The sequence below is a fragment of the Gnatocerus cornutus genome, chromosome 6 (assembly GCF_029298725.1).
Source record: "Gnatocerus cornutus isolate USDA-ARS CGAHR chromosome 6, icGnaCorn1.1, whole genome shotgun sequence".
Lineage (NCBI taxonomy): Eukaryota > Metazoa > Arthropoda > Insecta > Coleoptera > Tenebrionidae > Gnatocerus > Gnatocerus cornutus.
In genome coordinates this window covers 9,245,678-10,239,761 of record NC_142238.1, presented here as the reverse complement: position 1 = coordinate 10,239,761, position 994,084 = coordinate 9,245,678, and the positions used below count along the sequence as shown (strand labels likewise).

General features: G+C 35.4%; 71 protein-coding genes, 2 long non-coding RNA genes, 10 other non-coding genes and 1 pseudogene across 118 annotated transcripts; 38 read left to right on the top strand and 46 right to left on the bottom strand.

The window, feature by feature from the left end:
• Positions 1–6,452: 6,452 nt before the first annotated feature.
• Positions 6,453–11,191, bottom strand: LOC148172756 (homeobox protein CHOX-7-like). Its single transcript, XM_088038553.1, has 3 exons — positions 10,993–11,191; positions 6,880–7,147; positions 6,453–6,830 (listed from the first exon to the last, which is right to left on the bottom strand). Exons 1-3 carry the CDS (start codon positions 11,054–11,056, stop codon positions 6,605–6,607), a joined length of 558 nt encoding a protein of 185 aa, XP_087894679.1. The 5' UTR covers positions 11,057–11,191; the 3' UTR covers positions 6,453–6,604.
• A 1,348-nt stretch (positions 11,192–12,539) lies between these two features.
• On the top strand, positions 12,540–51,924 carry raw (NDT-like domain-containing protein raw). 5 transcript variants are annotated; one of them, XM_088038551.1, is made up of 10 exons: positions 12,540–12,801; positions 13,728–13,835; positions 46,188–46,297; positions 47,281–47,433; positions 47,482–47,594; positions 47,652–47,863; positions 47,917–48,081; positions 49,287–49,510; positions 49,814–50,265; positions 50,365–51,924. In XM_088038551.1, the coding sequence occupies exons 2-10, from the start codon at positions 13,798–13,800 to the stop codon at positions 50,500–50,502; spliced, it is 1,605 nt and encodes a 534-aa protein (XP_087894677.1). In that variant the 5' UTR covers positions 12,540–12,801; positions 13,728–13,797; the 3' UTR covers positions 50,503–51,924. The 5 variants fall into 5 exon arrangements, with proteins under 5 accessions (XP_087894677.1, XP_087894676.1, XP_087894674.1 ...); XM_088038550.1 differs by lacking the exons at positions 12,540–12,801; positions 13,728–13,835 and adding an exon at positions 19,162–19,284; XM_088038548.1 differs by lacking the exons at positions 12,540–12,801; positions 13,728–13,835 and adding an exon at positions 27,127–27,752 and having other exon boundaries at positions 49,287–49,606.
• LOC148172755 (uncharacterized) lies at positions 14,752–16,002 on the bottom strand. Its single transcript, XM_088039063.1, has one exon. It carries the CDS (start codon positions 15,954–15,956, stop codon positions 14,922–14,924), a length of 1,035 nt encoding a protein of 344 aa, XP_087895189.1. The 5' UTR covers positions 15,957–16,002; the 3' UTR covers positions 14,752–14,921.
• On the bottom strand, positions 38,195–39,169 carry LOC148172754 (uncharacterized). The gene has a single exon (XM_088038723.1). It carries the CDS (start codon positions 39,167–39,169, stop codon positions 38,195–38,197), a length of 975 nt encoding a protein of 324 aa, XP_087894849.1.
• A 109-nt stretch (positions 51,925–52,033) lies between the features above and the next one.
• Positions 52,034–166,968, bottom strand: LOC148172751 (uncharacterized). Of its 3 annotated transcripts, none has more exons than XM_088038823.1 (14): positions 166,441–166,968; positions 73,845–74,102; positions 73,362–73,522; positions 71,697–71,743; positions 66,474–66,616; positions 58,916–59,077; positions 58,193–58,249; positions 56,875–56,944; positions 56,480–56,819; positions 54,384–54,850; positions 54,184–54,335; positions 53,230–53,587; positions 52,791–53,179; positions 52,539–52,657 (listed from the first exon to the last, which is right to left on the bottom strand). In XM_088038823.1, the coding sequence occupies exons 1-14, from the start codon at positions 166,894–166,896 to the stop codon at positions 52,640–52,642; spliced, it is 3,078 nt and encodes a 1,025-aa protein (XP_087894949.1). In that variant the 5' UTR covers positions 166,897–166,968; the 3' UTR covers positions 52,539–52,639. The 3 variants fall into 3 exon arrangements, with proteins under 3 accessions (XP_087894948.1, XP_087894949.1, XP_087894950.1); XM_088038824.1 differs by having other exon boundaries at positions 52,637–52,746; XM_088038822.1 differs by having other exon boundaries at positions 52,034–53,179.
• LOC148172752 (uncharacterized) lies at positions 87,878–88,261 on the bottom strand. Its single transcript, XR_015770246.1, has 2 exons — positions 88,171–88,261; positions 87,878–88,094 (listed from the first exon to the last, which is right to left on the bottom strand). It is a non-coding gene; the product is annotated as an uncharacterized LOC148172752 (long non-coding RNA).
• A 6,186-nt stretch (positions 166,969–173,154) lies between the features above and the next one.
• Positions 173,155–232,874, bottom strand: LOC148172750 (uncharacterized). 2 transcript variants are annotated; one of them, XM_088038231.1, is made up of 6 exons: positions 232,673–232,874; positions 201,876–201,938; positions 194,088–194,117; positions 179,318–179,411; positions 174,781–174,964; positions 173,155–174,028 (listed from the first exon to the last, which is right to left on the bottom strand). In XM_088038231.1, exons 1-6 carry the CDS (start codon positions 232,767–232,769, stop codon positions 173,861–173,863), a joined length of 636 nt encoding a protein of 211 aa, XP_087894357.1. In that variant the 5' UTR covers positions 232,770–232,874; the 3' UTR covers positions 173,155–173,860. The 2 variants fall into 2 exon arrangements, with proteins under 2 accessions (XP_087894357.1, XP_087894358.1); XM_088038232.1 differs by lacking the exon at positions 232,673–232,874 and adding an exon at positions 215,862–216,207.
• Positions 232,875–233,032: 158 nt separating this feature from the next.
• On the bottom strand, positions 233,033–233,655 carry LOC148172749 (uncharacterized). The gene is made up of 2 exons (XR_015770226.1): positions 233,414–233,655; positions 233,033–233,364 (listed from the first exon to the last, which is right to left on the bottom strand). It is a non-coding gene; the product is annotated as an uncharacterized LOC148172749 (long non-coding RNA).
• An 8,126-nt stretch (positions 233,656–241,781) lies between these two features.
• Positions 241,782–243,839, bottom strand: LOC148172748 (uncharacterized). Its single transcript, XM_088039644.1, has 3 exons — positions 243,663–243,839; positions 243,411–243,615; positions 241,782–242,914 (listed from the first exon to the last, which is right to left on the bottom strand). The coding sequence occupies exons 1-3, from the start codon at positions 243,837–243,839 to the stop codon at positions 241,782–241,784; spliced, it is 1,515 nt and encodes a 504-aa protein (XP_087895770.1).
• Positions 243,840–244,502: 663 nt separating this feature from the next.
• Positions 244,503–247,329, bottom strand: LOC148172747 (putative ATP-dependent RNA helicase DDX10). The gene is made up of 6 exons (XM_088039447.1): positions 247,061–247,329; positions 246,546–247,010; positions 246,143–246,495; positions 245,776–246,093; positions 244,812–245,726; positions 244,503–244,762 (listed from the first exon to the last, which is right to left on the bottom strand). Exons 1-6 carry the CDS (start codon positions 247,193–247,195, stop codon positions 244,612–244,614), a joined length of 2,337 nt encoding a protein of 778 aa, XP_087895573.1. The 5' UTR covers positions 247,196–247,329; the 3' UTR covers positions 244,503–244,611.
• Positions 247,330–247,477: 148 nt separating this feature from the next.
• Positions 247,478–248,586, top strand: LOC148172746 (tubulin-folding cofactor B-like). Its single transcript, XM_088039361.1, has 4 exons — positions 247,478–247,717; positions 247,763–248,033; positions 248,085–248,301; positions 248,351–248,586. Exons 1-4 carry the CDS (start codon positions 247,598–247,600, stop codon positions 248,466–248,468), a joined length of 726 nt encoding a protein of 241 aa, XP_087895487.1. The 5' UTR covers positions 247,478–247,597; the 3' UTR covers positions 248,469–248,586.
• Tango4 (transport and golgi organization 4) lies at positions 248,580–250,353 on the bottom strand. The gene is made up of 5 exons (XM_088039360.1): positions 250,033–250,353; positions 249,626–249,983; positions 249,080–249,579; positions 248,827–249,028; positions 248,580–248,779 (listed from the first exon to the last, which is right to left on the bottom strand). Exons 1-5 carry the CDS (start codon positions 250,146–250,148, stop codon positions 248,588–248,590), a joined length of 1,368 nt encoding a protein of 455 aa, XP_087895486.1. The 5' UTR covers positions 250,149–250,353; the 3' UTR covers positions 248,580–248,587.
• A 265-nt stretch (positions 250,354–250,618) lies between these two features.
• LOC148172735 (FERM and PDZ domain-containing protein 2-like) lies at positions 250,619–307,230 on the top strand. Of its 3 annotated transcripts, none has more exons than XM_088038577.1 (11): positions 250,619–250,796; positions 250,869–250,910; positions 281,643–281,794; positions 290,628–290,815; positions 296,936–297,088; positions 302,413–302,570; positions 302,885–303,380; positions 304,664–305,203; positions 305,249–305,484; positions 305,529–306,145; positions 306,194–307,230. In XM_088038577.1, the coding sequence occupies exons 3-11, from the start codon at positions 281,644–281,646 to the stop codon at positions 307,228–307,230; spliced, it is 3,576 nt and encodes a 1,191-aa protein (XP_087894703.1). In that variant the 5' UTR covers positions 250,619–250,796; positions 250,869–250,910; position 281,643. The 3 variants fall into 3 exon arrangements, with proteins under 3 accessions (XP_087894703.1, XP_087894704.1, XP_087894705.1); XM_088038578.1 differs by having other exon boundaries at positions 250,619–250,816; XM_088038579.1 differs by lacking the exons at positions 250,619–250,796; positions 250,869–250,910 and adding an exon at positions 276,399–276,487.
• TRNAL-AAG (transfer RNA leucine (anticodon AAG)) lies at positions 260,331–260,412 on the top strand. Its single transcript has one exon. It is a non-coding gene; the product is annotated as a tRNA-Leu (tRNA).
• Positions 261,366–261,447, bottom strand: TRNAL-AAG (transfer RNA leucine (anticodon AAG)). The gene has a single exon. It is a non-coding gene; the product is annotated as a tRNA-Leu (tRNA).
• TRNAL-AAG (transfer RNA leucine (anticodon AAG)) lies at positions 287,767–287,848 on the top strand. Its single transcript has one exon. It is a non-coding gene; the product is annotated as a tRNA-Leu (tRNA).
• TRNAV-AAC (transfer RNA valine (anticodon AAC)) lies at positions 288,115–288,187 on the top strand. The gene has a single exon. It is a non-coding gene; the product is annotated as a tRNA-Val (tRNA).
• Positions 290,884–290,955, bottom strand: TRNAQ-UUG (transfer RNA glutamine (anticodon UUG)). The gene has a single exon. It is a non-coding gene; the product is annotated as a tRNA-Gln (tRNA).
• Positions 293,413–293,484, bottom strand: TRNAQ-UUG (transfer RNA glutamine (anticodon UUG)). The gene has a single exon. It is a non-coding gene; the product is annotated as a tRNA-Gln (tRNA).
• Positions 294,193–294,264, bottom strand: TRNAQ-UUG (transfer RNA glutamine (anticodon UUG)). Its single transcript has one exon. It is a non-coding gene; the product is annotated as a tRNA-Gln (tRNA).
• Positions 295,120–295,191, bottom strand: TRNAQ-UUG (transfer RNA glutamine (anticodon UUG)). Its single transcript has one exon. It is a non-coding gene; the product is annotated as a tRNA-Gln (tRNA).
• Positions 295,407–295,478, bottom strand: TRNAQ-CUG (transfer RNA glutamine (anticodon CUG)). The gene has a single exon. It is a non-coding gene; the product is annotated as a tRNA-Gln (tRNA).
• A 4,638-nt stretch (positions 307,231–311,868) lies between the features above and the next one.
• Positions 311,869–362,089, top strand: LOC148172734 (uncharacterized). The gene is made up of 13 exons (XM_088038445.1): positions 311,869–311,974; positions 313,617–314,172; positions 316,022–316,487; positions 317,348–317,613; positions 354,228–354,523; positions 354,748–354,943; positions 359,270–359,478; positions 359,529–359,723; positions 359,780–359,932; positions 359,981–360,156; positions 360,293–361,007; positions 361,060–361,209; positions 361,260–362,089. Exons 2-13 carry the CDS (start codon positions 313,626–313,628, stop codon positions 361,395–361,397), a joined length of 3,507 nt encoding a protein of 1,168 aa, XP_087894571.1. The 5' UTR covers positions 311,869–311,974; positions 313,617–313,625; the 3' UTR covers positions 361,398–362,089.
• Positions 362,090–362,956: 867 nt separating this feature from the next.
• Positions 362,957–379,085, top strand: Cad88C (cadherin 88C). Its single transcript, XM_088039170.1, has 21 exons — positions 362,957–363,159; positions 370,829–371,180; positions 372,553–372,704; positions 372,753–373,059; positions 373,112–373,315; positions 373,370–373,554; positions 373,604–373,801; positions 373,921–374,315; positions 374,369–375,275; positions 375,325–375,598; positions 375,646–376,300; positions 376,352–376,499; positions 376,552–376,809; positions 376,857–377,045; positions 377,094–377,223; positions 377,279–377,436; positions 377,484–377,723; positions 377,777–378,099; positions 378,146–378,537; positions 378,583–378,730; positions 378,778–379,085. The coding sequence occupies exons 2-21, from the start codon at positions 370,973–370,975 to the stop codon at positions 378,941–378,943; spliced, it is 5,637 nt and encodes a 1,878-aa protein (XP_087895296.1). The 5' UTR covers positions 362,957–363,159; positions 370,829–370,972; the 3' UTR covers positions 378,944–379,085.
• A 507-nt stretch (positions 379,086–379,592) lies between these two features.
• Positions 379,593–380,908, top strand: Ude (Uracil-DNA degrading factor). The gene is made up of 3 exons (XM_088038811.1): positions 379,593–379,685; positions 379,735–379,889; positions 380,204–380,908. Exons 2-3 carry the CDS (start codon positions 379,736–379,738, stop codon positions 380,764–380,766), a joined length of 717 nt encoding a protein of 238 aa, XP_087894937.1. The 5' UTR covers positions 379,593–379,685; position 379,735; the 3' UTR covers positions 380,767–380,908.
• A 106-nt stretch (positions 380,909–381,014) lies between these two features.
• On the bottom strand, positions 381,015–382,804 carry LOC148172731 (uncharacterized). The gene is made up of 4 exons (XM_088039793.1): positions 382,787–382,804; positions 381,730–382,560; positions 381,092–381,683; positions 381,015–381,046 (listed from the first exon to the last, which is right to left on the bottom strand). Exons 1-4 carry the CDS (start codon positions 382,802–382,804, stop codon positions 381,015–381,017), a joined length of 1,473 nt encoding a protein of 490 aa, XP_087895919.1.
• Positions 382,805–382,980: 176 nt separating this feature from the next.
• LOC148172729 (colorectal mutant cancer protein) lies at positions 382,981–404,023 on the top strand. Of its 2 annotated transcripts, none has more exons than XM_088038370.1 (10): positions 382,981–383,321; positions 383,378–383,666; positions 399,490–399,631; positions 401,625–401,671; positions 401,779–402,404; positions 402,728–403,003; positions 403,061–403,250; positions 403,299–403,493; positions 403,543–403,733; positions 403,789–404,023. In XM_088038370.1, the coding sequence occupies exons 1-10, from the start codon at positions 383,212–383,214 to the stop codon at positions 403,976–403,978; spliced, it is 2,256 nt and encodes a 751-aa protein (XP_087894496.1). In that variant the 5' UTR covers positions 382,981–383,211; the 3' UTR covers positions 403,979–404,023. The 2 variants fall into 2 exon arrangements, with proteins under 2 accessions (XP_087894496.1, XP_087894495.1); XM_088038369.1 differs by having other exon boundaries at positions 401,625–401,728.
• Positions 383,654–384,516, bottom strand: LOC148172730 (mitochondrial import inner membrane translocase subunit Tim29). Its single transcript, XM_088038371.1, has one exon. The coding sequence runs from the start codon at positions 384,282–384,284 to the stop codon at positions 383,700–383,702; it is 585 nt and encodes a 194-aa protein (XP_087894497.1). The 5' UTR covers positions 384,285–384,516; the 3' UTR covers positions 383,654–383,699.
• A 3,872-nt stretch (positions 404,024–407,895) lies between the features above and the next one.
• Ets96B (ETS variant transcription factor Ets96B) lies at positions 407,896–415,070 on the top strand. 2 transcript variants are annotated; one of them, XM_088038828.1, is made up of 10 exons: positions 407,896–408,115; positions 410,899–410,980; positions 411,114–411,155; positions 411,628–411,699; positions 412,918–413,068; positions 413,117–413,232; positions 414,182–414,265; positions 414,317–414,510; positions 414,557–414,665; positions 414,801–415,070. In XM_088038828.1, exons 1-10 carry the CDS (start codon positions 408,065–408,067, stop codon positions 415,040–415,042), a joined length of 1,143 nt encoding a protein of 380 aa, XP_087894954.1. In that variant the 5' UTR covers positions 407,896–408,064; the 3' UTR covers positions 415,043–415,070. The 2 variants fall into 2 exon arrangements, with proteins under 2 accessions (XP_087894954.1, XP_087894953.1); XM_088038827.1 differs by having other exon boundaries at positions 414,182–414,510.
• A 1,564-nt stretch (positions 415,071–416,634) lies between these two features.
• Positions 416,635–417,636, bottom strand: LOC148172727 (uncharacterized). Its single transcript, XM_088039687.1, has 3 exons — positions 417,339–417,636; positions 417,267–417,285; positions 416,635–417,163 (listed from the first exon to the last, which is right to left on the bottom strand). The coding sequence occupies exons 1-3, from the start codon at positions 417,501–417,503 to the stop codon at positions 417,033–417,035; spliced, it is 315 nt and encodes a 104-aa protein (XP_087895813.1). The 5' UTR covers positions 417,504–417,636; the 3' UTR covers positions 416,635–417,032.
• Positions 417,637–419,278: 1,642 nt separating this feature from the next.
• mRpL2 (mitochondrial ribosomal protein L2) lies at positions 419,279–420,695 on the bottom strand. Its single transcript, XM_088038819.1, has 2 exons — positions 420,034–420,695; positions 419,279–419,988 (listed from the first exon to the last, which is right to left on the bottom strand). Exons 1-2 carry the CDS (start codon positions 420,494–420,496, stop codon positions 419,531–419,533), a joined length of 921 nt encoding a protein of 306 aa, XP_087894945.1. The 5' UTR covers positions 420,497–420,695; the 3' UTR covers positions 419,279–419,530.
• Positions 420,696–420,900: 205 nt separating this feature from the next.
• On the top strand, positions 420,901–422,556 carry LOC148172725 (U11/U12 small nuclear ribonucleoprotein 48 kDa protein-like). The gene is made up of 5 exons (XM_088038818.1): positions 420,901–421,126; positions 421,178–421,340; positions 421,387–421,449; positions 421,761–421,896; positions 421,953–422,556. The coding sequence occupies exons 1-5, from the start codon at positions 421,001–421,003 to the stop codon at positions 422,488–422,490; spliced, it is 1,026 nt and encodes a 341-aa protein (XP_087894944.1). The 5' UTR covers positions 420,901–421,000; the 3' UTR covers positions 422,491–422,556.
• On the bottom strand, positions 422,522–424,951 carry LOC148172724 (uncharacterized). The gene is made up of 5 exons (XM_088038816.1): positions 424,670–424,951; positions 424,556–424,621; positions 423,231–424,380; positions 422,977–423,180; positions 422,522–422,907 (listed from the first exon to the last, which is right to left on the bottom strand). The coding sequence occupies exons 1-5, from the start codon at positions 424,736–424,738 to the stop codon at positions 422,570–422,572; spliced, it is 1,827 nt and encodes a 608-aa protein (XP_087894942.1). The 5' UTR covers positions 424,739–424,951; the 3' UTR covers positions 422,522–422,569.
• Positions 424,952–425,610: 659 nt separating this feature from the next.
• On the top strand, positions 425,611–438,157 carry Rbcn-3A (rabconnectin-3 alpha). 2 transcript variants are annotated; one of them, XM_088039990.1, is made up of 28 exons: positions 425,611–425,862; positions 425,913–426,110; positions 426,162–426,399; positions 427,101–427,247; positions 427,300–427,420; positions 427,470–427,652; positions 427,700–427,830; positions 427,879–428,056; positions 428,105–428,771; positions 428,827–431,621; positions 431,676–431,984; positions 432,034–432,320; positions 432,368–432,793; positions 432,843–433,202; positions 433,254–433,496; positions 433,545–433,801; positions 434,068–434,483; positions 434,532–434,799; positions 434,849–435,040; positions 435,096–435,277; positions 435,328–435,574; positions 435,620–435,871; positions 436,071–436,154; positions 436,875–436,935; positions 436,988–437,196; positions 437,249–437,318; positions 437,368–437,660; positions 437,712–438,157. In XM_088039990.1, exons 1-28 carry the CDS (start codon positions 425,776–425,778, stop codon positions 437,919–437,921), a joined length of 9,111 nt encoding a protein of 3,036 aa, XP_087896116.1. In that variant the 5' UTR covers positions 425,611–425,775; the 3' UTR covers positions 437,922–438,157. The 2 variants fall into 2 exon arrangements, with proteins under 2 accessions (XP_087896116.1, XP_087896117.1); XM_088039991.1 differs by lacking the exon at positions 436,071–436,154 and having other exon boundaries at positions 425,612–425,862.
• Positions 438,158–438,204: 47 nt separating this feature from the next.
• Positions 438,205–439,173, top strand: PSMG1 (Proteasome assembly chaperone 1). The gene is made up of 3 exons (XM_088039993.1): positions 438,205–438,461; positions 438,507–438,723; positions 438,774–439,173. The coding sequence occupies exons 1-3, from the start codon at positions 438,382–438,384 to the stop codon at positions 439,152–439,154; spliced, it is 678 nt and encodes a 225-aa protein (XP_087896119.1). The 5' UTR covers positions 438,205–438,381; the 3' UTR covers positions 439,155–439,173.
• Positions 439,164–440,963, bottom strand: hd (humpty dumpty). Its single transcript, XM_088039992.1, has 2 exons — positions 439,797–440,963; positions 439,164–439,748 (listed from the first exon to the last, which is right to left on the bottom strand). The coding sequence occupies exons 1-2, from the start codon at positions 440,850–440,852 to the stop codon at positions 439,203–439,205; spliced, it is 1,602 nt and encodes a 533-aa protein (XP_087896118.1). The 5' UTR covers positions 440,853–440,963; the 3' UTR covers positions 439,164–439,202.
• A 181-nt stretch (positions 440,964–441,144) lies between these two features.
• On the bottom strand, positions 441,145–444,775 carry Cul5 (cullin 5). Its single transcript, XM_088038564.1, has 7 exons — positions 444,683–444,775; positions 444,408–444,629; positions 443,817–444,354; positions 442,276–443,125; positions 441,929–442,228; positions 441,517–441,853; positions 441,145–441,470 (listed from the first exon to the last, which is right to left on the bottom strand). Exons 2-7 carry the CDS (start codon positions 444,435–444,437, stop codon positions 441,183–441,185), a joined length of 2,343 nt encoding a protein of 780 aa, XP_087894690.1. The 5' UTR covers positions 444,438–444,629; positions 444,683–444,775; the 3' UTR covers positions 441,145–441,182.
• Positions 444,776–444,845: 70 nt separating this feature from the next.
• Positions 444,846–445,771, top strand: ATPsynO (ATP synthase subunit O, mitochondrial). Its single transcript, XM_088038568.1, has 3 exons — positions 444,846–444,973; positions 445,060–445,434; positions 445,482–445,771. The coding sequence occupies exons 1-3, from the start codon at positions 444,947–444,949 to the stop codon at positions 445,707–445,709; spliced, it is 630 nt and encodes a 209-aa protein (XP_087894694.1). The 5' UTR covers positions 444,846–444,946; the 3' UTR covers positions 445,710–445,771.
• A 27-nt stretch (positions 445,772–445,798) lies between these two features.
• On the bottom strand, positions 445,799–450,614 carry LOC148172718 (eukaryotic translation initiation factor 2 subunit 3, X-linked-like). 2 transcript variants are annotated; one of them, XM_088038566.1, is made up of 7 exons: positions 450,498–450,614; positions 450,172–450,346; positions 447,085–447,321; positions 446,818–447,035; positions 446,573–446,758; positions 446,288–446,518; positions 445,799–446,244 (listed from the first exon to the last, which is right to left on the bottom strand). In XM_088038566.1, exons 1-7 carry the CDS (start codon positions 450,567–450,569, stop codon positions 445,948–445,950), a joined length of 1,416 nt encoding a protein of 471 aa, XP_087894692.1. In that variant the 5' UTR covers positions 450,570–450,614; the 3' UTR covers positions 445,799–445,947. The 2 variants fall into 2 exon arrangements, with proteins under 2 accessions (XP_087894692.1, XP_087894691.1); XM_088038565.1 differs by lacking the exons at positions 445,799–446,244; positions 446,288–446,518; positions 446,573–446,758; positions 446,818–447,035; positions 447,085–447,321 and adding an exon at positions 447,361–449,161.
• Positions 450,615–450,653: 39 nt separating this feature from the next.
• On the top strand, positions 450,654–452,243 carry LOC148172717 (CAAX prenyl protease 1 homolog). Its single transcript, XM_088038567.1, has 2 exons — positions 450,654–450,894; positions 450,945–452,243. The coding sequence occupies exons 1-2, from the start codon at positions 450,802–450,804 to the stop codon at positions 452,136–452,138; spliced, it is 1,287 nt and encodes a 428-aa protein (XP_087894693.1). The 5' UTR covers positions 450,654–450,801; the 3' UTR covers positions 452,139–452,243.
• Positions 452,244–453,847: 1,604 nt separating this feature from the next.
• Tomosyn (syntaxin-binding protein tomosyn) lies at positions 453,848–525,062 on the bottom strand. Of its 2 annotated transcripts, XM_088038563.1 has the most exons (23): positions 524,677–525,025; positions 482,531–482,628; positions 467,926–468,123; positions 466,720–466,854; positions 466,552–466,615; positions 466,291–466,495; positions 466,163–466,238; positions 465,959–466,113; positions 464,735–465,029; positions 464,440–464,683; positions 464,257–464,385; positions 464,060–464,202; positions 463,687–463,900; positions 462,701–463,395; positions 460,107–460,111; positions 458,439–458,555; positions 458,145–458,387; positions 456,881–457,087; positions 456,724–456,832; positions 456,202–456,288; positions 454,326–454,421; positions 454,155–454,279; positions 453,848–454,101 (listed from the first exon to the last, which is right to left on the bottom strand). In XM_088038563.1, the coding sequence occupies exons 1-23, from the start codon at positions 524,830–524,832 to the stop codon at positions 453,848–453,850; spliced, it is 4,050 nt and encodes a 1,349-aa protein (XP_087894689.1). In that variant the 5' UTR covers positions 524,833–525,025. The 2 variants fall into 2 exon arrangements, with proteins under 2 accessions (XP_087894689.1, XP_087894688.1); XM_088038562.1 differs by lacking the exon at positions 460,107–460,111 and having other exon boundaries at positions 456,881–457,129; positions 458,145–458,399; positions 458,439–458,564; positions 462,705–463,395; positions 524,677–525,062.
• Positions 525,063–526,930: 1,868 nt separating this feature from the next.
• Positions 526,931–532,294, top strand: LOC148172715 (uncharacterized). Its single transcript, XM_088039792.1, has 5 exons — positions 526,931–527,875; positions 527,926–527,936; positions 528,097–530,756; positions 530,868–532,091; positions 532,152–532,294. The coding sequence occupies exons 1-5, from the start codon at positions 526,931–526,933 to the stop codon at positions 532,292–532,294; spliced, it is 4,983 nt and encodes a 1,660-aa protein (XP_087895918.1).
• A 1,784-nt stretch (positions 532,295–534,078) lies between these two features.
• Positions 534,079–536,115, top strand: Coprox (oxygen-dependent coproporphyrinogen-III oxidase). Of its 2 annotated transcripts, XM_088038541.1 has the most exons (5): positions 534,079–534,166; positions 534,221–534,320; positions 534,423–535,207; positions 535,257–535,426; positions 535,473–536,115. In XM_088038541.1, exons 2-5 carry the CDS (start codon positions 534,247–534,249, stop codon positions 535,590–535,592), a joined length of 1,149 nt encoding a protein of 382 aa, XP_087894667.1. In that variant the 5' UTR covers positions 534,079–534,166; positions 534,221–534,246; the 3' UTR covers positions 535,593–536,115. The 2 variants fall into 2 exon arrangements, with proteins under 2 accessions (XP_087894667.1, XP_087894666.1); XM_088038540.1 differs by having other exon boundaries at positions 534,079–534,320.
• Positions 536,116–537,887: 1,772 nt separating this feature from the next.
• LOC148172713 (metabotropic glutamate receptor 5-like) lies at positions 537,888–563,354 on the top strand. The gene is made up of 8 exons (XM_088039418.1): positions 537,888–537,962; positions 545,163–545,905; positions 548,204–548,450; positions 553,952–554,229; positions 558,684–558,853; positions 559,601–559,849; positions 560,653–560,788; positions 560,837–563,354. Exons 2-8 carry the CDS (start codon positions 545,215–545,217, stop codon positions 561,961–561,963), a joined length of 2,898 nt encoding a protein of 965 aa, XP_087895544.1. The 5' UTR covers positions 537,888–537,962; positions 545,163–545,214; the 3' UTR covers positions 561,964–563,354.
• Positions 563,355–563,555: 201 nt separating this feature from the next.
• jef (major facilitator superfamily domain-containing protein 6 jef) lies at positions 563,556–567,609 on the bottom strand. Its single transcript, XM_088039343.1, has 6 exons — positions 567,414–567,609; positions 566,874–567,365; positions 566,198–566,828; positions 565,776–566,141; positions 564,810–565,316; positions 563,556–564,748 (listed from the first exon to the last, which is right to left on the bottom strand). The coding sequence occupies exons 1-6, from the start codon at positions 567,518–567,520 to the stop codon at positions 564,644–564,646; spliced, it is 2,208 nt and encodes a 735-aa protein (XP_087895469.1). The 5' UTR covers positions 567,521–567,609; the 3' UTR covers positions 563,556–564,643.
• Positions 567,610–568,458: 849 nt separating this feature from the next.
• Positions 568,459–570,481, bottom strand: LOC148172711 (putative monocarboxylate transporter 5). The gene is made up of 6 exons (XM_088039791.1): positions 570,358–570,481; positions 570,196–570,315; positions 569,316–570,148; positions 568,811–569,267; positions 568,555–568,763; positions 568,459–568,476 (listed from the first exon to the last, which is right to left on the bottom strand). The coding sequence occupies exons 1-6, from the start codon at positions 570,479–570,481 to the stop codon at positions 568,459–568,461; spliced, it is 1,761 nt and encodes a 586-aa protein (XP_087895917.1).
• A 2,766-nt stretch (positions 570,482–573,247) lies between these two features.
• Positions 573,248–577,267, bottom strand: LOC148172710 (monocarboxylate transporter 12-like). The gene is made up of 5 exons (XM_088039372.1): positions 577,109–577,267; positions 576,007–576,483; positions 575,583–575,808; positions 574,034–574,968; positions 573,248–573,981 (listed from the first exon to the last, which is right to left on the bottom strand). Exons 2-5 carry the CDS (start codon positions 576,467–576,469, stop codon positions 573,704–573,706), a joined length of 1,902 nt encoding a protein of 633 aa, XP_087895498.1. The 5' UTR covers positions 576,470–576,483; positions 577,109–577,267; the 3' UTR covers positions 573,248–573,703.
• Positions 577,268–583,165: 5,898 nt separating this feature from the next.
• Snx6 (sorting nexin 6) lies at positions 583,166–585,337 on the bottom strand. 2 transcript variants are annotated; one of them, XM_088038520.1, is made up of 9 exons: positions 585,208–585,337; positions 584,831–585,061; positions 584,661–584,782; positions 584,275–584,603; positions 584,112–584,227; positions 583,879–584,061; positions 583,741–583,758; positions 583,508–583,617; positions 583,166–583,458 (listed from the first exon to the last, which is right to left on the bottom strand). In XM_088038520.1, the coding sequence occupies exons 1-9, from the start codon at positions 585,208–585,210 to the stop codon at positions 583,365–583,367; spliced, it is 1,206 nt and encodes a 401-aa protein (XP_087894646.1). In that variant the 5' UTR covers positions 585,211–585,337; the 3' UTR covers positions 583,166–583,364. The 2 variants fall into 2 exon arrangements, with proteins under 2 accessions (XP_087894646.1, XP_087894647.1); XM_088038521.1 differs by lacking the exon at positions 583,741–583,758 and having other exon boundaries at positions 585,208–585,336.
• A 91-nt stretch (positions 585,338–585,428) lies between these two features.
• On the top strand, positions 585,429–588,595 carry Sec3 (exocyst complex component Sec3). The gene is made up of 9 exons (XM_088038515.1): positions 585,429–586,150; positions 586,212–586,524; positions 586,574–586,927; positions 586,978–587,265; positions 587,312–587,508; positions 587,558–587,913; positions 587,961–588,106; positions 588,155–588,277; positions 588,326–588,595. The coding sequence occupies exons 1-9, from the start codon at positions 585,621–585,623 to the stop codon at positions 588,548–588,550; spliced, it is 2,532 nt and encodes an 843-aa protein (XP_087894641.1). The 5' UTR covers positions 585,429–585,620; the 3' UTR covers positions 588,551–588,595.
• On the bottom strand, positions 588,057–592,688 carry LOC148172707 (uncharacterized). The gene is made up of 6 exons (XM_088038510.1): positions 590,299–592,688; positions 590,199–590,252; positions 589,999–590,152; positions 589,582–589,947; positions 588,785–589,509; positions 588,057–588,737 (listed from the first exon to the last, which is right to left on the bottom strand). Exons 1-6 carry the CDS (start codon positions 592,602–592,604, stop codon positions 588,590–588,592), a joined length of 3,753 nt encoding a protein of 1,250 aa, XP_087894636.1. The 5' UTR covers positions 592,605–592,688; the 3' UTR covers positions 588,057–588,589.
• A 210-nt stretch (positions 592,689–592,898) lies between these two features.
• On the top strand, positions 592,899–596,333 carry Hen1 (Hen1 methyltransferase). Of its 3 annotated transcripts, none has more exons than XM_088038514.1 (7): positions 592,899–593,478; positions 593,530–593,712; positions 593,771–594,310; positions 594,497–594,720; positions 594,770–595,711; positions 595,771–595,902; positions 595,951–596,333. In XM_088038514.1, the coding sequence occupies exons 1-7, from the start codon at positions 592,991–592,993 to the stop codon at positions 596,250–596,252; spliced, it is 2,811 nt and encodes a 936-aa protein (XP_087894640.1). In that variant the 5' UTR covers positions 592,899–592,990; the 3' UTR covers positions 596,253–596,333. The 3 variants fall into 3 exon arrangements, with proteins under 3 accessions (XP_087894640.1, XP_087894638.1, XP_087894637.1); XM_088038512.1 differs by having other exon boundaries at positions 594,770–595,729; positions 595,777–595,902; XM_088038511.1 differs by having other exon boundaries at positions 594,770–595,729.
• Positions 596,334–596,410: 77 nt separating this feature from the next.
• Positions 596,411–621,538, top strand: LOC148172704 (early estrogen-induced gene 1 protein). Of its 3 annotated transcripts, XM_088038519.1 has the most exons (10): positions 596,411–596,572; positions 600,624–600,912; positions 616,022–616,333; positions 616,387–616,547; positions 617,400–617,634; positions 617,748–618,364; positions 618,431–618,500; positions 618,853–618,993; positions 620,797–621,008; positions 621,061–621,538. In XM_088038519.1, exons 2-10 carry the CDS (start codon positions 600,740–600,742, stop codon positions 621,183–621,185), a joined length of 2,046 nt encoding a protein of 681 aa, XP_087894645.1. In that variant the 5' UTR covers positions 596,411–596,572; positions 600,624–600,739; the 3' UTR covers positions 621,186–621,538. The 3 variants fall into 3 exon arrangements, with proteins under 3 accessions (XP_087894645.1, XP_087894644.1, XP_087894643.1); XM_088038518.1 differs by lacking the exons at positions 617,748–618,364; positions 618,431–618,500 and having other exon boundaries at positions 596,412–596,572; XM_088038517.1 differs by lacking the exon at positions 618,853–618,993 and having other exon boundaries at positions 596,412–596,572; positions 617,748–618,506.
• LOC148172705 (uncharacterized) lies at positions 605,064–612,861 on the bottom strand. The gene is made up of 2 exons (XM_088038516.1): positions 612,292–612,861; positions 605,064–607,493 (listed from the first exon to the last, which is right to left on the bottom strand). The coding sequence occupies exon 2, from the start codon at positions 607,464–607,466 to the stop codon at positions 605,469–605,471; it is 1,998 nt and encodes a 665-aa protein (XP_087894642.1). The 5' UTR covers positions 607,467–607,493; positions 612,292–612,861; the 3' UTR covers positions 605,064–605,468.
• Positions 621,539–624,277: 2,739 nt separating the features above from the next.
• Positions 624,278–628,519, top strand: LOC148172703 (nose resistant to fluoxetine protein 6-like). The gene is made up of 12 exons (XM_088038529.1): positions 624,278–624,511; positions 625,526–625,761; positions 626,103–626,299; positions 626,348–626,466; positions 626,511–626,823; positions 626,868–626,978; positions 627,025–627,270; positions 627,320–627,415; positions 627,461–627,593; positions 627,640–627,814; positions 628,068–628,210; positions 628,260–628,519. Exons 1-12 carry the CDS (start codon positions 624,319–624,321, stop codon positions 628,386–628,388), a joined length of 2,091 nt encoding a protein of 696 aa, XP_087894655.1. The 5' UTR covers positions 624,278–624,318; the 3' UTR covers positions 628,389–628,519.
• Positions 628,520–628,560: 41 nt separating this feature from the next.
• Positions 628,561–630,037, bottom strand: LOC148172702 (uridine phosphorylase 1-like). Its single transcript, XM_088038531.1, has 7 exons — positions 629,853–630,037; positions 629,675–629,798; positions 629,460–629,621; positions 629,227–629,412; positions 629,043–629,181; positions 628,801–628,994; positions 628,561–628,754 (listed from the first exon to the last, which is right to left on the bottom strand). The coding sequence occupies exons 1-7, from the start codon at positions 629,960–629,962 to the stop codon at positions 628,662–628,664; spliced, it is 1,008 nt and encodes a 335-aa protein (XP_087894657.1). The 5' UTR covers positions 629,963–630,037; the 3' UTR covers positions 628,561–628,661.
• Positions 630,038–631,888: 1,851 nt separating this feature from the next.
• Positions 631,889–636,987, bottom strand: LOC148172701 (uridine phosphorylase 1-like). Of its 2 annotated transcripts, none has more exons than XM_088039092.1 (7): positions 636,784–636,987; positions 634,234–634,357; positions 633,671–633,832; positions 633,434–633,619; positions 633,240–633,378; positions 632,997–633,190; positions 631,889–632,947 (listed from the first exon to the last, which is right to left on the bottom strand). In XM_088039092.1, the coding sequence occupies exons 1-7, from the start codon at positions 636,813–636,815 to the stop codon at positions 632,765–632,767; spliced, it is 1,020 nt and encodes a 339-aa protein (XP_087895218.1). In that variant the 5' UTR covers positions 636,816–636,987; the 3' UTR covers positions 631,889–632,764. The 2 variants fall into 2 exon arrangements, with proteins under 2 accessions (XP_087895218.1, XP_087895217.1); XM_088039091.1 differs by lacking the exon at positions 636,784–636,987 and adding an exon at positions 634,765–634,963.
• A 1,575-nt stretch (positions 636,988–638,562) lies between these two features.
• On the top strand, positions 638,563–639,997 carry LOC148172700 (uncharacterized). Its single transcript, XM_088038712.1, has 2 exons — positions 638,563–639,341; positions 639,394–639,997. The coding sequence occupies exons 1-2, from the start codon at positions 638,618–638,620 to the stop codon at positions 639,825–639,827; spliced, it is 1,158 nt and encodes a 385-aa protein (XP_087894838.1). The 5' UTR covers positions 638,563–638,617; the 3' UTR covers positions 639,828–639,997.
• A 444-nt stretch (positions 639,998–640,441) lies between these two features.
• On the bottom strand, positions 640,442–643,072 carry Tsp97E (Tetraspanin 97E). Of its 3 annotated transcripts, XM_088040164.1 has the most exons (5): positions 642,857–643,072; positions 642,639–642,806; positions 642,169–642,513; positions 641,610–641,708; positions 641,457–641,540 (listed from the first exon to the last, which is right to left on the bottom strand). In XM_088040164.1, exons 1-4 carry the CDS (start codon positions 642,914–642,916, stop codon positions 641,634–641,636), a joined length of 648 nt encoding a protein of 215 aa, XP_087896290.1. In that variant the 5' UTR covers positions 642,917–643,072; the 3' UTR covers positions 641,457–641,540; positions 641,610–641,633. The 3 variants fall into 3 exon arrangements, with proteins under 3 accessions (XP_087896288.1, XP_087896289.1, XP_087896290.1); XM_088040162.1 differs by lacking the exon at positions 641,610–641,708 and having other exon boundaries at positions 640,442–641,540; positions 642,857–643,070; XM_088040163.1 differs by having other exon boundaries at positions 641,447–641,708; positions 642,857–643,071.
• Positions 643,073–643,214: 142 nt separating this feature from the next.
• Positions 643,215–644,188, top strand: LOC148172698 (MKI67 FHA domain-interacting nucleolar phosphoprotein-like). Its single transcript, XM_088040165.1, has 3 exons — positions 643,215–643,473; positions 643,522–643,804; positions 643,857–644,188. The coding sequence occupies exons 1-3, from the start codon at positions 643,387–643,389 to the stop codon at positions 644,105–644,107; spliced, it is 621 nt and encodes a 206-aa protein (XP_087896291.1). The 5' UTR covers positions 643,215–643,386; the 3' UTR covers positions 644,108–644,188.
• btn (buttonless) lies at positions 644,159–647,982 on the bottom strand. The gene is made up of 3 exons (XM_088040161.1): positions 647,345–647,982; positions 644,326–644,492; positions 644,159–644,275 (listed from the first exon to the last, which is right to left on the bottom strand). The coding sequence occupies exons 1-3, from the start codon at positions 647,805–647,807 to the stop codon at positions 644,183–644,185; spliced, it is 723 nt and encodes a 240-aa protein (XP_087896287.1). The 5' UTR covers positions 647,808–647,982; the 3' UTR covers positions 644,159–644,182.
• Pus1 (Pseudouridine synthase 1) lies at positions 644,544–645,930 on the bottom strand. The gene has a single exon (XM_088040160.1). The coding sequence runs from the start codon at positions 645,848–645,850 to the stop codon at positions 644,606–644,608; it is 1,245 nt and encodes a 414-aa protein (XP_087896286.1). The 5' UTR covers positions 645,851–645,930; the 3' UTR covers positions 644,544–644,605.
• A 1,591-nt stretch (positions 647,983–649,573) lies between the features above and the next one.
• Positions 649,574–662,012, top strand: LOC148172695 (aminopeptidase N-like). 4 transcript variants are annotated; one of them, XM_088040159.1, is made up of 12 exons: positions 649,574–649,679; positions 657,505–657,868; positions 658,518–658,853; positions 658,901–659,056; positions 659,104–659,403; positions 659,450–659,633; positions 659,682–660,104; positions 660,155–660,338; positions 660,386–660,845; positions 660,896–661,063; positions 661,179–661,322; positions 661,369–662,012. In XM_088040159.1, the coding sequence occupies exons 2-12, from the start codon at positions 657,609–657,611 to the stop codon at positions 661,610–661,612; spliced, it is 2,859 nt and encodes a 952-aa protein (XP_087896285.1). In that variant the 5' UTR covers positions 649,574–649,679; positions 657,505–657,608; the 3' UTR covers positions 661,613–662,012. The 4 variants fall into 4 exon arrangements, with proteins under 4 accessions (XP_087896285.1, XP_087896284.1, XP_087896282.1 ...); XM_088040158.1 differs by lacking the exon at positions 649,574–649,679 and adding an exon at positions 651,683–651,862; XM_088040156.1 differs by lacking the exon at positions 649,574–649,679 and adding an exon at positions 651,954–652,360.
• A 1,383-nt stretch (positions 662,013–663,395) lies between these two features.
• Positions 663,396–665,476, top strand: Usp1 (ubiquitin specific protease 1). Its single transcript, XM_088038505.1, has 2 exons — positions 663,396–663,560; positions 663,615–665,476. Exon 2 carries the CDS (start codon positions 663,629–663,631, stop codon positions 665,465–665,467), a length of 1,839 nt encoding a protein of 612 aa, XP_087894631.1. The 5' UTR covers positions 663,396–663,560; positions 663,615–663,628; the 3' UTR covers positions 665,468–665,476.
• A 1,200-nt stretch (positions 665,477–666,676) lies between these two features.
• LOC148172693 (aminopeptidase N-like) lies at positions 666,677–672,974 on the bottom strand. Of its 2 annotated transcripts, none has more exons than XM_088038502.1 (10): positions 672,855–672,974; positions 670,149–670,310; positions 669,565–670,007; positions 669,349–669,514; positions 668,880–669,302; positions 668,018–668,827; positions 667,761–667,966; positions 667,400–667,711; positions 667,035–667,116; positions 666,677–666,989 (listed from the first exon to the last, which is right to left on the bottom strand). In XM_088038502.1, the coding sequence occupies exons 1-10, from the start codon at positions 672,861–672,863 to the stop codon at positions 666,825–666,827; spliced, it is 2,778 nt and encodes a 925-aa protein (XP_087894628.1). In that variant the 5' UTR covers positions 672,864–672,974; the 3' UTR covers positions 666,677–666,824. The 2 variants fall into 2 exon arrangements, with proteins under 2 accessions (XP_087894628.1, XP_087894629.1); XM_088038503.1 differs by lacking the exon at positions 672,855–672,974 and adding an exon at positions 671,166–671,408.
• Positions 672,975–674,324: 1,350 nt separating this feature from the next.
• On the top strand, positions 674,325–678,387 carry ro (transcription factor rough). The gene is made up of 3 exons (XM_088039332.1): positions 674,325–674,559; positions 677,438–677,672; positions 678,159–678,387. Exons 1-3 carry the CDS (start codon positions 674,325–674,327, stop codon positions 678,337–678,339), a joined length of 651 nt encoding a protein of 216 aa, XP_087895458.1. The 3' UTR covers positions 678,340–678,387.
• Positions 678,388–678,796: 409 nt separating this feature from the next.
• LOC148172691 (heterogeneous nuclear ribonucleoprotein 87F-like) lies at positions 678,797–683,390 on the bottom strand. 2 transcript variants are annotated; one of them, XM_088038081.1, is made up of 6 exons: positions 683,189–683,390; positions 683,037–683,093; positions 682,467–682,941; positions 681,137–681,574; positions 680,133–680,220; positions 678,797–678,942 (listed from the first exon to the last, which is right to left on the bottom strand). In XM_088038081.1, exons 1-6 carry the CDS (start codon positions 683,216–683,218, stop codon positions 678,930–678,932), a joined length of 1,101 nt encoding a protein of 366 aa, XP_087894207.1. In that variant the 5' UTR covers positions 683,219–683,390; the 3' UTR covers positions 678,797–678,929. The 2 variants fall into 2 exon arrangements, with proteins under 2 accessions (XP_087894207.1, XP_087894208.1); XM_088038082.1 differs by lacking the exon at positions 678,797–678,942 and adding an exon at positions 680,995–681,063.
• Positions 683,391–683,423: 33 nt separating this feature from the next.
• On the top strand, positions 683,424–685,056 carry LOC148172690 (uncharacterized). Of its 2 annotated transcripts, none has more exons than XM_088038085.1 (6): positions 683,424–683,750; positions 683,802–683,827; positions 683,878–684,000; positions 684,047–684,403; positions 684,452–684,569; positions 684,625–685,056. In XM_088038085.1, exons 1-6 carry the CDS (start codon positions 683,746–683,748, stop codon positions 684,986–684,988), a joined length of 993 nt encoding a protein of 330 aa, XP_087894211.1. In that variant the 5' UTR covers positions 683,424–683,745; the 3' UTR covers positions 684,989–685,056. The 2 variants fall into 2 exon arrangements, with proteins under 2 accessions (XP_087894211.1, XP_087894209.1); XM_088038083.1 differs by having other exon boundaries at positions 683,802–683,830.
• Positions 685,057–685,123: 67 nt separating this feature from the next.
• On the top strand, positions 685,124–688,005 carry LOC148172689 (uncharacterized). The gene is made up of 5 exons (XM_088038080.1): positions 685,124–685,912; positions 685,963–686,298; positions 686,347–686,514; positions 686,972–687,287; positions 687,362–688,005. The coding sequence occupies exons 1-5, from the start codon at positions 685,363–685,365 to the stop codon at positions 687,840–687,842; spliced, it is 1,851 nt and encodes a 616-aa protein (XP_087894206.1). The 5' UTR covers positions 685,124–685,362; the 3' UTR covers positions 687,843–688,005.
• CREG (Cellular Repressor of E1A-stimulated Genes) lies at positions 687,852–689,137 on the bottom strand. Of its 2 annotated transcripts, none has more exons than XM_088038087.1 (6): positions 688,981–689,137; positions 688,732–688,885; positions 688,531–688,685; positions 688,357–688,476; positions 688,220–688,301; positions 687,852–688,175 (listed from the first exon to the last, which is right to left on the bottom strand). In XM_088038087.1, exons 2-6 carry the CDS (start codon positions 688,874–688,876, stop codon positions 688,006–688,008), a joined length of 672 nt encoding a protein of 223 aa, XP_087894213.1. In that variant the 5' UTR covers positions 688,877–688,885; positions 688,981–689,137; the 3' UTR covers positions 687,852–688,005. The 2 variants fall into 2 exon arrangements, with proteins under 2 accessions (XP_087894213.1, XP_087894212.1); XM_088038086.1 differs by having other exon boundaries at positions 688,732–688,876.
• A 425-nt stretch (positions 689,138–689,562) lies between these two features.
• Positions 689,563–690,609, top strand: RpL18A (ribosomal protein L18A). The gene is made up of 3 exons (XM_088038675.1): positions 689,563–689,657; positions 690,001–690,357; positions 690,409–690,609. Exons 1-3 carry the CDS (start codon positions 689,640–689,642, stop codon positions 690,559–690,561), a joined length of 528 nt encoding a protein of 175 aa, XP_087894801.1. The 5' UTR covers positions 689,563–689,639; the 3' UTR covers positions 690,562–690,609.
• A 158-nt stretch (positions 690,610–690,767) lies between these two features.
• Positions 690,768–695,420, bottom strand: LOC148172686 (leukocyte surface antigen CD53-like). Its single transcript, XM_088038162.1, has 3 exons — positions 695,149–695,420; positions 692,430–692,789; positions 690,768–692,381 (listed from the first exon to the last, which is right to left on the bottom strand). The coding sequence occupies exons 1-3, from the start codon at positions 695,212–695,214 to the stop codon at positions 692,031–692,033; spliced, it is 777 nt and encodes a 258-aa protein (XP_087894288.1). The 5' UTR covers positions 695,215–695,420; the 3' UTR covers positions 690,768–692,030.
• LOC148172685 (uncharacterized) lies at positions 694,573–699,197 on the top strand. Of its 2 annotated transcripts, XM_088038159.1 has the most exons (7): positions 694,573–694,657; positions 695,785–696,003; positions 696,058–696,239; positions 696,290–696,477; positions 696,531–697,734; positions 697,790–697,940; positions 697,988–699,197. In XM_088038159.1, exons 3-7 carry the CDS (start codon positions 696,108–696,110, stop codon positions 698,764–698,766), a joined length of 2,454 nt encoding a protein of 817 aa, XP_087894285.1. In that variant the 5' UTR covers positions 694,573–694,657; positions 695,785–696,003; positions 696,058–696,107; the 3' UTR covers positions 698,767–699,197. The 2 variants fall into 2 exon arrangements, with proteins under 2 accessions (XP_087894285.1, XP_087894286.1); XM_088038160.1 differs by lacking the exon at positions 695,785–696,003 and having other exon boundaries at positions 694,595–694,657.
• Positions 699,198–699,266: 69 nt separating this feature from the next.
• Positions 699,267–700,455, bottom strand: LOC148172684 (uncharacterized). Its single transcript, XM_088038163.1, has 4 exons — positions 700,214–700,455; positions 699,983–700,166; positions 699,900–699,937; positions 699,267–699,853 (listed from the first exon to the last, which is right to left on the bottom strand). Exons 1-4 carry the CDS (start codon positions 700,266–700,268, stop codon positions 699,612–699,614), a joined length of 519 nt encoding a protein of 172 aa, XP_087894289.1. The 5' UTR covers positions 700,269–700,455; the 3' UTR covers positions 699,267–699,611.
• A 340-nt stretch (positions 700,456–700,795) lies between these two features.
• On the bottom strand, positions 700,796–702,580 carry LOC148172683 (activator of 90 kDa heat shock protein ATPase homolog 1). The gene is made up of 4 exons (XM_088038161.1): positions 702,358–702,580; positions 701,826–702,233; positions 701,140–701,670; positions 700,796–701,088 (listed from the first exon to the last, which is right to left on the bottom strand). The coding sequence occupies exons 2-4, from the start codon at positions 702,180–702,182 to the stop codon at positions 700,954–700,956; spliced, it is 1,023 nt and encodes a 340-aa protein (XP_087894287.1). The 5' UTR covers positions 702,183–702,233; positions 702,358–702,580; the 3' UTR covers positions 700,796–700,953.
• A 4,575-nt stretch (positions 702,581–707,155) lies between these two features.
• mAChR-A (muscarinic Acetylcholine Receptor, A-type) lies at positions 707,156–724,810 on the top strand. 2 transcript variants are annotated; one of them, XM_088038918.1, is made up of 7 exons: positions 707,156–707,316; positions 718,976–719,118; positions 719,183–719,528; positions 720,396–720,674; positions 722,358–722,499; positions 723,336–723,529; positions 723,967–724,810. In XM_088038918.1, exons 2-7 carry the CDS (start codon positions 719,025–719,027, stop codon positions 724,694–724,696), a joined length of 1,785 nt encoding a protein of 594 aa, XP_087895044.1. In that variant the 5' UTR covers positions 707,156–707,316; positions 718,976–719,024; the 3' UTR covers positions 724,697–724,810. The 2 variants fall into 2 exon arrangements, with proteins under 2 accessions (XP_087895044.1, XP_087895043.1); XM_088038917.1 differs by having other exon boundaries at positions 722,343–722,499.
• A 1,408-nt stretch (positions 724,811–726,218) lies between these two features.
• On the bottom strand, positions 726,219–730,877 carry LOC148172681 (uncharacterized). Its single transcript, XM_088038919.1, has 4 exons — positions 730,761–730,877; positions 729,680–729,876; positions 729,458–729,627; positions 726,219–726,789 (listed from the first exon to the last, which is right to left on the bottom strand). The coding sequence occupies exons 2-4, from the start codon at positions 729,873–729,875 to the stop codon at positions 726,640–726,642; spliced, it is 516 nt and encodes a 171-aa protein (XP_087895045.1). The 5' UTR covers position 729,876; positions 730,761–730,877; the 3' UTR covers positions 726,219–726,639.
• An 8,051-nt stretch (positions 730,878–738,928) lies between these two features.
• On the bottom strand, positions 738,929–766,737 carry bs (serum response factor blistered). The gene is made up of 3 exons (XM_088040323.1): positions 766,185–766,737; positions 755,584–755,835; positions 738,929–740,864 (listed from the first exon to the last, which is right to left on the bottom strand). The coding sequence occupies exons 1-3, from the start codon at positions 766,593–766,595 to the stop codon at positions 740,472–740,474; spliced, it is 1,056 nt and encodes a 351-aa protein (XP_087896449.1). The 5' UTR covers positions 766,596–766,737; the 3' UTR covers positions 738,929–740,471.
• On the top strand, positions 749,200–751,757 carry LOC148172680 (uncharacterized; annotated as a pseudogene). The gene is made up of 3 exons (XR_015770239.1): positions 749,200–749,288; positions 749,535–749,816; positions 751,250–751,757. The product of XR_015770239.1 is annotated as an uncharacterized LOC148172680 (transcript).
• Positions 766,738–778,998: 12,261 nt separating the features above from the next.
• On the bottom strand, positions 778,999–783,793 carry sotv (exostosin glycosyltransferase sotv). Its single transcript, XM_088039320.1, has 6 exons — positions 783,075–783,793; positions 781,339–781,551; positions 780,474–781,195; positions 779,837–780,034; positions 779,546–779,787; positions 778,999–779,499 (listed from the first exon to the last, which is right to left on the bottom strand). Exons 1-6 carry the CDS (start codon positions 783,605–783,607, stop codon positions 779,278–779,280), a joined length of 2,130 nt encoding a protein of 709 aa, XP_087895446.1. The 5' UTR covers positions 783,608–783,793; the 3' UTR covers positions 778,999–779,277.
• Positions 783,794–784,184: 391 nt separating this feature from the next.
• Positions 784,185–785,780, bottom strand: LOC148172677 (zinc finger C4H2 domain-containing protein). Of its 2 annotated transcripts, none has more exons than XM_088038581.1 (5): positions 785,607–785,780; positions 785,378–785,549; positions 785,146–785,324; positions 784,775–785,029; positions 784,185–784,698 (listed from the first exon to the last, which is right to left on the bottom strand). In XM_088038581.1, the coding sequence occupies exons 1-5, from the start codon at positions 785,666–785,668 to the stop codon at positions 784,566–784,568; spliced, it is 801 nt and encodes a 266-aa protein (XP_087894707.1). In that variant the 5' UTR covers positions 785,669–785,780; the 3' UTR covers positions 784,185–784,565. The 2 variants fall into 2 exon arrangements, with proteins under 2 accessions (XP_087894707.1, XP_087894709.1); XM_088038583.1 differs by having other exon boundaries at positions 784,793–785,029.
• Positions 785,781–785,980: 200 nt separating this feature from the next.
• On the top strand, positions 785,981–788,548 carry LOC148172676 (uncharacterized). Of its 2 annotated transcripts, none has more exons than XM_088038585.1 (3): positions 785,981–786,227; positions 786,278–786,376; positions 787,598–788,548. In XM_088038585.1, the coding sequence occupies exons 1-3, from the start codon at positions 786,161–786,163 to the stop codon at positions 787,981–787,983; spliced, it is 552 nt and encodes a 183-aa protein (XP_087894711.1). In that variant the 5' UTR covers positions 785,981–786,160; the 3' UTR covers positions 787,984–788,548. The 2 variants fall into 2 exon arrangements, with proteins under 2 accessions (XP_087894711.1, XP_087894710.1); XM_088038584.1 differs by having other exon boundaries at positions 786,275–786,376.
• Positions 788,549–788,635: 87 nt separating this feature from the next.
• LOC148172675 (uncharacterized) lies at positions 788,636–790,380 on the top strand. Its single transcript, XM_088038586.1, has 3 exons — positions 788,636–789,825; positions 789,880–790,056; positions 790,105–790,380. Exons 1-3 carry the CDS (start codon positions 789,771–789,773, stop codon positions 790,308–790,310), a joined length of 438 nt encoding a protein of 145 aa, XP_087894712.1. The 5' UTR covers positions 788,636–789,770; the 3' UTR covers positions 790,311–790,380.
• Positions 790,381–840,446: 50,066 nt separating this feature from the next.
• Positions 840,447–844,824, top strand: Toll-7 (Toll-like receptor 7). Its single transcript, XM_088038741.1, has one exon. It carries the CDS (start codon positions 840,658–840,660, stop codon positions 844,591–844,593), a length of 3,936 nt encoding a protein of 1,311 aa, XP_087894867.1. The 5' UTR covers positions 840,447–840,657; the 3' UTR covers positions 844,594–844,824.
• Positions 844,825–937,285: 92,461 nt separating this feature from the next.
• On the top strand, positions 937,286–937,357 carry TRNAQ-CUG (transfer RNA glutamine (anticodon CUG)). Its single transcript has one exon. It is a non-coding gene; the product is annotated as a tRNA-Gln (tRNA).
• Positions 937,358–994,084: the final 56,727 nt, after the last annotated feature.

Sequence of the window (994,084 nt, the reverse complement as noted above, 5' to 3'; positions counted from 1 at the left end):
TATTATGAGAAACACTGAAATCAAAAAGATATTCTTACAAACTGCTCTAAATCTACCTATTAACTAAAGTTGGGGCAGTAAGAACCGAAAATCTGTTTTCAGACGTTGTTTCTCCACTTTTGTTGTATTTTTTTGGAAAAATATTTCAGTCAAAATGAATGATGTAGGTAAAGTTAGTACATAATTCAAAAGTGGGTGGATTTGGTCAGCTATCAAAATTTTGATTAGGTGCATTTACGTTTTTCATGGAATTTTGGGCAGCATTTTATGTCATTCCTTATGATTGATGACTCAAAACCCCGTAATTAATTTTTCAAGTGAGGAAGGTCATTTCACAATTGACAGTTTAGATTACACAAAAAGTGTTACATGGGTGAACAAAAAGAGACACAGAAAATTTTAGCATTGCAAATTGTGTTGTCGTCATTATTATTTTTGTATAATTTTCAAAATATTTAAATTATTTAATTAAAAATCTAGACATTTAAAAATGTTTCTGTTTATTTTATCTGGTAAAAATGACAAACTATGCTGTCAATTGCCTTGTCGTTGGAAACTGGAAAAAGACATGTTTAAACATCATGAACCGGCATTTTGATTGATGATTTTGGGTCATTTTCTCTTGTAGAGTTTAAGTTTATGTAATACACACAACGATTTTTCCGTATTGCAATTCAATAGATACATAAAAATCTTCTTTAATTTGTCTTAAAGACCCAAAATTTTTCGAAATATGTACATACGTGGAAGTGTCCTAAAATGCTTTTTTTTAATAGGATTGGTCAAATTGAAGTGCTTTTAACTCAAAAGCTATAAGTTGTTGATCTATGAACATTTGTACGATACAAGAATCATCTTAGATTTTGATGAAGAATTTTTCATTAAAAAGAAGTGCGAGCGTTCTGTGACACTGTATTATCGGTCAAAATGATAGACAACAGAAAAAAATGTTATAAAAATCTACGTCTTTTATTTTTCAAGATATGATGGATTGAAAAATCAATATGTAATTTCACAGTTAAGGATTTTTGTGCAATAATTTCATATTCCAATGCATTTGTGACATAAAAAACATTGCGTGAAAAAACGTAGTGCAAAAGAATTTTGTAAAAAATGTTTCGAATTAACAATGTCGATTAGTGTGGTACCTAGAAATTTAAATTATTGGGTGCACATTTCAGCAATGTAGCCTATTTTCCTCATTTGTTGTGGTTCTATTGCAAAAATAGAGAGTGTGGAATTTTTTTTTAACATTTTTTTCGGATTTTAAAAAAGTTCTCAATTACTCTTTTTCAAGGTAGTGCACGAATTTGCGGACACCTGTAGAGAAATAATGAATTCCCATTGAAAGTGTTTATTTGCAATCAAGTTAACAATTTGTTGACAATACTTATCACCATTGGAATATTAAACGATAAAGAAACTTAAGAATCATAATTATAAAACTAATTGGATGCGTTAGAATGTATGTAAATATATGTTGCCCATCGCTGCCCGCATTTTGCAGTAGTCGATATCCAGCGTTAAGGGTCTCTATCAGAGGTGGAAACAAACCTAGTGTAGATAAACGTGAATCTTCTAAAATTAAACAGTCAATAATCTAAAAAAAATGTTTAAACTTACCTCCTAAAGATCTTCTGGAAAAGTTATTAGTTATGAGCCCAAGTAGTTTACCAGTTTTTGACGAAAAGTCAGTGAAAGCGTTAATTCTATTTGATATAATTATTTCTGGATCTACTGCTTGTACTGTTCTTGGGTTGATCCAATTGTTCTGCCAAGGCAAAAGACGATAAGACGACTGAAAAGAAATGAGTAAAAATTGCGTTTTTCATAAAATTTGTAAAACTTACCGTTAAGTCAAATCCAACAAGGGCTATAATTAACACACTTGAAAGAAACCTTACCATCATGATGAATATTTATGCACTGATATTGTGTCGAAAGTTATTTCAGATTTTATTGTCTTTTTATCTGTACTTTGTTTATCGGCTACCTGCTCTATTAGAAAAAGAGATCTCCTCAAAATTATGATTGGTCTATATCTCTTTGATTCACAATAGCCATAAATGACGAGAATATAAAACCAGTTCTAATTGTTGCAAGAAGTAACTCGTTTAGATGTTGTTTACCATTTTTATTGTCTCAGCACTCCACGGGTTGTATTGTCTTATCCAATCAAATATCCAATTAATTTCATCAATTTATTAAACTTATTGTATCATTGGGCGGTCACCTTTCATGATTTTTTCCAATTATCGAATTTCAGAGCGAAACACTTTACACTCGGATTATTAAAATACAAAGAGATATTAATATTTACGATTTTTGCGTTTTATGAAAAGTTTACAGTTGAGAATTGCTATCATACTTGAAATATTGTAGTAAGTGGTTTCCGTTTCTATACATCTTAAATTTTGTAGCTCGAAGGGCTATGGTTTATAGGAAAGTTTTGGTTTAAAACCAAATGCAGAATAAAACGTAACAATTTCACCCATCGATGCTTTTACGGAAAGAACGCGAAGCAAGAGAGACGGGTTAGTTATTCTGGAGTGGCGGAAATAATGTGGCTTCGCATTCAACCCTATAAATGTGAAAAATGAAAGAACTTACCAACTCAAACTCGACTATAACGACGATAAAATAAGTTTAATTGGAAAACGTTTGAATGCGAGGAATTTATTCATTTGGTAAAAATTCTCAACTCGCCAAGTTGAAAATGTGGAAAAATGTGAAATTCTAAATATAACGGTGTAACTCGCGTTGTATTACGACTAATTGAAACGAATCAGGGTTGCGGCCGGATAAAATCAACATAATTGAAAGGTTTTCCTGTTTTCCACTTTTCGCAAGAGGGTTTATGTGCCAATCAAAGTCCATTATTCGCAACGGCGGGGGATGGAATAACGAGCACAAACACTCAAATGATATGTTAATTGCTGTATAACTAGAGGGTAAACTACCCCGTATTGGGGATGATGCTCCGGGTGCATAACCGGACTTGTTATACGACTGCAAAGGCACGTTCACGAATAATATCAATTTCAAAAGCGACACCATTTGCATAAAAATTCGAAAAGACAACAAGTTGGAGTTTAGTGCACAGTCACGATTTGTGAATAAATAAGAGCACTTTCCTTATAAAGAAAAAAGCAATTTGTCAGAAAACAATGTGGAGAGATATTTTCAAACAAACTGTCTCAAAAAATTGAATTTCAGGTAAACATTCGATAGTTGCCAAAACATTCTTATCTTTTATCAATTTGCAGAATTGTAGGATGTCCATAGACAACTATCTATAATGGTTAATTAAAAAAACAATTTTTTATTAGAAAGTAATAGTTTGCTCACCTTAAGGCAATTTTATCTGTTGGAAATTAAGGTAACGCTAGATTATTAGACAATGAGTCGTTAATTAGGTAAACCTACGTTTCGGTAATTAAAAATTTGTGACTGATTACTACCATCAATAATTTAGGTTTGTAATGTGGGCGCTTCATTAAAAAATAATAGTTCTTTAGAGATTTCCACACCGAATAAAACTTGAAATAAAAGTGCTATGATAAGCAACAGCAAATTCTCCTTTCCTTCTGTTCTAGAATAAGTCTTCGGTTCATTGTGAACGAGCCACTCAAAAACATGATGGATGTAATAGTCTCGTTAGGGGTCTAATTTCTGCAAATTGAAACTGCGATCATGTCGCGCTGTTACAAATTACGGCCAATCAAGTCCACATTTGTGTAGGAAATGGCAGTGATTTCCATCCTTCTCACCCTAAAGCAAACCCACTAACATGACAACGCCACAAAAGCCTTCTATAAACGTCAACTAATTTTGCTCTAGTCCCTCTAATCATCGTTGATTGTAAAACACTTTTTGTACAAAGCGTGTTTACAAATAACTGCGCAGATTTGCTTAGGAAAACACGTATTAAATTGTAAGGCTAAAATCATTATTAAAAAACGCTGCCAACTCGGAATTACTTAAATTAACCGCCGTCAAATTAACTAAATGTTGTGGAACAGTCAACTTCATGTTAACAAAAACCTAATTTCGTAAAGCACCCAGTTTGTAAGAATACTGTGAACACAATACACATCGTGGGATCGAAACTTTTGATTGATTAACGAAAATCGGAAAAAACGTTCAAATTAAACTCTAAATATTCTTTAATTCCTGCAACCTAACTCGCAGGCGTTTGTTAGCAGGAATCTAACGAGTGCAAGTGATGCAGGACAATAGTCGGGTGCCAGGACACAAGAAGTCAAGTGGCCGCACGGTCCCATTAGAAAGAATGGTCCACAGGGATCACACATAATGGTCTCTGCTCGTTGGAGGGTCATTATAGCAGTCAATGTGAAGTTCCATTCACCGCATCTCCACTTCCTATTATAAGAATTCCGCTTACTGCTGATTGATGTTCAATAGCAATTGGTTTTGTTAATGTTACCACTGCACTCTCGCCGGAAAAAAATGAAACCGTACGATGTGAAATGTGCTGTCGACTGAAAACTGATGAAAAGTTTGTTTTGGTGTCTATAATGGAAGGTTTAGAAACTCAACTGCTGTCGGATTAGGGATAATTGAATGGAAAGAGACCAATTTAGATGTGTGCTAATTTGGAGCTGTTACTATTATTCTTTTGTTTGGGAGGAAATATAGGGGAGCGCAAATTGGGCGGAAATAATAGAATTTTTATTTATATCTTCTGATTTATGGGGTCTTTCGGATTTCATATGTCACTTCTTATTGATTTTTAAATTATTTATTAAACAGCTGTGTAATGAAAAATTAATTTTTGATTGTTTAACTAAATTAGTTCCTCGTTAAATAAACAATTTTGTCTATACGAATTTCATATTTTTAGAAATCTTATTTCAGTTGTATAGTAAACCCAGTTGACATATACCTAGTAAATTTTATGGCCACATTATGAGAGGGCCGGGCAGTACTAATCCTGGCGATTGGAGACCATAAATGAGCACGAAATGAGTGCGGGCCTATTCAACCATCGGTCAACTCTCTACCTAGAACTTTGTCGGCTGCAGTTTACAACACCCAGTTTTATTTCTATGGGTGGCTTGACTTAAGCCATAAAATGTTTACTAGGTATGTATATGTCAACTGAGGTTACTATAACTGAATCGTAAAATTATTGTTTGTATTGTAGAATTTGTACATGATGATGCATGCTACCGTTTATACTCAATAATTAATTATTGTTACTGGTGAGAAGATGTCAGAAAAAGTGACGTTTTTCTAACACTCCAATATCCAAAAGTTCACTTCTTGCCTACTGTTTCTTTTTGCTTTTGCTCCGAAGCGCAATTCTTAATAATATTGTGGATTTTTTCAAGAACAGACAGACCATAGAAGAGAGTAACAAGTAAGGTGTAGCTAACGCCTGAAATTAATTAAAAAATTAATTTCACAAATAGGCAGTTCTGTACATCCTATGTATACTTACATTTTCTATATAAAGCACTGCCAACCTTTTATCCAAAAACTCTCAGAACCACATTTGCAAAATCTTTATAAAATGAAATAAAAAAGATAACGATATTTGCGTAGGTACTTTATGAGACATTTTATTGTTTGTTTCATTGGACTGGTAATGAAATAATATTTTAATTAAACTTAATCAGAGCATGAAGGCTAAAAGAAGGTCTTATTATCGCTCTATTTATACTTTTTTATATTTTTTGTAAGAAGGTGGGTAGATCTTTTTTGCAGGAATAATCTCCAAGTTATAGAATTTTGTCTGTTTAGGAACAAAAACGACACTTTTTGACTGTTTAATCGTCTTCAATAAAAAATAAGAGTTTCAACTGGAATTGATATTTTTTCTTAGTTCTTTACTTTGAACTTAAATTTTTGGAAGCGTTTTTCAGGGATTTTCATTTTAAATAACTTATATAATATTTTTTATGTGTTTATTGTTAAAACAGCAGAAATTTTTACGAAATTTGCAAAATTCGTAGAGAAATCCGCTTATTTTGATGCTAAATGACGATTTTTCGTCCACTGTGACCGTTTCCTGCAAGTCCGGACTAAGGGGGGGGCTAAGGGTGCTGTAGCACCGGGCCCCACTTTCCCAGGGGCCCCTTGCCACGTAAAAATTTGTTATAGAAATTGAAAAAAATACAAATCTACGTAAAGCTTTCTTTGCATAATTTTATCGATGGGCCCTCTTTTACAATTTAGCCCCGGGCCTCAAATTTGCTTAATCCGGGCTTGGTTTCCTGGGTTGGATTTGCAGAATATAGCTTGAAATTTAGAAAACTACTAGTTTTGATCAAGATTTAACAGCTAAATAGCGAGAAAACAGCAGAAATCTTCGCTTATTTTGATACTAAAAGACGATTTTTCGTCCATTCTGTTCTGTAAAATTGTTACTATACTAAAATAATTTAATAAAAACTTAGGGTTAAACAAAAAATATAGGGAAAAAGTAATATTTTTACATTGTCTATTTGCCACAACTATTTACACTTTATAAATATGTATATAACTAACAGAATAAACTTCATTTACATAAACAGTGATTGTATCTACATAATAATAAAACGACAAAGTAGAATACACTGAAGTTAACAATAGAAAAATATTACAGTTGGCAACCATGCACGTAAGTAACGTTATGAAAAATAGCTGCAGCTGCTGTTGTCAAAAAACTGCACGGAGATTGTGCCCCATACCGCGGTAAAACAGCAGGTTGGCAGCAAGGAGTAGAATCAGAAGCAGAATTTCCTGCGCCTAACAACTCTTTTTCAACAGAAGCTTGATGTCGCAACTGTTCCAAACGCAACTGATTCTGTCTCTTCCATTTAGTCCTGAAAAAAACGTGTTAGAAGCTCAAGTTCTTCCTCTGTTGTTTCCTACCTCCTGTTCTGATACCACGTCTTAACTTGCGTTTCGGATAAATTAAGAGCATCAGCAACATCACTCCTATCCGCTACAGACAAATATTTCTGACACCGGAATTTTCTTTCTAAATACGCCAACTGCGCATGGGTAAATGCCGTTCGTCTTCGGCGTGGTTTGCGTCCTTTAGCCGCCTCCGAGGAACTTTCAGTCCCGCCCACTGGTGAGGGGTAAGTCCCCCGATCATCGCACTCCAAACCTTCCGAACTTTCGATGTCTTCGGATGCTGAAAACGAGACGATAATTTTTTTCAAGAGGGAAATCTGTCCGGTGCTTGTTCTTCTAACAGCCTCAAGCGCAACAGAGCACAAAGCAGTTTATTCATTAAAAAGGGAGATAAACAGCTCAAAACGCATATAAGACAACAGGGGTCTAATTGGAGAATCTCTTCGTGGGTTTGCGTAAAATGAGGCTGTAGAGGAGCGGACCTTAATTAATGCCAGGGGTCGCGTTTCCACTTGGAATCGACTCTCAAACATTCATTCTGCTGCATGAAAGCAATTAAATTAGAATTAAAAAAGCATTGTGGGGGAATTAGCTGCAAGGAGCGAAAAAGTTGAAAAATAAAAAAAATTATAAATTACAATCCATTCGGAGTCTTAAGATTGTGTTTACGAAAATCAACGCAGGGGTGGGTAAGTGTTTTTAATCATAATTATGGCATTCGGGACCTACCATAAAAAATGTCCTTTTTGAATCTGATGTTGATATAAGAAGAGTCTTTTGTTAAAAAATGTTCGCTCAGTCTGTTTTCACCAAATTATTTGAATTTTATATTAAAAAAGGACAATTAAAAACTGGATGAAAAGGACATTAAAAAAATGTGGTAGAACTAAATAGACTTGTAATAAAAACGATAAATGCCAAATTTAACATTTATTCGTACCTTCAAATGTAAAATTTATTTTCTTCTGTTTATGACTTGGAAAAAAAGACAATAGCCCATCACCAGTTATCACTTGTTAATCATCAATCAGTTTAAAGCAGTAGAATCGTCGATTCATTAAGTTGTAAACTTGCAAAGTCCATTTTTAAAACGTGTTTCGATTTTATAAAAAGGATAACACAAACATATCTGATTGGATAATTTTGTTTATTATTTGCCAAGTAAAAAATAAAGACGATCAAACAATCCGTTGAATAGTTTTAACTTAATATTATTTCTGCAGTATTCTTTTAAAATAAATATTTCAATAATTCATATTTTCCGATTATTATTTGAACTAAATGCTCGGTCCTTGAATAATTCGAACAAAACCTATGAATTTACTACTCGTTAAAACGAAGTTTTCTTGAAGGCAAGAACAAAGAAATTGATGATGTGACGTTAGATAATTCAGACAGAGTTTCTCACGGCTCTATAATTGATTTTTTCTAAGAAATAGTATAAGATTTTTGTTGTATTTTGCCATAACCATTCGACGAATCGTTTTAATGAATGTAATTAATTATATTTGAATTTTATTTTTCTTCCCAAACCTAAGTTCTTTGGAAAATATAAAAGCTCAAACTACTCGGTAATTTGAACTCTGTGTCCGGTCCTTTGGAACTCGAGTTGTCGAGAGTCGACTACCTTATACGTAGATATAGATACATAAAATGTGTATCTTTATGTTACTTTGTGTAATCTAAAAGTCCAAAACAACGACACAAAATGTAAAAAGATGTACTTATGTAAGATTTACTACCATTTATGCAACCAATGCAGTATTAATTTTTCAAGCTATTTTACAATAAAGATTGAATAGTATTTTATTGTTATCTGCATCGTGGTAAACTTGAGAGGACTTACAACCTAATTTAATTTGGATTACGTGTAGGTGCTATATGATTTCATCAACCTATTGTACCAGTAGGTATGTATAATTTACATTTTGCATCAACCACATAAAATTAAAAAACCACAATGAGCGTTGATGTTATGATCCATGTCCTCAGCAAATAATAATAAATTATTCGATTATGCATAATACTGACGTCAAAGTCATATTAAATGTAATATTTATACGCTTGATATGCAAATCAAGGTTTTTTTCAAAAGGATTTAAGACCACAGGTCAAAAAGGCACATCAAATCAATACAATATAATCTCTTTAAAAGAGACAATTTTTGGCGCACGTAGAAATGTCAAATTGTTTTTATACATATACAGAATGGCCTACCCAAGGCTTTCGAGCTCTATGTCTTTGTTACTTCTGATTGGATTAAAAAAAAGTTAAACCAAGTTAACTAAAGAAGTAAAAATTGATTTGGCATTGCAGACAATACTCTTTTCTTAAAAAAGTTAATTTTATTTCTTTTCATTTAAATTTAAATCATTTAAAATTAATCTTATAAAGCGGCAACAATAACATGTGTTTGCTGAAAATCAACCGTCTTGAAGGTGCAGTTTCCAAGAAAAAGAGCAAAAACTAACCTTTCAAAAAGTTACAAAATTATTTACGGCGGTGAAATCAAGGGCAGTTTTAGACATCCCTGACATGGTTCAATCTGTTGTTTTTGACATTTCAAAAATTTCAACCTGCATAAGCTTATTTTGGCTCTATTATGGTTTGTTATTTTTAGTGGAAATTATTGTAATGTATTGTGTAGAAATTCAAAAAACAGGGTCAGCAGGGATGCACAAAACAATTCTTTAATATGTTACTTCAAAGATATGATTACTAAATCGTTTAATGAAAACATAGTTATTTGTTTCACTAGACTGGAAAATATTCTTTTCGAAATGCAAGGAAAGGAAATTTCTGAGCATTTTCAAAGCATTTTCCAGACATGTGAAACATACAATTTTGTATGCTGACATAATTAATAGTAATCTACTTTGATTTTTAGTATGAATTTGAAACGTCATTTGTTCATTTAGGGACATTTTAACAGAAGGGAAATATGTTGGTAGCACCGCATTCAAATCGAACAATTGAAAATTAATTTAAATTCAAGTGTGTTTCTGTAAACTTTTGTTGTAACTTTACTTAATTTTTATAGTTTATCTTTATTATTTTTGAAGGTCATTAGCCTCAAAAATAGCACTCAAATTGTCACAATTGACATTTATGCAGCGATGCCACTATACTACTCCTCATTTAGTTTGAATACCGCATTTCAAGGTCATAATTTGTGACAGTTGTGGAGCTTTACGAAAAATTTAAGAGGATTTATGTATTGAAAACAATCACGAACAGGTCTTTGGGTGTTCCAGTACTCGTTTAGGTTCAATTCAATGAATAAATCTTCTCAAATTTGCCGTAGAGCTCCACAATTTTCACAAATTATGACCTTGAAATGCGGTATTCAAAATAAATGAGGAGTAAATGTCAGGTTTGACTGCCTATACATTTGATTTTCTTCCAGCAAATGAGTATCACAAATACTATGAAAAATGACGGAGGCGCACAAATAATTTTTAACTCACTAAAAAGGCGGCTAACATTGCATTTTTAACGGTGAAGTCGTTTAATTAACCTCGAATTAGGTCTCACATAGGTATTCAATAATCTTTATTTTAAATTTTTATTTAAAACGTTTCCAAATAACAAAGATATTACGCTCGAAAGTCTTAGGTGAACCATCCTATATTATCTTGTCATAAGTGAAGACCTTTCTTAAACGGACGTTTAGATGTATACCAATTTTTCTCGTTAAAATTTCAAATTCGTTTTTTTTATTAAATTCACAGAACACATTAATATTCAATAAGTTAAGAGGTAAACCGTAGGAAATCTAATTGGCCGATTCATCATACAGGAAACTTGTCCAAAAAAGAAAATAATAAATGGCTTTGTAAGAAATTTCTACTTGATCCAAAAATGAAAATAATCATAATTTATATATAATTTAATTTAATTTATATACATATATAAACTGTAAATAAAACATTAATTTCATCCCAGGTTGATGTCATCCTTGCCCATTAGATAATACCGAATTAACCTTTGCCTTCACCTTTCAATCTAATCCGGCATCTTCAAAAAAATCCCGCAAACTTAAGGTCAACAATATAGTAAACAAATATTCATTTTTAATAATTGGGTACTCCTATTTATTTACACACATGCGGTAGCAATAATTACCTTCATTAGAACTCAGTACATCTCCTAGAAGATCTCTAATTAAAAACGATTTATGCTCTTGCATTTTTTCTTTTCACTTTACTCACTTTCACATGATCGATAAACTTCTTGGTGGAACAATTTGTTTTTATGGTGACAACGATGTGATGATAAATGACAAGTTAAATTGTAAGCGGTGTCAACCTCAGCATCCCTAATAAAAGTCACCCCCTGAAAGTTTTAACTCCACCCTTCGGGTTAGCAGGCTCCACCTTTCCGGAGAGTGTATGCAGAGCGACGTCCGATTGAATTAAGATTAAAACTGCGTCGATGAAACGCTCTGTTTGAAACGACATTTTTTGCGATGTTTTTTAACTCAGAAAAAATTTGCAGATAAACGATTTATTATTGTTTACTTATCTTAAAATGAATGTTTAGAACAGTGCCAAGTCCTGTTTAGTTTTATGATAAAAATATTTCGAATTTAAGATTACCGAATTATTTAAGATTTTTTTGTATGCTTTTTGAGCATTTGAGAAATTTACTTTGTGAGGATAATATTTTGGTTAAAAAGAATGATGTTTTGTGAGTTTGGAAGGCTCTGTATAAAATCATGCTAATCGATTCAAATCCAAATCAAAATTTTGAGCGCTATGGTTTTTTAGTTCTGCTCTCTGTTCTTCTGCTGGTTCTATTATTACTGCTTTGTGGGCGAAAACAAATTCTATAACTCTAATTTTTTTATTTATTTACTTATAGCAATAACAGTGTTTAGAAAACTTAACTAAACAAAAAAGATAAATCTAAACCTGAAAATATTAAAACAAATAAAAATCAAAAATAAAACTAAATATTTTGAAAATAATTGAAAAATTATTCGAAAAACATTAAATTAACTACATATCACAAATCTAAAAATTTTGGAAAGTTCAAAAAATCTGAAGACATTATTGGATAAAGTTGTAATAAAAGCTTCAAGAATTTAAGGTGTATAGAAAATATTTACATATAACAAATTTGGGACCTAAAAGATATAATAAACCTTTTATGGCTTAAAAAATCAAATTTAAAGTATAAAAGAAAAATGAGAGATGTTTTTTTTTAAAAAAGGTTGATGAAAACATCTCTAAAACTGTAGTGAATTTAACAATGTTAACGAAAATAAACCACCTAGAGAAGACAAAGTATAAAAAAATTAAATTAATATAATTTCAATAAATATCTAAAGAATTTAAAATTCGCACCAAAGGATTCTGAAATTCGAATGAATTCAGAGTGCCGCAGGTAAATTTAATTTTGGGGATGAAATGAATTAGAAAATCTAGAGAACTGAAGACACATCAAGAATGCAAGAAGAACAGCGCATCTAAAACAATATCACAAGGAAGTTATAAATTTTAGCCAGTCCAAAAACTAGAAATTAGTTCTAGTTCTCCATCATGCGTCAAAGATACAGAAAATGAAACCTGCTTACAGCTTCCATCATTCCTGCATAAAACACAGCCCGCTAGATGTCGCGGACAGACGCAAGTCTTAAAATATAAAGAAAACCTGTGATGTTACACTTATAACGTAAAACCTATAATGTAACACCAGTGTTATCGCAACAATTCCGCATTCAAAAAAAAAAAAATCATAAAAAACTTACATGAAATAAAATTCGGTTTGAAATTCAGCGTGACTACTAAAAACTCAGTAATGAAGTTTATAAGTAGCCGTGTATTTATAAAGATGACTCATATTTATTATTGTTTTTTGTAAGACTTCTCCTTTCATACCTGTGAATGAAGTGATTAATTTTGAAATATTAGTTGCAGTCAATGTTGTCAGGTAAGTTAAATTTTACTTCTCTTAATTACATCTTAATTTTAATATTAATGTCATCAATTAATTAATCAACTTCAAAGACACAACATCGCGAATTATAAACACTTTTAATTAATACAAGGAACTCCTATCACTGGTTATAATTTAATTCGGGAAAATTTTAGTTTTAATCTCCGTCTTTTATCTCAAATTTCAGTGTGGAGAATTTTCACGTTGTTACCACTATAATTCGCGCCTACCGATTACGTTATATTGTAGGTAGATTATTAAAATTCGCAGGTCCATATTAAGAATGTAACGAGCACACTTTCTATTAGCGTTGGACGAATTATGTAGGCGATTTGTGACAATTTTTACACCGTTATATTTCTGAAATGTTGCAAAAATTTATGTGGAATTCACTTTCTACATTTGTCTTTTTATATTTCTTTATCATCTTTTTTTTCACGCGTTTTATATGCAGATCAATATTTATCATTTTTATCCTGTTTTATTAATAAGAGTGACGCACTATTGGATTTTTTTTATTAAAATTGATTCGATTAGCTTTACTTAACCGCAAAGCTAATTGTTTTTGAATACATTCAGATATTTTTATTTCTTACGTTTTTTAATGAAGGGGAATTAAAAATTATTCATTTGTATCTCTCATTTTGACGTCAAACCTTTCTTTTATCTCTGTGTCAGTCGCTACGAAAATAAAAATTACACACTGTGTATCGACATTTAAATACACAATGTTGGTCGTTATCAAATTTGTTCAAGTATATTTATTATCACTGTGTTACAATTGAGGTCTTTCAAAAGGTTTGCGTCGACATTTTAACCCAATTAACATCAATTCAAGTGGTCGGAGCTTTGTACCGACGAAATAGAACGTTTTTTGAAAGACCAAGGAGATCGTTTTTTTTCATTACGTTATTTTTTAGAAACGATGAAGGCCAAACCAGGCACCCCCCTAAACCTCTTAACAACGTAAAAAGGCAGTCATACGCCCTCATGACAGGGCTGCCAATTACTTGTGGCCCACTTACAAGGTAAGCAATTTCTATCAATTCAACATAACTGTCTGATTTACGATCAGATGACGCTCATCTATGAACTATTCTGCGCTCTATTAAATAAAACTGTCACTTAATTGTTTGATTAGATTGAAAGGTCGTCGTATGAATTGACTCCTCAAGTGATGTGGGAAAAGGTCTGTGGATTCGGTTTCTTCTGATTGTAAACGTTTTCATTCTTTTTTTTTGCTTCTCCATTCTATTCGAATCCTTGACGTGTTCAATTTTTGCGGATGACTTCCTTTCGCCGTTCACAGAATCAGTAATTACCTATAATCGCAATTATATTCCACACTGACTGAATCGTAAATGACAATTATTGTTACGCTCAATTTAGATCACGTTTTGAAATAGAAATGACTTTTATTAATGGTGTATATCAACTTTGTATTGTTCCTGTTAGACAACATCGTGGTTTAATGTGGTCAAATGTGTGGGTATTTAACAACGGACGGTAGATACTTGCGGTTTTTTACGTCACATGAAAGGCAACTTTTCCGACAAGGCATAAAATAAGAGATGATGTAAAGGATTTTCTCCACTATAAATTGTACAAAATTTCCACATAGATCAGACTCTAATAAGAGTGAAATGGGTTCTTGCGTGACGCCAATTTTATCATTGCGAGTTTTTTTAACCTATACCTTGTTTGTAATGGAGTATTGACCGCTCAAAGACTCATGACACTCATGAGACATCCCTGACATCAGCGCTCAAAAATATTCGTGTGTGAAGTGGCACACAATTGAATTTTAATTTCACTCTAATGTGACTCTCAAAAAGGAATAAATATTAACTCACGACTACGTCGTTTTTTTTAAGTGACCCTGAATTGCCGACATGAAATTTCAGTTTCTACGGTTTTATAAGGAAAAAATATTGAAAGAGGATGTAAAGGATTCTTTCATTTATTAAAAAAGTACTGTAAGAACTATCTCAAACTAACTAAACGGTCCAGAAACTTAAGCATATAGACTAAAACAACCAAATATGTATAAATACTACCATCTACCGCTCAAAACAAACTCTCGGTACCTACAAAACGTGTAAATATTGCGCACTTTATTTATTACTATGCTGTTCCGGTTTGACATACACGTCCACATCGGCATTTGAAGGTAACAATGGGATTTCGTACGTCTTATTATAACTAAAAACAATATTCACTTCTCTTGCTCGATCCTCACAAATGATGGACGGATACAAAACCTCCAGTTTGTTGTTTTCTGCAAATTTTCGAACTTTAAGCAAACAACCACATTCGAAGGAAATATTATCAGTGAAAGCCAAAGTGTTTATCCCAGCCTGAAACAGAACATCCGGGAAACATTGGAGTTTGTTCGTATTCACTTGTAGGATTTTAATAGTCTTGTTGACGAAGATGTTGTCAGGGAGAGTACTCAATTTATTTCCGTTCATCCTCAAAGTGTGAATAATATGGTGGGCGTTGAAAGCATCAGGATGAATTTCTGTGATTCGATTGGAAGAAAATCTCAGCTTTAGAGGTCTGTTCTGATCCATGTTTTTGAAAGCTTCAGCTGGAATGGAAGTGATGTCGTTTAAAACCGCGCTCAGTTTATACACCTTGGGACTGTTGAGAAACCATTCCGGGTCGATTTCTTTAATATTATTGTTGTTTAGCTTGACGATTTCCAAGTGCGTGTTGTTGTCGAACGCTTCGCTGTCAATATTGTTAATTGCGTTCTGCGACAAGTCGATTTCCTTCACTTTAACATCGTTGAAAACATTCTTCGGAATTTCGAAAATTTGATTTTGCGTTATCCTGATCAGAGCTAAAGTAGGTGTTATATTGAACGCTCCTGGTTGGATCTCCCCCACACTACTATTAACAATTTGCAAAACGGATAGTTCATTCTGAATCACAAAGAAGTTCTCACTTAAATTCTGCAAATTCTGATTCTGGATTAGCATGTGAAAAATGTCTTTTTTGTACTGCACCGGTGCTTCAATCGTAACATTTTCACTATCGCTGTCGATGTCTCGAAACACTGTGATGTTCAAAGTCGATTGATTTTGGAACTCTTCACAAAACACTGCCACTGAGAATGTTAAGGAAATTAATACTTTTAGGTACATGGTGAGGCACACCGTCAATACGTGCGGTTAAGTTTAAGCATAATTTGTTAATAAACAGAATTCTTTGAGATGTGTCGAAGTTCAACGGCTTTGATAACCTCGAGGTGATATAGTATCGGGAGTTAATTTTAGATGTTACTTAAAAGGACGTTTGGTTATATTTAGATTTAAAGTCTAGGAAATGATAGCAAAGTGATTAGATTTTAGTCATTTTTTCTTATGCCGACGTTCTTTCTAAATTTTATTAGCTTGAAATGTCTTCATTTCTAATTCTTTTCTTCTTCTTTTACCCACACACGTAAAGCCATTTTGCACTGTTACCTATAATGGGTACTTTTTTGTGTGTTTTTTTCAATCTAGTTTGCTATCTAATCATTTAAAAATTGAGCAACTGAAGACCTGAAAACCTCAAAATAAAAGATTTAAATTATCCTATAATCCAACCATAAATATTTCAGCGCATTAATTTGGAATTTGTAAATCTGAGAACTGTTTTGGATTTTCAAATACTGATTATTATCATTGCCAATTTTCTATATCTAACTGACTCTGTTCTTCATTGTAAATGTGAGTTGAAATAAACATCTGTTGGACCTTCCAAAAACCGCATCGTGATTAAAATTAAGTGCACAGAAACAGTTTTTGATGCACAATCAATCACTCTTCTAGGTCAACTGCTGTTTAAATTAGCCAAGTCAGGTGTTAAAGGACAAGGATATTAACATTTCTGCAGAGCTGTATGCTTCGGGTTAATTAACTAAACGGTGTATTTCTGCTCCAGAAATTTTTAACTCAAATAAGAAATCTAAAGTTCTCATTTTATAACACTAGTCTGTTTTGTTTCATCAGGTCCGATTTAGAGATGATCTTGAAAATTATTTTCATAGGTTCTGTTGTACAAAAATTTAGTTTCTTCAGTTTTTGTTGAAAACTTGCAAAGTAAGGAATTGCTGGAAAGTGTCTTGGAAAACCAAATAAATAAGTTTTCCAACGACCTATGAAACTGATCGGTAGGATTAGTATTTTGCATGATATTTTAAAAAATGTAATTTCATGTCTCAAAAAAAACATTTTTTTTTGTCAAATTTATTAAAAAATTAATGCCATTGATTACAAAATCGCAATTCCTACGCACATACATAGTTTTAAAATGACTTTAATGCTAACACAGGCCAGAATAATACATTTTATAAACCTTTTGATGATGAGGTGTTCTTAGTTTGCTTATGGACCTAAAAAGGGTGGAAATCTTTAAAAGGAATTGTTCAGAAACATTTGGGAAACTCTTAAACTCAAATACTCGCGAATCTGTAGAAAATTTAGCACAATATGGCGACGTGGCTGCAACTAAAAATGTAGTTTTTCTGTCTTCTTTTGAAGTTTTTTCTGTACAATCTGGTGGCAGTAACGGATGAAAATATCAGCAATTTTATGAAAAGTTTGTCAGAAGCAAATATTAGTACATTATTACACGTATTTCATAAGGCGAGTATTGTAGCACGAATGAGTTTTGACCACGACGAGCGCAGCGAGGAGTGGTCAAATAGAATGAGTGCTACAAGTCGTCTTATGAAATGAGTGTAATATACTATTTTTTCTACTTTGCATTGTAAATAAATTTAAAAATTGCATTTGAAAGAAATTATTTTCGATTAGGGATTTTTGACAAGTTGGGTTGGTGACAAAAGAGGTGATGACATTTGTCTAACAAAATTTCAATTCAAATAATTACTGACGTTTTCTGTTTAATTTTGCAAAATTAGGTATTACAACGTTTGTTTTTCTTCTGGTTCATTATTCCTAAATTCATATTTTCGTGATCATGATGATGATCATCATTGAGGTTTTGATTCAACGTTTAAGTGTCGGCATAATAACATAGCCAACATAACCAAAAAAATTACTGTTTTGCGTGCTATAATAAAAACAATTGTTTTTATTGTGAAACGCGTTTGCGTTTCACAATGAAAGTATTGTTAACGCAAAGTAGAAAAAATATTTTAGATTAATATCAAACGTCCTCAAATGTATTTAAATACAAATAAAAATCTCGATCAACAATTTTTTAACAAATTCAATTTTTTATAAAATCTTAAAAGTATATTTTTTCTAAAAATTGCTCCATATTTTTTGTCATAATTATTATAACTTCTAAATGATAAGAGATAATAACGTGTTTAAGATTGCAAAAGATTTAAGTCTTTATTATAACGTATTTCATTAAGAAGAATCACTTTAGGAGTTCTATGCAAAAAATAAGTATCAAATTTTAAAATATTTATTGTTTTAATAAAAAATGAATTATTCATTTGATCAAAATTTTATTGGATTCTAGCCACAAACTGTCATAATAATGTCACATTAAAAAGAGAATTGGCACTACAACGTAGCATAATTTTTTATTAGATGAATACTGAATTTCAATACATAGCCTAAAAATACATATTTTGCTATTCATAGATGTCGGTAGTAATATTTTACTAAATTAATCTTTGATGGTCCACACTTCGTATTTTTTGCTGACATTATTCGCTATTTATTTTTGCGGTCATACAAAATAAAAGTTACGTAACAATTCAGATAAACATTTTTACAACTTGAAAAATGGAACATGTCTCGCGTATTTTCAGTGTTGAATCCATCTGCCAAGCATCCAGATTTTTTCGTGCTGAGAACCTGAGTTTTTACTGTCATTCCAAACAAATGTTAATGAACTTAATTGGGATATGCTAGACTAATCACTCTCTAAAAATATCATCGTTGCTCACAAAAAAGAGGAAACACATCATTAGCTGATGAGTACAATCTTAGCAGAATTTCCCAATTTTCGATAATTTTAGCCATAGAAGGTAGTAAAAAAACCTTCAGATGATTCATCGTCGAAATTGTGAAATTTAGAAATTGGAGTCTGGTTGAATCATTTTCTGATAAATGCTAACGTTGTAGCACGAAATGATCGCCTGGAGGTGTTATAGATCAGCTGGAATTCCATCACTATCGAGAAGGACGCTGGTGATTCTGAGACGAAAATGCGACGTAATTGTTCATTATAGTTCTTAGAACTAACAGATCTAACCCATCTTGCAATTATAAGATAATTATTTTATTCAGTAGAATTCTGTGGATTATTCATGGCGTGCGGCCCTGGCGGACTTCACCTGTCGCTGCAAGGATTAGTTTCAGTTCACGTTTCGAACCAATACATTGTCCTGGTGTCTATAAAGTGACCTCGCGATTCGACGTAGGAGTGAAAACAAACAGTGAGTTTTCCTGTGCATTTTCAGATGAGCGGAGAGCTAGCAGCGTCAAACGAAGATGATTCCACAAGGTATTGTTGCAATTTTTCGTAATTACTGTTATGCAAATTCCCTTGGGAGGTTTTAAGACAGGCGATTAATTTTTGCGGTTTCTCTTTGTAACTCGACTCTCGTCACAATTATTTTTAGACCTGATAAAGATTGACCAAAAGGTGGCTTTCAAAAAATTGAAATTTTAAAAGACAGGCTGTCACACACGGTGTCGTACATCAACCCATTAAAATAACTTCATCATGAGGACGTTATAAAATTAACCACTTCCATTGACTGTAAATGATATTAACAGCTTAACTGTGCGTTACTGCTGTGTAATCGTCATTAGAAATTCTTTTTAGAATGCAAAATTATGCAGATATGCCATTACAGAGACATTAGCTTAAGTTACATCTTTTTTGCGGTATCTCACATTTATTTTGATGTTAACACACAATTAATTTGAACAAAACAAAAACTTGTTTTTAATATAAGCTCTTACTACTTAATATAAAAGATATCTTCTTTAGATTCGTTTGGCAAATCTCTTAAAAGCAGCACTCAAGTGACCATGAATGTGAAGAAATTGATATGCAGGAAAATTTTATGAGAGTAGAGATAAACCGATTCTAATTAATTAAGAATCGTGTGATGTCACCACGTTTCTATTCATAAAATGACTCTTTTCGTCAAAAATTTCAATCAAGTCCTTTTTTGCTCATCATCAAATCTTCTCAGAGATTTATTATCATGCTTGCCATAAACGTTACCCAATGACTGTCATCAGAGCACAAACAAAAAGATGACACTGGTGACAGTTAAGTAAACTTATTTGGGCTTTTTTCCCAAAAGTGTACACACTTTTTCTTTGTCATCCACGCAACACCTGTGGACGCTTTTGTTTCTTCTTGAGATGGAGTTCAATGACCATTACTATTACCTTAGGATTTATAGTAACTTGTACTGAGCTTTCGTCATATTTGGTTACAGGAAACTTTTATTTGTAGAGCTGAGTAATGGATTTATGTGTTTAATAAATCAAAGAAACGAGCATTTTTATGCAAAGTATGAAGTAATGATTGCCGAATTGTTTAAACAAGGTTGCGTTTTTGCTAAAGTGTAAGTTGGTTTTACAATTTTATCAATACTTGGAAAATATTATCAATTGGAATTGGTTCTGATGTCTTTTGCTTTTTTTTTCGATTGTGTCTTTCGGTGCTTCTGTCTTGTTCTCACTTTCTGCAAGCGAATAATTTAGAGTTATATTTTTGGTTTTGTATCTATTCTCATGCTGTAGTCACATCATATCCTCTTTAAATAAATGTTTCTTGAAATGACTTGCATTTTCCACAAAACGTCGTCGTTAATCACGTCTCTATCTTCTTCCACCTCTGCTTAGAAAAATCCAGTTAATTATTAGCACTTTTATTCATTTGACAGCGACTTAACATTTACTAATTTTGAAGCATTAATCAATTAATAACGTGATATGCAAATATTTTTTTTAAGAGAGAAAATGACGCAGCCATGACATTGGCACCCATACAAGGATACTAGTATCTCCTAGTAGGTGGTACGAACTTCCAAACTTGAAGAGTTATCAGAAAATCAATTAGTATCAATTTTGAAAGTTATTTGTTTTACTACCTGTGGTGATACAGTTTGATAATTGGTAACACCCATAGAAAAGTCCATTGACTTTCACAACCGGCATGCTTGGCACCCACGCAGATTTGTAGTAGCCCAACAGTCTACCTTTTCACCGTAAAGACCGTTACTAAAAATAGATATTACATAGAAGTCCTGCAATTTTAACATTTTAGCAAAAATCGATAGTACGAGTCGTGAATGAATTAGAAGTAATTATTGTTGGGTCAGCCACCTAAGCGCCCACGTGTTGATTTGTCATTACCAGTAATTGGGCAATTTTCAACGTGGCAACTCCAAACTAATTTTATCAGTGGTGTCAGCTTCGCTAATAGAATTGTAAATTTCGTCTATTGTCGATTCAATCAATGTTCGAGGAGCTGCATATTATTTTCGGAGTTTTCACTTGGTAATACGAAGTTAAATGTTTCAATGTACGTTATTGGAGAATTAAACCACATCCGTCTCTTCTTAGTAATTTGCTGAATTTGATAATCATCTATTAAAAGTCAGCTTGAATTTATTAAACGCACCCCGGTAATGTAAACAGGTAATTGTTGTTTCCAGAAAACAAAGAATTATGACTAAGAGACACGTGGATGACTCAGTGGGATTGTTCGTGGTACACCCCATAATTATCTTCTCATGCCAATGAAGTTGAGTGATTATACATCGTTTTTTCAGGTAAATGAATGAAATAACTGCGTTGTCACAGGTATTTTTGAAATTACAAGCTTTCCAACTGTTTGTACATCGTTTTTCCTGCAGAGAATTTACCGATTTACAAAAGAGCAATTTTAGAAATCAGCAGGAATTGAAAGGATAGGCTACAGACCTGTAGTCAATTTTGATTAATAGATGACTGAACGACCAATCACAGAGCCGCATTTTAAATGTGGCGCCTACAAAAATTCTTTGCAGGAAAAATGAGGTTTGAGTTTCTCGCAAAACATTATTTCCATTCCAATTTCCGGCAAACCAGATGTTTCTGGCGCATTTACTGGCAACATATGTTTTAACAAAAAATTAATACAAAGAAGAAAGAACTGTGTTAAGTAAATACGATTTGATTCTGTTGAATATTCATTCATTATATTGATTCTTAATGGTTGTGCTTCGCTAATAGTTGTCTGCTCGCCAGATGACGATTTTCTTTGAATCCAACAAATTGTCGTGGCCAGGAATATAACAAAATGTGGATAAAAGGCACGACTTTGAAGATTTCTTAAAATGACGAACAACATTTTCTGAACATTTGTGCAAGTCTATTTGTCAAAGTCCAGAGTTTAGGCAATGTTGCAAACCATACCCAAGACAGGTTGTTGTGACAATTTATTGAAGGTAAAGTCTTGAATCAATGAAAACGGATTATTTTAGAATTCGACTTTTATTTTCCATAAATTATAATCGTAGCTACCGTTAACTTTCATTTCCGAATAGTTCCATTTAAGGAGCTTTTGGAACATTTAGTGCCTATAAAAGGTCTTTTCTTGCAATTGCAGCACTACCCAAGAAACTGGCCTTTATATTGGCAATTTCCGTAAATTATAAAGATTGGATAAATTTGAAAGTGCATTACATTTGTAGATAAATCTATTTGTTTATACTTATAACTTCGCAATTAAAATTGCATTCTATTTTTTTTGTACTTATCTTTAACATGTTGTAGAAATAGTAGATATCTAAGTGCGTCATATTTAAGCTTTTTGTATACAACATCAAATTTGTTAAATTTTACAAATACAGAACTAAAGACCTTTTAAGGTTTTTACTTTCAATCTCTTCTTTATCAAACTCTTCGAATTCCACCACAAAATCTAAATATAAAATGGTGATACACGCATAATTAAACCTGGAACTCATTAACAATGAATAATTGTACTTATTAATGATTATTATAACAGGTATGACAATAGTGATTACCAAGCTTTCTCATAAATCTTTACTTGGTCTAACGTTACTTAACTACAGCAATTAATCTACGCCTGAGTACATAAACCAATTATTATCAATAAATATCATTTGTCGTTTTAAAAATGTTAATTTTCCCTTGTATGCAAACATTGTGACAAAATAAGGTATGATTCATTCATTGTTTTTGTCCGAAGATCAAGGAAAGGGCATTTTAATGAAAGAAATTTAGGGTCATTTGTAAACAGATGCAAAGTGCGAGATAATTCGTAGCCTTTACAAGGTCTATTTCATGACATTACTTTTCGACTGTCTCATCCAACCTTCCATTACCATATTAGTTCCAAACCTTACTTTAGAGGTGACTGGCACTATATTTTCATTACGGCGATAAATTCAATCCATGCATTATATTATAACTTGTCGGAAATAATAGTAGGTATAAGGCGAAGGCCGTTCGAACGGATTACTAACAATTAATTATTCCTACTTCCATTTAAAGCAATCTGAACTTTGCAGTTATCTCGTTTTTGACACGAAACCGATAAACACTAAAAATTACAATTTCGATTTTTATTTTAATATTGTACTTTTTGTACGCTTACCAGTTTATGGAGTTTTGTCTCTGAGATGTTGGCGCCGCGAAAAATATGACTGGTCGTAAATTGAGGTAAAACATAAGGACTGTACAAATATGAACAACGTAAATCTTTTTGCGTTGGTGGAAATTTAAAGGAAGTCCTCAGGTGGCTTCTGTTTACAACCAACATCCGAATTTTTTAAGTAAGTAATAAATTCAGTGTCAGATCGATATAATTTTATTACTTCTGCATATGCATAAGCCATAATAAAATGGCGTTTTAATTTTCCGGCTCCGATAGGTAAACGCTTTTGAACGGAAAATTTTAATGCGAATCTTTGAGGTCCTAAATTGGCGTTTTCATTTGTGAAAAAACTGGTTGCTCGAAATCCCTAGCCTTGACTCACATACCTACCATTTAGTAGATAAGAACAAAACTTTCGATCCTTCGATCCAGTCATTGATATATTTAGAAGCAAAATGCAAATCTGTGGTCATCGTTCAATAATGCAAATACTTTACGTAAACATTTCTTCGAAATCATTTTCTTTCTGATCCTGATTTATCGTCGTCTATTGTTGTTGTATATATCATCGAATCTTCGTGTCAAAAGTCAAAAAACGTGAATAAATTGCCATAACTTAACACCTTTCGATGTGGGTTATGGCTTAATCTCGCTCTTTTCGTCATGAATATTCATGCTTGAAATTTATTTCTTCCGTTGCAAAAGTGCAGTCGTAACCTCGCGTTTTGTAATCGAAACATGAAAACATCTCAATTTAATACATCGGTAGCATTGCTGGTAACGCGTCTCAAATTGCAATTTATTGTGGTTTTATTCATATTACGCAAAAATCTGGTAATTACGTAAAAACAATCAGATAGGTCCACTCAAAATTTTTCGTAATGGAATGAAGGAATTTCTTCACGTTGTGGTTTCTCGCATTTGAATATTCCTGAAGGCCACAGTTTATATTTGAAAGAATATCTTTTTCATTACCATTGACCTTTTGTGACTTTTGCTAAGGTCAAGTTGATTGGCGCCTCTGGAGAAGAATCTCGCCAACACTTTGGAAGAGTCACAAAACTGTTAATTTTATTACTCGAAGATTGTAAAAAATGTTTATCCAATTATAAGGTGATAATTCATACATAATCACTATTTCAACAATATTTTTTCTGTATAGTGCACAAATTTAGAGCGTATTTTTGAAATTTCAAATCACCTAGCTTTAAAGGACTCCATAAAAAATCGCCTTGATATTTGATTTGAAGAAACTCATTAAAATCACATTTATATTGCCAATTTACAATCAATTTTAGTCTGTTTAAATGGCAAAAGCCATGTTCAAAGATTTGTATAAAACGTCATGTGCACCAAATACGATTTGGGTCAATCACTTCAGGGGACAAGTAATATTAGCGATGACTGCAATAAAAAATAAATTCGCTAAGTGTGTAGGTGTTCGGAACGTGTTATTACTTTTTTCTTAGATAAGATGCAACATAGCATTGAAAGTGAAAAGACGTCATAATAATTGATTTGATATTATCGAGATTTTATTTTTTAATATTTTTAGATTGATTGCTCGTTTTGCATCGGTGTCTGTCATATATTTTTTTTGATAAAATTGAATGTACTTTTCAAGAGTCTACTTGTAATTATCTGGGTGAGTACTTGTTCAAGTGTCATTTCTTTTAATAGTTATGACAAAATAATAACTGTTTACTTTTGATGACACGTTTAATTCCTGTTTTTTCAGTTAAAAGCTTTATTGCTTATTATTACAGAGACGACGTTTTATTTCAGGATCCATGTATCCATGGCTGAGATACCTGTGTAGAAAGAGTCATAATCATAAAAGAAAATATAAATTAAAGGATGTACAACAGTCATTTCAACCATTTCTTTATTGGAATTGCATGCAAATACAAATATTTTTACTATGAAAAGTTTTAATTTTGCCTGTTTCGCCTTATTTCTTCAGCGTTCCTTTGTGTCTACAGGATCAACTTGACTTTTGATTTCGATAGATTTTGATAGATCTGAAGATGGAGTATCTTATCATATGAGATAAACTCGCTAACGGTTAGAATAACGCGGAAAAAACCTAAAAAGATAAGCAAGATTTTCAAAGCTCTCCCACTCTGTATCCATCAGTGAAATCTCCGAGCAGTTCGCATCAATTTCCCTCAAGGCTTATTTACTACGCACTAATACACTATCATTTTCATCAGTTTATTTTCGACCATAGTTCTTTTCGTAAAATTACAGAGGACATCTGCAAAATAGTCATAAATTCTCGCCACGTTTCTCTCATAAATTTATTACGCCGTTTATTAATGTAATTGTAAAGGACAAGTCGAGAGCAGCAGTAATCGTGAGAAAACATTAATCGTCTAATTTGAGTCTTGATTTCGCATGCAAACTGTCAGAACGACGTAGTTTTTTAACTGCTAACGGAGAATCTCAAGAGAAATTGTCATTTGACATTATTTGTATAATTAACAATTTTAATATCTGTTAGAATGAGTAATAATTTCGACATACTTTTATCAATATGATAACAATAAGGCTATTCGTGATATTCATAGAATGATTTACTTGTTTGCTTGGAACTCAGTTTGATGCGCTCTCCAACACTTTTATAATTAACGTACGGAAAATAAAACTGCCAGAATAATAATTGCACCGGTAATTTAAAAGTGGAGCGAGGAACACGTTTGTTATTTATATTTCAAGCAACGAAAGAAATTTATTCTGTACACTCATCGCAGATACAGTTCAAGCCACCATATTTTTTATAGATCCATTATAGGTAAAACATCAATGACCTAAGTAATCAATTTATTATATCTGAGATAAAAAAAATCGATTACTGATCCTGCAAACGAGTTGGAAATGTGGTTAACTTTTAGATTTTTATTTAGATGAAAAAAAGTATAAATGTAGGAGCTTTAAGACTGTATGTTATTGTTATTACACAAGAATTCCATGACGTGTAGACACATAGATTAGTGGATTTCCTTTTCTAAAAAGATTTAAACGGAATAATTGTAGATCTTATCAAATAAAATATTTGAAGAAAAATGGGAAATGATTATGAATGATAATCCTACTAGAATTAAATGCTATAAATGCTATTTTAATCTAAAATTAACGAAAATGTCGCTATTTTAATTTGACAGATTTTCCCCTACAGAATTTTATCGATTTTCTGAGACGTTATTGAACTCTACCAAATAAAAACAGTATACGTCATTAAAAATTATATTTAATTTTAATAGACTATAAATTGCTGAAATTACCTTCTGCCTCAATCAGTTGTCAGATGTTTTGGTATCAAAGGCCCTGCCAAGATGTTACTTTCTATTTTAATGAACCAGCAGCATATTTTCAGTTAAAGCGAAGTTAAAATGGAGATTTCGCCAAATAACCTGAAACTGATTTGTATTACCAATTTTTTGTTCACTTCTGGCAAATTTGCATTCTTCTTGTTGGCTCGCTTATCAGTGCTTGCGTCATCCAATTCCGTGGTCGTGTCGATGAAAAGCGGAAGACCTCGCAACTAGCTACTGTTGTGCAGCCGCGATAAATTTCTCCGAATCTCAAGTCCTTTTCCATTTAAACGTCAAATCGTATCCATCGATGTTTATATGAGGGTCCGGATGACGTAAGAGTTACTATTGAAACTACGTCGCGTGGTGGGGCTGAGTAGCTGTTTCTCAGTCTGCTCCCGAAGCTGTGAGAGTTTGTGTTGTCGCTTTGTTCCTGCTCGTTTATCGTTGTTTTTTTCTATCGTCTTCCCCGAATGGCACGTGCCACGAAATACATCACAAAACAAACAAACAAGAATGACGAAAGTGCAAACAAATGTTAGTGCCATACGCGATGAAAACCTCAACAAAATGTTGGTAATCAAACCGGTGCCTATATCGCATACATTTTCAGTATATTTTTAAACACACGTTGGTGTCTACTAAATTTAAATCGTGAACGCGAGGAGAAATCAATTTTCGAAATGTCGCCGACCACAAGGACGGGCTTTTGATTTGGAAGAATCTAACGGAAAAAATGGAAGGTGCTGTGATACCAGCTGGAAGTACCCGCTTGAAGGTACGCGGAAAACGACCGATCACCCGGATTTTGACCCGGAATCACAGCATAAATAATAAGAATAACCGGAACGGCGTTACCAGGACGAATTCGGTACGGAACAACTCAAACCAGAGACATTTAAACAACTGTAACAAAAGTTCGCGCTGTAACAATCAGATTGTTGATAACGCGACATTCGTTAACAACAACGGAAACGATAGCGGCTTCGATAACGATTCGAAAATTGTTTTCTCTGGGCATTTTACGAGGTAAGAGTTCGAGATGGGATGGGTGTGGATGTGCAAACAGAAGCATGAATGAACGCAATGAATGATAACAAAGTCTCATTTGCCAACATCTAGGTTACTACATGTGTACATGGATTGTTGTTGTTTCGAGATTCATTAAACTAAATATTACCTCACAGTGACATGTTTTTTCCGGAATCTACGCACGTGCACTACTTTCATGGTCGTTTCGAAAGATCCAAGGAAGCGGAACAGTAGTACCGTTTTGATGCTCCTCTTAGTTTAGGAGCAATAGTGCTTAGTATAGCCAGAAGAGAGTAATTTTTAACCATAGATCCCACATTTGGTTTTGCGTTTTGACAACAGATTCGCCATTAATACAGAATTTTGATATTCAAACTAAAATTTCTTTCTAATTGCAAATACATAGGTATTGAGGTTGGTCAGGATATAGCATCCGAGTGACGGTCTCACTATGACGCAACAAATTCCTAAAGGTTCTCATATTACAGTGCAATTTTTTAAATTATTTAACTTGTCTAGTTTGATTAATGTATTTATTTATGAGCTAAATATTTTCGTTTTTTTCAAATTTTCATAGTTTTTATGCAAGGATAGCAAATGGAATTTGAGGAAGAACAATTTTGGACAGGTTGATTAAATTGGAAAAAAAAATAGGAACAAGAGATAAATGTTTAGGCTTCTAGTTGTGGTATCTTTTTGGAGACTTTTTTATTTACTGTGCCAAAGCTAGTTTTGGAGCAGAAGACACAATTAAAAAAAACAATTTTGGGAAATTGCTTTTGGCTGCCCCTCCATGAATGCGTTTTTACCATCATGGCGTCACTCAAAGTCACATGGGGTTTTGACTAAGGATTTATCGTTGGCAATTATTGACCTAATAATGATAAGGACGTCCCTTTCATATTCTGACAAGTTTTATCAGTGATTGTATATAATATGAAGTCTGTTATGTTTACCTCCCACGATCGTTTTTCTTCGCAAAGTCGTAACAGACTTTTTTCGGTAGTTAGGATCAAGCAACATGAAAATTACCTCTACAGCAATAAAAACTGGACTTGCCGCAGTAGATATTGTCCTGTATTTGTTTCTTGGAAATATAATAGTGTGGAGGAAGAGTGTAAATCTTTTGTCTATAACCAATTTAATCTGTAGGAGTAGGAGTAGGAAGTGCCATGTTTAAAGTAATACCGTGACCACAAAAAACACGATTTAAAGTCAAACATCCAAATCGTGAAGCTGTGAAAATACAAAAAGTGTTTTAACCTTTCACCTCTCCGGAATATTTTAATAATAAACGAAGAATTTTATCTTGAATCACAGACAAAACCGGTGAAACAGAAACCAGAAATTAACTTGAGATCATCGGTTTTCTTAACGAACTACAATAAAAAATCCAAGCTAACCGTCACGGAGTAGTCAGAAGTCAATGTTCAAGTTCAGTTTTTCAACACAGCTACAGGAAATGATCTCATGTCTAAAAAATGATGGTCACAATCTACATTCATTAAATTTAAATACGCGTCTAATATCTATTTGTTTACGCATTTCACGAAACGAAATAATCACTTTCATGCGACATCTGTTTCTCTTCCAACCATTTCAAACAAACCGCTTTCATTGAACCCGCACGAATTAATTACTAAAGTATCATCTCTTATAAACTCGCAAAAATGTGAACGTTTTCGTATCATCAGAGGCGCACCTACTCGACAGTTACGCGATACCTTTCGTGTGATGTAATAATTCTTGCATTGTTCTATATCAAAAATCCTCCGCACGCCACTGGTGGACCGCTAGGCGAAGAGAGTAGACACTGCGACGCCTCGAGGCAGACTTTTGCCAACAAAGTTCCTTTTTATTGAAGTCCTTGACTCTAGTAATTATTACTTTAATTTCTCCGTAAAATCACTGACTAACAAACTTCTTGTTAATTAAATTACGAGACGTCATTTACTCACGAAAACTGTTTTTTTGCGTAACATTCGAACTAAACTTAAGTTAGTTAGATTAAGTCATTGTTAATTTTATACCAGGATGTTAAATACAGGGTGTGTCAAAGTTGCAGGACGGGAATTAACACGCGTGATCGATAAATTGCTAATTACTGATATTACGTTTTTTCAAGTTATTTACGTCGAGAAAATCGGAACGGATCAAGTGTTCAATGTTAGGCAGAATCAAAGGAACTTGTTCCTTTGGAGCTGGAAGCATTAGGTTTGTAAATAAGGGCGCGTACTGATAAGTAATGACAAATTGTCTTCATGCAATCAACTAACCAAGGATTTAATGCATAAATATTTACACTGATCTCATTAGGAAGTTATAAATAAATAGTTACCTAAACCAAATGTCAACAGATTCCATTTATTTTAATTGATGGCTTGAAACAAGATTGCTGTTCGGAAAAAATCAATGAGGAATTCTTGAGGAATGTAATAATTGGTAATCTTTAATTAATTGGTTACTAATCACATTTTTTATCGAAAGTTTTACATTATGATTCGACTTCTCATTCTTACGTTGTCAGTATGCGTTTTCCTGTTCCTATTTCTCCATTGATTTCTACCTCGAAATCGTTTTGGTCATAATTTTTCTTATAAGATCTGTATTTCTATTAGCTATTCTGGTTCTTTACTTTACTTTTGAGATACTAATCGTTAACAAGCATTTCTCAAAGATGTACTCGAAATTTAAAAATTATTTTAAAAAATTCACAACTTTCTGAGTTATGACGACATACTAAAATAAAATAAATTAAATCATACTAAAATTTGAGGTAAATCTAACCATTAGTTTAAGAGAAACCAGCAAAAAAGTACCTAAAATCATAGTTTTTTTTGAGTTATCTTGAAAACAATCAGATTTTTGAAGTTTTTATGTGATGATTAAGATTCAACTTTACATCTTCCGGATTTTTTCCAAATTTTTTGATACACCATTATTTTTAGGGTACTTGAGCTTTAAGATGTATAACTTGGACTCTCGGTTGGACTTCTGTTTTTTTGTTTTTTTATTTATGTTCGCATAAATTTCGACACTTAAAAAGGCAGAATAGCACCGAAGCTATATTACAAGTATCTGTACACTCTCGAAACAAAATTTGTTTCGATAAGATAAGAGAAAAATGTGGACAAAGCCGTTTACGACTGTTGCTAACCTTTCCTAATAAATTTTAAACGATTTTGTTGAACTTTACCATTTCTTCTTTTGTCAACTTTTAACGACTCTCATTATGAACATTAGCGTCCACCTACTCCCTTCGGACATTCAACGAATCTTTTAAAACATGCAATCGATTTACATTTATCACTCTGGAATTGTTCAATCATCCGGCGCCTAATAAAGTCATAAAAACAAAGAGTGCACACAATAATGTAAAATATTTTTAGTATTTATCGAGGTTTGTGTTAATAAATTGATAATTGATAAAGTTATCACAAGTAGTGTTTAAATTTGTTCGTGACATCATCCTGCGATAAGTATTTCTACATATATTGATTTTTTTTAATCTAAGGACTTATTCGGATGTTAAACATACACAGTTTATTTGTTTCTGCGTCCACGAAACCGTTTGTTATTACATCAGGAAATCGAGTTATTGAAAACAGGTGAATTTTATTAAAACTAGTTTTATAGGTGACCACTTAACATACCGAACTAGACTGATACAATTTTATCTTTCCGTTTCGAATTTTAAACAGTTGGTTCTATTTTTGGCACTGAGTAGAACTTAGAACTTAATTTTGCTGAATTTTTCGGTACTAATTTATGGCTCGTAAATTATGATGAAACTGCTAATAACTAAGGAACAACGTGACGATGTAAATATAATTACTGCAGGTTTAATTATGCGGTTGGAGTCATAGAAGAAGACTTTCCCGGGTTTGTTTATTTGTCAGTTGTTGATCCTGATTTTTACGTTGGAGTTTACTTATCTCTATTCAATCGATTTGTAGATTATAAGTTTGGGTTACTGGAGTTCACCAACTGAAATAGTTGACATGTGTGTCGTCGTTTCACGAAATGACTAGACTTTTCATGAAATGTTTGCGCCAAGTGGCTACGAGATATAAAAGTTTTGTGTATTTGTGGTTAATACAAACAAGCGTCACGACCAATGTAAAGTTGTGGATTAGTACGATTCTTCTAATAGTCGGGTGTTTGGTAATTAAGAATTAATTTTATGGACTAAAATTACAATCAATATCTGTGGTTGGTTTAATGTGAGTTTCTTTTATGACAGTAATGAAAACAACTTGCAGAAAACCCAATTATCGTGTGATCATTTGAAAGTGAAGTCATGAGGCATGACTATGGTTAAACCTGGCAACAGTGTTCATTACACAGACACTTGTTGACAATTTGACTTTGTCATTTTTTATAATAGCAGTGTTGCCACATTGAGATCATTCTGACTCACATTGTTATAAAAACTATGTAACCGAAAGGCGCTAAGAGCGCATTGATTACAGAGAACCTCCTTACTAGTTGAAGAATTTCTTACGTTCTATTACTTTCTAAATTGACAAAAAATTCAGGTAAATATTTTGTCTGCAAAGGTGCTCAGTGTAGAAGAATTTAACATGAATGAAGGTACGTTCACCGTCAAAATGAATACAAAACTAAATTGGTATTCTTAGCTCAAGTACCTACACTTAGAATATTCCCACCAACAATGGTCCTCTTGGAAAATTACCGTTGCGCCCAAAATTACTCATTCCAAGACCAATAAACAAATACACTAATTAATGACGTGTTAATGTAATCAAAGTGTGGGTTTCTATTACCGCAAACATTTTTATGACTTTTAAAATGTTTGCAAATTCTACAATTAACGCCATTATTAATTAAACTGCGCGAACATCAAAGCGATAAGATCAACAACAAATCATATTTTGTAGTTGTAATGAGGCAATAAAAAAAATGTAGCGATTGGACGTTACTACTAATTAGTATTTTGATACTTTCATTTTCATCAGTTTTTGATTTATGTAATTTTACATCTTTTATAAGAAATTTTCCATTGAATTTCAACGGCCAAAAAAAAGGTAGAAAAACCCGCAACATTTACCTGTGCAAATGACGGATCATCAGGCGAAAGCTGTTGCATGGTTCTGTATGGGCGATGACATCATCTATATTTGTGTTTTACTCGTACCATGGGTTTCAAGCAAAAGTTACCTGAGAACAGGGACTTCGTCATCATCTCCTAATAAGAGTTTATTGGCAATTATGGTCCAGAAAGTGGATAAATGGGAAGCGTGGCGTCATCGCCATTATTATGCGTGCTTTTATTATTGGCAAATTTGATAGGAAACTCCTTTCGCAAGGTTCTATTATACTGTGCGTGTTTGTGATAATATTAACCTAGATATGGTTGGGTTATCAACTGAAGGTAAAATATGACCACCGGTAGCGAAATTATTGTGAGTTTCAGAAAAACAAAGGGAGAAAATACGAGTGTTGCAATAAGAATGAATAATAAAAATCGCACAGATTACATATTATGTGTTAGAAGTTCTAATACGTACAATCATCGTGTTAGTAATTATGCTAATTCTATGCAAACAATGCAAATTTTAAAATTGTCCAGGGTCTTTACCACCTGACATGCGTTTCTTTATTACCATAATTGTTACATTGCGTACGACTGTTCCTTTTCTTGAGTTCAGCACGATACTCGCAACTGAGAAAATTCATGTTTTATAAGAAGTATCTACCGCCCGATCTAGTTAATTGGAAGGTTCAGCTGCGGTAGAAATGGCAAGTTGTGGTTAAAAGTGTATTCCCATATATGTATAAACCTAGCAGGTGGTTCTGGTTAACAAAGAGAGATCTAAAGTGCTTCCTGAATCCAATGCCATACCACTTGTTGCGTTCGTTAATGAACATAGCATCAAATGAAAAGAAAACTCGGTTCTAGGACTAACAGCACGAAACTATCTTTTGTGGGAACAGTCAACTATTTCTCGTCGTGCCGCTATTTTCCATTTAACTGTACTTTTCTTCCGTTCTGCCAACTGTGCCGATATTAGCAACCTTGCTCTCACGCCAAAGGTCAGCCGAACAACTTCAAATTTAAATTATAGAAACGCAACGACCTCTCTGATGGTTATTAACACTCCCGAATGAATCTGTGATGACCTCATATAAAACGCTAATCAAATAAATAAAGCTTTTATCCTTCCGAATCAAGTCAAAGCGACAATGGAGCTAATAGAATAAAGTGGTGAATGACAAGATTTGATTCATCGTGGCGAAAATTATATTGTTTGAGTGTCCATTGTCACAGTAATCCGTCATAGTTGGGGTTTGAAAACACTATAGTGTAGTGAAGATTCTTTTTGTACAAGACGGAGTTTAATACAATTTAAATCAAAGATTATTGGGTACATGAGGCTTTATTTGACCTGAATGAAACTATTTTTATGTTAAAAACGCAATTTTGGCCACCTTTTTAATTTACTATCACGCTAAGGATTAAAATTACATCCATTTTCCAAAAATTGGCTGCATTTTTATTTTCGTTTAAGAGAAAAAATCGATTTTGCCATTAAAAATAGTTATTGAAACAATTCATTTGAAATAAGAAATGAAAGATTTAACTTTGTACACCCCTCCAGACTGCTTTTTGACAAGTTTGAATCTACTGTTGTTGATCGAAATAACAAACCATAATGAAAACCAAATAAGCCTCTGTAAGTGAAATTAATAATTATAATCAGACTATAAACTCAAATGAGAAATTAAATCAAAAATTAAACTTTTTAAAAATCATTAGTGGTGTCGTCTGCAGTACTGAATTAATTTCTTCAATTATCTTGGTTTAAAACTGCATTAAAATTCGTTCATAAATAACAAAAATGTTGGACAGGGGCCACATTATTATGTTTTTTTCGTCTCTCTGAAAAGTTGTACCGAAGTCTCCAAATTTAGAAATCCTCTGTTGACCAAAGTTATTTAATAAAAATGATAATTTCTATGTAAATGACTGTAATTATGTTTTTGGCTTTTGATAATGATAAACCACGTTGCTCGAGTAAGTTGAGTAACGATTGTCGTGCAATCAATTAATTAACAACGTGTTTATATCTATTATTTTGTAAAGAAATTTTCATTACATTTTTTTTTTTTTTTTTTTTTTGTGTAAAAGGGGCGTTACCATTTTAATTACATTTATTAATCTACTCAATCAAAGACTACCAATCTTACTTTACGATGTCAGGATTAAATGTGTCAGCTGAGCGCCTTGCCAGGACTTGTCAGAATTTGATGTCAAAGAGGCCAGCCAGGACGATGCACTTTTACAGGAAATTATTCCTGTTGAATAAAACGACTGTGAGCAATCTACCCTCGAAATAACGGACATTAGTGAATATGTGATAATTAGCCTTAAACAATTTTGACATGAAGTCACTCATTAACTTTAACTTTGAAAGACAACTGTTAACTTTAATCATTGACTATTTAATTTATTCGTTCGATTGAGCTCTGCCCAGGTTGGGTACAAAGAGGACCGTTCCGACTAGTACGGCGCTGTGCAATGGTGTGAGGAGATCACGCTGCACACCGGCCCACGTACTATCGTAGCAACTAGTAGTACTTGACACGTGCAATGGTACAATGTGTTGATGACAGATGCTGGAAGTGGCAGACTGCTGACACCGGTCCTTCTCTTGTCCTGCTGCTGATGACCACCACATTTCCATTCGCTAACACACATTGTACCCGGCCCAAGCTACTAATCTCAAAGTTACGTCATCGAGATGTGCAATGACCACCAAAATACATAGATAATGATGGCATCCCAAATAACAAACTCCTTGTCCAAAGACTCCCGCATATTAAGCACACAGACAGAGTCTACTAACAGCTAGTTCTCAAATGGAATAGTCCGAAAGGTGCAATGGTTACGAGGAGGTCATACTACACAACCCTATCACGCTGCGCAACCCTTCCGCTACTATCCACCCTCAAATGGAGCAGTCCGAAACGTGCAATGATTACGAGGAGGTCGTACTACACAACCCTATCACGCTGCGTAATCCTTTCGCTACTGTCCAACGTCAAATGGGGAGTGCAATGGGTCTTCCGCCCAGTCCCATTGACCACAACAAAACAATACAATCGTCACCACATGTGACACAAAACAGTCTTGGGGGCGTGCAATGATTATAAATCTCCCAAGAACTGCCCCAGCTGCCGTCAGGATTCATGGAAAGACGGCAGTCTAATAATTTAGCTTGACATGTCAAGGCTCAATCTTAATTTGAAATTATTAATTCGATATCTGCATTAATTACTCAAATTTGGCCAATCACGTATACCAAAACACTGTGGACAACTCTTAAACATTTAGTCCAATTGTGATTACAATTCTAATTAGCATCATTTAAATTAGAACGGACTCACCAAATTGTTGTCTTCAATTAAAAACAGCTAAATCCACAATTATCACCAATTCGACACTCAAAAATATCACATAACAACGAGGAAGACTTGCTCAATGATTTGACTCACTACTCAGTGAGATTCAACTCACCTTAATCAATTAAAATCACACAATCGGAATTATTTCAACTTTGCTCAACGCTGGTTAAATTCAGACTAATGAATTCTTTCCTAAAACTTACATGTTCCCAGCCCTTCACTAGATTTTTATGGGTCCCAGACGCATAAATTTCGCTGATTAGGCACGGACTCCGGCCACTTGAGGCTGTATGTTTATATTTTTGTGAGAACCTGCTCGGTCTCACCATCTTAAAGTAAACAACGTTCGAAAAAGGGATTATTTTAATTTTTAATTACTAGGGGTTACTACCCCAAATCTACATTTAAAAACTGAATGGTACAGATTCGGCCTTTCCTGACATCACCTCGCCCCGAGGTGCGCTTTTGGTCAGCCGTTTTGGTTCTCAATTAGCACCAAGTCTCCAGCTTTGTAACTTCTTGGTGTCTTCCTTTTCTTATTAAAGCGTTCTTTCTGCTTATCTTGTTCGACTCGAATCTTCTCCGCAGCTTGCTGGCGAGTCTCAAGTAAATCTTCAATTATGGTTGGAATCATCGACACTTCATCCCTCAGTGCTACATCACTGCCATGTCTTGGAGTGAATCCAAATAGCAACTGACTTGGGGTCTTGTTGGTTGTCTGATTGACCACATTGTTAATCGCGAACTGTACTTTTTGCACATTCTCGTCCCAGCGATCTTCCTCCAACGTTGTTGCAAGCAGTGCTGTCAGTACCGATCGGTTCAACCGCTCGACTTGCCCATTTGCTCTTGGAGTTGCTACGGCGTTTAAGACGTGTTTTATGTTATTTTGTTCGCAAAATGATTTGAAGTGTTTCGACGTGAAGCTACTTCCTTGGTCGGACACCAATATTTTTGGGATTCCATAGGTAGCAAAAATCTCTCGAAAGTAGTTGATTACATTTTTTGTTTTGGTGGATTTGGTAGCTCTGAGAAAAACGAATTTCGTAAAGCCATCAATGCCAACAATCATTTGTGTGTTGTTTCGTTTGCTTTTCGGAAAGGGGCCTAAATGATCCACATGGAACATATGGAATGGTTCGGGCCTCTTTTCAATTGGATGTAAAAATCCTTCTTTCTTTCCAACGTTCCTTTTGTTGTATAAGCATGGTATACAACAGGAGATGTATTGTTCGACGTATTTTCTCATTCTTGGAAACCAGTAGTGATTTGATAGTCTGTACAAAGTCTTCTCCACAGCAAAATGGCCAAGTTCATCATGAGCTGCACGAACAACCTGCTGTCTCATGCCTCTCGGTACTACCCATTGGATTCCTCTCGCTGTGATTCTGTACACTCTACCGTCCCTCAAGGCGTAGTCTTTGTACACTCGTCTTTCGTCCTCTGTTTCCGGTGGTTTGGAGAGGACCTTAAAGATGTTCTTTATCTTCTCGTCCGTCAATTGCCCAGACAAAACCCAATCATCCTGCTCGATGTGTAGGACTCGCTCAGTTGTTTCTTGTGACACTGGATTACGACTTAGCGCATCGGCGTGTTTCATTCGCTCTCCAGGTTTGTACTTCACATCGAATGTGAACTCTTGAAGTTGTAACCACCATCTGGCAATTCGGGGAATTATTTGTTTCTTTTGGCTTGTAGCTTTCAAAGCATTACAATCCGTAACTACCGTGAATTTAAGTCCGAGGAGATAGGAGCGGAATTTCTTCAAGCTCTCTACTACCGCCAGGGTCTCTAATTCGTATGAATGATACTTTTGTTCGGCATCATTGGTCTGCCTGCTGTAGTACGCTACTGGATGAAGACGTTGATCCTGTTGTAGTTGTAACAAAATGCCAGCTAGTTCAATCATGCTAGCATCCGTATGCACTTCTGTTTCGGATTCTGGGTTGAAAAGCGCCAATGTTGGTCTTGTAAAATTTATCGTCGGGGGTGTGGTTGACTTTACTTAGTCATGCTACGAGTTTTGGTTTTCCGGCCTTCTTCCGGAAGCAATCTGCTTCGACATGACCTTCTCTCTTGCAATAATTGCATGTCTTGGCTGTCTTTGGTCTGTCCGTTGTTGATGCTTGACTTTTTGGGCAATTCCTGGACATGTGTCCTTCTGCCCCACATTTGAAGCAGGTCGTCTTAGTAGTGGTCCTTTGACCATGGAATTGGTTGGATTTCGGTTGATTAGTTTTCTGTGGTGCCTTCGATCGAAAATGATGATGACTGGATGTTTGTGGAGGTGCATCCATTAAAGTCGATAAGTACTTTAACAAGGACGATGGGGTTCCGTGGTCGCCTGCTCGGGCTCCGGTTTTCACGACAGTGTCCTCGATGCCGCCGATTATGCAGGAAACGGCGTCGGCTCCCACAATTTTGCAGGCTGTTAGTAAAGTCTTTTTCTCATGGTAATACTTTACGTAACTTTCTTCTGGACGTTTTCTACGTCGGATCATCTTGATTAGTTCGGTGCAAAAATCTTTGCGTGATGGAAATTCGTCGCAAAGTTTTGCCTTCCACTCGGCCCAAGAAAGTTTAATAGTCGGCTGACCTTTATACCAGCCTTCGGCCATTCCTTTCAACTTTGAGAGGGCGAAGTAAATAGTCGCGTCTTCCGACCATTTAAAGACTTCCCTGAGTTCGTCGACCTTTTTGCACCACGACTCCGAAGTTAAATCCTTGTCCTCTGGATCAAATGGCGGGACAACCTCGCCTTTGGAAGTAAAGAATGAAGTGGTCGGGCGAGTAGAGGATTTTTCAATGAAATTCGCCATTACGTCCGTTAATCTGTCGATCGAGTTGACGGTCGCCGCGGACGATTCGTGACCACGATGACGGCGACGATTTGGTGAGGGAGTCGTCTCCCTACGATGACGACGGCGACGTCGATCCGGAGAAGGGGTAGCATCTCGACGGCTTCTCTTATTATGATGACCCATCTTAATTACGAAAAAGTAGATTGTTTGAGTTTTCGGAAAATTTTCAAACTCGCTTCCGATGACCATTTCGATTCGAATTGTTCTGTTCTTAATTTGTACCAATTTTGTGGGTAATCATTTTTCAAACTTGAGTTCTGTTGTATAGTTATTTCGCATTGGGCATGCACAAATTTGTTCTACGCTTTATTATTATTCGCCGCTTTGCCGCATTTACGCCAAATTGTTAAGTCAAACGTGCATTTACGCTATGTCATGCACAAATCGCTTTTAGAACTCAAAAGTCCAATCCACAAATACCCAAATTTCCAAAATTTGATCAAAACTTAAAAAGGATTTTCTTCGTTAACATGAGTTTCAATTTAATTAATCAAATTAGTCATCTGAACCTTTGCACCTGGTAGCCTTCTTAAACCTGACAAGTCTGACATCCTGATTGAAAAACGTTGACACACCTGACCAACTCATGAAAGCAATTTTTAAACTGTTCAACCTTAAAAACAAATGAATGTCTGATCGAGACACACTAATTCTGATCGGGACAGGTAGATTCTGATCGGGACAGGTAGATTCTGATCGGGACAGATAGATTCTGATCGGGACAGATAGATTCTGATCGGGACAGATAGATTCTGATCCCACTTCTGATAATTTATGTAAAGAAATTTTCATTACATTTTTTTTTTTTTTTTTTTTTTGTGTAAAAGGGGCGTTACCATTTTAATTACATTTATTAATCTACTCAATCAAAGACTACCAATCTTACTTTACGATGTCAGGATTAAATGTGTCAGCTGAGCGCCTTGCCAGGACTTGTCAGAATTTGATGTCAAAGAGGCCAGCCAGGACGATGCACTTTTACAGGAAATTATTCCTGTTGAATAAAACGACTGTGAGCAATCTACCCTCGAAATAACGGACATTAGTGAATATGTGATAATTAGCCTTAAACAATTTTGACATGAAGTCACTCATTAACTTTAACTTTGAAAGACAACTGTTAACTTTAATCATTGACTATTTAATTTATTCGTTCGATTGAGCTCTGCCCAGGTTGGGTACAAAGAGGACCGTTCCGACTAGTACGGCGCTGTGCAATGGTGTGAGGAGATCACGCTGCACACCGGCCCACGTACTATCGTAGCAACTAGTAGTACTTGACACGTGCAATGGTACAATGTGTTGATGACAGATGCTGGAAGTGGCAGACTGCTGACACCGGTCCTTCTCTTGTCCTGCTGCTGATGACCACCACATTTCCATTCGCTAACACACATTGTACCCGGCCCAAGCTACTAATCTCAAAGTTACGTCATCGAGATGTGCAATGACCACCAAAATACATAGATAATGATGGCATCCCAAATAACAAACTCCTTGTCCAAAGACTCCCGCATATTAAGCACACAGACAGAGTCTACTAACAGCTAGTTCTCAAATGGAATAGTCCGAAAGGTGCAATGGTTACGAGGAGGTCATACTACACAACCCTATCACGCTGCGCAACCCTTCCGCTACTATCCACCCTCAAATGGAGCAGTCCGAAACGTGCAATGATTACGAGGAGGTCGTACTACACAACCCTATCACGCTGCGTAATCCTTTCGCTACTGTCCAACGTCAAATGGGGAGTGCAATGGGTCTTCCGCCCAGTCCCATTGACCACAACAAAACAATACAATCGTCACCACATGTGACACAAAACAGTCTTGGGGGCGTGCAATGATTATAAATCTCCCAAGAACTGCCCCAGCTGCCGTCAGGATTCATGGAAAGACGGCAGTCTAATAATTTAGCTTGACATGTCAAGGCTCAATCTTAATTTGAAATTATTAATTCGATATCTGCATTAATTACTCAAATTTGGCCAATCACGTATACCAAAACACTGTGGACAACTCTTAAACATTTAGTCCAATTGTGATTACAATTCTAATTAGCATCATTTAAATTAGAACGGACTCACCAAATTGTTGTCTTCAATTAAAAACAGCTAAATCCACAATTATCACCAATTCGACACTCAAAAATATCACATAACAACGAGGAAGACTTGCTCAATGATTTGACTCACTACTCAGTGAGATTCAACTCACCTTAATCAATTAAAATCACACAATCGGAATTATTTCAACTTTGCTCAACGCTGGTTAAATTCAGACTAATGAATTCTTTCCTAAAACTTACATGTTCCCAGCCCTTCACTAGATTTTTATGGGTCCCAGACGCATAAATTTCGCTGATTAGGCACGGACTCCGGCCACTTGAGGCTGTATGTTTATATTTTTGTGAGAACCTGCTCGGTCTCACCATCTTAAAGTAAACAACGTTCGAAAAAGGGATTATTTTAATTTTTAATTACTAGGGGTTACTACCCCAAATCTACATTTAAAAACTGAATGGTACAATTTCTTCATTAATACGTACGTTGGATATTTAATTTATGTGATGTATGCCGAGAATGGTTAAAATATGAAGTAATAACGCTGTTGATTACAACATTCTTAAATGGAAAAACACTGGTAGTCTGGGAGTTGTCGAAATTAAAAATGGGCTACGATAGTTTGGGCCTGAAGGAATAGAAGTGAGCTCACCAGTTCTTGTATGTACATTCCTTCTGTATAAAAGAACCTGTTTCAAGCCTGTTCTTCCTGATAACCATTTCCGTCGTACTATAAAAACGGAGGTGTAAAATTACTCACTATTCTTTATCAAAACAAATCATTTACCACGACCACGTATAAAAAGATGTTAATCCTATTACTCTGTTTTTTATTATTAATTCAACCTTAATCATACATTCAGATAATCACAGTGTGATTTGTAGCGTTAGAAAAATATTGATTTATACAAACATAGAATTAGACACCTACCTACTGTTAGGCAAAACAGTGATTAATGGCCAAGTAAAAGTCTACCATTACGTATAATTTTCGACTAGTCTTAGACTTCCGTTCACTGAAACATGATCAAGAATTTTTCTCTTTGATAATCTCTGTACACCGGACATTAGTGGTCTTCCCACACGCTTATCAACAATAATCCCAACATTCCTGCCGCTAGGAATAGTATTACGTCTTCCGCTTTGAAACCTAATCAACATTTTTTAAACGCCTCCATCAATAAAGTTCCACAATTCAGTGTGAAGTCTTCGAGTTGTTAAGTCGATTAGTATTCAGTTCTTGGTCAAATATTATCATGTTAGAATCTCCATTTAAACGCATACGAAAAAGGTACGTTCTTTAAATATTTATCTAGATATTCACCTGACTTTAGGATTAACGTCTGCGATGATTATTTTTCTGAGCGCGTGTTGTATTTTCCTTCTTCCCATGACCGTATGATCTCACTAGGCGTTGTTCTTGTTGATTTATGGCTCACAGGAAGTGTTTAAAAGAGGAAAACGAGAAAACGTGTATCACGAATTTAATCGGCATAAATCAAAAACTATTCTTATTATAACATGTATTTTTCTGACACTTTACCTTTATTAGAATTCCATTTCGACGGCAATAAATTGAGCGGTGCGGTTTTTGCCGCTGGGAAGACTTGCAGCAAGTCATTATTCGGTGAAATATGAATCAGTAAAAATGGAAGTGTTTTATATTTTCGAAGGTCTATAAGAAGAGATTGTTTGAGAGGTTTTCAGGACAAAATAGATAATTATGAAATTTTATTTTAGAAGTGTTTTGCTTGTTCTCTCACCAGGCGCAAAAGTAAACAATCGTGAGGAAATTCGGTCAGAATTAGAAATAACCATTGAAAGAGTATCTCAGTTATTATAAGCCTAATCGCGTTGATTTTCGTCGAGTAATTGATCTGTTTTCTTAGCCGACACGCGCAACCAAAAAGTTTTTCCCATTACAAATCTGCAATTCATCCTCCATGAAACATAAACCTGTCAATTTCCGCGCCCTTTTCTTGATCCTTTACTTGGCAATCCTCCAAGTCTCAAACTCGTGGGCGGAACATGTGTAGCAAACCCCAAACTCATTAATTACTCCAACAATAAAATAATCCCTCTCCAACAGCAAATTGGGATCAGGGTCGCATGTTAATATTTGGCAAGTGCGACGTACATTTGGTGGCTGAATGCAGCGAAAAACTGGTAACACCTACGAAAGTGGGTGGAAGTTAGATTGTAAAATAAATAGTTTTATTAAAAGGTGATCTCATTTTTCTGACAGAGACGATACAGAGGTCATAGTCCGCAGTTTGTACGTAAACATTATATTCGAATGGCCACTGTGCATGTCGTATCAACATCCTTCCTTCGTAAATATAGACATGACATCAGGGCTGGCAAGCCACTGGCGCACTTTAAAAACAAGAACGTTGCCCTGCGTGTGCAGGATTTTCGCACGTCGGCAGGAGTTGGAAGCTAAAGCGCCATCGCGGCAACGGGCTTCTCAAGCTTTGAGAAGTCTTGATTTTTAACAGTTGCTCAAACCAGTCGAAGGGGTTTATGCTGGAGCTCTTTGTTAGAATGCAAAATGCTGCTTTTGTGGCTATTAATTGGAAGAGTATTTTGAGTTTAACATTCAAATCTCGCCTGTCCATAAATCCCCCCGGCTTCATAAATTTCGCGAAGAGGAAACACAACAAAGTACAGGAAAACTTAACAAAAATAAACCGTCGGTAACACTGGCCATGAGCCACAAAATTTAGCCCGAATTTTTTCGTCCATCAAGGCTGCCCCAATCTTGTATTGTTCTCATCAAAGAAATTCCACTCGTCCTTGCTTCAATTACTCGGAAATTGGCAAATTTAAAGAAGTCTCTTGACCACGTGTACCTAGATGCTGTCATCGTTATTCTGAGCTTAAAATCCTCTGCACGAGATTTCTATGCCGAAGCCATTGTCCACTTGCATTCAGACCGAGAATAAATAGTTTTGCGTGCTGGTACTAATTTATACAATTTACTCAAACAGACAGCGTGGGTTGTTACATTGTTTTATATCCCATTACATATTTTAATGCTGAACTGCTGCACATAAATTCAGTTTGAACAGACCGAAGTATGAAAAAGCCTAGTTTCTTCAGACGCGGAGTTACAATAAAGGCAAATAATAGCGACGGTTGTTTATGATTATGGCATGAATGGGGCGCTATTTTGGTCGCACGCATATGTTACTAAACAGATTATAATGAAATGATTACAATTGTCGAAATAATAAAATCGCAGGAAAATTTTCTACGGATTCGCTAGCCAAATTTCACTTGCAATGAAAGACATTTTCGTATTTTTCGCCTTGTGCGAAATTTTCAAGGTTTGTAATCGAGGCGTGCTAACAAGAAAGATAAATATGACGAGGATAGTCAAAAATAATCCACTGAATCCTTTCAACATGGCAACAATAGAGCGCTAAAATCAAAGAGCGATAACTTTTTTGAATTGTTACCATTTGTTGACCTGACATGCTGATTCAATTAAGTAAAGAGGTAATACTAAAAAAACTTATTAAATTTAATATTCACGCCCCTGTAAAACTCGGTTGATAAATGTACTTCTCCTTCCAGACTTGCCAACTCTATCAATCACAGTTGATCATCTGTAGTTACATTGCTAAAACTGTATTTTGGCTTCTCGGTTTTGGCAAAATTTGGGACAACAGTGACAATGTTTACATTTGATTTTTTGTGTGGGTTTAAGTTATTGCCATTTTGTGACTAAACCGGAAATACAATTGGCACTTTGACCACTGTCTTTGATATTATCAGCAACATTTTTTGCCTAATGAACTGTTAGTTGGTCGTCACTTAGCAAATGAATTCATTTCCAAGTTATCAATTATCATATCTGGAACTTTCTCGTGGAGAGTGGCGGCTACTGTACTATCACAGTTATTTCAAAACATTTTGACTCACATTTTATTTTTACACAGCATAATTTAATAATTAAATAATTATCTTCAGAAATGAGTAAAACAACATTTTATATATCATCTTTTTCAATTGAATGCCACCTACCGCTATCTCTGCTAACAAAACAAGCACCTCTTGTGCCCCAAATGTTATTGATGATTGTCGCTCCCCATTTCCTCTTTTCCTAAATCGACCTTAGTCATCCTTAATTGTGCGTAATGTACCTGATAAATTATACAAGTGGCTAATGTTTTTTGTGCGCAGCAACTGTAAGCAATTTTACTATTTTCGCTCGGGCTATTGGCAGACCCGCTGTTATGACATCACTCCCCTAAAAGAAGCTTATGTCATGGTTAAATTTTGCGTTGACCTGCTGCGATTGTCGGTTTTAACCCTTGTCAAAAAAAGCGACACGAGCGGTTTTTTGGACGCCGACTGCTTGGAAGGAATTCTACTCGTTTTAGTTTTATTATAAGTCTTCTCGTTTTTAATTGGTATCGAAAGAGATAGAGGAGCTCGTCACGAAAGTTCAAGAAGTCATGCCTTGCCCCTAGAATGTGGCGAAGGAAAGACAAAAATAGAAATGATGTACACCTAGATATTTCAACACAATATAATTACCTAATAATATCATTATTTTTGCAACTCTTTATCGGAACGGGCTCATCGTTATAAATAATGTTTCGAAAACATGCTCTCATTGTTTGTTATCAACATACTTGTGATGATCTTGTACTCCACCCTCTGTGTGTACTTTTCTCGACAATTTAACAGCAATTATTAAACAATTTAGTTTTTACATGCTTTGTCATTTGTATATATATAACTGACTATCATGAAATCCTCTGTTTAGTTGTTTTTGAGTCGTGGAAGAGATTTTGTTTATGTTATTCAGTTTATGTGATAGCAGAATCTTGCGATGCAGTACCGCTTGTGTGTGAATATTATCATTTTCTTGTGAGTACTTGGTGAATGAATGAAAACTATGAATTAATCTACGAATGAATGAATGAAAAGAAAACGTTGTGACTAGCACGACATCATGAATTATGAGTTGTGATTATTACGTTGACTTTTGGTGTGTGGGATTCCTTAACGTAACATTTTGTTTGCTTAAATTAAAAGAATTTATTAATCTTGTTTCTCGGTTTGCAGAGAGGTTTACAATGCAATTTGCCCTCGGTTAGGACACACTCTTCATATTCCAGAGGATTCCGTGCAAGCTATATTCAATGATATGAAACTCTATCCGTCTAAAGATCAAGGTGAGATCACAGAATCGTCTAGAAATTTTGTCACACTAGAATGCTCAGACGGAACATAATAAATTTCGGAGGGTTTGTTCTAAAAAAAAGACAGCAATTCTTAATAATTATTAAGCATCAAGTTAATGATAACAAAATCAATAAATCTGGCGGTACTTTTTAATATTATGATCGCAAGGTACTCCAAACGATACTATAAAGGCTTCATTTTTTTATTGCTCTAGGTAAATACATCGATACAAAAATAGATTAGCAAAATATTGTGAAATATAAGGCGATAAATGACATCAGAGTCAAAAAAAGAGCATTATCAGTGGTGATAGTTATTAAAATGACTATCCACTAATAGCTTCCAAGTTGATAAAGTTAGATACCCTATTTAGTTCAGCGTCATACTATGGCATTTATTTTCCTTCTGTATTTCGCGAGAAGTGTTTTTTATTTTAAACAAGACAGGTAGTTTGTTTTTAGTAAGTGTCATAGTAAAAAGAAATGTTTGTTTTGTCGTGCACTGTTTGTTTGCTTTTTGGGAAACGTGTATTGTTTATATTTTTTGTACACGCTTTATCATTATTTGTTTCCAAAGAAAGGAAGTTGTTCGGGGGTCAAGTCAAGAATAAAGTTTTTTATTTATCCCGCCCTTTTTTGATTTAAATTATTTCTACACTCCCTGTCAAAAAAACCTTCGAGCTAGGGACCTCGTTACCGCAACTCGTAATCGCGTAGCAAATAAAACCATTTCGCCACATTGATAACGATGAAATACAATAAAAACAAACTTGCGGGTATTATTCTAGAACTTATTTTGTCGAGATGAAGGGTCTTGTCGGAGCAATTTCTCGTGGCTTGGAGAATCGCGTGTATTTTTACCCCCGAATGTACCCGTCAAATCAATAACATAACCTTAAAGTTATGCCATCTAGGTTACTCCTGAAAAAATGCAAATCTCTCCTAAAAAATAACTGAAACTCGTTCTTTTCCAGTCTCTGAAATGTTGAAGTGTGCCAGACAGTGTGGTCGACGAAATGGGTCATCTAAATACATCACTTTTGGCGAGTTTTGTGTGTTTGTCAAAGAAATGAAAAATCAAAATTCCAAGCAGCACCGTAAAATTCAGTCGGCGAAGTCCTCTAACAGTGAGTAATGAAGTTGAACGCGACAAGGTCTCACATTTGGGGTTTCAGAGTGTGTAAATAAATGTGAGGTGTTCCTGGGGGGATCCTGTAACCCCACGACGTGGAGAGCCGACACTGCTATTCCAGAGCTCCAGAAATATGGGATTACATTCTATAATCCGGTATGTGGTTTTGTGTTTTAATTATAATAATAAATAATACAATGGTAATAATTTCAGCAAGTTTCAATGTGGGTCCCTGAACTAGTAGCCCAGGAGCACGACGCTAAACAAGCCGCATCTGTGTTATTATATGTAGTTGATAGTCAGACCAGAAGCACTGTTGGAATGATAGAAGTGGCGTATTTGGTAGCTTCAGGCAGATGTGTCATTGTAGTTGCTCATTCATACAGACTAGGACAGAGTATTATGGGGGAGACAATCACACAGAGGTTGAATACAGCAAAAATGAATCATTCTCAACGTAATACATTGTTTTTTGTAGGGAATATCGAGATTTGGTAGAGGGCCAAACGACGTTGTTAACGCTAGTTCGTAGTAAAGGTATTGAAGTACACAAAAACTTATCATCAGCGTTACAGTGTACTGCGAAAATTCTAAGAAATGTCAGTGACATGACGCCTGAAGAGCAGCTGACTAGCAAGCTCAGGTTGGTAGGACTAAAATACAAACACTTCATGTTTTTGTTTAAATATAAAGTTGGCAACATGTGTACAAATAACTGTCAGCCCTGATGGTTAGTCTCTGATGGGTCTGTTGAAATTTACCTTGAGTTCATTCTTTGTCATATAAACACAGATCTAGTTTGTTTTTATTTTTGTAGGCTACCATGCAAAATATTTGTCAAGGCATTAGTACAGTCGCGATCAAAATATTTTGGACGTCATTTTTTTGACATGTTGAAAATTTGAGTGTAGGCATAGAGTAAACACATGTGTTTACTCTATGGTGTAGGCTATGCATTACTGTCAATTTGACATGTGAAACTCACGCAATTTTGTCAAAAGTGACAGTAACAATGAAATAAATAAAGGGTGCTTTACACTTTATGACAATTTAATGACTTTGACGTCGAAAATAATTTGGACTGTACGTTTCCCTGTCCATAGATATAATAAATGGTACATATGAAGTTTCCAAAGATATCTCGTATCACTTAGGATTATCTCGTTGTCATTTCTTAAGTGAATGAGTTTCATCACATGAATGATTCTATCGCGGAAACAAAATTTCGAACATCAAATTGATTGATGTTTAAAAATTGTAAACTGTCCTTTGTCTTTATAACCTTAAAATTTATAAAAGACTCAGCAAGTGCCAGAAATTTGCTTTGTATGTCAGTCACAATGACAATAAAGCTTGATTTACATTGCCATGTCAAAAAGTGATGTTCGAAATTTTGATTCCGCGATAGTAATATGAACATTGTTTAATTTTTGTTTATACTTATTTTAGTCTGAGTAAATTTTAAATTTCGAATTTCGCGGTGCTTCCAAACCAAATGCGGTCGTCTTGGTAATTTTATTTTGATTACCCTAAAAGTGCAAGGCGCGAACTTTGAATTTTCGACCCAAGGCCGCGGGGAAAATATAAAATTGAACTTCCCAGTTCTGTGTCCAGCAATTCCGGGTCCATCACCGGACGCATTACTTCAAGTACTGGTTCTGAAATAACTTTGGCAACAGCGAGCCGCATAACAAATGTCCACTAATCATCAATTTTTAACTCATAGAGGGAAGGCCCGAATTAGTTGGTCGCACCTCCTACAGAGATCTCTAATAAATTTTCATCCACTGTCTATTTGTAGAGGAATCTGAACTCATTTAAACTGACTCCTCTTTTTTGTTGTTCCAGGAGGCTGCGTGAAGTATTCGACTCCTATGGAGGTCAAAACGGTGAAATCGAGAATTTGGAATTTTTCCTCAAAGCTTTCAAGCAACTAACTCATCGTGAATTGACGATGAACGAATTGTACAAGTACATGAGCACGTCCAACAATCAAAGCATAAGTTTTGAACGATTTTGCATGCTGATGGCAGAATTCACCAGCGACAACTGTGATATGAGCACAACAAATGGTAGATTTTCAGATCGTTTATATTGGACGTGTGCACTTTTGAAGACTCGGCATTTGTTCAGTTCGTACGTTGTTCAACCGGTTGTTAACGTTTTAGGTAGACTCTAAGAAAAAGATCCTCACAATCCTGTCAGCTTCTTTTTGTTTTTGTTTATCATACATATTCACGAGCTGATATTCAAAAGTGTTCACTTTCAGTCATAATAACATCATTTTCCTTTTATTTGCTATTCGCTTCCTTGGAAAGTGCACACTAATATTAATAAGTTGCTCGTTCTTTTATTTATGTCCTCTTTTTTTGTAGGGTGGGTAGGTCAGCCCTTCCAACGTCAATGTTCCACCAATAATAACACGTGTAACATTGATAACTCTCTTGTAAACGGAACGACGGAAGAAACCGTAAACGCTTCTTTTAAGAAAAGCTCGTACGATGTTTTTCTGGGAGGTACGCAAAACTGCCAAGCGAAGTGGCGGGAGGATGTCGCTATACCGATTCTTAAAAAGAACGATATTAGTTATAGTCCAACTGCCCTAAACGGTTATGAAGTATTAGACAATAAGAATGTAACGGACCAAGATGTTTTGCAATGGAAACAGGCCATGGATGGCGCTAAAATAGTTCTATTTGTCATAACGAACGATACGAGGTCTTTAACTACAATGATCTTAGCCGCACATTATATTGCTACTGGGAAAAATATGGTTTTGTGTGTCCAACAGTTACCAGAGGAGAATTGCAGCATTGGAAACGAAACTGTAAGTTATCGCTTCTTTGTGTAAAGTTAGACGTCTCTTTTCTCTGAGTCATGCAGTTTTTTGAGCTCCTTTCCCATGGTTTATTTATTCTTTTTGCAGCTCTCGGAACAGGCAATAAAAGACTATAATCGCGGAAGAGTCTACGTCGTAGACATGGCAAAACGTAAACAAATTCCAGTATTTGAAGACATCGCCGAGGCCGTGCAATGCGTAGTAAGCAAAATCCGAAGCAGATAGATGGTGTATTAACAAATAATGAAAATTTTCATTTCATGACACAGAAAATGATCGTTTGCTCTCTGAAAATAATTGCAAGGCAGCTAGCTCTCTCTTAATAAAAAGCAGCTGAAATTTTCGATAAGATACGCTTTTAACTTTTTAATTATTTATTATGAACGTGTTTTAATAGAATTCTGTAAGCGATTTTTTTTGTTTATTCTTTTTCGTTGTTATTGGTCACTTTTTGGTGCAATTTTTTTATTCGTTTGATTATTGTAAGCTAATTTCGTGGATGTTGAAACGTCCTCGTTGATTGCCACTAAAAAATAATTTTAGGTGTAATCGGAATTTTATTCAATGGAAACAATGTGTGATTGTCATCACAGAAGTTGTTGTTTAACAGCTATACTTTTAACACGATTGTACAGTATAGGGATTAGGATTGGGTAGCTAGAATTTGACGCCTATTTGTTAAATTCCTGTGTTGATGTCAAAGTCAAAGTTCCTCTCCAGATTTGTAAATATGGCTGCTACTTAAGTCTACTTCGGGTATAGTTGTTAAAATACACGTCAATGATATTAGTATACATCACTCCAGCTAAAAATTCACATTTTTTCACTAGTTGTAGGTTAATAGTTAAACTTTATACAAAATTAATTGTACAGTAGAATAATTTATTATACATTATGTTTTTAATATTATAATATATTGAATATGTTATTTGTTATGTGCAATCTGAGGTTAAAGTCAAGCTGGTATTTTAAGTACTTAAGAATGGTTGCTGCAAACTTGTTCATTGCGTTTTATGCATTTAAGTCACGTGGTAACGTCAAGCAAACCTGCCTTAAGTCATATAATAAGCAGTTGTTGGCGTTTGCTTGACTCTCGTAGCCAGCTTTGAAGAGGTAGTGATCATAGTACAACTTGTGTTTTCTTACTGTCTATGACATGTGATTTATTTTGATGACAAAGTAGCTATGGCAGATTGTAACAGCAGTATTGGAAGGTGTGTCATGCATTTTTAATCGATTTTTGTTTGAAAAGATTTGTTAAAACTGCCGAAGTTTACACGTTTTTGAGAGCGAAGCGGAGAGTCATCTCCTTGGGCATGTTAGTACCTGAAAAATATTATATGAAGAAGGAAATTATAGAAATATTTTTATAATAACTGAATCTCATCTACTAATGTAACGAACTATTATTTGGTTATTATAGTAGGAGTTAGTCTTATTGTCCGTCATTTTAATGCCGTTTTACTGGAAATTTCTGGGCCTTCCATTATTCACTTAGTACAGTAAATTTTGGCAGCATTTTCCTTACATTCATTGATTGTAGTTAAACAGTAGTTAACAACTGAAATTTAATTGTGGCTAACCATATAATTAGCACATCTTGTATTTATTATTTTTTTAATGTCTAATAAAAATTATTAAAAAATCTATCTTCCTTTATTTAGTCGTGTACTTTTTAGTTTGGTTGGATGTTGTAATGGGTAAGAAAAGAAATTGTAAAAGGTTTTGTCATTTTATTAATAAATTTCTAAATTTATTGACTGACATATAACGTTAATACTTTCTAACATGTACAAATAGGTGATATGCGTATAGAGAAATACACATAAATCCAGTCAATAGTAAAAAAAATGGAAAAGAAAATGCAACCACTTATAAAAGCTCATTATGTACAAAAAACAAAAAGACTAGTTGCTTTAATAAATAAATTAATACTATGTACAAAATGTACAGTCGATTCGTTAAACTATGTACAGTCCTACAACAGACAGATTTAATTTAGAAATCTCAGTTGCTATCACGATTAGTTTATTCAACATTGATATTTTTAAAAAATTGCTTTTTATAAACAGTCCATCTTAAAACATTTGCGATAAAAATGCCTAAATGATAAATAACTATAAAAGAGTCTATAAACATATATCTTATTTTGAAGATTTCTCTTTATTATTGGCAGTTGTGGACGTACGATTGGCACAGTTAGATAAATTGAAGATGCCGTGAGCAGGGTTTTCTGTTTGGGAAAGGACGGGTTGGCGAGATTCTTTAAGATTCGCAGAAGACAAGGAACTACTGCTAATGCCAGAATCACTAGATTTCTCACTTAAGCAACTTCTCCCAACAGAACTACTTTCATTGAGGCCTAATTCGGAGCCTCCACCTACAACATATTTGACTGAAGTCAACTTATGGTCCGCTTCACACACGTCTTCGTTATTTTTCCGTCCACTAGCACGGTTAAGGAGGTTTCTACGACAGGGATCTATTAAAGTAGTTTGGCCGTGGACACTTACATATGAGTCTTTCGGCTTCTTTTGCAACCTCTCCGAACTCGACGAGTTCGGGATATTGGGTTGGTAACATAATTCTTCTTTAAGATTCAGAGAGTTCTTTTGAGCTTGGCGCATTCGCGCTAAGATCTCATTATTGCATTGTTCCACTACAGCATCTAAGTTATTCGTATTATCACAAAATCCAGCGTTATCACTTGCGTCTGATTCGCCTTGGGGAGAGGTGTGGTGCGTTTGGCGACAAGTCTTCAATGCCGCATCATAACAACCCGAATCGCGGGGGAATTGCCGACGACCGAATGGAGAACAAGAACCTCCAGCTTCCATCGCCAAAATTCGATTGTGGTCATCACCTTCACTACTCGATCCAGCTATGTCTCCTTCACTACCAGCTGCAAACAAACACTTAAGCACTAAACTCCAACACTTCCGTTTATCTTACAGTCCAAATCGTGAAGAAGTTGCACAGCGGTGAGAATCTTTGCTCGGTGATCTGAATTCACTATTCCTAAATAGTCCAGGTCGGACGGTTCGATTTCCTTGAATAGTTCCAAGTCTTCGTAGCCGTTTAATATAAAAACCGAGATGTATTCCTGGAGGTTAATCTTCTGAAGCAAATCTTCTACGGAAATTGGTTTGCCTTTGATGTTGCGGTGCCACTTCAGTTCTCGGCGGGCTTTCACAGTTCTTTCAGATAATAATTCTACATTTATAAATTTAAATGTTCCTTTTTTTCCGTGGCAAATACCGCGCCATTGGCCACTCGCATTCATCGAAATTATATCTATTATATCACCCTTCTGAAAATAATCGTCATAAATTTTCAGCCAAGATCGGCCAACAGATAAGTCGTCTAAGTTGAAACAAAAAAAGCATTTATTTCCTTTAATTTCTCAAATTACTGAAACAGTTGTTACGTAAGTATTATTTTATAAAATGACTGCAAAAAATGAATTTAAACTTTTAAAAGAATACGAAGTAACAAAAAACAAGCATTATCAGTGAGGCGAATAATTCGGTGTTAATTCCATAATGCGATTAGTATTAAACATCCTCCGTAGTGCTTACATCGGTCAACGCGTTTTTAACGTTTTCCGAAAATCCCAAACTGGATGAACAAACACATTTGTTGCTAAATCTCGGCGAGTACTTCCCTATTTTCACTTCATTTTTAAGTTTTTTTAGCTGTGTGGTATTATTGAGTACATTGGCGGGCTAGAGTTTTCACAATATTATTATTTTATTTTAAATTCGCAAACGAATGGTCTTCTGAAACTGGTTTACTAGGAAAAGTTCTTGCAGTCATTTCAACAACACCCTGCACATTCTATTTTACTTCAAAAAGTTGAGCCCTTTGCAACTTAGACGACTTTTCTCCGTAGCCTCGGCTACCCACCTTATATTTTAAAGCTTCTTTATCGTAAGGACTCGGCGTGTGGTCCACCAAAGCCCTAGCCCTTCCTACAATCTGCTCCGTCGGACTAGGATCAGCATCTTCGGTGGAAATCGAACTATGATTACTTCCCGCTCTGACCAAAGCCTGCGTACCTAAAACTAACCAATCAGCTCAATCTCAACCTTTTCACTCTCACTTACTCGACCCTGAACCACTAGGCAGACTCTCCACTGAACTTGCTGAACACGGAAACCCTTGATCTCGTTTTTGTTCACTTGAGTCACCTTTCAATCGAGAGATTTTCCTCTGTACATCTTCTCGAAGTCCTCGGACTTTGCCGACAAGTCCGGAAGCACCTGCTGAACGACCATCACTAGACACGTGAACGGTAGCAACTTGTTGACTGCAATTGCTAAATTCATCGGTGTCTTCGTAGTCGGAGCTTTGGCTAGGAGAGAGACCATCTTCGCTGCGAGGGTAACCACTGCTGGTTTTACGAAAATGACGAATTTTGCCTTCGAGGTGGGTGTAGTATTGCGGGGAGACTAATTGGGAGATATCGTGTTGCTCGGAACGGCTGGTATCCACCGACAGAGTTGACAGTCTTGAACTGATGCTTTGAACGTCTGAGCTGGCGTAGTCGCCGCTCTCGCGGTCTCGAGAAGATCTAAAACGGAAATATGAGTGTGAGATGAGATATGCACTCGAGGTTTTATTATAATATAATCTCTTTATGGCGAAAACGGTTTATAACGAGGAATATAAGCATAACGAGGAACATTCAATTTTGCTTGAACTTCCGATCACATCATGCATAAATAAGTTTCTCTTCAATTAGAAGATATGCTGCGCTGTTGGTGACATCTATTGCTTCATTTTCTTCTACAAATCTCGTAGCTGGGAAATGCAAGACTGCCAAGCGAGAAGCTTTGTGTTATTAGAGATGACATGCTTACGACATTAAAAGTTGAACTCTTAGACAAAAGATGAAAGAAAAATATTTCTAGGTAATCATGCACAATCGGGACCTGAGAAAGGACAGCTGACATTTTTGACACCGTTCGGGTAAAGACGACCTACAATGTTGCCAAATCGTTTGAGTTTGGAGTTGCCGCTGCATGTATAAAGGTTGTCTAAAAAAGGTTGTTTATAAAATAATGCTTAGAGGAAGAAAAAATAATGGCGTGAAGAAATTTATCTCCTCTCGGGCCAGTTTGCAGAAGCTAAATTAAATCTTTAATTTCGATTAGAAAACTTAACATCATGTTAAAATGACATGTGATTGTTTTTCGCTAATCTAATGTCAGCAATCGTCAAATTTGTTGTGAGATTAACTTAAAATTATTTAATTTATTATGTAAATCAGTGCCTTGTCTTATAAATCGAATCTAACAGTCCAAATTTTACCAGCAGTATCCCGAAAATTCTTTGATGGAGGTTTTGCACTTTGTTTTTTTCGTTGAAATTGTATAAAAAAGATAGAAATTATTCTGAGCGTTGATAAAATCTTTCGTTTGATCCTTTTAAATATTACAATTACACATTACATTTGCAATTAAGCAGTGTTCTTCGTGCAATTCAATAGAAAAAAATGTTTAGGCGTAAATTTGTGTCCTCCTAATGAGCGAATGTTATTTACTACTCCTAAATAATTTACATTAGATGAAAGACCAATCACTTTAACAAATTAAAATTTTGTAAATGTTATTACTTTGATAAATTAATTTTGAAGTCCTTTCTCGCAGTAAAAATATTAACAAAATAGGCACTCCTCTTCCATCTTCGAAGTTCCATCTATTCTGTGATCTGAAGCAATTTGGCAACAAAGCTAAGTCTTCGTGCTGGATCGCAGTACGCTTGCACATGCGCACATGTCAGGTCCCGATTGTGCATGATTACCTATTTCTATTTCTAATTAAATTGTACAACTACTGAGAAGGATCAGAACTAAACGCGAACTTTTAAGAGAGAAAACACAAGATCTGGTATTAAAAAAAACTGTTTGGTACTTTTGTGTCGTCTTTCTTAAATAAAGGCTAGCAAAGGTGTCGAAAGCGTCTGGGTGGTCTTTGCTCATGAAAAAATCTCATTAGAGCTGCTTACACCTAATTCAATTTCAAGTTCCTCAAGATGAATAATACAAAAGTTAAAGATAGACAGCTTTTGAAAGTCGTCGCAAAGTAATTATTCACGCAAATACGTTGAGTGGTTTAAATAAGTCATTACATTTTAATTCTTTTAAAAATTCCATATAAACTTTTTAATAACCCGTCGCCGAGCCGGCAATAAATTTCACCTTAGTGGAATAATAGTCGGTGGGTATCCAGCCTGCGGTAGAATAAGTCCACGTCTAGGAGTTCCCCTGGGAGTTGTGGCAGTGGGGGTGTCTCTAGGAAGGGAGATATCCCCGGCACTTCTCAGCGAGATTACACCTTCCCCGCGGGACTCTTGCCTCAGGTTTAAAGTAAAGCAAACTCGGCCGTTCTGGATGGTAGCCGTCGGGCCAGGACTGCTGCCCATTAGGAAGTCCTCGGGGTCACTTTCGTAGGGCGGTTCATCATACCAATGACCCCGGTCGTGGCCGTGGGCACCGGGCGCCAACATCCGCGCGTCTTCGTCGTACATATAAGTGTCATCTGGAACATAATTGTGTCTGGGATGCGATTTTTTATCGCCCTTTTGCCACATTACCTCCTGATAAAGGCCCCCGGATTCCTTCCTTGCCCAACTGTAATAAACCCTGCTTAATGTCTCTCAGGATCTGCAATAAAACAACGTCGCTTTAGAAATCTGCACGACAAAAAAAACTATTTCGGAAAATTGCGTTATTTCAGACAACAAATAAACGATGGCGGGACGTGCTTTATGGGCTTTAATGGGCTACTATGGAGACGTTAAGTGAAGTTACCGACCCATTTAGTGCAGTTTTTACCATCTTTAAGAAACTAATTGTAATGAAATTGCTGGCAACATTCAAAAACGTGAGCTTCTTTTTTTAAAGTAGACATTCCGTGACTGTAAAAAAGTTTCCTACATTCTCGATATACTTTCGAGTCAGAGAAGTTCACAATTGTCTCGTTCAAGTGTGATTATAAGTTAAATACTTTTAATGTTATTTTTATTTAAAAAAGTAAAAAGTGAGCTCATCTCCGAGCATACTTCTATTGAATACATGACATTTTTTTGTTAGTATCACTGCCATGTGCTTTGAAGCACATTCTATCCAACAAATTAAATATTTGCCTCTTGTTCCACGAAGTCGAGATTCATATTCACATAAATTGCTTGAAGCGAACAAAATTTCGTTTGTTGATGCCAAACAAAACCTTGGCAAATACGTACGTACACTTTATAGCATTGAAATTTAATGTAACCAATTTACTATAAAGTAAGCAATGCTACCTTGCATCAAACTTGAGATGAAACGTAAAATAGCAGGGACTTTATTGTCCGTAAAATATGGAGATTTTTCATGAAATGCAGCACACATGGAATGTTTAAGAAATATCGCCAGTTAATTTCTTTGTTGTTGCAATTATGTTAAGCTCATGTGGTCAAAATCCCCCGATTTTTATATCGAATTGGACAAAGTGGAAAAGGCCATCAGCCACATCGGCATTTTTTACATAGGCAAACAAGGCTATAAAAGCACGACCCATAAACCGATACATCTCTTCAAATTACTGCCGAGTATCCAAATCCACATGTGAATGGCCATATGTCGTATTTGACAAGAATAAAACGCCTTACAGTCAGTTCCCCATCCGAAACGTCTGATTGCATGGAAATACGTATCTGTCACGGGGGAATATTTCAATTTGTCTGCCATGCTGGTTCAATTCCGGGCCTGTATATTCACATTTTACATTGAGATGTATGGGCGACTTGTGAATTTAGCACGGTTTACAATAGATCCTATGAGCCTTGGCCAAATAAAAAGAGGATCTCCATATATTTACAGGAAAGCGGTGGAATAATTGCTTCTGGTTCAGTTAAATTATCCACTTACCTCTTCGTGTTCTTTCGTGAATTTCTCGCGTTTCCGTAAAGCTTCTTGTACTTTTAACTGAAACAAACAGAAAATGTACTAAAAATCAAATCAAACACACGAGTTCAGAAATCCATCTCACCGAACTGGACTTAATACGATTTTATACACCACTAGAAATGGAATTTGATGGAATAACTTACGATTTTACATCATTTTCAACGATGCCGAAAAAGTCAGTTTAAATCCTAGACGCGAGAAAAATTGTACAAATCCGCCTTGAAATATTGTTGCAATTAGCACAGGCTGTCATTAAGACAGTCGCAGCGAAACAAATTAAAATGTCCATTAAAATAAGGCACCTGCCGCACGTCGACGAGACAATGCAAAATGTTGTTGATGCATCGGTGCCGAAGTCGTAAAGACAGCAATAAAACGTGAAAATCCCATCACATCCTGACCATCGGAAAGTTTCCAGCCGTAAAAACTGGACCTCGGATTGCAGTGACATTTTGATATAAGGGCCAATGTTATCCCTAGAGGTTTACACATGGGAAGAAGCAAGCTGGAAAACCAAACATCGCGTGCTTGCGCACAGAATAGATAAAGTTTATGGCGAGCAGTGATAGAATACGACCGTCCAGGGAATTTTAAGTGACCATCGGAAAGAAGAAGTGTAAATAAGTGCGGCGGGCGAGGTGAAGGTCGCCTCGGAAAGTAATTAAAAAATATTGGAAGTTGTACCTTATAGATTGTCTCTTCGAAACTGTTAGGCCCCCCTCCGTTCATTTGCAGGTGTCGCAGTCGGTCGTAGTCTCGAGGATCCACCATAGAGCGGAGGACGGCGTGCTGCCCCAAGTCCGTTAGACCCAGACCGCTCTGCAGGACGCTGTCGGGGGTGTCGACCTAGAAAAACACGACGTTTATGAGCACGTTGAAGAAAATTCACGATTATTTTATGATGTGATAAAAATACAAGATTGGATGAAGCATTCTTCGCGAGTCATTTGGCTTTCTTCGTGTTGGCTTGGAGTTTATACCTCATAGATTCTTAGTGGAAAACGATAAACGAAAGAAATGTGCCGTTTGAGGAGTAGTGAATAAAATTTGTTTTGAGTTTAACAGGCTTAATAAATTTTTATTAACCTTTTATCACTTCTACAATGTTCTAACTCGAGAGGAAACTTTCAGTGTTTCACGGAAAAGGCAGTCTTATTTAATGGTAATAACTGAAGTCGTATTATATTCTGTGATAAAAATATGTATGTATAAGCTCTTCATCAGAAGCTGAAATGCGGAAATGAAAGCTTGTGGGACTAAGGATATGTCTAAGAAGTTGTTGGCTTCATATATCCGTGAGTTTATAGGTCAAACTTCACGACCTCGCCTCTTTAACAGTTCAAGCGCTTGAATACAGACTCCATTTTAAGAATGAAACAATCATTACCATAATTCTACGACTTTACGTGTATGACTGCAAGTTATTATACAGGCTGTTGAGAGTAAACATAAATAGGTAAATATTGGAAAACTGAGTAAAAAAACCTTCGTTCGGGCAGCAGCTTCAGCATTCTTTAACTAAAAGTGTCTTCTTTATTTACGTTTGGATGTGTTTTTTGTACTTTGTTTTCAGAATTTACATAACTACCAACTCTTTAGTTAATTGGCGTCTTTTGCCCGAGAAGTATTGTCAGATATTCGCAACAGTAAATTAAAGTGGTTGAATGTCTTTTTTACTGTTGAACCACACATTATTAACATTTTCATATATTAAACAAGTACCGACATAGTGTACGAAATATCGAGCGCAATTAGTAGTGGCTTTATAATAATCTGCATTAACGTTTAAATGAAAAATGTCCTTAAACTTTTCTAAACTGCATTATTAATAGTCTGTAGAACTAACGAGCAAAAACAGGCGCGATTTTGATCCCTCCGTTGACCACACTTGCAAGAATCATGAAAGATGGGGCAATACGTAAGATTAAAATTAGTCTGCATGTGCCCTCACTTTCGTTTTGTATGTTTTGTGAAATTCGAATCCCCTTAAAATGAGGGGTCCGCCGGATAATACACATAAATATTATAAAAGAACGAGTGTGATATTTCCTGCTAATTTGGATGCAGCAGGAGAAATCCAATTCTTTTAAAGCGCCGTTTTAGAAGTTCCCTCGAGTCTGGGCCTATTCATCGACATCCTTGTTAACATATCGTGTATAACAAGCGTCAGCCCTGTAAGTTCGCCGAAAGAGAGAGTGTATGGAGAGGAAGAGGCTAATAAGTGCAGTACTCGAGACTTGGCGAAACAATAGGAGACCGTGACATTGACAACCCTCTTGCATTGTTTTGTAGATCAGCGGTTCTCCGTCGAGGAACTTGAGGGTTAATTTGAGTTCATAATTTCGATATTTTAAAATTCGCCAGACTTTTCATTTACTACGGTGACATCTTTCAGTTTTATTCCGCGAATTTCCGAAATCTCGAAAGGACTTCGACCTCGGCGCGCCTTTAGAACACTCTAATTGAAGCAGGAGACTAATGCACACAAAGCTTACAGAAAAACACTTGCTCGACGAAGTATTCGAAGATTAAAGCGGAGATACTTTTGTGAATTTTTTTCTATGGACTACGAGTTTTAATAAGTGCATGCAAGTGCGCTCGTTTGACTCGGTCTCCTGTGCGACAAAACGACGAGTTTTTCGACATTTTTCGGGACGTGATTAAAGCAAACGCTGCCGTAATTTTTCTAATGGAAACTTTTCATAATCTTCAACATTTTTAAGAATGCCGGATCTACTTCAAAACAGTATTCGCATGGATACATCGCGTTATTAAAACGTGATAATTTTCATTGAATTGCATTTACCGCAGACTAAATAAATCAGCGACAGTACACCTCGCGTCCATAATTTATTCCAATTATGAGTTATGCTCTGTGTATTTGTCTTCTTTCATGCGCAAACAGAATGTTATTAATTAGAAATTTCAACGCGAACAACTTGCTTTTGTGTAAATTTAATTAGAACTCTGTAGAAAGTCAAAATTAATAATTGTTTCCTTAATTTTTCGGATATTATATAACTGTCCGCTAATCTGTGGTGGTGTTAATTAGTTTACTGATTAGAATTCCTGGCTTGTACGAAATGAAATTCTATAAACTTATAACAATGTTATTGCACGAAACCAAGAAATGTTATTTTTATTTTATTGCTGACACGTACTCTTTCCATTATCTTTTATAAAAGAAAATCAATTGTGGGTAATTTCTCATTTTGACGTTATCCGCCCTACACAGATCCGGACTAAGGCTTGTGATAAATGCCGCAATCAGACTTCCGTCTCAACATCCTAAGGTTAAAAATAATAGTAAAACAATAAAATTTGCTCCATATTGCAGACGTTACAAAACTGAAGATCGCTCGACTCATTTTAAGATTTTCCGTTTAATTACAAAATGTTTTGCATTTTTTGTTGGATGAATCTAATTAATAATAATTTTCACTTACCAACATTGTCGATTGGCATCGTAAATTCGATCTTAATCCGGTTTTTGGAGGCGAATATTAATTCCATATTCAAAAGGACCTCGGTTAAATTAAAAGTAAACTTTAGATGGAATATTAACTTTTTACTCAGCGAGCCTCCTTATCTTTGCATGGATTTCTGGGGAAATCTACATAATTTCTTAGCAAGGTTTCGGAGTATAATGGATTTTTAGATCCTAGATTGTAAAATGGCATCCCCGAAGAAATGTATTTGCAATTCTTTATTTAGAAATCCATTAAAGTTTACTTTTCATTTCCATAAAAACCAAGATTTGTCATTATTCATCCTTGCAAAAAAGGGGCAATTAGTTCCCGACTTGATTTTAATTTTCGCTTCGTGTTGAAAACTAGTCCATTTCTCGTGTAGATGGGCTATGACAGGTGATTGATTTATTACCATTTTAGAACAACTTCCACCACTGTTGAGAAATGAGAAATTGTATCTAGACATTCTCCAAACTAAATATTTCCACCTGAACTTTTCAACGATCTAGTGAATGCGAAAATAATGCTTTTCTTATCCAAGGACTTAGTTCATATTTATTAAACGATTCACAAAGTTCAGAGTGCATTTTGTACCTGAAAAGTTTCGCTGCAATCATGGAAAAATAACAGTTTGTCTCGTCGTTCAACTTCGTTAAAAATGTATAGCAGTCAGTTCAGTGTTCAATTCATTTCCTGTGTCATCAATTTCAGTTCCGCTGGTGGTGATATTTAATCTCGCACGCTTCTGCGATGCAGTGACAAAGAAAAATCGTCGGTTCTTCTGACCGTATCAAAATTAAAATTTTACAATTTGTATTCGTTTAGTTTCATCAACCAAAAAGGTCAAATGTGATTTATACATTTCTAAATTAGCTGTTTTTTTAATCAAGAAGTCATTAAATATTCAAAATATCAACAACGTAATGTAGGAAATTGTAAATAAAATACAAAGCCAAACCTTATTTTTCCTGCAGAGGATTTTTGTAGGCGCCAAATTTAAAATGCGGCTCTGTGATTGGTCGTTAGGCAGACTAAATTACACAATGTCAAACAAGAACTGTAGATTAAATTGTGTACACTGACATGTATTCACTACAGGTTTCTAACTTATCCTTTCCAAAACCTGCCGATTTTTAAAATTGCTCCTTTCTAAATAAATCAGTAAATTCTCTGCAGGATAAATGAAGTATAGTAATGTAATGACAATACCAAAATAATCAGATATTCTTCAGAGGCACTTGTGACAGTTTCGCTTTCAGCCTGAGCACGCAATATTAAATAATAATCATTTATTATCGCCCTCTGATTACGGTCTTATTGAATTATCCATCCGTCCTCATTCTTGTCTTGATGAAGCAAGTCGTCCGTTTTTAATCTGATCCATATAGAAGAGAATGTCCCGAAATTGTCGTCACGTGAGGCGAATAGCTGAAAATATTATCAGTGGTGGTGAAAACACAATAGTAGGGTGTCGTACAGCGCATTTCTCTGGACGTCATCCTCCCTTCGTTGTCGTTAGCCCTACCTCCAGCTTACGGATAATTGCGTTACTCTCTACCAGGGCGTAGATAATGAAAAGATGAGCTTTGAGCGGATTCTGCCCTCAGCAGTACATACTTCTACTCAAATTTTAATCGTAATTGAGCGTGTTTATTAGTTGTTTTAAACGTTGAAAGTTGTTGCATCAAATTAGCTCCTTTTAAAACGTTCGAGGTTTTCTGAGCGCTGGTTCGATCGAGTTATAAGTTTTCTGGAAACTTTAAAGGATTTTTCGACTTAACAAAGTCGGGAAAATTAATAGCGGTAATGCCTTCAGAGAAACTAATTCGAGCTGAAAGTGTTATGAAAACTAATCAAGAGATTGTCTTTCTTTCGCTGTTATTTTGTTTATGGCTCATCGGCATTGTGCGGTTACAATGCTAAAAGATAAAAGCTTAGTCGCAGCTGCAGTTACAAAGTTTTTAATTAGTTTGACATCTCGTGCTTCTACATTTAATGGAAATTTCCGAATTGAGATTTTCGAGATTAATAAAATACCAGTCAGTCGTGATTTTTTCTTACGGTTGTTGTTTTTAATGAGTTTCTTTGTCGCTCTTCATTACCACAGGAAGTGTTGGAAGACGTAACGAACACTGACATTGCTGGGGGTAATTTGGATTTTTTTGCGATGAGTTTTGTTTATTAACAGATTTATGTTACGTCGACTTTTATCGTTGCAACCACTTCGTTCGAAAGTTGGTTTCCGGTGTTGGTATAGTGCGTTGTTACCTTATGCAAATTGCCTACATTTACACTTAACGCGCATTCCGAATAATTTATCCAAACTCTTGCCACCTTAACCCCCTATTACTTAGTCTGGAAAGTTGGAGGAATAAACGCTAATGTACTACTACAATTTCCTGCTTCCTTTAAACGACTTTTCGTACTTTATAACACCTATAAATATTTACTCCGTCACTCACTCCTCATCTGCATTCGGAAAACATTCGGAATTAAAATTTCGTTTATTCAATTTGACTTGCACTTTCATCTTTTCCCACGGAAAGTTGAGGGATCGGCGGCCGCTGTTGAATTTTCATGAGATTTGCCAAATCAGTGTCGATGATGAAATTTTGATGGCAATTAGAAATGTCGAAGTAAAAAGGAGCAGAAAAAGACGACTTTAATATCCCGGTATTACAAGAGAAAATATTGTTCTTTCTATATTCCCCAAAGTGTTTCCTTTGAGTTCCAAAGACTAATTTCCGTGTGTGTTCGTCCTCAAAACATCGGTCATCCTCAATCTCCAGTGTGTTGAGACCAACTAACAAGGGAGGCATTCTCCCTCACCGTGAAAACTTCATTTATGCGATGCGCTACGTGAGAAATGCCCTTAACGCCAACAAAAGAAACGTTTATTTATTATGTTATATGAGAACGTTATTACGTTTTTATATCTGGCGCACGTAAAAAATATACGCGGCCACGTAAAAGAGTTTATGAGAAAGGAGCAGCGTTGGGAATTCCATCGAGAGCTTTATTTGACGGGAGGATCGCGAACTTTATTAAGAATTCTCTAACTGAAAATAAACAAATCCGCGCTAAATCGGGCCGGAGCCGGGCCTGGAAATTATGCGTATGTTGAGTTGCTTAGCCTAGTTTATTATAATCGAGTTTGAGAAAAACCCGAGCGACATGCAAATGAGTAAGTGAATTTAGTACGGTGAATCTGAGAAATTATTTTATTTAAAACATCTTGTGGGTGTCTGCACAGAACTAAGAAATATTACGTATTCATGAATAAGTTTCCTGCAATATGGATTGTGAATATTAACGTGGATAATGGAGTTAGTGACTTGCCGATTTACATAAAGTTGGATATTTCGTTGCGAGTTGTACACAGATACTCTTTGCTTTAAAGTCTATCAAACTTCGCGCAACAGGGTTATATTTTAAATATTATTCCATTTGACTTCAAGATGTTATAGTTTGACTGTGATTCCTGGAGGAATTATGAAGAAATTTGCATAATACGCAATTATAATATTCATCAGGTGTTAGACAACACCAATTTTAACAAAGATGGAAATGTCTGTCAAGAAGTGTTTCGTGAATTGGCACTGAATGCGAGGTAAATTCGTTGTGGAAACGTCGGTTTCTTTACGCAGTGTTGCAGCAGTACGGTAAATAAAATTGCATTACTTCCGCGACGTTTGCAGAATACCAAACTCACAAAGGGCGTCAAGAAATGCCAAGTATACACAAGTACAGAGCAATAAAATATGTAAATGTCCTATTTGCCCCTTCTCGCTCAAATAACTAGCCAGACGAAGCATTTCGTCCCCTTCATAGACAATTTCTTAGAGTGATTGTTATTCCTCCTGGTTCCTTCCGCTTCCAGACCCTCCAGACATCTCTTATCATACGAAGATTAAAAACTCGAAAAAAATCCACCGGCTCTGAAATACGCAGATTAATTGCATGCAATTTACATGGCATAATCTTAATTACAGAGAAGACTCCGGCTGTAATTCATTTTTAAATGCAATTTTAAAGTTCATTTCGACTCCGTGCCAAGGGGCGATTTGATGGAGACGACAATTGACAATGGCTAAGATAAAGTGAAAGAAAATAAGACGCTTCCAATAAAATACTGTTTTATAGCGTATTTAAATTGTTATATTTCGGTATTTACAAGGGTTCCTTATTGCATTTCTTTACTGGAACACGATTCTGTTCGTGTCGCACGCAACACCACGTGTAAATAAAACTTTCATGTAAGTGCGACCACAGACAGTTTGCATTTTCTGGGGAATCAAGCTTTCAGCTGAATTTACATACAATGGATCCAGGTCAATGCACATTGCATTTAAATGGACAAGAAAAGTTCCTTTTAAGAAAGTTTAAATTAAAGACAGCGCCATAAATTGTGCCCACAAAAAAATTCCTTATAGAAAAATTTCACTGTCATTATAGTCAAAAAAGTGTATTTGCTCCTCATCCAAGCATCAAACTCCACTCTTGCATAAAATCAATCTACAGTCGGGCACTCCCAGTTTGTGCATCATTTGTTCCAACACTAGTTATTTTATGCCCCACTATGAATGTAAATTTAAATGAACACCGAACACCAACAAATCCAAATAAACCAAACTATATAAACATCAATATTGTTGCAATTTTGCGGACAAATTAACAAGCGAGAAATAATTTTAGAATCACATGAATTCAAAAAAAATTAATCATGGATCAACAAACGTGATGTACCGGCATAATAATTTTTTGCCACTTACCCTCTGAGGTACTCCCCGAGTTGCTGCCCTTCCATGCCTCGGAGAACTCGCTCCGTGTTTTTCTTTACGATGAGACGTTTTAAGACCACGTAGAAACCTCGAAAAAGTTGTTTTCTTTTTACTTGTGTTGGTATAATTTTGATCTGGAATTAAATTAAAGTGGTTAACAGGAGGAACAAGATCAGGAACGTTTAAGTTAATTTATAAGTTTGGTGAAATTCTTTATCGGTAATTAAAAAAAGTGGAGGCGAGCTTTGGTGGGCAAACTTTTAATTTTCAAACTTTTTTAATAAATGATAATTTTGTTTTGGGAGTTCGGAGCATAGATGTGTTATTGAAAAATGCCCTGAATTAAACTCGATAAAAAAATCCAATCTATCTCCGAAAAACAATTCGGATCGTCTTGAATAAAACATGCATTTTACCCCAATTTATATTTTAAATTTAATATTGAGGGAGCACGTATTCACGTAGTCAACTCTTTTTTATCTGAATATGAATTAGTTATGAACGGGCTCTAAGAAAAAACTTCGATAACGTATGCTGCTAGTCTATTCTCCACGTTTTTTAGATAATATTTTCGATAAATTTCGTTGCGTGCCTATTAATATCGCGCTACCTAATCCGGTTGAAGCTTAAAATTTGCATGCGTATCTCTTTCTGAGTGTCTATGTTCCTTTCAATTTCACCATGTGCAATCTCACTTTCGATATACCTTTCCTTTTCCGGTTGAGGCTTAATAGATTCAGCAAATTTTAGGACCGGGGGCGGTGTTCGCCGCCACGGAATAGGCGTCTGCAGCTAGGGGTATTACGGATGAATTATGCATGGATGACGTACAGGTTACGAGTTATGGCTTGCTTATACGTCAGAGAAGGAATTTTACACAAAATAATGAAATATTTACAAGATACTGTATCGCAAAGCAGCGGCTTACACACCGACACTGACCAGACGAATAGATAAGTAAGAAAAATATTCTTCTAAGAAATGCTCGTTGAAAGGAACAAAAACTCAATCAAGAATTTTCTGTATTCCGGTACTGCTCTGTTTAAATAAATCTGTTTACCGAGTTCTTTCTCAACCGTGGAGGTCCTATTGGCCCACGCACCACTTGAAATTCATGGTAGCTGCCATTAATTACTAGAATTCGCTTCTTTGCCTACCCAAACAAAGAACAAACTTAATACAAGCAGAGAGACAATAGCATGGGATGACATGTCTATCTCGGCTCACATAAATTGATGAAATTAAATCCAGCAACACGCGAGTAAATTATAAAGAACAGTTTTTGTCTGTGAGACAACGAAATTATGAGTACACAAAACTCGTAATTATTAATAAGCGTAGCGACTCTTGCAAAAAAAATGGCTACACCGCGTTCTAAGGGTGAATTTATATCCACCTGTATGTGTCAATAGGTTGTCGTTCCCAATCCTTGTTATCAGGAACCCGATACGGGTTCCGGCAGTCGGTAAATCAGAGTCCTGTCTTGACGACGGCTACCCTCAAATCCGATTTGTCGAAACGTCATCGGAGGACACGTCGTTATTTCCCGCCCCAAATTGAAACATAGACCATGTGCAAAATAGGCTGTCGTTTTATCAGTTTATGAACGAAGTTAACTTTTTGACACGTACACGCGATCACATGATTTATACTCTTCTCTTTACATCTTTACGGGATGAAGTGAACGACGAAATATCGTCAGATAAAACAGTTTACTTACATGCTGTTGCTGTCGGTTTAAACGAAGAACTTTATCGGGTAAATATGTTTATAGCAGATGCAAGAAGTTTCGGCGACCGGGTCGCTCGTAAAAAAGAAAATTGAGATGCATTTGAAAATTGCCACTTCCTTCAGGATAGCGAACATAACTTCAATTAAATAAATGATACAGAACAAGCACTGTAATCAAACTTATTATCCGCTCAGATTTATTTATGAAGTATCGATTCATGTTTGCGAACACGTTGTTTTCACTTAAGCAAACTTAATTCAAAGGAAGAACACCAGTGCCGGACCTCCGGAGTATAAATATTTTAGAAAACGTTGAAAATGAATCATGTTGATATAATCAATGTTTGCTGCTCTTTATAGCGATGGATTTTGCAATTTGAAAGTTGCACATTAATAACCACGTCGCTGATGAATGCTGGCAATTTCCAGGCCTTTTTTGCATTCCCTATCACACGACACATCAGAACCGTCGAACTCTATCTCCGAACTCAATCTAGTCGTGGCAATTTTCCGTCTAAACAAGGAATTAAGGGATCTTCCGTTAAGATAACACTAGACATTGATATTCTATTTGCGTAGGTATGCTATATATACAATATAAACGTGGATAATTAAACCAATCACAGGTGGACTAAGCAATCAACGCCACACACGTCCGCTCGAGTAAATACTACGATCCAGCTACATATAATTTACTCCATCAAAGTTGTCCATTTGAATTAAACATGTTATCAACAGCGATCTGGCTTAAATGAATTTGTGTTAATCTGCTATGATTATTCATGAATATAAACGCATCAAGCAAAATTAAACAGCGCGTTCGGAGATGATTATTACGGTGTTTAGATCGTGACTATTTCGCTCATTAACTGGAAAAAGTTCGTTTCACTTTACGTTACATTAGCTTGAAAATTAGACGACTAACAATATCACAGAATTCGTTTTTGAAATACTTAATTCTGAATATGACCTCCGCGTAATTATGTATTTCCTTCAATTAAAAATAATAACGCGAATTATTCTGGATCCGCGGATCCTAACGACAAAATAATTAGTCATTTATGCAATACAAAATGATTGATGAACACGTTTCTTATCTTGAATACGTTATCAGATAATAGTCGCAACCCTCACGTCTTTCTCGTCACAATGCTCCAGACTTTTATTTTGCATCATCGACGTTTCGAAAGCAATTTCCAAACAGTGTGTAGCTCCAAACAAATAGGTTTTTCAGTGTCGGGTTATGTACGTGCCTCTGCAGTAATGTCCTGCAGGAAAGAGAAAGCCGACATCCTGTTCGCAGGAACATCGACGTGTCCATCCTGCAGCATACCTGCCTCGTCCATTACACGTCCGAAGCTGTTAGAGTATCCAATCACCCCTTCCCCTTTAATTGCAGATTTACCAGCCAATGTGTCGTGTTGAATTACAGTCGAGTTAAAGTTCTGACAGCTTTCCACCACTGAAAACGTGTAGTTTTTCAGTGGCGCTTTTAAAACAAAATGAAATAAGTCTTTGAAATTGCGACGGGTTGTTTAAATTGTGGTTATCCTGGCGCTGAAAACTCGCATATCTCTCTGCTGACAGTTGACACATGGGAAATAAGTGATTTTTGTCTTCTGTGTTTGTCTGTTATCGTGTTTCGGCTTTTAGGACTGACGTTCGCTTGATGAAATTTTCGTGTCTGCTGCATGTGTTTTATAAAAACTTCCCACGTTAATTGTTGTGGAATGGATTCTATGGCTGACATTAAAAAATTAGACGGCTTGTTTCCTACGAGGCTTCCTGCGGGCGAAATTAGGCACGGGATTTGTGGAATTGTAATTTCCATCAAGAACACTGCAGGTGCACGAACTGGATGTAAAACACTAATGATAAAAAAATGACGACTTATTTTACTACCAAAAAAGCTTCCCATGTAAAACACGAGCGTATCTCTTGTCAGTATCTATAATTGTGGCCATAAAAATAAATCTGCGCGACATATAAAAACATAAAATTTACTGGAACATAAAATTCTAGCCCATTTCAGTATTTTTTCTTTGATCTGTTGAACTCCGCCTTTTACCTCAAAACTGTCGTACTTCATAATCTCAGAAGCCGGATTTATTTAGATAATAATAGTATGACATAAAAACTTGACCCGGCGCCTCCACCATTTTTATATGATGTCTATACAAGTAATACTACCGACTAAACGAGCAGGCGGTCTCGTTTATTTCAACTAAAGTTACTTTTAAATTTGAAAGAGCAGAAAAATCTGTCTTTTGAATTTAATGTGCAGTCTGATGCAAAATTTGCAAACGATTGAAACCTAACAAATTATTTCATTGCAACTTTGTTGACTTTTAATCTGTGACGGTAAATATAAACTTTCCAGTTTCAATTTAAAATTTAAAAGCTTTTAATTGTAAATGTTCATAAATATGGTCACTTGAAAAAGACTAAAAATCATTTTATTTTTGCCTGAGCCTGATTTGTTCGTTTATGAAAAATGTTTCTTTAAAAAAATGGAAAAGTATAAATTAATAATAAAAAAGCCTACTAGTATGACAAATTGTTAAAAATGCAGATCGTCTTGTCAACACAGTTGTATAACCTCCAGAATGGACCTCGTGTCTTTTGAGACAAGATTGATGCCTTTTGATTTAATTAAGCAGTCTGCGACACGTCTTGTAAGAAATAGTCGAAGTAAGAAGTCGGAAGTTTCCTTTTGTTGTTTTTCGTCGGCTCTCGTTTTAAGTGCTAATTTCGAGCACCTGCTAAAGTAAAAGCAATCAATAACCTCCTATCAGAAATAAATTACAAAGATCGAGTTAAAGTCGAGTTAGTTCGTTCGTTTAAAAATCTCTGACGTTTAATCGCTACAGGATCTCACTAGTATTTTCTTCGTTCTTACAAGACTAGATGCAACGCCGTTAACTGTAGAAGAAACAGCCAGAATTGAGCGTCAACCGTGGGATGTCAACGTAAAGATTTCAAGACGTTAAACCTGTTGAGGTAGAAGATTTTTTATGGTGAGTCATAAAACTCAATCGGTAGATCTTTACTGGAATCGAGCACTTGTTAATGTCTTTAATATGCAGTAAAACAGTTTGCAAGCTACACGACTTGTCTTGGCTATTTTCAAACTATCGTAACCGTAACAGTGCGGTCGAAGTGTTTGCATGCACATGGTAAATTCAATCTGCTCGGATATTGCTTTAGAATCTGACCTCTCCTGCATTTCAATAGAAATGAAGTTGCAAATACTTAGAAACTTGGAAAGTTATCCAAGTTTCAAACCAACGATGATGATAGCAGAGAGGATATTGTTGATTATGCACACAAGCGAGTTTGCTTTTAATTGTTCCGCCGACTTGTGCTCAAACAGTAATAGAAATTTGAATGTTAATACACATTTGTAAAGTATATTCGCTTAAGTAAATACAGTCCCGTGAGATTTTCTCAGCGCCGAAAGATATTGAATGAAAACACACTTACCATTGGGAGGAAATTCGTAAAAATAGGCCGATCGTGGACTTAGGCATCTGCAACAACATAAAAAAGCATTAAATTTAGACACACCCTATAAAAAACCAATACACTCAAGTTTTAATGTCTCTATTTATTATATTTATTACGGTTAGCGTTGATAACGTTTGACTTGACAAATGTCTGTGGGGCGTTTACTAATTTAGTTTGCGCCCCACGAACTATGGAAGATTTAGAACGTCAGATTTCAACTGGAGGAAACAAAATATAATTTTGTGGAAGTGGAGATGAAGGTATTGAACTAATTCAAATTAAACGCATTCATAAAATATTTCTGCTTTGCAGTATTATAATAAAATGTACACAAAACAAAGAACAAGAAGATTTTGCTAAATAGGTATTGTATTCGAGTTCGCGTGACTGGAAAACGTAATGAAACCCTAAGTAATATTTTTAGATGATTTAAAATAAACAGGTGTGCTGAGAATTATAAGATTTCCAGACTCTTTGTTTAGAAGAAAAGTCAAAAAATGCTTCACTACTCATTCGAATATAATCATTTAATTCGAACGTGTCAGTGTTAGAAATTTCTCAACCGCCTTCGCAGAATCTTTAATTTATTCAGACGAGCATCTACAGCAACCGTTTGATTGGTAATTCGTTAGACTTCCGAAATGAAAGCTTGCATCCCCTTTGGACTTTTCTTTGTCTTTATTTCCGTGTTTGGATGAAGGAATGATTCCAAAGTTTCAACCACCAATGCCATCAATAATTCCATATTTACTCTGCAATGCAAATACGGTTTGCTGGTTACGTGCAACTTCTCTTCAACAATCACTCCTTCGTCACGTAATAAGCTTTATATCACGTTTTCGGCGAACAAATACGGATTCAGAGGGTCCTTAATTGATATTGCGACAGAAGTTATGAGCCGCCGTTAGAAGAATCCCAATCAGAGCGTGATATCCTGCGGTGAAAATCTCATAATGTCGTTGTGACTGCTCGTGTTTACTTTGCCGAGCTCTGTTTAAGGATATGATTAAAAAAGGCGGCGATAGTGACAATTTCCTTCTTCTGTTATAACTTGATGTAATTATATAAATAAATAAGTAAAAGAATCGTAAAAGTCGACGAGCGCAGCCTCGGCGGTTTTATATTCTCATTTTAACAAAATGTGCGCTACGTAACGGCGACAATAAAATAAAATGCGATTGAAGATTCTCATTGGTGTGAACTCCTTCACGGCCGTTTCCTCGACTTCCGCGATCATTTTCGAGTCTTGCCTGATTTTGTCTTGTCCTAATTTTTTTATAACCAATCCTTTGTTTCTACAATTATGTTACTTACACTAAACTACCTGTGGGAGCTCCATTAAATTGCAATTTAATTTGTTCAGTAATAAAATGAATCTGCAAAACAAAACCTTTTCTAAGCTTTTAGAAGCAAAATGTGCTGCAGCAATTGTATTTTACGCAGTAAAGTACACAAAACGATGCAACAGAAAATTATGCAAACAGTTTGAGGGAGCACGTTCACTGGGATTTGCAAAGTCGAAAATTTCCCTGATGAGCCTTGTCTCTGCAAAGTCGAAATATAGCCCTACATCTGTTTTATGCAACTTTGAACTCAATTTGTACAAAACGAAGTGTTATAAATTTAAGATGGCGTACTTACGTTTGATAGTTGTGCTGGTGTTGTAATAATAGTGGTTGATGACTCGTAGGCGCTGGTCCCATTAACCTTTGCTGCTGCTGCCTCGCGATTTGCGCTCCAAATACTCCATATCCGAAGCCATATATTTCGTCCTCCTCTTTATCACTCAGACAACTCGAAGGCTGAAACGAGCCAACAAAATTAAATTGCATTATCCTCCGCGAAAGTGGAATACAAACTTATGCACGAAGAATGGTTAATTATTCACATCGTAGAGAAATTTCTAGCAACCGACTAAATCATTTTAATAAACTTTATGGTACTACCGAGTGACTTTAAATTTTCTTTACAATCTAAATAATAGCCGCACATTTCGAGGGTTAATTAAGTTTAAGCACCGGTTTGAATATGCATGAGGACGGATGGAATTCGCCTTGTAATAACCTTAACATGACTTGAAATCGTTTGCTCTAACATTTAACCACAATACTAAATAACGCTTACTAAATATTTTCCGGGAACGTAGATTGGCTGTGACTGTGACGAGGTCAGGCCATGTCCTGCTGAGACGGGGGTTCCCCCAACAGGACTGTAGTTGGCAGGTGGAGTGCCCGGCGTAATAACACTTCGTTCTCTCGGAGACGATTCAGCCCACTCAATACGACGCAAATCTTCCAGATGTCCCAAAACGTCTCCGTAGTGTGTACTGAACAAGTCCGCATATCGTGACGCTAAACCCTCCAAGTATCCTCGCTCGCCATCCTGCAAATTAACAATTCATGGTTAGTGAAATGACGCGGTTTTCAGAAGTGTAATTTTCAAGTCCTTGTCTACTTTTACCACCAAACCTAGTAGTTACTGCGGTATGATGTAAAATACATGAAAAGCTTAAATTCATTTGAATAACTTTGACCGCTGTCGCAAAATTAGAAAGTCGTGGAATAAATTGCTTTCGAGGACACTTTGCCCTCTACTTTGTTTTGATCCCCTTAGTAAGTCATGTAAGCACTATTTACTTATCACTTATGTAAAGAAGATACGATCGCAAGGCGTTCTAATTAATTAATATTTATTCGCGTTTCCGGTGCTTAAACGAAAATATAGCCACATGTGTCGTCCTTCTGCCTGTTCGAAATTTTATTGCTCCGCTGTTTATGTACCATTTCCCTTTATTATGTAGTGTTAAAAATTCGCATTCCTGCTATAAAATGTGTGTAAAAATAAAAGCGATGCTTCCAGAATTGTGTTAAACTATGTCGCGACCTGACGCATCCACCATTTTTGTGCCACCTCATGTATCAAAATTTCATCAACGAAGATATAAAAATAATTTTGTTACCTCTTTTTACAAAACCAATGCGGCAACCCCTAGTATTTTAGCAACTCTGCTAATGATCTCCATCAAGCAAATTTTCAAAGGCTCCATAATTGCTTTATTACATCGCGTCCGCTTTATATCGTGAATTTAAAATTCGTGCTTTTGAAGTCTGTGTGGGCCGATCTTCGACTGGCAGCAACAGCGGCATCCTCTAGGGCGCTCGTTTTTATTATGCTTGTTTGTTCTGGCTTTGTGATGATAATGCACAAATCGGAGCTGCTGTTCGGATAAAGCAACAAACGCCTGCAACACATGTCCTTTCAACAATTCCTCAACTCCTGGACGGATTACGTAAATCTCTCGTTCCCAATTTGGCATTCAACTGCTGACGCGCTTTGACCACTCCGTTCCTAATCCTGTGGCGTCTGCAGGAAAGGTGATTGCACATGACGCCGTGTTTGATGTCTCTTAAACGCTTATGTTTCAATTTCGGCAAGGCCTGATAAGAGTTTCGGGAACTAAAAACCGCCGCCAACGACGCCGCCACTCTTAAATTAAAAATATAATATTCATGACTTTCCTGATAGTAATTAAGATACATGGGCGGCTTTAATCAAGCGCGGCGAAGCTCTGGAGATTCTGATTTGTGATCTGAGATAAAAGCATGTTTATTATTTTTCAACTTTGTCTCGGCGACCACGGATGTACGTGTAATTTTTTAAAAGTAACCAATTTAAAATTCTAAACACAAAACCGCAGATCTAGACAAGAAGTGCAGTCACAACCCGTAAAAACGTTGGGTTATTTGATTAATTTTTGAGCCGAGACTAGTCTAAAACGAGGAAAGTACGCACTAGACCTTTTTGTCGTATCTTGGCGTTTCTCTCCTAATGTTTTTCGACTTCGGGCATGAGGAATGCCTCCATCCTTCACCAAAGACCGAAGGGCTCGGGTCACGTCGATAAATTACGTCATTCAGAGAAAGCACTGAGAAAATATAGGGTTTGCGTTAATGGTGGTAATTTTTAGTTAACTAATTTTTCTTAGGGGAAATCTGAAATAGAACTCGCGTCTCAAACTAAATTACTGCTTTAAGACCGTAGAATCGATACGGAAAAACAGCACGTCATCCTGTAACGTACACTGAAAGTTTTCCCATTTGAGATCACCTGGAATATTAAAATTTTTCGAAACCACTCCAATAAACTGTTATAAAAAGCGCTAAAAACTTTACGAGCACGACATAAAACTGCACCGATGATAGTTCAATATTTCCGTTTATGAATCGTCTAGTTTTTTTAATGGGAGACAGTTCGCGTTTATTTGAGTTGTAAACTTGGAAATATGCTCCAAGTATTAATTAACTGTCTCTTATTAAACTTATGTAGGTGACGTTCTCTGGAACTATGTAAATGCATGTCACGTGGCACAGAATGGTTCAAACTATGTACAAGGGTGCGGCGGAGCTCCAACCCTCAACCCTTAAATTCTCTCCACATGTTAATGAAGTTTCGTTTTAAATAAAGCTCAAACTTGATAAGACACTACACAGCTACAAGAGAGTGCCTTTTTGCGAAATGAAACCAACTGTGTCGAGGAATGAAGAGATTCGAAATTTCAAGACAAACATTCCAATAACCTCTATACAGTTAGCGGGCAAATCATCTTAATTCTTTCCGCGATAGTTGACAATAGCGTAAACTGCTTAAGTGCCAAGACTAGCATCCAGTGTTGGAGGACAATAGAGAATTACTTCGCATTACAACAATCAACTCAAACAAGAGAAGCGACATCGTGTTGCTTCGTGCAGAGAAAGAAACCATTGCATATGCGATTATGTTGCAAACGGAATTAAGACATTGTTGCACATACTGTTCGGAAATTAGCATACAAAAGATGTTGCCTTTAACGTTTGCTTGAGACAATGGAGGAACATCTAGTTCTATTACGGCCAGTTCAAACAAATAAGAATGCTCCATATACGGAACGTGGCGTAATATGCACTCGCGAGTTGTCTTTAATTAAAACAAGGTAGAAAATTGAACGTCAGATGAATTTGTCTTGAAGCAGGAGCTAGGATGGTATTAGTGACCAGATGCGAAGAAATTATGGTAATTGTTCATCTGGGTTGAGTTGCAATAACTCCTGATCTCGGAGATAAAGTCAAGCGGTTTTCAATGATGTATACGAAATGCTGATTTGCATAAGTATACTGTGCATACAAACTTATTATGATTAATAGGGCGGGGCGTTGCTTATAATGTTCCAGTGGATTACAATGATATTGAATTAAGCTACAGGCGATGAGCATCTGATTTGAATTTCAAAACTGTGGACTTGAGATGCCAGCAAAGTCATATTGTGTGGAATAATCTAAACAAACATACAGAGTGTTACAAAATAGTAAGCAATAATTGCTTCTAAAACCCTTCGGTGGTTTGGTACTCCTCCCATATTTTCGGTCTGCAATAAAACCACTTCTACTTTAGTTCCCGTAATAGTATGCATTATGAATAGCAGGAATACGTTTAATCTAAGCCGCAGCAGGAGGGCTTAGGACCGCTTACGTCTTATTATAGTACTGCAACCTCTTAACTCAGAATATTCAAGTAAATCATGTTTTGCAGGATTAGCAATCTCTGTCACTTTACACCGAGCAAACTCTGTCCTGGATCGTCGTTTAAAGCCCGCGGCCATGCTTTATTAATAAACGCATTCTAAGTTATAAGTCAATATCGCGAGAATAATTTCAGTGAACAACAAGGAGGAGACAAATCACCGGTTCTACAAGAACTATTTCTTAACAGTTTACTGAATTTTATTTCATTGCGACCATAAATCAATAAGGTAACTAAAATTTCACCAAACCCTCCGAAAAACAAACACAAATTTAGCGTCGGAACAAGGTAATTTATTACCGCTCGGTCTGGAAGAATTATTTTTCCGAGTTAATTTCGCTTTATAATTACAATTCCATGACAGGTCACGCATCTTATAAATTTTAAAATGGGTTTTGAATTGTCTTGTGCCGAGATTCCGTAAAATTAAACCGATTTAAAATTCCTTTACATTTCACAAACGTGTGAGTTTTAATTTGATTGCGGTGTCTACAAAACATGTTATAAACAGAATACTTGAAGGCCCGCATTAACATTGTGCCTACTGAAGATTTGATAGCTCTGGCGCCGAAATTTGCATAAGACTGCTTCAAAATAATAAAAACTATAAAAACTGTTGGATAATGAAAACTGGGAGTTTTTGCTTGCTCATGACAAAGTAGAATAAAATGAATAATTTTGTTTCTCTTGGATTTAAAAGTTGTGTTTTTGGAGAAGCAATTACTAACTGCCCTGCAATAACTTTAGAGTCATTTGAATTTGGAAGAGTGTCCGAATTGGTGTTTTTATAGCAGCTGTATGGGTAAAATCAACATAATATCAATTAACGCGTCCCGAAACATCAAAGCAAGCATACTGATGAAATTGGTATGAATAAAAACGTCGGAATTAGCATTTCAAAGAGGCGGAAATTCACATGCGGCCGAATAAAATTTATTTAAATCGCAAAATATTGCACTTTAGGCGTATCTGCATGATCATACCAATTAATAAAAACGACAGAAACGCACGTGTGAATTCATGTTCCGCAAACTACTTTGGAATAAATCTGCATTTTTGTGCAGCGGAAAATGTAATTGTCATGTGCCAGTCCGATTGAATAAAATGAAATTCATGTAAGCGCGTCATTTATATTGCAAAAATTGCAAACGTATTCGAATTTTCCCATCATTTCCCCAGATGTGTAATTATTTAAACGAGTTTCAATTATTTTATGGAGTTTTTATGCCGCGCTGATGTACACGTTTACATTGGAAATTATTCCGCTCGTAAATCTTTTCCGGTAAAGCCTGTGGTGACAACTCATAATTCATGCCATATTTTTGCTGCAGACAACTAATTTTGAATGAAGTGCAACGCTACAAGCCTTTATTTATTAATTCAGAAGACTGTTGCAACTGCTAATTAAAACAAATTGTTCGGAAAAGAAAAACAGTTTCCCTTAATTTTCCATGTTGCAGTTAAACCAGGAGTATGCCATATTTATGTCCACTGCCCTGTTTAATGGCATCGTTTGTCATATGCCATTGCGAAAAGTTCCCATTCTGCGCTTCACAGATAATTGGCACTCACGAGTCTATTCCCGCTGCGTCCAGTGGTCACTCCAAAAAGCTCGGCTATCGCTTTCAAGCTCATCAGAAAGCTTTCATCGAAGCAAACTCCTGCAGAGTCCGTCCCAGTCCGCATACAAACCAAATTGGATTTCCAACTTATCAGTTACCGAAAGGAACATACAAGATTTAGCCTCGCTATCTATTAACCTGTAAGATAAATAAACTTCGGCCGGATGAACATAATTCAGTTATCTACAACCTATGCTCGCGGTTAAATGGCTTCAAGAACAATTTGCTTACACTACACGAAGCATAATTTAAATATAAATGCGACTCAGAAGCGGAGAAAATCGTTTGTACATTTAATTATTTTAAATTGCACATGGCACGTACATCAATCTCAGTTACACACATGTCGGCCTAGATTTTAAAGTGAAATGTAATTTTAAGTCTGACACGTGGAAAATTTACTTTACTCTTATAATCTTAAACAAATTTGTGGTTTTTGAGACAGTTATATCCTCGTGTTTTGGGATACGAGATTTTAATAGCGAGAGCAGATGCGGTGTTATACCAAGCGTACTTTGGGTTGCATATATAGCACGTGGGGACAAAATTTAATTTAACTAAAAACATTATTTGCTATTTTAAAAATGAATTATTAATTTACGTTAATAGTATCCAGTGTCATTTTCTGCTTCATTAATTTTCAATTGAGTCGAGTGCAAAATGTTTTTTTAAAAATGTTTAGCAGTCATCAAATTATAAATAAATCACGTGCACTAACATAAATACTGTATAATGTTATAAATATTACATCAACAGCAGTTTTCATAAAATGAGAAAAGAAAGAAATTTGGAACAAAAAGTCACGACTGAATACAATGTAAGTTTGAGAGTGCAAAAGACTACAGGTGTAATCGTCTGATTGTCAGCTTTTCTAGAGTTTGAACCTTCATGACCGAGTAAGGGCATTTTTCAAGAGCCGTCTCAAGTATTGACTGCACAAGTGCATCTTAAAATTCGTGCATTTTGCATTTTCATTATGAAAGTCTCAAGTGTGTCTTATTTTACATACTCTGAGAAATTTCTACTTCTGCTAATTATTTTTTATTCGTAGTAAAGCACTGTAATTTCCTTCGCGAAAATGTTCTACATCTCCAGTGGTAGTTCTAATAATTATTATTCTCATTACTCCAACTTTGGTTCGCTGGGTTAATGGCGCTCCGAGCTCAATATCATAGTTTTTTTACCATTTGTCTCGTTACGACAAGCAACTACATTCCTACTGAACAAAATAAACATCACTCATTAATTAAAATGAACACAGAGTCGGTTTCAAAGACGCCACCGTCTAATGACATCCTTCGCGGATCTTTCTTTATTAACACGGAGTTTCCTACTGAATTTATCTCGACTGAAATCTTAATAACTGATTTTATTATTGTTTGGAAAAATTCCCACAATTAGTATCGTTCTAATTGCAGCCATTATTTTTTGTCTCTAGACTTTGTTTTATTTTAAGCTTTAATAGTAAGTACCTTAGCGAGGCTTTTCTCAAATCCTTTATATCAACATCGCTTTCCCTGTTTTGCATTCGCACCGATTTTTTGCATGTAATCAGAGAAAAGCAGCCAGCAGCCGATGCTTTTAAGCGATTATTTTTAATCGCTGCATTCAGACGGGGGAATTGTTAAATTGAAATAATATTTTCAATGAGATTTTAAATGCAGTCTTCTTGTGGGTTAGATCTTACACCTTCATGAAAAAAATAAATCAATGGTATTGATTTAGACTGTTATTTACAAGTGAAGCGCGGTTTGGTGGAGTGTCGTGGAAGGTGGTCGAGTGTAATGAGAGCAAATTGTTAGAAAATGAGCTTATTAAAGCGCATTGTGACGCAGTGTGCTCTTAACAAGGGTTAAAACCCATCAATCACACCATTAACGCACAGTTTCTATGGTGCTTGTTAATGAAGTTATTTTATCAAGTTTCTTGGGCGTGCGCCAGAGCTTCTTGGAAGCTACTCGTCACTGGAACGACGTTTAATGTGGACAATAAAATGCACAGATTGAGTTTATCCCCTACAAGGAAGTCATATATCTTTCGCCGGATTTTATAAATAGCCAAAGGACGGAAAAGCTAACTACTCGAAGTCAAGTAATTCAATAAAAATAAATTTGAAACCTAAAAATCTCTCTGAATTTCCACTTCTGAAGAATTCCAGCGTTTGGCATCCCATCTTTCTGATTCATCAAAGTAAAGTGAAATTCAGAACTCTGCTCAGGGTTAACCGTCGGAGAGTGGTCACTCGGTCATTTCAAAGCGACTGTTTTGAATAATGGCCGAGTAAAAAAGCCGGAGTGAAGGACTAATCAACGACTCCTCTCAGAACGCGTACTTAGCCATTTGCTTGGTAGTTATTACCGGTTTAATACCCTTCGGCTGTGCAGTCCCCTGAGTCGCATGCACGCACAAATTGTTAGAACTATTGTCCAGAGTTGTAAATTTATGCATTAAAACTTCACCTGCATTTAAAGGTTCAACAAGTTGAGTACATGTTAACAACAGACCGACTCTTGTAACTTCATTTCAACTGCTCCTGGTTAACCGCTCAATTAAAATGGTTGTAATTGTAACTGAAAGGGCCAGGAATATCTTCAGTCTTACAAAATAGCGATAAATTATTGCTACAAAGGTAATGTTTAAGCTGGTCTAAACTGGTGCAAAGTCGCAGCTATAACAAACAGCATATATTATTTAATCCATATTTACCTAATAGCAGATTATGTAGTAAGGCACAAAGCATTATAGTCCGACACAACACAGGATTTGCACTTAATGTTCTATTCACAATCATATTTTTGCTGGTCCGAAATAACATCTCGCTGCAAAATTTTTGGTTTAAATTACGTGTGGCAGCACGAGATGTATAAAAATACGACCATGATGTAGTCGAAAACTTAGATGGCACGTCTGCAGTTAAAACGGCATTATATGAAGATGATGGTGTTCTCATGCCACATACGTTCTTTATTAGAAAGTATATATGGTTGCGGAAGCTCTAGAGATATTATAAATGATCGCACTAAATGTATTCGTAAATTGTCTCTTTTTACGACTTGATATTAAGTACCAATAAATTATGATTATTGCCTGTATCTGTTCTTGTTTATTTTGTTTGTTGGTTGTAGCTCGTGTTTGCCGATGTAAAAATGTATGCCCATCAAATTTATTTACCATCCCATTTGAAAAATTCGCATTGTTGGTCTTTCGGGATTACAACTATGATAACGAGGGATATCCCGGCTTTGTGTATCTGACGATCCAGCGTCGAATTTCCCAGGTGGCGTCGTTTCGCTAAGAAGTCTAAGGCCCCGTTCCGTCTTCGGGGATACAACTAAAAGAAACTATGAAATCCCTGTCCGCAAACCCGCTGTTTCTTCGTCGCGTCTAACAAGCGCCTTAACGAAGATGTCACCTGCAGGTACCGCAGATTTATGGCGTCCTTCCACTTTTACGGCATCACCTTTCAGCTTCCTGAATGTTTCAGTCGCCGTTTCATTTCATTTGCACCCTTTTGTAGCTGCTGTCTTGCTTTGATATTAATCGTTCTTTCCCGTTCTTCCATTTGCAGGCTCTCCCGCAATATTAAGCTAGACCTTATTCCCGACTCGCATGGGAAATGTTTACCGTTGCGTATTCCCAGCACGTCTTCGCGTTGCACTCCTCCGATCCGGCCCTTCTGACTTGATGGCTTCTTGTCAAACAAATATCGCTGCAGTGGCGCCGCTTTCATCCACCTTCTGACAGACACTTGATGGGAATCGAATTTTGCTCTGGCACGAACGATACATCCGATGCATTGGAGAAAACATAAAGAAGCGGGAGAGAAATGTGCTGACTCGCTTCGGAAAACATACGAAAATATGGAAAGTTTGGAGTTGGAGATCAAAGTGAACAAGAATTGTTCGAAAACTGATATTCATGCCAGCAAAAAGTCCAGAACTGGACGCATTCCGAAACCAATCCCTGAAAAACGTCTCGCCTCAAATAACAATCTTTTATCGCCAAACTTTTCTTCTTATGCCTCCAAAATCTGGTCCTGTACACGATTTTTTTACATTTTTCCTTCAAGTTGCCCAGAATAAATGCGTCGACATTTACATCTACAAACACGACCCAGAAAGTCATGTATAAAACCATCCACTTGTCCTTCGACAATTCAATAAATCCAAGTTTTTTGTCCTAAAACAACGGCGTCGGTGTTTTGAAATGGAAATCGTCTAAGAGCACATCAGACCGGAATGACCGGAGTGGAATACGTTTTTCGGGGGTTTTCAGGGGTGGTTAATGGCAGAGAAGGGCAGATAATTATATTCATGTCATGTCGGCATGTCACTCTCATAAAGTGCATGGTCTCTGCATGCATCACCAGTGGACATTTCTGGAGGGGAAATGCTGCAATACGCATTCCACAATCAATCATTGAAAAGAGAGCCGATAGCAGAAACGCTAGAAATTTTCCATTGCGTGATAAAGAGTGATAAGAGAAATATGCATTCAAAAAAAGAATCGAAACGTGTGGGCCGATACAAGCGGAATTAGGGCAAGGGGAGTGATTCTATTATAGTTATAGTTGGGAGAATTTTTTATTCAGAGAAAACCGTGTTGACAATATTGAATATCATTTTCAAAAGTAAATAAGTTGTGTTCCACTTCATCACCAAACTGACAGTTTGAAAAGTTACAAGTAAAGAACTGGAAAACCGTTCGTGAGAGGAAGAAAATGTATTGGAAAATTTTAGGTGTATTAAATATGAAAAGCAAGACCGATTTATTTAAAAAGTCTGGAATTCGAAACCCAAATGCAACTGTGAGAATTTTCATTTCGCAACCGCGCTCATTAAATTCAACAATGTTTTATTTCTGTCTCCAACACTTCCATTTCCTTCGGCTGTTGATGTTTAAATTTGCAGTGTTAACTGAGTTTTCAATTGCACAACGCTAACTAACCTCTTGGTGCTGTCATGCAGCATCCTTTTGTTTGCGTACGAGTCTGGCAGCGTTCTTAACAAAATTACATCTGAAGGGTGGTCACGTCCTTCGTTTCCGTCCACGTGTGTCAATTTTCGAAGAAGAGCAGCACAAAACGCATTTTAAAACGTACCTACACTTACAACTTTCAGGATCAACTCAAAGTTTCTAATTGCTAAGAAAACACGCTTGTAATTTGTAGCTAACTACTAAGTAAAGGTGAAGCTCGGACAAACGGCCAATTAGCGAGTCCTCGGCCACCGGATTTTTCTTCGGATTCTACTTTTATTATTTCGACTTAAATGAAGCGGAGCCAGAATCGTTGGTGAAACATTCATGAAAATACAAAATTAATTAAGCAATTCCTCGATTTAATTAAACATTAAGCAGCGTACAAATTAAAGTGCCGACCAATTCCTTAATGGAAAACAATAATTTTTTTATGTGCGCTTCTTCCAGTTTATAAACCCGCGATGGAAATAAATTCCCTGCTCGTAAAATTTCGCGCTGACATGTGCTCCGTCTCGACATGTGCATTTCATTCGCAAAGTATAATTTGTTGGACGAAAAAGGCATTTCTTCTTGTCGGAACTCCCAATTTGTTAACCGGAATTCGGCTTCTTGCTAACAACACTGACTAAACATGTGATTTGTGCGCGAAGGATGAGCGCATATAAATAAGGATTTGAGTCGGGGGAGGATGACAAAGTGTGATCCTTGTTCAGGTATGTGACTTAAGAAAAAATATAATTGAAGGCGATGATAAATGGTGGCACGAAACTGAAATGATAATCGGGATTATTGGAGTTCTCGTGGCCGGTTTAATTAAAACGCCGTTCTGGGTGATGTCTCCCTGGGTGGACATTTTGGGGGAGGCATTTTTGGATGAGGCCTCAGGGGGGACATAAAAACATTCGCTGTCTTTTTAAATGATGCCCTGGATGCAACTGACCGAGCTGTAGAAGCGCAAAAATCAAATTATGCTTTCCTGCAATGTTAGATAAAGTACCGACTAACTGAAAATGACAAACTATTCAGATAAATGGTAATTCTAATCATATTTAAAACAAGTTCCATAAAGTCTTTGCACAAACTTATAGCTTCAAAATGACGTTTTAACATTTTATGTTCCGGAGCTTTTAGTGACTATTTTCATAACTATTCCCCAGGTGTTCGGCAAACACGTTGTTCGTAATAGAAGCCTCCACATTCTACAAAAGTGCAACTATTCCGGAACTTTACTGCAGGTTTATTTATAATGTTTAATTTTTAAATACCCTTCACCATCGTACACAACTTTAAAATTATGTTGAAAACTGTTTAATTTTTAATAAGATAGATAGTTGCTCTCCAAGCACCATACTTTTCTGACTAATAAAACCAATCTGAATTTCGAATCCATGCAAACCACCTTTTTTTATTAAATCCGCCTTGCTAATTCTTCAATAAAGTTTTTATGGTCAGTTTACGACAACGTGTACAGGTTTTGAGCACGAAACGTCGAGTTCCTTTACCCTACTTTCCTGAGAGCAAGTTTATTTTGTATTTCTAAATTGTAATTTTCTTTATGAAGGAAGCAAGGACTGTCGTTTTATAACCCTTTACCCCGAGATGTAGCTGACAAATGTTCAGTTAATGGGGTCTAAATAAGTTAATTAAAATGTACTCTCTTCCACTGCCCTACCCCACTAAAAAGGGCTTATGGGGTGCGAACTGAATATTAAGTTGCTTTATAGCGTATACACGTTTCCTTACTTTCACTATTCCAGTTTTGACTTTTTCACGTCAACGAAACCCTTCCGCCCTTCCAATTAATCCCCAAATCGAAACCAAATTAAAAATTTAATACCCGCCGATTGTAGAAACAACTTAACTTATTCCATTTTTCCAATTAAAACCCCTCTTCTCTTTATCCAGTTTAGCGCGAACGATTCATGTATTTGTTCCGTTGAAATTATTACATCAAAACCGCCAAAACCTCGTAATCCTATCTTTCCATCGAATCTGAATTGAATCCGGAGTTGTATTGTTGCGCCAATTTATCGGGAACCGCGACCGATTTCCGGGAATTTAATGTTCCGTTTTCATAGGCCATTTTCTTTGCGTCCAGGAAGACAGATTTCGATCTGCCTGGACAAAATATGGCTGGGATCTGCAAGAATCCCGGCGGTGTCATTAAATGGAGTTGCGTGATGCGAAACCGGAAACTAAGTCAATTCAATCATCGCGAGGACTGTGATGAAGCTGTTTTAAGTATCCTATTAGGACTTTATTTATTCCTCCACCGCGGGGAGAAAATTGAATCTTGTTCAAAAGAACACAAATAACTACAGAGTGTCTCGAAAAATGAAAACAGAAAAAATAAGCAGTCGCCACAATCACTACCGCAAAAGTTAAATACACTTTGTAGAGCCGTGTGGGCTCATCATAACGTATTTAATGGAACTGTTATTATGTTTAATGTGCCGCCTGAGGGTTCATAGTATGATATTATTTCGTTCAGGTGCTGGTTTAATGACAGAATATTACAACAAAGCGAACAGCAAGCTTCTTTCAGACCACGTTTGTAACCTGGTAGGTTACAAGGAACATGCACGACTCCTTATTACAGAAGGCTGTCAGTTAAGTGCGAAACGGGGAAATTAGGAAGTCAGTTCGTGTTTCCCAGTCTGCACGTGCTTGGGACTTCATATCAGCCGTTAATGCTTAGCTAACCTTTAAAACATTGACTTATTTTCAAGGAAAGACAATAAAGGAATTGCTGAGATATCACTTTCAGTTTGCCTCGTCAAAAATAATAACTTCAAGCCAGCAAGTTAGTAAACACTATTTTCGTCGTGTCGAGCTCATACATATTTTACGTCGAAAGGGTCGTATCTATACTTTAGCCCCATTTGGCTCACATGACTTCATTAACCGGTTATGGACCATTAAGAAGTTGCCATCATGGGAGCATTAATTTTGTCAGAATGCTAAGACTCCCACTAAAGAAAATTGAAGAAAGTTTGACTACATGCTATAAACAGTCAATAAAAAAAAACAATAAACATTTATTACGAATGATTAAAAGTCGGGCAATTTGTAGCTTTACACGAAATTTGATTGTCAATTTGTAAAGAATGCGCTCTAAATTAAACACTCTTAAGAGAGCTATTAGTGCTTTTAGCTCGTCAGTAAACAGTTTGAAGATGCGACTTTATTGGTTGGAACAAATGAGCTACGTGAAGCTTCTAAAGAAATTACAAGCAAACGTTCTTTGCTTGTCATGTAAATACCGTTAAACTGCAAAAAGTTTAATAAGAGCGGAAATTAATGTGATCAACGCTCAAAGAAATAAACAACAACGAAAAAACTGACAACTGAAAACTGGGTTTTCGGGAAGAAGCGATGTAAATTGTCCTTTAAAACTACTAATCTTATCATATTTCTCGTGTTTTATTCGTTCTGTATGATAGTTGGAGAAGTACCGAACCAGAAAATGCTTCTCCCGAGTAAATAAAACCGCTTCCTAGTCGCCTTGCATCGTCCAACAATGAGTTAATAGTGAACTTTGCAAAGTACACAACGGGCGTTTTCTGCAAGGAAAAGACCCTTAAATTTGCAAGTCTATGTCGCATAATCAACAAACTTGCAACACAACAAGCTCGAATGAAAAAGTCGCGTTATTGAAAGACGCCGCCTCTCGACAATGAAATTTTCATAATACACTTTAATATTCATACATTTCGGTCGAAATATTCTTAATGTAACCGGCAAAGTGGTTGGAAATACGAAATTTGTATTTACATTAGTTATCTGTAAATCCGCGCGCCGAAAAAACCCAACCGGAGAAGATTTCAATAAATTTACATAGTCTGTCAGTTTTTATTAGTTTTCTTTGGGTTATTGCGAATCCCATTTATTTTTATTAGCTCTCTATACCCGCACTAGAACATTACGTAATTGATTTTTCCGGAACTAATTCGACCGGAATACGAAAACATAATGTCGGGGGAAGGACTAAGAAGGCCGTTCATTTCCTTATCTTTTTAATTGCTCCTCTACAGCTGGGAGGCATAAATTCTTCCAGAATGTGCCACTGAATACAAATTAAGCCACGTATTGTTCCCACAGAAATTAACAGTGATTGGACCATTGTTCTCGTCGCGATTTTTCTGTCCCGATTCGAGGGTGAAATTGCGATGTAGTTAGCGCTGCCACCAAAAGTCGAGCAATTCCATTAGCTTACCTGAAAAAAAAACATCTATTAGTTTATTGATCTTTTCATACTCAAAATATGATCTTATTAGTTAATAACACTCAACTACATTGTTTACATGTAACACGATGACGGCAACTTGTAAGCGCAATAACAGTGTGCTTTATTGGATGAGTGACACTTAAAGTAAATTAACTGTTGAATGCTTCCAACTACGACGTGTCGAGTAGGAACGTACGATTGGCTGTCAAAGCGGCAAACAGATTATTCATGTTACAAAATACTCCCTGTTATACTTGCAATATATGAGCAAACCGCACAAAGTACAGCGCTTTGAAAAACCCTTTTCAATTTTTGACCAAAGCGACTTTTGTCGCGGTATTTAAATTTCCAGAAGATTCATCGTTTATATTTGCGCATTTCCCGTACTAACTTTATGATACACTCTGTCTGGAAATCCCGAAGCCAAAACATTTACTTACTGCAAACTCTTGATAGCCGAAGCTGGAGATGAATGCACCAATATCAGTTTATCCCCGACACCGCCGCTTTCAGTCTTGCATTTGCAATCGAGATACTGCAGACATCTAAGTCTTGGGATAAAATATCGTGCGGCATTCTTCCCGAACTAGTTTGCAAAGTTTTATTAAATTGGATACGATATTTATACAATTTTTTCGAGCGGGGAGTTGTTGATTTATTAAGGCGGGATGTTTTAAATAATTGCGCGAGAAGTTTAGGGTGTAAACACACAACTTGCGGGAAATGACTCGTCTCAACTTTACAAACTTCAGGAAAACAAGAATTCCAAGATAATTTATTTCCGGTTGAAATTTTAATGAGTTGATTGATTGTGTCAAAAGTCGATTTATCTAAAAGGTGAAAGTCTCCAAAGGGTTGATTTATTGAATTCACATTCAGCGCATTTATTATGCCTTCAGAATTAATAAAACTACAAAGACTTTGCCGGTGATAGTAAAATCCAACTCACTCCGACATTCAATTAATGCTTGTCAGGTTTAATTAAACTGCTACATTTGTTAATTGTTACATTCCGACCGCACTGTATTTTTTTACGTTTTGAGAGAGGTAACGACCCCCCAGCTCGATTTTACAACACGCGCGGTCCATATTTCACAATTATGTACTTTATGTCTTAAAGAGCAACGATAAGAAGGAGAGACGACGTTTCACTTTGAAAAATGAGTCTGAATGCACGGGAATTTAATTTATTTTGTTTCGGCAAAAAAAGTGCCACCGGAAAGGCATTGGCCAGTTGGGATATAAATCGTTGAAACCGGGATTTAAAGCAGAGATCAATGGGGAAATCTCTATTTCTTTTATTGGGGCATTAAGGTAATAAGAGATGCAGTCAGAGCAGTGCCGGAGATTTCCGATAGTGACACATCAGGTGCATGAGACTTTTCGGCTTAAGCGGGAAAAGCAGGGGCGGATTCCACGAGATTTATAAAACATAAAATGATATTTGAACGTGGAGAGAATTTTGATCTTTGAAATGAAAAAGTGTCAGCGTGGAACGAGCCAAGCAAGAAAGCTGTAAATTAAAAAAGAACACACTTTAATCCGTACCGTTATAGTCGAGCCAAATAAAAAACAAACAGCTATTTATTCGTATCTGGTCATTACCAGCAATCTGAAGCAACAAGTCTTCATTATCTTTAAAAATAATAAAAGTAAGACTCCGTTTTTCATTAGCACTGTGATATTTGTACAGTGAAATTTTCTGTTTATTCTTGTCAACGAAAAAAACTTATTAACTTTGAACGCTCCTCAGGTAAGCATTGTTGGTGAGTGTTAATTAAAAACAGTTATCAAAACTTAAAATTTCGATCTAAGCAAACATGCACTCCAGAGATTTGCTCGTTATCCTGCAACGATAAAATTTCAATTCAAGTAAATGTTCCTTCCCGTTTGAATGTCTTTAAAAGCGTCACTTCTTAGGTCCTCGCGCCTAATTAGAATTGCAGTTTTGATTACGGGTAGCTCCCAAAGCGCTCAAATTTCGTTAGATACTATCGCCCCCTCACAATCACATCCTTGCATGGTGCGTCGAGCTATACACTCACACAATGGTTAGCAAAGGCGACATCTGTGCAATTATGTCTTGTTGCAAGTGCCTCCTTTATTACAAAACGTCTAGAAGCTAAAAGAAAACCCCAGAAAGTTTTTCACATCGCAAAACCTGTCCGAGTCAATAATAATCCAGCAAATAATCGCATTCCCCCGTTAGATAATAATAGTGGTGGAATCGGACAAATATTGCTTCGTCTCCCCTTCCGATAGAATTTGAATGGTTTTTGGCAGAGCAAGGAGCATGAAATGATTCGAGGGGACCACACAATCGTGAGTCAACGGAAGGCCAACATAGTAAGATGTTAAATTGGGTTTTCTGTGTGAGATGGAGTGCAGGCGAGCGTAATGCTAGGTATGAATTGTAATAGATGTGGGGTCAGGTGCGGACGCTTTCTGACAAGATGACTGCGACCGCTAAAACCGCAGCCTCGAGGGCCACCTGTGAGAGAACTCAATTAGCCATTTCTAAATAAACATGTGTACACATGCTTAACACCTCACCTGACCCCCAGCGATGACAAGCAATATTTATTTCCGAAGAACTGAATTGAAGAATGACGCAAATTTGTAGAAGTAGTATCGATAAAACAGTCTTTACATCGGACCAAAACTTTCAAGGAGTATAAATTCTGAGTTATCGTGGGCTGAAAACTGCATAAAAACTCATCCCTTGCGACTTTAATCTCTTATTGTTGAGACATACTCTAATTTGCTGGCTAAACTTGGACTGTACTTCCACCTTTCGTTTATCTGTGGATTTACGACACATGATTACTTTCCAGATGGTGCAAACTTATGAACACTTCCACACATAAAGGGCAATTGTGGAAATATTTCCCAGCGGAATATTCAGAATAGCAAACCCACTATCACCGTTGAAAACGAAACAATGCACTCTTCCCACCCTTAAATCAGAAATTCGGATGCAAAACTCACTCGCTCCCAGCCATAAATTTGCAAATTATCTGAATCAACTTAAAATTACCACCCCTCGTACAAGCCTTTGCACTACGGGCTTAGAAACGTGCATCAAATTTAGAGTTAAAATTATTAATAAGCGTAATCTATGAGCAAACCAAAAGACATAAATCTCACCGGACGTTATTAAGACTAATTAACGCAAAGAGTCAAAGGATTTGAGTCAAAATAAAAGATAGCGAGATGGGTGTAAACAGGAACTCTCGATACATATTACTCAAATATCAGTTAATTAAGATCGGAGCCAATTCATCATTGTACATACAATTCCAGGCGTAAATCATGTGGCAATGTGCCAAGTCGGTATATTTGACAATGTAAACTAAAATTATCGATGTTGCCCCCTTCGCCATATTTATATCAAAAACCCTAAAAATGATTAACCGTTTACGCCGGACCTGTTTCATTGAACATTTCCAGAGGTTCGACGTGCTCTTTATCGCACGCACTTGTCGGGTTTCATGGTCTTGAAGGACCAAATGCTAAAGGGCTAAATAATGCTCAGAGACCGTTAGTTGGAATGGATATGGGGCCACATCCCATCACCGTTAGTAGAGCAACTAACACAATATTTGTTCTATCTCTTGATTGGTATCGTATACAGGGTGAAACCGCTCAAATTAAGCAATTATGAGTAAAAAGCGTGTTGGGCGCTTACTTTCGTGACTCGATAAAATCGCCTCTTTCAACGGAACACTCTTAATTGGGTGCCATTAATTTTCTTGATATAATAACGGAGAAAAGATAGAAATGACATTAGTTGGGGTGAGTTTTTTGAGTCTGTTCGATAATGGGTACGATCTATTAGCCATTTTGTCGTGATAAAGTCACTCAAATCTAATCTTGCCACTTACTTTTCATTAATCAAGTTGACCCTTCTGTGATTCAATAACAATTCAGGAGATCGTTCGTTCGATGTCGATACATTTGTAATGGAAAGGGGGTGAGTCACAGAACTGTCTATAATCTGTTATTAATCCACTGCTGTGGATATTAGTTTCTCACAAAAGAAGGAAAAATAAAGACGTATTGACACAACTATTATTCTTGGACGCAATATTAAAACGCCTCTACGAAACCCACGAAAAGTTCAACAATTAGTTTTAACGAGTTTCATAGCTCTAAATGGTGCAAAACTCCGAATAAAACAAAATATGTTAAACATAACTCGTAACTGGAGATAAACCTTTGAGGGAGTGCAAAGTGTATTACTGCTGCGTGGATGCCGTCTTTGTGGAACTGTAGGCAGAAACTTTATTATCTTGAACAAAGTGATGAAAGGAAAACGATAAATTGAACAAGGAGATCCTTTATATTTCAATTTTTTTCCTTTCCACGGACGAATCCAGGATACCGAATTAATTAACACTCGCGGATCTCATATCAAGTTAAAACAGCAGCAGGAACAAAACACTGTGTGAGTCAGTTTTTTTGGCAGGAGAGTGATAAAAATGATAACGATTATTATGCGAGAAAGGACACAGTTCCCTAGGGAGGGGTGGTTTGCATTAATGGCCCTCACATTCACGCCCGCACTATCCTGCGGTCCATACAGCCGCCTCCAGCTTAATTTGACTAATATACACTATTCGTCTGTATAACAGAGCTGCTTTGATAGCGTTAATCGTGCCGTTTCCCCGGAGCAAGAGCAGGGGAAACAAGGATAGTGCTAAAGTAACTGAAGAACAGAATGGTGAATAATTGAATACTAGGAATAAGAGCTAAAAATCAAGATCTCTCATGAAAGAATTTGCAAAAGACAAGACAACTAAGTGGGTACTTGAATAACATGATTTATGATAATATTTTCGAAACGGCCTTCATAAGCTGTATTTATGTTATTCATAAATGTCAAGCATTGCGGAGTTTTCACTTCCTGTAAATAACATAATTCAATCATAAATATCCGATAGGAGTGACAGTCCGGCAAAAGATACGCCAAAATTACCATTAATTATATAATTAATTTAAATTTCATTATGGAGGCAAAGTAGAATAAATGAATTATAAATGTGGCAAAATTAAAAAATCAATAAAAAATCTGCAAGGTGTTTCTCGGGCAATTACCAACCTGTCAGTTGAGCTTTGGAACACGTTATTGTGACGTTGTGGAGATTAATGGCGAAGAAAGTACAAAAACCACATTTAAATAAATGTCAACAGGTTGCCAGTTAGACCGTAGTCTAGATCTATACGAACCCACACATGCGAAATGCTAAGATTGTTGTTTTTACAAGTACAATCATATATCATCGAGAATAAGCTCATAAATGGCTGACGGAAAAAATGTCGATAAACGTCGTTTCCCTTTTAAAAAAGAGCATAAAAGATGCTGCCCCCTAATTGGACTGATGTGTCAGGATTTCCCAAAAATAAGTCCTTGTGATCGCAGTTCTGAAGGCAATTTCCCGATATACGCTTTAAAAAGGATAATTATCCTGATATTTCGATCTCAAAGACGACCGACACGGTTGCTCGTTTAAATAGTTATTGATGATGGGTTTTCGGCATTCGTGACGTTATCCAATATTTCACGGATTAAAATGAAAAAGTGTAAGTCTGTAGATTAAATTGTTAGTCTAAAGACTTATAGAGCGACAGGCTGCTAGTTTCCTGATAAGGAGTAAGTAGCTGCACCGTCTCGTCCGATAAAGAAATTGCGCCCGCTATTCTATAAAACGGGATAATAATAAATTATATTTGGAATCGATAGAGATATCGACTTGTGCTTTATGTACGAAACGTGGAAACGACCTCAAACATATTTTCATGTCCTCGGGGAAACGCGAAATACATTTTTTACGATAAATTCAAACGTTACAAGAGCTGGAGGGTCAAAACAATTATTTGAGTTCTGTAATTTCACCACGTTCGACACAACTGTACTGATTTTTTTCGATCCCTTTAAAAACCGTAAGACTATGCTGTGCGAGTATGAAAGAACTTAATTCGACAATAAAACCAGGAGGTCGAACAATACCAGATCCGGGCAAGTATTTGCATAGATGGTACCATAAATCGTGACATGCACGTACTAACATACAAGCAAACATTACTGACGTATGGGGCAATGAGATGGGTGTATAATTGAATTTAATACTGAATGAGGTATCCCTTTGTGAATGGAAATTTAATATCCCGGGGGCAGTTCTTTATAAACGCGGCAGACTATGACGAGACACCTGTGTAGGGTCTTGACGAAGCCATACTGGATTTGCTGCAGAAAAAGATATAAGCGCGATGACGCGACGAGAAGAACAATTATACATTTTTTAACACCAGAGACCGTCTTGTCCCGGAACTGACTTTACTACAGCAGTTAAAATGATAACATGTCATGAATTAGGAGAGATTGACATCCGCATTGGCCCGTCAAAGCTGTGGAAACTAGAACAGTCCTAACAATTTTTACTATAATAATAATCCAGAATTCTAACCGTAACTTTTTCTGCAACCCTCCTCGTCACTGTGGTTTATTAATTCAGGGCACAACTCGTGCAATCGAGCCAGAATTTATTATTCTCCTGCAATATCCATCTTGTTCGACGTCTGCAGTGCAGTTCACGTAAAGAATGGTATAAAAGTGGCAAAGAAACTACCGTGCAGTTGTCAAAAAGACAGACATGTGAGACGGCTGTAAATTTAAATTTAGTTGCTCCCAAAAGAACGATCTTTATGAAAAGATAAAATTAGATCGTTTTTTAATGAAGCTGGTTATGACAGTGCCCAGGTTAAACATATAAAAGTTGGGACCACTCACGGTTTTAACGACTTTAAAATTGTTCACACATGTAATTTGCACGTCAATATTTTACATAATAAAATACGGTTGATGTTGTAAAATTCTGGCGTTTTCAAGTATAAATCGAGTGGTGAAAATTAATTTGGGTCTGATCGATTCCGTGAAAAACTATGATGAAAAATCGTCGCCATTGTTAAGGAGGTGATTGACGTTAAACTCAATATAAATCACAACGGATGTGATGGGGTTCTTTGTTGCTGTAATAACATGAGGTTATCTATCCCGTTTTGTAAATATAAATGTGATTATTTGCGTCATGTAGTGGAATATCTAACCCTAGCAATTATAAACAGCCCGAAGCCCCATATTAAAATGAACCATCGCTTTGTGGACGAACGACATGTTTGTGCAAGCCTGAGGCTGAGCACTCGACCGTTAACCACTTGTTATGATCCCATTGCCCAAGACGCGTCATTTTTCGCAACGCCCAGTATAACAATCGCTTTAAAACGGGCCTTTACTGCGCTGATGAACAAAAGAAGCTTTGCTTGGTAAGCATCTTAGTTAAAATGGGTTGTTAGAAAATAATTTTACTTGCAAATTTCCCTTCACAAAGGCCGATAATCCATCTTTTGTGGACTATTTATATGGATTTATAGCGTGGCATCGCGGGGAACTTTAAAAGGCAAGTAAGTGGATTCTTCCTTTGAAAGGATCATGGTCAGAGTTTAATACGGGATATTTTACGCATGAGTTGCTCAAGACTCGACTCTGCAATCTATTTTATTTTCATCGTTAATTTCCTGTGGAAGAAATATTATTGACCGGCTTCAGCTACCTCCACGATGCAAAATCGATTGCACCGCGGAGCTTTTACGTATAAGAGGGAAAATTAACTCAATTTGCGTCCCCTCAGTGTCCTTGTGTTGACCCAAGGCCGTGAAGAGGGGTGAAACACAAAAACAACAGTTTTCAGATCGAGCATATGCATGCTAAGAAAAAGATTCCAATTAATTAATTTATGAGATAATAAAGTGATTCCTAATGTTGCTAAATTACTGAATTTTAAAACATGAAATGGATATTTTAACAATCTTCTCTTTTAAGTCGAATCCAGAACTTCCAACAGATTGTTAAACTTTTATTGGATTAATGCTCTTCTCTGAAAATAAATCGAGAAAACTTAATTAAATGGAAGTTCGAGAGAAAAAAGTCTAAATTTTGTTGACCAGTTTAATAAAAATCATTAAACCTAAAATTCGACTTTGAGCTCCTTCATAGGGTAAATTTCCAACGTTAATAGTTTAAAGCACCGGAAAGTCGGTGGAATAAAACGGTCAAAATCCCTGAGGAGACGGTATGATGTCCGGACAAATCCGGTACAAAAGCTCATTTACGTACATTACCCATCGATATCGTCGAAATCCAGCAAAAATCCGGTGTTTACCGTCCTCTTACAAGTAGCAATAAGCACAACCGGAGCGAACGTCCTCAGAACGTGAGTCGGAGTTTGTCGGGCCGGCAACAGCAGTGACAGTTTCTCAGATAGGGGCGATATATGTGGCGCACGTAGAGGCCCTCGGATGGTTCCGACGCGCCCGGAATGGCCAACCGGAAACGGATACGCGCTCCGGGCTGCCGTAAAGATTTCCCAATTCCACGATTTTTCGGACTCGACTTTATTACCGGAGATTCTTAACTTGTGTACGTTCAATTATTGATGTTTCCAATGCATCGAACGAACTCTTGCAGGTAGGAAGGTTTTGTTGCGACGGCAATTGACCTCGTTGCAGCCCGTTTGGGAATTATTCAACTTCTTTAACGGATCCCCGAGGACCGAGTTGGGAACAGAACTACAGAGGACGGATTATAATGACGTTCGGTACTTTGCAGGTTTCTATTTTATTGCCGGCCGAAATTTAAACTAGTAGCGTGCAGAAAGTTATGAAATTGCGATACATTGTTCGTAAACACAATGTTGTGTGTAATTTTAACGTAAGGCTACGTAAAGCTTTACAAACTTTTGTTCTTGTTCGCAAAAAAAATAGCTGTTGTAGCTGAGTTCTCAATTGCTATAATAATGAAGTGTGCAACTAACTTTTACATGCAACTATGTAACACATGTAACTACTGGCAAACAAACTCGAGAAGCGATTTATTAATCTACAGTTTTTCACAGTTTGATAAACAACCGAACTTCTAAATTTGGAACAAACGACGGCCATCCTTGCTGATAAACATTATCATTACTCACACCAAACTTTAAAGTTTGTATTAGACTCCTCCATTTCGAGTAATATCAAAGTGCATTATGTTTTGGTGTAAATTGTTCCATTGTAGTGGAATTCTAATTGCCCCACTTGTAACTGAAGTTCCATTGAAGTTTAACTCGCCTATGCAATCCTATTATATCGAGCACATCCTACACAAGCAAAAACGACTTTTTCCAAATCCAGTAATAGGAAGACAGATAAAAAGCTCTGTACGATGTTCCAGCACGTAACAACGAGAATTTTTCGAAAAATACTTCGCACTGCTGTCGCATAAGCCTAATAAGAAAGGGCGACTGGAAGCTCGGAAGCTTTTAATCAAAGAGACAAGGCTCCTTGGGCCGCCGTTTCGCTGTCACGACGGATGTCAAATGTCCTGACATTTGTATGGTGTGATAATAATCTCTCCGACAGTTTTAAATCCACTTGCACTAGTTTTGCATGCATGAATTCATTCCAGGGGAATTAGGCTCATTTATCTCGGGACTCTCTCATTCATTAGAAAAATTATTCACAACGACGCGCTCTGATACAGTATTTTCGCTGCTATTCTAATTAAATTTCTAGAGTTTGATTAGAATCAAGGGCGGGAGGAAATGTTATTTATGAGCAAAAGGAAGTGGGAAAATTCCACAGGAGTTTCTTTAGTGTGGGTGCGCTCTAATATGGCAAATGCGTCAAATTATCTAAAATGCGCGATTCTGTTCAACCAAACCGTAAAAAACTCTTGATGGTTTTTCTTAATTTACTTTTCATTTCTCTTGATATCCTTTAAAGCCCCAGCGACGTCTCTTGCATTGATCATATAGACAATGTCCTCTTTTCCAGTCCCGGATCCATCATGCAATCTCCGGTTTCATGGCGCTAATTACAACGACTACAGAATAGCTTACGATAACTGTTACTGTTATTGCGTTAATACTGTCGCCCGCCTTTTAATCGCCGCCACTAATGCACTCACATCCCGAGAATTTCTGACCGGCGACAATAAAAAGAATTTATTGATCCCCGTCCGCACCGCCGACAAAAATTCGGAAATAGTGAGTGAAATTAACCATCTCCATCGAGACCGGTAGTTAATGGTGGAAAGGAAATGGTCGAATGATGCGCCTTGGGGAGCACTGCAAATGCAACATGACAAATGAGTCCGGGAAAGCAAAATTGTGTTAGTCTCGACCACAGTTGCACCGAAAAGAATGAGTCTTTCGTTGCGAATAAATCGAAAATATCACGTATTTGTATTGTTTTTAACAAGTCTCATCTCATTCGCACAGCTTTGCTCGGTCAGCACGGGTCGAATCGTGCTCGGAGAAAGAATTCCTTATTGTCATTCTATGAGTTTGTGGCGCGAACTTCGTCTCTGTTGTGATATATATTTGTTTACTTTTCTCTACACAATTATTTGTTACCATGTCACGTGGACGGTGGAGTGAACTTTTCAGTGCTTTTCGAGAGTTTCAACTCGCATTTATGACTTTGATTTGTGGAATAGTAATGCCAGAGCTAGATCGATAGTATGTTGCTATTTTTGGGAAACTGCAAAAGGAGCGCAAAGAAAGGGAGCACCAATTACGCGTAATCAGAACTTCCGTCTCGACTGAATAAACGATTTTCGGAATTGCCTTCTTTATAAACAGACTACTTGTCCTCATTACATCTATTTATTTGTTGTCTTTAATTGTGCTTTTAATTAATTTTATTTGCATCTCGTGTTTCGCTCCATCGTCTCATTTACATTTTGTTTGTGGAGTCCTTTCTGTACTTCTTGTAGCACAGATAACAAACCGACCAGAAACAAGAGATATCTCGCACTAAATAAGTACCTACTTCATGCCGAGACAAGAAGATTTAAACCATCAATTTATTTATTTCCAGAATAATAGAACCTATCAACTATCTGTTACATCAGAATAAAAACAAAATGATGCGACAAACTTGAAAATGCATTGTATCGAAACGAGAATATTGTTCCTGCTGGAGCTTTGGCTCCCTAATAAGCACTAAACCGCCTATTCCAGACCCGTATCCTCCGAAACCCACAAAGAAGCACCCGAAATGTAGAAGGATAAGTACTCTTCGGTCGATGTTTTAAGGAGGTGTTAGGTCTTCACAGGCTACTCAACGCGTGTCTTATCAGATCTTGTCTTTCACGATAATAAAAGAGACATCCAAGTGATGCGGACTCAATCTGCTTTCAACGGACTTTGTTTTCCATAACTCGCTGCTTGCAAAAAACCGTCCTTCCGTTCGACGTAATTAAAACCTGGTGCGCAAAAAAGTCGCATCAAAAGGTTTAATTTGTCATAAATATTTTTAAAGTTCCTTTAACTATAATCTTCAAAGGGCTCCGCTTGTAATTGTTGGATTTGTCTGCCGTCTAGACGCAACGATTAAAGCTGTGGCATACAGGTGCTTCATCACAATGTTTGCTAAAAATATTAATAACTGCCTGGAGTTGGACGACTTCCGAATGTCGTAATAATGAGAGGAAGTCGTAAACAACGACGTAAATATTTTCTCGGCGGGAGGATTTTTGGCAATTGTGTCCGAACATCTTTGGGATATCGTGCTTGATGGTATCGAGGATTATTGCGTACTTATGTACGAGGAGGAGGTAAATCAGATTAATACCCACTTTCGGGTGTATCGCCATTACAGATAAGAGGGTCTGCTTTATTGGATTGTGGCAGACGCATTTGATAAATTTATAATTTACGATCGACCGTTGGAGAGAGTAGTCATTATTAAAAAGTAATGAGGTTCTCTGGGTCAAACGAAGTCCTGCAAGGAACCTACCAAATTTAATTTGCTGACAAAATTTTTAAAAATATCCACCAAGTACAACATTTTAAAATCAAAAAGAGAAGCATTACACGCGTGTGATAACCTAGAGACTGTGTAAACAATAACGATCTCATAAATTGTCGTCACGGATCTAAAATTATTTTTGTAATCCAGCGCGGCGGAGTGATAAATTTGACCATAAATATCATTTGAAGTCGAAAAAAAAGCGACGAAATTGATAAATACGCTTCCGCTTTCAGGTGGATAATGTGTAAATTAAACGTAGTTATCTTTGCCAGCTGTCGCATCAACAGTCAGAAGAAGAATCGAATTGGGGCGGCGATCCATTTTTTACTCAGCTACTTATCCCTATAAACTTGACAAATGACCGATGATATATCAAGAGATAATCCAAATAAACTATCATTATGATACCGCCCTGCCTTTTCGATGCCTGCTGTCCCTTCACTATTGTCTGATAGTTTGTCAAAAGGGCACCACAGTTTCGAAATTTCGCGATTGCAGATCGTACATTATTCTGCGTACGTAGTGGCTTTTACATCGGTTGATGCGATGGCTCATTTTATGTATGCGCTATGAATAACAAATATATTTCCTTTTGAACACAATTTCATTACTGTGTGTGTATTCTCTATTTTCTGCCGCCAGGATTACTCTATATCTTACCCATTTTAAACAATTCGCGAGGGGGTTGCCGCCCGTGTTTAATTACATTACCGCATCCCTCCAAGTCTCCGAACTCACCTGAAACAAAAAAATCCCGTTAATATTACAATTCAAACTGCTCTTTTTTCTAGCGCCCATAATTATGACGATGAAAAGGAAAGTGGAATCGCAGGGACGTGCTGCGAAATTTGGGTTGGTATGCATAAAACGTACATATTGACGCGTAAAATCACTGGTTTTTGTATGGGACATCTGCAAACCAAATGGCGCTGCGGTCGTGCAGGCTGCATACATGTATATCAAACAGTTGGGATCCGTGATAACAATATTTTTATATTATAAATTATGCCACGCAGAAATTTTGCTTCCAATTAAAACTTTTAGAACCGAACGACGACAAAAAAATAAACGAAGAGTTTTAGGAGCAATAAAAGGGGGAAAGAGATAGTTAACTGAGATGTTTCAGTATCAAGGAAGAATATTAAATAGGACTTTGTTTCGATGAATTAAAGAGCAAAAAATATTCCAGCAGGACCACTAAAATTAAAAAGTAAATAAATTACATTCATCAGTTTAATGTTGCTCTTGTTAAATAACACGCAGTGTGTAATTAATTAATTTTGTAAATTGAAAATTAAATTAGCAATTGTACAGGATGAATCTAAATTGGGCTGACAGACAGTACTTGATTCTAATAACGGAAATAAAAATGTGTTATTGTTCATGGATGTACATGACATATTCATGTTGTTTACTTTTCCGTCAAAAGAAATAAAGAAAAAAATGTTTAACAATCGAATGTATTGCTGTAATTTCTCCGATCATTTCAAAGTAAATAAAAAGACAATTTCTAGTCAATTGGTCATGAAAAAACAGTTTCAACTTTCCCATTTCCCGTCTCCTGTTTGTCTAGATAAAGTCATTGTTATGATTACCCACAAATTTAAACCTTGGACTAAATACAAAGCTTTACTACCTCACATTTCCTAATCTCGTAACTTAAAGTCGTAAGTCTCGAGTAGCTCTTAAACTCTTCGTGCGATGCCGCAAAATTTTAAATACCATAATATTTTGAGTAATTAATTTTCATTTCGCAGATAATGTTGTCAAAACTGAAAAACTTGACATTATTAACCAGATTCTCAGGATAAAATATTGTGCGAATAAAATCTTTAAACGACATTTCTCCGAAACTGAAAATTTTCATCGCTCTTATTAGAGTCCCGAAGCGGTCGTTTACGCGAGATAATTAAACGTTGTTTATCATTCAAATGAAACCGGAAAATCCCTGAAAATACAGAAAATGGAAATGATTGTATTCAGACGCCGAGTTAGATGCAATTTTATGCAATGAAATCTACCAGCACCTGATAAATAAACGTGAATCTCCGCGAAAACTGTGAAAACAGGTACACTATTCTGTCGTCCAGATCAATTTCAAACAAACCTGAAAATGTTTGTACACAGTCCACGTATTGTTTTCATTCCGTCTTTATAGTCGTGCATCAAAAAATGTTTATTTGTATTGTTTTATAGTCGGTTGTAATAACAAAGAAACGAATTATTTATTTCCATCGAAGTGGAAAATACCAGAGTGCCGATTTTATGCTCTCAGCTTAATTCAACCAACAATAAAATTCCACATACAGACGTAACAGATTTTATTCGTCGTAATTTCTCTATCAATTTAATAATACAACAATCGCACGAGATAAAATTTTATTGTAGATAACTGATTTCGTCGAGAGCAGTTTCCGGAACTTGCTCATTTTTTCTTCCGACAGCGAAAGATATTAACCCGAATTCGTTGCACAAATGAAGTTTTCTATCCCAGGTCAGCTGCCAACATAAATTTCACTTTAAACACACAATCATCTGGCAGGAGAACGGTTTTCGTTCATACAACAGTAAAATATGGCTTTCATTCGTCCGGATAAAACCGCAAATAAAAATGTACACCGTTGGAAACAATAAACGTTATTCCGAAATAAAAAGTCTGTTTTATAGCTGAATGTTTTAAAGTGGCCAGCAAGACGACGCATTTTAATGTTGGCGAAAATTCGGTTTCAGATCCTGCAAAAATTAGACCACTTATTTCCCGCTCGTAATGATAGCTCGCAGGAATTTTTCGACAGGTCTGTCGTCCTGTTATCGTATTCATGCCCTGAAAAACGCCGACTTTTCCGTCATTAAATCCAGAAGAATGTGGCGCTAAGGGTGGAATAAAGTGCAGTCTTCGCAGCCGCAGAGGACGATAATGATCGCGAGTTATGAACGTTAAACAATTACAGTCTGGAGTTTCGGGGTGGAATTCGGGGAATTCAACGCGTAAAGAACACCCAACAGAAAATTTTATTTTCATTACGTTGCGTCATACGAAATGAATATATTAACGAACCTGGGGGTAGTTTCACAAACACGTTCCTCTCCTTAAAATTCAATATTTATGTCGGCCAAGTTACATAATAAACATGCAGTGCATTTGGAATTTATAATTTAGTTAACTGTCACCGGTTCTAGGAAATGCTCTCATTATAATGACACTGGATAATGAACGTGAATTTCCCATGCTCGTTCTGGGAATTTCGAGCTGTATTGTATAAATCTTGAGAAGGTCGAGTAAAAGAGAAAATAGCCGTGGAAATGGTGAGACCAAGTTGAAAAAAGAAATGTCGGCTATATTTGAGTTTGGCAATGTTGATTAGTACACCCGATAGATTAGGTACTTCGGGGTAAGTAAACTTGTCTAACCTAGAATAGTATCATTTTCGCCGGTTCTTACTACAAAACGGATGTAGATAAGAGGGGGCACGCAATAATTACCACGTGTTCTTTTGTGACTCTCTTCTCTGATGGATAATATTTTAAATGAAAAAACACTACCATTTGTAAATCAACCCACTGGATCGTCACCTTCACCCAGAATTTAATGATCGCTTGACCCGTAGCCTGCCAAAGGTTCAGACCTCACCCATGGTGGTATAATAAATCGAAACGATTTATCTCAGTAAAAAAAGAAAGAACTTCTATAAACACATCAAGCAATACCAAAGCTTCATTAATCAGGAAAAACTATGATATATTAGTCGTATTTAAGTAATTTATACAGCACTACCGACCTACCAATCATTAATCAGAAACGATTTATTAATTACTCGGTCAAGCTGTTGCGCGTACGTGAGAACGTTTCCGATCCAACTTCTGGTCATTAAAGAACAGAACGCCAACAGGCTGTAATTTAAAAATCAATTGGATGAGAACAGCGCGACTTAATTTTCCAGGTAACGTGTTAACAGCAAGGTGAAATTTTTAAGAAAACCCACGACTCTCGTACAAAACATAAATCGAAAGTCTTACGGAGCTGCAACGACAGTTATTTCATGCACACCTTTTTTCCTGTGAAAACATGAAGGTTTAAAGAATGTCTTTGGGACTATCGAACGAGCAATACTTTCTTTTATTTATTTTATTCCTGCTACCACGTTACACTGACCTCCATGAATGCAATCGTTATACTCCTAATTTACAGCAGTTCTGCGACGAAATGGTCATAAAATTCTTAATCAAACTAATGTCATAATTACCTCCCGTTCTTTTCAGCCACACACCCCAGCTATTAAATAAAACGACTGAATGTGTCCACCTGCTGTAATTAGTGCCGGTGCAAATGAGCTATGTCCTGCGTTCACATAACGCTAATAAACTGCTCTCATGATCCACGATGCTAAGTGCACGTCCTGCTTGATTGCAGGAGAAACCTGATACAGCAGATGAGCATTTTAATAAACTTCAATGCTTTTTTTTCCTCCGCAATCCTCTTAAATACGATTCGCGATCTTGTTAGGTTGTATTCTCCACTCTACCTTTGATTTGATCTAACGTTAAAGTGTGGGAGTGTCTATTCATTCGTTCGTGTCAATATTTACGGTAGCAGAAAATTAGAGGTCGCTTTTTATGATTACAGGCGATTGAAAGAGACGATGTTTGGATATTAGATTCAATTGGGGCTCACCAAGCAAACACGCCTTTCATTACTGTTAAGCAGAAAAATTCAGATTATTTAGTTGGGAAAAATCGGTAACTAACCGCAGGAAATTCTTTAGAGCAAAGTGTCTCAAACTTTGATCCGTTCGGTCTTTTAAAGAGAAGTGACTTCAGATCGTTGAGGACCATTAAACGGTTCATTCAGTTTTACTGTATCGATTCCAAACAGAAAGGACTTTGGAAAGTTCTCAGATCCTCAATAAATATAAATTTTCAAGGATACTTCCATACCTGACGTGATTCTGATTGATCAACACGCAAATTCTAATATTTATTTGGTGTTGAGCGCAAAGGGAGCTGTATAAACATTTTTCGGTGTAGCGAGAAAATTGGTTATAAAATTTCCTCAATATAATTTTTCTTTTTTAAGAAAATATACGAGTGTATATTTGTTTTGGTATCGGATTATTCCTGCTCCTTTAAATTTACTGGATCCTCTGGGAAAAATTTCGCAGGGCGATAACACATTAAATCATCCCCACAGAAGCTTAATTAATGTCTTAACGTGGGTAAAACGCTAATTTTGTAACCCTTTAAGAACAAAAAATTGTATTTAAATAAAACATGCGACATCCACCATAAGCCACCCATGAAAATGTTTAACATAAACAACATAAAATTTTATATCCACACATTGCTGTGCACCCTCATAAACCCGCTCAGCAGGCCGCTTCACAAATTGGTTCCATGCACAAGACGTAGCAATAATTCGGGCCACTCGAACATACTGTCGATTTTATTGATCTCGTTAACATCTCGGGGACTAAATTAATTTCGTGTTAACACGTCTCGGATTCAATCGATCCATCAAATGCGCAAATGGTGTGGCCGTAAAAGTGAGTAGCAGTTTGGTTGGCGAAGGATAACTACTGCTCCAGTTATGAATTATGTTTGGAGGAAAATATTCGACTTCTAGATAGTCTAGGGAGTCTAATTTTTCATCAACATATGTGAGTACCGTACTGAATAGTCCGGACCTGCGATAATCCGGATGTCGCAGTAATCCGCATTAATTTTTGTCTTTATACATAAATGTTTCGTAATCCGGAAATCTCACTAAACTTTTAAGAAATTTCAACCGGTGACATCCAGTTAAATAAATTGAAAATAACATGTCCCGCTAATCCGAATTTTTTGATAAGTTAGATAGTCTTGATCCGAATTAAAGAGATACTACTGTAAGTATTTAATGAAATTAAATGTAGGATAAAATATCTTGATTTCACCATGAAAAACACTCGTTCTTAATTCGAATTTAATTCAACATAAAATTACATGACTACTCTTAATTCGTTTCCCACAACATTACAACGAACTTTAAACGTTGCTTGAATTGACGGTTTCTCAAACACTGAAACCAAAATCATAAGAAATAGAAAATTTTAGGCTAGATCCAACTTAATACAGTGGTAGATTGATGATCCGCGCCACATATTTCCTAGTTCTTGCCAGTAAAAAAATTGAATGAAATCTTTAGATTTCCATAAAAAGATTCCGCGCTAACATTTTTATTTGATTGAATTATTGTATGATGCTGATGTGAAGTTTAAATGTGGTGTCAATATTTGATTGTCGAATTTAATTGATTTTGCATGTAGGCTCGTAAACAGCTTTGTTTTCACAACCGTTATCGGAGCATTTAGTACTGCAAATTCATTTTTCTGTGGTTCTCTAATTGCATTACTTTTAATTTATAATTCAATTTTGGAATAATTAGATGTGATTTTATGGCCTTCAGCCATGTCTGTATTTTCTTGTTTGGTAGAAAAATAATACAAACAGGAGAGTGAAAGCGTCCAAATTTATTTTTTGATAAGTCCCCATCAATGATGCAGAACCCTTGTCGGTTTAACAGAGCACCGGGAAGTCTTTATAATCGTAATAGGATTAAATGTGCTGGGTGGTGGCAGATCCTATCAACAATGGACAGTTTTAGCAACTTCATTCGTTATCTGTTCTATATACATGTTGAACAAAAGACTTGTGTAGGCCGGATTAAGACTAATGAGACGTTCTCGAGATTCTGTGATTGCATTATAGTTCAAGGACTTAATGATAAACATTCGTCTGCATTATCAAGCCGGCAACTCGTTTGGGGGCAATTTCCTCCACTTTAACCGACAATAATCCAGCAGTAGTTTGCATCTACCGTCGTACGACGTAATTATTTAATTGAACACCGAAAAGTCCCGTCATCCGAATTAATGGAATCTCACGCTTCTTTAGCACTTTCACAAAAATCTCGAATGAAGATCCATGCCGTGTTTAAGTCTTGGTAATTGAAATATAAGGCGTGATAGCACCTCGCGTGCCCCCGCCCTCAGAATTATCTCTTGATTTATGCTTCGTCCGTATCTGTATGCACCAAACGAAAAATTAATTTCGTTCCGTGAAAGAAGCGTTCTAGGATTTACGGGGCCACATTTTAATAGTGAGTTCGCACTGGTCATAAATAATCCCCTGCATATATCCTTGTGCATCAAATTACCCCGCACGAGTTTAAGAGATACGTGACCTAAGTCTATCACTGCAACAAATTGGACACGTTCGCTTGCATTTCGTGTTTGATTTAGACAAATCAGTTTGGCGGATATACCTGCAATCCAGACATGCATATCTAATAGTTACAACACTTTACTTGCCGCCTTACGTGTTGTTCGGAGGAAATTTATTAGCACCGACCCGAGAGAAGCGCGACTGGAAATTCATCTCCATCAATCTCAACCCTTTCACGTAATAAGAATCTGGAAGAATGCCGAGATTAAGTCGACGAGTATGATGCCAACAAATCATCGCGCGGCAGGAGCTGCAATATGCAATGGAGACGTCCAAAAAAGAGGAAATTACAAAAATTTAACACATCTTTGAAATAAGGTTCGTTAATCACAACCAGAGTCTTTCTGTCACGGACTCGTTTATTAAAGGGTTCAGAAAAAGAAATTGTCAAAGAACAAAATCTATATGCCGGAGGAGCTCCGAAGTTCTCGTTTTTTCAGGCGGATAAATCAAGACTATTCTAATTATTATTAATAAAATTGCTAGTCGTCTTTGTGGTTCCCAAGAAGGCCAGGAATTTCTCGCACGTTACCGTAAATCATTTCCGCCCTGTTGACCACACATTCGCTCACGACCGCCATCCAAACAAAGGCATCAAACTCAATTATTATATGACCTGCAATTAACCCAATTATCGGATTACACAACATTCACAGTCGTGGTTTCTGATTTAATTCTATAAATCAGAAACACATACACGAAACTAGAATAATAACTGCGGCATTCCACATGTTCCAGTAATTCGGTTCGGAGGCACAGAATTACAATAAGTCATGATATGTCCGCAGCAATGTGTACATACGTGGGCAAAACGGAAAAACGTGTACACATATTTGCGAATTTACAAGAAAAGTTACGACGTTGGCTCCACACCTACCTAGAAATTACAAGTACCTGCCGATCGTAAATCGTCGCCAAGTATGCAGGAGATATGAATCATCGCTTATCGTCTAAATTAGAAATAAACAGTTTTTTTTCCTGCTGGCTTAAAATTCAGCAGGAAGTTGTTCGAGTGGTCTATTACGTGCCCGCGAGTGTTATTACATGGTGATTTTTACCCCTTCGTAACGAGGCATGTTCTATTGTTGTTTAAAATGAAACCGTGTTCTTAAGCTAATCACGTCCGCAAAGCAATAAATAAAAGTTAATTACTCGTTGTTCACGTGTATTATGCACAAAATTTCCGCCGACAAAGCCCGTTAATAATAAATGTGAAAATGTTTGCCACGGAAATTGGAAACAAAAAATGAACGTATTCAGATTTTCATTAAACGAATCGGCAAGGTACGCCGAGTTCTGAATTATTTGGTAGCCACAATTGGTTCAAGTTCATTCGTTTGATATCAATTCAAAATCAGATAAATGCTGATTAATAATATCTGATTACACGTAGCGATTGATGAGGTTTCTCTACCACCCTCTTGTAACTGTATATAGGGTGAATCAATAACTGCTTTCAACAAATTTAGATCAATACAGCGATAGCTTTAAAAGTCTGATAATTTCCCAAATGACTGCCGCTTTATGGCGAAGTTTTTTCAGATGATTTACTCTTTTCAATGGAAACTGAATTATTGCCCAAATTGCTTTAAAAAATCCATTAACTAGCGAGGTCCACTGCTAGTTACAATTTTCGACTCGATTCTTCGATTCCACCTCCGGCAATTGTCCGATCTTCGCCACTTTCCCTCGTGTATTTTTTTAATAAGTAATTTACAAGAAGGAGTAAACTTCGCCTATAAATTCCAAAGTTCTTAATCCAGTTTATTACAAACTTTTATCACATTATATTCCCGGTATGAATAGAAACTGGCGGAGCAGTAAGAGCGACGGCAGCGCCGTAAAAGCCGCCGGAGTATCGGTTATTTATCTCAGACATTTATCGGTCGGGTTTTCCCCGTATATCTGGTCGCCGGAATGTGTCGGGTGTCGCGAACTAAGCTACAAATCAACTTGACGCCACCGAGACATTTGTGCTTGCGGACGGCAGGAAAAGCTGCAGGCAGCCTACACCACTCTGAAAAATGGGGGAGCAAAAGTGTAGTTATGAAAACCACGTTTAACAGGAAGTTTTGCTGAATGGCGTTAGGAGACGTATTGTGAATTTTACTGTCTTATCGCGAATAACTCGAAAACTTATATAATTTCAAGCTTATTGCGATATATTGCGAGATTTCATCTCGTGACAGCAAGAGCGGAGAAGAAATGCAAACTGGTTTCTAGGATTATTAACGTGCAGCAGGAACGGAGTGGAAGACGAAATTTTATGTATCCTTCAGTGGCGGAAAATTATTTTACTCACGTTTTTTATTCCTACTACTTTTAATTTCTTTATTACATTTAACACCTGATGGTTGATATCGTCTCATCGCCGCTTTCATGAAATTTCAGTACTTCCTGCTCACATTATATTTATTGCCAGTCTCTGATGTGAATGAATCTTCCACAATTTAGCTTTATAACGAAACTTCAAAGGGACTATTAATTTCAAGCGATCAAATGAAATTCATCGTCAATGACCTTCGGAGTTAGAGTTCATGTCTTGAATTAAAAAATAATTCCTTTGTTGCAGTCACTGAAGTTCAAAAAGCACTCGACCTGAATGCATACTTTAAAAATTTCCGCAAAAATTCTGTTTTTTTATAAACAATAATTTCAAACCGCTCATGCTCGTTCTGAGCCAGCAATTTTATTCCATAAAACAAAATACTAAAACAAGACAAAAATTATTTTTAACAGCAACAGCGCCGATGGCAACAAATAAACTTCAGTTAACTTTACAGCCCCAACTTGAAATTTAAATTCGATGGATTTTACAGTTTTTTATTACTCGTTTGTTATAAAGGTATAACTTAATTTAGCCATCGAAAATTAAAGCTACGGAAAAATAACGAAGAAAAAAAACGATTGTCTTTATCGTCGTTTTGCATTGTGTGGTCCTGTCTGTTTTAATTACGGAGTAATAGGATACAGCTGTGTAGATCTGGGGTGCGATTCTCGAAACGGTGCACATAACTTGCGTACACCCAAGTAGTGAAAAGTACGAACGAGGGAGCGTACTCGTATTCTCCAACCACTCGTAGATAATCGTACGCGCAAATATGCGAGTGTTGCGTTGCGAGTGGGTATAAGTACTCGCAATGAGATATTGCGAGACAAAAATCTAGGAAAGCTCTTGACTGTTGATGGTATCGTGGCGCTAACTGTCCTGTCAATAATTTCCTGTGACTTTCAGTTTATAAGTTGATCAAGTTTAATTTATTAATTAATTTTTCACGGTACTGTGTATAGTGGGAAAACGTTTGAGTACTCATGACAGTTATATTTGGAGGAATAGTAATGTGCTACCATTTATGGAACAGCTACATGCCCAGGGACACAGATCGTTGTGGTTACTAGGTGACTCTGGATATCCATTGCGATCTTACCTCATCACTCCTTACGAAAATGTTGAACCAAACCCTCCATATGCACGATACAATGAACGCCACAAAAGTGTACGATCACTGATTGAACAGTGTAACGGGGTGCTGAAGTTACGTTTTCGATGCCTCCTCAAACACAGAGTTTTACACTATGTCCCAGAGCGTGCATCGAAAATCATTAATGCCTGTGCGGTACTCCATAACATATGCATTAATAATAACGTACCTCCAGAACTAGAAGACTTCAACATTGATTATGGTGTCTTCAACCAACAAGCAGAAGAGCAACGCGAGAGGAGGCCTCTGGCCGAATTAAATGAAGGAAGAAGGCACAGAGAGTTGATTGTTCGTAACCATTTTATACATTGATTGTTATTTTAAAATAAAATTGTTTATATTGGTAAAATAGAATGTTTTATTAATATTTTTTCGAAAACCTAACTACATATTGTTATAAAAAAGTAAGGAACGCCTGAGAAAAATTTCCTGTCAGAAACGGAAAAAACAAGTACTTAATTAAAACTACTTCCTAAAGAGTACAAAATTGAAAATTTCTCATATTCTATAGAGCTTCGGTTTTTTTCTTATAATACGTTTCAATTGCCACAACTTCCCTTTCATACAATTCTAACTTTTTTTTTATAATATTCTCTTTTTAATTTGAGTTTTTCTTCTACTTGAGATGCTAATTTTTCTGTAACCGCAAGCGAATGATCTAGTCGTGCTGTAGATCGACGCAAAGACTTGGACTTGGAAACTTGGACTTGAAGATTATGCTGTGATGATGGTGGTGTCATATGATGAGTTGGGAAAGTTGCTAGAGATTCTCTATTTGGTTCAGTCTTACTATTATGGTCACATTCTATATCAGATTGCATAGGTGTTAATTCTTGCTCCTCATTAATTTGAACTGGCTGACGAAGTGTAGTAAGTAACAACTTCTCTGGCAGTTCTTCTGCTGTTAGACTGGGAACCAGTGACTCCTCCGTACCAGGATGACCTTCAATGACAACTTCTCCCAAAAGATTTATTACACCTTCCTCAAATTCTGTCAGCTTTTCTTCATCCTGACTTCCCCCGCCTGTAAAATGTTTCCCGACCGCTTCGATTCCATGTTCTAAACAACGAAAATGATATTATTTCAACACAAATGTTTTAATGCAATATAATTTATTACTTACACAATTTTTTGCACTAGAAATCGTTTTTGAGTTGTCAACACTGACAGAATTACATCGTTGTCACGTTTCCACTCGCACCTAAATTTACGTATGCGAACTCGGTTGCGAGTAGCACTAGGTGTACTTCGAGAATACCAAAATTTATTGCGAATCGCAATTTTCCACACGCATTAATTCGTATACGCATTGTTGCGAATAGACTCGAGAATTGCACCCCTGGACCGCAACCATATCAGATTATTGGCATTTTGGCCCAAATAAACCCTAAGACGACGACAAAGCAAAGAACACAATAGTCTCTGAATCTGACAATTGGAAAAAACACAAGACGTTACAAATACAATGCAATAAAGTGTAAAGCTTGTGAGCATGACACTTGTCAGAGGATCCTTTCAATACAAGAAAAATATCAAACGCAAATGTCTGCTTGTAAACAAGGGGTGTCCTGATAGTGAATGCATGTGTTACGGCACTATTCCTGTAAGCCGGTTGATTAGCTACGATGTATATAATTCGTGTTTACCTCTCAAATACATGCAACAGTTTAGAACTTTATGATTGCTTCCTGGGGTTCCGCGAGCAGTAAGCAGGCGCCTGTGTACCTCATAAAACGCTACAGGCCTTTTATATAAATACATAAAATAAGAAATTTTATGACTTTTGCAACGAAAAAAATAATACGTACCTATCAAAATTTTATGAAATTCGTATCTGAAGTGGGTACTTAGATGTATTGCGAAATGCTAACTGGACTGATAGGGGAATGTTAGATGGTACACTGAATGTCCCAATAAAAAAGGGAGGATTTGGTTTTATAGGAAGGTCTCAAAAATATATTGCCGATATTAGTATCGGTGGAGTGAGATTTTTCTATTTTATAATAAACGGTGTCTATAGAAAACTTGTTTGATAAAAGCATTGTCGCTCTTTGTTAGTAAGGTATGGATTTCAGTCCACTTTGCTTGGATGTTCCAGAAGCAATTTTCTAAAAATTGCATTTCCAAGCTTAAAGTTTTCTAAATATCGTAATTTAGCCTCAGTTCCCCCTTTTGTTCGCCGTTTTTGCGGCAGCTTTTTGTTAGTATGTGAAAGTTCGTCGGTCTCAGCTTGTGCTCCCTTGCCATAATTTCCTTTTCATACCTCTATCGCCCTTTTCCGTCGCCTTGTATATTAAGACAACATTCCGCGTAGTAAGTTTGTGCGATTTTGAATGCCCTTCATAGATACCAAGTCGATAATAAATTCTCATATTGGCTTAGGCCCCGACGTTCCCCATATTTGATAAAACAAGCCGACATAAATTTTCCTTGTGCATAATAGAAATTTCTGCATTTCCCTTCATTGGCTCCGATATTTCCCCGCTGACTTATCCTCTTTATTGACAGAGGCACCCCGCTTTGCGGAATAGAAAACAGGCCTTTATATTATAATCGACCTGTGCACCTCCCCCCCTATTGTTTTCACGGACGAATCGCAATTCTCTTGATTAAAATTCTTTAATTTCAAACGTCAATCACAGGAGGTTTGACTGTCGTTTCATACTTATACAAATGTGCCGCCTGCCACTCGGATTATTAGATTTTTCGTTTGAATAAATAACTCGGGGTCGAAAATTAAACTGTTCCTCACTTCACATGTGCGAAGTTTTGAGAAATTAAAGGCAATCTGCATAACTAGGCGAATTCCTGCTGGCGCACATTAATAATGCGATTAGAGGTAACAACGCGTCGGTTTTGTACGAAACACCTTTAGATTTTCAGAAATCAAGCGAAATGAGGTGATTTATCAAAACGTGTGGTTTAAAAAAATCACGCTGGGGTTGGAAAAAAGTCGTTCTAGACGCAGAATTTTAATACGATGATTCTTATCGAAAGCTACAGGGAAATCGGATTTGCTAAGCGATTCCCTACTTAAAATTGGAACACAACTTAATGCCTTAATGCATGCTATCATCTCAAATCCAAGCACTTCGATTAAATCGAGAAGCACCTGCGAACGCTCAACCTCCATTTTATTGAGAATTAGAAAAACCTTTAGAGAGCACAAGAAATGACTTCCCGGCTAAACACTTATTGCGCTCTTTTTAATTCCTGAAATTTTGCAATGATTTATGATTTGCGCCAAAATTAAAATCACCCCCGCCCTGCTTAACCGGATTAAGCCCCGACTGCAAATCCCCCGCTTGTTACCTGTGAGATGAAATTAATCGACATCGTATCATTTTAATCGATGTTTGGTGCCACGTATATTTAATAAAATTAAAATAATTACTGCAAGTCAGTAATTTATATCGCCTCCCCTTCATCAATTAAACGGAAGTCATGTTTTTTCGCGGCCTCCATCATTACATCATTACGAAAAACAGTGTTCAGAACCAGGAAAAATCGAAATGATGGCGTTATAATAGCTGTGTCGTGTTGGAGTTATTATTTAAGTGTCCGCTAGCAGAGGCATGTAAGGTTTTATGCCTCTCATTAGCAACACTATCGCACGCCCCATCGGCTTCATTAAATTCTGATTTTATTGATACCATTAATCACATCGAACGTTACCGAAAATTCCATAGATGTTTTATATCCGAGAGAGATGAAAGTGAGCTTTTCCATCGCGATCTTTCCAATCAGCGCTTTCGACTCATTAAGCCGAGAAACAAGGGAGCTAGTTCACGGTCCGCCTGACTAATTAAGAATGGCCGTGTCCGACGCCTAATTACAATACGGGGTTGGTAGGGCGTACATCCTGCTACGACCACACACACTCCCATATTCGGAAACTGGATGGCCTGGACATTCTAACAAAAACGAGAGCAGCGGGGACAAGTGGCATCGTTCAAACGAGAATTTTTGCTTTCGTGACGTGGAGAGGTCTGCAAAAAATTTAAACGAAGAATTGGACGTTGCGTCAAAATTTCTTTTGTATTGCTAGTTTTCAGGAGGCCACAGGTTTCGAAAAAACTTGTTGCTCTGTTAGACGCTGTATTTCCCGTTTTTTTTTTTGGAATTCTCTTAATTATACTTTGCCTCATATGAAGGAAACTCAAAAAAGTAAAACTGGAATTTTTACTCTCAAACTTATCTACTTAACATTGTAATAAAACTTTACTAGATATAACACTGAAGAGTTTATTACGAGCATATAAGCAAAGTGGTCTCAGAAACGACTTCACCTTGAGTATACGATGGCAATTAAGTGCAGTTATTGGTGCTTGCTTAATTATAAACATTTTCAGACTAGAAAACTTCGCGGTACTCTTTGTCGGAGTATATTTGGCAAGCCCAGTCCTGTTGATTATAATTCGTCCTTTTTTACAAATAACGTCCCGTTCACAATAGAGACATATATTTTCCACATTGTAGCCCGAAATCCGCTCAGGGGAGTGAGGTTGTTCCGCTCGTTCTCGTTAGTCGTATTTACATAACAGTATTTCCCCACAGGCTGAATTGTTTCTTTGCAGCGACTCCCGCTCGGCCATATGCTGCAGTTTTATTATCAACTTACACATGTTAACTCGCCTAAGAAAATCGTCCCTTGCTCATCGCCCCTTTCAATTATTTTTCCCGAAAAAAAATCCCAGCGCACTCAATCCCTTGGGATTATAATCTGGGAATCCAATACACCTCCATTGATAATATCTGCGTCCCAATTTGGTAAGTGGCGCCTGGTTTTGATATGATCGGAAGCTTTATAGTTGAAAGCTTCGAGAGTGACGTATTCTGTAAAGCGGCATCTATCAAGGCACACTGCCTCATTTCCCGGTTCTGTATTCCTGGGGTTGCTCCACCGGGTGGCTATATTTTTGTGTATGAGCCCTTTACGCTCTTGACAGCATTTTTCCATTTCCCCGACGGCGAAAAGCTGGAGCTTGCAGCGAGGGCATGGGTTTAACCAGATGGGCTTTTAATTATCAGAAGCCAGAGCCCCAGGGATTGACTACCTTTGATGGTAGACACGTGCGGATTCGGACTGAAAGTGCCAAAAAATCATGCCCTGGCTTTGTTTTCCAATAACTGTGAGCTTGCATTGTTGTCTAGCCGTCAGGAAAAGCTGTAAAACGGCAATTGTGTCATGCGTCAATAAAATTCGACTGTGGTTTTGGTGATGCGAATTCTGTCACTGCTTTGAATATCCATTGCTTTTTATAACAACGTATCACCGTTTGAAACGCGACTAAGACTATTTTATTTCCTGATATCCTATACTCTAAAACCCCAAATACTTTGTAGACAAAACAAGATAAAATATCACCGAAGCTTAGATTTAAGACACCGGAGACATCCGCTTATCATTACATTTTATTATGGAAATAAAATGTCATAGTTGTCATGACCACCACGAATCTTACAGCCCTGTCCAATTGTTGGCTCTATTAATAAAGTTTCCAGATGGTAATCTGGCAACAGGGCTGTATTAATAGATTTCCGATCGGGTCAATTCGCCCGATATAAAATTGACAAATGTGTGTGGTAAATAAGATTTACGACTTGTGTAGCAAGTGACCCGAACGATATCGCACTCGGGCCAGCCCGTTCCTGGTTAATTAACGACTATAACACTAAAGTTGGTAGTATTTAGAGCAACATCGTAAATCTAACATACTAAAATTCTCACCAGTTGAATATTCATACCCTAATCTGCACGCCGATCCGCTATAAAACATACAACATCGCTCATACTGCCAACTTTAAATGCGAAATTAGGTAGGTGCACGTCGGCAATTTACCTTAATAAACCGTCGAAACAAAGACAGTTTCTTTTTAATAGCGAAGGAAAGTTTTTCATTCTGCAAATCTGGGGAAAAGCGCTTGGAGACTTGCAGACTGCATGCTAATATCCTTGTGGAAGTATTTCATGTCGGGGGCAAAGGGCTATTGTTTTGATGGCGCTATTGGGGCTGATGGAAGCACCAATATCAAACTCGAATTTAAACTATGAATAAATAATGAGATCGATTTGTCATTACGGCTATTAATATTTCAAATGACAAAGGAAACCGGCGGAAATTCAGTAGTTTAAATCTGAGTCTGCCATAACACACCCTCGTAATAAAACAAACGGATTGAAATGGCGGAATATTTGCCGGAGACATCAGTTTACACGCGCAAACATGTCACAAACGGCGCCACGTTACACTGGAATGCTCTTATAAAGGGTATTATTGAGTTATAACGCAGATGCTGTTTCACACCCAAAACGCACCCTATTAACTGCACTAGAAGTATGCAAATTGTGGGTGAAGCTATCGGGGAAAACGCAAATAAAAATTCAACAGGCTTAACGGCAAAAGAAAGTATTTGCGGAGGGAGTTAATCATTTTCTGACAGGTTCTGAGGATGTAAGGAGATTCTCCTACCTTCATCCTCTTTGCCGACTGAGCTTAATTTAACTGGCTGTCGAGAGGATATATTACAAAGGGTCTCGGACAACTATTGTCCATTTGTAGTAACAATTAAATTAAGAAGGTTCAGCCCGGATCGAGTTAAGTATAAGACTAAATAGGGTTTTACGCGGGAACAATAAACCAAAATGCTAATTTTATTACAAGCATACTTCTACAAATTATACCAAAAAAACGCTGACATTGTAGTAAAACCTGGACCTCTGTGATAAACTCGTTTATCAGTGAGGGGAGATTAGCTAAATAATCATATTCAAAAAAATACACGCGAATAAAAGAAAAATACAATATTCAAAATCCAGATTTACGAGAGGCTTCATTGCTTTATCGCCAAATCTTGCCGTCGTAATCTTTTAAGAACCCAATTGTGCAGCGAGTTTCCTCACAAACCTCGATGACAGTTTCAAAATTTGCCTATTTTAACGGTAGTGAACTATTAAACAACGATGGCTACCTTCGCGGGAACTTTTATCAGGAATCTTTTCATTCCCACTCGCCAATTATAATTTAAAACGCTTATAAAAGTGCGATCTCTTTAACTAACAGTGTGATTTTGTCCTTGCACCTAATTAGCTAATTTAAGTGAACCGTTATGAAGTTTTCCTTTTAGTGGTGTGATCGTAAACAAGCTCATTAACGAACTATCTCTGTTTTAGTAGAATCGCAAATACGGCATGTAAAATATGAGTTAGTGGTGTTTAATTATATTTAACTCCACAAATAGGTATATGTGTCCGTACTTAACTAATTTATGCATGTTGTTTTATAGCGAGTATTCGCGTATGATATGCGGCTGGTCCGTGCTTCCAGAACACCGTGCATTTAGAAAATTAATCACTTGACGTCCATTATACCCCAATTAAATATTCCAAATCAGTATTATATTTATTCGCATTTTATGCAAATAAACCACGTCGTAGTTAATTATGATGCTAATAGCTTATAGTAAATTGATTGATAATGGCGATTAAATTTTCAGTTTAATTTTCGACTCGGTGTACACCAAAAACGCATGCATAGAAATTTAATTAAATAGTAGGTGAAGGGGTAAACAGGGAAGTTGTGAATTAAATTCACAAACACTCATTTGCATTTTGAATATTTATAAGTCACCCTTTATTAATTTCTATTTAGACTGCTTTAAAGAATTATGCATTTGGTTACGTACTATTTTACACAGATAAACGCCAACAAGAACTTGATAACAATTAAGAACAGAAGAAAATTGAAAACTGGCTCCTTTTTCCGTCGTTGACGTGTAAACTTTAGAGCCACAAATCCGCGACTAAATATTTAACCAACTATTTCCGACCCAAGTTGCATCGATCCATATCTCCAAAAAAGCAACTTCGGTTCTAGGAAAGCTTAAAACTTCCCTCGCCTATTACCAATAACTCACCGACATTATTTTCTCGGTTTTCATAGTTAATTGCCATATGTATAGACGCGTTCTAAAACTGGAAACACGCTTCTGGAAAATTAACATATAAATCCAGGCGAGAACTGGTACAGTCGAAATAAAGTCAAGACAAATTCCGCCATTATGCTAATAACTGCAAGTTTTCTACTCGTTTTCATACACGGAACTTTACTAAAAAAACGTAATTATCCGGTCTGCTGAACGCGGGTATTAATAACCAACACCGCACACGTTGGAGTCTGAATCGGGCAATAAGCTCGTCCTCGAAAACACCTTTATTACCTCGCTGAGAGTCCTTTAGGAAAAACGCTCAAAAAAGTGAATTAAAGTTCTAAATTCGACCGCAATATACATTACTTTATTAGAAATCCAGAAAAAAAGAAAATTTAAACTGACGCGACGTTACTCGTCGTTTTCGCAGACAAAAAATTGGCATTTCGATGATTGGCATGACAGAACAGCCACTTTCATTACCTCGGGGAAAGCTCCTAAAAAACGTCCAAAAAACTGAATTAAAGTTCGATATTTGCAATATACCTACACATCAATTCCAAGCACAATAAAAAACAAAAACGTGGTTGTAACAATTTGACGGGACGCCAATTTCATAAATTTTCATACACTGGGAATTGCATATGGAATTTATTTCGATGACATGTTATTGTTATACTCCAATTTTATTATATTGCCGTGCATTATCGTGTTACAAAGCTAGACAAATTCAGATTTGGATATAAAGAAAAACCCACGCATATTCTAAGATAAAAAATTTGCAGCAATAAACATACCGAAACACGAATTTGAGACAAAGTGGATAAAAAAGACCTTTCGATTCCATAAAAAAGCTTTGTGAATGCGAGATTCTGTTTTATAATTTGTAAAAGTTTCCGCGCATTTTATTTACAAGTGCCAGGCGTTACCGAGTTTAAAGTACGTACTCAACTATGTTACAACAAAATCTAAATAAGTTTTGCTAGAGTCGTGACGCGTCGCTTCAATTAAATTTAATTCCACAAAAACTATTTACATTTTAACCCAAATCCTCGCCTGGAAAATTGATGCCCGTTCTAAAATATTATAGTGAAAATTCTCTATCTCTGCCATATTTCATTCAAAATTTTCGAGTCGACAGGACACGCAAACCTTTTTTACATCCTGCAATGTTGATAGAAGGTCCGCCTCAAACTTAAAATAACATCGAATCAAAATAAAAGCAAACGCACGTGTTTACCGACTTTGTAAAAGTCAATAAAAAATATAAACAACGATGTTATCGACAAATAAAACGTTTTATTCGGTATTGGTTTTAATATTGTCCATAATCGCGTCTGTTTTGGCACTTTACGGTTTGGTAAATAGCCGAAAATTGAATTTAAAACAAATCGCAAATAAATTTGATATTGAAATTATGCAGGCGCTATCTATTCAGTTTAGTGAGTAAAAATTTCACGTAAAATAAACAATACAATATTTCATGGTCAAAACACCCTAGATCGAAAGACTTATCGTATAAAACACCGGGATAGTTATGACCCGGAAACTTAAATGGCACGAAGCGGAAAATGGTCATTTTTGAAATACGCCAAGAGTGGGCAAAGCTGAATATTTCATAAGGTTTTTCGATGGGTAGCTCGAGTGAAAAAAGTTACCAACTGAAAGAAAATGGAAGCTAGAATGACTAGAATCACTGAGATTTCTAGAGATATTGCTTAGAGAATTTTTACACCCCGGTCATAGGTCTATTCTGTCAGTGAAAGAAAAACTGTTTATCGAATTTCAGCAATGTTTTCCCGTTCCAATTTAGCATAATAGTCCACGTTTATCCATTGAGCCGATGCTGGAAGCATCATACATCGAATGCAACAACATTCAGGTGCTTGAACGTTGTATTGTACAAAATCCGGGTTGAAAGTTGCACTAGTGCCCAACTCGCGCATTTAATTAATTTAATCCCATTATATGCGCCAAACCAAACTGATGGCTTTTAACTCTAAAATCATTGTTAGTTGGTTGAATTTGTACGATGTTTATGGCAACAGTATTCCGAAATCTGGTTATCAAAAATCAAAAACTGCTTATCATGCGGGTTGAAATTTCCGAGCATAGGGGTAGTGCAAGGGGTTAAGTGCCACTATTCTGCCAGCAGATGAGCTCCAGCGTCTTTAATGAAACGCTTTGTGAGCCATTATCTCCGTCATAACTTAAAGTTAATACACTGAGAGATAGCCGGTGGTCTTGTTCTTGCATGACGGTAGAGATTAAAGAAGATTTTTTGTCATGACTTGTTCTTACGTTAATTAAGTAGTAAGAAGTTCAATTTGCATAGTGAACAGCAGCCTTTTTCACGGTAAATCAAAATTTCTAATCACCGGAGTCTGGTATAATTCCTGCTGTACTTTGCATTAAGCTCTCTTACACTACCTCAATCCTTACACCCAAGCTTTGGCGAGCTTATCATAAATCTGTATGGAGAAACTCGGTACACGCACACACTTCTATGACCAAATATAATTAAGCAAAATAATTTAGACAAATCTCTAACTTGGTATAAAAGTTTATTTTCCTCGGTTTATAGGAATTTAAATGATCCCTTGTTGTTCGGTTAACACATGGATAAGAAACAACAAGCTAAAACATCAATAGAACGTCGCGTCGCTTCTAGAAAATCAATCGGATTGAAAATTCCGTGTGAACAAAGGAAATGACAGCGAGAATCTAGAAAAGGTCTCGTTTGAAAATGCTAGCATTTGGAAACTGAAGAAACTATAATTACCACCACGGTTGAAAATCAAAAATGAAACTGATCCTTAACTCCGCAAGTCGTGAGATTCTTTTTAAACAGGTGGCGGCTGCAGGAAAAATGAACGGCCAGCAGGAAAAAACTAAATTTCCAGTGATCAGATAAATGTCTGGTTAAGATAGTTCCGTTGTTGTAAATAGATAGAATAGGATTTTAAACTGGATACCCTCATCGGTATCCGCACCAAAGTGTCCCTTTTACACTTTCGAACAATTTATTACTGCAGGAGCCGGAGCAACGAACGACGGCTTAAGAGTATCTTAACACCTCCTGCTTTTCTTCGCTGAAAAAATACGCCCGCGGAAATAGGAAGTTATTAGCTTTTTTTGGGTAAAGTTTACGTCGGTGGGCGCCTAAGTATGCATATTTCAGGCTCACCGTAATAACTCGAGAGTTGTGTGAGAGCACTAATGTGTCCCAACCTAGCAGGTTCCTGCGGGATGATCTGCAATACAAGGTAAGCTAAAGTAGATCCGGTGTTGCTGATGCTTGCGGGACCCGCTTAAATACCGCAACATGTACTCCCTCTAGGGTAAGATGCTTGCCTTCCCTTAAAGGTTGCGGCAACTCCGATACCCTTAAGAACAGAATAGCCAGATTAGTTGGCGGGGCTTTTTATGGGGTGCGATTAATTAAAGATAAAATTGGATTTTCAAGCGAGCACAAAGATAAAATTACCCTCGTAAGCCCGAACCAAATCGGAGGCGGTAATGGAAAATCGACAGAAGAAGGAAGCGATGGGATTTGGATTTGAATAGATTTTTAATTCGTCAAAAATGCGCGGTTGATCTAAAACATGGTGGGATAATAATAACTCTTGATCCATTTCTATGAGCCCAACATGAAACTGTTACGACTAATCAAATATTTACACCCCATCATTACATGTTGAATGCCAGTTCACGTTACATCTGCTAAAACCTTTAACGTTTCGCAATTTACGAAATTGATATTTAACATGAGAAATTAGAAATTTATTCCAGTCTAATATTACAGCAGGAAATTTGAATTTAGTCTTCATTACTTACTATGTTTAACAAATTGATGGTGTTGATTAAATTTCACGGTTAAACTAACAACCATTTTTACGAAAACATAGCCATGAGCCCCGACGACAATACATCACGTCTCTAATTACCTTAATTGGAGAGATCGTCACGACAACATATTTTATAAGAATTATCTTGCATAATTCGCCACGCAAATTGCATATTACTACATTTTATTACTTTTCCGGGAATTCTTTTTATTTCACGTCAAACATTACCATAAACACCACTGTCCAGCTCCTGAGGATGAAATGCGATACTTTCAATGGATCCACACCTGGATGACTTACCTGCAACAAAAAAAAAACTTACAATACCGAAACAATAAAACATTAAACCATAAAAGTCACAAAGATTAACCACCCAAAAATCCGCCTTGATTCATCGTATACACGAGCTTAAACTCCTACGCTTAATTTATATTCAATGTCCCAGGGAAAGGCAGAGCGTTGTTTGAATTTTACTCGCCACATATTTTATGCCGGATCTGTGTACAATACGCTTGTTAAATTTAAAGTAATGCTATATTTTAATCACAGCGCCGAATTCGAAACAAAGTCTATTGGTGAAATAATTTCTACTTCCAGAACGTCACAGGTAGCACCCAAAAAACGCTTCATTCATTCATAAAGTTTACAATAAAACTCCGAAACGAATCGAGTAATCCCGCCTTCGAAAGTTTTTTTGTATTTAATGTAAACCCCTGCCGTTAGAGAAAATGAGTGGATATTCTAAGTGAGCATTCAAAGTAACAAGACTTTACAACTTCCGATGAGACTTTTACGGTTTTACGTCGAAGTGAAGCATTGTCACAAAAATTCAAACTTTGGGTATGCAAGGAAGGTGGCAAAAAGCCATCGGGGGACTTTTTATGGACAAATTTGGGAAACATTCTCAACAAGTTTGCAGGAAGTAAGAGTCGTTATAACACCCAACGGGTAAAGCAGATTGACAGGGGATTTAAAGTGATGAAAGCAACAAATTATTTATTTAAGGTGACAATATTTCACGCTTTATGCAATCTTGGGGACTCCTTTTTACATATTTAAATTGATAGAAGTTTGCATCGTTGAATGCTAAATTGCATAATATTAGATTTCATCACATGTTGTAGCTTACGATTTTGAATATTAAATAACAAATTTTCAGGGAAAGTTTGAAAGCTCCTTCATAAAAGAAGCAGGGAAAGAAACTGACTCTTAGGCAACTCAGTTAAGCAACAACAGCGTCTAAACAAAAGAAGTAAATTCTATCTTTCGGTAAAATACCTATTTCAAAAAGCTCAAAGGTTTCCAGAGGTGGATCTAGTCGAGCTTTAACGTTAAAAAGTGCTTCCTGCTTCCGAAGTGGTGAATCGGCGCGGAAAAGTTATTATAGGGCCGCAAGCCGGCTTATGATTGTATTTAAACTCGAGTTATATATTCATAGATATTTGAAACCGAAGATGGGTTATCGTATTCAAGGGGTTGTTTCTGTGCCATTTTAATTTTCCACGGCGGTAGCTTCAGCAGAATTACGCCTCCAGGGAAAAGCGATGCGGTTAAGCAAGTTCGTCGGGGAGAAGACACGTGGGGAAACGATCTGTCAGCCTATGGCAAGACATCAGTAATGTATTCCACAGTCGTTGAATAATGCATGCAGGTATTTAGTTCACAATCATTACGACGTGACATCATCGAGGGCACTCATCAATAATTCTTCGGGATCAAACGAAATTCCGAAGGCCAAAGACAGTGTACGAATTTCTGCCGTGAAAAAGTCAAAGTTGATTAACTCCAACTCTCATTAGCGTCTCTCCGGAGTGCGATACTTCTCAGTTTCGTTTGTGGTCGCTCATAAATAAAGAAAAAAAAGGGGTAAACCTCCCCCGGTGTCGACAGAGCAATGCGTCAAGATAAATTTCGATGTTAACTAGTCGGTTTCTGATTACGCGCCTGCGGAATCGGACTAAACTGCCCCGGAGCTTTGATCCCTAAACTAAAATTCCTGCGTTTAAAGTTTATTTCAGCGAGAAGTATGCAGTAAGAAGTATTCATGCAACAAAGTCACCTGAAGTTGTCTGGCCTCGACGGCGAAACGCCCGAGGCCCCAAGATTCATGAGGAGCTGCCGACCCGCCAGGAATTTAGTTAAAACTTTCAGATGTCTTCCTAAAGACGAAAGTGTGTTTTTATCAGAGCCAGCGCAAATGTTTTCATATAAAACATCGCTTTATGTTTGCTTTAAAGACGCACGGAATTTTAAATTCGTCGTAAGTTGGAGAAAAACTCCGGAATTAATTCGGAAGGAAATTAAGGTTAATAATTCCCTCCGTGCAATTTCCATAACTCAGCGGTCTGTTTGTGAAGGCCCATCAAATTGATGAAATCGCTTCGTCGATCTCTGGGCTCTAAGTGGAAAAATTCGAAAGATACTGAGAAGATTTTTTTTAATAGAAATATGAGATATCTACGAGGATTTGCCCCAATAGACTTCCGGCAATCTGCAGTTTGCTGTTCTAGTGCTATCTTGAGACGTTTAAAGCTTCTTAAAACTTCCATGGCAGTAGATAAAAGCTATATAAATAACGCATTGACCCGGTTACCAAAAAGGTCACGTGCCATCGGCTTGGGGGCCAACTGGAAGATCAAATACCTCATTTACCGACGACTGGGTGAAGAATTTGTGCCCGGTCATGCACAAGACATTGTTAGGAGATTTTAATAATAACGAATTCATATCTCGGATCACATGAGCTGTTTATTTCATCTTCAAAACCAGCTACAACATATTCAAGAAACGGAACATCCGTCGTTCTTTTAAAAAAATTCGATGAAACTTTTCTCCAAACTTTTAATTTGGATTTTAGAAATCTGCTTATACAGATCGGTTGGGCGTAATTCCAATAGTCAAACACAGAATATTATCTCTCATTTTCCATTCACAAAGTTTTTCTTGAAACGGAAATAAGTGAGACGAAAAGTGATTTTGTCTAGTTGAAGTGCTTTAAATTACTGTAAAAAGCCGAGTAAAATGGCCATTAGATAAACTCTCTGAGCTTCATACTTCGACGTTTAGACTAAATACTCGAATGATCTAAAACGAATTTCCTTTTGTAGCGCCCCGCAAAATTACTCATTTACATTCACCACTCATATAATTTGTCAAAATGCAGCCCCTTTTATAATTTTTCTCCCCTTTACCGATATCTATCGGTCGTAATTCTTTTGTGTAAAATTTGAGCCCTCCCACCATTTAATTTTTAACGAGAAATTAAAAAGAAATTCTGTGCTCGCTCCAGGTAAATTCTTATCACTTCTGGCTTGGTCGCATTTCTGTTGACATTACTTAATAATAAATGGAGCGATTTCATGGATCGTGGTCGTGAATTTTTTCAGGTCTCAGCAGTCAGTGCGATGATCGATAAGAATGATGATAGGAAGAAATATGGGCGTGTTCAGGTTGCATGATCGGAAATTACCAGAATTATACCAGCATGGTATTAATGGAAATTGTTGGACAAAGAAGAAACAGGTCAAACGTACGTGAAACATGAATATGGGCGAAATGAATTCAAAATAAAACATGTAACAAGTCTGAGAGTGGTCATTAAATATCCATAAAGTGGAATTAAAGGGTAGACAATGGTCCACATTTCAATATCGATAAGTCATTAGTGCTTAGTGTAGAGTTTAAATTGATCATGCGACAAAAACATTGAATTAGCGTTATTTACTGCACATTTCCTTACATGAAACTATGGCCATTTAAATTTAATGGTTCATCGTAAAGCCGATGTATCATAAATAAGCCCAGATTAGAAATAATGCATTTGGAACCAATAAGTGATATACTCTGGCAACCTTTTAAAAATAATTGCTCGTCGTTCTGTTGAGATACTTCGACTCATACATTGTTGTTTAACGATGATTAAAGCTATCAAAACGGATTAAACACTGCTTTCGGTTAAATGGATTCTGGAAAGTTATGCGTTTTAGGGTCATCATTGGACGATTAAAACTTCTCAATGGTGTTTTTGATATGGGCGCCGGAATGAGATCGGCGGCAATTTCGAACGAGATTCATGGAAAATCTTTGCTGACGATCGGAAGGGATTTCCTAACGTTCAATTATTTTAAACACACGTAATCTTTTTCATTGATCTGCTTTAAAATTAGCTGCGTGTAAAAACTTTAAATTATTTAAAACGCGTACTGAAATATTCAAGCGTGAAACTTTTACCTAAATTGACCAATATTTTAAACATGACCTCCCTCAATCTTCTGAAATATTACAAAAGGTGAACGACCGCATCTCAAAAGAGGGCGCGAAAAAAGCCATCTCTATTTACCTCTCTCCAAACAATTCCATATATCACCCAACTTTTTGCAATTCTTTTAAAACAGCGGATCCCGATAGTTTCCCACAAATAACACTTCGTGTTTTCCCTCGAATCTCCCTCTTCCAGAATCCCTCTTTTTCGTCCCGCATGACTCATTATCACCTCATAATTAAACACCTCGAGTTCTTCGCAAACGCGCCCTTCTTTCTACCCTTTATGGAAAAATCAATAGGTTCGGAAATGTATCCGGTCCGCCCTTTTCTAAGGACGTCTCGAGGGAAATCGGATCCGTCTGTGCATCCCTTCGATGTCCGTCATCTTGTTACCTTGGGTTGTTGGCAGTTGTCATGTGCCCCATTTCGCGGATAGTTTATTGTGTTTCCATATTCGACGGATGTTTTCGATGGTTTATTGAAATTGGCGCGACAAACGCTTGTCCCGGTTATAACCTAACCCTTAACATGTCACGCCGGATAAACACGGCGGAAAATGTAGACTTTTAACGATGACACCGAGCACGGATGATGCGAAGATAACTTTGAAAAGTAAACACGAATGGCGACAGTGATGACAGTTTACCAACAAGAGCCCTTCCACAAGAGCTTCGGGGCAGATTTGGAACAAATACCACTTTAAAAATGATAAACGCAATAAAATGAACAGACACGGATTTCCCGAATAATTTCTTGTGGTCCTCTTTTTCTTGTGGCGGTGCTCAAAGTGTTGTGGATTTTGCTGTGTTCAGGATCATCGATTAGCTGAATAGATAGATGGAAGTCGGCCCATTTTCCCAAACAGATTAGGTTTCTTTAATAGAATAAATCTTCGCCAAACCAAACCGGAAGTTTTGTAACTGTCCGCAACCTCGCCTCTCGTTACATTCGTTCTCCCCGTTTATACAAATCGATTTCCTTAATTAAAAATCTCGGCTAGCCACATTTTCCAACTTTGCTTCTCTGTAACTTTTCTAAGACTAAAACGCCAACCCCAACTTCAAATATTAACTATAAACTTGGCGTCCTTCCCCTTGATTTTAAACATTCAGCGGTTTTTGCTTTGGTTTGAAAATTACAATTCGCGGAGATTATCTTCTTCCTCTTAAAGCGATTGCCGCGATTTACATGCTTGAGCAAAAACAATAACAATGTCTTAAGCGGGAAAGCGTTAAAGCGTGTGTTAGTAGCGAGTGGATGCTAAAAGCTACGCTCAGCTGTGCGCCGCGACGCCGCCGATCAATATAGACGTCGTGCTTGGGAAAGTGACATGTGAAACAAATACGAGTCCGCACGAGGTCAGCGGGATAATGTTAGCGGAATGACTAGTATTTAGTGCAAGGTGGTCAACATGTGACCGAATACAGGTGCAACAGCATCCTGCGATTCGCGAGACTTCGTTTCCTGCTGCATTGGAACCTGTTTGGGGCTTTGGAGCGGGATGCTCGGTAGCGAGTTTTTCTGTACTTCCCTGCGGAGCTTCAAAGGTATAACAAAATTATGAGTTTGGTTTCTTTTTTTTCCAAGACTATTAGGACGGCAGGAGGGAAAAACTCCAAGCCCTAACGTGCCAAATCCACCCACATAATCTGACGTTTAATTGCATTTCAAATCTTGACCTCAGCTCGTGTTCAACTTTGAAAATTTGGCCAATTTTCGCTCGTTTACCCTAAAACCCCTGATTTAAATTCAATTTATGGTTTAATCTAGTTTTGGTAACGACCTCATTAGAGGTTGTTTCAGACGAATCTATTAAATATCATTGGCCGAAAGCAAAATCTAAACCAAGCCAGCAGATCTCCCAATGAACAATTTAATTCTCTGAAGGTGTTCGGTCTTTATCTCCTGTTCTAATTCCGAGTTTCATAGAACCCGACAAGTTTTCGTTTGTTTTCTGAACACATTCGGGACACAAACAAATCAGCGCGGAATAAAGTCATCGTATTTCTCGTCGAATTTGATCTTGTTAGGAACGGGGGAAAGTGGTAAAACGAATTGCAGCCATGTTTCATGGCAATTGATGCCTCGTTCTTCCAGACCTCCATTTATAGCTGCTTCGATAAAGCCACTGCATAGTGATAAGTGTGGTTTCTCTAGCCGCCTTTGCTCTTACGCCTTTTTATTGGAGGAGATTTAACTTTTGTGATGTAAAAAGTTGAGTTTTGCGCCACCGAATAGATTAAGTTTCACTGTATCGTTCCTTCCTTCTTGATGAAAAAATGCGAAAGGATTTGATGCATGACTTTAATATCTACACTTTGGAAATCGTGTCTGCAAATCTTTGTGACTACGTTGCACATTACGGGCTATAACGCGGTTCATTTAATTTTATGTGACCCGGCATTGCTGCAATTCTCGGCCTGGAGATGTTTTCTTCGTTTTCGCACACAGAATGGCTCCGTTTAAATTCCTGAGTTTAGTTTTTGACAGTCTCATATTTGAAATGGTACAAGGGAATTGCGGGATAGCGAATAGTTTCATACACGGGGCATTTATTTCACAATTTTTTAACGTTCTTTATGCTGCAGTCTAATGCGCACAACATAAACTGCCGCACGCGAACTCCATTTTGCTACGACACAAAGAATTTTATTTACATTCAATTTTTTATACTCTAATCAAATTACAAGAGTTGCAGCAATTCATCGAAGTTGAAGGAGAACGAAAAATAATTTTACACTGAAGTGCAATGGAAATTTCTTCTGGCACAGAATTAATGACAACTATAAAAGTGCAAAGAAAATTTTAATCCTAATCCGCGTTTTACAACTTTAAGCGACTTGCTATTAATTTTCCTTTGTTTCAAAATAAACAATGTTGTTTAGTGAGGGTATAAAACATAGAAACTGTGTGTGCTGTTATGAACTGCAAAAAGTGCAGCTCATATTTTATTCTCTTCAAACAGCAAAACTAGAGAGCCAAAATAATAACACAATTTAACAGCAAATAACGCTGCAAGCAAACAATACACTCTTCTGCAAATTTATTACGAAAAGAAGAGTCCCAAAGCAGACCCCTGTGGTACCTACACCACTTGTAGCAGCAATTTATGCAGAACGTGGTCTGCCAAAAATTCCAACTTGAGCTTAATCCCCGCTGATGCTTCAAGATTATTTTGTGAAGTTATCGATATTAATGTCTTCTGTTATGTGATGTAGCACCAGATCCCACCTTAAAATCTCCCTGATATATTCTTATTGTGTATCCCAACACCATGAATTAATCGCCTGCTGCGTTAGAAGGTGAAAATCGGGTGCAAATGCAGATTTACGATACGCCAGAAATCCGAGCGCCTCGGAGGCGGCTTGAATAATAAACCGACAAATATGATGCAAAAGTGTCAAAACTCCGGTAAATAATAGCGGAAATGTCTGCTTGAAATAAAGCGCCTTCAAAACTTTACCAATGTAGTTATATTGAACGGTTTTTGCCACTTTACAATAGCAATATCCTCCTTCAGAAAACAAACGAACACAAACTTTTCACAATGCAACTACACAAAACTTGCCAATGATAAAAACGCCAGATTAAATGCAACGTTTCGTAATTTCCCGGATTGAGTTGAACGAAGCGAATAAAACGTTTCCCGACTTCCACGATGCAGTTTGAGCTGTGAAAACGCAAGTTTTTCGTGGCGAGACTCTTCCACTAATTCCCCCGAATATTCAAAGGAAAATATGGGACAAAATGAGGCAGTGCAATCTCCACCGAGATAGATAACATTGATAAGTCAAGCAAAGAAAATTTCAGAAGACGGTGCCTCAGGGACGACGGTAAACATTCTCATCAGAAACTATTCAAGAAAGCTTTCCCATTTTCATACGAGCCAAAGGCCACGAAACAAAGATCCAACGCTCGCGACATTAAATCTATTTCCAGGTAATGGATTTTTAAAAGTTTGGGCAACTTGGAAGACGACGGCTGCAGGAACTGACAGACTGCAACGAAATGTGCGATCTTTTCGCAGGCAAAAGCTTCGTTTCAACGACAATTTATAAGCAAGACAATCAGCATACTTCTTAGCATTCAGTTGGCAGTCGTTTGGCGATGAACTAATAAGTACACGATTTGTTGTAGTTTCTTTGTTTTGGTCATTCCACTGGCAACCGCAAAAGTCATAAAACGTCTCCACTGCCCGTTAATATTCATATTTTGAAATTTTCGAGTTCGTGACTTAATTTCCGTATAAAGTTGGATCTCCAAAGAATTTTAATTTTCGTTGAGAAAGTTGTGTTTGTCCACTGGGACAGTGTGCAGGATTAATGTGTTCCGTCAACAAGAGGAATATTCAGAATTTATAAAAATGATTCGTCGAGTGATTACTTGTAGCCATTCTCTCGTTAAATTGCCGCGTCATAAGTCTCTCCGCAGGCTTCAGAAAAATTACTGCAGGACAACTTCATCCCGAAAGTAGGACACGGTTTTAAGCATTTCCGTTAAAATTTATTTAGCGCCAAAGTTGAGACATAAAAGAATTCTTAAGTGAGCTTAAGTTTGAAAATTTCATGCTCTGTGATATCAGTAAAAAACATATTCGCGGATTTGTTTTCATTAATGTCACGTCTGAGTGTTTTGAAGCCGACGCTTTGTTCAAGAGGGCATACAATTAATTACCGTGCACTAATTAAGTAAAAGCCCAAGATTCTCTAGGTAAAGAGCTTTTAATAGCGACGATATAGTTACACGTTTAGAAAGATGGGTTATGCGATATGTTAATTATTGAAGCACTTCTACTGCTTTGTGTTGCGGAAGAGCGCGAAGTATCGCAGCTATAATTCAAGATTACGCCGAATCGGAATTTGAAATTTTCGTAATTAAGGCGACAGAACAATCTCTTTAATTCGAAACAACATTTTCTCACTTAATGCAATTTTAAACAGATTCGCGCACTTTTTCCGCCGTTACGAAGGTGCTCTTGTAACTCCAACTCAGTATAATTACAGAGATAATGGGAAAGAGTTAAAATCCATAAAGAATTTCGACGACATTTTCAGGATGTGGGCGCGGTTGGAAATACTCGTAGGATTAGACAATAATACTCCTTGATTTACGATTTTCGAGTGATTTACACAACTGTCGCCATTCTTGCGGCGGAGAAACGAACCGGATTATTAAGAAATCAAAAGTTACAAAAGCAGGAAAAGTTTGCATGCTGCATTCACATAAACGTTACCTGCCACGACAAAAGCTGGGACACATTTCGTTCGGGTTGAGCTAATCAAAACTGACGGATTTCTAGCTATCTAATCTATTTAACATAATTAATGAAAACAGATGCGTAACAAACTAACTTTCAACTTAAAACTTTAACACCTAAGACTTAAAATCTCTAATGTACGAAAGCCAGAGGATTTGTAACTCAACACTCAACAATTAAACTTTCCGGAAACTTAAATTTACTCGCACAGCTTTTTTATCGCTGTTTGACCACGCTCTAGTTTTTAAAAATGCATTCATGGCAGAAACTAAACGTTATTAATTACATCCCTAACTCCAATTTCACTGGGCCGGTTAGTGGGTAAAGCCCGGTCGTGTAATCACCACTTCAAAGGCTCAAAAAACCGAAAAAAAAACACACTAATAATTTCCGAGCCTTTCCGGAAATCGAAAATTCACTCCACGTTCCATGGTCTGTACGCTTCAATCTGGACCTGAGTGCAGTATAAAAGGTTGCAGTTTGCATATCACTTACAAGACGAATAGAATCCTGCGATACGTATCGATATGTCGGCAGGACTGTATTATGAATAAAACATACCTCTTTGAATTTTACCATGACAATTCTGAGCGCGATATAACGTCGCATTTACAACTTCCAGAAGTAATATTTGGAGAATGTCATATTAAGCTGTGAATAAGGAAGTTCTCGATATGCATTCGCAGAGAAAACAACAACTGAGAAATTTATACCAGTTGAGTCAGCCACCTTAAAGCACGGGTAATGTGTGACTCCGAAGAAAAACCGGAAACCGGAGCGCAAGCTTTATTCTCCGGATACGACTGTTATCGACGAACAAGTCGAAGTAAAAAATATAATAACGCAGCTAATCGCATATTTATTCCGTGCAGAGCAAACAACCGAATCCGGGACAAACCAAAGTGGATTTATGTTTCATTTCGAGACTGCATCGCCAGGATTCCAGGACACTTATGCAACCATTTTATACGTTAACCCACAGCACGTCGGTAGCACTAATTCATTTTGTATGAAGTATCATCCACGGTAACCCGAGATAAATTTATGCCGTAATTAAATATTATTTCAAAGTTTTGTAAACAACGAAATATATTCACGCATAAATCACGAGTTTGGTTCGTTGCAAATTTAATCCGATTGACGATTTGATACGCGCCAGTTAATTTCAACTGTTGTGCCATGTTGGCACCGAATGATAATGTGGAAATTAAACAATCGCAACTCGATGTCATCCGGATAAGAAAGGAAGTCCGAATGTTATTTATGGACAGGATTGTCAACAGAGAATGGAAGCGGGATGTGACAGTCCGATGGAATGGCACAACGGAGAACGCATGTGGAAGACGAGCCTTCCAAAATTCATCAGCTGAAGACGAGTGCCGTTTTATGATTAAAGTGCCACGGCAAATATGAATAAAAAAACATGAGTGAAGTCATGCATGCGAAATTTTGATTCATTTCCAAAAGTGGGGCGCTCACTACTTACTTATGACCTGGCAAAGTTGGGCAGGTTAGACTCCTGAATTCAATTGTCTGAAAATTCCAGAACCACGAACGCATTTCCCTAGGTATTGCAATATGTTTAGATGTTACCGGTTTTATAAAGTCTAGTCATATCTTGCTCGTCTCCGCAGCTCGAAAAAGCAAATTTTAAACACGAGTTTATTGTCCTTTCGCCTCGTAATTTGTCGCTTTAAGCCCTTTGCTTCCACAATCAGGTGTGCCTTCTTTGAAAATATCCGTGAATAAAATCAGCAAAGTCGCCCTAAAACCTCGCTACTTTATTATTGAGGGTTAGGTGGCTGTATTCAGTCTAGACCTTCCCCTCTAACAAAAGCTTCAATTCCTTTATTTGTCGGTCTGAATAACTTCTGCCGCCATCGGTGCTGGATGCAATTGTTCCCGTTCACCTCGTCTCCTGACACATTTAACGATATTCAAGCAGCAGCTACCATTTAATTCGAATCGTAGTATGAGCGCTTCAAAAAGTTCAAAGGCTTTTTCATTAATTTCTTTGAGATTTCCATCCTTTGTTCTATGTAGCTCTTTAAGTGCAACTTGCTATAATAATATTGTAAGAGAATTTATTAAGTTACTGCTCTCTCGACGTTTAAGAACTTTGAGATAATCAATTTCTACAGTGGTTTTAATTTAATTTAACTACTTAACTGCGTTTAGAGTTCATTTCAAAGGAAAAATTGCCGGACAAAAATCCGCGTTAGCGGAATGTGCTAGATTTTTCTTCCTGACAACTTGACGTACTCGGATTGTCCCAGTTCGCATGTAATCAGCGGAAAAAAGAATTTTATTACGTTCCACTCGCCTAAACAGATTCACAATGTCAATATTAATTCAATGCACGACATAATGAGCATTTATCCATCTATTTGATTGCCTGTTTTGCCCGTAATGACTATCAATTTGTATTTTGTGTGATCCAACAAAAATATGTTTGCTTACACTTATTAGATTTTCGGCAACCAAATATTGACTCACGGCTTGTTAAACGCAACCTCTTTTAAAATTAATATCGAATAAATACAAATAAATTAAAACTTTATTTGTAGAGTTTGTATTACATTTTAACCATCGATGAAAATTCAGCAAATTTGTTTACACACAAATTTATTCCGAAAGTTTATGTTTATATGAGCAAAGCAACGACTTCCGTTAAAATATTTAACTTCTTTGCAACGGGCGCTCACCCATTGCCCGCCAAAACCGCGACCAAACTTGGCGCAAATTCAAATTGAGCTGAAACTTTTACCACCATTACTGTGCGGCGCAAATTCTTTGCAAGTAATTTCAGAATGTTATTATCCAGGAGTAAGCATTCTTAGCGACTATATGAAAGTCCTGGATCGTACTCGGTTAAATAAAAATTTGTCAGAAGGGAACGTAAATCGCCAATTAGGCAGTAATTCGTTTAATAAATTTCTTTGGTATCGTTTCTAACAAGCCGAAGACGTAATGAGCAAAACGAACGTCGGTCCTAAAAAAGCTAACGCCATCTTACCCGGGATTCGTTTTAGAACAAACTGACTGGATCCTCGTGGAATTGAAGCCAAATCGATGAGGATTTCCAGCGGATTTAAACACTCGCAAAAACATTGCGACCGTTTATTATTGGAGTTTGCTTTGCTTGCAAAAACACTACGAAATTACTTCCCATTGGATTCAATAACATTATTTTGAAATGAATACTCATACCGCCACGGAAAAAGGGAGAAAGAACGAAAAATTTATTAATTTCTAGAGAGGTATCATGACTAGCAGTGATAAATCTCTCCGCTTTCAGAACTATGGAATTTCAAACACATCAATCGCAGATCGATAAACGCACCCCTACACCAATTCCCACTTAGGGGAAAATTGAAAACACCTCCGAAATTTTGGTTGATCAGTTTGGGAGAAATCGAAATCTGCAATCATACGTGAATAATTGATAAAAAGCAGTGGTGTTAATTCGGCGTAATTGGGGGCGGGTCTTGGAGTGTTTGCATCGCACTCACGCCCGAGCACTATATCAAAATTATCACTGCTGAAAATCCACGAATAAAATAATAAATCAACGATATCGCATTGCGAGCCCCAATCAGAACGCTAGAATAAAATACGTTTTCCACTAACCTCACAGAAATTTGTCTATCGAACCCACACCGCGCTAATTTAAAAGAGACGAGCTCTCGATAAAGCTAAACTTATGAAATGCAATCTCCAAAGATGATGGGATTCAATCTCAAATAACCCCGAGCCGAACAACTCAATGTGAATAAATTAATATTTATTTACTAATACTTTGTCGGGCAAAGAGCGACTCGGAAAACTAATGGAGAACGATTTAATTGAATGTAAACACATTAATAAAAATATGAAGCATCTTAACTTGTGTAGCTGATCTTTATTGGTTTTGTTTGGAGTGAAACAGGTCGCGCAAGAGAATTTATGCTTCCGTACTATAAAACCGAAAAAAGGAGGAGACTCAGTGATAAATTCTGGACGATAATAAACACGTTTTGAGTAAGTATATTTAGGAAAAATGAAATTTAGTGCCCTTTTTAGACACGCCAGATGAGTGTTATAAGAAACAGTTGAATTTCCTTACGAGCAATAAAACTAGTCGAGCTTAACGAATGAAATGTAATGAGATTTTTGTTTAAGACGATTATAATCAACGAACACTTCATTGAGCACATTTGCGGGATTCAATCGACTGCTATAGGTTTCTCTTCAGTTTACGATGAATGAATTTGAATGCTACACACTTTTTATTGGTGAAGATCGAACAAAAGCAAATTCAATTGATGTTGATGCAACTTTTTAAGTTTTCCCGGAGCACATGGACGCTTAAAATAATAGATCTTGGAAGTTCTTCAGTCAAGCTGTCTGCGAAGTTATCGCTGCTGGGACTCTTGGGGTGTAAAGTCATTAGGTATCGGTACACCCTGAACAATTATCCACCGACTTATACCCTATAAAACGAAACTTTGCAGACACAATAGCGAACACAGCTTCAAGTCTATCGGCTGTGAAATCGAATGTGTAAACGCTCACCGACTAATTACCATCCATAAGACAAAATGTCGTCATTTCAACTTCAAAACCTTCTCATCGCGGAAATGCGTCTAATGGCGGAAACGGGCCTAACGACTCCCCGGAAATGAATGAACATAGGTACCGACAACAGGTGTGAAGTTGGCGTTAAACTGTTAAATCTTGATGAGTTACAACGTACTCCGTCAATTAGGTCGTTATTTCTATTTATTTGTGTTTTAATTGTCTGTTTGTACATCTTCTTCTCGAAATTTGTTCGTCAAAGCTATCCCGTTTCTGATCAAACAGATTACGACAAAATTAATAAGGGTAACGAAAATTATGAGGGCGAGAGTAGTCTTTGTCGGTGTGTGCGAGGATAGGGTTTAATTAATTGGGCGAGGGCTTTGTGATCGTTGCCTAAATGGTGCCAAATGGCCGACATGCGATGATCTAAGAAGAATCTTCGGGAGATGAGACAAATTAGGGTGTAATGAGAAAGGCACTCGAGCGAACTTCTTCATGCTAAATAAACACCCTTTGCAATAGCAATTTCGAAATCTTGTCTTCTTCAATTGTGGACCAAAAGCGCACGTATACGAATGTAGAAAATTTAAATTAAAATAACTCCTATTTGTCGAAAATTGAACATTGATATAGTGCGGTTGCACAGCACTTTAAAGAAATTCAGCGTCACAGTGTATCTGTCAACATATCAGAAATTCGATCATCCGAAGAACTACATACACCAACCACATGTTGCACATCAATTATCATTTTTTTGCTTTTACCACGTTACTCCAGTAAACGCGTGTCCGACCTGACCCCTCTCGGCTTTTCATATGTCTTCAAAACCCCCCAGATGGTCACCTTGCGTTTATTACTTCAAAAACAGCGATGAAAGACGTTTTGGAAGTCTCTATTACATAGACTTTCAGCATGTTCGAACATACTGTTCCGATAGCGTTCTGTAACTTTGCCAAAATCCTCTCCTTAAAACTATTAACTTGCATCTGCTGCACTTATTTATTTAGTAGAAGGAGCTGCCAGCCCCGTTTTGAATGCATACATTTCAAGCAGCGTCTTTCTTTTTGTCGTCGCTTAACGAAGATTCATTTGTCAAGAAACCGGATGTCGAAACAGAACCACTCTGCACAATTAGTAAAGTCTGACTGTTGTCTCAATTCATTCTAATTACTTATTCGCAGGTGTAAGTTTTTCCCTTATCCTATGTTAATTTCAATTAAAATAGACTGTTTGAGTTGATTATTTTCGTTGATTTTAATTAACCCACTGCGAGGTCGATTAAATTTGAAATTATTGCCAATAGAGCTGCAAAATTTAGTTTTGTCGCCGATGCAAACCGTCATCAATAATGAAAAATCGTTGAAGCGTTAATTATGGAAAATGAGTGGATTATATTTTCTTTGGTGCGGAATTGAAGCTACAACAAAGGGAATAAACGGTTGAAATTCGGTTAATCCTGCGCTTTAATTCTCCTCGGGCAAAGTCTAACTCACATCGCAAATTTTAATTAGCAATAAAACAGCATTAGCGCTGGTAAATAATTTAGAGCGCATTGTCTGGTTTTAGTTTTAGCTAAATGCAACAGGCTATGAAAATCTCGAACTTTTTTTATTGCAAGGTGTGCGCGATATGAAGATCAAGTGAGGTGTAATGAAGAGTTATTTGTGTTGTCTGCAGCGCCGTACACCCATTAAAACTTTTTCGTGTGTTGTCGTAAATTTGAAGTTATGAAAGCGGGAGTTATTTTTGAGCAAATAAACATCTCATTAGATTTCGTGTGGTGTTTGAACACTTGTAATGTTTCAAAACAAATTATTGCCCCAGGTGCATAATTTAAATCTAATTGGAAACTTGTAGCATCGCAGAGTGTTATTTATTTATAAGGATGCTACCATCAGAGTTCCTGCTGGGTTTGAAGTTGTATCATCAGTTATGCGTCAATCTTACTAACGCACATTCCTTTTGTGAAACCAATCAATTAGTAGACATGCGCTGATTAGACACCTGTTTTATAATCTAGAATTTTTGATGATTTTATAAATTATAACAGCACCGGAAAGCTGTAGCAGCTGAGAATGATTCCTGTTGCACACGACGTATCCATCAAAAGGATAGTTTTCCGTACAACGCAGCAGGAAGTAGCAGGTGCAGACTGCTATAGGCAAAATACTGGAAACAGACGAAATCATAGAGGAAAAAGAAATAAGTTTTCGTTTGTACTCCCTTTATTAATCGCTTCCGCTTTTTTATTCATTACAGTACAGACGAAATTGCCCGTGTTAAATGCAGCCAATTATGAATAACTTTAATTATCTTCGTTTTACGGCTCACCTGATGCATATCGTGTGGATGACTACGACATGGAATTAAATTAGATGGGTAGGAACGTGCTTTACTACGTTTTCTGCCCAGTGAATATGTAGAATTACACGATCTGTAAGTAGATTCTTTACTTCTGGTTCAACCTGCCTGGTGAATAAGGTTCTTATCTTAAACTCGCCTAGATCAATAGTCCATTCCCGAGTCAACAAAGCTTCAATATCAAATGAGACATGCTGAAATATTATAAATAAAAAAGGAGACAACGGCTATTGAAGAGGAAATAGAATCAAGAAACTAAAATATTTAAGTTTGTTCTGTCAAATTCACCTTTCACAAACATGAGTGCTAAAAGTACCACCAGGTCGTTATGACGATGCAGTGCAATAAATTTTCTCAATAAAGGACAAGAAATATCAATAAAGCTCTGATTTATCTGATGGACCAAAGATCTCTCCGCTTTTATAGAGAGGGATATTATTGTAATATTTAACGACTTTTAAAATTGAAATACCTGGAAATATGCAATGATTAAACAAGAACTCTTAATAAAACTGTCACTGTCCAAACGACCGAGCTGATTGATTCAAACAAACTATTTAAATAACTCAAATGGAAATTAAATGGACAGATTGACAATTATTCAATAGTAGTGAACTGAAATTTATTGGAGTCCGTGCTAAAAATAAAAAAAATAGTTCCATTTGGGTTGAATGGGCGAACTCTGCCCAGAAGTCGGTACCATAATCAAAAGATTCCTCGTCCCCAGGTAAAAGAATCAAGGACCTCCGTGACAACGTCAACACATTAGTTGCACGCGACGGGGACACAACGATACATTTTGCATTTTCAGTCATGTATCAAATTTTATTACTTTATCGTCGATAATTTATTTCTGCTATTTTAATAGCCTTGTTAGGCCAAGCATGAAAAGGTGGAATTGATTATTCAAATATCGTACTCAGTCGCCATAAATCTACCTCAAATTAGATACAACTTTTTTACTACGAAAAAGTGCGTGGCGGTGTTATCACCCCCGGGATTAAGTTTCATAAAATAATCCCGATGTCGTGACTTCCTTGGAAAAAAATTCGTCATTCCTGCCGTCGATTTTCGTTATCACTTGTCGGCACATGAAAGAGATTTATGCAAGTTTGAAGAGACGTGGAAATAATAGCCCCAATAACCCTGCATGAGGTCTTTGTTTGTGCAAATGGTCCTCAACTAATAATGAGCCGGCGACCATTCAACGGGCCGACAAGAAAAAAACAAAATGGTGGATATATTAACGGAGCAATGGCGGCGGAAGCGAGCAAAATTGCGCACATCATCGGACGTTTTATTGTTGTCATCCTGACAAAGTTTGTGCAAACAAAGTATGTGTGCAATATTGCAATTCCGATAAGAATATTTGCTGATTTGCTTATTAGCCCTTATCTCCCTCTTGTGCCAGGTGTAGGGCAAGTAAACAAGTGCCCTCGTGATATTGGATCTGCGTTAATTTCGGCATACGACCCCGTATTGTGTCCCTTTATTAAGAATGATCAATCAACTTCAAAAATGTGTTACGAAAACACCCCCTCGAAACGAGGCTTTAGTCAAACAAGCATATCGTGTGTCGGGCAAAGAGATTTCAGCCGCTGATTAGCCTAAATCAATTCATTATTATGCCATTTAATTGGCTAAAGTAGTTTTTCATGTAAGTCTTAACAAGGGTGCGATACGCATGATTATTCAAATCAGTAGAAACGACTGAGAAATGAGCGTTTATTCAAATCAAAGCGAATGTGACGTTCGAGCCGGCAAAAATAAGCAAAATTTAATAAGTGGCGACGATTCTTGAGCTGGAGGCAGAATAGAATTTCCAAAATGGGATTACAAGCAGAAGGCTATATTTTATTTTTATTGTATCGTGTTAAGCGCAGTTGTTGAGCTTGTCAGCGTGGATTTATGAATATTGGGGAAATATTCAAAATTACGACGGGATAGGAGAACCGCGATAGAGATTTATTTTAATTATTTGTGCACACGTGCGGTTTTCATATACAATATTTGGCACAAATGGGTTAATGCAGCCTGTTGATAGTTACCAACAAAAATTAACACTAAACAGCTGCGCTTTTCTTTTTTCTTTCCCTTCCTAAAATTATGGTATAATTTCTAGATAATAGTTACGACAAACGTTACCGAGTCTGTAAAAGCTATAATAGAACTCAGGTAAAATTTTTTCTTTGAATTTCAATGGGAACTATTAGTGCGCTTCCGGCCAAAACGTGTCGTCTTTTATCATGACGATAAAGTCTGTTTATCTGTGTTGACTAATAACTTTTTAAAAGTGAGGAATGCTTGGAAGCTTATCGCCACAATTCCTGCAAAGACGTAAAAATATTTTCACAATACACCTTCATAAACAAATAATTACTCCCAAAGTGCGTTATTTTCCATACAGTCAAGTAAATAAACAAAAAGAAACGAAGCAATAATAGGTTGAATTCTTAACAGTAAAAAAAATTAACACGCTCAAGTGTTTTATTTCGCTTTTTGCTCCCTTTTTAATAAGCAGGTGTGTTATTTTTCAAGTCATCAAGTAAAACATTTAGAGCGGCGTGCAGCACTTTTAAAATATTAATATATTCAAAGTAAATATTGGTAATCACGCAACTACGAATACTTGGGAATTCCATATCATCCAGAGCTTTATCGATTATTAATAACAGCCTTATATGTAAAAAGTAACACGTCATCACATACAGAATGATTAATAACAGTGTAAATATAGGTTTCACAGCATTATTGATAAAAGAGAACAGATAGAAATGACTAATAGCGACACAGAGAAAGTTAATATCAGCCATTTCCAGTCGTATACATTTTTAATGAATTCTGAACAAATAACTTCGATAAAATACTCGACTCAACTCGTTAACAATTTTTTTCAAATTAGATTTTTTTAAAACCACGATCAGTTTTCAGGCCCCCGTCGTACAATTTTGTTTTCTTCGTCGGCCTCGCCTAATAAAAAAATTAATCTCACAAACTTTTTATCAAACTTTCAAAGTTACCTGTTCCGGTTATTACCCGTCACCCGCGGCACATCTTTGATCCTGGCGCCCTTGATTTTAGGGGTAATAACAACCCCACAATGGATTTGAGCTTGCCTCCGGCACTTTTAAATAATATTTTTGATAAGTTTTTTGGCGCAGTAGCCTTTGTCTGGTTTTCACCACAATTAAGTGAAAGAGAGTAACTAACACGACGTCGCGACGCCTCCCCAAATGTTGTTCCCGGGTCCGGAGTAATAAAAGTATCTATCTAAAAATGGAAATTTATGTGATCCTTCCAATATTAAAATTTAAGTGCATCATATTTTAGGTTTTTATACCCAGAATGTGGGAGCAAAGTATTTTTTGCATAATATTAAAGTTTAATGAAGCTCGAGGCTACATATTTATAATGTTTTCCGGAGACAAACACGGCCACTTTATTGAATTTTTTTATTGTGGAATATGAATATCGGAGAGTCACATGTTTGGAGGTGGGTGAAGAAGATTAATGTGTTTTAGGACTTGTTGACAATTTCAACCCGATTAGCATAACTACACACTAACTAAATAAATATTCAATAAATAAAACGAGACGTTTTAATGGCTAAACGTGTTTAAAATTCATTGATCGGCCTAGAAAGAAGTTTCCGACAACACTAAAATAATCAAACATAAGCAGTAATGAATTATGTATTATTCGCATTTCTGGTACTTTTAGGACTTTTACAACGACGATCAGATTAGATTTGAATGGGGGTTTTATGTGGGGAGTTATTGTCAACAAATCACCGGAGCCAGTGCCGGAATTGAACGCTACTGTTTGCCATAAAACGACAACAGAGCTGTGGATAAAATTAATTTTTATTTATGTATCTACATGTCTAAAATTAATGTTATTTTTGAAAGACAATGTATATGTATATTATTGATATAATTGGATGCACGTAGATATCTACTTCAATTAGGTAACTCATATAAAATTTATTTAGAATAATTTTGAATTAGTACTTGTTCACTCACGTACGTCATAAATAATTATGATTGGTCTGTACTAAATGGAAGTCTGTAATTATCAAAGGTAATATTAATGTTTATGTAACGCAGCTAAATAATAACTGAAATGTATTTCAACATTTTCTGGTGTTAGAAAAAGTGCAAAATAATCCAATTAGATATTAATATTTTATTAGCCTACACTGAATGCTCAATTACACAAATATTTATCATTAATTACTCGAGATAACTGAGCCGTTGTCGTATAAATAAGTCAAACTGTTTTGCAACATTTGAGACAAATTGCACTTTCCGCATTATAAAATTGCTAAAATTCAAAATAATCATGTTACACTTTAATGAATCAGCATTCCTGAGCACATTATATCTAGATGACACGGTTTCTATTTTTTTTCTTTCTAAAACTGTATTACAGGTAAGCGAATAAGCGGTGAAGTTATCTAAAGATCCATTTCAGCTAAAACCACTAGGAACGACATAAAAAGTCCCGTTTGCTAATCAGAATACTTCCATAAACATCTCTCGGAACGTATCAAATGCAAATATCTCGGCATTGATGTCATTCCAAACTAGGCGATTAAAACCATTAAAGACTTCGAATTCGATATACACATCTATTAAAAAATTAAGAATTTTACGAGCATACCAAATTTGATCCGAAAATTTCTTTATTACAAGTTTCTCAAATAAATTCTTCCAAACTGGTTATAATTTTAGTTCTCACTTAGTTCCAATTCAAACGTTGTGATAGACAAGCTTTTTGTGTCTCTCTGTGGCTTTCTCCCAACATTAAAATTTCCAATTAATTACCTCCGAGCTATCATTACCTACCATCACCGTACATATAATTATTTAATTCCATGGGCAGCAATGACGCTAATTAAGTCGGCATTATTTACCATCCAACATCATTAGTTTTGTTTATTAAGAAGCGCCAGATGAGCCCAATCGACGCTTTGTTAGTCATGTTACTGTCATCGTTTACAATAGCATCGTGTGCGTTTAAAAAAATAGACTTCTTAAGAAACGCAACAAAAGCACACCAATGCAATTTGGAGTAATCGTTGCGCATAAAAGTTTTTTAATACATTGTAAAGTCTTAAAATACCGCGGGTTCAAAAATGCAATTTACGGTCATAAACCCTACGGGCCATGGTGAAACGCTGTAATAGCGAATACCAACTCGGCGAGGTGGAAAGCAGCTGATGCTATTTTTTCAATTAACGGAATTCCGGGCGAGGACCGACGCCAATCACTTGCGATTGAACGAATCCAATGACAAGCGGCGGAGGAGTGCGGATGAAACATGACTTCTCTATTCTTAGAGACGAAATGACTTTTGGATGGGAGAAAAGCGACGAAATAATGGCAGGAAACGCGCAGTCGGAGACAAAAACGATTATTTGTTGGTATGAACACAAACGAATTGCCAACGTGTTTCGACCGCCAAATTTTCTGCGCAAAATTGACAAACGGGTGCACACATTTCTGGAATTCTCAGAGTTGCGATTCTATGTTCACCAGGAAAAAGCCGGGCGCTCGGACCAGATGGGTAAATTTGCAGGCGGCGCACCGCAGGATGAAGCTGATCGGCCAGTCATTCTCCTTATTTACACAATCGCTTTTCTAATTCACCTAATTGTACTGCACTTTCTTGACTGAGAGAGCTTTCCCAAAGTGTCCTAAAGGTTCCATGGGTGTGCCGCCTCATCAGTTTGAATATTCCTTTAAGTACCGAGAGCTTCATGCACAGTCAATAGAAATTTCGTGTAAATTAAATGCTCTGACAGTTAATACTCATAAACGTCGTGTGACTTGCTCCTGCAAAAACTTAATTTATTTCTTGTACTTACTGGACGTGTACGAGTAAATTATCGGTCGTCAATAAAAGAGAAATCTAGCTGTGCATCTCGATTTGTCAATTTATGGTTATTATGGTAGAAAGCCTTTTGTAATTATTACTTTGATTATCTCCAACAAACGTTCGAAGGATGTCTTTTTTATCTCCACTTCTCCCAAAGCTAGAAAAGACCCAATAAATTATTCCGTGCCTCGCGAAACCACACTCCCCGTGCAATTTTCTACCAACGATATTACGCTTGAATTTAAAAACATATCAAGATGCAATTTCGGGAGCTCCCATACCACTTTGTCTAAAACTGACCTAAATGGAACTCCGGAAAGTTGAATCAATATTCTCCATACTTACACATCTACCACGATCCCCCGACTTACCTGCAACAAAGAAAAACGTTATTTCGTGAATCGACGAATTTTTTCTCGACTAAGCAAACATAAATGAAAGACGCCATCTGCAATGTTATGGCAGCACTCGTGTGTTCCGCAAACGTTCTCAAAGCCACAATGCCCCTTACATGCGTCAATGACAATCAACACCCCAACTACTATGACAAGAGAAAGCTATGCCAGGCATTCCAATTGGTGTACGTTTGTCACGGCTGTTTTCAAAAGGCGACCGGAGTTGACCAGCCACGCATATGCGGATGATATTAATTATTGATTGGGTTGTTGGGGAAATATTTGGATAGGGATGGATGGGATTCAATGGAAGATATTATCTTGACGGTGGTGCCAATTAACACAATCGGGAATTTGGTTTTTGTAGTTCAAACAAGGAGGATATGGACAGGTTGGGATAGGCCGGTGTAATGATAAATAAATAATGGGAATTACCACCTAAGAAGACCCAACGTTTCTTGCTACAAAGTTATTGATTTGAATTTTGGATTGAATGAAAAAGAATAAACCCTTTCAGCATGAATGATTTGGCAGAAGGCAGACTTGAATGAAACTTTTCTTTTTGCTTGATCTTTTTAATGTTGAATGTTGAACAATTCCTTTGTGCTACATAAAGCCTCATTCTCGCAGACCGCATACTTAACACTCGCGTATAAATTCTTGTGCAAGACGTTAGTTGTGGATCCGCGATTCGTCCACGGTTGAAGACTTTCAAGAACCATGAAACCACACCTTGCAATGTGCGCGAATGTTTTTACGATGGTGCACATAACTCGTCTTGCAACATTAAACTGACAAATAAATACGGCGTATAATCAAGCAGCATAAATTTATAGAACGTTAGTTTTAATCTAGGAACTCTCGTCTACTTAATAAAAGTCATCTTGTACGTGTGCATGTGCCATCAAACTTAGTTAGAAACTAGCTGAATAATGCAGAAGGTGCATTAATGTCATAGCATTACCACCGCAACTACGTACTAGCAATTCCAGTAGTCGCTTTTTGAACATGACGAAAAGATGACGTCGGAATCAATTTCGCCCCCCTGTCCAAGTTTATAATGTCCCGTTTTCATGGCTTTATTGAGTTAACCTCAGAGGCAATTTTCTGGTGTAAACGTGTTTCAGAAAACCGAATTGTGGACTTATTTACGACCTCCGTAATAAAGCATGGCTACACGATAAATCTTGCTTGCGAACTGGTTATTTATTTACACCAGCGTTTGATGGACTATTTTCGGGAATGTGAATGCTGAATACGGACGAGTGGAAAACCGCACCGTTACCTCTTTATAGTGCAATCAAAATGTTAAAATGTTTCGTGTAATTTTCACCATGTTTTTCCCTGTATGTTGGTTCGTAAATCGGAATCACTTTTCATGTCAAAGAAACAATAAAGCTGCGCATTTTCGACGCCAAAGCTGTTGCTTAATATGGATCCATTGTGTTTATATTCTATTTACTGCACGAACGACAAATGGATTTTCTTTTACGCCCTTGTTATCAGCCAGACGAGATTCAACAACTGCCACTGGCGATATCAAGCGAAAACTGCCAAAGATTATTGGCGAGACACTCGCGGGAGAATTATTTCGCCCACGACGACCACTCGGCTTGGTAGTACAAAGAGAATTCTGCGTCCACAATTTTCAAGAGTTTTCTCTCCCCACACAATCTTTAAAAATTGTGTGACCACCCCTTGCGCGTCATAAACTCAAAACAAAAAAGCAACATTTGCGCCGCGACAAAGTCACCGCCGCACACAAATAAACTTCACAACGATACTTGCTCCGTCTGCACTCTCCTACATTGACAACAAGATTAAAGCATGTCTTTTTCCTTCAGTTATAATTACGCGGGGGCGGGACCACCCAGATTCCGAGATTTTATTTGAATAAACAACGATGAAAAAGAGCCCATCATGGTCCGTTGGAAGACGTCACTCAACCTCGCATGGCGCTAATTATATGCAAATTGGTTATTAATATACGGCATTAAACACAGCTTTGTCAAATTTCAGTCGGAACGATTAGTATTACAAAATACCGCAAGACAAACATGCCGCAGGTAGAGTATTAAACGATACAATATTAATTTCACATTTAAGATAATAAGCGCTCGGCACTGTTGGTGGTTCTTTCAGCCTTTAATGTAAATTTAATCCGTCACCAGATAATCGCGTTTCACGGCACCAAAGAGTTTTTGCCCCGAACATTTGCACCCTTGTCATTTTATGGATCAATTCATATTTGTATATTAAATTTGGAAATCCCGCCTCAATTGTGGAGTTTTCTTAGTTTTGTATTCAAAGAAGTCACTTTGAAGTGGCTTTAACTATAGAAAATGTTTATCAACGAAGAAAATTATGAGGTCATAAAAATTGTAAAAGATCACCTCAAGACAAAATGACGATTGTTTTCCTTCATTTCATTTTTAGAACTCGTTTCTAATGAACGTGGATTTTCAAACGATCCTTTGTTTTCAACTTGAACTTTATGAACGAATTTACACGTTCTTTGTGTCAGACAATTTGATACTGCGATTAATCTTGCAGGAATGGTTATTTACGCTGCTACAAATCAGGAAGATCGAGTTCTCGTAATCCAAAGCAACCGACTACTGAATATTTTCGTTTTTATTAAATATTCTGACAAGCAGGAAATTTTCTCATTATGACAAAATCTTTTTCATGAAAACGTATTTACTCGATTTGAAAAAAAATTCGATTAAAGTATGGAATCGCATTCCCAAATAACAAAGTCAAAAAGATATTAAACAAACCTTGGACGTAAACGATTTTTCAGTTGTTTATCAGAGCGCGAAACCTTCGTCAGACTTTTATGAAAGATATTCCGATTTTGTTATTTTTACGAATCCAGACGAGGCTTGCAGCGATAATAAACGAAATTAATCTCCCGAAAGAAATGGAATTTATTTTCAATAAGCCGAATCTGAAATCAAACCCATAAAGCAGTACGCAAACGAAGCGGTTGAATTATTACTGTTTATCTACGTTTTTATCACCAGATATAAGAGCCCGCTTGAATGAATATTAAATGTCAGAATTCTATCAACAAGTCAAACATCTGGTGATCGCTCTCATAAAGTTTAAAATCGCTCTTGATTCCCGAACCCTTTCCCAACAGCAAATCCTTTTATTCCATCAAAGACTGAAATTTATATCGAGACATCTGTAACATTTTGAACACTACATCGCCAATAAATAGGAGCGATATTTCAAACCGATCATTAGATTATTGTGGTTTCGGCGAATAAAATCTCGTATTCAAACGAATTTGAGGGCAGGAAATTTGTAAAGAATTTTTTCGATCAATGAAGCTATAAATCTCGAAGATCGCGCGTGATTAAAAAAATGTGGGTTAGCCATAATTTTCGTCGTTTATAGCGAGGATTTTGTAGCTTCATGATCCCGCCGAGCTATAGATTTTAATATAAAGTTTCACTTAACCACATGGTTACGTAATAAGCTGTTTTATCTTTCAGTGTAATCAATCGCTCATACATAATCCCATAAGCTGTCAAAACTGATTTATGCGACAACATAAAATATATGCTAGAAGCTCGCCCTAGTTTATTTTCAAATCTAGCGCTTTTCCTCCAGTGCATCCCCATTAAAGTCGCAATAATTCAAGCCAGGCATATTCGTTCAAAAGAGACGAGCTTTTCCTAATTATTTGACTGTATAACGTTGCTTCCATTATTACATTCTCTTCGCATGTGGTTCTGACCTTATGGCGCTTTCGAAGGCTCGCTCATTTGCATATTCAAAATTCGGCCGAATACCTTCACCTTCAAGTTTAATAAACTTGGAGCTTTTTCATAAAGTCATCTTTCCGAAATCCCAGACACGAGTTTTCGTTCAAAAAAATGCAACCACAGCGTTATCGAAACGAGTTATCCAAACACAAAGCCAACACTCACAACTTCATTATTTTAAGGCCTTTGTGTTAAAATCAAACAGATGAGTCTAATTAGGTATGCACATGATCACGGTTACATTTTTAATTGAAAATCTGTTTATATCCATTTTATCCCGCGTATATTTTTAGTAATCACTTGACTGTTCTCAACGCTCTAATGCAATTTATATCATCTATACCGAATATATTTCAAAAGCTCTGTTAACAATATTGGTTTGACGGATTAATCAGGTTCGGATTTTATGAGTGCGAAATTTAGTATAAATTCGAGCGCCAAACTGCATTTTTTCATGGGGGCGGCGGTCATGCATTCGGAATCATTTCGTGATTGGTGATTAAACATTAGTGCGATGCGTGCAGACTTTGGTATAAATTTAAATACGTAATACATTGTATTAAATACTGTATTAGTTGGAATAAGATTATCTGTTCGTTTCGACGATAATAAGAGTCATTATAATAATAATTACACTCATTTTAAATGGAAATGATGAGATTGTATTTTCTGTGAATTATTGCAGGTGCTGCAACAACGGCATGAAAATGTTATGTCGGCGGTAATCTACTTGCACATAAATGCTAAATCCAAAAAAGTTATTATTGTAAATTTTATACAAAACGAATCATAAATTCAACTTGGCATATCATGCGTTCGCATTAATACAAATTTGAATTTAATACAAAATATCTGAATACTGGGTGGTTACTTGTGTTAATTACATTTTCAAATATGTATAACCAGAATTTATACACATTTTATTTTAACTGAAACGGATTTATTCCAGCCACTGTTTGCGTATTTTGATCTCTTTCTCTGCGAGATTATTTTTACAATTTTTTATTTTTCATCCAAAATATTCACATAAACCTAGGACAGTTTCCAAATTTATTTACAGGTACAAGAGTTCGGCTCCAAAATTTTGTGCTACAAAGAAACTGTTGAAACGCCTAACAAACCTGCTTTAAGCTGCTAATTTTTCTCGTCCGTGTTAGCGCCTAATTAGCGCCTAAAACCCTAATCAAGCGTAGACCAAAGCCTCTCATCCTTCATATTCCAGTGCATCGCACTCGTTCCACAAAACTAAAGAACCTCCAGACGGCTCCCTTCAGAACCGACTTGTGAAATTTACATTTAGTTAAGCGCAAGTTGCCGGAACGTGGTACAAACGGGTGTCTTTCCAAGTCGCACCCTCAACGATTGGGAATTCACAGCAACTCCATTAAACACGGATGAAATACAGACGCGCTTTTGCTTCCAGAGAAAGCTAACTCCAATAAAACTTACCCCGATATTTACGGCAGGGAATTTACCTCATTCATCTGCTAGTTTCTTTCCACCAAAATGTTTCGTGTCATTATTCTCGAATGAGTCGTTTTGTCCGAATTCGGTTTTTTGAGAAGAAAAGTTGGAGAGTCCGCTCGTGCTCTCCATAAAGTGTTGAAACTTGTGGCACTGCAAATTTGTTTGAAACCACCAAACGGTTGTACCTAATTAGTATGTACGAGTAATTTGAACGCAGGTTGGTGGAATTGTTTCTGTTTATTTAATTAACAGTTTTGGCTGCACCGAATCTGTTCGATTCCTGCCAAAAGGGTAACGCAGGATGAGAAATGACGCGGGCTTAATTGGAGCAGGAACGACTAGTTTTTCACTCGCAATGATGGAAAGCTGCAAGCTCTTCCGACAAATAAATAGTGAATACATTTCTATCTGGGACGATTTTTTAACGAAAGCACGTTCGTGCTACTTTATATGCCGGACGATTTTAGTACCAATTATCAGAGCGAGCGAGTCCAACCTCCTCCAATATTTACTAACCGAAAACAAGAAGAGCTCCAAGAAGTTAGAAAATACAATTTTCCCTTGCGCCGGAAAATCGATGGTAGACGGTTTGATTACACCAGAGACGATTTTGAATTCACGTAGAAGAAGAGTCGTTCCAACATGTAGCCAATGCTAAAAAACCCGGATAAATATTCCATCTTCGATGGTGAGAGAATATTATGACGTTTACATGGATTTAATGACAAATTGAAGAAGATTACGTGATGTGTAGCTGGAAGAATCGATATAGTCGGCGGGTGTGGGGTCGTCTTCGCTGTCTGATGTTCAAGTTGACGGCAATGCGAATTATGTTGGCTTCTGCCGTCGGGAGCTCGTAAATTTACCGCTAATAAAATTTTCTTTCGTTGAAATATGAAAACTTGACTTGTTTGCTCTGTTCGCCAGGCGTAAAGTAAGTTATTACGATGTAAATGTGTAAATTGTCTTGTACCGCAGCAACTTGCGCTTTTTCAAAGTGCATCCTACAAAGGACCAAAGACGTCTTCATTAAAGGAACAAATCCCCGAGCAACTCGCTTAATCTGAATTGTTCTGTTCTACACAATTGTTTGTGAGCACTAATTCTAATTTTTCATGAATATCAGAACTTTCAAGAAATGTACTTTTGTATTATTTTGCCTCGTGTTTAAAAGCTTCGTACATTTCTCTCTTCCCTTTTATCCGTGTCCATTTTCCCAATCCTGCACAGCCTGCGACATAATAATCGTAGCATATAGGAAGATTTTTCCGGTCGGTCTCTCTAGAAAGGCCGCGGCGGTGAATGTCCCATAATCTATTTTTTCCGTCTGAATAGTTCCAAATGGATGCATTCGAATAGTAATTTGGGTGCATTTCGTTTTAGCTGCAATATAAAGTCATAATAATATTTTGACGATATATCCCGCAAATTTTGTCTCAATATTGAGCATTTACTGGAGCGATATTTTATAAAGAACTGCAATAACACGCCTGAAAAAGTTAAACATTGGGATCTGATTCTATACAATTTGGAGTTTGTCGGAGGAAAATTGGCTTTTTATCGGTGGCAACGCGGCCATGGAGTTACTTTATTTAATTTCGACTTTGGCAGGAATTGCATTGCACAACAGGTGTAGGAAACTCGTCAAATCGTTCTGCATTGAGACAAAGGGATTAACGGAGCTTTTTGTGCAAGCAGATGCAACATTTAACAAAGACTGGCAGCAAGCTGTTCGACGAACGAGAAACCGATTGCAGACAAACAGAGGAAAATTGTCGTGGCAAACTTCATATTGACGCTACAAAGAATTTTCAATCTAGTTTAGCATACGGAACATGACCTGAGCTTCGGTGCATCTTTCGCTCTAGAAATCCGAAAACTTCACGATCAACAAAGCGTTTGCTCGTAACAAAACTGAACTTTCCCCATATAATTGTTTGAAATAAAGACATTTTTAAAAACTGCCATTTGCATATCAGGGCAATCTATCTTCTGGCTCATGACAGAAATTAAGCGCTTTGCATGTCTCAATTACATTAGTCAGATTCACACCTCGATTGTTATCACCGCTTGTGCCACAACAAACATAGGTTTTTCGCTGGGAAAAATTAATCCTGCAAAATAATCCTTTTCTGACTCATCCTGCTGCGTGTACTGGACCAAAATAAACCGACGCACGCACAAAGACACAATTGTCTCTCCCTCTTCAACCATTGATTGCCGTTTCCCTCGTGATAAAATTACACGTTTAGGTTTACTCAAACGCGCCAATCTATGTATTTATCAATGATGCAATTACATTCGGCGCCGTTTGCGTTGCGAAAATCTGTCTTTGCTGCGAATAAATCTGGGCCTAGGGGCTTCGAAACTGGAATTAAGTGCAATCTTACCTTAGTTTATACATACTATTAGTAGTACAACAAAAATAAAATTGAAAATTGAAATGCTTCGATATAAATCGAACTTTATTACCCTGATTCGACTTTAACTAAACTCCTCAATACAGCAAATGTCTCTTTAATCGTTAAAATAAAATAACAGTACTTGGATATTTTCTATTTCAGTGCTTTACGAACAACTCTAACTCTTCAAGTTTTTTTACAAAAATAAAGTCCTCGAAATAAAGAAATTACAACGATGTAAAAAATCAGACAGCTTAAGCGAACTTTTATTCATTTCGTTTGCAGCTTCATAGTCATATAAACCCAATTAAAAGTTTTGCTTGTAAAGATGTTCTCTTTAATAAAAATCTCGGAGATATTACTTTTTAAACAAAAATATTCCGTTGCTCTGATTAGTACAGTAGTTTGAGGCACTCCCCACGTGGCTCGATATTTCATATCCGAATAAAATTCCTTATTAATTCCTTCCCCACAACGATCCGTTATGTGTCGCACAACCTCTTCCACAAAGCGACATATTTTATGAAGGCTTGCAGCGTATGGCCACGCAATGTTGTGATTTATGCATTATAATTCGCCCGGACGAATGCAAAGAAGTGACACATATTTTCCAGAGGCTTTAGGAACTTGTACATTTTTCAAACTGAGTTTCTGCGGCAGGTGACTGAATTATTAAAACAAACAGATCGTGATGATACGATTAAAAATATGAACCATAACGGAGTAGGAGAAACGTTGCGTGAGCGCCACTGCAAACAAAAAAAACTGAAAATGGCAGCTCGGAATATGGCTGTGGCTAATAATAATAATTATGAAAATGGTAGATCAAAGTTTGGAATTGTGGGGAAGGAACTAATGAGTTTTGGAGACCCGAAAAATGTGGCGCATTCGGTCATATTGATCGGAATTCGGCCCAGTTTAACTCGATTCCGATAATGGAATTATTAACGATATTGCGTTGTCAAAGCTGATTAATTATAATAATAGAAAATAAAGATACCATACGACCACAAGATAACGGTTTAGCGGCAAGTGCTTATTATGCAAGTGTAGGGGAGAAGCGGTAAAACCACTCCACAGATTATTTCCTCCAATGCATTTTCTCCATTCTCCACAATTCCTCCCTACCCTGTCTTAATAACTGCCATTGCGAACAAAGCCTCATTCCGGCCTTGATATTAAAGCATCATCAGTTTTTTTTTTGATGGATGAGAGTAGTTAATTATGGAAATAAATGTCGGACGTTGATTATAATTGGAATGTCTTCGGGTCATGATGGCGTTCGCAGGTCTGTTAGCCCCTGAGAGTCGGTATGTATTGCTCAGTGCTAATCAGGAGCAACAGCGTCAATGGTGAGGGCATCATCCTTTACACGCTCTGATCAATTGATTCTCACACCATTGACCTGTGCTGCCAACACCAATACACCCTCCAGCCGTCATTATCATTATCTGATATCCATCTATTCCGCATATCGGGCGATTATCTGCTCCAAATCCACAGAATTGATGCGGAAAATTGACTAAAAACTTTATTTGGCGAGTGCGATCGCGTATGGATAACTTGACGAGGATTAGCGTGTTTTATGTGTAGGCGAAGCTAATCTCTATTTTCCATTTCAAGCCACACTGAACGCCACAACTTACGGATGTTCAAGTTCGAGAAAGGATTAGACGTCCGAGAAATTTTTATTCTCTCCGGTAGCAACCAGCTCCGGTAACGGTGCATTGCCGGAGCGGCTCATGTCGACGACTTATGGGAACAATGCTAATCAATATACAATGAACTGATAAGATGTCAAAACACGGAGTTTATGATGCATGGTCGTCTAATGATCAGCGAAAACAATTGCAAAAATTGAAGATTTATAAACTCTATCTAAACGATCTATTCTATGTAAGTTGAACCTACTAGACTGTGAAAATAATTTGTCACAGATATTTTCTTCACTTTATTAAAATTACAAGCGGAAATAATGTTTCCTGTAAACTTCACGGTGTAAATTAGTATTACGCGTGAAACGAAGTTTATTTTTTTAATGTAAATTTCCCGCCACGGCGATTTACATTTAAGTTTCATTGTAAACACTACATTTTTTGTTATTTGGTTAAGCACCCGCGACAGATTCTATTTAAACCATTTTAATTACTTTCTGTTTAAAATTAATTCCGCTCTAAAATGTTTATTAGCATCCGATATCACGTTCATGGGCATAATGAACGAATCGTTTAAGCGGATTATAAGTAAATATTGTTATGGAAAATTCAGTGTAACATTGTTATTAGCTCATATTATTGAAATGTCATTTTAAATATTCGTGATGAAAGCACTTTAATAATAATGCTCATTGTAGTATGTCTAAACGAATTTTATTGTCAACCGTTTGATTAATTACAGTGCTGTAAATAATGAAATTTTAGTTTGTAATAGACTGTAAATATTCGGGTATATTAATTCGGTGGAAAACGTCTGTTTGACTTTGATAGTGATTAATTTTTTAATTTTTGATGAAGATGTGCAAGGCGGAAACCGCCGGTTGCAGGTTGCAGGGGAACGTGCCTTATCGATCACGATTTTTGAGCTGTATGTTTACCTTTCCGGCCTTCTAAATCTGTACTTTATGATGCAAACACGGTTTTATTCCGATTATATCCGGCTTTTACGGCCGCTGTAGGAAATATTTGTCGATTTTACAGCTCGACATTCCGTGAACGGGTCATTTCGTCTTTTCTATAATAATGGAGACGTTTCACGTTTGAAAATTTTCGACCGACATCACGTAGGTAAAAACCGCAGTTTCCTCCATCTCATCATTATCCATGATGACACCTTGCTTCCTGCGCTGGGTCGTGACGGCGTAACAGATGACCGACTGTATTTTCTCGTCTCTAACAAACATCCAGTGTTTTTTCCTCCGTAATTACATGTCCTTAATTTATTAATCCATAAAATGCCTGCGAGCTCACATAGAACGGCATTGTTTGTAGACATCCTCGACAAGAGGATGTTATTGTCTAAATTGATTACATAGGTGACGATGGAATTTGTGTACGATTAGGAACCGTCGCAAATTACGTAATTAAACTCAAAAAACTCATTTTATAGCCGCTCGGTGTGGTCTAATTTAATACACCGTAATGGAAGTTTCTGTATGGATGACCAAAGTAAAAAGAACAAGACTATTCCAATTTTATAGCAAGTCAGGAATAGGGAATATTGAGCGAACTTCCAATCGATAAGATGAGCGAATAATCACATTTATGAGCAAAATTCACGGGATTAGTAAGTCACATTTTTTTATAATCGGTGACAGTTTTTAAGGCTAATGCATAATTAGTGAAAGCTCACTGAGTCCGAACGCTTTTATTTTCCATGAGGATAATCGATCTATAAAACGGAATCGTAAAACTTAATTGAAACGTTCCGAAAAACGACCTTCAAGTTATGATCGTGCACATTTTCTTCCTATCCCAAACTTTATAGGAAATTAAACTAATTTCCCCATTTACTTTGTTCGAGTGCCTCGCAAATTGAGTAACATGACGTGTGGTTCAAATTGCATATAATTCTAAAAAACTTAATGATGATTACTGATTGTAACCATCAAAGTCGATTTCACCAATTCCACTCTCAAGGCTTTCGTTAATGAAACTAACCTGCATTCATAAAACCCAATTTAAATTTCACGTCAATAATTTGCTGGAAATAATTCCATCAACATGGAGGAAATTCTAAACACCCGATGAAGTTTTCAGTGAGAATAGTTTCATCAGCAATTTCATTCCGACTTTGAGACATTTTTGTCCGTCCCCTTTTTTTCTTTTTGAAGTCCGATAAGCATCATTTCTGCCTCACAAGCTAGCAAATATTTATTAGAGTCTAAGAATCGAAGCTACTATTGTTAATCGGCACGAAGTTGGCCTTTGTGAATCTTCCGGCCAATCTCAATTTATGGAAAAACTTTCAAGACCTATTCGCTTGTTTAATAACAAATAAAGGTCGGCTTGCTGAATCTGCAGATAGCATTTTCCGCTTTTGAGACTAACGAGATTTACAACTTCCCTCACCGATGGCATGTGTTCTCAACACGTTCGCTGTTTCAAAGGGAGATCAGATCGAGAATTGGCTAAACTAACATAGTAATCATTAGGAAAGTCAAAATTGGCGAACAGGTGTAAATCATTACTGACAATTCTCAAGTTCTGACATCACCATATGGAAGCATCGTCACCTGGAGATGAATTTAATGCCGTGCAATGATCAGAGCAGTTAGCACTTCTTCGCACGTTCTACCCTTTAATCACGGAAGAGAGTTTCAATTACGCTTGCATTAAAATTATTACCCTATTTCGTGTAGCGCCTTCTGTGAGACTTACATAAACATATTCCGCCGATGGAATGAAAAGGGTGGAAATTTTAATAAGCGGGAGGGTCATTGAAAGTCAGGTCAAAACACAGTTCGTTTCGTTTACACATCGAATTCTCATTAGCTATTCAACCCCGACTTTAAATAATGAACTATTTTTTTGAGCCACACGACAATCAATAAGGTCTTAATAGTAATGAACCACCTCATAGATACTTTTTAACGGTCGTAAATACACGTCCCATGTCCAAGAAGCTTAGACACCTAATTTCAAAACGAAAGTATAGTCGAGATCCTTATCGTGACATTAATGCCCTTGTTGATGGCTATTTTCCTGACGAGTTCCAACTATTTTTCCAGTTTTTATGCATTTAACATGCGTCTGAATGAGCTTTTGATCCCGTACACGCTCACTTAATGAGGTCGGGTTTAATCTCTCCTATTTACGAATTCTGATTCGAATCGCCGCCATAAAGTTCGTGGCGCTGACAATTTCAATGTGAGGTCGTATTCTTCGTGGGTACTCGCATGGTTAAATACAGTTTTTCAAGCAGAAGAATAGTTTTGTTAGAATTAGTTTGCAAGATTTATGAATTGTCACGCCCAAAGTTGCAGATTAACACTAAATCTAACAATTTCCATGGCATCTTTAGAAGAACTCTTTACGAAGAATCTAGGAAATTATTCCATTAGCGGCACTTCAGAGGTTTATTTATTACAGCCAAGGCAGTGTGCGCTTAAACAATAGGGAAAACTTTTATTATCTAACACAAGAAATTTTATTATGCTCTTTACACTTTCGGATTTTTGACTATTTCGATGGATTTTTTAAATCCTTATCTTTAGAACAAACCCAAAATTTTCATGCTACATCTGTAAACATGTCAAAACAACATTACAACAAAATATCCGCCCCTGGCGCTGGATGGATGTGATGTTTTCTTGGATACTCATAAATTTAGCTTGAATAAAATAGGTAAACACTCGTCCACAACACCAACAGCCACAATGCTGATAACTTATTTGTTTGTTATTGATTTTATTCAGATCTGGTGGTGGATGGCGACGCGGATTCATCCTCGAACACGTCGTTAATAGTCGCTTTTGTGTGACGGCTGACAATTCGTATTATATCAGAGATGTGCTGCATTTGAAGGATTGACAGGTGTAAAAACAGCGCTTCATCCCGAGTTTAATTGCGACCTGATTACATCCGTCAAGCTTTATTTATTACGTACCGTCATAAATTTGAATAACGCTGAAAATTTTAAAAAGCCACACTTTACTGAGAAACGTAAACGTCGCCGTTAATATAATAATAAACTGAAGGAAATTATCTTCGTTTTGAGGCATTTCCTCTAATAAAATATAATTTGCAATTACATAAATTTTCTACTTCAGCACGGTACTTATGTTAAAAAAGTTTATAGTTCATAAAATTATAAATACCTAAACCCCATGAGAAATATTAATCTCATTTAAAACCAACTATAAAACGAATAAAAATCTTTCTGCGTTTTTATCTTAGTTCTTGGTCATCCCGCTCCGATTTCGCGTTCCGTGAACCGTGAAATGAGGCGCGGGCCAATAAAGCCCACGATTATTTGTTCATATTTCATAAAAACCTCCGATGGTCTCTGGTCATGGTGTCTGTACCATGATAATCGCCTGCACCGTCCAACAACATTCCGTGCATCGGCGGATCAATCAGCTTGAAGATGGCGCATTAGCATTTCTCGACTATCCGGTTTGCCTGGACATTGAGGCTCTGCGCTCCTGCTGCTGCTTGCATATGAGATAATCTCCGTGATTGATTTCGGCTTAATGGGAGGCGCTACGCAAATCCTATTTTGTGGACGTGCTCGGACTCCAACGGTTCGGGCTTCGCTGTAGAATTGCATTCAGCGAAAAAAATCGAAAGGGGTCAACAGCTGGAAGTTTGAGTTTGGCGAGCAACAAAGTGCTATTCACTAAGGCTTTTGTAAATGGGTGAATCTAGAAGGAGAAAGGATTTTAAAAAGATTTCCCGCAGGGTGCAGCCCTGGGTCCCATTCTACTCCTGAAAGGAAACGGCAGGAAAGCTATGTTTGCTATTTTTAATTTATTGCACAACTTATTCGCAATTATCTACGCTTGGCGTTGTCAATTTGATTAATGCATTAATTACATACATTAATATCAATTAATTATTACATACCGCAGTTTCTGTGACAATCAGTTCACTTAAACCTCTGCAAGGTGAAATTTAAATATGCAAATAACGCACAATCAACCAACTTCGACTGCGTTCTCCACCTACAGAAACTTTATCAACCAATAATTTAAAATTTGTTCGTTTTTTGCGGAAATGAACATTAATTTCGAACAAACTTTAAGCCCTCCGGTGCTTTGTGGTCAGTTGACGTGGGTCGAAGCTCTTGCCAGCTGAATGGAGAGTCAAGATAATTTTTTCAGGTTGGAAAATGGTGTCCATTTTTGTGGGAACTTTGGAGCTTTTATAATTTATTTATTTAGTTGAAAATGTGTAATTTATGCTGCGAGCCGAAAGGAAGATTTAAAAGCTCGCTCCGCGAAGAGAAGGTCCATAAAACTTAGGCTGTTACCACTAATTAAGAATAATTGATTTATTATTATTGCCATAATAACGTAAATCCATTGGGTTTCATTTTATGGAGTCATTTTTCAGTTAGAAATTAGGTGCGTGTGGGAATGTGGATTTGGCATAACAAGTGCCCCTGGGCGACGCAAAGTAGCGAACAAAAAAGTGTTAACACACCGTAAAGAATAATTTATAAATATTTAATCCAAATGATTTTTACCGCAAGAAATATAAACAAATCTCGTCCGGATCTTCCCGGAAAGCAATAACACCCCGGAAGACGCAACAGTCGCCGTTCCAGCTAACACTTCACTTTATTACACTTGTCCTTTTTGAATTTAGGGGAGACGTTTAGATGTAACTTATCATTTTATGGATGCGATGTGAGTCGTAATGGCAGTGTTTGATGATATCTGTCCAGCTGTAAAGATCCCGTTTTTCTTATTTTTTCTCTCGTGAACAAATAATATGAAACACACCGTGCCACAATCTCGAAAATAAATCTTTCTTATAAAAACTGCCTTCATCCATTTTTAAATCAAGAGCTCGAATCGAGGGATAATTATGTGGGAACTTTCACAAATTAGAGCCATTATGAATTGTATTTTTCCAACAGAAATACCTACAGTGATGAATAATGCAACAAATTTTAGTAATTAGTCTTAAATTAAACAAACAACAGACGTTTTGTGTCGAGCAAATATCCAAGTAATCATTGTTCTCCACAGATTTCAATGGATTAATTCACACGTGCGTCGCACCTGCACATACATATGTAAATCGACAAAAATCGACACCGAAAGAATGTAAATTGTCCAACTTCTCACCCTCGGGAGTGTAAATTTTAATTTTGTTTGATTGTTATTAGCTAGAAAGTGCTCGTATTTTACAGGATTTCGAATAATGGGGCTGTTATTTTTAATTAGAAGTGTAATGACAGGAAAGAGATTCAAATTTATTTTTATTTTTCGGTCCATATGCTCCAATTTGGTCGTTTTAATGAGTGATTTGATCGCTTTGTACCAACAATTAAAAATAATGACATCAACAGGATTCAAATCACGATCTAACTGTGCCTCCACCACATTTTCAAACTGTTTTATTATCAACATGTCACTTTTCTTAAAGAATGCGACAGGTTATTATAAATGTATTAAGAAAACAAGAATTATTGGATGTCAACTGAATAAATGTGTAACTTGCCAACCTTGCATATGTGCATTTTACTTCCGAGAAAACCATTTCAATGTCAACAAATTCCCGGATGTGTCCACAAAGCGCATAATCACCACAACACTATCACCTCCTCGAATTAAAACCTCTTCGCGATAAGAATCGTCTTTCACGCCAACATTCAAGAATATGTACCTACATAGAATTCTTTCCGCGACAAGCATTCCACAAACGCGGAACAAAGAAAATAACATCTCTGTGAGTAAAGCAGTGATTTGAATCACGTTAATTTCGTTTCAGATATGCGGCGAACAAATGGAATGTTTTTATTGCGCCCTAATTAAAGACTGTCGATAATAAAACTGCCAGGTATTACGAGCACTTAACTGGAACCGAAACCATAATAAATTCACAGCGTGATATTGCAATATAATTATTAGAGATCATTTAATAAGAATGCTATCATTTTATACCTTATTAAAACTAATAGGGCGACAAGGTGGGCCCTCGATGTGGTAAAAACGTTTAGCCGACCCTGGGTTATCCCATTATGGGTAACGAATACGGCTAAGAACAATACGGCTTCGCTGAGGGGGGCCTGCGCGAATCAATTTCACAACTCAAAAATGCGCACACTGGAGGAGTCCTACCTCATTTCCACCATATATAGAATCAAAATAAAAGTCAGATCAATTACGCCAAATACAAATAAACACGCCAACTAAATTAGAAACAACACAAACCAAATATTATGTTAGAGGAAATTTTGTTATTTGCAGCTTACAATGCAGTTGAAACGAAACAGGAGAATATAACGCGGAATCGATCATCTGGTACTTTTATTTTGATAGATCCTTCAGCTCTGAATAAAAAGTGCGTGTAATAGAGCTGGCGCTAGACATCAACACTTTGGCAATAAATTCCGGGCTATAATCCGCCTGGAAACGTGGCGCATTTTTGTACATTAATGCTGCACTCGCTGGGCATTAAATTCTTTCTCCTCTCCCGAAATCAGCAATTTTCCTTCGCAAATTTAATATTTGTAGCGAGGGTGTAATAGTCAGGTCAGCTCGTTACCTCGTTGATGTTTTTTGTAAAAATGAGAAGCTCACAAACCCAGTAACGGTGCGTCGTATTTAAGGAAAAAGTAGAGTCCCGTATAAATAGAAAGCTTCGCCCTCTCCACCCTTTCATTAGCGGACGTAAAAGTAGAGAAAGCCGAGATAAAGAGTTTATTATGTGTAACAAAAACAGGTCTCAACAAAGGATATCCACGTCATTTTGTCAAATATCACTGATAAAACGCATTTGAATAGACGCTTAATGCGTCCATTCATAACAAAATTTAAGAGGTGAACAATTTGTGGCGTTTAGAGAGCATAAATAATACCCATGAGGCGTTCTGAGGAAATCAGGTGCAGTCAGTCACCACTGCAGAGGTCCGGACCCTGAGGCCGCTGTCAAACAAAGAAAACGATGGAATGTAGCAAGGCCGGTTTTTACTGGGTCATATTATTGTTCGCTTTTGAAAATCGCAAGAATCGCACGGATTGGAAATTTTACAGGAAAAAAAAAATTAGACGGTATTTTCTCTGTCGCCGCTACGAAGGGTTTAATACAAAATAAAAGTAAAAGCACATTTCGCTGACGATAATCTCCTTAAAATACCATAGAAATGTAACGAGCTAATGTTGTGGTTAATACGTTTAGGATTCGAAATACAGACATAAAAATTCCGCTCCACATCTAAATTAGCTTTCCTGTAATGTAATAAAAGCGCAGAATCAGGAAACATATAGTTAACATTACCTTTGAAGGTATTAAACATGAGATTACCATTAAAGTTAGATGAGCAAACAAAATGTTTAATGAATGCAGCAGTCCCACGGAGCAATTAGAGTTCTAAATCCGCAAGCCAAGTCGATAGAATAAGTGGAGCATACCTTGCTTCAAACTAGATTATTACAAGTACAACAGCAAACTCTCGAGAGACACAACTTTGATAGGGTGGACAATTTCAAACATACGTGACAATAAAACTTTACAATTTGGAATGTGTAAAAATTGCCTTCTCTGAATTTATCTGCCCCAAAACTACCGTTGTCGAGTCACAAAAATATTCTTTGAACAGATTTCCAACCGTTCCTCCACCACCCTTAACCAATTCAGGACCACCCCAAAGCAAACCTGAATAGTCATAGGGTGTGAATAAAACATCTGAGCGTACAGGAGGGTTCGCATAATTTCTCGGATCGATAAATTTAAACAGCAACAATTGCGTTGGTGCCATAAACAAGCACAACTAGATCGAAGAGGCTCAAATTGGCATCATCCGTTTATCGATTCATTTAAATTTATTATTTATGCAATCCTCTTCTATTTTAATTAACATGTCAGAATCAACGGAACGCAGGCGAGCGGAAAGTTTCAACACCGACATTCGATGCGTACAATTCTTATTCGCTTCACCAATTTATAGCCGAAAAAAATGTAACGAAATTTACGACCTTGACGGTTTTCGGAGAAACCTGATGAAATTAACTATTAAGTTTTAGGGAATTAAAAGAATTGATAATCAGTGGTATGAAATGAGCTCGAGTTTTTGTACCAGTGCGAATTTTCAAAAGAACATGTTGGTACTACAGTAGACTGAAAATTACGCGATTAAAACTAATGAATGTCAAGAAAAAGACACTAATCTTACTTTGAACATCTGCCTGTTCTTGCGTAACCTTTTGTATAAGGATAACATCGACATTATGTACAAAGCACCCATGACGAATCCATGCTGAGCAAATCTATAATGAAAGTTTTTCTTAACACTAGAACATTGGGCAAATTTCATTAAAACAAATATAATTAAGAGAACACTCTTATTTCAGAGCCTGTTTTTTGCAAGCAGTTGAAAATGTGATCCAAAATAGAGTTTGATAATTCCTCCATTTCCAATTCTAATGTGAAGACTATAACGTGCTTGAATAGCAGAATTGGCAGGAACCAGTTTAAAGTTTAACAAAGCAGCTTTTTAATGAATTCTATGCCAGCATTTCGAGTTGAACTATAATTGTAGGATCGGTTTCTTTTAAAGTAGAAATTAAAAAAGGTACTGATACTTTGTGTGTTAATTGAGCTTCATCCTCGCCAATATTAAAACTAAAACAATTTCAACCCAGAACATGTCGAATAATTTCCATTTTAATAATACCGGGTCCGGTGTGGAGCATTAGTAATTTAAGGAGTTTTATGAGTAATTCTGATGGCAGGGTCACGTTAATTATTTGCTGCGCTGGTAAAGGCTATCTGCTGCGGGTTATCTGTACAGCTTCTTCGGTATGCATTAACACATAACTTGTTCAACCACTGCTCAGACCGAGCAGGTTGCGACAGCTTTTTCCGCCAAAACGAAATATTAATTACCTTGTGATTACACTGGGGACAAAAAAGCACGTACTACCTTATCAACATAACAAAACAGAGACAAGTTGTGTGGAGTACAATCTTCATTAGCTTCTCCTGCGGATTAAAATCGTCTTCTAAGGTCTTTCCAGAACCTGTTAGTAACGCGAATTTTAAAGTCAGCCCATTACGCCATGAAATACGCTAATTGATTTTTAACACTTGGTCGAAGAGATCCAAACGGCCACATTAAGAAAACCAATAAAACATTCATCGCTCTCTTATAAAAGCGGTTTTTCTCTACAATTTATTCTGAATTAATTTTTCTGGCATTTATAACGCAGATTTATAACATAGCCTCGTATACTAAATTAATAAGTTGTAGGTTTAGTGCGTGCTTTTATCGGGACGTTCTACTCAAAGTAGGAAAAAAATTCTGTCATTGGCATTTTAAGCTAGATGTCATACGCTGATAAATACTGATCAGGTTTTTTTACAAGAGCGCTCCAAATGAAGTTGTTTAAATTTAAATTCATTACAGACGGCATAATCATATTGAAAGGATTTTTATCTACGAACACGGCCGTAATTTTCAGATATGGATACAATACATAAGTCCGGTAACTGAGTTTTTGTGTAAATGCCACTGGAACCTGTACTTATCGTCTGGAAGGATAACAACAAAACGACATTTAGGACTTGAAACATTTTTTCTTCGGACGATTCTTAGAGTTTTCTCTCACAGGTTTAGTGTTCCAACGAGGAATATATCAGCGACCGTTAGGTTTTTATTGCATCTGAATTAAGGAGACCACCGGAGTTTAACCCTCGAGCGAAACAAAGTTAAAGATATTTATGATTGGGTATTTTAAATTCAAAGACGGGATGCACAAAACCAATTGCATGTATCGATTTATTAGAAACCCAATTGTCTAGACAACACAATTTTACTTTATGCAGCTGTTTCCAATCCTGAGAAGCTATGCAAAACATTTAAACAACTTCAATAACATTGATCATCGTAATTATTATGCATACTGTAGATATATGTATGTATCTACTAATTTTTAATTTTATTAGTGGTCGAAAACTGAGAGGATGTAAATCACCCTGTATCATAATCAATTGGATATTCAGACACAACCAAATTGGTATTACATTAATATACAAGTCCTGTATTCATGTCAAATGGCTCTCTCTGTATTGTCAGTGGTTTTGCAATATCAACTGAAAAACTGATTTTCATTAAACTCCTATTGAGACTGAAATTTCAACATTTTAACATTATCAGTTTAAAAAGTTCGAGAACTACAAAAAGAGAAAAGTAACAAAACTAAACAAACAAAATATAATAAATTGCCAAAAAGTAACTTTTAATTGATGAGGGTTTCGAACTGTTCACCTAACCTCTACGAATGTACTTGGTTTGGATAACTAGGAAATACAGCAATGATGTTCAGAAAAGTCCCATTCAAATCGGCGGAATGTCCAATTAAAAGTTTGTTAAATGTCATGTATTTACTCATTCCTACGACCAGGAAGCGTCTGCTGCTTCATTCTTTTTTCAATAAACTAATGCTACCTGCTGAAACGCTTATTTCAATTTGTCTTATTCTTTCTTTTACATTTTATCAAGTGCTCGGAAATGTCTCTCAAAACGTAATCTGTAAATTACCATACCATGTGTAGGGTATTATTATTATTACCACAAGATTCCGTTATTTAAGTTAAGGATATGAGTGGCAACAATGACGTTCTTCTAATTTTTTTCGTTCTAGGTTATTCTGCAAATTTGCACTTCCTCACGTACACTGTGCTTTTAATTATCTTCATCAAAGTATCTGAAGATAAACGTGTCCTAAAATCAGAAGCTGTCCTTTTTCGCGTAATTTGCCTCGGAAGCGCAAGACCTTTTTGAAAACAGTTTTTGACAGTGCAACACGTTGCCCAAAGGTCAGGCACCCTAAATCCAGGTAGAAGTAACCTCTGTGAGGTCATTTAGCGCCATCCGCCCTTGTCGCTAATGATGTCACCGCCACAATAGATAAACACGTGCAAGAACTCACCGGAGTTGAATACGGCTGACAGCTCAACCTGATCCCATCTTGCGCCAGTTTCTCCCTCAGTAGCATCTTCAGTTGCAACCTTGGGATCTTCACCAACTCGGCCTTGCCCTCCTCGTACTCGTCCACATACTTTGCTTCTTGGTCTGGACTACTCCTGTCTTTGTCCGAAGATGTCCGCGATCTCGCACTCACATTGTCACACAAACACTCCTCGTGCACGGCGGCACTCTCCTCCAAGGTGAAGTAGACGGAAGCGGCGCCTTCTTCGCGCAGAGTCCGCACCGACTGCAGCAAACGACTTCGATGTAGAGGATTGAACACGCCGATGGCGTCCAAATCGGGGTCGCCCACCTGTTTGCAGATCTCCAGGTCATCGTAGCCGTTGTCGATGAAGCTATCGGAGTATTGGCCGAGGTGGAGGGACCGCAGCCACTCGGCCACGATGTTACCGGCCATGACAGAGCACACGCGAATCACTCGCGGTCAAAGCACGATCTGCCGGATGGAATGGCGTGCGAGAGGTGCTGGCGGAGGCGCAAGCGCATGGATGGAGAAGCGAGACGTCGATGCGACCTTAGGCGAATTCCTAATTCTGGAAAAATACGGGTAATTACTAATTGCGGCCGTCGTAGTAGACGGTGATCGCTGGAAACGGTTGATCAACAATATCTGGCAATATGGGCTTTGAATTACTGGAATTCGAAAGGTTTCCAATTAGGGGTAGGTACCATAAACTCTTGCCTATCTCCATCATTAACATTCTTAGTACATCCATGTTACCAATAGATGATAGTGAGGTCTGTGGAATTCTAAAAAGCATTCCAGATTTTCTTTAATTGTACATTCAAAAGAATGCCGAGTAATAAGATTTGCTTTTCTTGTTCCTAGAAGTATTCATAAATAATAATAAGAAACTTGGCTTAGAGGTTCCTTTTAGATTTATTTCTTTTACGACTTTTTTGAACATTGATTTTACAAAATCTGGAAAGAAAATAAACTTAAGAGTCAGGATAATAGGAGAGAACATTTATTTCTATCAAAATTCGGACCGCTTTTTAAATCAAATGGTAAGTATATAAAAACTTAAATTTGAAACATTTTCCATGGTTCTGATTTAATAACACGCTGCCTCCGAGGCAAATTCCCATTTCTTTAAAATAGAATTAATTACAAATTGCACCAGTCTCGATCCAGTCCATGATTTATACTCCGTTCTCGTCTGAAGAATTTCATAATTGTTATTATTTAATAACACCCTGTACCTGCACTCCACATTCTTCCTAGGAGGAATTTCCGAATATCTTTCAACGTTGTGCTCTTCGCAACTGTTAACTAAATTGTAAGTCGCACATTACTAAGATGGATTGCTTAATTTGATCAAGAAAACAGCCGAGCCGCTCCCGTACAATTAAATGCCCACTTCTTCATTAAATTTTGGAAGAGACGTAACAAATTGCATGAATGCGGATGTTGAACAAATATGACCAATGTAGAAGAAAAAACTGAAAGTAGATGGAGGAGTGGTAAATCTGCAGTGACCGTGAAAGCGTGTCCGACGATTTATGACGATGGAGGAAAGAATAAATTGTGAATTTTGCAAAGGAGATGTAACAGAAATCCGCCCTCAAGGGCTGTGATAAGATGGAGGTTAATCGGAAGTTTCATAAAGAAAAAAGACGAAGAAACGGACAATAAAATCGCAGAGCAACTCTTCATTTATTTCTCATTTTTAAACAAAAACAAATTCAAGATTCATACTTACAATTTTTACATCAGGCAACAACTTAATTATACAATAATCCTTCCAGAAAACAGGGCGTTATTAAAAAAAAAACTGCAAAAAATTAACTTATCACTACTAACCAAAGCTTATAATAATTATTTTTGTATAGCTTTATTTTCATTTCAGTAAATTTGTTTTACATTCATCCACTTGAAAGTTTTGGCACATTAGATAAATATCTAAGTAAATAAAACCCAATTTTCCAATTAAATTCAGAAATAACTAAAATTATGAGTGGTAATAACTTATCCATGCTTTTTCAAAACACATTTATCACCACAGATTCGATTATTGCTTTCCGTCACTTGCTAATTAAACAAAACACAAAAAACTCGCGGTGCAATTTTAACGTATGCAACTTGTAATTTAAACTTCATATTGTGAAATTGTAAAACTTCAAACTTGTTATGTACAAATGGGGACGACATGATAACAGTGACAGCCATTGGATATGACAATTCTCCGGGGAAAATATTAAATAACTTTTGGTTCAATATAATGTTTTATTATCCATTTTTATAGAAAACTAGAATAAAAATGTCATTACAGTCGTTCGCGTTTTATCGCAAGTAATCAAGTTTTGCTTTGACTTTTTTTTATAATAATCACAGTTGAAACTCGATTATCATCGGATCGATCATATTTATTTTGATTGAAAGCTGCGAATTAGTTTTGTTTTGGTTGTTTTTCTAATAAAAACTTTTCATTTTTTCCAAATTGAGTAGTGTTGATTTTAATTAAATTCAAAGCTCTGACAATACAAAAATTTGCTATTTCACTACACATTTGCTTATCGATATTTCCCGCAGCCAGATTCGTTAACCTCTTCATAAACATGATTTTAATTTTGCTTTTCTGGATTTCGAACACTCCAGACAACTTGTAAAACAAGCGACCGTATGTGAATTATATTCGGGGTAAATAAAGTAAGCCCTTGACTATATTAATTTGCATATTATACAACGCTCCAGTAAAGTGCGCCCGTTCGACACCGGAAACGCCGTTATGACATTTTTTGTGCTTTACGAAATGAACTTGGATGACTTTGACGTCGCTGAAATTCATGAAAGGTGAATTTTAAAAACTTCGCCCGTAAAACTTTAATTCAATTTTTGTTTTTATTGCATTATCTGAAGTATGGTTTCCGTTGAAACGTCGGTAAGATTTTTGAATTAGCTCCAAGTACAAAAACGAAAAACTAATGTGTTGGTATTGTCACGAGAGTAATGAAGACCGGAAAATTAATGCAACATCTCGAGAACGCGCCGGATTCCCCGGACTTTTTAATTGCTTGGAATTTTTTCGATGCCTTGAATAATTTTAGAAGCATGTGGACTTTATTGCAGGCTATTAATTTTTCATTAAAATGTGGGCAATCGATAGATTCGCGGCTTGACCTGACAGGAACGATTTAATAAAAATATTTTTATATATTTGTGAGTGCGAATGGAATCGTTCGGTGTCAGAAAGTTTTGCGTGATTTCCGCAGATTAATAAAGTCTCGAGCAAGAAAAACTCTATTTCTGTCCGTTGTAGTTAGATCTCTCACTACAACGCCCATTTTCTACTTTAACTTGTCCAACTGATCATATTTTCAGCGGAGTTACGTTGAAAACTTACTAACTTTCCGAACTTTATTTTGCACGAGGAAATTTCTACAAAAATGTGGGGAAACGTTGCAAGTGCAGAGTTTACCGACTGCTCTTGCGGTCCGGAATATAAAAGAACCCTTTGAATATTTCAGAAAAACTGACGTGGTGTTGAAACAGCGTTTCTTCTTTTTGGAGAAAATATATATTTATGGAACATTTGACAACGGCAGCTTCCAAAATAGCGGCCATAAAATCGGCGTTATCAGAAATGGAATATCGTGCACCGTTCCAATTCAACTTTGAACATATTTTTGAAACTTTATTAAATTCCTCGCACGCCTTACAAGTGTTGACTATTCGTTGTAATTTAATATAAAGTTCCTCCAGAGAAGAGCGTCTAATTGAGACGTCTCAGTGTGCGAATTTTCCACAGAGAGGAGGCTTGAACACTACACTATACCGATTAAATATAAGTGCTCGTCTAATTGTGGATTGTTTTCTACAAACCCAATTCTCAACTATTCTATGATCATGTTCAGGCAGTTTTTGAGAGAACCCTGTATATTTTGCCGCAACCTGAGTACTTCCTGACTTCTTCAAGGTAATGTATGTCCCGTAATTAAAAATTAGTATGTGAAATGCGTGGCAGAAAGGGTTATTAGTCCGTTTTATGACGCACATACATCACATGCCGGTGAATAAAGCTCCTAACTCCGACCAAGTATCCGTCCAGTTTAATGCCAGTAATAAAAGCTGTGCCCTGTCGCATCCTCGGGAGACGTGGCTTGAACCTTCCCTTATTCCCTCTCGCAAATGTTGTTTAAGCACTTTGCAGAACTTTTCTCTCGTCTGTCATATTTTATTTTTCACCTGAACTTGCCTTTACTATTCGGACGTGATCAGAAACCGTAGAAGAACTTCGGGATTATGGAGTCAGTGCTACCATTTTGTTTGCTTTGAAATTAAGCGCGACGGTTGATTTCTTGCACGAACATGACATCAGCGCTTGTAAGTGTCCTTCTTATCAGTCGACGCGATCCAAATTCGACTCAAAGAGAATAAAAGACGACTGATGTATAATCCGCGTCATTCGGATTCGAAACGCCACCTCAAATGTGGGCCTCTTGCAGAAATGTAGAGCTTTCATATATCGGGACCGGGTTTTTATTCGAAAGGGCTGTTTTATAGCAAGGAGACGAGTCGAACCGAACCTGAACTAAACTGCCTACTAAATAGCGATCACATTACTTGCAGTTACTGAGATAAGTGGAAATCAATCAGTCCAAAAGGAAATTCTACCGTTTTCGATAACATTTCTTTCAAGAATTTTAGAAAGACACTTTCCAGGTTAGCGCGGAGGTTTTTTCCTTGAGTTGAAACCGATTTAACTAAATATTTATTTATGCTGGAAGTAAAACTGCTGTCATGAACGAAAATACAATTTCATTCTATTTTTCCGAAAAATTGTTGTTTTTTTGTAGCACAATTTTCAGATAATTGCCTGAATTTTACATGACACCCGAACGATCGGACTAAAAAAATTCAATATTTTTTGCTTGACAGGTTTATAAACGTTTTGGATTATAGTAAAATCACTGTTTCAGTGTTGGATGTAAATGTAAAAAAACAACAGCATTTCAGGACGTGAACTGTGGTGATAAATGGTGTTTAAATTTTGTGTGGACGTAATTAATTCCGTTCGGATAAAATGTGAATAACTCTACCTGACAAAAGATTGGGGAACAAAGGTGTAAAACATGAATTAGATAATAGCGATCCAAGCGACCAGATGGTTACGAGAAACCGTATATCACAAAGACAAATGGCCACTAAATTTACGTCCACCTCTGACAGAACCCTTCCGTTGTCCCATTTCCTCGACTGCACCCACAATCCGTAAGTAAATAATAATAAACACACATGCACTCAAAACAATGAACGACTCATCTTCGTCAAAAGTCTTCAGTATTCAAATCCAATTTTTTCCTCCCCTTTTTTCGGACAATCAATTATTTACGAAAATAGGAAACATATCAAACGGTGAGAGCGCATTCCGATTCAATTTCATCGAAATTAAAACGAGGCAAACCCTTAAATCCGCCGCTTCGCATTGAAATAATGCTGACATTTATCACAGTCTCTTCCCATTTCGTCACAATTACCGAAACTGTGAGAGTGAACTGCTGTCAACATCATAGCAAAGTAAACATAAATCTTGTTCCGAAAATTTCGAAGATGCTCCATCAACGGTATTCCGTCTGTCGAGCTGTCTTCAGAGGATGTGCCGATCTTAATCATGTGAAATTTTTGAACAAACGGATCGGTTCCGGTGCGACTTTGGCTGAAAAAGGGAGAGATGAAATGTCAGGGAGAATGAAAAATCATAGAAAATGCTAGCGAACTGAGATTTTTTACGGGGATTTTATACGTGGCAGGAATTGCGGAACACACAGAAACGAGTTTTAATTTATTATTAATTTTTAGTATCTGACAAGAATGAAAAAATGGAAGAAAAAACGTGACGGAGCAACTTTTCAATATCATAAAAAAGCGACGGGGTAACTTGGAATCAAATTTGCGTGATATCATCATCAACGAGACTGATACAATTTGCAGCGACGCACTTTACTTGAAATGAACTAGAATTCCTGTGATCCAGATCGCACTGAAAGAAAAACAAGCAGAAATTAATGGCAATAAATATTGTTTTTACTTACTGTACTGAAAAAGATTTCTGTCAATGATACTATAATTAAGTAAAAAAAATACTCGCCTAATAATTAGTCTCTAATTATACATACACGTGATCTATTTATTTCAATTTTTAGTGTCATCTAGGTGAATATCAATAAATTACAAACATGCAGCTTTCTTCTTATGTTTAGTCCATTTTTTTCCAAAAGAAATTTTTCAAAATCAAATCGTAATCTGTAAATTTTTTATCTGCGTACATATACAGTTATCAATCTAGTCAGCTACTAGCCACCAGATGCCGCCACCACAGATTCAGCAGGATTCTATGTAAGGTATGGTACAGTTTGAATTTTCTTAGCGATGAAAATTAATTGGCGTTGAAGCCAAAAATTTAAAAAATCAATAAGAAAGAAATAAAGGTGTGAGAAAAAGACCTGTTCTCCAATGACTTTATTTTTTTATTTTTAGAAAACAAATCTAACTGCAGATTCAATTAATGCAAATAATATAAACTATTAATACTTATAACTTGTTTTCCAACATTTTTGAATTATTCTGTTTATCATTATTAAATAAACCATCTTAGACTGGCCATTCCGCCAGTCATTGTAATAATAATTAATTAAAAGGAAATAAGAGGCGGTATTCAAAAAGTAACAATTTATTTGATAGTATTTTATGTTATTGCTTTATTTACATGAATATTGGCCTGATATGTAGGTAACTAATTTCCATTTGCTATCCTTCAATTTGAATCATTTGTGCTATCATAAATATCATAATAAATTAATTATAATACTGAAAATAATTTACTGAAAACATTTTAACGTCTGATTACAATTATTAGCGTAACTGACTAGTCCGAGGTGACCACAGGCCCCCTATGAAAGGCTACATAATTCATACAGAGCAAAGATTGACCGATAGCAAAAAAAGAACCTGGAGATTCATGAATGTGTATTCTGATAAAATACTAAAAAATCACAACATTCAAGAACGCCTGAACTCAATATGAGTCACAAATGATGCCGTTTAAAAATCGCTACGAATTAATGTAAATTTATCTAGAGAAGCGCATTGACAAATTTCCTAAATAAAAAATATCAGCACGCCGCCTCCGGACAAATCGGAGACTCGACACCGTGCAGTTATAGCTTTAAAATCACAAAGTCCGTTCTGAATTTAGTCTGCGAAATATGACTAAACCTAACATTTATTTACAGCGACTAAGAACTACACCTAAGCTCCATTGTCAAAATTGGAGTGAAGATCCATTAACTTTTAATATTAATCAGTCTCATTAAGGAAGGCCGACGCGGCTCAGCGCCGCAGGAAGAAGTCTTCAAGACTATCAGTAAACATAGATCTGTTTGAGTTGGGGCTTCAATTCGGCTGGAATGGTGTAGACTTCTGTCGGCGGTTTCCTTTTAACGAGACGTCGCCAGCGACCGCCCAAATTTTTGCGGAAGCCTCGAACGAATCCCGGCCGCTCCGTGGGAAGGTTCTGCACAAGATTATCCTGAAAAGAAGAACATCTGTTAGAAATGTCTAGACGAGGGGAGAATGTTGAATTTGGCTTTGTAAGACAGTACGGCACGTGTTTAGGGGACCTCGAAATCGATAAAACGAGTCAACGAACTTGCCAAAGGTAAACTTTAGAATTTTTACAAATAAAAAGGCGAGTTCTTCGGCGAGGGTCAAAGGACCAGTTTTTGTCCGAAGGTTTTTGCGGCTGCGATTTCTTTGTCTATTCGAAGGACTAACGCGTCTTTACATTCTCTTAACGAAACATGAAAGTATGTGCCGAAATGAGAAGCCGGGAAATTGCATCTACTTCGCTTGAAGAGTTTTCAATGAAATTTCGCGGTGAAGTTCGTTCAACTATTCGTTCCCTTTACAGTTTGAATTTTTGACCTTTGGGACTTCTCTATCCGGTCGTTCCGGGCGTCAGCTTGCGGCTTTAGCCTCGGTCTACAGGTTGCCGCTTCTTTGTCCCACCGAAAGAGATGGAAAAAGGTTCGTTCGCCTACCATCGGTCGTCGCGTCTATTTTTATCTGGTTCATAATGGGTTCTTTTGAAACCGCCAACCCCAGACCTCGCGCTTTCTCTCTTCAATGCTACTTTCAAAAAGTTACGTCAAAACCTCGATAAATGAAAGGCAGCACTGCCAAATTCTGCCTTGGATGGTAAATTAGCATAAAAGATGTAAACTTTCGGTGATGGGTAACCTCGTTTCTGGATGATTTTCCGTTATGGTACCGGACACCTACCTGGTCATTGTTGTACAAGTACTGTTGCGGTGCAGGCGGGGGATACTGCCAGAGGAACTGTCCACGGTAGGCTAGCGGGTCAGGCTGCAGCGGAGGCGGTGCAGTCGCTGCAGGAGCAGTTTGATGCAGCACCACGTCTGCTGGATGCACGCTGTTACTGTGCTCCTCACGCTTTCTCAACTTGCTGCGGACAAGACGAATTGCAATCATAGTGCCGTTGCTGCCCACCATCTTATTCCGATTTAAAAAACTAAAGATAGCTATTTTGATGCTTTCAGAGCGCACTTGCACTGATCACTGATCACACTGAAGAAATCCTTTGGTAGCACAACACGAAGAAAGATGACTAGATTTGTGATCGAACTTGAGGGCCTAGCTGTTTGCAAGCTAAACAACCTCTTTCTACAGACTTTTGAATAGAGTCTGAGGCGGTTGGATGGCTGCGCAGGCTTTTTATATGGAGGGAGTGACGTTGGCACGGAGGCCACCAGAAGGCGTTGCTACTACGAGGGACGGGGAACCTAACGTACGTCTAGCCCGACGTCACCGTTCTTGCAACAGCTGAGAGCCGCATGGATAAGAAGGGATTCCTGCTAGCGCGGAAATACCGCGGTTGGGAAATACGACAGCAGGAAAGACCAACGAACCAAATTAGAGGAAGAAAAACAATAGTGGATTTGAAACACCACAATCGATACAAATCACCAAAACAAATAGAAAATCCAAGTTTGCGACACCGAGATCGAATCTTTCACAATTATTATTGACTAAACTTCTTTTGAGAAATTTGTAATTCGGTAGTAAAAGAGACTCATTCTATGACTAATAGCCACGAGAAAGTTGAGGTGTTAAACTCTTATTATTGATCTACTTATTATATACTTAGGATAAGCTGTATTATTTGCGTTTACAACTTTAATATTGTAGAATACATATCGATCCAGATTGCCAGGTGGCTCGTTTATAATTAGATTCTTCGATGCAAAATTAATGATCAAAATTGTGTCAGTTTTCTATACACGTAAAGAATTACGAGGCGCCACTGGACGTAACGTCGTTAACAAAGCACGTCCCGTCAAATTACCGTTCAATTTTTTTTTTAAATTAACAAACAAAATGATTCACTCTGTTTTTTCGGTAAGTCTTTCCCCACAAAAATAGGTGTTTTGGTAAGATAAATATAACTGGAAACAATATAATTAAATTAGACAAATTGATCTATAAAACCTGCATAGAACCTATACCTGACAAACAAACGCAAGTAATTTACTTTATCGAATAAACTATGAAATGAAAAAGAATTTCTGAAGCGCAAAACATGTGTTTAATGTGATTACGATTGGGGAAAAACTTGTTTACAACGTTCAGGAAAACCAACAATATTATTGATTTATTTTATACGGCAAAAATCAATCGAAATTCAACTATAATATTTACAAAAAAAAAGTGTACAATAAAGCGGAATACTTCAAACATTGAAAATTTATCTTGATTCTTTTTATTGTTGTTTTGCCATTAATTCAATTGTTTGAGTTTAATTCCGGCTAAAAATGTAATAAAATTTCTATTGTGATAAAAGTGCGTCGATTAAGTTTGAAATTTAATCTGAACCCAAGTCCGATTTTGTCCACCGCTCCAGTAATTCAAAATCTACAGTTTTTCAAAGAATACTCTCGTATTTGTGTCAACAGACCGGAATTATTCAATCGATTACAACTTGTTGGTTTGCATCAGCTCGCGAAATAAACCAATATTGTTGGCAATTCGGATTTTCCTGTTTGGAGGTCGTTCAAATGTTACAAAATCCCTGGCCTGGTCTGGAAGAACCTACTTTTCTTCAACCGTGATCTTAAAACTATTACAGCACACGTTTATCAGTTTTCTGAAACGATCATGCGTCAGTTTGATTTGCCCATAAAAAAGTTTTAAACAAGTCAACGTAAACACGTAGCATTCTATTTACAGAACCAAGCAGTATTTTCAGTACCAAAATACGGCGTTATTGAAACGTGGGAGAAAGTTCAGAAAAAATGAGAAATGACACTGTTTTTTCTGCAGTCACAAGGGTGACAGAACGGGTTTGACTGCTCTCAATCATGTACTTTCTAAAATTAAAATTACATTGAAAGTATATTTTGAAAGGTTGTCTCCACGCGTAATTTTGACAAAATCTAAAAACAAACATATAATTTCTCATACGAATTTATTCAATAAATGGAACAAATGAACTGAAACACCCACCAAAGTGACATTGCAACGTGCAGAAATAACGTCGTAATTTTAGCGTCCAGCTTTATATAACAAGTAGTACGACATATACAAAAACAAAACAGCTTTTTAGGCGTCTGCCGTCGACGCCAAATACTCTACATTCCGATAGAGAGCCAGGAATTTCGAAATAAAATTGAATACTATTCACGATTTTCTCACCTTGACTCGCTACGTTTTCCAAAATGTATTTACAGAGATTGTGTTTACCTTTCCTGGCTGATTTGACGCACGCTTCTAGTAATGAACATTAACAAGATCTGTTTTGGAACATGTGTTCGCAAATTTTCAAAAATACAAAACAACTAACCCAAACAAACAGTTCGCGGTAGGAACACGAAAATAATTAATGCGGACGTCATTGGCGGGTTGCTATAAATCCTCCATGGATTGTGGCAGCTTTTGAATTTTCTAATAAATCTCCTTCTTCTGGTATCATTGTGTATTCCGCACTTATCAGTTTACCAATAAAAAAGTTGCATTATTTATTGTTATCTAACTAATATGAGGTGTGTCAGGTGATTAGATAAAAACCATAACAATCCGGTGTTAGGGAACGAATAATTGGAAAAACCGTGAAAAGTTAAATCCTTGCTAAACCTATAGATAATTCTTATGAAAATAAAAATGACAGTTTTGACGTCGTAACAATAGGAGCGGTTCCACGCAAAATTTAACAACGTCCGCCTTGTTTTTCCTAAAATTTTGCGTTCTAGAATAATGATAACAACTGTGATTCACATTGCCACATGTTAAAAATCAGGTAAACCAGAAAAACGTTGAATATGTTTCAAACACTACCCTTTCAGAATTTCCCTAAGAAGCTAAAACTTGCCACTTTCATTGTACAAAACTTCCCGATAAAGATGTCAGCGATCAGTGCAAAAACTACCCTAAGGAAACTAGAAAAACTCACTGCTCAAAAATAACAATAAAATCAATCTCGGAGAAAACCATCGCTGATATCTACGCGCGTAGACTTCGGAGGTTCACTTCACTCACAATAGATGCTCGAAAGTTTGAATCCGCCAGCACACTGATTTATATCAAAGGTGACACTCATCTATATACACATGTGGAAAAACTTGTGTGTTTACGTTTGTTGTAAATCTTTACGAACAATACATCTTGCACCACATTTTAGCAAGGTTTTAACTCATGAGAAAAATTATTATAAGGTAACTATAATTACTGGTCCCGTCAGTTAAACGTGATTGTAATAATTAAGAAAACGCAAACGTTATATAAGTTGAATGGTGTCAACAATTCACTTGCTGTCGATTAAAGTTAGATTAGCCATTGCCCACATTTCAAATATTCCGTCGAGGATTTTTTTTACGATCGAAATAAAAATATTGCCTCGGTATCAAAATAATAATGAAGGCAGTTTCCGTGGAAACTTTACATGCACTCACCCACTCATAACAAATATTTTCCTTTAATATCAAACTGCACACTCCAGGGAAAAAAAATTCCAGCTGCAGGAAGAGTCATAAACGAACTGAGTAATGATGAACTCATTTCAAGCGGATGTCACTTGACGTCATTAATTGTCAAAGACATATGCAGACTGGTATTAATTAAACCAAGCTAGAAAAATTCAATTTCGGCTTCAATACCAAAATAATTAGTGCGCGAGAAAGTTTTACATAAGCCGTGGCTTTCGACGCTGCAATTTCTAAGTTGTTAACGACATGCGAATTCATAAACAATAAACTTTTCACTTTTAAGTTCCACTTCGTTATTGAAAAGAGCGGAACGCTGACACGTGAAAAGCGTATGATTTCATGCGAAAAAAGTCGAGGAATTACACCAAGTTAAAGCCCGCAGCGGTACCATTTACATAAAGGACAGTCATCAAGGTAAGTCTACCGAACTAATCTTTAAATTGGATTTCGAAGATTCTGATTAGAAATTTGGATTTGGTCGTTGGGAACAATGAAACTCTTTACCTTCAGATTTGATTGCAGCATGATTACATAGCAAACCAGTTCGAGCTGGAAAATAATAATTGCAAACGCGAAAGGACGAAGAGTGAGAACACAGAATGGTTAGATAAGATAGTCGAAGAAAAATTTCACACTGCCCTCCACAATTAGCGCCGCTAATCGCCCTGATTCATCGGTGATGAAAAAGTTATTACCAATTCGGTTAGAATCTGTAGACAAAAAATGACGAGGATCATAAAGAGTTCAGTGCTACCAAAGTCATTCCCCTCGGAAAAATGTCTTCCATGTGGCCTCAAAACACTGCTGGTCTTAAAACTCACCTAATCGTGACAGCCAGGAGTACGATGATGACGCCGACCATAAACATGGCGACGCATACTCCCCCGATCATGTACAAACTGTCATTCGGAGCATCTGAAATAAAAAAAAAATCATATGAGTTCTCGGGAATGGCAGGCAGACTAATTAATATATTTATGCAGTCATAAATCCGTTTTTTATTCAGCTTCACGAAATAAATAGAACAACTTATTAGTCTAAAATTTGCTCACATCTGTTTTATTAGGCAGTTGAACTGCTGATACTTTTATGGGTTTAAAACCTTTATAAACAATTACCTATGATGTGAGCAGTTTCACAAAATCCAGCCTAAAGTTATAAAAAAGAGCGTTGGTTTTATGTGTCAAATATCTTTAAGAAGAGTTTAAGAAAACAGTTTGAAATAAAATCAAAAGTAGCTACATTTAACTGGACTTATTTATTTAAAATTGGCTAAACTGTGTTAAAATTAGTCCTGTTTCTATTTCCAGATATCTAAACAAAGACCTAACAGTACACAACTTGACATCCACCTCATCCAATTTTGAACGAAAATACTTCTAAGGCTTGAAATCGAATTTAATTTTCTGCCATCTCACTATCAACAATACATTTATGTGGGTAGTTTTATAGGTCAAACGGTACCAAATATCGGTGCATAATATATAGTTGCGTCACTGTCAAGCAATATAACAAAAGGTGACCCACAAACAAGACCTATAGAAACAGTTATTGGCAAAACTTCTTATCCATCACAGTCGTTTTCTCCAATAAATAATTTTCGTATCGATCCGAACGACATTGAACTTGTGTTATGACGATCGTCGTCGTAGCAACAATTTTCTATATCAAGCCAAGTAACAGTAGTAATAAAGATAACACAATAAAAATCTGAATGTAATGTCACTAAGTCAAGGATCATTTAAATATAGCCTCTAAAACACTTCCGTTTCTCTCATTAAACATTTTCGGCCTTCTTTGCAGTGTGAACACCAACCTCGTTGGTAAAGACAAGAAACAGCGATGGTTCCGTATCTATACGTGCACTTTTATTTCTATTAAAGTGCAGTGTTACTGACTGAATATAAACATCACTATCAATCAAGGGCTGTCCACCATGACTTAAATAAAAATGTATTTCGAGATCCGATGAACAAAATTAGATCGGAAATTATATTTCCAGGACAACACATTGCGATGTTGCTAAAGTAGATTTGGGTTAGCACACAACTGACGCACGCAGACTGTTGCAAATTTTAGCACTTCGGTTTCGACATGGAGTTTAAAAATTGAATAATTTTACTTAGCATCTTTACCAGTTGACCGTAGAAGTTCACAAGACAAATTCCACTGATTTTTATTTTTGGCCTCCATAAAAATCTCGTGGGTGCCGTATAATTATTCCAACATTGACACTCTTCTAATTTGTCAAGGTTCGAAACCTGACCTATCGAATCACCAAAAGAACTTTTATTTTCGTTTTACGACCGATTTGTGTGCAAGAATAAAATGTAGGAAGACACGTGAAGAGCACATGGATAGGGTGCAGCATAGCGACGAGCGAGCTTGGAAAGCTCTTCATTAAAAGCGCGTCACGTTAATTAACTCAATAATGGGAATTGGATGTAGGTGATATTGAGTGTAATCACGTTTATCGAGGATGATGGGTCCTTCTGCACTTAAAGGTTGACTTGACCGGTCGTGGAATAAATAGAGCAGGAATAATTTGATTTTCAATAAAGTAGAACGGATAAATAATTCCGTTGAATAACAAACGGTGTGAGTCATTTATGTGGAGCACATGATTCATTACCAATTGGTATTATATAATTTCACCGGTTTAGTGACTGCAAATTTCGTTTATCAAACCCTCGTGATTTCTGTATGTCTTCCAAATTCCATTATTTCACGCTTCGTAAAATTTTAAAAAGCATGCACGATTGATAGGTGAAGTGCAGTATAAAATCACAGATGTGGGCGTTCGCCTAAACCAGAAACAATGATTCATTTATTTCTTCATTCATTATCTGAATCTCAGATTACGGTTTCCTAGACAGACAAAAGCTTTGTTTTACACAGACACTTCCGTATCTAGTGCTAGCATTTCTAATTTTCTCCCACTTGCTAATTTACGGTTCACTAACTTAAACAATTGTGCTAATAGATTTGGAGAACTGTTGCGCCACTGCAGTAGATGAGTAATGATAAGGTTTTAAATTCATTTCTACCGCGGCCGTGAAAATCGGGTTCCTGGAATTTCGTGAGTTATCAAAAAGTTGTTATCTCGTCACTCTCACAAAGCTACGAAGGCTATCTGTTCGGAAAACCACTGATCAGAAAAAGGGGACAGGATGTCGCTTTGTTTGAGTAAGAGAAGTTGGGAAGCAGACGGAAACATGTGGCCATCGAAGTCTTTAGGAGTTGTCGCGAAAACGGAAACATTTTACTTTATCGGCAAAAACAGTTATACCATTCTCTATAATTAAAGTAATAATTACTATCATTACCTTTGGTCTTTACTAAAAGTACATCAATTTTATATTCTAACAAAGCTACTTAATTAAGTTGCCACCATCTACATTCATGTGATGGATGTACTAACCTAATTGCATAATTATTTATAGGTAAAATAGTCTGATTTATACCTTTCAATCCTTCCCTGAGTCAAAATAAACAATTTCTAAAAAAAACTCTCCAGGGAATCATAAATGTTTTTTTAGAGACGTAATTATTTGTTTTAGATATAAATAAATTTCCCCACCAGTGTTTCTAATTTCACTTACATATATTGAAAATACAGCAGAAATAATACACATCAAAAATCACCGAAGTGTGTTGACTCAATGAGTCATTATGACAATAAATAATACGTGCTAGTTGCAATAATTTTTCGCTTAAAATTAAGTTTCTGATTTTTCTACTGATTAAAAATGTTATTTTTACTCAGAAAGCAGGTGATCGGAAATCAATCAATCAAAGAGTTCTATTTTTACCCTTTTATCAAAAATAACCCATTTTAAAATTACTACAGTTGGTACTGACTAGTTGTATTAATCAAACATCAAACCCAAATAAATAAAACGTCATATCAAATTTCCCATGAAATACAGGTCCAATATATAAAAATTTATCTACCCAATCATAAATATTTTTTATCAAAACTCCACGTGTGTTTGGAAAACCAAAAATGAGCAATGAGCACGAGATATCCTCACTTACCGATTGTAAAGATTTCAATGATAAAAGTGCACTTCCCGACTACATACCTACTACCTACTTTCAACTGAAGACATTTAAAATCAATTTTTTTATCGTCCAATTCCCACGTTATAAAAACAGCTCATAATTAGTATTTAATAGAATTCGAGTTTCTCAAGTACGGCTTTTAATCTTAACTTGTATTTTTGTTTTTGAGGTTCCGCAACGATACTCTCTGCATATGGTAGAATAATTAGAGAACTGTTCTATTTATAGTAAAAAGCATATGGTCCGAACGTATGAAGTGTTTTATCTATAGTAAATTTGAGAAGCTATCGATTGTGTTTATTTAGTACCCACAAACACGAAAATTGCGATACAGAATACAGAACGATAAGAAACTAATATTACATAACATAAATCAAACGAATTTAATTTAGTCCAAAATCTCTAAAAATACCATGGAAATACACAGAGATTTTTCTCAATTTGCGATGACGTCGATTCCATAAATGGTGAAATCTGCACGTCAAAACATCGACGTAAACCACGCAATTATCCCTCAATTAAAATTAAAGTGTATTAATTAGAAGTATTAGAGTCTGTAATCAAGGCTCGAAAGTGACGTCGACTTGTATTTCCACGCGCTTTTCCATCTCTGGAGAGTAATTAATGGATTAAAATCACCTGAAATAGATTCAAAGGACGCTTCTTCACGTGTATCACGGTCATGAATTTGATTGACATTCAAAATGTGTTTACTGCTGGAAAACAGCACTTTTTACACTGTTCCGGGAATCGTCATACTTCTAAAGCACTAATGTTTAAATAAATACTGTTACATAAGAAATCCCCAGTTCATTATTGAGAAAATTTTAAGGTCAGAAACGCAGTAAAACGTGGTTTCCAAACTTTAAGAAAAAATACAAATTGTGACCTCGACGAAAATTAAATGCTTGCATGCTGCACGACTAGCTCGAGGATATTAGGCTAATTAATTTGAAAATGACATCACCACTCCTGCGACAACGCAGGAAATCTCCTGCGGTTATATCCGAATTAAACCAAACTGCTATTCCCGGATTTCTTTAATATTTAAGATTTCGAGTGATCGATCGGTTTTTCTCGTTCCAAAATTATTAGTCTTTAAAAATTCAAAGCTTCCTCGACGAAAATATTTATAAGGTCAATTAAACAAATTCCGGATGTTTGTTCCAGAATAAACCGGCGCTTAATTGATGACTATTCTAATATTCGCTAATTGGCGCTAATAATCCGCGGTTTCCTCATTGGCGTCAAAGTTTTCCACACATCGCCAATAAAATTTGCAGTTTAAACAAACTCGGCAAATTGAAATTCGACGTAAACACAAAAACGGACTATTTCTAAACCGCATGTGTTGTCGAAGTGGGTCATTTTTTATTTGTATATCTTCTCTATTTGCATCTGTTTAAAACCTTACATGTTGGTAATGTTTTTCTCAATGTCTAATTATAAAACGAGAAACGGCAGGAGACGTGTTTGGCCTGGAATTTCATTAATTGCTCCAATTGTAGCATACCAAGAAGTAACCATTCCGTAAAATTTCGACAGAAGTTACGGAACAAAAAATTTTCAGACCTCCAAACTTCCATTAAATAACTACAAGTAATTTAATATAATAAACACCCGTTATTTTGGGCCAAGCCGACCCTGAGTCGCTAGCAATTTACACTGATTTCGTTTTTTCAACTGATTTACTAAGTTGTTAAAACAGAGCTGCAATTTTATGTCTCATTAAAGTCCTAAAATTGGACAAGATTAGTGTTTCAAGGCATATGAAATGAATTAGGTTTCCAATAAAAAGATATTTGAAGATTTATTCTCGTCTGTATGTATGTGTAATCACGAGAAAGAAAATCATTTCGAACTGGTTTTATCCAGATGATCATGAGGACCGCAACCTGAGTTTGCTCGCCAATTTTCACTCAAAGATTTGCAGTTTAATTTAAAACTATAGGAAAATAATCCATCAGACATTTTACGTTTTTTCAAGAAAATCAGTACCGGGAAACCCTTGAAATGGACCACAGAAAATGCACGTGAAAAACATTTTATAAAAATTGCGTCAAATGATAATACGATAAAAGCATTGAATAGAATTAACATTTTATCGCGAGAGAAATTCAAAGAGATTTAGATATCAGTTAGATTTAAGGCGTCAGTTTTATTATAAATATCTCGGTGACAAGGCAGATAAGGGCGATAACGCAATTATTTGACTTTTGCCTAAAATCGGGGTTGATAAACCTATCACTTTAGGTCTAGACTCTAGACTTCGAGTCTTAATAAATTCGTTGGTTATGACCTCACTTCCGTTTTAAAAAGCAATAAGCGATTCCGTTTATTCAAAACAAGACATGACCTGAAAGGTAAAGATACGCCACTGCTCGGATTAGGAGCTGGCAAAAATCCCAGACCAACCAGTCGCCAGATTTTAAGAGAAAACTCAAACTTTATAACAAATTGTTGACTTTTCTCATTCCTTAAAAACGGAATTTCTCGTTTTGTCCAGTGTTAAACGAAAAAATAAATGTCAATTTCGCAAGCAATACGCCACTCCTTTCTTTTTTTCTCACACCTGCTAAATTTCTGATAACGAACTTGTGTATTTTTTGGATTATATAGGTTAAACATTGGCGTACGTCTCCTTTCGGTACAACACATTTCTAGCCGTTCTTTGTGTTCCAACGACCCACCATCCGAAAAATGCAACCTTGAGTTTCAGGTAGTCAGTGTGATTGACCAGGTGAAAATATCGGCTTCCTCAAGGATCGTTATTTCGTTGATTTTAACAGATCGAAGAAAAATGTGAGTTGCTGATAGGTTCGATGAACAAACAATAAAAACGTGACGGTTGGGTAACTATTACGTCGCAAATTCGAAAGTTTTCAATCACGGTAAAACAAAATTTGTGACTAACGGATATTGTGTACATAACGGAAAACGATTTTTGCGTCTTAAAACCTCAAACTGCGTTGGTTGATCGTAATGAGATGAGTTTTTCGTCCAGGCAGAATGTAAACATGATGAAACAACGTTTTATTTTCCGTCAGTTTAACTACCGGTGCGGGATCAAAACAACAGTTTTGAAATTCTGATAATACCAAAAATGTTCCTAAAAGATGTAAAACCTCGTGGTTTGAGGTTATCATGAAGAAATTACTATTACTGCATGTCATCTAGAAGACGTCAAATCGATAAAAACTTCACATTTTTGCAGATAGGACCTAGCCCCTCGTGTAGCTGTTCCTTGTTCCACACCTGCATACTTGAATAATGTACGACTTGTATGGCTGATGGTAGGCGGATTTAGATTATGTAGGCCATCGAGGAAACAGTCACTGCCAAGCCAACGCTGTATGTCCGATTGTTAGAGTGCAGTTTGCAGAAAATAATGTTATAATAAAAGAACAATAAACTTCGGAGTTGCTTGCCAATTTGTCGCAACGAAACGAAATTCGAAAATAAACACAATTCTTGATCAGTTAAAATGTCTTCCTTCAACGATTCCCACGCCAGATTTGATTGCAAAGTCGTATAGTAACGTAAAGTGTATGGTTCAATCTTGATTGATAAGCGGAATGTGAAGGTCATATCAGAACAATCTACTGTATTACGTAAACCCCAGCACAAATATTATGAACTTTATTAACGTTCTTCAAAGAAGGTGATGACCAGTATAAACACAAAATAAAACACATCATGCGTCAATTCCCGCTTTTGAAGAGTTTGAAATGTTTGGATTGATCGGCCGACAGATTAAACAAAAATTGAAACCCTTCACGTTTTTGCAAAGATCAAGGTGAAGCAACCAGCCCCAGATTAATCTCGGAGCTGTTAATTTAAGACTAGAATTCTGCATGCGGAACGGAAATAACTCGTCATGGACTAAAGCCAGATCGCCGAAAAGTTGCCATGAAAATGTCCCATTGATAGCTTCATTATAAACCGAATTAACATTTAAGGCTTCACCTTGAGATAAAACGTGTCAGAGGATTACAATGGTGCAACGTTTTAAATTGGAAAGAAGGACGCGGGTTGATTGCACAGTGAATCACATGGAATTATTAAAAACTTACGCCCCTTTAAGAGAAACTTAATTTATTAAATCTGTTACACAACTGTCATATGGTTTTCTCGTGACCCGAGCAATTTCTTCAATTAATTGTGTTCTTTGATCCCGCTTAGTAGATTTGTCACAATCAACTTTGGTCTCAACTTATTGATCGACGACTGATATCTAACAATTTTAATGCAACGAAGTGTACGATTCATAGTGCAAACACTTGCAACTTCTGAGATAAGGTTTCGTTTTATTGCATGTGAAGCGTCTTCCACTCAAACTCTTTGTTCGCTTAATTTGACCTATCAATTTTGCAACTTGTTGTACTTGGAACAGTGCCATGTGGGCATTAATGTGTTAAAATTGCTGAATTTGAGATCATAGGGGTGTCATAAAGTTTTTTTTCGACATTATATAATTATCGTGATTTATGATAACAATTTGCGAAATTTACGATGTTGGGTCTAGATCATGTAAAGTGGCGGTGCTCCTATTATAAATTAATTAAGTTCCGGATAAAATTCCAATTACACTCATATAGATAAGGGAAGGGATTAAGAACTGGAGTGCAGTCTATGGCAGGTGTTAAGTTTTTATAAATTTAATTTATTGCCACTTGTGATTAGGCCCAAGACTACAATGAAAGTTTGCATTCATTACTTGACACGTTCTCACAAAATGATCAAGACAAGTGGAAATGCACACAAGTGAGTTGTTAACGATGCATGTGATTTTGCACAGCTCTAAAATTCCTTCCAATTGTTAAAATTGAGTGAATTAATTAATATTAAATAGGGACTGGACATTCACCCCAAAAACGCAGGAAATAGGAAACATTGCACCTGTACACATGTTATGCAAATTGCTAAATTATAGGAGTATTATTTAACATATTGGCTCATACAAAAAGAAAAAGGAAGCCTTATTTTATAGCTGTTGGCGCCCACATGGCACATGGGATACTCTTTTAGCACCGGTACACACTTATTTTATCAGCTGTAATACAAAGCAGGAAAATGAATACGAAAGTTGCAACGAAGCTCCAAATGTTCCCATTTTAACACTTTTCGACTGTCAGCTGTATTATCGCCTTCGTCTTCACTCTTGTCCTTTTTCGTGTCTACTTTTGCATTAAAACCGAACTTGTCATGAAATTAAACACAAAAGAAACCAGGTTTGTGACCTCCGACGACACAACGTTGCAACTTCGTTTTGGCTCGGATTTCCAGCCGCTGCGGTCGTTTCACCAAGTTCACTGATCCTTCAAAACTTTGTTTTAATTCTCTTGGAAGTCACGGATCAGCGGTAAGCTTTTCCAAAGACTTGAAAGCTTGTCAATTAACGAGGTATCAGGTAAGCACTCAGCAAACAAACGTAAAGCTCTGCCAAACCATTGCATTTTATCTATTGATCTCCGTTTGTTTACTTTGCGAAATTAATTTTGGTTTTGCGTTGTAGACGCGAGAAAGAAAACTTGCACCTGGATTTTAACCGTCAACGACGCAAAATTGAGGCGCAAAATTGTGCAGGACGGGAGAAATTTCATCTTGAATTGTTTGCTTCCTGTACCTGGCAGTGTCACCAGTGAATTTTATCCAACATATACATAATTAGGTTCTCGTAGTAAAATGAAGATTATACAATTTCCTGCGTAAATCGCCCACTTTTCCTCTCCACTTTTATTACCACCTCCTATTTTTAAGTGTGTTTAACGTACTTAGCTAAATAATTACGGGCACGATAAATAATAAAAACCATCAAAAATATTGCGTGGGTTCTCCGAAAAAAAAAAGTTTATTTGGGTTATCTCGAGATGACCAACGGAAGCTCACGTCAAGCATAAAAACTTATTATTTTCACCATCACCACGGGCGAAATTTCTTGTTGTTTTCTATTAATATCACCGATAACACTTGACTTCTTGCAAATATAGTAAACTAAATTTATCACGACCCCCTGCAATCTCCATTTACAAAATTTTCTAAAATTTCATCATTCACAAACAACAAACACGGTTTATTCCATTCCATAATTACGACAAAGTCTTTCACATGACGCGATAACAGTTTCTACTCGTGATAGTCCTCTCGGTAACAAAAATAAAAGAGTAAACGACCTAACATTTTCGGGAAACAACGAATGTCTAGACGATGCATATTTAACACGCAAAAATGCAAAATGAATTCCGGTAGTGTTTTTGGAAGGATAACAACCTTAGGAACCGCGCAGGTAAACAGTAAACAATTAATTATTCACGATAGGATTTAACCTCAGCTAATTGCATAAGTAGCAATGATAAACAAGAGCATATTAACGGAAACTGCAGATGAAATGCATCAAGTTTACGGTTCATCGAAATTAAAATTACACATAAATATGCTAATTTCATGACGAATCGCTTCGAATCATCCGTAAATTATGGTGATTTTCATTTATGAACGAACATGTAATACCTGCTAATTATTAGCAGGAATGTTGCAACCGTTAATTGTCCCAGGAAAAATTGAACAAAGATTTTTTCCCGTTGGTGTTTTCCAGACTGTGTAGGAAATCCGCAACTAATAAATGATTTCGCAAATATTTGCCGCTGATCAGTCAGCCATACAAAATAGAATAAACTTGTTTATTTTTACACGAAATGTGTCGTGATTTCGAATGTAAATAGACGTAAACGGAAAAAAGTAAAATGTAATAACAACAGTAATCAATGTAGTAGTAACACACTGATTGCGTTTCTTTCATCAATTCTTCAGATTTTGAAATGAAAAAAGAGTATCGAACAGTTACTTACTTTGGCAACCCACGCGAGTCGAGTCTTTGATGTTATAATTGCCTAAAATTTGTCCTTTATCATTCGTTGAACTCTTCAGTTTTGCGCAACTGTTTGTTTTCCAAAATCAAATCAAATGGCTAAGGAAACCTGTCGCATATCCCCTTTTATCTGCTGATTTAGAGCCAACCTAAATATATTAAAAATAAATCAAATTGTTAGCGACTAGTTCTAGAACGGAAAATTTTGTTATTAAAAACGAGACGCCAATGCATGCCAAACATAAATTAGCGATTCGGTGACGCAGGATTAGCTACAATATCGACAATGAGCGTCAATAAAACCGCGCAGTAAAAATATTGTTTTTCACCGATGCGGATTTTCAAGAGGTTTTTCTTCAACACGTCACGAGCACAACGTCACTGCAGAGAAACCATCGCTCGATTCTATGACGCAAAGTACAAAATCAATGAAACGTTTTAATGTCAAATCAATTCCACGAGTGTGTGGTTTAGACGACACGGACTTTATTAGGCGGGTATTCTCAAATTTTGGAAATCGGTAGAACATGTGATGTTTGCGACGCATTGCCTTGGAACATAATTTTTGGCAAAGTTGTTGAGTTATTTTGGATTTGACTTTACATTAGAACGTCATGGAAAATAGACCGTCATGTGCAACGCATCTCTCTAAATATGAAAATTTGGTGATGATGAGTTGTCTTTGGAAAAATGATTTTTGGAAATAAAACCGGTCTTTTGTCGAAAATAAAACGGAAAAGTTGAAAGTTGTGGCGCCAACCGTCTAAAATTATTTCGTTTTATAGCTTATTTTTATGGCAATAAAAAATTAAAATTAACAGGTTTTGAAATTTGGCGGCAGGTGCCGACAATGTCGCCTGGAACTTTCCTGAACGCGGAGTCCAAGATTAAAGATTTTTTTCTTTTGATGACGAATTTTCCACACTAATGGAGCTAATTTGAAAAAATAATTCTAAGGTTTCTGTTGTTTATGGCTGGTAGAGCCGAGGCCGAGGGTATCGAATCTAAAAAAATTCCGATATCTCAGATTTCCGAGCAAACTTTCCTTGCCGTTGACAAATTACCATCCTTCCTGCTACCACAAAAGTGCCACATTTATAATTCACTCTCTGTCGTTCTTAATTGACCTCAGATAAACTGCAGGCGCCGTAAATAAAGTCTGTTCCAAATTTCCAATGAATCCTGCAAACATAAAACGTAGTTGCTTTACCTGCTATAATTTCCACGGCTATATATAGACTCCATACACACGTGTCAATAACTTCTTCAGGCGCCCGACTTCTTCGTCGAACAAGTTTTGCAAAGAAGTGGTTGCAATTAGGAAGAATTTTTATCTTCCTAGGTTTTGGCACGCTGCCTTTGTCTCTGGCATTTTCACAGTAGACAGCAATTATGTAATAAAACATCAAATGAAGTTGCGTCATAAGGAAATGAGACACTGAAGGACGGCTCTCCTTTTTGATCGGCATCCGGGTGGAGAAAAATCAAAAGAAAAAATTCAGGGCCGAACGAAAACTAGCACAGAAAAGCATGGTGGCTGCAGTGTTGCAAAGATCATCGTGTCACGACTTTAATTAGGTCTTTGTGCAATCGAGGCCAAGACCGAGTTTACACTTTGTTTGCCCAACAACTATCCAAGAAATCCATTTTTTTTCCTGCTATTTTCGTCAAGTTTAATGTCAAGAACGTCCATATACACTTCGACTTCATATTTTATGATAATGGACAAATTAATTTTAATGATTTTCGGCCCGAATTAGATTTTTGTCAATACGTTCAAGATGACGCGATATTATCGATTCTCTTTTTCCGTAACAATAATTATTAGGGTCACACACTAAAAATGAGGTGTGTCACGAACACGGCGTCTTGTTCAAAGCCCTGAGAATATTTTTATAATATTTGTACAAACACTGCAAGTTTCGTATAAAATCTGTTATATGTAAGTTTTATGAATCGTTAAACTTATATAATGACTGAGTACTATGAGTCATAAAGATTGTGTATACTGCCCCCCTGTGATTGTTCAACAAAAAAATAGCACCTGAAAAATGAGTTCACCTTCTGCTAACATTGAAATATCCATGAGTAAGCTGCATGTGTGTTACATACATTAATTATTGCTCTATAGCAGTAATTATGGTTCTTTAAAAAAATTAATTAAAATAAATGAGCTGCAGCAGGCTCTTTATTCGGGCAAAAGTTCATGTCTAGGCTATGCGAACCAGTCAAAACAATCTTTCGGGGATTTGGCACACATTCTCGGTTCTGGTAAGACTCCAATTACTTAGAGAATAAACATGAAAGAATATTTGGTATATTAACTTTAATGATTTAGTTTACTGCACCTACAACACAATTATTTTTGTAAGGCGTTTAAAATAAACATTGCAAACAGACAAGACGAATCTATTAGCTTTCTACTTTCAACAGTTGATAAAAATTAGATGTCAATCTAACTTCTTAACCCACATGGATTTTAGGCAAGGCAAGCATGTGCACCTTTTGCAACCGTCAAAGGCTTGTAAGCCTTTCACTCTGAAAATCATCACGCTGCGAAGAGCACTTCCCGGAACCGACCTCGAGGTGCACACCGAGATTAATATCGATTCAACACGCGATAAATTCAAAATCAATCGGAAGGAAATCAGGAAGTGGTTTAATTTTCCTTGTGGCAACCCGAGGAGTATTTTTCAACAGTCTGTGGTTTCCTTGTGCTTCGCAAACATCGTTTCGGATTGATAGTAACCTCATGTTTGCTCGAAGGTTTGTTTCTAGGATATCCTTTTTTTGGCGTCGCATGCTAATTGAAGCTTGACTAATTACCACAGGAAATATAAAGTTAGTCTGCGAAGTTCTAGTTGATGGCTGGAGGTAACTAGGTTATAAATAAAGACTTGTTATTTTGTGCAAAGCGCAGAAGGACGAGCTTGTAAAGACGATTGTTTATTGATAATGCAGACTGAGTTAATGCGGGTCTATTTTCACTCTTCCTGATCATTAAAAATTCTCATTTTGGTAGCAATAAACCTGATTTGGACCAGACTATAGTTAATTTGCATTATTTTAGCTGGTACAGGCTAGTTACTTTGTTTATTAAAGCAAAAATTACCTTGAAAGCATGGACACATTTTTAATTTTTTAAGTTCTTACAATGTCACGGCAAAGATAAAAAACATAACGAAAGTAATTTAAACTATCAAAATCAGTTCGTTTATTTTAGTTTGTAGAGATAATAAACGAAAAATAAAACAACTTTTGATTAGTTTCTCAACATGCACTTTCAAAAACGTATTTTTAACCCATAAGTTTTATAAAACGCATTTCTTCACTTTAAATTTAAGAAGCAGCTTTGTAATGTAGAGCCTTGAGACTTTTTTATCACTTTGCGAGGTTGCCAAAACATAAGACAAAACTACTTGTAGCAGACATTAGCACGATTTTTGCTCATAGAAGGTACATTTATGACTAGGTAGGGTCATCCACTGTTAATTTTTGTTTTATTTTTTCCGGCTCTGTTAAGTAATTCGCTGGTTTTAATGACTTTTAAACCTTTGAAAATGGATATATACATATCTTTGCCTTCATGAAAAACCCATTGAATCCGTGGATCTACAAGATAAGCAAAATATATTTGTTCCCGGATCTAATCGGCAATGTCAGCTGGTTCAATTTTTTGTGATTTAAAACGAGTTCAAATGGTGTGAACTAAACTTAATTGCCTAATATGAAATAGCGAATGAATCCAAAAAAGGTGTAAACATCCGCTAGTTGATTTGATCAAATTTCAAAATTTTATCTGGGTCAATATGCCGAGGATATAAGGAAACCATACAAAGTGAATCCAAAGAAATACCACAAGAAATTAAATATTCGTTAAAAAAATTCGCTTGTTTTCAAAGTAGTGAGAGAAACTTTTCTCAATTTATAGGTACAGTATTAAAGCGGCTGTCGCTTCTTAAAACTTATTTGATTATTTATTTATAGAGAATGACGTAATTTCCGATAAAAATTCTTTGCAATTAAAACCGACCTTCTTGAAAGAGTTAGTCTGAGCAACCTAAACGTGCAAAGATAAGCAAAACAGCTTTTCAAGAAAAAGAATGTTTATTTTCAAGTACTTATTTATTTTTTTCTATATTAAATGAACTTCCATTTTTTTATCTATCGTTTAGTTTCGTCATTTCTAGTAAGGTTGTATTCGTAAATATTTTATTTACGTTTTTTAACCAAAAGTTTAAGCAATTTCACTTATCTTGAAATTTTCGCCATTCAGATATTCAGTCGAATTTCAAATTACAATTTAAAAAAATTGAAAAATACTCTAAAAATTCTGAGAAGTGTTAATGTTTTTATTCATAAGTCTAAAAACATCAATTATGGATTCCTAACATGTAAAAAAAAATAAGCATGTTTGATGAGTGGTTTTAAAAACATGGAAGTTTTAAATTACCATCAGTTTACTTTGTAAGTTGTAATAACATTCAGTGCTTGTTATTGGCATACTATGTATATCAAAATTTGGACAAACTGTTGAATATCCTTTTGACAGAATAACAAACATCGGCATTTCAAAATAAAATGTTTGTTTTTCACTTTTTGGAAACATTGAAGCTTATTTCAGTCATTCGTGATCTTTTACACATCTGAAAACTTACCTAAATGCGATAGATTAGACAGCTCCGAATCTGAAAAACAAAACAATAAACTGTAGTAATAAATAACACAAAAATAAAAATGTCCGCAAAGAATTTATAATTATAATTCGATTTTTGTCGTACATGCAAGTAAAACCGATTACGATGATAAAAACTGTGAAACCGCCAATTTCAGCTGGATTATTGCAAATTCTATTAATGTAGGTCAACTATAATTAATCCTTTGCAAAATTTTGCATAGTCAATGCTTAAAAATAACTGAGGGCGCACAAGTTTCGTATACGTTTTTTCGCCAAATGCGTCATGGATTTTACGGTGTCCTCATCTTGAGAATGGACACGATCCAAGAAATATTTTCAAGACTAAATGCGACGACTCGTGTATTTTCATAAGTAAATAGTGCAACGTTCTCGATAATGATCAGGCGATCGAAAGATTAAAAGAATCCCAATTTCCGGGATTAAGTTGGATCTTGATGTAATAAAAATAAGTAATCTTTTAAGATCACGAACAATGCAAACGCGGACGGCGAAACAATAACAATGAGATGAGAGAAATTTTACAAAAGTCATGAATTTCAACTGGCAACGAGGACGCCGCAACATTTACCTAAGATATGTTCGTACTTGGGAGATTATGGAGATTTGTAAAATTAGTGTGAAGTTATTCCGTTACGTAGAAATAAACCTCCCGCCATTTGATTGCATCATTAGTGGTAATGCAAATTTTCATTACCATTAACAAAAGTTATATAATTGAGAAAGGTACAATAACTATTGTATTGAAGCTAAGTCCACTTTTCGCAAACAAATCAGTGTTTTAGCCTTCATTGTTTTTGCGCCAGTCAGTGAGCCAAAATTAAACCACAAAAATAAGATCCATGCTCACAAAGGTAATAATAATACATCACGGTGTAATAATAACAAACACATTGACACACTTTGTTTTGATTCGCTTACGGTTTCAAAACAAAAGGAAAATCCCACAGGTCTTGTCTCAAACAGGGAAAACTGAAATTCTCAGAGACACAACGCGGTTTTGACCTCCATTTCCTGTGGTTTTCATATCTTGGTTCAAAAATCCATGTGTGGTTAAAAATATGATAAAAACAAACAATGTATTGTGGACCAATGTAATAAAATAATATTCTTTACAATTTTATTGCACCAATTTCGATTAGATCTTTGAACAATTTATAGTATCCATTTTTAGATCTTTATCAAAATCAAGGTTGTTGTATAATCGTCCCATTAAATACAACCCATCGTGGGTTAAAATAAATTTGGGCGTGCCACCAAATCTGAATTAATCCATGTAATTGGTTTGTCGTTCAATTTTGTAATTTGAACTCTGATCTCATAATTCTAAAACATTTAAAGATATTTTAGAGACAATGCACATTAACAAAACAGAATCGGTAACTATCTAATTAATCACAATTTGATGGCTCATAAAAGGTTTCAAAGAAGCAAAGACATTATTAGAATCACGTATTAGCTATCCACATCTCGTTATCACACATAAAATTATGCAATATCTCGTTAAACATTAAATTATCGAAGGAAAAACCACGGACACGTGCCTTTATAATTTTAACTGAAAAGCACGATGTCCTCGTGAATCAGAATATAAACTATTTTAAAATTAAGACGAAACGATCAAACTCCAACTGGTTTTTTCAAAAGATTATGTTAATCAACGAATTATTATACTCCAGTCACTGAGTTTCGCATTTTTCATTTCAGTTTCCGGGTTGTTTCCATGAACTCCATCTTCGGAAATATTTGACCGCTAGATATGTTAGTTCTTGTCGCAATGTTAAACATTCTCAGACTAATTATTAAATAATATATCACTTGCATGAGCAATTGATCTCTGTTTTGTTCTTGACCTCTACAATAATAATGTCGCTTTGTGGACTAACATCAAACGCAGTTCATTTGGCCTATTCACATAATTTTACGAACGAATGTGAAAAGTTATGGCGCTGATAACCACGTGGAAACCGTTTTCCCTGACCGAGCAGTGATAAAAAATGACGTTATAACGAACTTTCATGATAGGAATGGCTGCTTTCTTACCTTATCAATCAGAGATACAATAAATTCGAATAAAAATACAAAAGTGTCCTCTAGCGGGTGCATCAAAAAACAAAAAAGAATATCTGTAGAGTGCATGCAAGTTTATGGCGGAAATAAAAAAAAGTGGCGACATCTAATGTTCGGTTATTTGATAAAGAAAAATTTGTAATTGAGATAAGCGCCACCTTTAGACCAGTAGACAAGATACCTTGACTGATGTGGTGACATCTAGTGAGAATAATTTTGAGTTGTTTGCAGCGCCACTGGTTGCCGCTTCTGTAATTCTATCGGGTGATATGATCATGTAAGATGTCGCTCTTGTATGCGTACTTAATATTATTATTATTTATTTAAATAATATTTTTAAGTCAAAATTTTAATTTCGGTTCCAAAATCTATTTAATTTGAACATTTAAATATCTCATATTATTACAAAATTCAGTTTTTTACAGTTCCAAATGTACTCTTTTTTTTCTCTGGACTTCGCACATTTATAATACGGTAATGGCATTTTTTTTACCACGCCACTGACTTATTTTGACGTTATAACCAGTCTTTCAGTTTTCATTGACAGCGGCGGTACATCAAAAAATTTTATCAGATAAGTCGAAAAACACAAAAACCTATCCATTGTTTAGAAACAATTTTAAGAGTAGTATCTATTTGTTCTTAATTGATTCGACAACAGAATGACGTAAACTGTTAAAATGTAGATAAACATTCACGTAAAGAAAAGAAAATACACTCTAAAAAAAATATTTATTGTTTCGCTTTTTTGTTAAACTGCAAGTAGAAATAAATTAAAAAAATGCTCTAGCACCAATAAATAGATTGAAAAAACATGAATTATAGACATTCAAAAGCTAATTCGTATAATTCTGGGCGATTCTGGTGTGTTCTTCGGTCACCTACTGCACTCAGCTGCAATTTATTTAAATGGCAATTAACTGCTGGTAAGAGGTCAATGCTTGTGAAATTCATAATTTGTAAAATTAATATCAGAAATTTACAAACTGGTATTAAAAACAAGCGCAGTTATTAACGATTTGAAGGAGGCATATCGTAACGACACGAGATTAATCGCCAGACAAGAAAAAGATTTTTATCAGTACAATCAAGATTTTAATGTTAATCTCAAATAATCAATCAATTAAGTGCTTTTACTTGTTAGTGTGCCTCCAAGTGGTTACATCTCAGAAGAAGTAATTGTGTAGATATGTCATACGTAACAGCAGTTTCATACAATGATCACATTTAAGCCACTGATGCAAGACGTAGTTGCGTCACCGTAATTTCTGCTACATATTTGAGTAAATGCAAGTTATTTAAATTCTAATAAATATTTGTTTAAATTTGTGCGATCGAAGTGTATTGTTGGTTGCCCCCTAGTACTGTTATTCTAACAACAATTCGTCATTGTCATATAAACTTCATAAACAATTATTAAGTTGACAAACAAGTTGAGTCGGTTCTTGTGACTACTTAGATAGTAAAAGACGTCAACCCATAAAAATGGCAAAATAATTATTTAAGAAAATATTTTTATTTTACCATGCGGTTGCGGTTTGCTGAAATCTCACAATCCAAGGTGACACATCACTTAGCGTCCTCAAAAAAACGCTTAAAATTTGTGGTCTCACGTGCCCTTAAATTCCTCCAAAATCTGACGTCAATCATCAATAAAATCACGACCTCCAAGCTTCAGATTCGCCAATATCAACAATTGCTTTATCAGATAAGAATACATAGTTTATTTCCTGAGATTTTTAAATTGAACAATTAAAATATAATATAACATTTTTCGCATAGCTTTATTAGATAAGATTTTTAATAATATTAATAAATTAGCGACCTATGACATGCTTAACCTTTGACGTATCCTTCAGTCAATAACGATCATATAACAATCCGAGACACCTCATAACACGTAATAATTGGCCAATGAAACAATATATAAAAGTCAGGGTTTCATTAAAATTATTTAAAGTCCAATTTGATATTGTTTACACGCAAATAAGAATCAAGACCCTGGCAGAATTTTTCTGTGAGTAATGGATTGTCTGGAGGAGTTTCGCGCTATCGTAAATGACTGAAATGGGAATATTATCAATGAGATCTTTGGAATTTCCAGGTGCTGCATTCTGCTTATTCGAGCTCTACTTATGCATGGAGCCTATTTTGAAAACAGTTTAGATAAGAACATTGTTTCAACCTATACAGGGTCCGGCAACACTTGTGTCCACCGTGTCCACCCCCAAAATCGTTTTTAATTTTAAAGATAAAATTTTGAAAATTTGCATACGCTCATAGTTGACAAAGCTCTAGAAGCGGACGCAAAAATTTGTTTTTTATCACTGATAGTTTTGGCGTCGCGACGCCTCAAAAATGTAATTTTTAGTTAATTGTGAGGGTTTGTGATATCAATCCCTAATTTAACTTTTTATCAATATAAATGTGTTAAAAATATTTCAGTTGTTATTTTAGATTCAATGCAAATTGTCTTCAAAATATGAGAAAAAAATGCTGTTTTATCAAGTTAGTTTCCAATTTCATTACGTCAAAGTTGGGAACTGCGTTTACACCCATCTGTCAGCATCTTGTGTCACAAATGACATCTATCTTTTGGCTCACGTTAGATTGTAACAAAAGTCTTAGTTGGTGAAATTGTCACTTTGTCGATGTTAATTACCGATTTCTGGTGTCCATAAAGTGCAAGATGCCCGAGTTAATCAAAATTGACCTTCATAAGAGTGAATGAAGTGACTTGTGAAATTTTGGTGTAAACGTAGTTTGCCGATGAGTTGCCATAATTTTGAAAACTAACTTGATAAAACAACGTTTTTTTCGCAAATTTTAAACACAATTTGCATTTGATTTAAAATAAAAACTCAGATATTTGTATCACAGTTATGTTGAAAAAAAATTGAATTCGCGAATATTTCCGCAAAAACTAAAAAATCGCTAAAAATTATACCTCTTAGGCGTCGCGACGCCAAGCAAATCGTGATAAAAAAACAAATTTTTGCGTCAGCTTCTAGAGCTTTGTCAACTATGAGTGTTTGCAAATTTTCAAAATTGTACCTTTAAAATTAAAGACGATTTTGGGGGTGGACACAAGTGTTGCCGGACCCTGTATATTGTTATTTTCAATTTGTAAGTCAATTACTTAGAACCTACTTAAGTTTGTTTAAGGCTAATTTATTATTTTATTATTATTTTATTATACCATAGCATACTTCACTATCGTTTATACCTATACATAAACTGTAGACTCTGTCTATTATGGCAAACTGCTATTTTAGAACGTTGACGATATTGAAGAGAAAGATATTCAAAAAAAATCTAAAGATCCCCGAACATTTTAAAAAAAGCAAAAAAATCAATAAAAATCAAGACCAAAAGACCTAAAAATGTATATAAAAAACGTGAAAATGAGAAATGCAAGAATTTTAAAAAATCCAAGGCAACGAATGCAATGCTAGAATTTTGCAAGGAATTTGTAATATTGGAAAAATTTAGAGAACTTGAGATCCACATAAACAACAGAAATCCAAAACTCAAAAGTACGAATTCGCAAATTGTAAAAAGTGTAAATAATCTAAAAAAATAGAAGTAAATAAATAATTACAAAATTTATCAACATAAATTACCTAGATAGGTAAATTCTGGGTGTTTCACAAATAGACGGCAATCCGTGAACGGGAAAGTTTTTGGACTTCCTAAAAAGAGATTCTGATTCTGTAGTTTTTTTGCCTTAATGCAAAATTTGTCAAATTTGAAAGATTGAATCAGTGTCGCCGGTATGAGCAGAGGAAAGAACACAAAGAGAATATAAGTGTAATAAGCCCACATGTGTACATTATATTATAATATAGTATATTAAAGAACGTGTTTTATAATGGCCAATTTGGTGCACGAGTTCCCGGTGTAGGCGAGCCGTAGGCGAGTTTTGTATCGGGCGAGTGCAGCAATGCCATTATAAAACAAGTCCTTTATACTATTTTTTCGAATTTGCACCCTTTTTTAATAAAAAATTTAAATTTTCCAATTCTAACACTTTTCGTTTTACACGATTGGTAATGGTTTTGTAACTACGACTTGCCACAATATTTTCAAATTCAATTAAAATTTGACATTTATTGAGTTTCACTATCACAGAATTTTGACTTAACGTAACCTAACCTCACAGCCAGTATTCACATCTATTATATTTAGGTACAATTATTGTTGGCCGCAAAGGACAATTCAATTATATTGATACATTTTTTATTCACGCAGCAATTTATTAAACACGAATCGTAAAATCCAAATTGACCAAGACCTTGACAGGAAACAGGTGACAGCCAGATTAATTAGTTCTTCCAATTCTTAAAAAACAAAATTTCCTACTTTGAGTTCTTTTATAGATACCTATAAACGACTCCAAATTGAGTACTCTAATGGACCTATTAAAGCGGCAAATTCGAAAAAATCCTTAATGTGTCCTCAAACTATCTCAAATCCCAACCCTGCGATGCCGAATCTGTTTATTGAAAAATTTTTCATGAAATTCTCAAACCGCTTGCTGCTAAATTATCGTGCACTTCACCATAAACTAAAAGCATGTCGGCAAACTTTTGAAATGTGTAATTTACCTTTTTAAATGACTAAGTTTAGATACAATTTGTGACAAAAATTCCATGAACTACACTGCTTTCACTGCCACTGATTCACTAATTTGACGTTCTAGAAGAACTATTAATTCAAAGTAACTTCATATTTTTTTAAACAGGGCGCTATTGCTCGCCCATTGGTCAACTTAAGGGTATTCTAGTTCTTAAACGAAAGACGTTAGAAAACAAATTATTGCACAGAAAATCTCTAGACTTATCAGTTCACGAATTGCCGTTTATTTACAAAACACACTGTATATTATTTTCGTAAATTCTACCATTTTCCGCATATTATTGTTATTGATAAATAAATTGGTAAGCAATGAAATAATAATTGAACATGTAAGTGATCGTATGTCTTTATTTCATTCAAAGCTATTGCAAAAAAAACAATTCCATGTATTATGACGTATTGACTATCAGATAGATATTTTCATCTATTGTCGAACTGACTACAATAGAAACTATCAAAAACATTTCATGATTGGCAAGTAGTTCGCGTTTTCATTAAATGACGAAAAGTAGTCAAAAAAAATTATCGATCGATTAGATCTGTCTCTGTTTTGACTGTGCTATGTAAACAAACCTCTTCGAATTTTTCTAATACGTACGTTGCAATTATACATCGAAGTTTGAACTCAAAATGTGTTTTTTGTGAAATATTTGATAATTAATAATGCCAAAGACATAAAATTTCTCCTGCTAATAAAAACGCGTCTAGGAATTGGTAGCACCAACATTAATGACCAACACAAGTCAAAATCTCAAGCCCAACCTAGACACCGCATCTACTCGATGGGTGCTTATTTATTATTGATTTATTGCGTCATAACAAGACAGTATCATCAGTAATACCCAAGGTAGATGCATTAAAACAATTATTTTCTGTAACAAGCACAAAGAAAACAGAATTTCAAAGATACACATTTTTCCCGTTGACAAAAGCCCAGTTTTTATTACTGTATGTATTATTTTACACATATAAGATAAATTATTTTCATAACATTTCCATACAGTTTGGTTATTTTTTATATTATAATTAAACATGTACATACCAGTGTCATTTAGTAATCCCCGTATCGTCTCATCGTTAAATCCTTCTGTCTCAGTAGACATAGCTGAAAAAAAAATAAGCATGTTAATGACATAATAATAATGATAACAGAATAACATCAAATAAAAACTCATCCGATTTGACGTCAAAACTAATTGTAAGAAGTCAAAATTTAGTGCAGCCAAACGTTGAGAATATTATTTTAATGATTAATTGACCAATTGCCCCAAACAGACAATAAGATCGAATTCAACTGACAATGTCAAAAGTGACATAAACGAAAGATAATTTGTAATCAAAGTCTGAATCGTAATTTCAATGATATTTCAAATATTTACAGCGGACATTGTCTTTTTCATTGTTAATTCCTTCATAATAAGTAGTTTTTCAAGTTGTTGATAAAATTAATCAGAGTTTCCTTGTTCTTATTCTTCAAGATATCACTGAACAAAATTCACAAATAAAATAAACTCACGTTTATGAGCGAAAATCATTTTCCACCGAAAATTTGTAAAATCACAGTCACGCACCCAAGTCTTAACTGACTGAGTAGAAGTGTGTGCACACTTATATTCAACGATAAAAAAAAGATAATAGATACCGTAAAATAGGATGAAAATAAGATTAAAGTTGCAATCAACGAAATCGCTATCAACACGATTCTTTCCGTTGTTCCTAGGTGGGTACCTCAAGATTGTTGTCTGATTTGATGAGTTATAATTTCGAACCGTCACGCAATTCCCATGGAAAGCTCCCAACAAATTTAATTAGCGGAGTAGGTCATATTGATTTGAATGTTAGGGAGTGACAACAATCTTTAACCAAAACAATTACGGAAAAGTGTTCTTCCCTATCTCTGACCTAGACCTCTTTCTTAGAAAATGTTCTATAATTTTGCAAGTTCTGTACACATACTTACAAAATAAAAATAATCAGACTGATAAGACCGCACAGAAGCAGGTGTCAATCTAAACTACTACAGAGTACGGAAACCAGTTCAAGTTATATCAGTGCTAAAATAATTAATGAAACTTGCACAATCGATTTTGTAGAATTTCATAAAGGAGTTATTTGTAATATTATAATATCTACATCTAATTATATCTGAACTGCTGAAAAAATGCAAGGTTAACATTGCATTACAAGATCAGTCTTCTTATTTATATATGAACACAAGGTAAACGGCAAATATTTGTCTAACTGTATTGGCGGTATTAGTGTTATGACTGTAGTACAGTATAACCATGGTGTGAAGTTGAACGGTGAATTTTTTTTTTATCTTCGTATTTAACGAATAAAAATAGGAAGTCTTTAAATATAGCAACGAAAAATGTTAAGAGCTGTAATACATCAACAATGTGTCTAAAAAGATTTTAAAACTAATAGAAACACGTGTTTGAAGAAGGCAAGTAAATAAATTTAAATTTCTTTTAGGAATCTTTGCTTTCTAAACATTCCAGAAGTTTATACGAAGTTAAAGTGTGATAACGTGTGGGTGGCAAATCTACAAATTTTAAATCAATGACGATTATTATAAGTATTTTTGATTATTTGTACCTATTATAACATTTTTATATTAAATTATTTTATCCATTTTTTAATTTAAAAATGATCGACGGTATAATTCCACCCATCATGTCAGATTAGCAGATTACCGATAATTATAATCGAATTTTAGAAAAAAAAATCCAGCAATTCGCATGTGATTACTAGGAATAAAAAAATTCCAAATTTCAAATTGCTTATAATTTTGGTGGGGTAAACTGTTTGCGTTTTGGAAGCACTCAAATTTCAAAATTTTCTGTATCATATTGTTAGATTTCTTGATGCTTACATTTTTGGATTCTCTAATATCAGACTCTAAATCTAACTCCTCGGATCTAATTCCTCAGATTGTGTAAAAGATTTCTTAGATTAGAAGATCTAGGTTTTAGGCCTTAAGGTAAAAATTTGACGTTTAGAAGCTGTGGGCTTGTGAACTTGAGAACTTTACAGAACCTGGTATACTTCAATCTTAAGAATACAAACGACAAATTTTAGCTTGATGACTAGAAGACCTACGAAAACCGAATAATTTTATAATAAGTAGACCGCTGAAAATTGCGTGTTTTATCTTATTTACGAGTGATTAACGATTCTTAGTCAAAAATATGTTGTTTTTGCAGTTTTGTATTGTTTTCAAGTGTACATTTAAATAGATATGATGTATTTTGAACAACACTACAGGTTCATGCCATTCTATCATCCAAGTTGTTTTAAACATTTTTTTTTAAACGTGACAATCGTCAAAAGTTGGTACTCGACAGCTTGGCGACAAATCAATCTTGATTTTGGAAGGTTCATGGGTTTCAAAACGATAAATCGAGACAATCGTTAAACTGGAAAAAAGTAGACTTTAGCCAGAAGCCTAGTTTTTTTGCCTGATCTTGTTTATTTAATTAACTGTCATATTTCAATTTTTTTTGTAAGTATTTCTACAACAAATTTAGTAAATCTTATGATTTAACAATTTTGAGCAATTTATTTCCAAAAAATATACACGTACAAGGACCTACGTTACTTTTCTATTAATAGACAGTTAATTTATAGTGGCATGTCACGTGTCGCTATTCTGTTATTATACAGTTACCATATCTATGCATATGTGCATACAAAATTGTCGCTCAACAAATCGTATGCACCTGTAGAAAAATCTCTCAAGGTCATGGCTTTCATGCAGCAAGAAATTGTGGTAAATATTTTTAGGAAATAAAACATCTCGGTTATTAAAGTGTCTTCTCAACCTTGGCTGATAAATTACTATTCATAGACAATGTTAAGTACACGTGTAATATAACTTTCTCGAAAATATCCGAGACCTTACAGAACTGGTCTAGTTCATTCACGCGTCTATTCAATATTTTTATTTTTAACAAACAGATGTAGAAAAGAAAAGACCTATTAAAATGTAAATTTCCAACAGAGGGCGAAATAACAATCACGTTGTCACACCCGTGCCCATTTGTGAGCATTTGATTATTATCAATTATCATTTATAATTCTAGATTTCACTCCGTCTCTCCCAATGTTTGTCCAGAAGAATATCTTAACCTCTTCAAATGCCACGTAGCAATTATGGCATAATAATTTGCATACAGCCTTTTCACTTTCTTCACGAAGAAAGTGACATGTGAGAAGAATCGACGATGGCGTCAGCTTTTCTAGGCTCAAATAAAACCGCCTCAATTTTGACATGCTAGATTTTCTACTTCACTGATTAAGTGATTAATCAGTAATCACATTTCATCGTTTATCAGTGCACTCATCTACGAAGACGAAATAGAAATTTATAACAAAATTTACCTTGGCAAAGTCGCAAATATTTTGAACTTGATGAACATTCGTTTAATTTATTAGACCTACTACGTCGGTTAAAACAACAAGAAGTGAAATATACTAGCCATATAAGTATATGAAATAAATTATTTATGTAACTGAAAAAAAATAGACCCATGACAAAACCAAATAATTATCAACTGTCTGTCATTATTTGCACAATAACATATTGTTAATATGAAAGAATCAAAATACTGGTTTAAAATTGTATGAAATAAAATAATGTAGCCTGAAGCGTTAAGATCAGGGTCAAGGCGAAGATTGGAATTACTTAGACCAGATATTTCACATTGTTCTTTCAAAAACATGTCGTCATATTAATTCTGTACCTAAGTAGCTGTATTGTTCGAAGTTTATTGCCATTATATTGACGTTTTACATGATGAAATTGTTATCACTGCGACTTTGTAACCGGAAAATCACACTTAATTAAAAGGGGAGAAATGAGACGCAAAAATTTTTCAAATCGACATCAAGGCCAGTTTCAAGATAGCTGCAACGAGTTGATTTCATACTATCTTAGGTACACCTTATAAAAAAATTACTTCAATTTCAAGAGTTTATATTCTATTTTTCAAATTTATTGTCTCTAAGATCTATTTCACTAGGTTCTTCATTTTCTTTCCTTCTAACTGGAAAAAGTAATTAAATTACATATATTTAAATATGCACGATCAAGGGGCCTTTTTTTTCTCGTTCTTAAACCGATAAGAATCAGTTGTCTACATATCACATAAAATTCCAAATTTCTTAAAAAAATTATGTAACTAAATCTAATTCGGTCGATATCTCGCTCATTCGCGGTGTTCATTTTGCGCATAATTTCAAGTAAAATCCAAAATTGTGCGATTTTTTTCACCTACGATATAAATAACTGAATTAGAATCGTTTAAAGTTGTGGATAGTGAATTTTTAGTTCCGAAACTAAGATAGACAACAAGATGCGATCTTCGCCATCATATTTCTCGCGCATTTTTATCTAAGAATCTGGTCTGACATACTATCTGAAAATCGAAAATTTAACACTTAAACACTGTTCAAAAAATTATCGAAAACTGTTGTGTTACGAGTTATGACGAGATATCGTAAATCTCACACCTACGTAAAGTAAACAATAAACAAATGTGTTAATAAAGAAGATTAATGGGTTTATAATGAACTTGTAATGAAAACGATTAATTTTATCTGCTTACTAAAAATAATGCAATCATTATACTCTCTTTACACTAATTTTCGTACAGTTTGTACACAACTTCCAAGTCAGCGACCTCCGTTTATCTGATCCAAATAACCCCAATATTCGAGGGGAAGTAAACGATTGTTTTGATAAGTTTTTTCCGCTATATAAGAACACGAAAATTAGAGACTCTTGAACTAAAATTATGACGTCGGTTTTAACCTACAAACCTCGGAAATGTTTACGAATTATTTGATAGAATCCAACCTTCCTCTCCACTCATCCTTCTTAACCTTCACCGTTGCAATTTAAGAAAAGCTCAACTGCGTGTCGGTCGACTATTTGAACTTGAACAAAACAAACAATCCACATTACATAACGATGTACATGCTTTAAACACAAAAATTAAATTTGCATATTTTATCGCCGTGAATTCCATGTTTCCGTAACCGTAAATAGCTGTGTGATACAAGGAGTCCAAATATGTCCGTTAATTGGCGTTTTTATGTTAGGAAATGACGGTAATTTGGAAGTCAAAACGAACGAGGCCAGAAAATGGTATAGAAAGCGAAAGGCGGAAAGGAAGGAAGGGAAGTGCATAAGAAAATCGCGTGAGAGTTGAACTTGAACTTGAACAAACGGGGGAACAAATTGCGTAAATTTGAGAGGAAGAAAGAAAGGAGCAGTGTTTGCAATGGTGCGGTCAGACTGAAATAAAAAAGTGTAGGTAGCTTTAGACAGAACAAAGTTTGCTTTATAGTATCATGAAAAGTCAATGTTATTTCTTAGTTCTAAAATTAAAAATACGTCTTTAAACTTAAATATTCTATCCCCTTAAAAAACCTTCAATTTATCCGACTCATCACTTTACACATCCTCTCCTACCTTGACATTGAGGCTTTGCTAAGAAGGTAAACATTTATTAATTTCTCCACCGCATCGTTAGCAGAACAATCTCAACATTACGTAAAGAATGCTTTAATTTTTTTCACTTTCTGCTCTTATCCTCTGATTGGAGTCATTGGTATTCGTCACGGTTTCTTGTAATTTATTTCAGCGACAAATAAAGTGGTTAAATCAGGGTTACTTAACAAAACGACTTCTTAATAAATTGAAGGACGGAATCGAGATAATTGTGGGAAGCCCTCCAGTTGAACGCTATGGTAACAATTTCCTTAAAGATAGTTTCAAATTAAATAATAAAACCGTGTTTAAATAGCGTAACGGATTATATCATGTACATCTGTTTTCAACTTTCAACTATTGTGGAAATTAAGGCCAGCTTCAATACGCGGAAGGAACAAAGAATAGAAATCGGATCAAGTGCACTGAACAAGGACAAATTGGCTCTTAAAATGAAGACAATTAGAAAATTAAAATGAACTGAGGAAGAAGAGATGCTTGATGTTACATAGCCTTGACATAATAATTGCTTTTCTGGTTTGCAATGGAAATTGATAATGTTGAATATGAGATATTGTAATAACGCTATTATAATATTATCTGCAACTTTTAAATAAGACAACTTGATTTGCATTCAGAAATATACCCACCAAGGTTTATTTATTACGAATTTTCAACGGTGTGGTAAATTAATTGCACCGCAGTTAAACATTTCCGACCAAATTTAACAATAGAGCGATTATTGTTTGCAATAAAAATTGACTTTAAATAACTATTAATATTCATAGGCACTTTCTTTTACGTAACCGTTTTTCTTGACTAATCTGTGTCAGCTTCACATAAGGGTTGATCATTCAGGTCGCTGCCCTCGTAAAATTTACGGTCTTCTTTGAAACTTCTAATAAAACAACTTTCTTTCAGTTTTTGTTTTATCTTACCAGACATCGATTAAGGACAGAATTGGTAACAGGATTCAAAAAAGGAGACGTTTAATGACGGTTGTCTTCGTGAAGGAAGGTGTAAAAGATAAAAAGGTAATGACTTGAAATGGTTAATTAAATCGTTAGTAAATGAGTGTAGTTAACTACAAACTGATTGAGAGACGAGACGGAATTAGAAGAAAAAAATTATTATACTTAATATCCACAATGTGCTTCAAATCATCCTAAAAGAGCACCAACGAGTTCATCTCGAGCTCTTTCGAATTTTCAAAGATTTTTTAACAATTGTAAGAAGTCCCTAAAATCCCCTGAAATTCAATGTGATTCTCTCGGGTTCTGTGAAGAAGCGAATGTTGCAAAAACACTCATAACCTACCTATAGATAAATAAATAAAAAAATTAGACGTAAACATTGCTGACTAATTGTTAAAGTTTTGTATCAAAACAGGCGAGCAGATAATGTCATCGCTTCACGAAACGACCACACTTTCATGAAATGGTATATTACGCCAAGTGGCTGTGACAAACTAATCTGAAAATCAAAAAGCGATTTATTTAAAGTGATCCATCATTCTCCAAATCTATTAATTCAAAAGACCTTATATTAAAATTCGGATTAACATACAAAGCGAGTGAGTCAGGTTTATAAATGAGAAGTACTCATATTTTCTGCCCGTGTTCTGGTTAAGGTTTTGATAATAACAACAAAAAAACAAGAAAATCCAAACGACTAATCTTAATAAAAATATTTTATTTTGTTCATAGTTCAAGTAAATTCGATGCTTATCAAAATAAGTTCAACATTTGTGTCATTTATCAGTAGATAATCTTCTAGAATATGACCTCATCTAAAACTTTTTCTCATACTTTATCCATGTTTCGGTTCATGATGAATTTATCTAGCAATAACAATGACACTAGCGGTTTGACCACACTTGTTCTCCAAGTTTATGGAAGATAGATAGTAGTTAGATACCAAGAAAATAAGTATACATGTTTACTTCCTGTACTTTAGCACTAGCACAAAATATAAGTATCGCTATTTGTAATTGTTAAATAAAAGTTTTACCCTAAAACCGATAAGACACCGTTATTTATGACGTATACCTACATGACGTTAATTTTCATCCCCATAAATTATTTAGCTTACCGTAGGCAACCCAAACTACGCATTTCTTGATCTACTTGTAAAAAAAAATATTCACATTTCGAAAGCAAGCGATCAAATTCTATGTTCTCAAACTAGTAGTGAAAAATAATAAAATGATGAAAACATACTGATTTTAAAAAGCATTACTGAAAGTTCCTTGATCCAAACTTATTGTTGTTTTTCAAAACAGCAATGACAGGCATCACTCAAATATCAAAGTTATTTTCCATAGGACCAGAAACGTCAGATCAATAAACCACAAAATTTACATTTCAGAAATCAAACATTATTGACATTTCAATTTACAAGAAATCACATGTTGCTGTATCGAATTTTCAAAACATAAACAACAGTAGGAAGTGGCTAACTAAGGTGACGCTGATATGATAAGTTTGATTGATTACGCTACGTAGTAAAACTCGTTCGATACCTAAACCAACAAGAAAACAAATCGGCATCTCTAATTTACGCCAATTAAGTTAAAGCGAAAGAGAGAATGAGTCACTTCAAGAATAAATCAATAAAACATTTCACGTAATCTCTTTATCGAAAGCTCTGGTAAAATATCCCGCAATTTCTTTAGCAGGAATTGATAGTTTATGAGCGACTGTACGATTGTGATTGATACTGGCAATTTTAATTCTAATAGGTTAATGGGACAGCTGCCCCGCACAAGGTTTTAGAAAACAAATTTATCAGCAACAGAATGTGGACGTCAAAACATGATAAATTGTAATTAAACCATAACGCGATTTATGATTCTGATCATACAAGAAATTTGTAACAACCATCGGAATTATGTATGCAAGAACAAACGTAATAATTTTCACAATAATAGTTCTCACCTTGTCTATTCTTTTTTTGTCAGACAAATCTATAATTTCTGAGCTTGCATCAGCGCGTTCTTAATTAATCGTAGATTAATTTATAAACCTTGAATTATCATCTATTAATAAGACAATGCTAACACGCGAAATGCGTGCTACAGCGAGAGTAAATACCGCAATGTGACCGGAGATTTCAACGCTCCTACAAGTCAATAAGCCAGCAACCTCTCTTTTTTGCCTTACGTAATAAAATCGGTTTTGATGCTGCCGCTTCATCATTCTCGCGTCGGTTAATTAAAACCTTACATTGAAGGAGATTTTTTACAAACTTCCTGGGTGACAGCCATTCAAAAAAGACCACACCTGTGGTTCTTTCCCGGACAAATTGAAATTAGTGATAGTTGTTTCAAGGAAAAATCACAGATTTTGAATCTTTCCAATAACATGACTTTTCAGTTAACGTAAACAAAAATTTCCGATTTTTTTCAGTATGCTAATGAAGAAGATACCACTATTTAAGTGACGCAGATATTCTTTCGAGTTTCCTTGAAAGTTGTGTACGCGAAACGTGATTTCGAATTGCAGGTGCAGTTTAACAATAAGGTCACAAAAGATTTATTTTACTTTCGCCGATAATTAGGGGATTGGATACGCCGGCAAAAATGGAAGTAAATCTTAGCTAATGAATCATTTTGATAAAGAAAAAACGTTTTGCCGCAGGCAAAAAACAAATTTACATACATTATGGTTTCCCGGTATTGACAATGTTTTGTCGGCCTAATAGCTACCGGAAAATTTAAAAATCAGAACTATAAACCGGTAAAAACAAAATCTCCCGTGGAATTTTTTTGTGTTTTTGTAGATAAACACGAAAGATGTCATTGCGATTTGATAACAATATAATAGTATCAATTAAATGTCCCATACTTGACTAATCCATAAATAGAAAAGCGGTGAATACCTACAAACTGGAACTAATAATTTGAATTACCTACCTATTTAACATAAAGGAAGTCGTCCATGAAAAATATACCTACGTGGTTTTATGAAAAGAACTTTCTGTCTAATGACTGTTCCTTTTAAGAGCTCATTTTTATCTATTCGCCCATTTAGGTAAGCAGCCTTTAATCAAACGCCGATTTAAATGGGTTATTGTATCGATTTAATTTTTAACGTAGTTGATACAAAAAATCTAATTTAAAAATCCTCGTTTTATTGGACTTCATTAAATCACAGTGTGCTATAAATAATTCATCATAGTCATAAACTAAAAATAAATAAACGTACACTTTTACTTATCTTTCGGCTTAATAGAATGACGTTCGTTTAGAAGAAAAGTTTATAAATGTATAATTAAATTAAACCGTAAGCTGCCAGAAAAGTAGTAAATTTTAGTATGAACAATCACCGATTTTACATTTGCATCATCCTGTGCATGGTTAAACACAACAAATTTTATTTACATGAATCGGGAGGCTTCCTACACCACCACATCGTTTACATAAACGCAAGCGGTTTCACAGGAAAACGTGCAATGACATATTCATCAAGTTTTTGTTAATGATTACCTACGGACAAAGGCACTGCTAATTATTCCAATCTGATAACTCTCCCTCATCTACGTTAGTTTGGTGTCATCTCTAGTTGACATGGAATACAAGCGACAGTTTATATTCATAGAAAACTGAAGAGATAATCTAAGTCAAAACTCGGCTTAAGGGCTTAACAGCAAAATAAATTTTTGAAATTAAGGGATATTGATAATTACGATTTAAAAAATGAATGATAAAATTCTATTGTGCAGCTATGTTATTTGTTGTAAACATATAATCAAGAAATTCTAAAAAGATATGAAGATGATATTATGAGTTATTAACACATCACACCTTAAGTCGTCTAAAATATTCTTTTAACAAGAACTCTCTAACAGAATTGATTGTCTGTCAGTACAACGTCACAATTTACTTTAGAAATTATCTAAAGCCAAACAATGTGCATCATAACTCGCAAGCTTATGCGAATGAAACGGGTCGACATTACGATTTTTTTCATCTGTTTACTTTCAGGCATGCAAGATCGATTCTATCGAGTTCTAGGTCGCCATTTTAATTGACCACAGCTTATATTTCTTTGTCAAGTCCAAACGGCGGTTGCGACATTTTAGCAGCATTATTCTAATTTCGCGGTTAGATTTCGCAAGTTACCATTCTTTTCCTGCGTACAAGTGCGGTGATTCGAACCCATAATCTGGCATGGCGCAAAATTATACCTTATGGTAAGACACTCAAGCATGAACACATCACTTTCAGGATTTTATTGAAGATTGAAGCATACAGGTCCCAGAACACGTTTTGCGACTTCGCGCTTATCAGATTCGGTTTCAAAAAAGTGGAGTTTAATCATTTAGGTCTACGTCGAAGAGTTTTCGGGGCGTCGGGGAGTGCATCACCATGTACCGCTTCTGGAGGATCGTCATCATGTCGCCGATGGGGGTCCTTACCGAAGAATGAGAAGATACCTTCTTCAGTTTAATTTTCGCTAGATCTTCAAGAGTTACGATTGGCATTAAAGATTTTTCCTCGCTAAGATTAAGAAGGTGGTAAGGAAACGGGGGCGGTGTCGGAACTTTTAGTTCATCTTCCACGAAGTGTGGTTTACGGTATTTCTTTTTCTCACTTGATCCAACCTCGGAAGATAATTCTTTGATATCGCAACGATACTTGGGGAAAAATCCTTCCGGAAGCTTGAGCAAGAACTTCCCAATTCTCTTCCTAGATTCAATCATTTCGCTTTCAACGACTTGACTGATCAATGTCAAAATATAAATTAATCAATTAACAACCAAGCAACGGATTTTTTTAATAGTCCAGTCACATAACAACCGTAAAATTCGCCTTTTTCTGAAACGTTATTGACGTTTTAAGATAATTATTTTTGCTGCGCTATGCATTATCGATTTGGAGTGAGTGATAAAAGCAGTTCGTGGATTTTTTAATGGTAATGTGTTGCAAATTCGTGAGAGCTCTGTTTTCAAGGTTGAAAACATCCGGAACCAACAGCGAAGAGTTAAAGACTGAAATGACTGAAATTGTTTCGTGGTCGATTTTTTGATGGTACATTGTTATACCAATTTAGGCGAATTTCCTGCCGACTTCTTGGTCACGCCCAGACATTATTATGGGGTCTGCGTTGTCGCAAAAAATTCATAGAAATAAAAAAAATGTTCGACCAACGAAAACACTTCAATTAATGCAGTTATTTTTGTATTTTGTGCCCATTTGTTTCACTTTGTTCTTCGAAACACAGTTAGTTTTTGACAATATTTCTGTTTTCTCATGGATCTATTACTTAAAAATAAATAATTCATAAAATTTTTGCACGTCATCCAATTATGATTTATAGATTACGAGGTGTGTCTATGAAGAATTCAACACGATTCGCCGCATCACCGGCACCGCACTTTGCCCTCGCAAACTTCAGGTGTGACTAACGGATGCAAAGAGATGATCTTTGATCCTCGTAATTATTTCGTGACGTTATCTTCCACAAACAGTTCACATTTGCTCCTCCGTAAATCAGCAGTCTGATTTACAATTTGAAAAACAATTACAAGACGCATTTTTCCTAAAACTCTCAAGGCTGCTTATGTAACGCCAATAATTTTTTATTCAGAAAAATGGCGAATAAATCGCACGAAGCGAGACCGACCTCAGTTTTCCAACTTGATCCAAATCTCGGTTAAAACCACTTTGGACCAATGTTGAAAAGCTGGTTACGTCAAAGATGCATCAAACTGGTCCAGAGTGCAAGACATGTCGGCGCGGCTCTGAATTTATAATTGGTGGCCTAAAATCGATGCATTCCATGCCGTGTATGGCAGTAAAAATTTCAAATGAGGAGAAAAAGAAGCAGCTTGCATTGCCGGGGAAAAAACGTTGAAAAATTTCGAGCGAAGAGAAGAAAGCGCAAGAAAAAGAACAAACATGACATAACTGCTAGTTGTAATATCAACTCTGACGTTCGCATACATTATGTTATTTTAGGATTATTAGAGTATAATGAACTTCTAAAATTCACGAACAAATTTGTATTTCATGTGACTCATTTCATCTTTTTGTTGCAGAGCTCAAGGTTCGTTTTTCGCGGTTTTCTGTCTAGGGATTTTATCAAAGTTTGCGACGGTTTGTGTTCAAGGATTTTTGCGTTTTCCATGCACATGGAAATTACTAGTAGTACGTACTTTTTTTACCGATAAGTGGTGTGTTATCACTAGCAATATCACTCGCAGATTTTATTCGAAAATGAAGGAAGTTTAAAACTATAAAACTTTATGTGAATAAATACATAATAAATTATAAATATAGCTCCTGGTGATGTTAATGGTTTTATTAAACCACTTCATTTGCTTGATTTGTTCCTAGTAAATTAACTTCAGACTGCTTGGTGATTACTTTATGAGACGTAATAATGAGGAGAATTTCTATTTTTCACGTTTTGTTTCCTTGGATTTTTAATCTGAGTTCAATTTTCAAATGGATGGCTAAATTACTTAGTAAGTACATTACACATGCATGTATTTACACGATAGATAATGATGACAGTGTGCAAAACAACAAAAGTGAGAACTCCACGTGCATTTATCGTAATTAATATTTTCCAGAAAGAAATGGTCAAGTGGTCAAACAAGCACCAAAAACAAAATGTTTCCTTCAAAATTTCTCCTCGAAATCACTCATGGAAGGAAGCAAACCTGTTACGCATGAATAATAAAATCCTTGACATTGCTTATAAACACATTAGACGTCCATAAATAATTTATTTTTCCTGAATCAAAGTCAATTATTTTTAGAACAATAAAACTAGAAAAAATATTACGACTATTTTTATATACCCTCTGTCTGGCTCAAGACGCATTCAAGACTGACATAAGCTGATGATAAGAACGAAAACAAACAGAGTAAATATTTTCAGAGTAAGATCTAGAGCAAGTCGATAGAAAAACGCGAAAAAAGTTCTTCAAACTTTGGAATTTTTTATGCCCACTTCAAGGACTCTCTTGTCGTGAGCAGTTTGATGGACCATCTCTGGTTGACAAAAAAATTATTTACGGAAACGAAAAGGAGTAAGGTCGACGATAACTTGAAGATGGCATAATGACTAATTACCTGTTCACATTTGTTTGCAGAGAGGTTGCTGCAGGTGAAAAGATGAGTTATCTTATCAAGCACGGTACAATCTAAATATTCGCATTATGTAACTGTTGACATTTAGTAAAATCGTTTTTTCTGAGTGCAACAATTGGAAAAATTTAAATCGCAGGAAACCAAGCGTTCCGCGGATATGACGACCTTGCAGTAATTTTATATTTGACTTTTTTAGATAGAATAGTTGTTTTTGCATTGACGAGGGCGACGTTTCTATCTGGAGTGTGCAAAGCTCAAATTTCCCGAGAAAAGCTTCTTCCTGACCAGAAACACTTTTGTCAATTGCCTCCTTGAACGTGGCGATAAGATAAGGAAGGGTTATTCCATTCCACGATAAAACTAATAATAGCATTTTTAATTTCGATCCTGCTCGTCGCCACAAAAACTTGTATTTTAGCTTTTGAACTTACCAGGATTGTATTCGTAATAAGAAGGGGTACAACTGCTTGAACTACACATTGTGACGATTTATTTACAGTAGTAAATAATCGCACTACCTTAAAATGTCGAAAATTTCGAAGCACACACTAAAAGCCATAAGACCAAAAATTTTAAGAACTACCACCCTCAAAAAGCTTCACTTTTAACGCGTGTGTTTGTCGCTCCTTTCGAAAAAATTTCGTGTCCCCGTCACGTGACGGGGTTAAGTCGCCTCTCGATTGGTTGAACTTGACGACTTAAGCCGGTTAAAAGAGATGAAATTTGTGACCAGCTCGCTTACCGGCGACTTTACGAATGCTGGGGCGTTCGCGTACAGGTGAGTGGCGCAGTCGCGTGTATCTTCATAACGCGAGGTCAGTGTTTACATATTGGCTTGTTGTTGACATTGTTTGTGCGAAATTAGACGACGAATTAAGACGTGTTAAGTGAATTAACGCCCTGTAAGGTTGGACAGGGAAGTAGGGGTTTTATTATTGGTTCAGTTGACCTTTTGTATCGACGGCCTGCGAAACCGACTGAAGGAATTTTTCGGGCTATTAGCCACACGCAGCCGAAGACCAAATGAAAGAATTAATTGCTTTCGTACCTGAAGAGGTTGAAAGGATGGCGAATGGGTACAAGCATGTGGTTGGAAGCAAAAAATCTTTTTTCAAAAGAAACAATTTCGTCAGGTTGGTTAATAGACTGTTCTAACACCTTTGACTTGACCACGATGAGTACAAAGTTTAGTCTGAGCTTAGTAATAAAGGCCGGTTTCGAAAAATGTGTCACAACCTTCCATAAAACTTATTCGAAGTTGGAATTCGATTAACCTTGCGACGACGCAAAAATTGGATCGACATGGTAAAAAGAGGAAAAAGACGAGCAAGAATGATACTAGATTCAATAACCAAAAAATATAAAATCCTTCTTTGCTGTTAAAGTCAGACCATTAAAGCTAATCTTATCAAAAATGAGGTAAAAGTATAAAATTTAAATTGATTGAATAACAAAACTTGATCGTTTATTTGTTGTTCACAGCAACATTATTGTAAAAACAATCATAACCGTTTATCGAAGAAAAAATTTAAACAGTTTATTGTTTTTGCTGTAAACCTGAACGAATGACGCACAGTGCAAAAAAGGATTTTTGGAAAAATATTTCCATACTGATTATTAAAATCCAGTTAGATAAGATAACAACGCAAATTGCTAAAATTTGAAAAACAAATCCTTCAGTGGCAATAGCTCCATATAAATAAAATTTTTATGTCTTTTTAATTAGCATTTAAGTTAACGAATAGCTTATCAATAATTACACTTATCACGTCGATTCTAAGTGCGATTAACGTCTTCAGAAACTTGTCAACAAGTAACGTAATGTTGAATCATTTATTTTTATTTTGCCTGAAATAATTCCACTGTGTATTTGTATTCACTTCACGCGAGATAAGATTGACTAATTTAATTATATCTAATTTTTACCAAATTAGTATTCTGCAAAAACGACTGATTTATTTGAGTGTATACAGCTATTTAGAAGTCAGTTCCTAGTGGTTGCAGGATTAAGCAATAAAGAGAAAGACAAATTAATGAATAAAATTACTTAAGTATGCATGATTAATTTGCTGCGATATTTTTGGCGTCCTTGGATGGTCTGTCTTCCTTTATTTTTCCCGTTGATTATTACTTTCTAAGTATCAAAATTTGCATACATACAGTACGCTTGTTCCAAGCAAATTTCAGGCCTCTACAACTTTTATTATCTCAAGTGAACAACACTGCAATAAAACGCTACTTGAAAACGTACTTCAATAACATAATAGTATCACAACATAACGACAAAACAAAATATTACTTCAAAGAGATATTTTAATGACTCGTTTGGCATTTAAACCTTGCGACACAGAAACGTTTTTGCAAAGTAACCAAATTATTGGAACACTGAATAAATTCAAAAACATGCGATTTATTGAATTGCAAAATCACGGGCTTTTAATCATTTCTGCGGCGATGATACCATTGATTTCAACATTTTTAGAGTAAACTATTACGAAAGTGTCGATATTTTGACGGGTGTGTGACTTGACCTTTTTTGCGTGTTGATTTATTGCAGTGATTCCAATGGGTGAGTAGCTCTGGAAATCCAAACGATGTTGTTATCATTAGTCTCAGGTGCATTATAAAACTGGTTTGCATGGAAAAATATATCGTAAATTAAATCATACATTTGTAATGATTTTGCGTAAGTGTCGGGGTTTCCAGAAGGTAAAAAAGGCACCAAAGAACGCCTGGAAAATCCCCGATCAACAACAATCAATAAAGATGTAAGATAGTATCAATTTTGAATCGGTATAACTTTTAATTATCCAATTATTTCTATGACTGAATTAAGGTTCAGGGATAATTTACGAACTAAACCTATTTAAACACGTCGACATGGATTCTTCAACAAGACACGTGTTAAATTGATATTGTAATTTGTTTGTCTAGGGAAATAAAAAGCAGCGCAATATAAAATTGTACAAGTTGCTTCTATAAAAGATAGCGCACATATGATTAATCCAAATTTACTAACTTTATGCATCCAAAAATTAAAAAAAACTCATCTCACTAAATCCACCGTGACAATAAGAGAATTTCTGGTTGTCCTCTTCCAGTGATATGTCATCATAAGTCATGAATCACGATGAGACAACAAATTTTGTATAATTGGACGAAATCAGAATTATGATGATTAAGTGCACATTAGCAATTAAACAATTGTTATTCAGGAAGTATAATAAATAAATTTGTTGCTTTAAATGACTCGACATCTTTAAAGGAAACATTGCTGTTCTTCCCTCGAATCTTCTTCGTGGGTGTGTGTAAATATGATAACATGTCATTATAATGTTGTTTCGACATTGCACTTATGACGTCAAAGATGATTCCTGCTAAATCTTCCTGCCTTATAATAATCCGCGGAATAGCAGTCAAAGTCCAACTGTCTGTACTTTGGACCACATTCTCAGTTATTGAACCATCGTCATAATTTCTTCGGAATATCCTCACCATCAAGGTTTTAGCAAAAAACGTTACCGTTGATGACTATTATACCCGTAAACTTTCCATTGCATTTTACCTTTCGTTGGAATTATCTTAACTATTCTCTCATAATATCTTACTGAGAATTATGTAACTAGTTTTTAATTTCAACAAGTTCTTGAGGAGATCCAGTTTACCACCATTAGTCAGCTTTATTAATATTAATATTGTACGGTTTTGGTCGTTTTTACGATGATTGAAGACTTTTAATACGAATATTGTATATTGCATAATATTGGCGCATAACAAGCTGTCAGTGGAGACACGAGCTTAAAACACCACTTTCCATGGGCTCGGCAGCGTGATTTGTGAAACACGGCATGAAAATTTAAACAGAGGTAAGAAACCGGATTATTTAAATAAAAATAAATACAGTAAAAGAAACTAGGTATTGCTAAAAACAGAGCTACAGCTCTGAAAACTAGGTCTCCATCAAAAGAAAAGTTCTTTAGCAAAATCGAAATTATTTTTACCTGAGTCGAATTAGTTACAATTTTAGATGCGATTATATGTTCATTAAGTAAAAAAAATGTGAACGTCAGTTGCATTAAAAAGAAAAAAATAAGTAGGTACGATCTGTATAATTTCTGTAATTAAGTAGACATAACACTAGTTATTACAACTTTTTTAAATTGCCCAAATACTTCCTAGTAAAAAAAGAATTAAGCTCTTCCATTCTGTCTGTTCCTTGGATTGATTGGAAAGTCCTCACAAACTAAAGAAAAATTATTATTTCCAAGCAGCAGAACAAGTTAGACTGTAAAATTTATAAATGCTATGCAAAACTATAATTTGCACTAATCTTTAGTAAAGGTAGGAGTGCCACATGAATCAATATGCAGCTTTACACTGTTTGATTTACATTGAGATTGGCATTTTACAAAAACTTTTTCTCTACATGAAACTAAATACCACTCAGTTGTAACATTTAATTAAAATTAGAAGAAACCGTTTTTATTGAACAAAAAATTGCATGAACTTGATAATAATTCGTTTCTTTAGTCATGTAAAGATTACATCAAGGAGAGATTTTTCGATAAGCAATTTGAACAAAAGATTATAATATTCGTTATAAATTTTATTAATGTGCACAAAAAAATTAAACTGACAAGTGGAACCAACTTACTCGATATTTCAGGTGTTCATTAAATCCAGCGAAGGACAAACAACATGTTAATGAGAAACATAAAGATAAAATATTGTCTCAGATTTTATACAAAGAGTTGGTTTTTATTGTAACTTTTTAAGCATTTATTTGTATGCCATAATCTTCGATTTTGTAACAAATTGTCATATAATTTGCAACTTGTCTGCTTGTATGAATAGTTACAACATAATATCTCTGATTACCCCTCAATGAATATAAAAATTTAAATCATGATACATAATTTTGTCAGTGCCGATCGGATACCTTGTACTAGCACCAACCAAGCCGCCGGTTTACTTTATCAATTTATCATTATGGCCAAGACTATTACAGCCGTATAATAGGTTAGATAATTTTCATAACTGCGTTATAATTAGAGACACAATTGAACATAAACTTATTAATTTCCAATTGCTGCACTAGAGTTTCTGTTTTTTAAAATGCATTTCCGCGTATAATGAAAGACTGCGAGATTATGACTTCCAATTTAGATAGCATTAGACATTTTATCTTTGCCGGCTGGAATCTTGGAATTTAGCACTATAAAATGTAAGAGTAAGAGTGAAAAAATATAAAACAAAATTTATGGAATATGGACAGATCCATTTTTAATCTTTTTATTACAAAATGAAAAAAAAAACATGCAAAGACGCAAATAAATTTTTGGAACTTAATTTTTTTCGGATTTACCGGCTTACGTAAGAAAATAAAAAAGTTGAAAATCTCCAGTGAGCTTTGGAAACCTGAATAATTCAACAAATTTAAAAACGTTCTTACAGATTCAGCGAATCCCTGGAAGTATGTAATAAATCCAAGGTACTCATCTTTGCATAGTTTTAAGCCCATTACATATTTGCAACAGCTTGATGCAACTCTGCAGCTTCACCATTCATTATGCACTTTCCTTGAACAGTAAGTATCTTTAAATTGAATATTAACATCCCACAATTTAGAACAATGACTTCAGACCATCTTGTTTATTTGTTATTACCTACATGTTTAAAAGATAATCGTGTTTTGGTCATTCGACAAACGAAGATTAGGTGGCACCGCAATTCTATTAAATGTAGACTCTCCTAAAAATAAATGTTTGTTCTGTAATTAGCCATCACGAATGAATGTCTGCATGCGAACGGGGGTGGTTTTCTCATTTTACCCTAATTGCGTGAACCTTTTAGCCGTGATAGGAATACATCATCTAAAGGTCGAGGTCGTAAGTTGTCATTTCCGATGAGCTATTTTCTCGGTCACTTCATTTCCAGTTATTTTTATCGTGTCTACATCTTTCTTTCAGTAATAAGAGAAATTTTATCAAGATTGTGTCACTTTCCATCAATGATAAAACTGTTGCAGACGAACATAAAAACGCGGTAATGCAGAAACAAATATACACTTTGCACCTGGTTAATTCTCTTCGAATTTGTTGAGTACATAGTTTGCGTTCTGTATCAATATTACCAACGTAAATGTCGTTAAAATTTTATGACATCACACTGTTTATAATTTTCTTAATAATATACAATGATTAAATTTGATCGGTCATTGTCAAGTCTTATTCAATTAGAGAGGTTTTAACAAAGTACTAATTGTGCTTGGCAGTGACTTGTACATTAAGAGTACTTAGAAATATCGACCATGGTTTATGGGTCATAGCGTTTTGAAATTAAAATTTAATGGATGATATCTAATCTTTTCAAAAACGTGTTCTAGTCTGCTTTCTCCGAGTACCTTTAAAACACTTTAGGAGATAACTTTGCAGATCCGGTGACCCCAAAATGGGTTGATAAAAAGCAAATACCTGCGTGGTTTCAGCCTGCCAAATAACAAAAGAAAAATGTATTTTTGTTGTAAACACAATGAAGATACAAAGTCAATATTGTGTCTTTAACACGTATTTACATAATATTAAAATATTAAATTGACGACCACTTAAGATGTATATTTTTGTATATTTGCCACTAGTGCAAATATTGTTTAAGATGAAATGGCTTGCAAATATTGGAGTAAAAAACTTTTGACATTTATGTATTTAACGCTGTATAAATTACGATTATTCACGGGAGTAGCTTCCTAGATTAAGCTATATTAAAATTTTGTTTTACGAAAACAAGTCTGAATAAACAGAACAGAGAAAAATTATTTATCCCCATGGGACTACTTGAAAAAGCAATGTCAATTCTACAAAAACAAATGTAAACAAGAATAAATTAAATAGTAGGTTTTTTTTTATCAAAATTTTGCAATAAGTGACAAACAAACCAATGAAAAATATGCGTACATATTGTCAAAAGAATGAAGTAAACACGTCGTGTGCGATTTTGCAACAACAACGGATTTTCCAATTGCGGATAAAATGTATATTTATAACACCATTTATAAGAAACTGAACCACAAGAACGATGGTCGAAGCTGACAAGTTTTACAAGACGCAGGTGAGCATTGGGATAATTTAACAGTAGCTAAAATGGATTCAAATCGGTGTAAACTGCTTGTTTACCTAAAATTAAGTGAGCACAATCATTGTGGTTTGGCATTTTTGTTGTAGCCTTATTTATCTCAGTGGGAGTCTTTTGAATTATTGCACTGACTCGGTGGCGAATAAGAAACTCCCTGCTGTGATAAATTGACAGTGTCACAAATCACAAATGAAGAAGGTGATAGTATTGAAAAGTTAAAAACTTATTCAGAGCCTGTCCCAAGAGGAGAGCCAATCTCATTTATATTATTATTTTTAAAGAGTCCTAATCGGTTATATGACCGTAAAATTACAATTCTCTCCTAGGGAGAGTGATCTAAAAGTCGCTTGGAAATCTTTGATAGTAATAAATATATTATAATTGAGCACTACAATGCCTAAAGGCAGAAGAGAGTGGGACTTTTTCCTCCACCTAGATAAAGTGTGCTAAATTTAACATACGAAACGAAAGAACAAGAAAATTTCTCTGGTGTGGTGTCCTATTGTAATTTCCCTAACAATAAATAACAGATGGATAAATTTAAAATTATTTGTAATTACAAAATGTATCATTCTATTAATTTTGGGTTCAGTTTAACTCTAAGTCTCTTCTAAGATAACAGAAAAACTATTTCAAAAACTAAATATCTTGCCAATGTCTAACAATTCAAAAAATTGAGTAGTTATTGCGTCTCCATTTTATCGTTATCAGTGGACCACAATCAGATTGGGTACAACTTTCCATTTCTTAGCACTTTTCATTGTTTCCAATTAGATTTCAGTCTCAAATAGTCACGTACCCACTCGATCAACTTCAATCATATGGTCTGGTATTCCATTCCAAATCGATAGCATAATTTTGTAAACATGTACTTATATATTTTAAATCAAAATAACTCATGTTAAGACAGATGTTTCATCCAAAAAAAAAAGAGAAAACAATAATTCATCTATTGGTGTATTTTAATTAATTCGAGATCAAAATAAAAGGACTAATGTAGGTATTAATATCGAGTTTCTATTGCCACTTTAAGCATTGCCAAATTTACAAAAAAGGCAAACAATAAATACATTGAACAAAAGATTCTTTAGCGGCTTGCACACTCAAGCAATTAATTTAACCAACAATAAATTTCAAGTTTGCTAAATAGTCTATTACATCATTACAGTTGTAAAAAAAGCATTACATATTATAGACGACTCAACTGTGGAATTCAACACAGAATTTAGAGTGTGTGATTGTTTTTCAATTTAACTTACGACTAAAATTTTATGATGAACTACTGCTTTCTGCGTACTAGGTACCTATACATTTAATAAAAAATAGTTCCATCAAAGTAAAAAAATTATTAAATTCTTCAACCATCTTCAAGCGTAATAAAAGTTTCATACGATCTGTAAACGGGTTCATTATTATAAAATAAACTGAGTTCTATGGTTTCCGGTAGTGGTCGTAGAAGACGAAGAAACACACCCAGGTCTTTAATTTTGATAGCTTAATTACCAATTATCAACAAATTAAATTCATTGCGATTTTATGGACATTTGAAGACACTTATACTTAACTGAATAATTAATTTTATTTTACGTACATAAAATCATGAAACAATAAGTCGTTTATTTATATTTAATAATAATTTTTCTGATTAAACAAAGATTAAAACCCAAAATAAATACGATAAATTGTAGAAAAATTCCATGGAAACTTATGAAATCTTTACAAACACCGTACATTGATCAGAACTGTTAAAGTTAAAACCATAAATGTTTGAAGATACATAACTCTATGGACATAGGCATATGAGTAACTCGAACCCATAAAACTTTATTTAATTTGCTGAATTACTTAACGATGAATAGCGTGTAACAAGAGTGAAATGAATATTTCTAGACAGTATTACAGATAGCTACTGTTAAACTTTCGCACAAGTGGGATCTCCATTTTAATTGTAATTTAGCTCGCAACATTTCAATTAATCATTTTTAGCATTTCGACTACTCAAAAACTTGTTCAGGTTCACTGCACTTCACTTTTTGCTACCATTTTGTTTGTATCTTTAGGCGGTTTAAAACTTAATCCAAGAAAATGATGCTCATACTAAATTTAGTACAAGACAAGTATAATACCGCACATAACCGGTGTCAGATCCTATTTTAGGTGCATCTGTATACAAATTAATCTAGGCTTAACGTGTCAATTACATTTCAGAGTTTTTTCTATATTTGCTATTGTGACTGACAAAAAATTGAAGTGGAAAAGTATGGTGCTAAGCTACCTTGATAAGTTTAAAAAAAATTGCTTTTTTATTAAATGTGAGCGTCATAAACCACGCAGAAAAAAAGTAAAATCAGGAAGAACACCAAAAATAATTAAAATTTCAAAATAAACTAACTACCTCTAGTAAGAGTTTCATTTTATGTCGCGTCGTGTCGTGGCCATAAAAATAAATCGAAACGTTTCATGCATCATAAATCTAACAATTTTATCTAATCGGTGAAAATCATAAGTAACCATAAGCCAACGCAAACAAGTGTGAATTTCTAATTTTTCACGCTGAAAGTTAAAGTGCTAAATCGTCATGTGGGCACACGTAGTGATGTTAATTAAAATGTAATACGTAAATACAAAAAGTTACTATTTTATCGTCTTATTGATAGACAAACGTTGCACAAATTCTCTTTGGAAAGTTGGGTATTTTACCTGTTATTATTAATGAATTTAAGGATTGGGTAGGTTTCCTGTCTGAGTTAACATCTAATTACCCATTATAACCGCGGGGTCCTAACATGTAACTTTCGACAATAACTAGAAACATTTTTGCGAAAATTCAATAACTTTCCATGAGAAGCCTTCAACTCTTGCAACAGCCTTTGGCGTGCCCACCGAAACAATGCTTCACGCCTAATTAATATTAAAAGTGAAACAAAACGTGATTGCATTGAACTAAGTGCATTGATGACGCTATTACGGGAAACATTCTTTCAGGTTCATGTTTATGTCATTCAATTAGCACATCCGGAAAACGGTGGGACAATAGAACAGTGAAAACGCCGGTACCGTCCTTCTGATGAAGCGGTAATTTATTGAACTTTCCCGGAAAAGTCGAGATCTGAATGTTACAATTGATGGGAAGTGCACATTAAGATGGAAATTCTGCTAAAACTATAAGATTGATAAAAAGATAAAAGCGATGTTTTCTAGTAGGGTTGATCATGGTATGAATTAGCCTAAATTAAAAGTGATTTAAATCAGTTGTGTCTTGTGTCGGACAACGTTCGAATATGTAAACAGGGAATTTTACATAAGAATTTTCTGATAGGTAGTGAAATGAGTTTTTTAAGTTAACATAGTTTAGAACAATGTCTAGTCCTTTTCTAATGATTTAATTATACAAATTTGTTTGAAAATATGCGCTTAGTTAGAACAACAGTAAAATCTAACTGTTCCAAGTGTTCTACTTCTAACTTGTAAATCGATCTTTAAATATTCAGTCCACGGGTGATAATAGCCTTGAATGTTATTTCGCTATTTTTTTTTTAATTTCCCCAATCAAATGGGTCAGGGAAGTTTTACCGATCCTATGATACATTCACATTCGACCAATAAAGATAATTATGATGTCTCACGGATAAAGAGCTCTAAATATTTACAAAAATCATAAACTTTCAACAAAGAATAACCTTTACCTTGTTTACTTTATACGAAGAGTAAAAATAAGACGCTAATTTTTTTAATATATGTCCACGACATACGCTTATTTCTCATTGCTATCATACCATAATCATTTTCCTGACGGAAAGCTCTGAACATTATCAAGAAAGTTGCACGTAAATACGGTCAAAACATGCAAGCCATCCACTTCCGCTCAACTTCCGTCTTCATTGAGAAAAATACCACAGAAATGATTGAGAATGACTATGTAACAATATAAATTAACTTTTGTTAATTTAATTTCGCTTATTGTTTTGACTTTGGTGTGTTTTCTTCAAATGTCATGGCTTTTCTACACTGTCATTTTATGCATTGTGTTAAGGGTCACTTCTCGTCGAGGCTTTTAAATGTCAATGATTTTTATTTATTGGGTCGCAGAAAATATTCCTGGAATTTTGAATTTTTGATACACTTAATTCGGTCAGATAAAAACCTTGACCTGTGAAATAGCGTTTATGAGGTTGAATCCTAGCAATAAAATCTAATCAGTGGTTGTTAAAAATTACGTTATTTGGTGGGAACTATGAGGAGCATATTGAGCAACACAGGTGATTTCCGTTCCCAATTGATAAAAATTTGTATGAAGTTATCGAATGAGAAAGAAATGTTTGAATTCGCCACTTACAATTTGTTGTGTAGATCCTAAAACCACATCGATTTCAAAATCAAATGGGATTAGTTAGACTTAGTTAATCCCAAAAGCATCATCCATTATTGTACTTTACTTTTCAAAAAAATAGTTGCAAACGATAAACAGAATCTGACTATTATTGTGAAAGAAGGATAACAGAAAATAACATTAATACGCAACCACAGCCTTTGGTGAGCTTCTCCATTTTCGATGCAGAAAACAACGGGCACACGGATTTCCCACCCTAATTATGTTAATTTTTTCATTGCACGACATCATATTTTTTGGAATTAGGAATTCGCACTCTTATCTTGTAGCAATCAGATCGTCTAGACATAACCTTTGCGTGTTAATTGATTTTGCAATAAATCATAAATACAGGTTAACCTCTGTCATATTGATCTGATATTTGTTTTGATACGGCGGGAACTCTTTCATTTCAACATTATTATCTCGCAATTTAAATCAAAGATCTTCGATTTGATCGTCCTAAATCTCCATTTGATAAATAGATATGGTCTAAAAGCGTATCAAATTAAGATTAGCTCATTACCATTTTTCCAATTTTCGTAAAATACATATGTAATCATTATCGTAAATTTACCGGTGAACATTAAGCAACTTATCATGTCTCAACCCCAACAAATGCTATATTTTGTAACAATTCCAAAATTACATGTTTTAAGTTGTCTTACTGAAATTAGTGAAAAGTCAATAAAAAGTGTGTTTCTTCAAATTACCAAGAATGAGAATAATTTTGTGTTGACAGATTTGTTATCTATCTGCTTTGATATTTTAGAGCAGTCATAAGACAAATGATATTGATAAACAATACTATAAAACAATTAATATTCTATAAACCAAATTAATTCAAGAAACTAAGACAACATTTTTAATTCCAAGCTTCCGGTTTAATTCAAATTGAGGAGCTGTCTGAATATAAAAAATTATAAAGAGCAACGACTTGGGTAAGGTTAAATTTTGTCAAGTATTTTGTATGTACCTATATGTTGCTAATATGTTGTGTAAATAAATTATTTGTATATTGCCGAGTTTAAATTGCTATATTAAACTTGAGGATACAATGAAACCTTTTCAACATATTTTTTTCTTCCTTTTTGGAAATATTTGTTAGTACAATACACTTTATGGGTGTTGTTACTATGTAAACTTAATCTCACGAGTGATTTCAATTTTTTTCTCTTTCTTTAGAAAAGTATCATCTATTATATTCCGTTGTTAGTTTTACAAGTTTAGTTCAATACAACTGATTCTTCATTGATTTTGTGAAAGCTTTTGCTGATTACTCTGGAATTAAGGGTAACACGCTAAAAAGCATTGTCTATTATCCATGTAAATGTGATAACGGCACACTAATAATTTAGCCTGTTTTATACAAATTTGTATTTTTAAGTATTCACCTTTTTGGTTTGTAAACAACACAACATAATATTTTGATTATCCAATTTGGTCACTTTCCACATCATCTCTAGTCAACAATTTATTTCTTTAACCACAACAGTTACAACCTATTTGCATAATAATTTTGCACGTCTCCTTCTCGTGAACTAAATATGTCATCGGCAATCACAGACCTGTAATTCACCCTTTTAAACGGTCATCAAATCGTCACTCCTCGCAAGAATACTCGAATAAATACTAATAAACGAATTGCACGGACGGCAATTGTCGTAATAGAAAACACGTGAATTATATGTTGAAGGTTAATGATTTCGACAATTTGAGTGGCAATGAGGATACGTTGAATTACCGCCAATTGTTAGTACAATCATCCAATGATGGCTCGCAACTCGTCAAGTCTCGAGAAACGTCTTATAGCGAAATGGTCTTCTCGTCTGCGATATTTTCACTAAGGAATATACAGGTGAAACGCAGTGCATTCCATCATATGACATCATAAATCGGGATTACCGTTAACCGACTGCAAGGATTTATGGTACGATGGTAACGTTAAAAGTGCAAACCACATATGAGTGCACCAGCGTGCCACCGTACGTTTATGCATCCTCATCTAATTTTAGTACTTTAGGCGACAAGCAAACCTCCGTGAGTGACTATTTGCATTTTTCCTCTATGTTTATAAACCGCTCTTCAAACCAGTACTATCCAGATACGAAGAAAACATTTGCAATTATTCATCGTATTATTCATGGTACTGCCGCAGGCAATAAAAATAACTTAATTAACATTAATATCCCTCAGCTTCATTTAATTTGGTTAAATCGCGACATTGGTGAGTTAGGATGACTGCACTTTCGCATTGCTCTCAACTTCCTACAAAATCATTCGTTTTTTGAAGAGTTTCTATTACCAAGAGAAATTGGTAACTGATATGTGCTCCCTGTCTTACCGAATTGTTATGTAAATGTAAAGCGAGAAAGTATTTTCAGATACTATAAGTATGTGTATGTGCAAATTTTTCATGCAGTTGAAGCAACGGTAATTCACTCTAAAAGAATCTGTCTATTCACCTGTGAGTAATTTGCATTTGCGAGTTAATGTAGAACGCGCGTCAATAAATTTTATAAAGCACAACGACAAAAGAGAACCACCTGTTCGCATGGGTGTTTTATCCTTTTGGTTTCTTTCCAGAATTAAACTCTTCAAACTCTCAAATTTTAGCCTAGAACCCAAATTTAACAGGCCAAAAATCTAATCTGATTTTCCGGTCTAAAAAAATCATAATATAAATCTGAATTTTAAATAATTAGATAATGAAATGGACATAACTAAATTGGTCAACAAGGTAACGCGGACTATAATCTTTATTATAAAATCGACACAGTCGGGACCTAAAGCCTGTTTGCTTCTATCAGGTCTTTTAGATACATAAGTAAGTTAAAACACGAAGTTATATTAAGGGTTGGACATAAAGAATATGAGTCAATTTGTTGTAGTAATAGCGAATATGTAATTTTAACTCTAGAATAAATCCCTCAGTTCGAAAATCGTCGATAATCATCAGATTGCCTATGATTTGAGCACAATAAAAAGGCAAACAACAAAGCTAATAAAGTCCTCTCTTTAATTGAATGTTTAATAAGTCGTCACATTCCGTGTTCTCGTAAACAATAACATTATTCAACATTTAATTACAAATAGCTCATAGAAAATACACTCTACTAAGTCTATATTTACATTACACATAAATTAGTACCTACACCTTTAATCAGATAAATTTTGTCACACCTTGAAACTTTCTATTAGATAATAATGTCCTGACTTATAAAACCTTTGTACTTTTGTTTAAAGATAATAATCATAAAATGACAATTAATTGTTATAACAATATCTTATTTCAAGTCCGAATCAATCATGGTCCGTCCCAAACAAATATTTATTTATTATGCACCATGAAATCTCCTGACATAACTTTAATTCAGAATTATTTCTTAATATTAAATCCTGTAATGCTTGTTTTGTAATTAACATAAGTACTATTGACTCAACAGCCACAGGGGCGCATAATTCTTAACCTGCTTTGCGATGTGTTGACGCAACACCAAGATTTAAATATTAGATAATACTTGCCAATTCTTGGAACCGCCATCGCCAACGCTCGGTATAGATTAAATACCTTGACTTAACATTGTTTTTTATGTTATTGATGACCGTCCGATATCGACCGGAATAAAATTTTGAGAAGGACGTCCGGACGACGAAATAAATATCAATGCATTGAAATTTCGATCACATGCATTTTATGACTTAATATCACTGAAATCTCCTTGACAATGTCGCTAATTAAATACTCCTAAAAACAGAATTTTGTATTACATTAAATTGCGAAGAAAGTTTCAATATTTCATGGAAGAATCTCAGAAATCAAGTCCCTCAAAATGAGTATAATTCATTATCGCAATTAAGTGTGTTTGGAGAAAGTGTCAATCTTTGTGTTGCACAGAAAATTAAAACTTTGATTGCTCCAAGCACACAATTAAAACTATTTTCAACGTGAAGAATCGTCGATAATTTCCTGTTCATTACAATTTTATTAAGTGATTACTTGATTAGTCACCATCGATAAATATGTGCGTGTTCTGATTACACTGTTTGCTAAAAGAAAACGTGCATAAATATGGAAAATTTAACCTTTCCGTTATATCAGAAGACCATTAATTATTTTTGAGGAGTCAAGGTCAATTTGCCGCAACGTGTTCTTCAGCGACCTTCTGGACTGTGGAAAACTTTGGAAAATCATTGTACAATACGGCAATTACCACGTGGACGAGCTACCGTTCGTAGTGAAAGCAGTTAACAAATGATTTCTTATGGATGCAAGACATCGATGGGTTCGTGCTCAATCAGCGTGTGTTGAATTCTTTACACAGCTTGCCGATAGAAGAGATTAACTTGAATTATTGTGCAAATCGACAGTAATTACTTTTATTGTTATTGTGCCTCAAGTGAATTTTTTACTTCCTTAAATATATTTTTTCCGCAATAATTTTTTGTGTACCTACTTTAAATCTCATTTCGTAATAAACACATTTTTTTTGAAAACTTGTTCTTATTGTTCATTTCAACCATCGATAAAATTACTTTCGCTAACAATAAATCAAAAGTGAAATTAAAGAAAAGACAATATATTAAGTTTGAATTGAAATTGATGGTGTCTTCCACATGAAAAATTTTGGAAATATCCCCAAAATTTGTTTTAACTAAACATGGAGCTATTTTGCTTTTTTTTAAAGACCTAAAAACTCCACTCTTAAAAAGACATAAATATACAGATCAAACTTTACTACCGACTTTACAATTCAGATTCACTTTTTTATCCAATTATATGAAGAAAAACCAACAATCTCTAAACCTTGAAAATATTAATTTATATTATAAGATGACAACTGAAAATTTGCGGCAATAAATTCTCAGTTATTAATTGTAATTCCGTATTTATATAAAGAAGTGTAATTAATGATCCAATAAATTTTATCTTCCGCGGAATTATGTGCATATCGATAATTACAGGTATTGTTATTACGTGCAATTTCTATAGAATCATTACTACATTTTATGAGATTGTATTATTCAAGTTTGTATTCGGCGAGTCAGCTTCAGTACGACGAAAAATTGACGTACAACTGTTTTTGCAAGACCTTGCTTTTTCATACATTCTATAGGTACACTTGTTGAATAAGATTTGCCTATGGTCAAAATAAAATCCTCATCACGATTTCATTAGTAAGGAGTCATTAGAGTTGGAGGCCCCTTATAGTAAATTCACGTTGCAACTTATCTTTAACAAACAACTCAAACTGCATTTAACGATGTGCAATTAGTTATTTCGTCTATTCTAACAGTAGGTAAATAATACGCTCTTCTCCTTGAACCATTTGGTACTGAAGCAAACAAAGGAGTCATGGTGATAAGAGAGATGTTTCTTTCATTCAATATTGACACAACTGGATTTTTGTGTCATTCGAGCGAAGGAATAAATTTGAACACTTTTAATAGAGCGTTAATAATGATTGCTAGTTCACTAATTAGTGTAAAATGTGAATAATTTTTGAAAGTTTACAAATAAAACAAGGTTTCACTTGTTTGTAGGTGTTTGGTAAATATTGGTAAAACAATGCAGTTGACATTAAATGAGCGACAAATATGTCGAATTCGTTTCTCTTGAGGGAGACGTAGTTTTTTGGGAATGACAAACATGAAATGGAGAATTCGAAGTAGTTAGTGATTTACCTTCCATTCAAGGCAAAGTACTCTTATTTTATCAAGGATTCGGTCTATTCTACTCACCTCCTTCCTCCACATGCGTCCCATGCTTGAGATGGTGAAGATGAGCATAGTAATGATGGTGGTGAAGAATACACTCAAGATCCGTACAATTTAACATTTTCACTGATGTCTTCAAAATTACTTTATCCCATGGCAGTGTTTGTCTTATTGCCACACACTTGTGTTTATGTCACCACACCGCACGAGGTCTTACATACAAGGATTATGAATAAACATCGGCTCTACCAGTTCTTAACACAATCACCTCTCAGACTTATCGGTCACCATTTCGAAAAACTCCTAAGGTCAAGGTTCACTCGATCTCTCAATCGTCTTCCGCAGGACACCAGACACCGTCTTCGAGTGCTACAAGTCAAATGCCTTCAGTTGTGATTGGCGATGGCTAGTAGTGGGTCACAGGCTAGGTTAAACTCGCACAAAGAACAAGTCGCGACTTTGCGCGATTTGGAACACACATTCACACGCTTGGACGACTGGATTACAGCTCGATTCATGCGAGATAGAAGGTTAACACGAACAAGACATCGCGGTGCAAGGAATGGAATGGATAGCTGCAAGCCTGCAGGAGGGGGCCACTTTCTAGGTGTGCAGTCCCTCTCCCCAGTGTACATACACAACCTGACTCAAATTTCCTTCAATCTACTTAAATTTAGATTACAATCAATTGAAAAAAATGCAGGTGATATGTCAATCTAAAAAAAACGAGTCATTCATGGAACAGTAAGTAGGTACTCCTCTTACCTTAAATCCAACGGATTACTTTCTTCCACTTTTATCTAAGCGGTGCATGCACCGATCATCAGATGAGAGTGTCACAGCTCTGAAAGTCCTCTTAAGGATGCGATTTTAAATGATCGAGTCACGCATAGCAAAACCGTGTTATAACCGCAATAAAAATTTTATACTGTTGTATTGAGGGGTTATCAAACTGTTAATTGATAAAACGACATTTGCATTTTATATCTTGTCCCATGAAAGTGAAAAAAATGATTTTCCATTAAGCTCGAGCGAATTAAAAAAAAAAACAGTGAGCGGCAGATATGCGCTTGCACACGCACAATTTTAATTATGTTAATTTGTCTTTAGTGCAAGCTTGTTTTTTCAAGGCAATTCGTTGGCTTCTTACGTGGTGACTAAGTAAATCATGTGCAAAAAGAAAGTAAATAAACTTTAGCGTTGGCAGTTTGGCGTGTCCACAGAAAATTTTCATGTTACTTTACATACATTCTTTACGCAGAAAAAGCAAAATGAGAGTAAATTACAATGTAAGTTAACAAGTGTGAAGTTATGTTAATTTATTGTGGTACGCCAACCAATATTCAATTAAGTGCAGGTTCTGATATTGCTGTAGGTACATTTCAGTATTTTCTAATTAATAAAATTTAAGATCTATTGACAATCGAAATTATTCAATTTTTAATTTTTACTTTGTGGTATTGTAAACAAAAGACGGATAAAAAATGTTACAAATACTTATCGATTTATTATAATAATTGCAAAAGCAAATAATGATATTATTGACGTTATTCAAGAAAAAATGGTCTTAACCTGATAATAAAAGACCCAATTGAACTTTTTACTCAGAATGGTTTCATAACTCAGCTCATATCAAACAAAATATGGAATTTATTTCCAAGATTAGGTCAATATCAAAAGTTTTTACTTCATATTCAACATTTAATATAATTAATTAAAGACAGTATGAAGATCGAGCCGAAGAAATCTGGTAGTATAAAAAGTGAAACACGCGAATTGGAGCTTCCATTGATATTTAATCCCTATAAATAATGTATAAACGAAAAATTTGTTAAGTCGATACTTTTCCTTTTACTTTGATGAGTAGCGTTAATTATGTAAAGGAAAAGCGAAGATCAACTCCAGTCAATTTCACTCCAAAGTGAAAAAATCCAAACAAGTCGTAAAATATGTCATTGACAGAAAGAAAAACCAAGTGATGGTTATTGCTCCTGGCAATGAATTTTTTTTTGTTGGGACTACACCAATGCAATTAAATTCGAAAAATTATGTAAGAAATTCAGTAGTAAATAAAGGGTGACTAAGTACTGACTAAGCGAATTGTCATCCTTGCCGGCGCAAAAACAAAACAGGTGGTGGAGGTTGTAAATAACAAAGAGGGCAAAAATTTGAAGATTGTCTAAGTGGGTCAGAAACACGTACTCATTCTTAGGATAAATGTTATTATTGTTAATAGATATAAAATTGAAAAATTGAAGATATGAAGCTTTTTAATTCTCTTCCAGATCGAACTGGAAAAACGGTGTTAGCTGTAAACACAAAAGCATCGACATTGTTCCCCATTTTAATAGATCATTAGGTAAATGTTTTTAGCTGATAATGTACAAAAATTGGTAAATGTTATTCTAAACACTATTATTTAAAACAGAGTCTGAGTCACTGACACGTGCTTTTAAAACCCATAATAATTAACTCAAACAAAAGATCCTTCTATTCATAAAGAAAAAGTAGAACAAACACGATAGCGCCTTATTGTTTCAGATATCAAATAAAATGTGAGTGTGATGGCGCAAATAATCCTGCGGCCATCTCTACGTCCATAGTTTTAAAGAGACATTTGCTTCGGACGGATACAAACTCCATCCTTGTAAATTCCAACGACAACTACTCGACAAAACAAATTTTTTTCGTCATGAAGGTAAAATTGAAGGGCAGCTATGTTGCTATGGTTCAGTCCTTGAACTTTGTTTGTCTTTAGTAGCGTGATATATTAATTGAATGCCCTTTCAGTTGACAACAAAATGTAATTATATTGATTATTTATCATGTGAGCTACTGATTTGTATAAAATTCACAAGATTACAACTAAATAAGGAATAAACAATCCTCTAATCGTAAAACTTATAATCAATGATTAATGTCTTTAGGCAGGATATCGTGAAGTTCGTTTCTGAGCAAAATTCCCATGATAGTGAAAGTACAAGAAAATACCACCTAAAATAACAGAGGCCGCATAATTGCTCTCGTTAACCTGTTAGTGAAATCCTGCAAAACGGTACCAACATTATTAACCTTAGGTTGTAAGAATTTTAACAGCTACGTAAAAACGAGAAATGCGGGATCGATTTAAGTCTTTGTATGATTTAATTGATGAGCTATTTGTATGATAATAATTTGAGTTGGTAACCATGGCCCAGTTATTGGACCTTTTTGCGATCGGAATATGATTCCATACCTAAATTATTTTTACATATTTGTTGAATTTATAGATGACAATATTTTTTCATAAAAGTGACATGCAAGTATGCGGTTTATGTTCAGTAGAGTACCACTGCCCACACAAATTTGTGGTGATGAACTGACGTCGTAATGGGTTTCTGTAATAACCATGAATATAAATTATATTTCTAATTTAGTTAAAGTACTAGAAACCACTAGACAATGACTGATTAGATTTATGATACTCGCGCAAATGTAATGTAAGAGGTTTATGATTCCGTCCGTCCTCTTAAAAAATGTTGAAAGGAAATTAGCAAGCCTGAAATATTATGTTTCATAAGGAAGTCTTCATATCAATTTCCGATCAATAAAAATTAAATTAACAAATCCTGTTCTTCGACTTTGATACCTATCGCTAATCAACAATAAAATATAATATTAAAATAGGCGACTCTATGGAGAAAGGATTACGTACTTGACAGTATTTTTTAAACCTCCATTATAGAAAACGGGAACTTTCCTTTTGCCTTGCTGCATCTTCAAGTTTGCATGTTTAAAAATTCGTTCGTTTCTCTTTTATCGTTCAATCTGAAATCAGGTTTGTATATAAAACAACAAGGCTTGTTAAATCGATGATTTCAAAGCGGAAATCTTCAGTTACTGCTTATACCATTAAAGCAACAGATACGAATAAAAAATAAAATAGTCCCGTCCTAATAAAGAATATTCTTAATGTTTGTGTCGGAAGACAGGAAGCAATATATGTAGATATGAAGACAAGGATACGTGAATAAGTGAATATTTCAATTTTTTTTTGTGGATGAAGAAAAAAGAAAACTTAGCGGTATTTTGGAATAGGAAAATGTTAGAGACTTTATAATATAGTTGAAAAACAGCAAACAGTATGTTGACATCAATTTACATAAGAAGTAACATTCCGAGAGGTCACAAAATATTGTTTTCATCTATTTAGGAGAAAGACTACGACGTCACTACCAGACGTCCTTTTAAATATTTCCAGTAAAGTAATCACTTCTAAGAAATATAATAAATGTAATTGTTGTTGGAAATTTAAAAACTGAATCTGTTACAAATTACATCAACATTATTAATATCAAATGGGAATGACTTCTGATAAAAATCCAGAAGTTAATCTATTCACACGCGAAGGAAGTAAACACGAAAGAGCAAGAAATGTGAAACTACCACACAGTAAATGTCAAAACTGCCACATCTTAAACTGTTAGATAACAGACAATAATTATTAGTAATTTTCATTACTGTTGCATCACTACCCATATCTCTGGTGTCTTTTTAAAAAAAAATCTTCCAGGGTTTTAATCTCTTGCACCCTTTTGACACTCGTTAGACAAACACGTGTTCCGCACTATTAGCATTATTATTATTATTGTAATTATTGTCGTTCATTTCCTCGTTTATCGCCTTGTTGAATCTGGGTCAATGTCTTCACAAGGCTGCTATCACCATCTTTCATATAAAGGCGTAACGTGTGAGTGGGAGTGAGACAAGGAAAAATCATCACTAGACGACTAGTCGCCGCTTCGTCACGAGGAAATGTTAAATCGACCTGTTATCCTTTTGGCAATCGGTCCAATAATCGTAATTCAGAAACGTGTTCACCTGTTGTTTGTCATCGGTCATTCACAACACGTGAGATGAGAACGAACGACGAAAGCTGGTATTATGCAAGAAAATATTACGTGTGCAAATTTGTCGATTTACTACACAACATAAAGGTCACTAGTAAAAATTCATAATGGATCATAATATTGATATAACGAAAAGTGCTTGAAGACAATAGTTCGATTGCCTTAACCCGTTAGTTAGTTGTAATTAAAAAGTTTTTGTTGTCTTGAGGCGTGCATATTCATCGTTTTCTACCGGATTTAGGTCATTTTTTACGGACCATAAATTAACAGTTGATAATTAATACAGCTCTTATTATAAAATACTTTCATTGATTCATTGCAGACTCACTCCACTATGTACACATCTCGATCTTAATTGCTCACTATAAATTTTTGGCGATCGTAAATTATCGATTTTTAATTAGTTGATATCATAACATTAAAAGTGATATATCATTTAAGTATAAAACTATTATTAATGTCAAAGTCAGGTTGACTTACGTGTTTGTCATAGATAGAAAACTGAGGTCGTTTTCTTATCAAACACAGTCAAATTCGTCGATTAACGGTGAAGTAACTTAAAAGTAAAGATTGGAACGAATATTATTGTAATCTGTATGCAAACAACGAGTCACTGGGAAATCCCAGAAACGTGCTCTTGGTAAATAAAAAACGTGGTTGTGGTAGAAGGTGCATTTGTATAATTTTCAGGTAGTAAAACTTGATGGTATTTATAAAATGAACCTGTGCATATAAGTTGGAAAAATATGTATATTCCTGCTTGTAATAAATTTAATTCACTTACAAGGATATTGTGAAATTTTATGGGAAGATTGCTAGATTATCCCGACGCATCCACCATTTTTATAGGATCATATTAGAGTATAATTAATTTTTTTCACTACTAGCTTCAGAACATATCATTATTTCGTCTGCTTTTGAACTGTGAAATCCCATTTTTCTCCTACAAGGAGATAAAGAAAAGTGTATTTTGGATTGCCTATATTAAGCAATTTAGGGAGGAGTGCGAACGAACACAAACGTCATGTATACGTCAAAAATGAAGATATTTTAGATTTTAGGTTAGAAATTTTTATTTGAAAATGAGAAATCACAAAAATTAATTGTACATTCATTTGTTTCAAAATGGCAAGCTTGTCTTGACTTGATTAATAAATTTGGGGTAACCTCACATATAGAATCATTTTTGGGGATATAAATATGCTAGTAGTGAAAAAAGGAAATATATAAACCACGGGAGAGAAAACTTTTCTGGCCCTCGTTTTCTAATTTCCCCTCGATCCTTCGGATCTCGGGAAAATAATAGCGCTCGGGCCAGAAAAGTGTCTTCTTTCCTTTGGTATATAATTACTACAACGACTTAATTTGACTTTTATTACCGCCGGAATCGGCACTTTTAAACTCACTTATTTTTACCTTGTTTATTGTTAAAATTAAGCAGTTACAATACAGTTTACGTAGAAAGTGAAAGAGAGAAAAGTGTAGACACAATAATTGAATTCAGGAGGTGTAGAAGTGCGATCATCTTACAGTAACCTTAAGATTTGATAACCGTGGCAGTGTGCCATAAATAATGCCTACACTACCATTTTAAGACTCATAACACGTCTTTTAAATCTAGTTCCAAAGCTTTATGAAAAATACAAAATATAAATACGATCTCTTAAAATGCGAATGAAGACTCACAAATTACTTGAGTGCAAACATAAAAAAGAAATCACAATTGGTACAATCAGTTATGTACCAATAACAATAAAAGTAAAAGTTATAATAATAAATACAATAGAAAAACTAACAATAGAAGCCGTGGGCGTGGGTACAAAAACCAGAAATATACCATTTCGCAAAAATTTTCAGCATTAACAGCAAACGTGAATATCTGAAAAATGTATTTGAATCATTGGATAAAGTGAAACAGTGTTCGAACACCTCGCCTTGCTCCAAAACAAATATAAGCTTACGTTTTAGATCATGCAACGCGAAATTAAGACCAATCTAGCCGGATTGCGATCAAAATATCTCTTATATCACGAAATTCGGTCGGTTCTCATCTAATCAAATTGCATAATCGCGAAACTAGGTGACGGATGTCGATCCACCACATTCAATCGTAACTTTTTATGATAAATGTCATTGTCAGTAATTAGCCAATTTTCGGATAAACAAATCTAATTAATGAAATCGAGTGAAATTTGTTACATAAGATCGTTTTTTTGTTTGTCCGCTCTTTATTTTGATTTCATTGTTTATTTGTATCGTCGAAACCGCAACAATTATTATTTTGTGCGGCTTTTAAATGAGTTCAATGTCTACAGAATAATCAAAGACGTTTTTCTACGGTTAATTACCGTTTTTGACATTGATTAAACTTGGTAAGGTATATTAAGTCAATCGTAGAAAAATAATACGATGATTTTAAAATATCTTCATGCTCAATGGAATTTTGCGGTTTTCTAAATCGAATTGCAAGGTGAACTGTATTTTATTTTAAGAAAAAATAAATGAGTTGCTGACGTTCGTTTAAAGATAATTTATAGGATTCGATTTCAATTACGATTAATAGTTTTAGTGGTGGTCTGGGGGAAAGTATCCTTTACGTTTGGTCTCTTTTTTGCTCTACACTAATTGCGACTAAAATTGAGTGGAGAAAGCAAGGGAAATGCAATAATTTTTGTTACTTTTTTAATACGAATCTCAGTGTTAATTAGATTAGTAGCAATTTTCAATTCAAGGATTACGACTCATTTTCAGGTCAATCTTGTGATATCCGTGGGTTATTAACCTTTGTGCGAATCATTTTAATGTGTTGAAACTTATAATAATAATCAAAAATATGTTTCTCGAATGTGGTGATTCTCAAGGTTGGATTTCGAAATTTTGACAATAACATAATTCCTTATCAATAATAATAATTGTATTACACCTTGCAGCGCCTTGTTAACATTTATTGGTTGACTATTTTTATATGGACACAGCCATGATTATCTTGTTGCAAAATTAGATCACTTGCTAGATTTTGTAATATAATTATGTATAAGTAACTGGTTGTCATTGGTGTTGGATTATCGATGTTTTGCTGTTTCCATCTGAAGCATTTAACCATAATTTTTGCTTCAACTTTTACTTTTTTTAAATAATTACTCCCATCGCAGAATTCGCCAATAGCACACGTGGGTTTATCTCTGAGGGTCACTCTATGTTTGGCCGAAAGTTATTATTTCAAGAAATAGGGTCAAAGTTGATGAATGGTTTCATTGATGACATCAGCCTTTGAAAAAATATTAAGTCATAAGGTAATAACAATTAAAACAATGCCTATAGCAGCAACCCCATTTGCAGAAAATGACGTCATGATCTCAATAACTTATTGTTTAGCCTACTGGCGGTTATGCGTTTGACATTCATTTTTTGCCTCACCTCTACACGAACCAGGACAATATTGCAATTTTGCGTCTTTTTAAGTGGAAATAAAATGCTTTTTAAGGTTCATAGGTAAATATTTTCGCAATAAATTCCATGACCGGAAATATTTCAAATGCGGCTTGGAAATACCTAGTTTAAAGATGTTGCATTTAATTGATTCTTATCTAGGAGTAATTGGCGGTTTTATAGAGTTTGGTCAACCGTAAAATCATGTCTTTATTCCAGTAATTAGTTGATGATAGCTGGGAATGGCCAGAACACGTTACATGTTCAGCGAAGGATGTCTTCTTTGGAAGACTTTGGAAGACGTTACTTTTTTTATTTATGCGGAAGCAATAAGAATGCAAAGGGTAGAACGTTTATTTAAGCATTTCAATTGCTTGATTACCTTAGAAATTGAATGAATTATGTTTCATTATTGAGCATTTAACGCTTGAAGCCTCGAACAAAGACTTTTCCGCGCGTCACTTCTTCAGACATAATTTAAAGGTATTTTAACACAAATTTGTTTGGTGTGAAGAAACAAACGAGCATTACGTAACTTCGGTACTCAATCAAAGTCAATTAAACTGTTCTAGGTCTTAAAAAGCGCCTTGTACGGAATGTTAGTTCCATACTCCTTTTTTTAAAAAGTTAACTGCTTGTGCAAGGAAACTGGGTTAGTGCAAGTAAACAAAATAATACAAATGTGTTTAATATTAGAACAACTCAATCAACGTGAGTTCAACTGTGGTCCAAGACAAGTTAGACTTTGCCATGCAAGCTAAAAACGATAATAACCGAAAAAATCTTAAATTAATAAAGTACCAACAATCATTAAATCATTTTGTCACATCGTTTAAACTTCCAATCTTCTTTGCTGTATCTTCATTACATGTATTACCAGGCAGCTCGGTAAAAAACATGTCCGGTGTGAACTTCAACGATTTATTCTCAGTAATTTGTAGTGAGTCTGTCTCGACAATAACCACATCATTTGAATCACCAGATGAATCGTGACTTGTACTAACTTTGCTCATGTCATTATCTTCTTTACTCACTTTAGTTACATACTTGTATTTCAGGTCATTAACGTTCGCAAATTCCAGAGGATTATGCTCCATCAGATCTGAGTGCATGCTCAAATTCTCTGGCTCGAATATCTCTGTATTCTGAATGTGGAAACTGTTGTCGTAGATATCTTCGTTAAACTCTGAATGCAAATGTAAACTTTCAATGTTTGCTTTTTCGGAAAAGTTGTAGTGTTCTGGAATAGTTTTGGTCATTTCTTCCGAGTTTTTAATGATCTTCAACCGGAACTCTTCCCGTTTTATACCTCCGTCCTTACCTTTCTCCATGGTCTCATTATCCAAAGCTTTGAGTTCCTGAATTTCGCCAATGTGGCCGTTTTCGTCTACAACTTGATACTGTAGACCTCCTTTAGACAAATTCAACAAAACTTCGTCGGAAACATTTACAAAGTTGCCATCGCTGGTCTGGAACATTATTTCCACCTCATCATTTCCCAGAATATGTTTGATCTTATCAGCAGTCAGTCCTTGTGTGCTCGACATGGGAATAACGTTTAACCCCCTTCCGTTTGTTGTCTGAGGTTGATTCTCATTACCAAATTGTACCTCGTGGATACCTTCATAGTTTTCCTCGACATTCGGTATGAAATTCTCCACGGTCGTTTCGTTGAACGATTCTTCCACAATGAAAGAATGTACTTGGGGAGTACTCGCCATTGCTTTACGCAAATTAGCTAAAGCAACACGACTCGCTTGGGCCTCTTTAGCGCATGCTTTTTCAGCTTCGTTTCCCAAACATTTTCGTTTGAATTTATGTTGAAACGCGTTATTTAGGCTGTAATTGATCTTAGGGGGCAGAGATGAGTTGGCAAAAGGTTTGAACACAGTTGGATACTTGGGAGGTTTGCATATGAATTGAGGAGGAGGAATGGTTACCTCGTCGACTACAAAAAAGGTGAAATCAAATTAGGATTAGATTATAAAAGGACGTTTTGTTTTGTGTGAACTAAAAGAAAAAACAGGAAAATTTATTGACAACAAATAGGTAGGTACCTTACGTGTTGTTTTTGTTTTTCAATAGGGTAAACTGTCAGGCAGATTATAATGGATTATATCTACATAATATATGAAGCCTCGTTGGTGATTTGATTTGCTGATTATATTTTGATGTGTACGATATTGATTTAGTTTCGCTATGCTGGATATCACACGCGGGGTTTTTCCTATCAATAATCAATATATTCATGCTGTGATAGGACACGGTTCGTTAACGTGCTCTTGCAATGTGTAATACATACCCCATGATACCTACTAGTTTAGAAGATGATAAAATGCAGAAAGATTTTGTTGTACCCCCAAGTGGAAAGAGCATTTCAAGAGCTTTGCAACTTAGTCATATTAATTATTTGATAGGAATTGAAGGTGGATACGCATGCATACCTGCAATATTTTGATATTCATGCTGAGAAAAAATGTTTTCCAATGCCATCACTTTAAAGAATTTCACAGCGGCGATAAAATGCTTCAAATGATCTTCAGAAAATGAACATTCTCCACAATACATAAATTCAATTAATGACTTCATAACAGAGAAATCTAAGCCATTAATGACGACTTGCTCAATTGCCTTATTCTCAAGATGATCCTGGAAACCTTCAGCTACATTTTTGAAAGAGATAAATAAAATTATACCTTAAAATAGACACTATTTGCTGCTAAAACACATTTATGAGCATGCAAAGTGTTACTCCCACAACAGACAGCAATATCAACCAAACATTGTCTTTCCATAAGCATACATAAGCCTCTTGAAACTTGCTTGGAATGACTTTCCCATTCTAAGATGAATTTTCCAGTGGATTTTTCCATCTTAGGGTCAGCTACAAATTCAAAGAAGGGCATTATAACCTCTATCCATAATCAAGCTAAAACTTTTACAAATGATATGCAAATATTACGAAAGCGCAAAGTAAAAGTTTAAGAAACGAATGCCACATGCTTATAAATAAATAACGGAAAGGAATGAAATAAAAAGAAAAATCAAATGTTGACTTACCTCTTCTTGTTTGAGTTGAAAAAGAAGTTTTGCCAACTTTGCGATGACCAGTTAAAAAGTTAGGGAATTTTAAATATCACCAACTAAAATAGAATCATGATTAAAAAAATTAAAAAATTTACTGCTGCCTTACAACTCATCGATCTTTATCGCAATAAGGATTTTTAAAACTGAAAAGTTTTAAAATCATTATTAAAATGTAATAATGGAGTTACTAAAATTGACCATTGCCACCACTGGTAGTAGTGACATTTGACATTTGACACATGTCACTCTTCAAATTCTTTCAAATACGTTTGACAAAAATTATTAAAAGTGTTCGATATTCAATTTATTTACATTATAGTGCCTCCAGAGGCAAGAAATTTGTGCAAGTTCCTTTAAGTATATATTTTATAATTTACTTTTGCTCTCACAAAAGCAAATAGTAAAAAAATGATATAGTGTTATTGTAATCGGGATAACATGACACAAAAAGGAAAATAACGTTTTTATTACTTTGTTATCATTTTCAAAGAAATCGCAACTGAGTTTTCATATATCACATGCTGCAAAAATAGGTCACACAAGATAATATTAAGTTATTTACAACTTTTTATTTCTCAATAACATCATTGCCAATTCTTCCGCCTCATTCACATTCAAATTTGAAGTAATAGTTTTAGTTTTTTCTTTCTTCTTCTTTGGAGTAGGTTCAGTTTCAATCTTCACCTTCTTTATTTTTCTTTTCTTAGGTCTAAAAAAAGGTTACAGTGAAACATGTTTATATTAATTACACTGTTTACCTTAAAGATTCCATACTTTCTTCAGCTTCATCCTCACTTTGTTGCTTTCCATAGATTTTATCAGGATCTGGTAACCACGACAGATCCGGCTCGGTCTCGGACTCAGACTCTCCAAACTCATCTCTTCCATCTTCTTCTTCCTTCTTCTTCTGAGCCTTCAGTTTTCGCTTCTCCTCTTTGTGTTTTGCTTTGACTTTATCCTTGAATAATTGTTTGTCAAACTTGTCTTCTTCTTTCAATACCAGTCTAGCTTTTTCGAAATCAATTCCTCCAGCGTCTTCATTTTCGTACTCTTGAGCTAATTCTGATTTCTTATCTTTTTGCATATTATTCAATGCTTTCCCATCTTCTGTAAAAACGATCCTTTTATTCGGAATGATATTCTTTTTCAATAATTTCTTTGCTACTGCCGCTTTCGTAAGAGGCTTCTTTTTTTGTTTTCTGCTAGTTTGTTCCAGCTCAAAGTCTGCGGGTAGATCAATGTCGTGGTTTGTCCTCTTCACTTTGAGAACACCATCGTCACTATCGCTGTCATCAGACACGTGGAACGGAACGTGCGACTGTTGTGGTTTCTCGTCGTCGCTGACACCGCTGTCTTTTTCTGATTCTTTTTCTTCTGAATCGTGTTCGTCGGAGTTAAGCTCGACTTTCTTTTTGTTGCTCTGCGCGGTTTTTCCTGTTCTTGCGTTCAATCTTTGTAAAAAGCGGATTCTGGGCGGTATTGCCAGACCGAGAGAATTCGCGAACGAATCAGTGTCTAAACTTTGTACGTTAAACACCTTTTTGTCTTTCATAAGAAAAACTGATTTAGCGTACGAAACAAAAGCTCTTTGTGCTGTGTCTTTAAGGGCGGGATCGCGTGCCAAGAATGCTTCCATTTTTCTCACAGGGTTGTTCAGTTTTAACGGATTTATGCTTGAGGGTTTAAGTTAGAATTAGGATAACTTTAGATTGACAAACTTACTCTATTTTTTCTAATGGGATTCTTCTCTCTTTCAAATGTTCTAACATTGTCAACTCCGTCGGTTGAAGGAGTAGAAGGCTTTCTCCTCCTCTGTGATATCTGGCAGTTCTACCAACACGATGAATGTACGTTGCCGCGTCTTCTGGACAATCAAATTGGACAACCCAATTAACTTCTGGAAAGTCTAATCCACGAGCCGCTATATCAGTCGCAAAAAGAACGGCGGAAGTTTTTTTGCAAAAATTTTCATAAATATCCATTCTTCTCAGTTGGTGCAAGGTGCCATACAGCGCCATGAGACTGAGACCAGGTCTTAGCCTTAAAAACACATTAAGGAAACATTTCAACAAAAACTCCAACAACTCACTTGCAAAATATTTCATAAATATACTTGACCTCCTTACAACTAGCAAAGAAAATAATCATTTTCTGTTTGAGATGATTTTTAATGAAACTCCAGAGAATGGAAATTTTGTCTTTTAATTCACACACCACATAGCTCTGTTGTAGTCCTTTAGGTGTGCTATATTCAGAATGTTCATGCACAGAAACATAACTTGGATTCTTTAAACTCAACCTAGCTAGATCTTTCACTGATTTTGTTTGTGTTGCTGAAAACAACATTGTCTGGCGCTTTATAGGTAAATTTGCCACAATAGCATTCATTGTCTGTTCAAAACCTAAATCTAAACATCTGTCAGCTTCATCTAAAACTAAAATCTGAAAGAATTAAATTAGTTGTTTGCTTGAACTTCCCAAACTAATCTTACTTCCATGTTTACACAATCAAACAGGGGATTTTCATCCATATGCTGTAATACTCTCCCTGGTGTGCAAATAACAATATTGCATTGATCCATTCGATTCCTCTCAAATTTTAAATCTTTTCCACCAATGATAAGTCCCGCTGAGAACTCATGATGTTCCCCAACTCTCCTAAGTTCTTCAAAAATTTGATAAGCCAACTCCCTAGTTGGAGTAATTACTAAAGCCCCAATTCCATCAAGTCTAGTCCACTGTTTACAATATAGACGCTCCAAAATCGGTATAATGAATGCGAGAGTTTTACCAGAGCCTGTTTGGGCAGCCCCCAGAATATCTTTACCAGTAAGAGACAACTTTATAGTTTCTTTCTGAATTTCAGTTGGTTTAGTGTAGCCACATTCCATTAATCCCTTAAGGGTTTTTGATGAAAGGGGCAAATCGGCAAAGGATTGCACAGAATCGATTTCAATCTAAAACACGCGAAGAATTAGAATAAAACTATAACAGAACAGTTGCTTACGCTTTCGTATTTTCCTTGCAAAGTTTCGATTACTTGGAGCTCCGGATTCGATTCTTTTTTCTTCTTTTTAAACACTTTCACTTTTTCTCTTTGTTTGGGATCTTTTTTCCCTTGATTTTTTGTTTGTTTGCTCATTTTTGGTTTTATCGAAAAACTGACTTCGATCCAGTTTTTACCACATGTAAAAATAAGGTTATGTGCCTAGATAAAGAAGCAAAGAAGTGTCAAACCCGAATCAACCTGTCAATGGTCATCATTGACACCAACCTAAAGGCGAAAAATTGTATAAACCAATAATTAAAAACAAACATTTCGTTGTATAAATTACATAAAATTTTGTATAAATCTTTTTAATTTAAAATACTGGTTGATTATACTTGGGTCAAATCACGAATTTTACGTGATTAACCGAAATATCCGTACCCTAGATACAGTTTATGTTGGCGACAATTGCACGTCAACAAACCGTGAGTCATTTGTCACATTTTCCGAACAATACAGTGACAAATTTAAAGTTTTCCAAATATTTTTTCAATAATGGCTGATTTCAAAGTCATTACGTCTGATTTTGTGAAAGTGCACATATCGACGTCTAAAGATGACATTTCTTTCAGTGAAAAGCGGTTTTCTAAAGATTTAACAGTCTCGGATTTGAAGGTAAAATTTTTGGGAGTAGTTTCAGAGAATTACCTTTTGTTGTAGGCAAAGCTCGAGTTAATAACAGGTGGCAGCTGTGGTACTATGCAGGTCCAGGCTTACGATAAGGATAACAAACATGTATGCAGCCTTTCAAACAATGAGGCTCTTCTTGGATCATATCCAATTGACGATGGGATGAGGTTGCATGTGGTTGATAAGTTTAGCATCAGACACGAGTTAGATTTTGGGGATGTTGATAAGTATGAGTGCTCAGAAGAAGAGTACTCTAAGAAATCTGATTCTGTGCGGGCATTTTTAATAAAGAATAAATTAGGTAGGTGTTTTCAGTTTAGCAGGAATGTAAATTATTAACAGTGTAATTTAGGTCAATATAATGAAGAAAACATTAAAAAGAAGGAGAAACAACTGGCAGAGGAAAAGCAATTGGCGGAAAACACTCCAATAGGCTCCAGATGCAAAGTCACAGTGGCAAATGCTCCTTGCAGGCTTGGGACTGTCATGTATGCAGGCCCTGTTGAAACCCTCCCAGGATATTGGATTGGCGTGAAATATGATGAGCCGTTAGGAAAAAATGATGGAACGTCAGTAAATTGCAGTCATTTAATGCTATTTTTTCACCTTGTCTTTTAGATTTAAAGGAAAAACTTATTTTGAATGTGCAAATAATTATGGAGCTTTTGTTAAACCCCACAATGTGGAATGTGGCGATTTTCCTGAAGAAGATTATGATTTGAATGAAGAAATATGATTTGCTAATTGTGAGGAAATCATTCCAGCCTAAGAAGGACAAATAACACACTAATTTTTTTATTTGTTATTTATTGATTTATTTACCTTTATTTTATAAAATACAAAATTATATTTAATTTAGAATTTTCTTCTTTTAAGAATGTCAGGCTTCCAGTTAATGGGATGAGTCTCCTCAGTTGCTGTATCATCTTCTTTGTAAATTTTAATAGTTTTGTCTGCTTCTGTGGTTATAAGCCTTGAGCCTGAATTGTCAAAAATCATTGAGAAGATCCCAGCCTCACTGTCCATGGATCCAGGTTGAACAGGCGCCTAGAAATATTTTGTTAGCCTTAGCCTCAATACTTATAGGAAATTACTTGTAATCTTTGGAAGTTGTATCCAGTTCTCCAGTCCCAAAAGTGAAGTGTACCATTGTCACCTCCTGACACAAGAACACCCTCTGGATTTACAGCAAGACAATTAACAATAGCGTTGTGGCCAGACAAGTTTTGGATAAATTTGCCTTCAGGACATTTCCACTGTTTAATGTTGTCAGGAGATCCAGACGCAAACATATTTCTGCAACAAAAAAATGTACCCTTCAAAAATATCTTAAACCCATACTCTTACAGAGTAGGATGGAAAATCACATCTCTCACACTCTTCTTGTGATTCGTCAGCGTACAGATTGATTTTCCAGCAGCCAAATCCCATAATCTGATTGTGGTGTCATGTGATCCTGTTATAACTTGGGGTTCTGAAGCTTGAGAAATCACACTAGCAACGGTATGAGTGTGTCCGGTCAAAGTGTGAACATTTGCTTTTGTTCTCATGTCCCAAACTCTAGCAGTGGAATCACGTCCCGCTGTTAATAAAACATCAATAGTTGGATGAAGGGCCAAAGAGTAAACTGCGGATAAATGCCCGTGGTAATGCCTGATTACTTTGTTGTATTCAAGATCCCAACATTTGACCTGTCTATCTTCACCACAACTGAACAAATATGGGTGCCTATTGCTCACAGCTAGACCTCTTACAGTACTAACATGACCAGTCAAAGACACTTTCAATTGTCCAGTAGCAAGGTCCCAGATTTTAATAATTCGGTCTGCTGCTCCTGTAGCAAACCACTAAAATAAAAAGTCATTAAAGGAATTTTTAAAAATGGGATAAAACCTCATTTCCAGGTTCCACAGCAACACATCTGACCCACCCCAAGTGACCAGCAATCACTCTGTATAATTTCCAAGGAGCATGCCACTTTGGTTTGGGCATTGTTGGCACTTTCTTAACAATATTAGCGAGCTGATTCTGAGTATTATTCTGGACAGCTCTAGTCATCAAACTTGTATCAGTATAAGGAACAACTGCTCCTTCATTATTGGGGGTGGGATCATCAGTTCTTGTGCCTGGAGGAGGAGGATTCGGACCCGCTTCTGATTCGCGCAAGTGTTTCATTGCTTGCATCTTCTTGACATCGTCAAATACGAGGCCGTACAAGTCCCGTGCCTTAATGGCTTTTCGTAAATTATCTCTGCAAAACAGTGTTACGATAATTGTTATTATACATATCTCGGACGTACGCTGTTTCATCTACTGGAGGCAACACTCCCTGGTTCGCTAAAAACATATCATGGGAACGTTTTAAGGAACGAAACACCAACGTATGCACAGAGTGTCTCTGAACGTCTTCAGTCATTATTGTTGTTCAAGTCTTGCACGTAAAAATTAAGCAAGGTTTTAAGCTAACGTTTTCACGTAATTTTTTTGTCAAAATAAGCCACAATTAACACAACTTCAACAAAAACATAACCTCTACAAGAGAACCTAACCTCAACTGTTTCTACGTTCCGTGACGGCTGGGATTTCAGATTCCACATGACTCTTGAATTAGCGTCATTCTGATTGGTGTCATGCGGTGACGTTAGATCAAAGAATAACGCACAGTGACAAAGAATAACGCGCAGTGACATTATTTTATTGAATTGTAAGTAATTTATTTACTAATTTAATTTAAATTATTACTAGTACACGAAAATTAGGGTTTTTTTTACACATTTGTAAGGTAGAAGTTTCTATCTGAATTTTATTTCCGCTTCTATTACGGGCTCTTATTGGTCAGTTTGTTTTAGTCGCAGCCAATGGTGGTAAGGAGTGGTGTTATTCTCAAACTTAGTGGAATCTGGAGAGTCGCCATATGTCACTTATGAACCAATGACAGCGGTTTGACTTGTTTAGTTTTTGTTTAAATTTGTTATTTTGTGTTTTAATAGTTTCTGTGAATACTTTTAATGAAATTGCGTTTTTTTATGTTGGTGATTTTTGCCCTTGGAGGCTCGGATAATAGGTAATAATAAAATTTTAGTCGTAAGTTGAAAGAACTTTTATTTACATCATTTTAACCTCACTTTTGTTACAGTTAAAAGTATTTAAACATACTACTTCAACTGGAAGTGAAAAGGTAAGATTAATATTAACAGAGACATTACACATTAGTATAAACGCTTAATTTATATGGCGTAAACATTATTTGAATAACATTTTTTTACATGTGTTGCGTTGGTCATTATCATTAACGTAACACATCCCATTTTTATTCAACATATTTTTATTCTTAGTCAGCACGTAATTTTCAAGGAGAGATGAGGACGAATCCTCTCTCTTTTTATTACTGTCTTCACTTGACTCACCATTGTCTTGTACGTATTTTCGTATTTCATCACGAAAATAATTATTTACAAGACTCCATATACTTAGAGTATACCAAAACATAATAAACAAAAAGAAGAAACCTCTAAAAATTAAACCAAACATGGCAAGTTCCTACTTGTGGTCAGTATACATGTAATAAACGGCTTCAAGAGCTTCCCTTACTTGAGGCCACGATAATAACAGAAAAAGTAAAAGTGAGTTGCCGATTACAAAGAGTTTCAAATTTTCGAGACCTTGGCTTGAGCGTAACCACTTGGAGAAACCCTCTTCGTCTTCAGAGTCTGGGGGCTCAAGTGGTGTTTCTAATATTTCTTTTGTGGGTTTTGAACGTGGAGCACTCTGCTTTTTTTTCATAGCGGGAGACGAGAACCTTGCATTTTTAACGAACACGAACCTGAAGAGATGATGACAAACAATAAAAATTGATATTTATTTTTTCAGTAGCGCCATAAAAATATTACATGAAATATGTAAACAAGTACTGGAAGTCTGATGTTGATTAATAGTTTTTCGGGCATGCAAAATGTAAATGGTATTGTAATATTTAAAACGCATAAAAACATCAACAGTTTTTTTATTATTGAGTGAAGCTAATTTTTAATAGTCCTTATGGTAACAAATAAAAAAATTCAAGGATTTCGGGTTTCTAATAATAATACCTGCGATTGAAATTTCTTCGTCAATTCATTGATTGGCACATTGTACCCTTGACCTTATCTTTTTATTTTACTCGTGTACAGTTTTACAACTCTGTCTGTCTAATTTCTTCAAGAACTTTCTTTTCATCATGTAATTTTACAAACTACCTTTACTTTAAATTGTTGCAAATAAACGTTTTCCAGTCTGCTAGTTCGAAACTCTCAATGATCCTAACATTAAACTTCCTTACGATTCTTTTGGCATTTTAAACTTCCGTTGTTTTTCTTGAACACAATTAACCTAAGAGCTTTTAGTCCGTAATTCCAAGATCAATACAATCGAAAATTCAAAGTTTAATTGCTATTTTTGATTAAGTTTTTTATTAGTGAAGGTATTTTTAGATTTCGAGTTTATTTAGGTGGAGTAACAATGTTAAACCATTAAAGTATAATGATAATAACGATAATGAGCGTAAAGAGTTCCGAAGCTGTTCCGTTGAATGTTAACGGAACTCTATTAAAGCAACGAGATTTTTCATAATTAATTAAGTTCCCATGCTGTTTTCTTTTAATTTCCTCATATTCTAACATCAAAATTATCCTTTTGTGCAGACGAAGTCTTTTGTAATCGCTTTGGATTAGCTGCATTTAACCGCAGTGAAGTTGCCCGATGTAATTTATGTTATAATTAAATCTAGCTGACCTCCTCGGGATAATAAATCGGAAACCACAGTCTCAGTTGTGTTAAACTGTTTCGCAGAAAGTTAATATTTCTAATCCATCCTTCCTCCCATCGTACTTATCCTCGTTTCATTATTTTCTCTTACATCAAGTCGTTTCAGTTTCAAACAGTCCGTGTTGCCTAAACGCCAAGTTAGCTTCATTAATTATGGTTTGCTTGCATTCAACGGTGACGTACTTTGATTTCATTGTCGAACGAAAACTTCACGAACTCTAATTTGCAAGTTCTGATGTAGACAAACAAAGATTAAGCTACAGGAGGAATCAGCACTTTTGTTTGGATGAACGGTGGAAGCAATTAACGTGAAACCGCAAAACTTAATGTAGTTGAAAAATATCCAACACCTACTTTATTTAGATCGAAGACGTTATTTTCAGACGGTGGGAATGTAGAGTTTTAATTAAGCGGAAGGAAGATGTAGGACGTGTTGTAAAATTTTACGATAGACGAGGCGCTTTAGGGAATTGTCCTTTATGGAATTTTTGTGAAGTGTTTTACGAGGTTTAAACGAAAATTATCCACAACTTTAAATTTTCGCGAGGGCGGATATGAGATTAATAAAATTTAGTAGTATCTGATTTTACTGCTTCAATTTAGCTATTATTGCCTATGCAGTATATATTTTATCATTATGCTCACGTTTTAGAAGAATGTCGTACATCTAACTTTTGAGAAGATCACTTGAAAGCTTCTGGAGGAAAGGTATAATTTTATTTTGTATTCTTATACGTTTGAATTCCCTCTGAAACATTTTTTAAAGTTAACTGTGTTACCATCTGAATAAAACGGACAGTCCTGTAGCTTAAAAAGAATGAAATTTTATGGGTTTCGAAGTTTTAAAAGTTTCTCCAAACTTTATTTATAAACATCAATGCTTTCAAGGGAAATGGAAGGGTGACATGGAATGTATCCTTGTAAGACGCCCACTGATTAATTTCTACCTTAACGAACTTTTTTGGGTAAACTTATGCTGAAAAATCTTCGCTTAGCATTTTGGCAGTAATTAAAATTGGTGGAGGCGCCGGGTCTGGATATTATTAAAACTATTCAGTTAATTGCCAGTCTACTTAAATCTAAAGAAATATCCCATTTGGACACTTGAATAGAACATTCCTAGCCTTAACAGGAAATTCCAATGACATTTAACAGTACCGCGTTGTAACTTGCGGCATCATTATGAATGATCCCTTGCGTCTTGTAAGGCATCTGTGTAAACATTGCCATTTTGGACGTCTTGCAACTTGCTGCTTTCATTACATCTCTAACCCTTTTCACAAATTAGACGTAATCCGGCTTATTTGAATGTCTCACTTATCGACCTTTCATATTTTCTCATGGTCTTGTAAAAGTCTGATCCTCCTTATTTGTGAAATTGTATTGAGTTTGTTTTAAATCTGATAGCAATTGAATACAGTACAAAACGGTTTAGTTTGAAACGCTTCTCTGTAATAAATTTTATAAAAGGGTTCGAAAACGGGAAACTGTGCAATCTCCTATTGTATTGTGCGAGAAATGGCGGTCCAATGATGTACTCACCTCGCATGGTTCTTCCATCGATTGTCTTAAAACCACGTGACGTCATTGCAATCAATTTAGCGTTCTATTGAATCTGTCACCCCACAACCTATTCGAGATGTAAGGTTTTCTCATATTGCATTGCGCGCTACAATTCAATGATAACGCGGAATTATGTTGTACAAGATGACACTTTAGGAGTTATCATCCATAAGGGTTGTTGTTTGAACACACATATTAGGAATATGCTCTCGTCTGATACGATTAAAATTTCTACCAAGAGAACTCTATACGCTCTGAGAATCGAACATAATTGAGTAAAACAAGTTATGTCTGTCTCGATATTGGTACGACTTTGATGTTAATTGAATAATGTTGTCTGTTTCAGTATCCGATTTTTGACAATCCAATAATAGTCCCACTATTGTAGGCGGTAAATTTAATTTAACTCTTAAGTGGGTAACATCAGACATTTAAAATTTGTAAATTTAATTTTTAATTGCTCTAGAAATAAACCAGCGGAGCGCATGAAACTACGATGGTGACAGCGACGTGTTAATAGCTGTCACCGAAGAACGTTTATTTAAAACTACGAAATGCTCGCTCTGTTTCAAGCGTTTCTCTCATTAAATTCACTCGCAGGTAAATAAAACAAGACCAACAAGATGTAGAATATTTCCACCGCTCCAATTGCTTAATGGTTAACTTTTTGAGATTAAAAACATTTAGCTCGGATGTAAGATAAGTAAACTGCCTTCTGTTTCAACAATGTGAAAGGTTGAAAAATGATTCGGCACGAATTGTACTGATCGGGGCCAAATAATTTGGAATACGATCAATTTGTTTCCGCCTTATTTGGTCCTAAACCTGTTTACACTAGGACAATTTGTATTCATGTTGCTTGTACAGGATCCCGTGGCTTTAAAATTTGCTCTGTAGTGAGATTTTGTAGAATTTTAGTCGTAGAAAGAAGCTTATCGAAAGATTTTTATATTTCTGATGATTTGAAGACTTTCAATGTTTAGTTTCAATAAGTCAGTTTAAGGAGTTCGAGTGAAAAGTGAAAACTGCTCAGGCGGATACTGGTGATATTCCGAATTTGCTGTCTCAAGACGTTACTCTGTCTTTTTGCGATTAAAATAAAAGTTGTTTATTTCAATCACAGCGTACATGAAATTTTGACTTGAAATGGACTTGAAATTAAAATTTATTTTTAGCACTTGACGTTCAATGTAAGTGATGTAAGTGATTTTTTTTTACTTGTGGAGTTAGCAATTTGTCATTCACTTCAATGGTCATGCATTCTCTTACCTACGTCTTCCATTGAATCGTACTTACCGCCTCTCTTCTCGTTTATCCAGAAGGAATTTGCGGCCCAACGTAAATCAGTGTTTTTGTCACATCCGTTGTGTTTGGCTGTTACGGCATTTATCAGATGCTAAGAGGTCTGTTTGCGAGCGGTAGTGAACATGAACTAAATACGTCGAGAATCCCTATACAACTCACTTGATGAGCTTTCACGCTAATCTCATTTTGAACTAATATTTTGCGACTTGACGAAACCGTAGCAAAGAGGAATAAAGTTGGGAATCTGTTGCTCTCTGTTGGCTTTGTGTGCTCGATTCCTATACGAGTTCAAGCCGGAAATAAAAACGTTATTTAGTCACATGTAAAAAAAAGCTTCTCATGGTCGATCCTGACTCCAGGGAGGATAATAAATTTGAATGGAGTTTATTCACTGTGTTTGAATGACTGTTCGAGTGCGAAGTAAAAATAAAATTGTGAAAAAGTTCGGACGGAGTGTATAGAAAGGGGAATAAATTTTGTAGAAGTGAATTGGAAGCGACAAATTAAGATCGAAGAGGATTAGGAATTTTTTTATTAGATAATTTTTGAAGCTGTAATCTCTTTGGGGCGTATTAAGTCGGAGTCGTGGAAAAGTAAGCTAAATGGAATTTAAGGTGCTAATTTTTAATTTCGATTAACAGTGAAGGCTTGTTCGCTGCTTCGTCAAGTACGATTAAAACATTTGCAATTTTTAAAACGGAAACGAAAAAGCTTTTTGTTGAGGCATTGCGACCTATCTTGATTGTGACCAACATTTTATAATATTTAACTCTTTCAAGCAAGAGTGCAACATTAAATCTGTTTTTAGTAATGAACGCCAACTGCTGTGGAAACAAAATATAAAATTTAGTCGTAGTGAAAATTTCAAAATAATATAATTCCGCTTGTATACAACAAGTAAAAGAATAAAGCTGCGGAAATTCAGTGCAGTCGTGTAGGTGGCAGAAAATGCGATGGAGTTATTGTTTTCCGAGTTTTGAATTGTTCTACAAATCGAAAATACTAAATACATCTATTTGAAACATGCAAGTTTGGATTATTGGGATATGTTTGTTGGGAACCAGCAGACGAAAGAACGTGCAAGGTGGAATTTCCGTTAAATGGTGCCTTCATTAATGAAAATAGGTTGGTAATAATGATGAGTGACGCAACAAGGATCCCTAATGTAATTAATATCCTAACTGATTTAATGGGGGTGCCATTTGTCGCAAGTTTGAGCGTCAAGCCGGGAATTCCGAAATTATCACCACCCCGAATTCTGCCAAAGAAATTGTGAAGTTTTGATCACAATGACCTATGGAAGCCAGAAAGGTCGCGACGTTTTAATTTTCACAATGAAAGCACGGACGAGATAATTTAATTAGTCCGAGCAATAATTACTCCGGAACATTATTAACAGCACGTACAGAACCTCTTCTTCAAGTAAGAAATGTTATGACTTAAACTGTCTTCCGACGTGAGTTGTTGAGCTTAGATCAGGACAAAAGCTAGCAGTTAATTCTCAAGCTCCACATCTGAAATTATTATTAAGCTCGATACACGTATAAATTCGCACTGAAATTGTATGCTTGTCTGTGGCAGATGTAAACCGGATCGTATTTATCTACAATGGCGGGTTTTATCGTCTCACCCCATCTCTAAATCTTACAGTAATAATAATCAAGTTATGTGGATGAACTGTTTCAATCTACAGGGTTGTTATCAATGGAATGGGATTTCTCCGGTACTAATCGAAATCGTCCACATTGCGTCGTCCAATTATCGTCACGTTAGAAGGGATTCTAAAATTATACAGGATAAGGCTAAAGTTTAATCGAACCGGCAAACCAATATATCAATTATGGTTTTGACGAAAAACCAAGTAAACAATCCGTCCGAGATTTGATTGGTTTTCAACTTAGCTTACCAAGTCGAATTAGTTCCGTAAGATCTCGACCTGGTTTTAAAATTGAACATTTTATTACACTCGCGTCTCGGGGGAATTTATAACAATTCAAGCGCCGCTTGCGTAAAATGTAAAATTACATGCAATTATTTTAGAGAGAAATAAGGACGTAGGAGGATATTTTAAAGGCAACAGGAGTTGAAAATATAACAAGAAGATGAACAATCATAAATATATACTTGTTTGAGTTGGCCTGTTTTCACAAGAAGAAAAAAATCATTTTATTGGTCGTTGCATAAATTAAAATGTTTGTCTCTTTTACTTTGGAATTTTGTTATTGGGCACATTTTTGTCTCTGCCATCCAAAAAACAAAAGCCAGTGAAAAGTTAGCATCAAATCCGAACTCAAATTCTTTTGTTTTGTGGGCTTGTTTTCCAACACCCAATGAATTGATTCTTTTTTTGTGCATAACTTAATTTAACTCGTTTTTTGTTATTCACTAAACAACCGTGTTAGATATCTTACCAATGAATGAAACGTTACGATCGAGTTGGTTGTTTGGTGTTTGGTTGTGTTTTTTGTTGTAAAAACTACTTCGATAAAAAGATAGTACGGAAGAATTTTTCTTGGGTTTTAATCCTATGACTTTCTTCTTTTTCTTAGAAAGAAAGAGTGAAAGTATTTTAAAATTGTCTCTGAGGATGTCGAAAATAATAAAAAACAATCTGTATGCTGCGAAAATAAAATTTGTAGAATTTGTTTCTTTTGCTTTAAAATTCTGTAGTTTACATAATATTTTTTACCTATTGTATGATTTGATTGTGGACGAATATTTTTCGATACATTTTTAAACACGACTTCGGTAATAAATTCTCTATGTGTATAATAAATGAGCTGCGGTTACACCTTATGTTAAAAAAACGTTGATGCTGAACAAATAAAGATAAATGACTTCGCTGTCCACTATTGTACTTGGGATGAAAATGGCTTTTGAGACATGTGGTTGGATGAAAAAACGATGTGGCTGCTTGCTTTCTATATTAATATTGTTTTCATGGAAATAGGTTCTTTCTTTGAGACCTTCATCGATCAAAGTTGCATAGAAATTGTTTTAATAATTTGTTTTGTGGAAGAACGCTCTAAGTGGAAATCGTTGATTAATTTCGGGGTGATTGATTTGGCGATAAATCACGACTGGCGTCAGCTGTTTTGTTTTTTATCAGAGTTTGTTTTTTATAGGTTATACTTTTTTTTGGAATTTTAATAAAGAGATAAGATCTTAATGCGACAATTCAAAATTGGATTTTCCCCTCGTTTATAAAATTACAAAGCACATCATTTGATTACAAAATTTTCGTTCTCGGCTAATGCTGATTACACATTTATATTACATACACTGGCGGAATACGAACTTATAAAATTTACGTTTCAGTGAATTTAATTTAATTATGGCATTTGAAGCCTTGTAATTTGTGTTCGTCACAAATTGTATTAAGTTTGAAGGGACGTTAAAGGCGAATGTTTAGATAATAAGCATTGAAGATTTACGTATTTGATTAAAACCAGGTGTTACGTGCAAATATTTTATCCTTGTTATTACATTCCATTTTTAGCTACGTGGTTGAAATAGCAGTCGAATTGTTAAGATGTAAACATTTAGAACGTGTGACTCATAAACCTGAGAACCTAAAATTATAAGATTCTTACGAAGCACAAAGGAAAAATTACCTATCAAATAATGGCTAAATTGCATTTTAGTTGCCATGTTGCTCGTATTGGTAACGTATAAATTATGGATTCGCTAGTAAAGGTGCAGCAAGCAACACATAAATAAACTACAAAATGCTGCTCGCTTACAAAAGAAAGTTTAAATTTATGGTATTGATTTTCGTTAATTGCATTTCAATGCTCTTCCAACAGCGTTAAGTTATAGAGTGGAATTTTTTCATTTCACGCAGAATCTAAAACTAAAATTTTTTGTTGTTGCCATTAATGACCAAAATTTTGACGGTTCTCAAAAATCGACATATGTCGAAAACTACGAAAGATACCGAGATGCGGTTATCGCCATCGTTTTTCTCGCATTTTGTTTGCTAACAATTCGCAATTACATTTTCCGGAATTCAAAAATTTATTATTTAAAAAAAAAATCTACTAAAACAATATAAATCTACTTCGATCGATATCTCACTTATTTTTGGGACAAACTTAAAATGTTTCATTGTGACCGTTTTGTGGTTCGAAAAGTTGAAAAATGTGTCATTAATTATTAATGACAAGAAAATAGTTATTTTTACCACTAATAACATTTTTATTTGCCATTGGTAAGCTTGGAATGAAATTTCCAAGTGTTGCTATTGTAAACATTCATCGCTTGAATCAAATCTCACAATCAGCTCCTTATCACAACTAGTTTTGGTAATAATTAGTTTGTTCCAACTATTCATTATTGTGCCCATTTTAGCTAGTTTTAGCTTTTGAATAGATGTGTTGGCACTATATTGACGAAACTTGAGTTTATAACATTCCAAATACATCTCTCAATAACTCGAACTTTGTGGATATTGAGATTTACACCAGGGGCAATTCCCAGTGAGACAAAATCAATTTTTCGGAATAAAGTTCCTATTATGCAAACATTTCAAAGGTAAACACAACGTGCAAAGTAGACGGCAGTCAATGGCTCGTCATTCAAAATATCACATTTCTGTAAAAGCCCCTCTTGATGGTGTGATATCGCATGACATTTTTTACGAGAGTTTTTGGCATTGCAACAGCATTTCAATGGTAAAACGTAAACATTTCATAAAAAACCTTATTTGGGAGTTGATGTAAAACGTGCCAAGCATCAGATAGTGACCCTACGATCGGTGCGACCTTTGGTACATAAAGTCGCTCTGTTGTGTCAACGATAGGGGTGTTATAGAGGGTGTAATTAAATTAGTTAACTGTAAATTAGACCACACTCACTTTATGATCCGTAGTTGAAAATTTTTTATCTAGAGCAGATCGAGATCGACTATTAATAGTGATAACGTGAAGGTAGCGTGGCCGAGCGGTCTAAGGCGCTGGTTTAAGGCACCAGTCTCTTCGGGGGCGTGGGTTCGAATCCCACCGCTGCCAAGGTTTTTACCACGAGCCACTAGAAATTCAAAAAAAGAAGTATATGGAAATTATGTAGGAAAAAACAACACAGGGAAGGTTTTGCAGCACCGAAAGTGTCCAATTTCAACGATTTGTTGTTGCGAAACGCGATCTTTTTAAATTTCTTGATGCACCTGTAGTCAGACAGTTAACAGTTTGCTAATATGAGCAGAATTTTCCTCCCACATTTAGTTGTCGAATGTCTGAATTTTTTCAGACGACAAAATGAGGTAACGACATAATTAGTGCTCCTGAGGCTGCCTAATTAATGCCTGATCCGTCCACAATCGCTATTTACCATAAATTACGCTTTCTTGTCTTCTTTCCAATTAATTCAACTTTTCCCAGTTGAATTAAAATGTTAGAGACTCATTACTACTAAATACGCGCCAGATCTTTTATGCTTTTGCATGTCATAACGATCATACAGAAGTTCTGCAACTCGCGACATTAATCCACTAATTAGCACGTTTGACGAAAGAGTCTTCATCAAAGCACCCCTTATGGCGTTACAAAATACTGCAAACCACTGCATTGCAACAAAACATCGCTCAAGTTCGAGTGTCGTCTACTTATCAAAGCAAATACAATCCACACTGAACTATTGCAGGCATACATTCCGATGGAATCGCAAGCAATATCCGTCAGATGCGGATATTGCAAATAGAATTTCTAGATTGGCACTTAGTGGTGCTTGTGAACACCAATAACACACTGTCGAACCCGCTGCAGTTCAGATTCACAATAATTATCGAAACTGGCGTAATTAAATTTCGTGTCATCTCAGGACGGGTAATTAGGTCTTGATGAAGTGGACAACGTTGAGTGAAAATTTGAGCGGCAATTAACGGAACGGCTCTCCATTAACGCTCTTTGGATAAACATAAATTGGCAGCGTCAGGATTTTTTTTATTAGAGAAGCAGTAAAAAGTTGGCAGCGGTGGGATTCGAACCCACGCCTCCGAAGAGACTGGTGCCTTAAACCAGCGCCTTAGACCGCTCGGCCACGCTACCTTCGTAATAGTCACATAAAAAATTGACATCGTCGAATGCGTCTCCGGCACAGTTTTCTTATCAGCTTATCAATAATAATTGCTTTCAAAATCATCTCTAACCTGTTCGAATCAGACTATTTCTTTAATTGATCAAAATCAAAATGAACAACCTTTGAAAATGTATTTTGGGTTGCGTTTTCAAATTTGTCATTCGCGAATCATCCTGTATATAAATTTTGGCTGTTTTGAAATTGTGGCATTAAGCCGAATTAAACCACTGTACTATCAAGTTATAATTTTGAATGAACTTTCGTACTTACCAGAACCCGAATTAACTACCAAAACAATTACCAAGGAACAAGCATTTCGCACCGAAGAAAACTCATAGTCTGGCCTTAATCTCAACACCCTTGTTTCATTTCTATATGTAATTATATACAGTAGGGCAACTTTAATCTCACATTTGATTACCCAAATCTAAATACTGCTAGGATTTAATTAACACCGATCCAGTCCGAGAAAATATTTATCCACGGATTCAATTTCGTTAATTAGGCTGCAGGAGTGTTGTCACATGAAGACAACAGTACAAAATCATTTCCTCTCGTCGCATCGATTAATTGTTTTGCAAAGTCAATCGTTAATAAAAACGTTTTGGTGACCACAGGCATTGATTTCCAGTTCCACGCATATTAACTGCCACCATCAGAAATTTGCAATAAATTTGAGGCAACACTCACGCATACAAACAGATTTATGAGTGAGCAGAAAAATCAAGATTGAATTCCGGTAGCAGGAAGTGAAATTGAAAATGTTTCGGCTTGTGGTAAAAGTATTAGGAGCATAGATCTTCTAAGTACACTAGTAATCGCTTACAGAGTTATTAACTTACATTAAGGGACTATTACGTGGTTTCTAAACTTGAGTCTCACATTCCACTACGCAGGTAATGACTCTAGGAAGGCAAAGCGAACTTAATTCATAGCTTTTACTCATATCTAATGAGAACTGCAAAACTTGCGGGGAAAGTCAGTGCGGATTTTGTTGGTCCTTTGGCAAAAAATTACCGTTTCTTGGATATTATTGTCTTTTTACACGTTCTGCTAATTAAATTTTAGATATTCCGGTTGTGTGTTCTTGAGCCAAGCACGTTCGTTAAAGCCTGTATGTACACGCTGCTGCATCCTACGAGCGTTCATTGCTTATTTAAAACTTTAAATTAATTATAATTACATTACCTGAATAATGAGAGTTGTTTTAAAATGTTAAGCCGTTAGTATTTTTGCTAACCTGAACTCCTTTTATTTATGTTATTTAGATAACTCGAGAACTTCATCTTCAGGTAACAAAGACTTGAAAGGATCATTCTTCTTTTATCATATTTTCAAACAGAGCTCATTCATTGGAGATTAATTTTGAGTGGCGGCGGCCGAGAGTATTCCAACAATGGGTCTAAGTAAATTCAAGCAAAGAATAGTGTTCCAAAAGTGTTCTTTGAATAGTAATCATTTGAATATCAAAAAGTTGCACCTACAAAGTGCATGATCAATGCGAAAAATTTTATCTATACATAGCACACGGTGAATTTATGAAAAGTTTTGAAAGCAATTTTTCAGTCGCCGGGACTTCTGTTTTCTTTTTATGCAGGCGATAGAATACATATGAAGGCGGTATTTCTAATATTTTTAAATTGAATATCTTGTAGGGAATATTTTGTTGAATTCTCTTTCTTTATTTGGGACAATCAGAAAATTTGGATATTACGTTTCTTCAAGCTTTTACGGATCTTGTAAGGTAGTCAATAAAGTAGATACGAGTGGTCAGCTTAAAATTCTTTTCGCAGCTTAGCTTCTTTTTATTCGTAACAACTTTACGAATAGCCCCGCCGAGTAAATTTGTCAGAAGGCTTTCAAGCTCATTTTATCTACCTTTACATCAGTGAGGCGGCCAAGTTGTAGTAATGACAGGTTTGGTGTCCTCTTTCGACGATGGCTGTAATTAAAAGGGTCTAATGAATGGAGAGTAACAAACAACCGCGACGTATTCGCTTTCAGAATTCCAATAACAGAAAGTACATCCATTCTGGACGTTTATTTCCTTCAGTTGCGTCGTCAGTTTTGACTTTTCCGGACTAACTTAATTAGAGACCGCTTATTTAGGAATTTTCTAGTGAGTGACCTCTCTGTTGTTACACAAGATTAAAGGGAAGAAGTTTTTAGATAAATGATTGTTGTTGCATAAAGCTTGAAAGTAAAAACATGAAATGCGAATCTTTTGACAGAATACCAATTATCCAAACAAGCGACGGCATTATTGAGTCGAGAACTTGGGAAAGTTTAAGGAGAATTTTAATTTGTTTGTATTATCATGGCTGCGGGAGTAAACAAGTTAAAAAGACAGAGAGGAAAATTCATCGGTATGGCACGGGGTACTTGAACGTACAATATAGTAAAACGTCAGCAATGAATAACCGGAGTAATTAAAAAGTGTTCTGAAAGACTGGACTGAAATAAGCTCGACACGAACAATGCGACTTGACGAATGGTAGCTCTCTAATAAGAAGTGTCGTCAAATGTTATAAAACAAAGCGTTTGAAGGACGTGAATGTTGTCAGCGAGCCCCCGAAGGCGGATTACTAATTAAATTTTGTAAATACCTGATTCAGAAGACGCGACGAAATTTCCTTCCGGAATTTTCTACTACCACACTTTTTAAGAAGATATGATTTCGTCTTTATCTTATGGAAAGACCGACACTCTCATAGTCTCTAGATTGTCTTAAATTGAATTTCCAGAGAAATGGCGCTGGTTTTCACCCTTTCATAAGACGTTCCAATTTTATAATTATTGCCTTCGTTCATGCGAGAACTTGGAAGCTTATGCATAGAGAAACTATAAATTATCACTTCCCGATCCGCTTTCGAGGTAATACGTTGTGATAAATTTGATTCGTCGTTATTACCAACGCTTTGACTTGAAATATTCACATTGTGACACATGTGTTCTGAAAACTGGTCGTGGCGAGGGATTTTTACTGAGAAAAACTACGTTTTCGAAGTTAATAAGATGTAAAAATAAAACGCAAACGTCAAAATCAAAAATTAAATCCTTTTTGTACCACGGAAAACTGTTGATCAGATAACAGCTCAAAACGAATGACATCTGACAAATACCTCTAAAATGTCCATAAAGCTGTCTTGTTTCATCCCATCCGGCGATATTTTAACAAGTTTCACAAATGAATTCCGACCGCGTTTCACCCGTTATTATTATTCTCGAATCTAAATTGATTCGCGTCGGAGAGAGAGGATTTTGAAATAGTGACCGTCCGATGTTATTCTAAAGGAGTAGGTATTTATATAAGATCCTTCAGCGTTTAACTTCTAGAAACAAAGTGCTCTGTGCATCTTCTGAGCGTCAGCATCTTCCTTATTTTATTAGACTCTTACGTCACATGTGCTGAAAACATGTCCTGCAGCAACGCGCCCTAACAAAATTACGAGGAGCTTTGTGGGCTGAACGCTGCGTTGCATTAAGTAATGGGCAGAAATCGTCAATGTCTTTCATAAAGAGTGTTATTACTGAGAATGAGAGATAAATTGGAAGGATAACAACCATGAAGCAAAAATTCGAGGATACGCAAGTTGACATAAAACATGATTGTAGATAAGAGACCAAATATTGAAGTCCTTTCTCTGCCGCGGAATAATAGATAATGTCAACAATCCCTTTGACTGTTTATACAAACTTCTATGAAGGATGTCCGAAAAGGCGAATTCACTAGAGCGGCTAATAAATTCTAACTAAGTGTTCTTATTAAGAGGATTTTCAGCTAGAAAACTAGGAGTATTTTTATTTCAACTCACAGGAATATCTGTTACCCGTTACGAATGATCTCTATAATCAAAGTATTTCAGATCAAATTTGTCTCAAACCTCATGTAGGTTTTTCTTTATTTCACAGATTTGTAGGGCTTATGTTTGCGATGAATATTCGTAAGTATTATAACGTAGCTGTGGAACAAAAAGCAAATCCCCAATATTAGAGAGCAACTTTTTCATTCTGTCTGTATACCGTAGCTGACTTCCATAAACTGTTTATTTTAGAAATTTATAAAAAATATGTTTTAAAGGAGAGAAAACAATTTTTTTTGACGGAAAATAAAGCTTATAACGAAAGCTCGAATTATTGTGTAAATGCATATTTTTTGCCCTACCCTGACAAAATATTTTAGTCACGCCACTGTCTGAAATCAAGCAGTCTTACTTTAGTTTTCGTGAATATTTTTGTTTCAAGGTAAATAAAACGACGGATTTTCTTAAACTTTATAATTCATTTTGCTTTTATAAAAATCTGTTTAGATGATAAGCGAACGATATTTCGTATGTGAATAAACATTTTAAAATAATCAATATACACAGGAAACAATTGCAATAAAATACAAAATAGTTAATAGTTGACCTCACCAACTAAAAATTTACAATGTACGTAACACCCAACTAGACAAATAATTGAATTTATCGCACTGCATATAAACAATAGGTACTAATTTAAAATCAGTTGAATTATTTATAAGAAAATTTGTGACACAGAATTAAGTTATTGATGTTCATTTATCGCCCAATTCAAAACTGCGAATTTTTCACGTACGTCAACAAATAATTGAAGTTTACCAAAGGGTAAAAATTTTGAAGCTCCGGAATATTTAGTGCTCGATATCACCAGAATTAAGGCATATCCCGGATTCGAAATTTCAGTTTTTTCGAAAAAAATATGTATGTCCCTAAATCTAATTTGGTCGATATCTCGCGGTTTGGCTATCGTTTTTCTCGCGCTTTTGTTGTTCAGAATCCGCGGTCAGATATCCAAAATTTCTCTAATACAGTTAGTTTCAAATAATTTTTTATGTTTCGGGGAAGCTTTTTGTTAATACCTACTATTGTTTACAATGTTTGGGTGTGGAAAGAGAGTCACAATCATGGCACTCAGACTATTTTAGAGCCATTGTGCTCTTTACTTTAGCTTGAAGGTCCAGTGAAGTAATGTTGATTCCAGCTACATGTCAACAAAAGGCGGCGAATTTTATGCACGATATTTTTATTCTTTCTTCTATCTGAACTAGAAAATAAGAGTGTCGTTACTCTTACAATTATTGGATGTTAAATTGTTCAATTTATCACACTTATTCCGATGATTTATAATGCTTCAAGATAGTAGTTATGTTGGAGGAATTAACGTTATCTCAGTCATACGTCTCTCCGAGTATTACGTGGCGTATAGTAAACTTGCAGATTTTGGGTTGGATAATCCGAAAACTGGGAGAAAGTAACTGTATACTCGTTAGCGGGTTGCATTCGGTCACCGCTTTCCAAAAGCCGCTCATTTGCCACCACATACAAATCAGATTTTCGTAGTGTTTCATCCCCTTCGACTTTGGCGAGAAGTTTTGCTTATCTTTCCTAAGTTATTTTGCCTCCCATTTCTGTGAATCTAATGAACCCTGCGGTATTGATCAGGTGTCATTTTAATATACTTTGGAAATTTATTTTGTACTTTTTATTACTGCATTTAACGATAATGGTCTTTTGCCTAAGAGGCAATAAAAACAGGAGAAACACTCTTATTCGCATTGTGAAATGATTTAGATTCGTTTTTACGATGTTATGTTTCCTATCGGTCGTTTGATAGATGGACAAGATCGTTGAATATCAATAAATAGAGCGCGATTAATGCAGATTGATTGATTCTTCGTGATGAATTTTGAATGGTATTATATTAAGAGACTAGAAGTAAAATTGAAATTCCCTCGGAAACAAACCGGTCGAGTCTCATGGAAATTTTGATACCCACTTTGCATAATTGTGATATAATAAAAATGGAGTATAAGCTGCGTCCTGTTCGCTTCGACGCTTTTCTGAATCGGAACACCAAAGGACCTTTTGTTCTGTTGATTTTCACAGCTTATATCGGAAACAGACGCCGTCTATTATCTGCATTAATATTCATATCAACACATTTTACTTGTCAGATATGCAAAACGTGTGTGGGAGCCGGGTGGCCACCAGAAATGACGCAAATATCCTTGCCAAGTCATCAAGCGCCAACACATTTTTATCAAATAGTGCTTCTGTTTCAGATTCAAAACAATCTATTTCTATAATTGACACTTCTATACATATAAACTGAACTGTAGAACGGATTATTTGCTTTTCCGTCGGTTGAAAATGATCAAAAAATTCTTGCGTTATTGAGCATTTTCCATTTACTTTCATACGCAAATAACGCAGTGTAAATGATCAAAAGGATGAAAAATTGAACGAAGGCGTCTGAATGTTTTTCTCGTCATCTTGCTTATCCAGTTTTGCACTAACTCAATTTTGTGAAGCGCATCTACTAAGCTTGATGTTATTTTCTGACTTCCGTTCAAATCTTGCTGAATAATTCGTTTCCTTTTTTTACAGGAAGAGGTTTAGATGGTGGAGAACGCCGTCGCTTTTCCAATACAGACGAATTCAATGTTAAACTTATTAAATTATGTTTATAAATAGTTGGAATGACTTAGTTTCGTGAATTTACTAGTGGTAGCTGTAATGGAATTTTTACGAGATAAGAGTTTGGAAACACATAAACCTGGATATTTCAATATCAATATTTAGTTTGTTCTCCACTGGGAAAGTATTCATTTTATGAAAATGAAGCTGAGTTTTTGCTATTTCTACAACTATTGTTTGCTTGGCGGCTATTTAATTTGTAATTTTTCTGTTGTTTTTGCTTGAAAACATTAAGTTCCAAGCGAGCGTCGCTCATATCAATTTACTGATTGTAGTTGCAATTACAGAACCAAATACCACATTTTTGCATAAAATTCCCCAGACTCATTAAAACTGCATTAAAACTTTAAATTACTTTGATATTTCGTTGAAAACATCATGACATTATTCTGAAATTTTAAGGAAAGCAACACGAGTTTATGATTAATGCCATTACCATTGAACAATAGTCGGAGTTTACGTCGAATAAAAGAGCTGTAGATTAAGAGAATACGGTTTTGTCCTGGAGGAAGTTTGTTCAGAGGATTTTTGCTCATTTCAAATTTAATTACTGCAATGGAACTACTATTTCAGTTCAGTTGAAAAGTACATTCATTGCAGGAGGGAAATTCTGTGCTCGATTTAAAGAACACCGCTAAGTCTGCGTTGCTACGTATTATTACAAATTGTAATACCATAGAATTGCAAAAGAAATATGAAAGTTGTTTTAAAAATGGTGGAGGCGCCGGGACTTACATTTCGATCTGTTTTAGAAGGTTTTCTTTTCCTGTTTCTTGGTTGAACTAGTAGTTAGAACTTCAAAGCATAACATTTTAACATATTCGCTTTGCAAAGAGACAAGAGAACTTGCAAACTAAGTTACTTACTGAACTTGTTAGAACATCTAAGTATCTCTCACTTTCTAATTTGTCTCAAATTGTTGCTGTTATTAGTTAATTTTTTTTTTATTATTTTAACAAGAATTGTTACAATTTATTATTTAATACATCAAATTGAGAAACTCGAATTGTGTAATAAGCGTGTCACTCCGAATATTCTTTTACCGCACCTGCACTTTTATCTTGCTTTGACACTTCGATGTAGGGGGTTGTTTGCCGTTTTGTTTAAGCAGACAGGTCTGACAACTTCTGTGACAAGGATGTTGTTTTTTTAAAGCAGCGTTCAGGTATTAAAATGAGGCAAGAATGGGAAAAGGGCATTAGCATATTTTTTTGCTACGTTGTCTAACATAATGCATTAAATTGAAGAATTAATCGTAACAAAAGCAACTAGAAAATGAAGAATAAATTATGTATTACGGCTATAATTTATTCTTACCCATGTTGATTTCTTAGAAAATGACGACATCTAAAAAGATATCGATATCGCACCATTGTAAAAATTTTCTCCGAAACGAACCGAAACACTAAATTTACATTTAATTGTAAAACGCTTTTAATTATTTATACATTTTCTATTGGCTCTCGTAGTGCTTTAAATGTTTAAATTGTTAAATTGTAAATGTAAACTTCTTCAGACTTTAGTTTTGATTAAAAAAGGACTTAAGAACATCGTAACATGATATTATAATATTGTTCTTTTTGTCTGTAATAAAAAAAATCAAACAGTCGAGTTCCTTTGCTCTTAAAGCAGCTTCGTTATGGAATAGAGAACTATTTTTGGTGGACGTAGCGAAAAACTTACCGGAGTACTTCAAATACCTCGCGTCGTATCGATTACTGGCAAAATTCATAGTGAACAACAAAATGGAAGTCCTATTGCATTACATCCAAGAAGTTTTTCTGGAAATGAGCAAAAAGAAAAATCGAAATCTATACTTCACTACAAAACGACAAGAGTTCAATTAAAGTCAAAATAAAAGTTTATTGGAAACTTCTTCGTTCCATGCGAATGCATTCCATGTGTTCGAAAATGCACGAATTGGAACTTTTGTATAAACGTCGATTTTATTTGTTGGCTCCACAATGATAAAAGTACAAAAAGTTTGTGAAACTAAAGGCGAGGATTTGTCACCGCGAAACTTTAAGTTTTTTAAGTGCCGGACTGAAACAGCTCGGATGCTCAACAGAGGTATTAAAATTGTAAACGAATTTGCCTATGTTATGAATGGAATTAAAATTAATTATAGGTTTTTTTATTGAGTTACTGCATAATAGAGAACAAAGCTTTGTTTTTAGAATAACAATTTTTTTTATTTTAATATTCGGACTGTTTTTTTGCAATTCAGGGCAACCCTGGTGGGAATACGACATTGAACGTTTTTCACTTATTTATGGACTACAAACAAGCGCCCCTTTTTTCAGAAATGGCTCGTTTCTTAATTGAAATTAGGAATACTCATCTTTTGTCTTGTAACCGAATTGCCTGTAATAATTACTCTCCGAACAGTTTTACTCTTGGAAATTAATTAACAAAAAGGGAAAAATGGTTTTACCTCAAAATTCATTCACTCTGCCTTATGATCACCAGAGAAGGCTTAACATCCTGAAATTATCATAAAATGGTTAGGCTCATTGAATCCGGCTTACACGTCTTTTGTTATAGTTGAATTACTTATATGGGACTTTGGTCTTATTCGTGCATTGTAGTGAACATAAACACAGCATGGATTAAGAAGTTTCAACATAGTTCAAAGTGTTAATGTACAAAGATTGGACGGAAATGCGGTACAGATTTTTGTTATAGATTTCTGATTTAAGTTTGTTTGTTTTAAAAAAAAACTGGATTATAAAGCGATGTTTTAAAGTGTTAATCTGTACAAAGTACAGTAGCGAAAATCGACTTCTTACCTTTAGATAGACTTGATGGAGGAACAAAGAACGTGCTTATGCACACTCTCGCCTTTAATCCATTTTAGATCCAGTAAGCTTTGCTGAAGGTAAGAAGCCCGTTTTCAGTATTGTGGTGTCGTTACTGCGTTTATCCATATGATCCCGATATAATCGAACGACAAATTTTACCTGAACCCATTAGAGGATTCCATGAAGCGAGGATTTGGACCTTGGAAAAAAGCTCTTTTTGACTCTTTTTTATCGTTTTGTTCATTTTTTACGATTTCCGGAAAAATGTAATACTAAACTTCTCAGTAATGTGTCATTTACTTAACTTGTAAGTTGTGAAAACTAGCAACGAAACATCAAAAGATTAATATGAATTCAAACTGAGCTCTCATTATTAGTTATTTTTTTGGTTTTGTAAAATTTATTGGATAGGGGAGAAATTCTTATACAAGAGAATGAATCTTATATAGCGCTGTCTTAAATTTATTCTCGAAAATATCCGGGGCAAGATTCTGGGGTTAGAGAGCAAACAACAGATCCTTAGCAAGGTCTGTGCTAATTATATCAAATGAAATTATAATACTCAAACAAATATTGCCGGAATTCGGACATTTAATAATGCTGTTACTTTAAACAATGAAAGTTGGTATTTTTGCTTCAAAAGTCACGTCAAACAATAAAATTTTCACTGATTTCCATTCCTGTAACTTGGTAAAAGCAAATAAAGTCCCGGATTCATTCCAAACGAGCGTACAGTTTCTAAAGTATACGTCCTCATTGTCTACGCAGACCAGCAACACATGATATATTCGAACGTTGGTAGCGGGGGCGGTCGAGTTTGCCGCCCCCACAGATCAGTCTCTTCCGAGCTTCGACTCTGAACGGACGATCTGAATTTTCCGGTCTCGGTCGCGACGACGCCGACGCACAGTTTTTTTTAATGTGCAATTTATGTCGGGTGGTTTCTTAAGTTTTTCGCTCTTTTTTTTCTTTTAGTTGCTGTATGTCTTGTAAGTATTTCTAGGAATTTTTTGGAAGCTTGTACCATCAAAAAGTTAGGGGGCGGCGTTTGCGAGCGATTCAAACTGTTGCACGAGTATGTGAAATTCGAATCTTCGGCTATGAATGTTTTTCTGGCGATTCACCAATATTGGTGTTTACGGTCTCTATTCCACAAGTGTTTCGTTTGAAGTTTCAGGCCCTTGTCAAATCTCATCTGCTCGTGACATTCGTTTTATTTCATTCATCGTGATGTTTTAAATGGTCGTGTTAATGTTAATTACTATTATTCATTCTGACAGAGGTAAAGTGGTGGCATTTTTTTCTTATCTCCATTTCAAGTAATTTAACAATTAAATACGAACTTCACGCACCTGGGACTGCGGACGAAATAAATTACTTTTGGAGAACACTTTTCATAAATGCTTCTTCAGGTACATTAAGAAAATTAATTTATCTGGTTGGACTAATGAGAGCGATATTTAGTATTTAAATACTCGCTTTTTCAAGATGAAAACTTCATTCATAAAAACACTCTTTTCTGTTCTCGAGAGCGTAATTTACATTCTTTTTTAAGTTAGTGGTGGTTTATTGATATTTTTCTTCGTGGAAGTTGGGAAACTTCAGGTTCGTTTACATTTAATTTTAGGCACGGAAAATTTATTGTAGTTACGAATTATGTGTATTACAATTAATTTATTTTTAAAAAGCAACAGCGGAATTTCTGTCAACATTGGACTGTAGAAATTGCCAATTCAATGGTTATAATTTATTTACGTTGCTTCCGGCCTTTCGTACTTTTTTTTTGTTTTAGAGAAGTTTAATTATTTTTTAGTGTGACAAAAATCAAGAAGGCTTAAAACTTTCGTCATTTTAATGATCAAACAATATTTTTTGGTGGCAATTTAAATTTCCGCTGTTTAAATTAGTACAAGACAATAATGTCCTAGTAATTTAAGTATTACATTCAAAACTTGGCGGAGCGAAATTTAAAATTTAAATTTTTACGGCGAATATTTTAATATGCTCTATTTATATTTAAACTATAAGGTAAAAAATGTCGGTAATTTTTCATACTTTTTTTTTGTAGTAAATTTTTTTATTTCACATTTTACACCTGAAAACCGAGAAGTACAAATTGTAAAACATGGGATTTAGAGCCAATTGAAAATGGCAAAAATGTTTTTTTAATAAGTACATACATAATTTTCAGTAGTTGTTGACTCAACATCCAGCTAAACAAAGTTTTCGTTAATCGAAAAAACACTTTAGCTCCTCAACGCGAGTTAATTTAAAAGACAAAGCACATCGGGGAAATGTAGATTTATAAAATTACATTTCAAAATTTTGTGATTAAGCGTGATTAAATAATTATTTCGTAATCATCGCGTTAAGACGAGTTTTCTTTGGCTTTTTAAGAGTTTTTACTAGAAACAATGGAATTAATTTTAAAATAATATTTACCTGCGTAAAATAAAAAAAAACTTGAGATTCCAAATGTGTTGAAAAGGATGGGTGTCGGCAAAGATATTTGCTTATTAAAGCACCAATTATTTATTGTCCGTTTGTTTTGTTTTATTCTATTTTTACCTTAATTTGTTGCTTTTTTTCTTTTCTCTTTCGATTAAATCTGTTGAGAAGTTTAGCACGTTCGGCTTTACCCAACTTCGTATTTTCTCAATTGAAATTTTAATTTATGACTTTTGAACCCATCCTTGCATTGTCCTCGCAAGGCAGAACGTGCCAACGACACAGTCGGTTACCAGCGCTAACAGGCGATTTATGCAAATGCAATATTGTTGTTAGTAAGTACTTTACTTGTTTATTTTTACAGCAGATAATAGAAAGGTGTTTCTAAGGGTAGTTACTGATCACTTTCTTCGTGATTTTTTTACACTTACAACATCACGTTCACTGATATTTGCCAATCTTTTCCCAAATTTTAATTTTCATTTATTAAGCGGCAGAGCCAGATGAATTCCTGTTCGAAACAGGCGTCCATTTGTTAATTTTCCACTTGCTTTGCGCCTAGCTTTTATTCTTTCGTACAAATAGATTTTTCACGGACTATAATTATATAGTCTTCTGCACGTGTCATAAATTTGGACCCTTATCGCGACACGAGGTCGGTTCGAGGTGCGGCATTTTTGGCGTTCATTTCTGATTTATGTTATGATCGAGAGATACGTCAGATTGTTTCCAGCGGTGTCGTATATTTCCTTTCAGGGTAATTGGGTTAAAGTATCGCATCCCACGTTTAAGCGTGATGTGTCGATAATGCGAGCAATATAGAATATCCGCGCTTTCGCGTCATTCATTTTTGCTTTGGAATCCTCCACGATGACGCCTTCGAAAAGGCCGCTTAAATATTTGATCTGCTACCCTCCGATATCACGAACGTTTGTCAACAATGATCTTATTACTCTTCCTCTCTCCCCCGGATTTTGCCAGTGTTCTTTTGATCATACTCAAACGAACTTTACATTCGAAAACGGCGCTTTCATATTTCAATGGCGAGGGATTGTTTTGTCGCAAAATAGAGGCTGTTGGCATTGAGCTTTATTACTTGGAAACAAACATTGTAATTTTTGGAAGCTGGGGACTGAACAGGTCGGTGAACTTTTTTATAAACGCCCCGACCAATTGAGGATTTAAATTAAATTATCTCGGCGCATCCACAATTTTTTTATTATTATTTTATGGGGTTTATCTCAGTCTCTTTATTCAAAAATTTGACCTTTCTATGTTAGATGGTTGACACGTGTGTTATGAACTTTTCGTGATGTAATCAGCGATGTGATTTTTCATTTTTTACCTGTTTATCTCGCCTATTTCATACATATTTAACAGGTCGCGATGGAATTTTTCTGTCGGAAATGTGTGTTAGAATAAGGTATCATGTAGCAAATCCTTTGGTTAATGGAATGACACTTTATTGTCTCAGGGTGACGTGTTCTACATAATGCAGGAAAAATTTAAATTTCTTTCCTAGTTTTCATACCTAGTTTTGTAGTCATTTGTTGTTTATAAACACGTCGATTTAAAGTGTAAAGTTACTTTACGACGTTACGAACGACTAATTTTCTGTGGGGGGAAGAAATTGGTTTGATATCATTAGATGAAGTAGAGAGAACGCGACAGAAAATTCGGGAACATCAAAAGACGTATAGTATTTAGTAATATCTCTGTGTAGAGTTGCAAAACTTTATCCTATGGTTATATGTGTGCACTAAAATGTTTTCTACGCCAACAAAATCCCCTGTTTTTTTGATAATCCGTCGGTGTGACATTAAATTATGTTTAAACCATCTCTTTTTAGCTTCAAGTTTAACATTTTATCTTCGTAGAATTGCACTGGAGTAATCCAGCCCTCGTGGGATTGGAATTAATGGTTGAAGCTTGAAATCACAGCACAGTTGAAGAAATAAAACTAAATTTCTAATACAGATTCCCGTGTTTGCAAATTTGTACGAACTTTGAACATAAACTTTTTAAAAAAAGTTCTACAGTTTTTCAAACTAACATCAGTTATTGATTTAACACTTTTTATAAATGCACAGAGAGAATGACTGATTTGTTACGAAAACACGAACATGTAAATAGATGAACTTTTTAATTAAAACGGGAAGCATCCCTGTTCCCATCTGCACGTAGTCGGATCACAATCTACCATTATCCATTCATGTTACCACACCTTTAACAAGACAACCTCATCCTGAAGACCTAATTTGGTTGTTAACTTTCTTAATCCTGCGCTGATCATAAGGTGTTTTAAAATTTATAAATTCAACTTCATTCTTGTTGACGGATCGAAATACGGATTTGTAAACGTACACATAATCGTGCCAATCAGTTCTTTTGTTGCGCTGTGATTAAAATTCTATATTTTTAAAATTGAAAATGTACACATATTGGTGGGTTAAAAGAAGCGAGCTCATGAAATGTCACAGCTTGTTTGGGCTTTCTCAACCGTGGCAAAATTCTCTCCGGGAAAATACATTTAATAAAATTTTAAATCTACGCAAGTTATTAAAACTTGTGCTTGAAACATTAAACGAATTTCTTTGGAACGTAAAAGAATAGAACTAAGTTTACACACAATCAAAGTTTGAATGACAATATCGAATGTTGTCCAAAATTAATTATTTGCATAAGGGAGAAAATAGCTCCTACTAACTTTCCCGAGAAAGGGTTCGGACCGGACTAATTACATTTTCTCAGAATTATGCCTCGATTTATCACTCTTGTTTACCCCAAACTGTGGAGAAAGCATCAGGGGTCAGGGTAATTTATACCTTTTTGATGGTACGATGCTTTATCAATTTTTTTTTCTTTCAAAGTCTCACTGCAGAATCAAAAATAATTATTTTCGCTTGTCTATAATGTAGAAGATCAAACGGGCTAACATCGGAAATTAAATAAAACTGGTGACGTGGATGTGTATGCTTCATTTGTTGAATTCGCCGGAAGGGTGGAGGTTGGTAATGTTGTGCGTTGATGCCTCCATCGGCCGCCTACAAAGGCTGTGATGCGACTGCTCACGTGGAACTCCCTCATCATGTTCGACATCGTGTTCGTGTTCTTCTTGTTCCTGGTGGGGGTCACATGTTTGGTGTACTACCTACCAGGGAGACGACCCGAACCGGAGGATCGGCCACTGCAGTGCTACGTGACGGTCACTTCAGCAGATGTGCAGAGATCGCCTGTTGATCACGTCTAGAAAATGGCCGGTAGGTTCGCATTTTGTGAAGAAATTTACAAGAAAATGTGTTGGTTTTTCACATGATTATAAATAAGCTGTTGCCCAGATATACTTTTTTCGTGTTATTGCAGGATGATTTACAAAATATTGATTTATTGACTTTAAATAAGTTACATTACCCCAAATCTAACATATTTACTGTCTCACATGTTTGTTTTATGTATCGACACTATAATTTAAAAGAAATGTTTTTGATCGAATTTTTAGGCCGGTTAATACACTGTTTAACGAATCGCCTAACTGTAAAGTCACGTTTATTGCAGTCAGTCTTTGTTTCCATGGAATATTGTCTTAGTTTGCAAACATTGCAACAACTCGAAGCCGAATATTATGGGCCAAACACCGGAGTTCCGAGTTCGTCAATAGTCCTGTCGTCATCATCTAACAAGTTAAAAGTCCAAATATTAGGTTAAAGTCAAGTTGAGAAAAATAACTAGTTATGTTACAAGTAGAACTCTAAACACAGGTTTATTACGTGCATTGAATAGAATACAGAAAATGTTTCTCTATTACCCGACTACCATTACACGTAGATAATGCAAATTAAAATTTCTTGCATAAAATAAGATGAGGCAAACCAACAATTTGCATCTCTCTAAATTGCACTGTTTCTAGTTCATGCACGCCCTTTCCTTGTCTAGACGTGGGTAATTAAAAATGTGGATGGCAAAAACGTCCCAACCGGACCCGATCGTCGATTAATCAAACTTTTTCATTAGAAACACATCTTTAACAGTTATCACACATCTATTTTTTTTGCACGAATCTTATTAATTTTCTAATAACATTGGCTCCGCTGGTGAATCGTGAAACCAAATCATTGAAGCGGTATCAAGTAAGATTGATTCCTTCGCCGTTCGCTTTTAGTTCGCCGTTTCATTTATTTTAAGACCTTCGATGTAAAAATAATTTCACACAACTACACTGAGAGAAGGAATAAGCTTCATCTATCTCTCCGGAAGTTTTGTAAATTAAGCTGGGAGTTGTAAAGTTTGTTGAAAGAGTCCGAGTAAGCTACTGTGAGAAATGAGACGGTTGTTCTAAATGGTAGCGATATAGAAAAATCTCGGAAATGACTTACTCAAGATATGGAAATGATGCGGGAAGACGGAATTATTACTGTCGCTGGTGCCAATGTCTATGACGGGGTGTTCAATGGGGAAGAAGATGTGGATATGTGATAAGGAACTGATTTCTAAAAAAATCCGGGGCTTGTCTTAGAAAAGAATTTTCAGGATGTATTAATGATATATTTTTCATTGCGTTGAGAATTTTTCACAATGAAAATGTGCTATAATAATTAGCAGCCACTAAACACGATCATCAACAGTAAAATCTCCTTCATTCATTATTTTTAGCCTTCACTGTTATCTTCATGTTTATGACACAGCATCTTTCATTCTTTTAATTAAAATGGAAGTTTTAACTGAAGAAGATAATCTTTTTAATCATCAAACTAAAGAGCAATTTTGGCAGAATGTGATTGTGATGAATAAACGAGCGATAATATTAATCTACGTATTTAAAGGTCGAAGCACGCAACTTTTTTATTGAGATAACGTATTAACTATCTGTTTTTACTTTTATTGACCAAAAGTTTCCACCGCGACTAATTGAGTTAAAACTACTTGTTTTTCCGAGGTTTGCTTCTAAGAACTTCTTAGTAATTTTAGGATTGGAAGTTTTGTAGAACTAGTTCAAAGCCGGAATAGAAATGATTACGTACTCGGTTAAGTCTGTAATTGAATCTGAGTATCATAAGAACTTAACTTTTGTGTGAATTTGGTCATCTGTTTTCCTAAAAAATGAGTGGTTTTCACAAAACAAAAACGCTTTTCCATCTGTTATAATGAGTGCCAGAACATCATTAATAAATGGCATGCATACATGCACAGAGCTGAAAAACTGGAAAATGCTTTTACAACTGAAACCTTTACATTTCGATCCTTTTATCTTTTAATACGAAACCAACAAAAGGAAGTGATCAATTTTCTCCTTCGTATACAAGAAGTATGCATTTCCGTACCATAAAGCGATACGTTCTAGCATTTTTCACAGAAAGCATGAATGTTCGACTTTTTTCCGTCCACACAATTGGAGAAATTCTGATCCTGCTTTATTTAGAAAAGCAGACAGAATTCCGGTTGACGCAAAAGAGTGCAAGTCGATGCTGATGGATTACCGAGTTGTCAGTGATATATGTAGCTTATATCTACTGTATTCTTTATTTATGGTCTTCAGACTATTGAATATCGAGTACACGGCTCAATCTGTCAAATTGTTGCGCTGACGTTTTATACGCAATGGTTAGGAAAATAAAAAGTGTAGATTGCTTTCTTATAGCCCTGTCCCATTACTTCCTGATATCACCATCACCATAAATACGTTCACTGCTTGGGGATGAAAGCGGGCAATAATCGTTAAACTCTGAGTGTCAGAAGACGATCAATCAAAACATTTCCGCTGCAAATTGAGGACAAGTTTTGGTCACTTAGATTAGACGTTGCAGTGTTAATGGCGTCATTTGGGAATTGAAGTTTACATTTTTTTACTTCACAGTCTAAATATTTTCCTTAAAGATGTACTTCTACATTGTAAAATCAATAACTAATTTAATAACAACCAGTCTGAGTGAGTTTTTTTCACCTTTCGCGATCGATGCTACATTAATAAATTAAGTTGATGTCGCAGATATTTTACCGAAAGCCATGAAGACGTATATATGACAAGCAGTTCGGAGTTTCCAGTAAATTGCATCCGTAAATTTTCAAGTTGTACTCAAGATCAGATCAATTCCATCGAAAAACACAAAAAAAAACAAAAATTGAACAGGAGGTCAAGAAGTTCTGACAAATTGAGAACCTCACATTTATCTGCAATCTTCAAACGACTGGGATATTTATTACACGTTGTGCTTATTACAGAGGCGGCTTTTAAGAATGAATTATTAATGATTCTAAAGGTACCGAAGAGAAGGGACAATATTTATTAATGGGAGTTGAAATTACCACAGCCGCTCAATTTGTCACAGTGCAACTCTGCGGCCTCAATAAGAAATCTCATCCAAGACGAAATCGATAAATTTTACACAGGCTAAGCACAAAAAATGACACTTTTCCGTGAGTTAAACCGCATGAACGGATATCAGTGTCATTTTGGAGTCTGTGAAACCGTACATCACATAAATGTGGACAGATTACTCCAACATGGAAATCAGCCAGAAACGAATCTCTGCTTTCAGATGCATGAAAATTTGGCGCCGTAGAGACAGGCCTTTAAGAATTCTCGAGAAGATTGATGTTATATCCGGAAATAATCCCTCCTTGACTGTATCGTGATTGTTTTTTCATAATCCGAACAAAAAATTTGATTGGGTGTCACGCGACGGAAAATCTTTTTCACGATTTTATATCTACATCGCATTTACATGAAGTGTCCAAATTCGATATTTACAGCATGTCAAGAAATTTGGGTCGGGAAATTGTTAATTACGTCTTTGTAGATTGGGTTAATATCGTTGTCTTTATAGTCTACAATCAATAATGAATTAGAAGTCTGGAGATCAGTTAAAAGCTAACTTACACCTAATAATTGAGTTTGGTTGCTGACAAAAGCTTTTACTTTTGCAAGTTCTCGACAAACGAGAAGAAATAATTGCCTTGTGCGTTTAATCTCACGTTCTAAAATTTTCACCGAAGAATTCCATTAGGCAATTTTTAAAAAGTAGTGTTCAGTAACTGGATTTCATAGAGTTAATAGATCGTCTCTCATGTATAATACTCTCGTCAGAAGATGACTTCGGATCAATACGCCGCTTGACAGAGTCGGATTGATTTTCTCCTCTTGATTAATTTTCGGTGTGTTGGTTAATCGAGGGGTTAATGATGGAAGTGAGAAAGCGATCAACGGATTGTTACCAAATTTGGTGGATGCGCCGGGTTTTTACCACTTCAATTGTTTAAATAACTAAACGGACGTCTTTAATTTCAGTTTTTTGTTAGAAGAAACACACCTTTATTGATTCTTCGCAACGTCAGCGGTGATGGAAGCTAAATCGCTCTTGCATGCCATTGTAATCGCAGTTACGTCTTTGTATACTCGAATTAACAAAAATTCGTACAATATCCACTGAGCTGTGTAAATCAGACAAATAGAATCGAATAGAATTACAAATTTACGTCCAAATCTTTGTGAAGGCCTGTCGAGTTTGAAGCTCAGAAGCGATGAAAAAACGTTCCAACTAATAAAAAATCGCTAAAATGAAACTTTAATAATGAGTTTGCATCGGTTTTTGTTAAAATCAAGTTATTCAAAATCTGTTGTCACGCTTTCTATCAACTGAGTGGGCTTCTTGTTTTTGTAAACAGGAAGCTCGTCAGTGGACTAGAATTAGATTTAGAAGAATCTAACGGAAATAATTGACATGGACCAAGCAATTTCCAGGAAAATAACAAGCGTTACAGCCGAAACAATCAAGAATGTAATGGAGTAAAAAGCTGTTGCAACGTCACTTACTGAACTTTATATTAAGATTAATGATACTCCGAAAAGGAAGTGAATCTTTCCATTTGGAAAAATCGCATCGCTGATCTTGCTCATTTCTATTTTATCCGTCTTCTGAGGTTTTTATTTTTTCCGTGTATTAGTTTTATTGGGAAACTTCTTAACAGTAATAACGAGCCCAATTATTGAAATTTTGCTAGTGAAATTCGGCGATAATTAAATTTGTTTGAAGTTTCGTGTCACTGACAGTTTATTGAATATTGCCTCTCATGACTGGTAGGTAATCTGACTAGTTCCACTCTTTAGCGCACGATAAACGATAGTAAAACTAACTTTGTTCATTTAATTAATAACAATTTGGTTTTTGTATTCATTATGTACTTCCAAGCTTTAATTAATCACTGCCGCATTCAGGAGAGCTTCGCAGAAACTTCAGAAAGCTCACTTGTGTTTCTTTACATTGTGACGATTCTACGAGATACCGGAAAAGGGATTCAGGAAAATACTTTAATAATTTAATTGAAGAACTTTTCCCAAATTTGTAAAGTCATTAATCTTCAATCATTAAAACCAAATCGATTTTACTCCCGCCTCTAAATTATTATTCGTGGTGATTTCAGCATGTCAAGGCCCCGCATCAAAGAAGTTCGTCTTCATGGAGGTCCAAGTTTGGGGGAACTCCTGACGGCACGTCCCTCGGGCCTCACCGAGCCCGAGTGCTGGGCTATCTTGTGTCAAGCTGTTCAAGCTCTGCAAGATTTATTCTTATCTGGTAAGCCCAGTTCTCTTTTATTTCACTTCGATATAACGAGAGTACCTCGTTCGATAAATATGTGCTCAACTATTTTCACAAAAATTTGATTTAAACGGATGACTGTATTATTTCTGGTTGGAATTAATCCTCGTCATATGAATGTATCTGCATCCCATTGACAGGTGCCACTGATTTAAATAAATGGATGCGAATATGTAAATCCGGACTCTTCAATTCATACTCAGTAATGTGACGAACGTGTCAACGTAAATTAAAACAACGCGTAAAACCAGGAATTTCATAATCGTAAAAGTGAGTTTACATCAAGGATGTTACAGTAAATTTATAATGCATTGCCTGTGCTTTTTCAAATTTCAAATTAACCCGAATAAGTTGTGTTATCAAAACTATGTATAACCACAAATATTCCTACGTACATGCAGGTAAACTAATTCTAATAATTCGGTGTTCCAAATTAAGATGTCCATTACGATATTTTGGCTTCCAGATCGCGCCGACCACGTATCTTGCGTGTGTATTTTTCTTCCTTTCCTTTCAATCTCAGGATTTTTCTTCGATGTATTTACTTACCGAGGATTCCAGTTGCGTAGAGGAAATCTGTTATTAGACTTCTCTTGTAATCTTAGCATGAGGAATTGTATGCTGACTTCCCTTCGTATCCGTAGTCCCACATAGAAATCTTCGCACTTCGAAGTGTTCATTTGCTATTCACAGTCTGATGAATGGCAGGGCTGTTGAAATTTATCCTCATCGTATCCAGGAAAATAGCCTTCAGCTACAAATAACACCAGAAAACAATTTGTAGCGACCTTCGCCAAGAATGTTGTGTTTATCGCAGACGACGACAACCGAGCGAAGAAGTTGATGGATCACTTGAAAATCTTTCGCTAACGATTATTCGGCGTTAATTGAGTGTTATTCAACGTTACTTTGGAAGTTTTCGCATTTTACGACGTTCGTGTAGTGTTTTTGTCATAAAGTAGCGTTTTATTTCCCAAAAGCATTGTTAGGAGTCGTCGAAAAGCTTGCAACAGAAATGGGAGATTACAGTGTTTTATAACAAATGTTACGGAGTATTCGAAACGGCGAAATTTTGCCTGACAAGTTCCCGAATATCTCAGGAATTTAATTTTCGTTTATCGGAACAGCAGGAATTTCTATAACGAAGTCTGAAGAGAAAATGGCACCCTGCGTTGATATTTTTTGTGGTCAAACTTCTATAACGAGTTTCTTATGTTTAAAAATTGAGATCGTCTTATGGAAATGACGCCACAAAACCCAGATGACGTCTTGTTAAATATACGCAATATATTTCCAGCTTCCGGCTGTGAATTCTAAAGAAAAATTCAACGTATGTTTTGTAGATGATCATTAGTTATTTTTGACGGGGAGATTTTCGAGTGTAATCGTCGACACGTTTGAAGTCGTATTTTTATTCCGTCATCGCCACTTTCGGGTTCGCATAATTTTGTCCTTTTTTTGCGTCGGAGCTGAAAGATAAAGAGGTGCTAAAGCGCATCGCTAAGTGGTTTCATTTGTTGCACGTTATCAAGAACATGACGAGGAGATTTTTATTATACATCGCCAGAGAGCCCTTACTTATTCGAATTTGTGTTATCTAGAAAATCTGCGCCAGATGTTTATTGAATGGTTAAGATGAATGGCGTCGCGACGTAACAAAAGAGAATTGTGAGTGTAGGAGGTTTAAAATAATATTTTGAAGTGCAACGACGTGATTATAAAAACGGCACGTCTCTTAATTGAGTCTGGTTTAAGACAAAAAAACTCGTTTACATGGGAGCTATTAGCTTAACAATTAGCTGTCTTTGATAAAATACCAGGATTACAACTTGCTTTTTGTCGCCGCTGTAAAATTCACTCGGACTAAACCTTGCGTAGTTTTCCGGTCTGTTTTTCCTCCCCTAAATTTGAGTGGTAATCCGTATTCTGGCATCAAACACGGCTTTCAATTGATGCCAGTTTAATCCCACTTGACCGTCCCATCAATCTCGCTAAGATGACACCCAACCATTTCCGGTAATGACATCCAGTTGTCTTCCATGGAAGAAGGATATCCTGATAACTGTCCGTGTTTCTTTCAAGCTATTCTGACTGTTTGTTACAAAGTAAACGTGGCTGCTTAAGTTTCAGCTTCATTGCGAATAAATGACGAAATGAACGCGCATCCTTGTCAATTTTTTCTACCTGAACTGCGATTAATCATGATTTCATGAATTTCAACGAGAATGTGAGGTGGTTATAAATATTTATTTTTCTTTGAAGGGAAGTTGGAGGAGGCGCGATAAGTGGTAAATAAAGATAATGAAGTTCTGGTGCATCTAATGTTTTTCTGATACGTTGTTGCGCTTGTTTATAAAATTTAACTACCTGCGGAAATTCTGAGTTATTTTTAGACTTGCGCGTAACGAAAGGGCGAAATCTGCCAGAATTTCCTTGCGTTTTTTGCTCCGAAGTGGTAGACATTCCGTATAATTTATTGCAAACATTCCTATTAAAAATAATTGACATTTTTTTGTTCTCTCCGTCTTTTGATATTGGTCTTGGAAAAGGGCAGATCCATATTTCAAATTGTTGTCAGAGACCGCCTCCGTAATCGATACAGGATAATGGATCCATTATACTTTAATGAAGGACAACGCGTATCCTTGGCTTTAATTAACTTGATGTGTCAGGCTTTACACGCGAATAATGCCATTACATCGATACGTTTGATATATTCACCTCGTCAGAAATATTGTAAATTAAATCTGGAGCGTGAAACAGAAACACAAGAATTAAAAGCTTTGTAAAGCTTTACTGCTCGTAAAATTTTGGCTTTCCCGGATCATTCTACACTTGCCACCTTCTCCTAATCACATTCGGGAGTATTTTAAACACAGCTTGCATTCAATCCTCTTAAGATTCTTCCACATTTGCGCCTTTAATCAATAATTCCTATTCTTTTAGCGAACGCTTAAAACACTAATGTTAATTACAACACATTAGAATCTACTTCTGGCAGCCGTTGCAAATGAAATGGGGGGAAAACAGCAAAGCTAATGAGATTTACGCTTGGTGAAACTGAAAACTGGCATTTTAATAACGCTCAAGCGTTTTTCACTGCTTTTTAATAAAAATAAAGGATGGGCGAAATCTGGTGCGGATGTAGAAAGAAAGCTTGAAAAGTTGCGACGATTTTATTTACTGCAAGATTACCACTTTTTGTGATTGAGTCAAGGATAAGGATTTCTTGTATTGATTGAAGCTTGTTCGGGCAAAAAAGAACACACTAAATTGTCAAAATTACATGTTAGTTCTCTAAAGTGCTATTAGTGAGCATTAGCTTTAGCTATTAATTTCCTCTAATTATACTAATGTAGCACTTCAGGAATATGTGTACAGATAAGTTATCAGGAAAAAGCAATTATCATAATTATGCCGGGCTGAATAGACGTTTCCGGTTTAATTAAAATAGAATATAAAATGGCAAAATATTAAAATTTTTAGGATTCTGCTTTGTTTTGTAAGGCGCCAAATATCCCTCTTTGTTGTTTGGTGTTTTTTGCATGCGCCAAATGGCTTGGTCCAGAAATAAAAAGTTATTTGGAATATCTAAAAACAACGGATTTTGAAAATTTTTCTTGAACTGCTCTTGAAATAATTTTGGATGATTTCTAAGGTTTTTTGCGTATCCAATTTTTGATGGTCTACAGATATTTGGGTACTTTAGGGGTGCATTAAAAATTAACACTTTTTGAAGAGTTTTAGGCTTTTCGTGGTTGTATTTAATATTAACTACCTTTGATATTGTCAACAATTTTTTTTTCGGTTATTCGATATAATCACATCAATGCCAATCGTTAAAATACCGTGTAAAAGAGCTCAACAACATTTTTGTTTCCAGTCGAGTTGACTGATTATATCGAATGTTCACTGTACTACTAATTAAGCACGCAGTTTAATAGCAATAGTAGTAGATTTGCTGAAACGATTGATATTAGGAGCGAATGGGTTTCTAAGCACAAGCGTTTCAGCGGAATTTATGTTTAGTTCAGCCGTTTATTTTTGTTTTAAACATATTTATTTTGTTCAGGTTTTTACCCCAAACCCTAATAAAGATCATCCCGTAAAGCAAAAAGAGTGTTGAAAATTTTCGAACTAAACGTGCGAGTACGTTTCCGTATCTTGACCCTCGAGCTTTTAACCACTCAGTGATTTGTTTTAATAAACTTCTTTCTGGACTCGGACAGCCGAATAAATTTAAAAATATAACGTTAAAAGCGCATCGTTTTTCACTGTTACTAATTGTCCTCAAGAGTTCATTTGGGGAAAATTCCCTCTTCACTGCACTTCTAGGTCTTGCACGGCCCATTACCACTCGAACTTGCACCCGCAAATTGCATGCGCATCTGAATCTCATGCAACTTGACGCAACCAATAGCACTGTCCTATTCTACTCGTTTCGACCACCAAATGTAAATTACTTTAATCAAATTGTCAAAGGAGTTGAGATTAAAATCGCCCTCATTTTGGATTCAAAAATGCCATATGATCCAACGGAGAATCTGCTATTACCACCCTTGTTTAACCAATCGTCCAATTCTCCCGTACTTTCGTAATTTTAGAGCTTCATTTCATGACTGGGGTACTGTCTGAATGATGAAAACTGTTTCGTGTAAGAGGGGAGTTTAATTATTTTTGTCGGAGCCTCAGCCACTGGGAATAGCTTGAAAGTGCGCGAATGATTCAGAATTTTAGTTTTTACGGCTTGTAACTTTAAGGAGAGCTTTGCGTTCTCTATAGTTCCGGAAAATTTACTCGACGCAGATTGTTATGCGAAATTATAAAGGGCTGTTGCGGATGCGTGGCTTTCTAAATGCGAACGGGTAAATTGTATTACGCTATCGGGGAGACCTTGCATTATGGAATATAAATGGAAATTTTAGAGGTTAATTTTAAGAGTCTAGAAAGCTTAGTGAGCCTCGAAGAAAATTCACACCAAATCAAGTAGAAGGTTAAGTTTCACAGGTTTTTTAAATGTCAAATGTCGGGAGGCCACTTCAAGGCAGTTCTGTGATTAATTAGCTTATCGTAATAATTGTAACTGAGCAATTCTATGGGACCGTCTACCCAATAGTAATTTATTTCAGATGGCAATTCAAGCTATTGGGACACGGGATAGCAAAGCGAAAGAAAAATGATTTATGGATGTGTGTTGCAGAATAATTCTATGTTTTTTTTGAATGAAAGTTTTTGGGGGGGACGACGAAATGACGATCTTACAGGAGATAAATCAGCATATCAAAAGTCTGGAGAAATTTTCCTAAGTTTATCAAAATTTACTCATTAGTTGGAAATCTACTCAAATGTCTTTAAAAAGAAAGTACAGCAACTCTTGAAATTATTTGCTTTAGTGTATACTTTATGAGTAGTCGTCACTTGCATGACGTTTTTTGGGGGTGATATGGAAAAACGGTGTTACCTGCGACGCACGGGCAGTGGCGATTGCGCCTCTTATTAATTGAGTGCCAATAAAATCTTTGTTTCGAATTTGGCGTGGTGATTAAAATATAAGTAATCAATCACATGATCAGCGAATCCATATTACGCCTATTAATAGTGAAATGTTTAATTGAAACTACCCCGCTTTGGCGTTTAATTGTTGACCAGTCTAATTAATATTAATAGCTTGTTTCAAAAACTAAACTTTGTTCGAAATTTAATCGAAATTTGCAACGTTGTTCCTCGTGTTTGTGACAATTCGACTAAAATAAATCAAGAGAAATTTCGCTATGCACCACCGACAACAGCAACACGAACTTCTAATTGCAGAAGCGGAGCATCAGTTTAAACTGTTCAATTAGGGAGATTTGTAACAGGAAATTCGATTTGGAATGTAGAAATTGGATAAACGCCAACTTGAACTGTTGCTTTGTCAACGACTTGGTGATGGTGAAAAATAAGAGCAAGGTAGCGTGGCCGAGCGGTCTAAGGCGCTGGTTTAAGGCACCAGTCTCTTCGGAGGCGTGGGTTCGAATCCCACCGCTGCCAGGTTTTTTGTTACACAAATTCGGAATTTGGAATTCAGGGGTTGAATTTTGTTTAGGGATATAAATAAAATCTTATCTAAAGGCGTTAACGCTTCTCTCTAATATGTTGAAGCTAAAATAGTTAAATATCGTTATAAAAGAGATTTTTTTTATTATCTTAATTGCCATTTAATAAAAAAAATGTTGCTGTGGGTAATAGAGATCAATAAAGTAATATAATTAGGCGAGATGTTCCGTTTGTTATCAGTTTACATTGTAGATAGTCAAGTTTCCGTGGTGTAGTGGTTATCACATCCGCCTAACACGCGGAAGGTCCCCGGTTCGATCCCGGGCGGAAACACTCTTTTTATTTTTGAGATTTTTTTTTATTTATATAACGAAAATGAACTCTCTCCTCGCGGCCGGACCTCTCAAGACACGCTTTTTCGGCAAATTTTGCTTGCCACAAATTTATTCTCGATATGTAGTAACCCAGCTTTATTTAAACCATAATTATCGGATTAAAGACATTATTAATTTTTGTATAAGCTGGCATTAAGATCTTTTAAGTTACTTTTGTTCAGCTAATGTTGGTGGAAATTCTAAAGATACTAGTTTGTAGTCAAATAAACAGCCAAAATCTGACCAATCTTCGATCTTTCATCTACGCTTTGAGCACCCTAGCAATTTTGGGGTAAAGCACCACTTATCCAGACTTTTTCTAAATGCGTTTCATTCTTTCTATTCTTTAAATGTTTCAGATTTGTCAATAATATACATATTTTTTACAGACCGTTTTGCTACATTATTTTTTATTATGAGTCATGAAAAATATTGATGTTAAAATTGCAGAATATTTAGAAATTAAACATCCAACAGTGTGGAAACTTAAAATGCTCTCTTATAGGTAGGTAAGTATAATTTGTTACAATGCAGCTGGTACACTTGAAAATCGCAATGGAATTGCTAAAATAAGGGGCGTTGCCGAAAGCTTTTGAATTAAAGCAAGAAAAAGAACTGGAAGTTTGAGTATGCATTGTTCCACGGCTGGAAATATTGTGACAAAAGAAGTGAAAAGGTTTTGTTCAAAGAATTAGTGCAGAATTAGCTTTTATGCTGAAATCTTTTTAGATGCCGTTACCGCCGATAACATTCATAAATCTTATCCTCTGGCTTAATTAGTATAATCCCAAATGTCTTTAAACAGATAAATCAATTAATATTGAAATTAATCCTGTTTGTTCGAGTTTCGTGTTGTGTAAACACTCGAGTAATTTCAACAAAATGGAGTGATCATCTCAATTTGAGCCATACACCACCATTTATTATGTTTTGACATGAGATCCTGCTTTATTGATGAGGCAAAGCCACCAAATCAGAAGTTAAGACGATTTATTGTCTGCCACTCCACCTGTTATATTAAGGCATCAGTCAACAAGAGAATGTAATCAGGAAATATTCTTTAGTAAAGAGAAAACAGGCTTCGAAAAGGATTTTAAAAGTTGCTAAGGAGTCTCTTACAAAGAGCGGGAAACCTTTCACAGTTGTTTTATTTTTCAAAGGATCACTGAAAATTCTCCTCTAATGTCAAAGAAATTTGTTTCATTTATGTCCGTTCCAGAAGTTATCCTTGGAAATCCGCTAGATTACGGTTTCTATTCATTCATTTTGGCGCTTGGGTAAGTCCTTTCTTTAGCAGTCAATTTATCTCCTTACCGTTGCAGTTAAGTTAAAATTTATTGTTCCATTTCGCAAAAGAATGGAAATAAATAGCAGGGCAAAGCGTGATTTGTTTACGCTTGTCAGCAGAACTTCGATATCAACCCAAGTTTATATCAAATGGCTGGAATTGAAAAGTGACAATATTAAATGAAGGCGAATAATGTAAATAAATGTATACGGTGTTCTCGTTTTTATTATGAATCATACCTACGTTTATAAGTTTTTTAAATATAATGAAGTCGATACAAAAAACAGTACGGAAAGTAAAAAAGTTGAATAAAAATGTCAAACTCAACAAAACATTTTATGCTAGGCAATTTTTTTTTGGACATAAAAATAGGGTATATACAAGGCCATGAAATTTTTTTTGGTTATTTGTTAAACTCAGCTTTTGAATAAAATCCAATGTTTGGAATGACTTAAATTTTCATTCATTGTAAATAATTTATATGTTGATTAATACATACTAAATACATATAATAATAATTTACAACTGCAATTGTAATTTTGTCTACATTATTTGCAGAGCTAATAAAAAGTCAACGGACCATGTTGGAAATTATTATAGCATAGTTGATTTTAATACAAAATAAAACAAATTTATACTCGTATTGAGGATAAAGAACTTTTCATTAATTAATGCACAAAACTTTATTTTAACCGCAGTTCATTAGCAAATTGGAGATTATAGAAAACTTTATAAAACAACCCACAAGCGCTGTATGTTTTTTCTAACATTTCTGCAGTGCATCTAAAGTAAAAGGTACAAGAACGTTTTTAGACCATATTTATTTTTGCATCTTTTGGAGTTTTTATCAATTTTACATTATAATGGAATTCATAGCTCTTTTGAACAGTTCTCAAAAATCAAAACACTTCTTAACTGTTACAAAACATCACGCACCTACTAAATTCTTTTATTTGCAGATCCTAATTAGATCATCATGCAGACAAGTGCACTCTACAAATAAAATTTTCGTGATGTTCACTATGTTCGATAAATGCTTTTGTAGCTCTTAGTCCATCGCTGGCATCCGTGACGCAAACTGCGTTTAGACAAGCTCTTTTGTTTGTTGCAGATGGCGCTTCAGGTGCTTCGTGCATTCCTCTGGTAACACCGTCTACCCTCATGCTTTCATCCCGAGGAAGGGTGAAACTATGTCAGACCAGTACAGTATTTGGATGTGGTCCCCCAGCGCACCTGACGGGTTATTTAGCTCCTGAATACAGGCCTAACAAACAATGCACAGACACGGAGACAGAAAAGGTAACAGTTTAATTTACGAGAGCACATTCGACAAAAAGTAATTGATGCTGAAACAAAAAACACTCTTGAGGTTCCACCGAGATTTGAACTCGGATCGCTGGATTCAAAGTCCAGAGTGCTAACCGTTACACCATGGAACCTTATAATTGGAGTATTATCTCTAGCGAATTTTGTTTAGGAGGGTGACTTCAGAGGGAAAATATCCCTTTTTCGAGAGAAATGAAACGAATGTGCTGCGTGGGCTTGTTTGTTGAGGAGAAGAAGCTCGAGGGTATTAATTATATCACTGACAGTGAATTACCTGTGCCGATTAAAATTTCAGACATTTTATGAGTGATCGTTTTCCACAGATCCTTTTAAAGGACGAATGTATTCATTGTAAGAAAAGGTGTGTTTATTGAATTGAATTTTTCTGCTCATTTTATTTAAATATTGATGTTGTTTTTTGCGCTTTAATTTTGTTGGCACGGACGCGAGTATTTCATCAAACTCGCAATACGTCATTACGTTAAAGGCAAAAATATGCAATAAGTCCACAAAATTAATTTGTGATCAAAGGAAGCAGTAAAAGTATGAAGGCATGTCTGTTTCAGCACTGGCAGGTAAATGTCGAAACTACCACTAACACGTTTATTCGGGATTTCATGGCGTTTTCAAATCACAAAATCTTCAGTCTTATTGTTAGTTTTAGAGTTTATTTACCGGGTGGCCCACTTAAGTTGTTTCAGTCAAATATGTTTGTTATTTGTCAATTAATTTTAATTAAATTTAAAACCCAGATAACTGAAGAAGTGAAGATTGGTTTGGCAAAATCTTCAATCTTAGTTTTACAATAATCACTAGTTCTGGTAATCACCAAATAACAGTTTTTAACTGACTTTTAATAATTGCAATTGTTGTAATAAGTTGTAAGTTGTCTAGAATACTAAAAACCGACTTTTCAAGTTGTTGAATGTTGAAAAATTAGAAAGAAATTATTGATGCATATTCGCGCATTTCCAGCAAGATGAATAGGATCAAATAGATCAAAATTGTACTTTTTTGTACTTTGATCGGCTTATCTGAAGATAAAAAGTCCTGTGTCGGTATTCTGTTTTTATAGATTATGTTATGTATAATTGCATTTTTACTGCAAATTGATAATTGTTTACTGAAAATGTTGATATTGTAGATCTGCGTACTTCATTTATTAGTATGTGATGCTGATTTCTGAACTATAAAACTGATTTTAATTTCATGTGCATTAATTTTGAATAATGTTTTGTTTAACGATAATTATCATCAAATCAATAATTATTGTAGTAAAGGTAATAACGATGTTGAAAGGCCGTGGATTAGTTTCATTATTGCAAAATTAGAGCAATCACAAATTCTAAACACGATTTTTGTGGGCACTTGTAATTCCAAACCCATTGAATGGAGGGTTACAATTTTAATTAATCAATAAATTCTATCCAATTTGGATAATTGGTTTGACAATAAATTGTATCCAATTTGAATAATGGTGTTCATAATAAATCTGTATAATTATAAAATAATTAATTAATATAATATAATACTTTGAAGAGGAATATTTGGTGTATCGTTGTTAATTTCAAGAGAAATGATTTTATTTCATTTCAATGGATATTTTCGAATTGTTTACCGCAGGGAGCTAAGTTGGATAAGCGCCTTAAATTCGAAAGTTATTAAAATTAGGTACTCATTAAATTGTTTGCTTCTTTATAATGGTTAACGAAGAAGTTTCCCAAACTTCTCGTCCGTCTTATTTATTTATCTCTCGAACCGAAACTGTCAATTTTAATTCGCACAGAGCAAGAAAATTAATTTTCCTTATTGTGTGTCATAATTGCCATTATTCAAACGGAAGTCTAACTTTGAGTTACAGTAGCACGGAAATGCAATTACTCCACTATTCTCCGCAATTTTTCGAGCCAGTTGTTTCCCAAGTCGAACGTAAACCCTAGATTTGGGATTATTAATAATCGTTCGATCATAAAATTCAATCTAGTTTTTGTGCTCAAAGCAATTGATCAAGATTAATTGATTTCATAAAAGCGCCGTGTTTGATGGGTGTAAAGCTTCAATAAAAACGAAGTTATTGTTGTATTCTCAAGTTGTCTAGTCGAGGTAAATACGAAGCAGACGTCTGGATAAAGAAGATAAACGTTAACTTGTTAGCGGAGTCATTTATTTCGGTTCTTTTGGGGTGACTTCAAGATTTGAAACTATGAAGAACATGTTACCGTAACAAATAGTTTCCAACTTCAGACTTTCTGTTTGAAATTTCAATTGAATGAGAGGTTAACATTTTTGGGATAGGCTTTCCATTGCGGATGAGTACAGCGAATGTTCTTTGTACTACAGCACAAAGGATAATAAAATAATTAAGTCGTGTACTAAAGAGTATTCAACTAAACTTTTGAAGGTTCACATTTCATTTACATTTTTGAATGCCAGATTTCAGCAAAACCCCAAAAGTAATTATACTAACAAAAATAGTGGAAATCGCAACGAAAATTTTAATATTTTAAAACGAAGGACGTCTACATATCTACACAAATATTATACAAGGACTATATTTTCTTTCAAAAAGTAGGTTCCACCGAGATTTGAACTCGCATCGCTGGATTCAAAGTCCAGAGTGCTAACCATTACACCATGGAACCTCAGTAATGATGACACTAATGATATTGAAGCTCATTAATCGAAAAAAAGTAAAAGTAATCAGTCGTGGAGTCTAATGCTTCTCGTTACAAAAAATGAAAGGTTGAAAGGAGCTGTCGGTGATGTCGGTTCTGTTCTCGCCGAACATTTTAATTGTAATGTTGTGTTTTTTTTATTTGATACCAAACTTGTTCTTTATGGCTGCGCGTTCCTTATTATCAGTCAAAGATTGATAGTAAAATAAATTAGATTCTACAATTACCGTGTGGTAGTAAAAGAAAAGCGATTACCCGACTTTGCTACGTTTTTCAAGTTGGCAGGGTTAGTATCTATCAACTGTCGGAAGACACATTAACAACAGCATCACCGTTCACCTCATACTGTCAGGAGATGACAGGCAGAGTACCAACGTAATTTGTATTCCGAAGCTTCCTCATCGTTTTTATTCATATGTTAGGAGTTAGGACAAAGGACTTTCTTAAGGCTGGAATAATAATGGTAAAATGTCTCCGCATAATATTATCATCATGCAGAAAATGTCTTCCTTAAATCCCGGAATGAAAAGGAGTAAATTCCAATATTTTAAAAAGTGCTCTGAATAAAATAACTGATAGTTACACCTGTGCGAATAAAAATATAGAACAAAGAAATATTTAACTGCTCCTACTTATTATAATTAGCTGAGTTCAAAATACACTATTTTCAAAAATAGGTTCCACCGAGATTTGAACTCGGATCGCTGGATTCAAAGTCCAGAGTGCTAACCATTACACCATGGAACCTTTCATACTATTTTAAAAGTCTCAAGTCGACGTAAAATGCGCATTGCTTTCACAACATATCTGCACAAAAATTACACACGGACTATATTTTTTTCAAAAAATTGGTTCCACCGTGAACTCAGCCACTCACATGGCTGTATTCAAAGTCCAGGGTGTTAATCATGACACTATGGAACCTCTGTAACGATGACACTGATGGTATTAAAGCTCATTAATTGAAAAAAAAGAAGTAACTATTCGAGGAGTATAATGCTTCTCGTTGCAAAAAATGAAAAGTTGAAACGAGCTATCGGTGATTTCGGTTCTATTCTCGCCAAACATTTTAATTGCAATGTTGTGGTTTTTTATTCTTTAAGGCTGCGCGTTTCTTATTATCAGTCAAAGATTGATAATAAAATACATAGAATGTACAATTACCGTGTGGTAGTAAAAGAAACGCGATTACCCGACTTTACTAGGTTTTTCAAGTTGGCATTGTTTGCATCGATCAACTGTTGGAAGACACATAACAACAGCATCACCGTTAACTTCATACTGTCAAAAGATGACAGGCAGAGTACCAACATAATTTGTATTCTGAAGCTTTCTCATCGTTTTTATTCATGTTAGGAGTAAGGACAAAGGACATTTTTAAAGTTGGAATAATAGTGGTAAAATAATTTAAAAATAATTTTATTATCATGCAGAATGAATGAAAAGGAGGAAATTCCAATATTTAATAAAATTGTTCGGACGTGCTCTGTATAAAATAACTAATAGTTACACCTATGCGAATAAAAATATGGAACAAAGAAATATTTAACTGCCCTCATTTATTATAATTAGCTCAGGGCAAAATACACAATTTGCAAAAATAGGTTCCACCGAGATTTGAACTCGGATCGCTGGATTCAAAGTCCAGAGTGCTAACCATTACACCATGGAACCTTTCATACTATTTCAAAAGTCTCAAGGCGTCGTAAAAAGCACATTGCTTTTAAAGAAGATAAGTTATTTAATTATAGTACCTAAAAAATGTTTACATATTATTAATAACTCGAATTGACGTTAATTTGTTGTGATAACAGCAATATTTACAGAGTTAACACTTTTGTAAGGAGATTAAAATTTTCCATTAATGTTAAAAAAAAAGTAAAAAAAAGAGGTCCCACCGAGATTTGAACTCGGATCGCTGGATTCAGAGTCCAGAGTGCTAACCATTACACCATGGGACCTGCGTGGTAGCAGGCAAGCGTATATGCGATGTTCAAGGCCCCGGACTTTTTTAACTTTTCAAATTACATTATTGGTTATTTTAAACAAATTTTTACAACGGTAACTTGATTACATTTTTATTATACTTTTTCATTAGTGGAGATGAGAACAAAGGAAAATGAAACTGTGAATTTGTGACAATTTTTTACTCTCATTTTCGTGTAATTAATTGAATTGAGAGCAACGTTTTTGTGGTATTTAAGCGTTATAAATCTTAATAAATTTAATGTGTAAAGCGCGAAACAAATGAAATTTAATTCTCTGCTTTGGTGTAAGTTGTGGTTAATTAACTTCATTGAAGGAGTTAGAAGGGCTTTCGCCAAAGCTAGAAACAATTCTAATTTATTCCATAACAATTCAATGCATTAGTTAGAGGGTGATAAATCAGATACCTCATTTGCGTTGCAGTAAGTCGTGTTTTTTTATTTATAACGTTGCTCGTATGCATCAACAATACTAAAACTAAAATATTAAAAAAGTAAAAAGCATTCTATAATCTGTTTCTGTCTTGTAGAATGGCAGCATAAAGGAAGGATTTTAAAAATTTATTTTCCTGCTCTCAGCCCACAACACTGAATTTAAAGTTTAAAAAGTATCCGTAAAAAACAAAACTTACCGACTTAACGTACATAAACAGAACAAAAATTGACACTTTTAATGTTGTAGATATTTGAAGAATTTATTTGTACGAAAAACTGGAAATTTATTCCCACCGTTTATTTGTTATTTCTGTTTTTTATTTCTGTGAATGAAATACACCAGAAAATGATAACATTGCACGAAATTGAATTTTTCGCAAACACTGAGAATTTAATTTAAATCGTCACAAACCTGGCGCCTCCACCATTTTGCTACTTGAAAAATTCAGTTTTCTTAATTCTGCAGATATTTAAAAAAAATATGTGACTTTCATGCATAACAATTATAACGAGTTATTAACATGAAATTTAATTATATTACATACATGATGATTACATTGAAACCACTTAGTCACATATCGCTACAAGTTTTTTTGATTGCTTTATTTTTACATAAGTATAAAAAGTTAAAAGTACAAATCTCTTTTTACATAATTGTGTTTACAAAATTGCTTCCTGTTGTCCTGCGATTTTTTTAAAGTAATTTAGATTGCTTTATCCAGTGATTGTCAATTTCCACAATTTATCGTTTTCATTTATCGGACAATACCTTTATTTGTTCATTCCATTTTATGGTTAGCGATCATGTAAAATTACTGTTTACTTTGTTCCGTTCGTTTTTTATTGGCATTGTAGTTTATCGTGTTGACCCTTCATCACAACGTTTTTGTTCTTTTATGTGAAGGCGACTACTATAACCCTAAAATAAAAAGATTATTTCTATAATTGACATCGAAACTACCCTACAAACTCAAGACGAATTTTTTCTCTTTTTTCAGATGTGGATTTATGCGTTAGGGGAAACATTGAAACGAGTTACTTTAACAAGCCATGCGGCCAGTTTACGACTGAGCAGCGAGCTATACCAAGTGTTGATTGATATGACCAAGGTTCAAGTTGCTGCAAGAGCTTCTTTGATGTATCTTCTTGAGGTAAGTAATAGATTCATCCCCAGTTTGGTCGTTGGTATGACAATGCGGAAGCGTTTATAATAATATTTTGAAAAACAACACGGAAGAGTGGTAAGTATACAGCAGGAGCGCGCAGTTTCCGACCCGAAATGAAGAAATAAAAGAAAGATCCACTTTACCGAATGTAATAATTTCTACTTTTTTCGACTTTCACAACGTGTAATGCTAATATAATTTTGAAGGTACAAGAATGACACTTCGTTTGCATGAAATTCATATACAAATCTCCAGCGTCCTAGTAATGAAGATAATTTCGTATTCTCTTTTTATTTGCGTTTTACTCATTCTAATTAAAATAATTTCGTCAACGATTATTTATTTTAGTACATTATCTGCATTATTCATAACTTTCCTAACAAAGTTTAGAGCACTTTGTAGAAACAGGGACGATCTGGGTAACAAACCGCCTCCTAAAAGAGATCAATTCCGCAGCAAAACCGCTACAGCAAACGTCTACATTTGTCCTGAACCCTTTTCAATCAATTTTCCTCGACTTTATTTCTACCCCATTTACTAACGAGTCGTATTTAAAAAAGTTTGTCCGCCGCTTTTCAATTCCAGTTTGGTGCTCGTTAAAATTGTAACTTTTCCAGATAAGCACCCCAAATTCTTTTCATGCATCCGGATAATCAACGAATTGGGAATTAGGCGATAAGATTTATGAGTTAAAATTAAAATCGATAGCAGGTGTTGTTTGAACTTACAAGTGGCTGAACGCGTAATTGTAATTTTAATGAATTAACTAACCGATCGACGGCGAATTTAGTAAATGAACTACAACATATTTCGGATAGGCTGTACTAAACGTAATGGACGTGGATGATTTATCCCACCAATTTAATAACAATACAGTACAGTTTTACATTATGATATTAATTAATTTACCGTGATGGATTCGGGATTTAGTAAAATAAACTTATGGAATATAAGCCATTAATTCGGTCGAGTTTAATCAATTAATTTTTGACGTATTGACGGATTTATTTTGCTGGAAATAAAGTTCACCTGGTGGGCGTATTTCAGAACAAAATGGTGCGGTCTTTCACTCATAAATTGCGTCTGAAATTCATGTTTTTGTAATAGGAGGGTCGGGCATCAGTTATTGCACTTTTACTTTTCGACTCAGTCCAAAACCGGAATTAATCTGCTAAATGCGCAAGCTGTTCCGAGCAAACTACTTTTTTATTTCATCGTTCTGTTGCTCCACGGCGACACCTATTAAAGATGAGAAGGGTTATAAATTGACGAAAGAGAATCTAGTTAAGTGCTTCAGATAGGATCTCAGCTTCTATTCTACAAAACTTGTTGCAGACGTTGAGATAAGGAGCAGAAAAGGACGCATCCAGTTTTAATATGATGTGGTTCAGTGGAGCTCACTGTTTGCTACAGATAGGAGACATGATTGACACAGTTATAACAACATAAGCTTGGTTAGAAGAGATTCCCATTTAGTACTGTTTACTTACTACTCCGAGGGACATCTCGAGTTCTATTGTGCATTAAAATCGATAAATGTGACTCAATTGTGGCGGAAAGTAAACAGCTAGTGCGTGGAAATCATATTCAGAACGGATGAAATGAGAAAGGAGAGCGAATTGGAAAGGTGACAACTTGTTTTAAACGAGTGACAATAAAGCTCCGAGCGAACATCCAAATACTAGTTAGATATCCTGAAATTAGTTGGCGATAATTTTCGACCAAAAGTAGAAGGAAAACTTTATCGAAACGTGGGTCGACACATTACCTCCTCAGGGAGCTTTGCTCAAGCGATAGAACTAAAAGATGCTCTTAATATCGGATAACTCGATTTTACTTCCGGGCGAAAATGGTTTTAAGCACAGATTTGTCCAGCGTTTTCTACCCTTATTGAAAAGTAATTGTTCACCATCTTCCAAAATACAATTTGAAAATAGAGTGAATGTACGATAGTACAGGCTTCTTTTAATCCGCTTTGATAAAGAACCTGAAAGCACCAAGACAAGCATTTGTTTCCTCGGAGAGATTAACTATATCCGTTATCCCGAAATAGCGTATGGACAAACCACCATCTTTAATCTGTCAAGTTTCGCAGGCAATTCCGTCTTTCTGAAGCTCAACCCCATTACAACGGTAACATCGCAGTAAAATATTTACTCAAAAGTTATACATTGCCTGGAATTTAAGATGCCACGTCAAAAGAAAGAATTTCTCTGTTTAGATAATATTAAAGAGAAAAGGGTAAAGTTCGCTTGTATAGAATTTTTATTTTTTTATTCATTTCGTTGCACGTCAAACTTAAATTGAAGTCGTCGTAGCTCCGAAAGTTGGGCGCTAGGGTCCACGTGTGATATACGACGACAATCTAATCCTGAGTGGTTCTAAACTACACGTAACCTCCCTTATCGCACATTGCGGCTAACACCCGTTTCACTATTATGGCAGGTTCCGTTCCATGCATAAATTGCGATACAAATACCTCGACTGTCATCCTTGATTATGTTCGCTGACACCAATCAGAACGTGACTAATTAATCGATATGTATTGAGCCATGCACCCTTTCGTCTGGACGACACCAATACTGAACAAATTACTATGCAAATGGATATATTATGGCGGAATTTATGGCTGAGTCGAGAGACGAATTTTTGACACCTACATCTGCGTATCAGAGCAAATATTCATTAAATTTTTTGAAAAAAATCAGGAAAAAACTGATGTGAAGTGTTTTCATATCAACGTTGTCTCGCCAAGGTAAATTACAGAAAGTTTTTATAGAAATTCGGCATCTACATGCTATTCAAAAAAATTGAAAAAGGAAACAATTCAGGAAAGGAATATTATTGAAATGACGAAAAAGTTTGTTTTTTGTTACTTACTTTAATGGAGATTTTGAACGATATTTGAAGTTTTCAGTCGAATAACGACCCTGCCATGACTGCGAATTGCCAATTGAAGTTTTTTCTTTGATCTGATGCCTTTTTACATTTGGGTACTCTGATTAAAATTTTTGAGTTTTTTCTGAATGAAAGCTAACAATAAGTTCGAATAATAAAAAAAGGCGTCAACAATCATAAGTTTGAACACATAGGTCGAATCTCTTCTTTCTCCTACATTTTTGTCTGTCACGCATACGGAATAAAACACATCTTTCCCTTTAATATTTCTATTTTTATTTCTCGTTCCCTGTTATTAACATCACAATACGTCTTCCACGTGCCATTTTAATCCTGAACGCTCACTCCGTGATCGCTTGCTCAGCTTTTCTTCACAAGAATATTCGTAACTAGTCCAACACAAACAAAATTAGTTTCAGAAATTCTCGTTACGAATAAGAAAATATTCTCACGTTAAACACATTTTTTGTTTGAGCTTGGTGAATTCTTTTAAGTGTTTCCTCGGATGGATTTCCTTGGAGAGTTGAGTGTTGACTTATCTGTTTTTTTTTCTGTCTCGTGACGTATTGAAGCTTCTGGGAAGTCGAAAAGTGAAAAATACGATTAACTCATTTTCTTGATCATGTTTCGGAGATGGTCTTTTTTTGTGGACACTATTGATTTTCAGGGTACAAAAGTAACGATCAATCCGATTAAAAACGCGTCGCGTTGGTGTTTCTTTGTACTTTTCAGCTTTAAACCCGTTGCGGATAACACATGGCGCCAAACAAAATACAAAACAACTACATAATCGTATTTTATATCCTATTGTCATGAATAAAACATGATTTTCTCGCGAATCGATTTACTGCCGGCACAGATCATGAGTACTAATCATTTAATTTAATGCATTTGTAATTTGATATCCTCAGTGTTTTATATTCTTGTAGCTTGAGAAAATAGAATTATCGATCCGAAAGCAATAAGAGAATGAAGCCGTTAAACGTTTCATAAAGTATTTTCTTTGGTCGTTTGGTTTTATCGACGATAGACAATTTGTACTCTAATGCAGTTTAAATGTCGAGTGCCGAAAATAAAGAACGAACGAAAATTTGGAGTAACGAGATTTATTTCGCGCGAGTGAAAATGTTTTCGTGCGTTCAATCCGGGCCTTTAAAAGTAATGTTTGATTTATTGATCAATTAGCTAATTCCAAACTGTCTCCTCTAGTTGTAGTCCTTTTGTGTTGATCTTCCAGAAATGGAGACTTTTACGTGTGAAGAAATAAGAGGATTTTCTTGTTAGTTCGTAAACTTTCACGAAAAGATTGAAACTCGAACACTTGACAAATCTTACTTCTTTATAAAGATAAATTCGCCTTACGAAGTGTACCGAAAACCAAGTATCATTAAAGCGAGGTTTTTAATCAAACAATAAAGCGGATTGTAACTTCAAACCAAAAAAATACTAATTTATAACATGAAAAATTTAAATGATTACTAGTTCACCATTTGTCGGATCTTTTTTAATTACGATTGAATGATTGAATAATTTTAATTGTGGAGCAACAGATTCGGTTTTTTGCATTCTTTGACGTCGTGCAATGTTCAGACAAACTGATAGCCACAATAATATCGATTCATTTTATTAAATCTTTTTTTACTTCTGTCCATTATCTCGTAAAGATAACCATTTAACGTATTGTGTCCAAATAACTGCATTGGTTTTACAAAAAGTGTTAACAATGGAGAAGTGCACTGAACCTTCTAAAAAGCTTGAAGAAGCTCAAGCTCAGCTCGACGAAGTGACGAATATCATGCAAGATAATGTAGACAAATTTATTCAACGCCAAGTTGATTTGAAAGAACTAAAAATCAGAGCCATCAAACTACATGAAGCTGGGAAAAATTTTGAACACAGAACCCGGAAACTCGAATCAAAGTGGTGGAAAAATGTGGCAGTGATATTTTATGTGACTGCCATGGGTTTCGTGTTTTTAGGTGCTTGTGTGGTACTTGTCGTTATGGCAAATGAAGAAAACTCCGGAAGCGACAATGCAACCAGAATCAAAAGTAGTATCGAATCAAAATAGTGTCTAGAGCTTTAGTACTTTATCTAAAATTAATAAACAACTTTTGAGCTGTGAATCTGTTTTATTTTTCATCTTGGAATATTATTAACACGCTGTTGTATTTTACGGTTTGTTAAAAGAGCACATTTTTCTAGTCCCATTAAAAATCGAGTTAGCTCATTTTTGTAAACAACTTTTACTTTAAACGCACATGTACTCCACGCACCATCGCGTTAAAAAATCCGTGTGACTGAAATTGCTTTTATGTAATAATAAACAATTGTAGTGATTTTTTAATAGAAGAAAAAGATTAAATATGTTGCATAATACAATTTAATTACTCATGACTTGCACATTTTAGGTAATTTCGGACTATTGCAAACGTCGCCAGCAAAACCGACCCTTTTCCCACATTGTAATGGATTTGCATCAAGAGGCAATGGCGTCCGTCGAACTCTCCCTTGATACTCCTTGGGGACCTCCCGCGATGCCAGAGCTGCGTCCTCGAACTCGAAACAGGTAAACAATCTCAGAAGACTAATTTAAAATGAATTAAGCTATTCCGAGCGAGAACATCCCAACTGTTTCTGAATACATCTCCTTGAAAACAAATTCCGCAATATTATTGTAATTTCGCTGTCTAGCTCGTCGTGTATTATTGCGTACTTACATTATTAGTTAATTGAGGTGAATTATAATTAATAACTTGCAAATTCTATCGTTGAGAGTCATCAAGATGTTCTCATTGCTGCCGCCCATCTTGATTTCATTGTCTCTCTAAGATACTTCTCGTCATTATATTTTAATAGTAAGTGTCGCATTTTGTTTTCCAGAAGCGAGTCAACTCCGGAAGGTATCGGCACGATTCCCCGCCGCTGGATCAATTTAACCCGCACTTACGACGCTGCCCCCAAGCTGACCAGGGAAGCTAGCACCAGCATGGAGGACCTTTCCTTTGTCGTTTCTGCCGCCCCCGGGTCTCTTGTGCGTCCCAAGTCAATGTGCGTACCCGACGCACGATACTTCAAAGACTTTGAAACAAAAAGTGCCAACGAACAGCGACCTGACATTAGAAAATTGAGAGTTCGGAGGAATCCAGTGCATAGAGCGGCATCGAGGCTTTATCGTGCCAACGTCGATCTTCCAGTAGATTCCAGAGAGTGCGTTGGACCGGAGTTTGTAGTGAGGGCGTCTTTGCCGGGAAAGCAGATTTGTATGCCGGATTTCAAAGGACAAGTCAAGAAACACGTCATTGTTATAATGCTGAATGGACAAAAACTGGATGTCCTGTGCAATCCGAATTCCACAACGGCAGGTCAACTGTTTGAGGTATGCGGTCGATGGAATTGTTCTATGGGAATTAATTGCTTCTATTTGCTTGATAAATAACCATGGCGATGAGCCAAAGTATGGGGGAGAGCGGTGATGGGAATGTGGAGGGCGTGATTGGGGTTTTTGCTATCTGCAAATAAAATAAAATAGAGCGCCGCTGTTTTTCTGAGCGCGTTTGTCGGTGGTGTAAAAGCTGTAGATCAACCAAGGATGACTGATTTTTTGCTTTGTCTTAAAGTTTCTTACTCGTGCACAGAAATTAAAGTTAATGGATCTTAGAGTTTATGTTGTCAACTTTAATTTTAGAATCTAATTTGAATTTAATGTTAAGGTAGCTAAAAATGACTGATTCGATAAACAGACCACTTCTTCAAACCCAGCCTTGAATTGATGATAAAATAATGGTCATTGCAGTGATAGTGAGTTTTTCCAAAAATTTTCATTAAAACTAATATAAAAACCCACCCCGCTGGAATTTGAATATTTTCTGACAAAGTTGTCATATTTAATCATTAATTAAAGTGTTTAAATTATTATATTAGAATTTTGATCACGGCACGGAAAAATTAATGGCCGTAAAGAAAGAACGCTAAAGAAACGTTGAGCTGAAACCTGTCAGTGACGTTTATGCCTACATTTCGCTGCATAACTATCCACATTATCGACACTCGCAATGCTGTCTAATTGTTGGCTTCTCACTAAAAGCACTCTTCATTGTAATAAAGTGAATTAAGGACTTTGCTTTCAGTTAATTTGCTAGAATGCAACACCTCCTTTCAGTTATGTGCTGCTATGAAAACCGTCATTGTTCTGTCAATAAATAATGCAAGCAACTGAATTACATTAATATTGATCGGGCCATATAACTAATAATACATTCGTGGAAACTACGTTATTCGGGTTTGTTTTCAAATAAAACAAATATTGAAAAGTAAAATTAATAATACTGAATCTACATGAAGCGTGTTCGGAATAATCCATTTCGTATCCGATCAAATTTAATGTTATTTAGTCATTCTGTAACAAAATATGTTGCGTAACTAAGTAACTATATCTGTTTTGTCAAATTACACGCAAATATTCATAATCACCGATCAACAATAAAGCTAACAAGTGCGTTATTTCATTCATTTTTTTTAGGATTTTTAGAGAAATGTTTACCACTCCCTGATTTCAGACTACTTCAATTTTCATGTAATGATAACGACCTCCATTCCACTCATTGTGTTTTTTTCCCCAGCATTACACGAACAACTCTATTGCAATTGTCTTAATTTCAGGCTATAATTCAAAAGGAGCACATCGAAGAGAATTTCATGCTTGGTCTTTCAGCTCTAATTGCCGGCGATTTCGTTTTTCTGCCTTCAGACACTAGAATCTGCAAGGCTGTGCAACCTGGAAGTTCCCAAAACGCAGCCCTCACGTTATTCATGCGCGTTCGATTCTTCTTGCCGAGTCTTCGCGGTATCAGAGGACCACAAGCTCGCCATTTGCTTTACCTTCAATTGAGAAGATCAATTTTAGAACACCAATTGCCATGTTCATTTACTCAGTTGTTTGAACTAGACGGATTGGCTTTGCAAGCCGAGTTTGGTGATTATAGTGAACGCGAACATGGAACTAGAGACTATTTTTTACTAGAACATTATGTTCCGGACACCATGTCGTGTGCTGTGGATGACCAGTACGCGCTGAGACAAGAACTGATTCGCTCGCATGTTGCTAAAAAGGGAATGGGTGTTGAGAAGGCTGAACAAGATTTTATTATTCTTGCACAGAGTTTACCGCACTATGGGGGACATTTCTACACGGCTACTTGGGTAAATAATTAATTGAAAGTGACAATGCTAAAATGCATTTTTCAGATGTTAAAAGACAATAATCATAAAGACGTCTGGCTCTACATAAGCGCCCAAGGAATCAATCTGTACGAGCGTGACAGATCGGCAAGCACCTGTGGACCACAACTCTATGAAATGTTTGAATGGAGGAGCATTCAAACGCTTTGTTACAGCAAACAATATTTATGTATTCTTCCACATTCAAAAACCTTGCATTCATCGAAACTCAAAAAGTACAAGCTAAGAATGGACCACAAAAAGTAAGACAATGAATTTATTCGAACTTTTTTTATTATCCTTGTAGGAGCTACTTTACGTTTCGTCTCGCTTCATTACACCATCAGTTCTTCCTGCGTTTACGCACCGAGTACACATCCCTTCAAACTCTTTCGCAACAGTTCGGAATTCCTCTAAAAGACATAAAAAATGAAACCAATTCTTTATGTAAGTTAGAGGCTTTGACGAATTCTTGTTTTTTGGACCAAGGTACCGTAAACGCGGAAACTGAGTTTAAGATTGAATTCCGCGCTTCTTCGAAATGCAGCAACAAAGCCGCCTTAATGGAGCCGAAATGTCGAAGAGCGAAAAGTATTCACGATTTTGGAAGTATGAACGAGGAAATAAACGAAGACTGTCAAAATAAAGAAAACGAACAGCCTACAGAACGGAAGAGTTCTGGATTAGTACTTGACAGCTGCTATCTCTCGGGACTCGGAACCGTCAATCCTGATAAACGAAGAGGCGTGAAAATGGGTACTCGCATGTTCAGTAATCTTGGAACGAGAGTATCGAGATCAATGGAAGCGATGAACGCAGCTTCCGAGTATCTTGAAGAGATGTCTCTTCAGTCGGTGTCATTACATTGCAGCTCGACGTCGATTTCTACAGAGCGGGTGCCATCGAACGAGGCTTACATTATCGGTAGTTACAGGGAGTTGGTGTGTGTCTTGACTAAAACATTTTTTACAGATTCTTCGGTTAAGTCTTGCAGCAACCATTTTCTCCCGGATTTTCAAGAGAGTTTGAGCGAGACTTTGTTGGAGAAATTCAACAATATTTCCTTCGCGGAAGAGCGTATTTTATCGAGTGTAAGCATCGAGCGAGATCCTACAGGCAGCTTGGGAATCCAAATCACAGAAGGCTCTGATGGCAACGTGTACATACAGTCGGTTATTCTAGGGGGCCCTGCACACCTCTCTGGATCTATTCTAAGTGGTGATCAAGTTGTTGCTGTTGATGGGCGCAGTCTTTTGGGGCTGCCATACAATAACGCGTTGAATTTACTAACAAATACCGGGCAGAAAGTTGATTTTGTGTTATCAAGAGTGGCGCCATCTCGACGGAACTTGCACTCACAATCAACCTTAAGAGTCGGCGACACAGATCTGAGGAGTAAATTAAACTTATCGAACATTTCAGAATCACATTTGAAAACGCTGCGTTTGGAAAATACGATGAACAAACTGAAACGCTTGTCTTATCCCAATAATAACACAAATTCGTCGGTGGTTCACAGATTTCTATACAGCGACACCATGAGCAGCCCGGTGGAAAAACATGTAACCGAAAGTTGTTTGGATATTTCTAATTTTCATAAATACGGTGCTACTGCTACTTCGGAAGTCCCATATCATAAACATATCCGTTACGAAATCGAACCTGAAAGCGAACATTTAATGTCAAAAAAGAAACTACCTTCCAGTCAAATTCACGGTACAAGTTTAAACAGGAACATTTCTAAATCTTGTAATCATATTGGTTCGGACAAAGCCATCGTAGTTGATATGATACCGAAAGAAACAGATTTTCGGTCTCTGGATAGAAAAGTTTGTTGTAATAAGGAAGATGCGAATAAAGCTACTATACCGCCTATTGCACTACCTCGAAGTTTAGGACTTAGTCGAAAATGGAGGGGACCTGTTAGGTACCCAGTCACACCAATAAAAAAGACCGTAGATAAAACGGGCGATTTTTCCAACTCGGAAGACGAGCAGGTGTTTATTTGATGCAGAAATCGCGTACCTGAATTACTATAGTCGTCAGGTGGTATTTTCTAGTATTGATAGTTCAAGTAGAGAGTTATTTGGAGGTTTAGAAGATCGGGAGGAACTCAAAGGGATGCACAGGTACACATTCTAAATTTAGAAGATCGTTATATTTTTGTGATAATTTTTGACAAAAATATTGTAGAAGCTGCTTTTTCTCAGTGTGGTTCTAACATAGATAATTTCAATTTTATTTATAATTTCGTTTAAATTAAAAAATATTGGAAAAGAGAGAAAAGGCATTATCGCAGTGCGTGTATGTCAACTTCTTTCTGTTATCAAAATGTCGAAGAATCCCTCCCGACATCACAGGGCAATTTGCCCAAGCAACAAGCCTAAAAAGTCGAAACCACAGCTAGTGAAAAGCACATCTCGCGAAGAACCTTTAATCGAATTTCCACACTTCCTGCGAATTATCGGGCCCAAACACATAAAAATTTTGATGCAGTTCGTACCAAGTGCAGTCGCATACAGTGTCACATCTCTTATTTTGGTGACTTACATGAGTGAATGGCGGGCAGTTCTGCAATTTCTTCCTTTTTACAACGGTAAATATGCAGATGAAAAAAGTACAAAGTAAGAAGAGGTTGAGGAGGAGACAACATAATCAAAATGATTGTTCCAATTATCAAAATTTTGTTAAAATAAATGACTAAAGCGTCGCATTGTGATATTAGAAATAAAATTTCGATTTGGATTCAGTGAGTGTCAGAAAGACCAATGAAATATGATATATTTCAAAAAGTTAGAGCTTCCGTAGTTAAATGTCAAGTGCCGAAGTCATAATTGTAACTAATCTGTGTTAAATTGTATCTGTTTGGGACAAGATGAGGTGCATTGGTCAATTTTTAGAGACTGTATAGTGCACAATTATTTTTTTGTGTTGTGTTGATGTTCCAAGTTCCCAGCAAAACTGTAAATATTGTTCATTCAAACACCTGCTAACGAGTGATCTTATAAGCGTCTAGTTTTAAGATTAGTTCATTTGTAAATATGTCATTTTTACTTTTTCTTATTTAATGTGACTCGATAATAATACTTACAATAAAACTAGAGGGAAAGGAGGGTTATTAACTCTTTTTTTTCTAACACATGAAACTTGGGAAGTTTTTCATTGGATTATTCACTTCACCCTCCTTTATCTTTGAGTGTTTCTTGTCACCATATTTGTGATGCTATGTTAGTTAGGATGCTATTTAGTAAGGCCATTGTACGACTGTGCCTAAACGTAATTTTATAACAGTCTGATTATCACAACTGACAAATTACTGCATTAGTATTATGTTAGATTAAGCATATTGTACTGACCATGTTAGAATAAAGGAGATACAACTGATTTATTTTTTTTCACTAGTTTTTTACCAATTGCCACCCTAAATGCTTCTGACACGTTTGACGATGTAGAAAATTAGCTTCCATTTACTTGATAAATCGAAAACATTGTCTGAAGGGCGGAAATGACGAAAAAATGAAATTTCTTAAAACCGCAGTCGGTTGTTTAAAAAACGACATTGAATTAAATCTTGAGTTTTCAGATTGATTCCAACGAAATCCTGAAGTAAACAAAACGATTTATTGCCTCTAAAGTTTCAGGTCATAACTTCACATCTTTGATTAGTCTTTTAATTCAACCATGACAAATAGTCTTTGAAAGGTGGAACTATAAAAGCAGATCAATATCATGAAAGCGGAAAACCTGCATTCAAAGTTTGCTTATCAAAAGCGAGCAAGATGAAAAGATATCGGTCGGGTTTGTAGGCGATTCACGCAGCACACCCTTTCATCAAAGAGTGTGAAATGAAATTTGTGTACTGATTTTGGCACGAAGATGCCGTTATAGTGTCTCGAAATTTAAGTTAGTATTTGTAATTTAATGCGTAGACAAATTTAGGTTGAGACTTGAGGTCCTAATGGATTTGCAGGGGCGGAATTATCTCTAACATTAATTCTAATGAGCAAAGTTTGGATGGTACAAAGCCCCGAAGGGAACTGTTATTTTTTTAAATCTGACAGGTCATGAACAAAGGAAACTACTTTAGGGAAGATCGGTTGACAGGTGGCGGTTGAAAAATTAACGGCACTCTTGAGGAAGGTCGAATTTTTAGATGTGTTTTTTGTAATCAAAGTAGACGACGTAAATCTCTTATAAATAATTCAGTGAGTTAGATCTTCGCTTTGATGAAAAGCACAAAAGCAAAATAATGGATATTTGTTCACGTTTTTATGAAGGTGAATTACCACACTCTTCAACAAGAAAAAAGAAAATTCGTTCGTGATTTACCACATATGGGTTATTTGCCAAGTTGCAAGTTCTGCACAAATACAAATAAAATTACGCAACCCGACTCTTGTTTTGCACAATCTTGTGTGCTTCTTGCAAATATTATATGAGAAGTTATTGAACTAAGCAATAAATCTTTCAGTTAGTTAGTGTTGCTACTTGAGCTCAGTAACATTCGCAGTGTAGACGTGTCTACACTACACATTTTAATTAATTAACGGGCTGAAAATGTATCACATAAGAATGCTGAAAGCGTAGAATATGCACCGTCATGTTCTCTTGAAATGATCTAGAGGAGAATCCTAGTTTGAAGACCATCAACAACAGTAGCAGCTATTGATAGGTAAACATTTATTTTACGGATGTTCAAAAAAAAATTACCTTTAAAACCAAATCGCTTGTTGCCCGGCGCATTCACCATTTTTATCACAAATTTAATGTTGTCGACACGTTTGTCTAACAATAAAATCTTTTATGTCTACATTACTTCCAATCGACTTTTAACTTTTGACAATAAATTACATTTCTGATCTTTTAGGCTAAAATTGCAGGAATATTGGGAAGATTTGATTCCCAAAAGACAGGATTTCCAAGAACATTATATCCTATTATATCGATGCGTGTTTGTTATTATTTCGTATTGATTGAAAATCGACGTCTATCTCATGTTGGCCGGATTTTTACGTTCCCACAGCTGTACATTGCTAAATCCACAAAGCGTCGATGTCAATTGAATTAGATGGCAGGAAACGTTTTGTAGGAAAAACGCATGGGACGTCAACACAACACGCTATCTTGAAACCCCAGCACTGAAAATTTTATAAATAAAAACCAATTTGGACCGGAAGCTCGGTAGAATTTAAGGTCCCTCGAAATTGGTTGTTGTTCTTCCACTTTTTAATAAATTCGCAGTATTGGAAATTGCCACGTTCTAATAGCTGCCAAATCGAGGATTTAGTAGCCCGACAAACTAAAATTTTAACACCGTCGGCGAAATAAAGTGTGAAATAGTTGTAGGTAAAACCCAGCCGGCGCCCGGTGTATCGACCGGAATCGCTCCGGAAACCCGGAATTTTGTCATAGTCCCATGTAACAATACATAAAAAATAAACCGAAAAACTTCCGATGGAATCGTGGAGAATCCGTTTAGATATTTACTTTTCTCTCATGAAAAGTTTGGATACTAAATTTTGATGCTCGTGGGAAGAAATCAATTCTCCATGACAAAAAGAGAATATTGAATCGTCTTGATCGGGTTAGGTTTTGGAATTTTATTTTTCCAGCGGAATATGTAAAGGTCTAATTTATAAACTCGCTTATTTAGTTGATGAGAATTTAAAAAGCATCTATATTCAAATAGGCTTTTTAAGAAGCAATAAAGTCGAAGGCTGTGCTGAAACTTCGATTACGAAGCAAATTGTCTGGAATAACCCAAATTGATACGAAATTTACGTGAAGCCTATGAAAATTGTGCAAGACGTCGCGATGATGTATTACTTAGTGTGAACTTGAGGGCGTTTTTTTGTTACGAACTATTTACGGTAAACCTCCTGCGAGCTAAACACTTAACAGTAGTGAGCACAAAAACTAACTAAATTATTAGAACGAGCTTTAGTCAAAGTCAAAAAAAAAATCAAACATAGTTTTTTTACAGCTGGAAAGTTTGAGTAGTTTAACTTCATATTAGCCGACGTAAAATGAAACACAACTTTCAGCACTTTGATGCATAATTGCTTATTTCGTTTAAACTTTTGGTTTAACCTGCTCAGGAAACATTCATTTTTAATTTATTTTCATTTCTGTGTTAAGGAAGCAAAGGGAACTGCATTAATAGTAATTATTTCCCTTTGACCTCGACTAACTGTTGACAGTTCTTCATCACAATTAACTCGACGCTTAGCAAAATATACATAAATATCTTTGTCATCATTAATATTATTTTGAAATCCACGAATGAGGTCTAATTGGATAGAGACATAAGTCTTAATGATGTGGGTCACTGTTTTACACGAAACTATATTGTTTTTAAAATCCATCTTGGACAATTGCCGAAACCTTGAAAATTGAAAATACCCTGAAAAAATCGTGGCCCGGTTACACAACAAAAATCCACGAGTAATTCTTTATTCTTTTTAAATGAAACAAATAGAATCAATTCAAAAAACAAACTGGCAGTTCTGCGAAAGTGACGTTTTCGCTTGGATGCCAACAATCAGATTCTCAACAAGTCACCACGCACATATAAACAAAATCTATTTCGAATGGAGATGCAGTGAAAATAACCGACATTACTACTTTCAACTCACATGTTGCACAACACGTTCATATGTTCGTGAACACCACCAACAAGTCATTTGATCTGTTGCCAAAATTAATTCAGTTATAGTTTGACTTTACTATGAGAAGAGTGAATTTTCTCTAACGGTTCGTAGTTTCTTCATTAATAATTTATTGAGTGAAATATCGTGAAAATGTGCTGGTATTGAAAATGAGTTTTTGTTTACGATGCTGATGATTAATGTCGCAACGCTGTGATTCAATCGATATTGTGCTAAGAAGAATATTTCCGAATGTGTTCGCTCGAACACCCGTTATTAATTAATTCAGTTTAATAAAGCAGCTCCCGTTTAAATTTTAATCTCCCCGACACATACGATTTTTAATTAAAAACAGTGTGCTAAATTCACGCTTCTGTGATGGAGAATCTAACAACGGATTTCTTTAATTCAGTCATCCGACTTCGGATTTGTTGCCTTTGTCTTGTTTTTAGTGTGAGCTCGGAGACGCTTTTATTCTAGATTTATGAACACGAAACTAAGAGAGCTTTTTTAATTTTGTAGGCGATGAAGACTTGAAATAGCGGTTTGTTAAAAATTACCAGTTACATTAATGAACGAATTTTATCGGACAATTGTTTCGTTTCCAAATTTAAATGGATTTCATTTCAATTTCTCTTATGCAATGTAAATAATTTGGCGGCGTGCCTGGAATCTGTATCACTATCAGTACACAAAATCTACGGAAGTTTTATTTGTTTTTCTATTTAAAACCCATTCTAGCCTTGGAATTGTTTGTTTTGCATACAAACTTGCATCAATTCTTATGAAAAAACAAGATTAAAATTTAGATATTTATTTATGGAGTCTGGGCTGATGATCTAAAACGATTAGATTCTGTCGTGTTGTACTTTAACACCTTGGTAGAACTGAAATAACTACAGAAAAAAATTGTTTTTTACAATAATCGAATGATTTAAGTTTAAAAAAGCGTGGAATTAATTGGCGACCTGAATGAATGTTTAATTTCAGTTTAAACATCGCATATTTTTCCGAACAAACAGATACTCAATTTTCCACTAAAATCTGCCTATATTCCATGCCACATATGAAAATCAAACAACTGGAAACTTTTATATTGAAGTACATTTTATAGAAACATAAAAAAGAGTATACTTTCATGAAATTTTCTATTCCAGAGCACATCTGTCACTTGTAGATAAAAAAAGAAGCTAACCTTCGGCTCTCATTCAAGTTGTTTGTCTGTGGGAGTCGCTCGTAAATTTGGATAAACTCCAATCTTGAAAGTCTAGTTGAGTATTCGCGGTTTTCACGAACTATCTCAAGCGAAATCATCACGTTGATTGCAACTTTTAATCCACGAAAAGTTAGCCATTCTGTTAGGGTAGTTCGAATCGATTCTTACTCAGTTATAATTAAAAGTTGTTTTCTTCACAGTGTGCCAGTTACAAGATTAATTTGATTCAGGCTGTCATAAATAAAGCCAAAAATAAATGTATTCTGGTGACATTTTTCCCTTTAGGAGATTGTTAATTGTCTCAACAGTTTACCAGTCTCGTTAATTAAAGTGAAGGAACATCCAAACAGTTTGACATATTTTATGAGGTTTTTGGTCCTTCTTCCATAAATACGCAGATTTGATCTAATTTCCAACACTGGCAAGTGTGGACAATTCCGCATCGTCAGTAACAGATTACTCCAGCTCGTTACGTTTTCACATCTGTTTTCTTGTGAAATACCTTTACTAAGTTTCGTTTTTGTTGTTCCAGTCACACAACATGAGTCTGGTGGAATCGCCTCCCTCCGGGCTCTTCCAAGAGATAATTAAATTACAATTAAAAAAGCCCAAGAACTGGAACTGGCAGTTATCCACCTCGAAATCTTCTCCCCACATTTCTTTACCAACAATCCAGCTCTTCAATTCGAAAGGACAATTGGTCCTCGAAACGAAGGACACTGGGACGGCACAACGAAGAAGTTGGCACAGTTCGAACGTTAGGAAAGAAACAACAACCACAAACGTCAAGCGAGAATATAAAGAACCAACAGACAGACATTTACAGCGATGTAGAAGCGACACATTAGAAACTGAGGCAAGGAAAAACCGCTTCGCAAACAAATTGGATTCGATAAAACGGAGAGAAAACTATAAATTAAGCAAGAGTTCAAGTGCGGTGCTAGATAATTCGATATCGAAGAACGAAGCAGATGAGAGTAGCGAAAATAGAAAATCAAGGAACTACTATGAAAATTCAATTAAAGGGGAGGGCAAAGACGTCGTGCATGAACTGAAGAAATCGAGGAGCGATGTTATTGGGCTTAAAGGTAAATGACAGTTTTCGCACGGAATTCTTAGTTAGAGGGTGCTACAGGAACATTGAAAGGGTGGAAGGTTTATATTGGAGGCGACGGGGTTAGCTCCAATTTTCAATATAATTCGCTTGAGATTTTAGCAAGGTATAACATTAATTTCACTTTAATTTCAGTAAAGCTCCCAGTACATTTTTTATATGAAGCACGCTAGAGAACGCTTTGAGCAATAAACAAAAATTTCCATCAAAATTAAAAAGTTGAAAATGTATCTTTCTTGTTTGTAATTTGTAATTTCGGACAGTTAACAGGAATGTGTTCCAAATTTCATTGTTTTTAGTTAGTCCTTAAAATTTAAATTGCTTTTTATGTGAGTGGAATTTATTAGGGATCAAGGACCACGTCATTTTTTTTTAAATCCGATCTACTAAAATTTGAGTTAGTTGTCCCAGAATTTTGGGTCGCCACTTTCCGAAATTTTATCACTGGGGCGCCAAAGGTACAATTTTTCATACAAATATTAAAACTTTTGGGTTCGTTCTGAAAATAAAAATATTATACAGCATTTTGAAATTTCGTACAGTTAATAAATCACTCAAGAGTCGTGGCACTAACACAACCAATAACAATTACTAATACAATTAATAATTGAGTTAATAATCGTAACTTCCCAACATTTTATCGTTGTAGTGCTGACACAAGTAGAAACACATTTTTGTAAACACTTTTGAAACCTTTGAGTTCGCTCAAAAATAAAAATTTCTAAAATTTGAATCTGTTGCTCCAGAACTTTGAAATTTAGTCCAGTTAATAAATAAGTTAGGAATCGTAACTTCTCAAAATTTCATCACTGTAGCGCCAACTCAACTAAAGATACTTTTTTTTATAAAATTTTGAAACTTTTGGGTTTACTCTAAAATAAATATCTTTAAAATCTGTGTCTGTTGCTCAAGAATTTTGAAATTTGGTACATTTAATAATTCATTTAAAAGTAGTAAGGTTTTCGAATTTTATCGATCTAACACAAACAAAGATACATTTTTTTATACAATTTTGATTCTTTTGGGTTCGCTTTTAAAATAAGAATTTTTAAATCTAAATCTGTTACTCCAAAATCCAATTTAAATGAGTTAAAAGAGTTAAAAGAGTCGCAACATCCCCAACTTTCTCGGCGTGGCGCTAACAAAACCAAAGATACGATTTTTTTATAAAATTTTAAAACTTTTGGGTTTGCTCTAAAAATAAATAAATTAAATTTTGAAAATTTTTGGTTTTCTTTACTGCTTCAGATCTACTAAGACAACATTTGTCTTATTTTTAAGCTCCGAAATTATGACAAGGTTACATTTTTGTTCGATTTATAAGCCAAGAGTGGTTTTGAAGACACAGTTTCGTCCATTTATTCACGTTCTAAGACTTCTGAGCAACGTTTGGGAAAATAAGCAGTAAATTTTATTTAAAAAGCAATGCCTGCGGTAGTTTTAAAACAGATTTATTTGCCACGTCTGAATTTATTCTGGAAAGCTATGTTACACTGGTCTGTATAAATTTTTGATCAACATTCTATAATAATAATTAATGTCTAACCAATAATAATTAAGGACGTGCATCGGATATAATTAAAATAAATGAATGCGGCAGTGTAAATCTAATCGATTGTTTGAATGCAACCCGTAAAAAGTATGGTAAACTAAACATGGCTCGAAATAAATAATAATAGACTCAGCATACAAGTTTTGAACAATCCCACCCCCAGAACACGTATAATCCACATATTGAGGCCGACCTCATATTTGCTGGCGTGCTTCACTTGAGTAGATGTTTATCGCCGTCCTGCAAACAATAAGGTACATTTTCTTTGCAGGAAATCCCCCATTGAAAGAATGTTTCAAAAGGAACCCATCGCACCTGATAACATCACCCGAAAACAAAGAAAAAAGCCACCGCAGGAGTCGAAGCGACGATTTATTCCACAGGAAATTAAAATACAACGAAGACATTGTCAAAGATCCCGTTAATATCGAAGTGAAACATTTGCAAGCAAACAGGTACAAAACAAGAACGAGCAGCGCTGGTACGTTAATAATTACCGACGAGAGTTTTAACAACCACCACCAACGCCGCCGGCGTCGCGACGCGTCAATAGAAAACTCGAACAACGCCCAGAATAATGCGGCTTTCAAGAAGGACACAAGTGAAGGGACCACTTTGCATGTCAGACGAGGCGGTGATCCTGCAAATCTCGAAACAACGCCACGAGAGATGGAACAACGAGCGAATCGATACAGTTCAACTGCAGGATACTACATCGACGCGCCAGTTAAAACTAGGTAATCACTAATGAATGAAGGGGCTGAAATGAACGGCACTTTATCGGAAAGCACACTTACACTTTTAAAGGAGAGCTCAAAATTTAATGATGTAATTGAGTTAAGTATTTAGGAAAACTTTGTTTGCAGGGGGGCTGCAAAGCAACGTCTTGGAAAAGACGTAGATTTTACTTCAACAAGGTCAATTCAGTTATTCGTTAGAGCAAAATGTTGCAGCTTTACGAAATTCTGAATTATTTTATGACATGATTTACTACACACAAAGATACAAAATGTACATTCTAGAATCAGTGTTAAATTTTTAGAAACTTGAAATTATTATTCAGAAACTTTGCCAAGTTTGGCAATACATTATCACAAAAACGATTATTTCGTTTCTTACTACATTCATTACCAGTTTTCATGCATGGTCATCTCGTAAATTTAATGTAGAAAATGAGGGAAAAATTGAACATTTTTTTTATGTTTTATTAATTTTAACCAGTTCAAATAAACCTTTTTGCTTGACTTCATTAAATGTCGTCAAACAAATTTAATTACCTTAATTAGTTTTATGAAGAAAATCAATTGCTTTTCTTCATCATCAATTAGGAAAAAACCGTCTCCTTATTATTCCACACCAAAATTACTTTTTAATTACATTGCTTCAGATGAAATGATTATCTTTTCCGCTATTTTCGAATCGCTTCCGTAATTGAAGCTTACGGAAATTTCTAATTATTATGACGACGACTCAAAACTTGATTATTTTAGAATTCAAGATTAAAACAGTAAATATTTTCTATGATAGTTATAATGAAAATTCTTCGACGAATTGAAATGACTTCATGTCGTATTGTTAAAAAACTATTCTGTTTCAGAACTCCTAAACCGTCTCCAAGAAACGCCATGCTTTATTCCCGTAGTGATATATCCCCGATCAAAAAACTTCCAAAGGACGATAAGTGTAATTACGTGGTGCAGGATTGTGTTGTTCCCAAACGTGACAATAAAAACCGAACAATTATCGAGAAATCCGAAAAGAAAAAGCGTAAAAAAGTGAAGAGACATTACAGTGATGCATCAACGTCTCCCGTCGCCATAGAGAAAAAATATCAACATAAAAGAAAAGGAAACGGGACAAAAGGTAAGGGAAATTGCCTCTCGATTGATCAGGATTATTAAATTTCGGCTCGCAAATTGATGTTTGATTTGTTGGGAGAATCGTTAACCTTTTATTGTGGAAAATCTGTAAGCACAGCAGTTACTCTATGTGTGGTCGATGAAGAAAAAGGCGAGTTTTTCATTTTAGTTGAGTCAAAATCACGCACCAAATCCAACCTGTTACTTGCAATTTGGGTTGCATAAACACTTACCGCAGTTACAATGTCCATTCATCAGGAAAGACCATACGGACACATTTACTTGGCGAATCGATTGGACTAACCCCATTTCGCATTTCCGCTTGAAAATCCACCAAACACGCACTTTACTGTGAAACGCAAGACTTAATTATTATTCGTGGCATACTTTTGGCAGAATATCTTGCGTTGAATAAAAATTAAAGGACTGATCCGTTAAAAATTGAATTATGTGTGCAAAATTTCGCAGAAGAAAAGATTCAGTTACTTGCGATTCCGTAGGAGGAAACCAAATAAAAACTTAATAAACAGAGTTTGGTTGAAAAGTTGAATATATTTTTCGAGTGAAGGAGGCACTTTCGACGCCTCAAGTTTCAACCGATATGAAACTTTTGAGCCCCAAAATGCTACTTAAAAATTTTCTTCTGTTTAAGAATTTTATTTAATGTTATTTTAACTTTAGATCAAACCTGAATTTTGAATAATTTTCATATTCTCTACGTTCCGTACTAATTAATTAATAATTTACTTAATTACACGTAATATCAACTGTTTGCGATTAATTTTACCGTAGAGCACCCCAACGCGCTCGATGTGATTAGATAGATAAATTCAGTCGATTTTGCATAGGAGGAACGAGCCACCTCTGCGATATTCTCTCTTGAGTCAATAAAGATGCAAGCGGACAAACCCTTCTGATTTATATTAGCCTTGGGTTTACATCACAGTCAATATTAGCTAATCTCCTTTAGACAATCAGATTTCAATCCGTCGTGTGGGGAATATAAATTTATGCAAATGTCTCATTATGGTATGCCACTTTAAATCTTCCTGGGAACTAGAATCTCCGAGTAAATCTTTGGTTGCAGTTCTAGACGTCTCTCGGTGAGTTTTTCCATCAATATTAGATTTATAATCTGTCTACACCCGGTGTTAAAGGAGAATTACAGTTGACATTTCGTTCTCATCTTAAATGAGAGTTTTTGTCTGAGATCGTGCATTCTTCTTTACTGAATCTTTAAAGACAGTTCTTGTCAGAGCGTTTAGCGCACGCGATATGTAAAATATCAAACAAACAACGAGTAATGTAATAAATCTAAATTTAATACGATCAAAAAGCTCGAGCGGAGCTTCAAGAACATGATTTTATACAAAATATTACGAGTCGGAACCGTAAGACTTTTATTATATGATAACGCATCTTATTTTCGAAATAAAAAAGCTCTCGTAAAGTGAACGTTAATGGTTTTGACAGAAACTCGGTATTTATTTAAGCAAGCAAAAGCTCGCGAGCTTAAAACGCCACGCCGATATATTACAAGATTTTTTCAGGTAATACGGAAATTTTATGTAAGAAGTTGTTTTGAAGGTGAGTACGCTAATGGAATTCGTTAAAAATTAACATCTTCAATTATGGTTCGCCCATAAACTGCCATTTAAGCTGTCTCTGCTAATATCAAACCACATTTCATAACAATATCGTTGTCAAATCTCAATATTGATTTAACCACGACTTGTAACAGCTGAGCTTTGAATTGTATCTATGCTAATGGAAGGACCAAAGTTATGTTAAAATAGGAACATTTTCCAGCGCACGACTATTTCTAAATTGTATCATCTCTTTGATTTCTGAGGAGCGACATACTGACAAAACATTTATACTTCCGATGTCAGCTCTGGAGTTGAAAATGCAATTTACTGAAGTTTTCTAGCGTAAGGAATAGTGTGAAGTGAAGTATTATTAAACAAAGATCCACAGCTTTGAAAGTTCTATAGCACGACGTTCAACAACTCACACTTGAAAAACTATATTAAAGTTTATAAAAGATTAATATTGTATTCGAAACCCGTGTTCAAAGTTTTTACAACAAGAAAAAAGGAGTAACAGCTTTTTAATTTCAGAGAACTACAAAGTGTACGTTTCCTCTCAATAGGAAAGAGTTAATCATGCCATTCAACAGATTATCATTTTATCTATGCTGCTGGTTTAAAACTGAATTTCTAATGTATCTGAGTGGAGAATTACCTGTCATTTGCAGACGCATCGGTTTTTTCGATAATGACATGCAGGTTTGGAAATGTGGGAAATAATTGCTTACGACACAAACAAGTTTGTGTGTTATGTTAAGTCAAATTCTCGTGATATATGAGTGAATGAAATGACAGGATGATTTATAACATATACCAAACCAAATTATTATTCGATGTGTAGCGAAAATAATTTGCATTTTTACATCAGATGGGTTTTATTGGACGGTCTGTGGTTAAGTTTTTTGATGAATTCAAACAGTTTTCAATCTAAAATCAGCTGTGCGATTCTGGAGCACTTCACAAAAAAGCTCATTTCTTGTGTGGAAACTCACGGAAAACAAACTTTTGTTGTATTCTTTCCCGATATTTCATCTATACAACGACAAACGTTTTTCAAGCGATCGATTCTGATCCTCAAACTCGCACCGAATTATGTCAATTAAACGATAGATTGGGCAAATCCCGTCGTCTCCAATACACCAATCAATAGACGCTCGAGTAGTTGCAAAAAATCTAATAAACGGACCCCGTCTAATTTCTAACAATTTTTCGCTTTTGAGAGTTAATTCATGCAAAATCTCATGAAAAGCGCTGACGAAGCAAACTTTGCTTTGTTGATAACGAAATTAATTTATCTTTCAGAGTTTCGGCCTAGCAGCTTTTCCACTGTTTATATTTGAAATAAGTCGAGCCTCAGATCTAAATTACCTTGTTGTTAATTGTTTTTTAATCGGCTTCCTAAATGTATTCATCAGATCGATGCGGATGTAAAAAAACAAACTGAAAATTTAATGTTTTTTCGAAAGTGTTTAATTCAACGGTATTTTGTTTACATACTGTCACCCTAAAAACAATTAATACTCAATTTAAATATTGTTTTTGTGACCAATATAAACATGGAATGACAATATAATTTTTGATTAGAATTCACTAGGTTTTGAACACATTACTGATATTATTTCAAATAAACATTTGCAGTTTTATATACCTCAAATAACAAATTTAATTACAATTACAATTGTATTTATTTATGTATACGAGTTCACTTTGGATACTGAAAGCAAGGCTAAAATAAACTGTGAATTTGACACATAGTGCTTGCAGCCTCTTCATTATCATTCATTTTCTCAATAAGTGCTTTCTCATGGGCTTTTGAAAATTAAATTCAGATATTTTTTGATTGATCTCTAAATTTAATGAGAAATTCTTCCTGTCTAATCTTCAGCTATTTTGTCAGTTTACTTCATTAAGTACACAGTTTACAGCAAATTTGTACAAGGGCAGTGGACTGACGGACGTTCTATTTCGGATTTCTTAGGACGTCAAGATTTTAAGACAATCACAGAGAAATATTTAATTAAATAATGGAATCAAACAACAAAGGATTTGATTTAAAATATTATCTTCTACGATATAAGTAGGATTTAACGTACCAAAATGGAGAAATATAAAATTTGGATTAGTTAGTTCTATCAAAAGGACAGATTCTGGAATCAGGATTAGGATAAGAGTATAATTTATGAAGATAAATGCAGAATTTAAGATTCCAAAAACCTTTGTTGCAAATGTAACTGAATTGTAATGAAAACATTTTGTATTTCAGAACCAGCTTTATTATTTTCTTTCTAAAACAAACACAATTCTAATGATGTGCACAGCATTTCAATTTCATGATTTTTTGTTTGCTTTGCGGTTCTGTACGGCATTGTGGTAGAGCCATAAAATTACTGACGAAACAATGATTTATATGAATCTGCTACTAAAAATTTCTAATGTGTAGGTAATAAAATCATAACCCGTTAAATACTAATGTCTCCTATAAAATATTCACTCCTATAATAGGTTGGAATAAAAGACTGTTTCGATTGTTTTGAAAATATAAAAATGTATTATGAATATGTGCAGACATACACGGCTAAAAAGATGTTTTCACACGAACATCTGAGATGGCAGTACTAAAATGGCTTTATTTTTACATAAAAATGCATGACTAATTAAATATGACAAGCTAACTAATTTGTATAAGTATTAAAACAATAAACTTTTCTTTGTTGGATAATGATTTGCAATTTAAATCTTTAATTTTCTTTATTAAGTGTTTTAGACTGAAATATTTTCTCAATCGAAATAATAGTATATTATTATACGAGCATGTTACGAGACCTCTTATTTACAAGGTTGAGTTACAACACGAGCGAGCTTGCGAGCGAATGGAGTAAATCAATCCAGTGAATAAGGGCTTTGACATGCAAGTGCAATACTATGCTTTATCTACGACAACAAAAAGTGGACACGCATTTTGTCGACAAGAGATTTAGAGTTACAGGTTCTGCCGGCTCCACAATGTCTGGCGAAGTACTCATTAATTCGTCATTACAAACTATTATCACCCATGTTTAAACACTGTTTTGTTTTTCAAAATACACAAAACCTTTAATGATTTTAGTGAATTTTTAGTTATCAAAATAAAACCTGGGAGTTGTTTTGATTCAGTATTAGCATAAATTGTTAAAACATTGAGTTATAATCATAACTAAATGACTTTCAGCCTATCACAGCCCGAGATGAATTTCATAACTACATGGGTTCCAGTTATGGCTATCATAACTTGCTTAAAACGAATTACGTTATGAACAAATAATTAAATGATCATAGAAAAATGTAAATATTTTAAAATTTTCCAGTTTTCAGTTTAGAATTTTGCATTTAAAATTCTCGGTGTAAGTGCACAATAATTACGTCCAAACTTTTATAGAATCCTGTGGGTGTAAAAGTCATTTACTAGAAATGTGCCAATTTTTTTCAACGCTCTTAAGATAGGGTTTTTATCTCTAATAATAAAGTATAGATATGAGTGGTATTACCTCAGCAAACTAGAAACGACGCCATAAACTGTGGGTCTTTATAGCAAAGACCATTATCCTTCTCTAGGTTCGGAGAGGATATAATCTGGACTCAATCAGTATGTTGAGGATAAAGTTACCTGCAATTAAGTTATACTTCTTTACTTCTTCAGAGCCCTTATAAAAGCATTATTTTGGTTAAACTAATTGTTCGGAAGCACAGGACACTTTGGTTATTGTTTTTAATTATAATTTTTAATGAAGCTCATAGATATAATCTGCAAATTAAAATTCGGTACTGTGATAATGTATAATTGGTAGAGGGTAGTTAGTATTAAATATTACAGGATTATTGTACAACATTGTTATTTGAATTATGGTCATTAAAATGAGTGTAGGTATAACTTTAGCCGTATTAACTATTTTATTATGCTAAAATTTCAGTCATAATGATTTTAAGGGGCTTAGCGTAAAGAAACCATGAGTTTGTATTAAATAAAATTAATTATGTTCTATTTTTGTAAAAAAAAGTGGTCATTCGCTAAGAAGGGTTGGCCGCGCTGCTACCTGCAACATTGGCTCATTTCCCGCAAAACCTAGTTTGATGTACTAGTGATCTAAACATTCACCTCAAACTCACAAACCACAAATTCCGTACATCTCCAGAAAGTTCAAGGGTGAAACGCAACCCATTCAAATGAACCTTTTTTGGCGGTCGCTCCATAGAGCGAATGAGGTCTTTTCCAGAACGATTGTGTGTTTCCGTTGACGTCGGCGTCGGCACCGCCGCCACACCAACCCTGGCGAGCAGCTCGTCCGGTAGGCACCCCATGCGAGGCGTCGATTTGCGCTGGCGCACGACCGGGCTGGTCGACCTCGCCTCTTCACCTTGTTCCATCATCAAGCACAAGCTGCTAGTTCGGTCATGCTAAGCGCAGTGTGTTAACAAAACCCATCGTGTACACGCCAAATTATTGCCCGGAAAATAAATGTCGTATGTCGCTAGCGAGAGTGTGACGTAATGTATTGTCGGACGGTTCAGATGAAGGGTTAGGACTTACATACAGGTACGTCCTATTTTTCTGTTCAGTGTTATCGAGACGGTTGTAATTCGTTGGTGAATTCAATTATTTTCACCGTGCTTACTTGGATCGTTCAAATTAAAGGCCGGTTTTTGCCCATGAACGGCTGGATTTCGCCGGGTAAACAGTTCAACAGTCGCTGCAAACGTGACAGGTATTTTATTATTTTCGATCATTTTTTTTTGTTCGTGTTTTTCCCGCTGACAGACGACGGGTTTTGATCTATGATCGATTTTTAAACAGGCAGTCTCAGTTCTTGTCATTCTATAAAAATAACTCCAAAACGAAGAAGCTTTTCTAAAATTACAAACGTTTACTTGAATTTTTAGCAATCTTCAGTTTGAGACTCTCCTGGGAAATGATTTTTCTTTTTCTCAGCAGCCAAAGATGCAATCGAACTTGATGCATGGGAAAATCTATTTTCTAACTGAGATGTCACTTTTTAAGATTCAAATCTTTTTGCTGCAGTTTTTTTTTTGTTTCACTTCACACTAAAGGCATTTCAATTGACGACAGTAATATTTTAATATTTTTACGTTTTATTTGTCCTTGGGGTTACTGGAATGTGAACGCGAATACTTGCAAAAGTCGCTTTTTATGAAAATTTCAGAACAATATTTTCATAAGTTCTGTATGCAAATTCTTTGATTTTACAGTGAAATTGAATAGTGACTGACGTTTTCGCAATAACTTTGGCTAAAAATAATTCAATTTCTTTTCTTTTTAACTGTAACATTTTCAAAGGAAACATAGAAAGAGATCTTGTTAACTTTACGATATTGCGGAGCAGATATTGAAACTTGAAGCATAGAAAAGGGAGTGTTTTTTGCGTTTTATAGTTTGGCTTTCGCGGAATTATATGTACAAGTATTGTATTAAATTTATTTGAAGAAGATGAGATTGCTGCATTGTTGCAGTATCTTTACTACCGACCATTTGGATGCGCGCTTTAGTGATAATCAAAGATTTACAATGATGATAGTCACATTTCTTCACAACTTTTTTTCTTCCTTTATCACTATAAATATTTCTTTGAAGGTGCGTAGATAGAAGAAAATTAATTTCATCGAAAAAAAAAAAACGAAATCAACAAAATTCAAATTACACAGAATTGATTTTACGACTTTTTAACTATAATACGCTCATAAAAATTTATATTTATTTATAGACAGTAGAGAATTTAAAATAAATTGTGTAATGGTGTCATTTAGTTAATAATGTGACCGTGACCCCAGTTTACATTTTTTGGTAGATAACGTTTTTACTTTCCACATATTCAACAGACGGTACAAGAAATTTCATTATTCCAGTTCATTGAATTTTGATTAAAGTAGTTAACATAGAACGTATAAGTTTGATAATTTGTTTGCGGTCATTGCTTGGTCAACAAAGACGAGTTCTTACTATTAAGTTATCTGTGGAACTCACTCGTAGTGAAGGAAAAATTATAAATTTGATGAGTCTCAACTCTCCCAAGGTAGCATGTCCATGTCCAAAACCGTGCAAATTTTGCATTCCTCCAACAATATGTGTGACTGAATCGGAACTAGCTTTGTTTGTGTTCACAAGCTTTTAAACTAAAAGTGAGCCGTCATAAAAAATCAGTTTTATCGTTTCAGAAGCGATCTATATGGGACAACTGCACTAAACAGAATGTTTCGGTTCCGCGATTTCACTAAACATGCTAACTGACGATTTCATGTCTTTTATCATAATTTATTGGATACGCTTATAAGCGGGTTAAGCTTTCTTTCATCAGCCGAGAAGTACAAAGGTATGATTTATCATTGACGTGCCAATAAAACATGTTTAAACGGTACCATGTGGGTTATAATCCCAGACAAACTCTATTATCGCATTTTGATAAAAGCGCATGGTGAAACTCATTGTTTCAACGGTATCGGCTACTTTCCGGTGTTTCAATTATTCAACGACTACATTTACCAGTGCCAATAAACATAGATTTTGTCCTAGAGCTCATAAAGGGAGTTCTGTTACCTTTCAGCTATGTACAGCCTCACAAGTCTTCGCTTAGTTTGTAGCAGAATTAATGTCCTGTTCCATTCGAAACGCAACCTCTATTAATATAGAACATGTTGATAGTTAGCGAACACAATTTAGTAATAAGGGCCAAATTATTACCTCCATTCATCTCTAATCGAATAGCACGGTTACAAACGCTAAAGATGAAAATGGACAAATTAATACAATTTTTTAAAACTCAAATACCAAGAGCTATCGTGGGAAGATATTAAGACATTCTAAGGTCCCTTTTAAATAGAAATAGGGTGGACTTCCGCTCTACCTGCACCCAAATATTTCAGGTGGAATTTTCGTCAAAAGTTAGTCCCATCGTAAACCTTTCAAATTAAATTGCAGTTAGAGATTTAACAAAAGTTGTACGACTTCTTCTTTCATCGCTCCTACCTGCTTATCAAGGAGAAAAAAGTTTGTCACAACTGACATCGAAGTTGCATTCAGGCCAAGTGAAAAACTTTAAATTCATCAAATTCAGAACTGAAGTTTGAAAATGTTTGTTTACTGTTGCAAACTTAGTATAATTAAAGAATGGTAAACACAATAGCAAAGAAACATGACCCAGTCTGGCACAAACGGAAGCCTCCACTTTTACACTCATAATCTCAATTATACCTTCAGACGATCGTTGTTTTTCTCAACGATGTTAGTTAATGCCTCTTATCAAAATAAACAAGAAACTTGATACTTCAATGTATACCGATTCTCATTAGCTTTGTGTACACACCAAACTGCTCTAAATTAAAACCTGTCCCAGATAGACTTTATTTGTGCGTCAACACTGCCCCAAATCAAACAAATTTCCAAGAATTTTTGTAATTAGGTACATTTTAGTAATTTTGCGGCTTGGATGGCTCTCGGGTACTAATCGCTGTCTCAATAGTTTCCTAGAGTCGTAACACCCTCCTATTACCCAGATTATAGTAATAGAAATTTAATATGTTTATGAATATGTAAAAGCATTGTTTTTGGAAAGTAGACACATGCAGCACTAAGCTTCGGCGCTAATAATCCAACAGTAATACTACATTAATCTTCTGCCATAAATACCAGGAATTTATAGCCAAGATGAGTCATTTAGGAAATATTCCTACCGGCCTAAAAGCCCACCATTATTTTCGGTAACACCTGACTTTGATTTACGAGTGATTTTGACCTCTCTGAAGTTTTTAATTTTGAATTATTGTAATTAGAGCATTACCCCCACACACTTTGGCTTTTTAATGGAATTTGGGATTGCGCGCGTCAGCATCATGGGACTCAATCCTTTTAATTCAACACGGGCTGTCGTCATATCGAGAAATATTTATGTCCACTTTAGATTTTGACATTGTAAGGAAGTAACCACACTCAGATGTGTTCTTTAAATTGCCTTATCTGCTCTTTTCCGAGTGACGTGTCTGTGCATCCTCAAAAGCAGCAGGGTTCTAAAAGCTCCATTCATGGAACATAATAACTCACTTTTTTACCCTTTTTGCTTTTTATTTTTGCAACGGCAGTCATTAATTTTAAGGGTGGTTTGGGAGCATTCTAAATTAATTATCCCCCAAAAGAAATACATAAAGTAAACTTTAAGAAAACTAAAGCGCAGGTTGCAGGTCGCGTTTGATTGAAATCTTTTTCCCTGCAACGTAATATAAAAACTTTTATTTGTTCAGAAAGAATTTTTAGTCGTGGGGAGAAATCCATTGTTAACTGAATTTGGGGCTATTCACGAAATGTTTTCGATCAATTTTTGTAGGTAATGAAAAATCAACGAAATGGCGGACTCTTGTAACGCATTTCCATATTTTTCGAATTATGTAGGTGTTTAGCATTTCGTATTGTGTTACAACTGACAACTCCGCAATTTTGGTTGGAGTTTATACATTAGATTATCTTGTTTCGTGTAAAATTTGCGTGAAATGCATTCGTTGCAGGCACTAACAATAAATTACACGTCAGGAACAAACTCCTAAATCCATTATGCATTGCAGTAAAAAATACAGATCATTCTCGGCTTAAAATACACGTTTAATGTTTCACTTTACATACAAACGAGCAATTTTCGTACTTTTGTGCTCTAAAATTGGATTAGTGTAGCGAAATTATTCCAACTTTAACAATTCCTTTCAGTGTTTTGTTGTATGTCCCAGTTTTGTGTACTTGGAAGGTATGAGCAAGTTTGCTCGTTATCTGAGGAAATTGATTTGAATTCGGAAGGAAACCCCAAGTTGTGACGACCCACGCAGGACAGTACTGAAACTATTAAACCGTAGAAATGGATCATCGCCGTGAATTTTCCTCTTCTAGCGAAGCTCTAAAAGAATTGCGTTGTTGCACTGAATTATCGATAAAATACTCCTATGACGTCAGCAGTGCAGACGGGGCGCCATCCACCGTCTGCTAATTTTCAAAAATTACTGAAATATCGCGTGTCGTGCCATAAATTAAATCGTTGAAGCGACCATCGCAGGTCAAGGGGTCAGGGTGTAAATAACTGATAGGGGTAATTATGTTACGGAGTAAGGGTGCAGGTTATTTTCCCCAACGGAATCCTACATACCCTTGCCACAGAGATGCTTCTGAATAAAGTAAGTTATCAGAAACGGCTTTCGTGCTTTGGTTACTGTGGCGTGCGGGGCGCAATTTCAACTATTCGGGAAATGCAAGCGAAAAAAAATTCTGCGATTCCAATATTCGAGGTAGCACGGCGGCAATATGTGATAGAGGTTTTGTAAACTACCCTAGCAAGTGTTGAGGAAGTGTATTAATTTCGTGGGGGAGAGAAAGGGAATACGAAATTGGAAAAGTTACTTGTACTCCTTTCATTCTTTCTGTCCTTTTGGAACTACATTTTATTTGCGATATTCTCAAGGACGAAGATGAATACATTATTTGACACTTTTCCATTTCGAGATTTCAGAGTCCGAGGCAAGTCTCTCGCAATTTCTCACCCATCAATGAATCCATCAGATGAAATATTTTTTGCGTCTGCAGAAAATGGCTTCACTGTTTTCGACACGCATCAGACTGTTTTGGAGCCAGGGTCGGAGGCCATCAATCAATCAGCAGGATAGCAAAGCCCTAGACACCAATTGGGAGATCAGTCTAACTCTAAATCTGGTTAAATGTAGAAGACGGCCCTGGATTATTTTTATGGATATTTGTTTAGAGATTGACGTGCGATAATCGCGACCGTTGGGAAAAAGTGCAAATTATGTGAGATGGGATTTTTATAGGGCTTTCGTAGGCTGTGTGACACTGACATGGTTTGATGAGATTAATGTCTCGCTTTTTGAATTCTTTAATAATTAATTCGGTTCTGCTTTTGCTTTTGGAAAAAATCATCAGAGAGAGGGTAACCTCGTTTTTAAACGCATCTAAATGTGAAATTAAAAGTTAGAGACGGATCTGTTTTTTGTCTATCGTCTAAACTGGATCTGATATGCGACGTTCTCTCAATTTTACACTGAATAGATAAGACACTTTTTATTTATAATTTGTTTATTTTTCTAGAGAAACTCACCTGGGAGTAATATTTAACGCAAAATCTATGACCTGTTGCAAACCGGCAGAATAGGTATTGTCTGCAACAAACTTTAGTTTAACTAGTTATTTTCAACAAAGCGTATTTACATCTAGTTATTTACGAGAAAACTTATTTGCTCAAAGGAAAACTTGTGCCATTAAACAAAATCTACTAAAATCATTATTTTCTGCATTTACATAGAAAATGAGATTTTTTGGAATTTCTGCCTTATTGTCCCAGAACTCCTGTAAATCGAGATTGATTTCTAGAAAATCCGCCCCTGTGGGTAATTACCAGCTTCCTCCACTCGTACCAAGCTCGACTCCCGATAATTTCAGGGGAATGCACCTTTTCCGTCTATCATGGTTGGGGGCAATTTAAACTTTCGATGCAGTATCATTGTGTAAATTATTTATTGCCCGCATTCACATGTCCGGAGTGATTTATTTCCGCTGTGGACTCAGTTGGGCTTGATAAATCCCTGTAGGTGAATTTTCCAAACACCGCCATATGTGCACGTTTTTGCACGTATTAATTATCGAATATTCGCATTATCGATTGTCTTTAAGTCCGATATATCATCCCCGAAGATGCAATGGAAATAAATCCTGCAGTGGCGTGTCCGGAAATGAGAACAGCTTTGCATGCTGCAGCATTGTTTCAAGCAAACTAATGGGAAATTTAATGGCGACGCCGACGAGGACTTTTCGGAATAAATGTGCAAGTGATTTGATAAAAGTCGTGACATAAACAGTTCAATATATGGTTTGAATGCAATTTTGAAACGGGAATCTCATTAAAAGCTGCAGGAAAATCGCCGCGGAAAAACGAAAATTAACCGAACCGTTCAAGTCTGCATATGCAACAAATTATGCAACTTAAATTAAAAGTGCATTTTCGATGTTGCGAATCTCATTTAAACATATTAGAGTAGATGAAATACTCCGGAGGAACTGTTTCGAAAAACGTAGTTTTTTTCGGAATATTGTTACAAAGCGAAAGAAGCGATATCTCGTTATTTATAAAAGGCGAAGAATTGCTGAAATGAAAAAAGTTGGCCGTACTTTTTACAGCCAAGACTCTGAAAGACTAGGATATAAACCTCGTCCTGCAACAACTTGAAGGAATCCGGGTATAAGGAATTTTTAAGTATTGACCCAAGTGAAAATTGTCCGGGAAATGGCCGTGTTGTACAGGATTAGGTCCCAAAATAAGTCTTTAAATTGATTTTAAAATATCCACAATATCCGTGATTTGCATATTCATATTTTTACACCATCATGCTGAGCTATTTTCGAGATTTTAATAAAGGTGGTTTTAAATCTAGTTTATGAGCAGTAAAATCGAACAAAACGATTTGTGGAAGTTGAGCAAACCTGAAAATGAAATCGAGGAATTACTAAACATAAAAGAATTTATTTTGCCATTTTGTATTAGTTAGTGGAATGCTTCAAACGTGACAATAGCTACTTTGTAGTAAAGTAATTTTGTTTCACTTTTTGCGGCTAACCTCATTGGTTAGTTTTAACGTTCTCCAGTTTTTATTACGGCTCCCCACAAACAACGTATATCAATATTTGATTAATACGGTGTTTTCGTTTCAAACATTTGATGAATAAAACAAACTAATTTTATTGGATTCTCGATATGAGGAAATTTGTCTAAAACGCAATTCACAAATGCAGACTTTTTTATCATATCGATTCGCTTAAACTGGAGATGCATAACAGGTTAAAGTTTATACGGGGAATATAAATATAGGGAAAGCCTTAAAATCCTTATGGATCACAAAGAATTCCTCAGGTAATAAATGAATCTACGGTTATCCATATTGTCGCTGCATCAAGACTGCAAGTGTTGCATGCCAAAGTGCATATTTCAGACGGGCTAAGAAGATCCGAGCACGTAATAAGCTCGTAGAGTTTGTGTATTGCAGTCCATAGGGAGCTTTACTTCTTTAGATTTGGATTCCTAACATTTAGGTAGAAGTTTATTATGGTAATACATACATATTTAAAAAATTTACTACTTACTTAAAACTTATTCTGTTACCAGAAAATCGGGTTTATGACGATGTTTTGGCTTGTTTGTTTAATACATTTTAAACAAACCTTTATAGTTTGAAAAATGCCAAAGGAATGGAAACAGTTTTCTTCATATTGAAGTTGGGTGGGAATTACTCGTACACTGTAACCGCAAGAATATTGTAACCTTTTATTTTTGTGCGGTTGTGGTCTCAAAGTTTGTTGGAGGTAAATGACTAGTTTCTTGATATGTTAACAAATTACCTACCAGAAGGTAGAAATGTGCGTTTTTATTTCACTTAAGTATCTTACCGTAAACTGGTTTATTTTATAGTCTTTGCCAATAAAGATAATTAAGTTTTAAAACTGTGTCTATATTTGACGAATTTATCAGTTTGTTCATCAAAATCAAGCAAAAAATCCGAACTCATCAATTTATTTTCCAGAGCAATCACGAAATTGTTTGTCCGAGCAATTGAAGACATTTACCAAATGAAATCTTGTGAACGTTTTTAAAAGCCGTGACAAATAATGTTTTGATATAAAAATGAATTGATTTTGTTCAGAACTAGTGAACGAGCGGCAGTCTTTCCTTTTGTTTGTGGAGAAGGACCCCAAAATATTTTTTCAGGCCACGTCCTGCTGATAAGAATTCCCCAGCTCTTTCATTATCCATTTAAATGGAGTCCTTTGCATATTCCTCCAATTAAAGCCAACTGTACCGATATAAGTCTTGTTTTTTACGTCTTTTTTCTATTCTCGCTATTCAGGTGAGGCAAATAACTTTGATGTTCGACCCTGATTTGATTAATGAAGACGAGCGCTGAAAAAGGTCCGTGCCAAATTACCCATTAAATAAATGATCCAATTACTAACGCGTACAAGAACGAATTGAGCCACTCTTGTGTGTGGTGGAACGTCCATCACCCAAAACAAAGACATTAATGATTAGTGAAAGTTAATTGAAGGCTGTCGGGCTAACGCCATTGCTGTCTCCAGAAGGACGGATATGACGATTCGGAATGCCGGATGGAGGGTGCACCTACCGGAAACAGGTATAAATACTCATTGTTGACTAATATTCATGTGCGACCCCGATTCAACCGTCATCAGAAATTTAATTGGTGACCATGAACTTGGTGATTTATGCGAACGAAAGAAGAGTTCTTTCGTAACATCACACTTGTTTAGCAGCCAATTTTGCTGCTATTACAATATATTGTCATTATGCGCAAATGTCGGGGCTTTATTGCTTTAAAACCGCCACACACTCGCTCCATTGGCCATAACGATTATTACCGATTCCAATTTAAGGGCTTCTTGCTCTTATCCTAATTTATGGTACGATTCGGAGCCGATTTGGTGAGCATACTGTATTATAATATGGTACATCAATTAAGCGCGACCCGCACTAGACAAAAGGATCAAACCAGTCAACCGTACACAAAGCAGATACAATTTCCAGTTGGAACTAAAATGCTCAGAATTTCTAATAAGCGAAACCCTTGCTAGAGTTATTATCAAGTTTCAATATTTATGGGAGGACTGCCCGGGAGGTCTGAGCTTGCTGGGTTCAAAGAGAATTTGTAGTTCATATTTTGAGAAAAAATAGAGTTTTTACGGTGAACACGGTGAATGTTATGTTAGTATGATTCTTAAATGATCTTCCTGGAAACTTTTAGATTAAATGGAGACTAGAACACGGAATTGGACGTTCACAAACAATAAATGTTGCAATAAATTTATATTAGGTATAAAGTTGCTCCTTCGTTGCATGAAAACTGTTATGTGCTTTCAAATTGAATTTAAACTTAATGTTGCCATATCTGGCATATATTAAAAATGTATGGAGGGAACAGTAGAGGCTTGTCTGTAATTTACCTCTTTATTAGTAAGTTACATACATTATTTTTTCTGCGGTTCTTTGACACATAAAATTATTAAAATGAAAAGTGCAGTTTTAGATTTCCTTGAAGCACCACTTTTGGTATTTTCTATTTTAACTTGACCTCATTTTTGCACTGCCATAATTGTACTGTTAGTACTAACAACTATGCCAGCCAGATATTAACAATCTACATTTCAATCATTATTAACCAGCTGTTCCCTCTAGGTCAGTCTCTGTAAATGTAGAGATTATTACCGTTTTATAAAAAGGTGCTGAAGTTTGCTAGACTTACTCCACGCCGTGAATTATCTCCCCAAATCAAGGCATGACACAACTTCTGAATTATCATAATTAAATTTTGCAAGTAATTTGCATAAGAGAAAGACCAGCGGAACGAAATAACCCATTATTAGGTACGACTTTCTTACTAGAAATTACACAGAAATGCAATGTGGGAGGATTGCATTTTGGAGATTCAAAAAATCGGTTTCTAGGATTGTGTGCTTGGCGTTTTTCCTGTCACTGCATATATTGGTGTTCGCAAAGACAAGCAAATTTTGGTGAACTAATTTTTATATTGCATCTGGGCGTCAAGCTCCCACTTTCATTAAACGATGATATCGATTTTATTCTAATGAGCCGTAAAAAGTCGTTCCAGCTAACTAACCTTGTTCATGATATATATTTAAACGCAGCCATTTAAAGGTCTAACAACAAATTAACGGCGAGATTTCTTTTCGAAATACGAAATAACTCAATTAGACGACGCGCTCCGTTTAACACAGTTTTGCCCTGATATAAAGAATAACCACTCAAATTCAAGTTCAATTTATCGTCCGGGAATTCCTGTATTATTGAACAAATATATGAGCTAACAGCGCCGGCTTTTTGTTAAATGTTGTGTAGAAAAGGAATTTATTCATAAATCTATTTTCAATTTATCTGAATAATTACTTCATGCTCATTTGACATTCCAGACACGTTCGGAGCAGTCAACTTGCAAACAAATCATGTCTGTGATTAATCAATTCAGCACCGGGAGATCTTTCTATGACAGGTCGAATGAATCACGTGACAATGCCACTGTTAGTATAGTGATCCACTTTGAAAATCATAAGAAACTTCCTCGAGAATGTGTAAACATTACCGCTAATCGGCACTTGCTGTTTCCTCTACTCATTTTAATTAAGCTCTTAAATGGAAAGTAATTACCGCGACACGTATCGCACACAAAAAAGTCTATTATGTTTCCAAGCAATGCGATCGAGATAATTAATTTGTCGTAAACGTATGAGTAGGCTGAAAATATTCGCAGCCAACTGGGTCTCAAACATCGCTGAATCTATTAATTACAGGTGTGAGACTCGTTGGTTTATGAATATTAATGTTTAGAGAAGTCGGTTTGTGGCACCAAACACAACACAGAACGAGTTTTTCGAACTTGATGATTGTGGTCATGAGCTTTCTGTTTCCATTTTGATGTATTGACCACATGTGCCACCCGCTGATCACTTTTCCTAGAATCTCAAGGAGAGTGTCACTTCAAGATGTAAACCTAGAAAGCCGAGTACTCCCACTGCTCGTTAGTGATTATCAGTTTTTTGCTGTGCCCCTTTCTTTAACCAACTTAACAAACTAAATTCCATTATAATTTTAATAATTCAACATTTTGGGCCGAGCGCTTATGTAAAGCGGCAAAAACCAACAGCCCAACCCTCTTTTTATTCTCTTCGTTCTAAAAGTACAACCCTCGAAAGACGTATGGTCTACGTTATTAATTTTTTCCTGGCTATCTACAAGAGGTCTTGTAGATAAAAATAATTAAACTAAAGCACAGCGAAGTTTCCGGAAAGCTCGCGGAGTAGTGCTTTTCACAAAAAGGGTTCTACTCAAGCTCAATAAACTTTGATAGAAGTATATCTTGATATGAATACGAGAGAAACACTGCTTACTCGGAGATCGAGATGTGCAACAAACCGAAAAATACCTGCACAACTCCAGCAAACACGTTTTGTCGACGAAACGCGCCCACATTCGATACAACAATGCCGATTTTTGCCCTCATACAATTATGTAACGTTAGGTTGAATCTATTTAGCATAATGTGGATATATGATATTAGTGGCTACAATAGCCCAACCTTAATGACATCCGCGAAAAATATGTGGAATTATTTGTCACTACATAAATTATATTTCTTCCACGCATTCCGACTAAAATAAACTTCATTATTGGGACATATGTATCCGCACCGCTCCCACTGACTTTAATATTTAATTCGAACTTTTTGGATTCTCAAACTCTAGATATTTGACGTATTGGAAGGATATGAATGATATTCTGGAGTTTATTAGGTCTTTAGGGAACCGCCTCTGATAATATCTGTCCGAGAAGCCGGAACATTTTTCAGAGACTAATGTACTGTAAAGCTCGATTTAATACAGAACTGGGCAAATGTAAATATTTGTTTTTTAAAGTTGTTTGTATGAAAGTTTTATTTTTGCTTGTTAGGGCTCAAAGATAAAACTGGAAATTTAAAGTATCTGTGGCGCATCTCATTGCAAGATTTCCGATAATTGAATCAATTGCTGTCGTAAATTCTTGCTTTTATATTACTATGCTGGTCTTCGAAAGAATAAAAAGAAAATTAAATCTGCTTTAAAGAGTTTGTCGGATGTTTTACGTGCTTCCCGTTTAATTTTATAAAATGCGATTGCTCTAATTACTCGCATTATCATGAAAGTAATATTTCAGGATCTCTAGAGATTACAGAAATTAAAAATCCTAGCACGAGCCAGATTTATATTGTAAAAGTGTACTTTTCAAGCTTCAGATCTTCCACATATTAACTTTCATAAATCCATTCGTTTCGTTGTTAATTAAAAGTAAGCTCTGGTATATTAAAATCAACTTTTCTCTCTTACGATTCATCAAATTAACTCCATCCGTTAGTCTAACAGTCGCAGCATCTTCTGCTTTATGCAATCCAATCAAGAGAACTTTTTCCATCTAAAGCAAAATTACACCGCGAACATCCATTATATTCACTTGTTAGCCGATTTTCAACAGACACACGCCATTTGTCGGATCGAGTTCCGCGTTCTTTCGTCTTGTTCTCTCTTCTTTTTCTGCAATTTTACAATTCTCGTGTCCGGCAGCTACTCGTATCTTGTAACATATGATTATCGGATGAACCGGCGCCGCGACGTTCTCCAAGGACTCCGGGGATCGAACAGAAAACACGGAGCCAACTCAGACTACCCGGATTCGGAAGTTTGACTGTGCATACGTTTTGTTATGCTCCCGGATTTGCCTAAGCACTAAAGTTACGTATAATTGCGTTTTGTTTACTCCTGCTGGAGAATAGGAGCTGCAAACTTCTCATGCTGCTAACAGCAGGAAATATTCTATTAATAATACGGGTATTAAATTTTAAATTCATTAAACATTCAATAACATGGAGTAAACTTGGAACATTATGCTCCGCTTTTTAGCTATTATGAACGTAATAGTTTGCAGGATCTTTGTGTTTTTATTTCCTCATTTTTGCCTGTCATGGATTCCAATTAAGCAAACAATGTGCTGTGTATAAGTATAGACGTACATCCAACAGAATTCAAGGAATTCCCAAAATTCCACGCCTTTGCTGTTTTCATAGTTAAAATATGATTGGGTGAGACGTGACTTATGATATAACTCACTGCACGGTAAAGAAGATAGTCAAATTCTCAATCTTATCGGTTATTTTATGTCTTACAGGAAGAAATCTTGTTCTATGTACAATAAATAACTATCATTTGTCTTTAAGTGTTCAATGAAGGTGACGTTTATTACCGCCATCTAATATAATGCACTTGTAACAAAGTACATTTACATTTTTTTACGAGTAAAATCAACACGAAAATAAATTAAAATTTTACACATTGTGTCGTGTGTGATACAAAAATGCGTCAAAGGTGAAGCGGACAATGGGAGAAGAATTATAAAACTTTGTGACTGGAAATCTACGCCAAAGTTACATTAAATAAATCGAACATTTTAGTAAAATATGTCGGAAACGTTTTATCGAAAAAACATGCGAAGGCTTTTAGCTTCTTCTTAAGTCCTTATAACAAATGTTTCTAAATTTAAATTATTGAATTTCCCAACATTCTGCTACTTTCTTTGTAAGTCTTGCGAGGTATTCATCATTGTATTTGCAGACTAAGCCTTCCTTGCACTTACACACGAAACAAGGGTTTTATCTTCCCTCAGACGTGCTTTCCAAACATCTCTGACAGTTTGAACAAGCTCGCTATCACATGTTAAATGTCATTCAAGCATCTGATCATCTTAAAGGAAGCCATTATTATGGCATTAACTAATTAAACTTCTCTTGCCCTTCACTTGTCTCGAATAATTTCAAAGCGGAGGGAACTTTTTCAACAAAACGTGCAATAAACTACCGCAATTTCAAAAAAGCTTTTAGTAACTGGGAAAGGTTTGTCCCAAAGGACGCGGAAACTATGAAACAATCTTCGATCAAGTGCAGAAGTTGCAATGTGTCTAGAAAGAAGATTACAACATTTTTGGGTCCCTTGTCAGTTTCGGGTAATGTCGCTAGCAAATCCATTATCGATATTGGGGCGACGTCGTGGTTGACACTAATTGCCGACAAGATGTGTCCGGATAATTAACAAACATGATGGTAGGCACCAATCTCCACCTTTTGCAACGTAAATATTGTTTGCATCTCAAATTACACGTTTGTTTGCGTTGGGAATCAAAAGCGATATTGTTTAAACATAACAAGAAAACAACAAACATCCGAGAACCTGAACATCTTTCCGTTTGGACGAGCAATATCGAAGGAGTTGAAATACAAGATTTTCTGGAGATGCAAATACAAGCTGTCTCAATTTGTCCGTCAATGCTAGAAAAAAAATGGTCGCTTATTGCGTTCTGTTTTTGCGTACAAGAACCGGCAATAAAATCAAGAGGCGAATGAGGAAGCAAAGAAAACTATTTTAAGTGCAGCTTAGGTTGAAGAAAACAGGCCATGAAATCCAAATTAAATTACGGAACAATTAAGGCCGTCTGATCGATGTAAGTGTACTTAAACCCACTTTGAAATTACGTCGGAAAACGTAAAGACATAACTCCCACAATGTGCTTCACTTACTTATTAATTAATCAGCGCTATTTACGTTACAATGGGGGAAAAATTCTATTTCAAGCGAACAAAGACCGAGGCGGCGCCACAAATTCATAAAAAAATCTGTTCGTTGTTGCACTGTAACGAGATTTGCAAATTTAATTTATTCTTTTCCCGCATTCCGCTTATTTGTCTTTTCGTCTGCGACAATGTTGGCAACTTACAACTGTAAAAGTAGCCCGTGAATTATACTGGTTGTGGTTTTAGTCCCTTGTGTTTACATTCGCGCCGAAGTATTTGACCCCGGAGTGGAATTTTTACAGCAGGTTTGGCACCATTTAATTTGTCCGGGTGCGTGCTACTGGACTGTTAAATAATGTTTAAACCGGGGAATTTTATTGTTGCGGATCGAACTTTTTTAAGAGTCTCCATGTATAAGCAAATCGGGGTAATAGAAGGAAATTCATTTAACAGGTGCAGATGTCGACGGCCTTTATTGCCGCGGAGGATTGCGACGCGACGGTCCTTTCGTTTACATTACGCATTTGCATTTTATGCTTGCTTTACGTTATTAAATTAATTTTTACAAAGGTATGGATATTGCTTGTTTGCACAGAGGGTGAGCAGTTTGAAAATTTCGAACAACGTTTGATCTTTACTTCTTTGAAAGGAATCGTATTTGACTCTCAAAGCCTTTGACTTCAAAACGTTGTTATTGTTTGATGGTATGTCAACGGGAGCGCACTTTGTTTGTAATTATAACTATAACTCAATATCCACGACAATATTGATTCCAACCGCAGGATAACAAGAGTTATGATAAATTGTATCACATAGTTAGTCTTCACCGAGGCTGCAGAGCACTTTTTTCACGTTCTTCGGCCGTTCCTCTTTTTGTAATGCAGAACCCGCGACTTCAGGTTTCTACATTTGGTGCTTCTGCAGCGTCGAAGACCTCGAACCGCATGAGTTGTATAATAGCGGTTTTTCTGCTCGTCGTCATCACTCTACCAGAAAGTGAATTCACGAGACAAGAGATCCGTGATTCATTCGTCCTCCTGATGGTTTTTGCTCTTAGCTACCGGGTCTCTGTGTCTTCGAACAGGTGTTAAATCTTCGCCGAACGCAAGGACGTCACGCTCTAACCGCTCGATGTTGTTTTCGGATTAATATGGAAATTCGACAAACTTTGCCTAGTAATTACGGATTTGTCAACAAAATTTCAAGCTTAATTTGAACTTTAAAATCGACGCGTTAAATATTCCTTCTCGTCACGCCACCGCTTGCAATAAGGATCCAACAAAAATACAATCACAAGTTTCAACTAGAGCTTTCAAAGTTCAGTAATATACGAGGAAATTAAGTGGGATTTGATTGTGTTCAATCTTCTAAAAATCAATTTTGTGGGCTTAAAGTAAGCGATCGTGAAAGCTGGTTTTTATTAAAAATTACAACCTTATTTTGATCTCTGGAATTTGCGGTAAATTTAACCACCGACTGGCAAGCTCGTTTCAAGCCCTAAATTACTCTCCTAACTAAACACTAATTATGATAATGAGCAAAATCATGGAGGCCGCTAAATGCAGACAACCTGTTACTAAATATTTGATCAAGTGTTTGTCCAGCACCCAAAAAGCACAACTAGCGCTAATTAAATTTCGCGAAATCCTTCGCCACAATGTTTTCAATTTGTTAGTTCATCCGGTAAAAGTCGGTGGTGCAGGACATTTCCAAACTGTAAAAATACGCTTGTTCTGAAACAATAATAGAAGCAAAACAAACAAGGGGGCCACTTCCGGCGATTTGAAATAAACGAGACTCCAAAATGAAATTTTCATGTATTTTGTAGGTCTGTCTATTGCTAGTTGACCCACGTACTCGAGATAATGCACTTCTTCGCAGTGATATCGTAAATAAATTTCATTTTTCTCTAAGCAAACAATAAAGATATGATGAAGTCACGACCGCTCGGGAAAATTGGGTTGTGACTTCGTCATTACGATCGGAAATAATTTTCTTCAATGTCAGTGCGGTATGTCTTATGAGTTTCTTGTGCGGTCAGTCAGGAGAAAAAAATTTGGAATACATAACTCGTTTCCGATTTGGAAGTTCATGAAATTTTAATTTTCAACGGAAATGACAACGAGAATGGAGACTTGGTATTTCTATATCGTACCACAACTTCCTTCTAATCCTCGCTTTAAAAATAAGAAGTGGAATTTTCGTGACACGAGTTTAATTCCGCTTTCTTTGTAAAAAATTGCCGTTTTACTCTTTTTCCAATCCGCCAAAGATCCATTAATTTCTATAAATTAACATTACAGTCACGCGCTACATAAAAAATGCATTAGAATCTTCCCGGATCGCGTCAAAAAGTGTCGGGCACAAAAAACTTGATGAAATGGCTTGGTTTTAAATGGGAAAGAGTATTTTTTATCAGTTTCGCTCGCGTACAAACGGATGAGGAAATCTTTTAAAATTGTGCGTCGCGTCGCTTCGTCGATGGTCTCAGTTTAGACTTACCGTCTTTTGTAGCTTGAAAAGGCTAATCCTTGAAAGAGAACAAGAGCTTTTTAAGAAGTTTTCAAAGATCTAGATAAGGCGACTGGCATAAATAATGCAGATGGTGTGGTGTCACGCCTCTTGAAGAAATTACTCGTCTTTCCTATAGATTCCGGATGAATTAAATGACAGAATTAGAAGGACTTGCTGATTCTTGGTTACAAATCGATTGCAATTATTCTGAAAGTTTTATTACGTAAATAATGCAAGCTTGCAACCTGCACGAGCAAAAAGTTACTTTTTGGGGTAATGTTTAAACCCCAATAACTCGCCGGAGTTTGTCTAGTTTAATTGGATAAGTTCTGTGTTTATGTGGCCGTTAATCAAAACTTTGTGGTTTTATTAGATAAAATTAGAAGAAATAAAATACGAGTCATCATAACTCACCCGTCCTATCGCGCTTTTGAGTTTTTCAGAAAATCTCCTGTTTTGACATTAATTCTATCAAATTTAATAGAAAAATTCATAGTCTGAACACGCCTGAATTTTATTTCCACATTGTAAATCCCTTCTCTGGCGAGGTCAAGGCGATCCGATATTTGATTCTGTGTTTTGTCTTCGCACCCAGCTGGAGACACATTAGAGGGAATTAACGTTTCCTTAACATGGCAGCCCCGGATTTTCCTGAAAGGGTGAGCTTGCGAGCTTAGTTAATTGAGCGAGAAGCTCGTCATTGTTCGTTACAATCGATTGTTTTTTCATATTGTCATAACTAAGTCTTTCTGCCGTTTAAACAGACCAATCTACTATGTAAATATTGCATTGTCTTACTGAAAACTGCAGTTTATATTGTATGAAGTCTCTTTTTTCAGGTATGTTCGTGTTCCCCGTTTTGCTGAAGTTTGTGGATTTTGTCCTTTCCCAGGTAGGCATGTTCATGAAATGCAAATACAAAAATGGTAATAAGGTTGAATGATTCATGAGATACGTACTTAGTCATTTTATTAACTTTTTGGGGCTTTTGTATTGACTGAACCTTTCCTCATACGAAAACACTTGCAAATTAAACCCAAGGGGCCCAGTTTGGACGACATAGATATGCATTCCCAAGGAATACATATTTGCTTTTTACCAAACTCAATTTTACTTGCCTGAAACTTTCTATGAAGAAATTAGAATTAACAAGTGTCAAACATCATTCTTTTTTCAGTTCTACAAATATATGTGCTAAGCTATTTTAAATCTCCTTTGCCATTAAAGTCCGTGGGCTCGCTCACGCAAAATGCATTTGTTTTCTTGTTCTTTTTATGACAGTTCCATTGAAATAGAAGTCTTGTATTTGCCAGATTACATGCGATAACCACCTTCATGAATGACTGTGGCTCCACTTAAATTTTATTCGTAATTTAAGCAGAAATTTAAAAATAAGAGCATCCCGATGAAATTTTAATTGCAGGCTATTGAGCAATAAAAGTACCACTTATTTATTTTCAACTCGATTTTCACCTATTTGACGGCGTCATTTTCCTGAAAAATGAGTTTGTTAAGTGCCAGATTAACTCGCGCCAAGAAAATTTTCAATGACTCAAAGATAATGAGATCTAAACACAGTTATTGTTCGAATCCATGTTTTACGAGCAAGTAAAATTTTATATTACCTTCTGGTTGAATCTTTAAATTATAAATTATATATACTTATCCTGCGAACGCCAACGGATATTTAATGCTTGTAATACAAGACGTCATTATAAGGCAGTTATTTCTTTAATAATGAAGTAAAAGCACCGTCTAACTACAGACGTTCAACTTTATTTGTGGATAATTTTTTAATTAAAGCGTGTCTTAACGATGCCGGGAAATACAGTTTATGCATTCAGTATTAAGTCTTCCATTTTAATTTCAGTTCTTTTGACTTGCCAGAAGAGTAAGCGAATTAATTGTTGAATCAGTGAAAAAAATTTCATTGGTAATTTCTCTTGTTCTTGTTTCTTTTTGTTTTAAGTTCTCCACAATAATAAATTTGTGGTACCAAGTTTAAGCCTTGAGGAATTCCTGAAAGGGAAACTGCATCTCGTCGAATGTTACTTCTTTCAGTTTGTTTGCCTTTAAATCAACACAAATCAACCGAACGTTTCCAGCTTTGTTGACTAATTTTTGAAATAAATAACAAAATAAATAAGTATTAAATAAGACAAAGATTGGTTTAAAAGTTTCTAATAAGGTTTTTAGGGTACAAATAAAATGAACTGATGATTCAAAATTGGTAAAGTTGAACGCGTCATTTTTCTCGAAAAACGTAAAACCTTAATTTTAGAACATATTATAACCTACTTATTGCTGTTGTTGCCAAAGATAAGATTGAAGATTACTTTTACTTTTTGTAATTATTTTTAGACGCAGACGCCACTCTGTTTCTTTGTCTGGTTTCAATTTCAATATAATGAGAAAATTATGAAAACCACTTTTATGCAGGTATAAAATACACGTTCTAGGTGCAAAATACATATTCTTGCACCTGTAGTATAAAATTGACAGCAGACTGAGAAGACAGAAAAGCGTCTTTCAATTTTTGCATACGATTTGCGTCCAAGAATGCTCGAGCTGGAATAGAACATTTAAATTTCGCTAATCGACCGACCAGTTTCCAGCAATTTTAATTCAACTCATTTATAAGTTTTATGTTGATGGACACTGAACGTCGTCTAGACAAACCCAGTACGGTTGAAATTCCAAATTTCCAGTTCCACCCACGCGCTATGAAGAAACCTTGGCAACAATTTACAAATTTAAATCTATCTCCCGCCCATTTCCACGTAAATTTGCCCTTCGAAGTTGTTTGTTTCGTTGGTCCAACCCTATAACGCGCAAAGAATTCTTAATTCTCTTCGTTTCGTGGTATCTTCAACGGCGTGACGAGGTCTTTTTTATGCACAACGGATTCCACGAGAGCCCAGAAATTGAACGGTGTGCGAGATGACGACGGTATTGTACAACTCACTCGAATTCCCCACCTTTCTGCGAACGTTTTTCAACCGTCTCGTCGCCAATTCAAAGCAAAGAGAGTTTGAAATAAAGAGCAGTTTGGTGAAGTCGTTCTCGACCACCGAAACGAACGAAAAATATGAATAACACAACGCAGGAAATGTAGTGAAAGTGCAGGAACGTGATTGTTTTCAGGGATTACACAGTGCAACGAATGCAATTGTCGAGGGGTTTTGTAACTGTGATTGCGACGATGCTGGATTATAATTACGGTATGTTTCTTTCTTTTTGTGCGGGGTTCGATTTCGGTCGCAGGAATTGGGTCTGCGGAAGGTTATTAAGATTTAATGTTGCTTCCGCTCGCAGGAAAACACGGATCCATTTAAGAAATGTTTTTTTTTTCAATTGGGCTCTCCAATTCATGATTTATCCGTTGAGGAAATGAGTTTTGTAATAGTAGAATGTATGTAGGTACGTTTTGCTGCGGTCTATTTCTTAATTTAACAATTAAATCAGAAGAAAAATCATGTTACAGTAACCGTTTCCCCGCCACGCTTGACGCAATGAAACTTTTATTAAATTTATTTTCATTGTTCTGCGTTATTTACTTTAGCGGCAGAGGAATTGTTACTTTCATAATCGCGTTATCATGCAATTTACAACAGATGAATGATCCCAATTCAAAGGTTTGGGGAAGATTTGTATCTAAATTATGTCTAATTAAATTATCAAAAGTTTATTCATACCTGTGTGAGTCATCCACAGTTAGAAAATCTCGAAAGAGGAAGTGAATGTTAATTTGGAAGATTATCCGTCTTAATGTAATTGTTAATGCACAGTTTGGTCTCAAGGATCTTGAATTAGAAATCCGGTACGTAAAATTTAGCATCAAATTAGCCTTTTTCTTTCGTTTGCGGCTGATTTATTGTGATCCCTACACATCGACGTGTCTAATTCTGTAACAGGAGGTCGATGGAACAAAAAAATTTTAATGACTGACAAAAATAACCAAGTTTCGATAGATGCATAAACACGGCTAATATTAGCCTGCTTCTAAAATTAAGATGTAGAAATGCATCTTGTTTGTAAACAAACATCTTCCGGGGAAGTTAATAGCGTTGTGCGGCTAAACAATCGTGCTCGAAGATCAATGGAGCTAATTTATTTATTTATCTGATTTAAACGAGTTTAAGTGGGAAGTGAAACTGCAGTTATCAAAATAAAAAAGTTCAATCAATGCACCGATTATGGTGATTGGAGTTCGAACGCTAATGAAAAAGAAATTCGTAATTTTTATCAAAAGCGTGAAACCCGGGAATCAAATAAACTGCGCTGTTTATTCTACAAACACTTTAAAATGTTTACTAGAATAACAAGGAATCGAATAAAATAAAACTTTATTAGTGTTCAGTTCTCTTCTTTTTGCACCTCGTGAAGTTGACGTTATTATTAAGACATAAATTTGTCTTTTTTCTCACAGGTGCGAATTATGAACCACCGTTTTTTTCTTTTAGCTTTGACCACGAACGCTTCGATCTAACAAAAATGGAGCAAGCTTGCACCGATAAAATCTAAAACCTTAACATGTTAAGTGTCGTGACTCCAACTTATTAAAATAATGCTCCTTGACCAATTATTTACAATGCTGAAGCTTTCGTTTAAGTGGCAACATTGTTACACGGGTAGGTAGAATGGATGCAAATTAATTTGATGTGCTGATAGCCTTGTTCATACATAGTAAATAGGTAGTACCAACATGTCGGCAAAAAAAACAAGTTGTAGCATCGTCCCAGTCTTGACTTTATCAAGTTATTTAGTTGGTACAGTCTGTACTAATTAGAAGAAAATGTATAAAAATGCGCGGTAGTCGAGGAAATCTCGCGCTTTTTCATATTGTAGCCATTTTTATTCTTTAACGATAACGGTAATTGTAGGCGAAGTTCTAATGAAAATTTCTCTAAACTTTGCGGCTATATTTCAGCTCATTATCCAAATTACCTCGCTAAATAGGAAACCGTGCAATATTTGTCATGGAAATTATAGCAGCTTATCATTCTTGTGTTCATTCACTTAACTTGCGATGAAATTCCATACGAAAGTTCGCCCGGAGAATATGGAAAATTCCGGTAAATAACGAAAGATGATCCACAAAAAGCAACGCTGGCGAATATCGATGTCTGGCGTAACGCTAAAAAATTCTTGTGTACATTTGAATTTATTTCCCTCGGGGTGCAGAAAAACTCACCTTAACATATTTATTATACAGCAAATAGATTGTTTAATTTCGCAGGATAATAAACGAGTTTTAAATAACGTTAATAATTCTTATCGAAGCTGCAAAATAAAAGTCTAATATGGAATTTACTGCCTCATTTCCATAATTATGCCTTGGGATGGAGCTTTCTGCATTAAATCTACAAACTTGTCAGAAACGGTTAACATGGCTGCGTTTTATTAAAGCCCATAACATATTATAATTACTTCACAGTTACTTAATTGATGGAGGTGCAATGGTTTTAATGGTAAGTTTTTTCTAATGAAAGTGCATTGGTGGAAATGCGCGGATGTTCGTTCGGTTAGGTGAGTGCAGATTGAATATTACCGTTGAGTAATCATAATCACACAGCTGGCAGCTCATCGAAATTGTTACAAATAAGATATGAAAGTTGTTTCCTTCTCACAAAATTACTAAATTTTCTGTTCATTGTATATTTTCTTTTGAAAATCTCAGAACAATATCAGAGGCGGTTAGACAGATAGGTGACTGGACTTGTAACTGAAAACTAAATGCGTGTTTCATTATGTTAGACAAACAATGTTGTACGAAACCATTGTTCCGTCACCTTTACATTATTTTTAGTTCTCGCTAAGTAACTAGAATTTTGCTTTATTGGCGTGAATAGCTCTGCCAATTTATTAATGTAATATAAACATTTCCATTGAAATGAAAAGTAATTTAATTTCAATTTACAAAAAGTTGCAGAATAATAATGCCGGGAAGTTTTCCACTTTGGGTCTAAAAATGTAGGAGTATTATAATTAAAATTCAGAACCTTATTAAATGATGAAAACTCCGCCGGCATCGTTTCATACTTTGAAGTGATGTTTTGTCACAAATCACACATTGAAAAGAACAGTCGATAATTATACAGATTTTCTCCTTTTACGCTTCCATTCTGGTTCGAATCGAGCGCTCTCTGCAGAGCCCTTGACACGCTCAACCCAAGCATGGTATAATTTATTAGGCGTGTCATTAACAAAGACCGTAAATTGCGTCTGTATTTCTGCAATTTTATTGTTCTAATATAAAGTGCACACAATCATTGAAACTCAGATTCTTTCTTAAGCCTCTATGTAGCTCTCAAATCGTCACGTTGAACGACGTCGTTAGAAGTGTATAAAATGACAAGGGAACAGTCGATTTGACTTGGCTTTTATTTCGCATACTTTAGCCGGGGCTCGCTTTAAAAAATGCTTTTTTATTATGATTGCGCCATAAAAAATTTTGCAAGGGAAAATTCTATCCTTTTTACTAACCCATAAAAATTAATCCTACCGTTGGAGCATCATAGGTGCTACACGAGTTGTCCGATCGAAATAAATTTATTCGTTTATCGTGCATGGATATAAAACTTAACGAGTTGGACTAAAATGTTCATGCAGTTCAATGCTCTTAAACGCGCTCAATTGGCCGATTTAATATGCAGACGATATAACCTGAATGATAGGTGATAGGTGCAAGAGAATTTTATTAGATTCCCTGTAAACATACTTGTCACAGATGAATGCGAATGAACTTTATTGGACGCAGAAAGAGAGGATGGAGCTTTGTATTTTTAGCACGACATTTGACTCGGGCTCACCAAAAAAAAACAAAGTCTAGATCTACAATAGCCACAATGGTCTCGAAATTAAAAGTCGAGAGTAATGGATATTTTAAGTTTGACCCAGTTACGATTTGGAGTGTTTTTGTGAATAATAATAACTCGTGATAACGATAACCGACCACGATAACTTTTATTGTGACAACGCCGTCGTTTATTCTGTAAATCTGATTATTAAATGTTCGGCGGATTCGGAACCACAACTGTAAAGTTATTACTATTATTAGATCAAGATTCATATTTGTAGCTTGTGAGTTCAATTTTTCATTTAGAGCAAAATTCACAAATTTCAGAAATTTAGAAAAGTTTAAGGAAAAAATTATAGGTAATTTAGTAGGAAGGTTCCCAAGTGATTTTCTCATCTTTTTTATGTTTAATAAGCCAAGCAATATGTTAAATGGAAGCAGCGAAAGTAATTTTCACAGATATTCTCTGATGCCGCAGAATTTATTCTTTGGCTATTTTTTAATAAGCATTTTCTAAAATTTCCATATATTTTTTGCTTTGAGCTCAATTCGCGACTTTTCCAGACAAATTCAAATCAAGAAATGGTTAATCTAATTTTATTTTCTTCAACCATATATTTGCAATTCTTTGATTGTACGATTTTATTAAAATTATTTAATACCGCCTGGCAGAATCCATTTAACTAAATCTTATTTTTCCTGCAAAAATTTTTTTGTTGCGCCAAATTAAAATGCGGCTCTGACTAGTCGTCTAGGCTAGCGAGTTACTCAATGATGTTTTTTTTTAACTCTTACAGTTTTTCAGGAATGTCAAACAAGAACTGTCACATTTGTAAAATTATCAATAAACATTTATTTTTGTTATTTTCAGTGTAAATTAGAATGTATTTATTTTTATTTTGTGTCTTTTATCGTTATACAGACGGATTCACGTATCTTTACGACCCAAGGTGCGCAAAAGGTTTGAAAATTTTCGAAAATTACATTGCTGTCAGGAGTGTACAAATTTCATGCTAAATAAAGTTAACGAAATAAGGTATCAAGTATCAAAGTATCAAGAAAATTGTATCTTTGGTTGCATTCGGTAGTGTAGTCCTTTGTAAATCGGTAAATTCTCTGCAAAAAAAATGACGTATACACATTTTAATTTTAATTATCTTTCAATTACCAAATTAGGCAAAAAGTTGATAATTATCTCTTTTAAATTTGAGTGGCACTGTTATTTTTCACACTTTCTCTCTTTTGCAAACAATCCATTTATTTAGTTAAGTAGTTGTGCATAACCAGTACTACTAGTACGTAAGAATTGATTACTTCATAATTCTCTTCTGGAATGACTCTTTTCTGGGACAATCTAGAACTTCCGAATTTTTACATCACATAAGTCTTTCACTTTTAAATTTGTAATGCCCTTCGCTCGTAAACAGCTACAACTCGGAGACAAAACAATAATAAAGACAGTGCGATGATTGATTAAAATTGCCAAAGTCAAAATTACTAAAGTTTAACCATTTTGCTAATGTAAGCCTCGTAAGAAATGAAATATGTTGCCATCTAAACACAAAGCGTAATTTTCAGGCCCACTTTAATTTCTAATTCCTACTCCTCTATGGAGAGAATTTTCATCCTAACTTCAAAGACAAATTTTTTGTTTTTTGTAAAAAGTTCTATCAACTCAGTTTGTTTCTGGAAAATGCTTCTTCCATCGTCTCCTGACTTACGAATTAACTCTTCCAGAAATAGATTACGAGTGGATTATTTCATGAAATTTATGCCACACTCAACTACTCACTTAAATAGTTGAAATTCGTTTACAACATGAGGCTGAACTAGGGGAATCGATATTGATACATTCGCCTTAGACAACGTAATTTAATTTGTGCAACATGGCGAAAATGTTTTGCAAGCGTTGAACCGAAACATCGCAGAGCGTGGTGTAATTAACAAAAAGGTCGCTCATCGTGATAATAACACTATTTGGACCGACACTAACACTTCATTGGACAAGTTTTTTTGTTATTTCCAACTCGACAGTTGAAATGTCCCTGTTAAATGAATTTATGATACAATTAAAGCGCGAATAACACAGCCAGGTTATTGTGGCAATTTTTGCAAGCAACGGGGATATATGTCTTAATGCTAAACTAATCCAATAAGCAATTTAATCCGATTAAAAAGTCTTGCAGGTTGCAGGTTCGATTAATTTGCATCACATGTAGCGATTTGAATATTAACCAAATGGGATGATGACGATCCATGGATGGCTATCTTTAAATGCTTCATAATCGCAAAGATAAACTGCTAAGTACCTTTCTATGTAAATGGGTGGTAATTAGGTGTTTGCGAAACGTCCTGAACGCGATTAGACGCACGAACCTTTACGGATATGCAGATTCACCGGAATTTATAGTGCAACTCGATCATCCTGTATAACTTTGAATGAATTTTAATCAATGCCGATAAAACTGTCCTCTTCAAATGACTGAAAAACACCAATTCGTCTTTAAGAACGCATCCTTCGTATAAATCCAGACTCAAATCAAATAAAGCAAGATTCTTTTTCATTACGTATATTTTATTTTCTCGGGGCTTATCTTTTATTTGATGTTCTGCTCGTAATTTTAAATACCGTCTTTGTTCATATTTTAAGACAGGATCGTGACATTCTTTACGTCTTAAATTTCGGGATTTTTAAAGTTATCTCAGAACTGTGGCTGGGCGAAAGGATTAGAACCGACGTTTTTATCCTGAATCTAAACACGAAAGCAGACTGACGATGAGCGATAACTGCCTTAAGATTTCAAGGAAATGATGATAGGGCTTCCACAGATTTTTTCATACGAGGAGTAAAATTGAGCCTACACGAGTTAGAAACGCAAATTAAGTGGGATAATAAAATGAAGCTGGTTATTTTAGGGATCTCAATGTTTTTTCTTTAAATTATGTTCTGAAAGTCACAGCATGAAATGTGCCGTTGGGAGAAAATCCAATAAAGTTTGTCTCGTGATAGGATGGAAAAAATATCTTTTATTTAGTTCCGTTCACCCGTTTTCTTCCCCATAGAGCAAAAATAAACCAATAAATTTCCGCGGGAAAGCGAAGAAATGAAACGTGTGAATCAGACCAGTCCATCATGCAAGAAACTCTTCAGTCTCCACTCTTCAGTCGCTGCTATGCAGTCAGCAATCTCGCGTCTAATTTACAATCAGTAGACGCTGTAGAGGTATAACGATAACACAGAACTGATTTCGTTTTGTGGGTTCTGTGAAGAATGTGTTCCCTCATTTGTGTAAGTCGCCAAGTTAGTGATGCTTACATATATAAAAGCATCATCGATTATGGTCCAAATGGTACGTATTTCCATTTTTTTGCATGAAATTTCCATTGCAAAGCTAATTGGCGAAGTGCGTCCATTCGAACATGTTTGCTTCAGCTATGAACGTCATTTTTGCGATCATAAAAGAACGAAGGACAAAGCAACCCCGTCGTTCAAGCGAAAATATTTAGACTCCGAAAAATCCATCATAAATTTTAATTTGACGCTTCAATTTAATCGCAGACGCTGGGTCTCCGGAGAAATATCGAAAAATTAATGATTTCACAATTGTGAATCCGGCGGATCTATTGAGTAATTATTCTACAAATACCTTTGATTTATTGAGAGCGAACTACAACTTTCAAAGTTTTCCTTTTTCGATGATCTCCTTTATTTTATTGTTCGTTCCGTCAAATTCGCCAATTACTTTCCACTTGTGAAAATGAACGTCGGTGCTGACAGATTAATGTGTTTCCAACAACTATTAAATCTACGTCGGAACAATAGCAATTGCGATTGTTACATTGATAATTCATTGTTTGAAAAATGTGAGCAAAACCATTACTTTGATTCTCTGACTGCCACAGCGAAACACGTGAGATCGCTGTCTGTTCACTATTATTACTATTGAATGGAAATTTGGTAGGCAACAGCCGGTTGTTATTTTATTCAGTAAAAGCTTCATTGTTTTCGTGTAGTTGGCAACATTTTCTGCACTGATATAAGAGCTGATACATATTTTTCTCATCTCAGAGCTGTTTCCTATTATTTTTTAATTCGATCTAGATTTGAAAAGCGAATCACCTTACAAGTGCATACGAAATTTGCTTTAATAACGTTTAAAACTGTATGGGGCAATGAATTCGTAGTTTAGATGTGCATTATAGAAACAATGGCTAGTTGGGTGAAGAAATGACCAATTTGTATGTATAACAATAAATCGCATTGTCTGTTATTAAAACTAAAGTTCCATCAAATGGTGTAGAAAAAAACGGAAGATTGTACATCTTCACACAAAGTCGTGACAGAGCAAACAAGCACCAATATTCGTTTATTATGGAAAATCGGCCATCTATTTCGCATTACTGACATTGTTTCCTACTTTTACCATCTCCAAGAAAGCAAGCCTCACTTCCTAATTACCACCGGTGAAAATACCGTCCACATACTTGGAGCAAGGACGCTGGCATCCACGCTATCAGCTATTAAAATGCCATGTGTTGTCCGTGACTAGCGATAATAACAATTCATCCGCGACTGTCTTGGAGTTTTTCCTTCAGTTTGTCGATGCAAAAATAACACTGCACGTCCTTTCCACTCCGTCCCAGTACATAATTGAATTACGAGAAGCCACAATTGCCGATCCGATGCAGCTACCACCTCGAAACTTACGACCGATATTAAAATAATCAATGCTATTTGTTGTCGACAGCGTTTACCTCCGAGTCAAAACCGGCAAAATTATTAATTATTGCTCACCAACAGTGATTTTGCAGTTGTCGTTTTTTAGCATCTCGCTGGTTATTATCGTTTAAATGCAAGTTACGGCACGCCATTTGCCTCCGAATCAACCTCCAATTTCTTGGAGAAGCCATAAATTACGGATTCCACGTGGATGGAGGTTTTAAAAGTCGTGATTTCATTTACTTTTTTATCGATGCGTTTTCGCTGAAAACACCATCAATTACGGAGATACAACCGCTTACAAGCACGATCGGATTTGAAGAAATGGAAGCTGCGATATAGCCCAAGGCGTTTGTCTACAATGTTTCTGCCTAGTTTTACTCTTAACAAGGAGGAGCAAGATTTCTCTTGACAATAAAAACGGATTCAAGAAAAAATCATTAATTATGTTTTATTTGATCACGTTTCAGTAGCTTGCAAGAATGTATTTATTTCACAAAAATAACATTAATCAAGTAAAAGGTTGAGTGGGTGTGCAAACTCGTGGAAGCATGCGGACGAAAGCAAGTACTGTTCTAATTCGCTTTGATTTTACTTCACATTGTTTCCTTGGAAAAGTCGTTCTCACCAATGAATTTTTAATTGTAAACTAGTGCAGAATTAAACTCAAAAATGGAACGAAAAAATACACTTCATCCGGAGCTTCCTATTGTTCCTCGGAAACAAATTTTCCACATTTCCATTCAAACCGAAAGTTTAAATTGTAGCATAACATTGATCTATTATTTATTAGTGACACTTTACAGTACAATAACAGTTTTAATTCTAGCTGATTCAAAAACCAATAATTAAATAAATCAACACCACTTATGTTGTCACCACCAATAAAACAACGTTTTGACAAAACAAATATGTCTAAATGATTGATTTTTATTAAATTTAATTGCGGCCTTATTTTAAAATTTACGCGTTCTCGCTTTAGACCGAAAGTGTGAGATATTTTTAATTTAGGCCAACAATTTTTTATTGTTATTAATTTAAAAATATAATTTAACTAGTGTGAATTACTGTTACAAGTAGTTCCCATCCACGGGTTTTGGATTGTTTACATTTTGTGGCAACATTTAACCCCATTATATACAGTTATCAGTGAGTAATTAACTTTTCGTAAGAAGTTAAAATCGTTTCTGGTGAAAAACTGGTAAATATTTATTATTTCCAGGTTTATCAAAATTCGTGTTATTATATCTTCTGTAATTTGAGAATGTTTATTTTCCCAGTTGCATGTAATATAGCTGTGAAAAATTTTGCTACTAATTATAGAACAGAAGGTGCAATAAAAGGATACAATTTGATCAAAGAATGCTAATTTTATTACTGAAAGTAGAACCTGATTTTGCTTTTGTAGTCATTAGATCATTACAGGAAGTTAATAAGGAAATTTTTGTAATGTTTGTTGTTATTTTATCTGATAACTAAATAATTGTTTCACTTCTGTTTATTACTTTCAAAAATCAATAGCCCTCGGTGATTAGAGGCACAATTTTCGGGCCAACTGACGCGTTGTGAACAATTTCGGACTTCCCCATATAAAGCTATCGTGTATTTTTTTCCAACCGAATGATTCTTTTCTCATGCATTTTGCATTACTCATTATCATCGTTAACCTTCTAAAGTTTTCGTTTGGATAACCGCACACCCACTAATTTCATACGAAATTGATATATCCAAGTACGAGAAGATTACGCAATCTGTTGGATGTGTGTTCCCACAATTAAATGTTTCTTTTTTTGCAGCACGTGTGGTGAAAGAGCATCCAAAGGACGTCGTCGGCAGCGGTGATTCCGACTTGCTGCAGCTGGTGCGTCGTCTTTCTTCAAGCGATCATGTGAAGATGGGAGCCAACGTCAGCCGTCACTCGTCCAAAGGGTTATCTGGACGACGTTCCCAATCCAGCGGCAGCATCTGCAACGGAAAGGGACGCCATAGCGACGGCAAGATGTGCGGCAGTCTTCCAAGTTATTTAGATGACAGAAACTCAACCGGCTGCAATAACAACCACCATGATTGCGAGAAACCACCCCTTGATGAGGTCAGCGAAAATTCGAAAATTCATAAATTAAGTCTTGGAGTTTTGCTCATTCCTAACCCTTAATTAATAATTGCGAAATCCCGTTCAATCCCTTGTTATTTTGTGAGATGGAAAACACTCGTATTAGCGTTTTCTGGAAGTTTGTCTCTACTTATGGGGACTATTTTCTCCCGGTCGGGGAGCATTTCATTTTGCCTAATGGTTTGTTTTATGCGGCATTGCAGGTGCAGAGGATACCTCCGTTGGGGGATGGGGCGCCGCTTCACTGGAAGTTTTCAGATAACCAGACAGCGCTCTGCGACCAAGGTTACGGTTCGGAACGTTCCCCCGAGGAGGAATATCCGCCGCCGTTGCCCGACCATGACAGCCAGTGTCACCACCACCTGGAACCCCACGCTTGCTACCCTTTCATCACACCAGGTACGTGTTTTCGAAAGAACATAAAGAACTCTCTTAAATTTGAGATATTTTGACATCAACCGATCGATGAGAATTTATACGATGGAGCTGGATGTTTTGGCTCACTCGATGATATTACATCATCCTATATGAAGTCTAAGAACGGCGGCGGCGCTCCACCATTGTCGAATAAATTGTTTCCTTTGAGATTTTTTGCTACCACTTCGCCGTCTTATTAACACCAATGCGATAACAATGCCTTCGTGTTATGATTATTACGATGTGGGAAGTATGGCTTGAATAAAAGTTTCGCTTGATTTCCATTCGGGGAACTCGGGGATCTAGGTCTCTATTCAGACGAGACATTTTGACCTTATTTTAGAACTTCGATGTTGCATCCGTGCATTGATGTGCCCACAAGATTTTATTGTGTTTACGATCGTTTTCACACTCCATGATAATATCTGCATTCTATTGCTTCCCTTCTGTTTCCTTTCCGATTTTGCAATGAGCTCAGTCGTAAAATGAATGCAGGACCTAAATACCGAGATGGCGGAATCAAAAGCTCGTTTTTGTCATTCTTTCTTCATCTTGACACTGTGTTCACAAACAAATAAAATGAAATGTGTTCCAGACTAAAAAGTCGAGGATCTAATCCATCAGGTGATAAAGTTTGATGAAAATTTCCAACTGAAATGTTAAAATATTTGTTTGTGTCATCACCTCAAACTTCTCATCCGGCTGCTCCACTTTATATTTGTCAACTACACCTCACTGTAATCCTGACGTTTTAATTTTCCCTGTAATCCAGATAAACTCATTCTGTCGTCATTTTTTCCATGTCCCGGATTTAAACCAGAGCACGACACTTCACGAACTCACTCTCTCGTGAAATGAAAGTTGCCAACCCTCTTTATTTGTACACCTATGGGCGCATGTTGGTTCTTACTTATCCCCTGTAAAACTCTCATTAGCACCACACTCCTGACAAAATCAGACTCAATCTAGATAACAAAACACAAAGCTTGCTTGCTGGTTACCGGAAATGAGGTCTCCATTTGTAAGCCGCTTACGAGAAAATATCGTGTTATGTTAAGGATTCCACACTTAAACGAAAATTTTATATTGCTAGATGTATGTAAATTGCTATAATACCGCGGCGTTTTGTGGAAATACCAGGCATGATTTGCATTTCAGGCTTGAGACGGCTTAATGGTGTGTTTGAAATATTTTGTAAATTCAGCGATATCGAACTGGTAAAAATCGAAGAAAAGTGCATGCCATTGTTGATTTACAAGGGTCGATCGATTGTCGGAGGCAGCGCCATACTTTAAAGCATTGCTCTGCATGTTCTTCTAACGTTGATATCTGAGCTGAAACTTGGCTAAGTAGGCATCTATTGAATAATGAATTTTGCTAAGAGGATTTCATTGTGAAGCGCTTATACTGTTTTTTGCTCCAAATGACGTTCTATGTCCCCCAAATACCTAAATATCTTTATTCCCACACAGTCTAAGCGTTGTTTATTTTCATTGCTTCATTGCACTTAAAAATCAGTCTGTGCAAGTACTGAAGATTTGTGGTTTGCTTGTTGACCCTTGTTACAGGTCGTTTAAGCTACTATAAATGGTTCAAGTATGTACGCTAGATTGTCAATTAATTGTTCGAATTTACATTAGCTTAAGGAAAGCACAAGAGGAAGAAATCTGCACTTGCCATGGCTATTCAGAGCAGAATTGTAAAAGGAATCTAGGAAAAAATTCAGGACTGCTGATCCTCGGTCTGCTCCAATTAACCCACCGCCTCCTTCTCCAATTGGCCACTTCGTCCCGGGCTTCCATCTGACCGTATCCGCACAACCCATAAATGAATAAGTAGGCTCGAAGCGGTAATTTTTCTTTTCCCGTACATATAACATGTAAAACTACTGTTCCGACTGGGGTTCCTTCCCTCGAGTGTAGTTATAAAGTAGTACGCCTCACCATTAGCATCATTCCTCAAGGCCCGAAGACGAGAATCCCCCAGAATTCACTTAAAAGTGAGTTGTGAAGATGTTACAACGCACTTCGTAATCTCTCTATTCGCGTAAACAATTCCTATTCTTTCTTAAATCGATCGTGGAGCTCCCAGAACTCCACTTTTATCATATCAAATTGTACACTAGGTTAATGGAGTCGGCCAGCGCTCTGAGAGGAGATATGAAAGTTAAGTGCACTCGGGGAAACTGCAGACGATGAAGAAAAAAAAATCCATTGTTTTAGATGTTGTATCTCTATTTCGCGAATTACATTCGCTGATGTTGGCTCTTTTAAACGCTGGCGGTACAGAAAAGCGAGATAATTAAGTTAGACTAAAAAACTCTAATGTCGTTTTATAAATGCCTACTTACGTGATATTAGCGCAAGCGACTTAAAGATCATCATTCAACTGTGACATAGTTTTTGAAAGAAAATGAAAACTGAAAATGGAGGAAATGAAGCCGTATAATTTGTAATTAAATCCATTAATCCGATTCTTAAAATGAAGGACGCACAACGGATTCATTTCGTGCAGTTTATTTCCAACACACAACGCTTCAACAGCCTTGTGAATATTTAATAAAACAAAAAACGAATTGAGGTTTTAATAACCGTTTAAATAATGCGCTACCTCTAATAGCATCAGCTCTAATTTTTAACATCAAACGGAACTCCAATTCTGCTTTCCGTGATAATAAATTTAATTAAACCAAGAAATCGCCGTACAATATTTACCGATTTCGACTCAAAATGGTTGAGTTTTCCCAAACTAACAGTCCAATCAGACTACGCTCTACGAGGAGGAAATGGTTCTCATTGCGATTCGGATTCCGTTTTTAATTTACATTTCACTCAAGCGGCTACAGATTTTCTGATTTCTAGGTGCGGTCTGAGCAAATAGCTGCAGACATTTATGAATTTTAATGTACGCGTCTTTGTCTAGAGAGCCATTTTGTGAGTTTCAAGTAAACACGGAAAATTGTTTCAACTCGTCAACCAAGAGAGCGAACTAATCTTCGCTGACGTCGCCCCAAGAACCGTTTAATTAAAGATTTATGGCGGAAAATCGATTTCGCGGCTTCAGCGGACAAATACATCATCGCCTCCCAACAGATCGCGTGTCGCTGGAGAAAAAAAACCTAAATGGACCTTGGAGATTTTAAGAATGGAAAGTTATGAATCAATTTTGCAAAAAAGGCTTTAAATGGATGATGTTTTATAGCACGTAAACACGGCAAGGGTGTTGAAAGGGTGTTGTAACGATGTACAAGTTTTTCTTCTCTTAAATGGGCATCCCTTGCAAATTTACTGTCAGCCATAAGTCAATGGCGAGAATCCTGGATGAAACAAGCTGGCTACTAACCGACAATGATTTGTGGTAGTTTTATCGGTCGGGCAGCTTCAGGGGTGTTTGTGGCAGTTGGGGCGAGCAATTTTCTCCATTTTCGTCTTCCGCATTATCAAGAATATGGAACAAAAACGGATGATGAAAGTGGCGGCCCCCATTATATATGCAGCGTAATGTAGTGTGTACAGTAGAGAGCGTTATATGATATTTTACCAGCATCTTGGGAAATGTAATAAGTACTAACTTTGCACAAACAACTCCATGATATATCCGCCGCAGGCGCTGCAAACATCCGTCTTATAGAATTATGTATACGCAGCATCGAAATTTATTCTGGAAATTACCTAGAAACACTTCAGAGGAAAGTTGTGTTGCATTCAATAAAAAGCTCTTGCTGGGTTTTGATACATCGATTTTATTTAATCGTTAGTGCCACTCGCAGAGAACTTAGTCTCTCTCTGGTTCTCAATTAAGTCCCATAATGCCGGGGACACGTCAATCGTGGTGGTTTGCAGTAAAATAGATCACTTGGGATTGACCTCAATGGTTGATTGGGCCTTTTTGAGGGAACCTGGATCGAGATCAATATAAAAAGCCTGGAGATAATTAACCCGGTTGCCAATTAGGACACGCAGAAACGCTTTTCCAAAAATACGCGTCTCTGCTTACACATTTTAAAGAGTCTACTGCAGATAAATCATCCAATGAGATTAAAATGCGCTCTCTTCACAATGCCGCTCTATTATCAATCGAGGCATTAAGGTGCTCCTTCTCTCTAATTTGCAAACTCTGCCCTTGAGTGCATATAAAAGGGCTCTCTCTAGGCTTTGTAAATTGCCTCATCAAAACAATAATGCTATTATTAATCAAGCGAACACCGTCACCCCTAACCGCATCAGAAAACGAGCGGAATATTTATTTTATCGTCCAAAATTCTTTTGTGGTTACAAAGCTTCAAATTTATCCTTTTTTTGTTTTCAGAAAGCACCTTTGTCGTGAAGCTGACGAAAAGTTCGCGTGGTCTCGGTTTGAGTGTGACTGGCGGTATCGACAGCGGCGGCTCGTGGCCTGGACTAATAAGAATTAAAAGACTGTTTCCACATCAGCCAGCGTCGGCATGTGGTCTATTAAACGTAGGGGATCTCTTAATAGAAGCTAACGGAATTACGCTTACCGGCCTTACAAACTATGTGAGTAAATGAAAAATTCCGGAACACGTCTCTGCATGTTTAGTTTACAGGAGGCTCTAGAAGTACTAAGAACTGCACCTAATCAAGTCGAAATAAAAGTATGTCGACCTCCTCCCGATGTCTTGAGCTGTGTGAGTCCCATATCTGAAGTTCCTCCACCGCCACCGAGACGAGAGCCGCCCACTAGTCTTAACTTACAGCCTTCGGAGATGTATTGTACTCCAGAAGACGACTACTACCACGGCGTAAGTTTCATTTAATACAACGGAATTAAAAATGATTTAATTATTCTTTTTTTTAGGAATTCGAGGTGACGCTGACCAAAATACAGGGATCTCTAGGATTTACGTTACGTAAGGAAGACGATAGCGCGTTAGGACATTACGTAAGGGCTTTAGTGCGTGAACCCGCTCTCACCGACGGCAGGATTCGAGCAGGAGACAAAATTATAGCTGTGAGTTTTAACATGACGCGCTTGCCGAAATCAGGACCGATTTTCTAGGTTAACGAGGTTGAGATTTCATCGATGTCGCACGAGCAGGCTGTGCAGTTTCTGAGGCAGTGTGGAGACATTGTGAAGTTGCGGTTGTACAGAGACTCGGCGCAAACTCCAGTGGCTGCTCTCTCGCCTACAGAAACCACACCAAGGACCTCCTTTTCCAAAAAAACGCATCTCAGGTATGGAATTCATTAAAGCTTCTCCAATTTCGGAATTTCCGAGTTTGGTTTCAAGCAATAACTCAATTAGTTAAATTGCTGAGGTTTTCAGCGGCAAACTTTATATTCAATCTGTACGAGTTTGGAAATTTAACAGACAAGAAGCGGTGGACATGCTGAACGACATCGCTGTCCGCAAGCTCATCCCCAGTAACCACCCGACTTATAAATGCACTCAGTCTCCGACCGCGTCTCCGCGCCGCCTTCGCCGCCAAGCTTGCCCTTCGGATGCTTCCCACATGACCGATGCCTCCATGAAGTACATGATAAACGACGAACAGTTCCACGAGGGTTTACTTCAGAAATGTCCGCATCCATACGATGACGACCTGAATCTCTTCACTATAGATCCAGATGATGGTGACAGACCATCGCGCCCCAGCTCGTTGGACTTGTACAATCCTAATCAGACACCGGTAGCGGCTAGGAAGCCCCGATTTAACTTTTCGCTTGCTCACAACGCCTATGAACTTAACAACCTCGATGCGGATGTGCTGGACGCACCTAATTTGACGTATAATTTGGGCAACGATGACGTCAAAAGCACGGAGGTAGAATGCGGGGATAGTTTTCCGAAAGAACCGGCGAGCATGCCGCACATTCCTAGCGACAATCCGGGATTCAGCTACAAAAATCCAGCCTATCAATCTGCTCACCCTCCATGTGGGACAGAACTAGAAGAAAAACCTGTAGCTACCACTAGCAGGACCAAGAGCGATGACACCAACATGAAAAAGTGGAAAGGGGTGGTTTTCGATGGCCAAGAAGAACCAAACGAAGGGCACAAAATGACCCTCGTTGACGAATACCAAGTAAGAATGATTATAAAGTTTTTAGGGAAGAAATATTATTCGGTTATTCTAGATTCTCGCAATCGAACTGAACCGGGGGTGGAATAGCCGATTAGGTTTCAGTCTCCAAGGCGCCGCTGGAGTAACGTATGTCAGCGCGGTCCATGCGGACAGCGTTGCCGCCAGAGATGGAAGATTAAAACCGGGAGATCGCGTTATTAAGGTACTAAAATTCTCTTATTTTATTTCGTTATCTGAAGATGTGTTTTCTAGGTAAACGACGAAAGCGTAGAACATATGAGCACCAACGAAATCATCGATTTGCTGCGAATAGTCAGAGGTCCAGTATGTATAGTTGTATCCAGAATTAAATCAAAAGAAGACTGCCCACAAAGCAATGCAGAGAATTGAAACGTAGTACAAGTTATATTCTAAGAGCATCTATCAGATATAACACTATAGAAGTTGATATGTATATTGCATGTTACAATATGAAAGATTTGCGATGTTTTAACAAGTTTTAAATTCCTTATTGAGACAAAAATGTGATAGTTTAGTAACGATTTTATTACGTTTGTTTTTAATATTCTCCCGAGATGTGATTATATTTTTTAAATGCTATTTTTGTTACATTTGTTCTGTTTTCGAATATGTAATGTATAAAATGTTCTCGTATTTAGAATTTTAAGCTAGTCTTGTATTGTAAACTATTATGGTACACCTTAAAGCAGACTTATCATATAAGTCTAGTTAGAAAATGTACGTAGCTAAATATTACAACTATTATAGACTCAATGTTCAACAAGTAGAATCAAAGTGTACAACAATATTCGATTTTAAAAATAATGATATTAAAAATGTATTCTAAATTCTCGCCTGAATAGCAAAATGTGTATTCTTTATTTTTTGTAAGATAACGTTGAATCAAAACTATTAAATCAATTAAATTTTAGCAATACTTGAAACTAAAAATATATCTACGATATTTGTTATGGAAGCATTACGTTTCGGTTTCGTTACACTTTTTAATAGAAATTTTAATAGGTAATTCATTCTTTTTAAGTAAACCAAAGATGAATAAATATCGTTGAGACCATTTCAAACTTGGGTTTTAATTCTTGAATCATTCCCTGAAATACTAACAAAAAACAGACATATTAGTTAACATTATTCAACCTGAAATTCCGTTGAATTTTTTATTTGTTTTTTGAAGCGTGATCTACATAATTTTAATTTCATGGCAGTCGGTGCTCATTAATTTGTACACTTACTCCTTAAGGGAATATCGTTTTTAACATTGCAGGGAAGTAAGAAGTGTCTTTTCACATCTCTTAATTAAAAACATCCTTTTAGAGGATAATTATATGTATAAAATACATCTTTACTAATTATATTCTTCTAACTACCAACTAAAAATGGCGCCTCTGGCATTCCCGCGAGACAAATTGATTAAAGAAATCTCGAATTTCCTGTGTTAACGAGACAATCCAGTTTAATTTCAAAAATAAAATCTGCAACAGATATAAACCAGTTTAAGTTGTTTCGCAAGGAAATAACATTCACGGAAATTCATAATAAAAGTCTCGCCGCAAAAAGATCGCTTCTGACATATAAACATTTCGGTTTTAAGAGCGAGGCCATGAAAAAGTTTGCAGAGAAGACGTTACGGCTTGATGTGGGGAATTTAGCAGGAAATTGAATGTTTTCTAAAGATTTATAACGATTTTTGTAAGAAAAAACGAGACCATGTTTTCCCAAGTAACGCAAAAGGGAAATTCAATAACAATAATGGGGCTATTAGAAAAAAACATCCACATTAAGGATACAAGAAAGCGAGCAAAATTGTGGTTTCGCTTTGTGTTTTCAGCCGAATTTTAAATATTTATATTTCTGGGTACAAAACGAGCGGTGTGTGCAATGTGGACACGCATGAAGGACTCCCCCTAAATGCATCAAAACGCTACATACTATCTCGTGGTCGCTCTACTTTACGATACTACCAGTTCGGTTTCAGACACTGCCGCTTATTTTATCTCGTGCTGTATTAAGCATTTACCGTAATTTGCGGAATAACTAAAGCAAAGAGTAATACGCGAGACAAACACGGCGCTTGAGCTTAAAGCTCGGATTGTTTAGTGTGTTGTGGAGTGGTTCGAGTTAATCAAATATTCAAGTAAGTGACTCGGTTGGGGTGTAAACAATTACACCACTTTTAACATTAATAATTTTAAATAAGATAAGGTATAATTTATAGTAATTAAGTTTAGACAATTTGCTTTTCAAAACATTTCGCAAATTTGGGAGTCTGATAATTTCATTAATTATTGAGGTGCCAATTAGCAAGAGTTAACCCTAACTTTCAAAACAATGAATTTGTGAAAAGTTTGGTGTAATTAGCGAATTTATTATTAATTAAAAGTTATGATAGGTATCGTGAAAACATAAACTGATTTGCGCAACAAAAAGTTACGTGTTCGAATTGAAAAATAGCGACTAAATTTTATGCAGACATGTAAATGATAATTCTGCACACTGCAAACAAAACGGGATGGTTTTGGCTAATTTAATCGAAATAAAATTAAAAAATAGCAAAATAAACTGATAAATTCCTTTCAAAAATTCTTTTTTCTAAGTAGATTTTTGCGTTTTTTTCTTAAAGAGTAAGTTAAGACATATTTCCCTATATTCTGTAATCTTTTTTTGAGATCTTTTTGAGTCTGTTATTCAATAATACACTGCGCCGCAAAATTAACGAAAAATTTAAAAAAATATATTTTTTTGAATAAATTTGTTTTTTTCTTAAACAATTTAAAATCGATTTTTTTTCAAAAAATTTAATTGCAAAAAAGTGCCAACAAAAAAAGTGGGAATCGCTATGATTTTTACCCCGAGTTTTATAATTGGCGTTGACACAGTGTTTTACCTCCTCAAATACTGATAACAGTCAGTATTCTTCGTGGCATACAGCCAATTAAATTTCTAACTTCTTACCTACCGATTTTTTGCCACAGTTGTGGTTAATCAGTTAATCAAACTGTTAGTTTTAAAAGGATTGCATAATACTGCTGCAAAAGTTTAATTTGCATTTTCGGATTGTTCTATAATTGCTTTATTATATTAAAATTCTGTTAAGTTGGTGTGAATCGTCAATATTTTTTAAAGTCATATTTAAAATCGGTAAGCCGATTTTGTGTTAATTTTGCCGAGCAGCTATGGTAAAATTAGGTAAAACAGACACGAAATGCGACAATTTAAACGTAAAACTTATTGAATTGTTACCTACATTACAGTGGGAATTTCTTGAGAATACGAAGACTTTTTGCTAGTTCGTGCTTTCTAATGTCTAATTACAATTTGCTCTCTGTACCTACTTTGCATCAAAGTAAAATTATACCACAATTTAAAAATAATTAAGACGTTTTCTACCTTTTTAAAGAGCACATTTCTTAAGTTTAGACTAATTTTTTGTAATTTTTTCATCACGCTAATTACAGAGCTTCAAGATCACTGTGAAGTATTTTTCTCGCATCACTGCTGCTTGTTCTTCATAGCGATCTTCACCCTATCATTACACTTGTAAAGGAAGCACCGTGTATGAATTTTCACAATCGCACGTGCTTATTCATAGTACCTTTTTGTTATTATCTATGACAGTGACTGCGTCCGAGGTCATTGGCAACGTTGTCGGGGTGATTTACCGGACGCAGGTGTATACCGAGGAAATGAAGTCACGATAGCACAAAATTACGGAAATTCGAGGGCCTCTGTTCAAATGTGAAATAAAACATCAATGGCGACGAGCTCGTAAAACATTTACAAACATTATCCGGCCGAAATCCACGGTTTCTTGCACGCTTTAGTGGAACACTTTTCTTGAATATTCAAATGGGCAGTGATGCGCTGAGATTACCGGCGCACAATCCTATTAGAGAATGAGCTAATCTTTTCTTTTTGTGATTCTGTTTAATTACGTGTGCGTGCTAAAGTTAATGTAAATGGATGCTTCCAGATCCAGTTGCATGAAGAGGAAGTAGGAAGTGTTACATTTTAATATCTACATTATATCCAATTAATTTTGCATTTCTCGAAGAAAGTCTAATGTTGACAATCACCCGAATAGTTTCACAGACAAAGACGGCCATTTGATTACAAGAAAACGATCTCATTTCTATGAAATTAATGCTGTCTCGATTCCACTTGATATTAATATATTATCATTATCAATGTCACATTCGTGAGACTCGGAGAAATTATTCGCGTCCTGTCTCGATCGCGCGCTATATTTATTCAATTTTTTCGAATAAAATTAACATCAATCATTAGAAATTAATTGAGCACAATGTTAAAAGTGATCCTGTCTGCTATGAAGATGTCGTTTACAGTTACTTCACACTCTATTTGCTTGAATTAATTGTCTAAAAATCATGTGGACAAAACTACTCATTTTCTACAACAAATGTTGCCGATTTCAAAAAATAAACTCTTGAGAAATGCAGAAACGACCTACAACTAGAAGCTATGATAATCATAGGAAATGAATAAAAACTGCCACAACTGTGTTCTGCTTCGGGTCGTAATTACAAAAATAGAGAACAATCAATATGAAATTGTAACCGGATCGAACGTGCGGTGATTTAATAATCTAGTATTAACTCATATTTTTATGATTAATGTAGGTATTCAAGTTTTTGTGTTTGTTGGCTCAATCAGCGTGCTCTTTTAACACATTTTCAATCTCCATGAATAATTTAAATGAAATTGCTCTTGGGAAAACTGGGGCGAAATCTAAACAGACTTAAAATGAAAAGGATTTGTTGTGATTACCTAATATTCAAACATTAGTTATCCAGGTCGCAACATAATAAAAATCATCATAATTTGGTATAATAACCACATACCATCACTAGTGAAATTGTTACACATGAAAAATGCCCATGACAGTGGATATGATGGTATTTGCGTATCTTAAGCGCGTTCCCCAGATATCCCAGAATTGGTTCCCTACAATTGAACAATAGATTATAAATCTTTATTGTAATTCCAAATATAGCTTTCTATAGCTAATCATGTCTGAACAACATTGAACCATTTTAATATGAAACTGAGACTTAATCCTTCACACAATCGATCAAACATAATTCTCAAAGCAACGCATTCACATGAAAATAAATTGGACGCCTATAAATAACAATGTTGATCTCACGAAAATTCGCGGTTGGTAATAACAGTAATTGTTACTACCTATTTTTACTTTGGAAAGTGTTTGAACTACAAACAATGACTGATTTACGTTACGTTTTTTTACTTAATTGGTTCATTTCTATCAAAAGTCTGTCACATTATCGTAAACTACGCATTGAATGTTGCTTATAAAAGCATAAGCTATTAAAAGTTGCTCTTTGACACTTTGCCGGCCATCACTAACACTTTTATAGCCTCGAGATGCATAGCCACATCACGCTCCCGTCGGGTTACATTAAAAAATATAAATCTTCTTCACTTAATAACTACAATCTTCCAACACCTACATTAGCGGTACCAAATGAGTAAAAAGTGAAGATTTCATTTATACATCAATCATATTATTAATAGAAAGTTATAGAAAAATGACCGCTGGAATTCATTAAAAGAAAATTCGTTGATTTAAGACTAAAAGAGAAAACTTCTTCCATGTTTATCACAAACTGTATGTTGTAATTAACATTTGATCTGTTACGGAGATCGAATTTTTTGTCAGGAAAATCAGCACGTGCTTTCCTCTTTTTTCCATCGCGAGAAAATTTCGTAGGCGTTGCCACCAATCTAAACACATCCTGTTTTACAGTAAGATAATTTCCGTCCAATTTTTAATAAGTGATCATTGGATTACCGTTAACGAATTTGATTCCGCTAACATACTCCCGTAAATGCTCGCAATTTCCTTTCGAATTTTGTGATGAAACAGTGTTACAATTTCTTGCATGGCTTAGTGGTGTAATAAACCCGTCCTCGTATTGGCGAAACATTGTAAAGAAGTTGAAGTTTTGGCAAGCCGTTGCAAAACTAGTTCAGTGAGTACTTGTATAAAGTCATTGTCTTCTTTATATTCTTTGTATCTAATTGCTGAACCTGTCTTGATATGACAATGACGAGGTATCGCTCTTTGACAATAGCGGATATTTTCTGACGTGGAATTGCTCTGGTTTTGACGAGTTTATTGTGCTCTGCGGCTTGTAGCTAATTTTCTTATTTGCTTTTTAAGAGACTGATAAACCTGACCTGATACGGTTCACACCCGCACATAAATGGAACTAATAAAAAGTAAAGTAACGTAAACAACGGCTTGTTTGCTCTTCAGGAGAAATAATACATAGAGCCAGCAGTAAAAACGTCGCGAAAAAACTGAGGGAAATTTGCATTTAGAGCAAATATCTTAAATCAAAATTAAGTCTAATAAATTTCACTTCTGAATTAAACAGGTGCTGGATTTGAATATCAAATCGTATCAGTTTGTTTCGATGTCGCCAACGTTCAAGTTGTAAGAAGTTTCCAGGTAAATAGTTAAATACTCGTAATAATAAATCTAAGTTTGTGCACTAATTCTGCTTTAAATAGGCTTCTCAATTTGCGGAAAGTCATTCACCGAAAAATACGATTTCCAGTCTAACAATTCACGAAAATTTGCCAAAATCCAATTTATTCTTTACAGTTTACTTAAGCAGTTAATCATCAAAATTATTTACTATTGCCATGCATTCGAAAATTTTATACTATTTTATTTTATTTCTCGTCTCTTGATGGGAAGACGAAAGCTGAGAAACTGTAAAATGTAATTAAACTTTCAAGATTTAATAAAATTTAAGTCTAATAAAATCAAGTTAATGCATGCATATTTTACTGCTGGTTTATTATTTTGTTGCTTACGAAATCATGCAAATAAAGCTATGTTCATAAATATACATATTTAGATGTCAAATTTTAAGACCTCTCAGATGGTCTTTAGGTGTAAAAGTTTAAACTTCATATTTCCAAATTCTGAATATTTTTAATTTTTGGATTTTTATTCTTATGGGCTGACAAATTTCCAGATTTTGAGGTTCTTAAGCTCTCATTTCTCAATTCTATTACCTGTGAATCTAAAAGATTTTTCAATAATTATTGCGGGAAGTAGAGAGCTCTAATTTTTTCGTACTTTTTAGCCTACGAACACCTAAAAAGACTGGTTGTGGTTAAATGCATTTTAGTGAAAAGAATGTGAAAATATTAAACAAATAAATAAATATTAGACTTTACATACAAAAATCAAATCGCAATAAAAAGATAATTTCTCCAAAATCAACAAAGCAAAAACGCGACTTTTTCTCAATCAATGAAAGTAGACAATATAAATTTACCAACCTAAATCGGTGGTGTTTTTGTCATTAAACGGATGCTTTGTCATTCAGACTTGAAATTATTATTTCAATAGCTAATTGACCATCACAGAAAAGAAAACCAACAAATTTTTTATCAGTACCGCGAGGAAGAACATTGTATTCAACACAGATGCAGCTTCCCATTTTAACAATTCTGAAATTCGTGCCAATGACAAATTTTAACATTGACCACATGTAAATTAACCACCGCACATAAATCTATAGAATTTTATGAACTGTTGTTTGAAGAATGGAAGATCTTTCAGTTAAATCTCCATCGGGCACGCACCTACTTGCGCGTTTCCCCTGGGCGTGATTAACAGCAGGATGACGCCAGAGAAATTTATTTCTCATAATTAATACATCATTTAGTCGGTACGGATACGAGAAATTCTATCTCTACAATTTCAATTCTCCGACCTTTAAGACCACCAAACGTCTAATCAATATCCCAACTAATTATAACCAGCTTATCTTCCATCTAACTTTCTTACGCAACGTTAACGCACAAAACACTGCAAGATCAACCGGAAGGAATAATTTACCGATGACCCAAATGCGTCAATGTAATGAAACCTAACTTGGTGGTTTGCTTCACTTTTTTGCATATTTGCGGAAACCTAAATAACAACAATTTAATTACCGTCCCGCTTCAAGAAACTTTTGCTGAACACACACTTGAAAAAAGTTTCACTTAATGAGCATACTTGCGCTTCTCATCTTCGTAATTAATTATTATAATAATTAATGTTATAGTGATCGGTTTAGCCGCGTCTCATTCACGAGGAGAATTTTCTCAGGATGCGCTAATGATAAATCTCATAAAGTGAAACTTTACCGAAACAGTTTCGTGATCTTGAGGAAGTTTCACTGGATTCTATGTCTTCACAAATTACTGTAATTTATGATAATCTCGGATTCGTCGCAGAATGCCTAGAAATTGTCTATAATACCGTTTTTAGATCGCATTGTGCTACTCTTGGATGCAAGAAATTGATAATTGCATACAACTGAAACGTGCAATTTTCTGGTTAATAGTTGTATACAATGTACGATTTGCACATGTTTAAAGCACTTTGAGCTGATATAGTACAGAACTATTTAATGTTAAGTGTAATTGCGTGGAATTGGACTAGATAACAAGCTTTATAGCAACCATAAAATTGATTTGATTGAGGCGATTTTAAAAATTGATACAACACGCCAAGTAAGCATTACTATTGATTTTATGTTTGATACAGTAAAAGTCGCGCTTATGCGATTCAGTTTTTTTGTTTACTTTCATCTGGTTGACAATAATGAAGCCATCACGGTGCGAGTACCTAATGTTTCCTGTAATCGTAATTGTTAGAAATCTGTGACTTAGAGATTCACAAGTTTTTTGTCAATTTAAAATTTTAATTCTAGCCCCGCTTACCTACATAGACTAAATAAACTAAATTCAGCAAAGCTGCAACTGTACTGTAGGTATTATCGGAGATTTTATAAATTATTTGAAACAGTCCAATTTGCTTTTAAATGCAGTTAAATACCATTTTGATGAACGAACTAGTTTGTTTATTCTATGTCAGTTTCCTTAATTTGTTATTTTGTATGGTGTATATTTAATTATGTAGACAAAAATGAAAATGACTTGCTGGATTTTGTGATAATCATGACGAAAGATAAACATTGGGCTCTTCCTAATAAAATTACATCAACTATTTAAATATTCAGCGAGAATTCTCTCCATTTTCTAAATTCATTCATCTACAAATTAAGTCTCGAAAGGCTCCTGAATATGCTCTAAATTAAATTCTCTCCCTTGCATAATAAAGGAAGCATGCCACTTCATTAGCATTGTTACAATCAGTCCAAACAATGTTACACATTTATTACATAATTCAAAACCTGTCTCCACAGCCTAAAACCGTGGGAAATTTTTCACACATTTTCATATAAAGCTCATCCGCCACATAACACTTTATGATGTAAAATTCTGCACGAATTTAGTGGTCAGTATCGTTTCTGGTCAACGTCCGCCGCACATTCCGTCTCGTTGCACTTCAGAACTTCTGCAAGCACCATAACGAAAAGAAAAGACAAAAATTCCGCTACATATCAACAATCAGATTAATGATCTTGTCAACGTTTTTGTTTGCGCGCATCAGACGCTTCCTGAGTTTTCAGGGCGATAAAAATATCGCTTTCAGTTCCGAGAAGAATCTTAATTAAAATGTTAATCGAACGGATATTGTCTGCTTTGTGTCTAATTAGAAACTGTCCCATGGTCGCCTCCACGATTTTGTACAGAGAATGTGAAATCAAGAAAAGTCATTATAAATCACTGTAATTTCCCAGCAGAATATTCACGATAAATCGAAATAGAAACCTATCATGTGAGAGCCTCAATTAATTCGAGTCTGTATGTGCCTCATTGGTGCCATATTAATCCGTCTTTTGTTTTAGTGAAAGTGTACCCGTAAAAATACACTTGAAAATCAGTCACACGCAAGATCTTTAACCATGAAGAGGATTCGGATTCAGTCGTGCGGAAAGAACAAGATCCATGCTTTGCGAAAATGGGTTAATGCGGAAAAATAGTGGAAAATCATGGATTCGAAACGAGTGAAGGCGAAGAGGACAATAAGCACACGGTTTGTTAAAGTGAGATATAAAAAGTTATGGGACCTTTTGGTTTTCGTGTGTGTGATTTCGGTGTGTGTTCAAACAGTGCAGTGCAATAGACCTCCTAGGTTTTTAATTAATGGCCAAACTGAGATTGTTTTAAGACTGAAAGAAGGCAAAGAGACGCCAGTAGGTGAGTTCGCTTAATTAATAAGGTAATTTTAAGATTAGGACCAATTTTTCGTGTGAATACCATTAAGTTATCGTAAATTTGTAAAATTAACATTAATTAAATTAGAATAATAATTAAGTGTGTATTGTATTTTGAATGTGGGTTTATTACTCGTGTCGAAATATTCGAATTATGTTGTTAAATAAAGTACAAAAAAGGTTATAATCTTAATAGTTATAACGGGTGTCATGAGAAATTTTAACTATCAGTTATGAATAAACATTGTCAGTTAATTGCAAATTAACTCACTGAGCTATTACTGCTAACAGTTAAAAATATTTAAATAAATCAGAAAACTAATCAAATATAGCGAAGATATTTCAATAAAATTAAATTAACCATTTCTTACGAGGCATTTTAGATTTTGTTTTCATTAAATTTGTTATTGGAATATTTTACTGCCGACTGTCGTCTTCCAAGTTAAAGTATAGACGGGTAACATTTATAACCTTGTTATTAAATTTAAAAAAATTAAAGACACATTTTAAAAAAATAAATAATAAATAAATTGAAGTAAAAAAATTCATGCAAATGAAGGAAAGTTTTTTTATCCAACGATTTGCACATCAAAAGCAAAACTCCTTAAATTTTATAACCAGGTACTAATTAATGAATTGAAAAATAACGGCGGTGTCAGATACCTGACATAACAGCTATTGAATGAAATATAGTTTACAGCCAAATTCGCCCACGTCGGCAATTAGAATAAGTGAATTGTATCTCAGAATTAACAATTTTTAATGAACGTTCGCTGGGTTTAATTATTCAATTAATTCCAATTTTGTAATGTTTTTAATGGATTTTAATTATTGTTCCAATGTTTTAGTACACAGTGATTTTTTTGTAATTATAATTTTTTCATCTTAAATCATCAAGTTCTTTCATTCATAAAATTTATTGTTTATGAATTAGCAACAAATTACTTTTTGCAAACAATTTGTTTACATCTTTATATTTAATTACCCTTATCTCTGACTTGTTACTTTCCAAAATCAAGCCAGAAGGCATTGTGCCACTGTTTTTACATCTCCCTAATTAAACTTTGACAAGCAATCCTGTTCATTCTGACGATCCAATATACAACTAATTAAATGCAGTTTTTTATGATATTTTTTAATACTGGAAACTACCATAATTCTTATCGGCAGATGATTGATGAACCCGCCATTCCCACTTGCACTTTTCTAAGTAGCATAGACACGTTTAGAAACTTAATTCCGCAACTTTCACAAAACAGTTTTCTTGCGTGTAGATCATGTCTCAAAAAAAAATACTCTCATCAATAAATTTCCTTAATAACAATTTCTATCGCACAATCTCACGCATGTTTCAGGTACTTTAATTTATAAACTTCGCGGAACCGATCCTGATGGTGACCCTCTTAACTTCGGCGTACGATCTCAACCGGGCAGTGATGTCATTCGCGTTGAAAATCTGTCTCCTACAGAAGCAGATGTTTATCTTAACAAAGAATTGGATCGAGAAGTAAATATGAAAACTCTGGTGGGTTTTTTAGTTAAAGGTTTTTTTCAGACGCGCGATGAATACCCTTTAGTTTTGACTTTAACTGACGGTCGTCTGGGACAGGGGAACTTCGTCACGCAAAGTCTTTTATTACTAGTCGAAGATGTCAACGATAACACTCCAATTTTTGTGAATCATCAGACGTCCGTGTTGTTAAGAGAAGACGCGGAACCTGGTGTTATCGCCACTTTGGAGGCGAAAGACGCAGATGAAGGAGCGTATGGACAGGTAGTTTATCATCTGAAGGAGGATGATACCGAGGATTCTTTATTTAGTGTTAGTACGGCCGGGGGAAAAGCAATAGTGCGCTTAGTAGGTAAACGCAGCCAGCACACTCTCTTGACCTTTACTAATAAAAAAATGACCAGGTTCTTTAGATTACGAAAAACAAACTCTTCACCAGTTGAAAGTGCTAGCGGTAGACAGAGCGAAACAAGGACGCGTCAATACCGGTACCGCAGCTCTTCTCGTAAAAGTTGAAGATGTGGAGGATCAACCGCCGGAATTTGTTAGGGTAACGTCGGTAGCAAGGGTACCGGAAAATGCACCTATTGGCACTTCGGTACTCCAAGGTACAGAATCGTTTTAGTACCAAAATTTAAAAAAAAACTTATGGTAATTTTCAGTCACCGCAATTGATGGCGATCGAGGTGTCAACAACCCTATCAGATACTCACTTTTTTCAAATAGCATCGACAGGATATCAGACGTGTTTACCATAGAGGAAAGGACCGGGACTGTTCTTACTGCCAAGCATTTAGACAGGGAGTCTTTATCAACGAGTTCCGGTGCCTACATTCTTCAAATAACGGTAGTATTTTTATTTTAGTGGCGAAAAATTAAGTCATGAAAATGTTTAGGCTACTGAAGTCGGTGGTAGAGTCAAACCGCCTCCAAGAGTCAGCACCGAAGTTACCGTCATCATCACGGATATCAACGACGAAACGCCGAAATTTCGAAACAATTATTACGAATGCGAAATAGCGGAAAATGCACCTGTTAATACGCCACTGACCTTCCTAGGTTCCGCCATGCCTGAAGTCTATGACCACGACCAGGTTAATTACCCTTATTAGCTTTTCTTTGTTTGCGAATGTTAAAATATTTGACATTATACAAGTTTAATAAAAGGAGTAATTGTTTCAAAAGGTCACAATCATTATTTGCGCATTTTCAGGGAATAAATGGAACTTTCCAATTGTATGTCAAAGGCGCCAGCGACATTTTCGAAATCACCCCCACAAAAACAATCAACGAAGCTACTTTCATGATTAGAGTAAAGAATTCGTCTCTTCTCGATTTTGAAAAGATCAAGACAATTAATTTCACTTTGGTGGCAAAAGAAGTGGTGAAATACAACCCTAAATTCAGCGAAGTTCCGGTCGTAGTACGCATTTTGGACCGGAACGACAACTATCCAGAGTTCACGAAGAGCGTTTATGAGGTTTTCGTACCGGAAAATTGTGAACTCGGTAGTACGGTGGCCTGGGTACAGGCCTTAGATGACGATTCGGGAGTTTTTGGTACTATGGGCATGAGATACACACATCTTGCAGGAAGTATTCAACACATGTAAGACAAAAAAATTGAATAAAAAATTCAACATTAATTGTTTTCGTGCTTAGGTTGGACCTTCATCCAACAACTGGCATCATTTCGGTGAAAACAGCCGGAGGACCGAACTGGGATCGCGAGCAAGTTTCCCGACACTATTTAACCGTGGAGGCTCGCGACGATTTGGGACAGGGTAACCGCAATACGGTTCAACTCATTATTAACATTGAAGACGTTAATGATAACGCTCCCATCTTTACTCAAAATCGCTACGAAGCTCGTCTTTTGGAAAATAAAAGCGATTTCGAAAATCCTTTGAAAGTTGAGGCTAGAGATGCCGATCTAAACGGAACAAAGAACAGTGAGATCGAGTATACTCTCTTTGGAGAAACTCAACAAAACTTCACCATTGATCCTTTGAGTGGAATTATCAAACCCACCTCACCGTTAGATTTCGAAATTCTCGAAGGATCTGCTCGAGATAACATCCGCCAGCTTCATTTAACAGTTCGTGCTAGAGATTGGGGCAATCCTAGTTTATTCACTGATGTTCCCTTGCATATTTATGTGCAGGATGTAAACGACCACCCGCCGACCTTTGAATATACATTCTACAATAAATCCGTCCCAGAGAATATCCCTAGTGGAACCTCAATTTTACAAATTAGAGCCAAGGATTTCGACGGGTCTTCGCCAAACAATCGCATTGTATACAGAATCCAAAATGGGGCAGCTGATAAATTCATAATTGGGGCAGAATCGGGTATTATTTCAGTGGCGCGAGGGGCCTCCTTAGATCCTGACTTGACCCAACCCAGGACGTTGCATTATTCCTTGAATGTGTTAGCCCTAGACGGAGCGCCCGGAGAAAATCAATTGCAAGCGGCGGTGGATGTTAATGTGAGCATTCTGGATGTTAATAATAAAAGTCCGGTTTTTGAAGAATTGGGAGTTGCGACCGTGAGGGAAAACACAGCGGTAAGATACAAAATTGTTTAATAAAATTCAATGAAAATGTCATCGTTAGGTTGGAAGCGTTGTGGCTAAAGTAGAAGCTACAGATCTTGATGACACTTCTCATTTAGTCTACATGATTGATCCCACAAGTTGCATTGCGAAAAATGAAAGAGGAGTCCTTCTTAAATCAAATGATTTCAACTGTACCGAGAGTTTCCACTTGCATCCCACTTCAGGTCTTTTAACGATTGCCAAGCAGTTAGATCGCGAGCTAGTCGAAAAAGTTCAGATGGGCTTAATGGTGGAGGACACTGCGTCAGAGTCAGGACCACAAGTAGCCACCAGTAAGTCGTACAAAGAAGTCTTCAGAGACAACTTAATATTATTCCAGCTACTATTACTATCGAAATCGAAGACATCAATGATAACAGTCCCAAGTTCGAAAAACCTTACTACAAATTCTCAATTACCGAAAACAGTAAAAATGGTGTTATTATCGGTACGGTTTTTGCCGAGGATGCCGACAAGAACAAAACGATTACTTATACACTTGATGGTCGATTTGAAATCACCGATCTTATCCATCTAGACTCGGACACTGGCGATTTAATCGTTGCTAATAAAATCGACCATGAAGTTTATGAGTGGTTGAATTTAACGGTGAAAGCGACGGATTCTGGAGTTCCTCCTCGGTTTTCCCGCGTGGAAATTTTCATACAAATATTGGATGAGAACGACAACAATCCGTATTTCTTACTGGAACCCCAATCGTTGCTCATATCGGAAGACACAGCTGTGGAAAGACAAGTCGCAATAATTGAGGCCCGAGACTCCGATTCTGGAGAGTTCGGGAAAATCACCTATTTGCTTGATCGGATTTCGTCTCAAGGAAAATTTAGTTTGGATGCTGACACCGGAATTTTAAAAGTATCCGATAAATTGGACAGAGAGGAAAAACAAAGCTACCTTTTGGTGATCGAAGCTTGGGATAACTACCAGTATGGGTTTAGCAGTGGAGAAAGCAGGAATGCCTTCAAGCACATCAAGTAGATTTTGACCGAACACAATCGATTTTTGTATTAACAATACATTTCCAGCGTTACTATTCTTGACGTTAATGATAACCCTCCTCAGCTTCTTGTTCCGCCTTACTGCATTAACATCACAGAATTCCATGAACCGGGACAGGCCATTACCACTTTTCACGCTTCGGATGCTGATGATCCAAATACATCAAATGGCCAGGTAAATACGCATCGAACCAATTTTATTGGAGTCAACATCACAAAAAAATTAGGTAATTATCGACATATCCGATGGAAATCAGAAGAATTTCTTCGCGCTTCAACAAATTAGCGAATGGACGGCGGAGCTGCGAACAACAACCTCTTTGAGAGGACGACACGGGAACTACACTTTGATTATGAGAGCACAGGATTTAGGTACTCCGAGCCACTTAGTTGAGGAACCTCTTCATATTTGTGTTACGGATTTCAATGATCATCCACCGATATTTGTAACCCCGCCTCATAACTCAACACTTCGAGTTCCAGAGGTATTCTTAGAAGATCCTCATTTTAGCTCTACATTTATATCTTTTAGAATGCAACTGTTGGAAGTGCTTTAGTCAAGATTCTGGCAACAGACGAAGATGTTGGAGCCAATGGCGTTGTTAGATATCGGCTAAAATCTGACCCTGCGGGACATTGGAAGTCATTTAATTTGCAACCGGTTTCAGGAATTTTAGAATTACGATTACCTTTGAGTCGAAGAAAACAGAAAGTTTATGATGTACGTTTCCCATTTATTAAAATCACCCATTTCATGTTGTTCTTTTAGATTAGAATCGAAGCCTACGATTTAGGCGTACCCTCTCTCAGTTCGGACTTGGATTTAACAATTTATGTTAGCAATATCAATGACTACCAACCGCAATTCTTGGTGGATGAGTTCACAGTTAATTTCACAGGTACCTAATAAATCGAGAAAAGCCCCTTTAATTAAAAATTTCGGTAATTTTCCAGAAAATAAAGCAGCAGGTTTAGAGAGCCGCCTTCTTCCGGAAACAGTTGATCGAGACGAAATGGAATTTGATGGTCCCTACGCTCCCATCTGTTACTTTATCGTGGGCGGAAATGAAAATGGTCTGTTTAAACTTCGCCCACTTGAACATCTTTTAATGGTAAAGCTAATATCACAAAAATACAAACTCTACAAATACTTTTATAGATCACCAGACCCTTGGATCGAGAAGAAAAAGACACACATCTCTTGTTAATCAAAGCAACTGAGGATTGCTCTAAAACTCCGCGAAACGAAAGTTTTTTCGATTCCTCCGACGACACTCAATTAAAAGTTGTAATAAAAATTCTAGATGTCAACGATAACCCTCCTCAGTTTATACACAGAGTTTTTACGGGAGGAGTTAGCACAGCCACTAGCTTCGGAACGACCTTCATGGAAGTTAAAGTATGATTTCAATATCCATTTGCATTTCTTTAATTTTTCGATCTTTATTTAAGGCTGAAGACCTTGATGTTGGCATCAACGCCAAACTGTCTTATTATCTCATCGGTAAAATCCAAATGACTCTAACCGAAGGTTTAGACAGTTTGGAAAGAGAACCGTTTCTGGTCGACCAAGAAAGTGGTGCCATTCAGCTAAATTTTGATCCCCAACAAGGAATGAAAGGCTATTTCGATTTTATGGTGTTAGTAAATGACACTGGAGGTCTTCAAGACATGGCGCGCGTTTTTATTTATCTTCTGCGAGCTGACCAAAGAGTGCGATTTGTGTTGAGACAACAACCACCAGAGTTAAGAAACAAAATTGAAGCTTTCAGAGAGTACGTTTTAATGAAGTTTAACAACAATTAATTGTATCAATTTTAGAATTTTGGGGAACGTAACAGGAGCTATAGTTAACGTGGATGAGTTTCGCGTTCATGCTAACCATGATGGTACTATTGACAAAACAAGAACTGACTTGTACCTGCATTTGGTAGATCGACGAGACAACTCCATCATAGAAGTAGATGAAGTTCTAAGACTAGTAGATCAAAATACGGAAAAATTAGATGGATTATTTAAAGAATTCAATGTCCTGGATACTCAACCTGGAGGAAGTCTCGCCCTCAGAATAGCAAAAGGAGCGAATACAACCTTCTGGTTGACCGCAGCGACTCTCTTTCTGTTCCTCCTTCTACTTCTCTGCCTCGCTCTCTGCATTAACCAACGACAAACGTACCATCGGAAGCTAAAAGCAGCAACGGCTACAGCTTATGGTCAGTAAAATCTTCAATTGGACAATCATTCAAATTTATTTTTAGCGCATCCAGATTCCGATATCGATGGTCGTGGATTGAGTGCATTAAGTGGAAGAGTTCCCAACACCAACAAACATAGTATGGAAGGAAGTAATCCTATTTGGATGCAAGCTTACGAAAACGAATGGTACAAAAATGCCGACGAATTTAGGTAACTGGTTCAAGCTCTATTTCACAATCTTAACTTGACTGTTGCAGCCAAAACTCTGAGCATGATTCCCTAGATGAGAATGTTGTAAGCTGCGGTGATCTTCCTCACTGCAATAATTTACAGCATGGACATAACAACTCTCGGGTTCAGAATGTTTATCAGACTTTACCACCCGCGTTACCTCGAAGAAAGTTAGAAACCACAGAGTTGTGACTAGGCAACTTTTGATACAGCGATTCATTTATCATGTTGGTGTTTGTTGACCCAACCATGTTCTCACCGTGTAAATAATAAAAGAAATTGTAAATTATCATTGTGACGAAACATTCTATTTTTAATAAAGACATCAACTAGTGCGTAACTATCGAATAAGATTCCTTCTCATCAACATTTTTGAAATCTAGAACTTTATTTTAAGAAAACTGTGACACATCCTGCAGTGTTTTTTATGAAAACAAACATTCGTTTCTATTTTCAATTTCTGCTTCAGCACAATTATAAATAAAATGGTATTAAGAACTGAATATAGTCCAATTTAAGTTTGAAATGCTCCGTTGTGATTGGTCGGCGAGTTTTCCCCCTCGGCCATTCAAAACAAGAAACGACAACACATGGAAAAAAATCTATAAATAAATCCACCGGCGAGACATATTTACGAAAAATTGTTACCATCCACCTAATGTTTATTATTAATAATTATTCAAGACGTTACGAATGTCAGAAACTTTCAGCATTGCTTAAATTATGACGTAATAACCGAGTTTAGATATTTTGTCATGCCCCGTCCTCCATTTCGATCATGCGACCTTCATCAATAACGATTAAATTTAGCCGTTTCCACGTGCCGCTCCTATCATTTCAAGCATTGGCTAAGATGAGAAGTGGAACTGAATTTCTAATTTTCGTGTTTCTGGCGAGGTGTGCACTTCAAGTTATAAGTTCGTCCAGTTACAAGGTAGGAATATAAAATTTAGGATTATAAATAAATTGTAATCTGTTTTTAGAATGTCGGAGAGTAAGCCAGACACTGTTCCCGGTTTGGGATTCAAAGATAAGGACAAAGCGTTAGAAACGATAAAAAATCTGGAAGGGCGAGATCCGGATTACCAAAAACTGGCAATTAAGGGTTTGATAGGCAGGGCCAAACGGACTCTTACGTGTGAGTAAACAATTATTTTTAGTCATAAAAACATAAACTCGTTTTTATAAACGACTTGGCCATTAAAAAGTAAACAGAAAAGTGAAGTTGTTATTAATCACAATTGGTATTATTATCACTTTTGTGTTACAATATAAATTTGCATTTTAGTGAGAATTACATATGCAAATAAATACACAAATTTATGTGATCAGAATCTCATTAAATAATCGAACGCCGCAGAGTTCTGCTTTTGGACCTATCCTAACTAAACATCCTGAATATTCCAACTAAGCGCAAACTTGATTTTTTATTCTGTTTTGATTTTTTTTCAGTGACAAAAGACAAGGAAAAGTTGCAAAACATCAACGAAGCAATGGCCGTTTTTGACGATTGGTTAAACACTTTCGAAAAAAATAATTCGTCGAAGGAAAACCGCCCCTACCTGCCACTAAACGCAATTAAAGCTTTGCTCCCTCTTCAGAAAAAATTCAAAATCGACTTAGTCAAATCAGAGGCTTTTTTAAATGCCTACAAGTCAGCCAAAGGCGAATATAAAAATTTAAGAACTGTGTCCAGCGGGGACGATGGACCCACTTGGGATATTGTAAGAAACGTTGAATTGAAGAAATTACTAAAAGACGTGGAAGAAAATAAACCTGATTTATGGAAAGACGATCTGCCAACTGAAGAACACATGAAATTGATCCTGTGGGCTTACAGTCCTGATGCTAGTAAAATTAAGAAAAACGTTTCGAAGTTTGAGGAGCTGTTAGGATCTGGAGAGAAGGAATCATCCGACGAGTCGGAGGATGATAAGAAAGGAAATAAGAGGAAGTCCGACGGAGAAGGGTCTTCGTCGGACGAAAGTCCCAGTAAAAAGAAGAAAAATGGATAAATAATATTCAAATTGTGTGTAAGATTTGGTTTTCACTCTTAGGTATATTTTTCTATTATTATTATTGTGGTTTGAATTGGAAGTAGCATTTAAATGTTTATAAACTTTTTGTATATCTTCTGAATAAATTCCTTAGAATGTCTTATTGACTATTAGTGTGAAAAAATTCTTTCCTCAAAATATTTGTGATGAGAAAATGACAAAAAAGAATACAATAAAATTAACTATTTAATTTATTACTTACGAACTCAGATTGTATAAGTGAAAACATAAAATAAAACTAAACATAATTTTTAGTTATTATAAACATTAATAACACAATTACTGCAATTATTTAGATTGATCCCCGAAGATAAAGAAGTTTTGTTGATTGAATTGGCCGTGATTTGAGACACACTTCTTGGTACACCACTAAATTCGTCTAAACTGTTAATACCAACCCTCTTTTTCTTCTTTAAAGATCCTTCAATGCATCCCTCCGCTCCAGAACCATGTCTCTTTAATTTCAAAGGAGTGGCTCCAGATTCCGCTAATAAAGTGGCTGAAGATCTTCTGAAGCAATGCCCGGTAAATAACGTTGGATTAGGTAGTCCGATAGTCTGAGCTATCACCTTTGCCAGATTACCAAAAGTGTTGATACCAACTGGTTGAACACTGCATTTTCCGTTGTAATATTTAACAAAAAATCGGTCATGCTTAACATGTACGGGGCGATAATTAATATATTTTCTGATAATTTCAACGAAATTTGTTCCCTCGATGTCACCCTCAGTTATAGCAACCTCCCGTCTAACTTTGGTTTCAGCATTCGGAACATTAACTAGAAAATACGACTGTCTATCCTCAACATTTTCAGTTCGCAAGAATGTTAGTTCTGATTTTCGGCAGGCACCGGCTATTCCTATGATCAGCGCGACCTTTAAATGTAAAATAAAAGAGTGTTAATATCAATTTCTAACTTACCTTTGCCATTAAAAATTTATGATCATCGGTTTTTGTTAAAAACTGGGCAATATTATCTTTTGTGAAAACGTTGGATTTTTTAGGGCAATACCCGTCCGACTGCCTCTTTAAAAAATGTATTAAACCAGCATAGTTTTTGATGTCGATATTCCGTTTTAAAGACAGTTCGCTACGAAGCATTGAATAAAGTGCCCACAGTGTTGAAGCTTTCTGATTTTTTCTTCCATCAAAATAAGTTAACAAAACCTTTTCGCTGACTTCCTTTACGTTTTCTTCTTCGCACCATTTTTCAAATTTTTGGTAAGCCAAATCATATCTTTGTTTAGATTTTTCTGGAGGACTACCCAAACGAACACATTTTTCGTTCTTCGAATTTTCATGTTGAATTCTTGAAAAATTCTTACTACTTTGGTCATTAAAAAATTTTTTTGAACGACCATTGACGCGATCAGTGATAGACTCTTCTTCAGTAAAATCCGAATTGAGATTACTAATCAGCAGATTATCAATGAAATTGATTTCGTTTTTTAGATCACATATTTCTGTTTTCACACTTTCGTCAATTTCTACAAAATTACATTTTTCGCAAAAAAAGATGATTTTCCTCTTTTTGGATCGGAGGCAGTCTGCTTCCGGACGGGATAAACCAGCACACAAAACATGAATTGGAAGTTTACAACTGTCACAGAGTAAACTATCCTCTTTGTTACCTAACTGCGCGCAAACACTACACTTTGTCATTGTTACAATTTGTAGACAAATTAAAAAAATGTAACACAGAATTTCGATCAGACTGAGCAGTGGCTGAACGCTGCTTCGCTGTGGAAACCACTAAAACTGACTTCGAGTCGTGAGAGAAAGTGTTTTTCTCGTAACTGGTGGTGAAATGAACGTTTTATAACCAGTTGTGTAAGATTTTATGTTTCATAACAAGTTATGTAATATATCATTTTTGATATTTCATATCTGCGTAGTAATAAAATAAATAAAAAGATTAATTTTTTATTTGTTTTATTGTTTTACTTTTTAGGATAAAAAATAATGTATCTAAATAAACAAAAAAATCAGAGCACATAATATGAAACAATCTTTCTTCTTAAAAAAAGCTTTAAAGCCAAAAATAATTCTTTAAAGTATTGTCCATTTATATCAAACACGCTTTTTTAAAATAACTAAATTAAAATCACTTTTAAAAAGAGCATTTTTGAATTCAAATAAAAAAATGAGCACAGTCAGATTCCTACCGGAAGATGGCGCAGCATCTGTGACAATAATGACATTTAATTGACATTTGTGTATTTGTATATTTTTTGTGATTGTTTACATACAAAAGTTTACAAAATACCTCAACATCCGAAAACTAGAATCTGTCTTCGAATAATGTATTCGTGAGTGAAAGTGACCTATAGTTCCTATCTTGAAATTTTGATGTATACCTCATTAAACACCAATTTAGAAAAATGACAATAAAAAACTGAGGTTATGGCCGAGACAGACTGTGCTAGTGAGAGCGCTAGCTCGGTTTGCGATGAAGAAAGGGTGAGGAGGCTTTTCCAAGCATGTGACGCTAACGGGGATGGTTATATTGATAGGTAAACAAGAGCACCTTCCCCTGTGTGAGTTTTTAAATTTCCATTGTCTTTTCTAGTCAAGATTTGCTTGCCATTTGTCGGGAACTCAGCCTGGAGGATTCTCTGGATGAGTTGATGCTTCAACTAGGGGCAGACTCCCAAGGGAGGATTTCGTATGAGCAGTTTTTACGACGCAGATTAGCGCTGAGGCCTGAAATTGATGCACTAAAGAACAATGGAAAAGACAACTCTAGTGAAATCAGTCAAGGGAAATTAGATCGTTGGGAGTGGGACTCTGGCGCACGCGACATGAGTCCAGTTCCTAAAACCATAACTGGGAGCAATGTAGAAAATAACACTTCAAAAGTAAGTTTATTTACAATTTTATATACAAAACAGTCAGTAATTGATGTCATAATCCAACATTTTGCGCGATATTATCCACCAGATATTGAGAAAACCAACGTCAATAACTTGATTTGCAAGTTTTCTATAAGGTAATTGTAAATATGAGCAGTTTGTCTCATATGTACCACAATGGTTACTGTATTTGTCTACCCAAATAACAGAAAAAACTCCAAGACTTGTATATCTAATCAATTCTCTGTTGTAACAAGTCTGGATAAGCTTCAAATGTTCCACAGCACTGGGGTTTACCATGTGTAGACCCACCATAGACACATCATTAGCACATTGTATAAATTTAGCCCTAAAACTCTGCTCATTTGGATTGAATTTCAAACTGCAAGCCAAAAATCCCATTCCTGTGAAAAAGAAGGCCGCTTTCACAGGTTTCGTCTTAATATCACTCTTAACTTGCACTCCAACCTCTCTATAATCAACATACACATTTTTGAGATAGGTTATCATCCGCTCCACAAATGTTCCACTGATTTTTTTGTTGAATTTTTCGTTGGCGTTTTTTAAAGATTGTACTGTCTTGGCCCCCACTGTGAAAACGTTAAATCCTGAGAGTCGCATCATGGTGCTGTTGAGGTTATGTTCACGGTCACACTTAAAGAAGAGAAGAGATAAATACACACAGCAGAGTGCGGTAATTAGAATTAAAATTTTCTCCTTAAAAACATTATTAACATTTTTTGAGAAATCTTGAAATTGATTTTTGGAAGGCTATTTGAAAATGTCAAAGATGCTGCCTTCTTTACCGACGAGTCGGTGTAATGTTCAAGAGGGCCGCTAGGGGGCAAATTTTTTTTTCATTATTTATTTTAATGATGTAGTTAATTAATTTGTACTAAAACTAACAATTTTTACAAGATTTAATAAAATTAATTGGTACTTTTTAAACATGGTGATACAATGCTTACGAGGCCGTCACGATAAATGAGCGCGGCAATTATAAATTCAAACTTCAATTTCAAATAATAAAATAATAATGATTTTTTGTAGTTGTAAACTATGAATGGAAAGCGCATTGCCTTTCAATATAATTGCGTGATAAGAGATTATATTTATATTAAAATTGCTATTTATGGTTAATGTCCAATTCATTATTGGCTCTGTTGTATTTTGAAGCTCTACAATCAATCACATTGAAAGCACTTTAACGTCCTGACCCCTGTCCTACTTTTGTTATAAAAGGACAATCTATTTCCACCCGGAAAAGAGTGAATTGTAAATAACGCGTTGAGCCGAACTCGACCTACGATTTCGTATTTTGAAAACATAATTTGCTACATCTGCGAACAAGAAAAAAGTCTTGAAATTTCTGAAAGGAGAATATTTCCGTGTGTTCATGTTTCATTTGATTTGAATGATTTGTACGGGTTTAGAGCGCAACGTTGTTACGTGCATATTTGTTCCTTGAGTTTGTTTCAATATTTATTTTTGTTTGAAAATATGAAAAGGTATTTGTATTGGGTTTCAGCTGAATTATTAGCTTAAGTTGGGAAAAACTCAGGCTTACAATTAGCGCCTCAATCGTATTTGCGGTTTAATAAACGGTTTCATGTTCCCAACTCGACATTTTGTAGGATTCATAGATTATGTTTTCAAGCGGGTAACGTCTGGTTTATCAATGTTCGTCTGTACATTTGCTAACATCATCGCGAGACGCTAATAGACAATATAACAGACACTGAGATGCAATTTTCTCGATTCTGTTCACAAATTGAAAAGTGGATATTGGAAAATACGCTTCGTTTTAATGTGAAGGCTGAGACTTTGCTACGAAAATAATAAATAAATGGAAGCCCTTTCGAGGGTTAACAAACCTAATCCGACGACGAAGAAAGTGGCGAGTCTACCAGATTATATAAATCGGTTTAAACCATAAATGATTACTAAACTATTGACATAGCGTAGATTAAGCTCTCCGCATGAATAAATTTAATTTGACTGCATCCGGGTTGAAATAGCCACCGCAAATAACATGGAAAATGCAAAAATGTTTTTATTGTGGAAATCTAAATTAGATAATTCGGTGGGAAGCAACAGATAAAATTTTATTAGGTCTACGAACTAGTTGTCGTGAATTTAAGTCCGAAGGATGCGAGAAGTTCTTCTAAAAGCTCATTTTAGGAAACTTATTAGGACGTAATTGTCGCACAAACTGCTCTTTTGGGTGGTGGAACAACGCTGCGGTATTGATTACACTTCGAGTGTAACGATAAGAAAAAAAAATGAATGGGTCTGGGATCCTGGACATTGTTTTTGATTTCCCTTGATATTGTGAGAGTATAAACTATTCGACAGTTTTTAGAGCTTAATTAGCAGACTGCCTTCCGTTGTTTGTAATGACATCATGCAATGGTAGTTGTGGGTTAGTACCAGAGTTTTATTACGCGTTACACAAACCTTCTAGTTTCGTCTCCGTGGATTTTTTGTTTGGTTTTATTGTCTTTTATTATTATGTTCACATAATATAATTTCACAACCAGAAATAGAAAAGTGCGTGATTTTATGAACGTTATTTTCTGTTATTTATTGACAGTTTCTATTGCGCCATTACAAGGAAGCAACAATACAAACACCTTGAACGTCGTAAAAAGACAACATTGAAAGCGGATATTTAAACAGTAAAAACTACACGTTTTAATGGGCGGTTTCATGATGTTAATTTGATTGCGACTATCGTTTGTTTGACGAAATGAAAATTTTAATTATGACGTGTTACACAGCAATGTAAATATAACCCAGTTTTGAATTAAATTTGATTATTTATGTTAGCTACTACATAAGCATTTAGGAGATCAGAAATCCAGATTGTCGTGATTTGTTAAAAATGTTTTTTGCAGTCTGTGAACCAATTTTTGGCTCGTTTGTTATCACTGTTCCATTGGACAACGTTGAATATTTATGGGCCGCTAGTTTTATTGATTGTTGGCTTATATCAGATTGCGATTGCTGTTATAAAACAGGCGTTCTTGACATGTTTTGAACAATAAAAAGCAATACAAATGTGGCATAGTTTTTTTATGCTTAAATTTTAGCGGCGGGGCTTCGTATAAACAATGAGCTATCAACTGTAAACATTTAGTTTGTTTAATAAACACATCAAATATTTTTGCTGGTTCTTATTTTTCAATTTTGCCCCATAGACTTATTTTGAGGGGTAGTTAAAATGAAAATGACATAAAACATTCACCTCCATTCCACATTGCGAACTTCACCTTGTCACACTGATTGCTATTATTAATTTTTTAAATCGTACCAATCAGTCAAGTGTGGATCCTGCATAGCAAAACAAGTCGCAATGATTCAATGACCTTTTAGTTCATTGCGACTGTCTCGATCTTACATATTCGTCTGATCAAAACGCCCATCACCAGTTGATTTATATCATTATGGAAGAACCGGATGCATCTACCACATCATTCATAAGTCTTCCTAAAGTTCACATAAATTCAATCCTAGTTCGTATTTTCATACTTGCCATAAATTTTTTAAAGAACGTTGATGCAGAGTGGAATTAACTTGTTTGTGAAAAATTTATCGTTGAGGAAAACAACCTGACACACTAAATCAAGTTCGGTATTTAGTATAGATTGAAAAATACATAATTAAAGAGAGAAGAGGGTGACATTTTGGTAGATTGTTTTATTGAACAGTAGGGGAGAACCGTTAAACATTATTTCGAGTCAAAAACTCGGCAAATACCAAAACGAGTAGTTTAACACATTTGAATTTTGTCTCGCAGCATAAAACTTTTGTTCTTTGTCCCCCAAGTTTATTCAATGCAAATTGGATCTACGAATGACCTAATCCCACCAATGTGACACTCATTTAAAATTTCTGTCGAGTGCTATCCAGACTACATCTTATCTTGGACTGTTGATGGGAAGGACTAGGTAGATTTCGCGCAATCTCAATTATTGGATGTCGGCGAGACCGAAATTACACCGATTCTCTCGGGGTTTTCTGTATTAATACAAGAAGCAGATGTCTAAATAATAAAGCGCAAAAACCGTTTTTCTCGGAGGACTTGTAATTGCTTGTTTAACAATTAGTTGTCAGTTGAAACGAAATAAAAGTGTAAAAAAAAATAAACAAGAGGAAATTTATAATGAAGGAAAAACTCGCGCTTGTGTTGCATGCCTGTGGGGAATTCTGATTAGTACTGGAAGATGACACATCAATGTAAACCATCTTTTGATCCTCTCACTTTATCACCTTTAAACTAGATCACTTCGTTGACTCTTCTGCTATTTATCATACTTAAACAGGATGTTGCAACTAAAAAACTATATTCTTCACCCTCGCGACTTTGTGAGCAACAAAAACCGCCCATCTTACGCTCCACAAAACTCGTGTCCTTTCTTTGAAACTTCCGGTCTTTTAACCTGTGAGTGTGGTGAAGCCTCCACCCGGAGTCTCCGGTCTTGTAGACGAGTGCCCGCGTCATCCTCGTTTCGTCCCCCACCCGCCTTCCTCTGTTCCGCGAGTTACGTAATGCGGTCGGATAGCAGTGGAAACACGCGCGTGCCGCCGGTCGGTCTTCTGGTGACGGTGAGTTTCTCCAACATGTTATGTGTCATCTGGTCACTTGAAGAAGTTGACAACTGACGACGTGGATTCGTTGAGGAGCACAGTGCACAGTGCGGCGAATTTCTTCTTTTTTTTTGAAACGGTGATTTGTTATAGAAAAAAATTGCCGGTGGTGTGATGCAATTTGTAGGTTTCATACACTGGGCTCCTTATCGCGAAGGGTGAATCTCAAAGTGTTTAAGCAGTGTAATAGACAGGGAATCTCTGATGAAAAATTAATTACGTTGTTAGGATGAAAGGAGAAAAATAGCGTTGACCTAAATAATTGAGGTTCTTGCAATTATTATTTGGCTTTTATTACTGTGTATATTTAGAAGGGTGAAGGGTATTGCGTTTTGTAATCGCGAATCTCGCAGACTGGTGAAGAGTAAATGGGATTGTTTTGGAATAGGTAGGTTCTGTTTAAATAAGATAACAGAACAATCGATTTTTACCGCAGTTGCTTTTAGTGTGTTGATCTCTTTAATTTGTAATTGGTAGGTATTTTGTTCATTTTTTATTTGGCTGAGAGCCAAAACTAAAGTGGTTTAAAATGAAAATGTACTGTCTGAAAATTGGAAGTATTTGTTGAAAGCTCCTTTAAACACAAATCCAAGTTAGAAAAAATAGACTCAAATTGGTAATTTATTATTACAACTGAACTAAATTATTTGATTGGATTTAAACAATTATGAACTTTGTATTAATAAATCAAAATTTGGTCAAGCAAACATGGTTACGTGTTAATCACGACAACCAATTTTGATATTAATTTTGTCATGAATAAACGAGGGCAAAGCTACTTATTAAACTGTACTACAGTTTTATTTGGGAAATATTTCTGAACAAATAGGTAATGGCAGGCGACTTTCATTAATTCCATTTCTAAGTAAGTCTTTTGTACTTCCTCTCAGAAATACATTGAAGGTGATTAAACCTGATTTGGTATTGGAAAAATAATTCTAGAAAATCGATTTTTGTTCTTTATGTAGTTTATATGAAGCTTATTTGTAATTACAGAATTATGCAGTCGCTCATGCCGTAATAAAGATCTAATAAAACGTTAGGAATGCATAATCCTAGTTGAAAGAATGCGTCTATCGTTGCGTCTTAGCACTGAAAATAGAGACGCATAGATTAACCAAGTTTGAACGCAGGCTGTAAATATAAAAATAAAATAGAATTTATGTGACTTTTACAATTTAATATTGCTCTAATGACTTTTAAGCTCATTTACACTTTTTACATTCTTTGTTTCGGTAAACACGCTTGCTGTTATCACAAGGAATAGTTAAATTCTGTCGGTATGTGGGTCCAATTTATCCAACCGCTCGAGCTTTCCAAAATGTCAAGTCTCATTCTATTTTCATCTCCGCGTTTCAAATTTACAGTTTCCTAATAATATTTCAGAATGTACGCATTATGACACTATTGTGCTCCGTTTACACTATTAATTTATATGTCAACACGTAATCCTGCAGTGAAAATTTTCCTGTTCCTGCTACAACTTATAATTACATAAATCAACAACAAAGTGTCAAACATGTAACCAACATCAATGCAGGTGGTAAATTAAACGTGAGTTCGTCCTTTTGAGATTGAAATTCAAACTAGGAGATACCGAGCTTTTAGGTGACTTGCAGGAAACAGAAAGATGAGTGGTGGAAGTAAAATTGCACACGACATTCTTGGGTTGAAATAAATGGTTTTTATGATAAGAACGATTGTGAAGTTAAAATTGTAGTCATTTTTAAAGGAATTTAGTGTAAATGTGACGATCCATTATAGATCGCAGGTGTGTAACGTTCACGAAGAATGTTCCATGTCAAATTATTCGTGAACTTCGAACTTTACATTTCTACCTGACATGATAATCTAATTTAAGATCCATAAGATACGGGTTTTACGGAATCGTTAGAATAAAATGCAGGGGATCAAGTTACAATTTTTAAGGAATCAATATGAACCAATTAACTTAATTGATATTTACAACCCACCAATGTCATTACCGGCTATTAGAGTCTTCGCCTGAACAGCTAACGGTTAATTATTGTAATTTTAATCATGTGCAACCACCACGAACATTCCAGTTCATGTAAAGCAACAAAGTAAGACTTTATTAGAATTCAATAACTGCATGCCGAGCTTGGATTATCGCAGGATCGCATAGACAGCCCATATATGACATGAGTGGCGGCACATTTACCAAAAGCATAATCTAGTTCTTCATTATCATTATAACTTGCTCGAAATAATTCTTTATTGAACGAAATTCGATACGAGATGGATAGGAGTTTTTGTTTGTTCAATCCAATTAGAACAAGAACAAAGTAAATAGGTAGTTGTTAATGACAGACCCGAAAAAACTGATTAATAGTCTTTTAAAGTAGGTACGCAGTTCGTTTTCATTTTTCCACTTGAATCGATTTAGATAAACGCGACACGTCCTGTGTAGTATAATGGGCACATTGTCAAAATCATGGGCGCAAACTTATATCACGGCCCAAAGTAGATTGTAGTGAAAGGTTTGGAGAATAATTTGGACGTTTTAATGGGGTTAAAACTGAACAAATAACGTTGGAGTTTTCACTGCAGGTGTGAAATATTTTTAGGATTATTTAACACCGAGACTTTTATAGTGTGTTGTATTTAAACTTGAATCAATCTTACTTTTTCTCATACCATTTCAAAGCGATGAAATTTACCGTTGAGGTTTATTTTTAGATGAGAGATCTCCGATGTAATCTTTGTTAACGATCACAAATGACGATACACTCAGTTTTCCGTGTTCATGACTAATTTCAAAAAGGAGTCATTTGCATCTTCTTTTGAACTGACAACAATGAGAATGACTATTTACTAATTTCGGGACGCTGGAATACAATACCGAACCCACACCTCCAAATTTAATTAAAATTTAATTACGACAGGTTTAGGGAAAAACGACGATTTAAGAAGTTCATAAAATAATCTCATCACGTCGAAATCCTTTCCGAGAAATTAATGAAATTACCCTCCAAGTATCGTTTACATAAACTTGGTTTTAGTAAGCACTCTATCGAGTAGTCCTAAAATAGTTTGATAGCTTTCAGGACGTCGTAGAAACAATGTTTGTTATTTTAGATATTGCCGGAAGTTTTATTTGCTTGTGTGATGTCGACGTATTTTCTTTCAATACCATACGAACAGATAACAGAAAAATATAAAATTGTCGACTCGGGGAAAAGGAACACGTTCGTCCGACAAAAAGCACACCTTTCGATGACGCAACTTTGCACGAAACGGCTTTCATATATTAGGCTGCTTTAGTCATAGCTGACGTCTGAGAGCTGATTCAAATGTGGAAACCATCGTCGCTCACTTTTGAAAGCACGTATTCACTGGAGGGTTGACATGACAGTAAAGCCAGGCGGTGGAGTTTCAATGTTGCATGCAGAGCCCAGTAAACTAGTTCAATATTGGCTTGAAATATCTCTATTTAAAACTGTTAAGCTTCCAGAAATCTAGTCGTAGCAGTTTTTTATAATTAAGGTATTAATAATAAATTCTGCAAGAACCTTATAGCGACTCCTACTGAGACACCTGTACACCACAAATTCACTAAATAAATGTAAGCAGCTAACGAGAAGATAAGATAACTTACTCTCTTGGGAAACGGCTACATCCTTTAAGGTCGTTTTACTTTGAACAAACAAATTGCATCATCCCCGCCCAATACAATTCTTCGATTTGCTTCTGGAAAATAAAAGTTTTCTCGCTCTTGAAGCGGATCTAGCCCACGTCTGATATCGGAATGCCAGCCGCAAACTCCATCTTCGACGGCTGACATGTTTCCCTGAGAGCATCAAAGAGAAAGAAATCAGGCTGGCGGGCACCGAACTCTCTGTTGAAAGCGGTGGCGGCGACAAAAGCTGCCTTACCACTTACATCTTCAACCCCGTCGACACGTGCACGGGTAGTCCTAGTTCCGAGAAGTTCCCCGGAAAAACTCTCGACATTGAACCAAAAATTCAACGCGATGACGTTATTGACACTGAAACACACATGCATCCAAATTTCTTGTACGGAAAAATCTTGCACGACGGTCGTCCCAATTTTCTGACCGAGTATGAGTTGAGCTACAAGAATTGCAATTTCGGGGTCGCGGATCACGGAAAGTGTTGTGTTGGGGGGCATTTTGGGGGCGATTTAAGTTTCGGACATTTATACACTATCAGCAAGAGTGATAAAGAAGAGAGAACGTATGATGAACCGTACACGGGGGATTTACCGAGGAGGTCGTGGTTGTGCTGTCCAGGGTCACAGCATCACGTGGAGTGTGAGCAACCGCCCCCACTGGACAACAAGTCGCCGTCCACACCGTCGGAGGCTATCACGAAAGCGCCTAGCCACAATATATGCTCGGGGAATTGCGTATGTATCATTGCGCTTTACCTAATTTACGTTATTTATTTTCATCAGTCAGTGCGAACACAATTACGCCATGAAAGCCTTCATTTAGCTGGGAGATGGGAAATATGGTTTTTGTTTATTGCGATTGCTTTTTTTACAGGAAAAGAGGAGATTTTATGTTCCTGTTTGTTCTGCAAAGTTCATAAATTTCGATTCGTCAATGTTTCGGCAAGGGATGAAATTGTTTGAAATAAAATGAATTGAAAGAAAGAATTCATGTTTATTCGATTAACAATAAAGAAGCTCTGAAATTTATAAATAGACCTTTGAGACTGCTTAGGCTTTTTCTCCCTTTTTTGGTCATAATAATTGCGTAAGTTAAATTCCTGCTCTTTTCGCAGTCTACTTTCCGAGGAGCGTTTAATTAATGCTTCTAGTTCCGAGGGCTGCGAGAAATCAAAATGAGTATTTATAGCTTTAGAATGGCATGTTCGGAGTGAAATACCGTTTTGAATATTATCGCAGTGGGACCAGCTTAAAAAACGAACGGAAATCAGTTGATTACTTTGTAGAAGTTATGAGTATAAATTGAATGGCGTAGTAATTCATTTTTACTGTAGTTCCGTGGAAATGAGTGTCGAATTTGTTATTACTTTCATTTGCGTGAAAAATGCAGACTCTGTCACACTTTTTAAATTATTTGTCTGCAGTCTTTCACTGAATCCTCGAATTAGAGCATGGAAATTCTCATCAAATTACATAAAATAGCGCCTTTGAGAAAACCCATTTCAGAGATATCAGATGCCTTTCGACACTCTCCTCATCTACGACGTGTTGATATTTCAAGATATCGACTGGGAATTGCGTTATTTTTAGGATTTTGTTTGGGATAATTCCTCCTTCCTTCCGTCGCTCTCGAGAAGACACTTGTTCTAGCTCTGAACAGATTTATAAGAACTTATCTCCAAGATTGCGTATCTTCTTTGATGAAATTTCAGCTCCTGCAATGTGTTGCACGTTGACAAATGTCCGATTGTTATCGAGCATTATTCAACTTTTGAGATAAAAACACGCAAGAGTGTTTGCCTACTTCCACTTCAACTTGCATTAACGAACTCCCACCTTGGTAATCTTAAAAAATGTAAATTGTGTTTTATATCCCACCTTGTGCAAAGTCTTGCATAGATTAGATGGAGTAAGCTTGAATTTTATGCGTTAAAACTGTTTTTGCTGCGACCATACATCATCAGATTAGTTGGCAAAGGGTCGGTTACGAAGGAACAAAATTTAAGCTCGGTTTTAGGAGGCTAATTGCTGTTGTAGCTTATATTGTTGTTTTTATGAACATTCATAATGAAAAGTAACGCAGCCGGAATTATAATGAATTTACCTTAAAGTTACAAGGAAATTAATTATATCAATTAATTGTGTTAGAATATAGATTAATAACGGCGGCAATGATTTTGGCTTTAGTGCCGCTACCTTCCTTTTGTTCTGGATATAAACTATTATTTCCATTATGAACTCCTTCATTACAATGCGCTTGATTAAATATAAAACGAGCAGACGTAAATTGCATTAAATGAACTCATGTTTTGTTTATTACGGCTATTTATTAGAGTATGTTTACTTCTCACAGAGAAACTACTGAGTTTCGTTTAATTCTTGTTTGCAATAATTTTTCGAAGTATTAACACAAACATAAAGAAGAATGGTTAGCCAAATTGTAGTCACTGCAACTCAATAAATTTGGTCAAAAGATTGAAACGATTTTTCGAGCTAAACATGATTTACGTATTCACTTTAGACTACAAAATACGCTTCTCAACTTGGCGACCCCACTATGAAAACTGTCAGCTACCTTGTTATTAAATTTCGTTGCTTGAAAATGTGGTTCAACTGATTCCGTGAAACTAAAAGGAAACTTTAATTTTCAACGCACTGCCGTTTCATGAACCTAAATAGCGGACCTGTCCTTTGAATTAGAAACTGAAAACATGCATTCAAACTTTTCAGTCCATTTACTGTTTCCATTTAATTTATTAAATTTAAATCTGCCATCTGATGAAGTTTGCAGCTCTAAGAGTAGCGACGCAATCTTACATTTCTAATGAAATAAAACCGAAAAAACCGTTTATGACAGTCGAGAATTCTATTTTCTCCGAGTTTGAATGTTTATGGAGTGGAATTGGATCCTCCGGGAGGTTTTCAACGCGCTAACACATACGTGTAAACGCCGGATTTACTATTAGCGTTTTTACCAAACGTGGAAACTAAAATGGTAAAGCTGTAATTAATAGCGAGGCATGGACTTGATATGTAGGATTGAAATGAGCCTGCCACACAAACCGTCATCGTCGTTTTCAAGTTTATTTACAAAATCAAGTTTCAACAGTTTGGGTAACGGAATGAACGAGTCAGAGGCAGGATGTAACTGTAACAATTTAATAAGTTGAAAAGCTTTTCAGCAGGAATACAATGGCTTCTGCACAAACTTCAGACATTACGTGACTGGGTTTCATGGCGGTTACGAAAATATTAATTAACAGTCGATGGTCATAGAAATTCAAGTCTTAGCTGCCACCAGAAATGGATTATGACGAAATCAGTAATCATTTTATTGTATGCAGTAATGAAATAATAATTCTCCCCTGCTCCTTTTGTAACGGCGATTAAATACAAATCCCAACCACCAATAAATTAAAAACGACGCTTATTTCGACATCGCTGCTATCCAATATGCGATTCCTGCTAAAATATGGCCGCTTCTGCGCCTAATTTAGTGGCTATTTCTCATTCAAATGAAGGATTCGTCTGAGTGCAGCTTCTCGTCGTACTTTGATTTATTCCAAAGACAGTGCATCGGCTCGTACGGGTTTACAGCAGGATGAAGCCATCTATACCAGTTCATTTACATTTCAAAAGGATGTATTATTTATTTTTGCGTTGTGGTGGCAGAGTAGAAGAAAATTACTAGTTTTAGCATGAATTTAGTTCGACATTAGGATTAAGAACACAAGTTTTAATGCCGAAATGCATTTCCAAAGTTTGCGATTTTACTTCCGGCTATTTTGTTATACTAAACAGGAAATTATAAATTTTGAAAATATTAAATTCTGACCACATTTGAATTATTATTTCAATCCCTAAATTAATCTCCGTGTCAGACCTAATCAGCCATCCACAATAACGAGCTCCACCTCAGGAATTTAAAAATGAACCTATTATCATTCTTGAGATAATTAAGATTATCTTTTCTCTCTTCTTCCTGTTCCATCATTCCATCTTATAAATAACCAGATTTCGTCGTTGAATAACAAATTGCGAAGCAACAAGATGAAACTCCTCGAACATTATTTCAGAATATTCATGAATCGCCAGAGCGACCAAAAAAAGGATATTACACTCTAAACGTTCAATTTTGTACCTAAATCAAATTTCATAGTTAAGAACGGGAAACGTGCAGTGCTTCTAGCTCGATAAGGTCGAAAATATACATTACAGTTCAGGAGAGAGAAGAGGGCTTTGTACATTCAAGTTTGGAAAAGGAAGTGGTCGAAAACAACAGACGCAAAATAATAAAAACGCCTTGTGGTGATCGATACTGAGGCACTTACCCGCTGCCCCGATGAACCAAGAACACCAATTTGGATTTGTGCCTTTCAGCAGGAATTCGGAATGAAGAGAGTTTTTGGACAAATATAATAAGTGGTAATTTCGATGACAACGACGGAGAAACAATAACACTGAAATTTTGTTAAATCGAAGCGTTTCTCGGAAATTGACTTGACGTTTTGCTATATTCATGTAATTTTCTTGTTCCACCTGCGCTACAAATGTAGAAAAGTGCCTTCACACAAAATATTAAAGTCAACATCCGTATCTTCATGTATTTTATAAGAAAATAAAACTTGAATTCTCTCCAGCAACATGCATTATACATCTTTGCGATGAGATTTTTCTCCAAATGTGAGTGCACTACGTGCTATTTGTGGACAAAAAAGTCTCTTTGATCAAACTGTCTTTCTCTTGATTGTCGACAAATTGAATTAGGATACGACACACTCGTCTTGGAAGAATCACGACTCAAATAAATACCGTACTCTATTTGAATTTCTTCCTGGAGTCCATGGAAAGCATTCCCGCTCAGGTAGACGTGCTCGAGAATAATAGCTTACTGTGAAAAAGATCGTCTAATAGATTCCCCTTTTCTTTAATAATTCCTGGAAATTCTAAACTTCGTCGCTAACACAAATTTTCCGGGATCATTTTTCAACACTGTAGCAGTTTCAAGTTTGTTTTAACATAATAATAAAAGCGTTCCTTGTTCATAGTGTCGCCCTGAATAGGTGACGCCAGCTGCATCCATAATTTCAAGAACATCCGGGATGAACTTTGAGAGAATATGTTGGTCAAGCGGTGCTCCTTTGCCCCCTTTTAAAATAAGTTGTTTCTATCGCACTTACCACTCCTTTTTGTGATCGATACTGTAATGGCCTGAAAAATTGCCATGAAGATTTTATGGGTTGCTACTTTATATAACGTATTATCGAAAGTTGGGGCGTTCCCGAGTCATAAAGTGACATATTTTAAAACTTGATGCGAGTACCTCCAGAAGAGGAAAACTCCAATGTTGGCAATCCAATTATTATCAGGATTTACTGTTGCCATTTTTATGATCCTTCCAAATGTTTGTGTTCGTTCTGAGCGCACTTTTCTATGGAACTAATAAACAGTGTATTTAACATTTGTACGTGAATTAGAGAACTTCACGAACCAATTAGAGTCAAAGAACCGTTCATTTTTCCTGAATGATTATCTCTTTAAAACAGCAAAGCCCTCGCACAACCCTTAAATAGTTTTGCACACGCAATACTAGAATTCTCTTGTGAATCTATAAATCTATAAAAATAGGTCAAAAAGTCGAAGTACCAGGCCCTGCTGGGCTAAGTTTCTCGTGACGGAACAAATTTGCTTACTATACCAACTTTTTAATTATCTCAAAACTGTTGGAAATAACGAGACTAAAAAATGTCGGCATACAAAATTTCGGTGTTTTTTACGCGACACCAGACACGTCTGCTCGTTATCAATTTTTTTTAATTGCTGTTCGGGGTTTAATTAATAGTGAAGCTCGAAATTGACGCATGTAGATGAGATTTCCGAGAGGGAGCATATTAGCAGGTTTGTTATCACGAGAGAAACATAATTAAACTTTATACAAACTTGATGAAAGGCGTGTGTGCCTTATTTTTAGTCCGGAATTTCCATCTAAGGTTTGAAACTTGCAATCTCTGAAAAAAACAAAGATAATGGGAAACTGGCGAATCTGTTGATTTTGTAAAATTGAACATAAACTTCTACAGTTTTAGAGTCAACAGAATTGGAATTGGAGCATTTAAAAAATCACCGAGTCACCTGTGTTTTCTGTCTGCAATTGTCGGAAACAAGCAATTTAACATTTCAAATTTTGTAATTTACCTAATTTTTATTCACAAAAATTAGGGTGGAATTTAATAAAACTGGAATGTTAGAACAAACAGCACAAATTTATGGAATCTTCGTTCGGCTATGTTTGTTTACATGAATTGAGAGAGCAGAATCAGTTTTAATAGAGGTGATGCGTGTTTGAAAAATTTCAGAATTATTTTTCTATAAATGGCAATTCCGATTGAAATTATTATTTTATTCAATAGATATGATAAATACCAAATAACTCAATTTCAACCCATCAGTATTAAATTATTTTATAAATTAACAGTTACATACATTTTCACGATTGGCTGCTCCAAACAACATCATGGAATATACACGATTTGCGCCCTTTTCAGTTTATACAAAAATAAATTTATGAATGACGAAATAAACATTCCAAGTCTATAGGTCATATTTCATTTTATTTTGTCGGAGTCGTAAACATGATAATGAAGGCTGCTTTCCTATATTGGAGCATTAAACGGCCCTCATTTTTTATGTCTTCTGACTTTTCTCCTTCTTCAATCACATTACGGTAATTTGCGCTTCGAATAATGGACCGTCAATATTTAATCTCCTCTTCGCGTGCTTCTGAACTATATTTCACACAAACTGTTATCAGTGGGAAGACGCAATTTTCGTTTCTATATATTGAACTTTTACGACAAATAAAAATTTTATGCGTTGTAAACGAGCGCCGCAAACAAAGTCTTCATCCTTAATTTCATTTAGGAAAGTTTGACGCAGATAACTTCTCCATTCGTCATTTTAGTTCGGTAATGTATGGGGGTACTCAATTTCCGTTACCCGTACATAATCAGAATCAATAATTGATGGATATAGGCGAATTAACCGAGCGACGTGCTTGTAGAACAATAATGCTAATGAAAAGACGGACGTTACGTCGCAGGTGAGTGTCGGACGACAAGAACAGTTGTGTCCTAGGACGTACTCTGAGATCGATTTTCCGTCAGAGATGACCTAGAACGAGCGCGCCCAACCTACGCCAATGATCCTTGCCGTCTCGTAAATGCGCGAACTCCCAATTGCTACCCAAATATTTTATTAGGCGATTGTAAAAAGAGATTTCAGACCAATTAATCAGTGCAGTCCCGCTCAAATCGAACTAATGACTCATTGTTTTTGTTTGAGTTGCTTGAAACTCTTCTTAGTAATCTAAAATAGAACTATCACTGGTTCTGAGCGACCCTAATTAATCTGGAATTTCGAGGGCTTGGGGTTGATAAACAGCAGGATGCGTTACGAGCAGGAACGTGACAGAAAATTCCCCTAGCAAAGTGGTCTATTGTGTGACTGAAATGACTTTTTATTGCAGGAAAGACTCCAGCAGCAATTGGACGAACAAGCTCAAAGATACGAAGAACAGCTGACGGAGCTTCATTCTGTTATAGCCGAACTCACGAGGAAACTGCATCAACAGAGGACGATGGCGATAGCAGAGGAAGACGAAGTGTCAGGTAGGCAATCAACATTCAAAAATTTTAATTTTACTGATAAATATCGTACGAGGTATTAATCCGCTGTTTTTGTATTTACAATATAAAATGTTTAAATTGTTGGATATTTACAGTAGGGGTTTATATTAAAAACGAGGTATAAACATTCATGCATGTCAGGGAGCACTTTACCAAATTAAAATTTATTTATACAGAATGAAAAATCAAAACTGAATTCTAAATGCGGCAATGTTAAATTTTTTTGCTCTTGTGAAACAGCTTTAGTTGCAAATGTCATTGTTAACAAATTTCCGAAGTTTAAAGTTTATGCTTATGTGTTATACATAAACTCCCGAATAAACGGTCAAAGCTGCCGAAAATACCGAATCGCAAGCTGATAAAGCTTCAGCTCCGAAATCTCGAGTGTGGCCAAATCCTTTGAAATCCAAAATGATAAACGGAGGATGCATTGAAATCTAATTCTCTTGGGTAAATGTAGAGTTAGGTGTATTACTACAAGTCTACAATTTCCATCATGTGTCAGTTTCGTAGAAACTTCGCCATTATCTCCGGAGCATCGTCGGAAAGCACGTTATTAACGATCTGTTTGCTATTACTTCCAGAAATAGTTGATTTGTAACAAAAACTAACTACATTGGTTATCTTTATTGATTGCACCGCAGAGCAAAAACTTCAGGGAAGCAAATGTATTGTTTACGAAACATGAAAGGCCAAGACAGGATGATAGAGTACCATTATTTCTCAAAAGTGCCAACACAAAAAATAAATATATGATAGCATTTAAAATTCTGACGCCATAATCGCATAATACCAAGTTCAGGGAACGTCGCGTTGTCGGCGCCATAAGTTAAAATTTGTTTTCTCTCGAGATCAAGAAGATAAATGGGTGTTGCGAATTCGATGTTAATTAATTTAAATTGAGATTATACCACAAAAGCAGTAATCACATGTCTTCAATTATTGTCATCAGATGTTTTATGTCGTGTCGCGTCTTGGTTAATCTCCGAGTAAACTTGTTAAGGTGGATAAGCTCGAGTTATTCGAAAAATGCTCTTATCTACCCTACGCACGAAAATCTCTTACACCAGAAAATTTATCCTTGTTTTTCCTACGTGAATTTACTTTACATTCAACAGAAGGTTTGGTTTAAACTCCCACGCACTGAAAAAATTTTCGTCCAAATTCCGCGATCGATATTTCAAATTTGAAACGATCCCTAAAGTCGACATTACCTGCCATTCGACCTACACAACATTTGACATTCATATAAAATCAATACTTGTTGGGAAATTATAATTCCTGTTTAATCCAGTATAGGCGAAATCCAAATTGAAAGAAAATCTCAATTTATAATTGAAAACGCCAACATTCATTGGGTTTTAATACACGTCGATTACGTAATGTAATTGGGTCAAGGTGAAGGATGCGTAAAGTTTGGAAAAAAGGAAGAGTTATTTCACAATGGCAAAACCTTTTCCGTGACCGCCCCCATTGAAGTAATAAATCATTTCTAGGATAAGCGCGTTGCCGCTTTGTGTTCTTTATGTATAATGTAGGGGCTGTGATGCGGAGCCTAAAAGCGTATTATGGGTCAGATCGACTAAATGAGAATTCTTTCAGATTTCTTGGTCTGAAGTTCGCGTGATTGATTTCCAAGTTCAGCTTCCGGTAGATATTCGCGATTTTAGAACAAGCAAAGGGAGGTATTAATAAATCAACTCGGAAACTGATCAGACTTACATTCATTGACAAGAAAATCCTTTTTCACGCGTTAGAAACATTCTTTTTTTCCACTTTGTAACATGCGGTGACTACAGTAGAATTTCTTGTCTTCATAAGGCCCAGCGGGGTGAAGTTATATTAATCTTTTTAGTCAGTTGCAGCGGTTGGTAGCTGTGCTCTCAATACAAAAATTTATTAAAGACCGGAACTTTCCTTTTAAATAGAACTTGTTGTCAGTTACCGATTTTATAACTCGTGTGATTTGTTCCAGAATCCTGTGCAAGCGCCCACGATGACTCTGTGACTTGTCCTTTGGAAGTAAGCGAACTAGAACTGTTAGAAAACGAGTTGTCCGATCTGGACAACAAAATAGTAGTAGGTAGTCTGTTTACCCCCAAGAATGTTGATTAAATCTTTTTTTGTAGTTATCCGAAAGTCCATTAGAACTACCCGAGCCGAAACTCACTTCATCACATCACGAAAACAACGAACTGTCACCTTATTCAGAAATTGTCGAACCACTCAAGCAAGAAATAACGAATCTCAGGGCCCAACTGCAAGATGCCAATGGCAAACTTCTCCAACTCTCTTATCAAAAGAACTGTGAATTTGCAGAAGAGGAAACATTGACCGACAGTAAAATTTTAGAGTCTCCGGAATCTCACATTGAAGTGGATTGCGACCCGAAATTGTATCCCGATGAAAAGGTCGACATAAAATACAGTAATATTGTGCCTATTCATAGAGCCAACATCAAAAACAATGCGGCGTTTGCCACAACCCCTGTTACAAAAGTGGCGGAGAGGATCAAACTGAAGAGGGCTGCTGATGGACACAGGGATGTTAACCCCAACGATCTCGTCAACAGTGATCTCCCGACAGCTGTTGCTGAACATATCGTCGGCGATATTTTGAGGCAGTGTGACGTTCAAAGCGAAAAACAAGCCGTGGAAATTGAACTAAGGCGATTAAATGCTAAGCTGGAACATGCGAGGTCGCAAAATTCGGTGCTGGCGATCACTCTGTCCGAGACTAAAGCGCATTGTGACAGGTATGCAAAAGCACTTTGTTTTCATTGAGTTAGCAGGTGGTCAACAGTAAAAAAAGATTCGAGTTTAATTAAATTTAGTCCGACATTGTGTGGAATGGTACAATCGGACTGTTAGAGAAAATAGAGACGAAATGTTGTTTTGCAACCATTTATTTGTTATGGGCTCTTTGGCCTTTATGTGTTTATCCGAAGTTTGACAACTTAAACACTCCAGTACGCGAGGTCGGACAAGTTGATTTGCCAAAGTTCCACAATAATCTACATAAATTCCGATCGATCTGCTAGTGTAGCGGTGTTTATTTAATTTTGTTTTTTAACATTAGATTGGCCCTCCTCTGCGGCAAGTACGAGTCAAACGCCGTGGCTCTGCGCTTGGCGCTAGGCATCACCGACCGTGCAATCGAAGCCTACGACGTTCTCCTTGCTTTGCTCGAGACTGAACTCTCCCTGGACGAAAACAATGAAAATTCTGCGCAAAATAGAGCGGCTGCTGAGACAGTCGCTAAACAACTTTTAACTCATTTGGACTCATATCAGAGCACGGATGTCCTGTTGTCGCCGTGGCAGAATCACGTCTATTCTAGTCCGATATCTGAGAAGTACGCTAACTCTCTTTATAAACTTTAACTCTTATCTAAAGTTTTCGGGGCTTTTAGTGATGAATCTTGGAGTCCTGAGCATGAAACGAGACTTCGGGAACATGTTTCGAGACTTAAGGCTGAAAGAAGTAATATCCAAGGGACTTATGTCACGTTGGAATCCACGCAAGTGGAAAATGTGCCTGTCAGACCGTCTAGTAGCCAAGAAGCGAGGAAAATGGACCTGGAGATGGCGGTTTTGATGCAGGTGAGCCAGGAGAACAAAATGAGAATTTTTCTGAATACGTTGTTGTAGGAACTTATGGGACTCAGGGAAGACAAAGCCGAACTCATTAGTAAATTATTCGTCTTAGAAAAAGATAAAAGTGCCATAGAACTCAAACTTAAATACGTCGAAGGCCAACAAAAGGCTCAAGCAGCGGCTCTAAAGAACTTGCAAGGTCAATTGAAAGACACCGAAGCTTTATTAGCTCTAGCAACACAAAACAGGGTAAGTCAGAAAGCGCGATTACACGGGAAAGTTAACATTTTTGTGTTAGGAGCGAGGATATTCAGATGCAGAGCACGCCCAAGGTGTCGAATTAGAATTAATGCAGGCGTTGGCGAGAGAGGCAAGACTGAAAGTTCGATTACAAGAGCTTGTTACAACTTTAGAACAAGTGACAAAGAACGCTGAAGCGAGGCTGCTGGAAGGACGAGAGATTGTGCACGATCTGAACCACACAAATAGGTAATTCAAAAACATGTTTTAAGTTTTAAGAGAGACTTGAATTAAATTTTTGCAGTATTCTAGCGGAGACTGTGGATAGAAACAACAAAAAGTTTCAGTCAAAGTTTAAGAAAATGGAAAACCAAATGTTAGCAATGGTAGAAAAACACAACCTCCAAGTGCAAAACCTGCAACAGAAAATAGCAACGTTGGAAACTCCTCCCACAAATAGTTCCGAGAACTCTATCAACTCCGTAGCTGTGTAGTCAAAGGTGTATTAAATGAAATATATTTTTATTTGATTTCGTTGATCTCTGTTAGCTCTATTTTAATAATGCATTTAATGCGATCCATTATGTATACCACGATCGAGAAAGTATTATCAACAGTATAAAATACTAAGAATTGGCTGTACGTGTATGCCTAGCTGTGATTATTAATCCTTGCAGAGTTGGAAGTATCACGACTGACGAAACCTCAACGACTGTTACTTAATCGAATCAGTAAACTGGTCAGGCAGTCAAGTGCTTAAGCTTAATCGATAATTAAATATTGTTGTTTATAAGAAGATATCGGAATAGTTTTCCCAAAATTTAGTACAAATTTTAATCTCTGTAAATGTGTAACGAAATTTTCCGTCTAGTCAAAATTCGTAATAATTTTAATGAGTGGAATGCTTTAGACAGAAGGTTGAGCACGTGTTGAATTGTTTGGAAACCATATCACTTTGAGCAATAGAATAGGATTTCAGACTGGGATGAGAAAATTTCGTTTCACACCAACTTCCGAAAATTCACTCGCAAAAGTACTTGTGCTTAGTTCACAAACAGTGAACTTTACAACGGTGCATATGAATTTTCTTGCAATATTTTAAACAAAATATTATGTACATTGATTTGTATTCAGCTATGTATTTATTAGTTATGAAAATAAATATGTTTACAATATTTATCAACAAATTTGTAATAAAAATTTAAAATTTTGTATTTCTGATCTAAACATGTGCCAACTGAATGCACGAAACAACCAAAAAAGCTGCTTAAAAATAGAGATTCTGTTACACAGGCAAAAAAGAAAAAGTGGATTAAAATCGATAGTTAAAATAGTTTTGTTTTGATACTACTTGAATGAATAGCAATGCCATCCACATACAAGGAAGTTGAATAAAAATAACTACAAATTGCAATGAAAGGAAGATCAAAAGAGAGAAGCCTATTAATTGGATATCAAAACTTTGCTAAGTCTGTACAGACAGACTTCTTCTATGTTTTGATAGAATTTTTCTATATTATGAACTTTTTAAACTACTCTTTTATTTCCTCACTAAACATAGAACGTTCCCACTCGAGAATCAAACGTACCACATGTCTTGCAAATGTTGAGGAAAGAAAAAAAGAAAAAAAATTCTATTCTCAGAATATTGACTCAATCGAATACCATTTAATTACAGTTAAAAAAGAGAGATAATTAAATAATAATAAAGCGCAGAAGTAAATGTAAACACCTTCCAGAGTAGAACTTAACTAATTGTCCAAGAGCTAAAGAATAAATTCTCTGTTATAAGCAGTAAATGAACGTTCTTCAGTTGTCAAAAGACATTGCTAGAATCGTGTTATCTTCTGGATGTTGTTGTTCCTTTGCTGTTGTTTAAAAAGCTTGTACTTTTGCAAATAAAACTCAAACTAACAATGAACAATGCATGAGAAATGATCTTCAGAATAATGTTTTGTCCTATGATTACCATGATCAACAAGAGGTTGGAGATCTGTTGCTGTTCCGTTCCCTAATTAATGTTAGCAACTAGGTACATGTTCTATATTCTAGTGTAGTTACTTATGTTAAAAAAGTAGTTTTTGTTCTTTCACATCAATTCTGAATTAATTGGAAATAGCTGATGGTACATGAGCGAGAACAAGAAAACTGTAGAAAAGTTACTGGCTACCTACGATGACATAATGACTAGACTTCGGACAAAATATTCAGCCTAATTCGGTCCTGGGCACATCACAGCGCGATCGAACCCTCACCTTATCAATAGCTAATTATGATAGGAAGGTCTAGGCGGAGCAAGACAGTGTAATGACTGTCATAGCTCTCTGCAAGAACTGGAAAGTCATAGGAAACGCGAAAAACAAACCAAAACTCTTAGTTGAGAAACAAGGCAAAAAATGGCATCTTTATGAGTAAATTATTATGAATATTCTTTTTAGTTTCTTACGAATACATATTTGTATTTATGTTAATGTATTATTACTTCAATTTTACAGTTTTTTTGACCATCATCTTGTAACTTGAAAATCTTTTTTTGTTTGTATAGAGGTCTGAAATATTCACATTTGTAATAATATAATAAAAACAGAAATAAAAAAACAATGACAGGAGTTGATCAGTCGCTCTGGAACCAATGCCATTGCACCGACGCCCTATGACGCCGACAAGACAAAGACGTTTCCTTGCTTGTTTTCTAACTTCTACTTCTAAATTCTTTATTTAAAATTCAGAATCAAAATTAAAAAATAGATAACAAGTTTGAACTGTTGGTGTCACGATAAACGAGCTTATTTGAAAACATACAAGATAAGCCGCCAATCCCAGTGTTCAACAAATACCACGAAATTGAAATTTCTTAAAAAATTCTTCAGCTTCTTATAATATTGGCTAAAAAACCACAAACTAACTAGTGATTTATAACAGACAACATTTTAACTCTCAGTAGGAGCGTGGAATTGTTGAAATTCTTTAAATCTACTATTTTTAATTAATGTAATAACAGAGATGTAGAACTTTAAAATTCAAAAATTTTATAGTACAAAAAGTTTGTAATCATTATAAGGACTGGGATCATTACTCATCTTTCTACGGTTCAATTTCAGCAATAACCAAATCGATGTTATCTCAGTTTCGGTCATTATCGGTACAGTATTGTCTGAAAAAACAATTGTCAACAGAATTGTTCTCCTAAACGGAGCCCAGCTTTAAAAGGGACCTAAACTTGGTTATTATTATTGATTTGAAGTTATGTAATAGTCCGTTGATAATAATCCGACTTAGATAAAGCATAGTAGATTTAATCAATTTTTGTTTTTAATTTTAATTCTAGGATACACATACCTGTTTAATAGAAATAAACAACTTCGCTGGATCTCCTTGTTCGTCAAATACTTACACAGAACTGACTCCTAATATTCAAAGACCAATTAAGGACAGCCCAAAAATGGATTACGACATAACTACATTACTATTATTATTTTAATGATGAACGTGGTTATGTAATCAACAAAACCCAGAAACACAATTATAACAAAAAACTTCAATAATTTGGATGTGTTTTCGGAGAATTACTATTTTTCAATTTTTCTATTCTTATTCGTTAATAATAAACGTACTCTAAAATTAAGGTATTCAATTCAAGAACATGATTTATAGAATGAGCTTTTGCAGGACGAATATTCACGTACAAGTCATATTATAATTTTTACTTTGTAATTATTCGTAATAATAAATTAAAAATCTACCACTATTGAAGGTCTAATAAAAATTTCTCACAAAAACCCGAACGAAAACCATTACCATATGTAAGTTATGAATGTAAACTAGAATATATTGGCAACCGGAAGGCGGAGTTACCTGTTATTGGCGCTACCGGACCCCCTGCAGGCCAATCGGACTTCCGGTATTCTATTCGATTGTGCGCATCCATTCCTGTTGATGCTCCCGGAATAGCAGGAATAGCAACCACTATACGTCTGCACAACATTCTCAATTATTTATTGACTTATTCATCTATCGTCTAGAAAATATAACAAGTTGAAAAAAGAAAACTGACAACCGGAAATTAAAGTGATTTCGCATCGTAAAAACACACTTAAATTTGGACACAAAAATAATTCATATAATAACACAACACGACCTTATTTCAACAAAAAACTGCTTGTTTGTTTTATTGAAGTTTGTGGTACAAAACGGTCGGAACTGCTATAAAAAATGAATTTTATCTTTTTCAATGAAACACATTTGCAAGCACTTAATAAAAGCTGGAATATATTATCTATTAAACTTTAAATAATTAATAATTTTATATGCATGTGAGATCTCAAAGGGGCGGTTCAGACACAGCGGGCGTGTCCTTAGCTCCCTCCACTTTGGCAGGTACTAGGAGCTTTGAGCTTTTACAAGTACATCATATTTCCTGTCATCAGCGCTTACAGTTCAAAGCCTTTCGGCAATTTACTCGTTTACAAAATACTGTAAATTAAATTTTCAAAGATAAACATTTGTGATTTACGGACAAGTCAATCTATAGTTATTTTGTGACGCAAGATTATGGTTGCGACCACTTAATTACCACAGGGATGAACCAAGACCAAGAAGTTCCGACTGCAGTTAGTGAATTAAGTAGACTCGTAAGTGTATTCTATTAGACGTTTTATACGCATTTTTTGGTTCTATTAATTAAATTATGTATTTTGGTGGATGCGCCGGGTCATTTATAATTTTTTTGCACTTGAGTTTTTCCCAAATTTATTAGTTGTTAACGCTTTGTCTTGAAAATTTAATGACATTTATATTATACAACAATTTTATGAACAAATTATTGTAACTTTTCGATATAAAAATGACGTAAATTTAGCAACACTGCTTTGTGATTGATTTTATTTTTATTTTGTATGATTCTTCAAGAGAATCGGTCATAGAAATAATGCAAAATTGTAATAAAAATGCAACGGTCAAATAAATACTCTCTTCGTTTCGCTAAAATTTAACTGAAATCAAATTTATAGACTATGTATAAACCTTGAGATTTTCAAATTTTATCTTGGAACTTAATATTTTGTTTTCATAGTTGCTAATTTTTGAATTTTCTTTTGACAAAACTCGAGTTTAAAACAAAATTTCTGATGAATATTTGATTAAATTAAGTAGTATTTGCACACTGCCAAATTGTATATACATATGTAAGAATCTGTTCTATTAAAGCAAAACAATGTTCCAGATTTATTTGTTTGTAAATATTTTAAACCTTGATTCGTAGGGACCATTTTTAGTGTTTTTGAAGCTTTTTTGCTTTTTTATACAGATTTTCTTAACGTGAATATGTGGAAATGAGTGTTTGTTAAACAAAAAAAAGATGCTTTACGACTAAAAACTTTCGGATTAAAAAATGTGTAGAACAAAAAAGTAATTTTCAAATGTAACTTTTGAGGCTCTTATTAAATCTTTCAAATTAGGAAAGATAGGGTAAATATATAATCTTTCAAACTTCAATCATTTAATTAAGTAATTGCTAATGCATATTTTTTATCTACATAAGTTATCAGAATACTAATTCAAAATAAAAAGTCAACAACGTTACAAAAATTCATTCATTCATTCAACTTCTATAATAGACTGTTTTTTTTATCTTTAAGGATTTTTGAGTATCCCTAGTTTCTTAATAAACATATTTGGAGAAACTTTACTTTTACTAGGAACAAACGTTTCGTAGTATAAAAAAGAACTTAAAAATCTGTGGGTTTACAGTTCTATAAATAAAAGTAAATGTTTTAAAACAAAACTTGTTGTTGCCAACTAAGATCATGATTCTAAATTATAACTAATTCTTAAATAAAGTTCTACGAATTCGTAAAAAATAAATAACCGGCGGTCACCAATTTAAATTTTGAAAAATTAGAACAGAGTGAATTAGTGGTCACGAAATTAAGATTTCATAATTATTTTCAAGAAGGATGAATTAGTCAAGCTTTTTATGAAATGCTAGAATATGAAAATGGTGGTTTGAACGAAAGATTTTGTGAATTAGTGTTTATAAGATGATGTTTTGACTCAGTTGTAATACCTAAAAGATAAGAATATGTCTCTCAATTTCAATCAGAATTTACTAAAAAAAAGTACATAATATGTAATACTAACCTGAATTTATTGAAAATTACAAAATCAAGTTAATTTCAGGCTAATTCAGCAGAGTCAAACGAAAATCAATGAGATACACCAACAATTCTACCTAAAAGATTACCGCACTTCCAATTTCTCACCCCAGCTGTAGTAAGCCCCACATTTTCCAGCAGGAAATAAGACAATTTCTTAGGACAAAATGACATTTCGTCGGTAGAAAGTGAACTTCATCGCGTGAATTTTAGCTTTCAATTTATAAATTGATTCCCGATGAGAAAAGCCAATAAGCCAATATTTACTTAAAATCAAAACATCCATCCATCATTACATTTTTATTATAACGTCACCACTTCTTAACTAACGCCGAAACGCCGACCAAACTTCATTTGAGTAATGTCGTAACAATTACTTAATGAAATTGGTCGGAAACTTGACAATAGTCGCATAATCAAAGTAAATAAGGGAGTTTATGATATTTTCCAATGAAATGCAGACAATGCGATTTGACAGCAGAAAATTTTCGTTCAACTGATTAGTTTTCTAATTAGTGTTTTTATTTTTACTATTACAACAAGATTTCGTGTGAAGTTTTCCAAGTCAGGTCCTGCGAAATAAAAGCGAGGGGAACCGGACAATAGCCGTCTCACATTATTTGTTTGTACAAGTCATCCACTCATTACAGTAATTGGCTCAACACCTCGTGTCTGCTGTTGACTATAACAAAGTCTAGCATTTTCGAATTAGTTTTATGATGAGGGAAAAATTGGGGTTGGATTTGAGACATTTTCCTTTTTTCTTGCGTTTTTTTTTATATATCTGTTGATTTATTTACCAGTGTTTATGTTACAATTAGTGTCAGATTACAATTAATCTGAAATGGTCGTTAGTAGAAAACCTGTTTTGCACAGAAGTACGTCCACCCTTCCTTGAAGTGGTAATATGTGTAACCGAATACAGTTCCCAGGTCGAGCCCCTGTTGACATAGATAATTAAATGATGGCCACTCCATTAAAGCCCCGCTTGTATTAAGGGTTAAGTCAATTTTATGTGGACGCTAATATGCTAAAACCGCACGCATTGAGCGACGGGAGATTGTGCAATTAACATGTACCATTTACAACATTTTAACATTACTACAACAGAAATTTGGACCAAATGCCCTCCTTTAAACAATTACATATTTAGGTAAAAATTTGTTGCAGTTGTGTTATTCTATTACCATCTAAAAATCGCTACCAAAAAGTACATTGATCGAGATTCCCCCCGTCCAATTTGAGCCTTAATTTCATTTCAGGGTTGTCTTTTCGGTGCTCCTTTCGCCTCAACTTGCTACCAGCAATACCATCAAGACCACTACAAAGCCATCTCACCCCCAGGTAAAAAAAAATATTTTTCTGTGTTCATCTCTCGGTGTTGATGACGAACTCTGTAAATTTTTAATAGTCCCCGCCATTAAAACTCACTTAATATCGAGACAATAGCAACAAGCTGAAATCTGGCATGTTTCAGGCGTATTCCCAATAGACTGGAGAGAGCCCTGGCATCAAGAAGGTAAGTAATACTACTTGTTCCATAATTAATGTCGTAAATGCGAGCGTTTAACCCTCTGTACTGTGTAAAACGCCCCATCAGGACGAGTTGAAAGTTGTCTGTCTCGTTTCGCTGAGTTAGGAGTGAAAAGGAAGAGAAACTGTTGGCCAGACTTAACAAAGCTTTCACCTGTTGGTACTTCGTTAATGATGCATGGCGTTAAATGATGGACCATATTCCGTTGAGAATTCGACCGAGCGCATTTCCAAAGGCCAACAAAAACGTTGGGATAAAATTCGATGAAGTTGGAAAATGTGTGGGATGAGTAATTTCAATGCACAGTACGCGATACGAAACTGCTGGGTCATGAACTTTAAATACAATTTTGAGGCCTAAAAACGCAAATATGTGGGGAAAAAATTTTATTGTTAGAAGAGATTACCACTTTTGAATTATTTCTATATTTTAATTCCTACTTTATTCTTTGTTTCAGGAAATAGTTGTGAAACGGACGACAGTGAACAGTATGTTTCTGACTCGGACTTCCAGCAGCAAACTTCAAATCGTAAGAATTTTTCTGTTAATTAATTAACATTTTTATAACAAATTAGTCATCCATCCTATTTATGAGGCCTCAGAATAGAATGTACGTGTTGCGACTTTTTCAAAATAAAATTTTGTAGTTATGGTACAACCTCGATTATCCGTGCTTCTCGGAACTGGATTCTGCACGGATAATCGAAAAACACGGATAATCGAGTTAACATACGTTTTGAGGCAAAAGAATTATTTGAACGCTTTTATAATTTAAATATAATCAAAATATAAATTATAATACATATTTCTAACTCAGTTAAGTATATGAAAAACTATTGCTTCAGGGAAATTATTATTTAAAAAATTTGCAAATGCACACAATAAATCACAATGCTTCGAAAAATATGTGTATTAAAAACTGGGGAGTGTTATTTGAGCCGCCGGATATAATTTTTAATCAAGCTTATTGAAGCGCACCCCCGTTATCAGTCAATATGTAAGGCTGTTTGCATAAGATTTAAAAATTATCGGATTTCCTCACATGCTTGTATAGGTTTCCTCTTACTTTTTTATGAGTTTTTGTGTAAATACTTTTAAAATTAATAATAAAAATTTAATTGTACAATAAAATTCCAACTAGGCCAGATAGATTTTACAATTAAAATTCTAGTATAAATGATTGTGGTGAGGGGTTTAGCTTTTAATATACCTACTGAAAGTTGTATGAATGTAAATTCGTTGTATTGGCGTACGAGATTCATCGATTATAAAATTTATTTTTAATTTATAAATTTAGGAGTCAATTTTTATATTTTGTACTTTATATGTACATAAAAATTCACTTGCGTTATTTAATTTTACATTTTTATAGCTAATTTTCCATTGTGTTTGTTCTAATACAATGGCCGAATTTCCACCAAATTAACGAAAATTATAGTTTCCACAATTCGATAACAGTTGTTCTGTTTTTCGAAATGTATTTTTTTTCACTTATGCTGCAATAAAGTAGACGTTATTGAACGTAGTAGCGCGGTTACATCGTCTGTAGTAATCGGAGTACATGCTGAGCTTAGAGATCAACCTGTCATGAGTTCTTTCAGCAGCCAAACATCCATTTAGTTTTGTATATTCTCAACTTAAAGCTCCACGGGGTTCACCCTCTTTAACCTGTCATCTCTCTCTATTGCTACAATCTTATTATTGTACTGTTAAATTCAGATTTTTGTAGAAAACCGCGTTTTTTCAGCAATAAAACCTGAAAATACCATGTCGGACTTGCTACAAACCATTAATAAACCTCCGCCGTATCCAGCGTATTCGGGGGAGAGTTTTGAAGGGGTTTACCCTCCCACGTATCAACACAGCGGATGTTTTTATTCCAACCCAATTTATAACAGGTAAATGTGGAGAAATGAGCGAGCGAATAGCAATTATTGATTGAATAGGTCTACATCGCCCATGGTACAAAGGAGCAGTGATGGGCATGTTTCTGGTAGTCTTCAGACTCTTCATCAGACTAATTTACCCATCAAACAGGAGCCCGCTGATAGGGATTTTGAAGGTAAAATAATTGTTTTTTACTTTGGCGAATGATTCTATTTCTGACATATGCTGCTGTATGTAGTTCCTGAAGATAAACACCCAACGTCAACAAATGCTTTAATTTCAACAATGAAAGGGTTAATATTAATCGACTTGTTTGGCTGATACCTTTTAGCGGCGGCCACGAAACCTCCCGGCATGAGCTGAAGATTTTAATTGAAACTAATCAATATTAATAAAGCTGTTACAAGCACCCCCTAGTCCACTGTGCATACAAACACGTAATGGATTTGGATTTTGGTGGGTTGGTTCTACCCCACAAACGATTTTCATACTTAATGTGACTAACATAAAACCCAAAAGCGGTCAAATAAGTTTCTTTCGTACACCAAATAGATGCACATTCCAAAAATAAACAATTCTGAAGATTCTACAGACAAAAAAACTAAAATTTTGACCAAGCCAGGATCAGAGCAGTTCCTCAATAATTACTAAAGCCAATGCACCACGCAAAGTCATTAATGCTCATTAATGCGAGAGATTTATCCCGACTAACATTAATTTAAATTAGACATTACACGATAATTACCCTTGTATCCGTAATGCTAATTTTCATTGGTCAATAATGAAAATTAATATTATTAATAATACAACGTCAGTCTCCACGTGGGCACTACTCACCGTCCCCGCGTTTTTCTAGTTCGCTGTTATAATCAAATCCTGCACCCCACCGCTCGGATTTATTTGCATGCGGCTTTATATAATATATTTATCCGCAGGAGGCGTTCTATGCAGATTTTAATCGCGAAAGAATGAATTTTGATTTTCTATAAAGCCGGTTTAAAATTGTCGGCACGTCGCTGGTATCGATAGAAGAATATGTCGAAGGAAATTGTATCACACTGCACTGGCGCTGATTGGAATATTAAAGTTGATTATTGTCTTGTTTACAAATTAACTTTTTTCAGGAAACTTTAGAACGCCTTATGAAAAGTGTAAAACAGTTTCCAGTAAAGGACACTGGAAGCAGCCCACAGGACTAGTCTCCACAGGTTTGCACTTTAAATTCCAATATAAACAAACTACGTACTATGACTTTTTAGTGGAGAAAAGTTTAGATGAAAAACCAAAGGAAACTACCGATAGTAGGTCAAATTTTCAGAGCACTAACGGAAGAAGAGGGTCTTTGCAACTGTGGCAATTCTTGGTGGCGTTATTGGACGCTCCAGATGCCAGCGCGGGGTGTATAGCGTGGACCGGGCGAGGCATGGAGTTCAAATTAATTGAACCAGAAGAAGTCAGTACTTTTAGGTTTATTTCCTTTATAAAACAAAGCATTTCAGGTAGCCAGACGTTGGGGGGCTCAAAAAAACAGACCTGCTATGAATTACGATAAACTTAGTCGTTCTCTCAGATATTATTATGAAAAGGGGATAATGCAAAAAGTGGCTGGTGAGTTAATCCATTTTTTTAATTAATCTTTAGAATACAATTATAATTATTGATGATGTAATGATATTCACCCGGCGCATCCACCATTATTGGCCCAGAAAAAAAAAAAATCTTCAGTTTTTCGGTTTATTTTAGGTGAGCGATACGTGTACAAGTTTGTCTGCGATCCAGATGCTTTGTTCAACATGGCATACGGAGGACATCATGAAACTTCAGCTAGAACACAAATTGCAAACAGGCCAGAAAATCTTAGCACCAAAAGTGATCATCATCTGGCTTATACGGATATGCTCAATTTCTACAATTGCGGGATTACACATCCTTATCAACACTTACATCCGTATTTGCAGGATACCAAACATACGCGTTATCCTTAAATTTTTATTTGCAGAAATTTTCTTCTAAGGCGGTTCTAGTCAGATGTGAGTCAATATTATGTTGAATTTGTGTAAATGATTATGAAATGCATTAATGTTGTATCAATAACAAGGTAAAATTAAGTGGATTTTTTTTCCCAACAACCCTTTTCTGATTGAAATAAACTCTGCGGTTGTGGTACCTAATATCAGGCAACCAGTAATACAGTGTTAAGTATGGATCTGTGTGAAATAGTGAATTTTGTTGCTTAGTTTTTCACTGTTGGTAACAACTCTGTCAAATTTGGTCTTCAAATTCAAATTTGCTGTTTGAGGTTAGAACACGCAAGTGATTGACGAGTTTATGTGATTTTTACAAAATGGTAGCAAATACACGAGAGAAAAGGCGTTGGATTTTCAAAATATGCTCCCAAGAAAGTCACACAGACCCCGACATCTCCTGGAGCTCCTCGGATTCTGAAGAAGAAATACCGCAACATTTAAAACGCCTCAAAGGAAACGATTCCCACACATGGCTTAATTTTAATACAACTCCTCCAAAGAGCACCCCCGAGATCAACAGGATTTGTTCCCAAGATACTTTTTTACAGTCGCCAGTCATCAGTCAAATTAGTTTAGAGGATCAGTCGCCCATTCTTAGCCAAATACATGTTAAGGAACAGTCGCCTGTAATTAGCAGAAATCGCATAATAAGGAAGCTTAAAGCGAGGTGTAAACGGAAAATTGAAGACTTTACTGTAGTCAATGAGAAATCTAAAGAATCTCCACAGTCAGAACTAATAATTGATAGTACAACTCCTGTTAAAGAGGACATACATATATCACCAGTGAAGTCAGAAGTGTCCCAGGGCTACCAGATTGAGTGTGTTTCACGTCAGTGCAGTACTGAAATTATTTCAGAAAGCAACAGTTTTTCTTACCCTCAATCAATCACCTACAGTCATACTCCACCCAAAAGAAAACGTTTTAAGAAAGGAGGATTGGCCAGTCAATTACAAAAGGCTTTAGGTTTACAAGCCAGTAGTGCAGCAATTTGGCAACATGAAGTTTTTATAAGCAAATCAAAAGGATTGGAGGTACAATGTTTAAATATTAATTTTTCTGTTAACAAAAAGTGGGCAGAATATGGTTGTTTTATTTTAGAATGCCAATGTAAGAGTACTACAGACACCGAAAAACTCGCAACTGTTCTTGAACGTGTACAAGATATTAATTTGAGTTTGTTTTTATTAATAACTGGTTCAAGCAATGCATCAAATGTTTGTTTAGATGTTAATAATTTATATCAATTGTTTCAGCCTTTCAGTACAAAGATTGTAATTTATCACGCTAAAGAAACTATTTGTGTTCTTAATGCGTCGCGATTTGCCGCTTTGTGATTTGTTTTTGTTGCATTGTGAGTCCAGCCAAGAAACTTATCTTTTCTTTATTGTGGTTTTATGCAATTTCAGTTGTTTAATTTTAAACTAAAGACAACTCATTTTTATTATAAACGACTTTATACCCTGTTAAGCATATTGATGATTAATTTGTAAGAAAAAAGTAACCATTTGTTGTCGATTGACTCCAACAAAATATAGACAACAAAAAAGTAATAAATATTTTCTTTATTTCTAACACTAGTCAAACACATATCAATGTTAATATTGCTATATTTATTTTGATTTAACAATCGTATTAACACCAATTTATAGCATAAATAAATTTGTTCCTTTAAAGTGGTCTTTTAATTTTGATTGTCTGTTTGAAAATCAGGCAAGACATTCTTAATTTTTAGAGAATATACTAAATTTAAATTATTACTTAGACATTCGAGCTGTTTCCAAAAAAAAACTGATTGTTTTAATTTTGCTTGTAAAATATCACATGAAAAAGAGTCTTTTTTCCTACTACACTTAAGTACTAACACAATGGAAAATTCTTAACGGAAGAATACATTTTGATTCAACACACCTCTCGACATCGAAACAACACATCAAACATAACACTTTTAGTTGCGATTGACAACAACACTGCGAACTGAATTCGTACAATTGCAAATAGTCGTGAAAATGCGAGTTGCGAAAGTACGAGCTTGAGAACGAGCCCTGTTGGACCAAGCTCCAATTCTCTTTGTTCCGTCTGGAAAATACAATATTAATAACAACTTTAAAAATAGCGCTTTGAGGATTATTGATTCTCACTCAAAGCGCGAAACTCGAATAAGCTTGGCTGGGATACTCACTTTGCATTCCTACTCCGTCCTGAAAATGCAGCTTTTATTAAAGAATTCTTTGTCTGGAAACGATTAACATACCAGTTTGCCTTTGCAAGTTCCATTCCTCAACTCGGCCTCCTTTTGCGCCTTCTCGAAAACATCATTTAAAAAATCGTTCACATCTTGCATTTTCTCAGGATCGCTTTTAAACTGAGCGATCTGCAATTGCAAAGATTGATTCAAATCTAAGTTTAAATCAGCCATGATTTCTAAAGTGTCTCCTAAATCACTACAAGCGTTGTTTTTAAATGTATTTTTTTTCACCGATTTCTGGAGTTGTTGTCACAGAGATTGATGGCAACCTTGTCAACACATTTTGACGGGGAATATTTTTTTGACAATTTGCGTGGGTTACGACGCAACTATTACCATCCGCACTTCGCAGTTGACTGACTCAGTTCCCCACTCCGTGTGCTCCGTGTCCTCATTCAACACGAATATTTTGCCCGGAGCGCCTGTAGAAGTAACAATACGCAGATTGCTCCGGATTTCTCCGGGAGGTCCTAGGACAAGATCTTTTGCGAGAAAAACGAATTCATAATTCTGCTTTGCAGACGGTATTACGTAATGGGAAATTAAATTCTTCGCGTGTGGCGCACGATGTTTGGGTGGGTTTAATGTAAAGTTATGCAGAAAGCGTAATTACACGCTGTTTGTGTAAATTGATCAAAGTACTTGCTCTCTTAATTGCGAGATCATTTCTAAGTGGGTGCCCACGAGCTTTGAATTTGATGCTTTTCAAATGAGTGGAAAACTTTGTCATCGTCGCTCGTCGTCATTTTTATAAAATGTTTACCAATAAAAATATTACACTATTATTTACACTGTGTGATTATTTATTATTACTTACTTTTATTGTGTTCGCAAAAACATTATCTATTATCCAACAGATTTAAGTTTTGTGTAAACAATATTTGACATTTTAACATTCAAGGCTTTTTTTACTTTTTTACATACTTCTAATATAAAATGTTCTTTTTTAATCAAAAAATGATTATGGGGAAATTTATTACACACAAATTACAATAAAAAGGATAATAAAAGGAAAAACGGTAAAACTATATTGACCAAACACCATTAGAAGAAACAACCTGCAAGCATTCAATAAATATAAGAATATAAAATCAATGAAATGGGATTTAAGGGAAAGGCGTTCATCTAAATTCGGAAAGCCGGCGTTCAATCACGCAAGGAAATTGATGCTAAACGATGAATGGTGAACTGCAATCATTGGCTCGGAAAATGTCCTCAAAATCAATATTTAGCAGGAACCCGCTCTAATGCTATTATTTATCATCTCTCCAAGTTTTAGAATAAAGCAACATAATAACTGCGCATTTGATTTATCTATAAATAGAATGCGGTTCCTGATTTGATAAACGAAAATTATTATTATAAATATTAGATCGGCATTGGCGGTCTATTAAATTATTGTTGTTCTTCACTTTATTAAACAATGCGAAATGAATTATTTCGAAAAACGTTTTAATTGTTTGCTTTCTTAAGATTTGATTTTTATTAGACTCAATATAAGTAAGTATTTAATAATATTTATTAAGAAAACATATGATGGGACTAGTGAAAGTCGAATAACAAACAATCTAATTGACCGATCAATAGATGTCTATAATTTAGGTCAAGTTTTATTTGAACGCGGACGTTTTTTTATGTATTTTAGGGTTCATATAGGAATAGCTTTTACGAGTGTGTTGTATTAATTATTAATTTTAATTTATTTAAAAAATATGTTTCTTTTAGAGCTGGTGCTTTCATCTTGTAATTAATCTCGAATCTTCATGTTCATTGCTAATTTAACGGCATTGTGATTCCTCTTGGCTCGGTCTGGTAAATTACAAAAAATATCGATAATTTGAAATGACCTATTAAAGCCGAGACTCCGGTTCAAGTACTAGCAAATGTCAAAGCCGATTAGTTCCAACAGTGAACGGCTAAAAAGAAAATATGAAATAAATAATTCATTTTCATTTAATAGACTTTTTAATGGTTAGCTTTGTTTCTTAACTCCCTAACAGGCTTTTTATTCACATAACAATATTTTTTATTCTATTTTGTACACTACTGACCACAAAGCTAAAAATTGGCCATAAAACTTAACAGTTACTTAATGTAGCAAGTTTTTATTGCAAATTAGGCTTTTACATTTTATTTATTTGATGAAAACAGACGCAAATGTTATTTCTAACAATGTTTATTCGGCACTCCACTTGCATTTAATAATGAAACTGTGGAGCAATTGTCTTGACAAAATTACCATTAAAACTCATTTGTACAATTTCCTGCTCCTTTGGTGGATTATTCCCGGCGAACTTAACCGGAGGCGGCTTCCGGATTTTTCTTCCAAAGCGTCCTGTTTTACGTTGCCATAATCCAGACCTTGGTCTGTTTCCTAGTTCCCTATTTTTCTGAGCTGATCCAATGGGAGTATCGCCGTGATCTACATTACTCAATCTACCCACAGTGCACATGCAATTTTCCATCAAACTAAATTCTTTTTTACTTGGCATCATTATAATCACACGATTATCGGGAGTTTTGCGCAAAATTGTGGCGAAAGTGCCCGCAGCGTGGACTAAAAATCCGCCTAAACCAGGAGTGTGTTCCACACAGTGGATTTGGGTTCCTACAGGGAGAGCTCCTAGGGGATACGCGTCTCCTTCGCTTGGACGAACTAGAAATAAACTCTCACGTTATGAAAAACAAAAATTTTACAAACCTGGAATACGAGGAATATGACATGAAGTTTTAATAATATCCCCAGCTTTCATATTTTCCGTTGCTAAAATGTACTTCAAGTTATCGCCGTGTGCCACCAAAGCGATAAAGGCCGTCCGACAACCGTCTTTAATAATTTGAATCACTCGTTCTTCTTGTGGGGGCCCTTCAGAGGGACCCACTCTATTCCAATCAATCCAGTGATACTTATGTTTGAGCCCTCCACCAATACCTTTTACTACAAGACGACCAGTTTTGGGGTCGCGCCCTCCCAAGTTTGTCACTTCTAAAGGTTTCACTGTGTATTGTTCAGGGAAATGAACAATCCGGCGAAAACTTTTTCCGTGTCCAATTTCAGGTTTTGGTGGTACTACTGTTCGGTGTCGTACGCTAATTATTAGTCCAGGGGTGCAGGATGGTGGTGTAATACACAGTTTTTGCAAAGTTCTAACTAATGAAGTCATTTTTTGTTAGGTTAGGTTTAAAATTTTAATCGTATTGATACAAAGTTATAGTTGTTGGGAAGGCTTCCGGGGCAGCAACAGATTTTTCACAAAAAACTACCGCGAATGAGTTATTTTTGATAATAAAGCAATAGATCATAAATTTGTAAGGTTATGTTCTTTTGACTTTATTAGAAAAGTGACAAGGGTGACAAGTGACACTGATGACAGTTCCGAGCCGGTGCAATTGAAGTTAGTTTCACCGGCTTTTTTAATACATAATTTAGTTTTCTTCAGCGGAATCTAGTTTAATTCCTTTAAAAAGTGTTATTTAATGTTCAGAGAAGATATTTATCGTAAAATTAGTTAAAACGCTTTCAAATTTAACTCGTTTGGGAATCCTTGATTTCTCAAGGTTATCGTTCGGCGCAAACTTCTCTCTTGAGAATTTTTAAGTTTTCCATACATTCTCCAATGTGCAGTGCTAAAATTAAATACTCGGGCTGGTAAATCAAACAACGAATTATGGATTTTAACATTGAAGTACGTAAGAAACAGTTGGAAAATTTGGAGCAACTAGTGTCCTCATCTAAGAAAAGGGTTCAATCAGTATTGAGCTACTTGGGATGGTCTGAAGAAAACGTGCAAAAAGTACTGTCTTATAGTGTTTTTAACATACAGTAAACTTATTTTTATTCTCAGGGGCAACCGCTCGTGCAGTGCCCGATCAATCCACACCATAGAATATGCCCTAAATCATGGACGGAACACATAGCAAAATGTCTGATCAAAATTGAAGGCTATGATCAAAAAACCCAATTTTTGTCGGAGTCTGTCGATGGCCCTCGCCAGTCAATATACATAGGTAAAAGTCTTTAATATTGCAACACTATTTTAACTTTTTATTACAGATCATAACAAGAAAATTGAAATTATTACCAAAGAATTAACAGAACGGGGGCCCCTAAGACTAGGTTTGTACCCACTTTATACGCTTTTCATGGTTAGAATGAGGGACTAGGATTAAAGTTTGAATTTTTTTTTCAGAAAAAGATTACAATTTTGATGAAGTTATTACACAACTAAACATAAAAAATCCATGTTCATTAATATATCCTTTTTCAATATCCTTTTTTTTTATTAACTATATGTGCTTAGAACACTAGGACAGAGTCAATGTTGAAAATGATAAAGAAAAACTCAAATTCTTGCATGTAAAACTTATCTGTGCATGCTGCAGTCTGTACTTGTTGCTTCAGATAATTAAACTATCTTTATCATCTAGCTTGGAACGGATTAGATCCTGACCCTCGCACTGCTGATCGCTGGATTACGACGTACTCACCTGATGAACGATTAATTTTTTACAATTATTGTGTTGAGAACACTGCTGGACCTTCTACACCTCCAGAGTTCACCACGTGAGTTTCCGTACTTCGATTTGCGCTGTTATTGCAACATTTGTAATTTTTTTCAGAATTGTCAACAAGAAGCAAGACGAAGAAAAGCCTTTAAGTTATGAAGAAATTCTAGCCCAACAGCGAGACGCGAAGAGGAGGAGAGCAAAGTACAAATCAGTTCATATAAATCGTAAAAATCACACAGAGGTGATACGAGAGGTGATAAACGGCCAAATGGAAGAATATAAGGAGTGGTTGTCAGCAAAGCAAGAATCAAAAACGAGCGAAAAAGCGAGTGAAAATAACGGTGTTGAGGAGGAAAAGAAAGAAGAAGATCGCCCTCATTCGTCAATTAGTCGCACAAGTAATCATTCTAACAGCTCTAGAAGTACAAATAGAAAGTATAAAGATCGGCGAGAATCGAGCAAGGAACGTTACCATAAATCTAGAAGGTCTAGAAGTAACGAGCGGAAGGACAAACGTGACGAACGGCATTCTGAAGATCGACGCAACTGGAACAATCACTCGAAAGACAGACGCCGGTCTAGGGAACGAGATCGACATTATTCTAAAGACAGAAATCGACGGTATCATGATAACGGAAGAAGACACTAGAATTAGTTTTTTTGACTTTTGTTGAGTGGACGACGTTTAAATAAATTTTTATTAAAGCATAAACAATATCGTATTTCTTTCAAAACTTATTAGATGGTAACGATTTCACTAATAGGGTTTCAATCACTTCTCCTTTGTGATCAAAAGTTATTTTCTCTGTAGTGAAGTATTCGACGAAGTCTGACAAAGTTGGAAATTCGGGCGACATATTATTTCCAGAAGTGTTCAGTCGAAGTTTATTATTGTCGGTTTTTGTTATGCCTAAGTTAAAGTACCGATCATTGTACTTTAAAGACAGGGTGAGAAAGAAATGTTTACTGGGCCGAAATAAAAAGGCACCGTCGTCTAGATCAGTGAGAAGCATTCTAGCACCTTTGCGGTCCGTGTACCGATAAAATGGCTCGTCAAAGAGATTTGCTGTAATAATTATTATTATTAGAGTTGTCTAATTAATGTTATTTTTAGGTAATATGATGCGATACTTACATACAATATCTGCGTACTCTTCAGGTAAATCCTCATCGTCACTCATAGAGTTCGGTAAATCTGCGGGTAGTTTAAATTGCAGTAGAGCACTTGGTGGTAAGGGCAACGCCATTTTCCCGGTTTTTCCTGTCTTTATAGGGATATCTTCGGGAGTCTTTGATCTTTTTACGGTATTGAACAAATCTTCATAACTTACCGGATCATCTTCAAAAATCTTAAAGTAGTAAATTCATGAAACATTTAGGGACACTTACCTAAATTGCTTTCGGATTTTGATCTCAAGTGATTTGTAATTTGTTTGTTTACATTTACATATTCTTCTAGTGGTTCGTCTACTGGGGTTTTAATTTTTGGTAAAGGTAAAGTTTTGGCTTGATCCTCTTCAAAAGGTAAAGGTGGTAACGGTCTCGCATATGGTTTCGGACTAGGAATGGATTCAGTAGGTGATGGTTTAGGTTTAATATAATTTTTTATTTCATCAGCTATTTTGTTTCTTTTGGTAAAAGGCAAGTAATTCTTTAATTTATTAAAACTCAACGAATTTCTCCGCTGCTGTGTATTGGTATTACGACCTGCTTCGTCATAATCTATAGGTTCATAAGCCACATCTTGTTCATTTCCTGCTGTTGATGAAGTTGTACTAAGATTTGAAGTGCTCCCTGTTGGCATAAAGGGAATACTTCTAGTTGTATTTTCAGGTCCTGAAATGTAGCCTCTATCATCTGTATTTGGTCGAGGCAGAGCCACTGGTGCTCTTTGAGAGGAAGGACGTAAAAAACCTGTAACCACATTCTCCGTTGGAGAAGGTTCGTAAGTGTTGTCTTCAACAATCTGATGTTTCTCAATCGGAATTAAATAACCACTAGCATCGTAACGATCTTCACCACTTTTTTCGATTGACTTTTCCATGTTTAAATATTCTTCAGGTTCCTCTACAGGTGATTCCGGCGACTCTTCTTCAATGGAAGCAGGTGTGGGTGGAGTAGGTGCTCTTGGTCTTGGTTTTGGGACAGGTGGCTCCTTATTTATTTCGGGAACAGATAATTTTTTTTCTCTTTCCGATGGCTTTTCTGGAGCAGACATTGCTCTTTCTACTTGCGGCATGGGTGATAGTTTTTCTTTTTGTGGAACAGATTCTGCCCGTTCCATTGAAGGTCTTTCCTCAGATGAAACTATTTTTTTTTTGATTTCAGCAGGTTTAGGTAATATTATAGGTGGTTCAGATTTATCTGGGAATTTCGTTTTAATACGTTTGTAACTTGGTCTTCGGGCAAAGTGATTGTCCAATTCTGTCTGGTCTAGAAAATTTTGTGGATTGGTTTTTACTTTCTCCACAAAAGAGATCAGTGTTTTTCTGGTGCTGAGAGGTAACTTCCATTTTATTATTTGTAGTTCGTCGAGATTCTATATGAACAATTTCAAATATTATCCATCGAAAAGCTGACTGGAGTCTAAGTTAGACTTAGATTTGCACATAAATTTATCATCTATTGCTTGAATTATAATTTGATGGGAAAAAATTAACAAGAAGAAAGTAACACTTGTGGATTAAATTTTAAGAGATATCGTTTCTACTCACCAAAAATTTCTGCCCATCCGTAACCTCTTCTATAGGAATGAATTCCTCTAATTCTCCTTGTCCATTCTAAAATCGAAAGAGAAATAAATTTGTAGAGTTATAATGGTCTCTTACTTTGTGAAGAAACTGCATCAACTCATTTTGATTGAACTGTTGAATTATGTTCAAAAATTTTTCCGCCATTGTTTAACAATGCGAATTCACACTGACTATAAAACTTCTACATTCGAGCGAATATCAAACGGATACCTATTATCTTATCAAAATAAATACAACAAATGGTGATTCAACTTCAAGTTTTATACAAAGTGTTGATAAATAAAACGCGTGGATGAACAACTGTAAACTTTTATTATTATTTGAAAGGATAATTTAATAACTTATTGCATGCAGTAGAACTGTGGGGATTTTTCATGGAAATGATAGCCACATCCTATTTTTTATCTTATATCATTAAATGCCAAAAGATATTATTTTGTCGGTTTTATTACAAACTTCTGTGTGCTGTTCTCAGTGAAATTTTTGGTTTTTGTAACGGAGTTTATGCTAAGTTATTTTTTTTTGTAATTGCAAAAACATTTCTGGTTTGACGAAAATGACGATTATCCAAAAATGAATATTGGATCATTTTATTTACCTACTTTTGGCTTATCAGTCGCAGTCTATTAAAAGTGTTTAAATCACTTATCACGTATCAGCAAATTATAAGTGTTTTTCCCAAATTATTGCATTGAAAAGTTAACAAAAATACTCAGAACAGATTGTTTTTAATTTTTTATTGGTTAATATAACATGTTTTTAATAGAATTTAATTTCGGCAACTTTTTTAATTTTCTTATATAAAATCTAGTTTTATTAGTTTATTTCAGAAAGTTATGTTTTAATGAAATTGCTAGAATTTACAAATCCGCACAATTTTGATTATATCAATGATTTTTTGCACAATTTTTTCTATGTAGTTGGATACTTATTCTTATTATATAAATTAATAATAAACTGTTTTTTTTTACATATTTGAATTCCCTTTAAATTTGTTTTATTGGCGCCAAGATTTAAAAATGACAGCTATCTCGTGACTTCTATCAGCTGATCAAACGTCAAGAAATATGTCACTCCTGTCAGACGAACAAAAAACAAATTGATTTGCCCTCGAGATGTGGTGCCTGCCGTTGCAATAATGATTGCTCCGCGCTAATAATCACCTTTAAAACTGCGTAAACATGAATTTACACCAAATTGTGAGTGGTGCGTGCAACGCCGGTGACAAATGTTTCGCCGTTGGCAGTGTTGAGGGTGTACCCTTTACTGTAAGTTGCCCTAAAATGTAAAAAACCACCACCAAAGGGCTTTCTTCCAGGCATACGCCGCAGGATGTAACATAGTCATTCTCGCATCCACTTTTGAAAGAGTCCAAATTATCCCTGGTGCTGTCCATGATTACATACGAATTAGTTCCATTGATTGTTCAAGTGATACAGGCAAAATTGCGGCCGCTTATGATAACACTGTCTGTATTTATGAACCGACACCACTTATTCAAAACACTTCACGTCATGTGAGTTCAATGATTAAATTTAAACAAGTAATAGCTTTGTTTTTGGTGTAGGGGTTAGATTATAGGTGGGTTCAAACTGGAACTTTAAAAACGGACTCGTCAATTAGAGCTTTGAGTTGGAATTTAGAAGGAACGCGATTGTTGACTGCAGGAGCTCATGTGCAACTTTGGCACTTAAATTCACAGCCTATTGAAGAGGAGAGAAATGTTACGTTTACTTTAGGGGGCGGCGAAAATGCTGATGGACCGGATTCGAGCGACTTTTTGGAAGAACCAGATAAACCACAAGGTATGCAACGTAATCACATGCATAGTTTAAACGTTTTAATGTCCACTAGCTTCATTTAAAAGTATATTCCAGCAATTTTAACGATGTAAACCCACTTATAATTTACTACTTTACTGTTGTGTAGATTTATATTGCTTTGCTGGATAATAGCGTATAACGAGACTAATATTTATTTTAATTAGTTTTAATTAGGTGAAATGGGCCACCAATTAAGAATGTTAAAAGTCCCTTTTTTGTATAGTTATGAGCGTTTATTCGTTCTGAGGGCGATGTAAAATAATCAATATAATCACAAAACGAATAAAGAAATACACACATTATAACAACATAAATAATACATTAAAGAAAACTGATTTTTGGAGAACGCCTAAAAGAATGTACTTCGATATGGATCACTATAGTAAAACACTTATTATCTGAAAATTAAGGCGCACTTCAAATTAACTCTGATCAAAGTAATTATAACTTTCTATGATTATTATCTTTACAACTAGATTTGTAAGAAATTATTTATTAAGACGCACGCGGTGTTTATTTTTCATGTTTTATTTTGGAGTTAACAATGATTACGGAATTAGATTTTATTGCTCATCATAAAACATGTCTAATTTTCTAAAACGACAGTGTAGATAATGGGTGGAGTAAACACAAATTGTTTAAAAACTGTGAACTTTCACATTGTAAGACTGCATTTTGTATAGAACAAGAACAAACTTGTTGGCAATGCGTCTGGAAAGCTAACACGGCAATCCCAGTCCAACACTTGGCATTTAGTCCCGATGGTACTTTGTTTGCCACGTGTGGCGAAAATGATAGACTGGTGAAGATCTGGTACGAGAACAAGCACTGTGAGTGTCAGCTACAAACATGTTCGCATCGTCTGATTATTCTCATTTCTAGTTTTATTTACTTCTAAAAGCACCGATGGTCCCGTAGAATTGGACTACGGCTTTGTCTATATAGCACATCCACGAGCTGTTACCCATTTGTCATGGCGAACAACCAGCAAATACATGCCCAAGTATGATTCCTCTTGAGAATTTTTTGTAGATTGTAATGATTGGTTGTAGAGGGTCGGTCTCCAACATGTTGGTAACGTCTTGCAAAGACAACATTTGCCGTTTGTGGGTCGAAACAGTCTTACCCGAAGACGGCCTAGTCAATTTATCGCAGCTAGATCCACAGGCGAATCATCCCAAATTTCGCACTCATCGTCACAAGCATCGATTTATGCAAAGACTGAAACATATGAAGTAATGTTTGTTAGAAACGTGATTTTTTGTTAAGTGGTGAGTTTTAGAACGTGTTTCCATATCCGACGTCATGCTAAACGACAAGCACAAGGTGTTGGAGGGCCTTCACCTCCAATTCCTACACTTCCATCGACTTATAGCGTGCATGATTTTCACTCATATGGATACCATGGAACAGGTGAAATATTTCTTATTATCACACCAATTTTCAACGTTGTTTAATTAGGTGTCACTCCGGGCCTACATTTTCACCTTGCGGCTTCTGTAAACGCCGAAACCGACATCCCTCTCGTTCCAAGCATAAGTTTTTGTAACCCGCGACCAGCGTTTGTTCTCCACTGGTTGGATAACAAAGAAATGCATTTTAACATGCAAGCGGAGTCTTTACTTGAAGAGCTCACAAGGTAAAAAACATTAAAAAGTTTGTCATAGTCTTAACTATGAATTCGCAGGCGAGTGGTAGATCACTCTGACGCCGCGGAACACACTGAAGAACCGTTAATGGAGTCCAGTGGTCCTGACAGTTTAGACGCTCGCATTGAAACGTTACTCCGGGACTGGCATCACAGTCCCGATTTACTCTTCAGTATTCATCCAGTTGACGGGAGTTTCCTCATTTGGGTTGTAGAATGGTTGGACGAGTACCATCCCGGTTCTTTCCGACAAGCACAAGTTTCTTTCTCAACCAGAATTCCTTCAGCTTTTCCTCTCGGTGATTCAATGAGCATGTCGACTACTGTTAGTCTCTACAGTGCCGCTCCTATTATCAAACATTTAGTCAAAGATGTCGCTCATCGCGATGGTCCTGGAAGTGGACTCACAAGTGTTAAAGAAGAAGACGAAAGTGATCCACACGCTGAAGCATCGCCTCCTCCTGAAGAAAAAAACGAGTCTGTGGTGGTTTCTCTAGTCACAAAACACGATAATGGAACCCTGAACTTGTGGGAATTAACTTTTGCTGATCAGAGTAAATTTAGTCAAGTTTTGAGTATAGGACATAGGAGTAGGGCCTCTGGACATCGATTCAGGGTCAATGATATTACGTGCCATCCGGTGTTGCCTCTACTCCTCACGACGAGTCATCATAATATAATTGAACAGAATAAAAGTCAGAGCAGGGTAAGCATCTCCCTATTACTGCAATTCCTTCGATTTCTTCAATGTCGAATTTTAGGGCTTCTGCAGCGAGCTTATCCTTTGGAAAGTCGATGCAGTGGGGCCGCTCTCAAAGTCCGGCGGAATCTGCGAACTGGCTCGAATCAGCTCTCCCGAGCCATCTGCGTTCAGTAATGTTGCTTGGATTCCCACACTTCTTCCTTCTAGTACTTTGGGAAATTTGTCGAACTCACCGAGCGCTTGTTTCGTAGCCTCCGATGGAGAATGTCTGCGTGTATATCAAGCTGTAATCGATGCGCGTACTCTCCTCGCGGATTTGTCGTTTAAAGAGCGAAGAGAAGTTGACGAAAATGAGAGTATCTCAGATCTGTCGTCTTACAACCAAGAGAGCATTTTAGAGAATATCAATATTGTGTCACAACAGAGTACTTCTAGACCCGGTTGTATCATACAACTGGAAACCATCTCTGAGGCGATTCAGTGGCAAAATACCACTTTTCTACACGTGTATCAGGAGCAACTCATCACTGGAGAAAGAAGTTCGCCTGTGAATATTTCCGGTCATGATGCAATGGTTGACTTGCAACAAAACACAGTATTTGAAGAACCCTTCTATATAGTATTACTAGACTGCACTGATCAAAACACGATAATTCACATGTGGAAACTAACAATAGCTTCAAACGAGACGGATTTTTCGCTAACCGGAAGTCAGATGTACGTCCCTGATTGTAATTTAGTCCAAGATGAGAACGACATCTCCAGAAAAAATAGTATGGAGTCTTTACACATTAAGCAGGCGAAAGTTAGCCCTCACATCAACATTACTGTTACACGTGAAGTCAAGCAGATTCTTCCTGTTCCTGATGGGGTGGAAATTGTTCATGCTGCTCCAGCCGCCGGGCATTTAAGCTCTGCATCTATTTATCCGGCTTGTCTAGCACCGTACTGCTTCGCAACAGCTTGCAGTGATGGTGTTATCCGCTTCTGGACTGTTACGATGAATCCAATAGTACTCAAGACTATGAAGCAGTACCTTTTGGAAGAAGACAGCGTAATGGTTGACACAGGAAAAGCGTGGACTGAGTGGAACATGCTGAAGGAATCAGCTATTGAAATTGAAGGGCAGGTTTTGAATATAAGCGTCGCGTACTCTGGCCGATTAGCTTGTGCTTACAAGTACGGAAAGAGTTTTACTAGACCGAACAAGAACGATCCTGACTCAAGATTTATTAATTTGTGTGTAGCTATCTATGAGTGTGAGTCAACGGGTGGTACCGAATGGGTTCTTGAAGATATTATCCACTTGAAAAATATTCATTTGCCGCGTATTCACATCGATCGACACCTCGATTTGAGTTATTTGTATGACTCTCGTACCCTAAAGAAGAAACAGAGAATCAACGAGGTTTTGCACACGTTTTCGAACGATGACAGACAGACCTTAAATGCTGAGTCGCACATCAAACCTACGTTGCTCGCCGTGCCGAGCTTTACCACTTTACAGTCGTTAAGAAAGTCGATTTCAGAGATGGGAAATATTTGTCCACTGACACAGAAACATTTAGTTCAATTAGATTGGGTTTCCAACGAAGACGGTTCGCATATTCTCACAGTGGCTTGTGGTAGTAAAATCATGTTGTACACACCTCTTTCAACAGATTTAGCCCAAGCTAACGTCAAAGCCATGAAAGAGTCGGTTAACAATTTCAGACCGATTTTGCGAAAAGCGAGTTCTCTCGCTCAACCCATGTTTGTGGATGATTTTAAGTGGATGACTTTACGTAAAATTGAACTTCAGACTGCTGATGGTTTACCAGCGCTTCCTATGCAAATCAGTTGGGTACGCGACGGCATCCTTGTCGTGGGAATGGACTCTGAAATGCATGTTTACACGCAGTGGAGACCTCAAGACCAAACGCTCTCACCAGTTGAAGTCAGTGAACCTGATGGTAAAACTCTTCGTGACGTTGATTTTCGCACGCTGACTCAAGAGAACCAGCGAAAGTTAGCAGCAATGCCAACACTGGGTCGTATCAGTTCTGTTAACTTACAGATTTTGGACAGAAAGAGAGCTAACAAAGAAGCAAATATTGACTACATGCCTGATTACGGGCTATTTGAAGCCTCGAGAATTGCTTGTCCCGTTCTTCCTCAATACCACCCGAAACAGTTAATGGAGTTGCTTAACTCTGGAAAAATCCGATGGGTCAAAGCGATTTTAGCACATTTGGTAAAGTGTATTGGTGGTAACCAAGAAACACCGGAAGATATGCAAGGATGGGCTCGAGCCCGGACTTTGTCTGTGAGTTATCCTGCGGGAAGCCCCGAACACCGAGCTAGTATCGGAGAGATTGCTCTAGATTACGACGAGATTAATAATATTCCACCCCTGCCATTGTGGACTCTTTTGGCGGCTGACAAAGAGCAGAAACTGCAACAAGAAGAAGACAAAGACTACAATGATTTGTTCGACAATAATATAACAATGGAAGAGTCTCTGGATACCCTGCTGGAAGACAAAGAAATTTCCAGGATGGATAGACGACAATCAGAACGCAATGTTGGAATCACACACTTCACCCCTAAACAAGGCCGTGTGTTGTCAAGACTTCTAACACACATGCATTTACCCGGATTATCCAGTCTGGATCAGATGCATCTGCTAGCATTAGCTGACACCGTTTCCACATGCAATACTGACTTGGCAGAACGATTCGCGATAGATTCGGCAAAATCCGCCTTGGCCAAAGAAAATCTGGTTGGACAGTCTGATGAAATCATCACCGATAATCTAGACGATTGTGGTCTGCGCTTCTTGTTGGCAATGAAACATTACGGATACTTGCTGAGGTACACTGCCTTCAGGTTACAAATAGAGCGTTGTTAATCATTTCTAACTTACAGGTGTCTTCCGTTGGCGCAAAGATCACAATTTCAAAAGCAAGGCGTGGGTACCAACAACCTAGCTTGGGCTTACCATTCCGAAAACCAAGAAGAACTTCTTAATTTGATACCAAGCTACGCAAAAGGCGAACCAACATGGCCTTTACTGCGCGAACTCGGCGTTGGATGGTGGGTTCGAAATTTGGGAACTCTGAAACAATGCGTGCAAGTGCTTGCGAAAGCTGCATATCAGTCGAAGCAGGATCCGATGGATGCAGCACTGTATTATTTGGCAATGAATAAAAAGAGCTTGTTGTGGGGTCTATACAGGTTTGTGAAGTTAACACGTAGTACAGAGTTTCTAAGAAACTTTTTTCAGATCGAGACGCGATGAAAGAATGACGAAATTCTTTGCAAACAATTTCTCAGAAAACAGATGGCGAAAGGCCGCTCTTAAAAACGCGTACGCACTTTTGGGAAAACAGAGATTTGACCACGCCGCTGCCTTCTTTTTGCTGGCTGGTAACCTGAAGGATGCAATGGAAGTCTGTTTACAAAAACTACAAGATCTTCAACTCGCCATTATAATTGTGCGATTGTACGAAGGTGATGGTGACAGTTTTAAAAAATTGTTATATCAAGAGATTCTTGGTTGTGAAGCTGATGGTAATATTTCTTTTATTCTATTATCGTGTTTAAGTGTCTTTTTCAAGGCTCGAATCAAGATATAACGAAAGCACATCCTGATCCATTTTTACGTTCGATGGCGTTTTGGTCGTTGAAAGAGCACCAAGCAGCTTTGAGCACACTGTTGATTGGTAACGCTGGAAGTCAACATTACGCTCACGATGACGAAACTAGAGAGACGAAAGAAGCTGATCCTAACGTATTCAACTTTTATGTGTATCTGCGGACCCATCCGCTGTTGGTTAGACAACACGTGGCAAATTCAGGGCAGAAAAAAGTGTGGCTTCCGGGAGGCAAACAAGTGATTGTCGAGGAATCAATCACGCCGCTGGAAAGACAGTTGTACTTTGCTACAGCTCATGGACATTTCCGGGCAGGATGTCCGGCTTTGGCTTTGGAAGTTTTGTCGAAACTTCCTATTGTTGTTACGGATAACAAGCAGCCAACACCTTGTCAGTGTTTTTTATTGTTTTTACTGTTTTTTTATGTTGTTCTTTTTAGTGGTGTCACCAAAACAAAACAACATTAAGGTTGAAATCAACTCTGGAATGATCACTTGGGATACGAAGCCTGACAGTGTGCAGTCAGCTGGTGATTTCGACTGGAGTACGCCCAGTACCGACTTCAAGACGAAAACTGACGATCTGGTTTTAAATTGGAATGATGACGAAGAAGACAAAGCTTCAGAAGAATCTGATGAAGGAATAAAAATGAAATGTGACGATAAAGATGACGATGAGGAAGAAGACGAGTCTCCAAATCAACACATTGATATAATGGCGCAACAGTTGAAGTTTGTCGCCTGTTTGAAGATTCTAATGGAAGAATTGTCGACTTTAGCCACCGGTTTTGAAGTGGATGGTAATATTATTATTAAATTGGGATAGAACGTAAAATGGTATTGTACTGTAGGTGGCCAATTGAGGTATCAACTTTACATTTGGTTGGAAAAAGAAGTCGAAGCCTTACGACAGTTATGTAACTACGCCACGACTGAAATTGTCGAACCTTTAGAACTCGAACCGAGCGGCGAAGTTGAAAATTCAAACTCTGAAGGTCTAACGCGTCCTACTCTTCACGAAATTTTGGTACAAGAAAAATTGGACTTTGAAGCGAAAGTACAAAGAGCTGCAAAGCGCAAACGGTGGCTCAGAGGTACTCTTTTTTTATGGTAATTTTGAGTTTGTAACGTTAATATTACAGCGAATGAAACACTTCTTCGAACTTTGATGAGTTACTGTTCGTTACACGGCGCTACTGGTGGTTTAGCATCGGTGAGAATGGAATTAGTTCTGTTGTTGCAAGAACTGCAACAAGAAAAGACGCACCAACAGTTGTTGAGTCCCTTACCTTTCCCGACGAGCTTACCTCTTTTGGCTGCGAGTGTTGCCAGCAGTAAGACTGTGACTGCCGATCCGATTCGATACTTGCAGTGTTTGATTCACGATATGTTACAAACGGTGAGTTATGATATACTTCTTGATCGTTGGCATAAAACTAATTCCTATATTAACAACTTATTAATAAAATATTACAAAAAATGCATTATATAAGACTTCCGGGTAATTCAATAGTTATGAGTTTATGAGGGTCGACTTCTACAAAAAACACAAATCACAAAAATAGAAAATACGATTATTTAACATAACTTTTTTGAACGAATTACTATTTCGTTATATGCGTAATTAAATCTTATTACCGTAACTTTTGCACGCTTTTTTTTCAGATGGTGGAACTTCCCAAACCAAATACTTGTCAAAACCAACTTCTAGTTCTTAGAGATCTAGCTATAGCTTTGTCAGCTTGCATTTATCAGTCGCTTTGCGACTCTGACACTTTTAAGAACACTCTTTCCGAGAGCCAAGAGCTTTGCTCAACACATTTAATTGGTCGGCGGCGTCGAATGTCCGTTAATGAAAGTCAACAAATTATAACTCTAGCGCCAAAGTGGCCAGGAGTGACGAGCTTACGCGCGTTATTGGCTCGAGAAAAAGACGAAGACACACCACGATTGACAGTGGTATTGTGTGAAGCCTTTGTTGCGACATATCTTGCACTGGTTTTGTATGGACTCAGTACCTGTGATTGCGTAATACTTTTCCACGTAACTGGACACGTATTTGATAGTGAAGTTTGGGGGCGGTAAGTACAAAGTACAACATTTCACACTAATGTAATTTGACGAAATAGATTATTTGGGGGTGGCATCAAGAAGCTTTTGCGGACGGCGAGTATCACAGGAACCAGTACGAACGCCGGTAACCAGGCGACGCAAAATGCCCAGAGTACACCAACTGAAGAGGTCACGGGTCCCGCTAATTGGTTGAATAAGCAAAGAGTTAAACTTAACACGAAGTTGTTAGGGCATCAACCTTCGCAAATGAAGGAGGATAAACCTACTTACAGGGAACAATTCATACCACCTGAAATGAGCATTTTGGCGTTCTTGTTGACAAAAGTAAGTTCTCAAACCTTGTAAATTCGAAATGTGGAGATTATTTTTTTAGCCTGCTGCTGGCCCTGAGTGTGATGAAATTTCGAGCGACTCGGAGAGTGAAGATGAGGACGTGTTTGATACACCGGCTCCGAATGTTCGGACTGAGAACAATGAGCATTCCGATCCAAATTCGTATTCTTGGTTGGTACTGAAGATGGCGACTTTGAAAATCGTGCAGACGCGGATCAACGAATTTTTGTCGGTACGTTAATTTTTCCCAATCAACCAATTCCGTTCATAATTGAATCAATTAATAGGTTGCTGGCTTGGAAGTTAGCGAACTTCCGGTGGCCAGTCCTCTCATCCACGCTTGCTTACGAAGACTCACCAACTGGCAAGAAAACTTCAAGAAGGAACTTGATTGTCGACAGGCACCTCCTGAATACATTCCGGGCTGCTTCGTAGTGAACACTACCGGTCCTCCTATACAGAAATACAGGTTCTATAACCTTCTGCCATATTCTTACTTCTAAATTTTTGCGTTTGTAGACAACTGCTGGAGCCGCAGAATACTCCATTCAGTAACAAGAGTTCGGCGAGTACCGCCAGGCGACTGTGGACCTTCTTAGTTCATCAAGAACCAGTCCACGATATCTTTATTCGTGCAGTCTTCGGCAAACGTCGCTCCCTGGGCGCGTTAGAAGAAGAACTCCCTCATCCTGAACCAGCTGCTCCCGAGCCAGTGCGCATCATTCACAAAGAACAAGACTCGATAGCAGCATTTAGTTTAAATCAAGTGAGTTTTTCTTCCGATGAAGTGAAGAAAGACTTATTTTCTCAGGTTAATTCGGGTCTGATTGTCGTCGCCACTCCTCGAGAGTTACAAGAAATGGACATTTCGCTTCTTCTTGAACTTCCGGCGTGGCTGGAAGACGAGTGTGAATTGGACATTTTAAATTTGACGAAAGAACTCCCGGACCCCAGCGTCCCACCATTCCTCGTTATCCAGAGTGCTGGTGATAAGACAAAGGACACTCAACCTGGAAGTCCACAACCTGGCATTGCTAGTCAGAGTGGGCGAGGCACTAGTGTGGTAAGTTTATACTGATCAGATATTTTTGAAGGAGGTGTGCCACGTTTGACCTGTAAAATTACTAACATTTTTAAAATATTCGATAAAATTACTTGGATTCGAGGGTAATCACATTAGTTATTTCGCTTCATGTGTGTGTATTGATTTTTCTTCCGTAAATGAATATTTAAATGAGAATTTTGTGTACCTATGTGTGTAGATGAAGGGGGTAAGCTTCCCGGGCTGTCACGATGCCAATTTTGTCCATCTCGTTCTGCTTCGGTCGGCGCACATGCTTCGACCGGTGTGTTTTCTAACACTGCTCTGTTATTGCTTGTTTCCTGTGTTGTGGTTGTTGTTGCAGATTATAGACATTTGACTCATAGATCGTAGCATTGGTGTTAACAAAGGGAAACTAGTAAAATATCTCGACTTTTTTAAAACAGTTGATTGCTTTAACATGTTTTTACTTTAATCGCTTGAATAAGAAGCCAAGTTCTTAAAATATTTTACTAGTTTTTCAGGTTCATAGGAATAATTTCAGAAAAAAATTGCATCACGTTTGGCAGATTTTGTTTTACCTTTTTTTTTATTTTGGTGACGGCATGTGGTTGCAAGTTTTTGATCAATGAAATGAAATATTGTGGAAATATTCCGTTTAAGTACTTAGCTCTTATTTGAAAGAACAATAACAGGCGTCTCGTTTGTTTTATTTTAAAAGATTAAAGAAAAACTTATAAGTATAGTGCATAGTGTGTTCAAAACTTGCTAGAAGCATAATCGTGAATACACTGTTTGGGTGTAACAGTTTTATCAAAATAAGATCACACTAAGGGAGTAATATCAGTCAATTTTTGATAAAATTGCGACCCCCTGTTTTGCTCAGTACAATGCACTTAAAATTTAGCAGTGGCTTTTCAGTCCAGTCACGAAAAATTTGCCCTATCACAAAGCGGATAGGTACATAAAGCATGAAAGCTAGTTTTCTTTATAAATGTTTTTTTAACACCACCTTGTTTGTTAGGTTTTGAAACATAAAATCGACGGAGTAAGAAGAATAAGCTCTCATCCATTACTCCCACTATGTAAGTTTTGAATCATCATTGTCAACTTTATTTTGAGATTGTATTATTTAAGATTTGACCGGTGGTCAAGATGGCTCAGTTCAACTATGGGAATGGGGACATCAGCAACCTGTGGCAACTCCAAGACCTCCAGGCACATACGCTAAGGTCACAAGAGTGAGATTTTCGCAACACGGCAATAAATTTGGCGTCGCTGATTCTGACGGCAATTTGAGTTTGTTCCAAGTTGGCTTAAGCGCTAACGCCACTCGGCCTTTCTTCGTACGTAATTAATTGAATAAAAAGGACTTTTCAACATGATTGCACTTTTCAGACCCTTCAGTGTCACAACAAAGGCATCAGCGATTTTGTTTTCTTAGGATCGTGTAGTTTATTGGCCACAGGTGAGTTTGTCTAGAATTGAAGGTGCGGATTTAACATTGTGTGGTTTAGCTGGGCACAGCTCCGAAAGCAAGAATGTGTGCATTTGGGATTCGATTCTGCCACACGGTAAAGCTTTAGTGGTAGCTTTTACTTGTCACGATCAAGGTGCTAGTAGTCTGGTCTTTGCACCACAACACCAAGTACTTATCTCAGCCGGAAAACGAGGCGACGTCTGTTTGATAGATGTGAGGTCGAAAACTATAAGGCACAAGTTCACGGCACATGAAAATGCAGTGAAATGTATTGCGATTGATCCTCATGAGGAGTACTTTGCTACTGGTTCAGCTGACGGAGATATAAAGGTAAAAATCAGTTTTAATAATATTTGTAAATCATTCTTTGATGTGTGTTAGGTTTGGGGTGTGGCTGTCCCGAACGTTCTTCTCTCACTTCCAACGGAGCATGCCAGAAGCAGCTTTTTCAAGAACATTGGCCAAGGTGTAACACAACTACATATTGATTCTCATGCACGACTTTTTTCATGCGGAGCTGATGGAAGCATGAAAGTGCGTCAACTTCCAGACAGGGAAACCTTGCTTGGGGTGCATCACAACCATCATTAATTTTTTGCTTAAAAATCAAGTGTAAAGCTTTTAGATTGTTGTAACTAATGCATTCTGATTATCTCATATTTTTATAGCTTGTTATTCTACGATTGTTCTGGTTTTCATTTTTGTTGTTTGTTGTCGAAATTTACATGGTGTATCTATTTAATATTGTTATATGTGAGAATACGAAATTTAGAGAAGATATACGTGTATTTTAGATGTATTATGCTTAATAAAAATTTTGTTCCAAATGGGTTGCATATTAAAATTTCGATGGTATAAAACCGACGGTTTGTTTGATGACGTGAAATGCACGTTACTGTTGGAGCGTTAGCCACGAGATAAATGACGATGACAAGTCCTTTTGACAGATAACCTGAAAAATTTTGTATTGTTTTCAAGTTGCTTGAAAAAAACAACGAGTCATTTTTTGAATTAACTGGAGTGATTTTTCTTGTACTTTTAATACAAGACGATGGTTTTTGGTGAAATTGTGGAGCCCTCGACAAGAGCCCTAATCGATGACGACTTTGAGGAATATCCGGAATACACGAAGTAATACCCAAACCAATATAATTGTCGATTATTCTTTACTTTTAGACCGGAAATTGTGTGGCAAGGCGATTTAACAGTCCCTCCACATCTTGATACTTTAATATTTATTGAAGGGGCAAAAATTACCAAGTTATTCAGTGCTTTAATTTTGAATTCCCAAACACCTTGTGTTAAATTGGAATCAGGAGACGTTCAAATATATCAGACTGCGGATAATAAGTACATTATTTCATATGTGAAGAAAGATATCACAACAGGAGAAGTGAGTTTTTTACCTTAAAGGGCAAAAAAGGTAATTAATATTTGTTTTAGATTGTTGAAGAACTGTCTGAGTGGATTAAAAAAGCAAAACATATCTATGGAATAATTTCAGAAACCTTGTCAGCATATCAAACTCTTGATTCATCAGAGAAACCTGAGACGCTAATCAGGAAGTTGTCTACTGAAACAACCAGTGTATCTAATTATGAGAAACTTGAATCCCCTAATTTGGTCTCTGGTTTAGGGGCTGATGTTTTATCATATTCTATTCATACAGGTTTGAATGCCACATTATTTGTAGTTTACATGGATAATTCGCCTTTAGATTCAGTTAATACCAGCCCAATTATTACACTTATGCGATTTTTAAATTTACCTGTTAGTAAACCACTATCAAATTTAAATCCTGCTGCAAGCAACTTGTATTTATAAATAAAAAAACATTTTTTTAGACTTTATTTATATATGAATAAGTTATAACTACGTCCATGTATAAGTTTGGTTATCATTGCTATATTTTAAGCACTCTACATGAGTCACACAACTATCAGCCTTGCAGAATCGTTCAAGAATTTTCGTATTCAAACCGCAATCAGATAAATTTTCCTTGTCAAAAATTATGTTTCTTTTAGACGCATCATCTTCAATCTTTAAAACTTTATTAAAAGGCAGTGTTGACGCAACATTAACGAAAGTTGCGCTCATATTATGTTCGGACGGATTAATAGAAAATAAATTATGTACTGTGTTAGGAAGTATAGGTCCTGAGATTTCCAGAGAATGAAAATCTGCATTGTCAAGATGAACTTTACTTTCTCTGACTTTAAGAGACTTTAAAGTTGCTCCGTTAAAAGCGACCGGCGCTAGCAGCGTCGGAGGTATACCAGCGAAAGGCCCTGTGGGCGAAGTTGCACTCTTGCAGTTGAGCAAGAAATTGTAGAGAGCGTGGACTTCCACATCTTGAACTAAAACTAAGCTCTGTTCGCTGTTGTCCACTTCACATTCGGCTTTATGCACGATCTTGGCCTAGAAAACGAAAAGTAAAAACCGAATAAAAGTACTGACTTTATTTACTTGTGTGTAATTAATTTGTTTGATGTCGTCTGCATTAACTCCCATACTCTCCAGCCATTGTTCATCTGGGGGGTCCTCTTCTGTTTCCCCAACAGTGGAATCCCAAGTTTCATATCCCTGATCTGAGTCTCTCTTCTTCTTCAAAGGCATGGAGAACTCAATCTCTTCCTGTTTGAGCATTTGTCTAAATCCCCTAGTCGTGGGGGTAATTAAAGCATGGATGTCACTAATCCCACAAATTCCTGCGGCGCGAAAAAGCACAGTAAAACTGTTCGCGCAGACATAAAAAAACGGACATTGTTTTGTTCGCAATAATTGAAACAAAGAGCGCAAACTATCTTTCCAAGCATTTTGTAAACTCGCTTTAATTGTTGGGTTGGTCACAATGCTTCCATCAGCTTCTGAGACCTTTCCAGAAGTGCGTGGAAACAGTGTGAGCCAGGGCAGTGATGGTTGTTGCCAATAAAGACAACATTGGTGGAATTTTGAATTTGGGGATGTGTCTAAATTTGTGGCACTGTTCTTATCTAAACATCTGACAAAACCTGTAGTGCCTGAAGCTTCTTCGCTGATTTTCAACTTCGGGCTCCAAGAAAACGGTCGATCTGACCATAGTCGCGTTTTTGTTTTCAATGACCAGTCTATTGGAATATCACTTTGGCCTTTTGCTTTCACAACTAGCACTTCACTTTCACTTTCTTTATTTAAAATATTCTCAAATGAAGTCAATTTCGTTTGGTTACAAGACGTACTGGGCTCATTTTGATGTAGTAGTTTGAACAAAGTTTGATCTGTGGATTCTTCTAAAATTGATGGAACTTCCTCTTTGAACTTTTTGTTATTGTCGGCTTTAGAAAACGGATTCTTGCGTTTCTTAGCAGTTATGATATCTTCAAAAACTGCGTTTTTGTCTTCACTTGGTATTGTGGACTTGTTTAAAACACTGCCCGCTATGCGGGCTTGGAGAGCCTTTTTCTTCATTTTGAGCTTGTGCAGCTTCATAACTTCTGATGGATGATGCCATTTTACGGTTTCTTTTTTGGGACTTTCTGGCATTATTTACAATTTCAGTCAAAAAATAAACCGAACCAAAATGTTATGTACACAACTGTCAAAAACACCTGTTTACTTGACATTTGACATTGAGCGTGGCAGGGCCACCAACCCCAGTTCGCAAAAATTTCAAGCGTACACCAATAGTGGTATTGCTTTTTGGTCACATGACAACTAGCGGAGTCACAATTGGTGGATTTACATTCTCTTGCTAAGCGGGAATCACCGAATTCAAAATATAACTAAGCTATTCACAAAAGATCAATTTAAATGTAGCACATGTAAAAATCTTACGTTGTGATATATAACAAATGTTTTATTATTGTAACAACTTTATGCAATATAAATAAAGGTATTAATATCATCGTCGTCTCTTTTCATGTATTTGTGTTCAATGAGCCACTCTAATTGTTCCTTAATCATTTTCTTAGAAGGAAGGAACATATTTTTCAAAATGTCCACCAACTCTGTTTGTAAAGACGCGTTAGATATTCTCTTCCTCATTTTCAAAATTTTTATAATAGCTTCTTGCGTTCTGAGGATTCTCAATTGTACAATAGATTGATTGTCCTCCATTTGTGACCTTTCGGTGCTCAGTTGCAATCGTCCAATTAAATTAACCTGAATACGACAAATTTATAAGTAGTCTAATCATTAAATTCCGTACCTTTCCCCGTTTCTGTGGTTTTGCATTTTTAACAAGTGCAAACTCCTGATTGACCCAAAACACTGTATGCTCGGTAAAGTCCTTCGGCGCAGTTACACTGGGCGACATTAAAAGGAGTTGCCTTTTCAGTTTAGGGAACGCGACTAATGACCACAAGGTCCGTCTTAGTTCACCGTCTGGAAGTTCAGTGGCCAATCGCAAATTTTCGTACGTTATCTTATCATGTGGTCGTTGATTCCATGCGAAAAGCACAGCCATTTGGAAAGTCGTTACATCTAAATCAAATTTGCCACCGTTTGTCGCAAAAGTGATTGTACCATTACTCATATGATGATACCTAAACAAAAAACAATGTTTAAATAAAAGAAATTGATGTATTTTCATAGTTTGTCTGAAACAGGGGACTTCATACCATTGCAGTTTTCTTCCTGAGTGTTTTTTCTTATAAAAATCTTCCACTTCGGGTATATAATCTTCAAGTTCTACCGGTAGACTGACTGTGACGCGTTCTGAGCCTCTAGCCCAAGCACCAGCATTCAAAATCTTAATATTAATAGCGTCATGTCGTGCCGTGGAAGCTCTAAATTGTCCATTTAAATCTTCACTAACTTTAATGTCTTGGAACATTCGTGCTAATTTGTTTACATAATCAGCAGGCATTCCAACTTCACGCAACCACTCCACCATATCCTCTTCTTTTTCACTATCAGCACTGAAATGAGAGTGGTAAAAAAACATAATTAATTCGATGAAATGTACCTTGCATCTAAAATAAGTCGTCTCGTCAAATGTGCTTTATGATAACGCATAAAAACATCTTTATTAGATATATATTTAAGCACTAACAAGACGTCTCTGAGCCTCGTTTCAATTTCTTCTGTCGTTAAACGTTTCGACAGTGGCGTTCGTCTTAGCAACATATCGCAATAATTAGCTAGAAGCTCTGGACATTTACTTTCAGGAGCTACAACTTTCCCTCCGGCATTTCGCCCGGAATTCAATTCTAGTCTAAAAACTGTAGTATCATTAACTACAGCTTTAAACGCTTTATCTCTAGCTGTAAGAAACCGTGGATCATCAGAGAACGCGTCATGCACCAATTTACTGAATTTCCTAAACAGCTCTAAAAGTCTTTCGACGTATTTCTCCGAATCTTGAGTGATAATATCTGCTGCAGCAACCATATCAGCTAAACCAGCTTGTGTTATATGATTCTGAAGCTCTGTAAGCATTGGTTGAACACCTTCCGGGACTCGTTCTAACAGACGGAACATCAATTGGAGTCTTTCTGTTTCTCCAGCTTTAATTAGCGGGGCGCATTCAGCTAGGAGAACCGAAAGAGTATTGCTGACTAAAACTTTGACGCAGCACTGGATAACTCCGTTACTGCCGGCTTCGAGGTAACGTTGGGCTCGTGCTTCTTCTTCTCTTAGTTTACTATCGGCGTATCTCATGTAGGCTTGAACGCCGTTCGATTCTAGTTGCTCAGGTGCCTTCAGTCTATAGAACATTTCAGTGCTTTGGATGTAGGCGGCTTCGAAGTTTTCGCGATAAATCTTCAATCGGTCGAAAGTGTTAGAACACAGATTGACGTACGATTCTCTAACACCTAGAAGGAAAATTACATGTCAATGTTATCTGCTATTTTTGATTGAAGTAGAAATAATAACTTTGGAGCCTTCATTTTATTCAAATTGTTTTTAGTGTTCCTAAAAATATGCGGGACCGACAATGATAAAAGTGAAATGAAATGACAAAAACTGTATCTATCTATCAACGCTAATTAAACATGAATTGGCACCATTACATCATTGTAAAAACATTAAAGATGAGATATGAGATAACATGAATGCATTCTTTGTACTCCTCTTAATTTTAGAATCTCTCACAAACATGATGTAACAAACCCAAAAAAATATACAATTGGTCCAGGGCTCTATTCACTTGTAAATGGGAGATTAATTTTATTTATTGCAAGACTATATTCGAAAACTGCTAAAACACAATTATTATCAATAATTATTTTGCTTATCTTCTTGACATGTTTACTTGGACAAGCGAAAACGTAAATGTGTATTTTGAAGGTTGCTTTTTAAATAATAAAATAAATGAAACTCAAGTAATATAAACACATTATTTGATACACTCAAGGACAAGTTCAATTTAAGGGCCAAATTAAAGCTCTTGAGTCTTACTAAAACGTTTGCTTTAAAGTTAAATCCTTTAGCCCCTTGAACTCAATTTTAACAGACAAATAATATGTATTTCAGGAGGAAAAATCAACAAGCAATAATTTTTACCTATTACAAGTTGAGCATCAAAAGCTTCTCCATTCCTCTCTGCATGAACAAGCTTCATAGCACTATCCTGCAGTCTATGCTTGATGTCTTTAAATATGCTTTCATTCCAAGAATCCAACATCAATTTCCTCACTATACTTTCATCTGCTGCCCCTTTTTTCCCACTACTACTTTGTACATTTGTAGTTCCTGCTGAGGTCTTGCCTTGTAAAGAAGTTTCTAACTGTCTAAATGGGGTTGGTAGATAGTTGCATTGCGTGAAAAATTTTCTCCATTCTGCTATATAAGCTTTTAGTAGGGCTTCATCCTGTCTCTGGGCAAGTACGCGTGTTTGAGCTTGCTTAATAAATTGAACTATATCCTCTTGTAGGTGATCTCGCAGTTTTCCAGGACCTTTTTCATCCCATAAACAAACTAAGTGCACATCATAAAATAACTGTTGCCATTCTTTCTGTGGCACAGGTTCTTGTTTTAATAGTTTTAAAACAATGGGGCGCATTAGTGGCCATTTGTCTTCAAATTTCAATTGGCCTTTCTCCTGAATAAAGGAACGAGTTTAAGACGATGATATAATTTAATTTTCGTACTTACTTTAAGCATTTTAGAGGTTGCAATTGGCATTGGAAATAATTTGTTCTCACACTGATATGTATTTACATTGGGCTAATTGTTTGCTAATTTTACGAGGCGCAACAAAAATTCCAATTATTTGTTTTGGGACATTTTTCCTTTAAAAAGCCGACAAGAGAGACGAATGGACAAAATTTCCACCATGACCAGACAGCTCAATGTTTAGGGAGGGGGCGATACCAACTGCAGCGAAGTAAATAAGTACTTTGAGTACTTTGCGTCTTGAATGAACGTACTTAAGTCAAAAGCGATGGTGTAAAAACGATTATATAGAAATAAAATCTAAAAACAGGGCACCTTGCACCTGCTTCACAAAAGACAAACTTCAACTTGACATTTGAACAAACTAATACCAACGCAACAAAGTTAAAAGTGACAGTGACAACCTGTCAAGTGTCAAATTCAACAAAATCCCTGTTTGACAGTCTTGGGATTCGGGGGTTACGTGCCCTTTTTCCAATTATATACTAAAATAAGAAAAAGGTCTTTAAACAACAGCCATGGCCTGCAACAAACTGTCCATGATGGTAAGGTTCTAACATTTTTAGAGATGTAATAGTCAGCATGTCCTTTGATCAATTTGGTTACATAACGAGTCTGATTTTTTGAATAGGTGCGTTCCTTCAGCACCGGCAATATCACCAATCAACTGGTTAAGCCCCCAGTCCAAGTTTTCGGCATCGATGGGCGCTATGCCACTGCTTTGTATTCCGCTGCTACTAAACAGAAAACCATTGACACAGTAGAGAAAGACCTAAAGAAATTCCAGGATGCTCTTAAATCCGACGTAAAATTAAACGAGTTCATTAAGAATCCAACAATCAAACGTAGCTTGAAGTCCGAAGGTTTAAAAGCCATTGCCTCAAAAATCTCACTGAATCCGCAAACTTCTAATCTTCTGCAAACGCTTGCGGAAAATGGGCGTTTGAAGAACATTAATGGGGTGATAAACGCGTTTAAAATCATCATGGCAGCTCACCGTGGAGAGGTAAACAAATTCTTGTACATTTTCAGTGAAAAAATGCAAGTTTTTAGGTGACCTGTGAAGTAACCACCGCCAGGGAATTGGACGCTAGTCAAAGGCAAAAGTTAGAGGGTGTCTTGAAATCGTTCGTAAAATCCAACGAGTCTATTCACTTGACCGCTAAAGTTGATCCTTCTATTATTGGAGGGATGGTTGTGAGCATTGGTGACAGGTATGTGGATATGAGCGTTGCCAGCAAGATTAAGAAGTACACAGAACTCATCAGTACTCCAGTTTAAAGTAATTGTGAATCATGATAGATGTTGCATAGTTATTCAATAAACCATTACATGGATTTTAATCGGGTTTTTTTTGTAAAATAAGAAAATATAGCCCACGTTTTATTACATAATTTAAACATGAGTTTCAAATGATACCTAAATAACACCAAACTGTAAATAAATACCATATTCTATAACTTGTTAGAAAATATAAGGTTCAATAAAAACTAAAAACGCTTATATGGAAACCTGGTGTTTAGTTGGTGGTAGGTTCAATTGTTTCTCCTCCGCGAATTTGTCCCCATCCAATAAGACGCCAATGTTTTTCTACACGTCTACTAAGAGCAATCTTCTCGCCGACTTCTGTGCAAACAGGATTTGTCAAAGCGATTTTAACCAAATCAGCTCTCGTGGCAACGACACGTCCTCCAGTACTTAAAGAACCAATATTGACTAACAAGACTTCGCTCTTAGAGAGCTTTTGAACCTTTGCGCCTTTCTTGTCTCCTTCCGTGCGGACACCCAGCAATCGTTTCAAGAGATAGTAGCTCACCTATTCAACAGTCATTATCAATCAAACTAATAAAGTTTCTTACCTCAAGTTCAATAAAAATGCTTGGAAGAGCCCCAACAGCACCCAAGACTTGACCAACTAAACGATCCGCACGACATAAAGTTGGTTCAATTTTAGTACCAACTCCGATTAAACCTCCGGGAACAGCAAATTGCAACTCGTTTTGTTCCGTATATAAGGATACAATTCGAGAAAAGATGGGGCGACAAGTTAGTTTTCCCTCAGAGTCTTTGCTGACTAAACCAGGTCTAACCTAATTAAAAATTCATTAGTTTGTAGTTGTGGAATGAAAAGCCGTTTTACTTACTTCGATTTCTTGTCCTACTTTCAAAACTCCCCTCAATATGCTACCGCCAGCAACACCACCTTTGAGATCATTGACCTCGCATCCTGGCTTATTGACGTCGAAGGAACGGATCACGATAAGGCGAGGCTGAGATGTGAAATCTCTCACAGGGATGGGGATCTTCTTTGTTATATATTCACACAATACCTAAAAACATTAAATATTTGACTTAGTAAACAAATAAACGATGTGCAAAACCACCTTACCTCAATGTTATATTTCAGCTGAGCCGATATCGGAATAATCGGCGCCCCTTCGGCCACAGTTCCTTGCACAAATTTCACGATCTGCTCATGCTGTTCCTTGGCTTGTCCCTCCTTGACCAAATCAATCTTATTTTGCAAGATTATAATGTGTTTCAACTTCATAATTTCAATAGCAGCCAAATGCTCGCTAGTCTGAGGCTGCGGACAAGACTCATTACCTGCTCAAAAACAAAATTACCACTAGAATTTTCATAATGTTGATTTTACCGGCAATGAGAAGAAGTGCTGCGTCCATCACAGCAGCTCCGTTAAGCATGGTGGCCATAAGAATGTCGTGACCAGGGCAATCGACAAAACTTACATGACGTACCAACTGGAATCTACCAGTACAGGCAGGTCGTAAGCAAGGAAAACTATCATCCTTCGAGGAGGCTCCAGAAATGTAACAAGCGGGTCTGGGGCACTTGGGATTGTCACACTTGTAGATTTTTGCGTTCGCGTAGCCTTGAAATATGAATAAATGAATTAATATTAACCTAGGACTGAATCCATTTGTTTTTTGGAGTCTTACGACTGAACTGGTCTTTAATATTTTTTCATATGGAGTTAACTTTTTATTTAAGAAAGTTACATCAATTGTATTAGAGTTGCAAAACAACATATTACATATTCGTGAGACATTGGCAGTGTCATAAAAGATCTAATATACGTACAAAATATAATAAAATGTTGAAAAACATCTACATAACGTAACTACTTATTATCAACATCTAAAAACAGTGAGTACGAAGTTACAACAATCTTCACATTTCTTAAGAAACTTAACATTATCTAATCGTAAACATTGTACGGTTAACTCTTAAACCTATCTATACGATCAACTTTCGTAAACATCTAACTTGTCTTTTACAATCTTATCCAAATAAGTATCTACGACAGGAATCAGCCGTACATTTACAGACTGACTTGCCTGCCAAAACCTCGTTCTTATCAGGTGTCTGTAGTTTTGGCCGCGCTTTCTCTGGAGTATTAGAAGCAGATCCCATATTATCGGTCATGTAATCAAATGTTAACTCTTCTCCTTTTTCTATTTCTCTTAGAGAAAAAAGTGCCAGTTCAGGTAGATTTGGATCAGAACAATTAATCCAAACCGCCCAAACAGCCAAATTCGGCTCACAGGAATGATTGATGAAATGTGAAATATTTCCGTATTTTGCTGCATCTACTGTATATGGATTATCTTTGGAATTGTAATCCAAATCGAACAGATAAGTTAGTCCTCGGGCATCATAAGTATGCCCACGAACTTCTGCTTCTTCGTGTGTGATGACTTCTCCAACATATTGGCAGATAAACTCTCCGTAATGAATTTTCCGTAGAGTTTTAACGCCCCAACCACACCCATTTTCAGTGCGGAATATACAAAGTGGGACTTTCCGCCCTTTTTGTACAACTCGGTTTCTGCAGTCTGGTCCACATTTGCATAAATCGTTGCATTCATAAATCGCCATGCCAGGAATTATATTTATCCTGTCTGGCTTTCGGTAGGTAAAGCTGTTGGGATCTTGGCGGCCACAACATTGTTTTTTTCTAGGTCCGCATTCGTCACAATCACATCCCTTGGCGGGTTGATATGGAATTACGACATTACTTCCAGCGATGTATTCGTTAATATAAACGAAATCTTTAGGCGGCTCTTCCAAGTCTACATTATTTTCAACTTTGATGATTGCATCCTCCTTGCAGCTGAAATTGATATAATCTTCCCATTTTTCAAGTTCGGCCAATTGTGCTTCCCGTTTTAAAAGCAATTGGTACAAAAGAATGTCGCGTTTACCTTCACTTAATTTTACGACATGGCGTTCTTTTGGTGGGGTAGCCGCTAGTCGAAGAATTCGTTGCTGTAAGCTAACTTTCTGCGGTAGCGCTCGCAGATCCACCTTTTCCAAATTGTCCAGCAACGACTGCTTACTAAGATTGTTAGAAATGTTTAATTTTTCCGACAAAGCCTCCAGGACTTGCTTTCCAACATTGTTAGCGAAAAAGTCCATTAGAACCAACGGACAATGCTCCAAGTGCTCCAACGGTTCCCACGTGTTATGGTCGTTGGTATAATTTTCCCACTTTACCAGAAACATCGGTCTGCCCCCGCAGACTTCATGTTTTAAAATTTTTTCCACTGCATACTCCCTCGAATATGTTACAGGCTGTTTTTTAATGCTTTTCCATTTTCTCTTCGTACCCTTTCGTTGTGCTTCTGTTTTAAGAGATCTTGGGTCCACTCGAATGTGTCGGAAATCCTCCGGCCATGTGATTTTACCCGTTTCATCGAACTGGAGCCTCTCTATAAAGCCACATAAACGGTTTGAGAATGAAGAACGATTCAACATGGAGAAAGTAATATACTACTGTTTATAAAGACACTATCAGTTCGATGGGGGCGAGTTTAAGGTGCACTGCACTACACGAATACGCACAAGTTTATAACAACGATCACTGCTCGCACTGCCACGTCAACGATTAAAGACGCTGTTACAGCGTCGGTTCGAGTCATTTCATGTAAAATTTAAATTAATAATTGAATAAATTATGAGCTACGATTGCCGTTTCTCAGGAAATGCAAGGGACCCAGACTCTTGTTACAACAATTTTTTGTTGAATTATATATTACTTATCGATTTCGTTGAACTCCCCAGTTGTTCCATAATTTTTTAAAACTCGGTGTCGATTGATCGATTGTTTAAAAGTCTATGCATATTTTATTTACCGAAATAAGTTTTCTTTTGAACTTTTTCCAAACGAACACCATAATAAAACTAAAAAAAAATAAACTTCTTTCTTGCTTTTGAAGAATCTAACGAAAACTTATTGAAACTCAAAATACGACGAAGTGTAAACGGCTTTATGATCTGAAACAGTTTAATGTATGTTATCAAATCGTTTTGGACTAAAATGTGTTACAATTACGCAACTTACGAAAGGAATAGTCTTTTAATTGCATTTTGCTTTTTGTGTAATTTAGGATCTATAAAACTATTCACCTTCAAGGTATTCAAGGAATTAGCAGTTTTAATTTTTTTCTTCCCTCTATGTTTAAATAATTATACTGTTTAAAGCGAATATTTACATGAAATGACCCTACAAATTAATAATGAAATAAATTAAAAACATCACCTTTTAAAACCATTGATGAATGCATTATTAAAATATTAAAACTTGTGTGCGCATGTGTGCAAAGATAGTAAGGTGAAAACTGCCACAACAGACAAATTAAATAAAAAATTAATTCTCAGGCAGTGAATTACGATATAAAATTCTACGTTAGTCTACTGCAGGTCAGTACAAGCATCATACCTAATTTGATTGTAATATTTCTTTCCAATTCATTCTTAAATCTTACGGTTTGCACCCCTGAGATGGCTTTAACGACAGTGGACTTGCCATGAGCTACATGTCCAATTGTTCCAATATTAATTGTCGCTTGACGACTGATGACTTCTGGTGATAGAGCTGTTAATTTCGTAGGATCCTGTAAAATACATGCATTTGTAAAGAGTCAACAACAGCAGCTGTGTAAGATGATGCAAACATTGAGGTTATGTAGCAAATATTCACGGAATCACAAAATTATCAACTTTAGCATGAACACATTAATTAACTTAGACGTAAATATCAATTACCAATTTTTGCAAGTCCTGTTTGTGTAGATTTGGCTGACCAGTTGTCACGCCTGTACCTTCTGCTGTCGCCATTTTAACCGGGAAACCAAACTAAAAAGCGGGAAGCATGTCATCGTGTCAATTTTAAGAAAAATGATGAAAGTAACTAGAAAATTACCAGAATTGGGCGTGGTTAACGCAGGGGCACCAACGAAATAAATCGTTATTTAGTGACAGTGACATTTTGCTATAACCTGAAAATTGTTCGGCATGAATATTCATAGTTAAATTTGTAGGAAATTAGTACTGAGAATAATCATTCAATATGATAAGTGTAGACGCAGAAACTGTTAAATATGGAATTTTATTTTTCCTCTGGACGGAGTACTTATGGGAGCTATACTTGTCTATTAGACAGGTATGTTGTTTACTTAGGAATTAGTATCGGTTTCATACAATGTTTTACAGTATAACAAAGGCTACGCGACGACTGAAGTGCCCCCAGAGTTGAAAAGCACAATGCCCAAGGAAACCTTTGACAAAGCACGACTATACATGTTGGCAAAAAGTAAATTTGGTTTTTTCAAAGACACGTTTTCTGTACTGGAGTCAACAGTCATAATATATTATGGAATTCTTCCAAAGGTTTGGGACTATTCTCAGTCACTCAACACGTTGGGGGGCGAGGTCTTAACTAGTTGTCTTTGGTTGTTTATTTTAACTACAATTTTGACAATAGTTGACTTGCCTTTAACAATTTACAACACTTTTGTTCTTGAGGAGAATTTTGGTTTTAACAAACAAACAAGTGGGTTTTTCATATGGGATAAAATCAAGGCGTTTATTTTGAGTCAAATCTTTACTATGATGATTGCTTCAGTTATTGTAGTCACAATTAAAAGTGGCGGTGATTATTTCTTCGTCTGGTTGTGGATAGTAGTGTGTGCTATTTGTCTTATCATGTACACAATTTATCCATCTTTGATCGCTCCTTTATTTGATAAATACACACCACTGCCAGAGGGTCAACTTCGCACCCAAATCGAAAATTTAGCGTCTCAACTGAAATTCCCTTTGACGCAGTTATACGTGGTTGAAGGTTCCAAACGGTCTTCACACAGCAACGCTTACTTTTATGGCCTTTTCAAGTCGAAACGAATCGTACTTTTCGATACTTTATTGGCGAAGGATGATGGGACCGGTTGCCAGAATGACGAGATTCTAGCTGTCCTATCCCATGAATTGGGACATTGGCATTATAATCACATCAGTAAAAATTTCTTAGCCCTCCAAGTCAACCTTCTTCTTTTATTCTCTGGTTTTTCGTATTTGTTTAAATTCCCGGCAATTTACAAAGCGCTAGGCTTTTATAATATTCAACCTGTGCTTGTAGGTCTTTATATTGTCGTCCAATACGTGATGCTGCCCTACAATGCTCTTTTGAGCTTTGCTTTGACTTGTCTCTCTCGTCGATTTGAGTTCCAGGCAGATTCCTTTGCGGTCAAGTTGGGAAAAGCTGATCAGTTAGTGAAGGCCTTGGTGCAATTGAACAAAGATAATTTAGGTTTTCCGATTTATGATTATCTGTATTCGGCGTGGCATCATTCTCACCCACCTCTCTTGGAACGGATAGATGTCATCAAACATAGGAAAAAAGACTAATTTCTAAACAATTAATGATTGTAATGCATTTAATTTTGTAATTATTGCTTGAGTCTGTTTTTGTGTAATTCACAGAGTGCAAAAATAAAGAGCAGATGAACACCAGACTTTATTTTTGGTTTTATAACGCTTATACAATAGGTATTTGGACTGTTGAAATAAGAGTTTTTTAAAAACAAACCTTCCTTTATTTATGGAACAATAATATAATTTTTTGCGTCACTAAATAGCATCATTAACAATTTAGAATAAATTCAAAAACAGAATGGAATTAGAAATCTACGAAGAGCTCATTCTCTCAACGTGCTCCATTGTTGGCTCCGAGATAGTGAGCCGTAACATGATGTAACATTTGTTCCCTCTTTCTGAATAGAATATGAATAAAACGTAACATCAAATAAAATATATAGAAATACAAACAATCTCGCCTAATCTACAGTGTCTCGCATAACCGAAAGTTTTGAAAGTAGCTACACAGCAGATTGAGATGGGCCTGGACCTGTGAAAATAATTTTCAGCGACGTTATAAAAGTTTTCCCGAAATTCTGGATGCCCGTGTGGGACCCAGCACAATCTGTACAAAATACAGAGATATTAGTACAAGATTTTTTTCACTAACCGAATGTTCTATGGCAACAACCATTCTACCATCTACAAACATATATGTCACATCTCTTATTTGATTTCGTGAGATTATAGGTACATTTGGCATTATCATTATTAAATGGAGAAGTAGGAAGACATGAAATAATTTACAAAAGTTAAGAAGCACACGATCGAAGTTCAGCATCCTCACTCGTTTGTTGGGAACGAATAAGGATGTTGAACCCGAAGATACTTGTAAGAAATGAACTGGGCCTGAAAGAGATACGGAAACATACAGCTTATTGTCTTCCAAATACCTAACATTTTTAACAGGTAAAAGAAACGATTTTAGTAGGTATACATATTTACATTGACTACTTGCGCCTAACTTCTAGATGTATGTACAAAGGTTCAAATTAAATTAAGAACAATAACAAGACTGACTAGTGGATAATGTGGTAAGTAATCAGACGAGAAATCAATAAAAAAATATAAAATCAACACAATGTTAAGTTTAGTCTGTTAAAGGTCTATTCTACAAGGATCTGAATATATCATATGACTTAGACTTATTTCTTCATCTGAAAAGGTTGGGCCACTAGAAAGGGGATATCGTTTCTTGTCGTTTAAACTTAAGCCTAAATGATAGTTGGCTGACTAGGCGTATCCTCAGAGATTGATATGACTGGAATTCAAGAATTTAACACGGGCGCACTTTCTAGTGTCACCTCCTTTGAAAATGCTCCTAAAATAATAAAGTAGCAAAGGTACAAATTTGCTACATTTTTAAAAACCTACAATAACACATTTTCTTAAGTTACATATAATTGTATGAATTATATCCTGGGTGCGAAAACCATGTGCTTTTTTCTTTAAACAGTATTAAATGATAATACAAGTTAAATCTATCCTCAGGCAGAATAGAATATCACAATTCGCGTTAAGTTTAAGAATTTATAGCACGACAGCAAGAGACAATCGATCTATTTAAATTCACTGAATCGTAGTAAAATAACACATCTGACTTTGCCTTCCAGATTTTCGATCGACTGTCACTTTCTGCTCATCTATTGACTATAGGACTAGTCTACAACGGAAAACTGTACAATAAACATGTAAACACTTCACAATTGGTACCATTTCTTGTCTTTGTACTTGAGCATGAGATCGTGGGCTGTTGACTGGAAGTTTTCCGCTTCGTTTCTCATCTTTTCAGCTCTGTCTTCGAGTTGACCAAGTTTCTCTCCTCTCTCGATCATTAGTTTGTGTGCTCGGCTAATTTCACTCGTTGTAGTCGTCACTCGGGTGCCCATGTCTTGCAGACTCCCTGGTATGTGTTTTGCTACGGTTTTGCTCGCTTTGCCGCTCGATTCTCCAACTAAAAAACAACATTTAATGCTTTGTGAAAGTAAACGTTTTTTTGTCATTTACATAATTCTTCTCGGTCCAAAGAACGTACACCGCCGCCGAAAAGACCTTTGAAGAAGCTCTCTTTGGGAGGTTCCGGCATGTCCAGAGCCAGAAAGAGTTCGCCAATCAAATCCGTTAGATTTGTACTACAATTTTAAAGTTAGGTGGAATTGTAACGCGGAGTTTTCTTACCAAAATTCTGCACAAAGTGTGAATTTTTGCAACTCCGATGGCGATGTTAAGTACAGTCCGTGTCCCCTGTTACTGAAGCAGAATGTTCGAGCGATTCTAAAATGTGTGTGTTTATTAGTTCATTCTACGCACTGCTATGTAAATCTTAGTTTAGCAATTTACAGTTACAGTTTTTAGATTAAGCTATAACTAGTATAAATGTGCGCTCTATGATGTTATTTTGCAAAATACCACACTAATGGGCTTTGTGAGATATGTTTTTGTTTAATGGTGCAGTATTCACATAAAACTGTACATTAGTTAAATACAGTAGGGGTTTTTGGATAATGCAAAACATCAATATTGCATTCACCTGAAAGTATTGGATTACCAAAAAATTACAATTTTCTACGTTCAATAAATGTTATTTATCACTGGGGTCAGTTTTTTGGGATTCGTTCATATAATGGGTACGTCTGATCACAATTCACAATTTTACCACAAATTCAAAAATCGGTTGTTACAAAAATACCACAAAATTATCGACACACACAATATGCACTAGGACATGCATATAAAAATCGGTAAAACTGCATCGCTTCGAGTATTAAAGATAAGCGATCGTCATAGACAGTAAGACTCATGCGGAACATGCAATCAAAAATTGAATGACATTTAAAAAAGTTTTTAAATTTCGATATGTTGGTTTTATTAATTATGTATTGCATTTTAAAAACATTATTTTTTTAAGTTATGCCGCTGGTTTACTGTTTATTGAAAAAAAATCAAAATAAATTCGCGACAACAGGAGTAAAATGAGACTGTTTTAAAATAATAAATATTAAAAATAATAGAAAAAAATGCGTATTGCATTAAAAAACAGTCATGAATGCAAATATTTAGGCTGCTATATGTATAAAAAAAGCGATAATTGGAACTTTTTTTGGTACCTACCAAAAGTTAAAATGAAAAATATTTAGCCTAGCATCCACAAAAACGCAACTATAAATTCGTAAAGCGGTGCGACGTACTTCAACAACCCTAAAACTGAAGAATTCTGCAGAAATTCGTTAAAAACTAAAATAAACGGCTCCGGCAACGCGGTGCAGGTGTTATCAGTAAAAATAAACTGCATGCAAATATTCGTAACCGCAACTTATTAATGGAATTAAAACGATACAAAATAAATCAAACTGCAATGGATTATGCAGGTCATTTTAAATTGAATTAATTCATTGTTTTAGTTAGAATAACAAATTTTGAACGTAGGATTAAATGATTTGTTGACTGTCGCATTTTACGTGGCCTGTGAATAAAAAGTGAGCGAAGGATTTATTATTCAACTACATGCAACAATATTTGTTAAACAACCATCCGACCATGCTATTATCAAAATGCAGTGCTGTTGAAAGTGTGCATGGAAGCCATTGATTGATTAGTTGAAGTGATTGTGTGTTCGAAATTGTGTATGTCTTGAATGTAGTTACAGTTATTTTACAAGGTTGATACCTGTTTTTTAAGGCTGATAAGTCTTTCGTATTGCACATTAATCAATGAAACTGCATTTTAAAAGACTTAACCAAAGGATAAGTTCGGTGTGTTTTAAAGTACGCTTTCGGCGTTTTCAGTTAAAATAAATACGCAATCAGGACGGTTCTTGTTCAGTTTCAGTTATCAGCGTTTTTAGATGTTCTGATGAAAACTGAAGTACTAACTAGTGTTAAGAATCTACTCCTATAAAATGGGCTATAGTTCGAGTATACCTTGAAAGTGGTACTTAAGTAGTATAAACGTGTTTTTTATTTCACAGAACATCTAAACGTCTCAGTGCCAATTTCCGAGTCCTGATGGTTTTCTTATGGTAACTTAATAAAGTATCATAGCCTTGGCAACTTACTGGTCAGTATCCTCGTTAACAATGAGTTGTTGTCCCCAAATGGATAACATTGGGTCTACAATGCCTTTGTTAGATTGTGTCTGGAAACTAGCATAGCAAGGTAGATTAGAAGCAAACTAGGGCGAACAGAATTACAGATCGAAGATCGGTTATCCTAAGAATTTTGCTGCTACAACAATTCAGTAGAGGTTGTGCTTGACATCAAATATTTATAGATAAGTACATAAGGTCACAGTGAAATGTCTCGCCGATGTTGAAAAATTTAGTTCATGTTGGTAGCGGTTTTTACAGACTCTAAAGAGTCCATAAAAAGTCATTGCACAGGTCCGTCTTACCCTACCAAAACCGATATAATCCGCACCTGTACAATAACATTCTCTCTAAAATTCGAAATGGAAACTTTCATGCAAATCAAGTCTGAGCATAAAGTAAAGGAAACAATGCTAACAACGGTGCGGCGCAGCTATCGTGTTAGTTAGAAACAAGATGAGTAGTCGCGTGTCCACATTTCTCTAAACTTACCTAAGCTCTGATAACGGCAAAAAATCTATGTCGATGAGCGGTCGCAAACTTGGAAGGCTATATGACACCAAATGGCCATTGGAAACGTAGCACATCAGACAAACACTTTCTAAAACGGAAACAACCAATAACCGCAATTGTAACGTTTTTTTTTTACCTCTCAATGTAATCACATCGGCTCTTACGACGAAATCACAATCAGTCAATTGTTGACGGTAAACGCAGGTTTGCGACGGCAAAGCGACGACACGGGCTTGCTTTTCGCTTACTATCACAACGTATTGCCTGTCGTTGAACGAGTCCCCCCGGTTTTGCTGGTCACTGAGAGTTGGGCTCATCCGATTTTGGTTTTTCGTTGGGGTTTCTGCGAATTTCAATCGAATTAAATCCCATTTCGTTGAACATGCTGAAAAGACCTCAGGCTGAAAGGCTGTAGAACAACATTTATCAAAAGGCAAGACACGTGATAAAAACGAAAGAGTTCAAAAATTGTGAAGAAATATTGGGAATTGCAAGGCGAAAAGTGATGAAAATTCAAACACAATATTGAACACTTCTTACTGTTTTTCCAGAATTCTGCACTAGACGACACTATAAAAATACACATAAATTAGCAAAGGAATCGGAACTAAAATGGACCAGATGAGAATGATAAACGAAAACATCTAAATCTGACCGATCATTGACGATAAAAATTATTATTGGATTGGCCCTAAGGGATGAATTCGGCAAAGTGTAGTACAAGCCAAGATCAAGGTTGGATTAATAAAAATTGGACTAAATGAAATAAACGGTTTTAAGTGGATAAATTAAATAGGTAAATCGAACTTTGTTTTTATCAAATACCAAATTACATAATCTAAACTGAGAAAAAATTCGAAAATAAGAAATGAACAAAACACACGCAATAATAATTATCATTATAGATTCGAACAATGATAAATGCATTATAATCATAATTTACCAGAAAATGTAAACAATAGGAATACAATTTCAATTGGAGTAGAGTTGCATAACTGCTATAAATTCCCTATTAATAAAAAGATTCAAAACCACGCGATATTAACACAATTATTTTGATCTGCAATACGTGCGTTGTGTGTAAAATAAAAAACTCCCATTTTTTCGAACTAAATTTTACAAAATTAAAATGAAAATTAATGTTGGTGCTTTAATTGGGTTTCTAGAATTACAATAAAGCGGTTTGCTGCCTAAAATTTCAAAGGGTGGTACTAAACAAAGTAAAGCAGATGCTCCCTAATAATTGTTTTAGTAACTACGTCTTGATTAATTTTAAAATTTCAAAACGTTGCAAAAAACATTTAAACATGGGATTATGCGAATTGTTGTCCTAATGAACCATTTCAAAACCCTAAGAAATTTACGAACTCAATAAACGTATTTGAAAGTAAAAAACTTACTCTCTCGTTTGTCCCTATTATCGTCCCTCCATGACTCGTAGGCGTTCGGTATAAGAGTTCCGGTGTAATCAAGAAACGACATGTGCAAGATCGCCCCTTTCAGTCTAAAAATGGTGACTCCAACAAGTGACACCACGACGGGTTGTGATGATCTGCTGTCCGGATCCGGTGGAGTAATCAGAATCGTTAGAACCGATCCTAAACTCGTACCGACCCATAATGTGGGAATCAAAGATGTGGGCTCTGAAAAATCATCTTGAAAACCACATTTTTATAAAGAAGATGTTCAATCACCTGTTTTCTTTGCAAAAGAATCAGCGAAAACCAAACACTGTATTGCTTCAGAAGTGATGTTTTCCAATGAACTCATAGAGCTTGACCTCGATCTTGAGAATGAGCTGTCCAGCTTGTCTACGCGGCCCGTAAGCATATTTTTCTATTAGTTATTGAAATTTGAAGTGACAAAAAAGTAGGAATAAACAATGCACTACTCATGCGCTCACAAGCAGAATCATTCCAGAAAAATGCGCCTCCACTCACGAAGAAGTTCAGACAATTTACAACAATCATGTTCGCGATAATTCTTCATGAATGGAAGACTTTTAGGTTTGAAATTTAAGAACGTGTTTAAATGAAGATAATTTAATCGGAAAATTTAAAATAATCCAGCATTGACTTTTAAAAATCGTGTTTTAACAACAAAAATGTCTTGTAAATATCTAATAAGTAATAAGTCCAAGTACCCGTTTGTGTTATTTACAAACATTTTGTGATTGTTAGGTTTATTTTAGTCCATTTATTGAACATCGCTGTATATACCACAAATATTTAGCCGGCACACGTGTTTATTTGTAGTACATACGTTATTCTCCATTAAACATGCACAAGCTCTTAGCAATAGCAGTAATACAGAAGTAAAATTACTTCCCGTCATAATTACCTTTAAAATACCAACCACCATAACATAACAAACACAAAACACGAATGCATGCTGTCAGTACGAATCCTAATCAAAAGAAACGATAGAATAATATAGAATTAGGCGTTACAAGGCCTCATTGTGGCAAGTAGCTCTGTTGTAAAATTACACTGCAAAATGTGAAACCGAATGAAATGTAATACCATCAGAGCTAATAATGTAATTCAATAAAAACATAAATTATTGATACATTTTAATATGCGTGTGATGCATCCATACTTCAAATATTTGAAATTCGCTTTTGTTTATTCCAACAGCTGAAATCGATACATTTCACGTCGATTTGACACGAAACAAACAAAGCCTCGGGAAAACAGTAAAATTTAAATCCTCCCTTTTCCCCAACTTTTCGAAACTTGTAGTACGATTCGGCAATCCCTGAAAGACCTTCATCTAAGCAATGAATATTGATGAGAGGTTAATTAAATTTCACGTTTAAGCTACATCAATGGTAGGATTTGAAGCTGAACATTCGGCGCAAGCATTCCAAAAAGACCATGCGAACGGCAGAAACTTTTTCTTTGTTTGACAAAAAGTACGAAACAAATTAACCGAAAGAGAACAAAGGAGAATCGAGAGTACTGTGAGTAACAAGACTTGCGAATTAGCACAAAATACACAAAATTGTCAAAGCAAAACAAAATTTACAATATTAGGTTCGGATTTCGTCTTAACAATTTTAGCTTGTTATCTGTGGTCCGAACTGTGTCGTTTTTAGCAGTATTTGTGCAAATACGTGACACAAAGAAGAAGTACTATTAGAGAAAGATTTTTTTTGAAGAGAACAGTTGAGAACACAGACTAGTAGACACAAGATTTTCAATTTTAGATAAGTAAAGTACAGGTTTGGATAGTACGAGTCACCTGATGACATGCTGTATAGAGAAAACAAAAAACTTTATAGAATCAACTAAACACTGTGTTCAGAAAACTAAAATGTGATTATTAACACTGCAAGAAAATCGAAAAGTGGAAGAACGGACCAACTCTACAGTGAACATGAGACAACTCTACTCGTGAAGTCAAAACTACAACAAACTACATAAAATATTATCTAAGATGTACTGCTATTGCTGTCATCTAATGTTTTGTTGCATTTAAATGAGCTAGCGAAACTCAAACACTAAAATAGTAGAGAGATATCAAAACACAAAAAAACGATTGTCAAAAAAGTAGAAAAACGTGGAAGTCTGTAAAAAAAACGTTAGCCCAGAAATATCAATAGAAATGCAAAATTGATTTAAAAGTGAAGCATTTCTCAACTATATAAGCTATATTTGCAGAAATAACTTGTGGGAATCTACTATGATAACATGACGTATGATTTAAAGTAGAATCATGTTGTTTAAACTGTTCCAAACATAATAAACGTTGATTTCGTTAGACTACCTGTTCGTCCGATGCGGTAAAACGTTCATAAAATTTAGAGTTCAATGTTAACACTTTACATTAGTTGTACCAAGCGTCAACAAATTAACGCAACAGATGGTTAAATTATACTGAGAGTTTATATGCCGACAGCAAAATGATTAATGTTAATATCGTCAAGAATGAAGATTTTGCGTTTTAGAAAGATGGTGCTGATTACTATTCAGTCAACGGCTGTGCTGAAATGAATATTTTAAGTTTTTTGTTTAAGGGTCTGGCTGGCGCTTCAGAGCCAAATGAACCAAACTTCGCGCAAAATCGAATCAGTTATTTTGCAAATTCCTATGTTAACTTATTACGAACTTAAAATAATGAATTTATTCGCGGTTTGGCAGGTTTTTCGGTAAAAGTTATGGAAAAAAATGAGCTGCTGTCTGCAATTTGAAAAAAAGTAAAATGTAGGCATTACAAATTAAAAGTGTGCTTTTTTGTTGATAAAAGAAATTGGCGCTCGGGCGATCCTTCTGTTGCGCCAGGCTGCTGACGCCGCAACTTTATCAATATGAAGTGATATGAATGGCAAACTAAAAATTAATAAAATGAGAAACTTGATGTATTCTGGGCAGGGCGCAAACGATCGGTTCATATGGCAACAAAAAATAAAAAGAAAGAAAGTAGAACATCGAAATGATGTTTAGTTAAAAAAAATCGAACAAGAAGAAATAGAGAGCAGCATGTGAATCGTGAATTGTCTATAATATGTAAGTGACGTATTGTTAGTGGAGGCTGGTGACTGTACTACCAAAACTGCAATATTGGCGAGCGACCATCAGCTGTTGTCGCTGGGCAGTGGGCGCAGTGGGACAGGGAAAGTGGCTGCCACAGTCCTCTGAGTAGCTAGCCGTGGACAGGCACTTGTGTAGTTTGCGAGTACCTTGCGATCGAGAGCGACGGGGAGGATCTGGGCGCGCTCGACCTGTGCTGGAGACGGGACACGTCGAGGCCGGGCTGCACACGCCGTTTATCTACCCAAACCCAGCACTTACTCTCCGAGACAACAACAATAAGGAATCGCGACGCCGGCCATCGCTACTATTTTGAAAAATAGTCGCTGATGGCCGGTGCGGCGAAGTTTCTTTAAAGTAAAAACGGTGGAGCATGAGTGAATCTAGACGAGTACAAGCAGCGCATCCTCTAGAGGTTTGCGTGCGCTAAGCACTATGAAGGGCAGGGACTATGCTAGGCTACGTCTCCTACCCAGAAGCTCCTTCGACGCGGCTGCCGTCCTCGTCCTTCAACACAAACCAAAGCTTGTGAACCAGCATTGCCAACCCCCGCGAACGAAAAACGCATAGACTTGAATTTTCATACACGTTACAAGAACCACCACAATGACAACAACGAAACTCCAACTCGGAAAAACAAAATTATGCTATTAGATCAAAGCAGTACCATTATTGCACCCAATAAATAAACATAAACCACTCAACCACAAGAGATACTTATAAAAATACAAGAAGAGTTTTGACTTCTAAGCGAGTGATGTCGCAGTTTTTGCTTAAGTGTGTGTTTATGTCACTCTAACCCGATTTACAATAATAGATTTATCAAAGTGAATTTATAACGAGTGAAAATTGGTCAATATTAGTCCGTTTCAATAATTTAAATGCGACTCGATTGAATAATTGTGACTAGTCATGAAACTGCACAACGTTTGATGGTGTTTGCTATGTAACAGACAGGAAAAATTCTTCCACTAACATAGAAATGATTCTCAAGTGAAAAATTTTGATCATTGATCTACGAATTTTCCGCAGGGCTGGCAACACTGCCGTGACCAAAAGTCACAAACCCACCAATGCCCCCTGAAAAAAGCGTTAGTCATAAAAATCGACGAACACGTTCACGATGGGACGTGTGGTCAACAAAACAAGTAAAGCAAATCAGCAAATAAGCGATCAAATCAAACACAAACTGGTTTCGTGGTGTAGGCTTGGTCGGCTAATTTCTACCAAATATCGTGGCTAACTACTCACACATTCCTACCACTAAATGTCAATGTAATAAGAATCAGAGTATATATAGATATGAGAAAAAAACCATCCAGATACGCAGGCAATCGATCAAAATCGACGAATTTATATTCACAGGGCAGGACAACAGGAAGGTCGAAAAAGGGCCACCGTCTAAGGTGTGACAGAGTTGAAACTTACTGAAACGCCTCATCAGATTTCCAGTAAACGACGGCTGCGGGCTGACCACGCTCTCCTCCTTGTCTCTCAGATCTTTCAGAGACTGAACCTCAGGTTTCTGAAATTTGATATTTGGTACAGATAACAGTCTTTGGTCTCTTTTATCTGGCATCTTTTTCTTTACGTGTCGTGGTGGTCTCACTGGACATCCATCTTCATCCACCAGATCCAGATTATCTGGTCGCATTACGAAACCCACTTTTCTGCCGTTTCCGACTTCGTATTGAGTCCCCAACGAACCCACCAGAAAAGGCGTATCGCTGTCTTCGCCCGGTGAGAATTGAATCTCCGCCGGGAACTCTTCGTACGCCACCTTTTGCTCCTCTTTTCCTAGCGTAAGGTCTATCACGCTTTGATTGTCTATAATCGTATTCTCGTCTGAATCCGGCGAAGATTTGCTTTCATCGAGAGTGTCTGGTGAGATATCTGAGTAAAAGATCGAATTTCTCTTCTCCTTTAAAGGGTTTTTAATCTTTATGTCCACTTTTGACAACTGCCGCTTAAGATTGAAACTCTTCCAAGTGGAGGACTTTCTTCGCGTGGCGGCTTGTGGAATTGGCACGGCTTTTTCCTCCTCCACGGCCTCGGAAGCTGGTTCGACAGGGGTGGGGCAGGGGCACAGGGAATAGGGACTTTCCGGGGATCTTCCCATCTACAGGCATGCACAGGCCCGGATAAACAGAAAGCAGAGGTTTTCATCAGCAACTTATGGTAAACAGCAAAATAGGATAACTGTTAAGGTGCTGTCAAATGGCAGTGCAATCACGCCTATAGCTCAGAGAAAACTAACACTTCCTGGCGCGTACTGTAATCTTAAACAGCAATTTTCTATGATTAATAGTTTGGGTCGTGGTTGATGTGATGGTAGAAATGTGACAGATAATGTACCGTCATGCCAATGAATTTGTGTTGGTAATGATTTTGACTTGATAAAAGTACTGACCTGATCTATACTAGGACTGCGAGGCTGTCTGTCGTCCCGATCCGCGTTCATCGGAAGAATGTCAACAACGCTGGTAGCGCCTCTTTTCGGACTCCTAGGGACACGGGAGTAGGGATCCTGGGCGCCGTAGAGATCGGGACTGCCGACATTTAAAAGGCAAACTTTCTGTTCTACATCTATTATCACAATTCCCGCTTCGTTACCGTAAGCCATCCTAAACAAAAAAGTTTTTATGAGCAAAAAATGAAAGGATTCGATTCAATTATAAATTTATGTAATATGAACGTTTGGGAATGGAACATTTTCCGGCTTTTCCCCAAATATACACGCTATTGTGTTAAAACATGTATAATTTGTGACGCCTTCAACTTACAGTCCGTATGAACTATTTATTGTAAGCGCAGTAATATGGCTCGGAGGTTCTCCATTGTTCCAGGGGGTTAAACAAACTAATTGTGCTTGGAAACCGGGAAGTTTCTTTTGGGCACCGGTACGAACTTTCAGCGACGGTGTATCCTAGAATTCAAGTCTCGTCAAACTCAACGAATCATCTTAAATCGAGCGATATACTTTTTTATTGTCGAGATCCAACATATCGAGCCTGCTTCCCGATCCCGCTGATCCGGGTCCGGAAAATTGGCAATCTGGCGAAATTTCCCCTTCCTCAGGAACTTCGTAAACTATAGGAATCTCCAATACCTGCCAACACGTTATGTACTATGCAAATATCCAATACTTCCTTTAATCACGTACGGTAACTTCGTCGTTACTCTCCGACTTCTTGTACGTGAATAAGATGACGTGACTCGAAGCTCCCGCGATGCACAACTTTCTAGATTCCGGACAGAGAGATATAATCTCGATCGCAAAAGGATCATCGTCGTTATCCGCGGACCTCGATCTCTGTTTTTCGAAGATTTTCGCCGTTTTCAATTTATATAAAACTTGGAGTGTTCCCGCACTTCCATCCCAGAATTTGACGCTCCCGTCGGCGTGCCTAAAATTCACTCTCTTAATTTTTTAACACCGAAAAGTCGCGAATTTTTACCCTGTGAGGATAATCTCGCTGTAACTGCAAGACTGCGCCGACCACGTGCCCCCACTGATCGGCCAATCCATTTCGGAAAAACCTTGGCGTTTTGTTGCACCTGCTCTTCCGACGGAGTAAAATGCTGGAATGAGATCAGCTGGACAATCAGCCAGATAGCTAACGCATGTCACCGGTGATTCGTGGATGTCCATGGGGTATGGGTTCTCCAAGCACGGAAATCCGGCCGTTTGTAAGTCCATTACTACTAAGTCGTTCTGAAGTAAAGCTATTATTGCGAAGGGTTCTTGCATTTCTGAAAAAAAGCGACCACAATTGACAATTTTGGGATGATAATAGTCAAAAAGTTTGCGGCGCATCCACCATTTTTATAAATTAAAATGTATTACGGTGAATCTGTACATTTTACTTCACGATTGATGATGGTAATGCTTTAGTTGTGTTGACAAACAGCAAAAAAAGGAACAAAAACTTCAATAATATGTATTGTGATTAATGTACTTTTGCCAGACAGCTTCAGCAGTTTTCTTACAGCTCCATTTTGATAATGGTCAATTTATAAATTAGTTGATATCAAAATTATTACAAAATCATAATGAAATGGAATACGCCATAAGCAAATTTTGGCACGAGTTCGCAAATTTGTGCAATAATAATGTCATCCCGCGATTATAAATGAGCTCTAGGATAGTTTGCGTCCGAATTAGCTAATTGCACAGGTGATGGATTATGAACGATTTTGACATATATAAAGGCAATACTCTCACGTTAATAAACTAGAAAATATCATTTTGTACTCTGGATTATTGCAGAGAAAATTTAATTATTTACAGCATTGGAGAGAAACTGAGTACACATTTATAAAAGCATTTTACCGTTTGGAATAATAAAAACAGTCAATTTAACACTACACTCGTTCTTCATATTATGCAGTGACCTTTGGCAACATTACGTCATTTTTGCTATAAATCCGTCGGATTGAAAGCTCTGCTTTTACATTTATTACGTAGCATAATGTGCGGTAAAATGTTTACTGAAAGTTCATTTAACGTTCTCATAAATTTTATTACATGCATTACATCAAAGTATAAATTAGTCGTAACTTTTCGATTAAATGTTTGTTTACATTTTGAATTTAATCAAGTGTTATGAAAGAGGTCCAAATTATGTAACACATTGTGAACAATGGAAACGTATGAGAATGCAAATGAAATCGTTACTTACCGCTGGAGTAGAAAGATTCACACAAAGTAATAAAATCAATAACATTACTTTCCATTTCTAACACAGTGGTAGTTTTATTATGTACAACGGTAATGCTAGGTGTCCTGCCGGCTTGGTCGTAAGGCATTCCACCCGAAAATATCACATATGCTTCCCTGCAAAATCACGTTTTATAAATTCGGTCGAAAAACTCCTTCAAATTACCCTGTCCTTGACGACTTCCATTCGACTTTGTTTATAGGTTTACACTGTTCCGATTTGCCGTCTTTATTAACTTTTGCTGAAAACGCAAACTGTGAATTTTACGGTTCATACAAAAAGTAAGGACGCACCATGGGGTTGGGAAATACAAAGGTATTTCGTCCTGTCCTTAATACTCCACGTGGTTAATGTTCCGTCGACATGCGAACACATAAACTGTTTGCCTTCATGGTGCCACGCTACACTTTTTAATTCAGGTGTTTGCCACCTGCCTTCAGCAGATTTGTTCCTCAGGTCCCACAGCACGATCTGACCGCTTTCGTATCCTATCAATAACTAGAAAAATGGAGAGGTTGTAAAGACATGCGGCAGCAGGACGTGAAGACACTCACCTTACTGGCATCTAAAGGGTTATCACTTAAATGGACTATAGAACCGGGGTGCGTTTTCCGTGAACTAAAACAAAAGTCTTATAGAAGGTGTTTCCATACAGGAGATGTGGTCGAATTTCCCTGCAGGAAATTTCGACTACAGCAGGAAATTAGTAGTGGCACACTCACACTTCTATCGCTTTGTTCCAGTTAATGACGTATCCCGACAGAACGAAGCTTTCTATGTGGACTACATGGACATTACCTCGTTCGGTGCCCACATAAAGCCATTTAGATTGCAGAGGCAAGTGCATGCAGGTGATCCTGAATAAAACAAAGCTTTTAGTTTGGTGAAAAATTAGTTCACGCGTCCGCGATTATAAAACCTGAAACCTCCTGAGAAATTTATGTCCGTAATTGGACATAACTAAAAAAAGGGGTTTAACAAACGCTCCAGTTGTCTAATTAATAATCCGTAACTTGACTCAACTACTCGCATAAAAGCTTAAAATATGTGACAGCCACAAGCGACCGTAAAATTGCTTCTTTTGAGCAATAAACACTTTTGCAAGCAATTAAAACTTATAAGGAATTGCGCAACTTTTTGTTATAAACCAAACGTGGAATTTAGGAGTAAGGGTGAAATCCCGATAAAACCCATATAGAAAGTGCCGGATAATTCCTTGTAATTTATTGATAAGGGCTTAAAGTGAAATTATTATTGTAAGCGAAAGATTAAATTTCAATTACCAACGAGGAGGGAAACGACGAAAGCCCTTCAAGCATTATCATGAAGATCCTTTCAATACGATTAATCGCTTCAAATGCCATTTGACAACCAATCAGTACACAAAGACAAATTTTATGGCTTCGGACGTATTGTTAGTGCAAAACACGCGGAGTGTAAAGAAAACGGTAACGTGGAAGGATTTTCTCATTACAAATTTAAATAAATAGCTTTGAAGCGCTTCAAAACCGAGCTTTTACAAATAACCGCGCCGTAACCACGATGTAATTATGTGTTGAATTTGAGAGCAATTTTACCAGATGTTTACCAAAAGTATGATTTTTGTGTAAACTTTCGCTTGCGGGCCGCCGAAAAAAATTCGTTTAACTTTAGCTCGAGCAAATTCGTTTAATTCAGAAAAAAAACTATTTGCACGGAAATTATTGATAATTACCCCCGACTTTCTTCATTGATGGGATAACAGTTACAACCGATCAATTATACATAATCAACTCAATGGCCTATAGATTTGTCTAATTACTCTCCGTTGACGACGCTAAATCTATCGGGAATAAACAGCAACCACTTATCGTAACTTGGGCCCGGCATTTTTAATCCGGTCGTCGTCAAAGCCCCACTAAATGAAAATCTAAATAATTAATACTTACTTCTCTTTTTGAAACTTGAGGCTCTGAACAATTTGAGGAACTTTCTGCCTAAAATTCCAGAGGTGAAGTGAATCATCTGCCGTTGCGGAAACTAACGCTCCCTCATTAACAAGAAACTGTAAGTGAAGGATGGCCGCGGACCCTGGAGGACCATCCATGTCATGTCGGACGTGAATGTCGACGCCTGGTTGGCCGAGTCTAAGTTATAGTTAAGGAAGGTGTGAAGTGGAAACTACAGAACAATAGAGGCAGAGAAAATTTCTTCTAGGGCCAACATGCCATCAAATTTTTCTAATCTATTATTAACGAGCATTCTCAACCCTGTTTAAATTTCGCATATAAAGACTACCAGCACGCACATAACCAAGTCAAGGGTACATAAATTTCCGGACCGCTTTTCAGATTCCAGACAAAATACCCCGCCAAAGCGAAATTATTCCAGATCAAGATGAAACCTCAATTCGGTTATAAAATCAACAGCATTCACATCCAACAAGTTATCATACAACGATTCGTCTCTTTGATATTCTATGTGAAAATTGTGCAAAGCAAATACTCGACTTTGTCGGCGCTCTGTTTTGGTTTTATATTTTATTGCATGCAAACGGAGGGACAGATTCGTCCAATAAAATACGAAGTTGAGCCTGCACGGGATGCGATGATATGAAGTTTTTTAATGCGACAGGTCGTTCCAATAAAACGTTTTTACATTTCAAACGACAAAGGTAATGTCGTAGCTCTTCCAATTTAATCAACTCGCATCGCGGATGACACTAAATACCGAGTTATTTTCGATCGAAACGATGAAGAAATTAAAAATTTACATCGAGTTAGATTGACGGTCTCATCGTGTTTGGTCTTAAATATTTGATCGAAATTGTTGTATCGACTCGTATATAATAGAGGTACAATTTTCTGGCTGTCAAATCAAACACCGATCGCTGAAAAACTTGACTTCGACAATTCCCGAGATTAATTTGATTTTTACTGCAGTTTTTCCGGTTAAAACTTTTTCCAATATGAATTCGACGCGGTTTTTATAAGTTCTTCCCATTTCTCCGGAAATTCTTTATCGAAAAATGCATTAACGACGTGGAAAAACCTCCACAGCTTCATCGATTTGTCTCGTAAAAATTTGTTAATAAAGTTTTTATGGAAAGTGATCACTTGACGACTATTAACAGCCCTGAACTGAGGGTAATTACGTTCATAAAGTCGACTGTAAAACTTCAATTACAACACAGTGTTACAGTCTGTGTTAAACTACACAGAATTCGAGGCTCGTTATTGTCCGACGTTTAACTCCAATAATCTTCTTTGCCAAAAAATAAAGACGTCATCTGCAGACACAAGTGGCCGATCAAGAAAACGACTCTGTTTTATATTCCGAGCAAGTAAAAGGAGCATTTTAATGAGACCAAGCTTTTGATACTGAGACACAAAACAATTGTTGAGGAAAAATCAAGAAGGAATCTCAAAGTGTACCCATTTTTCATACTTGCAGTTTTTCCTTTGTGACAAAAGAGTCGACGCTATTTACTACTTTTTTGCAGATGACCACTAGACATTGATACGCTCGGTCTGGTTCCGAGTTTCATTTATAAACGCAGCAAAAACTGCAAATTGCAGCAATCCACGTCAAAAAAGAAAACAAATTATAAAGTGTTTCATCTAAACATACTTTTTTAATTTATGAAAAGTGAGCGCTTGCATTCACGTCCGTTCATTCCCTCCCATAAACCGGAGTTTAACCCCAACGCGAACCTGATGAACTTCCCTCGGTCATTAGAGCATCATGGGGTAAGTGTCGTTTGGATAACCCGCGAGCAACAACCACAAGATAACTGCCAAGTTCCAGTCCTCAACGACAATGGTATCTTCGTTTAGGAAGGAAACCATTTGGCACCCGGTAACTCCTCGCTACGAATTATCCTTTTCAGCTCATCGACCGGATGTTCCGGTGATTCCAACGAAACAGAGATTTTCCACCTTTATAGCGAAGCATGGACAAAGTGAAAATAGAAGACTGGAAATGCGATACGGCCAATGGTAGCAGAATAAAAATTTATCTTGATTTTCCTTAACTTGTTACGCGGGAGGTTACAAATTAAATTAACCGATCGCTCACTAACGCAATTTCCTTGGCTGCGCTGTTTTACGCAAGGGGCAAGATGTCGACGTCCGAGATTTATGGAAGGGTTAATGTGGCGACGGCTGCGAAAAAGTTATGGGGGAAAGCTTTGAATGTGGACATGCCTGGTTAAGGCAGAAATTGGAATAACGTTTAGTGTTATAGAATTATATTAACTAACCCGTTCATACACTTTACGGGCTGTTAAAATAGTGCACGATGATAAAATCAATATCTAAAACAGTTTATTTGTAACGTACGGAAAGGCACATAATCCTGTTTAAACATCCTAAATAACTTTTGCCAATCTATGAATGTTATCTCTCTGTGTAGTCCATAATGGTACATTAATTTTATAAAACAGCGTCCATATTCGACCGGAACTTCATCTAAAACAGCACAGAGCCAGTTGCAACCACACGACCAATATTCATTTAAATTTCAAATACGAGCAAACCGACGGCTCTCTATTAAAGAATCAGTTCATTACATTCATTCATGCATGACGTTCGCTGCGAAATTTCACTTCGAAATTGGAAACATTAGGTCCTTTGTTTGTTAGTCAATATTTGGAGTATTTCCATTTCACTGTAATTAAAAATAATAACAACAGGAAATTAAGTACGTGGTCGTGTACAATCAGCGCTGGAAAATTAAAAAACAAATTTCAAAACTTTTGCCGGGAAAGTAAGTTTCGACGTAAACTCCAGAGGTTTGGGAAAGTGATAATAAAAACCCTTTAAAAAGAAAGTTTGTTGAGACGCGTAATGCATAGTAAATTCGCGAATATTGAACAAGAGACACTTATTTCCTAGACAAATCCTCAGGACTAGTATGCCTTTGAAATTAGCATAATCTATATCCTGTGGACCTTAAATCCTCGATTTGTGGGAGAAATATCTCAAAGGTCACAGTATCACACCTCAATGTGATAACAGGGCCTTAAGCTGGGCAAAACGCGAGTTTAACACCGTTGTATATTGTTATCGAACCCTATTGTAAAATGCAAATGTCCTGTCCACCAGATGGTAACTTATGTGGCTATAAAGAATAAAACTCGAATCGTTGTTCCAGGCGGAAACTCACGGAAACAAAAATTTCAGTGTCTCCAAAGAACTGACATTTGTCGTAAACACGTTGTAATTGAGAAATTGCGTGCAAAAACGCCTCGAGCTCAGTAGAGATGTTTTTGCCGAGATGAACTGTTTACACGTCCAAAAGACTGGAAATTTCGGGTGACAAACTTTCATTACATTTGGTTACCAATTAGCAGGAGAGCGTTTGTTTTACTTCAAAAATGTTTTTATGATGAGACGTTCGTGCGCTCGATCCACGTTTGAAGATCTCCTTGGCAAATACAGGGTGATTTTTTTAAAACGGCAGGCGTTGTAGAATTTTTATTTATGAACCGATTTCAAAAATTTAAAAAACAAATTAAATGGTTTTTAATTTCCTATAAACTGATGATTTTAAAATTTTTCTAAATAGCTTAGTGTCTTTTGGGCGATACTCAACTTTCTTATTTTAAATTGACACCCATATTTTTTTTTTCATAATTTAGAAGATATTAATTTTCTTGATTCAGAAATGTGTAATATGTTCTACTTTTACAAAAAATATTAAAAAAAAAATATCAAAAATGAAAAAATTTAGGCAATAAAAGTTAATAAAATCTAGGTGCGTGGTGTCAAATAACACAATATCGTTATTGTAATGTCAAAAAGCAGCAAATAACAGAAAGAACAAGTTTTCTTTCAACAAGATGGGGCTACACCTTACAATGCACAATGCATTTCTCGTGGGTGTAAATTGTGCAATGAAAAAAACGGGATGGCGTTTCAACAGTATTTTAATTTAATTAGGTAGTTGTTTTTTCTGATTTGTAATTATTATTGTCTTTTGTTATTAATAATTTCAAAAAAAAATGCCGATCCTTTCTGTTATTTACTGCTTTTTGACATTACAATAACGGCATTCTTTTATTTGACACCATGCACCTAGATTTTATTAACTTTTATTGCTTATTTTTTTTCAATTTTGATAATTTTTTTTTTAAATATTTTTGGTAAAAGTGGAACATATTGTACATTTCTGAATCAAGAAAATTAATATCTTCCTAATTATGAAAAAAAAAATATGGGTTCCAATTTAAAATAAGAAAGTTGAGTATCGCCCAAAAGAAACTAAGACATTTAGAAAAATTTAAAAATCATCAGTTTATAGTAAATTAAAAACCATTTAATTTGTTTTTTAAATTTTTGAAATCGGTTCATAAATAAAAATTCTACAACGCCTGCCGTTTTAAAAAAATCACCCTGTATTTTCGACATGCAAGTACAGTTTTTTAACGAAAATGTTGATAAAGCCTCTTTATGATGTTTTACTGAGTTCAAACTACTTTGTTTTTATTCCTATAATCATTTCATTCTCGACATTAAAATTTTACTCTACTCACACTCTAAACATTGATGAAACTGTCTGGGTCAAACCACCAGCGGACATTTGGGACAACCAACGTCGATCAAAGTAAATTAAATTATTTAATGGTATTGATTTCCGAAAAGCAATCATTACTGCAACCCTTGCAGCGAATAATATTGTGCAAAAAATTTAATTATTATTGTGGTTTTGATTAGTTTATTGTAGTATTGGGGCTAACAGGCTATTATGTACCGACAGTTTGAAAATTGAGTTAATACAACATTTACATGTAACAAAACAAGGCTCGGCGCATCCACCATTTTTGTCGCACGTTTAAATTTCAATTATCCTTAATTATATGAATATGTGGAATTTTTACGAGACAATCTACATAGCTTTAATGAAATTAGTTTTAGCAAAAAGATTTATATTTAAAATAAAAACGTTACTTTGCAATACGAGTCAAAAGTCCGATTTTGTTCGAATTTTATAGAATTTTACACGTTTTTCCCACCGAAATTTTGTATAATTGTGAAGATTACTATCTATGATCACTTTGTGAAAATAAAAAACGCATTTCTCGCATCAGCGCGCTGCCGCTTAAAATAATTACATTTAAACCTAAAACTCTTCACTATTCTATCTAGGGTAAAAGTTTTTCAATTACTTGCTCAAAGCACTTCAGCAGTTTTTATACAATAAAATGAGACATTCTAAGCTGTCCCCTTGATAACGTTGGCCTTCAGTTCCAACTACTTTAACTAGTTTTACTGATCACTCTCGCAAAAAGTTGCTAACACCTGTTACGTTGTCTCTCCTCACGATCTCCATTAATTTTTTTTTAGTAAAGAGATATTTACCGTGGGCACCTACCTCTCGTTTCTACTGGTTTAATTAAGGTAAAAGCCAATTCTGCGGTCTTTGCCGCAAATTAAATTTAACAGGAATGCAAAGAACAATGCCGTTATTTGCATGAACGGTTACGTAATAATGAGTCCGTTAGGGTGGAAATGCTTTGACCTACTCTTCAATTTTCTGTTGAATTTGCAGCAAAATTAATCAAGACATTGCTCGATGCATGTGCATAAGGATGTTCTCGTTCCAGAGGAACAATAAATCACGGTTATGTCGTCGACGGCATGGAGCTTTCAGCATATTGTGGAGTATCTTTTAAGTCTGTTCTTTTACTGTCGAAACAACGATACGTTCCAGAAATGGAAATAAATCCTTCAAAGTACCAATTGTAGTCGGATTTTGTGACACTTTCCTACGACAATTCAATTGTTGGTTTCTACATATGATTCATTTTAAATTGAACTCCATTGTAAAGGTAAAAGTCCTTGTACTTGTCAAGTTAAAGAATCGACATCTATCAAGCCTTCTTTGTAAGTATAATAATAACAGAATAAAAAATTAATAAAATCCATGTTTTATTTATAGTTCCTGGCGTAAAAACTTGGGGTTCGCGTGCTTGCATGTCACATGTAAACGCATATTTGTTATTTTGTCTTCAAGTAACAGGTGGAAAGAACCGCGACCTCTATGAAGAGTTGACAACGCTAATTTAAACAAATATTGATTTTCCACTTGTATGCAACAGTCAATCAACGTATTTGATGAAAGTGCAGAGAATCTAATCTGGAAATGGAATTTGAATCGGTTCTAAATCTTTTAAAATCACTGTAAATTTCAATCAACGAATTGAGTTGTTTGAGTTCGTAATTGGGGTTTTCCGGTAAAAAAGTAATCGTATTTAAAAAAAAGTTGCGTCCGAAAGTTTAGATCATTATCAGCTGAATCCAATTCACAAGCAAATAAATGTGTATATAAAACTATTGACTCAAATTCTCACGTTTTCTCTGAGCTGAAAGATCAAACAGTCATTCGATTTATTCCTGTAATAAAAGATGAAATTGATATTTGGAACTGTTTCATCTGGCATATTTGATTCTACTTGTCAACTTAAACGTACAGATTGTAATCTGTTTTTCCAGAAGGTTGAGCTGCAGACGAGCACAAATTGTGTAAACGGAACTAAAACGTTTTTTATTTTTTATAATCATCGCGTAATGTAGCAAGTGGCAGTTTTTTGTAAAAAGAAGTAAAATAGCTTTAATTTGATCGCCAAACAATAAGAGTTTTTGTAAACTGTTTTTATTATTAGGGAAACAACAATGTAAACTTTGGAACTTTTCATAGCTGTTTAATACATTCCCCTAAGGCTGAAATGTATTGTCGACCGGAAAATCAATGATAAATAATAAAATCGGTTTAATAAAAACAGTAAATAGAAGAACTAAACGTTTTATTAATTTCGCTTTATTATTATGGATGTGGAATTATTTTATTTCATAAAAAAATGCACGAAATTATTCATTTTAATTCCTTTTAATTCCTTCCAACTTAAACTAAATGTAAAAAACTTCAGTTTTCAGTTCTATGCACGTGTCGTTGACAAAAATTAAAGCGAATTTGTTACCATTTTCATTTAATCGATTTAAAATGGAAATACCTAAAATTATAAAAAAAACTTCATTAATAAGTTCACAGAAATATTATTTAACAAAACACCGGCGGTTCACGGCAATTGGCAATACGAACAAAACCAAAATTGAAACTCTCTTTACCTCTATTTCCTATTCGACAAATATTGACTTTTCCTTGTATTACCACTAAAACCAGCTGCCCCAGAGCCTGCAAAATTATTTTCGCTTACCGGGAAAACGTGCATAAATCATAAATTTGCACTGTCAATAGCAAATGCTCAAAGAAACAGTTTTCGAACTCTGCCACAACAATTCGCGTAAATTGCATTACGAACTTTGTTGTCGGATCATGTTAGGTGTAAACTAAACTGGTTTCTATAAACAACAATAGAATTTACTTTGCTAGCGGCCGACTGCAATTTATCTGATTATTACGCATATTCAAATCCTTTGAGTACATAGTATAAAGCAAACGAGCCTCAATTATTCCACCCAGTTCAAAATCATGAAAATAGCCAAACTGGCGTTGTGTAATTATTAATCAAGTTTCCGTTGCAACGGAATACGGGATAGTAACGCGATTGGACAATGGTTAATTCCATCCCATATTCGAGCATGCAGAAACAAATCGGCTTTGGGAAAAATGTAAACTGTACACCGGAAATTGTGATGACATCTCAATTTGCCTGAATGTTTAGAACTCCCATTAGTGCTAAAACCACAATTGTGTGATGAATATGTCACACTAGAACTGGGATTAAACAGTTGCTAACTGCATAATGGCAACATTTTTCTTACAAGATTGCGATTGTCACGTTGGATATAAAGTTTTATTGTTTGTTGAGCAAACATTGTTTGCATGTTATACTTCACAGGCGGGAAGCTTTTCTCAGCGTTCACTGTTGGAACTACACCTGGATGATAACACTGAATTTATAGGTTTACTTTGACTAGGTGAAACTCCCTCTAATTTTCTGTCCCGTTAAACTGGAGTTTTTCCCAAATCCTTGTTTCGCTTTTCGGTTTATCGAAAACGGGTCAACAGAGCTGAAAGGGGCGTGAAGCGAATGTAACGAGATCCTCGTACCACTAGAAGACGCTAGATGAATTCGAGTCTTAAGCACTGTAGAAATTGACTGTTTTGAAAGACGCTTCGTCGAGTATACAGTATCGAAAATGGATTCGATATCAGGAGAATACTCGCCCGGAAGCTCTAAAAATAAACAAATGGATGTAGTATAGTTTCCTGAAATCCATCTCATTTTTCTGGCTCTCTTAGAATATTACAATACGGCTTGAGTTTCAGACTAAATTCTTGAATCAATTTAAAGCTTCTGAAACTTTGTTAATAAAATGTGTCAGAGCAGTCATTACTAGAATAAGTTAGCGGAATATTTGCAATAGTATTTTTACGAAAACAGTGGAACTCTCAACTGAAAAGTACTGCAGAATGTCATATTTGTATAACACAAAGACATACCATGACTTGAAATATTACATCCTTAGCCTGCCTCTAAAATGGCTTTCAACTTTACGTTCATTTTAATAATATGGTTATAAATTTTCCTCAAAGAGCTACTTCAGCGGTGAATCCAAGTTAAATGTGACGATACTTTAATACTTAGATTCAGGCACATAATTATGAAAATGATCATTTTACAAACCATAATTACTAGCGATCAAGTAATCTTGTTTTTGTGCAAATTAACTGAAAGTTTTGATTACGAACAAAAATGGTGGAGGCGCCGGTACACGTGCGTGATGAAAATTTTAAAAGTGCTTCCAATCTAAGATTCTCCGCGCAATTAAATGCGAAACGATCTCCATTTTGTGTACATATACAAAGCAGACTCCGTTGAAGGCAATCTTCTTGCAAGTCATTGGAGGAAAATTATTGAAATCTAATTTAGAAGATATTGGGTAAGATATTGGAAATTCACTGAACCTCTGATTCATGAGACTACCAATTTATATGCAGTCAGATTAAATCTCGCTTCTAAATATTGACACTGTTGAAACCGAGCCTTCAAGCGAATTTAGCTTCATTTCGAAGTTCATTGGTTGGTGTCCAAGGCAGAGACGTTCTGAAATTATATTTCACAGTTGGAAGATCGTATCTATCCGATGGATGGGTTTTGGTCCCTTCTTTTTATTTCCCATTATCATATACATCATCAAGCTGCTCGTGTGAAGACAGTGTTAAAATAAAATAAAACCCAAAGCCCAGTGACAGGCGCTGCATATATATTGAAGCATCCCCGAGGAACTCCTAATTTCGCCCTTAAATGGAGGTTAACGGTAATAGCAAATCGATGGAAACTGAGGCTGTTAAAGATGGGAACAAGCAGATGCTGTTTCCGTTAATGTGTTTGAAGCTGCCCGATATTTACACTGGTATCACAGACACACGTTGCAACTTTGCTCATGAAATTTCCATACTACACAGCGACAGTCTGTTTAACAGGTTGAACAAACTCAGAATCGCATCATCGACACGATATGAAATTTTGTGAGACCTAACCACATTTAAACCCTCCATCTAATTCAGTTTTTCCTTAGATCCTTCAAGCTACAATATTGTGTGTATTTTCAAGAATAAGGCAATTTTCTTACATTGAAATTCAAACCTAAAAGAGACACGTCTTTTGAGCGCAAAATGGTCGAATCAGATGGTATTGATCACGGGTGGTTTAAAATTTCTGCGATATGAATAAATTCGCGAATACGTGTAAACAAGTGTCATGTCCTCGATAAACAGACGTTTAAAACGAAAAATGTTGGGATGTTTGAACGTTTACTTGAAAATATGACAAATGGGAACGTTCACAAATGTGTGGCCGTAAGAATTTATCGGCATGTTGTTATCTCTTTACCAGAATGTTTTTGCTAGATACGAAGATATTGAATTTAAAATATTGAATTTGAGAAACATTATATTTATTTCCGACTAGACGTAAAAAGAAGAACAGAATACGCTTTTCCAATCCTTTGTCTTTGCTTTCGAGATAACAAAATTCTAATGTAACAAGAATATCGTTTTAATCTTAAATAAGTTTGGAATTTCAACCTCCAGGGTTTAACCAAGAATTCGTTGTGTTCCACTTTTAAAAATAATAATACATATAAATAGTAGTGGAAGAATGAAACATTTAGCAAAAAAAGAAAATCATTTTGTTTTCAGTATAAAAACATCATGTCAACAAAACCTGTCGATGGCGGAAAATACATTTATTCATTTGAAAAAAAAACTAATCCGCTGCAGAACGCAGAGTTGCTAATGCATTTCTATTTGCTCTTGCATTACGTGGGTGTGGCATAAAATTGTAACTTTTAGCGCTTCAAAATCACTCTTTTAAACTCTTCTAAATCTCTTCAAATCAAGTCTAGCCTGTCTGGTTCCTAAAGTAAAATTTGATAACTTTTTGAAGAAAACTACAGTAAATAGCTACGAACAATACTTACTTAAAATAATTTCAGCACGACGTGCAGACCTGGTTTATAGATTGTAATTCTATTTGAAACAAAAGTTTTACTTCCAAATTACTTTGTAGTACTTTGAGTTTGTATTTTTACAAGAGCTTGTTAAAGTCTGAGCCTTTTTATCCATTTATAGACACGATTCAACAATGTAAAAACTCGAAGTTACTTATTGGATTCACATCGATTTATTCTACCAGTAGGTAAACTAAAACAAACTTCCTAAGCTCCACAATGTTTCAAGCTTGTTAACATTTGGAACTACATGCGACTACCTGTTTATGTACCTATTAGGTGTGTCTGATAGCACTGTACGGTCTCTGCATTCTCTGTGAAGCTAATGGTGAATTGGCCTTTGCCAATAATGGACCAGGCTAGTACAATAATACCAACATTTAATTAACAATAATTATCGTCAAAATCTACTTTATGTCTACCTGCAATGACGCCAAATTTCATTATCCGAACTTCAAAGTAACGATTATTTGTAATTTATTCAAGAGACAGTGCTCGAAAAGAAATGCCACGGTTATGAAACTTTAATAACGTAACTATTAAATAAACTGATGCATAATACATTATAGTAAAAATAAGTCGTAAATCTAGTCATTTTGAAACTCCTGAAAGAATTCTATCCTCATGAAGTCCCCCATTATGAACTTCTCCGCGTTCCGTGCGCAACTTGAAATATTCCCCCTGAAAGAACTTGACGTTTAAAATATTAAAGCACAAGTCGTAAAACCGCTTCAACATACTTCCGGTGTCTCAAGTCGAAAGACAGTTACCGACATTCACAACAACCCCATCTGATATGGTCGAATTTAAATAACGAAAGTCGCAAACCACCCTGGATATCACAATCACGTAAGAATTTTATTGGGCGAGATTAGAGAGCTTTGCGGAATCAAAGAGGATTAGCGCGGATTCTCCCAATTATACGACTTGTTTTGTCATTTATTTAAGAGAGTGAAATTTAGCTTCAGCGACATCAAATTCGTTTTAGCTGAAGAACTGCGGATAAGTAGGACGTGTGATTCAAAACAGATGTCAAACAGGAGTGCAGGTATTGAGTTCGGAATGTGAATTCACCCGTTTACAACTATGTGGAAGGTTGGTTAATTCTATTCCATTGCACATTCGAGAGTTGAATAATCTGGATCTAAAGTTCGCCTTGCATCATTTGGTGAAAAGTTCTAACAATCTATGAAAAATGCAAAGAGCGATTTGGCATCCCTTGTTTAAGTAAAAAACCATCAAGACGAGGATATAGACTAGTTTTATTTCACATTAAAAATATCATAGTAATTCGGAAATCGTACAGACAACGAAAGCACGAAAACTGCGACGACACGCTTATCCATTTTCATTACGTCTTTTGATGCGAGAGCGGTACGTGACGAGCCTTAAAATTGCTTGTAAAAATTATCGTAATTTCCTACGAACATCATAAAATTATGTGTCAATATTTACAGCCGTTCTGGATTACAGCTATACGCATATTGAAACACATAAATTTCGAGCTCTTACCACAAGTTACAGTTTATTAACTCGTAAAGTCGCTCTGACCAATCCGTGCTAAATTTTGACAATGCGCTCGAATGTTAAAAGAACGACTGAATTACGCTGTCATCAGATATCACAGAATTTTATATCTGATAGGAAATTACGATTCGAAAGAATGCACATAAAAAGCTACACGTCATAACTCATAAATCACAGAACTCGATTTGTATCAATCTTACAAACCACTCGCTTCTGTGTTTCAAGAAAAACACAAAGTAATCCTGTTTTCGAATGCGGCCATTAAAGAAGCCATTTCTTATTTAAATTTCGTTTTATTGTACAGGTTCAATTTTCTCAAAAAATTCTAATCGCGTGTCGTTTAGTACAGATGAAAGCGAAACACGGAATCGATAATTTCAGCCATCTGAATTGCGTCGAGACGTGTGTCTGCCTCGTATTTTCCATTGTTTCAAACCCGCTTTGTGCTTCTCTTTCTTAACGTCATTTTCGACACATGTTTCTTTTTACGACGTTGAGGTTTCGTAATTAATGAAAAGCCTGTGGTATAATCGACGTCCTGAGCTTTCAGAAATTCCGCTATATTGAAAGCGCTATTATCAAGCAAACTGACGTAGTCCCCGTATTACTTTAAATTAAAAGGATTTGAATAATTCATGGCAATGAGAATAATTTCTCGTTTCCGTAAGTCAAGCTAGAGACACCAAGAGAAGGAACGTGTCACATTCTATTGCTTGCACAGAAGACGAGAAATTAGCGTTGTGGTTGGTGTCTTCATTGCTTTCAAAGTTCCGTGTTAGACATTGATTAAACGCTTTCCACAAAAAATAAATTTAATAATCTTCTATCTCTGTAGTTTCAGAGTGGATTTCCGCACGAACGGGTTTTCACTGCACACAATGTTGAAATAATATTTTTCTTCTAAATGTGTTTTTATTTTCCGCCTCGAAGAAAATCTGGTTTCAGTGAAAAACACATCAAACTTTAAGACAGTAAATGTGAAATTATGGGTAGTGTAACAGTTGTATTTTATTTTCATGGAATAATACAAGCATTTCATTATTTTAACACAAAGAAATGTAATTTCCATCGTTTTCTATACAAATGTTGAGAATGACTACCGTTGTGCTATAAGCTCTAATAGCCAATTAGCGCTACTTTTACAAGCTACTGACCATGTTCTAGAACGAATTTACTCATTATATACACTTAGCAGCTACATCCAAGAATAATTTCTTAAAATGTACTTTAATTTGTCGCAATAAACTGGGTATTTAATGTTAAAAATGGTGGATGCGCCGGGTTAAAACCGTTTGACAGTTGCTTTGATTAAAATCTCGCTAATTCAGCTTTGTGGTCAATAGAAAAAAACTGCATTGAAATGTTGTAAAATACCTCCTTCGCTTGAAAAAAAACCCTCACTCAGATCAGAAAAAAAATCTCTATCGTACAAATCCATATTTTTCCCATATTTTGTCCGCAAATCTGCACTCGTTAGGTTTCACAGTATTTGTTATTAACTGATCATTTGCATCCTACAAAGCGGCTATCGTGTCGCCATAATTGAACAATTATTATTAATGTCACAAAATTTAACGGCTAATTAGGTATCATGGCATTAAATATAATATAAACAACTCGTGAACTTATTAAGTACAAAACGTAGAGTTAAGCTTTTAAGTTCTCACATTATTAATTCGGACAGATGCAACTTTAACATGAACTCTACACACAAGGGATTTTTCAGGAGGTCGTGGGTATGAATACATTAAAAGAATGTGTCCCATTCACAATGAAATTGTTGATCAGCGAAAAAAGACCTGTAAAACATTACTCCTCTGCTCTGGTGTAATTGTGTAATTTTTAAAAAGCAACACTAATTTTTCAAGTAACCAAACTATAAAAAAGAAAAGCAAAACGCGCTCAAACCTTTTACGAGCTTCGCAGACTTTATGCAGATATACTCGCAAACTTTCCGTACCCTCCAGTCGTACTTTTTCATTAATTAAATAAATTAAATAAATTAAATAAAGTTTTTATTTTGCTTGTCGAACAAAATAGGTCACCATGTGCTAACATGAAATTTATTATTCGACTTGAACCGCAGGTACTTTGTCCCAATCTATCCTATTTCTGCGCTTGAATTTATTGAAAAATATTGCCTGTACGTTTTGACATCCATCCTTTTAGGGGTAGAAAGGTCCGATAGATTCGTTTAAAATTTATCCTGAAAAACTAGTTGGAAAAACGTCCACAAAGCTACATTCATTAAAACTTTGCGGGGATGTAGTTTGTTGCCTTCAAAGCGGTTACTCGCTCAAAATCAATAATAATGCTATTATACTAGAAATGACGTTTCGACATGAATGGGAAAAACGCCTTTATTTATGGTTTTTGTGTCGCTTCTGGACTCCGATAAAACGAGCAAAAACGCTGTGTTTGAGAATTTTTTATTGACGTTATTAGCGTCAGGAAAATTGAGAGAATACTGACCTTTCTCCTTCATTTATAACGTCGAACCACGTTGTCCCTAATCATATTTATTTTAAACTCTAATGAAAAAGGATACATCCTGAGGGAACCACACTTCGAACCGATGGCTAGTAATCGCTGTACGGGGTCGAATGCCATTGCCGTAGGTTGAAAAGGGAAGCCATGGCGAAACGTCTGAAACAATTTTCACAAAATCAAACAACGAACAACATTGATTTTATTCTTATATCTTCCAATCAAGTGTTTAAACAATGATTAAAAAGCAATGAATAATATTTAGATTGCTTTGTTCATAAAAGCGCAGAATTCACATTCGACATCTCGGGAAAACTTTCTTTTATTTACACCATCGTAAAATTTGGATTTTATCACACGACAAGCTTTTAAAATTCGGACGTGGAATAGAAAGTGGAGCTGTATACTTCACACCAACTTCGGAGGTTTCGAGAAGTTGCCTTTTCCAGGATAAACATTCCTGAAATTCGATTTCGTGTTAATAAAAGACGAGAAAAAAGTGCCGCTATTGTCGATCTGAATGACAATCTAAATTTCCGGCAACTTGTTGCGATCTGGCTGCAATTTGGTACAACGCGCATAATATTCGTTTAATTACTCACTGATTTATTTCAAAAATTGATCCAAAGAAGAATGTATTTACAGATAAGAATAATAAATTTATATCGCTGGAAAGGTTTATGACTAATAAATGAAATTTCCTATTTCGACGTGATAAAATAATTTCCCTTTCTGCTTAAAGGCGAGAAACGTTCAGTTGGATTTAAATTTTAAACTGTTTTAAAAAGCTCAAAAGCGCTTGTTTAAGTCATGACTTAGTTGGTGCTTTAAACCATGAGCCATAGGCCATATACTATAACCGGATCCGAAGCGTTGTTCATTTGAACTTAAGTTAATGCCTAAGTTAAATTCTAATTAAGCAACCGTAAATGTGATTCTTATGTAAACTTCGTTTGTAGACAAATTTATTTAGGCGCAAACAGAGCAACTTTACGCGTTGACCCTTCTAACAACAAAATTCTACTCAACTTTGTTGTTAATAAATTAGCCGACTTGCCTCATTTTGAAAGTTGTTAATATTAATTTATTGTTTGTCGTCTCTGTTGTAGAATTATTATAGACCCTTTAGAACATCGCCTGCCCCGGAAAACTGTGGCGAAGCCAATATTTGGAATTTATGCATGTCACGTTCTAACATTATCGAAATCCGATAGTTGATGAATATTGAAATCGACGGACATGGTAACTATTAATGTTGGCAATTACTTTGTACAATCAAGACTGAATTAAACGTAACAATTACAGAAGACAAGAAGGTGCAGTTTATTCGTGAGGCAAAATGCATTTACACCAGTTCAAAAAACCAGAAAAAATGTTATTCAAAATAAATCAACCCTTAAACTAAATTACTCCAATTCATCTCTATTTAATCAAAATACAACAATTTGAGATTCGGTTGAAAGCAAAACCTTTTAAAATGGTGAAAACTTCTAAAAGAGAAATTAATTACTGAAATTAGAGCAGTTCAAGAGAGAAATCTTTATTCGCGTTGAATTATAAAAAGACGAAGCTCGAGAAAAAGTATCCTGCTCGGAGAGGAACTTATTAAAATGTATAAACTTATTAAATGGTATAGTTCAACCCAGATTGAGTTTGTATAATTAAAAACTTGGCGAAGTTTTTAATATTCACTTCAAAACGACAGAAGCACGAGTGTGTCAAAAGTCACGTACATGCATAAAATTTATTTACTCCGGACTGTTTTTCACGACAGGAATGCAGTTTTAAACATGACTAAACAGTATCGATGCCCACGTTTAAAAATGTTTTGCCCCAAGGGAATGAAAGCATCATAAAATTAGGACGTGATGATGCTCCTAAATATTTTAGTTTCACATTACCGTAGCGGCACATAATTAATTAAAGTTCTTACGGTACGACAAATATTCGGAAAATGCGTTAGAAATTTCGTAAAATATTCAGTGAAGATAGGATGGAATCTATGACTAAAAAATTTAACGTCACAAAAAGATAACTGAAATTTTTGCCATTATTTCAGAAATAATCTGTTTTCTCTTGTTTACTATCTTTTCATTGAACATCGTCCCACGTATCGTCATGAATTTTATAGCGGAGCGTTCCGACTGGGAATTTCACCGAAAATACGGAAGAGCATGAATTATTATAGCGTCTAGAGTTCGTTGGAAAGACACGACCAGCCTCAACCACCCCCGCGCAGATTTACAATAAGACATGGCGGTAACTTTCTGTTTACAAGTTTATTATTTAAGAAACCTAGCAGGTATTACTTTACGCCACGTCTGCAATGTTATTCTACTTTAACGATGGCTAGTACTAAAAGTAAAAGTGGCCCTACCCCCATAATTCCGTAATATCACACCGAAATAAAAATGTCAATGTCTAATCTCGCACGCAAAAAAATCCCCTGCGATTTTCTCCGATTTCGAGCGTCTTTGCTGTTTCACCCTGTCTTCTTCTTTAGCAAGTTATTAAAAATTTATGTGTCGAAGTCTTTGTCATGCCAACATTTTCGAGGTCGCTGGAGGATATTACGCGGGTCTGGTTCAAGTTAATGGAGGCACATGCACACTTGTTGACTGGAACGCCACGACGCCGCCGTCGATCGATGGAAGAGGGCGCCGAGAATGGCTGACGTCAATCATTAACCCATCATGCAGAGGTGTGCGTGCTTTAAGATCGAGAAGAACCAAACCCGATAACTTCCAATTTACCAGGACATATTTTTTATGAAGGTGCGCATTCTCTACGACTCAGGTGCCGCTCGCGACTTTCTACCCTGTCGTAAATTGGCCCTCTTTTAACACCAAGCGACCGTAAAAACAGAAAGCACTAAGGATTTTACGGCCAAGGAAGGGCTCTTTCTATTTACATATTTAGCGTGTGGTGGATTACTTTAATTTCTCTCTATATGAAAATATTTTCTGGGAGCCTCCACATTAATTTCGCAAATCCTGATAAATTACAAGGGTGTTCTTCGGGATTATCGTTTTAAAATTCGTACCTGGGATTTTTGCGTAAATATTTATACACTCTTGCTACAATTCGAGTATTGTTATGACGGAACACAAAGAAAAAATCCGTGTTCAAAGCAATACGAGAATCTTCCATTTGCGAATTTCTGGCGGCGGTTGAGGTAAGCGTTTTCGTGTTTTCGTGCTCAATAGTCCGTTTACGTCTTATTTTGCGCTGTTGTTATGTTTGTGTTTGACCAACAACTGACTGGCTTGCCTCTAAACATCTAAAGTTGTATTAGATCAAAGAGATGCTGGTGGTGAAAGATAACACGCAAAATTCAAGGCAAAACAACAAAGACTTTTTTAGTCAGAGAAATCTGTACCAACCAGCAATGCTTTGTCCTTTCGTTAAATTAATTGTCTACATTTTGTCGCCAATATAAAAACGGAGTTGAGATATGAGCTTCCAGCTTTGTTGAAATGTTTTACGAAAAAGATTAGTTGAAAAACATATGCACAAATAAAATACGTTTCACTGTAAAATAAAGCCAAAACTACGAGTACAGCTCAGCGCACAATGAGGATATACTTTTCAGAAGCAACAAAACAGAGATAATGTAAAGCATTGTTTAATTAGCAATCACAAAGCAAACGACAACAGTACAAAGATCTAAAATATGCGCCGAAATTTAGTACGAAGCGGACAATTACAACTTTTTACAGGCCGAGATTATACAGCATAATTTCCATAATCAGTTGCAGTTACGGAAAAACATAATTTATGGATCAACTTCGCAAGTTCCTAACACGAAACCGAAATTGTTGAAAATTGTTGTTTCTTTGTAAGTTTTTGTGTTCACCCCCCAACCACTATTGATGGTTTTTCCGTAAAATATTTGTGCCGTCCGCGGTTCAATTGAAAAGTGTGGAAAACATCTAACTCTTTATTGAGAATTCATTAAACAAGACTCGTGCCTCATAAATCTTAGAAAAGCGAAAATAAGTTTAATGAGGCTTCCGCTTCTTGTTGAACAGATCAATAAACATCAAAATCTAATTTTGATGGGGTTAGCCGGAAAGAATTAACGTGCAATTTGTGAGTTTGTGATTGAAGATAGGATAAAACCAAAATGAGAACAAAGGTAAAAATAATTACGGCGAGTAATAAAACAGTTCGTGTTTTCTTATGGAAATTCATTGAATTGTAGATTTAATTGTCGCTTGTTCCATTAGTTTTCAGAGTGATGAATTTCTAATCGAGTTTAATAATAATTCTGCAGTGACAAAACAGTGTGGAATTGTTCACGAGTGGATTGTTCTTACTTTTAATGGATTACTCGGATTCATGCCAGAAATTAAATCGGAATTCTTCGAAACTACATAAGCTCAGTCCAAAATTGCCGTGTGAAAGTAAAGTATAGTTCTCTTTACTTTTACATCGTGTTCAGCAGATTTTCCCCTTTCCTTGGAAGTGCTGAACTTCTCAAACTCTGTCAAAATGATTGATCAGCGGCACTTTGGTTATTCGATAAAAGTCAAACGCACACGTTTTTATTAATTGAACTCAATTTCATTTACATCAAAAATCCATGTGTTTGTTTAGAAAAAAATAACGGTACCTTTTTTTCCTCCTGTATTTCCTAGTAAGCGCCCCGGAAGTAAATGCTTTAACGTAAATATTTGATAAGTGTATCCATTTTACCTCATGTTTGCCGTTACATAAATTATCAATTAATTGCCGTACACATCAATATAAAAGATGTACCCCCTTCCAGTGAATTGTTCAAGAACGTAAATACTACATTTTAAAACACTGATGGTTATACAATATTATTGACTTACCGTCAAATTCGAAATTAAATTTGTTGATTTAAGCAGAAATTTCTCCTCCCAACCAATTTCTTCCAAATTAACACATCGAATGTTATATTTCAAAATTTAAACGCATGTAAAAATGCATTTTTTTCAAAATGGTGTAAGGATTACGGTTATTTTCCCGGCGCATCCACCAAAAGTATTCAACACCGTGGATAGCAGTTGGTCGAAAGCGAACTCAATTTTCGGAATTAAACTTGTTGTGTGGCGATTTTCCACTGAAACTTGTAACGGATTTCCATTTATTGCTAACTCTATTTGGAAAGGTCTTGGAGGAGATTGCTTCGAATTTTTCTTGTTGCCTTTTTTGGGTTTCTAAACTGTTAATAGTTGCGTCAGAGGAATCGATACGCTGCCGATGGCGTTTTAGAATGTACTGCTAATTAATTACAAGAGTCATTTCATTAATTCAAACAATTATCGTTGCTTGGAACGCATTGTATGTAGATGTTTCTTCGAAACAGTTCATTAGTTCAAGCTGTTTGCTATTGTCTGAGACAATGCGATTTGTCGAGTTTCAATGTAGTTAGCCATTTTGATAGTTAACTTTATTGCTGTGTGGGTTCGTAAACATGGCGGATTTAGTAAGGATGTTTCGGTAGAGAATGATAGAATTAACAACATGTTTTGATGATAGCGAGAGATTAGACTGTTTGGGGCTTGGAATTTCGGTTAAATCTCCTTTTCAGGTAGACAGTTAATTCAATTGAGCATTGAATCCTTGAACCATTCAGACAGTTCACATCTTAAAACGTATATACTGACACTATACCCCTGATCCCGCCTTGTTTTATTGCTATTGTGTTTGGAATTGTTTGCGGTTGTTAGAACGAGAATGAACATTATTTAGTTCCTCGTAATTCAAGAAGCTATTAAAACAAACAACATGTGTCATGCTTTCGGTACTTGCTTCGGCACTTACACTTCTTTAATTCTAATGAATGAAGTAACAAAAAATCGTTTACAATACAAAAACAGTAAATAACGATTTTTAAATCCGGCACGAACCTCACTCACTTTTCACGAAATCTATTTATTGTGTTTCCTGTATGTAAAACACAGAATGCTGAAAAACCCAGAGATCCAGCGATAATTAACAAAAATGAAATAAAAAACACAAAATTAAACTGTGACCTTTTTAAAACACCACGGGCCGTTCCAGGCATTAATTTCCAACAATGTGAGAATTTATGTTACCTTCAATGGCCTTTGATTTAGAGGGAAACCCTGAAACCAGACAAGATAACCGGTCAGTATAAAGCGCCAACTCTCACGCGATAATAAAAATCCAAGGACCTTAATTAAAGATAAAAGCTTAACGGATAAGAGCCGGAATCGACACATCACACTGGATTCGTATGGAAATCGCACCGAGGGAAATTTTATTATTCGGTTTTCTGTAAAAATGGTGGATGCGCCGGACGAGTCCACAATTCTTGTAAAGCGACGTGGATATCTTTAATAATGTAAAATATGGACAGCACTTACTCCATTCACTTTATGAATTAAAGAACCTTCCATCATTTTCAACACTGTTATCTAAAGCACTAAAATTTTTATAGTGCTTTAATACCCGTAAAGCTTTATTGCACTTCATGATGGTAAACTCACGGCTCTAATTACGAAACTTCTCATGCAAGAAAGTGAGCAACCAATTACCACACTTATTTTCAAAGTTCCGTGTCATCAATCCGGAAACCAGAAAAATTAAGAATTCAACCAAAGTATCTCAAAAGAAAAATTATCCACTTCATGTTTGATTGATGAAACCGGAAACCTACCCTTTCTACACAATCGGCCAGAGAAAAGAAACCGGCGATAGCCGCGTGTGTCTTATGATAGCTAGTGATAACACTATCAGTACGACACACGCTGAGCTACCGCAAGCATCGTTCATCTTCATCTTTTCGGTCTACTGGCCATTTGGCTGGTTTCATCTGTTCACCTTAAGAAAAATGAAATTCCTTATGAGCTGTGACGGTCGTCTATAAATTATTTCCACGAGTCCGACGATTCTGTTGCACGAAATGGCACTGAAATCAGTTTTAGTGACTGATGACATTCATAAATTGGGACGTGACACGAAATGAGTGAATTTTCGAAGAAGTTAAATTAAAAAGATGAGATACCTATATCCGGATAATCCTGATCAACGTCTGTTCAATAATTTGAAGCGATTTAGCAACGAGTACGTTTACGATAAATCAATACGAATTGATGTAAGTGGTGGCGATCAATCTAATAATGTTGTCAAAACATGAATATTATCCACGTTACGTCTCTGTTAACCACAACAAAAATTTATTTATTTCTTGGAGTTGCTTGCATTTCTGAACAGTTGATTAAACCGAAGAAATGGAAGTTCCACGGAAAATAAGACAATTAAAATGTAAGGTTGCAAGAAATTATTTAATTAAGGTGAGTAATAAGCGTTCATATTTCTAAACCGGTGAAGTTTACCTCTCGAATTTAATTAGAATAGAAGTCTCTGAAGAAAATGCAAAAAATGACAAAACTCAAAACGGAAAATTCAACAATGTATCCAATTAGCTTCCACTGATAAATTACACCCATCAGTCATGATTACAAGACAGCAATTTAATTAATAGAAACATATTACACCTGAAACAAGCACAAAAACAGAATTCGCTTTTTCGTTTCCTGCTGGGTTTAATAGTTAGAAAATCTAAACATTCATTCCCATCATTAAAGGTAACAACAAATAAAAACGTCGTAAAAATTCCAAGTTGAGCTTGTTTGCACAAACAATATAAACGAACACTGTTCCTGTCGTAAAAAAAGCACTTCTTCACTTGAATTAATTTCAAGCTCTTTTGATACTTTTAATATTCTGTAAACTGAAGCATCAGTGGGTAATTACATATTTTACTTACTTTGCACAACTTTTATATTAAACATAATTTTAACTATGAAAGCTAAAATATGCACGCGGGCCCTTTGCTTGTAAAAATTAATTAACTTCACTCCAAGACCGCCAAAAGCACATTTAATATGCATCACTCAAGTTATTCAACTTTCAGACATACACAAAGAAATGAAGTGTTTCGCGGCGCAGATTTTTAACTGAAATTGAATTGAAATGATCTCTCCATTTTGGAAATACAGATTTTTCCTTTTTACTTAAACTAAATATGTATTCATACACATCAGTAAATTTTTAAAAATTATAATAATGATTCACTTCTAAACGATGAAAGCAATTCCATGTCATTTCAGAAATTTAAGCTCCCATTATGAAATCAAATGGAACTGAAGCATGCAGACTAGTTCTATATTATTCTTAACGTTTTCCACATCGCCTTAGAGAATGGAAGTGGAGTTATATTACATTTTTCGATAATCATATGAAACGCTGATGAAAATGTATGAACGTAGAATGTAAAAAGAACACTTTAAATATGAACTTATGTTCGCCATATTTAAAATGAAATAAAAAGGTATATTCCGGCGATGGAATAAATTTCACTGAAACCTAAAAAATCTTCTTCTCAACCCGTGAAACTTAGAAAAACCGCATTTCACATTCCTTAACACAAACCAGACGTGTAATCATCTAGACAGTAGATATTTAGGTCACTGCAACTTCTTCGGATAAACTTGCGTGCTTTCTCTGGCAGCTAACCCCTCGTGATTTATGATCTAGCTCGGGGAGTTCGCACCTTTTATCTCAGGTGAGTGAGAAACAAAAACATCAAACAAAATAGCAGTTTCATATTCTCTGTAGAGACAACTGATAAGTGACACTCGGAGCTTTATAATTATTCACAATTAAAACTAACTGTTACCGTAATTGGCTACGTGGTTGAAAGCTGACATTAAAACAATAGTACCGTGCTAAATTTTATAGGGAAATTTGCTTATTTGCATTTGGGAACAAGTTCAGTGTTAGTGAAACTTTAGTCTCGATTGCGGCAGCGAAAGCTTTTAGTGAGGCAGTGAAGTTTTAAAATTATAATTTTGATCAATAAATTACCCTTATCTGTTGATTTTGAGATCTCCGCATCTCCCGCGTGTAAAAACTGCTTATCTTTGCCTAAATACCAATCTCGGTTGTTCGTCGTAAGCTGCTTTTCTGCTTAATCATCGATGTTCGCTTCCACCTTCCGGATTGTCATAAATTGTGCGGCAGATGTGTATGACGCGGCACTAAGTGTATTAAAGGATGGTTTGTAAACTTGAGCCGTGGAAATTCGGGACAAATAGAGCGAACGCTTCATCATCCCGCCGAGAGCGAATCTTCGCGGGGAAAAGTGAACCAAAACCCTGTGGGTAACCCCGCGGTGATAAACAGATCAACCTTATAGGATACGCCCCACGTGAAAGCTGCTCGGATCGAACAAAAGGAAATACGAAGCTGAATCCATGGGAAAATGGTAAAATATGCAGCTTCTAAATGAAAAAAGTTCTAAGCTACGTCAGTAAATTTCGTTAATTAAAATTTCGGTTTTTTTAGGTTGAAAAGCACCACGGACGCACGCACAAATATTAGCGCTTAATCTGGAAAGATGATTCGAAATGAGATAAGTTCTTTTTATTCCTTCTCCCAATGGTTTCGAGGGAACGTTCTGGAAAAGGAATTAACTTTTAGCAACCTTGCAGGCCACTTGGAGCGGTGCTCGATTGTTTATTTGACATTTAGATGGCTGTCATGTCGTTTAAAATTAAGGGTAAAGGTCTCCCCAGCTTTATTAGCAGTAAAGAAAATAAAATAAGCAAACGCTTTATCCGTTTAACTGCACTTTCAAAGCAGATGTTCAACGAATTTATAAACAAACGATGAATCTTGAGACTGAATACCCCATTTCTATTTTAAGAAATGCTTGGCAGATCATCAACCACAACGTAGTTTTTGCCATGAGGACTGAATTCTAAAATTCGCCACGTTTCCACGTTAGAGTCAACTCATAGTATTTACCTCTGAAACATGATTGATGCAAAGTTATAATACCAGATTAACTGGACAGTGGAGTAAGGTTAATCCCTTCTAGTCCTGCGGTAAATAAATCATTTCTGTTTTCCACTTTTTCCGAAACGAAGACCATTAATTAGAGAATCCACGCGTAAAGGAAGTTTAATAACAGGTGTGTCTGTTCCAGCGTACATAAAACAGAACTTAAGTTTTAAAATTAGTTCGTGCGTCCTTCAGCATCGATTTTGACCCTGGATCATGGCGGTGCCGAGGTCATGAGCACAACGATATCAAGGCCGAATAAATCGCTTCATGTTGTAGTAGGTCATTCTGAGTATAGCGCGTCTACTCGTCGAATTAGCGCGAAAACTTTCAGCCCCCACACAGTTGCAACTCGTTAGCGCAGTCTAAAGTTATTCATAAATTGAAGAGAGGCCCGTTAGCTTAATGCGAGAAGTGGAGAAAGAGAATTAAGTTTATATGGATGGATATGGAAACAGTTTGAGTTTGGGATTAGCCAGCACCAGCTTGGCGATAGCGCTTTTTCTAAATCCTTTGTAAAATTATCAGAATCACACCGACATCTTCGCTTACTTTAGTAAATTTCTAATTTATTCATTCGTCCAATTCTCGTAAAAGTAAACTATTCTACTTTTAATTAATTTTGACATGATAATTTAGTCACATCAGTGGATTTTTGAAGTTAAAATTTTGTCCCGAGATGCGCGTATTCCCGAGCCAACAAAGCAAAACATACACCTGGAAGATACCGGTAATCACTAAATTGATTGAGAAAACTTCCCCCGTATCCACTTAAGAAAACTTGATCATGACTTTAACGACATTTCTGAGTGAATTGAGCAAAAATAGAGCTTTCAGCGCAACAGGCTCTTATTAGTAACATTCGATGCTGTCACTAGTTGCTCCTTCGCGTCATATGCTTCAGACATAAATCGCTAGTTTATCCGGCAAAGCACAATCAAATTTAACGTCATGCCTAATTAGTAGACGGACGTCTATCGGAAATAATTACGCAGTGTCGGCAAATCGACCTTCATTAAAAAGCAATTAGTACCGTTAGCACTTAGTTTATTAGGGGTCGTCAAATGTGATTGAAGTTTTATCGGGTTTTCTCGCACAGGAACGACAAAAAAACGGTGCGGAAATAATGTTGCGATTTTTTTTTTCAAGAGAGAATGGAAGATTTTCCGAGGTTTTATTGGGCTTCGATTTAATTTGCATAACAATCGATATGACAACGATTTCGGTAACGACTTGTTTAACAGATAATGGGTTTGAAGGAACTTCGTAATAGTTTACGATGCTAATTTGAATTGCAAAATGCCGTTATTAACAACCACAGATGGGACACTACTATGCGAATTACGAATTAACAATTTAAAAAAATAAGAAAAAGGCCATCTTTGCGGAAATAGGTGTTTATTTAAATTCACCCTCTTCATTTCGTAGGAAAATGCTATAGAAAAAAGTGTAAAATGCAGTAGGATTAATATGAAATACCTTCTCTCCATTCTCTTCCTTTGTTGTCATTGTCAACATGCATATTACAGAATTCCGTTTTTTGACGATGGTGTTGTTCACCGTTTTATGTTCCCTCTGGCCTCGAATTAATCGGATCCTGTGAAAGGCAACATAATTGAAACCGTATGTACCAAAAATTCGGGTATCACCCTGGGCGCGATAAAATGTTTCTATACGAGAGATTAATTTATCCTTTTTTGTGATCCGCGCCGCGCCGGCCGTCGTAAAACCCTACATGTACCGCATCTACTTTTTCGTTTTCACTGATTACGTCCGTCATGCATGATAATGGCTAAAATAACAGACACGCTTACGACAGGATATTATTATTAGACCCTTATGGTAAAGAACCTTAGAAAGTCATTCCAGAGTACGCTCAGAGGGATTTATTATGCAAATATTTAATGTAGTACGTTCGCTTGTTCGAGAAATATGTAATTAAATTGTCTTTTTGCAAGATAAAAACCCAACACAAACAAAACAAGTATCATCTTTCCTCCACGGAGATGTAAAAAAAGACCAAATTTGCTTAGTTTATTTATACGGAAAAGGACAAGCAATTTTTCCTGAACTCGACAGTTACCATTATTCGGTTTGAAAGTTTTATATCAATTTCCTTATCATCAAACTCAATACAGCGTATTTTGTTTCTGAGAATTCCATAAAGTTTTGTCTTTGTTCGTTTCACTTGAGGTGGAAAAAATGTCGTTTGAAGGCTAAAAAATTTTGTGATATGAATTTTTATACGTATCATCCATCATTCTTACAAAGTGAAATAGACTTTAATTCATTTTTTTTTATTCAGATTGATGGAAAACAGATTCACTAAACAAGGAAAATGCATTGTAATTTTATCATGAATAAAATATGTAATCTATAATCAGTTCATCAATATGAGAATTCAAACGAAGCGAATCTAACCAAGCGCTTGAATGAGCAAAATTATGATAATTTTTGCCGTTTTGTAAATTACCAGGAAGTAGAAAAATATTATTTACAATTTTTCATTATTTATTTCAAGAGAAAGGTACAATTTTTTTCAAAATAAACTATTGATTAAATGTTCATAAGAACATACTAGCATTTTTCAAATAAATTATTCTAAAACGACCCGATTGTAAATCATATTTCAAATTGTCGAGACAATAGAATATAACAATCAATCAATAAAATAACCAGTGAAGGGTAGTGAACCGAGCCTAGAAAATTCCCAAAGGATATCTTTTCTATTTTGCACTAAACATGAGAACCCGTCAAAATCGGATTGCGTTTGGACAACTCAAATTGACATTAATTTCACTACTTTAAATAGACACAGGAGAACTAATGTAGTAAACTCCTTAAATAACACAATGAGAACAATAACTTTAGACCAGGCATTGTTTCCGCCAAAATAATTACTCTGTCTTAACAACAACAGATGTAAGTCTTCGCCTCTTCGCCACTTTGCGAAATTCAATCCCCAGATGTTATCAAAATAAACCGCCCCCACAAACCGTACAAAATTACTAAACCGGCCACCATTAATTAGACCGGTAACGTGCTTCTCGGTAAGGGACATCGGTATAAATAACAAATGCGCTAATGGTTCTTCCCTGGAGGTTTCGGTCTGTCGGTGAAGTGCTGAGTAAACGACGTCGAGAGAGTGCGGTCAGCAAACAACAGATTCGCTTCCTACATCGAATTTTCATCAGTTACGTCCGAGACTAACTGAAATGCAGATTTGGTAGCGCTTGAGACCAACGGAGCTTCTCAAGGGAAGTTATCTACGTCTTCGATTTACTCAATTTATTCCTGTAGTGAACTCGGCGAAAGTTAGGTAACAACGTTTTCCGAAATAATTGTGTTTGTGGGGAAACTAAAAAGAAGAGCGATAATGGTAAGTGTATTTGACTAATTGGACGGGAAATAAATGGCTCAAACGGAAAATGAAACGAAGATTTATGGGGCGAGTGTAGTAACTAATGCAAATTAAAGTAGCACGATACACGTTCGAGGCGCATCTTTATTGGGTAAGAGGTGTGGTGCTTTTGCGTATTTTTTCATCGTACCTTCATCGGATTATAGCGAAGACGAGAATAGAAAAATTAATTTCACGTATCGCTACACTTATGACCCTAAACTAACAAGTCCCCCAAAATGATTAGAAATCAATTTTCACAACACTCAGTATTACCATATTCAATGAAACCAATTTACTGGAAATGTTCACAACTCCGCCAAATACCTGCTCAAGAGTAGCAAAGTTTGGTAGTAAAAAGGAAATGGAAACAAACTTGTAGCAAGTTGAGATTGAACGATTTTCTATAAACATTCCCGGTAAACTGATATGAAACCCTTATTAAATTGTGCGTTGTTTAGGCTTAAATCTCCAAATGCTTTAGCCAGAAATTGAACGTTCTGAAACAAGAAAATTATTTATATTTATATCAGAATAATATCAACGTTGTAGCAAACACCTAATAAACAAGATTTGCAAGGATTTGTTTAGTAATGTGCAAGGTTTGCAACCTTGAAAAGATACCCCATAAATGCAATTCTAAACTATCGATTGGATTTAAGATGAAATATAACTCTAGAGTCGTGCTTTTCCACAAGAATTTGATATTGGTTAAGACAGCTGCTCCTAAATAATTAGTTTAAGCTCTCACAGTCTCTAAGCTCAACTAATAGCTTAACGAAACTCGAGTGCATAATTTGGAGATTTTTCGAATTGTTTACTGGAAGCTTCTGAGTTTCAAGTTGTTTGGAAGTAAATTTAAAGGAGAAATTCCTCGGCATTGGGCAAGAATATTTAATTACAGATATTTTGAGAAGTGTTTGAAGTAAAGTACGAAGTATAACTAATTATAGCGTTAATAATATTGCGGTCGTACATAACAGCAGAAACAGCATTTTTTCGATATTCTCACATACCAATAAATAAAATCAATAAAAAGAACATTTTACCCATTCAAGTAATGCGAAATTAGACCGTCCGTTTTTAATATAAAACAGTGTTGACAGCGTAATTTAAAATAAATCCTTCCAATTAAACGTCATAGTTATTTTATACACTCCTAGAGAACGTGTGGATTAAATTAAAATTATGGTGGATGCGCCGAAAATCCAATTATTCTAATAGCTCTAACGTAAACTGATTTTATGACAGAAACAATTTATTTTATGAGTAGATAACACATTAAATTACCATGAATTACATATTGCATAAAAACACAAAGTTACCTAAACTAACACCGATTACCTACGTAAATACGGTTATGTTTAAACGTTTAAAGAGAGATTTTGCACAATTAACTACACTCGTGTTCTGATCGAAATTGTTTAACATTTTACCTTATTTCTCTAGCTTGCCTGATGTGATTTTTAATTTTTTTCAGTCAGAATAATAAATCAACTTACAATAAAAGAAACCAGCGTTTGGCTTTTTCCTTCGACACAGAAAAATCCCATCGTTGAAAGTCAATTACTTTACTTCAGAAAAATCCAATTAAAAATTGTAAAGCAGCTTTCCGAGCAATAAAACTTTCAAAATTAACGCTGTAATAAAACATAAGTGGATACCGGTAAAAGCAAAACTTATAACTCATCTTTGAAGATTTATATCAAAGCATTGATGATTGCATAGGTAAAACATTTTTGAACTTGAGTAAATTATCTTTCCTTAGATGCTCGGAAAATTGAAAAACGGCAGTGATTCTGCAAATCATCTGTCTGTTCGTGGGGGATATAAGAATCAAAGCAACGAAAGCACTTGTCCTTTTTCCAGTTACCCCAATTTTACGACATTTTCCAATTTTCCACGAACCTCCTACCAAAATGAAAATTATAGCAGAGGGGCGTGATCCTAATCATCTCTCTCATAAATTACACCTTTTGTGTATGAAACCCACCTGAAAGGACCCTTATTAGTCGTTTTAACATTGGTTCTCACAACAAAACAACCCGCATCTTTCATCTAAATTCCTGTATAAATACGAAAGAAAACAGGCGCTCCTGGTAAAACGTAAAGTAAAAAAGTGACGGCCTTTCTCATTTAAGTTCGTCCCGAGCAGAATTTACAACTCAACTTGAATTAAATCCGGCGTAATTTAAAAATGTCGTGCCGACCTCAACATGACTACAGTAGTCACGAAGCTTCCCCAGTAAAATTAAGTTTTTCGCAAACTAGCATAGTAGAACTTCAAAATCTGCGTTAAAGCATTTCGGTGTTGTTTCTCTGCTTACATCGACACCCGTTGTAAAATAGTAATGAAGATAGTCGCTGTGAATAAAATAGCGTGCATGATATGCCGTATCATCCATTACGTCCGCTCTTATTCAAACCGTTTCCCACAAAGCTGGAGCTCAGAAGACCTTTTCAGCTCGTATAAAAGCCTTATGACGAAATGACCGTTTCAATGTATGAATTAATGACAAGTTCGCCCATTTTGCCTAACCAGAAATGTTTTTACTCTCTAGTCCATTAAAGACACCTTCAGTTGAAATGTTAAATTAAAATTAAAATGTTAGATACGAATCACACTAAATTAGAAGAGTATCTCTGAGAGATCTAATTAAGAAAACTTCCTGACAAAACACAGCATGAGCCCACCGGGAAAGTTTGGTTCTTTTGTCGCGATAAGAGAAGTTCTGTTTTCGAGTTCAATATGTCAAGAGAGAAAAGCAGCAGTCTTCGATTTTCCTCCACCGCTTTCAGTGAAAATATTTGACGCTCAGATAGCTACCACAAATAGTTTCGTAAACTTATTTCAAGACACGTCTGTGGGATAATGACTTAAACGACAATAAAAGTTTCACAAGTTGTTTCCTTCAACATCAAAGACCACTTCGCTATCGTTATTCTTACTCAGGAGAACTTAAATAAAAAAATTTAAACTGAGCAAGGAAAAATAGAGTCATTATCGTACCTTTCTCATGAGGCCAGGAATTATTACGCTCTCAATTAATTTATATAAGAGAAAACCACACCCTTGCTAAACGAAACGGTAAAGCGCTAATCGTATTTTCGACGCAATCAAGAATCTTTAGCACAATTTATTATATTATCAACCGCCAGTTTTACTTCAATTTAAAGTCCCCATAAACGGTACGTTTGAAATTTCGAGGGTTGTTAACTGTATACTTTTACGAGTGTTTTACTTTTTGGAGAAAAATAAAAATGGCACCAGACGTTTTATATTTATGATTGACGAAAAATATGATATCATCTGGATGCAAAAATGAGTTTTAACATCGAGTGATCTGCAATAATAATAAAAATGTGAAGAGCAATTTTATAGAAGTGGGTTTAGTGTTAAATCGAGCTCCTTATTGCACGCAATGAGAGTCACGATACTTTTAACGAAGTTTCGTACAAATCCTTGAATAGAAATGGCAACATTCTACATTAAAACTGATTAAAAGCCCCCATTAATCTCAAAACTTAGTCCATAAAATCAGGGTCCGACATAAAAGGACAGACAACATTTTATCACACATAAATTTTAATAAAGTTAGTGTAATTAACGAGTATGTATAAAACTCCAACATAAAATCCTCTTTATTTCGATGGAATTGTGGTTATTAAAAGGGCTGGCCAATTTTAATTTTTCCTCGAGTCCTAATGGTTCATTTTAAACAACCTGAACTCCTCTACTTTATTACACTGAGATGTAATGACCAGTACTAAAATAGTGTCAATCAATACCTCTGAACGTCCTCCAACGTAATTAAAAATAAAACGTAAATTAGTGTCGCTGCGTCTCCTACTTTATTATTTAATATCCCCAGTATATTTATGACAATCGAAACACGATCCGGAAAATATCGTCAACGTCGGCATTGACGAATGAATTTTTAATGAAATCGGAACACTTACGTATTTCGGATGGTTTTCCTTGAAGCTCTTATCAAGACAAAAAGCTTTTTGATAAGTTTATTTTCACGCAGGATTTGCAAGCTTGTCTTCGTAAACGAATCGTCTTTATTTGAGGTGGCCGCGCAAACAAGAAGCGTCTTAAAGAAAAGTATCAAGTTACTGGCATACACATGAAAGATACATGAGAAACTATTGTGTAAGTGAACGAAATTCTTGAACTTAAATGAGTTTCGAAAGGTCGACTGTTTCTCAAGTGGAAGTGCAACCGAACAAAACTTAACCGTGTTCAAATTGGAACTTTTAATGAATTGAATTTGAGGTCGAGACACATTACACCAACTTCAGAAAAAAGAATGTTGAACAGTATGTGGTTTGAGATTTCTTCACGAATAATAAAATCTATCCCCGCCATTAAATTCGAAAAAAATGACGTTTAAAACCGCGTCCAAATCCTATCAAACCACATTATCGTAAAATATGTTCAAAAAATGGTGGATGCGCCGGGAGAATCGTTTGTCTTCTCACTGCAAATACATCCTAAATCCGCCCACAGATTCATGCCCAACTAGGTCAAACGGTTTACTACAATGAAATTATTAGTGCGGTCCTCCGATCTTCCCCAGTTACAACGTCTATACAATATTGACGGTTAATTAATCTCCCAGTGGAACACTCCGCAGCTCAACATGAATTAACGTATATTATTTACATCAAAGTATTTAACAAAAATTTCAGAATACGCCATCAATAACGGTAATTTAATACCGTCGTTAATTTATGCACCCCCGCGTGCGACGTTGATCCGCTTTGTTTAAAAATCAGAATTGTAAATAAATCGTTAAACGCATCAAATTATCTCCAACAAAATAATTAACGACAAGCGATGAAAACATTTATTAAAACTATCCGTAAACAATGGGTCACGGGAAACTAGTAAATTAGTCTCCGGTGAATAATTCCAAGCTTGGACCGGGACCAAATTCCAGATTCGGATTTTGGCGAAAAAGTCCCACCTGTCCAGAATTGGGGACCGCCAAAGGCGTGCTCAGACGAGCAGGCGCGCTAGTATTGACCGCCCCCGCTGCTGCCTCTTGCCACTATTTACTTCGCCGCATATTCCGCCGACACAGCCGAAGATTGGACAAACGTAGTCACTTGGAGAACAATACAAACACGAAATGCAAATGAGATCAACTCTGGGATCTCGCTGAGGGATTTTTAATGTGTTTAAAGAAACGGAAGACAGTTTACAGATCGTCAAAGAGTCGGAGTTTCAGCAGAGAAAAGTGTGTTACCTCAAAAATTCAGAAAGGATCCTCTCCACTTACCTGGAACAAGAAAGACAAAGTTTAATAGAATATTCAACGTTAATTAAAGTGGGGGTTGAGTCAATGTTTGAACGAGCAAACATAAAAAAACAAGAAAATTTTTGTAGTCTACATAGAACAAGCTAAAATAAGTACACAAAATTGGGTACTGATGCATTTAAGTAAACAAAAGGACTCGCAAGTTTAGAAACATACAACCGCACTCATATCTTCATTTCTTGTTTATTGTCTTTCCAAAGAAAACGCATTTTTATTTTACAAAAGCATTGACGGAAAAGTAGTGTTCTAATAGAAAACTTTCTGAACTAATGAAAAACATTTGGAAAATAACTCGGCTATTTGAAAACAGTAACCGTGAATTTTATTTTACAGATACATTTTTAATTAAAATACAGGAAATTTTACACCCAATTAAGTTTGCAGTTTATTTCAATCGGTTCATGTTAAACATTAAACACAACACACGTTATATTTCATTAAAAACAAAAAATAAATCCAAGCATTTCCCTTTTTATTAAACCAGCCATTCAATTTCAGTGAAATATTAAAATACAAATATCGACATCCCCAGATATCCAATTTTTCGTTTAACAATTCAGCCTTGAAACTTTGAGTCTCATTCTCAACCCTTAAATAAATTACTTTTTTTATCGAAAAATTTTTTGACACCCCTCTCTTTCATTTCCAATAATAGTCTTCTACATTTGAAAAAGGAATGAATAATTTAGCCAGTAATGCAATATGAAACCCAATATACAAAAGGAATCATTACGCAGCAAAACTTTAAGTGATCGGGAAATGGAATTAAGTTTCTGCGGATTAAAGAAAAAATTCTGACGCGAACTATGGAAATGTGGTGTTGTGAAGCTCGTTTTAATTTTTTATTGCAAATTCTCTTTTCCGGGTTGTGCAGTGTTTGGACATAGATTACGAATATTATTAGACAAACGTTAAAAACCGCTACCAAAAATCTCTTCTCGACGCATAAAATGTTTGGAAATACGATATCATTTTCGGCGTCACTGGGTTTAAAGCGTCGTATCTCTTTGAAACATACCATTATGTTCTCATCTGACCTTATATTCCATTCCGGAAAATAACGAAGTTATTATTTTTAATGGCGACTCAAAGATTTGGATTACTCTTAATTTTACGACTAAGCATAGTTACAGGTAAAGTTTCTTTGGCAAAAAGCATCGTAAAAAGAAAATGAGGAAATTATTTCCTTAAGCGAAAACTCTTCAATATCTCACTGAACTAGATATAAATTATTTATTGTAATGAAAGTTGTAAATACCTATCCATATTCATGGCAGCCCAGCGTTGATTAATGCGAGCAGCTGAACACATTATAGAAAAATTCGTTAGGGAAATCCTAGTTTCCAACGTAAATCCGTTAATCTAATAAAAAGAATCTTAACTACAATAATTGATCTCTAACTTCTCCGCAACGGCGCAATTTATTTCCAGCAAGCAACATCTTAATTCTTCAAATTCACAGTAATGTTCGCCACATCAATCTAATTTGAAAATCTCCCAGTTTCACCAGTATTGAATTTGCTCCTTCTACCAAATGACATTTTTCTAAATTTCCTTTCTCGGTGCCGATCTATCAGAATACACCACTGCAATGTGAGAAACAAAATCCACTTTGATGCAGTGTCGTCAACACTGCAACAACACGAAATCCGATCTAACTTCATTTGCACATAAAATATCGTGTCCTGCTACCTTCAGGAATTTCATCGCCAAATCCTGTGCTCCGACTTCTAATTCCCTCGACCAAGTTTATAACTAAATCATCGATAAACTAATTACGTTCGTGTATGCATGGGCGGTCCAAAGAACATAACAGAGCTACCAGACACGAACATAAATCAAACCAATCCTTAACTACTATTGATCATAATAATTACAAATTTGAACACAAAATGCGAGTTATGTTTAATATGAGAATCAGTTTTAGTGTATTCGAGTATCAAATAACCCAGAAAATGAGATCTCATTGCTGCTGAAATTCTGTAAGCCCTTATTAGTCACCAGTCTCGCACTTGGTTGATTTTAGGCGACAAACATGAAATTGGAGAGCTAACAGGATGTGGAATTAAGCAAAAGTGACCCTGCCATGTTCCACTCAAAAAGCAATTGCTCTAAGAGCATTAAGAAATTTTTATACCATAATTGTTACCCAACTTTTAGTTATTCAAGTCGCCGAATTTTCGTCATATTTCATTAAAGCTTCTTTTAAGTACCTCTTAAAAAAAAAGAACATTAAATCACAGCGACTTTCACAGTTCCATAATCGTCGTAAATCACAACTTTACGGGAGAAAAAAATTACGCCAAAGTTAGTCTAGCACCTCAACCAAAATGTTAAGTTTATAGAAAGATAAATTGGGTTTTAGCAAAATTGCACGAACTTGTAGGAGATTTTCGTTGTATGAAAATAATTTAACAATTTTAGAAATAACCGCGCTCATGAAGATTTTATTACGGGAGTCAAGATTGGTACTGTCAAAATCTAGATTAAATTTGACATAAACTCTCTGACAAGCTGGTCGTCAGCAAAAAAGGGACAGATTCGTTATCACCGGCTCAAACAAGAAAAATCTCGTTTTTCCCTTGATAAAACCGACTCCTTTACGAAGAAGATAAACGATCTAAAATTAAGTACACTTAAAATGGGGATAATCGAGCCGAGAACTACTCATGTTATAAATCATTCACTGTCTTCAACTTTAAAAGAGAATTTAGTTTCCTTCTATGAGGTTATCTACATTTGACATCAAAGCGAAATAAAAAAAAGCAGAAAATATAAATTGGTCGGCTCCGTTTCATTCGCATCAACGGATCTCCAAACGTCAATGCAGTCAGAAAAAATAATAACCGAAAGACAAATTTGAGACGTCAATTATTGCACAAGAGACAAGCATCACTTTTTCAGACTGGAAGTTTCTGTCATGCACTGCTAATGCTATCGGCGAAAACGATAAAGGGGATAAAACAAAAAGAAAAAAGTCGACCGCGTTTTCGTAAAAACAGGAAATTCAGACGTGCAGGAACATGAACTCAAATAAATAATAAAAACGGATACAATATGAAAAATGTTCCGGGTGGATTTGAGCGAAGGACGCATGTGTAACACGGCGCAAAACTCCCGACATGCTGCCTGTCTCCGTAGAAAACTCGTGCAGATTTGTCCTTACCACATTAAAACATCCCGCTCAATACTGTTGAATTTTAAATAAATCTCCAAATTTAGACAAGCCGACTCTCACCAAATAACATCTCCATAAGTGTGACTTAGATGTATTTAAATAAATTTCCATCTCAAAGGAAAGGCAAGGAGCCTTGTATTTTTCCAGATAAAAAAAACCAATGAACTTCCATCCGAGTAAAAACTTTCCTCCAACAACCACAATTACAAGCTCGACATTGATCGATCGTTTTTGTCGTGTTCATTCTAGGGGCGATAATTTTTTGTTATCTGTGGTCTAAGGACACTGTGGAGCCTGTTAAGTGATGTTCGGATCTTATCACTATGTCCAAAAGTCCGGATTATTACACCAGACTATTATTACATTTCGCACATAAGGAATGTGTCACGAGCAATTGAAACACCTCAAATTAATAGCCCATTAAAACCACAGCGTTCACTTATCTATGCAAATGTGGCTGCACATCAATGGGGAGATTTGCAAGTCAACCGAGTTATCTATCACCGATGGACAAGCAGCATTAAAACGAAGTAATCAAGTTAGGGAGAGTGCCCACATGGGTTTTACCTGCTTGATCCCACTGTAAAGTCGTGACTGGATTTAAGTTGAACCTTATTACGTCCACCCAAAAGTGAGAGGATCCCAGAGGATATAGCTGACGTCAATTCTGGCATTTTCTACATAAAAGTTAGACGTGGGTAAAACCATACAGAAAGCATGTACAGAAAAAAAATTAACCCTTTGAAACGTATTTCATTATTTTGCGTCCTTGGCTGGTAGCCTTTTAAAGCAAACACCCCCTCTTTTAAATTGCCAATATTTTATCACCTTCAAAGCCAACGATTTTTTAATTCCCCTTAGCATCCATTTGCATAAATTATTAACTGAAAATTTCTGTGATGGTCCACTACATTATCCCCATTCTTCCATTCAATGCATGATCATTGTGAACAAAAGAACGGGATTATTCCAAACAATTCGAAAACACAGAACGGCCATCAGCGTAAAAACCCTTGTGATGAGTGCTTCTTTCAGATCACAAATCACGTCGTCGCGATAACGGTTGTGCAACATTCCTGCGAAGGCACATCCTGCAGGAATACAAGCCGTGACATACAACGGATACAGCGGGTGACATTTCCATACCTCCATATTTATGACACACATTGAGGATATTTATGAGAAGTCATTCGGGGGCTACGAGTGGCCATAAACGTAGAAATTAGTTTGATGGACGTGTTTGTTACAAAGCGATTAGTTTCATAAATCCGGAAGCTCGAATTTGTTGTTTTTTCAAGCATAGTTCACAGATTAACTCTGTAAATACCAGTCAATGCTTAATTTTACATGGAATATTCACGAGATTTCAACTTTTAATAAGATTTGAAATGAACTACTTTTCTTAGCCACATAACAGAATTTCGTGCTTCAATCTCATCTGATATTTAATTCAAGAAGTTAAAAAAGAGACGCTACCTGCAAGAAACCAGTGGCTGCTTTAAATCGTATAATAAGGATAAAGAGAGACCCTCGAGTTGCCTTATCGAAGAAGTTAGGTTCGACTACGGCTTAAAAACTCAATTTTTAAAGTGGTGAGCAAACGAAACGGGAAACGAAAAACTGATGTAATCTCATTAAGTAAATTCAACTGAAAGAGAAAATACATACTTGCGATATTTTTACCTGACGCCAAAAATCTCTAATCTAATTTTAAAAATAATCAAATCAGCAACCAAAGAAAGATTTCAGAATACTGCTCGAGTTTGATGGATAATCCCTTATTAAACAATCCCTAGCGCCTATGCACGCAACAAATTGACGGCAAATCCTGCGGGACGTTGATTTATTCAAAAATCGGCCCTTTTCCGACAAAGCCGAATTTATTCCGTAAAGGCTTTCAGTATTGGGATCACATAAGTTCCGCATCAAATTTGAAAAGTCAATAAAACAATTTATATCTAGTGATATACTGCACCGACCGCGCCGAGTGTACGCCAAAGAAAAATTGTGTTAAATTTCGTATTCCCCACAAAACTCGGAGCAAAATAAAGTTACTGTAGGTCTGTTCTATGAAAACGTTCTGCTTTCATTTAACGTTGGTTTCCTTTGCCTGTACATTCGTCTTATAATGACAACGATAATCACATTATGACTGAGAAATTCAGATTCCACAGCGTTCGCGAATTTCCTCAGAGGCTGAAGAAACCACAATGCTGACCTATAACTTGGCATCGAGTGGCAAACGTTAATGTTACAAACTCTGCTCACGTTCTGCTCCTCAACAAGGGAAATTCTGTTCCCAAATGCATCATCTCGACTACCCTATCTCGACCAATACGGTCCAAAACACCACTTCCACGTCATTTTCGTTGGGACGGAGCTTTATGAGCAATTTGTCAAATTTGCGACCAAACGGAGGACAATTTTGTCACTGGAATCGAGTTCCCGTCAAGAAGGTTATAATTGAAAAGTCTCAAAAAATTATTAGCTAGTTCGTAACGGTTCGTTCATAAATTATGCGGTAAGTACAAAATTTGTTATTTATTGTTATATGAATAATAAATCTTATTATTCCTTTGAGAAAAATAGACTCGGCGACTAGAATCCTTCACAGGGATGCGAATTAGTTTCCAGAATTTGAAGAATGTGCTGTAGGAAAATGTTTCATTCAAATTTCAAATAGGTTCTCATATTTTTAGAACAAGAACAATCCAAATCTTTGCACTAGCCATAAACATCTCACTGAATAATATATGAGCCAGATAAAAGTTCACTTTAAAATAAATACGCAATGATGAATTCCCAAAGATCAATCTCCCCATTTCAGCAAATAGCGGTTGATAATCCAACGCTCGAAGCTTCGAAAACAGTCCACAAAAGTATGAAAATAATCTCTTATCAAACCAAAATCTGAAATTGCGGCTTTGGCAGTCGAAAAACTGAACATAAATTTCTGAAATATTCATGCACGACCGAAATATCGTCTTTAAAAACCACAATTTACCTGGAGCTCATATTAGCGTCGTTAAAAACAAACGGCAAAAACAACCGAGTTTCCAACTCTTTTGTTTCAAGCAATTTTCCGCTGACAATTTCGAAAGTAACCACATGGATTAATTAGGGATTTTCTGTTAATTAGCAAATTTTCAACCCACCGAAGAGCAAAGAACGCTCTAATTTATTCGCTTTAATAATGAAGCCCGAAGAAAGGGTATGAAACGTCTTGTTTAGTCAAGGTGACGTGTGATATATAGAATTATGTTTCAACGGCTCTTTGTGTACCTGAAAGTAAATTGTGCACCTAAATGGAAACAATATCTTACAGTTAGCTAGACATCGAAATGCAAAATAGACTGTTATGGCTCCAATTGTATCAAACTTCAAAGCATGATTATAGCCAGACAAAAGCACGCTGATTTGTTAGTTTGGTTTGACGAAATAACATGACAATTTAAATCAACAGTTTTTTATTACGACAGCTGACAGAGTCGGATGGCGTAAATTTTACGCTAATTTAAAAGGTAGTCTGTGAACTAAAATTGCATTAAATGAACACAGTACAGTTCGCTGATCAACAAAGCTTGATAAAATGTTGACTATTCGATAAACAGCGGACAAGAGAAAAATATTCACAACTTGAATTCATCCCTTCTGGGAGTTTGTTGAACTAAACAATTAATATTAGTAAACTTGAATAGGTACATGCTCAAATCTTGTTGCACTGTTCTCCGAACTACAGTCTAACTATTCACCAAATAATTTATACGGCAAGCAAATTGGAACAAATTAAAATACGACGCAACTCTATATTTAATCAGGCGAAGTTAATAACAAAGAGAACCAGAATAAGACCGACTCCAAGCTTACATCTCGCATGGAATTTAGCTTTGTGCAAATCGTCCTATTGAAAATTCTTCTTGTTCCTCTACATCATCAGCGCTATCGCCACCTTTATAATTTGAAACAATTCAAATTCAGCACAACAAAATTCGTAAGCTACTAATTTACTAAATTCATCTAAATGTTATTTAATCACTTAAATTATGCCTTTCGCGGTCAGTTTAATTCATAATAAAGAACCCTATAATGAAAAGTTAATCCTTATAGGGGAATAACAAAGCTTTTAGTTAATGAAAATCTGTCAAGCTGGTTCACGGAGATTACGGTCTCCTACAAGTCGACTTTAGAATTATTTCGGAAAACCTATTTTATACAAAGGTAATTAGTTACGTCACAGTAAAGAAAAATGGAGGAATCAAGCCAAGCTCTTTAAGAGACGAAGTCATTTTTAAAGCATTAATTCTTAAAGATGCTAAGTGGACAATCGAAATTATTATTGATCTGTGAAAACACTATTCTTATCGTAAATAAATCAATAGTTAGCGTATCGTAGATTTCAAGGCTATAGATAACAATTAGTTCAATATCACAATACATTAGCTAAACAACTGGGGCGTGGTAATAATATAGTTGCGGTCGGCCCATTAATCCACATCCCTGACTTTGAAATGAAAAAAATATTGTCCTTCTATTATCACGCCCATTTCTCCTAGCCAAATAAGATAATATAATAATAATATTCCAAGTCCAAAGTAAATGTGGGTCTGATAGGTATATCCAAAATATTTCTAATTGTAAATATTCTTTTCCTACGACCCCATATGAAAGTGACATTTTCCACACGGTTAAATGACTCCGAAAGTTGATGTTTTCATACATCCATTTCCGAAAGTAAAAGTCACTAGTGTGATATGAATATATCCGCACAGACCTGTCAAAATTGACAGTTATTTTCAAATACAAATGTAACTCCTGAATTTTTGTCTCAAATATCTAGACGATTCACTCTAAAACAACATGCATAATGGTAAAAATTAGTTGGTTAGGTCGTTTTTGACAAATCAGTTTTGACAGGTCTGTGCGGATATATTCATATCACACTAGTGACTTTTACTTTCGGAAATGGATGTATGAAAACAAAAGTCCCATTTCTTCACAGAAAGTGGAAAAGTATCAAATTGTAATACAGTTTCCTTATACACACGCACATGAAAACGAAATCTATTTATTATTTGCGATGATAGGTAGGTATACGAAATTGATATGTCAATGTCAAAGTATAAGTTTATGTTATTTTTTTAATAAAACTTGGCATAAGAAAATCGTATCAACCCAAATTCCTATGATTATGTTAGTCATCTCATCTAAATTATAAACTAAAAAAAAACAAAGTTAAATTTGGATACACTTAAATGCGAAGCAAATTTTTTGTTATTTATCCACTCCGTCATTCTCCGTTATTTATTTTAAGCTGACGGCTCGAACTAACAAGACATTGTCTCCTGTTTTGAGTAATATTGCAGAAAATCCTGGAAGTGGAAGCGGAAAATGTTTCCGTCTTGTTAATGCAGAAATATTCTAACGAACGGAAACAAGAAAACAGATATCTTCGCTCTATCTAATATTTGCTAAACACGTAGCTTTGGATTAAATTCAGCAAACGAGGCATCGTAAAACACAACTGCGATTAGGATCTAGACTTGGACAAGCTGGTCAACAAATTCTATTTAGACTCCCGCCGATGCCTTTATCTTACACGTGCCCTAATATCTGGGACAGTTATTGAGCATTATTAAAACGAAAACTCTACTTGAAGGCTATGAAAACGATATATTAGAGTCATAAAAAAACATTATTGGTAAGGAAAACGTTCGACTAATGAAAACAAACCACCGCATTCCAATTTTCAGCTTTTAGTTTTCAATGAAAACTTCCACATAGTAAAACACCACATTCAAAAGGTAAAAGCAATCAAACTCTTGTTGTTTTAAGAGTGACGAGTCTTAAAATGGACTAAAATAAACCATCCATAGATTGTTAGAAAATAAAAGCTTCGCCAGACCGTTCTAACAATTATAGGTGCGCATAAAGCAACAAATAAATTTTTATTGCAAAGACAAAAAATAGCTAGTTTTCTTTTATTTGATTGTTCATCGTTAACCACACTATTTTGATTACCCAATTAGAAACAAATTGCGAGCAATTAAAACAATACAGCTCAACCATTACAGCTGCAACAAATCGTGAAATTTAAAATTGTAGATGAATAGTTACTAAATAAAGTTTTATTAAAAACTGAGCTCAAATTAACTCAAATTAGTAACTCAAATTTTTAGTTAATTTCACACAAGTTAAGAGTGCTTTACTGTCTTAACACAGCCACGGGCAACTAATCTCATCAACTAGAAGCTCTCCTATAAAAGCGATACTTTTACCGTCAAATAAAACCAAATTTATCATCCAATGTGTTTCTGAAGACGATAAATTGAACGAAATACTCGCAATAAAATAAATTAAATAAAACCAAAATGTACAACATCCTAAACCGACTCGATATATCTATAAATCCGCTTATTGGGGAGTTATCGATGCATTTTATTTTTGTTACGTCTGAAAATCTTGCAGCTAGAGCGTCAAACGAACAAAGAGTAGTTTTATTATTATTACAACGATGGCAGAATTTTAATACGAATATAATGTAGAAAAAAGCTTTACTCTAATCTCTAATCACGTAACGGCTTCACTAATTTTGGTAACTCGTTTGGCGCCTCCACCAGTTTTACATAAACCTAAGCGAATTATTAAAACTCGGATTTTGTGTATGCTTTCAAAAGCGCGGTTGGATTTGCCATTTAATGGTGTGGACAGTGTGACTTCTGCTGCTTCTGTTTGTTTAACTTTTTCTTGTTTTTACGGAATACTATAACACTCAATGTTGTTATTATTATTGCTTTTATGACCAGTAAAATGAGCTTATCTTCACACCTACGTAGATAATCTCTAATCTAATCCCCAGGCAGATTGGAAATAAAATATCCATAACTCCGTGTTATTACGGTTTCTAAAGGAGCCGCCATTTCTGCAAGCCTCCCTCGAGATCTATTTTCCGCCCGCATCCGTATAAAGTTTTGTTAGTCGAAGTCGTTCAAACAACACATAATGTGGTTAGTCCCTTCAATAAACATACCGCCCTTCCAACTTGTTACTTGTCTGGATCAAAATAAAATAATTAAAGCTATCGAGAAAGTTACAAAAATAACCTGAAATTGGTGACATTAACAAGATACCTGTTGCTCTGACAAAACACAATATCAATTATTTTCTTTTTATAAAAATCCTCGTTATTTCGAATTCGCTCCCAAACCGTTTTCATCTCTCTTTCAATCTCGTATTGATACTTTCATTACGGTCCAGATAGCCCACGATGAATTATAAATGACGAAAAGATTTCCCATCTTTGTGCTCAGTGAGACCTTGGCCAAGTTCTTCCCTTCTCTTGGGAGAACTCGGAACCATCAATAAATCGAACGCAATATTTCTGGGTTTAAAAGAGGATAGGTTCGGAAAATAGAGTAGCCCGCCTATTCAGCCAGAGGCTCGGACACCGGAAAGTCGATAATCTGATGCTGTTGTAAAAAAAACTTACAACGTTGTGTGAAAATCACACAAAGACGGAAAAGCATCAAAGGGCTTCATCGTGGAGCCAGCGTCGGATTATCTAGACAGTAAGACAATGCCTTCAAAACAAATCATTTGTTTTCGTGGAGCAAAGACCAGAACGTTGAGGCTGATATAACTTTCACAAAGGAAAATATTAAAGGACGAATTTTAACACGGACAGATTAAAGACTTCAGAGCCTTTGCAAGGAAAAAACATCAGTTTACGATATCAAAATCAGGAAAGAGTTTAAACCATCCACCTGAGTCGTCTTTCAGATTCTTTTACGAATCGACATGTATTGTTGTCAAAAACATAACGAGCCAACTGAAACGACATAAACGATTATTTCGGTGGAAAAATTCGACATTTATGTTTCACTTTTTGCTTTCCAACATCTATTCATATGGAATTAAAAATTGTGTCCAAAAATTAATGAATAAATTGATGTGGATAATGAAGAGCTTGTTGAGCAAACTACTAAAATTTCTTAAAATTATCTGTCTAGTAGATAAAATTTGATTAAAAAGTTTGTCGCAGTAATAAAAAAGAATCAACTTTTCAGTTTCCTCCAATTAGAATACTAACTGACAACCTATGTTATAAACCCTTAACAACATTTCTCAACTTGAAAACTTGGCCTCAAAATAAGATCAAACAGTTTCTAATTTTCCGTCTTAATATTTTTATCCGAACTGCTTAAAAGACTTGAAACTTCAGCATACCCTCGAGTTAAAACCAAAATATTTTCCCGAGAGTCAAAGCGTATAAAAATTTTCGCCATTAGGAGAAAAACTGCTCATTATTTGAAATTTACTACCATGTTAATAAATGTAGAGTGGAAATACGACAGAAACTCCTAGAATATCATTTCAAGAAATTAAATACACTTCTAAGCAGCGGTTAAACCTCGCTTCAGTATCAAATCTTCGTTTCTACATAAAAAAGTTCATCTCCTTTCGTATTACTTTCCAATTACTTTTCTCAAATTGCTGGTTACCAGAGAAAATTCCCTTATATTTTTCAAAACTTTCTCAAGTACCTATCTTCAGAGATGTCTGAACTGATGTCGCCAACATAAACATTTATCGTGTAAACCAAACAAAATTTCAATTAGTTGTTCTGAACAACAGGAAACTAGAGTACACTAGAGGCAAAATTAAATTAGTATGGTTCGCGTTCGGTTCAATAAACGATCTGGCATTTTATCATCCAGGACGACAGATAGGACATGGCGCCTGTAGAACCCATGATCGGCTAATGTCCCGTCGTGACCGGTCACATTACAACAACATCGTCGCCGTCGGGACGCCTCCGACGGCATAATTGTATGCTAATATGTATGGAGTCGCTTATCCGTTTTAATGAACAGCTCAACACAAATTCCGGGAGGGACTATATGTCAAAACAATCACAAACCACAATCAATGAACGTCACGGATATTTTAACGCCAGGATTTAACATCAAAGGAATATTTTTTCTAAGATTGTGCGATGACAGCTTGCAGAAAGCTACTATTCAAAGTACCCTTTTTAATAACAGACCTTTATATCTGGAAAGTTTTTAGAGACAGCTGTCAGAACGAAGATTTCTTAAAAGATGTAAGCCCTTCATTTTAAAAAGCCTGTCTATGAGAAGTTCAATTAATTTTATCCCCAGCCTAGGTTGAAGAATGGGAAAAAAATGTTTAGAAAAACGTAATCAAACAGGATGTCACGCTTCACCCTTATTAATGAAGCCGAATCCGGCATCGAAATTTATCAAACCGACGCTAAAATATCGGTTTGCGAGGCTAATTGCGAAACTTCTTCCATTTCAAAGAGCTGAAGGCCAACTCGACCGAATTCATTATCATCACTTAGCGTGTATTTGCAAAATCAAGATTGACCTATCTTTCAATCACTTTTCAAACTTGATCGTTTCTCTAAAATTTAACCGCCTTGTCAGCAATCGATGCCGGGCATTAATTAAAAAAAATGCATCAGCATTATTGTCTCTACCAGTCAATAATCTCATTTAATATTCTTTGCTTGGATAATCCTGCTGATTTATAGATTCTGACTAATCAATTTAACTGCAATGCTGAAATGAAAAACGTCATCAAGCTTTCATCTGACATTTTCAGTCTACAAATAAACTTCTTCCGGGTAGTGTCTTTGGCATTCAGCAGACGCGTTGTAATAATTATGGCACGAATAATCAATGAAAAGTATGAATTATGCACGTGTGATTAACGTGCAAATGGAGATTGTAGGTACACACGCCTGTAAATTATAGAACACACGGCGGAATTGCCGAACAGATTATTACTACTTCCTGAGAGTTGATCCTTACATGAAAGATTCCGAAGCTAATCCGATTAGATAAACGAATTAAATTAGATAAAGCCACCGTAAAGAGCAAGAAATGAAGTTAAAAAACAGAATAACCGGCTTTGTAATTATCCTATCAAAAGAGCAAACTCCTATGAAATGAAAATGTGTCTAAAACTTTTTCCAAATAAGTCATTACGTTGGTGAAATGTTATTTTCGGTGAAAATAAGTCAATTTAAAATTTGTATAAAAATAAATTGGAGTCTTTTAGAAACATACAAAGAAAAGGTCGTCACGAATGTAAACGAAAAAGTCAAAAAGTTGTTACGACAGAAGGGCATAATAGATCGATACAATTATAATTCTTGTAAAGATTTACGTCAAGTCTGCTTTATCAATTTCATTGGGGAAGTTTTTTTCTACTCAACTACCCACGACCCTATTTTAGTTGGTAACATGAGATCCCTGCTGACGACAGCTGAGTTAATAGCTGAAGACTTTATGGTGGTACATATTCAACATGAAACTGTGGAAGTTTCAGCAATGCCGCCGGTAATTTCCACGGACATATAAAAGTTGCTGATAAAACTTTACTTTTAAAAGAACAACTAAGTAAGTACATCGAACAATTTTTTTGGTGTAACTTTAAAACATTTCAAATTTAAATATCGATATGATGGCTCAAATTTAGCAAAATTAATTAAAATATTTCAACCGTTTTAACCGTGTTTTCAATGACTAATTTTTCAGCGAATATTGCCTCTCCGGATGTATAAATGTTTATGTTTTGACAGCCTTATATTGTTCCCATGATGTACGATACACAGAAATCATTATAATCCGGATATCAGAGAGCAATTAGTCATCAATAAACATTAATTCGTAATTTATTAAAACATTTTTTATTGAATCATTAAATCATTTTTTGTATTGCCACAAGAGCAAAATTTCTAATTTTCACTTTATACAAGAAAGAATTTGCATTCAAAGCAATTCGCTTTCAAGCCACGACAGTGACATAACGATATTTGATTTTCGATCTAAAATTATTTGTTATGGATCTAATTCAAACTTGTTGATGTATTTCTAGGTGCATTCGACATTTATTACAAAAGCACAAAACAAAATCTTGAACAATATTATCCAAGTTTCCTCTGTTTAAAAGTCTAATCAATACCAACATTCTGATGAAGACTACAACTATAAGTGCATGCAAACGTTGTAGTAGATCTTAATTATAGATTTCTTTAATTAAACTTGACAAGCTTTTGGTCATGTAATACCAAATAATCAAGCACCAGTCGTTAAATTTCCGAAAAAATTCAAGAAGGTGATATAGTTAGTTTTTTTCTAAATATTACAATAATATGGAATCTAACAAGTATTTAGTTCGAAGTTGTATGGTAGGAGAAGCTCTATCCGATTATGGAAATTGTTGGCAACCATCAAACAATGTCGTTTTTGATGATCGCATCTTACTTGACAAAACAATCAGCTCTACAACTCCAAAAGGAATTTCCGACCGAACCATATCAAAGCTTTAACATCTCAGCAACTATGAAAGCCTCTAAACAGTATAAGATAGTTTTGAAATAACCTCCAAATGCAGCAAACTTGAACAAACCGTGCTAGCAACTCCATTATCAAAGAAAATGAGGTCCAGATTTAAAGACATTACTTAGAATAACTTCCCTAACGAGAATTATTAATTAATCTTTCGTCTGAGTTTTCCTTTATTAAATTGAAACTTAGCTATATTGCCACCGCTGTGTCGTCTAAAGTGAAGGGTTGAGTACAAAGACTAGGCTTCATTAACAAAGTAGCCTGTTTAAAACAAAATTTTTAAATATTATAACTCTCGTTTTGCACCAACCCTTCAATTTTGCATAATTAGATAAAGGAGTTCAATTCTGGAAAAACCGACAGTACATTACAAAACTCGCTATATTGACACACATATTTGAATGATGGGTGTCGATCACGAAAAGGTCGGCTTGATAAACCAGTCGTTTCCGACCACAGATCGATGTAAATACAAATTAACTTTTAACAGTGATCCATTAAAGTTTTCACCAAAAAACGACCATACAAACGATTAGAATTTTAGACAACGCGTCAGCTGACAAAACTGGTGTGAATTCGTACCAATCAGAAATGAGGAGGAAAATCGTGCATTGGGAGCACAATCGTAAATTATATAGGGAAAACTACCAACCAACGCGAACAACGATTTTATACCCGAAAGGGAAATCAAATGCTGTTCCATGGGACCCCGTCGACCCCACTTTCCACTATGGGAACAATTAATCTTGAATAATACATGGGCGCAACGACGTTTATACGCGAAATTGCGTCATGTGTCATCGACATTGTGACAACGCCAACAACCGCGCATAATTTGCGAAAGGACCGATGGACGGACAAGTTGGACAAACGACAGCATGTGAAGAAAAATAGTTCTTTTTCCGGAGTACAACAAAAAACCATCACGACTAAATTACAACTTGAACAAACAACGCTGATTTCACAAACTGTATTAAAATCTCCATCCATCAACCGGATTCAAACTTTTCAAAACCCCAAGTTCGTGATATCATACTTTTTATCTCTAGCAAAATAAAAAGATCAAATATATCGAAAAAAGTTGAAACCGTGACAAAAGTTTAAGCATGACTTTGAATTCTAATCCCCGGCGAGTAATATTGATGAAACGTCATAACGACTATTAGTAGTCAAACTCCTTAAACCGATTAATAGCACCATTCGTTTCACTTTGTAACAGAATTTTTTAATACGTCGTCTATTAGCAATTTACAACCCTATTGAGAGCGATGATGAATATTTCCAAAGCTACAACATAACTTACCAGCAGGGAAATTCATGTAAGGGCTTGGATAGTTATCAAATCGATGAGATGAAAATGGAGTTTCAGAAACAAAAATTTATCCTTCGGGTACGAGTTGGGTTATAGGAATAAAATGAAACTGAACAATAGACAAACTTTAAAATTGGTTTCATAGGGACACATATAGAATTCCTATCTTTGACCATAATTAAAAAGACGGTCTCTGGGAAATGCAAACGGAGAAACTTGTGATTACAATACAAACGAAATTTGTAATGGTAGAGCGAACAATTATCATGGAAATAACAGGGAACGAGATTCGATGCAATTTTCCAGCTACATTGTCTCATCAGACTCGTCCATCGAGTGGGAAACGTACGCAGAAATTGAAAAAGGCAAAAGTAATTGTTTCATACATTTTCCTACCTCATTACTTTAGGAAACAAAGATCCTTTCAAATGTTTAATTAATTTGATTTCATGAAATAAAGAGTAGTCTTTTAAACACGTAACGTTGCCTTGCACGTTGGATGAGATATTTCCAGCTCTCTTACAAAAGGGACTAGATATGCTCACCACACCACTGCTGCACCTATTCAGAGCCTGTCTTGCACTCGGCTACATACCACGTAGCTGGAGGGAAGTCAGGGTAATCTTTATACCCAAGCCAGGGCGTGCAACATATGCCGAGGCTAAAAGCTACAGACCGATCAGCCTTTCCTCGTTTTTACTAAAAACCATGGAAAGACTGATAGACAAACATGTTAGGGAGGAGTTGCTGTGCAATATGCCACTACATCCAAACCAGCATGCCTATCAAATGGGCAAATCCACAGAATCGGCTCTGCATCAAATCGTAATGAAGATTGAATCAGGGCTAACTGGAGGATATTACACTCTTGGAACGTTCCTAGACATTGAGGGGGCATTTGACAATGCAACCTATGACTCTATGGAATTAGCTCTAAGGAATCATGGGGGAAATCAAACATTAATAAAATGGGTCCTAGCCATGTTGACAAACAGATCAATCAACACAAATCTTGGTAAGTGTTGGGTTAAGGTCACCGCTACACAAGGATGCCCACAGGGAGGAGTTTTATCTCCACTTCTGTGGAACTTGGTAGTGGATGACTTAATACATAAACTGCACATGGAAGGGGTCTATGTGCAAGGTTATGCTGATGACATCGTAATCCTTGTTCAGGGCAAGTTTCTTGACTTGGCTAAAGAGCTCACACAAGGGGCTCTAAAGCTGGTCGAGAAATGGTGCACAGGACAAGGACTATCTGTAAACCCTGACAAAACCAGTCATGTAATCTTTACCAAGAGAAGAAAGGATCAATATGTGGCCCCAACACTCTTTGGCAAGACACTAGAAGTTCAAACAGTGGTCAAGTATCTAGGCATCCACCTAGATTCTAGACTCACATGGAGAACTCATGTGCAAAACAAAATTGGAAAAGCTACAGCAGCCCTGTGGGCGTGCAGGAGGACTGTGGGGAAAACATGGGGAATTACTCCCAGAATATTGCATTGGCTGTACACATGTGTAGTAAGGCCAATGATAGTCTATGGATCCATCGTCTGGTGGGGCGCGACGTCTAGGCTTTGGGCCAAAACTCTTTTGGCTAAAGCTCAAAGATTAGCGTGCCTTACTATAACAGGAGCGATGAAATCCACTCCCACATCGGCCATGGAAATACTGACGGGGCTTACTCCCCTTCACCTCAAAGTGAAGGAGTCAGCTGCGGCGGGATTCCTTAGGTTAAGGTGTACAGGGCAGTGGAAAAATACAACAATGGGCACAGGACATTGGGCTATCGCCCAACTTGTGACAGACATCAACCCCATCTTCAAGATGAGGGAAGATTGTATGGCTCCCATTATTGTGATCAATCACTCATATGAAGTGATAATACCTTCAAGAGAAGAATGGAGTGAAAGAACAAGAGCCATAACTCAGGGGGGCTGGACCATCTGTTATGCAGATGGCTCGGTCTCACAAGAGGGCTCAGGCTCTGGAGCTGTTATTTGGGGCACGGATTTCGGTGTCTCAACATCACTGGGTATCTATACCAGTGTGTTTCAAACAGAAACCTTTGCTGTGATACAGTGTGTTACAGAATGTAATCAGAGAGCTATTGTTAATAAGCACATCTGCTTCTTTACTGACAGCCAAGAAGTCTTGAAAGCTCTGCAGTCATGCAGACATGCGTCAAGACTTGTCAGTGAATGTCATACAGCACTGCAAAATCTGGCAAGGCGCAACAAACAAATTGTGCTTTGCTGGATACCAGGACACACAGGGGTCGAAGGGAATGAAAGGGCTAACCGATTGGCCAAAAGAGGCTCTGCAAAGGGCTTCTTTGGACCGGAGCCGGCTCTTCCAATTCCGAAAACCCTCCAGAAAAACCTCCTGAAAGAGTGGATTGAATCACTCCACAGGGAGGAATGGCAAAAGCTTGAACTGCGACAGTCTGGGCTATTTATTGATGGACCAGACTTAAAACGCAGTGAAGAACTATTGAAACTCTGTAGGAAAGACCTCAGAATATTAGTGGGACTGTTCACAGGACACTGTCCCCTTAACAAACACATGCACACAATCGGTCTCAAGACTGACGACATGTGTAGAGCGTGTATGGAGGACACGGAAACTCCACTACACATATTATGCCTCTGTCCAAATCTTTCTGAACTGAGGAAGGAACATATGGATTTTCATATTTTGGAACCATCTGAGATTCGGGAAGCACCCATAAAGAGCATCCTGGCGTTTGCAAAGACAACAGGGCTCTTATAGGTCGTCCCGTAAACGAGGATTGCACACAATGGGTCAATAGACCTCAGCGTGCGGCTCTTAAAGGGTCTCCTCGGAAAAAAAAAAAAAAAAAAAAAAAAAACGTTGCCTTGCAGTAATGTTATAATAGGATCCCGTAATAAATGATAACACAGTTACAAATATCTCATCCTATAATAATAATTAAATGATCGTAAAATGAGATGAGACAACTTTGACCCATACGGGGTTAATAGAGGTCCTTCTAAATTTTCTGCCAGCTCTCTCAATTTATTATTGACAAATTCCCAGTACAAAGAGCAGTTTACCGTTTCATACAGCTATCAAACGTGGTCATTAATTAGGCTAATCTCGGCCCAAGTTCAGAGTCTTATCGCAATTTCCTTTTATAACCACATTGTCCGATAGCAACTACTGAAAAACGCCAATATTTCATTGCAAACTTCCCGAACCTTTTTCTTAAATCACATAAATAACAAAAGCAACATTTCTCTAACTCTCTTTGAATTACAACTTCAGATAGAACAACTTCATAATTATTCATGAACACCGCTTAACCCGTTGAAAGTTTTTCACAAATGAAGCGAGAAATATCTTTTGCTAACAGGTCTCGCGTGAGTTAACACCTTTCGAAAAGATCAACTCTTTGAAACGACTGATGTGATTTTAATTACAATTTAATTCGATTAAAACGCTAGCTGAATGAAATCATTGAAGATTCTAGCTGTTTACAGGATGAGTCGAACGGGAATCTCATCAGGAATTCTTTACCCTCAAACGAAAAAGTTACTTCAATGAATTAAAATTAAAATATCACTGGAGAAAGGGCTTTCGTTTTAATTTTGCCATTTAGACAAGATTGTCGTTGTTTTGGAATGAAATACAGGCGGATAATAAAATCACAGGATGTCTAGAATATCTAATAAACCGTGTAGAAAAATACACACACGAAGTATTAAAGGACGACTTTGACACTGTATAAATGCATCATTGGAACTCATCTTCTATTTTTAACCACATGTACCTAATTACAACAACATCATTTACCGATGACCAAGCTTCTGACCTTCAAACATCGTCTCTTGCAATCTTAAAAATGAAGCGTTTAAAATAGCAATATTTTTATTTGGCATTTTTAACCGTCGAACTCAAATCGCAACAATTTATTATTCGATAGAACTTGAAAGTAGGTTACTTCAAACTCTAGGTCTGTGCTGTAATTTGTTATCTACATAGAATCTGTTTTAATGGTTTATATTTACATGCTATCCAAAGTTTAAATACTGAGATTAAACACGTTACGAGCAATGTTCAAAAAGTACAAATCTGAACTGGACGCCTAATCTCACGGTCAATTTCAAGAACTGAACACTACAATAGACAGATTTATTTCAGTGGAACTAAAATCTGCAATCAACAACCTCATTTCCTTCGACCCTCATATACGATATCGACGTAACAAAAATATCCAAGATTGTGATTAAGCAGAGGTTCTACAGCAAATTAAGGTGTACAGGGTCGTCGAAAATGTTTGAAAGCAACATGCAATGTGCCGATTAAAAAGATATACAACGAAAATGTTGCAGTATTTCTTTCTTATTTAGATGTCATGTCGTCTGAAACCCAGAACGATGCCTGCACTTGCAGAAACGATTGAGTTGAGTTTTTGTCCGCGCTCGGTGACAGCTTTGGAAAGAATAAAATGAAACGTGTTTTAAGAATGAAAAAGAAATTGTGACTCGAGTTGATACTGAAAGAAAGAACTACTAGCTCGATACTATTTACGCTTCGAAAATTCGACGGGGAAAACTGATTAAATAATACATAGCGCCATCAATCAGTATTGTTATAGGGTCAGATTTTATCAACGCATTTTCGCAACAACCTAATGGTGTATTAATTTATCAAATTACTTTATGCAGGTATAGATTTTCGATTAAATTCGACGCCAAGTTTCACACTTGGTATTCAATGAGACGTGAATAATGTAAATTTAACTGCCACTTGCCATTCCCACGCCAATGATTCCAAAGGATATCGAAAATGCGGATGAAAACGATACAGCGATTTAAAGAATACCCAAATCCTTTAGGACTCAAGTGGTGGGTGTATCAGTCTCCGGTGATCTTTTGCTTGGCCAGCAAATTTGCATGAGCGACTTGGAGAAAACTGTCTATGGAATATTTTACAGGCTATAATTACAAAATATAACTCACTGATAACGAAGATAAATATGCTAGAAGCCTAGACCCACTAACAAAAATATATTATTTAGATTTATGAATGTATTATTTTATTTTCAACGAAATGTTGAAAACCTTTGAAAAACAAGTAAGATAATTTGTTTGGTGATAAGTTGAACCAACAAATAGATGCATTAACTTATTGACTTATCAACCTTATCATCAGGTTTGAATTTAACTAAAATCTAGTTCTAATAAGACCTATTTATTGTTAAAAACCTTTGAAAAACAAGTAAGATAATTTGTTTGGTGATAAGTTGAACTAACAAATAGATGCATTAACTTATTGACTTATCAACCTTATCACCAGGTTTGAATTTAATTAAGATCTAGTTCTAATAAGATCTATTTATATTTCATGTATATATTTTATCATGAAAAATTTGGAATTTTTGATATCGTCAATGCATGTTGCACCCCAATAAGGACTATCAATTTGTCTATTGAAACGTGAATTTCATATAATTAAAAATAATTAAAAAAATAAGAACAATACAATAGTTTTTATGACAAATGATATTACAGTTTGAATCGGTTGTTTCGTATTGTGTTTTTTTTTTTTCTGTAATAGAAATACGAGAACTAATGCATATTGGAAATACAGATACGCGTGGATCATATTCGATAAGCTTTTGAACGAAGAATAACAGACGTGGGATTTAATAACATTATTATTGACCTCGAAAATAAGCGTTTGCCGCATTAGGGGTTGAGAAACTTGACATAAAAGAACGAAAAAAAAAATTGCCGCACGCATTTTTCTGTTTATTTTGAGTAGGTTTATTTACTTTGGTGGAGAATCTAATATATCCATCCGGAAATTATTATTGGAACTCGAACTATGCTCAAGACGCATACTTTTATAAACTACCTACGTTACACCCGTTTCCCCAAACTTCAAAATTAATATTTTCGCGTATTTAATAATAAATTATAAGAGAAATAATCTTTACGTAGCGGTGTGAAACCAAATCCTTATCTCTCAACTGGCTTACTCTAATTATAAATGGGAACTTCAGAAGGTATTAATTTGCCTCTTTAATGCGCCAAAAAGTCTTATAAAATCAATTCACAGTACGAAGTCTGAATAATTCTATATCCGTGGTAATTAGGTGCTGATCTCATCTCTAAAGAAATCATTTACATCATTTTTTGACAAGATTCCTATTGGGAACCGTTTGAAGCAACTATCAAACATAAATAATCAAGTTAATATGATTTAAAGAAAATTACAATATCAATGCAAATTACGTGTCAAAAGCATCAGCAGCTTAAATTTATTACTCATAAGAGAATATGTCTACAAAATTAAAGGGGCGTCAAAATATCTATATGTCAATGATGCGATCAATTAATTTTATAATTGGGGCCAGGATTGATTTGTTTCTATTCCCTAGTTGGTTACTCAAAATGAAAACAAAATTACAAATAGTGTGAAAGAGAAAGAAAAGACTTTAATTAAGACTGCTAAGTGCCTGGTTTGCGATCTTTCAGCTTTAATATACTTCCAGCTCTGTAATTTCCGAGGTCGCCAGTTCTTCTTCCGTTTTGACGCTTCTTTCAGTGTCACCAACTAGCAAACACATATGATTTGCAATTGATAAATGTCTGTTTGTACCTTTATGCCCAAAATTACAAAATAGCGCAAAAATTAGTTTGTTATACTACTCGTAAAAATCAAAACAGAAAAGAAAACAAAATTGGTATAATCAAAGCAATTGGTAGTTAGCTGATCATACTAAAAACAATCCCAAACAGTGAATCAAAGTTTGAATCATTAAAACTGTCAAATTATAAACTGTTTATTTAATTAATAAAATTAATTAGTATTTGTTCATTTAAAATGCTCGTATTAATTAATCGATTGCATTGATGAAATTTTTATTAACGTTCTAAACAACCGTTTGTTTATAAAAGTAATCTAGGGTCTGTCTCAGATAATAAAGAAGTTGAAGCTCAAAAAACGGTAATTTTAAAACGAGAAATCTTTAAAAATCAATTAAAATGATATTGCCTAGTTAAAATTTGTGTATAATTCATTCCGAGAAATATGACAAACAATAGAAGAGAACTGCCATGAGGATAATGAAGAGTAGCGTTTAAAACAAAACAACACCACTTAATTTTACGATTTAATTGCGGTATTGTGTACTACATACGGGCAGATATTACATTTTGAAATAAACAAACTCAAACATTTTATTAAAAATCTTTTTTGTATTGACTTTAATACCGTTTTGTAAACAATAATGTTAAATAACTCCCATTATAAATATACATACATCAAACTCGTTCAAATGATCTCAAATTACTAATAAACTGAAAAATATTAAAATTTAATTTCTGTTAGTTTTTTCAGCCTTTCAGTAGGCAGTCTGATATTACGGAATAATAATCTGTATCTTATCAGGTTAATAATGTGTAGTCTTTTATTGATATAGGCGCGATGTGCCAAGTTTGATGAAAAACTCTTCAATTTATGCACGCAGTAATTGCACGATAGAATAGTTAATTCTTAAGAGCGTAAAACTCATTTTTGCCTTATCTGCCTTTGAAGTGTGAGCGGTTAAAGGGTATTGTTGGTCAAAACTAAAACAATCGTAAAGTTGCGGTTACGTAATCAGACGTAAAACCAATTAGTGTTATTTGTATAACCCGCATAGTAATTTTCTGGTGTAGTGATAATTGCAGTCGATAAAGACAATAATTGCCAGTAGTAAAAATAAACATTGGCGAACCTAGTGAATGGGAACTTACCCTTTTAACTTGGAAGTGTTCTGGACGCAAGGTCTCTTGGATCTCTTGGTCCGGTTTGGCCTGCTGAGCCACGGAGGTGCGGAAGTTGTCCAAAACGCCTTTGAACGTGAACTTCTTCATGACGTCGCGTCGATCTGGATCCTTGTCGCGTCTCATGGCACCATAATACGTTGAACTTTTTCAAATGCAGAGAAAATGGTCAAAAATCGCGCCGTTTGCAGATGGATCACACCATTCTGCAGCAAAAGTATCGACTTTGGCTGAAGACGTCTTGCACGAACCGCTCCGCGAGGTACGGACTTTTGGCAATGCGCCTTGTGCCTGGAACTCCGGCAGGACGAGCGTCGCGACGCCACGTTATCCTGCAGTCGTCGATCTCACCGACCCACGGGATCCTAGCGAAAAGTCAATATTGGGATGGTCGAGCTACGTCCACACGCTGCTAATTCTGCGCCATAAAGATGACGATAACGCGCAAGCCGGATGGCGAATTCACGGACACCATAGAACACTGATGGGCATGACCATGGACATACACCATGCTAGGAAACACAGGAAAAGTCCCGATTTTCGGAAGGATTGAAAAACCCGCAGCACTTGACAGATCAATATGACAGAAAAAATACCACATGTTGCTTTGCGCAGCATGGTAAGACAAACGTCTGAGTGAGTAGGCCGAGTTGCGCATGAAACAGAACGAAACAGAAGATAATGGGCGTTTCTATACTCCCACTACAATACAAAAACAAGACGAGCTTCTAAACAGAGCGTGTCAGGAAATTCCTTGACATGCGTACTTGGCAGGGAAAATAAAAAGAATATTTTTGGGAGATTTATAAAGCTTTTTAAGATCCAATTGTTTTTTTATCAGTATTCAGTATTTTTATGAATAAAACGGTTTATATAGAGCAATACATTTTTTTACCCTTTAACTGTTGTAGACGTATCTGTATGTACATTTTGCCATTTTTCTCAGAAAATGCAAATCATAAGAATTTAAAATTTTGGGGACAAAAGTGAGCGGATAAGACGAATCGAATAAATAGATTCACATTTACGTGACACTTTCGGTTATGCCACCTTGCTTATTTTAAATAGAACACCCTATATTTTATTGCATTTTTATTTTACATGCAAATTGAAGATCAGTTTTTATATACCGTGCTATACCTAAATTGTATCATTTCTGAAATATCTCAATTTTTCAAAAAAAAAAAAATTTGCATTACAAAAAAAATATTTCCACAAACATTTTTGAGAATTTTTTATTTTTATTAGACCTCCAAATTTGTTTGTAAGAGATCCACATAAAATTGAATTGACACCATTCAAAGCATGCTTAAAAAATTTAAAACAAAATAGTAAAAACATTTCTTTTTTTCCGCATTTTTAGTAGGAAATAGGTGTCCAATACATAAAGTTAATGCAAAATTTTATTATACGTTTGTATTGTACCTATTTTCCAATTAAAGTGGCGATTTTGAAATAGATTAGAGAGTACTTACTATCGCGGAATTTAAATTTCGAACATCACTTTTTGACATGGCAATGTAAATCAAGCTTTATTGTCATTGTGACTGACATATAAAGTAAATTTCTGACACTTGCTGAGCCTTTTATAAATTTTAAGGTTATCGACAAAGGACAGTTTACAATTTTTAAACATCAATCAATTTGATGTTCAAAATTTTGTTTCCGCGATAGTATCTCTGAAAGAAAATTTCACTTCAATTTTCTTTTACAAAAATCAAGATATCTCTGAAATGGTTCAATTTAAGTATAGCACATTATAGGTACATAAAGTCACCCTTAATTTGGATGTGGAATCAGAAAATGCAATAATACATGGTGTTCAATTTCATGTAAATATTATAATCAATTCATGCCTTGTATTGAAACTAAGGAAAATAGAGATTCGAAAATAAACAAGCAAAATGACAACACGTTTTTGAATCTTTTTGAATAAATACGACTACAAATTGGTCAATTCGAAGCCGGATAGCGATACCAAATACGTTTAGTCATCGTCTGTGCATTGTGTCCCAAAATCTGAAAGCGGAATCCACATCGAGACGTTTGGCAGTGAACTTCCTGCAAGGTATCCAGCTCCATCATCAAACCAGACCAGAGACAGACGAATACAGAAAGCTATCGAAGATAAGTCACAAGTTTAGACAAGGTCAGCCCTATCCTTTATTCCTACCCATTCCTGGTCCATATTGCCTGTTCCTAGTTTTGTTTAACCAATAAGGAAATGGCTCCCAAAAGATCGGAACATAAATTAGCTTTGGCAAAAGTAAACTCATTAAATAGGCAAATGCGAGATTGTTTTGATTTTATTGAATCTTTAGATAAAGAAACTCTTAATTTAAAAAACAGAACAGAGCTCCAAGTAAGAGTTACTCAGTTAAAACCATTGCTAACTGAATTCCATAATAACTGTTCAATTTTGGAATCGTTAGATCAGTCGTTGACAGATGAGCAAATTAAATCGTTTTCTGATTCATATTTTGAAATTTTAACAGCAGCGGAATCACTACTTACTAGCCAAAATGAAGGTAAATCTGCAACAAACAGTGAACATAAAAATCATGTCAAAGTTAATTTGCCAGTGCTCAAACTGCAAAGTTTTAACGGTGATTACTGCAGTTGGCTTGAATTTCAGGATTCTTTTACCGAAATGGTACACAACAACAGAAGTCTAACCAATTTCGAAAAAATTCAATACTTAAAAATATCTTTAACAGGAAACGCTGCTTCTCTTGTTCAAAATGTCAGTATGACTTCTGACAACTATGAAAAGATTTGGAATTCTTTAACAAAACGGTTTCAAAACATTAGTTTGTTGTCACACAGCCACATAAGCGCGATTTTAAATATTACGCCAATGAAAACAGAGTCATATACTCAATTAAGGCACATTCAAGACAGTTTAAATAAAAACATGCGTGCTCTAAAAAAATTGGGAGTTCCAATAGAAACATGGGGAGTAATCATTAATCATATAATTTTTGAAAAATTTGAAGAAAACACCAAACGTGCTTTTAGTAAAATTCATATTTCAGATCAATTACCAACACTTGATGATTTAGATGAATTTTTAACACATCAGTGCACACTTTTGGAAAAAATTGATAAAACTTCAACTCCTAATAAAACTGATTCCAAAATTAATTATGCTGCACCAAATCAGAGATTAGTAAAACCATTCTTTAGAAAAACGATGAGTAACACAGCATTTAATTCAAGTCCCTTAAAATGTGAGTTTTGCAACAATAATAATCATACATTAAACAAATGTTTTAAATTTATTAAGCTCACTTTTGAAGACAAACTGAATTTTGTAAAAAAACTACCTAAACTTTGCGAAAATTGTTTAAGGTCTAATCATGTCGTGGCTAATTGTAAGTCTACCTCTAGATGCAACCAATGCAACCAACTGCATCACAGTTTACTACATCCTGAGATCCCATCCACAAGCGCTGACAGTATTGTTAATCATTCTAATTCAAAATCTACGTTAAATCAAGTACTGTTATCAACAGCTATGGTCAAAGTCAAGATGCCTTCAGGTGAATGGTGTTCTGTTCGGTGTCTTCTTGATCCAGGTTCTCAAAGTAATCTTATGTCTGAAAACTTGTGTCGCAAATTAAATATAAAAACAACAAATGTTAAACTAGGCATTGGAGGTATTAACAATTCTTTTTCTGAAATTAAGAAAAGAACTACGGTTCAAATTTACTCCGAAGTCAGCGATTATTCATCTAGCTTGTCTTGCTATGTTATTCCCAAAGTCACTGAGAGTCTTCCACTCACATCATTTAACTCAGAAATGCTCAATATTCCTACTGAACTACAACTAGCAGATACAAATTTCAGCAATTCAGGTCCAATAGATTTATTGCTAGGAGTATGTGAATATTATAAAATATTGGAAGGTCAAATGATCAAGCTGAGTGTTTCTAATGAGACATTTTTAATCAAAACAAAATTGGGATGGATTGTAGCAGGAAAAATTCCAGGACTTAAAGCCTCAACAATGAATTCAAATCACACAATTATTGCTTGTCATTCTGTAGATCATTTTCTAGAATTAGACAATGACGTTAAAAAGTTCTGGAGTTTAGATGAACCACAAATTTTATCATCAAAACTTACCCCAGAAGAACAAAATTGTGAAAATCATTTTGAATTAAATACATATCGCAATGAAGAAGGTCGATTTGTGGTATCTTTACCTTTTAAAGAAAATCCTGAATCTCTTGGTGATTCTAAAACTGTTTCATTAAAACGTTTCTTAAATCTTGAAAAAAGGCTTGATAACAATCCATCATTGAAACAAGAATACTCTAATTTTATTCATGAATATACTGAACTAAATCATATGAGTCAAATTAATCCTTCTGAAATTGAAAACGCGAAACATTATTTTTTACCTCATCATCCAGTCATAAGATCAGACAGTTTAACGACAAAACTGCGAGTCGTTTTTAACGCGTCTACGAAAACAAGTACCGAGTTATCTTTAAACGATATTTTGATGGTTGGACCAACTCTTCAAAACGATTTATTTACTAATCTTATCAACTTTAGGCAACATCAGATTGTTTTGGCCGCTGACATTATGAAAATGTATAGGCAAGTATTAGTTAAACCAACCGATCAGTTATATCAACTTATTTTTTGGAGAGATGATCCTTCTGAAGAACTCAAAATATTTAAACTCAATACGGTAACTTATGGAACAAGTTCAGTTCCATATTTGGCCACTAAATGTTTGATGCGATTAGCAGAATTATATAAAGATCAGTACCCAAAGACTTGCAAAATCATTTCTCAATGTTTCTATGTTGACGATCTTTTAACAGGTGGAAAAAACGTTGATGAAGTTAATCAGATACGCAAAGAACTTGATATAATTTTAAACTCAGCTGGTTTTGAATTGAGGAAATATATTTCGAATAATGACGAGATAGTCCGCGACATTAACACAAAGCAGGTTAATTTTGATATTCTGACATTAAGCAATCATGATAATGCAAAAACTTTAGGAGTTATATGGAATGCTAAAGAGGATACATTTCAATTTGCAGTGAAGAGTTCATTAACTCAAACACCTACTAAACGAAACATACTTTCAACAGTATGTCAAATATTTGATCCATTGGGACTGTTAGGTCCAATCATTTTGGTGGCGAAACTAATCATTCAGGAGCTTTGGCAACTGAAGTTATCTTGGGATGACAAAGTCCCTCAATCGATTGCTGACGCCTGGCTCAATTTTGAGAAAAATCTAACTCACTTAAATTTAATTAAAATTCCTAGATGTGCAACAAAAACAGATCCAGTGCAAATTCAACTTCATGCTTTTGCTGACGCCAGTGAAAAGGCTTATGGTGCAGTTATATATCTTAGATGCATTGATTCAAGCAATAACGTTTCTATTCATTTACTGTGTGCAAAATCGCGAGTAGCACCTTTGAAGAAAAAATCGTTACCATGCTTAGAACTGTGTGCAGCACTTTTAGCAGCACAATTAATGCATAAAATAATCAACAAAAGTTCTATCAAAGTTGATTCAGTATTTTACTGGTCAGATTCTATCATAACTCTTCAATGGATAAATTCTCCATCGTATTACCGAACCACTTTCGTAGCAAACAGAGTGGCATCTATTCAAGATATTTCTTCACCATCAAACTGGAAACATGTCGAATCCATAAACAACCCAGCCGACCTCATAAGTCGCGGTTGTACTCCAGACAACTTATTAAATTGCACTTTATGGTTTAATGGTCCTTCGTTCTTAAAACAAAATATGAAACATTGGCCTAATTTATTGTTTCCTATAAAAAATGAAACTTTGCCAGAAACAAAAAAGGCCTATTTACATCTTAACACTGATGTTACTAAAAAAGACAAAATTGAATCACATGAATACTTCAATTTGTATTCTTCATTTAACAAATTAAAACGCATTACAGCGTATTTGCTACGATTTAAATCAAATGCGAGCAAAAATTTGAGAAACAGACAATTTGGAAATCTTACCACTTCTGAGTTACAAGAGGCACTCACATGTATTTTAAAATTATCACAAATAGAATCATTTCCATCAGAAATAACAAATTTAAAAAAAGGAAAAACATTGAAGTCAACTAGTAAAATTCTTAATTTGAATCCTTTTCTAGATGAATCCGGGATTCTTAGAGTAGGAGGAAGACTTCATCATTCAAATTACCCATTTAACAAAAAACACCCAATCATACTTCATCCTAAACATAAACTGACTTTTATCATTATTAATCATTTCCATAAATTTTCATTGCATTCAGGTCCACAAAATTTGCTCTCACTAGTAAGAGATGAATTTTGGCCAGTGAACGGAAAAAGTCTTTGCAAACGTATAGTTCATAATTGCGTGACTTGTGTAAAAAATAGGAATTTGCCCATACTTCCAATTATGGGAGATTTACCAAAAGGTCGAACAATGTATACAAGTCCATTTTTTGAATGTGGCGTTGATTATGCAGGCCCATTTAATATAAAAGACCGGCAACTTCGAAACGCAAAGATTGTCAAATGTTACATTGCTGTTTTTATTTGTTTTGCTACTAAAGCTATGCATGTTGAGATTGTTAGCAATTTAACATCTGAATGTTTTATTGCTTGTTTACGCAGATTTATTGGAAGACGAGGAAAACCGTACAAGATTCATTCTGATAACGGTACTAATTTTCAAGGTGCTGCTGCTAATTTAAAAGAACTATTTAATTTACTCAAAAACAAGTCAACGCAAACCGTTATACAAAAAGAATTAAATAATAATAATATTCAATGGGAATTTATTCCCCCACGAGCTCCTCACTTTGGTGGACTTTGGGAAGCGGGAGTTAAATCAGTAAAATTTCATTTAAAAAGAATTCTTAGCAATGCTTGCCTTACTTTTGAGCAATTCTACACAGTTTTAATTCAAATTGAGGCAATTTTAAACTCAAGACCACTTTCGCCTTTGTCCGATAGTCCATTAGACTTAGAAGCGTTAACACCTGGTCATTTTCTTATTGGGAAATCCTTACATTCAATTCCTGACCCTGATCTACTAATTGATCTAAACGAGAAGAGACTTAATACGTATCAACGAATGCAACAATTAGTTCAGCATTTTTGGAATAGATGGCAAAAAGAATATATATCTGAACTTCAAACTCGCAGCAAATGGAAGCAGAACCATGCAATTTTACTGCAAGAAGGATCACTTGTAGTTCTTCGTGATACTGCTATGCCTCAGTGTTGGAAATTAGGTCGTATTACGAAAGTACACCCAGGACATGATGGTTGTATTCGTGTGGTGACCATAAGACTGTCAACAGGAGAGGTGATGCGACCAGTATCTCGTATCTGTGTAATCCCAAGTGATATCTAGTGTATTCATTGTTAAAATTCTTATATTTCATTATGTATTAATTTTGAAGCGCATAGCCCTTCAAGGGGGGGAATATGTTCAATTTCATGTAAATATTATAATCAATTCATGCCTTGTATTGAAACTAAGGAAAATAGAGATTCGAAAATAAACAAGCAAAATGACAACACGTTTTTGAATCTTTTTGAATAAATACGACTACACATGGAGTGTTCCATTTTAAATAAGCAAGTTGATTTCTACTTCCGACATAACCGGAAGTGCTACGAATACAGGGTATCCGGAAAGTCGCGCACCATCGTAAAACTGTATTATCGGACAATGCCATAGATCACCGGAAAAATGTTAAAAAAAAATCCATGTCTTCAATTTTTCGAGATATGAGGGATTGAAGAGTAAAAGTTTAATGCCAAAATTAACGATTTCTGAGCAATAATTTTAGGTTCAAATAAATTTTTTATCTAAAGGACATTTCGCACAAAGGCATGGTGCAAAAAAAATCGGAAAAATCTTGTAAGAAATGCCTGAAAAATTTTATCAAGATTTTTGAATCAACAATCTCGATCAGTTCATCGTTCAACGTGAAACCATAGTTACATTACTCGTTCATAAACCGACCTGAGTAACGCCAACAATACAACCGCAACGTTACTATGACTTTGAACACTAGAAATTTAAATTATTAGGGAAACAGTTCAGCAATGTTGCCATTTTCCTAATTTTCTTTTGGTCCTCCTGCGAAAACAAAGAGTCTGGAATTTTTTTTAACATTTTTTTGGTACTCTGGGGTATCACCCAATTACCCTCTTTTAAGGTGGTGCGCCACTTTCTCCGGACAACTGTATGTGAATATTAGCATTCGATTTGTCTTATTCGCTTATTTTTGTTCCCAAACTTTCAATATTTCATCTTTTGTAATGAATGAGAAAAATGTCAAAACGTATACATATATACGTTTTAACAGTTAAAGGGTTAATTTCAAAATTTCCGAAAAGTAGACCCATGAACTGAAGCTTGTATTTAAAATAAATTTGAATAAGTTTATAAAAATTTGGGGTACAATAAATAAAAAGCGATATTCTTCAAACATCTTCAATATGCCTTTGTAATTTCTGTCAGATAATAGTGAGATGAGAATTATTTATTAGTTGTTTAAAGCGAAGAGTTCTGATATTATTCTTCATAAACTAAAATTATTTAATAAAAATATTTCGATTTTGCACCCAATTTGTTGAGTGGTTACCGGTAGTTACTATAAAATATCCTAAAAACCCAAATTTATTATAATTATTATATCTGTCAAATCAAATCGTTTTGCACTAAACAAGCTCCAATTCGTGTTTACATTTGTATTATGAAAAATGATTGCTGTCGGTCAAAATTGAAGTTTTCACGCTTTTTCATTGATTGTTTGCATTATTGATAAAACTAATAACGTATATTAACCACCTGCATCTTAAATTAACCAATAAATTTTGATTATTTTTAAGTGATAGATATTTTCGTCTATGAATCATGAAGCACTTTTCATATAGAAAATTAAAAAAAAAAATTAAAAGTGCGTAAAAGTTAAAATAATGATATCGATTTCATTTGGTTGTCAGCGTTTTACTCTCCAGTATCAATATGTTAAATAACAAAAATGAAGTTGACTTGGGGTCTGTGTTGCTGTGTAAGCATCAATAAAAAAGTAGTTTTGAGATTACTTTATAAATGACCATAATCTTTTGGTCATTTTCATTAATTATTCACAAAAATAATCAATCATTAGTTGAAATTAAATACTTTTGCTACATAATTTTATTTTATGTGAAATAAACTACTTTAATAATCTTAAGAAACAACAAAATTACTATTAAAAATGTATTGAATAAAAATTTGGAAAATTTATTTATATTTTTTTTAGCGATCGGCTTGGTGTAATGTTGGCAAACTAGGTTTCCATTCAATTTCATTTAAAAGTCCCGCGCTACATTGACATAAACCTGGAATGAAGTGACTTGCTGCTTCCAACTCCTGGCAATGTTAACCTCAAAACAGCTGATTGGCACCGATCAGCATGACGTATCTAATCTGATTCTACCTTGCCGCAAACCGCTTACTATCATATCTTTCTAGAAAACACCGCATTTCCAGTCGTAAACATGCTTTTCCGAGTATTCCTGAAAAACTGCTCCTTGATTTACTACCAACGTCAACGAAACGTGTCAAAATTAAGGTAGGTCAACGCGCAAATTTCAAATAAACTGAGCGTTTATTTCTTAAAATAAACAAGTCATTATGATGTAACACTCTCAAGTATCGTAATTATATCATTCAGGAAATGTGGAACGTTTTTCGTGGGCTCATTCGCTCTATTCTCATCCAAGAAACTCATGGATGATATGAAAGACTTCATGGCACCTCCCATCACACCTCTTCGCCAACTTGAAACAGACACAAAATCAGTGAAAACACGGATGGAACTAATGATAATGCGTGTGCAAGGGGAGGTATGTCGCGCCCTAGAACGAGAAGATGACTGTAAAAAATTTCAAATAGACAAATGGTCTCGGGATGATGGCTGTGGAGGCGGCATCACCTGTGTCTTACAAGACGGCAAAGTCTTCGAAAAAGCCGGTGTCAACATATCCGTCATTTCAGGAAATTTGTCCAAGGGGGCTGTCGCTCAAATGCGCTCCCGCGGAAAGAAGCTGAAACAAGAGTCACCCCCATATTTTGTTGCTGGGATAAGCGCGGTTATTCACCCCAAGAACCCCATGATTCCCACGATGCATTTTAATTATCGTTATTTTGAAGTTCAGGATGGTGATGAAGTGGTATGGTGGTTTGGGGGAGGAACTGATTTAACACCGTACTATCTAAACACTGCTGATGTGGTGCATTTTCATTCTACGCTCAAGGAGGCCTGTGATAAACACGACAATTCTTACTATCCTAGATTTAAGAAGTGGTGTGATGACTATTTTAATATTCCACATCGAGGAGAGAGACGAGGGGTTGGGGGTATTTTCTTTGACGATTTAGACACCCCTGATCGGGAGAGTTGTTTGCGCTTTGCTACAGACTGTGCAGATTCTGTTATTCCTTCATACATTCCATTAGGTAAGGTTTTTTATCAAAAAATTCTAAATTCAATTTTTTCTTTTTACAGTACAAAGACATAAACATGCACCATACACGCAAGAGGAGAGAGACTGGCAGTTACTAAGACGAGGACGATATGTTGAATTTAATCTGGTTTATGATAGAGGCACAAAATTTGGTTTTAACACTCCACATGCTAGACATGAGAGCATTTTGATGTCATTGCCGCTACTTGCTGTAAGTCAAGCTTAATCATAACATTGATGTTGATGGAAGTTTTTAGAGATGGGAGTATATGCATAAACCTAGTGAAAAGTCGCCGGAAGGAGAACTCTTGGAAGTGTTGAAAAACCCAAGGGACTGGATAGAAAACTGCGCGTGCCATGAGCCACAAAAAAGTTGATTTGGTATTTAAATTGTTTTTCTTTTCTGTTTATAATTCGCTTTCTTTGTTACACAACTTGAAATCAATTTTATTGGGGTGTTTTTTGCATTCTCGATAAGATTCGGTTAAATCGGGCAGTTATTTTAATTTCAATTCGTTAAAAAAGTTGTTTTGTAATATTTTTGTAGTCGACTCCTCGGAATTTATAATTTCGTGCCAAAAAACCGCCATAAAGAGATTTGTAATTTTTTTCCACAAGATTTCGATTTAGTTGACATTTCTTTAATCTCAACATTAATAATAATTCTATAAAGAGGCGAGTCGACTTTAAAAATTCGTATTAAATATCATAAGTAGGTACAATTTTTTTATTTAAACATTTTTTTAGCTTCAGTTTATTGTTATAATTGACATTAATCTAAGTACATAAACTTTGTCTTGTTTTTTACCACTTTGGTTGTTTAGTAAGATTTGGGAGTAGTAAAGGGGTACATTTTGAACATGTTAAAGCTTTGATGGCTGAATAAAGCAGTACAGTTTTTTTTGGTCTTTTATTTTCAAATTTTATTTCAACATGCTTGGTTAGTGTGTTTGTCTTGAAAATGGATTCCATTGTTTCAATAATGAAAAATCAACACATAATAGGAATTTTAATAACGCAACAGGATGATAAACTTGGCTGGAGCGTTTAGATCTTCAGAAGATGATTCCAGTTTGCAATAAATGAAACTGTTTTTATTTTCTTTTTGTGTTCAGCACCATCGACACATTTGGTGATGTGAGAATATTTGAACGAAATCTGTATTTTCATGAGGAATATTAACAATGTAAGAAAATTAGAATCTTCTTGCCCAGTGCAATAATCAGAATCGTTCAACTAAAATGATGAAACGAGAACAATTTCATGGTTCAGATTTCTACTCATTAGCCAACAAATTTGTAGGACTTCAGTAGAATGCGATGACAACCAGCGAGCATCAAACAGAACAACATTTATGGCAGTAATTAATTTCTCCAGTAATTCATTTTAGGTACATTTTGAACATCATTGGCCCCATGGCCTAAATTTTGAGTATTTACATTGTAATTACATAGGAAATAAAGTTAGTATTGATTGGTCTATCGTGTCGCTAATAATCATCATTTAGCAATAATAGAAAATGGAACCGCATCGGATATTATTAACGCTCATCAGGTAATGGAATATTGCTAAACATGCTCCAAATCTGAACTTAGCAGGAAGAAAACCTGAATTCAACTTTTTATAAAAGTATAGCTTTACAGGAGATCTTCTGCTCCAGCGAGTGTAGCTTTCGTTCTCCTACAGATGGCATGCCATGCTTGAGATTCCTCCAACATTCCTCAAATACATTTATTTCAAATTTCTCATCTAAGAATATTATAACTCACTTCTTCTTTTTAAGCGTGAAATGTAAGTCACTTAGATTAAAACATAAATATTACTTAAAAATCTCAAGCAAATTTGTTTACATAATTGTAAAAATAGTGAGAAAATAATTTCTCTTGCTAAACGGAAGATATTATGTATAAATTTGTTTATGTAGATTAAAATGCCAAAACACCCATTTTCAAGTAAGTGAAGATAGTTTTTGCGTATTTCCACCATTTTTTCTTGGGTGCAACTGAGTCTACTATAAACTGCAGCCACAGACTAGTGAAAGTCAAATACAGCAGAAAAAAATAAAACAGGATCACACCTAAAATTCTCGTTTATTTAAAATTCATGTTCTATTAAAAGCCGATTTACCCGGTGAGCGAAAATTGTACAAAATGTCTAGTGTCAGGTGTGCTTTATGGCTTTTTTTAAAACATGCATACGTTATAAGTTTTGCATTTGCACCCATTGTACATTTTTAACTTTTAAACATTTATAAAAATGTGAACACAAGCCATTCTATCAAAATACCTGAGTCTGTATTATAGATTAGTTTTCGATTTATTTATGAGATATTTAAATTTATGAATTTCCCTTTACGTGCGCCACCGAACCATATCTCAATTTTGAAAAACTTTTCTTCAAGTTTCTATAGAATCATGCACGTGTTCTATTCTAATCTTACACAGCCACTACTTCAATGGTCCCGCCAAAGCGAGCTTTGCAAAAGTTTTTCTATTAACACACCGAACTTGTTGATTGTGTTGGGAAGAAAGAACATATTTCTTGTTCTGTTGCCCTTTCAGTATTGTCCAAGAAGAATGTTGCATAATTTGTCACGCGTTATCGGACACATGTTAGCGTCGGCGCACGTATTAGCGTCTTGCAAATTCGCGCGTCGTTTTAACATCAGTTTCACAAGCGACGCTGGCGAATGATAGTGAAAGAACTTACCAAAAGCTCGGACCTCGTGGTTTCATGAGTTCGAAAATGTAAGTTCAATAATACATGCTTTTTCTATTTCTTAAAGCTAATTATAATATCATCACCGGTCCACTAAATGAAAATAAAAAAGCAAGTTTTAGTTCTTTCTTTGAAGCGTTAGTAATTCTGTTATGTGATATGTATGGTCGAGTGCATATTATATTATGTGCACATTGTGGACAAATGTGTTAATTTATCAAACTTTAAATTAAATTACATTATTTCATTTTTCACTCTAGTTGACAGAACTCCAATAAATTTACATTTTCAAATTATTCTGTCCTTGCAATTAATCACGGTTTAAGTGATTTCTTACTGTAATAAATTAGTGTTTTCTTTTAATATAAATGCACGCATTTCTAGAAACAAGAGAATACGAAGAAGAAAGCAATGTCTGCAACGGCAACTTTTGCAATTTGATTTGAGAGAATGCTTTGAATTTGTTGCTCGCTGTAAATATTAAAAAATTAGGAACTTCCCGGAATAACATTTACATGGAAATGCGGAAATAATTCATTAGCACTTGTTGAATTTCGCCAATTTGCGTTATAATTTTATGGTAATGGAGTTATTTCGCCTCCTCGAATTGTTCTCATCGTTTCATTTTAAAACTTACCTAATTTTATTGTCTATGTTATGTTTTTTCTTGATATGAAAAAGAGTCCCCATGCTATTACTATGCAAATCTTAAAAATAAATTTCCTACTTCGAAATGAGTTCACGAAGCACAATGGTCAAAGTTTAAAAAGAAGACAACACCATGCTTTTATAGACGTGAATTAAAAGTGGCGAGGATTATTGCGGAAATTAAGATTAACGTCTGCAATATGGCACGAAGCAAACAATAGCCGGGTTTTAAAGAAATAAGATAAACACGTGAACGCTTTCTGCATTTTGTCTTCTCTGTTTTGTTCGAAAGTCGCGCTGTAATCGCCGCACATTTTTAAACTGATATTATTCAAGAGATTTATCTGGTAAAGAAAGAATCTGAGTCACAAATCGCTGTTTTTCGTACGGTCATTATCTCCGAGTGAGTTCTTCCTCTAAATATGAATTCACTGTTTTTGAGAAGAAAAAAGATAAATTCCTGGGTTAAGTCAGCGGCAATTATTTTTAAAGTTCAAGCTAGGAGCGAGTATTACACTAAAGGATAAATGAGAATAAATACGGAGAAAACAAAAGAGTGAAACTACATCATTAAACTTGTATTTTGTTTGTCATACTCTTATGTCTTCTAGAAATGTCAATTAACATAGAAGTTGCTTTTACATTATTGAACTGTAGGAAGTTGGATTGCACGGACTGTCATGAACATTTAGAAACATTAATTACTTATTGAGTCGTCTGAAACTGATGTTATTTTATTAAATTGAAAAGTTGTACACTTTTTTACAAAATAATGACCCAAAAAAATGTAATCATTTGAGATAAATACAATTTTGAGCGTTGAAGGTTAAATTAGTATCAAATCAGTTGTCATTAGTTTAGATAATTTTTGCCACTGGGCATTTCTTAAATTTAATCTTATTATTATTAAGAATCTAAAAATTGTTAGAAATCTTGAACAACTTTGGCAGTTTTTAATGAACCGAGTACGAATGAAAGCATCTAGATCAAAGTGTAAAATATCGCCTTTCTCCATTAGATTTAACACTAAACCGTTCCGACAAAGCAAAAGTTTCAATAAAAAGTTGCTTTACAAAAAACTCTTACAATTTTACTCTATTCTATTCTTCTTTGGAGTTCATTTTGGTTTTGCTTACAGAAATAGCAAGTTAATAAACTTGGACGATACATTCATAATTTCCACAGACAATTTATTAGAAAATTACTTGTCAATCCGTAAAAATCAGTGTAATTTTTTCTGATCGTTGTCTAAGTCAAAGTTTTATATTTGAACAGCCCTCAAAATCCGGTGAATAATGTAAAAACTCAAATGTAAATCTTACCTATCCGTCGAATAATATTCCGTGTTGTGAGTAGACAATTTCACTCAAATATCGTTCTCGATTCGAATTTGATTCTTCCACTTTTGTGTTCCCTATAATCTCAATAATCTCAATATAAATCGTTTGCATAAAATATTAAATTTTGTCAAGTGACATCAAGGATACTTCAACACGGAATGTTTTCGCATCAAATTTGATTACGAGTGTTAACAGGAAAAAGTACAAGATAAGCGCAAAAACCCAAGTCTTAATTGGTTGCATTTTTCGGGCGATGCGATGGCGGGCATAGCAATTAGGAAAATTACCGAATTCTGCAAGATTTTGTTGCCTTATCTTTTTTAAATTTACCGATGTGGGTGTGATGTTTATTCCAAAAGGGCTTATTTAGGAGTGATCTCTCGTTATTATCTACATAATTTATTGATAACAATGAAAAATGTGAATTGTTGATTTTGCAACATTATTAACAATTTGTGTCTAATTACGTTCATCCAGCGTCACGGATACTGAGAAATTTATTACGTGCTTGTTGCAGAAAACTGTCAAAAGTTCGACAACTCTATCAAAAATGTAAGAGCTGACACTTCACTTTAAAATCGTCAAGATTATTGCAAGTTTTATGAAAAAACGTCAACTTCGCAGATTACAGATAATGTTAAAGAAGTTTCTCTCTAAACAGATTTAATTGCTCACGCTCAACCCGCATTCTCGTTTTAGGAAGGTATAAAGACTAAGTAAGTTCAAAGGGAAATATTTTGTTTAGGCGAATATTTCGCTCGCTACACCAGAAAAGCTATCTTTTATTTATGCTGATTAATTTCAGCTTATAATAAATTGGTGATAAATTAGCGGAAATACAAACAGTGAATACGAAAGTTGAAGATCTGAATCAGAAAACACCGAAAAAATGAACGAATTTGCTCAGACAAGCTTAGTTTCCAATAAAAATTGTATTTTGATTCGGGTGACTGGTTTACTGTCACAAGAACCCTGTTGATCATTAAAAAACGAGACCCTCGAAATTACTTTGAAATGATCAACATCTCTAATTAAAACTAGGTACCATTACTGTTCATACATTTATGCATGTATATACATCCACTAACAACTTTTTGAGTTTATGTTCTCTCAGTGGGACTGCTTCGTAATACGCGAAATGTAAATTAAGCTTACATCGATTTTTTCCATAAAAACATGTGTTCACTGAGTAAAATACGATCTTTTAGAGTTTGTACCACCCACAGTTATATATAAATAATTACATAATTAGAAGTTTTAACTGACTAACTTAAAAACGCCAAGTTAAATTTAGGATTAATTTCGCTTCTTAAAAACGAAAGGATTTAAAATTTCACGTGTCATAAATTTTATCTTTTCGGTGCACGTGTAACTAACTTCATTATTGAAGAAGTTTACACTAAACTCTGCACTACACCACTAAAGCATTACTTTTTCATAAATTTATAAGTCAAAAGGGATTCAACTTCACATTACCCTAATTTTTGTTGGCTAATTTAATACCGCGTCAGTTACACCCAAGTTAGAACATTTAGCAAACACTTTCTGATATTAAATTACTAGTAACACTAACTAGAAGAGGGCTGTCATAATAAATCTTTGCTTGTTACAAAGCGGTAGCACGCAATAATTACGTCCCCATTGTTCCGGATCTAAAGATATACCTACAGCTTTTCTGATGCACCACAGGAATGTTAAATTTTTCAAGACTGGGTCCTCAAGCTGGAAAATTGCGACAATTTGTTTCATTGCTGTCGCCCAAATACAGCAATTTCTTCCATGTTTAAAATAAAATAGGGATTTTTTCTGCGTGGACAATAAATAATCTCGACAGAACAAGTTTATATTTTCCTGCAGGCTATTGAGTACGGAAAATAGAAAAAGCTTTCCGTTCGTAACAAATACAAAGGCTTGTAAATTTTGTTTTCAATTCGTTACAATGTTTTTAGAGTTGGAACTTACATTGTGAATTTGTCGCGAGAGATAAAAACAAATAGGGGCAATTCGAAACAGCAATGAATGGAAACTACGCGAAGTGAGGCATTGTATTTACTAAATGAAAAAGTGTTTTGACGCAGATTAAATCTGTTTAGATTGCAAACATTTTCTGTACTTTAAATGATATTATGTTGTACATAATTCACACAGTACCTAGAATATGCGATGAAATGGCCGAATTAAGGGAAATTAAATTTTCATAGTTCATCTTATAATAAGTTGGAAAACAGATTTTCACAGGCACCACATGTACTGTGTTTTACCTCAGTTTAATTAGTTATTTAGTGGTGCGTATACCGTGTGTTAAAATTTTCTGAACATTGCAATTATCATCTATCAACTATCTGATTTTATTTCCGAACATATTTATTTTACAAAACCCTACCAACCCGTCGACAAGTTATTTTCCTTCTTCCAAATCAGCAAACCTTTTGATTTCTCTAGAGTCTGTATTTCGACAGAAAAGTAGTAGCTGCAGTGTAAAAAGCAATCGTCCGAATTAAATAAAGATGTAACGCAGATCTAAGGTCTTGATTCTGAGACAAATGGGTTATAATTTTAAAACGGAGCTGAAAAAGGCGCACAAAGGAATCACTTTTACCTGATCAGTATGGTGTAAAATTACTCAAAGAAAAATCAGAAAATTTCAACGCCCCACTTCCGGGCGCCGGACCTTTATTCAAGATTAACCGGAAAAGTTGTGATTCTTAAAACACACAAACCTTTCAAGAGTTCCTCTTCCAAATTCAATCGCGTTAAAGTCGATCCGAGATCATTATTTGCATACGGGATCAAAAGATTTCTAATTTTTTTAGGGTCTCTAAACGCGCGCTTCTTAAAGGCTTAAACATGCCGGCATAAATTCTCGAGCGGTGCTGTTGCATAATTTATAAATTTGACATTCATTTGGGCTTTTTATTACAACTTTTGCATGTAATGAAATATTTGCTCTCGGTTTAAAACCATAAAAAGTAACAATGGAGATTATTAGAGCTAACATATTGTGTTGTGATGTTTCATTGACATCAGAACGATTAAATTTCTGAAAGCGGGGGAAATGTGCGCCGAAATGATAGGGCAAATAAAGTCAAATTACAATTTCAATTTGTAACAGTTTTTATACAAATTTGTTCCAGACTAAAATGGTTTGATATTATTTGAATATAAGATGATGCGTGTAATGGTGTTTTGATGAGAGAGCCATGACACATTGTGTCGATTTAGAGAATTTCCCAAGGAAATGCAGATGCCTCAGCTAAGATATTTATTTATAGGCGTCGTGAGATTAAATTAGCTAATGGAAATATGCAAAATGTATTAGATGACATGGGAAAAGAGGGCACTAAAACAACGTTGAATATAACTTGTAATGCATTATAAATTTATTTTTATGCCGAATAAATCAGACCCACTTGGTAGAGACATTTGTAAAATTAAAAAGACGAAACTTTACCACCTTTTGAAATCACTTTAAAGTTTATTTAATTGCTCGCCAGACTAGTATTTCTATTTTATAACTACAAAAATTTCTCCAGACACATTTCTACGTGTTTCTTTCTTTATTTTGCTAACGAACATATGCGGGTGTAATTTTTTATAGAACATGCTTTGAGCCAAATTTTGCTTTGTGTAATTTTCTATTGTAGATTTTTTTGTAACTTTTAGTTGAACATGAGTAATTCAAGCTTTAATAATAATTTAAATAAAATTCATGAAAAGAGAGATTGCATGCTGCGGGGATAAGTTGCGTGCTATCTAATGTTACCAGTTATTTAGTTTTAGGATGTATGTTTAGTTACAAGTACTGGTGGAGAGCTTTTTAATATTATTTACTGTAAGTTTAACAGCTTCTCCCGGCGCATCCACCAATTTTAGAAGCACATTAGTTTTGTGTGAATTCTAGAAGAAAACTTTATTTATTAATTACTATTACACATCAACTACAGACGTGCACATTTTGCACTTGATCACAAAGTATTTTGTTATTTAGACATTGCAGAGGCGATGAAGTCTAAATGTGAGGGATTTCTTATCCTTCCTTCAAGAGAACCAAACTCACTTATTAATTTGATTTTTTTATTAGTTTTTAAAATAATGAAAAAAGAAAATTTAAAACAAACATCTGGTATTAAAAAACGATTTTTCATATTTTTTTTTCTAAATTTAAACTAAACTAAATACGCCAGCGGTTGATCCTTCTGCTCACACTGAAAAGCAAACAATTTCATAAAAATATTATCTTCAGCTTTGAGCACTAAAGTGGAAGAAATGTGTCATAGTCAGTTCTTATAGCGCATAAAATTTTATAGGTGATGACACCAGCAGATAGGGATGACGAATTGAACAACATCTTTTGTGCATACCAAATATACAAATATTTCAATACATGAAATTGTAAAAAATAATTATTCAAACTGAATTTTTTGTGGTGTTGTTTTTAATGTGCTCTTTGCAAAGTTGTATAAAGTTCGTAATCACAGGATCAACTAATTATGTAAATTATAAATCTGCAAAAAAAAGCAAGACGTTTTAGCATTCGACGTCTATGACACCGAATTTAACAACAGTTTCTCAAAAACGTTTATTATTATTATTGTGCTCGCTTTTATCGTACTTTTTAACGTGTTTTAAACCAAACACATTTCAAAACAGGACGTTACAAGTAATTAATTTCTTTAAATTTGTTTAGCAGCGTTTTTTTCAACTTTTGGGTAATTTTTGCTGAAATTGCATTGAAATAAATTTACTCCACAAATTCATTGATCGCACAAAACTTTCAACATTTTTTCTCGAAAATGGTAACGTTTTGGATCGCAAAACTTGACCAGCACTTCAAACTCATTGTAAACTAGATATTATCCCGTTTCAGCTTTATATTTCGTTCATTTTTACCTTGTACAGGTATTTCATCATAAACTGTATTTTTCTGAAAAAGCACTAAATACTATCAAATATTCTGGTCACAAAAGCATTCTTTTGCGCAAAACATTCAATGGCACGAAAATCGTGTTAGACAGTGTAATTTATCGAGCTCTATTTTTTTTTTTTTGACTTGAATCAGAGACAAGTTACAGTCATAGAAAAAGAATGATATATCTTTTCCCAATTCTAGCGCAGCTCATTGTAATAAAAAGCTCATCTCTGCAAACAATCCACGATTAGTTCCACATCTTAACAAGGACCCTTAAAGCTAGTTAAAATCCGTCTAAATTACAGTGTAATTTCGTGTATTTTACATTTCAGAACCTATCAAAAATGACGCAGATCTTCCTCCCCTTTCGGCGCCGAAACCACGATGCCACCTTCGCTCCCACAAGCCGTCGTCCTTATCGTTTTCGTAATCCAGCTATTTGAACCCTCCTCCCCAACTGCTAACCAAGACAAACGTATTTCTGCGTTTCTGAACGGCGACTTTATAATCGGTGCCTTATTCCCGTTGCACCACCAACCGTCATCGAAGAAACGACCCGTTGCCAGCCTCGACATCAAATGCGGCGAGATTCGAGAGCTCTACGGCATTCAAAGGGTAGAAGTCACGTTCCAGACATTAGACAGAATTAATAAAGATCCAAACTTGCTCCCGAATCTTACTTTGGGGGTTGAAATACGGGACGAGTGTTGGTACGCTCCGGTTGCATTACAACAGAGCATCGAGCTTATACGCGATGCTATTACTCCCGTTTCTTCCTATTTGGACTCGTGTCACAATTTCACAGGGGGGCAGCTGACAGATGTAGGACAACGGGGACCGCTTATTGGGGTTGTGGGACCAGGATCAAGTTCTGTCGCTCTGCAAGTACAGAATCTTTTGCAGTTGTTCCACATGCCGCAGGTTGGATATTCTACCACGTCGAGGGATTTATCGGATAAAAGCCGATTTAATTATTTTTTGAGAGTGGTACCATCGGATTATTATCAAGCACAAGTTATATTGGACATCGTGAGATATTATGGATGGACGTACGTTTCAGCTGTCAATACTGACGGTGAGTTCTTATCGACAGTAAAGAAGGTAAAATTTGCCTCCATTTTCATTATTAGTTTTCAATTTGTCAAAGCCATGTTAAATTTCAGTTATTGTTCAAACAATGTAAATTCAGCTTTAATTCAAACCGCAAGCTTTGCTCATAAAGGAGATTTGGATATGTATTGCACGGTTTGACTCTCAGATTAGCATTGTGTAGAGAATTTAGGGTTGCAAATTATGATACTATGGGCTAAATTTAATTAAATTGACTTTTAATTTATTTGTTTTAAAATATGTAGTACTTATCATGTGTAACTGGAATGAATTGGATAAATTTATTGTAAATCAAATTAAGCTACTGTTGTTTAGTAAATTAATTATTTGCACATTTAACTCGCATGCCAGAAACGTACTCTGTCAGGTCGCATTTTCTTTAAGCGATTTCAATTTTTTTGTAAACAATTAAGTTAAAAAAAATTAAAAATTAAACAATAATCATTGTTTGTAATAATTGATAATTGTTACTCCTAAAAACTCTTAAAAAATAACGTAATTTACAGAATTAAAATTGAAATTACACTGTACCACTTTCAGATTGCAAGCTGATTTAACTGGATTAACTTTATCCAATATTTTTCAGTATCTAGATTAAAGTCCAAGTAACCGAGTTATATACACATACAATATTCTGATGGGCCATAAATATCGTTAAAACATTTTTTGATAATTCTTGCGTAACAAAATTTGTTTGCTTTAGAGACGAACTTTATTGCACTACAAATTATGCTCGGAAATATATTCATAATGTTAACAGGTTAACTACCAAACCAAAAAATTATACTGAAAACTTTGTAATTTATTAAGTCTAGCTAACTAGTAATAAACTTCATGAAAATGCGTTCGCAAATTAATACAAAAATTTATTAGTTTTGCATTTTGAATTAATAGCAGCTAGTTTGCACAATTCATAAGCCTTGTCTAAGAACAAAATTAAAATCATAGCAAGTGTGGAAAATTATTTTCGAGCGGAAACATTTTAACGCAACGAAAAATCTACACCGCCTTTTTGTGCTTGTAACCACTCACAATAGCTTCATCAGCAGCGTATCTTCTAGAGAACAAATATCACTTTTCAGTTTCTAAAGGTATTGTTGTAAATTCGCTCTTCTTGCGGCGCGGAAGAGATTGGTCTTTCCATAAAAATACGCGTGAGTTTATTAGACGCTAATCCGACAAGTTCATTTGCATTTTTAGCGTGATTAACGTGACACAGCCATATGCAATTTCATAGAAGGGACATATCGTAAGTCAACAAAATTATGCTAAAACTTGGTAAACTCTACTTAATTAGCCATGCTAGATTACACCTGCTCACAAGATATTCAAATTATAACTAAATTTAATCCAGGATGAAGTGCAAACGGTTGTGGTAGGATAAAATCCTTCTAACCAACTGTTACCATTGTGGAACATAACCCCGAAGAAGATTCTCAAATTTTAATTCATTAAAATTCATAGGTGATGCTTGCACGTATGCTTTAATGTGCAAGTTTCTGTTACACTAGAGGATAATTAAGCAAAAAAACTGTGATGGTGTTGTGGGATAATTGAATTAATAACTTGATCAAGTTAAGAAGTTTGCTGAAGCTGCACTTAAATCAATACTATGTGAAGTGGTATTATTCTTGAACGTTTTATATTGTAGGTATTTTTATTAATTACATTGTTCGCAGTCTTTTTCTTGCTTTACTTCATTTGATTAAAACTTGTTACAATTTGCGTGATATTAATCAGTTTAAAGCTTCATCAAAAGAGAGCCGAAAAGTAAAACTCGTTGTACAACTTAAAAGCTTTTCCATACTAATCCTTCAAAGTAGATATTTCAGATAAACGTCCGTGGCTGCTTTAGGCATAGTCATTTCCCCACAATAACAAAGCGACCAACTTTTTCCTTTAAATACAATTTTTGCAAGATTTCCTTAACTTAATTATTTTCCGGTTCATAACGCATTTTCATTAACAACAATGGAATTAAATTCGATCAAAGCCGAGCAGCCACCGCTTTTGTCTTAGATTACAAACCGTCAGTAAATTTTTATTTTATTCTAAATGGTAATAAGTGGATATTTAGGTCAACTTCCGTCATTATCGACGAACAAGTTCTGATTAATTAGACAACTTTCAGACGTGTTTGCGCTGCATCAATTGATCATCAACTTCTGTCGGTGTCAGTTGCATAAACCGACCCGAAGTAATTAATATTTTTCATGACGTAACAGGTGTTGCATAATTGGTAATTAAGCGTCTTCATTGTCAGAAAATTATGGTCAGTCTGGAATTCAAGCTTTCCGGGAATTGGCAGAAGAAGCGGATGTTTGCATAGCGAGAGAAGATTCAGTTTTAAGCAATGCTCCCAACGACAGTTTCGATAAAGTCATTTTGAACTTGAAGCAAGATCCCAAAGCGTTTGTTGTGGTATGTTTCTGCGAAGGACTTACTGTAAGAGGACTTCTGAAGGCCACAAGGAGACTGAACATGACCAATCATTTTTTATTCATTGGAAGGTGAGTAAAGCTTTTGTACAAAGCAATCCACAAACTCTTCGTATGTCTGTATGTTTATGTATGAGGCTATAAAGATTCATTAACACAAGTAGACTGAGTCGGAATTTTATGATCAAAGCAAGTGACTTCACAAGATTATATAAAGTTTACCAATGACCTCTACATTAAAGGTTTTGCTGGATATGTTTTCGAAAAGAATTTAATTCAGATGTTATGTTTCTACTTTTGTCTAAAGATTAAACTGATTTTATAAAACAAATATTTACATGTGGAGCAAGTTCCTGCAGACAGTGCCGCATTGAATTAATATTAAATAATTTACACACAGTTTTCAATGAAGCTAAAACCACTAATAATTATAGTTACACAAAACTTTCTTTTAACTTCTTTTTAGTCTGAAACAAAATGTATAGTAACGTTAAGTTAATAAAAAATTCTTTAGATCAAATTTTAGTGTGAAAAGTTTTCTAGTTAAAAGATATTTAATTATCAAGTTAATGAGAATGTAATCTTGCGTAAAATTTCATTAGTTTTTTATTTCCGTTGTTCTCCACGAATATTCCTGTTATATCAATGTAGACGGTTAAAAGTCGGATGTGGCGTATTCTTACTCGTGCGCTGTGCTGAGATTTAGTTCATGTTAAATTATGAACTATTAGAAATAACAAATTAGTGGAGCAACTTATATCAGGACTTTTTTTTAATAAACTTACTCACCGATTCCTTTTAAAAAAACAAATAATTGAAATTATTTGAACTATTTTACCAGCAATTACTCTAATTTTTATTTTTTTTTAAGAAATACAAGAAGTGTAGGTAATTTTAATTTGACTCTTATTTTTGCCTGTTTTGTTTTGGTTCAATATAGGAAGTTCGGCCAAAAAGAAAAATGTTGTAGAAATATATGTTATAGAAATCTTTCCCAGATACTTTAAAACTACAGCTATTTAAAATCACAATACAGTAAAAGATTTGTTTTTAATCTGTATCTAGTTGAAAGCTTCAGCATATGCTTTCGACTTTGCTTTTGCATGTTGTAAAAATTTTACAAGCGACTTCACTTGAAGTGTAGTGCAACAGAACAGAAACAACTCGGTGCAAACATTATCATGCCAAAACAATTATTAATTAATGCACCATTCAATTTCTCCTAAGCATCTTTTAACTGTGTTTTTCCTAATTTTAAAGAGTTATGCTATTACAGACTATAAAATCGAAGTCGTAAACTCATCCAAGAAGTATCTCAGTGTTCACATAAATTTAATTTCTGTCTTCCTACAAGCAAATACAAAATTTCATAAGAGAAACAATTAATAATTTCACTTCATGTTTCAAATATTAGCGTAGCGTAGTTGCAGAGTTTCTTAAAAATTCATCATCTAACTGTTAGCACATATAGACGCGTTCACAATGGATATAATTCAAAGGAAATTAGATGCATTAATAGATAATCCCTTTGTCAGTTTTTTCTCCAGACAAACTTATCCAGTTTGAAAAAAGTTTTTTTTCACCTCGGTTGTCTCCGTAAATCTTCTTTCTAATTAAGATTCATCGAAAAATCAGAATGTTCTTGTCGTTAATTAAATATTATTGTTTAAACAGTAATCAATAGGCTGCCTGCTTGAGGTAATTAGTAATCAACTATTCATTACCATCGGTTCTAACTTATTTGACAGGATATCCGGTGTGCGAGCTGTTATCACTGAGACTTCAGGATGTAAGAATTTCCTAACCTCCGAAAATGCATAGTTTTATCGCAGTAATTAATTAAAATAGTCGATAAGCTGTACAGTAATAAGCTTAACCATTCCTACTGGGCCAAACAGTTTCACACAAATTACTCGTAAAACAAAGTTTGTTACAGCAAAACATCATAAATGTGATCATGCAAAGCTCAAAGCTGCTTTGGTACTAACATTTAAACAGTTAACGTGTAAATAAACACATTTATATTTCTACTTTGATCACATTTTATTATTCCTCGACTTGTTTTCCGTCTTTATTGACTGGAAATTTAGTTCTTCCACCTTTTTTCACTAATTTGACAAATTGTACAGTGGAAAACAACAATTCGACGCTCAAGAAAAAAGTTTGGTTACAATAGACTTATTTTCCTTCAATTTCTTTTCGGCGCTTTGGGGCAGACTTTTTAATTACGTCGTGAAAGTTTTTGCATCAGCTCGTAAATTTACATAGATGTGACACACGCAGTGCAATGGGAATTAAAGCGATTAAGGATGTGAACTGTGGAGCACATCAAGTGCTATAAATCATTTTGATGAAAAAAGCAATTCGAGGAAATGAAATTAAATATTTCAGTGGGCAAGTTTACTACAGAAACTTTTCTTAATTTTGAAAGTGAAAATTATGGTGATTGGAGTTATGTTAATAATTATTTCGGCTTTAATGAAGTGTACTAACTTCATTTACATGTTTAAATAAATTATATCGATCTGTGAATAAAAAACCAGACGCAACGACTTTAAATTCGTTAAAATGGAATAATGCTACGTGGACATATTCAGGTTGTCCTGGCGCATCCACCATTTTTATGTGTTAAACTATAATATAAGAAATTTGTCATATCAGTCGTTTTATTTTATGTTTTATTATAGAACATTTATTTCAAGTTAAATCTCAACAACTTTCCAAACTCGCTGAAAATAAAGTTTTAGCTTACAGAGCGATTAAAATTTTTTCCATCAAAACAACTTGTGCATCGTTTTTCTGCGTGTAAAGTGAATCTCATGATTTATGTCACAAACTGTAACATTTCTGTTATAAATACGGTGTGGAACCGCTGGGATAACCCTTAGTTACAACAGCTAAACTGAGTTCGTACGCTTCATTAAACTCATTGATGGTAACATGACAGCAATAGATTACATCAACAATATGCAGGGAGTCAGATGAGAATTCATACTATGGGAATTCATCAAAGCGTTTTACTAGAGCTTGTGCCTTAACTGAATGTAAATACAGCGGTGTGCTGTTCTTAACATCTGCATTAATAAGTATGAGCGAACGTCTAATTCTAATTCATGCAAATACTGAAATTAAACGAAGTATTGTTTTATTAGTTAAAGAGAACTGTTTTTTTTATCATTATTGCTTTTGGTAAAATTGACAAATTCTATATGTATACCATCAAAAATAGCCCTGGGACACGATTTCACTGATTTGATAACAAAACTTGATTAAAGCTAGACAGCAGACAAATGCAGCAATTTCAATGTTGGTTTTCAGAAATAAACAAGCACAATAAAACACCTTGTTCTAAGGTTTCCAAACAATAATTTGTCTTGGATCTCTTTACCAAATATCTTTTACAATCCGAGCGAGCAAACACTCTGGAGACCGACAGAATTTTGATCCAACATATTCAAACAAACGCATCGATTTATTTATTACCACCAATATGAATCTCTTGAACTTGTTGCAGAGGTTTCTTCAGGCACTTTTCTAATAAAAACCGTTTTTTAATGCAGATGTGAGTCCGGAACTTCAAATAGTATCACGTGTGATGAGAATTTATTGTGGCAGTTAGCACGAGTCAAGAACGTTTCCGAATTTATAACATTCTCACACTCTTCGTTTTATATGTTCAGCACGTTTCCACCCTATAGGTTAATGTTATCCGCACATATTAAATTACACCCCTATTCCATGTAATTTAGCTTGTTTGAATGGACTTGAAAAATGATCAGCTAATTTGCATTCAAATCAATGATATTTTTGTTGAAGCCGCGTTGTGGAAAAATAAACTTTCGCTTCCGTCACGTGATATTGAGTTCATTTCATATTTAAGAGTCAATATTGAAGCAAGTAGTGACGTCGTCGTGACGTAAATTTATCAAAACTTCAAGCGCAAGTGCTGCCTTTTCAAATGGAAAAATTATATTTGATGGAATGTCAGGACAAAGATTCATTTATTAGTGTTTAACGGATTGCTACTCTTTGGAGGAAATTTCTTTGACTATTTATTATCGAATTAAGAGATGAATTAGGTCAACTAATGTAGCCATTGTGTCGAATATAATGGCACAAAAGGCTGTTCTGCAGGTAATTATAACGTACCGGTTGTGAAAATGATGATACCAGGGAATTGAAAATTCTACTAATCACATTGATCCCTTTTTCTACACAAAACGTACTGAAAGCAGTTCAACTTCGGGCTAACAAAATATGTAAATATTCATTTAACTGTTAAACGACTCTTTAAAGTTTTCCTTTTGTACGACAGCGCTTTGCATCGTTAATTATTTTTTTAACTTTCAGAACAAAAAATGTAATAATCGTTTTGTAGCAACCGGTTTCCGTTTAGCCAAATTTCATTTCAAATTCCAAAAAATAAAAACGAATGAACTGTCTCATAATCACCGAACATAGTAATAGAACGTAACGTTTAGGTCTCTTACAGTGGAGCCGTTTCTGCGTATAAAACTGATGTTTTGTATCACTTTTCACGAGTTTATATTATGGAAATATCAGAATTGCCACATTTTTCAATGTAATAATCGTGTCCGTTCGATTTAGCTCCAAAATAATGGATCTTTTAGTGTTGTTAATTTAGGAAGTGGCTAAGAATGTTTTATCTTGTTTCAACTCGTCCCTAGAGAAAACAGACAATAAATAAATACGGAGGCATCTCAAATGTTGTTGCTTTAGTGAAACCATTAAAAGGTGGAGTAGAAACTAGAAAAAGTGTGTAAAGTGCTCAATCTAAACAGGTACAAGCAGTACAAAAATTGTGATAAATGTTTTGAAGTTCTTATCTACTTTTTCCATTCCACCTTATCTTGTGCTAAATTAACGAAAATTTATTCTGTTCTTAAATCAAAATTTAAAAATGATACACGTCCTCATAGATCTGCGGCGTATGAAAATTTGTCAAATTAGTTTAAACTTATTTGACCATACCATTCTAGTGATAAATCATTGTCATTATGGGTGTAATCCAAATAGCAAACTTATTATGTAAATTTACATAATTCGTATTGCGGACTACATTACGTGGCCAAAAATATTAAATTTTTTGCGTACTTAATTAATGTAATTATGGCGAAAATTATTATTTTTACTTTGCACTACTCTCGCTGGCAAAACATTAAAGTTTTATAGCAGTGTTGTTAACTCAAAATAGGTATGTATTAAAAAAATAAATCTAAACAGTTTTCTTAATAAAATATGCATCAGTTATCAACCTAAATTTATTATAGGCAGATTAGTAATATTAATAAATCCTTCACAATATTCAACATAAACATTTATGTTTTGTTTTCCAGTTCTTGCGCACATTAAGAAACGGTCGTTGGTCGCAACAGCGTTTTAACAATAAAATTTATAATCAACCTCATAAAACGCGGATTATTCCAGTCTATTCAAACCCCCTAAAACTCATGGATTTTATTTTTCTCCGTAAACTTTTTATGGTTCCTGTGATCCTCAGTTTTTGATGCAATATATTGATAACCCTATCCGAAAATGATTTATTTTTGCAGTGATGGTTGGGCTGATAGAGGTGATGTGACGCGCGACTTCGAAGAAGAAGCTTGGGGTGGTCTATCTATAAGAATCCATTCACCCCATGTCAAATCTTTCGACGAATACTACTGGTCTCTAAAGCCGCACAATAGCTCCCGAAATCCATGGTTTAAAGAATTCTGGGAGTCACGCTTTTCGTGTTCGTTGAGTGGACAACCAGAAACAACTCCCACCACGACACTCGACGCACAAAGCTCCACTGTCAACAAGACGGACTCGAGAAAGCTTTGCAGTGGTAAGCTGTGTCACCATCGATGTAGAAAATCGTTGTTGAGAACGTTTGATAAGAGAGGAACAGGAAGTTTAGTTACAGAACCACAGCGTAAATTGCAGTGTAGTTTGCATCACAAAAAATATTCGTTCAGCTAATTACACCACACCGCGTATATAAGAGGCGAATAAAATTGGTTTTCCGTTAAAAAACTACTTCGACGTTCAGTCCGGCTAATTCCGTTTTGTTAACTTTCGGAGTTTAATCCCATTACTTTAAATTCAATTCTTTGAAATAATCTCCGCTTTATTCTTGCTCTTCCGCGCGAGTTATTTTTAAATTCAGTAAATAGGAATGTTTCAATATTTGTGCAGCCTAAAATGGAACAGGCCTGTACAAAGATGAGTGAGAATGGCGTGTTGTTCTATGCAAAATATGATTTGGGCTTACAATAGATTAGTCCAGGTTGTGGCTATCAAATTGCATAATTTATAATTAGAATCACTAAAAGCAGTTTTTGCAGGGGTGAATTTGATCTCGTATTTTTGAATAATTAGTGTTTCCTTCGTTATGGACATTGTTTGCTATTTTATTTGTTTAGGGATTAAAGGTCTGGTAAAAACACCATTATGCTAATTCTGCCAAAATTAAATTTATACGCTGGACTGGTGCAAAGTTTTCCTCCAGCTTAACAAAAATATGTCATTAGTAAAAAGCAAAGTTTCGTGGTTTATTAGCAGTTTATTTTTTATAATTTGTATTCAAATTATAATTAATTGTTATTATTTGCCGAAGCTCAATAATGGTGGATGCGCAAGGTCAAGGTAAATGAGTTCTCTTAATACATAATTCAAAGTGACTTTTAGTGAAAGTTATTCTCTTTTTTATTTAGATATAAATATTGAAAACAACAAAGCGCAATAATTTAAAGCACTATTTTGAAGTATGTACCTTAGTCACAATAAAACAAAATGCAATTTAAGACATAATCACAAGAAATGCACTTTTTAAAGATTTTTAGTTTTATACTTAGATACATGGAAAATGAAAAAAAAAAGCTTTAAATTTTTTTTGGCTCTTTTTTGCGGTTAATAAAACAGGATATCCTCGAGCATTACGCCGAGAATTACTTTTTACCAAAAAACGAAAAAATATGAATTAAAATTTGTAGACAACAAAATACAAATTGCCGAGAAGCAACAGTTACTCCAAACGTATGAACTAAGTAGTAGAATCAATAACTCTACGGACTTGAACGCTATGCCTGAATGAACTTAAACCAAAGGATTCATTTACCCAACTATTCCATTTACAGAAATAACTGGGATTTTTATGATGTGAACTGAAATAAACCAGCTAAAACATTTTATAATACGTGTCCGGAAAGAACATTCATCAAAACTCTTATTACATAAACTTAATTTATTTAAGTGCGGGGTGTGAGTTCACTCCTATTACTTAATTATCTAATCAATATAAATAAGCGCGCACGGCATGAAAAGCTCGTATTGTTGATTTTTAATTTAATATTGAATAAGGCTGTGTTTCTTGTATTTTCCAATAGACTTCACGTGTAGTGTTTGATTTAATATTATATTATAGACCCTCATTTCTGCCTTCCCAACCTAAATACATATTTGTACACTATGCAGAATATCAATTTTCCTCCCGCACACTGTTGCCCAAAAATAAACCAATCTGGGAATCTACCAACGTGTCCATTTATCTGTTTCAAAATTTATCAGTCTTCTTCTTTTCATATTGATTGTACGTCAGTAAAATTAGATTCTACTCGGTTTGTTATCAGATTAGAAATACACTTCCACAGATATTTCTAGGTTCGCGACCTTAATCCAAATTTCTCTCGTTAAAATTTAAACTGGTTTCTTTAGAAAAAAGTGTTCTTTGTGGGAAACTAAATGGGCCTACATACCCAGCGGCTAACTCGTAAGCTTTTCCTGTTATTGAAACTAGCTCAGTTTGTTATCTGGTGAATAAATGTTTGGTTTTATTCATCGCATTTATAACCAGAAGACAAAGCTCTATTATTTGAAATGTATACAAGAAATACTTTAATTAATATCTTAATTAAGAGCATGACTAAAAGCTTCATTAAGTGAAGTAGTTCAATTTGGAAATTCCCACCAAAAATCAAATGGAACAATAGCATTTGTTGGCTATGTAAACAAAACAGGATGCGATAACATTATGTTCGTGAAACGACACTATAACTACTTGCAAAGGCCTCCGACAAAGACAAATAATGGAAGCACTGGGAAAAGTGTTCGACAAGCGGATGGTAATCATAATCACAAAATATGTCTCTAAGGAAGTAGTAATTGAATGCAGTTTGACTAGCAGACACCAATTCTAAAGCCAAAGATGATTGATTAATCGATAGCAAGGTGGTCCCCATAATTTATCACAATTATGTTTGATAGTTAATATTTGGAATAATCTACTATGATGTTGCAATAAATTGAGTGAAATTCAATACGGGGGGGGGGGGGGCATTTTGTAAATATTTAAGTTACTTGAATGTCTAAAGAGTACCTAAGTAGATTGGATATTTGAGGGTTTTAACGCCAAACCTCAATTAATTAAAAAAAAAAGATTAATATTGCAATCAAGGACAAAAACTGATGTTCTTCATAATAATTAAAAATCATACGTAATGCGTATTTCATGATTTATATACCACTTCTATTAATCAACGTCAGCCCCTGCTTGCTTTTCTTAAGAACGAAGATGCGCTTTTTTTTCTTTTAAATTAAAAACGTGTTAAAAGCAATCCATTTCTAAGTAAAAATTCTTGATCTTTGGACACCATTAATTTTAAATGAGTTAAAAGTCTGAGTGAATAGATAGATACACTTTAAAAATTGTATTTTTTTTATTTCTATTCTAAGTTCAAAGAATAATAATTAGTTTCTCTCCAAATAACCGAATAAGAAGCGATTAAAATTCGAGGTATTCAAGAAACAGCAAAAATTTTGAAGCTCCGAAATTTACGGTGCTCTTGGTATATAGCTTGAACATCAGGTAGAACCATGGGTTTTTCTCACAGTTTTTTTCGAACATTTGTGCTAAAAGTTCGGTTTTACATATCTCCGATCAAGTCTCATTTTACGCAGAATTCCATGCAGAATCCAAAACTGTATGAATTTTTTACGTACATCAAGAATTAACCAAATTAGAAGTGTTTAAAGTTGCGAATGGTGTATTTTCAGTTTCAACCTTAAAATTAAAGTAACTTTTGAAGCTTAATATTTGCGGAACTATGACATAGAAAAAATTTGGTTTTTACCATCGTTTGCTTCGCTTTTTTACAGATAAGAATCAAAGCAAAGTTAAGTTATTGGTGCTTATTTTACACAAAATTATACGCAGAATCCAAAATAATGCTAATTTTTTACGTACGTCAATAAATAACTGAATTAGAAGCGTTTAAAACTGCGGATAGTTTGAAAATGTATGTATAAAGTTTCTTATCACAGAAATTAAAACAGATAAAAAGATAAATTTTTAATGTACTTTAATATACAGATACAAAGATGCGAAATGTTTTGTTTTGTTTTCATCGTTTTATTTATCAAAAAACTAACTCATCCATAGTTTTTAATCTAATTTGAACAAAGCTGTACTTGAAAACTACATTTCGTTTTTTATCATATTGCCAATCTATTGTCTGCGATTTTAGTAATCTATTGTCTATGCCCCATGAATTTGTTGTGCAGTCATGTTTATCAAATTACATTTAATTTAAACAATTAACCTGCAAAATAATTACCAAATGCAGATTTTCAAAAGAGTCGCCGCATTCATTAAATTATGTAAAAGTACATTTATTTTTAAGAAACCTTGAACACAATAATATACATATAACAATATCATCTTGATTAGCGTCAGCTTTGACATCACTGATTAACTAAATTATTATTAATTATAAAAGTACGTAAAATTTTCTCTCAACAGTGATAAAAAATTACTTCATTGATTATGTATAAAAACCGGCGCAAGTACGACAAAAATATTAAAAGTAGTAGATAAATCATCTTCAATCAGGTACATGTAACATTGTTTACGCAAAAACAATTTTCCAGGATACCAAGCGTGCTTAACAACGAATTTAAAAGACGCTCTTCAACTAATAATTTGTTGCACACCAGCAATCAAATCCTGTACACTTAATATATTTTCCCGACAAGTTTTACAACAACTTTTAATGTATTCAAGCTTTTCCATCAAACTAGTACACACTTTAAGAAGTTGAAGGTTATTTAATTAATCACAAGTTTTGTTCTTGTTAATTTCAGCTGACACTTTCCTGCATTCAAAGCTACAATTAACAGTTGTGTCTTCTGATCCAAAGTTTTCACTATAAAGTAATCGGTTTAATTAAGCGCGAAAGTGTTCTTGAAAAATTAGGACAGTCCTTCTTTGAGTGTGTTCATCTTTAGTATAATCATATTTTCCAGGTGAAGAGAGTTTGCTGGACAAATATCGGCAGGACTCCAAACTCAGCTTCGTTATTAAGGCGATATACAGTTTAGCTCATGCCTTGCACGACATGCAGCAGGACAAGTGCGGATATGGCTCAACAGGAACGTGTGAAAAGCTTCTACCTTTCAATGGATCGCTGTTCAAGGTTTGTATAAACATTGGAAAAGATTAAAAGTGGACGCTTCACGGTGAATAAACAAGTAAAAAATGAGCTGTGTTTTATCGGTAATGGTGCAACTGCCGTTGTTAGATTTTTCGGAAAAATATTTACGCTGCTTTGTTTACCTGAAACCAGTTTTATTAACAAGTAAGTGAAATGAATATAATGAATTAAAGTTGCGTTCCTGGCCATGACATTTTTGAGCGACAAAACAATTCTTTTGAATGTAAAATTCAGTAATTTGTATGTGCTGAAAAAATTGTTAAACCTGAAAGAAATTTTTAACAAATATTTTTATTGGGCAACTTGAAAGCGAGACGTTTTGTTCGTTTTTCCGTGTATTCGAGAGACTCTTATGTACCTTACTTTCTTTTATTTATTTTTTTTTATTTATTATTTAGTTTTGACTTTATGTTCTCTAGGGGAACCACATCATACGAAACTAAAATAACTCGCTTACCTGGTTTATCTTTTTGCAAAATTTTACAAAAACGCTCTAACTTTTCAACGAACTAAATTGCCAAAAAATAAAACAAACACTTTCCTCAAACTATCTTATCGAATTTTTCCCGGCGAAATTCGATTTATTCCGATTTATGAGTTGAGAGTGAAACGGAATAAACACCTCAATCCGAGCTTTTATCGAAGAAACCTAAAAGCTTCTCGTCGATCTCTTTTCGCGTCAGATTCTTACGAATTAACGAAGACACACTGAAATATTTGATTTTTCAGAGTTATTTGATGAACGTTTCCTTCGAGTACGAAAACGAGATAATAGAATTTGATGAGAACGGGGATCCCCCAGGTCGCTATGACATCATGAATTATCAAAAGCTGAAGAATGGAACGTTTGATTATGTACAAGTAGGGAATTGGAACAACAGAAGTTTGCAATGGAATGTGTCTAGACCGGTGCAGTTTGGAAAATCGACCACCGTTAAATCGGTATGCGCCGAGGAATGCCCGAAAGGACACTACAAAGTATGTATCGGTTTGAATTTAACAAGCGGAAACCAAATCGTAGCATGAAGATAAATATCACAGATTTTATTTTGTATCTTTATTTTCTTGTTTACTTTTATCGTGGACTTTACGGTGTTTGAAAAAGGAAACAAAAAACTTAAACCAATTCTTCAAGTCAGGGTGTAAAGTGCATAGTTTTGATCGCTTGCAATAAATTTCAACCACAACTATTTTTAGATTGAACTTTTTACTTTGTGAAAATGTTAAAAAAATATTTTCCATCGTTTTTTACGGTAAATATTTAGTTGCAGTTTCCTTGGATCTCGACGTTTAATACACTAGACTTTTGGACTAAACTTTTCAACTTTAAGTTACACTTTCCTGAAATCTAAAACGCATGTTTAAAATTTCATCGACTAAAATAATTGATGTTTTAATTGAAAGTGCAGTCGATTTAGTCCGAGAAAATTGAATACAATTGCGATTTATATCAAATCGATGGCTCCAAGGAAATGCAAACAAACTAAGGATAAAAGTGTCGAAACCTGAAAGTGTCCAATGAATTTTCCGTGAAATTGTATTGTCGATTAAAATCAAACAAACCGTTGGATTTCAAGTCATACTTAGTTTTCCGTGTCGTTTCTCGCGTTGAAAACGTTGAGATTGTAGTTTCTAGTCCGTTCTTGTCGCTCTACCATTTGTGCTGACTTGAACCAGCTTATCTAAAATTTTAAGAGCCTGTTTATCGTGGCATTCGCAAGCCAAGCGTGTTTCAGTAACATATCAACCGTCCGAAAAATTGATATTCAATCCTCTTTTAGAACGTCCAACAGGGTGGAAAGGACAAGCGTTGCTGCTGGGTATGCGTTCCTTGTCCGAGTGGGGAGATTCTCCATGAAGATGGAGAAAGCTGCCATCGTTGTCGAGAAGGATACGTTCCTGACGAATTAAAACTTTGTAAGCAAACTCTTTGAAACACTTTCAATTTTAACTTGGAATTTGCAGCGTGTATTCAATTACCCATTGAGCACATGCAGTGGTGGGACACCCAGGCTATCGTGGCAATGATATTCGCCTCTTTAGGATTTGTTAGCACCTCGTTTGCATTTCTCGTGTTTATGAAATATAACAACACGCCAGTTGTGAAGTCTTCCACAAAGGAGTTGTGTTATATAATTTTAGCTGGGATGAGTGTGTCTCATGGGAGTATATTTGCGATTCTGGCAAAACCATCGGTGATATCATGTGCTCTAAGTCGAGTTCTTCCAGGATTAAGTTTTGCGATGATCTACGCGGCGCTGTTAACGAAGACGAACAGAATTGCGCGGATTCTCGCGGGAAGCAAAAAACGCTTCCCTACGCGAAAACCACTGTTCATGTCTGCCACAGCTCAAGTCGTTATAACATGCTGTCTTGTGGCCATCGAGTTCTGCATCTCGGGATGGATGTTACACTATCAATTTCCTCACGTTGCAAAAGTTTTTTCTAACAAACGCACACTTTTGGAGTGTAACACGACTCCTGAAGCAATCGTAGTTCCTTTAGCTTTCGACTTTTTTCTTATTATTCTCTGTACTCTTTACGCGATCAAAACCAGGAACGTTCCTGAGAATTTCAACGAAGCTAAGTTCATCGGTTTTGCTATGTACACAACTTGTGTGATCTGGATCGCGTTTGTTCCCATCTATTTTGGAAGCGATTCAAAAGTTATCACTCTTTGTATGTGTGTAACGCTTAGTGCCATGGTTATCTGGGTGTTTCTTTTTGTACCAAAATTGTACATAATTCTTGTCAAACCGGAAAGAAACAACCGTGCATTGTTTACGACGAGTAAAACTATTCGATGCCATATTGGTTCCAGAGTAGCGTCTGCTGTATCAGATAAAAGTTCTAGCAACAGTTGGAAAGAAAGTAACAGGGAAAGTTTACCAACGCAAACGAAAACTTCTGCTTGTCAGACAGGAAATGAGTTGTTGAAGGTGTTGCTCAATCCAAAAGCTCTCATGGAAACGTACACACCTACGATCAATTCTTGCGCTTTGCCGAAAATCACAGAGCGAGACTGTTGCGAAGCTGATAATTGCCAAGTGAAGAAGATTATCATTGAGTTACCTGACAATCCCATTTTGTAATATTGACCAATACTGATGTAGGCAGCTGTAGATTTGTTTTAACTGTGATTACGAACGATGTGTGCCAAAGAGAAAATGTTTAGTTTGAGAAGAAGTAATAAGCGATTTCTTGTATATGTGTTTTTCTCAAACTAACAAATTATTTTTATTTATTTTAGTAAACATTTTAAAAGTTTGTAAAGTTAGTAAAGGTGGAATGAAAAAACACGAAACTAGCATATCTTGATTACATAATAATATTATCAATAGTAATACCATGAGTAGGTGAATATTCGTGATAATTTAGACGATTTATTAGCTAAACGAAATTTATGTTGCTATGAAAATACCACGAGTTGCGTAGCAACGAGTGGTATTTTCTAAGAGCAACATAAATTGAGTTTGCTAATAAAAGTCTAAATTATCACAGAATATTCATCCTACGAATTGTATTTTGCACGACTATTCCATGCATACAGTAGTAATAATAATAATAATTTCGTCAGCGGAATTATTAGCAAAACGACTCATTTTTAAACGTCAAAAAATTAATTTGCTTATGTAACCATGGTTGACAACACCAGCACCGTGCTAAGGCTTGCCGCGATAATACCATGGTAGATCTCAAATCTGATTGGATGTTAACTTATAAGCATGGAATAGTCATTTTAATTGATGTTTTCAAAACCAGTGTTTTTGTACGGTACCTTCTCCGAATGAAAAATTAATAGGAAATTAGAATTAAGACTTTTTTAGACAAAAGGTTTTCTTCGCAAGTTATCTCTTAAGTCAAAGGAAATCGATTGATACTGACACTGATGTTTATAAGGGTAAAACCAAACAAAATACAAAGCTGAAAAAAGTTAATGATTTACAACAAGTTTGGCTTAGGATTTGTAGTCCAAAACATTACCGTTTCTGACAAAAAAAATATAAAAAAATACAAAAAAAGTCTTTAAGATTTTGTGCAGAAATCGCCGTGCGCCACTTAATTGTTAAAATAGGTTAGTATTAAGTAACGCATTTTTAATTAAAATTTTAGTTTGATTAACCCAACGAGTCTAAAGCGTTTTTTATTTAAACTGCTTTTGTAATCTTTGAAAAACAGCGAAGAATAACAGATAATTTTGAATTTATTTTTGCAGAATCATAATCTGCAATGTTGTGGTTAAAAGCTTTGTACTTTATTCTGGTTCACCCTGTATAAACGTTTGGTGAAAATAACAACCAAGTCGGCTCTCTTGTACAAAGAATAGTGTTACTATTTTTAGAGTATATTGAAACTTCTTAAAGATGTTTATGATGTTTTTCGTTTAGCAAGTGTCAAAGTGTTCATCGAGACCAATGTAGTACATGTAAATTTTTCAGTCTTCGAAGCAATACTCACTGTTTATAATAAAAACTTAGTGGTTTGAGGTGTCTTTTTTAACCCGCTTAAATAAAAAATAAATATGGTTCACTTTTTTAATTAAATTTTGTATAAATTCTTCCAGTTTATAAAAGAAAATTCCGATAAATAAACTGATAAAAGAACGCAATAAAAATTACTCAGACTTTACATAATACTTCATAAAACAGATTGATAAATCTTTTCATTTGTAATAAAATTTCAGTTGTCAAAGGTCTTTTATTTTTCATTTCAACAGACACGGCGTCCAATTGTAAGACTTTAGGAATATAAAATAATTCAGCTTAAAATTAAGTAACATATGTATGTATTAGTGCGACTATATTATATTTCACATATACAGATAAATACAAGGTGCTACTTTACATAAATAATAAATTGCGATTGTTTTCAACAATTTTTCGTTAATACTTTTTCTGGATATGTATAGACTAAGGATGTCACTTAGTGTTTGATAAGTGTTAAACACAAGACGGAACATTAACTTGAACTAAAACTACTTGATCCGTTCCCCCTTGTATTTATACATAAACGATAAAAAGCTTTGTCTTTTCGTATTTATACATTTATACTCACATTTAACAATTTAGTATATCTATTTAGATAAAATGGCATTAATGGCAACTAAAAGATATGTTACGTAGACAAGATATTTTTAAGACTGCAAAAACTAGTTTCAAGTTTAAGCTAGGATGATTGTTGGTGATCGTTTTTAGAGTCAGTCAGAGTTGCTTGAATGAAACTAGTTTATAAAACATGGAATATTATCGTACAATATCTACACTAACAAAATATTTGCTTCTAATATAAGTAGAAAACAAAACAAAACAAATAATCTATTTATTAGTTTCAACAAATTATTATCAACAAGTATTTTGTACACTCCACAATGTGGGGCTGTCGCCCGATTAACTTTTATACAATAGTTTAAACTTAAACGAGTTTACATTGCACAGATTTAAATATAATATAACTACCCTATTTATTTTACTCCGTATTTGCAACATTTATATTAATAATCACTTTAACTTTGTAGACACTTTATGTGTGGCATGATAAACCTCGTGTCCAAGAGTTATAAAATTAGAAATCCCAAAATATCTACCGTGTCCAAAATAAACTATCTATTTCGTAAAAATATCTACTTAAAATGATATGAGATCAGATGGTGTAATAATTATTTTCGATTTTTGTATGATAGTTGCTTTCACATCAAAAAGGACAATTTTAATTACAGTTTAGCAGTGAATTTTCCGACCCAAAAAATCTTGACAAAATTACTGGTGTCTCATTTTACCAATCATAGCTGCAGCTGGCGGTTGTGAGCGGCTGTTGCGTCTGCAGAGTGGTAAACTCGGAAGAGAATCCGCAGTTGTATTGGACCGAATTAGTATTCATCTAAAGACATTACCCAATTTTCCTCACATTTCAAAAAATATAATGACTACTTACTTCTTACCTGGAAACCAGAATATTTCTGGTCATTACCACCACTTTGCGTAAAAGGGTTCGCCCCGCCTCCTGGTATATCCAAAGTACCACCTTGACCCATCTGGTACGTAGCACCATACCCATCTTGTGCCAACTCATGAAGTTTTGTACTGGACAAAGCTCGCGGTATGGGATTACTGGGCACTCCATGTGGGGCTAAATGAGAGGTTTCTTCGGCGACTTGATGCGGATCTTCAGTTGGTGGTAAATCAGCCACAAAACCTTGATCTACCCTGTAGAAGTTGATGAAGATGAAAGCTCCCAGAACCAAAAGACAAATTAGACCGTAACCGCGGAAAGTAGCTGTAGATCCGAAATAATTTACAAAGAGACCACCGAATACTGCACCGCAGCCGCGACCTAGACCATGGTGGATGCCTTGGAGGACGCCTTGAGATGAAGAGCGCAGATGAGGCGGAGAGTTGTGGGCCAAGTAAGAGCAGCAAGCCGCCCAGACAGCCGCGTGCGTTATTCCCTAAAATGAAGCAAAGAAGTGGCTCAGAAACCAGGATTTTAAATATTATTAAAATTCGCCTTTCATTTCACTAATAAATTGTTTCTTATACCGACGCGTTGGGGACGTCGTTAAATTTTTATCGCACATTAAAAGTGACGGATTTGCCACCGTTTAATCCAAATTTATTGTTTATGGTTATCTTGATCGATTGACATTTAAATAGCGATAAGTTTAGGGTAGTTGTTTTTATTACTGAAACCTTTTTCATCTTCTTTTTGACGCGATCCAAGCCCAAAGGTGATTATTTTATATTATATAGGGAAGTAATTTTTTTCACATATTTATAAAACTGAAAAAAATCTTCTACTTATACAATGGCAAATCACGATAAGAGAATTAATACTTAATAAAGTTTCTTGTGTTAGATTTTATCAGATTCAGAAATAAGTGAATATTTACAATATTTTTCGTTCTTACCTGCATGAATTCGAACGGTAGTACCCACCATGGGTTGGACAACCATGATATGTACAAAAAGCGAAGAGTATTACCAATGAGGCCCAAGCACAAAACCTTCACATGACCCATTTGTCTAATAAGACGAAAACTGAAAAAGTAGGCAAATATTTCCGATATGTGGTTAATAACAGAAGCCACTCCAAAAAGCGTGGGTGATCCCCCATAGTCTTGCAAGTGCCAGAAAAGGAAAGTAAAGATCAATCCTATTCCAAAGCCCATAAACCAAGCCACGAATAGAAAAGAAGCACATTTGAGATTCTTAAATTGTTGTAAAACCGTGACCCATTCCGGCATTTCACGGGTGGTTTGAGCAAAAACTTTGGTCTACAATGAGAAATATTACACTCTTCTACTCTACTTCTACTGCAAAACTTGCTTACCTTTTCTTCTGCAGGTTGTTGTGATGCAGCAGGTGCAGCTCTAGTATCAGCCAGAGAGGGCAGTTGTAACTGTTCTGCAAGTTGCGCTTGCATTTGATCCTCACGTGTCAGTGGAGGCGGTTGTTTTTCTTCATCGTTTACTGGTTGCGGTGGAGGATCATCATATTTAAATGTTATTTGCGTTGCTGTTATTAAAGCCGCCCCCATCAAGACAGAAAATGTTGCAAAACATATAGTGTAGTTCTTTTCTTTCTTATCTGGTTCGCAAGGATGATTGGGAAAAGCTGTAGAGTGATCTAAAGCTATACCCACGAAGAACATTGCTAATCCCCATCCAAGAGAGCCAAACATTCGTTGATGTCCATATCGGTCTGCATCTTCGCCGAGCAAAGTAATTACAGCTGAATCAGCTAAAGTTATAGCAGGTGCGCTGAAGAATTCACCGATGATGACAAGCAGAATTAGGAGGAAGAAAGCTTTTTGGATGTCTTGAGTGCGGTAGACGATGGAAGAAATTATGGGTTGGACCCAGCTGTCGTGATCTTGGGGTTTGTAGTTGGAGGCAAATTCAACGTTGATAGGGGATTGGCCGGCATACATCGGACGAGTAGAGCGTTCAGATCTAACATATCTGGGCGCGAAATTAAAAATCGTACAAAATAACTTGGTCACTTACCTCATGTATTCCGAAGATTCATCGGTCGGAAGAAAGTCTACAGATTTGTCCATCATGATTGATCTCTTATTTATCATTCTCATGTTGACTTTGGGCGCTGTTAAAGTCGGTGAATTGTTCTTCATTTCCATACAAGACGTAGGAGACGGCTGGATTGAACCCAACGGTACCGTAAAAATAATCCAAGCCGCCAACGAAACCAAAAGTAACAATTTCCCTTTCTGCCACCGATCCGCCAAGCTTCCCCAAAACGGCGCCGATAAAAACTCCACAAACGGCCTAATCCCAATCAGAAATCCGCATTGCCCAGCATTCATCCCCATCTGCTTAAAATACACCCCCATCAAAGGAAAAAGTGACCCAAAAGCGGAATAAAAGAAAAAGTAAAAACTTTTCACTATCAATAACTCCTGGTCCACTGGTCCAAAAAGCATCTCAAGAATATCGGACTTTCCACGAATTTTGTGCGTTGCTTCTTTAGGTTGCGGATACCTAACAAAGATTCGTGATAAAAATGTCGCACAAGGAAATGAATCTTACATGGAGGGGTCGACTTCTCCAGTAGCTTCCGGATCCACCATCGGTCGTACTCCGGGTTGGGGCTGGGGTACCCCAACTCCGGAATACTGATAATCACTATTTTCCATTTTTGGGCACTGACACTTAAATCGGAACACAGGAACACTGCGTGTTCCGTCCGATTGAATCGATGTTCACTTGCGGTAGCAGCTGTAGGCGAGCGATCAATAGACGCCGCGCGCCGAGAATTGTTTGCAAGAAATGGCGATTGGCGCTGACGATGATGCTTGGGGGTGGTAGTTTAAAATTTAAGATTTCACTTTTGGTTTTTGACTTTAAGGTGATGCTCACATTATACAGTTCTTTGCCAAAAAAATTGCTTTGCCAAAGGAGTTGTTCAGGAACTGAATTAATTACACTCTCGGGAATCTTCAGAATATAAAAGTCTATAAAACTGTCGTAACTTGACAATAAAAAACACTCCTTAAATGAAAATGCACTTGTTTTAAAGAAATTTTATGTTAAAATAAAAGTATTGCATCCTCTTTGGTGTTAAAGCTTCCAAGCTCTCGCCTTTTATCTAAAAAATCCAAAAAAATTATATACCACTTGTAAAATCAAACTCCTGCAACTTCTTCAACAAAAATTTCCATTTTATCTTGTCGTATTTTAAAGCGAGTTCCTGTTGCGTAAAAGACAAAATTCATTCATGACTCATCTACCCCTTGAGTACACCGGAAATTGTAAACCTGTTGAAGGTTGCATTCCAGTCCTACACCTGTAAGCACCATAAGCTTGTTTTCCTTCCAGTAAACGACCTTCGGAGCAAAAAAGCGTGGGAACTAGAACACTTTCACTTTAAACAAACTTCTTTAGCGTTGTAGGTATAGTTTAGAATAGAACTGGTTGTAGCATTGAAAATTAAGTAGAATTGAGTCATGAAAAGGATGATAAGTACCGCTGTGAAGTTCCTGAAATGGGACTTTCACCGAGGTGTGTATACTATTTTATTCGCGTTTCTTTTGAAGTTTTTTTTAGTTCTTAGGGCCTAACAAAATATGGAACTTCAATAATATACCAGAGACTGAAATCTTTTACATTTTAATACAAGTTTACACGAACGCGCTCATAATGGTTGTCGTTTTTTTCTAATAATAAATACTGCAAGAAATCCGCTGAAAAGAAGTACACTTCCCGAGAATAAAAATCCATTGTTGTAAGAATTTGTCAAAGTTATGATTTTCCCAGCAATAGGAACGCCTAAATAGGCTGCTAGACCATTGAATAACAACATCAATCCAAAAGCATTTGTCAAATTTTCCAGTCCCAATATATCTACCACAATTGGAGATCTGAGTGTGGCAAAACTTGCTAAAAAAAACAAATTATTTATAATTTAGAACACTTTTAGTCATTACAAAGGGTTAAACCAAAGATGGTGTAATAAGCGAACTGGCTATAAATGTCTTTCAAAAAACACGAAAGAATAGTAGACAAACCACAGATTGATAGACTCACTGTAACGACTAGAGCTGTGTTAGCATGAGGAATTGAAGATATTACTCCACTGAGTACTCGACCAATGGCATTTGAAATTCCCACAGTCGTGTAAAAATAATGAGACGTGTCTTTTTTAATGCCGAATTCTGTAGATCTCTCAATGAGATATACAAAGGGTATAAACATCCCTAGCACTGTGAAAAATCCACTCACGGAAAAGATTAAGAAAGGGACAGATTTCAATAATTGGAAGTGCAACATTGTAACTAACGTTCTTAGGACAGACTCAGGGCAACAATTGAAGTGTATGCGTTCCTCATGAGGGTCTTTTAAGTGGCCTCTTGTAACTGACATTGTATAATGAAGATCTTGTTTCTACAAATAGTTTCAGATGGATCATATTTATAATGTTAATTCACTCACCATCGATAATCGTCGGAGTCCACGGTCTGTCAAAGTAGCCAGCGAACCGCCGTAAAAAATATCATCCCTATACATTGGTCTGTTGATAAATCGTCGTGGACAGCACGTAAAACACTGGCAACGACAACATTTTTTTTTGCGAATATCATTTTCATATATCACACTAAGTTTATCGAATTTTTCGGAACGGTTGTCTAAGTTTCTAGATACTGTAGGAGCAACAAATGATGTACTTGTTTCGACACTGTTAACGATAACTGAAGATACACTAGGCCCCGGTGAAAACAACAGTACTGTTGATTCCTTATACAGTTCGGCGTGCGTCGGATATTTCACATTATGAAAACGATCGTATATTTTGTCAAAAAATTTTGGTTTCTCTTTATCATCTGAAGAGTGATCTGAAGGAACAATCTGAACAACCGCATGATCTTTGTTCATTAAAACTTGAACAGGCTCCACTGGCCGATACAGCAAACTTAACACACTTCCAGATAAGCACAACGCACTTATCACATAAAACCGATTTTGCCAACTATAATTTGACAGAGCGTGCATGAGGATTGGTATTATCATCATTCCTGCTGCTGCCCCAGTCATTGCTATAGAAGTAGCTAAAGCTCTCCATCTCTCGAAATAAAATCCTGTCACTATGACCGAAGGAACATACAACAGACTAATTCCAAAGCCTCCAAACACGCCTAATACCACCAAAAACGCGGTCAAAGAAGTGAAAAATGTGCTCAATCCGAAAGCCATGGCTGCTAGCAAACCTCCAAAAACGCTCGGTAATCGAAACCCCATATGATTTACAAGAGCACACGTAGCAGGACCTTAAACAGAACAAATTAGCCTCTGAAAACCTTCTCGACGCGATTACCCAAAAAGTAATAGAAACCTGTCATTAAAGAACTCACTAAACCCACATGCGCTGGAGTTGTGTGAAAAGTCTCACTGATATCATTTAAAAAAAGTCCTAAAGTGTACATGGTTCCATCACCTACGAAATTACAACAAAATGCGGCAAAAACTATAACCCAACCCCATCCTCCATCTGGTGGTATTGCTATGTATGTGTATGTGTACTCTTCACTTGGCCGGGCACTGGACTTGAAACTTGAAGCGGTGTTTGAATACTGAGTGATCAAACTTTCTTTGGGTAGCATTTTTTAATAAATCAAACTGTCAGAAATTTGACACGGTAGGTTACGTTAATTCGAAAAAATTGTCACATTTTGCGAGGCGGCTTTTAATTGATTTACAGTAAAGTGGGAATCTTTGAAGGTGATTTTTCTCCGAGAGGTGGCTTTAACTGTAAAGATGCTTTATGAATAAAGACTAATTTTATCCGCGAAACAATAGTTTAGCGGACGAGGCAAAGTCGAGTGCAATAATGTTTTTGAGTATACAGGGTCCGGCAACACTTGTGTCCACCCCCAAAAACGTCTCTAATTTTAAAGATAAAATTTTGAAAATTTGCATACGCTCACAGTTGACAAAGCTCTAGAAGCTGACGCAAAAATTTGTTTTTATCACTGATAGTTTTGTCGTCGCGACGCCTTAAAAATGTAATTTTTAGTTAATTGTGAAGGTTTTTAATATCAACCCCTAATTTTTTTTTTTTAATATAAATGTGTTAAAAATATCTCAGCTGTTAATTTAGATTCAATGCAAATTGTCTTCAAAATTTGAGAAAAAAATGCGGTTTTATCAAGTTAGTTTCCAATTTCATTACGTCAAAATTGGAAACTACGTTTACACCCATCTGTCAACATCTTGTGTCACAAATGACATCAATTCTTTGGCTCGCTTTAGATTGTAACAAAAGTCTTACTTGGTGAAATTGTCGCTTTGTCGACGTTAATTAACGATTTTTGGTGTCCATAAAGTGCAACATGCCCGTGTTAATCAAAATTAACCTTTATAAGAGTGAATGAAGTGACTTGTGAAATTTTGGTGTAAACGTGGTTTGCCGCTGCGCTGTCATAATTTTGAAAACTAACTTGATAAAACATCGTTTTTTTCGCAAATTTTAAACACAATTTGCATTAGATTTAAAATAAAAACTCAGATATTTATATCATAGTTATGTTGAAAAAAAAATGAATTCGCGAATTTTTCCGCAAAAACTCAAAAATCGCTAAAAATTATACTTCTTAGGCGTCGCGACGCCAACCAAACCGTGATTAAAAACAAATTTTTGCGTCAGCTTCTAGAGCTTTGTCAACTATGAGCGTATGCAAATTTTCAAAATTGTAACTTTAAAATTAAAGACGGTTTTTGGGGGTGGACACAAGTGTTGCCGGACCCTGTATAATAGATAGCTATTTATTATTAAATCATACATTTTTTTTTCCAATTTTCTACGATTTAAAAAAAAATATATTGTTTACAAATCTACTTATTTTCCTGAGAATTCAACTCACCATAAATTCGACCTATCAGAGACTTTAATTTTTTCAAATCAACCAATCACAACAAACTTTTTCTGGAAATTTCACGAGTGAAATTTTCAGTGACAATTCCACGCGAAAATACCACTACGAGCTGACAATTCCACGCGAAAATACCACGCGAGCTGTCAGTTGCTTGTCAGTTCGTTGAATTCTCATGACGAATATAACTCGGGAGCTCGAAATTGTGGGAAATTTTTCCTCCAGTACTCGTAGTTTGTTTCTCCAGACAATTGGCACTCGTTCGCTTCGCTCACTCGTGCAATTGATCGTCGAAAAAACTACTCGTCTGTCGGAAAAATTTCCGACAATTTCGATCCCACTCGTTATATTACTTATGAGAATTCAACTCACTATAGATTGGACCAATAAGAGACATTTATTTTTTCAAATAAACCAATCACAGCAAACTTTTTTTGGAAATTTTCACTAGCGAAATTTTCAGTGACAATTCCACGCGAAAATACCACGCGATCTGTCAGTTGCTTGTCAGTTCGTTAAATTCTCATGACGAATATAACTCGGGAGCTCGAAATTGCGGGAAATTTTTCCTCCAATACTCGTAGTTTGTTTCTCCGGACAATTGGCACTCGTTCGCTTCGCTCACTTGTGCAATTGATCGTCGAAAAAACTACTCGTCTGTCGGAAAAATTTCCGACAATTTCGACCTCACTCGTTGTATTACTTATATGTATGTATGACAATAAATTGGATTCTGCAACTGTTGTTTCTTTCGTTCACAAACACTTTCATCAGACTCTAATAAATCGGTAAAATTACGCAATCATTTAAGTGATTGTTTTGATTACAGTATTTAATAATAAGATTTATTATACTATAAACTTATCATTATATTAGTAGGAATTAAAAAAAGTTAAAGTAAAAAACAAAGCAAATCCAAATAATTTGCTTACAGATTTTTTTATTAAACTTTACGGTTGAAGTTTTGTCTGTTTAGTCAATGTTCATTGTTATAAAAAGGACAGTAGGTGGATACCTATAATAATACCCAAACTTTTATTCTTTTGTGAGATTTATGACCATGTTATACGAACAGATGTCCATTTGTCTATTGAAAACCAGAACGTATTTATCGATTATGGTCCTTGTATAAAAACATTCTCTCAGTTGTCAAAAAGGGCTTTCAATTTTATTTGTTTTCATTTATTTTTTATCAAGATCTAGGTCGTCTCTTCTTCTTTATACTCATTGGAAAAACATTTGATTTTTTTATTATTATTTTGTATCTCTCTGAGTAGTGTATTATTAGTTGCATACCATGAATTCTACATATACATATAAACAGAAAAAGTTCTTCAATTTATATTGATTTTTATATCTGGTTGTTTAACAAGTACATTTTTTTGTCCTCTAGCATCTGGTGTTGCTGTAACTTCAACTCTATTTGTAAAGGTATGAATTTTAATTACCCAGTAATAAACCACACGCTCATTACTAGGAATCGTTAAGAAGAATTGATTTATAATATTAAAATTTTATTTTCATTTCAACAGTATCATCATAAAAATGTGTTTTCTTATCAACTACAAATTTGGTCTACAGCTATAAAGATAATAAGTTAAAAGAAATATCTACCTTAACAATACAACATTGGAATGTCCAACAAACGTTATAAATTATAGTTCAGCAGTAAGTTCTAAACCAATTAAACAAATTCCAGAATTTTCCATAATTAAATATTACAACTATTTCTTTAATATTTACATCCCTTAAATCTACATCAGTCTTGAAATTGTTAAAACCCTGTGATATATACAAAAAAGAGGACACAAACATCTGTAAAGCGTATCAAAATTTGAGTATTACATCTTCGAATGGCAAAAACTAACAATGTACTATGATTACGTAGTACCAATTTAAATAGGAACGTGGAAAATTATGAATAATGTAAATATGCTAAACAGTGAAAAATAATCATACTTGTTCAGATTTATCTTTGTTTCTCCTTTCTGTTTCAATCCTGTTAATATAATTCAGTGGATAGCACATAATCGCGGACGCTAAAATAAGCCCGCCAGAAAAGTAAAAAGAAGCGTTGTAGTTTCCGACGGCTTCGTTAAAAGCTCCTGCCAGAGGAGCCCCAAAAATAGCGGCCACACCTTGGAAGAGGAGAAGAAGTCCAAACGCGTTTGTTAATTTCTCTAAACCGAGAAGATCCACGACTACGATTGATCTCAAAGAAGCAAAAGTGGCTGTAATGTTCCAAATTTAGTCAAGTTCATAGTTTTCGTACTTTATACTTACAGATAGATAACCCAAACACTGCGGTGTAGATAAACTGATACTCCGGAGTTAACGAAAATCCACTAAAAATCGTAGCAATTCCTCCAATTGTAAGAGCGGCATTGGTAACAAACAGAGCATTCACTCCAGGAAAGGAACTAAGAACCCCGCATAAAACCCTTCCAATGGTGTTGGCAATTCCAATTGCCGATATGAGAAATCCCCAGTATTCCTCCTCCATGTCTGCTTCTTTAGCGCGATTAACTAAGTACATGAATGGGACGTAGAAACCCATCATGGTAAAGAATCCACCGACTGCGAGGAGAAGGAACGTAGGGCTCTTCAATAAACTATAATCCAACATCGTTGCTAAAGTCCGTTTCACAGCTTCTGGACAAATCATGCAACTCTTCTTCTCCTCTTCAATGTCGTTCTTCGTAGGTAATCTCGTCACAGATAAGTTATAAGCTATTGAGGTCCGCGATGTATACTGAGGCAATCGCGTTAAACTAGCACCAAAGAAAATATCATCTCTGTACATCGGTCGATTGACTTCTTCAACAACTAATTCTTGTTTCTCAGTCTTAGGAACTATATCAGGATTGCGGTTCTGTAACAAACATTCCTTCCCGTCCGCATCTTTCAAATTGTCCTCGGAGAAAAACGGGACACTCAATCTCTTCTCATAGCATGACGCGTCAAATAATACTCTTTGTTGAGGAATACTAATAGTGTGGTAAACATCAGACGCTCGAGGGTAATTAGCGTTGTTGTTAACACCAAGAACACGATTCAAAGAACCTTGACTAGCGTTAAAAGATTCATTCTGCATATTTTGAAGGGCCATTTCCATCTTCAGTTTAGTGACGGGAGGTAGCTTGGAGGGGTCCATTTTTAGTTCGGTGCCTTCCTCTGATTTGTCTTTGATGTCTTGGAGCTTTGTCGGCTTGAGCGGCCTGGTAGACAAAATTTTAATGTAGTACAAAAAGATAGCACAAAATAAGAATTATAACTCATAATTATGAACCATATAATGTAGCTTTTAGCGAAAAAATCTTATAAAAGTTTTGTTTTTAAAGCATTTTTCTATACCTTCTATTCCTACGCTCTGTATCGTGTAAATGATATTGGCTATTGTATAAAATTTGAATATTAATTATCCTGCGCGGCGGCGCCTGAAAGTAAAATTATAAAAACTTAAACCCCTCTTACACTTTTTCATTTCAAGTTCATAACACATTAAAGTCATGATTCATTAACACAAAAAATTTGCACTAGTAACTGATTAATAAATTAATTGCTTGACTTTCAGGACGATTAACGTAGAACCAAAAAACTTGCATTTCCTAAAATTAATTCTTGTTTTATGCAAAATCCATTTATTAACTGTTTTGGCATTGAATGATATTTCCGACGTCCGATAAAAAACTTTAATTACATTAACAAAATATCATTGGATTTGAAACTGACCTTGCAGTTTCGATATTTTAAGCTGATAGTTTTATCATCAGAATAGCCGTAATAAAAAACACATGCTTTATTACATAAACGAGATGGATGATGAAATTACCTGTACAGAACTCCAAACAGAAGAGAAGATAAGACTATTGCTCCCTGAATCAAGAGTGTGGTTCTCCAGCCTAAATTTTTGATAAGGGCTGTTGTCATCGGTGCAAACAAAAAGGTTCCAATTCCGGAACCACATACTCCGATTCCGGTGGCCAAAGCGCGCCATTTTTCGAAGTAAAATCCCACAGTGATGATGGAAGGAACGTAAATAAATCCAAATCCAATACCTTTAACAAGAATATTTCTGTATTTGAGAAAAAGTAAGAATTCGATTATGTAAGAAACACGCGCAAGGTCACAAATTGTATCCGCACCGACAGTTTTTTATATAAATTGCGTTCGAAAATGTGACATTTATCAACAGTCTATTTAAAATCGTTATCAATTGTTTATATTAACCTCGTCATGATAAACATAAAACTCACCTCCCATAACTCCAAGAACAACACACAAATATTCGACGTTGGTGGCGAAATTGGCTAATGCAAAAGCTGCCGCTCCCAAAATGCTGCCTCCGATTGCTACCAATCTGAACCCGTATCTGTTGGCCACGGCACTGGCAAAGGGCCCAGCGATAAGATAAAATCCTGACATCAAAGAACCAACGAGTGCGACGTAGGCCTTCGTTACTTGAAATTCTTCCGAGATTGGTTCGAGGAAACTTCCGAAAGAGAAAATTATACCATCCACAACCAAATTGCACATGAAAGATGCGAAAACCACTACCCAACCCCACCCTCCATCGGGTGGAACAACCACCTCGGCGTCATCTTCTTGTATCTCATCCTGAGGGTGGGTCTCTTCGGGTTTTGTATCATGAGACGACGTGGGGACTTGGAGGTACTCGGTTTGGGTACTTCCAGGAGGAGCACCGTTTGGAGGAGACATTCTTATCGCAGCACCTGCAGAAAAGGGTGTGTTATCAGTACACGAAGAGGGGGAATATAGGTGTGGATTTATTTTTTAACAGACCAGTTATGCTAAATCGGTTTTTCAAACTGATTAACATTTAAAGGATAGACGAGACGTAGATGGCACGATGATGCCACATTCCAGAAACTCGAAGAACTGACTTAAAAATTATTTTTTTTACTGGAAGTCAAAATCGGTATACTTTAAGAAGGTTTGCACGAGATAAAAATCACACCGGTATCGGAATTAACTCTTTCATTCACAAGGTTGATTAAATAATTAAGAGATTTGACGTCAACTTAGCTAAGAACCGGAAATTTTAACTTTCATACTTATTAAAAAGTCGTAAATTTAAGAAGTTTGCCTCTTTCAGCCGCGAACACGTGTTAGAGAAATAAGGGTAGTGGCTTCCGGGGAAATTTGGCGCCACTAAAAAGGCAAACCTTCACCAAACCGTTCAAAAAAATATTTTATCATAAATGTCGACTTTCAGTAAGTTTTGTTCAAATTCAGAAAATTCAGAAATTAATTTCTGACTGAAAATGGTTTAAAAAAAAAAATTTAAATTAAATCGCACCGAAAATTAAATTGTTAAAAACAATATGGGGGTCATACCGTTAACAAATGTTGTATCATAAGAATAAAAAATGCACCACACAATCACAGAAGCACATTCAGTGTTTTTCCCGCGTTCACTTCAACACCAACTGGTTGACTGAAAGCACAGAACTTCGCGCGCAGCGTAAGAATTGTTATATTTCTACAGTAATCACGGCAGGCTCCCCACTATTTATATCATTTTAGTTTGTTTTTTTTTTCTAACAATTTGATGAGAGAAAATTGCAGTTTAGCATCATATTTAAAATTTTGTCTTCGTGTTCAGCAGTTGGAAAAATTTACGTTAAAACGTTTCTGTTTACATTTTTATTGTAAGACAACGTCGATTATCAACGACCAAATGTAGAATTTTGAATCTTTTCTCATCTCTACCGTGAATCTGCACATTTTTCAAAGGTCAGAGCTTATAAGTAAAACTAAAAAATGTCCAAGAGTTGTCCTAGCAACTAGCAACAAACCGGCAGAACGAACAGTGTTGTTTACTGAAAACGAGAAAATATTGCATATTAATTCTAGATCTTAATTTTGCAAGTCATGAGTATTTTTCTTCACCTCTGCGGTGTCCTTCTTGAAACTTCGATTATCAGTGCCCTTAAAGTCGATGACGAAAGAAAGGATTCTAACGAAACTTTTGCCGCAAAAATATGTTTTTGTCAATCTTATCATTAAAAGCGCAAAGCATAAACAGTGATACTCGCCTGTCAACATAAATTTGCAAGAATTATCAAAAATGATCCAATAATGATCACAAATCAGACAGCAAAAATCAAAATGTGATAAATTGTGAAAGTATTCATTAAATAAACAAAATAAAGATACTAATTGGTGTGTTAAGACTAGATAGTGCAGTATCATAATTAACAGTATTTTCTCGTAATTACAAAATACCTTTAATCTCATTTACATTTTCGGAAAACACGTCTGCATTTTGTCCTATTTTCATGGCTTTAAAGTGATGTGAGATAAACACCTGTATTTAGCTGGAATTAAAAGTTTCCACACTAAGTAATTGTCATCAGAAAACCGGTTAAAATCTAAAATTCTAATTTAAAGCGAGATAGGCGTCGTCTTATTTTTTCGACCACATAATTATACGCCCTGAAATTTGCCCATTCAACATAAATTTACGAAGGTTCTTGGAAGGACCAGCCCTCATCCCTTCAAATTTACCACCCTCTGAGAAGGTTTGTTTGGAAATTTTCCATTGAAGTGGAGCCACAGTTTTTGAAATCGTGATAACCTCTGTCAGAGGGGGTTGCAGTTTTAGGAAACTTTCTGCATTACTCAATTTTAATAACCCCGACGACCCTGTATATCGTCTTTTTTACAAAAAATGAATTCAGGTCATAGGTCGTTCAAGTACGTCGGAGAAAAAATATTTAGTAAAAGCGAGTTATAAATACGAAAGAAAATAACTGAAATTGACGCAAGATGAGAGATGTTTTGTAACAATAGAAGTAAATACTGATCAATGAAGGCTGTACCTAAAAATATTCAGAGCAATGTTCTACTAATCTCTGGATGTTTCAACACAGTTTATCGTTTTGCTGACTCTGAAGAGATCTTTTTTTAATTAATTATTATTAATGATAATGGAAGAATATTATTTATAGTTCAAGTCCTAGTTTTCCGTTGCATCTGTTAAATTTACTTTGTAATTAAAATCAACTCAGGAAAGGACTTAAGGGAATCAAAAATAAATTTATCTCTTTTGAATCTCAAAATTTTGAAACAAGTATTATCATCGAGCGACCGGTTTTGATGTCAATATCGTCATTAGTTATGCAAGACAGAAAACTTACCCACATATCGCCAGATTTGTTTGAACTTGTCTCCAATTCTGTTCATTGATCTAACATTTTTTAAAAAATTGACTAAAATGTTATATTCGACTAAATATCAGCTTTTGGATGATGCAACACTTGATAATAAGGATCAAATAATAAAAGTTAATAAAAGGTATGTTATCCCTTCATTTCGTAATAGATTAAAACTTATGAATTGTTCTCTAAAATGTAGGCACCGATTTTTGTTTAATAAAAAAGAATAAGTTTACAAAATTTTATTTTATTCCTTTGCGTCATGGGTATAAATAATTAAATAACCACTTAATATAATAATATTCATGAAAAATTCTACAACAGACTATGAAATAAACCCTCCCTATTTCAGCGGTTCCATTTTTTTGCATTTATTTGACTGTAAAGGTGAAAAACCTTTAAATTCAAACAGGTTCCACCTAGACCAATAATTAACGATCTAATTTCAAATGGAGATGCAATACTGTAAATCAAAGTTGCGTCATAGCCACAGCCATTAAATTGATGCTTTCTTAGCGACTAGGCTGACCAAAAAATAGAGAAGTAGAGCAACGCTTTGAAGATCCAGAAGAATTATTTATTTAAAATTCTTCTTACTCCTTTTAACAAATTCTGAAATAACTTTAGTTTAATATCATTATCAATGTTGGCAAATTATAATAAAATTCTAAGATCACATCAATTGAATTTGTTTGATAAAGCACCCAAATGAGCGAAGCAAACGAAAAAATAATGGAAAAAATATCACCGACAATTAGATGCGGCCGAGAGAGCTTGTGAGCGACTATTTCCCGCAGAAGACCCTCCCACAGACAGTCTTATTTATTTTTGGACACCGGCTCAGACTCCCGTTGGTGCGTCAAAAAAGATAAAAAACAACCAAGATAATAACTCCGGAAGACTTTTTTGCATGCCAAATCTGCGTGAAAGCGAATTTTGTTCGATTTAGCACCGGATTTCCTTGACCATAACCTGGGTGACGTCGGCCTTGTTCTAGGTAATGGACACTACCGGTAGGTAATTCCTAATTAATTCAAGTCGCTTTTCCGTCTTCAAAACTACTTGTAAAAAATCACAACTTACGTGCGGCCTCGCTGAAAAAAATGACCAACAATTCCCGTAATTGCAAACCATCGGTATTTGCGAGTTTACCGCCTAATGTAATATACTGGCGAAGTTACATCAGCCTAATAACATCAATCCTTGCGGTCATCTTTTTCTATAATTTACCATGGAAAATCTATTCCCGTTTAGAAAATAATGTCAGTAATTATGCAATTATAAAACTCCAATTAATTAATAGTTATAGGGAAGGAATTGTGGTAAATACACTTATTATCAAATGCTCAGCTCCGATTGATTTTATTCTTTTTTTGTGTTCTTTTCAATCTATAATGCCGCCAATAGAGGCAAAATCCAGTTTGATTTTTTTACCACAGCTCTAAATTCTATATCACGTGGCGTAAGCTTTGTTAATTAATTGTTTATAAGGTCAAATCTATGTAAATAAATCGACGTTGCATAAATATTAAACATAAGCATTCCATTGTAACAATTAAAAAAAGAATAGCCGACATAGAAATTTGGTAATTTGGCTGATGAAATCTTCACCGGGATTGCAGCAGGCGAAAGTAATTTTGTTATTAAAATGCTCAGTGTCCGTTTCGAGTTTTTTGGAAGAATGAACAGTCCTAATATTCGTAAAGTCAATGTCATCGCATTGGTCAAAAAACTTAACGAAAATTTTCCACATTAACCCACTGACCTAGTCAGAACTAGCGATTTTGAAAAACTTCACTATCAAAACCATCTTCCATTGATGAAAATCTTCTCTATTTATTTTCAGGAGATAACGGCTATAAATAGCCTTCAAGAAGCGAAGCCCAGGTTCATGTCTATGTGTGGATAAATTATATGACCAGAAAAAGGTTCATTGAATCTGCAGACTGGTTTGTAACGTACCGGCGAGGTTTGAAAATTAACCAAGACCTTGTCACCGGAGTACGAGGCACTCATCAATGAAAGCTGCCGGCACTGATTAATCATGTGAAAGCCGAACAGCTAATGTGTAGTTCTCATTACCACCTTTTTTGTTTATTTACATCAGTGCTAAAATCAGTTATTACGGTTCAACGAGAGCCTTGGACAATACCTATTTTTTTTCGAAATTAAAATATAGGTACACGTACTAAAAACGAGAATATAAATTCCTCATTGTCCTCAATAATCATTGGTTCTGATTGAAAATTCTTCTTGTAAATACCAGAGCACGTGTCGTCTCCCATAAAAATAACAAAACAGTTAAGTTTAGAGACATTTGGATGAATATAAATTGACATAGATCTAGACCTCGTGTCAATTAATTTTTAATAATTATTCGAAACTGATGCAATATTTTGGATTGTTTCATCTATTATAACCGACTTCGACATCTTTTAACTTTCTTTTTGTATCTATTACCAAAGCCAAGTTGTACAATAAAATAAAATGCACTTCAGGGGAATACTAAATGATGCAATAATAGACCAGATTAACTAATCTTCAATATTTGCAAAAAAATTTAACCATGTTACGTACTGGGATTTTTCAATGACGTTAATGAAAAGACGAAAAGACAACGTTGCGTTTGAACAAACCGACAAAATTGATGTAACGAATTTGCTTCAGAAACAGCGTCAAGTGAGTCACTTAATAATTGTTAAAATAACGAAACTGTAGAGTGAGTTTAATTTCTTTATCCTGATTAACTAAGATGGTTGTTATATAATTACCTGAGCTTCGTGTGACAATGAGTCATCGTGTAATTCAATCCAATATTTGTTCAAAATTAAAGTTGGAAAAATTCTCGGACCGGTTATTCACCCAGAAAAATCCGTGCAATTAGAATTTTAGATACCGTTAATTCGAATTGTGGTGCTAATCCAAGGCAAATTATGATAATAATCAAACCCTTATCAAGAATACTAAGCACGATAATTCTTTAATTCAGCTGATTAAGTTACATTTTAATTAAACAAACGTATAAAAAAATATTTGAATAAAAAATAGATCATCACCTTCATTTTTGTCCTTTGACATATCTTGCTGTTCTTTTCTCGGAATTGCAGTTTTCCCAGTTCCATAATTCAAAATATATGTAAATTAAGTTAAGTAGTAAATTTTAATAATGCAAATATTTGAATTCTACGCCCGAGACACAATTCGTTATTATTATTTAAATAAATAAATTTCCACTGCAAGGAAAAATTTCAGTAGTGTTCTGATAACATGTACATACTATATTGCAAACTAGACAAGTATAGAAAATGCAGATACAACGTTTTGATAAAACAGTTTAAACTAATAGGTACGTTTTGATAAGTAAACGGACTAAAAACAAATTGATTGCAATTCATTCTAAACTGCACTTAATTATGTATTTAAATAGGTCGGTATCGATACCTATTTGTGAGCATACATGTTATTCAAAATATTCTAATTAATACCTTGTGCCCTTTATGAAACCAAAAAACTTTTCAAGGCATAATAATTTATGATAATTATGTTTTTTTCATTCTCCGCATAGATACAGATTTGTTAAATTCCGGCATCTACGATTGCAGTTCACGGAGAATATTAATTAGGTATATTATTACTTCAAAATTAATTCATTCATAATTACAGATAATTAAGAAATTATAACAAGACTCGTACTTGGGGTCTCGGTACTGTAATAAAGTAAACAAAATGAGACTATTGATCATAAACATGAAACGATATTTCCTATATTTTTGCTTGTTCTTTTTATCGCGGATGTGGTTTAGTCTATTTCCAAGTAAAGATAAACGAAAGTTCAGTCGGTTTGGATAACTTAATAACAATAATGTAATTTAACAATGCTGATGTAAAGTATTGTTACTTAATTTTAAAACAATACCGAATAAGAAGGAAGTCCCCTATAACCTCGTATTAAAATGACACTGTATGAACCTGTCACGTTTTACCTCGATTATTATTGCAACACTTCCGTTTTATGAACACAAATTAATATTAATAATATAAATTATTTTTATTTTTGAGATTAAATTTATAAATTAAATAATTCATAATTTTAAAAAAGACCTAGGCAACCAACAGTTATTGCAAGTATTTTATGAATTCTTTTACGGTTACGGAACCGAACCGGAATGAATCCAGAAAAATTGTTTCAATGGGAAGGCAAATTATTACGTTACGCAACAATAAAACAGTAAACGATTTAGAAAACTTTATTTTATTCAAATATAAACAACATACAATATATGATACGATATCTTTATGTAATAATTATAGAATTTGATATAACCAAAAACAATATGAAGTTTCATAGTACTAAAGCAAAACATTCCTCATTAGGAAACATAAAAAAAGGAATGTGTGAACAAAATAATGGAACAAAAAAGTTATCACCGAGATTAAAGTAATTCCCTTAAACCTTGCAGCGATTTTTTCAGAAGATCTTGTTGTGTCCTAGCGTGTTTTATTTCAAGTTCTGCGAGCTCAATTAAACTGAAAAGAACGTGTTCTTTGATGAGGTAAAACAAGTTATGTAACATACCTCTTTCTAAACGCGTGTAGTCTTCGTGTTTTAAAATCTAGTAACTCTTCCTTAGCTTGAGCTGAAATCGCTTCAAACTGTTCACAGGCTTGCGATTGAGCTGCTTCCGCCTAAAATGAGACATTGATATAAAACATAAATTGCGATAAGCTGTTATTAAGCATTTGTAAAAATATTAGTAACATGCTGACATTCAACTAGGTGTCTACAAGCGATTAAAAACAAATAAATACCTCTTGCACTTCGGGCGCCTTATGACGTAAGCATGTATTAAAAATACAAATTAATTAAAATATTAATCAAAACCAATTAGTATCCCAGATATTTACAAGTAGTTATATTTTCAAATTAGATAATAAAAAGGAACGTACCGCATGTATATCCTTATTTTTGTGCCTAGCTTTTTCTAATGTTCTGTTGGCGTTTTCATAGTTTACGAGGCATTTTAAACGTCGAACTAGGAGCGCCCGCGCTGCCTGACTGTCTCTCATGTAGTATCGCAAAGTATCCGCAAGTTTCAAGTCCTGGTCACTTGCAACTCGGCTTTCGACTTTCTGTGAAATTACAATTAGAGAAGGTTAAAATTAAATTAAAGATAGCATACTCTAGCTCTTTCAAAAGTATCGGAAACCTTCGCCAAAAATTTATCTAATGGTCCAGGATCATTATTAGACAGCTGTAGTACTCCCGCTGAGATCTTGATGAAACTATCGGCCAGTTCTACCAAAACAACAATGAAAAAGTCATATTTCAACTTGGTTTTTTACCTTTGTGTTTTTCAGTCATTTTATCAGTTCTGGTGGTCGCCTCTTTTAACTGATTGTGATATTCTGTTAAAGAATTCATTTGTTGTTCAAAGAAATCGTTCACGTCCCGTACTGTGGCATTGAGATAGTACTGATCAGTGGTATTTCCAAGAGATTTTACTAGACCGCCTAGTTGTTGTAGTTTGCCTTTGGGGCGCGCACACAAGTCTTGGTCGTATTCCAAAAAAACGTGAAGATGTGAGTCTTCTCGAAATACTGAATGACTAGCGAGGCGTGTGAGAAATACTTCATGCATAGCCACTGTTTTCTTGAAAGTCGCCAAATATTCTCTGAAAGATTTTTTGCATATTTTTTACAGTTTTTTAGAATGAAATAGAGGTTCTTACGCTTCCAATTCTTGCTTCATTTTTGTAAATTCTTCCTTTGTCATTGTGCCTTCGCCTTCTCCTAATCGCTGTAACTTCTCGCGAGAGGCATCAAAATTTGGACGGGGTGGCGGTGGTGGTATCTAGAAATTTTGATTACTCCCAGAAATACCTTTTCTATGCAAACTTACAATGTACCCTGCATACTTTGGATCTTCCTCATACCGATCGTGTAACCAAATAAACTCTTCGTGTTGTCTAACAACTAAAAACTCTGATTTTTGAAAATTTTTCATAGTAGTGCGAGTGTGTACGGTAAATTTAACTTTATCTTTCTCGCTAAGAGCATCCGAAATATCAACAATTAGTGTATTATCTACTAAGGGAACATTGTTGCCCTCATCTTGGTTGGGTTTGTCCGCCTGAAATGGATAATTATCCAATTAGAATCCTTTTGAAAAATGATAAGAGGTTATTTTATACAACAAACGCCCCTTATTAAAAAACGACGCTAAGCAGGATATTTGGTAGTGTAATTACATTATATAATAGAATCATGTGTGCTTACCATTGTAAACTTAACAAAAAAAGGTTTAAATCATCAATTTCAAGAAAATTTCGGCATAAAACCAACCACAATCACTCCAATGATGGCGTGCTGTCAAATGTCATTACACGAACATTTGTCAAAAATCGTGGCAGATCGTGGCACCAGCAATACCAATCATACAAAAAAAATAATTATAAATTAAAATCAATTCTAAAGCAAATGCTTGATTAAGCATACTTTAGCTTACATTGATAAAAACTGCAGGATTCATAGCTTCAATTTTTAATTACACAGTTATGTAATTAAAAAAAAATCACAGTCTGGTATCATCGCATGATTGGCTCCACCGTATTTTGACAAGTGGGTGGATTTGTTATTTTCATTCTAACCTCAAAAATGTCAAAGTCTTCACAACAGTAGCCAGAAACACAATGACTTCGTCCATAGTTCGTGCTTTACAACAAGAAATCTTCCAACCCAATGAAGAACGACTCATCACTTGTTGTCATGTGGGCAAGTACATGAAGAAAAAGAAAACCTCTTTTTTATGTCTCGTCAGTACAACGAGCCCCCCTATCAACATCAGCATAGTTCAAGTCAAGCAGACGGACAAACAGACACATAAAAGGAAAAGAAGTTGGGCTCTAGCTGAGTTAAAGAATGTAGATGGTTATAATGATTCACCTGAAACCCAAGAGTTTGATTTACACTTTGATAAGGCATATCGATGGGTGGCTACAAACGTAAAAGAGCGGCACTCTTTCATCCATCATTTGTGGAAACAAGCGGTCAAGCATATAATGAAAGACATGCCAACGTTTAAAAATGTACCCATTTCATGGATTACTGAAGATGCCTCAACCCCTGAGAGTAAATTTGTAAGTTCTCCGTTGTTGGGGGACACTGATTTGGCGGAGGATTTCCAAGCCATCACTGATAAGGAACAAGAAGATTTAAAGCGGTAAGATTTTATTTAAAAAATTAGAGTGTTTTGTAATTCTGCTAAAAAACTTGTTTTCTAGATTAATGTCTGGTTGCGAATTCGCGATTAGCAACGCGGAAGCTTTCATGGAGATTCTCGCTCGGGACTTATCCCTTCTCGATGGTGAGAATGTTCAATGCGTACTCGCTTCAGAAGAGCAAGTAGAAAGTCTGATGGGACAACTTGAAGTTGCAATTAACGAAGCCGACAGACTCGAAAAACAGTTGGATTCCTACGACGAGATACTTTGTCACGTCCGAGATACAATGGAAAAAATGGAAAAGAAGAATTCCATGATATCAGTTGTGGACAGAAACAATCAACTTCTTCAACAAGAACTCGAAACAATTGTCGTATGTTGAGAGCATTGTATCTTTTTTTTCTCTACTTTGTTGTTGGCAGACACGTTTGGATTTACCTCGGAAATACCAAGAAACCCTCGAAGACGCAGATTTCACAACTCCCCAAGGTTTGAAAGCAGCAGTGGAAGCTGGAAACGCGTTAAAAGTCGCTATGAATTCGGACATTGACAAAGCGTTACTTCAAATGACTGCTGTGCAAGAGCAACGGCGCCGGTTCGAAAAATATAAGGAGAAATTCTCGCGCAGTATTTGTCGGCAATTAAATAATTTATTCATTCATTATGGTAACCACAAAGGGGAGTCTGATAAAAATGTCGAGGGGTTAATACTCCCCCAACACAGCGGTGTCCACAAGGAATTAAATTCGTACATAGAATTGATGCACTGGATTAAAGTACTCATCTCAATTCTCTCATGTTTTGTAGTAATCGTTTCTATTAACAGGTAATGGATCGGAAATCGTACGAATCCCTCAAAAGCGTATATACGAACTCTTTAGGAAAACTATATGAACGAGATTTGAAAAACTTATTTGAACTAGCGAGAACTAGAGTCGCAGCTCCAGGATTAGTCACTTCGCCCACGACTCTCATTGGTTTAGATCGCGATATGTGGTCTCTTGAAACGAGTACTCATGACCGTAAAACCTACAAAGTTACTTTGGAGCAAGTTTTAACTCAGTTAGAGCCAGTTTGCATGCAGGAGCAACAATTTTGCGTCGCCTTTTTTCAGGTTTTCTTCACACTATATTAACTTGTTAAATCACCAAAATTTTCAGCTCGATGTGTTGAGCCCCAGTTCTAAAAACACGCTCACCACTCTCGATGGTCCTGTAATCGACATCAATGTAGTCTCACCCCGCAAAGCCGAAAAACAAATTAATGAAGATGTTCGTAACATGATGAGTAATCTCTTTTTATGCCTCAAGAGCGAGTTGGATAGCTTAATTGATCAAATAAAAAGACAGGACAGTTTGTATGTTGTAAAAAACTCCACTAAACGAAATTTATTTGAGTAATTCCAGTTATTGCATGTACGTACTCGTTTGCCTGAATCAACACGTAATGTCAGCACAGAGCTCCTTTCTAAGTAACACTTTCGCCTCGGTTTTGATCGAAGTCAAACGCTCGTTGGATCAGTTCATGCAAATGCAAATTGATTCCGTTAAAGATTGCAAGCTCTCCAGAAAATCAAAGTGCGGTGTTTTACCGTACGTTTCCAATATTGAAGAGTTTGCAATAAACGCTGATTGCCTGTTGAAGAGTGATAGACGAGCTGATCTGGAAAAGTGGTACACGAGACTTGTGGATACGATCTTAGAATACATATCAGTTCATTCTAACGATCATCACAAGACCCCGTCGCAAGTCATTAAAATGGGTAAAATCAGAAAGAGTGATTTAATTCTAAATAACTTCTCTTTGCAGAAAACTACCATCATTTGTACTCTTTGTTGTCCCAACTGAAAATATCGGTGTTAGATGCCCAGAGGAAAGAGGCTAAACAGAAGTATAATGACGCGCTTCAGGCTTATGTGACGCTTTATTTCGGTCGACCTCTTGAGAAGCTCAATGTAACATGAAATAATTGATTGTGTTGATAATTAACAGTACTCTTTTAGACGTTTTTCGAAGGCGTTCAAGCTAGAGTCGCGAGCGGTGTCAAAGCATCAGAAGTCAGCTATCAGTTGGCTTTCAGCAAACAGGAGCTGCGTAAAGTCATCAGTCAGTACCCAGGAAGCAATGTTAGTACACAATCTCGTAAAAAAACGCAACTAATTGGTTGTTTCCAGGTGAAAAAAGGTCTCGAATCCTTGTACAAAAAAGTCGAAAAACATCTTTCCGAAGAAGGAAATTTGTTGCAAGTAGTATGGAGAGCTATGCAAGAAGAATTTATCAGACAATACAAAATGTTAGAGGATTTGATCCAGCAGTGTTATCCTGGATCAATGATCAACTTAGAATTTACCATAGATGATATCCTACACTTCTTTTCCGATATTGCGAGATCACATTAAGTTATAACATTATAAAAATAGATTATAAATAAAAATTCGTTACAACTTATGTTGTTTGCAATATTCCCACATTACTATAGCACCAGCCACGTGAACATTTAACGAACGAACCATCCCGAATTGAGGAATTTCGATGCACGTGTCAAACAGTGGAATTAAATCAGCGGGGATTCCTTCTTTTTCGTTCCTAAATTAATCAATAATAAAACTAAATTAAATGACTTGAATACGTACCCTAATACGAGAACAGTTCTTTTGGGAAACTGAAACTTCTCCAAAGTCACACTTTCCGAAGTTTGTTCAGCGCCAATTAGGCTGTAACCCTCCTTTATAACACTGAGGAGAAACAAGAGTAAATTTTCGACTTTTACTTCAGTAATGTTGACCCAGTTCTCTGAAGACATACTCAGACTTTTGAATTCTCGATCTGACGTAATTTTGGATGTTCTCATGACCATAGATTTGATACCAAAAACTTCGCACGTTCGGGAAAGTCCACCAAGATTCGTAGGTTTTTCGATGAGCGAAGTTACAAGAATAAAATCGCGATTTTCAGTGCCTCTCTCGGCATTCAACAATTCCTTCCATGGAGTTATTTTTTTCTGGATGTTGCAACTTGCTTGCAATTCATGTTTAAGAGAAGATGACGTGGTGATTAAATCACTGTCGTTGTGATTAAATGAGATGCGTTTCAAACGAGCGGACACTCTTCGCAGATTTTCCCATTCGATTTGGGTAACTCCATTTTGCTTTGGAATGGTATGGAGAGCTGTGGAAAAATCCACCTTTTTTACGTCGAAATAGTCGAGAAATTCATGGTGAATATTTGCGACGTCGAAGTTGTTAGAAGCAGTGGCGGTGATGACGTGTTTAAGACAATAGTAAATGTGTTTATATTTCTCTGCGAAGCGAGAGTAGTTCAGCTTGATTGATTTTTCATACATTTTTATTAACGCCACCTAGAAATATGAAACGAAAGATTAAAAACCACAAAAATTGTAACGTTGTCCCGGCGCATCCACCATTCGTACCTGAGAAAATATGCGCAATTTGAACTGAGCCCCCATTGTGTATGGTAACAGCACTTCCATTAATTGATCCCATTCATTTTCATCTTTATTTACCACCAAATGGTAGACAACTGGGATAAGACCAGAGACCGTGGAAGATCGATTGTTGTCAATAGATTTCAATTTTTCACTTATTGATGCGATGAAAGTTGAGCTCTCATTTTTTGTTAATAACACCAAAAGACATTGCATCAGATGTCTCACAGAGGGCTGATGCGTTTCCTCAACAAAACTCTCGACCAAAAGGTCGACTAGTTCTGTTTTCTCGTCTACGTAGTTGTGAATAAGAATGAGAGTTTGTAGGATTCTTAACTTTTCCAAGTGGATCTACAAAGAAGTTTTATGAGAATACAGGACAAGAAGACATTTTTTCCTTACTTGTGAGTCAGGAAAGTATCTTTTACCAAAATGTTTCCTGTATTTTTGAATTAATGTAAAAATAAATATCTTTGCGTTGTTGGAGGTTGAATCAGTTAAAATCAACACACACTCAAAGGCCCATAATTTTGTTAACATTTCTTTGTGATTAGGACTAAAACTTTTTATTACAAAAGAAAAAAACGTGAGAAATAACTTACGTGTCGTCCGATTGTAGAGCTAATCCGATTTCTTGAAAAACGTGATAATCCACTCTAAAAAACGCGTTACATAAACTTTTTAAATGCAAACTAATCTTACCTATCAGTTTTGTTGACAACAATTCCATGCAAAATCAACTTTACAATAACGGAAATAAACACAATTCCCGTTTTTGGGTTTGCCGAAATAAAATCTACAAGGCTTTCAGTCAAAATATAAGCAACTGAATTCGCGCTATTGGAAATTTTCAACAATTCTTGTAAAAACGCGACTAATTTTTCTCGAAACTCTTTAGTTTCTATTAATCTCGACTGTAGTAATTGAGAGACAAATTTCTTCGTGGTTCTTCTATTGCCACAGTTGGTTTTTATTAAAACCACAAATGCATCAAAACACTTTTCGACAAATAGGAAAACTCTAGACTGGTCGACGTATTGCAAAATATTCTTCAAATTTTCGATTATGGTAATAATAGTTTTCATGTTCTGGCAATCAAACACGTCTTCAAGGATAGGAAGAACTTCTTCCTCATGCGTAGAGTTACAAGTAAGCAAAATTTCGACAACAATTTGAGTAATTTGATCTTCCGTGCGAAATCGATCTTTCCAGATCTTAATCAGAGATTTGTGACTTTTCTCAGAATGTTTAAAGAGCACATCAAATGCTAGGACAGCTTGAAAACTGTTAATTTGTTTGTCTGCCAAAATTTCAGATGCTCTTTCTGATAACAGTTTCGGAGAATGTAACTTATGATTAAGCAACAGGAGATGAGTCAATTCGTCTAAATTTTGAGGCCTATTAAGTCTCTCTAACAAAAAATCTTCCATTTCACGTTGTGGTTCTTCCAACAACAACAAATGAAATAAATTATTTCCATCTGTAGGAAAAGTCGTTTTCAGAAACTGCAGTATTTTTATTGACACTTTAATTTCGTGTAAAGGTGCGTCCATTTTTGAAAAATGGAGCTTTAATTGATCGGAGAAAGTCTGAATTTTCTTTTCATTATTCGTTAGTAATCTCTCAAAAAGTAACTCGTCACAATCTAGTAAGAGGCCAATTCTGAAGACTTCATTTGGAGAATTTAGAAGGAACTTTTCAACAAAATAGTCCAGAAGAATTTTCGTGCAACCACTTCTAATGAACTTGTGAGGAATCATTTTAAGTTTATTGATCAATTTTTCCAGTAAAGGCAGTGAAATTGGTTGTTTTACCCTGCTGAAAACGTTACTATAAAAACCCCAAATAGATGTCGGAATCCAAGAAATTTGTAAACTATTAGAAAGAAAAGTCTCCAATTGGTTAGCATCCAACTGGGCACAAAGTAGTCCTAGTTCTTCAAATATCTGAGTGGTGTCTGCAGTATACTCATTTTTGTTAATCGCAGTCAGTAAATTTAGACCGATTTTTGAAAAGTTTTGCCATTCTCTTTCGTTTTGAATGATATAAATGGCAGTCTTGTAAACAACAGCGTTTTGAGAATGGTTTAAGAAGAGTTTATATAAGCATTGCCTCCATAAGAAGTCTAAGTTTTTGATGGAATTGAACAAGCACAGTGAGGGCTCGACAATATGTAACTGTTTTTCATTTGAAACATCCAAAAGAATTAAGTAATTTTCCCAAGTTTTATCTGGGTTATCACAGCTTATGAACTTTGAAACTAATGCAGAGTTTCGGTGGCTTAACAGCACGTGAATACTTCTAGATAATAAGTAAACACCTTGTTTACGCAAAAAATGTTGCTTGTCTATTATGCAATCCATTAACAACAACCAGAAATCATCATTTCTTAATAAACAAAAATCGGACTCGGTGAAATTAATAAATTTATCAAAACAGACACACATCACCTCCAACTTTTTTGTATTTTTTATGAAATTAAACAGATTGGACAACAACGTGTGTTTATGTCTTACATTACACACTTCTAAGTAGTTTGGAAAAACATAAATTAAAGTAAATGTGGTGAGAACTTTTGATCTGTTTAAAATTGCCAAAAGTCCTTCTTGGAACCGTTTAAAATCCCTTTCTGTAAAATCAAAACTATTGTGATCAATTTTAAAATCATCAAAAATAACATTAAGCAAATTTAGGGCATAAAACACTTCTTTTTCATGAGATGTTAAGAGATCTAAGCAGTAATTCAGACTTTTTTGCACATAGGGGCTTTTATCAGGTACCACCAGCAGCATGTACTTTAAAACTTGAGTCGCTAATTCAACATTAACATTAGTCTTGTACATACAATCGTTATGAAAGTCGAATTTTGCACATGAGCCATCCAATATTCTTTGGTGTTTGAGTTGGAGAAGAGAACTGAGGTTGTCAACACACGTACAATTTTGAATTAAGTCATCGAGAGCTTCATTTGAAAGAATCTTGGAAGTTAAAATGTGGAACGTATCCATCTTAATTAAATCCAAAAGCAAAAACCCAAAATAACAAAAAGCACGGGCTAGAAATGACTGGAAAAAGTAGGGTTATGCATTTTAAACTACTTTTGACACATTGGACCTACAACTAACAAGGACCAAGAAAATTAATTGTGAAACTACTATAAAAAAAATAATCTAAAAAAAAACTTGACTAAAAAATTGCAGTTATATCTGTTATGGTGTTTTTTATTTTTATTTGCTTTAACTTTTATAATCATAAAACAGATTTTTGAAGTAATTTTGATATTTGGTAGTTTATTTAACTACTTTCGGTAGTTCGACAGTTTGACATTGAATGTCTTGTGTAAACATGTAAGCCGATAATTTTTTTCAAAAATTATTTACTTTCAGCATAAATCATGATTGTGATATTTCACTTGTTGTCAAATCTATTCTACAACTTATGCAAGAAACGTATTAATGCACGAAATTCATCTTGGAGCAACTTTACTTTAACCAAACTAAATTTGAGTGATCACCCTCTAGCCCAAAGAGATGCAGAAAACGACATTAAATTTGATCCTCCGATGTATAAACAGAGATACGAAAGAGCTACAGATGTTCTGTTATACAAAGAATGGAAAGATAAATTAAAGAAAGTCGTAGATTTTGGGTGCTCTGAATTTGGCCTTTTTGTCTTCCTGAAAAATATGATACCAGCTGAAGAGCTACTTTTTGTCGATATTGACGAGTTTTTGTTAAATGACAATTTGTATAGAGTGATGCCTTTAAACGCGGATTATTTACTCAAAAGACAACACTCTTTAACTGTTAAGGTTTTTGCGGGTAGTATCTCATATCCAGATTTAAACTTGTTAAACACAGACGCTATAGTTGCTCTGGAAATGTAATTATTGTGTGGTATTCATGTACAAAGTTTTTGATTTTGAGTTTTTAGAATCGAACATTTGTATCCAGATACACTTGATGCTCTTCCATATAATGTGTTCTCTTACATTTCTCCAAAACTAGTCGTAGTCACAACTCCAAACTTCGAGTTCAATGCTCTCTTTCAAAACTGTAACACATTTCGACATTATGATCATAAGTTTGAGTGGACTAGGGAACAGTTTGAATCTTGGTAAGACATATTATATTATTATTTGTGATTCTATTATTTAAGTTTGTTTCTGCTCTAGGGCCACAAATGTAACATTACGTTTTCCACGTTACACAGTGTGCTTTGATGGTATTGGTTTTGGTCCTAAAGGATCTGAGCGTTTTGGTTGCTGTTCACAACTTGCTGTCTTCATAAGAAAAGATCTTATCTGTGATAATTACATAGAAGAAATTATACAGTGTATATGTGAGTCAAGTACCTGTGAGACAAATTCCCCTGAGGGACGTTGTTGCCTTTGTAAATGTAGGAATTGTTTACCTAAACATTCATATGGTGTTTGCACATACAATTCCTACACAAAAGAACTGTTTTTAAATGGGGCTGTTGGACCAGTAGACCAAGATGAGACATACAAATTGATAGCAACAATTAATTATCCTCAGAACATAGACACGCGGACAGATGAAGAAAAAATGTTAGATGAACTTAAATACAGAATACATCGCTTTGAAAGTAGAGAAAACGTTTTTTACAATTATGAACGAGATCGAGTGGAAATACCGTTGCAGCTGTTGCTTTACAAATCAACCGATCTTTCTGCTTCAGAAGCTGATATAAGGTGATTATAAAAATAAACTTTACGTTTAGAATTTTTTACCTGTTTTCTCACCCCTAGTACATAAACAGCTATTTTTCGTTGTTTTCCCTTCTTGAAGTTGTCAATTTTAAAATATCAAGGCTGTTCCTCTGTCTGGTTGGCACTTGACAACATGTCAACCTGTCTCTAAATTTCTCGTACTTTTAGATCAATTTTATTAAAATATAATTATCAAATTGAAGAATGTCTGAGTCAAGAAACTAACCAACTGGAAACCTGCGTAATATATGATTTTGAAATGGAGAGCGGTGCCTCTGGCAGCGACGCTGAAGCCTCTGGTTACGAATCAGAAAAATATGACTCTGAAGATGGACCTTTATCCGACTGGGACGCTAAAGACATGACAGCAGGAGACGATACATTAAATAAAGGTAATAAAGTCTATTGCGATAGTAAAGTCCCTTCAGTCTTTTTTTATAGACCCCGAAAAACGCCTGTCTCGGAAAGGTGTAAAAACTCAGTTACACCTAGAAGTGAGTACTAGCAAAAAGCAACAGGAAGCTTTAATAGATTCGGGATACCAAAAATCGCCATCAGTACCTGACGAATCCCCACAGTCTCTCCCTTCCACGGACCCAATACCTTTGGAATATAAGAGTCTGAATAGCGAGAAACCAAATAAACTGTCTCACATCCTTTCAGTGTTTGACAATTTTGATAAAATAAACGAATTGGATGCTGTTCCCAGAGATCGGAAATTATTTAATTTCTCATCGAATTTACCACACAGAGAAGTAATGAGGAAAATTTGCCAAGAAATTGCTAAACATCCGGTTGCTGGTCCGTCGAGAGACCCTAGAAGAAGTAAACCATCTCGAAAAAGTCAGTCATCTGATAGTGACGAGTCTGCGGAAGAAGTCAAATCAATCACTACTTGTATCCTGGAAAATTCCTTAAATAAAATAGAATGTGAAGAGCAGCGCGGCGATATAATTCAAGAATTGTTACCACCTGAAGAAAATCCCGTTCAACAAGAAGAGCATGTGCAACCAGTTTTGGTGGTGGAAAATGGTGATTTAGCTAATAATAATCGCGATGTGGAGGGTAATAACTATCCTGCGGACAATCCCGAAAATCACCAGCCGGATTTGCGGAACAATATTGATAATTTGGATCCTAATAACATCAATATTGATAACAACAACGAAATAATCGATGTACCCGAAGAAGCGTTGGTTGAAGAAGCCGATGCGAATGTTGAAGTAGAACAACCAGTTAACGTTGAAGTAGCTTGGTCAAGCAGGGAAGCACTATACGATGCAAATTCCCAAGTTGACTTGCTAGAGGAGTTTGACATCGAGAGTTCTGTTGCGGAGCTTCCCAGTACAACGTGTCCTGAAAATGCAGCTACTGAAAGCACCAGTGGGGAAGACCAAGCAGGTGCAAGGAAGGCTTTTCTTTATTAATTCTGATTATTTTAGTTTTAGTGATGCTTCCTGAGGAAAGCGGCTTTCCTAATTGGTTGTTGCAAATATTTGAGGAAGAAGACCCTGAAGACCCAGACGATGATCTGCATGATGAACCGCACTTTTATTGCCAAGGCGATGGACTAGGTACGAGCGCAGTAAAAAAGGCTACAAAACAACTTTGAAACTTTACAGGAGTACACCCTTCAATTACAGCCCTAGACGATGACGCCGATGATGAAGGCAACGGTTCTAACTCCGATTCGTCTGGATCGTCATCCTCATCATCATCGTCATCTCACGGATCTGTGGATTTCGAAAATGCCGAAAATCATGAAATTGAGGATATAATGCCGCCAGGCGCCCCAAGAAACGAGGACTTGGTTGTGATAGGACAACAAGTGGCTGCCCAAAGTCATGAATTACAGGAGGAAGAAATTTTTGAAAACGCTGAAGGTTCCGAGTCTAATTTAGTTGCAAGTTCTTGTACCCAGTAGTATTAACCAAAGATAATTTCAACTCTCAATGTGTATATGAGACTGATAAATATAATTAATATTTTCTATTGATTTTATTCACGATTCCGTTCATTCATAAAAATAATCTAGGGACATTTTATGTTCGTGACGTAGTTTCCACGTTGGCGACCATGCGTGATAATGACACTTGCCAGATGTCGGATTGTCAATTCTGTCAGTCAGTTGGGTAATGGCGTTGGAATAGTGTTGTGTCTTCCACAATTTATTAAATGTTTGAAATTTTAAAGTAAAATAACGATAAAAGTGTTTGTTTTAAAGTTGCGTGTGGTCAGTGACAGGTGTGTGTAATTCGTAAATATTTTCGTATTTAACTTCCACATTCATGTTTTCTGTTTTGTGTAATTGCAAGTTTTTTATTTATTTTCATATTAGTGCCGCTGTTTCAAAAAATATAAAATTTGGAAAAATTTTCGAGTTCGTATTGCAAAATTGTGGTTGTTTCGACTGCAGGACGAAATGCGAAATTTTATTCTTTCATTTTAAAATATTAAGGGTTCGTTGACTTTCTTAATAATTAACCAGATTAAGAAAGTGGGGAAAGAAACCTGTGGTCTTTTCATTTTCATTGATTTAGAGGTTAAGACTTAATTTTATTACTTTTACCATTAGAAAACTCGCTTTAAATGTAAAATATGATGTGGTTTCACATTTGTGACATTTTTACTTTTCAATAGTAATAAAAAGAAGAATCAATTAAACTAATGAATATAATCACATTTAATTTCCTTGTCTCTCTTACATAACTTAGGGACAATGCACAACATTTTTTTAATAGTTTATAATACGGTTCTGTTTACATCCAGCAAAGTGGTTAATTAAAGCAAACAACAAACAACACTATGATCGAGGGTGGTGGTTGGAACCACAAATTCGATATGCCATCGTGTAATTTACAAACAAAGCATGATCCTAACAAAATTACAGGTGTCACGTTACTACAATCATCCAGCGTCATTATTCAGCTATTCGCAACGTTTATTTTATTAGATAAAGTTTGATTACCCTGAACGACTTAACAAAATATTTACCAAACATTTTACAGACAATGTTGCGTATCTTTCCTACATAAAGCGATTAAAAAGAAAGTTTCCTTTCGAAAATCCACGTCTTTAGAAAGAGCTTTAAATATCACATTATTGTTGTATTTAATCTAAATTTAACAGTCATTTGCACCCGCAGTAATTGAACTGTGTGAAGTATTTTCGTTCGGAGGTTGTAAAATTTTATTGAAACCAATTAGTTCTTGTGTTTTTAAAAATAACAGTGTTAACGTCTCCAACATGGCACTTTTCACCGTCACACATGTTTTTGGGTTACATCGATATGTACATAGTTTGATAAAGTCTTTGAAAAGTGAGGACAATAAAAATGCAGATCATTTTGAAGATGGTATAATTATTTAAATTACATTCTTTGCATATGCGATTACGGGTGCTTGATGTCTTCCTGTCGTCAAAGCTGTTAATGTATCTTTCAGAAGGTTATTTTGCCATCGGTTTTGAATTTAGGCGGGGATTAAAAGTTCCATTAGTGTAAACAAAATCTCTTTGTTTAGTAGCAAACATTCAAAATGATCAATTTACAAAGGGTATTAAACAAAAACATCAAACAGATTGTAACTTTGTTGCTACATGTCAATGGAAACCTCAACCTCTCTTTAATATTGCTTTTGACTTTATAAAATACTATTCGGTTTAGTTTTCAATTTTATGACTTTTTGCTTATGCAGCCTAAAAGTTACCTCTCACATTTTTCAAATGACTGATGCGATTATTCCAAATGTTTAATTAATGATTACGGCCGTCTCTAACTAAAATTCCCGAAATTTTCTCTTTCAACGATAATTAAAACAAAAATAAAACGATGATGTCATCTTACACCAAGTGACAAAAAATGGTTTTACATGTTGGAATTTGACAGAGTCGTCATGCAAACACGTCAATGTTCCAAACTTTCAGTGACAGGCTTTTTACACAGAACTACCAACATTTTTCAAATTCCAAGGTCTGTTTGGACGTTGGCTACAAACAAGTTAATTATTTTTTTATTCTATCATATAGATAAAAAAGGCGTAAAAATACAATAATTAGTAGCAAGGATGTTTCTGATTACAAAAGTAACTAATAAAACTCTGTGTATACTTACTTTACTTTTTCAATAAATTAATATAATGATCAAACCCATAAAACGTTTATTAACCATTTTATTTGATTACGAAATTAGTCCGAAATTAATTTTTAGTACTGAATATTGACTTTGAAATCATTCAATTTAAAATTCAGCTGATTTATTATGGTGCTTAGAAAATTTTCGTCACGGCGTTGGTGATAGTGATAAATCATTCTCTTTGTACAAATATTGGCGGTTATATTTTGATAAAGGTACACGGAGATAGCAATAAATGCTATCTTCATGTGGGCTATTGTGAAAATGCCGCCGAACTTCACGAAATATTGGATTACAGTCGAATAAAACGTCTGTCAGACTTTCATCGGACTCTGCGGTTACATCTAACAAAACTTTTTCTTGCCTTTTCCGTTAAATTTATTTATGGTTTACATTGTATTCAAATTTTGGTTTATCATTAAATTGGGATTTCAAAGACAATGAAGATCCAAGAATGAGAAGAAAGTGTAAAAATTCTAGGGAAAGTGTTCCTCAAAATGTCAGATGGCAGAGATATGCACCTGCGGTTTCTTGGACTCCACCGAATTTTGTTACAAAGCACCTGCATTACGATGCAGCATATGTGCTTGAAGCTGCTCACAGTTACATGATGAAGATAAATTCCTTTTGTTGGCCAGTTTGGAATAAATATTTGATGTGACTGCAGATGGCGGCTTCACTATTAATAATAATTTAACTGTTATTATTATTGGCATGACTTCAAGACAATCGTTAACTATTTTTAGTAAATATATACAAGTTTTACAACTAAACCGCCATGTCTTGATCTCTGAGACTTGCCAAATTGTAAATCATGATCCCTCTATTTCAATTATTGAATCCAACTGCAGTCGTTGCTGTTTCCACAGTGGGGGGTGTATTAAGTAATTATTGTATCATTGAAGTTAAGTAACATTAAAATAGCTCAAAGACATTACATCAGGTTCGCCAATTTTCTTATTGGGATATATAAAAATGTTTCCTGCTGAGTTTATAATTTCTAAAACCTTCAACTCGATCCTTAAGTTTTTTGCACCTGACATTTTCTCAAATTGATATTTATGATTGTTGTAATTTATTATAATCTCTGCGTTGCTGTAAAATTTTGATCTGCTTATGTTGTGTTCGTGCTTTGGGATTATAAATTATGAGAACCATAAAGTTCCAGCTTGATTCGTGAAGAATAATGAATTATTTGGAGCAGCTTCGTTTTGCGGACAGAAAAGACGTAAAGCATTAAAAAACATTTTCTCCTTTTATTACATAATTCAGAAACTTTTTTGGTGTCTATTTTTGTAAACAAATCTAAAATTGTACTCATTTTGAATCCGTAATTGCATTATGAATAATTATGACGTGAGATAATAAAGTCTATTTTTATTTCTAGGCAATATTGGTTGGGTTGATTTTATAATTTAAATTTTACTTAAATTTTAATTCCAATGCATATTCATATTCATGTACATATTACGTAGTTTTAATCTATATTATCCAAAGGCGCTGCTTTGAAATACATCAAAACAGTATAAAATTCAAATTTTAACAGTAATTTTCTTGAATAAACTATATTTATCTTCAAAGTCAAAGTGGTATAATTGGCAACTCCACTAAATAGCATGGATCTCGTTTATTGTGGTTTTATAGGCGTGGATTAGAACGACGTTTGCTTTTCACCCTAATTGCTTTCGCTCTCGATGAACCTGATTTTTGGTGGATGCGGATGATAAAGTCTACTTTTTTATCAGTTCAAGTAGTAGGAAAATACTGCAATCTAAGACCCAATAAATTGTTGCCTGCTGCGAGGCAACAATAAGGAACTCTGTTATAGCTTTGGGATTCTCGGAAAAACTTCCAACTGTTGCGAGATAATTTTCTGCAGCAAATTGGAGGCTATTGATTGGATTACCACGTCAAACATGTTCCAATTTAAAGCGCATTGTTGATTTTTGACATATTGATGATGATTGTAGGTAATTTGATGAACGTGATCCTCGAAATGTTTAATGACAGCAAACACAATTTTGCATTAAACTACTTGCATTACACGAAATATAAATTAAGTTGAAAGGACTTCTAATAAATGTCCCACTTTGGTCTCCTTTTCATTACACCTCTTGGTCTTTTCAGTGTGTCTCCAAACACATTTCTTTGATTCTGTTTTAGTTCATGATGAGACACGACTGAAGACGGAAGTTGCGTGTGTCCAAGCCACACTTTCTTTATAAAGTGATCATTTGATATCGCTGTTTCGGAAACGATGTCTTGAGCGCGAGTTCTGCATGACAAACGGACGAGGCGCCGGAATGGCGTCGTTCATGACGAAAAAGAAGAAGTACAAATTCCAAGTAGGTCTATGTCTAGAAGAACTGCTGGAAGTGCCTTTCGTTTCTGCCGTCCTATTTGCGAAAATCAGATTACTAGACGGGGGAAATTTTCAAGATCATAGTAGCAGGTAGGTGATATTAATAGAGGCGTTCGATATTGCTAGTGGGACGTAATAAATAACAATTCTGAATGAATCTTGCCCTTCAACCTTTAGCACGAATTGTTTTTGTGATGGTATGAAGAGACGTGATCCTACTTGTAATTTTTAGACGGCGGGAATTGTAGATACATAAAGCGTATTTGCACAACGTTTGCGTATTTACAGAGAAGCTCGGTTAATAAGGGGACTACTTCCCAAGATACGAAACATCTAAAGTTGATTAGGGATGTCTCCAGAAGCATAATGAATTCAGTAAAGAGAAGTTGACACCATTGTCGAGCTGAAATTTGAATATATAATAAATTTTGTCGGAATCATTTTCACTAGTAAGATTCACTTTCCACCATTGTTGTTTAATATTTCATGTTGTAGAGAAAGGAAGTGTGACTTTCTTATAATAAAATTATGTACTTTCAAAAACCCAATAACGTTCCAGTTTCGCTTCAATAATATTCAGTGGGCGTAAAATTTTGATAACACGGTGCAGTGTACATTTGATTTAAATTATTTCATACTATGTATTTCTTTCCACTATAGCTCTGAGAAGAGTTGCTGTTACCCTAAAAAGGGTCATATGTTGCACAGATTATCAGTGTCCATCAACTGCAAAAACAGGGATCATTTGTAATAAGGATTAAGCGAGTTTAGTGAAACTTCAAACATTTTGCAAGCCGTCCATTACTGTGTTTTCTCAACTGGAACGTTCATGTCTGAAATACCAATTCTTGTAATAAATTAGTATACCGAGGGAAAAACAATCAAAAGTGACAAAAATATAACGTTATCGTTTTGCAGAATGTGCTTGCATTAGATATTCGTTAAAATTTAAGTACTGACGCTTTATTTATGGCCATAAATTACTGATTAAACTCTATCTTAGTCTATTTGGTGATCTATATCTGACGTTCACATGTATAAAACGATAAGGAAAATACTAATATGATATAATACTCAAATTAAATTAAATTTTAGTTTATTTTAGTATGTACTTTTAGACCCATTAGTCACCACCAAATTCGACTTAGTCCAGTTTAACCTATTTAGTTGATCCGTCTAATTTTAGAGTTTGTCCAATTCAGTCCGACTTAGCCTTAGTTTGTCGAAAAATGAGAGTAAAGAACAAATTAGAAGACGACATAGCAATAATTCTATATTTGCTTCCATTATTATCAGAAAAATAGTATTATCGAAAATTAAGAACTAATCCGTTGATTTAGCCTTTTATCAAGGCTCAAAAGAACCAAATAAACAGAACTTTATCTTTACCGCAAAACCTTATAGAACTAATTTTAGTCAATATTCAACCAAACTATTTGAGGATTATTATGTGGTAAGAAAAACCTGTGGTCGTGAATAATACGACTAGGTATAGGACAATAGTGTTGTAACATTCGAGGCAATTTAGTTGTTTTCTAAACCCTCACGGTTACCCACTAATAACAAAAATTAGTTGAATTTCGTAATACGGGCGACATTAACTGGAACAATAATAATAACTACTAGAACGTACCGGTTCCTATTTTGTTACCTTTTACAATTCAAGCTATTAATAATAGTGCACGATTTGGTTTAATAGGAGGCAGTTAGTTTTTAATGGGTAGGTATATGGGCAATAATACTTTTACCACTTCAAATGCGCTCTCTTATTCGAAATTCTTAAGAACTCATCACATATAGGTAAGGTAATAAACACGAACACAAAACATTATTATTTAGCTAGATTTAACGATGATAGCATTTCCCCACAGGAAAGTAGTAAATGACTTCTAGAATTCAAAAAAATACGTAGGCAAAATCGATGGAATGTGACCCGACACAGATTCTTGAAGATTCTTTCCGCCTCCGTTGAAATTCCCATCAAGATCGAGTTATAGTTTACTTCCCGATATGATTTTAGTATCATCAGTCTCTAAGGACTGAGCAAAAACTCAATTTGAATCGTGCCCTCGTAATGTCATGATTGTATGCATTGTACTTATAATGATCTTTGTTTTTTTCCATTCCAAGTGCAGCATGAAACCTGTATTGATTCTGTACTCTTGCCATGAAAGCATACATAAGTCTGCTCTCCTTTTATTGTTGAAAACGAAATACATTGTCCCACATCTCATCGAGTGTAGGTCGCCTCGCTCACGGCAAGGTTGCGGCCTGAACGAAGACACGCTCATGGATGTCCATATGAGTGCCCCATGTACAAAACAATTCTTACTAATAGTTCCCACATGTGTATAGTAGACGCGACGGTTTATAAAATGACCTTGGAAGGTTGTCTGCGGTACAGAAGTCGATCATAAACGTGTCACTGCCGATGGTAATTGCTGCTTGTTAATGAAGTGTGCATGTTTTATGTAAACAGCAATCTGCTTTTGACGTGATGTTAACAAGTGGAATACAAGAAATAATTCATATTGGGTTAGTTAATTCAGGGATGAAACAAATTAGTTGTGGTGGTATTTGGACGTACGGTCATTAATCCTAAATAACAACACAATGTCAGTTATAGCAATGACGATGACGAAAAGTGAAGGCTTCTAATGAGGAAGTGGAATTTAGATCTGAATCAAGCTCTAACTTTTTAGGGAATTGAGAACAATTCTCACTTCGATTATAAGTTTGCAGGAAAACGTTTTTGTTATTACATCATCTTCGTGTTTATGTCATGCATAAATACATCCTAATTTACATAGTTCAGGTCGGCTAAATTGGTATGACATTTTGAGAGAACTGCCGATTAATTCATTGCAATAAATCTTGGTGGTATTTGTTGAAATAATTCAATTCCTTTCCTATTTTTTATAATTTATCCGGGACAATTGCACCCCTTTGTTGTTTTTTTTCTTTAAGAATGACTTTTAAAAAAATATGCTTTCCGCTCGTTTTGGTTGGGCGACTCTAGTTAGATCTTTTAGTAGGGCAGGCCGTCTAACATATCATTTTATCACCCTCGCACCATTACAATAATTGAATTTGGCTGCACGATGACAACGATTTTCATGTTGCAAATTCATTATGCAGAACAAATTGAGTTATAACTTGTGGAAGTTTCACCGGGAATTGATAAGCAAACGAATAAATAGCCAAAGAAAAATAACTTGCAAAAAGTTGAATAATTTAAGTCGTGCGATAACTGTAACGCGTCATGTACATGTAAAAACTGATAAGAAAACAATTTCAACTGTTAACTAAAATAAAATAAATGTTTAACAAGGATCTTTAATAAGGAACATTCACTCAGTTTCATGCAAATATTGACCAAAGTGCAGGCGGTGATAATTGCATTTTAAATAGATGTGTGTGTAAACTTGGAGGAGTCGTCATGAAAACAATCATCGTAAAAATTATTGCTACACGAGTTGACTATTTTTATTGTTAATGTTCAAAAATCCAATTAAGTGTAGATGGAATTTCATTAAATTATGGAAATTGTAAAAACTCGCAAAAAAAGATTTCAGAAAAGGAAAAAGCACCGATGCACTTTTTTTTTTCTAAAGTAGATAATAGATAAGATAAAAGTAAGGTCATTCTTTAATAATCTTTATAACGGTTTATCAGTGAAGACCATATTTCCTTGACTTTGCTCTAATTCGAAAAGTAAATGCGAAAATGACTGCCGATTATCATTAATACTTGTACATATTTCTAAAACTGGGTTTTCGTCACTTGGCGCTTTCTCCACTTCTCCCTTTTTCTGGGTAGAATGCCGTAAGCAGCCACTTTACTAAATAGCTTTGGTAGTTATAAAGTCGTTCACGTTTTACAACCACTACGTAAACAAACGACTCTTATTGAAATACTAAAACACAATAAATAAGCTCAACGCTTAAGAGCAAAAGCACAGTTTGTTCGGCTATACCGTTTAATCTCGCACCCAGCTTAAAATCCTACTTTTTAATATTTAGGTCGCTTTCAGGATAATGTTACTTAAGGGTAAAATTTACGTAATTATTGATTTATATGCTGAAGCCCCTATATTTAGCATAATTTGGCCGGTCCTTCCTAAACTGACCTAACTAAACATAATGTGTGCTTCCGGCGAGGGTCCTGTTATGGGACCTTCTTGGGACTTGTCGTCGTCAAAAAGGGAAATCAGTGATGGGCACTCACAGAGACACTCAATGTACTTAATTAAAATGTATATTCGACAAAAATACGTTTACAGGGTAACCGCAACGTACGATGGTAAAAACGGAATTGAATTATAACAGGGTGGTGGTGGTTTTATATGAGTTCTAACAGATAAAAATGGGTTAAAGACCAAATGTCTAATGGGGGTCGCATCCGGATCAAAGATCAAATACATAATTTCTATTAGAAATACAAATTAAGAATATCTACCCGGATCAAAGGGCAGACGTCTATATTAGGGTAGTATCAGGAGCAAAGGTTAAGCTTAGTTATCAGAGATAAACCTACCACCCACTATACTTTAAGTAATATGAATAAAAATTAATTACAAATACATGAAATATTATTAGTGATTATAACACTCTTCCTCCCTAAGAGTTTTGATATACCTACAAAATTTACAATTTAGATAAACTACTATTTCTTGATCGCAAATTATAAGGATTACTAATAACAGGAGTTTGTTCATTGTTTTCTTCCATTGGAACCGCTGGACTTGTAGTTGTTTCGAAACGTTCTCCAGTGTGGACAGACAGTGCAATGGAGTCACGTCTATTTCGAGGTACCCAAAAGTTGGACAGAAGTTTTCCAGAACATTTCTTTGGGAGAAACCGTCCGACACAAGGAATCCAGGTGCAATCGCAGCAGTATCTCGATATGCAGCAGCAGATAGAGAATATGACAACGAGAACGAAAACCACTGCGATCGAGAATCCGAAAAAGTTGAAATAATGATGATTGCCAAAGGAGTTGTTCATCTCGGTTTCCAGGACGTCGTCGAACTTTTGAAGTTTGAGGTTCGCATGCCGAAGTTCGTCCAAATTATTGCTGTCGATGTGAATAGGATCCATTTGCGAAGCTACCAAAATCTTCTGATTTTCTACACAGCAATCGTCGGAATTGATGTCGACATGTGGAATGTAGTTCGTGAAGTTGTGGGAAATATTGGATGAAGCAACCAAGTTTGTAGTCATCGTGTAGCAGTGACAGTGAGGTGCCAATTCCAAAATTCCAACATCTTTGAACGTAATTTCGATGGCGTTTTCGAAATCAGAGTCGCATGAGATCGTAGCTGGTGTTGCATGGCTCATAGCATATAACCATTGATTACTGGATAATTGATGCCAAACTTCGATGTTTGCTTTGATGGTTCTTGTCATACAATCTTCAGGTATGGACTGGACATCTTCAACTCTAAGTTTCACTTCGCAGATTGGTTGTTGTGACGTTAGACGTATGACAGGTCTTGGACAAAGATATTCGGAATTCAGCAGTTCCAAGCATACAGAGAGATCTTCCAACTGTCCGTAGTGCGTCCTTGTAATGCTCATCATTAGGAAGGAAAAACTAGGATTGATATAGGAATAGACAGTCGAATGATTTGATGGTGAAGGGAGAGGAATTAATTTATATAAAAAGTATCTAATGTTATCTATTAAAGGAATTCTGATAACATAAATTAGAACATCATTATCATAAATTACTGAAATTTTACTTAATGCAAAATAATTGTGAATTTTAAATTCTTGATCTAGAGGAATTGGAAGTTGAGTATTCGATTTAAGTTTGATGTTACTTAGTTCATTCTTAAAATCGGTCGGAGTGACAATGAATGGATGTAGAATATTTTGCTTTGCAAATAATATTGAAGATATTATTGTGTCGCATTCTTCATTTAGCTCGACAATTAGTTCTTCCAATAAAGTTAGATGATTAAGAACAGCTTGAGCTGATACGATATTGTTAATATTTTCCGATACTGATTTACTAAACGAGTTGAATTTATTAATGTTATCATTGAGCTTATTTTCATTTGATTTAAGAGACTGAACAGAGCTGTTATAATTTACTATGGCAGAAGTCAAAACATGAACCTGTTGTCGCATTAAATTTATTGTTTCGCGATGCTTGTCTTGTAAAGCCGTAATGGATTCTGAATAGAATTTTGCATCATTTGCGTCTGGTGTGCCAAACAGCCATTTCATACCGGTAGATATACCGTCAATGAGACCTCGACGCTTACGTGTGACTTTAAGTGTGTGGTCAGTTAAATGCAAAATAGTTTCGAATTTCTTGTAAACCTGGGAAATTTGAATTTTTAAAAAGGCTAAAGATTTTCTACATGTAATCCTTTGTCCATTATGGTTTTCGCACCGGTCGCATAAATCTAGACTATCAACATAAACTTTTTCAATTAAAGTAAGCTTTTCATGTGAAAATGTGAGATTTGTATAAGACAATAACGATAGAAAGCTGTTATATGTTTTGACATGTCCCAAGTTTTGGTAATATATTCCGGCATTTTTAGGAAGCTGCGTGACTTTATGGGAATTAAGACAAAAAATAGATATTGGAAAATGGTTAAAAAGGATAATGATGATGAGATATTTGAGCATATTAGTACTGGTTGTTTTGTTCCTAATCTGAAACAAATGGTTTCAATAGATTTTTGTGATATGTTTTCCGTTGTTTCTTAATAATTACGACGACTGTTTGGTTTGGATTAATTTTTTCTATTTTATAGGGACCTTTATAAGTCGGTGATAGTTTTTTACTATATCCTGGCTTATTTGCTCTATCTTGGATAAGTACCAAATCATCTTTCTTAAAATTATAGTCGTGCGAATTTCTGTCATATCTAATTTTGGATTTTTCTTTGCTTTTTCCTGAATTTTCGCGGGCAATTTCGAATGTTTTGTTTAGTCGGAGTTTTAATTGTTGATGGTAGTCATCATAACTATATCTGAATTCTGGTGAAGAAGTTACTGTTTGTGGTAAAATAGCTTTATTTCCGAAAACTAGCTCAAATGGAGTAAATTTAGTTGTTGTGTGAATTGATGTGTTATACGAAAACATGGCACTTGATACAAACTTATCCCAATCGGTTTGTGTTTTGTTAATAAAGTGTTTGAGGTAATCTTTAAGTGTGGAATGTGAACGTTCTAGAGCTCCATTGCTTTGTGGATGATATGGTGAAGTAGTAATGTGACGGATCTTGAAAAGTTTATTAACTTCTTTAATCAAATTAGAGGTAAAATCAGTGGAGTTATCGGTTACAATCGATTTAGGTATGCCGAAAATCATGATGAATTCGCATAATTTTTCAGCAATCTGCTGAGCTTCATGATTTGGAATTGGATATGCGTATGAAAATTTTGTTAAATCGTCTTGAAGAGTTAGGATGAATCGATTATTACTTTCGGTGATAGGTAATGGACCTACGATATCGAGAAATAATTTTTCAAATGGATGAGTTGCGGTGGAAGTTATTTCCATCGGTGCTTTAAGAGGGTGACGATTTGTTTTGTTTAACTGACAATCTTTACAACTTTTTATAAATTTTCGTATGTCCTTTTTCATGTTTTTCCATTTGTATATTTCTTTGATTATCTGATACGTTTTGAAAAATCCCCGATGTCCTGCGATGGCAGTACAATGATTTTCTTTCAAAATGTTGTTAATTTCTTCTTCGTCTTTTGGCTCTAATTTGCAACGGTCAGTTATGGAAACTTCAACATCAGTCTGATTGAAAATATAATGAATCATTTCGTGTATTAAATCTATTTTAAATTTCTTATTTAGTAATCGTGGATTTTCAATGAAAATTTTTCTTAAGTTAGCTTCCCGAATTTTCTTTCTCAAATTGAGCAAACTATAAAAGACATCTTTATAGGATGGTACGTCAAAGTGGTTAAGATGTGATATCATTAAAAATGTAGTTTGTTGCGTCTGATCATTCTTCAAAGTTATTGTATCATAACTGTCGATTTCGTGAGGAATTAAGTTTAAATCATAACGTTCAGAGATTGAATTAAAATATTTGTTATTTTGATTAAGGTCTTTTGAAATGAAGAAAGCGTTTGGAAATTTGGAAAATGGTTTTTCGCGAATGTGATTGATTTCGATTAAATCTTGATTTTGATAATGAAAACGAATAAAATCATCATATGATTCGTTGTTTATCATCATTATGGGGTTTCTTGAAAGAGCGTCAGCATTTGAATTTATACGACCCGGTTTGTAATGAATTTCGTAGTCGTATTCCTCTAATTTTAAGCGCCAACGTATGAGTCGCGAAGACGGATCTTTACAATTGAATAACCAAGTTAATGGTCGATGATCAGTGATGATTACAAATTTTTGGCCATAGAGGTATGGTCGAAAGTGTTTTGTAGCCCAAACAATCGCAAGTAATTCTTTTTCTGTTGTACTGTAGTTAGTTTCAGCCTTATTGAGTGTACGAGACGCGAATGAGATTGGTAAGTCTTTACCTAGCTCACCTTGTGATAAAACAGCGCCTATCGCGTAATTTGAAGCGTCCGTAGTTAAAATAAAAGGTTTCGTGTAATCAGGATATTGCAAAATTGGTTCATTTATTAAGGCATTTTTGAAATGCTGGAAAGCGTTTTCTTGTTCTGTATTCCAAACAAATTTTACACCCTTTTTTAACAAAGTTGTTAATGGTTTTGCAATAGACGAAAAGTCTTTAACAAATTTTCTATAATATCCCATTAAACCGAGAAATTGTTTAATCGATTTTTGATCGACAGGTGTAGGATAGTCGACAATTGCACGAATCTTTTCAGGATTTGGTTTTACGCCATTATCAGTAATAACATGACCCAAATATGAGATTTCCTTATGTAAAAATTCGCATTTGTCGGGTTGTAATTTTAAATTGTTTGTTCTTAACCGTTCGAAAACGTTTTGCAATTTGTCGTTATGTTCCTGTAATGAAGAGGCATATATTATGATGTCGTCTAAATATGTGAAGCATTGACTTCCTTCAAGACCAGTTAATACTGATTTCATTAATCTACTAAAAGTTGCAGGTGCATTTTTTAGTCCGAAAGGCATGCGAAGATATTCGTAATGCCCATTAGGTGTTGAAAAAGCTGTTTTATTGACGTCTTCAGGTCTTACTAATATTTGATTAAATCCCATTGCTAAGTCCAGAGTAGTGAAATATTTACTATGTCCCAACTGATCCAAAATATGGTCTATATTTGGAATTGGAAAGGAATCGCCTACTGTGAAATTATTAAGTTGACGATAATCTGTTACAATGCGCCATTTACGTTTACCTGAAGTGTCTGTTCTAGTTTTAGGCACAACCCAAAGTGGGCTGTTGTATGGACTCTTTGATGGTCTGATTATATTGTCTTTTAGCATTTGATTTATCTGATTTTCAACTTCGATTTCGTGAACTTTTGGATAACGATAGATTTTGGATGAAATCGGTTTTACATTTGTTGTTATTATTTCGTGTTGAACCGTTTCCGTATGTGTTAAATTATCACCCGGAAGATAAAAGATATCGTCATATGATTTACAGAGATCCATGAGTGTAAATTTCTCTTCTGGATTTAAATGTTCCAATCGTAAATTGGTTTGTAATAGATCCGATCTATTTTTTAAATTTTGGCTTTTGTTTACAGAGTCTTTGTTTATCGTGAAACATGCATGACTGTCGAATTCCTCTAATACTAAGTCGATTTTCTCGATTTTGATTATTTTATTAGAAGAATTAAGAATTGTGGTTAATGCTTTTCCGTTTTCATTAACTTTCAGAATTGCCTTAGCAAGATAGACATCGTCAAGAATTTTGATTTCAGGAGTTAGACCTTCTGAAATATTTTTATTTAGAATGTTAGCTTCAACTATTGTCTCAGAACGAGGTGGAAGATAATAGCAGTTATTGTTGACAACATTTGAATTAAAACTGAGTTTTAAAGGAAATGGCAGATCTTTAAGTTTTAATTCAGATTTTTCGTAATTGATTTCGGCTTTTTGTTGAGTTAGCAGAAAATCGTTGCCAATTAAACCGTCGAATGGAATATTCGTATTGTCTTTAACAATGTAAAATTTAATCGTTATCTTGTGATTAAAGAAATTTAAATCTAAAGATACGCTACCGACTGTGTCAACTAAACCGTTTGCACTCAAACCGTTCAGCGAAACTTTATCTTGAGGATTATAAAAAACACCTTTTAGTTTTCGTAATTTATCCACTTTAATTAGACTTACACTTGCCCCTGTGTCTACAAGAAATTTGAAATCCAAATTCTGGTGATTAACCGATAAATAACAGGCACTATCATTATGAGATAAAAAGACGTTTTCTATTTTTAGTTTATGATTATTGGGGTTCTCGACTCGATTATTTTTAGACTCATGATGATTATTATTATTATTAATAATGCATTTACAAACATTTAGATTTTCGTTTTGACTTCTTGCCGATTTAAGATTTAGAGTAAGTCCACAGGTACGGCAGTTACCTGGGACTGTACGGAGTTTAAATGTACATCGGCTTGGGAAGTTGTAGTTTGATTTTGTCGTTTTTTGTTATTGTTATATTCGCGTTTTCGACATTCGTGAATCAAATGTCCAGATTTTTTGCAATAATTACATGTTTTATTTTGATTTGAATTTTGATTGCTCGCGCTGGATGCGTTTTGATTATTGAAATTCACGTTATTATCGTTGCCTTTTTTTCTCGTTCGACAATCTTTAAGTAAATGACCAGGTTTTTTGCAGAAGTTACAAATTTTTACAGAGTTAAAATTGTTAATTTTTCGAACTTGCAAATGTTTTTCTTCTAATAAAGCTTCCGAAAGTGCAGATGCTAATGTAGATGGTTTACTACGACGAAGAGCTGTAGAAATTTCGTCTGATGAATGAAGAATGAATCGTTGTAAAGCCATCTCGCGAATTGAATCTAATCTACCTTGTAAATTTATATCACCTCTATGTTTAAGAGAAATTGCATTTAAAACACGAGTTCGAATCTGGTCTAACCTAGTGTGAAATGAATGTACTGATTCCGTTCTGTTTTGTCTAATATTATTTAAATCTTCAAGCAACTGAGTTAAGTCTCTATTATCAGAAAAAGCTTCGGTTAAAACATTTTTTAAGTCATCCCAATTAGTAAATTCTTTTTCCTGAATTTGAGCTCTAGCTGATCCCTTTAGTTTTGACACAATATAAACAAGCATTAAACTTTTTTGTGTACCTTCACACAACTTATAAGCGTTCTCACAGTTTTGAAGAAACTCATAAAAATCTCGTCGATCTCCCGAAAATGAATCAGGTATTAAAGACCTTATATCAGAGAAATTATGGACTGGAGTTGCTGGAGTTGTTGGAGTTTCAGGCATGATTATAACAAGCAATAACAAGTAGCACAAAAAACAGCAAGAAAAATAAATCTCTGCTTACCGCGAAAGAATCCTGCGTTTTCTTTGGAATGTTGATCCCGATGGTTTCAATCTTCCAATGCTCCCAATCGAATGCTTCTAATCTTCCAATTAAATGTTCCCAATCCCACTTCTGACACCAATTTTTTGTTATGGGACCTTCTTGGGACTTGTCGTCGTCAAAAAGGGAAATCAGTGATGGGCACTCACAGAGACACTCAATGTACTTAATTAAAATGTATATTCGACAAAAATACGTTTACAGGGTAACCGCAACGTACGATGGTAAAAACGGAATTGAATTATAACAGGGTGGTGGTGGTTTTATATGAGTTCTAACAGATAAAAATGGGTTAAAGACCAAATGTCTAATGGGGGTCGCATCCGGATCAAAGATCAAATACATAATTTCTATTAGAAATACAAATTAAGAATATCTACCCGGATCAAAGGGCAGACGTCTATATTAGGGTAGTATCAGGAGCAAAGGTTAAGCTTAGTTATCAGAGATAAACCTACCACCCACTATACTTTAAGTAATATGAATAAAAATTAATTACAAATACATGAAATATTATTAGTGATTATAACAGTCCCTAACTAGATGAAGTAAATGCATCAGCGTAATCCTAAAAAAATTCCACAATGACGCAAGATTTCCAATGTTAAAATTATTGGTTAAAATGATGTAAGCCCATACCTACGAGTACACGGAAAAATATTTGCGATTTATAAATAGGAACTGGTGTAATGCCCCGTCGATGTTGTCATTATGACTTAGTAGATGGAGGTACATAATTGGATTACGTTTACATTTTTTGTCTTCGAGAAAGGTCTCTTTTCAACCAAACGGCAAAATTGATTGAGTCATTGAACTTCCAACTGTTTCCGTTTCCGGAAATTCCCTTTGATACACTGCTTACTGCATAGATTCCTCTGACAAAATTCACGAAGAACGAAAATAAACATGGCATCAACTCCTAAAAAATGAAAATGAATGTGATTCTGCGTTGTCGCTTCTATCGATATGCTCAAAATAGTGCCGTAACAAGGCCAAGATGAAGGTTGCTCTATTACTTCATACCTACAAATGTCAAGCTTGGAAATGTATTAATTCAGTGTGGAATTGTTTTCAGATAAAAATAGTAAGTTGCATCTGTTGAGTTCAGTTCTTCGGTCGAAAGTTATGGCTATGGCAACGTTCGCTTAATCTTGTTTATATGAAAATGTCTGGTTTTTTTGCTTCAAGGAACATTTACGGGATGTGGATTTATAGTTATTACTTGAAAAGATTCTTAACGAGGGGATCGTTGTCTTGATAACAAAGTGTACCTAGTTAACTTTTACTTCCTAAGTTCAGTTTTAGTTCTTTTTATCCGGTGGGCTGAAACAGTCTCTAGGTTGTTCGACATATTTTTTATTTTGGAATTGAAACTCACTACCTATTATTATAAGGAAAATTTTCCGTAAAACGTTGAAGATACAGCTGCTGCGGCCAATTAATGAGTGATAAAATAACACTTTATCTACGTTTAAAGAGTGTTCCTTTCGTAACTAAAAACTCCACAGGCACTTCTTATTTTAGTTCACCTGAAAACAATACTCTAACACATTGTTCAAATATTTTGAACTTGTAATGATAAATTTCCGTGTCTATTCGCATTGTACCAGCGACAAACTGCTTATCGGTTTGTTGTGTAAAATCCACAGAACATACCTACAAATTTCAACTAAAAAAATCCAAACTAGGCAAAAGTATGTTGATGCGAACGTAAGCCCTGATAACATAACGCTTCATGTAAAAAACTACATAAAACCGAACAAATATTGATCCCGCTGTGTTTAATTTCAGGTTATTACAGAAACTCCCATTAATTTTATTCAAAATTAAATCGAATTCTTTGTCATTCCGTGTCGTTCATTTTGTAATCAGAACTTGGTTCATCATGTCAGAAACTTCATATTCGTCTAGATCTGTTTGAATGCTAATAAATTCTAAGCAGTCACTTTATTAAAAACGATGTTTTGTTCTTGTTAACCTGCCGGTTTCAACGGAATTTGTACCAGTTAAATCTTCAATTACCTATTCTATTACCTATCAGGTGACCAAAAGCCCTCAAAACGAACCACTTCTACCACAATTGTATTATAAGATATTAATTCCCGACATGAATTCATGAAGAGCGTAATCCCGGAACAGCGCGATTCCGGAGTGAAGGAATTTATTTTCATTATACAACGAACCGCACCCGACCCCCTCGTAAAACGTGCAAACCGTACATCCGACTGTACGGGGACTCAAATAAACAATTCGTGCGGATTTTCGTCCTTCGAAATTCCTTCAAATCATAAAGCAACTTCAGTGTAGGACGATCGTACAATGTGGGAAGCAAAAAATGCAATTTCCACAACTTTCTCACATCTGCAAAAACGTGTGACGCTATTAAGTTACAATCCAGATGGTAAGTGCTTTGTCCTCTTATCAACTAAAAAAGGGGGCAATGTGTGGGTAAAAAAATTCAGAGGCGAGAATTTAATTACGAGATGTTTGCGTGGCGAAAGCTCCCGATGAGACCTCATGTCGTAGTGTTCCACGGATCAATTAGCGTTTACGTAATTCGCCAAAAACAGTGTTGCGACGACCTAATTCTGAAGTAGGGAAAAGCGAAGGTTCTCTTTTATTTATGGGAGGATATATCTGAAATAGCTGTACAAGTTTGATAAGCGCGTGGGATATTGAACCGGGTTTGATTGGCCATTTCGGGAACATTGCAAATGTTAACGACTGTATGACGTGTAATATATCGAAATTAAAGTGTTATTAATAATGTTGCATGCAATTTTACGATCAGTTGCCTTAGTGGAAAAATATAGGACTCCGCCCACAACATCCGTGATAAATTGGTCGCTGCCGATAAGAAAAAAGAAATTGTTATTGAAAGCAATGAATTCTGAGAAAAAAACAGTTTTAACTGATCCGAAGATGTTTCTTGAAAAGCACGTTTACTCAATCGGGAGATTCTTGAAAAAGTTCTGTCAAGTGCAGTCGGAACTCGACATCCGGTAGCGAAACTGAAAAACACTTGAATGATGCAGAAGTTGATAAGAACGTAAAGCGATCTTTTTGGTACAGCGTTATCTTTTTAATCAACAGAAAGTTAGTTTTACTGCGAGAACTTTCAATTTCAAAACAGTTTCTCTCGTCTTTACTTACGTAGTAAAATGAAGTTCTTGTAACACTCACTGCAAAAACATCACTTTGAAAACGATAATGTTGTTAAGGTACAAGCTACAATACAGTTTCTATGTTCAATTCCATTTCTAGACTTCTTGTTTTGTGTAAAGTATGAATTTCGCATTGTGTTTCAGTTACGTATTCAAACTCCCCTTTGTATTTTATAACTTCATTTCTGAATCGATTTTGTGTTTGGTTACTTTCATGTAGTATGTAATCATTCCGACTTTAATCTAGAGCATGTGAAACAGTTAAAAAAAGATTGACATTTATTTCGAGTTCTACACTCCAGCAATCATTAAATCGTCTCAAAATGTTTTTTGTTGTGTAAACAGCGTTTTCATTAAACTCCATCCCGATGTAAACAATTTTCCGCCGTTTAAACCTCCCGTCTCCCAGATGTTATTCGCATGAATAACACATCCAACTTTCCGATAAAATTGAAATTGGATCGAAATGAAATACAATTGCTTTCATGAATGTATTTTTCCCGTAACTGACCTTGTAATTGTTCCAGAGAGGAAGTCCGCGACCACAAAGTGAAATGGGGTGCAAACTTCTCCTTCCCCTGTAAAATGTTAGCGAATGCATCAACTGGTGTTCTGGAACGTTGTATCTTGAGGATATCCGTCAGGAAAGAATGTAAAGGAGGTCGTTCTTTTACCAAATTGGGCTTTGTTGACCTGAATCTAGCAGAATATGCAGGAGCGGGACTTACGTATAAAAAAGCACTGCTTGAAGGATACGACGCTAGGCATCGTCAAGACAACAGCATGCTCAAGTTTTCTATTGCCATGAATATGCTTTCGGGTGATATATTGTTCAAAGTGTAAGTTTTCAAGGGGTTTATTTAACGCGGCATTATAGGGGAATTGATTCCAGACCGTCTCCCTCGTTGAAACACAAATCTATTGCTTCCGAAGATGTGACGACCGAATCTAGAACTGATGAGTTTTCAAGCGAAAGTTTAGGAGGATCCATCGCCAGTGGCAGTTCAGGGTTCGGGAGTTTGCCTAAGAAGAGACCCGCACTGTTGTCCTCAGGTAATAAACGCAAATTTTACGCCAAACTCATCAAAACTAAATTAAATTTGAAGATAATGAATCAAATTGATAAGGCGAACTGTGGACTTGAGATATTGATCTAGGTTATGATTATGATTCATTCATGAATCATTTGTTGTGATCTCTCTTGCTGTTTTTTGGAAATTCTAAATTCTCGATTGTAATCAGTATTGAAAAATCAACGTATTTTTCGAACTGTTGCACAAGTTTGCTTATTCAGTTTATTGTCATGGTAATAAATTACTCGCAAAATTTTGGAACCGTGAAATCTAAAAATAGGTACATGAAACGCGTGCTAACATTTGTCCGATTTAAAAATATATCTACCTTATGAGTCTGTCAAGCGCAGAGGTGATATCGTCTCGTTAATTTTTAATTTCACCACCTGCTACATCTGTTTAATTTTACAATTTGAAGTTGAGAGCGTTATTTTACTTAGACATTAAATTTATAGTAGATAATTTTACAAAACTGGTAAGATTAACTTCGGACATTGAAAAGAATGCAATTTTAGAACCATATAAGGATATTTCGCTGCGATAAAAATGTTTATGTAAATCAGTTTTTAACTGACATCCATAAATCAGAATTACTGTTTTTATTTTACTTTACCCATCTATTAATAAACACTGGAAAACTTTGTAATGTACTTAGCCAGCAGTTGCAATGCGGTATGTATAAAACATGTTTCTTCAAGTAACTTAACGAATTGTAAAAAAATCGTATAAAAAGGTTGTGTGGATCCAAGTCCGTGCTTGCGTAATAAGTATAGACTCGATTAACGCCAAATTATGGCTTATCAAAAGTAAAACATGGTCGATTTTGTTTCAGAATTGGTAATTGGTCACACTTTGGTGGAGAATAGCGTTCCGGTGACAGTTGCGGTGGATGGTGCAACGGATCATGGACAGCAGCCTTCACAAGAGCACGAGGAAGTGGTTTGTGAAACTGGGCATTCTCGAAACTCGTCGAATACGAGCCAATTATCGAAAGCTTCCGGATATAGCAGTATCCATTCCCATACTCATAGTAGACAATCTAGTTCCGGGGATTCTGGACATATCAGGTTAGGATTGAATCTTCGATTTTGTCGATGTTATTTGGGGATATTCATGGTACAATGTACATATTAAGTTAAATTGGGGACCGTGCATGCATACTTAATTTTTGTTTATATAGGGCACTATCACACAGACAAAACAGGACCCAAAATGGTAATTCCTATCCGAACAAGTCTAATTTTATTCGAGTAAATACCTTTCCAAATCGGGTGCGAATTCCCACTACTATTATCCACGAAGACGTGTACAGTACTCCTTTGAATTCCTTATCTCCAGAACCGGTACAAACACCAGAGAACGGTGGTGAAGATACATCTCGATACTATACACCCGACGGGTATCAAAAGCAACTGAGTAACGTCAGTGGTTCGAGCACTGAAGACTACAAAACCCCTAACGAGTCTCTCGATGTCAAAACTGATTTATTTTCTCAAAAATTTCACGAATTACAAAAGTCATCCTCTACAAGTTTAATCGAATTGAACGCGCAAACGAATGACGATGAATCAACGGACAATCGTCTAAGTTTAGACAATGCGGTTAAATCGAAACGATCGAATGACGGTGTATTGAAATCGAGAAGTGAATTCGAAATTCCCCGTATCAGTCCTATTCAAAAGAGTGAACGTCGGTTTCCCGGTGGCTTTTTCCGTTCCGATAACTTGCCGGCGTTTTTAACTCCAATCCTGAAACGTAAAAATACAATTGGTAATCATTCAACACCAGCACGTAGCAATAGTCATTTCAAAGTCCCTAGCTCCCCAACCCTCAGATCCAAATTGCAAAGTCATCCCGAAACACGCACCACCTCCTTGAATTCTCTTCGGTTTGGAACTTCAGGAAATGATGGACAGTTGGGTTCTCAAGTTTCGTGCAGGTAAGAGAGTCGCGGTGTTGGGTTTTATTTTCTTTTTGAAATAACTTTCGTTTCCTCCGCTAATCCGTTTACAACGTCGTCCGCTTTACTAATCTGATTTTTGTTTGCATTCTCGTTTGTGTTCGGAGTTTACAGGTCTGGCATTGGGCTTCACTAAAGGTACGACAAGCTTGAAAAATGTTAATTCAGTGTAACACCTTTGATATGTCACGTAGTAGGTATTATCACCGTTGATCTCGCATTAATACAAGGTTTTACATTTGTCTCTTACTGTTTTTGTTCAGTTGTGAGACGATCTGGCAAAAATGTGTTCAATCTGCAAAGGGTGTTGGGTGTTGATTTACAGGGGCATGCCGCATCGCAAGTTATTGGAAGGTACTTCAGGAGGTAAGCTAGCTCCGTTGGCCATCAGTCCTGATGAAACGCCTACCACTGTATCGTCTGATTGCTCACAAAACCTCACATTTCGACGTCCCAGCGTCACAACGTTAGTGTGTTTCTAACCGTTTTGTATTTGGTTATGCTTGTTTTTTTTTTTCGAGTGGATTTTGTTCTTCTTTATCGCTTTATTTTGAGCCATTAAGTAATAACATGTGATCAGTTTTAGTTTATTATACACATTCTGATTTTATAGCGTAATAAAGCACCAGTCCTGTTTTGTGCATTGTTGGTCCTGCTTTCAAATAACATGCATCTTGTAATTTTGATTCCATTGCATTTGATTGAAATGAAACATGTTATCATGGAAATGCAAGTCTGTTTTTGTACGATTTTAAATACCGCTTGTGGAATGACTGGAATACTGCATTATCAGCGTACAAAATATTCTGCATAAAATAGATTTTAAGGTGTACCTAGTCAAATTCAAATTAACCTTGAAAAGTAACAAGGTCGGAATATTAACTACGTATAATCAGTTGACATAGGATTGGGAAGGTTAAAGCAATTTTACATGAACCTAGAGAAAAATCTAAAAACCAACTTAATGTAAATTAATTATAAATACGTCCCTGTTTAAATACACATCTCAAAACCAATACAATCAAATTCCTTCACATAAAATGTGTGAAAGTATTCCCTTCAAGAATACTAAATAATACATCTAATAGCTAAATCTCACAGAATTTAATTAGATTATGTAGGACAGGATTCGCCACGTGCCGTGTCTTCGTTAGCTAACGATCACCAGTTCAATTGCGAAATTGTTCAATGCCAATCCATTGGAAACACCCCTTTCTGATTTTATAAAATGAAAATAAACGTCCAGGGAAGTAAAACAAAATACCCCAAGAAACCCAAACATACAATAGCCGAAGTTGTTTGGAGAGAAAACTTCCGTTTGCCTACAAATTGGATTTTTATAGAAGAGTTATGCGTTTCTTCTTTCGAAGATAAATATATAATTCATCCAAAATAAATAAACGCTTTGTATTGGGAGGAGAAATTCATACCTCATCATTAAATTTTAACAAGAAAACAAATCTGACCCACATTTTAAGTTACTTTTTTGTGGTTTGTTTCTTTTGGCGATTTTGTTTTATAATTCTTGATACCGGAAAGATCGCGTGACGATGGTTTCGTTTTATTCGATACATAACGTAATTTAAAGTTATGTAAGTTCGAATGGTATGTGAAATGTGAAACTCTAAATACGGTGAAAATATAAAAAAAGCAATGAGCAAGATATATTGTTTTAATGTAATTAATTGATATTAAAAATAATTATTGTTTTGTAATTGATGATTTTCAATTATTTATTATTGACAATTTGAGATTTAGTATCAATAATGATAATTGATATTTTTTATTTTTAACGTCATCATGGACATGATCTAGTTTTTATTCAATTACTAAAAAATAATAGTGAAATTATTCGATTATGTTCAATTCCATTTGTACATGTTTTTACCTCTATTCAAAAGAATAAAATTTAAACTTCTCATTGCAGAATTATACGTTGTGTCTCTCCACATTTTATGTCAACAACAGTATTCAACAAAATTCGTTTGAAATTAGATATGTGTATCTAAGGCCGAATTTGATTTTCCTTCAAATGCAATTAGTTCGCATGACCGCACAATCAATGTTCCAACTCATGTCGCCAGCACCAAGATTTGGCTGTAACTTCTTCAACTATCCTCTAACTAATACTCCAATATCCAGTCAAATATTGGGACGACAAAACGACGAGCTTCCCTTAGCATGACATTGTAACGTCAGCAAATCTTTCGTATCTGTGATGTCGAGTGTGCTTTTTCAAATCAATAATTTAGATTTGTTTATTTTGTAGAAATCCCAGCTCAAGCAGTTTAGTCTTGTCAGAAACTGGCTCTTTGGACAGAGCGAAGGCGGCTTATGAACGACGTAAGAAAACTCAAATTCAGGATTCAGATACCGGAGTGGTCTCAGGAAGGGTTGAAAATACTCGAGTCAGTGCTAATAGGCTTATAGCGGAAATACTGAAAGACACAAATCTGGAACAAGCCGATGATTCGGCTGAAAGTAAGTTAATTTTAATAACGTGGTGAAGACGTCTTCTAAATCCTTGTTTTAGCTTCAGGTCTTCAATTATTTATAGCCAAGGATGGTACAGCGGCACTAGGAAATCATGAAGTTAAGTCTCAAATGTCTACAGGAGTTCAAGTTTTCAAACAAGTTGTTATGGACGACAACAGGTAGTCTATATAGGAGAGTGTCTTGCAGTTTAGAAAAGCTTTTAAGTTGATCTGTTGATGTAAAAGTTTTTGGTAGCCATGAATGAAAAGTGCATGATTCGTGGAACTACGAAATTTTTATGTCAATATTCAGGTTATTGTAGACAGTGTTGCCAATTTTTGTGATATAACAGCGGTAGCGTCAACCATATTGGAACTCTTATTTACGTTGAGAATGTTTGACATTATTTATTGTAAATTATTATTGTGTTAAATGTATATTATTTATTTTTGATTTTTAAGTTATTAGTAACCTTGTATAAAGTCGTTTTAAAATGTACATACATACACAATAAAACTTAGAATTAAAGCGATTTATGTTTACTAAAGTGTTAGTTATAAGTGCTCCTAAAATAATTGAATAAGTTGACACCATTTCTAGCTATTTTAGTCAGTTAGCTAAAAATTCCTTTTTCATCGTACTCCCACGTGAACGTACCTAAACTATTAAGCTGTGTACTATGCCAAATCCGATTATGGAAATTATGTGAACTTTCGCAAATGTGCCTGTACATAATTTTTAATTAATATAATATCCAGGTGTAACTTATTGAAATGATTGCAAACAATTTAACTCGTCAGTACGAACAACTCAAATTTTGAAGAATTGTCCACAAACCCGCACTTGAATTTTTAAGAAAAGAACAGAAAACTGCTTTATCAGTTCGCATTTGAATTTTTAACAAAACAGGATTTTAAGAACTAAAGTTATTTTGAGAATTACTGAAACGTTTTTGAGTGAAGCCGGCAACAGTAAACATTAGTTTAGCTTTGTTTACAAAAGTAAAGAGACAAATTATGTGTCCATTGCTAAAACAAATACCAAATGCAAGTGCACTATTGTATACAACCAGATCTGTAGTTGTTAAAATACATACAGGTGTCCTAGAACTCGCGCCCCAGAGAGAAAGGGTTTATGGAGGCAACAAATTGGAACCTAAATTTCGGAACAAAAACTTTTTAGCTCAAAAAATATTCGAGTTAAGACGAAAAAACTGTAGCCAATCTCAAAGCTGAACAGAATTTGAAAATCGGTCGCTATGGACCTACATATTGGTCAGATGAACATTACACTCGCGTTGTCTAGGAAATTGGAATGACCTTTTACTTCACCTCTAGAATAAACTTTCGGGATTTGTTATTAATTTTGTATCCTTTCTCGAATACTATTAAACTTAATCAATTTTTGTTTTTAAATTTACCATCTGTATTGCTGTTGCTCTCTGAGGCCCGAGTTTTGGGACACCTGTATAATTAATTTTGATACGTTTACAGCAAACTTGCAAGTGTAATTGCAAATGAAATTAATATAATTCACAGTTTTTGCTAGAAAAGTTTTAATGAAAGTTTAAAGAATCATTTACACAAATGTGTAAATTAACTGTACCTTCCTATACTACAGTAGAACCCGCTTAATACGATCTTCTAGGGACCGAGCAAAAAGAGCGTCTTATGCGGGAAAACGTCTTATACGGGAGACCCAAAAAAAGTTTTAATTACAAAAATTTGAAGTTTTAATAAACCACATTGTAAAAAAATATTTTTACATTGCTTACACATTTATTGTATGTATGTACGTAACAATTTACACAGTTCAGTGAAAACAGTTTACTTAAAATATGTATGCAAGTTGGTTTGGTGACATTTTTCTCCTTTGAACACATAAGATTTATTGGGCATTATTTTAAAAAACAATCCAAATTCGTCAGTATTACAAACGTCGCGAGGTGCGTAGTCCTTTAAGAGTTCAGGAAGCACTGTTTTTATCCAAGCCTCAGCGTTCTCTTCACTAACAAATTCTGATTCGCCGCTAATTTATCGATACACTATCCTATGACAATGTTTTTTTTTAACTGTTGTGCAATTTGATGAGCTTTTTCTGTAAGTATAGAGCTTGAAGAAGCCATTCTACTATAACATTCTCCAATCTGTCGAATTTCTCAACCATATTTTTTTTTATTTTCGTTCCTGCACCTAACTTGCACAACTCATTTTTTTTTTCGGTTTTTTAAAATGGTCCGAAGAGTAGAAACGGGTAAATGAAACGTCGCTTTTGGTTTCTTTGTCTGGTGATGTTGGTCGTATTGCTGTAAAATTTTTAATTTTTCAAGTGGAGATAACGCTTTCCGCTTTACACTATTCTGGGCCATTACGTCATTCTCCAATACAACCGTTTCATAACTGAGACTAACAAAATAACAAAGTGAATCAACTGACGTTTGGTTCCACTTTATGTAAACATTTTCTTAGAAACGAATACAAAACTGACGGCTCGGCTAGATCATTAAATTTTTCTCGGAAATTTCATTCAGGGAGCGTTATAAACGGGAAATTTGTACGTCTTAAGCGAGAAAAAATACATGTAAAACATATCCAAACGCAAGGGACCGGCATTAAAAGGCATATTATGCGAGAAATCGTATTATCCGGGAGCGTCTTAAGCGGGTTCTACTGTATTTGCAAAAATATACAGTTAACATTATCTGTGGGAAATTAAGTACACTTTCAATCACCTATCTCTTAATCATTGGCAAAAGATGGAAAATTTGGCTGAAGTTTCCATTTCTAGCTGTATATTTCTAACAACTTTCACAGATTTTTTTTAATTATTGCACGTTACATAGTAATTTATGGTCGCCTGTTTTTTTATAATAATATGTTATACCCTTACTGTGATAAAAAGAAATCGAACGCATATAAACATTCAGTGGCCTGCACTTGTTGCATTACATAAAACCGTAAACATACATACTCATACATATAGTATTCTGCACCATTATAAATAAGCTCACAGTGAGTTTGGCGAACACTTTCACCTTTTCTTAAGTAATACTCCTAATTAAATAAAAATTCATAAAATTTGACTGATCCTTTCATTAGAAAGGACCCTTTTGCTGTTATCAAAACTTTTTTTGAAGTCGCTAAACCGTGCTCATGTTACAGCAAATTGACCATGAAGTTACCCCACTATCACGTTGTTTATATCCCTACTAGCACCGCGATGTTTTAAAGCTTTATAAGGATTTACCATTAACCTGGCTTTTCTTCAATAATTTTTCAACTCTTGAGAAGAATAGTCAACTTCCTGAAATTTAATTATGCTAGTGAATCTATTTTATGTGTTCAATATTATCGTATTAGCAAAGGGTTTGAATAAGGCCCTTATAGGACAGTCAATGATTTATGGCCTCTCCTATATAGCCGAAAAAAATGGGAATTCGAGTTCTTGCCTGGATGAACTGGGGATGTTGTATAATTCGGTGGAAGCTCAGAAGCCCTGGTCCTTAAAAGGTACGAATTTACATTTTTTTTACATTTTTTACACAAACATATTTTTAATAGATTTGTTTTTTCAATAAATCTCTTACGTTGTTACAAAATTTGTATTGTCTGAAGGTTTGTCTATAATGAAATTTGCCAAAAATTATTTTAATTTATTTTGAAAATTGACACCGCGTATAAAAACCGACACCAGTTTCATTATCAGAATACCCAATATACCCAAAAACCGTTAGCATATCTAAAATACTGTAAACCAATGAATTATTTTATTACCTTCGAAGTTATTATATGGTAATAATATCGATGATACAACTGTGATTTAAAAGATGCACGACGTTTGGACCACGGCCAAAAGCGTTTTTCTAAGTAAAGAATCTCACAATTTGGCGTGTTTATCTTGTCTAAATTAATATAGGTACACACAACTATTATGGGTCGTTATTAATAAAAATATATTTGGATAAAAAGTGATTTAACCATAGCGTGTTTTATTAGAAACTTAAAAATCTCTCACAAGTCTTATATAATTTAAACTAGAACCATTATAGGTCAATTGTTAATAAAAATATTCTTGGCTAAAAAAAGATTTAATCTTAGCGTGTCTTAGAAACTCGAAAATCTCCCACAAGAGTTATATAATTTAAACTGAACACATTAACCCAAATCTACCAAATTTTTAATGTTACGAAACTGTTCGCGTAATTTAAAATCATATCAACACCGGAATAATTCTGGAATTTCATTATTATCAATAATGTAGTCGCCTTATTATCATAATTTATCAATGCAACGAGAACAAGAATTGTTTTTTTTATACTGTAATTTGTTCTTGAGTTAATAGAATAAATATTAATTTTTGCGGTTTATAATAATTAAAATTATAAAGTTTTTCTTAGAATGTCCTCACTTGAAATAGTTCAATCAATGCATTTTGCATATTGTCCGCATCATTTTAATTGCCTAATTATCTTTTTGCATCAACTTGTATAAAAAACAGGACAAATGCAATTTACGTAATTTCAGTACTCGATGCTAGTGGAACTCCGGGATCTGGTTTCTTCTACGGCAACAACCTATGGCTAGGTTCTTACGCTCAATGCGAAGATTTATACAACACGAAGCCCTTGGAACTAGACTACCAAGTTATCACACGCCCTAATTCCACCTCTCATGACTACCCTCCATACAATTTGAGCTTTTTTGTAGCCCATTTTAAGCACAACAACACCATGCAATATAACATGCATTTACCTCTAGAGGTAAGAAAATTCAGCTTCCAATTGAACTTGACCTTTACGCTCCGGAAAAATTGCAAATTGCAATCTCATTAGGTGAAAGTAACGGACGAAAGTATTTCTCTGAGAGATTTTGTTATGTAATGAATGTTTTGCCTCGTGAATTAATTTTAAATGTATGAGAACCAGAATAAAATTACTGCCGTACATCGTTAAAAAGCTTACTTCAAATATTAATATTGAACAAACAGAATTGGTTGCTCAGAATTATTTAACTAAGAATATTATATAAAATTTATTTACTTCCAACAATGTAACATATCGCCAACGATCATGTTTAAATTTGTTCTGTTTGCACTTTTCAGTTTACAGTAGAGATCGGACTCTGCGGTCCCCAGTCTTGTTCCACGGAAGACTTGCATCCTCTCGTTGAACAGTACGCTAACCACAAATACCTGACTTTGCAAAAATTGTACGATCTAAATCTTAATTTGACACTCATAAGAACTGTTGAGCCTGTTGGTTTCTGGCTCGTCAAAATCCCAAAAACAATAGTCTTACTGTAAGTTTAACATGATTCTTTACACCTAACTAATGGTACAATCAACAGAACGATTATCTCCATCGTGCTGATCTTTACTGTTGTGGGAACCTATTACGATGTCAAACAGCACAAACTTAGCAAAAATCTTATTACTGGACAACGAAATAATAAAACAGAAAAACAATGTGAGTAAATCGAAAAAGTAGACAGATTGTTATGGTTGATTTAGTTGCAGAAGTCGAACTTGTTTCAAAATCATTATCTGAAGAAGACAAAACCACAACTTTCGTAGGAATTATGAAATGCTTCTCAATATATTCGAATGTTAAAAGTTTAGTTAACACAGATTTACCACCCGATTCCGTACCAGTAATCCACGGTTTAAAATTCTTCGGGATGTTGTGGGTCATTCTCGTCCACGCTGTATTCTTTCAGTCCGACTTTCTCGACAACATCGCTGTCGCCGTTCGATTATCTGAAGATTTTTTTGCCCAAATCCTCAGCAATTCGACGTACAGTGTTGACACGTATTTTTTCTTAAGGTTGTACAGTACTAACTAAAACCTTATCTAACAGTTTTTTCCAGCGGTTTTATTTTGGCTTATCTCTTCTTTAAATCCAAACCGAATACTCAAAGTCCGGATTATGTTAAAAAAATTGTGCAGTTTTTCACGATGCTAGTAAATCGTTTTCTGAGGTTTGTACCAGCAATCCTTGAGTATGTTTTGAAGGGTTTTTTTCAGATTGACACCCACGTACATGTTCGTTGTTTTGCTGACGGATGTCTTGTATACTTACCAGAGTAAAGCGTCTGTTCTTTATAATAGCGAGCGCAACGACGAACTGTGCCCGAAATATTGGTGGAGGAACTTGTTGTATATTAACAATTTGTTCCCTAGAACAGAAATGTGTCTCAGCTGGTCGTGGTATCTTTCCGCGGATACTCAATTCTTTGCTATTTCTACATTCCTGCTAATTTTATCTACGATGTAAGAAATTGTCTCAGTTTTTCTGTGTTTATAACAATGAAATTTACAGCAAATTTCAAATCTCGGCTGTTCTTACCGTGTTGCTCATTATTGGAAATATTCTAGCAACGACCTACAAGTCTTACAGCATTAGATACATCCCAACGTAAGATTTTTTTTCTTTAAACTTGTTTTTAAAGAGTTGTTGTAGGCTGGATGACCAATTGTCACAGCTTGATGCAATCTACGACTTGCCCTGGAACAGAATTGGACCATATTTAATCGGTGTTATCACTGGTTACATTTTTGTTGTTAAAATGGAAAAGAAACTGAAACTTACAAAGGTGAGGTACTTCTTGTGAGTTCTTATGATTTAACAATTTATTGCAGAGGGCTAAAACCGTGTTGTGGATGCTTTTCCCGTTAATTAATATTTGGATCTTGTTTACTTTGTACTCAAGAAATTTGACTGTTGAGTTTTCTGCCGTGTACATGGGGGTATCTAGGACTTTGTGGGGAGTCGGTTTAGCTTGGTTGTTAATAGCTTGTTGCACGGGAAATGCAGGTGAGTTGTAAAATAGATAACATTGTTTTTTAACACAAAAGAGCATCACACAAATTTTTAGTTTTTCAAGGTGATAATTATTTTAAGATCTTTTTATTTTTAGACCGATAAAATCTTACCAGCATTAATTTAAAAATCAAATTTTATCTGTTTATCCGTTATAAGTTATTATATTATTATCGCTTTTGCAAATAAATACGTTGAAATAAAATTCGTTTCATAGACGAGTTTTTAACATGTGAAACCTTTCCAGGAATCTTAGCGAAATTCCTCTCTTTTCCCGGGTGGATTCCTTTAAGTCGCTTAACATACTGCGCGTATCTCCTAAATCCGCTTTTAGCTAACATGATCTACATGGGATCCAACAACAGCCTAAATAGCTCAAAGGCTTCTTTTGTAAGTATGGCAAACTATAATAAAACGAGAAATGTTGGGTTGTTTTCAGGGTGTGATGGCCCAAGGGGTAGCAATGTCCACTTACTTCCTGGCCTTCTTTTTATCTGTATTGATCGAGTCCCCGAGCATCTTGCTGACCAAAATGATGTTCAAAAAATTAACAAAACAGAAAAACTAAAATTTAAAAGTGTGAATATTGAAATGTTCTGTGATTTTAGAAGTAAGAAAGTTTTATTTAGCTTAGTATGTTTAGAAACTTTTGGACAAATTTTGAAAACACGTAACTAACAGAATAAAAAATTTAAATTATAGGTATATAAACAGTTCCCTCTCCAAACAAAGAAATAAAATCAATTATTAATTAATATTTATTAGGATTAATATAATTTCCAATAGAATAATTTTTTTTGTGTTTAAAAGAACTGATTTAATTAAACCTCTTCTATAATCATTATGAACTTGACAACGCCTTTTTAATGTATCTAGCCACAATTCTCTGCGGATAATTGTGCCATTCATGCATCACTTCAGCAGGGGTAGTGACCTGCAGCAATTTTTTAATGAAACTATATTACTTTCGATATTTATACCTGATCTCCATTCAATCGATTTAGCAGAGCAACGTTAACCAAAGCTGCTTTTATTCCGACCTGATGCGTCACTGCAGCAAAAACCGTCGCTTCCATTTCAATGTTTCTAACTCCTTTCTCGTACAGATTATTTAAAAATCTCATTTTATCTTTTTCAGAATGATAGCAAAGGGCTCCATCGGTTCTACCTTGACCTATTAAGATAAATCTGTTATCTGCTTTGATAGAGTATCGAAGAGTACCTTCGTAAAAGTCGTTAGTACACATGGTGGTTCCTTCTACAATATCAAATGGATCATTTTTTTCGCGCAGGACCAGCAGTTCCTTAACTAGACGGTGATCCAGTATTGCAGGACGTTGGACTAACTGTCCACAAACTGCCTAAAATTTATGTTTCGGAGGTAGAAAATTAAGCGAATTTTATACTTGTTCGTGGTAAGGATTTCCAACTTCATTTATAGCTTTATTTGAAATGATGACTGTTCCACCTTCTACGCCGACTCCTCCGCAGGTTCCCAGTCTGAAGAAAATTGGATCTTTTACTTTTGCGTGAACCAATAATTTGATAATTTCATGAAGGAGAATTAAAAGAGATGGGACACCCATACCATGCTAAAATTTTTAAGTAAAATACTAGTAGAATTTGCGAGAATACCCACATTGACGCAAAGAACAGGACCCACTTTGAACATGGAATACCGTAAAGCCTTTCCAGTAATATCTTGTAATGTGGTTCCTGTGGGTAAAATATAATCAATCTCTCTGATTATATGCTCGGCACACTGTTTCATTCTATCAGCAGTACCGCCCATGCAGACAAACTAAAAACGATCGATTCCTAAATTTTATGAATAAAATCATGTTTGATACTTACTTTAACATCACCGAACATTGAAACTAAATCATTTTTGTCGGTTCCCAATCCCAAATGGTATAAAAAGTCGCTTGGGAGGTTTTTTATGTTGGCGTTTGGAAGCTTCAATGTTCCGTCCGAGTTTCTAAAAATTCACAATTGAGATCGATTATTACGACATCGTAAACAAACATCTTACCTAAACTTGGTGACATTGCACTTGGGATGTTTACATTCATAATTCTTATCTTGGTAGTGATAAAAGTTGTCGTGCTCTTCTTCATCATCGTGTTTATGCTTGCTAGACATTCTTGCAGTTCCTCCTCAAGTCTAACAGGCTACTCTTTAATATTTGAATGGATAAAATTGACAACGCTCTGTAGTTATATATTATCGTTCTTATCTTTTGATATAAGTGCTTCGCTAATTCTAGGGTGTTTAAAAATGCCATACGAAAATTAGACATATCGCAAGTTTATTGTTTAGTTTTGAGAATTTAGATTATTGAAAAAAAATGGATCAGCTTCGATCAAAATTTTCAGTTATCTTCATCGATGCAACTTATTGTTTGAAACATCTACACGACTTATATTTCTTAAACTTACATATTCTATTTAAGTGTAATTCTTCTCAGAATTAATCATTGCTCGGGATATCTTTATTCATGATTTCTGTCTATTTACTTTTTACATGCAGTTTTTGGTAACCAAAGTACCAAAGTAACCATTTTCTGTACATAAAATTCTTCTTGAATAAATTCAAGTAATTGAAAACGGGTGCAATGAAAATCCATTTGACGGAATGTACGTAAAAAATACAAATATTCTCTAAAGAACTTTTTTTTAAGATTATTTAAAAAAACTACTTTGTTTTCGTTCGTTACTAAGAATACTTTTTTGTGCATATCTACTTACATAAAACGAGATTTTTTTATAATCAACATCAATATACACATTGATAATACATTTTATCTTATGTAAGCAAAATAGTAATGAGCATTTTGCCATTTTTGATATCGTTATGGAAATCCCATGCATGTGTTGAAAAACACATAATTAATCAGTACTGCATTAAATAAATGCAGTTTAAAAAATAACAAAAATAAATTTAGGGCAATAATTGATTTAAATTGTTCACGTGTAGCTCAAATTTATTTTGGTATAACATTCTTCTAAAATTATTTGATAAATTATTAATCTAATTCGTTACAATGACTACTTAACTGCACTTTTAAGATTCCGATGGTTTTTTCACTATTATCTGTACACCTGTCACAGTTTGATTGCTACTGTTATCTTTTATAAATATGTGAAGTACATGGATTAGCAAGGGGAATTACAATTATACGTATTTTTGTTGTAAGGGCAGTTTTCTAGTAATTTTTTTAACATCCTGATGTAATAATTTAATTAGATCGTTTTCCAATTACAATTAAAACAGCTAAATACCAAGAAAACACGAACTTATCTCAAAGGTAATCAGAAACCGTCTTTTTTTCGGTTAATTATTAATACAGTTTTTTGAGTTATCCAAATATAATAACTACAACATAAAATATTCTTTATTTATTAAGAAAAGGAAAACAGCTGAAACTCTTCCATAAATTATTGTAATTGTAATCAAAAATAGCTTCAATTTGATCTAAAGACTTGGGAGCCAGATATCATAATGAAGATCTTCCATGGCAGCTTCTCTTCAGGTAATTTGTGTTGGTGCTTTTTCGTCCAGATCTGATGGATGATCGATTTTTTTTGCTTTGCGAAAACTGGAGTATATACCTAATACCTACTTAACACTTTAATAAAAGTTAAAAAAAAATCTAAATTTAATGTCGGAAAATATAAAGGTGCGTTTTAATTTCTAGCGATGACGCTATATGACCCATATTTATTAATCTTCATTATTTACTGGTTTATGTAAGGGATTATTGTGTATCTTTTTTGAAACTGGACTTACAAAAGTAAAAATTCTTATCACTTTTATTTCGTATGGAACTTTCCTTTATATGTATCATATACATATTTTAGCCCGATTATTTGATAACTTGACAATTTAAAAAAGCGAGTACAAAGTCGACAGTAGAAGTGCATTATCAAAGCTGCAATATTGCTCCCAAAATTTAAGTCATCGTTAGATTTGATGTCAGCCACTGATTTTTAAAAAAAATTTCTACCGACAGTTTCTTTACTTATTTAGTTTCTTTTTTCAGTCCACAGTATTCTTCATATTAAGCACTTTAAACTGGCAAATATTTTATTGGCGACATAAACAGACTACACTAGAATGTACATCGATCATCAACAATAATGGAATTATTTAAAAACAAAATAGCACTTTTTAGTATGTGCCTAAAAAGGAGAGACTCAGTGTTAGAAGAAGCCTGTACACAGATAATGCATTATCATAAGATTACTTAGGTAGGTAGGGAGGTATATAAAATTTCAATACGAACAACCCCTATAACTGTGAGCAAATTTAACAATAACGATAATGTAATCAACAAATTAGGCAGATTTTTAATCACATGACTACGTCGTTGTCTACCATAAAACGTGTAAATTGTAACAAATGTATTGTCCAGTATATAGCTACAATGTCACAACATTAAAACACCATGCTCTACAGGTTGCAAAATACTACCAACCTTTAATTTATTTATTATGTATAACACATTAAATGCAAAGCCGCTTAGTGGTAATTTTCTGGTCAAAATTATGCATTAGGTTTTGGAAGTTTTCAAAAAAATTCTGATGAGTCTTATGCTCTGATATGTTTAGTATGAATAGTTACAAGATTATTTCCAACCATCATTTCCGAAAGATTTCCAGATTAACATCGATGAAATACAGACTGTGCTTAAACGGTTCACTTTAATACAAAGACGAACAACAATAATGCTCCCTATATAACTAGTAATGTAACGGTGCAGGAATCATGTGCATCGGAAGTACCTTGTTAGTACCCCATTTAAAAAGCTCGTATCTGTCCTGTACCCCTACACTATTTGTGTTTTCATATTATATAAAAAAAACATCAGTATCACTATCCTCAGTTTTACATTCAGTTAATTTGTTATTAATAAATTTTAGAGCAAAAATTGTGCTAAACAATTTAATCGAAAGTTTCCGACTCCTGCTGAACTAGTTTAAAGCGTCGTGGACTCTTTACAGCCATGGATCCATGGCCATCGAAAGAAATTCTTCCTTTTGTTTGCAAATAACGTTTAATATATTTGCCTACGAGTTTCTGGGGTCTAATTTGCCACTCGTCTAGGACTTCTTTAGGAGCACACACCTAGGAAAGAAAAGTTACACAAAAATCACCGCTTTCACAAAAATTAAACCTGGTCTCCCTTTAGTCTGTCTAACAGAGCCACACAAACCACTGCTGCTCTTATCCCTGCGTGATGAGTCAAAGCTGCAAATGGAATCACCTCCATTTCTATATTCCTGACTCCATTACTCTGCAGCTGGGTCAAATAAGTCAATTTTTCGGTCTCTGAGTAATCGCAGAACGCTCCATCCGTTCTTCCTTGACCTAAACTCACAGATTGATTTCTTCAGTTTTAAAAAGCGTACGGTTTTACCTTCATAGAAGTCATTAGCACACATTGTAGTTCCAGTAACTGTATCGTAAGGATCTTCAGGATCAGCTAACGCTTTTAACTCTCTAACTAAACGTCTGTCTAACTTGGCCGGTCTTCTAACCGGCTTCCCCAACATTGGCTAACGAAAATAGCCATCAGCGACAATGTTTGCGTTGTGTGCGTTTTATACTCACCACTTCGTAATAATGGTTGCCCATTTCATCCACGGTATCGTCAGAAATAACGACTGTGCCTCCTTCTAATCCTATTCCTCCACATGTGCCAATCCTGAAGAAAATTGGGTCCTTTGCTTTTGCATGGTACATGAGTTTGATTATTTCGTGAAGTAGTATTCCGATAGAGGGTACTCCCATTCCATGCTATAATATCTAACATAAATACGTTTCGTTGTAGTAAGAATAGACACTTACACTAACGGATAAGATTGGACCAACTTTGTACATACTATAGCGGTAAGAATATTGGCTAATATCTTGAAGAGTTGTCCCTGTCGGGAGTTTATGACCAATTTCTTTCATTATGTAGTATGCAAATGCTTCCATTCGTTTTGGCGTCCCACCCATGCAGATAAACTGAAATGATAATAACAGTAAATTAAAATCTGTTCCCGGCATGAAATCGATATTTCACTATTGACAACTGAATGCTTCCACGGAAGGTTTTTTACAAAATGTGCATACAGCATCTGACAGCATTTCTCAGAGGAAATTATGGAAAGCAATGGAAGTCTTGTTTTGACGCACTGGAGGATGAAGTTGATTTAAGAACATCTCGTTATTTGATTGTGCAATATAAATAGTTCCGTTTGTTGTTGAAGGTTCTAAGTCACTAGCGAAATATTACAATAAATGTGTTTTTAGGACACTTATCGTCATTTCACAACATCTTTCCTAATATGTTGATAATTATATTTCCACAACAAACAAAAATGTTGGAGAATTCGCATCACAACTGAATTGCTCACAAATCTTACTTTTACATCACCAAACATTTCAACCAAGTCGTGGGATTCGCTACCCAAAGCCAGATGGTAGAGAATATCCTGGTCCATTAATTCTATATGAGGATTTCTCAGCCGGACGGTTCCGTCAGGATACCTGGAACAAAATCACGCGCCCAATGAAAGCTGATATTTTGTAGTTTTTAAATTAAAAGTTGTGACAGCATTGTGCCTGATACATCGATCGTAAACCTTCGCATTGTTTTATTGTTAAGATAAGAACAAAATTCAAGGGTAGCAAATAATATATTTATTGTGTGTAACATTTTTTTCCTCAACGATGGTGCTAAACACATTTTTTGAAAATAAGTATTTCTTTCTTTAAGAAACTAGAAGTAAAAGGATCAATCATTTAATTACGTTCGTTTATTCTTTATTACAATCATGCAACTTGGGTATGACTACATTTCTTGCTCAATATACTTTCAATTTTTTTATTTAAAATTTATAAAATGCCGTTTAATATTGTTGTGACTAATGTTCGCAAAAAAGCGTTTTCAATACCTGCATTTAGCAATATCGCATTTCTGGCATTCATATGCACTTTTTTCAGGGTCATCACAGTCATCAAGATGGTGAAAATGATCATGCTTTTCACCATTCTCTCTATGATTACTCTGCATCTTTAATTAACACAACCGCTGCAAAAGCTGCACCACCACTGACTCTCTGTGATGAAATTAAATAGCTTTTATAACACGTCGGAAAGTTGATAACAGCTACACTGTTCGATTTCAAAGACGCCACTTGCGTCGCTGCATGTTTGGGATCGACAACGAAAGAACATCTGCTCTTATTGTTGGAGCTACAAAGAACCAGATTCCGATCGCCGAGGACCATATTAGCAGCAAATGTAATTATGGAGGTGGTTTTTATTTTATGATAGATTGATTGTTTGCTTAGGATGCTTAAGTCAACATTGTTTATCACACATTATCATTGCGTGTTGGGAGACTGATTGTAATGTATGTAATAATATTACATAATAAACATCGTTTGTTGGATTAATTGTAGAGCTGCCGGCATCAGGCGAATGCAAATATTTGGAGAAAGATCAGAGGGCTGCAAATGCAGACAGTTTTTGTGAGTCTGAAAATTATGCGGCAGTTTTGGGAAAATATTTATCAAGATCTTTTAAAAAGACCATAAAAACTACTGGGAAGTATTATTTATTAAAACTAATTTTACCACAGAAGTTATACTTTTTTTACCATTTGAATCAGCAAGGTTGACTGCATGCAAGTTGAATTTCAAACTTCGGCTTATAGAAATGCAAGGCTACCTAATGCTCCACTCACTTTCGGTTGATAACTAAAAACATTTTTATGGATCCTCTTACGGAAAAAATTGCTTGATTTCCCACAGATTTTTCAGGCGCAATTATCAAAATATTTTAATCCCGCAAAACTGGGACTAAAATTATCTAGCAAATTCTTCGATTTTTTTTGCGCTGTTATAGCTTTTTATTGTATTTCTGCTTTTAACTTTTATTATCCAATCAATGTTTTACTATCCGACTTTCCCCTACGTCGTGGAAACATTTATTCTGCAAATTGTTCTGTTAATGAAACTAGATATCTGAGAATTACAGTGTGGGCTAATTGGCACTTTAAACTTTCGCGAAGTCAAATGATAAAGAAGTCATACAAGCGATTACATTAATAGAAGTGGTAAATCTGTTTTCGCTTTTAAACTAAAATAGACAATAAAATGTTCCCAACCACATGTCACACTCCTTCTTTAATACAAATTGACCAGTAATCAAGACTACAATTTGTAATCCATTGTAACGTGTGTTTCACTAACATTATTGCTGTCACTTTTTCTGAGCAACAAAACAAATCTTACTTGAATCTAGAATATAAGATCATTTGTGGTTTGTGGTCAGTTGGGGAAGCACGTATCTTTGATGGCAACGCTAAAGAATGTAATTTTTTGCAACCAGAATAATTCCCCAATTTATCAGCAAATTATTTTCTTGCTGACATAATTTGTTTATGACTCTATCTGTAATAAGTTCCTGTTCACTAAAACCAAATCGTAGCAAATATTTTTATTTGTTACACAAAAATGGGTTGAAATTCAAACCTGAAATACGATGCTAGAAACCTGCAGTCTTTAATAAATGTTAGTAATTATGCGCAAAGGGTGTGCCTCTGTGTTAACAAAGAAGGGTGCGTGCAGAGCTCCAAAACAGGTGACTTCCTGTTAAAAAAAAACATCGCGTAAACCTCACAATAGATTTTTCGCTTCATTATGTAACAGTTTTTTAGCATTGAGTGATTTCGTGCTAAAAAATTGAATTTATGAATTTACTCAGCTAGTCCTTGTCCCTTCTAATTACTACTTCGTCCGTGACCATCGAACGCAAAGAACCGTGAAGACATCGATTAAAAAATATCTCGAATGAGTTTACATGTTTCTCCAAATTTGTACACCTGTTTTCCGAGACCCAAATCAATATTCATTACAATCCTTGTGTATTTCTACTAAGGAAAGAAAAGGGGATCGAATGGAACTCACTCGTCTCTCTCTTCGTCGGACACAGACATCATCGAGATAGTTTTTGACACTAATAAAACACTATTTACAAGGATGGGATTAGACTAAAAGTTGTTTAGTTAAAATAACTCAAACATCACTAAAACACTAAGAACTAAGAGAAAGGGTGCGTCAGTTTGCAGTTACGAAATCGACCACCGCAGAGAGAGGGCGCCCGATTTTGATTGTTATCCTGTGGCAGGATCATTCCGTTTATGCGCGCCTGCTACCGCTTGAGGAACCTGACGAAAATTTTACCTCGAAAATTAATAATGTTTAGATCGATTTAATGCAAGTAATGGTTCAACAGAAAAAAGTTGCGCAAATAAGAATGTGATTTCAACTTGTTTACCAGACTTTTACATTGCGAGAATTCAGTAATATTCCTGTGGTACTGTTAGTTTTTTCCAAGTTATTTTACTGACCGGTTTCTTAGCAATTAAGGTTTCAATTGTATGTTATTAAGAAGAAATGAACGGGATAAGAACAGCAAATTAGATCGAGCCAGAGCAACGTTCTTTCAACTTCTCGAGCGATGCAAAAAATGCATAATTTCATTAAGGCATCCTTCCGCTGATTTCAAGGTGTTAATGATCTCTATTGTTTATCGAGAGTAAACAAACAAAAACATAATTGAATGTGGCCCAGACACAAATAAGTTAACACGTTCAAAATTACGATAAACATCAATTACCTGTGAATTCATTATTTTGTTTTGTCGGTTTTCGGAGCTACTAAATTATTAATTGCGACAATACTAGACAGACCTTTTCGTGTTTCAAAAGTTTTTTCAAAATTCGTTTTCTTGCGATAAGTTGATTAAATTTTAGAAACCCCAAAAAGTTCAAATTCCGTTGAGAGATTTGAAAATTCATTCTGTTACAAATTATCTCTTACTTTTTTAGTTTTATTTTTATCTTTGATAATTTTGGCAGAAAATTTGATAGAGCTGATCGTTTGAAATCATAGAAACAAAGAATGTCTCTAAAATTTCTGCCCCTTGACGATTTGCACTTTTAAAATTAGGAACTTACAAATTATTCAAATAGATCGCAAATAGAGTCTTGCTCCTTTATAATTTTACATGTACTTACAATAAAAATTGCATACCATCACAGTGACTGCAAAAAAATCCGTAAACATCACCATGGGTGGCAATTAATAGACGACCTATTCTAGGACGTTCCTCGACCGAATCCGTAAATTCTTGCTTCAAAGTCTGCTGCACAGCATGTGGCATTTCCGCACCTCAATTTCTGCGGTTCCTAACTTCTAAATCATTGCAATGGAAGAGTAATTTTAAGTACTTGATATCTTTTTGATGCACATTTGCGAAGAGATATTACTAATTTTACATTTGTAACTTCGAACTCTTCTTATTTTCAAGACCAAAGCGGCAAAGTATGTCAAACCCTTAAATCGAAAAGAGGTTAATGTCCCGTAAAATTTGGAACGAATCAAGTAATTCATTATCATGCTAATTTCTTGTTAAACTATTTAAGCTAGTCAACGGATGTAGGCTTTGAATAACGTAATTAATTACGATATCAAGAGCCGAAGTATACTTCCCCCGTGACTCAAGCTAATAATCTGAATCAAGGTTGTCGAATTGACAACACAATCAGACAATCCCAACACCTTAAGGTCGCACCGCAGTGGTTTCCCCACCCCATCAGTCGCTAAAATTCCACAAGACAAATGAAGAAAATCAATCAAGCAAATCTTCACGCTTTAAATAATTTTACTATATATACTGCCAAGTGCCCGTCTATCAGTCAGAAACGTTCTTTGCATCGTTTAGTCAACCTAACTAACAATGAATAAGTTTATAGTCCTGTTGAGTTTATCCGTTGCAGTCCTAGCTGAGGACGAAGTCGGGGCGGCGAAACCACTATTCAAGTACCGCTATCAAACAGAAGATATGATGAAAACCGCCGCCTCCACCATACCGCTCCATGGATACCATGTCGTTGAAGGTGGATACTACCCCATGGGAGTCGGTTTAGGAGCTGGAGGCGGCGTTGGCATCGGAGGAATCGGCGGCGGCATGGGAGGAATGGGCTACGGAGGAATGGGTATGGGAGGTGCTGGCATGGGAATGGGTATGGGAGCAGGCAAACTCATGGCAGGAGGCGCTGGTATGATGGGAGGAGCAGGAATGATGGGAGGAGCAGGTATGATGGGAGGAGGAGCAGGTATGATGGGAGGAGCAGGCATGATGGGAGGTGCTGGCATGATGGGAGGAGCAGGTATGATGGGAGGCGGTATGATGGGACCTATGATGCACGGATACGGCGGCGAAATGATCGACAAAAACGTCTACAGCGGGGGCAAGAAAAACTTGAACGACGAGAAATTCGAGAAGGCTTCTGGTAAAAAAGGAGAAGAATTCAACGCCGGCAATGAAGGCTTTCAAAAAGGAGTTGCCGCTGTCAAGAACAACAAAGGAGAATCCGCTTACTTCAACGAGGCTGCTGGTGGTAAAAAACTCGCCGACGACGGTAAAAAATACTACGGGGGACAACATTTCGACAAAGAAGGTACATGATTCCCTACTAACACATTTCTAATTTAAACAATATCTTTTAACAGGTAAACACGGAGGTCAATTCAACGAAAAGAAAGGACACAAAAAGGGACATGTCATCAAAGGATACAAGAGCTCGCACCACAAGGACGAAACAGGCAAAACCGAAGAATTCTACGATGAAGAAAATGACGAAGGCGGCAAACTCAACTTCAACGGTGAATCTGGTAGCTTCGGCGAAAAAGGTGCCTCCGCCTTCAAAGGTGGTCATGCCAACGAAGAATTTGCTGAAGGAGCCAAGAAGAAGCAAGGACACTTCGACAACGAACATCTCATCGATAACAGCAAAGCTGGTCATGGAAACTACGGCGAAAAGAAATTCGGTGGAAGCGGTGCTGTCTTTGGTGTTAACAATGGTATTGATGAACACAGCCTTCTGGGACACCAAGAAAACAGCAAATTCTACAAGCATTATCCCCACCATGTGCCTTTTTACTAAATCTTAGCGGCGGGTGTTAGATCGTAAATATTTATTGTATGTTACCATAGATTAATCTTGTCTTTTCCTTTTTATAACGAATGCCATGTTTCTTGGTCTAATGTTCTTTATGATACATATGTATTATTTGTATATTGTATATAATATATACTTGCAATGATGAAAACAAATGTTTTGCAACTCTTCACATAGCTATAAGTCCCAAAACCTGACTTTATTGTTGTCCCAAATCCAATATTTTACGTTCTCTTTACATAATCAATTTTTTTATTTCATTGTTTTAATCTGGAGATTAAAAAGAAAAAAATTATATCATTTTTAAATTAAAATTTATTATCCTGAGTGTGAGTGGGCTGGAGATTAAAAAGCAGAAAATAATATCATGTTCAAATTAATTTATTATCCAGAGTGTGAGTGGGCTGGAGTAAAACTGATTCCGTGGAAATCCCATACTCCAAAAACTCCTTTCATTTGCTATTTCCCTTCTCTTTTATTTTAGTTTGTTAAAACTTCTTGTTATCAAAAGACACAAACTTTGTTAAACCTTCCATACCGTTTAAGTGTTTAAATTTATGACAAGTTAGTTCGTTTTTTTTTCGATTAGAAAAACATAATTTTAATTACATATTTTATTTAATGTTTTAGCTACTACAGTCACAAGCTATAAATTATAAATACACGAAAGAATGAAACAATAAATAGGAAGTCAATGAAAAAAGTAACATTGTAATGAATGAGCAAATTCATGCACTGAGCAATTATTCACTAGTTTTCGACACTCATCTAATTTGCAGTATTCACAGAAAATGATCAAGGGCCAGTTGCGTAGAAGTAGGAAATGATAATAGGAGTCACAAAACGTAATAAAAATTCGTTTATGCCCACCTTCCACGATTCAGTTCTACAATTACAAGGCACGTCAATTATTTACAACCTTGAAATAAAAAATATAATGTATACTGAGATGTATAAAGAAAATAAATCATATACTGCCAATAAATGCCTTAGTTGTGAAAATATAAATACACAACTGGCGCAGCCAAATGAGTTGTTACATCTAGATGGTAAAACTGTTCTTTACGTTAGAGAAAAGCACTTTTTAGAAATATATGTATATAGGCTAGAAAGGTGACAGCGATTCACAGTGCAAATGGAAATGTTATGCTTGTCTCTAATTAAAGAAACCGAAGTTACATCGTACATTTTACTACGTGTTAGACCTAAATCTGAAAACACATCCAAGAAATTGTCTGTCTTATTAAAATATATGCTCCTAGTAACAGCCTTGAAACACTGGTTCCACAGTTATATAACTAATATCTATAGTTAAGGACCAGCATATTACTATACGCTTATTGCACTGGCCTTATAGAAAATGTTGCATCAGCTAAATGAAACGTACACAGAATACACACGAAGAACATCGAAAACGCAAAGGACTAGTTCACATAACTTTCTTGTCAATCGCTATAGAACACTTCAGTTCTATAGAATTACAATACAAAATGATCACAAATGACATGATAAATGCAGCCTTTTTAAATTGGAATTATAGATGATGTCTTTGGTATGGCATAAATCAAATTACGTAAAATTTGCACATTTGGGACTAGATCAATACGTAAAATTATGGCGAGGGAATATGGCGGTCGCTAGCTTCTCATCTGGGTTGGATAAATTACGATATTTTCGTGTCAAAACTAAACCTGCTATCTACAAATCAAAAAACCAAATTAGCATTCAGTGAAATAGGATGTTTTATAGCAGTTAGGATCCACCCACCCTACAGTCGTTTTGTTAAAATGACTAGAGAAAAGCGCTAGGATTAGCTCGGGGGTCTTTCTGATTACGATATCGCACAGTTAGTAGAACTCCCATAAACTGAAACATGCAACCAAAACCATTGTATACAAACCCGTGGGTTAAAATGAGAATCCATTAAATAAATCAATCAAAATCGAAGTCTATGGATTTTGATATTATGATTTCAGTAGATGATGACATAGACAAATTATTTTTACAACGGTAATCAACTATTTTATCAAGGAAAGATACTTGACCTGTCTTATCAAGAGTTAAACTTTCAGGGTAAGATCTAATGTACAACAGATCGTGAAAATGAAAGAGAATGCGTATTTATATTAATTAATAATGACAGCATAAATAAAAATATGTCGGTTATTATATTACCGTTTTATCTTATCATTAGCAAACAATACTGTATTAAACCTTTTTTTCATTTCCATTTATAATTATTGATTTTTATTTAATGGAGTCTCTCTTTTGTTAGATTCTTTGTATTCAGTCAATACAGTTGCAATTAACTAAAAGAACCACTTACTTCAGTAAGACTGAAAAACAGCCCAATCCAGCCACACAGCTTGAATCCATAATTGATAGTATCTTGTAATTTTTTCATACAATGTGGGCATATACAATCTTTGTCATTTGAACTAATACAGCAGGTGACGTTAATATTTTCACAGCTTGGATGAGGTGTAGTCTTATCAACAGCCTCATCAAACCCACAACAAGTAAATACTTCCTGAACCTCCATCCTTGTAGAGTTATTCACACGTTTCCATCCTTGCTCAGCCAACTGTTCTTGTTGGGCAATATTAACACCCAAACAAGCGCAAGCCACGGAAAATTGAATCAGGAACAACAAAAACAGAATAACCATGTACTAAACAATGTTAAGAAAACAACAGCGGAAATGCTTAATTTGCGGTTTTTAACACCCACAGCTGCTTAATGTTGACAGGAAATGTAACAATTTCCTTTGTCGATTTAAGCTTGCAAAAAGGATACGAAAAATAGCATCACCTGGTGATGTTTCACAGCCCCAAGAAGTCCCAAAACTGAGATCAATATTAGTATGATACCACATGCTAAAATGCCTCCAACTATTGGTAGATTTGTCACTAAAGAAGCAGCACGACCGTACACTGCAACTCCTATTAAAATAAAAGCAACGACCTAGAAAACAATGAATTGCGAAACTGCAATCTGCCTAATTGACCACTTACGATGTATAAAACATTCAATGCAATTAGTGCATTCTTCGAACACGTAAAACCACCGCACATTTTGTAAACATAAACACTTCCCGTTTCCTTTGTTATTCAAGTAAATAGAGTTTTGTTTCAAGACGACGACGAACTGCACAAGAGCTTACAAGAGCCTGATTTTGATCGATGTTCTTGTCAAATTATTCTAAATGTCAAACGTTCATGTTACCAATACGAAGACATAAAACACTCTAATCCTTAATTATTGTCTTTGAAAAACAGAATTTGTGAGTATTTAGCACAGATTATGAAGCCAAGAAATAACAGTTTATTAAACGAGTTCAATTTATAGAAAAATACGTATTTGTTGTGGCCACATTTAATATTCTCAGTAAGATATCACCCTAGATTTAACTGTTGGCGGAACTGGTTTGAGCTGTCAACGTCAAATTTGCGTCAAACTTCATCCTTTTTAAGCACGTGTGTTGTGTAAAGTTTGTGTAAAGAGTGGTTTTACTCTTCGAAGATTTCAGTTTTTGCAAATAGAGATGAAGACAACACAGACAATTGCACTAGACAAGAGCAAGCAACGTAATGTTGCTGATAAAACTAAAAAAATCAAGAAACAAATAAAGGTTTGCATGTTTTTTGCATTTGCGTTAACCTCAATGTGATTCTTTCAGTCTGGCCGAATTTCGATCAAAGAAAATTATAAAGAAAAAAAGGTAAAGGCTGAGCAAACCCGAGGTTTGATTTACATTGGACATTTACCACATGGCTTTTATGAAGAAGAAATCAAACAATATTTCTCTCAGTTTGGACGCATTACCAACGTGAAAGTTTGTAGATCTAGGGATAATGGTAATAGCAAAGGTTTTGGGTACGTGGAATTTACCCATGTAGAAGTAGCCAAAATAGCTGCAGAAACCATGAATAACTACTTAATGTTTAAAAAGAGAATAACAGGTTTGTTTTGAGTTTAAATAAGATAAATGTGAAAGTAATTTCCTTTTTGTAGCTGAGTTCATTCCTTTTGAGAAACGACCAAAATCATTATTTTATGGTAAACAAAGCATGCCAGGAAAATTTTCAAAACTGAGAAGAAGGAGAAGGGATCAGTTAAGTAAAAATAAAGAAATTGATGAAGAGAGACACTTGAGCCAGAGCCAGTCAAGATTGACAAGACTGCAGAAGAGACTACAAAAAATTAATAAACTTGGAATTGATTATAATCTACAAGCAGTTGACGTGCCTGATAAGTTGAAATAAAGCTTTTAAATTTATTGATTTGATTATAATACTACATAAAATAAAGGCACGCATCTGAAGCAGAAAATTTATTGATCAAGATCTGGTTCTTAATTTTCCTTTAAAACTGGGATCGCCGCTTTTGGTGCGTTTCCACTTCATTCTTCTGTTCTGAAACCAAACCTTGACCTGCAAACAATCTTTGTAAGTTTAATTTTAAATATTTGTACGTATTTTACCTGTCGCTCAGTGAGATCCAACGCAACCGCAATTTCATAACGTCGAAGTCTGGTGAGATAATTTGAGTGTGAGAATTCAGCTTCTAATTCTTTGATTTGGTTCTTTGTAAATGCTGTCCTTTCTTTTCTTGCTGATTTGCTAGCAGTACAGTCCACGTTTTTGTTGTCTAAAATATAAAGTCAATAATGTTACGTTGGTTCAAACTCAAAAAACAGGATAATAAAAATTGAGTTTATTGATAACTTAAACTAGCTGTTATATAAGTTTTTTAACAATGTATTATCTATTTTCCCTTTCGTCTTTTTGCTCGCTGTCGCTCTTCTCATCGTCACCTTCAACGTCATCAAACTTATGCCCTGATAACCGCTTTATAATCCACTCCTTTAAATTTTCGTCTTTGATTTCTGTATTTATGATCGTTGGGAAAATAAACTTTTCGCTAAACGCATTGACTTCATCTTCCACATCGTCCCAAGTCATTTTTTCGTGCATCCCATCTTCACCATATCTATTGTTATACCTTTCATAATGGACGTAATTTAAAACAAGTCCCAGACCCGGTGCTCTTGGGATGTTCACTTTATCCATACCAAAAGCCAGATCTATGGTTTCAGCAGGCGTAAAACCCTTCACCACTGCTAGTAGCAATCCCACCATTTTTCGAATTTGGTGCAACATAAAGCTTTGCCCTCTTATTTTTATTAAAGTGAACTCAACGTCGTCTTTAACAAAAGGTTTATCACAGGTAAGACTTTTCATGAAGCGCTTTGCACTGGGATCAGTTGGGTGTTTCTTTGATGTAAAATTATGGAAATTCTTCGTCCCCATGAAGTTTTGTAGAAGCTCGTTCACTTTGGCGAGGGTGTCGTCTTTTAAACGGAAACCTTTCTGTACCATCATTTCATCTTTAGGTATGAATGCTACAGTTGGAAGGAGGTATGTGTAGGACCTACTGTCACACTGCACCTTACTGTTAAACCCTTTGGTGACTCTTTTGATCCCAAAAACCCGTATAACCTCCGGAAGACACTCATTAAGTTTTGATACTTCTACATTTTCCGGTAATTTCAACGACACCACCTGTCGTGCAGCAGACACTCCTTTATCAGTTCTAGCTGCTCTTTGAAACTGCATAGTTTGCACTTGATTGAAATTCTCTTCACTTATATACTTATTTTTATAAAGTGCTTGAAACAACTCTTCCTCAATTGTTGGAGTATTTGGATTTCTCTGCATTCCATAGTAATTAGTCCCTGAATATCCCAAGAGAACAGCAAATTTTCGTCGTTTTATTTTCTCGAGAAGTTCTGTAGTTATTTCAGTTTCATTCTTCCCAATCTTCGTTTTTGAAGGCTCCAGTCCTTCACCCTTGTCACTTCTTCTGTCTTCCCATTGTCGTTTTTTTATGCGACCGTCGTAACGTGGTTTTCTTACAACTTTCACTTCGCTCATTATGGGAGGCAAATGTGATAAATCCGATGGAGAAAAATAAAGGGACACGATTTTTCGAATGGATTGTAACATAACCTCAAAGTGGGTCGTTGACAGCGTGGTGACAATAAAGTGACAGTTAAGCAACTAAAGCTAGAGATTGGTTGCTAAGGAGAAGTAATTGAGCGCGCAATTTAAATATTTTGTCATGTTTTGGTGTAGGTAAAATAAATGTTGGTGTTTTATCTAATAGTCGATTTCTGCATGATTTTAGAACAGAATGTTTTATATTTTAGAAATGATATTAAATTTGGTGGAAATTAATTTTCCTTTTGATACCATAAATAATTAATCATTAATGTAAATAAATTATAATCATGTAAGTATTTCGATTGTATGTTGAAAACCAATTCTCCCCAAATTATCGTTTTAATGAACTATTTTTACAAAACAGGTGCGTTAATACGACCACGCAACACGACAACGCTTTGTCTAATTAATTAAAATAAATATAATGAGTGTATATTTTCATAAAACACGCATAACAATCCCATCAAATGCCTTCATTAGGTGAAATAATGCTAATTTGTTAATGAAATATTACATTGTGTTGATCATTTTTGACCTTAACAATATCCACCCCCGTTTACAATAACACACCTCTAATAAATCAAACCCTTATAAAAACAATCATAACAGATTTTATAAATGTCAAGAACTGTTGATCCATCTGTTCGAAGTTGACTCATAGGAAGCAAAAGATAATTTGTCAATCGTCCGTGACTGAGAAGACTGGGGTCCTCTAAATCTTGCGTTGAGTGGGCGGAATTTGAATGTATGAAAATTTATTTAACTAGAAATCGTAATACATAAGTTTGAGTGTCAAAAACTAAAAAGATTTCATGGATTTACTTAATTAGGGCATCTGTTTATGTGGTTTAGGTTTGGTACTATAAATATAAATATTTTCTAAATAACATCAAAAGTTCCGACTTTATATTTAATCGCGTCATCATCCACCTAATTTTATGATGTAACGCAACTACTGCTTTTTCTAATTGCAACATTGCAAGGTTTTAATTTCTGGGATGTTCTCATTCGGGTGGTAATTGGCGAATACATCATAAATAAAAATATTACATGGTCTGCACGTTTTAATTTATGAATTGCGATTTCGGTCACTGGAAAAATTAAACCTTTTATGGAATAATGAATGAAGTAATCAATTAATGTGTACCGTTAAAAAAAATCAATTTAATCATTGAACGGGAATTGAATTGCAAAGTTTGTTCACTGCAACTGCATACGTAAAGCCTGTACTTTTTTTTAGTTTGCATTTGTATCGAATGAGTGTACAATTGAAAGTACAGTTTACAAAATTGTTACTTCATTGTATTACAGAATTCACAAATCATTCAAAAACGTGAGGGAAAAATTAATTAGTTCTTGTTTTACGTTTTACTTTGTAAGTGAAATAATATCGGAAGTTAATTGGCAAAGAGTAAAATTATACAAGTATTTACACTTTATAGACAAAATATTATAAGTGGTGACAAATTATTATTGTATAAAGACTTGCTAGTTTACCTGTGGAGTCGCTGGAGTAATTCAAGTTATTTGCATCCAATGCATCATGAAAACAAACTTCTTTGAATGATTCATGCGATTCCACGTGAACCGTACAGCTTGTCTCACTTTGAAGATTCCACATTTGGCCCACATTTGTTTGCAGATTTCCATTGTTAAAATTCAAACACTTCCTTTCACCCTCACTTAGCTCATGTCGATTATAATTTCTCTGAAGGGCGAAATACTCTTGAAAATTATGATGTTGGACAGGTGCAATAAATCCCTCATTGCTTCCACCAAAATCGATAAAACTGTCATCTGAATACTCATTTAATGTCGATTTGAAATAAGCAGGATATTTTGGATGTGAAAAGTAACTGAGCATTTCGCTACTGTACGATTGAATAGGAATGAAATGTGGTGGAGAAATTTCAGGTGAGAAGCTTTCAGCTTCAGTTTTGATTGTGTTAACAAAGTGCATAATTAGATGGAAATGTTAAGTTAATTAAACGTCGACTTATTTCCACGCACGCACTAATAAAACGATCTAGTTGGAGATGTGTGATTTTGTGTTGGGACATCTCATTTACATGAGACACATTTGGATGTATCCAATGAGATGGTTTTTCACAGTGGTTGAAGGAGGAGCCTTCAAGATTTACAGAATCATTGGGTGATATAATTATCTCGGGATGATTTATAAACAGCTAAAATTTTTTTAGTTGACATATTATACAGTACGATTACAATGAAAGTTTAAATACATGATTTCATATTCTTATGACTTATGACTATGAGTAAAGACGGGATTTTTTGTAAAATATGAATGCTTTCATGTACATACCTTATATGAACATTCTGCATGTTATGAACGTTTTTTATCGAAATTCCTTGTAGATCGATTGTATGTATTAACTTGTTGACTATTGCATTAGTCAACAAATTTTGTAACAGTGCAAAGTCATTTTTAAAGTAAAATTTCCTCTTTATTTTAAATCCGAAACCCGTTATGCTTCATCAGGTCAGGACACAGAGATAATTGTATATTTTGTTCACAAAATTGTAGTTTTTCGATAAATCTCGCTTTTCTAAATTATTCCACTGGCACTGGTGAGAATAGAATCATACATAAAAAGTATGCAGCAACTATTAAAGAGTTGTTGATTGGGTTTTTTATATTTTTAAAATAAATTTTAAGACGTTTTGGTATCAATCTAGAAAATTTTTTCGCCCCTGATAAAATTTTCATAAAATTGATCATAGTTTACTACAGCCGGATTGTCTGGAAAAACGTTTCAGTAAAGATACTAATAATTAAGACAATTTGCAGTGACATCTACTTTCCCATTTGGTGCTAACTTTAAAACAGATTGGCGAGTATTTGTACTTAATATGTTTCCCAAAAATTTTTGAACAATTCCTTTCAAAGATTTCCACTTTTTAATTTTTTTAGTATATAAGCACACCAAGAGCTCATCATCATCAAAAAGTTTGCTAAAATGTATTATTCTGGGCTGCGTTAGCATTAAAGTCATTTCAAAACTTATCATGTGCAGAAAAATTACAATTTTGTAACCACATACATTGATTTTTTAATAAAATCGCCGAAAAATAACAAAAAGTTTAAATTTTTTGAAATACTTCTCAATGTTTTTTATCCTGAAACTTTCAGAACACTCTCGAGCAATTCCATAACTTCGCGAGTTTTTAAGAATAAGTGAAAAAGCTAAGTTCTTAAACAGTAGAACCTAAAAAAATTATATCTCTGAATCCGGACCTGATGAATCAAATTTGGAGTCAGGAGAACATTCCACTTTAGAAATGACTTTCCACATATCCACTACAATTGCCTTGCAAAATTTGTTGAGTTGTATTATCGAAAGAGCATAAACATATTTTCTAGGTCGATAAAATCCAAGAAAATTCAAAAATTGGCATAATAACAAGAAGTAAAAACAAAGCAGGCAAAAGATAAAGAGCACGAACAATGTTTGAGGACAATTTTTATTTAATTTAATTTTATAGATTACCTTGCTCCGAATTTTAGTTATCAAAAATAAATTTAAACTTTTACATTTAAGGCAACAAAGAATGCCATTCCCTTCACTCTTAATTTTTCTGATTTGAAGACATTCGTTGACCGCTGCGATCTTGACACGGAACTACTATCAAGACTACAATTTTTCCAAACAGGTCTGATGAACTTAATCTTAAGATTATATTTGTTAAACTTATTTTAATAAGAAACCAAAAGGAGATGGTCTCAGTGTCGAACTCCTGAACAAACAAGAACTGTCTCTTCTTGATGATAGCTAAACGATCCAAGAACAAAGTGTGCATCAGTTTTGTACAGGTACGAATAGATTTATATCACATGAGCTAAATTTGGTTGTGAGAAAAACGAGACAGACGTTCCTGAGTTTCCCACGTTCGTCCCATTTTTTTTTCACAACTATTCAGCAAAGTTTACGTTGTAAATTAGTTCACTTGAATTTTATAAATGCCGACACACCTAACGGTGGTTTAGAAAAATGTAAATATATTAATTACAGCGTGATGTTAGAAGTTTACCGCTAGGGTGCTACTGCGGATGTTTTGTTGACACTGGCGCCGTGTGACTAATTTCTTTATTTTTTAACCCCATCTTTGTGGAAGGAGCTGTTACGCCTATAAAAAAATCCACAAGACGTGTCAATTCTCTCTGTGTAAACCAGGAAGAAGGTATCACATTGCAGTTTCAAAGAACCAAAATTGTAAACGAGGGTCGACAGGCAGTCTGGTCGTTTCAGCGGAAGCGACTTTACTCATTGTCTTGTCAATTTATGTGAAACAAATGTTTTTTTTTTGGATATGATCAACTCGGTAAATTAATGAGCTCATACCGCCATAAAAATTGTGATGACAATGTCCGTGACTAACTACTGTTTGCCTGACAAGAAATTTAATTGTTTTGGTACTATTTGAATTGCAAGACCACACGAGAAGTGTGACTATGGGTTGGACCATCCTACGGTTCTGAGGGCACATTTATCACAGTCAAGCCACTGACCGACACCGGAAAAATTTGACGGGATTGTATTTCAATGGTTAGGCCTTGTTCCATATGTTCTGTTTTACTACCTACGTGCATGTTCAGCGAAGTTATTATTGTTACCTACCACATTTAAAAAAATGTCTAAAATTACTGTAGAATTTTGTACAAAGGCGAGTTCATCTCGAGGTTTTTAGATTTTTTCCACTACGTATATTCGTTGTAGGAAAAACGCCTGTTAAACTTTAATTACAACCATGTCAAGCGCCACTTACAATTTCTCATAACAAGATTTTTTTCAAAATTAATAAAGTGTGCCTGTAAAACTCATCACATTTGTATTGCATGTAAAAAATGTAGAGACGACTCAAGCGTTCACACTTTGCCCGCCCTAGATTTATTCAGATTTTATGCATGATATGCCGCCCACGCAAATGTAGTATTTCACTTCCAATTAAATTCAATGCATGATGCACCTGACAATTTCTATTTTTGGTATTATTGCCTGACATTAGAGGAAGTTTTATCGACTTCTAGGTCCACCTTGAAATAAAAGTGTTTACGATCTGTTTCCTGCAAGGAAATTAGTTTTACTGCAACTTTACGTGTTTTTCAGGGTGCGTCTTTAGGTCAGCACACAAAGATAATTGCGTATAGGTATAATATCTTTCAAGCTGAAGAGATTAGGCGTTTTGTGATTGGTCAGTGATCAATTTGTGAGGGAACTAGAAAGGACGAAACCGCATTTTATTATTCTTACGACATAAAAACTACAGATTATAATTATTATCAATAGGAATAATTATTGAAAGGCTTATTTCTAACGTGTTATTTGTTGGGTATGATTTCATTACATGTCATTTATGTGGAATGCTTGAAATTTGCAAATACGTAAAAGGAGTGAACGCAAAAAATAATCGTAACACATAATCAAAGATATTTCTTCAAAGTTAATGTAGATTTGTAAAGTACCTAATAAATTTTAGACAGAATTGGAACATGCATATGACCTGTAGGTGAAAATGTTATAAATTGACTTGCAGCAGAGCAATTGATACCAAATATCAACGCTGCTAAAGCTTCATAAAAAATATGCACTTTTTCAAATATTCAATATCAAATTTTAAAACTTTCGCTTGCATGAAGGCGCCTCATCATCATCAGTGATTCACAGATTGGTGTTATTTCTGTTGCCTAGCTTTGTCCTCGACATTGCTTTCACTCATTTGAAACCTTCGAAATGATTGGCGATGTAAAAAAAATACATGAAAATGCAAATATTGACTTTACGTTTTACAAGTGTAATATCAATAATGGTCACTACTTGACACTAATTCCAGAAATACATGTAAACCACATAATGAATTGTCCCAAAATGTGCGGTTTGGTTTTTCATTGAAGAAATTTATGTTTCATCAACATTCCGAAAAGTAGCCACGTAATTCTGCTCCAATTAGACTTGCATCACGTATTCCCACAAAAATGAAAATTTGATTAACAATGTGGTAAGCAAGCAATAAAATTATATTTACGCATAAAATGACATCATCTCAAACTAGTTAGATATGTCGATAACAATACACGCACGTTTCAGTCCGACATATGATTTGAAAGTATCCTCTGTGAAACACATGTTGCTTTGTAAATATTACTCGAACTAGTACTCGAATCATATAAGAAAACGAACAATTTACGTACTGTCACAACTGCAACAGCTTAAGGTGAACGAACATTGTGTGGGCAAACCGGGCGTTTTGAAAAAATGTTACTTCATTCGTGCAAGTTGACTGTTTGGAGAGTGAATCAAACAGAATGAAATTACTCATTTGTACGCAAAGTGATTATTCTAAATAATAAATGTTAACAATATGAGTAAATGGTGACTTCACACTACATGGTGGACAGTTTCTGATCTATTGTTATGTACATCTGAGCTGAGTGCTGTGTTTATTTTAAAACTTTGAAAGAATTTTTAAAGATGGTTGGAAAGACAAATTATAACAGTAAGTAATGCTTGATTACATTCATATTTTTTGTTTAATTAGACTTGTCGCGTTATGTTGTATTATAACTTATAACACTACGATAACGAGGTATCGCAACAACTTGCCGGCAATATTTTATTTCGAACTAACATAATAAACCTTGACTAAACTTGATATTACATAAAAGTGCATAATATTTTAAATTGTAAAATCTCACTGTCGCGGAAACAGTTTTAGTTACTTCAAAGTACACAATAAGCTTAAATAAGCAAATAAGATAAAAGTTTGTTAACAATAAACAAGAAGGACACAATTAGTGTCTTCTTGCATTTAAAATGCGCTTTAATACGATATAGAACAAGGCTTGTTGTCCATGACCCAATTTTTCCCCTGATGACAACGAAATCCGATCTAATTTCGCCACTCCTCCCTTAGATATTGCTTGATTTCCACTTTATCTGATACAGAGTGATTGATATAAAAAACCGCAAAACCAATTTTCAACAAATACAAGTAATAAAAGCAAAAAACAATAAATGGTAGCTTCCCAATTCAAATTTAATGAAAGATGTAATAAGCTCGTCACGATTATACAATGTCAAGGTTAATATCTAATAATATTTTACCAACATGTAAAATGAAACTAGAACAATTCATTTTATTTTAATAGACTAATTGCACTAATAAAATAATTCCATTTCGAAACTAACGACCTCTAAATTTGAAAAATAGGCTTGTTATCCCCACATGATGAACGTACCAAAGCAAGTTTCTAGGGCTAAACGAACTACTCTGACTTTATAATTTTCTGAAGGTAGGCGAGAGATAAATTAAGTCTGATTTTTAATGGCACTAAATGGATTATTACATCATGGCTAAGAATGTTAATTCCGTCACATTTTAATAAAAGCAAAACCAGGATATTTGGAAAACGAAATTAACTTTTATTGTTATATTATTTTATCTCAAGGAGTGTCAATTTAATTATCATTATTTGAACCTTCAAAAACTATTCACTTAGTCAGCATCAGTGACAATTGTCACGAAGATTGCATTTAGCATTTAGACATTTATAAATCAATACAGTTGTAACACTGAAAAATTCGTCATAGAGAGAATCTACTCTATTTCGAGGAGCTTCCTCCAAAGCCACTGACACTGTTGTACAAAAAACGCCATCAAACGCAAATTTATTCACGTAATTACATCAAATAAATCACTCTTTGTACTTTTTGTCCCCAACAAACGGTAGAACTTTACAACCGAATCGGTTTAACCTGCTGCTAATAAATATGATTTCCGTTCCAATTTTGCGTTATGTTGCACTATATTTATTGTTTTAATCCCAAATGTAAACGTGTATTTTTTATTGACTCTGTTAATTGGTTTTTAAATTTAAACATGTTGGAAATGTAAAACGTGTCGTCAAATTTATCAAGCTGAATCATCCTGTTGTGTTGTCTGAAATGAAAAATAAATTTATCATCATGTTAATGTTTAAACAATAAATATTGTCACACCGCTTAAACTTTTGCCAAGATCTTCGTTTTTTGAAAAATAGTGTTTTAATGGTCGGGGCACGTGGGCAGCCATCTGTAGCGAATTTTTAAATTGTCAAGTATCTCGTTTCATAATGTGACAGCAGGCTTAAAATGAAACAGGCACATGTTAGATTTCAAAAATAATTATGTAAGCGTCAACGCAAATATACACAGTGTTGATGCTAAATTAAGATGTTGCATGTAATGAAGAACTTTATTTGATTTTGTGCTTTTTTGCGAATGTTACAATAATAGTCTTGGCGGCTTAAATTAATGATGTCAGGGTTAAATAAAAATAAAGTACTTCATAGACGATGAGCTAAGTTTTGCTAGAAACGAATTTAGCCACTTTTTTTAACTATCGTAAAAACACCGTATTTTCTACTACAGCATCATTTCTATGTTTATGGGAATCCAGTTTTAATCTAATGTTGTCAGTTCATATTCATTTCATTCTGATTTGCAGTTAAATAGATTCTATTGCTAAACGCCCACTGGAAACATTACTTTTAACATAATCGCCCATAAATTTTAGCCAGACATCTGACTTTCGAATTTCAATGAATAAGAGGTTTCACAAATGTTTGCTTTTGTAATTTTTACTTCCATGACATTTTAATTCTAATTATCACCGACGAGTTGTTGAATTCTACCAACGCCCAAGATTTGACTAATGTTTTTTCTCCGAAACCGAATTTTCAATTTCCAAAATGTTTGATCTAAAACTAAATGCCACCCACCGTGTTTTCATAGTCGAGGTCTATAATATTCGCTAAAAATACCGATAGTTTTATTATTTCTGTTACACACTGCCAATTGTAGATAGATAGGTTATAGGTTTATGATCGGAAAAGTCGCACGCAATTGCGAACACATGTCTGTATTAAATTACATTAAACAACTTTACTGGATTGTAAACTTGAGTACATAAAAATGTGGAATTAGTAAGATCAATCCAGTGGATCCGACATCGCTTTTAGCTAATCCCATTAGTTTATCTTAATTTGCTCGCGCAAAGATACCGGAAGATTGTGTAAAATTTCCCGAAATAAATTGCCTTGATGGACTTAAATATTTGTAAATACTCTGTGACTCTGTGTGTAATAAAAAGACTGCACTTTTTCTCCCACACTTGAAGTTGCGAAAGACCTAATCGGAAACTGCGGAAATTTATACAAACAACTAGCAGTACCCGGCTTTGCATGGGCGAATATTTTTCTTTGAATATTACGAGTGAAACTTTTCCATGAAGAATTTCATTTTTTTTTTGTTCGTTTCATTACTTTTTTTTGTTCCTTCATTGGTATCTTCATGTGTTAGTTATTTCTTTAGAAACTTAAGATAATTTCTTTATTTGAGACTATAAATCAAAAACGTGATAACCGTCAAAAGGAGATTTCAGCGTATACATTATAAAGTCAAATAAATTAATAAATGTGGGCCGGAAGAAAATAAACATTTCCTATTCCAGTAATATCAGAATGAGTGACTCCTGTTTTGTCATTTCTTTATGATTATAAGCAGTAAATTTGCCCCTAACATTGGTTTGAAGTCTTAAACTTAAATTTCATAGTCCACTCCCATTGTAATTTATTATTGCCTATTAAGGCTTACCTCGTTTAATTTATTTGCTATCGGAGGTCGGACGTTAGCACTTGCTTTCACACGTAATCTGCCAATTTTTCTCGGTTTTCCTCCAGACCTTATAAAGTCCATCAACCAATAAATCTAAGTTGGATAAGAAAGATAAAAAGAGAATTCACAACTCAAGTGCAACGAACGTGTTTGATTGCCTGCCTGTTTACGATTTAACACAGTTGGCACAGAATAAATGCTAAAAAGAATCTCCTCTCGTTCTCGTTGGAATCAGAGGTCAAAAACAGAGTGACAAAATAAACCTCGGATGCAACATTTCGAAAATAGCTCCCATCGAATTTGACCTTTGTCGGTGCTTTGGTCAAATGTATTAGTTTTCAAATGAGTAAGACAGTCAACGGCCACAGTTAACAACTCCGAAGAACCACTTCCTTATGCATGTTTGTAAACAAATCGTTTAAGTAGTTTGATCCGAAATAAACTCAAAGAGTGTGTATCTATCGAAATAAATGCAGCGTGCAAGCCCCAAGTTCGGATCATAAATTGTGAAAAATCTTGGCATTCACACCCGATCACATCCTCTTTTACAGCTTACCTCATTCTCATTGCGCAACTCCCAACCTATAAACAAAACCTGGTTAAAAATAAAGGTACACGACAAAATACAATAATTTAATAGTGTGCAACGGCGGATTATCACGAAGAAAATCTGCGCGAGCTTCCAGTTGGTGAGCTTCCGGCGTGGCGTCAGTGCACCAGGTGGACGTCGTCAGTCCAGCGTCGGTGATAGTGAAATGCGTTAATTAGTGTGACATTACATTGACGTGAGAAAGCATGGTTGGACACTATAATCACGGTAATTTGTAAAAGATATTTTAAACCTCGCGCTTGTTTACTCTGATTTTTTTTAAATATCCTCATTTTTTTTTCTTCAATTAGACTAACAAGCGGCTTAGAACCACAACTGGTTTCAGCCTGCCCTAATAGCATTTTTATTGAGAAAATTATAATGTCACATAAATGTCGACCCAAAGGTTAACGCTTCCCAATTATTTTGACCCAATTCACTGTCGCAAAACCTAAATTTTATGGTGCAAAAATCAAAATTAGGCTAACTATTAATCTTCATCGGTAGCAATGAAAGCTCGTAATCAAAAGCAGTCACGCCACCCTTAATTTCACAGAAATCGTCATTCTCGTGTCAATGAAGCGGCAGGAGTTTATTAAAGCTGCTTTTTTCTAAATTGCCCGGAACTCTATTTCACGTGTTCTCAACACCTAATTGACTTGCTGATGGCTCCGTTTTGCGTAACTGTTAGCACTAATCAAACCAAATTTTCACAAAAATTATATGGAAACCTTCAAAAGGCTTACTACTTTGCAATGATTTTTTATTCTTCTGCGCGACTATGCAGACATGTGAGTCAATATTTAGTTTGTTACAATAATTTGCTAATCTTAGCAGAACGTCGATGCCGCTTTTGATTCTGATTTAATAATGAAAATTTTCTATTGATTTCTATTGTAGGAGTCAGATTTAAAAATAGACAAAAGAATTGGAAAATAAACAACAAATATAAATAACAGGAAAACAAAACCACAAATGTGGAAAGATGACACATGTTTTAGCAATAAAGTTTTGTTTTTTCTAAAATTTAAATGATGAATAATCATTGAAGATATCAGTCTAACTTTTATAAAATGAAGTAAATCTATTTGGGATTGAATGTTGTAATTAGGAAACTTTTGAGTGTTACCTGATAGTTTGCAAGCGCTTATTAATTGAAAACTTAGGTAAATGTAAATTTCAATTAAAGCAAAAGTGCATCTTTGACCTTGTTAATATAATTTAAATGCACAGCTATTGCTAATTAACAATTTGAAAGTTTTCGGAACAATAATAAACTAATTTCATGACTCCCAATCGAGAACTTGACGACAGCGGTAATTGTTGCGCATGTTTTTTATGGCTGATAACTAAAATTGGCCGCATTAATGACTTTTACAACTCTTTTCTTTTTGCAGGTGTGCCCACTGTGGCGGACTTAGAAAATAATAGCAACCAACACAAATACACCGTCAACCGGAAACCGGGTGGTTTAGTAATAGCAAAATCTTTATGTGCTCTCATGGCAATCGGGGCACTTTTACTAGCAGTCCTTGTAGGTTTATTAGTATTTTTCCTTGTTCCTAGATGTAGTGAAGCTTTGCCTAAACCATCAGATAGTCGACAATCTGGCGACTTTCGGGTGAGCGATGATGGCTTACCTCTTTATAATTCTCCAAGCACAATGCCTGATGGCGAAATGTCAAAGGTTTTTAGTACAGCGAGAACTTTACCAGATATTGATGAAAGGCTGCCTAAAAGTATAGAACCAACGCATTACAGGTAAACTGAAGCGAATCTGAAATTTCAACAACGGGTAAAAATCGTAAATTTGCAATAAAAAGATGAAACTCAACTCGTTAAAATCTCGTTAAAGCGAGGATATGAGTTCAATATTCGTTGAAATTTTCTATAATTATCCCGAAGTTCGTGGTGATTTCCAGCATTTCAGGAGTCGCGGGGCGAGTCTGATTGAGGATTGATTCGTATTTAAATCTTCATAATTTTCGCATTTAGTTTATTTACTACAAAAATGATACGTTTATTACGATCAAAACATTTCCGATAAACAAACAAAAATTCATCATATTTTGTCACAACTTGTTTTCTTTAAATAGGAAAACCGTAACAATATTGATTCCCATCCATCACTGTTAACGGATCACTTTATTCTCAAATTGTAGGGATCTCGGGTTTATTCAAACAAATCACGATATAAATAGGTCTGAAACGAGGTGAAGGTGCTCTTTTTTTCGTAAATATTTTGATAATAACCCAAAAAACTCCGTACTTCTGTCGGAAAAATAAAACTCATTAAAATTCCCCATGTCCTTAATAAATGAATAAATTCTGCAGTTGTTCTTGACCAAGCTAATAAAATTTTATGATCTACGATCCTGCATTTAAATTAATACGATACAATGTTTTTCAGAATTCAAGTAGCGCCGGATCTTAACAATTTAACCTTCAATGGGTCCGTCACTATGACCCTTAATATTAAAGATGAAACGGATCAAATTGTCTTCAACGTGAAAAACATAGAAATTGATAAGACCTCAGTGAAAATTAGATCGGTTAAAAGCAACAAACCTTTAGAGATCAAAAGTCAGGACTACATCGCAGGAGCTAGATATAGAATTGTATTAAAAGACACTTTGGAGAAAAACATTATGTGCACACTTGAATTAACTTATATCGGAAGTTTGAATAATCATCTGCAAGGATTTTACCGAAGCTATTACACTGAATATGATGGTCGTGCCGAAAGGTAATAAATTTTGGCTCAATTTCCTATTAGCAGTAGAAATATTTTAGATATTTGGCGAGCACCCAGTTCTCTCCTACTGACGCCCGACGTGCATTTCCTTGCTTTGATGAACCTTCATTCAAAGCAAACTTTTCTCTCATAATAGGAAGACCATCGAACATGTCCTCTTTAGCAAACATGCCTCTGGAAAAGTCTGATGTTGAGTAGGTTTCCACCTTCTTCACTATCAACTCTAATAAAACTTTTTCAGCGAAAACAATAAAGATTTGATATGGGACTATTATAAAACAACTCCAAAGATGTCAACCTATTTGGTGGCCTTTGTAGTTAGCGATTTGCAGGGCTATGGGTCTTCAGATAAGCTAATAAAAATTTGGTCGAGGCGATCGTTGAGCATTCAAGCAATATACGCGGCGGAGTTAGCGCCCAAGATTCTTCACTTTTTCGAAAGTTACTTCAACATCTCTTTCCCGCTGCCGAAAATTGATATCGTAGCGATTCCAGATTTTGGTTACAACGCAATGGAAAATTGGGGACTGATTACGTTTAGGTACAACAAGCGCGTTGTGGTTCTTTTAATATTGTCTTATTTTTAGAGAGAGTGCTTTATTGTACAACAACGACGAACCCGACGTCGACAGCAAAAGAACAATAGCCACTGTTTTATCCCACGAGCTGGGTCATCAATGGTTTGGTAATTTAGTAACACCAAAATGGTGGAACGACCTATGGCTAAAAGAAGGTTTCTCTACATACCTACAATACTTAGGCACTAGCTTTGTAAGTTCGCATGGTTAATACAACCAGAACCAATCTTTTTTTTTTTAGGCCGAACCCACTTGGAAAATCAGCGACGAATTCATGTTCAGTGAAATCGATCGAGCTTTTTCCTTGGATGCTTTTCCCTCATCGCGCCCCATTTCATACGACGTTAAAAATAGTAGACAAATTCGTCAAACTTTTGATGAATTGTCGTACGCTAAAGGCGCAGCACTTGTCCGAATGATGAACCATTTCCTTGGAGAGGAAACTTTTAAAAGTGGACTCGTAAATTTTCTAACAAAGTATCAGTATGGAAATGCAGATCGCGATGATCTCTTTGAAGCTCTAACAGAAGCAGCGCACAAGAAGGGTGTGTTAGAACCGTCATTTAGCATGAAGGACATAATGGACTCTTGGACGAAACAACCTGGTTTTCCTGTGGTGACGGCAATCAGAGACGTGGCTAATAGCAAGCTTATTTTATCTCAAGTAAAGGGTTTACATGAAAATAATTGTTGCCTTAAGGGGGTATGTTTTAGAAACGGTTCTTCTTTACCGGTAAAGGGCATGATAATTCAACGTGGTACGTTCCTATTTCTATAGTCACCGACACGAATCCGAAATTTAATAACACCCAGCCTCAAGTTTGGCTTAAGAATGAACCAATGGTCACGGTGAACCTCGACGTGAATTCTTGGTACATTATTAACACTCACCAGACAGGTATTATTGTGAAATTGTAAGAAATCTCGTAAGCATTTTTTTTTTAGGATATTTTATAGTCAATTATGACGAAGCGAACTGGCGCGCGTTAACTGACAACATAATAAATCTCCCCCCTTTAATTAGAGCTCAATTGATTAGCGACTCGATGGATCTTGCAAGGGCAAATCTGTTAGATTATGACATACCACTTAAGCTAGTGCAGCTTATGGCACTTCGCGACAAAAATATAATGTTTGTACCGACTTATGTGGCTTTCAAGAAACTGGAATACTTAAGTGATATGTTATCATCGACTCCTAGTTTTGGTCTTTTTGAAACGTTCCAAATGACGATATTTAAGGAGACGTATTCTATTATAAATTCAGATCGAGATTATTATTCAGACAATTACTTACACCAGAGAATTAGGAAGACTGTCTTAAAATGGGCTTGCAGAAAAACAGATTCTGAATGTGCCATCACCTCTCATCGAATGTTTAGACAATGGATGGAACGCAAAACGATGTCTGTATATCTCGAGAATATAAGAAAAATCAATAATTGAACACTTTTAGGATCCCACCTAATATTCGCGACGTCGTCTACTGCACAGCCATCCGCCAAGGCAATGAAGCGGAATGGCAATTTGCTTTCAATCAGTATCTCAACACCACTTCAGCAGCAGAAAAGAACGTGTTGTTAGACGCCCTCGGATGTACCACCAGAAAGTGGCTTTTATCCAGGTACAAAACAAGCACAAACAAATTAACGCGTCTATTTTCTATTACAATTCTCATTCATTATTCTTTTCTAACTTTCTTCCACTGTTAATAACGTTAATACAAATACACTTAACAGGTACCTGGATTATTTGGTCCGGAATGATTCTAGTATTCGAATTCAAGACGCTAGTAGAGTCTTCAAATCTGTTTCCGATAACAACATAGCCAGCACTTTAGCATTTGACTTCTTGCGGACCCATTGGAACGAACTTTTACAACAGTAAGTTCTTATAAAGTCAGTTTCGTTATTCTGATTACGATTGCAGTTACGGCGAAGGATTTAACATCATAAGCACGATGGTTAAAAGTTTACCCCGATTTATGAATTCTGAATATCAGCTCTCAGAACTCATCAGATTTAGAAATGCAGTTGGAAACAATATTAGCACAGCGAGTCAAGCTTTTGACAGTGTTATCGAAAAAGTCAGAGGCAACGTTGAGTGGATGAAGAAGAATTATCATTCCGTTGAAAATTGGTTGACTGTTCACCAAGAACATTTTCACTTATAGTTAGACATGCTTCTTTAGGAAAAAATCTAAATAGTTTCTTACTTACTGTTAATAAATGGTGATCCAAAGATATTTTTCAAGTGATAGTCTTGTTGTAGCGATACTTTCTTTTTATGAATCTTCATTTTGTATTTGTCTCTTAAATTACTATAATTTATTGCTAGAATTTATTATATGATTAGTTATTTCTGTCTACGTGCTCTTGAAAACTTTGTGTTACTATTATGGGTAAAATTTCAACTTTTTATGTACAGAGCGACCGATTTGAAAAAGTCTTCTTAAATGATTTATTGTTTTGTAATTATTAGTAGTTAGATAATCAAACTGATTACATCGTATCCTGTGTTAACAATAATTTTTATTTTGTAGAAAAATGCTAAATAAAAAAACGAATTACGTATTATTTTGTTTATGAACCTTTAGAATGATCTGTTTTTATTTACAAGAACAAGTTCCACAAATTTGTAGAATTTGTAACATCAGATGATTTTTATTAATTTTTAACAGGACAAATCGATATCCATTTGATATTTTTAATAATTTATAAAAAATGCCAAAAATGGTGGAGGCGCCAGGTCAAAAAGTTCTGTAAAAAAACAACACCGTAGAAATCGTAAATATTTTTTTGGCCTCATGAATTGTAAACGTCAAATTAACATTCAATTGACATCTTTGGAAACATTATATTTACAAGCGCCCTGGACGTTTACACACGCCGTGCGGTAAAAATTGCCCAAATCGTCTGCTCTTCAGATGCGTTTATAAATTAAAATCACTTTACCATAATGAAGATTGATCACCAAAGTGGAATCTACCTAAATTCTTATCTCAATTAAGACAATATTTCTATTTTTAAAGTAATATTAAAACGTTTTTTATACAGCGCCATCTTGTGTACTTTTTGTGCACGAAATACAAAATTGACAGAATTGACAGATGATGAAATTTACAAATGTCAGATGTGACAGTTCTCATGAATTTTGAAAAACCCAATTATTTAAATTAAAATTTTTCGGCCAAAAAGTTTAATACAACTCTTGTGCGTTAACCATTTTACAGCGCTCAATCATTAAAGCACTCCGGCTACGCCGTCGTGCTTCAAACTGATTTCGCGCTGTAAAATGTAAGTTACCACACGCGACTGTAAATAACTATTTCATTTATTTAAGAAGCGTGTCGTAATGTTAGTTTTGAGTCTTAAATGGTTTCTACGAAAGCAATTGTACAAAAGTTTTAAAAAGTATGTCATGTAATAGCTGCGCAAAACTTCAAAACAAACTATAATATAGACTTATGCAAAAAGAATCTGTTTGTAGAAAACAGTGTAATAAACGTTTTGTTAGATATTTTGTGGATAATAAATTAACTGGATGTGTCATGCTTGATTTCAGTTTATTATTTTGTTTTAATTTTAGCTATGCCAAATCAATTGTTTTAATTAACATAATTAAAAAAGGCAAATTCTATAAATAAAAAAGCAAAACAAAAAACTTAGTCCAGGTAATTTAGATAAAAAAGTCGAAATGACAGAAAAAATAAGAATCGATTTCTTTTAATACCTCTTTTTAGTTACACAAGCCAACGTAATAAATTATTTTTGAAAGAAATTTGTTATTAGATTTTTGTCGTTGTGAATACTAAATTGAGGAAACCAACTAAGCCGTTTTAAACAGAAATAATAAAAATGTGTGCAGAAATTTTAACATTTTATTATGTGTCCGATTTAAATATGGCGCCGAAAATTTGACAGGGCGTGTAATAAAAATCTAGAGATTTCAACTTGGTAAGGTTGGCTTTCTCACCAAGTTGTTAGAAGTGTCCGGTGTGGACTGATTGTGTCACTGTTGATTGCTAATTGTTAATTTTAGTTTGGTTTTTGGTTGTAATGAATTTGAAACCACCACCTCCATCAAACTGCTCGTCTAACGATTAACCCACCGTTACACATGTAAGCATCAAGAAAATAGCGACACCATAAAAGTAAAGCCAATAAATTTTCCAGGTTTGGACAAGAAGATGACAATTCTGAAAGAGAACGTGATACCTTTGCGTAGCAAACTACGTCTATCAAACCAACCTGAGAAACAGCTTTTAAAACGCAAAGGTACATTCCTTGAAGCTCCAGCTAACAAAAAGCAAGAACTTGACACAATGTTAAATGGATATAGGACAGATCAAAGAGGTAATGGCGATGCCGCACATGAATCACCGGTTGCTACATTGTCCAACATGGGCAATACGTGCTTCCTAAATAGCGTTTTATATACGCTGCGATACGCTCCAACCTTCCTGCATAACCTCCATCACCTCATTGGGGATTTAGCCCTTGTCAGTTCGCGATTAAGTCAAACTAAAGCGAAAACGTCGTCGTTGGGTCGAAACGTGGGAGCTATCACCGGCCCTAGTTCACGGAGTACCAGCAGCAAAGATCTCTTGTCTCTAGGAACTTCCAATGATATCATTCCAAAGTCAAAAGTACAAATTGTGACTGAGAAATTGCATGAATTGTACATAACAATGCACAATTTGGAAGTGAAGGATTCCAACGACGCCTACCAGCCTCTTGCTTTGCTGCAAGCTATTCGTGAAGCAAATTATATTTTTGAAGGCAATCATCAGCAAGACGCCCATGAGTTGCTTGTTTACCTGTTAGATAATCTTAGGGAGACATGTGATTTGCTCACACAACAAGTGCAACAGAACCCTGATTTATCGACCGAAACTGAAATCATTCCATCGCCTACAAGCAGTAAAATTTGGAACGTACGCCGATCCTGGAAGAAAACTCATAAAAAGAAAGATAAGAACACCAAGGAAGCTATCAATGAAGAGCAAGTAAACGGCTCCAGTGTTACAGACACCGAAGATGCATGTTCAGTTGACGGCAACAGCGACAGCGGCAAGAAAAAGTTAGGTTATAATTTCGTAGCGGAAGATTTTGAAGGGATCACCTTAAGACGCACGAAATGTTTAGAATGCGAAAGTGTAACTGAGCGCAAAGAGCCGTTTTACGATATTCCAGTTCCCATTTCAGTCAAAGACTCTGAATTTGAGGGTGACGTCTCGGTAAACTCTGCCAGTGAAATCTATCGCAAAGCCTGTGTAACCAGTGAGAAGTTATGCGATTCCAATAAATACCTCTGTGAAAACTGTCAGCGATATAACGAAGCAAGCCGCGACGTCTTGTTTGAAAAACTGCCCAACATCATGGTTTTACAACTAAAGCGCTTTACTACGTCTTCCGCGGGGGTCCAGAAGGTCAACACCTACCTTCCTACACCCTTGGAAATGGCTTGTTTTTGTGAAACTTGCTGTACCATTGAAGAGAACGAATCTCCACCTCACAGGTACCGCCTCTGCTGTGTAATCATGCATTTGGGAGCTACCATGGCATCTGGCCACTACATTACATACGTCAAGGCCTCTGACCATATTGAAGATTACGCAGAATGCTCGCGAAACATGCCGAAAGGAAGTTTGTCAGCCAGCAGCAGTGAGAAATCCCTGAATTTTTTAAAGTATTTCAAGCCCAGAACGATAGGTGGGTCTTTAACTGAAAATAAGAGTATTTTGTCCAAGAGCATGATGAATGGTGTTAGAATGTGCAAAAGTATGGATTGCTGTGGTATTAAAATCAACAAAAATGTTGTTGAAAACGTGGTGAACTCGTATCCTCGAAAAAACGGACATGAATATTACAATGGTCCCGAGGATATGTGGTTGGAGTGTGATGATGAAAGTGTCAGACCAATTACAAGTCAAGAGTTCAAAGAAGAGTTGTCATATAAACCTAATTCGACGTCAACCCCTTACTTGCTGTTCTATTCAAAAATTACTGATGTCCCTTTAGATTAATTTGTTTCTTTTGAAGCACTGTTAGATGATCATAGATCATTTAGGAAGTACAAATTCCACTGACTAACTGAATGTGATATTCAAAGAATATTTATATATTTAAATTAAACTGGAATTTTCTTTATACTCTTGTTATGCCAATGTTTTACTTCCTAAATGATGTAATAATTGTCTTGCAATATTGTTTTTGCTTTGATATATTAAATCGTCTAGTCTCATGAAATGTTCGGGGTGTTCGTTTTTCAAATGTAGACTCGTAATTTTCAGTAGCGTTACAATAGTTAGTAGCAAATTGGCAACACTTTGTTATCCACCTGCTGACTACAAAGATATTTTCGAAACGTGTCTGACAGAGTCGCAAAATAGAAGACAATTTTTGAAACAATATTTGAAGATACACTCAAGTACCTTACCCCATGTCTTCTCTTTAGCGGCACTACGTTTTTACACGGAAAGGCTCTATTAATAAATCTAGTACTAATTAAATGCTAAATTTATATAATCAAATGTTGTGATAACACCATTCATTTTGCCTTTACAATTGGAATTTCTCGCGATTTTTGTAATGATCATTGTTGTGAAACACCCTGTAACATCGTTCAATAAAAATTTCAAAGAAGCTATTGTAATGTACGTTGATATTGCTTAGATATACGACCGTCTTGAAATCTCCTTTTGTAATAATAAAGCATGTATATTGTTGTTACGATGAACGTACAATCAAATCCACTATACAGGATGGACCTGTTAGTTTAATTGAATAGTTACAAATTAATTAAAATTACAAATATATTAGTCCATACTGTATATTTTAAAATACAATATCACGGTTATAGTGTTTCAGAAGAAAGTCGTTATTACTTTGAACTCGAGCAGAAGAACTAAGTGCTTCAAATTTATATTTATGCAGTGTTAAACTTTTTGTATATGCTGGATGGTACTGTTACTTTATTGGTGTTAAACGAATTGTACAGAATGTGTAAATGCTTGTGGTTAGACACAACATGATCATGCAATTATTTGAACTGATTCCAATGAATAAAACAAAAGTGAACATTTTGACCAGTATTATAATTTAGATTAGATCTGTAGGTACGACATGCCTATATCATTAAATTCGTGATATTAGATAGAAAACAAATAATGGGGGAGGGTCCTCAACAATAATCACACCATTCCGTAATTATGTTAAAAAAACAACAGCTCATGTAATTTTTCCATTTCTTTAATTTAATTACACTGGTTTAACTGGTAATCAAAAATATTAATGCTGCTTTCTTAAGTACATGATTATGAGATATATTTTTTGTAGGATACTTGTATTTAAAAGTTAATTAGTTAAAATAAATCTTTGTTTTCAATGAGTGCGTTCTTCTTCGTCAAGTTTTCTCAAGAATTTCTCCACTTCACTGAAGTAATTATTTTGCCATTGGATGTTCAGTTTTGCCATCTCTAAACTTTGTTCCACTCCTTTTTTTATTTCTTTCAGGTACGAATGATTGTCTTTAACGAAAGCTTGCAACTAAAAATAATTTGATGATTTGTTTATTACAACTTCAAATCTTACCTCCAAGTAGTCATCTTCGGTCGTCGTTTGACTAGCCACTGAAGACAAAAACCGGGAGATTCTTTTTGCGTTTGCTCCTAAACTGTAATAAACGAATTAAAGCAGAGAAACTTTGCCCGGTCACTGGTTATTTTCCATTTATCAAATACATTTTTTTAAACGTGTCCCCTGCAGACTTACAAGTCAGCAATCAAAATGTTATGCTAGACTAATTGTTGTAGTTATTGACATTATTGAAAGTGAAAGGAACGTTGTTTCTTGTTAGTCAGTTTTTTTGCGAGTGATAATGACTAACAGAGAATACGTTGCAATGACCAACATTTTTTAGACCCTCAGATCGAAGCTGCACACTGAAAAGTACTTACTACTTATAAATGTCTTTGATCTTGCTTTTAAGGAACTGTTTGGCAATGTAGTATCCAACATCATTGGAAGCAACCGCTCCGAAAACTGCACCACAGTCTTGTTTTCTAATTCCGGAATTTGGCGTGATCGACCATTCCAGATATCTTCTCAACAACCAAATTTCTTTGGTGCATCCCAAAGCGCTCAAAATTGTATCTCTTTCAGATGCTACATTAGACTTCTTGTATTGTCCCCACAAGAATTCCCATTCTTTTTCACCACCATGGCGGATAGCATTGCAGAAGATAACACTCCGGAACTCTTTCGAAATTCTAGAAAAAAACCTTCTAACTCAAACCACATAAGTTCAATCTTAATTACATATTTTTGTCGTTCGGAGAGTTCTGGTACTTCTTGAACAAATCCTGGGCTTCTGTAACACAGTTGGATACTTCAAAGCGACATGCCCAACTGTCTATCAATACGATATGTTTAACAATATCTAATTTGTTGAGATCTTTGTTTTCCGGGATCACTAAACCTCCGATTTTGTTGTAAATGGGGACAATTAATTTCCGCATGTAAGTCTACAAGACAAAAATAGAAGTGCTGCGGTTTTTCTAGCCGCTTTTCCTTACCTTATAGAGACCATAAATGGATGACTTCTTCACTTGTTTGTTAAGAGAGTTCACGTTTGACAAAGCTGCCTTCCAGGGTAAATACTCTTCTTCGTACTTCATGTAGTTCAACAAATCAAAGAGAATATCATATTTAAGATTACCGGTCCAAGCCAGATCGTACGCGTCATCAAGCAATTGCACTTTATTTAAAATCGGTACTTTTTTATGGTTCTCACTGTTTAACGTCTGTGTCAGGAGCTTCCAGTTCTGTTCGTCATAATTGATTTTGTATAAACCACCGAGCTGGATATTGAACAAAATCCACGTTTCTTTATCCGGCAAGTTTTTAATATCAGTGCCGTTGTCAGCGCAAGACAACCAAGTTTTTGGTTTAGCCGAGTCAAACTTCTGTTCTTTGCCATCGGTGTAGCTTAGTGGTACCCACCAACAGCCCGTGTCCGTTTTCTGTTTAATTATGTCTTTAAAGAAGCGTTGCTGTGTTATAAAAGCTGAATTTTTCTCGTAGTCTCTGGTTACAGTAATAAGTGGATATCCAGTTTGAAGAGTCCAAGTGTCCATGACTGTCTTTACTGTTAAGTTCTTTGGAAGAACGTTGTTTTTGTGAGCTTCTTCAGTTAGTGACTGCCAGAGATCGTTTTGTTCGGCGTTGTTGTATTTGTGGGCTTTCAAGTAGTTGCTCACTCCTTTTCTTAAAGTTTCATCACCAAGAAAGAGGGACATCATGCGAATTATAAATGAACCCTTTTTGTACGAGATTGTGTCAAAGATTTCGTCAATTTCGCTAGGATGACCGATGGGTACTGACACCTGCAATTACCTAACAGTATAAAAAAGAAGTGAGTGGCGAGCGAACACTCACCGGATGTGAGGTCCGAAGGGAATCAAACGAAAAAACATTTAAAGCATTGCCGACAGCCTCCTCTTCAAGTGATTTCCAATGGGGATAAAGATGTTCAATAGCTCGACTTGCCATATATGTAGCAAAACCTTCATTTAACCAAAGGTCGGTCCACCATGTCATTGTTACCAAGTTGCCAAACCATTGATGGGCTAACTCGTGAGCAATCACGCTAGCAATATGATGTTGGTTTGTAAGTGAGGAGACTTTGGGATCAAATAACAAGAGTGCTTCTCTGTAGGTTATAAGACCCCAGTTTTCCATAGCACCGGCACTAAAGTCTGGAATTGCTGCCATGTCTTGTTTCGGTAGAGGATATTTGATGTCAAAGAACTCCTCGTAGTATTCAAGTGCCTTTGGACCCACTTCTCTGGCATAGTCTACCTATTAAATGTGTTACTGGAGCTGTTTTTCACTGAAATAAACAAACCTGGTCTAAGGAGTCTTTCTTCGCCCATATCTTGAAAGTGACGTTGTTATTTTTAGACGGTTCGGATGTCTTGGATCCAAAATCTGACACAATGAAAGCTACCAAGTATGTAGACATGGGCACAGATGGTTCAAACGTGTCCCAAACCCATCCTTCCTTTTCCTTACTAAAACACAGACAATCATTTTTTTGAAACTTTTAATAATTTTTGAGTACATTGGTTCCGTTTTGCTCAAAGGCATGTTACTTATAGAAGACATAGTACTCTTGCGCCCGATAATTATCTCGAAAATTGCCTTCATTGCTGGTTCGTCAAAGCATGGGAAAGCCTTTCTAGCACTAGTGGCTTCAAACTGAGTTACTCCAAGCCATTTCTTCTCTTTGGTTTTCTCATCCATGTAACTACTTCTATAAAAACCTTTCAGTTCATCACCTAACACTCCTTTAAACGGAATGAAAACTTCATAATTATGATCTTTCTGGAGCGGTTCTTTGAAATCAATTATCATGAAATCGTTTTGTGTCTCGAACTTCACTCCCTCTACATGGACTGGCTTCGCCGCAGAGCTCGAAATATCTTTCACTGTGACATTGTCACTGGAAACGTTTAGTTCTTCAGAATGTAAAGTGATGTTTCGAGTCGGTTCATGACAAGTCACCTGAAAATAAAATTGTATGATGTGGGTCAATGTTTGTGCATTTTTAATCCTTCGTTGTAAAAATTGAGAACGTTCATTACTGTAGACAAGGTTAAACGTGACATGTTTACTAAATTGTAGGTCTAATCGAAAAAGTCTTACCTGTATCCAGACTTCACCTTCGAAGTTAAAATTTTCTGGTTCTCCAAGGTGTGTAAGAATTTTTACTTTGTAATTTGTTGGAGTTATACTGGAGGGTAGTCGATAGGAGTCAATGGAGATAAACGTCCAACATGTTAAAAGGAGAAATGTACGAAACATGTTCTGAAAAAAAAAATCGTCAAGGGGCTGGAACTTTTAATAATTTAAGACTTTTTTGATTTGACATGACTGATTATTTTTGATATTTGTCAAATAATTCGGAGCTCTAATGTTCTTTTGCAAATTTTTCTTGATGAAAAAATATCTATAAACATACCGCACACTCTTAGGACACTAATTCTTGCCACAATATTGTGTGGAGGAAAAGCAAACTCACGTTATAATTAAATTGAAGTAAATTATATTATTATATTAATCAAATAAAAGTGGGAGCGTGGGTTTATCCATTATTATTCTCACTTATCATCACCCTAGTGCGGTACTTCAAACCAGAGCCGGCTTCAGCTTTTATCATATGAAATTATACAATTGAAGCAAGACAAATATTATCTGAAGCCAACTCTGGATAAATTTAAAATAAAATCTGATGTGTTTATTGATCAACCTATTCCACTTCGCGATCAAACTAATAAATTCTGCATTTGGTTGATAATAATCTCTTAGGAATTATGTAAATTTCTGTATCATTAATTGAGTCTAAAAACTTGGTTAGCATTCACATTTTTGCCGATTATGCCTCCTTATCACGAATCAGATGAAATGAAGAATTACAGTATCTGTTTATACGGAACTCTATCAAAAACCCACGCGATTATCATAAAAAGCCTTTTCTGCTTTGAAACTGGAAGCTCATTTCAGGTCAGTGACTTGGTAGCAACAAAAAAAATGTAAAAATATTCCCACAACGAATTAAGTAATACAAAATTAATCATCTATAACATGTCATTACAACACTACAGATATATGATCGAGATAAAATAGGTTTGAGTTAAAAAGTAATTAAGCAATTTCACTTACATTATTACTCGGTTAATGAAGTTACTATCTAAACACAACCCAATCGATAGATGTTAACTACCGATTTGAAGAGATTTTGCGAAATAAATACGTGGGCGAATGTCAACTAATTGGATATTCATTAAAGTGTAACGCGATTTTTTACATATTACACAACAATTTGTTTAGCAAACACTTTTTGAATTTGACAACAGTTCTCACGTTGACGATTTAATTTGTTTACTGACAATGAAATGAAGATGATAAACGTACACATGATCAGGGACTGTGGCAAATCATTATACTCTCATTGTGGTCTCCCACGTACGTCAACTTCATTGGAAAATACAGCTTATCAAATCAGAAATTATAACAATAACACATGTTGATGTAAAGTTATGAAACAGAATGATTACAATTTGTATATTAAAAAAGTATAAAGTTGCTATTAAGTTTTCTCATAAGTAATTTTTTATTAAAATAATTGCAGACAAAAAAAATTGACACTTGTTTATTATGTGAATGTGAAGTTATAAAACAGGGATTTAAACAGGAAAATCAAATGAAAGGTCTTGATTTGATTCTTTGAATGACTAATAGAGCTAAAATTTCCAATTATTTTAAGAAAAACTAAAAGAAGTTCTTTCTATTCCTGTATCTGTGTGAAAGTAAGCTTTTTTGCTGTCTATTTTGTATGAAGATACCACTTTCATTTTCTGTAACTTTTCCAGTTTTTCCTATCTAATTAAAATCTCTAATTAAATTCCAATAGTTTCCCACGTTTCAATAGTAATGTGCGTCAGTGTTTTCAATTTAAATTTCCTCTATTCATAAAAAAAACCAAAATTCTTCAGATTCTGTTTTTGTTTTATTTTTAACAATTAATTTGATTCTTAACTCTCAACTTAATTATTTAAATAGTTATAATGAAAACATTGAATATCAGAAATAACATTAAAATATATGATTTACAAAACGTTTCTATATTCTTAAAACAAAATTGACAACAATTTCACATTTAAATTAATCTTCATCTTTCATCTTTACAAAACTTACTTCTCAAAAACTCTGAAACCAAAAAAAATGTGGTCCTTTTTACATTAAGACTTAAAAATGACTATTTTCATTTACATAATGTTCACACTTTCAAGAAGAGTGATTTCAAGAATCATTCAATCAAAACTAGGGCTCACCGACATTAAATTAATACATTTATCTTAACTTTTCTTTTAGTATTAAAACTATGATAATTTGGCACTCCCAAACCGGTAGAACACATTTCTAGATATGCTTTCTCTTTGTTATGAATGGAAAGTGACAATGATAACTGCGTGACTGAAATAAAATTAGCGATCGTTGAGATCAATGATCAATTTGAAACGTCATAAAACTGTGCATACCATAAATTATTATTCTTTAGAACATAACAAAAATCATCGTTTGATTAGTTACACCTGTAATGATGTCAATGACATTAATCATGAATGTTAATTTGATACAGTAGGTAATTGTTTCGAAAAAGATAAGTGATAATTAATAATATTTATTTAAAAATTATTAATTAAATAAGAAAATTTAACTATAGGTACCTACTATTATCAATTTTTTTACTTGTAACAAATCATTTCGGAAATTAAATTAGGTACTTGATTTATTAATTGGACTTTATGAATTATTCATGATTCGCCACTTATGGTAAAATACACTTACCTTGACCATGCAGTACAACTAGATAACGAAAGTATTACAGAATAAACTTTAAACTCAAGAAATGACTGGGACGCGATTGGCGTCTCACTTGGCTTGGTACTGATTGCTACCAGTTTGTGCCCCTCTATTTATAAACGTAAGCACTTGATTAATTTGCATAGTCCGTCGTAACTATTATATCAATTTTTTTATTAAGTTTTAATTTTATAAATACTGGACGTTATGAGTGACATTGTTATTCAATCACATAATGCACCCCAACTTACGTTGCTTGATTGTGATTACTGCATAACACAACGTGTCTTCCAAAGGCAGGAAAAAAATCCCATTTTAATAATTATTTATGTATTTTAAATTGTATTAAAGGATCAACTGAAATTGTTATAAAACAACAAAATGTTATGAATTGTACACAAGAAAGAAATGACACGACTTGGTTTAAATTAATGCTAATAGATCTTGCAAGCACTTTGATGCGAGAAACGCGATTTTAGATCTAAAAAACAGGTTCCACATCAGATTCAAAAAAATTAGGAGTATTTTAATTTATTAGCTTCATATTCCAATTAATTCCACAAAATTTTTTCAGACTTTTAAAAAAACTAAAAATACTGCTCGCATTTTTCATACTATACAGACTGATTTTCTTATCTTTCAAGATCACCCCGTATATTTATATATAAAACGAACGACTTTTATTCACTACTACCCGTAAATGTATATGTTCAACAATCGGTAGAAGCAAGACCACTATTTTATTATATTATTTTCTTGAGATTTAGTAAATATTTTGAAAGTAGATATGCTTACCTAAAAAATTATACATCCATGCTGGACCCTATTCATCTAAAAATAAATGTTATTTAATTAAATGATTCTTATGTTAAATAGGTAGTTTTAAGCAAATATCGAACTCTAACACACTTTTTACAACCATAAAAAAGCGTTACAAAATTCATATTTAATCAGTGGTTTATTTCGTGAAACTGTAGAGAAAATTGAAGGTCTAAAAACCGCAATAATAAATTGTGACCATCAAAATTGGTAATATTGGATCAAATTAGAAACTACACCTACAAAAAATATATGAGACAATTGGAGTAAAATTTTGAAATTTGGGGAATTGGATGCACTCTCTATCGACATCCGTTTAAACAAATTGTTGCATTATTGTATTGTATTCTTTCGACTAACACAGAGGATTATCAATTTATTCCGCTTCTCTTGTCTGTAAATCCACACTTCAACAATCCCTTTATCCCTTCAATGGCTCACTTCCTCAATCAGCAATCAATTTAGGGTTGAATTAAGCATTGGAAGTGTTAAGAGGCCAAACACATTACAAACCTACCCTTCAATTGGCCGACATCAGCACCGCCCTTGTTCAAAACCCGCCCCCGTACACGCGCTTCAGCTCTTTATAGTCCTGTGGGAATTTACAACTCACCTGAAATCGGCCGAAGTAAAGTGATGACAACGAAACCAAAGACGACTCAACCGTCTTCGCCTCGCGAATTTTTTCAAAGAATTTATGGTCATTTAGAAAAACGAGATGAAGAGCAGAGGGAAGAAAGTGAAAAACAGAGGAATATACAAGAATTGATTACGCCTGTACCTATTTTGGCTTCGCCGTTGCCTTTTTTACTTCCTCCGGGAAATGATACGCATCTGACGGCTGCTGCCGCCGCGGGACTCTCTGCTTTCTGTAAGAATATTTATGTGTTTGATGTTGGGTGAAAGTGTTTTAATTTGGACCAGTAGTTAAGTAGTTATTAACTTATTGAGATGCAGATATTGTTTCTTGGTGTGGGTTTAACTTTCTTTAAACGGTATTTACGTTATGGGTAAATGGTAGTGGGCCAAAATTGTTAAAAAATAAACAGTCATTAAGCAGCTTTTTTAAAGTTTAATATTATTAGGTAGATATTGATTTACAATCAGATATGTTTATGATCGCTGAAAAAATTCTCTCATCTTAATTTAACACTTCCGGGTTCCGTGTTTTTTTGTAAACGAAATAAATTGTTTCATTTTGAAACTGACTGAAGAAGAGTCTGATTAACAAAGTACATAATTGTGAGAATATTAATTTATTTCTTCACTTCTAAAGTCTGTAGGATATTACCGATACACGCAACGGCGTTTCCTTACGAATGGAGCAGTTCTTTGGTAAAAATTTTACATTAGGAAGAGCACTTAACAAAATCCATTAATTCTAAAATTAGTAACATTAGCATCGTAAAATTAGTAACATTTTTAGGTAAAATGTGAAATTATTTCCTCGTAAGTAAATTTATAAAAAATATTAGCAACAAAAAAGTAGTTACTATTTTTTTATAATGTTTTAGTCATTGAGAAAAATTTTAACACAAAAATGTATAAAAAAAAGTCAAATCATGTTGTCGAATTCCTGCGATTTTATGATGATTAATTTATGGATAAAATAAAATGTAGAAAAATTTTTAATAAAAATCTTACGTAAAAATTAAACTTTTCTATCTAGCTTTGATTTTCCTACAAATTTCAATTTTTCACACAAAAGCCATAAACAAACAACTGTAATTTGTTTTGACAGAGCTACCAACGGATTTCTCCATCATAAGCCCCCTTGGTGACATTTTTACTCATTTAAAATTCATTTTAGGGAAACCACCCTTTAATCACTAAAGTTTTGAATGAATTGATAATAAAATATGCATAAAATTCTTGCTAAAAATGTAAAGAGTTGTACCTGCTTTATTGGGCTTAATTTCACAATTGGATCAAATTTAATGGCTATTTAATTATTGTACAACATAAAGGTTAATGTAGAGAATGAACCGTTCCACGACAGTTTTGTTTTGCAAGAAATACCTAATAAAAATCTGTTCTCATTTCATTTAGCGTTTCCCAACCACAATGATTAAGGTTACTAAATGTACACACTTAACTTAACAATAAGTTTATGTATATAATTTGCAAAAATATGCATTATTGGAATTCTTCCACCGCTGTAAATACAACACATTTTATTAAGTCTGTTCTGTCGCAACAGCCACAGTGTTGAATCCAGAGAATAAGTCCAACACAATATGAAATGTAAAATATTATTATGATGAGATTACAACAGTACAGTCGAGCAACTTTGAATGAGCCAGCTTTAGCGCGAGGTGGGGGTGGGATGAGACATGTGCCATCCTGCGGACTTCTTGCGGTTGCAGGAAACTCGCGTGAATTGTACAAAACAACCAAATTACCCATTTTGTCCGAATTCATTCGCTAGGTTATAATTACTGTTTAGTCTAGAATTATTTAAATTTATGGTGGGAATTCCAACTGGTGCAAATTGATTTCCCACCAACCTCCCTGTCATAATGATCAATTAGGTAGACAACATGTGTTTATAGTTTCATAATTATTATATCCCCGGTTGGGAAGCACCAGAGAATGCAGCGTTATCCTGGAAATGTGACGGTTGTTTGAAATATTTGAATGACGATAATACGATTATAACAGCTTTAACGTTATAATAACAATACCGTGCAATATCTATTTTTCGTTCGACAAATCCCTCTGAAGCTGAAGTTTACGATGTGGGTGTGAATTCTACAGCTTAGAGTTTGAGTTTTCAGATTCTTTACGATAAATAAAACCTCTTATATTGTTACAGGGGGCGCTCCGATATAATTGTAAGAACCTGCAGGAAAAAAATTCCTCAATTGCAAAAGATCTCTACTACATTATTGCTATACAAATTACTGCTGGGGAGAATAAACAGGCATAAAATTATTTTTACGAGAACAATTTCGAGATTTTGAAGTATCAATTAATATTATCAACTTCGTTTCAACGACTACCAATAACTTTTAGAGGGTATTACTTAATATTTTTTTTATATACGATTGTATAATAATTTATGTTTTACATAGTTTGGCGACCATAAAGATAAATATAATGACCGCTTGTTAGTACCAAATAATTATCGTAGGTAAAAAATTTCACCTCATTCGACACTATTTCAGCTATGCCTTCCATTTTATACACGATTTAGGTTTATTCATTTGCTCTCCGAACAGTTCGTAACCATAACTCTAAAATCAGCACAGTTTGAAACCTCAACATTTTCGACACCAAATCTCACGATTTTGAACGAAATTGTCTTCACTACAATCGAACATACAGCTTTTGTATGTAATTCGAACATAATTACGCCTTATAGACACGTTAGCTATCACGCAATTAAAACGTTAATTTTATAATAATATTTTAACCAAAACCTTTGTTGCAAATAAATATAGCAAATCTGCACACTGGAATTTTTTCTTATAATCGTCAAATCGCGTTTGCTAAGTGAAGATTGATAGCCCTTAAACCCCATAACAACATTAGGAAGTGTGGTTGATTCGTCTCGGTTGCTCAGATAAGGGTCCTCATCGTGTGAACCTCAACATGATATTGCAGGATGACATATGCCGTGATTGACGGAAACGTGAAGCCTTGATGCAGACGCCATATGTTGTGTCCGACACAGAATCATCAAAAACCTACCCCAATTTCGTTAAATTGACCATGCCCAAAATTAATTGAATTTGAACAATTTGCAGTGGCACGAAGAAGGCGCAAAGAAGGGAGACCTAGGAGGCAAAGAACCACTTTCAGCAGCGAACAAACTCTGAGGCTTGAAATTGAGTATCAACGATCTGAATATATCAGCAGGGCGCGAAGATGTGAACTAGCGGAGACGTTGAAACTATCGGAGACTCAGATCAAGATTTGGTTTCAAAATCGGAGGGCTAAAGATAAGAGAATTGAAAAGGCGCACATAGATCATCATTACAGGTGAGAATTTAACTTCGTTGAATATTAAGCTTGAATTTAAATGAGACTCATGACGGGCGGTGATCCTTATCTTCTTAGACGACCGGGTTCGATGTCTCCAAGCCAACAAAAAAAGAAAATAAAATTTAGAAAGAAAAACACGAACTACACCAGCAAATTAGTATTATAACTGTTTTCAACAAAACCGTATAAATGTTTACGCTTTGAAGACCGTGTTTTAAATCCAACATCGCCTTATCAGAAAATCTAAATTCACCCTTATTACTGGCGCTTGTCTGCGCGATAACGTCTAAATCAAATAATATAAAATCAACCCTCTGCTTTGCCAGCTCGTTGAACAAATCCTGTTTTCTCTTGGTCCCTTATTAGTTTACATCAAAGCCATTTATTTTTTGTCCTATTATCATTTATCTCTCCATCAGTTGCGTGAGAAATATGAAATATTACCTAGTGATTACAATTTTATTATCATCTTGATATTTTCAGAAAGTTATTGGGAGCATTTCCTGGTAGTTTTTGTCCAATGTGCTTGGATGGCCCTTGTTTTCATGGAAGTCCAACATTACAGACTCAGTTTCCGATGTTACAGTCCAGTAATTCCGAAATAAGAGTATTCAAAACTGATGAAAATATTGAAACAGTCACGGACGAGATTAACATTGTGTAGTGTAACCAAATGTAATGTTTCTAGTCAGAATTTAATTGTATATAAAAGTAAGAAATAAACACATTTTAATCCGGTATTAAAGCACCGTTAAACAACAGACCCTTTATTGAAGTTATCGTTATATAAATATCGTGCTCAACAATCATTGGAAGAAACGGAGCGTGCACTGCTCACAAAAGACCAGATTACCTCACCAGGTGGAAGTTCCCGCGCATCATTTTATCCCTTTAAAAACTGACCCTCCACTTAATTTCTATTTTCTTCACATTGTATTTTTTCCAGTAATTCCCCCTGTTTTTCTCGACGGAATGCTATGAATATCGGAAGTATTGGTGTTTTAACAAAGAAGCAAGCGAATGAGATGCTGATGAAGAAAAGCAATCAAGCATGTCTTCCGCTTGAGCGACATCATTTAACTTGGATTGGAGTTTCAAGGATGTAAAAAATACAAATCACATTGACTTTATAATTTTATTTGTTTAAAATATTAACCACATTCAAGCCTTCCACACAATTGCACTCATAAGGTAATACGGAACTTACTTACATCACTCGCTTCAATACTCACCGCTCTTGCGACCCTTTGGCCATCAATGAATCGAACTGGATCCCAAAAAATAAAACTCAATTAGTACGTTACATTACCGTTACACAGGGTGAGACATAAAATAAATCAAGTGATTCTGCCAAAATAAAACTAATGATAAAAATAAATTGACTTTCTTAAAGGAGTCTGCGATCGTTGTTACGGTGAAGCCGATGTTTTGCTTGCATTTATTTAAAAAAATAGATTAATGTAGATTTAAAAGACTTCATGCTAAGGTCCTATGAAAAAATAAATCGACATTAATATTCATTTTAGGATAAATGCACACTCAAATTTCAATGTGTTACAATAACGACGCAAACCCTTGTTTTTACGTGAATGAGATGACAAAATTTGTGTGTCTACCTAACCCAGGTTAGCTTTCTACTTGTTAATGATTTTTTGTCTATTTTTTATGATTATGACACCCTACAGCGCATCTGTTACAAGATCTAAGTTGTGTGGTCGTTGTAGCTGCTTTGTTACTCCTTTCTTTAAGCATGAAAAAGAAACCTGAGCTAAATAGTATTATAACTTTTACATCCTAGAACGTATCTAAAACTATACATACCTATCATTAACCTGCTTGCTTACACAATATCACTGCAAATTCAGTCTACGCTAACTGTACTGTCTCTTCCTAAGTCAATCCTATCCACACCTACAAATTCTCTGCTTTCTTTCCAAATCAAAAAAATCTTTACAATTCCACTGAACATCTTCAAAAGAATGAAATGGGTCGTAGATTTAAAGGTTAGTTTGAGAAGTATGAGTCTAACCTAACCGCTGAATTAAATCCATGAAAAATACTACCTTTAATAATTTTATGAACTTTAATAAATAACCAAAATACACAAATTGAATATAATAACCTAATTCTAACACAATGGCCTAACATATGCGCCTCGTACTGCACCTCTGGACACCAATTTGATGACCAATAAATTATAATAAACATGATACACATAAGTTCACTAAAATAACACCTTCATTGTCTGTTTAACTATTTTTGAATCGGCGATACTATCAAGCTGCCAAATCAAAAACTCCGGTGAAATTTCACAGAAACGTGTTAATATTCCGGTGGCCTCAACTACATAATCATTCATTATGTTATTAAATAATGTTGCTATGTTATTTTGGATTCGGATATGAAATATTATGTACATCTGGCACTGTATTAGCAGCGTTGTCCAGTTGCACTTACATGTTATTGTATCTCCTGTTGCCCGGACCACCCATATTGCCTCCGTTTTGATTGCCATAATTGCCTCCATATCCACCGCCAGGATTATCTATAAAAAATTCCCGGTTTTAAACACTATTGCGGTCATGGAAATCAACACCTAATCTTCAATTATACTACTAAAAGACATGCAGGAGGCGCGGAGGGATGAAATTATAATCCAAAGCCGATATCCATCGGTGGATCGAGCATGCAGTTAAACCAAGCAGCGCTCAAAGGGGAACTGCATACCCAATAGAACCGACCAAGAATTTCCCAATAAATGTGTCACTACCACAGCATATCACTTGGCTATATTTAATGAGAATATGAAATTACTTCAAATTTACATATTCACAAATTGGTAATCCGCCAAGTATTAAATACTGTTTTTATATTTAGTTTTACCTAATCACGAGATACTGAAAATAACTGGTGTCAACAAAACAGTCTGACTACGGCATGCAAGTACCCCATTAAGCATGTTAATCAAAAATATGTTAGTGTTTGCAACTAAACTGCCCCAACTGAGCACCTGTGGGATATCAGCTTACGATTTCAGGTTATTCTTTTTTCTATCAAACTTAAAAACCGAATAGTCTCATATCCTAATTTTGTAAATTAAATTCTTGGCAAGTTCAGTTGAAAACTTAGTCGTAATTCAATTGTATTAACCACCGTGGCGTGTAAAATACATAAAACACATACACAAAAAAAGTCACGGCCCCGGTGGGTAATACAATCTATTAGAATGTCCCACAGCTGTTATTCAGTTAAAAAAAACTCAATGAAATTCCCAAATAATCATAAATTACGACTAAATTTAAATACATGATGAACTCACCAACAGTCTGTGTGTGTATGTGTATTTATTATTCCATTTTCTTCCTGCTATCAATTGCCTTTAACGATTCTTAACAGACACAACAACACAAAAAAATAAAGTTAGAAACGACAAAAAAGCACTTAAAGAACTTATAACTTACTATATGGAGCAGGTCTATTCTGCTGATAGTTATTTCTCATAGCGCCACCACTATAATTCTGCTGGTATCCTCCACCAAAATTATCATTTTGTCCTCCCCAACTGCTACCTCCAGAGTTGTATCCCGATCCTTGAGGTCCCCCACCCCAATTATTGCCTGACTGATTGTCCCACGGACTGTTGCCCCAATTGCCACTGTTGTAACCTCCTTGTTGATTATTCCAATCGCCACTTGGTCCACCTCTATTCCAGTTACCACCACCGCCGCCGCCGCCGCCGCCACCGTAATTTCCTCTGCCACCCCCTCGGCCTCCTCTTGGACCACCGCCCCCACCCCCGCTCATGTTACCACCGCCTTGGTTGGCACGATCCATTTCGGCTTTACTGAGAGCTTTTTTAACGTCGATGTGTTTGCCGTGGATCTGGTGGTGTCTATGCACTGAAAGATTTTTTCCAAAATTAAGCATTATCTCAAATAAATAGTTACAACTTTGATGAACAAGTCAAGTCATATCTGTTTCAAAATGATAGTACAGTAGAACCTCGATTATCCGGGTGGGAATTATCCGTGCAAGGGTGCATTACAAAAACACACAAATCGAAGACCAACTACTTCGTATTTTTACTTCCAATGTTAGAAAATGAAAAATTTGAAATTTCACGAGTAACAGTTGATGCAGTTTAATGAAATTTAAGTGCAGAGAGCAAAAACAAAATTAAAGAAAAATGCTTGAAACAAATTCTTTTGCAATGAAATCCTTCATATTTAGGGAAAGTGAAAACTCAAGAAGCAGAGAAAATTTTGGGACCAAAAAAAATCAATAAAAGTACTAGTGTTTTTTACTAGGTACAAAATTGTTACTTATATGAATGTAATATGTCTGATAAAAGTTGATTGTTTCAATTTCTTTCAATATTAAAAATTGTTCTTGTTGAGATGTTGAAAAATTTTAATTTTTAATTTTAAAAGTTTTTTATATTTTGAATTAAAAAAACGTTCCAAATAATTCTGTTGCCTTAAAACTTAAAACGTATTTATTGAACAACTTGATTATCCGTGCAGGCTCTGGTTCCGAGAAGCACGGATAATCGAGGTTGGCTCACTGCGCGGGATTCAAAGTTGGTTGAACTGATGTGATCAATAATTCTTTAGAAGTGGACAATGATGGATCAATAATATTTATATGACGAGAATTTTACAATCATATTAAACACAACATAAAATTCCAAATTAGTGTTAATTATGGGAGGAAAAAGGACCCTATTTTGTAAAAAAAACGTCACGGAACAATTTGTGTGAGCTAATCATGTAAAATTCTCAAACCACTTACAGCAAATTTTGTCCACAGGATCATAATCCTCAAATTCAATAAACCCAAAGCCGCGTTTCTTCCCTGTGTCCTTATCAGTGACAATTGTGCATGACAGGATGGTACCATAAGTCTTGAAATAGTCTCTAAGATCTTCCTCTTCCACGTCGTCCTTTAATCCGCCTACAAAGAGCTTCTTCACTGTGGCTCCTGCTTCAGGCCTTCCAATATCTTGTCGTGGAACCGCCCTTTTAGGCTCAACCACCCGACCGTCAACTTTGTGTGGTCGATCATTTTGGGCGTCATCCACCATATGCGCCCTCGAATACGTAATAAACCCAAACCCTCGAGACCTCTTTGTCGTGGGATCTTTCATCACCACAACATCCACAATTTCGCCCCATTGCTCAAAGTGTTTCTTTAACGATTCATCAGTCGTTCTGTAGTCCAAACCACCAATAAACAATTTACGGAATTGTTCGGGCTCAGGCTTGACCTATAAGGAGATTTTTTCAAAATGTTTGTTTTTGTGTTTTTCATTAGGACGGACGCGTCCGCCATTCCATAGATTAGAATTGCCAAGATACTTACATCATTGGAATATTCACTGTCTCGGAGGTTACGCAATTGTTCGGGGTCAGGCTTGGTCTATAAAGAGAATTTTACAAAATGTTTGTTTTTGTGTTTATCATTAGGATGGACGCGTCCGCCATTCCATAAACTAGAATTGCCAAGATACTTACATCATTGGAATCTTCACCGTGTCGGCGCATTGTTGTACTTGATTTTTGCACTCGTTGGGAATTCTTTGTTTTGTACTCGAGACTTGAAAAACTTGAAGTCAAAATAAATACAAAAAATTAATACAACTTTGCAAAATGCCAAGCTCACTCGATTTGACACCTTGTTCCCCACCAACTTCATGTGGCCGAAGCTCACCGAAGCATGAAAATAAGCTCAATCGTTAGTTGTCGGAAATCCTCTGGCGTCTACTAATAAAAACAAAACATGTGATTGGTTGTTTTTGTGCTTTTATACGACCTCTCACCTGATTGGTCGGGAAAACGTCAATATTTAAAATCTAAATGGCAAGTTAATAAAGTTGGATCCGTTTTCATAAGATTTGAGACTTTTTAGGTGGTAAAAACGAAGAAAGCACCGAAAAGTGGTTATTTTAAAGAATTTTTAATACATTAATCAATGTTTACATTGACATCGCATAACCTAAAAATTCACAAGCTGTCACGCTAACCTCCAAATCTAGGCAACAAGCTCAATTTTTCAACTCAGCTATTTCATCATGGAGTGAGTATATCAATAAATATTGACAGTATAAAATTAAACACCATTTTTCAGCACTTTATCTGATAATTCAGATAGCGGTGGTCAGTATTTCAATGTAAAAACAATGTAAACTATGTAAAATTTTTAGCTGGAGGAACGGGCCGAAAAGCGGCAACTGATATGAAAAGACCCGTTCTTCTGTTGCGCCTCCCAAATCCAGAGGGATATCCCGTTAGAGCCGACATTCAGTTGCTAACTTCAATGGGATATGGTATTCACTTCCACCATTTTTTTACTAAATTAATATCATTTCTTAGGCTTTGCACCGGATATGCCTGCGTTTCTCTTGAACTGGAATGTTGAACAAATCAATGAGTATATTTGTTCTTTGTATCCAGAGATTCCTTTAAATTCTGTTGGATTTAGATTGGCTAAATGTGATCGAACAAAAAAAATTCACATACTGAAGCCTGTTGAAAATGTTAAAGAATTAAAGGAAGAGCTGGGAAACAGTAAACTGATCTTATTACCTAATGAAGAATTACCAGAAAAATCAGTAGTTGCCCCAAGTGACGATGATGCTGCCCAGACGAAAAGAAGAGAAAGAAAATCACACAGTAGATATAAAGTTGATGAGGACGATTTTGAAGTCATAATAGAAAATGGACAACACTGTAAGAATTGTGCTTAAATGTGAAAAGTATTATTTATTATTTTTGTAGCAAAGGCGAAGGAAACACTTCAAGAGAACCATGAAGAATTTTCCGTAGAAAAAATCCTAGACAAGCGCACGCGCAACGGCAAAATCGAATATCTCTTAAAATGGAAAGGATACTCAGAGTAAAATAATGAAATTTTAAAATCGAAGCGGATTCTAATAACCACCATTTTTTAGATCTGATAATACTTGGGAGCCTGAAGAAAACCTTGATTGTCCTGACTTGATAGCAAATTATGAAGCTCAATTTGAAGTCAGCGCTAAAGTAGATCCGGATGAAAATGAGAAAGCTAACAAGAGGAAAAACATAACTGAAGATAGCAGAGCTCGCGGTTTTGATCGTGGACTTGAACCAGATAAGATTGTTGGTGCAACTGATGCAAGTGGCGAATTGATGTTTCTTATGATGTGGAAAAGCTGCAGAGAAGCGGATTTGGTACCCGCAAGTCAGGTCAATTTGAGGTGTCCAGAAGTGGTCATTGATTATTATGAAAATAAGCAGCAATGGTTTTGTAAACAAAGTGTTATTGAAATAGATTAAGAGAAATTAATTAATATTGTATTAACATGTGTGGAACTTTTTATATTTGAAAATTATTTTTAGCGGAATATTTCGTTTTATTTCCAAATTCTATTATTTTTAACTCTGTGGTTTATCTGTCAAACTTGAAACACCTAACTGTCAAAATGATGTCAAATCGAGTAAAGCACCTGTCAACCAAGTGACAGCAAAAAGTCTTGTTATGTGTCTATTTCAGTTCTAAACACAATTCAAATAATTCTAAAGTTTGTTTCCTAATAACAATATTATGAATGTAACTTCGTCGCAGTTGAAATCCGTTTTTCCTTCATTTAAAATGTAGTTTCTGTGATGTTTAACCTCATTGTTAGAGTTTCGTAACTTATAATGTAAAAATGTTCGGGGTAATTTGCCCCCAGTGTAAGAAAACTTCAAATGGGGCCTCCAGTAGACTGGTCAAAGATTCTTGTGGACATGAAAAGTGCCGAATGTGTCTACTCCTTGACGAGGAAAAATGTGAACAGTGTAAAACAACAAATAAACAACGTCTAACAGAAACAAATTGTAAATTCGAGGAGCCACACATTGATAAAATATTTGTTGACAAAAATTATGAACAGCAAAGTGTTATTAAGTTTGAAAGTCATACTGGCGTTATCACCTGTAATGGAACTGTGAAGAAACCTGATATTTTTCCTGTACTCTCAAATGGAATTGATGATAAGAAATGTGACGAAATTAAACCGCCTCCCGTTGTACAGAAAGTTAAAAAGAGTAGTACACCCAAAACTTTTAAAGATATTCACTTTAAAAGAACCTATAGGAATATAATTATCCCCAATCATATATCAGTTCTAAAAGATCCAGTTCAATATAGGTGTAATCTTTGTAATAAACAGTTTACCACAAAGTCTCACATTAAGTACCACATTTATTGTGCAGGGGGTAAGTAGATTTTTATTTCTCTTCTCCAGGCTCTATTTTTCCTTTTACAGAAACAAAACCCTTCCAATGCAATGTTTGTACAAAATATTTTGTGAAAAAACCGCATTTAGATATTCACATGCAGAAACACACTGGAACTAAACCATACAGTTGTAACATTTGCCAGAAGTCATTCAGTGAAAAAACAAAATTGAAGAGGCATGTTGCCCTACATTCTTCAGCTAAACCTTATGTTTGTACAGAATGCGGGAAAGCTTTCCGCAGCAGAGAATCTTTAAAGATACATACTTTGATACACAGAGGGGAAAAACCCCACACTTGTAGAGTTTGTAATGTTAGTTTCAACAATACTTCCAATTTAAATAGACATTTAATTTCACATTCAAGTAAGTATTTAATCAGCGAGGGAGTTTTTTAGTTGTTGTTACTTTTAGATGAAAAAACACACATGTGTGATCAATGTGGAAAAACATTTAAAATGAAATGGGCCTTAACAGTGCATCGTCGATCGCATTTAAGACTTCGCCCCTTTGAATGTACTACTTGCTCAAGAACTTTTATGAATAACAAGGACCTGCAGCGTCATCAACTTATTCATTTAGGTAGGACACTATTGGTTTATTAGATTATACAGGCTGAACCCGAATAATGTACAAAGGTCTCACAGTATCAGCTAGCAAAAATAAACTCAAAATTCTATTGAAGCAAACTCACCGGTAAACTTTAGATCATCACTTTTTAGAAAAAGCAACGGAAAAAAACTAACTCATAATTACTTGTAATGTTTCTCTCTCTACCACGATTATTGTTAAACTGACGGGAGCTCCGATAATGACATTTTTTGCTACTTATGTAAATTAAACCGTTTTTATTCCCTACCTTTGGATGATTCAGGCTGACATTGAGACTATCCTAACAATTCAATTTTTAAACATTTTTGTTCTCGAAAGCGCTAATGTGACCTCAAACCTTGGCCATCTTTTCAAACTCTTTGCATTTTATTCGAGTTCAGACCGTATGCACTGTCTCCAGGTTCTTTGTCTGACGTATTTTTTGCAGAAACGAAAGCTTTCATCTGTAGCATCTGCACGACTAGCTTCAGACGTAAAGACAATTTATCCCGTCACGTGAAAAACACTCATCCTGGAAAGAAAGTGGATCCTATTGCAGCTACAGTAAAGCAATTACTAATCAAGCCTTCCAGCAAACCGGTTGATAATCCTAACGCGATTAATGTGATAACTGCATCACCTGCTTGCAAGCCTAAGACAGAAGCAATAAATAAACCGAATAATCGAACGGGAACGGTGATAAATGGACCCTTAAAGCTTGCATTTAAAACGAGTGCATTCAAAAATAACTACAACATTCATAGGTAATTATTTTGAAGGAAATTTACTGATCTCCGATAAGATTAGGAACTTGTGTACTTATATCTACTTTTTACAGAGACTGCGACTACGATTTAATTCCCAACGTGTCAAAGCCATTCGATTTGGCGGAATCCGTGAACATTTGTCAGAAGATTTTATCCCCGCACAGCCCACCCCCTCGTACCATAATACGAAAAGGGAGTGAACCCACCTCCACCGAAATTTGTCAGAAAATATTGTCACCATACCCAACGCGACCTCTCCATTACGAAACTTCGTTTGAACATAAAAAACACGCCATCATTAAAAACATTAAATTTAAGTTACCCGAAAATTACACCAATCTCAAAGTTAATGATACTTTGAAAAACGGGGTACTTTTAAATCCCGTCAGATCGTTAAACACAGATGTTGAGTTGCCTAAAAATAATTCATACGCAAATATTCCAAATGCTGCCACCAGCGTTATTGTTAACAGCAGCTTAAAGCAAAATACTAACATGCATTGGAGAAGGAGAACTTCGCAAAACTTTTGTTCAAAAACTTTGGAGAATTAAAGACTGGGGTTTTTCAATGAATTTTAGTTGTATTGTAGTTTTAATATTATAATATATAATTTTCTAAATGTTTTTTTGTAATAGTTTTGTGATTAGATTGTGATGTTATGAGACTCGGAAAATTGTATGATAAAATAAAGTTCGGCTGTGTATAAAGATAAAATTATTTTGCAGTTATTTCAATAAATTCGACGTCGGTGAAAACTACGTCTCCTGGTAGAGTCGTATTGGCGGCGTTAAAGTAATCTTCAACTGAAACGTATTTTATGCCTCCAAAGAAATCCAAAACTGCGATTTGTTCAATATCTACTTTAGCCACGTAGAAATTATGACCTAAAAAAAATTGAAATCGTCCTTACGAAATATCACGCATTTACCTTTTGGCCACCATTTCATTGAAGGATGTTTGGCAAATAACGCATCCTCTCCAAATTGATATTCAGGGCTGTTTTTATCCACCTTAAATAAAATATTATATTCCATTGAGTAATTAATGATGATTATTGTCATGTACTTTGAGCATCTTGCCGGTGATGATCAGCTTAGCACAACGAGGATCTTGCGGATCGAAATTTTGTTGTTTGCAGTAATCAGATTCAGCCAAAGAAGCCATAATAGTACAGCGATTGTCTTTCTAAAATAACAATAACTTTACCTTAAAATTTAAGTCGATATTTTAGTTTCATACTAAAATGTCTTGTCCCGACACATCCAGGTCCGTCATATACAAATACGGAACTCCTGTACTATTAGAATCAGGACCGTCACTCACGGACTTTAAAGAAACGAAAGGATACCCTTGGATGTCCTTTTGAGTTGATTTCGTTGCGATCGACACCCAATCTTACAAAAAAATATTTTCATGAATGAAATACAAATAGTTTATTACCAGAATTGCGCATAATGTATCTAGCCATTTTTGCTACATCACTGGGTTGTGGAGGCACAGATACAGATGATGGAGCAAAGATCCAAATGCTGCAATATCCGAAATGCGCCAACACAAGAAGGGCACTGATTTTCACAAGAGCCATCTGAAAGAACTGTTAATGAAAATAATGACTTGGAATTTGCAACAGACCGGGCGCAATTTTCTAATTGAAACTAATTAACTAGATTCTTCAGACAATGTACATACCTTTAGTTGAACAAGTTCTTTGTTGCTAGAATTTGTCAGGGGTCGAACACGAAGTTAAATTAATCGTAATTTGCAATTGTAATGATTAATGTTGGTTTTAAACAAAAAGGTCAGCGCAAGTTACATACATTTCTGGATTATCATTGAATATCCATAAATTTCCGTCGATAAAAATAGTTATGTTTATAGTAACAAACAAAATTAATCTTTATTTTAAGAATAAACAAAGCTGCGATAATGCCGGACTAATTTATGGCTCCTTTAATTCTCACTAATATTGTTATAAAAAATACTAATAATACTATAAGATGCATAAAACATAACTGGAATTAATACTTTTTTCAAAATCTTATTTTTAATTTTTAATCATTAATTTTTAATTAAAAAACAAATATTGAACTCCTATATAGGCAACCAATTATACAACTATTTAACTTTTTTAGGGTAACATAAATTAATTAATATTATGTTACAGTACTCTTTTATTAAATTTTTGTTATGCAATATAACGTGCAAAACCAAAATTCATAACTTTATAATAAAGAAAAAAAGTTTAGTTTTAATTTTTGGTTTCTTAAGGTTGGCAATGAATGTAACTGACAGGGATATTTGCTTTTCCCCTAGTGTTTCCGGTTCCTTTTTGTGAAAGATACGCTGCAATGAAGGCTAAAGGCGAGGTTTGTTGAATTTTTATTTAATTTTGGCGTGTTTCGCCTCTTTTTTGTATTAAATTCTATTCCTAATTAAACCCCCGTAATGGTTTCTTACTAAATTTGATCATTTTATGTATAACAAACGCGCAGATTGCGTGTTTTTCTAACCTTAACACGTGCATAACCATACTTGTCATTTCAGGGCATTCACATTTTTCTCTATGCACCACTTTTAAATTCTAGAATACAAAATATAGTTCATAATGCCCAACTTGACAAGTTTTGGATAAACTAAATGAGTCAGTTTTAGTTTAGGAATCCAGAAAATGGTCTTTTGCCACTAAATAAATTCTGCTTTTTTTTTTAGTTGAAGGAGTACGAAGTCATTGGGCGCAAGCTGCCCACAGAGAAGGAACAAAACACGCCCCTTTACCGCATGCGAATCTTTGCTCCGGATAAAATTGTGGCAAAATCCCGCTTTTGGTATTTCTTAAGACAATTAAAGAAATTTAAGAAGTCTACTGGAGAGATTGTCTCAGTTAAGCAAATCCCAGAAAAGAAGCCGATTAAGATTAAGAATTTTGGTATCTGGTTGCGTTATGATTCTCGTTCTGGAACGCACAACATGTACCGGGAATACCGGGATTTGAGTGTATCAGGAGCGGTTACTCAATGCTATAGAGATATGGGGGCACGTCATCGTGCACGGGCTCATTCTATTCAGGTAATTAACAATTTTTAGTGCAATGAATTTGTTCTTAAATAGTGTTTTTAGATTATTAAAGTTGAAGAGGTGAAAGCGGGTAATACAAGAAGACCGCAAGTGAAACAATTCCATGATTCTAGGATACGGTTCCCATTGCCCAAGAGAATTCATCAAAAGATGAATCGCTTCTCTGTTCGTAAACCAAGAACCTACTTTGGATAAAATGTGTTATGTATGATGAAGTACATAAATAAATCATTTATACAATTATTTAGTAATTATTTTCACTTGAACCTCATCTAAAATAACGATTTACACGTAAATAAAACATCACATTACCCACTTAAAGAAAATTCAAGACATGATATGGTGAGGAATTATTCATTAGTAAAAGGAGCAAAAAAAAGGATTAATACTAAATTATTGAAGATATTTGATATTTTCTTTATTAACAAAATAAGTTCAAACAAAATTCATTATTACACTGAATTATTATAGTTTAAAATACAAAAACTAAACGACAATTCTCTTATCAGAAACCTACAATTATACCTGGATGTCATCCCCTAAGTACAATATTAAATATTACTTCTGGGTGTGCGAAAAAGGAAGATCAAAAATTACGTCTCTCTCTCGTTTACGTAAAGTTTCTTTTAAATCCTGCAATTTCGAGTTTCCTAAACTTGGGAGAAATGTAACTGTTTTCAGGTTTTTGAGTTACCTCTAATTTAAGTACGAAAAATTGTTCACACGGTTCTCCGTGTTTGTTCAGAAGTAACACTGAATACCTTACCCATTTATATCTTCTTATATGGTACTTTAATTAGATCTGGCGTAAATTACTTATACAGGCAACTCCATAGCTCGATTCAATATTCTTATCACGACCACCGTGGTTTAAAGTGGCACTGGTAACAGACAATTTGCATAAATATCTGATAGAATATATAACTAATTATAAATATTAATATGTAATCAATAATTTTAAATCGGTAATCGCATTTTTGGCACATAACTGATCTGTGAGGTTTATATTGAAACATCTGAAAACATCATGCGATTCTATGCTACGCTATAGTCTTGAACACTGGCATGCTAGGATTGACAACTGGCAGCATTCATGAAAATGGAATGCTATGTTAAGTGTTAATTTAAACATTACAGGCAGTTATTAAATGAGACAATTTTTTATGAGATTCATGTAAATAAATATCAGTCTAAAAATGTGAGTTATGAATGTTAAATGCTACGATAAACGTGCGTGTCGAAAATTGAATGATATAAGAAAATATGTATCTGTCAGTTATAGTGCGTAGAAAGATGTACATCAAACTATATCTAAAGGTAAAGCTAAGTTACACGCCCGCTCATTTCCTACCAAACAACCAATCTTATGAATCTTGCCGCATTAAAATGGGACAGTTATCATGCAGGCCAAACAATTCGCCTAATGCTAATATTGAGATTACTACACAAAACAAGATCTTATTGGTCATGTGATACGAAAATAGCGGTTTAATATGGCACACGTTACAACACTTGAAGTGTAAGGATATATAGTTTGTACACAATCAAAAATATGTGAATCTTTCGCTTTTTCTCATAAATTTTTGATCTGAAAATAAATTTGTAGAAGAAAAATAGAAATGTTCTCATTTGTACGTATGAGACCTCGAAAATTTTTCAAGTACTTAGGCTTTGTATCTGTTTGACCTGTTGACAGCAAACGCAAGAATGAGAGCAAAAAGCAGACCCAAAACTTGTATAACCGCAATGACAATTCCAATTACGAGAATCCAAAAGGAGAGCTCTCTCAACGTTTCCATTAAAGCATGGTAACAACCATTTTCGTAAACCACTGTATAATCAATAGAGCCAGTCGGTTTAATGTTTTGAATCTTCTTCTTGCAAAGATCTTCTGGAATCTCCTCACGGCAGCAACTCGTCGGAATGCTGTAGTTATCTTGCGGCGACCTCACAGTCGAATCAAGCTGCTTGTTACCCATCCAATCATTAGGAGCTTTGGCACCACAACATTGCAACTATAAAAAAAGTGTCAAACTATGTAAACATTCTACAAATTCTCTTACTTTGCGTTGGAAAGTATCAAAGATCATCCTGCGGCTCTCGCTCTCATGATATTCCTGTTTCACCGTATATTCAACTGCATTCTTAACCTGAAGCTTAAGACTGTCTTGGTTGATATGAATCCAAACTCCTGCGGAAATTTCAGCCACAAAGATGATCAACAAGAGACAGAAGAACGTTGTTAGAGCACACTGATTTTCTTGGAGTGCTCCAATCAGACCAAAGACAGCCACAACGAAGAGCAAAAGAGATGCGATGAGAATTATAATTACTGAAATTACGTAATCTTGAGGTGCAGTTAGTGAGTACGACGGATCCACGAGCATCCATATTGCAAAGACGGTACCGGCAACCCCCAAGATCTGGAATAAGACAAAATTTTCACCTTGAGGTGCAGCCAAAGGTTAACAGAAGCAATTTAAGTAATATTTGCCAAACTCAAATTTGTCTGCGTATTGGCACGAATTCAATAAAAATATGTTGAACTGCATATAATAGTTATTATGACTGGATTCGTGAATCATCCGTTCTAATTGAGTTTCGTGGTGTTTAATAAAAGGCTTTATTTAGGTAAGAAAACGAAAGTGGTAACTTTGAATTTATGTAATCAAGACATAAACGTACGTTGTGTATATTATTTTTTAGATAAAGTTTTCTTTGCTGGGATGTAAAGAATTTTATTAAAAATAAACTGTTAATTTCACCTTGGTTGTGTATTACTATCTACATTACATCATAATCTGAAGTGTTTTAACACATTCTTATTGATTTTATGCGTCGTAAAAAAAAGAGGCTAAAAAAGTTAATTGGAACCATAAATTTTTTTATGTATTTTTGTGCTTTTATAATTTATTAAAAGAATTGATAGGTATCGAGTTTTTGCGAATCAATTTAAGGTCAAGTCCACGTTTATCGTCACCACAATGATAACAACTGCAAGAATTAAATAAAAAAACTGTTATTCGAATTACATAGGTGTTACCGAAATTGGTTACAAACATAAAATAAATAAATATGAAATTATATTAATGGAATAAATTAGTAAATTCCAATCCGGATTACGCGTTAGTTTAGAGCCAATAAAAACTATTTTGAAAAATTGTGGTCAAGTAGTTATCAATTAATGATAAAGATACAGTTTAGATTACAACTTACAGAGTTTACAATCGAGAATGGTAGTTCAATTAGGACTAGATGAAGGAAGTCCGATTGAATTAGGATTAAAACAGTCAGACAAAAGGGCCCTATTCTAAAGCGACCGTTTAAAAATAACAGCTCCATTATATCCAAGAACGAAAATTAAACGTTCTGCTTAAGGTGGAACTAAACCGAATCAAATTGAAGTAGATTCACGGAATTACAGAGTGGTGAACCCACGGTCCACAACTAAGAATCGTATCAATTACGATGCAGAAAATGCTTGGAATTTATGCAAGGTTTCCTTCTTGTTCTAGACGTTTGAATGTCTGAAAATATAAACAAGAATATAGGACTTCTGACTCTAGGAGTCCGTGCAAGAGCTTTTCTTAGAACTGGGATCAGGTGGGAGAACTTTTGCAGGGTAAGGAAAATGTGAAAATGTGTTGCTAATTCTTAATGAAGTAATCACAGCTTCTCTATGATGTCATCTTGTTTCCACCTTAAGGAAAAATATGCAGATATAATGTTTACCCTTCTAGTTTATCTTAAAACGTGGGTTGTTATACACAAGAATATTAAATGGCGCCGTAAAAAGTTCTTATGATAAACCATTCTCTACTGTTCTCTATTAATAGACCAAACTTCATACTCATTCATTGAACAAAATTGTCTGCAAGTCCCATATAAATGAAACTTAATCTAAACCATCTTCTGGTTCCTATCCTTGAAAGAATAAAAATAGGCACCGAATGAGTCGTTTATGGTTTCTATTTCTGGGACCACACCATGAGTAATGCAGGTGTCACAATAATAATTAAAATTGAATGATTTTGATACCTACGTCATGTTAATAAATATCCCTGATTATGACCTAGTCTTAGGAGCTGCGTTGGTGCTGTTTATAACTTGAGAATAGGAAGTAATGGTGTTTTTAAATTCCGATTTAATCAACAGCTTTTATCGTATGTTTACATTACAAAACCATGAGAGGTGTTACTGGTTATATGGCGTTCTCACCTTTCATTGCTATGTCCAAAGTATGAAGCTGGGCGAGGAAAAACATCTTTTAGTGCAATTTTTCTAATCTTAGGTGAGTTCTAATAATAAATTATGACAAACAGGAGCCGGCATATCAAATCATATGTTTTTTTATGGAAATTATTGCGGAACACATTGACCACATAACCTTGTTTTTGTTTTCTGTTGGTGGTTTACCATTTATAATTATCGATTTTGCACAATCTTCCTCGTTTGTTTTTAAATCAGTGGGAAGCATTTTTTCTGAATTAAAATCAATATAAAAACGGCAATTCATCAATAATTCGGTGTAGGCAAAGCGTCAGGTGCGTTGTTGTTACCGTTCATGACGTAATGATTGTTTCAGGAAATGCTTCTGATTTAAAGCTCCCTTCAAACCAAAACAACATCAATAATGGCGGAAGCGGTTTCTAACTGCGAATGCCACAGGGAGATTGAGAAAATTTTTCATTTTCACTCATTTGGACGCTTCTGTCACTATTGAGTCACTTTTGTTATGAAAACTGCCAAAATGGCAACTAGATAAATGAAAAAAAAACTTACCGCGAATATCAGGTTGAGAAATACCAAAAGGTATTTTAAGACTGCGTAGCATCCACCGAGCCCCATTTTGCTTCAATATTAATTCAGTACACAATTATATCACTTATAATTCACACATTAACCGAGGAGATTCTGTTTGTTTTGGATTGAATTGGAAATGATCACTAGGATTTGTCAACGGATGTTGCACATGCGGAGTATCACGAGACGCGCTTCGGTCCGATTCGATTTTGGCGCTTTTCTAGCCAGCTTAAAAAAGAGCTTTTTTATGGACAATTAACACCAAATTTGATTTATCGTAATTACTAATTAATTAGCTGTTGTAAAGCAGACGTCAACTCATTGACAAATTGAATATGAATGAAACTTGTAAGTAATTAGCTAATCAGTTTTTGTTTCCCGTCTCACCATTAAAGGCGCGAGTCCAGTTTTTGTAATAATAATTAACAATTATTTGCGTCCTTATCAGAGTTCTATTACGTAGATAAAGGTATGTCCAAAGCACGTGTTACCTTGTTATGCTAATAATCCTACAATTTTGTACTATCATTGCCATTTTTAATTAATAATAGCAATGTTGTATTAACCAGTTTTGTTTAAGTTTAGAAATCTAATTTAGTATCTAATTTTTTTTAGGTCCCACAAGTTTTTCCGTTTTATAAACTTAAACTTTGGAATTGTTTCGTTTCTTCACAGTGCTTTTTAAAATCTCGCGCTATGTCCTAAATGTCAACGCCAAAGAGGTGAATTGACTGCGCATGCGTAAACCAACCTTTGACAGCCAGTTTGTTTTTCTGAAAATTTTCAAGAATTACATAAAATTGGGGCCCCAGCTGGCTTGAAATGAATTAGTTTGTAAACTATGTCTCCACTTTGGCCCCACAGTAGTACTTTTATCATTTATTAAAGCTTCCAACTCAGTGTTCCACTTTTATCTTGGTCGCGTCCCCCAAAACGGAATGGAAGGGATGGAGCAGAAACGAGGCGCATTAGAAAGCGATTGTAATTTACCTGCTTCAAAGATAACTGTTTTGATAAATATCATCGCGAAAATGGCGAAAAATCCTTCTATTGAATGTGAACTGAGTCAGGTAATGACTTTTAAATTTTAAAACCATCACGACTTATAAACACATTGCAGGTTTTGGATGATTTTCTTGAAAAACTGGGCGAGTGCGATAAATATTTGGAGAATGGTGTATTTAACATGAATTTCGCAGAAGCTGCGCTACTTATACAATGTTCTGCTGATCTCTATAGCAAAAAAGTGGATATATTGTGGGATTGTATCTTTGATTACCAAAAGCGCTTGTTATTGACAGAAGAAAAGTAAGTCAACGTTTAAATTTTTTATTACATGTCGTAAAATGACTCATTTTCAGGGATGGAGATAAAAATAGAGAGCTTGAAAAAGTTGAGGAGAGAAAACGCAAATACAAGCGCAAAAGGAAAACAAATAGTGAGGAAAATGAGAGTGCTAAATTAGTAAACAGTTTTTCCTTTGGAAACTCGGAAAATATAGATTATTTAAAACAGCATTATGAAACTATTGATATGACAAAACAGTGGGATAAATTTCAAGTCAAGAGAATGTGTGATAGTACAAATGAGCAGGGTATATGCAAAAACTTCACGTTTTTACCAAGTAATTCCATCCACACTGAAGACAATGATTATATTGGGAAATATGACCAATTCCACTCAATGTCGGTATTAGATGAAATGTTCCATTTGGAAAAACAAAAGCTTTTATTTGATGACCACAATTGTATCACCAAAATGAGGATTGACAGTTATGTTATTAATGATTTTTTTATGAAGAAGTGTATCCCAAGCAACCAAAAAAGAGACAGCTACTCACTTGAATTAAAACAGTATGTTGCTCACTTTTTTGAATCACATCAATATCGAGAAAAAGAAGTTACATCATCTCGTACACAGCAGTGCTGTTTTACTCAGCTAGATAAATTGCCAATGGATATTCTGCAAGAGAAGAGCCGGCTCTTCGGGAATGATTCCACTTCAGAAGAGATATTTTTAAAGCCCTGCAGTTCACAAACCCCTGAAACTAGTTTACAACTTGTTTGTAAAGAGAGCTTCGTTTCATTGGAAAGGCTACCTTTTAACGTTATTAGAGATAAACTAAGAAGAAGCAGTTTTGCAGATTCACTGTTTGATGAAGATCACATGTCCGTTTCTTGTCTTAGTCCATGTAATTTAGACCAAACTATTGGAGGAAATTTGGAGAATAGGAGTAAATCCTGTAGTCAGGACTCGGCATTTTATGAAGATCTTGATGACCATGGCAATGATACAGAATGTCAAGATTCTATGGTCGAATCTTCATCCAAAGTTGAAGGTTCCGCTATTGCAACAACAGAATTTTTATCTCAAAAAGTTGAAGATTCTACTATGACACCAGTTGAAGAACTTGGAAGAGTTGGGGAGCCTGTAACAACAGAAGGAGCTGGAGAAGTCAAAACAACTACAACAGATGAAGCCAATTGTTCAGAACAAGAAACATTAAGTGAAGGACCTGTCACAGAAAAACCAGCAAAAAGATCTTTGGCTGTACTCCTTCTGCAGGTAGTCTTTTGCTATTTTTGCTCAACTTGTTATAACTCCGTTTTTTCTTTAACAGGATGAAGAAAATCAAGAATCAAAGAAGAGAAAACTACGAAAAAAACGCATTTCGGCTAAAGCTATAAAACTTTTAGCGACAGGGCTGACAGTCGCACACCGGGACTTTGAAAGATTTTGTCGGCAGCAGTACAAGCCAGCGGAAGGAGAAGGTACTTTGAATTTTACCTTACAACTCGATTTTCACAGAATATTTCAGGAAAACTGTGTCCATTCTTGCACGACTGGGAACAGTCCGATCAAGAAGAAGATAATCAGAACGAAACGTCGGATGAAGAACAGGAAGAAGAAAACGAAACGGGACATGCGTCTCCTCCACATAGCGACGAAGAAGAAGAAGAGGAAAAAAATGATGAAATACCAACAAATCCTGAAATTGAATCACAAAATGTGCTCCCTTTATCGCTGTCTCCAATCCCTTTACTTGATGGGCCGAGTACCTCAGCCAATTTCGATCTTCTTGGACGAACTTCCACACCACATCGTCCAAAAGACACACCATTTTCATTGTCAAATACCGATCCAGAACAAGAAGAACGCTCTCGTAGAAATGTACGAGAATGGCGGTCGTTCATTATACCTAAACTCAAAAGTCTAGACAATAGAGCGGATTTTGATATCCACGAATATGGATCTCGAATGGTTGAACCGGCAACAATAGGGGAAGAGAAAAACTTTAAAGATATAGTTAAAGGAAAGAGTAAATCTGAAGTTGTCAGGTACTTTATAGCGACACTACAATTGGCTAATACTTACAACGTTGAAATTAGCGGGGCAGTTCCAAATCAAATCTCGAATGATACTTTCAAAGTTAAAGTTATTGATAAGACCAAACATCATGAGCGGTTGGAAGAGTACCAAGCGCCATCGGAAGAAACTTTAAAAGAAAGAATGGAACGAGCGAGAGTACAAACGGCGGATATGCCTCCTCCAAATAAGAAACGAAAAACTGAAGGTTGTCACCGGAGGTTATTTTAATTTGTAGGAACTGGTTAATTTGCTTGGAGATTTTTATAATTGTAGACACACCAATAAGTTTTGTGCCAGAGCGGTGCATATAACAGCTCAGTATTATTTAAGTTTTAACTTATTGTTTTTAGATTATTTCTGCCTTTTTTAACTGCCTCAAATGTAATGATTATTCCATGGTTTTAAACTAGCACCTCATGTAATTAATTTTCCGTTAATTTTATTTAATTTCATTCAGTCATCATCATTCACTTTTTTACATGAAAACGACTGTGATCTCAAACGGTTAATCTGTTAAATTAATGTTAAGAAAATACTTTTTTTTATAGTACAATGTTAGATATAATTACAAATTAGATTTATTGTAAACTAAATAGTGTTTTGTTATGAACACTTTATGTATTTTTGCAAAACTTGTCAAACCAATAAATTTCTATTCATAGCGTGTTTTTTTTTGCGATTTAAAATCCAATTATTACGCACAAGGAATTAGAATAACGCTAAATGAGCTGATCTGATGAATTTATTGATTTTAATTATCTATATTATAATTTGACAAACATCATTTGTACTTTTCACGGATACATAGCTTCTGGAAACGTTGCTTGGATAATTATGGTGAGATTTAATTTTGATATGGTACGTAAATAATTCGTAATACATACTTTAAATTTCAACAAATTCAGGAGATTACTTCTATTTCTTATTAGTTCATTTTGGCTAGTTATCACATAATCTACAGTTGTAAACAGCCTACTTTCAATACAGCGCAACTTAGTGCCTAAGATGAGTTGAAAATCACATAGAAGACAAGGCCAATAGCATAGATTTGAAAATTTTGAAATACTGCATGTTTATGCCATTGTCTGTGGCATTTTCGATCTCCATTGTGCTGGCAACAGCTCATCCACTCTTCTATTCAAAAATGATACTTTGTTGCTTAAAGTATTTACTGTTTCTTCCATGTGTGCCTGTCGCCGCCACTCTAACTGGGGTAGTAAGAGCTCAGCTTTAACAACTCTGGATTCCATATTTCGAAGTTTTTGGCACACTGAATCAATATACGCGTCTTGGAGCAGACTAGCAGTGGCTTTGTCTAAATATTGATGGTCAGAGTTTCACAGCTCATAAAACATACTTACTTGTGTAATTAATTTTGCAGACGTCGATGTAAAAATACCTGTGAAATCAGAACTAAGAGTAGTTCAAAACACAGTAGACTCACCTGTCTGGATCAGGGGACTCTAACAGGAATGACAATGGAACAAGAACCTCGTCGTCACGTCGCAGTTTAATAACCTTGTTGTCCTCAGGACCTACCTGGCAAATATTTTGAATTTCCCTTTTTAAAACGTTGTACTCAGACTCAGTGTTGAATTCGACGGTTTTTTCTGTGACTTCAGGCAAACCTACGATAAGTTACGATAATTACTGTTGGATCTTTATTACTAATTACCTGAATTGTCAAATCTACGGATTTTCAAACGAACTGCAACTTTATTAGCTTCCATTTTTCGTAAATTCGGGAACGGAATGACTAAAAAAACATCCAACCTGTCACTATTTTGACGTTTATATGATGCGGAAATTGTCACGTGACTTTTATTGATCAATAATTTGGCGGGAGCGCTGCGATCAGTTTATTGGACAGTGGAGGTAAAAAAGAAAAACAAATTTCGTTTTCTTAAATATAAGCATATCATAAGCAAAGTACAGTTATTGGTACTCATTTTAAGCAGAATCCAAAACTGTGTTTCAGACTCTCGTACGTCCACAAATAACTGAATTAGAAGCGATGGAAATTTCGGACGGTGAATTGAAATTTGTTTGCTTTAAATCTATGAATTTCGGTTGATATGAATAATTTATTTAAAAAAGTTTATTGAACGTATTTCAGACTGTAAATTAATTAAATTGTTTATGAAATACGTAAAAATACACTTGCCAAACGGACTTACAAACACAATTTAAAAGTGCACTCCAATGTTTTCCTAATGAGATTTCTTTTTACAGTTACGCAAATGGTTGAACGCAGCAATTTCGGGGAAAAAAGTGGTTTATTCAATGAAATTCGCCTTCAAAATAAATTAAAATTTAAGTAAGCATCTTCATACTGTAAAAAGTAGCACAATGTAACTACAAAATGAACAATTTTAGTTCTAAAAAATTAACAAATCGAGCATTGAAACTGTTTCACTAAACTATAAAAGCTCCAAACCCAAAAGCTCGTTTCATGGAATCCCAATAATATCTTTGCCAATTTTCTTTAGTTACGTCTGCTTCTCCGGACGGCACTCCTGTTTGCACTAAATTAACTTCTGTGTGGTCACTCTGCAAATAATAAAGTTTAATTTCAAACTCAATTTTTACAAGCGAGCGTACCTTTTCGTTAATATTAAACGTAACAGTGGAATAATGTCCTTCAGGCCACTGTTTATACCTCCATTTTTGTACAATTTTTTTCCCCGGAATGAGCTCTTCAAATTCGCCGACTATATTACCACTGAACAACTCAAATTTTCCTCCTTTTGTCGCGTCCAGTTTCACATGAGCCCTCGTAAATGCTGTTACCATCTCGATTCTCGTTAAAGCGTCATAAAATTCATGTGCTTTGCATTGAAATTGTTGCATTAAGTTTATAGTTGTTACATCTATCTTGAGTCCGACTTGTTTGTTTGTTTCCGTTACTACTGGTGTCATGTTGATTTTCTTATTAAAGCCACTGGATAACGTTTTTATCGCGTCTGGTTTTATTTCATCTTTTTTCGGCAAGATCATTCCTTTGGAAAATTCTTCTTTTAGACCTGACAAGTACTTCGCCAATTGAGAGCGAACTACTTCTTTGCCTGATCTGAACATTATTTCTTTTAGTTGGTCGCCTTCTTCGTCTGAATCTTTCACGGATATTTTAATCTGGGAAAAAATAGATCATGATATAAAAATAGAGTTTAGAATTTCCCGCTTTACATGTTTAGGGTAATGAGTGAAAATTATTAGAATTAAATTAAGAAATTATTAGAATTTTCACCAAATGCAATTTTCGTCTGATGACTTAACTCATTACTTACATCCAATTCTGAGACATCATTCTCCTCTGAAAGATTTGGAATTTTCACTTTGCCAGAGTATGTTCTGTCAGAACCAATAATTGAGCCACTCCACTTAATGGTTAAATCCCACTCATAGAAAAATATCAATTTCCCTTTCCTATTACTAGCAGAGGCTTCTCCTTCACATTTTTCAACTTCTGTGAATGTAATGTTGGCTACTTCTGACTTTACTGGAACATCCTTAAACAACTCTTTTATTCGGTCAATAGACCATGGACCGGCGTTTTTCTCTGTCCAATGCCAATTATTGACATTGGTGGCATCAGGTCTTTCCTCGACAATCCAGCGTGGATCCCCTTCGCCCCATTTAGCCATTTCGCTTGTTGATTTTAGGTTATGTAAAACAGCACAAGGTGGTTCTTCTCTCTACAAGAATCTTAGTTAATAAACACGCACAGTACTGAACACGCAACGTAATGGAAATGATCATTAACGATCCAAACACTTAAACCAATTATTGTCTAATTTAGAAAAATAATTGTAGAATTACCTGTCCAGTATTGATTCACCGATTTTTTTGTAAAAACTCAGAGTTTTCGGAGTTGTTGAATGAATAAAAATTCCACACTGAACACAGAACGGTTTTACGCAAGTTTGGCGCTGAGAGAAAATGCTCGACGGGATTCTCGTAGTTTCTTTCTGAACTTGCCGATTTTTCTAGAATTTTACTGCCATGAATTTGGCACTGCTGTCATGTGTCAAAGCAGTTCGGACGGATTGGGATAGATGGCGCTGGGTGTCTAATGTATTATGTGTTGCCTAACGTGTAATATTTTTTCCGAATTATTCAAATCTGCGAATATTGATTATATCAAATATACTTTAAATAGTACTTTAAATAGTCAAATAATCAATGGAAATGTGAGTATCGATGCATAATCTTATATAAAAACACTTTTCTAATCTCTCATTATGGTGGTGTTTTTTAGTATTTGCCCATTTTCTATTCGCACGTTTTTACACTCTTTAATATTATACTTATTCAAAGACTGTCAGACGCACGTTTAGTATTATAACTAAAACATACATTTTTTGATCGATGAAGAAGGCAACCGTTCAAATTATTCAATAAAAAACTCAGTGACCACGAAAGAGCGGAAGAAAAAACAAAAATTAACATCATACAGCCTTGTCCCCATAGAATTATGAAGCTCAGTATTAAGCAGACACTGATTCCAAATTGCGTAATTTATTTGTGAATTCTGCCAACCACAATTTGGATTAGTGATTTGACCTGTTCATTGGTTAGTGCTTACTAACTCTCATTACCAGTCCGGTGGTCGCATTTATATGATCTACATAATGTCGCAAAGTTAACAGCGTGCGTAATAATTGATCTCCGTTAACACACATTTTATGTTTACTCAAAGTCAATATTTGTCGTATTTACAGTTTTTTGTTTGATTTTCAGATGATAAGTACTTCTGAAGGCCGCTTTGTGGACTTAAACAATAGGCACGAATTTAATTGCAATAACTTTATGGCCAATCCAAAATTTTAATTCATTTTAAAATTCCAATATGAGTTGTGCAACCCCCAGAAAAATGTTGTAATATTCAATTCTGGGTATTTTTAGAAAATGATAAAGGAATTTTAAATTTGCTGTTTTAATAAGAATGCATGAGTGTAATAAAAAGCATTCAAGAACGTCAGGCATTAAATAATAGAATCCATGGAAAGTCCCTCTAATTAAAATAAGGACGCTGACGTCCCTGAATCAGACAATTTCAACAAATGCGATTGACTTTTCAACAAAATGTGTACATACAAAGGGTGCAGATAACATTGGAGTGTTTCTCTTTAGAGCTTACAATACATTCAAGGCTACTATCGGCACCAGGCCTGTCAACTACATTATACAACAAACTAATGTTGCTAAATCAAGACGTTTGTATTTAAGTCCATGAAATTCCCAAACAAAATGTCACGCAGTGTGAAAACGTCACCATTCACCAAACTGATTCTAATCGAAATAGGAGTTCTCCGAAAAGAAAATCGAGATCTACTTAGAAAGTTTAAAATAGGAAAATCCTCCCGGTTTTTCGTAAAATTGCCCCAAATGCACCCGAAAAGGAATATTTGCAGGAAGCGAGTGAGCTGTTGTTTTCAGCTCCGGTCGAATATCCTTATTAAATAAATAAGGATAAATAACACCCATCACAGCAATGGAATTACGGTTGGAACGTTTAGGTGGAAAATTTATGGTCAACTTTTCGTTCAAGGCCAGACCTGGCCCTGTGCAAATTTAATTATCTGGACCGGTGACTGTAATGAGACGACATAATTTTCAGCTTTTCACGCCGAAAATGGAATTTTGTCGTCGTACGATAAACATGCTTGCAACAATTATAACTGTACTATAAACTGTAGGGTTGCAAAACAGGTAGGCGCAATCTTTGCCACACAAACGGGGTTACAAATAATTTCCAAAGTAAATTATTATCAAAATTGTTTCGGGTAGGGGAACTAGAAAATGGGTCACGTGTTATATTATATGGAAACAGGACGACGGGAAACTCTGCTCTTGAGTGCAATACTCGTTAAAGTAATAGTGTCTAATGAGTAGTTTTGGTGGAGGTGAGTAAATTATTTCATTTAAGAACCTAGATTGGGGTTTACTGTTGTCTGGTGGTTAAAATTAAGAAATTTCTTACTGCACATAAAATCTTCATTAACAGTAGTGGGCACAAAGTGGACAAGAAAAGGAGCAACCGAGGAAAAAGGGAATAGCCCTGCGCTCGTGCATACAAAAAATTCACATAAGTTGAGAAGTAAACAATTTGAGTAAAATTTAGAGAACCCAACAAACCTTTTACTTTGAAGTAATACAGGAGTTCAAAGGTCTCTTCATTTCTTCATTCAGTCATTGTACAGAACTTGCGTCTTTTCTGCCTTTCAAATGTACAAAACTCGTAGCTTTGACTCTAAATTAATTGTATTGGACATGTGCATCTGGATTTGCAGCTACAGATTCATAACGTAGCACGAATTTAAAAAATTTAGTTCTGTTACCACTTGACCTGCACGTTTAGATTGTAAAATTTAACAATAAACCCGGCGCATCCACTATATTTGATAATACAATAAAATTTATAAGTTTTATTGCTGCAGCGTTGCATTTGAAATTCGTCATTTCTGTGTTTAAATAAGATGAAATCCACAAAGATATGCCAGACAGAATGAAATTGTGAAATATACGTGCTCATTACAAAGAATAAAACTTTGTATGTGGAAATAACAGACATGATGTAAATACTATTTTTAACAACGCTTGTATTTTCTGTTAATTGTCTCAGTTTTGTGGTCTCTAGAAAATTCCTGGTTTCTTTTTTTAAACAGATGAAACCTCTGGAGTACAGACACATAATGAAATTAGCTTGTGTCGTAAAATCTACATTTTTTTATTTAGAATTTTTAGTAACTAGTGCAAAACGTTTGTATTTCTTTACGTTGTGTGGATGACTAAAATAGATTAAATCCACTATGTAGTTCCATTTTTGAACTAGGAATTTCTAAACTATTTTTTGTCTAAGAGACGACAGCGTTATTAATGAGAGGAAGTCCTTTTCTTAACAGAAGATAGATCTATCAAACCTATTGAATAACTTGCAAGAGACATTTCTAAAAGTGCTCACTAACAGAGTAGTGAAAACTGTCGTAAAATTAATAAACTTATATGAAAATAATTATTATTTCAATATTTTTTCGTCACTTGTAGTCGCTTGTTGATTTGAAACTTTTCAAATTAAGATAAATACTCTTATTTACTTATCAGCTCCCGAACTTTGATTTGTTGTAAAGTTTTTTTACCGATTTCATGCCACTCGTATCAGTTATTTTAAAGAATGTTTTTTGAAGAAAGAAAAAAGGTCACATTGGGATGCTTTCCCAGGTATGTCCGTTTTTATGAACCATTTAAATAGCTACTGAATTTATTTATTGTTTGCTTATTTAACTAAGGGTAACGTAGAAAATTGAAGAAAAATAATCAATCTACTTGCATGCATCAGAATTTATTACCCATCAGACACAAACGTAACAATCTAAATAAATACATAATAAAAAGAACAAAACTTCGACTAAGTTTATCGGAGTTATACTGCCGCGTAAATTTACTTATATTGATGTTGATTTATATGACTACGTTATTAATTTTAATGCATTAAATTGAATTTTCACGTTGCTTGGGAATTAAAGAACAAGTATATTATATTAGGTAAAAATAAATCTCAAAATTAATAATTTGTTTAATTCAGCCTGGAAAATTTTGTCTGCCTGCAAATGTGCAAACTGATCGTTTAGACCGATTAGACCAATTGATTGGGTGTAGCACCTTCTCGTGTGACCTTTAATCTTTGATTTTTTCTGGAGCGAAAGGACTTTTTTATGCTGACCATGTCACTGACAATGTTGGCTATCATCGACAAGAATACAAAGTATCATATAGGATGTAGCTACACTGAACTCTTATGGAACTTTAAATTAATTTGTGAGGGAAAAATATAAACATTCTAAATGTCAAAACAATAAATTGTAAGTTTTGAGGTCCATTTCTTATTTTCTTTACATTACGGATGCAAGACAAGAAGCTACTTTCGTACTAGTCACTTAAAGTACTTTTGTAGCGGCATTTTGTTTCGTGGTAGATTGTCACTTATAATTAGAACAAAACCGCTCGCATAATAAAAAACCACAACCGCCTTGACGAACAAATATTTATAAACATTTTTGTTTAATTCAATATAAAAATAACAAACAATTGAAAAAATCTTATTTGACTGATTTAAATTTGTAAAAATTAAGTTAAAAAAATGTAGTGCCTATTGATTAATTTATTATTAATTTTTATATTTGTCGCGTTGATAAAAATTGTATTTTATTAATAGATATAATGTTTTCTTCCGGTTCCAACTTGAAGTGAAAGATAAAATGGGTTATTAGCTAGTCTGTGGGCGGCATTTCCATATATGGTAGTTTGTCGGCGTAGTGAAAGCATGAATTGCTCACGTTTTGGTATAATGTGTAGTGTTTCCACGGGATTTTATTCTTTTCAGTCTGGAGAGTGCTCGGGCTGGTAAAAAAAGGCATAAAAATGGACAAGTGGTGCTCGTGCAGTCGCACCCTCCTGCAGCAGTCGTCGGCCGAGTCGGTGCATATCCAGCGTCATCGTCGCGAAATTAAATAGGCATCGCAATAACAGAAGCCCCATAACACGATACTATATCAAAATAACATCCATGAAAGCGGGGCTCGCGTCTCGGTCTAAAATCAATGAACGCCATGCGCGTCCTGGGGTGTGTTTGGGTGGGGGTGGAATGACTGCTCCATAGGCGCCAACCCGGACAGTCCACGCCTATGGAGCCAGCTGCACCTTGCAGGAGCCCCAGGAGTTTGTGTGTGATGTGCCCGCTGACGATGAGACATGGCCAGGCGAGATGTAACCGCTGAGGTGAGCCTCTTGCATGCTGCATCGATCTAGCCGGGCTCTAATTGCCTGGATCGTCGTACTTTCCTCTTTTCTCGTCTAATTGCACGGCTTTTTGCCCGATCCGACCTCAGCTGCACTTCCCGCTTCTTGTTCGATGTTTACCCCGTGAGGAAATTGCAACTTCCATCGACGACGCTTCATAATTTACCGGATCTCGGCTCCGGGAACGGAACTGTGTCACCTGTCATTTAAACAAACCGTTTTTTCGCTTCATCCGAACTTCGACCCGGATTATTTTCGCCGGAGGAAAAACCGTTTCTCTTCGACGAGTGTAGGGTTGCTACCAATAATTGTCGTCGCTAATAATTAATGAACGCATTTATTTACGTTACTTCCATGTGGAAGTAAATTACTCCGGGAGCTCCATTACGAAATTAATAATTCTTGCAAGCAAACTATTCTCCGTCAGAAAACTCCTACCATCATCGTAATTCCAGAATTCTTTCAATTTTATCTCCATTCATCTCCACTCCAGATCAATTTGCGCGATCCTGAAGATAATTGTCTAGTTTATGGCCAACTAAATTTGAATAGCCTCAGATATGGAAAAGGTTCTTAAGCTGTTCCTTGATCACGTTAGCAATAGACCTATTAAGACCCTGTTAAATCGACAAATTCCTTTTGATTTAGAAAATTTTAATCAAAGCCACATTCCTGTTTGGGTCTAGGTAAAGTTAGTTATATTGGGGCTAAAGTGTGCCAACTGCACTTTTACAACGGAGTAGGGGAAATGCGATCTATAAAGACTGGCCGGGACAAGATTGCACCTTTTGGAAAAATGCATGCACCTCATATGCCTTTGTTATTCTATTATCAAACAAATTTATAATTAAATACATCAAAGTCAAAATATTGCGTATAAACGAATCTAATTATAATCATGTCACGTGTCGCGACATTCAATAGTTTATTGGAAGTTGACTAGAGCTGTCGTGTGCTAAACAGAAAGCTATTTTTCCTCTTTTTAGGCACTGTAATTTGCATTTGCTTCTTAGTTTTTGTTTATATTTCTTTTATTTAATTTGACCTCATTTGAGATTAGATAAGACTTGTACTTATTGTGTACAAAAGAATTAGAAGCACCAAACACAAACACAGTTGTAAATTTCTTTAAAAATGGTTTATAAATTTTATACGGAGATATCATTTATTTATTTTTTACAGAAAGTTTACGAATATCTTCATAAAAAGATCAAAGTCCAATGCGAAAAATCATACGTACCTGATAGTCGTGTCTTCATAAAATTTTGTGTAAACATTTATTAACGGTTGTTTTTGAAAAATATTTATTATTTTAGCTTTACTTTGTAGCTTGTTGATTTTAAATTTAAAATTATTAATGGCATGCCGTGTTAATTTTTATTTTAAACTATGATCTAAATTAAATTTTCAAATATAAATGAGTGTTAGGAAACTTGTGGGCAAATTGAATTAACGTGAACGTTCAAGAAGTAATATGTGACCAAAGTGAAGTGGTAAAGCCATAATGTGTGGGTACTTAATAATGGTAATATTACTTCTTTCTGTTTTCACTTTTTGGACAAGTCAAATAAATATACAGCGCCATCAGTTATTGTTTCTCCATTGCTGTCGATAACGGAAAATAAGTTTCAAAACAAAACGACAAATGTCAAAGATACTCGAGGAAAATGAAGGGAATTTAATTAAAAATGTTAATAATAAATGTCCCGTGTGCTTTTCATTACACTCAGCAGTTCGTCTTTTCACAATTCTTCGGATGAAAAATCTATTAATTTAAAGATCGTTTTTGGTGGCGAGTTTGGTTTCGCAACTTTTTTGACAACCACCTCCAAGGTCAAGGATAATCCGAATGATAAAAAATGCCAACAATGCTAGTCTGAGCTCAAAGAGATCTCGGAGAGAATAAAATTGTCTTTATGTTTAAGATTTGTAATTAAACTGTATGTATTATGTCGTATTACTCGAGACCAAAGGAGCTGCCATTCTTATCTTATCAGTCATCTAATCAACCCTGAATAAACAGTATATCAGATGGCATAATAGGTAGTAAAATATATCACATGTCATGATCAATCTTGAGCTTCGATTGCTCGCACTAAAAGCTCTGACCCACATGAAGCAGCTTGTCGCGAACAGATTTCCACCGTACAAAGCTCAGTGATTCGATCCTACGGCCACAACAAAACTAAATAATATTAAGTGGTTGCTTTCAATCTTATAAATTACTAAACAAACATGTATTACCACCAACAGTGGTCGTTTTTCCCCTAACATATCGAGACGCCTTAATTTGTTGAAATTGTTCCGGTTGCTCGTCTAACTTATGACTTGTCAGCGGCAGAATTGCTAGGACACGTATGTTGAAAATGTTAACATACACTCTGCTGGACAAGAGAAAGGCCATCGGATGCATACATTACCATCTAAATACTGATGCAAATTCATGCTTTATGGGGAACTTTTGGTTATTAAGTTACGTAACGAAATTGTCGGGACATCTTCCCGGTGGACCGCAGACGGGCATCGACCGTGCCTTGGCCCATATTTTCTCGTTGGGACGCGCGCACAGGACCGGACAAAACAACATTCATTTTTCTTCGACTTCAGAAAGTAATTTACGGCAAGGATAACGACATTACTTCGGCGGTAAAGAGTGATTGCCCTGATTCTTCCAGTTTCATATTTTCCAAGGATTGGCACATGACCAGATTGTCAGAGACATTTTTTCTAATTAGAATCAATCCGATTCTTTCTAAGTTGATTTTTTATATTCTGGAGCAATTATTGTAGATCTGTACTCTATTTATTAAGATCAAAGGCTCTGCAATTTGAAATTTGTTGGTAGCTCCGACTGTTTATCGTTTTGACAGTTTGAAGTTAAACTTAATTTACATGCAAATTCTGACATGATCCTGATGATAGTACCAAAACGTCAAACTCGACAAACCACAAGACTACCAACCGCTGTCAAATTCCAAAGTCTGTTTAGTTGAAAACGCAATGCTCACTTTTGACACAGATTTGGGTGAATTTAATTCAGCCTGTTGCAAGAAACGTGTCAGAAAGCCGCGTGTTGCTCGTCGCTGATTTATTACTAAAAATTTGTATGCAATAATGCAAAATCTCTTAAAAGATCTTTACTTTATTTAGACCGAAAGTGAACATAACTCAGAAAATTTAACATTTTTACAAGTAAGTCGCGTCAGTTGGTTTATACGCAACTTTAAATTCGCATTATCTCAAAATCGATTTGTACCAAATGCGCATTTAGTCAGTGTTTATATTGTCTGTATGGAAAAGTGGTGCAAGATCTGTTGCTTAATGTTGATAGGGACAATTTGCACTATTTACACTGTTTTTGTTACGAAATTGTAAAAACTACTCTTTTGATGATCACAACAGATTTCAAAGAGAATTAAAACATAATTGTCTCGGTCCTCGCACTGCCTCAAATTCCTCAAAACTAATTACAAAGTTTTTTACCCTTGAAAATGGCCAAACAAAACAGATTTTAGAGTGGAAGTGAACTGATTACCTAACAGATTTTTAGTTGATTTATGAAGGGTTATTTGTTTAATTTTGTAGACATTTTTTATTCAGTCAGTGGTTCAGAAATCAGCGGATTTTTATTGTGGCAAGAATTCTTGTTTCTTTGAGAGTTTTAGCCCTGAAACGTTTACTTAAAAAAAAATTGTATCTTATTTTTAGATTGAAGCATCATTAGAGCCGTTACGTATAATAATAATGTTGCCGTTTGTACCACATTAATTTCATTAGTTGTAAAGGTCACAGCTCCGTTAGGATTTGATTTCCTTCAGAGCTCTGATCGTGCAACAAATAAAATCTTTTAGAAAAAGCTTTTGAAAGCTTTTAAAAGAGCCTCATATTGCAAATACATAACAATTTGTATTATTGTATCCATATAGAAGTTCTCCGCGTTCACAGAGATCAAATTTTGATGTTGTTGGAAATGCATACACATCATATCTCGTTTGATATTAAAAACAGGAGTGTGGAAGTCAGTAACGCACACTAAACTACATTATTCCGTCTATTTCACTCTGGTGAATTGAACCTGATCAAATAGTTACCTGGGTATAACGAACGATATGATGTTATATTCAATATTAAACCACACCAACAGTTGGAGTGCAAATGGAGAGGTACTGAGCAACATTCCTTCACCAAACATGCTAATTAAAATTCATCTTCTACGACTGATATTAATGGGAACTGTGGCAAGTCCTAGAAGCTGAAGCGCCTCTGATGGATTGATGGGATGTCATTCAATACTCACAAAGAAAAATTTTATAGACGAAACGAAATACTTCATTTCAACGCCATTTCTAGCAAAGCTTATAATGTCATATTTAAAATATAAAAAAAATAAAAACGTGGATTGGCTTATATCATTCCAAATCCTCCATCAATATTTCATAAGATCTGTTTTCGCCAATTTTGTCTGCCAAATAGATGGTAATCAGTGTAAATAAATCTAACATTTTGAACTTCTTTCTATAGTTTCAAAATCTTTGGTTTATGGTTGATAAGTAGTGTATGAATAGCATACCATTAGAGGGAATCAACTGGATCTCAGCCAAAACATTTCCTAAATTGGACTCGAATACAAATTTCATAGTAGAAACCGTTTCTAATATTTTAAACCCGGTTCACATTTTGTTATCACGAGATTTTAATACAACAAAACGGTAGCACAATAATAATAATTAAAATGAAGCAAACTGAGACCAGTTTTAACGTGAACTAATTAGGAGGCATAAAAAGAATAAAATAATCAAAAATACCATTACATCTTTGTATGAACCTTAAAAAAACTGCATTGAATTTTTTGAATTAATTTGTAATAAGCAGGTATTTTCCTGACGGTGCATAAAAAGATTTTCTGGAGCATTGGATAATTAATTTAAAAATAAACTGATTTAACAAAACCTTTGCTATTTTTTTGTACTTCTGATGTAATTGTCGTACCTACGACACTTGTCGTATCAAGCGTAGAAGATTGGTATTTACACGGTAAAATAAACCCGTATCTGGTGTGGAAATCACAGACGTTTGTATTAAATTAAATGTGCCTATGTCAAACATTCTATCTTGTTAAATGTAAAGGATTGGTAAAGCTTTTTAGCATAATTAAAGTTCTGTTTAGATCCAGTTTAGGCGATTTATTTTTAAAAATTATTAGAGAAATGCACTGTAACTGGCCAACTTAATGTTTGTAACTCAAACTCAAACAAATACAAAAATAAAAATAATATCAGATCTTGTCGAAGAATTTACCTATACAATTAAAGGCGAGCGAACTGAGAACCTCTGTATACCTATTATTCCTAATTTTAAGTTAAAAAAATGCAAGAAGTTGCGAGGTTCTTTGAATTATTTTTTGTAGCCTTTAAATTCCGGGCAGCTTAAATACTCCCACAACAGAATCAATGATATGATATGAAAATTTGCTTACATTTCTGAAAAGCCTCTAGGAGCTTCTGGGAAAAAGCCTCTGTTTTGTCTTCAGAAGAAAGAAGTATAGCACTTATACATAATGCATATTAGCATTGCAAAGTAACCTTACAACCTTACATCTTCTTGATTTTTGTAAAGTTTCAGCATTTTCATAAACAAATTTGTTGAAATGACGGTATAACTTAATCAAAACAGACTAATCAATTTGTTCTTGCAAATTGTTAAAAAAAACAAACTGAGTTAATAAAGTACACTTTAGTTAGTGCCAGCAAAGCACCCGTTTTCTTCAGATTTTGAACTGAATTTTAAACTTTAATATCGATTGTAAAGTTACATGAAAGTCTTCTAGCAAACTTTAATTTTCAGTGTTATAGTTTGAAGGATTTTCAGCACAATCATTTACAAAAACAAGAGTTAAACGTAATATTTAGAATTTAGATTACGGTTAAAGGTTAGGTACCTGAGAGTGTGGGTATTATCTATCAAACCATTAAAACGTTAATCCTTAAAGTTTAAAAGGCAAACTGTAAAAAGCAGTAGGAGTATGACATTTCTCTGAGGGCTATTAAATTTCCAAGTTTAGTTGTTTACCATGCCAGAATTTATAGTTTCATTATTTCAGTCGTTTCCTTTCAAATAAAAGTCAAATTATAAATACCATCACCAAAAATAATACAATCTAATTTGCTAATATTAAGAAATTTATTTTAGTAAATTTAATAAATGATTATCTACCTCTTTGAAATTAACTTGGAATAGACTTGTTGCCAAAATATAAAAATGGTGGATGCGCCGGGTAAATTTTCTCACAACTGTTATAATGAAGTAGGTAAATTTGTTTCTATTAATCTTAGAAGGACCAAGTTATTTTAACTTTGAAAAGTGTTTCTCCTCAGGTGTATTGTAAATCACTTTTCCGGAAAACAAGTTCCTACCCAATTAGTATCAACTATAACTTTATTGTATAATTTATGTACCTAAAGTCTAAAGTGTAAAACTAGAAAGAAGATCTTAACAATTAATAAACTATGCAAATACATCACTTGCGATAACTTTTCATTAAGCTACCTTGAAATCAATAAATGCTATTAGCGAAAAATGGTAAAAAGATGCATTAAAGCTTAACCCATTTTTGTTTAATTTAAATATAGCGTATTTCAATTTTATTGACTCTTTAGATCTGTTTCGGCTGAAACTAGTAAAGTACATAGTTTTAAATCTGAAGTTTGTGTGTACTACAAACACTTATAACTTATTACAAGCGAAGCGCAAACGAGAAGTTCTGTAACACAATCGAGAGGAAACTAACAGAATAAACTTTTTTTAATTCAAGTTGACTGGGAAAATGCAGCCATTGTGGTTCCGCCTGTAAATCGACGCGATGAACACATGATTCATTTAGCTTTAAAATATTGATGCGTGTCCTAACCAATAGTTGCGTCTCTAGAGGCCAATTTTTCATTCAAGTCTAATTCAATAAATTATGATTAGTGCTGTTGGCGTAGAAAATAATTGTTTAGGTTGCCATATCAGAAGCTCTATTTGATGAATTTAGCAAAAATTCGAAAATTGTTTAGATAGAGCTTTTCCGCTGAAAGCGCGTCAGCATGTTACAAATGTTTGACGTTCTTCGCAACGGGAAGTTTCAGCAATGCAAGCGAATGCAAATAAAATTCACAAACAGAACATTTCATGCAAACGGGTGCAACGTTGCCATTGAGTAAAGGAGCGAATTTATTACTAGACTTCATTCTTGATTTAGCTGTTCAAACAGTGTTTTGCGTTCCAATTTGAAAATCTCCAAGCTTCGGCTAAATTCGATTGGTGTCGGAATAAGAAAAGTCGAATGGATATCGTCATTACCGCTCATAATGGAGCGCTTTCTTGCGACGACTAAGCTCGTAATCAGGAGGAGCTTTCCTCCCCTCATCCTCGACGCATCAGCTTGAGTGCAACGTCGAATGTAAAAGTCGGCATTGTTTCTCTGACGTTTACAAGCAGTGTTGCTGTTTTCCAGCCGTTTATGCAGTTTCTTCATGCTTCCGCGCAGACAATGACGAAGATAGCCGACCAGTGACCCAGTTTAAATTAAATGCACCGTGCTTGAGTCGATATCTAAACGACGGCTCTTGCTCAAGCAACTCAAACTCCATTATTACAGTTACGTTTACACTGGTCACGAACTGAAAGAACATCAAATACGAATCACGTGCATAAGCGAACAGTGACAGACTCTCTTGATCTGCAATCTTCACTACCAGCGCCATAATAGGGCTAAAGATGATTTTTATCCCAATCCGGGGAAAGGATAGCGAGCTTGGCGTGCATCCCCAATGAATCCGGAAACGAGGGCCTTGAGGGTTGACGGATCATTTAAATAAATTTAAAATTAGTTTTAAGCTCAGAGATTGTCGATGTGGGTTGACTTTTTTTATCTTACATTTTCTAGCAGGAATGAGTAAATACACACAATTTGAAAGAAAACTAAAGATAATGAAGACTTAAAAGATTTTATCTTCGAATTGCGCGCAAATCAATCCTCTCCCGGTTTTTAGCTTAATGAATTTTCTGTCAGTAATGTATTTTAAATGCGGCTATTCGTGTGTGTAATTATTATTAAATAGGGTATAGAATATAATGGACACCCTCCTCCCTGTCTAAATCATTTCAATTTGAGACACGTCGATGTAAACATCGCTTCCACCCTTCATCGGTTTTTCCAATTATCGGGGGTGCGTTGCGGGATCGAAACCCAGGTACACACATTCTCGGTGACAATTTTTCCAGCTCAACCGCCTCCGTTCAAACATCGTAAACGTCGCACACAAAAGCACCGTCCACTTGGTGGTTTAATAGAGGACGATGCGAAATAATTAAATTCTGGAAATTTCCTTTAATAAGTCGTCGATCGCGTCGTAAATAATATGCATTTTTTACGACCGTAAGTGGGTATGGGGTTTTACGAGTGTACAGGAAAGCCGGAAGCGCTGGGATTGCGATTAATCGACGCTAGGCGTCGAATTTTTTCGTAGCTTCACTGTAATAAAGCGCAGATCAACAAGTTGCTTCGCAGGCGTCCACTTAGCTTCCTCTTGTACATAAATTTTTCCGATTGCAGTTATGTCTTCAAGTGGTATTTATCTTGTGTTTTGTGTGCCACCTCGCCCTTGGCTCAGAAGCCAAAGCATGCGATATTAGCCGGGGGCGATGCGGCTCAACTTGGTCTGCGCTAAGATACTCAAAGAGAATTTTTATTCCGCTCCATTTTTATAGAAGAATTTTATAATTTACATAATTTATTTCTATATTCCTAATGGAACACAATTAAGGGATGGCGCCCGGCTTCAACAGATTCACTTCGGGTGGTTTAAGTTTGATGAAATTTTTCCAGACATTTAACTTTTTCAATACAAACTTACCATAACGAATTAAAAGTTACGCGAAATTTTCAACCACATCTTCAGACCGAAAACTGAAACTGAGTCAGAACACATTCTTTAGCATTGGGAAATCACAGAAAATTTAGATGATTTTCACTCCCTGCAAACTTACGTTTCACAAAAAATACGTCCACGAATGTTAAAGAAATACCGAAATATGCTAATACAAGAAAAGTAAATTAGGTATTTACGTCAATGTTATTATTAGAAACGTGAGCAGCATCTGAAATTTTTAAACGCTCTAAACTGATCAATTAATGTAAAGTCATTGGCTGGTTTAAATTTCAAAACTACAATAAGAGATACGATTTGACCTAGTTTCCAAAAAGAGAATTGCGCTTTCATTGTGTTTTACTACTCTGGGAATAAATGAACAACAAAATATGATTACTTTTTAGATCTTTGTGGTTCTGTTAGAATTTTTTTAGCGTAAATACCACGTCTTCAATCAAAGAGCAGAATACGTCTAAGTATTTTAAAACCAAAATAAATCTTCTTGTGGGAATCTCGGCTTTTTGATACAGCCGATTATTTCTGTCTCGTTGGGGTGGAGCCGCCAACCATCACTGCCATCTGTTGCGACACTCATATCATCACACATACTTTTATCATTCAAAATCCACCAGTAAGTTACATATCGGTGCAAGTAATTTTACACAAAGTCTTGAAGTATGTCTAGAGGATATCGAACCGCAAGCAATTTCACGAGAATCACTATCGTTTCTTTAATATCACTTTAGAGGACACCAAGTGGTCGCGCTGAAATCACCCCAGGAAATTTACTCTGGAAACAACGTATTAAAAATGCAACGGAAAAGGCAGAATGGAATTATCTCCTGTACAAACACTGTACTTGAGCCAATATCGATCGGAGAGACATTTTTTCAGCGAAAACAATTAAGATGAAGGAAAGCGGGAAATATCAGAGGAAATTGAATTGGAGCCGAACGGCGATAAAAAATCTTAAATTTAGACTTGACTGCCATATTTGATGTCTATTTGATTACTTAATCGTTATAAAAAACTGATGTTAACAGCGGCTTGAGCATTTTTCTTCTGTTCCTGGTAGATAAGCGCTTTTGAGATGTGTGAAATATGCCTTTCTCAATATTACTGCATACTAAACAAACACGAGTTGTTGAGAAACTTCGTAACTTTATAGAGTTGCCAAGAATATAAAGAAATCTCAAAAATGATAATCTGCAAGCAAAATGATACTGAGAAACTTTGTTCTTTGCTTTGACTGTAAAATAAAGTTTTCATGATTCACTTGTAAAGAAATGTGGCCCTGTTCTCTCTATTTACGTATTTTAATTATTTCTGTTCTTTACAAAAAAGCTTTTAAAACATTTAGACGTTGTAAATAGTGTCATCAAGATTCTGATTAGGAGTCTGATAATCAAATTAAAACAATTCGAAAGCAAACTTCTAGCTTTGGAATTGAGAAAGTTTTCAGGCTTCAAAATAATATTTGTCTCATTAATTTCTTTTGTTGTTTGGTGATGAAATAGGTTTTATTTTTCTGTGCAGAAATGACCGCAGCTCAGAAAAAAGTCGGGAAGTGAACTCCCTTTGTGATTTAGTCTGAGGCACGAGGGAATTTTCAAGCTACCTAGGAACGAATTGCACGTTCCAAATCGAGATATTTCCAACTTTTAATTACAGTGGTAGTCCCGTATTGCGACAAGTCGCAAATACGGGCGTATATTGGTTTCCAAATTTACATTTTTCAGTTGCATTTTGAGTGAATTAACATTGTAGATTTCCATATTCAGCGGTTCGTATTTTAATTTAAGTTAAATAGTTTTTGTTTTTGGACGTCGGTTGTCTCAAACTTTATGTGCCTAAATGGCCCTTTACCTTTTATCGGAAACCTAATTAGATGAATCAAATATTCGAGCTCCGTTAGAGTAGGTACATATCAGCATTAATTATAGAGCAAAACTATCAACTGCAATTAGTTCAAGCAATTAACAATGAGGTCTCACCGGATTTGTGAATTTGATATTCTACAGTTTCTTAGGAGCTTTTCAGTTAGGTATTTCATTAAAAATTGAAAGAGAATGCTTGAAAGAAAGTTGAAAATTTGTTCGTTAAATGAACTTAACATACCAACAATGAGACATATTAAAAGCCTCGAAAAGTCATTTGATGTAGCGGGACGATCTCTTTAAGTTAACTAACCCTTTCTAGAGGGAGTCGTTACCAAGTAAACACAGCAAAGGGGTACTATCAACTCAAGTCAAAAGGAGCAACTAGACAGGTATCATGTTTTATTAATCGCTAGTTGGAGATGCATTTTCAATTTGCATTATTAGACAGGAGAGTAATGTTCTAATTACACTAATCGTATGCCTTTTGCATTATTTATAATCAATAAACCTACTAAGTTTTTACTATCAATCGAACTAAGTTCTGTTTAGTGTTACGACAAAGAGGCTATAAACTTGATTTTACCGTGTGCGTCTTAACAAACTGTTTGAGTGGCGGTGACACTCATCTTTTCGAATTTCTCGACAGAGGTTAATTTGCACATAACGTGACATCGTACAAGAGTGCAAGATTAATTTCTTATAAAATACCCTGATGCTTCGTCACCACATCCACCGTTCTAAATATTAAACTAAATTTTGCATTCTAAAAATAGCTCTGATTCCAAAGCTTTTGTGCGTGAATATATAAAACTACAAAGACGTTTTAACAAAGTCTTATTTTTTCAGAAAGGGCGGTGCAATATGCGGCGTCCAGCCTGCAGGTCCTCGTGACAACATGAACACGTCGTCGACGGAGAACACATCTGTCATCCAGCCTCCGCACCAAAGCACCTATACCATCACCCAAATTGTCTTTATTGGTGTCATAGGTAAGTTACACGTGAAAAAAACACCATATAAATGTTTCCACATCGTGTTTTCTTGTTTTGGCAGCTGGAATCCTGTCTTTGGCAACAGTACTAGGCAATGTTATGGTGATGATTTCCTTCAAGATCGACAAACAACTGCAGACGATTAGCAACTACTTTCTTTTTTCATTAGCTGTGGCTGACTTTGCCATCGGTCTAATTTCCATGCCTCTGTTCACTGTGTCCACTCTTCTGGGTTACTGGCCTCTGGGACCTCTAGTCTGTGACACTTGGTTGGCTCTTGATTACCTCGCTAGCAATGCATCTGTGCTCAACTTACTCATTATCAGCTTTGATCGCTACTTCTCGGTGACAAGACCTCTTACCTATCGTGCCAAAAGAACAACCAATAGAGCAGCGATCATGATAGCGTAAGTACCTAATGAGGCAGCTCGAAAAAATACGCCATTGAGAGATTTTAGCAGAAAAGTTGATACATAAAAATAAAACTCAAAAGTGAGTAGAATTTTATATAAAATACATCACAATAAAATTACATTAAATAAATTAGTAAAATATAAAAGTATTTATTAACTGGTAACATGATGCATTTAACCGTACGTTTAATTAAGTTCATAAAATTATTTTCAATAAATTTATTTAGAAGGTAATCAAATCGTTTTTACATACAACAAAATACAATTTTTTTGTTGAAAGTTGTTAGTTACTGGTGAAATAAAACTAAGCAGACTTTAAACGTGCAATGCCTTTTCTTTCAAAATACGAAACCGTATTTATAGTTTTAATAAAGAGATTTGCTTTTATGGCAATTGCAACTTTAAAGATTGGAGTACCATAAACTGAAATGTTTTTCTCGTTACGGTAAATAATTTATATTATTATATAATAAGAAATTAAGTTACTTCATTATACGATTACGATCTGTTTGCTGTTGACTTTCTATCAGTTTCTTGTAAATCCGCGCATTTTATTACGACCGCCTATAAAATCCACCCGTATAAAATATTGAAGTGGGAAAAATTATTGGATTGTAACAGTCGTGAAATAAATCGGAAAGGATCCGTCCTTTTATTTTATTGCAGGTTTTGATGCACGCTTGCAATTGTGTGCAAATTACGGTACCAAAAGTACCGGAATAACATTTTACCCTAGATTGTTCAAAGCTATTCGTATACTTTTCGAATCAGCCAAAGTGCTAGAATTATTCAGTGACTTGTGCGCGTAGCCATAATAACGTCTCCATCGTATATATAAAAGGGAATCGAATCTTTTTTCAGATGCGCTTGGGGTATTAGTCTGCTGTTGTGGCCACCCTGGATCTATAGTTGGCCATATATCGAAGGCGAACGGACTGTACCTGAAGAAGAATGTTATATTCAATTCATCGAAACGAACCACTACATCACTTTCGGCACAGCCATTGCCGCTTTCTATGTCCCCGTCACAGTTATGTGTTTTCTATACTGGCGTATCTGGCGGGAAACGGAAAAGAGACAAAAGGACTTACCCAACCTCCAAGCTGGAAAGAAAGACAGCAGCAAGCGTAGCAATTCCAGGTACAGACTGTTTTTGTTTAAACTTGGTCGGCCGATAAAAGTGTCCGTTTAGACAAGTTCGACCTTAGAAATGTTCAAATCATTTTCTTTCCAACTCATTTATTCTTTGTATTGTTTCTTTAATTCTCACAATGACAAAAAAAACGGTTTTTACCCAAACATCCGCCCGGAAAAAAAGAGTCGAAAAATTATCCCGTCGCATCCACCATTTCTTCACATTTACATTTGTTTCTCTGGCACTTTAGTAATAGTAGATTATTTAGCATTTGTTTCGTCGTGTGACAAAATTTTTTGCTTTCAATTCCTGCCCCTTTAGAATTTCTATTTGCGCCATAAAGAGGTCCAATTTATTTGAAGTAGAAATTAGAATCTAAGCATGAAGGTTATTTGAAGTCCCATCATAATTACGTCTTCATTGTATATTGTGCTAATTTTACATCATCTCCTGTTTAATGGTGATCTAAGCCTTATTATCCACTCGTCTTGCTTTATGCATTCGAAGATTCTCCCCTATCTAATTGCGAATAATATGAAGTTTTTGCTCAATTAATTTTCCAACCAATTAACTTACAAGATATGCAACTGAAGCTGAGAAACCTGCATTTATTTTTGTCTTGATTAATTAAAAGGACAGTTTACGGAATTCCACGTTCCCCCGTGTCATTTAGAATTACACAGATTTGTAATTATGTTTCATAAAAACCTGAGTAAATATATTTTAGTCGTGACTCAAGGGATAACTGCGCAGAATTTAAAAAAATCTAATAGTCTTAAACTGTCTTAAAATATAAAAAAAGTTACTTCCAATTTTATGTATATGTATAAAGAGATAAATAACTACGGCATTGAACTTTTCTCCGCTGCGCGCTCTTTAGGCCCTTCGTTTGCGCAGTAAGTCGAAATAAGTAATAAACGAGCAAAGTGTGTATTTTAATAATTGAGTTTACACTTAAAAATAATTCTGTTATGAACAGGTATCAGGCACCAATTTCAACACTACTAAATTATTGATAAAGAGCTTATTTTATTAGAATGTAAAAAAATCTGCATAATTACCTCTTGAGCCCGAACTGGTATTATGTAACATATATTTACGGGCCTGCCAGCATGTTAAATTAGAACCACGAAGGAATGTAATTTCAAATGTGCACAGTAGAGCTTTTGTGAAGTGAACTTAGCGCAACTGTTAAATAATTGTAATTGTTGTCTTGCACTCTGGCTATATTTAGTAATAACATTGGATGATTTGCTTAACCTCGTAATTTAAATCCCATGTTCTTTCAACAATAGTCCTTTAAATTACACTCCACAACTTACGATACCTATGTCGGTTTAATTAAAACTGAATTTACATATGAATAGTTGTCAACTTTTCAAAATTTGTAGTTCTGCAAATCTCTTAATCTTCCCAGGTAATTCGTATTTAACTAGCAAACCCAATTCGCCGCCTCCATGATGTTTTTGGCACACAACTAATTTCCATCTCTAATCGTTGGGTTATTAGTTTCAATTAATAGAAATTCAGTTGTGCAACATCCATCTCCAAACTCCTGATAGTTCTAGACTAAATTCTAGGTAGTTTCTGTCCTGAAGGTTTGCTCTAGATGTTCGGTGTTAGAGAATGTGTGATAATATACTTAAAAACATGACTTGATTATGTTCATACAGTGTATTCGTGTGCAGTGATGAAGCAAACAACGCTTGTTCGACTGTGGACCTGGAAGAATGGCGAAGACCACGGTCGGAGTCTTCGACGGGCGCTGATACGGATTCTGTCTATATGCATAGTACAGTCTGCGTCGATCATCATCGGCGGAAACGACCGGTTAGTAACACAAATCCAATAACACGACACCAAATGTGTTAAATTGTTTTCAGAAATTGATGCTATTTTTCTTAAACTGGATGAACATTAGGCGGGGTTTCGGACAAAACTCGAACAAAAACTCATTTTAATTAACTGTAATTCGGTCACAAAGAAAGTGGTATTTATTAATACAATCAATGCATAAATTCATATACAAATGTTCAGTACAATTGAATTGTTCAGATTGTTTATTTGTACCTCGGTAAAATTAAAACATCCGACTATGAACAGAAGCGTTTATACGAGTATTTTTAATTCACACCCTAAAATAGTTCAATTTTTTATGGATAGTACAAAATTTGCCGTTGTCGAAGGATGAACCCAATTTTTTATATTTATATTTTTTTATTAATCGCCAATGTTTATATTTTTGCGTCACCCATCCCAAAGTCAATGATTAAAATAGATTTTCCTAATTCTATTAGACGCGCTACAATGGCTACTGACATACCTGGTTTCACATTATCTGTAAATGTGTACAGAGGCTATATCAACCGGAAGCTGTCATTCCACCGACCATTCCATAATGAAAAGCTATCATCTCTATTATATTTTATTAAGTTGCGTGCTATTTCGGTCCAGCCACCAGAGGTAGTTAATTGAAGAATTAACTTGGCAGAACGGTTGAATAAAATATTTTCATAAAGACGACTGCAGAAATATCACCGTTTTTCCTCGCTCGATCCGATAGGAAATTGAATAAATCATTTTATTTCGCTTTCTTGGCTGTGTGAACAACATTTGATAACGTTTAAAATGAAAATCTTTCTAAACAGTCGGTTTTGTTTGTTTAGCCCAAAGGAGGATGGCTGTCGGGAGTGTGGAGGGTACGAGCTTGGTGCGTGGCGTGGTGGCACTCTGGAAGAGAAGACAGCGACACGGAGGAAGAAAGTCCCAGCGAACAGGGCCAAGGGTGCATTACTCCAGTATCTTTAGATACGCCGTTACAAAGTTCGGTGTCTAGATGCACTTCTTTGAACGTCATCAGGTGAGTAGAGAAAATAAAACTAAAGAGGCTCGTTATGAAAACAAATAAATTGCCTTTTTTTTTCGCTTGATTAGCAAAGATTTTTGCTGATTATTTGGATTCGTTTCAATTTAACTAAAATCTTCCGAGAATACGTTAACGTGAACAAATAAAATTCAAATGTGCTATTTAGTCTGTGTTGTATAATCAACGATACAGCACTTAAGTTGATACAGTCTCTTAGTCGTGTCTTTAATGCTAAGTTTGATTTTGTCGTTAAGACCCACATTTAGAGATGACGAACTCAAACAAGATCAATATCTGAATTTGTGAAAAAAGTAATAGAACTGGCAATATTATGAAAAGTGTGGATTAATGAGTGGAGCTGTTGGAGTTGGAATCGATTTAAGGATGAATGTCATGTTTTATTGTAGTAACTTTTGTATTTGTTCCGATAGGGGAGAGCCGTACGTCAGCACTTTATCGACACAACGCGAATTACCGCACACTCAGGCCAATATGACCCCAACTCGGTTAGCGCCGAGAGACTCCAGGAGTTTGCCGACGGGCAACCGCTTGGCGGGTCGTTCCGTATCGAGCGACAGCGTTTACACGATCCTAATTCGACTACCGGGCGAGCCCGGTGAAGGCACCGGTTGTGCAGAAGGAGCTTCCATTAAGATGATACCAGAGGACGTCCGGACGAGATCACATCCAGACGTGGACTACTCTTTAAATACAGTACACGCGAACCATCTGAATCGACGGCCATCAGCAATGCCAGACATTCGGATACCGCTGAATGCGAAAATCATTCCGAAGCAGTTGGCGGGAAAGACGCTGCTGGCAAACGCAACGAAAAACCAAGGCAAGAAGAAGAAGAAAACGCAAGAGAAGAAGGCGGATAAGAAAGCGGCGAAGACGCTGTCGGCGATTTTGCTCACATTCATCATCACGTGGACCCCATACAATGTTCTGGTGTTGTTAAAACCGGTGACGGCGTCGAGTACCCGCATTCCCCAACAGCTGTGGGATTTCTTTTACTACTTGTGCTACATTAACTCTACGATCAACCCGGTGTGCTACGCTCTGTGCAACGCCAGTTTTCGGCGAACGTATCTGCGAATCCTCAAGTGTAAATGGCATAATAGGAACCGCGCCGCCATGAATCGGGGCTTTTACAATTAACGGCGAGGAAGTGGCGATGGAATTGCGGATGCACTTTGGCCGTTAAAAGGGCCGTTTCCGATGTTTGTGCAGAAGCTAAGTGGATTTTCGCGGGCCGCTCGACGCTCCGCAACGAACTCCCCGGACTATTTCTAGATGTTTTTATATTTGTAATTGTATACCGCTCAAATCGTGTTCTAAAAACGTGCGCGAGGACTGACATGGTAGGTTTAATAACAAAACAAAAAGATATTTATACATAATATAGAGGCTGTGTGTTAGATTTAGTCTTATTTGTTCGTGGCAAGACCAATCTTTGGACATCCATAGCATTAATCGACGTGCTGACGGCTGTCTTCCACATCCCACAATGGCGGGAGGAACTGGCAGGACCAGGAATCGTCGTCATTACTTGCCTAATCTTCATGATAACATTAGCAAGACTCTATCTTTTACCCAACGACGGTCCAGCCTATCTGAAACGAAAAAATAATACACATATTCCTCCTCCAAAACTTCTTTTTTCTCTCTCCCTTTCAGTCTTACCACACTGACGTAACGTGCCTGCTCACTGTCGACTTCCAAGACATCTGTATTATTTATTCAGTTCAGGATAACAGCATCAGGACCGGACTGGAGCTTCGTAGCGCCTCAATGTATAGCGATTATGTTTAGAAGCAATAATCAAGCGAATATACAAAACAATAATTTTTTCTTCCTGAACAAGAATAATGTGCCATATTTCGCAACGATCATACATAGATGTCACCCATGAATCAGTTCCCTCTGTGGATAAATTTCGATTTCCATTGCAATATTACAAATACGTGTTATTTATTGGAAAAGAACATATGTAATTTGACAATCTCTTATCATCTTGATGTTGCGCTCCCATCCCTTGATGTTTTCTTATGCTACAAGACATACTTTAAACCTCAGCTCCTCGAATGATTTGTACTGTGAACAAATTAAAAACGCGGAATTATATTAATTCACTAATTTGTTGTTTCGAAGCGACTTATTTCGTTTAAGAAATTTGGTTTCGCCCGCATGGAATCATGATGATTTTGATAATCGCAATGATTTCCTTTCTCGTTTCATCAGAATGATTTCTCACGGAGGTTTATTAAATACAATCTTTGTTCTCATCGATCTTTGCTTCAGTGCCAAACCAGAAGTGATATTTGATACAGGTATTAAGTAAGACGCAAATTTGCTTTGATCCCATTATTATCGTATTTAATAAATCATCGTGACTATATAATATACCAAAGACAACATGAGATTCACAAAGTAGCATTGTGAAGGAGGCAAGCGGCCGCTATAACGACCCCTTGCTTCCCCCTCGAGCATTTTCTTTTTGGGACGATTTTGAGAAAACGACCCAATGGGACTTTCAATGTAACTACTGACGCACATTAGGTACAATTTATTATAAAATAAAACCACAAGGAACGAGACTTTTGTAATATTTACCATTCCCGATATAAATAGTGGTTTGTAAATGATGTTAATAAATAAAATGTTGTTTTATATACTAATATAATAAAGAAATTTTATTAAAATTCCCATTAAATCACTAAAAAGAGTTACGGGTATTATAAATATAATGTTAATGAAGATGTATAAACTAAATGAGATAATAAAGCTAAATTAAAATAGACTACAAGCTTTACTTGATGTTTTGGATGTTAGTTTTAAGTCTCGAGTGTTTAGGGAGGAACTACAAGTTTTTGCTTGTCTTTATCAGAATTTCTCCACAAACGCTCGCCAGTTAAGCTAGAGATAATTTTACAGTCTATTCTTCTAGCTCCCTTATGACACTTTCTAAATTAAAATACAATTGTATGTCAATTTAACGCAGTTTTTTGCTCCTCGGTCCATCGATGACAAAATTATTCTAAATTTTTACGTGCAAAACTTTAAAACCAACCCCATTATAAAAAAAAAACTATCACTTTTGATTAAATATAGGAAACATCATATGGATTTGTCGGTTGAGGTATATCAGGTGGTACTTTCAAATGATCAAGATCTTCATCAGACGAATTCACACTTGTCTGCTTCTTCAAAGCGTTCCTTACTTTTGCAGACTGAACACGTTGTTGAAGTATCTGTAAATAGCAATTGAATTAAGACAAAAATCGCGAAATACGTTTCAATCGTTTTGTGATTAGAGGGGTTACAGGCAATTACGCAAGAGAAATCGATAGGGTTGGTTCGTGTAACTCATAAAGTATCAATAAGTCAGTTTTGACCTTTTCATTGCAGCAACAGCTTGGACTGGTTCTGATATATTATTAACTGATGTTTATGACCAAGTTTACACAAAATTTTATTTTTATTGTCTGTGCTTGAGTAGACATTTGTATAAAACATAAAAATATTCATGTTCATGAATCAAGTTGTCGGCTTTAAACAAGTTGTAACTAGGTGCTTTTGTATACAAGACAAGATAAATAGGGTTAACACCCCCTCTTGTTTGTAGCTAAAAATAAATGTAAAGCAGGTGCGAACGTTTCATTTTGTCGCACTCATACAATGAAGGGCTGCATTTTTCATGCAAAATCGATTATCTGTTTCTAGTTTAATATTTACAATAGTTGGTGCAAATAACAAAGAATAGATAACTTGAAAAAGAAGCAACAATCGATTGTCTTTATTGGCACCTTCAATTTATTCGAGATTTTAACTGAAAGTTTGGCAAGTATTTTTGCTTTAACGAAAAACTATTTTTGTGTTATTTGGTTTGTTTTTGATATTCCTTCCTACTATTTATTTTTAATTCAATTTGTCGTTTACAATTTACGATTTCCACATTTCGAAATTTTAAAACGAAATGAAATATCATTAAAATTAACTGTAATGAACCCATAAATAGTTTACTTTATAAAATGAGTGTTCATATTAATATTTTAATAGTATATTATGTATACAGTAATGAGCATGTAGTGGGCACGCTGTGAAGATTAATATCTACGCCGAGCAAGGTCGCTAAAATATCGTATTAAGATTACCTACACATCTGTTTTATTACAGACCTTATTTTCTTTTAAAAATAAGAAAATTAGTTTCCAAAATTTGATCGTTCAGGTACGGGCGTTTGGTTATCACATGTAAAAAGCATTATTTAGGAAAATAGTGTGTAATAAATAAGGTTTTTTCTCAAATAAAATATCGATTGTTTGTTTTACGTCTGAGTCAATAAAAACACTTTAATTTGTCATCAAATTAATAACGTTTTGTTATGGAATAACAAAAGTAATTTTCTTACCTGTTTGAATAATATAAGAATGTTATATAAATATTTTATCGTGATTAAGCAATTTATGTGGGTGAAATCCTTTTTTGGTTTATCAGATTTCTAGTTAAGGCATGTGTGCCTTTATTTAGTTTTTTTTTATAGATTATCGTGCGAAAGTGACATAAATGAATCGATTACAAGTTCTCACAATAAAAATCTAAAAATACAGGGTGAACCCGAATAAAGTGCAAAGATTTTAACCACAATGTCAAACAATCTTGTAGATAGTAATTCTGCAAAAAAAAATCGAAGTTCAAATGGGGCCAAACCGTCCCAAATTACCCGTTGTTCGATGTTTATGAAAATGTTTAACCACTCTTTCCCAAAGACTGCAAAAACTGTTTAAACAAAAAACTTTAAATGCCAATTCTAAAGACAGAACACATTACAAAAATTGGGTTTTGCAAAAAATTAATTTGTTTGAAATAAATGCGGCCCTCGAAAGGGATAATTATTTCGATTGCTAAGATGACTTTTTCCGACTCGTTTTGTAGACCAAACTGAAATTTTAATAAGAAACAAAATAATGAAAAAGTTACCTGAAGTTATTACAAAAAATTCTTAAATGCTCTCCAGTGGATGAACAATCCACAATGTCATCACGCGTAAATTCAGTTTCATCCGTAAACAAAACACTTTAACACTTTAGGTTCATCATAATTATTTTGAATAAACCACTATAGCAAATAATAAAAAAATCTTACTCAAAATAATCCAAATTTTGACAATTTGGCTTTGTAGAACCAACATTAATTAATACCACGATTATTGCTAAACTGACGAGAACTCGGAAAAAGCCCTTTTTTGCCACTTGTTCATTAGGGTTTTTATTACCAAGTTTTCTGAACTGAACTTGAGATTGAACTGACCTATCATATAATAAGACCATCCGAAATTTTTAAATCTGAAAATCAAAAAAATCTACAATGGGGAGAAAAAAAATTTCAAAACTTAAAAATTCAACCCTAAATAAAATTGTCGAAAATAAATATCGTGTTATCAATGTTAAGTCATGACCCCAGAAAAAAAAACATTTCAAAAGAAAGTTTTATGTCGGCAAAAACTAATTTTCAAAATTGATGTTTGAAGCCGGCCGACGCGTCGTACCTACTAATAAAAGCGAGTAAATAAAATAAATATGGGAATATTCGCATTATCCGTACATCAATCAATCAATATCTTGTCTATACCTACATTTAGCCTAGTGCTATTAAATAATGAATTAAAATTCCGAGAATAGTATCTATCCTTGACTTTTATAAAATTTTCAAGAAATTTCTTGAGCTTGATTTTTAAGGTTTTTTGCTTATTGAACAAGACTTATACATACTTTAATAATTTTAGACTTAGAATTTATAAAAAATTATTCTTTAACAAAAGGCAAGAACCCAACAACATAAATGACTGTTTCTAGCCTCTCATGCAAAACAGAAATTAGCACGTATTAAAACTAGCCAAGCCATGCAAGAATGATTTACCTGCTGCCGTCTAATTTCAGCTTCATCTAATTTTTCTTGAAGTTTCACTAATGTAACCGTTGGACTCATTTGTAATTCTTCCAATTTTTGAAATCTTTTCGGTGGATGTTTCTTGATGATGCTGTCTTCGCCTTCCTCTTGGAAGGCAATCTCAAACGACAATCCATTTGCTAGTAATCCAAAATTATAGCTGAAATTTGACATGAGGATAGTATTAGCTACCTCCTTTTTGCAGATTGTTCACAGTGGCAGTTTCTAAAACTTCAGTCTGGGGATCCTCTCCTTCTAGCGGTGGTACGTCGGAAACACTTCTTGCAATTGAAACTTTTCTTGCGTCTGGACGACCATTAGATAATTCAGTTATTTTACTACCATCCAGAGGCTCGACTGTTAAGTTTTTTGCAGCGCTGCAGCCCATGCTTCAAAAATATTCGTTTATTATGGAAATGAAGATGTTGATAGTAAGGGTTTTGCCAGTTATCTGAATTTGCATATCTTAAGTTCAAGGACTGCATGAAGGAGGGAATATGAAAATGAATCGTGCGAAGCACGATAGACGATGAATATCGTCACGTGTTTTTTTTACATTGCCACCGTTCTGGGAACTTCATAGATTATTGAAAGCAAAAAGCAGCCTACATTTTGTTAAGGTCAAGATAATGAAACTACGCTCTCCACTATCATTTACTAAGACAGCTAAAGAATTATTTAAAAAACCCACGCAGTATTACACGAAATTAGTCAAAATACGAGGTAGGTTACACGAAATTGCCCTTGAATTAATAATAGGATTCTTCAATCATTGTCCGGTATTTGTTGTGAGTGACGCGGTTTATCCCGAATCGATAAGCATGTGCTTTCATAAAAATAAATTACAGTTGTTACAACGGCAGAAAATATGAATCGATAATGTTACAATAGGGGTTCGTGTCATTAAAACTGTACTCTTACATGGTGGCTAATTAAAGAGCTTTCGCAAAGATATTAAAACCGACTGCGATTTGAAGAATTTCATTTCAACCCTTTAAAATAGCTCAAACTTGTTGGAGTAAGACAAAGTTTCTGCAATTATTATTAAGTAGGAAATTAGTACAACTTTAAAGATTCATTAAAGGCAAAGCTGTCTCCTATTTAATCTATGTCAATGAATCTCTGTTCTCAAACTTTAGTTGAGGAGGAAACTGTGGTAACAAAACTTTGCGTGTGGTTTCATGAGATATACTTGATTTAACAAACTTAAAGACTTGAGTTTCGAATTTCTTACATCATTGTGATTTAAACAAAAAATATTCTTTGTACTCACCTAAAGTCACTGTCGATTTAAGTTTGTAGAGAACACTAATATAAAAAAATAGTTTACTTTTCTTAACGTATACATTTGTTAAAGTACACGCACTTACTAAACCTAAAAGGGTTAGTTTTATATTAGTTGCGGGGTTGAGCATCTGCTCCAGGCTTGCGCACAGTAAATGTTTACGTTGAATAGACTTCCATTTGCCATATAAACATTACACATGAAACCAGGAAACTCATAAAAAAATTAGCTTTTACACTACAATTGACCTTATCTATAACTGTTATGCAAAAACTGTTACACAGGCTAAATAAAAATTGATTTGATAAATTTTTCCTCGTGCATTTTATTATTTTTTTTAAAGCTTTTTCTTGCACGCAGATTTTTATGATTAAAACATTATAAAAAATTAAAATTTCTAAAGCAAAAATAAGTTATACATCAAACAATAAATTATAGAATTCAACTGAAACTGGGCCAAGAACGGGAAACTCATGAACAATAAAATAAATATTTAATTGAAAAATTACTACATTAATTTATTGTAACATCCAGCAAATTGAACTATTACCTCCGTTCAGCTTTGCATTTCATTCGAGTTTATAAGTTTATAAGCAATATAGCCACAGTTTCTATTTAATTTATTGTTTATACATTTTTAATAATCGATGAAATAAAAACCGCTGCAAAATTCTCCAGGTCATTTTGATTTGATTTCCGTATAACTCGTAGAATAAAATTATCGATTTCACGGCATATTTTATTATAAGTATAATTTTATTGTCTAGACGTTGCAAACGGTCTTCTCTCCAGTTTTCACGTAATAAATATAATTACATTATAACCGTTACATTCTGATAAATTCTTCTCTCATGATGCTCGTTTTCATGCAATACAACTTTTTTAAACGTAATAAATGTGAGAAGAAAACTTATTAGCTATTTTTAATCCCCGATGAAATTGACATGTAATTAAAAAATTCATAAAACAACTATCGACATTCTCTAATGATTTTAAATTAATTCCACTACGAAGCGTAAAGTGAACAACTTGTTTTACAACTCAAGGAATCTAATACAATTTTTTATTTCGTATTGATTTCAGTCTTATTTCAGTACAATTTTCTCAAAATTTCTTTGTTTACTCAGCGGGTGAACAACCTGGTTCTTATCCTAAATGGCATCATCCTCCAAAACTCGCTGAAATTACAAATTCAAAGATAAATTTATTGTCAGGAACATGAAATTTTATAAAAATCGTCATATTTGTAGGTAGGAATGGACGTTTTAATTGACTCCGTATGCTAAACGTTGCCAGACTGACGCTAATTTATTTCAGATTTGGTCAAACGTAGGCTACAAAATTATGTTTTTATTGAGTTAAATTACATTTAAAAAGCCATCACGTGAATTTAAAATCGCTGGTTTCGTAAGATTGTAAGTGTGGCAACTTTAAAGTTGAGGGTACATTAACAGTGATATTATATTTGTAATTTAAAAGTTTTGCAACTTTCATCTCATTTCTTTTATTTCTAACGCAAATTAATACTTCTGTTATGCAACGGTAGTTACAGTTTCGATTTTACAGTTGCCTAACCTGTGATAGCGCACCAGTGCTTTCCTTCAGCTCAGTTATTTTTCGCTAATTGCATTTTGAGTTCTTTTGAAAGAAGCCAAAACTATTTTAGGTTTTCGGAAAAAAAAAACAAAACTGATCTATTAAAAAATAATTACGCTGATTCTACATATTTCAACTTAAAGCCCATCTACATATTCTTCGTATTAATTTTTAAAAGGAAGCTTTTAGAATAACCATAAAACGATCCCAGAATTTCAGTGTTTGCACAAAAATATAATAATATTTGTGGACACAGTAGACTTTCATTACGGAAGGTTTTATATTTTTTTTAATTGTGTATTGAAATTAATATCCCACCTTCTACGGTAATAAAATTTTATTAGTTAGCCAAAGAATGTATTGAATAAATCTTAAAATTTAGGCTTATACTTAAGTGAATGCCCAAAATATTTTCTACAAGTAAAAACGAATTTTGATTCTGCAGAAAAGTTGTTCAAATTACAAGCAATATTATGAATTTTGTTGCGTTTATGTTCACATGCAGTATCTTTAGATTTTATAAACAAATTGCATATTTTGTAAATAAATGTCAAGAATGTAATTTAAAGTAGTACCTGAGCCAAACACAAACACGCGAAATAAATGCAACTACAAATGCAATCAAAATTGCGAAAATGTTCCAAAAACATTTGGTTTGAATAAGTTTACTAGTCGTTATTTTTGTTGGTCGGTAAAATAATAATAATTGTCATGTCCCCATTTCTCTTTTAAAAACAGGTGTGAAAAGATGAATTCAACAAAAGATATCTTGAAAACAAAAATTTTTAATTTATGCAAATTTGACCACTTTAACTACAGAAGTACTGGTTCTGTCACGTGAGAGGAAATTTCTTTTTCTCCAACACACAAATCAGCACCCGAAATGTCTGTACTATGTAGAGTGATTATTTCATATTAAATATTAGATAACTAATTAAAAAGAATTAGTGAATAGATCTAAGAAAAACAAACCTGTGGGCATATTTTTTCAAACAATACTTGCCACTTTGGTGTTAATTAATGAACAAGGCAGGTGTCTGAATTAAAGTTTTGAGTAATAGAAAAACATATGTATTCGATATGGTGCACGAACTAAATGTTACAGTTGGACCCAGCAGCGTTCAAATTGGTATAAATCTACATATCGATCCAGTTCGATCTTCGTTGTATCGAGAGCGAAACCTTCGACTAGTGGATTTTGTTTATTAGCATACATCAGAGACTGACGGCAGCCATTAATTTCCGCTTTGTTTCTATGACTCTTATTTACTATTTGGAATTAAACCTTTTAATGGGCTAATAACCTTGCAGTCATAGTCGGCAATGGCGTTTTACAAACGACTCGGACGTAATTATTGGAGATTATCATTAAAATCAGCAAACGATATTAATATGCAAAGCAGAGCAACATATTATGGCAGCCAATCAAAAACGAGCTCCTTTTTTCAATGTTTTAAGTACATTATTAGTTACGATGACAAAAAGAAAAAGCGGATCAAATAGAACTGAAATGAAAGCATGTTCCCATTATCTAAAGCATCTATGTGTAAAAAATGTAGAAAATTTAACTTATTTTAACGATTCTGGTAATGAGTTAATTTCTTTTTTGGGTCGAGAATCTGTTCTGTAAGCGAGGATCGCGGATTCTTGTCAATTACGCAGAGCTGTCAGGACGAAATTCATGTCTGACCAGGACGAGAAAGTGCGAAAACTAGTAAGTTCTGATACAGCCGAGATATATTGCTTCGGCGTCGTTGCATATCTGTGATAGTTATTTCCTCGGAGGCATCCCATACTCGTGTTCTTCTAGCCGACTGTGCGCAGAAATAACATATTTACCACTTTAGATTTGTGTTCGGTTGGACTTTATAAATTGGATTTTAGAAACGACGAGAACGTTGTTAGGCGGCGCGTATTTTACTGTTTTTGAGGTAGATGCACTTGGAATTCTAGATGGATGAGGGCAATTACCCCAGGAGGAATCCCTGCCACGTGTTTTTAGATTTCTTAAATTTGTTAAAGAACGTGGTAACATCGTTTGCTATCATTTATTATATGTGGCAAAGGGGAAGTGCAAATAAATAACGCCATAAATCTGTGATATTTGCACTATGAGCAACGTTACCTCTGTGGGACTTAAATCATTCGTTGTTCGTAAAACTAGTAAAAGACTGTAGTTATTCTCGTTTGCTTCAAATTGTTGAAAGATTTATGTCGGAAGTTTAAAAAACATACTTTTTCCATCATTAAAATGAGAAATTGTCTGCCTGATACCAGTGAGACTCATTTTCTGCATTTTTATTGATCCACCATTACCTATAGGTACCCTATAAATAAAGTCAAAAATTTCAGAATTCCAATCGATTGTAGATAAAATTAATTAATATACCAATTAAAAATAATTAATCATTACCATTTCTTTCGTCTCGGCAGAAGGATCACTCGAAGTATAATTAAAATTGCCCACATTAATTTGTTACAACTTGAAGCTGACAGAAAATTCGCTTTGTAATTGTTAAAATATTTAAAAAAAATTCCGGCTTGTACACAAGAGAAATTTTATTAATTTGGTGGAATAGTGCTCTAACCACAAGCATTAAAAGTTATTTGATTCATTATTTCGGCTAGATATGCTTGGCATTTTATCCACATTATTCCCAAGTAAATGTCATATACTGTTTAAAATCTCTGGTTTAAACTTTATTAAAATTCTGTTTAATTATTATTATTAATATTATGAATCAATTCTAGCGAAAAAATGCTTTATGACTTTCGAGGATTCTTTTCTCTGTTTGGTCGCCGGACTAAAAAGTGTTGAGCTGAAAATGTAAGCAATTTTCATGAAGGATAAATAAATTAATAATGTTTCTAAATTTGAATACTCTTGGAACAGCACAAGGGCACTGATTACATAACTCCGGAAATATCCTGTTGTAAATATGTATTGCAACCGAAAATGAAATTGCTTGTTTTCACCAATAAAAACTGGCATTTTTACAAAACAAACAAATTAATGCATTAGGGCGAAAACATGCCAAACGTCCTTAGGAGCGGTATTTAAATTATGGCAAAGTTAAATAACTTCAATCTAAGTATTCTAGAATTAGCAGTGCACTATTTTTTAAACTCGTATTTTGTCGGCGGGTTTGCTATTTAGCACAAGAAATATGTTTAATTTTTTCAGTGTATATGAGGAAAATACAGAAAGCGGTCGCATAACAGATTATGTGTTTTTGTGTACAAAACGCATTATAACATCTTCTGTATATTTGAACGTTGGCACCGATTCGAAGGTTGTTGAATTAAAAATAAGCAAAAAAAAAGTAGTGGTGGAGTATCTACGTATTTTTATGTAGGTCTTAACACATTTATAGAAATAAAACGGATGCGGTGCGCTTCACCCATAAATAACCTTTTTAATCGAAGACTTTTTCATTTTCCGGTCTTTTAGGTGTTCGCCGACACCGTAAAGTTGAAGCTGCTTAAAAAATTCCACTTCCATGTACGTAAACAGAAATGGAAATATCAAAAAAATGCAAAGAATTTAATTAGGAGTTCGACTATTTCGATCAGGTAGAAAATTGTTTGTCACTGCTAATTAAATTAATTGGCGAATCTTCAATGATAGCAATCGGTTGAAAGAGACGTCATTGAGGTGGTGGCTACTCCCAATATGGATAGTTTCCGGCAGGATATTTCCTAAGCAGGAACGCGCGTTCTTCGCATCCTTAACACCTTTGCATATCTGCACGCAAGCGGTTTATTGACAACGACCCTTCTGAGGCACGTTAACTACCCCCAATTATACCGCTAATGACGTGGTCTCGACGCACATATTTACCAAAATGAAGATATCATTGCTGCATTATTGTGTCTTAAACCAATATGGTAATGGAATTCCGAAATCTACACGCATCAGCGCACTTTTGATGGGCATACGCTACCATTTTTTCCCGTGCGTTCGCAAGCCATCACGATGATTTGTTGATGTCTGTAACAATGTAAACGTCTGATTTTTTGATTAATGTGTTTTAAAAGACATAGAAATGATCAGTTGGAGCGAATTTATGATGACCGCAACAGATCATGTCTCAGTCGGTGTACTTTCTGATGAATTTTTCATCCGTACCCGTGGAAATTCTCGAATTTTAATTTGCATGCAAAAGGTCATGAAGAATTTCAACTCTCACTACTTTGGTTATTTATGATCGTTTTGATTTCGTGATGCTAATGTACCGTGACGTCGTATTGGAACTTTATTATTTAACGCCGATTACACGGTTCACAATTTAAAAAAATAAATCTTGATTTAAAGCGGGCTGACAAGGCGCTTTTAAACGGACAAAAGATATGCGATTACCTCAATCTCAGTCGCTAATTAGGTAATTTTGCACGTTGAAACTTCGAGTTTGCACCACCTAGAAATTAATTTGATAATAGAAAAAGGGAAAAATATGAAGTCCTTTTATGGTTGAAGAAATTTTAGAAGCAAACATGCTTTAAATATAACTCCCAAGTACTAACACGAAAAAACATCAAAACACTTCCGCTCTTGGTTAAAGTAGTATAAATCTGTTGCAGAAGGTGATATTTCAAATGGAGATCCTAATTTAAAAAAATACGATTCGTAGATCTGAAAATACCACTGCTCCAATCACTTCTATTTTAGTCTGCCCAAGTTTTTTCAATTATGCGTGGTTCCTCCTCTATGGTTTTAAAGTTGAAAATGTAAGTTGTAAGTTTGCTAACGAATAAATAAAGTTAAAAATTTAAGGCCACATTTACAGGACATAAAAATAAAGTATTCTAACAGTGGTGGTCTCAAACTCTAACAAAGTCATTATGAATGAGTGAATGTTTTGAATTGACAGAAATCGGTTCTAATGAGCGTTACAAATATTTAACCCGCACAATGAATTGTGTAGGAATTTTCGCAATAACTCAAACTGTTGTGATAATCAAAAGCAATAAAGCTTTATAAATAACAGAGATAAATGATAATCATTTTATACGTGAATACACAAATTCTTTAGAAATTTCTAAATGTGTAAATACCACCAGCACTAAGATGTAGGTACGCAGAGTCGCAAAAGGATAAAACCGATTGTTATTCATCACCCGCTGTGCGATATGGAGAGAACAGGACAAAATGGATCGAGGTGAAACAAGACACCTCCATGTTACAAAAGTCAAGAATTGCGCTCTTCCACTGATTATCTAGGCCTGGTATGCGAAGAAAAACTCTTCAGAATTACTTTCAGACTTCTTTACCTTGTATTTATTGTCTTTAATAGGAACTATTATTGTGCCTGTTTAGAAATTCGCTCAATGAAACTCTCATAAACAATAGGGTAACACCTGTGCGACATTGGTCTCGATAAAAACGGCGAAGCTCACAAATTTCCGCGTATGCAAGAATCATGCGACTGCCATTTTTAATGTGAGAAATTTGTTCCCAGCAATTACGAACGAATCGAATTTTGCCAATAATGAAGACCAATCAGGATTAAAGGTGCTAGCACCAAAGTTGGTAGTGCAAATATTCGGTCCGTTTATTAACATAGCGATTTCCAATGAGCTCATTAAACAAAAGGCAGCCGTAATTGCTAAGTTTAATGGAAAAAAGATCTTCATTTATATGTAGCCAATAAATCCACCGGTTTCGATCTGGTTTAATTAGAGTTGAAGCAGGAACCCGCCGTTGTATTGATAGAAAAATAGACAATAATTAAATGTCACTGGTAGCATTTTTCACGCTCGGCAATACATATAAAGGATACAATAATTGCTGCAAACTACATTATACAAAATGACAAATATTTTTTAATTAAATACGTGTCCTTAATACCAACACGTCCAAGATCGTGTGACAAAGTAAAATAAAATTTTATTTGTTATATTAAATGCACCGCATAACATTTAATAACAATAAGCAATGAATCATTTCTTAAATGGTATCGAGTGCAGAATATTAACACTTCTTTAAGGGTATTTAGCATTCATTCCCGGTCTCGCTGAACCATCGGCACGGTTCCACTAATCATCGCTACGCAAGAAGACTGAATATTTCTAAGCAATCAACACCGTGACACAATTATTATTAACGTGAATGCGATGTGTGATAATGTGGCACTTCCGCACTTAAACACTCCTCGGTGATTATGGGTTTACGAGAAATCGCCTTTCACAGCTACCGCATTTTTTGCCCAATCTATTCCTGCAAATTGTTTAAGTTGAGATCGATTAAAAATATCAACACCCGGATGACGGACATGGAAATAAAAGAAGTGTTACGTGAGATATTGCACAAAAATGATGCTGGTGTATTACGTCCAAGCTAGAATTTATTTTCGCAGCAAAGGCCGGATTCCTAAAAATAACGTCCGTGTAGAATATAAACCGAAAGGAAATGTTCTTAACGGAGCAAGCACATCTAATTCCAAACACATCTGAAACTAGTAGAGCAGACGTTTGACTATTTCAGTCGCACGTAAAAATAAACACATCTTGAAAGGAAGATCGAGAGTGAGTGAGAAAGAGCAAAGGAACGTAGAAAAACAGAACATAATAACAAATTTTATTTTGCAGATATATATGGCACGAAATATAAATACAGTTTTCTTCTTTTACAAAGGAAAAAACATTTTTATTTTTAATAGGTATCAAGTTCTATGTACATGAGTGGCAGTTTAAGGCTCACAAGGATACAAGAATAAAAGGCGTAATGGTTTGAGCTATGATTTGCATAAATTTTATTATGTAAATACGATAAATATCAAAAAAGATATGTTACAAGTATGTAATCTAAAGGCACGTTTAATCATGAAACATAGTGCTTCTCCAATAAGTTAATAAATAAGTTGTCAACAATTTTCCAAAAACGCTTCAGCGCGAACTACCATCATTAGCCGTTCAAAATCCTGCAAACAAATGTCCTTTTTTTGGAATGTTGGGTCAGTAATTTAGGAAAGTCTATAGTAGCGAAAACCTTGATAGAAATCCACGACCAAAACGTTTTTGTATCCAACAAAATTAGTAGGTATCAATCTAAACTAATTTATGCACTAGCAAGTATTGACTAGCATATAACACAAGCAGAAAGATAAGTTGCCGAAATGGCCGCCATTTCAACAAAATTCAGTCTAAATTGATTAAAACTATAAATAGTATTTCACAGACCATTCAATAAATAAGTACAATTATTCCATTTACAGTTTGGCAAGTATTTATTGTCGAGTTTATCATTAAGTAACAACAGATAATTAGGTAGCAACGACATCGACAAACAAAATTATTTTAAAGTCACATAACGGGAGTCAGATACACCAAACTAGCTACATTAATAACGACATATACGGAAACGAAATTCGCGGGTTAATTAAGTTAGCGATTTAGTCATCTTTGGCCAATTTTCAGGACTCATGAGAATGAGAAGTTATTGTAAATACATGAGGCAGCAAATTCATTTATGGAAGATACAATGTAAGAACCGGCCAATTCTTATTCCTGTTTAGTAGGACAATTAGGCAATGTATTTACAAAATTTTGGAAGCACCAAGTACTCCGTAGTTTTTTGACCACCTCAATTCCTGGAGGATCTTCATATTAGAAGTGTAGAATGTAATTTTTAGAGCTTTAATTTCTAAATGTAGGATTGTCCACCTATAACAAAAAATTTTCGTTTCCAATCGTCATGGCGCCGCCCAAACTCTTTAAACACTTATCCACCTACTACATAATAGAGCCGATCAGAATTATGTTAATTTTACTTTCTCTTCTACGGCGAAAATCGCAGCCTTCTTCTGAGTAATCGCTCGATGGGCAGAATTTTTTGATGCTCATGCTGAGTGTTTAGGATATGCTGTATGACGATTTTTTCTTGCCATGATAATAATTATTATCAGCTGCTTAGCAAATAAATACAATAATAAACTACCGATGCGTGTCCTACCTCCGTGATTTTGAATACGGAAACGGGCACATCACGTTCCCAAAGAGTACTGTCCGCCTCGATAACCGGAAAAGGAAACAGGCAGAACAGAAGCGCACATACGAAACAAAGTCGACGGAAGCCCGCAACGTGCCAATAATCTTATTCGCCGGTCACTTCCGCTTTGACAGGTCAAGTTCCCCTTGGCCATTCGCCGCCACCATGGACAACGGTATCGTGATAAATTGTGGGTGTGTGGCATTAGGGTCCGCTTGGGCTAGACTGAAGATAACACCGCCATTAGACGGAGCGTACATCATGCCTTGAGGAGTTTGATAGACGAGAGGTGATAGAATAGGTTGTGATGAAGATTTTGAAGTCGTGGTCGTTGTCGTCGTGGGAGATGTCGAGGAGGTTGTGGAAGACGTAGTGGTTGATTGTGGAGTTGTGGATGGCGGAGGCGTCGCGGATTTGGAGGAAGGAGGAACGTAGACGATGTCGGTTTCTTCTTCATGAGCGTCGGCGTCGCTACTGTCGCTGGACTCGCCGCCAGACATGTTATCGTCCTGCAACAAGAAAGGACACTTGCAATCAATCTAATTTTTGGCATGAAACTTTAGAAACAACAAGAAAAGACATGACGTTCAGTTTTAGTTTTAATTTCTAAGAATAACAATGTCCATGTCCACATCATACAAAGAAAAACATTTAATGCAAGCTGTATGGGAGGTCGCTAGTGTTTTAATTAATTGAATAATTAGAATCAGAAAATTTTTCGCGTACATTTGTTTGGCATTTATTCTGAATAATTAATTAATACAAGAAGACAGCTGCATGACAATGAACAGAGTAAATAGCAATTAATTCGTGTAATTAGTAGTCGTGGCGGGCCGACAAGTTTAGATTTACGCGTGTGCCGTCGTTGAATTCAATACCAAATTTGACAAAGACGGGTTTTACGATTCCAATGGAAAATCGCAGACAGCGTGGCTTTGCTTGCCTATTATAGTGTTATAGCACAGCTCGGAACTCGCTTAAGCCAAATGGGGAGAGATACAGAAAAACCGCATTATATCATGGAAATTTCGAAGCGAAACTCTTCTTGCGTTAGACTTTTCTTCTCCATGGTGGTAGGAATTTATCAGGTTTCCAACTGCAAAGTCCTGGGACAAGAGTAGCATAACGTCATTTTCAACAAGTACCAATTAGTTGTGACCGTCAATTAATATTTCAAATTTTAGTAATCAAAATCGGCAAATATAAATTATACTTGACTATGCTTTTTAGATGATCGAAATAAGTAGCTACTAATGTATACAAAAGTATTTAAAATTAAGTTGTAACTAAAGAATAAATTAGCTATTAATTTTACCTAATTAATCCTTAATTAACACTTGATACTGAAATAAAATAGTACTGCTATCTTCAATGAATAAATAAATTTTAATTTTTTCATTAATTTTCGCGTGTATATTTGCGCAACGTGTCCGTTCCTAATAAAAAATAGTTTATGGTTTTCTAAATAGAAAACAGATATTTGGTTTGAAAATAATGAAGTTGTAAATCACATTCTATTAAACGCAGACATCCAATTATTATTTTCAAACCGCTAAAGAGTTGAGAGAACAATAATTTTTTGTTACATTTGAAAACCGAAGGATGTAAAACGGTCGTTTGAATTGGGAGAACGCTTAACGCCTGAAATCAAGCGTGGATAATCCAGGATATGGTACGTTAATTAGTGCTAATCAAAGCATTTTAGCCACCACGCTTATCCCCATTTCCTTCCGCCGTTTTCGCCTGAATTCAGCACCAGGTGTTCAAAAATCGATTGCCACCTGTCGGATCGATCCGGCACTAGAGCGTGACGCTGTGATATTTACCGAAGCGTTTAAATGTAATACATACAATTTTCATACATGACATGCCATCGTAAACGAGAAGTTTATGACGATATTTCCGAGCAATCGAAGAGGCATCCTTGCAACGTAACAAATCGGCGACAACGCCGCCATAAAAACAAAATTGTCATATTTTGAAAGCAGAATCATATCCTTTAATTTAGGTAAAAAGCGGCGCGATCGGCGATGTACATGTTTTGAAAAGTTATGATAAAAACCGGGAGTTGGATTTCTGATTCCTTCACGTATGACTTGCATTATCCCTACCGAGGAAGAAAAAGTCGTAATGATCAAGCCGCGTATATCATATGACAGCATCGCCGACGTCGGCCAAACAGATAATTGGGAGATTCCCATAGCATATGTAATCGATTGGGCTTCCAATCGCCGCTCCGCTCCGGCATCTTGATAATAATAATTATCGATTATGACCAAGGTATTCTCGACATGTACTTCTTTTTTCTGTGCCTATTAACACGATTCTTGTAAAGAAGACGTACTTGCACGTATGCTTCCTGGGAAGTCAGCCCATCACTAACTTATAGCTCTTGGATACAGGAGGCTTCGAATATTTCTTAATGATCAACACGTACGGAATAATTAGTAGTGGAAAAATGAGTTAGGACGCCAGCAGGTTCTGCTTCTCTCCAAATTAATGTTGATAATGATCAACGCACTCGGACAAATTTGGAACATTTTTGTTCGCGTACATAAATTTCATCTTCAGGTTTGGGCAAGTCATGTTGTCATCACTCGAAAACGACAAGCGTAACTTCAAATTATGATTCCAATAAATATTAAAGGTAACGTAATACTGGGAGCAAGTTGGTAGATGACGACAAAAAAACAAAAATTTTGGCACAATGTCAGCGTCGTCTTTCCCACAATTTACAAATTTATTCATTTTTTTCAGAAATAAGGCTTGTGTGGTCTGCTTAAGCTAGCATATGTTGAGAACTAGCAACAGCGAACAATAACTGTTAATAAACCTACTGAAGAACAACAATCGGAAACTGATTTCTTTAGCAACAACGAAATACATTTTGTTTAGGAGTTTAATTAAATAAGAGAGATGTTAAAGCAGATGCCTGGGGCTCTTTATTGATCTTCTCGAAATTGTTATCACTAAATTTCGATTAACTTTTCAATCAAAGATTCTGTCAATGCATAAGAAGCTATATTGTGTCTTTGAAGGCAACCGCCTCCCACAAGACCGTCCGCGACCCATTAACGCACGTGTTTGCATAAGGTGGAAAGAGGCAAACGTTACCTGTGAAATAATTTCATTATGATCATGTCGAAACGTATACGATGAGAGACACCACCAAATGGATCGGAACTGCTGTCAAGTGTTTTGGCGCCGGGGGTCTTTGATCACTTCGGGTATTGACCCGGCCTCAGGTCAGCGCAGACAACGGACCATCTGAAAACTTTAAGGGCTGTAGCCGCCCTCATACCTCATCAAAACGAAATTGTTCCATTGAAACCTTGTCACGGACACAAAACAAATACGGGTGCGTGAAAAATCCGACGCAAATTTTCACTTTGAAGGCTGTTATCCACCTTAACGCGGAAATTGCGGCAAGAGAAGCGCTTTTATCGTGTGAAATTCTTTGTGGAAGTTCGGTACGAGAGTAGTGAGTAGAAATCGGGCGCGATGAAACGATCGGTTTTTTCTTCTCGTTTTTGATTGATGGGGCATCCATGCGGTATTTTTCACTCTTGCAACTTTCGACAACGAATAATTAGCCGGCAAGAAAAGAGGTCTGGGTACAGTTTCGCGGATGCTCTAGTTCAATCGCATCTTTTTCTTCTGTTAGCTACACAGGCAAAAAATCTGGTAACAAGCACGTACGATTTTTCATATGAGGTATTGCTCAAACAGAAAAAAAGTGCACATTGTCTTCATTAAGTTCCAATGCTGTCTGTCTTAATAATGAAGCGTGCACCTGGTTTCTGGCCTAATCATCTGTGAAATATTTGCAGCTTCCACCTGATGTGCCTTTTACGACGCCGTCATCAAACCTTACAAGTGCAAATAATAATAATCCGGGACAGGTGCGGTTATTATCACTGTTCCTACGCTCTTTCATCAATTAATGTGATAAAACGACAGTATTAACCATCAAATTCCAGATTGATACCAAGACATCACTTTTAATTATTACTCCCATTGTGCGTATTCTGCTGTTATCTATTTTTCTATTATAAATTTTATGGTCAATTTATTTATTCTCTGATTATAAAATCGCTTACAACATTTCGGGGAAATCCAACTCTCATTATCCATGAAATTATTAAAAGGAGACAGCTCTTGTTGTTAAACTAGACTTGTCAATTGACCACTGTATATCACCTCAAAAGCAATAATGAAAATGTTTAATAACTGAAACGTAGTATTTACATCGAAATGTCGTTATACTTCACTTGAATGAAATTAAAGTGTTAACATGATTAAGGTATTGTTCAAAATTAGCCACGCTGCTTACAGTCTTGCAAATGGTTTATTCCGTAACATTCGATCTGCAATGAATGTACAGTTCACGAATAATAGAGCACAGAAGGCCATTTTTACTAAAACCACAGAGTAGAGTTTGTAGAATTTTTCGGTTTGAGATCTTGAAAAAGGTTCGTCACGATACAATAAATGATATTATAGATATCACAACTGGATGTACCTGAGAAACTGAGAACTTTTACAGCTTATATAGGAAGATATCAATTTGAATAAAGCCCACATCGTAAGTACACTGCATTCCCTAGATTAATTTTTATTCACCTTTATGTATGATTTATGCGTTTATTCGTCTCGACAAGTGCAATTGAACAGTTTTGCTTTATTAGTAGGCAAACATAATAAAGTCAATTTCTGTATTTTATGTCTGTGGCTTTGATTTCACACCCACGATCGCTTTAACCGGTCATAATTTTTAGTCGTACGTCCAGAACGCATTGAATTGCACTCACTTACAAAGGGAACAATTTAAATTATGGTTCCGCTTTAATTGCGATTTTTATTAAACAAGTTAAAGGAAAATAGATGGAATTTTGACGATAATCGAACAAGTTCATTTGCGGCGCTAAAAAATCCAAAACGCCGCTTAATTGCCGCTTTTACATAATGTATCTGTTCCCACGTTCCGGCAGTTACGGTTAGAATTAATAAGCTTTTAAATAATTTCTTCTACTCATCCTGTATGCAAAAAAACCCACACGCTTTTTCCAATCGTAATTTCACCGGACCTCGCATTTGAATGGTTCGGTTCGCATTGCACGGATTACATTTTGAACAGCTCATTTCCTGAGTTTTTTCCATCTTCCATTTCCTATCGTTCCGAAATGTTTCTAATTAGGTTCGATTCACTGATAGTTTTGTCGCTTTGGAAGCTCAGATTTAGGTGTGAGTCTTCAGCAAAGCTCGTTTGAGGTTCCGCCTTTCGCTCAAGAGTAATGTGCGTGTCTGTGCAATGAATGCGGACCGTTCGTTCGAAAAATCCTTTTCAAATAATCCTCGGCGAATTCAACATATCAACTGTATTTGTTGCGTAGACAAGTGTACATATGTACTCTTGTCTATATATCATCGGATGAAATAAATGGTAGGAAAAAGTTTGCCGGCTCGCAGCACATGTCTAAACGATGTATCCGTACACCTACACGGTTGCAGGATCGCAATAGATATAAAGCTTGCATATAATAAGTCAATATTTTTGCCAAGTAACTCGATAACAATATAATAGCCATTGTTCGGGTAATTGTGGTTTAACCAACCATTACTTAAGCTGAGGAAAGCCGACGCACCGCACAGATTACCATCGCTACCAGATCCAGATATCCATGATGTACCAGCCAGATATGCGCGATCTCAACATACAAGATACCATCGACTATTTATTGGACATAATTGAACCTGCGTTTCGTGTTCCGACCGTTGCCTTCATTGTAAATTGCATAAAAATCACATAAATTTCAAAAATGGAACTTTGTTGCAACTTCCATTGGGGAGAAGAGCTAATTATGCTTGTATGCAAGCAAATTACTGCTGAAACTTGCCTCAACGACGCCGCATTTCGTCCGCTTTCAAAAGCCGAAAAATATTAAGAATGGGAACCAGTTTTCTGAGAATTTTATCCAACTTTTATAGTAAAATACATTCTTATAGACACGTATAAAGCAATAAATACCTAGAAGAAGTAGAAGAACTGTTCAGAAGCAAAGTACAGAGTAAGAGAGTGAATTTGAAAAAGCGCAAGAAAAATTTCCAGCGGCGAAATAAAATGTGTGAAATAGAATCAGAATCAGAGTTGAAGAGGCGAGTGCAACAAAAGTCCGCAAAACCAATATCTGTTTGTGTGCATATTAAATTGCAAAAATATGAAATTCGCACCGCTGGGAATTTTCAAACTGTTAAAAGTGAGATAATCCGTTCAAATTACGCACATAAGTTTTTCCCATAATCTAAAATTGCTCTACATTAAAAAATAACGAAGACAAATTGTTAAAAGCTTGCAATTTTTAAGTTTTTCTCGGAAAACAGCTGCCGCAAAAGTTGGTGTTGTTTCTAGCTTTACAGCTTCAGTTTCCGTGGAAAAGTGAGTGTTTCTTCGTCATTTTCGTCTGAAAACTTGCGCAAGTTTCCGCAGGTGTCCGGATAATTCTTGGTGTGGATGAACAGCGACGGATTACAGATGACAACTCGTTATCCACAACGCAGTTGTCGGCGGCATCAATTGTAAGAAACACGTAATGGATATTCATAAAATGCAAAATTACACACATACCGTCAACTTAACGGCATATGCATGATAATGGTTTGTCCCAAAACGGATTAAAGAAGCGAATTAATAATTCAATTACAATGCAAATGCGGTCTGCAAAACACGCGACGAAAATTCGGAAGTGGACGAAATTAATGTCCTCATCGATGATGATGATTGGTTTCTCTCTTCGAAATGACAGTACGTCCAGCATTCACCTGCGATCGAGTTTCACAGGGTTCGTTTTTGCTTCCGGGTCTCGATTTGCATAAGAGTTGGAAGACGCCGTTACATGTACAACTTTGACGATTGCTACAACTAGAGACAATTCCGGGGGAACCGGAGTCGACTAGACAAAAATGGCGATGTTGTGTGCACGTGGTAAACGGTGGGTGGAGTCGGACTAAATATGGGCAATTTTGTTGCAGTTGATTTAATTGTCGACTGTTGTTTAAACCAAACAACAACCGGACTGCGGAAAGGTGTTGATTTAACCTCCTTCCAGCTTCGCGAGACGGGTTTTATTAAAATTTTACGGTATTTTAATGGATTTTCGAGACATCGGATGTCGTAAAACCATCCTGATTTGCAAGTCAAATTCGATTATTTATTTTCAAAATAAAACATCAATAGAAAAAACATGCCCATGTCGCGATAACTACAATAGATGTTGAGAAAACACAACTGCCTAACAATCATTTCTTCAAAAATAGTTGTAAATTTTAGTTTATGTGGATAAACTTTACATTGCAATTTAATATTTTAGGCACCACATCAGTGTTTGCGCCCACACCAACTAATATGTTGGCAAGATTTAAGACCGTGTTCTCAACATTTAAAAGTCCCTTGTAAAAGTTACATTGTAATCGATTATCAATGCTTTTGCTTGGGGCCCTAGAAAACTGCCAGAAAATTATTAAAATTAACTAAAATCTAAGATTAACACATGAGAAATTACATGATTAGTTAACTTAAACTTCAGTTAAGCTAGTACAAATGTGTCACAATTTAACAATTATGTAGTAATGTTCCAACAAAAACTTTATATAAACAAAATTAATCTGTTATGAGCAAAATTCTCGTACAAACATTTAGGTAGGCACAACATTTTATTTTAGACAAAAATACCTCCCTGCTTTAATTTACGACGTTAATAAATTACAACTTTTATTATGCATATGTAAAACAGGCGATGACAGGCTTCCATATTTGCACAACCGCCGAAATCTCACCTGTACACAGTTTACCCAAAATTGTGTTATAAATGTTTCCAATTAAAATAAAATCATATAATTATAGAACAATTTTTTTTTTCAATATTTTTAAATAAGACATCATCGGAAGTAGACAACGATTAGAAATTCGTTTAATATTTAAATGCCTCATTTTCATTACTTAAAAAAATTTCCATATTCATGCCACATTTTATGTTAATGTCTTAATATAACGAAGACATAAAAAAGGTAGAAAACGAATGTCTCGTGGTTGTCTGGATGTAAGAAGCAACACATCGGACAGAACTGTGATATTAATTGATGATCCGTCACGCGATCAATTAATTATTATTTATTATTACTCGTAGTCTTAAATCTTCAAGTCTTCACATTGGATCTTCTGGAAAACTCGCAAACTGCCCTGCCTCTAACAGCAATTTAAAAAGTGCCATTTTTATCGAAAGGCAAGCTCGTTGAAAAGCGTTTATCATCTCAGCCGACACTTCCTGCATGTAGAATTTTTCCTGCGGCTTCATTTTCCAGGACGATGCGAGTGGTGCAAGCGCTGTTTTTTGCATTGCTGGGCGTTGTCGTTTGGTCGTAAATTTTCGTCTGAACGAGTTAAAACATCGGTTTTAAACAGTCCCAAGCAATGTAATAAAATAAAAATCCAAGGCAGACGCCGCCCGTAAAAATATCACTATCATCCTGTATAAATTGTCGAATTTGATTTCAGGCCCATTCCGAGATAAATTTGATGGCTCTAAAAACTGCCCAACATAAAAAAGGTCCGGTGGATTCTCGCAATCGTTAAATTGCGCGGTGCGCCTATCATTCCTCTTCGAAATGAGCCGCAGCAGAAAACAATAGCACGTGCCGTCTCTATATTTTTTTGCTCTTCTATCCCGTCCCAAGCCCGGTAGCCAGTATTTTGCAACAATACACGACCCATATATGGGATGGTGCCCATGTATGGACCATGTATGGCGTTTGCTCGGCTCCGGTCGCCGACGACCGACTCCGTGACTCATGGGGGACTCTGAGGGACCCCACAGTTCTTCGGCGATCGTCGGCCGTGCTTCTTGCGCTCCGTCTAAGATGTCCTGATGCCGCCAAACGTAAGTCCAAAAACTTTTCTTCGTTTCTACTAAAAAACCTAACACTAGGGAGTAGCATGCGCGTTATTCCTAATTTTTATAACAAATTTTTCATTTTCGTATGTAAGAAAAGGTACCTTTTGGAAAAACTGCCGGTGTGTCGTTATCGTTTTTTTGGGGAAAGGGGCGCAATCTTTTCGGTCTTTTTTGTCGAAATGTGTGGGAAAAGAAGTAAAAACCCAACATATGTGATTCACACTTTTACAGAGAGCGCGGCGCTATTGCGTCCATCGACCCGGGGACACCTGCTTGCAAAAAGGGCTCTAAAGACGGCGCCGCGTCCTCTAGCTCAAAATTCACCCGCTCTGGGGTTATTGCCGGTGGAAAACAACCCCATGGTCAACTCGCCACCCCGAAAAAAGAGAAAACTACCCCAGGAGGGGGTGAAATGCGAACAGGTGTGACCTCCTGTGCCCCCCACTCCCCGGCAAAGCCAACTCGGTCAGCGCCAGCGTAGATGTCGAAAATCACGAGCGGACGGACTCAAAGGTATCGCATGTCATTTTGATTTTTACGATCATTTTTGACTTGTCTCTCTTTAACTTCTCATCAAACTAAAAATTCATTATTTAATCATAAACGCTGTTGTTCATGGTATTGATAGTGTTTTATATCGCAGTCAATTACAAGCGCTCAATGCCTCCGTGTTAACAACGATCTCGATTTTATGATGGAAAGAAAATGAATGCAATCAAAGGTTTTATGTTTTTGACGCCCCAGTGGTAAATTATCGCATCGTATCGTCCATAAAAGTGATTGCAAAATTACATACGTAATTATTTATAACTGACACCATCCAATTAGTTATACTCTGTCAAAAAGTAATAAATGCTTCTCGTGCGCCTGATGCGTTCTTTCGTTCCGAAATTTCGTTTCTATTCATTTTTTTGTACAAGAAACCAACACAAAAGATCTCAACAATGATTTCATCACTTCTATTACAAATTTTAATTTTACAAAATGGTGTTTACTAAGAGTAATTAATACTTCAATCAATACCACAATTTGGGGCCCCGAAAAAATTAGTTACAGATTTTATGCTCCCCGCCCGTCGGAAATGAACTCAGCTGAAATGGAGCTTAATTGCCGATTATTACGAAATTGTCACAACTAGATAATTGGTTTTAATTTACTAATTACTCTGCATCCCAATTATGCATTCATTAACCGGACACTTTCGGACTCGAACGGGAAAGTTAACATGTCTCTCTGAAAAATCGGGTAATTTTGAAACGTTTTTTGTCAAGTTGCGTGTGCCAATAACTAGTCCCGCGTGGAACAAATTTCAATCGTGGCCGTTTGTTTTGTAATCTAGTTTATTGCTCTTGTTACCAGCGCCGTCGAGGATCTGCATAATTCTCCGAAGAGATTTTACAACATTAAATCGTTCATCTCGTTTAGGCAAATCCTTCAAAACATTATGTGAAACTCGTTACTGTTTATTGCCGCTCTACAAAGTAATTACAACACTCGTACTGGCACCGATCATTGCAAAACATTAAACAAAATCCGTCGCAAGTAAAATTAATCAGAAATACGCAAACATCTGCCCGAAAACCGCCGAATTTTTGAAATGCATTTCGAGTGAAACTCTACCAATTATGAATATGTAAACGTCGATTTTTGTGAATTGGTCAAAAAATTATTTTCGATCAAGGTGATGATTGAGCCAGCTGGTTAGTGCGCTCCGGGCGTACATGAAATTTGATCGGAAAAATGAACTTTTCGTATTTAAATTAATTAGAGTATTTATTTAAACATGAATTCGCTCGTACAGGTGTGGTGACGGTTCAGAAAGCTGGAACAACAAATTGAATTAAAAATACGCTTGATCAAACGATCTCAACTAAGACTAATTCCAGTAGCGGCACAATTATACGCTAGATAGTCGGTAATAAGCTGATTCCTGTTTTCTGTTACAGACGTGGGCGACGCCTCAACACCGTTGGACATCAGGTGTGAAGAACTCGTCAAAAGCGGCCTAACATCGGAATTAAGTTGTAGCGTTTAGTTTCTCCGGTGCCATATTAAATGTTACTTTAGGTTAGTTAGACTTTTAGTCATTATGCTTAAGTGGTCGTCGGAAAAAAGAATCTCGAGTGGCATCGATATGCAGAGAGATATCGGACGATGGATGATCGATGCCTGACTTTGATCTTCCCTACTTTCAAATTTAAATTCGCCTTTATCCTCTCACAGGCCCGCTATACGTATACTCGTATTTGTAATTATAATTTTGTATTGATGTATGATTGACAACTCAGATAATGTTACTTTAGTTTAAGATACTAATTACAAATTTTAATTAGGCACTAGATAATTTTTAAGTAGTCATAAATTTTGATGCTGCTCAATCCCTGTACGATTAGGCTGAGACATGGCTTTAATAATTATGTATGAAACCGTACCAATAAATTGATTAAGTGACAACTTGATTTTTCTCTTATTCCTGTTTCCCGACTACATTTCGCGGGTAACGTGAAAAAATGTTGACATTTCCTATGTAGATCGGTTTTTTTGAGTTAAAGAGAGACCGAGAGTCCGATACAAAAGGGCATATTACATTAAAAACATGTTTATTATCACATTTACGGAACAAGTACGATGTAATCGACACACTGGCATTACACAGTCAGCAAAATAATCTCCAAACTTCTTGCATGCCACTCTCCTAACAAAAAACATGCAAAGCAAATAAAGTTTGTAACCCTACATCATCTCTATACCACTTCCTCTCGTGTAAAAAAAAATAACGGCACGTAGATAATACAAGGTTACAAAGCGTCTTCAGAAAAAACATAATTTATTTTGCATTAAAAACAAGAAACCTAAAAATAAATAATAACAACCATAAATATCGATCTAAAAAAACATGCTTCCAATTAAAAAAACTAACTAGTTACAATCGGTCCTAAGGCACACATTCAGTATTTTTAGTTTGCTTTATACATCACAAAAATTAAGATAAATATTATATCGAATAAAACATAATATAAAATAATAAATACCTAGCTTAAAATTATTTACCATTTTGAACAAGACACCTATTCTACATGGACTAGATGATCAACAATTTCGCGTTATAGCTACAACGCCATAGCGCAACATAAAATAATTCATTGTGTTCTTGTCAATAGATTTCGTGCGATAATACAGATTCTGATGTTCAAAATGGCACTTAATGATTTAAAAGGACAGTGCACAATGTGCGCCTTCAAAAACAGATCAGCTTCGTTGGAATGTATAATTTAATACTTTACATAAGATTAAAAATTAAAACTTTGTACAAAATGAAAACATTAATGATAGAATTAGGGTTATTATACTCTGATGGTGTATCCACCGACAAGGAAACTTGCGATTTTCTACTAAGTCCCACCTTTCCGAAAAATAGAGATTTTGGGGAATTTCAAATAATTACACCATAAATAATCAGATTCCGAGAAAATTTTCCTGTTGGCCGAGTAAATTCGAAATTTATGGCTTGTCTCGCTCATCTTCGCAAAGGGGAAATTCTATAACTGAAAAAAAATAGCTCATTTGGTTACGCCAATCATCCGGGCGTCCAAACGAAAGAAGTCCTCAAATTAAAAGGCGGTTAACAACAAACATTATACTGCCCCATTGTGGGCCTGCGGTTTTTATTGTCCGCATTTCTGCCTAGTCACGTTGCCCGGACCATCATTATTTGATAATAATAATAATGATGATAACAACGGTACATTTTTTCCGTGGTCTTTTGTACTGCAAAATTTCAATCACCCTTCGATTATGGGTCCTAGCTGCTTGCCTTTGCCCCTTGTGTAGGTTCAAAAGTGAAATCTGGGATTTGCTTGGGGGGGCCAACGACCTAAAAATAAGCAAGCCTCCAACGCAGATGGGTGCACCACCTACACGCACACTTTTACTCGACCAATGGGATTTCGTAAATGTTTTAAATACAGGTGGGCCGTAATTGCTTTGCTAACATGATCTAATCGTAAACAAATAAAAACTGGACCTCAAATTCACCTGGAGACTATTTACCAAATATATACAGAAAATCGCAAGTAAACCTTTGCTCTTTATTACTTTGTTCCGACGAAATTAAAAATACCCTGAGTTTTATCAGTTCGTATAGCACGCACCAAATCCTTTTTATCTAAGGGTCTTGCTTCGCCCTTGAATAGATCTGTGTCAGAAACAAAAACACCCACGACTCTGACGTGGGTCGAAATGGGTTACAAAACTACACGGAAAAAACTTCAATAATTATAGTCATGTGGCCGTATTTGGGCATTTACTAGCAACGGTTACAACTGCAGACATTTCAAATTTCAAATCTATTCAACACGTCCCTGTCGGGATGCAAATAAATTCGCGAGACAATGGTAAAATAAAGCAACAACTACAACACCATCATGCAAAGACGCTAAACGCAAAGGGTCGCATACACACACTTCTATCTACAGATTTTGCTCTTGGCCAAACTGTTTATTTACAACGCACGGGCCACTCGCAACATCTAGACTTCCGTTTCCGGATGCAGGAAGTAATGCCAATCGGGCCGACGGCAGGATAGGCACGTGCTATCAACCGTTAGCTAAAATCCCGGTAATCAGCGGGAACTGCTCGATGCAAGCAGAAGACACCAAACGTGACCAAGAAAACTGCTTTTTTTGAGGCGTTTAAAAATAAAAATTTGTCAATTTGGCCACATTTCCGCGCCCGCTGCAGCGCTTCGGCAGAGAAAAGAAATAAATCTCACATTTGTCCGATGCGTGAGGTCTGGCTTAAGATGAATTATTCAAGTTAAGTCGGCCATCGTTCATTTTTTTAATACAAAAGGAGTCCATCCGACGCGCCGAGTGTGAAAAGACGCTTTGGTTTGTTCTGGGATGGCGTCTCGACGCGGTATTTCTTCACTTCTCACCAAGAACGATCGGAACTCTTTCATCTGCCTTGGGTTAAAATTCTCTGTACATAACGGTTAACGATATGAACATATGTTTGTTATGGGCGTAATACAGGCCTAGAAAAATAACGAAACAAAATTTCGAAACCTTCATTACGTTGAGATTTATGTTTGGACGTTTGCGATATTAAATTTCTTGGCTTTAGGGCATGCGAGTAATGAAAACGTTAAACAACAAACTACACAAATGTGTGAAACAAGTAAATTGACCAACTACTGCGGCGAAGAAAATGTGCCCTGGGACTTCTGACATCGCGAAATTACTGCCATCACTTGAATACACTTCGCGTAATGGGGAAGGTACTTCAGGCCTTTCATAAACTTATTTATATGTGACTTGCGGCCATATCAGCAGTCGATATATTTTCCGAGAGGTTCGAAACGAGACAAGTTTTCAGTTTAATTCAGTTTGTCGTAAATGCGATTCAATGATGCCACCATTTCGGATCCAATTTACTTTAAATTAATATAGACAGCTACTCTTGCCGCTTAGTGCACCCCAGGCTAAACTCAAATCACTCTGATTTGTTGATTTGCATAAATTACACCATTCAAAAGTCAAATTTTTATTGCCAGTATGTGACTTCCTTGATATTTTGATACGTATCGTTTTGATTATTCAAGATGGACAGCCTTACCCAACATATGCAAGTTGTAATCTTCACGAAATCAACGTCACATTATTTATTAAATAATTTTATAAACCGAAAATAACATCTATAATGGATATTGCATCCGACACACCTCGGATTTCTTTTCTTTGCTAACGTACCATTAGCGATGGCTAATTAGTAATTAGGTTGTGCTGAAAGATCACAGCTACTTTCAGCCGATTTCACAGACTGAAAACTACTTTTTCTGCGTACAAGCAACGTTTCATTTTGAGCTATTATCACTTCGTCATTTGGATAAATAATACAAAAAACTGTATCTCAAGGCAGAGAAAAAGTCCAGACCTCCTTCCGCATTTCCGTTGATGCCTTGTTAATCTCGGCGCGTCGTCCCGAACACCATAACAATAAGCTAAATCATGACTAAAATCATCCCCTGGGGGTGCATCTCGTCCGCCTACCGCTGAGGATGCGAGTGCGGCATGTGCGAATGCGAATGCGGGTGTTGCGGGTGACCGTAGCCTTGATGCGGGGGTGGCAGCGGACTAGGACAGGCTTGTGAATAGCCCCCATGCTGCGGTGAGCCCCCCAAGCCCAGATGGCTTTGCTCTAGGTGTGAATAGTGACCCTGGCCACTTAAAGAATGCGCGTGCGTGTGTGTATGCGGTGAACCGTACACCATTTGTCTTACTTTGGAGTCCTCGTCGCTGATGTTGTAGGTGAGTTCCGTCTCCTCGAATCCGGTGGCCGACATTCGTTGGTCTCCAGAGGCTGAACCTGCCGGAGGATCCGGGGAATTTAGGCACGTCTGTATTAACGCTTTGCCAGCTTCGCTGGTTATCATCGGTTGGAGTTTTCGGGTGGCGAACGTGTACACATGGCCCGTCTCGGACGCCACCAAGAGCATCACCTGCGTTCCTGTGAGAGTTGACAGCTCGTAAGCCTGCAAAAAAAAGAAATTGGTCATATTATGGTCCAACCAAAAGGAGTTTGATTTGCTTGTTGCCATGCCCAACTCTTTGATTTTTGAATACGCGGTATGTTGGTGCACTAGCTTGCAGCAAGTACCGTCGATGCCTACACGAATATAACGTTTCAATTAACAGGTTTACAAAAAGAGTTTCCTGATAAGTTGCAGGACCTTCCATGGGCGGGCTCGGAATCGACGCATGTCTGAGCTGCAAGTTGCCCACAGCGTTTTGAGAAAAGTTAATACCTTTATCTGTGCAGACGCTTAATTCAAAATCAATTGAACTGAACTTAAATGCAATTTCAATGTCGGCACGAAGTTGCGTGACTTCGCACTTGCACTATTTTTGCAGAAAAAAAAACTTAAAATAAATGAAATATTTCAAAGCTGCTATAGATTGGAGCCCACAATATTACTAGTAATAAGAATTGGAGAAAATAATAAAGCGATTTTTGCCAAAGGTATTGTCCCCAAAAAAGTGTTTTATTTAACTAGTTTATTAGGTACTTCCTAAATTCCAGGTAATGCAAGAACGAACACGACGAGTATTAACATCGTCTGACCTTTCATATAGGCAACATCACCTCAGTGTATTAGTAGTACAATTTATTTTAAAAAATCTTTCTCAATTCTAAGTTAAAATTCAATTTGAATTACGTATAAATTTCAACATTGTATGCGTTTAAATGTCAAAAGCCCAAAAAGAGATTTGGACTTTTTTTAAAACTTGCTTCTATTAGAAACTAAGCAATTATGTAAAAAACTAGAAATATTATAAAATAATAGATAGCGCAAAATTATTATTAATACAATAACTGTCATTGAATTGATTTGGATAACTTTCTATAAAATTGAAGAAAATCAGAAAGTAGATTAATAGGTATAATCAAATTATCCATTCAATGATTAAGTGTTCTTATATGTAATATGTCATTTAATATTAATTGTGAAAAATTGATATCAAACTAAGCAAATATGAACAATAATACCGCTATGTATAATCCACAAGTGTGAATAATTAATAAAGTAATTATCACACCTTGAAAACTATTTACTTAACACAAAATATTTATAATTAATAACAATAGTCAATAAATTTCAACTTTTTGTTGCAAATAAGCTAAAATAAAAATTCTGATAGAATGCCTAAACCTAAACCAATCAGACAATCTGATTAAGCATTTCGCGTTATTTGGTAAGATTTTTGAACATCAAACGATGAAAATTTGCAACAAATAGCTTGTTACTCCAATAATATACAAAGCGGATTTTCTAACATCTGTATAAACCGATTTGAACGGGCAAAATCCTCAAAAACTGAATCAGAAATCCGCTTGGCGAAAATCCCAAAACGATCCCTAAACCCCGATAAAACACGTCTGATGAGTAAACACCGCTTATAGCATACAGTAGCAAAGTCTTGTTTATGCTAACATCTCACAACGACTCTTTGATGTTTCAGATAAATGAAGTTGAACGATAAAAAGAAAAATAATGCATACTTAAAGCAAAGACAAGCTGCCTAGATAGCCTAATAAATTCTTTGTCTCGGTTCTCCAATATCACCGTAATTTGCTCGGTGGTGGTGTTAAAATTTGATGACCTACCCTTCTATCTCGCGGAAAAAAGCACTTTATGCAGCCTTCGCCGTATCTACCTACGACTTGGTAATTGCTCGTTTCGTTGAAAGCGAGGGTGGTGAAATCTGTTAAGATTAATTTAGCGGAGATTTTTCCAGAAGATTATCCAAAGGAAGGCGACATACATCACTGATAAAGAGATCGTTTACTGACTGGAATGGACCAAAATACACAATTATGATCGGAGCAGCTTTTTGGACCTGTTGCTTGTGGGTCCAGTAAATACAAAACAAATTTAAGTTTAAGCTAATCGGTTTACACTGCAGGCTTTTAGAAACCGAAAATTAATTAACAAAATTCTTGCTTATTGCTAAAACGTGTCAAAGAGATCACTGCATATCCATTAATACTGCTTAAGCTCAAACTGTCAGCAGATAATTTTGGCGAACAAGCACCGCTATCAACGCAATCGTAAAATTCTTTTTTTTCCTTAGTTTTTTTTGAGTGACGGCCTCCTGGAGACCGAAGAGTTCCAGTGAAGCCTAACAACATTAGAAACAGTAACATCTTCAGTAACAACACCCAACATGACATCAACAAGCTAATTGGTTACCCTTCCCAGGCAACGTGGATTAAACCCACTCGCCGCTTCCACCGATTGCCCTCTACTTCTGCCATTTGTATGTTTGATTACAACATGAGCTCGTGTTGAATTTTTTGAAACTGACAAACGGCGATAAATGGAAGACTTTCTTGGTTCGTGAATCGACTGAAATCTAGTATCAATCAAGGCGTTTATTTGCTGGCAGTTCTAACTCGATTTCGCCGCAGAAGAGCCGCATCTTGATACTAATAACCTGTAATTTGAGCATAATATCAGTCTGCATGTTCTTGAGGTCATCGTTTCGAAAGTGACGAACGATGACTAAGACAAATCATCCGCATCACAATCCCCGACCATATGTCCAAATGACTTTTCATTTTTCCAAAGCTCATCAATCCACTAATCAGACGTAATTTTCTAAATTATTGTGATTAAGGTATCAGCGAGAATCACACTTCGTTCAACAGTGTTGCATATCAAACAAGAACAATGTTGGACGTCTTGATCATGCGGTCTTAATCGCTTTTTTCAGTTTTGTGTGTCTTGCGTGACTCGTGCTTGACATTTTGCAGACGTGTTGGTGTAAAAACAAAAGTAATAACGCCGTTTTAAGTTCAAGATGATTTATCTGTCGGGCTCGGCTTGTTTTTAACACATCAATAAAAATCACTAACGCTGATGACAAATCGTTTTTATTGTAAGAGGGTTTCGATATTAATTACACCCAACAATCAAGAGGCAATCTCTTCTAATTTATTTTTCTTGATTATTTGGTGTGGGGAGTTTTTTTTTGTGCGCAGTTGACCAACAAACGCGAGGAATAACTACAAGTAATTGTCGGAATTTGAGCGTTCTTAGCTAACATAACGAGGCTAATTTAATGACAAAATAATATATCTAATTGATTTATTTTGTCATGTATATGTATAAGTTACGCAAAAAGTGTGTGAATGGATTATTTTTACTAAAAAGCTGTCTGCTTTAATTAGCAGGTGTTTCTTTGTTTCTATTTAGTACTTTTATTTCATTTTTTTGGGACCGGTCTTTTAAATGTCCATCAACACTAAATAAACAAATAAAAAAATTAGGAAAAAAATTACAAAATTCACCTGCCAACACTGTTTTTTCTACACTTAGTAGTAACAGTAACCTAAATCTAAAATCCGATTATTGTTTCCTTGCAACCAAATTATCAAATTGTGAGAAATAAAGTGTTTGAAAACAGCTTAAATTTAAGTGATCTGTAAATGTCACACATAATAAATGTAAAATATTGGCAACAATGTATAAACGTTCAGTTTTACATTCACGCTATTTTGAAACAGATTTTCATGTCGTTGAGGTTACAGATCATTCACTTTCAGAGTTTCAATAATTTAAAAAAAAAACACAAATAAAGACCAAAAGGAGAATCTATTTGTCTAAAAATAACAATGGCTTACAAATAAAAGTAGTTGTAATTCATGACCTCATCAAGTCTTCTTAAAAAACGTAGGCAGAAACGCAAACGTTGAAACTGTTAAAAATTTCCTCGTTCCTTCTCTATGAAAGTTTTTGTTATCTAATGTGGCCAATATCGGCTAAATAACCCTTTTTGTTACTTTGAATTTCTGGAAAATATTATTTTATTTATTAAGTACAAAGAAATACGACGTTAGAGAACGGCAAATTAAATATTGAAAAGCTTCAAATTTGTTTTCTTCAAATAAAGCTACAATTTTCTTTTAATTTGACGGAATAATTGCACTGAAACTTCGCCACGAAAATTTGTACCTGTCGCTTGATTGCCTCGTTCTTGATTAAATTCCTTGAATAGATTTCTTAGGAAATTTCAGATGTCGAAGTCGTAGCGACTTGACGTAATCTAGCTTTTTAGAAAAAGATAACACTTTTCATCAAGTGGGTATTGCAAAATATATTTATGTGCAAAATCAGTCAATATGCAAAATGCCTGGGCAATCTAAGGCATGTTACGGTATAAAATGCCTGCTGCCTACAAGTCCGTATAAAACATGTTTGTTCGTATCTAATAACTGAGTATGTACTTTATTCGGCAAATTTTTCTTTCGTGCTTAAACATACTCGTAAAATGTCAAATTGAAACAATTGGAACTGTAATATATTGTCACGTTGAATAAAAATATCTTACTTAAATATAAACGGGAAATGACAGCGACTATTATAGTATAATAAGTATAATATCTTGTACATTTGCAAGATTTATCAATAAATAAGAATGAAGACGCAGAATATACTTCATTCCGTTCAATATATGTTAATGTCGATATTTTGAGGAAAATTTAAATAATACTTCAACTAACAAAATCACCTAAAAACTGCGTTGATTTCAATTCTCGTTTTATCAAACCAGACAATTATAGCAGTTTAAATATGCCTATGTCAAATTCAATTGTAAATAATATCAAAATCAACAATTTCATATTATAGTTCTGAACAATATACCAATAATCGTAGTTAGTCGAGTTACTCGTTGACACAATTAATTATAGCAAAAATAACTCTGAACCAGAAAGTTGGCTTGGAACAATAATTAAAATATTTTTTTTTTAGTTTTTACATATCTTACATTTTTAGTACTTACATATCGATTGCACTAAAATAAAGAAGCAAAAGCTCGCCTCCGTAATCTAAGATTTCAGATTAAACCGGAAATCCCAGAACATCTAAACATTTACCTATTTCTAAATTCAATTAAGGCCTCTCAAACATTAACAAAAAATGTTGGTGTAATTAGCAAAGCAATGCTAACTGAAAGTTTTCTTCCCACGCTGTACTGCCTTCTAATGAATGTGATTAAGATGTAAAGTGTATGATGTTTTACATTTGGAAAAATCATATCCAAAAGAAAATGCAACTTTTTTTTAAATAGTTTAATTTCGTTTTAAAATCGTAGTTTGAAATTTCCAAAAACCCAAAATCATGTAAGGATTTCAGCAGCTTTCACTGCACGCAAAGTTTACTTGAAGAGCAAAATGTTAATATGTTGGCAATATATCCTTTTCAACGACGATATAGGCGTGTAATACATTCGAACTGAAAAATTACATGGTCGTAATATTTCTATGGTTCAATGGTTCCGCTTGCTACTTTTATGTGCAATAATATATTACAAATATTTTAAATGAATTTTAATAAGAAAAGTGGCGAAGGTGTAAAATAAACCTTTAATACATAATTTGCAAAAAACTGTTCCGACGTGAAGAAGGTGACTATTTATGAAGATAATTGCGCTCTTATTGGAAGCGATGAATTAAAAAAATGGCTTTCAGAACACGAATTACCGACGGCAAATTGCAGACCTCCCGTGGCGATAATGGGTTTGAATTGGTGGGTGAAGACAAGACTCGGATGAACACTCTGTATTACCAAAACGGTGATTAATAAAACAAATATTGACATGTTTTGACATCTGAAAATAGCGTCGTTCTTTAGTTTAATGTCGACTTTGGGAAATGTGGTCTAGAAGCTGCTTTTATGACTTTACTCCTACAAACTAAGTTATGTATAGATTTTATCTAGTTCAGGAGTATATTTAGTTGACACGAATCCAAACTTATTATCATGTCTCGCCAAGTCGTCCCATAGCTTAATTTGAGCAAATATTTCAGCCAACAATATGGATAACTTCCACGTCAGGCTGAAACTATCAATTAACGAAATATGTAAATGAATCTTTGTAAAAGCAGACATTTAATCAAATTGATTGAAGGCATGGCCGCTAATAAAATATAAATTCAATATAATGTGTGCATAAAAGCGGGCAGTAGTGTTATTATTGTCAATATAAATTACACAGAACGACAGTGTATGCTAATACGTTAGTCATAAAGCTACTAATAAATCAATTTTGAGTGTGCACGTCCCGTGGAATATTATCCAATTTTGGAACGTTTTTTCCGGTGTCGCGATCATCAGAATTAATTTTGAACCCGTGCCAAGTCTACTGCCGTAAGAATCTTGAGATTTAACATCCATCCCACATACATAATTCGAGCGTGCAAACAATCCAAACGTGATTGATCGTACATTACATAGATTCTTGTATTTTCGTCTTGGATGTGTTTGAGGAACAGATATATTCATACCAAGTTCAAATAAATGTTTAGTACGTTATCGAGCGCTATTTACACACATATAATAGGAGACATTGATAGTTCCCATGGACTCACTTAATTTGTACTAAATGGTGACTATTTAAGTAAATATTTGTCTACGTCAAGCACCGCCGAGGAAAAGTGCTGTGGGTAAATCAATTCATTTTCTCAAAGCTCCCAGGTGTTTACTAAAATGCAGTTTGATAACTATTTCTGGTGCTGAGGAATAAGTGAAACAGTTATCGTTGAATACAGAGAGAGAAATATGATTTTGATAATATCTCGGATGACGATGGAAAAGAACAATCGTTTAAATTTAGAAAAATAGGAAAGCGGCGATGTACGGTAATAAGTGATTCCAAAATTAAACTTCCAATCCTAGCGAGCGTCACACAAAAATAGAACGTACGCATTACCCCCAGTTCTCTAATAATAATATGCACGAACACACTTAAGCGGTTAAAACAACGCCATGTTTAACTTAAGACGACTTAAATTTGAAAATATGCGCCGTATTTGAGCGCTTAATTTTGAGTTTGAGATTTAAAACACAACAGATTAATGGAAAATTCATTTCGTACTGGACTTCATTGGACTGAATAGTCGTACGATTTTTTAGTGTATCAAGTAATAAAAATGTATCCATTAACTCTAATAGATTAAGCTATATCTACGATACTTGAAATTCCCAACTAATTGAAAGTATAACTAAGAATCTTTTTTAATTAATTAACGCACTTAATGATTTAAAAGAAACGTCTTAATTTTCGTCCGTCGAAAAATCCGGCTTCTATCTTAAAGATCTACCAATTAAGATGTCTTATGCATGTTTTCATAACTTCACATGACAAAATAATGTACAGTAAATCAACACGGACAGTTCTCTCTCTGTCTCAAAAACCACTAAAACAATAAAATAAATTTTTGTGGGAAAAACATTTCACTATGAATGATGCAAAGTGCGACCGTAAAACGCTAAAAGTAATTAAATAGCAAACAAATCGTTGATAAATAAATTAAATTCTTTCGTGCCAAGATCTACAAAACTCTAGTCATTTGATTTGAGATCCGATTAAATATTCATTAATAACAGGATTACAAAAGAATCAGCTATAGCTGTAGTAAGAAAAAATGGAGTATTGCCTTTTTGTAACACAGAATTTAGGACTATAGTTTCTGGAATTGAACCATCAATAAACAATCGCTTATATCGTTTGCATTCTCTTAATCCAAGTTCAATAGCTTAATAGAGCAGATTATGGGAGTAGTATCCCAAATCGGGCAGAACCATACTCAGTAAAACAAGATCTCCTAAATAAGATAGACGTCTTCCCTTTTGGAATATGGGTCAACAAACCATATCCAAAGTAGCACAGATTTTATCAGAGCAAAAAATAGTTGTGTTAAAATATTCCACCCTCCCGGTACTTAAAGAATTCCGTAGATAAAGCGTAAGTACATAAACCACAAATCATCATTTTTTATATTTAGAGATTACTTCATACACTTTTAGGTAATGTTGATGACGTACATCTTGGCGGTATTCTTAAGTAAGACCAATTTTTATCAGATCACGAACCGCTGTCAAATTTATTCACGTCTTAAAAATATTATTTGGATCTTGTATTCGGTGCTAATTGCTTATGTCAAGTGTAGAAATTTTAATATCGTGCACAATTTTTTGAAAGCAACAGATCTTAATCTGTTTCTGTTCGAAAAGCACGGATTGTATTCGCTGTGTTCTGTTAATGTCAAAATGATCTTCCTGGTTCTTTGATGTATTTTCGTAGCTGAGGCTCGAGATACAACTTGCGTATTCAAGCGAATTTCTCATCAAAAATGTTTTATTAATATTCATAAACTTATAATTAATATCGCGCAGAAAATGGCCTTGTACAAACTGACGTATTCAGTCACTTGTAATAATATAAAGTCAAAAATCTGAAAAAATATTTATTGCAATAAGTATTAAAATTTTCATATTTCATTTTCAGCACTTGAATGGTAATTTGTAAATTTAGTATCATAGAAATATTTTTTATTATGTTACTACTTTACTCAGTTAAACGCCTGATACAGTTTTCGGGTTGCTGACATTGGCGTGTGGGTTAAAAGTTTATAGAGGTTTTGAACATTTAGTTGGGCGCTAAACAAGAAATTGGACAAGATTAATAACATATTAGTTTTTGACTTATTATCTGTAAAATTATATAAATTTAAGATGCCAGTTGTTTCACTAAATGTTAGCAAATTTCAAAAGATCATATTTTATAACTCTCGCCAAAATATTTTTTTTCCAATACTGAATGAAATCATGAGCATTCAAGACGTTATGGTAACACGGGCTTTTCGGGACTAAAACGTCCTCAAAATTTGGGCTGTTAAGGTACAGTACAAAATATTAAAAGATTTATTAGGCGAAATTAAATTTCGTGTATGTAATTCTTTTTCCACCACCTCCTTCTGAACTGTGAAATAAATTTCTTCCCTACAAGTGGATAAAAAAGTGTATTTTAAATCGCCTAGCTAAATATTTAGTAGGGATCAAAGATTTTACTAAACTGTAAAAAAGTGAAGTTAAATCATCTATGAGTTAAAAATAAATTTACATATAGATCTGTAGACGTAAATGTTGTCACTTAAATTTCCCTAGATCTTTCGTATCTCGGCAACTAATATTGTAAACCCAGTTGACATACACCTAGTAAATTTTATGGCCACATTATGAGAGGACCGGGAAGTCTAATCCTTGCGGTTGGGGACCATAAAAATAGGCGCACGCCTATTTAACCATCGATCAACCCTCTACCTAGAAATTTGTCGGCCGCAGTTTACAACACCCAGTTTTATTTCTAAGGGTGGTTTGACTTAAGCCATAAAATGTTTACTAGGTATATGTCAACTGGGTTTACAGTAAAGAGAAATTGCCTCGTCGACCCTGGTATATAATTTAATTACTAATAATCTCGACATTTGAAATGACAGAAATAAAATGGCACGAGAGACTAAAAACACAAAAAATGGTCTGAATTATTATCGTTCCAATCGTTTTCACAGTGATTTTTTTTTAAATAACTGTCGATTAGATTTAAATAGTATTTTATTACGTTAAAATAATTATACACAAAACTGGATATAAAATAATAAATCATAAAATAAACAAAACTACTGACTTGACTTAAGTGAAAAGTGAAAAACAGACATAAAAGCGTCAACGCATCAACGCTATGCTACATTTTACAAAAACAGGTCTTAACACAGACCCTTCTTATCATGATTATTATCAAACGATAACCTTGACTTTGGCAACGATTTCCTGTAGCGTTCCAATATTTGTTTTTTAAAAATTTTGTCTGCATGCGGTGGATGTTTTTGGCCGGATTTCACAATCCTTGGCCAAAACTCCGAATAAAACCGCTACTTTTGTCTCGTTGGAAAGAATGTTGGGTAGGTTAAGTCAATGAATCATTGTGTCTTATCGACTCGCAAAACAAGAAACTTCCATCCGGGGTCAGGTCATTTACAAAATAAGAGGTAATTTCCATTTGTCTATATAATGATTGTAAACAAGAATTGTCTTTTTTTAAGGCGGCGCGACGCAGGACCTGGCGGCAACGGTGTTCTGAAATCAGACGGCGGCGTAATTACCGGCGTGATATCTCTTGTATTAGCTGTCAAAAGCAACATATGTTTATAATTTGAATTGCGTACGCGGCGCTCGCGTCTTAACAATGTAACAGTACCACAATGCCAGTGCCCATAATTATCTTAGGTCACGTGTTACAATCTTGGTTCATAGCGAAGCCGACGAGCGCCGCCTGGAGCCGGGTGGCGTCGCGATGGCCCTGTTGCATGATAGGGCAGGTGGGGGCTCCATGGTGGCGCCCGAAATCAACCCCTTAGTACGAAAATGAGAGAAATTGTTGGCAGATGTATATCTGATAGTGTTTTTTATTGGGTTGTGTAAGATGCGCGCGCAGTCGCTCACGTGCATGCGCCCATCACGTAGAGAGGTTATCTCACCTTCTTCATGATGCCAGTCTTCCTCTTTGAGAACGTCGTGTACCGCCGCAGCTTGTTTTCTATGTACTCCATCTTGATCTTGACTCTGCCTTTGGTCTTTTTACCGTTACTCGGCGGCGACTTCTTGGGCTGGAGGGTGTTGTACGTGTCGTCGGAGATGTCATTCACGCCACATGCCTCCAAGCCCATGCCCTGGGACGGCATCCCCCGGTCATCGTAGCAGATGTCTGCTTTAAGACCGCGCCCCCCACACGCACTAGACACCATCGTGTGCCTGGGTGACAGCTGCTGCAAGCTGGTGGAAGGTCGCAGACCGGGGTTGCCGTAGATCTCCGGGGGCGTCTCCCCGGAGAGCAAATTCATGCTATACCCCAGGTTGAAACGGGAATCCCTCCCGCCAGGTGGCTCCATTTCGCACCACAGTTTGACAACAATAATAACAACACCGCGTCACACTTAGTGTATACACCACTGGTACACACAAACACAGCTGAGCACACAATAGAACCCAGAGCTCGACTGACTGCGCCGCCCAATGCGCTCCAGCGGCCAATGCTTATGAACGTCTGCATACAGCCAGTTATTCCATTCCGGGACATGCGCGTCGACGCCATAAATCGCGGAAATATTTTTCAAATTAACATATATACTTCTATCAATATCAAGCAATAAATGAATCTTTTTTTTTAATTGCGATCAACACATTTAATTAGTTGTCCCAATACATTGCTAAGTATAAATGCTTAAAAATAAAATTCAATTGACGCATCAACTCATAAAAACGTTAGTGCGAAAAAGATTAGATAAGATTCAAGAATAAATACCGAAAAAAGCATACAATGCAGGTAGTTTTGAACAATATAGAGATAATGACAAGAAATAAATTGATAACTTGCATGTTATTACGGCATATACCATTTCACTTTGCTCTTCCCCCTTTTTAAGTTATGCAATTAACTAGATAGGTATTTCTGGATGTATTTTATTTTGTTACAGCGATAAAATAAAGTCAATAATCTAAAAAAAGGTCTACTTCACGCAAAAAAACATTTAGAGCAACTTTTGTGATTCTTAAAATGTTCCTGAAAGATTTGGTGAAACTTTTTCTTGTGACAACTGCAATTGGTTATTTTGGTTAACTAAGTAACAACTCACCATAACTTACAGTAAGATTTAGCAATATCTACATATTTAGAAAACACGCAAAAAAAAACAAAAAAGTCCCTCTGTTGTTTTGGTGTATACGTTCTTTTAGCCTGTTGCTTGTAATGTTTGAGCAAGTTTACTAATAGAACCAAGGGAAACAATCACCAACAAAAAAGATTCTCTATGGTTCTTTGATGTGGATGCACCTTAAGTAGAAACAGGGAAGCCAAGTTTCGTTTTTTTTTGGATTTAATATGTACTTTAGCTTACTAAAACTTAAATCTTCATAAAAACATAGTAGACTGTATATTTTATATTATTTCCAAACATTGAAATTAATATTTTAACAATCAAATCTTTATTTTTAATTCTAAGGTAATGTTGTATGTATGTACCATGGGATTGTATCAGCTCAATTAGGTAGATCATTCTTAAGTACTTATCATTTGTGACAAATCTCCCTACTCATAAAAGACTTATTACAGTGCAAAAATTCACTCCTCGTTATTTAATCATATTCTCTCTAAACACGGTTTGACACGATCACATTTTTTCTCAAATTTTTACGAATAAAAATTTTAGAATTTTTCTTTTAAATTGACAAAGATTTGTCACAAAATTAATGCAGAAAAATGTTTCCTGTTTGCTAACCTCCAAAATCAGCAGTTTGGGGGTTTATTTTCTTCACTTGGTGCATTGTTACTGCGCCGAATTGTGAAATTATTTGTAAATTTTTAGAACATGTTTTAAAATGTTTTTGCAAATATTTTTGCAAAAATATTTTCTCCAATTTTGCTGTTTGCCAAGAGAATATTTGTCTAAAAAAAAATTCTCAATTTTTTACGTTTTCGTTTTCGTAAAATTTGAGAAAAAATGTGATTGTGTCAAACCGCCTTTAAGGCAAACAGCAAAATTAGAGAAAATATTTTTGCAAAAGTTTTTTATGTACCGAGTCAGTAAAATTATTCTTTATTCAACGAGTCTAGATTACGAATCGAGTGAGCGTACCGAGCGAAGTATCAGGCGAGTTCAATAAAGACATTTTACTTACGGAGTGCATAACATTTTTTGTTCAATTTTGACATTTAAACAGACGTTTATTTTGCTGTAAGTAGGCCACTAAAGCTTTGGTTTATCCGCTAGCGGTATAAAAATTTTAATCCACAAGCTAAATAAAAATTTTATTTTGCTGTTTTAAAACCATGGTTATGATACGCTTTTTTATGAGCATTTCGACTCTTTAATAGAAGCAGAAATCTTGCATGATTTTTGAACTTTTGGATGAATTTTTGACAATTTTTAGCTTGTTTGAAATAAACAAACACCGTCGCCAGACACATTTGATATTGTAGACGAATTTTTACGCTCATAAAATTTTTATTTGGTAGCTGTCAGTTCTGACGTTTTTCGATTGTGAACTTTGAATCACTATTTTTAGGGCTAAGGGTGGTCAAAATTGAATAAAAGTTTGTATTACACGCGCGCCTAAAATAAATGTTTAACTTGCAGTCATTAAAACGCGTCATTTTAGGCACTTGTATAATATATAACTATTAGCATCAACCGTAAAAATTCATAAATTTTAAACAATTGAAATATTATAACGTGCTGTAATTTTAATTATGAGGGTTGTTTTTAGAACATTGTGTGAAATGCTTTCTTTGGTTATTTATTAATTTCAAACACACTTTCAGATTCTAAATTTGCAAATCACAGAATTTTGCGTGAAGCGTCGCGTATTTTACAAACGGGACATCTGTAGCAACGAAAATTTAATGGTAGAGCATATTTTTTATTTTTTTTTATTTGCGTTTTCAATAGCTGTGTCTTGCTCTAAACATTTTATTCATCCTTTTGATTAAAGTATAGGTTTACCTAATAATGAGATTTAATACATAAAATAAGCATTTTATTAGTATGAATTAAAAAAATTAATTAACGTAATTAATATTAACTTGCTCGTTATAAGAAATTATTTAATAAATATACCACGACCTGCTCTAAATCTACGAACTGTGCATTCGTGTAGTTCCACTGTTTCTCCACATATGCTTTGGAAAGCGCTGCTGCTCGGGCACTTTTGGGAACATTTTACCATATTGGGTTTATTACCAACATTGTTTTTGACATTTCAAATTTTAAGTTTGAATATTGAAATTATTACACGTTGTTTGTTGCTTTTTCAAGTTTTCGTTGTGTGCTTTGTTTACGATCGTTACTTTGTTCTACGTTTGTGTTTTTTGTAGCTTTCAAAAGTCAAAAATCTTACTAACCCCAAAATTCAATTTGTCAACAATGTCAAAAACGCCCGAGCAGCAGCGCCCTCCTCGGCAAAAAAATGCGTTTTCTCGGAAACATTCTTGATACGGGGAAATGAGATTTTGCACAGGTCGTAGATATACAGCAGGTCGTGAAATATACATACAGCCGCGGACACAAAATCTTAGACGTCATTTTTCTGACGTTTCAAAAATTTGAGTGTAGTCTGTGCTTTCCTGTCATTGCCATTACTGACGTTTAAAACATCAAAGTATTGACAAGCTGACAATTAAAAATTATCAAGACTGAAACAAATAAAATTAGAATAGTATCTTTAGTACCGAGCGGTATGATCTACAGTCAGTTCCTTGCAATATTGAAAACACCGAAAATTTTAAAATTAAAAAATTATAACTCAAAATTGACAGTACAAAAAAGTAAGGTTACAAATTCTAAGTGGGGTTTTACACGATGCGACAATTAAATGACATTGACGTTTAAGATTTTTGTCCGCGGCTGTATGTATAACAAAAATCATTACCTAATTTAGTAAAAACTTGCATCTTTGGCTCCTTTAATTTATTGATTTGGATGGTTGGTCACATTTTAAATGTAATTTTATTAGCATTTTTCTCACGCAATAATGATCAGAAGAAATCTTTTTTTGCTTCATTTTACTTGTTACAGGTATCATCGGTGACCACAAAAACTAAGACACAGATAGCAACAAAATAATTTTCAAAATTAGAGATCCTCTTATTTTTGGATAAAATGCATAGATACCAATTCAATTTTGTAAAACCAAAAACAAAAAGGTTTATAGTTTATCCGGTGAGAGATTGCGATATTTCGACAGTTGACATATAGGTTGGTAGCAAATTATGCTACAAAATACACTAAAAACACTAAATTCCTACGCGAAATGGGTTGACAGGGTTGTCAGTAACTGGGGTTATTTTGTTATTTTAAATTTCGCGCGTATAGTACACTTTTTATCGCGTAGATTTAGTGACTTTTTTGTCATTCAATCTCTCTCCGTACAAACTATAACGTCGTCGTGTTCTTTTATCAGTATTTCAGAATTAAGAAACATTCTACATATTTTCAGTTTTCAAGTTTTCAAATCTCAGATTTGAAGATAATTATGAAAAAAACAAAGATTTCTCTACTTCCGTTAAAAAAATTCAAAATGGACTTGCCAACTTAACAAATTAAGTCGACAATATGTAACTTCGATTTTTGTCATAAAATTGCATATTTTGACGTTTGGTTGACTGAAACTAAAAATATATTCATGCATAAAATTGAAGATACATACCTATCTAAAAACCGAAATTATTTTTACAATTAATATAAAAAAATTTACTTTGGTTATGGAGCTTCTTTTTGTAGATTTTTGTACCTACTGTAATTAATAACTTGTTTCGAAGATATGTACTATTCTAAATGTACCCTGAAAGTTTCTGTATTCTTACCGTGTACAAAGACATTTTTTTTCTTAGTTTTGTGGAATAGGTGGTAGGTACTTTATGATTAGGTATAATATAAAAAACACATTTTTTTTTATTGAGTTTTCCAAACCATTATTGATTTCCTTTTTACAATAAGCTACCACAATTTGTAAATAATGTACTGTAGGTACTATTAATTAGTAAATTAGAAAGAAGTAGTACCCACTTGTTTTCCACGACGCGACGTGAAAAATGGTGTTATTCTTCTAGTTACAATTTATTTTCAGTCCAAGTTTGTTTATAAGTCTTTTCCAGGTAATGTATCAGTTTGCCAAATTTAAAATAAAATTCTTCAGTCACTGTCGCAACACGCAGAAGCGGAATGAAACAACCTGCTCCACGTAGACTATCTTTAATTTCTCAAACTACCTCTTCGCGCAAGTCTACCAAGACAACATGTGATTCGTATACTTCTCTTTTTCTGCTACATTACTAGCAGTAACCGGTGTTTTGGAACTTCCATCCTAGCTCACGTAATCTGACCTAACAGGCCTGTCAAGCTCCTGCGAACCCCCTGCAGCTCAGAGTGAAACCCTCGTGGGTAAGTCCACGTGGTCCTGCTACCATTCCGGCGTAGAAGACCCCTCACTTTGCGACGGTCCGCCACGTAAAAGTGGGAAGTAAACATACACACTTAGGACTGCCCAATACCATATTTAGAGACGTCCGTTCCCATATAAGGATCAGTTGTCCTTAGATGGAGAAGTGAAATCCCTCCTTCTGACGATCGGCGCACGCTATCAAAGACGTCTTGTGCGTGCACGCGGAATTCCGTTTATTGCCCCCTGTTTAAAAATATGCCAGGCATTGTTTTTATTCGCTTTGCCATACATTCCTCTTCGACGGACTTGACTTTTCGGGGCTTCGTTTTGGTGTTGGAAGAAAAGAAAGTCCGGAAGTCTAAGCGCCGTGTATTACGTTTTACATTTTTATTAATTGCCGAATGCGTCATGGTGCCTGGGCGTAACGCTAATGGTGCGGCTTTTTACGGGCATCTTGCGGATCGTTGAATACTTAACTCTCATTATTATGTATGAATGACAATTTGTAAACAACAACGGCTCTAATGAAGTCGTTTGTTTGGATGGCACTCTTCTTCACCGGAGACACGGGTTATTTTATTATTATTAGGTCTAATTGCTCACTCTTAATTGACTGTACAGCTACTAACATTCAATTAAAATCATTTAGTAATCGCTTAATTAGATCCAACAGAGCGACTAACTTGGTCCTTCCTCTATACAGTTACCAGAAAACATTCTGTTCACTTACAAGAAACTAACTACCCACAACATTATTTTATCTAGTACCATTAAAAATGTCTTGGTGACCATGGATCTGGTTCATGGTCGTGTTTTCCGCGTTTTCCAAGGTATTCCGAGAAAAAATAAAAGATTGTGTTGTTAAATATAGAAAGGAAGATTTTCTGTAGAAGCTGAGAACAGAGAGAAAAATATATTTTGATCATCATTTGTTAAATGGACGAAAAAAATTACTAATTTTTCAATGACTTTATTTGGGGTCTACGAATAAATTGTAACTGGAGACGAAGAAACTTCTTTTTAATAAATTAAATTATACAAGTTATGAAATTGTTCATAAATTTGCTATTGAAACTTTTTCCTTTAAATAAGAGCTACTGTCTATTGCTTAAGCTTGATTTGAACTTGTAAAATTGACTTTGTTTTTAAAACTTCACTATAGTGCAGAAAAATAATGATAATGAATAATGAATAATTAATGATTTTGCGAATTTAAAAACAAGGAATTAAAAAAATCCTGAATTTGAAGAGGATACCCAATTACGCAATTATGCACTTGGAAAAATGTTCCGGCTATTCTATATTTATTGAATTCGTTGGACTCGTATCTTGTACAAGCATTCTCGAACAAGCAATTTTGGTTTTAAAATTCTGATTCATAGCCCTCAAAATCCAAACTACCCGTATATTGTTCTGATTATAGATCCAGTTTGTAAATTCACAATTATTACAAGATGGGAGATTTCTAGGTTGATAAATTGTCATATTGTTCATAAATTTTATATTTTTGGTCCGATTACAGTTGTTTATTTTAATTCGCTCCATTAACTTTCATCTGTAGTCTGATATCACATTCATTTATAGCGTCCAACACATGTTTTATAGATTAAAATTTATGAAATCATGAATATTCGATGTCAAGACAGAAGACAAATTAAAAAGTAACTTTTCGGCACCTACTCATTACCTTGTCATTTTTTGTGGAATATTCTGCATTTTTGTTTACAATCTCCTAAAACGTATCAAAGCTACAAAAACGAGAAATGTTCGAACAGAAGTAATTGAATTCGCTAAGTATTGTTGAGGTAACTCTTATTTTTATTACAACTTTGAGTTCCCATGTTCTCAGTCATGTATTCTTTTTACTCTGTAACTAGAAACACGGACTTTAATTGAATTAGTTCTGTTATTTCCAACGGAAAATTTCTAATTAATTACAATTTGATCCAATAAAACTACAGGATTGTCCATTTATGACTATAGACAAGAAACCTCAGAATTAATGAACATTTTTAAAAATCAGTTTGAATTAGATATGCATCTCATTATCCGACCACACAGCTTTTAGATTAGTTGTCAATAAATACACGGCGCCTTCATGTCAATAAAACCATTCAGTCAGTGGCGCGGACTAGTTTACAAACAAACAAATGTAAACAAATTAAACTTTTGCAAAGTGCTTTTTAATTACGTCCATAACTGTTAAGCGTAAGCTCAAATACCATTTACTATTAATTGCCACTGGTATATAGCCATGCTATGTACTTTTATAACTACATTCAATATTCTTGTTTAACCACAAAATGAACAAAATGACAATAGCGTCTAGCTATTTAGACTGTAAAAATTTTATTTTTTCTTAATTTAAACATGTATTGTTAGACTGTCATTAGAATAATTAAACAAAAATATATAGTTTCCGCATTGCCTTAGGCAAATTCCGAGCCCTAAGCCAAAGTCTGTTTACGGGTCATCGAATAAGTTTTACTGAGCAACAGTAAAACGGCATACCGCCGTTTAATGTGAACAATGAGACAAGTTTTATTCTATAGTGGATTTTTAATTTTGTAATTTAAATTTTGACTTTAATGAGGGAATATTCTCGCTGGTTAAAATGTTCAGGAAGTACTGTATAATCCCTGAAAAGAGCTTTTCAGAGCTTTAGACGATATATCGTAGAGAATTATTTAATTCCACCCCTATTATTGTCTAATTATCTATCTTAAAGACTAACATACTGTCTAATATTTGACAAATAAAAAGAGTCGATTTCATTGTTGCATCCGCCCCGTATTTCCGAGAACCAGCCGCACTAAGTAGAATCTGTATCACTTTTGCGTTTTTTTGGGATATCGAGTTTTGCATCGATGGTAATCTCTTTGTGTCGGATTATTTAAATGTCGTGCTGTTCGGCGTTAAAGTTTCTGTTCGCGTATGTTATCGGACAAATCACTTCTTGTAGCCGATTTTCCTCGAAATCGTATTGGTGGTATTTAGCGGTGCGACAGAGCAAAAGAGAATACCACAGGCGAGGAGCGATTGACATAAGAAATAAACTAGTAAAATTCTCTTCGGCAGGTAACTGTCAATAATGATGTCCGCACGGCGTATCGACAAGCGAAGAGCGCGCTTGGCGATGCCTCATTTGGTAAGAACACGAGGAACAAGCCGCTTGTCCTTTCATGGTTCGCCTGCTTTACTTCATCTTGTGCGATATATGTTAATATGCAAATTGGATAATTAATGGATTGTTGAGATCGGACCGCGTGGGTTCTATCGCCATTAGATTAACGCGCGGCAATGCTCTTTGGTACCATTGACGGTTGCGACAGCGTACCACCATTACCTTTGCAACAAGACCTAGCTCTAGGTTTATATGCATTGTTTAGATCTTGATATTTATTAGCCACGGTCTTATTTATATTTTGCAATTACAAGCATTTATCTATTAAATTAGTGTTGATTTAATGGATTTACTATGTCGGTGGAAAGTGCATGGGAAAGAAATTCTAAACGCTATTGTTCGAAAAGTGAGGCAACACTGCTAACAGAGATGATATTTAGAAGATTTTGGCGCCTACGATTTATCCTCTCGTGAATTAACAAGTAAATAATAACATTTCATTTACATTCATATTATGCATCTACAAATATGGAGACGCTTAAGATTATGGCATTTATGTCTACAGTAGGCAGTGCGCTAACATTTAGTATTAGAATGGAAGACAACATGTAAATATATGTCTACTGTTGAGGTTTTATTACAGGTGCGGGGGTGAACTGTTATTACCTATAAATAAATTAAAAATTTAATTACCACTTCTGTAAGATATAGAGCGTAATATAAGAACTTTTAATTTTAAAATACAATTTATCTTTAACTGTAAGCCTTCAAAACATGAAGAATTAAGAAAAATATTTTTACGTAGACTTGTGCCGACTGGAATAGAAAAATTGGAAAGGACTCGAAGTTCTTTGAGTAAACTTGGAGGTAAAATTCAAATTTTATTATAACACTATCCTCCATAAAAGGATTAAAAAGAAAATCTACGCAACGGTAAGGCAATCGCATATTCCAACGAGTCTCCGGAACCATTGTTACGGAGTCGAATCTCCAACGTTCGTTTTTCCACGCAATAGTAGTTCTCACAAGATACGCGGTAATAAAGTATGTGCTGTTTCGATATGCACGCCGCATCTCTTGTAGAATCCTCTTTATTTGCAATAATGGGCAACTAAACTCTCTCACAGCAGAGCCAAGCAGTCTGCAGCTACTGCAACTCCTCTTATGGTATGGTCTTTCGGAAGCTGCAACGACTTTGAAATGTTATAGCATACTTGTTCTCGTGCATCAAAAGGCTGAAGCTGTCATCACAACTGTCTATCTTCGCCCACCGAGAAATACAAGATCGCTTGTCGTTCGTCATTTTTGATGTTGAGAGAGATAAGAGAAAGATAAGGATCGGGTTGAAAGGAGTGTGATTAAAGGAGAGAATGAATAAATAAGAAGATAAATCGGGTCTTGTTTAATAATTATGGAAGAGGGTTGATTTAGTAAGTCTATTGTCGGAGCCAGGCCGTCTACCGCAACCAGCTTACCGCGATTTACCACAAAAGGAGACTCGTATTCCTCACAGATAGTACAATTATAGATGGCCTTACTTACTTGCCTTAGCTAACCGACAACTAGTTTATGACCATGTTTATTAATAGTATACAATGCGTTTAGAGAATTAATTATGCAATTACCACAACAGGCAATTTATTGCTTGTGTTAGCTCCAAATTGCCACCCATTTTAGTGCCAACAGCCGACAAAAAGTCCATCTAGTCCTTATAATTTGATTTACGCTTCTAAAAATAAACCAGTTCAAAGTCTGGAACTTTGGATCCTAAAATTCTTGTAATGGTTCTTGACATGAAAGCAGTGGTTACGTTACTCCAACTTCCAACTAAAATAGTTTTACCTAACATATCCTGCGGTGTAATTTTCTTAATTAAGCAAGTATAAATAGCTGGTTTGAAATAGATCTGTTAATATGCTCCTTTTGCCTCTTCTAAAGCAAGTTTCGGCAACTTCTTCGTTATGAGATTTCCTCAAGGATAGTCCAACAATGTTTGCGTTCGCAAATCAGTGTAGGGACAACAAATTCTTCTCAGCCGGTGGCATTCGGCGGCTGATGCGTGTCTCATCTCAAGCTCCAGCGAGCTTCTCATTTAAAATTTCAATCACGCACGGCGTATTTATTCGCCACTTTGAAAAAATCCTTTAAAATATCCAATTAGTCGTTCGTAATGTGCAAGATAAAGTAGTTTTTCTGTAGCGTTTGCAACAACGTAAGCGACAGATAATCCTCGGCGGTAGCAACCGGGTGGTGAAGACCACTTTTTTCGCGGGAAACGACTATGCGTACCGGCAAAACAATGTCCAGTCTAGCGGTCAAAGGACTTGGTACAACCAGTACTCACTACCATTGTTTACTTTTATTTGTCGCATAAATAATTGTAACCTGTTATATGAGTCACAACCGATCTGATCGATTTTTTCGCAGAGACCATCATCGTCCACGGCTTTGGCTTCCACAAAACCTGATGGATATAAATAAAACCAACATATGTTGCTGGATTTGTTTGTTTCTTCGCTACCTAGAAACATCAGCAATAATCCTTGATGGATGTGTGAACGGTTGAAGGACGATGACTTACAGAGCTTTTTGCGGTTTCAAACAAACTACCTACTTCTCTTGAAACTATTTCCCATCTAAAATCGCCTTAAATGGAAACCAAGTAATGACAATACCCACCTGGTGACACTACAGTCAATAACTCACAAACTATCCTATATCCGAATCTGTTCTAACAGGTTTTTTAAAGAATTACTCATTTTCATCGCTCCTTTACATTACCATATTATTTACAATAATTAATATTCAAAGTTTAGCGAAATTTAAGTCATAGTCATTACAATAAACCTGGTTGTATGTGCCTTATTCAAGCTGAAATCAAGTTTCAAAAAGCGCACCCTTTGTTGATGTTCAACCGGCGAATTGTATTTTGGGGGATAAATTAGCTTCTTCACGCTGGATGGTGGAAAATAACTGTTATGTTGATGAAATGCGAATGATCAGTCTTTCAAAAGCGTCGTGGTTTCATGCTCTGCATGGCTGAAGAGCTTTGGAAAACGCTTGTATAAAAAATAACATTTCAATAAAGCAATTTCTTTGAAAACAATCCTTTAGTTCTGAATTATTTATTGTTTGTTTCATGTGATTGTTATAAGAACGTAATTTTAGGTGGGCAGTTTTTTTTTTCAATTACCTAATGTCAAGCTTAAAGCAGTTTCTTGTAGGCAACGGTTTTTTTTGCGTTTATCAGTTTACGTAAGTGAAATATAAAGCTATTGTATACTTTAATTTTTCTGAAAAATTTAAAGATGTTTAAAAAAATTGAGAATAATAAATAAATATAACTGAAATATTCATCAGAACGAAAAAAATTTACTCTTTACGAAAATGAAATAAAAAGAATCGTAAAGTTGATGTTCGATTCTAATTTTATTGAATAAAAAAAGGTTTAGTTTTACATTATAATTGACCGCGATTATCGAACAAAACGGAAAACAGAAAAGAATAAAAAAGATTACATGAAAAACTGAACCCTTTCAGCAAGAGAGCCACAGAGTTTGTAATAAATAATTATTTATCCAAATCTGGGTTTAACTTTGCCTTTTTTCTCAACGATTGTTACTTTGGATACAACGCAAATTTTGAATATGACTAACCACGGACAAATTACATTCTAAACATCTATTGTGGCTGTTGTTGTAATGTGTGAATCATAGAATGTGTCTTTAATATTAAATAATTAATATGCGTAATCATGTTTTTGTGATGTGCCAATCGGTTAAAAAAAATTGAAAAAGGTTAGATAACAGGATTATACAGGCTGTCCCAGAACTCGCGCCCCAGAGAGCAAGGGAGGGTGCCGACAGCAATACAGATGGTAAATTTCAAAACAAAAATTGACTAAGTTTAATAGTATTCGAGAACTGATAAAAAGTTGATAACCAATCCCAAAAGCTTATTTGAGAAGTGGAGTAAATGGCCATCCCAATTTCCTAGGCAACGAGAGTCTAATGCTTAACTGACCAATGGATGATGAGTATGTGTCCATAGTTACCAATTTTCAAATTCTGTTCGGCTTCGGGATTGGCTACAGTCTTTTGGTCTTATCTCGGTTATTTTTTGAGTTAAAAAATTATGGTTTCAAAATTTTGGTTCAGAATTGTTGTCTGCATAAGCCCTTTCTCTCAGGGGCGCGAGTTCTGGGACACCTGTATTTAAATAAAAAATTAAACTGTGTACTTGTTCACATTTAATTGAATAAATATAAACGAAGTGAGTTCTAACCTATGTCAGTCCCTCAATAAGTCAATTGTGTACGTAAAAAAGCACATATAGTACCTAATAACATAAATAATAAAAATAATATTTTGATTCCATTTACAACATATACACATAAAAACTCGTATAAAAATTAACTTAGAACCCTGGTTCGAGCAAATATACAACAATAAAAATTACACGATATGTACATTATCTACAATCAACAAAAATAGAGATAAAACAAATAAAATTCATAAGCTGCCAATGTCATTAAAGCGTTTCAACTTCTCAGGGAATGGATCTTTGAATAACACTGGATCTGCTCGAAATTCAACCGATTTCAAAGGCATGCGATTGAAGGATTTGGCAAATCTATCGACGCACTGAGATCTTTCAATCATATGCCCTAAATCTGCAGATAACATTTCATTGTTAATACATTCTGGACATTTAAATTTCTTCCTTGGTGTTACCTACAACAAAATATTAATAATCAAGAAACACACCTCTTTGACTCACTTTTATTGGCGGTTTATTCGTTACATTAGCGACCAGAAAATTCATGGCAATATCTTCACAATTCATATGTTCATCCACCCAATTCTTCACATCTTCAGGCATTTGTGTAGTGTACAAAAAGCTCCAATATTTATGTAAAAAAGCAGCCCCTGTCAAAACCATTGAAATTTCGTTCTTCCACTCAGATTCATACGTCCAAGTGTTCGTCACGTTGTCCCATCGATGGGTACGAGATGGAAAGCCTGAAATTTTTCATTAGACCATTCTTGAGTGAAAATTTATTATACTAACCAACTATTCTATCAGGAAACTCGCGCCACACTTCGTAACCGAATTCAACTTCGTCGGCAGTTAACATTACGATATCGTCATCGATGTGAAGAATGGCCTCGGTTTCGATCTCGTTATAAGGGTAGAATCGGTTCGATAACTTATTGGCACTTGTCCTAATGACTTTCACGGGTTTTTGGATTTGCGGGAACGACGACACTGAAAAGGAATTGTTATTTGAAAAGTCTCAGAAGATGGGAAAAAAAGGATTAGTTTAGTAAAATCACGAACAAGTGACCCAGTTTTAAATTGGAAAGATTGTAACTGATGCAAATACCTTTGTGTTGTCCCAGAACGTAAACCAAATACTCATCAGATTATGTTAAACAATTTGTACGCTAATCTGAGCTTGTCAATAAATAAATAAACCTAATCATCGCATGTAATGTTTGTTTGTTTATGTTTAACAAAGAATAAAAAAGGCTAGGTTTTAAAAAATTCGAAATATATACGATGATGTAAGCTGTTTGATAAAAAGTGTACCAATTATTTTGATATAACTATTGTATACCAATTGACTTTAATTTGTTTTATTCAACAACAAAAGCAATTAGAGTGGTTTAAAGCAAGTATTATGACTGGAGAAATGTATACTCACCCGGCGGTGGGCTCTTCTTTTGGTTATTCCAAACGACTATAACTTTCATAAGACTAGGAACTCTCGATAATCTATCAATCAAAGTGAACAGACTTTCGACTCTGTCATACGTTAAAATAACTGCTGTAAATCCCTGCGATTTTGGAGCCGTCAGCGGAAGGAAAAGCGGATTCGTATTTCTTTCCTCAGCTTTTAAATTCCAGTCATCGTAGATTCTGTTCCTATGTGAATAAACCCGATCTTGAATAATATCCAGTGTAGTAAGAGCGATCTTATCCATACTAGAGAAATAAGAATGATATAGAAATCGTACAGTTTCCCGCATCTGTTTGATACGCTTAGGCGAAATTTTTCCTATTACATCTATGACAGTATGTAAATAATTTTCCATGATGAAAACGGCGGCTCGCTTCCAATCTATCACATTACTAAATGGCAATACAGCCCCATCCATTACAATGATGGGAATACAATCGGCAGCCATCGCTTCTAACAAAGCGAATTGCCCAATTCTCTCGCCTCGAAAAATGAGGCAAAATGTACTATCCTGTAGGACTGCAGGATAAGGAAAGTTTTCTCCTAGATTTTTGCAACGACTTGTGTAATTGTGATTATGGCAGGCATCGAGGATTAGCAAGTTTGGGTAACGATATGATAGTTTTTGTAGTACTTCTAAATACTTAATATCAAGGTTTAGTTGCGACGATGTGACGGACCACAACCTGCAAAAACAATAAATTAAAAAAACAAATTAAAGTCGGTTTGCTTTATGAGATTATGAGTATCTTTTAATGTGTACAGATCTCTTTAAACATTCTTTATCTAGTTCGTGGCGCCGTACTCTGCCAAAGTATACAATTTTTACCTTTTGCGATGAATATTTTTCTGTGTCTCTCCAAATTTCGCAATGGGACTGAAGAGAGGGATCGAAACATCAAAATTTATCCTGAATGAGAATCTGTTGAAATCAGCTCCAGCAATCAGAGCTTTGCCAGTTTCCAATTCAATTACAGGAGAAAAATCGGGGCCAGTCCCGGATATCATGTTAAAAATGAGGTGATTTTCTCCATCGTTCCAACTGGAATGTAAACAATATCATTTTTATGTGAACAACTAACCATGGGTGTATAAGTTGTCAACGGTGCAAGTCGAAAGCAAAGTCTATGCAGTTGACGTCAAAGAGATAAAAACTTGTTCTTGAATTATGTAAAGCAGTGAATGCAGCGAAACCGCAAAAAGTTCAGAAATAAATAAATAAACTAATGGAAACTGTGTACACAGATGGGTAATGTTATTAGGAGATGAGTGTTACGATCGGAAAAGGGTTCCAAATATTGAATAAAAATATGGTGATAATTTATGTTACATAATAGGATTATCTTCGAACAATCGTATCAACAAAACTAAATAACTTGATAACAAATATGTAAACGATTCAGGAAATACCGAATTGCGGTTTCCTTTCACACATTTGATTAAACTTGCGTTATTCATACTCTTATAATTGTATTAAATGTAGGCTAAGAATGTAAAAAACATAAACACATATTTACAGGTGCGGTCGTGATAAAAATTCGGACACTATTCTTACATAATCATAAAACTAATAACACGTAAATCACAACAAAAGATATCACGCTTTCAATGATGTCACACATGTGTAAGTTTTGGGAAATCTTAAAATACCGGATACTTATTCAAGTGTAAACAAACTGTCAAAGAGATAAGGGCGACAACAGATTTAAGGAGACTGATCGAATTTTAAAAAGTAAGAAAAATAGTACATTCAAGTAAAAAAGGCTAATTGGACACCAAAGTTACTGACTCTTTAAAAAAGAAAAAAATTAAAAATGTTAATACAATACACAAATTCGTCATTTCATCCTCGAAATATAAAACCAATTTGTGTGGTTAAACATCAATAATATGAATTACTGTGAAAACTGATCATTAGTACGTCTGGTTTGTAACCGTGAAGACCAGTCATCTGATTACCTTATCCTGTTCAAATTTCGATGATTAACACAGAAATTCTGAACAAAAAAGTGAAATTTAATTATTTACTTCCGTTGTACTTGTGTATGAAAATTCATGCAAGGCCTCTACACTTGATATTCGTTTAAGATATGATTTGACGCATGTACTACTACTCAGAATAAGTTAAAAATAGAATGCTGCAAAAATCTTCCTTACAAATTCTTATACAAAGAACAGGCGGACAAAAGTTATATTTATAGGCTAAAGCACCCCAACGTAATTTCTGAAAAATAAATATTTACACAAATTTTGTAATCTTAAAAAATGGATCAAACAAACTCGTAAATCTGTGCATTATTAACAACCTTGACTGGACCGTCTGGTAGTAAAAATTTCAGCAATGCTAATGAATTTAATTACTCACGAAATTGGTTCAATTAAAAGATTGATAGTCTTCAATTTAATTCTATGATAGGGTCAATGTGTTGAAATTGCGCAGAGTAATTAAAAAAGAAGGTTGTGACACAGTAATGATAAAATTACATAGAATTGCTGTTTACAAATACATAACGATGTTTTTCTGTGCTGATAATGATTGGTCATTAAATACAAAAGTATACTCACAAGAGCAAACTTTGTAAGGCCTTGGTTGAAAGATTAGGCCTCAATCTTTCTTGATTTAAAGTATCAATGGATGGAATAAAAATGCAGGCTTCATGAGGATTTGCAGTGTAATATTTTGAATTGACCACAGCCTGTAGTAAAGTTAGATATTCTTTAGACATGAGTTCAGTTGCTGGAGATCCTTCTTCATCCACATATTTCTTCAAGGGGTACACATATACGGCTATTCGGTCATGACCCGTGCGCCCACATCTGTATATGTTGAAGCAGTCCCAATGGGTGCATTCTGGATTTCTAGGCAAAGCTGCACCTTTACTCTTTAATCTAATTTCTGGCAAGTTCCTAATATTCGATAAAGCGATTCTATGAAAATTCGACGATTCATCACCAACATTTATCCGTAATCTTGAAAGAACTGTGACTGTGGTCACAATTAAAACGAGAAACACTCCGAAAAAGAAACTTCTGTATAAAGATGTGTTGTGGGTGTAATTGTACACTCTGGATATTGCTAGTTTTGTGGGTATAGTCATTTTAAAGTGAAAATTAACACTTGAGCTTGATGCGGCCCCTCTTCAAATACATGGCACAATTTGTTTGTATACGGATTTTGCTACACTCGCGATATTTTAAGTCATGTTTAGCGCAAGTTTGACGTTTGACTAATAAACATTGCTTTCGAGGTTAGAAACACGGACAAAAATTGATCGTCAGGTCGGCCACACTCAAGGACAAATGTCCCTAAACCGAGTTGTGGCGGTATGCGCATAAACCAACTACTTTGTTTGAAAAATGTTCATTTTAAAATATACTTTAAAAACAAGGGTAATATGCTTAAAAAATAAAGTGTTCTGAAGGGGCCTTCCTAGTAGTAAAGTTCGTCAATATTTGAAAAGTTCAAACCATGAAATTAAAAATACAGGAAGCAGATCATTGTGAATCCACTGTTAAACATAAATTATTTCATAACTGTCAACTAACAATAATTATGCAAGGTTTGGCCTTGTTTAGAATTTTGAAAAATATTCATAAAAAAATTTAGCTTCGGAAATCCGTAATTTGATATAAAAACAACGGAAAATTGGTTTCGACAAAAAGAGTCAAAAGGAATTTAGGATTTTTTCACGAGACAATATGCTCACATTTATTTTTTCACACACAGATCTGCAATAATACCGCCAATTGCTTGTAAAATCCACAGTAACGTCCTCCTTTATTATTTACAAGGCAAAGTTAAACCTATACAGACATATAAAAACACGAACTCATCTTAAGTACGACAAATAGTGAACTAAAAAAATCACTACATAAATATATTTTCCGTGTCATAACACACAAAAACGACATGAATCAAACTCAAAGCTAATTTGGGCAAATACCCACTATTTTATAAATATAATGTAAATTCAATACTTCTAATTTAACTACAATAGTTATCCCTAATACTAATTCCAGTACATAAAAAAAATACGCAGTAGTTAAATGTCTAATTCAATGGTCCTTCTTTTTTGGTTTCTTTGGATTTCTTGATCTAGACTTTGCTTTGCACAAAGGACAAATTGGAGCATTTCTGTGTATCTGTTGATGGCAACTTAAACATGATTTCATAGGCGGCGGTTGTTGCCTGTAACACATACGCATTAGAAGGTTTGTGCGACAATAAATGAATATAAAAAAGCGCAGTATAGAATTTGGAGCACCTCAGACTAATGTCGGACCTGAATGTGGGAGTTGGTCCACTGTGTGGAGACGGTTGTAGTCCTCCAGGACGACCAGGTTCCGGTTTATTTGACACCAATCTCAACGGATTAGGTGGCGGCAAGAAAGTGGGAGGAAGTGGTGGTGCCAGTGAACTTGTGGAAGTTTCGTTTGGAGCAATTGGTCGGGTCCAGTCGCTGGACTTGTTGTAGCTTTGTGAAGAAGTTTTGTTGGAGTTGTACAGCTGTGAAAATCGCCTGGAAGTTTAACAGTGAAATAAAATACGATCGCCACAAATGAGCCTGTAATCAGGCAACCCTATATACTTTTTCAAAGGTTTGGTTTATTGTGTACATTTAAACAAGTATCGTACTCAGCTGTAATGGCAGATCCTTCTTCCTCATGAAGCTCTGGTAGGCGCTCCAAGCCCAAACACTCTCTCCTCAGTCTATCAATGTCACCCTTCAGAGGCACATATTCCTCATGTAATCTCACTGCATAATTTAATGATCTTTGTCTGCTTTCTTCTGACTGTTTGATAACACCTTCCATCTAAAATTACAAAACTTTGATTTTGCTCATTTATGACAATCTTTAATACTGACTGCATTAATGTCAGCATGTATCTGCCTCAGCTCTTCTACATGAGACATTTTTTCTTGCAAAAGCAGTTCCATTTCCTGTTTGTACTCTGAAAGACATTTTTCTTCTTGGTCTTGAGATTCAATTTCCAGTATTAAACGATTTTTAATTTTTTCCAACTGGATGGTTTTAGCTCTGAAAGTATTGATTTTTTTTTAAGTAAACAAACTGAATTCTTAGTTGTAGACTTACCGGATGTCTTTGACGGCTTCTAGTTTGGCGTAAACCGATCGCTCGTCGGTTGTGGACGTCATTTTTAGGGGATGCTTTAATTATTCACCTTGTTTACATTTGAGTTTTTCCCGACGTTTCAACCCCTTGGGAAGCCATTTTTCTAACTGAAGGACGTAATCGACAACATAAAAATTCAAAAAATCCCGCGCGAAAGCTGATAATCTAAAGAGATAGTTATTAATGGCAATTTTTTTCTATAATTTTTTAACTTAAATGATACTATTTCTAATAATAGCAACGTTGTAGCGTCTCAAAATAATTAGATTTGTTTTATTTTTTATTGACTATAGTTTTGGGGACTTTCATTATTAGAAACGTCAAGTTGATATCGTCCTACAGTTAACCTTGACAGTTCCGAAACCCAGAACTGACGTAGGGGAGACTGTTAAGGTTCTTAAATTATTGTTTAGTGTGGTAATTCCGCTCTTATTGTGTTGGTTCTCCGTGTAAGAAGTGGTTCAACTCAATATATTTAGTAATTTTACCCTTTTGTTGTAAAATTTCGAACAAGAATGAATTTCCAAGTAATTACATGGATTGCAGTTATTCTGAGCGTATGCCATGGCCAGCAATCTAATGGTAACTTTCAGATTTTTTTACGCATCTTTTTATACAGTTCTTTGTAGCAGTCAGCGATAGCAGCATTATAATTAACAATACGACAGATAATATTCCACCAGTAACAGATATAACTCCAAATCCAAATTCCACCACCACAACTACTTTAGGTGAGTAAATTGAAATTCTGTATTGACTTTATGTTATGTTTAAGAGCATTCAAATTATAGTTATTTTATACTTGAATGTTGCACTTCCTTGAAAGTTTTCTAAAGAATGTATATGAAAAAACATTGTGTGGAGGTCAGCAATGTAAAACAATCATATCCTTTCTTTATCTTTGGTTTGTCAATATTGAAGTCTTTGCAAATAGAACTGGGTTAAATAATAGGTTTTGATATAAAACGTCCGAGACCTTGAACATGTTACTAACTACACTAACTACTCACAAACAGCACATCATTGGTTGTTTTTATTTTTTGTTGTTTGTTTAGTTTATTCATAAACTGACCTTAAAATTGAATCTATTATTAACAATTGAAAAACAAAAATTGAAACGTGCATAAACTTCAATCAAACCACAAGCAGTTAAAAAAATCAATATTGTTTACATGATTGGATTTGTTAGCAACTTTGTAAAGTTTATAATCTAATTGAAATGGAGAACACACTGTTATCGCATGGGAATTTGTTTATTTTCAAAGTCTATTGACGTCTGTTTTCTGGTTCCTGTTTGATTGTATGTTGTATTTAAACATCTGGAAGATACAAGTTTTAAATAGTTTTTATTGCATGTATTTTGTGGATATTAAAAAAAGTTGTATTAGAATACGACAATAAATACAACACGCGGTAGTGGTATTAGTTAGTGGTAGTAATCAGGATTTTCTTATACTTAATTTTGGTTCTTTTTTAAAATTGATGTATTCATGTTAGTTGCTAGGTCATGACTCATGACAATTGACCTGCAAGTTCATAACCATAATTTCAAAGCACATTCGTACGTTGGTTTTTGTTGAATATTGTATGTTTAATTTGCATGCAGTAGTTACACTTAATAATTATTTTATTGGTGCAATTTTTCCATTGAACTTAGTAAATTATTCTCGACTTAGGGTGTGTATTATTTCTCTTTTGATGCATTCACTTACAAGTCTAGTGATAAATTTTGCTAGTAGATTAATTTGTTTAATTTGTGCATTTATTTTCTTAATATAAACTAGATAAAATTAGTCTGGGAAGAAATTCCTACTTTATCTTTTGTGGTTCTTATGAAGTTTTTTGTTCTAACTGACTTTGAATGAAAAGTAAAAAAACGCTGATTACGCATAAATTAGTTGTTGTATTTACAAGGCCGATTAAGATTGAATAATGATATTCTTTCGTTGTAGCTCCGATAACAAATGCAACAACTACAACACCTGCTTCAACAACTACGTCTTCACCTACTAAAACAACAACTACAACACCTAAACCAATAACAACCACTCAAAATCCAAATTCAACAACAGTTAGCACAACTACCACAACTACTACAGTAAAGCCACCGACTCCTACAAATGCAACTACGACTGTAAAACCAACTCCTCCTGCGCCAACGAATGAACCTACTAAAACTCCGAGTACAACAGCAGCACCGGTTCCAGCGAGCAACAGAAAATTTGACGGCCCCAGTTTTGTTGGAGGAATTGTATTGGCGTCCGGTCTGATGGCGATCGGTTTCGTCGCTTTTAAGTTTTATAAAGCACGCACGGAGCTTAACTATCATACTCTATAATAAGATATTTTAGATCGCCAGAAAGTTACGAAGGTTTTGAAGATATCAAAAAGATTATTTATCTCAAATGTAAAGTCGAATTTCTTTAGGTTATTGTTTAATTAGTACGGTTTATGATGTTGATCTGTTTTTAAATTGTATATTATTCTCCATTTTGATCGAATACTTTGTCATTTATGTTCGATTTTGTTCTTGTGTTGTTTTTAGAGAGCAAAGTGTAACAGTGCAACTCAAATTTTAATTCTGTCCGATAAAGTGCTCTTAATAGAGTAGTTCAATTACTCAATTGAATTTTATGAGGGTGCGCTAGTCTTAAGGTCTAGTTATATACATAATATAATGCAAAGTATATTTTTTTGATTTGTTAGGGGCGCTGCCGTGATATTGTTTATGTGATTGAAAGTGATATTTTTGCAAGGCTGTGCCCCAGTAGGTGTATGTAAACTAGAATAGGTTATGAATTTCCATCCACAGCGTTTTGATTTGCTGCACTCATTTTTAAACAAACATTTCGTCTTGTATGTTCAAATTGTCAGGCTTTCCACCAATAAAGTTTGTTTACTTATTTAGAGTTTTTACGCGTGGAATCAATAAACGTGCGATGCATCTCGAAACGTTAATGGAAAAAGTGCCCCAAAGTATCGATGTACTTATCTCAAATCATTAGCTGAAGCGAGGATGTACTAGACTAAGATCAGTTTAGCGATCAGGGGGAGCCATGATTGATTACAAGTCGAGTGTAGTTTTTCTTGGAGTTGACTGACAGTGCGGTTTGCTGGACGGCTTTTTCAGGAAAAACCTTCCGAATTTTCGAGCTCTTGAACAGCACGGGGGCAATTTGGTAAATTTATCAATAAGTTTTTCCCCATTTCCGTCGCGGATAGGATGAACCAACAAAACCAAAACAATTCGGAATGGGCAGAGGTGGTTTTTGATACCCTAACGGAAACGGTCGTTTCTCAGGAGGAAATCCGCAAAGTCGACTTTCCGCGTGATAAAACGTAATGAGGTTGTATTCTCATTTTTGCCGACATTTCTCTTCAGTTTTAATAAGGCAAAAATAAGGGCTGTGTCTCTTTGGTAATTAAAGAGAAACGTCACTTTTCTAACGTCTAATTATCAGATGGAGATGTAAAGTTTAATTAACTTTGGCCGCGTTTCGACGAGATATATTATAAGTTTGGGAAGGTACAATAATTCCATTTAGTTTTCTCATAAATTTTAGGCGAGGGAACAGAAGTTATGACTTTTTCGGATACTGTGACACGATGGTTTAATTGAAAGTGTCAGCCGAGATGGGGCACGGAGTTACCTATTTCATCTTTTCGTTCTCCGACTTTATTAGCAGCAACGGCTTGGAAATACTTTGCCTTTATCGTTATCAAAAGGGTACTTTTTTCAACAAGTTTTCAAGCTAATTTAAAACATACGCCAAGAAAATTCAGGACACCTCAGTGCACTTGCATGACCTTAGGAATAATTGACGTAATTGGAAGTTGCTAGTGCAGAAAAAAATGATGTCGCGACGATTATTTACAGACCGAGACGTATGATAAAGAGCTGACCTTTGAGATACGTACTCTTTTAATGTTACGTCATAAAATGTACTCTCAAATAATGGATTTTAATATTTATTATTCTCGGAAACTGATATTTTATCAATGGCCGTATACTTCTACGGTTTTTCCACTCCACCTCGAAGGTTTTTCCCATGATATTTTTTAACTTTCAACTCTTCGCTTCCCGATATAAACCTCGAGCTGTTTACGAAAATAAAACAGTTAGAAATGTCGGCAAATTATATTTACATAGTGTGTTGTGTGCTGGTATCAATTAAACACGGTAAATTTATAACATACTGAATTTTTTGTATCAAAGCGCTTCTACTGTTTTTAGCACTTTCTTTAGAATGTTACACAACTGATTTAACGGCAATAAAACACGGCGATTATCGGACCCAATTAGAAAACTGTGAAAAATATATAACTAAAATATTACAGATACGAGGACACCGTAATACAAATCTTCCACACGGGATAAATTTCCGGTGCTTTACGGTTGAAGTAGATCGAGGTAAATGAGTTATTAGTTAAAATAAATCTTTGAAGTTTACGTTTTCAGATTATTTTGATGTCGCAGTTAAAGGCTGCGTGCCCACGAATGGTTGTGGAGTAATGAAAAGTGTCGTAAAATCCGTTTTACAAAAAGATAGCAGTCACGGTTTAATACAAAACGTGGAATGTCATGAATGTGCGGGAGATGGATGCAACAGATACACGGATTTGAAGTTTGAGAGATTTATTAAAAGTAGTGTTATTGAAGCTTAGCTTATCCTCAAAGAGTATTATTATTTATTTTGTTATATCATGCGTTAAAATAAAAACACATCATCAGTGACTTTTGTAATTTTATTCAAGTCTTTGATAAAAAGAATCGGTAAAAAACAGATTACGGAAGTTGGTTATTATTCTTTTGAGGAAATAAAAAAAGTAAAAAAATCGTTACTTGAAAAAAAATTGTATAACGAGTCGAAGTAAATAAAGTTCAGTCAGTTCCAATGCAATATTGGTCTTTAAACTGTTTAATCGACTAAGAGACGCTTGTTTAACAGTTCATATAAAGCGTCTATTATTTCAAGCTTTATGTCTACTTCCATTATTGTCTGTTATTTCTCCCGAACGGGAGGCTCAATTATGCTGAAAACTGTTCGATGGGATTATACAGCTGGTGAATTTGAATGACCATTCATGTTGCGTACTTGCCTGTTTTATGTTTATATCGTAGAGCATTTGAGTGAGAAATTTTCTTTATAGTTTTTGTAGTATGGTCAAAATTTTTTATCCAAAAAAAAAATATTTTACTTATTTTGTAAATAATTTTTTGTCTTTGAATTTCGTCGTAAAATTGACAATTTATTTGAACAACAACAAAGACACTGCAGAAAAGGGAGAGAGAATTCCTTGGTAAGCAGATAACGTCCGACATCATGAAGCGAAAATTGCGTAATTTACGAAAACGTATAACGACTTTCGCAGCATAAAGTCGTTAATCAAAGTAGACTGGTTAAAGGACAAAAGTTGCTTCTTCTATCGCAGCTTTTTGGATTACTGCGGCCTAAATAACTAAAACGGATAACGAGAAGAGATAATTTCCAAGTATCTCGCTGGATAGGCGCATAAACTTCTGCAGCCACTCAAAGATTTATATCGTGCACAAGTTTTGACAGAAAATTAATCATTATCATTATAAGTACCTCGGATACGTGTCTGCTTTTACACTTCACTTGCAGTCAGGTCGTATTAACGCCCGTCGAAGAAAATAAAACCCTTGGCGGCAAAGAGTTATTTATCAAGTTAATAAACGACATCACTCCTCAACTTTGGTCTTTCCGCTAAAGAAGGAGCTAAGCAAATAACACAGCGACTCTCCTTCATCTAAATGACACGTCTATTTTATAAATAAAAGTTTTATTTGAATTTTGTTTCATTCTTTTTTGTTAGCTACACGTGTTCGGCCTATCTTAAATTTATTACCAGATATGTTCTGAATTCCCAATGAATCGCTTTGAATGTTATTGTGAAAGCAGATGGACTTGAAGTTTCCTGATGAAACATTTTCGATTCGTTCGCCGTTAATGATGGCATCTCTTGCTTCAGTAATTCCGTCTGAGCTTTCTTGTGACGGCAATAAAGCGAACTCTGAGCGCCACCAGTAACTGCTTCGATGTCTTGTCTCATTTCGTGGCTCACTAACGCTGCTGTTTACATCTATCTTGCCATGAAAATCATTTGCATACATTAATGCAATTAAAGCTCGACAGATTTCGAAGGCGAACCAAAGAAAACAACATGCTCGGTTAAGTGTTTCGTGCTTGGATGGTGTGTTTGAATACCGAATGGTAGATTAGAATGAAAAGACTTATTACCATGGCGACATGCTTTATCAATCGAAGAAAATGTTGTCAGCCGTATTTTATTTATGGGAATTGCAATGTAAAGTTATAACAACATATCTCGAGAAACAAGTGGATTTTTTTGTGATGCATTTTATGAAAGTTACAGTATTTTTCCACTATTAAATTACATTTATTAATAATTTATCTTTATGTATCTTTCGGTTTATGTTTCTAAATCTAATTCGCTGTATATCTCGCTTATTTACGGAGCAAATTTAAATTATTGGTGCTCATTTTACGCAGAAATGAACGCAGAATTCAAATCATATGCTATTTTTTAACGTAGGTTTACAAATAACTGATTTTGAAGCGTGGATAGTGAATTTTTAGATTCGTATAAAGCTCTATATTTGTTATCTTTCCAACAGAATTTCCTTAAGTTGTTAGAAGTTACGTTGTCAACTTCTCACTGTTGAATTCTCGATTTTTAGCTAATTTGACGATGTGCTAGATGACATCGTAAATGAAAGTTGTTTAATATAACTTTTATCATTTCAAAATATGAACTGTCGTAGTATAGCATAACGGAAAAGTTCGCAGATTTATGTTGACCCACGTGGGGAGTTTATTAGATGAACTTTATAATAAAAATGACATCGTTACCAAACTACATCTAGTTTGGTAACATTTCTATTTCAGTATGAATTTCGCACGATGAGAAAACGATCATTATTTTCAAAATATATTTGAATAATTGCTAATTTCTTCATCCATATTCATTTTTAATGCGATCCCTAGACACAAAGCATGTAAAAATATCAGTGCCTTACATTTTTACCATAAATCGAAATAGCATTATTACTGAAAGTGTATTGTTATTGGAAAATACAAATGGTGGATGCGCCGGGTTTAAAATTTATTTTTTTTTTGTAAATTGATTTATTATAATTTTTTTAGGTGTACAAATCATATAAATGGCTCAGATTTAAGGCAAAATTTTTGGATACGTTGACTATCTCATTTTCGTAGTAGTATAAGTTTTTCGATTTTGGCAGATTTTTTGGATTTTGGCAATGAGATCTTTTAGTTTTTAACATTCAATCCACTTCCAGTTTGTTCAATTTAACAATGAATTTAACAAGGAGATTTATTATTGTTACTTTATAGTTAGAATTAAAGCATGTTTCTGTAAACATGTGATGTCGTTTTCAGTCTTATAATTATTTCCCATGTAGTTAATTATTATCGCAAATGTCGTCAGATGGCGGTATGAGTTTGCGGATTTGAAATGCGAGAGGGTTGGTTGTGAACACTGCGGGTGACAGTTTCTGACGGAAACGGAAGAGTTGGGGTTGCTGAAATTCTGGAGAACAGTCGAAACGGAAGCTATGGATTCTTTCGTTTTAACGTTAAGAGTTAAGGGATGGGAATGTCCCGAATCTGCCATATCGCGTTGTGCTTATTCAAGCATATTTTTTTTTATTTTTAATTAAGAAAGTTAAACAATGGTTGCTTTGACCAAGGAATTAACTCCATTTCGACCAGGAAAAGCTTTCTAACTTCTCGTGAAGTGTCTCTGGATTTAAAATGATGCTTCCACCAAGTTAAGAAGATTTATTACGTTTTTGAAGGTAAAATACGCATTGAGGTTAATGTAAAAGAGTTTCTTTGATGTTATTTAGCGGAGTATTGCGTTTTACATAGTTGATTGATGTTTTGAAGTGTAAATTTTATGAAAACGGATGAGGTAGCTACTACTTTCACGTCAAATTTACGTAAATATCTTAAGCAAATATTTGTCTCAATTAATTGCTGAACTTCCAGACTTAAGGTAGCTTTAAGGAGTTGACACCAGTACATTAAAGTAAATATTCTCCAAGCCCCTATCTTTAAGTCTCGCTTTATGTCATTTCTGTTAATACCTTAAAATAACTAGAAAGCGGAGATGCTCCTTAATTAGCGTGGTTAGTTGGCCGTTGAAAAATTACGACGCTTATTTGGTTCTATCACATAAAGTAATTCTTAATATCATAAAAGTAATGGACCATAAGAATATTAACGGCAGTTTTCTTAACTTTCCATAGTCACAAGGGAACTTTCAACGCTCCATTGATTGCAGCATCTGCTCCGGCAAAGTGGAATACTGAAAACATAAACTCTACTTCCAACTGTAAAAACTTGTTGCAACAACTCACCTATTTTCACACTTAATTCCCCTAAAGACTATAAAATCGTTGTGGTAAATGGAGACAATAGGGGCGGGTTTTGATGCATTCATCATTTCCAGACTTTCCCGGCCGTCCAAAGTGTACGTCGGTGTAAAATTGTTCACATCTTGAATGCATAATTCAGCAGATACTTCGACAGTGGCTTTAGCGTCGCGACGACACGTGACCAACCTGGCGATTAGTTGTTAAACACGCTTTGGTGGCGGTTCTAACGCCTTTCCTAACATTTATTTAGTGAGAATCCGATAGGTGAATTTACAAGTTTCAGAGCGGAAAAGATACATCCCAAGGAGTGCTTCAGTTGATTTTAAAATAAAATGATAATAAAAAAGTAAATTTTACTTATTTTTATACAGAATGGTTTATTCATACAAATGTAAGGCAAGCTACTATCTTCCGTATTTTGTAGAATTTGGAAATGCGAAAATAATATTGTAATAGAGCATGAATAAATACACTCATAAATTTGAATATTAAATAACTTGCTACCTGCCTATTCATTGTGTAAATTTTTTATTTATTTTATTTATTATTTACTGTAAGTTAAATTAAATATGTATAAGCACAATAGAAGTACATACATTTAATTTGGTTGCAAACTAATAATTAAAATTATTACAAAATCACGCCAAATATTTTAACTGATCACAGCACTTGTCAGAATAATTACCACTCGCTTTATTAAAAATGCTAAAAGGTGTTGAAAATGAATAACGAGAATATGTAATTACTCAACAGCTTTTCATATTCAAATGTATTCCAACGTGTTAATTTTTTTGACGTGTTGTTTTTTCATTCTACACAAAGATAAAACATTGCATTTTCCACACGTAGTTCCATATGCTTGAAAAAAGCAAATTATAGAGTCCATTGATGAATACCAACAATTTTGAACTTGGATTACAGCAAGTTTTTGGCGTGACTTGCTGTTTTTTCCGACAGCGCGATTTTTAACATTTTTGCTGATGGTAAAGTTACCATTCTTGTTTTTTTTTTTGCGGTAGCTGTGCTGCGAAAACGGTTTAATAGAGTCAGTTATAGATCTGCAAGACAAGCAGGAACCGTCTGCCTTCACGTGCTTTGACCGCAAAGGTCCGTGCATAGCGTTGTTCCTGCTCCCTTACTGCTACGAATCCAATTTGTGGCAAATCAAAAGCTGCCCGTCATTCACCACGCAAACCGACACCAACAACCTCAGATATTACAAAGTTTACTGCGCCCGCCAGGATGATAGAATTTTAATATTTGATTTGATAACGGAAAATTTGCTTTTAAATTCACTAGACCGTGAAAGATTCCAGCCGACATTTCGAACGAAAAACAGCGAAAGCTGTGGATTTAAATATCGGTTTAGGTAAAGTAATACAAAAAAATGTGGAGTTAACATGTATTTTTATGATTATTTCGTGTCTATTTTGTTTTGATGGAGTATCTGCCACGAACAGAAATGTAGCGAAAATTTACGCATTTTGCTTCGGCATCATCGATGCTGACAGCCGCTAACGATTGTTATAGTTATCGATTTTCCTTGAACGCCAAAATTTCGTTTAAAGATTAAGTGGTGAGGATGCTAAAGCTGCAGGTATTATACGGTTGAGAACATTTCCATCAGAAATAGAGAGCTTAGAGTATCATATTAATAAATTAGCAGAGCAATTATGGTGTGTTCACAAACTTAACTATTAACTGACTGTAAAGTGCAAGCACATCAAAATCAATAAAACAATAAATTAACAATTTTGGTTTTTGTCAGTCACGCGACTGTAATTTATAAAACCCGCCATAAAGGAATTGACAGTGCCCCTGGATAATAGCAGGATTTACGCTATACTTATCAAAAACGACCCCAGCTTGTCCTGAAGTGATCGCAACTCGTTTCACTTTGAGTGACGTAGAGTTCGCGTGATTTTAGATTTTTAGACACCCTACCAGGGCTGCATATCAGAAAATTTAACGTCAGAATGGTGTTATTTGCACATAGTCTGCCTATCAAACCAACTCGGCTGAATACGGCTTTGTAACGTAATTCTGGATTTATCAAAAGTTTTTTATGCGAGCTAGAAACACTGAAACCGGTACAAAGAAAATAAACCGATGAGTCAGGGAAAGAAATAAAGTCAATATCGATGGAGAAATATGTGGCATTTCGAACACAGGCTCGGCTTTTTCAAATGAACGAATGTTTTTTTTTGTTTTGAGGTTTTTACATTTATTGGGGATTTAAAAAAAAATTAATGATAGTTTGACGCATACTATATTCTGATATTTTAAAATGCGTACATTAAAATTAATTGGTGGTAAATCTCGGTAAAACAAACAATATTTTCCTTTACGGCGGTTTTCCAAAATTCAAACTCAGTTTCGAAATAAATAATTCTGGAACTTTTCAAATGGTTAAGAATTTTGGAAAATCACTAAGAAAAGACTTGTTTGTTTGATCGAGATCTTTTAGGTACTTCAAATAAAAACTGCTAATTTTAAGTATGTATCTGGTTTTTCAGATTTTGAAATCTTTGAGAATCAGAAAGTTTCATTATTAATTGCCTTGTTCTTGTAAAAATGTTTGTAAGAGAATTATCCAAGGGAGTTATTAAATTTCCAAATGTGATTCGTAGGAAAATGCATAATTAAAAGTGGCACATCGAAAGTTCTATATTAATTTGTAGAAAACGTATTTAGCTGTGAACGTTCTAAAATCTTGAAGTGACATGGTCTGAAAATTAATTTGAATCCAGACCTAGAAATAGAGTAAAACAAACTCAAATAAATATAAATAATGAAATAATTTCCGTTTCAAAAATAAATAAATTACAACTCAACTAAAACGCTTTTATCTTGGCATGCAAAATGTTATAATATTTTATGCGGCTAAAAATAAATAACGGGTCTTTGATGCAATATCAGGTTTTTTTTTTGATTTTGATAAACCGAATTTACCTAACTAGAATAAAGTTTCGGAATGTTAATATTTCATGGGTAAAGATTTTTTTTTGATTCATTTTTTGGCCTACAGGCTTTAATAAAATAAATTTTGTTCATAAATGGTGATAATGTGTATGAATTTAATTAAAAGCTTCACAAGCATGTAGCCCTCCAGGAATACTAATATATCTAGAGGTGAAAAAACTGAACTTTATGGGATCCATCTTTTATATTCCGAGAATTGTTTGCATAAAAGTTCAAACAAAGAGCCTAAAAAAGAATATTCCGCAAATTACATGAAATTCAAATAATGCCGGCATAGCATCATTCCATAATTCCTTTCGGTGTCATATTCTGGCGCTTGAATCTCAAATATTTAGCTTGTTTTAATTTACTGTTTGAGTTTCTGTATTTTAAACAAACATAAAACCAGAGTGTGGCCTTTGTAGCTGGAGCTTTGACGCAGCTCTTCGCGTTAGATTTCAAATAAACGCAAACTATAACGTTCGATTAACACAAGCAATTGTTGATTTTTTGCTTTGTGACAATTTTTTTTATTAAAGCGTTTATTTTGAATGGCGACCGATGAATAGACCTTTACGAAAGTGTACGTGTTTACTTAGTTGATGAACGCAGCATAGATTAAAACTCTGAATGCATCTTTTCAAATTGTGAAAGCAAGTAATCACGGCTCTTCTAAAACAACCCGCCGTTGCAGTATAAAATAATTTTGTCTTTTGATGGTGAACGCAGCTCATGGAGGGATTAAATCGTTCTCGAAGTAATTCGCGTCACATTTAAGTAATTAATTCTTTCGTATTCGTTATTGTTGCGCTCGTTTTGCTAAAATCTCTTCTACTTTTATTGTTTGGAGGCGAGGGTTATCAACACTGTTCCGTTTTGTTAAGACAGAATAATTATATATTCATGCGTCATGGGAGTTCCGATAACAAACTTATTTTCTTGCACGCATTCGGGGAGTCCAATTTTGGCGGAAATTACGTTCCTAATTTAAACAATCTTCGCATCACACACGCATATCTTTGCCGACGATCCACGACGAGGCTAAATTGAAAAAGGGCACAAGAAGGAAATAATATTCTGATGGAAACTGACTTATCAAGTTAAAAACTTGGAGTACAAGAACGATAAGACTACAAAAAATAGCTATGGACATATCACGCACCGAAAAGTAAGGAACGAACTGTATAGATTAAAATTATGTCTACTTTTGTAATTAATCTTCGCGCGGAGCAACTGTCAAATTTTCCTCCGACTTACTTAAAATATTAAGAATTTGTCCTGGAACGACGAAATATAATTGCATGGTAAATGATGCAAAAAGTACTCAGGAGTCACCGTCCCCTTGCACTCATCAATCTGTCGCAAAACGCTGGTTAAATAAAGTTTAAAGACTTCAAAGAATCAACATTACATTCATTACTGCGCTAAAGCCGGAAGTAATGAATATAATTGCGAACGGAAAAAGTATCTCACAAAGCAAACGCAAACTGAAGGGTGTTCTTAGAGAACGAATTACGGTAGACAATGACTGGAATCGTTTAGTTCCTTTCTTCAAATTACATGTTGCGAATTCTTTGTCCTTGCCACCCCTTCGAAAAAATGTCTGTGCTTTCGCACGGCTGCATCGGAAAAGTCACGGCACAAACTTGTAGTTAACAATAACGTTTTTCCGAATCAAGAAGATTAATTATGCAAGTTTCGATTACTAAAGGAAAAGGATACAATATCGTCCAATTCTGGGGAGACAATGAGAGAAATGAAACGGCAAAGTGCCGAAAACACTGCCTTATAGCTGTAATCCAGAGGTTCATTTTAATTTAATTTCATTACGACTCCAGGCACTCAGACAACGAGATATAACGGCTAATCATAAACAAAATTGTCTTCAGTCAGTGTGATTCCGGAATTACTCGCGTCTTTTGTTTCATTTATATTATTAAAGTCGTTTTTGTGAACCGTTTGTTAAACGTTCGAATTTAGCAATGTCATCAACAGAAGGTTGTTGGAAAAACGTGTTCGGGATAGAGATATCCTTTTACTAACCTGACTTATTAATACCAGGATAACGTCGCAAACAGGAGCGAAAAACATCTTTAATTAAAATTATTTTTCAACCGTGCTGCCCTTGCATTTCAAAGTAGCTTGTTTTTTAATAAGAGCTGCCTGAAAAATAAGGAGAAAAAGCTGCTTATTTGTACAAAGAATACATTTATTTGATGACTCCGAAATTCTTGAGAAAGTGAAAGCTTGCCGATTTTCTATTTAGTTTTAAACTTATCAGTTTCTTTATAAAAAACCCTTAAAATATCATTGATTATAAACAGTCTGTCTGCTTTTACGTTGCACACTTTTATAGTGTCTAAATTTGCATCCACCGTTCATAAAATTGCTGTGCTATGGAAATATGTATGTTGCTTAAGATTGATTATTAAAAAATAGAGATCAAATTCAAGTTTTGTTTGTACTTAGTAATATGAACTATTAAATGCAGCATGTACTGGAATTTTTCACTAGAAACTACATGATACGTTATTAAAAATGGACAAAAAACATATCTATACACTTATCTTATAGTCTGCAGAGCCCGGAGCTCCAAAAGCGCTCGTTTACAGTTTAGTGTTTATGCACTTATCCAAAGCTTTATACATTACAAAACGATCTTTTTCAAGGAAAATGTAATTTTGTTTAGTTCAATAAAACGGTTAATTCACCAATCAGCGAGTGCACAAATAAATTTTTAGATATTTGTCACTATAATCTAATTATACTGTTGCTCCAGCGAAGAGACACAGTTTTGTACTCAACTAGATTTAACTTTATCCTCTATAATCAAAGCAGAAACACGCTTTCGTTGTTATTTATGCATTTGCAATAATCACTGTATTATGTCATGCAACGGATTATTTAAGGAAAAAAATATTCTAAACGATCGTTTCGATAGGGTGAGTATTTAATACCATTCGACTAAAATGAGTCATAAAAGCAATATGGGCAATAATAGATGAAACCACTCATGAATAAAATTGATTCTCTGGCTCGGCGCATCTGCAGCGTCTTTAATTAATTGGATTTGTGAAAGACCGGCAAACTATACAAAAAAGCAAAAACTTGCAATTTATCTAATTTCCCTCATATTTCATTTCATGTCAGTTAAGTTATGGGATTCGTCTATTGGGATACGCCAAGTGCGCGTCGACCCTTAAAACGCCTTCATTGGCACAAATGGTCCGAAATGATCGAATCTTGGCATTTATATGGCGTTTGATTATTATAGTCCAGAATTCCATTCGTCAGTTTATTGCCGACATCATTTCTCTTAAGAGAATTAGAATTAGCGTGTCTAGCTGAACAAAAAACAATTTAAACGGAGTAAACGGAGAAAGATCTCATGATGAGATCTTCAAGCGCCGAATAAATTGGATGATAGGACCTCAAAGATATCTAACTAGATAAGATTGAACTTTAACATGGGACTCTGAACCTAAAGAGATGTACGAACAGAAGTTTGCGGGAAATACGATGGAGATGAACCGATTTGAAATCGCTTCAATTGCTGGCAGAAATTTTTTTATTTCGTTATCGATAATTTGAGAGGTACTTTCGCTTTTAGACGTAATTGGAAAGGTCGGAAAAGTAAATAAAAAAATGACAGTTGCCTCAAATCTAAAAAGATTATTCTCATCTGAATTAATAAATAGCTTTCCATCACGACGAAAGTAATACGTCTTCGTTTCTTCAACGGGTAACTTTTTGTTGCAGTCCTTTGTAGCTCGTTCGAAATCTAATCTAAAGAACTTTTTGCGAGGTCGATGAGCATTTTGTAGTCGATAGATACGAACAGACCGCCTTAACAAACTTAATTTACTTTCTTGTGGGGGTTTCAGGGTTCTTTGGGTTAATTAACAGCTGATTAGAAAAATTACCGGAATAGAGACCGATCTTGTTTTCATCTTACCGTCGTGTTTCAGTCGTAATTAATTAAATTTTAAATGTTTAATAAGGCATTTACGAGCTAAACGCCTGATTGATAGGGTCTTTTATTTAGCTTAGGGAGCAGACGTATTGTATTTTGTATAAACAATGCCGCTGCAGAGTCTGTTCAATCAAATAGAATGCAATTCACTTTGAGCACGTTTCTAATTAAAAATTTAGAACATCCTTTTGAAAGGGCTACTATTTGCTAAGAATTAAGCTTTTAACCATTCAAAACCCTGTAATCGATTTATAAGTCGTGTTCTCTTGCTTTATTGGAGAACGCTTAATCTAAAAATCTGTTTGCATATCTATTGAACTGAATTTTTCCTGAATGTCGCCTTTGGCTGGACGCCTCGAAAAAACGTTTTGATTGCGGAGTCGACACGTTCGCATCGTTTCTTCACTGTAATCACAGTAATGATAGCAGATTAGACGTGATAAAGCTTTGTCTGCAGTCTTGTTCAATATTTCCTCGTGTTTCTATATGTTACCGGTGAGGATGGGCGCAACACCTCCTAAGCCGCTGACTGATGGTCCTGTCGGTCGTAATCGCCGGGGATCTGCCAAGGTTTTTGCAATTTTCCGAGTGGCTGTGCATCAAATTCGCCATTGTTTCACTGACCGCACACTCCGGACGCCGGACTTAGATTAAGGAATTTCGGTATTTGTTTTCGTCAATAATGTATTTCCGTTTTGAACGTTTCTTCTTTCGCCTTATTTATTTTTGAAGGAGATCAATAAGTCGACAAATGGCCGAAGCTTAAGAAAGGTGGTAAAACTTGGCCCGGCGCATCCACCATTTTCACAAGATAAAATGTTCGCGCCGACACGCATTATGTGAATTGGCCGGTTTTGAAAACCACAGCAAATGGAAATTACATCTAAGTGTGGACGACCAAAGGGTATGGTTAGATGTAAATTCTCCCTGAATTCAAAATTAGTACACCCAAGACAAATCCCTCTGAGAACTCTGCAAGACATATGTAACCGGCAATAAAGTGTGGGTTAGAGTGATGTATCTATAACTTTTATCCGTGTTAGAAATATTTAAAGCTGAAAATTAGATTTTGTTTGCCTTCAGCTCTCCCATAAATATTTCACATATTGCTCGTTTCCTTTTAGACGCCACCAATTTGCATCTAGCAAGAACAAGAAAGAAAAACACATTCGAAACGTGCACACTTTGTCAAGTGTTGTAAACACATTTTTCATTCATTGCGAATGCATGGACGGATGAACAAATGGCGTGGAAGCAGCTTCCCCTAACCCATCACCCTTAATTTCGAAAAATCTCCAATTTCGGAAATATGCACACGACGACGTGCCGTGTGCTGGTTGAGTTTTACAATGTTCTGGTGCGGGAGGTAGCGTTGCTATGTGAACCAGGTCCAGACCATTTATCACATGCGTTTCATTTCGCCCCACGTGTGCCTAATATGTTATGCTCGTCGAGCCGCTCGGGGATGATTTTCCACGCAACTACAAGATGCGTACCTAGTGCGCGACGGTTTTCTCAGGGGGGCGAAAAATAGACTGCCGCGGTAGGGATAAATAAGTAACGAGGTATGTGTCTTCATAATGTCACCACAAAAATTTGCAGAACTAATTTAACGCATTTAACGCTCCTTTTCATCCAGTTTTGAATTTTTCACCGTTGAAAACGTCTTCTAACTAAAAGTAACTTTTACGGCAATTAAAATCCAGTCAAAGACTCCTTACATAAGGTACGACTTGATCGCAACTCTGAGACAAGAACGTGAATAAGACCGAGAATTAGTAATACCAAACGACAAATGAGATTTAATTCTCATTAAATGGAACAAATAGCGTTTCCGTGTAAATTCACCACGTAATGGGGCTGTAAAGGAACGCTTTATATGTATATCTTTAATTCGACGGTTGGAATTAAACACATTCAAATGAGCGAGGCTTAAATTTTACGCGCGAATTCGCGTGCGCTTTTAAGCACCGCTTTCGATGACGAAATGAAAGAGCTTTCCAACCCTACATGTTTTGCAGACTTGATTGAATAAATTCGTTGCTCGATCAACCGACTCTTAATTATGTTACATCAGCCACTTGATAAAACCTACTAATCAAATTCCGACCACATTTATTTACTTATGTTAGCACCCTTGCCGACACGAAATTAATTAAATAGATTCTTTCATTTTTGACGCAGCTAAAGTCGGATGGCCAATCTACTTGTTTCAATTTGAGTGACGCTAAGTTAATATAAAATCGATTGGAACTTTATTTAACAAATAAAACCAATTACAGAAGCTTGGAAATTTAAACGGGGTTACAGATGCAGTTTATTTGTAATTGAACGTGGGACTTGCAACACCATGGGAAAGAGCATTATCAATTTTATACAAAATTTTTGATTTTGAGCTTGTTCTACAAACGAAAATCTCTATTTTGTTTTCTTTTTGTTCACAAGTTTTAAAATTTAATGCTCTGGATTAAGAGTCCTAAAACAAACAATGCACCAAATTTCATTGATTTAGCATTAAAACAAGCGAATTTATAATAGTTAATAGGTACAGTGTGGATTTACCCAAAAGTTACCCAAAAAATAATTAATTGTCATATCTTTACTTTTTGTTTAGAAATTATGTAATTTAGTAGTAAGTCTAAATAAGTCTACTAACTTTGATTACTTTTGTCTCCAAACTAGCGGACTTATAAAATATAATAGAAAAATTTGTGTTTTGAGCTCGTCTTACAAATGAAAAACTCTAAAGTTTTCACTTTTTGTTAACAAATTATGAAACTGAATTCTGTAAATAAGGAAGCCTTAAGTAATAAATCCTTAAGTAATAAAATTTCATTGATTTTGAAGCGAATTTATAACCTTTAATAGAAACCTTTGGACTATGAAGTCGGTTAACAAATAAAAATTACCAAAATTTTCGGTTTTTGTTTCAAAATTCTGAAATTTAACACATCCGATAAAGATCTCCAAAGTAGTAATCCACCAAATTTCGTTGCTTTTGCGTTAAAACTAGCGGAGTTGTACCTAATAAAAAGTTTTTGATTTTAAACTGGTTCTTCAAATAAAAATTTACTTTTTATTCGTAAATTCTAAAATATTTTAGATAAAGACTTCTCAAGTAATTAATTTACCAAATTTTATTGATTTAGCGTTAAATCTAGTTTAGTTTGGGTGTTTAATAAATCATTCGCTTTATTGAATCATTCTGCAAAGTATCTCATTAAACCCGATACATAGTTTATCCTAAATATAATAACAATTTATTAATAAAGTTCCATGATTAATTACTTTGCGTTTTGATGTAGGCGTAGAGTCGCCTGAACTTTGTAGCTACCACACGAGAACGATCTACCTCTTCATTAATAAAACAAACAACAGTGATTTACCGAGAGAATTGTGAGTTATTAGCTTTCTCTTGCTCCCTAAAACGGACATCCTCTTCCCTTTCGGTATTTTTCACTTTTGCGGAAAACAAACATCTCGAGTAGCATCGACACTCGTACAAAACAAATAAGTTTAAATGTATATGTGGTGAGCCTCAGACAGGAAGTGGGTGGTTTTGTCTACCGGACTTCCGGACATGGAGGGGGTAGGTCCGACGCCTCATATCTCACGCGGCGCCAGAGAGGCCCCGGGGGATCACCGCCACTTCTCAGGATACGAGAGGTGTAAGTAAGTTTGGATAGACGTATTTTATGTTCTTGTATTCTATCTCGAAGGATCAACTGGACCGAATGAAATGTATATTCTTTTGTGGAACTGCGATGCTTACAGACATACAGTTAAAAATGGCGCCTAGAGCAGACTTCAAACTTTAATTGAAATGCCCTCGGCGTCCTGACGACTTTGACTCGAACTTCCCCATGTTAGACATATTGAGCTGAAGCACGTGGTGGGTAGCAAACTCAATGATTAAATTCTTGCTAGTTGTATCGAGTTTGATTGCCAACCCGACCTAGCACGCAAATCTGCTTGTCAAAAGCAGCGATTTTTTGTCTGCTATTTAATTAACTGCCCAAATTTTTTTGCACAATACTTAACTCTTCACTCTTGAGTTTGAAGCTCTAATTTTTATAAATCTTACTTTTATTACAAGGGCTGTAATAAAAAGGCAGCTTTTGCCTACAGTTCCGGTCTCCGGAAGTTTCTATTATAAACCGCCACACAAGAAAATCTCCTTCATCTAAATAACTACACAATAAAATTGTGCAAGAATCCAATTAAGTAGCAATTTTCAAGGAGCTTTGGCCGGCTCGCTCTATAATTGGTTTGAATGATAAGAACTTTACCTGGTATTACTCCTATTATTTTCTGCTAAATTAATAAATTATAGTGCATTTGAATTCAATTTTCCGTTATTCTGATCTCTATAATTAGGAATCTGCAAGATTTCAGAGAACTATCTTAATGTTAGTGCATATAGAGTTTACAACAAAGGGTGATTTTAATGAGAAGACGCCTCTTTGATCAAGGCAATATTAAGACACAGTCTGCTGAATTCTTGGTAGTCGTCGTTACCTTGGGGCTTTCAGCGCGCACTTAAAGCTAAAATTGAAACTAAAAAATTTAATTTGTGCGTAGTCGGTAGACTGTTCTCTGCTGCTCAATTTAGTGAATTTTAAACATAAAACACTAAGTCGGAGAACTTATTTCGTCCAAACAACTTTTCTGGAAAGCTCCGCCGAGAGGGACAATATATTCGAAGCTTCCAAAAGCTTTATTTTTAGAACTTTGTAACCCAGCGGAATAAACGGCTGGATGAGTGTACGAAGATGGATATTTAGAGTGTGACATATTCCATTCCCAATCTCTCTAGAATAACCAAAGGCGCAGTCTATACGCTTTTAAAGGTGATGTTTCAAAGCATTTTTTTAACATTTTTTAAGAAATAATGAAATTTCTATCATACTGATCAATATTATCAGATGCATGTTAGCAAAATGAGATTGTACCGTGGCTGCTTCAGACTGAATCTGAAATATTACAGGCATTTCGGAGAAGGGGGACTTCGTACATTCGCAGATATATCGAACGTTTTATCAAAGGCAAGATGCATTCTTTCAAATTTCCTCTTACGCACGTTTCGTGACAAACGTTCCACCCTCTCATGACCCTGCGTGGAAAAATAAATTACAATTTGATCGATTCATCAGAATTTTTTCCTGTGAAATCTAAAGATCTGTTTTGAAATTGTAATAAATAAACTGGAAGTGACAAATATGCAGCTTGGAAGCTTAACGAAAGCGTTTAAAGCTTCATTCATTTTAATTTTTTGGTCTGCTTTCCAAGAGAACTGATTAACCCTCGCAAGATAATGAACTGAAAATGAATAACTAATATGTATCCTTAGAGAATCCATCAAGTCTAATAACTTGAACAAAAATTAATCACGCCATCAACTGAGAGAAGTGAATCCATTATCTATACAATATGCGAGGAACTCTGTGGACTAAGACAAATACCTCCGCTGCCGAACGGAAGCGAAATTAATAAATAAAGCCTTCGGGTCTATCTCAACAGTTGGATTGTAAAGCACAAACTGTCAACGCTATTCAAAAGTGAATCCTCGCTCTTTTAACTATTCATTAAAGCTAATTAATCGCCCTCACATAGCTCTAAATTCAGGCACAAAATATGCGTGCAAATTTGTTGCAGTCACTAGAGAACACTGAATATTTGGACAGTTCTGAGGCTTTTCTATTTCCATATATTGTCGAACCCTCGTCTCGGCGAGATCTTATGATCTGAAAGTTTATAGTGCTGTCTGATTTATTTGGGCGTGTTTATAGGCTGCGAATATTAGATGGTTTTTGTATACGACTTTGCTCGGATTATATTAAGGAAAAGTCAGGCCGTAAAGTTAATATAACGTATAGGTTGTAAAAAAACCCAAATCTCCTCCTGAAAATTTAATTCGGGAGGGATTAAGTTGAGTTTGATAATGCGATAGAAAAAGCTTGATACTAGGCGTCGTAAAGTTATCTCAAGTTCTGAATTATTTGTCGTGCGTCGCCATTATGGAAATTCTTCTGAAATACTGGCAGATAAATGGGGCAAATGGTCCGAAAAACGTCGTAAAGATTCGCTTCCACCTTTTAAATTTACGTATGTGATGCCGCTAACTGCTTTATGTCGGAATAAATTGCTCTGCCCTTTTTCATCTAGAAACATGTCAATGTTTATTTTTCGCATTATGACGAATTTGATACTAAATGACACCACAAAAGCGTTTTATTTCATCGAAGGAGACATTCTGAGGATTTTTAGAATGCTTCTTCTCCTCCTCACTCGATTTACGATGTCTTGTTTATATTCTCCTTATCAAAGCGAACAAGCAGTAATTTGCTTAATGATTTCGAACTAAATTTTGTTTAAACAAGTTACAATTTTCCCAAATTAAAAAATAAAGTTAGGTTGAACTGTGGCAATTCATTTAGACCAATTTACATTCCACTCGGTGAATTTGTTGAAAGAAGTTATAACAAGTTATTCTCAGCCATCCCAAATGCGTTATCTTATTACGATAACTTCATTTTAAATCTTCAAAGTAAATTGAATTAAAATAGAAGTTGTTAAAAAGTTTCGAAACGCGTCTCTAAGCCGTTCATACGTATATTTTACACTTTTTTAATTTGTCGGCGTTGTCGCTTCGCCTCTTCCAAGCTGGATTTTTTTCGCTTAGCTGCAGGTGTAAGCTCATTATTTAGTTTAATTTTTTCGCGGTTACTTCCTTGATCTTAATTTAATACAAGCGCGGACTTTTTCGAACCGCTGCAATTTTCAGCAGCCACACTTTTAAATTGATTTAGAAAACTTCTTCAATTCATATTACGTTATACTTTTATGAGATTTCTTTATGGGCAGACAACGGAATTTTAGTCGACGTCAACGGGAGAATCTACGGGAGGGAATAGACTCATAAAACGTTTTGCGTACAGTTTTGCGTTACGTTATAGGGGCAATGTTTGAGCAGATAAATGCTATTCGTGGTGGAATTACGTGAAGTTGCCGCTATTACCGGCCACAATCACATTATCAAACTATTGCCTTAATCGAGGAGTGTAAACTTACCGGGATTAAAGAACAATTCGTCTAAACCATTTAACATAACTAGTTTTAGTAGATTAGCTTAATTCCGGTTTTAGAGTTTCTCACAGAAGTGCAATGAGCTTATAAAAATTCTGGTTACATTTTTTTTCATTATTCGTCGTTTTAGTATTTTTAATAATAGAAGAAGAGAAACGACAATTATTATGCAACAAAGAGATGCTTAAACGACAAAGAAAACATTTTAGTTTTTGTGAATCGAGTATCCAATATTGATATGATGCTGAAAAATTAGTGTAAAAGTTCTAAAAGTGATGGACGTTTCCTTGCCTTAATTTTCTTCAAAATCGGTTGCAAGTAACATCAAAGGTTCACCGTTGCTATTTTCATGTTCTTTTTTTTAGTTTCTTATTTACTTTACAGGACGGTGTATTCTGGGTGTTTATATTCTAGAAAGATTTAGTTCTCCGTACTTTCATCGTTTGATGTAACTATTTTTAAGAAAGACAATTTAAATTTTAAGGAGGCCTGTGTGCGTACCCTTACGTGGAATTTTCCCAAGTGTTTCTTCATCCCTAATTATTAAGCAGGCATTAGAGATAAAACGAGAAACTCGGTCGAAAAGGACGTCGCCTTACCCTACGACGTGTTAATGTTAAATGAGAGGAGGTACAGTTGCAGGAAAATAGTTCTCAAAGATATTCTATCGAAAGAGATCTTAAAACGTCACATGTCTATTCAGTATTTCTTCATTTTTGCTCACATGAAAAATGGTGGATTTTCTGTTTATTTACTTCATGACGGAATACATCAGACGCACAAATACACCGCAATTCATCGCTAATGGAGCTCTGGCGCTTAGCTTTTTTGCTTTTTTCGGATAAGTGCCTTTCAGCAAATTTATGTATTGACTTAGGTTACAAATTGAAATGTGCTTTTTCAATTCGCTGCTTGATTTAATATGCCTGTGCTCTTATTCAAACACTCGGGTGCATTAGTGACAGCCCAATATTGCTCAATTTACGGTGCCACACCAGCATAACCGATGGCGGCTGACTGCCATCTCCGGACGGGGAACTTCGAATGTTGACTTTATAGGTAAATATTTTTCGTGACAATAGAGGTTAAACTGTGGATTTAAAATGGAAGCAAATATCAGTCAAGAATAACAAAATTCTTTTTAAATACGACAAAATTTTGTCTTCACTTTTGATGTGGTTAATAAAGTGAAAAAAATATTTAACGAAATGTGTTTCTTGTGGGGGTGTGCTTACGCCGCGCCGTTTACAATCCCGTCCTGTGCAATTTATGGATCCTTGTTTACTTTAGACGACACATGCCCAACCCCATGCTCGGGGTGCGTCTACTTTGGACGAGTGAAACATTTCATCTCGTCAGAGATACATTCTTCGGCTGACTACAAATGGCTAAAAATTCATTTGTTTTTCGCGGAAACCACTAAAACTTTCCTGACGCGCGAATACAAATGTTGAGTGGAAAATTCACTTAGTATGCCTATTGTTTTTCCCTATTTTTCGCCGTGGAAAAATTGAAACATTTTAGCTCCGCTTCGCGCTTCACATGTTTATACACATACAGAGCCCTTCACTTATCTTGATCCACTTTCTTGGCCTGAATCGTGATTTCCGGCTGGCACGCTACGAAAATTACAGAAAAAACCTTCCGCACTACAATAAACGTGATATGGTGGCTATCCTTCCGCTCCAAACCTTTATTCAAATCGGCGAACAATAAAATTTATAGTGGCCAACGTTCTGTAATAATAAATATATCATTTGCGCTTGTAGCGTTTGCGTCGTTTTTGCGGCACATTTGTTATGTTTTCGATTTTATTTTAGTTCTGGCATTTCTGAATTTATTTCAAATCCTCCCTCGCTATATTTCTACATCGAGCGAAAAAACGCAACGATTGGCATGATAATGCTCAATAAAACACAGCGAGGGGACGTGGCGAGGATAAAAGGATTGCACAAACAAATTGGCTAATTCTTGGATTCGAGTCGAAATTAATGACGTTCAGTAGCAATCTTTACACTTGAAGCAAGACCGAATCACGGTTTGCTACACACGGGACGATTGCACTTTTTCTCTTCGGCTTTAATCGCTTTTCCACTCTATAAACAAAATGAATTGCCATCTCGAAGCCACTCGAACGATAATCGCTTTTAAAGCTGCACTAAAATGTTGTTTCATTGAAATGTCGTTAATATATTCATTTATTTTTTGCTACTTGTTCAATCAAAAGCAAATGCTTTCAACTCGAGCTTTGAGATTTTTCTTTTTTGTTTAATAGTCAGGTAGCTAAATCACATTTAAGCGCTGAGTACAGTTAAAAGTGTTTTAATAAATTATTTCATCTGGTCATGTTCTAGATAAACAGTTTACATACTGTACATAAAAAGTTCTAAACTCAAACTCAAATACTATACCTAAATAAAAAAAATTTTGCTGTCATAATGGTGGATGCGCCGGGATAATAGGTACACCAAATATTGTATTAGGGCAGTTTATTAATTTAAATACTCTACAGTCATATATTTCTTTCTGAAGTGAATTATTGTGTAAATTTATTATTTGTTATTCATGTGCTTTAGTTTATTGGAGCAGTGTTTACACACACATTTTGTTGAGAATAAAAATTTTGTTTACCATTCTCGGTGCATTGTTATTTTAGTTATCCTTTCTGTTAAAATTAAGTACACACTAGAATTTTTAATATAAAGCATGTTGAAAGGTAAATTGCATATTCGTTGCAAACTATATAGAAAATTGAATCAGCAAACGGTTCTAATTTTTAGAAGGCAAAGTGTTTTGAAATTGCAATCTTTAAATATGTATCTTTGCCTTAAATTGTATAATTTTTGGCTTAATTATTTCAAACCCCGTGTTTCTTGAGAATGTAGGAAGTTTAGTGTCTGTGCTTTAATTAAAGTTTGCTTCTAAGCACTTCTGAAATGCATATGAATACTTGCCGGAATGCATAATAAACGCAATTCCTTTTAATAAACAAGAACCAAGGTGTGCTTAATTCAGTAAAGTGCAAGGCAATCGTAGCAGTTAAGAAAATCCATTTCGCTGTTTTGTTGTCGACTTGGAAGACGCACTGCGCTATTATTGAATTCATGCACTCGTGCGCCTTCTCACCCTTCCAGCGCGAAAATTCTATTTTGCGAAAAACGTGGAACAATTCTCTTAGGAGATTAGGCAGTAATAAATAATGCAGAAGGGGCGATTGAGTAATAAAAACATTATATATGCAAAATATATGCCCTTACGAATCCGCGCCGCGAAAAATTCCGCAATAGAAGAGGAAATGAAATTATATTTCTTCATAAGACGTCCCTTGACGGCATTTGTCTGGTGGAGGAGTTTAAGATTTTTTCTTCCGGCTTTTATTTCGTTTTTATTCATGAGTGTTTTTAAAAACATCTTTGCCTGCAATAAAAGATGCATAAATAGTCGGCTGCCTTTGTTGGGTCGCTTCTTCGCTCATTCTGCATCGTCTGAGTGTTAATGTTTTCGGCGACTTCTCTCTGTCTTTGATTAAATCACCGCCTCACTACTTATGCAAAATCTTGTATTTACCATCGCCCCTGCGATTTAAGCGAAATTAAAAATTTCGTTTAATAAAGAGAGTTTCACATTAGAAAATATCAGAAAACCCACAGCGACTGAGCAATCTAATTCCGTGTCTCTCACGATTTGAATCACGCAAGTGTCTGTCTTCATTAACTTCATTTGAAAGATTTTTGTAGTCTTATAATCGTGACGTATTCTTGGGATGGATACAAAACTGGGCCTCTGTTTTGGGCATTTCTTGTTTGTTTAACATCACTTCAACGGGATGGACGAAAGTCCTGAATAGGCAACGTCAGAAGCACTCACGCCACCGCCAAACAATAGATCAAAGAGAATAAAACATGTCGAGAAACGCAACAGAAAAAGAGGATCCTGTCATTTTCCCGATTTATTTCTGCTAATTATAAGATGTAGCTGCCATTTCCATTCGGGTAAAAATGCACGTGCTACCATTTTCGCAATGGATCACGTTCGTTACAACTGTGCACGTAGCATCGTTTTTTCTTTCAACGTAGTTTTACGTAGCCCTCTCAAAAGTAGGAATTTATCATTTCCAAAGCTCTAGTTTACTCACTTATGCAAAGTATGAAGGATTTCGGGAATCAGCGTGAAATAAAAATGAAATAAGAATAATGCGTTACGCATCTCTGCCAGATTTTAGCTCGTCGAGAAAAAGTATAAAAAATTTCACCCACGAAGAGGTTACTTAGAGTTACTTACTTTTATAAATTTAAGGAAGTACTCGCTTCGGAGAGAAAAGTGGGTCTAGATATTTATGTGACACTCTCAGCGTATTATAGTCACTTTTTCAACTTTATTTTAGTTTAATTATAACACGAAATGGATATCTTAAAAAGAATCTGAAACTTCTATAAATTAGTTTTGGACGCTTGATAGATCTGTCTATTGATTTATCAAAAAGAAGTAATCAGGTTAACCTTAAGGATAGCGTGCGGGTAAATACTTCATGCTATACAAATTTTAATACCTTACGTAATTGGATAAGTTTGTAAGTGGCCACTTAGTATCTTATTATGAAAATGATAAGCGTCATATTCTATTGATCGGAAATCTATAATCCCTGATAAATTAACCACGAAAAGCAGGCATGCCCATTGTCCCAAATCTGCTTAATGAATTGAATTATTATTAGATTAAAAATCTATTCAACACAGCAAACTGTTTGTTCTAGAAATGTATTATTTAGGAAAATCTAAGATTTATCAACAACGAGAAACGATTTACTGAACCATACAGGTTTTCCAAAATTGTCGCAAAAAAACACTCAGTAAGATAATTCATTAATGTGAACAATAATTTTCTAGAAATGTATTATTTAGGAAAATCTAAGATTTATCAACAACGAGAAACGATTTACTGAACCATACAGGGTTTCCAAAATTGTCGCAAAAAAACACTCAGTAAGATAATTCATTAATGTGAACAATAATTTTCTCTGAAAATAATATAATTTTTGTCTTCTTTAAAAAGTTTTAATGTTTAAAGTTGGTAAGATTCAACGAATTTATTTAAGACGTTTAAGATAAAATTTGGAAAAAATTACAGTAGACTCTCGATAATTTGAAATTCAAGAGACCAGACAATAAGTTTAAATTATCGAGAGTTCAAAATATAGTGTGATTCAAATAATTGAGAGAAAGAGAAAAAAAAATTAAATAAACGAGAATTTAAAGGCAAACAGACAATAGGCAGAATAAACAAACCAATCAGAGATGAGAGCGTAAAATCCACTGACTCCACTTTGAAGAAATATCGTGAAACTTCTGTTTTGTAAGCTATGAATTCTTCTAGTGAAACAGATTTATGCTACAACGAAACTTCTAAAAACCCTCTATTAAAAGAGTCAAAAAAATGTAAAATTAGATTTTAAAGCTGCAATGGAATTTTAAGAATGGCTTGTTCAGAAGTTTTTTATTTTTTTTTGTTCTCCCACGCCAGGGACTTCAATTTAACGAGTGTTCGGGAAGGAAAAATTCAAATTATACAGTGTTGTCAAAAAAAAGTTCTCAATTTTACTCAAAAATAACGAGGGGACCAAAATACATTGAAATTTTTCAATTTATCGAGAAAAATTAAGAGGACCGTGGAAAAACTTCAAATTATCGAGAAATTCAAATTATCGAGAGTCTACTGTATATTGAATCACATTATTACCCATTAACGAATTTCATTCACCAGAATTTCTTCTTTTATTTGGTTTTTAGACTGAATTATTTTAATAAATTTTGCCTAACTGTTGCCTTTTGATTTCATGAAAGTAAGAGTTGTTACAATGTTGCCAAATTATTTCTGATAAATATTCCAATTTTTTTGAACTGATACAACAAAATAAAATTCGAATTGTACTTTTACTTTAATATTAACACAGTTTATTCTTTGTCATTTTTGCGGTAATTTCGGAATGTCCTGTATATTTAAGATCTGTTACCAAAAACATGTTTACATAGCCTTTGATCCAGTTTTTTTGAATCTAAAAATTATAAAATTTAAAACATTGCTTAAAGCGTTTTTATTGTGTCCGTTTATGTCGAAAACGAGAGTTTCGACATCCCCGCATTTTGTAAAACAATTAATGCTGTGAGTTGTGGGTACAATAAAAGCTCTGGATAACTGTGCAGCAGACGAACTCGTAAATAAATATACTTACTTTTAATGGGCTGTATTTGGTAACTTTTAAACAGTTCGTTTAAATTTAGACTCTCGTGAAAATGTTAAAGTTGATTTGATCGCTTACCTCCAGAAATGCTAAAATCCTGAAAATGTAAATAATAACTGTATTTGAATCCTTTTTTAAACCACTCAATTTTTCTGTATTTTGCATGTATAAATATGATATTAGCACTTTTTTCCAGCTTATCTAAAAATAATGACCATCCTCCTGTGATTACAAAAAAGTTATCAAATAGGGTTTAGCAGTTTAAACCCAGGAATTTACTAGCTGCAACGTTGCAAGCCGACCAACTCATCCATATTTTCGTTTAATGCACCATATCCATTTCAGTTTTATTATCCGGCAGCGCGACCCCCCCAGTTTTATCAGAACAATAAAAAGCTAACGACTGTTTTCAGCAGACATTTTGGCGAAAGCATCCCTGTTTCATAGAGGTGGATTTTTGGTACGGAATTTCCGTATCCACAGCAATTGCATTTATTATTTACACGACATGAGTCTATTAAGTGCATTGGCATTCGTCGCACGCACCACTTTCATATTTAACGGGAGCGATGCAAGTAATTCGTTGAATAATAAATATGAACCAGGTAACGTATTGCCCGCTGAGAATTTTATGTTGACGGGGAAAAAATCGTCGCTGTGTTGGCTGGAAATCTCCTTTGAGGTCCAAGTTTTATTTACGAAAGTGCAGTCGGAAGATTAAGTACAGAAAACTTAAGAGATTATAGTTAATGCCGGTAAATTGCGATTTTTTCTTTATTGTGGGCAGAAAAATCACCGAACATTTAAGAGAAAAATCGCGGTGTTGCAAAACGGAGACATGCGCAATTTTTTCAAAATTTTTAAATACATTGTTCCGCAAAATTAACGCAAAATCGACATCCTAATTAAAAAAAGGCTTTAAAAATGATTGAGGATTTACATCAAGTTAACAGAACTTTAATTTGATATACCATTTTCAGGACGATCCGAAAATGCAAATTAAACTTTTGCAGCAGCATTTTGTTATCCTGTCGGATAATAGTTTCATTAACAGATTTAACACAAATTTGGCTAAAAATCGCTAAGTAAGAAGTCAGAAATTTTATTGGCTGTTTACCACGAAGAATACTGACTTATCATCCTGTCTGTCAAGGCGAACTGGAAAACTCCGGGTAAAAATCACAGCAATCTCCACTTTTGTTTTTTGCAACTGTTTGCAACAAGTGTTAATTTTTTGAAAAAATTTTGATTTTAAATTGTCAAAATTGCTTTAATAAACATGTATTAAAGCCCATTTCGGTACAAAGAAATTAATTTATTCTAAAAAAATAATTAGCAAATTTGGCATTAATTTTGCGGCGGAGGGTATTTTGATATAACTCACACCTTTCGTACCTTGAGATATGAAATGAATTTTATGGCAGTATTTCATAGTTACTGTAGTTTCATTTAAGAAATACCGCCCGTAAGATATTGCAAAACTATGAGAAATGCAGTAAAAACTCTTTACAAGAAGTTTTTATTGGATTTAGTCCGTAAAATGTACCATCTGCTGTAATCAAAGACAAAAGTTGGGCAGTTATATAAAGTGCGCTTCCACTATGGAAGTAAAAGTTTTCCGGCACCGTTATTTTTATTTACTTGAAAACAAGCCGGTATTACTTAGCTCACCACGGATTTGCAGCGCATCTGCAAAGTGTAAGCAACAACAATAAAGGCAATTTCCGTGAATAACGTGAAACTTTCAATAAACGGCAAATCCATTCGATTTATTCGTAGAAGAAAACCGCTTTTCATTTCTGTTTTGATCCTCGCATTTGCCGTGGAACATTAGAGATTTCGCCAACGTAATAAAGCAAAACACAAAATGCCTCTTTGTCGTTCCATATCTTATTTTGATCCCATCCAATTCAAGGTCAAACGATATTTTATTACGATAAGCCTTGTATGAGAGGGTCGCAAGGTGAAATATAGCGAGGGTAATGTCCGAACTTTACACAAAGGGGCGCTAAACGGGATTTATTAAGAACTAAAAATTGTCAGGGAGTCGCGTGGACACTATTTTTTCCGTCGAGATAAGGTATTTATGACCTGCTTGGAGCCTAACTTTGTATCTTCTACAATGGAGGTGCGAGCACGCGTTATCGTCCTCAGTTAAACCTTCTTTAGAGAAATTTTCTTCGGGGGGAAAAGCATGACATCGTGCACGTGTACAAATAAGGATGGACGTGTTCTGTATTGAAATTTTCACAAAAATACCGGTGAAATGACGCGAGCACAAGGATGAGCATAGAGTTTTTGAATTAGAAAACGATACAATAATATTCAGCTTCTCAAATATGCAATATCTTGAGAGCTCTCAAATAAAAGAAATAAAAGAGCACGTCGTGGAATCGCTATCGTAACTTTATAAATTCAGAAATGATGCTTTGTTTTGCGACTCGTGTCGTGCAATACATATTCCAAATGGCAGAAATACCGGGCGATAACAGAATATTTGCTCTATAGATTCTTGAAACGTTGCAAAGATATTGTCATGTTTCAGACACCGTAAAACATGCAGCACGTTCGGATGCAGATTCAAATATGTATCGAATATGGAAATGAGTAAATTTGGTGTTAGTGTATGTGCCCAAATTAAAAAAGAAATCGTCGCGCATTGCATATGTATAATGAAGAGTAGATATTACAAAGTCATAATTCTCCTTCGAGTTCATCTGGGAGTAGCGCCAATAAAACCGTTTTATCACTGACCGAACATAAATAAAAGCAAAAACAATTCATCTCTAAACACGCTCCATATGGCAATAAACCCGACAAGCGGTATTGTTATTTTATAGTGTGGTTGTGTCACGCTTAAAACATCACGCCGTTTCGAAGGTGTTTACATAGACGTACATTTCCAATTTCCACATAATACGGTCTCGGGTAATTAAGACAATATATGAGTATTCAGCAGAGATATGGAGTGTTAAATGTGCCCATGTCGCTGTTGCGACATTTTCGTGCACATGTTATTTCCCCGAAAGACCCCCTCGGGATAGTGCTCATCCAGCACCGGACGCAACATCGCTCTGCTGATTTAAATGTTACACGTCAATGAATCTGACGCTGTGAAGTAAGTCCTCCACTCCGGACGCGACATGGTCATTCCGGGTGCTACATAAATTGGACGGACCTCTCTACGAACAAATTAAACGATCCTCTTGTTATCTGGAGCGTTTTATGGGGCGTTATTTTTCCTTCGGTTGTCTTCAAATTTTTTCCGAAGGTGCAGAATAACGACGAAAGACAAAGGTCGGCTAAATTTGAAGTCTCTCCGGCAATTCTTTTTTGTGTGTAGTTGTCTGTAAAAATTTGCTCTTACCTCAATCTGGAAATGACCTTTCGTTGAAACACTCCACCACTGCAAGTGAAGAAAATATTTTTATCTTACTGTTTCCAGTTATTTTTTGCCACGACCTTTTTGAGCAATTTGACTTCTTAATCCCTTAATTAGGGTCCAGACTGTGTACAAATAAACTGAATAAACAATTAATTTTGAATGCTTTTGTGAAATGTCTTGGCAGCTACAAAAGGTGTACGAAAACTTTTTTGTCTGCTGCTAAACACGATCTCGAGCTCAATCCAGACGAAAAGTAATTTCAGCCATCCTTAGCCTTGTCTCCAACAGCTTTTAACGTCTTATGACAAACGTCTCGTCCAGTGTGTGTCTGATGTAACAAAAATAGCTCATATAAAACCGTTTCTTGCCGTTAATCTCTACTTCTACTTGAAATTACATTTTTCTTTAGTGTTTTCTTTGAATGTTTTTTTAAGTTTCTTGTTCTCCGATAAACAATACGATCCGCCCTGGCTGTGATTGCCGCAGAGTAAATTTGGAAGTTAGCTTTGTGGCTTGTAAGGCTGTTGGGAGCTATCTGTATGGATCGATATTGGTCGAAATCGAATAATAACACACGTGGCATGTCGGAACCGAAGCATACGGGTAGAAGGATTGTTGACAGTGAACTTCAACAACTCTCTGCAGAGCAGACGTATGGGGGCGATCCGTTCATCCATCAACTCAAGTATTGACCAATCGCAAACAGGGTGTGACGATATATCAGAGGTATCTTATCTCGTGCTACAGTCAGATACACATTTCAATATCAGTCATGAATTCATATCTTTACTCTCTAGTTGATGCTAATGCAAGCAAGCTTTATTACGACTGGTGAGCTCCAGAGGGGTTGTTTTGTCTCTACACATTCGCGTTCCAATAATTTCTATATCTTATTGGTGACGTTCATGTGTAATATTTCACTGTTTGACGGCAGTTTCTGCCATTATGAGAATATTCTAATATCTTCAGAAAATTCATTTCCGCCATGTCCTCCGGCAAGTTTCGTTCGAATCACAAATATTCACCCGCCTTGCCCCTGTTTACCCCCGATTCAAGATCATCGCCGCAGTGAATACAATATTGCGCTGCAGTCGTCCAAATTATAAAACTTTCTAGAAACATATTTTGAAGAGAACTGTAAATAAGTTCAATGGGAGAAGTTCACGAACAAAACATTTCGAAATCATCTTGCAAGCTATCGAGAAACGAGCAAGTCTTTTCAATAATAACTTCCTGTTCGCGCATAATTGACGTTTTATTGCGAAAGCTGAGAGTATAGCATAATTAAAACAGAGATTGACCGTTTTCATTAGGCGCAATTAGCCTGCCTTGCTGTTTTGCACTTCTTTCGACGTCTTCCAGAAGAACATTTTCCACGCGAATTGTGTTCAAGCGGAAGGAACTTACTTTTTGTATCAAAACACCAGAAGAACTTTAAAACTTGTATTAATATAAGGCATTATAATTAACTATCCACGACAAAGTCTAGACTAGTTTGGCAAGTACTATAAATAATTGATTCCAAATTGAGGCTTTCTTCCATCGTAAACTTCGTGCTTGCTGTAAATAGGTGTAGATTTAAGCGCTCCTGAGAGGCGGCGGTTAAGGTGGCGGTCTCGCAGCGTTTCCTTGCCACGCTAATTGGAACTAATGGTGACCTCGGTGTGACCGAGCCACATACATCACACCAACGGACAGTTTTGGTGGAGGAAACTTGCTAATTTGGACCCCCGAGATCACTACATTGATGCACCTCCATCATAAATTATGAAGAAAAACACTGATCACAAAGAAGTGCCATAAGGTCGAAAACAGAAGGCTTTAATTCGGAGGATTTTATTATTAAAAAAGTTTCACACTCCATAAAGTTCGTATATTGTGTCTGGGTAGCTTAGATACGAATTGAAACTTTCTCCAGAGGGACTAAATATTTTCCTTATCCCTATGGACACTCCTTTCTATTGCTTTTCCGATACCGGGATGCAGCTCGATTACGCTATAAATACACGTGTGGAAGAGCGCCATCTTCCATTTTATTTGGCAGTCTGGGGCCGTTCGTTGATTATTAAAATTTATTGGAGGAGACGGTCCATATGTCTTTTCATTTTAATAATTTATGACGCATAGGCTTGACGACAGAAAATGGACCGTAAAAGTGGGGCCTCAAAGCCATTGGACAAGTCGGTTCAAAGATGATACGGTCCATTTATTGATTTTAATCAGATTTCTTAGAAAATACTTGCTCGTTCGTCACACTGGTCACGTTAATATGAACAATAATTCTCAAACAAGTTTCTGGCATAAAATTGTTAATGGACCATAGTATGGTAATATTTATTTTATTTTAAACTGTTTCGGAACAGAAGTACATATAAGTTCCAATCGCATGTTACCAAACATTTTTGCGCTCATTTCAATAAACGTGATCAAAGTAAGAATCTCAAAAATGGCAGATTCCCCATTTTTGCTGTAATTTTCCTTGTCGACGATTTGAAATATTTTTAGTCAAGAGACCTGAAAATTCGTCCCTCGACGTAAAGAAAATTCGTGAATCCCAAAACTCAAGGGAGGCGAGTTTTTTTACTTGTTAGCATCGATTCAGCGTTGTTTGTGGGTGGAGGGATTGAACGATTTATACGCTTCAAAAAACTATCTTTCCTTTCGATGGTCGTTCGTTTTCAAAGATCACACAAGCAAAGATTTTCACGTGTAACTCATTATCCGGTAAAGTAATATCAGACACGTTATTATACTTTTTTTTAGTGTCTGAGCAAAGATGCATTTCCCGTTCTCTTTGACATCGAATATTTTCCGGAAACTTGCCACAGCTCGCAATATCCGCGTGCACTATTGTCCATTAGTAACGTTAAATGACACCAGATTCATTTGAAGCTGTCAACGTAATTCACATCGGAAGCTTTTTTGCCTCATTATGTTCTAATAGCGTCGTATGTTAGCCTAAATGCGGATAAATAAAACCGTTTGGTTAATTTGCTGCTCAAATGCAAGGCTTTGTTATCTATTTTCTGCACGATTTATTTTTAAAGTTTTTCTGTTACGCGTTTTATTCAATTAGTGGCAAGCTCCAAATTGTAAATTACTGCATTTTTCACTTAACGTGGGATTAGAATCGAATGTAGACATTTTAAATCTTTCTATACTGTAAACTTATTGTTAGTTTTATGCACTTTTCCCATTATATGAGTCTATAATTCAAAAATAAACTCAATTCCGGTGAACATAAGTAATGAAAATATATTGTTTCATAACCATCTTACATCAAGAGCGTAACATTAAACACATCTTTTTTCTATGTTGGTGGTTCCATTTTCCATATTTCAGAAATGGTGTCAGAGTTTTCTACGATTACGAAAAGTTGACTATTTTTCCGGTTTTGGTATTCTGGAGGTGGAGCTTTCTGATCCTTTGTGAAAGCCTCTGTAATTTTTGAATTTCCTTTCTGCCGTAATTGTGTGAAGAATTGAAATTCTCTGTAGGAGCGTCCAACAATGTGTCGATTTTCGCACTTCGCCCCCTTATTCCTGCCACTTCCTGTTATATTCGCACAATCTGACCCTAAGTAAGAGAAAGGGCCTCGTCGGAAAACCAAACAGAATGCAATCCAGCATTGTGTATAAAATCAAAATCCATTACTTGGCAGGAGGCTTAGTCGGGTGTTGCAGAAGAATGTGTTAAGCCGTTGTTCAAACAGAGGGCATTGTTGCAGTGTTGGTTGCAGGAGCATGTCAGTGAATACCGATAGTGGATAATCCCTCACTCTCACTCTAGGAGATTGCACTTACCACTGCATCTTCGAACTTCCTCACTAAATCATCTTAGATTGTTATGTTGTCACTCCGGGAGTTTTTCTAGATTTACGCTCCGCAACAATAGCTGACACAACTTGCAATTTTTCACTCGGGCGCTGTATAGGGCGCTACTTTTTCGTGTCAAATTAATTAAACTCGCCGGTCGAACCTGATGCTATGGAATTAAACAAACATTAAATCGGGGGGGTTAAACACGAACAATTTGTTATGTTACCCAAATGGCAATAATACATTTACAGGGCTCGATGCACTCTAATTCTTGGCGTAATACCATAAATTAAGTCCCTCAGTGCGGCTGTCTCGCGGCGTCCCTCCTCCTTCTGTGCAGGAGATGTCTTCATTCATGCGCCTATTTACTGCAAGGTCCCTTTTTGATCCTCGCGGTCTTGTTCCATTTGCTATAAATTCTAATAAAACGTCTTAGCATATATTTCGGTTGTCTGCTCTTTGTCGCTCTTGATACCGATATAAAACAGATGGATCAGAAAACTGTAAATAGGGAAAAACTCTCACTCTCCTTATTATAAGGGGATATCTTTGTTATCACCGCGGCTTCTTTCTTTTGATTAAATGAATGTTACGCTATGCGGATGGCAACGATGGAGGCGTCACGAAGATTTTATGCTACTATCTCCGAATTGAATCTCTATGATTGAAAAGTTTTCTTTGCAAACAGGGCGACTGCGGTGACTTTATCTAATCTAAGAACAAGTTAAACTTTCCTTCAAACAAATATTTTTTTATTTCTTCTGTTTTATGTTTGAAAAATAACGAAAAAATTTAAATATTCTTCATATTATCGTACAATCAGAAGTACTTTCATCGTCAAATTTCTGTCGTAAAAATTAGTGATACTTAAATCACATAAAGGGACACGTAAAAGAAACCCATATAAGATCAATATTCTTAGGTAGACAAACCAAACAAAACTTCGTTTAGCTTGAGTTTTGCAGTACTTCGTTGTATCTCTGATCTCACTCGGAATATTTACTTGAAAGTGAAGAAATTCCCTCCCCAATTCGATAACCCATTTGTCGCGAATAGCTTTGCGTTCGTGTATATTTAATTTAGACTAATGAAAAAGGTTATAAATTGGAGAAAGGAACGTCGTAAAACCAAATAAAAATGTCACGAAACGGAATAAAGGCTTTCAAACAGCTCCCAAAAGTTCTCTAGAATCTCAAATCAATCACGACAGTTGCCTCGTTCATTTTTCTCTTCTTATTATTTCCCTGGTGACAATGTCGCTGGATTCTACTTTCTCTCCTGCTGTCTCAGAACCATTTCTGCATGTGATAGATTGACGTTCATTTCTCCGTCGACTTACTATATTTCATAAAATTTAACATTCTCGTGAAGCAAATGAATCGGATGATTTGGCAGACGCTTGTCCCAATTCAAATCGGTGACGTCCAAGCAGAAAAATCGTCATTTCCTTCCGCAATGAATATGTAAATGTTGTCGATATGGAGTTGTTCTTAGATATCAATTTGTAATATTGAGAGTCAGTTTTTGTGCGCGAGTTCTTGTTCACTTAGCAAAAACATAATTCGTGTCAGAAAATGGCAGGAGAATCCAGGGGGGCTCGAAAGGCGTCTCGGCTTTATTGCATCAGCGTCACTTTTCCCTTATCTCTACCCTTTCGCACTCAGCCGGCTGTTCCGCCACCCAAACATTTAATATCGCCGTTTCCTTCACCCCCGCATCACTGGGGAGTTGCATCCGATACGCTGAGACCACGAAGAGCGAAAGTCTGACGGCGCTTCAGCCAGAACCAAAATTATAACTTAATTAATTACAGGGATTTTTACATTGCTCATTCCTAGGAGACGCAAGCAGCTTAAACAAGAAATACAAAGGTGAAACTTCCAATTTCTGGATTTTTTTGCGCCTGGATGAAGTTCATGGAATTGTCAGAAGCGGATCGAAGGAAAGTTCTGATTTCGTGTTTGACTGACAGTCCATTTTTCCGTTATTTACCTTGCCAGTAACGGATACAAAAGAGAGAATATCGTTATTGACTCACGTAGGTCTTATTTGATCAAGTGAGCGTGATTCCCAAATGCGCCGGAAGGGTTGCAGGGACAGGGGATTGTTAGACGGCCATCACGATCGGTCTCAGATGAGAAGCAGCAAACACTGGACATATAGAGTTAATATTATAGCATTTGCCGAGCAAACAGTCTGTTTGGTCTCTGATTAAATTGGGTTTGATTATTGCGTGATCACGAATCCAGGAGGCTTTGTATGATTTCGACGACGTCGTCGTTGTCACATGCCACAAATTGCCGACGAGCTCTTTGATTCCGCAAATGTGCATGAGGGCGGCTCGCGTATAATTTAGGACCAAGGGAAGAGGATGTGGCACAGCCGCCTCTGCGTAATGTGATGGAATTGCCTGTAACACTTTTAGTAGAGCTGTTCGTGAAGATGATGCTCTCGTTCGACGAGAAATTACCGAAAAAACTCGTGAAATAAAGCTCCCGGGAGATATAAAGGTCCGTTTCCACCGCGAAACGTCCAAAGAGGTCTTCAACCTTTTTGGCTTTTCGATTTCGCGCCAAATCAATAACGACGTGGATTGGCGGCGAACACGTGGCTCATGCATCCCACCAGAGGCGGAGCCGTCATAACTCAAATTTACATTATTCGGTTTCTTGCAGTTTGTCTGACGCAGCAGACGTCTCTTGTCTATTGTTTAACAAATTTTAACATTTACGTTTTCTGTCAGTTTCTTTTTACGACAACAGTTTTATTTTAATTTGCCTCTTTGCGCCAAAAATGGTGGATGCACCGGGGAGCGTTTAGGCAGAATTATTATATTTTAGAAATTATAGATTTTTACGTTATTTGGACAAATACTAAGCTCAACAGGCTCGAGAATATTTAATGAGGTAGTAGTTGATACCATCTTATTATCAATAATTATTTTTTGCATGTAAACAAAGCTCTTCAATCAATTACCCATTATTTTTGAATATAACCTTTTAAGTCATTAAATTGTTCTTCTACGTCAAAATTGGAGGAACGTAATGTCATTAGCCATTATAAAACAAATTGAAAATATTGACTTTTTGCAGTTTCTGAAGAAATATTATGAGAAATTACAATCGCTCCAAGCATAATATTTCCAGCTCTTTGGCGTTTATTTTATCGGGTTTCTAGTGCTGGCACTTCGCTAAAATTGTAGATATTTCGTCAGAAATCTTTTATAATTGAAAACGGCGTCTGTGAAAATAGACGTCTTTTGTCGCCTCGATAAATATTTGGCTTTGGATGGAAAACGACGTTTTGCTGCAAATAATACGTCCAGAATTAGGTTCATTATGATTAATATAAACTGTCCTAATTGAGTTTGGAAAATTGAATTTTTCGTTGAAGTGAATTAATAATACTCGGCAATAATCTCGACAATAAACAGTTTGAAAGGCGCGCCATCTGATTAAACTGAAACTTACGATAACAAAGTTCCAAGTAAATGTTTACCCTTTCGAAATTGTTGGGGGAATCAAGTCCAGAATGAAGCAGAACTGCAGAACAAATGACACATAATAATAAAAACAACAATTCGCCAACTCACCAAATTGAACTCCAAGAACGAACAATTAAATGGAACAATATAAACAATCTGGTATTAAAGGAGATAAGGAAAGTTTCCAGGCCGAGACATCTTGAATCCGGAGAGTCATCCGCTTGTTCACGATCGGATGGAGGGGACGTCCGACCCAGAACTTCACCCAGACAATCCGGGAAATTAACAGTGCGTCCACAAAGACTTGTCTTCGCTAGAAAATTACTAGATGCGCTCGGCTGCATTGGAACGGAGATGCACTTCTCTAACAGATGGACCTTAATTATGCCATAGTTGTATTCTAGACAAGTTAAATAGAACACAACCAGAAGCTGACAATATGGTAAAACCCTAAATTTAATTATAGTCATAAGAGTCGAAAATTTTTAATTAAGGTCAAAGTTATCAGTTACAACGAAGAACAAATAAAATAGCAAACAAACCCTTAGAGAAACTATTAAGATTCATCTCTGGCTTAAACACCTAACAGTCCATAGTCACCTCACTAAATCCTTTTCAGAGTAGTCTCCGTGAGACTATTAACGCTGCAACTTTAAAAGGAATCCTTTCTGTGGCATATTTATGTGCGATAAAGTCATGACTTCCGTTATTAATTACGCAATTATAACTCTTTTAATTAAAAAAATCAGCATAAAATTCACGTAAAGGTGAATGAACAAAACAATTCTCGGATAAAATAACAATTAGGGATTCCGCGGAAGTGAACCGTATAAATAATAATAATCTCTGTCTGCCTCATTAGCGGTAAAAATTAAGTGCCAGAAATTAGAAACAAAGTATAATCGGGAGTAAACTGAAACTGCGGATTCGGCTCCCAGGTGAGCACTTGATATTTTAATTAACCCGCATTAATAATAGAGGGTGAGATTATTACGTTACCGGTTTGTGTTCAGCTACGTGCTTCGCTGATAAGCAAATAGAGTTTGCTTCAACAGCTTTTTCTCGGTTTTTTCTTGTACTTCTGTTGACAATGTTCAAAAGGGATTTTCTTTGGTCTGTCTTTATATCATTGTTTTGGTTACATTTTGTCCCTTTCTAGATCTTATTAATTAATTAATATAACTCTGACAGACAGTCTCTAAGATATGAACCTGCTTAATCAATTCCAGATCTTCGAGTTTAAATTGTTTATTCCACGTACACTACTAACTCAAACTTCCTGGTACTGATATTAACATTAACTCAACTTTCCGTAAATTTAGCTTAGTTTCTAAGCAGCAATATTTGAAGGCACGTAACTATTTTCTAAAAATAATAACAACCACGGCGATCTGTGTTTTAATAATAAATTGATTCAGTGGAACAAATTGAATTACTAGAATTTTTGCTAGTACAGTTGCCGGTATCTTTCCTAAATGCTGCTAAAAATAAATAATATTTTAATAAGATCAGACTCCTCTATTACTCGCTTTCAAAAGCGAAATTACGCCAATAAAAGAATTTCGTTAAGGAAATTAAAGAATTATGCAAATCGAGAAAACCTGCAGCTGCTGCACCCCAAGAGCTGATAATTTAATAAAAAGAAAACTGAAAAAAATTCGAAAATAATATCATCACGTCGGCGTCGACTGGATAAATTTAAAATTTAAAATTCTTTGCTAAATTAAAAGCTAGTAAGTTGTCAGACCGACAGAGTTTTCTTTTCTCTTTTCTCCATCGATGACAGTTTAATATTCTCGCGAGGAACATTGCCTAGTTGCTGATTCCATAACTAATCAAATTCGGGTCGCAGAACTGCCGAGATTTCTCAAAACGTTCTTTTTCGTATAATACCAAATTGGCAATCTAATAAAGAAGTGTTTTAACGATGTTTTCAGAGACACTTCATTAAAATTATTCACGGGGATTTAAAAAGAAACGAAATTAGTTTATTCGTCATTATTATAAAATTTTACCCGGCGCATCCACCAAAACGTAATGTTTTAATATCCCTTTTTTAATATTCTGTACAATTATGTCTATGTCTGTGAACCTCTATAGTGCTTTCGGCAACGATATCAATGACGTGGTGGTTCTAAAAGTTGAAGGCTGTTTCAAGCCAGTTGAGAAATGTCCTCTCAACTCAATTTCATGGTGGTTGGTCACTGACGGTCCGGCTGCGAATCCGGACTTCGACCCCGGAACTTCCGGAAAGCCAAACAAATTCCTCTGAAAAACACCGAAAACGAAAGAAGTCTCATTAAATTTTATTCCGTTTATAATGCGGCTATGTTACACAGAAGAATAAACTTTATGACGCAAAAGGACTATCACTATCGACGTACGTTTAATGTTGTGTATCGACGGTGGTAAAAATAACAACATGCGATCAAAAGTTGCCGCACAAGACATAAACTCAAACGGTCTCTCGATAAAAGCGAAAATATTAAATTATCCCGGAGCGTTTTCGATAATATAAAATTGTTTAACACTGCGCTTGTAGTTTTCCAAGTTAGAAAGTTTCGAAACGGACCAAAACGGAAATTCTTTTGTTTGTGGAACCAATATCCGTGCTTACAATGAAAACTTTGGGTGTAAAAATGTATAAATAACTTATGGAAACCCTCCAATTAAAAATACAGTTCTCGAGTGGCGAAGCGATGGGGGAACCGAAGAGGTTATAGCTTGGAAGGGTTGTGTATATCACACGTAATAATTAGAAGGGCACCAACACATACATAGAAAACAGGCGGTTTCAATCTCGTTAATTGGAAGAGGGAAGCATTCTCGTTTGTTCTTCAATTGAACCGCCAGGGGCGCTGCTTCAAACGTCCAGCGGTTGACCTTTTCAGCTTTGATGAAAGTATGATTTTATGGTTTTTGAAACAGATTAATTGCCTCCAAAAGCGGCAACCCGCTGGAAAATCCACCGGAACTTTCGCTTATTTAATATTTTTGTTATTTCGTCTAGACTTGGCTTGTGAAAATGGTTGAATCCCTAAACCAAATTTAAAACAAAATTAAAAGAATGTGTAACTTTACTAATTTGACGAGGCTCTTTTGATGGCGGTGACAATGAGGATTCGCAATCCTTTGAAAAATTCAACCTAGGTATTATTTTTTTTTATCAAAAAATGTAATTGCATCTCACACAAAATGTAATTTTCATCTGATGAGGCTTGCTACAAAATAAAAACAAATGTAGGTACACTTTTCCATTCAAAAATAGAATAATGAAAATATTTCCAACTATGAAAGATTTAATAATTCAAAGTCGGACTGCCTGGAGTGTGTTAGCATGTAATTCAATAGCACGAGTGCACGAGTATATGCATAGGTGCATTACGTGCTCGCAATGCACGTGCCATCGACCCTACCGTTCATCACATTATTCTCTTAAAACCCAACCCCTGAACTTTCTTGTTTTATTGTCCACTCTTCGCTAACATGGTATTTATAAACTAGCTGGAAGTAGCTTCCAGACGAAGCTTCAGTACGAAGAAAATGAATTTTTTTCCAAACGGAAAAAGAGCTTTGATGAAACACAAAACAATTTTCATACCTGTCTAGCTGAATTTAATTAAGCTCTTCTACGAATGAAATACTTTCAGAAACTTCAATAAGATTTGAAAAGTATCAAAGAATTTACGTGGCTATTTTCTGCGGGCATGTTTTCCAAAGTATCTGCCAATTATTTCGAAACTTCTAGTTAAGATCTTAGGAATATGAATTTTTGAACTAGAATACGTTCGAGAACGTGCCGCGCTATCTTCATCACGTAATTTTACATCGTCTACATGCAAGTTACATCCCAGGCTCTAATAACAACTTCTATCAATGGCGCACAGATAATTAAACATGCTAAGCTATGAGCGGCACAGGTCATGTAGAGTCATCCACGAACATTTAGATCTCCTCGTAGGCATCATTCTAAGTGTACTAATCCCACAGGAACTACTAAAATGCGATTAAACTAACTTTGGCGTTTTGGAGAATTACCAAGCGATATTTTAATAACGAATGGCGGAAATAAGCAATGGCAAATTGACGAAGCCAAATTCTGCACTTCCGAAAACGTGACTGCAGCAGTAAGAAATCGATAACGTTGATTTATTGTTCATTAGAAGACTTGCAAAAGTAACAAATACATCGCACCTGGAATGGAAAAATGGCAAAATAAGCGATTAGTGGAGCTAATCGTAAATTATTGCACTAGGTCTCGTTTAAGACAGTTTTTAATATTTACGATCAAAGGCGCATTACGAGAACAAAAAGTTGACAAGTAGTTTACGCTATTTTGTAAATTTGTGGAGTGATTTACTCACTTTAGCTACTCGAGTGCGACATGAAGAACAAACGTCTCGCTTAAACCTCCTTTCAGTCTATTTGTTAAAGTTCTCTAGTTTATTACTATTGTTGTATTAATGTTCTGTCTGTCAAGATTCTCGTTAAACTATAATTGCTTCTTTGTAAAGTTTTCTATCACAAGCATGACTTTAGCAGTTTTCTTATCACATTTTTATTGGCGAATAAAAACTGAAATGGCTTCTGGTAGATTCAGATAAAAATATTTCCCGACGATATAATTTCATTTGGAATAATCTCTACAAAAATTCAAACTTCCCGTAATGGATTACGCTGAATATTGGCACTGATTGATTGATTAACTAACAGCTTTTATTAACGCTCCTGATGGATTCGATTTCAGATGACAAAACAATATATTTCTAAGGTATTTGATTAAAGAATTCCACCATAAATGCGAAATAAGTTCGTCCGTATTCGGCATCCGAGAATTCGAGTTGATCTTTTATCTTTCAATTTATTTTCAAATAAGTCTCCGTTTGATCAATTTATGACTACTACCGACACAAATACATTTTTTATTATTAAAATAAAAATAAGACGAAGGCAAAATAATAGAAAGTAAATTGATAATAAACAAAGTTATATCATGTTACATCAGACATTCCAGTTCCATAAAAGTTGTTAGATGTTGAATCAATACAAGCGAACAGAGGGATGAAAGTTGAAACATTTGATCGATGAACTGAATATAATTTTGTTTATCAGCTAAACATTGGCCAGTGAATAAACACACGCTGCTTCGTATAAACCTCGATGAAGAAAAAAAGCGAAGGTTTATATAAAAGGGCGATTGTGGGGAAAAAGTAGTAATCAACTTCGCATACGCTGGAATTTGTACCTACCTACCTTAAAAAGTTGCCTTAAATTGATAATTTGATTAAGTCCTATTACAATGAAAACAGCACTGTTCTGCAAATGAAAATAGCGCTAGATACTGAGCGAATTGAACCATAAAAATTAATCTACCACAGACCAAGAATTGTAGACTCAAGTAGACTCAAATTATTTGAGTAGCTTAAACCAAACTCTGATGAATTCTAAGAGAGAAATCGACAAACTTGTTGTCACTCTATTAAGTAATAAATTATGTACTAATTTTTAATCTTCACATAGTAAGAGTTTCGTAAATGCACACTTTGCACACGAAAATTTTCAACGTTGTTAGCGAGAACAAAATGTCTTCTTGAGTTCAGTTTATCATAAAGTATGGAAATTTTATACAGTTTTTATGATAAAAACCAAATTAAATATTCTTCGTTATGTACAGTGCCGGCAAAAACTTTATAATGATAGTGCCTACCGTAAGTAATTTGAGCAGACTGTTATTGTAGGCTTAAAAGTTATGATTCTCTAACCCAAACATCAAGCCTGAAATAACATTGTTTCAACTGGACTACAACAAATTGAACAAACAGAATGAAAAGTTGAATCCACTTGTGTAGGTATCTGATGCATTCGGTTGATTGGTATTGAATTTCCTTTATCGTCGACCATTAAGAGTCTGCGAAAAGGCAGCTGTTTAATTTTAGTATGCCCCCTTTGGAGTCGTGTGTTTTTTAGGTAACCGATATCAGACAGTAACGTGGTGCAACATGATCTTTTTTAATGTTAATAAATTCGAGAGCTGGGGCGTTATGGTGTTGGAAATCTGTTTTGACTCTCATTATTCCGGGCGATATCTCTAATGGAGAAGTTTATCCGCAGAACATCGTTCCCTCCCTCAGGATACTAGAACATAAAGACCCAGGACACGCACAAGATGCAACTATCTCCTGCAAAGTCCTGCTTCGCCGATGTAAAGCAGGCCTGGAGGGCGAAGGGATGCTCCAAATTAATTTATGTTTATTACAAACAAAAAACCGACCCTCTTCGCCAAGTTTGGAATACACCATTATAGTTCAGCTTAAACGTCAAGAATTATTACACCCTCACGTCTAATAGCAGATAGCGAGCCAAATACTGTAATTATTCATCCGATCCGATATCGGCGATAAATTTACCACCACTTGACGCTCTTGGTTTGCTGAAAATTCCGCACTTTTATCGATGTTTAAATTCATTATGGCCGCTATGAATCACGTGACTGGCATTTTCTCTGATGTGTTGTTAATTCGGAATGGTGTATGTGTGTATGGACACGGAGCCGTCCGAACATGTAACACATTTCATGAAACAAATTTCCGCTTTTAAATGTCTATCGTTTGCGTTCGTCCCGGTTGAATAAAAATTACTGAAAAAGCCTTTGTGTACGCTGATGTATAGCATAGGCGATTAAAATCGTTTTACGTACCTAATCGCAATCATTAACCCTCCGTTTTTAATCGACGGATCTTTTATTGCGCTTCGGAAGTAATGTTGTGAAAATAGATACGGAAATTATTTTTGCTGCCAACACACAACTTCATATTCTTGGCTGGATACATTACGACATTCGCACAAACGTAATTACCCATGAAATGTAGATTAAATGCCAAGGTTTATGCCAAAGCTTTAAAAACAACCTTTACGAGCGCGGTTTTAAAGGTGAATGAAAAATATAAACGTTATTTTCTATTTTATTTGTTACTACTTATTTAGCCTGGAATATTTTTCACTCAGCGAGTCGTTTGTTTTACTCTGCAGCCAACTGCATTTTGTACACTTCCATCCAAGCTATCCAGATAAAACGCTAAAACAAGTTTTTCATATCCTTCAAGATTTTTGGTACTTGAAAGCTTTCATCTTGCCATAACTTTTGTATTAGTTCACTTATCCCTTGGGATAAATCCAACTTTGGCTCGAAAACATAATTTTTCGCATTTCTTTCATGTTTCCACTGTCTGCAAGATGCAAGTGATTAGATTATTGCTTCATCATTCTCTTTGTGAAATTGTATTTTAAAAAAAAAAGATCGGCATCGCAATTTTCATAAAAATAGTCTTCCAGGATTTAATTTTATCAAACAAGGAAAATTTGAAACCGTAACAAATTACTGAGCTGAAAATTTTTATATTTAATCGCGGCGTGTCTCCACAAGTACATGTAGTTGATGAGCCGTTTCTCGTGACAAACCGTCCTAGAACGAAAGAGGGAAAAGAAAATGAACGTGAATCCTTTTATGGCAACATCCTGATTTGAGTCCGATTTTTAAGCAAGTTCGACAACATCCTGTAATGCCGCTTTAATATTAAATCCAGAGCTTTATTTGAATCTTGGTTTAGTTTGTATTATTTCAACTTGACGAAGTTCTGAGTCGTTTGTATCCACCGCAGTTAACATTTGAGTGACATTTCGACTGATTTCGCAGGAACTGAGCGAGGAGCTTAATGACAAAACATCCTCCTAGAATAATAGTGGAGCCGCGACCCGATTTTTCCTATTCAACGCTAATTAAACAAATGTAAAGCAGACGGAGACAGCAGTGCAACGAATATAACAGAAATTACATACCTGAAGCTAATCACCTAATGCACATGGATTTAGGGCGATAAATCTTTTTAATTAGCTAAGTCGTTGTGTCGACAAAGTCTGTTCTTAACAACAATAAATATCAATTTGAAAAAGTACGTATAAAATATGCGCATTTTAGAATTTTAGCACATTGAAATATCAAACGATATGTGCCATTATTATATCCGTGGTGACATTAAAAAGTACATTGCGCAAGCATTATGCTTATTGCGCGTACAAACCATAAGTTTGTAGACTTTATGAACATACTCTGTAGTTATCGAGCTTACAGCAGCGAATGAAATCACAAATTGCGGTCAGTTCAGTTGGTAGCATGACCTGGATACACTTCAGACCTAATTATCGTGGAGCAGTTTCGATCCCTTGGGTACAAGAAGTCCTAATCTAAAAATAGGATCACTCAATCAAAACGAGTATCCCTCCAACACCACTTGTCTTCCCAAACTGAATTTGTCCCGAAGCAAAAACACTTACGGTTGTCTCTTCGCGTAGAGATAACAGACGTACGTCTCGAGGCGATCCCGTGCAAATGGGAGATCTCGTCCAGATAAGCACGTCCTTGATTGCACAATCCATCACAGGATTCAACACTGATCGAGGATTGAGATGTTTAAATTGCATGTAAGATGTTAGCGGGGCCTTTTTTGCTTCCAGATTACTGAATTAAAGTCAGATGGGAACGCCTCCGTACCAGACTAACTACGGTGGCTACAGAAGGTTTTTTGTCGACTGAAGCAGCGCCCAAGATATACGGTCTCAATCGATGTGAGCTTTTTAATTCCATTAAATCTTAAGAGTTTTTATTGTTACATTCGAGATTAAACTCTGCATGAATCTCCGGGGCTTAATCAAATTTTTATCCACAAACCCGAGACGCCCTACTGCTGAGAAAAAGTGCTCATCATTTTACGATTTCTTAAAAAAAAGTTACGAGGCAAAAATCAGGAAAACGTTTTCTGAGAGAACATTTTTTCGTTGTAAAAAAAATCAATCAATATTCGTATCTTTCAATTTTGCCAGCTTCCTGCAAAAATTAGTCATCTCTTGACGCAGTAATTTATTAAATTAGCGTTGAAAAGGCATCACCTGTTTCACGGTGTTGTTCCTGTGATCTTTTTGACACTTTACCAGTTCGTTTGTCTGTCATAATTGTTTCCGTTGGTGTTAGTCGCGTTGCGCCATTCTTTTATAATTCATCCTTTGAAATTTGATACCGCGGATTTCGGGACGTCAAACCAAAAATTTCGAGATCAAATGAAACAGCATCAAAGCACCGTAAAATACATGTTTTGTGGCTCAAACGGCGACAAAAGGAACGGTCGGTATCTATGATGTCCAGTCAGGCATCCAAGGACTTTGAGATTCCTCCATGTCCAGGAAACCTTTCAACTAATTAATGTCTTTCACTGAAAGCTGGTTGCATGCGAGTATTAGAAATCCTACAGCTCGCAAAGATCCTTGCTGTGGTCGCTCGGAATAAGCACAACCAATTTTTTATTCAGCTTTATGATTTCTTCAGTCCAAAGGGGAAGAGTTCTTATTCGCAAACTTTAAATCCTTTGATCATCTAATGCGATTCAATATTTGATTCCGTTCTAAAACTCGAATTGTACAAATTTACCTTTTAACGTGGAAAATTAGCGGAAAGGCCTTTTTCTCTAATTAATGTGGTGGATATAATTAAAGGAAAGGTTTTCGTATTTCCGAGGATATTTGCTGACATAAAAATTTAATTGAAGCTTAAACCGAAAGAGCCGAGCAACGATTTATTTAAACACGATTTTAACATTTTGCTTAGATTCGAACCAAAATTTCTCAATAATTTGTCGGTCAGTAAAATTTTATGGAACAAACATCAACTGGAACGTGGGTAACAGTTAACTTCACTTTAAACTGATTATCCGATTCCGAACTCGTTTCAGCCTTGTTTATAATACAGAACGACGCTGACACACAAAATTTGGAAAACTGCTAATTAATTGTTTTAGTCATGCTCTGAACGCAAAGGTTTTACAATTCGAATACTTGTTACTTTTCATAATCAAAACGAATATTCATGATAAACAATTTTATGTTATATATGTACTATATATATGTTATATATGTTTATGTTATATTAATCAGTTTGTTTAAACTCATGCGCAAACATTAATTGTTATCTTTAGCAAAGATTTAAAAAAAAAAATTTAAAGTTTAAAATACCTGAGTGTACTTTGAAAATAAGCTAAAGCTCACATAAAGCTTTGTTCTTATAGTTAATTTACAAACAATAATTTGAACGTCTCATCTTATGTTGTTGTAAATTAATTAGTCTATCAAATTTAACAAAAACACGTTGTTTATATACCGATGTAATTGCATACTGTTTTTATTAAACGAGGCTTATTAAATTTGAAAGAAAAACGCAATAAAGCTTTATCGGAAAAATTGTTCGTTTATTAACAAGCAGTTTTCTGGAAATCTTTCTAGCAAGATTTTGCGTGGTCTGCGTCTTCGCAGACCTTCGGTCGAAGCTTTTTGCTTCTGGATATTGCTTTACAATAGACGCGTCACGATATTGTCATTTTTGTACTTTGATACTCTACGGAAAGTTGCGCATTGATGTCACTATGATGTATCTCTTCAATACAAACAGGATCATTTATTGCGACACGTCCCTTCTCGGTATCTACATTATCGACAGTCAAACACATTAAGAAAGGCGCTGCACTTGACTCCAGCATTCATCAATCCACGCCAGAAATACGGAAGACGACAACTTCCATCGCACCAACAACGAATTCGCTTATACATTGTCCGAGCTTGGGACGTTTTGACATTTAAAAACGAGCGCAGTTTTGTTTCAATTTTACCGGCGGTAGACACATATCAGGATCGCGGGTGCGTGGGGCAGGAGAACGTTGGGAGCGGCATCCTCCTACCCTGACCGCCACTCCATCCATCAAGAGTTGACCTGTCGACCCCCGTCTATCAATCAGCTACAGTTTTTATTGTTCGCTCCCTTTTGCTTCCATGTACTGTCGTTCACTGCACGAATCGTTTATCCTTCTGATTTTTACGAAGATTACCCATTTGTCATAGATTATTATGGGATGCGGACAAAAGCCATAAGTAGCTCCGGAAGGCATTCTCGCCATCGACACGAGTTATTACGTTTTTAAAAAGTTTCTTTGTTTACTAGGTTTCTGTCCCCGCAATTTTTTTTTCTTTTAAAAATTTCATCTCTTAAAGGTGAAAGTAGTAAAAGGGGCCAAGTAAATAAAACGTGGGTATGCAGGTAGACATCTCTACCTGGAAACTTTTTTGACAGGTTGAACGAACGTTGTCAGGCCTATAGATTAAAAACATTCAAATTTCGACTGAAATAGTAAGGACAAAAATTGTATTTCAAAATTAAGAAAAAAAAAAATTAAAAAAAATTATTACGTTACCTTTTTTTGGATGTACAGTAATTTATTTCGTTTACTTGTAGTTATTTAATTTAAGTTTTTTATTCTAACCGACTAATTAATAGATATCTAATTACATAATTGGTTGGAGGGCATTATATTGTAAAATTTATTAGTGAATTTTTTCCAATTAAAACTAACAAGAGAATTAAATCAATCATAATTGTTTTCACAAAAGGTATTATTTTCCCAAAGTGGTAAATTGTTTGGCGAACAAAACCAGCAAGCTATTTATTATTTATTATTTAATCAACGTAATTTTGACCAAAAGGCAAATAGATGCAAACACTGTATAACATAATGAGCAGAAAATTACAATTAAAATTATTTATTCAATTTAATACTTCAACTTTTCCCCACTACATTTCATGTTAATACACGTTTCAAATACAATTTTCAAACAACAAAGAGACGTGTCTAAAACAAATTCAGGTTCTGTTTTATAAAAATACACCTTTCCCGTCCGTTGAAACGTTAATATCGGATTAAAGGATTGACATTCTCGAGCTTCCTTTCCTATTTTCACCGGATGACTAAACGTCAGCCTATCTTTGTGTGCTTTAGTATAATCTGCGTCAGTTAGAGATTTTCAGTGAAAATTGGACAGCAACTCTTCTAAAAATATCCCACAAAACCTGACAATGTGAAATTAACTCTTGTCACAAATAATCACCCAGTCAATAGTAATCTGTGAAGCCCACCTAAGGTGACCGTTTTACCGAGCTTTCTTTAAACACTTGAAAGCTTTTAATCTTTGCCAGTTCTAGGTAAGAAACGAGCTGTCAATTACCTAGTTTTGTAATCCATAAACGTGTTAATGTGCTTGAAATTAAGTTTATCGCAATGCAATTTTGCACCCGATGGCGCCTCATTTTGTGTAATTAACAAAGTGTCAGCTTTAATTTACAAAGTGTCAGCAATTTTTTGACTTGTTTTATTAGTTAATCAAGCATTATAGTTCTCGACATCAATTGCGTTGTATTTTATTTAGTTTGGACCCCATCTGGAGATAATCTTGATCGAATTTCTAGCCTGTTGCAACCCGGAGCGAAACTCCGACCCCTCCTGGAAACTTTCAAAACCATTCCTATTTCAAATTAAAAAACACGAATCAATGACATCCACCCCAACTTCAGCCCTACAAATGACCAAATAAATCAGCTTGATAAATAAAACTGGCCACATTTTTTATCTAAAGTGTCTTAACAAACGAATTTTTAGATGCGTCTTATCTGTTTCTCCCCTCACTGATAAGACGCAACGATATTAAAAATATAGCTAGGGGGTTGTCATGTGTCTGACAGACGAATTAATACAGTTACGATGACGCAAGGTGTACTAAACGTTTTTCCGCGAAAAAACGATTTTTAGGGGCTGTACACGCCATCGATATCATGAATGAATAAACGATTTGGGGGTGCATGGCAATAGTCATGGCGAACAAACAACGTTCTCGGGAGCTGGAGGCTAACAAATACCATGAATTGTTTATGGATTAATCAAGCTCGGTGTGGTGGAAGTACTGCGACCCGCGCGATTGGGTCGCTTGTTGGGTTGCATTCACTGGGCTCCGAAAACGCGTCTGGGAGAGCAGTGGTAACCAAAAGAATGGATCTCAACCGATGCATAAATCGACTAATCTGCAGATCTACTTGGATCTTGCTATCAAACTTTACCAATAATATCGTCTGACATTTGAAATATTAATTATAATATTATATTATATTATAGTAATTACGATTTCAAGTTTCGCGCTAGTTAAATATTTAAAACTTCGTTAATTTGAAACAGTTCTAGTCAAAGCGTGAAAATATTTACACCCTGGCATTGGTAATCATGTTGCACCCTGCAACATTTCCAATTCTGTATGAACGACGCAAAACGTTAAAATCCATAGCTTTAAAATATGGAAATCGACTACGTTATTAATCCTGTGTTGTTTTGTATTGATGATATATCAGAGCAAAATTAAGCACATAAATAATTGCTTCGCATACGTTGCATTTATGTATTTATGAAAGTTTATTTAAGAGTTTGCTATATGTTGTGTTTTTCCAAGCGTGGAATTTGAAAAACAATACAAGCAATACTGTTTTATTATTGAAATTGTCACCACAATTTTAATATTTACGTAATATAAATATCAATCATAAACAAAAACGTGAATGCATTAAACACAAACATGTACAATTTATCCTACAGAGAATTGCATTATGCTCAGGCCACAGTATCGCGTGTTTTGTTTTATCAGAAAAAGTTTATTCATGCAATACTTTTGTTTATATTTACGGTGTGATATTTATTTGTTTGTATTTATTTATACAGACACTGAAAACAAACAAGTTGTTAATTTATTATAAATTCGCGTTGTGTCTGACAGCTCTAGATCATTTAATTTGAGTCCACTTCAGAGATATGAAAAATAAATGATACTTGGCAGAGGTTGATGCGGAACGGGACCTATGAATTCTTCATCATTTTTTTAAACAATATCCTAGGCTATAAAAGTATAATTTCCTCGGTATTCAAGGAGGAATAGATTAAATTATAATTGTAATATCTTATGCATGGTTTAAATCGATGTGTGCAAATGAGAGAACCCCGTATTGTGGAAGAAAACGATCTTGTTAGAAATTATTGATGCAGTCGTAAAGTATTCTTTTTAAAAGAAGTTTTGGACGAAAACATCCAACAAAAATTCCTGGAGCTACAACCTCATTGAAATTGAGTTAGAGTAGGTAGGTATACACTGAAAAGTTAGAAGTGTCCCTAGATTATTCATGAATCAATGGAAAGTTTCAATTTTTGATGAATCCTTGTAATAACTACAAATGTTCATTTTAACTTAAAAATCTATTAAAACTTACCTGAAAATGAAACAATACCGCGTTGAGAATAATTCGAATTAAATAATAAAGGCTTAGATATGGGAACATTAAAATGAACGACAACACTGTGAATGAGTAAAATAACGATCTCACCATAAAATAACTATTAAACTCAATGATTTATACCTAAGTACCGAATTAACCTAGCATTTTTATGATATAATGTAATAATCACTATAGAGAACTTTTATTATTAACACCCTATTAGGAAGTAAAACTAATTATAGTCCGGGAGAAATAAATAATTTAGCACACCTCACCAGTATCAAATTAATAATTATAATTCATCATAATTATACGGGTTACCAAGATTGGATGTTTGTAAAAAAGAAATTTAAATACAGATCGATACCACGGCAACACAGCCGCGAATATTTAATTCATTACAGCAATGAAAATGAAAACGCACGATGCCTGCAATTTTTAATTTAAAAGAATCGTAAAGAATAATTAAACAGTGTAAAATTGTAGCGTTAAAAGTGCATTCTTGGCTTAATGAGAACGCAGCAATAAATTACGTCATTGCGTCATATTTACAATTTACTGCTATTGTTATACGCAAATCTAAACATTTAAACATTCCGAAATAAATTATGTGAAAAGTTGAGATTATCTCAGGGTTTCCTGCTATTAAGTAAATGAAATGATCTGCTTTTTGTACCATGCAATAACGCAATAAAAATATTTTTACTTAAGGTAGAGGTATATCTTCCGTATTAATATTTATTCAGAAAACGGCTGCACGTTATTTTCTCAACAATCATCCCAGAATGCTTCCCAAGCCATTAGAAACCTGCACACCTAAACCTAAACGGCTGTTAATTCGTTCGGCTCAAATACCTGCTCCAAATTTATCTAATGACTATAATTGTTTGCCGGTTTTTGCCGCAAACGCTTAAATTCGAAACCAGACGAAATTATGTGTTTAAAATTATTAACTTCCAGATATGAAAATAATTCGTGGTTAAAAAAGATAATTACAGGACAATGGCCACCAATAAAAAAAAGAAGAGTGAATAGAAATGTTTTGTTACGTAAATAAATTATTAATTAATTGCTGTCGTTTTTTTGCGATAATTGCGGCTCCGGAATCTTGGGTTAATTCGAGGAATCATTTCTTGTCCGGAAAGTAGCGCCCTCACTTTGCCGGTAAAAGCTCCAACTAAGAAAGCGCTTGCGCCAGCGTAAAACTTGAACGTTTGTGTATATACTGCAGTAGCGCGCGGAAGAGCTTCAGTGTTATTTCGAATGCTTTCGAGGTAGGTTTACACGAACTACCCGTACGAATTTGAACTCTAGTGTTCGTGAACGTCCGTTGTAAACAGTGACTGTGATATGACCGTGTATTGATTGCACCCGCTTTTAAAACCCAGTGAGTTCGTCGAAACAGTGAAATGGTCAGGCTAAAATAATAAAAAAAAAACGCGATGTGGCCGCAGCTGGTGTTGAACTTGGTGATCTTCGCGATTTCCTCGCTCGCAACGCGCTTCGACGGCCCAGAAAGTTGTTCTTGGCTTCCGGACAACAACGACACATCTTCGTCAAAGTTTTCAGTGACGTGTAGAGTGCGGACTTTGGACGGCACCGGCGCCAACATCACCACGTTACCAGCGGAAATCACCTCCAAGTTACGGCTCTTCTGTAGTGAGGTGTTATTTTCCGAAAGCGCGCTTCCAACGCAAGGTTTGCAACGTCTGCACGAACTCGAAGACTTGCAAATTTCCAACTGCAAGATCCTCACCATCGAACCGAACTCTTTTGAGGGTCTGTACAATCTGAAGAGACTCGCCATCAACACGCACAATGCCGAGTGGAGTTCCAGCAAAACACTCGACATCAACGCTGACAGTTTGAACGGACTGAAAGAACTGCAAATTCTTGATTTGACGAACAACAACATCCGTGCTCTCGCTGATGGCACTTTTTGCTCCTTGGCCAATCTGCAAACGTTGAATCTGACAAGAAATCGAATCAAGAGTCCGGAGCGATTCGGATTTAATTTACCGGAATGCACCAACAGCGAAGTGCAGAACCTAGATTTGTCCTACAATGACTTGAGAACTTTAACCGAGAATTCCGGATTCTCGAGATTGCGACGACTTCAACATCTTGACCTGAAGAACAATAACATCAGCGAGATCTCTGGCGAAGCTCTCGCCGGTTTGGTATCTCTGAGAATACTGAATTTGGCAAATAATAGAATCGAAAGCCTTCCAGAGGGGTTGTTTGCCGGCTCGCGGGAACTTCGCGAAATCCATCTCCAAAACAATTCACTCTTTTCTTTGGCCAAAGGTTTGTTTCATCGTTTGGAACAACTGTTGATACTCGATTTGTCCGGAAATCAATTGACCAGCAATCACGTCGATGCAGGAACTTTCGCGGGTCTTATTCGACTCATCGTTCTGAATTTATCCCACAACGCTCTGACACGCATCGACAGCCGAACTTTCAAAGATTTGTATTTTCTCCAAATATTGGATTTAAGGAATAACTCGATCGGTTACATCGAAGACAACACTTTTATTCCTCTTTACAATTTACACACTTTGAATCTGGCTGAAAATCGGCTCAACACCGTCGGCCCATTGTTATTCAACGGTTTGTTCGTGCTCAGCAAACTCACTCTGAACAATAATTTGGTAGTAAGCATCGATTCAACGGCGTTCCGTAATTGTTCGGCTTTGAAAGAACTCGATCTCAGTTCGAACGCGTTGCAAGAAGTCCCAGACTCGCTGAAAGAACTTACGTTCTTGAAAACGCTGGATTTGGGTGAAAACCAAATTAGTGAGTTTCGCAACGGATCTTTCAAAAATTTGAACCAGCTGACGGGGTTAAGACTCATCGACAACAATATTGGAAACCTGACCCGCGGGATGTTGTGGGATTTACCCAGCTTACAAGTGCTTAATCTCGCCAAAAACAAAATTCAGAGTATCGAGAGAGGAACTTTCGAAAGAAACACGCAACTGGAAGCTATCCGGCTCGACGAGAATTTTTTAACGGACATTAACGGTGTGTTCGCGACTCTCGCGAGTTTGTTGTGGTTGAACTTGTCGGATAATCATCTAGTGTGGTTCGATTACGCGTTTATTCCTAGTAATCTCAAGTGGTTGGACATTCATCGTAATTTTATCGAGCACTTGGGTAATTATTATAAAATTCAGGACGAAATTCGTGTGAAAACTTTGGATGCTAGTCATAATCGTATTACCGAATTATCTCCCATGTCGATCCCAAACAGCGTGGAACTCGTCTTCATCAACAATAATTTTATCAAAACAGTGCAACCGAACACGTTTCTGGACAAAGCAAGTCTAGCCCGTGTAGACATGTACGCCAATGATTTAGTAAATCTGGACATGAATGCGCTGAGACTGTCGCCGGTGCCGCCGAACCGGTCTTTGCCCGAAATCTACCTGGGTGGCAACCCCTTTCACTGCGACTGCACCATGGAGTGGTTGCACCCGGTGAACAACATGTCGGCTTCCAGACAATATCCGCGGGTGATGGATCTCGACAACGTAATGTGCAAAATGACACATTCCCGAGGGATGTCGCACATGCCGTTGACAAGAGCGAAAACCAGCGACTTCTTGTGTACTTATGAGACACACTGTTTTGCTTTGTGTCATTGCTGTGACTTCGACGCTTGTGACTGCGAGATGACCTGTCCTAACAACTGCTCCTGCTATCACGACCAGACCTGGAACACCAACGTCGTCGATTGCTCAGGTCAAAACGCAGTAGAAATCCCGCATAGAATTCCAATGGATGCAACGGAAGTGTACCTCGATGGAAACGACTTCAAAGAACTACAAAATCACGTATTTATCGGTCGGAAAAATATGCGAGTGTTGTTTGTTAATAGTAGCGGAATCGCGACAATTCAAAATAGCACTTTCAACGGTTTACACATGTTGCAGAAGTTGCATCTCGAGGACAATAAAATTTATACGTTGCAAGGTTACGAATTCGAACATTTATCGAATCTGAAAGAACTGTATCTGCAAAATAATGTGATTTCTCATATCGGGAATAAAACTCTCGAGCCGCTGAAAAGTTTAGAAATTCTACGGTTGGACGGTAATAAATTAGTGGTGTTTCCGGCGTGGCAGTTGTCGTCGAACTCTCACTTGACCGAGATAAGTTTGGCCAACAACCGTTGGTCGTGTCGTTGCAAGTTCCTTCAGGAGTTCACCGCGTGGGTCGGCGATAACGCCCCCAAAGTCATCGACAGTGCCGCAATTCAGTGCTACAACGGCGAAGTGTCTCCTCCGCAACGCCGCGATCTGGACTTTAATAGCACCGCGTGTAGTGACTTTTACGCCGGAAGTTCCGTCATCGACTCCATGCTCGTTTCAGACTACTGGAAAATGGTCGTTGTGACTTTATGTATTGTTATTTTATTACTGTTGGGCGTCGTTCTTTGGTTTGTTTTCCGTGATCCGGTCCGCGTGTGGCTTTACTCGCGTTACGGCATCAGATTGTGTAGTTTTCGAGCAGCCGCCGCCAAGCAGTACGAGGACAGAGACAAACTTTACGACGGTTTCGTGTGCTATAGTCCCAAAGACGAAGAATGGGTCGTCCAAGCTTTAGCTGCCGAACTGGAATCCAGTTTCCAGCTTTGTTTACACTATCGAGATTTGCCTCACGCCGCCTACCTGCAACATGCCGCTCCCGCCGTCCTGGAGGCGGCAGAAGCTAGCTGTCGTGTCATTATCGTCCTTACACGCAATTTCCTGCAAACGGAATGGTCACGCTTCGAACTACGTCAAGCTTTGCACGAAGCCCTGAAAGGGCGCGTTTTTAAGCTGGTTATCCTAGAAGAAGGGCCGTTGCCTGAGGCCGAACTCGACCCAGAGCTGCGACCATACTTGAAGACTGGAAACAGAGTGAGATGGGGCGAGAAACGATTCTGGGAGAAACTGCGGTATGCGATGCCTTCCGGCGAACCGAGGGGGAAGATTAACGCCAATTATCGTCGCAACATCAACAACTACACCATCGACTCGAGGGTAGTAGCGAATGGAACCAACAGTCACACGTATCCCGAGAAGATCAAGACTCAAGGGCCACCTTCTCCCGGCATGCAGATGTTCCCGCCACCTGCATATTCAGCTGGTGGTCCACATGAAGTCGACGATGCGAACTACTCTTCGGCGACGACGGCCACTCCCTCACCTAGACCCATGCGGCGAGCGCAAGACCCCAGACCCATTTCTGACCATATTTATTCCAGTATCGATTCCGACTACAGCACTCTGGAACGTGGGGGGTCTGGCAGGAGAGGGCCTCCATGGAGACCCCACGTTATGTTGCAGACTGCAGGCGTCAACAACGGCGGCCAGGCCTATCTCGTGTGATAACTTAACTGACTGACTAGGTATACATTAAAGACTCGTACTGAACAATATTTAAGAATCATGACAAACTTTTGAGTCGAAAACGTGTAATTTTATTGTTTGTATTATTTTTGTACATTACCTGTAAATAGATAAATATTTATTTGTTTATTAATTTTTTTTGTATCATTTTGTGTATATTTTTTACGACTTGCAAAACGAATTATTATAATAAATACGATGTGAAACTGACCGGCTGTTTCAATGGATTTTCCCTCGATTTCAGCAAACGAATGAATGGGTGAGTGCTTATATGTTGTTGTCAGGGCCGAGTGTTATTGATCACCTGTTTAACAAACACTCAGTGTTCCACCAAAAGCACATTCGAAAACCGTATTTGTCTTCATTCTTCTGGATTTTTGACGATGATAAAAAATTATAAGACATAATTTCTCATTAGCCATGCAACAAGTAAGTATAATTTTCCACTTAATCAAGCTTATTTGTGACATCTTATTATTCATAAATACCTCATGATTTACAGTTGATATCTATTAATTTTGGGACTCATTTTTAATCGTCCGAATTAATAACTGGAAGCTTGAATAGTTATAACAGTACAAGCCCAAAACTACAAAACATTAAAAAATTGCTCCGATAAAGTTTAATGGAACCCATCTGCGTTGACAAAAAGTAATCTCAAAGAAAGTCTCGGCAACTTTGATGATACCACAATGTTTTAAAATTTGTTCAACGATCATTTTTAACAACGAGTTTATGTTTACAAATTTAGAATGTTGCTAATGCACGAATATGAAACTAACCAGATTGGTTAGCTTTATCATTTGATGTTGAAGTGGGTTGTCGTAAAAGCAAACTAGATATGTACTTGAACGGGATTATTAAATAAACGTTATTTCTGTATTGAACTGCTTAGTATCTATCCATATGATGCCATTAATTGTTGATTTTTACCCACTGAATATCGATTTATTTATCGTATAACTTTCAGTCCTTTTAATTCTAAATTCAGCAGTTTGCAAACTTCAACACTAACAAAATGAGTAAAAGTGATGAGTTTTTAAAATATAAGTTACTTCTTTATTAAATTCTTTAATCTGTATAAATTATTTATGTACCATTCAACAATTTGTATCCCAACTGCGACTTATTTAATTAACACCCGTTGATATTATTAGAAATTCTCGTCACAGCAGGTAAAAGTTATTTTATTGTGAAATGAGGATCCTATTTTTTTCTCAAATTGCTGTAAATAACGTTATCACATTTCCCTATTATTTGGTATGAAATGTCAGGAAAGATGAAACTTCCAAATATTTACATTATTGTTTGTTCCTGTTGTCATGGACTAGTTTTGTCTGACAGTTTTTTAATCTGCATATCAGGTTATAAATATCCAGATATCCGTTTCATTAAAACAATGTTTTTTCCAGTCATAATAAAATTCAAAAAATGTGATTTGAAATGGAAAGTAGAGGCTTGACCAGATGTTTTCATAAAAACTCTTATTTATGATATTTACGAAACAGGGAAAATATAACGTCGCTAGTTTTACCTGGTAGGTCACACGTGACATTTTGATAAAGTATACACCTGCATCTGATAAAAGAAATATTTTAACCAAAATGCTGCCAACACATGGTAATCGAATGTGGGTGCAAGATCGTTTTTGGGTTAGGAGGCATTGTCTAACCCCAATTGAAATAATTTATTATGCTAGATGACAGATGTCATCAAAATTGTTTGATTGGGTATTTGCTTAATAATTTGGGGCATCGAGTGTCCACGTCAGCACCTGTTATAATTTATAACGTGCTTAAGGTTATTATAGATAGATATAGAATAAATAATGATAATAAATAGCTGTTATGAGCAATTCATTTAAAATTATAGTTGTCAAAACGTCAAATTATTTACTATAAAATGGAACGATTATTTTCGGAAATTATGGTCTATATGTATTTGTAGGTAATAAATTCCGGAAACCGTTCCCATTATATCCGCAGCAACATAGTTTTAGTTTATTTTGTTCGAAATGACTTGACAAAACAGAGGCCCTTGTTATTCAGTTCAGTTTTGAACTTAGTCAGGGCCGTTCACGTACCCGAAAATTCCCTAATTACCATTCAATCGCCACACAAAACTATCGGTCGTGTCCATTGTATACAAAATAAAATAAAGTCGGTAATTACAGACGACGCAAAAGGCACGACATTACTGTTGATGGAAGAATTCCCAAGACGGCAGTCCACGAATCGGTCAGTGATGACGATGTAGATCGTGCCCAAGTCATCCCCTATCTGGACAACATCAGCATCATTAGACACCATGACGAGAGCATGCTTTGTGCAAGGCCACTTAGCTCGTGTAATCCTGAGGACAATAGGTACGTCGGCCAGATATTCGGCTTTGTTTTCAACTAATAAACCCTTCACTTGTGCTCCATGGGAATTCGAAGCGAGTTACCTAATAGCTATGCAAAAAACGACAGGGAAAGTGAAAATTCAATGGCAGTACATCTCTATACACATCTTTTCTTATGGGACTATCGATCCGGGGGCTTTAAGATGAGAATGTTAATGAATGATTAATTACAACAAGGCTCAAATCGGAATCTTCTTAGACAAGTTGTATCGAGGTGATCAACTCTTTAAATAAAAATTGGTATTGTTTTAAGCACCGTTGAAATCGTAGAGTCTGCGTTGACGCTATTGATTTTTTTTCTATTTTAGTTGAGGTACGTAAGCTAAAGCGCACCTTCATTTAAAATAAAAATATTTAAAATATAAATGAAGTTAAAGTTAAATAAAGGTTGGTGTTTATCAAAACTTAATTATAACTGGAAATACTCGTTAGTCCGACGTTTAATGAAGGTAAATAATTTACATAGACACAGTTAATGAACTTAACGGAACATACACAACAAATTAATAGCAAAAGAAAATATTTCTGTGTGATTTTAAAGAATATTTAAAATTTAGCTGGTGCATGGAATATCTAAGATAAAAGCTACCATTTCGAGTTACCACGAACCCAAAATTCAACGTCATAATGAATAAACGGTGAAAACCTTTTTACACCTCTGGTTTATTTAATTTATCGAAACATGATGATTAAGATGTATCTAATACCTTTGTTTGCTTACGTGTAAAGTACATCATAATAGTGATGATACAAATAATTCATAATAACATAGTTACTGTTTCATAATAGCATAGTTACCATCTCATAATAGCACAGTTGCCATTAATCCATAATATTCAACGTTTTTATGCAAACGAAAGCAACTCCAAAGACCAAAATTAAAGACATTCTGAAGATCTGCATTTATTTATATTAATTCTAACATAAAATATCTTGGAAAATGCTTTTCTCGCTGTTTCATCGCGTTCAAAACTTCCGTCAAAAATTGGAAATTTGCAGAACTGTTGAGTGGTAACATTGCCACCTTCGTCCATGTTTCGATAAAGCTTTGTATTTACTACGGATATTAAGTAATTCATAAAAAACTCGGACGTTAACAAGTAACGTCCTCGTTCATTATGAATTACTTAATATCCTTCTCAAATAAATAGCTATTTTATTAATACCGGCTACTGCAATTTGTTAGCGGAATCATGGACAGGTTTTACGATTTTATCAGCAAATCTTCCTTGATTTTCAACTCGAAAATGATAAGATTTCTAATTTTTTCGCAAAGAAACTTTGTTCGTACTAGTCTTTTTAACATCACCCTGTACATAATGTTGTGCTGTGTTTCCGGCATATAGAATTAGTTCCATATTAGTATCAGTTATGAATAACTATACAATTCGCTGAGGTCATTCAAGTTCTCAATAATTCATAAAATAATTGGGTCTGAGTGAATGCAGTTTATGTAAGCTTCTACTTGTATCTCTAATTAATTAGTTCTCTGCATTCGTTATTCATGCAGCTGAAACATTGAATAGAAGTCCAAGATCCTCTTCATTTTCCGCTGTTGCGAAATTCATTCGTTAGATAATAGTCTCAATCAAAACTAAACCTCTAAATAGAGGTGAAACTTTGCTCTGCGAGGTAATTAAAAACTTGGAATACGAGGTTTACAAATAAAAGCGAGATTTAAACGAATAAAAAATATATTAGGTACTATTTTATCTTTACATTGCACCGAACTGGGTAGGAATCTAAAATAGTATACCTGGATGTACCTTACGGAAAATGCGCCTCCTTTACTACCGCACTTAATTTTGAATCTTTTACAAGAGCCTGGTTTACGATATCACTTTATGCATGGCAGCATCGGGTTAGAAATTACTATGAGACCAGTGCTTTCTGACGTAAGTGTGTACCCAAATAAAACATGGAATGTCATACTCATAATACTTATAAATAAAGAGACAGAAACATCGAAATTCTTCACAAACTCTCCCCATTTTGTGGTATTTACAATGTGTAAACAAGTCGAAAAATCCTCCTCTGGAGACGACTTTTCGAAGCAATTAACAACTCAATTAAATACGTTGCCGCTCGCCATTAATAATCCTTTACCACCAGTAGTTTCGAACTCTACGTGAAACTTTTAATATCGGCAATTTATTATAGGAATTTCGAATTCCAGCGCTTGCAATAAGGTTCGATCCATTTTCTAATTACCATATGAAATGATTTTTATAAACATTTGGGACCTCTAGGTGCATTTTGATTAAAAAATTGTATTCACCGTACCAAAAATCGTTAATGCTGCCTTGGGCTCTTTGCGCTAATTGGTCCCGAACTCGATGGGAAAACTGCTCGTAAAAAAACGGCGTTACGCAACTCGGAAATTGCACATTACAAATTTTACAGTACGGTCTTGACGTATAATAAAATTATTTTTATTGTCAAAGGTCCAGATTGGATTTTAAACAAGTGTGAGATTGCCATTTCTGAAATTATTAAAAAGAAAAAATTATAAGGCACGCATGGCGGCGATATCCATCTGAGAAAGTATATAGATAACATTTATTTTCGGGCGGCTTGCGTGATGGTGTTATTAGGCAGGTGCTGGCGATTTCCTATTGTTCTTCAACGCAAGGCAAAGGAAAATGAAACCGCAGGGCCGATGTTTGGAGGGGAATTTTAAAATAAGTGAAGTCAATTGGGAAGACGGAAAATATCCCACTATAAAATTTTATGCATTTTCTTCTTTACTGTTAGATTTTACGAAAAAATTACGTTACGTTTATTAGAAACATGAAATATTTATGGCCATTTGTATTACAAATGTTTTTGCATGACGATGAAATTATGGTCATATACATGTAAATAAACCTCTGTCAATTAAAATTTTATAGCATTATTTACCTGTAGTCATAGTGAAACGGTAATTCAGCACTGAAGAACTCGATGATCAAGTCTTCGTGTGCTGAAAAAAAATCCGTAGAATAAGTGTCTTGCGCCATCGATCGTTTAACAAAATTCTTAGCTAGAGTCTAATGCAAAAACTATAATTTGAAGTAGCTATTTTCCTTCGTGCTATTAAACGTTCCCTGAGTCGATTTTCCCTCTGGTTGCGCCGCTGGCCCCATGAGCGGATGTGTGCAATTACGTCCGCGCGTCTTGAGGTGTTTCATTGTCTACTAGTCTAGAAAAACATGATCTTTCGTCAAAGCGAATTTAATTAGTCTCTGCAATGCCTACCGCGAATTCTAATATGAATCCCACACGTTGGAGAAGCGGCGACAGAACAATGGCCAATAAAATGTTATGATATCAATGGACAGAAGAGCGCTAGTTCGAAAAAGGTCCGAGATCGAATTCTCCTCCGCAGGAGCCGTCGAGAATTTATAATGAAGAGCGCTCTCGGACTGACGACCGAGAATTAGTGGGCACTCATTACGGAAATAAAAAAGCCATCGGCAGAAACCAGTTTGTGTTTGTGTCGTTATTACTGAAATTATTCTTTGAAGGAACGCATTTTTCGATTCAGCTTTATTAATGGCTTTGCCGGGATATATGCTAATTCTTGATTAGAAAGGATTCCAAGTATTTGCTTCATTTTAATGAAATGACACCGAGTCGATATGTCTTAATTAACTGCATTTGACCGGGTCGACGGACTTGTCTCTTTATACTCACATCGGTCAAATATTTTGACTAAATTTAATGTGCTTTTTAATAAACCTTATTATTATGAAAGTAGAATGAATTATCTCGGGTTTAAAAACATGTTTGCTCAATCTCGATTTATTTGCTGTCCCGAGGCCGGTTTAAAATTGAACGTGGAATGCCTATATTAAATGCTCCTACAACCATCTAGGATATTAAAAGAACTAATTTTGCCGAAAAATTAGCTGGATAATCCTGAGCATTAAATTTTCAGCGAGCCTTAACGCAACTTGGAAATGGAGCAAACCAATTTAGGCAGTGCCGAAAAAATGCAAACAACTTGGCAAAATACCGCAAATACTTATTTATTTCATAAAAATTTAAATGAGCTAAATAAATTGTCAAACAATAAGAAAAGATTATCTCCTTCCACATGCATCCCATTAAACTTTGGTAAAATATAAATAATTGAGGATTAAAAAGTTTCAAAATCAGTTTAGTTCAACATGATTCCAAAACTAAAAGTTAATTAAAATTCAAATGAACTCTATCCGGACATAAATCGAGCTATTTGACAAACAATTAAACAAAACGTTCATAGACACGAAATGCTCCACAACTGCTGAACTACTTCAGTCATCCTCTGATTTAAAATTTATGTTCTCGAAAATCCAGCTTATGAATAATGTCCCTACATTACCGAGACTAGAACGGAATCAACTCTATCAAATCGATAAGCATTGATTGTTTGATAACAGGTTTGCCGACCTATAATTGAAATGACTGCATTAAATATTCACTCCTCATAAAAATGTTAATTTAAATTTTAATTTTAGAAACAATCCTCTTACATATTCTATCTTGAAAACGTTATAAAGTAGGTTCAGATTTTACGCGCCTTTAATAAAACGAGAAGATATTAGTGCGGCGAAGCAGTTAAATGTCGGATAGAAAAGCAAATAATTAAATAATAACTGCGAAGGTATGAAGTTTTCGTATTCTTGTTTGAAGCTAGTTAAACGACCTCTCATGGGTTAGTTAGCTGCATGGTCGGACAGACGACATCCGAGAGTACATTTGTATCATAACTCTACTAGTTTTGCAGGAAGTTGCAGAAGAGTAATAAAACGACCATTTCAAATTTATCATTGCAACATTGACAACACGACCAACGCTACGACCGAAACTTATGAGGCTAACTGCACTTGGGAACGTCGGTTTGATGAAACCGAGCTGTTGTTTTGCATCCGTTTTACAACTTCTTGTCCATACAGGTGTGCTGCATTGAAAGAGAATTATTTTTCTACTAGTTCCATAATTATATTTGCTCAAATAAATAAAGCAGATGAAGTCGTTAACAACGAGTTTTTCTCAACTGTTACAATTTCTTAGAACTAATGAAGTCTTGTGTCGTTGCAATATCTAATCAACATTCCTGCACTTTTAACTCCTTTTAACTTTTTCCCGAGATTCATCACTACATCCTCCACTTTTATTATTTTCATATTTGCATATTTGCAAGCCGTCGTGCAAATAACGAAGCTTTCCGATTTTTTTCTCGAATTTCTTCTGGCGTCGAGACTCTGTAAAAAGCAACAACTCAAACACATTCCGCTGCTCTTCTTGATCTAGTTGTGAGCACACGAGCAGCGACCTCTTTCTCCACGCAATCGTTCTCTTGGTATTAAACGGCGTACAGAGTGTTCCACGTGGGTCGGTCATTAGACTAGAGCTGCAGTTTTATAAAATATGATTTACCGGTCGGGTAGGTGAACTAGTCTGACTCGGTTAAACCAGCCTCGGGTGAACCTCTAATAGCCGGCGTCATGGGAGGGCCGCACTACAATGACCGACGAAGATACTGACGGCCGCCCCCGGTATATGGTCGGTTTCTTCCAAGTGCGACTTTGCAGGACAAATTGCAAACCGACACGTTACTACGATCTAGCGAATCAAGATGGATTGAATTAACGTGGAAAAAGAAAAAGAGCGCAGAAGAGTGGCAAAGTTTCGACCATGACCTCGCCAAAGGGACATGGTGCACAGGTGGTTTTTTAAACGGTAATGATAAGCAAGGGTAAGCAGAACGAGGAAATGTGATTGTAATTTATTATTGATCCTCAATCGATTTTATATTAAATGAGTTCACTCGACATTGTGTTCTAGTTTCGTTTAATTCCTTTGATCAATAACTCAGACACATTGTTCATTCACATCTTTGTTAGAAAAGCTTGAGATTTCACAGTGCCACACAAATTATAGTAATTTGTGTCTGGTAATACTCAAATACCTGAAAATACTACCTGTGCAAATATAATATTTCAAATATCAACGCATATTCGCTCTGCTGTTTCAACACTTGCAAATCCATACCGTGATGACACTAAATAACAACAAGCAATAAATCACCTCTTATGTTGCGTGTATGTGCCTGTACGTTGGATGTTAATAGTCAGCCATAAAACCGTGCCCAGTGTGAAACTTTACCAGTAACACAATAATTAAAGACGGAGACCAAAATGTGCTCATTTCATTAATAGTAGTAATATCATTTTCACACAATAGTTGTACAGTCGCGACATGCTTGTAGTTTAAAATTAAGTCCACTAGAACAGAGACCTGTAAAATGTAAATTACTAACACTTGAGCCTGTAATAAAGAAATTGTTGTCTACTAAACGTTTTTTCTCACGATGCAACGGGCTAACAGAAGTTCCACATTTTTACAAGGATTTAATCAATTCTACTTTAAATACAGACAAGGAGCTTTTAGAACACTGCTAACAACTAAATTAAGTCAAAAGATAATATAAACTAACAATAATAATGACAGTATAAATTGCATTACCCCGAAGGAATAGGGAAAGACAAAATTTTCTAACTTATTAATTAATTGAATTTTAGTTTCAGAATTTTACAATAGCTATTTTTGCAACAAGTTGCAAAATCGAAATATTTTGCGTACCTACTGAACGTCGTGAGGGCCTAACAGTCATTTCGAACGAAATGCAGCAAAATGCAAAATTCAACAATAAATACTTAATCAGTTACAGTTCTGACAATTATTTTAAAATTGATGATTCACTTGATAAAATTTCCGCACTGTTTTAGGGTGCAAATTTAATCACAAACATTGTTGGAATATGATATTTATGCATTTGGGTCTAAAAGAATGTCATTTCGAAATAAAAATAACAATTAAAATCTCAACTTTATACACATAGCGATTGTGGAAAATTTATTTTATATAAGAATAAATATAATTACGAATGTAAATGTAAAGTGTAAATTAGGTACGATCTGAACGCATCATTATTAATTACCATGTTATTTAAAGTTCACCTGCTATTAACACCGCTTCTATAGAATTATTTACAATTATGTTGAAATTTTCAAATAGCTAATAAATTAATTAACAAAGAATATTTATTCACAAAATATAGTGAAATAAAAACACCCGGCACAATCCCAAACATTCAAACAAAACATTAAATATCCCAATAAATTAAACCATAACTCGCTTCTTCATCCCTTAACCATTTTTCTTCTCATTAGTGCCGCACCAAATCACATTATTGTTTAAACACAGTCATCTACTGCGAACACCGGTAATATTTTTTTACTTTCACGCCAAGTCATTAAATTAAGAATTAAAGTTTGCCTTTATGGTCCATAAATACATTAGTTCTGTTATAAAAGCGCAGTTCCCAATGCCATTATTAATATTTTATTTTCTCGTAAATACTTTAGAACCTTGGGAAATGAGTGAACAAAAAACAGACACTTCTTTTAAGTAGTTTGAACCAAACAAGCACATCCGACTTTTAACATTTTTCTGCATTATGTAAAGCAGTTTCGTGGCTTTCATTTTTGAAGTGAGCTGATATTTCCCTTATTATGGTCGCGCTTGGTGAACTTCTTGATATTAGGGTCTTGCGGTTTCAAATTAACTTCAACACAAATTAAGTCGGTTAACCAAACACAAACTTTATTAAAATTACACGAGTAATGTCGTAAAGAATAGATTTTCTTGAGTTAGAAGAGAAGCAGACTTCGCAGTCTGCTGTAAAATTTTGACAGAGGCAGAAATTTCGTGTTGTGGTTATGGCAAATTTTCAAAGAATTAATAGTCCTTTTGAAGCCTCGAATGCATCGGACGCCGCACAAAGGGCCTTCACTAAAGTGACTTATTTATGGGGCCATGATCATAAATTTCGTCTAGAAAAGTGACCCCAACTTTGCGGCGTCGTTTATAAAAATGATGCGGGAAACTCCAACACCACCCAAATTGGTTTACACACCTAATTATGTCGTATAAATTTATTGCTACTGCTTTCTCGAGCCGCCACCAGATGTTCAACAAATCCAAAAAAAGTAAGTCTGTGTAGTCATTTAAATATCTTTTAATTATGGTCAAGTAATTAACGTTTCCACTCGTTTCCGAACTCAGTAATTAACGATCATAATAATTAGAATGGCGTTGTAAAACTTCAAACGACTCACTAGTTACTACCCTCGTGAAAATCTCGACTTTACGAGCTCACTTTTAAGCAAGACATACCTTTCCTAGGGCGGGAGAGATAATACTTACCTTGGTGGTCAGCGTTTGACCAAAAGTGGCACGGTTTATGATCCCTCGGTATTCAGGGGGAAAAATCATATCGGTCACTGCCCCTATATTTGTATGTATCGTATAATTTTACAAGGGATGAGGTAAAAACATAAAAAGAATCTCTGCTACCGCCAAACGAGGGTTTGTGGACAACCGCCGTAAAACTTTCACGTTTTATTGGACCATATAAATAAATATTCGAAAGCGGTATTGTGTGCTACCGAATCGGCGAGGAAGTGCATACCTGCTGGAAGCAGACCAAAAACCTTGTTTATTTTGCTGTTTCTGTACTCCGAGAATTTTACGGGAGTTTGGGAGCTTTCAAATAACTCGAAATCTTCCAATTTGTCAAAGGCTTGAAATATGCTCTGTTTATTCTGGGGCTTTAATGTCAATCTTCTTTAACGGGAAAACGGAATTCTTGTCGGGCATGTTATTTTTAAAAGAACCATTTCCTACAAGATTTATAAATAGGAAGCACGTGGGACACTAATTAGAAAAACACAAAAGAAATTCAGTACCCAAACAGGTGTAATAACTTCTCCATACGTTTTTGTCTCCTGCACATGAAGAGATGTATTTATCTGTAAAACTCTGAATAAATCATTAACATTTCCTTTTAATTTATGTAGCAGATAATCCATATTAATTCCTACTGCGTGTAATTTGCATAGGGCTCGCTATTTATAGATGTCGTTATGCAAATCCAAAGATATAAGTTCACTGAATTTTTTCTTCACTACCCGCATTCTATCAATTTGCTACGAATGCTTCCGACAGCTAATTTTATACAAGTTTGGGTATCAATTTTTGCCCAGTCTAATTTAAATCGCACGCAACAATTACCAGCAGATCGCTTAATTTCAAATATTGTGAAACTTTTCCTTCGAGTTTATAAAGTTTGAGCATAACGTGAGGAATTCCAATAGTTTTTCCTTTATTCATTTTCTATTCCAACTCATGTCTCGAGTATCTGTAGATAACGTAGTAAAGTTTCCGAACAATGATTACTTCAACCACAAACACGAGAACGTTATAATTTTCGTTCGACATAACATCTAACTAATTCTGTAAATTAAACGGCAGACACCTTGTTACCTGTACTTCGTAATCCTCGGAGGCAGAAGTTGACACAACCACTAATTATTTTTGTATCCGAGAGAATGGGAGCTATTCAAGGTTGACTTCCAATTTTCTTAATTGAATTAGCAGTTAAGTAACATTTGTCGTACATAATTACTGCTTTTCAACTCGCAAACCACACCATGTAGCTTCTTTAAACAGATAAAATTAAATCGAACGGACACAAATTCGTTGAGTAAATTCGGAGCATTTGGACCTTGCGTAATGCATCAAAGTAATGTGGTTCAATTTAGGGCAAGAGGAAATAAAGTTGATGACATAGCTAGTGTACTTAGTAATGCAAGGTCGCAAATAACAATAATTTGGATGGGTTTGAACATTATTATAATTACAATACAACTCCTTATAAGTATACGGTGGATAAGTGGTAAAGTTTTTTGATCGTGTTAGGATAAGCGAAATCTCAAATGAAGCTGAGACACTTATGGAGCCGCCTTTTAATCCCATTAATATCAATTCATTCTTTGCAAGGGTACGAAAATATTGTATAATTACGGCCTTTGCTTTGCGTTTGTTCCATCCGCTGTAGCGTAAATCTATTGCTTTCGCCTGCTTCTGTCAGGGATTAGACTTGCAGATGACCGAAATTTCGTTAGCACTTTAATGGCCCCCGTGATAATACAATTGCTACAAGTGACATCGCTGTATCTCTCAGTTTTTACATTTTAAAAGAAGCGTCTATTTTCGGTTTGGTTTTTCGCCTGTACATCATTATAAAATGTCACACAGTCGAGATTGACTTTGAAACATGTCGCTTATGTGAACTCAAATTATAATAATCCAGCGGCTCATGGCGGTTCGTGGGGTCGTTAGCAAGGGGGTACTATCGATTCTTCCACAGGTCGGCTCGTTATCGGTCGAACGGGTGTATGACAGGCACGTATCCGTAGGTAATGCGGCTCTCTCTGCTCGCCTCATGTAACAAACTGCTTCTAAATGCTACTCATAATCTGTTTTCGCCGGTTTCTTGCCGATGTTATCGACACCGAAGGCATTCTTCGAGATGCTACCGAAGACTTGCTCCAGTGCCCACCACACAACTTGTTATTAATTATTATAGATATTATGCGGCAGACAGGACGAGAATACCGTAATCAGACATCAATTTGTGAAAAATCTCAGACTACGGGTAGACGGTTTTTTTGGGATTTGTTATTAAATTCGCATCTAAGGACGAAATTCATCGTGAGACACCTTGACAAACCAAAAAAGCGCAGGATTTCAGGACGGGAGGCGATAATTGGGAAGTCACAGCAGTGATTACAGGAAAGTGAGTTTTTTGTACTTTTTACTAAATGATTGCAAAGAAAACCTGAGGATCAGGATGGTGTAATCTTGTCTACTCAAATTTGCATATGAACGGATATTACCTGCTTACATACGTGCATGCATGAAAGCAAACTTCCTAGTTTCTAAGAAATACAGTTTGATGCGGGATTCACTTATCATTAATTTATCAAAGGAAATATTAAAGCTTTTCAGAAATTATGGGCGCTAATTCTTGATATTTAAGGTTTCAAAAAAGAATTTAGTTCGGATTTGTGAGTAAATTGGTTGAATTTCCAAATTTAGTCGATTTTAATTGAATACGATTTTAAAACGGGTGCAGGAAAGTGTCACGATCATATTAGTTTAATTATTATATTTTCCAATATTTTATTAATACAGGTGCCTTCGTTTTTGAAAGTTTTAATTACCTTCCAAAATAATAATTGCAATTGAAAATATATTGAATAAAACAATATCATAATCGGAATACAAGGCAGCCTATAAAATGAAAATTAAAACCTCTAGTTTAATTCAATTAATTCAATTGATATAATACAATGAGTTCGGTTCTATACTATTTTAGATTTAAAACATTTAAAACTATAACAAACAAACTGAAAAGTTCATTAGTTTTAAAAGTACTTGAATTGTTGCTCAGTTTATTCCCATTAAAAATCATTTCTTTATTAGAAATTGTTAATTCATTACATGCTTGGCATAAACGTTGATTACTGTTTTGAAGCTTAAAACGCCATAAAACGATAAAACAGTGTGTACAACTGTAGTAGTAGTACGTGCAATTATAAATATTGTATTATCATGGTCATTATAATTAATTTTTCAATCTCTGGAAGTCATTTTAGTACATTAACGGTTGTTTGTCATCGGAATATCTTGCGCTGTATCGTTTATGTTAGATAATATTCCAAGAACTAATGTAATATTTGAATTAATTAGAATCTGAATAAAAGAAATGGCGTACGTTATTAATTTTATGGAAGTTAAGATGGTTATCTATTTTGAAATAATAAGAGTGTTAAATTTCACATTGTTTTTATATTGTATTGGAAGGAAACCTGTCGGGATAGTCAAAGACGTGCCTCTTTAGACAACAACAATAAAGCAATAAATTAAAGTTCTCCTTTGTCAAGGAACTGGGTTAGGGGCTACCGTGCCAATTGAGCAATAAACCAATAAAGTAGAAAGTGGGCTTTTATAACGTCAAACTTCCTTGCGCGTAAAAGCGGCAATTTTCAACAGGTAAAGTCATAAATTGCCACCGATTGGTGAAATATACATACATTTTTTTACGATGCACAGAAGCAAACTAGAATCCTCTCGAAAGTTTTGTTTTTATTACTTTAAAACTCTCATAAATCCAGTATTCAGATGAAATTTAATAAAAACGCCAAAGACAACCTCCTGATTTATGGCTCACAACTCCACTTTTGGCACAGTTCTCTTCTTCCACCTGAAAAGGACGTCGTTTTTAAATGAGAACAGGTGATTTATCACAAGGGATGATGATAACGTCTTCAAATTGTGTATCGAAAATAAGTCGAAACCTGGTGGACTCCCGGTGCGAAATGTTCTACTTGCAGCGAGTCCATATCCCAGGGAGCTGATCATGAGCTCCTCATAAATCAGAACAGGGGCGTACGTGGAGCATCAGTACAGATTTGTTGCGTGCTGTAATTTATTTTCAGCGGTCTTTTGAAATATAAACTGGAGTATTTTTTTCGGAAAACACGCCACTTTGCACTGACTGATGAATGAAATTATTGAAATGGAATTGTTTTAAAGTCAGGATCGAGAATTTTAGTTTACAAAGAGAATTTCGTACTAAACAAATTTTAATCTGACGGTCATAAATTATTTCTGAACTAATGCAAGCAGAGAGCCCGAATTAAGCTAATCGTTTCAAGCAGCCAGGAGAGTAATTTCCAAAATAGGTTTTTTGTGAAGTAGGTTAATTCCCAATCGGTAACAGTTTAGAAAATCGTTAATGGAAAAGTGAAGCACGAAAAACATAATTTTGGTCATAGATAAATAAATGAATAGCGTGGACGGCTCAATAAACCCAACAGTGGCGTACATTTTTTTCGGTTTGTTTTTGTGTGGTGGCTGTTAAGCGAATACACATAAAGCTGGAATAATAAATCTCGTCGGCGCCGCCGCTAATAAAATCGCCAATTATAAATTAAATCCTCCATTCTTGTTGTTTCCCTGCAGTCACGTTGTGAAAATAAAGTTGGGTCAAAATTCGCCGAGTCCCAAATTTCTTCGAGTGTTTACTGAGAACCCTCCGGTGTCATAAACGCTGTAATGAACATCGTAAAAGCAGGCCCCATATTTCTAGTTTGGCCAGCTGGTAATTCAAGTAGCGACACGTTTTCAAGGAAATCCGTTTTGGTGTCCTCAATAGATTTCAAGAATTTTGTCGGTTGTTTTTATTGCAGGGGCAATTTTGGGACTCGGACTACTGTTTGGCCGTATTTGATTGTGGCGTTGACAGACACCTATATCTCAATATTGCTGCTATAAATCTTTTCATTCTGATCTTTGGGCGAGAGCTGGAAAAACATACAATTCTCGAGAAAATAAACTCAAGTTCTAACTGCACTTTTTATAACGAGAAGAGACCTTAAATCCAGCAACGGTGCTCGTAAAAAACGGTAAATATTGGGATACTGTGACAAAGTGCAATGCGGTAATAAAAAGACAAAGAAATAAACTGTCCACGACCGTTTAATTCAAATTTGCATCATGCAAATACTGAGGGCATTACAATTTGTAATGGCATTTTTCATTTGCGCCTGTTGCAAAGAGAACAATCATTTGATTATAAAAGAGACGAGAGATAACACAACTAATAAACGATAATGACGTTCTGTAAACAATTGTGTTTAAATTTTACTCTATTTTTATATGTTATACAAGGTTGACTGTTATGCAAATGTTACGCTGCGGAAATGCTCCAATGTTGAAATAAAGTATTTGACAACATAAACAAACTGCGCAAATTGAACTAAATTAAATGGTGATATTTTATTCAATTGACTATATTTTGAAACTTCAAACGTGACCTATGGAAAAACAAACAGAACATGTTGTCAATACTGCGACTGCTTTTAACAATCTACAAAATAGACGAGCAAAACTCCATAATTTCATATTGCCTGGATATGTATATGCTAGCATAAATAGAGGGTGTAATAGAAATAAGCACATTCAATTAAACTGATGGTAGATCTCAATAAAATAAATTTTTCTTTTGCGGTTTACCAAAATTTGATCTCTGTTGAAAAAACTGATCAGTTTTCAAGACTATTTCTCGTATATGTATTGCACAAAAAATGTATGCATTGCCAGCTAAACCTCATTTATTACCTTTAAAAGTATTATTACCAAATTTTAGTGGCGGAAGGTGTATCTGGCGTATGAGAGCTAAGTGTACCTATCTGGCAAGTTAGGGGTTTTTACCAAAGTTGGTAAATGGTACTAATTTAGCGTGGGGGGGGGGCTGTCAAAATAAGTTTGTTTAATTGACACTTTTGGTTGAATTGGTTTAAGTTTCATTTGATAAAATTTTCTATAATTTCTATATCTTTTACCTACCTACACATTAAATCGATATTGCATTTCAATAATTTATAATTTTTACATTCCTGGCAGATAACGCTAACACAGTCTGCATAAATTCCACAAAGCTGAAAGAAACGAACTCGTTTCTAAGGTGTAATAAGAAGTGAAAGCACATTGAAACAAGAATTAAAAGGCAAACAGTGACAGAAACCTTGACAGTCCTAAGAAAACTAATTGTCTTTATTATAGTGCTTGAATCAGATATCCAAAAAAGTCGGCTAATTACTTTCACTACGATCTATTTATGTCAACGTTTCGACCATGAGTTGTGTCCTTGTTCAGATCATGGAAAATCGCAGCAAATGGCCATCATAGTTTCCTCCTCAAAAAAGTTAGTTTCTCGATTTTTGCAGTGCACGGCAATTAAACCCGTTTAAATAATTCTTGCTTCCATCAGGATATTTTGGTTGGTCTTATTTTGAATTTCTCTCCATTTTCCAATTTTCTCATTTGTGCAAAAAATCGGAATGGAATGACCTCAATACAGAATTAGATTAGATAACTAATTTTATTGCGATCAACCCTTGTAACAGAATTGTAGATACTTATTATTTTATAGTTCTGTTTTTAAAATATTTTTTTTGTTAGCAAATATTGAATTTTCTTCAAATTAGCATTAAAATTCTCAAGCTGTTCATCTCGGCGATCATTTCTTTTCTCTCCCAGGAATGTAATTGTAAAGAGTGCAGAGTTTTATTTAACCTTTGTACCTACGATTTTAAATTCATAAGATACATTTATTCCCTCACAAGTAAAATGTTGCACACTTTAAAAATACTAGAGGTGAATGTAAAAGATGTCTAGGGTTTTAAATAAGAAATAAGCAGCGCGAGGGTTGTCAACGCACCCAAGAAACTCTCTCAATTTAAAAAGTTTTGTTTGAGCTCGCGGACAATTAAAAATGGATGGCTTGTTCAAGAAGCCTAGCTAATTTATTAATTCTTTTTTTTATCTGAGCATTTGCTTTGAGCGGTATTGAAGTGGATCCGCTTTATCTATAACTGTAAAGCCTATAGCTTCCATTAATTATAATTATGTAACGTATGCTTTTTCGATTCGATGGCAGCTCCATTAGTTTCATTGGATGTACCTAGATCCGAACAAGTCGTCAAGAAGTTACCCGGCAAATTGGCAATGATAGATGGATAAGTTACGACACTTGTCCGGCAGAAAATTACTCGAGTAGAAACCGAAACCAGACATTTCTGTGCTTGACAAGACAAGACTCTGGACTCATGTTTGGCGGGTCGTTACCTCTGGTCATTAGAAAGTGTTGCTTGCAAGGGGCTACCGGACGTGGTAGTATCATTTGTCACCGCCGAGGACCTGCCCCATCGTTTTGACTCCGCGGCGCGATAATAAATATCCATTAGATTAACGCCATCCATTTCCTTCACTTTGTTCTGTTAGTGGCGACACGAGAAATCCTAATGTCCATCACTGGTATCAATAGAAACTGGGCCACTTTCCAGGAATAAATAAATCGTTCAACTCTGATTCAACTGTTTTGTAACACTACGGTTTATTCTTGTTTGTGGCGGTGTTAAACTTTTACATAATTGTGTCTGCGACAATAAATCAATCCTTGATGTTGGCATGAGGAAGCGATGATGAATTTACCTCTTTCCGTGCTTCTGACAAACTGTTAAGGTACTTTCGACAGCGTGTAATAAATAAGCAGCCGAATTGGTTCAACTTGCAGAATTTGATCATATGTCTTACTATGTAGTATCAAGTTTAGGCTTCCAAGGACCTGTACACGTATTCACAGTCTTATTTTTATTAAATTAACAAAGACGGTCGGGAAACCAAACTATTTTTTATCCACAACTTTGTTTATTAAATTGGTCTGGGAGTTTTTGCCGACTTGTTTGTACTGGGGGCAAATTAAGGTAATTCAATCGATTAAAGCAACAACAAAATACCAATCATGAACAACATGAATAAAAATTGTTAATAATGTAATGCAAACGTTTTTCCCGAAAAAATTAATTGCTCACTCAATCCGTTACCCCAACTTCGAACAAAACGTGACGGCAGAGTAACCTTTTTCATTCATAAATCCTCTGTTTAGCAAAATTCCGTACTCCACATTCGAATCAGAAAGAAAAGATTTCGCGTAAACTTAACAACGCTACGTGACTTGGAGTTATTTGTATCTCTGAATGAAAATCCATATTCATATGCGCTGTGTGTACCTGTTTTTAATGTTCAGAGATTTTTTGCGACTTAACATAAATTACTCTCTTGATGTATAGTTAATTTAATTAATTGAATTTTAACTTGCAACATGAAAAAAGAAAAGGGTGTATGTAAAGTTTTTAATTATTTGCTTGGTAAATATAATAGACGGGGAAAAGAAAACTGCTTTGAGTTTGTCGAGAAACATGAAAGCCTTTTTAATCAACGAAGGAAATAAATGTTCGCGTGTGAAAATTTGTTGTTTTTTTAACTATATTTATATGTGTTTAATTAATTCAAAAAGACTTTGAGTGAATGGACACAATTGCAAATTTAAAGATTTATTTACCATATGCATACAAACGTAGCGGAATATTAATTTCGGAGAGTATCTATCTATACATACAAGAAACTAAAGGATTAATTGCTTCTGTGCTTTTTTCCATTCACGTATTCATGTCCCACGGGTTCAATTTAACATCAACATATTACGAGTATTTTAATCCGCCCACCGTACCCAAACTATTAGCTTGTTATTAAGCGACAGTAAATCCGCGAATTCTTGCGTTTATTGCATATTCCACTGATTATTCATTCCATGCTGTTTATCTAAAGGAATTTGAAAGGTCATTGGTCAAAATTAATTTCCCGTCTGCTACTAGAAACGTTCAACCAGGGTGTTACTGCAAATCGACCCTATCTTTAACGAGTGTTTAATAAGGAAATACGCCGGAAAAAATCATCGCTGAAGATTCCGTCAGACACTTCTAATCCGATCTGAATCATAATTACGATGAAGCCCTCTTGCCCTTAATTGACCCTAATGGATATTTATTCATGATTTCCGTTTTCTGGTAGAACGTGGCCTTGACCCAATCACGCGAAAGTCTCATTCTGGTAAAAAGGAAGAGACAGCAGAGTTGATTTGTGAATATTACATGATTTGTCGAAAATACAAAACACCTTTTATCGATGGGCGTAACTGGTGAAACTTCTGATCCAATTTATTGACTACAAATAAATTGGGTTATAATGGAAACGAATTTTTTTTTGTAATCTGACGTCACTACAACAATATTTGCCACAGTACAAATCAACGATTGATTCTCCTTTTGTGCTGCCTTATAGCCTGTGATTATCCGAAGTAGCTGTATAACGGTCCACGCTAATAGAGCCGTAGCGCATCTAAAATGAAATCTGCGAAAAACCAAATGACCCTAAATGCATATGTGCAATAACCAAACACCAAATTAACGTAATCTTGAGGAATAACGAAGCATAATCTTCTACAAGCGTTCCAGTGATTAGTACCACAACCAGGAAGCGGCAACGTTTCTAATACGGTACCACCAGTTATAAAATTGCTTTTAATAATTAGTCAAAGTGTCTAATGACTAAATATCGCGTGCCCCTGGCAAAGACTTCTTTCAAATGAGTTTCGTGTCAGTACGAAGCTGTACATACCACAAAAAAGAAAAATCGTTAGTGACGTGCTCTAAAAATAGAATTGTTGGAAATCTATAATGGCTCTACTCTAGTTTCATTACCATGGAACATCGAAATTCTTTGTGAGGAAATTGCTAATTGCAATTTTTTTTATAGAAATAGAATTTATAAAGATATTCGCATGAGAATTAAACTGTTGCGATACCACATTTAAAAACTGCATTTATTGTTTATTTTAAGCTAATTTATGTAGATATGTATCTATTTCACTTCATTGCTGAAAAAATTAGAGTTTATTTTCAAATAACAAGCGACCGACGGTTGACTGAACTAAATTTCAAACATTTCACGTAGGGATGTGTTTTATGTCAGTTTACGAATTGAATATTTTAATTTTTCTGTTGAAAAAAATAGTTATTTTTATATTAAGTGCGCAAATGAGTGTTTTTTTAATGGCGCTTAAGAATGCTAATTTTGGTCGAGACCGATAGGTCGAGACCGTAAAGGCATTCGAAAGCGCCATAAAAACACGAAATACAAACAATATTTTTTCTACAACCGCTAGTAATCGAATAAAACTACTCCTGTAAAAAAAATTGCAGAAGTTAGATTTACCAGCGTCGCGCGTATCTAGGGAAATGCACTTGTTGTTTTCATAAATAAAAAATCGTTTTTTGGCGTTTTCCAATTTTGGAGTGCAAACAATGGATTTTACTAGCGAAGACGACAATGTGGAAGCAATTGCTGCTGCTGCGATATCTAATCTTCTCCCTGGTAAATCAAAACTCATGTAGGAGAAAGTCTACATATAATTTCGAGAATGGTGCACGAAGAAAAACGTATTGCAAGTTACAGAAAACGTATTAATTTAGAAGAGAAGTCTAAGAAGGTAAAACCACCAACTTTATGGAGTACTTTTTCCATGTTGAAAGCCACTCTGAATGTCAAAGAAAACATTGACGTCAAAAAATTCTCGAAGTTGGTACCGTATCTTAAAAGTAAATCAGTTGGATACAGAGGAAAAAAGTCTCGCATTTTAACCAAGGAAGATATCAGGAAATTTATTAAAGAAGGCAGTGACGAAACATATTTATTAATGAAGGTATTTTGCGCCAAGCTTATTTAATATTAATAAGTAAAATTCGAAATATTTCAGACAGCTTTAATTTTGGGATTAAGTGGCGCTTGTCGTCGAGAAGAACTGATAAAAATTACTGTTGATGGCATCCAAGAAGTTGGGACCGTTTTGATTGTTAATGTTCCGGATAGTAAAAATTACTGCGAAAGAACTTTTATTGTTTCAAATTCGGAGTACATTGAAATCTACAGGAAGTACAGAGCTTATTATTGTTATAAATTAAATTATGGCCTTTGTAATTTAAAAGAGAATAAACTTCAACATTATTTTGATAACAGTGTTTTTTCGTTTTGTTTTTTTTTACTCTAGTGAGCAAAACAGTTACTTCACGCACTGTAAATGGTGTGCAAATGTAACTTTTTTGACGGTTGTAGAAAATAGTTATTTACAGTCGCGTGTGGTAACTTACATTTTACAGCGCGAAATTAGTTTGAAGCACGACGGCGTAGCCGGAGTACTTTAATGATTGAGCGCTGTAAAATGGTTAACGCACAAGAGTTGTATTAAATTTTTTGGCCGAAAATTTTTAATTTAAATAGTTGGGTTTTTCAAAATTGATGTGAACTGTCACATCTGACATTTATAAATTCCATCATCTGTCAATTCTGTCAATTTTGTAATTAGTGCACAAAAAGTCCACAAGATGGAGCTGTATAAAAAAAAGTTTTAATATGACTTTAAAAATAGAAATATTGTCTTAATTGAGATAATAATTTAGGTAGATTCCACTTTTGTGATCAATCTTTATTATGGTAAAGTGATTTTAATTTATAAACGCATCTGAAGAGCAGACGATTTTGGCAATTTTTACTGCACGGCGTGTGTAAACGTCTAGGGCGCTTGTAAAACTAGTGTTTCCGAAGATGTCAATTGAATGTTAATTTGACGTTTACAATTCATGAGGCCAAAAAAAAAATTACAATACCAGTGAAATATCCAAAACTGAGAACTACAATTGATTTTATATTGGACAAAAATTTGAAAATTATAGCTAAACAACTAAATTGTGGATTAACCACATCAAAACAGAATTGATTGAACGGTCTCACATATTCTGGTTTTTAAATTTTTTTTTTGAATTGTAGTTTGCCTTTGTGTCTTTTTTAGGAACAAAAATTTCAACAAAACTGCATTTTTTCATTTGAATTATTATTTATATCTTTCACAATAAAATAAAATATTTAAAATAAAGGTTTAACATTTTAAAAATAACTTGTGTTGGCGATACATTAGGCTCATCCATTTTCACGTTAGTTTCTGAAATAAAAGTGTCATCGCAGCAAAAAACATGATCACTTTTTCAATAAATAAAATTTTACGACATTCATAAAGTATCTTATAAAGTTTGCCCACACCGTAGAAACATCACTTGGATCATAAATAAATATCTTTGATCGTTGCTTAATTAATTAATAAATTTAATTAACATGGATGAATATTCATCCTGAAAAACGTTGTACGATTAATTAACTAAAACTTGCAGAAAGACTGTTATCTGCTTATCCGCCGTCACATCTGCGACAGTGGAGTCCTTTTTGTATGCACAGTGCAGCTTTGTGTGGTAGCAGAGGTACATTTTTCAGCTTCAGCACCACCCGCTAGTCACTCAAAACTCGCTTGGACCGTAAAGAACGTTTCGAATGACAAATTCTCGACGACATCCGATCGTCTTGATGTTACTTGTTAGCCAAACAGACGGTCGTTTGTCGTTGACGAGAACGCCGCAAAAAGCGACAAGTTTTCAGTTACGGTGCTGAAAAAGTCGAAAGTTTTCGATTGACACTCATGAATTTTGGGAGGACTGACGGCGAAAGAACTTAATATATGCCTCGCGAGCAAAGTTATGAGCTTGTATCTCAACGGTTATGACTCGATCGTTATGTTTCAAGTTACAGGATAGTTATATTGTTAATAAAAAGATTTAAGTGCTTGATTCGGGTGATAAATTCGCTTTTTAACGTTCACTGACAGAGTAAGTTATTGAGTCAACAAGACTTGCAGCTTTTGTGGGTGTAACGTGTAACTTTATAATGAAGGTCATGTTATTGATAATGGGAACGCCGATAAGGCGACATGTGGTAGATCTGCAAACTCGCTGTGTTTACCGAAGAAATGCAACCGTCATATTTACATTGTAAAATCGCTGTTTTCCCACAACAATGACGGTGGTCTGTACACTGCGATGTTAGATTACCGCGGTTAAGTTTAATCGATACCAAAGAACATAATGAGCTTCACAAGAGGTGTTGACGGAGCTACGGGTCACATGGGAATAGCCGATCAATTACTGAAGAAAGTCTTGTTAAATTCATCAGAATCAATTTTCTAAAAGAGGCTGAACTTTGTAGAAACCGTAACAAGCCGACTTTTTACCGACAGAACTACTTTTCGCTTCATGCATTTTTTACCACCTCAACAATCGAATAAGGAAACTGAATTTACCTATTGCCGAAACTGGATACATTTCGTGGATCAACATTAAAAATTTATTCGGCTGCCCTTTATCAAACATCCCGCTACATTTTATTGGTTTATAATGCAATATATGTGTTATGCTGGGATTGTAATCAACGCAAATGGTACTTGAAACAGTGAAAATTCCGCTCTGGATTCTCACAACTGTTCTTTACGTTTCCAGCCATAGCTGAAATCGGAATTAACATCGGTTTAATTAATCTGATTGAGTTTAATTTGATTTTAATGAAATACTTTAGGAAATGCGAATATTTTCCAAGCCGCATTAATTTTATTTTAATTGAACATAAAATTTCGAATCCATTTAACACTTAATTGGAGCCCTTCAACGCAACAACTTGGTCGAAAATGATTTTATTTGGACAAATTTATTCTAAACTTAGCAAGAGCGAAATTGGGGATTTTTTTGTCATCGTTGATGTAGCACATCTGTTTCGTTAGACCGAAAACGGACGCAAATGGTGGCTTAATTCTGTTGTCGCAGCGAGTTAAATTAGTTTCTTCGAGCATGTCGGCGTTTGTTACGCATGGAAATTATTTTTTATGATAATTCGAATTTCGTGTTTTTCGAGTGGAATAGATAAATTCGTCGTTCCGGTAACAAATTAGATATGATATGGGCTCGCAGTATGGTTACTAGGTTTCGTTTTTTTGTTTAAAAAATCGACTTCCAGGGGTGCATTCTGTCACAGTGAAACCTAATCCGACACACATTCATTTCAGCGCCCTTAATTGGAAACAAGCTTTCAAACCCCCCGACTAACACTTTTTCAGATTTTGACAGATGTCGGACAGAATATAAAGCAGCTAATTATTACAAAGGTGATTTGTCACATTCTTCGTCGTGGCGGTCATTAGTTAACTAATACGTTGTCACCTAAATGCTTTTCAGAGCAAAGACTGTCGGATCTAGGTCACCGCCAACAAAAGAAGAAGACATCATAAAAGTGTCAGAACAATAACAGAATCCGCTTTCTACATTTATTCTTGTCGGTGTTATAGTAAGGTGATGGACAACTTTATAATAGCCGTCAAAAAGTCGTTTGTGCTTTTTGTAAAAGCTAATCGAGATTGTTTGTTGGTGGAAAATGGAGTTACTGGTGTCGTACTTAAATCGAAGGAAAACACAACGGGGGTTATCAGATTCAAATATGCACACGCAAATATAACGATAGGGATCGGATTTCATAGACCGTGGTGTATTTTTTTAATTTCCACTCAAGCCGCTTTTTTCCCTTGTGCAAGAATTTTTATGGGCCATAAATCAGGGGTAAGAGACAAAAGTTTTATGATTTAATAATTCCTCGTTAATAACACAACGAGGTGAGTATCGCAAGTATTGCGGTTTGCGCATTGCGCAAGCTGGAGACACAATGAGGAAAAATATTATTCTTGTTACTGTGAGTAATGTGAGGACTGTCAACAGTAACTTGCCACTATCAACATAGCGTGTGGCTGGCTATCTTTGAAAATATTTCTCTCCTGCAAGAACTACGCAACATTCAGTAGATACGGATAGAGATTTCGAAAATACCGAAAAATTCTGAATGGTTTACTTCATATCTCAGTCATATTTTAGAAATATCTTGCCGCCATCAGCTAGTTAAATGAGAAATGGCATCTTAACATTTTGTAAAAACAGTCAACTTTTCTTTAATTAAGTTTTCCGTTATAAACTTAATCTCACAAACGAAACTTAATTCTGTGAGGTTGTGTTAAAAATATAAATCTCTTTTCTTCTTCTAAAATTGTGTAATTTGGCACAACTAGGTGATAAGCGTGACGGAAATAACAATTTTATTGTTTTAAGGTTAAAATTATCAAAAGTGGAACAGAAAATTGAAACATTTTTGTGTTACTTACCTAAGTATGTAAGTTTTAAAATTAGATCTCCAAAATATGTATTTATTTAGATCTTAGATTATTTATTCAAAGTTTTATTATTAATAAAAATTATTTTTTTATAAAAAAACAAAATGCATGAAATTTAGCTGGTGGTGGATCTCTGGAAAATTGAAGAGAATCTAAATACAACATAGAGAAATTAGATAGAATCCAAAGTTTATAAAAAAGATGGAGCGTATCGAAAAAAAAATACAGAAATTTGATGACAAAGACAATATAGAAATTAAAAAAATAGAATTAAAAAAATTAAATAAATCAGAGACCACGAAAAATCTGAAAAAAATTTACTTAAAATTTAAAAAATCTAGGATAAATTCTAAAAAGACTATGAGAAATTCAAAGCAATTCAAGTTCAGTTTCCAGGTTTAAATGGTTTTTGAAACAGATCAGCGTTTTGGCCGCACAAATAAAAAGAAAGCAAAAGTTCTCTGTGCATTTTGTTCCAAATTTTTCAAAAAATGTTCAAAAGTTTTGGAAAACCGCCAAGAAAAATCTTTGTCGAGATCTACGACCAGTTAAATTAAATGCACTAATTTTTGTTACATCCTGTTTGTAGTAACGCTTGTTGTAGCAATAAAACCATTAGAATTGCGGAATTCCATAAAAATTAAAATTCCTAAAATTCCGCTTCACAGTTAATCAACGCGATTTTTAATTTAATTGTTTTTCCGTTAACACTATCAATTTTATGGAATTCAATATAAAATCGTAAAAATTTTGTTGCCAAAAAAATGTTCGAGATTCTTTATTGACTCGGTATTGTTTTTATTTTGGCCCGTTGTTTAATGAATTGACTGGCCAACTAATAAATAATTGTGTGCTCTTGTTGAAAATGCAGAAATCCGCCAACAAAACTTTTAATCAATTTTGGTTGCGGCTACTAAATTTGTTCATGCGCCGACTTCAAACAAGCTCTTTAAACCTAAAATTAAGTATCCATAATTTTTCTGTGCACATTTCGTTGCTCGTGTCAGGCAAATTGCTGGATATTTTTCGTCAATTTACTCAGTTACTTCTACAAGTGGTTGAGGAAAAAACAAAAAGCGGGCAAACATTCTAAATAGCCCAGTTTCGAAATTCCACGCCGGCTTTTCGTGTTCTGGCAAAACTGGCGTTTTTATGTCGACTCAATTTTTTCGTTGTAGCGTTCCAGCACGTTAGGTCTTATCGTCGAGATAATTAGTAAAATCTAATTAGATAATTACGTAAAAATGAGACAAAATCACTCCTACAGTTATTTCATGGCATCTAATTAAATTAATTATTGTGGAGATAAGGTGGAGCGTGTTGGAAACCGGCCATCTAGGAGCAAAACGAAGAAGTCTACAGGAGCAATCAGTGTCATTCACCAAGAAGTGGAATCACCCCCGGGGTTTTGTTCTATGAAGATAGTCCGGGACCGGTTCTGATTTAGAACCGTTCGGTTCTTAAAACTAGTAGTGGAGGATTCGATTTGAACGTTTCTTGTAATTATATAAATAAAGAAACTGAAGTATCTCTCTTAATTGGCGGTCAGATGCGGCATGCAACGAGCAGCAGTTATCTAGTAGGAAATATTTTAACGAATTATAAAACTGAATACATTTTCTTGCGCTGTTGCGCATAAGAATTTCAGACCATGCTGTCGAATTTTCGACATTGCTCAAGAAATTGTAACTTTTATTGTGATTAAAAATTTATAACGCGCCTTTAAAACGCTAACGTAATTTATAGATCCGCTTCGACCCGTGTACAATTAATATTTGAGAATGCCTGACAAAAGTTGTACTAACATTTAAATTAAACCTTCTGTAGCCTCCTAATATTAAAAGTTGATTTATCGCTTTACACGAAGATTTAAGTTGGACTTAATGTGACGGTTTCTGCTTTTTCGATCTATGAGGTTTATTTATGATCACTGCGAACTTGTAATGGATTATTACGTTGTTCCAAAATAGATACATCAAGTCGTTTATTAGGCAGTCGACTTTCGGATAATTTAATATTATTAATGATACTTGCCAAGAGAAATACTCATTCATTTATAACTTTACACTAGAAATAAAATTATTACTTTGTACTCCTAGATCAATAACTGCAACAGAGGGAATAGTAATTGTGAAAAATAGCAGGAACAAGTATCTGTGGCTATAATTATTGTTATTGGATCGATGTTTCCGTGTCTCTCGACAAAGTACAGTGGATATTTTTAACTGCAATTGATAGAAAAGAAGAGAATGAAGACACTGATTTATAACTAAAAATAACTAAATTAGAGCTGTCAATTTCCTGAAAAAATAATTCATGGCTGTAATTGCCTTTAATGAAAGAATATAATTACGTAATGTGATTAAAAATTGTATCTCTTGAAGCGTTAAAGTTTACATTATCAGTCATGTCATTATTAGTCGTTTGTACATTCAATACTGTTCCAGCGTATTCATTAGTGCTGTTATGGTCATTATTTCTGCTTTTGTGTTGAGCCTCCAGTGTGTTATTCGGGTTAATTTCGTTGAACGTTGTTTCAGCAAGGGATTATTGTGGTATTTTTCATATATTGTTGTAGTGGTATGACAGATATTATACTCAAAGTGTCCCCGAGATTTTTAACGGCAATTTACCCTCTTCACCACTCTATACAAAAATGCTTCAATTATTTTTAACGAGCTGCTAGGAACGATATATCATTTTTCGTATAAAACAAAGACACTGTTCCGGTTGAGGTTTTAAGGGTAGATAAGCTCTGAACGATAAAAATACCGAGTAATTTATTATTTTGAACTTTAAACAACTCAGCCGAAAGAGGTGCATTGTTTACAAGATGTAGTAGCAATTAATTAATGGATCTACAGTAATAAAAAATTTGTATAATATTTATAGGGCTGCCGGCTGTTACGATATTGTAATCGAAAGCAATAAATTGATGGGAAATTATAATTGAAATTACCGAAAAATAAATAAATCATTGAACCAGTAACGGATGTCACGTTTTGGAGCTGATAAATCCCGACCAAAATAAAGCTATAAATAATTGATAATAAGACATGTACAGGACACCGGATTAAATTATGGGCAGATTATGTTAAATCGGTCTATCAAAAAACCACCGACAAAAAGAGACAAATTTATTAATTAGCATGGTTCGATGTAAGTTTAAGCTTGGGACGAACAAGGATAGCCCATTATTCTCGTAGAGATTAAAGCACAAGTCACTATCTTTGGTCCCCGATGTAAAATAACCCTTTTAAATGAAACAAAGGGCCTGTGGCAAATTTCCCTATAGTCGAGGCAATCTGTTTCCGAACCAGTGCAGCCAATTATACAAGTTTTAACTCCCCAATAGACCCAAAGTACACAATAAATTAGGGAAACAGTGAATCCGCGTGTGTAGGTAGATCGCGCGTTCCCTCTATCTGGTGGTTGCCCATTTCGGACGAAAACGTAAACAACCTTTAATTATTCCAACAGCTATAAGGAAATAAGAAGCACAGCACGCCTGCAATAAACTCTCACTTTTTATTATACTCCGTTCACCTGAATTTCGCTATTTATCTGATTAATTCAATTCAAATTAAACTGCTCCACTTTAATTAACTGCGATACAAAATAAATTGGTCTTTTCGGGTTTATGCCCACTCTATAGAAGCGCCATCAGCCAAGTCGGGCTCGATCCCAGCGGCGGGGGCCATCAATTTTTCTTAGGGATTTTTCCTGATTGAACTTTGCGAAAGGAGCAACTCCTATTGAATTGGCCAAAATCAAATTCTTTTTTACGAGAAATAACGGGAGTTCGTCTACCTCCAGCACAAAAACGAATAATAATCTATTTTCCCTTGAAAAGGCTCCTATAAATCTCGAAACGAATGTGCATAATATGTGACTGCTGAACGTGAATAATTTTATTATTTTTGGTACCTACGGTATTATTTTAGACTGCCACTCATATTTAACGAAAAATACAAATAATAAGGAAGTTTGGATAACGTATCTACATAAAAATCTTAAAATGGAAATGAAGCCATTATTTATATTTTATGACTAACTAAAATTTAAATAAATAAGCACACCCGCTTTCCTAAGACAAGCCCACATAATTGGGGCCTCGTTTTTGGAAAATTACTTTTCCGAAGTGAAAACAATTTGAATTTGTATTGAAAATGTTTTAAATTGCAATTTATTACCAGTTTATTGATGATATTAAAACCTGTAGGGAGATTAGGGTATCAAGCTCTTGTTTCAAAGCTGAATTTTTGAATTTTTCCCATGATAGTTACAATTTTGATAGCCACTATCCATACATCAAATATGTATAACATTCCGTTTATTTTCATATTGACCATTCAAAAAGCATCAGCAACACGAGCTCGTATATTTAGAGATTTTGCGATCAAGCTATGACATATTGAAATATACTAGTAAAGGCAAATTTATAGTTTGTAATAAATTCGTGTTTTTCATTTGGCGAAGTGTAAACTAGGTTTTAATAACAAAATTAGAAAAGATTTAAAATTACAGTTGCAGGTGCCTTTTTGTGTTTGTAAAGCCTGTTTTGATTATTTTGTAAAAATAATTGTAAAAACTCTGCTATATATTGCAATTGTTTTCAATTTTATTAGCAATTACTAAAAACAGTCAACGTAAAAATGCCATGTGGTGATATTTGCTGCATTGTAAGATCAAAGAATGGTTTTGATTCTATTGACAAAACATAGTTTTGAATGCGGTGAATATTAATTAATTTAAATAAAAGGTTAAATTTATTATTACGTGTGACGTTATTTTCACAAAATGAAAATTAATCGCCATTGATGTTATTTGATACCATCGATTTTGATGCGAGCGGTTTATTTTAGAGCTCTTTTTTTCCAACTAGGTTACCTATATCTGGAGTTTTCCAGTCTTTCAAAGGGCTTTTGTGGCCCGGCAAATAATATTTTGTGGGCGTTTTGACGCCTGATTGAAAAGTAATCTCACATCGAGCGTGCTGTGTGCTTATCACATCGATCGTTAATAGGTATTATCCAACTCGAACGTGGTGAAAAGACCGCCTGAAAGTGAAATGCTCCACAAACATAAAAACCTGATTGGCAATTGTAATAACTTTCCAATAATCCATTAAATTAATATGAATCGATAACAGCCGACATTAATCGCCATTAACTCGGGCAAGTTTTCACTTGAATTAAACCAGACTGTTATTATCCATGATTATTATTCTTCCGACATTTGTGGCGCCGCTGTTCGCCAGTGTAAAACACTCTTTATTACAACATCCATAATTGTTGTTGTTAAGGTGGTGTTGGCAACGTGTTAAATTTATTAGATTCATATTAATTATTTACTGAAATTTCGCTTGGCTTGTTCTGAGCACTCATATTAAATTCTGTAAGTAACAAGAAAACTTTACAGTGGTTAGGAACCCTTGGTAACGTAATACGAACTCCATGATGAAAGGTACAGTCTCTGCACAAACATGTCGACAATTAAAACATGATCCACGTGACCCAATTAGCGGTATGTTTGCTTTGCTGCAAACTTTTGGCCGCAATGGGAATACTACCGCAAAAAGAAGAAAATACGAAAGACAACGACCAAAAGCACCAAGTTTTCCTGTTAATATCAAGTGATAATTAAACCACGGAACTGCAACGAACAACAGGAAGAAGAAATTAGGATAGGTCGGGATAGAAGATCTGAATTGTTTTAATTTTGGTTTCAAAAATTGTGCTTTCTTTCCGCTCTGTCCTTTAAGGAAACATCCAATAAAAGTTAGTCGTGTACAGAATTATTATTTCATAAATGCTATAACGCGACAGATAAACTAGTTTAACAGCCATCCGCTTCTGGACAGTAGATATTTAATGCATCAGAAATTCCTGCTGCGGCGGCAATTACAATTAGCGGATATTGCGAAAACAGGCTTATGTTTACAACAGGTTCCTAATTGTGTGAAGCTTTTAAAGTATTTTCTTTACTTTTTCCACAACGATAATGGCCGGAAACGTCATTTAACATGATTATGTTCCAATCAAAACATTTTTCATTCTGTCGCAGTCACGAGCGATATTGACATTTTGTGTTTTCGTTTTTTAACAAATTCTCTTTCGAAGAGACTTACTACCCGTATTTGTTGGTAATCCAATAAGAGTTTATCGCGGCAAAGAGCTTGTGTTCTCAAAAAGCTAAGGTCGGTATTACATCGATCCGATAAACGCGTGTCCGCCTGTCTATTGAACTTCTTACCTCGTTTTGGACGTCCTCTTGGATCAAAGCCATTTGCTTGATGACTTTTAAAACGAAATCCTTTATTTTTATACGAGACTTTAATTACGCTTTACGGGAAATTTATGCGGTAATGAAACTCAAAGTTCATGATTTCGCAATGTTGACTTATTGATGCCTAACGGTTTCGTCACTTTTTTTAGAATAACACTAAAAGTTTTAGATGTTATTTTATGTTTCTCTTATTTATATGTAGATGTCGACATTATGTTCACAATAGTAAAGCATATTGCTCTTTCCATTATTGTTTATGAATAAGTTATGCAAACTTTTACAATTTTGAACTTTGAATTCTATACATGACAGTTATTATTGTCCATTTAACCTGCAGGACGATAATGCATTTATTATACACTTAAGATTAGCTTTTATTATGTTTTATTATTTCCGGTTATAGGTTATCTCGACGATGCGTCTAATCTACTTTTCGAAGTTTGTCAATCTGTGCATCAGTGGATAGTTTATTTTATCAAAAGCTTTCTAAACCGTTGATCAATAAATACGCAAGTCAACTTGTTGTTGATTTAACATTGATAAATCGTTCTAGAACTAAGTAAATCATCTCTGCATGTATATAAGTGTTAATATTTAAAAGTGGGGCTGTTTTTCTGACATGTGAAGGCAGATTTTGTGTCTTGAAAAATTTCCTCTTAGTATGGATCTAGCGTCTTCCAAATGTTGATTTCTTTCAGCCCGGAAGATTGATCAGGGAAATCAATCAGAACGTGGGCGTCGGGCGCAGCAAATTTTCTAAATACAGACCTAATTACAGATAACATTGGCATTAAAGCAAGAGCTCCGCCGAGACGAATCACTTCGGATTACTTCTTTCCAACGTTCTGTTGTGTAAAAGCATCACTATACAATTTTCAACCGATCGGAACGAAAAAGCGGATTGTGCTTCGGCGGCATTGAATTTTTAAAGCTGGCTACGATTATAATGTCAAAGCAATAATTAACAGACAATGGTAGGGAGTTTTACTGATTTAAATTAACAATAGTCCTATGTAATGGAATGTAAACAACCGCAACTGATACTATAACGTTGTAATTATTTTGGGATTCGAATCCTGTAGGTCGTATGTCAAAGATAATCGCGGATTTGAACAGCGATATTGCATACCGGCATGCAGGATACGCTTTTCGATTTATAAATCGGCAGGAATTGTTTAATTCGCTTGGCTTTGGGAGTAGGAAATTCCAGACTCACTGGAAACAAAGCCACGAACAAATGTTTTGTTCAAATTAAAGCTATTTTATAGCCGGAGGCTATATTGTTATATAATTGTTGATTTGATTTTTATCTGCAAATTTACATTACTGTAAAACATGCGGCTGTAGCCGACAAGTCAAAAATATTAAAAGACAAAATTTGATAGCCTAAAGAAGTTGTTTTCACGACAAAGGAGCAGAAATTGTACAATAGTTCCAACTTGGATTTGTCCACTTGAAACTTGTGTTCAAAAATAAAAATCCGTTGCTTTTCGTTCAACAAGAATTATTCCTGGAGCGGTATTTATAAACCCATCTATTGTGTTACACTTATTTCGAACTACGGTCCAGCGCTTCCTCAATCGATCGAATTTAAAATCCTGTTATCGTAGAAAGCTTTTTACCGATTAAAATGATATTCTAGAAATATTAAATTGCACCAGTTAAGTGACGGCAATAAATAATTTCCGTGTGACCTCAATGATGCAGCAGATTGATAATAATCTGTGGGAAAAAATAATGCAATGCATTTACTGGAACGTTAAATAACCACTTTATATTGCGGTATTGTTACGGGTACACCCAATAAGAGGAAAACGTTTCAACTTTTATAAACCAAGCCTGGATACTATCTGTTATTTAATAATTCAAATGACAGAAATGAGTGTTTTGTAGCTGGACACTGTTGTACCAAGCACTAGTAATTTACATTATTGGTTTGTAAAAACACTACAATTTTGCATTTTGATTTTCGATACGTTTTTCTACCGTTACAATCACTGTGTAATGGTTAAAAAAAATTTGTGATATCAAGAGAATTATTACACCAGTGAATTCAATTAACTCTTTACCGTTGCTAGTTATTTGCAAGCTAAGTACTGTTAGTTTATCATCTTGGCTTATAATTTTATAATAACGCACAGATCGTATAAGTTATTGTAGCAATATCCCCAAGATGGGCAAAAATGAGTTGAATTAAAAACTGAAAATAAAATTTGTAATCAACACTATCTGGGGATGAAAATCTCTCGTTATGTAGTTTAGAAAATGCAAGAAAAATTGTGCAGCTCATTAAAACAGTGTAAGAAAGTTGGAGCGAGATTTAGAGCGAGCATGGAAAGTAATGAAAGTGGCAAGCACGAATGTATATACGCTGAAGTTTTCTTATAAAAATGGCAATTTTTCGGAAACAAAGCGCTGGCGTGGCGAATTAATCTTTCCCAAGAAGGGAATGGAAAATGTATGTAAGTGTTTAATTTTCGTCGAGGGATGTTTTTCCGTTGAAAAATTTTAAATGTGCCAGTTTAAGCTTCCGCAACACGACGATTTATTCGCTGCTATTCTCAATTTATCGCGAATCTGCCATAAGCCGAAGTGAATTGCTTATTTGCAATGCAGATGGCGCTCTTCCGAACTAATGCCCCTCATTGGCGGACGCCTCTGAATCCAAACTTGACAGTTACTAAAGACGGAAATTAATATCAAGGAAGATGTGTAGGTTTGGCAAACAACGCAAGAACACGACTCGAATTTCTGGTAATTGATTGGTGTAAGTGACGGGTGCTAATGGTCGATAACCAGGACCGTATCAAAAAACAAACTTCGTTTCTACAATGGCGCCTCAATCTTCCAAGATGGCGACATAAAAAACCGATGGATTCTTTTCCAGTTATTAAGTCTAAGAAACACAAAGGGGGTCGGAAGATTAGAACATTAAACGAGAATCTTTAATATCTAATAAGTGATCTTTTGCTTTTTACTGCCGATAGCGCGGATGCGCCACCGGAATTTTTCGGAGAGGGAAATTGGATCAGGCGAGTGTATTAACTGGGGATGTGGGTTTAGGCAAAGGGAGGATGGGATTAATATCGACCTGGAAAACACATTTGTTTCAATATGTTGCGATATGATACAGAAAGTCTTCGGTGGCAAGAAATTTGAGGAAAGAACTCTAGTCTTTTCTCGTTATTAAAAAAGTGCGAACTCAAGCTGGTACATAAACATCTGTAGTGTGGGTAGATCAAATTCAATCTCTACGTGGAACTGATAAGAACTACAATGAAGCAAAAAGATAAACAACTTCAAAGAACCCTTTCATTTTCGAGAAAAAGAATTGTGAAATTTTCCTGAAATCAAAAAAATTAACCCATCAGTCAATAAGTAATTTTTTTTTTATTTTATCCCTTTTATAAATACGTTTCTGTAGCAACTACATACGTTCATGTCATTTGAATTTTGTATGAGCAAATTTACAGCAGTGAAGTGTCATTAATTTCTCTAAAGTAAACAATTACTTGTCGGATGTTTCCATCGAGAAAATCCATTTTACCCCTATTTATAATTAAGTACGTCCACGTAACAAGTCCAAAGTATAAATGTCAGAAAACGATACCCAAGGGACAAAAACCGTAAACAAAAACTTTTATTCAACCAACTTGGAAACTTTACCCAACACTTTGTGTAGTATCGCCTTGATAAATATTGTGCAAATCAACTGAATTAATATAAGATCCGATTAAATTGAAGTAAGGGAGGGTTATCGTTTTTTAAATCCGCCCCCAGCGGTCGGCTTCCATAAAATTTCCATCCCCTTTTATAAATATTAATTTCGCTAATTACTGTTCACATTAACTATTAAGTGGGTCAGGGATGACACCGATGTCGTGGCACGCCTAAGTTATTTCGTGTAAACAATGTGTTCCAGCAGGATCAGCTCCTGCAAATGATGCATACCCTGTTCGTATTAATTGATAGAGCATTTTAGGTGCTAATTTAATTCCAGAGCCGATAAATAATCCGAGGAAATTTGTGTTCGTTCGGCCGGAGCTTAATGAAAAGGTAATTTTCGAAATTTTCTCTGTGATTCCTTTTCAATTAATAAAATTATAGACACTGTAGCTCGTGTAGGATGAAAACCTGCCGTGCACTTCATTAAACCTGCAGCTTCCTGCTCTTAAAATATTCATCGCATGCGTTACTTCCATTTTTGTCGCATTTTCATTAAATTTTTGCTGTTCTAACATGCCATTAAAGACTGATTAACCGCTCCAGAAGCAGTTCAAAGGAATGCTGTTGCACCACGAGTTCCGCGCTTTTATTTTTCAATTTTAAAAGAAAGAAAAAGAAAGTCGTATGAGAAATTCATTTAGTTTTATTATGGGCTTGTTAGTGACTGGTCATAGATGTATTACAATTCCTATTAAAATGTTTAATTGCATAACGTCTCCTTATTTCACGTCTACTTGACAAAGTAAAATAAAGATGAATTAATGTTGCAGAAAGTTTTAATGGGGTGTCGTGTTCTTTTTTCTTTTTCTGTGTAATTACGCTACATTAGACATGTTGTGTTTACCGTTACGTCATAAAACGAGGCATGCTAACCAAAAGCAATTATATTTTGTTTCTGCTTGCTTTTATTTATTGGAAATTTATTGCCTAGAATCCGCGAGAAAAGCTATTAATGATAATAATTAAGAATGATTTTTTTTGAAAAGTCCCAACCAGTTAATGCCAATTTATATGCACATGATGAGGAAATTTATGTCTACAGTGATTGGTTGTCGATTCTCCGTGTTGGACGCCAGACAAATTTGTCTACTTTAAAAAAACTGCTAACCATATTTGCGCATTTTGTTGGCAATGTATTCGTACTGACAAAATAAAAATCCGGATTTCGCTCATCGCGAACTAACCTGCTTCCAACTTGCAAAGAGTTACCGCCGTATGTATATCAGAAAAGCTCCGTGTTGAAGGAAACTTATTTACATATTTTGACAATTTCGTCTCGTGACCGGTTGCAAATTTTGCAGATAACGTTTGATCTTCTAAATTATAACTGTGGTCGCTGACAGCCGCAATCGCGACTTTTGATAGTTCCGCAGCTGTTTTACGGTTACAACCTCCAGACGAAAAGTTTATTTTCAATTAATGTTTCCTTTTATCAATTATAATTCGACTAAACAGTCAAGTTTTGATAATAAAGTCGTTTCACCAAATCGATTTGCGTTTTAAGAGCTTAATTGGTTTATAATTAAGTAGATAAACGGGTGAGAACTGTTAAAAACCGCTGGATTTGCCAATTAGTTAAAACCAATACCAACACAAAGCGGATGAAGATGAACTATTTCAGAGATTATTCACGCTGCTTTTTTCACGCGAATGTTAAAAATACGTGTGGGAATTGTAACGAAAATCCATCTACATTTCAAACCAGATCGAATCATACCTAGTTAAAAGGTGGAATTGAAGTCTGGAACGTGTAAAGTTTTTATGACGAAAAAACACGGTACCTTTGTTCTGCACATCATAAAGAAGCTATGATTGAATCACTGTAAGAAGATAACCAGCTTTTGATAAATGTGAGAGATAGTTTCTTGTGTTCAGATTCCATGAAACAGTGAAGAATGATCGCGGATTTCCATATTTAACCGCTTTTAGGTATTAAATCGTCTTTCTTTCTTCTACTCAAAAATTCAGGAGAGGTCAGAAAATTTCTTTAAAAGTGAAAAACCTTTCCGTCTATTGCAGATTTTAGAAAAGTGTGACCTGATTACCAAAATGAATAATACTATATAGTCAACATATTTTTGACAAAACTTGTACTGGAGAAGTGGAAAATCATTTCCAAAGAGAAGTCCGCTTTGCTCCATCAGGTCTAGTAGTAAATTCAACGTCCCTCAACGCAGGTTGACAGAATCAAGAGTGTTCACCTCTCCAAGAATTCAGCTGATAATACTATTTAAAATAGATTTATGGTCCCTACTCATTATCACAGCGAAATTAGCCATGAAGGCGGACATGTTGTCTCAGCTTATCACTAAACCTCTAATATTCTACCAGCGGTCCCTTTGATTTTATAGGGTTAACTAGGTTATCAAACAGGCTTGTTCTTGACGAACCATAGCAAGTTTCAGTGTTTCATTGCTGTTACCGCTGACATTATCTGGAAGACGCAGACACAGCAAGAAGCCATGTGAAGAAATGGGACCCAGCCTCCTCCAAGCGACTGGACTGTAAATAACCACGACACACACGTATTACATTACATTCGAATACATTACATATGAGTCTTCAGTTCTACAACGTGTCTACAGATTGTTAATGTCTTATAAAACCCAGCGACTAAGCCGTCGGGATTTTTGACAACCGCCGCTCTTCTCGCTGAAAGAATATTAATTTGTCCGAGACGCCATGTTTGGAAGTCCTTGATGAACGACATTTCTATACGAGAACGTTGGTGTTGGAAAGATAATACCGATGGAATTTATTATTCATTGTTAGATTCCATAATCAATTTCTACAATGATGACACATGTTCACTGCATTAATGTCTCATAAGAAATTTTATATAGGTTGTAAATACGTATTATCTATTCTTCAGATGCAGTTTTTAAGGGCAATGAATCATGTAATGCCTAGTTTTTCGTGTTCGAGACGAGGCGACAATTTTCTGTGTTAACCGATACATGGTGCTAATGGGATGTGACAGTGTTTTTCCTCAGGATCTCCTACGAGATAATAATCCATTCCACGTCTCCAGAAACACGTATTTAAGGCAAGTAAATACAACAAATTGGAAATAAAGTCGATTATTGCTGTCTTTTCTTTAATAAAGAAGTTATTCGTTCGTACAGTTGAGGTCATTTACAGATAATGAAAAACGATGAGCTTTGTCGATATCTGATACTTATGCCGTGACTGTAACGACAAACGTTTGTTATTGTTTTTTTCAATTTTCAGAACATAAAAAGACACCGAAGACGAGAAAACTTTTGATTCCCAGGCCAGGGACCGCAATAACTTCTCAGAGTCAATAAAGCTTGGTGTATCTAGCATGTTAAAAGTAAATAATTAAAACCTATTATTAGTTTGCATTACTAATTATTATTGAGATTGGCTACAAAATGGTATCGAATGGTATTGATTTATTATCATATTATTAATTCAGAACTAAATTAGTGTTAGTACTAATCAAAATAATTAAGGTTTCAAAAATTTAGATTACAGAATTATACGATTGTTTGGAGAAAAACAAGCAGCAAATGTTCCGAATCAGATTTTATCACATGAAAAGCATTCTCATGTTCGTCGGTCTATTACCTAATTAAATTTTCCAATCTTATAAATTAAAAATTTTATGGAGACATTGATTTCTTAATTATCTGTTTTTCATGATGGTTCTTATCGAAAATTGTGAGATAAAACTATTAAAATCTCGATATTTGATTGGTCGTTTCGGAGTAAAAAAACTTCAGAAGTTATTGATTTAAAAACCGATTACCGAAACACGGAAGTTTATTATTCACAATCCGTAGCATATTAAAAAAGTTGAAATGAATTTTAGAGTTTCATTCAGCGTTGTACAAGTTAAGTTGTAATTCCCATATTTATTATTAATTTGCCAACGTACCCCACTTTCACTTCTAATGTGAGAAAAAACAGTGGTGGGTATAACACCATTTTGTAATTAAAAGTGAGCGTTGATATTAACAATAAACAATGGAGCTACCACCTGTAACACGGTCACACCAATTAAAACATAAAATGTAATAAAATTACTAAAAAATTAGTCGCTTCTTTAAGCAGCTGGTAATCCTCCTGTTATGTAACGACATTTTTTCAAAACCAGTAGACAGGTGCTGGAATTTTTTATTTACTGATTGTTGATAATAGCCGTGATTCGAGAGCAATAGAAGAGAAGACTAATTGGGGGTTATTCCTCGTTACTACCTCTATAATTATTTCATAGCGCACAGAAGCAGAAGCTTCGTCGTGAATACCAGTCATTTTTTTCCTAACTTGAAAATACCAGCTTATCGACGCTCGAGGAAGAGAAACTTTATTAAGAGATGTAGACATTGTGTGGGTACAACGACAATAAGCCTTCCGGAACTATCTGCCTGGAGGAAATAATTAAAATGATGTGTGTATTTTAAAATTGTTTTATGGAGGATGCATTGCATCCTGTCAGGTAGAATCGGTTACGTATAACATGCGACTTTGCGTAATGTCTGTAATGATTTAAGTGAATTGTAAAGTTACCTTATTTCTATAATTTCATTTCTTGGAAATTATCGTATGTTCTGTCACTGACTTCGAATGTTCTACAAATGATTTATTATTCACTATTTTATATTAATAAAAGACGGTGGTATTTCTCCCATTTCTCCCGTTCAATTACGTAACGAGAAATAACTTCACAGCGGACAAATTGATGGGAAACAGAATCCCTTGGAATTATTTTCGTAAGACTTCGTCTAGCAATGATGTCTTCAGCGTCTACATCGGGAGTATGTTTGTTAGTTTGCTCATTTTATGTCAACTGAAAATAAGCGCAATCTAATTTTCTTTGTGCTTTTACCGTTGTTTCAATTTATTGTGCCAAATTACTACACGTTTAAATGAGAAAAAAATTAATGTTTAGGACAAACTCAAAACTGCACTTTGGGAAATAAATAAATTTAAAAAAAAAGTTTAATTGTGTCAGTAATGTTGGTAGTACTTTGAGTAACGAGATGGAATACTATTCGAATCTAATCAAAATTTCATAGATGGACATCAACAATTTTAGTAGTTTTTTAGTTTTAATGAAAATTTGTGGGTCAATACCTGGCGTCAAAACCCGTAAATATAACATAAATCACAAAGTTTCGGTAAAGTGCTGAAAGTATTCCTCATAAAAAAATTAATTCGACTCCATTAATAATAACAGAATAAGCGATTTCAAAGCTACCCAATTAAATATTCAAACTTTGTTCAAATCCGATGAAAATGATGAAGCTGTGTAATCAAAATATAGACGTAGTACAAATTGGAATGGTAAATGGTTCTAATCAAATCGAAAGTTTATTACATCAATTCTTTTACTGCCCAAAGCCGCAGACGTTAATCAAATAACGTTTGAAATTTTATCGCCTTTTAAAAGGAAAGACACATCAAATTTTTTATTCATAAGTCGTAGAGCTCGCACATTTACTTAACGTAAATTTATGTTGAAACGTAACCACGTAAATTACAAGTAATTCGTATGAGGCATCAAACACATGCATTTTCAATTTGTCGTGGCCAGGAGTGAGTATAAATAATAAACAAGCAAAAACGACGAGAACATTAATTTTATTGTCGACGACCGTACGTACGTCTTGACACGGATTAATTTATTTCTTACGAGCGAGAAATCTGCATCGACGAAAGACACCAAAAGTGAACGTTCTAACGCCGACATTTGTATTTATGGCCCTTTTGGTGCAAGTAATAATTAAGTGCGGCTGTGGTTGTTATGTAGAAGGAAATTAAAAACATTTGCTTCGCTCTGCTGACTCAAACCATACAGGAAACGCGAGCGCTTTGTCTTTCTATGCGCCGTTTCCGGCACTAACACCTAAAACAAATATTATGACAAATTATTTGATTTATTTACTGGCCAAAAATTAACACCACTCTCATAATTACCACACTTTGGGACCTTAAAATGCAACCTGTCATTTGAATAAGTAACCATTCTATTCCTGTTGTCACAGAATTTTGTACAATTAAACAGACCACTGTCGATCAACTGGAATTACCACCCGTAAAAAAACTCTTCGTGTTAAATATATTAAAAGACCCTCTCAGACCAGCGTGTAAAATCCCGAAAAGCTTCGCCACCGTTTTAACCAATAATTTGCTGATTGGTTAGATCAGAACGTGCCAGGGATCCGTGAATAGCTGGGGATTTAATTTGGTTTGAACGCCTAATTTTTATTTGCCATCTGTTACCTCGGCTTGATGGGTGCCACCGTAAAAATATTTAACTTTAAACTGCAAATTACCAAGCCGAATTTTCTTCAGAGCGTAAATTATATTACCAGCCGTAAAATTCAAACACATTTAATTCACAAAATCTCTGCCAAACTGGCACCTACACTCGTAAATCATCGCGAAATTTGCTAAAATGCCGGCTAACGAGTACTCCCTCAAGACTTGAGATGCTGTAAGTATGTCTCCGAATTTGTTCATATAATATTCGTACCATGGGGGCCCGTAAAAACTTTTAGTGAGAGTGACACTGTCGTGATTATTAAAAATTGTCGGGGTCTTGGGAAATTTTGGCAAAGACATGGGCACTCTACCGATAGTGGCTCATACGGGGTCCTACATTTATACAATTTATTTCATGGGGGTAATAAAAATGTAATTCCTTTGTAATCCGGGAGGTTTAAAATGGGGTAGTTCTATTTACGTATGAAAAATAAATTTGGTGTAATACCATATGTCATATTAAATAAAAATCCGATTAACATTTGATTGTGTGGCCCCCATATAATTAGCATAAGACCGCTTTATTAACATACATATTAAATATCACGTGTTTAAAGGAAATATTATTTTTACATCATTTAAAAACCATTTCCCGAGAAATATTTTTCCGCTTCACAATGATTTGAATCAGTTATTACCTGGTAGTAATAACTTAGATCATCTAAACAGCGTGTGACTATGATAAAAAAAGGTAATCTAGGCGGCAACCATCGTAATACATCAGAATTACAGCGGGATGTTAATTAAAACATCAAATTTAAGGTAATAAATTTTAATTTACAAAAATTTATTTAAATATTAATGATGTTTGAGTAAATGATAAGTGACGAACACTTGGCTCTCTGAAAGTTGGTCAAAGAATGAAAATAGTGAAAGAAAACGTTTTTGAATAAAAATTTGCATTTAAATGTGTGGGAACTGAATTGTTTTAGATCAGAAATGAAATATTATAGACAACAATAAATTAATGATGAGCCTCCACGCTTCTCCGACGTATTTATCTGACTTTTGTGGCAGTAATATATGTCATCTAATTTAACGACCCGATCCTTCTTGGCCATCAAGTCCTATGCAAGCACATAAGCTCGCCTACCACAGTTTTTATGTGTATGCTTGTAATCAAAAAGGCCAGGCATCACTCAAGAGATTCATTGTTAAAAGCATTTCTTCGTGAAACACCTTACCTTCACTCATCTCCCATTGTGAGGACGAACAATAAAGCATCAAGCAGTAAAAGTCACTTAACAGGAAAGAAAAAATGTTTTCTTTTACACAAATAGTAAAATTTTGCACGTGAAAGAGCACTCGAAAACTTAATTCTCCTAAAACGGTCATAACACCTGATATTACAGAAACGTAAAAAGCTGCACTTGGAACATTTCGCATGACAAAAGAAAGAAAATATCCGAACGATTCTGTGGATTTGCGGAGGAACGGGATGGATGGTGCTAGGAACTATGATAAGGAGGGAGACGGCATATGCTCCTAAGATGAAAATCTTGTCATCTAAGTGCTTGTGGGAACTTGGTGAGAATGTTAACACATGTGCTCACCTATTCAAGTATGCCCTACCAACTTTATCTACACAAAACGTTTGCTTGTGCAGACTTGGGTTACCGATACTTAAATTAAAATAAAATCAAAAGAATCCAGACGATGTAAAAGCAGTAGATGCTCAGATTTTATTTCCATTGCAGTGGAAATCTCTTTAATATTTTAAACATTTCTAATTAAACGATGTTCAGAAAATTTTAACGACGCGCATCTTGCACTCCTGCGTCGCTGTAAATAACGATAATGATGAGCTAAAGATGACCAAATGACCGCAAGTCGTGGGGTTTTATTTCCTGCTTACGGCCCGGAGTGAGCCTCCTCCAGAAACGATGCAGAGTCCGGAGCCAAGAACCACATCTACAAAAAACGCTTTTTATCGTCGTCGCGTCTTACTTTGTTAGTGAGCCCGTTTTAAAGTCGCTTTTATGGCTTAATTATCAACATATGGAAGTGAATTTCTTGTCTTCAGAAACGGTGAAATTGTTGTTTGTCCACTTAACACCAGAGCGCTTAGCGGTGAAGCAACCTATTATCATATAAATGTAAACGTAATGCAGGACATAAACAGTGCAAAAGACGTCGCCTGCGATTAACAAGACCAATTTACGATGAAGGTCCTGTGTAAAATCCCGAATTATATTGCATCACGTTAACGTAATAGAATTTGATGTTTTCAACAATAGCTAAGTGGCCGCTCGGAATTTGCGGCGGTGTGGAGGAAGAGGTATCCGGTTTTGAGTTTAATTATATCGGAGATAAATCACGTTTACAAACTTAATTAATCGGAGTATCATACATTGGCCGAGTCAGAAGTGAATTTCCTGGAGCCCAAGAAAAAGCCATCTGCGTTTTATTGGACGCGAAGATTTATACATAGTGTAAAAGCGGCAATTAAGAATGAAATAAAATCATGTAGCAACAAATCTCCGTAAATATAAAGGAAGATTTTTATATTCCAACTGTGCAGCCCCTATTACGTAGATGTTAGTCATTTTTCTGAACAGTTTTATGACTACGACCATCTAAACGTTAAGAATTTTCAAATAAAATATAAAACAAGCTCTGCGCCCAGCACAAAGAAACCCTCGAAGGATTAGTTTTTATGACGCACCAGGAATGGCAGTCTTTATTAAATCTGCGGTAATAAAAAATTGCGCGAAATCATAAAGACAGCATCGTTCTACAAATAATAACATTTGTTATCCTGCCTTTCTGATGGCTCGCGAAAAATTTCTTTGCTTTGTAAATTGTTGAGACAACTAGCAAATGTGTACTTCATTGCCAGGAAAATAATAATTTGTTCCGCGAGCGACCATTAATTTTTACAATATTTAAAATTTTACGACGTTTTTTAGATCCGTTCCGTGAAAACCTATTCGCGCAAATTGTTTACCATTCAACTCCAGAATTTTCCGTTCTCGCTATCATATCTTTAACAGTGGTTTAACACGACCAGGTGCTTACGATGCCGTCGGAAATAACTCAATTTACCCCTTTTTAAGGAAGTTTCGGTCCGCCCCGTCTGAAAAATGTTTACAGAGCTTTCATGGTTGGACGCCGTTCTTAGACGACGATGGGAGAAAGTCACGTCAGCAAGAAGTCGTAAAATGAGTTATTAAAGAAGAAAACTGATAAAACATGTAATTAAACTTATAGCATCCATTAGACTAGACACCGTCACCAAATTACATAAAACTCTTGTAGACTAATTCCATCGATAATAATTCGGTAGATATGTTGTAACTTAAATGCTACTTTTAGTACCGCTTAATTGAGTTCTCATCGTTGACAACGTTCGGAATTTAGTGGCTGTTTCAGACACAGTATAAATATGTTCGTTATCAGCTTGGAATCTTAACAAAAATCCAAAACTTGGAGGCATTTTCGTCGTTATGGCAGGAACGTGGCTGGTTTTTGCACACTTTTTTCATCTTGAAACGGGTCTGAAAGTGAACTTGTAGTAGCCTGGTGACATCCATGGCGGTATTTTTACACGACTTTTGTTAATTATTTTCCACGATTAATAGCAGCGCTATCGGAATTTTCAAATAAGAGCGTTATCGTCCGATCTTTCGGGATGTTCTGTATGGAATTCGTTAGTTTAACATTTTTCAGCAGTTACAGGCTCGGTTCTGCAAAGTAAATAGTCTCTTTGTGTAGCAACGATAAGTGTATTTAATAAAGAACAATATTGCGCTGTGGTGGTTTGCTCTCTTAAACTGGGACAAGTCCGAGTAAGAAATTATTTATGTGTTACCAAAACGATAAAACACGAAGACGTGGATGATACAAATGTTGGGGTAAAATTCGCAGTTGTTGCTTTTTGTTTGTATTTTCAGCCACACTCTGATAAATGTTTTAATGCGGCTTTAACGGTACAAAACTAACGACTGCGGAATTATTATCCTCTAGCACATGTGCGGTGTTAAAAAAGATATAGTAAAACGACAGGAAACCTACTCTATTAGACATAATGACAATAAAATTATTTCTATAGAGCTGCATTAAAAATTCATCATGTGATGTCCGAGCGACCAGTGCTAGGTCGAGTTTTTGTGAATAATTTAGCCAGGAAATTAATAAAATTCTCACTTGTACGTTTAAAAATTCTGTTTATTGAAGCCAAGTGGCTACTACGGATGGATGGATCGTGTAGAAATACCCAAACTTTGTGGTTATCAATCAATCTTATTTAGTGTATTTTTTCTCTTTATACGCAGCGTCTTTTCATTTCTTTGATGGAAGGTTCGCGAACTGTTTTTCCTCAGAGACAACAAACCTGTTTCGTTTCCAAACTGAAATAGTTTTTGCTTGTAAACGTCGATTTAATATTTTCCAACGAAACTATTTGTGTCAAATTATTCATGCTTTGTAAAATAACTTCAATTACGTTTACCGTTCGACCGAGTTACTTCTCACGTTTGTGGGGCCATTGTAACGCGGTGTTTGACAAATCGTGATTTCCTTACAACAATGCATAAAAATAATTAATCCTCCAAAAGCTACGTGGAAGAACGCGGCTCGTTTTTTTGGCTCTTAATCCAATCGTCATCGCGGTATAAATTCCGTGTACGCTTTTTCTTGTTTAATATTTTTAATTAATGGTGCATTTAGCGGATTAAAAATGAATGTCGGGTATTCTACCCCCGTTATCGCACGGATCCTTTGCGGAATGTAGACAATAGGAGCGAATTTGTTGAATCCCTCCCGGTCCGCCACTGGGACACTCTTTAGAGATGAAGCTATAAAAACCTCGCAGTTAAAACGTTAAATCTCAAAGGACGTGGAATTTTTAAAGAGTGACATCATTCGTTGGAAGTTTAATTCTTTTAAAAGCTACTTTTCAAAGAATTTATTCCTAGCGCGCGTTTATTTTCAGGTAGATGAAAAAATCGGGAATTTAAGTTCTGGAGGGTGTGCCTGATGTACCTGGGCGCGCAATATGTAAAGTATATTTACATACCATCATATTTTCATTCAATATTTGCCTTTGAATAAACTCGTAGGTACAGGATAAGCACTGTTTAGTCGAATGTGCAAATAAAGGATCTACTGCGGTGCAGTTTTTTCGAGAAATGCATGCATAACGTCCTAAATACTTTAAATTTTACTTTTCATTCAGTTATAAATTTATGTCATATGTATTATGTTTGTGATGTAAAATTTATTACCATTTCTACATTTATCAAAAATGTATTTTACATACACGAGTAGGTAATTATTTTATTAATATCTATCATGTTAAATGACGGATACAATTTACAACACATTTACAAAGCTTGACACAATTATTAACAATATATAAATATGTTATTTATATTGTAAAATTTAATCCGATGACTATTATTATGATCTCTGCAATTCATATTACATAGAAGTATAACTTTATATATTAGCAGCAAGTTAGCATTTCGGTTTTTGTTGTTAATTTAGGATATAAAATTGATGAAAAAGTGATTTATTAAACAGTGTTTACACAGGCTTCCCATAAATGTCAGTTAAGGGAAATGCGGCAAAACTAGAAAAAATCTCCCAATTACCCCGAGAACAGCAGTGCTATACAATGTGAGCTTAAAAAAGCTGAAAACAGTAATAGCTTTATAATAAAATGTTTGCCGAGACACAGTCGTATGGAAACTCCACTAACAAGCCTTTCTACCTCTTAATTTAAAATCGGAAACACTTTTTCATCGAGGTTGTTTATTTGGAAACAGACGCGTTAATTTGGACAGGAATGTCATCGAGCATAAAACGCCATCCAGCTAATTGCGTAAATTGTTCTCATTAAATTTGGAACAATGAGTGGCATTAATTTTTATTAAGTAAGAAAATTTAATGTCTGAATTAGTCGCGCTAGAATAATAATTTAAGTGCAGCAACCGTGTGAAAAAAGCATTCTCGGTACTGACAAGTTCGAGTGCTACGGATTGCGGTGAACTAATCATTATTTCATGCAGATTTTCTCTGCAGCTTTTGAAAATTTAAACAGCTATGCAAACCGGTGCGAAGTATACATATAATGCGAAGTTTCCCTGTGAGTCTTCAGTAATGTCGAGACGATGTCGCAAATGTGTTGGACACTCTCCATGACACCAGTTTCCTTCGTGCACATACCAATTTACTTATTTCTTGATTTATGTCGCCATCTATGTGGATTTATGCGCTTTTGCAGAGAGTTTATGAAACAAAGCGAATTACGAAACTATGAGATAGTGTTTCTTGGATTTATCGACGATGTGCTTAACACATGAGAGAAAACATGGTGTCGACTCATGTGGATTGCCCGACGTGTGGTTAATTTGCTTCCTGTCAACGAGCTAATAAAGAGAATAGCAATTGGAGATGCAAGCGTTGACCGAAGCTGTTTAGAATACATGAGGTTAGTACCAGGCTCGAAATTTCTTTTTATTGGCTTTTTATTACGCGCGAATGGGCTGCTTGACAGTTAACGAGCAAATCAAATTCGACAAAATTTCGACAATCGTGTTCCAGCTGCCAATTACTCAATTATTTTAATATAGTTATTATTATTTTAAATCTGTTGTTTAAATTGCAACGCCAAAATACATTTAACTCTACGCTTTGTTCGATTTTTTAAACTAATTTCAGTTACCGGTATATCACTGAAATCTGTAGGTGTGCAATTTTAAAACATTAATGAAAACAATGCATAATTGTCTGAAAAGTATAACACAATAGACAAAGGAAAAGATGAAAGCCATTGGGTAAATTTAAGCAAATCTCTGTCACACTTTTGAAATCACATTTGATATCAACAGAATTAATTCATCTTCTATTGTTTAGTCCAAAGTCATAACTTTACCATATGAATTGCATCTCCTGAGACACGTAGGTATTGTTTATTTATTTATGTACCCACCTAAACTCACAAATTAGGTGTTATTCAGCCCGATACCATGACACCATTAGTCATTATGTCTTAGAAGAAAGAGAAAAAAGGAAATGTACTCTTGAACAAAACGTGGACCTTCACTGTTTTGACAATGGCTACTCATTGTCCGCTTTTAACAATTTGATATATTACAGACGTAACGCATGTAACCTTGTACAATTCCGGAATGCGTTTGAAGTTGCTTCGACTACATTATAAAGTAGTTAGAGAAAAAAATACGAAATTCCTAAGATAAAAACTTGAAGCCAAGGAGTTTTATTAATGTCATGTTAAACACTCCACCAAAGGGAGCTAAAAGATAAAAAACTGTTTTTTTGCGACTTGTGGTTCAGCTTACTATATTTGCTAAGTTATCAAACGAAGGGCTGGGAAAAGAAACCAAATCAGTCCTGCAAGCTAGTGTTGTTTTATTTTTTAGCACTGAGACAACCACGTGTAACATAAAACGGCTGAAACGAGAAACTTTGGTAACAACTCGCGGTGATTCCACCGATTTTAAAACCGTTTCTTTTCACTTTTAACTTTTGTAAATAAATTTAAAATTCTCCGCCCTCATGTATTCTTCCGCTTTATGATTTAAGTGACAACAAGGCCTTGATATGTGATCCCGCCCTTGTGCGGTCCGATTACAATCAATTTATAAGCTTACAAACAACCCTTTGTCGTCGAAGAAAAGCCAAATTTATAAAGTCACTGTATTCTGAATTAGCGGCGATGCGCCCGCTGAACAATCGTTAATCAAAACGTTTTTTAGCGTAACATACCCTAAATTTCATCTCATCCCCTGATGGCAGGGTAGAGTATTCCCAGCGGGACGCGTTGCATAGTTACCAAAGCGAAAACTTCAGGGACATACGACCAGTTCTCATGGGTTGGAGACAACAATAGACACATTCTTTTCCAGTCAAACTTGCCGCAATCTGTGCCACAGCCTTTTTCTGGCCGCATTTGCCACCATTCATCGAAGGGTCACCCTCGCAGGGGGTGCGATATTTGCCCTTGCGTAATTATTGTTATTGTTGGATAAAGCAAAATTAATAACTCAACTTGCTGATGTTTGATTTAACTTTGTTTACCAATCGAGCGGAGTCTTCAAATATTTTGTTTCATCAGCAGAAAATTTCGAATAATTGTGTTTTATTGTGTAAAAGATTCGTATTCGTGGAACTTTTAATGAAATTTTGAACTGAATTTTTGGTCGCACTAAACTACAAAGCGTTAGTAATAAATGGGAACGCAGTCGTGGAATATCGTTTCTGAACTTACTGTTCATCACAATCCTTAGCTGTAGAAGACAAAGGAAGTCGCAAAGTTGAATGCTTTTGATAAATTGAAGAGGCTACGAAACATTGAAAATTTATGAAGCTGCAGGAATATTACGGATATTTTTTTAAACAGTTCTGGTTTAGGAGGCTGTTAAGTAAGGCGATTTACATTTTTTTATTATCAATTAAAAGTTTTATGTTATTGGAGTTGGCAATCACCAAGTAAACGTTTTTTTATAAGGAAGCTTTATGGACACACGAAAGATGATGTGAAGTGCTCGTTTTCTTGTAAAATTCCGTGGCAATAAATAGCAATGAAGGTAACCTGGATAATTCGTCTTCATTATCAAGTTGCGTGTTTTTCTCTTTTCCCATTAACTGGAAGAGTGGAGATAAAGTAAATAAACAAAGCCAAGGAAAACATTGCGGCTATTTAAATTTCGTCGTGGTTGTTTTCCGCACAAAGGGTTGAAACGTAAGAGTCAACATTAAACCAAGTTACTGCTGTAACCATTTGAAGGTACAACATGCCACGACCTTTCTGCTCTTTCCTGCATAGTCCGTGGTCCTTTGTGTAACTTCCTCAGAAACAAAAGCTCTAGGAAAGTTGTCCGTTTATCGAGCAGCGAACGGTGAAAACTCGTGATGGCGTGTTGGAAAGCGACATTGACGTTCACCGGAGCGCGGAGTCAACAACTCCGGGAAAATTTCGTAGGTTCCTCGTGTGTAGAGGTGGCGTGAAATTTCCGTGATAAGATTAACGGCCCTGAACTCTAACGGCCAACCCGTGAAATACACGAATTCAAACAAACGAGTATTTGATGCAAATGAAATCACTTACTTAGCTCGCATTGTCATTATCAGATTAAGAAGCAGTTTGAATGGCTAAGTTGATAACGACGGTCAATTATTTACTATTGTGCCCTTCGAAACGAAGTACGTTTCAAAGTACGCAACAAGTCGTGATAATTGAAGCTCACTGCTTCTTGGAGCTTTGATCTTAAGGTGGTTACTTAATTGGATGTTTGATTGTTGTGCAGACAGGGCGTGCACTGTTAACAGTAATGACGTTGTTTTTTTGTCTTGCATGGTATGATTAGCTGCGTTTTTCTGTTTATTGCTATTGTGCGGAATTGCTGGTAGGGTCCCGATCCATGTCCAATTACCTGATTCTGTTCTTTCGACGGCGTAAATCTCCTGATCACGAGGAAGAACTGCTCGGAAAACATCGATTTAGCAATCTTTCTGGCAGACAAGTAAAAAACGATACATAAATGGAGAAAAAGTCCCTATATCCTAATAGCTCCAGGAATATTACGATATTGTAATCTAATCATTATATTCTATTGCCCATTAGTTGGTCATTTGGCCAATTGTTTGTGTACTACTGTTACAAGTTGGGGCATTATCTTATTAAAACACCAGCAGCTGTCGATATCGACCAACCATTGTCGCGTTCCTACAATATTCCGTATTCGTTTGAACAAACATTGCTTAAATTTACATGATTAGTCCAATAAGATTTTTAAGAGTAGTAAATCTGCTTTAAAATCAGTTTGTGCAGAGTTTGAATCTTTCATCCAGCCCAGCTCGTGTATTTCGGTCTTTACAAGTTGTTGAATTAAATCTATTCTCGTTAAAATTCTCTGAGAAAAAATTCGAATCGAATCTGTGTATTTATAGCTAGGCAAAATCAGGGATCAGTCCGTGAACTGAAGAGGTTTTCCGGGGACGTTTGCATTTTATTCATCGTATTTCAATCCGGCTGCTATTAAAATTCACAAAAACAAAGTAAAAAAAGTTGTCTGTCCGCCACAAAAGCCATTAAACATATCCGACGATTTTATTTGAGCATGCGGCCGTATTTCTTGGCCGGTCGTCCATCAATAATATTCCGAATCCAACCCTGTCAACAATAATAAATGCCAACGACACTGAAACAAGTGTTCGGAGAGTCCGATTACAACCAGTCTTCAGTTGTAAATATTTGACCAAGGAGATACCAGAGATCAGATCCGTGAGGGCTACAAAGGCACAGGTAGTGCTGGACGTTTGCATAATAGCAGAGTTTTAGACCCCAAATTTACACCGTTCGTTCTCCAGGGGAAATCCAATTAAAATCACTAAGCCGAGCGTTTCATCATTTAAACAAAATGTTATGTAAACATTTCAATAATTTAGGGTAATTTACATTAATTCGGTATATAAAGATATCAGTGAATTTGTTGGACCTACTTGGAGTGACTTTTATAGCTGGGGCCCGAGGACGTGAATTTTTACGTCTTAATATGCATAAGAATTAATAAACGGACAAATTATGCATCCAGTTTTTCCAAATACATGTTGGAACAACATTAGCGGCATTTAGAAATAATTTTTAATGTTTCTTGGAAGGTTTTGTAAATATTCATTAATTATATTTTTGGATTTTATTACACCTGTTGGCTCGAAAGAACTGGTTCTGCGTTATTAACTTACGACTGTCTGCTCCAATGTGTGTTCGTTTAGTAAAGTGCCAAAAGATGTCCTGAAAATAGTTTACGGCCATAAATCTTGCACATTACTTTATGACCGTTCGCACTCCCATCTCGACAAAAACTAATTACAGAAAGACAGATTCTCCACATACTTCCCAAACCGTTCTTAATAAGATTAACTTTTTTCTTCCTTTACCGATTTCGAAATTTCTATCGTTTGATGTCAAAAACTTCGTATTCTTGGCATTTTGTCTGTGCTTAATACTTCCAATTCCTAAATATTTACTTTAAGTTAAGTTGAGTGGTTGTTAACTTTTCGATTATTAAGATATTTTACCGAAGGAAAACTTTGCATCGCGTTGAATGAAAAATTGCCGTCTTGTGAATTATTCATGTGGACTTTATCAACTGAAATAATTTAAATTATGACCGATTAATCGTTAATAATTTCACTTAAAACTAAATAAATTACATTTCTGCGAAATCGTTTTCGAAAAGCACGCGACGCCGCCTCATTAAAGCACACATAAAGCCAAGCTCAGCGAATCGAAAACGGAATTCTTTCTTCCCTAGTCGCCGCCCCAAAAAAATAATCAGTGTTTATCTCGAAAGCAATTACTTAATTCGAGATTTTTATTAATTTTTTTAATGGCCCTACATGACAAAGCCCTTAAAATTAATTCCCTAGGAAGACTGGCACCTGGATTTCGTCGGAGACTCGTTTGTGTCGTTTAAATCTATTAAGAATCGTGCGCTTTATTCGTGTCTTTATGGAAATTATTTTACGTTCACGTAGGTTTCGTGGACGATAAAAATGAAATATCCCAAGTTCCTCACATTTCAAATTTACAGTTAATACGGGAGTAATTATTGTCATAAAGTGTCGGAAAATTATTATTTAATCTCTTATCTTTGGAATGTGACAATCCACCTGTCGGTTTCAACGGCCTTAATTGAACGAGAACCTGCGCCGGTCAGGGAGATTTTTTTAAATCTTCTACCTAAGCTGAAAGCTACGGGAGGTAAAGTCTTATTTATGTAAAGTCCCAAGAGTGGTGTTTTTCTTTTAAGCCGAGCCACAAATAATCAAAGGATCATGACAAACGTCAAACCGTTAACGAATCAGCAGATTAAAAAAAAAGTGAAGAGGATTTAAATGAAGAAGGTGCATAAGATTGTCAAATAGAGAGAATTTATTGAACGCTTCTGCGTAAATTATTTTAAAACGTTTTCCGCGCGCCCTTTTGCTGAAATTATTATAACTACGTAAAACGAAGTTGTGTTAGATCGTACGTTCATAAACTTTCAAAAAGAATAATAAAAATAAGATCTTAAGATCTCTTTTAAATGCTTTTAACAGTTTAGTTTTATATTAAAATTTCCATATGAAATACGCCGTGTCATAAAATAATTTTGACGCGGTCATTTACCATCCTGACATCATCTCCTAAATTTTTTTTGTGTGATGGATCTTTTTCACACATTCACTTTTCGGAGTGTGACCGATTCTGCATTTTCAATTTACCTACACGTTTACAGCCACATGCATTTATTCTTCTTCGACATGCTGGTTCCTTCACATAACACGTCTTCGAGTGCCATTGAAAATCCCGGCGTTACAAATCGTTTCAGATCAAGTATACCCTAGCATCTGTTCGTTAGTACCATTTTAGTCGCCCCGCAAAATTTTGATTAGCTTTGCTTCGTGACCTTGTTTAGCGGCATTCCGTCGCATCTGCCTATAACGAATTCGTCACTTTCGGTCGTTTTTAAAATTCCTCCATTCCGCCCTCAGACATGAAAAATTGTTGAGAGATTGTGGGATTAATTATTGCTTTGCATAAAGTGTACAAGGTTGGGTTTGATGTTTCATGATTTGTGCCAGATAATGACTTGCAGTTTAGTACTAGTCATTTTAGTGAAATAAATTGCAATCTCGGTGACAAGTCAGACGGAACCAATAAAAGCACAAAGAGGAGAATGCTGATTGGGCGTTTTTAACTTGCATCTGAAAGTACAAAGAAAGACCAATAACGCTACTCAGATCCTGTGTTTGATCTGTTTGTATTTCGGTTTTTTCTGTTAATGACCAACTCTTCATTTTCTACCGTAGATGTGGCAACTCAATCAAATATTTGATTAAGCAACAACCTCCAATTTAAATAATTAGTTAGGTCTACCTCTAATTAGCTAATAAAAACTTGCATAAATTTCTGTGACGGCAGTTATGTTTTCAGTTAACTTCGCTTCTTTTCTCTGAAAAAGTCCAAAGAGCGATGAAAGAAACTCAATTAACGTAGAACCAACCAACAAGACGGAAAATGAAACTTGATGTTAACTACGCAAAGTCGATTTCCCGTGAAGTTAGGACTTACATGAATATTTGAGTTGTGAAAATCTCCACTACACTCATGAAATATTTCTATTTCGATGCTGTGTCACTAGAAAGGTAAAAGCTTCAGACATTTATAATAGATAAGTTGCATTTTTTGTCGAAAGTGAAGGAAGGTCTTATCTAAATTTCAAATGTTGAACAGATCGATTAGAATTGAATTAACAAGGTGTGCAAAATAATTAATTAGACGTGGAAACTGCGAGTTAATGGGTAAAGATTTGATTTACATTATCGTTCTGTGTGACGAATATTTGATTTGAATAGTATCGACGAGGTAACAAGCATGCATGTAAATTATAAAACAGATGAAATTGCTTGTAATTCCATATAACGTCCATAGAAGTAGGTAATTGTCTCTTGTTAACATTATGATTGTTAGAGCGTTCTATTACGATAATTTGTAACTTCGGATCTTTTGTTGCAGGTAAACCATGCAAGGACAAACATTACCGTGGCGAGTTCCTCGAAGTCCACGACAAGTATTAAGCAGTGAATAAATAAGAACTCTGTGAGAAAACTTGCTTTTTACCTTCAACTGAAACTGAAAGTGCGTTGGTCTTTTCAGCCTGTCAAATTTCTTTACAAATCCACACAATATTATGGTTCCTTTCTTTAGGAGATTATCCAGGAATTCAAGCCCTAAACAAACATCACCAAAACCGAGATAACTCTATAAAACACCTATAAAATATAAAAACATCAAATAAACAAACTTAGACGACAATGGGCCGAGCAAACAACGCCCAAAAACCCTGCATTTTTTATTATACTTTTATAAAGCTCTTAGCCACCGAGCGTTAATTGTTTTAATAAACAACCACCATCATATCCAAGTAGAATTTTTAAAATGGGACCAAGGACGTGCCCTCGTACCCTCGTTGCGGCGTAGCTAAATTGTCAGCACCGCAACAAATCGCTGGTAGATTTGACGTTCTTTGAAAGGGAAACTCAGGTGGTCCAAAACTGGCCGAACAAGGCCAGTAGAAAAATCGTAATTGTTGCAGTTAGTGGTTTTCTAAGGGCAAGTTCTGAAGGTAACCCTTTGTGTGGTACCGCTAAGTCTTGGACAGAAGATGGTACGGCAATTTGGAGCAAATCTTATTTCGTTTCCTGTTATAAGGGGGTAGTTTCAATAAACAAAGAAGAGTCGTTGTTGTACAAAATTAAAAGAGGACAATGAAACGCGTTTTTTCTGATGGTAATTTGGCAAATGCGCACGGTCATAGTTCAAAAGTTGATTTTTGCTCCCTCTTGTTAGAATGATGCATGATGTACAGCGAAAAACATGCACATTTCCATAATTGAATTTGATCGTTGCGCCACAGGGTCGGGGAATACTTAACGTTTAACGAGACCCATTGTCGCCAACTGTCCTTGGCATTCCGCATTATTTAATTTTGCGGCGTGTCAAATCAACTAACAGTATCATGCACGTCATAAATTCAGAATAATCGAAGAGACTTGCCATATTCGCATATTGCCTGTCATAAATCGCTAAATTCTACTGGCAACGCCCTCCATCAGTGGCGCGGCGCGTATACCACGACAATTCACAATCGCACCATCCATGTATGACGCTAGGGTTGCAATTGTCGACAGATGTTCGAATGTTTGTGTCGCAGAGCACTTGATCGCGGTCAGGTAGCATCCGTGCACATGCGCTTGACAGACAGCTGGTATTCCCGACCCTTTTGCATTATCACGAATTAGAGGGGAATTCTGTTTGTTTTCGTCAAGTGTCATTTCATATTCTGCCTGTTGTGTTACCATTTTCTCTATACGGGGGTTTATGCTTTTAATTATATCACGTCGATGACGGGCAAGCGGAAAATGGACAACGAGTGGCGAACGTTCGACTACATTGTGATTTTAAAATGTCACAAAATTAACTGGTTTCTCAGCAGAAAAGAACAAGGGTAATTTATTATATTGTTTTTTGGAAAGGTATAGCCTGACCTACTTCCGTTCGGCAGTGACAGTGATGAATAATCGGGGGCACAACTGTCAATTCCACTTTCTAGGAACTAATAGTATAACAAATAGGGAGCAAAGTTCGGATATGCTGAATTTTCAGCATCCGCAACGATCCTTCAAGGCAGTTTATAGTGATGATGGGAGCTTTTCAAATTGTTTACCGAGCTTTCGTTTCGACGCGGATTTTCTAGTGTGTAATAAATTTTCATTGTTTTAGACTCCAGAGACACTTCAAATGAGGACTTTTCAATGTCTGTAATGTAAATTGTAACAGGAAATTTTCAATGGCGGAATGACAATTTAATGAAAAGCTTCCCGGAACGCCATACAAATATGAGCTCTTCAAGCTGCTTTTCAATGAGCTTTCGATCTGAAACACAACACAGGTACTTCACAATTGAAAAAAATTTAAAATGGAAAATGAATTGTTTCCAAGGTTGTAGCCTACAAAAGAGTACTTTTTTATACTGACGCTCATATTTTGCGACCTAGGAATTATAAGGTTCTAATTGATTTTTTGTGAAAATTATTTGTTTGTCTTGCGATTTTTTTAAACATTTTCTATCAAGTATTTATAAAAAAGAAGGAAGTTAATACTTTTACAAGCCAAAATGATATTTATAGAACCTATCATTTTTTTTAAATACATACTTAATAAATTAAAGAAGAATCTTATAGTTTTCAGGTCGTAATATTGCTTTGAATTAGAAATACTTTCAAATATACGCTGATTTTTTAATCTTAATTGTCTTGTTCGAATACTTTAGTTTTGACACTGACAGTACAACAGTTGACCTAGAAGTTTTATTTTTAGGCACCACCATCAAAATTCAACATTTTATATAACAAATGACTTGTAGTGATAAAATTAGCTTGACCTGATCGAACGATTGTTAAACGACAGCGCCGTATTTCGGTATTTTTTCCGCTCAAATTCCACCATAAATATGTATATGACCGTTCGATTGCAGTGTTAAATTTATTAGAAACTGCGTCAATTCAACTGTACCTGCATTGGAAACCTAAACATAAAAGAGTTGATCACTCAACCGAATCCTATGACAGTTGATAAATTAAAACGCATACACACATCCACGTTTTCACCCTCTCGTATTAATTACATTGTCGGATAAATAGGTTTAAAATGCGCTCGTTACTCATTTTCTGTCAGTTTTACGCGATCGTCCGGATTTTTTGACCGCATGCTGTATTTAGAAACGTTAGATTATGCAAAAGGTGTACATTTGACTTTACATAAATTTGTGGAGTTTTTGTGTGTGTACAAAAACAGCTCCACGGAGGGTAAATACATCTGTAGGGAGCTGCTCCACACACACCAACTTAAAATTTAATAAAACTCAAAGAAGAAATATTTTTACAATTGTTTCCTCGCCGCCATAAATCAAGTGCCAGCAGCACCAGTTTTATGATCTTTTAATAACGTACCCTTATAGCGCGCTCTCTGGAATATCATTTAGAAAAACTTTGATGCTTTTGAAATTTGAGCGGGGGATTGAGTGACGCTCACATGTGGTCGCTTATTATTTATTTTAGTGCCACAATGACGGTTTTTATTGTGTTTGTGTCTAGGAAACGTAAATATTAAGTGTCTCGTAATCGGGACCCCAGGGCTGACGCTATTGTCCTGTTTAAAGCTATTTTTATTGACTTTGTTAATAAATTATAAACTTTTTGCGCTTACGGCACTGTATCATTATGGTAGTCTATCATAGAGATAAGGGTGTTTGAGCGAAATTTATCAGCCGAACGAAACGTTGCCACGCATATTCTCTAGTTCTAGGTCGGGGCATAAAGCTTGCATGCGATTTTCCGAAGAAGAATCGATATCGATTGCTGCCAGTTTTTGAGTTATGGCACGTTTAGCCTTGATTGGTAATGGCTTGAAAGGGTGCATACACCAGCCAGATAATGCAGAAATATGAGTCGAGTGCGGCTAAATTGGGGTTAGAGTTTCCAGGAATTTTAAAAAAGGACTCTGTTTTGACATATTACGATTAGGTTAGGAATATTATGTGGTCTATAGCAAATAGATGCAAAGGTTCATATATTATTTAGGTACATACTTACATTTTTCTCGCAATTTGTTTGCTAAGAATTTGCGTTTACATTTCCCGAAATTTAAAAATTTATATAAATCCATTTCGGTAGACATCTTCTTTATTTTTGGAGTAGAGTTTAGTTATAAGGTACGAATTCAACACCAAATTTTACGCAGATTCCAAATACGTGATCAGAATATATGTACGAAAACAGTTATGGGCGATTAAAATTATTAAAATAATTGATTTTATTTTCAAAAATTTCAATGCTCAATATTTCCGAAACTACGATGCCCTGTTTTTTTTCGTGCATTTGTTTATTTTTCGTTTTTAGACCGCCTTTTGTAAACAACTTACTCTACTGATCCTAAATTTGGTGAGATGATAAATCGTGAGCTGATCTTTCGATTTATGTAGAATTCAAAGTAATTAAATGTTAATTTCGCCCCGAAAAAGGTGTTTAAAAATGACCCTAAAAAGACCCTCTGAAAACCTAATTCGGTCAATATCTCGTTTATTTGTGAAGCAAATTAACGTTATTGAGGCTCATTTTACGCAGATTTTCATTCTAAATCCAGACTCGGGCTTAAAATTCCCGTACGTCAACAAATAACTAAATTATGGTACAACAAATTTTGGGTTGTCGCCAGAAGGCGAAATTTTTGAATGTTTGGGAATATAATGTGCTTCTGCCTTTTTTTTTACTAAGAATTAGTTTTTACGTTTTCCAGAATTAAAAAATAAGATTAAAACTATGTAAATCTACTTTGGTTGATATTTCAAACACAATAAACAATGTTTTCGCTTTGAAAAAGATTTCCTGAGAACCCCTTTTCTAAAATTTACTTATTCGGTAATTCGTGATTTATAAATGAGTTTCATAATTCATTTACTATCTTTAGAAACTTCGTTCCGTGGATAATATTCTCAATTTGAAATATTGGATTCAAATCGTAAAAATCAACGAATTCAAGTTATGTAAAAACTCAGTTTTATGTAAACTCAAAATCAAAACAAAAAATTAAACAAATTTGTTCAGCTTCACAGAAATGCATTATTAATTGGTTTTTGCTATTGGAGTTCAAATTTAAATTGATTTATTCCTTCTTTGTCAAGCCGCACTGGCCGCTCATGCGACAGAACAACTTAATTTGGTATGACAAAAACGCAGCCAATAAAACAAACATTTAACACGTGTCTTCGTGGAATGTGCAAATTTTATTCTTCTGGACATATGCAAAGTGGTCAATACGTGCAAAGAATAACGGTCACGACTGATTGGTATGTCTGGCGAAATAGTGTTAGGTATGTAACAACGTGGGCCGTTTAGCAAAGCTTCAACCACTTGTTTATTTGCAAGCTTTCCGGACGATAAAGCTATCGGAAGCGCATACAAAGTAATCGCGCGACGTTAAATCTTCTTGAGAGCTTTATAATAGAGAAAGTGACAATTTATACTACTGGCATTTCCTCCACTTTGGGTCTCAATAAGTACTCAGTTCCTGCAAGAGGAAATATGAAGTATGTGTTTTGAGAATTCCGGTATTGACACAATGACGCGAAGATCTTGTGTTAGGAAGTGATAAAAAGGGGCGAGAGTGTAATTTCTTTTCACGATTATCAGATCCCGGAGAGAAGAAATCCGACGAAACCGGGTAATTAGAACTCAGTGAGGCGTGATAGGTGCAAAACCCTCATTTAAATCGAAGACGGAAAATTCGTCTTCACCGTGGCACGTAGCTTAGACGCAGGTGTAATAATAACCGCTGATAATTCTACAACATTACGGTTATCTCAACAAGGCCTGTGCATAACATTGGCAAGCGGTGTGCATAATTCCGGTTAATTAACAGGTACAGTTTTCCTTGTAGTTTATTCTTCTAGTTGGTTGAACCGCACCGACACACGAGTGTGCACACTGCAAAAACATTACATGCGAATTTTAATTGGTAGCTAATTTAAAACCAACATTTGCGTGATTGTATGGGTTTTCATTATTTACACCATTTTCTGAATATATTTCTCATGTTTTATGTGGACCGGGAAACTGTTTTATGCAACTGCCAACCGCAATGAACGCCACCAAATAATTGTATTACAAGCCGAGATGTTGCCGCACTAAGCGGGGGTTCATTCCTGCAAAGCATATGGATGAACATTTCATAATTACAATTACTGCAATTGCACTACTAATGCTTGGCTTGTAACAATGAACTTTGCTAATGAGTGCATTCCTCTAGACTGGAATTGGCCAAATTATACTAGTTGGGTGGTGCCTGACCGTAAACAATTAGCACAGCTTAAAAATCAGTAATTACAAAGAGCGCTGGAACTTTAATGTAGTCGTTTTCTACAGTCGAATATAATTATTAAGAGGCCAAATTGGCTGTGCAGCGGAACGTTTTTCGCGCATTCAATAAATTGTTTCTTTCTACACTCGCCTCCGAAATTATCATTATAAAATTTTTAAATAAGATGCTTGTATCTGCTACCTTTTCTGACTAAATTAACAAAAATATTAGAAACGACAAATTCACCGAATATATGTCAACACTTTACGGATTAAAGTAATTAAAAAGGAGAAAAAAAATCTGAAAGACATTCCAATTCAAACAATTAAAATAAGAACTCTGTCTCCGCTCAGTGGACCTCTTTGTGTTCTTTAGCTCTAATTACTGCTTGACAATGTCGTGGTATAGTAAAGGCTAGGTTTCTAACCATCTCCTGGTCGATTATGTTCCAGGTTTGGTTTGTTTTAAATGTGTTAACTCTGTGATTTTGTAGACTGCTTTTTCCCACTTCATCCTGGGCATCTTCAATAGGGCTTAGAACGGGACTACTTGCTGTCCATTCTAAATTCTGATTTGGAACCATCAGAAGGTACTTACGTACGCAATACTCTAGCAATGTCGTGTATACCTAAATACAACATTTTCAACAATAAATGGCTTAAATGGTACCACCAAAGGTTCCAAAATGTTTAGAATGTAATAATCCACACTGATCCTTCCAACTGTTAGAATGACCAAGTCTCCAGGGCGTCTATACCCTTCTATCTCTAGAATATATATCTTCTATCTCTCCTAGAACCAAATTTTTTCTTCGTCAGAAATCATTACAACATGTTTCCAGTCGTTTACAGTTCAATGCAAATTTTGTAGCGCAAATATTAGTCCTTGTTTTCAATGGTTTAAGATAAAAAAGGACCTCTAGGTGGAGTTCCAAATATCAGCTTCAGCTTTTGCTCTGCTAGTTTTTTTTATCCTGTATTTTCACTTACACAAAAATTGTGCCATTCTGCTCAAGGAGAAAGCAGCGAAAGCAAGGTTAAAAATCGTTTTTTTTTGAGCGGTTGTTGAGGGCTTTATCTCAATTGTGTTTTCTAGTTCCTATTTTCAGGGAAGCTTTGAACTACTCAAGGCATCGTTGTTGTTTAAGTTAGAGCCGATTAACAAAATGTTGAAATTGAAAGCTCAATTTGCTAAAATGATAACTACAAATTATTATTGGGCGATAATTTTGGAGGCGAGTGCAGTTTGTTCACTCGTTATCAGTAAAAAGTTTGTGGAATAAAAATATTTTCAATACAATCATCATTAATTACATTCCTATTAAAAAAACCGTAAAAATTTCCTTCAGTCACAGTGAGTTTCAAGAAATAGTACCGCTGCGATCCGTCTAATGCTATTAATTTGACGATGTAAAAATCAATAAGTTTAAATAAACGTTTGAAGACCTTTGCCGGTTGCGTCGTTGAAGAAACGCGACAAATCGACAGGTAATTAATTTACAAAGGTGATTTGACTCCGGTCTCCCCATGCCGTCTTGCAATTAACTTCGAAGTTAAATTGCATATTCCCATTACAAAAGCAAAGTGAGTGATGAAATAGGTGGGGGGTAATATTCTGATTGTTACGCCTTTGTAACACTTTCATTTCCGGCCAGAGAGAGCAGTGACTTGGATATTCCAGAGCTTTTTGATCTCGATATAAAATGAATGAGGAAGTACCTCTTTTGTGTGTAGAAACTCCTTTACAAGATCTTATTTTGTTTGTGTTATTTAAGTCATACTCTGTATTCAATATAAGATTCTCGATTGTGGAGAAAATTTTGTTTGTATTGTCACCAAACGAATCTATAGACACTTCACATTGTTCGAACTAAATGTATTTTGCTTATTTGTTTCAAAAATATCACTCCACTATTGTCGAGTTTTCATGTCTCTCTAGCGCAAACTGAAACCGAAACCGTTTTTCGTAATTATTGTTTGAAAATTTCATGACTCGCTCTCCGAAATCCAATCAACCGGAACAATGTTAGCAGCACGTGCAATTTTCTCTAACTACACGAGTCGCTTATTAGGGCCAATATGATTATGGGAAAACTACTGACTTACTGTTCCATTTCCTAGATCTCTTTATTACCAATTTCCCTACAACTCTTAGGGAATGCAACATGTGAATGTTGCCGTTCGTAATGAGTAATGAGGGAGCACCCTCAACGACCAAATCAATGCTCTAAGCAAATTGCCATCTTCAAGACTGACCACAATTGGCGACGTTTGCTTTAGTAGCAGTAAGTGGGTTAAGCCTTTAACTACTTGCTCATGCTAATATAAGTGGCTCGAAGTTTGCTTTTATGACCACTAATAGTCCGATACGAGCACTTGAGGGCGCAATGCGGATCTCTGTTTGGCGATATGGAAACATGCCTTGTCCAGCAGGAAAGTATCTTTTGCGAGGAAATGGAGCCATTTAGTTATATCTAATCAAAACTTGTAGTTTGAGTGATTTCTGAGATTGTCCAGCAACAACGCCTTTTGGTGTGTTTTCATTAGCTTCCGCACATGGCTCAGCTGGTGAGAATGTCGATTTGTTTCACCTTTTGTTGCGTGGTTACCGCCTGCGGATTACTCCCCACGAATCTTGGGTGATTCCACGATAATGAGTTTGCCGGTAATGCAGAGTTCTCACATTTACTGGTCGATAATTAAAGCAATCTAGCAGAGTACGTGAGCTGTAGGTTGATAGCACGGAGATATAATATCCATTCAGTTTTGAGTAAAGTACGAAGAAGATAACATTCACGCACCTTGAACTTTAACCTTAGAACTTTGTATCTAGCAGATCTGCCCTGTTAGAAACGATACTTTATTTCAATAAATGAAAATGCTTTTAGAGCACCCCGCTCTGTCTGGAATAGAGCTTGTATAGAATCGTGGCAAGGCATCAGTCCGCCATTCGTGTTATCTTAGAGCTTATTTTTATTTCCATTCCTGAATCTGCCTTTAGAGATTGATTTGATTTGAATTTAAGAGGAAAAATGCGTTTAAAAGTGGAGTTGGGAAAAGCGGACGGAAAGACGTTAAAATCTACCGGAAGAAAGCGAAATCTTTAACAGAACAACGAACAATGTCTGATCAATTATACCTGTCGACGCCGTTAATAAAGCATCGCTGAGGTGCTATTGTAACATTAGCTAAATTGTTTGTTAATGAAGACTCAATGAAAACAAATTTAATATTCTACTGGCTGCCTCGCAAGCACCTGTCGAAGCCGTTAATGGCTGTACTGATCACAAATTCATTATGTCAACCACGGATGCGATATCTCAATTAGTATGCGTCATTCGCCGAACTCTGAGGCCACCCTGACCTTTGAAGAATACACCGACGGGGTCTCTGATCGATACTCCTAGGAAAACAAACCCTACGGTTGGTTGTGTGTGCTTCGAATACGAAAAGATTATAAAAAATGTTTATTTAAATACCATTGTTTGCAACAACTCCATTTGATGCACTTTACTTGGAACTGTAACAATTGTAATGACGGATACAGTGCGTTTGACTGCTGTAAAACAGGAATGGAGGGTGCTCCAATTACAATAACTCGAGTTGAAACGTTTGAAGCAGACCACTGAAAATGAGGGTTATTATAATGTGGTTACCACTGACTCAAATGCGACAGGTCTGAAATGTGTGTATCCATTTATGATCCTATTTACCCACAAATAAAATGTTTTTAAAGTTACACTAGCAACCCCGAAGGATAATGAAAGAACAGAACTTTACTTTATGTAATGTTAACGTTCTAATAAAATGAACAAAGAGGCGCTGGTTTATTTTAATGAATGTAATGTATTTCGATGCTATTATTTGCAAACACTTTTAGCATGTTATATTGTTAACAGTACGAACAGTTTCAAAGTGACCATATAAAGATGTATGCGTTGAACGTTGGATGAAGGTATGCACATATTGTTTTAACGGTCATTAAATTAAATCGCTCAAATAGAGTATAGTGGCTATGTACCACTTCTAATTAAATTTAACTTCTAATTAAAATACACAAGCCGGGGACAGGGTATAAAAATAAACTCTGTTCACAAAAGGATTTATAACATAATATGATATTCTTACTTTTTATTGCGATTTCACCTTCTTTAGAAAGGAATAGTTTTGCTAATGACCTAAATTATTATTATTTATATTATGATTGAAAAATGTAAGAACTTTAAAAAACTTTATTGCAAATAAATGTTTGTATCTTGAAGACATCAAATTAAAACCATGCAAATGAGAGCTTGAAAACCACCAACTAAAAAATGAGTATCTAGGAAATTGAAGAAACTGAGGATCTTCGAAGAATTAAGAATCCAAAATTTGTAAAATTTAGGAAACCGAACGTATGTACTTATAACCTCAGAAATTCGCAATAACTTCATACAATCGAGGAAATTGGAAATATGAAGACTGAAAACCTGAAAATGTGAAAGTTTGGGAAAAATTATTTAATTTGGGCAAACAAAAAGTTCAACTGTAAACTGAAAATCATAAACAGTTGTTTGTGTTATTTTAATTTTATTAGTAACATACCTATTGTTAATAACAGTAAATGCTAAAACAAAATTTAATTAAAAATTTGTCTGTCAAATACCGGGCATTATCACGTTGTTACACAGAAGGCTGTCGATACAAAATACTCCAAAATAAAATTTAGTAATGCAGTTTCGAATTTTAGTCAGCGTTCCTACCGGATCCATGGACTAGATTTGTACAATAATTCTGATTAAAAACCTAAATATATTACCTCAGAATTCCAGAAAATTTGCCAATGCGATATTTTTGTATGTTTTGTCTATACATATATTCGTAAGTATGTAAAGTAGCTTCAAACTGCATCATGAAAATGCATCCTGGAATACACGTACGTAATTAAAGCGATTACATTTCTAGGCAGGAAAATTGCACGCTGTAATTTTTCTTCTTGGTAATCACACCTTTAGTTCGAGCTTAAAAGCATTTTGTCACATAAACAACTACTTGTTACTTTTGAATAAACAGGAATATTAATTTATAAATGCACATCGCTGCGTGCGAAAATTTTATTTATTCCCATACAAATGATAAAATGTTAATTGCAAAAATAACAATGTAGTTTTAGCTTGAATGCAATTAAATTTAATTAGAGATATACACATAACTAAAAAAGGTCTATCTATAAAACTCTGTCTCGAAGCTGAAGAGCTGTAAACAACTTGTTTCTTTCTTGAAATGATAATTAATTATAAAATTATACCTACATTTCAAAGTGTTTTTCTTCCGAGCTAGAGATTTAATATCCGTCTGTCTTGTAAACTATATTTAAAAGAAACATTAATAAATGAATACAGGGTGGCCCATCTAAGACTTTCGGGCTCAATATCTTTGTCATTTATGAACGGATTTTTCTAAAATTTAAAATATAATTTCTTGAATAGGTAAGGATGATGTGACATTACCAGCGTCATCCTTGTCTTAAAAATGTTAATTTTACTTGTCTTATTTTAAATTTTAATTAGTTAAGATTTATGTCATTTTATAAAACATCAATAATTATCCGAGTGTGCCAAAACTCAACCGTCTAGCTAGTCAAGTTGCCGAGAAAAAGAGAAAAAAGACCCTCAACATTTCCAAAAGATGCAAAATCATAGTCGGCTATGAAAAAAATAATTTCCCACGCCCAATTTTGGACATCCCTGCGTTCGGTCTGTCAATAATCGCTGACGTCAGTGACGTTCTTGACATTTGTAATATTTCTCATTTGAGGTTATGTTTACTTTTGAGCATGATGATGAAAATCATTGATTTAAACTTGCGCAGAACGATTTATCTCGATCTTTTGAAATTGGAAACTAATCACAATGCATCAGGCAACGTTTTGGTGCAAAAAATACGTAGGCACAAGGAAATGTGAGTAAAAAAACTTGTTGAAAGTTGGTTATCACCAGAAAAATGATTGCAGATTGGTTTGCTATGAGGTGCAACTAGAATTCACGACTTCTTTAGAAATGTCACTGGTTTATTGGAAATGGAAATTCAGTGACACGTATGCAGTGAAGCGATTTGACTCATTTATGATTGCATTTACGTTAAAACAGTTATTTCAATTATGATGGAGACAGAATTAACTGATTTCATCCTTTTTCGGCAAACTTCTTTACTGCGCCTATAAAATGTAGGGTACTAGATACTTTTAACATTTTTCTTTTGTTTAATCTTGTCATTAATCCAAAGTAGATTAAGCTCGAAGCTCCAATATGTGAACTGCCGTAGTCAAGAAGACAAAATTGGTTCACAATACGTATGCAATCTAGGACGTAGTGCTGCTATCGAAAAATGCTGGTGCAGTCGGTATAGTTGGTATGCAAAAGTAAGGAAGAATGCTGTATCGTTGAGTGGCTTAGAACCTACAAGAGTAACGGCAAAGACAAGCTTACCCATGTCAAAACGGAGTTTTGTGGTATTTAGTGGCTATGCGACTAATAAATTCGTATGTTTCAATTATGATTTGTAGAAACAAAGTCGAATCGACAAATGTAGGCACAATTCTGCACACTTTCAAGACCGCCATGCTAAAAGGTGTTATCATGAAAGTTTTTTCAAGTCCAAATTGGTCGTACAGTACCATTAATATTTGAATAGGAAACCAACTAATGATACCAAGACGTATAAGTAATATGGAAATCAGATACATGTACTTACCGACAACTAAGCGGTTTTGGATCACCAAAAACGCATAATAGTGAGTTACATTTTCTAAGGTCATTGCAAATTGTAGGAACACTGTTTACATCTGATATTTCAGATTCGTGTTTTTGAACTGAATATGGTGCATGATGTTGCGAGTTGTATTTGTTGCTTCAACAAACCTTGCGAACTACCTAACGATCTAGGACCACTATACCCCTTCTATTATCATATGAAAAATGTGCTTGCACGGTATCAAGACAATTTCTCACTAAGAAAGAATAACGAGTCAAAGAAGTAGTGCAAGAAAAAAATGAAACAAAATGACAATGAACATCATTTATAACTGCGTTCTAATGAAAATTGCACACATGATATTTCTAACAAAGTATCGTCGGTCGACTCTTTCAATGGGATAATTCTTTAAACAACCAATTAATAACTTGGACGAGTGAAAAAAGACGAACAAGACTGAAAGCAACACACTGAAAATGATACTTCAACACGGACTGTTACTTTCAATATTGAACCTGTTTTTTCTCAATGAACCGCCAAAAGATGCAAACATGTAAAGGACTCTTATTGGCACCCTATCGTACTCTGCTGCAAGCATTAACAACGATTGCAGAACGTTCTGGACGGTGTTGTTGACCACCATGAACGACTATGGCACTTGGATTCTTCTAACATGGGTGGATATGTTTGACGGACAGTAACCAAGCTGCTAAAAGTGCAAAACCCTGCTTGTTGATGAATTCGATGAAGAGTCGCCGCAACATTACATGGTAAGTGTTCAGCGAAGGAAAATGACTAGTATCATCGTAGCAATTGTTCCAGTTGAAAGCGACAAGCGATTTGCTCGGACCAAGGGGCCTCAAATTCATTCTTCGCCATCACAGAACATATCCAAAAACTTATGCTGCCCCTAATTGTTTGTGTCCATTTCGTTACAAGAAAGTTCAAGAAATGAGTTGCTAGTAAAAAAAAGCCAAATCTCATCGCATCGCCAAGAAGCAAAATGACAGTGACCAAACGCTTACAATATTCCAGCATTATTTGCACTTGTTATAAATGTTCAAAGTACAGAGTACAGTGTAAATATCTGATACATTTGTAAATTTTTGTACATTCGTTCATTACTATTGTAGAAAATATGGTGTTACATTGCTATAATTGTCACTGGTATAGTTTATTCACTGTTAAAACTTTGTACCTTACAATAAAATACCTTGTAACAAATTATTTGTTAATCAAAGTAAATCAAAGTAAAGTAGTTTCCTGAAAAAGGACGAAATCTTGTGATCATCTAATTCTGTCTTCATCATAAATGAGATTACTGTTTTAACGCAAATGCAATCATAAATGAGTCAAATCGCTTCACTGCATACGTGTCACTGAATTTTTATTTCCAATAAACCTGTGACAGTGCTAAAGAAGTCGTAAATACTAGTTGCACCTCATAACGAACCATTCTGCAATCATTTTTCTGGTGACGACCAACTTTCAACAAGTTTTTCGCTCACATTTCCTTGTGCCTATGAAATTTTTGCACCAAAACGCTGTCTGATGCATTGTGATTAGTTTTCAATTTCAAAAGATCGGGATAAATCGTTCTGCGCAAGTTTAAATGAATGATATTCATCATCATGCTTAAAAGTAAACATAACCTCAAACGAGAAATATCACAAATGTCGGGAAACGATGCTCGGTTCAATGCATTGTGATTAGTTACTAAAAGATCGAGATAAAAAATCGTGAATGTGCATGTTTAAATCAATAGTCCTCATCATAATGCTCAAAAATAAACATAACCTCAAATGAATGTCACAAATGTCATGAATGTCACGGATTCATCAACAAGTCAGGGATGTCCAAAATCTAAACTCGCTGTAGAAGTCAATTGTTTCATAGCCGACTATCAGTTAGTATCTTTTGGAAATGTTGAGGTCCTTTTTTGTTTTTTTCTCGGCAACTTGACTTGCTAGACGGTTGATTTTTGGCACACGCGTATAATTATTGCTGTTTTATAAAATGACATAACTTTTAACTAATTAAAATTTAAAATAAGATAAGTAAAATTAACATTTTTAAGACAAGGATGACGCTGGTAATGTCACATCATCCTTACCTATTCAAGAAATTATATTTTAAATTTTGGAAAAATCCGTTCATAAATAACAAAGATATTGAGCCCGAAAGTCTTAGATGGGCCATCCTGTATAAATGCAAAGAACGTTGATGGGATATTTTGCAGTGGACATATTTTATCAAGGATTTCATTGTTTTTTCAAGTTTCTACAGTCGTCGGTTTTATCTTTATGATTTAATTGTATTTGTACAAAAGAAGCCATAATAATAGAAAATTTAATATGAAACCTGCCGGCTTTAAATATCGTATTTGTGATCAATTTTGGAAATTCAGTCAATATTAGATTTCCAGCAAAATTGGTTTGTGTTTATCGGAAACTGAGTGATTCGTGTCAGACAAATAAATCCATCTCTCATTATGTACATAAAATTGAAATTGGATGGAACCAGTTAAACAAATAAGCAATACCGAGCGTAAACATCCGCATTAATTTGTCGTGAAAATTTCCGGTCCATTTTCCAAAGAATTTTTCAAAAATGTCTACTTATTTCGTGAAAGTAACGCCATTTACTTTAATTATTTCCTTCGCTAAAGAAATCAGTCATGGCTTGACGCACATGCGGATCTCGGAGAATTTCCGTCAATATATTTTATTAAAAACCAACGCGTTAGTCTTGTTAACAAAAAGTAATTGTCATTATGTGTTTAATTATAAGAATATGTCAGAAATTCTTCTACTAATACAGTGTGCTGAAACGAGCAAAACATAAATTGCGTTTTTTTATATTAAAAATTCATGGTGGCGAGTGTGTTTTAATTAAGGCTGCATTAGTAACATGTTCTCACATTACCCAATTATCCTGTCTCATTTTACATGTGTATGTGCAATTTTATTGTTACAGCGTGAATTAATTAAAAAATGATCGAGAGACTCCCACTTTAACAGAACGGCGACACGTTGCAACAAATGGCAGGAATTCAGGATTGCTGGAATTATGTGAAGACACACCTGAGCAAATGTTAACGCAGTCACACTGTAATCAAGGAAACCTGTTGTACATTATGGCAATGTTCTTGGTAGTGTAATTACTTGAGAGATTATTTTGAAGCCGTACAACTAGTTCAGATCTTGTCGTCGTCGCGAATTACCGAATTCGTCTTAATTAGTTGTCATTTAAACTTAACAAGCAGGAAATCGAAGGTTAATCGGAATTTAATTTAATATCACCTGACTTGCTGTAAACGAATTTGTACGGATTATTGCCGCGCTTTGGATTCAAAATGTAATGTGAAAATATCGAATTTATTCAGGGCTTAAATTAAAAATTACTTGCGTTCAGCGATTTTAACTTTGATAACATGCAAATGCAGTTAGTGGGTAAAAAAGTACATTAACAACTAATTAATTAATTAAATAATAATAAACGACCGGGAAAAACATAATAAACAATTTTTATGTACCACATATGTGGATGACATAAATAATTATTAATTCACATATTTCTTTTTTCAATTTTTAATTATGTTTAATAATGATTATATCTTCGATTTTCTTGTAATTCCCAAGAACTAAAAGACAAATATTAACAAACACCTAAGTCTATAAAAAAAACTTAATAAGCACTTTTACGTTCTAAACATGTTTCTTCTATTCCAATTTCTAGCAAAGTAAACAAATAAAATAGCTATGTTTGATTGTGCGGATAAAAATTTGCGACCGCACCACTGGGACCGCACTAAACATGAACATTTATAACTAGGCCAAAGCTTTTTTGTTATAAAACAAATTTATTATTGAAAGGCCCCTATTAAATTAATTAAGTACCAAAAACGAAGATCATGTCAGGTAAAATATGGCTTTGTGAGTTATTTTGGCGTTAACCGAAATTAATTTGCACTAAAAAAGATTAATGAGAGACATTTATGAGTATATTTTAAAGTACCCACAGTTTGATCCACATAAAAGTTTCCGCTACCGGGCTACCAGGCATGGGAAAATATTAAAACGTAAATTTATTGGAAGTCTAGTTTGGTCCTCGCTAATGCCCAGATAAGACGAAAAATGCACAATTATAGTTTGAGAGCGGAAACTACAAGATAGCGTGATTTCATTACTGAATCCGGAGATTTTTAATTAATGTCCTTAATTCGTATTTTTAGCAGAACCGTTTATTATGTTAATTAAAACTTAATAAAGGTAGACCGTAATTGCTTCATTAAATAATGCGAACAAAATATTACACTTGTGCGTGAAATCCATGTCTTGGTTTTGTAATAAAAATCGTCCCACATACTACTGTCTAATTGGTACCTAATCACGAAATAATTTACGGCAAGATTCCATGATCGCCTAAATTTAAAATTAGACGCTTAGTTCACTACTACGATTAATATTTATTCCACGGGGCAATCTAACTTAATATAGTTATAAATTTCTAATCAGTAGCTCGTTATAAGAAGACGTGATTATCTGAACAACCCGCCAATAATAGAGTTGAAATTTTTAGCTCATTATGATACTTGAATTTATGGGGTTCTATCATGGAAAGCGTACTCTTGTTTCCCACGCATAAACTGTCACAACTGACACCAGAAATCGTTACGGGACAAATTATAAAAAGTGTTTTTCTACACGAAGGTAGGCCACTGCACACCGCATTGTCTTTGCGAACCTGGCACAGAAGCTCCGGAAGTAAATCAATACTTATTAAAGCAATTGTGCTTTATTTGCTAAGACCGCATTATTCCGTCCCTTCCCGGTTTATTAATCTTTGCGAATATTAACGTATTGTTTCGAGGAGTTACGTCCTCGAATGAATAATCACCCTGTTATAACCGATGGATAATTTCAACAGACTGTTAGTTTCTTAACAACCGAGCACTAATAAGTCACTAATTAAGTGCAAAATTACACTGCTAAATCAACAGAGGTTTGATATTCGAGCCCTGTAGAGGTAAACGTGTTGGAACTAACTTTTGGCCTCCATTATATGGATTATTACTTGAAAAATAGGTTCATTTCTTAGTCGCTTATTCCGGTATAGCAAAATGCTTTTACTTGATTCTACTTTTTACGGTTTTTAATTCAATTTAGTGGTATTAAAATGCACTTCACAGCAGTAATAGAAATTCAGAATGTCTTCGAGGACATCATTGAGGAAAATCCTTCTGAATTGGAAGCTTATTAAGCTGCACGCATTATACATGCAATTAATCTTCATAATTTTTAACGAGTATGCAATAAGGAATGATTTTTGATTCCAGTACCGCAGCTGCACAATTTTTCAGCAATTGTTATGATAACGACAGAATTCAGTTTTTAGAGTCCTAATAAGCAACAATTATTCTGAAATAACACAGATACAATCTGAGCGTAACCACTTGTAATATCTATACACAATATCCTCATCATTGCAAATTACATAGTAGAAAGTAGTCATCCTGATACCTTTACGACAGTGTATGACTGAGTCCAGAACGGGATCGGCTTCCGAAGAAGTTGTTTACAGCCTAGATAAACACCTGTTATTATGTGGTACGTTGTCTACATGTTGATAATCGCTTTCATCGTCACTTTGGTAAGTAAAATCGGTACTTGTCAAGGAAACTACAGTAATTACTTGATGTTTGTAGAAAACAGGAAAATCTCCTTGAAATTGGATTGATGACAGGATATATTATAAAGCGGAAATTGCTCTATCGTGGCACAGAAGTAACAGTTTACGACTTTAAAATTCTTCTAATAATTTCTAAAATCAACTCTTCTTATTGTCTAGGATGTCTTCGTTGTCGTAAAATTACGCCACGCTCTCTTTTTTACTGCTAGAACCGACAACTTTCAATTTGGTAAAATTTTTGTTAGTCTACTTCTGTTTTACTACATGAAGAACTGAATGGCGCCTTTTAATTTTTGCTCCTTTGAATGATTAAGATGACGCGCGACTATAAAAAACTGAGTCGTTGTAAATTTTAAACCTTTATAAATTTTCTATATTTCAGTACACCTTTTAGGTTTTAAATAGTCTCTCCTCAGCTCCTCAGTGCCAGCTTCAGGTGAGTCGAATCTTTGGAGACTCTTTACTCTTTAAATGCTTTAAGAGCTTCGTTGCAATCTTTCTCCATTCCTTTCCTTTTCGTTATTTTACTACTACTACTATGTGTCTAAGAATTGTTTTTAAATATGCTATAGATTTAGAAAAAATAAAAGACGAGTTGTTTAATTGGCCGGAAATATCCGAGGCTCGAAGCCAGCGTATTTTTCGCTTTACTCGTTTTGGTTGTTGATTTCACGCCAGCAACAAGCCATTCGTCATTTTTGTCACACCTCCAGAAATGGTCCATTTTTGCAAAATCAATATCCGCCCATAGACGCGTTTATAATGCTGCAGATGGTTATCAAAGCGCATAACTCATTATGAAGCCGGCTGCTGACATCGCCAAACATAAATAACCCTTATCAATTCTCTCTTTTATCTCGAAATTATCGGTGCATTGTAGGAATTAATAGAATCATAACAAGAACCCGCCTATAACAAATTGATTTTTATTATTATCTTTCTATTATAATTTATTTCTCTATAGGAACGTTGACGTGAGAATAATTGGGAAAAGTCTGCAGTTCACTGGCGTTATTAACGTAATGCAAATTGCGCTAGAACAGTACAGTGAGCTCTTAGAATTCGTTACTTATGCTGAGATAATTTTATACAATTGACTGGAATTTTTCACGTCCGCTCAGGTGCTGTTGTTTATTTAACGGGGGTTAATTAAACGGGAAATAACGGGCGCGAAATGGCAAGGGTGAGCCTTGATCGGAAGTCTATTGCTAAAGCAGCCATTGTCGTTTTTTCATTTTGAAAATTGTTGAATGAAGATAGGTATCAAGCGTAAGGTGCGACTTCGTCACTCTTTTTCCTTTTATCATTCACGTTCCGTAGGATCGCGTTAATAAAAAATCCAAGTGTGGCGTGAAATTATTCCAGAATAATCAAAATGCATGAAGGATTAACAATGTAGACCATAATTACAATATAATGTTGCATGAAACTTGGAGAAACAAAAAATAACGGCCACAACATGATATTAACTTCTAAAATACCAACTGTTGTCCGTAGAAAAACTTACAGTCGCTGCTCCATTTTTGTTATAATTCCTAGTGCAGCAATTAGGGACCCAGAAAAAACTGCAACGCGATTTGGGTGTCACCCGCACGTTACGAAATATGATGAAAATTACATGAAAAAAGAACGTTGAGGTACCAATAAAAAGTAACCCAACCATTTCATGTACGGAGGCGGTCAGTGCTGCAGGCAAACTCGTTCATTTGAGGAGCTCGCGGGGCCGACGATTTTTATTAAAGTAACAGGTGCCTTTGTTAAAAAACTTGTGGTTTTCGTAAGTGATTGCCCGATTTTTACATGCATCTTCACTACAACAGTTACAATACATTAAGCTGTTTAATGCAGAAAATTGGGAACGGTGCTAAATACCTGAGGATACCATAAAAAGTGGTCCTCCTCCGGACTGAAACAAAACGAAATCCGAAATCGTTTTACCAAAAATATACCAAATTCTGAAGACGCGTTTACATTACGTATAGACCAGTGGAGAAGGTACTATTTCTTCTTATTTCCTCAGGATGCAGGTAAGATGTTCTTTGTCCAATTAAAATGATTTGCATTTTTTCATATCCTAAGCACGTCTCTTGGAATCAGACTGGTTGTAGAGAAAGAAGTCGGGAATATCTTTCCTCGAAATATTTTTTCGTTAAATCAATACCAATACCAGATCTGTTCTCGTTAAAAACGTTTTGAAATGTCCAAAGCCTCGGTTTTGTGTTTTCTATTTTAAAAACACACAACACGTGCTGTAAAAAATCTTTGCCACGATTGACTTTGTCAGTTTGTGCTATAGTTGACGCTGGTTAACAGGTTTTACTTTACCCGTGTTCAATGCTCTTTATGTCTTTAGATGTCTGTGCACTTCTCCCATTGTGTTTCTATTGCTAGTTAATTGTCGTAAAGCTTAAGCTGTAAATTAACATTGACTTTTACGTTAATGCACGGGCGACCATAAACCAAGTTAAAAATGACATAAACAACCACAAGAAAAAATTCGAACCCATAATGAAGCATAATATTTTATCCATTAATTTTTAATTAAATTAATAGAAGGATCAACAGCACTAAGCATTGTACCCACATACCGGTTTTACGCAAACCATCTCTTTGTGCAGTGCAGATTCCAACTCGCAGAGATCCTCGCATGGTGTGGTTACGATAGCCACAGGCAATCCGTCCGAGAGCTGCAATTACCAATGGAGACACAAGCAGGGCACTCGCATGCCCTCTGGCTCTCTGCATGTAGACCATGTTTATCCACATCCGCACACAAGAACAAGCTCATATCAAGTCGATAGCAGTTTTTTTAAAAAAGCCACGGAATAGGTTTTGCACGCATCCATTAATCATTAGCATGACAATTAAAATTTCCAGAGGAGTCCGGTTATAACTTAGATCCAATCTAATTATTATAAAAAGAAAATCTACCATCATTATTCTGTTCTTACAGCTTCAGGTCGTGTTGCGGCGGTGTCGAATTTACTTCAAAAAGGAGCAAATAATCAGTTCATATTGAAAATTCAAGAGGGTATTGTCAGGATATTTCCAGAAAAGCGCGGAAATTGGAAAGTTGTTTCATAATATTGTTGACGAAAAAAAAAGGACTGGAGAGATTAGTTAAAATAGAAATTTATTTTACTGTTATTTGTATGATGGTTCAGAACAATTAGTTCAGTCTGTTGTGGCAGGAGATTCTTACTTCGTAGTTTGAAATTTAAAGTGAATGCTGTGCAAGGTCACATCTCGCCTGAGGATGAATGGTGCCTGCAATTACCTTCCTCTTATATGGGAGTACGTACTCAACAATATTTAAATACCAGAGTAACATTACATCGAAAATAGAAATTCCAAGGAAAACTGTTTTTCGTTGCTCTTATTTTATGTATTCTTCGTTTTGTTTTTTAGACGTGGTGGTACTGTGAGCGAAAATTTGTCCAATGTAGGGTGTAATTAAAATAGTTTTGATGCCTCTTATTACAGCTGCGTACTTAAAATTTGCTAGCTGCTATTATTACCAACGAAACTCCTACGGAAAATTAGTTTTCATTACCTGTAAAGGTAAGCAAAGTATGAGAGTGGTGTAGATAATGGTTGGATTACGGTAATTTTTCTTCGTTGTTTGTAGTCATAAAAAAATAGCGACAAGGTTCGTATCATAACTCATAAATATTTATTCAGTATGATTACTGAAACTTTCTATTTTTGTTGTAAGGGCTAGAAATAAATTTAATTTTCTATGTAATCTAATCGCGTTCTAAATCGATGGGTCGGACTAAAATTAAATTGGGTCAAAATATCGAAACTCCATTTGTTGGAGACACGTAATATTAATAAAGATCATTTAAACGATAACCCATTCGAAAAAGATAACTAAACAGCTGTCATTCACACAATTAAAAATTAAAGGGAATCGATTAAATTTGCCCTTGGGAGTTTCCACAACAAAATTTCAGAAAAGCTAGTGAATCAGAGCTGCGATCCGAGTTAGGTAAAACAATTAATTTTTAGCCAACCCCGTTATTAGTCTAATGAAAAGAGCTCAACCGCAAAAACCTGCTTCATCCCAATGACAGTAATTGTTATTTTGACAAAAATGGTCCAGTCATTTTCTTGATGGTGCGTTTGATGTTCCGCCAGTGTAAAACATGATTGTTCCGTTGTACCACTTAAAAAAAGCGTCCATCTAGTTGGTGCCGACGATTTTAATCCTAATGCGTATTTAAGTAGTATAACTTTATAACTAACGTCTTTGTTTTTGTTTCAGGTGCCGAAGAAGGATGGATTCTGGACGATGAATTAACGTTACTTTAGGTTAAGTAAAGCAATTTTGTAGAGTGCTTCTCAAATGATAACAATAAAGCGGAACTGATGTTTGATTTGATACCGCGAACGTTGGTCTTGCCACATTTCCGATTCGTGGTTTTTACGTTTGCAAGGTGATAGATTCGTGACAAGATGCTATCTAGTTGGCCGTTTTACTTAGTTATATTGATACCACCTGGTTAATTGAACAGGCGAAAAAACATTCAGTTCATAAATAAAAAATCAACGGGAATAACTAAGCTAACTAACCCTCTATTACACTACGTACGTAAATGTCATGTTTGTAATTAATCTTTGATTAGTTATAACGGCTTATTATCAGTTACATCTGGAAGGACAAATTGCCCGACCCAGTTCATTTGATCGAGGCTAATGAATGCTATAATCAGTTCTAAGTATAAATGGGGATCGATAATTGTCATTAGTGTGTATTTTAAGTCACTTAATATTTATAATGAAACAACTAACTAACAACACACATGTATTTATGCACATTGTACATTCTAAGAGTCTCCAATTTGTCTAAAAAGAACTAAAAATTCACATTGGATGAAAATTAAACGTGATTGCTAAACAGCTCGACTTCTATTATACACACAGTTCTGGAACTAAGACAAAGATATGATGTGGTTTGCGCCCTAGGACCGATAAGATTCCGGTGTTTCATATCCTCCCGGATTCTAAATTTTAAAGTTTTTGAAAAAATATGTACCGAAATTTATTTCGGTCGATATCTCGCTTATTTACAAAGCAAACTTAAATTATTGGTGCTTATTTTACGCAGAATTTCACGCAAAATCCAAAAATTCTTTAACGTAGGTCCACAAATAACCGAATTAGATGCGATTCAAATTTCGGATTTTCAGGTCCGAAGTGTTTAATGCTTTGTATCTCCGAAAATAAGACAACTAGAAGGATGCCATCGTTTTTCGCGCTTTTCTGACGATGAGAAATTTTGAATTTTTGTTTTTTTTTACCACCACTCGTAAACTATAATTTGATCTACCAATCTGAAGTTTGGCTTATTGACAAGCTGCTATTTTCATTGACATAAACTCAAAGGTATCTAAACTTTGTTTTCGTTCTAATAAAGTCTCTTTGAAAACCTAATTCGGTCAATATAAACCCAAGTTTATTTAACGCAGAACTTCAGGCAGAATCCAAAAAGCTCCGGAATATTTAGTCTTAGATATCTTTGGAAAACTACAACAAATAGAAAGATGCGGTTGGCGCCATCTTTTTTTCCTCATTTTTTTTACTGAGATCCGGGTCTTACTTGTCCCGAATTCAAAAATTTTATTTTTTTTTAATTTAATATTTTCGGATTTAAGATTTGACAAACTGATTGATCTCGAGCTGCTCTTTCGATTGATGTGAAGTCAAAGGTTAACAAACAAATTATTCAGTTTATTGTTATTTGTACCCATGTATGCTACACGTAAGTGGGTGTGCTCAAATTGCCTCAAGAAAGATCTTTGTTTCTTCAAATTAAGTTGAGTTGGTAGAAACGTAATCAGTGTGTCGAGATCGATAAACATAACAAATTAATTTACATTGAAATAGTCGTACGATTTCGAAGTAAACGGAGGCTGAAAATGTTTGTCGTTACCTTCAAGTTGTGTAATTGTTATCCCGGAATGGCCCTGCAGTTTAGAAAAAGTGTTTCCTTTTGTAACCACGCCCAGAGATCATTACAGTTAATGAGCGCATAAAAAAAGTGATTTAATTCTCTTGTAGTTTTCATGGATCACGGAAGACCCATTAAAGTGCAATGAAAATAAATTTTTAATATGGTGTTGGCAGAAAAGTGCATGTCCACGTCTTTTCCGGTGAGCAATGCGAAAATCAATAAGAAAATAAATGACACACACGATACGAGCTCGTTGAATCAAATTTATTTCATTATAATTTAACAATTGCAGCATTTTGCCTCTAGTTATGAGGTCGGCGTTTGGATGCGAACATCATCAAATAAGTCGTTAGCGTGGTTCACATACGAGTATAATATAAGAGGTCTCTTGTAATTTATTGCATGCTCTACTAGAGTAGCAATGCGCAGCATCCCGTCAGACCTTCTGCATGTCTTTGCTTGTTACCACCAACGGAAATATAGCAACCGACACTATTTGCATTCTTATTAGAAAATTCTAGTGCAGTTTTTCCTTCTAATTATGTTTTAGGTTAATGAGCGGTGCCGTTATAAAGAATTGTGCATGGCGTGTGCTTCGGATGTCTAAACAAGGAAACGAGTAGTTATTCTCCCAAGTTGTTTTTATTCTAATCACGAGTAACAATGATATGTTTTATTAAGTCGTTTGTAAGAGGCTTTGATTGGGTTATGAGAGCTTAAACCGGGCTCTCCATAGGCCGCTCCTAAATCGGACTCTCCACTAAGTAGTTTTGACATTAAGCTTCATTTTTCCGGCATCATCGCCAATTTCCAGTAATATCATCTAAGTGGGCACATTTCGGGAATATTAATTAGCAGCGAATGTGTGACCACTAGGATTTGAGTTCTATTTTCCTCTGGATAACGAGTCAGAAATAGGATTTACCCTCGTAAAGCAAGATTAGCAATCTCGAGATGGAGTAACGCTGCAAATTTCGGAAGGGTTGTTCCAACAAAAACTAGACCAAACGCAGATAAGTAGCTTAGAAGACTTTAAAATTAAGCACATATTTAATTAACGATCGTGCAGGAAACACTGAGATTTAAATGTTTCGAACTCACAGTTTTAATATTATTTATTCATTAATTCAATGCATTTCTTATGACAATGACGACTGCTTATGTTATTTACGAAAACATGGCCAGGTTTCCTGGTGTGTATGATGATACCGCTCCTTTCTTTCGTGGTGTTTACAATGACCAACAGAATAAAAATTTGCATCACAAAATTGTGTGTACGTATTCGAGATGGTCAGGTCATAAATGATAAAGATTTGTTTGCATAATAGTGACTAGCATGTATTTACATTTGTACAATGACTTCTTTACATCGGATTTATTAACTATAACGAGTGTACCGCTATAAATACACGACCGGGCTACATCAATAACCTTGAAATATTGAACTACAATTGCGTTTAAGTAGACTGTGGTTGAGGATTTAATTCATGGTCTTGAATATCTTAAGACTGCCGCAAGCTCAGCTTTGTTATGGGATTTTCAATCGATTCTGAATAGAATGAAAATTTGATTAATATGTAAAGTGTCTTCAGAAATTCTTTTTTGATAAACGGGTTGATTTAATTGTGCATAATTTCTTCGTATTCACTTCCTGCTGGTACTTTAAGCGCACGTTTTGAAATAAAAATGCATTTTAAGAGAATCCAGCTGTATCATCTCAATGTTCTTTAACAATTTACAAATCCCGAATTTGAAATTTCAATTTTTTCAATAAACAATTAGTGTAGGTACCTAAATCTATTTCCATGTTTTTTTAGCGTTCGTTGCGAATTTGCGACCTGAGAACTATAAGGTTTTAACTAACATTTGCATTAAATTGATCCAGTGTTCACGTTATCAGTGATATCTCTTTAATTTATTAAGCATTTATTTAAAAAAATGACAGGATCTATTAAAATCATTTTGGCTTGTTAAAATTATAACTCACTTTTCTATATACATGATAGAAAATGTTTACAAAAATCGCAAAACAGACAATTTAAATTTTCACAAAAAATCACTTAGAACCTTATAATTCTCACGTCGCGAATTTATTTCCTTGGTTACCTACTTATTCCGGAATTTTTGGTGCTCCGAATAAATTATTATCTAGTTTAATAAGTAAGAATATTTGAACGATTTATAAAGATAAAAATTCTTTCCTGGTGAACAATGCAATACATGACTTAAATACAGGTCCACGTTTGGAGCAGATCAAGTCAAGCACATTAATGTTTCTTGTAATGTTAAACAATATTCCCAGTGATCAAATTTAATGACAACTAATTTAAAAATGTTTATTGATCAGGTCTGTCGCTATTAATGGCTTCGAGGTATGTTTTGTTGCCGTGAATGACCACTTAAAAGTTTTTGCAACAACTGTTTCGTTGCTTTTGTCATTAAATACATTTCAAGAGCTTTTTCGTTTTCAAGAGTCGCATATTTCATGTATAACCTTTACCTGCAAAGTGAAAAAGAGGCATGAAAACTCGCGTAATTCCGAAAAAATGACCCATTTATCGTAACAATAAATCATCTGCAGTCAACACTGCAATTTATCTCGGATCTAAAATCAAACTTGTTAATTTTATTTCAGGCCGGAAAGCTTTTCCGTGCAGGCGACCAAATCGATTCGCTTTGCCCACGGTATATTACACTATTCTTGTTTCCATTTCTTTCGTACAATTATGGTAGTGAAAGAGGCGCAGGAAATGAACATAATTACTACCCATAATTTCAGAATAAAAGTGCGAAGACGAGTTTGGGCAGACATTTGCAAATTCGAAGACACTTTAATACGGCTATAAATTCGATTCTCATGCATGAATAATCAGTTAAACCCTTTTATAGCATGCGTGGCCAAAACAATGGGGCAAAAATTAATAAAAGATTTTCTCAAGCTCTTCGTGCGTTTACAATTACAGGGTTGGCCAAATTAAAATTCGGCGCAAAGTTATAATTTTCCAGCCCACGTAAAATAACATTAAATAACACTTGTTTTTGTTTTAGAGAATAAAAAGCAAATTTTATTTTACAAAGCGGTGTTGTCGTAGCACTTAGTCTAAATGCAAATGCTGAAATCTGCCGAGTTGTCACGGAACACTGTATCCGAGGAAAAATTTATGTACTAACGTCTTCTTTGAGCGCGGCTCTGCTTTAACTGAATATTAGGAAAATTGTTGGATTTAAATTTGAGCCCGAGACGAATAATACAATGATACAAAGGGAATTTGGGTCAAGTGGCACATCCAAAGTTTAAATTGCATCATCTTAACTTGGAATAAGTTAGGGAGAGATAAGGAGCGCTTTAGCAAAAGAATTCACTATCATTCATTCTCGTTATACCACCAAATTAATTTTACAAATTCTTAGATAAAACTTGGAACTGGAAACAAATGTTGAACATCAATTCGAAAGAGGAAACTTATGCATTGAATTATCGGCAGCGCCAAACCAAAATTAAATTGTTTTAAAAAGGAATACGACTTTGGATAAGCCACGGAAGGAACTGGAATCGCTATTATTTCTTTTTTACTTGTCTTCCACCGTTAGGAAAGTCTTACGTTGTGTAATCCTAGGTCCTTATTGTATTCAGTGTGTATAGTACTTACATTTTCCTTCTATTCCTTTAGCGAACCGATCTCATTGAGACAAATTCGTTCCTTTTTTGGTGGTGGATTTTTCAATGCAATTTTAATAATGACATATTTTCAAGAATTCATCAAAAAATAATTAAATCAAATATCAACCCATAATTTTCATACCGCAAAAATTTGCATAAAATTAATTACATTCGTGGCGCAAAATGCAAGTTGTGTAGTGTGAATATTTTACTTTCTAAGTAGGTACTTAGTGTGTCTTGTATCTACATCATTAATAAATAAAAATTAACTTTAAATTGCTTTTTAAACCATTTGCGCGTTACTCAATAATTCACTGTATTGACTGAATAAAACTGCAAATAAACGATCCACAAGATGAGTTTTACCTTATTTAGATGGCAATTTCCTGTTTCGTCCAATGCGGTTTGAATGACCCGGCTACTTTCCAAATATTGCTGATATGGCTCTATTATTGCCTCATACGTTGGGGAAAATTTCCAATATTATTATATTTTCGCAGACATGCGATTTTGCGCTTATGGTTACAACTTTTGCGATACTGTGCGGTTCTGCCTACTGCTGTCCTTCTCGATAAAGCACATTTGCGTTTACCGGGCGATTGCATATATGCATACAAATGAGTTTAATTACGAATAAAAATAACCCTCCGTATCAAGGAAATGCGTAATTCTTTATATCCTAATGCGAAAGTACTTTGTGTTGCCGACCGCAAATAGCCTCTTTTGCGGTTTTAAATGATTTTTTTATCGTTCTGATTTAATAGAGAGTGAGGGTTGAATGTAAGTTGTCTCTATTAAAAGTAGAAGTTGTAAATGAACCAGCTGTATATAATTAAATGTTTGTTGAAAGAGTTCTAAGAGCAAGAAATAGGCTTCGTTTTTGGCGCCAAAAATTCACAAAAGCGCATAAATCAGTTCGAATTAGCCGAGTTGAAGTTTTTCTGGTTTGATCTCTTCTCTGATCCTCTTGTAATTGCGAAAGTGAACTCCTCAAGCTGGTGTTCAGTGTCAACCTGTATTTCATTTAGCAAGCTGTGCTGGTTAAATGAAGTATTTTAATTAGATGTGGAAGGTAAATACCTGCAATATGTAAAACAGCGGCGCGTCCAGCTGTATGCATTTTTTAATTAAGGAAATTTCCCATCGCCATGAGTCCATGTGAATCATTGAAACACTGCATTGTTTCAGAGTGTTGTAGCAATTAACTTTACCATGGTTGGGTATATGTTAGTATGTTACAATTTGGTATATAATTGCGTACATCCTGACCTTGTAGAACGTATTATACCGTATTTCTTAATTATGGCGAGGTTCCGATTACAATCTTGACAATATTGTGCTCGAAAGGACCATACGTCTTGGCAGGATCCTTGAGACAATGTTATCTGTGTACGGCTCGCAGCATACAAATTGCTGGACCGCGACGTAATGTTCTGTCGTAATGAAGTTTTTATTCTGACATAAGTATTATGCCTATGAATTGTGCGGTCCCATTAAAGCAACCAGAGAAGGTAAATATGTGGTCGCATTTTCTAAACAACGTTAGTTTGTTATTTTCTACTCTACATGCATCTTTACGTGATCTCCACTTGATGAAAGTTATTTGCGTATTCTTGAATTCCAGCTTCATTATTTTTAATTATTTCGTTGGGAAAGTAAGCTCCCGAAGGCAACAGCATAAATCAAAAAGTTTCACTGATGAACTGATGGAAATAATTGGGATCTTGTGAGGTTTTTGCGCGAGTCACGAAAGAATCGACATACTTTTTACAGAACGTGATAAAGGATCTTTTATTGGATTAACTCTTCAGCCTCTGTGATTAAAGTACATTTTTAAACCATTTATCTGGGCTCTACTCCGAAGCGACGAGCGAAAAAAAACTGATAACACTGCCTCTAGATTTAGAACAAAACATATCAGATAAGGCGGATTCAAAAACGCCCTCTTTAATCATTGGTATGAACGTTGTGCGCACTAATCACCCTAATTGAGCGAGAGAAAGGACGAAAGTTTTTGACTGACTGATTTTTATAAAAAGCCCTAGAGACAAGGTCTTTCCAAAATTACAAAGTAAATGGTGAAAGGTTTCGAAAAAAAAATGGGAAATTGATCGTGTGTTATTTTCTTTAGGAAAAGAACGAAACTGCTACTTCCACCGAATGTTAAAATTTTTCCGTTGAAAGCCTTCTATGTATTTTAGTCGACGTAACTGAAATAGCATCAAAGAGAAGAACTGTTAAATTGAGCAGAATACGTAAGTTTATTTCGTCGTTGTCCCACATAATCCATGTAATTTTTTATCGTTCCTGAAATAACTACTGCACCACAAACTGGCAAACATCTTGAAGGACCCGCCGCGGATAACTAAACAAAATTATTCAAATGTTTCCATTCCATATGAAAATTTATTCGAGTAAAGAGTTTCCTAACAAGCAACAATAATATTTTGATATTAAATTTAAATGGTTGATTTCTATCGCAAATGACGCTATTTGTTTAGTCCTCCGTGTCTAATATTGTTATAGAGATAGTATCTAGCCGAATGGCTTAACAGCACCCAGATCGAGATTCAGACAACGTGTATTTATCATGTAACCATTTATTTGAATTATTAAAACATCCTCTTTCTTATACCAACAGGTCGGGTCAAATTTATTGCTAATTGGCCCGTCTCAGCCAGCTATAAATCCGAACTTCTGGCCCGGATTCGTCCCATTACAAAATACAAACAATCAAATACTTACCACAAGTCATATCTTCGACAATAATTATGACTCGAGCAATAAATTACAATTATAGCGTCAGAAAACGCTACTCTTCTTCCTTGCACCACTTATTTCAGATAATTACTCATTATAACGAATGTAAGCCAAAAACCCTCCATCGTAATTGTGCTTTTTTCGTTTTTTGTTCACCGATTTACATACCACAACGTTGCTTAGATAGCAGACGCCTCGGAGCATAACATTTCGTCGAAATAAAAGCCTCTATCTATTCACGGTCTTGCATATTCTTGTATTCCGAGGACCTCTTGACCTCACGTATGAGACGCCTAGCCCTTAAGTTACGTTGCTACCGCGCGCTACTTGTTTCTTTTACCTTATCAAACTCTGCTGTCATCTTCAAAGTAAATCATTTTTTGAATAAAAATGGGCCCGCACCGCTGGAACTGAATATCTGAACATCTTTATGGCGGATGGAATTAAATTTATGTATACTTCCGAACAGTGAGATGGATCCGTTTGCTCTCAATTCTTAACATAATTCTAATGTCAGTTTATGCCAGAAATGACAAGATATGCAAATTACGAAACGAACTCGTGGCATTAGCTGGTGAGTTCTCTTTTCTTCCGAACAGCTCAAAGGATGTAAATATGAATGTAGAAAACATCTGATCGTAGAGATTTGGGCCAAGATGCCAAGCCATGTTATCTTTGTCTGCCTAAGAGCTAGAAGCACTACATCTACACAGACTTCCCTGTAGACAATAAGTCGTAACATTTTGGTGGATGTTCCAAAGGAGGAGCATATTTGCCTTGGCAAGAGGCGGTCGTTACAAGCAACGTTTCGTTTCGCTGCTAAACGTGTCGTTTATTCCGTTTTGGTATTTAAATTTATTCAATCGAATAAATCAGTCGATTTTGCGTGTAAAAGCTAGAATTTCCCCGTGCAATTCCCAAGATTCGATTTCTTCAATTTGAATATAATGTTTGTGAAACATCAATTTGTCAAGAAGTGTATTCCGGAGCATTTTTCCCCTTAATTAACAAGAAAAGTCCCCGTTGAATTATGAGCGTCATGTAAGCTATTAAAGACTCAACTTTTCAACAAAATAACGACCAAAACGAGCACGGTCCCTCCCAGCGCGTCATACTCGGATGCACTTGGGGAAGTAGATGCAGGAAAGTTTTTCTCCTCCTCTTCGTGCTTCGATCACTGTAGCCGTTAACGAGTTTTATTGTCAGAAGGCAGCCATCAAAGTTTCTTGTCCGTTTGGAAAACGCTCCAGCAAAACGACGAGGAAATAATTATTTACATGAGTTTCTATAAAAAATTCCTCAGGAGTGACGTATCAAAAAGTGATTATACTTATTTCGTTTCGAAGAAGTTAATACGAAGAGAAACTTGGAAACACACGTGTTCTGAATAAATGGGAAAGATCACGTTCTTATTTAACGATCGGATCACCCTCAAGATCCCGTTGGTTCTGAACTCGCATCTTACTAACTTTACAAATTGTGTTTTCTTGTTTCGCCACTCGAATTTTCCGATTCAATCAGGGCGCTCCGTCACTGGAGTCATGAGCGTCCACAACTCACTAAGAGTCGAATGTTAGTAGCCAATGATCAGTGCTCATCCGATAAAATAAAAATTGATTATCCCTGTTTTTCAATGTTAAATGACAATCAGCATTTTTTTGTGAAACGAACAGCACCGGTTTGTGCAGGATTTACTTGTAATTATAATCTTTGGTCCCAGGTTTAATTCAAACTACCCTGCATCATGCAAACTAAATATTCCTGCAATTTACGGTGAATAATTTTCGTGTACACGTGCTTTTAAATTATTTTCCTAATTTGCCAACATGTTCCGATAATCCCCTGTATTTCCCACGCATCCTGCTGAATAAAGGGTTAGTCCATTGTTATCGTAGTCTGCGCCCCATCTCTTGCAATTATCGCGATCTCGCTATGCATTCAACCTTCTGTCGATATTTTCGCCTGATTCGTCCGATGTCGTCCAGATAAGCCCTTTTGTGTTGGAACTGGTTCCAGATTAGAATTTCGTTCCATCAGCGTCGGCATGAAAACATAAATCAGTTAGTACATTACTTTCGGGCTTGTGCCATTCGTGATCCAATATCAAATTTGCACAAGATGCCGTCAAATTTATGGAGCACTTGAGTCTTGTGCCATCTGCGTTCGTGACCTTCCGGCGTCTTTCTTTGATAAAAGATTAAAACGGTAGTGACGGGGGCAGGAGCTTCGATCTACACTATTAATATTCAAATCGATTTGATTGCATTTTCTCACGCGGACTGCCCTTAAACGGGGAGATTGGATTTTTGCACGCCAATTTTCGAACGATAAATAAATCGTTAGTGACCATTACAGCGACGCTTAAGTCCTACGTCCGGCTGACAGACGCGATTTATAGATGCGTTTCCAATAGCCGGTCAAGCCAATTTGCATGCGATTCATTTTCACCAAGGATGAACCCAAATTTTACACCGAAATTCACCCAAATGTCGCTGCTGTGTCCAACAAAAAACTAATAATTATAATCGTTGTACATATTAGGCACAGATTTCTACTCTGCTCTGTAATTAGTTTAAATGATATTCTTAATCGTGAATCTCTTACATCATTTAAATTAACATATTAAAATAATAAGTAATTGGAATTTCGAATATATTTGGGCAGATAAGATCTACAAACGTCTAATCTATTTACTAACTTGTTTTCAACTTCAGAAGTTACTGCTTTAATGATGATAGCATTTGTTGTAATTATCTTTTGCCGAATAAATAATTATTCGAAGCTGACCGGAAATTAATTGTCGTAATATCTGGAAGCCTCTCTGATTCTCAAAATTTTTTTATTCTTGAGACGATGAAGCGACTCCCACTTCTTTGAGAAGAATGAAAAAATAGTGGGCTGAGGAGTCATTTCTTCAGCACCAGATGCTGCCCATCCTGCAGCTCTAAAATAACTTTTACTGCTGACAAGAAATGAGTGCGTAAAGACGTGTAAAAATGCCTTAATTTATCGTTCACCAGTTAATACAGCTATTAACATTCACAAATCGAAATACATTGCATGGATTTCTTACTTACCACGACTCACGCTCCACATGGAGCGTCAGCAAACGAAATCGTGAGAGGCCACTTAGCTGCGTCCTTTTATTAAATAAGTTTAAAATGTGATGGTCATAATTTCTTCGAGACTCCCCAACGTGTCTGGTCACAATTGGATTTTTTTTTTCGTTTTAAGTCCAAGGTTACTTTTGTAATCTGCATCTCCTGCATGATTTATTCGTCCAATCTGTACGTGACATATTTGGTTGGTCGCAGGAAGATGAGTACAAGTACAATCTAAAATTGTTACGCTACGGCGTGGCCTAATGTCTTGTTAGTTACCGCTATGTTATTAGCTTTTTTATTGGACGGACGCATTTCAATTTAGCATAGCGATTACAGCGCACAATGTGGACAATGCGGAGGCAATCGGGCTCTGGATAAAATCTGTAGCCGACGTTTAAGTAATGAGGAATAATCACAAATGCCGAACGAGTCGACAGGAAACTCGATAGTCATTTCTTCCTCACCGCATTACAACTTAAGAGGTTACCAAGAATTAAATAATCAAAGAATTTTTAATAAGTTACTTGTAATTAAATCTACCTTTGTAGAATAGATTTACTGTAATCAAAGAGATTACAAATACCAGGCTTTGGTGTAACCGCCTCTGTTGCAAAAAGAGGATGTCTATTTAATTCTGGGAAACATTCTCTTGCTCCATTTCTCAAAAGTTTTTCATGCAAATAGTTTAAAATCCGAGTTACCGTAATTTTCTCAATGTAGATAGTTATTTTTCTGCTTTGTTGCGCTTCTGTTTTTATTTCAAACTACTGAGGTGGAACACTTCTGTCTAGTACTTTATTAGTAAAATTTAAGATATAATTAAACCAACCGAGCGTTAAACATTTTAAAAAATCATTAATAATGTCTTCATGGACTGTTTGTATTGGCATTCTTGTTTGAATGATCTTGACGTCAAACTAAATTAGTAAAAAATCAAACTTAATTTTCATTCTGTATGCATGACTGGGCTTTTAACTGTTTACGATTGGCGTTACACTTTTTGAACCAGGAGATACAATATCGTTTCCTGATTTCTCATTCTAAACCGGAGGAGTGTGTTACGATAACCCATGTAGCTATAAGATCCAATGCAAATAATCTTCCTCCAGATGCATCAAAAGTTCGAGATTACATTTAGTTTCTTGCTATATCTCATCCGCCCCGCAAACGACATCATTTCCCTTGCAATGATACAGCACTACAAGATAATGCTTCTTCGCGACAATATCGCGCGCAAACAAATAACGAACCGTCGAGGTATATCCACTATATGGAGCACTTTAAGATATTTTCCTATGGACTGAAAGTTGTCTGTAAAGTTTTCCGATAGAAATTGCGCGTGGTTGATGGACCAATCGTCCAATAAGACGTTTATCGTCAAACATGTAGATCCGATTGAATGTATGTTTGTTTGACTGTAATGTGAAGCAACGTAACTCAAGAGGGTAAGTTTATGTAGCACTAAACAAGCATTCTTAAAGTGGTTACCGGCGAGGTAGCAAGTAATTTCGCCGTTTTATATCCAACAATGTTAGTTCTTTATCAATTATTAAAAGTTAGAGAGCAGTCGGCACGTCGTTTTATTTATTAACATTAATTTGTCTACGCTGATGATCGTCGGAATCGATCGTAATGATGGCCTTCCGTGACAAAGTCGATTCGAACACAGACTGAAATATTGCTTCGCATCTTTACAAGCGTTTTCTACTTTGACGCAATTTGCTTTTATTCAATCAAAGAAAATTAATTATGGTCATTTGAATTCAGGGTGTGTAATTAAAGAGAAAATGGCAGGTTGCTAACAATAATCTGACGAATGTGATGGCTGTCTTCAAATAGTAACTGGAACAGTTTGTGCATTGAGTTAACGAGTACATCAAAACATTATAATCATTTTAATGTGGCATCATTTTACGGTCAAGGTTATTTTTCAATCGAATTAGCTTGGTAATTGACGGCAATCGATTTTAACGATTTCAGCCTCTTCGTTTTTCAGGTTTTCAAATTCACTGATTCTGAATTTTTAGATTCATACAACTTTGTAAAGTTCTTATTAGATTTCCAAAATTTCCAAGTTTTGTATTCCAAAGTTCTTAGATGAGGTCCTGAGATCTTTAACTTCTTATATTCTCAGTCAAAATCAGACTAGATAAATTTTTCAGGCTTTTAGAATCACTTTTTGAATTAAACTATATTTCAAAAGTCGTAAGATTTCCACATTTGGCTTGGGGTTTGATGTATCATTATCATCTAACAACTCTGATAAAACATTTAAGACATTTCAGTGGTTGTGACAAATGTTTGAAGGAATTGGAATTTATGTACTCAAGTTCTTGTTCAGTAAATTCTCTCATCAATATCTCTTGAGCAGACAGTTTTTTGGGCCTGAAAATGTCAAATTATTTATATTATTATGTTCTGTAAACTCAAATTAAATACAAAGCTGAAGAGAGTTCACAACAAGTTGAAGTGTTGGAAAAGTTTTGTAGTCCAAAATATCCTGAGAATAAAAAAACGTACGTTTTATAGTTGTTCAAATTTGGAATATTTTGAGTTGAATTCTTTGCCCGTGGTTTCTTCCAATCTTTTGAATGCGAATTCATACCTGCATATATCATGTTATCAAAAGCGGACACCCCTATTAAACGCAAATGTGACAGTTTTCTATCAAAATAATTCCAAGACATCTGAAAAAAATCTGTTGAAATGCACTAATTTTCGCTAAAAATTAGTGAATTTACACTTTGCGCCGTTTATCGATCTGTTCTCTCTTTGCGTCACGTGATATAAAAAAATATATCAATCCTACGAGCACATTAACAAGTATTTGTCGTGTTAAGAATGATTTTATGTACCTACAATAACGCCCTTAGTGATGTAAACATGCGATACTGTAAAGTGCGAACAAGGACATTCATATAAATTACCAGTTTGGAGTTATAAATTAGAGGGAATTGCAACCACTTTTGATGTCATAAATTATTCACTCATGAATTTGAAGTGTCACCCTTGGACGACAATGTACTCTGTAGAATTAGCACTGAAGGTCTGAGTCGGCCATTTATAATTCAGTTGCATATAAAATCTAATGGAAATAGTTAGCTTACAGTATTGTCCAGTAATTAGTGGCAATTGTACTCATAAATAAGAAATTTGTTGTGTTATCCTGTCGCTCAGTTATCCTGCACAACCAGCCCTTGCGCAGAGGTCCCATGGTGTAATGGTTAGCACTCTGGACTCTGAATCCAGCGATCCGAGTTCAAATCTCGGTGGGACCTGGGAACTTTTTTCGCTGTTTGGTTTGCCAACGTGCATGGTTCGTCAAATTATTTACGATCAACAATAAATTGGTGATTTTTCTGTCGCTTAAATTTTCTATTTTGACGAAAAAACTGGCCCGTCTCTGAATTATTGTAATGGAGCAGAAAGTGCGATTCTGTATAAAACTCACCCTTTCCGCAATTCCCTACTTTCCGGTCTCCCCATTTGAGCTATTTTTGTGGCATCTGACCGTCCATGAAAACCAGAACGCGTGAAATGGGCGGCTATAATACCAGACCTAATCATAATCCCATCGCCGTCCCTAGCCCAACAGATAATAATTATCTACCCCAGCGGTGGTTACATCAGTCCAACCCGTCGAAAATCAGTCGAAACCTGCAAACAACCCCATCGAACGCGTTGGGAGATTGTTTGGTGTCGCATTCGCGTGTGACAATTTGCGTTTTCTACTGAAACTTTGTGGGTAGATACATGTGTGCGTGAGTGCGTGATCGTCGCGTTATCCGCCAAAGTCACGTGGATACAAGACGCAAGTCTCTTGCCGAACACATGCCGTTCATTTCTAATTACTTAAACTAACACCAATACGAGGCACGAAACAAACAAACGATAAAGTTAATGAAGGGCTCTGTTGATGCCCGTCAATTTGGAACGTTTTTGTTTGGATGTCGACGCGAAATGTAGACGCCGCCGTCTGTCAGCGGACGGTCACGAAAAGAGACTAATTTTCATTAAAGCATTTGTTGTGGCAGCATTGAGTGGAATCAGGAGCTTATTGTGGCAAACCTGCAGATAAATAGATAGAATTTGTCGACGCACAAGATAATCTTCAATAATTGAAAGATATTTTTTTTAAATTAATATAGATCCCAACAAATAATTCTGTATTACCGAGGAACTGTAGATGAGAAATACAGTAGAAGCCCTTTATAAAAAAATATAGGAATGGCAAAAATGGTGAACTGGTCAGAATATAAATGAGATGCGCGACTCGTCCTGCTCGTAATGAGAAAGGAACAAATCGAAAACTTCGATGGTAACGATGCTGTCTGATGTCTTTGGATAATTAATCATTATCTTATAGACTCATTATTTTCCGATCACGATCAATCACAATGACTTGTTTAAACATTTTTAAACGAACGATAAAATAGGTAATTATCGCGCATAATTTAGTAATTGGTCGATAATTGTACCAAACAGTGAGCTGGCAAATTATTCGCGCCCATTAATATAATGCAGGTGCATGTGCCAGGTTTGGACTCATGACCTGATGAAAGAATGTCAGATCGATATCAGCACTGTGAAACAGTAAAGTGGTGAAAGTGTTGAAAACACTTTCGATAATCGCTTTGAGACAATAAATTGACGTGATATCAAAAAGTTCGATCTGAAAAATGCATTCACTTTTGGTTTTTAAAACCAGCGCTTTAGAAGTCTAGACTAGGTGAAATTGATGGCTTGCACAAATAGAATAAGCGCTGCAATTTGGCTTCGAAAATAGAAAACGCGATAAGAAGAACCACATTCGGTTTAGTCAAAACATTGTTTCGGAGAATAGGAAGCCATCGGTCCCCATTGAGCAGATTCCATCAATTCCCTTAAAGTGTTGTGAATGCACCTTTCTCGCAATTTATTTCCTTTTATGAAACAGCTGCTCCTACAGATATTTATCACTTTGAGTTAAGAGCTTCACTCGATACAAGTTCAACTTTTCCTATTAGTTCGATTTTTTTAGAATATACAAACATGTTCCCACTTGGGACTTGCGGGTGGAATTTGTCCGACTTAATGAAATTTTTATCGGAACATTTCCATAACATCAGGCTTCAGGTAAAGTGCCTTTACACGAGCATAACATCGTTTGCTCGTATAAGACAGCCGTGACTTCCGTTTGGCTTCCGGATATCTCTCCTGGGGGTGACGGAAGTGACACGCCTGCCGGTAATTGAAGACGACGTCATTGATTCTGAACTCATCTTCAACGTCTATGGCCCAGATAGGAAGCTGTGGCTGGCAGATAGCCCTTCATGGCCCTGGATGCTTCTTACGAATTGCGATCTGTTTTATCAACCGAACGGATTACTTTTATGACCACGGAGCGCGCAGTTATTTTAGGTTTAAGGGATCTTGATGTTACAAAAAGCGTTATCTCATAATTACTACAAAAAATTGGCTGGACGCTTCGGGAAAATGCTGATAACAGATAGGAAAATTGTAAGTACATATTTATGGTAGTACACCTGTGTAAAGGAAATTCTTCGTGGCTTCGTTTTTTGCTCTGACCGCTCAACATTTTGGTGTATCGTGATGCGAATTTGTGTTATTTGAAACTGATGAGGAGTCATACCGTTAAGCGAATTATTCATATTTTTTGACGTTTAGCGTGTCGTTTATTTTCTCATTAATTAAGTGCGTATACGCTTGTCCATATTTCATGTTGGTGCCATTGTGCGGGCTTGGAGATTTCACACATGCCGAGACGTGACAACTTAATTTACCTCAATAATATATCGTCACGGGAAGATTTAAAAAAACAACATTGCTACACTACACATTTTGCAAGATTAATGGCTAATGAATGTAATTGGGTAATGAATATATGTAGCAGTAAGCTCAAGAGTGGGTTCAACAGAAGTTAAATATGTAAAGGCACCAATTTAAATAAGCCGGATTTTTATCTAAAGCCCCGATAAAAATCTCTGCTGAATTACTGTAATTAATGTCACAGAAAGTAACGTTCTTTGTTATGTACAAACAGGAGAAACGAGAAATTGAAAGTTTTTTTTTTTTTCAAAATTGCATTATAGTATTGTTATTTCCGAGAACTAACTGGACGTCGTTTGTTTGAAAATTCCTCGCGCTTATCTTTGACTAATTTGCCACACTTTACTTCTTTCGCAGAGAAAATTATGTAAAATTATGTTGTTGAGAGTCATTATACCAATTAAACCAACAATAACGTGTTGTATTTGTACCACCCTGGCATGATAGAATATAGCGTGTAACTCTATTCCATATCTGTAAAGAATCTCTACGCCACACAATATTTTTTGCTAAATACACATAATGTCGTAAAAATAAAAATTTTGAACACCTTCTGTCACATTAGTATTCAAGATAATTTAGACACGCTAATAAAAGGCGCATATTCAAAGTAACCCCCGGGAGTGTTACCTTTTAGTTTTTTTATTTTATGCGTAATGATCGTCATGGTTCCTCTAATAAACTAGATGTACAAATAAAGTGGCGTTGAACGTGGGTGGCTCGAGGTGAATGGTCGGTAAAAATAATCCCATCAAAGAGAAGATTTATAGAAAAATGAGTGATGTAACCGACAATTGTACACTATGTAAAATGGAAATGTAACGGAATTTTTGGAGGCGATTCGTACAATCCTCCTGTTAAAGATTGAACGATTCTTTCAAATTTGATCGTGTAAATGGTGGAAGGTTAGCATCCTTGATGGGTTGGTTGTCGAGCTATAATACATGTTTATTAACGTCTCACTAGGGGCCATTCATAAATCAAGCAGTCATTCTGTCAATGTAATCAATATGACTCTTATAATCCTCTATGCGCTTATAAGATTTACCGAAACACAAAGAGAACGTAATTCGACCAAACGGGTTAGGCAAATAACACGCACAACGAAATTAATTACACCAAGAAAAAGCACTCCTAAATTTCTGCAAGGTTATCTTCTGTCAAGTAAATTAGAATGTGACAAATGGTATTCCTACTTAGTTCAAGCTCATAATTTATTGATCGCCTCTAATAAAACAAGATTAATTTATTATCGACTCGGTTCCTGTCAGTCGAATGTCGGAATCGTCACCCACTAAATTTGTTTGGACAATATTTTAATGTAAACTCATTAGTTTATCCGATTATTTGGTGTTTTTTTTCGACGTAAGCCGTTCAGAATGTAGTCTTGTTTCGACTTCGATTTCATGCACCAACAAACGGGACCTTGATGTGAACTGAACAGAGGAGTGGCGGCCGATTTTTATCAGACGCTTCCAATAGGCGCAGCAACGGGGGGATTATCTTCAAATCCATTGGGAAGGAAAACACAGATCAGGTCGAAGACAATAAAATTAAGAGGATTTAAAAATTTGGGAAGGGATAAGTCCCGTTCAAAAAATAACTAATAAAAATTATGTAGGAGTGCAATGTTTAGACTGTTTTTTTCACTGGTAATTTTTTTAATTGAGGTTGACAGAGAATAATTTATGCCAAGTGGAGTCGTCGATTATGAATGAAAAACTTTTGACTTATGGCGGCGGTAGAGGCTTTTAATTTTTCTCAAGTACGTGCCCACATTCTACCTCGTAAATTTGCCCGCATTGCCTGTCAAACAAACAATTAGAAAATCAAATGACAAAATGTACTCTTATTTTTGTCTAAACTATCTATCAATTTTTTAATCATTGCTTTTTGGCGAAATGCTAATAGTTGTACATACACCTGCAAAACCTGTAAAAGCTCTACAATATTCTGCCACCAAGACGGTGCTTGAACAACGACATGTAATGTTGCTGGTTTAGCCAAATAAATATTTTCATACCAAAATGTAATGAAATTTTATACACTTCTGTGCTTATTTATGTTTTCGAGCCCCAGAGAACGAGCAGATTATTATTTGTACACAGCCACTGTTTTTGGCTTCGCATCTTGTTTATTTTTCTTAAAGTAAAAAACATGCGGTCGTATTATTATTGCCCGTAAATTTATTTTTATCGCACCACGAGATTTTACGACAAAACTTTTCATTTCTTCCGCCTTTTTACAAGATCTTTGTGAAGCTATAAACTACAATTGGCTGTAAACTTTACGAAAATCATTTAAATAGATCGTTAGGAGAAGTGGCTATTATTTTGTGAGCTCGCCAAAAAATTAAAACTAATAGGCTATAAGTACCTACAGCTCATCTTCCTTATAGTTGAGCGGATTTAGTACGTTACAATTTGCAAAAATTTAATACCGGGTCATGTTTTTATACCTTTCAGCGTTTTATTGGATTGTAAAAACTGTGAAATAAAAGTCACAAAACCATGCATTTATGGCGCAGATTTTTGTTGTGTGTAGGTAGGAATATAACCATAATGTGTGTCGTACAGAAATCAGCAAAGGTAGTAAACATGCTGCTACACCATTATTTTAACGATTTTTCTTTTCAAACTTGTATAATTTTTTATTGCATGTATTGAAGATTTGGCAGAGATGGATCAAGCACCTTCAACCTTGGCGGGGGATTATGTTAAGCCGTCTTGTCGTCTTTAAAAAGGATGGTAGAGTTTACTGTACAAATAATAACATATGTGGTGGATGTTCACGGTAATAAATTCAGATTTGCATTCGATAATCCGGCGGTAATAAGACGGTTAGGAATATTTTGCAATCAAACAGATTAAATAAACTCGATGATTTACCGTATTCCATTCCACTGTTGCGTTTGCTGAGCGAACTTTAAATTCCAAGCTGTACTTAGTTATTTTTGCCGTTTCCTTCACTAGGATTAAAATTCTTACTAGAGAAAATCGATTTTATTTTATCTCTGATGGGAAATAATCTGAAGATATGTAAAACCCATTAATAAACAAGTTGGTTCTCGCCCGGCAGTGCTAATTATGGTTACTTAAAAAATGTGGTCTTATTGGCTGTAGATTTGAGACTATGATAGCAGCACCAATGGCATGCGTTACTTAAGTTGTCGTCATATTTCCCTTTTAGTTCCGCTCGTCGGTTTTCCCACATTATACAATTCGAAATAGTGTTCTTCAAAGGAATTGGAAAAAACGCGTCAAATTACTCTATACATCATCTTAAACATAGAACGCGCTGTTGAATTGTTGAAGCATTGAAAGACGGCTTCATTTACCTCTTATCATTTTGGTACTGTTATTTATTCTCAAGAAACATGTGTTCAATTCATCTAGAAGAAATTGATTAAATTATGAACGGTACAGTGACGGCATGTGTTTATTTACATTAAGAACGAACAGATTTCCTCAAGCATTAAAAATTTGGGCGCTTCGAAGTATTTAAAAAATGCAGTTTATTGCCGCCTTTGTGGCGTGTCAATGCTAATAAAGCTCACTTTGTGAGTCTTGATTGATGCAAGACGTCGGATTTAAGGCGTGTTCCTGCTGAGCACTTCCAGATTACAAAAATAAATGTCACTTCAGGATTTACAGAATTGATTAGCTTCTACAATAGAATGAAATTACTGGTTTCAATAAATTATAGTCCAGTGGCGTGATGAAGGTACAATTAAGTGACATAGGAGGAACACTCACGCAAAAATCTCACAATTTGTCTGAGAAAAAAAGAAAACTCAACAGTAGCAAGAATTTTGGTTCGGCTCTAGCTTAGAAGCTTTAATCTCTCATCGCAATTATTTCCGACCAGTCATTACATTTAATGACACGTGGTGTGAGTTAAATGGCCGACGAAATTGTTCGTAGATCTGGATCCATCCAAGGCCGTTTTCTTTGTCATTAGTAAACAATATCCCGCTGATTTAATTTATAATTTTCGTTTTGTGTTCAAAGGAACAATGCGAGTGGCTTCGTTCAAAAGAGAACAGGGATTTTATTTCTGTTTGTAGTTGCTATTATGGCAGTTTGTCGACAAATAAAACGATTCATTACACATGATCTCGTCTAAGAAAATATAAGTGAGCTCTTGGAGAGCGTTTATTTTGCTACGCGTGCTTATATCCGCAGGTAAATATAAACTGGAGAATAACCTCGCCAAGGTGGTCGAGAATCGGGTCATTAAACCATTTACCTATTTGCCGGTGAGGTAAAATCGATTAGATTTTATACGGATTAAAAGTGGTTACGGAACTTTGTATGATCGAAATTCAACGACGATTCCAATTTGAATTTTTTACCAGCATAAGGTCCTTAAATGTGCATAAAGCAAAAGACCCATTCGGAACGTTTCAGATCATTGCTCACCTCCCATATCCGTGAACGCCCACTTTACTTCTATTCTTCTTTATGTTCTTTCTTTCTTTGGGCTTCATTGTCGACTATTCATTGCAAAAGTCTCGATTTATAGTTGCCGAAAATAGCTCGGACGACATTTATTAGGTACAAAGAATGGCACTGTTTGGAATACCACAACTGTACGATATTCGGTTAGCGTATATTGACGCTATTATATTAGACCGCTACCTGCACATAATGATTCGTCAACAAAACCACTGATTTTCACATGGGATGTGCGTACACCAGTGGGGTGGCCTTTCAGGGCAAAATGCGATTACATCTAAACAGAAATAGTTCTCCAGTGGCGCATTATAATACCACTATATCAAACAGTAAGCAACCACTCAAGAAGAGTCTATTCTTATAAATTAAAATGAATTTACAGAATGAAATTGCACGTATGAAAATTATAGTATATTACGCAACAAGAATGGTAAGAAGCCAATTACGCACGCAGTGAAGCAATTGTGCACGAGGCGTAGCCGAGTGCAATAATTTCACAAGTGCGTAATTGGCCTTACCTTCGCGTTGCGTACTATACTTTTTCTACGAATACGACTACATTTTGAACCGCATTGATATTTGGAGTTAGCTGATTATGTACACACAGTAACAAGACAATTTATTTAGTATAATAATTAATGGTTACGTTGGAACAATTATTAAAAATTAGTGGAAGATTATTGTTAGTGCTAACTAACCAACTTACCTAATTAAATACATGAACTGCTGTGATTTGATATTAAACCAAAATCAACTTGTAAATAAATAAAATCACGATTATTGTTATAAATTTTATTACAAATTAAAAAAGTACAAACACTACAACAGTGTTTATTCTGTTATTTAATGTCCTTCAGCTACTGACTAAATTTTTATTACCTTTGCTCTATTACATAGTAATAGTAATATTACATAGTAAGCATTACTACACTAAGTAACCATGTTCGCAAACACCTCATTCAATAAAAACACAAATCAAACACAAATCCTACAAAACAACAAATTAGTGAGGTTATGGTGTGGCACAGAACTTGACGCTCTTACCCGTATCCGCATGGAATCCAACAATTACACTGTATGACAGGAAATGTTCATGTTTAACATCTAATTATCACTAGAGTTACGGAATATTGGAAAGACGATTGAATTTTATTGTAGTCTAATTAGTTGATCGAAACATAGCAGTGCACAGAGGTGGCGAAAGATGCCAATTTGTCATTGCTATGTTGCCAACTCAAAAAATTCCCCTAAACGGGCCGTGCGTTTTACCCGTGCGATTTCTTCTCCCTAGTCCTTACGCACGGCTGTGCTTAATGACATACTTACAACGCAAGTAGTCTGTGCAAAAATGCCTACTTACGCTAGTATGAGTAGAAAAAATCTTTTATATGAAGCATATCAACGAGAATTTAACAATAAAAAAGTTAAATATTTAATTTAAATTTAAAGTTTATGTTTCAGAAATGATATTAAAGGTGTTATTATGTTCATTAATTTGAAGTGCTACATTAAAAATTAAAAAATTGAGAGTACATTTGAAGCAAACTGAAATCGTAATGTGTACAGAATGATTGTATTGATTTACAGATTGTACTCATTATACGTACTAGGAAACAACAAGTTTTTACACTCCATCAGAAATGTGTTATCCAACGCCTTGTCAATCAGAAATCGCTTTAAATCTGCACGTAATGTATTTTTCCCACTGTAGATTCTGTACTGGTTGCATCACGTGCATCGAACTTACCCCCAATGCGGGTAATTTCTTGTATCAAACGATAGGAACCCACCAGGGGCAGTTGCAACTAGCGACTTAACCCCATAAATAGTTGTCTAGCAGCGGGAATTCGATACAGGTCAATTATCAGCGATAAGTAAATACAGTTCCTAATATTGCACCCCCGGCGAAAGAATCGATTCCACCCCTGATATCTCCAGTGGCCGATTGCTGATTACGTATAATTGTTTATCTTGGATCTTGCATCTGCCCCTTGCGTAGCCAATGTCTACAAATTACCAACGCTGACTTTATCGCGATTTTCGGGAGAACACCTTTTCTCGAAATAAACGTTACGCCCAGTCATATTTTAGGAAAGTGACATTGCATCTGCTTTCTTTGTAAAAGTACAACAAACCCCTGGGAGTGTCATAATATTCCTTTTTACCCCCTGCGAGAGCCATTATTTGACGTCCTTGGTGGTAAAGTACGGTACAGATTTTTGGTTTCACGGGAAAATTAAAAAAAGTCGAAATTTGTCGGGATCTCCCTCTGTCAGAGCATTTCATGTCTTAATTTACCGATACGATCAAAGTGTTCTTTGACTTTTTTATTGAAACAGTTGCAAAAAGCACAGCTTTTATGCGACAGAAGCGCCCACTTTGATCAGACCGCTCAATGACATGCGCACGAGGCGAGTTTTTTGCGCCATTAGGGCCCAAATAAGACGGCCTTATCATCAAGATCTGACGTTTTATTTATTTATTGGACTCGATCCCTACATACGTAAACTGCAGTCGATCAAAGAAAACAAAACGAACGGAATCTCATTCGTTAATTATGCGACCTGTTGCTAGAACGTTGCCGATAAAATACACAAAAAGAAGACACAGGGGATCGAAAAAACTGGTGCCAATAGTTACTGTTATAAATCGGCCACAGTTAGATGCAAGGAAAAATTCATATTAAGTACCGAGAGTGACGTGCATGTTTATAGATGGCGGAGGCGCACTCATAAAAACTTTATTGAAAAGATTTAATTATAATAATTATAACAATACAGCTGATGGTAATAGACTTGGTCTAACATGTAGTATGATTTATGTGATATGGCCGTAAGTAGAGTTAATACGTGATGTCAAATGATTGATTGACAAAAAGAGAAGTACCATGACTTGCCAATCAGAGTGGAGTAGTTTAGTCAGGCCCGGACTTTGACGGCGCCCGCATGGGAAAAAGCTGAATTATGACTACCAGCCAACTGAGAAGAGATGGAAAATGCCGTTATCGACATACTACATATTTCTGCCATTTAATTTTTAATTTTTCAGCGATTTGGTCAGCTTAGAAAAAATTATGGAAATTGACGTTGCAAAGATATTTTGAGTTTATCTCTATGTAGGAATGGTAAAATGAATCTAATTTTTCCATAGACATTTCGCGCTAATGTTCTACAATATTTCTAGTGTGTTTACAAACAAAGCATAATAACTATTTTCCAAGCAATAATATAGTGTTTTCGTTTGATTATATTAATAAAATGCAAATCGATCCAAAATTGTTGAACGTGTAGTAATCAAATGCAATCAAGTGTTGGTCAAATGTTGATTTAAATATTACGTTCGAGCTCTCTACACTGGTTCGAACGTTTATTCAAAATCGCATTAATAAGTAAATCTAGCTGTGTATCAGTGGCGTGACTCTTCTGTTTAGCAAACTGCTTTTTATTGAGTACAGCCCTGTAACCAGTTAGTCATCTTTAGATGTTATCGAGAAGTATATAAGTACAAGTCGGCGGTAATCGATGGATGAGTAGTTAAATCTATACAAGCAATTAACATTTTTGTTAACTTAAAACAGGACTCATGCTGATAGAGCTCGATATTTAACATGCTGCTCTGCAAGAAATGCTAGATAAATTGGTTTCGGACAATGCATGATGGTCAGTTCTCATGCACGCCATCGCCGTCACATGTTCGAGAAGCGCGCTATCTCTGATCTTCAAACATCCACTTCCCCGTCTTATACACATTATTTGATTGGTATTTGACGTGCAGCCGATAAATGGTGGTATTTTATTACGGCGATAGCCCACCGAGATATAAGGAATATGATACTCAGCTTCGTCATTGTTTAGTGGTATTGGCTCCGGCTCATGATGTCATATGCTGTAATGTAACACAGAGCAAATTGGTTTTTTCAAGCTCTTCTGAAAAACATGATTTGGAAATACAGAGACAGTTATTGTATCAATTGATATCCATCTACATGACTTGGTAGATCCAAATTCCGTTTAAAACGCTATAAACTGTTGTCAGATGATGCTGTAGATAGCTCAGAAAGTGACTAAAGGTGATTAAAATTGATAGTTTAACGATACATGCAATAATTTCTGCGGTGTTCATGCTTAAACCTTCCTATCCGGGTTTTAATGTTATTGCTGTTTATTTATGATCGACCCGAGCACGAATGTCTGTGAAATAAGATTTTGCATCGATAACTCAGATACATTACCCCTCTTGACCCTAGTATCAATAACAAGGAATAGGTAATCGTGGAATTATCGCCAACACGAAACGGCCCAACCGCCTTATTATACAGTTATAAGAAAATCTATAATTAACTTGCTATTATTATGATTATTGAGGGAATGGCAATAATATTATAATGCGCCGGTGTGACATCCTAAGGCGCTTAAAATTACTATAACTCTTGTAACGGTGCTGTCCTTCGAAAATACACGCTCCTAATTAGATCTTCCGAAAATGTTACATTCTATGCAAACAAAATAAGTGATTTAAGTGGATAATTGAATAGAAATCATTTGATTCCTCGAATTCGTCGCGTCAGCTTTGTTCAGACACACATAAATAATGGGATTGAGGAAAGTTTTTCTCTTATTTTGTTACATTAATTTGAATATCCACGCAAAGACACTTAAAACAATTTTCTCGTTTTTTGTCTGACGAAAATTCCAGGTTTCCGGTCGGATCAGTTCAATTAAAGTTCCAGCAAGGAAACTTGGATATCATTGTAGTCTCAATTTGCAGATCATTAAAACTTTGCTAGTTCTGTGGACTGATGTTGACACTGCATAGAATTGTTATTGATTTATTTATGTCATGAAAACTCATACGTTAGCAGTTGCAACAATGACGCCAATTTGGCATCGGTTTTGACTTTCCGGAATTGATTCTTCTCTAGCCAAAGGGTGTTTAATTCGTGTTTATGTCTTCTTGCCAAGAGGTACTAAAAGTGTTGGAAACGTGACAACGGAAGTAATCTGTCGAAAATATCACAAGTAGTAATTTCAACTGCTAATACCCTTTCTAACTTAATCTATATCTTATGTCCTCGCTCATTGGCGGATGACCCGTTATTAAAAGTAACCTGTTAATATAACAAGCCGTTATTCTCTCATTTACTGTGTTTTTCCATTTACTTAAATTCGAATTAACAACACGCGAAGTCAGTGGAAGTTTCTACAGCTGAAGGAGACCGTTTTTCGGTTTTAAATTATGTCCACAGTTCTAACATTCAATAAATTCTAGTCGAGGCTTTTAAGAACGCATATGACTGGCGATATTTCTAGGTAAAATATGAAAATCCCAGACGTTTCGTTCTGATAAAGGAATATGGGAATTCGACGTCCAGGTAAAAATCAATCAGTTTTTTCCCCAGTCATGTGTCTAATTGATTTCTATCACCTGTACATAAATTTATTACTCCAATATGCTTTGATAATTAATAATGGAAATTAAATCTGTGGGGTCCTTTTTTTCGTGGGCATTTTTTGAAACAATCACGTCCGGATCATTTCTCAGCAGATAACGTCTATTTATAGGTAAGTGATATGTTGTTTTAGACCGCCGGAGATGGTTTTTAGAGCTATATTTAACCGAGCAGAAATTTTAATGTCGGTTACACAAAACCTCATTCATTTTATTGCACGTAAAACGAATTTATGTGACCAAAACCAAACAAGAATTTTTACGTTAAGGGGATATAATTTTAGATGTTCGAGGATTTTGTAATTGGCGGAACGTTGCGAATGCACCAAAGAAGGGTTTCTTTTCAGTGGATTGTTTGTTATCTTAAAAGATCAAGTTCCTTTCAGTATGAGACCGTAAACCACATGGTCACCAGAAATCACTGTACTTTAGATCTCAGTGGGCCTGAAAAATTTCATTGATGTTTTATACCCTATCTTGATGGCGAGTGTATAATTTTTTGAGAACCATCTTTCATTCGGTCCCTTTTTAGCCTGCCGCGACCCTTCAAAATAAAAAGCCCCATTATGTTCAGTTACCTAAGTTTTTTGTGTTTGGATACACATACAGGGGATAACAAAAGATGGGAGAGAAATCCTTTCAGTCCTACCAGAAAACTCATTAAATTATTTAAAAGAGTTGTTGGCCCTTTTTAGTAATTGATTGCTAGCTAAATGGAACATTTTTTACGTGTCCGGCTCGTAATAAATTAGCTAATCGTAGTTAATTTTGTCGGGCTCGATAAGTAAATTACTACTGCAGTCAGTGTCACGAAAAAATTAATAGCCACGTTATTTTCTCGCAACGATGATGAGGGCAACGACAGCTACACGTGTTAAGATAACGCGAAATGACAGAAGTTATGTAGTGTGAACTTCTTTGAAGGCTCCAAAAACATATTAATGCAACGCACTGGTAAACACCGACGTAAAATTTTGTTTCATGGATCTCTGTGGGTGTTTCTCCAATTCAAATCTCTACTTTTAAGGAAGAAAACTGATCACTTCCTCCTTAAATTCAAGTGTTGCCAGGACATAAAAGTAGAACACAATAAACCTATCATATTTTCGCCTGTGAAAGTAAATATATCGTATTTCGCCTTTATCAACTTTCTTACACTCACTTGGATTCTTTGACTTCGGATTTCGAGGAGGTATCTTTTAAAAAATTACATGTACTATAAAGCTCGCTGTAGAAAGCTTTTAATAGAATCAGAAGTGTTTGCGAAAACAACGGGAACTCTTCTGGGAGATTCCCGCAATTCTTTGTATGGTTTAAGGTATTCCAACGCTGCAAATCCTTAAAAGTCTTCAATTAATTATAATTCCTCGAACTTTTCGGCCTTATCGGCACCGCATCGCTTCTCGATCCCGCGAGAACGATAAGTACTTAGTTTGCTTGTTTACGCAGTTGTAAATAACAAGAAGGCAAACAATGAAGCTAAAAGGATTGAACATCCATGAGACGTCCTGGAATTCAGCAAACACCGGTCTCACCACGAGAATCTATGTCGCATGGACAATTTAATGACCGTAAGCAAAAGTGTTCATTCCTGCTACGACAACTTTTATTTTCTAATTAAAACGTCGGAAAGTTCGAAAGCGCGATAGTACGGATGCCACAGGTATAAATCTTTGGATTTAATCCCGTCGTTTATAAATTTTTCTCCTCTTACATAATTTTCCTCTTGAGATCCTGAATAACATAAATCAAAAACCCCACTCTGAAGTACTATAACTAATCGAATTAAATGTCCCTGCATTTATTATTAATGAGTTATGACTATGCGGCCGCGAGTTTCTTTAACAATTAATGTGGATGGTTGAACTAAAGATATTTTATTAATATTAATCTGAGATGCTCCCCCTTTGTTGTGTATAAATATGCATAATTTATGTGACGTCTAATAAAAACATTTCTATTTAGAGTTTCAATACGATTTGAAAAATTTTATTTTGTCGTCTTTGCGTCTGGGAATTCTGTTATTAGTGTTGGGGCAGTTTTAGCTTTTACGTACTTTGGGAATTAAAAAAAATCCCCCTAATTATGTTGTTAACATTTTTCGTTTCGTAGAACGCAGTGTTTATGTGACAATTTGCTGTAAAAGTGCCAAAAAATCCCTTAAAGGTATTAGTTGCTCCGTCGCCGTAGCTCCACAATTTTATTAATTCCGCCTGGAAGCCGTGTGGAAGTGTGAAAAGAACAACAATAAAACGTCCATTGATGACTAGCAAGTTTCTTTACTTTATTGAACATCGCAACAACAATCGTAGAAGGAATAAAAGCAAATGGTCTGTGCTTTCAGATAATAGCCAGGATTAAATTAGGCCGATCTTGCTCTCGCTCGAAAAAATATATTAGGCCATCTGTTTTTATTTTATTTTAGAATCTGTAAGCGCGCACCGGTAGCACCACTTCACATTTATAAACCCTCTCTCCTTTCTTCCTAATGCACTTAATGGCTTTAATGTTTTTTGGGGAAGAATCATTATCTTTATTGTTTTTTGAAGTTTGTAGGGTGGGAAGGATTTCCTTCGGTTGCTGAGCTGTATATGAATTTTCTTCTTCTGGCGTGTCTTTGACAGTGGTGGATGAGCGCGTTATCTAGGAAAGAGGGGTGTTAGTTTTGCTACCCCACTTTTGGGGCTGTGGGTTAATGGCACGTGGCGCATTGTGAACAAGAGATTTGCTTATTGTTATTGCACTGGAGGCGCAAAAGGACAACCGTCATAATGAAGCTGTAGATTTAATTTCGAGACTTGTTAGAAATGTCCTTCATGTGAACTTACAATGATAACATCGGATTATATTGATTTTTTTACGTTTAATGTTATCACTAAATGTGCTTTCTGTAAATTGTAAAGCTTTTGAATATTGCGTGGTAATTACTGAATAGATTGTGGAAATCTTTATGAGGGATATAAATTGGCCGTATCTTGATTTTGTGGTCTCAATTTAGAAAGTAAATGACATAAAAGCAAGCTTTAGATGAATCATATTGGGTGAATTCCAATTGGATCGAATCAGTCAATTTTTTTTTAATGAAAATCAAATTTTGTGTGTACAAACAATTAAAACTCTCCGCTTAATAAAGATGTGTAAACTGTTTTTCCCTGGAAATGTTCCCATGAAATCCATTACAAGATGTTTGTTCTCAAGGCTGCAAAATTAATTAGATTTTGTTGAAAACTTATTTACCAGAATTACTGTAAACATGTTTCGTTTATTTTTGAATAAAATTCTTCTAAACACATTTATCCCACACTAAAAATGAGTCAGCCAACCGAAATGGGGCACGTCACACGGCACTCAAAACTGGAAACCCTGCAATTCTTTCAATTTAATAAATATTCATAACTAAATCAAAACCACAAATATCCCTAAACTTTTAGCAGCTGCCACATACTTGACGAAGGTCGGGGCGGCGGAACTTTTTGACGAGTCGTCACTGCTAAAACACAGGTATTTGAGAAAAACGGTTCTAGATGGGTGATAAGGCGGTAATGGACGCCTGGGGGCCTCTCTACTAAAATCGCTTTATATGGATGCCATGGTGGTGACTGAGGAACAGTTTTACCTGATGGCCGAGATGGGGGTTGTTTTGCCAATCTAATTGGACATTTACGCAGCACATTCTTCTGTTTTAAATGAATTGGACTTCCTCTCAATTCGATATGTAACAAGATAACGGCGGTGTAAACGTCTAAAGAACAGGAAGGTTCGTTGTAATTTGAACAGGGGCGCCTCTGAAATTCCAATAGACGGCAACAGGTTCATGTACTCATGTAGAAGTTTCGGAATTTATTTTAATTCAATTAAACTTGCTGTTTAAAAATGTAAATGAATTGAGTACAAGAATAACTTATTAAAATAACAATTTTTTCCCAAACACCAAATTTTTACAAAAAATGCTGACGCGCGTTTCGATAGCAATGCTATCATCATCAGAGCGATGATTAAACTAAAAACTAACAAATAATTCGAAGCGAGTAGAGGGAGGAGGAGGGGATGGGGCCGTTGTCTGAGTTCATTATTACATTTTTGTTCCTAAATATTTCCAGACTTTCATAAATGTCTAGAAATTTACAATTATGTATTTACATTTTTAATTAAACGAAGACAACTTTCATCAATGTGGTGGTCATTGTCAAAAACATGTTGGGCAACGCTTGATTTTTCAAACCTTCCAAATTTGAGATGAGCTTGATGCTCTTTGAACCTTTTTAAAATTGACCTTCTTGTTTGTCCAATATATTTCTGATCACAATCTTTACATTTAATTTCATAAATCCCCGACTTTTCTGTTGTTCCTACTCGGTCTTTAGGATTACCTAGAAGACTTTGGAGGCTTGGACCCGAAGTAAAAACTACTTTGAGATCCAAACCCTGGAAAATTCTTTCCAGTCCCTTTGTCACTGAAGGTGAGTAAGGGATGGTGACAAAAGAAGTCTTCTCAGGTGTTTTCTGAAAAGTAGACCAATCATTGACCAATTTCTTAAATCTAAATTTTTTAACAATTTTATCAACAATGTTGGAATCGAAACCGTTACACCTGGCAGCATCTTTAATTAATTTTAATTCCTTTGTGAATCTGAATTTGTTTAGTGGAAAATTCAAAAGCCTGTAAACAAGAAAATTATCATCTTATGTTGAGGACAATGATGAGTCTGCAGTGATGTAGCGAAGAGTACTGGTTTCCTTCCTATAAACATCAAACTCTAATCTGTTCTTATTTTTAATTACAATTGTGTCTAAAAATGGAAGTTTTCCGTCTTTCTCTATTTCGCAAGTAAATTTTATCGTTGGATAACGGTTATTTATTTTGATTAAAAAGTCAAGTTTAGCCTTGCAGTCAAAAATTCTCTTAATTCATCAGTAAAATCAAAAACGAACAGCTGCAAGAGGGTGAATTATTAGTTTCATTCGATGTAAGTTCTCTATTTCCAAGTGTCCCCAATGATGATAGCATTGCTATCAAAACGCGCGTCAGCATTTTTTGTAAAAATTTGGTGTTTGGGAAAAAATTGTAATTTTAATAATTTGTCAACACCAAGAATTGATCCAATAAATTTTCCTTGTACAAAAATAACGTCTAAATGAATAGTAAACAAAAAACCGAATTTCAATTAAACCAACTTTTTTATCCTGAACTGGACTGTTTCAAAAAATCAAAGTTGACGTTATTTATTTTTAACTGACCCAATTTTAGTGTTCAACACAACGGGCTTTCGTCCGGAAGCTTTTCCACTAAACATGCATTTTTCATCCAAACTCTTCATCTATCCAGATTTTTTACTGTGACAACAGACTATTTAAGAAAACTGCTGAAGGCATCTCTAAAAGCCCGTTTACGACTACTTTTTATATTTGTTTTAGATTTTAACATGTCCTATTATATTTTAGTGCATCGTAAAAAGAAATTTATATCGTGCGCCCTCCTTTGTCAGTTTCACAGAAGATTTAATTTAATAATGTAACGTCTGCAATAGTTGTAAGACAGAAGCGGGGAAAAATGTAATGATAGATTGATTACAAAATGTTACATCTTACCGACAGTCGTTTAAACGTCTGGTTCTGTTGTAATTTTAAGTGTAAATAATGGATGACATGTAACGAGCGCTTCACGTGAGTAAAGTAATATCATGGAAATTAAATAACTTCTTATAACCGCGTAATGGTTAAATTTAAGTATTATAACCGCGACTTTGATTAAACCAATCGCTTTCCTCTTTACTGCAGTATCCATAAAAATCCCGTTTGTTACTAAAATTATCTACGACATTGCAGGGTTTTGCAGGCTTCTCATATTACAGTAAAGTTTTACTAAATATTACGTTCATAACCTACAGAGATTACTTAATTCTGCAGTTCTAATCTTGTAGGAAAGATATAGGACGCGGAAGACGTTATAATTTTCACCAAGCTGCTTGATATTAAATACGTAACAAGAAGAGTACTCGCGTCTTAAAGTCTGTCGTGTTGCAAATAACAGTAATAATTAGAAGCAAAGTTTAGGAAGAATTTAAGATTTATTTATGCCTGAAGTTGGAGCTAGTAGAACATTATTAAAAGACAAAAAGAACAAAATTGAAATAAGTGGCAATGATAAGAAGAAAACGCTCGCGAACTGTTTTAATAATTTTCGTGCATTCATGACGAAGGATAACAGTAAATTACCAACGTTATGACAGATGTGCGTTGTTGGAAAAGATAACAATTTAAAGAAATAACATTATTTATGAAAGTCAATGCGACTGTGATTTTAATTTTTTAATCGCAGTTTCGTTGGTTGCAGTTTATTCATGCACATGCATTGATTAGTGTCATTATGATTTAATATCGTTCTGAATATCAAATTGTCATTAGCTGTATTTGCATCGTTCCCAATTTCATGCACAGCGCTCTCCTTTGTGTGTTGTTTATTCGAATGTTGCATTTGCAATGGTGGCCAACAAGGACCGCTGGGATTTTAGCCTAATTCGTCTTACACGACTGCACATATCGCATTATCGACAAATGCAGAGGAATCTGTAATTCGAGAATAAATCAACCGGAATAGCTCAATCACACAACTCCACAGCATATCTTAGATGTTATCAACCACCCGAGTAATAGATCGTACAAGACCCGAACACCCTCTGGAACCTCTACAGAGGTTTATAGAATACAAAAGACTGTTGTATAGTTTGAGTCGTGTCCCACTGGTCGTACATACACACAAAAGATTAGTGAATACCTCAGTGCTTATATCTAATCTTCGGATCTAATCGCGCAAGCGCATTGACAGCCAACTGGTCTTCTTATCGCGGTGGAATCTTCAAAACTCCCGATAACCCATCTTGGCCCACGTAAGTAGCCACATCTGCCCCAGGATGCAGCCTCCTGTACCAACAAACAGTGGGCAGCCGAGAGCGGCGCCAGGGCTGGAACCATAAATTTTATCCAGTTTACGAGCAGACAATTTATACAACAAATCACTATAAATCGGATTTTTACAATGTGTTTAAATGACTGGATACGTTCTATTCAAATCTTCAAAATTGGAAAGTGTGCACCCACCACATCAGAATTTTCTTCAGAACTACAAAATTACAAAGTTTTCTCAAAGTGTATGTTTTACTGCTGCCACTAGTCTTCTTTCCGTGGCAAATCTCTTTTTCACTCATCCGTCACCACATCGATAAACCAAATAATCACATTTTTAGGTTTTTCCAAGATTAGTTTATTTATAGGCATCTTTCTGGAAACAAGTTTGTTTATTAGTGATTACGCAATTAGTGTTCATAATCCTTGACGTAGTTAGTCGATAAAACTGTCGGTCCCATATCACGCTGAACATGACGGATTTTCTCGAGTCCGTCCCTGTCCCTCGCGGTTATCCAGTCAATTTACGTCACAAACTCTTTGATTGTCCATCTGATGTTCCTTTTTTAGCACCGGTTGATTTGATGAGACATCAACATCTGACTCGGCGTTTTGTTGCAATCATTCCGAATTATATCCTGAAAGAATTTAATTCAATTTTTATTAAAGTCTAAGAGGAGTTTAATAAGAAAAAATAAAATAAACAAATCAATTAATCAATTCAGCAAACGAAAAATTAGCGTGTCCCCTGCCGTTTTCATTAATTTTCGTTTGAAGGATTTAATTTTTCGCTTCGAACTAGACATTCCGTCTAATCCCCTCCGATAATTCTTTACCCTAAACCGTATAATCAAATTTCGAAATCTTTTAATCAGAGTCTCTTTGGCAGATTCTTCGGGCTAATTAATTATTTTTTTCTGTAGCTTCATCTTTAATCCCTTTGAGTGCGCTCTGGGGATAAAATGAAGTTTGAACACAGCTTAATGATCTCAAATATTTCGAGTTTTTCGTCAAGATGAATCAAGGAATTTACTTTACAACTAGTTAATATCAAAGAGACTGTGGTAAAACTCCACTTTCGACGTAGATTTGAACTTGTTTAACTGAATTAATTTCTCTACTAAATTATTATGAAAGATCGGCGGAAGTTCTGCTCGCTCCTTTCAGATCTTTTCACTACCATTGAAACTTTGAGTTTAGTTTTAAGCTTTGACGCGACGAAATTAGCTCTTTGTGATTTCCTTGTAGTTGCTAGAAATTAAAATTCACACAGTCTGTTTGGTCGACGCTTCTTTACGAATTTGCCTGAGAGAACATTTGGCTGTTGAATTCTTGGTACTTGTTATTATAAATAACAATATAATAAATACATCAGGTATGGGTAAGCAACTCCTTGTAAAACGTTGACCTTCGTATATTATTACCAGAATGATTAATGGATTTAAAATTTATTTTTGAAGTAATCATGTACTTAGCAAGATTAATGGTCTGTTACGTAATTATTTTGTAGTTTTGTTGCATCAAAAATTAACACATAAAACATTCGAAAAATCGAACACGAAAAACTTGTAACCCATCCGGCTTCTATTAAAATACCATTAGACAAAAAATGACACTGAGATCTTTATGAGGTAGTCTTTTTAATTTGGGAACAGATAGATTTCCCAGCGTCGATCTCGAAACAGGTCAACTTATATAAAATATGGGTACATTCCAATTAAAAGTTTTTTCCATTAACGCACCTGCCACATATTTCATTTGCTGATGATAATTTTCATTCCTGATATAAGGAGCACTTAACGCAAGTTTTTTCGATCAAACTATTTCAGAACAAGGTGGACTACTTAAGGGACAATCGATAAAATTTTCCTAATGCAATTCAGTCTCTATAGAATTCCAAAACGAAAATGGCTTCAATCTCTGCGGTCGCCATTGCGTTTTTATGAACATTCCCGGAAACAGCGCTATAGCGTTTTCGTTCGAACACGGAAACTCTTTCATAAATAATTAGGCTTTTTTTTCGGTGCCACGTATCCAATTCTGGCAATGCAAGTTACATATTCGGCATCTAATCAGTCTGTCACGAACTTTACCGGAATACAACAACGCATAATACTACGAAACTTTTAGGTAAATTATAGAGTGACGATGTTAACAATGTCTGTGATTTTCAATAGCGCACAATCAAACTTTCAAGAAGAAAGAAACGAAAGTTTGCGAATATAAAAGGAAAACAAACATTTCGACTGGAAAGAAATATACCATTTCCATAAAACAGACGGGAGACGCGACACGCTTGCGTTGGGCTGTCATGGAAGATGCTCGGAAGTTCCAAATTACAATTGCGGCACTTCGCCAAGAATAACGCGACAGGCTGACAAAGAAAACAGTTTTTGTTGTGATTTAAAGAATCATATTTTAAGCAGAGGGTGGTTCGACAACAGTAAGAGCAATTTTTAGCTCCAATTAACACATAAATTATTAAACAGTAAAAAAAACAGTAGAAATTGTTTTTTGACGCTAAATTTACAAGTTAGATTACGAGATAAATTTTCGATAACCACCTGATAATTTGTATAAAATCAAATTTGCTTTTGCGTGGTAGAGAAGCTTATTATATCAGAAGATTGCTTCCTGCCTTATCTCGGCTCTGAATAGAATTAGATAAACGGTTTACACTTCGCATTTATTAAGTTTCTCCTTTAGTGCAATTAATAAAAACTCATCTTGACATTTCCCGCTGATCGATGAAATAATAATAACAGGGCGGTTGACTGTTGACTGGTCTCCATGCACCCTCACAATTACCAACTGAAACGAAAGGAAAAATCGTAGAGGACCGCTATAATAGGCTAATGACAGGAAAAGGAAATGAAACAGGGGCGGATAATTGATAAAGTTAGAAGAGAAAAGTATTTACAGGTATGCGAGGGTGGCCTGCCCTTTGGTGCAACAGTCTTTATCAATGGTTTGGTAAAGTTTGATTGAATTTTTGAAGGAAATGGATACATGAGCCCTTTGTACTTTAAGGCGAAAGTTATTATTTTTCCTTTAATTATTTAGATGGGGGAGAAATCCAGCTTCTCTGAATCAATGTTTTTCCACGTGGAGTTTTGTTGTTTATTTAGCGTGCAACATGTTACAGCTAAATAAAATGTTATTGAGAAAGAAAACAGTTTATACAGCATTAGGAATGTCCGCATGAACAAATATCTCGGCAGCTGTATTGTGAGCGCGAAACCCTTCCAGGTCATTTCGGTATTGTTCCCAGTTTCTTGAACAAACACCTACATAAAAGCACATGTACGAATTTACAATGGTGATATACTCATTCCGAGGTTTCCCGCAGTTGATAAAAAGAATCCCATGTTGTGGTTTATTTTTATTAGGATTAAACGCAAAGACGGGGCTCAGGAAATGGATGTTTGTGTTTGGGGACTTTCGTTGCCAATAATAACATTGGTCGCATTTGCCAATTCGATTTGTCTGTCACACGGACTGTCTTCCATCAATAATGTTATCCTATTTAACGAATTGAAGACGTTGCGTGTTTCATCTCTATATCGTCTCGAAGAAACGTTTATAGCCGACGTCCATAGACTGTTTTGTTTCATAATTGTTAAATATATGTGATATGCTAATGTGATAGCACAACCCGAGGAAATTCTCTTCAGTTGGCGTGACCGCTCGCCAATGTAACTGAATTTAAGGTCGCTAAATTTAATTCCTCATGCGCTTTTTTCATTCCTTGTTGCAATAATAACCCATTTAATTTCTGCATGACGCCGGCGCATGAAACTTATGTGACGCTGACATGCCACCGACATAAATAAAAACTAACGCTCTAAAAGCATCGCTATTAATTTCACATCGTGAATTACGACCGATCTGGGCAGCAATCTTTCATATTTTAGCAAAATTATTCCACATTTTCTATTACCAGTTCATTGGAGATGTTCCGGCAAATGATCAGAAACCGGTTTCGATTTAATTGGATTTAAATCACTGCTATTTATTATTTGTTATATATTTACGAGATATTTAAATGCAAGCGCTACCAAAATATCTAACGAACCGATGCAGCATCACGTATTTGGTTTAGATAAAACCGGTGGGATTATTGGATGCAGGCGCGTTCTGCATCAACTTGCTCTTATAAATATACAATGAAATCCTCTGCATTTGTGACAGCTTTCAGTACTCAGAACATCATAATCTTCGCTTGAGGCGGAAGATCATTACCACAAGGCGATTCTAAATTTGATTAAGCCTGCGAATATTGGAGGGCTGCTGCTGGAAATTCCACCGGGATCATCGAACACCCGCGTCTGAAGTCAACCCATTTGGTTCTTTCCATCACCCATCATCACTAACAAGTGTCCATGTTAAGCTAAAAGCTCTTATCTTCTCTATGTATCCATCACGAATGATCCAAGTCAGTTTTTTCGTCCATTAAACGCGTCGCATTGTGATTGTAATTTCTGATGTTATCAAACGGAACCTGGCCTCGCGTTATTTAGCATAATAGTGGTGTGTTTCGGAGGGCACAAGTGCATTAACAGTTGTAACGTTGTTGCTATTGTGTGGTCGACTTTTGAGTGGCAGCAGCTCCGGTCTTAAAAGAATTCCCGTCAGATATACGCTTCGAGGAACTCTGGTCAAAATAAGTAAGAGATGAGCAAATCTCCTCTTCAACTGTCAGATTTTCGAGAGATTCTCCGAAAATGTCTGTGTTGAATTCTCGCCTAACAGTAATTGACGGAATCCATTAAAAACTTGACCATGTTCGGGTGCAAAATTTAGAGACACTGAAACCAACATTGTAAATATAAGTTCGTTGCGACGACTTATCCAGCCGCGGAGCTGAATCTTAAATTAAGAAAATGACTTTCTAAGGAGACCCTGACGAGTTTGTACTTATTTTAAATTCTGTAAGCGATTCTGCAAACTTTTAAAAAATCTAAAAATATAATTTAAGAAATGGGGTTACTTCATTCGCATTTAATGTTTTATGAGTTGTTCGTAAAACGTGCAGATTTGTAAGTGAAAAGTTCCGAGCGAAACCCAACTAGTGGAAACGTCTAAAAAATTTCGTTTCACATCCATTAAAACTTTCTTATTAAAATGATCATAATAAAATCTTTTCTTTCTTTGCCGCCGAGACTATGTACCATCAAGAGTTATTAAAAATCTGATTATCTTTTTTAATATTGATGTTTTGTGGATCATGTGTGGGTTTGTTATTCCAAAACAGCATTTTAAATTTTTCTCGGAGCTAAAAATAGCCTTAAACCAATCATAATAAAAACTAATATTTGTTTAGTTTTTTTACACCAAGTGATGCATCTAATTTGCCGAAACCGATGTCCGTGGGCGGGTACCCACCCACTTACTGCTCAATAAAGTTAACATCTAAGCTGCTTTAAGCTCGCCGCATCCTGCAAAACTCAAACTACCTAAATTCGTCCTTTTTTTTCCAGGTTTAGACGATTTCAAGAAATACACTCCTTTAGATACGCTGGTACAGAAATCAAAAGAAAAGACGTGAAAAGACGGCACTGAAATGGGATAAAACGACCACACAAGCGGAACTTTATCCACATCAAAATACGAAGCATTTAAAACATGTCTCTCTAATTAATTTAAGACACGCCTTTTACATTGAATTATAAATTATGATTTACATCTAATAATAGTTCGCTCGGCTTTTTATTTTGTGTGAATGGATAAGATGTCTAATCGGTTAAAACGGCGAAACGGACATGATGGGCTTGGTATTATACGTTTTGTCACTCAAACTGCCAGAAACTTGGTTGAGAAATGCGAGATTACATCGAGATAACTGCCTTTTATTAAACTTCAAGGGTGAATTTTGATTGGCATTATATCAGGATCTTTTATTTTTAACAATGCATCACTGTAATTTTAATTTTCTCCCATTAGATACAACTTTGCCTCATTTCTAAATTTTCTAATGATGAAATTATCGGAGACAGGTACATCCTGTCCACAATTTATTCGCTGCAGAAGCGGATAAATTACATCGTTTACCAATGAAGTAAAGCGGTATTTTATTCGCTATAATCATTTATCGTTAATGAGATGAAAATGTAATATTCAGCGTACACATCAGAACTTCCGTCGAAACCAACCGCTATTCAGCGATTAATTGCATTATTATTCGATTCATGAAAACAACCCAATACCAATAATTTGTGAGGTATTAACAACTGAACAAATAATTGCACTGTTCAAAATAAATAAAGAAAACCATTAAGTACAAGCCATAAATTTTCAGCTGTCGCTTTTAATTCAAAGTTGTAATCATTTTTTTCAATCAGAACAATAATAATGACTTTCAACACGCCCCTTGCAGATAAGAATTGGCCAATATTAAATAATAAAGTTGTTTATTCTTGTGTCATCGATAGCATCTTCCGACCAGTGAAGGAGAATGTTTGATTTCTGATTAGTCCGTGTGATTAATAAATTAAAACGGCGTAGGCGTTTCACTTATTGATTTCGTATCGCGTTGATGCGAATTAAATTTAATATCGACCACTCCGCTACTGACCTATATAAGATTTGTCGGGATGGAAGTTGAAACTAGGGGTTGGAGTATTCGATACACGCTAATAAGCAAACTGCGATGCATTCATCCATCATAATTTTAGAAATTGGCGTGGAGCGCCGCCTTTTGGAAACACGCGACGTGACAAGAACGTCGTCCATTCGGCCAGATTCGTTGTGTTTATTAATTTATGTGGACTTAATTCCTGCTGGCCCGACTTATTAATCTGACCGCATGGATAAGGACACAGAAATTCACTCAGCTAGCCTGAGGCTATCGATTCGGGAACGTATGCTCCGCATGAATGGGACCGAACGGTCCTGGCTTCTTTGTTGTCCGTGTTTTACGCTCCTGCTGATCCTGTGAAAGGATAAAGCAATAAACTAGTAGATTTCATGCCGCAGATTTTTCTTTGTAACTTTTTTACGAAATAAAATTGACCTAATTTTAGAGACGGCGGCTTCGAGGTATTATAACTTACCTGAAATCCGGAAGCTTCTCGTATTTTTACGTAGCAGCTTATTCCCAAAAGAAATTCAATAAGAATCAGAGTGGGTGAGTAAAGTTAAAGCGATTTACGAACTACTTCCTTATCTGTTTATAAACGGAAATTGAAGCGAACAAAAAATTAATCCTTTTATTGATTTCAGGATATCAAGTCGTTGTTTACATGGATACAAGCAGGTTGGCAACTGAGCAATATCACTTTTCTAATTATTTGTGCCACTATTAGTCGACACAATTCTATTTTCTATTCCTTTTATTCGTAATATCCGTAATCTGTTCTTGAGTTTCAAGATGGTCTCCGCTCTATTCAGCAAAGTTTCCTGCATTTGATGTGTTGTTAGATTTTGATTACATCTCTCTGCGAATTTATGACGTCCGAGGAAAATTCACTTATTCAAGTCGACATCCCCAAACTGAATTAAACAAATCCAGCCGATTCGAAATGGAAGAGCTTTATTATTTAAATAGCTTTCATTTATGACAACGCAAGCAGCTCATACATCAAAAGTGTGAAAAATTAAAAACGAAATAAGATACCATTTACTGCTTTAGATTCCATATTCCGATCATTAATCTTCATAATGCTTACCTGCCCCTCTTGGCTGCATAACGCCCGTGGTTATGTCAGCAAACACATGGCCAGGGTGTTAATGACACCATATTTTAAGTTATTAATTATTTCGTTATGCGGGGGTTGCACTCACTTTATTCGGTTATCTGAGAACTATATACCGTGGGGGAGACCGGAATGAGAGCGGTCTTTGCCGGAATTCAAATAAACTGCGTATTCATAAATTTTGGAAAGAACGATTTTGTTATAAGTTTACTCGTATTTGCAGACAGAATCATAACCGTAAATAAGTAGAAACGGCACAATATAAAAATAAAAAAACGGAGATAATGAAAATAAATTAAGATGTTTTTTAGATAACAACTTTAGATAGAATTCGTACGAGCTTAATGGAGGTTTTGAATACCACATAATTTGCAGATGATTTTAAATAAACGTAAGTTCCAGTTTCTTGCTGTCGGAGATTTTTTTAATTATATGGGGTGAAAATTTTCTATATTATGAATTAACTCTTAACAAATTTACGTAGGTGGGGTACCTACTAAGCGTGTTGTTTTTATGTAATCTTCAAACGAAATATTCCATCAGACCCGTGCTATTCAACAGACGAATTACCTTTAAAATAATCACAGGTTTTAAATTATCAGAGATGTTGTGTTCTTTTTTTTAATATTAATTAAAACTTCAGAAAAGGTCGAGTTTTTACATAAACAAGGTGTGTGGGTGAAAAATTTAAACGTTTGGGATAAAATGAAGAGAAAAAATAACCAGTGGGTCAAACGGTCATTAATTAGGTTTAATGACTAATTAAGTTAACAATTCAAGTATATTTGTTGAAAAATGAAATATTAACAGTAAGTTAAGAGCGTAAAATTTTTATTACGATGTTGATGTTAATTTTTACCGTATCAATAAGTGAATTTAATTCTAAAGTAACAAAAATTGGTAAAAATGTAGTAAAATATAAATGTTTAGGTATATACCACTTTGTTTTATATCATTTATACTTATATTTATATATATAAGTGTGGAATAAACGTAATTTAGAAAGCACTTAAAATCCCAACATAAACTTTAAATTAACATTTAATGCTTCACGTTAATCAAAGTCGTAATAAATTTATTTTCATTTTCCTGGAGGTCTATTGCTGATCCATTAAATGTTTATGACGTGTATGCAAAATCTTTAAATTGAATGATCAAAGGTAAACATTTAATAGATACATTTTATGAGTTTTGTTGGCAATCTTAGTTTAATTTTCACGCAAAAGCACAAAGACGGTCTTAAGATGTTCAATATGCCTGTAAGTAAAAAGCTCATTATAGTGACAGCTCGTATCGAATGACCCTTATAACCTCCCCGATGTCATTATATCCCAAGTTGTGACGCGTATTACATCAACTATAGTCCCTAACCCGTCTCATGAAATTTAACTATTATTGGTCACGAAAAAAGCCGGAAGTAGGCAGCGCCCTCACATATCATTTTTATGTATTTTCCTATAGGATAACGTGACTGGTGATGCGACCGACCTTAAAGCTCAACATTGTTTTAGTCGTGCGATCGGATTTATGACGTCTTTCATATTGCTGACTTCTTGAGAAGCGAGCTGTCGAACGGCAGCCATCAATTTTATAGGAGCAGAGCGGCGAGCTTTAGATCTTCGGTCGACTAATCCTCCGCTACAGTCACGTTCACGTATATCCTGCACCTCGGCGAAAGGGGTTGGAACCTACGGCGAAGGGGAATCGCGTGACTTCTGGCAATAACACTCACGAACGCCACTAGATTTATGCCCGACCGGCCGCATAACTCTCCTATTATCACTGTTTGTCCGAGCGAATGCCACAAAAAATTCGCATGCATTTATAACTGCGGCTAGGAGACATATTTCAGGTGACATTTCCTTAATACCGGCTCTTATGAGTTATTGACTGTATTTGGATGGGGCTGTGCTGACGTTGATGTGTCACTTCGTTTAGATTACAGACGTCCACAATGAAATGGACTACGAAAATTCACTTAGTTTGCCAACGAGTCTTGTGCTGTAAGCACTGTAAATTGGGGAAAATGGACAAAGTTATGAAGTTCAAGACAACTACAAAAGATGGTTTAAATTTCTGCACGAGCCAAATAGACGCTTCGAGAGATTACGTTTTACAGGAAGAATGCAACCAGAAGACCGTTTTATCAATTACCCAAATGTTGCTCACTTCGTTAAATAATGTTTTTTAAATAAACGTAAAAGTCAATAAATGATAAACGAGAATAATGACAAGTGAGAACTGAGAATGTAAAAGAAATAAGCAACCCTACAATAACTGTACATTATGAAAAGCTAAGTGGGTAGCTGACTACTAAATAACGTATTTCAACATAAAAGACTTCAATTTACTTCTTGACCTTACGCCCCAATAAAATATATACATCAAGAAGCTTACTTCACCAATCGATAAAAGTCACTTAAGTTACAACAAGTGTCAATTTGTTCTACCATTAATATCAATAATGTAGTAATAAATATTCCATACTAGTATACTGAAATTTAAATTTTCTTAATCCACTATTCGCACATGCAACCTAAAACCACCTGTCCAGCATTCCTCTCAAAAAGAAGTCATTTCGCAGACGTGATCGTCCAAATAATCCCCTGCCGAGAAGGCCCTGCACGCAAGGTCCGTTAATTAGTTAAAAGCACTGGGTCCGAGGTAGCGCGTTGCGGGACGTCGGCAAATGAATTTATTTAAAAACCATTCATCTTGATACGCGACCTGTATCGGATAATTTGTCGTGTGGGAACATCGTCTGCATTGCAAGGAACATGACCGGAGCGAAACTGTCGAAGTGGGTTTATTCCTCCGGTATATCTTGCATGCCGCGCACTGGTCGCATGTCCGCCAAACATAACTCGAGCTACTGTTGATTTACCGACGTTAACCAGTCGAGACTGCGTTATATTTAAAACAATCTTTTGTTTTTACAAAGACCTATTACATAAAGTTTTCGCAATGGTGATGAGATCGGCAACGCGCCAGGAAAATGGCATCGAATTGAGGGAGATCTCAGATGGTAGATAGAGCACTAACGATTTCTAACGAGTTCAAGCAAAGCTGCACCGGGAGTAGATATTAAGAGTTTGAAGAATATTTTGTACCACACGCAAAGTTCGCTGAATAAAACATAATCGACCGAAATAAATGAGTCGTCATACAAGAAATGATTCACTCGTTTTCAATTGTGATAATAGACATAGATAAGCAATTCCATTGTGCAATTACTATGGAAAATTGTGCTTCGTTTTCAACGATTAAAACAGCTTATAAACTGCATTAAAATCTCTGAATATTCTTCGGTGGCACGATACAACACGCTCTTTCAAGCTTCCGATTAATTGGGTCGCCGGCTTAGTGTAAATTTTTGGGGTGTATTTATAGAAATTCGCGTGATTTACGAGTTAGTATCTTATTCAAAGTTCTTCGTTCATAAGGAACTAATGTTGTTTTATCGGTCCCTCGCCGGTTCAAACGATTCTGGTTGTAGTAGTCGAGCTTGAAGAGGGTAAACGTCAGCCTGAAACATGAGCGTTAATTTAAATACGCGGCTGAATTAGTTTCTTAAAACTGGTATCACATCCTGACACTCCTGCCCGATGACATTTTGCATAAACTCGCGACTAATTAAATGGGGAACCGCCGAAAATGATTATTTTTTGGCACGAACTCCAATGACTATCGTAAAAGAGGATAATTCGGCGCTGATTGTGCCCCATGTGGGTTATTTATCGGCGAATTCCGGACGAAAGTAGACACTATTTCCGACACTTTTTTCAAAACCAGTAGCGAAAACTCATTATGAGAATTATGACATCAGATAATATTCAAAAAATACGGTTGCATAAATTTATATTTATGAACCCACGTACGAAATGGATGAACTCTTAAAAGATTTTTATAGTTAATTTGCAATGCAAAACTAGATTGATCAGTTAAATAAAACTAGAGGCCATTTTTAATATGACGGTCTGTTTATACATTATTCAGGTAATTTAGAATAAATTTGCGGATAGACACGCCCATCAAATATATCATTTTAAAGCTTATGTTTATTAGAGTTCAGCGCTTTTGCTCATATTAAGAAATAATTGGTTTCATGTAAACATGTTCTTTTTAATTTGACGAGGATGAACAAATGGTGGCTATTAATTGAGACTGAGTCGTCCAACAGCTGCAAACTTTTTCACATCCTTTGTATACACATATTATGACTGTCAATTATTGCATTAAAGAGGGTTCCGATTGGCGAGGATAATTAGCTACCTCGGAAATAGATGACGCAAAAGGTACATAAATAACACGCTTTTGCAGGATATTGGATCCATGACTGAAACAAAAAACGCACTTCCTATCGATACCAGTGTATTATTTTTTTGTCCAATTTTGTTCCAGTGTGTCTCTTTATTCAATTAATTTTCGAATTTATTTGCTTTTCGCATAGTGAAAACAAACCGGATTTGGTTACACTTTCATGTGATAAAACGAGAGCTTTCAAAGCGAAAATATTTTAGTGCAGTCACAGATTAACATGTACAGCCAATTTGTTTTCAGGAAAACCCATTTCTGAAACTATTGAGGTATTACCCGGTCAACATTTATTTATGTATCTTTTTTTTGTATTTTCACCTCAAATTACCAATTTATTAATAAAATAAAAGAAGATGAGGAAAGAGTGTTCAATTTCAGAGGCCTGTTGTCGGATTTTGATCTACAACTTTGCAACCTGTACAAATTAAAAAGATCCCCCGTGTGTAAAATTCATCGCGATATTGAAGTTTGGTCTCGAGAGAAAAATCTAATGACGGCACGGAAAAACATTGACTGGGTCATAAACACTTATCTTGTTGACACTGCGGCAGAAACACGTGCCGAATTCTAATTAAAATTTCGTGCCACCCATGCTAAATTAAATTAATTTTCTTTAATTATTAGTAGTCGCGATAAGAGATACATAATAACGAGTTAGGAAGCGCAGTGCCTGTTATTTATTGATATAGATTTCTAGATGCAAAACCTCTCGTGTTTCTCAACCAAAATCTGGAATCAGGATTGGGAGTTCAAATGGAATTTATTAAGAAGAAAAGCTGCAGTCACGCAATCGAAGAGGACAGCAGTAAAAAATGCACATGCATATTCACGTTTATAATACACGTATCATAAAATAGTAACATTTTCAACGTAATTCTCTTTCTTGTAACGAGTTATAATAAAAGTGTATTAATGGTTACTACTGTTGCCCGCTGATTTAACAGTGTCATAAAATATAAAACGGATGGATCATGTTTTCATTACGTCGTGTCCATTCGTAAAACAAGACCCTCGTAAAGTTAAACGCTAAAAATGGAAATCTTCCTATTGTCAAAATTACAATACAATGAGCGTCAGGAAATGCACATCTATAATTTTTAGTTGACACATTTGAGTTTTATTAGACACATAAACGTGTTTATCTTTCGATCGAAGCGTGATAACTATATTTTTAGCTAGACTGTGAATTTTAAACTTTGCATGCAAGTGAGCAGTTATCTTTGACGTTTCATAGTTATTTTTACGGCAACTGTAATAACAATAACAATTTTTACATTATTCTAGACGGTGCTGATGAATGCATGTCTTTTTTTCCAGCTGACAAGAAATATGAATACCAAGAGTGCAAATAAAATGCACGTACGTTTTTCAAACAAAGTGGCTCTTGTTAGATTTAATTATCAACTCTGGCGTAATTATTTTCCTTTACTGTTTTACTTGGGAAATAGATACTACTCTGCAAACTAAATGCAAGACTGTACAGCTCAGAAACAATCCAAAGAGACTGAAATTGCCTTTGTCTGATACCGAAGTTTTCGTATTAAAACTATTAAGTTTCGACGTTCTGCAAGAATATTGAAACACTGTGAAGAATTTTCCAGTTTCTAGAACATTTTCTTTTACACGGTATTTACTTTTTAACACATTAAGTTCATAACGTTATTAGAGGAAAGTTAGAAACGCAAAAAAGCTCTAAGTTTTGTAATAAATGTGACGTTGAATAATGGAGAATGTTTTATTTTTAATCTAGCTGGTGGTTGGTCGGTTAATCGTACATAAAAGCGAGTCGAGAATATTAGAATATCAATTATTTAGCCTGTGTGAGCGGTCCATTGTAAAAGTTTCGAATGTAACACGTTAAAAATTAACCGGGTGTTAAAAAAATCTATTGACGTCACTTTAAAGAGCTTCTTATATTTTTAAAGGTTTCTCGACGGGCTAGTAAAAATTCCACAGAATTAAAAAGCTTTGTAAGCGTGAATACAGCACGCGCCATTAACGCTTATTGCAATTTATGGATATTAAAAAATGACGCTTAAAAACGGCATTAAAATTGTACCACCCCTCATTCCTCCAATTACTCGCTCTGGCTGCAATAAATAACTAAAAGCTGATCGTAGAATCTCTTATTAACCGATTCGTTACTAAATAATTTCTGGTAATTAACGAAAACCGCTTTTCAAACAGCCTTTGTAAACGTTCTTCCACGTGGGTAAATTAGTGCCGTCCCATCACAAATTAATATGAAGCAACCACGCTGTCGAGGCCGCAAGCCCTCAAATGACAGTTTGCCTATAAATCACAATTATCAACCCCTAAGTTACCGGCGCGCTGTCTGTTTTGTACAAACTCCCTCCACTCCGTAAACCCCCAGTGGCGATCCATTATTACGGTGAAAAAGTGCGAATGTGCCCTTCCTGCTAAAATACAATTTCTTTAGGGAAAACACAGGAACAAAAAATACGAAACTTCTAAAAGCCTTAGTTCAACCTCTGTTTGTTGGGGCAGCGACAAGTTTTCAGGCAACAAGTAATACCGATTTTTCAAAACTTTGGTCTACGTCCTTCACTGAGAGTAATCGGATACATACTAGGGACTGCTTGTTTTGCGCAAATAATTCATGAAGTCGTACATCAAACGGCTGTTCAACAAAATTTATATGAGATCACAAGTAACTTGGAAACGTGGTAATCTAACTTGATGAGACACATATAATTAATTAGTTATGAATAACGTTGCTTGGGTGTGTCAAGGGTGTCTCCGCCGAGGCTGAGAAGCAGGAGACGAAAAGTTACTATGTTTCCAAAACTACAGATGTTAAAACGAATAAAATCACTGATTCTAAATTTTACTCATGAAGTTTAGATGTTACTATTTTTTCCAAATTATTGTGTTGATTTCCGAACATATTACCTTCACATTTATTGACATTCATCAGCATCATGAAATATGTAAGCTCTTTCACTGTCATTTTCGAAATCTATAATTCAGTGTCTGTGATATCTGGCAAATTTCCTGGAATAATTAATAATAAATCCAACATGTCGTTCCTTACGGGTTCCTTGCAATGGCAATCGATTTTTGCAAATCAATTATTGACAAGTCGTGCCAAAAATCCGCGCCAGTCATCGTAAATATTTAATAGGACGATCATTGACAGGGCGTTCTCTATCTGTGTTTGAAAACCGGACGTGGTTACTCAGTAGTTCGTCAGCTGACCGGAAGTCCGAGCCATTGTCCTGATCGATACTCCACCTGCGATCCTTGCTCGTTACGGGTTCCCTTCCGCCTACATTAGCGCAACACGCGACCATAGACTTGATCATAGTTACACTGGATTGGCCATTCACATTTGATTATTAGTAACGTGCAAGAGCACTTACTGTCGGCTAGTATCACCCTGTTATTATGCCTGACGGGGTGCAAATAACGCTCATACAGAATGTGGCAGGAGCCGTCCTGCAGGAAACGGACTTATGTCTGTTTATTGCAACCGGTTGATGGACCAGGACTAATTAGATAATGACTAAATTTCATTTCAGGATGTTCACGCTGGGGTGTTACACTTGTCAGGTTTGGGCATTCGGACTAAAAAAAAAGAAATTTTAATTTCATGTGGACATGACAGGGACAAGATGTTTTTACATTTGCCGGGTAGTTGGCTATTTGTCTGATCTCATATCGGAGAAAATATTCGATTAGAAAATATTCTGCATTTTATCTGCACGCATAGTTGAAACATGACTGCTGGAAAAGTCGTATAAAATGAATATTTAGAATTGCGGCGACGACTGGCGCCGCGATAAAATATTGGAATTTATTAAGTATCTAGTAATTACACATGAAACATATAAAATTCTACATGAAAAATGAGCAGGGACGATGATGATGGTAGAAATCAAGTTCAAGAAGAATTAAAACAACATAGAAATCAAAGTCGGATCATGAAAGAAGCTTAAAAGAGAAAATGGAAATGGAGAGAACGCCAAAAAGATAGTTGGGTGATTTTACGTTAAGAGGTAAATTTGGTGGCAACGTCAAAAAATATACAAATATTGAAAATATAATACATAATTGCAGGCAGAGGACATTTAAGACGATTTTAAACTTAAGAAGTAAAGTTGATAATATGACTGAAATAGACCAACGAGATTTTGGTAACCCTGAATAAACTATCGATGACTGAGGTTTAAACTTGTTGAATTTATTTGTATGCTGTGTATTGTATCAATTACGAAATCTCATTTAAATTCATTGAATTTATTTCAGGTGTTGTTCAATGTATTTTCAGTGCTACCAAATTACAGAACAATCTTTTAAATGAAAATCTTGTTGATTCGAAGAGTCAAAATATGTAAAAAAAGTTAGTTATTGAACTTTCCCACTTGAACTTTTATTACCGTTCCAGCAGGATATTTGAAAAATAGCTCAGTAAACAGAAACATTTTCCAACTTCCTTGCTGGTTTAATAATGGTCAACTTCCCCACTTAGCAAAACTTCTTTTTTAAAGTTAAACATTTAGTTCATTTTCCGTATCAAATGCAATATCCTGCGGTAAGATTGGGCAATGTAAGCACCTGTGCGATCGACACTTGATCCTTGTGTAAACTGTGGCGCGGAGTATCGTCGAATCCGGTAGGCAAGACTGTGAACGAAATTCCCACGAACATTTAAGCTTACTGCACTTATGTTCCTCCAGATTAACATCATCCGTAAGACTTCCCATTTTACAGTTCGACAATCTCAACTTGTTTGTATGGTCCTGCAGGAAACCGCCTGCAATGTCACGATCAACTTGCAGTGGCAGAACCGTATGCGAAATTCTATACGCGCTCCTGCATATTTTAGTTAGTCCTGTAAATGGAACGGCGCTCTTGTTTGGTTTTGGGCTTAGTAAGCACATTTTCGGGTAAATTTGTGTTTGGTTGAGTAGCACTTTGAATGTACGAAATTCAGATAAATAAAGCACCATACCGGATCATGTTAATGTTATCCGGGGTTACCCTAATGTTTGTAAACCCTGCACGACTTTATTTACAATTGTGCCCAGAAATGTTTGTGGCAAAATTGCAATGCAACTGTTTTGACAGTGGAATTAATAAAATAGCGCATACAATGTAAACACGAACGGAATTTTTGTAAAGTGTAGGTTTGTTTGATTCGTGGTTGGATGCATAACGCAATCGGACCTTTGATATAAATCGCACTTATTATGGATGATAATTTCTCGGGAATCTTTGCTAGGAAGTGCGGGCGCTACGTGCAATGATTGCTATCAAAAGTTTCCGTTAATGAAAAAGGATGGTCCAAGTTTATGTTTCCGTTATGGTTAATAACTCGCCAACTTCGGGACTTTGTTTTGAACTATGGCTCTCAAGGCACTAGATACTTTATCAAAATAATACTTCTTAACTTATTAATTGTTAGTAATGTATTTATGCAGGATCTCAGATGTTGCGGTTTATAAAATATTGCTGTTATGAATGAAAACAAAGGAAAATCTCCCCTTCAAGTAATCAGTTTCTCATTTTGAAAATAAGTATTTAATTAAATTGTTTTTAATTAGTTCTTGATGTATTAATTAGTTATCGGTGCAGAAAATTCTCGACTCTGGCGAAACTTTTAAATTAAACTCCTTCAAATCGAAACTAATAATTCAGTTTTTATTAAGCTTCTCGTAGCAACTTTTTCCAACTCTTAAAATCCTGAACAAATGTGCAAAGTGACACAATACCGTGAACAGAATACACTTAAATTCTTTCTTCATTCCCCGAGTGGCATTTGTGGCATGAAATATTGTCGTGTTTATAATAAATACATCAAGCAAATGAGAATGCACGTGACATGTATGGAAATTAAAAAGGTTCTGAGAAATGAAGTCATTGTCGGTATTTAAGTTACCAATACTATATTGTTAATATTCTGCGTCGGAGGCGAACAATATGCGATTATCTTTCTAAATCAAAGCCAACAAGCGTAAATGTCTATTTGTTATGGGCGTTAGATGTAACTTTCGCCACGGATTTTTTTTTTAAGCGAGTGACAAACAAAGGTGTATCTATGCTACAAAGTATGCAATAGCAAGCAATAATATTTAAATTGGAAATAATCCATTGTTGGTATTTTCCTTTATTGCAGGGCCATTTTGTCGTAGTCATGCAAGGGTGAAATCATCCAATGAGGTCGCACACCTTTGAAATATATACAGGGGGTTTCATAAATAGACGGTAATCCGTGAATTGGTAAGTACCTAAAGAAAAATGTTTAAAAGTGTTTTTGTTCTAAAGCATTTCATTTAGAAATTAAAGCTTTCTCAAGACGACCAAGAAAATAAATGTCTTAGAAAAAGAATTCAAAATCACATGGTATTTGTCTAATCTGTAAAATTTGTGAAATTTTAAAATTGTCGAATGCAGAAGAACGGAAACAACGAAAAATGTGTAATAAACCAAAAACTTTGAATTGCTGTCAGTTTATTAACAGAACTTACTCACTTTGATTTTTTGATTTCAATTATGATAACGTTAAAGTCATAGAAAATCAAACAATATTTGCTTGTTTGGTGGAGATCTACCACCAGTTAAATGTAATGCATTTGTTTCTGTTACACCCTGTACATATTTTCATTACAGGAAAAACGTTTTAAAGAAATATTCTAAAAGCATTCCAATTTGTTGATCATCTCATATCTCTGGCGAGAAAGCTCCGAAAAAATTAAGCATCCAAAAAAACAAATCCTTAATACCGAAATTATATTTTCAGTAAAACCACACGGATTAAAATATTTTCGAAGTATAAAAATTCCAAGAAATAAGCTGATAAAACATGGACCGTATGACCTCATTATGAAACTCTTAACTTACGATTTCTTTGTTTCTAATTTTTTTTTTCATTATTGTTACTGCATAAAATAATTATTATTATCGAAACGCGTTTATTATTCATAGCAACTCCATGTAAATATACACAATTATTGCGTATAAATAAGTAAAGCAGGATAACTGGCAATCAATTTTCAATTATTTCCTGTTCAATATATTGATAATGTGTATGTAACTGGTATTATAAATCGTTACAACTGAAAAATTGATAATAAGAACAAATCAATACAAACTATTGTTCAATACAATGTAGTTACAAGGCTATTTAAAATTTCCAATAGCTAATGCTTTGTTTTCCGAAAAAAGTTTTTGAGAAATTATTAACTTCACGTGCCAACTTGTTCTGCCTGGAATAGTTTAGCAGAATATCACTAAACTGCTTACAAACGTCAGTTATCGTTAACCCACTCAGCTTCATTTCAGCTGCAATTAGCTGAAGTTTACAGTAAATCGCTTTCCAAACCATATACATTATCAAAAATGTATGCCAATGTTGACCTTTGACCGTTCCTGTAATTTCACATTTAAATTCATAGCAAAAAAACTTGATTTTCGTACAAATAATTCTCATCCCTTTCTATGAAGTTTCTGCATAGGTAATTGATTTTTTTAATTGATCTGGGGACAAAATAGACTGTAATAAATTTAATAAACATAACGTCCCTTCAATTTGTCTAATTTATTAGTCGCGCAGGAAATTGATTCTTTATTTTATTAGCAATAAAATTGGTCGTGCCTATTTTTGTCGTAAAATTAATGGTTTACGATCTATTTTTTGGGCTGTTTGTTTTAAAATTTATGACTCTCTGAACAGTGTTCAACCACTAATAAATTGGATGATGGTATCTCTTTAAGAAGATAATTCTAAAATAGTTTTACTAGTTCGAACAAAAGTTCAAAAATTGTGTCTAATCAATTGTAATAGGTAATTAATTTTATGATTCTGCTTGGAATAACTGTTTTTCTTTCCGATATGAAAACATTTTTGTTATTTCACCCAGAAAAGGAAAGTGTCAAACAATGAAAACTTCTCCAGTTGTAAAGCTTTGCTTAAAAATAAGTCCGGGGACGAGGGCTGAGAGGAAAACCTGCCATTACATCATAAATCGACAATTTTCCATTCAATTCGCGAATTCTCGCCCACAAAAGCAATCCTCGCGTGTGGAAAACTCGCAATACGTTCGGAATTTAGTTTACCTTTGAAGAATACCCTTAAAAGTTGGAGTGTTTTTTATTCAGTCCCATCTATATGGAAATGATCGTCGGTTTGTCTCCAGGTCGACAATGCCCTTAGCTAGTGTAGAGTTGTCAGCGACGAGAAGAGAAAAATTAACCTGAAATATGCGGCGAACTTAATCGTGACTAGTCGGCTAATTCAAAGCAATGGGCTCAAAATTGTTATTTGAAATCGCACCTCAGCAAAGTTGAGGGTATTAAAATCATAAACATACATTGTTCCCGCGCGTTATTGGATTTTTGACTGTAAAATCTAGCAAAAATCGGAGGTTGAAAAATAAAAACATCATACAATATTCTAGCAAAGCAAAGGCGGCTTCTGTGCTTATAAAAGTATCGTTAAAGCTAGCAATTTTATTCTTAATAGCGCTTTTATTATGCTCATATCAACTCTTGCAGCTGTGCGGTAACTTTTTAGCATATTATCGAAACGCAAGATTTACGCTTTTGCGAGATGGCTCTTACAATTTCTGGTATTCATCTCGGAAGTAAACGCATTCGTGCAACTGTAAACTCTTTATGTACATCCACCCCTATTCTCCTCCGTCTAAATTATTATTGGCGTAACCAACTCAATTTGTTTGTCTCGGAATGGGGTGGTCCGGAATTAAATAATTCCGGAATGAGACATAGCACTCTAAATGGCCCGGGTCTATTGTATGTTTTAGTTAGTTTAGGGGTGACTGTTTACCCTGCTTTATGACGTGCGGCTTTTTATATTAGCTTCACAGTTATGAGGGACGAAGATTTAAACTTTTAAATTTAATTCAGTGAAGGGAGGCGTTATTAACGTTTTGTTAATGTTTGTTTTCTAAGGGGAGGATCCGTCTGAATTGATTTGGTCTATTATTTTCTACAGGTTAACGCACTATGCAAATCCTTGATGAATATTCATTAGTTTACAAACAAAAACAATTTCTTAGAGGGTGTCCTACTGATAAATCCGCTTAATTAGAAAAAGAAATCCCATCGGATGGAACCAGTTCGAAATAAACGAAAGCTATCGCGAACATAGAAATCATTTTAACCACTGAAGGGGCTCCCGCATCAAACACAATACAGGGAGGAAAATCGAAAAAATACACACCTGCCTCGAATATCCAGCGATAAGTTGGCTTGTATTAGATTTTTATGTGGCTTCTTTTTTACACCTGCTTCTTTTTATGACTAACTTGGCTCTGATCGATCGGTAATATCGTATTAGGCTGAGATAGGTATATGTGATGGTGAAGCAGCTCTTCTAACCGATAGACCTAAGTGGAAAGCATCCAAGAAATATCTATTACACGGAAATGGGAAGCCACCGATGAATGAAAAGTTCATCATTCTAGATGTGCAGGTCTGCGGAAATTGACATCGCTCACTTGAATTAAGTTCCTTTTTCATAAAACGTCTAGTGAATATTCATTCCGAATGCTTTTATTGGAAAGCAATTGTTAAAATATGGATGGAAACTTGGCAGCTTTTCACGCGTTCTGTATACAATTGTTCGGTGTTAACTAAGCAGTTTTTTTTTCTAATTTTATACGTAGAAATAAGTGCCAAATTTTCAATCTCGTGGTGACAAGAACTTTCCAGAAACTAAGCTTTTCTCGACGCTTATCCAACGCAAACATCGCCAGGAAATTGTGGAAAATGCTAATTTCCAAGAGTACAAATTTACATTCAAGTATAGAAAAGATAACGTTTTCAAGATTTACTCTCGTGGGCTCTAAATAGTTAACTAATAAGAAACTGTAGCTTTATTTTCAACATCATTTCCCATATTTTACTTAGCTTAGTGCACAAAAACTGCAATTTTCTTCATATTTGAAAATACAGTACGTTAGTCTAAGCCAAAAGCTTGGTATCACATGGCTGCAGCAGCGTCACCTGATATCAGCTTTCTTACTGAACGATTTTTCTAGCGACTCGAAAATTTGGTGCCACATTTTATACTGATTTACGGCTAACTAGGTCTGTGCCTAGAAAATTCATTAAGAGATTTGGTAATTACATTGCATAGTTTCAAGAAGTTAATTAAAATCTTTTCGGAGAAGACCCGAATTCGGAGTTGCAAACTAAGACTCCACAATTGATATTCAATTTCTGTCGGCAAATTAAAGACACAAGCTGCATATCAAATCGTATCCTATCCATAATATACAAAGCTAGAGCTAGTATTCGTGAAGTTTACTGATAATATACGACAGAGGAATATGTATCTGGACCGTGTATTTTGTCGGTAATAAATTTGCAAGTAGATTAGACTTAATACAGAGCGCCGTACCGGCAAATTAACTAATAAAATATACAGAGTAGAGACTGTCAACAGTGCCACTAACTGGGCACGTTGTCGCGAATCGCGTGGTTATGTCCCGTTCAGGTAAATAACGACATAAATATAAGCTCCCTTTACGAAATGCTGTTATTGCCAACGAATTCACATCATACAGACCTGAATTATTATTAAAAACTGGGTGGAGTTAAGCAGAACTGAACACAGATGACTTATATGCATACCTTCGGCATTTTTACGACGTCTTGAGGCCGAACCAATCGATAATTATTAGTCTACCGTGTTTGTATTTGTTACTTTTACGTAACTCGACAACGATTATTTATTAAAGCGGTCGACTGGCATCGCACTGAATTTATTTAATTAGTTTAAAAGCGCACTATAATCGCGTTATTTTGCTTTCTATTGCAGTCAACAAACTTTACAAAAAAATGAAAACATTGGGAAATAACTTGGAAATCACCAAACTATTACTTTAATGCAATAAACTATGTTATAATTTGAAATTGAATTTGATGTTTACTGCACCAATTACCCTGCTCTAATAACTCTAGTTAACACAAAACACTAGTTTCAATTTGATGACGCATGATAAATATTAGTAATTATAGACTAATTGAAATTTGTAATTTTGTACATTTTCGAGACTGATGGAGTGTCAATACAAATTTTTCCTACGACCCCATATAAAAGAAGCATTTTCCACACTGTTAAATGGCTCCGAAAGTGGATGTTTCGTACATCCATTTACGAAAGTAAAAGTCACTAGTGTGATATGAATATATTCACACAGACCTGTCAAAACTGACCTGTTATTTTGAAATACAAATATAACTCATATATTTTAGGCTCAAATATCTAGACGATTCACTGATAGTAGTAGTAGTGATAAAAATGAATTGAGAAGATCGTTTCTGACAAGTCGATTTTGACAGGTCTGTGCGGATTTATTCATATCACACTAGTGACTTGTAGCGACAAGATCATCTCGCCTTTGAGAGAGGATATTTTGTTAGCGACGTTAGTCAATTGTTAATATTTTAATTGGAAAAATACTGAAAAGTTCTGACTACAATAAATTCTGTTATCAAGCGTTTAAGTGCTTATCATTAGTGACCCCCCAGCCACATTGGTGACCCCGACGTGATAGGTGAAAAAATCGCACGCAAAACAAGATGCCTGACGAACAACAAATTTTCGCATCTTCCGCATCGTTCCATTTACCGGCATTCTGGCCTTCAAGGCCTGAAATTTGGTTTTCAATGGCAGAAGCAAAGTTTACCATCGGGAAGATTACGAAGGAGGATACAAAATTCAACCACCTACTGACCGTTCTTCCCCCTGAAGTTGCTTGTGAGGTGTGTGATGTCATTACGACACCAAATGAAATGAAACTTTAAAAAAGGCAATCATCCAGAGAATTTCGTTATCAGAAACTCAGAAACTGAAACAGCTTTTAAGTGGACAAGAGCTGGGTTCGCGAAAACCTTCACAACTGTTGCGACAAATGCAAAATCTAGTGCATGACAGTGGCTGTGTGAGCCAAACGGCTTTACGGGAACTATTTTTGCAGCAGATGCCAGCGAATATTCAACCTATATTAATTTCTCTGGCCGACAACAGTCTTGAAAAGATTGCCGAGGTAGCTGACAAGATTTTGGAATCGACGCCGCCAATGGGGATAGCTGCCGTCAAAGAAGAAAGTGCAAGTTCCGGAATCAATTCTCAGCCGTCCGATGTCATGGCAAGTGTATTGCAGCTCCTACAACGTATGGAGAAGATGTTGCAGCAACAGGATCGACGCAATTTTGCAGGACGAAGCCGATCGCGCAGCCAGTCGCGAAACCGTCAAAGTGACATTTGTTGGTATCATAAAAAATTTAATGACAAAGCCAATAAATGTACACCCCCATGCAGCTATACAAAACTTGTCAGGGGGGCAGAAGTAAAAGCAACTTCTGTAGCCCAAACATCGCGCCGTTTGTTTGTTACTGATCGTGGTTCAAAAGTACAATTTTTGATTGACACTGGTGCAGATATTAGCATTGTGCCCGCAAAATTTAAACGGTTGTGTACGCGCAATAGTAATTTGAAACTTCACTCTGCAGATGGATCAAACATTAACGTGTTAGGTGAAGTGACTTTGACATTAAATTTGGGATTACGACGCGACTTCCACTGGACATTTATCGTGGCTACTGTAACGGACGCAATCATTGGTGCCGATTTCCTAGGACATTATGGACTCGTAGTTGATGTACGAAACAAAAAACTGTGTGACCAATCTACATCATTGTCAGTGCAAGGCAGACTTAAACCAGCAACCGACACAGGTATCCATGCAGTCATCGATGGTGCACAACCAAAATATCAATCGATTCTACTCAAATACCAGGACATCATACGACCAGTACCTGTCCTGCGAGAATCAAAAATCAAGATATTTCACCACATTGAGACAAAAGGTCCACCGGTTTTTAGTAAGCCCCGACGTCTCGCGCCAGATAAACTGATCGTCGCCAAGAAAGAATTTGATGAAATGCTTCGAGAAGGTATTATCCAATCTTCTTCTTCTCCCTGGGCCAGCCCTTTGCATATGGTACCAAAATCTGATGGAACATGGAGACCATGTGGAGATTATCGAAGATTGAACTCAGTAACAACACCTGATAGGTATCCAATACCTCATATTCAAGATTTCAGTCAGAACTTGAAAGGGAAAAGAATATTTACCTCAATTGATCTGGTAAAAGCATATTTTCAAATTCCTGTTCACCCTGCAGACAGACCTAAAACTGCAATCACTACTCCTTTTGGCTTATACGAATTTCTTAAAATGCCCTTTGGTTTAAGAAATGCCACGCAGACGTTTCAAAGATTCGTGAACAGCATTTTTCAAGGATTAGATTACGTTTACGTTTATGTTGACGACATTTTAATTGCATCACACGATGAAGAAGAACATCTACAACATGTTGATGAAGTATTAAAGAAACTCAACGAGCATGGTTTGGTGATCAATCCTAAGAAATGTACTTTTGGAGCGAGCAGCTTAAACTTCCTGGGAGTTAATCTGTCAGCAGATGGTGTCAAACCACTTTCAGACAAGGTGGAAGCAATTACAAGTTTTCCAGAGCCGAGAACTTCAAAACAGTTACAAAGATTCCTTGGTCTACTAAATTACTACCGTCGATGGATACCACATGTATCACACATTCAAAGTCCACTGACTGAACTTCTTAAAGGCTGCATCAAGAAGGAAGTACCAATAACATTAACAGAAGAAGCGGTTGAGGCGTTCAAAATGTGTAAATCTGCTTTGTGTAATGCAGCAATGCTTACATATCCAGGATTACACAACAAATTGAGTCTTGTATGTGATGCCTCCGATACAGCAATAGGTGCTGTATTGCAACAAGAAGAGAATAATCATCAAGCACCCATAGCTTTTTATTCAACGAAGTTGAGCATCTCAGAACGAAAATACTCTGCATATGATCGTGAGTTGCTGGCCATTTATAAGAGCATCATCCACTTCAGACACTTGTTAGAAGCAAGAACATTTACGATATATACAGACCACAAGCCATTAACATTTGCTTTTGACCAGAAACCAGAGAAATGCAGTCCCAGACAATGCCGTCAACTAGACCTAATCTCCCAGTACAGCACAGATATACGATACATCAAAGGTTCAGAAAACATTCCGGCAGACACATTGTCAAGAGTTTTCGCAGTAATTAAAGAAGCCACTGACATCACAAAGTTAGCTGAAGAACAAACCAGGGATCCAGAATTACAAGATTTACAGCAAAACGACAAATTCAAGTTTCATCACGAACAAGTTCCTCAATCAACAACGTACCTTTGGTATGAAATCTCTAATGGACATCGATTGTATGTTCCTCAGAAATTTAGAAGAGAAGTGTTTAACAACTGCCACAACCTATCTCATCCTGGTATAAAAGCAACTGTGAACCTTATCACAAAAAAGTATTTCTGGCCAAACATGAAGAAGGACACTCGTCAGTGGGCTCAATCATGTTTACTATGCCAACAATCAAAAGTAACTAGGCACACACGAGCTCCTTTAAGCACTTTTTCCAATCCTGATGCCAGATTTTCACACATTCATGTGGACATAGTGGGACCTTTACCAAGCTCAAGAGGGAAACAATACCTGTTAACAGTAATAGACCGATTTACAAGGTGGCCAGAAGCCGTTCCAATTCCAGACATCACTGCAGAATCATGTGCGGAAGCAATACTTTATAATTGGATATGCAGATTTGGTGTACCAGAAAGAATTACCACTGATCGTGGAACACAGTTCGAATCTCAACTTTTTGCATGCCTTAGTGAAATAACTGGTTTTAGAAGAATTAGAACTACTGCGTACCACCCAAGAAGCAATGGTCTGGTCGAACGATTTCACAGAAGGTTGAAGGATGCTTTAAAATGCCATAATGCAGAGTGGTCTGAAGCATTGCCACTTGTTTTATTAGGCCTTCGCAATGAAATTAAAGAAGATCTACAAGTTACACCGTCAGAAATGGTTTATGGGACTACACTCCGTCTCCCATATGATCTTGTGGACTCTACGCCGATAACAACACAAACACCAAACGAATTTGGGAAACAACTAAAGTCAAGAATGCAGCAAATCAGATGTACGAGTACTTCATGGCATGGTAGCTCTAAAGTATACATACCCAAGGACCTGCACAAGTCCCAATATGTATTCGTCAGAGTTGATTTGGTCAAGAAACCTTTACAGCATCCGTTCAAGGGCCCATATCGTGTTCTCTCAACTGGAGAAAAGTTCTTTACCTTAATGATAAATGGGAAGAGAGAAACAATTTCAATCGACCGACTCAAACCAGCTTATGTTGATAGTGAAATTCAGTCATCAGATCGAGAGATACCACAAATTCAACCAACGGTCCTTCCTCAACCATCTTCAAGTACAACTTCACATTCGACTACCAGAAGTGGTCGACGAGTCAGTTTTCCAGACAGATACTGCGCTATTGTATCGTTCGACGCTCTCACTGAAGAGGGGGTGATGTAGCGACAAGATCATCTCGCCTTTGAGAGAGGATATTTTGTTAGCGACGTTAGTCAATTGTTAATATTTTAATTGGAAAAATACTGAAAAGTTCTGACTACAATAAATTCTGTTATCAAGCGTTTAAGTGCTTATCATTAGTGACCCCCCAGCCACAGACTTTTACTTTCGTAAATGGATGAAAACATCAAACATATAACTATGTGGAATACGTCACTTTTATTTGAGGTCATAGGAAAACGTCATTTAGAATAGGTAAGAAATGAACTATTATCGAGACTTATGATTTCTTCCAGATGATGGAAAGTCGTAGGGAAAATAGTGTACATAACTTGTGTAATATATTCTACAGTCACACTCGTGCGAAATTGGTCACTTTTCGTACTTGTTATGTAAATATATTATCTTGCGTACAAATAAAAGTTTCCACGGTTGGAACTAGCAGAAGAAAGACCACATTCGTGTTAAAGAACAATCTGAACCAGAGCTTTACGTTAAATTATCAGAAGAAATAGAAAAATTTAATCCAACGGTTTAATAAAATTATTCAAAAGTAATAATAATAGAACAAACTATTAAAACGGAGTAGAAATGGACGAATGGTGGAAAGAACAAAAAACTCCGAAATTTGGAACACTCTATAACATAACATAACATGTGTGGGAAGTGCCAAATTTTGTACAAGTGCAGATATCACACTTTCCGCCGAGTTATGTACACTATTTTTCCTACGATCCTCCATCTAAAACAAAAAATTGACACATCTGTACGAATATATTCATATCTTCACTTGTGACTTTTACTCTCGTTAATAGACGTACAAAAATATCAACTTTCAAAACAATTTAACCATGTGGAACATGTCACTTTTATTTGGGGCGTTGGAAAAAGGATTTTTGTATTTCAAATTCGCCCTGAGCCAACAAACATCGGCTCTACATCTATTAATATCACCGTATCTAACGAGAGTTAGATCCCTCTGTAATCCGTGGCGTAATCAATCTTTATTGAATAGCAACAAGCCTATAAAAATGCTTGGAACTTGAGGGAGATCTGAGCAAGTGGAGCTATTATTTCTGGCATTCACAAGAATTGTGACTTTTAAATTCGAACATTGTGATACTAATTCTTTGTAGAAAGACGTTTGAAAAGCTTCGGACAAGACAAATTACTATTTATACGTCACTTAATTGTAGTGTTGGCTAATAGTATGCAATGTATTGTTCGTCCATAATAAAGACGTGCGGCTTTCAATTTAGTTAACATACATAATAGTGTTCAACAATGCCTCAATTTTATCTCATACGTTTTCCTGTCTATCAGCAATCTTGGCGTGTTTGATATAAAAATTCAAAGAATGTGTACTGTATCTACAAGTTGGGACTTTTGCTGGAAAAACTAGTCTTGGACTTTGAGTCCTTAATAGACTTTTGAAATTATATAATGCAGGTCATTGGTGTTTGCGGTTGAAGAGCCTTGCATGTACTGTTATTGCTTTTAATAGTTCATGAATTGCCAGGTTAACAGTTCGTATTTGCACACGATTGCGTTCTGTATTAATACAACCTCACTATTTATGTACCATTCACAATATAGTCAATTTTGCGTTACCATTTATTACAATGACGGTCAAGCGTGTAATTAGCAGCTACCGACGATAGAGCTTAATTTTTTGAACTCGGTGTGGTATAATAAAAACAGAGCAATAAACGTGGAAATAAAAGTGGTCGCTTTATCAGATGAAGCAAAAACAATATCAAAATAATGAGGGAGGAGAACAGGACATAAAGTGTTTTTATAATCGCAATAACACGAAAGGCAAACACAGCCCATATAAATCCCATTGAAGCGTCAGCGCTTTTGCACGGTGCGCACATATAAGCCAGATCTAGATGGTCGGTGTAAATTGAAAGCGATGCTTGTCGACCAGAAGGGCGGTACTGACGTCACTGGTGAGTTACTGCGACTAGTCTCGCTATCGATGTACACGCACCGCCCATCGCGAAAAATCGTCCGAATTAATTTTTCGCTTAGTTCGGGACGCCTCCGGATTATTTCTTCTGCATAAAAACCACGAAAAACCTCCCTGAAACTTAATTTAAATTTTCATGAGTCAGGCTTAAACGGTCCCGTGTGAGTCACTGCGCCACTGTGGTAATGGTTATCGTGGGGCTTTTCAAGGGGTTCAAATAATCTCAATCAATTTCTTCGGGATGGCAGAATTTAAATTATTTAATGCATGTGCTAGGGTGGATGTAGTAGCGGAACAGACCGTGTAATCTGGGTCACGGAACATGATATAAGAGACCTCACGAGAGTGCCATTTCATAAAATGCTGTCTACAACGGTTATTCATACTCTTACTTGTTGGTAGGTATGTGAGTAGGTATCTTGTAAATATTTATAAGACAGACGTTGAACATACATTCATAGAATTTTATCACTGGTTTCAAACTTTTAGTTGTATCAAATAAAATAAATAAAGATTTGTTTTCTGCTTCAACACTCTTATCATCACTTCGAAGAATTCCACGACCGTATACACAGGACAAGATTTAAATTTTTCACCAAAGCACACGATTCAAATTTATGCGTGTTCTATGACAAACGTTATTACGAGCTTCTATTCTATTAGCCCTAATTTGATACAGTGGCACCCTCATTAGCACAGTCCGGTTTCCCAATTATCGGACATCGGACGCACCTTCCAATTTCGACGTCTCAATGTTATAACTTTTCATGATTAATCCTTTTCGTAACAAATACTACACATGTCAACCAAATTTGAAAAAAATTGTACCTAAGAATCCTGATCCTGATTCCAAATCTGAAATCCGTATGACTTCATCAGGTCAGGATCAGTACTGATGGCAGTATGCAATGAAAATATCCACAATTTTACAAACGTCTCTTCTGATACGAAAACGTCTTCAATTCAATCTTTTTTTTGTCGAATTTTTGTCTTAAATTTTTAAAAGTAAAAGCTTTAGCAGAGCTTTTTCTATTGCTGCGAAAATTGCAGGTTCGACTATGAGTCCTGACCTGATAGAGCATTTAGAATCAAGATGATAACTTTCCACTGCTTCAGTACAAATTTGATCCAAATTTGTGCTATTTTAGAACAACACTTTTATCTCCACAGATCTCGTCTTTCCATTCTATCGTCAGCTTCAAAGAAGTTGATTTATATTTCAAACTGTTTATCCACTTTTTCTAATGAACTGATTTACACGGGACAAAGGTTTGGTAGGGCCCCTAATCATTCAGCAATCCCTTAAATTAGTTTTACAACGAAGGCAGCTTGTCCGAGGTGTTACCTGTATAAAAAACCCATTTCGATCTCTTGATCCTTCGATAGTAAAATGCAGTGTCTGTTGTTCTGACCTACTGGTCCATTATTTTCAAAGCGTGTCACTTAAAAGCTCGTTTTTGTTTTATTTGTGGTGTCATTATATCCGTTCCCACAACACGCTGACCGCATCTTCCCAACCCGAAATATTTTATTCATCTTCTATGACCTTATCCTGCGGTAGCAAAAGGCACAGATGTCGGAGGCCGTGACTGCATAACGAGCCGATTACCAATTCAAATAGGTCTACTGCAGTGTCCGATTGACGGCTGGGTGTCTGTGGTGACGGCGTCCATAGCGAGGAATCCCTCACCTGAGCCCTTTCACAACCACAGGGTGATTTATGGGCTTCGACGCGTGAGACGTAGCTATTAGCACCATTCCGTTTCTAAACACCTCGTATAGGTAATGGATAATTGGAGACATGCGCCACTGTGTGCTCACCGATGATTTATACACAAAAAGTTAACTAGAATCGTTGCACAAAACTGTTCTTTTACAAAAAGGAAAATTGTTGCATGTTGTTGCTCATGTTCCTAATAGCCTACAATTCGCGCGAAAGTTTGAATAATCAGGTGTGTCGTGCAATGACAGTTCGATGATTGATGGGGTTTAAATAAAGTCATAAGAGTTCCTATCAATCCATCAGGCACGCGAAATGTTAACTACACACCTAACAACATAGAAGGGGGTTAAGTGTAATGAACTTTTCACTCATTTAACGACTTGGCGAATTAAAATCACAAAATTAAAAACGCGTTCTAATTACGATCTTTTCTCACTTTTATTTTTAGGCATAATAACTCATTTAAATTTTTTCCAAAATGAATAAAACTATTGCAATTTATCGTGTAATTTTTTGCGGGATTGAAGACGGCAACAGTTTGTGTCTCGCCTTCCTAAATCAAAAGCGCCACGTTTCCAAAAATTTATACTTCCTGTAACATCTCGGGACAACTAAAAGGAATGGCGTAATTAAAAGGTCTTTACTCTTATTACAGCACATGAGTTCTAGCATCCCAAGGAGAACATAAGAACGTGTCATTTAAACGAATTTATGTCTCTGTCGCAGCAGCATTTTCAAAGTTTTTATTTAAGTCTTAAACGTAGTAATTTTCAAGGATTAAAAGTTAAAAGTCACTGAATTGTAAAAGCTATTTGTTAATGGAAAACCTTCATGTGACAAGACAATTTGTTCGCTGAACTAGATGATGATGCGTTCAACTTAATGGTTTTAGACATACACGTCTTTTTCTGCTCGATAATTCATTAAGACTTTTTTCTAGAATTAATGGACTGACCTATCGTGGGTGATGAACGGCAAAAGATCGATGAACCATAAAAGGTAGACAAGTGGAAGTATCACCATCTTCAACGCAGATTTATGCAATCGGAACTGGTCGGGTTGAGCAAGAAACTGTGGATCCGGTGCAATATAATTTTTTACAGCCTTAATAAAAGTCCCACTTCGATTTATTCAGCTTTACGATAACGCTTTGAATAGAATAAAAGAAAATGCTTCTTTATGAGGGTGTTAGTAGGCGGCATGCATAATCACGGTGGAAATCGGCGGTTTACCGCTTCGATTAATTAAGTCGGTGGCGGTTGTGGCTTGACACCTATTCGCTATTTAACCGCAAAAATGAAATATTCCAAGAATGTCACCAATGGTCAATTCGCCCGGCCCTAAAATTGTTTCAAGAGCTGCACCTACAGGTCAAATCTTATTATAGTCTTACGGCATTGCTGGGTGAAAGGATTAACCCGGAGATGGCAAAAAATTTAATTGAATGCAGAGTTTATAACTTCGTTTGCGCTTATCTAGATACTCCTTTTTCGTTCTTTTATTTTCTTCATTCCGGAAGGAATGGTTTCCGAGATTTTTCTATTATCCTTACGATTTGCTTCAATTAACTTTACAGTTTTTGAGCACTAAGTCATTTGTACAGTTTAAACAAAGTTTGGTACGAATGAAATTTTATTTTTTTAAATATTATGCTTTATTCCGGTCGTTTTTTGCTCCATCGCATAAAATAAATTACATTTGTACGTATTTTACAAAAGAGGTTGTTAATGTAGTAAAAACTCATCATTCTCTGTCCACTCTTTTTGTTTTAACGTTCTCTTTTCGCGGTATTGTTGGATTTTTATGTTTTCGTGGATAATGAAATATTTCATCATGATTATTATTTTAACCGCAGGTACGCTCGTCAAAGGAATTAAAATACAAATATTAAACGATTTAAACAGAGATGCGGAATTAAAACTGAGTTTCTGAATGAACACATGTTTGAAAAGATAGACTATCTTTATTACCAATAAGGATTTCATCAACACGTGTTGAGTTCAGACTGCAGTGAAATCAGAAAAAGTGAGTTATATTATCGTGCTTATCGATTTTTTAAATGGTATGTCTAGAGTAGAGGAATAATTCCACCCCGGGGAAAAACTAAAGAGAATTAAACACTGTGAAATGTGAATGTAAAAGGGGTAGATTAAGTCGTCGAGGCGATTAGTTGATAAGTCCTAAGAAATGCATTTTGTCGTGGAAGAGTTTACGTTATCTTCGTTTAAAGTTATTGTTGCGCGAGGATTTTGTGACCTGCTGTATGTTTTTTAGTCACGTACATAGAATTTTCTTAATTAAATTTATCTTTTATGGCTCCATTTGCACGCAAATGTGCGCTGAAATATTTGGAATACCAACCACGACACCATTGCTTTTTCATGGGTTAAAAGAAAAAAGCAACGTTTAACAGGCGGGTCGATTATATTATATAAGTGTACGAATCCTGGACAGAAATATGTATTCAACCAGGTTTTGCATACAATGGCCTAAAGAACTGATCTTTATCGCTCTGAATCAACACTTTTTCAACATAAAAAACCCAACAGCTCCGAAATTTTCCAAGCCATTTCAGCGTAATAGAAGTCAGCAAACAAATTTTTGAAACGTGTCCACATTATCTCACGTTGCTGGAAAAATTCCGTCGTTTAATTGTCTCAGATGAAAATGTTCAGAATATTTAGACAAGAGCAAGGCAATTAGCATAAAACTTTGAAAAGGTGCAGTTTCAAAGAGAAAGCTCACGTCAAAAGACCACACTTGAATTGTTAAAAAGCAGAAAAATAGAATTGCCCGCTAGGAAAGCTACACAGTTATTGTTCTGCAACGTGCTTTCCCTCGGAAAAATTCCTCTAATTAATTTTTCACGATGTCATAAAAGTGTCGCTAAGGCTTGTGCGAACTTTTGTCCAGTAAATTGCCTTTGAATATTGAAAGCGTTCTGTTCATAGATTTTCTTCGGAGATAGAGCCGGGGTTGGAGAAGTGCTGGTGTCAGCGTGTAGGCAAAGCGGTCAGCAATTTTTCATGTCCTATTTATTACAGTGGTTGTCCGGTACTTTATGTATCAGAGCACCTACCTACACATATACTGTAAGACTGCACTCGAGATAGCCGCGCATAAACAAGCAGTAGCAGCAGGACCGGATTCAGAGTACCAAGTCAGTATTTGCAGAAAGTTTTATTATCTCCCGACTAACTTCAAATCGACCACAATTATTATGCTGGTCGAAGAAATGTCGATGCACCACCGCCCGGAGCACGATTTCCAGTTGCCTAGCGTTTTATTTACTGCAACACGAGCTGGTATTTTGCGCGCCCGTAAGTAAAATAAAAAAGCCATTTAAAGCAACAAAAATTTACTTCAAAATTACTCTTAAACAAAATTTCTGGGTTCCCGCTGTACACGCTTCTGTTTACAAATTGCTCCTCAACAATTCTAAAACAACTTCCTGCATTGCATCTTAATTGCGAAATTCAGCCGTTCCGGCTTCCACTCTTTTGATTAGAACGAAATAAATTCGGACAGATTAGGTATTCGGAATATTTTCTCCGTTTGAACAAGAGGCTTGATGGACATGATGAGGCACTATTCAATTCTAATTAAGTGTTGCTGGCTTTAAATAGTGGTAATTAGAAAATAACCATCTTAGTGGAGTTTAGCCGTAGACATCCGCGACATCCAAATGAATGTTAAGCAGATGCTTAGATAATCTGCGCACGTAACACAATCGGATAATAAGACGAAATAAACTTAAGGTTCTCTCTTCACAAGGCATTTAATTGAGGATCGAGTTTTCAAGTTGATAAAATTATTGCGTAGTCTTGTGCATATATTTAGGCCTAATCTGGAAACGAGCGAGTACGTAAACAAATCAAGCCTCTTAAGCAGTGGAAGACCGCGCACAATGCAAATTGTCGCAGAATTTGTCTAGATTATCGGGACCGCTTTTTACATTCACTTGGCTCAGCTGATGTATATCGCGGTGGAGTTGTACATCCTCTGCAGCCTTTCCAGGCTATCTACTGACTCGCAATTAGCAGAAAAATGTTTTAACTTATCGCAAATTGATTGTTTATGAGACTGGGATTATCGAATATGCGATTATCGAACATGCCCTCAGAGTTAGTAGGTGTTATTCCGACACGAAGACTCCCAATAACACCGTCCCGTAATTAAAAGTGAATATTTCGCTTTGAAAGCTTCCGAATCCTTCATGAGATCAACCACAGTAAAGATATAATTATCCGAGCGTTGCTACCGCATAAAGTCATGCTACTTTACAGACGGAATATTTCGTGTTTTGCTTTTAAAACGTTGTTTTATAGGGGTAACGAAACAATTTATTTGCTCACTAGGCTCTTTCAGAGCTACCAACCAGCAGAGTTACAGTAGTTTTGGGATTTTTAATTGCTCTTCTCCACGACTTTCCGGCTATAATTTCGCAAATAAATCGGCTCGAGAAAGCCAAGCACGATACGCTCCGTGTCACTTATAATAATTTTGTTAACCAAATTAAGGTAAAATACGACCACGTTGCATACAGTAAACACTTTCCTCGGTTCGTTTTCTGAGAAATATTTTAAAGTTTAATAAGACTGCAGCGAAGTTTATTGTTCACACCTCGCATTTTAAGCGAGCGTGGCGTAAGATCTAGACACGCAGCTCTTTGAAGTTCAGCAAATGTGCCAACGTTTATGAACGCTGCAGTAAGCATAAAACATTCTTATCGCAACTTTAATCAATTTAAATACTCAAAGAGAGCTCATTAAAATATTTTTTCACGGGAAACGTTTTATTTTGTGACACTATGGCTGCCACTGCTCGGGCTTCTTTTCTCAAGGCTAAAATTTTAAATTATTTACATACAATTCACGTAAATTCCATGTTTTTTTTTGTACTTTATTTATCAATTACATTGAAGTAATAAAACAATGATGTGTATTTTGGGGAATATGATATGAAAAAACGGTTCACTATTGATGATAAAAACTAAATTTTAAGATTGATGATTTGAACTAAATTTTTCTCGTTGTGGTAAACAGTTTTCACCTTTCTCTCTATTATACATACATAAGTGTTTATGTGCTCAGTATCATTTATGAGATTATGCATGAGAGTAGGTAAATATCAGCTTGTAGTATTTATTAAATTGTTATCTGCATAATTATAGAATTTTTAGTTTCTTGAGCACAGACTATTAGTCTGAACCCCTTCAATCTTCTTGATTTTATTGATATGATAAGTTAATTTTATTTTATTTTATTGCTTCTAGACTCTTTTAATGTGCAGTAAATATGCAGAATATGCAGAATATGAAGTGCATTTTTATAAAATCCGCTCTTTATTATTGAATAACACTAAATCGTTGGATTTATTATTTTCAAAAGGTCAACTAAATACCGAAAGTTTTAATCCGCTTAACGAAGCTTTAAAAGCTCTTTCAATCAAGCCTTGGCTGTTCGATTTTAGGTTAAGGTGAATAAAACTACTCAAAACTTTTTATTTTTCATTTCCTTTTATTGTGGTGTTTATAATAAGTATGAACTAAATGTAAAAAAGTCCTTATGTATAATTAATGAAAAACCTAATTCTAAACAGTATTTAGTACATCTTCTAGACTTAAAAATGTAAACTTTAGGTTGTGTAATGTAATCGATACTGATCATTACACTAATTTTCAATTAATACTTTCTCTGCTGTTTGCTTGTTCTGCGTGTTTTAGCCAGAAACTAGGCTCTGCAATAAAATCTGTGTGACTAGGAAACTCGATAAAAATATTTCGTGAATCTTGGAATAAAAAATGCCATCCCACTCGTCCATCTAGAAAATTTGGCGTCCCGACTTTCCCAGTTCATTGCGTCGTTTCTGGTGTAAGGGCAGCCAATAATTCTCAAACTTAAAACCCTTATATCCGTCTGGTGTGGTTTTTGTTTTTTCCAGAGAATCGTGCAAGGCGCTGCTTTAGCTCCCGGCGACATATTTACGATCATCCGAGACCGACGTCCAAACCTAACCTAATTTATATCGGACACTTCTTTGCTGTCTGTTGAGACCGTCGTCATTCCTTCACCCTTATTTGGCAGTACACGTCGGCAGAAGAGACCGCAAACGCGAACTCCATTTACGTGTCGTCGATTAAACTAATAACTGATTGTTTTGCGGCAACGTGACAATCAACCACAAGTAATTGGCGGA

Excerpts from the sequence above, each read along its gene's own strand:
- LOC148172695 (XM_088040156.1), top strand. The coding sequence starts at position 652,336 with ATGGTTGGAAAGACAAATTATAACA. Across the intron at positions 658,854-658,900 it reads TATGATGGTCGTGCCGAAAG|ATATTTGGCGAGCACCCAGT; the intron begins GTAATAAATTTT and ends GAAATATTTTAG. Across the intron at positions 660,846-660,895 it reads TGGATGGAACGCAAAACGAT|GATCCCACCTAATATTCGCG; the intron begins GTCTGTATATCT and ends GAACACTTTTAG.
- LOC148172703 (XM_088038529.1), top strand. The coding sequence starts at position 624,319 with ATGCTAGTGAATCTATTTTATGTGTTCAATATTATCGTATTAGCAAAG. Across the intron at positions 626,300-626,347 it reads CCAAAAACAATAGTCTTACT|AACGATTATCTCCATCGTGC; the intron begins GTAAGTTTAACA and ends TACAATCAACAG. Across the intron at positions 627,271-627,319 it reads CTGCTAATTTTATCTACGAT|CAAATTTCAAATCTCGGCTG; the intron begins GTAAGAAATTGT and ends TGAAATTTACAG.
- btn (XM_088040161.1), bottom strand. The coding sequence starts at position 647,807 with ATGCACTTTGTTAACACAATCAAAACTGAAGCTGAAAGCTTCTCACCT. Across the intron at positions 644,493-647,344 it reads TTACTCCAGCGACTCCACAG|ACAACAAAAACGTGGACTGT; the intron begins GTAAACTAGCAA and ends TTTATATTTTAG. Across the intron at positions 644,276-644,325 it reads TGGATCTCACTGAGCGACAG|GTCAAGGTTTGGTTTCAGAA; the intron begins GTAAAATACGTA and ends GATTGTTTGCAG.
- raw (XM_088038548.1), top strand. The coding sequence starts at position 27,460 with ATGGAAGGTGCTGTGATACCAGCTGGAAGTACCCGCTTGAAGGTACGC. Across the intron at positions 27,753-46,187 it reads TTCTCTGGGCATTTTACGAG|AGAGGTTTACAATGCAATTT; the intron begins GTAAGAGTTCGA and ends CTCGGTTTGCAG. Across the intron at positions 50,266-50,364 it reads GCAGCATTGGAAACGAAACT|CTCTCGGAACAGGCAATAAA; the intron begins GTAAGTTATCGC and ends TTCTTTTTGCAG.
- LOC148172710 (XM_088039372.1), bottom strand. The coding sequence starts at position 576,469 with ATGTCTCCTCCAAACGGTGCTCCTCCTGGAAGTACCCAAACCGAGTAC. Across the intron at positions 575,809-576,006 it reads TGTTCTTGGAGTTATGGGAG|GTATTGGATTTGGATTTATT; the intron begins GTGAGTTTTATG and ends TTCTTGTTAAAG. Across the intron at positions 574,969-575,582 it reads CTGTTTGGAGTTCTGTACAG|GCCGCTCAAGCCGACAAAGC; the intron begins GTAATTTCATCA and ends TTTGTCTACCAG.
- LOC148172684 (XM_088038163.1), bottom strand. The coding sequence starts at position 700,268 with ATGGAAGCTAATAAAGTTGCAGTTCGTTTGAAAATCCGTAGATTTGAC. Across the intron at positions 700,167-700,213 it reads CCGTAGATTTGACAATTCAG|GTTTGCCTGAAGTCACAGAA; the intron begins GTAATTAGTAAT and ends AACTTATCGTAG. Across the intron at positions 699,938-699,982 it reads GAGTCCCCTGATCCAGACAG|GTATTTTTACATCGACGTCT; the intron begins GTGAGTCTACTG and ends CTGATTTCACAG.
- hd (XM_088039992.1), bottom strand. The coding sequence starts at position 440,852 with ATGCCAGAAAGTCCCAAAAAAGAAACCGTAAAATGGCATCATCCATCA. Across the intron at positions 439,749-439,796 it reads AACAAATTAATTACACACAA|GCCAAGATCGTGCATAAAGC; the intron begins GTAAATAAAGTC and ends TTCGTTTTCTAG.
- Tsp97E (XM_088040162.1), bottom strand. The coding sequence starts at position 642,916 with ATGTGCGGTGGTTTTACGTGTTCGAAGAATGCACTAATTGCATTGAAT. Across the intron at positions 642,807-642,856 it reads CATTGAATGTTTTATACATC|GTCGTTGCTTTTATTTTAAT; the intron begins GTAAGTGGTCAA and ends ATTGTTTTCTAG. Across the intron at positions 642,514-642,638 it reads ACCAGGTGATGCTATTTTTC|TACATGGTTATTCTGTTTTT; the intron begins GTATCCTTTTTG and ends AACATTGTTTAG.
- LOC148172685 (XM_088038159.1), top strand. The coding sequence starts at position 696,108 with ATGGAAGGGATGGAGCAGAAACGAGGCGCATTAGAAAGCGATTGTAAT. Across the intron at positions 696,478-696,530 it reads TTGTTATTGACAGAAGAAAA|GGATGGAGATAAAAATAGAG; the intron begins GTAAGTCAACGT and ends ACTCATTTTCAG. Across the intron at positions 697,941-697,987 it reads CAAGCCAGCGGAAGGAGAAG|GAAAACTGTGTCCATTCTTG; the intron begins GTACTTTGAATT and ends AGAATATTTCAG.
- Snx6 (XM_088038520.1), bottom strand. Across the intron at positions 584,783-584,830 it reads CAAAGTATGCAGGGTACATT|ATACCACCACCGCCACCCCG; the intron begins GTAAGTTTGCAT and ends CAAAATTTCTAG. Across the intron at positions 584,228-584,274 it reads AATGACTGAAAAACACAAAG|AACTGGCCGATAGTTTCATC; the intron begins GTAAAAAACCAA and ends TTGTTTTGGTAG.
- LOC148172713 (XM_088039418.1), top strand. The coding sequence starts at position 545,215 with ATGCCACCTTCGCTCCCACAAGCCGTCGTCCTTATCGTTTTCGTAATC. Across the intron at positions 548,451-553,951 it reads CATTTTTTATTCATTGGAAG|TGATGGTTGGGCTGATAGAG; the intron begins GTGAGTAAAGCT and ends TTATTTTTGCAG. Across the intron at positions 560,789-560,836 it reads TCCTGACGAATTAAAACTTT|CGTGTATTCAATTACCCATT; the intron begins GTAAGCAAACTC and ends TGGAATTTGCAG.
- LOC148172702 (XM_088038531.1), bottom strand. The coding sequence starts at position 629,962 with ATGTCTAGCAAGCATAAACACGATGATGAAGAAGAGCACGACAACTTT. Across the intron at positions 628,995-629,042 it reads TACTAACGACTTTTACGAAG|GTCAAGGTAGAACCGATGGA; the intron begins GTACTCTTCGAT and ends TTATCTTAATAG. Across the intron at positions 628,755-628,800 it reads ATCGATTGAATGGAGATCAG|GTCACTACCCCTGCTGAAGT; the intron begins GTATAAATATCG and ends AAATTGCTGCAG.
- LOC148172731 (XM_088039793.1), bottom strand. Across the intron at positions 381,684-381,729 it reads ATAAATTTTTAATGGCAAAG|GTCGCGCTGATCATAGGAAT; the intron begins GTAAGTTAGAAA and ends TTACATTTAAAG. Across the intron at positions 381,047-381,091 it reads GATCAATCTAAATAATTGCA|TTTTATTTTATGTTTTCACT; the intron begins GTAATTGTGTTA and ends AATTATGTTTAG.
- LOC148172676 (XM_088038584.1), top strand. The coding sequence starts at position 786,161 with ATGAATTTCCAAGTAATTACATGGATTGCAGTTATTCTGAGCGTATGC. Across the intron at positions 786,228-786,274 it reads CCATGGCCAGCAATCTAATG|CAGTCAGCGATAGCAGCATT; the intron begins GTAACTTTCAGA and ends AGTTCTTTGTAG. Across the intron at positions 786,377-787,597 it reads CACCACCACAACTACTTTAG|CTCCGATAACAAATGCAACA; the intron begins GTGAGTAAATTG and ends CTTTCGTTGTAG.
- ro (XM_088039332.1), top strand. The coding sequence starts at position 674,325 with ATGACAACGAAACCAAAGACGACTCAACCGTCTTCGCCTCGCGAATTT. Across the intron at positions 674,560-677,437 it reads CGCGGGACTCTCTGCTTTCT|TGGCACGAAGAAGGCGCAAA; the intron begins GTAAGAATATTT and ends AACAATTTGCAG. Across the intron at positions 677,673-678,158 it reads CACATAGATCATCATTACAG|AAAGTTATTGGGAGCATTTC; the intron begins GTGAGAATTTAA and ends TGATATTTTCAG.
- LOC148172691 (XM_088038081.1), bottom strand. The coding sequence starts at position 683,218 with ATGCGCCGACACGGTGAAGATTCCAATGAT. Across the intron at positions 681,575-682,466 it reads TCCTGTGGACAAAATTTGCT|TGCATAGACACCACCAGATC; the intron begins GTAAGTGGTTTG and ends AAAATCTTTCAG. Across the intron at positions 680,221-681,136 it reads GAATAGACCTGCTCCATATA|ATAATCCTGGCGGTGGATAT; the intron begins GTAAGTTATAAG and ends AATTTTTTATAG.
- Tomosyn (XM_088038562.1), bottom strand. The coding sequence starts at position 524,832 with ATGAGACGCGACAAGGATCCAGATCGACGCGACGTCATGAAGAAGTTC. Across the intron at positions 466,855-467,925 it reads CTCAAGTTTCAAAAAGAGAA|GATCACCTGCATGCACTTGC; the intron begins GTAAGTATTAAT and ends TGTTTTATTCAG. Across the intron at positions 463,396-463,686 it reads GCAGTCCTAGTATAGATCAG|ATGGGAAGATCCCCGGAAAG; the intron begins GTCAGTACTTTT and ends GCATGCCTGTAG.
- jef (XM_088039343.1), bottom strand. The coding sequence starts at position 567,520 with ATGGAAAATAGTGATTATCAGTATTCCGGAGTTGGGGTACCCCAGCCC. Across the intron at positions 567,366-567,413 it reads GGAGAAGTCGACCCCTCCAT|GTATCCGCAACCTAAAGAAG; the intron begins GTAAGATTCATT and ends AATCTTTGTTAG. Across the intron at positions 565,317-565,775 it reads TACCGTTCGAATTCATGCAG|GGAATAACGCACGCGGCTGT; the intron begins GTAAGAACGAAA and ends GCTTCATTTTAG.
- LOC148172724 (XM_088038816.1), bottom strand. The coding sequence starts at position 424,738 with ATGGCGGAAAAATTTTTGAACATAATTCAACAGTTCAATCAAAATGAG. Across the intron at positions 424,622-424,669 it reads TGATGCAGTTTCTTCACAAA|AATGGACAAGGAGAATTAGA; the intron begins GTAAGAGACCAT and ends TTTCGATTTTAG. Across the intron at positions 422,908-422,976 it reads AGAGTACGCAGATATTGTAT|CAAATCTCTTTGACGAGCCA; the intron begins GTAAGTATCGCA and ends TAATTATTACAG.
- Pus1 (XM_088040160.1), bottom strand. The coding sequence starts at position 645,850 with ATGTTACAATCCATTCGAAAAATCGTGTCCCTTTATTTTTCTCCATCG.
- Ude (XM_088038811.1), top strand. The coding sequence starts at position 379,736 with ATGTCGGAGAGTAAGCCAGACACTGTTCCCGGTTTGGGATTCAAAGAT. Across the intron at positions 379,890-380,203 it reads GGCCAAACGGACTCTTACGT|TGACAAAAGACAAGGAAAAG; the intron begins GTGAGTAAACAA and ends ATTTTTTTTCAG.
- Coprox (XM_088038541.1), top strand. The coding sequence starts at position 534,247 with ATGCTTTTCCGAGTATTCCTGAAAAACTGCTCCTTGATTTACTACCAA. Across the intron at positions 535,208-535,256 it reads TCCTTCATACATTCCATTAG|TACAAAGACATAAACATGCA; the intron begins GTAAGGTTTTTT and ends TTCTTTTTACAG. Across the intron at positions 535,427-535,472 it reads TGTCATTGCCGCTACTTGCT|AGATGGGAGTATATGCATAA; the intron begins GTAAGTCAAGCT and ends GGAAGTTTTTAG.
- Cul5 (XM_088038564.1), bottom strand. The coding sequence starts at position 444,437 with ATGCCAATTGCAACCTCTAAAATGCTTAAA. Across the intron at positions 442,229-442,275 it reads CGACTTATTTTAGATGCAAG|TGCTGATAGTGAAAAAGAAG; the intron begins GTACATTTCATC and ends CTCTCATTTCAG. Across the intron at positions 441,471-441,516 it reads AACCACAGAAACGGGGAAAG|GTTAATTTAATTGGACGATT; the intron begins GTACGGAATTTA and ends TGTCGTATTCAG.
- mRpL2 (XM_088038819.1), bottom strand. The coding sequence starts at position 420,496 with ATGACTTCATTAGTTAGAACTTTGCAAAAACTGTGTATTACACCACCA. Across the intron at positions 419,989-420,033 it reads TCATATTCCTCGTATTCCAG|TTCGTCCAAGCGAAGGAGAC; the intron begins GTTTGTAAAATT and ends GTTTATTTCTAG.
- LOC148172735 (XM_088038577.1), top strand. The coding sequence starts at position 281,644 with ATGTCAAGGCCCCGCATCAAAGAAGTTCGTCTTCATGGAGGTCCAAGT. Across the intron at positions 302,571-302,884 it reads CGTCCTCGAACTCGAAACAG|AAGCGAGTCAACTCCGGAAG; the intron begins GTAAACAATCTC and ends TTTGTTTTCCAG. Across the intron at positions 303,381-304,663 it reads CGGCAGGTCAACTGTTTGAG|GCTATAATTCAAAAGGAGCA; the intron begins GTATGCGGTCGA and ends TCTTAATTTCAG.
- LOC148172730 (XM_088038371.1), bottom strand. The coding sequence starts at position 384,284 with ATGATGCGACTCTCAGGATTTAACGTTTTCACAGTGGGGGCCAAGACA.
- LOC148172681 (XM_088038919.1), bottom strand. The coding sequence starts at position 729,875 with ATGGGCTGCAGCGCTGCAAAAAACTTAACAGTCGAGCCTCTGGATGGT. Across the intron at positions 729,628-729,679 it reads GAACAATCTGCAAAAAGGAG|CAAATGGATTGTCGTTTGAG; the intron begins GTAGCTAATACT and ends TTGGATTACTAG. Across the intron at positions 726,790-729,457 it reads CTGAAATTAGACGGCAGCAG|ATACTTCAACAACGTGTTCA; the intron begins GTAAATCATTCT and ends TGCTATTTACAG.
- LOC148172689 (XM_088038080.1), top strand. The coding sequence starts at position 685,363 with ATGTTCGGGGTAATTTGCCCCCAGTGTAAGAAAACTTCAAATGGGGCC. Across the intron at positions 685,913-685,962 it reads CCACATTTATTGTGCAGGGG|AAACAAAACCCTTCCAATGC; the intron begins GTAAGTAGATTT and ends TTCCTTTTACAG. Across the intron at positions 686,515-686,971 it reads TCATCAACTTATTCATTTAG|AAACGAAAGCTTTCATCTGT; the intron begins GTAGGACACTAT and ends TATTTTTTGCAG.
- PSMG1 (XM_088039993.1), top strand. The coding sequence starts at position 438,382 with ATGGTTTTTGGTGAAATTGTGGAGCCCTCGACAAGAGCCCTAATCGAT. Across the intron at positions 438,462-438,506 it reads GAATATCCGGAATACACGAA|ACCGGAAATTGTGTGGCAAG; the intron begins GTAATACCCAAA and ends CTTTACTTTTAG. Across the intron at positions 438,724-438,773 it reads AAGATATCACAACAGGAGAA|ATTGTTGAAGAACTGTCTGA; the intron begins GTGAGTTTTTTA and ends TATTTGTTTTAG.
- LOC148172705 (XM_088038516.1), bottom strand. The coding sequence starts at position 607,466 with ATGCTCAAATATCTCATCATCATTATCCTTTTTAACCATTTTCCAATA.
- LOC148172747 (XM_088039447.1), bottom strand. The coding sequence starts at position 247,195 with ATGAGCAAACAAACAAAAAATCAAGGGAAAAAAGATCCCAAACAAAGA. Across the intron at positions 246,496-246,545 it reads TTGATTGTGTAAACATGGAA|ATTTTAGTTTTAGATGAAGC; the intron begins GTAAGATTAGTT and ends TAATTCTTTCAG. Across the intron at positions 244,763-244,811 it reads GAAAGTATGGAATCTTTAAG|ACCTAAGAAAAGAAAAATAA; the intron begins GTAAACAGTGTA and ends ACCTTTTTTTAG.
- LOC148172693 (XM_088038502.1), bottom strand. Across the intron at positions 669,303-669,348 it reads AGAAAGACTCCTTAGACCAG|GTAGACTATGCCAGAGAAGT; the intron begins GTTTGTTTATTT and ends CACATTTAATAG. Across the intron at positions 668,828-668,879 it reads CCCTTCGGACCTCACATCCG|GTGTCAGTACCCATCGGTCA; the intron begins GTGAGTGTTCGC and ends AGGTAATTGCAG.
- mAChR-A (XM_088038917.1), top strand. The coding sequence starts at position 719,025 with ATGAACACGTCGTCGACGGAGAACACATCTGTCATCCAGCCTCCGCAC. Across the intron at positions 719,529-720,395 it reads AGAGCAGCGATCATGATAGC|ATGCGCTTGGGGTATTAGTC; the intron begins GTAAGTACCTAA and ends ATCTTTTTTCAG. Across the intron at positions 722,500-723,335 it reads ATCATCGGCGGAAACGACCG|CCCAAAGGAGGATGGCTGTC; the intron begins GTTAGTAACACA and ends TTGTTTGTTTAG.
- LOC148172725 (XM_088038818.1), top strand. The coding sequence starts at position 421,001 with ATGGATTTTAACATTGAAGTACGTAAGAAACAGTTGGAAAATTTGGAG. Across the intron at positions 421,127-421,177 it reads CTGAAGAAAACGTGCAAAAA|GGGCAACCGCTCGTGCAGTG; the intron begins GTACTGTCTTAT and ends TTTTATTCTCAG. Across the intron at positions 421,341-421,386 it reads TCGCCAGTCAATATACATAG|ATCATAACAAGAAAATTGAA; the intron begins GTAAAAGTCTTT and ends TTTTTATTACAG.
- LOC148172683 (XM_088038161.1), bottom strand. The coding sequence starts at position 702,182 with ATGGCTAAATGGGGCGAAGGGGATCCACGCTGGATTGTCGAGGAAAGA. Across the intron at positions 701,671-701,825 it reads ATGATGTCTCAGAATTGGAT|ATTAAAATATCCGTGAAAGA; the intron begins GTAAGTAATGAG and ends ATTTTTTCCCAG. Across the intron at positions 701,089-701,139 it reads CGTTTAATATTAACGAAAAG|AGTGACCACACAGAAGTTAA; the intron begins GTACGCTCGCTT and ends TATTATTTGCAG.
- Hen1 (XM_088038511.1), top strand. The coding sequence starts at position 592,991 with ATGATTGTGATATTTCACTTGTTGTCAAATCTATTCTACAACTTATGC. Across the intron at positions 594,311-594,496 it reads GCTTCAGAAGCTGATATAAG|ATCAATTTTATTAAAATATA; the intron begins GTGATTATAAAA and ends TCGTACTTTTAG. Across the intron at positions 595,903-595,950 it reads TTGCCAAGGCGATGGACTAG|GAGTACACCCTTCAATTACA; the intron begins GTACGAGCGCAG and ends GAAACTTTACAG.
- Sec3 (XM_088038515.1), top strand. The coding sequence starts at position 585,621 with ATGACTTCGTCCATAGTTCGTGCTTTACAACAAGAAATCTTCCAACCC. Across the intron at positions 586,151-586,211 it reads GAACAAGAAGATTTAAAGCG|ATTAATGTCTGGTTGCGAAT; the intron begins GTAAGATTTTAT and ends CTTGTTTTCTAG. Across the intron at positions 587,266-587,311 it reads TTTGCGTCGCCTTTTTTCAG|CTCGATGTGTTGAGCCCCAG; the intron begins GTTTTCTTCACA and ends CAAAATTTTCAG.
- LOC148172698 (XM_088040165.1), top strand. The coding sequence starts at position 643,387 with ATGAAGACAACACAGACAATTGCACTAGACAAGAGCAAGCAACGTAAT. Across the intron at positions 643,474-643,521 it reads AAATCAAGAAACAAATAAAG|TCTGGCCGAATTTCGATCAA; the intron begins GTTTGCATGTTT and ends TGATTCTTTCAG. Across the intron at positions 643,805-643,856 it reads GTTTAAAAAGAGAATAACAG|CTGAGTTCATTCCTTTTGAG; the intron begins GTTTGTTTTGAG and ends TCCTTTTTGTAG.
- CREG (XM_088038087.1), bottom strand. The coding sequence starts at position 688,876 with ATGGCTCTTGTGAAAATCAGTGCCCTTCTTGTGTTGGCGCATTTCGGA. Across the intron at positions 688,477-688,530 it reads TGTCGGGACAAGACATTTTA|AAAGACAATCGCTGTACTAT; the intron begins GTATGAAACTAA and ends TTGTTATTTTAG. Across the intron at positions 688,176-688,219 it reads AATGAAATGGTGGCCAAAAG|GTCATAATTTCTACGTGGCT; the intron begins GTAAATGCGTGA and ends AATTTTTTTTAG.
- LOC148172704 (XM_088038519.1), top strand. The coding sequence starts at position 600,740 with ATGACAAACGGACGAGGCGCCGGAATGGCGTCGTTCATGACGAAAAAG. Across the intron at positions 616,334-616,386 it reads GGTGATATATTGTTCAAAGT|ACCGTCTCCCTCGTTGAAAC; the intron begins GTAAGTTTTCAA and ends AATTGATTCCAG. Across the intron at positions 617,635-617,747 it reads GGGGATTCTGGACATATCAG|GGCACTATCACACAGACAAA; the intron begins GTTAGGATTGAA and ends TTGTTTATATAG.
- RpL18A (XM_088038675.1), top strand. Across the intron at positions 690,358-690,408 it reads CACGGGCTCATTCTATTCAG|ATTATTAAAGTTGAAGAGGT; the intron begins GTAATTAACAAT and ends TAGTGTTTTTAG.
- LOC148172718 (XM_088038565.1), bottom strand. The coding sequence starts at position 450,569 with ATGGCGACAGCAGAAGGTACAGGCGTGACAACTGGTCAGCCAAATCTA. Across the intron at positions 450,347-450,497 it reads AACAGGACTTGCAAAAATTG|GATCCTACGAAATTAACAGC; the intron begins GTAATTGATATT and ends TGTATTTTACAG. Across the intron at positions 449,162-450,171 it reads AAATATTACAATCAAATTAG|AGAGGCTCCAGTTCGATGAA; the intron begins GTATGATGCTTG and ends GTGGCTTTATAG.
- LOC148172734 (XM_088038445.1), top strand. The coding sequence starts at position 313,626 with ATGAGTCTGGTGGAATCGCCTCCCTCCGGGCTCTTCCAAGAGATAATT. Across the intron at positions 316,488-317,347 it reads GACGCGCCAGTTAAAACTAG|AACTCCTAAACCGTCTCCAA; the intron begins GTAATCACTAAT and ends ATTCTGTTTCAG. Across the intron at positions 359,479-359,528 it reads TTACCGGCCTTACAAACTAT|GAGGCTCTAGAAGTACTAAG; the intron begins GTGAGTAAATGA and ends TTTAGTTTACAG.
- LOC148172717 (XM_088038567.1), top strand. The coding sequence starts at position 450,802 with ATGATAAGTGTAGACGCAGAAACTGTTAAATATGGAATTTTATTTTTC. Across the intron at positions 450,895-450,944 it reads TATACTTGTCTATTAGACAG|TATAACAAAGGCTACGCGAC; the intron begins GTATGTTGTTTA and ends AATGTTTTACAG.
- LOC148172675 (XM_088038586.1), top strand. The coding sequence starts at position 789,771 with ATGTCGGCAAATTATATTTACATAGTGTGTTGTGTGCTGGTATCAATT. Across the intron at positions 789,826-789,879 it reads GCTGGTATCAATTAAACACG|CACTTTCTTTAGAATGTTAC; the intron begins GTAAATTTATAA and ends TACTGTTTTTAG. Across the intron at positions 790,057-790,104 it reads TACGGTTGAAGTAGATCGAG|ATTATTTTGATGTCGCAGTT; the intron begins GTAAATGAGTTA and ends TTACGTTTTCAG.
- Usp1 (XM_088038505.1), top strand. The coding sequence starts at position 663,629 with ATGACAATTCTGAAAGAGAACGTGATACCTTTGCGTAGCAAACTACGT.
- LOC148172711 (XM_088039791.1), bottom strand. The coding sequence starts at position 570,481 with ATGCTACCCAAAGAAAGTTTGATCACTCAGTATTCAAACACCGCTTCA. Across the intron at positions 570,316-570,357 it reads ACCACCAGATGGAGGATGGG|GTGATGGAACCATGTACACT; the intron begins GTTGGGTTATAG and ends GTAATTTCGTAG. Across the intron at positions 569,268-569,315 it reads GACTCCGACGATTATCGATG|AAACAAGATCTTCATTATAC; the intron begins GTGAGTGAATTA and ends AACTATTTGTAG.
- LOC148172750 (XM_088038231.1), bottom strand. The coding sequence starts at position 232,769 with ATGTTAAATTGTACGGATCTTGAGTGTATTCTTCACCACCATCATTAC. Across the intron at positions 194,118-201,875 it reads GGGATTACTAAATGACACTG|ATTCGGAGCTGTCTAATCTA; the intron begins GTATGTACATGT and ends TTTGTTTTTCAG. Across the intron at positions 174,029-174,780 it reads ACTTGTACAACAATGACCAG|GATAATCTTGTGCAGAACCT; the intron begins GTAGGTGTCCGG and ends TCTTCTTTTCAG.
- LOC148172746 (XM_088039361.1), top strand. The coding sequence starts at position 247,598 with ATGGCTGATTTCAAAGTCATTACGTCTGATTTTGTGAAAGTGCACATA. Across the intron at positions 247,718-247,762 it reads TAACAGTCTCGGATTTGAAG|GCAAAGCTCGAGTTAATAAC; the intron begins GTAAAATTTTTG and ends CTTTTGTTGTAG. Across the intron at positions 248,034-248,084 it reads TTTAATAAAGAATAAATTAG|GTCAATATAATGAAGAAAAC; the intron begins GTAGGTGTTTTC and ends AGTGTAATTTAG.
- LOC148172729 (XM_088038369.1), top strand. The coding sequence starts at position 383,212 with ATGGCCGAGACAGACTGTGCTAGTGAGAGCGCTAGCTCGGTTTGCGAT. Across the intron at positions 383,667-399,489 it reads TAGAAAATAACACTTCAAAA|GAAAGACTCCAGCAGCAATT; the intron begins GTAAGTTTATTT and ends TTTTTATTGCAG. Across the intron at positions 403,734-403,788 it reads GATCTGAACCACACAAATAG|TATTCTAGCGGAGACTGTGG; the intron begins GTAATTCAAAAA and ends AAATTTTTGCAG.
- LOC148172727 (XM_088039687.1), bottom strand. The coding sequence starts at position 417,503 with ATGGCTGATTTAAACTTAGATTTGAATCAATCTTTGCAATTGCAGATC.
- LOC148172700 (XM_088038712.1), top strand. The coding sequence starts at position 638,618 with ATGAATAAGTTTATAGTCCTGTTGAGTTTATCCGTTGCAGTCCTAGCT. Across the intron at positions 639,342-639,393 it reads ACAACATTTCGACAAAGAAG|GTAAACACGGAGGTCAATTC; the intron begins GTACATGATTCC and ends ATCTTTTAACAG.
- Ets96B (XM_088038827.1), top strand. The coding sequence starts at position 408,065 with ATGAACCAAGACCAAGAAGTTCCGACTGCAGTTAGTGAATTAAGTAGA. Across the intron at positions 413,069-413,116 it reads TCCAACCCAATTTATAACAG|GTCTACATCGCCCATGGTAC; the intron begins GTAAATGTGGAG and ends TTGATTGAATAG. Across the intron at positions 414,666-414,800 it reads GATAATGCAAAAAGTGGCTG|GTGAGCGATACGTGTACAAG; the intron begins GTGAGTTAATCC and ends GGTTTATTTTAG.
- Toll-7 (XM_088038741.1), top strand. The coding sequence starts at position 840,658 with ATGTGGCCGCAGCTGGTGTTGAACTTGGTGATCTTCGCGATTTCCTCG.
- Rbcn-3A (XM_088039990.1), top strand. The coding sequence starts at position 425,776 with ATGAATTTACACCAAATTGTGAGTGGTGCGTGCAACGCCGGTGACAAA. Across the intron at positions 433,497-433,544 it reads GCGCAAACGGTGGCTCAGAG|CGAATGAAACACTTCTTCGA; the intron begins GTACTCTTTTTT and ends TTAATATTACAG. Across the intron at positions 435,872-436,070 it reads GTGGGCGAGGCACTAGTGTG|ATGAAGGGGGTAAGCTTCCC; the intron begins GTAAGTTTATAC and ends CTATGTGTGTAG.
- LOC148172755 (XM_088039063.1), bottom strand. The coding sequence starts at position 15,956 with ATGTACCTAAAAGTATTAATTTCCTTAACATTCTCAGTGGCAGTGTTT.
- LOC148172748 (XM_088039644.1), bottom strand. The coding sequence starts at position 243,839 with ATGGAAAAATCCACTGGAAAATTCATCTTAGAATGGGAAAGTCATTCC. Across the intron at positions 243,616-243,662 it reads CAAATAGTGTCTATTTTAAG|GATCATCTTGAGAATAAGGC; the intron begins GTATAATTTTAT and ends GAAGGTTTCCAG. Across the intron at positions 242,915-243,410 it reads TGAATATCAAAATATTGCAG|TCGACGAGGTAACCATTCCT; the intron begins GTATGCATGCGT and ends CCTTTTTTGTAG.
- LOC148172715 (XM_088039792.1), top strand. The coding sequence starts at position 526,931 with ATGGCTCCCAAAAGATCGGAACATAAATTAGCTTTGGCAAAAGTAAAC. Across the intron at positions 530,757-530,867 it reads GTTACAAGAGGCACTCACAT|ATGAATCCGGGATTCTTAGA; the intron begins GTATTTTAAAAT and ends ATCCTTTTCTAG. Across the intron at positions 532,092-532,151 it reads TCGTATCTGTGTAATCCCAA|CGCATAGCCCTTCAAGGGGG; the intron begins GTGATATCTAGT and ends TTAATTTTGAAG.
- ATPsynO (XM_088038568.1), top strand. The coding sequence starts at position 444,947 with ATGGCCTGCAACAAACTGTCCATGATG. Across the intron at positions 444,974-445,059 it reads GCAACAAACTGTCCATGATG|GTGCGTTCCTTCAGCACCGG; the intron begins GTAAGGTTCTAA and ends TTTTTTGAATAG. Across the intron at positions 445,435-445,481 it reads TGGCAGCTCACCGTGGAGAG|GTGACCTGTGAAGTAACCAC; the intron begins GTAAACAAATTC and ends GCAAGTTTTTAG.
- LOC148172690 (XM_088038083.1), top strand. Across the intron at positions 684,001-684,046 it reads GCTAACTTCAATGGGATATG|GCTTTGCACCGGATATGCCT; the intron begins GTATTCACTTCC and ends ATCATTTCTTAG. Across the intron at positions 684,570-684,624 it reads AAATGGAAAGGATACTCAGA|ATCTGATAATACTTGGGAGC; the intron begins GTAAAATAATGA and ends ACCATTTTTTAG.
- LOC148172754 (XM_088038723.1), bottom strand. The coding sequence starts at position 39,169 with ATGGGTCATCATAATAAGAGAAGCCGTCGAGATGCTACCCCTTCTCCG.
- Cad88C (XM_088039170.1), top strand. The coding sequence starts at position 370,973 with ATGGATTCGAAACGAGTGAAGGCGAAGAGGACAATAAGCACACGGTTT. Across the intron at positions 373,316-373,369 it reads TGGCACTTCGGTACTCCAAG|TCACCGCAATTGATGGCGAT; the intron begins GTACAGAATCGT and ends GGTAATTTTCAG. Across the intron at positions 374,316-374,368 it reads GCAGGAAGTATTCAACACAT|GTTGGACCTTCATCCAACAA; the intron begins GTAAGACAAAAA and ends TTTCGTGCTTAG.
- LOC148172751 (XM_088038822.1), bottom strand. The coding sequence starts at position 166,896 with ATGGCCGGTAACATCGTGGCCGAGTGGCTGCGGTCCCTCCACCTCGGC. Across the intron at positions 71,744-73,361 it reads CACCAGCACAACTATCAAAC|ATGCCTAAGTCCACGATCGG; the intron begins GTAAGTACGCCA and ends ATGTTGTTGCAG. Across the intron at positions 54,851-56,479 it reads CCGACTATTATTCCACTAAG|ATCTTCTCGAGACCGCGAGA; the intron begins GTGAAATTTATT and ends TTTCCGTTTTAG.
- LOC148172677 (XM_088038581.1), bottom strand. The coding sequence starts at position 785,668 with ATGACGTCCACAACCGACGAGCGATCGGTTTACGCCAAACTAGAAGCC. Across the intron at positions 785,030-785,145 it reads GGATCTGCCATTACAGCTGA|GCGATTTTCACAGCTGTACA; the intron begins GTACGATACTTG and ends TTAAACTTCCAG. Across the intron at positions 784,699-784,774 it reads AGGTCCGACATTAGTCTGAG|GCAACAACCGCCGCCTATGA; the intron begins GTGCTCCAAATT and ends TATGTGTTACAG.
- LOC148172756 (XM_088038553.1), bottom strand. The coding sequence starts at position 11,056 with ATGCAAGAGCATAAATCGTTTTTAATTAGAGATCTTCTAGGAGATGTA. Across the intron at positions 7,148-10,992 it reads TGTACTGAGTTCTAATGAAG|CATCCGAAGACATCGAAAGT; the intron begins GTAATTATTGCT and ends TCTCGTTTTCAG. Across the intron at positions 6,831-6,879 it reads ACGTGGTATCAGAACAGGAG|GACTAAATGGAAGAGACAGA; the intron begins GTAGGAAACAAC and ends CGTTTTTTTCAG.
- LOC148172686 (XM_088038162.1), bottom strand. The coding sequence starts at position 695,214 with ATGGGGCTCGGTGGATGCTACGCAGTCTTAAAATACCTTTTGGTATTT. Across the intron at positions 692,790-695,148 it reads TTCTCAACCTGATATTCGCG|ATCTTGGGGGTTGCCGGTAC; the intron begins GTAAGTTTTTTT and ends GTCTTATTCCAG. Across the intron at positions 692,382-692,429 it reads TTGATACTTTCCAACGCAAA|TTGCAATGTTGTGGTGCCAA; the intron begins GTAAGAGAATTT and ends CTTTTTTTATAG.
- Tango4 (XM_088039360.1), bottom strand. The coding sequence starts at position 250,148 with ATGACTGAAGACGTTCAGAGACACTCTGTGCATACGTTGGTGTTTCGT. Across the intron at positions 249,984-250,032 it reads CCTCCAGTAGATGAAACAGC|AGATAATTTACGAAAAGCCA; the intron begins GTACGTCCGAGA and ends ACTGTTTTGCAG. Across the intron at positions 248,780-248,826 it reads ACAACTTCCAAAGATTACAA|GCGCCTGTTCAACCTGGATC; the intron begins GTAATTTCCTAT and ends AAATATTTCTAG.
- LOC148172707 (XM_088038510.1), bottom strand. The coding sequence starts at position 592,604 with ATGGATACGTTCCACATTTTAACTTCCAAGATTCTTTCAAATGAAGCT. Across the intron at positions 590,253-590,298 it reads GTTGTCAACAAAACTGATAG|AGTGGATTATCACGTTTTTC; the intron begins GTAAGATTAGTT and ends CGCGTTTTTTAG. Across the intron at positions 589,948-589,998 it reads GATACTTTCCTGACTCACAA|ATCCACTTGGAAAAGTTAAG; the intron begins GTAAGGAAAAAA and ends ACTTCTTTGTAG.
- LOC148172701 (XM_088039091.1), bottom strand. The coding sequence starts at position 634,883 with ATGCAGAGTAATCATAGAGAGAATGGTGAAAAGCATGATCATTTTCAC. Across the intron at positions 634,358-634,764 it reads TGCGATATTGCTAAATGCAG|GTATCCTGACGGAACCGTCC; the intron begins GTATTGAAAACG and ends ATTTTGTTCCAG. Across the intron at positions 633,379-633,433 it reads GCAACCATTATTACGAAGTG|CCAATGTTGGGGAAGCCGGT; the intron begins GTGAGTATAAAA and ends TATTTTCGTTAG.
- sotv (XM_088039320.1), bottom strand. The coding sequence starts at position 783,607 with ATGACTATACCCACAAAACTAGCAATATCCAGAGTGTACAATTACACC. Across the intron at positions 781,552-783,074 it reads GCCTTACAAAGTTTGCTCTT|TTGGAACGATGGAGAAAATC; the intron begins GTGAGTATACTT and ends TTTACATTCCAG. Across the intron at positions 779,500-779,545 it reads CGAATAAACCGCCAATAAAA|GTAACACCAAGGAAGAAATT; the intron begins GTGAGTCAAAGA and ends ATTTTGTTGTAG.
- bs (XM_088040323.1), bottom strand. The coding sequence starts at position 766,595 with ATGGAGCCACCTGGCGGGAGGGATTCCCGTTTCAACCTGGGGTATAGC. Across the intron at positions 755,836-766,184 it reads AGACTGGCATCATGAAGAAG|GCTTACGAGCTGTCAACTCT; the intron begins GTGAGATAACCT and ends TTTTTTTTGCAG. Across the intron at positions 740,865-755,583 it reads TCAGCGACGAGGACTCCAAA|GACGATAACATGTCTGGCGG; the intron begins GTAAGACAAATG and ends TTCTTGTTGCAG.